Source organism: Ambystoma mexicanum, chromosome 6p (genome assembly GCF_040938575.1).
Source record: "Ambystoma mexicanum isolate Mex_15411 chromosome 6p, UKY_AmexF1_1, whole genome shotgun sequence".
NCBI classification, from domain to species: Eukaryota; Metazoa; Chordata; class Amphibia; order Caudata; family Ambystomatidae; genus Ambystoma; species Ambystoma mexicanum.
This window is the reverse complement of record NC_090935.1, coordinates 1,413,774,530-1,414,927,962: the sequence shown is the minus strand read 5'-3', so window position 1 is coordinate 1,414,927,962 and position 1,153,433 is coordinate 1,413,774,530. Positions and strand designations below refer to the sequence as shown.

Sequence of the window (1,153,433 nt, the reverse complement as noted above, 5' to 3'; positions counted from 1 at the left end):
GGATCGAATGGTCAAAGGATCGACACCAAAGGTTCGAAAACCAAAGGATCTAATTATTTTTTTTTCTTTACATTTTTAATTTTTTTGGGGGCGGGGGCCTTTTTTGTGGTAAAAAACATCTTTTTTTCCTAAACGAAAACCTAAAAAAATATATAATTTAAAAAAAAATGCAATCCTTTGACCTGTCGACCCTTTGGTGTTGATCCTTTGACCTGTTGACCCTTTGTATTCGATCCTTTGACCAGACACCGGTGCCAGGCCCATGTTGCGGGGCGGCAACTACACACAAGTACGGAGGACCAACAGTGGATGGGTGGGGGCACACACACCACAATACAGGCGATCGGGGGGCACAAACCACAATACAGGGGACATGGGGGGGCGCACACAGAACAATACAGGTGACCAGGGGGGGCGCACATACCACAATACAGGAGACCGGGGAGGCACACACACCACAATACAGGCAGGGGTAGCGTACCTGTAGCGGACAGGGAGCAGACAGGGGCCTTAGGAGTGGGCCTTGTGAGGAAGGCCGGCTAAGCCTGCCGGCTTTCCCATTGGCCCAGATAAGTAAAGCAACAGCAAATCCCAGACCCTCAGCAGCACCATGCCCAGCACTCCGGTGCAGGCAATGGAAACGCCCATCTTGGGATGGCGTAACCATAGATAAAACAAAAAGTTGCACAGCAGCGTTGCAATGAAGCGGAGCGTTCTTAGGGATCCCAAAGTGAATAAGTTATAGGTGGTGCAGGTGCCTATGCAGGCAAAGTTAAACGCAAATAAAATCCATTCAAAGCGCTGTCGCGTGCCTCTCGTCGTAGCCCTGTGGAATGGGGCTTACCTTGCAGGGTTGTCCATGTCACAAGTACAGGATGTCATAAGGTAGTAGAAGGAAAGATCTGTAGCCACTCCGGCAGCCGCATTAGAAGGAAGGGAAGAGAAGTGAGAGAAACTGTTGAAACTGTTTTATCAAGGGTGACGAATACCGAGGTATTGTCACTGCTTTAGATGGGGGAGAATGCAGTATCACTTTAACCATCCCATCTTTCCTCAAAACCCCTCCAATTTCACACTAACCAATGTCCCTATTTGTTTTTGTAATCTATATCACAAACAAGAACTACTGGGACGAGGAAGAGTCCACAAGGAATGAAGATCATTGACAAGAACAAATGTACACGTTCTAGTGTTTGGAACAATCCTATTGGTCAGCTGTCATTCAAAGGCAGCGAGGGAAGAGAAGGATGGTGTGTCTGTTTTTGGCCCGGCATGAGCCTGTTTAGTGCCCAGGTACGCGTAGGACTGCAAAGTAGAGAGGCAGACTGTGTCCGAGGGAGGGACACACTCTCAGAAGGCAGACCGGAGAAAGGGGAAACGTACCCGCTGATGAACAAGGCTGCTGGAGTGCAAGAAAACCACTAGCGAACTGCAGAGGAGACAGTGGAAGACCGGGAAAGGTCCCGGTTTGCCAGAGAAGCCGCTGAAGCTCCTGGGGGACCCACGAACAACCGGATGGCGACGGCCAAGGCCCTACAGGTACAGTGGTAGCTAGTCCCAGGGTTGGGGAGACCCATAGAGTACTGAAGGCCCAGAAAGGAGAACGGAAGGAATACTCACTCAGATAGAATGACCTAGTGAAGGGGGCCTGGGACCCATATCAGGAAGGCATACCCCAACCAGTAATAAAGGGGAACACAAACTTTAGAGGTGCAAGTGGCAATCACAGACCTTGGCAGGAGAGTAGACCAAGGCTGTGGAACAAAGAGAGATTAGACAAAGTGAATGTTGTGAATAACCAAGTGAAGGGGGTCTGAGACCCACAGCAGGAATTCATACCGCGACCAGTAATAAAGGGGAATACAAACTTTGCATATACAGATGGTAAGATGGATTTCTAAACTCTGACCTGGTGGGCAGAGGTTTAGGAGGCCACCCTCAGTTTAGTGAAACAGGGGAACCTTCTGGACAAGGCAGAACAATCTAGGTAGCTTGGCAGACGGTCAAGACTAAGGGCCTCATTACAAGAGTGGCGGAATGGGCTAACGGGTGCTGCAAAATGATGCGGATCCGTTAACACCATTCCGCCACATTACGAGGTCACCTCGCAGGACCCGGTAAGTAACGCCTGGTCAAACCAGGCATCCTTACCAGGTCCCGCGAGGGGAAGAGGGAGCAAACAACGGGCCGCTCGTAATCGGCACGTTGTTTGCTCACTCTCCCATTCCCATTCAGCCCTATAGGGGCTGGAATGGGAATGGGGAAGGTCTGGGCCCGGGTTCCTGGAGGGAGAAATTACCGGGCCCTCCGAACTCAGAATGGGCCGGTAATTTCCCATTCTGGGAACCCGGACCTGATTTTGGTGGCAGCCAAATTCATAATGAGGCCCTAAGTCTCAGGAGTGGTGAAAGTGATTGGAAGCCCACAATGAGCACACACAGCAACGACCCACAAATTACTCTTAGACAAGTATATATGAAAAATATCTAGACATCTATTGTCGGCCGGACCAAATAGACACAAGTAACTTTGGCAATGAGAAAAACAGTTATCACACAAATCCTTAACTATTCAATATATATACAACACATTTCCTAATGCAATTTCAATTAGTAGAAATAACCACAACCTGTGAAGAGAGGGTTAAGCTAACACACAAATGGCATTAGGTAATTCTTCAGAGTTTGTTCCCTAACTTTCGAGACCCACCCTAAGAAGTGGGGGGCCTTATGCTCAACAGTACAGTTGTGCGTAAAAACGCATGATCGCGCAGATGAACAAAAAGTGGGTCTTCTTGTAGGGGCTGTAGCAAGTCAGGAAGGGGATTGAAGCAATGAAGAATTCATTCCCACTATTAGAGAAAGCCCTGCCCTTGGCAGCAAAGCAGTGTTCAAATGGTGAGAATAGCTAGGGAGCGCAGGATAACCTAGCCAAGTTTGAATACCTTTAAGGGATACTCTTGTGTAAAAACACTTGTCTCTGCCAGGGCGCCACCTGTAAGTTATGCAAGTGTAGAGGAGGTCCCAAATATAACCTGCACTCCAGTCGCCCATTCTAAAGTACCAGCAACATTCACACCGAAATATGTGACGTATGATGAGCAGATAAACCAGCAGAGAGCCGCAGTGGGGCTCTGCCCAGTACCTATTAGAAGAATGACACCTATTGAAGTACCAATAACCAGACAACCATGGGCAGTAAGGTATCCATTGAGAAAACCCTACCAGCAAATGAAATGAAATGAAGATTGCTTAGACACTGTCCCGGAAGAAACTCAAAAGGCCTTAATTGAAGACGAATGGTGATGTCACGAGGGCCTGGACTAACGCACCCATAGAAGATATGATGACCCAAGGATGACACAGAGATGAAACACCATGAATAAGGATATCGAGAAACTAAAAGAAGAGAACGTTGTAGAAATACAAGGGAGCTTATACTGAAAGCAGGATGAAGATATTCAACCAGCTAACGCCTGTACATATGCTTGTAACCGCAAGAAAGCTAAGAAAACAGTGCGGCTTGCTATGCTAAGTAGAAGAATAGAGCGGCAAGCGCCATTGTACACAATCTTCCTCATAATGAAGCATGTTGCACAAGTGCAAATCCACTTTGCATAAGAAGCAGAAGCGACCCAGGTTATTACAGGCCAAACGCAAGAAGTTTCATATTTTAGTCATGCGAGGGAAAAGGCTGAATCGAAACTTGACGGAGGCAGCTTGTGCCGGGGAAGCCAAGGTCATATCAATAGAAGCTATGAACAGTAGCTACTTCTAATTAAAGCTAAGAACAGAATATCCTGCACTGAAGGAACAAGATTAGAAGGTATAGGCAGGTGGCAGGCTGAAATGAAAATCAAATGCACAAATTGAAAGAAACAAGGTAAATCCATGGTGTGCTTGCACGTGACTAGCCGAGTGAGAAGAGGCACCGTTTCACACCTACGCTTGGCACCCACCCAGACAGAGATATCAGAACTTTTTCGAGACAAGAAGATGCTGTTTCGAGGCCAACCACAGTGAACTAATTGACACATAGCCCATAAAGTGATGATTGATTGAAGGAAGGCAGGGTGAATTGGGGGACACCCTGCACCTGGTTGACCGTTCTGCATGATGCTAAGCCAAGTGGAGATGTATGCATGGGGTTGATGCCAACCCAATCACAATGGACCAAATAATCTAGGGTCCTATAGTTAGTGATCCAATGAGACGTCATACTTTTAGTGATGTCTACAGTAGTCATTTTTGAAGGAAGGGTTTAGATGCCCACCTGACAGCATTTACCCGATCCCCTCACTCCGTTACCATATACAGATATAGCACCTATATGAAAGTTACCTTTTTCCAACCAATAGAATGGCATGTTAACTTTTGAGTGTTACACGTCAGATTAAGATGCACTTTTGGTATAAAAGTTATGTTTTTTATGAAGTTCGAGGGAGTTGAAGCGAGACAGACTATCGCATCACTGCTGATTTCCATGTTTCCCCGTTTTTTGTACATGTCATTAAACGGACTCCCCTTTGCCAAACCATTGAGTTGTCCTTATTGATTGGTGTTTGAGTAAGAAAACCTGCACCCCCATCCATCTCAAGGTGCAGCTATCTGTCTTAAAGTACTGCAGAGCAAACCCTGACTCTATGGGCCGGCCGTGGGGCTCTCGGTACACTTGGTAGCAGACAATGGTTTATCGACTATCGATTATTGATTGAAGTAAGACACCTATTGACCGTCGACATAAAGTAACTCTAGGTCTTTCGGCAATATCACAAGTACTTTGCCATTCGGCTGAGTAGACCGTGAAGCTCCCCGTAGACAATGGTAGCATAAACAAGAGACGGCAGTCAGGGCTTGAAGAGAACCGTTTTCCCAACACATCCCTTCCTACGGGTAGCCATTCGGGCGAAAATCTGAAGAAGACGTTAACAAAGGCGGTGATCCCGAGGATCCAGAGACGAACCATGCGAACGGTGAGTGAAGCAAAAATGTAGTGCTTTGGCAAACAGTGCATGCCTTAGAACAAGTAAAGGGAAAAAGGTAATGGAGGGAGGAGGGAAAACAAAATATGACTCGAGAATAATTGAATAAATAAAAGTTACCGGCGAGGACACCAGAGAAGAGAGAGGTTACCGGGGGAGACACCCGGGAAGTGAGAGGATTCGCCTTATTCCTGCGATTTAAATATAGCGGCCAGAAGAAACGTGTACCCAAAGTCCCACATAATGGGGAATGAATAGACTACCACAATGTTTAAAGACGTTGTGAAAGGGGTTTGTTTACACTCCATGAAAGGGTAATGATTAGAGGCAGAGGTATCTGTGTCCAGCTGGTGTCCATCTAGTCTGTTAAGTGTCTGTCTTACATGTTCTGTTGTGACGTCATTGTTCTGTTGTGACTTCATATGTGAAAAAAAACAATTCTTAGAGAACTGATTAAAAATGTGTGCGATTCAATAGCTGAGACAGAATCACACATGAATTGATGTTTTTTGAGCAAATTGGTAATATAAAATGTTTTGTGGAAAATTTGGATTGGAGCTTGCAGCGTTTGGTGCTCGCTCATATTGTCACAATTTGTTTAAACCACACGAAAGCATTGACAAGTGTTATATAAGAAGAAAGGGAACATATTTAAACATGGAAGACATAACTCCATTGGCACACTTTTGCAAGCAATTGCCAAAACACGCACCTAAGCTAAAGAAGTATAGCACCGAGTGGGTTTGAGGTACTGCCCACAAGATGTTTATGCCATGGCCACAAAATGGGTCTTTATCTAAAGCCGTTTTACAACATATGATGACATATTTGCACGCCACAAACACAGGCAAGAAGCTAGAAAAACACCTTGCTGTTCTTGAATTGTGGAAAATGTACGAACAGACAAAAGAGGAAGAGCCGGCAACCGATTTGATACTTAATGTATGCACTGAGGGGGGTGAGACGTCTACCGCGCCACCTGCCCCGCCCGAAACGACAATTGAAGGAAGTAAGGACGGGGGATTATACCTGTTGAGGGAACTTAAGGCACCCACAGGGTACAGCAACCCTGCATATGAGTTACCTACACATAGTAGTGATGAAAGTCAAGGGAAGGATAAGGACAAGAATCCTACCTCCGCAGTCCCAAGGGTCAAGGGGAGGCACGATGATGAAAGGAAAGATCAGGCACAGACAAGTGCATCTCTCGACAAAGAGAGAGAAGGGAAGAGATGGAAAGGGAGCAGAGACAGAACTGATGAGATAGCATTCCCGAAAGACAAATGGATGGGAGGACACATTTTATTGAAATTCGATGGTAAAGGCATTGATGACGCAAGACAAAAGGAGAGGTGAGATGAGACACAGAGATAGGGGAAAGAAAAGGAGTTAAGAGACAAAAGGATAAGAAGGAAAGACAGACAAAGGCGAGAACAGCTACCTTGCGAGGAGCAAGAAAAACAACTCGATCGCAACAAAAGAGCAGCATACGATCAAGACAGACAGAAACAGCAAAGGTTAGAAGAAGAGCAAAGGTTACATGAGAAAAGAATAAGGAGACAAAGAGATGAGGAAATACGAAGGGCAGATGAACGTAGAAATGAAAAGAGAAAGGAAGAAGATAGGGTCAGAGAAGAGGTGGGAAAGCAAAAAGAATTTGATGACGATATCGAACGTAAGCGAAGACAGAGAGCATGCGATTTTGAGTATTCGGAGAGCGAAGTTAAAAATCCCAATCCAGTTGTAGACTGGGAAGATATTGAAGAATTCTTTCCTGCATACGACTCAGTACCAGGCACGTCTAGGGAGAATATTGACAATGACTTCGACACCAGAAGCCTCAGAGAAATGATCGATAAAATATATGATGAAATGGGGCTAAAACAAATACCCCAAGGAGAGAGCGAAGACGAGCGCTTGGAAAGCACTCAACTGTATGACACTGAGCATGTCACCCGAAGTAGTGGGAATAGAGACCTATCCCTGGATAGGCTAGAAATAAGTAGGAATAAAGAGGATACAAGAAGTTGCATGAATTGGGAACAAACAGTGTCCGACTCCGAAAGAGAGGAGCACAAGGAAAATGAAGAAGGGAGGCAGAGCGAAAGACGACTCCCAAGAGAAAAAGGGGTACTATTCTCAGACACCAGCGAATCTGCATCAAGGGCATCAGAGTCAGCCACGCAGTCTGACCGAAATGAAGAAGTATCTCATGGTCAGACGGGGTGTCCTCACTGCTCTATGTAGACAGACTAAGGACATTGCCAGGTAGACGGCGATGCAGGAATATTACCCCATCAATAGACAGGAGAACAATGAGAGAAGAAAAGGAGGGCTACGCATTCCAATTTCCGCTACTAGAGAAGGGGGGAGTAAGACTACAATATATTCCATGGCCACACATGGATCGGGAACACTTAAAAAACAAGCTTCCAATGCTGACATCGGGAGCCGGAAAGTGGATACATGAGTTAGAAAAAATGACAGGGGGAAACATGTTCGCCATAGGGGACATTAAGGGTCTCCTAATCGCCATACTTGGTGAGAGAGTAGATGATGTGTCGGCATGGGCAGGGTACCCTGGTGTAACCGCAATCAACACCGAACATGACGGAGCGCCATTTAACAATTGCAGAGCAGCAGTATGGAAAGCGCTACGAGTACTTTACCGAGATACTTCTGATATGGGAGCTATGATGACGCAAAAAATGAAGGATTCTGAAGATACATTCATTTATATACAGAATTTCCAAGACGCGTGGGTACTTGAAACGCATTCATCTTGGACGAAATCTATACCTGTGTTTTACCATATACTGTGCCAAGGATTGCCAGAACCGGTACAGAAACAACTCAAGAAATTGGTTGTAGTTGAGGCTAAACCTTGGGCTGAAATACAGTTGACTATCGCACATTATTGTAGACTGCTGCAGGAAAAGAATCGCAAAAAAGAGGCAACTCGAAAGGGTGAGTGTTGTGTCTTGACTGTCGTGTAGCCGAAGAGTCCTCTGTCCACAAGTGCCACACAGAGAGAATCAAAGTCACTCTCTGTGCCGCCTTTGAGGCCACAGGTGGGAGATTTTCTTTCCGGAACTGCGGTACTCTTGGAACCCCGAACCACTGTAAAGGAAACACCGGTTAAGTGTCAAGCCAAAACAGAATCAACAACCAATCAAAAAGTGAGTGGAACGGTCTTAAGTAAAGGTGTCTGTGGAGTGGCGGTTGTACCTATGGGGAAGGTTCCGAGACCCAGCAAGGCAGTTCTTACAGTATGTAAGTATCCCAGCAAGGTTGCAAGTGCCAGGCCCACCTGATGCCAGAATCCGCACAAGGAGGGCGGAACGTAGTAGGAGTCCGTGAAGCAGTCCGTGGTCGTAACAATGATCCAAAAGCAAGTACCAAAGCCAAGGGTTATCCGTTGCCAGTCCGTGAAACAAATCCGAGGTCAAGATCCAAAAAAGGGGTGAAACAAAAGGTATGTAGCGCCGTACAGGAATCCGAAGAAACAGCTGTGAAGCACCGAAGCACCGCAACATAGCCGTTTAAATACTGGCGCTGCTATTTACTCCCGGTCACATGACCCGCGAGCGCATCACGTGAGTGTAGTCCAGAAACACGTGAGCGAAAGGCGGCGGTCATGTGACGCGGAAGAAGTCGGTCTAGCAGCCGCCACGGAAGACGCCAAGGGAGCAGACGTCTCCGCGGGCAAAGAGCATGCCGACCCAAGCTTTGTGGCAGTCTGCGCCGTGGCAACTGGGGCAAAGAGAGAACCTGTGAGTCCCGGAACCGGGCAAGAGGGTGAGGGGTGTTCGGGGCACGGGGATGAGGAATGGGATCCCCAGAGGGAGTGGAATGCGCGACAGAGCACCCCCCAAAGGCCCTCAACCCCGTGGGCACGAGGGATGGTCCCTATGGAACCGCGCCACCAAACGAGGAGCCTGGACATCAGTAGCCGGGACCCAGGACCGCTCCTCGGGGCCATACCCGGACCAATCTACAAGGTACTGGAGACACCCCCTAGAGATACGGGAACCCACAATGGCAGAGACCTCAAACACATCCGGAGTGGAGAGAGACACCGGGGCCCCAGGAGAGCGAAGCCGTGTGGGAGTGGGACAGGGCTTGAGCAGAGAAACGTGGAAAACAGGGTGAAGCCGCCAGGAACTCGGGAGAGCAAGTCGATAAGACACAGGGTTGATAACACGAGTAATCGTATAGGGACCCACAAAGCGAGGTAGAAGCTTGCGACAACCCACAAAGTGCAGATGTCGGCTGGATAACCAAACGCGGGATCCCACAGTATACAACGGGGCCATCACCCGTTTCCTGTCCGCCTGCGCCTTCATGGACGCCTGGGCCTCGACAAGATGAGTCGACACCCGAGCGTGGACGGAGGCCAGGTCCCTAACACATGCAAGGGCAGCTGGATTGGCAGAAGTAGGCAAATCCGTGAAGGGCAGAACACGAGGGTGCTGACCATAAAGTACATAGAACGGGGAGAAACCAGTGGAAGAATGGACAGCGTTGTTGTATGCGAATTCCGCAAGATGCAGTACGCTCAACCAGGAAGACTGCAGCTGTAGGGTCAGACAACGTAAGTACTGCTCCAGCGTCTGGTTCAGTCGCTCGGTCTGACCGTCCGTCTCAGGGTGATATGCTGAGGAGAAACGGACGTCCATTCCGAGCAACCTAGTCAGGGCCCACCAGAAACACGAGGTGAACTGCAAACCCCTGTCCGAGACGAGAACCGAGGGAAGCCCGAAAAGACAAAAGACATTCTCGAAGAACAAGCGGGCCAGTGTAGGCGCCGAGGGGATGCCCTTACAAGGGATAAAGCAAGCCGTCTTAGAAAAGGAATCGATGACCACCCACAAGGTATCGAAGCCCCGGATCCGGGGTAGGTCAGTGACAAAATCCATGGTCAAGGTGTGCAACGGTTTGGGAGGGACAGGTAAAGGAAGCAAGAGAACCACAGGGCGGCCCCTACGGTGCTTACACTGTGCGCAAACCGCACATGCGTTAACGTAACATTCAACATCCTTTCTCATAGACGGCCACCAGCACCACCTTCTCAGCAGCGCCAAAGTGCGTTTCTGACCAGGATGACCATGAACCGGGGCGTCGTGAGACCATTCCAAGGCTATGTTGCGGGTGTCTAACGTGGGCATGAATAGACGATCAGAAACAAAGGAGAGATCATCGTGAACCACCAAATCCCAATCGGACAACTGGCCTGGGTGTGAAGAAACCCAAGTCCGTATCGCGTCAGGGCAGGGTTGGAGTACACAAACAAACCACCTTGCTGACGTCCAGAAAGGTGTCTGGAAACGTCGGCAAGGCCACTCCCCCAGGGGAACGCGATAAAGCATCGGCTTTGCCATGGGTATTACCCAGGCGATGTTTGATCACAAAGTCGAAGGCCGCAAAGAAGAGATGCCACCTGACCTGTCTGCTGTTGATACACTTCAGAGATGCCAGGTCTTGTGAATTCTGGTGATCAGAGTAAACCGTGACACGGTGCTTAGCACCCAAGAGGTGATGCCTCCAAACGCGGAAGGCATCCATGACCGCCAGTAGTTCCTTTTCAGTCACGGTATAGTGGGATTCAGCATCTGTGAATTTACGGGAATGGAAGGCCACAGGGTGAAGGCGACCAGAGGTAGGGCAAGTCTGTGATAATACAGCACCTAGGGCAAAGGATGAAGCATCAGCTTCCACTATGAATGGCAGTTCTGGGTCTGGGTGCTGCAAGATGGGGGCAGTAGTGAATGCTGTCTTTAAAGCCTCAAAGGCCTGTTGATGTGTGTCCGTCCATAGAAAAGGTGTGCGAGGGCTAGTCAGGGAAGTGAGGGGAGCCACCAAAGAAGAAAACCCAGAGATAAATCGCCTGTAAAAGTTAGCGAAACCAAGGAAAGACTGGAGCACCTTCAATGAATCGGGGACCGGCCAATCCAGCACTGCGCGAACCTTGGAATTGTTCATGGCTAGCCCTCCAGACGAGATGTGAAAACCAAGAAACTCTACGGAGTCGGCATGGAACTGGCACTTCTCGGGTTTAGCAAACAAGGAGTGCGTCCGTAGACGAGACAACACTTCTCTGACATGCTGTACCTGGTCCTTCATGGTCTGGGAGAATATCAGGATGTCATCCAAGTAGACCACCACAAAAACATCCAGGACGTCAGAGAAGATATCGTTCATGAACCTCTGGAACGTGGCCGGAGCGTTGCAAAAACCGAACGGCATGACCGTGTACTCATACAAGCCATAGCGAGTACAAAAAACGGTCTTCCATTCATCCCCGGAACGCACACGAACCAGATTGTAGGCACCGCAGAGGTCTAATTTGGTAAAGACCGTGGCATGTGTGAGACGGTCCAAGAGGGGCGTGATTAGTGGAATGGGGTAGCGGTCTTTCTTGGTGATGGCATTGAGTCTGCGGTAGTCCACACAAGGCCGTAAGTCACCCTCCTTCTTGGGGACAAAGAAAATGGGACTCGCCGCCGGGGATGTAGAAGGACGTATCTGACCCAGACGGAGGGACTTTTGAATGTACTCCTTGAGGGCTAGATCTTCAGTAGGAGACAAGGAGTAGATACGACCTGTGGGGATAGTGCTGTCCGGAACCAGATCTATCGGGCAGTCGTACGGGCGATGTGGCGGTAAAACTTCTGATGAACCATGGTCGAACACTTCTAGATAGTCTTGGTATTGGGCCGGAATGAGTGTGGAGACCAGTCCAACCGTGTGGTGTTCTGTAGAGGGGACAATGGGATCCTCTAGAGATAATTGAGCCATGACCCCCAATGCTTGAGCGGGTGTCTCAATAGTGGTGGCTACGGTTAGACAGAAATGTTGACAGAGATCGGATTCGAAATGCACCAAACCCTCTTTCCAGTCAATTAAGGGGTTGTGCTCCCATAGCCAAGGTATTCCCAATATTACACCGAACTGGGGCATTGAGATGAGATCGAAACTCAGGGTCTCCCTGTGTATAGCCTGTATGGTCAAGAGCATCGGGGCGGTCTGCTGTTTGATTGGTCCGGAAACCAGAGCAGTCCCATCCACTGCCTGTACCGGTTCCGACCGGGTTTTGGCTAGGAGAGGTAGGTCAGGGTTTGGGCCAGTGTGATGTCCATATAATTACCTGTAGCCCCGGAATCTATGATAATCGTAACTGGGTGTGAGATGTCAGGTGTGGGTTGTAGAATGGCCTGCACATATATGGGTCTGATGCGGCCGAAAGCAAACACAGGGTTCGGGGTATGACAAGGAGCGCTCAACCCGGTCCCCGAGGTTAGGGTCGAGCACTCCGAAAACCCGATGGTTTTAGCTTGGGGCGACGGGGACACTCCTTCACGTAATGGCCAGGTAGACCACAATAATAGCAAGCATTGTGCACCCTCCTACGTTCCCTTTCTATGGGTGTGATCGGGCTCCTGATGCCCCCGATTTGCATGGGTTCGGAACTGGTGTTTGAGGGGGCCGAGGTGGAAGGAGATGGGGCAGTGGTGTGCAGGAAACCGGCCTCAGCCCTACGTTCAGAATGTCTGGCGTCCAATTGCAGAGTTAAATCGACGAGTTAGATCATGGTAAGAGGTCGGTAAGGAGGGAACAACTGCAAGGGCATCCTTCATGGCGTTATTTAAACCGTGATAATATACAACGGCTTTTTTGGATTCAGGCCAGGAAGTCTCGGCTGCAAGCTGATTGAACTTAGTAATGTATTCGATCAAAGACCCCCTACCCTGCCCCAGGCCCAGGAGTTCCAGGTCTCGGGACTGGACTTTATGGCGTGTATCAAACACTCGGGACATCTCAGTGACCAACAAATCAAAGTCGTTAAGGGCTGGGTGGTCGTTTTCTAGGAGTGGATTGGCCCAGGCAGCAGCAGTGCCTGCTAAATGAGAAAGAGTAAAGGCTGCCTTACAGGTGGAGTCTGGAAAAGCCATGGGTCTACGCAAAAAATGCAATTTGCATTGATTCAAGAAGGTTCTGAACTTGCCGGGATCCCCATGATACCTCTCAGGGGCAGCCAAAGGAAAAGGAGAGGGCAGTACTACGGGGATGGGGTTAGGAATGGGTGGAACGGGAGGTTGGACGGGCGGGGGGCCTGGTGGGGTATCCCCAAATTCAGCATCTGAGGGTAGAGGATGTCTAGCACTCTGGATGGTATCCAAGCATTGGTGAATGGCTGTATTTGCTGCGGCCCTGTCCGCACGTAACACGGTTATGGCCTGAACCATAGTGGTCAAGGGGTCATCCGCAGCTCCCTCCATAGCTACACGACAGGATGGCTTCACAGTCTGTTGTGTCTTGACTGTCGTGTAGCCGAAGAGTCCTCTGTCCACAAGTGCCGCACAGAGAGAATCAAAGTCACTCTCTGTGCCGCCTTTGAGGCCACAGGTGGGAGATGTTCTTTCCGGAACTGCGGTACTCGTGGAACCCCGAACCACTGTAAAGGAAACACTGGTTAAGTGTCAAGCCAAAACAGAATCAACAACCAATCAACAAGTAAGTGAAACGGTCTTACCAAAGGGTGTCTTTGGAGTGACGGTTGTACCTATGGGGAAGGTTCCGAGACCCAGCAAGGCAGTTCTTTCAGTATGTAAGTATCCCAGCAAGGTTGCAAGTGCCAGGCCCACCTGATGCCAGAATCCGCACAAGGAGGGCGGAACGTAGTAGGAGTCCGTGAAGCAGTCCGTGGTCATAACAATGATCCAAAAGCAAGTACCAAAGCCAAGGGTTATCCGTTGCCAGTCCGTGAAACAAATCCGAGGTCAAGATCCAAAAAAGGGGTGAAACAAAAGGTATGTAGCGCCGTACAGGAATCCGAAGAAACAGCTATGAAGCACCGAAGCACCGCAACAGAGCCGTTTAAATACTGGCGCTGCTATTTCCTCCCGGTCACATGACCCGCGAGCGCATCACGTGAGTGTAGTCCAGAAACACGTGAGCGAAAGGCGGCGGTCATGTGACGCGGAAGAAGTCGGTCTAGCAGCCGCCACGGAAGACGCCAAGGGGGCAGACGTCTCAGCGGGCAAAGAGCATGCCGACCCAAGCTTTGTGGCAGTCGGCGCCGTGGCAACTGGGGCGAAGAGAGAACCTGTGAGTCCCGGAACCGGGCAAGAGGGCGAGGGGTGTTCGGGGCACGGGGATGAGGAATGGGATCCCCAGAGGGAGTGGAATGCATGACAGTGAGGAAGTGAAATTGGCTCAGAAGAAACTTTCTAAGTATGCTCTTGAAGGAGCCATGCTAACTAGCGCAGCTGAACAAAGCATGCAGCAGGTAACCAGTCCACAGCAGAATAATCATGGTAGCATAGGGTTTTACCCACGGGGAAGAGGATTTAGGGGAAGAGGTTGGCAGAGCAATCAGGCAGGCTTCCAAAATAATCAAGGAGGTTTTCAAAATGTGCAAAATGGAAACCTGGATATGTCAAATGGACAAATAATCCGACCACCGCCAGTATGTTGGCTGTGAGGAATGACAGAGCATTTAGTGCGCATATACATAAATAAAGGCATGATGCAGAACGGCCAAGGGATGGGAGCAGGCATGGCAAATCCACTGGCAGTTTTACAACAGGGCGTTGCACAGAATCACATGGTGCAACAACTAGTGCCAGGAGCGCAACAAGGAGTACAACCTCAAAGCATGGGCAGTTTTTCACAACGACAAATCCAACAAGCACCATTGCAAGGGTCACACACGATGAGCACAAGACAGACCCAGAACCCTGGAAGGGTAATCAACAATGGGAATGGGGAAAATCTACAAGTGCACAGTGGGCCAAACTTGTATATGAACTTCACTAGGAACCCTGATGTGCTCTATCCTATCAGTGACAACATACCCTCAGAGGGAACCTAGGGTGGATGTCGTTATAGGGGGTAAAGAATATTCCTTCCTAGTGGACACGGGTGCAACACGCTTGTGCATATGTGAAGGCAAGTTTTCCTTGTCTGGCGAGGCCATAGATACTCAGAATTTTACAGGAGCTCACAGTCGAGTTCCCTTTACAAACGCACTCCCAGTCTCCATAGGAGAGTGCAAAATGAATGTACCTTTATTGTATTCACATCAGACCCCAGTAAACATTTTGCATCAAGACCTAATGACAAAGTTGAACATGACAATTTTGTTCACGGAGGAGGGCATAGTATGCTCCACTCCAGTAATGCACTACTCAAATGTATGTGAAATGATTAGAGCATACTCAGGACAAATAGCCATGAGAGCCATACCGATAGAGCCAGAAATATTCGCATATGGCATGCATGTGCTTATGACGGGATTGACAGGCCTTGCAGATAAAATAATGAGAACCCCTGATGAGTTCTTATTCAGACCTAGAATACCAATGCATGAGCAGAAGAGACAAATATTTCTCTTAATGATACACGCAGCTGTAGTGCGAGGGAAGGTGGTGTTGGTTGACGGTTACGATGATGAGGGCAGATAATGGTGTGCAATTATCGCCATCGAAGAAGGATATCGAGTGACTGACGTCACCGATGATGATCTGTTTGAAGAACAAGCAGAAATTAGAGAGACAATGGTAGAGGTAAGCCTCACCTTTCTGGCAAAGACAATCAAAAGAGAGGTACCTCAGAAAATGATGTTGGCGCTAAAACGTCCTGAATATTTTGATGACAATATAGCTAAAGTGCCTATCTCAGTGTGGACTACTGGACCTTATGACGTAGGCCTTTTAAGGGGGTGGGAGAAGTGAAAATTAAACTAAAACCAGGAGCAATTCTAGCAAGAGCCCGACAATATCCCATGTCCAGAGAGGCAGATGAAGGGATTTTTAAGACAATTTCTGCCATGATGGACCAGGGCATCTTAGTGACCTCAGAGTCTTCATGCAATACCGCGGTTTATCCAATCAAAAAATCAAAGGGAGGGTCTTGGCGTTTAATCCAGGATTTACGCCCAATAAATGATATTGTTGAGGCTGAGTTCCCTTTAGTCCCTAACCCGTCTACAATTCTATGTAATATACCCTTTGAGGCAAAATATTTCACGGTGATTGACTTGAAAAATGCATTTTTCTCAATCCCGTTGCACTGTGACTCACAATATGTGACGTCATTCACGTTCAGACAAATGCATCTAACGAGCATGAGGCTGCCACATGGATACTGTGAATCTCCATCTATTTTCAAAAGAGTCCTGCAGATGGATATGAGCAATATTGCACTAAAAAATTGTTGTCTTACAATATTTGGATGACACTCTAATTTGCAGCACCTCAGAGAGCAATGCAGGCACGATTCTGTTAAGCTACTGACTATATTGGCTGAGAAAGGATATAAAGTTGACAAAGAAAAGTTACATTATTGTCAACAAGAAGTGCTGTACATAGGCCAGCTAATCTCACATGAGGGAAAGAAAGGGCTGAAGCCATACTTAATACGGCTAAGCCTTACACAATAAAGCAGATGCAGAGCTTTCTAGGCCTGTGCAACTATGTTAGGGCATGGGTTTTTGATTGCAGCTCCTATACTAAGCCTTTACATCAGTCCCTAAAGAAGGTCAAAGTGACAAAGGAAAAGAGTGAATGGTCTGAAGCCATGGAGGAAGGGTTTGTTGAACTCAAGAGAGCGATATGTACAGCTCCAGTTCTCTTATTCCCAATTATGCAGAGGAATTTTACCTGTTTTCACGCACAAATGGCAGCATTATGATGGCAGTACTCGCTCAAAGAACCTCCTTGGAGTACAAGCCCCTAGCATATTACAGTGGGAACCTGGACCCAGTAATGAGAGGCCACTTCCCATGTGAACAAAGTTTAGCTGCCGCAGCATTCGCCATAAAGAAGGCTACATGCTCCATGACATTGTACATCGAGCACTCACTATTTGCCATTCTAGAGAAACCAAAGGGCACATTGACATCTCAGAGAACTTCTGCTTATGAAGTGATCATATCAAACCCATCGATTAAGATAGTCCGATGTAAGATAGTAAACCCAGCCATGTCATTGCAGAACCAATCACTAAGGGAGAGCCGATACATGACTGCGCAAATTATGAAGAATTCTATGATGAAATTCCCAGGGTGAAAGAAAATGCCTTGGCAGTAGGAGAGATTGTCTTTATTGACGGGTCTTCGAGAATCGAACAAAGTGATGGGCAAAGATACACACGGCGCTGCTGTGATAAAGCACACAGCAAATGGAGAGTTTCAAGTGCTTCTTAGTGCACGAATACCATCCCACTATTCAGCACAGGCTGTGGCATTATTGGCATTGATACTCGCCATTGAGAATCACACAGACCAGGAAGTAACAGTGTACAGTGACTACGCCTATGTGACGTCAACAGTGCACGCAGGCTTAGCGCCCTAGAAAAGGAGGGGCTACCGCCGAGCAGACGGCACACCAGAAGAGCACGCAGCCTTACTGGACAGGCTGATTAAGGCAGATAATGCTCCCAGTGGGCATAGCGGTCGTGAAGTGCGCCGCCCACACCAAGGGGACAGATTTTGTCTCACGCTGGAACCAAGCAGCAGACACAGAAGCCAAACGTATGGCATCCAAAAGTGAGACAATTATGGAAGTGGAAGTGGCATGCACCAATGAAAGGATGATGGTTGCACGGGCAACATCAGAAGCCTATAACGATCTTGGGCAAACACAATTGATGGAACTCCAAGGGGAGGCACCACAGGAAAGGAAAAACCTGTGGAAACGTTGAGGGTGTTCTTTAAACCCATCTGACGGCTTGTGGTGACAAGACAGCACTGGTAAACCAGTAATGCCTGTAGCCCTATTAAAAATAGCGTTGGAGCAGTTACATTACCCAGCGCATATGACAATGGAGAATCTAGCAGCAACACTCGCGGAAGACTGGTTCATACTGAATTTAGCTGAGCATGTTCCATTCTTTATGGTGAACTGCATAATCTGCCAGCAATTCACCGCTGAGCACACATTAAAAGTAATGAGAGGAGTTATCCCCAGGCCAAATGGGCCTTTTCAACACTTGCATGTCCATTACATCGGCATGATTCAAGTATGCAACGGGTACAGGTATTTAATTGTTGTGGTGTGTCCATTCTCTAGGTGGATTGAGGCAGGTCCATTTACACACCCAGACTCTACCTGTGCGGCCAATTTCTAGTGAGGGAAGTGTTCCCCAGGTGGGGGTGTGCAAAGTCAGATAACGGGGCTCATTTTGTCAATGCAGTCTTTGAGCAGATTAGCTTGTTGCTTGGTATATTGCACAAGTTCGCATTGGCGTATCATCCAGAAGGTAATGGGACCTGTGAGAGGCTCAACGGCTTGTTAAAGGGAAGAATAACCAAGTTGAGGCTTACTCTAAAGAGGGGATGGTTGCACTGCCTTCCACTGGCACTGTATGCTCTTCGGAACCAACCTGGCTCCAACCATTATCTTACGCCACTCGCGATAGCCACAGGAAGAAGAATGAGAACTCCCCTAACATCCCGAGAAAGAGCTAGATGTGATGCCCAGTCGACAGGAGAGGTTTTAGGGTCTGAAATGCAAAGCTATCTGAACCGTATGACATCTTGCCTTACTGTAGTTTCAGACCGGCTGCAGCGACGATGAAAAGGGTGCAGCGCAGCACAGAACACAGAAGGAGACACTACACCAGACTCAGTTCAAGGTCTACGTGTTCCACTTGTCTTCCCTGGAGACGCCGTTTTGGTGAGAAATCATACAAGGAAAAAGTGGGACGAACCAAGATTCAACGGTGCTTTCATCATAGAGGACTGCCCTCCATCCGCTGTGAAGCTACAGGGCAAGAGAGCGTGGATTTTTCTCTGTGATATCAAACCCTACATCGGAGAAGGCCCCCTGCCTGCACCCCAATGAGAGGAATCGACGAGCAACGGGGAAGAACCACAGCACGTGCAGACAAGATCCATGATGAGGAAGAAGGACGCATTACCAGCCAGACAAAGACAAAGAACTTTTTTGCAAAAAGTTGTGGCTTCTTTTCGGACATTCCTCTAAGAGAAAAAGGGGATAAGGACATAAAAAACAGACACTCTGTGCATCCTAGTTGCAGGGTGAAGAAGAAAATTGCACGTGTAAGCCACAACATAGTCTGTTGACTTTGGACTGAGGCACGCTGAAGCCTCAATTAGGAAGAATATGCCAAATTTTGACTGAGGACACATAAATTGGAAGAAGATACAGTACCCTGATTCCTTCCACACCGAGACCCTATTTGGAATCACTTATGTTGTTCCACAGTAGAGACATCACAAAGGATGTGGTCACTTATTTCAACCTAGTGCTAAAATCATACCCGTCATTGGTAGGAAGGATCACAAGTGTTGCAGACTTTCTCCAAGATCCTGAAAACGAAAAAATAATAAGACAACTGCTTACTGCCATTGCAGAACAATTCATTGTACTCCCCGAGTACAGTGAGAAAGAAGCAAATGTTCCCAACACAGGAAAAAATAAATGAGTTTATCATCACGGTGACTGTCCAACCATTGTCGGAAGAATGACTGACACGTGTACATTTCTGCGAGACCCAGCAAACACTGAACATATAAACCATCTTCTAGATAAGACCAAAATTTTTGTCACACTCAACGCAAACGGACAGTGCAGACATTGTTTACATCAAGGAAAGAACATATGATCCTGAATCTCAACGAAAATCCGGACAGATGTCCCTATCACCAGAAGACAGCAGACTGGCATACCATGTCTTCTTTTATCTCATTGAGAACTTTCCAGAATAAGTGGGAAGACCAATCAATGTTGACGTACGTACATTTCTCGGAGATCCAGTAGAGTGTATTCAGCTAAACATGCTCCTGCAGGGTATTGTAGCTCTCCATCAAATCCTTAGGAGGAGATCGTGAAACCTTCCACCGAGGGACAGATCTTGGAAGCAGGGTCGAGAACTCCATTTGTTATTTTTCTTATTTCTTCATACTGACTAGTGTTCCACATGTTCTCAGGGCTGAAGCAGATTCGGGGGGTGGACTGGGAGCTCACCTACTTTGAACATGCACAGTAAAGGGACACACTCAAGTATTAATTAAATTAATTCTTTCCCATAGTCTAGCAAAAGAACTGTATCCTGCATTAAGAGACAATTGTCACTCGTAAGAGGGGGGAACACTTGTGAAGCACCTGACACTTTTGACACAGAACTCGAAGAACGATATTGGGTAGGGGGACAATAACATTGACATTTGGCGAATGATCGAGATGGGGGTCCAAGCACAGCATGGGGAAGTCCAAGATCTTCGTGGCTGTAGAAATTGATGTTCAAACAGCACACTGTCTTTCACACGTAGCCATGTGCAAAACTAGAGGCCAGTTTATGGGAAGCCTATCCCGATTAAGATTATTACGTTCAAGACTTTAAAACGAGAACAGAACTCGTACGAGGAATCATGTGATCAGATACGAGAAGCCTGGAGTTAAAGGAGCAGGAATAAGATGGGAAGTAAACCCGAGACTAAATGTCCAAGGACAAACTCCAGAGGAAGCTCAAAAGTGGAAGAACAGAGCCCAAATGCAGATTTGGGGAACAATGCTTTCACCAGACGGATAGGAGAAAGGAGTGGTGATTTGCAGAGCATGGATGATCACTGGACTCTACAAAGAAACTGTTGACATTGTGCAGCATGGCTGCAAGCCATTATGGCCAAAACTTGCAAGGCTGCTGACATGGGTCGAAGACAGAGGAGGACCCTTACAGATAGTGCCACTGGAAAGCCCAAAATTCTGCTTCAGGAATAATGGCACAAGAAAGATGGGAGAGAATCAGAACCGTGGACGAGTTTTTGATGCTCCAGGAATGGTACATGGAACTGCAGTGATTATGGATCATTATTGGGCATGTGGATCCAAAGCATACATCAGACTGCCAAGAGATTGGGGAGGCATATGCACGATAGTGAACGTCCACGTTCCAGCATTAGTGATCCCGAAAAGTGACCTGAATATCAACAGTTTCCCGAAAGCAGATGTTCACTTAAGGTAGAAGAGATCTGTGGAACTGATAACTCGAATGAAGAGAGAAAATTATTTCTCTGCTAAATCGGAAGAAGCATTTCATGCAATCCCATATGAACACAGGCTGTTCAGCCTCACTTCATCATTGTTCACAACGATTTTCATGCCACGAATCCAAGTTGGAGTAAATACTAAATGGTTGCAGGTAACCAGTTGGGAGTTACTGCAGACGATCAACACGACCATAAAAGGATTCAATGCAATCAAGGAAGAGCTAAGAGCCATCCGACTGATGACTCTCCAGAACAGATATGTGCTTGACATGATCACAACTGTGGAAGGAGGAGTTTGTGCATGATGAGGAAAATGGAACCTTAACAGAAGCCATAGGTATGCTGACGAAGCTACAGAACCAAATGATCGACGAAACTGACGAAATTGATGATGACAGCTGGTTTGGATCACTGTTTTCATGGGTCCCACAATGGATGGCGGATGCATTCAAGTTCCTGGGAGCCGTGCTAGTGATGATATTGCTAGGATTTTTCGTTATCAAGATAATAATCTCACAATGCCAGAAGACTGCGAAGAAAGCCATAGGAATGAAGATCATGATTGATGTCAAACCAGGATGGAAGCCCAGAGATCTGACTGATGAAGAAATAAAAGACTTTGTGAAGGCTAGCAAGCATGCACCAAAGTTACAAAGTTTCTTTATCCCAGGAAACGCAGGAACTATGTAGGAACATGGATTTATTGCAGCCCAAATGGACAATGTCAGCTGATGACATGGAACAAAGACAAACATGTAAGGACAGCAGGAAGCCTGAGAGGGGTAATAAAGATATGGGGCCTCATTACGACCCCGGCGCTAATGGGTTAACGGCGCCGTAAAAGGCTGCGGCGCCGTTAATCTATTAGCACCTAATTACGAGGTCCCTTTGCGGGACCCGACCTTAACGGCTGGTGTAGACCAGCCGTTAAAGTAGGGACCCGCAAAGGGACCTTGGTGCTAATTACGGTGCCGCAGTTTGCGGCACCGTACTTAGCGCCTTCCCCATTCCCATTGAGCCCTATGGGGCAAAAATGGGAATGGGGAAGGGCCATGGAGGAAGGGGGAATTACCGCCCCGCCAACCTTGTAATGGGGTGGTTATTCCCCCTTTCTCCATGGCGGAGTCGGTAACTTACCGGCATGGACCATGGTGCTAATAGCACCATGGTCTTCTGCCAGGGTCGTAATGAGGCCCATGGACTCCAAAAAGGCACTTCTTCAAGCCATCATGTACAGAACCAGAAGATGAAGAGGGAATGAACCCAGAAGATTAATTAACAATTAATACAAAAGAACCGAGTAGGATGAACCCAAAGGAGGAAGTGGAAGTGGTCGATGAATCGACTTGAGGGGGTAGTGTAGAGGAGGTCCCAAATATGACCTGCACTCCAGTCGCCCATTTTGAAGTACCAGGAACATTCCCATCGAAATATGTGACGTATGATGAGCAGATAAACCAGCAGAGAGCCGCAGTGGGGCTCTGCCCAGTACCTATTAGAAGAATTACACCTGTTGAAGTACCAATAACCAGACAACCATGGGCAGTAAGGTATCCATTGAGAAAACCCTACCAGCAAATGAAACGAAATGACGATTGCTTAAACACTGTCCCGGAAGAAACTCAAAAGGCCTTAATTGAAGAGGAATGGTGACGTCACGAGGGCCTGGACTAAAGCACCCATAGAAGATATGACGACCCAAGGATGACACAAAGAGATGAAACACCATGAGTAAGGATATCGAGAAACTAAAAGAAGAGAACATTGTAGAAATGCAAGGGAGCTTAAACTGAAAGCAGGATGAAGATATTCAACCAGCTAACACCTGTACATATGCTTGTAACCGCAAGAAAGCTAAGAAAACAGTGCGGCTTGCTATGCTAGCTGAGTAGAAGAATAGAGCGGCAAGCGCCATTGTACACAATCTACCTCAAAATGAAGCATATTACACAAGTGCAAATCCACTTTGCATAAGAAGCAGAACCGACCCAGGTTATTACAGGCCAAACGCAAGAAGTTTCATATTTTAGTAATGTGAGGGAAAAGGCTGAATCGAAACTCGACGGAGGCAGCTTGTGCCGAGGAAGCCAAAGTCATATCAATAGAAGTTATGAACAGTAGCTACTTCTAATAAAGCTAAGAACAGAATATCCTGCCACTAAAGGAACGAGATAAGAAGGCGTAGGCAGGTGGCAGGGTGAAACGAAAATCAAATGCACAAATTGAAAGAAACAAGGTAAATCCATGGTGTGTTAGCACGTGACTAGCCGAGCAAGAAGAGGCACCATTTCACACCTACGCTTGGCACCCACCCAGACAGAGATATCAGAACATTTTCGAGACAAGAAGATGCAGTTTCGAGGCCAACCACAGTGAACTAATTGACACATAGCCCATAAAGTGATGATTGATTGAAGGAAGACAGGGTGAATTGGGGGACACCCTGCACCTGGTTGACCGTTCTGCGTGCTGCTAAGCGAAGTGGAGATTTATGCATGGGATGCCAACCCAATCACAATGGACCAAATAATCTAGGGCCCTATAGTTAGCAGAACCAATGAGACGTTGAACTTTTACAGTAGTCATTTTTGAAGGAAGGGCTTAGATGCCCACCTGACAGCATTTACCCAATCCCCTCACTCTGTTACCATATACAGATAGAGCACTTATATTAATGTTACCTTTTTCCAACCAATAGAATTGCATGTTAACTTTTGAGTGTTACACGTCAGATTATGACGCGTTTTTGGTATAAAAGTTATGTTTTTTATGAAGTTCGAGGGAGTTGAAGCGAGACGGACTATCGCATCACTGCTGATTTCCATGTTAACCCATTTTTTGTACTTGTCATTAAACGGACTCCCCTTTGCCAAACCATTGAGTTGTCCTTATTGATTTGTGTTGGAGTAAGAAAACTTGCACCCCATCCATCTCAAGGTGCAGCTATCTCGTCTTAAAGTACTGCAGAGCAAACCCCGACTCTATGGGCCGGCCGTGGGTCTCTCGGTACACAAGTAGTCACCAACCCTCGCACAGGCCGGACCAAACTTCGCCAGTAGGTTTGAGTCCTGCAGTTTCACGGTGCTCCGGCTCTCAGCAGTGGAACATTTCGGTGCAGCTGGCTTCAGGGCACAGGAGAGCAGACCGGCAGGGGAACTATAGTGACCATCACCACCAGGTAGTGACGCAGGAATCATGGATGCGGGCAGCATTATGCACTCTAGTAATTCAGGACCCAGAGCATCTAGGCCAGCAAAACCTGGTGGGAGAATGCACGGGAACACAAGCAAGCAATGTCCTAAGTCTCGGGTCTGCACTAAAGATGGCGGCGGTGCTGTGGGTTACCCTGAGGTAGAGCCGGACAGTTCGCTGGATGGCCCAGGGAAACTTCTGAAGGGGCTCGTTCGGTGGGAAAGCAGGGGGTGCCGAGAGTAGTTGCTCCTGCTACTCCGAAGGGGCAAAGTGCGTTGGCAGGCCTTCTGGATCGAAGAAGAAAGCAGGTGTCCGACGGGACAGCAGAGGGCTAAGGGTGCCAAAACCTTCCAAAGCATCTCCTGCGGTTTCACAAGTCTGTTTCTTCATGTAGGAGACTTGGCTCCTTCTGTAGTTCAGTGAGAACACAGGTGATCAGCCTGGTATGGCTGCAGAGCCCCTTCTCTTATCCAAGATTAGCTTTGTGCCAAAATCGAGGACTTCCAATAGAAGATCTGCTCTCTTGCAGGCCTCCCGGTCTTGGACCAATCACGGCCCACGGTGGTCTCAGTTATTCAGGCACTCCAGACATCCTGGCACCAGTAGTGTAGATTGGGACTAGACAGTCCCAGCCCTCTTCCTGGGCACAGATACATGACAGGCAGAAGGTCACGAAAGAGATCGGTTTTCGTGGGAGGCTACATGCCCAAATAAGGAAAACCCAGGTTACTCGACCCGGGTGAAAGCAAGGGACAAAATGGCCATGGAACAGAACAAAAGACTTTGTGGCTCGGCCATTTTTGGACCTGGCCACAGTCTTGAGCGAACATGCAGTAAACACGGTTTAACTCAGTAAAAAGAAGTAAAACATTATTAAAAGTAACTGCTGCCACCAGTTCATCCCAGGCACACTCGTACAGTCACCAAAAAATCCTTAAAGGGTGTCTAGGGCTATAAAAACAAAAAGGGACCCCAGCGCACGGTACTGGAAGGTACATTGTGCACTGTTAAAAACTTTCCAAGCAATGGCAACATAGTCAAAGACAAAGGGAAACAATGTTTCCCAGTACTGACAGTCGCAGGTATGTGTCAGTTTCCACATAACAAGTGAGCAAAAACCCAGGGGAGTTCAGCTGAAGGCTGGGCTCCACTAGAAAAAGTCAGGTTAGGATAGCCACACAAAAGCAAAAAGTTTGGGAGGTCTTTAAATGAGGGAAAATTGGACATAAATGAAATCTTTCCTAACAACAGATGATATTCACAGACCTTGGCATGGGAGTAAAGCAAGGCTGTGGCTTGAAGAAAGAGCAGACAAAGAGAACTTGGAGAGTAACCAAGTGAAGGGGGTCTGAGACCCATGCTGGTGAAGTGTAGCCCAAACAGTAATAAAGAGGAATACAACTTTACAAGTGGTGCTCACAGACCTTGGCAGGAGAGTAAAACAAGGCTGTGGGAAGAGAGAATTGAGAGAGAGAACTATAAGAGCAACCAAGTGAAGGGGGTTGGGATCCATGGTGGGGTCATACACCCCAAACAGTGATTGAGAAGAACATGAAGCGTACAAGTATAAGTGATACTCAGAGGCCTTGGCAGGAGAGTAAACCAAGGCTATGGGGGGGAAGTGAAGTCAGAAAGAGAATATTGAGTACCATACTTGGCAGGAGAGTGGAGGGGGTAATGAGGGTACTGAGAAAAAGGTCAGGGACCCTCAGCACAGCTTGAAAGAGAACTCCAGGCTATTCGCCCTCATCGCAGTACCTGGGAGTCGGGTTTGCCTCCAAGGGTCTGAGACCCCCAAGACGACTTGGAAAAGGTTTCCAGGCCATTCTTTTTTGTTGCAGAGCCTGGAGGTCAGCTAAAGATAATCACTTATGTTTAACTATTAAAGATAAAGAGACAGTCTTGGATGAAGTAGAAAGACTCAGGGGAAAGGGATCAACCCCTTGAGTCTTGTGGAACTTTTGTTTGATTTTATACACCTTTTTGGAACTTTTGTTTTGAATCACAAAATTGGCTGCAGGTCGGCAGTTAAAAAGACATTTCCTGCTTTCACCTTTTGTTGCATTTAGCTTGTGAGGCATAGGTTAGGATTTGGACACAGGACGATAAACTTTACTTTGGACATTCCGAACACAGACCGTTTCATAGGTAGTTTTGTTGAGGCAGTGAACCCCCTACTAGAGGTAGGGTTAGTTATGATTTCCTCCAACCCCCACCTGTTTTTTTTATTAATAAAAGCCTTTGCCAATCAGTATACCACCATTGTGTTCGACTCTTACTCCTACACCCTCAAACAAGCCATTCCCTAGTTCTTGTAGGCCTTTGGTCCAATCCTGTCCTTGAGTTTTTTTTTAAATAAACACATTTCAAACTCAAACACTTTATTATCACTTGTGCCATTGTTCGGCCTTCCTACTCAGTACACTAGCGAGACCCACCCTTCACACCAAACGATTAGCATGCCCATTAGTCAGCAAATCAGGATCCCTCAGGTAAACACGGTTCAATTGAACACATTGGCCCAAAAACATAATCTACTAGAACTACTCTACAAGCAACCCTTGTCATTGAATGTGTTAAACACATCCCCTGGCCCAGCAAAGCACAAGCACAAGAACACAAAGGACAAGACAAACCCCAGTGGTAAGACCAGCACAGGCCACAGCGCCAGAAAATATGATACACAGTAACCTGATCAAGACTCATTCTATGTGCAAGTACATAACAGAAATCCCTGAGATAATCAGTGACACAAGTACCAAAGTATTGTTTGTCACAGAAGCCTGGCTGTCAGATAGTTCAGATAATAGATAGATAGACAAGGTTCTAGTGCATGAAACCATCCCAAAAATATGTCAACTTCCTAGAGGTCAACTGAGAAAGCAAGAGTAGAAGAAGAATTGCAGAGCCACACAAGGAGCATTTTTGAATTTTAGCAACACCACACATGGACACATACGAGCATTCCAGACAGCAAATCGCTGCTCAACCACCTAAACCTCAATCACCTGATTAACATATCCTTCCTGCTTATTTACAGTCCTCTTTCATATAAGCTCCCTTTGCAGAAGGACTCTTGAATGCAGTCTACAACCCTGTGGTTGATTTGAATATGAAAAGGAAGCTTCAGCCAAATCACTGAGATTCGTACATGTCCAGCCTTCACCTTAAACAAATGGTCAGAGGGGCAACACACTCAGCTGGGCACACATTGGAAACAATTTTCCGTAAAGAAGGCCTGATGACTACAGCCCCTATCCACGTTCTGTGGAGTGACCACCTCATGGATGTGTTTGTGATCAATGCACCAGCACACTCTCGTCCTACTGTCACAAAGGACAAGCCACCATCTCCATAAGAATCTAGAAAACCATATTCTCTGAGGAACTTGGAATTCTAATGGAGGACGCCAATCCAATTATATCAGCATTACATCATTGCCTCCCAGATGAATGAGCACAGATGCATTGTCATTGGATTAGAGACGTCCTGGAGATCCTAAAACCTGTGAACCAATTCAACACATCACAGAAAAAGAAGCAGCAAGGTTGTTCACTAACCAACTACGAACCCTGGAGAAAAAGAAAACAAACTGGAAACTTCAACAAGCATGGAGGAAACACTAGAACCAGCAAGATAGAGTAGCTTACCGGCGAAAGATCTGACATTACAAAGCAGAAATCATAAAAGCTAAGACGCTACATTATGCCAAAAGCATCAATTCAGCCACAGATGCTCAAAGGCATCAAGGAAAAATAATGTGACTACATTGAAAATAATTTCGAAAACAAGGCCAAAAACATCTACCATTGACGTAGCACTAATCAATAGGAACGATGATATCGCTAACCAAAAAATCCTTGTGATAACTGTGACATAAAATGTAGTCAGGCTTCATAATCGGCATGCTGGTGGAGGGTAATGTCATTCTCGATCTTCTCTATGAGGGTGATTCTTTCTCTCTTGCTGGTGAGGTTGACTAAATTAATCAGGACGAACAAAGTGTAGAGATGTACTGCCCTAAAGGAGTAGTTAATAGATGTTGTCATTTGGACATGGAATGAGCATTAATGAGAATGCAAATCACCCTGCAATTGCTTTCTGTCTGATCTGGATGTTGGTGCTGTTGGGTATTTAGTGTGTGTTGGAGTTCATCCTGCAAGAGGCTATAATGTTTCTGCTTAGGTTTGAAATTTTCATGCTAGCTTGAAGAGCTAATTGCTTGGGCTATTTTTTTCATGAATGTTATTGTGTTAGGTTACAGTGAATTATACCTAGCTCATACCTTACAGAACCTAATATTACTGGACACAAGTCAATCATGTCTCCTCTTCCCTACCACTTACCCCATGTACTCCCAGCCTTAATTCTATACACTGTCAATTCTTGGCCCTGACACTCCTGTCAGTTGGCTTGGCAAACCCAGTGCTCTCCCTTGATATACACATTTTTTCTTACAAACAAATCCAGTGAAAGGCTTCACATTACTTGGGCCCGCTTGAGCATCTCCCAAGTCCATCGCACAGTCAGTCGCCATCTAACCACATCTAGCGCCATGTGTCATTGGTTCTAGAAATTGCTATCACAATAAATCTCTAAACCAGGCTGTACTCTCCTGTGTCCTAGGCTCATGCTTACCAATAACTTAGCACATTTGAGAAACATGCATCCCTACTTCGACAAGCATATTCCCTCCCACTCATCTGAATTGTTTTTCCCTTTCTAATTTTGGTCTTTCTATTGTCTAGTTTCTCTATCCTATCACCTCCTCCCCAAAAGTCCCCTTCCTGTCCACAGACTTTGGTCTGGTGGCACCCTGGTAGGGTCACAATATGTACACTTTTGGATAAGGCCAGGCACTGTGAGACCACTACTGTGGTGATGAGCACAATACAAATATTGGATAACATAACATACAAGATCAAGTGATGAGTACATTTCAGAACACCTCTCTCCAGCTTGGGTTTCACTATGAATTCGGTCCACTTGTATAGATAGCTCCTCCATCATTTCCTTCTCATGCTGCCTTCCTGAGTGACTTATCTATCCTTTGCACCTCATCCTAACTATCTACCCGACTTTGCTCCTCCCTACCACTACTACATGTTCATACATACTCCTCCTTTGCCTCTTTGACAGGCAAAGTGCTTTGATGCCATAACCTATGGCAGGAGGTGTTAAACAAGTATAACATAGCATAAACAAGAGTGCGTGGAGACCATGCAAATGGCAGAGGTGTGCGGTATCGGGAGGATAACTCAGGGGCAATGTGCTTGCCTTGGAAGCAAGACAGTGCAGAGCACCACAGAGGTTCAATCCCCGGATCCGTGCTTAAAAACCTGTGGATATTAAGCGCATTTTAAATAACCAATTACAATTACGATATCCTATTAACATAACATAATAATGAAATCATACTAACAACTGCATCATTCAACCAATTTAAGCCAATCTCCAAAGCAGAGATGTATAAAGTTGTGAATGAGAGTAACAAAGCTGGCAATCTAATGGACCGCAGGCACAAAGACACCTAGAAAGATACCCTAAGCAAGGAAACCCTTGTTTCTTTCTACTGTGAAGTTATGAAACTCTCACTGGAAACAGAAATAGTACAACGCCTTTTCAAGACCGCCTGCATTAAAGCAATCCCCAAAAACACCACTTAAAACCTGGACTACGCCACAATCTACCAGTCAATTTCTGGTGTACCAAACCCAACAAATGTCATGGAAAGCTATGTTTATAGTCAAATCTTCCAACGACATCTTGGACCATGCACACGTAAGATTCATACCGCTGAAGGGAACATAACCTGCACTTATTATTTTGGGACAAAGTTAGGATCTACTTGGATGCTTTCTCATAAGCGCTTTGGGTTAAGGCGCTATACAAATAACACATCATTATCATTATCATTATCTTGGCCCTAATATTCCTACATGTCTCGGAAGCTTTTGACACAGTAAACATCAATAAAGAACCTGGAAGAAGCAGGAATGTGCAACACCATGCTAAAAGTAATGAAGTCTTTCCACACAGACGAAATAGAAACTACCTAGTTAACCCTCAATTTATCGAACTCGCACATCGCTTGTGTGGTACTGAAAAGATCTACCCCATCACTTCTGCTTTTCAATATATGCATGGCCTCACTCATGAAACCCATAAAGGTGTGGGCTTAACCTGCTACAATTAAACAGGTGACACGCACATCTTTTTTAAAATGATCACCAACATGGACTCAGACACCAACTGCCAGATATAGGTCTATACATGGAAGATAAATGATAACCTAAAACTAAAACTGAACAAAAGGTCAACCATGAGCTTTTCACTCAATGTGGCACGCAGTCAGCAATACCTTTGCCTTCAGAAATGGGTACCTGCCCAAAAACGTCAAAGGTGACCAGGAATTTAGGGATTATTATAGACAATGAGCTTACACTGGAACCACAAATCAATACAGTAGTAAAGAAATGTTTCTACCACCTATGCTCAATCAGGTGGATAATGCCATTCCTCACCTTCTCGCACGTGATCCTTGCTGTCATATTGCTGGTTTTATCAAGAATCGTCAGTGCCATCAGGATATACATCAACATGCCAGACTATTTTACGAAGAAACTTCAATGCATTCACAACAAAACAGCAAGAATACTACTCAGAACTGACAGCAAGGGGTCCATAACAGCAGCTCTAAGATCACTCCATTAGTTACCAGTCAAGAAAGTAATCCATTTCAAAACAATCTCTATCACCCAGGAGCACTTCAGGGCTATGAAGCCCAAATGTATCCAAGGAAAGATCATCACATACCAACCAAGGAGAATGTTGATATCCAACAATGACGTACTCCTAATAACCATGCAGTTTGATAGAGCAACACAGAGAGGATCAGCTTTCTACAACATCACCCTGGACACTCTGGAACTCCCTTCCCAAGGGAACACGCACAATCCAGGATCACCTTATGTTCAGGAAACGGTTAAAGACCTGTCTTTTCAACACGCCTAACTAGTCAAGACACCACTCCAGCAATCCACCCACAGGCCTACTGTATTATGCCCAAGACACCCACTTGGTCTAGAGTCCATGACATATGCTCCTTGCTGATCATATCGTGATATTCAGCCTCATTACAACCCTGGCGTTAAGGGGTTAACGGCGCCGTAAAAGGCTGCGGCGCCGTTAAACCCTTAACGCCTGATTCACACTTTAACGCCTGTTTTTTGCAGGCGTTAAAGTCCAACCCGCTAAGGGACCTTGGTGCTAATTACGGCACCGTAATTTACAGTACCGTAATTAGCGCCTTCCCCATTCCCATTGAGCCCCATGGGCCAAAAATGGGAATGGGGAAGGGGCCATGGTGAATGGGGATTTACCGCCCCGCCAACCTTGGAATGGGGCGGTAAATCCGCCATCCACCATGGCGGAATCCGGCATGGACCATGGTGCTAATAGCACCATGGTCCAACGCCAGGGTTGTAATGAGGCCCATTGTGTCCAGGTAAACATGGAATGGCATTTTTGCTTTTTCGCTTTGTTTTACCCTAATCCAGTCAGAGCACTAGGATACGTGTCCGAGGCCCCATGTAAATTCACATGAATGGCTACTGTTCACTGCACTAGGGACTCCCTGCATGCAGAGATGATTCCAGAATCCCATCAGAACCTTACCTCCTGCAGAATCTACACTTCACACCCTCCAGAGGAAATAATCCTGGTTACTGTCTAACTGGTAATAAATTGTTCCTCCCTCACTGCACTCCTTTGTGTGTTCTCACTCGCACCCAGAACCTGCCCTCCACATCAGAGTTAGGGCTCACTCGAGGATAACACAGGATATCGTCCTATATGTTCCACACCAGAAGGGCATCTCCACAGAGACTTGGACATGTACACATCAGATGGGTGCTGTAAAGTATCTAGCATGCCCTCCACTATCCTCCTGCACTAATATGCTTAACTCTTATACTACAAAACACTGTATGTAGTCCAACTATTCCACCCACACACTGCAGTGTAAAGATCCCTCCCATCAAGCTTCAAACAACACAGCCATACACCTCTACAACCAACCTACATACGACACCCCAGGCCAATACATCCTATCGCCACAGGCACACGACTCTCTCCTCTCGAGACAGTCCCACAACCATGGTGTTCCAACCAAAGATTAACACTGACAAACAGGCGAACACACAGAGCTGAGGATACGTCCGTTCGGCAATCATCAACACAACAGCTAAGCATTTTTCCTCTCCATCCTTTAGCATAGCAATTCCCCCAGAGCAGTTGGGGACCATGCAAATGGCAGCAGTCCATGGTATGAATCCTAGTAACTTAACATAACATAACTCTGGCAAAAGGAAAGAAGCCAACAAATGACTAAAATTAGACTAACACAAACATTAAAGGAACATTTTGAAAAGGTCTAGGTCCTTATTATGAGGCTAGAGGTATGCTTAAAACAGCCAGCATTTCAAGTACTGCCAAGTACAATCTTCTGCCAAATTACAATCCATGTAGTATTCTGATTATGCAGTTGGATACCTCTTGCAAAATCCTCCAATTATGACGTCCACCGAAAAGATTGAGGAAAAATTGTTAACCTCCCCAGCAGTAAAAAAAGAAAAAAGGTGTTTGTTTTCAATGTGAAAGACTGCAGCTCTTAGAGCTAAGGGCCAACAATTGCTGTAGCGCTTAGAAAGGGGTGCCCACATTTAATGCACAGAAAGGTCCATACTGTCCCCACTGTGCATTATTGTACATGGTACAGCAGCTGCATTATCCATCAGTGCACCAGTTGCGTAACACAAAATGTGGGGCCCCCGCTGCGAGCCATGCTGAGGGTTCCCCCCCAACTCGGCAACAAATTGCGGGTTGTGCCACACTCTTTGCCAGCCTAGATTGCCACGCTTGCGCAATACACACAAACGTGCTGCTGAAGGGGTATGCCGCACTAGGAGAAAGGTATAAATGTGTTTTAATGCAATATACAGCACACTTTCTGAGAATAATTGGCTATAAAGCCACAATGTTTGCAATTGTTTTGTAGGGTAACACCAATCCAATACTTGCAAGTCACCAACAGTGCATCGGAACATTAATGCTTTGCTATTAAAAATGTCCAACTGGCTGCACAATGTAGACCAGTGTAGACACGTAATAACATTCCAGTAAAGCATGCCAGGCCACATTTAGGCATACCTAGACTGGTTGCACAAAACTGCCAGTCAAAACAATAACACTCATCAAGAAGAGAGCACACATTAAAGCCTGCGTCTCAGCGGCCTCTAACAACACGCCCAAACCCTTTCAAATCTGCAAGGAACTGGTAAATCCTGTTGCAGGCTCTACCTCCCCTGTTCCCTCCAAGGCCCTCTGTACGGCTCTGGCCTCTCACTTCTCTGTTAATTCTCAGGACATCCTGTCCTCTATCTCCTCTTCCTCTACCTCTTCCTCTCTAGGCCCCCTTTGGCCATCTCTACCTCTCCTCCTCCTATTTCCTCTTTCTCTCTGACAACACCTGACAAGGTTTCTAGACAAATCCGATCCATGCAAGCGTTGTCCAAACAGGAACTCCCCTGCTCCTACAGAACCATCAAGGACCATATTGACACCCTCGCTCCAGCCTTGGCTGATTTCTGTAATCACTCGTTAGCCACTGGAATGTTCCCCTCTGCCCCTAAGCACTCCCTTGTGCACCCACTCCCCAAGAAGCCGTCTGCTGTTCCGACCTGCCCGGCCAACTATTGCCCAATCACAATCAGCCCTTTTTTGGCCAAATTCTTGGAAACGCTTGCCATCTCCCAGCTTACTCTCCACACTGAATCTGTTGGTTGTCTCCATGACAATCAGTCTGGCTCCAGATCTGCCAGAGGCATGGAAACTGCTCTCCTGAACACCCGTGAAGATCTGCTCTCTAACCTTGATTCCAGCATTCCTTCTGTCCTCACCCTCCTTCTTTCCTCTGCTTTCGACACGGTCAACCACACAATCCTGTTCAATCGACTCTGTGAGAACCTGGGCATCATGGATCAGGCCCTGGAGTGACGGACCTCTTTCCTCTTGAATCACCCCACCCCTCCCAGGTCCAACCTGGTCCCATTCTCTCTGCCACCTCTCTCTACCTGTGGCATTCCCCAGGGCTCTATACTCTCACCAAGGGTTTTCAACCTCTGCTTGGCCCCTTTGGCCCAGCTGATCTCTACCTTCTCCTCTAACTTTCAGTGTTATGCGGATGACTCAGATTTCCTTCAGGCTCCCCTCAGCCTCCTCTCCTCTCTCGCTCATTCCTGACTGTCTATCTGCAATTCAGGATTGGTGCACCTCCAACAATCTCTTCCTTAATGCCAGTAAGACGGAGATCCTTCTCATTGGGACCCCGGCACCTGCTTTCCCTCTCTCACTCTGGCCGTCCACCTTGGGCCATCTTCCTTCGCCTTCCTGCAAGGCAAAAAACATTGGTGTCATCTTCTATGCCACTCTCTCTTTCTCTCCTCACATCTCAGATGTCGCCAAGAAGTTCCGCTACCAGCTGCACCTCCTCAAAGGGACTCTTCCCTTTCTCACTTTCCACCAGAAGCTCACTGTCTCCAGAGCCCTGTTTCTCTCTGGGCTGGACTACTGCAACATCCTCTTTCTCAATTTGCCTTCTTCTACTCTCCGTCATCTGCAACTAATCCAGAACAGGACTGCAAGACTTATCCTTGGCCTCAAGCCCAGGGATCGTATCTCTACAGCCCTGAAATCTCTCCACTGGCTCCCGGTGGCTGCAAGGATCAAGTTCAAGACCCTTTGCATTGTCCACAAGGCTTTCTGGAGCCGGGGACCGCACTACATTCAATCCTCTCTTCCAAAATACCTTCCTTCTCGAGCCCTTTGCTCAGCTACCTCCAACGCTCTAAGGGTTAGACACTTCTTTAGGCAGAGAGTGGGGGGTAGATCTCTCTCCTCTGCTGGTGCCTCCCTCTGGAATGACCTCCCTGTACCTTCAAATTTGAGCCGGACCATCTGAAGTTTTGAAAGCAGCTCAAAACATTTTTTCCTCTGCTTTCTCTCTCTCTCTCCCCCGCTGACCTACCTGTCTGCTGTACTGACCGGTTGCTTGGATACCCTCAGAATCTCTCCGAGTCCAGGCTCTTTCTTTATCTGTTACCCTTGCACTGTCTCCGTGCCTACCATGCACTCTGGGGCTGTAACTGTAACCCTGCAGCCCCTTGTTCTCCTTGCACTATCCATAGCCGCGCTGCCCTGGCTGCACTTACTCAGAGCATTGCAGCCCTGTTTTCCTCTCCCCTCTCCCTTGCACTTCCCCCTCCCTTTCCCCTTGCACTACTCGTTCTCGCAATGACACAAGGCCTAGTGAAATCATTTGTCTTGTCCTCCCTCTATCTTCCCTCCCTTGTCTTGTCCCACATGGAAATACTTGTGTACAGGCGTGTTATAAATGACTTGTATCATATCATTTTATCACAGATGCCCAGAAAAATATAAAATGCTGCAGTAAGAAATGGGTAGACTGGCAGCCCCCAAATGCCAATCTAGCCAGGCAATTACACTTAGTGCGACTGCTTTATCAGAAATTCCCAGTTAAAGGAAAGTCATACCAAACTGAGGAATGACTAGACTGGCTGCACCAAAATGCCTCTCTAGCCACTAATACAATCATGCCTATTTAGCCTGGACATTGACAACCATTATGATTTATCGCACAATCTTTCCCCCCCCACACATCCGCTCTCCCTCCCACCCCCTACCCCAACCTCCAAAATCAGCTCCTTGGCCAAGAATTACCTGCACGTCCCTCTTCTTTTTCCCAGAGCTTACGTATGAGGCTCCTAGCCTCATAGGTAAGTACGGGGATGAGGAAAAGTGGGACTAGGAGTAATGAAGATTACAGGTAGCTAAGTGAGGCATTACCTCCATGTACCTCTACCTCATCCCAGTACTTGTGTATGAGGCAAAGTGCCTCATACACAAGTACTGCCTCATACATAAGTACTGGGACAAGAAAGAATAGGGCTAGGAGTAATCAAGGCATTAAACACAAGTAGTGGCGCAACACCATTGAGTTGACTGGGCTTCAGCACTCCCCTCCTAAAATTTTGGGCTATGTTGACTCAACGTGGATGGCCTTTAGAGCAGTTGCCGAACTGAACAGGACACAGAAGTTAAACAGCACCTGGGTTTTGCTGTTAATAAGGGCCCAGCAATGACCAACGTAAAGCATTTCACTGTTAGTACCTGCATTCAAATGCCACATTTTTTAGGCAGTTCAAATTGCGATGTGGGTCTAGTACCTGCATGCCAGGGGAGTGATTGGAAGGGTAGAGAGGGAGTAGGAGACTTAAAGGAGAGTTAACTGCTTGTAACATTCAAGCTGTACTAGAATAGTCTCATTAAAATGTGTAAAGAAGTTAGATGCCCCCACACGAATAAGTTTGCCCCTTCCTACAGCCCGTGAAGTTAGCGCCTCTCCCAACATTTGAATAGTTAGCCCCCCGAAATGTAGGTTTTGTTGTGCCCCTGTACACAAGCACACACACCATTCACCATATACACACCCAGCTATCCATACATTTAAGTGTGCACTCTTTCACCATACAGGCACACCCAGGCAGCCATCCATCCATTTAAGTGTGCACCCTTTCACCCTACAGGCACACTCAGGCAGCCACCCGTACATTTAAGTGTGCACCCTTTCACCATACAGGCACACACCCAGCCACCCATACATTTAAGTGTGTATCATTTCACCATACACTCACACAGGCAGCCACCTATATATTTAAGTGTGCACCCTTTCACCATACACTCACACACGGCATGGGGTTGAGGGGAGCCCTATTACTTCAAAAAGAAATTGGGGCTCATTACGGGTCCGGCAGTAACCGTGCTGGTGCTACCGGTGGGTTGCCCCCGGACCCGTAAGAAATTACCTGAGCCTGACTTCCCGGTCCCACCGGGCTATTCCATGTCCGGCGGCCGGGAAGTCAGGCACCAGTAATTTCGGTAATCCCCATTCCTGTGGAGTACCATAGGACTCCATGGGAATGGGGACACGGAAGCACCGGCACCATTGTTAACAGTGCCAGTGCTTCCGTGACGGGTCTGCCTACCGTGGTCGCTGTGCATGGCAGGGTAAGACCTGTCAGGCACGGCGGCCCCAGCAGTTAGACCTGTAATATGCCGGTCCGGAAACAACGTTGCCGGTAAGCTTACCAGCACTGTTGTTTCCGGACTGGCATGGTCAGAATGAGCCCCATTGTTTCTTTTTGAAGTCAGTCTAACTTCATTAAGAAATTATTCAGTTAAGGAGCGAACCATAACGGAAATAATTTCTTTATGAAGGTAGAGTGACTTCAAAAATAAACTATTTGTTTTTGAAGTCATAGGGCTCCCCCCCATCCCATGACATGGAGGCCCCTGGCTAGGGTCTTCCATATCATGGGGTTGGGGGATCCCTCGGACTTCAAAAAGAAATAATTTTTGTTGCAGAAATAATTTCTTTATGAATGCAGAGTGAATTCCAAAAGAAACTTTTTTGGGAGAAAATAAAATCTTTTTTCTTTTTTTTTTAAAGTGGGGCCCCCTCCTAGGACATGTGCTAGTAGGGCGCCCCGCACCCTACGCCATGCAGTGCACCCAATACATGGCCATCAGCCAAAGAGATGTGGGGGAGTGTGTCGAACAGAACAGTAGGGACGGCAAATTATATATAACTCCTTTACTTCACTTGACAAGACATCTTTTTGCTATATGTGCAACTTGTGAATCTCTTCTTGTGCTGACCTACACTCTTCAGATCAGGCTCACAGTCTTTGCCTCTTGTCTTCACTTAGGAGAGTGCCAATTCCAACATTCCTCCTCGCCCCAAGGTGCACCTCATTGTATTGCTCAGCTTTCTTCCTGTTTCATTCCATCTGCTTTAGCTTACATTGCTCCAGCCAATGCAAAGGTTTCCTTCTTCTCGATATATCAATCTCTTTAGCTTTGGGACAGTTCATGCTTCTTTGAATCCTGATCCCTCTTCCCCAAGACGTTCCCAATACAGAGGCATAGCCAGGTTTCTCTCACAAGTGGGGCCTGAAGCTAATATAGTTGGGCCCACCACAGTGACATTAACGTCTGTAAATGACCACACAGTGCTGCTGAGGGGGCATTTACAGATTTGGCCCTACCCTGTCTATGCCTACACAATAGCTACATCTATATACATAAACAAAGTTGTGTTTGTTTGTGGGTTTGTATGTGGCGCTCTTGGGGATGTAACTCCTCATGAATGGTGAGGTATGGCGTCATGAATTGTGTATGGAATATTCTTTATTTCATTGCCGAATTAATGCAACTATTTCTAGCTCAATCAGCCATCCCGTTCCTGAAATAATACATTTTTTCTGGTTTTTGGCATTACATTTTGTGGTGTTCCACCGCTATCTACAGGTCATTTTTAGAAAAGTGCTCATAATCGCGCTGCGCTGTCTGTGCTGAACTGGTCTTTTTTTTTTGTTTTATTATTTTTTTTTATAAGAGAGTGAGTGTGTCTTTCTTTTCATTGATTTGTTTTCCAATAATTAAAATACATGTTAATTTCACTAATTAATTGAACACCAAATGTATATTTACCTACGATTTAAATTCTGACATGAATATCATATTTGTATGCTTACTCTGATTATTTGGGTGGATCCAATAGGAATCCATTTGAAAAGCTGTCTGCCAGGCTTACATGGCAGGCAGCTTTTACCACATTTGCAAGTCAGAGTGAAATTAACATGTATCATGTTTTTCCTTTGTTGCAAACAACAATATTTCTTCATCTTTTTCGGTGGCATATGAAAATAAATCTGAGAATCGACATCCCCGGCAAAGCCGGGTACTTAAGCTAGTCTTTTAAATCTGTGTCTGATCCCATATGTCCTTACATATGGCCTTTCCTTTTCAACTTCCCATATAAGTTTCTACTCAGCACCTCTTAGGTTCAAGTGTCCCTCAGGTCTCAGCTCTTCTTAGGTTGAAGAACTCAACACCTTTTAGGTTCAAATGTTTCTCATGGCCCTTTTTTCTCTTTGATTCAATTGTTTCTTGTGGTTCCTGGCACCACTGCGCTTCAAGTGCTTTGAAGGACTCAAATGCACCTCTCGGGTTCAAGTGTTCCTCGCAGCATCTCTCAGACTCAAGTGCTCACCTCATGACCTCTCTAGTTCACATCTTCAGATCGACCTCTTACACGCCCGCCCTCCCTTCAAAACCCAACACCGACCCTGAGTGCATTATATGAAGGGATGTATGTTTTCAATGTTAGTTTTTTCTAATCCAGTTGTGTATGTTCATCAGTTTCCAAATATTTTCAGAATCTTTAGTTGTGGATGTTGTTCCATTTTCCCCCCACAAAAAAATCACAGATAACTGTTTTTCAAGATTATAACAAAAATGTCACTCTAAATACTGCACGCATAACATGCACAGCCCTAAACTCCCCGATAGTGCCTAGGAAAGGTCTCTAAGATACTTTACGTATCTAGTTCATCCCTCTTTTAGCCCCAATGGAAAATGATGTACAGTAGCATAAAGTGATAGGGCCAGGATCATACTGTTTGGCCAAGAGAGGACGCCAGCATTTGAGCATTTGAGCCTGGGTTTGTACTGCTCTACATTGACTAGATTGGTAAATGGTCCCATGTCATGACATAAATCTCCATTCATCCCTGATTTTCCAGTAAGCTGCGGTGTGTATTCTGGGATTTGTAGTTTTGTTTTTCCCAGAAGTGTGTCCCCTCAAATGCAAAGTGCTATTTAAAAAAATAGCAAAGACTAACCCATTTTGAATGACTTTCCTACTCGCTACCGACATATCCCACCTTTAAAGAAATTAAACAGTGTCATTTCCATCTTCAGAACCCTACAAACAGTGTGTCACTGGGAGGGCCTATTTTGTATACAGTGTTGAGCATGGAAAGCTGATTTCCATATTGGATAAGGCAAGAAAGAGAAATCTTGCTGTAATTACACACAGGAGCTCTTTTTGCGCCTCTGTGTAACCTAAATGAAATGTTTAAAAGCCCTATGTACACATTTCCTTAACGTTATTCTCTATTTTCATTTATTCGTGTGGCAGACCGGAGGAGTGGATCCTAAGATACAATCCCACTGGCCTTTCCTCTCCACCATTGAAATACTCCAGCGTTTGCACAAGCAGACATTTTCATGCTGGCACAAATGCTGCAGATTCCTATGGAATCGTGCTTTTACACCAGTAAAAAGCAGGTCGATCCATGGACGCCATTTGAGGGTCGCCAAATGTAGCATCCCATTTTACGACCTCTGGTGTTGGCCTTGCGACCCCTGAGGCAAAGGACTCCAGCAGCGCAAGGTCGGCAAAATCAGGCGGCACTAATAAACGAGGGCGGAGCAGTTTTCCCAAATGAGAAGGTGGGTTCAATTTGTGTCCGAGTTGGTTGATGGCAGCGTGCAACACAACATGAACGACTCTACTATTGTTACATTTGAATAACTATTGCAGGTACAGGTATGTAAAGATACGTGCATGGCATGTTTTATGTGTAGCAGGATGTTGTTCCATTTTAGGGCAGAATTCCATTTTTGGAGTCCTGGCTCCCTATCTTTCTTTCTTTCTGGGTCTGCGAAAGTTCTGGCTTCCATGGTTTTTCAATCTTTTTGTGTCCAGGGGGACTTTTACTGATGACCTCTTGCCACTGCAAAACTTTTTCGGGTGTGCTGCCCTTGGTAGCTCATATAGCTACCAGCCAATTTTGTTTTTTAAACACTCCCTTTTGGTTCCAGGGTGAATTTGCCACCCTGAAAGTGCGCTGTAGAGTAGGCTGGTGTCAGCTGTGCTTTCGTTTTGGCCACACTAGGGTTGTGGCCTTGTATACTGCATTAGTAGCCCATCGCACATGTATAGCAGCCATTGGGTACTAATTTATATATTTTGGCCCTGCTCCAATTCATTTTTTCGGGCTATGCCTTTGGGCCTGTGGACCTGTGGCATAGTCAAAATGCTCATTTAGCTAACATGGGCTCAACACGAGCCACCAAAGCCACCATTGGCTGTAGTTTAAAGTGGTGCACCCAGGTTTAGTGTCCTCTAGACTTTGCAGTCTACATCCACTGTGAGAGTACCTGTGTGTTTTGGTGATGTTTAGAGCCAGCCTGCTTGTCTGGCTGCCAGAACCTTTGTGTTCCCACCTGTGATCCCATTGGTGGGCTGGCTTAGTCAGGCCCATGGCTGAATGTATTATCAGTTGGAGGTCGTGTGCATTCCTTGGATGTGTACCTGAACTCCGGGAAGACTGCTGTAGAAGATAGGTTCCTGGTGAGGATCCTTTGGCAATGTGGCTGGACTCTGGCTCTTTTACCCTTGCACACAGGTAGTATAGCTCGGTGGCAATGTGCTGGTCTTGAAAGCAAGACGACGCAGAGCAACGCAGGTTTGAATCCCAGCTCCGCACTTAAACCTCTTTGGTATATCTAAGTATAGTTATACATGTTACTTCCCTGCTAGTGGAATCCTACCCTGAGCTCTTCCTTTGATTTCTGCCACCCTCCTAGCTGGCAGTACCGCCTGTTCATTTGTGGGACATCCTCCTGGTCTGCAGCACTACCTCCCAGGTAAATCCTTCTGGCCCAAGTGCCTTAAGGTGGGGAGCAGGCCTGCCCTGGGATTTTAGTGGTTTACTGCTGCACTGCCTCAGCTCAATCTTTGGGACAATTTGGGTCACCTCCTGGCATTGCTCCTATTGTGGTGCTATTGTTTTCTGCATGCCTGTCCCTTTTTGCTCCCTCGTGCTGATCTGGAATCTTGGTTGGTTTCTTCTGTGCTCCTGTCTCTATCTTCATGGCTGCTTAGTCTTCTGTCTCATGAGTCGTCCTCCCAGATGTCCTGTTTGCTGTTCCTCTGGTCATCTAGATGCTTGCTGTGTCATGGGTTCAAGTCCCCTCTACTCGAAGTACACTACCACGGCAAGCCAGACTTAAACTCAACACCCAAACTCAAAGGGGCACCAGCCATTCCTGGGCCAAATTATTCACAACTAGTGCCATACATACTTGTCCCGGGGACCTGCTCCTGCAGTTGGATCCATCTCCAGAGGCACCCTAGGTTTGGTAGTAGTAGGGGGTTGATGCCCCTTCCTCTACCATTGAATCCAGTTGTTTGGAGTGGGCTGTGTCCTCCTTCTTCAACCAGCTTTTATTGGTCTGGTGTTTCTCACACCCTGATCTGTAAAGTTGGTTGAGGTGACCGTTGGATGTCCCTCTGGCTGGTTTCCTCTTGTGCTGCACAGGTGAAGTAAAAGGAGAACTTGCGTTACATTTCCCTGCAACTGCAGCAGGCCTATGGGTTGTGGCCCATAGTTCCCTTTGATGGGAGAACCTTTGGAAAGGTGTTAAACTCATTCAAAGTGATTTCATTAAGGCACTTACCTTAACTAAGACATTTATCTCTGGTACCTTATAGGGCCCAGTGGGACTGATGGAGCTAAGAAACCCATACAAGTTTTCCTTTGGGCGAGTGGTGGTTCTAATACTCTAAACGCCAAGTGCGGTGGCACTGTCAATGCTGAGTCAACCAGAGAAGCATTGAATTCTGAGAGAATGACTACGAGCACCCCAAAAGCCTAAAGCAGTGGTGTGGACAAATACCGGAGAACCACGGAAGAATTGTCTATTGGGTGTTATGGTGGAAGCACAGTGGTGCTGATCTAGTCATGTGAATCAGAGAAGGATTCCACTCCATGCCAAAGAACGAGTGCAGTGGCACTGGTAAGGCTAGGTGAACTTGATAAGCATTGCCTGTTGAGTGCTGTGATCCAAGCAATCCAAAAAATTTGCACAGAGACACTGACCAAACCAAATGAACCAGTGTACCAGGAGTTGAGGTTCTGATGCTCCAGCGAATCAAAAAAGTAGAGACACAAGGAAGAGTGTCACACTGGTTCCGACCCTACAAGAGCTAAAGACAGAACCACAACCTAGAGAAGGAAACCCCAAACAGGGCCATACACTTAGACTAGTGGAGCTCTTCTTTATGCTAAAGCTCCAGGATGCTGGCAGAAAAGAAGACGCAAATGTTGGAAGGTTTAGCACCTAATATCAGTCTCGGGAGGGTAGCTCTGGGGCAACGTGCTCGCCTTGGACACAAGATGACGCGGAGCAGCACAGGTTTGATCCCTAGGTCTGTGCTTAAAAACCTCTGGGTATCAAGCACGATAAAAATAACCAATTATTAATTATAATTATGTCAATGAGAAAGACCCAGACAAAACAACATGATTGTTGATCAAACCAGAGTCTAACGACACTTGTGTAATTGGCAAACATTTAGAAGAGAGAATAGCTGTAAGAGACAATGGACCTCATTATGTGTTTGGGGATAAATCAGCAACGGATCTGCTGGTTTACCACCAAAATCATTTACTGTTACCAGCACTTAGCCCTGTGGACTGACTAGGGGATTATGATTGTTGGTATTGTGATGTGTCGATGGCAGTTCTTGGCAGATATGCCATGGGTGGTGAATCTGCATGAAAAATCCAATGATTTATGGCCTTAAAGTAGAGAATGTACCACCAGCATCATTCTAGAGGTATATTCTCCACTTCAATGCAAAATTTGATGGTGCAGTAAAAGTGGCAGTAATTCAGTTACAGCCAAAAAAAGTGGAGGTAACAAAATGCCCACCACTTTGCTTTACTAAATTTCCAAACTCGTAATGAGGACCACTATTTAAAGACTTTCTAAATTAACTTGGAAAACACAGAGTGAGCAAGATCTTTGCAAACACGGAATAGAATAAAAGGGTAGTGCCAAAGCCCACAAGCAAAAACAAAAAAGGTCCATCACTGATTGCAGCAGTGGTCGGGGTCATGTAATCGTCATCAAACAAAATATATAGTCCCCGCTACATCTAATGCTTCTAAATTTAGTAAAATATTACAATTGCGTGTATCTATGAGGATATCGTGCTTGGTACTACTAAGAGAAAAGAAAGGAAAGGCAATAAAGCCTGTGGGATAAGAAAAAAGAAGAACAGAGTAAAGGGTAACAGAAAAACCAATTTGGCTTATTCATTAAAAATAACACGCTACATACAACATCAAAGAGAAGTATCTCAAGGAAATATACAGTGAAAACCAATTAATTTCAAATGAACAAGAAATATTAATATTCAATAAACTTTTGCCTTCTGACATACATGTCTTGTGGATGAATTAACAATAAAAAAAATAAATGCAAAATGTTTTCTTATTTTCTTTTTTTCTTAAAGTTCATTAGTAAAGTTCATCCATCATTTCACATGAGCTTCAATCAATGAGATAAATCCAATTTGTCTAGCATTACTTAGTTCCAAATGTGAGATCACCCCTGGGGGAAGCAGACAGAGAAGGGGAATTAAATGAATGTGACTGTAATCTACATGTTGTACCCTGTGTCATTACATATGCCTATAGTTTGACCTCTCCCTTGGTTAAACTTACCCTCTGATGGGTAAATGGGGGGGTTCCAGGTGTTACATCTCCAATGGGTGGCTGCGCTGCAGTCCAAGAAAAGCCTTCTCTTCTGAGGTTGATTAAAAACATCTGTAGAAAATAGAATATGCTGTGGAGCAAGGAATCTTATTAGGATTAGCGATTCTTTAAGAATCATTGTTTGTTATTGATTCAAACAAGAATACAGAAGTACCTTGTGTTGAGAATCCTGCAGAGCCTATTCCTGTTTGTGGCGGCTGCGGCTCGGTGCACTTGGGCTTGATTGCAGCTCTGTGTGTGGATCGCCATCCTAAGGTTTCTGAAAACGAAGGCAGGATACAAGGGATGGAAAAAGCAAAGCGGCATTGATATACGTTGATAAAGTCGGAGATCAATTGGTTTATAAAGCAGTTTTCTGAAATACCTAAGATCCAAGACCGGAGCTTCGCATCGAGGCTTCCTTGTCTGTGTGTCCCTGCGCCTTGTCAGCGCGGTTGTTGTAGTGGCCGTCGTTAAGGCAACCCAGATGGCCCTCTTCATTGGACACATACCCGCGGCTGGGTGTAACGTGTAGCCGTATGTTTATACGTGTCATCATGGTAACTCCTCTGTGGCTCCCGTAAGAGGTTCTAGTTTGTGCTTGTAACCCGTGATTGAGTGTAAGAGCAGGTTATTGTGCTGGGGAGCATTATTCAATGCACTAGTGCGGTGCAAGGCTCATGAATGAGTGGGCGAAAGACAGTGTGTCGTGCCTCTTTCTAAACCTGAATAGGTGTTCAATACAGAGGTGGGGTTGCAGTTGGCTAATGCACAGAAGGGGTGTGTGAGATGAGGACTCTGCACTTGGTATAAATAGAATGGCACATCTGTGTGAGGTTTCAGACTTGCACATCACACTAATTCATGAGCAAGCAAAATAATGGATTAATCGAGGAAGAATAGAGTGAGGCCGTACGTCATGCCGCTCTCAAAAGATCTTGTATTCAGTGGTTAGTTTATGATTAGCTGATGCACAAACTGAGTGTGTGTAGATATCTCACCACTTAGTCTAAATAAAATAATAATACACCCTTGTGCCGTTTGGAACTTGCTCATCCCACTAGTTCATAGTGCTTGTGGTGTCCTAGCCACGCTAATAGTTGTTTAACTGAACACAGTATTGATGTTTGAAGTTCTGCTTCAGTGGGGTGTGAGGAGAGGCTAAGGGTGCCAAGGTCCCGGGATCCATGGTAAGGGATGGAATTCCTCGTTCATTCCTCATTGATGTGTGTCCAATCTATGGATCCAGCAGCCTTCTTTTATGAAAAGACACTGCATTGTTTTGTATGATTCTTTTACTATTTCCAACACCCACCATAGAATATCATTAGGCGAGTTTTGATGGTTGATGTAATGATTGACTAAAAGGTGCCGAAGAGTTTTTGCAACGGATTTTCGACCTGTGTTCGGAAATTCGAATATGAATCGGTCTCAAGGTTTGGCCCATGTACCTGAGTCCATAAGAGCACTCAATGCAATAGACCATTTGCTTGGTTTTACAATTGGTCAGGTTGAACAGAGCCCAAATCCGATCTCCAATGGTGAAAGATTTCATCTTTTTAGTGAATTGGAAAGCTATGCAATTCCCACATGGGAAATGTCCAGTAGCTCTCTGTAGACTGCAGGCACCTGTCCTGGATATCGGTTTTGAGAATTTTGAATGTACTAGTTTGTCTCTCAGTTTTTGTGCACGTTTAAATGCAAATCTGGGAATGGGTTCATTTGGTAAACAGAGTTTCGCTTAAGGCCAGTATTTAGTAATCAGTTTTTTCACTTGAAATGTGTGAAGGCCATGTGTGATCACACATGTCATCTTATTCTCTTCTGGCTCCATATTGAGAGATACTTTGGGGGTAAGTAGGGTGTCTCTGTCAGTGAACCTTGCCAGTTTTTGGGATCTGCTAAAAAGTTTTCTCAGATAGCCCCTTTGTTTTAATCTTAAATCCAAATCGTTGGCATGGCTAAAGAAGTCCTCCTATTCTGTACAGTTTGTCCATATGCGGAGATATTGCCCATACAGTAGTTTCTCCGAGAGATGCTGAGGGTGGTCGCTAGAAAAATGTAATAATGTGTTCCTATCACTTGGACTGCGAAAAAGGCTGCATTTCAACTTTCCTGGCTCATGTTGAATTTTAAGGTCAAGAAAATGAACCTCCCTATTGCTGTGATCCATAGTGAATTGGATATTGCTGTCCGCATTGTTAAGCCATGTTAAAAAGGATTTGAGTCTGTCGTCCGGTCCATCCCAGATGAAGATGATATCATCAATATATCTTTACCAACATGTGATGTGATTCTGAAATGGATTCCTGTCTGCAATGATGTTGACAAATTCAATGTTTGTCGTAAATAAGCTTGCTAGACTCGGAGCGAAAGCCGCTGCCATTGCAGTCCCTTTGGTTTGTAGATAGAATTGATTGTTGAATTCAAAGTAGTTGGTACAGAGCTCCAGTGTCATTAACTCGATAATGAAATTATCTGCTACCAGATTTTGTAAATTGTAATGCCTCAGTTGTTCCCTTATGCATTCAATGGCAAAGTATTGGGCTAAGCTGGAATACAGTGACTTAATATCCATAGTCACCATCCATTGGCTTGCTTGGTGAAATTCATGGTTCTCGAAAGTTGGAATGGTGTGGGTGGTATCTCGCAAATATGTAGATGTCATTATGCTCATCGGTTTAAGGAAAGTGTCTTCAAACCTGCATAATGGTTCGAGGACTGAGCCACAACCAGAGACTATCGTCTACCTGGTGGTGTGACATGGGTCTTTATGCATTTTTGATAGGGTATAGAGAGTGGGGATGCTGCGCTGACTTGTTGTGAGGAATTCAGATTCTTTGTCAGTGATCCATCCACGGTCATACCTAAATTTGACTGTCTCCTCAATTGTTACTGTTAGATCATTAGTGGGATCTTTTTTTCAATAGTTTATAGCTGTCAGTGTCTAATGACAAGTTGTTCACCATCTGTTGGTACTGAACAGTTGACATAATGACAATGTCCACGCCTTTGTCTGCTGGTTTTATGATTAGTCAGAATTTATTGATAGGCTTTGGAGAGCTGCACTTTCCTCTATGGAAATGTGTTTGGGGAACGTTCTATTAGTTTTAAAGGCATTAAGATTTTACAAAACACATTTCTCAAACGTGATTATGTCCCGGGGAATTTGGTTGTTCTGTGGGGAAAAGGTGGTGCGTACATGTAGACCTGAGTCTAATTCTTTGTCGATGTTAGGAAAGTCTTTGAAAAAAGACTTAAGTCTGACTGTTCTTAGGAATCTGCGGATTTGCTTTTCCAATTTAAACCGGTCGGTCTGTTGCGACGGTACGAATTAAAGACCTTTAGATAAAATGGATATCTGGGCTTTAGAGAGCACCATGTTGGCCAATTAAAAAATTAGCATTGTTGAAGGATCTTGTCTTATATGTTCGGGGATCTGCAGTTCGTGTTTGTTGTCTCATCGGGGTATAGGGTTGAAGCCATGGTGAGCCCCAGGTTGTCCCTCTGTACCCTGCTCTGGCTACAAAAGGGGGTAGAGGTGGTGAATAATTTCCCCAAAATGCTTATTGATTTTATCTGGATGTGTCATCCGAGTTACTACTTAAATCTGAGAAAGTTACCCATCTCATTTTGCCTTGACCTCGTTGCTGAGCCAATGATTGTTTCTTTGCCGCGTCTATATATTGATCCAACGTGTATGGGTAAATGTGTTCTACTTTGAATTCGAATATCTTTAGCTAATTTCTTAGTCTTTGTGGTGATGGTGGCTGCTTTGAATTCATCAAAGAGCTTGTTAACTTCTTTTAATTGTTCACAGGCATTTGAGAGAAAGTTCTCCCCCTCCCTGTCTAATTCTTTCTGTATTTCAGCACTGAGTCTTTGTGCGTTAGTGATAGTTAGGACCATGAGCTCCCTTACTGCATTTAATGGCAATGTGACCTAAAATTGGTAGTATATTTTTTTATCTGTTAAGAATAGACACGGTTCATTCCATATAATGAGTACTGCCGGAATGGTATTAGCCTTCAGGTACTGTCATGATGCCTACCCCCGGGCATCCGGATCGTGTCCATCAGCCCCAGGAGCAGGCATCCAGATACTCATTAAAACCCCAACAGCCCCGGCTGGGGGCTGTTTGGATTCGTCCTGGCGCCTTAGGCGCCAGGCTCATCATAGAAATGAGTCCTGGCGCCATAGGCGCCAGGCTCATAGACTTAACTTATGCAGACCATGCTGCAAATGAGTCCAAGCCAACGTGAGGCCTGGATGGGACTATTTTATTACAGGGACTATTTTTCACTCGGGTGTGGTTCTAGGGAACCTCTTACCTGGGACTACTTTGCAGGCTATTTAAACCACGCCGAACAGCAGCCCATGCTTTGCGTTATTCTGCATCCAGCAGCCTGACGCTCACTGTGTCTGCAAGTCAGCATCCAGTCTTCTGCCACGGCCGCCTCGAATCCGGAGCTCCTAGACAAAAGCAAAGAAAGGAGAAGAGGTTTGATCACAGACATTATTTGATTCCTTACCAGATTCCGGACCCAGCACATCTCCGAGCCTGGAAAGGACATTATTTCAGCACACGTCGCTTCGCCAGCAGCAGCGCCACGTTATATTCACCAGTCCACCGCATCTTTCGACTTGGCGCTGCCTCCATCATTTTCTTCGTCGAAACCCAGCACCTGGGGGGAAAACAAAAGGAATAACAAGGTGAGCCGAGAAAACCAACAAGGACAATCTCTTTGCCACCGTAGGCTTACCTGCTTTACCACCGGAGGTATTATTCTTTAATTCGCCTTATCTTCCTATGCCGCACCTATAAAGGGAGAGAAAACAGCAAGTTAAACTCATGCAACTTTTACTGGACAGTGTTTGGTAATACAGACTCTTACCTGAATGCCATCAGCTGCCTCCAGGCAAAATTCTTTTGGACCCAGCTGCAACCTAACGAGGGAATGGAACAAGAGTGAACATCGGACATATTGAACTCTTTGAACTTTATAGACACTGCAGTCAATATTCCTCCGGAACTCCTCCAGTACCTTCAACCCAGTGAAGTAACTGGTATCTACGCGCCCCTGCATGCCATGCAGGATGGAGAGCTCATCATTTAAAAACATAAGGTGAGGTTACCAAAAGGGAATATCGGAGGTGATTAGTGGGGAGAACGAGAACTGTTGGGGGGCCATCACTAAAGTCCACGGGTGGCTAAATCCCTTTCTCCACTTGCAGGAGAATACTTCTACGAGTCCAGCAGACAAGATTAGGCGGGCCAGTCCAGACTGTCATCTCTTCACTACGCATCACGTTTGTGGAGACCGCAGCTGTCCGGGTCCGATCGACGCCCCTGTGGGAACCAGGTGAGCGTAACAGGTACTCACAGAGAAAGTGTCCATGTAAGTCAGTCCAAAAATGTTTCTTTTTCAACTTGAGCAAATCTTCACTGCAGCCAGGGTTCCTCGCCGTTTGGTTTGTTTCTGTAGAGTCAAAAATTGAAGGCCCCTGAATTAACTCTGAGGTCTGTTCAAGCGTACAGCTGAAAGTTTGGTTTTCTGCCATATCTGTGTTTCTAGGGTTCAATAAAAAAACTGCGGGCAAGGCAGTAGTATGCCATCAATATATCTTTTCACACATGTGATGTGATTATGAAATGGATTTGTGTCTTCAATGATGTTGACAAATTCAATGTTTGTCTAAATAAGATTGCTAAACTGAGAGCGAAAGCCGCTGCCATTGCAGTCCCTTTGGTTTGTAGATAGAATTGATTGTTGAATTCAAAGTAGTTGGTACAGAGAGCAAGTGTCATTAACTCGATAATGAAGTTATCTGCTACCAGATTTTGTAAATTGTAATGTCTCAGTTGTTCCCTTATGCATTCAATGGCAAAGTCTTGGGCTATGCTGGTATACAGTGACTTAATATCCATAGTCACCAAATTTGACTGCCTCCTCAATTGTTGCTTTTAGATCCTTAGTGGGATTTTTTTCAATATTTTATAGCTCTCAGTGGGCCTCATCAGAAGGTTGGCGCTAAATTTCTGGCCGAACCGGCATGGCGGTAATAAAATGTCTGGCTTGGCACCAACCCGCAAATAGCGGACGATCAAGAGTGCGTGGGCGCGCGCATCCCTGCATGCCGGTCACGGCCGTACCGGCATGCCGGTAACAACCCCCAAGCCCTCACACAGCGGCATCGACCAATACGCACAGAACGGCTCCTCCCTCGGCAACCCCTAAATACCGTTACCATTATTAACATAGTGCAAATAACGGGTGCGTCAATACCGGACCCGGAAGTAACTTATCAGGCCGGACGGGAAATGCCATGGCGGCCATATTTAAAAACACAATCCATTGCCATCCTCCACCTACAGGACCCTCTACACCCCAACTCCCAGGCCACCACTGACAACATGTCGAAGACCACCCGGAGAGGCACGGCCCGCCTGCACAAACCACGTTTTACAGACGATGAGCTGAACATGTTGGCTGACACCCTTGTGGCAAATGCAGAAGTGGTGTTCTGCAACGACCTCAGGCGTCCAGCCCAGCTCAAGAAAAAGGCCATCTGGGAAGAAGTTGCCCAGAAAGTAAGTGCAGTCGGCACCACCGCACGCACAGTGCGTGATTGCAAAAAACGTTGGGACGACCTCAGGCTGAGAGTTCGGCACATATTGTCAGCTAATCGGAGCCAGGGGCTGGCAACAGGAGGAGGACCACACTCCCCACTGAAATTGGCCAAATGGGAGGAGACCTGCAGCTCCATCATAGACGTGGAGTCCATCGAAGGAGTCGGTGAAGCAGAGTTTGGCGTGCAAATATCGGCAGATGAAGGTGAGTGTCCCTACTGAAACAGTAAAAATAATCATACTCACCCTCCCCCAAATGTGGCTGCTACACCAGCCAACATATGGGCCATCATGCACACCTACACATATCCATGTACACATTCTGGGTCTACCACCATCCCATCCCAATGCATGTTGTGGTCATACACGAATACACCCACAAGACACATATCATGGGCATGTGCCACCCATAACGACCCTCCCAAAACACATCAATGTCCAACTGCACCCAACAATGCGTATATGTGGACACGACTACGCTATCAAAATCCACTCTTCAACATTGCATGTACACAGTCCCCTACAAAGCCACGAATGCAACTGATCAGATGGCGCCACATGTCCAATGACTAATGCATGCACAATGCAAGTGAAACAATCACTGATATCCTGCCACTCTCTGTCCCCCACAGGTACAGATGCTAACAGTGATGAAGCGCAAGGGAGTGCACAATGCACAACACCAGCCAAAAGGCCTGGGAGGCAATCTGATGGCACAGGTCCATCAACCTCAAGTGGACCAAGGATGGGCCATGCAGGAAGCGGGCCAAGAACCGGTGCAAAAACAGCACCACAGACAAGTACACAGGACGAGCTGACACCTGCACCTGCGTCCGTGGTCACACCATCCACGCTGGCTGAGGACACAGCAGGCATGGAGGATGGCACACATTCTGATGCTGCCAGCACAATTGGGGAGATGGCTGCATCGGCAGATCATAGTGTTGATGAGGTAGCTGGGTCGGACAATGAGGGCGATGCAGGACTTGTCCTCTCAGAGCCTGTAGTGCACACACCAAGCCCGCAGGCCACCCCACAGGTCACACCTCAGCGGGACTCATCCGACCACGGCAGCCATGGACAGTGGTCTCCGGCCATGCACAGCCCCATGATCCATGCTGTGCCACCACATCACCCACCAACCACAACCCACACTGCCATACGGGACCTTGAGGGACGTCTCTCCAGGATGGAGGCACGGCAGGAGGTGATGCAAGGCTATGTGCAGCAGTACCTTGCAGAAGGGGAGACAACACGCCGTATTATCCAGGACAGCACCGCGTCCGTTATCCAGGCCATTAACTCAAGTGCACAGCAAGTGCGTGATGGCTTCAATGCCTTGGGTCAGATCCTCACCAGGATTGCTGACCGCATGGACCAACGGCAAACCCTGCCCCTTGGATCACAACCATCTGGGTCATCCGCATCATCCACGCCATCGGGCTCGAGGCAGACCAGCCCTGTGCGCATGTCCCTGCGGAGTTCGCGCCGCACAGAGATCCAACCCCCACCTCCTAAGGGGGCTCAACAGTTGCAGGGCCACCCTGCATAATCCCTTTGAGCATACATCCAGACACATGTCTTGCCATAGTTGACGTTGGGTGTTAGGGGGTGGGTGGAGGGTGGTGGTGGGTGTAGTGTGTAGTACTGGGATGTTTGGGGGCATGGGAGTAGGTTGGGGGAGGTGGAGGGTGGTGGTGGGTGTAGTGTGTAGTACTGGAGTGTTTGGGGGCATGGGAGTAGGTTGGGGGAGGTGGAGGGGTGGTGGGGGCGTGGATTGTTGAATCATGTTGTACTTAATTTCTCACAAATACACCAGTTGTGTAACAAACATCACATGAGTGGACATTGCTGATTTTTTGTATGTCAATTTATTGCTTCATGGCGATTTGTGCACATGCGCCCACACAACCAGTGCCCACAGTACACAACACATGGCACCCTCTGCATTAAAGTACATCAGAATGATTGGTCTATGACCATTTTGCGCACTGCGCGACCCTCACGAGTTTCGCGTCCTGGCCTATGTCCTACTTCTACTCCTTCCTCTCCTTCTACTTCACCAGGTGGTGGCAGCTCCACGTCAGGTGGCAGGGGTATGTTCCGCCGGATGCACATGTTATGTAGCATTACACATGCCGTGATGATCTTGCCCACCTTCTCAGGCCCGTATATGAGTGCCCCTCCCGGCCTGCTGATGCAGCGAAACCGTGCCTTCAAAAGGCCAAACGTCTGCTCAATGACCACACGTGTACGTGTATGTGCACGATTGAAGTCCTCCTCGTGCCTGTTCTGCGGGTTCCTGACAGGGGTGAGTAGCCACGGCTTCAGGGGATATCCAGCATCACCTACATGGGAGCAGAAGGAGGTATGTGTGAGGATGAGGCTCAGTTGACAGGTGTGCTCAGCCTGTACATCATTCAAGTTCATATGCACTATCTCGTCATTGGCAGCCACATTCACATGACTGTCAGCCCTGTACAGTGCATGCCAATCCATAGAGGGAGCCTTGTGTGACATACACGACCTAGGGTCCTAGGATTTTAAAGCACCAGGCAATGTATGTCTTGGCTAGGGGCATTTTGCATGCAAATGTGAGGGCTGTGTGTCGGCGGATGACTTAAGAAACTACCATTCCCCCCAATCCATTTGCCCCCATGGCCCAGAGGGCATTCCCCTAGCATATGCATGTAACTCCCCCCAATCCATCTGCCCCCATGGCCCAGAGGGCATTCCCCTAGCATATGCATGTACCTCCCCCCCAATCCATCTGCCCCCATGGACCAGAGGGCATTCCCCTAGCATATGCATGTACCTCCCCCCCAATCCATCTGCCCCCATGGCCCAGAGGGCAGACTCACCCAACAGCCAGCCACTTCGTACAACGTCTCCTTCCATGTAGCGGGGTAGTGAGGAGTTCCGCAGCACCATGGCATCATGCGTGGATCCTGGGTATATGGCACAGCAGTGTGTTATTATCTGGCTGGCATCACACACCATCTGCACATTGATGGAATGGTATAGCTTCTGATTGCGGTACACCGCCTCCACGGCATGTGGGACTACCAACTCTACATGGGTACAGTCGAGGGCACCAATTACATTGGGCATGCCTGCCAGTGCATGGAATGCTATTTTGGTGGCATTTGCCTCCTGTGGTGTCCTTGGTAAGGATATGTAGGCATTTGCGTGCTTCAGTAGTGCATCCAGCACTTGGTTTAACACAACAGAGAAGCATGATTGGGACATGCCATGCATTTGGCCCACTGTGTGTTGATAAGTGCCTGTGGCCAGGAAGTGGAGCACAGATGCCACCTTCAGCAAAGGGGGGATGGCTGTGCGGATGTTGATCAGGCTGACCAAGTCATCCTGTATTAATTCCACTATGTTGGTGATGGTGTCTCTGTCCAGGCAGTACAGGGTGTGGATCTGTGCTGGGGTTAAGTCAAATGGATTGGCCCTTATACGTTGGATTGTTGGCTGTCTGTGGCGAGCGACTGCCTGCACTGGTGGGATTTGCTGGGCATGTCTCACCCTCCTTCTCCTCCGGCGTCTCCTCTGTGTTTCCTGTTGTACTGCCTGCTCAAGGAGTAGCAGTGCAGGCATGTCCTCCAGGCCCAGTATGGCAAGTACAAGTGGTAGCATTTTGCCTTGGAGGGGGTGTGTGGTGTGTGGGTTCGCTCCTTTTGTGCTGACCCTGACTCCATTGCCTCCACCTGTGCTGATTAAGTGCACCTGTGGCACTTGGTTACACAGCAGTTTGCTGTTTACGGGTGGTCTGCGATGCCGGTATTGCCGGCATCATGGTGGCCCTTCTTACCGGCATCTCGATGCCGGTATGTACTTGTACGTCTGACTCGTGGTGTCCCCTTCTTTGCGGCATGCCGGTATTAAGGCCTCCCCATATGCGCGCGTGCCCGCATGCCGGTACGGTGGTGCACGGCCACAGTGGGTCCTTGACGATGCCGGTAGCAACGGCATCTAGGGTCATGATACACCGGCCCGGTAATGGATGCCGGTATTGCCTTACCGGTGCCGTTCTTACTGGAGCGCCAACTTTGTGATGAGGCCCAGTGTCTAATAACAAGTTGTTCACTATCTGTTGGTACTGAACTGAAACGCACAAGGCATGATTGTGCAGACCTTCAGGTACAGTTGGATGTTAGCAACATATTAATGGATCTTTATATCAAGATTGTTGAGTAGTTCTCCCAGGTTTTCAAGTGGTAGTTAAAGATTCCCCAGGCAAGGATGGACTCTTGAGGGACTCTAAGGGTCTCTGGGAGATGCAGGGAACTGGACATCTGTATGAGTTAGCTGCACTTCAAGAATGTTACAAATAGCCTAAAGAATACGCCTACTCCCAGCGATGGTTCAAGGGTTTTTATTAAAAATGTTGGCAGGGCACTAAGCGCTGTCCCTCTCTCTCATCTAGAATATTCCATTCCCTCCTTAACCCAGGTGTCCTTATCTAGAGCTTATTGAACCCCTAATGTCTAGGTTCTGACATTTCTATGAACGAGGGCCTAAAGGCAATCACCCTCTCTGTCTAATCTCCCTCAGGGGCCTCCTACACTAGACCTATTCTGTGTTTCTTGTCTGTTCTGTAGGTGCTAGAGATATGCTTTTTAGACAATCAAACCCCACTTGTATCTTCCTCTCACGCCCTGTGGTCCTCTCCCTATTTCTCGCTGCTATTCTACCATCTTCCCGCTACACTCCTCCTTACACTTCCACCCAACCTTCTCTGCAAACACTTCCTTCTTCTGACCCTCTGATGTTTCCTTCTCTCTCTCTCTCTCTGTCCTCTTCCTCTACCCTCTAATGGTATTATCTCCTCCTCCCTTCTGCCCCTCACCTCTTTCTCATCTTCTACTACTCCCCTACTCTGCCCTCTCCACTCCACTACTCTCCCCTCTCCACTCCTACTCTCCACTGCACTACTACTCTGCCCTCTACACTACTACTCCACCCCTCCTTCTACTCAGTCACCCTACTTTCACTACCCCAGTTATCTTTCACTCACGCTCTAAACTTTTTTTAACACTTTCACTCACTCAACTTACACGCACACTCTCAACAGAGTACCACTTGCTCTCAGCAACCCATATGTCTCCTTTTTTCTAAAATGCCCCCACACTCCAGTTCACCGTCCTTTCTCCATCTGGTCTCTTTGTCTGCCACCATCTCCTGCTCCCTTGACTGCATCTGAACAACACACACCTTCCTATTTCCTGTCACTCTTCCTATCCTCCCTCTCCTTCTCCCATTGGGCCTCTACCCCTTGCCAATTTTGCCCTACAGTGATTAAAGTTCACAAACAGGGGTCAAAGACTGGCCCCTTTCTTCCACGTGGTGCGTGGCATCCATTTCTGTCATCTGGCCTGGCATACTCTTGCTTCTCGCTGCAGTAATCCTGTGATGGCAGGAGTTGTTGGCTGAACAGCTCTGGGAGATTGCTGTTTTGCGGGTGGTCTGACCAGCTCTTAGCATTATGTGCTGGTGATCTGAAAGTCAAAGAAGGAAACTGGCCAGCAATTATTTCTCAGGAGGTAGGGGGTGATCCACAGTGGTACTGTTAATACCTATGCATGCACTTAGGGAGCGGGCAGGAACTGGGGCCCTCCAACTGCCACTTTCCTCCTCTGGGGTAGCAACAGCTCTGGCTTCCACCATGGTGGGCCTCCCACCGCTGGGCTAAGAGCCTTCCCCATACCCTCTTGACAAGGTCAGATTATTGACCTTGGCACAAGTGGCATGAGGTGCAGAACAGTGCTGAATTCCATTCCTCATGATAGGGTATTCATATGGGCATGTTGAACGACTGGACTGATGCCATCTAACAGCTCACTAGACAGCAAGGGTTGCTGATTACCATCTGAGATGCAAAGGGCATCATTAACAGTTGAATTCATATTACTCATTATTTGTTGGCTGCAGCTTTTCAATTTTCTTCCTTAGGATTGGTTGTTGAGTGATGTATTGTAAACTGCTACGTCATCTGGATCACGAGTGGGCTTTAACAGCAAGGGAGAAGTGTAATCTAGTCTTGAGGGCTTAGAAGAAAATGTGTTGGATGAGGGAGGTGCTGACTATGCTGAGAAGGATGGTGAGGTTTGTTCGACAGAGGTATTCCACTGTCGTGGGTGAGACACTGGCTTACTTGTGAGGTTTGAAAGAATGTTGTAGAGGTCTAGGATGGAAAGCTTCTAAAACAAGGTCCATGAAGGCATATTAAAATAAGGCATCTGGGGGCTGTAGGAGGGAACATAGATGGTTTTTCATGTTGTCAACATGTTGTGGAGAGTGTCAATCTTGGTATGGAAGAAGTGATTGGTGGCCTTGAAGTTCACTATTGAATAGAACATTGTGGCTTTTGGGGTTGGCTTCATCATTTCTAGACTGTTTTGCGCAGGGGTACGTTCGTGCTAGTTAGATCCTTTGCCTATGGTTACCTGATAGTATGAGGCTCTGCCTGAAGTGATGCATTTTTGACTTGTAAAGCAGAGACCTTTCAATTTTTCTAAATTGTCTTGTGATTAGCTTTTAGGACAGCTTTATGTATGGTTGTGGGTGGATACCTTTCTCTCTGTGAGCTCCTGGGTATCCCAATGGAATGTGTGTTTCAGCTTTGAAAACACTTTCAGGAAGGTGTGTATGTCTAACGTTACTTTCAGTCTCTGTAACTCACGTAACTTCCAGTATCCGTGAGACTATTAATGTTGCTAGCTGGGTGGGTTGGGGTTGCAGTCAATGTAATTCCATCTTTTTCAAGTACATTGTGACAAGGCCCGCTTACAGGCCTTGTCAGGGAAGGGAGGGAGTCCAACCAAACATTCCCTGGTGATCACGCGAGTGTGTACAGACCCCCTCCTAGCCCCACCTTACCTATGATGACAGGGGAAAGGCGCAGCGGGAAGCAGCAGAGGGAAGCCACCATGCAGCAGCAGCTTGTACTTCTTTGCAGCACTCAGCCAGCAGCCTAACACCGGCCACACGAGAAGACAGTGTAGCAAACTCTCCAGAAATCTACACACAATTCAGAAAAGGAAGCCTTATTAATAAGATTGAAAGCCTTATGGCCCAGGGACTCCAGCTCCTCAGAAACTCTTCCACTTTCTTTGCCAGAGACGCTTCCAGAAACACGGGCGGGGCTTACTAGCCCATTTAAGCCTTCACCTGGTCATCCCTTGTCACACCCCCTGGAGCCAGGTAAGTGATTGGACAGGGTGAGTGGCAGTGTAATGCTTATACACACTTACTCTGCCTGTGCAGACTGTTATCGTCTTAGAATTTCAAGGGCTCTGAGTGACTGTCGTTTTTTTCCCCATCTTTCCACCCTCCTTGAGCGCTTTGAAACACTTGCCTGTGTATAGGCGCTTTATAAATAAACAATATCATCGAAGACTGAAAGACAGTCAATGAAAATAGGGCAAAATTGGAACATTGTTTAATTTAAAATTTTAAAATGTCAGGTACAAATACATGGTATACTGCATTAAGCACCTTTTTTTTTTCTTTTTATAAATTTTACATATAGAAAAAGCAACAATGCATCTCACAAGAGCCGCTTAAATAAATGCTCATATTTTGAAGGCAAAGTGCCAAGAACACAGCGGAAGCAAGCTGGGGCAGGGATCTGAACCCAGTAATCCAAAATCTAAATGTGAAATGTAGCTGCCTCCCTACCTGAGGTGTACCTTCAAACAAAAAGCATAATTGCTGCATATGTGTTGCCTGCCAGTAGCACCCTGATCAACCACAGACAACCTTCTTAGAATGAGAACCCGGTCACATCAGCACAATTCCTGTAGAATAGATGCTTAGACTTTCTGTCTGTTGTAGTGCTGTTCCGTTGTACGGATCTCAGAAGCAGAGCTTACGTCTTGTCACGAATGGACAAGAAAATGACTCAGCATGAGGAGTCAAGCACAGACATGCCAATCAAGAGTGAAGCCTAGCAGGGCCCACCCGACTCAGCCTGTGCCTGCATGCTGAACAGCACCTCCGTGCATTCAGTTCAGTTAGTGCAAGGCCTTTCTGCAGCCCTTGTCACTACATATGCTAAAGAAAACACGAGCAAGGTCTAAACTCTCCCACAAACCCTAGGGCCTTAACTGAAGGAGTCATCAAACCAAACAAGTACTCCCTATACCAGGGCAGGGGCTAGGGGTGCTGAAGCTGCTGCAACAAGGGCTTGCTTCCAAACATAAACACAACCCTTCTACTTTGTTGCAAAGGTTTTATTCTAAAACCAGTAAGTTGCAGTCAACTTGCCGCTTTCCCCCCCAAACCCCACTCCAGTCAATAAAGGGAAATACAGAGGAGGAGCTCTACTAACAGGTAAAATTATTCTGGTTTCCTCGCTTTACGATTGTAATCAGGGAATTTGCCAGAGCCACACACACACGCCAGATTCTGGGCCGTTTGCTGACAAACGAGCAGGCAAGGACACAGGTAGTAAACAGTACCCAGGGGTGTTGCTAGGTCTGGAAATTATCTGGGGCTACACTAATGTCGGGACTGTCGAGACTCGGGGCTAGTTGGCCAGCCTTTTGGTTGTAGCTCCTGAGATTCAAAAGACCCAGGGCTATAGCCCCATCAGACACCCCCGCCGCCTCCCCCCAGCAACGCCTCTGGGGCTGCGAGCATGGCACGTTAAAGGCCCGAAATTACTCCTGTAACACATTTCGTTGTCACCCTTTTCTTATTCGTGGATGTTCATTAGCACTGTGATGGACATTTCCAAACGAAAGCTCCCACGGGGCTTCAATTACCAACACAAACTGTGCCCGATGATTCCAGGAGAGTTAAATTGAGTCACATGTAGTTTATTTTAAACAACACTGTATGTCACCCCATGGCTGGACAGTGTTGGATTCCAGCCCGCGGTGTGCGCACCTGGGGGCTGGCGTGTCAGGGCTAGGCCGCGCGGCCTGTGGCGCAGCGCCAGCGCGAGCTGTAATGATGTACGCCCACGCCCGTTGCTGGTGTGCCCCGGAACTGCCTCCCGAACGCGGGGGCGGGGCTTTTATTAGAGACGCCCTGCGTCACCGCGTAGCGGGACGCAGGGCGGAACATAACATTCCTCCTTTATTGTAAAACAACGAAAACACAATACAACATGCACTCAACTGGTGTGCCTTGGCTACCACACATAGTGACTTAGCTTGGCTGGCGGTCTCGTGGCAGTTCTCAGGCGGTATCGCCCTTCTCGGGGACTACACCCCCTTGGTTCCCGATCGGGTTCACCTTCATTGGTGGTGTCCTCGAGGCTAGGGGCCTCCAGTGGTTCCCAAGTTCTGTCCTCCGCTCCTGTTTCATCTGGGATGGATCCAGGCTCCTCTTCTCTGGCCCGAGCATCTTCTTCTTCCCAGTGACACTCTTTGTCTGTCCACAGGGTGCGGGGTACCGCCTTGAACCACGACGAATTCCTCGTCACTTGACGGCGTCCTCGTGTCACTGTCACCATGGTTCCGTGCCGATCACTGACGGTCCATGGCAGTTCCTCATATCTGGTGTCGAGCTTTGCCTTGGTGGGGTTGCGTAGCATGATGACTTGATCCCCCACTTGATGGTTAGACGGCCTCGCTCTCCTCTTGCCGCTCATGTGGGCATTGGCATCCCGTCTCCTCATTTCTGTGCGTTCCTCGTTGATCGTGTCCGGGGTCCTGCTTGGATGATGCGGGATTGAGGCTCTGATGACGGTGCCAAACATGAGGTCCGCCGGTGGTATGCCAGTTGTGCTGTGGGGGGTGACTCGATAGTTTCGTAGGAAACGGTACAGGTCAACTTTCCATGGGCTTGCGTTCGCCTTGGATACCCTGAGCACTTTGTTAATTGTTCTCATGAATCGTTCAACGTCCCCGTTTGCCTGGGGCCATCCCGGCATGATGTGGTGGTACTGTATGTTGAGTTCCTGCAAATAGTTTTTGAAGTCCTCCCCTGTGAACGGCGGCCCGTTGTCACTTTTGATGGATGTGGGTAATCCGTGAGTTGCGAACATCTTCTCGATGGCCGGAATGACCACTTCCGCCGCTGTGGATTCAACTATTTCTACTTCAGGATATCGTGAGTGGTCATCAATGGCCACCAGGAGGTAGAGGCCTTCGCGCAGTTTACAGAAGTCAATGCTGATTGCCTCCCACCGAGAGCGGCCGCGTTCAGCCGATAGAATAGGTTCCGGTTCTGGCGGGGCTCCCGTTATCTGGCAGGATAGGCACGTGTTGATTAGCGTCTCGACACGTTCTTCGATCTGGGGAAACCATACCCTGTGCCTTATGCGGGCCAGTCCTTGGTGTCCTTCATGTGCTAGTGCCACAACCCTGGCTTGTAGTTTGAGAGGAATTACGATGCGGATTCCTCTGAGTATCACTCCGCCTTCTGTGATCGACAGATCTTGCCTGACGGCGAACATGCCGGACAGAAACCCTTTCGCTTCCTCGGTCCTGTTGTGGGTGTAGCTCATGAAAGTCTTCCAGTCACCTGAGATGATGGCATCTCTCACTAAGTCGCAGCAAGGGTCCTTGTGGGTTTCCGACTCAATTTCTTCGATGCTTACCGCCTTGGGTCTCATTGCACGTACCACTTGGCATATGTGTTCCTCAGTCTCTTCGGCTACTTGGATCTCGTATTGGGTTGCCGCTCGCGGATGCCTCGAGAGAAAATCCGCGGGGTTTCCACTGCCTGGTCGGTAGATGAGATTGAAATCGTATTGCTGAAGGTGTAGGAGCCATTTGGTGATTCGTGCCGGAGGGTGCGACGATGTCCCCATGAAGATGGGCAGTAGGGGTTTGTGGTCGGTGATCGTCGTGAACCGACGCCCATATACGTAAAGGTGAAAATGCCTGCACCCCCACAACACGGCGATAGCCTCCTTTTCGATGTGAGAGTACCTCTGTTCGGTCTCCGTGAGGGCTCTCGAGGCGTACGCTATCGGCATTTTCTCCCCTTCCTTCGTTACCTGCATCAGGATGGCACCGAGCCCAACCGGGCTTGCATCCACGAACAGTTCTGTCGGTAGTTCAGTGTTGTAATATGCCATTTTGGTGTTGACAGACAGGGAATCTTTAATGCTTTCGAACGCGTCCTGGCACTTTTGCCCCCAGTCCCACTTGGTGTTGGCTTTCGTCAGTTCCCGTAATGGCTCAGATAGGGTTGCCAGGTCTCGGATGAACCTCCCGCAGTAGGTAGCCATGCCTAGGAAGCTGCGTACTTCCGTGGGGGTCATCGGTGGGCTTGCAGCCTGAAGGTCTGCGACCTTCTGGGGGTCAGGGGAGATGCCTGTGCTGTCAAACTTGTAGCCAAAAAAAGTGATTTCTGACCGGAGGAACTCACACTTCTCCCGGTGTATGGTGAGCCCAGCTTCTTGTAGTCTGCCTAGTAGGGTTCGAAGCCTTTTGATGTGCTCTTCTTTGTCGGGGGCATGAATCAAAATGTCGTCGCTCACGTTGAGGACACCAGGGATGCCCCTGATGACCTCTTGAATGGTTTGCTGGAATACCTCAGCCGCCGACGATATCCCGAAACTCAGGCGTTTGTATCTCCGCAATCCCAAATGCGTCGAGAATGTCGTGATATAGCGAGAGTCCGTGTGTAGCTTGAGTTGGTGATACCCCGCCTTCAGGTCAACCTTTGAGAACACACAGGACCCCGTGAGGTCAGGCACGATTTCATCTATTGTTGGCGTGATGTGGCGCTCTCCTTTGATGGCAGTGTTCGGGAGGCGCATATCTATGCAGATCCGCACTTTTCCAGGCTGTTTGGGTTTTCGCGTTACCACCATTGGCGAGACCCATGGTGTGGGTCCTGTGACCTCTTCTATGATGCCGGCTTCTTCCAAGGCCTTGAGTTCCTGCTCCACTTGGTCTCTCATGTGGAACGGTGTTCTCCGATGTCTTACGGCCTTGGGCTGTACGGTTTCATCGATGTGCAGTTTGATGGTTTTGCCCTTAAGACAGCCTATTCCCTCTTGTAGCTTGGGGTATTGTCTTAATATGTTCTCCACCTCCTCGACCTCATCGACGTGGCAGACGAATTTGACCACTCCCAGATCTTCTGCTGCGTCCCCACTCAGGAGGCATTCGATTCCTGCCTTCACGACATAGACTTTGGACCATAGTCTGTTTTCACCGTGTTCCAGCATCGTGCGGAACCTGCCAATCACTGGTAGGGGCTTCCGGCTGCCATATGCGTATAACAGCGTGTCTGTGCTTTTCAGATCTGGTGGGGGTTTAAGAGTCTGGAATATGCTTGTGGGCATCACATTCACTGAGGCGCCTGTGTCAATGGTCATGAGGATGCGCTGGTTCTGGACGGTGACCATGCACTTGCGCCTTCGGGCAGATTTTCTTGGCGGTCCTTGACCTTGGCTCAAAGCATGCACCAGATACACCTTCCTCCCTTTTCTGTCGTTGTCTTTACTGATGTCTTGCTGCACTGTCGAGACGTCATCCCCTTCTTCCTCCGTGGAGGAGTTGGCCACTGCGACCCTCCTTGCGTTGGCCTGCTTCTTTTTCTTGGTCGCATTCTTCTCAGGGGGATTCGGTGGGGGCTGAGTGGAGCTGCCCACTGATCTGCATGCGGTAGCATAATGATCCTTCCTGCCGCATGCTCCACACGTGGTTCCTTGTGCGGGACAGTTGCGACGGCCATGTCGTGGGCCACCACACCAGCCGCACTCTGTGGGCCCGGGAATGCGCGGTTGCCACCTGTTTTGGCTATATCCCCTGCTGTGGTCCTCTCTCGAGGATAGTTTATTGGAGATCTGGGCGACCATGGCAGTGCTGAGGGCAGGTTGCAGTCTGTGTAGCGTGGCCTCCATGTTGGCCGCTCTGGTGTGAGCCAGTTCCCTTTGGCGTCCGAGTTCAAGGATGCGCTGTAAAGGAATGCCTCTCTCGCTGAGGATCAGGCGTCGTAGTTTTTCTGAGTGTACGCCATTGATGACTTGCCTCCTAATTTCCTTCTCCACGTTTGTGAACTCGCAGGACATGGCCAATTTTCTCAATCGGGTGTGGTACGCGTCTAAGGTTTCATCCGCTGCCTGTATAGTGGTGCAGAATATAAAGGTCTCGGTAGTCCGGGTTTAGTTGAGGGAGAAAATGAGCTGTGAGGGCCTCTTTTGCACTTTGGTATGCATCTTGTCCATCATCAACATTGAGGGAGTTGAAAATGCGCAGTACCTCGTCACCCACACTGAGCAGTAGGTGTGCTTTCATCTTCCTGGCCGCCGTAACCTCCTTGCACTCCATCGCCATCTCGAACTTCTGGATCCACAGCTGCCATCTGGGTCCGCTTGACGATGGGTCCGTGAAGGGGTCAAATGGCTGGATTAGAGTTGACGACCCTCCTTGCGTGCGAGGCTGGGGGGATGACAGCGACAGGTTTGCCGCAATTCTGGATGGCGTGGTGGGCCCAGGGGTTGATGTGCCGGCCGCCATGTCGACATATACCTTGTCGGTGCTGTCGTGATACGCTCAAGTGACTGCCAGCGCTGAGGAATCGGGCCTTCACTGGATGTGCTGCGGCCCCCTACCGCTGCGTGTGGAAAGCGCAGGACCTGGTGCTTCTGCGTTTCCCTGGTTGGCCGTCCGTGTCACTGCATTCAAGTGTGGGTGTCCAGATGTCGACTGGCTCCACCATGCCCAGCTGGATGTCGTGGGGCCAAGGAGAAATGCAGATGTGGAAACAAGTGAAGAAAGAAAAAAAATTTTTTTTTTTTTTTTTTTTGGGGGGGGGTTACGTGTGCGATCCGCCCCCCACCGGGTGTCCAAAAATTTCGACGCGATGGATGTGAGCCATCGGTATGCTTTCACACGCCGAGCGCGTGTTGGATTTCGTTCCGCCTCGTCGCCATTGTTGGATTCCAGCCCGCGGTGTGCGCACCTGGGGGCTGGCATGTCAGGGCTAGGCCGCGCGGCCTGTGGCGCAGCGCCAGCGCGAGCTGTAATGATGTACGCCCACGCTCGTTGCTGGTGTGCCCCGCAACTGCCTCCCGAACGCGGGGGCGGGGCTTTTATTAGAGACGCCCTGCGTCACCGCGTAGCGGGACGCAGGGCGGAACATAACAGACAGTACCATTCTGGTCAAGGTCTTTGTGTGGTCTGTCAAATCAGCAGCCATAATGGAACAGTCAGTGAGCGTCCAAAGAAGGACCAAGATGGGCGGACAAGAGATAGAACAAACCGCGCAGCCGCATGGACAAAGCCTGCCAGGATGTAAACCACTCCCATCGAAACAACAAGACGAACCCGAGTGCAATGCGCTAATACAAAATCACACCACTGTTGGGGGGCTCTCACCATGCACACACGGCCATACGCAATAGATAGGCAGAGCCACTCGTACTGTGAACCTCCTTTATTCACGTCTACATCGTAAATGCCCTTCTCCCCTTGTACCCTCCCTTTCCGCCATCTTCCCGCTTCACCGTGTATGTCCTTAAAGGGGTTGTGTCCCTATTAATCACGTACAACAACCACCTGGATACAGCAAACTGTGCAATCAGAATGCCAGCACGAGTCAGGGCGCACAGTGCCCAGGGAGACTTGCATAACAAAAGACATTACACTCACATGCGGGGGCCCATGGGACAGCACCCTCACCAGTCCGCCATGTTTGAGCCGCCAAAATACCCTCACATGAATTGGGACATTAACGGTTGCAGGTTGCTGTTACTGAAGGCCCGGGCCCATGGAGGGAAAGGGGCAGGGTTTAAGACTCCCTTTAAATCTGTGCCGGATTGTAGAAACCCCCAGGGCTAGAGGACAGACAGCGGTTGACCCTGGGAACCAGCAAAGGAAGAGCGCCAATGGAGAGGAAGTGGGAGAATAAAATGGAGGACAGGAAAAGTTTGAGTGAGGTCAAAGTAGGAGGACCAAGAGACCAGGCAGAGGAAGGACGAAGCAGTGGAGCAGAATTATTGAAGGTGTGAGCAAGGTGAGGTAATGGTTAGTGGGAGAGAGTAGTGCTTGGGTTTGAGTGTGGGAGTAGGAGGAGAAAGGGAGAATGGCAGAATGTCAGAAGGAGAGGAACAATAGAGGGCGGAAAGGTCAGTGCCAGTTGGGACCAAGTGGCTGAAAGGCACACATTCTTACATTATATCATCTTTGGCAATCCTAGAGTAGGAAACACATAGAGTGTTCCTAGGGGGAGCCTTAGGTTGATAAGGCGTTTTGCCTTTAGGCCCCACACTTAGATAAAACACATTTTAGATGGTGAGGGTAACCGATCTCTAGCAACCATCCCAGGGTTGAGGGACACCTGGGTTAGGGAGGGACACCTGCCTCTAGACGAGGCACCGGCCTCTAGACGAGACAGCGAGGAACAGCCCCTAAGGACCCTTGACTACAAAAATTATTAAAGAAACTCTTGCACTGCCTCTGTGGACTTGGTGTGTTGTTGAGGCCATCTGTAACAGCTAGTAGGTGGTGGAAACTGTTGCCTTGGTGTACAAATAGGAAGGATATGAGAGAGGAGGAGGGAAACAGTTTGTGGGCATTGTGTGACTTTTTACCAACCCATTGACAACCCAGAGTCGTGCTAATCCCTAATGACCTTTTCTGCCCACTACTTGCCCCTCTCCACCCCAAACACACCCTCTTGGGACGTATTTGAGATATCTCTATCAATGCAGTAACAGTAAACTGTGCTGAATTGGGCCTGCAAGTGTTATTTTCGAAGCAGCAGTCTTGTTTGAGAAAGTGGCTTAATTGCAGCTATGAATGAAAGTCTGGTCTATCAAATATGTCTTAACCAGTTGTGCCTTTTGCCACTTGATTTATAAGCAAAAAGTGTGCTCGCTCATATGTTCCATGCACTGAAGAACTGTTTAAAAAAGCATTTGGGAAATCCAATCGTTTTGGCTTGTGTACAGGTATTATATAGGCATTCTTCCAGGAGCTGACATCATATGCCCATGTACTTACACCATTTCCCAGCTGTTACCAAGTAGTACCATTATGGCAGTGCATCGAAAATGCCTATCCCGTGCCTTCACAAAAGCCAAAAACTCTTGGCTTTGCCAGTTTACAGGACAATCATTTAGAACATCATTACCAGTGTTCATTATGCCCACTCATCAAATAATTTCATGCCCACCTACCAAATCATTGCAATTACTGTTATTATTCCCAGTGTGTGCATTATTGCAGATTTCCAGTACATACACATAACTGCTTGTTTACATTATGGCCACTGTGCACATAATGTACCCTGTTTCCGTTAGGCCCCACATCACGTGTGATTTCAATTATATTTACTTAACCCATCATTGCCCAGCCTTCACTGCCCTCGGCAAGCGCTTTCATCTTCAGGTGTCGGAAAGAAGTTGGACCAGTGGTCCCCATAGTGGTCTGCAGCAAGTGGTGGGCCCAGCAATAAAGGCTGCCCCCTATGCAGTGTCTGCCAGCGGCTTGAAGACTGGTCAAGATGGACTAAATTGCCAAGCTCAGCTGTCTGAAAAGCTGGCAGGTCTGGTGGGAATGATGAACATACTTCCCTATGACACACATACATTACCTGGTATATCACCAGGGCAATCACCCATTGTGCCCTGTCTTAGTGCTGGAGCAATCATTAGATTTCTGCTGGCTTTATCGGTGAAGCTACAAAATGTCTGGGTTTTCACTGGTGCATCGCCAAGAGCTGCACCGTTGGCAGCACGGGCACCGTTCTCTTCCTGTCTTCAAGCAAGCACCAAGACAGCACAGATGCGGTTACTGCACCTGCATTGCAAACTGTGGAGCATCACACTAACCAGATATGGCTGGTCAATGACTACATTGCACCAGCGTCGGTGGTGCACCAACACCAGTTCAAATGTGGTAATTGAACCAGTCCTAGCAGCTGTGCAAATCCTTTCCGTGTTGGCTCTACAAACCACAATGCAGCCCTCCCATAAAAGCAGGCCCAGATGTAAATATATGACAACCCCAATATGCTCACATTTTTAATATGACAAACTATGACATGACAGATGCAGAAAAGCCAGATCATGACATGTCGAGATAAATCATATCATATTGCATGTCATAGCTCATGTCATGTACTGGCATGAGTCATGATATGGCTTGCCAGAATGAGATGTCATATGACAAGGTAAATGTCATAATATATCCTGTCATGATAAATGTCCTGTAATGTTATATCATGGCATAGCACAGTAGGTCATGTCGTGATATGCTATTTCATAATATATGGAATGTCAAGAAATGCCATGCTGTGGTATCTCATGTCATGTCATGATGTTGCATGTCATATGTGACGTCAAGGCATATGCCATGATATAGATCATATTGTACACATAGGGCCTGATCTACAAAAATGTTTTAACGTGGAAAAGTCCCATTAAAAACATTTTTGTAAATCAAGCCCTTAATGTCATGATATGTCATGCCATCCTCTATCTAATGATATGTCATGATACATTAGGAAATCATTTCAAGTTACCCCATGCCATTCCCAGGAAGTTCCCAGTTTGAGATTCCAGGTAAACCTGACATTTCTAGTAAGCTCCCAATTTAACATTCCCAGTAAGCCTCCAGTCTGACATTCCCGGTAAGTAGGCTCGGACTGGCCTATAGGGCAATAGGCCCATCGCTGAAGCACAAACACAAAACGCTGGTGTTGACCAGTTATTTTGGTCAAAAGTGGTTTTTGGGCCAATTTGGGCCAGTTTGATGAGTTAATTCACTCTGCGGCTAGTAGTTTTGACTAGTTTTGCTGAATACATCCTTTTTAAAATGCACAATTTGCATCACACTTTATCAAACAACCCCACCTTAGATACTATTCAGTTTCACAAAAAGAATGAATTGCCATTTGCAACTGCGGGTCACTTTTTAATTGGTGCCCGAGATAATGTTATGGCCCAGTCCGACCCTGCCAGTAAGCATGTCATTCCCAGAAAGAATCTCAGTGAGCTTGACATCCCCACTAGGCTTCCAGGTTGACATTCCCCATAAGTCCGTACTTTGACATTCCCATTTAGTTTGACATTCTCACTAAGACTCAAGGCCCATTTACTAACTACAGAATAGGTGCTTGCAGCCCCATACTGACTCCCCATGGGAATTCCCGCCCATCCCTAACATAAGCACCCCTCATGGAGACCCTGAATGTATCTATGTATAGCTTGTTTAGGCTATTCATGTCTGTCTCCGGTCTATGTTACTGCTCGTTGTCCCCCCCATTCTTCCCTCTCACCTGCTCTAATTCCAATATTCACCTACCTCTCCTACATGCCCCTTACCCAAGGGCTGCCTTCAGCATCTGTATCATCTCTCATCTGGGTTATAACTGATCAAAAGGGCACCCCTGTTACTCAGTAATTACAAATACACTAATACAAATCCAAGCCCCCACTTTGACGTTCCCGGTCAAATTCCAGTGTGACATGTTGCGGTAGCAGTCCCATCCGTGGGCGGGGCTGTACAGTAACATCCTGCCAGGGCTAGCCAAAGGGCTGCAGGCCGTCAATGGCCAAGCCCGCCAGCCAACCTCGGTGTGAATACCATTAGTACCAGAGGGCTCCCCCCAGGGTTGTGGTGGATGTTTTTATCCATTCATTTCAGTGCTTTAAACGGATCATGGCTCAGACCCAGAAAGGTTAAAAAATGTAACTTGTGCCAGGGGATGCTGGTTCACCCCGACCCATTTTTATTGAAGTTACCCTGTCTCACTGTGCATTCAAATACACTTCATATACCATTGTGGGGGGAGTGACAAACTTTTGGACTGGAAAGGCGCTGGTTGGGATTGATAGTCCAGTATTTGTTTGTAGGTAGTTTGCACAAGAAAATAGATGGTCCAGGTTGTTGGTGTGTTAAACATGAGATTTATAGGTTTATTCCTTGTTATAATCAGCACCAATGAAAGACATCATTGGATGTAAATGTAATATTCATAACATGATGATATGTTACACAGCCGACGCGCGTTTCAACCTAAGTCTTTTTCAAGGCCAATTGGGTTTGGTGGTTGAGTTTTCAGGTGGAATGGGCTGGTCCTCCCAAGTGTGGGTGCCAGAGGGCTGAATAGCCGTACTTGGCCGGGCTCGGCAATGCTGTTGTGTGGAGTCGTCGATAGCCGATCCACGACTCCACACAACAGCATTGCCGAACCCGGCCAAGTACGGCTATTCAGCCCTCTGGCACCCACACTTGGGAGGACCAGCCCATTCCACCTGAAAACTCAACCACCAAACCCAATTGGCCTTGAAAAAGACTTAGGTTGAAACGCGCGTCGGCTGTGTAACATATCATCATGTTATGAATATTACATTTACATCCAATGATGTCTTTCATTGGTGCTGATTATAACAAGGAATAAACCTATAAATCTCATGTTTAACACACCAACAACCTGGACCATCTATTTTCTTGTGCAAACTACCTACAAACAAATACTGGACTATCAATCCCAACCAGCGCCTTTCCAGTCCAAAAGTTTGTCACTCCCCCCACAATCTTTCTAGACAGTAGGAACCTCGGAGTTGGTTCCCTGACAAACTATGACTCTGGCTGCAGGTCTAATTCAACTAACAACCAAATAAAGGGTGCGCAGGAGAGAGGGAGTCCCGCCACAAACTCCACTTTTCCAAAAAACACTTCATATACCAGTCTGGGAGATTGGAAAATGGCCACCTTAACCTGCCTTATTGTTAAGGAGGATTTTTTCTCAGGACTCCCAATGTTTGCTTTTAAGGCACACTGAGATTAATTGATTGATCCAGGGACACACAAAGGGGAGGAATTGATGGGGAACAAGACGGGACTGTGCTCTGGCAAAGGCTGTCTTGCCGGAGTGCAGTTCCATGTAGACAGGAGGCCACCCTCCCCACCCCAAGTCCCCCCAAGTAGAGAAACCTTTCTGCCCCTGACTGCTGTGTCTGAGACAGAGTGGTCAGAAAACTGCCTCAGACGCAAGCAGCATTCAGGGGCAGAGAGCCTCCTCAATTTTGGGGGATGTGGGGGGTTACGTTGCACGCATAGAGGCACAGCCGTGCCATTAAAAACGGCACGGTTGCCACCGGAGTTGCATTTTTTCCGGCACCCGCGCATGGGCAAGAACCGGGTCATGCCGAGCTCGGCGGACCCGGTAATTGCCCATTTGCGGGTGCCGGAATCAAGGGCCTCCCAATCCCCATTCTGCCCCATAGGGCTGAATGGGTATCGGGACGTCGGATGCACCGGCACATTCAGAGTTGTGCCGGTGCATCCAACGTGCTCTGCTCGCGGGTGCCGTTACACCCTCCAGGAAAAACCTGGCGGGTGAGACGGCACCCGCGAGCAGAGCTGATAGTATGGCGGTCCGGGAACTACGGTATGCCATGCTCGTAATGAGGCCCACAGTGTTTCTATGCATACAGCTGAATTGTGATATGCAACTACTTCACAGATCGCATCTGAAAGGCGTCCTTTGCTTAACAGTCCAAACTCAAACAATGAAACCGTCCAGAGCTATATATATGTTTCACGCTTTGCACATATTTTACTGTCAGTGTGACTATTCGGAGAGAGGAAATGAGCATCATACCAAGTATGCATTGCATGCTCGTTTGAATTAATAGCACAGACATCTTTAATAAATTGGTGGTCATTCTTAGGTTCCCAAAATTCACTTTCGTTTTAAGCAAAGCAGCCAGCATCCTAAATTCAGGGCACGCATATCATTAGAAACTTAGCTCCCACTTACTCACACCCCAGCCTCCTACGCCCCCCCCTTCCATCCCACCGCCCCCAGTACATTTTGACCATTTCTAGCACTGGTCAGTCACACAGCTTAAGTGGTGACACCAGAATTTGGGGCTAGTCAGAAATTCAAGCATGTATCTTCCCATCCATAGTTGATATAAATATTTGTTATGGTTTGGGTTTGAAAAGTTAAACTAGGAGTTTTATAGCTAACAGTACCAAATTGCATAAAACGCTAAACCGACATCTTATACAACGTTTTTAGAAACATGTCATGCAAAAATAGGATCATATCGTTATTTTACCCATTCTGAATAGATCACAGTAAAAGCCTACGAAAGTGTGTGAGAAATTAAACGTCATCTGCCAGAGTCTTTATTTGACACAGCATGGAATGCCCCACTCGGGCCACTCCCATTTATTGGCGGCACCCTCTCCCCCAGCCCCCCCCCCCCTTTCATACAACTTAATGGACAAGGATCCTTCCCCTGGCACCCCTGTGCCTGGGCCATCAGCCTCTAATCTAGTTTGTTATTATGCATTGTTGACACAAAGCACCACCTCAGGGGAGCGGCATTTCCCGACTCATCCGACGTTTCTCAATACACGCATGCGCCGACCCCGGAAGGCTTCAGTCAGACAGAGTGGCAACGTGATTGATTACCGGTACACTGCTCAAACTTGGAGACGTCTCCGCTCTCAATAGGGGCAACAACAAAAAAACAAGTGCAGGGACAAAAGGCCGGTAAGAGCCGACCCGTTGAAAGCCCGATCCATTTGACATCGCAGTGGTTTCGCAGAATGCGCTCAAGCGTAGTCCACCTAAAACACAACGGAACATGGTTAGGGTGACCAGATTTCCAAAACGAAAAACAGGGTCGACCAACAACATAAAAGAGGGACTACCCCATTACCGCCCCTCCCCCAACACGCCCCCACAACCACTACCCAATCATATTGCCAGCACTTCTCCTTTCTATAAACTCTATATGATCTCATTTGTGTAGTTTTGTCTGTGAATCTGGCCATGTTAGTACAAAACAAGCGTTTGCTGTGATTGATATTACATGGCTTGCTGTACATTCATTTCCACGTCTTTGTGGCACAGTCAGTAAGTGTTGTGGTGTTGTGACTTGTACCTGAAAGGTTGGGGGTGCGAGCCAATCCTCCAGATTCAAAATTCTGAAAAATAACTGCAATATTAATTACATTAGCCACCCAACCATGCAAACCCTGGACTGGTTTCTAAAATGAAAAAACTCCTGGGACTGAGGGTGATTTCCCCAGACTGCCCTGGGAATCCATGAGGTGAAGCAGGGCTTTAAGTGGGGTAAGAAATCGAGGGGGGCCCTCATTTGGGGGCATGACTTTCAGGATGGGCGTGGCTTGAAACAATATAAATATATAAATGGTTACATTTATATATTTGTTTGCATGCCTTAATTTGGTTTGTGTACTTCAAGCTGGCTTGAAAAGTACACAAATGATAGTAAGGTATGCACACAAATATATATCATTGATATCTTTGTGTGCGTACCTTATGGTTTGCATACTTTTGAAGCCATCTTTTTTAAATATTCTATGTTCATAAAAGATGATTTGAAAAGTACACAATTCAATTAATCGTTTACAAAGCTTGGACGATAGACAAAGTCTGAGGCGTCTTTGTCCTTCGGCTGCTTTATAAAAGGTGTGTTGAATTGTGTACCTTTCAAGCCATCTTTTATAAACAAAGAAATATGGCACTGAGTCCCCAGGTTTGCCAAGGGTCAAAGATGCCTCAGCGACCTGGGATGGGGGAAACAAAAGGACACTAACTTCCTCTTGTGAACCATTGTGCGAGGGCTCACAAGAGGAAATTACGGTGACTGACAGAAGTGCCAGCCAGCCACAGGTGCGACTGGCTGGCACTTTGGTAAGCTTGCCTGACTAAAAAATGGTGGACGCATCGCCCGTCGCGGTTGCAGCCGTGGCGGAATAATATGTCTCATCGTGGTGTAGTGGGACCGGCTCAGCCCCACTTTTTGGAGACTGCTGGGGCCGCATGGTAAGCAGTGTTCACAATGAAAACTAAATGCTGTCTGACATGAAAACATGTCATGTAAGCATGGCAGGCAGCGTATACAATGGATCCCTATGGGGTTCACCTGCTTTATGCTTGTGCACAAAGCTAGCAGACTCCATTGGGATCTCCAGCATTTGCGCTAGCATGAAAATTCATGTCGGCGCAAATGCTGGGGCATTTGTATGGTAGCGAGGAAGGAAGGTGGCGAAAAAGTAATTAAAAGGAATTGAAACGAGTGGTGGCGTCAATGGAAAGCATAAAAGCCTTACACAAAGCTTTTACTCCTTTCATTAACGTTACAGCTCTATTGAGCATGAGCCCCATAGGATTTAATTTTTCTCCTTAACATATTTTGACGGCGGTGAGCCGTTACATTAACACTTTAACAGAGAGGTCTACCTGCTGCCAAATCTTCGTCATTCGCACTACAGGGTTGTTCTGTTTTGGGTCTGGGTCAGGGGCTACCCAACCATATGGCTGGATCCCTCACAACGCACTTATCACGCATATAAATAAGGCGCGGACAGCTGGGACAAAGATCTGCATCTTTATATTTCTAATTACAAACATACTCTGACTCCCCCTCTTCCACCCACCCCCCTCCCCGTGCTTTCTGGCTCCCACCCCTATCATGTGATCAGCTCCCCAACTTCACAACATCACAACCTCCCACTTTTTTAAACAAAATGTCAATATTTAGTCCATCCCTTCAATTAGTGTCTGTGGTCTCTTGCGGGCTCTCTGAGGCTGGCCAGAGCCACTTTCCTGGCCTCGAGCCGGGCTCCCTCTGCTCTGGGGCTCAGCCAGATCATCCCCTGACTCCTCACTGTATCCTCCGTATGGGGCGTCCTCCAGTTTGATAACTGCTTGCTCTCCTCCTACCTCTCTCATGCTGACCCAGCGGCATCTTCTTGAAATGTGAGGCATTGCGGTTCACCATCCTTGTTTCGCTCTCTGCGGTGATGGGTGAACCCTTAACCTTGACCACTGTCAACAGGGTGCTGTAGAACGCTGACATATGCTTGTGAGTCTGGAGTAGTCGCACTATCACTGTGTCTCCTGGTAATCGGTTGCTCTCACAGGCCTGCCTGGCTGTGTCAGCCAGTTGCTTCATGTCTTCCTTCGCCCACGTGTTGTGATCTCTCATGGCCTTATCCCCGCATAGATCTCCTCCTTGAGGGTGACGTGGGGTATCCGTGTCCTGATGTTGTGGCCAAACCTGACCTCCGACTGGGCTTTCCCTGTGGTGCTATGAGGGGTATTTCAGTAGTCACAATGTAGTTGATTTAACATCTTTTCGATTCCCCTGTGAGATGTGCAATCTGGACATTGCGTTATATGTTGCTCATGAAGCGTTCCAACATCCCATTTGCCTGCGGCCATAGGGGCGTGTCCCTCTGATGTTTGAAGCCCATGTATTCCGCACATTTTTTAAAGTCTTGTCCCGTGAACGGGGGCCGGTGTCCGATTTGATCACTCTCGGTACCCAGTACGTGGTGAACATTATATCCATTGCTGGGAAAAGGTGGCAACCTGTTGCACATTGCCACTCTCAACTCTCGCTAAGCTGCCGAACACTCCTCTGACATCTGCCGTCTCCTGTAAGAACTCAGTCTGGGGGCGGCGTGGCCAGGCAGGGCACCATGAAGACGTGCCTGCTGTAAGCTCCGGGACGGGCCCCGGTGTTAAGGCCTTTAAACTCCCTTTAATCCCCTAAATTCTGACACAGAAGCTGCCGAGAGTACCCGGTGGCGTAGCGGCGACGGGATGTGTTGCTTGCAGTCGCTTGTGAACTGTTCATCCCGAGTTTGAAGCCGAGCGGAGAGAGGTTGATGGCGCGCAAGATGGCGGGCGCCCGGGAGCCGTGGTAGCTGAGTCCGGCCGGGGAGAAGTAAGCAGCCCCCGAAGACTGTGCAGGGCGGAGGAGAGGTACGCTGCCGTGAGCTGAGGGATGCCGATGTGGTGGACCGATGGCGCTGCCCGAGGCAAAGGGCGTGATTAGCCCCGGGGGGTTGGGGAAGCCGCGGCACCCTGCAACACCCTGAGAGCCCAGTTTCAGTGAGCCGGAGCGGGGAGGCGGATCCCCAGCAAGGCGGGCCGAGCTACTGGAGGAGTTTGCAGCTGGAGAAGCGCAGGTTGGTGGAGCGCGACGGCGGGGACTCGCGGACTAGCCGCTTGGAGAAGCGGGAGCCCGGGAGAGAGTCGGGACACCGCAGCGAGGGGTCCGGATATTTACAGCGCTGGAGTGCTGAGGTGTGGATCGGGCTAGGGTGCGCCTCCCCTTGTTTGCGGGATGTCGGGATCTCGGCTTCGGCTCCGGGGGAGGTGGCTGCAGGTGGCTCGCGCTGGGCTGCCTGGGGCCGCTGACTCCATGAGGCTGGAGTGTGCCTGCGCCTGGGGTTGAGGTGCGGCGTGGCGGTGCTTACAAATACAACTGCAACAGTTTGAAGCTACCCTGGAAGCTGATGAAACGGCTTAGTTATTATGGACAATGAGACCCAGATGCAAGAAAGCGTCTGAGTGCCGCATGAGAAGCTAGTGGGGCAGGGGCACATGCCTCTGGACATGGATTTCGGGGGAGTCTTGAGGAGCACTCCATTATCTTGAGCATTTCCTCCCTGGCGATGCCTAAAACAGGAAATAAGAATAGAGGGAGTAAAATTACAACTTACCTGACCGCAGCAGCGCCTACTCCGCAGAAAATGGAAACAGTGGTGGCAGAGGTCCATGCCTCACAGGGGTCTGACTCAACCCTCGACCCGGCACTGTTCAGACAAGAACTAGAAGGAATGCTCAGAACACTTAAGCAGGAGATTACGACGGCAATAACAATGGAGATTCAATCCTCGAAGGACTCGCTGGCGCTGTCTATTGCGGAAATGAACTCCAACTTGAGTGGTCTTGAGACTAGGGTTGATGAGCTGGAGAATATGGCATGTGAGCACGAGAGAGACAATGAGGACCTCGCCAAAAGGATGCAGAATGTGGAGAACAAACTGGAGGAAATGGTGGCAAAGCAGGCGGATTTAGAAAATCGCTCAAGGAGAAATAACATTAGGATCCGAGGGGTGCCGCGACAGGTGCAGGACAAGGAACTCGCTGAATATGTGTGGGATCTCTTTAAGACTTTGCTGAAAATTCCGGATTCTGCAGAGTTGATCCTGGACAGGACCCATCGAGTATACTCTTCTATCCAACAAAAGCGTAATCTCCTCCCCGATGTCCTATATAGGGTCGATTCCTTTCGGCAAAAAGAGGAGATAATGGCGGCGGCTAGAAAGGCGCAAAAGATGGAATTCCGTGGCTCTGCCATATCATTGTTTCAGGACCTCTCGCCATATACATTAGCAAACCGCAGACGCCTGCAGAAAATCACCCCCTGGCTACAAGCGAAAAAGATCAGCTAAAGGTGGGGATACCCGTGTAGTCTACTGTTTGAGTATCAGAACCGCCCCTGCAGCATCGGCTCAGAGGGAGAGGCAGAGGAGTGGTTGCAAAGTGTTGCGGGTGAGACGGACGGCGCAGGGACTATCGCGGAGGGAGAGCTGATGGCTAGCCCTGCGGGGAAGGATAGGAGGCGGAGACCCAGGGGTTGGACACTTGTTAAGGCACGCAAGATACCGGAGGCCATGGAGCAGAGGGGCAGCACTCCCTCCAGAATGGATGGGGAAAGTTAACATGACGAGCTCTTACGGTTCAACAGGAACTTTAAAGAGTTGATGGAAAGACAGCAACCTGGGTGAGTGATGATGGCCGGGCGCTCTATTCAGTAGCATGTAACTGCCTTTATATATGGAAAACGCCAGCGGGAGGACTGATAGGAGGTGAGGGGATATGGTTGTGGTGCCTCTCAGGGGGGCTGGCCACTTGTATAAACTGGGTTAATGCAGCCATAGACTTGCCGGCTCTGGACAAGACCATCTGGTGCCTGTAGTAATGGGACAGGGTGTGGACCCTGAAATGAGTAACTACGAAGTCAGCACAGATACACTGATGGGAGATCCGTCTATCTCGGATCCTGGCATGGGCGTTCTCGAACATGTAAAGATGGAACAAGGTTGTAAAGGGATGTATGGGTACTGTCATTGGCTGCGTGATTATTGCAAATAAGGGGATGTGTGGGAACGATTCTGGAAGTTGGGGCCTGTCACACGGATTATGCCCGATATTGTTACCCTAGAAGGGTCACTGTTCATATCAGTTATGTTATGAGTTTGGCAAGCATTTGATAACCTATATTTAGTTATTTTCTTCCTTTCCCTTTATGTCATTTGGGGAGCCTGTTCATCGAAGGTTGTGGTGAGATTTGCACTGGTCTGCAGGGTTCGAGGTGTTATGGGAGCTCTAGTGGAATGCCTGATTTACAGCAGGGGGCAAACAAATGGTGACGTGAGCGATAGGCAGGAATTTGCTCCTGGTTATGCTGGGACATTTTGAGTATGTGGGGGCGGGAGAGGGGGAGGGAATGCAGAAGGGGTATTTATGCCTAGTGAACTCGGTTGGAGAAGGAAAAGGGGGTGAATGCTGGAGGGGGATGATGATAAGACTATGACTACCCCAACTTGTTGCTGTCTCTCCCTGAATGTGCAGGGGTTGAATTCCCCGATTAAAAGAAGGGCACTGATGCACCGCATGGCTACCCTAGACTCCTCGATTCTGTTTCTTCAGGTGACTCATCTGCTCTCGTAGGATGAATATCGACTTAATAGCAAATTATACCCCACAAAATTTTGCGCTTCCTCAGGGAGTAAGAGAGCTGGGGTGGCCATCCTGGTTCGCAGAGGAATCTCTTTAGGGGCCTGCAAGACGCTGAAGGATGTGGGATGCAGATATGTCTTAGTGGTAGCTGATCTACAGGAGAGGAGGGTGACGCTGGTCTCTCTTTATGCGCCTAATGCACAGCAGGATACATTTTTTGAATCTGTCTCGAAGATGCTGTTTGAACATGCGGAGGGTGAAATAATAATTGGTGGGGATTTCAATGCTGTAATTGACCCTCTGATGAATAACACTCTCCCCCCGACTAGCGCTGATAAAAATAATTTTTTGGCACTTACTACGCTTTTGCGGGAACATTCCCTTATAGAGGTATGGAGGTTATGTCATCCAGGAGAGCGAGAATACACATATTATTCTGCGGTGCACAGGGGATTCTCCAGGTTGGACATGTTCTTGGTGTCCGATAAATTAATAGCCCAAACAATTGATGTCGATATACTGCCCAAGGCATTGTCGGATCATGCCCCGGTCCTGCTCACGTTGGCTTCTCTTCAGACCCAGCCAAGCCCACCACGGTCCTAGCAATTGAATGAATTCCTCCTGGAGGATCCCCAGTTCCGTTCAAGTATTTCGGAGGCAATTAACCTTTACTTTAGTGAGCATGAGACAGAGGCACTGCCGTATACAAAGATATGGGATGCGGCGAAGACTGTGCTTCAGGGACAGGTAATTGCTTATTCTGCAGAGAAAAGTACAAGCCCAGTTGGAGTTGGAGCTCCGGGAGAGGGAAGAGGCACATAGGTGTAGACCTACTCAGAGTCGGAAACTAGAGGTGAAGATAGCCCAGAGATCCCTTGAGACCCATCATATGAGCCGTGCAGCATATGCCATGATGAGAGTTAAGCAATACTACTATTCTAAGGGTAACAAGGCCAATCGGCTATTAGCAGCCAAGTTGAAACAACGGGCGAGTCGCAATAGGATTGAGGCACTTGTGGATGGGGAAGGAAAGCGGGTCACATCTGAGAGGGAGAAACTTCGGGTAGTGGAGGAGTATTTGAGGGCTCACTCGGCCCCACACCAGACAGATATAGGTATGGCGGAGGGGTTTATATGAGAAGCGCATTTCCCACAGCTGCCTCAAGCAACTCGTGAGCTTCTAGAGGAGCCAATTACAAGGGAGGAGATAGAAAACGTGATTCGCTCCCTTCCCCTGGGTAAGGCCCCAGGACCTGATGGGTTCTCGAATAAATTCTATAAGATTTTCAGGGCTGAGCTTTCCCCTTACTTGGCAGAACTATTTAATAACATCTAGGCAACGGGGTTGATCTCTGAGTCTATGGCAGATTCCACTACGACATTGGTATTGAAACCCGGGAGAAATCCGTTTGAATGCGCTTCCTATCGCCCAATTACTTTGCTAAATACGGATGCAAAACTACTAAGTAGGGTGATAGCTGGGCTCCTTGGGGAGATTCTTCCGATGCTAGTAGAGAAAGATCAAACAGGGTTTATACGGAATCGTTCGACACAAGACAATATACGTCGGACGATAGATTTGATAGCTTTGGCCCTTAGACTGTCAGGTAAACTGTCGTTGTTAGCACTAGATGCTCACCGTGCTTTTGATAGTCTGTCTTAGAGTTACTTACAGTTGGTGCTAGAGGGATTCGGGTTTGGCCCCAGATTCTTGAGTTTAATCCTTTCCAGTTATCAGTTTCCCTCCACTAAAGTCAGAGTGAATGCGAACATGAACTCAGCGATCCGCTTATATAGGGGCACTAGGCAGGTTGTCCCCTGTCCCCTTTGGTTTTTGCATTAGCTCTAGAGCCCTTAGCACAACATATCCGTTTGAGTAGGGAGATCATGGGCTTTGAATTCGCAGGACAATGCCATAAGATAGCGTTATACGCTGATGACCTGCTATGCTTCCTAAAGGACGCAACTAAGTCCATTCCGCCTCTGATGCGCTTATTGTCCAATTTTGAAAAAATCTCAGGGTTTGGAGTGAACGCAAACAAATCGGTGGGTATGGCATTGACTGAGTCCCGGAGAGCCTGGCGGAGATACGGGCAGCCTTTCCTATTTCCTGGTCTTCTACAAACATTCCCTACTTAGGGATTATATTGACCCCGACCTATGCAGGCCTATTTAAGGTGAATATACCGGCATTATTCAGAGAAGTTAAAGAATGGCTTTGCCGATGGGATTCACAGGAAATGTCTTGGTTGGGCAGGGTGAGTGCTTTAAAGATGTCGCTTATCCCGAAGCTTCTATATGCCTTCTATTCATTGCCGATACGGATTCCCGAGAGGGATCTTATAGATATGCAGAAGGAGATAGGGCGCTTTGTGTGGGGACATAAGAGGCCTAGAATACCCTATAAACTCTTGACAAGAAAGGCGATACAGGGGGGTATAGGTCTGCCTTCCGTTCAGCGCTACTACAGAGCAGCGCAGGTGGCTCCTATGTTAGCCTGGGGAAGCTCCACTGAAACTCCTAAATGGCAGGAAATAGAGCAGGAAGCTTCTCCATTGCTGTTAGAACATTTCCCTTTCCTGCCCAAAGAGGCGCGAAATTATCAGGGGGGACCCCTGCCCACAACGCTTGCTACGCTTCAAAGCTGGGATAAGGCGAGAGTGCAAAGAGGTATAGCTTTAGGTCTGGCTCCACTGTCCCCTGTGGCACAAAACCCGGCATTTACACCGGGATTGGCTCCCAACTCATTCCAAGGGTGGGAATCAAATGGACCACTGAGACTTAGGGACTTATATGTAGACCAGGAACCGCTGACATTCCAGGAGTGTAAGGAGAAGTTTGGGCTGTCGGAGGGGGAACTGTTTAGGTACATACAGTTACGCCACTGGTTGACTAATAGGGAAAGTCGCCAGGCTGTCAGCAGAGAGCCCTTTGGGATAGAACTGAGAATTCTTGAGGGACAGAGCTCTCATAGGCTGACGGCTTGTTATGGCCTTCTAGAAAATGTCTCTGAGGGTGAAAAGCTCCCCTACATGTTATCGTGGGAAAGAGAGTTGGGGGTTGAAATCCCAGAGAAAGCGTGGCAGTGCATATGGCATAGGGCCCACAAGAGTTCTAGATGTACATTGGTAAAGGAGAACGCAATTAAGATATGCTTCCGTTGGTACTTCCCGCCGACTAGATTGCATGCCATGAACCCTGAGTATCCGGATACATGTTGGCATGGGTGTGGGGAATAGGGTGACTTGGGGCATTTGTGGTGGCATTGTGCAGTCATCCGGGACTATTGGCTAGAGGTCCGCTCCAAGATCAAGGATATTACGGGCACGCTGCTTCCGATGACGGGTCCAGAGCAGCCCTAATTGCGCAGTTACTTACTGCGGCACGAATCACCAGGGAGCGGTTCTGGAAAGCGGTGGAGGGACCACAGGTGGCATATTGGTGGGTGAAGGTGTGGGAATTGATGGGTCTTGAAAAGCTCACAGCTATACTATAAGGGAAGCTATCGAGGTTCAGGCGGATCTGGACCCCTTTCTTGAACTATGTGGAGGATAGGGAGCAGATGTATTTTAGGCCAGATCTGATGAGGCACTTTATGAACTCCTGACAGACTTGAAACTACGTACTTGGCACAGAACGGATATTGCTACGGATTGCACAGGCTCCGATTTACTGATTAGTCTTTTTTTTTTTCTTCTTCTTCTTCCCGCTGTTTCTGTTTGTTCATGATTGCATTGTTCTCCAATTGATTGTTGACAAAAGAATTGTTCATGACCTAGTTAAAGTTGAATTGATGAACTGATAATGCAACGTTATGTTTTGCTGAATACAGATGGACTCGAGGGAAGGTATTCTGGACTGAAAATTGATGAATTGACATATGTGCTACTTCCCCTTGCATTATTATTGTTGGATTAATTTTGTTTTCTTGAAAATGTATAAATAAATACATTTTAAAAAAAGAACTCAATCTGGATGCCCTCTGTCTGACCAAGACGTGGTTCACGGCCAGCTCTGTCACAAGCTTTGGCAGTCTCCTTCCTGATGGATACACAATCCTCTCCACTTCCAGAACCAACCGTCCTGGTGGGGGTGGAGCCTTGATCTTCCTAGAGTGGATCACTGCTTCTATCATTCCTATACAGGACTACTCCTCCTTTGAATGCCTGGTCTGCAGGCACCCTCTCTCTCCTGGTCTTTCTCTCACTGTGGCCACTAACTACCGGCCGCCCGGCCAGGTAACCTCCTTGCTCTCTCAGTGGGCGGATCTCTCCTCCTCCCTCCTCACCTCTACCTCTCAGCTTCTCTTCCTTGGAGATCTTAACGTCATCCACCTAGATGCTTCTTGTCCTTCTGCAGGACTCTTTGGCAACCTCTTCGACTCCCTATGTCCCTCTATTCTTCCCTCTGGCCCGACTCACTCTACAGAGCACACCCTGCATGTTCTGATCTCCTCAGACCTCTCCCTCTTCAATCCTCTCACCACTCCTCTCTCCTGGAATGACCACTTTCTCCTTTCCTCCCATGTCTCTCTCTCTACCCCACACCTGATCCCAGCACTGCCACCTACCTTCTCGGTCATTCAACCCATGAATCGTGTGTCAGTTGAGGCTTTCGCTGCTACTTTCTCTACTCCTTCTGCACTGTTGGCTGACTCACATCCTGACACAGCCCCCTCGAAACTCCATCTTTCTATCTCTGACACCTTTGATGTCCTTGCCCCTGTCATGAGGATACGCTTGAAGCCAAAATCCAAGTGCAACCCTTGGTACGACTTAGACCTCGTCACCCTGAAACGCAAGTGCAGGGTGGCTTAGAGGAAGTGGAAGGCTACTGGATGACCCTCTGACAAACTGTCCTGCTGCCTGCTCCAAAGGTAGTACAGACTCTCCGTCCTTGCCAAGAAGAGAGCACACATCCAAGCCTGCATCTCTGCGGCATCTAACAACATCGGCTGAACTATTCAAAGTTTGCAAGGAGCCGGCCAACCCTGCTGCAGTCTCTCCCTCTCCTGTCCCTTCACAGGCCCTCTGCATGGCCTTGGCCTCTCACTTCATCACTAAAACCCAGGACATCCTGCCCACCCTCTCTTCCTTCTCTTCCTCTTCCTCAGTGGTCTAACCTCTCTCCCTGGCTGTTCAACCAATACCTGGCTATTCTCGCCCACCGTATAGTTGCTCTTTGCTCCAATTTTCAGTGTTATGCGGATGGCACTCAGCTCTCTTTCATGCTCCCCTTGGCCACCTCTACTCCTTCTCTCATTCCTTACTGTCTGTCAGCAATTCAGGAGTGGTGTGCCGCTAATGATCTCTGCCGCAATGCCAGTAAGACGGAAATCCTCCTCATCGGAACACCAGCTCCCTCCTTTCCTCTCTCTCTCTGGCCGCCCACTCTGGGTGCTCTTCATTCTCCTACCTGCGAGGCTAAGAGCCTTGGGGTCATCTTCGAATCTACTCCCCTCATATTTCTGACATCTCTAAGAAGTCAAAGTATCAGCTGCACCTCCTCAGAGGTATTCTTCCCTTCCTCACTTTCCCCCAGAAGCACACTGTCTACAGAGCTCTGGTCCTTTCAAGGCTGGACTACTGCAACTGCCTCTTTCTAAATCTTCATGCCTCTAGTCACCGTCCTCTACAACTTATCCAGAACAGGACTGTGCCACTTGTCCTTGGCCTCAAGCCCAGGGCTCGTATCTCTCCAACTCTGAAATCTCTTCATTGGCTCCGGGTGGCGGCAAGGATCAAGTTCAAGACCCTCTGCATTGTCCACAAGGATTTCTGGGGCATGGGTCCACACTACCTCCAACTCTCTCTTGCTAATTATCTCCCCTCTCAAGCTCTCTGCTCATCCACCTCCAACTCTCTGAGGGTGAGCCGCTTTTCCAAGCAGAGAGTTGGGGGCAGATCTCTTTCTTCGGCTGTAGCCTCCCTTTGGAACAGCCACCCTGCCTCTCTCAAGCTTGAGCAGAACCATCTTCGGTTCTGGAAACAACTCAAGACATTCCTCTTTGCCTTCCGCTTTCTCTCTTCCTCTCCCCTGCTGATGACCCGTCGGTTCTACGCACCTGGCCACCCTCTGAATTTGGGACCAGAACCCTGCCTGTCCAGTTGCACCTCACACTGCCTCCTTGGCCCCCCTAGCACTTGTAGTATGTATCTGTAACCCTACAGTCCACCCACTCTTTGCACTTATTCCCACCAGCTGGCTGCACCCTCTGATTACCAGCACTTAGCCACCTTTTGGCTGCACTCTGTTAACTGCACTTCTCCCTCTCCCCTCCCTTGTGCACTTCTCTATCCCCCAACCCCATTTTGCACTTCTCCCCCCCTGCGCTTGCAGGATCTGAATGACACAAGGCCTAGTAAGATTGCTGTTTTGTTCTCCGTTTGTTTCCCCCTCCTTGTCTTGTCGCACCTAGAAACACTTGTGTACAGGCGTGTTATAAATGCCATATCATATCATATCATGGTGTGGTAGGCTGCTGTCTAGCTCACCAGATGGACTGCTGGTAAGTGGAAATATTTATCCATTTCTACTAATATGTATCCCCCACCCTCCGCTGATGGACCCAAAGAAGTCAATGGCAAACTCGTCCCAAGCCTTTTCTGGCAGTTCATTCATGCACAAGAGTTCCGGACTGGTGTGAGGGCTTATTACAGCATAGGTAGGGCAGTTCTTGAGAAGGGTTTCTACCTGTGTGTCTAAAGTGGAAACCATACCTTTTTTCTCAGTAGTCTCTTGGTAGACACTATCTCCCTGTGACCCTCTTGGGCTACAGCTAGTATCCTTCCCTGCAGCGTTCTTGGAATGACGATCCTGTTTCCATTCAGCAACAAGCCTTCCCCGACCGTGTTAGCTTCTCTTTTGCTAGACATAAACTTCCTATATCCCCTTGCACTTCTGCACTGGCGCCTTCTCCTGCCTATTTGGCCTGTTTCCAGCATCCCGATGCAAGGCATCTGAAGATGACCTGCATCGCCTGGCCTGGCCGTTTTCTATCTCCTGCACAATGTCCAGGAGGTCAATCCCCATCAGGGTTGCTGCGTGCACTATGTAGTGTATGGGCCTCATTCCGAGTTTGGAGGTAGTCATGGTGCTATTGGTAAAACCAGCCGCCCTTAGCGGGACCCGCTAAGGGACCTCGGAATGCGGCGGTAAGGGGTTAACGGCACCGGCATCCTTACCAGCGCCGTTAACCCCTTACCGCCGCACTCGGAATGAGGCCTTATGTATTGGTCAGTGATCAAAGGTCCCGACTCCGCCAAACTGATCGGATCGTGGGATAGGAAGTCTGGGTTTTCTTCTTTCCCAGGTCTGTGAGCAATCCAGAAGTTATAGTCTTGAAGCCACAAGCCCCATCTTGCACTCCGAGAGGGTTGGAGGGGGTGGAGGGAGAGTGGCATTTTTTCACCTGTGGGTTCCCATAGATAAACAACAATGCCTAGTGGTCAGTGACAACTGTGAATGGTTTGCCATACAAAAATAAATTAATATGTTCACAGGCCCACACTATGGCCAGACCCTCCTTCTCAGCCTGAGAGTATGCCTGCTCTGTTTTTGAGAGAATCCTGCTCACGTACAACAGGGTGTGCCCTTTTCCAGCGTGGTCTGGATCCCCTTATGCCTAAATGTTGTCTAGTCCTATGGGACTAGCGTCCACAATGAGTTCCGTCTCTCTCGCAGGGTTGACGTATGCCTTGTTCTCTGCAGAAGAAATACATCAGTGGATAGTCTCAAATGCTTGTTGGCAAGCCTCCGACCACACAAATGGGGCTTGCTTTTTCGTGAGGGCCCTCGGTGGCTCGCTCACTGATATAAAGTCTTGAATGTACTGTGTGCAGTAGATGGCAAGTCCTAAGAAGTAGCGTATGTCTGACAGGTTGGACGGTGGTTTTGTATTTTGAAGTGCTTCCACCTTTTCAGGGTCAGGTGAATTGCCTTGGGCTGTGACATGTTTTATGCCACGGCACACTCCGGTCAGAGCCTTCTACCACTGACACTGAAGGTGACACACAATAAACACAGCCTTTTATTTTATTTGAACCCTGGATTCTTGGTTTGAAGAGGCACCCAACCCGTCTCACACCCACCTTAACAAACACCTTGTGTCGCAGTGGACTATTAACCAGGCCAGTGTGTAACAAATAAATATTTATTTTAAAATTTCACAGAAAAATCAGAGCAGAATAAATTTCAGGGCAGCAATCAACTGTGTGGTGACAATATAATGCACAATGTTATAATACAATTAATTCAACTTTCTGACATCATCTGCATCAACTTTACACAGAATTGAAAACGGTATTACTCTTTTTTACAATCAAGTATGGCACTTATGTTATGCACTCCACCTGCAACACTCCCCCACACTCCTGCTAACTAGATTCTGTGTGGATCGAAAGCAGTGGTAAGGAGTCAGCAAGAACGGGGGCAATTGAATTTTTAAATCCGACCCACCACTCCGGAATGGGAGATCAAAGAAGAAAATGAAAACCTTAAAATTGAGCAAAATAGCATACGCAGATTGCACTTGTTACTCTGCGGTCAGTCTACATTTCCGGTAGGATAGATCAGACAGAAATTTGGGTGGCTGCACTAAAAAGGCAAGGAAACTTACAAGCTACTGGGCAGGGAACTAAAACAACGTGAACACAGGTGAGAAAATCGACTTTAAACAAGCAAACAGTTAAGAAAATAGGCTTAGCAATCAAAATCAGAAATCGTTTTTGTGATGGGGAACAAAGGACACAGAAAAGGTAGGATACTAAGGGAAAGGGGATACTCTTATGGGATGATCATATGGGTTTTTATGGGAAAAAGGCAAATTGGTTTTTAGAGAAAAGGAAAGGGCATGGGCAAATTCAGTTTTTGATGCAAACTGGCTAGTTTTACTAAGACTATATTTTAATGATTATATTATTAAAGAAGGACACTGCATGCAAGGGGGTTAATTTGCCATTTTAACCAGCTCACGCCGCGTACATCCTCATAGGGGAATTAATTTAGTTATTTAAAATAATACTAAGGATTTACACAAATACTTGTAAGAAATGGAAAAGCAAGATGCTAACAAAAATGAACTAACAGATTCTTCTAGAGAAAGGGTAAACAGAGAATACTAACAGTTTGGGAAATGACTAGGGTTTTTATGGGGTTTTTATAGGATTTGAACAAAATGCAAGGGAAAAGAGCAGGATATGCAGTTTTAGGGTGCAGGGTGATGTTGATACTTACAAAATACACTTGAGTCTAGGATAGGGTCACTGGGCAGCGGGGTCAAGAGATCTGGTCAACGGGACAGTTGGGCTCTCTTGGATGGGAACAGCGGGGCAAAGTCTGGTCACTGTGGATAGCGTGATGAATCAGCTGGGCAAACAGGTCTGGTCACTGGATTCTCCTAAATGGGTCAGCAGCCTTTCCTCCTCTCTCCCTGAATTATTTGGATGACTGAGGTTCTGGATAGGTGGTTCTGGATAGGTGGTCCTGGATAGGGGGTTCTGGGTCAACTACCTCTGGACCTGGTTCTGGAGTCTTAGAATCTTGCAGGGTGAATATTGAATGTTGAATATCCCTGTGTCTCCCTGTCTCCTGCCTAAATAGGCAAGGTGACTGTAAAGCAACCACCGGTGGGGGGATCTGTACTTCCGCTCTCTATATGGTAGAGGAGAGGCACAGAAGACCCCTGCCAAGATTCTCTATGCGGTAGCTATGGTCGAGCAATCAAGGCCTAGCTTCTCGGGAGGCCATGCAGGCTTGGTTCTTAAGTACAGTGTAGTCCCCAAGCACCCACAAAGGAATGTCCATGCGCTATATCTGTTAAAACACAGTTTTTACATAATTAATATTCAAGGTCATGTACACTATCACAATAACTCACTTTGTACTCCGAAAATCAACAATGGTAAATATATACAGTTCTAAAGTGGTACCACTAACGTTATCAGATCTCATTAAAGTGCATACGGTCAGAATGACACACAGATCAAAATAAGGAGGAAACCAGCAGTAGAGAGAGGAAGGAAAGCAAGGTGGTTGAACAACTGGCAGAATACTGGTTACTACCGGTACACAGCTCTGTGTGGAGATGCCCCCACCTGGGCAACCTGTAGAAATAAAGATACAAGCCCAGTCCATATATTGTTCTCACTAGACTTTCCAATAGTTTAGCAACCCTAAAGTACCTGGCGTTGTAGTGCTCCTTAACGGGGAATCGACGGCCCTTCTTAAGTGTCCTCCCTTTCAGGCAGGAGTCACGGGTCGTCGAACATCCGACAGACAATAGGTCGAGCTATGATGGTGAAGTGGCTGCGTCATTCCTAGCGGTGCTCATTAACGGGGAAGCGTAAGCGACCTGCAAGGAAGAAGAGGCGTGCGGGGCACCACGGTGTCGATAGTTCTGGACCGCAAAGAGTTTGAAGAACTGTGGCCCAGCAAGGGCGTCAAGTCATTGGCATCTCTGTGATCTTTGGGTGGCGGGAAACCCACTGGTGGATGCTCCTCGGCGCGTCGACGGTCAGGCCTTCTCCAGCAGGATACAGCGGCGACGATGCGGACGAGAGCGTCATTGGATTCGAAAGTTCTTAGGTAAAACGGGAGCACAGCGGCTCCGGTCAGCAACGGCGGTCGTTGACAGTGGTGGAAAACAGTCCGGGCGCTTCTCCTTGGAGTTCCGCAGCAGTCCCTGTATCAGGTCGGCAGCCTGTCGAAGGTCTGTCTACCAGGGAGCTTAGGCAAAGATCAGCTGGTGCACAATGGTCCCTCGTAGCTCAGGAAGAGAGCGCCTTCCCAGGTCCTCTCTGGGTCAGTCCTTGGAGGCGCAGCAGCTTTCAGATTGTGAAGGAGAGCAACAGCAATTCTTCTCGTCCAGCAGGGCTTCAAGGTTAAGCTTCAGTTACTCCAGTTACTCATCGTAGTGGACGTCAGCTTCTGAACACGGTTCTTAGCAGTGAGAGGTCCCCAGATATACAGTTGATCTCCCATTCATTCTGCTGGCTCACACTCAAGCATCCAATCACAACTACGGGCATTCATGCAGGCAGGCAGCCAATCAGGCACACAGTGCATTCAGGCCATTCACTTCTCTCCAGACACTCACAACAAGTTATGTGTATTGGGACAAGTACCAAGCCATTCAACACTCCGTACTGCATGCATACCGGTTTCGGGCAGGGCTGTCTCAGGCATTGTGTCAACCACCAGATACTACAAAGCAAACACTGAAAAGAGCAGGGTAACTCTAGCCTCTGGACCAGAGTATTATAATAACATCAAGAAACAGAAAAGATATGTCCAGAGCAAAGTATATTTAGAAAAAATGTATCCAAATTTATTAAAGATGATACAAAAATTGAAAACTGGTGAATAAATCACACAAAGTTATTGTACACTAATCATTTTAACATAGCAAAACAGCAGCAACAATATGCCGAAAATCGGCTAAAACTTCATCACTCATACTCAACATACCAAGTTCATTCATACACACACAACTCATCATACCGTGGCACACATCCAAAGTACTAAAAAACACCAAAAAACATGCTAAAAACCAATGGGGAAGAGGAATTCATAACTAGTCCCCATAATAACACACATTATTGCGGTGTTTACAAACAATAGAAATAATTCTCAAACAATCTATTGTCAGGGTGGATAGAAAAAACAAATGCAAAGATCACATCCCTGTAGAATTTTTCTCTCGACCGGTTTCGACGTGTAGTAGTGGTTAACTGAACGTCTTCCTCAGGAGGTGGATGTTACCATTCTGAAAAACAAGTACGCAAAAGGGACTATAAGCTACTACATGAAAAAGTCTTTGCCGACTGCCTATAACATACAATTAAAAAAGAGAAACAGGACTGCTGGCTAGCAGCCTGAATTGTTGAAAACAATTTAAGAACCGTGTATACCATAGTGAAAATAAGCATATACGGCCCCCGTTACAACAGCTGTGTAAACCAGAACAAAAGGGTAAGTGACTCCCAAAAGAGAACCGTGCATGATGGGAGGGAACCTTCAGGACCATGGTGAATCGACAACAAGAATGTGTATATATAATAATATATATCTAAATATCAAAAAAGACCAACCAATGGTAATATCTGTGTCTAGAAAGGACTAGTAGTGGACTAACCTGATGAAAACCTTACTGCTGCAACAATCTATGCAGTGTAGTGTGGCCAGTCACACAAAACAATTCAGGACTAAAACATAACCTGAAACAAGAAACAAGACCAGAATGCACTAGGTCAGGTAAATGAAAAACCTAGATTCAAAATGGAGTGTCTATAACTGAGGCAAAAGTACTAATAGCTCACCTGAAGGGCGCCCCATGCAGTTTAAGATGATCCAGCAATACATGTATTTGAAAAGTAAAGAGGCAGCGCCACTTAGCCTTAGCCTTCAACGCCGTCTGCAAATCACTGCAAAAATGGCACAAGAGCTCCATTACAATGTTAAATGGCAAGCAGTGACCCACGGCTTACCAGAGTACAAGGGCACTGCATGAAATACATCTAAAGATCACCAATAGAATGGGAGGCAGCCTACGGACAACCACGCCATTCTGAGGAATCCAAAAGGTGTTTAAATATAAAGGCACCCACAACATAGAATGCGTATTCGTCACACACTCCATTCACCCAGGTCCCACCCACAGGCATACCCACAACATACAAAACATATCATTGCCCTGATGTGGTCTGCGGGGAAGATTCTGCCTGAAAATACAGGAGGACTGTGTTCAAGACTGACCGACTGGGGTAAGTATCCTCCCTCCACCCCATGATGATTTCAGTCCCTCTGGCGCCCTCTCCTCACCTTGTGGTAGAATTAGGCGTGCTCTCAATCCTGCCTTCTTTGCAGGGGCGCGTTGTCTTTCATGGGCGAGTGCGGTCCAGTTACTTCACTGATGCCGGCCCGTTTGATATTGTTCAGGTAGGTCTTATTGCTGTTCTTTAGTTTTGTTGCTATCCTGCATGCCTTTCTTTGTTTAAAATGTCTCTTTTTTCTCCCTTAGGTATGCAGAGCTTCAGCGTGGCAAACTGGCTTGGTTGAGCCCCGGTGGTAAATGATGGCGCATTAAGAGCGCTATGATGCGGTAAGTAAGCGCTATGCGCAGCGCTGCAAAGTCTTGCCTTTGCTAACCTGTGTTTTCCTTCCTTGTAGGTCGCGGTGTTCTTCAGCGCGAGTGGAATGTCCGGAGTGGTGCCAGCCGAGAGGCGACCAGCCAGGTAAGCCTTTTGAGCAGTTCGTAATTTGTAAATGTCTCTACTGCTTTCTTTAATGTTGCCTCTATCTTCCTCTTTCAGGTCGTTCTGTCTGGGAGGCGTGCAGATTCGAGGAAGCAGTTCTCTGTAGCTGTGAGTGTTTAAAGAGGAAGACTGCAGGTAAAATGCTGCTGCTAATGATGTTCCTTCTGTCTCCTTGCAGGTTCTGCTTCTCCGAGGTTCGAGGGAATAGCTGCAAAGTAACGCGAAGCGTGTTGTCTTGCTTGGGTGTGGTTTAAATAGCCCCAACAAAATAGTCCAGGTAAAGTAGTCCCTAGGCTACCACACCCAAAACGCTAGACCTCATAGCTTGGTTCTTAGGAACCACGCTATGCGGATGCCTCCATGTTGGCTGACAATACAATAAAGTAGTTCGCAAGCACATTGTTTTTCATGGTGTATGAGCCCCTTGAGGGCTTTTGAAGAGGATGCCAGGCTCTAGAAGCCTGAGTCCTGACTCCACCTGGCCAATGGGTTTTCCAGAGGGGGTTTTGGGCGAGGGTCGTGACAGCACTCCCCCTAAGGCCCCTCCCATGGTGTTCCTTCTGTCTGGCCCAGGTTTGGTTGGGAATTTCAGATGGAATTTCCTGATTAGACGTAGTGCGTGGATATTCTCACTGGGCTCCCAGGATCTATCTTGTGGTCCAAATCCTTTCCAATTGACGAGATAATGTAGCTTGGTCCTAGAGTATTTAGAGTCCAAGATATCTTTGATTCCGAATTCTGGTTCTCTGTCAACAAGTATGGGCTTAGGTGGTGTCCCAATCCATGTGCCGGGTTGCATTGGTTTCAGGAGGGACACATGGAATACCGGGTGGATGTGTAGATTAGGTGGTAAATCCAGTTTCACGGCTGCTGGGTTGATAATTGCCTTAATGGTATACAGTCCTAAGAATCTGGGATGAAAGGTCCGGGTTCCCTTGATGGGTACGAATTTAGAGGCTAACCAAACTTTGTCTCCTACTTGATAATCAGGGGCCTTTTTCCGGTGTTGGTCGGCGAATCTCTTTTGTTTTTCTTTGGCATGAATAAGGTGTACCTTTGCCCTTTTGAAAGCCTGAGTAATGGTTGTGTGTAGAATCTTTACCGCTGGCATTTCCAAGCTGACTGGAAGGTCTAGTTCAGAGGTACGTGGATGTCTGCCATGAAGGGTATAGAAGGGCGTTTGTCGCGTGCTTGAATGCAAAGAATTGTTATATGCATATTCGGCTATCCATAGTAAGTCTTTCCAATTCCTTTGTTTGTGGTGCAGCATGCACCGTAAATATTGCTCGAGTGTCTGATTGGTTCTCTCGGTTTGGCCGTCCGTTTGGGGATGGTGACTGGTAGATAGCCGAACGTCGATCTGCGCCATTGCACAGCATTTTTTCCAGAAGTTTGAAACAAACTGGCTGCCTCGATCAGAGACCAGAACCGAAGGGAAGCCATGTAGCTTAACCATGCCCTCCAGGAACACTTTTGCTAAAGTGGCTGCGTCTGGGAGGCCTTTGAGAGGAATAAAATGGGCCATCTTCGAGAATCAGTCCACAACTACAAGGATGGTATTGAACCCTTGGCTTGGAAGTAGATCAGTGATGAAGTCAAGGGAAAGAGTGTGCCATGGAACTGGAGGAATGTCCAATGGTTGTAGGAGACCAGATGTTTTTTGTTTCTGTGATTTATTTTGTGCGCAGACACCGCAGGACTGAATATACTGAATGATGTCCTTACGCCAGGTAGGCCACCAAAAGTACTCTTTCACCTTAGCTAGGGTTTTGGCGATCCCAGGATGCCCTTCGATCAGTGAATCGTGATAGTTTGAAATAATATGCTGTTGTAATTCCTTCTTGGGTACATATAGGCGATCCCTAAAAAAGGGTAGATGGTCCTTGATGGTATATTGTTCTCCTTGAGTTTGCCATGCGAGGTAGGCATCAGGATTCATTGTCCGTTGGATTTCTTTTCGCAGTTCTGCTTGTGTTAAGGCTGTCGTGATACCCAAGAGTTTGTCTCCAGGTATAATAGGTACTGGGTCTGGAGTTGTATATACTATTTCATCTATGCCCATGCGAGATAAGGCATCCGCCTTTCCGTTTCTGACTCCTGGTCGAAATGTGATTACATAATCATATTCGGCAAAGAAAAGGGCCCACCGTAATTGGCGCGAGGACTGGGCCTTGGCTGTTTTGAGATATTGCAGGTTTCGGTGGTCTGTGATGACTGTAATGGTGTGTCTGGCCCCCAGAAGGTAGTGCCTCCAGGCTTTAAAGGTGGATTTGATAGCCAGGAGTTCCTTGTCCGTGATGGCATAATTAATCTCTGGAGGTGAGAACTTTTTTCGACCAGAAGGCCACAGGATGTAGCTGGCCGGTTTCCGGGTCTCTCTGTGAAAGGACAGCCCCCATTGCGAGACTGGACGCATCAGTTTCAACGACATACGGGAGGTCTGGACGAGGATATCGCAGGATTGGAGTGGAGGTAAACCTGCGTTTAAGTTCCTGAAAGGCTTCTTCTGCTTCTTCGGTCCAAGCAAACATTTTATTGTTTTTTCGTAATAGTACTGTGATTGGGTGCACAACCTGAGAGAAGTCTGGGATGTACCGGCGGTAGAAGTTTGCAAAGCCTAGCATGCTTTGTACCCCTTTCAGAGACGTCGGTGAAGGCCATTTCAGAATGGCATCTACCTTGTGCATGTCCATTCTGATGCCTCCTGGAGTAAGGCTAAAACCAAGAAATTCTACTTCGGTGACGTGAAAAAAGCATTTTTCAAGCTTTGCAAACAGGCAATGTTGACGGAGCTTGGTGAGGACTGAACGAACGTGCCTGACATGATCTTGTTCCGAGGCTGAGTATACTAAAATGTCGTCTATGTACACTAAGGCGCACACATCAATTAACTCCCTTAAGACGTCATTCATGAAATACTGGAATGCCGCAGGTTCGTTGCATAACCCGAAGGGCATTACTTGATATTCAAACAAGCCGTACTTAGAACGGAAGGCGGTTTTCCATTCATCTCCTTTTCTGACTCGGACCAGGTGGTACGCTCCTTGAAGGTCCAATTTGGTATATCTGGGCATCTTTAACTTGGTCTAGCATCTCAGGGATAAGTGGCAAGGGGTAGCGGTTCTTCACGGTGATCTGGTTCAATGCACGGTAGTCAATACAGGTTCTCAAGTCTCCTTCCTTTTTCGGTACGAAGAACAAAGGACTGGCTGCAGGGACTTCGAAGGATGGATAAATCCGTTTGCAAGGTACTGGTCTAAATAGGATTTCAAATGAAGGTTTTCTGGTTCTGTGAGAGCGTAGATCCTGCCGCAAGGGATTTGTGCACCAGGAACAAGGTCGATCTGACAGTCATAGGGCCTGTGCGGCAGCAATGTATTGGCTTGGTCCTTTTGGAAAACATCCTGGAAATCATGGTATTCATTTGGCAAGGTATCAGTTGCTCCCAGGGTTGATGCTGTCGCTCCGGGAGTCATGGAGATACAGACGTCGGGTTTCTCCTCTTGGTAACAGCAGGCAGGGGAGCAGTCACCGGGGAAGGTTAATTTTCGTGCCCGCCAGTCTGAAAGGGTTGTGAGCAACCAACCGTGGCATCCCTAGTATTAGCCTGAACTGAGGTGCCTTGATGAGATCGAATGAAATAGACTCCCGATGTCCGTCCTGCACTGGGTTACTGGTCTGGAAGCTATTTCTGTCTTATCCACGGTGGTTACCTTGTCCATAGTTGGCTTAGAACACAAAGGAAGCCCCATCTCTGCTGCCAGTTCTTGATCAATATAATTTCCAACTGCTCCGCTATCGATGTATGCTTCAACGGCATGCATTCTTGACGACTGTTGGTGGTTAATTAAGATCACTGGTATTGCAAAGTGCGAGGTCAGCAACTCTTTCTTCTCACTCGACAAACTGACCTCTACATTTGTCGAGCTTGGTAGTTTTCCGATTCCTTTGCTTCATCCTTCTCTGTGGCCCGACTGTTCTTCTTGGGGGTTTTACTGGACAGTCCTTCAGGAAATGTCCTGGTATCCCACAATACAAACAAAGCTGTTGTTGTCTTCTTTTGTCCCGCTCTTATTTTGTTAATGGAGGCCGTATCCCTCCAATCTGCATGGGTTCTACATCATTTTCAGGTACACAAGGTGTGTTTTCCCTTGGTCGAACATACACGGTCTGAGGGTCCGTTTTAGACCGGTCTGCCTTTCGGTCCTGCAACCGGTGGTCTAGCTGCACGACCAGATTTATGAATTCTGCACAGTCTCTGGGTGGATCAACCACCTGGGCTAAGACGTCCTTTAATACGCCTCGTAAGCCTCAATGGAATAACGTGGTTCTTTTGTTTTCTGGCCACCTAGCTTCGGCAACCAGTCTGTTGAAGGTAGCAATGTATGTTTAACAAGTCCTGATTCCCCTGTCGGAGGGACAAGAGTTCATTGTCTACTGCTTGTTCCTGGGTATGGCGAGCAAAACGTTTTTCCATTTCTCTCTGGAACCCCCAAAAGTCATGTAATAGAGGATTGTCAAGGGTAACCAACGGCACCGAACAATCTGCTGCACTACCACTCAGGTATGATAAGACAAAAGCTACCCGAGCTTGGTCATTTGGAAATGTTCCAGGCCTACAAAGAAAATGAAGACGGCACTGATTGATGAATGCTGCATACTTCCGTGGGTCGCCTGAGAACCTTTCTGGTGGTACCAGGGGCACTGTTCCAGGTAACGTGATCTGCACCGGGGTGGGTGGTATGGCAGGGTTTTGCATCATTGGATTGCTTCCAGGTAGAGGCGTCTGTCCTGCCTGTGATTGCAAGTATTGCCTGGTAATCTCTTCAGTGCATTCTTTGGTCACTATTAGGTTTCTCCGGAGGGCATTAGTCTCTTGTCAGACAGAATGAACCTCAGCACGAAGCTCTCCTAGTAATTGGGCCAATTGGTCCATTTCTGATGTTCCCATGGCGCCCAGGTGGATTTGTTATGGTAGGCTTTGCGTTCTGTTACGCTCACCTGGTATCCACAGGGACGCCACCCAGCCGGGTTACTCGCTGGTATGCTTCTCAGCTTTGCCCTGATGTGGTCTGCGGGGAAGGCTCTGCCTAAAAATACAGGAGGACTGTGTTCAAGACTGACCGACTGGGGTAAGTATCCTCCCTCCACCCCGTATGATTTCAGTCCCCCTGGTGCCCTCTCCTCACCTTGTGGTAGAATTTGGCATGCTCTCCATCCTGCCTTCTTTGCAGGGGCGCGTTGTCTTTCATGGGCAAGTGCGGTCCAGTTACTTCACTGACGCTGGCCCGTTTGATATTGTTCAGGTAGGTCTTATTGCTGTCCTTTAGTTTTGTTGCTGTCCTGCATGCCTTTCTTTGTTTAAAATGTCTCTTTTTTCTCCCTTAGGTATGCAGAGCTTCAGCGCGGTGAACTGGCTTGGTTGAGCCCTGTTGGTAAATGATGGCGCATTAGGAGCGCTATGATGCAGTAAGTAAACACTATGCGCAGCGCTGCAAAGTCTTGCATTTGCTAACCTGTGTTTTCCTTCCTTGTAGGTCGCAGTGTTCTTCAGCGCGAGTGGAATGTCCGAAGTGGTGCCAGCCGAGAGGCGACCAGCCAGGTAAGCATTTTGAGCAGTTCGTAATTTGTAAATGTCTCTACTGCTTTCTTTAATGTTGCCTCTATCTTCCTCTTTCAGGTCGTTCTGTCCGGAAGGCGTGCAGATTCGAGGAAGCTGTTCTCAGTAGCTGCGAGTGTTGAAAGATGAAGACTGCAGGTAAGATGCTGCTGCTAATGATGTTCCGTCTGTCTCCTTGCAGGTTCTGCTTCTCCGAGGTTCGAGGGAATAGCTGGACACGGTGAGCGTCACGTTGCAAGCTGCAAAGTAACGCAAAGCGTGTTGTCTTGCTCGGATGTGGTTTAAATAGCCCCAACAAAATAGTCCATGTAAAGTAGTCCCTAGGCTGCCACACCCAAAACACTAGACCGCATAGCTTGGTTCTTAGGAACCAAGCTATGTGGATGCCTCCATGTTGGCTGACAATACAATAAAGTAGTTCCCAAGCACATTGTTTTTCATGGTGTATGAGGCTGGCGCCATAGGCGCCAGGACTGGCCCCATGAGGGCTTTTGAAGAGGATGCCAGGCTCTAGAGGCCCGAGTCCTGACTCCACCTGGCCAATGGGTTTGCCAGAGGGGGTTTTGGGCGATGGTCGTGACAGTTATGAAACAAAACTCCATATTTACAATAGTCACCATCATAAAAATCAGATAGGTAGATCTCATATTTTACAAGGAATATGCCGGTTCAACCGCCAATTCTGTGCAATGTTGCATCGCCCTTCGTCACAATTTCGCAGTTTTCAGGAGACACATAACATCTACAATTCTGGCTACATATGTGTAAAGACTGGTAGGGGGTGTCTGTACTTCCGCTCTCTATATGGTAGAGGAGAGGCACAGAGGACCCCAGCCAAGATTCTCTATTATTGGTACGTGGTCGAGCAATCAAGGCCTAGCTTCTCAGGAGGTGATGCGGGCTGGTTCTTAAGTACAGTGTAGTCCCCGAACCCCTACAAAGGAATGTCCACACACTGTATTACTGAAAACACAGTCTTTATATAATTAATATTCAGAGGTATGTACATGATCACAATAATGCACTTTGTACTCGGAAGTCAATAATGATAAATATATAGAATTCTAAAGTGGTACCACCAATGTTATCGAATCTCATTAAAGTGCATCAACTGTACGGTTAAAATGTCACACAGATCAATAACGAGTAAACCAGCAATAGAGATAGGAAGGAACGCAAGATGGTTGAAACAGTAGGCAGAATACTGACCCCTACCACGAGGCACAGTTCTGTGTGGAGATCCCCCCACCTGGGCAACCTGTAAATAAAGATATATAGCACAAGCCCAGTCCATATGTTCAATAGTCTCACTTCTTCCTATTAAGGTTTTACCCCCCCAATGTACCTGGTGGAGTAGAGTTCTCCGACGATGCATCGACCGATCCTTCTTGAGTGACTCCCTTTCAGACGGGAGCCACGGATCGTCGAGAGGTGTCGGGGAACTTGGCGTTTGGTGTCGGGGAATCGACGGCCCTTCTTGAGTGCCCTCCCTTTAAGGCGGGAGTCACGGGTCGTCGAACGTCTGACGGTGAACAGGTTGAACTACGGCAGGGAAGTGACAGCTTCGTTCCTAGCGGTGCTCGTCGACGACAGAGCGTTGGCGTCCTGCAAGGAAGAGGCGTGTGGGGCACCTCAGTGACGATAGTTCTTGACCGCAAAGAGTTGATGAAGAACTGTGGCCCAGCAAGGGCGTCGAGTCGTCGGCGTCTCTGTGGTCCTTAGGTGGCGGGAAACCCACCGGTAGATGCTCCTCGGCGCGTCGACGGTCTGGCCTTCTCCAGCGGGAGACAAGCGGATGACGATGCAGGCGAGAGTGTCCGATGATCAATTGAAGTTCTTAGGCAAACGGGAGCACGGCGGCTCCGGTCGGCGGCGGCGGTCGTCGACAGTGGCGGACAACAGTCCGTGTGCTTCTCCTTGGAGTTCCGCAGCAGGGCCCGTATCGGGTCGGCAGCCTGTCGTAGGTCTGTCTACCAGGGAGCTTTGGCAAAGATCAGCTGTGCACGATGGTCCCTCGTAGCTTAGGAAGAGGGCGCCTTACCAGGTCCTCTCTGGGTCAGTCCTTGGAGGCACATCAGCTTTCAGATTGTGAAGGAGAGCAACAGCAATTCTTCTCGTCCAGCAGGGCCTCAAGGTCAAGCGTCAGTTATTCCAGTTACTCGTCGTAGTGGACTTCAGCTTCTGAACACGATTCCTAGCAGTGAGAGGTCCCCAGATATACTGTTGATCTCCCATTCATTCTGCTGGGTCACGCTCAAGCATTCAATCACGACTACGGGCATTCATGCAGGCAAGCAGTCAATCAGGGTCACGAGGTATTCAGGCCATTCACTTCTCTCCAGACACTCACAACAAGTTATGTGTACTGGGACAAGTACTGAGCCATTCAACACTCCAAGCTGCATTCATACCGGATTCGGGCAGGGCTGTCTCAGTCATTGTGTCAACCACCAGATACTAGACATCCACAACACAGAATGCATATTCGTCACACACTATATTCACCCAGGTCCCACCCACAGGAGGTACCCACAACATACATCACCGGGAAGGCTCCAGCTAGTCTGGCCTTCACAACAACACCATATATGGCATTTCCACCCAACAGCCAGTCAGGGGGAAGGGACAGAGTCAGGGCTTTCCAGGACTTTGGGAAAACAAGGTAATGGGTAATAGAAAGCAAGAGGCCACCGGGCCATCTTGTTTTCCATTAGGAATCAACTGATCCCAATGGCAAAATTGAGGATACTCCGCGCACCTGTCAAATTCAGCATGGAGCTGCCACCAGCCCATATCCTGCTCTGCGGGCCACCCACAGGTGCCCAAAAACATACACTAGGGGCACAGGGTTGTACCCCCACCCATGGGTGCCATAAGGGTATCCCACGGGTCCGTTCACCAAACCAAAAGAAAGAGAGCTGCACTGCCAGGAGTCCCACATGAACTCCTGCGCAGAAAACACGACAGAACACACGATCAAAAGCAGTAAAGGACAAGGATACGGAGGCCCTGTCCCTCCGATGCATTTCCAGCATCACAATATGTGCGTACTAGTATCCTTCATGTTCTCACCAAATTGTATGTCTCGCCATTTATGCTTCACTCAAAAATGCCTTTTTACTGCCATTCCAGTCCACCACATGCCAGGAAGACACACATAGTATAATTTTACTTGTCCAATAATCACAGGAAATACTGGCGTAATATCAAATTGTTGCTTATTTGGGGGGCTGAAACAAATGTCATAATATACAGTAGCTCTTTCAAATCAATGGGGTGAATTTTCCCAGATATGGGCGGTCCTCAACCCCCCACAGCCAAATGTCCCTGCCAGGCTTGGCTTGCTCAAGGGTTTCCATGACTACCCTTTGAAGTCCTCCTGTGGATACTGAATGGAGAGAAATTCACACCTACGAGGCAAAACTCAGGGCTTCACCCCCACTCTTTGTCCTTGGGGCAGTTCTGCCAGGAAGTCTGTGGGAACCTGTAATAATCACACTATCAGGTCCCAGAGAACAGAGCACATGTCCTTTGCAGTACCAGTTCATGGGTGGGTGCGACAATGGCCTCTCTGCCAAACCGGTTTGGCAGAAACTCTTGGTCCTAACTGAGATGATTTGTCTTTTGGGGAAAAAACAGCACAATATACATATTTTTGCAGCCCCTCTCCCCATATGTAAAATTGTGTTTCTGTGCGAGCCACGGTCTTATTTCACATTTAATTTTACAAATGTCATTGTTCTGCTTTGCAAAAGCAGGCTTACACATGTTCTTTTTTTCTCTCCTGTTACTGTCACAAAATGTGGTTTCTTTTGCATTAACTTTCTGAAAGTCTCTTCCCACATATGATCAGTTTCTGCACACAGAGATGTGCTGAAAATAGTTTCTTGATAACTGACACAATATAAGAGAGAGCATCTTTCCTTTGAAGTACTTTGCGTGTGTTGATTTATTTCAAAAAGTCAATCCAAGCCGTGTGGACTTAAAGCAGAATTCTTTTGCTTTTCATGGACTTTACTTGATGAAAACAATGCCGTTTAGTGAGTGATGGCCTTATTTGATGGTTGTTAAACAAGGTGTCTCGTGACCGCTGGCTACCTGTTCTCTCAGGAGAGCTTGGAGGTGAGGCTGCCAGTCTGTCGATGGTTCTTCAAAAGGCTGAATGAGTAACGTGGGGTGCCGATCCAAAACCCTCCTGACAGTTTCCAACAGGACAGGGCTGGATCAACTCCCAACGCCACGGGATAGCGCTTCTCTGATTTCCGTGGTGTTGGGACACTGTAAACACTGGCAGAAAATGCCAGCTGAGTTGTCCGATGCCACCTGCGGATAACTGGATAGCAGGGTGAGGTAGATGCCGAAGATGGTCATCAGAGCCTCTGGTGGAGTTCGGTGAAGAAGAGTCCAAGGCACAGATACCGGCAGTGCACAAGGGGATGGAAGGGCCAGGAAGGAGGAGAGAAAAGGCGGACCCACCAGAGGGAAGTTGAACCCTAGGAAGGAAACGGAGGCCACAGGAGCCAACCCCAAGCAACCAGATAAGGAGAGCAGGCAGGGGCTAAATGAGGAGGCAAGCAAAACAGAGGCCTCCCCAGAGGACCCCCTAAATCCTTAGCCCTCCTCACCTGATCGTCCTCTACACCCGTTATCATTAAATAGCTGCAGGCGATACAGTTTGCGAATACTAAGATTATTTTTTGTCCCAGAGACTCAAATGACAACTTTTTTTAGTTTAATTGAATTCCTCCGCCTTGTCCACTGCCCCCTAGTAGAGACTACTGATTTACGACATCGGGGCTGCAAAACACACCCATGGCAGGATCAAGGCAGTTGCTGATTCGATGGGAAGTCGCCTCAATGGCTCATGCTATCTTTCTTGAACATTTTTGTGTGTATTGTGGGCACGTCATACTATCTGGGGTGCTTACCAGTGCTTAGGAACGGGCGGATGGGCTTTAGAAATGTATTTAAATACAGTGACCTAGTGTGTATCACACCACCATTGAATGAATATGCTCACCCATAATAATGTATATGAATTTGTATCGTTTCGTGTGCCAATGACACAAACGATGACAAAAAAACATCACATAAATAGCCTTTAAGACCGGCAGAAGTATCTACACGCGTACACAAAAGACCATCGTTTTTGCTCAACTTCTATTTCGTTAGGTTACTTGGAATTCATCGTGCGCAGACATTCGCCCCACGCAGGCCTAGTGGCATTCCTATACATCCATAACCACTACGGCAACTGGCATAATTGACCATGGAATAATAGCAAAGAAAAGAGTTTTTAGCAGTTTTCTAAAAGCTAAATGGGAAGAGGTGGCTGTAGTGTGGAGGATAGGCGTAGAATTCCATTGCACGCCACTCGCAGAGTAGGAAGCATCACCAGGAAGGACCAGAGGGCACTAGGGGACCTCCAGTAGTACAGCACTGCAGGAGGGCGGAGTCGGGACGAGGGACGTAATCTGAGTCGAGGGAGGCTGCCAAACCTATGGAGCCTGTAACTCAATACAATAAAGTCGTTTATTTTTAATTCGGGATTACCACTCATGACAAACTATATTGGAACATTATCAACTTAAATACGGTTTCTCAATTTCCCCATTGAAATATCCTTCTTTTTTTGTAACTATTTTTATTCAGCATTTAAAGAATATAATCACATACTGTGAAAAAACGTAATACAACTTCGCATTTCATAGCTTTCAGACTGCAGATAGAGTGCATCATCGTGTGGCATGGCCGCCCTGAAGACCCACGGCGCCTTATTCCTCTGAAGCTCCGCCTCCTTCTGCCGGGACGTCATCCTTAGGGTTCTCTGCTTGTCTGCACCCAAGGGCGCATCCAGGGCCACCACCACCGGCAATGCCTATGCTCTGCCCACTGCTCAGATGTCAAGAGGAAGGAGTGGACACTACATAAGCGTCCTCCATTTTGTTGCATTATTCGACGTCTTTATGGCATTTCTACATTGTAGGGGTCGTACTCCTCATCCTCACCCAGGCAGTTTATTTTTAAATATCCTAAATATAGTCTTAACAAAAAATAGGAAACAATAGACTCATGGCAGGCTGCCCCCTGCCCACATCCACACAGCTGCATGAATATGTTTGGATTAGTGGCACCAGCAGAGCAATGCCTAGGTGTGACGAATTGACTTCTGCCCCGCAGGAGTACAAGGATGAGTAGGGGCTAAAACGCCTACCCAGCCCTCACACCTCTTCAAACCAAGAGCCATCCCACTCATAAAGGTAAGGCAGGCACAGTTAAGAGATATACTTCCTTTGCCTTTTGTGGTAACGTGGGTCGAGGGAAGGCGACGCTCTTAAGAAGGCTGGGAATGTGATCCAGTAGCAGCCCAAACACTGAAGTGTTACAGTCCAAAATGAAGTGCTGTTCAATCAAGGTTCTATAGAAATATATACACTTTTATTAAACACACCATGTACAATAATGCTTAACTAGAAAAACCCACCCCTGTGGAAAGAACACAGAATAATCAAGAACAGTATATGCAGTACTTTGGGTAATAAATCAGGATAAAAGGCACGCAAAAGCAAAAATGTTCATGAAAAAGAATATGTACTTGTGAGCAAAAAGGGTTCAAAGTGACCTAACCAGTCTCTAGTGCTCAAAAATGAACCAAGGGGGCAGTAAGCAGTCAATAGTAACTTCTTTGCAGTTCATGGTGGTTCAGCAGGGCCGAACCAGACTTCGTGGCACTGCACGAAGATGGTGACAGAGCGAAAGGCAGGTCAAATGTGTTGAACAGTTCATGAAGCATGCTCCAAGCCATTCAACAGCGATAAATACTGGGATCCCGGCTGTCTTGGCTCTCAGGGTGCCGTGAGCCCCAATCCAGGGGCTCCGGGAACACGGGAGAAGGCTTGCACACAACTGCAGGGGTCGTTAAAGACGGTGAGGTCCTGGGTACCGCTGTGGCTGGCAGAGAGGCAGGTCCTGTTCCAGCAGCAGATGACCACCAACGGTCCCTGGGAATAGTTAGGGGGTTAGGGATAGAGTTTGCTGCTGCCTTTGCAGCACCAGCCTTCAGCTCACCACTAGAGTATTTTAGAAATTACTTTTTTTTCTCTGTGCAGGATCTAACGAAATCTTCTCAAGTGATGATCCAAAGATACTTCAAGATGATTCCCAAAAAGTGGTGGGAGAACCTTTCTTTTATAGGCAAATGTCCTCGGGTGATTGGACTAAAGCTAGCCTGCTGTAGGAGTCCAATCCCTGCTCTTGAAATGTGTGGACTTTGCCCTTCCCATGTCATACCAAAGTGCTTTGCACCAGAGGAAGTGGAGGTGACAGGAAAGAGAAAGAGAGGCAGAGAGAATCAAGATGGCAGAACCCTCCCAAAACTGCAAAGATCCCTCTCTGGCTACAAGGCTTGGCGGCATTATCTTCTCGGCGCCCGGCATACCATCACCTTGATCACTGATCACCGAAATTTACAATATTTAAAAACTGCCACGGCTCAATCGTCTCGACAGCTCCGATGGGCTTTGTTCTTTGCTGAGTTCGATTTTGTAATCACCTACCGCCCCGGCTATAAGAATGGTAAGGCGGACGCTCTATCCCGAATTGGAATGGAAGAAATAGACACAAACTCAGAACCTGTGCCGATAATTCCTGAACAAAGAATTTTGGGGATAACCACTTTACAAACCCTTGAAGACATTCAAGCACGAGTGAAACAATTCCTGGACTCTTCAGCCTTGCAGGATTGGATCAAAAGGGGGTCTAACTTTTCAGTCAAGGATGGCTTACCTTACTTCCAAGGACGCTTATTTTTGCCAGAAAAGGAATTGCAAGAACTGGTTATTTCCAGTCATCATGATACCCTGATGGAAAGTCATCCTGGCATTGACAAAACAGAGGAAAAGGTTAAACGACAATTCTGGTGGCCTTCCTGGCGAAAGGATATTAAATCTTTCGTGATGTCCTGTGGAGTTTGTGCCCAAAACAAAGGTCAAAAGACAAGACCCGCCGGTCTTCTTCAGCCCTTAGACATTCCACCAGCACCTTGGCACACCCTGTCACTAGATGTTATCACGGACCTGCCCTCTTGTAATGGTTACAATACTATTCTGGTCGTGGTGGATTTATTTTCCAAAATTGCCCACTTTATTCCGTTGAAAGGATTACCTTCAGCCTTTGTTCTTGCCAAAGAATTCCTCGAAAATATCATCCGTTTGCATGGATTCCCGTCCATACTAGTCTCCGATCGGGGAAGCCAGTTTATTTCTCATTTTTGGAAAAAGTGTTGTCAACTGGCACAAATCGACGTAAGACTCTCGACCAGCCACCACCCACAGACCGATGGTCAGACGGAGAGAACGAACCAGACCCTTGAACAATATCTACGATGTATGTTGCACCAATCGGAGGGTAATTGGAAGGACATTTTATGGGTGGCAGAATATGCATACAATAACTCGATACACTCTGGAACTGGTCAGAGCCCCTTTTATACCCTATATGGACATCACCCTCGTACTTCAGACTTGGACTCACCTCTGAGCCTTGAAATGCCCGCAGTGGACCATTTGCATTCTACGATTACTAAAGCCTTCAAGGATGCAACTGCACATTTGCAACATGCGAAAGGGAAATACAAAAAGAATGCGGATCTGCATCGAAGAGAGGCGCCTCCATACCAAATAGGGGATCAAGTATGGGTGGCTACCAAACACCTATCACTCAAGGGGCCTCAAACTTTTAATCCAAGGTATTTAGGCCCTTACTAGATCAAAGCTATAATCAACCCAGTGGCAGTCAAGCTCGATCTACCAGCTAACATGCGGATTCACCCCGTTTTTCATGTGTCACTTTTGAAACCAGTGCACCCAGGAACCAGATTAACAAAGCCACCAGAAACGATTCAGATAGATGGGGAGCCTGAATTCGAGGTGAAGAACATTTTGGATTCTAAGATCTCAAAATCAAAACTTTTCTATCTAATTGATTGGAAAGGGTACGGGCCTCAGGAAAGGTCTTTGGAACCCAGTGATCACGTACATGCCCCTCGGCTGGTAAAAAGGTTCCATCGGAATTTCCCAAACAAACCGAAACCTCCAGAAGGAACGACCTTGGGAGGGGCCTTGGGGGGGAGTGCTGTCATGATGCCTACCCCCGGAGCACCAGGCCAGGCCCAGCAGCCCCGGAAGCAGGCATCATGCCCTCGGGTAAAAGCCCAGCGGCCCCTTATAGGGGCTCTTTGGACTCAGTCCTGGTGCCTTTGGCGCCAGGCTCATGTTGGACATCAGTCCTGGCGCCATAGGCGCCAGGCTCATAAAGGGAGGTGTTTTGTGCACTTACCTGATGCAGACCATGCTGCACGCTTCAGGCCTCCCTGAGACCTGAAAGGGACTATTTTTTCATAGGGACTATTTTTTCACTCGGGCGTGGCCAGGGAAGGATACATACCTAGTTGGGGAAGGATACATGCCTGGGACTTCTTTGGGGGCTATTTAAGCCACGCCCAGACAGCAGCTCATGCTTCGCGTTGTTCTGCTTCCTGCAGCTTAACGCTCACCGTGTCTGCTCCTGCTCCTGGACTCCAGCCACGCTGGCCTCGAACCTGGAAGACCTGCAAGGAAGGAAGAGAAGAGAAAGGTGAAAACCAAGGACTATTTCAAACTTCTTACCTGCATCCGGAATCTTCTCGCCAGCATCCCTGAAGAAAGACTTCCATTTAAAAGCATCGCGTTGCTCGCTGCAGCGCCACGCTTCACTCACCTGTCCTCGAGACATCTCCCGGCTCCATCGCGGCTGTCAGCATCGGATGCCACATCTCTGCACCTAGGGGAGAGAGGAAGAAACAAAAGGTGAGCAGAAGGAACACAGAAGGAGAGCCTGATTAACAGCCATAATACTTACCGGCTTTTCTTCCACATTTCGGGTCGGCGCCGCCCCGTTGGCAGGTAGCGTACCCCGGCCCCTATGGGGAAAGGACAAGAGACATTTCTGGGGAATGATAAGGACATTTAGAGGGATCGCCCTCATCACTACTCACCTCGGCAGTTTAACCCCTCGACGCATCGCCTTCATTCTGCACCTGAAATAAAGGACAGATCACAGGTTAGAAAGACAACATAAAGGGGGCCTCACTTGAACTTTGAACTTTCATACTTACGGCGCATCGCTCAGGAAAGTCAAGTGGATTTTGCCAGCGCCATTCTGAAAACCAGTGAAGTAACTGGACGAACACGCGCCCCTGCACCAGAAGCAGGATGGAGAGTTCATCCTTCCAAACCATAAGGTGAGCTTAAACCGGGGTTTGGAGGAAGTTAGAGAGGAACAAAGGGGGAAGGGGGAAAGGGGGGAGCTAGCACACTATTCTGCAGACTGTTACTCCCCTTTCTCATCTGCAGAAGGATATTCCTACGGGCCAGGCAAGCACGATTTGGAGGTCCTGTCCAATCGGTGTTCCGGGTCCTGCGCATCACGCTACAAGAGGCCACAGCAATCCAGACTAGACCAGCGCCCCCGTGGGAACCAGGTGAGCGTTACAGAATGCGAAGCCTTCCTACAAATTCCCACCCAGGCGCTATGGAAACTTCCGAAACTGACCAGTTGGCCCAATTACTGGGGGAATTACGGGCCGAAGTACACGCCGCTCATCAAGAGACTAGTGCCCTCAGGAGGGAAGTGATTGTAATAAAGGATAGAGCTGATGACCTGGCTAGACAGCTTTTGCAAGGTCAAGCTGGACAAACTCCTTTACCCGGTTCCGGGGGGAACCCCGCTCCTGTGGTTTCCAGTAACCCGGTGCAGATTAATCTACCTGGAAACATGCCGCTGGCCCCACCTGAATGCTTTGCTGGGGACCCCAAACGATTTGCCGTATTCATGAATCAGTGTCGTTTGCACTTCCTATGCAGACCTGGGGCCTTCCCTAATGATCAGTCCAAGGTAGCCTTTGTGTTGTCATATCTCAGCGGCTGTGCTGCCGATTGGTCAGTCCCACTGGTAACTCAAGATGACCCGATTCTTCGTGATTTTCAAGGATTTCAAACAAGCATGGAAAGGTTATTTGCTCAACACTCCCAGGGACAGGCTCTGGATGACGAACTTCTATCTCTGCGACAGGGCAATCAAGACCTTCTATCCTACATTGCAACCTTCAATAGACTAATTGTGGAAACTGGTTGGCCAGAGGATAAAAGAATCACGTTATTCTATCGAGGTCTACGCGGAGAACTTAAAGATGTCCTGGCACAAGTTGTAAATCCACCCCAAGAATGCACTGAATATATAGACTTAGTGGTCCAATTGGATCACAGGCTGCAAAACAGAAAAGCAGATCGGTCCAAGTTTGAAACCCGGGTGTTGGCCAAGACCCACGCTAACCCCAAGGGGGCTGGTGCCTCGGAGCCTATGCATATCGGAGGTGTTAAAGGACCCCTAACTCAAAAAGAACGGGAAAGAAGACGACAGATGCAATTATGCCTTTATTGTGGGTCCTCTGGACACTTTCTACGAGATTGCCCGGTTAAGCCGCCCAAGAAGGTGGTAGGAGCCGCTGATAAAATCCATGGAAACTCTGTATCGGGAAACGACCACGCCCGGCAAGCGTAGGGGTCCGCTTGCCGAGCTTGAAAACTAACTCTCAGACCTCGCATTTCATTGTGCCAATGGTCCTCGTAGATCCGGAACAGCCTAAACGGTTGCATGCTATAAAGGCATACATCGATAGCGGGGCTATAGGAAACTATGTGGATCGAGAATTGGTCTCTAGGATAAACCTCCCTCTGCGTCCTAAAACCAACAAAGATGTCATCACCACAGTAGATGGAACCGAAATTGCCTCTGGACCGGTAACACATTCCACAGCTGAGGTGACACTTGTAGGTCCGGATGGCCATCGGGAGGCAGTTGTGTTTGATGTAATCAAGGCTCCACAGTTTCAGCTTATTCTCGGAATCCCTTGGTTAGAGACACATAATCCTCGAATTGATTGGCGAGCGAAGAGAATAACCTTCCCGGATTGTGCACAAACCTGCTACCCAGAAAATCCAAAGATTAATCTAGCATCAGTAACCTCTGTCCCCGTGCAACTACCTCCAGAGTACCAAGGCTTTCAGGACGTCTTCCAAAAGGAACAGGCCAACACGTTACCTCCCCACAGATCGTACGATTGCCAAATCGATCTGGTGCCCGGTGCACAACCCCCTTGTAGCAGGATTTACGCCCTTACTGAACCAGAGAATCTGCATTTGAGACAATATTTAGATCAATACCTCGCCAATGGTTTCATTCGCCCGTCAAAGTCCCCGGCATCCTCAGCTTTGTTCTTCGTGCCTAAAAAAGAAGGCGACCTTAAAACTTGTATCGATTACCGCGCATTGAACCAGATAACTGTTAAAAATCGTTACCCTCTGCCTCTGATCCCTGAACTCCTTGACCAGGTGAAGGACACTTGCGTATACACCAAGTTAGATCTCCGGGGGGCTTATCATCTGGTACGAGTAAAAGAAGGCGACGAATGGAAAACGGCCTTCCGTACAAAATATGGATTATTGGAATACCAGGTGATGCCTTCCAATTCTTCATGAACAATGTCCTTCGGGAACTCATCGATGTCTGTGTTGTCGTGTATATCGATGACATTCTTGTGTACTCCTCTTCGAAATCTGATCACAGAAAGCATGTCAGGGCCATCCTAGAGAAACTGCGCCAGCACAAACTGTTTGCCAAGCTGGAAAAATGTGTTTTCCATACCACCGAGGTTGAGTTTCTCGGATTCATCCTGACACCTAAAGGGGTCCGAGTGGATTCACAGAAAGTGGATGCCATCCTCAAATGGCCATCACCTAGTTCGGTGAAAGGTGTCTAAAGCATGCTTGGTTTTGCCAACTTTTATCGCAGGTTTATCCCGGAGTTTTCATGTGTGGTGCAACCCATCACTGCACTCTTGCGAAAAAATAAACGTTTTGAATGGACCGAGGAAGCCGAACAGGCCTTTCAGGAGTTGAAAGCTAAGTTCACGTCCGCACCAATTTTGAAGCACCCGCGTCCCGATCTCCCATATATAGTCGAAACCGACGCGTCCAGCTTAGCCATGGGAGCTGTCCTGTCTCAGAGAGACCCTGAAACCAACCAACTGCACCCCGTAGCATTTTGGTCCAGAAAGTTCTCGCCGCCGGAGATAAATTATGCGATCACCGATAAGGAACTATTAGCCATTAAGTCCGCCTTCAAGGCTTGGCGGCATTATCTCCTCGGCGCCCGGCATACCATCACCGTGATCACTGATCACCGAAATTTACAATATTTAAAAACTGCCAAGGCTCAATCGTCTCGACAGCTCCGATGGGCTTTGTTCTTTGCTGAGTTCGATTTTGTAATCACCTACCGTCCCGGCTATAAGAATGGTAAGGCGGACGCTCTATCCTGAATTGGAATGGAAGAAATAGACACAAACTCAGAACCTGTGCCGATAATTCCCGAACAAAGAATTTTGGGGATAACCACTTTACAAACCCTTGAAGACATTCAAGCACGAGTGAAACAATTCCTGGACTCTTCAGCCTTGCAGGATTGGATCAAAAGGGGGTCTAACTTTTCAGTCAAGGATGGCTTACCTTACTTCCAAGGACGCTTATTTTTGCCAGAAAAGGAATTGCAAGAACTGGTTATTTCCAGTCATCATGATACCCTGATGGAAGGACATCCTGGCATTGACAAAACAGAGGAAAAGGTTAAACGACAATTCTGGTGGCCTTCCTGGCGAAAGGATATTAAATCTTTCGTGATGTCCTGTGGAGTTTGTGCCCAAAACAAAGGTCAAAAGACAAGACCCGCCGGTCTTCTTCAGCCCTTAGACATTCCACCAGCACCTTGGCACACCCTGTCACTAGATTTTATCACGGACCTGCCCTCTTGTAATGGTTACAATACTATTCTGGTCGTGGTGGATTTATTTTCCAAAATGGCCCACTTTATTCCGTTGAAAGGATTACCTTCAGCCTTTGTTCTTGCCAAAGAATTCCTCGAAAATATCATCCGTTTGCATGGATTCCCTTCCATACTAGTCTCCGATCAGGGAAGCCAGTTTATTTCTCATTTTTGGAAAAAGTGTTGTCAACTGGCACAAATGGACGTAAGACTCTCGACCAGCCACCACCCACAGACCGATGGTCAGACGGAGAGAACGAACCAGACCCTTGAACAATATCTACGATGTATGTTGCACCAATCGGAGGGTAATTGGAAGGACATTTTATGGGTGGCAGAATATGCATACAATAACTCGATACACTCTGGAACTGGTCAGAGCCCCTTTTACACCCTATATGGACATCACCCTCGTACTTCAGACTTGGACTCACCTCTGAGCCTTGAAATGCCCGCAGTGGACCATTTGCATTCTACGATTACTAAAGCCTTCAAGGATGCAACTGCACATTTGCAACATGCGAAAGGGAAATACAAAAAGAATGCGGATCTGCATCGAAGAGAGGCGCCTCCATAGCAAATAGGGGATCAAGTATGGTTGGCTACCAAACACCTATCACTCAAGGGGCCTCGAACTTTTAATCCAAGGTATTTAGGCCCTTACTCGATCAAAGCTATAATCAACCCAGTGGCAGTCAAGCTCGATCTACCAGCTAACATGCGGATTCACCCCGTTTTTCATGTGTCACTTTTGAAACCAGTGCACCCAGGAACCAGATTAACAAAGCCACCAGAACCGATTCAGATAGATGGGGAGCCTGAATTCGAGGTGAAGAACATTTTGGATTCTAAGATCTCAAAATCAAAACTTTTCTATCTAATTGATTGGAAAGGGTACGGGCCTCAGGAAAGGTCTTTGGAACCCAGTGATCACGTACATGCACCTCGGCTGGTAAAAAGGTTCCATCAGAATTTCCCAAACAAACCGAAACCTCCAGAAGGAACGACCTTGGTAGGGGCCTTGGGGGGGAGTGCTGTCATGATGCCTACCCCCGGAGCACCAGGCCAGGCCCAGCACCCCCGGAAGCAGGCATCATGCCCTCGGGTAAAAGCCCAGCGGCCCCTTATAGGGGCTCTTTGGACTCAGTCCTGGCGCCTTTGGCGCCAGGCTCATGTTGGACATCAGTCCTGGCGCCATAGGCGCCAGGCTCATAAAGGGAGGTGTTTTGTGCACTTACCTGATGCAGACCATGCTGCACGCTTCAGGCCTCCCTGAGACCTGAAAGGGACTATTTTTTCATAGGGACTATTTTTTCACTCGGGCGTGGCCAGGGAAGGATACATACCTAGTTGGGGAAGGATACATGCCTGGGACTTCTTTGGGGGCTATTTAAGCCACGCCCAGACAGCAGCTCATGCTTCGCGTTGTTCTGCTTCCTGCAGCTTAACGCTCACCGTGTCTGCTCCTGCTCCTGGACTCGAGCCACGCCCGCCTCGAACCTGGAAGACCTGCAAGGAAGGAAGAGAAGAGAAAGGTGAAAACCAAGGACTATTTCAAACTTCTTACCTGCATCCGGAATCTTCTCGCCAGCATCCCTGAAGAAAGACTTCCATTTAAAAGCATTGCGTTGCTCGCTGCAGCTCCACGCTTCACTCACCTGTCCTCGAGACATCTCCCGGCTCCATCGCGGCTGTCAGCATCGGATTCCACATCTCTGCACCTAGGGGAGAGAGGAAGAAACAAAAGGTGAGCAGAAGGAACACAGAAGGAGAGCCTGATTAACAGCCATAATACTTACCGGCTTTTCTTCCACATTTTGGGTCGGCGCCGCCCCGTTGGCAGGTAGCGTACCCCGGCCCCTATGGGGAAAGGACAAGAGACATTTCTGGGGGATGATAAGGACATTTAGAGGGATCGCCCTCATCACTACTCACCTCGGCAGTTTAACCCCTCGACGCATCGCCTTCATTCTGCACCTGAAATAAAGGACAGATCACAGGTTAGAAAGACAACATAAAGGGGGCCTCACTTGAACTTTGAACTTTCATACTTACGGCGCATCGCTCAGGAAAGTCAAGTGGATTTTGCCAGCGCCATTCTGAAAACCAGTGAAGTAACTGGACGAACACGCGCCCCTGCACCAGAAGCAGGATGGAGAGTTCATCCTTCCAAACCATAAGGTGAGCTTAAACCGGGGTTTGGAGGAAGTTAGAGAGGAACAAAGGGGGAAGGGGGAGGGGGGAGCTAGCACACTATTCTGCAGACTGTTACTCCCCTTTCTCATCTGCAGAAGGATAATCCTACGGGCCAGGCAAGCACGATTTGGAGGTCCTGTCCAATCAGTGTTCCGGGTCCTGCGCATCACGCTAGAAGAGGCCACAGCAATCCAGACTAGACCAGCGCCCCAGTGGGAACCAGGTGAGCGTTACATGAACTGAGCCCACAGGGCTGGGACATGGGCAAAATCAATTTAATGTGGCTGGGATAAGTCTGAGAGAAGCTGCCACCATACCCTCACTCAGGCATGGCTTAAATTTACAGTTAAGTATGCCACCAGGACAGCATCTCTACAGGTATGCAGTTTTTGGAACAAAGGTGCATATTTTAAATGCAGCCCCTGCGCTGCAGGAACTTGGCTGTCACTGCAGCTGTCAAGAAGGCACATGTGACCCCTGAACCTGCTCTGTCCCACTGGTAGAGCAGGTACTTCCAATCAGGATACTGATGCAGCAGAACACAAGTACACACTGCTTTTAGCATGGAGTTTATGACAGAGGAATCTGATTAGCAGATTTCCCTTTCAGATGCATTTTGCTCCCAATGAAAACACATGGGGAGTAAAATACTTCCGTTTAAACATTTTATTTGGATACCTGGTAGGAGTGATTGTAATTGTCATTGTTTATTTATACAGCACTTATACACAGGAGGAGTGCTTCAAAGCACTTCAATGTGAGAAGGGAACAAGGGAATACAGTAATCATTCTTAGGCCTTGATGTTTCCCAATGATCTAAACAGAAACACTAGCATAGTAGGCCTGATAGCATTTCTCATAGTGCAAATGCATGATGTGTTAAATTTTTGTCCCAGCTGGGAAGGGGGAGGGGAACAGGACAGACAAACTTACTAGTCCTAGTACATTTAGGTAATACATGCGTACAGACAGAGGTGCGAGGAAGAGGGGGTGGGGAGGAACAAACTTGTCCAGTCCAACAGGGCCCTTGGTTATGTGCAGAATGATGGGTTACTATTTCTCTGTAGAATTCAGTCCACACATAAAAAACAGCTACAGGCAACCTGAACAGTAGAGATGCATGAAATAAGCCCCTCCCCAGACAAATTTGGCACAGGTAGATAATCTGGAAATATGTGACTAAGCGACTTGGGGGTGGAATAAAATTGGTGAATGTATCTAAACTGCAGTAGCACACCTTTCAGAACCTTCTGGGTGGCTCAGCCAATCAGGATTGAGAATTCCAAACAAATTCCAGGCACTATCTGCCAGTTTGTGCTCAAAATTCCCCCTCTTGTCGGTCGGGGCAAGTAGAAAGCTCAATTTCTGCATGTCCTCTCTCTGCAGCAGCTGGCTGGCCCTCCCCCTTTCCCACCCGTTGCCTTTCCTCTCCCCGCCAGACCACCGCTGCTCCCCTCTGTTGTCCTCTGCCCCAGCCGCAGCAGCCTTTCCCTCTTCCAGCATCTGCACCTCCCCCCTGACACTCATCCATCCATCACCTCCACTGGCGTAGGAAACAGGGGTGAGACTGGCAGGGTTGATAAATCCCCCTCACAATTTTAAGCAGGGGGATACAATATCCCCTCCCCCGCCCCCAATCTGGAAAATCCATCTGCATTGGATGGTGTTTGCCGACTACCTTATTTTTTTCGACAAGACCCCTTTTAGTCTCCAAAACAAGCTCAACTCACTTTCTCAATATGTTTTTAAACACAATGTACAGGCTAAAAGATTGTGTTCAGAAAGTATAGCAAATATTCTTTGATGTCCGTCATTAACTTTTACATTTTGAAGGTGGCACCCATTCTGCTGTATGGGTTAGATATCAGTCTACTGGACTTAGACCTCCTTCTTGAAAGGCTTCAAGGGACGATGTGGAAGCAAACCTTGGGCTTGGCCTTGGCATTACCGAACTCTATTCTACGCCATGAATTGGGACTGAGCTCCCTTTCTGCCAAATTCCAATGGCGCAAGCTATCCAATTATGCAAAAATGCTGGATCCCCCACAGAATTCATTCTATCAGGACTTGAGCAAGATGCTCAGGGAGTCCAATCTACCATCATTAGTTGCATTTGAAGGAAAGATGAAACATCTTCTTGCTCGAATCAAAGCAAATATGGAAGATCTTTGACTCGGCCTGCCGCTTGTCCAAAAAAAGCACTATGAATTTGATTGGTTACTCCCTATTGAGAACAACAATTCTTATAAAACATACAAAGACTATGCCTGCATTCCCAAAAAAAGAAAACCCAGTGCAGCGTACATACTGTGTTTCCCGCGTGGCAAAGCTCGTGCTTTATATTTGCGTTTCAAACTCAATCCATTTTTAACACACGAGCACACAATTCCCTGGCATGAACATGATGGTATAACACTCAATGGCTCCTGCTGATTCTGGTTAGGATAGTGGGTTAGAAACGCTAAAGCATCTAGTACTTTATTGTCTCTATTTTGAAAATGAAAGAACTGCGTCACTTGGAAAGCATGAGGTGGGCACTACTACCTTTGCCAGGGAACTATGGTGGCCTCGATATATGTCGGCGGATAACATCTCCCTGTTAATAGCATTAACAAAATGACTGTATACAATCAACAAATCACTCTCCACTACTAGCAATATACCATATTAGAAAACGTTTTATATCCCAACGGCATAGTTTCATACTCAGTCACCAAGATTTCGATGTAACTCATGCATAAATCCACATATATTTACATGTGGTGGTTTAGGACAAACAAAATGATTTTTATCTGCATTATTGCATATCTCTAAGTATTGCTGAAATAATGTTGTACTTTTAGCATGGTCATTCGTACTAATAGTTTGTATGCATTTTAATGAACAACGTTACCTGTTGCAGCCATGAATTTCCAAAGGCTGTTGTAATTATAATGAATCAATTTTGCACATTTTGCACATTTGCTAGCTTTGCACATAAATCGGTCTCATTGTACATTGCGCTCATATGTTTTTAGGAACCGACTAACACAATTATACTTCTTAAACCTGTTAACGCTCAAAATTCGTGAAAATGTAGTACTTTACGTAAGGTAGTTTTGACTACTGCAAATGTTTGGAAAGGTTTTTATGCATATAACCAAGTACAAACAAAAACAAATTAAAAAGCGGTTTATCTTTCAAACTGGGAGTTATGGCCATCTTTTTAGAGACTTGCCCTTATGCTCAGAATGTAAACAGATAGTGCTTTCCTTCCTTTGAATTGCCCATTGAGATCAATGTCCTCATAGACGACTAGCAGGAGAGTGGGTCATTGCTGGATACCATCGCAGCCTCTCCCGCCTTCCTGTCAGAGTCTGGAGAGCAAATCAGAGAAATCGAAGAATCTGTAGAACATCTTTTCAAAGATAGTGAAAACATTTGAGCGTTAAGCCCACAATGTAACTGAGTAAAAGTTTCTGTGCAGGTTCAGAGTTAAAACAACACACAAATACAATGGCTATAATTTTGAAAACTATTAAACGCCAATAAAAGCCTTTTAGACCCCCCCCCCCCCCCACATCAACTTACTTGTAACAAAGGCACACGTGAGGGCATCCAAATGATTTCAGATTGACCTGCACACCATTTACTTTTAAATTGCTTTATTTGAACTTAGCAAGGTGGGAATTGCTCTCCTGTTAAACACACACTAGTTATGGTTTGGGATGGGTTGGAGGAGACACCAGTGTTTTTGTACCAGCAGGATACAAAAATGTTACACTTTAACAAAGAGGGCAGTGTATTAGCAGTTAATGCCGATGGCCCGGCTGGCAATCTCTTGCTAAACTGATATTTCAATGTTTGCTACAGAGAGAAGTTGTAACAATTGACACCGGAAGACACAGAAGAAGGGTGACTTTTCCTAACCATTTGGTTTTGGGGGGCTCTGCAAATCATAAAACAGCTACAGCCCAGGTAAATAATGAAATAACAGATAAAAGAACAGATAAAAGACAAACGCTTGAGGGGAAATTCTCATTCATCACCTGAACAAGACGAGTCTTAGCTTAGCTGATCTGCTGTTCCCCAACCAGGAGCTGCCTTTCAACTGAAAGAGCTTTCTGGTGAAAAACCCTGGAGAAGATACGTCTTGCCCCCACATTAGGCCCCCACATTGCTTCCCCCTGGAGGAGAGTGCTGCCTGCTGACTTTGCCACTCACCCAAAGCAGGAACGGCGTCAGGGCCTTTGAATTCTTTCATTTGAAATATGCACTGGAGATCTTGGGGGTCCAAGCAGCTGCCCCATGTTGGTGGTCTTATGACATAGAAAAAAACTCCTTTAATTGGGGCATTAAACGTGCAGGCCGTCTTCTCCTTCTGCAATGTCTCGGGCAACGTTCTTAAAACCTTGCTGCCGTTGTATTCAGGTTTCCCCAACATTAGCACCTTGCTGTCAAAGGGAAACTCATAGCTTTTCAGGGGGCATTTGCAGGCTCATGTTCATGGGGGGGTGTAACAGTAAGGAACATGCATAAAAGCCCTGTGCAAGGCCTTTATGCATGTTTCTTACGTCACCCCCATTTTCATTAATTTGTATGGCGGAGAGATGGGGCAGGCCGCAACTTGCATTTCCGCCGCCTTCCTTCCTTTCATGCCGGCACAAATGCTGTAGATCCCTATTGGGTCCGCCAGCTTTATGCACCACATAAAACAAGCGGACCCCATAGGGATCCATTGTACATGCCGTCTGTCCTGTTCCCATGGCAGGCAGCGTATACTGTTACAATGAAAGTTACAAGTTACAATTAAAGTTACAAGTAAAGTGCGCTCCTCCCTCACCTTCCACGCTACTAAACTTTTAATCTCCTCCCTTATCTTCTCTCGCCTCTTCTATTGCTCTTCTATCCTCTTTGGACTCCCTGCCTCTCATCTCGCCCCCCTCAAATCCCTCTACCACTCTGCTATCCGTACCCTCTGTCTCCTTGCTCCGCATGACTCCATTCCCTCCTCGCTCTCTTACCTTGGCTGGCTTGCCTTTCATTCCCAATTTAAATTCCAATTCCTCTGTCTTGTCTTTAAATCTCTTCACGACCTTGCTCCCCCTTATCTCTCCTCTCTCCTTTCATTCTACACCCCTTTTTGCTCCCTCCATTCTGCCGACCTCTTCCTACTCTCTGACCCCCCCCCCATGTGCCTCTTCTCGCTTTCGCTCCTTTCAGCTCCTTGCCCCCTACATTGGAACTCCCTACCTCCCTCTATCCGCTCCATCCCCACCTTTTCCTCCTTCCGTGCTTCCTTGACATCTCTCCTTCTCCATTCCCCACCCTGAAACCTCTCTTTCTATCTCCCCATGTCTCCCCTACTTACCTCTCCCTACCTACTTCCTCTTCTACTACACTCACCTGTCGCCTATTTTACAGGCAAATTGCTCTATAAACTGTATTGTTGGTTTGACTCATTTTTTCGAAATTGCTTCTACTGTTATAATCTTCTATGTGTCTTGTTGTTATAATGTGAAGCGCTTTGGAGTAAAGCGCAATATAAACACAATAAATACAAATACAAAATGCAAATACAATTAAACCCGGCCCTACATGCTTGCATGTCGGGCAGTGTATCATTGTCATTTTGAACACTGCTTACTACACGCATATGGTAAGCAGTGTTCACAATTGAAATTAAACCCTGCCCAACATGCTCACATGACGTGCAGTGTTTAATTGTAATTGTAACCTGATCGCTGCCAAGCGGCGCTCACAATTAAAAGTAAACACTGCCTGGCATGCAAGCATACCAGAAAGTGTTTACTCACTTTGCACGGCAGAGTGAAAAAGTGCAGGGCAAAACACAGCATACACACATGTGCTCTTCCTTTTGCCCTGCATATTTGTACTCCACCATGCAAATGATGAACATTTGGCAGTGGGACCTTGATACACCTCAATGCAAACATACCAGGTCCCAACCATCAAATAACGCAGGGAAACAAAATGAGCTCCTTATTGTTTCATCCCCCTGCTACCTGCCTTTCACATCATAATGTGCAGCTCTTAACAACACGCTGCATTCTTTTCACTTTATTATATTTTAAACACCCCACTTGCACCTCTGTTTTCCAGCTGTAAGGTAAGGTGGGCTCCCAAACATCATGTTAAAAATCCCTATCAGTCCTGACACATCTTCAACAGGTCCTTCCCTAGAGCCACCGGTCAGACTGACCCAAACTCTACAGAACCCAGCTTTGCTGCTCTGCCCATCAACAAATATAAATGCATTCATTAAATATGTGTATGCTTGTTGCGAGGGTGCAAAAGTAAGGCTCCAACACAATGGTGTCATGTTTTTGGGCAGAAACATTTATTATATGAAAAAGGATGGGAAAAACGCCTCTCTTTCCTTAAAATATGCAGGGGATTCCCTGCCTCTAAGACAACTAAGGGAATTGTCAGAATGTCCAAAAATAAAAAGTCTGTCTTTGTCGTGTCTCAAAAGCCTACCTCTGTCCCTAACACTAATAACTTAAACCAACTGTGCAAGGATGATCTTTTCTAAAAGGAAAGTGTTCTTTGTAGATCCAACCAACAGAAAAGGTCTCTCGTGTATTCAAAAGTGATAAAAATAAATAAATATTCAAAACTGTAGGACTCCAAGGTTAGGGTCATAATCCTTTCCCATAGAATCCTTCTTATAGTGTTCCTATCCTTTTAGGGCCTCTAAGGCCGGTATTTTCTTATCCAAAAGTCACTAGGCAGACAACAATACTATGCTCCTTGTATTTCTACTGTTCGTCCCACCAACTTGACACACTTCTTTTACCATACGAAGGATTTGTTTCCACTATATATTGTTTACTTAATTTGGGTGCGGGTCCCAAACTCGCAATATTCAGGGTGGCTTGGTTTACTCCCCTGCCAAACAATTGTCCTCTCATTAGTGGTAGAAATGTATGAAAAGAAGTAGTGAAACTAGGTTCCCTGCTGGCCCGCCCTCCACAAACCCCATCACCACTCCACCTCCAACGCACAATACAAACCCCCAAACAAATGCGCCTGCTGTTTAAGGGAACATTCAGTTCTGTTCTCTGAAGTGCAAGCTTCAACTGCTTCCCACACTTTTATTTTAAAACAAAACCATTCCAGAGCAATTTAAAGTATAGGAACAGTAAAACTTAATTAAAAGAAAGTAGAGGAGCATCGCTCCCAAACGCTCCCACCCACTTCGACCACTGCCTCTCATAGACTGTCCCTCTTTTGGTTGCAGAGTCCCAGACTCGCAATATTTATAACTGCTTGGTTCACTCTCGTGACAAGCAGTTATCCTTTCATGAACTTCTCATTTGGGTACTGGTCCCAGACTCTCAATATTCAAACCATCTTGGTATACTCTCCTGCCCAGCTTTCATTCTCTCATGGACTGTCCCTCTTTCGGTGCGAGTCCCAGACTCATAATATTCTGATTGGCTTTGTTTCTGTTTTGCATATGGCTATGGGTCCCAGACTCGCAATTTTCTGATTGACTTTTTGTTCCCTCCTACTGGCTCTCGTGTGCCTGCTGCACGGCTCAGCATCTTCCTCATTGGAGGACAGGTCTCTCTTTGCATCTCAGCTGTGGTGTGTTTATTTGATTAATTATTTATTACATGTGTGTAACACCCAGACCTGGAGGTATCACAGCATTTGTACAGGTAAACCATAAGAAAAGCAGTACAGGCAAGGAGTATTCAACGGAGAAGGGCTGGATCAGGTTACTCATATTTGTTGAACAGCCATGTTTGTCACACGTTTTCTGAAAAGTAGATAGGCCTGTTTGTTTCTGATGTTGGGAGGAAGCAAGTTCTAGAATGAGGGGGCAGATACTGGGAAGCTTCCGCCTCCCGCATTTTACTGCAGTATCTGGGGATGGACAATGAGAAGCAGGAGGAAGAGCGCAGCAAGCGCATATTTTGTTTAGGTACAATACAGCTATTGAGGTGGGGGCGGGGGCTCTTTGTAGATGCAACTAGGAGCTAGTGTCAGAATCTTGAGGTTAATGCAGGCTTTGATGGGGAGCCAATGGACCTTGCGTCTAGCCGCTGAGACGTGCTATGCTTTCCGTAGGCCCAATGCAACACAGAGGACTTTGTTTTGTTACAGTTGCAGTTCATCCAGGTGTTTTGAGGATGTGCCCATGCAGATAGTGTTGCAATATCCCAACTTATTGATGATAATACTTCGGGCAAGTGTGAGGCAGTTTTCTGTCGAGGGGGATTTTCTACTCAGGGCAATGAGTTTGGCGGTGTAGGCAGTAGAAGAGGTGAGGTAATTCATGTGATTATTCATGGCTAGATCTGCATTAATGTGCACGCCTAGGGTTTTGACGTGTTTAGAGATGGGCAAGAGGGACCCATCAATGAGGTAGGATGAGAAAGCCGGGTTTAAACTCCTGCATTGGAAAATGGAATTGCTTTGGACCAATCACATTCGGTGAGAAGCTACAGCCCTCACTCTGCTTCTCCGGGGTGATCCTTGGACTCCTGTTCATCTTCTTCTTTTCAGTACATAAAATAAAGTCAGATGTAGCATACGTTGTATTCTCTAATGTTTCAGTCTCGTGAAGTAGATTAAGTTTCCCAATACTTAAAATAGAGTTATATGCAGCATATCTTGATGATTTAACCCCATTAAGTATAGTAGGTTAGCTAACTTGACAACAGTAGATATTGGCCTTATCAAAAGAAGGGGAAAGAGGATTTAGCATTGGGGAAGGGGTTTGGTGTACTAACACGGGGCAATACTGTGTTCTCTGAACATGGTCGTCCCTAATTCCAAAAGGGGGTTCCTCCCCCAGAGGTTCCCGCAGGGGGACTATTGTAGTGAGGACGCACCGCCCATGCCCCATGGCCAAGATTTCCCCATAGAGGAGAGGGAAGACAACCATAGATTTGTCACATTGTACAATTTTGCTGGACATTTAGTATATTGACATAAAGTAGGTGATAAAATAGCTCAGTGGATTGATGCACCAGCTGTATCCTAGCAGAGCCAACTCAGACCTTCATCTACTGAAAGTAATGAAATGAGTGCCATGGGTAGGTCTTAAAAGCATGTGTTGATTAAAAGAGTACTACAAAGCTTCAGGATTGTGTGATGAAGCGCTAAAAACAATATAATTTTTTGAACGTATATACTTTTAGTTTTAATTTTGGCTGAAAGTTGGCACAGCACAACTTCTTTAAAAAGTGTGAGAAAAGCTTTTTTTTTAACTGTATTAGGTAAATTGAAAGGAAATGTGTTATGAGATGTGCTCACCATTAGCATCCTGAAGGGAGCCGCCAGGCAATCAGGAGGCTCGGAGTGAGGGCTGTACTGTTTGGTACAAGCCCGCGTTCCGAGCTGCCTGAGCAGCCAGCGTCCCTTCCCATACCCGCTCCCCCTTCCCACTCACTTTAGCACCCATGTAGTTTCCTACAGGGGGGCTAATGGCGTCTTTAAAAAAAAAGGAAACATACCTTTCCTGTGCGGCATCGGGCTGCGCAGTGTTGCTGTCCCTCAGTCCTTTTTCATGATGATGATGTTACAGTCGTACATTGAAAACGAAGAAAAAAGGAATTAAAGGAATGGTTCGCCCAAAATGTTTTATTTCAAAAATAGATAGGCAATATAAAAAAAAAACGATTGCCATTTTTTTTCCTAAGTCCCTATGTAAAATTTTGAGCAATTCAAGCTCAAAAATGTGAAAAGCAAGCACATGGGCGCATCCATTTTGTGAAATGGATGCCGCCTGTGCTGGCTTTTGCTTTTGCGGCACTAATGAAGGAAAAGCTAGCCAGCTGTAGTAAACAAAAGCTACCACTGGGTGGCTTTTCCTTCATTGGTGCCGGGACTCGGAGGACGCGGACCGGAGACTACAGGCAGAAAAGCTGCAGCTGCATCTCGGTAAGTGCTATTTTTTTTTTTTGGAGGAGCCCGGAAAACTTAGAAATAAAACCGCAGCTTTAAAAACATTGTATTTATGTTTGCGGTAGGTTTTGAAGCGACCGCAAACATAAATACAACGTTATTGTGTTTGAAAACGCTGCGGTTTTTCTTTCTAAGTTTCTCAGGCTCCTCCGAGCCTGAGAAACTTAGAAAGAAAAACCGCAGTGTTTTCAAACACAACCGCGTTGTGTTTCTGCCTAAATCTGTTTTACCATTTGGGGCTTTAGGGCTCCCCATGGGGAGCCCTAGAGCCCCAAATGGGAAAGCAGATTTAGGCAGAAACACTGCAGCATTTAGCATTGCGGAAAACAACCACGTAGTGTTTCTGCCTAAATCTGCTTTCCCATTTGGGGCTCTAGGGCTGCCCGTGGGGAGCCCTAAAGCCCCAAATGGGAAAGCAGATTTGGGCAGAAACACTGCGGCATGTAAACACAACCGTGTTGTGTTTCTGCCTGCCTTTGCTTTCACTTTGGGTCTCCGGTGCTCTCCTGGGGGAGCACCGGAGACCCAAAGTGATAACCATGGCAGGCAGAAACACAATGCGGTTGTGTTTGAAAACGCTGCGGTTTTTCTTTCTGAGGTTCTCAGGCTCCTCCGAGCCTGAGAAACTTAGAAAGAAAAACCACAGCGTTTTCAAACACAACCGCATTGTGTTTCTGCCTAAATCTGCTTTCCCATTTGGGGCTCTAGGGCTGCCCGTGGGGAGCCCTAAAGCCCCAAATGGGAAAGCAGATTTGGGCAGAAACACTGCGGCATGTAAACACAACCGTGTTGTGTTTCTGCCTGCCTTTGCTTTCACTTTGGGTCTCAAGTGATAGCCACGGCAGGCAGAAACACAACGGGTTGTGTTTGAAAACACAGCGGTTTTTCTTTCTGAGTTTCTCAAGCTCCTCTGAGCCGGAGGAGCCTGAGAAACTTAGAAAGAACAACTGCAGCTTTTTCAAACACAATAACGTTGTATTTATGTTTGCGGTCGCTTCAAAAGCTACCGCAAACATAAATACAACGTTTTTAAAGCTGCGGTTTTATTTCTAAGTTTTCCGGGCTCCTCCAGCCCGGAAAACGTAGAAAAAAAACCACAGCTAGTGTTTATTTTTATTAAAAAAAAATAGCACTTACCGAGATGCAGCTGCAGCTTTTCTGCCTGTAGTCTCCAGTCCCCGTCCTCCGCGTACAGCACCAATGAAGGAAAAGCCACCCAGTGGTAGCTTTTGTTTACTACAGCTGGCTGGCTTTTCCTTCATTAGTGCCGCAAAAGCCAAAGCAAGCACAGCGGCGGGCATCCATTTCACAAAATGGATGCCTCCATGTGCTATCTTTGAACTTGAATTGCTCAAAATTTTACATAGGGACTTCAAAAAAAAAATGCCATTTTTTTTTTTTTTATATTGCCTATCTCTTTTTGAAATAAAATTTTTTGGGTGAACCATTCCTTTAAAATATAGTCCCTAGGTGCCCCTCTTTGAGAACGAACATGGCTAAATGACCTTTTCTTTGGAAAGGTACTCACTCAAGAGTCCGCAGCCACACTTTAGCTCACTGTACCTTTCACAGAAGGGAAATATCCATTTGCATATCAGTCTTTGTCCGCACACATGAGCAGTCCAGCACCGAAATGCTATGGCAATTCTCTTCTGGACAAGAGTACCCACAGCAACCCCATGCACGTGTTTCAGCCTTGTTGGGCATCATCAGTGAAGTGGAGCTGTACCTCTCTGAGCACATTCTGAACCAGGAGAATCACCCCCTTCTCCTGGTACTGGTTTGTACAGTTCTGAATAAGGCCAGGGGGAATGACTCCCTTCCCCTGGCATCTTTTGAATATGTTCCAAGGGGTTTTGTGTCATCCCCAGGAGAATGGCTCCCGTCTCTTGATATTTGAAAAGTAAATGTTTGTGTCGTTCAACATGCTGTATGTCCTTCCACTCTCTCTCTGTACCAGCAAAGTCCCAAACCCTTCTCCGCTGGTCAATGGACTTATCTTTGCCATTTTGCAACCTTGTATTGGAGTCAGAGACCCTTTCTGGTGGTCAGTGGGCTTGTGGTTGCCATTGCAATGAGGGTGTTCTCCTTGGATGCTCAGTTCCTTTTTGCTAGGGTCCGAGACCCTTCCCTGGTGGTCAGTGGACTTATTATTGCCACTGCGACAAGGACGTTCTCCTCAGATGCTTGGTTCTTTCTCGGTAGGGTTCCAAACCTCCTCTGGTGGCCAGTGGGATTATGGCTGCCACTGCGATGAGAAACTTCTCCTCAGATGCTTTCTTCACTATTTTTAGGGTCCCAAACCGTTCTCTGGTGGTCAGTGGATTTATTGCTGTCACTGTGATGAGGAAGTTCTTCTTAGATGCGTGTTCACTGTGGTTAGGGTCACAGACCCTTCTGTAGTGGTCAGTGGGCTTATTGCTGCTGTATACCGTCCTTTCATCGCCAGATATTATAACGTGTGCCTTTATAACGAGTACATAATAACGAAAAGGGTCATTGAAATCTTTTTGGGGGTAGGAAAGGGCAGATAAGGGGTTGGGGGGTCGGGAATAGTTAAAAATAGGTGGGGAAGGGGTGGGTTGGGTGGGACCCCTCCCCCCAAAAATACTGATGACCCTTTTTGTTATTATGTACTCGTTATAAAGGCACACGTTATAATATCCGGCGATGAAAGAACATAGAACCATTGCTGAAACTGTTGCAAGGACGTTCTCCTCTGATGCTTTGTTCACTGTTGGTAGGGTCCCACACTGTTCTCTGGTGGTCAGTGGGCTTATTGCTGGCACTGCAACGAGCAAGTTCTCCTCGGATGCTTGGTTCACTTTTTCAGTGTCCAACAGCTATTGTTTTACTACTGGGACAAGGGAGATCCTCCCTGATGCCCTCTACACAGTTCTGTTATGCACTAGTCCTATAGCTGCCACTGGGGTGACGAACATTACATTGTGTCCCTCTCTCTGCCTCACCCATATCCCCTATTGGGTCTCCCGTACTTCCCTTTACCGTCTCATGGGATGCGGCACATCACCGTCGGCAGCATGTTCTTGTCGGTGGCTTCCACTGCTCTTCTTGTCCGCTTCGGTGGTCCTGGTTCACCTTCATGGTCCTCCACTCCTTATGAACTTGGTCCCGCTCTGGGACCTGATAGTCCACGTTATTGCGATCAGGCCACCGCTTCTTCCCTTCAATCTCGCAGTTGACTCTGCTTCTCTCAGACCCACAATGGACTCTCGCAACCTGCCGCCGGCATCCCCGCACGGCTTTTCTTCCATCCCTCACTCAGAGTATGAAACTCCCATGCTCCAATGTGCTCCTGGCTTCCCCACGATCTTACTTTTTAAAGTCTCTCTTCTCTTTCCTTTTTATCTCAGGGACTCTGCCCCGCTGCAGCATCAACACTTGCAGATAATGTCTCTTTGGCATTCCTCATGCCTTCGGTGAGCCACCACGTTGCAGTACTTAAGAGTTGGTTACTCTTCATGGTTGTTGTGTTCTTTCTCGTCTCAGCATGTTCTGTTCTGGCAATATCCCATGTGCTACAAAAATACATGGGCTTACTTGCAATGAAATAGCTCGGTATGCAAGGGGGGGCTAGGGAATGTTGGGGAGGGACGTGGCCCAACAGGCTATACCCAAGAAGATCATCCTGGTCCCCAGAGAGGTAGTCCCTCCCCACTAGGTCCTCCTACATTAAACCACCTCTAGGGGTAATATTGGGTAGCGGCCGTACGTCCCTTGCCTCATGGAAAACGCTCCCCCTTGAGAAGTGACAAGACCTTATGAATCGTCACAACACACAGACATCCACCCAGACACATACTGTGCTGAATCACAGGATTCAGTCACTTCTCCTAGGGGGGAGCCTTTACCTGTGAGGTGAGCCCCCTATGCAGTACCCACCCTATGGGTAGAGGCAGGCGGGTCATCACCAGGAGAGACTCCCATTGTGATGAAGAACTCTCTGAGCCACATAATAATATCCCACCTATGACTAATGTGGTATGCCAGAAGGAGGAGGGAGACCAATTTTTGTCACTTTACATTTCTTTATTTAAATAATAAGGAAAAAACACCTTACTATCCATAACTTAGGGGGTTCCCTACCTAAACAAACTACCTAAGGTGCTTGTCGTCTGTAGTGAAGTCCAAAAGTAAATAGTATGTTCTCCGTCCAACTCTAAACTATTCTGTCCCTACCACTATGCAAAAACAACAAAAAGCCAGGAGAATTCCTTCTCCTGGAAAGGCTTCTTCAGCTTCTGAATAGCAAATGTCTATGAGAATGACTCCCTTCACCTAGATATTCTTCCTTGGTTTTAAAATGAAAGTCTCAGATATTGTTGAGCGATATCTTGAAGTAAATGATGTAGTCCCTGTACGAGAGTTTCCCAGTCTCTCTTTCCGCTGCTTCCTTTCCTCTTAGGACTTTCCTCTTTAGCCTTGTGTATTTTAGGAACGCTGAGCAAAAGTCTCTCTTCAGTGTCTCTGAAAGTCTTTCTTTTCCTAGTCTTCATTACAAGCATACCGGTCCAGAAGTAAGGTGCCGGTAACAACGTGTACCGGCACCTTTTCCGGACTGGCATATTCTGAGTCTGCTGGTAGGGGCAGCGTACTACCGGCAGGCCTGACATTCTGGTAGTTCAGGCCCCTACTGGCAGAGAATTCACTGAATCACAGGCACTGTTAACAGCTGTGCCAGTGATTCAGTGGTTCCCATCCCATGATGGGATTCCATGGGAATGGGAACTTACCTTTACTCCACCACCTGTAACATCCCGGTAATACGGGGATATCGGGCGGTGGAAATGGTAAGCCAGGTTTTCCGGAAAGCTGCGGGTTCTTCCGGTGGCTTACCGGCAAACTCGTAATAACCCCCTTTGTGTATCAGATAATGAGTATCATATACCTCTTCTTCACACTCAATAGCCCTCATTACAGTTTTGCCAGTATCCTGACGGTAATTCCATTGGGATACCGCCAAAACTGCCTTACCGTCTCCGTCACCTGATATCCTGGTATTACTGTGATATTGCAAGCGGCGGAGACGCCTATAAGTTCCCATTCCATGGAGTCCCATAGGACTCCATGGATGGGATTGCTGGAATAACCGGGACCGGTGGTACCAGTATTTATTTGCCAGTAGGGGCCTGAACTCCCAGCAACTTGTGTTTCCCCCCGTCTGGAAAAAATGATGGTGCTGGAATTACTGGCATTCTTTCTGGCATTTCTTCCAGACCGGGGAAGTTATAATGAGCCCCAATGTCATTTGTTTGGCCTTTCTTATTCTCAAGCCACTCACTGGGACGTGTAGACTGAGTCCCAAGGTATTTGAAACTCTTCTTAACTTCTTTCAGACTACTTGGACGAGTAGGCTGAGACACTGAGTATTCGTCACTCTTCTTAAATCCGGGCAAGTATTGCGACGAGTATGATGGCAGCACTCCTTGTTGTCGTGATCTCTCCCGGGTCTCACGCTGAGACTGTTACCTTGTTTCACAGGGGTTGGCACTGACGGACCGGTTTTCAGGAGCAGGACTTCACAAGACATCCAGACAACTTGCTCTCTCGTTCTGTAAGTGTTCTGCTTCTTTCCGCGGCTTCCAGCCATCAACAGTCTTGCCACAGTTGTCAGACCCACTAGCCCACTCCTCCAGGATCACGCCACTGCTCTTGCCTGTTTCTTCCTTGTGGGGCGTCCTTCCCCTCTGCTGGTCAGCCTTGGTGTCCATCGAGGTCACTTGTCAGCTGCACCTTCCTTCCTCCCGACTGAAGCTTGTGCGGTCTCACAGTCCAGCCACAACTTCACTGGTTTGAAGTTCCCGGTCTTCTTTCCTGTCTAACACTAAGAGGAGTCCTTCCTCTCTTTTTATTACTGGTTGCTGGATCCTCCCCAGCGTAGGGTAGTAGTCCCTCATCTCTGTCTGATGAATGCTCTGCATCCTCAGTTCACTCATCTTTGTCACAGTATTGGGAGTAATCATTATTACTCTTCTACTATTCCATTCCTCTTCTTCATAGTATTCGTGATGGGTTGTTTTTCAAGAGGAAACTTGAATTCTGTAACATTTACACACAGTGGTCTGACTTTGTGGTCTTGTGATGTTAGGGGACATTAGGAGTTCCTGTATGGAACGGGAATCCCTGTCCCTCAGGGGGGAGTCTCTCCCGGTGAGCTCCCACCAACTGCCACCCATAGGGGGATTATTGCATAGCAGGCGCACCTCCTTAGCTTCACAAGGAAAGGCTCCCACATGGGGAGAAGTGACAGAATCCCATAATTCGTCACATACTGTGAGGGGGTCAGTAATGCGAGGTGGACAACTGTTTGATGATTTATAAAAAACATGCCATTTTATTATTTAAAAGAAATATAGTAAAAATGCCCCACTATCCCTACTCTCCACACAGGATATCTGGCCCTCACACTAAGCAACAAATACACAAAAAGAATATATGGCAATACAACATAGCATGAACAACATTCCCATTTTCTTAATAACCTTCTAATGTCCTGGGTAAATTCCCTTCCACAGGATTCAAGGTCAATTCTGCTATTGTTCAACCAAAGAAAGACATGTCTCAAATCAGTTCTTGATGTTTCAAAGTAAAAGTTTGTTAACCAAAGTTCCAATGATAGCAAACATGTTCTTCGTGAAATACCCACTTTCCACTTCCACCAAATAGCACCAATGGTATTCCCAGCCACAATGCATTGTCACCTATTCAAGAAGGCTTGCCACAGTTCAAAAGAAATGTAATATCTACAACTGTCAGTGAGACACAGTTCTTTGTTAACAGTTAGCATTTCCCCAGTTAGAGCTTCAGAATGCACAATGGTATATTTGTCAGGATGACTTCTTAGTGTTGCTGCTTCCACTTAAACAACTTCACTTCTACTCGATTCACCATCAGAACAGCCACCCTTGTCTCACAGTAGTCCCCCTTGTTTAGGCTACTATAATGTTGCAAATGTTGCATTTACTGACAACCAGATAAACCACCACAGCTTCAGTGTTTTGGACTACTACCACAGCTTGAGTGATGTGAACTTCTAGACAGGCTTCGACAAGATAAACTTTAAAGTACTTTGACACCTTCAAGCAGGCAAGTCACTCTACCTCTGAATGTCTCTCTTCAAAAGGGACAGCCTCTTTGCCTTTCTTGTCTATCTGCCACAATAACAACCTGGGTTTGCCTTTAAGACTCACTTCTTTCTGTCTTCTACAGTCTCTGGCAATACAGGTTATGTCAACTTCAAAATATGCTTTACAAGCAGCCAGTTTCCCTTTCCCAACTTTACCTTCACCTTTCTGCCAGTTATCAGCCCAGGTAATTACCCAGAAGCCTCAGTGTCACTCTCTTAGCTTCATGTAAGGCTTGCACCCTTGTATTTTAGGCCATTTGAACTGTTATTAGATTCACTGTAACAGTTAGATTGCTCTTTGACTCTGAGAAAATCTAGTTTCACTCTTAATATGGAGAGACTCTTGGCTTGGGCAATGTTTGCTCTCCTCTTCAATATTAGATACACTTTTAAACTGTTTAACTTATTTTGTATGAAAATTATGCCACGTTAAAGTAAAGAATAGAGTTCAGTCCTTCTTTGTGAATCACAATTAGGCGCACATAACCAATGAATGTTGTTTTTAAAGGTTAAAGGTTTGAATTGAATTGAATTGTATTCCCATGTGAAAATAAAGAATAGGGTTAATTATTTCTTTGGGAATCACAATTAGGCACACACAACCTCTCCTGGATGTATTTTTCACAAGTTAAAGAATTCAACAATTGTTTTATCAAGGTCAAATATTGGTAATGGCCTGCGTAACATTCAGTCTTCTTAACTAGTGACACGCGACCACTCCTTCAGATAGTTACAGTCTCTTTAGGGTTTAACAATGGGTATAAGCAGCTATTGCTTTTCACGCGAGTAAAAAGACTTTCCTAATATACGTGAGTGCTTTTCCATTGTTAATATATTACAGATTGAACTAACAACTTCAGCTCGCTTTAAACCACACATGAGTGAATAGGGAACTGGATACTGTTGCCGGCAATGCCTGTGCAAGGTATTAGAACGCAAGGCTTCACTCACCGGCGTCTTTAACACTTGCTCTGTGGGTCACACTGCTACACGACTTCTGGCACAACTTCTGCTCCTGGCTTCTTAGAATGTGTATCCGGCCCGGCCACACATTTATGGAGCCCTGCTCGCTCCGGAGATCCATGGCTTGACAACTGTTCCTCACCTCAGTCTCCAGCGCGTTCTCTGCACAGCAATCCAGATCACATGGGGAAAGAAAGCTCTCCTGCATGACTTCCGCTGTGCATCCCTCTTGCTCTCCCACTTCTGCTTGGTTTGCCAGCCTCGTGCTTCCTTCTTTCTGCTACTACTGCTACAGCTGGCATTCCAGTTGCAGTTCCAACCCCTTCCAATTGCCTGCACCTGAAGGGGTCGTTTATGTCTCCCAGGTTCCTTCAAGTGTGGACTGTTAGGCTTAATTGCCTGGCTACTGCAACTGCATGCTTCTTCAGCTCTCTTCCTCACCCCAGTAGTCAAGGGATTATAGTACTTGTAGTCTGCTTCAACAAAGTTGTTTCTTTTAAAAATGTTTTTAATTTTAAGGATAGATTTATTTCCCTTAAACTCCCTAAAAGGTGTACCGTCAGAATTAGTTGTTACAGAGAAAGACATCTCATTTAAGACAATTTTGCCAGATCCGTTGGCATTATACCTTTGGGAGTAAGGAGGGTGTTTATTCTTAAAAGATCTTTCTGTTGACAAGGTTTGTTCAGATTTTACAGGACTTGTACCTAAAGACATAGATCTTATATGTTGGTCAGGGACATTATAATGACAATATGCCATTATCTGTTTTGGTAATCCAGAAATCCACTTCCTTTCAGAGGAAGAATACTGTGTCTCATCCTATGGGATCTCCTCGCCACCCTGGGCCTTGTGTCCTCCCAGGTGATCTGCCAGCAGTATACCACCCCCAAGGTCAGGATCAGGAAGAGTCTGCCTTTCCCTGACCACGTGGGAGGAGACTTTAGGCAGGGTTTCAGTAGGATTCATCACAATACTCTTTTCCTTATGAGTTTGGCTTTCCCTTATTCACAGATGCTAAGGAAATCAACATTCCCTTGCTCTTTGCCTTTCCACTCTTCAAGATGAAAACAATAGAGTTGAAAATCGACGAACCACGGCATGATGTGAACATTTGAATCTTTTCTGAGGCTCAACCACATAAGGGAAAAATGATCTGTGACTAAGCATACAAGGACACTCACCATTTTGCCAACATGAATCCATTCCACCACAAGATCATAAAATGGAAACGATATATAGACGATATTATTTTCATTTAGAACAGATTCAGAAACACTAAGTGAGTTCCACATCTGGCTCAACACTAGAACACTGGAAATACAATTCACTATGTGCAGCAGTTCAAATTCAATCAACTTTCTAGATCTAACCATTCTGAAAAAAGACGGGAGACTGAGCTGTATCTTATACAAGAAAAGCACGGATAGGAAAATGCTACTGAACTTTGAGAGCCACCATCCGAGAACCCTGAAAGAAAACCTCCCTTATGGCAGGGATTTACGCACCCGAAGAAACTGCTCAAATATGGCAGACTACCAACTACATGCTGACGAACTTGAGAAAAAACAAAGGGATTGAGGAGCCCCAAAAAAGAAATTGCAGAGAATCTCCAAAAAGAGGGCCAAATGGACACCAAGAGAAACCACCCTGACTCCCAAAACTAAGAACTGTGATAGCAGCAGATTAACTTGTGTAACAACATTCAGCCCGACACAGGTAAACTGAGGTCAATAATCAAGAAATGTTGGCCCATCAAACAAGCATGCCAGGCGAACCAGTACCATGAAGGGCCCTGAAGAGCTCCAGAAACTTTAAAAAGTGTCTCACTCACTCACGGATGAAAAGACCATCAATGGAATCTATGAGAAACACCCATGCTGCACGTGCACGGTGTGCAGATTTACCAAAATAAATGAAGTCATTCAAAATATGACAGAGAGACTGTTCACTCTGGAACTTCTCAAATTACAAGACAAGCAGAGTAATTTACGTGATTCAATGTCCATGTGTATTACTCTATGTAGACCAGACAGGAAGCTCAGTCAATAAAAGAAAGGGGAGAATCACTTCAAGATCAGACGCTGAGTCCACACAGCACTGCTGGTATCACATTTCATCGAATTTCAACATGGACCTGATGACATCCTGTGGTGGGTGGTGGACATGGTAACCACGACTACAAACACCACCAATGCATTACTGTACAAGGAAGCTTGGTGGATCCACAAACTCCAGAGCCAAGCCAAATGTCTCAATCAATTGATGCCAACATATGCTTGAAACATAAGGTTTATGAGACATGTATTGCATCGTATGTATATACCCAAGCATGCTATGTACGTGTGCATTATGCCACAGACACTTGGGCCAACTTATGCTTGAAATACAAGGTGTATGAGATGTGCAATCTGTCAGCTGCATAAACCTTAGCATGTCACTCACATGTGCGATATTCTACAGACAATTCCAACAAGAGGTACAGTGCAGGCCCCAGGAGCCACAGTCAAACACAGGGACATGATGTATGTTCTGCATCAGTCGCATGACCAACCAGGAAAGCACCCCATGCAGGTTCTGCCATAACTCAAGGAGGAATCGGCCACGCTGCACACAGTACATTTAATGCACAGATCAACATAAATATTGTACCTCAATAATGTGGAATCCAGTACACCTCTGGCATTCATCGCACATTTTTTATGTTTACATAAACATAGTCCCCAGTAGAACTCCACAAACAGGAGCCTTTTGCATATATACATAGCCCTGTGCACACACTCAGGCTATAAACTAGTGATTGCAGTCACAAGACCAACTGAGAGGATCCTGACTGGCAATCAACTTTGAACACCTCTGATAGACTGCACATCCAGGGTCTACCTGGGTTACTTCGCTCTCAACATGGCCGACCGCTCACCAAGGCACTATATAGAAAATACCTGCAGGCATTCTAATGCCAGGGCACTCAGGTTGCCTTGACAATGCTGGCACCTCGCACCCCCAGCTTTAGCCCTATATATTGGGAGGGGTTCCCTTCCTTTTCCCTCCCATTAACAAACACTGGCCACATGGTATGTTACCACGGTCCCCCTCTTATTGATTCTTCCATTTGGGAGCTACCAGCAGTTTAAAATAAATACCCAGACAGGTGGGCCATTCCTCTCCATTATTAGAACATTTTGCCATCAAACACAGCCAACCCATCCAGCCCCACATTAATCCTCAGTATCCCCTAGTCTGACCCCACACTCAGGGCTCGGCATCCATAGGCATCACCCTTACAACATGTCCGCTCGTTTTTCCAGGCAGCAACAGGACGCTTGCCTGCAGTCTTAAGTGCCACACTCACAATCAAAAGCATATACTTTGCCTTGACAATCCGTGCCGCATTTGTTTCCAGCGACAACGCCAAGGGTTGACATAGCTAGGATTACTTGCACCGCTTAAAAAGATATGTGCACTTTTCAGTCTGCACCACGCAAATACTGTGTATTGGCAAATGTGTGTTTGTCTCTGTTAAGACGGATTTCTGAACTCTGACCTGGTGGGCAGACGTTCAGAAGGCCAGCCTAGTTTCTTTGACAGGTTAACCTTCTGGACAAGCCAGACCAATCAAGGTAGCATTGGCAGCGGTCAAGACTAGGGACCTCATTACGAGTATGGAGGTATCCATGCCCTTAACAAGGGCATGGCTGCCTCCATACCAGGTTCCAGGTCCCGGTCCCGTGAAAGGGGACTAACCGGGCCATTCTGACCTTGGAGGGCCCGGTAAATCTCTTTCACGGGACCCGGACTTGGTATTTCCCCCATAGGGCTCAATGGGAATGGGAATGGTGCTAACAACGGGCCCGTTGGTGCAGCCCCCAGAGGGCTCAATGGGAATGGGGAGGGTGCTAACAACGGGCCTGTTGATAACGGGCCCGTTGTTAGCACCCTCTACTGCTACCGGGTCCCGGCTAAGGACGTCTGGTCAGACCAGACGTCCTTAGCGGGTCCCGCGGCAGACCTCGGAATAGGGCGGCCCAGAATTAACGGGGCCGGACCCTTACCAGCCCTATTCATTCCATGGCCGCCTTCCTCGTAATGAGGCCCTAGGTCTCAGGAGGGGTGAGAGTGACTGAAAGACCTCAATCACACAGAGTAAAATACACTTAAAAATCACTCCCTGTCAGATGTAGATATATTAAAAATACAAATACATTTATTTCAAGGCCTTTGAGTTTCAACACACAAATAAAATCACAGTGATACTTCTAAGCCAACACAATCCTATCAATATACATATATACAAGACCAATGGGGTCTAAAGGTTTAATGCACGAAATGGGTCCACAACCTAAAAGGGGAAGAAAACAGGCAGAGCAAATAGTCTTTAGCCCCTTCTGCATCAAACACAGTCCTCACTGAAAGGCAGTCCAATCCCTAAAAAGAGTGGAGCCTATTGCGCAAATGTACTTACAAAGCTGGCACATGGGGTAATGCAGATGGGCAAAACGGGGTCTCTTCAAGGGTCTGTAGCAGCTCAGGAAGGTGGGTGAGGTGATGCAGAATAAGTTCCCACTATTCGTGGGGGGTCTCCCCAACATGGCAGAGCAGGTTCCAGAGTTCGGGAATTGTTTGCTAGTTTGCACTAGCAGTGGAAAGGAGATGGGCCCTCAGGGGCCACTTGTGCATAAAAATAGATGGATGCGCTAGGGGCCACCAGTAAGGGTTGCAATTACTCACCGACCCCCGGTGCACTCCGGACCAAACTTCAGCAGTCGAGTCCACTTCGGTTGCAGGTTCAAATGCGGCAATCTCGCGGCTCTGCAGCTTTCAGCAACGAAGATACAGTGTTGATTCCCGAATGGGACAGTGGTGATTCCTCCGCTCCTGGTGGATGGATCAGGCCAGTTCAGCTATTGCAGGCTTCAGGGCACAGAGGACCACAGCTGCAATGAACTTGCAAAGTTCGTCCACGGCTGGGCGACACGGTACCCGCTATGCTCTGGTTCAGGCACACTCACTCTACTCCAGACCTGGGCATGCCAAGTGTACGAAATTCGGTGTGAGAGTGCCGTGAAAACTGAGCATGCGATGTACCAAGTTTCAAGGGCCTCCTCCAAACGGCGGTGGTATCAGGGCAAAAGTTCTGCACAAGCTGGTCAGCCCACTGATTGGCCCAGGGACGCTTCCGAAAAGGCTTACTTGCAGGTCTTGATGAAGGTGCCGATGATAGGTGGTCCCACTATTCCAATGGGTCGAAGCGTCTTTCGCAGACCTTCTAGGACAACCAGATGCAGAGGGGTCCCACGGGACGACAGCGGGCTCAGGGTGCCAAACCTTCCAGCGGGTCATCAGCGGTTCCTCGACTCAGCTTCTTAGTTTCGGGATACTTGGATTCTATCCTTCGTTCAGTGAGAACTCCAGAGATCGACATGGTACGGGTGTTTGGAGCCTTCTCTTATCCAAAATCTTCTTCGTGCCAAAATGAAGAGGACCCAATGCGAGATCTGCTTACATACAGGCATACCATACGTGGACCAATCATGGACCACGGTGGTCCCAGGCATTCACAGCACACCAGACTCTCTGGCACCCTGAATGTGTATTGGAACTAGACAGTCCAGCCCACATCCTGGGGGCGCACACTCAAGGCATGCAGAAGCCAGCAAAAGCGTGGCCCTTCGCAGGAAAATGCATGCCCAAATAAAGACTGACCCGGGTCAGCTCAACCTAGGGAAGGTGAAGGGGCAAGATGGCAAAGGACAGGACAAAAAACCTTGTGGCATGGCCATTTTGGAGCCAGGCTACCTATGCGTGCCAAACACGGTAATCGCGGTTTACCTGGCAGGAAAGGGTTAAAAATACACAAAATTATAAGCTGCCACCCGCCCTGTCCAAGGCACATCTGCACTTCTCCTAAAACATCCTTTGAGAGTAACTAGGGCCTTTAAAAATGACAGGAAGACCCAAGCGCACTGTACTGTAAGGTGCTTGATGCACTTGCAACATGTTGCAGAAAAGTTGCAACATGGACAAGGACTAAGGGAAACAAAGTCTCCCATTACTGACTGTCTTTAAGGGCATGTCAGTTTCCCCATAACAAAGTGAGCGAAAAGCCCAGGGAGTGCAACAGAAGGCTGTGCTCTCTGGTAAAGTCAGACTATGGTGTTTTAACAAAGCAAAAAGTTGGTGGTACACAACTGGAGGGAAAATTACACATGGAACGGAAATCTTTCCAAACAGTCTCCCCAGGGCATTGGACCCTATTCACATGCAGTCGCCGGCCTCATGGACGACTACTAATGTGCAGATCCAACTATTTGAGGATCCTTTCTGGTGGGGGACTCTTTCATACCCTGTTCCATCCAGGTAACCTTCCAAGATACCTCACCCGTGGAATACAATATTTACAAATTTCTCAGGCCATAATTTGTGTGCAATCATTTTTACGCACGGTCTCCCTCTTCCCCCTCCCTTTATTTCCCTTTATCTTCTACCACAGAAGACAGTTTTATGGTCTTAGATCATCCATCTCGAGCACTTACCTCACTCTCCAGGGCAAGGCATGACACAGGTATGTCTAACATACCATCTACACTATTTATATTTAAACATACATGACACAAGCCAGAGATACTGTAACCTTCTATACTTCCTTGTTTCAGACTTTCGTATGTGGAATTTCGCACTACAATTGAATGCAGTTTAAATATACTGCACTATCCCTCGTTCTACCCAACGTGGATGTTTCCCAATTAAGGTTAGTCATGTTTGGGCTATGCTTAACGGCCCTGTCTTAGTAGTCCTGCTTGTTTACCGTTTTACTACTAGCAACCCAGTAACCTAGCCTTTAGGTGTTCTTCCACCAGGGTGCCCGATTCCAGGTCCGGAAGAAGCCATACCAATTTAATTTGCTGAAACTTCCAGAGGAGGCAAGACCATCCCCTATGAGTACCTGTGGATACCAATAGCTACCATATAGCAACGCCGACCAAAACGGCAATATTTGATCTCATAATGAATTAACAAGCTTCAATCATTCCTAATCCTTAGGCGCCCAGGCCCATAGAAATATATAGGACAAAAGTACACCCAGACTCCATAGGCAGTTCTTTACATCTTGGGTTCTGTGGCACACTAATGTTTAGAATTTGTTTGCGCCCTTCACACTAATTCATGGCACTTTCACTACACCCTGCTTATCACAACCCCAGAAATGGTTTGGATTCTTGCACATGATTTTATATGTGATCACTGAATATGTTACTTAAACAGAGAGAATCAAGGTTAGCATCACATGACTTTGTGCTTTATGCTTTTGTCTCTGTGTTCCACATTTCAATATCATTTGTGTGTATATGTCTTTGATCGAGTATGCCAGTTCTGAATAGAATGGGCACCAAAGTAAAGTTTGTAGAATAATAAAACCAGTACCATTGAACAATAATGCAAGATATGGTCAGTACAGAACGTATATATTAGTAACATACAAAAATGATGTACAAGCCCACCAATTCAGAAAACGTTGTTGTTGTTGTTGCTTGGACTACTACAAAATTTGAACATTAAATGTCATGTACGGTCATAACAGTAGTGCACATTAATTAGTCTGTTAGGACACTCTTTTGTTATATATACATACTGTGATTAAGCAAAATCTTCACCCACCAAGTATTATTTCATGTAGATCAAGGCCCACTTAATGCCTAAAGCCTAAAACTCGATGGTTACATAACTCTGCTCTCTCTGGAATCATGTTATACCAATGGAGAGGACAGGATGTTCTATTCCTTCATATTACAGTGAGCAGACGGCCCCAATGCCTGCTTTAGAGACATCCGTTCGAAGAATACATTACCTATTAAAATCTGGAACTTTAAGGGCGGGCTCACTACACAAAATGGTTTTTAGGGCCTCAAAACTGCCTTGGTCTTGTTTATCCCATTTCAACTTTTAAGGCTCTGCATTCTTGAGTTTGTCAGTCAAACAAGAAGTGGAATAGTTGGCAATAAACCTATGGTAATAACATGTAAGTCCCAAAAAGGCGCAGAGTTTTCTTTGAGTTTTTGGTGGGGGTGTGATTTTCACAGCTTTCGCCTTCTCTACTTGAGGCTGTACCAACCCGTTACCTACAAAGAACCCTAAATATTTAACGGCGGACTCCGCAAGATGACATTTCTTAGGATTTGCAGTTAGCCCGGCTTGTCTTAATGCACTCACTATCTCATACAATTGAAAAAGGTGTTCTTCCCATATTTTGCTGTGGTTCAAGATACCATCAAGATATGCACCACGAAAATGGGAAAAGGGTCGCAACACTCGATCCATCAGGCGCTGAAAGGTGGCGGGTGTGCAGTGCAAACCGATGGTAAGCATCCTAAATTTAAGCAACCACTGACAAGTGGAAAAGGCTTTTTTCTCTGTATCATCAGGGTTGGGAGGGTTGGGAGGGACCTGCCAGTAGCCCCTTGTAAGATCAAATGTGGAAATATAATGGGCTTGAACAAGTTTATCGATTAAATTATCGATTCTAGGCATCGGGTAGTTGTCAAACTGTGAGATGGAATTCAGATTTCTAAAATTGATGCAAAATCTCCACGATTGATCAGGCTTGGCTACCAGGACTATTGGGGAGGACCAGGGGCTCTGGGAGGGTTTGATGATATCAGCCTATAACATATTTTCCACTTCTTGGAGGATTATTTCTTGGCAGGATTAAGGAATCCTATATTGTTTCAAATGTACCACCTTTCCTTGCGGTGTCCTGATGTTATGTACTAAATCTGTGACCCTTCCTGGTTGATTATGAAAGACATTAGAGAACTGAGAGAAAAGATCTGTTATCCTCTTGTTGGTTAGAGTTTAATTTGGGACAAATTAGATTGTCCTCATGGCCTACTTCAGTAAGTAGTGTCGCCATAATTCTTGAAGTATTCTTCGCAGGAACTACTCTCTGCTGTTTCAATAGGTTTTTGAAAAATGTCTTGTTATTAAGTTTACATAAGATACAACATACCATGACCAGACAACATGAATCCTCCCATCAAGCCCACCCCCACCCAATTCCCCCAACACTCCCTCCCTAACTCTCCAAAACCAAACCCCCTTGCGCATGCCTCCCTACCAAACCCCCCTCCTTTGAAATAATGTTCGGACATGCCCCCAATCGCGCTCAATGCTACGGTTCGCTCTCCCAAATGGCCAGCTGAAACCTTCGAGTCTCTTGGTGCTATCCACCCCTCTCCACGTCTCATATGGATCAGTTCACGGGGCCCGTAGGTCGTTGATGGATGCTAAGTCATTTAGTAATTGCCCCCAGTTCAGTGCCAGGTCACTCTCTTCTTCAGGGTCCTTGTGTTTACACACGTACTCCACCTCTGCTAGCCCCCACCTGTGCACATCCTGAAGCCATTGCCTTAGAAACGGACCTCCCGCACCCTTCCATGATATAGCAATCCTCCTTTTGGCTGGGACTAGTAGGAATCTAGCGATTTTGGTTCACACTTTATGCCTCTTTTTCCCCAGTAAAAGGCCCCACAAGCATATTGTGTGCGTTCGTTCATACTTACTTCCTAGAAGCATATTAAAGTGTGCCACCATCTCCTCCCAATATTGTGCAATTACTGGGCAACTCCAAACCATGTGCCAGAAGCCTGCATGACCCTGTCTGCACCGCAGGCACTCATTAGGTACAGATGGATTAATAACGTGCCATTTCTCTAGCGTAAGTTCCAGCCTGTGTAAGTAATACAATTCAGTGAGCTGAAATCTCGCGTTCCTCAATTGTTTCCTAACCTGTTCCCACATCTTTGCCCATGTTTTGTCTGGAATTGGGGATCCTGCATCCCTCTCACACTTTGCCTTAACCCTCAACTCCTTCTCTGATTTCATGGCATGCAATGCCAAATACACCCTGGGTGTCCTTCCTCTGCCCCCCTCGACCCCCAGCAACATCTGCATGAGCGAGTTAGACTCCGGCTCCTCCAGTATGTCTTCCCATAACTCCGCCAACCGCTGCACCACTTTGGCATATGTGAGAAAGTGGCCGCTTGCTACCCCGTATACTTCCCTCCACTCGTTGAATGTCATCAATTTGCCGCGCATAAACAAATCCCTCACTGTGGTACATTGTCTCTCCCTTAAGGTGGCCAGCCCAAAAACCCTCAATGCCATCCTGATAGTTGTGTTGAAGCCTATGGCTATCTCCCCGTCATACAATCATTTGAGTTTTAATTTCCCTAACAGCTGTTTCCACGTATCCCGCACTACCCTGAAGACATTTGTGTCCACCCTACCTCCAATGGGATTTCACAGTAATTCCAGGCCCTGTCCATCTCTCGTGATCCTTCCCAACAACCCTGTAAATTGCTCCCCCCGGAGAAGTGTTCCAATGAGCCACTGATTGCAGTTGGACTGCCACGAAGTGCAGTTCGCAATTCGGCATATTTAGCCCCCCATTTTCAAGTTTACGCCGTAGTGTTTGCAAAGCCACCCAGCTGCGTCCTGTATTCCACAACAGCTACCCTAGTGTTTTATCCAGCATTCTAAAGAGCAGCCTTTTGATGGGGTATGGGATATTGGTGAAATAATATAGTAACCTAGGGATTACCACTATCTAACAGAGAGCCACCATCCCCATCAGAGAGATGGGAAGTTTCCTCCAAAACTGCACCGCCTCCCCAATACACGATAGCATGCATCCTATGTTGTAGACAAATGTTTCTTCGACATCACAGAAAATCTGAATCCCCAGATATTTGAAGGAGTCCCTTTCCCACCTTATACCCCAGTCCTGGAGACTGTCGCTGTCTCTTACGTTACGTTAAGACCTGCCAGTGGATACAGAAGCGATTTCACACTAGCACTCGAGCCACTGGCTAGGTATTTCTGAACTTACATCCCAGAAACGGGAATCATGGCGAGCGGGGTGGTTCATAATATTTCGTTTTATGTGGACAACATATTATTATATGTAGACAACCCTCTAGAAAGCATGCCAATCCTCCTGGAAGTATTTGATAACTTTCAAAAGCTGTACCATGTCTAAACTGTCAACATTGTGACAATATCATTAAGGGAAATTAGACTAGGAATCCCTACTCAGGGAAAGCGATCAAACTGAATCACTCCTGTACCTGTGACCCTATTAATGTAGTCTATGCTTTGAAATGTCAGTGTGGCTTGTTCTATGTAGGAATGACCACACAAAAGGTGAAAACAAGATGGACAGAGCATAAATCAAACATAAGGACCAAAGGCCTTAAGTCACAACTGTCTACCCACTTTATAGAAGCTAGACACAACATTGCACAAATGAAATGGGTGATTTAGAACAGGTCAGTGCTAGCAACAGAGGGAGGCACATTAACAAAAAAACTCCTACAAAAAGAGATTGCCTGGATTGAGAGACTGGACTCGCTCGCCCCAAGGGGGATGAATTGTGAATTGTGAGTTGGATTTAATGTATTTCCTATAAAGACTGAATAGACTTCTTATGATGTGATCCAGGATGAAAGTTGAACATTGCAGTCACTATAACAGCAGAGACAATTCAACTTCAGGCAAAAGAGACCATACACATTCAGAATGTGAGCCACTAAGCGGGACAGATGGGTAAGTAGATGTGATAGATCCTGCGCAGAGACTAACTGAAAAGATCATGTAACCTGTGAATTCCTGCACTGTAGGGTAATTCTGAGTGAATGTATAGACTTCGAAAGTACTGGGATGTGGCATGGATTAAATCGAGAATCGGAGCTGTCATGCTGCAAACGGACAGGCTATTATAGAACTCTGGTAAGCAATGGAAGAACTATAATATGTCATTATTATTAATTATTCCTTCTATTCCTGTGGTTTGGCTACTGTGATAGATAGATTAAGGCAGAAAGGGAATCAACATATCATAAATGTATTTATTAACATCACCAGTTCTGGTCATTTAGTGACTATACATGAGAACGGGGGTTCGAGGTTGCCATCAATGATTCTAACTCTCGTTGCCCCCCCTTCCTCTTGTATAATTATAATTTCAAGCTAAGATATACCTTGGACATTAGGATCCTTTGTATGGCAGATAAATGCACTGTGTGGTGCCAGTCCTCACTATTGTGAGAATTTGGGAGCCCCCCTGCAGTTATGTTAACGTTAATAATCCCCTAGTAAGATGGCGGATTTAGAGCAGCTTAATCGCATGCATGCATGTGCGCGGTATCTATGGTAACAGAGTGTTTATCTCTGCAAAGAACAGAGCGGTCCGGCTTACACGCTGCACGATCTTGCTCGCAGAAGGAACGCTGCACAGAGACACAGGGCCTCATTACGAATTTGGAGGCAGCCATGCCCTTCATAAGGGCATGCTGACCACAAAAGTGATGGGTGGAAGGTTTCGAATGAATCTAAACCACTGGCAATTGCTCTGGACAACCTTCCACCCCACCGTTTTTTAGCCCGTCTGCGCCATTGCAAAAGGGGACCAGCCATGTGCAAATCAGTCAGCAACTGCCGCCACCGAAGGTAGCAGCCCAGCCCGAACTGCTAGGCCAGGTCCCCTCTGCACAGAAAACCAAGCAACCCCAGACATGTTTCGGCCTTGTTGGACCTCCTCAGTGAGGTGCAGCGTGGTTCCCTGTGGCGCAGCGAGCAAGGGAGCCACGTCTGGGCATACCCTCTCTCACAAGGAGAAACAAACTGACCACAAAAGTGATGGGTGGAAGGGCATGGCTGCCTCTAAACTCGGGTCCGGGTCCCTGAATGGGCCATTCCGACTGTGGAGGGCCCGGTATTTCCCCATTCAGGGAACCCGGACCATCCCCATTCACATTTGAGCACCCATAGGGCGCAATGGGAATGGGGAGGGAGCTAACAACTGGCCCGTTAATAATGGGCCCATTGTTAGCTCCCTGGTCCCCTCGCGGGACCCGTAAAGGACGTCTAGTCTGACCAGACGTCCAGAACGGGTCCCGCAAGGGGACCTCGTAATAGGGCAGAATGGGCTTAACGGCACCGGCAGCTCTACCCGCGCCGGTAAACCCATTCCGCCAGGGTCATAATGAGGCCCATAGTCAGGTAAGAAACTACACGGTATGAGACATGATTAAATCACGCACATAGAATGGATGGGCCGGTGTACATCTAAGCACATTCAATATATACTCACTACATACACTTACGTAACCTCAATATTTGGAGGGTCATGTATTTCATGCTCAGGGCGTTTGTGCATTTCTTAAGAATCAGTAGAGACACTGATGCACGCAAGGAGGACACTCCAAGGGATTGTGGGTGTAATTACCCTAATTTTGAATCCTACACTGTATGCATGCATTTTTATAAAAAAATCCTTTTAGGTTGAATATGGTGGTTGGAGGAGACTTTCACCTAGTGAAAGACAAGCACCTCTGCTTATCGCACCTACTGAAGCAGGATAATGGAGTGTGACAGACAATAGACCGCTGGAAGGTTACCTGTGGTGTAAATATCCAGGTAAACTAGGCATTTTAGATGTACCCTATGTTTTTTTACTTGTTTTTTAAACTTTTTTTACTTGTTTAAAATGAACGGAATAAGACCATTGATTAGACAACAGTAGTGATTTGTGTTATTATCTTATGTAGGTTATCTAACAGTGCGAGTTGAGATGAAGCCGGGTCACAGAAGGACCAGAGCAATTAATTAATGTCTGAATGACGAATCACCTTGTGAGGTTAGTCAACTTTTAACATACTTAAGTAGCTTAAAATGGATAATACAAAATGACCTATATTAATGTATACACTATTATTAATTTCTGGAACACAGAAGAAAGTGAACCAAGACCACATTTTAGAATTTTATGTTGAACAAGTCCTGATGATGGATGATATATCCAAAACGCGTCGGATAATTGTTAAATAATTTAATTGAGATCACAATTGTAAATTGACTTGTATTAGGATGAAGGGAAAGTAACTTGATTTGGTTACTATTGTACAGTAACAAATGTACGCAAGGACGGCAATAGTTTTACATTGTGAAATGTTCTTCCTTTGGTGAATACCAATGTAATTTTGATGGTGAATTTGAGCCTCATATTTTTAATATTGTGTTTGAAATATGAGTTTAAACTTTTTGATGCACTGAGATAATTGTGGTATTGCTACTTTGAAGGGTTCCATTGCGAATATTCCTTTTCGTGTTAAAACACCATATAGTGCATATAAACATTTGTGTACGTTAAGGATAATAGGAGGGCTTTTGACCCCACGAGAGTGCATAGGGGTTACCTGTTGGTGACAACAGGGTAGATGGGTATATGTTTGAGTTGGTCTCCTTGGGCCAGGAGATGGTACCCCCTTGGACCAAAAGTCACAGAACTTTGTTTTAAGTTTGTAAACACTGGAAACAGAAAGACATACAAATCACTACCGAGTAAAAAACACAGTAGTGCCCCTCTATGTAGAACTACGTTACTTTATTGCTTTTTTCACACATATCTCCTGACCATCTGACCAACCCATTACGGCTATCGTCCTCCCTTCCGTGTCCCCCAATGAGTGTGCTCCACCTGTAAGGGGATCCCCAGGGTCACCCATATGAAAACCCCTCTGGCGAAGATGGAATAAGAGGAGCCAAACATTTCCCCCCATTTGGATTCCAGCGTCTTCAATTCTGCCCCTTGAAGATGCGTTTCCTGCAGTGATGCCACCTGTATGGCATGCTTCTTCAGCTATTGCCACCCCTGGAGACGTTTTCCCTTACTATGCAGACCCCGTACATTCTATGCGCCTATCATAAGGTGGCCTGTGCAAGTGTAACACATTAGGCTGGGTCTACTCCGCCCTCTATACCTTTGGGTTTCTACGCCAAAATTCCAGTTACATTTCTTATTCATCCTCCATTGTCCGGTAGTGATTCCCTCCCACAACCCATCACCCCCTCCTCCTGTATCCCCACGCTCCAATCCCCCCACCCCACAACTCCCCCAATACTCTCCCCACCGCCCCCAAACCCTCCCCTGATCCACCCATCTTCACCCTTGCCACCCTCCACCCGCTCTCCCTCCTCCTGTCCCCCATACCATAACCTTCAACCTGTACCAACCGAGACGGTGCCCCATCCGGCACCTCCATTGGGTGTAGTCTGCTGTATCCCGGTGTTCGGGGTGGTCCAAACTCTCTGGCTGCTTCACCTTGTTCGCAGTATCTTTTGTAACCAGCAGGGGTTCCACCTAAATTAATTTGTGGATATTCTAGTTAGTTCTCAACTGTCCCTTTCTGATCTCCCTCCAGGCTGTAAGTGTACCTTCAGGGTGATGGCTTCCAGGCCCCCGAGGCCCTGTCTTTGGTACCCTGTTGTTCAGTCATTCCCATGCTTGTTGTGGTAATGTGAAGAAAAAGGTTCTACTGTCTGTAATGACACGCAGCTTCACTGGAAATATGGTTATATAGCGCAGATTCAACTCTCTTAGCTTGCAGCAAATCAAATCAAATAACCTTCTCTGGTTCTGGACCACCTGCGTGAAATCTGAAAAAATTAGGATACCAGCATTGTCAACTTCGAAATGACTTGCTTAACGTGCCGCTTGCAATATCGTTTTTCTGTCCCGGAAATTAAGCAGATTGGCCACTATCGCTCTGGGCTGGCCCCCTAATGGTGGGGGTCTACCTTGTACTCTGTGCACCCGTTCTACCGTGAAGAGTTTTGAGAGACCACTAATGCGTAGCGTGTTCAGGATACATTTTTCCACATATAGCTCTGTACTCAGTCCCACTTCCCATTCCGGGACCCAAACGAGTATTGTTCCATCGGGATCAGTCTTCAGAGTCCTCTGCCCTGGCTTCCAGTTCCCTTGTGGCACCTATAAGACCTCGCATCTGGTTCTTAGTGTAGTCAAGTCATCTTCGACGGTGCTCACCCTCTGCTCTACCTCTGTTACTCGTTCGCTCAATTTTCAGAGGTTGGCTCGCACCAGGGAGTCGTCGACTCCCACCTCTTGTATCTTGCCTTCCAAGGATATTCTAGACTCCTGTATTGCTACCATTAACCCCTCCAATGTAACGCCACCACCTACCGCCATTTCTGTCCCCGTTGCGTCCCTCTCTCCACTTCTTGGCTTGGTTGGTCTTTGCTTGAGAGCGGCATATTGGTTTATTTTCTGTTGACCCTTCACCATGGTTTCCATCTCCCGGGCGTGTAGTAAGGGTGCTATAAGATGTATCAGTTGCCCTTGTCGGCTAAGGTATCCATGACCTGTAGACACAGCCCGTAGGTCACCCTAGACCCATCTCATGGTCACGCAACGCTCCCACGCTCCTCTTGACAGGGAGGCCGGCGTGTTCACTGAATCCCATAGACTTGGGAGGGGGGCACCTTCCCCAATTGCTCCCGCAACACACCTCGGATGCCTCTCCCAAAAATAGCTTGAGCACAGTTCTGGGTCTTTGGAGCCACAAAGTGACTGCCCTGCACTCTCCTCTCTGGGATCCCCTGACTGTGTCCCTTGAGGGCCGCGTCATCGTATCATGGTGCTCCTGCCGCTATGCCGCCAGTTGTACACCTTCTGTGTCCCAAACTACAGCTGTGCACATTCCCCTGCACTCTGCGCTGTACTGGCCTTCTGCGGGTAATGAAAGGGGCTCAAGAGGAGTCTTCGCTTACAGTCCTCCAGCAAGCTGCTTGGCTTAAAGAAGTGGGTCAGGCACCACCCACCATCTGAGATTCCCCACAGTGGTAACAGGCATCTCCCAAGTGCCTGCTGCCTAGGAGTCCATTCCGCTATGCTTTGTAAGGCAGTTCACTTAGCTCCCTTGCTCTGTGCCCATTACCCACTGATATGAAGGAAGGGCAGAAGATGTCCCCACCAGCGCTCCCTGTGTGGTGTTCCATTGCTTGCTAGCACCTTAGGTAGTGCACCGCGCTTCAAAATGTACCCTGTGTGTCCCCGCTTCTGCTGGTGCCTTAACTGGAGCAGCCTATTGGTGCCAGTTCCTCCGAGGGGTATGGACACCCGCTGCTCCTCGCCTCCATTCTCCGCAGATTTTCCTGAGAGTCGTGCTAAAACCGTCTCTCTGGTCACTGGGAACCACAGGGGGTCCGGTATCTTCTCCCCCCCTCCCCCCTGACCCTCACCTGCATGTGATCAAACCACTGTGGCCGGGGCTGCCACAAATTTTGTCAGCTGTCATGCTGCAAACTGCTGCTTCCCTCTGCCGGACCCTTCCTCAATCCAGTCACCTTTCGTCACACTGCAGGGCATGAAGCATTATGGGCCTCTGCTCTTCTGCTGTCTCACTCTCTCTATGGAGTACTGGGCTGTCAGCCTGCCACCTATGCTCCAGCGGCCATCTTGGCTGTTTCTCTGCATCCCCTTGCTCCAGCCTTCTCCTACGCTAAAGGGGGAAGCAGGTCACCTCTCCCCCACTGCTACTCGCTGCAGACTCCCGGGACGTTACCGACACCTGGAGAGTCTTATCCGTGCTCCAGAAATGCTCACAATCAGGATGTAATGCAGGATTTATCTCGGTTCAGCACGGGAGCCACGGATTTTCATTTCTGCATCCATCACTCACTGGCACCCCCCCTCCCCTCTTTCAATAGGTTGATGTGATACAACTGGGTCTTTTGTCTCCGATCAAGTTGGGGGATGGCAATTATTGGGTCCTTTTTTTCTATGATCTCATAGGGCCCAAACCACTTAGATAACATTTTCTGGTATGAAGTAGGTAAAAAGACTAGACAGGAGAAGAAAGCTGGATAAACCATCCAGCAAAGATTGGTGCTCACGATTTTGCTCAGTACTCTGAGTTTTTCTATTGATATTTGTAGTTACATTTGCTTATTCAATAACGATTCATCCAGACGTTTATAATAAATTGTTAATTCACAATTTATTTTTTGTTAAGGTGTACATATACAAAATATTCCATTCCTGTATTCACCTGCGTTATGGGTGAACAGAAAACCCATCCTAGGCGACTGAAAAAGGGTTGTGGTTGTGCATGCCTTTGCATTTCGGAGGCTAGCTCCTTCCTCAGGGCCTAAAGCACATCCTACTTATCAGATTCAAGCATCAAACAATAGTTGTAATCCAGATATAGAAATAGGTTTGAAATGTAAGTAAATGATCGAAATTGAAAGCAGACATGCCATATAGCACGTGCAGATGTATGGTGAAGAAAGGGAACAGAAAGTAACAAACATAACATTCAATAAATCACCTGTTTGAGTACGAAATTAGACTAAAGTGTCAAAAAGTAATATTGAATAAATAATGCATATACACTGTACCTGACAGTCACCAATCCCCTATCTAGAATACAAATGAAATAAATAGCAAAACTAAATACGTGTACAAGAATGTATATATAGATCTGAATGTGAGTAACATCACTGCAGGGTCAGTGTTTTACCTTGTGCGCAGATGTATAGGTGGAGTAAGAAAAACTCCTCAAGTAATCTAGATAAAAGAGATACAAAAAGAATTGGAAGAAATAAAAATACGGAATGTTGTGGGTTCTATATGAGGTACTTAATCAATCTAGCTTTCCGGACTGTAGAGAGTCACCTACCGTATATCACAGTTGTGTGTTGATTAGTGAAACCTCGCGGATCCATCTGCCCTAATGGAGGCTACTTCCTTGTTATGGTGGTTGCCATGGTGATCCTGACGTGGCGCTGCGTAACGTCGGCAAGCGTGCCGACGCTGCAACGCCTCGCGTCCCGCATCCCCTAGGTTACAGGGGAACGGGAATGAGGAACAACATGACAAGTTTGCAATACACTTTGATGACAATTGGAGCCGAGCGCTCTGTTCAAGGTAGCGTGTGTGTATATATAAGTCGGCTAGCCTATAGTGTCGTATTGCATGTATGCAACATGAAATCTAAGGTAAAAAGTTACGATGGTGTGGTAGTGACTGAATGGATTGTAAAAAAATGCAATCCAAGAAAACTTGTAATTGTTAACCGCTGAAAGAATTGTTTACAATGGACCTAAAGAAGTAGTTACAAGATAAGGGAATGCAATGTATAAATAAGTACGAAGAAGCAGATCGGTGTAAAGTAATGTGTAGTGCATGAAAATAATATACAAACTATGAGAGTAAACATAATAGTTGCTCCTTGAAGAAAGATAAAATGTGATGTCTCATCATGGGGCTGATGTGGCGTAAACGATCAGAAGAATCTCGTATAGGGACCGTAATGATAAGTTTAGAAATGATTAGTGTGTAGCGCTTGCAACTAGGTGGGGCGTATGTGCATCACTTTATGTGTATTCTCATTAGTACCATGCCTCAATAAAACACATTTAGCATTCATAGGTTACCTATTGGTGTCCATAAGAGATATATATTGTTGATGGAGGTGCATCAAACTATATGCATTCTCATTAGTGCCATGCTTCAATAAAACACATACAGTATTTACATGTAAAATATAGATGTTCATAAGAGATGTATATTGTTGATGGAAGTAATACTAAAAGTAACAGGCCCAGTTGATCTCTTCATTAAGTCCTCTCGGGGCAAGAGTTCCTAGTCTGTCTATCCAAAAGCACTCTCATCTGTCGAGTCTCTGTTGTAGTTTTTCATGAGGCTCTTGTTTGTAGATGACTTCCAGTATCAAGAAGCGTATCTGTGCCAAATTGTGCCCCTTCTCGGTCCAATGTTTTGCCACTGATGATGTTACGCTCACCTGATTCCCACGGGGGCGTCGATCTGGACTGGCCCGCTGTTGCTTCCACCAGAGTAACACGTAGAGCCGAGATGACAGACTGGACAGACCCACGTAGCTTCGTTTGTTGGACTCGTACGAATATCTTTCTGCAATGGAGAAGGGGAATTAACCTCCCGTAATCTGAGCGTTAACCCGCCTTCCTACTCCCCTTGTCTGCCCACAGAACACTACTGAAGTCCCCTCTTAATCTCACCTGATGATTTGGAAAGATGAGCTCTCCATCCTGCGTCGAGCGCAGGGGTGCGTAGACGACCAGTTACTTCACTGGCGTGGAGGAATCGGCGAGTTCCAGTATTGACTCTAAAGTCCAATCGTTCGTAAGAGTTCAAAAGTCTGATCTTCACTCTACCAGATTCCTTGCAGGTTGCAGATTTAAACCACTAGAAGAGTTCCAAGTGGCAATTGGTAAGATCCTGGTAAGTCTATTGTGGTTCTCCCCTTTGGGGCTGGGGTACAGCGATGATGCAGAATTAACTGCGCCGACCCGAAATGAGATGAGTACCCCCCTGTGGTAAATCAGGTAAGTCTTTGGGGTTAGGTTGTATTGTCCTTGTTTTTTCCCCTTAGGGGCCGGGGTGCGGCGGTGATGCAGAATTGACTGCGCCGACCCGAGATGAGGTGAGTACCCCCCTGTGGTAATCAGGTAAGTCTTTGGGGGTAGGTTGTATTGTCCTTGTTTTCCCCTTAGGGGCCGGGGTGCGGCGGTGATGCAGGATTGACTGCGCCGACCCGAGATGAGGTGAGTACCCCCCTGTGGTAATCAGGTAAGTCTTTGGGGGTGGTTTGTAGTGCCCTTGCTCACCTATTTGTTCTTGTCTCCCCCAGGTGTCGAAGAATGGCCTGGAGATGCTGGGTTCGCGACGGAGTAAAGGAATGCAGCCCCGGATGGTGAGTTCAGCACGGCACTGCGAGGTGCGTGGCAACGCACCTGTGAAGGCTTCTCTCTTCCAGATCGACGATGTGCTGGATCAAGGATTCAGGTAAGGGTTTTGTTCTGATCTCTTCTCCTTCTCCTTTTTTTGTTCCAGGTGTTCCAGGGCTGAAGCGGGCGTGGCTGAAGACTGGAGCTGCTGAAGACACGGTGAGCGTTACGCTGCAGCACGCAGAATAACGGGAAGCATGTGTGGCTGTCCGGGTGTGGCTTAAATAGCCTCGGAAGAAGTTCCAGGTAAGTATTCTTCCACAGCCCCACCCGAGAGGAAAGGAGTCCCTGAGGTAAATTAGTCCCTCTAAGCCTCATTTGGCTTGTGGCTTCGTGCAGCATGGTCTGCATCAGGTAGGTATGCAGCATGGTCTGCATCAGGTAAGTTTTTCTGTAATGAGCCTGGCGCCCATGGCGCCAGGACTGACTTTATTCTTATGAGCCTGGCGCCATAGGCGCCAGGACTGTAGCCAAATAGCCCCTAACTGGGGTTTTTGGGCATGCTTCAAGTGGCATGATGCCTGCTTCCGGGGTTGCTGGGCCTGGACTGGCTTTCCGGGGGCAGACATCGTGACAGATGAGTTAGTGTTCTTGTTCCGTATACACGAGCGGTGCTCATTCCAGCGCAATTTTGCTTTTCTCTTTGACTGTCCTACGTAGTACAGCCCTCATGGGCATTTCATTACATAGATGATGTTTGCTGTTTCGCATGTCGCATAATACTTTATAAGCAATTTTTCGCCAGTATGTGGGGGATTGATGCTTTGTCCTTTCTGTATATAGCTGCCATTGCTACATTGTAGGCACGGAAATGTTCCTTTACGTTTAGTCTCTAGTTTCTTCTGTGCTGGATGTGTTTGTACTAGGCGGTCTCTGAAGTTTTTGCTCCACTGGTATGTTGGTGAGTCTTTGAATAGATGCTCAATTTTCTGATCGCATGATTGTATTTGTCAGTGTTTTTTGATGATTGACTTAATCCGGTTGCTGTGCGTGGAATATCTAGAAACAAATACAAGCGGTGGGTCTGATTTAGCTTTCCTTGGTTTGGTGAGTAGGTCATCTCTGTTGATAGCTTCTATTCTCGTTTTTGCTTCAACAATTTCACATTCTTTATATCCTCTCTTGGTGAATTTCTCCCCCATTTTCTGTAGTTCGATTGTGTAGTCAGAAGGGTCACTGATGATACGTTTAACGCATAACATTTGACTGTACGGGAGGTTTCGTATGAGGCTTGGTTGGTGAAAGCTTAATCTGTGAAGCAAATTATTGCGGTCAGTAGGTTTGCTATAGATGTTAGTTTTGTACCGCTCTCCTGTGGATTTAATTTCAACATCAAGAAAATGTATACTGTCTTTAGAGTGTAGAGTGGAGGAGTGTGTAGAGTGGAGGAGTGTGTAGAGTGGAGGAGTGTGCAGAGCGGGGGATTGTGTAGAGTGGAGGAGTGTGAGAGTGGAGGAGTGTGTAGAGTGGAGGAAGGTGCAGAGTGGAGGAGGGTGCAGAGTGAAGGAGGGTGCAGAGTGTAGGAGGGTGCAGAGTGGAGGAGTGTGTAGAGTGGAGGAGTGTGTAGAGTGGAGGAGTGTGTAGAGCAGAAGAGTATGTGGAGCAAAAGAGTATGTAGAGCAGAAGAGTTGTAAGGGCGGAAGAGTTGTAAGGGCGGAAGAGTGTATGAGTGAGTGAATGAGTAGGGGGAGCGGATGAATTAAATGCATGGAAAGCATGAGTACATAGAACGGATGAGTGCATAGAATGGAGAAGTGACGAGAGCTGGTGAGTGCGGCAACAGATGAGTGCAAGTGAGCGGGTGAGTGCGGGGAGCTGGTGAGTGCGGGGAGCTGATGAGTGTGGGAACGGATGGGTGCGGGAGCGGGTGAGTGCCGGGAACATGTGAGTGCGGGAGCGAGTGAATGCGGGGAGCAAGCGACTGTGTAGTATGGGCGAACATGAAAATCAGGGCCAGACAAGAATGCACGCGTGGGGCAGACAGAAGTGCATGCATGAGGCAGGCAGGAGCGTGTGGGGCGGCCTGGAGTGCATGACTGCGTCGAGCAGACCGTAGTGTAGCACAAACGGGAACGCATGGAACGAATAAAAGTACATAGAAAGAACTGGAGCGCATAGAACTGCATAGACGTACATAGTATGGTCTGGAATGCAGGGAACGTTTGAAAGAGCATGTACCACACCATAATCACACCCCACGCTTACTCTCTTCTTTACACCACCACTCAACTAGAACACAGTGATACCATGACACCATTCGGTATAACTGTTCTCATACTAACATCTCCCGCTCACTCCCCATCATTCTAAGTAAACACTGCTGGTTACACCCCCCCCCGCCAGGCGTTCCCCTCAGGCCTAACGCAGCCACGGTCGGTCTGGATAAATCCTGCCAGAACAAACACATACCCCTGATCTCAACCATCACCGCTACCGCTAAGAAGCAGCTTTTTCACGAATACCACACCAGCTGCACACATACCTGATGCGCACACGCGCCGTTGACTCTCCCTACTCTCTCTACTGACCTGAACTTCGGTTCCCAAGGGCGTTCAACCTACCAGCACCTTCAGACCATACCAATGGTATATAAGGCGCTATATAAATGCAAAATAACATAACATAACATAACATACTCATGGGTGAATTGAATCCTTTCGTCAATGGTGTTAAGGTGTCTAAAAAAGGTCAGCAGGCTTTCTTCACCGTGGGTCCATATACTAAAAATATCATCAATGTAGCGGATCCAGATCCGTAGATGTAATTTCCATATTGGGTGGTTGAGGATAGGGTCTGTCTCGAATTTATACATAAAAGTATTTTCATATATGGGTGCCATGGTGGCACCCATAGATGTTCCGGCAATCTGTAGGTAATATTGTTTTTGATATTTAAAGTATGAGTAAAGTATGAGTTCTTGGAGATGAATTCTAGTAGGATAATCAGAAACTCCTTGTTTGCCTCCATTGCGCCAGTATTCAACAGTAGCCATTCAACTGCCCATATTCCTAAGTCATGCGGGATTGATGTATATAAGTTCTTTACATCCAAGGTAAACAATATGTGTGTAGGTACGTATGGTATTGCCCTCAATTGTTGTAGGAAATGGGTAGTGTCTTTTATGTAGGTGGAAGTACTTTGAATAAGTGGTTGGAGAAAAAAATCAATATATTTCGATATATTTCCCAATTTGCTCTAGTACACTAGTGATTCGTGCCACTATGGGTCTTCCGGGTGGTTCTTGCGAATTCTTATGGATTTTTGGTAAGGTATAAAAGTTCGGGATGCATGGATTTGAGTTCTGTAGATATTTAGGTAATATGACTAAACATTTTTGGCCTATTGAAAAAGATCGTTGCACAGTCTTTTTTTATCATATTGCGCTTTTTGGGTCATCTGGGCTTTTTTCTAAATGTTTACCCACTAATTCCCTCACATGCTACTTAAGATTTTGCGCGGTTTGAGAGATGGGCAAGGCAGGTTTTTCCCTCTTCTCTCAACATGTCAAGCACATCTCTTGGTTCCTTACCGTAGAGAAGTTCAAAGGGGCAATAGCCTAATGAGGCTCCTGGTGACTTCCTTACTGAAAACAGTGCCCAGGGTATCATGGTGTCTCAATTCTTGCTGTCCACTTCTACCAACTTCTTTAAGATTTTTTTCAAAGTGTGATTGAAGGGTTTCGACAAGTCTGTCTGTTTGGGGGAGATAAACAGAGGTTCTCAGCATCTTAATTTACAGTATTACTTCTGACATTTTGTGTGACATGAAAGTAGCCCCTTCATCTGTTAAGATCTCTCTAGGGAATCCAACTCAAGAGAGAAAGGGGACAGGTGTTTTAGGATTTGTTGGGATATGTTGTTCCGTGGGGCAAAAGCTTCATGGTATCTTGTAGCATAGTCTATGATGACAAGAATTAATGTGTTCCCTAGCTTCGATGGTTGAAAGGGCCCAACAATATCCATGCCAATGCGAGAAAAGGGAATATCTATAAAGGGGTGTGGTTGTAGTGAAGCTGGTGGTACGGATTGTGTTGTCATTTTTTGACATAGGGCAGACGTGGCCACAACATTTTTGACATCAGCATAAAACCTGGCCAATCAAATTTTGGGATAACCTGACATTGTCTTTTCGTCACCCATTGATGTCTGGCTGTTAAGTGAGAGTGTGCAAGTTCTAAAACCACCCTCCAGTGACTCCTAGGTATTACTAGTTGTGTTCTTGGAATGCTTCTGGACACAGATCGCCCCAGTATAGCAGACCTTTCTTTAAAAAGAAGAAGGGACCTGCCTGAACCGGCCTTCTGCCTCAGGAATAACCTTTGAGAAGGCTTTTGTCAGGAAAGGATCATTATGTTGGACAAAAGCTAGGTCTGGGATGAGTTCTGCTTCCTCAATTCGTAAGTCTGGTTTATCTGCGGGTGGTTTATTTGCCTCTCCGGACCCCATTGTGTCTTCCTCGGTTTCTGTTTGTTCTTGTACCTCTTTGGTAATAGGGAAGAAGGTGTTTTCTAAAATCCCCTGTGCTATTTTCCATCCGTCCTTAATATGGTAAGATGTTTCCCATGGTTGTGGATCAAGATCGTTATATCCTCTCTATAATCAGGGTCCACCACCCCAGCCATGACATCGACAATATGTCTCTAGGCAAGTCCTGACTTGAAAACTAGTTTTATGTAAGTCCCCTATGGAGAGACTAAAACCAGGCCTGGGAATTAGCTGTCTCTACCCTGCAGGTATAGTTATGTCAGCACTACTGTGCAAATCAAGGCTGATACACTCCTCAGTTGCCACAGTAGGAGCAGAGGTTCTTACACATAGCTTTGTGAATTTCAGAGTCTCCCAACTTTTGTCAGCTGGGCCATATCCCACAGCTGACACCAAATCTTGTATGTCGGAAGGAGGAGGCAGACAGTTTTTTGTCATTTTACACTTCTTTATTTAAATAATAAGGACCACATTCCTTACTATCCCTAGCCTAGCATGTTCCCTACCTAACCGAACTAAGGTGCTTGTCGTCTATAGTGAAGTGCAAAAGTAAATAGTCTTTCTTCAGTCCAACTCTATGCTATTCTATCCCTACGTCTATGCAAAAACAACAAAAAGCAAGGAGAATGACTAACTTCTCCTAGATAGTCTTCCTTGGTTTTAATATGAAAGTCTCAGATATTGCTGAGCGATATCTTTGAGTAAATTATGTAGTTTCTGTAGAGGACTTTTCCCAGTCTCTCTTTCCCCTGCTTGCTTTCCTGTTCGGCCCTTCCTCCTTAGCCTCTGTTTGGCCTTTCTAATTCTCAAGCCACTTACTGGGACTAGTAGACTGAGTGCTGGAGTATGTGTTACTCTTCTTAACTTAGTTCTGACTACTGAGACGAGTAGGCTGAGTCCTGAGTTATTCATTACTCTTTTTAACTTCTTTCTGACTACTGGGATGGGTAGGCTGAGTCCCAGAGTATTTGTGACTCTTCTTAACTTCTTTCAAACTACCGGGATGAGTAAACGGAGTCCCAGGGTATTCGTTACTCTTCTTAACTTTTTTCTGACTACTAGCATGAGTAGGCTGAGTCCCAGAGTATTTGTTACTCTTCTTAAATTTGTGACAAGTACTTCGACGAGTATGATGGCAGCACTCCCGGTTGGTGTGACCCCTTCCCGGGTCTCCCGCTGTCCCCGTTACCTTATTTCACCGGGGTTGGTGTCACTGGGCCTGTTCTCAGGAGCGGAAATTCCCACGATGTCCAGACTACTTTCTCTCTTGTTCCATAAGTGTTTCGCTTCTTCCTGTGACTCTGCGGCATCCAGGCTTCAACGGTCTCTGCGCTGTTGTCGGACCCACTAGTCCACCGCTCCAGGATCACGCCAGCACTCTTGCCTCTTTCTTCCATGTGGGGTGTCCGTCCCCTCTGCTCGTCAGCCTCGGTCTCCTTCGAGGTATCTGGCCAGCAGCACGTTCTTCCTTCCTCCCGACGGAGGCTTGTGCGGTCTCGTAGTCCAGCCATGACTTGACTGGTTTGAAACTCCCGGGCTTCTTTCATGTCTGACGCTAGGAGGAGTCATTCCTCAGTTTTTATTACAGGTTGCTGGATCATCCCAGTGGAGGGTCATAGTCCCTCCTCTCTGTCTGATGAATGTTCTGCATCCTCAGTTCAATCTTCTTCGTCACAGTATTGGAAGTAATCATTATTACTCTTCCACCATTCCTCTTCTTTATAGTATTTGTGATGGGTTGTTTTTCAAGAGGAAACCTGAGCTATGTATGACAGCAACACACAGTGGTCTGACTTGGTGGTCTTGTCGTGGTGTTACAGAAAAGGGCTTTAGGGAGTTCCTCTATGGAACGGAAGCCCCTGTCCTTCATGGGGGAGGGTCTCTTCCTGTGAGGTCCCACTTATCAACACCCATAGGAGGATTATTGCAAGCTCACCTCCTTAGCCTCACAAGGAAAGGCGCCCCACTGGAGAGAATATCCCGCGATTCGTCACACTACCTCTACTGAAAGTAAATATGAAGAACAAACTAGCATTTGTTATTGTCAGTCAAATCCATTTATTGTGCCTGTAAAAAAGAACTTGTATTGTACTAAGATGAATAAACTCATGGGAAACATACAGAATATGAATCAGAAGCTAAGAAAGGACTTTGATACTGCACTGGGAAAGTCCCACACAGCGTAATAAGAATCGGAAGCAGAGACATTGAAAGAGAGAAACCCTGCGAGTTTCAAGACAGCTCGCTTAGGAGCGCTGCAGAAACAAAGGACATGCGGCGTCCAATGCAGAAGGGAAGCCCGAATGAAATTCCAGACACACAGCGTCAGACAGGAGAGACACAGAGAAGTGAACCAAATGGAGGCATTCTGACCCTGAGAGAAGAGTAAGTGGTGGCGTGACCACAAACAAGCTGTGGTGGACTGCAGTACCATAAACAGGGCTGATACCACTTCTGTGAAAGAAGTATCAAGCAGAGTGATTGAAAGAGGAACCGATAACCCAAAGTGGGATCATTTAATGAGCCAAGAAGGCTATCCGACAACTGAGAACAGAGGTACCAGCCGGCTACCAGCCTCAGTGACCCTATCCCTGAAAATGGAAGGTAACTGGGAAGGTGGGAGAACCAGGAGGGGGGGCCAGAATCATTACTATAACGTTCATACTCTTCTCAGTGAACCTAAAGTAATGAGAGTAAATGAAAAGAGTGAAAATTGTGCATGGAACACTCATACTCATCCCTGTGCAGAGGAAGTAACAAGAGTAAATGAAAAGAATGAGAATAATTACTGGAACGCTTATACTCGACCCAGTGAAGAGGAAGTAACAAGAGTACATTGATATAGTTAGAATCATTGTTGGAAGACTCATATTCTTCCCAGTTAAGATATAACATTCAGAGTGAAAGAAGCACAAGAGAAACTATTGTCAATCTAGTCCTAAACAATATCAAAAGTGTAGAAAAGCTTAAATCTGAATACAGGGAAAGGAGTAGATTTGAAATGCATATGAAGAATGGAAATATCCTATTGAACTAATACTGGTGAATAACCAGCTCAAAGAAGAAGGGAGTCATTTTCGTGTGACTTTTCTGTTGTTCTAATAGTATTTGGGTTAGAATAGGCTGGTGTGGACAGTAGAGCAATCTTCCTTTTGGACTCACTGATAGTTGGCAAGCACCGTAGCTAGTTATGTTAGGTAGTGAATACCCGTAGTTATTGGGAAAGTTAGGAGTTTTCACTTTTCTTTTAATAAAGACCAATAGTGAAATAGAAGATCAGAGTCGATGTCATTCTTCTGACCCGCCACAACACACACTTCCCCAGTACTGCACAGACAACATACACAGTACTGCACACTCACCACCCCAAAGCCCTGTGCACACACCACCCTCAGAACTGCACTGCACACACACACACCTACCATTTCAGCACTACACACATAACACCATGTGGTGGAAACAGTACCACTGCACTGCACACTCACATTGTCCCCAGCACCACACATAAACATCCCACTGCACCACCCACACGCATACAGCCCCAACAGAATATGTCTGTGCAGTGTCAACTGGGCATTCTGAAGTCTGGGCTTACTGTGCCGGTGCTCACAATGGTATCTTTCTTTACTGTGATAATTTATAATGGATTGTGGGCTTACTGTGCTAGCTCAGCATATTTGAATCTGCCATTGCTTATGATATGTTGGCATACTGCTATCTGGCCTTTCTGTGCTTAGTGGGTATTATGGAACCTGCTATTGATGTCCAGATTTGGCGAAATGGAATCATGCACTTCTAGGCTAACTTGACATCATATAATTTGGCACTGCCTCCTAATTTGGCATTGTGAAGATAGTGCCCTGCTATAATAATTGTGCATAGCCTTGACAATAGAGTGAGTGCATGGGCATTACGTGGAAATGGTGAAAAAACCTTGTGTATTGATGGCAATAGCTGTTAATGGTATGGGCATCTTAGATTCTGATCAAATGGTGAATACTGGGACTTTTGATGTGGTACATGGTGTGTGTACAAGAGCACATCATGCCAATACCTGGCAAATCGTAATACTTTGTGAGCTCACAATAGAAATAGGTGGTAATTAGAATTAGTACCTAGAGTTCTGATGACAATGCCTAAAAAGGCTTATAGATGCGAGAACATTTTTTTGGATTCATCAGTACATGTTCTAAGTGGAGTCTAACGTGTTACAGCAGGCTTGGTAATAGGCAAATTACTAATTGCAACAGGAGGTCTTTATTGCAGTCATTATCTACATATATAGCCCCTCTCCCACTCGCTCCTCCACCAAGTTGATCCTTTTTACCACTACTCTCACTCTAATTTGTTAACTACTCTCCTCCTGTCCACTCCCTCCTTTCACTCTACACAACTCGATCTCTTCCATTCAACTATTCGACCAACCAGGGAGAAGTTCTGAAATGATTGTTTAATACCCAGAAATCAAAAATGTCTGTCTCTCCTTAACAACATTATCAAGCGTCCACAAGGATTCATCAGTCTCGGAACTGGTAGACATTTTTAGGAAGTGTCCTTCCTACAGAAAGATCTTGCTTTGCACAGGTGAAGCCACTGCAGATTCTCTTAACTATTCCAGCTTCTTCCTGTGAGGTTTAGAGTAGCTTCAGTGCTTTGTAATGACTGAAACCCTTGCTTCATAGACCTATGTCTCAGAAAAGACTGAATCATATTGCCTTGTGCAATACACAAAGAGAATGTGTATCTGGTAGAAATACAAGCTGTAGCAAAATAATTTGGCGCTGGTTAGAAGAAGGAGTCAGACACGTTAAGGGCATTTTGACTGATCGTTAATAAAATGATAAGGATAAGGCCTATCTTTCCCTACTGCTAGAGGGTATCCCTGCCTGTCTAGATGAACAGAAAGGTGCTTGTCAGTCGTCAGGAAGCCCCAAATGAATATGTGCACTGTCCAAACTAACTCTAACTGGCCCTGCCACTATATTAACTAACTCAAATAATACCAAGAGAATGGGGCTCATTATGAGTTTGCCAGTCCGGTAACAACGGTACCGGTAAGCTTGCCTATAAGTTCTGCTCGTTGGTGCCTTCACGCCCGCCAGGTCTGATCTGGCGGGCGTACCGGCACCCGCGAGCAGTCCATGTCGGATGCACCAGTGCATCCGACCTCCCCATTCCCATTAAGTCCTATGGGGCTCAAATGGGAATGGGGAGCATTTTTTACCAGTGCACAGGAATGAAGAATTACCGGGTTTGGCGGGGCCGGAATGCCCCAGTAATTGCACATTTCCAGGCTGGAGGTGTTTCTCGGCTGTATTACTGCCAGTTTTCGGCACTAATACCACCATACATGGAGTTGTGATCCGGCTGTAATAGCGTTGTGTGTTGTCGGCACTATTAGCGCTGGCTGTAATTGCGCCGACTGCAATAGCGCCGGATGCAATATTGCTGGTACCATTTGGGTCTGGCGCTAATAGCGCAGAGTCCTGATCCGGCAGAGCAGCATTGGCAGGGCTAATAACCTTACTGCCGGGTACCATGCCTAACGGCCAACTCGTGATGAAGCCCTAAGTCTTCTTCATAGGAAAAAAGTCAACCGTTTTCCACAGAATATTGTTGTGAATACCTAGAGTAACTGCATAATTTGGTCAGATAAGAATGTAGAGAAATTCAACAGGATGATGTTATGTTATGTTTTGTTGATTTATACCATGCATCGCTACCACCCAAGTGCAGTCTCCAGGTGCTCAAATGGCTTTGGAGGTGAGGAGGGCTGGGTGTGTTAGTGAGGATAGGATGATAGGATATGTTCAGAATCAGGAGGAACTGGCATCTGTGGGAGTTGTTTTGCATGTGGGATTTGGTTAGGGAGGCCCTCTTGTGTTGTAACCATATGGGTAGGACTCAGTGCCTTGGATGTGTGCTAGTTTTTGTGTTGGTGTGTGTGTCGTGTGATTTTAGGATGGATTGTGGTTGTGCGCACTGGTTAGTTGTATCCATAAGGCGCCCAGAGTCGCGGATGGCTGTTAGGCATATGACTATGATATGATATGATAGTTTACTTATGTAGCGCCTATACACAATGTTTTCAAAGCGCTTCAAGGCAGGGAGGGAACAAGGGAGAATACAGTGACATTCTTACAGATCCTTGATACATTAAGAATGTGAAAAAAATGATCGTACTCGGCCTGGCGACATTTCAGATAGTGCAAGAGCTATTACAATGATAGGGCGGGCGGGGCGGGGGTAATGGGAACAGACAAGCGGCTACCGTACTAGGCCTGATGACATTTCTGGTAGTAATGGAATTTTACAAGAGGTGATGGGGGGGCATGGAGTAGGAGAAGAACAAAACAGGCAGCTATGATACTAGGTCTGAGGACATTTCAGATAGTGCTGGAGGAAGAGAGGGAGGAAAAAACAAGTGAGTGAATGGAGGGAGGAGACGAACAAGCTGCTAAGGATATAGTGAGGGGGCAGGGGGAGGAGAGAGGAGGGGCAGCAAGAAGAAGGATTCAAATAAGCAGAGTATCACAAGCAAACAACAGGGGGGGCGAGATACAACAGACAGGCATACAGATGACTGGGGGTAGCGAAAGGAGAGAAAGAGAGGTAGGGATAGGCAATGAATATGATTGCACTAAGCTAGATGCATGAAAACACAGCCAAATTGAATATCAACCAGAATTTAGAAGCTAGCAGTGGGTGTGAACACACAGTGTAATCAGAAGTGCAAACATCCGGGACAAGCGGAGAAGGAAGCTGAGGCAAAAAGAGGGTAGAAGTATGTCCACAGTGGGGGATGTACCATAGTTATGGAGGAGTGTTATGGATGTACAGAGTTCATAGAAGAGGGAGGTCGCAGCATCAAGGACGTTCGAGTGCAGGGGTGACAAGAAAAATACCTCAAGTAGCGTTCTGGTAGCGGCCAGGGAGCAGGCAGGGGCCTTAGTTGTGGGCATTAGTTGCTGGTGCCGGCTCCTGCCTCCCGGAGACCCTGATTGTGCTAAGTAGGTAGTCAGTGCCCAATGACAGGGCCCAGGCTGAAAGCACACAAAGAGGCCACTAGATGGTAAAATGGGGTCAGCCATCTTGGAAGTAGACAGGATCCAGGCAATACAGTGGAAGAAGAAATCACCATGGCACTGTGCACAAAGAATTCTTCATATTCGCAGGTGCAGATGTAAAATTAGCATGGCTCAGAACAGTGAAAGCATCAAGAAAGAATTCTGCTTTCAAACGGGCCATGTCACGCAACGGAATGCAAATAAAACAAATGTGCTTGATTTTAATTTAAACACACATTAGAAGAAAGTGCAGGCTAAGGTGGGGAAGTGAAGATTCAGAGCCTTGCAGGCTACCTTCATTGGGAGCAGGAGGCCAGCACCCAGCACAGCAGCGACTATCTATTGAGTTGGTGTGTATTTGTGTAGTGTAGATGGATTTATGGACTATGTGCCAGGGAGTTCCCTCTAGGTTTGCTTCCAGAATCTCAGAGAGATGGTAGGGTGTACACATTAGATTGATTCTTGGTGTGTTTATGTGTAGTGTGGCTTGACCCTAGTCAAGTGTAGTGGCGTTGGTTATGTTGGAGGAGCAGGAAGGGGAAATTGGTTAGTAAGTCGGTTGTTTGGAAGATTACCTGTGATTATCATTCTTTTGAGTTGCTGCTTCTACAGAATGATTGGGACATTTGGAAATTGGTGGATAACTTCACCAGCTCGTTTAATATGGGGTGGGTCCACCATTGTTAAAAAAATGACCTTCCTGGGCTTTTCAATGCTAATATTCATAAAAGGAAAAAGATCAACCGTAAAGCGCTGTGATGCTGGAAATGCATTGGAGGGACAGGGCCTCCCTGTCCTTGTCCTGTAGTCCTTTTTCATTTATGTTCTGTATTGTTTTCTGCCCAGGAGTCCATGTGGGACTCCTGGCAGTGCAGCTCTTCCTGTTTTTGGTTTGGTGTACAGACCCATGGGATACCCTTATGGCACCCATGGGTGGGGGTACAACCGTGTGCCCCTAGTGTATGTTGTTGGGCACCTGTGGGTGGCCCACAGAGCAGGGTATGGACTGGTGGCAGCTCCATGCTGAATTGGACAAGTGCTCTGAGTATCCTCCATTTTGGGATACCCAGGCCCTGCCATTGGAATCAGTTGATTCCTGATAGAAAACAAGTTGGTCCATGTTGTCTCTTGGTTTCTATTGCCTGTTACCTTGTTTTCCCAAGGTCCTGAGAAACCCTGACTCTGACCCTTCCCCCTGACTGGCTGTTGGGTGGAAGTTTCATATATGGTGTTGTTGTGAAGTCCAGGCCAGACTGGCTGGAGCTTTCCCAGTGACTGTATGTTGTGGGTACACCCTGTGGGTGGGACCTGGGTGAATGGAGTGTGTGACCAATATGCACTTCTTGTTGTGGCTGTCTGGTTTCTGGTATGATAGACAAAGACAGAGACAGCCCTGCCCGAAACTGGCCTGAATGCAATGTGTAGTGTTGAATGGCTGGGTACTTGTCCCAATCCACATTCCTTGCTGTGAGTGTCTGAGAGGGAGGAGGATTGCCTGAATGCACTGTGTGCCTGATTGGCTGACTGACTGCATGAATGCCCTTCTGTATGTTTGGCTGCTGAGTGTGACCCAGCAGTGTGGATGAGAGAGGGAATAGTATATCTGGGGACCTCTCACCATTGGAAATTGTTCAGAAGCTGTGTCTACACTTGAAGAGTAACTGGAGCTGCTGATGGTCGACGCCCAGCTGGAAGAAGAAGACTTGCTGTTGCATTTTCTTCGACCTGATCTGAAAGCTGCCGAATTCGTTGAAGACTGATCCGAGAGACGACCTGGTAAGGCGCCCTCTTCCCATGCTCCGAGGCACCATCGAGCACTGCTAAACTTCGCCGAAGCTCCCTGGAAGTAAGACCCTCGAAAGGCTGCCGATTGGAGACGGGGACCGCTCAGGAGAACGAAGTGAAGCACCCGGACTTCGTCGCTGTCGAAGTCCATTGCCATTGACCAGGGTTCGCAGGTTTGTGTAACTGCTGGAGGCCCGTCAAAGTTGTGTTGCCCCAGAAGAGGGGACCGCTTGACGCCATGCCGCCGACGACCGGAGCCGTCCGCTCCTTTGCCTAAGAACATTTGAATCAAAGGACTCCCTTGTCCGCACCGACGACCACTTACTCCTGCCGGAGAAAGTCGAGGACACGCCGAGGAGAATCCACCGGTGGGTTTCCCGCCACCTGAAGGCCACAAAGACTTTGACGACTTGACGCCCTTGCTGGGCCACAGTTCTTTAGAAACTCTTTGTGGTCCTGAACAATCAATCGCCGAGGTGCCCCGCACACCTCATCCTCGCAGGACGTCGCTGACGAGCACCGCCTGGGTCGACGCCGTGGTCTCGGCACCCTCGAACTTCTCATCAACACCGTCAACTCCAAGTTCACCCTCTTCGACGCCTCTCGACGATCCGTGGCTCCTGCTTTAAAGGGAGTCACTCAAGAAGGATCCCTCGACGCGTCTTCCAAGAACTCTACTCCACCAGTTAGATTGGGGGGGGTAAAAACAATATAAGAAAGAACAAGACTATTGAGCAATATATGGACTGGGCTTGTGCTATATCTTTATTTTACAGGTTGCCCAGGTGGGGGGATCTCCACACAGAACTGTGCTTAACGGTAGAGGCCAGTATTCTGCCTATTGTTTCAACCATCTTGCTTTCCCTCCTATCTCTATTGCTGGTTTCCTTGTTATTGATCTGTGTGACATTCTAACAGTATAGTGGATGCACTTTAATGAGATCCGATAATATTGGTGGTACCACTCTAGAATTGTATATATTTACCATTGTTGATTTCTGAGTGCAAAGAGAGTTATTGTGATAGTGTACATACCTTTGAATATTAATTATATAAAGACTGTGTTTTCAGTAATACAGTGTGTGGACATTCCTTTGTGGGGGCTTGGGGACTACACTGTACTTAAGAACCAGCCTACATCACCTCCTGAGGAGCTAGGCCTTGATTGCTCGACCACGTACCAATAATAGAGAATCTTGGCTGGGGTCCTCTGTGCCTCGCCTCTATCAAATAGATAGCAGAAGTACAGACACCTCCCTCCAGTCTTTACACTGGTGGCAGCGGTGGGATGCTTATGGTTTTAAGAATCAGTGTATAACCGTGCCACTTAAAAAATATCTGCACTTTATTAAATTAAGGCTTGGTTGTGTACAAAATAACTGCATTACAAGCAATGGAGTCTATTGCAAATGGTAAATTGACTAGGATGAGCTTAGAGGTTCTCCAGAGTGCTTGTGAAGCCAGGGAGTTAGACTTTGTGGATAAGTCTAAGGCTGAGCTGATAGCTACCTTGGTGGACTACCAGACTGATGGTGAAACTCTTGATGAGGGGGGGGGAATGCAACCAATGAGGACTCTGCCCCTGGGGTTTCTGCTGAATCTGTTTCTGGGAATGCCACCATTCCTGCTGCCTCTGTTCCGAACCCTAGCACTGCTCCTCAGGGGGAAGCCCTGAAGATTGAACTTTTAAAATTGGAGCTACACCGGGAACAGTTAGCCTTTCAATACAAAAAGTTGGCAACAGAAGCTGAGTTGAAGAAAGAGGAGTTGGCACAGCAAGTGATACTCAAAGATAGGGACACTGAGCACCAAAGAATCCAGCTAGAGAAAGCTACAGTGGAGACTTCAGCTAAACCAGTTGAGAGTGGCAGGTCCCCAGCCACCAAGTTTATGAAAGATTTGGTTGGTGTGTTTGCGGAGGGTTCTGATATCCTCCAATGGATTGAAGCATTTGAAATGGCTTGTGCAATTCATGATGTTGATAAAAGAGATTGGGCTAAGTGTTTGTTAAGCAGAGTCCCTCACACTGGGTATGACTGTATGTCAAGATTGCTAACGGCTAGGTCTATCTCCCAAGACCCCTCCTCACCTGAAGATCCTGAGGACGTGCTCAAAGTTCGTGAGGCCCCTCTGCCTCCTCTAGTAGTGGCCGCTGGGATCTTCTTCTTTCTTCGACCCTTTACCTTCTTATCGTGGAGGTAGGGACGGGCTCCACTAGAGGCCACCTTGGTAAACTGAGGAACTCCCCGCCAAGTGGGACCCCCAGTAAGCCCGTCCGAGAATTCAGGGAAAAAGCTTCTGCGGCACCAAAAAGCCCTGAAGCACTCAAGCACTCGGGCTGAACGTGGAGCTCGATTAGGCCAGCGGTAGATATACTGCAGTCCGTAGCTATTATTCAGTAACAGAGGAAAGTAAACGTAGATAGAAAAAAGGCGGTAGGGATAGAAAGACAGAACGAAGGGAGGTATAAGGTTGAACGTCCAGAGAGACTTCAGAGCGTGCAGGGGCACAGGTAAGTAAAGGAATCCTGCGGCCCGAACCGAGATGCCACTGGGAGCCGGAGGCTAGCGGAAGGAGAGCACTCTACCGCCACCGGAAGAGAGAGAGAGAGAGAGAGCGAGGAAAGAAGGCAACGTATAAAGCTGAGCGAAGAGGAACAGAGCGAGGAAGGGCAGAAGCCGGAGAAAACTCCCGCAAAACAGACCAGGAGCGAGAGCGAACGGAAGGCAACTCGAACACAAGAGTTCCAAGTCAAAACAGGAAGTAAGAGCGATACAACGCACTGAACGTAGGTTTCAGTGCGTTGTTATAGCAACGCTGACTGGCGGCGGCCATCTTGGAGGAAGGCTAGACCGTGCGAAACGGTTCTAGTCATAGAACAATCATCGGAGTCGGAAAAGGGACCATCTTTGCCAAACCTTCCATGGCCGAAACATAACACTGTATTCTGAAGCTGAGTGTGGAAGACAGGGGTCAGTATGATTGTATGAAGTCTTCTTTGATTGCCAAGTTTGGCAAGACACCTACCCAATACCTTAAAAGGTTCAAGGAATTTAAGAAAAGAGAGAATGTGTCTTGGGTTGACTGGGTGAGTGCTGTGCACATGAACATGATGGGGTGGATTGATAGTTACAAGGTGAAAACTTTTGTTGAATTTTACCACCTGTTGTTTTTTGAGCATTTTTCGGAAGCCTGTTCACCAGAGCTGGGTCAGTATGTTGCTGACCAGAACATTTTGGATCCCTTTACGCTGGCTAGGTTGGCTGACAAGTGGGTCTCCCACCGGATGTCCCCTAAGGACTCCAGTGGGAAGGACAAGGACAAAGAAAAGGGGACCTCTCAGAAGGCTGAGGAGTCCCAAAAGCAGTCACAGTCGGGTAAACCTTCCTCTCCTAAGACCCAAATATCTAGTGGGGATAAGTCATCTGTGGGTGGGAATAAGAGTAGTGGTCCACCTGCTGCAAAGCAGGCTCCCAGTGGTTCCAGTACCGTACCCCGCACTCCCGGCACTTGTTGGGATTGTGGGGCTCTGGATAACAAGAGGGGTGACTCCAAGTGTAAAGGTAAGGCCCTTGGAGTACAGGCTGTCAGCCTGACCTACCCTTACCCCATATCTGAGGTGGAGGCCACTGTCCTCCCCTCCTCTACAGGGATCACATTTGGTGCTGCTGTAGAGATTTCCTTAGCGTCCCTTGGGGCCTGGGACCAGTACGCGGAAGTACTGGTGACTATCCCACAGAACACCCATAGGTTTTTGAGAAGTGTCCTCCTGAACGGCCAGCCTTCTACTGGCTTCAGAGACACTGGGGCAAGCATGACAGTGGTGGACAGGACCCTGCTCAAGCGAGAGGACTATGTAGGTGCTCCTCTGAGAACCACCAGGTTAGCTGGTGGGCCTCCCAAATTATCGCCTGTAGCCTTAGTCACACCATGATTGGAGACAAGACAGCAAAGCTTCCTGTCCTGGTTCAGGACAATGTCCTTGCTAACATTCTGTTAGCTAATGATCTAGTAGAGTTGGGGTTGATCTCGGATGGTCTTCCCAAGACTGCTGCTGCAGTCACTAGGTCACAGGTGACACAGGGTCTGGCTGTGAGTCAGGTACCCGAGCCAAAGGCGAGACCTAAGGCAAGACGAAGGAAGAACAAGAAGGCAACCTCTGTGCAGGGGACACCTTCCCTTCCTGCTGTTCCTACAGCACCCATTGGGATCCATTCTCTGGACGGGCTGGATCCAGTTGTAAACCCCGTCTCAACTCCTGTGGGAGAAGAGCCAGAAGACTCTCCTGTGGGAGAGGTTCTCAACCTGGAGGATCATCCCGATCTTCAATGCTTGTTACCTGAAGGAGGACCCTCCCTGGCATACTTCTGTAAGGGACAGAGAGAGTGCCACTCTCTCGAGGGTCTGAGGAAACAGGCCGTGTCCCAGGCACAAGGAGAAGTGCCTAGGACCTTCCGGATATATTGGGAGGGTGAGCTCCTTGTTAGTGAGCCCACTAAGCCTGAACCTGGTTTCCTCAAGAGGTTGGTGGTACCCCAGGTTTACAGGCCCTTCCTACTGCAGTTGGCGCATGAGGTGCCCTTGGCTGGTCATCTTGGTACCAAGAAGACTAAGCAGAGGCTCTCTGCCCATTTCTACTGGCCTCGGATGGGAGTAGAAGTGGAGTCCCACTGCAGGACCTGCCCAACTTGTCAGTTGTCTGGCAAGACTGGAGGCAGTGTCATTGCCCCACTGCAGCCATTGCCAGTGGTTGGCACACCATTTGAGAGGGTGGGCATCGACATTGTCGGTCCCCTGGACCCTCCCACTTCAGGTGGACATCGGTTCATCCTGGTTTTGGTTGACCACCAGGTACCCTGAGGCTATACCCCTTCGGACTGTTACTGCCAAGGTGGTTGTCAGGGCTCTCCTGGGCATTTCCACTCATGTTGGATTCCCTAAAGAGGTTGTCCCTGACAGAGGATCCAACTTCATGTCCAGTTACATGAAAACCATGTGGACGGAGTGCGGAGTAACCTACAAGTTCTCCACCTCTTACCATCTCCAGACCAATGGTCTGGTTGAGAGATTTAATAAAACTCTCAAGGGCATGATAGGTGCCTTGGAAGAGCCCCTAAGGAGGAAATGGGATCTCCTCCCGCCATGCCTGCTGTTTGCTTACAGAGAGTTACCTCAAGAGGGTGTTGGTTTCAGCCCCTTTGAGTTACTCTTTGGACATCCCGTGAGGGGGACCCTTGCCTTGATCAGAGAAGGTTTGGAGGCCAGACGGAGGATGACACAGATGATGGGTCAGGCAACAGCGAATCTCAAGGCCAGCCAGGAATTGAACAAGTACTGGCATGACCTTAAAGCATCGCAAGTGGATTGGACTCCAGGACAGGAGGTCCTCGTGATGGAGCCTACCAAGCCTCGGGCATTGGCAGATAAATGGACTGGACACTTCAGGATAATCTCCAAAATGGGCGAGGTCAATTATCTGGTTGACATGGGAGCCTCTGGGGTAGCCCCTCAGGTATTCCAAGTTAACAGGCTCAAGCCTTTCCACCGGCGAGCAGAAGTCTCATGTCTCTTGCTAGCTTCAGAGCAAGAAGAGGATGAGAGTGAGCCCCTTCCTGATTTGCTGTATAGCAACCCTCAGGATGGCTCAGTGGAGGGAGTACATCTCTCTCCAGATTTGACACCAGAGCAGCAGAGGGTCTGCAGGACTTTGCTCCAGCAGTATGCCTCTCTGTTTTCACTGACGCCAGGCCTTACACCGTGGTGTAAACACGAGATTGACACTGGTGACAGCGTGCCTGTCAGATACCGTTAAGACCCACATTCAGGCTGAGGTTGCCAATATGTTGGATCTGGGTGTTATTGAACCCTCAACCAGTCCCTGGTCCAGTCCAGTGGTCCTTGTCTCCAAGCCAAGTTCCCAGGCTGGTACCAAGGATTGGAGGTTCTGTGTAGACTACCGAGGAGTGAATGCCGTCACCAAGAATGATGCCCCCCATTTGCCCAGGGGTGATGAGCGTGTGGACACCATAGGTGCTGCCATATTTGTGAGTACCTTTGACCTTACTTCAGACTATTGGCAAATAGCTCTGAAGGAAAATGCCAAGGAAAATATGGCGTTCTCAACACCTGAGGGACTCTACCAGTTTAGGGTCATGCCGTTTGGGTTGAAGAATGCCCCTGCCACCTTCCAGAGATTGGTCAATCATGCTCTCAGTGGGCTTGAGGCCTTTTGTGTGGCCTACTTAGACAGCTTTGCCGTCTACAGTTACACCTGGGAAGAACATTTGACAAATATGGATAAGGTGTTGCAGGCCTTAAAAAGGGCTACCTCACTATCAAGGCCACCAAGTGCCAGATAGCTCAGGGGAAAGTCACGTATCTTGGTCATGAGGTAGGAGGGGTTCAAATCCAACCTCTCCCCAGTAAGGTACAGGATGTACATCACTAGGAGACTCCCACTACTCAAACTCAGGTGAGAGCCTTTTTGGGCCTCACTGGGTATTATCGCAATTTCATTGCGGACTATGGATCCATAGCTGCACCACCGACAGCTCTGACTTCACCCAAACAGCCTAGGAAGGTTAATTGGACTAAAGACTGTCAGAGGGCCTTTGATGGCTTGAAAGAAAGTCTGTGAAGGGCACCTGTGTTGTGTGCACCTGATCACAGCAAGCCCTTTATCGTTCAAACTGGCGCCTGCGACACCGGAATTGGAGCTGTCTTGTCCCAGTTAGATGACAAAGCAAGAGAACATCCGATCATATTCATCAACAGACAACTCAAGGATAGAGAACTTAGGTGGACTACTGTTGAAAAGGAATGTTTTAGTATAGTTTGGAGCCTTAGGCGTTTTAGACCCTACCTTACCGGTCTACCTTCAAGGTCCAAACAGATCATAAGCCCCTGGAGTGGCTTATGCAGATGAAGGGTAAGAACCCGAAATTGCTCAGGTGGTCCATCAGCCTGCAAGGGCTAGACATCACCATAGAGCATGGACCATGGAAGAGTCACGATATTGCAGATGGCCTTTCCATAAGGTATGTTGACCGTCTGGATGAGGGTGTCTATCTCGTGAGAGATTAGGCATCCTAACCTCAGTCTGTGGGGGACGACTGTGATGCTGGAAATGCATCGGAGGGACAGGGCCTCTGTATCCTTGTCCTTTACTGTTTTTTTATCGTGTGTACTGTCATATTTTCGGTGCAGGAGTTCATGTGGGACTCCTGGCAGTGCAGCTCTCTCTTTTGGTTTGGTGTACAGAGCCATGGTATACCCTTATGACACCCATGGGTGGGGGTGCAACCCTGTGCCCCTAGTGTATGTTTTTGGGCACCTGTCTGTGTCCCACAGAGCAGGGTACGGGCTGGTGGCAGCTCTGTGCTGAAATGACCGGTGCCCTGAGCGTCCTCAATTTTGCAATGCCCAGACCCTGTCATTGGAATCGGTAGATTCCTGATGGAGACAAGATGGCCCCCGTGGTCTCTTGCCTTCCATCACCTTTTAACTTGATCTTCCCAAAGTCCCGTGAAGCCCTGACTCTGTCCCTTCCCCCTGACTGGCTGTTGGGTGGAAGTTCCATATATGGTAGTGTGGGGAAGTGCCGACCAGACTGGCTGGAGCCTTCCCAACGACTGTATGTTGTGGGTACACCCTGTGGGTGGGACTTGGGTGAATGAAGTGTGTGACGAATATACACTTCTTTTTGTGGATGTCTGGTATCTGGTGTTTGACACAATGACTGAGACAGCCCTGCCCGAAACTGGTATGAATGCAGTGTGTAGTGTTGAATGGTGTGGTACTTGTCCAAATCCACATTCTGTGTTGTGTGTCTGGATGGAGAAGAATGGCCTGAATGCACTGTGTGCCTGATTGGCTGACGGACTACTGAATGCCCTTCTGAGTGATTGGTTGCCTGAGTGTGACCCAGCAGAATGAATGGGAGATCAACTAATATATCTGGGGGCCTCTCAATGCTAGAAATCGCTCAGAAGCTGAAGAGAAACTGGAGATCAAAACTGAATCTTGACCTTGAAGCTCTGCTGGAAGAGAAGAATTGTGTTGCTCTACTGATCTTTGCCAAAGCTCCCTGGTAGATAGACCTACGAAAGGCTGCCGACCGGAGATGGGGACTGCCACGGAATACCAAGGAGAAGCGCCCGGACTGTTGTCCGTCACCGTCGACGACCGCCGTCGCTGACCGGAACCGCAGTGCTCCCATTGCCTAAGAGCATTTGATTCACGGACACACTTGTCTGCACCACTGACCGCCTTATCCCGCCGAAGAAGGCCAGGCTGTCGACACGCTGAAGAGCATCCGCTGGTGGGTTTCCCACCACCTAAAGACCACAGACACGCCGACCACTTGATGCCCTTGCTGGGCCACAGTTCTTCCAACTCTTTGCGGTCCTGAACTATCGACATTGAGGTGCCCCGCACGCCTCTCCCTTGCAGGACGTCTACGCTCCGTTGTCGACGAGCACGCTAGGAAAGAAGCTGCCACTTCACTGCCGTAGTTCACCCTGTTCATCGCCGGACTTTCAACGACCCGTGGCTCCTGCCTTAAAGGGAGTGCACTCAAGAAGGGCCATCGATTTTCCAACGAGGAACTCTACAACACTAGGTACTTTGGGGTTGCTGAACTATTGGAAAGACTTTTGTGAACAATATATGGACTGGGCTTGTGATATATCTTTATTCTACAGGTTGCCCAGGTGGGGGGATCTCCACACAGAACTGTGTCTAACGGTAGGGAACAGTATTCTGCCAATTGGCATAACCAACTGCTTTCCTCTTATATCTATTGTTGGTTTCCTTTACGAACTGATTTGTGTGACATTTAACCGTACAGTTGATGCACTTTAAAGAGATCGAATAGTGATTGTGGTACCACGTAGAACTGTATAGATTTGCCATTGTAGATAAGCAAGTACAAAGTGAGTTATCGTGATGTTGTACATAACCTTGAACATTAATTATATAAAGACTGTGTTTAACTAATACAGTGTGTGGACATTCCTTTGTGGGTGCTTGGGGACTACACTGTACTTCAGAACCAGTCCTCATCACCTCCTGAGAAGCTAGGCCCTGATTGCTCATTCATTGCTACCAACAATAGAGAATCTTGACTGGGGTCCTCTGTGCCTCTCCTCTGCCATATAGAGAGCAGGAGTACAGAGCCCCCCTCCAGTCTTTACAGTGAGATTGTGATCCAAACTGAGAGTCTTCAGAGCGGTCCTTTCTTCCCGAGAGAGGTTGTCATTGTAGAAATTCCATTTTTTATTGTTTCTAAAATTTTCTTTGTAACTATCTTCTCGAATGTGGTGAAGTCCGGTGGTATCGTGTGTGGTGGAGGGTCGAATCTAGACTTGTTTTTGAAGCAGTCAGATTGATCTTCTCATCTGATCGAGCTTCCCTCCCTTGGTCCTTTTATTGTTCCGGAATATACATTTCAAAGAAATATTTCAGTCTAGTGTTTGTGACGAAACGCTTCAACTCTAATTCCTCTTCTAACTCTAATTCAACTATTAGGATGTCAGCAACTGAAAAAACGTCCTTGTGTCCAAAACATCCTATCCTTACCATCACACTATAAACAAAACAACAAAGGGTGCAAGTTAATGTCTTGTCTTTGACTTGATGTTAGCAAAAGTATTTAAGCCCAGAGGTATAAGCATGGCTCCAACGAAAAATGTCCCCTAAGGTAAAGACCCTTGGATCCAGAGGATGGTCCCCTTCCCCTGGATTAAACAGGATGGCAAAAATGTCTCTTTAACTAACAGTTCCTTTGTGTCGTCACTGGACTCCCAAAATTCTTGTTCAACCAAGTAGTTCTGTGATAGTCTTTCTGTAGAGGTTCTTATAATGCTGCAGATCACCTGGTATACACCCCTGCCAGAAATCCTTAAACAATTTCAACTGCCAGGTATACTCGCCTGCCAGGACTTCTCTTTAGGATTAAACAGATCCCTTGGTGCACTCCCCTGCCAGGAATCCTAATACAGTTTCAACTGCCTGGTGTACTCGTCTACCAGGACTTCTTATATGTCTTTTACAGTTCTTTAGTTGTACCGCAACAGCATATACCGTGAGGGCTTGGTATATCTATCTATGGTAATATTGGCCCAAACGTATTTGCTCAAACATCTCCACCACACTGGCATCTCATGCAGCTGTGCTTGATTTGGGATTTGTATTTGTACTGTGCCTTGTCTGCATTCACACAAACTTTGCCTTTGTACTTTGCCATGTCTGCATTCAAACATTCCTCTTATTGGATATTGAATTTGTAATTTGCCGTGACTGCATTCAAATAAACTTTGCCTTTGTACTTTGTCTTGTCTGCATTCAAACATTCTTCTTATTAGGTTTTGAATTATTTGTACTTTGGATTGACTGCATTCAAACATATGTAGTGTATTTTCTGCATCAGCAGTCTTGTACCATTCAATCACTTTTGGGAGCCCTTGTCGGAACACCCTGGAGTGCCTAGCTGCTTTGGGCAGACTCACTGGTTTCTTCCAGCGTTTCTGATGCCGCTCGCGCCCCTGCAGGATGGCTCCTTCACCCGCCTTCCAGTTTGGAGTGAGCGGACATGCAGTCACTCGCCATCTTTCCCTCTCTACCCGGGTTGGAGAACGATGTTCCGTCGAGCGGCCCGACCTGCAAGAGATCCCATGCTGTTCCCAGCATCTCCACGACCCTTCCTGCTTGCACACGTACTTTCTCTTCCTTTCCCGTCAGCCTTCTCTAGTTTGCCAGCCTCGTCGGTGCACTCTGCATTTGTGAGCCTCAGCTTTGGTGGCAAGGTCTTCTCATTGCCCTGCTCCTTCCAGTACTGCCTTCTTTAAATGTCCCACTCATTGAAGGTTTGGAAAAACAATTAGTCTGCATATTGTGCTTCGGGCTCCTGTCACTCTGCATAAACTCCGTTTTACTCCACCTCATCTCAGTACCTAACTGGTTATGGGAGTTGGAGTCCATGATTGTCTTTGGACTTTTAACTCTTGGAGGGTTTTCGCATGGACTTTACATAAAGGCACATCAGAATTAGAGACCCTGGTTTATCTTTGGACTTTTAACTTTTAGATGGTTTTTCTCATGGACGACATAAAAGCACATCAGGAACAAAAGGTGTTAGGTGTCAGTTGTGGGTATTTGGGTGAAAGGTGGGGGCATGATCAGAGTAGTAGAGAGAAAAGGTTTCTTTACTTCCTCTACAAGGGGGAACCACTAGTTGAAAATAGGCCATTAAGGTTTTGGGTGTTGGGGTCTTCTTCATGGGTAAAGGGGAATACTGTGACTCGTCCAATTAAGTCATAACATTTCCTCAGTGGTTATCTCCTCTCCTGTGATCCTCCCACATATAACCACCCCCAGGGTCAGGATCAGGTGGTGGCTGCCGTCCACTGGCCACATGGGAGGAGGGTCTGACCGGGATATCCGTGATGACTCCATTGGATTCATCACAGTACCTTACGCACTGGTTATAAAAATTGGTTGCGCAATTATAAGTGTAATCGGAATAACGCTTGCTGGAAAATTCTTTTTGATTAACTTAAAATGGATGACAGAAAACAATTCTGTTATAGGAAGTTTCATCTGAACACTCCCCTCGAGAATCACATTTCTGAAGACCATTGAGCCACATTACTCACCTCTATTTTGATCATTGCTTTGTTGGGGAGCCAATTCCCTTACAGAGATATACTCCTCTTAGTAATGAAGGATTTGAAGTAGATGATGTATTAGTTGTCATTAAGAAAATTAAGGCATCTTGCGCATCTTGCTGAGATGGGGTAGCAAATATTGTAATTAAAAATAAGCTGTTTTTTTGGTCTCACTTACTGACTCATCTTGTTTCTCGCATCTTCAAACAGGGCACTACCCCCCCCCCACCCCGAGCTGGAGCAAATCGATATTGATCCATGTGTTCAAAAAGGACAATAGATCTGATCCCTCGAATTACAGGCTTTTAGCCATGCCGGACACGAGTTGCACAATCTTCTCTTCTCTTATTTTGCAAAAACGAAATAAACGGTTGGATGAGAAAGGTCTATTAAAAAAATACCAAAACTGGATTTAGGACTGTGTACAACACTTCCCATGATATCTGCTGGGGTCTGCACTACCTGATGGTGGATGTTTCACACCATCCGGATAGAAAGCTATACCTATGTTTTGGAGACTATGCGTGTGCGTTCGACTGTGTTTCTCGCCTAATATTGTGGGACAAACTAGAGCATTGGGGCATTGACCTTTCTTTGTTGTACTTCATACAATTCATGCATACTGACACCTCGGTACTGGTACGGTGAACCAGAATGGATTTATTACTGGCTCCCTCTCCACCAATCGAGGATTTAAACAGGGGTGCATATTGGCACCCCTGTTATTCAATCTGTATGTGTCAGACATGGACGTGGCTGTTACAGCTTGCTGGAACATCCCTCCTCCTATTAGGAAGGAAACTATACCATGGATGGCATATGCTGATGATAGTGTTTCTGGACTTTTCCCCTATTGGGTTGCAGCACTACATGGATGCCTTATTCACCTTTGCCACTAAGAATAGTAGAAAACTAAAATCATGGTAATTGATGGCAAAGCCAGCAATAAAAAAGTGTTTTAATTGGAAGTTGGAGGATACTCCTTTGGAGGTAGTTGATAGCTATGTTTATCTGGGCTTCCCCATGAAGAATCACCCAGCTGCTTTCTTTTACGGCGAATATATCTCACAAAAAGCACTTTAAAAATGGTTAGCCATCAAGAGGTTTATTGGCAAGAAAGGAGGATATAATATCTAAGGCTTTCTTAACATCTATAAGATGAGCGTGATTCCTTGTATACTATATGTCCTTGAGCTTCTTTTGACACAGAATTCCTCCTGGTTAGATCCTTTGTTCCTCACTGGGCGTTCTGACAGCTGTAAGGAGCAAGCTTGGCCTGACATGTCTTAGGTCTCGTTGCCTGATACATCGATGCAAGTTTTACATGAAATTGCATGTATCTCCCGTAGACAGTAATACCTTAATTGGATCGATCGCAAATCAGACACACAATAATGCCTTAAATTCAGTTTATTGTGATCTCGAAGAGTCAGTCTTGGCACACTTTGAAGCCATTGAACTGACATTATCCCTAGATGATAATTACCCTATTTAAAACCAAGTATTGAAAAATAAAACTATGGCTTGGGACAAAATACAAAACCTTGCAAAACTGAGTGCTAGAAGGAAATATATTGAGTACACCACCCAAGGTTTTTGCCCAGGGGTCCCCCGCTGTTATCTTACTAAAGCATGCTCATGCTATATGTACATGCTATATAGCCAGTCAGATAGCACAGTTAGCAAAGCGCCCGCCCCAGATATCTGTGCGCAGCCTGCTGTGGCAGGTTCTAATTCTGGCAGTGTCAACTCAGCCTTTCATCCTTCCAAGGTCAATTTATTTATTTATTTATTTATAGTGCGTGTAAAGCCCAGAGGCAACTAGGCACCAAAACATGCTTAAGGATATGGTTACAGGTTTACAAAGCTTCAAAGACAAGTCTTTTCACAGGTTCGTTACAAATATACACATTTACACATTTATACATTACATTACATTGTTACATCAAAATGTTGCATGTTTAGACATATGCTGATGGATCTCCGAGACTAAGTGACTACTGAAGGGGGTCAGTCCTGAAGAGAAGAGTTTTTAGATTTTTTCTAAATGACCAAAATGAAGAGTCGTTTCTAGGTTGTGTGGGGAGGGTGCAAAATGTCAATACATTGAGTACCACTCTGTGGGACAATAATGTCTTCTGTTATTACAGCGCTCTGAGACCTATGGGTGTGCAGTGCTATATAAGAAATAACTTATTGGATTTTAGGTGTTTTATTGTGTATCTTCGTTGTTATATTTTACCCACTTTTGAGTATGTTGGAACTTGCAGGGGCATCTCTTATGACAAAAGATCTTGCCGTCTTTGCAAAAATGAAATTGAAACCAGTTGTCATGTTCTTCTTGCCTGCATCGTTATGAAGGAAAAGTATTCCAAGGGCTACAGCAACTTTATTAATCATCCAGCAAGCTTGGCAACTGACCAAGTTTGGGGTACTATTTCCACGGCTGAATCTGATCACATCAACTGCCTATTGCATCTGGAAAGAGGCACGTGCACTTTTTTAGAGTTGTATTATGAAGTCACACTATTGACATCATCTTCCTACATTTATGTGTCATTGATGATTTTTCTGAGCTGTATTTTAATGGTTGTCGTTTTGATTAATATAGCACCATGTTTGATGTTTTTATGATTTTCTTATGAAATATATTTATTGCTATGATATATGGTTACATATATTTTGATGATGTATTGGTATGTATCTCCTTTTACTGATAATGTTGGTGCAAAAGGTTTTCTTTCGAAAGCCAAAGGCACATAATGAATAAAAAATAAAAAAAACTGTCAGACTCAACAAATTTTGTGTTTCATGTAATTGTTTATGAGATTTTTGATCAATAACCAGATCAACATAGGCCACACTCTTACTGCTGTCTATGAAATGTGTGTGACATTGTCAATGGTGTATGCATAAGAATGGTGTGAGGATGGGCCTGTTTTGATAACCTTTCTCTCACCATGTGTTATCCGCAACATTTTGAATGAGCATTCAGCAGTACCGTCCAGTTAGCGCTCTGGGGCCCTAGGACTCTGGCCTCCCTGAGCCGTGGCATGCCAATGGAACCGGAATCACACTGTGTGAGTTCCTTCCAACTATGTCACTTTAGTGCTATAGGACACCAGCAGTGTGGCTTTATCCACCAAAGTTAGTGATATAAGGCTACAGAAATAGTTTTTGTAGCGGTACACTAGAAGGTAGATTTTAAAAACACAGTTAACACACATTGGTTTGGGAATTAACCTCAATCCTGGCGCTTGCTGCTAGGGTTTCTTGAGGTGGGATGTCGCAGAGGAACCAAAATTGAGGACGCTTCCCGGATGCCCCTTTCAAACATGCAACACCAAACAGAATGACTCAGTTCCTAGCAGCGCCGTCCCTACAATCATCTTGCTGTGAATATTCATTGAGATTCCAATTTGATTCAATGTACAAAAGTTCGATTCCAAATTGACTTCATTATTTTATTATGGTTTTCTATTTTGTCAGACAGAATCCCGCCCTGGCAACACACAGGCACTTAGGCTTAAATAATGTATGTTTTTCAATCATTGATACTGTTTTAATTTGGAAGCAAACATATTGCCACCGTTCATCAGAATCCCTTTTTCCGTGTCCACAATGCAACTTTCTCTGATAGGCAAGTTATGTGTTTAGTTGTGCACTGTGCAGTCACCTGGAATGTATGTTTGACACCAATCTACTAGCACCTCTAGCCGAGACTGTATAATCTAAGGAGGAGTTGTGGCAGGTGTGGCCGTAAAAGTGGGGCTTATTGATCTAATGCTCTCGATCTACAAGCAAGCAACTCCATATGAGAGCTTCCCCCCTCTCATGTAACCTCCGAACTGTTAAACAAAAAAGAAACAATACCAATAAATATTTAGATCACCCAATGTGTGTTGTTTCAGTTTTATCATCAGTCTGCAAAGATTAATCGAACTCCAACCACACCTCTTAAATGGATCAGGGAGAGAATGGTCTGTCACCAACTCAGCCCTACTTATTCTCAAGTCTATGCAAAAAATGGTCGCCTTTCTCTTCTTTATCTCTCTGCTGCTGCTCTTGGTATCGCTCGCAATGACCAAAACTAGCACTGCCAGCTCACACCAATGTCCCCTCAATTTTAATATGCAATTGCTCCGTCCTCCTGTAACCCAATATGGGATGCATACCAGGCCTGTGCAACTATTAGAGAGATTTTTGGGTGGGTTCTATTTCTCTGCCATATATATCAAAATAGTTGGAAAGGAAACACCCTGTAAGCCAAGTGGCAGTATGGATGAGCTGTCAAGGCAGACTCTTGTGCAGTTGAAGGAACAAGGTTTAGTAAAGAGATTCCATGGGTGCAAAATAAGACAAGATCCACGCTATATATCTGTAAAAACATATTTTTATTGAAAGGTTGTGCGATGAAGATAACTACAACTATTCGGAAAAGTGATAACTTTGCAGAATAGAGTAATCTGAGAAAACATGACCCAATAGTCATAAAAGCTTCAGAAATTTGAATAAAGTCCTCTGGGAATTTTGGGGAGACTTACAGGCCTCTTTAGGAACAAATCCCCTCAAACGCGATACATAGTTTATTTCTCTTTACAGTAGAAGTAAAGTCTGACAGGGTGCGCAGTTCCCAAAGTTATGGAATGGACCAGTGCTTTCTTCTGGGCATGAGGAGCTGGAGAAAGACCTAGAAAAGGATGAGCGGAGCCCAACGATGAAGCCCAGTGTCCAGAATTGGCTCACCTCATTGCTGACTTGAAGACTGCAGAGTGGAAGCTCTACCGTCACAGTCATAGCCGTCATGGTTCAGGTCTGAATGGGCAGGTTGTGCAACACAAGTCCCCAGCTCCGAACGAACGCGACAAAAATGCCAGGCATCCCAAAGTTGAATTCAATGCGACCCAAATGGGTCCTCCTATTAAAAGGGATAATTGCATGCAATGGGGCCCTAAAAGGGCAGCAACTAACGCGCTGTTCGGCACCAGCGTGCATTTTTAACCATGTACCAAACAGGGTTTCAAATAGCAGTGAAAAAAAGGCAAAATCACCTTTCCATACCATTTCTGCGTTCCTTTTTGTAAAACTTATTAATGCCACCTGCAAATTATGCTTTCCAGATGGCATTTATAATGGATTCCTGTGGAATCCCCCTACTTTAAGCAGGCGCTAAACGGAGTAGGATTCCATAGGAATCCATTAATTTTGCACCTGCGTGAAAATCTCCTACAGATGTGAAAAAAATAATTGTGCTTTGAAGAAGGAGGAAGAGAGCAGGGGCGGGAATGGCCATTCCGCTCCCCCCCCCCCCCCTGCTTTTCTGCTTGGAAAGGGAATGAAAATAAGCAAAAGCAAAATGAAGGCAGGAAAACATTAAGATTTACCACTCCACCCTATATACAAAGCCGCCGCCAATCCTTTGTTGATGAACAGCCTGCGTAGTGGTGTCCCAGCCTTGCAGCTGGAGAAGTCACGGTTCAACACCAGATGGGCGTGTTCATAAACACAAGACCATCAGCCCTGAAGGAATAGACAAAAGATCATGGAGCGAGTCAGAGGACCCAACAGATGCAGTGTGTGGTCTAAACCTCAGGAGTTGTGTGTCATTGCCTGAAGGGCAAGTTCAGCAACGGAAGTCCCCAGTCCCGGGAGAACAGAACAATGACTGAGGGTGGAGTCGGAGGACCCCTAAGGCGCTCCTGGGAAGACTGGACACATTGCAACAGATTCCTGAATGATGACTTTAGCTAGTGTCAGAAGTTAAGGTCCTGGTCCAAAGGCTGCAGGGCAAGCCACTGGAGGCCCCCACGTTAGATGAATGGAACCAAGGTCCTGCTTGATGGTCCAGGTGATGAGAAATGTGTCGACCAGCGGCAACAACTACGCAGATCTCTGGAGAATATGGTGCTCGCATTTCTGTGACAGGTGACAAAGGAAGGCTCAGGTCTCCCAGAGGAGCAAAAAACACCTTGAGCCTGTACAGGTCCAACTGGTCGCTGTAGACCAAGGAGAAAGTGGACTTCCCAGGGTTCCTTCAGGTTGCAGAAGAAGCAGAATGGTGCAATCAGCTATTCAAAGGATCAGGAAATGTTATGTTATGTTATGTTACTTGGCATTTATATAGCGTTTTATGTATCATTGGTATGACCTCAAAGCGCTAGTAGGTGGAACGCCCTTGGGAACTGCAGTTCAAGTCAGTAGAGAGTGTTGTATTGTGCGTGGGCGCACTGGATATGTGTGCAGCTGATGTGGTTGTTGCATGATAGCTGTGTCACGCCTCTTCGAAGGCGTTGGTCTTTGTGGCATCGATGGTCCCGGGGACGATGAGTTTCGGCCATTTTTACTTTCAAGATGGCTGCCGCAACTAATGATGCGAGTCTAGACAATACACGACTCAGTATCCAGGAAGTGCCGTCTTCCTACTCGAGAGAAGGCTTATCATTTCCTGTGAACAATGCACGGGTGCGTTGCTACTCCTTTCTAACAACGCTACGTGAGTTCGTATCTAGGATCCTTCTAATACGTCTTTCATGCTACTGAACTTTACTATATCTAAAACTGTCCTTCGTCTTTCCCGACTTTAGTGCCTACCATACCACGCCTCCCTTTCCCGATTTCAAGGACTCCAACGCTTTCACACTCCAGACCGCTCACCGGTTCCTTTTCGGACCTCGGTAAGCTACAATCAGGGGTCTCCGAGATCAGTTACAGTGACTTACTGATCCTCCCACCTTCGGATCGTAATCCGTACTTAACATCCTTCTCCCATTCTTACATATCCAGGCATACACAATACGGTTTACGCACCCGCTCGTTCAAAACACAACATTGCGGGTATACCTTCAAGCTCCGCCCTAACCTCATTCCAGGTAAAGATCCCTCCTTGATCCAAGCCCGACTCATTTTAGTCTTCTTCCTTGTGCTAATCTCACTATTTCCATGCTACCCTAGGGATCTCTCAGAAGTCTCTGGGTTTCAACTTGACATGCCTCCTACTCCTTCATAAGGGTAATCTGAAGAAAGACCTCTGTACAATATCTACCTCTCACTTACCTGTAGAATATTTACCATCTTCTTTCTCTTTCAAGACCGCATTTCACCAGAATTCACCTGAATCTTCGCTGCATTGACGACAGCTATCCCGCAGCCGTCGACATAGGGTTTTCTTCCCCAGAGGGTTTCCCTGAGATCTCTTCTCCTCTCTAGTTTTCTAGTAGTGAGAAGGGGTATCAGGGAGGCGTTCATATTCATCCCCCCTGTTGGAAGCACGCGTATTGTTGGAAGGTGTCATCCACAAGAAGAGGAAAGAAAGTATCGGTGATTCTTTGAGATAACCTGCCAGTATTCTAAGTGGTATTTTTCCCGTGAATTATTACAGTTAGCAACGCCCCAGAACTTTCCTGATTCAGAGCAGGAATTCTGAGCAGGTTATCTCAGGGTTTCATTGCTGCGTCGTACGGAAGAATATGGACCCGGCCCAACAACAGCAGTTGGTTACAGCGGTACTGTTCTGACTTGAGTGTCGTGTAGACCGATGAGTCCTCTGTCCCCAAGTGACGCACAGGGGAACTAAATAGAAACCCGCTGTGCGACCTTTGGGGCCACAGGTGGGAGATGTCTTCCCAGATCCACGGAGCCTCTGGAACACCGATGCTGCTGTCAAGAAGGAACGAGGTTAAGTAAGAGGCAATCACAATACAGTCAGATAAACAAAAGGATCTAAAGTGTCTTACCTATCTGGTGTAAGGTTGACCCAGGTAAACTAGTAGAGAGGTTCGAGACTCAGATGATGCGGCGGTCCCTGGAATGGTAGAACCGCAGGTTAGCGTGGATGAAGGGTTAGCCACCTGTAGGAGAGAGGGCTTGACTTGAATCCCAAGAAGGGAAAGGGCGTAGAAGTTCAGCAAGGTAACAAGGGATGATCCAAAGACAAGTCGAGGTGAAGTCCAAAAATCCGGCAACAGGTCAACAGTTCCAATCAAAGGTACAAAGGGGTGTCCGAGGAGTCCGAGGTAGAGTTCCGTGATCAAGATAACAAGGAGCAAGTAGTAACGCCAAACAGGGTCTGAAGCCAGCTGAGAAGCAATGAGCGTTCTGTCTCTCAGACCTTTATACTGCGTGTCCCTGGGTCATGTGACTTCTCTGGGTCATGTGACGTCCGCCAAGATCACGTGAGGAACGCCACCGTGTATCACATGACCGACATGAAGACGAAACACCGCCCCTTCTGCTATATGTTCTCCAAGGCAATTGCCAATGCAGAAAGGGTTGTAATCGAGCCCGTACACTAAAGCTGGTACGGAGTTTTCGGTTCTGTGGGTTCACCGAATCACTTGAGCCTCGAAGCTTGGGAGGAGATGCTGGGGGAATGTGAGCAGTGTTCTGATGTGTCGCGACCTGGTGTGTAGCGGCCTGGTGTGCAGAGGATCGCCTAACATAGCCCCCCCCAACGGCCCACGACCCCGTGGGCAGGACGGGTGATCCTTATGGAAACGGGCAACTAACCGAGGGGCGTTCAGATCAGGGGCGGAAACCCACGAACGCTCCTCCGGGCCATAACCCTTCCAATCCACCAGATACTGTATCCTACCCCTAAACCATCTGGAACCCAAAATGGCCGACACCTCAAAAACATCAGGAGAGGTCAAGGACACCGGCGCAACAGGGGTACGAAGACGGACAGAGTCAGGACAAGGTTTGAGGAGGGAGACATGAAACACAGGATGGATACACCAAGAACTGGGCAGCACTAGACGAAATGCCACCGGATTCACAACCTGAGAGATCACATACGGGCCGACAAAGCGAGGTAATAACTTCCGGCAACCTACCAGACGAAGATGACGTGACGACAACCAGACCCTAGAACCCACCACCAGAGGGGGAGCAACACTACGTTTGCTATCCACACGGGCCTTCATAGAAGCCTTTGCTTCGGTGAGATGAACCACGGTACTAGCATGTACCGCAGATAGATCCCTAAGACATGTCGTGGCCGCAGGGTTCGAAGAACTGGAAGCATCAGGGACCGGCAAGACCTTGGGATGTTGGCCGTAGAGGGCGTAAAAAAGAGAAGAACCAGTAGCTGAATGAGCCGCATTATTATACGCGAACTCCGCAAGGCGTAAAACGGCCAACCAAGAGGTCTGATGTTGCAATATAAGGCAGCGAAGGTACTGTTCCATGGATTGATTCGTCCTTTCGGTCTGCCCATCGGTCTCCGGATGATAGGCCGACGAATACCTGGTATCAATGCCCAATAATTTCGTCAACGATCTCCAGAACCGAGAGGTGAACTGTGAACCTCGATCGGATATAATGACCGAAGGGAGGCCGAATAGCATGAATACATGTTCAAAAAACAAATCCGCCAAGACAGGGGCCGAAGGTATGCCTTTACAAGGAACAAAACGAGCCATTTTTGTGAACGTGTCCACCACTACCCAGATGGAATCAAAGCCTTTCGACTTGGGGAGATCAGTAACAAAATCCATACTCAACGTATGCCAGGGCCTAGGGGGTACCGGAAGCGGAAGTAACAAACCAACCGGTCGACCTCTTTGTTGTTTAGCCTGAGCACATACTGCGCACGAATTGACATAGCACTCTACATCACGTTTCATAGAAGGCCACCAACACCAACGCTTGAGAAGATCTAAAGTGCGCTCTTGTCCGGGATGGGCATTAAAGGGAGCATCATGAGACCACTCAAGGGCCAGATTACGAGTGTCAGGTGTGGGAAGGAACAGGCGTTCATGTACGAAAGGTAATCCATCAGAATACACCGGATCCCATTCTCGCAACTGATCAGAATGATTGTTAGTCCAGGATCGTACCGAGTCTAAAAGTGACAATGAGGGTGTACAGAGACAAATCACATGACTCTTCCCGAGAACGGTGTCAGGAAAAGCAGGCAACTGGACCCCCCCCGGGGAACGTGACAAGGCATCTGCTTTCCCATGTGAAGTGCCAGGACGATGCATAATATGAAAATCAAAAGCGGAAAAGAACAGGTGCCATCGGACCTGTCTGCTATTAATGCACTTCAGAGAAGCCAGATCCTGTAAATTCCGATGATCTGAGTATACTGTGATGGAGTGTTTAGCCCCCAAAAGATGATGACGCCAAACACGAAAGGCATCCATGACAGCCAAGAGTTCTTTCTCCGTAACGGTATAATGAGACTCAGTACTGGAAAACTTACGGGAATGGTATGCCACTGGATGTAATTTGCCTGTAGTAGGACACGTTTGAGACAGTACCGCACCAAGAGCAAAGGAAGAGGCATCCGCCTCAACTGTGAATGGAAGCTCAGGATTGGGGTGTTGGAGTACCGGTGCGGTAGTGAAGGCGGTTTTCAAAGCCTCAAAAGCCTCTTGGTGTTCCCTGTGCCAATGATAGGGTACCTGAGGACTAGTCAAGGCCATGAGCGGCGCAACAATTGTGGAGAAAGAAGAAATGAAACGTCTATAAAAGTTGGCGAATCCCAAAAAGGCCTGCAGGGACTTGAGTGTTTGAGGTACTGGCCAATCTAATACTGCTTTGACCTTAGATTCGTTCATGGATAACGCCCCAGGGGTGATGTGGAAACCCAGAAACTCAACAGAGGTTTTATGGAACTGACATTTCTCAGGTTTGGCAAATAAGGAATGTTCTCTCAAACGGGATAGGACTTCTCGAACATGCTTTACATGGTCATCAAGATCACGAGAAAAGATTAAGATGTCGTCCAAGTACACAACCATGTATACATCCAGAATATCCCTGAATATGTCATTCATGAATCGTTGGAATGTGGCCGGGGCATTACATAGGCCAAAAGGCATGACTAAATATTCGTACAAGCCGTAACGAGTACAGAAAGCCGTTTTCCACTCGTCTCCCTCGCGAACGCGTACTAAATTGTATGCGCCACGTAGGTCAAGCTTGGTGAAAATGGAAGCATGTGTTAAATGGTCTAGAAGTGGGGTGATTAACGGGATTGGATATCTATCCTTTTTTGTGATAGCATTAAGACGTCGATAATACACACAAGGACGTAAATCCCCCTCCTTCTTGGGTACAAAGAAAATGGGACTTGCCGCTGGTGAAGTGGAGGGGCGGATGTGTCCTAAACGTAAGGCGTTCTGTACATACTCTTTCAATGCTTGTTCCTCCGAAGGGGACAAAGAATAGATCCTGCCCGAAGGGATAGTGGAATCAGGAAGTAATTCGATTGGGCAGTCATATGGTCTATGTGGAGGTAGTACCTCGGAAGAGCCCCGATCGAAAACAGATTCGAATGCTTTGTACTCAGGCGGAATCCCAGACACCAACCCCCCAACAGTATATGAATGCACAATCTCTGGATCGTCAACAGTGAGTTGAGCTAAGGCTCCCAAGGCCCGAGAAGGTGTGTCAGGGGCTTGGTGGACCGGGAGACAATAATTCTGACAGACTTCGGACTCGAAGAGTACAGTGCCTGACTGCCAATTGATTAGTGGATTATGTTCACGTAACCATGGAATTCCTAGTATGATACCGAATTGTGGTGTGGTAATCAAGTCAAAACTTAAGGTTTCTGTGTGTGTTTCTTGTATATTCAACAAGAGGGGTGCAGTTCGGTGTCTAACAGGACCAGAAACTAATGCAGAGCCGTCTACGGCATGGACATGTTCCGGCCGTGTTTTAACCACTAAAGGTAGGTTGAGGGAATGGGCCAAATCAATATCTATGTAATTACCAGTGGCACCGGAATCAATAATGATATTGACTGCATGAAGAAGGCCTGTAGAGGGACATAGAGTAGCCTTTACAGAGATGGGTTGGACACGAGTAAAGGCAAGAGAGGTACCCGGAGAAGATGACGGGACACTCGACCTGTTCTCCGGATCTAAGGTTGAGCCATCCGAAAAACCTGGCTCTTCTTGGGACGTCGAGGACACTCCTTCACAAAATGTCCAGTGGTGCCACAATAAAAGCATGCATTATCCACCCTTCTACGTTCCCTCTCTGATGTTGTAATAGGGCTACGTAAACCTCCAACTTGCATAGGTTCTTCTGTACTGGAAGCAGGAGTACTGGCAAGAGTAGGATGGGAAGAGACCCCCAATTCAGCTCTACGCTCTGATCATCGTGCATCTACCTGCAAGACGAGATCAACCAATTCCTGATACTGAGTAGGCATAGAAGGGATCACTGATAAAGCATCTTTCATGGTGTTACTCAACCCCCTATAAAAGACCACCGCCCGCTTGTTTTCTGGCCATGATGTTTCCGCAACTAGTTGATTGAACCGGGTGATGTATTCTATCAAAGTCCTTCTACCCTGAGTCAATTCTAACAACTCCAAATCCCTAGACTGTGCCTTGTGTCGGGTATCGAATACTCGAGACATTTCTAGAACCAACAAATCAAAGTCATAAAGGACTGGGCTATTATTCTCTAGCAGGGGATTAGCCCAAGCGGCAGCCGTTCCGGCTAAATGGGAGAGGGCGAAGGCGGCTTTAGTAGTGGAAGTAGGAAAAGCCAAAGGTCTGCATAAGAAATGTAACTTGCACTGATTAACAAAGGTTCTGAATTTCTTGGGGTCACCTTGATAGCGTTCAGGGGCAGCCAGGGGGGAAGGAGTTGGGAGGATCATTGGAGTTGGGACTGTAGAAGTAGCCAAGGGAGGGGGTGTAGTGGAGGAGCTGGCATCTCCAAACTCAGGGTCTGCAGGAAGGGAATGCTGAACACTCTGTATGGAATCCAACCTTTGGTGGATCACTGTGTTCGCGGCTGCCATATCTGCCCTTAATACTGTAATTGCCTGGACTAAAGCAGCTATGGGTTCTTCCGTGGATCCCTGCATCGTCAAACACGACTAAACGGCTTCTCAGTCTGTTCTGACTTGAGTGTCGTGTAGACCGATGAGTCCTCTGTCCCCAAGTGACGCACAGGGGAACTAAATAGAAACCCGCTGTGCGACCTTTGAGGCCACAGGTGGAAGATGTCTTCCCAGATCCACGGAGCCTCTGGAACACCGATGCTGCTGTCAAGAAGGAACGAGGTTAAGTACCAGGCAATCACAATACAGTCAGATAAACAAAAGGATCTAAAGTGTCTTACCTATCTGGTGTAAGGTTGACCCAGGTAACCTAGTAGAGAGGTTCGAGACTCAGATGATGCGGCGGTCCCTGGAATGGTAGAACCGCAGGTTAGCGTGGATGAAGGGTTAGCCACCTGTAGGAGAGAGGGCTTGACTTGAATCCCAAGAAGGGAAAGGGCGTAGAAGTTCAGCAAGGTAACAAGGGATGATCCAAAGACAAGTCGAGGTGAAGTCCAAAAATCCGGCAACAGGTCAACAGTTCCAATCAAAGGTACAAAGGGGTGTCCGAGGAGTCCGAGGTAGAGTTCCGTGATCAAGATAACAAGGAGCAAGTAGTAACGCCAAACAGGGTCTGAAGCCAGCTGAGAAGCAATGAGCGTTCTGTCTCTCAGACCTTTATACTGCGTGTCCCTGGGTCATGTGACTTCTCTGGGTCATGTGACGTCCGCCAAGATCACGTGAGGAACTCCACCGTGTATCACATGACCGACGTGAAGACAAAACACCGCCCCTTCTGCTATATGTTCTCCAAGGCAATTGCCAATGCAGAAAGGGTTGTAATCGAGCCCGTACACTAAAGCTGGTACGGAGTTTTCGGTTCTGTGGGTTCACCGAATCACTTGAGCCTCGAAGCTTGGGAGGAGATGCTGGGGGAATGTGAGCAGTGTTCTGATGTGTCGCGGCCTGGTGTGCAGAGGATCGCCTAACAGGTACAAGCACTAACTGCTGAAGTGCAGGCTTTAAAACAGGAGAATGCATTTCTCTGGCAACAGGTGGGAAGAGTCCCTAGTTGTTCGGAGTTACCTCCAGGCCCAATTCCGGGGGGTTTGTACGATGGTAATCCACAAAAACTTATGGCCTTTATCGAAGCCTGCACAGTTCAATTTTCATTCAAGACTGCCTTTTTCCAAAATGACCGTGATAATGTAGGACATATTATTGCAAATTTAACAGGTCCTGCTTTAGCCTGGGCTACACCACTCAGTACCACTAACAATGCTTTATTAGATTCCCACCCCACCTTTTTGAACAGCCTCAGAACTATGTTCAGCCGCCAGGAAATCACAGTCTCAGCCCAAGAACAGTTGTTGGACTTTAAACAAGGATCACAAGATCTACTGTCTTACATCACCACTTTTAAGCAGTTAGCAGCTGGAACTTCATGGGCCGATGATGCACTGATCTTTTTATTCTGTAGGGGATTGAATGAGGAATTAAAGGATGAGGTGTCCCGAGTTCCTAGACCTCCCAATTTGGCAGAATTGATTACAATGGTAATGCAGATGGACTACCGATTGCAAGAAAGACTAAAGTAACGACGTCGAGGCTGTCTTGTGAGACAGCCTGTTACTTATTCTCCTAGTGCAGGGAGAACACAGGCGGAAGAACCTATGCAAATATGAACTACAAGAGGCCGACTTACCCCAGAAGAGCGTAATAGACATCGGGTCAAGGGGCTGTGTATGTAATGCGGTTCTAAAGACCACACAGTTCAAGATTGCCCTATCACCCCTGTCAAGAGACAGGGAAACGCCACTTCCCAAACGCAAGGGGAACCGCGGCTAGGGAGTCAGTAACAGGTTCCTCAACAGCAACATTGCCATCACAAGTAACAGACATTCCCGATCTCACTATGCTGGCTTTACAAGTCAAAATTGAATGGGGTGCTTCAGACTCCATTCTGGTCACGGCCTTAATAGATTGCGGGACCGCCAGAAATTTCATTGGTACCTTCTGGAAGACAACTCATAAAATACCGTGTTCAGTTAAATCCTTGGCAATACCCGTAGAATCTGTGGATGGTAGTCCACTAGTTTCAGGCCCCATCAAGGAACAAACAATACTAATTCAGATGAATATTTCCTCCCATCAAGAAACCATTGTATTTGATGTCATCCGTACTGCACACTACCCTGTGATTTTGGGATTGCCTTGGCTTCGGGCCCATAATCCTTACATCAATTGGAAGGCTGGCACTGTCTTTCTAGGGTCAGAACACTGTTTGGCGCACTGTCTCTCGGATGGGGCTTTGGGGTTTCATCCTACGATCTCAGTATTAGAAAATACTTGTTCCACCTCTATGTTGAACAATATTCAAGAATTACCCAACGAATACAGGGAATTTCAGGCAGTATTTTCTGACTCAGAATATGCAGAATTACCCCCACAACGTAGAGATGACTGTGCCTTAGAACTCGTTCCAGATGCACCGATTCCTTTCGGTCGCATGCATGCTCTATCCACCCGGGAACGAGAAGTCCTTAAGGAATACCTCCGCAATGGACTAATTCAGCAATTCACCTCTCCAGCAGGGGCTTCCTTATTCTTCATCCCCAAGAAGGATTCTACAGAACTCAGGCCGTGTATTGATTATCAGGGTTTGAATAAGATTACGACCCCTGATCGATATCCTATGCCTCTCATACTGGATATTCTTGAGGTCGTTAAGGGAGCTACAATCTTCACAAAACTAGACCTCTGTGGGGCCTACCATCTCATTCGTATACGCGCTGGCGATGAGTAGAAGACGACCTTTCGTACTCCCTTGGGACATTATGAATATAAAGTAATGCCATTCGGCCTGTCTAATGCCCCAGCTGTTTTCCGGCGTTTTATGGACCCCATATTTTCAGATATCCTTCTTCACAGTTATTGTCTACTTAGATGATATTCTGGTTTTCTCTACATCACCATCTGAACACAGTCATCATGTAAAGGAAGTGCTACGGAGACTGTTCAGCAATCATCTTTATTGCAAATTGGACAAATACGAGTTCCACATGAACCAGGTGGCATATCTGGGATACATAATATCAGCGGGAGGGTAGCCATGGACCCTAGGAAGGTATCAACTATTACTGATTGGCCTATTCCACTGTGCATCAAAGATCTACAGAGATTCCTGGGATTTGCAAACTTTTATCGACGTTTTATCCCCCATTATTCTGAAGAGATTCTTCCCATGACAGCCCTTCTTAAGAAAGATATACGATGTCATTGGTCGGAAGGGGCCCATCTAGCATTTGAGAGACTAAAGAAGCATTTCCTCACAGGACCTATCCTGATTACTTCGGACCAATCCAAAAGATTCATTGTCGAATCAGATGCATCCCATCAGGCTGTAGGGGCCGTTCTGCTTCAAGGGGTAGAATGCCCTGTAGCCTATCAAAGACACTTTCGTCTTCAGAGATACATTATTCAGTGCTCGAAAAAGAATTACTGGCGATAAAGGGAGCATTTGAAGAGTGGAGACACTTGCTATTAGGGGCGAGACACCCGATTGAAGTTCGAACAGACCACAGTAATCTACGCATCTTACAATACTCACAGACCCGGAATAGCCGACAGGCACGTTGGGCACACTTCTTTTCTCCTTATGAGATTGTATTCACCTTTATACCAGGAAGAGCAAATCTTAAGGCAGACGCATTGTCCAGGAAGGATTACAACACCTCGACACCTTTCTGATCAGAGCCTCTTTTTTCTCGAGCAAGATTTGTACACGTGGTTACTACCTTTCTTCAGAATGTGGCTGAATCGACCTCTCAATTCATCCAGTTAAATCCTAGGTGTTTGTCCACTTGGAAGCTGACATTGTCCCAAGGATGTGCTTATAGAGATAGGAAGCTCTTTCTACCTTCTGAGGAACTAAGAAGAACAGTTCTACAACTATGCCACGACTCCCACTTCGCTGGTCACAGAGGTGTGCAAATACCAACGGAAATGACTCCAGACATTGTAGACTATGTTTCCGCTTGTGCCATATGTTTACAATCTAAACACCCTCCGTCTGCCCCCTCAGACTGTGATGCCTGTTCCTGACCGTCCTTGGCAAATGATTTCAACGGATTTTATAGTTGAACTACCTTTATCGGACGGTTGTACTGTAATCAAGGTTACAGTAGATTACTTTACAAAATTGGCACATTTTGTTCCGCTTCCTCGGATTCCCACAGCAGCCCAGATGGCAAAGATTTTCCTTTCACTGATTCTCTCTTCATGGGCTTCGAGAAACGATCGTCTCTGATCATGGTTCACAATATACGTCTCGACATTAGCAGCAAGTTTGCAAAAGTTTGAACATCTCCCGAGCGTTGAGTTCGGGTTTCCATCCACAAACGAATGGCCAGACAGAACGATTGAATCAGACTCTAGAGGGGTATTTGCGTTGTTACATCTCTGCTTCGCAAGAAAACTGGTGTTCTTTGTTACCCTTGGCAGAGTTCGCTTACAATAACTCTGGTCTGGGTTGCTGTGGCCTCTTCAAACATGATGCGCAGAATTCGGACCACGGATTGAACAGGACCCCCAAATCTTGCTTGTCTGGCCCGTAGGAATAGCCTTCTGCAGATGAGAAAGGGGATTAACTGTCTGCTGAATAGTGTGCTTGCACCCCCCTTCCCCCTTCATTCTTCTCTGATTTCCTCCAAAACCCCCGGTTTAAGCTCACCTTATGGTTTGGAAGGATGAACTCTCCATCCTGCTTCTGGTGCAGGGGTGCGCGTTCGTTCAGTTACTTCACTGGTTTTCAGAATGGCGTTGGCACATTCACTTGACTTTTCTGAGCGATACACCGTAAGTATGAAAATGCAAAGTTCAAGTGTGAGCCTCCTTTTATGTTGTTTTTTCTGTCCTTTATTTCAGGTGCAGAACAAAGGCGATGCGTTGAGGGGTTAAATTGCCGGTGGGTAAATCAGGTGAGTTAGTGATGAGGGCGACCCCTCTAAATGTCTTTATAATTCCCCAGTAATGTCTTTTGTCCTTTCCCCATAGGGGCCAGGGTGCTGTACCTGCCAAAGATGCGGCGCCGACCCGAGATGTGGAATGGTTCACCAAGAAAAGGCGGTAAGTAATATGGCTGAAAATTCGGCTTTCCTCTTGTGTTCCCTTGCTCACCTTTTGTCTCTTCTTCTCTCCCCTAGGTGCAGAGATGTGGCGACCGGTGCTGAGAGCCGCGATGGAGCCGGGCGGCGTCTCGGGAACAGGTGAGTGAAGCGCGGCGCTGCAGCGAGCAACGCAGTGCTTTTAAATGGAAGTCTTCCTTCAGGAATGCTGGCGTGAAGATTCCGGATGCAGGTAAGAAGGTTGAAATAGTTCTTGGTTTTCACCTTTCTCTTCTCTTATTCCTTTACAGGTGTTCCAGGTTCGAGGCAGGCGTGGCTGGAGTCCAGGTGCAGGAGCAGACACGGTGAGCGTTCAGCTGCTGGGATGCAGAACAACGCGAAGCACGTGTGGCTGTCCGGGCGTGGCTTAAATAGCTTTGGAAGAAGTTCCAGGTGAGTATTCTTCCACAGCCCCACCCAAGTAACAAAATAGTTCCGTCAGAAAAATAGTCCCTCCTAAGCCTCATTTGGCTTGGTTCTTCATGCAGCATGGTCTGCATCAGGTGAGTGTGCAGCATGGTCTGCTTCAGGTAAGTGCCCCAAACACTTCCCCTTATGAGCCTGGCGCCTATGGCGCCAGGACTGATGTCCAACATGAGCCTGGCGCCAACGGCGCCAGGACAGAGTCCAAAGAGCCCCTATAAAGGGCCGCTGGGCTTTTACCCGGGGGTGTGATGCCTGCTCCTGGGGGTGCTGGGCCTGGCCTGGTGCTCCGGGGGTAGGCATCATGACAGCACTCCCCCCCAAAGCCCCTCCCAAGGTTGTTTCTCCAGGAGGTTTCGGTTTGTTCGGGAAATTCCGATGGAACCTTTTTACTAGCCGAGGTGCATGTACGTGGTCGCTGGGTTCCCAAGATCCTTCCTGAGGCCCGTACCCCTTCCAATCAATTAGATAGAAAAGTTTTGATTTTGCGATCTTAGAGTCCAAAATGTTCTTCACCTCGAATTCAGGCTCCCCATCTATCTGGATTGGTTCTGGTGGCTTTATTAATCTGGTTCCTGGTTGCACTGGTTTCAAAAGCGACACATGAAAAACAGGGTGAATCCGCATGTTAGCTGGTAGATCTAGCTTGACTGCCACTGGGTTAATTATAGCTTTGATCGAGTAAGGGCCTAAATACCTTGGATTAAAAGTCTGAGGTCCCTTGAGCGATAAGTGTTTGGTAGCCAACCATACTTGATCCCCTATGTCAAGAACCGAGGCTTCCTCCCTCAACTCCTCACCTGGATCTTCTGGGAAGGATTCTTTAGGGTTGGCCTCGGGCTTCCTCTGATCCTTTCTCCTTGAGGGAGTCTTGTCCTTTGGAGTTCGGACCTTCTTATCGTGTAGGTAGGGTCTGGCCCCTCCGGAGGCCACCTTGGCAGAGATGTAACTCTGACCTCGGGGATCCCCAGAGGGCCAGTCCTAATTTCCAGGGAAAAAGCACAAATGCAGAAAAAACCCTGTTTCCGGATGGGTTCAGTTGGGGGGTAGTCGGTTCCTCTCAATCGAAAAGGAAGGCGTAGCTTCTCCACACCAAAGAGGAATACCTGTAGAATAGAAGTCAGATTCCTCAATTGTTCAGACTGCTGGGAGTATAAACTGCATAGAACTCCCGAAGTTCTCCTAATAGAATGCAGATAAGAGTAAAGGATATAAGGTGAAAAAGGCAACACCACGTGATAAGAAGAAATTATGACAAAAAGAATATCCTAAACAGTTTAGGCAAGGCTGACCGAAAAGAAAAATAGAAAGGTATACGGATCTAGTCTGATTGAGTAAAGGCAAAGATTCCCAGGGTGAGGTCAGAGCAACAGGGACCCAAACCTGTGAAGGGCTAGGCAGCGCCGATAGAAGTAAGGATACCGGCACCCACAGTTCAAAATAAATTGAAAAAGGATAAGCTGAGTGGCGAAAGGAACAGGAGCAAATAGGACTAACTAAAGGCAAAAGCACTGAACAGGCGGCGCCGAGACACCAGGAGTGGGAAGATGAAGAATTATAAGGCGGGAGAGAAAATAGAGCAAGCAAACAAAAGAGGCACGGCAGGTAGGAGGAGGGTGACTAGAGCAGGAATCAAGGCGGTAAGTAGATTCGCTGAGGGCACAGAAGGATCCAAGAGGAAAACTCCAACACACGAACCGAGCGTTGACAAACAGATACAACGCACCGGCTTGTGGGAGGAGCCAGCCTCTTAAAGGTACGGCGGCCATCTTGGGTGAGGACTGGAGCGCGCGCTGATCATAGCCTCCAGCGCTTCCACAATCTCCAGTTCCTGACAGTATACCCCTTCTTCCTCGGAGCACCCCCAGGTTTGCCCGGATGAAGTCGATGGAACCTCTGCACCAGACGTGGGGCATGTATATGGCTCACAGGTTCCCATGTCCTCTCTTCTACTGGATAATTCTTCCAATGAACCAAGTAGTATAACCGCCCTTTGCGGTAACGGGAATCCACCAAATGAGATACTTCATATTCTTCAGGTGTCGAGATCACTCGGGCACGTGAGCGGTTCACAGGTCTCTTGAAGGGATCATCCTTGTATTCTTTGAGAAGGGATACATGAAAGATCGGATGTACCTTCCTAAGATAGTCTGGTAGCTGGAGCTTATATGCAACCGGATTGATTTGTTGCAAAATGGGGAAAGGCCCAAGAAAACGAGAGGAGAACTTCCCCCTATGAACCCATCTAGGTAGATACCTGGTGGATAACCAGACCAAATGTCCGACCTTCCAGCTTGGATGGGCGCGACGACCCTTGTCAGCTCACTTGTTCTGCGCTAGTTGACTTGCTTGGTGAGCTTCCTTAGCGAGCTTGTGCACCTTCTGTAGGTCTACTAGAATCGAATCTAGAGCCGGAATCTTGGTAGAAGGAGGACTGAGCCAGGGTAGGTGTTGAGGATGGTATCCGTAAGTACAATAGAAAGGGCTCATCTGGATCGAGGTATAAAGGGAATTGTTATAAGCGAATTCCGCTTGTGGGAGGAAGCAATACCACTCTTCTTGTTGTGGACTGCAAAAACACCTAAGATATTGTTCAAAATTGGCATTAAGTCTTTCTGTTTGGCCGTTGCTCTGTGGATGATATCCTGAGGAAAGAGCCTTGTGAATTCCGAGTGCTTGGCAAAGGGAGGACCAAAACTTTGAGGTGAATTGGGGTCCCCTGTCGGACACAATGGTCTTAGGTACACCATGAAGACGAACAATGTCCTGGAGAAAAGTTGCGGCCATCTCAGAGGCTGAAGGGACTTGCTTGAAGGCAGAGAAATGCGCTAGCTTGCTAAAGGAGTCAATGGTCACCATGATTGTAGTCATGCCATATGATGGAGGGAGATCCACGATAAAATCTGTAGATATATGTTCCCATGGACGGTCTGGTAGGGAGTGTTGTTGTAACAACCCCAGCAGCCTTCCTGTTTGGTTCTTGTTGGAAGCACATACCGAACAAGCAGACACATACTGGCCTACATCTCTTCTTAAGGTAGGCCACCAGAATCCTCTCTGGATAAGATCAAAGGTCTTCCTAATACCGGAATGACCGGATAGAGGGGTGTCATGACACCTAGAAAGTATTAGCTTTTGCAACTCCTTCGTAGGAATGTAGAGAGCTCCTTCATGATAGAACAATCCGTCCTTATCCTGGTTAACAGATAACGGAATTTTGGAACACCTCTGATACTGTGGGATTAGATCTTGAAGGAACGAAACTGTAGAAGCTAGGACGGTGAGATGCGGAAAAACCAGTTCATGTTCCTTATAGGAACTAGATGACTCTCCTAGGCTTCTGGACAAAGCGTCGGCCTTCCTGTTTTCTGTGCCAGGTATGTAAGTAATCATAAAGTCGTATTGTAAGAAAAAATAAGCCCATCTGGCGTGTCTGGCGATAGAACATTCTAACTGTTGCAAAACCCGAAGGTTACGGTTGTCAGTTCTAATGGTGAATTGATGTGTGGCTCCTTGTAGGAGATGTCTCCATTCTTGGCAGGCCAATTTTAGGGCCAACAGCTCTTTTTCGATTACAGAGTAGTTGCACTCACTACTAGTAAGTGTCTTGGAGTAGTAAGCAACCGGAAGCTCATAGCCGTCTTCCGTCCTTTGGAGTAAGACTGCCCCTACCGCCCCTCCAGAAGCATCTGTTTCAAGAATGAAAGGCTTGGACTGATCCGGTTGGACCAGGATGGGTGCTGTAGAAAAACATTCCTTTAAGAAACTGAAAGCTCTTTGAGGTTCGACTCCGAATATGAACCTCACACCCTTCTTCAATAAGGAGGTCAAAGGGAGTACCTTCTTGGAGAAGTTGGGAATAAACCTCCTGTAAAAGTTAGCCAGTCCTAGAAACCCTTGTAGTTCCTTAACATTGGTAGGTTCCTTCCAATCTCTAATGGCCTTTACCTTATTAGCATCCATCTTGATACCATCCTTGGATAGTATGAAACCCAAGTAGGACACTGTTGTGGATTCAAATGAACACTTCTCTGGCTTTAGCAGTAAATGATGGAACTGCAGACGCTGTAGAACTAATCTGACCAATGATCGGTGCTCTGATAAAGACTTGGAAAAGATTAGGATGTCATCCAGGTACACTACTACCGACAAAAACAACATGTCGGCGAATATCTTGTCCATGTACCTCTGGAAGATGGCTGGTGCGTTTACGAGACCGAAGGGCATCACACAGTATTCAAAGAGTCCGAAGGGGGTGCGGAACGGCGTCTTCCACTCGTCACCTTGCCTGATTCTTAAGAGGTGATAAGCGCCTCTTAGATCAAGCTTAGTAAAGTACACCGCCCCCTGTACTGCCTCCAAGATATCCCGAATTAGGGGCATGGGATATCTATCCCGGATGGTAATCTTGTTTAGACCCCTGTAATCTATACAAGGGCGGAGCTCTGTCGAGTCCTTCTTGGGAATGAAGAATAAGGATGCCCCACAGGCGGACTTGGACTCTTGGATTAATCCGTTCTGTAAATTAGCGTCGAGGTACTCTCTTAAAGCCTTCCTCTCTGGCAACGACAAGGGGTACATTCTACCAAAGGGTACCATAGCCTCCGGAATTAAGTCAATGCAGCAATCCTCAGGTCTATGTGGTTGTAGTTGTCTGGGTATGGTGTCCATAAACACCTCTGAGAAGTCTTGATAATGTAGGGGAACTGAGGCCACAGTGACAGGTTCCTGAACCCCACACTGGCTGTGTTCTAGGGTGTTAGGAGAAGCAGACCGGTTGATACAGTGGGACTCACAGAAGGTCGAATTGAAAGAGACCCTGTTGGTAGTCCAATCAATGTGAGGGTTGTGTCTCCTTAGCCAAAGAATTCCTATAACTAACGGAAAATGAGCAGCACAGATCTGGTCAAACACCAAAAACTCTTCATGTTGGCCTAGCCTCATCCTTAATGGAATGGTCTCCAGCGTTATAGGTCCGGATGACAGGGGCCTACCATCGACCCCTTCTACCTGGAATCGGGGTGGCCTTGGGTATGGTGGAGATTAGATGTTCAGCTGCCCATTTAGAGTCAAAGAAATTTCCAGCAGCTCCGCAGTCTAGCATAGCGAACACCTCAGTGGGGGAATCCTCGATCAACCACAGGTTGACCCGAAACACCATTAGGCTGTTATCCTCCGGGGTGCTTACTGCTCTTGTGTAGTAGCAAGGGTGCTTGTTACTTCCCCCGAAACCTCCCTTGCTGTGGATAGGGGGTGGAAGTTTCCCTGTCGTCTAGGTGGGACTTCAGGACAGTCTCTCAATAAATGCTTTGAGGAGCCGCAGTACATACATAATCCTGCCTCTCTCCTTCTTCTTCTTTCTTCTTGCGTCAAGGGACCACAAGCCGCCCCAATCTGCATAGGTTCATCAGTCCTAGGGGTAGTTCGAGGTGGAGGAGCAGGGGATGGTTGACTGGACTGTTGTGGGAAGCCTCTGGTTCTTCTTCTTTCGGATCTTCTCTCTTGAAGACGGAACTCGATCTTAAGTGACAAAGTCACCAATTCCTGAAAGGATGCCGGACGAGCCACTCTGGCTAGCTCGTCCTTGATTTCTTCACAAAGACCCCGTCTGAAGATTGTTTGCTGAGCAGAATCAGGCCAATCTGCCTTGGCTGCCAGCCTCTGGAAACGGGAGAGATAGGTCTGTATGTCCGTGTTTCCCTGTTGGACATCAAGTATTGCTTCCAGAGAAGAATAGAATACTTCTGGTCTATCAAATCTTTCACCAAAAACTTCTGTAAAACGATCATAGTCGCTCACAACGGGATCATCTCTGGTAACCAAGGGTGTGGCCCATGCAAGGGCGTTTCCAATTAGATTGGCTATGATGAAACCCACCTTAGATCTGGCAGTCTCATAGGCGTGAGGTCGGAAGGCGAAATACACTCTGCAGGCATCCAGAAATTCTTTCAGACCCCCCAGGTGACCCAGGTGACCATCATATTTACCAAAGGAAAGGGGCATCGTATGTAGGTCTCCACGATCATCCCGATGTAACACTACCTGCTGCCTGAGGGCTACATTCTCTGTCCGTAAAGCCTGCACCTCTAAAGTAAGGTTCTGTAAAGCAGCCACCAATTCCTGATACCGCTCTAGTGAGGCCATGATGGTTATTGGGCGTTGTATGCTGTCAAGAACCAAGGCTTTCTCCCCCAACTCCTCACCTGGATCTTCTGGGAAGGATTCTTTAGGGTTGGCCTCGGGCTTCCTCTGATCCTTTCTCCTTGAGGGAGTCTTGTCCTTTGGAGTTCGGACCTTCTTATCGTGTAGGTAGGGTCTGGCCCCTCCGGAGGCCACCTTGGCAGAGATGTAACTCTGACCTCGGGGATCCCCCGAGGGCCAGTCCTAATTTCCAGGGAAAAAGCACAAATGCAGAAAAAACCCTCCTGTTTCCGGATGGGTTCAGATGGGGGGGTAGTCGGTTCCTCTCAATCGAAAAGGAAGGCGTAGCTTCTCCACACCAAAGAGGAATACTTGTAGGATAGAAGTCAGATTCCTCAATTGTTCAGACTGCTGTGAGTATAAACTGCATAGAACTCCCGAAGTTCTCCTAATAGAATGCAGATAAGAGTAAAGGATATAAGGTGAAAAAGGCAACACCACGTGATAAGAAGAAATTATGGCAAAAAGAATATCTTAAACAGTTTAGGCAAGGCTGACCGAAAAGAAAAATAGAAAAGTATACGGATCTAGTCTGATTGAGTAAAGGCAAAGTTTCCCAGGGTGAGGTCAGAGCAACAGGGACCCAAACCTGTGAAGGGCTAGGCAGCGCCGATAGAAGTAAGGATACCGGCACCCACAGTTCAAAATAAATTAAAAAAGGATAAGCTGAGTGGCGAAAGGAACAGGAGCAAATAGGACTAACTAAAGGCAAAAGCACTGAACAGGTGGCCCCGAGACACCAGGAGTGGAAAGATGAAGAATTATAAGGCGGGAGAGAAAATAGAGCAAGCAAACAAAAGAGGCACGGCAGGTAGGAGGAGGGTGACTAGAGTAGGAATCAAGGCGGTAAGTAGATTTGCTGAGGGTACAGAAGGATCCAAGAGGAAAACTCCAACACACGAACCGAGCGTTGACAAACAGATACAACGCACCGGCTTGTGGGAGGAGCCAGCCTCTTAAAGGGACGGCGGCCATCTTGGGTGACGACTGGAGCGCGCACTGATCATAGCCTACAGCGCTTCCACATTCTCCAGTTCCTGACACCCTATTTGGTATGGAGGCGCCTCCTTTCGATGCAGATCTGCATTCTTTTTGTATTCCCCTTTCGCATGTTGTAAGTGTGCAGTAGCATCCTTGAAGGCTTGAGTAATCGTGGAATGCAAATGGTCCACTGCGGGCATTTCGAGGCTCAAAGGTGAGTCCAAGTCTGAAGTACGAGGGTGATGTCCATATAGGTTATAAAAGGGGCTCTGACTAGTTCCAGAGTGTATCGAGTTATTGTATGCATAATCAGCCACCCATAAAATATCCTTCCAATTATCAGCGGCTCCTACCACCTTCCTGGGCGGCCTTGCCGGGCAATCTCGTAGATAGTGTCCAGAGGATCCACAATAAAGACATAAGTGCATCTGCCGTCTTCTTTCACGTTCCTTTTGCGTTAAAGGTCCTTTAACTCCTCCGATTTGCATTGGCTCAGAGGCTTCAGCCCCCTTGAGGTTAGCGTGGGTCTTGACTAACACCCGGGTCTCAAACTTGGGCCGATCTGCTTTTTTGTTTTGCAGTCTGTGATCCAATTGGACCACTAAGTCTATATATTCTGAGCATTCTTGGGGCGGATTTACAACTTGGGCTAGGACATCTTTAAGTTCTCCGCATAGACCTCAATAAAATAACGTGATTCTTTTATTCTCTGGCCACCCAGTTTCCACAATTAGTCTATTAAAGGTTGCAAAATAGGAAAGGAAGTCTTGATTGCCCTGTCGCAGAGATAGAAGTTCGTCATCTAGAGACTGCCCCTGGGAGTGACGAGCAAATAACCTTTCCATGCTTGCTTGAAATCCTTGAAAATCACGAAGAATCGGGTCATCTTGAGTTACGAGTGGAACTGACCAATCGGCAGCACTGCCGCTGAGATATGACAATACAAAGGCTACCTTGGTCTGGTCATTAGGGAAGGCCCCAGGTCTGCACAGGAAATGCAAACGACACTGATTCATAAATACGGCGAATCGTTTGGGGTCCCCAGCAAAGCGTTCGGGTGGGGCCAGCGACATGTTTCCAGGTAGATTAATCTGCACCGGGTTACTGGAAAGCACAGGAGCGAGGTTCCCTCCGGAACCGGGTAAAGGAGTTTGTCCAGCTTGACCTTGCAAAAGCTGTCTAGCCAGGTCATCAGCTTTTTCCTTTGTTATAATGACTTCCCTCCTGAGAGCATTAGTCTCTTGACGAGCGGCGTGTACTTCGGCCCGTAATTCCCCCAGTAGTTGGGCCAACTGGTCAGTCTCGGAAGTTTCCATAGCGCCTGGGTGGGAATTTGTAGGAAGGCTTCGCGTTCTGTAACGCTCACCTGGCTCCCACGGAGGCGCTGGTCTGGTCTGGGTTGCTGTGGCCTCTTCAAACGTGATGCGCAGAATTCGGACCACCGATTGAACAGGACCACCAAATCTTGCTTGTCTGGCCCGTAGGAATATCCTTCTGCAGATGAGAAAGAGGATTAACTGTCTGCTGAATAGTGTGCTTGCTCCCCCCTCCCCCCCTTCGTTCTTCTCTGACTTCCTCCAAAACCCCCGGTTTAAGCTCACCTTATGGTTTGGAAGGATGAACTCTCCATCCTACTTCTGGTGCAGGGGCGCGCGTTCGTCCAGTTACTTCACTGGTTTTCAGAATGGCGCTGACTTTTCTGAGCGATAGGCTGTAAGTATGAAGATGCAAAGTTCAAGTGTGAGCCTCCTTTTATGTTGTTTTTTCTGTCCTTTATTTCAGGTGCAGAACAAAGGCGATGCGTTGAGGGGTTAAATTGCTGGTGGGTAAATCAGGTGAGTAAGTGATGAGGGCGACCCCTCTAAATGTCTTTATAATTCCCGAGTAATGTCTTTTGTCTTTTCCCCATAGGGGCCGGGGTGCAGTACCTGCCAAAGATGCGGCGCCGACCCGAGATGTGGAATGGTTCACCAAGAAAAGCCGGTAAGTAATATGGCTGAAAATTCGGCTTTCCTCTTGTGTTCCCTTGCTCACCTTTTGTCTCTTCTTCTCTCCCCTAGGTGCAGAGATGTGGCGACCGGTGCTGAGAGCCGCGATGGAGCTGGGCGGCGTCTTGGGAACAGGTGAGTGAAGCGCGGCGCTGCAGCGAGCAACGCTGTGCTTTTAAATGGAAGTCTTCCTTCAGGAATGCTGGCGTGAAGATTCCGGATGCAGGTAAGAAGGTTGAAATAGTTCTTGGTTTTCACCTTTCTCTTCTCTTATTCCCTTACAGGTGTTCCAGGTTTGAGGCGGGCGTGGCTGGAGTCCAGGTGCAGGAGCAGACACGGTGAGCGTTCAGCTGCTGAGATGCAGAACAACGCGAAGCACGTGTGGCTGTCCGGGCGTGGCTTAAATAGCTTTGGAAGAAGTTCCAGGTGAGTATTCTTCCACAACCCCACCCAAGTAACAAAATAGTTCCTTCAGAAAAATAGTCCCTCCTAAGCCTCATTTGGCTTGGTTCTTCATGCAGCATGGTCTGCATCAGGTGAGTGTGCAACATGGTCTGCTTCAGGTAAGTGCCCCAAACACTTCCCCTTATGAGCCTGGCGTCTATGGCGCCAGGACTGATGTCCAACATGAGCCTGGCGCCAACGGCGCCAGGACAGAGTCCAAAGAGCCCCTGTAAAGGGCCGCTGGGCTTTTACCCGGGGGCGTGATGCCTGCTCCCGGGGGTGCTGGGCCTGGCCTGGTGCTCCGGGGGTAGGCATCATGACACCTAGATATTTTGGTCCTTTTCCCATTTTGCAACGATTGGGATCGTCTGCTTACAGACTCAAGCTCCCTCCGTCTTGGTCCAGGATTCACCCTGTATTCCATGTGTCCCAACTGAAGAAAGATGTTATGGATCGCTTTTCCAGGGTAAGGATTGGTTCCCCCCCTCCTGTCATCACCCCGACGGGACCTGAATATGAAGTGGATGGCATCTGCGATTCTCGCCTTTTTCGGGGCGTCTCCAGTTCTTGGTTGATTGGAAGGGGTATTCTCAGGCCGATCGCTCATGGGAACCTGCCTCAGCAGTTCATGCTCTGGCTCTGGTCCGCCGGTTTTTTCGATCACATCCGGATAAACCGGGTGGCCCGGGACGTTGGAGGGGGCATACTGTCATGCCTCTTCGAAGGCGTTGGTCTTTGTGGCATCGATGGTCCCGGGGACAAAGAGTTTTGGCCATTTTTACTTTCAAGATGGCCACCGCAACTAATGATGCGGGTCTAGACAATACACGACTCAGTATCCAGGAAGTGCCATCCTCCTACTCAAGAGAAGGTTTATCAGTTCCTGTGAACAACGCACGGGTGCGTTGCTACTCCTTTCTAACAACGCTACGTGAGTTTGTATCTAGGATCCTTCTAATACGTCTTTCATGCTACTGAACTTTACTATATCTAAAACTGTCCTTCGTCTTTCCCGACTTTAGTGCCTACCATACCACGCCTCCCTTTCCCGACTTCAAGGACTCCAACGCTTTCACACTCCAGACCGCTCACCGGTTACTTTCCGGACCTCGGTAAACTACAATCAGGGGTCTCCGAGATCAGTTACAGTGACTTACTGATCCTCCCACCTTCGGATCGTAATCCGTACTTAACATCCTTCTGCCATTCTTACATATCCAAGCATACACAATACGGTTTACGCACCCGCTCGTTCAAAACACAACATTGCGGGAATACCTTCAAGCTCCGCCCTTACCTCATTCCAGGTAAAGATCCCTCCTTGATCCAAGCCCGACTCATTTCAGTCTTCTTCCTAGTGCTAATCTCACTATTTCCATGCTACCCTAGAGGTCTCTCAGATGTCTCCGGGTTTCAACTTGACACGCCTCCTACTCCTTCATAAGGGTAATCTAAAGAAAGACCCCTGTACAATATCTATCTCTCACTTACCTGTACAATACTTACCATCTTCTTTCTCTTTCAAGACCGCCTTCCACCGGACTTCACCTGAATCTTCGCTGCATTGAAGACAGCTATCCCGCAGCCGTCGACACAGGGTTTTCTTCCCCAGAGGGTTTCCCTGAGATCTCTTCTCCTCTCTAGTTTTCTAGTAGCGAGAAGGGGTATCGGGGAGGCGTTCAAATTCATCCCCCCTGTTGGAAGCACGCGTATTCATCCTCCTGTTGGAAGGTGTCATCCACAAGGAGAGGAAAGAAAGTATCGGTGAGTCTTTGAGATAACCTGGCAGTATTCTAAGTGGTATTTTTCCAGTGAAATATTACAAGCTGCTTCTTAGCAGTAGGTGTGGTGCTGAGGAAATCAGTTGGATATGTTCAGTCTGGAGGGTGGACACCTAGACTGAGTTCTGGCTGTGTTAGGCCTGAGGAGACGCCTAAACTATGTGCTCAGCTAACTGGTGCAGAATATCTATCTCTGTTGCCTGGTGAGCCCTATCTGGCATTTCAGGATCCAATCCAACATTTGACAAAGTACTGATCAAAGAGTGTCTCCTTTTGTCCCTAAACCTTGGGGGTGACCACAAGCTTCTGTCGGGCATACCCGCACAATTCCGACTTTTGACAACCAGACAGTCAGTGCTGATCACCACATACAAATGTTAATGGGTATTTTGGTGAAGTGATCCCGGGGATGAGGATTCCAGAGGACTAGGAGACTTCCCATCTCCAGGCACAGTGTCAGGGGAGAAGTCCATTGTTGGGATTCTCTGGTCCCACTTTATAGGTCCCTTGAACTTTCTGCTTTCTTTGGATTCCTTCCCTGTTTTTCACTTTACCTTTGTGGCCAGTTGAGCTTCTATTGAAGCCCATGTGTCACTGCAACTCAACATTTTATGTGCTGCCCTAATAGCCCATAAGTCTTGTATGCTTCGCTGGGAAGTGCTCCTCTTCCCATCACGGGTAAATGGCTATTATTCGGCTCGACCGGGCCATGTGGGTGAAGACCGCAAAACGGAGCTTTTCTGTCAGCAATTAGTGAGGATGCATTATGCTGTTTTGCAGGTGGCACCCTGTCCCTGGAGCAAGGAATGGTCTGCTCATCTCTGACCTTGGCTGCGAGCACCAGCTCTGGACAGTGTGCTGCAAAATCAGTTTTCCTTTGTCCCATATTCTGAGGCCTGTGGCTTCATGTAGGTCTACTACATCCACGGGGAGTCTGTTTGCCCGGTATATCTCACCGCGCATTTTTTCCAGACTACCATTTTCAAGGCAGCGTTTTGAACCATCTCTCCAGCCTTGAAAGATCCTCTAAAAGCAAGTTATTGCAAAGTCCTCCTTACACCGTGGTCAATAACAAACGCACGATACACAAAGGAACCATCATTTATTGAATCTCAATCCATCTTTTTCCGTCCTGATGAAGGCCGCCCAACCTTAAGCATCTCACATCTGCTACAAGTGGCCGAAATACACCTGTGTCAATGACTCTCTCACACAGTATTGAATGCCCATTCTGTCAATAGAGCTGTTTGAATCAGCCAATAAAACAACTGATGGCTCCCAATAGATGAAATGAGACCAGTTTTTTCTGTACAATATTTTATGTAAAAAGTTTTGTTTGTTTTTTACATGTTCATTTGTTTTTGCTGATTTACAATATTATATTGACTTTCTGTCATGTGAAGACATCAAACTTGTACTATTGTTTAACACTATGATGATCTTTTATTATGTAATGTCCATTTTTCTTTTTTAACTTATTCATGAGTAAAACTCACTAAATTCTCTATGGTCACTGGAGTCTTTTATATATTCGGGACACCCTGATCATTTTGTGTTCTCTATCAATTTACCTACCTGGATAGATCAGGGAATTGCCAGGAGCCCATTAATTTATACTGGTCTAATATAGTTATGCTATGATTTCTATATGTCCATGTTGTGTTATTTTCCTTCTTGGTTAGTGGTAATTGGTTCCTCCAGGTTCCTTACACGACTCTGTAGCTCCATATGGTTAGTTGCGATATGCAGTTGCAAGCTTGCTCTGTATCTCTTGCTTTCTTGTGTTTCTGCGAGTCGCTAATGAAAAGTAAAGGCTTCGGACAGGATGTATATGTAACTGTCATCTATCTACAGAAATGTGTAAGCATGTTCTTCGTGGGTGCACGTGTGTCCGTGTAACTTTGTGCAGAGATGCGAGTTTCCTTTGTGGCTAACATTACTATGTCATTCTGTCTCTAATGACGTCAGTACAGCTGGATATTTATCATTAGTCAACCAAGTCCAGTGTTGAGGCACCTGTATCCATGAAGTCATCAGATGGATAATGGATAAGGTTCGAATGGTTGTCTGAGAGAATATCTGTTTGCATATGTAGAAGTCACTGGCCCTCCTGGGGGCTGGCCAAACAGTGACTGGTATCTTGCATTTTTGGCTCTTCAGGCTATCATGCATATAGGGGTCCAGAAGGACATTCCAGGGACCCTCTCTTCAGTATGCTGTCTTGGGGCCACAATGATGCAGAAGATCAGAGATAGTAACTCCATTGTTGCATTTGCACCCATAGCGCTTTCAGAGCCAAAAAGAAATTATTCTGTAATGGAAAAAAAAATGTTTGTGTGAGCCTGTGCAACAGAACACTTCAGAGATTACGTAGGCAAAAGGTGATTCATGTTGTGAACCGTTCCAAGCCCGCTAAACAATACTCTCACCCGAGGCAGCACCACAAAAATCAATTCACACCTCACAAGACTGACTGCTAAATTGCAGGAATATATGTTAAATAATTAATATTTCCTGGGTCTGGAAAACAAAAAAGCGTACCGCTTTTCAATATTGTCCTTACAGGCCACAGGTAACAGGCTGTAATGCTAATGACAGTGTGTAACCACAGTACTGAAAGAGCAGAGAGAGTTTCTACCAGTAATTTAGCCCAGATGTGGGAAAAGTGCTTCCCAGAAGACCACACCCTGCAACTCATGATGTCATACACAAAACAAGGCTAGCCATAAAAAAAAGAATCTTACTCAACAAGTGTGGCAATGCAACAAACTAGCACCTGAAATTACGGAAGATAACCTTTTGCATCAGTACGACAAACTAATCCTGCCAGCATTCTCAAAATGCTGCTCTCGCTGGCACATGAAGGACATTTAGACATTAGATCTATCCAAGTACACACTTCTTGAGAAATAGTGGTGGACGAGATTGGCTGGAGCAATGGAGCGTCACCCTGCTGCCTGTTCAGCCTTCCGTGAATGTGACAAACGCCTAATTATGTTAATGTTAAAGGTATTTGTACCGTGCACCGTCAACAGTGCTGTGGTCCCCAGGCGCTCTGGCGGATCCGAAAAGTAGAGTGTGAAGAGGGAGGTTTGTAGGGTGTAGTGGGAATAGGAAAGTGAGAGTTGTGATGTCCTGTTGTTCCGTTTCAGTTCGGTTTGCACCGTTCGCTGAACGTAAGTGTGGTCTTCGGATTGTTGCCAAATTCCCATGTGCTGTTGTGCCGGGCTATGTGTTGTTAGTCTGTGGTTGCAATGTGGTGAAGTGCGTTCGGATTGCTGTGCAGAGAGGTGGTTGTGTGTGTTTCTGTATGGTAAGTATGCGGAAGGTTGAGGTTATAAAGGTACAGTTTGTTTTTTTCTTTAAAAAAATATATATATTGTCTACTTCTTACCACTTTGTCTTTGCATTTCTATGCCCAACCTCTGTGGTTGTCATGTGTGTTTGGTACTGTATTTTGTCTGCCTAGTTGGCAGGCATGATGCAGGGTGGGAGCCCTCCTTTGTGTGACTCTGGTGGTTTGTGTATCTAGCTGCTTTCTGCTAGTTGCCCTGCCCTGCGGCTGGTAATGTTTTGGTCAGGGGACTGGTCCCCCACTGCCCATCCGGTTGGGTGTCCCCACCTATCTAAGTTCCCTTTAGGATTGGCGGTGTGTGGACATTGGTGGTCGATGCGCACCCACCCCTGCTTTGATAACAGAGGACCCGGATAGGGAATGTGGTTTCCTCCCGGGGATTCAAGTTTCCCTTTCTGTCCCTTCTTACGAGATGTTTCCTCCTGAATCTGGAGCAAAGAGCCAAGTTTTGAGTAGTTTTCTGAACTCCAGATAATCCCTTGTGTTGTGTATCTTTTTCGGTAGGTTATTCCAGGTTAAAGCTGCCAGGTGTGTAAACGATGATCCTCTCACTTTTCTTTTATTGTATGGTTTTGGTTCTAAGTGAGTGTTGTTGATTGATCTGAGTGATTTTGTTAGATGATAGACCATTCTTTTTTTCTTTAGGAACTCTGCTTCTTGGCTGTGGACTGCTCTGTGAGTTATGCACATAATTTTTAACTTTATTCTCTCTTTTATTGGTAGCCAGTGTAGCATGTTCAGCGCTGGGGTGATGTGTTCTCCTTGTGGTAGTCTGAGCAGGAGTCTTTCTGCAGTGTTTTGGATGCACAGAGGTTTTTTTTAACAGTCGCTCTGGCATTACTAGGTATTGGCTGTTGGCATAGTCTACTCCGGACACGAAGAGTGCGATGATGGTGAGTGTTTTGTGGGTGAAAGAGAGGAACGGTAGGATCCTTTTCACTGTGTCTAGCAGGAAGAAACATTTCTTGATGATGGCATTTACTTGTGGCTCAAGTGTTAGTTCGTTGTCCATCAAAACTCCCAGGTTTTTTACTATCGTTGATGGGGTCAGTGCCAGTTCTGTCGGTCATGGGATGTAGTGGTTGTTTTCCTTGCTTTTAGCTAAGATCATTATTTCAGTTTTGCCAGGGTTGAGTTTGGGGCTGTTTGTGTTAATTCAGCTGTAGAGCTCTTGTAGGCAGTCATTCAGTGTTTTGTTTTCTTCCTGTGTATCTTGTATTTTGTAGACGATCTGTGTGTCATCTGCGTAGTTGTAGCATGTGAGGCTGTGTTTTTTGATGAGCTTGATTAGTGTCATCAGGTATATGTTGAAGAGCAACAGGGAGAAGGATGCTCCTTGTGGTACTCCGCAAGTGGATTCAAACGGTTTCTGTTCTGTTTGTTAGGAAGGATTTAATCCATAGTAGGGCTGTGCCAGTGATTCCTATTTCTTCTAGTCTCCTGAGGAGGATTTCATGGTTGACTGTGTCAAATGCTGCGGGAAGGTCCAGTAGTATTAGAGCTGTGCTTTTGTCTGAGTCTGCATTAGTCCTTAGATCGTCCCAGATTGATAGCGGTGCCATTTTTGTTCCCCTCATGGGTCTGAAGCCTATGTGTGCTTAGTCCAACAGTAGGTCTTCTTGTATGAATTCTTTTGTTATTCTGTAGACGTATGTCTCGTGTGGTTTCGCTGGGTACGGGATGTTGGATATGGGTCTGCATTTGGAGAGGTCTTCCATGTTTCCTGCTGTGTCCTTGAGGAGCGGCTTGATGTATGCCGATTTGAAGGGTCGCTGTACTTATCCTGCTGAAAGAGATTGACCGAAAAGGTTTCTGTAGTATTCAATGGGAGCTCCTTGTGTGATGATTGATTTGTGTATGTCTGCGGGGCATGGATCCATGGGGGAGCCTGCTTTGTTGCTTTGCTTACCAGCTTCACAAATGTCTCTGCTGATATTTGAGGGAAGCTTCAGAGTTTATTCTGGTGATCCTCGGATGGCTGGATGGGTTGCATGTTGTAGTTGATTGGTCTGCTTTGTATGATCTGTTGGATGGTGGTGATTTTGTCTTTGAAGTGGTCTGCCAGGTCATTGCATAGCTGCAGTGAAGGTATCGGTGTGTTGTTGCACCCAGGAGGGTTTCTCATTTCGTTTATGGTTTTAAACAATTCCTTTTGGGTGTTGGTGGCTTTGGTGATTCTGTTGTCATAGTACTTCTTTTTGGCCTTATGGATTTCCTTTTTGTATGAGTCGATTTGTCGCTGGAGTTGTCATTTTTTCACCTGATGGTTTTTTTGTCTCCATTCTAGTTCAAGCTTCCTGTTTTTTCTTTTCATGGCGCAGTGTAGCAGGGTAAACCATTTTTCTGTCGCTCTTTTGCATGATGGGTTGAAAGGTTTTTCCTTTGAGATCCCGTTGATTGTTCCAGCAATCCATTTATGAAGTAGTTCTGTTATTTTAGAGGTCAGCGTTGTCCAGGATAGTTGTTGGTGGTTTGCTGGTTTCTAGTTGTTCTGCTAGGCTGCTACCTCTGATGGCTCTCCAGTTTCTTTTCATGATAGTTGGCAGTTTGCCGGGTTGTTTGGGTGTTGCCGTGGGGTGTGTGATCACAATGGGAATGACGAGGTGGTCGCTCCAGTGGATCTATAATGGTGGTGTCGTAGTAATGAGGTTTTTGTGGTGAAGATTGCATCTAGTGTATGTCCCGCAGCATGAGTTGCTCCTTTGACTAGCTGATGTAGCATTCCACCAATGACATTGGTGGAATGGACCAAAATCCCATGTAGAAAAGTGGGAATGGATTTCAGTGTTCCTCTAAAGCATATGCCTTTCCACCAACAATATACCTTAGTCGTCATGAACTACACCTCTAAAGGGATCAAATCTCACTTCTTGCAAACGATTACAACTGCCACTACCATTAACAACTTTATAGTGTTTCGCAGAGATGGGTGCCCCCGAAACTCTGGTGTCGAACAAGGGAGTTTAATTTGTGACAATAAAAATGTGGGGTTTCTATACAAGAACGGTATTAAGCACTTTCGAGCAGTTCTGTACCACCCTGGGGGAAATAGAAATGTCGAAAGAGCAAACAGACTGGTCTAGAAGACCATGCAAGAGGCCAGAGTGCACAGTGCTGTCAAGAAGCAATCCAATCGGCGTTGCCCGCCCACAGGGTGACCACAGATTCTACCACAGGGATTAGAGAGATTATCCCATTCGAACTGATGGGGGGATGTAAAGCACACGCAAAACGCAATACGTCTTGGACATAAATTGAAGCATACAGTACAGAAAGGCGCAACCGGCAAATCAAAGGCAAGTCCTACATACCCAAAACAGACAAAGACGTTTGTGACATGGCAAACGCGGCAGTGAGAAGAACCATCAGTATTGAAGATAACATCAAAATAAATATTTCCCTGAAAGGCAAGGACACAAATTCAAAGCGCAGTGCCCCCACCAAAGTCATCCCATTGTCACACAAGGGGGAAAGGTATGAAACATGTATACATTTGCTTTATACTAGAAGATGTGAACCAAAAGCAGCCAAGAATGTGCAGAGGAAGTTCAGCACCATAATAGCACAGGGAAACGCCACAAACCTCGTGGGATATTATACCTTGAGAATCAAGCAACCAGGAACAAAAGCCAAGAACACCAAGATGCCAGAAATGATCTAACTATACAACACAAATCAAGAGTACACATAGTTCCTATACTAAGAACTAAAGGTGTGGTATTTTGGTTACAAATTGCAGAGAAATTGAACAATAAGTCTTGAGTGGCAGTTGAGAGGAAATTAAAATGTAAACCCAACACAGAGCGTTGCCTTGTCTGTGGAACTGAATATGGGTTGATCGCGTGACGTTAATTTAAGGGCGGGGGAAACGCGTCTCATGTGTGAAGCCGTGCTTTCTCTTGATAACTTTGTGTGGGCCTTCTCTCACATTACTTTCAGAAAGAACTTGAAGCTGGTGGGCTGTTTTTTTTCTCCAAAAGAGTCCCATTTCTCGGTCACGGCTATCCTGCCGTATGGAACGAGTCGGGTTTTGGTCTGCGCAAAGTGGTTACTCGTTAGTGTCTGTCTGCGCCGTTTCGGTCGGGTTGTGTTGTACTAGAGCTGCCTGGACAGCGCCCTGTTGCTTTTTCCCCTCCCCCTTTGCTCGGCGTAGCTGGCGGGCACGAGCATTCACACTTACGCCGGCAGCTCGTTACACGTAGCTCCGGCGCTGCGGTGCACTCTCAGCGGGAGCCCGCGAATCAGAATGCGCGCGACAAGGCAACGCCAAGACCCCACTAGGTCGGGTCGAGAGGAGGCGCGCGAAGCCCTCAAGTAGAGTCGAGACGGTTGTGGGAGTTGTGCGCCTGCGTACATCGGATCAGAAGGTGGACGTAGAATGCGAAGTCGCGTGCAGGGAGAGAGCTACGGGCAAGGGGAACGCGCGTGCGCGCGAACTCAGTGTGAACGTCCTGGCTGGGAGCGCGTGCGCTCAACCTTGCTCTCTCTGAGCTGAGCGCGCGGCGGGCTGTGGTGGAATGCGATGTCGGACGGAGTTGGCGGAGTAGAGCGCTGAAGTGGACCCGAAGACAGCTGGCTACCGGTGAGACTCCTTGGTTGGAGAAGCGGACGGTGGTGGACGGGGGGTGGCTTCGAGAACCGGAGGAGAGGGGGGGAGAGAGTGGCGCTGTCCAGGGCTGATTCGCGTGAGGGGGGAGGGGAGCCCAGCGGAAGCGCGATCAGCACCACGGCCAGGAGGAGCCGAGAGGTGTCGGGTGGCAAAGGCACACACATGCATTCAACTCTTTTCCTGTTTGTGGAACACGGGGCTCGCCTGGAAGTGGCTCTTCAGGGCAGAGGAGTCTGTCGGGCTTCGACCTGTTGCCTCTTTGGCCGCGGGTGCACTCCCTTTTGCGAGAGAATCCGTGGCCTCCCGACGCCACTCTTTTTGTGCTCTTGGCCTGGGTGACCTTGTGAGAAAAAAACTTGTTTGCCAAAGTTTTTCCGCCGCTTTGAACTTGTTTCAAACAATACCGCAGCTGTTATTTCACCATCTTCTTGGGTACCTGAGCTCACTAAATGTCTCAAACTTTAGAGGGCTTTTGGGGTGTTCACGACCCTCAGTTCGCTTTGTATTCCTTGTAGTTTTTCACAAGTTCTGTTGTCCGGTTTGCACCCCACCGCCTCACATGTTGCATTGTATTGTTGTTTTTCGGCAAATGGCCGAGCGCCGTGGATCCGACGGCCTGGCCAGCACCGCACACCGGAGGCAGGGCCCCCTCCTCAGGGGCTGCTCGGCCCTTCGCTGTCTGCTTTCAGGTTTCAGCATCAGTCGCTTCCTGCTGCGCACACAGACTGTGGTGCCTTGCATACTTTTTACCTCACACCATCTAGACAATAAACTAACTACACCAACGCAACATATACATCCTAGAGAAATGCTAAAAGCAGGGTAGTGATACTGGAACCTCCTGATGCCACCCACCCCCCAGACACAAAAGAGTTCTTGTAGTGACTGCTCCCGACGAGCCTAAAAAAAAAAACAGCATCTACCGTTTTGTCAGTACTGTTGCACGCCGCCTCTCAACAAACCAGTAACAGTTTGGAACCCCCTTCTCTCCTACGTTGAAGTGAAACATGCTCCTAAAACTGGGCTGGTTGTGGCGATTTGGACCCATATATTCTAATGGGCGTCAATTAAACAATAAAGCCATTGTGGGTTGGGGGAAGCAATCTACAGCTGTGCTTTGCAAGTTACTGAAGATTTCCGTGACATCAGGTGACTAGTTGTTTGTGATGTCACAGGATTCTGTGGTAACTGATGCGTGGCAGGGTTTTTCGCTTTGGCGTTTAATGGTTTAACACTCTGTGTACCACCTATTTGGGTGACCATCAAGGAGCATGTTAGGCCACATGTCGGTTCCGTGTTGATGATACAAGTACATGCACTTTCTTAGTCGAGTTTTTGGTGGATAGGGATGCCCACCGAGGCATATCGCTATTTCAATGTATGTGCAGTTGTAAGGGCGGACGTAGGTATGGATGGTCATAACCTGTCTGAACAAGACATTTGATAGATTCCTGATATACACCTGGCACTTCTAATGTAAACTAAAAATGACAAAGTACTTGAACAGATGACAGCCTGCACGGAAATTAAAAGTTGTGCGGGCTGCACAAACTTTGAACATAATACCATCACACGATTCATCATTATGTCCTGGCCTGTGGTCAGGACAGGCAGACCAGGGCTGGGGGCACACGGCCGACACGCTGGGGGCCCCCAGCCGACACATAGGCTACATTCACGCAGCAGGATTGCAGGCCAGGATCACTCTGCTTATGTCGGGATCACCCGACATGAGTTCACGGCTGGGGGCACCCAGCAAACCGCTCCGGACCAGGGGCACCTGGTCAGCCCGGGGGTACTCGGGCTTCTCCATGGCCTGTGGGCACCCAGGCCTACAATGTCAGGTAACTCTGGCGTTGCCGAGCAGGGGCACCAACTTCCGTCGGTTGAGTTGCCCAGCATGGGCTCTACATACATGGCAGACAGCCATGAGGGACAGCGTTGCCGAGCAGCGGCACTGTCATGGTGGAGGGCCCTGCAGGGCAGGCCCTCTGCCAGCTACGCAGCACTACCATGGTGCTGCACAATAACGACACAGCACATCATCTCTGGTTACTCTTAAGACTTATGAGCGGGAGGTCGCTCATTCTTTTTATTCAATCCAGTCACGTGGTCACTGCCACGAGCATGGGAGAAGCCATGCTCCCAGGAGGGGTAACCCATTACAATCACTCTACTGGATTTAATGTGGCAAAGTATGCAATTGGCATTTTCTGTGAACCATGCCACTCTTGAAGCCCACTGCCAAAGCGAGAGCCCGTTAGCACGGATTGACTTTTTTGTTTATGTTCTTTTACATGTCCAAAAATGAACGCCCTAAACTGAGTAAGATACCCCTACATCAAATTCTTGTGTGGAATCCTAAGTGCAACATTGTGCTTCGATGTGTGCAAACTGTTGACATACACTGTTTCAATATTCAATATTTGGAGAGAAGTTGTTTCTCTGCATGTTTCTGTTTTTGAAGTTGCAATCTGTGCTACTCTTTTCCCTCTCGCATGTCCATTAATGCATCTGAATAAACTCTTAGGTTGTGTGGAAGCTTCTTGTCAAAAGAAATATCAATATCCATTATAAGTTAATAGCTAAACATCTGACTGCATTGACGTGACTGAACACGGGCATTGCCTACATATTCGGCTACAGTCGCCACTTTCTGATTACCCGAATACCTAACTATGCAGTTGTAGTTCCAGTTTGCTGTAATATATCACATATCATGTCCGTTTTCATTGGCCGTAAATTCAGCAGGTAGTCGTCCTGGTTTTGCCTACTTGTATGACTAGAGTGGGCTCTGCAGGTGGCAGTGCCACAGTCAGAAGAAATTACATATGGTATGATAAGTCATTTATAACGCGCCTGTACATAAGTGTTTCTAGGCGTGACGATAAAGGAAGTGAGGACAGGAGGACAACATGACAATCTTACTAGGCCTTGTGTTATTCACATCGCGCAAGTGTGGGGGGGAAGTGGGAGAGAGTGCAAGGAACTAGTAAGTGCAGCCGGGAGGTGGCTCATAAGTGCAGAGAATCAGGGGGCTCTAGGGTTGCAGATACAGTCTCTTAATCGATTGGCTGCCCGCATGCGGTACAATGCAAGGGCAACCAGTCGTGCAGGAGCCTCGTCCTGTAAGTTCAGTGGGTGGCCAGGTAACCAGTATGCACAGCAGACAGGGACATACAACTTGACTTTGGAAAGAACGGCCCACATTTATTTTCTACAGAATATAACATTGATTCCTATAAATGTGACCCAAAATTAAACCACATTACAATTGACACCAAAAGAGAAAAACGCAAAAATAATTCCTGGCAGGACATATTCTTACATTACAACAGGTGTACCATAACCAGCGTTGAGGCCCCTTGCCTTGGCCGGCCTCCTCGCCATGCCATTTTTGTGCACGATACCAGTGTGCACCCCATTCAGACAGTCACGTCTGCCCCCTTCCTGTGGCACCCACCCTCACTGCCCAAAACCCGCGTAGTGTACAGTCTTGCCCTCCCCGCTCTTCCATACTGTCTTCAGGGTCCCTGGAATGTGCCACTTAATTTCCCTATGGTCATATTGTCCTCCCCCACCTGCTGACCCTGACCCCCGTGCCAAGATGCAGGGTGGGTGGGATGTGAAAGGTCCTTCCCAAGGAGGAGGCAGCAACAGGATTTTGAGGCGGCGAAGTCCGGTGGAGGTGAGAGGAAGCCGGTGAATTCTTTCCTCACTCCGCGTTCCCCTTTTAGGCCCCCTGCCACCGCCTGCTGGAAAGGTTGCCGTGTTGGCCAGCTTGAGCCGCCTTAATCCAGCTTTGGGTGGCAAGCTGCACCCACTGCCCATTCCCACTGCCATTGTCGATGCCTACCCTCCCTCCCCTCTCCACCCAACCCGGCAGCCCCTGCATTAGGGCGTGTACTTGCTTTCGTTGTGTTCAGACTGTTTTTGCAGAGTTGGATGTTTATCAACTGTCTTTTGAGCCTAGACAATTTGAGGATGTCAGTTTTGATTTATTCTAGATAAGATATATTACATGTTGCATTTTCAATGCGTTAAATTGAGTTACTTTATTTCACCTAAAGCATTGGCAATGTTGTCATTTTAAAATACCGCTGTAGTTTAACAATATTTGATGTATTTGTTTATTTGCAGGATTGCTATAATGGCCACCCAGGTGTTAGGTCAGTCGGGGAGTAGCTGCTTCTTTGCTAGCAATACAGACATGTATGACCTGTCCAAAGCGGAGATTGCAGCCCCTCAACTCTTCATGCTTGCAGATATTGCCTTGACTGGAGAGCTTGGTGGCAGCAGCTGCTGTGAGTACCAGTGTGGGGAAGAAAAGCAGATGGCTGAACTGAGGACTGTCCGTGATGCCAGCTTTTCAGACAGTGAAGGGGACAGCCCGGTGGGTTCCCAAAGAATTGTGATTGATTCTGAAGGAATTGAACGGGTGCTCATGGACATTTCTGAAAAACGGATTGAGGAAGCCAGTGTTGCTCCAGCCACATCCTTTGCTGAGCGTGTGGAAGAAGAGCAGAGAATGGACACTTCTGATACTACAGAGATTAGTGTGGAGAAAAATAAATACTCAAAGAGCAAGCCATTCCGTTGCAAGCCATGTCAGTATGTGGCAGGGTCGGAAGAAGAATTTGTTCATCACATAAAGGTCCACAGTGCCCAGAAATTTATTGTTGAGGAAGATGCAGAAAAGCAAGTACAGGTAATAGAATCCGAAGCGGATGCACCTAAAGAGGCAGACTTATCGAAAGGGCCTATTCGATGCGAAAGGTGCGGGTACAACACTAGCCGATATGATCACTACCTGGCACACTTGAAACACCACAACCAAGTGGGTGAGAGTGAAAGGGTATTTAGTTGTCCCATTTGCACGTACACCACAGTCAGTGAATATCACTGGAAGAAACATTTAAGGAACCATTTTCCAAGAAAAGTGTACACATGCCACGAGTGCAGCTACTTCTCTGACCGGAAGAACAATTACATCCAGCATATACGGACACATACAGGTCAGTGCTGTTTTTCTCCCCTCTAATGTAATATATGCAGGAATGGTATGGGTGGAGGTGTTTTTTCCTTTTTCGTCGAGCTATCTGAAGAGTAGAGTTGTCATCAATTTGTATTGCCTTTGCCTGTTTGTTTGCTTTTACTAGCCATTAACTCATCCTCTTGGATGAATCCGTAGGCTCTGTTGCCATGGGCTCATGTGCATGTCTGTTACTTTTCAGGTAGTGTTTAACTAGGTTCCAGTTGGCTAACAAGTGCAGCATGGATTTGAAGTGTCACTTCAATGTTCTCTGAAATGATTTTCCATGTGTCTTAGCTTCGTGATCTCTGGTATGAATGGTGTTTTTTGGAAAATATTGAATGTCTGTTGATTCTCATTAAAAAAACTCCTAAAAAGTTAAATTTCTTCTACGCACGTCTTGTAATTTGAAATCTTTACACATCCCCTTTCCATGGTTAATTGAAGCCACCTTGATCGGGGGTCATCAATAGAAAAGGGGATGAAAGAACTGCTAACAGCACGCTGTACACTGCATTATTTTGAGCGATTTGTTGGGCACACATTGAAAACTAGCTGTCCAAATTTACTTGCATCAGGCAGGAAATTTAATCTGAAGACCAAACATTCCCAGTCAGCCCAAAAATACTGTGTTCAGACAATCCTCCACGCCCAGTGTGGAAAACAGTGCATGGCCTTCCTATTGGCTACATTGAAGACGTTGAGCCGCGTAACTGTGCCTCTGCCATTGTCGGGTCAGTACAAAAATGAGGCATTTAGGATCACTATCTACTTCTAAAAACGTGTTCTTCTCCTTCCAGGGAATACTAAAACACACCCCCTCAAATTCTCATCATTCCCACAGTGAAGGCTATGCCTTTTCACAAAGAAATCAAGATTTGGGTTCACAGTATTTTTTTTAATTGGCTGACAAATCTCAATGGAGAATTAATCAAAAATGGTTGTTAGGCAATAAACCTGAAAAGCGGAACCAAGCACGACACAAACATGTCTGGATGGGACACTTTTTAAGAGCCATGGCAAGAAAAACTGAACTACAGGGTCGGTTTTAATTATACACAAGGCTTTAACGTACTTTTTTCCCCCTCCAAGTTATTTTTGCATGATTTAACAATAGTCTTACAATGTTTAATGTTGCATCGCTCCCACGCTTGCGAACGCACGCGCTTTACACACCTGTCTTGATTTCCTAATTTATGCCGGGGAATGGTTCAACTCCAACTCAAGTATCCCATGTGAGCTATAATAAAAAAAAAATAAAGTCCTCCTTTGAGTATTTCTCAACCCCTGTATTTTATCTCTTGCAATCCAATGCAGTATTCTGGCCACCTCTGAGATATACATTCTCTTATAGTGTTCAGTATCTCAGAAGGCTCCCTTTTTTTTTTTTTACACATTTCCACTTTGGCCCGCTAAACAGTATGAGCCCATTACTGTGCGCCCAAAATGCCGATTTTTTAATTGCTGCATTTCGCGCGATATATATTATGGCATGGGTGGGCTATGATGATATTAAATGTGGGGGGAAGCGGGGGCTCTCCCCCAGCACATTTATGAGGTGAAATGGGTTTAAAGAAAGGAAAATCTATTTTTTTCCCGCAGTGATCACATAGCTAACACTACTAGTGTTTAAAACATTTTAAATTCTTTTAATTTACCGTCGTCGGTTTTATTCAACACTTGACCTCCCTACTAGTCCTCTTTTGCTCAACTAATTTTGGTAAGATTATCAGCTACAAGATTTCTAACATTGCATAGTATTGTTATCCTATGTAACAGTAATTCTCTTGCTGCCCCTTCATTAGCCGTTTTTATATTCTGTGTAGCAAGCGTTGGAGACCCGTTCTTAATTTAGAGTACTACACAAATAAGATGTAACTAATTCAGTGGCCTATTTTACAATTCGAGAATATTTAGTTCCTATCTCTTAAGTGCTCTTGATTCAAAGACTAGGGTAATCTCCTCTTCCAGCTCCTGCTTTTGTACATTTCATTGGCTCGAGAAATTGTCTCGGATATTTTATTAGGTGATTACTTGGGCATTTTTATTTGGTGGTCTAATCTGCTTTTTTAAAAAGTTCACTACGAAACGCAGTCACAACTTGTATTCTCTTTAGTTTGCCATAAATTGAAATATCGTTGTGATCAAGCACCGCCAAAATTATTCTGTTGTGTTTCTTTTTATAACATTCATGCAACCTTCAAGTGAAGATATGCTCCTGAAATGCGGGTGGGTGTGCGAGAGAGCCTGAGAGAAGAGTTCAATAGGGAGAGGGGTTACAAACCTGCCTAGGGTGTTCCTTGAAATTTACGGGGAAGTAGAAGGTGAGAGCCAATGGGAGCCCAGGACCATGCTCAAGAAAGGACAGTTCCAAGGGGGAGAGATCTGCATGCCCCTGGCTTGTTGGTGGAAGAGAAGAGTATCCCCAGATAGCGACCATGCCAGAGGACAAATGTATGAGGCATGTCTGGCTCCCCCAACCCCCTCTGCAGAGATGCTGTACCAAGGATAGATGATCGAAGCATATGCAAATCAGCACAAATTGTGGGCTGTGTCTGTTGTGATTTCTTCTTTTTTTTTTTGTTGGCGGGCATTCTTCAAGTTACTTTGTGTCTGGCGTGAGGGTGGATGATGGTACGCTCCACCAGCATGGGGAGCGGGCTGATACATGAGGTGATTGCACCCCAGGTGAGGGTGCAGCTCTGGTGCCAGCCGCACAGATGGAACCCGGAGAATGCTTCTCAGAGGGGAACACAAGAGGGCTGTGTCAGCCTTCTCTGAGGAGGAACGTCCCCAGAGGCCATACTTTCCGGGCCTGTCGCTCGCTCTCCCCATCTCAGGGTTGAGACAGTGTGGTGAGCCGGGAAACAGGAGGCGAGAGAGAAGGGGGCCAGTGCTGGCTCTGAGTGCTGTGTGATCCTGTTGAGGGACAGAGCCTTACTGCTTCCTTCCCTCGCTGTGTTTCGGCATCCCGGTAGGAGGGGGGAAAGTGAAAGGGGGAGGATTGGGGAATTCTACAGCGGGTTCTCACTTTTCTGCTTCTCAATTTTTGGCCTTTCCAACCTTATTGAGGGTCTGAAACCAGGCCTGTCCGCATGGGTCACGAGACAGCCTGTCCTGCCGTGGGCCCGCAATATATTTGACTGAGGGATCTTCTTCCCAGCTCAGTAATGGTGCCCCCCTCAGGGGTGCTGGGCGCAATAGAAGGACCCAGAAGAGAGACGTAAAAAAGAAAGCGAAGGGGTCGTCACCGACCATCTCGGGTGTCATAGCAAGTTTCTCCTGCGGGGTCAGCTTTGGCCCGGGATTTGGTTGCGAAGTCCCTCCCTGGGTTCCCTCCAGTCTCCTCCCTGTTCAGGATTTAGAGTATTCCGTCCGAGATGGAAATTTAGTATAGGAGCTAGCAGTGTTCTCAGCTGGCGCAGCTCAGTTTAGCGCCTCGTACGCCAAAGTGTGCGCAGCCTCTCTATGAAGCGGGCCTTTCTGTCAGTTACAATAAGTGTTAGGAGAGGGATAGGTGTGGCAGAGAGGGAGTGGGGGCAGGATCCAGACCTGGCTTCCTGTATCTTGCATAAACCTGTGCTCCTCCAGGGGTCCACGCTGGAAGGGGAAGAGAAGGAGGCGGTGCTACTCGTCCTCTTAGTTTATTTAGGAGGCGGTGCTCATGTACCTGTTCTGTTCGCCCTGGACTTAAGACGCGCAGCACCCGTTCAAAGTATAAAAAGGCTGCAAACATTCTCTCAGTCGTGTTAGGGTATATGTTGGTTTGTGTCATAGGTGTTGTGTGTCTTGTGGTAGTCTGCAGCTACTAGGGGGTTTAGGAATATGGGAGTCTGCTTGAGTTATTAGAAGGAAAATGGGAGGCCATCCTCTGCCAGAGTATTGAGTTGATGCTATTTAATTATTTATCAAATGTGAATGAACTTGCACCCAGGAGACTTGACTGATGCTATTTAATATCGGAGGTAACTGAAGGAGGATATTTAAGTATTTACTTATTTCATCTACTAACCGAGAGCGCCTCTGCTAGTGGCCCAGGGGTGTAATATTACTCATTGATAGATTTATTTATTTATAGAGCGCTTTACACCAAGGCGCTGTACATTGGAACAACAAAATACAGAGTAATAACTTTATGAGCAAATTACAACTTGAATAATTCAGCAAAACAGTGCAAAGATCAATTGACTTAGAGGGTTGGGGGAGTGGAGTGGGAACAGGAGTGTTGGGGGAGGGGCAGGAGAAGGATTGAATAAATGTAACAGGAGGGGAGGAAGAAAGTAAAGGTAGAAGGGAGAGAGGGATTAAAAGAGGGGGGGAGTACGGGGGGGGGAGTAAAGAGGGCAGGGGGGTGCATCAAGGTGGGGAGTGGAGGAGGAGGGATTTAAGGGAAGTGCGAAATGAGGTGAGGGAAGTGGAAGAGCGGATTGAGAGGGGTATCACATCCTCATGTGATGCTGAGGATCTGTTTTACAAATTCAGTTCTATAAAAAGGCTGTTCAAGCATATCAACTGAAATTAGACTGTCTGGTTATTTAACACGGTGCACCAGTCGTCAGGACTGACCTGCCCTAGAAGAGGGCCAAATCCCCCTCAGGGCTTCTGCAAATACTAAGGTATGCCATAGGCTTTCCTATGAGAGCTCGCCAAGCATCCCCCTCGGTTTTCATTTGCACACGTGTGCAGTAAGGTGTAAGTACCCCATGCTCAGGTCTCCTACAGGTAGCTACTCACCCCTTCATACAGAATCGAAGGGAGATACACCTTACCCATAGTAAATAATGTGTGCATTTATCAATAATCTGTGCATTTAACCGGGGAACGCTATGTCCACATGGGCGCAGAGCAGTCCAAGGTGGCGGATTACAATGAAACCCTCACTCTGCCAGAGAATCAAGAGTATTAGAAGAGGCACCATTCCCAATCCCTCAAACAGAAGGTGGGGCATTCCCCAGTTTGGTCCTGTAAGGAGAGAAGGAAAAAGCTTCTACAAGTACAGGGGCCTCTGAAGCATGGCATTCTAATTTAGGCTCCCAACGGAGCAGGAACTGTCCTCCCGCCAAAGGGAGACAAAGTAATGGAGCAATCCCAGAGCATATGAAAAGATAAATGTTTGGTGTTTCTTGGAGTTTGTTACCTCATTAGCAATTTTTATGAATTGAACTTGGTGGCCCGGAAGGGCCTTGGCACTTGGAATTTCACCCAGAATTAGATTTTGGCATTGACCATATCCAAATTATATCTGGGACAATTGAGGATAAGGGGCCTAGAAATCTGGAGAAGATATTTGCCCCAATATACCGCCTTCATGATTGGAAATCTCTGCTACCTTCAGATTCTTACACCATAAAGCATAATTAGAAATGATTTGGTCATCGGTCCCATGGCCCTGCGGCACTGTATGGCCATATGCAGCCTACATTGTACCTTTTGGGCTATACAGCAGTCATTTCCTTACATTTTAAAAGGTATTGGTAAAATTAAAACAATATAATTCCAGCAGTTCTCCCAAGAGCTGTTTGCCTTCTTTCTCAGTCTCTGACCAAAGAGTTGTAAGATGAGTGCTAGGGGTAGCATCCCCTTTGCCTAGACAAAAAAAAGAATGTCTTATTGAAGTTTGTTTGCATCACCACTTCTTATCCGCGAACGTATCGCCTCGATGTGACCATTAACTTCTGCAAAGCTGCCACGTAATCGTGGACCTTTTGGCCTCTTGAGTAAAATGTTTTCTTTATCATGTTTTCCTCTAGTTTGGTTCCAATTTACCATAGTAAGCCGATATATGCCACTTTCATGTTCTGCTTTTAGTTTCTCCTTTCCTGGTAATTTTGACCTATAGCAATAAATCTCGGACCGTTTCCAACTGGCTCAGCCCCCAGAAGGTGCATTTTTGCAATTAGTACCCTGAGGAAAACCAACAAGGGGTCGCGGTGAGTGTGTAACTATGGCTTAATAAACTTCACCTATGATTGCTGCCATGGAAATGGTAGCCCCTCTTCTATGTTCATGGCGGCCATGGGCAGGTGATGCAGCGCAGTGCTGGCACAACCACAAGAGTCTTAGGCAGGCAGCGGCCAGATGTGGGGAGCTGGGAGACGAGGGAAGTGATGGGGAGCGTAGGATAGCTCCCATGGAAATGGTGAGCATGGATTTGTGTGTAGCCCCTCTTCTAAGTTCATTTGGTCACGGCGGCCATGGGCAGGTGATGCAGCGCAGTGCTGGCACAACCACGAGAGTCTTAGGCAGGCGGCAGCCAGATGTTGGGAGATGGGAGACGAGGGGAGCGTTTGGGAGAAATAGAAGATGACTGGCGAGTTGCTCCGAACCTGGATCGTGTGGTTCAGCTTGGGTTTGGACCAATCTGATTGATTGACTGATGCAACACGCCAACGGTGCTAGTGCTTTTTATTCTATTCTATGTTTCCAAAGCATTCTGTAGTGGCTCCTGCTTTTGATCGGTCATGTATTGGTCTCGAACCAAAGCCTTCAAATACACAGACATAGTTTCCATTTTATCCAGTGAATTTTGGTACAGTGGTGTTGGTAAGTATAGTGTATGCACTGATAATGTGTGTGATACTATGTTTGGTTCTCTTCCTTTTAGAACGAAGGATCTAGGCTAAACCACTGTATCTGAAAACTGTGCGGCTAACTACTGTGAAGCCCAAAGCTTTGCATACCAAAATGTAGAATTCCTGCTTTTCCACCTCCTCCACCCATTTCCCCCCTGCATACTCCCACAGCGCACTTACCTGACTCCCGCGGCCCTCTCCCTGCCGCAGCAGTTTCGTGTCCCATCTATGGGAGAAGAACATCCGCTGCAGGGTCTATTTAAAAAAAAATATATATATATTCGTTAATGTCACCTGCACTCCGTGTAATGGATGCAGGGATAACCCCCGAACCTGTAATGCCGAAAAAGGGGAACGGGAAGACTCCCGCAACCCACCTCTCCACCCCCCCCCTCCTTCTTCGGCATTATAGGATTTGCTCTAATTGCCCGTGCCGAACGCGCAGTAAATATTCAGCATTTTATTTTCGATAATTTAATCCGAAACGTAGGAAGAAATGCTTGCAGGGGGCAAAAATTCAAGTTGCAAGCTACTGGCCAGCCATAAAGCCACTTGCAGCCTCAATTCTATAAATACACACTGCACACTATTTCTAACTTTCCAAGAGTCAAATTTCAGTCGCCAGTGGATAGTGGCGAGTGGAAATTTTGCATTCTTGTTATGTTGTTTGTATTTTTATATTCTGCACATCATAAAGCAATCTACTAGAGAGATTAGTCTTGCAGCAAGTTGATATTCTATGTGAAGCAGTTTGGCTGTGTGATGGGCTCAATGTGTTGCTGCTGCCTAGTTAAATTGTGATGTCTGTTTGACCCAGTAGGTATTGGCTTTTTAAATTATTCCACGGGGCAAACTCCATAATACTAATTCAGGACTGCCAGATCTGGATAATTGACGTGGCATGGTCTACAATGGACTGTGTGAAAGGTGAATGTAGTTGGAAAGCAAAAATATGGGATTGGCTACTATGGGTCTGTAGGCACGTTTTGGGATATATTGCAAGGGCACCTTTCAGAATTAGGCTGGGGTGTTTGATATTTTCAAATTTATTGTCTGGGCTCTTTTAGAAATTAATGTGCATCACCACCTGTGTCTATTCTTCACCTGGGCTGCAGTTACCTGGTCCTATTAATAGAGTGCGTTATGCAGATCTTAGGTCCAAATAGGGTTGATTTGCAGGTCTACCTCAAGCGTTCAGGCCCTTTCATGGGTCAACATTAATTATCGCAGCAGCTAAAAGCAGCTCATAGGTATCCAGCATCATCAAGTAAGCAGGAGCTATCTTGTGGGAACAAGGGGCCCATAGATAGCATTAAGTAGGCCTTGCAAAATCTACTGGATCACTAGCATAGTGGAAAAGACTTTGACGGTTGAGTACCATTTGCATGGTAGTAGACCTTGCTGCCGAGCACAATTACATTCTGTGTTGTTTGAAACTGTTATTTAACATTTACTGCAAACAGCTTTTGTTTTTAGTAAATGCCGAATATAAGTTTTGCTTCTCTTGGCTGGCCTCTGGGTGACAGCAGTACACCAACCATTAAGTGGGCCTTTGGTGACGTGCACGATTTTACAGAAGGCGCTGATAAAAAGGTTTGTCATCCTTTACGCTGGGTTGGGTGCATTTCTCTTAGTTGGAGTATGTTATCTAAGTTACTCAACCTTCAGCTCTAGCAGAACTTTAAAGAATTTGCAGGGCCTGAATATGGCGCAAACATAATCTGCACATGAGATGCAAACTATAACCTTTTCTCTTCTATGCATCACACTTAAGTCTTCTAGATGTGTCCTAATGCTCCTTTTGCTTGTATTCCCAAATGCACAAATCTGTTAACACATAGCTATGTTGCTGCTTCAAAACTCTTGCCATTACTGTGACTCGACATACCGAAACTTCACATAACATGACCTAACTAGCAAGTTGAAAAAACTGGTTTCGGATGCCAAAAAATACAAAGGAGCGAAAAAATACATGATAAATAGGCAAAACTCTCTTGAAATTAAAATACAATTCTGGTTCCATCATTGCAGTCAGCAAGGGGCAATTTAAAAAAGGACAAACGCAAGGGTGGATCAGGGTTAGGTTTAAATGCAGTAAATGAGGACGTGGAAGAAGTCCAACAAGGAGGTTTGGGTCCCACCTAAAACAAAAGGAAGGGGTACATTAAAAGCATAGATTCCACTTAACATGCATTTAGATTTGTGATCCAAATGCAGCGGTCCTAATGGAAACCTTGCACAACATGTCTCTGTAGCTCAAACATGACATGGTATAGCATAACATAACACAGTAATTATTTATTGGGATTTTTATTGAGTGCAAACCTAGATTCAGAGAGCTTTAATTAAGAGTTTTACAAGATGGCTGTTGGTGGTGAACTCAAGGGACTTGGCGTAGTATGTGGTCAGCTCTGGGATGAAGCCCTCAAAGTTCATAGCGGAGAGTCGGGGCTTGTTATTGGTCAGCAGTAGGAATTTAGTCTTGGAGGGGTTGAACTTTAGGTAAGCACTGGACAGCCATGACTGGATTTATGTGAGGCAGAACTTTAGCTGCTGGGTGTCTTCAATTTAGGTAATCTTGAGGTACAGCCAAACTTGATCTGCCTATTGGTGGGTGTTGTGTGGAGCAAGAAGGGTTCCAAGCGGTTTCATGTTAAGATTGAAGATCACAGCAGAGAAGATAGATTGTTGCAGGACTCCATAGGTGATGGGCAGAGTTGCTGGAGTTGGCCAATACATTTGTATGAACTGGTGGTGATAAGCAAAGTAGGATTTTAACCAGCTGAGGACTATGTCACTGATATGTAGATGGTCGGTGAGTGCCTGGTGCTGTACTGTGTCAAATATTGGCAGAGGCCAAGGAGAACCAGGAGGCAAGAATTCCCATCATCAAGGAATTTAAGGGTATCGTTGATCACCTTGATGGTAGCAGTTGTTGGCTTCGATGTCTTGGAGGGGTTGGGTGGACACTGTTTCTGTGGGATTTTTACCTAGGAGAGCGAGATGGGTGGTGGGGCGGTAGTTGCCTAGCATTCCTAACTCGCACGAGCATAATATTTTCGAGCAGAGCATAGGGAAGATGGCATAGTGCAGCCACATAAAAACAGGCTATGGCTTAGTATAACCGATAATAACTACCACCACAGCACCGCAAAGGTGTAGCAGGTCTGAGATAAGGTACCCGAGTGGGTGCTACATGCACTTTTATCCCCCACACCCCACTCACTGATGGCCAAGCGCTCTTTTACGGCCCTCATGTGGTCAGGCCACTGTTTTAATTCATGCTAGCATCTTGCGGATTTTCGAGCGTGAGCTGTCTACAGCTGGCTCTGACAATCACACTTTAATAGTACAATATATTTTGTCACAAACGCCTGCTGGGAAGCGGAATGGAGCTTAATTTGGGGAGTAGTGTTTGGTAGTCAGCCGAAAAATGCTTCAGGTGCCAAAGAAAAAGAGCAATTGAGGAGCGCGGTTGAAACATGGAAGCCAGGTGAGGCAATGTGGTGGGAAATGGAGCCTTCTTTTCTACAGGTAGCTGGAAAGTGCTGCATTTTGTCCTGATTTTAATTGCTATCTGTGTGTATAGATCCGAAACAAGAGGAGTTTTTATAGGATACATCTATAAATGGAACCAGTTATCATTAAAGGCAGTTTGGTATTGTAATAGAACTAAAGTCTTGGGAGTTTATTGTGTATTGCATTGCTTGCGCTTTAAAATGCGGCTTTCACACTGTTGCTCTGTCATTGGATCTCCCACTTTCCTTTTTATGACCCATTTATAATTAAGTAATGAATCTGTACCTTTCTGCTGCCACAGAATGAATATTTTGCACAGTCCCATCCATGGCAGTGTCTCTGTTTTGTGTGTGTGCGCACAAGCTCGGACTATCCATGTCAGTTTCCTGGACCAGCGTCAGACACTTTAATGAACTTGCAGCGGGTACGTTTTAGCAAATACTTGCCTGCTAATGTGCTTCAAAGGGCACTATATCCCCCAAAATTGACACGCAAGTACAGCTAATTTTCTCGTTAAAAGACATGATTTGCAAATGGAGCACTTTTATTTCGGTGCCTGTGACCATTTTTTTTGTCTCAGTCGGTGTGTGGCACGCAATGCATTGTTAGCAAGACCATAGCCTGCTTCCAAACTCCGATACCTGCAGTTTTTTTTTTCACAGCATTTAATTAAGTTATGCATTTTAAATGTGAAACATTAAAATGAGCGGTTTTGTCTGTTCTACTGCCTATTTGTATGCTTTTTGGCTTTGGTTGGATTTGCCAGGGTGATTGATGGCCTCTTGTCTGGAAATCCAGGACAGTCCCATTGTTGCATGTTTCATCCTTTGTTCGGACCACTGATTTGTGGTGTTCCAAGTAGCCGCTAGACTAATTGTAAGCGCCCTATTTAACGGGTCATTGTTATGCTAACACTGCACTTGTACGCCTGTGTGTTAGTTCCCTGAAGAACAAAGGCATTTTTACGAACACAGCATGTGCTGGACTGTTCTCTTTAAAGCGTTTTTCTGTCTTTGTAAAGAGAGATGTCAGGTTTTGGTCTTGGTTATTAAATTGCTGCCACTTGCCAGTCCTTATCAGGGTGTATTTTTGGTCCATAAAGGTTGTATTGTCTTGAGGTTAAATGGCAACAGTCCAGTTTTGGGGACCTGTGAATCATGGAATGTATTCCACACACATGCTGTTACGTGTTTTATTTATTTTTTGTTTTATTTTTTAATTTAAAGAAAGCTTAATGCTTTTCTAGTGGTTTGTTAGTTGTCCTACTAGTAGGCCAGTGACTCTAGTGATTTACTGCATCTCTTCAAATCCCACTTTATTTTCAGTGCTTCATTTGTTATGTACATTTTAGTGTTTGAAAAATAATACGTTTCTTCAGCATTCATTACAGCTGTTCCCACAACTCGCTGGTACTCCTTTTTATAGTACTGGAATGAACAGGCATTTAACCTACTTATCTGTCAAACTAGCAAAAAAGTCTATTTCTATTGGAAGTTTCTGAAGCCACATTTTGTGCTTGAAGTCACTTTGATGTTTGCACTCTGCTGTGGCGTTTGCCCACTGTGCTTGATTCCAAGGTGTCTCCTTATACCCTGCTTCGCTATTGCTTCATTACATAATTTTGTTTGCTTGCATAGATGTTATTCCAATCGTTTGTCTTACCCTTGCATTCCAAAAATGCCCTCCTCCCATACAGTCTCTGCTCTCACACATTGTCTGTGATCATGGGTTGATTATTTTTTTTTTGTCCCCATGTTGGGGACCACAGTACAGAGCTCCCAGATGCTTAAACTGATGGCTATCACCATTGACTGTTGGTTTGTTTATTTAGTACGGCAGGAGGATAAGGTTACATAGGAACTTAGTTGCATGATAAGGCACATATGCGTATATAGCATAGCATTACAGTACGTATAATCTGGTGAAATGACATATTTACATATATACATGTAGTTAATTACATTTCAGTAGGTCAGTTAAGGGATGTACATATAAACAGTCAGGTTGGTTATAGTTTGTTGGTGTGAAGAGTTCACTGATCAGTCATGGGATCATTAGAACGTAACCAGGTGAGTGTTTCACCTAAAGCTATGGTAGGATTAGTCTGTTCTGACGTTGGGTGGGAGGGCGTTCCAATGTTGGGCTGCCATGACGGGCAAACTGCTGCCGCCCTGTATCTTCCTTCTGCTATCTTCCCTTCCATGAATTGCTTCTATACATGATCGTGTCCTTTGAGTGATTTAGATCGCCATATACTATCATTGAACTCCTACTTTGACAAACTTCACCTTGTGTCATGTTGCTCTTTCAAAGTGTGTTTGCTCCTTTTTCAGACCCAGTTGACAATAGGCTCCCAAATAGCGTTTTGCTCCTCATTGTCTATCTGATTAGTTTGCTGCACCCACTAAAACTGTTTAACTTGGTTGATGTGTTGATCCAGGATTGCATACTTTATTTCTCTGCTCCTGCACCCTGAGATATGCTGTTGTTCCTGTTTGAAGCCTACAGTACACCCTACTAAAATGTTCAGTCTCCCACAATAACCCATATCACTTCTCACTACACCACTTAACGTACAAATTGCAACATTCAGAACCATCACAAAGCACAGGCCCGACACCCTGGAACATATAAGAGTCGCCACACAAGCCCACCCTTTCAAGTGAAATCACTAGTCCACAAACCACTCCCTGCAACTATTAACGCTCAAACATAAGGTAAAGGACCAGATGCACAACATCTGCATTGTCCAGGTTAAACCAATCGAGGAGGGACAAATGCAAGTTGACAGAAATTGATTATTTGGAATGGATGCAAGACAAACACATTATGACTTCAGCGGGGTTCCACTATACTAGAAGACTTTAGGAAAATAAAAGGCCATGCAATTCTTTCTTGTTTCTTTGGTAGCTCTCAGATTTTTTTTCATCATTGTGGTGTGGTTCTCTGGAGACCCATTCTCTTGAGTCTCTGGTCTTAACGTGCTAGCACGTTGGGCTTGGGTAGAAAAAGGAAAGTGGCTGTCATGATGCCAGACTAGGCCCATAGGCTGCATTTACGGACATGGTCTTTTTCCCTGTCCCCCTTCCCAGCACCCAGCCTTTGTCTCAACTCTCCTTCCAAAGGAGTCACAAAGTCCTTGCTTCTGCTTTCTGTTCTAATCTCCACCCACCTACATGGTGCTCCACCACATGCTTGTTCCTCCATCCCTCAGTTCTCACGCTCTTTCTATTCCTCTTTTTCCTTTGCCTTCTTATTGGTGACGCCTTGGTATTCGCCTTCCCACTGTTTGTATTTTCCTCTTTTCTCCACCACCTACTCTCTGGTTTACTCTTTCCAACTTCTTTGCCTTCTCATATCCTTTCTGACTTCTCTACAGTCCTTCTCCACCACCTCTTTCATATTCACTTCAACAATGTCCTCACTCCAGGACACTGCTCACTCTCCAGCTCCTCAATCTCCACCCTTCTACACGTTGCTTCCACTCTCGGACCCCCCACAGCCTACTTCCAGACAACAATGATTCTAGTGGGGCCTAACCATGCGTCAAAGGACTCAGTTGTGGGGGCTATGTTTTTGTTCAATGTAGTATAACTGTTTCCCAGCTGTACTGCTCTTGGCCCATGCATGTGCCTTTGACGGCCAAGTTGCCAAATGGGACTGTCTGCATCTTCAATCTGTTTCTTGGCGCGTGTGTGGAGGGAACAAAGTGCATTAAAGTATGTCTTACTTTTCATCTCTGTGAAGCATTTCTAATCTTGCACTGGCATGCTAGCAGTGTGTCCCAGCCTGTGGGAGCATTACCAATTCTGATCTCGGTTAGGCACCAGGCTCCATGTGACATGCCACTGCCTCATGAGTGGGGTGAGCCAGGGAACCCTCCCTGCTCCAACCCCACCCCACCCCACCCGGACCCAGCACCTGTTAGTGGGTGACAGCACATGCCTCCCTTATCGTTCATCCCCAGTCAGACCGGGGACTTGGGCCCAATATAACCCTCAGATTACACATAGGCCATGTCCCAATATTATACGTGCCATAACTACATAGAAGCTTGCCTGCATCAAGAGCCCATTTCCTTACAATTTGCATGCATCAACACAACAGAAAGCAATCTTGCCCTGCGCGCTCTGCTACTACTAAGCAAACCCCACCCATTCTCCCGCAGGATCCAAAATACCAAAGCACAATCTAGTTCCTTCTTGTGGTTCAAAGGAGCCTTTTCACGTTAAGACAGACTAGTGATTCACGCTAGATTTGACTTCAAAGATAACTAGTGGCATGCAACATTCACACCTGTTTTGGTCAGTTGGTATGCCTATAAATGTAATTTTTAAAATCCTGCACAGGTTACAGGTGAAAAAATCTGGTTTTATTGTCACAATTTGCTAAAAGGAAAAAATTGGCAAGACATGAGTTTCAGGAGTGACTCAGAGCATGAAATATTTCAGAAATCAAAATACAATGCTAAAACAGAGTGCTCTGCAACACATAGCGGATTATTTCACAACCACTCATTATCTCTTTGCACTTTTTGTCTTTGCATCGCAAGACCATGATCTTTCTGGCAAGGTTGGAAATTGCGAGAAAAAACACATCTTTTTTATTTATATTTATTTTTTATTGTGTTTGGTACACAAGTACCTTTACAAAAAAAATGGTTACATACAAAGGAAAAACGGATATATGATACGCAACACATGAATACACAACTTCGCACAAACGAATCATGACAATGTAGGAGTACAAAACTTCAAACACATCTTTGCTGAAGTCCGTTATTTTGTGTATAAGTACAATGGAACGTTTAAAAAATCAGTTTTACGTTTGTTGATCCAGAACCTTTGAATTTTGGGATAAAGCCCGAATGTGCAATTGTGCCGCCTGTTGTGCATCCCTTCCAACAACACGCTGAATGTGTCACTCGTAGTCTAGGTAAGCACTAAGTGGTGTAATATCCTGTGAACTATCTTAAATTGGAGGTCTCTGCTTCTGACGGAGATGAAACCATCAGTCCCCAAGTCCCCAATGTCGTGCATGCCAAGTTCGTCACTCTCAATGCGCAAGTAAGCTGTTCAAACGTAGCCAGGGCCTTGTTTCTAGCCTCATTATCAGGGATTAGCAATCCTTAAAACAGGCAGAATTTGGGCTATTCATCCTCCTGTACTCAGACGGTATCCTACCAGGATTAGGTTTCAGATCTAATAATTTCAAGTTGCAAGCTGTCATAAAAAGCCACTTGCCACCACAATTCTCTACAAGCACAGTGCACAGTTTCTTAATCGCAAGTGTCGCTCATTAGAAAGTGGTATTCAAACTTTTTGATGCTGCCCCCCCCCCCTACCTTGAGTGTCCTCCCAGATGCCATATCTGCTTATATTGTCTATTGAAAGGAGTCACTGTTCTTGGTTTTAAAGAGTCTTGCGCCCTCCCCCGGGCCTCCATAGGAGGGCCAGCCTCACAGTTTGAAGATTACTGTTATTGGCTAGTTTTGAGTGCCCATTTTAGGTTGAATATAATTTTTCTGTAGGATGGGGGACACCGTGCATATGTTGCCACCAGATACCGGTTTTGAGTTTAAGGTCAGCCCCGGGAGAGTAAAGAAGTAGAGGAGGAAAGCCTGTGAATGAAGGTCACAAACCTTTCCGAGCCTATCCATTAACGGCAGACTACCTAGGGCAGGGGTCGTTTAAAAGGAGTGTATGGGAAATGGAGTATGCTCAGCGATGCTGGCGTTAATCTGTTTCTAGGCTGGTATATCCCCTGTTATGTGAAATAATTGAGTAGCCAATTAATAAGCCCAGAAGTCTGAGAGCAGCAATGACCATTTCATTTAGCAGCTTTAAGAATTTCTGTATTATAGCTAGACTCCTCATGTTTCCGAACAAATTTGACGTAGGCTCTATTGAAATCAAGGATGGCCCAACTGGGTATTTCTGCTGATCTCATTTAACCCCTACGTTTTAGCTTTCGGTCCTTTTTCATGGAAAGAGGAGGATATTCATTTTTTCCAAATCTGCTTTGATTTTTCCGTAGAAGTGGCAGGTAACTTATTTCACATATATCCTGGTAGTCCTTCGAGACCAACCTCAATTAGTTTTATCCAATGCAACTTGAAATGGTCATGCATTAAATATGCCCGGTAACACTATTGATTTTGAAACCTACTTCTTGTATCGAGGGAGAACAACATTCTCTGTAAGACAAAGCCACCAGGATAGTCTCCAGGGAGTAGCAATGTAAAGTAACCTTTGATCGGCTTGGAGGGAAATTCATTTGACTATTTGTATCCAGACATCAGTCTGATGGTTCATGGCAGAGGCTGTATTGCAAGTGCTTATCACAGGGGGCGCCGGACAAAGGGTAACACTGTCTTGTCCCAGAGAAGATACAAAACCGGGGCAAGAGGAATCTGTTTGTAAGAACGGATACAGTAGGGCTGCTATATAGTAGTCTGCAGACCTTTCGAAGTGCCCTGGATGATGGGTTCTAAATAGGTTGTCAACACCTGAACCTGTCAAATGCCTTCTCTGCATCAAGGGAAATAAATGCATATCCCCATTTAGGGAGGGTACACATTTCAAGTTACAGGCTGCCAGGTATAAAAAGCCACTTACATACACGCAGCGCACTATTTTGAACTCGCAAAGAGCCAATTATCAGTAGCCAATGGCTAGGGTGAGTACACATGTTGAGGTCTATAAGGTAGAAGCCCTTCTCATATTGTCTCGTGGATGACTTCCCAGCCAACACCTCCTGCACCCTTGCACCTCATGAAACCGGTCTTCTCTAAGGGTACTAACGTGCTTCACTGTGAGGCACTTAGCTAATATTTTAGCGTCTGTTTATTAGTGAGCTGGTTCTATATGATCCACACTTGAAAGGTGATTTCATCAACCCCTGCTCTCCCCCATAGGGTGCTCTCCTCCCCCTGGTTTAATTTTTTTTAAACTACAAATGCAGGGAGTTAATGTTCTGCTTGGGTGCCCCAAAACACTGTTCTACTATGGGGGCATTTGACTTGATGAACTTGGGAGGAAGTCCATAGGAATAGCCTCTGGGCCAACTGCCTTTTAATCACGACCATAATGTGTCTCATCAGTGGGGCGTTTGCAGTTGAGTCCAGGACCGGGGGTTGTGAATCAAGGCTTGTTATGCCCAAAATACCCCCAGGTCATCTCCATAGCCCTTTATGACAATGTTTTTCTACTGTTGGCATTTTTAGAGAATATGCCAGTTACCTCGATACTCTGTCCCTTTCAATGGGGAACAAAAACTGGTTTGGAGTTAGCACAACTCTTCTTTGGGCACAGCTGTGACCTTGAGTTTGGTACGTGTAATATTAGTCAAGTGGATGTCTGGGGTTATAACCAACAGAGTAATGGGTGGCAGTGCCTGGCTGATTTGCATATGACAGATTCAAAATTATCTCCCATCCAAAAAAGCCATAAAAACTCACCTTTTTAACCTGGGGTAATCTATGAACCCTCCTACTGGCTTTTCTTTTGTTGACTGTCTTCGTTTTTTTTTTTTTTTTTGTGTGTGTGCCGTGAGGCCCAAGGGCATGTGGTGCGTTATGAGAATTAAAATAAATAAATGAATGACTGGACCCCTTAAGCAATGGCGCAGACACGCTAAAAAACGGTAATGTGGAAGGTTGCCCAGAGCAGTGCCAGTGGTTCAGATTTATTCAAAACCTTCCATCACCTTTTTGGTTATGTGGTGTGTGGGTTTATGTCTATGTTCTAGAGCAGTTATATCTATCCATGTCTGTTCAACGTACCAGAGTGCACAGAGCTTCCCTGAGGAAGCATAAATGCCCTCTTCCCTTAAAAGCTTAAAGGGCATCCAAACAAAATGCCAACCATTTCTTCCAGAAAACGTATCTATAATCTTAATCAGGGTTTCGCTTATCTGGACATTTCAAAATGTCTAAATTTAATTTCCACCTAGGCGCTCCTTTGGGGATGTGTGTGAAGTAAATCGCCATCCCTACTCGAGTATGGCCAGACAGGATTGCTGTTTGGATACCACTTTCGTACCTGAAATAGAAAACCCATTGGCCCAAGATATCATAAGCCCACATCTGAACAAAAGGTTTAGTTGCGTTTTAATTTTTCTGTAAACTGTGCTGAATTATGGAATATGGTGCTTTTTTGCAATTTACAATCCCAATGCCGGGTTTTGATCATAAAAAGATTAACACTGAGCAGAGAGTCACTTGATTACGGTGTGTATTCTAAGAACTGGAAAATAATGCTTTTGCTTTGTTTTTATATTCCTACATTGTAGTCCTTTAGAAGGTACTCCATATAATATGCAAATAACGTAATGGTAAAAGTGACATTGCTTGAATTGAGTGCAACAAATGTATCTGTCGCTTAAGAATGTATGCAGACCTGCAATTAACCGTTGTACTACACACTTGTACTCCCAATTAAGCATGCTTCCAACAAAATTATCAGTATGATACGCCACAAAAAAAGGGAGCCGACACCATGTCGGGCATCCAGACATGGACTCCCTGCTCACTGTGCTCAGAGAGGCAAAGCTTCACCTCAATGATGAGGCCCAACAAGGCTGAAACACGTGTATGGGGTTGCTTTTGGTACTCTTGTTCAGAGAGGAATTGCCATAGCATTTCGGTGCTGGACTGCCCATGTGGGCGGGACAAAGACTGATATGCAAATGAATATTTCCCATCTGTGAAAGGTACAGTGAGCAAAAAGCGTGTGCTGCAAACTCTCATCTCAGAACAGGTTATCATGCCATGTTCTTTCTGGAGAGGAGCGCCTGCTACCTTTTTTTAAATAGCCGACACCATGGCGCCTCCTTTTTCTCCCCCACAGAGCTCCACAGATATGTTTGAGCCCTGGGCCCCATCAGACTAGCTCTATTGCAACCGAATCTGAAGAGGAAGTCTTCATATATATTAATTGCAAGGTGCATGAATTACAAAAAGATATGCTTTATAATTACAATATATGTTTCTCACCTATAAAATATTGCCATTGCAAATGGGAATTACATTTTACTTCCTAAAAAAATCATCTCAATCCCAAATTGAAATTGGTCTTGTATATCTGGTTGTGGCTCGTTTTTCTGAGAATTTGAAAGAAAGAGTAATTGTGTTTCGTTTTAAGGTTTCTTTCCTTAAAGAATTAGATTTACACACTTTCCCCATTTAAAAAGTTCTTTTTTTTAATCACTTTATTTATTATTTTAAAGAGTAAACACAAAAGAACAATGCAAATATATTCATAACATCAGCGGATTACATTTTGAGTACAGCATTCTTAAAACATTGAATAATCAAACAACTATAATAACCATATTCACATGACCTAATATCTACTACAACAAATTGTCTATACTACTACAACAATCCTACGCATACAACGCGGCCCTGACAGACAACAAATAGAAATTTCATATTGGTCTCCTCTCCTTTCACGTCATTTCCTCCATAGTAGCCCTATAATGCTAGCATCAACCATACAGCTCATTGAATGATCCCCATATTTCAGAATAAGAGTCCTCTGGCTTCTGGTTTTTTAGCATGACTTTCTCATAACTAGACAGTGTTCGCAAGTCTGCCAGCCATCCCTCTACTTCTGTTTTTTTCTTCGACTTCCATACCCGTTGAATTTGCTTTGCTGCCACAAGTACTTGGTTAATTCACCCACTGTACTCTCGAGCCCCTGCACATCTCCCAGTATTTGACAGCAGAATTGTTGAATATGGCGTTCTTGATAGCACAACTCGCAGTATGAAATCCAATCTGCTCAGGGCATCATTCCAGAAACTAACCACTCTCGGTCATTCTCATAGCATGTGTAATAAGGTACCCCCATTACAGCCACAGCCCCAGCACGAATCTTCATCAGTCATACCTAAGCAAGCCATCTGTGCAGGGGTCCAGTATAGGTGCCACAGAATCCTTTGACGCACCTATCCTAAATTCAAATCCATCTTCAAATTCGTGATGGGCTATCCCACTCCTTTACAGATATGTCCTTGCCTAACTCTTTCACCCATGTCTGCCGCAACTTTTCCCATGCGGTCACACAAGAACTATCCAACGGCATCATTTTCAAATGGGTCGATACCATACATGGGGAGGATTGAAAAAGGCTGCAGACAGTTGGTCTCTTTCATAGGGCTATCTAACATCCCCTGTCTTTCCACTAGGAGGGACATCAATTCTATATAACGCCTGTGCTCTCTTTTCACTAATCCAAAATCTCTTGAGAGTAACTCAAAAGGAATAATTCAACCACCTTTCGACACATCACCCCAGCTTTGCCAGCGCAAGGTCTTATTTCCAATCTGTAGCCCCATATTGTGTCAACGATTCATCATAATGAAACCAAATATTTTCCCCTCTATTGATCATAAAAGTTCTCAAAGCATCTGCAGTCATTTCTATAGTAGGCAATTTGGTGCTTATATTGGGCATCTTCCCCATTGTATATACATCTTGCAGAGTGTACAGTAAATAATTATCTTTCTCAATAATATTCCATAACGGCATGTCGTCATCCCTCCCATCAAAATATATTGCTGACTTCTTCAGTACAAACCCCCTACAATACTTTTCAAGCCCCCATCTCACACTGCTCTTATCAGAATGTACTGTGGTCTCTTGCCTACACCCCAAAGAAATGTCTGAAACACCTCAATGCGTCCAATGATCTTCTTTGTAAACCTTAGTGGGATAGACTGAATAATATAAAGAACTTAAGGCAAGAGTACCATTTTTATAGCATTAATCTTTGCCCGAGCACCAAGTATTAACTGATCCCATTTTAACACATCCTTCTGGAGTTCCTCTGTTATCTTAGCTACTTTAAATTCCACCATCTTCTTCAGGTCACAAACCAGATGGACCCCCAAATACTTTACAATTCCCGTATTCCACTGACAATTCCACGAGTTCAAATCACTTCTTGGTTGAGCGACATCCAAAGGAAAGATCACTGACTTATCCCAATTAATTTTGTGGCCAGACCTCCTCAAACATACCCCACCTCCTTTGGGTAGGACATTATTATTGTCATATCATCCGCATAACATAATACTCTGATTTCCTCTTCACCAACTCTAAGCCCCCGTAGACCTTGTTCCTGTCTAATATAGGCTATCAAAGCCTCTAGTGCCAGGTTAAACAGGTAAGGCAACAGTGTGCAGCCCTGTCTGGTACCCTTAGTAAAAAAATGTTTTAAAAAATACGGAAAGTTACCCAAATGTTTGCACTAATGCAAGAATGTAAAGCTTTAATGGTTTTCAGAAAGGCACCCCCAAATCCCACCTTCTTAAGCGTGTAATCTAGGAAAAACCAAACGACCCGATCGAGTGCCTTCTCTGCATCCATAAAGATTAGTAGCATGTTATCAACCTCGCCCTTAGGAAGCTCCATTATATCCAAAATAGTTCTGATGTGATCATAACCATGTCTCCCACGCATAAACCCAACCTGAGCATGTTCAGTCAGCCCGCCAATATACATATCCAATCGATTAGTCAATATTCTAGTGAATATTTTAGTCTCAACATTCAATAATGATATTGGCCTGTAATTTTCACATTTTGTATGATCCCTACCTGGTTTTGGGATCACTGTGATACATGCCTCACACATTGTTGGGCAGAAAACCCCTTCTGTCATAAAGAGTTGTACAGGCTACATAGAATGGAGCCAACTCGGGACCGAGAGACCAACTCAACTTGCAGCCCATTAAGGCCCGGCGATTTACCTATGTTAAGTTGATCGATTGCTCTTAATATCTCCTCCTCCCTGATTGGCTGATCAATGGTCATTTCTTGGTCCACAGTCGATTTTGGCAAATTGATCTTCCCAAAAACTCTTCTAAGCTGTCTGGTGTCGGAAATTGGGTTTCTGTATACAAAGACTCATACAAATTTCTAAAAACATACACATATCTCCTCCCTTTTGACCTTGGATATCCCCTGTTCATTCACTGTTTTCTGGACTTCCCCTTTTAAATCATCTTTTTGTGTCTACAAGCTGTCTATCAGATCTATTTACCACATGTAACCAATGACTGAGGGCACACAGATAAACAGGTCAGCTGTTTGGTTTTGAAGGCGATGCCCCCAGCTTTGGTGACTACATTCCATGTGAAGGTTATGTGTCTAAATGTACTAGAACTGAGCGTGCACTTTTAGTCACTATGTCAAAGATACCTTATATTTTAGCTTATTGTGGGAACATTCTACTGTGCTGGAGACTCCTAGCACGACTGGATAGACTGTATGTTGACATATTATTGTCCGAGTTTCCCAGCCAATTATGAATGACTCCCATGTCCCTCAAATGTGTGATGGTATAGCATAAGAACGTGTGACCATAACATTCACGCTGAATGCAAAACCATCCGCTTATGTTAGTATTTCCTGATATATTTGTGTCCTTGTCTTGTTGGAAGTCCTCGAAGTGTAGAAGCTAGCGAAAGAGCATTGACTTTTATGGAGGCATATGACAAAGCATTTGTCAGGCTCAGCCGTAATGGTACTAACAAGTCATTCATTTTTTTTTCTTTCTTTTTTTAAATGTTTATTGGCTTCTCACATGTATCTTCATTCATTTATCTCACATTTGATATCGTCTCATGTCTTTATCCATACATCAGTATACCATTAATTTAAAATAGAGAAACAAATTACACTTTCCACCTACAAACCTTCCATCTAAAAAGCGAAATTATTCTGTCTATTGGAGCCCCTGCTTCTCCCAGCGCTACATCAATTCATTTTAAAGTGCTATCATTCCCTTTTAAAACATATTCCACAAATGTCATCCCTGCTAGTACCAGATTTATCTTTTCCCTCAGCAAAACCCACTTCCACCATTCTTCAGCTGTCGATGTTCGTATTTGTTTTACGTGACCCCCTAGGAATCTTGATCTAACTTCTGTAAGCACCTTACACAAGGTCACTAGATGGAAAAGTGTTTCCACGTTCCCAATATTTGTTTTCTGGCTAATTGAACTTCTCTACTTGCCAGGATATTCAATCGGCATCTCAGCAGAAGATCTCTGTAGTGCGCTGATGGAAATGTTTGTTTTTTGTTGGTTGATTTAAGCCTTAACACTCCTTACTCAAGATAGGTCTCAACTTATTTTCCCTGGACTTATCGTTTCTGTCCAGTCAACCGATTGTAGCTTTTGTTTCAACTTAGTCGGATTATAGGCTAATGGGTCTGTTTCAATGTTTTGGCTTGCCAGATAAGCCTCCACTTTGATCTTCCACCATGTCAATCCCTTATCTTGCTAACTCTGTTGAAACTTTAAAATGGTGAAAGCGGCCGAACTATCTACAATCATACATTATATGTATAGTGATACCGTTTTCCACAACGCTATTGAAGCCAGGGATTGGAGCCACATCTCATTTTAGCACAGAAATTGGAATCGAGTTAGGCAGCTTCAAAATCTTCTGCCAGAAAAAACCCTCCAAGAGGCCCCACACTTTCCAGGACAAGTTCCGTAAACATTTGGCGCCATACGTCAAAATCTGTACCACCATCTGTTTGTAGAAAGTAAAGAGTGGGAGAAAAGAAAAGCTGCCATATCTTGTGTAAGGAAGCACACTGGGTAGTGAGCTTTTTCAATTTATCCCTTACAGATCTGTACTGGCCTTTATCATCTACATTTTTGTTTATCACTACGCCCAGGTAGGTCATGTGGTCCACTACCTCCAATTTTGGGTTCCCCACCCTTCATACAAATGTTTCCTTCTGTTTTCTTGTACGCCGAAGAAATTACCAGGACTTTAGATTTCCCCACATTTATCTTCATGCTGTTTTCTTTCAGGTAGTTGTGAAATCTCTCAATCCTTCGTTGAAGACCAATCGGGGTTTGGTCCACATTGACCAGGTCGTCGGCATACAGTATCCACGGAACTTCGATGGAGTTTATCTTCGGTGGAAAGGCTCTGATCTTTCTGCGATTCCTTCAGGTGTGACAAGTAAAGACTGAAAAGCAAGGGCACCAGAGTGCCTCCCTGCTTTAGCCCACAACAAGTGTCTATTTTCCTTGATAGGCTCCCCTCTGCAGATAATCTTACTTGAATTGATGTATTAGTCTACAGGGCTTTCATTGCCTCTATTATTTCCACTTAATGAGCTTTGACCGTAAACGTTTCCTATTTACCCCGTCAAATGCCTGTTCTAGGTCCATAAAGGCCATATAAATGCTGGCCTTTGACTCCAATGTCCTCTGCTTTAGGATGTTAAGAATAAACCAGTTCATCAAGGTCCCTACTCCCTTAACAAATCCTGTCTGTCTGGGATCCAATCTGCCTGTTTTCACTGCTCATATGTTTGAATTCTCAACAGGACGAATGCAAATAGTTTCCCTAAAGAGTCAAGGTGGGCGATAGTTCTTCGGATCGCCTCCATCGCCCTTATTGAAAATGGGGACTACGGTGGATTCTCGCCAGGAAGACTGGACTTGTTTGATCAGCATAATATGTTCAAACAGTTCTGCAACAAAGTCCCCCCAGGCACTTGTGTTTCCCTTTAGAACGTGGTTTGAGAGGAAGGCTGGGACTATTGCCCTGGAAGAACTGAGTTTGCTAATCATTAGCCTTTCATTTTCCTCGTCAAATTCAAAGGACCATCTTGTTGCCCTACTCAACCGTCCTAATACATTTAGTTCCCATCTTTGTGCAAATAGGGTAGAATAGTGATCTACCCATCTTTCTTCTTTTACTTGACCCATCATGTGTGCTGGTCTAAAGTTATCCCCATTATTTATGATGTCCCAGAGATTTCTTGTGTTTTTGACACAGATGCCCTTCAAAAAAATGTCTGCATCACTTTGTATCCTTCTTGTCCTGGACGCCCATATCCAATTACGATATTTCTGTTTACGTAATCGTATCTTTTCCCTCGTCGAAGGCCCACTGTCCCTCAGCAGCCTTCTAACATCAGCTCTGAACGCTCTTCTTGCCATCACTAAATCATGGTAATAGGCATGCTTAGGTAGCATATTTATTTTACCTCCTATTACTCAATGTTCCCTGAACTCTTTCAGGATCCAGGCGTATTTTACCCTATTTGGATTTTCCACTATGGAATGCTCATATTGCGCTGTGAATTTTGGGACCTCCTTCTGCTTAATTCTCAGGCTATATTTACCCCAGTTTACCTCTACTGGATCCACTTTCTTCCTGGCCTGTGTGGAGCCAGTATCGCGTAAAGTGACGGCTAGGAGATCATGATCACTTGGGGACTGTTTCATTATTTGAAATTCCACAATTTCAGTAATGTTTCCTGAAACATGCTTCTCTTCCCCAAGTACAAGCACCTGGCCTGTCGCCTTTTGGTTTGTGCGTTCAGCATTATCAGTTCTCGGACATCTGTCTCGATAACCCATTTTAGGGCTCTTAGAGAGTTTTCTTTTTTTTTTTATGGCTAGCCTTCCTTGTTCAGTAATCAAATGTTCAGATCTCCGCCTATGATGATGCAAGGGTCTTTCAGCTCAATCAGGGCCTCGTCCACTTGGCTCATTATCGATTTTAAAGAAATCCTCCTGCCCACACATTTTGGCACTCCAATAAGCGTTTATTAAAAGAAACTTGGTTTCCGACAGGGCGTCCCCCATGCTCCGTTTTACTATTTGGACATATGGGTTAGGATTTGCTATGCTGACTAACATTAGCCCTTTGTCCACCTTGATCATCGTTAAGAGACCCGAGAAGGGTCTTCCCAAAGCGCCTTTGCCAGCTGGGTTCAGGTGGGACTCGTAGCCATCATATGAAGGGGTTGTCCTCATCCAAGTCTCCTGGAAACACAGAATATCATAGTGGCCCAAAGTCCAGGATTTTTGGGAATAATGATTTCAATCCCCTTGTATTACAGGAGCAGATGAGGAGTCTTTTGGCTTCCAGTTTTCTGAAGATCTATTGCTGCTTTGGCTTTCCTAGCGTCTCTGCAAGCCAATCCCAATTTTTTGGCTTGGCTTTCCTAGCGTCTCTGCAAGCCAATCCCAATTTTTTGGCTTGTCCTTGTTGTTGATGAGTTTGGTGCACTGTCAAACTCCTCTTATTTTGAATTGTAGAGCCAGGAGGTTTCCTCGTGAGAATATCAGCTTGTGACACATACTCCTTTACTTTCCTTTTTGCGCCCACTAAGCTGTTCGTGCAGTCTGGATCGATACTCTTATTACCATCTTCCCATTGCTTGATTTCCTGATAATCACTTAATATCCCGGAGGTAGGAGTTTGTCACTATGTTCCAATAATGCGTCCTTAATTAATTGGGAGTCAAGATGTAAAACAACCCAATCCATTCTCTTCTCGTTCACAAACTCTACCACCCTGATATCTTTGGTTGATGTATATCTCCACGCTGGGATATGTTGCAGGAACTTCATTACATTCCTGCGATTAAGGATAGGTTACTCCGATCCCAGTATTCTCTCCAAGCATACCTTTCGGTCCTTATTTCTGCATTGGGTTTTGGTTCTTGATGGATCCACATTCCTCAGACGCGCTTTTCGGATGTTTGGCATAATGTTCTTTTTTATCTTTTCCTCCAGCTCTTTGGCGGGCCTCGTCTAGTAGCACCTCTCCCAGGGCTGTTTTTTTTTTTATTTTTTTATTCCAGTGTTTGAAATGGTTGGAAAGTTTTTTTAGGTTTTTTTTTTTTTTTTTCTTTTCTGGAAGACTCCGTTTTTCTTTCTCTGTATATTTGGCAGTCAACCCAATTGCCGGATCCAGTATTTGATTTTCTTGTCTTTCAATCTCTGCCCAATCAGATCTGCTTAGGTTGCTCCAGTCCTCCTCTTTCCTCCCTTGGCATAACTTCTATCAAATCACTTAAGCAGGTAGTATCTTTCTCTCTTTCTGACCTCTGGCAAGGCATTGCTCTTTGTGTGCACTTCATTGATGGATCCTCCTGGGGCATCGCCAATTCTCTTCTGGGGGTTTTGAGGTTTGACTCAAATCCAGGGGAATCTGTGATCTTATGTTACTTTAGAAAGGACCTAATTTTCTTTGTCCCAGTTTTAATGTTTGTGGTTTGTTTGCCCTTTATTTCCAGTTTTCACCTATTTGGGGCTGCCCCCTCTGGACACTGCCAAGGTTTTAGCTGGTTGGAATATCAAGAAGATGTTCACATCTTTAGTTAGCCCTTGCGACCCTGGTCTCGTGGTTCCCGGCTCCTCCTCTTGATCTAGGTCCGTACTTGATTCAAGTAGTATTGTTTTTTTTTTTTATAACATGTTTTATTGTCTTTTCACCTTACAATACAATAACATGAACACACAAACATATAACTGTGCATACAAGTGGTAGAGCTACACAAGAGACTGTTGCATACTCGAGGACTAATGTAGAAACACAAATAAGGATTCAAGTAGTATTGTTGATGTTGGTTATGGAGGCATCGGTATGATTCTGTCTCTACTTTCGCTATTTCTTACATGGAATTTATTCTGGGAGTGGCTATAATCCTCCCTCAACTGATTAGTTGGATGATTTAACAATTGTTTGCCTTTAGGCTCACCACACCCTGCCGGGGTCCACACACCACCACTCTCATCTCTGCTTGATATGATATGATATTGTATTTGTATTGCGCTCGTACACAAGTGTTTCAGAGCGCGGCTAGGCAAGGGAGGGGAACAAGGGAGAACACAGCACAACATAAAAACTCTCTTAAAAACGCTTGCCTGTTCATGTGTCCATTGATTGCTCATCCATTTGCAATCTTCCACGATTACTTCCATTAATAAAGCTTTGTCTTTGGATTCTCTTCTTTCCAGATCAGAGATGATTTTGCCATTTTATTGAGGCTTTCACTTCTTTATTCAGCTTTTCTTCGACCTTATTCACAAAGCTTTCCAGGCCTATCATTTTTGCGTGGGCCATCGCAATTAAAGTGGCCTGGTCTTGTAGCAAGTTATTAATTCACTCATATAATTTGGAGAAAGGGTTCGTCAACATGGTGAGGGCTGCCATCACCATATGCTGAATGTGACTCACATCTTCTTTCTCGGGGATCTCTTCCCCATTCCAGCGCTCTTGTTCGAAGCTAGGCATCTCTTGGGTACTTGCAGAATATGAAGAGCTGCTGCTGTCCGGTAATCCATTTTCAAAAATTTAGTCATTACCTTCCAATTGAGATGGTATATCATTTTTGTTGTTTTTTGGCATATTTCCCACCATCATCCTCCTCTGTGCGTCCTCGGTCTCTGGTCTTTTCTCACCAGCAGTAACTACATTTCCTAGGGCTGCCGATTGGGCGATTTCGTTGTGCGATGCGATCAACCTTACAGATGTCCTGGTCATTAAACTAGGGGACGTTTCTGAAGAGACTGGGTACACAATGTCAACATCGTCTTTCCCTCATTGGGTATTTCATAATTTAACGCCGCCAGACCGTCCTTAATGGTGGATATACTCTTTTTTCGCTTTTGCAGGATGATTTTATTTCTGAATGGATAGGTCCTTTGCTAGCTGCGCCGCCAGTTTTTTTAGTTCTTGCTTTTGAGGCGTAGCAGCCCGATCATGTAACTCATTTGGGGATCCGGACTAGCAATGATGCATGTCGTTTATGTTACAGCTTTCGCTTGGGTGCCTTCCGTCAACGCAATTTTGGGCAATAGCCCCCTGCCACCTCCAACCTCTTTGGGGTCTACACACCCTTGGTTCTTATTGGGGTTCTCTTGTTACACTCGGCGCCACTGTTGGAATGGATTCTGGGTGGTTCGACGCCAGGGGAAGCTCTTTTGCTCTCTGTTGCTCCAGAATAGAGATCTGTTCTTTCCAGGTCTGTTATTTTCCCTGTGTCCTCTGCGTCCGGAATGGAACTCCATATGTATTTGAACTTTGGTATTATCAGTATTGGGGTTCCTCCCCGGATCGACCTTTTTAGGACTCTCCTCTCCATGAGAGAGTGTGCCAAATCGCCCCTTTCACTCTGCACCGGAAACTGCTCTTCAGTCTTTCGATTGGTCACCAGCTGATTAACCTAAACATCGGTGTCCAACCCCCTTATTAGCCCTTTTGTTAGTCGGCTGGACACGTCGAGTTTGAAGCTTGGTTGCCTGCTGCCGGGTTCTGGCTCCCGCTGGGCTATTGATGTGCGTCACCATTCTGTAGACAATGGGCTCGTCGAGGGCGCTGTCGATTAAGGGGGTTTCACGATAACTCGCACACACCACTTGCCTCCACTTCGCCATTATTAGAAGCAGCTGCAAAAGGGTGCAAGTACATGGTGCTAGCATTTAGATAGCAGTGCCTGGCAAATGCTATTAATACAATGGCAAAATCTGTTGGCTTTGCCAGTGTTTGCTTTTTAACAGGACGTCAGTAAAAGACATGCTTATTGCTTATAAATTAAGGCATTTTGTTAAGCCATTTTTATTACACCGTAGCGCATTTAAAGCACCAGTTAAAACTATTAACCCGACGAAGAATACTTAGAAATAAAACTAGCAAAAACTTCGGACACAACTGTTGATATCACTTCTTGATATTGCAAGCTCAAAGAGATCCTGTTGTGGCAGGAAGTGGCTGCGAATGGCCATAGTAATTAGTAACGCCTACAAGCATCCTCTCCTTATGCATATCCCGTCTCCCCCTAAGCTGCAGTGTTGCCAATTTGGCGACTTTCTCGCTATATTTACAAGAAAGTACGCCCCCTAGCGACTTTTTCATTGGTTACCAGACATTTCGTCGAAAACAAATGGTTGACAGGCCATTTGGTCGAAACCATTTTGTCGAAAACCAAATGGTCGAAATTTTTTTATTTTTTATTTATTTTTTTTTTTTTTGGGGGGGCGTCCTCCCCTTTTTTTTCTAAAAAAAAAAAAAACTTTTTTTCCCTAAACTAAAACCTAAAAAATATATATATAAAAAAAAAAATTCGACCATTTGGTTTTCGATGAAATGGCTTTCGACGAAATGTCCGGACACCTTTTTCATTAAAAAAGCAGCTAACGAGAAATCTAGATACTTTTTTCAATTGGTTTGGAGACTTGCTCATTTATGCAAGTTTCCAAACCAATTGAAAAAAGTGTGGTCACTCGCCCGTTTTCTAACGGGAGTAATGCAAAAACACACTGAACTTAAAAGCGAGGTGTTCACTGTTAATCATAGCAATTTTATTGTTCTTAAAGTAGCCAGCCCGCCCCCAGAAACGCTCTAGGGGAACTGTATGTTAGGGGGATGGGCCTAAACAAAATGGTTAAAAGGGGAGGTGGTCACAGTAAAAGCAATAAATAGTAGGGGGAAAGAGGAGGTAATTATGCAAATTAGGCAGTGATGTCATTTGCTACTTCTGGCGACTTCTAGGGGAGCCAATAGCTACTTTCTTCACTGAGGAGTTGGCAACACTGCTAAGCTGTACTTCACTGCAATAGTTTCGGCCTGCAAAGCACCACCCAATTGCAACAACTAGGCTGTGTTGCTTGCACACTGTAGACCTCCTGCATGTTCTAAAGTCACTTAAGCTAGTGAGCGTCGGCAGAATGAAAACAGAGGCCAGAACTTTAAGGGCGCCGCGAGGCACCAATCAAACGTTTGGCAAAGGCTCAGTCAGGTTCAGGGAAACGGGAATGTAGATGGAGCTATGGTGGGGGCTTATAGACGGGCGGGAAGAAACCGGGCTTCAATACAAATGGGGCACAGAAACAAAGGACGCCAAGCCAGCAGGGTGGTCTGCGATTAATGGGCACGGAGTGAAAGGGGGATGCCAGTGGAAGAACGAATAAGCTGGCAGAGGTTTGTTACAGGAGAAATTAATATCTAACCTACAATGAAACTGCACAGGGCATTCATTTATGAAGAAACTCAAAAATACGTCTCTCTGAAAAGAAAAAGATTGCTGCTTGTTGAGAGACCGTTTTTAACATGTGAGGGTCGGTGACAAAAATCAAAAACTTTGAAACCATAGTAACATTTCACAGGACAACTTGTATCCTACCTTAAAGATTTGATGCATAATTTATAAAATAGGAAGGGGCCTCGTGGTGGAATCCACGAATGTGACCTGGAGCAAAAGAAATTACGAGTAATTGACAATTGCGTGTTTGGTTCTAGAAGTATACAGGGTGCTCGTTCAACTAATCACATAATAGTACAATTCTAAAAGTGAAAAGGTCTTTTTCTTTAATTGTTAGACATTAAGTTGCACAACATTTTGTACCTAAAGGTTGTCGACGCAAGCCATAAAAATGTAGGAAACTTGTGACCAGGGATTGCCTACATCGGAGTGTGTACTCTAGTTGGAAATGCCTATTGTATGATGAAATTTAGCGAGAAGCACACTTAAATGAGCTCTTAAAGTGTTTTAAAAAAATATAATGTGAATTCTTGTGAAGTAATGTGGGGAAAGGCCACAACCCAGGAGTGATTAGTAAAGGTGGTGAGGCAGGAGGGGAGCACATAGGACAGGAAAAGATCCGGAAGTCGAGTGGCCAGGCAAATACTGAGAGAATATAGTATCCATTCCTCTTTAGTAGCGCTGTAACCTTTTTGGTTTGATGGCAAGAGAAATATTTCACTTAAAAAAATGCTCAACATTAACATGCAGTGCAGACCGTTTATTTTGTTTCCGTTTTGTGCCCTTATTCTGAATAGACAAAGTGTAATCAAAATTCAGTTTGACGATTGACTAGTGAATGCCACACCAGTTTGGGCAGAGTCCCATTTGAAATTGTGAAAACATTTCAATGCTTACTTTTAGTGAAATGTTTTGTTTGTTCTCTTACGGTTAATGAGACCTTTTCTATTTGTGTTCAGTGCATTCGGATGGCGAACGGCCACATTGAAAAAATAAAATGCGTTGTGCTACTTTACATGAAAATCATTACACGTACTATGTTTTGACTGCGTGCTGAAACTTTTTTTGCTTTTTTTTTTCTCTCCAGGGGAGCGTCCATACCAGTGCATTGTGTGCAATTATCAAAGTTCCCAGAAGACCCATTTAACAAGGCACATGCGCATACATTCAGGTTGGTAACTATGCCAGATTTTCTATATTTTAACCTGTCCTGTTTCAATCCTAGTGCTGGGAGACAATAGAGCCATTGGGTGCAGATTGAACTGTGATTTTCTGAAATCTAATTGTGTTATTTTAATGTAGAAGTCGAAGATTGAACCATGTATGGTAGGCCTGTGTATGTTCTACATGAATATGCTTCCCACAAGGTAAGTTTTAAAAGGGGACCTTCATTTAGTAACCCTTTAATTAGTGGAATGCCCAAAATATCCATGTTTCAAACTTTGCTCAACAACATGTCTGCTGCTTCATTTTGTTATTTGCATAGCGATTTTCACCAGAATTATGGTCCCGACGTGATGTAGGTTAAACGCCCTCGGAGGGACCAAAGTCCAAAATAGGGGAAAATTGGAAAGTGCTATTATGCTTGTGTGCATTTCAGCCATTAAGGTTGAGAGAGGGTGGCCAAGACCCTGCAAATCACCCATGTCTGATTGTCATGTGAATGGGCGGAAAGGAGATACACTATGAATTGAGCAGGGAGGGGTTATGTTAAGGGGATAGAAAATGCTTAATCTTCCAGCTGCACAGTGGCTCTCCAAAACAGGGCTGTCACGAGGGGAGGAGGGCATCTGCCCCAGGTATCGCGCTTAGGAGGGGCCTCACAGCACCCCCCCACCCACCGCACCAGACAAGGCAGCACAGTCCACCCGTGTTCTTTGACACGAGGGACGGTGCTGCCTGCCTCTCAGTAGGGTCCTGTCCCCTGCAAAATTCTTTTTTCGTTTCTGTGCAGAGCCATTTGGCTCAGCAACAAACTGAGAAACGGTGGGGCTCAGAAGTGAGCTCCACCGCCTCTCCATTACTGTGCTGGCAGCTCGGACACACTGAATGACGGGGGCCTTCTTCTGTCATGTTCAAGATGCGGAGACCTGCAACATGAACACGCTGACTGACAGGGGAGGCCACCTCTACTGGCAGGCCTTTTGTCTAGATGCTGGAGAGGAGGGAGGGCCACCTGGTCCTCCTGTGGCTGCATTTAGTGTTTCAGCTGCCTGCTATCTGGCTGTCTCGCTGGGGCCTTTCAGCTTTTTCAGTTGAAAGTGGCTTTGGGGGGACACCACCAAATGCCCCCTTGTTGCCAGTCATCAGTCTTGTAACGCAGCAATATGTTCCTTTCTGTATTCCTTTCGTTCTGGGGTTTAAAAGGAGCGCTTTGAAATGCTCGCTCTACAGCTGTGTTGGCTGGCGCCCTTTCAGCTGTCACTTCCCTGGGGTATACAGAAATGTTATTACCTCGTTGCCTTTTAACACCGCTTCCTCCACATCAGTAATTTCGGACAAAGGAGATTTAAAGATTTTCAGTGGGCATTTAGTGTTTCTGCTCCCTGCTGGCTGGCCGTCTTGAATCAGCGGCTATTAACTCCTACCTGTATTTCCTTGTCTACATTATAATATATGCACCCAATGGGTGCCCCAGTCTGTTTTCTGCTCTAAGCAATTGGGTGGGCCCCCAACCATTATGTTGAAGTAGGCCCCAACTCATCTTCAGCCAGGCCTAGATAAAGAAAACATCAGTGTTATAAGGTGGCTACTGGCCTACATTGAATGTTGGCCCGTCTAGCCAGTAATAACACTTATGGGGCACAGCCAGTCTGGATATACTTTACGTGGCATGGTATTTTTTCCTGGCTGTGAATCCTTATATGGTAATACTGGCATATATTTGTGCAGCCTGCATGGACCTGTATGGGAACAGGCGGCATGAAATGCAATGGAAAATGCTTCTGTGCGCGGTTCTTGACTTGCATCTATTGTTTTTTTTTTCCATGTGCTACCATACAAAACCAATTGCAAACTCGATGGTTTTTTAACTAATTTTTCAAGAAAGTGATGTAAAATGCACAATTTTAATTTGTTTCATAACAATTTTGGGGTGAGAACCCCTCTCAAGCACCCCTTGTTTGGACTTCCTCATTAGGCCTCTCCAGTTCAAAAATGTATCGGCCACTACTGAACATCTACCTGTCACTATGTATGATGTGTGTTTTAATGCTCACAAAGAGACCGGGCGCTCCCTAAAGATGGCGTCTTGCACCACGAGTCACACCATCTTATATATATTGATGCATATGACCAAACTGAGTGAACTTGTCTCTTGTCTTCAGTACAGAAACATAACTTTGCTGTAGTTAATTTGCTGTCATAATAATGAACCATATTTGTGTTCCTCCACACAAACTCAATGGGAGATTTCTCGTGTCTGTTTGCGCCGCAGCTGGCCCAGTGCAACAAAATAAGGGTGCCTCACCAAACGTTTTGCCCCGGGCCTCACAACTCGCCATATGCCAGCCCTGCTCCAGTAGGACGGTTTACCCTAGCCACAGTGGCTTCTGTTCAGCTGGAAGACGCACATAAAGGGTGCTTCCTTATCATTCATATCCTCCTGTGTGTATTGAAAGCCTACTGCTTTTTCCGCATTACCAGCTGTGTTCATCTTGTCCTTTTGGTGAATGTTAAAATGACGGCTACTCAGTACAAAGACGCAACCTGATGAGTAGAATAAAATCTGTCTTGTTCATTGACTGTCTTCAGGTGAGGCTTCTATCCCAGTAATCTTTAGGAGGGACAGGCAGTGTTGTCATAGTTCGAGCTATATTTGATGTGATGTTTCTAATGGCATTCTGTCTTCTTTACAGCAAGCATTACTTGGGTAGGGCTTCAATGGTCTGCAAATAAATGCCTTGAAAGCCAAACCCCCCCAATCTAAATAATTGCTCCCATCTCCTTTTTGATAGCATTGCTCGTTTTATACAGAGTTGTTATTGGCTATTTGTGTAGCGCTTCAAGCTGGACTCCAGCATTTAGGTGCTTTACTGGAGATTTAACCCATGTGGCGTGGTAGTGCCTTCTTCCCAAGGTAAGGAAGTTGCCCATCGTCCGAGTGATGAACTTAACCTTACTTGTGAATGTGAAGACCAGATAAAATATTCCAGTTAGCTATGTCTGTGTGATGGTGACATAAAGATGGTAAGTGTTGTGGCTTTGTTGCTACAGTCGTAACATTGGGTTCGATCTCGACATTTTTGTAGGTGTATGTTAACCTGCTTCCCTGTTTGCATATATTGCATATTTACATTACTAGCTTGTGTCCTAACATAGATCCGTCATATGTATGAAAATTGCGAACAGAAAAACCATGACTTATTACAGAGCAGTTTCATTCCTGGTTTGTACTTTTTCTATATACATATGACGCCCTTTGTTTGCAGTGTCATTATTTCATTGCAAGTCGACAGCGTTTTGCCCTTCTCAAGAACCATAGCTATTGTTCCAAGCATTTGCGGTTTCATCGGGACATGACCAATTTTCAAATGCATTAAAATGTACTCTTCTACAAAAAAAGTCAAATATGTATGTGCATGTTGTAAAAGTGTCTGATGTGACGTGTAATGTAGATTCAAATAGGATGGCTAAATGAGTCTTGGGTTGTTTAGATAGTCACTACGTGTACTACTGAACTTACTGCCTTGAGTAGTAGCCAGACCACTAAGTGGCAGTCCAGATTGCCCACTTGAATAGATTTGGCGTGAAGTCGTAGTTCGCCCAAGCCTGTAAATAAATTATGTTGGGAAAATAGAGACTATGGATAGTCACCTTGGCCCCAATCTACACCCGTATCCTGGCTTTCTTGCCTGCTTTTTGCAGGCAGTTCTCTCCATGCGCTAACCTCTTCTCTCGGGAACAAGTGCTCCTAGAGTGGTGTAGGCAGAACCTACTCAGCGGATGCCAATGGCCGGGGTTAACCATCCCAGAGACTTGCAACATGCAGGGGTAATTATCTGTACAGCGCTTTCCCACAGTATTACCTTATCCCATAGGTGCGGCCAAAAACGTGGTGTTGGTGTTAATTTAATTTTCTAGTAATGCACAGGGATGTGCAATGTGCCCAACGTGACCTTCAACGCCTTCCAATACTACACGTGTGCAGAGGCTTGTGCCTGGGCGAAAATATGCATTTAAATAGTGTCAGATGGGGCCCTAAGGCTAGCGGCACATGTTTACGCTATACTTTATGCTAACTCCACAAAAGTGGAATACAGCTCGCCTGGGGGTTTCCCATGGATACAGGGCATCGTGCATTCCTGGGTATTACTATAAAATGCTATAGTTCTTGAGACGGCCGAAACACACTGTCCACTTGCTAGGAAATAATAACGACACTGCAAACAAAGGTCAGGATATATATTACAAACAATGATTGAAACTGCTCTGTAACAAGTCAAGATTTTTCTGTTCGCTATTTTCATACATAAGAAGGATCTATGTTGAAGAGGGGTCACAAGTTGGAAGTATTGTGTTATTGTGTCTGAAAAATCAAAGAGCTGTCAGTGTTTGTTACAGAAATATGTTTAGTTGTCTAAACGTGGTCTGAAAAATGTGTGCCTATAAGAATGGTTTATAACTTTTTGTTATATGAATAAAATGTGTATTTTGATAAATAATCATGGGTTGGACAGAGGAAACAGATTTAAGTCCTTTTAAAAGGATACGGGCCAGTGGTATTTCAGGCTAGTTGTGCCTTTTCAGAAAAAGATGGACCTGGATTTGCCTTAAATAATAAATTCATAAATTGCTGGGTTCAAAAGATATAATGAGGCTAAGATGGTATTACAATTCCAGAACCTATCTGCCTGGGCTCTGAGTACTTTCCGAGAAGAAATTAAAATCAGTTTCCACATGAGAAGGTCATTCAGGGTGATTATGCTTCCTTCGATCTATGAAGTGTTTTGGGGACCCACATTTAAAAACGGGAAAGTTTAAGTTCGATAATTTCTCTCCTGATAAACAATGGTTTTGTTTGTTGGCCCATAGGATTTTGTCTATCACCGAAGTAATTTTATGTTTGAAAAGCAATTTCCGTTGCCAGTCATTGCACTTTGGCATAGATCAGTCTTTTGGTTGACAACCTCTTTTTGTTTGAGCCAAGTTTTGCCATCGCACCAGGACTCGTTAAACACCTCTGTCCCCCCTCTTCCTAATCGCCATTTGAAAATAAAGAATGTGCAGCATTGGACTTCACTCCATTTGTTACGCTTTCAATTATTTTCATTGTTTGTATATGTTATTTCGAGTTTCCATGACCCTCTCCAGCCTCCTCCCCTCCCCCGCCCCCCCCCCCCCCCCCGGCCAGTACCTGAGCTATACTGCAAGGATCATGAATTGCACTGGTTTAGCATGCTTCTTTAGGATCCTAGATCATTGCTTACATATTAAGGTTTAGCTTGTTATCCTTGCTTTTGCTTTACAGAAAACCTCATCCATTCCGATGTTTTTTTTTTCTTTTTTTGCCCTAAATTATCTTGCTATATGATTTACAGTATGGCTTTGTTCCCTTGCATTCAAATTAAATTGCTTCAATTAGCTATTTTCATTGTCGATGCGGTGAGATTCAATGTAAGGGCCTTCATTTTAAAACCTGGGCATTTCCAGTGACTAAAACAATAGTCCTTTCCCTAAAAAGAAATATGAACTCCACAATTATGTTATGGCACTTTAAAGAAAATGTATTATGCCATTTATTTAAAGCCTCTAATTGGTAAACAGGTTAACTAAATTACCAACGGGCAAGATCATAGGCAACAGTCATAAAGTTGCACCTACAGCGTTCCAGAAAATAGCATTCCTGCCATGAAGAGAGGTTACATGAGTTTACGTGACTTACTTCCTGTTATCCGCGCAGGCTACCTCTTGATTGGGAAGAGGGGAGGTGAAGTGAGCAAACACCTGAATAGTTTTGGCATTTTTAAACCATCTTAATTCGAACAGGCAGATCAGCCCTTACAAGCCTTTCTTAGCCATCTTAGAAAAGAACACTCCACCGTAAAGTTATGAAGAGGATCTGAAAGGCCACAACTAACTCCGGTCTTCTCAAACTGCAACAGTGCAACTAGCAGGACCAAATAACCTGCGATGTCCTGCAGAATCTGGTACCCACCTCATGCCATGCCAGGGAGTCCATGGTGCAGCTGTGCCATGCCAACCCTACATCATCCGTCCTTGGGCCTGATTGTTGCTGGCTTTTTAGATGTTGATCAATGTCGTTGGAATTGGTAATTTGGGTGTTCTGTGGTAGTCTTGAAATCTGGGAAAGAACAAATCAGTGTCTCTAAAGTGGTGTGGTGGGAGGCACTTTGTGTAAATACATTCCTGGTTCTTTGGTTTTGGTGCAATTGGAGGCTGAATAATGTGTGCCTCTTGGATGGAAAATATAGCTTGTAGATAAGATTGTCTATCCTAATTTCTTCCTAACATCAATTTACTTTATTTCTTTTGTATTATTACATTTCATTAGCCATAACTCTGGAAACAAAACATTTTCCTCTGGTAAATAATGACAAACTGCTTTTTAAAATAGGCACCCAAGCAGAGTGTTATGTTGCAAGGGTGAACATGTTCTAGTTTAAGAACGCCTTGCAGACAGCGCATTATTAAAAGTAGCAGTGTTAGTAGTCCCCGTGCGTAATTAGTTTTAGTATTGGGATCATGGGAATTCAATAGTGTTATGTACATTTTGTCCATGACTCGTCTATATCGCAACCGTAGTGGGACTGTTATCTTGTTAGGAAGAGGCACTTAACAAATAAATAATATGAGGGCCAATAAGTTGTGCAATGATTATAATTTAATGTATCTTGATAACATTTGTTATGAGAATGTTGCTCTTACTTGCGTATTTAAAATGGTAACGTCTGATGAAACGGTTTCACAAACTCTTAATTTCCATCTCTCTACAATGCATTCAATGGACCAGTATGGTATGGATTCAATCTGGTAACATAATTGTGTATGTACTGGTAGGTATTTATTCATAAACATGACCTTCTTGATCCTGACTGCATTTCATTTTTAAATTTGATGTGTGTGGTCCTTTGTGGGTGCTGTCCATGTATTTGTTGTTTAAACAAACCATTCTCCAGCTTAAATTAAAACAAATGGCATGCACGCAGTATTGTTTAACGTTGGCAGCAGTTTTTAATGCCATCACCCTTCTACTCTTCATTGATTTAACAATGTTGAGTTGGTATTGACAAACTGTTTTATGTGATCATCTTTTACTTCTTTCATTTGTTGCATGTTTTATATCTCTTGCAAAGTGCATATAGTTTATCGATGTCCACATAAGTTTAAATGCGATTTGTATATTATAAGCTTGCATGTACTGACTGTTGATATTGAATTTCCTCAGGTGAGAAGCCCTTCAGGTGTGATCAATGCAGTTATGTTGCATCAAACCAGCACGAAGTAACACGACATGCAAGGCAACTTCACAATGGACCAAAGCCCCTAAAATGCCCTCACTGTAACTACAATACCGCTGACCGAAGCAACTACAAAAAGCACGTTGAGCTGCATGTACGGCCACGACAATTTATGTGCCCAGTGTGTCACTATGCAGCGTCAAAGAAATGCAATCTGCAGTACCACATTAAATCCAGGCACTTCAACTGCTCGTTCATAACGATGGACATTTCAAGGGTGAAATTGAGGACTAAAAAAAATGATGCATCCCTGGCAGATTCTGAGTCCAGCAATAATGCTGGAAAAGAGCAGGTAGAAGAGCAAGAAGGGGACTGTGAAAATACGTCAGCAGAGCCTGTGCAGCCTGATGAAAATGAGAATGGGTTAAAAACAACAGAACAATCAAAACCTGAGACCTGTGGGCAAAAAGCGACCAATCGAAGTCGCAAATCTGCTGCAAAAAGCCAAGACTCTACCATTGAGAAAGTTGTCAAAGAAAAGAAAGAGAAACCACTAAAAACAAGGTCTGCCAAAAAGAAGGCTGCAGCAGAATCTGTTTCTTCAAAGCTGGATAAACAAACTGCAGAGGCTGAGCTTTCTAAAAAGGGGCAACAGCAAAAAGCAGACGTTCAGTCTATTTCTAAAAAGGGGGCTCTGCAAAAGGCAGCTGCTCCGTGTGTTCTTACGAAAGGGGAGAGGCAGAAGGCAGAGGGTAAGTCTGTTTCTACAAAAGGCGAGAAGCGAAAGGCTGAGACTGAGTGTGTTTCGAGGGTGGAGAATAAGGAAAATGCAGAAGGTATGCCATCTTCAAAAAAGGATGAAAGTGGAGGACCACCAGTAGCAAAGAAAAAGAAGAAACTAGAAGAAAAAACACAAAACATCCCGAAAGATCAAAAAAAGAAAAAGAAGAGCAAGGTTTCCAAAAAGGAAAAATCAGCCCTAAAGAAGAGCAAGAAGAAAGGTTTGAAAAACAACCAGAAGAAGAAAAACACAACTACTGTTCAGAGTAAGAAAACCGTGGTTCCTGAGAAGCCCTGCGCCGCCAGGAAAGCCAAGATTTGCACATCTGGGCTATCCAGTAATCAGTTGCAAGATAGCGAACTTGCTGAGGTCACACTCCTGTTAGGCAGCCGTTGCACATTGGTGGATAATGTGGACAAAGGTATCCAATGCCAAATGTCAGGGCAGTTGCTGGACGACGGTGATAATTCTGAAAATAAGCATGTCAAACTCCAGTTGAATAGGGAGACTATAGCGCAGTATGATGGTGAAACCAATCAGCAAGAGGTGGGTTCCACACCTTTGACTGTTGCTACTGATTGCTCCCAAGAGCAATCAATAGGGGTACAAATGGAGGAAGAGTTCTGTATTGAGCTAACTTGTATTGAGCTAACCCATCCATGTAGTGACCCGTGTGACCAGCTAAAAGACCAACCCGACTTCCAGCAATACGAGGGTGGGAGCAATATGAGTACTGAACAACATGATGAAGTCCCAGAAATACATAAAGTGCAACACAGAAAGGATGTAGAGATGCATTCAGAACAGCAGATGGACAATGCCGAGGTGACTGCATGTCAACCGGACGATGGTAAGCATTTGAATTCACCATATAAAGGACAGAATGCAGAGACCACTGCTTGCCATCAAAGCGAGAATGTGCAGATTCCTACAGTGCTGCAAAATTTCAGTTCCGAAGTAGACCAAGAACTGCAAAAGGGTGACTCTAAAACATGTGCAGTGCTTCAAAACCTTGATTCCGAGGCGTGCACTGAGCTGCAAAATACAGAGCCTCAAATTTGTGATTCAGAAAAGGATGTTGCAGAAAGGTGTATAGAGATGCGAAATAATGCATCCGAAATGTGCATAGGTCTGCATAAGGGCAACTCAGAAATGCCCCCAAGCCATCCAAAGTACATTACAGAACAGCAAATAGAGCCACCAAAGGACAAAGAAATGCACACAGAAGAACCAAAGGATACAGAAACTCATTCTGACTCTCAGCAGCCAGATATTGAAATCGTTGCAGAATTGCACAATTTGAGTAAGCAAAGGGAGGATGCTGAGGAAGATGGAGGGCAACAAATAGTTTTGGCTGAACGGCTGGAGGGAGGACCGGAACAAAGTACAGACTTGGGTGACGATCTTTCTAAGGGTGTCACTTTGGAACTTGTTCTCCCTGAAAAAGCTGACAAGGATGTTGTTATCTTACCTGTACCGGCCTCCAGTAAAAAAAGAGGCAATGGATCTGTGGACACTGAAGAGGATGAAGGCATCCATAGCCATGATGGGAGTGACCTTAGCGACAACGTGTCGGAGGGAAGTGACGATTCTGGTCTGAACTGTGCCCCTTCAGCTCCTGAAAAAACAGAAAGCAAAGCTACTGCACATAGTGCAGCGGAAAAGGTGACCAATGAACTTTTTGTGTGCATATTTTGTGATCGTTCCTTTAGGAGAGAAGATGAGTACAGCAAGCACCTTAATCGTCATTTGGTCAATGTGTATTACCTTGAGAAGGCTGCGATGGGGCAAGAATAAGCAACCCCCCTTCAACTGTTGGACACCTTTGTGGCCTTTTTTTGTACATTTATATGTAGACCATGTGCCTTGGGCGCAGTTTACATCAGTGTAGTGGATGACTGAGATGGAAACATTTTTGTTCCACAATTTTAATGCTTGGTTGGAGCCTATTGTATCTCTCATTTAGAGGGCTGGATCCGGTAACTTAAGGTATCTCTGAATTGGAGAGTGAAGCTGGAATGCTTAAGTGTATGTATTGTAATTTACTAGTGCAAATCCATAGACCTTTTTTGATAGCTCAGGCGCAAACATTATTTTCAAAATTGAAGTGTAGTCAGCACATTTTTTTCAGGTGAAACATTTATCGAATGCTTGCTTTTAAATGTACACGCAACTATTTTTTTGGCAAGCATTTGCTCTGTGATTATAAGCGAGCATCTTTGTTAAATGAAATGTTCTGATTTTCAGACTAGTTTGAAATGAAATGGCTTCAATATTAGGCTGAAGTAAGCACTTTGAAGGGAGAAAGTATGAGGGACTAGTTAGGGTAAGAGAACCTTCACGCATACATTGGATTTTTCACAACCCTTATATTTGGTGAATTTCATGAATTTCTTTGCCCTAAATTTCAATGAAATTATCGTAGTTGCATCCATTTTTTCAAGATGTCACCAGGGAGTGCCCTTATTTGGATGTTTCAATTTGATGCATGTTCCATTGATGTAACTGCTGTGTTAAAACAATTGGGGCATTGATTCTTAATACTATGATACTCTTTACATGCAAAATGAATTCATGAACCATGCAGCATACACAGCTCGAAGGGTTTGTCTCTCAGTTAACATGCCTTACGTTCTATTTAGTGGCTTTAAGTCCTCACACTACTGCACATTTCAGTTAAATTTTTGCTATGCAGTTTAATTGGCATTGGTGTTTAATCTGTACTGTTTACACTTTATATATATATATATTTTACATATCCATAAGTGTGCATGTTTATTTCTATGAGGAATGTTTTTTTTAAAGTTTTTTTTCTCCAGGTTTGCGCTTATCAGAGGTCATCATATTTGTATCATTGATTATATATTTTTTATTATAACTACACAAAAGCGACAACGGAGCTATGTAGATTTAGGCAAAAGCATGGCCTATAAATATGGGTTTTAAATCTCTGCTTTAAGAAGCAGATTCAGACAGTTACTACAAACTAGTATGCGTAAGTCACTTTGTTGGGTATAGTATCCCGAAAAATGTACCTCCATAAAACCCAGAATAAAACCTTGGAACATTTTCTTTCCGTGGTCCACACCATCTATGCTGTTGGAAGAGTTCAGTCACATGCAGATAGGACCGGTTGGCTTTCATCCAACAATACATGCTTCTTGATAATCTGGGACCGATGGTAGCTCTAAAAAATAAAATAAAAAAACGACCTGTTCAGTTGCATTTGCATTTGGGAAATAACAGGCACATATCTATTGTGTTTGTATAAAGAAATATATAAAGGCTGGACCTTTTGACATGTGGTCATAACGTGCATTTATTCATTTACTTAGGTTATAATCATCCCTTCATCATATGGTATGTGTGGATTACACCTTGCAATACAGTAAAAACTGGATTAAAACAGTTAATCTCTCAGAGTAAATGTATTGTCTAGTCTATTATCCTAACTGATAAATAATATGCACGTTATATTTTGTATCTTTTTGTATCTTTCAATTACTTCACTGCTTAAAACACTTGGTTTTCAACCATCCCAATTGATAATTGTTTTGTTTTGCTTATCTTTTTCCTTTTTTATCATCCAAAAATCACCTTTTCTGTACCTTCTTTGTTCCACAAGTTTAGACAGGTGGTCAATGGACAAAATCTAATGTCTTCTCACAGGGACTTGCAATATGTTACCTTGCTTCTGCACTACTTTAAAATAACATGCTTTCATTCTCCATAGGATTAGACGGCCCACCACTTGCAGTTTGAACACATTCTATTTTGATTTGTTGCAGTATTGTTATTTCTGGATTTTTCTGCTTTGTATTAGATTTGTGCAGATTAGGCTTTTGGGTCAACATGCGGAGGTCAACAGAAATAGTTTTTCTATTTTCGCATTTGCTATATTTGTGTTCATGTTATTACTATTGTGCCTTAGTTCATTATTTCATTCTGCAATTGCCATTACTGGATTGTACTGGCTAAGCCACTATAAAGAATGACAGCAGATGGGCTGGTAATTGGATTTCCTTGGCATCGCACATTTTGACCCTGGCTGTTAACTTCCAAATCTAACATGAGTGGAACCACTTTGATATTGGGAAGAACCTAGCCGATGGGCAGCTTCTTCATTGTTCAGCTTGATCATCTCTTGATCCCTAACTCTACCGGCAGTGAGGCAGCTCACCTAATTTAAGGGTGGCTAGAAGTCCATTTGCATTTGGCAATATTGTACGCCTGCAAAACTAGCAGGTTCTTGTTCCTCGTCATTTTACAAAAGGGAGAGCGTGATGATTAGCACTCCCCCGGTTATGTCTCAACCACATATTTTTACACCACCAGTGGCACCGAAAAGAGCAAGGCATTGTCTGGTATGATCATGGAGCTGGCACATTTTGAGGCAGCACCACCTAGGAAGCACACTTGCCTAAGAAAAGGAGTTCGAGCATATGGCTTTTGCATTGCACTTAGACGTTTAGAAGGAAAACCATTGCTCTTATACTGTTGGATAATATCAAAGGAGAGAAGAGATCAACATGATGTAATTCTACCTTTAAATGATATGTGCGCAGGTACCGTTCTGAAAATAAGGATGCCCCATTTGCTGAAGTCCTATCTTCTGTCGGTGACATGAGAGAAGTCTTTCTTAAAATTATTTTTCTATTTTTGGTCCTCTTGCTGAACTGCACATTAAAAGTGATGGACTTTTATAAAAATCAAAAACAAAATCTGCTCCTGCTCCATACAAACAAGAATCTTAAACGGTGACTCAACCACTTCACAGGCTGAGGTCAACTCATGCTAGCACAGCATTGGTGAGGTCTATTCCTCTAATAAACTCAGAGGAAAGGAACTGTGCTTGCACACCGTAGTCTCTTGTCTGGCCGCCTCCACAAGCATATGGCAATTACCACAACTTCTGGCTTTGCTAGTGGTTGGGTTTAAAATAGTTCAAAGCAATCTCTTCAAACCTGCATGCGCTGGAAATGAGAGTAATACGTTTTCACAGGAGCCTTTCGCTTACCAGGGGAAATGTTCTCACTTTTTAAAATTATTTTTTCTATGTTGCATACCTTGGCTAGCAGTTCTGCACTGAGTGTGGTACCTGGGAGGCAGGCTTGATGATGAAAAAAGTAACAACGAAGAAAAAAAACAATTCTTCTTTTTAAGGGTTCAAAGCACTTTATGTGAAGTTTTGCCATAATTATTGCAGTAAAGGTTGAAACTGAATGATGATGAGCCAGGGCCAAACAGTGTATTGGTTTAAGCGGAGTCAAGAGGCACATCTTTTTGCCTCCCAAGAAAAGTGTCCACTTTATTTTCCTGGTTGGCTGGAGGTTGTGTTTCTATAGTATGTGATCTTCTCAAAGAGTGACCCGTGTTGTTTATGCCCCCTCTCCTGTAGTCCAAGAACCAGACAGCGTGGCAAGAGTTAATGCTGTCTGTTGCCACAACTTCAGTACTGCCGATTTGGTACAGAGCCTCCCCACCCCCTAATCAGTATTTAAATACACCAGATCTACTGAGCCAGTGTTCTTTCCCCTTTTTGCTTTTCTAAATGCTCAAAGGATTGCTCAGTTGATGGATCGGATTTCTTTAAACATAGACTTTTAGCAATCCAACGTCTTAGATGACTGTCTGGAGGCCACTGTGGCAGCCAGAAAAACCTTACGCTAGTACGGTCTGTAGCTAAAAGTGGAATCCTTTATACAGCCGTTGTCCTAAAAGATTGCTGGATCATCTCTCTCTGCCATCGTTGGATTTACTCTGACATGCTATTTTAATCCAGTTGGGATTCCAGTGCAATTCAGTAAATGTCAATTTTGGTGCAAATTCATTATACAGCAAAAGGTTTTGAGGGACAATCTACCCTTTTCATTTGTCAGAAACCATTAGGAAAGACTCAAAGCCTGATTTTCCATATATTTACTCCAATTATTTAGGACTCAATTGTTTTATTTAGTTTGAGCATTTCATTTGAATGAGTCGATCAATCTTAGTTGTTTTCCTTTTTCTTTCCCTATTTCTTTTGGAATGTTGAGCATGATAACATATTACTACTGTAAAGCTTGAGAACCATGTTCCCTCTAATTGAGGGACATAATCAGTGTTTTTCTGACCTGTTTTTCAAGTTAACCTGCACCTATACAATGTTACATGAGCCCTAGTTATTGGTTACTTTCGCTGCTTTACTGGTTGTTCCCTTTAAAACAATTCTATATTTGGCACAATTCAATAATTATTGAATTCTGAAATGTGTAGTTTTAGAATGTAGGTATAGAGTAAACTGTTACCTTATGATCATCTAAGTTACATTAATGCTCATGATAGATCAACAAATTGTTGCTATCTTAAAGACCTTGCATACATTTGTTATCCCAACAAGAGAAAACAAATCTTTGCAAAGAACAAGAACTGTGTTGCAGTTGTAGGAGTAGCAGTAACACTGGTAAATTAGCCTTTTAGGTTTTCCATTACAAAAGCAGTTGACCTTTTTACACCTTTGCTTTGGTGTAAGGAAACTTTATTATTGTTGTCCATAAGGATTGCAAGCGTTATCTGCTTCTTAAAGAGGCCCATATCACTTTTTTGTATATGAAAGAAAATTAATCATAGGCGAATGAACATGTATATTCATAAATTGGGTCACATACTGCATTGTTCACACAATTAGAAAACCATATTTACACCCTCCTGTTGTACTGTTCGCATAATTTGGCACAAAACAACACACTCAATGGCCTAACTGCCACTTTTTGTTTGTACTTTCACAGAATTGTTATTGTTTTCAATATTCATTTTTTATTTACTTAATGTTCTATTGTTTTGTTCCCTATAATCCGGTGTCTAAACCAAGGACATCTTCTTGCTCTTTATGTATATCGGTTGATGGAAAAAGATTGAGTGAGAAAGATCGGCCCAACAAAAAATAGCAAAGCTGTACAATTGGCAGTCGTCTATTTTTTTTTTGTAATTAAAGAGTAACATTTGCTGTGCTCCTTGCATTCATCCTGATATATACGATGAAGCCCAGTGAGAACACTGCGCTATTAGTGTATAGAATAACTGCAAGGCTCTTCACCAACTGCGGGTCCCTCCAAGTGATAGTTTAAAGTAAGAACAATGGGCAAAAAACCCTTTTTTTTGCAAACAGTTGTTTAGCCATTTTGTCTTCTGATCACAGAAGGGAAATCACAACCTCTAGTATATTTGTTATCGTCCTTGTATTTCACGTTGTGCACAGGTCTAGGTTTCAGTGGAAAGGAAGACACACAATGCTTCTGTAGACCAGATGGGAGGCCAAAGAAGATCTTCCCCCTCTATATAGTACTTGCTTTTGTGATGTATATACTATTTTTGTTAAACAATGTGTTTTTAAATCATAGTTTTGATGGCTTTGACAATCAATGTCGACTTAAGACTGAATAAAACTATTTATGTTAGGAACCTTTCAAAAATCGAAAGGTGTTTTTTTGGGGGGGTATTTTATTTTTGGGAGGGCTGGTGAACCTACACAAACTGTTTAGATTGCTGGCTGTATTGTGAAAGGTTCTTGATTTTTTTTTTTGTTTAAGGTTTTAAACTGGTTAGTAATCCCATTTTCGTGCGCATAGGTTTGCATCTCTTTGGTTTTGTTTTTACCTTGGAATTAAGCTTCTATTGTTAAGGAAAATGCAGTGTGAGAGTTGGCACTGTTAGGAATGTTCCTAACCATCCAGTCCAGAAATGTAACATGGCTGCAATGTCAGCGTTTATCTTAACACGCTATAAACAAAATGATGTCCACATTAGGCTGCATGCCTTGTTAGAATTATTCAATAGTTTTGTTCCTTTTCTAACTATTTACTTTGTCCCCTAATGCATGTATTATTGTGTTTTACATAACTTCAAAATGAAAACCTATTTTGGAACTTTAATTTCATCAACAACCATTTGGGGCAGTTTTGTGCATTATTACTGGCTAGGTTTTGTGAAGCAACCTTTGAAGCAAGAATTTAATCTAGTTCTCTTCCTAAAATATGAAATGTTTTACAACTTCTTGTGCAGATATATTTTTGTAGTGTCTTTTTTTCTCAAATGTTAATTCATTTCAATCTCATTTTTCTGTCATTGTTGGCTTAACCCCTTTTTCTGTCATTGTTGGCTTTACCCTCTAGTCTAAGGTTCTCTGCTTCAATGGGTAATGCTTTAGCAAGTTGCTTGTTTACCGATAATCCAGATTTATGCTACCATATATTGAGGTCTCTGTGTCCTATTTTGCAATTCAAGACCCAGTCTTCACATTTTCTGTACCAATGTGCACGTGTATGTAGTCAGTTAGTGTAAACAATCCTGGCAACTGAGAGCCTATTGAAATGACTCGTTCACAACCCCATTACTCCAGTCAGAAGTAAATCCAAAAACCAAATGAATGCTCCCACATGTACATATTAATCTATCAACCAGCCACCTCTTGAGATGGTTCTGAAACACATTTTGTAATGCTTTGCGGTCATGTTTTGAAGCTCTTCAAACAGTGCAATAATTGTATTATTTTATTAATTGTTATACCAAAGGTAATGTTTTGTCATCGTTGTAGCTATTTACTGTAGCATTATATACAGCCGGACATTTTTTTTTACATTGTATGATACATATTGAATAAAGGAGATCTGATTGCGATTCCAGTTTTTAACCTAAATCATGTACAAGCCTACTGTCCATCATGTTGTGAAATTGAACCAAGTTGCATTCTATTAACCAAGGAGTGTATTTTCCTAATCCTAGATCTGAATAAACTACTTTGGAGAATAAACCGGTATTACTGAAATCTTTGTCATGTTCAAGAAAATGTTACTTTTTTTATATAAAAGAAATACTTTTGTTTTACCATGCAGTATATCAAATTGGTTAGTTTTATTTGTGTTATATATATATATATATATATATATACACACATATACATATACATTTTTTTGCATTATATGACTCATACAAGATTGTGGATCAACATTTCTGCATGGTTTGCCAGATACTCGTGCACCTTTACTAGGGTGTTCTTGTGTTTCATATACACTGTAAAGTCATACCTGATCCTCGGACAAGTTGATGTTCTGCAGAGGTCCAATGTTTTCAGCGATTTGCAGTAGAAGTGGAGCTGGAAGCAGTTTTTATTTGGAGTTCTGGCAGGAAAGGTGCAGGGATCACGTTATTGAGAGGGCATGACCCAACTGTTGAGGCAGAGGGCAGCATAACCACACCCTTTGGCAAAATGAATAGGGAAGCAAGCACTTATTCTGTAAAACAAGCATCTCGGGAGCTTAGATTTACACTAGAATATGCTGGATCTACATGTCTTCAAATCAAACCTGTGAACTTTGGTGGAGGTGCCAGAGTTCCGAGAGCTGCATTCTATCGATTTTTTTTTAATTTATTTTTTAAGCAGGGGTAAAGGTTGATGTATATCATTTTATTTTTAATCCCCATAATATTTGACAATGATATCCTATTCTTAACATTCTCAGATGGTATTTGTAGCTAGTTACCCCGAATCTCAGAAAAATCCAAGTTTTAAAAAAACGTTTATTGTACCAACTGTAAATAGTATGCTGAGATGGAACAATGTGTTAGCTTTCGAAGCCCCATAGCCCTCGTCATCAGATTGTGGCCAAGTGTCAATGGGTACTAAATTAACTCACATTAGACAATTCTTTCTCATAGAAAATATTTTTTTAAAACTTTCATTCATGGTATGCAGGCCTGGGAGGCCCATGCTCTCTCCACAGGTTTCCATTTGGCAACAAAGGCTGTGCACCATGACACCCATTCACAGGTCTAGCAGTTCTGCGCATCACTCATTCATTAGAAAAACTGTTGCACATGTGTACACAAAATTTGGGACACGAAATCCCAAGATGGAACCCACTAGGTTTGAAAAAAATTCCCATGATACCCTAGAAACACACTGAAATGTGGGATTCAAAAATACAATTTGAGGACAAGGAGTGATGTTTTGCTTCTTCTCGCACAGTCCAGTGTTAACGTGTGTTCATAATGTTGTTGTTGCAGTTCAACTTAAGTTCTTATGAATAGCAGTCTCTCACATAAAATAGTTGATCAAAACAAACTTAAGGAAGGCAGTGTGTACTGTGGCGGGTCAGGGCGCGGACACCACGGTTTTGACATTGCTTAGATTATTTATTAAATGATAGGCATTATTCTTATCACTCTAATGCCATCAGGGCTTTCCCTGCCTACATAGATCACTAAGGTGCTTGTCAGTTATCAACACTCTCCAAATCTGCTGTCCAAAACCTAATTCTACCTGACCCTACCACTATTTTAACCAAAGTAAATGAAGTCTGGAGAATGACTCAATTCTCCTGATTTTAAGTGTCTCTTCTTAAAAAGTTCTTCAATCCAAAGTCTTTTTCATGTAGTATCTTTAAATAGTCCCTCGTCACTTTCTGTATTAGACCTTCTTATTTATTATGGTATCTATTGAGCACAGACCTGGCTTCGAGAAGCAACAGAGCGCTTTACAGAGGTATACACCAATATAGATACATAACCTTGCTTTTCAGGGATAACAATAGTACAGCCGGCTAGGATGCAGAGGGGCTTATCTGATAAGTTTGTTTTCTAATAATGCGGCAGCATTGCAGGCAGTTTCCCTGCAGTTGTGTTGTCTGTGCTTTGTGCAAACGAGAGAACCTTTTTGGAACAAGGAGGTGAAGTGTAGCTGACGCAGGGTATAAACCCTCTCCAACCCAAGCATCAGCTTTGCAGGCAATTTCCCTGCAGTTCCCCGACAGATTGAAGAACCTGGAGCTTGAGCGCAAAAGCCCAGTGGTCATCAAATGTTAGTGCCGGCTCGTCAGCTCTTTGGAATTCCCAGTGAATTGTGCACTGTGTACCTGGCACTCGTGAGGACTTGAAGGTGAAATGGTGTGAGTGGAAAACTGACAATCCTGCTTGATTTACCAAGCCTTGCCCGTAAGTTGAAAACGGCTGATTCACCTAAGCCTTCCCACAGCTGAGCAAAGTGACATCAACATTCAATAGTTTTGATAAAGATTGTGAAGGACAGCGGGAAACTCAGCTACATTGTTATCACACAGTAGTGTAGAAAAGGCATTCGCCTGGAGAGGGAAGACTAAATACACTATGCTGGAAGCAATCGTTAGGGCGAGTACTTGAATATTTTACTACCAGACTTGTCACTCGCAGCTTGCTGTCAGTATCTTAGGATACTCGTGACTGCTGCAGAAATGAGCAAATTTAACAATCTGTAAGCAATCACCATTAGCATTCAGCTGTGGTGAGCATCTCTATATCCCACCCTTGATGGAAGTTACCAGCTTTGAATTGGCACGTTTCGGAGTGTTTAAGTGTCTCACACTCCCTTAAAACTCAGGGTGGTAAGAACGTTTGGAAAAGGAGGACTGACATGGAGCCTGGCCAGTTGTCAGATGAAGGATACCGTTTAAGGAGTAACCGGATCAAAAATAAAACAAAACTGATATAATGGGTGAAGACCTGCAATTATGTGCTTCCAGCATAGACTGGTAAACAAAGGTTTACCTGAGGATGAGGCTGACGGAGAGAAACTGATAGTGGCATTTCACAATTTATCAGACATTAAAAACGGAAATGAAAAGCAAGAACCTCCATAGAAATAATGTCAGTCGGGTGTAGTGGCTGCTGACCAACCTAGCCCTCTCCCCCCCCCCCCACCACCCCTTATGAATTTGGACAAAGGAGGAATCCGGCAGCAGAGTGAACTGGCTGGTGTCGTAGACAGTTCAACTGCTCAGGGGTTCTTACGAAGTCATCCCATTAAAGAACAGTATTCCAGGGGCGGGGGAGAATGTAGAAGCGGGGGACTCTATTTGCGTACTGGCATTACTCCCACCGATTGCCTCTCCCTGGCTGAACCCTACAAATGACTCAAACAAACCAAAATCTTCTAATAAAACTCAAAATAAATGGGCCTCTTGTTTTCAGAAAGCCTCTGCCAAGTGTAATGGAAACTGGCAGTCAAAGCTCAGAGAACTCGCGGATGCAGAGATATTGAAGGTCACCTTAGACGAATTTGTGGAGGTAGGTACAAATCTAAAGTTAGCTGCAAATACAAGATTGAGAGCACGTCAAACAACGCCACATACTAGTACCCTAGAACCATCCGTGAAAAGAGCGGTACCTTCAGCTCAAACTGTCTCCCTTGAATCAAGACTTACAACAGACATCCAATGTATTGAGAAACTGATACAGGGAGTAAATGCAGGGAGTATGCATGCAAACTTTCAAAGAGTGGCAAACATGGACATAATATCTGGGTCTGACCGATCTGAAAACCCGTTGGGAGACCTCGAGAAAACATTACTAGGCGTAAGATCCTTCAAAACGGAGGAGGTGGAAAAGAACGTTGACTCCTTGTTCAAAGTAATTATGGAGAATCTTCATTGACTCTTTGGTTCAAAGTAATTATGTAGAATCCTCACTTTCATCGACAACTAATTCTTCAACTTCAGAAGAGTCTTCCAGGAGAACGAGGAGTCGACCCAATGATCGCAATGGAATCCCTCTAATCGCGGATAACTTAAACATAATTTTATTTATTTATATTTATATAGTGCCCAGACAGCCCAGGAGCATTGAGGCGCTGTTACTTGTAAGAACTTAGTTACAGAGGTACAGGAATGGTAGCAGTCGTTGGTACATTATAAGTACTACAGGCATAATTCTATACTTACAGCTTATGCAATTGGTCATTACATTACAGCTTATGCAATGGGTCATATGTATAGTATTCATGCTGATACGACGGACCTTAGGTGAAGAGGATGGTTTTCATAGCTTTACGGAAAGCGATGAGGGAGGCCTCACCTCGACTTGTGGGCGGTAGGGCATTCCAGTGGGTGGGTGCAAGATATGGGAAGCTGGAACCACCCGCTCTGGCTCTTTTTACTAGTGGCACATAGAGCATGTTGGTATAGGGTGATCTGGTTGGCCTTGTAGAGGAGACGGGGTGGATCCTTTGTGAGAGGTAAACAGGAGCAGTGACGTGAATGCACTTGTGGGTCAGTGTCAGAGCTTTGAAGATGATTCTTTCCTTTATTGGGAGCCAGTGGGCTAGTTTGCTGGCCTTCGAGATGTGTTCTCTTTTAGCAATGCCTTGGGCTGCATGGAGAGTACTATTCTGTATGTCCACCTTAACCATATCTCTTGCTCCTTTTTTGAAACTAAATGAAGCAATCAATGACGCCATGTAAGATCAGGCCACATTAATAGCCATGTTGCACTCGAAAATGCTCTACTCCTACGTTCCGTCCCCTTTCCTCCATACTTGTGGGACATCTCTCCGTCCGGTGGGACGGGACCGGAGCACTTTGTAAAAAGCATCCACATTTTTTCAAAAATGTGTCCCTCCTCTCTGTCCTGCGCGGGGCTCGGCACGCGGCCGTAACCCCGCCCACCTTGGCTCCGCCCTGCGCATCGCCCATCAGTCCTTTTCTCTGCTCGATCAGGGCCGGACGTACTTGCATCTTCGAAGATTTTCTTCCCTTTTTTCCTCTCTGGCTCTCGCTAGCGTTCGTTTACTAGTCTGTCTATGTCTTTCAAATTAGAGTTTCCAGATTGTTCATCATGTCACAGTCGCTTCGCGAGGGCGGATCCCCATCCTCTTTGTTTAGAGTGTTTGGGTCCGGAACACCGTTGGGACTCCTGTTTTTTACTGTGACTCCCTTTCGGTCCGGGCACTTCAACGTCGGCTGGAGCGGTGGGAGGAGGTGTTCGAACTGACTCCTCCTTCACATTTTCAGGCGTTCATCGACGAGAAGAAGAAACGCCCGGTAAGTTCTTTACTTTTCAGAGCACCCCGGCCGGGGGATACCTTTCCGGGTTCCTCTCAGTCCGGGAGGAGCGTTGATCGCTCTGTCACCGGGGTTCACCCTGAGGTGCCCGTTGGGCCTAATAATTCTACCAGAGTTTTCTCCGAGGGTCTCCGTAAGGGGCCTGTGAACACCGGAGTATGCTCCGAGGCCCCTCCTGTTGGGGCTGTTTGTAGACCCAGTTCTACTGAACCGTGGGGTACCGGAGCTCGCTCTCAGGCCCCTGTCGGCTTCCCTCAAAAACAAGACTGGGGTGCGCCATGAGGCCTTGGCTGGGCTGGTTGTTACCGAACGGATGTTCGAGGCCCGTGCAGATAAGGCTGTTACCGGGCCTGGGTCCGAGGTCCCTCGTTCAGAGGCTAAAGCTACCAACACTTCTGAGAGGCCAGACAAGGCTTAGTCAGTGAAAGCGGTTGCTCACCGTTCCCGCTCTTGTGGTGATACCAGATCTGTTGAGGGGGCAAAGAAGCAAAGTTCTTCTTTTACCGGCAGTGCCGAGGTCCTTCCTTCGAAGGCTAATTTGGCGGTTGGTATGTCACAAAAACATTCCAGGCCTCGTAGTACCGGCTCGGCCAAGGTTCCTTATGTTAAGGCTAAGATTAAGACCCCTGATCCATCGACGGGGACCCCTGCCCCACTTCCTCACGTGCTGCAGTTCCCCTTAGATGAGGACAAAATGGCACCCGTTCCTGCCACAACCACGGTGGCCATTTTAGGTGCTACCCCTACAACTACGCCATCGGCCTTTGGTATAGGGCGCGGTCCCTTGGGTGAATCTAAGATCCCTTGTGCGCATCCTTACCGGCCGGTTTATGATTGGAACGCCCGGATGCCTCTTCCGCACAATGTTTTGTTGCCCGCTAGGGCGGCTCCTTTGATTTATGTGGATACATCGGTGGAGGGGCCGGTGTGGCACCCTTCCCCGTTACGTCCCTGGATTTGTCCACCTCATGAGAGGCCTGCTCAGATTCCGAAGCAATCTCCTGAGGACGCCTTTTTCGGTACTTTTCAAGCGCTTATGCGCACCGACCCCATGAGGGAATATTTCAAAGGGCTTTTCAAGGAGATATGTCCACCTGCGCCTCCGGCTCCACCCGTTCCTCTGGTGGCTCTGCCAGCGCCTCCCTTGCCCGTGGTGCCTCCCCCAGCTGTTCCTCCTGTGCCTCCATTGTCCCCAGTGGACAAGGCAGTGCCTGACACGGCTCAGCAGGATCCTGACCTGTCAGATGACCCTCAAGGCGATCAGCACAACGAGGACCTTCCCCGCTCTATCAGAGCCTTTCATGACCGGGTACTGGACATGATGAGCTTGTTAGATGTTCCGTGGGCCCGAGGGACCCGCTCTGCAAGAGGGTGTGCTTTCTGGGGCATTCACCCTGTCTCCCTTGGAGCATACCGGCCTGTTCCTGCAGAAGGACGTTCTGGCTGGGGTCCGAAGAGTCTGGGAAAAGCCACACTCAGGACTTTTTGTCAATAAGAAGATTGACGCGAGGTACAGGCTGCATTCTTCAGAAGAGGTGGCCCTGTCGTCTTGTCCGCCTCCCTCCTCCACATTGGTGGCTGCGGCTACGTTGCAATCCAGACCTGCAGCATCCTCTTCCATGACGGCTACTCAGGTCTTGGGAAAGGAGGACCAGCTCCTGGACTCCCTAGGGAGGAAAATCTTTGCCAACTCAGCCTTGCAGCTCAGGCAGGCCAATGCTGAGTTGATATTGGCGGGAGCTAACATGTGGATGTGGAAAGGTCTGTCGAAGTTTGAGGAGCACATCCCGGTCAAGAAGTTGGAAGACTTCAAAGGAGGCCTTTCCGATGCCAGGGTCTTGGCCCAGGATCTCCTCGAGGCTTCGGCTCATCACGTAGACACCTCGGCTCGGGGCCTGATGCTTGGGGTTGATACCTCACGGCAGGCGTGGCTGCATGCCACTACATTTTCTAAGGAATTGCAAGACAAGGTGTTGGACCTTCCATTCGATGGTAAGGAGCTTTTTCATTCTACTGATGTAGAGCTCACCAAGACCAAGGATAGCACTCAGACGGCTAAATCATTGTCTGTTCTGGTCAAAGCTCCTTTCAAATCCCAGAGACCGTTGTCGCAAAGTTGACCCTCCTCTGGTTTTAGGGGCTTCCTCGACTGCAAATCTCGCAGAGTGGATACTCCTGCGGGGAATAACCGCCATAGACAACAACGCACGCGATTTTTCTCCCGCTCCTCAGCCTCCTCATCAGGTTCAGGTGGCACCACCACCGATAAACCTGCCAAATGAGGGTTTTCCGCGCTTGCACGAGACCCCGGTGGGAGGACGCATTGTGTCTCATTGGGAGGCGTGGCAGACCATCACAGAAGACAGATGGGTCCTGCCAGTCGCTCAAGCGGGCTTCCGCTTACCTTTACCCCCTACCTCGCCCCTCAACCCTCCTTCTCAGCTGTCTCTTTCCCCCCCCGCCCCCTCGTGGACCTGTCCATCCAGATTTGGGAGTGGGCTGTGCTTCATGGTGTCTGGCTGCTTGCAGTGCACATCCCGGGCCAACTAAATGTCACAGCAGATGCCCTTCAGCCGGCGGACAGTGGTCAGCTACGAGTGGGAATTGAAGGCGAAGGTCCTCATGGATTTTCTCGCGTTGGGGCACACTGGAGGTGGACCTCTTCGCTACGGCGGTGAACAAGAAGCTTCCTCAGTATGCCTCCACAGGGGGGCTGGGAGCCTCCTCTCTGGGGGATGCTCTCGAGATTCCATAGCACAACATGAGAGCTTACGCCTTCCCGCCTCTGCCTCTAGTTCACTGTGCAATTTGGAAGTTGAAGAACTCGGCAAAACTGTTCCCTTCTACTCATAGCCCCGTGGTGGCCGGCCAGGTTTTGGTTCTCAGAACTTCAACACCTGTCGGTGTATCCGCCGATCAGGTTACCAGTAACTCCCGATCTTCTTCACCAAGGGGAACAACAGATGTGGCACCCCTCCCTACAATCGCTCAGCTTGGCGGCATGGTGCCAGAGTTCAAGTCTTCAGAGCATCTGAGTTTGTCTGCGGATAACATGCACATTATCCAGGCAGCCAGGAAACCCTCGACCAGCTCTCAATACAAGAGTAAATGGCTCAGGTTTGTCATTGGTGTTTGGAGAAGAAGTTGGATCCGAGGGTGGCCACGATTGACACTGTGCTGTCCTTCGTGTCCTCGCCAGCAGAGTCAGGGGTTCATGTCTTGTCATGCAGGACTTATCTCTCAGCGGTTTCCGCTTACCTTTCTACAGACCTGTGTTCTTATTCTCTAAATAACCCAGTGGTGAAGAGGCATTTTGCTGGCTTGACACGCCTCTACCCTCCGGTTCGTAATCCGCACCCGCCATGGGACCTAAATGTAGTCCTGACGGCGCTGTGCCATAAACCCTTTGAACCAATGGCTACGCTGGACCTCAAGTACTTGTCTTGGAAAGTGTCCTTTCTGGTCCCCGTTACGTCAGCAAGGAGAGTGAGTGAGCTCCAGGCATTGTCAGTGGAGCATCCTTTCTTGGTCTTTCACAAGGACAAGGTAGTCCTTAGGACAAACCCGGCTTTTTCTACCGAAGGTGGTGACCGAATTCCATCTGAATTAGTCGATCTCCCTTCCGGTCTTTTTTCCGAACCCTGCCCCAGAGGCTGGAAGGGTTCTACACTGTCTTGATGTCCGAAAAGCTCTTAAGTTCTACCTGGACAGGACTTCCGAGCTTAGGAGTTCTTCTCAACCTTCAGTACCCCTCAGGGCAAGCCGGCGTCCAAGGCAACTATTTCTAGGTGGATCGCCGCCTGCATCACAGAGTCTTTCACCGTCCAAGGGCTGAAACCTCCTAAGGATATCCATGCACACCTGGTGCTGGGCAAGGCAGCCGCAGTTGCTTTTCAGAAATATGTCCCCTGGGAGTCCATCGCTAGGGCAGTTACTTGGGCCTCCCCATCTGCTTTCTGTAAGTATTACTGTCTCGACATGAGCTCAAGAGCTGACGCTCAGTTTGGTCAGGCTGTACTGAAGAACCTGTTTCAGTAAGGGGTATTTCCATCCACCCGTAGTTCCTGTAAGGAGTGCTTGGAAATCTGGAGGAAAGGGGACGGGGCGTAGGAGTATTACCAGGTTACTCACCTTAGTGACCACCTTACTCCTAGTCCATAGTCCCCTTTCCTCCATACGCCCGCCTGCCGTCCTCTCTAATAAGGTTCCTCTGTTATTGCTAATAGGTCTTTGACCTGGCGATAGAAAAGGACTGATGGGCGATGCGCGGGGCGGAGCCAAGGTGGGCGGGGTTACGGCCGCATGCCGGGCCCCGCACAGGAAAGAGGAGGGACACATTTTTGAAAAAAATTGATGCTTTTTACAAAGTGCTCCGGTCCCGTCCCACAGGACGGAGAGATGTCCCACAAGTATGGAGGAAAGGGGACTATGGACTAGGAGTAAGGTGGTCACTATAGTGAGTAACCTGGTAATTCTTAGAGGGCTATCTCACGGCCACCAAAGCCAGAAACGACTCAGAAACATCACCAATGCCACTAGGGGCAATGGATACTGTACTAACAAGTATCCCTCCCAATCAAAAAGCCTGTCATAATAGGGGGCCATAGCTTTGAAAATGGCAGCATACAAAGGAAATTTGAAGTGAATACAAATGGATACATGGTGAATCCATGCCCAGATGATTCCCTTAATCCAGCTTCAAACCTCGACTCAGACATGATACAATCTGACTCAAAGGCATTGGTGCCTTCAGAATTTATAATGGAAACTGGGATGTCAATCAAAAAACCAACTGTGATATCCCATGTAACAGCAGAAGAGCTTGTGGTTGAAATGGAAGGGAGTCCCTGTGAGGTAGGGAGCGAAACGGTCCGTGGTGGTTCAAGACCACAGGAAACATTTTAAATCTTTCAGCATAATAGAAGGAAAAGGCAGGGGAGGAAACGGACAAATCTCAAAAACCAAACTCAACAAACCAGGAGAAGATCTAATGATTTATGGACATTTGTAAGAACTGGAACTGTCCCCTGCCTGCCTTCAAATCAATTAGGAATAACTTTGAAGAAGTCTAAATCAGACAAGGCACTTCAACCAGTGCGGGAAGCAAGCAGTGGATCACAAACAATCCAGAGCCCTAATCGGAGTGAAATGGATCACTCTGTTACAGACGATTTATTAAACATATCTGTTTACACTGTGGACATAGAGGAGGATCCCCTTGAAATCCACGAAACCTTGCCTCCCAAATCTGCTGAATTTCTGACTTCGCCCCAAAAAAGATTGAGAGCAGATGAACAACAATGATCCGCCTTAAAAGTTAAATGTTAAAGGTATTTGTTACTGCGCACCGTTACCAATGGAATTGGTCCCTAGGCTCTCTGGCGGATCTGCAAACGATAAGGTGGGATGGGTTAGTAAGGTGAAGAGGGAGTAGGATAGTGAGAGGAGTGGTGTTCTGTTGGCAGCTTCAACTCGGTATACACCGGGTGCTGAGCTTTGGTGCGGGAACAATAATAAAACACCAGACAAAAGGTTCATTCAAGAGGAAAGAAGAGACTTGTCAACATTTGCAAGGCCTCTCAAAGTAAGATTCTGGGAACCAACAACCGCCAAACTATCCAACATCGAGGATTGACCTGAGAAGAAAAACCTAAGGGAAAACGAACCTATCCAAGATGGGTCAAGATAACTGTTTGCTACTGGAAAGGCTGGTTGAGATAAGGCAGCTTCATTTTAAATCGAGGAAATGACCTGATTTATTACACCTCTATATAAAAGGTTATACCCTATATTTTTTTTTTTTGAGGGGTTTGTGGTGTATTAGGGTACTGGTTCCTTAAGCAACAAAAAAAGAACCACAAACTTCCTCCTACTACTGCATTCTAGACGGACTATCAATGATCAAGACCAAATGCACACCTTGAAGTCCTAACTTGTATCAACTCCTAGTACAACAAACCATACTGTTTTGCTAACAGAGCATCATATTTTATTATTGACTCATCTTGAGTCTGTTTTTTCTTTTTTTATCAAAACGCATAAAGCACATAACATTTTTTTTTTAAATGTGTCACCAAGTTTTTTCACATTAGGCATCTTTTCATATAAACACAATTTAGTCTGGGTTTAGACAAAAAAAACAGTACTGTCACATACAATGCATCAAAACAAGTGAAAATATATATATATATATACAATGATGAATTAGTTTCTTATTGATTGGAAGGTACTTGCTACCTATCACCTCAAAGGGTGTTTTATTGGCAATGGATGAATTTCCAGAGAATGGTGTCGACACAGTGCGTTTCGGCCCAAGTGGTAGAGGTAGACCGCATCCAAACCTTGGTCTCCTCTTTAATTGAACTGGGCCTTCATCAGGACTGAGTATCAATGATATAGTGAGGCATTAAAACCTCCAAACCCAGTGGTGCTTCTTTTTCTTCTAGTGATGGACAAGCAGGGGCAGGATGATTCAATTGAAATGTCAATCACAGACTTAAGGTCTAGTTCATGTGTTTAGATGACTCTAAACTGGTAAAGCGCCTCTGGTGTTGAGAACGCCGTCTTTTCCTTGGCATGGTCCGTCAGAGCTATTTGCCAATAGCCTGAGGTAAGGTCGAAGGTGCTCACAAATTTGGCAGCACATATTGTGTCCACGAGCTCATCAGCCCGGGGCAATGGGTGTGCGTCAGTTTTGGTGACGGCATTGACTCCTGAGTAGTCCACACAGAACCTCCAATCCTTGGTACCTGCCTGGGAACTTGCCTTGGGGACAAGGACCACGGGACTGCACTAGGGACTGGTTGAGGGTTCAATAACACCCAGATCCAACATCTTGGCGACCTCAGCCTGGATGTGGTTCATGACGGTATCTGGCATATGGTACCACCTGCTTTTGACAGGCACACTGTCACCAGTGTCAATCTTGTGCCTACACCACGATGTATGGCCTGGTGTCAGTGAAAACAGAGGAGTACTGCCTGAGCAAAGCCCTGCAGGCCCTCTGCTGCTCTGTTGTCAGATCGGGAGAGAGATGTACTCCACGGAGCCATCCTGAGGGTTGCTATGTAGAAAATCAGGAAGGGGCTCACTCTCATCCTCTTCTTGCCCTGAAGCTAGCAAGAGACATGAGACTTCGGCCCGCCTGTGGAAAGGCTTGAGCCTGTTAACATGGAATACCTGAGGGGCTACCCCCAAGACTCCCATGTCAACCAGATAATTGACCTTGCCCATTATCCTGAAGGGTCCAGTCCATTTATCTGCCAAAGCCCGAGGCTTGGTAGGCTCCATCACAAGGACCTCCTGTCCCGGAGTCCAATACAATTGCGATGCTTTAAGGTCATGCCAGTACTTATTCAATTACTGGCTGGCCTCAAGATTCGCTGTTGCCAGACCCATCATCTGTGTCATCCTCTGTCTGAGGCCGAACACATAGTCTTCCACTTGCTTGGCGGGACCTGGAGGGGTGGCCTCCCAACCTTCCCGGATCAAGGCGGGGGGCCCCCTCAGGGGATGTCTAAAGAGTAACTCAAAGGGGCTGAAACCAACACCCTCTTGAGGTACCTCTCTGTAATCAAACAGCAGGCATGACAGGAGAAGATCCCACTTCTTCCTGAGGGGCTCTTCCAAAGTGCCTAATCTCTCAACCAAACCATTGGTCTGGGGGTGGTAAGAGGTGGAGAGCTTGTAAGTTACTCGATTCTTTCCACATGGTTTTCATGTAACTCGACATGAAGTTGGAGACTCTATCAGAGACAACCTCCTTAGGGAATCCAACATGGGTGAAAATGGCCAGGAGAGCCCTGGCAACCACCTTGGCCGTAACCTTCCGAAGGGCTATAGCCTCAGGGTACCTGGTGGCATGATCTATCAAGACCAGGATGAACCGATGTCCACGTGACGTGGGAGGGTCAAGGGGACCAACAATGTCGATGCCCACCCTCTCAAACGGTGTGCCAACCACTGGCAATGGTATGCCGTGGGGCGATGACTCTGTCTCCAGTCTTGCCGGACAACTGACAAGTTGGGCAGGTCCTGCAGTGGGAATCCACTTCTACTCCCATCCGGGGCCAGTAAAAATGGGGCGAGAGCCTCTGCTTCGTCTTCTTGGTACCAAGATGACCAGCCAAGGGCACCTCATGTGCCAACTGCAGCAGGAAGGGCCTGTAAACCTGGGGTAGCACCAACCTCTTGAGGGCACCAGGTTAAGGCTTAGTGGGCTCACTAACAAGGAGCTCACCCTCCCAATAAATCCGAAATGTCCTAGGCACTTCTCCTTGTGCCTGGGACAGGGCCTGTCTCCTCAGACGCTCGAGATAGTGTCACTCTCTCTGTCCCTTACAGAAGTCCGCCCGGGAAGGTCCCCCTTCAGCTAACAAGCATTGAAGGTCAGGATGATCCTCTGGGTTTAGAGCCTCTCCCACAGGAAAGTCTTCTGGCTCGTCTCCCACAGGAGTTGAGACAGGATTTACCACTGGACCCAGCCCACCCGGAGCATGGATCCCAATGGGTGCTGTCGGAACAGCAGGAAGAGCAGGGGCTCCCTCCACAGGGGCGGCCTTCTTACTCCTCCGTTTCTTTCGTGCCTTGGGTTTCCCTGTCGGCAAGGGTACCGGGCTCGCAGCCGGACCCTAGGTGACCTGCGATCGGGTGACTGCCACAGCAGCCATGGGTAGACCATCCGTGATCATCCCTAACTCGACCAAATTGTTTCCCAACAATATGTTCGCAGGCACGTTGTCCTGAACCAGGACCGGAAGCTTTGCTGTCTTGTCTCCAATCGTAATGTTGAGTAAGGCTACATGCGATAATTTGGGAGGCCCACCAGCTAACCTGGTGGTTCTCAGAGGAGCACCTACTTAGTCCTCTGGCTTGAGCAGGGTCCTGTCCACCACTGTCATGCTTGCCCCAGTGTGTCTCAAACCAGTAGAAGGCTGGCCATTCAAGAGGACACTTCTCAAAAACCTACGAGTGTTTTGTAGGCTAGTCGCCAGTACTTCTGCGTACTGGTCCCAGGCCCCAAGGGACACTAAGGAAATCTCTACGGGAGCACCAAAGGTGATCCCAGTAGAGGAGGGGAGGACAGTGGCCTCCACCTCAGGTACGGAGTAGGGGTAGCTCAGGCTGGCAGCCTGGACTCCAAGTGCCTTACCCTTACACTTAGGGTCACCCCTTCGGCGGTCCAGAGCCCCACAATCCCAACAAGTGCCAGGAGTGCGGGGTATGGTACTGGAGCCACTGGGACCCTGCTTTGCAGCAGGCGGACCACCTCTTACTCCCACCCACAACAGACATATCCCCACTAGGTTTTTGGGTCTTCGGAGAGGAAGGTTTTGGTTTACCCGACTGTGACTGCTTTTGGGACTCCTCAGCTTTCTGAGAGGCCCCCTTTTCTTTGTCCTTGTCCTTCCCACTGGAATCCTTAGGGGACACCCAGTGGCAGACCCACTTATCAGCCATCCTAGCCAGCTTAAAGGGGTCCAAAATGTTCTGGTCAGCAACATGCTGACGCTGGTCTGGTGAACAGGCTTCCGAAAAATGCTCAAAAAACAAAAGGTGGGACAATTCAACAAACGTTTTCACTTTGTATCCATCAATCCACCCCATCATGTTCATGTGCGCAGCACTCACCCAGTCAACCCAAGACACATTCTCTCGTTTCTTAAAATCCTTGAACCGTTTATGATATTGGGTAGGCGTCTTGCCAAATTTGGCAATTAAAGCAGACTTCATGCATTCATACTGACCCCTTTCTTCCACACTTAGTTTCAGAATACAGTCATATCCAGTTTGAGGCACTCTGCTTAACAAACACTTAGCCCAATATCTCTTGTCAACATCGTGAATTGCACAAGCCATTTCAAACACTTCAATCCATTGGAGGATATCCGAACCCTCCACATACACACCAACCAAATCTTTCATAAACTTGGTTGCTGGGGACCTGACACTCTCAACTGGTTTCGCTGAAGTCTCCACTCAAGCTTTCTCTAGCTGGATTCGCTGACATTCAGTGTCCTTGTCTTTGAGTTCAAGATCCCTATTTTTAAGTTCCAATTGCTGTGCCAACTCCTCTTTTTTTTAAAGCTCAGCATCGAGTTCTAACTTGCGATATTCAAAGGCAAACTTTAATAACTCAAGCTCTAAAGAACCACTGGGGTTTGGAACACAGGCAGCAGGAATGGTGGCATTCCCAGAATCTGATTCGGCGACAACCCCCGGAGTAGAGTCCTCATTGGTTGCACCCCCCCCCCTCTTCAAGAGCTTCACAATCAATCTGGTAGTCCACCAGGGCAGCTATCAGCTCAGCCCTAGACCTATCCACAAAGTCTAATTCCCTGGCTTCACAAGCACTCTGGAGAGCCTCTAAGCTCATCCGAGTCAATCTACCATTTGCAATTGATTCCATTGCTTGTAATGCTGTTCCTTGAACACGACTAAACCGTAATTTAACTAAGTGCAGATATCCTCCGTAAGGGGCACGGTGGAGTCTTAAAACCATAAGCATTGCACCGCTGCCACCAGCTGTAAAGACCGGAGGGGGGATCTGTACTTCCGCTCTCTATATGGTAGAGGAGAGGCACAGAGGATCCCAGCCAAGATTATCTATTACGGTAGCAATGGACGAGCAATCAAGGCCTAGCTTCTCAGGAGGTGATGCAGGCTGGTTCTTAAGTACAGTGTAGTCGTGAGCACCCACAAAGGAATGTCCACACACTGTATCCGTTAAAACACAGTCTTTATATAATTAATATTCAAGGTCATATACACTATCACGATAACTCACTTTGTACTCTGAAAATCAACATAAATATGTACAGTTCTAAAGTGGTACCACTAACGTTATCAGATCTCATTAAAGTGCATACGGTCCGAATGACACACAGATCAAAATAAAGAGGAAACCAGCAGTAGAGAGAGGAAGGAAAACAAGATGGTTGAGCAATTGGCAGAATACTGGTAACTACCGTTAAACACAGTTCTGTGTGGAGATTCCCCCACCTGGGCAACCTGTAGAAGAAAGATACAAGCCCAGTCCATATATTGTTCACACTATACTTTCCAATGGTTCTGCAACCCCAAGTACCCGGCGTTGTAGCGTTCCGCGTCAGGGAATCGACGGCCCTTCTTGAGTGCCCTCCCTTTCAGGCAGGAGTCACAGGTCGTCGAACATCCGACGGAGAACAGGTCGAGCTACGACGGTGAAGTGCCCGCTTCGTTCCTAGCAGTGCTCGTTGATGGGGAAGTGTAAACGTCCTGCAAGGAAGAGGCGTGCGGGGCACCTTGATGTCGATAGTTCTGGACCGCAAAGAGTTGAAGAACTGTGGCCCAGTAAGGCCGTCGAGTCGTCTGCGTCTCTGTGGTCTTTAGGTGGTGGGAAACCCACCGGTGGATGCACCTTGGCGCGTCGACGGTCAGGCCTTCTCCAGCAGGATACAGCGGCGACGATGCAGACGAGAGCGTCCTTGGATCGATTAAGGTTTTTAGGCAAATGAGAGCACTGCGGCTCCAGTCCGCGACAACGGTCGTCGACAGTGGTGGACAACAGTCCGGGCGCTTCTCCTTGGCGTTCCGCAGCAATCCCCGTATCGGGTCGGCAGCCTGTCGAAGGTCTGTCTACCAGGGAGCTTAGGCAAAGATCAGCTGTGCACAGTGGTCCCTCGTAGCTCGGGAAGAGGGCGCCTTACCAGGTCCTCTCTGGGTCACTCCTTGGAGGCACAACAGCTTTCAGATTGTGAAGGAGAGCAACAGCAGTTCTTCTCGTCCAGCAGGGCTTCAAGGTTAAGCTTCAGTTACTCGTCGTAGTGGACTTCAGCTTCTGAACACGATTCCTAGCAGTGAGAGGTCCCCAGATATACTGTTGATCTCCCATTCATTCCGCTGGGTCACACTCAAGCATCCAATCACGACTACGGTCATTCATGCGGGCAGGCAGCCAATCAGGCACACAGTGCATTCAGGCCGTTCACTTCTCTCCAGACACTCACAACAAGTTATGTGTATTGGGACAAGTACTGAGCCATTCAACACTCCAAGCTGCATTCATACCGGTTTCGGGCAGGGCTGTCTCAACCATTGTGTCAACCACCAGATACTAGACAGCTACAACATAGAATGCGTATTCGTCACACACTCCATTCACCCACAGGCGTGCCCCCAACATACGGTCGTTGAGAAGGCTCCAGCCAGTCTGGTCTGCACTTCCCCACACTACCATATACGGAACTTCCACCTAACAGCCAGTCAGGGGGAAGGGACAGAGTCAGGGCTTCCCGGGACTTCGGGAAGATCAGGGTAACGGGTGATGGAGGGCAAGAGGCCATGGGGGCCATTTTGTCTCCATCAGGAATCTACTGATTCCAATGACAGTGCCTGGGCATCCTAAAATGGAGGATGCTCAGGGCACCAGTCATTTCAGCACAGAGCTGCCACCAGCCCATACCCTGCTCTGTGGGTCACACAAAGGTGCCCAAAAACATACACTAGGGGCACAGGGTTGTACCCCTAACTATGGGTACCATAAGGGTATCCCACGGGTATGTTCACCAAACCAAGAGAGAGAGCTGCACCGCCAGGAGTCCCACCTGAACTCCTGCGCGGAAAACACGATAGAACACACGATAAAAAGCAGTAAAGGACAAGGATACGGAGGCCCTGTCCCTCCGATGCATTTCCAGCATCACACCATGCACCTGCGCGTTCTCAATGTCACTGGGCCTAGTACAATCGTTGTTTTGTTCTCCCCTGTTCCCCTCCCGTGACTTGTGCTCTGAAACACTTTATGTATGAGCAAGATATAAATAAAATATCATATCATACACTTAGACTCGGGCGTGGTGCAGCAGATGTTGTTGGAGGTGGTGTCCTGCTTTCTACCCTTCGTATCTGAACTAACAGTTGTCCAGGCTAAGTTCTTACAAGATCGCACAACCCCTCAAGCAGATTCTGCTATGAAAAAGCTGTCAAAGAGGGAAGCAAGGCCCTTAAATACCACTAAGTGTGATGGGAACAGTAACCTCGCACACGAGTGAATCTTGTAGTAATGAAGATGACGCCTTGCTGCCTCACAACCTAAACACTTGTATGGCGCACCATCTATAAATTACAATAGGCATTAACATTCACGAGAAAAGAAAAGTCCAAATGACTCAGACAAAAAGCAAACTAAGCTTAAATGAAAAATGTTGGGCCTTGATAGTCATCCCTAGCTGCTAGCTAACGGCTAAGAAGCTGACAGGAAGTATAGCTTTGGCGTCTTGGAACACAAGAGGCCACTCCCACTTGCTTAAGATGGGAGAGCTGGCATTTGAGGACTATGACCTATTGTGCTTCCAAGAAACCTGGCTTTGTGAAAACCCAACTCTGGGTGGTTTCGTAAGTTTTAAATCCAGCAATCAAGGGCCCTAAAGGAAGGCCATCTTCAGGACTATTGTTCACTATGAAAATTGGTGGGGGGATATCTATGGTGGAATGGGAACATCCAAACCCCTATATGCAGGCAGTGGAGTTGAAATGGGGCCCTTAATTAACCTTTATTGGAATCTAGTTCTTAGAGAAAGGTTGCACAAAATCTGGCTTGGGGGCCAGATGCGGCCCTTCACATCATGATTTATGGCCCTCCAGGCCAGTGGAGTTAAAGAATAAATGCGCAGCTCTTTTCCGGTCATTTCCTCTCTAAACGTTGGAGAGAAAATAAAGCCACACAGAAATAACGGAGAAGAAAATCACCAAATCAAGTGTTTCATTAATGTAGGAATTGCTTAAATTATACCATGAAAAAAAAAAATGTGCCCTTGAATTTCGGACACAAAGTAAATGCTAAGAGTTTACCAAACAGGCTTTCATAAATTGCCAATTTCTTTCGTTGCACAGGCTTTTTCCAAACATTTTTAAAATCTAAAAAACACAACACTTGCATTTTAAAGTGACAGCATCTCAAACTCTGCACAGATAAAGTTTTTTCTTCAGATGCTTGTATTTCGTTTTTGGTATTGTAGTTATGATAAACATTATAGTTCATGTGGAACATGGTATTAGATAAGTGAAACGACATCTTTTTCTTTCTTTAAAAAGCTGCCCAAAATAAAACGATCACAGTTTGGAGAACAGTACACCATACGAGGTATTTTTCAACATACCTGTTTTGTTAATCACAGGCCTCAAGTACTTCCCTCTAGCCAACATTAATGTTTCCATTATTTTCCTATGAAATATTACAGGATTTTCTCAGAAAATTAATAGAACAATGAAGTGTGATGGATCCTGCATAGTCATCACTGATCCCCTGCCTAAAATCATCTTCCATATGGTCAAGGGAAGCAGACGCTACCTGATCTTGACCCTGTGGGTGGTATTCTGAGGGTGGATCACATGGAGGAGATGGCTGTCGAGGAACGGGGGGAGTGGGGACTACAAAAGGAGCGATGTGGTATATTTCTTTCTTGTGAGGACGATCCCTTGAATATATCATTCAAACAGTTAATAACAATTAAAACCAATTCTATTTCATTATTCAGTTAAACTCCAAGGTACATATAATCATTTACCCTTATACTACATAAGTGAGGCAAAACTCTGGACCAATATTACAACAAACTGTATACAACCCATAACCTTGTCAACCATTCCACCTTTGCATGAGTACTATTATTGCCTCCTTATTTCTGAGCTTAAAGAGTGCAAAATCATGAGAGCACAGGCTTGCCCCAGGACATGCAGGTCCAATACCATTTATTTATTTAGATAGCTCCTCATTTGCATGCTGTAACACCAGTTGCTTAGACACCACTCTCCAGACTCTAAAGAGAGCCATTTGAAGCCCCCACTATTGTTTATGCATTGTTTCGAAAACAGAGGATCTTTAATTGTGTGCAAATTATGCACAAATTTACCCAGATGACTCGTATGTACAGTGCCCATATTTTAAGCATTCTGTCAAAACGTGCTTAGGTGTCTCCATTGTTTTGACATGACAAATGCGACAGTACTGTTCCGGTTCCGGCAGTGAGAAAGACGAACCCAAAACCCTTAATACCGGGAGGTGATTTAGGCGCAATAAGAGCATGAATCTCTGCAAATGCTTAGGACATGTATCCAGATAGGGCCGAGCTTTCTTATACGTATACAGCACATCAGAGACAAAAGTTTAACTTTTTAAAGTTGATAAATGCAAGAAATGTTCATTCCAATCCCACAAATTCATGTGTTTTTCAAATGAAATCCTCTGGGCATGATAGTCACCCCCACCCCCCAATTAGGAGTCCACCCTATAAATTATAAATTCAAACCACTCTTTAATATTGTTATTGAAGCTAGCGTTTACTCAAAGCCTATATACTCCTACGTCCCGTCCCCTTTCCTCCATACTTATGGACATCTCTCCGTCCTGTGGGACGGGACCAGAGCACTTTGTAAAAAGCATCAACATTTTTTTCAAAAATGTGTCCCTCCTCTCCTTCCTGTGCGGGGCCTGGCACGCGGCCGTAACCCCGCCCACCTTGGCTCCGCCCCGCGCATCGCCCATCAGTCCTTTTCTCCACACGATCGGGGCCGGACGCACTTGCATCCACGGAAGACTTTCTTCCATTTTTCCCTCTCTGGCTCTCGCTAGCGTTCGTTTACTAGTCTGTCTATGTCTTTTAAACTAGATTTTTCAGACTGTTCATCGTGTCACCGTCGCTTCGCCTGGGCGGATCCCCATCCTCTTTGTTTAGAGTGTTTGGGTCCGGAACACCGTTGGGACTCCTGTTTTTACTGTGACTCCCTTTCGGTCCGGGCACTTCAACGTCGGTTGGAGCGGTGGGAGGAGGTGTTCGGACGGACTCCTCCTTCACATTTGTAGGCGTTCATCGACGAGAAGAAAAAACGCCCCATAAGTTCTTTACTTTTCAGAGCACCCTGGCCGGGGGATACCTTTCCAGGTTCCTCTGGAGCCGGGAGGGGCGTTGATCGCTCTGTTACCGGGGTTCGCCCTGAGGTGCCTGTCGGGCCTAATAATTCTACTGGAATTTTCTCTGAGGATCTCCGTAAGGGGCCTGTGTCCACTGCAGTACGCTCCGAGGCCCCTCCTGTGGGGGCTGTTTGTAGACCCAGTTCTACTGAGTCGTGGGGTACCGGAGCTTGTTCTGAGGCCGCTCTTTCGGCTTCCCTCAAAAACAAAACTAGGGTGCGCCCCGAGGTCTTGGCTGGGCTTGAGGTTACCGAACAGATGTTCGAGGCCCGTGCCGATAAGGCTTCTACCGGGCCTAGATCCGAGGTCCCTCGTACAGAGGCTAAGGATACCAAACGTTCTGAGGGGCCGGGCAAGGCCCAGTCAGTGACAGCGCACCGTTCTGCGGTTCACCTTGTCTCCTTTGGAGTGTACTGGCCTGTTCTTGCAGAAGGACGTTCTGGCCGAGGTCCGTGGAGTTTGGGAAAAGCCACACTCGGGACTTTTTGTCAATAAAAAGATTGACGCAAGGTACAGGCTGCATTCTTCGGAATAAGTTGCCTTGTCGTCTTGTCCGCCTCCCTCCTCCACAGTGGTGGCTGTGGCCACGTTGGATTCCAGGCCTGCAGCATCCTTCAACGCAACGGCTACTTGGGTCTTGGGAAAGGAGGACAAGCTCCTGGACTCCCTCGGGAGAAAAATCTTTGCCAATTCGGCCTTACAGCTCAGGCAGGCCAATGCAGAATTGATTTTGGCGGGAGCTAACATGCGGATGTGGAGAGGTCTGTCGGAGTTTGAGGAGCACATTCCGGTCGAGAAGTTGGAGGATTTCAGAGGAGGCCTTTCCGATGCAAGGGTCTTGGCCCAGGATCTCCTGGAGGCTGCGGCTCACCACGTAGACACCTCGGCTCGGGGTCTGATGCTTTGGGTTGATACCTCGCGGCAAACGTGGCTGCATGCCACTAATTTCTTGAAGGAGGTGCAAGACAAGGTTCTGGACCTTCCATTTGATGGTAAGGAGCTTTATCACTCCTCTACTGATATAGAGCTCACCAAAACCAAAGACAGCACTCACACGGCTAAATCATTGTCTGTTCTGGTTAAAGCTCCCTTCAAGGCTCAAAGGCCGTTGTCGCAAGGTCGACCTTCCTCGGGTTTTAGGGGTTTCTTCGACCGCAAATCTCGCAGAGTGGATACTCCTGCGGGGAATAACCGCCGTAGACAACAGTGTGGTGACACCAGATCTGTTGAGGGGGCAAAGAAGAAAGTTTTTTCTTTTACCGGCAGTGCCAAGGCCCTTCCTTCGAAGTCTCAGTTGGCGGTTGGTATGTCGCAGAAACATTCCAGGCCTCATAGTACTGGCTCTGCCGAGGCTCCTTGCGTTAAGGCTAAAATTAAGACCCCTGGCCCATCGACGGGGACCCCTGCCTCACTTCCTCTCGGGCCGCAGTTCCCCTCAGATGAGGACAAAATGGCGGCCGTTCCTGCCACGACCACGGCGGCCATTTTAGGTACTACCCCTACAACTACGCCATCGGCCACTGGTGTAGGGTTCGGTCCTTCGGGTGAACCTAAGGTCCCTTGTGTGCATCCTTACCGGCCGGTTTATGATTGGAACGCCCGGATGCCTCTTCCGCACAAGGTTTTGTTGCCCGCGGGGGCGGCTCCTTTGATTTATGTGGATTCGTCGGTGGAGGGGCCGGTGTGGCACCCTTCTCCGTTACGTCCCTGGATTTGTCCACCTCATGAGAGGCCTCCTCAGGTTCCGAAGCAATCTCCTGAGGACGCTTTTTTTCGGTAAATTTCAAGCGCTTATGCGCACCGACCCCATGAGGGAATATTTCAAAGGGCTTTTCAAGGAGATATGTCCACCCGCGCCTCCGGCTCCACCCGCTCCGACGGTGGTCCCGCCGGCGCCTCCCTTGCCCGTGGTGCCTCCCCCTGCGCTTCCGCCTGTGCCGCCATTGTACCCAGTGGACAAGGCAGTGCCTGACATGGCTCAGCAGGATACTGACCTGTCAGATGACCCTCAAGGCGATCAGGACAACGAGGACCTTCCCCGCTCTATCAGAGCTTTCCATGACCAGGTGCTGGACATGAGTTTCTTAGATGTTCCGGTGCCCGAGGCACCTGCTCTGCAGGAGGGCGTGCTTTCTTGGGCGTTCACCTTGTCTCCTTTGGAGTGTACTGGCCTGTTCTTGCAGAAGGACGTTCTGGCCGAGGTCCGTGGAGTTTGGGAAAAGCCACACTCGGGACTTTTTGTCAATAAAAAGATTGACGCAAGGTACAGGCTGCATTCTTCGGAATAAGTTGCCTTGTCGTCTTGTCCGCCTCCCTCCTTCACAGTGGTGGCTGCGGCCACGTTGGATTCCAGGCCTGCAGCATCCTTCAACGCAACGGCTACTTAGGTCTTGGGAAAGGAGGACAAGCTCCTGGACTCCCTCGGGAGAAAAATCTTTGCCAATTCGGCCTTACAGCTCAGGCAGGCCAATGCAGAATTGATTTTGGCGGGAGCTAACATGCGGATGTGGAGAGGTCTGTCGGAGTTTGAGGAGCACATTCCGGTCGAGAAGTTGGAGGATTTCAGAGGAGGCCTTTCCGATGCAAGGGTCTTGGCCCAGGATCACCTCGGCTCGGGGTCTGATGCTTTGGGTTGATACCTCGCGGCAAACGTGGCTGCATGCCACTAATTTCTTGAAGGAGGTGCAAGACAAGGTTCTGGACCTTCCATTTGATGGTAAGGAGCTTTATCACTCCTCTACTGATATAGAGCTCACCAAAACCAAAGTCAGCACTCACACAGCTAAATCATTGTCTGTTCTGGTTAAAGCTCCCTTCAAGGCTCAAAGGCCGTTGTCGCAAGGTCGACCTTCCTCGGGTTTTAGGGGTTTCCTCGACCGCAAATCTCGCAGAGTGGATACTCCTGCGGGGAATAACCGCCGTAGACAACAGTGTACGCAGTATTTCTCCCGCTCCTCAGCCTCCTCATCAGGTTCAGGTGGCACCGCCACCGGTAAGCCTGCCAAATGAGGGTTTTCTGCGCTCGCACGAGACCCCGGTGGGAGGACGCATTGCGTCTCATTGGGAGGCGTGGCAGACCATCACCGAAGACAGATGGGTCTTGTCAGTCGTTCGAGCGGTTTTCCGCTTACCTTTACCCACTACCCCACCCCTCAACTCTCCCTTTCACATGTCGGGCTCACCCTCCCTCAAGGCCGAGGTTCAGAAACTTCTGCACCTCAGAGCTGTGGAACCCGTTCCCCTTGGGGAACAAGGGGAGGACTTCTACTCCCGGCTGTTTACGGTGCCCAAACCCAACCAGGCTGGCCTGCGCACCAACCTAGACCTTTCCCAGTTCAATATTTTCCTACCCCAAGAGAAATTCAAGATGATCACGCCCGGCCAGATTCGCTCCTCTTTGCAAATGGGCGATTGGCTCAGGGTGGTGGATCTTCAGGATGCGTACATGCATATCCTGATTTGGAATCCACACAGGAGACACCTCCGTTTCTCTTTTGGAGAGGAGCACTTCCAGTTTCGGGTGCTTCCTTTTGGCCTCAGTTTGGCGCTGCGTGACTTCACGAAGATGATGTCGGTGATTGCGGCCTATCTTCTTTTTTATTTTATTTTTTAAACTTTATTTTTGAAATTTTCAGAACAACAAGAAGAAGAAAAAAACACAAGCACACCATCAGGGTGCGTTAACGTAACACGGCGAAACAGAGAGAAGAGGGACAGAATGAGAAACAAAAAAGGGGCGGGGAAAGGAGAGGAATAGCATAAGGCGAAAAGAAAACATAACATTTCCCGCTCAAGGGTTAGACCGCGGAGCCGCCCCACCCCCCACCCCCATATCCACAACAACAGGCATCAGGACTTTCCTGGTTAATTGTCAATCACCATTAAGGCACACATATATAGTGTCTTTCAATCTCACAGGTCTGTTTCGGAGTCAGGAGCTCTCGGTAGCGGAAGGAGCTGCGCTGTTTAGCAGATATGTAATATACGGCCCCCAGATGTCAGGGGGTCGAGCATGCGGTGGTAGAGATCTTATAAATTCGCTCTCTACATCCTGACAATAGGTAATGTCTTTTTTCCAATCTTCAATTTTGGGTAGGGGGCCCCGGCTCCAGGCCATAGCGATCCGCCTACGGGCCAGCACCAGGAGGAGAGCTGCTAGTCTGCGGGATGCGGGACGTAGGTATTTTGTGAGGCCGAGGAGGGCCGCCAATGGTAGCGGAGCTACCTGTTCCCCAATAATATGGGTGACAATCTGCAGGACTGAGGCCCAGAACCACTGGATTCCGGGGCATTCCCATGCCAGGTGGAAAAAGTCGGCATGCGCCGCTGTACAACGTTCACATTGGCCCGATACTTCAGGGTGATGTCAGTGTTTCTTGGCAGGGGTGTAATACGTTTGGTGCACGTAATTAAAGTGTATTAGTTTATATTGTGTATTCACCGCGACTTTTTGGGTTTGATATAGAATGTAGGACCAGTCCCCGGTCTCTATCGACATCTGGAGGCCTGATTCCCATCTTTGTTGAGTTCTGGCATTGGGTGACCCGGTGTCTGCCACTAGAGACCTGTAAAGTGCCGAGACCAGCCTCCCCTCTCCCGCGGCCTGGATGGTTTTGTGCAGCAGAACCCATGTAGGGGGTTGTTCGGGAAAGGAGGGCAGTATTTTTTGCAGGGTATAGCGCAGTCTGAAATAAAGAAAGATATCAAGTGAGGTGCTTCCGCCCCTTTCTTTGGTCATCTGAGGCGTTAGGAAGGTGCCTCCTGGGAAGACATCACCGAAGGAGTGAATGTTAAGCTTGTCGGCCCATATTAAAAACACTTTTTCATTCGTGAGCGGAACACCCGGGATGAACCTGATCGGTAGCAAAGGGGAGTATCTCACGGTTACCCCATACTTAGCAGCCATTTTTTTCCAGACTGCGTACGTAGAGAGGACTGTATTTAGAGTGTTGTACGGAACTGGGATTTGACTAATGATAACGGCACTGAGCAAGTCGGGAGAGGCCAGAGCACGTTCCACCTGCACTTAGGGACGCACGGAGTGGATCGTGTACCAGTGGCTTAGAAACTGTGCCCGAGATGCCCAATAGTACTTCTCAATGTCTGGGAGCGCCATGCCTCCTTTGGGTGTCAGCAGAACTAGGGTGTTGTATGCCACGCGCGCCGGTTTACCGGCCCATAGCAGCTCCAGGACTGCAGCCTTGACTTTCAGGAGGAAGGATTTGGGGAGGAGTAACGGGATGTTGGTAAACAAGTACAGAAGCTTGGGGAGTATGACATCTTCGTAAGCGAGGTCCTGCCCCACAGCGTTAGTGGGAGCGTTTTCCACCTGTGCACCCGTTCCTGAATGGAGGTGAGCGTGGAGACATAGTTGTCCTTATATATCTCGTGATGGTTACGTGACATAAATATACCTAAGTAGCGTACCCCTGAGTTCTCCCATTTAAAGCCATGGTCATCAGCAAATTGCACCGTGTGAGGGGTCAGGGGGAATATCACAGATTTAGAGTGATTGATTTTCAGTCCCGACATTTGCCCAAATATTAATACCTCCCGCATAACAGGGTTAAGGTTCTCCTGGGGATTGCTGACAAATAATATAACATTGTCAGCATAGAGGGAGACAATCAATTTGTGGGGGCCTAATTTGAGGCCTCTGTGTATTTGGAATTCGCATAGTCTGGAAGCCAGGGGGTTCCATAATGAGAGCGAAGATCAAAGCTGAGAGTGGGCATCCCTGCCTTGTTCCGCGTTCAAGTGAAATGCATGTGGATCTAGTGTTCCCTAGTGTAATATAGGATCGGGGGCTGTTATACAATAATGACACCAATTTAATAAAGAAGTTGCCAAACTCCATTTGTCTAAGCGTTGCTAACATAAATGGCCATTCCACAGAGTCAAATGCCTTCTCGGCGTCAAGAAGTACCGCTATTGCCTGTTGCGATGGGTCCAGAGCCTCCATGACGCCAAACAGACGCATGATGCCATAGGTGGTGCTGCGCCCTGGGATAAATCCGGCTTGGTCTCCCATCGCTAGTGCTGGCATAAGGGGGAGGAGCCTGGATGCAAGAATTTTGGCCAGGATTTTGTTGTCCAGGTTGATCAAAGAAATTGGTCTATAGGATGCACAATCGTCAGCGGGTCTGCCGGCTTTATGTAAAAGAATTATATTGGCTTCCCGTAGTGTTGGGGGAAGGCATCCGCTTTCAATGGATTCTTCATATACGCGTAGCAAGAGAGGGGCAAGGGAAGTTGCGTAGGCCTTGTAAAACTCTCCTGTAAATCCATCTGGACCTGGTGCCTTGGAGCTCGGGAGGGATTTTATTGCTTCCAGTATTTCTTCTGTCGTAATCGGAGCATTAAGAGGTTCTCGTAGGTCTGCTTCCACCCAGTACAGCTCAGTGTCGTCTAGGTATTCTTGCAGAGATTCAGAGTCCGAATTGCCTCTAGAGCTGTACAGGTCCTGGTAGAAGTCCCGAAATGCCTTGGCGATGTCCACTTCTGCATAGACACGCTGCCCTCGTGCGTCTTTAACACATTCCACCCGGGTCGGGGCTTTGTCCACTGATAGTAATCGGGCGAGCACGGCTCCTGGCTTCTGACCCTCTCCATATTGCCGGATCTGGTGTTTCCGCCCTAGGAATTTTAGCTCTCTTTCGGCTGTTTCCCTGAACCTCTGAAGCTCCTCCTTCAGTTCTGCCTGGATTTGCGGGCTTGGAGTTGAGATAGTCTTCATTTCTAGATCTTTCAGTCGGGTCTCGCTGTCGGAGAGTTCCCTGCGGATCAGCTTCAGTACACCGTTTTCCTTACCCAAACATATTCCGCGCACAAAGCACTTTAGCGTTTCCCAGATGATGCTGGTTGCCTTGACTGAGCCTTGATTTCTCTCAATGAAGGATGTTATTTCCTCAGGCAGTTCTTCGGCGAAGACAGTGTCCGAAAGCGCACCCTGCTTGAATCTCCAATTCAGTCCCACCATGGAGGCGTCAAGTGTGACCATTGAGTGGTCGGATAGCATGCGTGCTAGGATTTGGCTCGTTCCCCTGGCAAACGGACAATGGGTGGAGGCCATGATGTAATCTATCCTGGAGCTGGTGTTATGAACGGGCGAGTAGAATGTGAAGTCTTTCGCATCTCGGTTTGCGATGCCGCCATGTGTCAGACAGGTCAAACGTTTGACATATCTCACGAACTTGACTACTGGCTTTGGACCGATTCCCAGTGGTGTTATGGGATTTGTCCAGAGTAGGGTCCATCGGTGTGTTGAGGTCAGCACCCCATATGATTGTTCCTGCGTTGGACCTCCCTAGTTGGGACATCACCCAGTTGAAATTGTCAGGTACATCAGTGTTGGGAGCGTAGGAATTTACAATCACCACTTCTTTCCCTGCAATTATTCCCCTCACCAGCAGGCCCCGACCCTCCGTGTCCTTCACCGATTCAATGAGACTGAAGTTTGTTCTCCTATCAATCAGAATGGCGACCCCTCTGGCATAGGACGAGTACGATGAAAAGTACCTGTGACAGCCCCAGGACTTGGCCCACTGTGATTCCGATGCCGGCAGGAGATGGGTTTCCTGGAGAATGGCAATGTTAACCTTATGCCTACGGAGACATTGAAGGATTTTCCTGTTCTTAGTCGGCTGGTTGCCGCCACGGATGTTCCAGGTGGCTATTCCAAATGTCATGGCTGGCATTCCAAAGGCCGGGTGGATTCTCGCCTGGCAGGACGTGAAAGTGATAATGTTGCCTTGAAGTATTGGACTGACTAGTGGGCTTGGTTTCCAGGTTATCAGAGTTATATATCATCAACGTTGCGGAATGAGAGCGGGGTGAGTAAAGCGGCTGCGTCTGGCCCGTGTCCCTCCCTTGTGTGGGCAACCCCCAACTGGCCCACAGTAATCCCCCCATATAGAACAGAGTTGCAAGCATAGCCGCGCTAGAGGCACTAGTAGCCTGCCAAGAGGGTACCGGGCTTCCCATAGTGACATAGTTTTGTTCCTGTGATGTGCATTGAGCATGGAAGAAGGAGGCGTGCTGGTCACAACCGCCCATTACTGGGATTGTAGATTACGGAGGGTCTCTTCTCGCTCGCTCTTCCCGACGGGGTCTCGGATTGTTCCCTCCATGTCTGCAGCCAGACCGGTCCAGGTAGTCATTGGTTTCTTCGGGGGTATTGAAGAATTGGGCCTTCCCCTCATGTTGGATACGCAGTTTCGCTGGATATAGCATGGAATAAAGGATCTGATTGTCCTGTAGGCGTCGCTTGACTGCCGTAAAGGATCTCCTCTGCGTGTGCACCGCCTGTGAGAAATCTGGGAATATTTGAATGGAGTCGCCATCGTATTGAAGTTTCCCCTTATCTCTGGCTGCCCTGAGCATGGCGTCGCAATCTTTGTAGTTTAAAAGTCTTGCAATGATTGGTCTAGGGTGCGCGCCGGGTGCCGGTCTAGTGTTCGGGATTCTGTGCGCTCGTTCTACCACAAATAGCTGGGACAGCGTTTCTGTACCGAAGAGAGATATGCAGATATGTTCCACAAAGTCTTCCATTTTACCTGGGATTTGTCGCTCCCTCGCCCCTAGGATCCTGATGTTGTTCCTGCGGGAGCGGCCCTCCAAATCCTCATTTTTGGCGCACACCACCTTCATCTGGGTTTCGAGCGCAGAGACACCAGATGTCAGTGCCGCTGATCCATGTCCAGGTCGGACACACGTTGTTCGACATTGTCGAGTCGATCGGCTTGTTTGTCTAGCCTGTGCTGAAGCTGGTCTACCTTCGTCGATAGGGTGTCCAGCTTGCATCCCAGGCTGCTGATGCCAGCTTTTAGGTCCATCAGAATCTCCCTTATATCCAGATGCGGGGCCTGGTCTTTGGTTGACATCGTGTCCGGTGGCGGGGAGTTGGGTCTACTGCTGGTCGTGGGCTTGGCCTGTGAGCTGGCTTCGAAAGTCAGTTTCTTCTGGTTCTTATCTACTTTCCCCATGATAGCTTGGGGAGAGTGTTCGTGGAGCCCGGCTCTGATGCGACTGCCTTGGTTTATGGCGATGCCTGGCAGGCCCACCGCGTACTTTCCCGGATGTTAGCACAATGCCTTCGGTACTTGATGCGAAGAGTCCATGCACCGAGCGTGGGGCCTGCACGGCACACTGCTGCTTACCCAGCTGCTGTAACTGCGGCTGTTTTGGAGGAGTTTGTATGCCAGTATTTGCTACAGGCCTTCTATACCATTTGCGCCGAGGGGCGGCGGCACACGGCGCAGTCAGCAGGGGGATACGTGCCCGTGGGTCATGCGGCGTGTATCAGAGCATCTAGGCCCAGCCACCTCGGGTCGGCTGCAGCTTTTTGTTCCCCGGATCAATGCCCGATTTACTAGCTTTCAGGTATCCGGTTAACTGAACCAGGCCTCTCCGCGCCTGTAGCTGTAGGGATGGGCGCCGTGGGAGGCCCCACCAGGACGCGTGTCGTGTGTCAGGTTTCTAGGAAGCGGCCTTGACCGTGGATTGCTCCCCCGCGCTGCATACCAGGTCTGCGCCACAGCGCGGTCAGCCGTTGGCGGGGGCCGTGCGGATTATGCCACGTCTGGCGGCGGGACAGGGCGGGCCGGGCCCACCCAGCAGCCACGCCTAGTCCGCCCGCGCTGCAGTCTGCTCCTACCTGGGCAGTCCCGGGACTCCGGCACCCCGACTCGTCGCTCCTCTGGCCTCGCGGCGGGCCGCCGTGGGGTACGGAGACCACCTCGTCTCACAGGTGCAAGTACGTACACGTCCACCCTGCTTGCACAGCGCTGCTCCTGGTCCCGTCGCCGAGACTCCCGCCAAGTGCCCGCCCCCGCCGCTCCGCACACACGCAGGGGCCGCGACCACTCAATCCATTAGCCGGCAGGCCTCAGATCTGGGAGCGATTATCTCGGGCTGTGTGCAGGCGTCTGGGTCGAGATTTATCTCAAAATGATCAGTGAAGCTCCGTGAATGTGCACAGCTGTAGGATGGGTCATTCCAACCATCACAGGAGCATCGATGTTGCAGGATTCATTAGAGCCCCACGGAGCTCTCTCAGGAAGCGGCCATCTTGGTTGGCTCTCTAGCGCCCTCCGATTGCGGCCTATCTTCGTCTTCAGGGTATTCATGTGTATCCCTATTTGGACAACTGGCTCCTGCGCAGCCCTTGTCCGTTGGCAGCAGCGGACAACCTCCAGTCTCTCCTTCAGCTGTTCCATCTTGGGCTGTTGGTGAACTGGCGGAAATCCTCCATGACGGTCTCACAGGACCTGACTTTCCTGGGTTTTCGTTGGAACACGATAGACTGCCAAGTGTATCTGACCGGGGACAGAATGGCGGATCTGTTGGCCACGTGTAAGATGTTTGTGCAGTCGGAGAGCATGTCGGCCTGGTGGTTCCAGAGGCTTCTGGGCCTCATGGCCTCGTGTGTACTGGCTCTTCCTCTTGCTCGTCTCAAAATGAGACGGACCCAGATGGCTCTTCGGAGTTCCTGGCGTCAGGCTGTGGACCCGGATTCCAAGCGGATAATGATTTCGGATTCCATGAGAGTGGACCTGGACTGCTGGTCATCTCTCAGCAGCCTGTCGGTGGGCGCGTCGTTCCAGGACCCAGCCCCCATGGTGACGATCACGACAGACTCCTCCCTTTTGGGGTGGGATGCGACGTTAGATCTTCTTCAGGTCTCGGACCTCTGGTCACCTCAGGACAAGCTCCTGCACATAAATCATTTGGAGCTTCTGGCGATTTTTCTGGCGCTCAAGGCGTTCACACCTATCATTGTCAACAAGGTGGTCCGCATAAGAACGGACAATGTGGTATCAATGTAGTACATAAACAAGTAAGGGGGAACAAAGTCTCCCCCTCTCGTGGACCTGTCCATCCAGATTTGGGAGCAGGCTGTGCTTCTTGGGGTCTGGCTGCTTGCAGTGCACATCCCGGGCCAACTAAATGTCACCGCGGATGCTCTCAGCCGGTGAACAGTGGTCAGCTACGAGTGGGAGTTGAAGGCGGAGATCCTCTCATGGATTTTCTCGCATTGGGGCACACCGGAGGTGGACCTCTTCGCCACAGCGGTAAACAAGAAGCTTCCTCAGTACGCCTCCAGAGGGGGGCTGGGAGCCTCCTCTCTGGGGGACGCACTTGAAATTCCATGGCACAACATGAGAGCTTACGCCTTATCCTAGTTCATCGAGCAATTTGGAAGTTGAAGAGCTCTGTCAACTGTTCTCTTCTACTGATAGCTCCATGGTGGCCGGCCAGGTTTTGGTTTTCAGAACTTCAACACCTGTCGGTGTGTCTGCCGATCAGGTTACCAGTAACTCCCGATCTTCTTCACCAAGGGGAACAGCAGATATGGCACCCCTCCCAACAATCGCTCAACTTGGCGGCATGGTGCCGGAGTTCACGTCTCTAGAGCATTTGGGTTTGTCTGCGGATAACATGCGCATTATCCAGGCAGCCAGGAAACCCTCAACCAGATCCCAATACAGGAGAAAATGGCTCTGGTTCTGTCATTGGTGTTTGGAGAAAGAATTGGACCCGAGGGTGGCAACGATTGACACGGTGCTGTCCTTCGTATCCTCCCTAGCAGAGTCAGGGGTTCATGTTCTGTCTTGCAGGACTTATCTCTCGGCGATCTCCGCTTACCTCTCTACAGACTGGTGTTCTTATTCCTTAACTAACCCGGTGGTGAAGAGACATTTTGCGGGCTTGACACGCATCTACCCTCCGGTTCCTAGTCTGCACCCGCCTTGGGACCTAAATGTAGTGACGGCGCTGTGCCATAAACCCTTTGAGCCAATGGCTACGGTTGACCTCAAGTACGTGTCCTGGAAAGTGTCCTATCTGGTAGCCTTTACATCAGCGAGGAGAGTGAGTGAGCTCCAGGCATTGTCGGTGGAGCATCCTTTCTTGGTCTTTCACAAGGACAAGGTAGTCCTTCGGACAAACCCAGCTTTCCTACCAAAGGTAGTGACTGAATTCCATCTGAATCAGTCGATTTCCCTTCCGGTCTTTTTTACAAACCCTGCCTCGGAGGCGGAAAGGGTTCTGCACTGCCTGGATGTCCGAAGAGCTCTTAAGTTCTACCTGGACAGGACTTCCGAACTTCGGAGCTCTTCCCAACTGTTTGTGACTTTCGGTAAACCTCAGGGCAGGCCGGCATCTAAGGCATCTATTTCCAGATGGATTGCCGTCTGATTCACGGAATCTTTCACCGTCCAAAAGCTGAAACCTCCTAAAGGTATCCATGCACACCAGGTGCGAGGCAAGGCAGCCGCGGTTGCTTTTCAGAAGTATGTTCCCTGGGAGTCCATCGCTAAAGCGCCTACTTGGGCCTCCCCATCTGCTTTCTGTAAGCATTACTGCCTCGATATGAGCTCTAGAGCTGACGCTCAGTTCGGCCAGGCTGTGCTGAAGAACCTGTTTCAGTAAGGGGTATTTCCATCCACCCATAGTTCCTGTAAGGAGTGCTTGGGAATCTCCCATAAGTATGGAGGAAAGGGGATGGGACGTAGGAGTATTACCAGGTTACTCACCCTAGTGACCACCTTACTCCTAGTCCATAGTCCCCTTTCCTCCATACGCCCGCCTGCTGTCCCCTCTAATAAGGTTCCTCTGTTATTGCTAATGGGTCTTGACCCTGCGATAGAAAAGGACTGATGGGCGATGCGCGGAGCGGAGCCAAGGTGGGCGGGGTTAAGGCCGCGTGCTGTGCCCCGCGCAGGAAAGAGAGGAGGGACACATTTTTGAAAAAAATTGATGCTTTTTACAAAGTGCTCCGGTCCCGTCCCACAGGACGGAGAGATGTCCATAAGTATGGAGGAAAGGGGACTATGGACTAGGAGCAAGGTGGTCACTACGGTGAGTAACCTGGTAATTCAGCATTCCCTTAGGCTCTGCAAGAGAAGGTCAGTTGACCATTAAACATCAATACTGCTCTCTTTATCAAGATAATTGTCTTAACTGACCTAATCCCTAATTCTAGGCAAAGTATTGCCATAGGAACACAGTTGGGCAATCCAAGGAGATTTCTCCAGAATGTTCCTTCAATTAGCTCGAGCCATGTCGGGTCATGGCCAACCAGGATCTCCAAACGACAATTGTCTCGCACCAGCATATGTATAGCCTCCCATTCTTTTGACAAATTGCGCTATTGGCGAGGTTAGCTTGGCTGCCTTCCTAGTGTGGACCTCTACACACGTTTTTATAGCCAGGTCTTGCATCAACTTGAACCCCAAGATACTTGTACAGGGGTGTATAGGTAATTTCCTTGTCCTGGATAAGTAATCTGGGTCTAGCTATTCGCTTGACAGTAAATAACATAATCTGGGTCTTATCCTTGTTGATAATGAGGCTATTTTGATCAGCATATGACCACAGCGCCACGGCCATATGCTGCATGCCTGAAAAAGTGTAATCTAAGAGAACAAGATCATCTGCATAGGCTAGTACTGCACAGTGTGTCACATCCATTTTAGGTGGATAACCTCTATTGCTAAACAAGTGTTGAGGGAGATCTGATACATACATATTATACAGTAAGGGGGCCATAATGCAGCCCTGCTTGACTCCATTGCACAGACCAGCAGGCTCAGTCATGGACCCCCCCCCCCTGCATCAAGCCTCAAAGTATTGTTCTTATGAAATAGTTTGATGTAATATAATAAACCCAGGGGGTAACCCAAATGTTCAAGCTTCTGCCATAGAAGATCCCTACTGAGTCAAATGCAGCTTTAAAATTGATGAATAAAGCATATAATGGGGATGCATTTTTAACATCTGCTTGCTCAACCAATAAAGTCCATAAGCCGAAGGTTATGGCTTGTGGAGTAATCTGGGCAAAAACCACTTTATCTGTCCAAGATACCCTCATGCTCCACCCACTTCTGAAATCCTTTAAAGAGGAACATTTCAAATAATTTCCTTGTGTGTTCCAGCATTGATAACAAGCAATAATTTTCCATGTCCCTAGGACACCCCTTTTTTAACACCGGGATCAATATAGCTGTTTGGCCAGGATGTAGGGATTTTTCCTTCCTCTAGGACCTTATAGAATAGTATCTTTAGCAAAGAGGACCAAAAAATAGGTTTTTGCCTTAGCATCACGTTGGCCAAACCGTCCGCGCAGGCGACCTTGATGATTTTAAGGTCATAATCTTTAAATAGATGTCCTCCTCATATGTCTAGGGACCAATGTAAACGTTTAATGTCGATCTTCATATGTGGGGATATCATAGTGGGATTATTACGACTTGACAAAGTAACCCCTAGATGCTCAATAATAGGGTTTAACAAGTGCTGTTTTCTATTCCCTTTGTCCTGCACCAGCAAAGACCAAATACTTCTGAAGTCTCTACTACATAAAACTGCAATCATGCGTCGCTATTGGGCCTCTCTGGTTGAGGTGCGCCACCAGCGTAGCCAATTGTGGCATGCGTTCTTTAGAGATTCAATCTCTTTAAGATAGATCTTATGAGACGCTGATTTAGATTTAGCCCTGCATAGGTCCCCTTGTAACGTACGCTTCATATCTCTAATTACTTATCATGAGTGGGAGTCGTCTTATGCTCTCTACTAGCCAGACGCACGTTAGTTGTGGCGGGCAAACCCGCAAAAGTGGTCAACCATTTCTCAATATCCTCCATATCAATTTCCATGAATACATGGAGGTCAGAGTGGCCCACATTCCGAATAGAGTGTAGCTCTTTGTATGTAATTTTTTACCATTTAATACAATTAGACGAGTGATTAGTTTCCAAATCCCCTACGGTCTTGACCCCAGCCATGGGGGAGGAATCCTTTAACCTGAGAATATCACTCCAGAGATTGGTGCTCGCACACATCAATCACCCTTGTGATTACTTCTAAATTGACAAAGAGATAATCCAGATTTGCATATGAGCCCCTCCTTTTCCAAGTGTAGCCACCAGGAGTATCACTTTTAGTGCAACCATTCAAAATGTCAAGATACCAACTTTGGAAGAACCTCAACCAGCTTAACCCCACCTTGTCAGAATCACCCTGCTTTATTATACTTTTATGGACAGAATACCCTCCACTTGTGTACCTGCACCCTCCGCACAGTGGCTATTCATATCCCCACCCACAATGATACAATCCTCACTGTTACCACAATACCAAGACATAAAGAGATTGTACATATCATCTTTGAGTTGCTCTGTGTGAAGTGCCCCTAGGAGAATTGTACACATTAAGCAGCAGAACATTGCAGCACCGTCCATTTAACTGAATTGCCACCTGTACTGCTAATAGGTTTTCCTGATGTACAAGTGGAATTTTACAGGATTTCAAGTTATGAGCAACCCCTGTGACCAGACTCCCCATATGGTCTGCCCCTAGTTGCAAACGCTTGGTAGATAGTATAGCCATTTACCAATATGGGTGTTGTTTAAAGATGTCTCCTGCAATAAGAAGAGTGAATGTTGAGAGATATAGGGCAGAGAGCCAGAGGGGGATAATAGATGGGCAATGCCCCGGGTAGTCCAGGACATAAGTGACAGCCCTCATTGTTTTTAATAGCAACTGGCAAAGAGACAGCCAACCGTTTTAACATGGTTTGGATGTCAGATAGCTGGACCTTCTTATCTTTGCCAGGCAAGAGGGCTGCTGTTGCAAAGGGGGAACCACCGGCTCCTTGGGTGGATGGCAGGGCTGGGTCCGCTGAATCAGCTTTAACATCTAGCTCAACTCTCCCACTCAACAGCTGTGTGGACGTTTTGCAATAAATGCACCATGTCCGTGTGCTTGCAATGAAGTACCGAAACATTGGGGTTAACTCCCTTTTAAAGGTAAAAAAAAACCTGATGGAGGCAAGTCATGAAGGCCAATCGGCATAGCCATTTACCCTGTGTTTTCTGGTTAATTTTCTTTATCAAACACACCTTGCTGTCAGGTGTGCTGTCCCTTCGTGTCTCACCTTCCAATTGAAAGCCCTTCTTCATTATTGATCTGCGGCCAAGTGCCCTTGTGGGCACATTACGGGTAGAATTGTTATCGGGGCCCTTTACAACAGTCTGTGATACAGTTGTGTCCAAACCTATATCCGCTGTTCTAGCAAGGAGGAGGCCAAATCTGCAGACTTGCCCGCAATAATCCAGCTAGTGTGGTTACCCAAGATTTTATCCTGCCTGTTTTTGCTACGTCCCACCTTTTTGCAGGCTTTCTTCGATTTTTCTTTTGCTGGAATGTTGGTAAGTGGCAAGGAGGCTCCCACTTCACACGGCAATTTATGTGCTGCGGCCCTCTTGCCATACGACGTTGCTTTCTTGAGTAAAAAATGGCAGATGTATCCGATATGTCAACATTCACGGCGGAAATGGGCTCTAACTTATCCTCCTTTAAAATAGAAGTTAGTTTCACTTACGAGTAGATTGCCAGACATAGATACACCAGGGCCTCCTTCCGTAGCGGTAGGTTTTCATGTATACGTCCAGACAGCTTTAACAGACATTTCATAGCAAATTGTATGGAAGCCATGAGAGAAAGAAACTCAGCAAAGGCTCCCTCTACAGTGATCGAATCGTTCAGCTGTACTGAGTCTTCGTTCAGAACCGCCCCAGTTGAGTAAATTATGAGGTTCGAGGAAGCAGACAGGCAGGCGGAGGCAGTATTCAGTGCAGGACTCGCCTCTGCCCTAATCACCTGAGCATTCACCACTAAGGGCTCACCCCCTACCGGGAACCCATTTCTCCACTGCTCCCGCCATGCTTTGCTGAATAGTGAGGAAAAGATCCAAGAGGGAATTATTAACCATGTCATCAAATGTCAAGAAATCATGGGATACTCTCTCCTCATGCGGTTGAACTACAGTTCCTTCCAACAGAGCAGACAAATATGTTGCAGGTTGATCGGGGAGAAAAAAGGAAGTTATCGTCCCCTTTTGACGTGAGGGAGTCGGTCTACATGCTTCAGCCACAGCATTAACCGTGCTAGCAGAGGCATGCATTGCTTCCACAGGGAGCCCACCACCCCCCTTCCTGAAGTTGTAGCGGTTAGTTTATGTAAGGCATTTCGGTTACAGACACAGAAATTCTATGCTGATAACGGTCTGGCCTGAAATACCAAGCTGAAAACAGTAAAGTGAGAGGCAGACCCCTGTACGCCTCACGGCAGACACCAATTGAATAGACTCAGTCGGTGGTATTCTTTCAGGCCCTCAAAGTGCACCACTCTAGACAGCCGTGTGGCTTGCAGGAGAGACTGACAACCTCCGACGGTGCATACAGTTCAGAGGATGACTCCAAGCTGGAGGAAGGGGCTATGTATACTCCCAACCACTCGGGTTTGCCTGAATACAGTGAGCAGCTTGTCAAGAATTTAGCTTTCCAGATATCTTAATATAGTTCGAGAGCAAGTCTTGACTTTACCAGCTTCATACAATAAGGGAAAAGTCCCGCTCCAAATAGATGCTTACCAGTCCGTGTACCAGGAAAGTCAATCGGAAGGAAATATTCCAATATTCCAAGGAGTACCAGTTATACGGCAGCTTCCGGATCCCGGACTTGACCCGACTCACCACGGACCACTGCTACACCCCTCTTAATGCAATGAACTCGAAGGCTGGTCATGGGGCACCTCCTCTAATGCGTGGATGGAGAAAAAAGACTGGGAGCGGGAAGCGAGACCGATGGCAGAGGCAATCCCACGGAGAAGAGGAGATGTCTTCCAGCAGCAGATTGGCAACGTGTGGAGAGGAGGATCTCTGGGGATGCTGAGGTGAACAGTGTGCAGCGGGGCCCACGGAGACGCACAGCTGCACTGGTTCTGGCAGTAAAGGTCTTCTAAGCTGACGCAGGAACAAAATGAGACTCTGCAGAGAAGGGGAAGCTTGTCCCGTAGGCCTTGGAGCAGCCGCATGGTGAACCGGTGAGTCAGCCTAGAAGCGTTGGGGGCCCCGGGACATGCAAACAAACTAAAAAGTGTTTTGAAAGCATTTTTGAATACTGACCAAATGGAGGCAAACATTGTACAATTCTCCTGACATGAGAGGTCAGTTGGGGGAAACTTGGAACAAGCATTGCCAAGAGAGATTGAAAGAAAGGTTGACAGACTGAGCTTGAAGAAACCCTCATTTATGGGATGCCAGTATGGGGAAAACTGTCACAAGTAACAACTGAAGTCAACCAAGTTGACTCAAGCCCAGGGACTACATCTCTCCTGCCCTACAAAGTCTTCACTGGCTCCTGTTAGCAGCACAGATTAAATTCAAATCCCTCTACATCATCCACATGGCTGTCTGGAGCTGGGGACCACTCTATGTGCAACTCCTTCTGACTAAATATTCCCCCTTTAGACGCTGTAAGGAAGGCATGGTATCAACGTAAGACAGACACAAGTGACCACAGTAAGATGGGAGCAAGATGTGACCATCAAATAATAATAATGCAGTCCTAGTGGAGTCTTGTCAAATATAAAGGGCCTGTACTAAAGAACCTATTGCCAATCCTTGCCGCTGAGTTACAAATAGTGTGGGGTAATGTTCATGAAAAAGAAAAGTGTTCACAAAATGATAAATCAGGATGTTCAGGTCGTTGGCCTCCCTTCCCCACGTTTTTAGCACTGGACAAAGCGGTTCACTCTAGCATAGCACACTGTTGGGCTTCTTCAGCACGAGGACACCGTTCCTTTTACCAACATCAGGGCCTTCTGTACCCAAGTCTCTTACATTCAAAGTCTCATAATTCAGAGGGCCTGATTTACCAAAAACAAGGGAAAAGTTCCTTTCCAAATATTCAGGTCGGGCAAGCCACTCTTCACCCTGGATCCCCCTCAGCCGGGCTCAGATCCTTTTTATTCAATTAGCCTCCCTCAGCCGGGCTCAGACCAATTTTAGTTCGTAGGCTATCCAAGACTTTCGAATGTGCACGGGATTCAGTTTGACCCGCTGCACGACCACTTCGATTTCACAGTTCAATAATTCTCACACGCTCAGTTGGATACCAAACGGAGACCTTTCAGTGAGCACCCATGTGGCGCCAGACCACACTCTGTGGGCCTCATTACAAGTCCGGCGGTAACCCTGCCGGTGCTGCCAGCGGGTTGCTGCCAGACTTGCAATATTTACCGGCGCCTTGCTTGCCGGAATCACCAGGGGATTACGACCCCAGCATTCCGGGAAGTGAGGCGCCAGTAAATGTTAATCCCCATTCCCATTTGAGTGCCATAGGACTCAATGGGAATGTGGGAGCACGGAAGCACCGTTAATGGTGCCAGTGCTTCCGTGAAAGTCTGCGGGCGGGTGCAGTTCTGCCCGCCAGGTCTGACCCTGGTGGACAGGACGACACCCCCCCGCAGACTCGTAGTGTGCTGGTCCGATAACAACGGTGCCCTGTATCTGGTACCTATTTCAGTTTCATAAAGTTCACATATCCCTCATCTTTCTTCATACAATGTTGCCGCTTGTAACCTTTTTTTGTTGATGCTTTTAAAACATTTTTGATTTTTTGACAACAGTGTAATTTACAGACTTAGTATACTCGCATATCAATGTATAGTCCATCATGTCTGTATACTCCCCACCCTCACATCAGCCTATTCACATACATTGTTTATGAACATTACATCCAACTGTTCTAAATATATACATTGACTTCAGTCCATCATTTGTGACGGGGCATTTATTACTTCCGAGTATCTATGTGCCCCAAGGCCAGCACATCCTGCTCCATATGTTTCCAGGACTCTAAATCTGTTTTGCTCCCCTTCGCCACGATGGGCCGCCTCCTGCTACACTGATGTCTCTGCCATTGACCATTTGTGGAGGTCACTCCACCACAAGCACACATCAGGACTCCTTGCTATTCTGCGTTTTGCCAGGATGTTTGCTAGATCTTTCAACTTGCTAACATGTCTTGCCTGCTTCGGACGCACAAAAATACCAAGCATGGAGGCCTTGGGAGAACCTGTGTCTAACGTTATACCTGCTTTGGCTAGGCTATGTCTTCCCAGTACTGTCTGATTTTCGCACAAGCCCAGAACATGTGTATCAGGTCCGTGTTAATCAATCCACATTTTGGGGAAGTCTGTTTCACTGCCTTGCAAAACTTGGCAATCTTTCCTGGGGTCAGGTACGACCTATGGGTTACATACAATAGAATCAACTGGAGTTTAGCATTTCTAGACACTTTACTATGATAAGCTAACACGCTACCCCATGCTGCATCTGTTAACTGCTCTTGCAGGTCTGTTTCCCAGCTATGGCTGGTCTGCTCAAGCTTATCGACCCGCTGTGCTAGTAATAGCTTGTATATTCTTGACACCACGTCTCCCACCTCTGAAATATTGTAAAATGTTTCTATATATCATCTTCCTGTAGTGCCCCGTATGTACCCGGCCATTTCTGCTTCAGTTTGTTAAGGAGTGCAGCATGTACAATGTGTTGCCCCTCATGTATCCCGATTTCTGTTCTGAGGTGAGTGCACTAAAGTCCAGTGATCTGCCTTCCCTCAATAGGCCACCTATCGTTGCTACCCCCATGGGTTCCCAATACTTCCTTAAATGTAGTCTCAGTTGTAGATCCTCCTCTCTGTGTCATCAGTGGGATCTGGGGGGAGTAGGATGCTTCTTTATCTAGCAAACGACACGCCCTCTGCCACATAGTCCTGCCCAGCATCATCAGCAACAGAGGTTTCAGGGCCTGCAGCGCCACAGTCCATATCACCTCCTTCAAAGGAATCGAGTGCATAATGGCTGCAGCATCGAGGTGTCCTGGGTCTGCTCATCGGACTGCCAGTTTTTAACGAATTGCAGTTGGCACGCCACAAAATATGCCTCAGAGTTAGGCACTTTTATCCCTCCTTGGTTGCGCGGCCTCTGCAACTTCGTAAGTGCCATCCGGCATCTTGAGTTGTGCCATAGAAAGCCATGACATATAGTGTGTAGTCTACAAAAAAAACCTTTACGTCTGTTGTATGGGACATTGGTGAAAAAGTGAAGGAGCCTCGGGAGTACCACCATCTTTTAACAGTGCAGCCCTCCCCATCAGTGAGAGCGGCATTCTGGCCCAGGATGTCATGGACATCTAGATTTGATCTACCGCTTTTAATGTGTTCTGTAAATGTTCTGTCTTGGGGTCATGAACACTATTCCCTCCCCCCAAATATCTGAATGTGGTCCTCTCCCATTTAATCAGTAGCAGAGGCAGTGCATCCAAAGGTTTTCCCCTATACCCTGCCAAGGCGAACAAGCATGACTTCTGTGCATTGATCGTGATGCCAGACCGATCTGCGTAGCGTTCAAATACATCTAAAATATACTCTACGTTGGTTTCTGGGTGCTGCAGGCATAGAAGCATATAATCAGCACATAGGGAAATTAAGTTACTACTACCCTGTATAATTATGCCCGCCTCTGTATTCCTTTCTGAGATACACCGCTAAGGGCTCCAGAGCAAGTATAAATAGCATAGGAGACCATGGGCAGTCCTGTCTGGTGCCTTTCTCTAACTGCCATTGGTCCGAGATGCGGGCGCCCGTCTTGTCTCTGGCTATTGGGCTGCTATATAGCAGCCGTACCCATGGTATATATGTAGGCCCCATGCCAAAACTCTTCAGCATGGCTAGCAGCCATGGCCATCTAACTGAGTCAAATGCTTTGACTACATCAAGCGAGGCCATGGCGTATTGATGTGTACTGACTTGGGTATGATCAATGACATGGTGTAAACTCCTTAAGTTACACGTGATATTCCTGTTTGGGACATACCCCGACTGGTCCAGATGTATACGTTTAGATGTTGCTGGTTTAAGCCTATTGGTCATCAGGGCTGTAAGTATTTTCCCATCTTGATTAAGCAACGACAGGGTCTGTAAGAACCACAGTTTGTGTTGGGCTTGTTGGGCTTCAATAAAGGGACGATAATGGACTCCCTCAATGACATTGGTAGTATGCCCGAATCCAGCGCCTCGTTCAGCATTGCTAGCAATGGGGGCGCTACATCTGCTATGAATTCCTTGTACAATTCGCTGCGCAATCCATTGGCGCCCGTGGCCTTACTGTTCGGCAGCCCTTGTGTAGTGGATTATAGCTCCTGAATAGTTATGGGAGACTCCAACATGTCCGCTGCCTCTGTGTCTAGCTTGGGAAGATCTATCTGTGCCAGGGCCTCATCTATTTCTGACGATTGTGCTGCTGATGTCTCTGCGTATAACCTTGTAATACCCGTAAAAGCACTTGTTTATGCCTTCCTGCATCCCACAAACCTCCCCGTTTCCACACGTAATTGCTTGTATCATATCCCACTTAGTCTCACTTTTGTACAGCCAGGCCAGCAGTCATCCCAGTTTATCCCCCTCTGTGTGTTGCCTTACTACATATTTTGTATAGCTCAACTTGCCTAATCTTTCCCAGTGGTCTAGACATTCCTGTTGCAAACAGGCAACTTCTCGGGCCCGCTCTACGTTCATGTTACCTGAGCGATCTATCTCCTCTAACTTGGTTTTGGACCTACTTAAATCCCTTTCTATTGTGGCTTGCATTCCCTTCACTTTGGCTATCGCTGTCCCTCTGATCACTACCTTGAAGGCTTCCCACAGAGTGCCTGCTGAGTTTACACTTCCTGTGTTGTTTTTCAAGTAATCTCTCACCCCCACTCTTAAATGTTCCCTGAACGCTGCATCTCTGAGAGATTCGCTTCTTAGCTTCCAGGTCGGGATGCAAGCTCTCGGAGAGGAATTCTGCCATGTGACCACCAAGGGAGCATGATCTGATAGCACTTGTGCTCTGTAATCTGTTGTTTTAAATGCACCTAGTGTCTGTACCCCAGTGAAAATGTAGTCCAGTCTGGTATATAAATCTTTGTGGGCGGTGTAGTGGGAGAATCTCCGATATGTGGGTGTAGGGCTCACCATATGTCTGTCAATTGGAATGCTCGCAGCAATGTATTCAAGGCTTTGGCTAAGGGGCCGCGGTTGTACGGATTTATCATCTGACCTGTCAAGTAATGGATTCAGTGTGCAATTAAAGTCACCCCCCCATACCAATGTACCATCCCTGTATGTGGCAATTTGGGGGTATAACAACTGAAAGTAAGCTGCATTATCATGATTCAGTGCATATGTTTTGATCATACAGAGCTCCCTTTGTTCCACCAGTCCCTGTACTATAACCATCCTGCCTTCCACATCTTTAAAAGTCTTAAGGACTTTTGAATGGTACAGATGGCACCACCCATATCAAGACCCCTCTAGCAAATGCTGAGTATGGCGAGCCTGTGGTTATACCATTCCATTTTCCAGCTAGAGCAGCCTGTCTCTCCCCCTTGGGGATGTGTTTCCTGCAAAAGTGCTATATCAATTGTTTGTCATCGTACATATGTCATTGTCCTATTTTGTTTAATGTAACTGTTTAGCCCTCTGACGTTCCATGAGACTATTCTAAATTCCCCCATCCCAAACAAGCATTCTCCTCATATCTCTCGACTGTCCGATGTGCATATTATAAATTACTAGTGTGAATTCATAGGCTAACTGCCCCAACGCCCCAACTCCCCAACCCCTTCCTCCCCCAACAATTGCTCAGCTTAATATCTTGTGCTCAGGCATCCCTGCTTCCCGCCCTGCCCCAGTTGCTTGTCCTGGTGCCTGGGGTGCAGCAGGCGGATACTGCTAGTATCTGTGAACAAATCTCCCTAAGGTGAAGGACGCTTCCCCGCAGTGCGTTTCAAATGGAGACCCCACTGCTGACTCCTGCAATTCACAGAAATGTTAGTGCCTGGATCATTCGCAAAAAGGTTACAACCCATTGTAATCAGCCGGACACATCCAGCCTCATCTTGCAGATCTGTCATGGGTTTTTCTGCGCGTATCTCCCTTTTCTGTCTTCTGATTGGCCGTGCCAGTTGCCAAGTTTTCTGTGTCCATCCAACTATGTGTGTCCACAGAGGTTTCAAAGAAGAAGGCTCTACCTTTACTTATGACTTTCAGCCTGGATATAGCAATATGTGCTTAAGGTTTGCAGCACTCAATCTCCTTTTGGCCAACATGAAGTTCATCCACTGTCTTTGCACCTTTAAGGTGTATTCCGGGTATGCAGTAATGTTTGCTGATGCTTGCTGTATCATGCTGCTTCAAGAATCTTTTCTTTGTCTTTATAATTTAAAATCCAGCCTATAATGGGCCGTGGTGGGGCTCCTGGTGGTGGTTTCCTCATCAAGGGCCTGTGCGCCCTTTCTACTGTGAAGCCCTGGGTAAGGGTGCCCGGGCCGATTTCTTGTAGCAACATACTTTCTATAAAGTTAGTGGGGTTCATCCCTTCTTCCCCTTCCCGGAGGCCAATGATTCTTACATTATTGCATCTGGCCGCCCTTCCGCACCTTCAACTCTGCCTTCAAGATTCCTCAATCGTTGTAATACTGTAACTTCTCTTGAGGTGTCCTTTAGGCTAGCTGCATTTGCGGAGACGTCCTTTTACAAAGTGCCTGTGTGTTCTGCGAGTGACCGAACATCTTGCCTTAGGAGGTTCACGTCTAAACTGATAGCATCCATTTTACATTCTAACACAATCTTCAAAGCTGCAATGGCGTCCAGGACCTGCGTGTCTCTTTTTGCCTGTATCTGCTCTGCTTGTGGGGGTGGGGTCACTGGCGTGGCGTTAACCGCAAAACTCATGGGTTTAGTGTAGGTGTCCAATGTGGGCTTCTTAGCTTTGTTCTTTTGGGACATGGATGCCATAGATGGTTCACTCGGTGCTGGTTCTTCCATCCGCCTTCAATTCCGCACTTTCTTCTATTTTGTTCCACTGGTCTCTGTCCTATGTCGTATGGAGGCTGCTTCATATATCCTGGCAACCAGACTGTTCATCAGATGCCTCCAAAGTACTCTGCCATGGGTGATGCCATCAATATTTGCAGTGATGGCAGCACCGTGTGCTACTGCAAGTGGTAGACACATGCGCACTCTTGTGTTGTGCTCCTTATGCCGCCGGATGTGACCCGGACGTGCTTTCTGGGGCATATTTCAATTCCAGTCTCAACATCCGGGGTCTGCACGTGCCTATTTCAGGCTAGCTATTGTACCCTGAGCCCCGTTGGTATTGCTGCAGACTTATGCTACCAGCTGGGCCTTTTGTTATAGGTGTAGGCGGCTTACCTATGCAGCTCTCTATTGCTTTCTTGGGGTCTCTTATCCCATATAGTGTTGTCACCTGATCTGCTCCAGTGTGTCTTAATTTGTTCCTTGTTGGAGTATGTTTACTCGTCTCGGCGTGCGTCTTATGCTCGGGCACTGCTCCTGGACAGCATCTGTATGGATGTTGGATTGCACCACCATGTGCAATACTCCATGTTGCGGGTATTTCCTCAGCATGTATTTATTCGCTTGTACGCCTTGCACTGAGGCCAGCTTCTGCTCCCGCATGCCTGCTGTAATACCTTCCAGTTAGCCCCTTTTTCATGTGTCTATTACTGCGGGCGGCATCTGAAGGCAGGGGCAAGCTTCTGTTCTCTCCCGCTTGCGGTGCACCCCCGCAGGCAGCTACTTGCACATTTGATTGGCCCAGCATATGGCATATTGCTGCGAGGGCCGAGTGTTCTCTCGCTGCCACCTTGTTTATTGTTTGGCCCGGAGCCTGCAAGGCTCTTCTCCCTCTGTTATTTTTCTTCCCCTTTCTTATTGTGTCCTTTACTTTGGGATCTTACACTGTCTGGTACAATGCCCCCGGTGACGCCGCCGCCTCCCTCCAGTTTATCGCTTTGTGTGCGGCAGGGCTGGTAGCTTGCCGGCGGTCACCAGTGTTCTGTTCAGTGCGCGCCCCCCCCGTGCCCACGGCACTCAGTCTCTTCAGCCTTCCTCAGTGCAGTGCAGCCACATGCTCCGAGAGCGTCCTTGGATCAATTAAGTTCGTAGGCAACGGGAGCATGGCGGCTCCAGTCGGTGACGGCAATCGGCGACAGTGGTGGACAACAGTCCGGGCGTTTCTCCTTGGAGTTCTGTAGCAATCCCTGTATCGGGTTGGCAGCCTGTCGAAGGTCTGTCTACCAGGGAGCTTTAGGCAAAGATCGGCTGTGCACGATGGTCCCTCGTAGCTCGGGAAGCGGGCGCCTTACCAGGTCCTCTCTGGGTCAGTTCTTGAGGCACAACAGCTTTCAGATTGCGAAGAAGAGCAACATCAATTCTTCTCGTCCAGCAGGGCTCAAGGTTAAGCTTCAGTTACTCCAGTTACTCGTCGTAGTGGACTTCAGCTTCCGAACACGATTCCTAGCAGTGAGAGGTCCCCAGATATACTGTTGATCTCCCATTCATTCCGCTGGGTCACACTCAAGCATCTAATCACGACTAAGGTCAATCATGCAGGCAGGCAGCCAATCAGGCACACGGGGCATTCAGGCCATTCACTTCTCTCCAGACACTCACAACAAGTTGTGTATTGGGACAAGTACCGAGCCCTTCAACACTCCAAGCTGCATTCATACCGGTTTCGGGCAGGGCTGTCTCAACCATTGTGTCAAACACCAGATACTAGACAGCCACAACATAGAATTCGTATTCGTCACACACTCCATTCACCCATGTCCCACCCACAGGCGTACCCACAACATATGGTCGTTGAGAAGGCTCCAGCCAGTCTGGTTGGCACTTCCCCCACACTACCATATACGGAACATCCACCCAACAGCCAGTCAGGGGGAAGGGACAGAGGCAGGGCTTCCCGGGACTTCGGGAAGATCAAGGTAACAGGTGATTGTCTCCATCCGGAATCTACAGATTCCAATGACAGGGCCTGGGCATCCCAAAATGGGGGACGTTCAGGGCACCAGTCATTTCAGCACGGAGCTGCCACCAGCCCGTACCCTGCTCTGTGGGTCACACACAGGTGCCCAAAAACATACCCTAGGGGCACAGGGTTGTACCGCTACCCTTGGGTGACATAAGGGTATCCCATGGGTCTGTTCACCAAACCAAAAGAGAGAGAGCTGCACCGCCAGGAGTCCCACACGAACTCCTGCGCAGAAAACACGACAGAACACATGATAAAAAGCAGTAAAGGACAAGGATCCGGAGGCCCTGTCCCTCCAATGCATTTCCAGCATCAAACATGGCCCAAGTGCAGGATCCGCACAGCCACCTGGATCGTGCTTGTCGTCCTGCCGTCTCATTGCATGTTGTGCACCGCTGTGTATACTGGCTATTGTCTTGCGTCTGCCATGTTTTTTTAAAATCTTTCTTGCCGCAGACAAACATTTTGCAAGTCTAATCTCAGAAATGCCCTCAACTCCAACGTTGTACTCGCATACAGTTGCTCCGGCAACCTTCCCACACATGTCAGAGCACTATGAGGGAGCAACACCCGCTGGGGTCGTTGTTACAGGCCAGGAGGGTTTTGGATCACAAGGAGCTACTTCATGGCTGCTTAGCCACACACCCCCCCACTGCCTGCTGCTTACAACCTTGAGCATAACACAGTCCGGTCTGCTATCAGCCTCTCTGACTCACCGGCTGTGCCGACGTCCCTGGCACTACTTTGTTGTCGGAGCCAAGGACAGTACCATGGCGGAAATTGCTTTTCCCCGCCTTGGCTATCAATCCGGGAGGCCCCCAGGCATTTTCTACACACACTGCACCATTATTCAGCTGTAATTCCCGGTCTTATGTTTCTTTTCCTCAAGGCTTCTTGAAAGTCACGGTTCTTCTCCAAAAAGATCAGGGGAAATTCCCTCCTTGCAGCTCTCTTGTCCCGCTGCCTTTCTCCTCAGTTTAAACTGCCTTCTTGGAATGGCTGTTTCTTCGTGTGTTTTGCCTTGCTCAGCTTTCGTGCTCCGCCTTTTATCCATGTGGGGAAGTGTGATGGAAGTTTGGTGTGTGTAAATATCAGTAATTGCCTGATGCGTGTGTTGGGACACGTCAGGTATAAGCTCTGGTGTTAGTTTGTTGTCGTTGACGATGAACTGTCCCTGAGAAAGTGTTTGTGTCCGGAACGGGGGAGTGGAGGGTTGAGCTTTTACGTATCCTACCTGGTAGGGCGGGGAAAAGGTGTTATTGGGAAGGGGATACCGCGTCTCACCCTTCGATGTCCCACTTCCCCACTTCCACTCCCCGAGGTCCCTCATCCAGGTGATCCTCCCACACTGGTCCACCCACAGGAATTGGTTCCAATAGCGATGGCAGTGTCCTGCCCACCTGTATGACAGATCCTCGGGGAATAGTGGGTGAAACACCTTCAGGTTTCTCATAACACCTGCTTTCCTCTGGCAGCAACTCCCTGTGCGTAAAGCGGTTTGCTAAACAGAGGGCAGGTGGTTTATCGCTTTCCTCAGCTGGCTTCCTACTTTGGAACAGCCTCCCCCTCCCTCTTTGTCTTGAGCAGGACCTCCTTAAGTTCTGCAAAAGCCTCCAAACCTTCCTCTTTACTTCTTCCTTCCCTCCTTCTCCCCCTACTTATCGCATAGTTGCTTGATTGGTGTGCAGGGTCCTTATGCATCCTTGGGACCCTAACCCCCCCACATCTTATCATCCCAGCTGCTGTCTATCCTCTGCACATGCCTCGGCTCACCCTCCACCACTGGAGGTTGCACTTACCTTTTTCATAGCACTTCACCTACTGCTCTCCATGAGCACCACAGCACATATCACATAACCCTCTCCCCTCTGCACTTGCACGTTCTGAACACTCACAAGACATAGTAGGTTTGTCTTCCCCTCCCCACTTTCTCTTCCTATATTGTTGTATTTAATTATTTAACATAGTTGTAATTACATTCTCTATCATCCTCTGTCCCCTTCCTTTTGCCCTTTGGGTGCTTTGAAACAGTATTTGCTTCCTTTATAAGCGCCTAACAAGTGAACCTTTATAAGCGCCTAACAAGTGAACAATAAATACGTTGTGCTATTGAAGAAATACAATTGTGTGATACCCAAGGAGAATGTGAATGTTGCAGAGATGCCTGATGTATCAAGTGAACCTTTTTGGAAAGAGGTATTCCTGGCAGGAGAGTAAACCAGGGTATCCAGAGTTTTCAGTTCAGGAATTTGAATGTTGCAGTGAGACCTCCTCATAAGAGCATCAGGTAGTGAAGACATTTTGGAAAGAGATACCTGGCAGGAGAGTACACCAGGGCTTTTATGTGAGCCAAAAGGGGGATATTCCTGTCAGGAGAGTCAATCTGGATATTTTTTCAGTTGAGAAGTTTCCTGGCAGGAGAGTGTACCGGGAAACTCACTTTAACTAGTGTGTTGAAGAGAGACTTGGTTATATTAAGTTGCGATTTCAATTAAACATTTTGTCAACCAGAGACTTTGAAAAGGCATGCCTTTTGCCATACCTGAATCACTATCCGATAAAAGACCTTTGTTTAGCCATCCTGAAAAGTTTGAAAGACTTTCCTTTGCCATATTCCAACCAGTATTGTGGAAAAGACATTTGTTGTTCCATTCTGAAAGACCAGGAGAGACTTCCTCTTTGTTATATTCCTACCAGTGTTGTGTGAGGAACATTTTGTTTTTCCATCCTGAGGAAAGTATTAGGTAAGAGAAACATGTGTATTGCCTTTAAGAGACTGGTCTTGACACAGAACACTGCAAACAGTTTACCTGAAACAAACCAAGGGAAGGGAACCAACCCCTGGACACAAGGATTGTTTTGGTTGAAGTTATGTGTTTGGGCTTTTGCACATTTCTGTGGAGTTGAACTTTGACACATTTACTGTGCATCTTTTGCTTGTGTATGTTAGTGTGAAGGTCAGATTTAGTTAGGACACAAGGTCAGCCTGCTTTAGTTTTAGTTTCCTAGGAAGGAACATTCATGTTAGGATAGGTAAAGTTGGGCCTGTATCCAAACCCCTGTTAATAAAACGGCTAATGCAAGGCATAAATTAGTTTTCAAAAATTGTTTAGCCGAGTTTGCTAATTAAAATATTTTTGATTAGCAAACAGGCCCATTTGATTAGCAATTTTGTACTAATATTCTTTATGTCACCAGAAGTTATTTGTACCAAAGACATGAAGTGAGCAACAATACAGCAGTTTTGCATAGCGCTGAAATAAGACATTAGTGAGAGGAGTCAGGCCTTGCAAATTCTTTAAACTTCAGCTAGACCTGCAGGTCGTGTAACTTATTCAACCTAAGAGAAATTCATTCGACCCATAACAACGGAGGACAACAAATTTTAAATGAGATTTCTGTAAAATGATGCATGTCACTACAAACACGCTTTATGTTTGGCACACTGTTGCCACTCAGAGGCCAGCCATGAACAGTGAAACTTTTATTTGACATTTACTGCAAAGTAAATGTTAAATAAAAGTTTGAAACATCTCTTGTAAATGCTACTTGCTGTTCATAAAATCTACTCTATTGTGCGACTGGACAAAAAGACTTTGCGAGCCATAGATGAGTGTCTGTAAAATGTTAAAGGTTAGCTGCATGAATGGACAAAAATAAATAGATATGATAAAAAAGGCTCTGAAAACAGGTTGGCCAGCTGTCTCCTGCAGGTGGTTATATATAATACAATCAAAAAGCAAAGCGAGCTCTACAAGCTAACTACAGCGTTTGGTATTGCAGTAGATCTGTAGATGTACAGACTGGATGGAACTATTGATCATTACTTTGCGTAAGAATTTAGTTTTGTTTGTGTATTCATTATGTAAGAGGAAAGAAAGACTAAATAGAGTGGATTGCATAACAGGCAGAGAACTGGCCAAACTAGATGGAATATTGTGGTTTGTGGTCATCTCACTTTCGGGGTACCTGGTATAAAACAGCGTGATAATGTAGAATGTCAATGGTTTGGTCATTTGTATTTGTATTTGTATTTATTTTATTTCTATAGCGCACCAGGCCCAGGGGCAACCGGGCACATCACTTGGATACAATAAGATAAAGCAGACATGGCAGTACTTACAATGTTTACAGGTAAAATTACATAGTTTGCAAGCAGAATAAAAACAAAAGAAGACAAGCAGAGTGTATATACAAGGGTACATCAAAGTACAAGTTAAGCAGTGCGCCAGTGTTAGATGTCTTGGGAGGACAGCCAAACTTTGGTAAGGTGTTTGAATCTCAGAAAGGAAGGTTCTGCTCTCAGCTCATTAGGGAGTGAGTTCCATAATTTAGCTGCCATGATGGGGAAGCTGGTTCCACCTGATCTTTGGAGATTGAATCGCGGGATGACGAGGCAGTTGGCTTGGGCCATTCTACGAGGTCCAGTGGGGCTGTGAAAGGCAAATCTGTTAGCCAGGTAACGGGGAGCTTGGTCGTGAAGACATTTATGAGTGAGAGCCAGAGATTTCAAGGAAATTCGGTGGGGAATTGAGAGCCAGTGAAGGTTACGTCTAGTGTCAGCTATGTGTTGGCGCCTGGGAATGTTAAGGGCTGCTCTGATCGCATTGTTTTGGACAATTTGTAACTTATTTAAGTTACAGCGATTAGTGCCTAGGTAAAGGGCATTGCAGTAATCGACCTTTGAAAGTACAAGGGTCCTAGCCAAGGTCACACAATTAGCTGTGGAGAGGAACGGGCGACTGGCAGTAATAAGCTTACAGGTATAAGCCGCTGCGGATGAGACTGAATTGGTTTGTCTCGTCAAGGATAAGGTCGAGTCAATGTAGATCCCTAAAGTTTTTGTGTCCTTAGCAGTTGGGATAGTATTCCCTTCAATGGTGAAGGACCTAAATGCAGGGTCAAGTTTGGTGAGTTTTTGTGGCGAACCGAGAATGAGGAGCTCTGTCTTTTCATCATTTAGACAGAGTCTGTGTTGAGCCATCCATGCTTGGATGACCTGGTAGATGGCATTGATGGCGAGGGAGTCAGAAGTGTAGTCACCTGTGATAGGGATTAGTATCTGGGTGTCGTCAGCGTAATTGGTATACGTGACACCCAGGTAGTCCAGAATATCGAAAAGGGGTTTAGTGAACACGTTATACAATGTGGGTGAAACACAAGACCCTTGGGGCACGCCACAAAAGACAGGCGTGGGTGGGGCAGCTGCTAGTGGAGAGAACACGCAAATTGATCTATTGTCAAAGAAGGAACTAATCCACGTTGAAGCTTTGTCTGTGAAGTGTGCAGCTGATTTGAGGTGGTGGCAAAGAATTTCGTGATTGACAAGATCAAAGGCCGCCGAGAGGTCCAGGAGAAGTAAAAGTGCCAGTTTGTCTTTGTCTTTTAGATCTTCGATCTGCGTTTTTAAATCGATAAGGGCAGTTTCAGTGCCATGGCGTGGCCGAAACCCCGATTGCCTAAGTCCCAGACGTTTGTTTGATTCAAGGTATTCTTGAATTTGTAAATACGCAGCTCGGTCGAGGATTTTTAGTAGAAATGGGACAGTGGTGATGGGCCTGTAATTTGTAGGTATGCTGGGGTCCAAGGTAGGTTTTTTCAGAAGAGGGATGACCCACGCATCCTTTAAGTTGTCAGGTACAATCCCAGAACTGAAGGAAGAGTTGATGAACGTAGTGATGAATGGGGCTAGGTCATGAGCTGCTTCCTTAATGATGGGCGCAGGACAAAGGTCACCTTGACAGTTGGAAGGTTTAAGGCTAGCGATGATCTTTTCCACTTCAGAAATGGAGAGTGGAGAGAAGCTAAAAGGAGTCAGAGAATCTGGGATGGAGTGGTTTATGGAGGGTATGAGGTTCGGTTGGGGGTTGGATTGGAGGCTAGTTTGTTGTTGATTTTAATTTGGAGAGTGGCAATCTTGCCTAGAAGAGCCTCTTTGATTTTGGAACACCAAGTGCTATCTTTGGTGCAGGTGTCTGGTGCAGTAACAGGAGTTTCAAGTTCTTTTAGGATTTTGAACAATTCTTTGGTGTTAGATTTGGCTTGTTCGATACGTTTATTGTAAGTGTCTTTTTTTGCCTGGAGTATGGCTTCCTTGTAATTAAGGGTAGCCAGGAGTAGACACGATTTGTTGGCTGGAGAGTGGTTACTTTTCCCATGAGATTCCGCAAGGTTCTAAACTGGGGTGTAAACCAGGAGTTGAGGGTGGGCTTGAGGTTTGGATTTCCTCAGTTTAGAAGGGGCGATAGTGTCTAAAGCTTTGAGCATGACACGGTTAAGTGTCAACCAGGGCCGTGGGGTCGGAGCATGTGAGAGCCTGGTCATTGAGAACAGGGAGGAGGAGTGGGAGGAGTCTGTCGCAGGTAATGTCGCGTTTATTGCGAGTGGCCGTGGCAGGTGAAATACTCGGAGAAGGGCTGACATGTTTGGACTGGATATTGAATGTAATTAAGTTGTGATCAGTCCATGAACACTGTTGGTTAGAGGTGATGTTGATGGGACAATTGAGGGCAGCTAGCCAGTCAAGGGTTCTGCCCTTGTCGTGGGTAGGTTGGTTTATAAACTGTGTGAATCCTGCATTCGTAAGGATATTGTCAATAGACGAGACAGCAATGTCCTTAGGGTCAGAAAGGCCTAGGTTGAAATCCCCCAATATCGTGGCTTGGGAGTTGGTTTTGGTGTTGTGAGTGATGATGTTAGAGAGATCCTCAGCGAAGGTGGATAGCGGGCCAGGTGGCCGGTAAAGTAGATGGAAGGTGATGGAATGGTTGGGGGTAACGGCTAATTTAGCTTGTCAGTGCTTCCAAAGAAGAAAACTGGTGGGCGGCAGAGAGGTGGAAGTTTAGAGCATTTTTATGGATAATGGCAATGCCACCGCTTTTGGACTGATTAGAATTACGGTCATGTCTGATAATATTATAGCCTGGTGGGATGTCGAGGGAGAGTGCTGGGCCTGAGGCTGCGTGAAGCCAGGTTTCGGTAATTGCTATGAAGTCAAGATCGGAGTCGAGGATGAGGTCAGCCACTTCTAAGGCGTGAGCCGAGAGTGATCTGGCATTGATTAACGCACCCTTGATGTTGCTCGAGTTAGGGAGGTTAGAATGGGATGGAGAAGGGTTTGGCGTAGGTGTGTAAGGTGTGGGGGTCCGTCGCTGTTTGTTACGATGTGCCGAGTGATGGGAAACGCGAGTGAGTCGCGAGTCAAGTCTGGCGTTTCTCATGGTGATGGAGCATGGTATGTTTGGTAGAGGTCTAGATGCAAAATGTTGAATCCATAGGGCTGGGTTGTTGAGGTAAGGGTTGGTGTGGTGAGCATGGGGGGGGGCATAGTTATGGTGTGGTACGGATATCAGTGGTGGGCGTGGCGGTGGTGTGGTTGAGTATGGTCCCCCCGGAGTGTGGTATAAGGATGAGAAGGGTGGGCAGTAGTCTTGTGAGTACGATACTGAGAGTGTACATGGGTGAATCTAAGGCTGTTAGGCTGTTGGTGAGGGGCATGTTAACCTAGTACAGTCTAAGAGCAAAGGTCTGAATACGGTCATGGGTTTAGCACCAGTTGTAAGATGTATGCAACCTGCAGGTTACAGAACTAGGTTTGCCATCAAAAGCATTTGATCCTGTACATTTTCAAAAATTGACTAGTCAACATGATGCACCTTACCCAACAAAATGAAATATAGTTGACACTATGAAATTCAGATATGACAACTTAAACTTTGGAGATGATGCAGTATTTTACAGTATATATACTGTAATTATGCATCATGTAGCAACTTTCATTTTAGGAATGTAATTGCATGAATGTCTTTTTAAAAGATATAAAGTTGACATAAACTGGTCTTTGCCAGACAGGATATAGAAAGCTTCATAAAAGTATCACCCTGATTTCTTTGGGTTTGCAATAAAAAAAAAAGAAATTTGTGCCTAGGCACTCCTACACATGCTTTTGGCACTTAAGTGGAGGAGATGATTACTGGTTCACTTTCCCTCCATTAGCACTTGAAGTGAACAGAGAAAAGAGGGCAAGGAGAGCACCAAGATCAAGAGGAATGCAGTGCGAGCTGTGCATTCATTGACGAGGGCAACTTAAACAGCTAACTTTGCTACACAAGTGTTCATTTGATTAGCAAACCTACAGAATTGCATAGTAAATTGCTATGCAACACTGCTTATTGTATGCCTTGTAATGTTAATATTACCACTTTGTGTCCGCCTCTCATTTCTGACCCGTCACAGACGTCAATAAATACATTTCAGAATTCGCCTTTCCTCTCGCTTCATTTGGACATTTCTCTGGCGTAGAAAGCCTGCCAGACCGGCGTAGGCAGTTTGGCCTGCCACATCCGGCCCTCCAGCAAAGTGAGTTGTGCACCTCTGTGTTAGAGCAACAGGTCTCCTCGATGCAGTCTACACACGCCTAGAGGCCTGCATGATTATTGTATGTAGGGATCTGAACATGTCGTGCTGTTCTGCAGAGCTTGATTTGAGATCACGACCCTGGAACCTTCAATCACTGCAGAGAAAAGTGGTCAGTGCTGGAGGAAACAAATGGAAGTAGGGGCCCTGCACCTCTTAAACTGTTGTACTTATGGTGATCCGCCCATCAATCTGACATGGCATGGAGGATCGCAGTTGGTAACCCTGGACTATAATTTTGTCACAGGCAACATGCTGCCGCTAACAGAAAGGTTTCAAGTTGGGGAAATGGGAAACAGCGACCACAATCTTTTGAGCAGAACTTGGACGGCCGGCAAAAGGGGACATTGATTGGTATACCCAATCAAAATAGAAACAAATCAGGGAAATGACCATCTGGGCATGAAGCATACAACAATTGAAGATCTTATTGTCTGATATGAAGGCCAGATAACAACACAGGGAAGAAGCTCATCCTTGGAAGCCATGGACTACACACCTATTTTACAGAGCTTCGTAGAAACAAACAGGGGTGGGGGGAAAAGGTTTTTCATCTATATGACCTAGTCTTTGTTCTTGAAAGGAAATTACTCAGACAGGACGTGAGACGGTCCCTCAAAAAGCAGAAATAGCATGTATTCAGGGGGGTTTCACCACCGATTCCCCTTTCCTCCTTGCTCCCCCCCACTGCCTCCTCTCACTCCAAGAATACTCCATACCCGACCACATTCACAAATGCAAACACGCAACCAGTTACAATTACCCCTGCCCCCTCCCTTCGCAAACATTCCTTTTACATGTACGTACACACACACAGTCACTTAGACACTACTGTGTGACTCCTGCGACGACTCCTCTGGGACCTGCGATGTGTGTCAGCCCCTGCACGCTTTTGTGTGCGTTGCAGGGCCTAATAGTTCTATCTTTCTAAATCTGTCGTTTTTTTATCGATTTTAAAAACGAAAATTAAATGTATTCACTTGGAACGCTTGAGACATATGACAAGAACCTCCCCTTCCTGCAAAAACACAAGGGATATTAAACTGAGGAAACAGCAGTATAAAAACTGGCTCTTGGGCGACAAAGCAATTATGATGCAACATTATCCAGAATCTATGTTCACATTGTTGTGTAAGATGCAAACAACAGAGATTTGGTGGCTGGTTAAGTGTGGGAGTATCAAAAGCAGCAGCAGTAACATCTGCGGTGGAGGGAAATGCATCAATTGAACATTTTAAGCTATTTTCTTGCAGAAATTGAGCATGATTATTCAGTTGGACCATGGAATATATCGATTGATAAAGAGGACATATTAGCTCGAATCAAGAGGGCGAGTAGTTCCAGGGCCAGATGAGCTCACAAACGCTGCCTTGAAAAAAGATCTGGAGTTGAGGACCGACTTTATGTTTCTGTTTTCACACGGGTGTTAAGGACTGGGTTGGTGTCACCGTCTTGGAGACTTTCGATCATAGTTCCAATATTCAAGAAGGGTAATAGGGCAGACTCAAAGAACTATCGACCTATTGCCCTCCTTCATCGGATAGGACATTTTCTTGCCTCTATGGTTTTGCAAGGCCTAATTGAATGGTTGAGAGCTGGGAGAGTGACATGTACCAGTCAGGATTTACCAAGGAGACAAATGTCAAATCTTTCTCATTAAAATCTTCAAGGGCAGGGTAATGGCAAGGAAAACAAACATCTATTTATTTTTCATGGATCTGGCCCAGGCCTTTGATAGTATCAACCGCACTCTCCTTTGGTCCAAATTAGCGAGTGGGCGATGCCCTAGTGACATCTTGGATGCCATGAAAGCCTTATATTCCAAAACATGCCTGAGAATTAGATTGAACAGCACAGGACTCCTCCCTCTCAGATGAAATCCAACTTCCAAAGGGCTTAAAACAGGGGTGCCCCTTGGCACCTGCCCAGTTCAATCTGTTTATATCTGATTTAGGGGAGATTTTGGCAAAAGAAAGATGCTTCCCTCCGGTGATAGGTGGGAAACCGCTTAGCAAGCTACTATACGCATATGATCTGGTACTTTTAGACCGACGCCAATTGGTCTCAAATGACAATTAAGTAAATTAGTGGATTACGTCCATGGCCTTGAGATCAATTTTCCAAAATCAAAAGTCTTGACATTAGAGCCTGCACAGAGGAGGAGAGGCAGAATCCAAACTTTGTATTTGGAGGACACGCCTTCAGAGCAAAAGGAGGTATTTGGGCATCTAGGTGTATGGGGCAACCCTAGCAGGGTTGACTGCCCCACTGACAAATCACTAAATGAAAAACCTAGCAACTCAATAGAAAAAATTATCCAAAAAATGATTGATTTTCATTAACACTGGTTATTGTCATGATGCCTACCCCCAGGCATCCGGACCAAGCCCATCAGCCCCGGGAGCAGGCATCTAGACATTTAATAAAACCTCAGCAGCCCCGGCTGGGGGCTATCTGGGTTCAGTCCTGGCGCCTTAGGCGCCAGGCTCATAGTAGGAATCAGTCCTGGCGCCTAAGGCGCCAGGCTCATAGTCATTACTTACCTCAGGCAGACCATGCTGCATATGACTCGAATCCAACATGAAGCCTGAAAGGGACTATTTTTCTACAGGGACTATTTTTTACTCGGGTGTGGTTCTAGGGACTTCTTACCTGGGACTACATTTGAGGCTATTTAAACCACACCCCACCAGCAACACACGCTTCGCGTTATTCTGCATCCAGCAGCGTAACACTCACCTTGCCTGCAGCCTGCATCCAGTCTTCTGCCATGCCCGCCTCGAATCCGGAGCTCCTAAACCAAAGAGGAAAGAAAGGGACAAAGTTAGAAAACTAACTTATTCCACACCTGATTCTGGATCCATCTTGTCTCCGGACCTGTAAAGAACATCATTTCTGCATGCGCCGCACCTCCAGCTGCAGCGCCGCACCATACTCACCAGTCTTCACAGCATCCTTCGGGTCGGCGCTGCCTCCATCATTTCTTCGCCGAACTCCAGCACCTAGGAGACAAAAGAAAACCACAAGGTGAGCCGAGGGAACCAACAAATATAATTCTTACCACCATAGACTTAACTGATTTACCACCGGAGGCATCCTTTTGTGACTCTCCATATTTTCACGTGCCGCATCTGTAAAGGGAGACAAAACAACACGTTTTCCTCATGCAACATTTACCGGACAGCGCCGGGTAATACAGACTCTTACCTGAGCACCACCAGCTGCCACAAGAGCATCTTTTCACGAGCCAGCTGCAAGACAAGAAAGGAAGGGGGGAACAAGAGTGAACATCGGACATTTTGAACTCTATGAACTTAATACTTACTGGTCCTCACCAGGAACCTCAGAGTCAATACTCTCCGGAACTCTCCCGAGCCTTCAAACCAGTGAAGTAACTGGAATCGACGCGCCCCTGCAAATCCACGCAGGATGGAGATCTCATCTTTCAAGAATATAAGGTGAGATTGCTGTGAGGGCATTTCGTAGGTGATTAGTTGGGGAGGACTGTGGGGGTGCCATCACTTGAATCCACAAGTGGCTAAATCCATCTCTCCACTTGCAGGAGAATATTTCTACGGGTTAAGCAGACAAGATTAGGAGGGCAGATCCAGTCAGTCATCGCTGCACTACGCATCACGTGGGTGGAGACCGCAGCTGTCCGGGTCCGACCGACGCCCCTGTGGTAGCCAGGTGAGTGGAACAGTTATCCAGTTTTATATTTCATGAATTGAAGGTGATGGCAGCACTAACGTATGGGACAGAGGCGGCTTTGTTCTTGCCTAGTGCTGTCTGGCCGATACTAGAGGGTTCCTTTTGGAAACAAGTATTGTGGCTACCAAAATCTATACCCATTCAAGTGGTCTGACATGAACTAGACCTAGTCCCTCTATGGTATGGTTCGCTGGAAAAGCCTAACCCTTTTACAACAAGTACATCGAAGAAAATCAAGGACCACTTTTCCAAATGCTAAAAACTGCATTGAATTCAGGCAAGGATCTCGTATTGATAGAGTGCGATACGGCCTGTATACAACTATTAGCAGAGGTAGACGTAACTGTTGATGACCTTGTGAGTAATCTGGTCAAAGTGAAGGTCAAAGTCTGGATATCAGACTGGATTAGTACACAGAAAGAAGTGAAGAAACGCAAATTGTTTTTTATTTTTTTTAATTGCATTGTAGTTTATTACAATCTTTTAGCAAGACACTTCCCAGTAAAACAGTATATTATCCAACATTAAAAAGTATAAGTAAACTGCTAGACTAAGCCGCAGCCTTTCACAATTAGTCACTCTTATTCAGTACATTCTTTAGAAATGTCACTGCTGCTGGGATGGTTAAAGAAGTCGTTTTGCCCTCAATAATAATGAACACCATTCTTTTGCTGAAAAAGTGCGTGTGGTTTCCAAAAAGTGTTTAAAAGACATAGGGCCTCATTCCGAGTAGGGCGGTAAGGGATACCGGGCACTGGTAAGGAGACCGGTGCCAGTAATCCCTTACCGCCCTACTACGAGGTCCCTTAGCGGGTCCCTCCTTTAACGCCAGGTCTGACCTGGCGTTATGGACGGGACCCGTTAAGGGACCAGGGTGCAAATAATGGGCTTGACATACGTGAGCCCGTTATTTGAGCCCTCCCCATACCCATTGAGCCCTATGGGGGCTCAAATTGGAATGGGGAATGGCTTTTTCAATGGGGATTTACCGGTCCCGCAAAAGTCGGACTACACCGGTAAGTCCCCATTGAACTAGACCGGTGCCAGACCCGTTATTGGTGGCAGTCATTGCGCAAATAGCGCCATGACTACCACCAACCTCGGAATGAGGCCCATAGTCCTGAGAGGAGTTAAAGCGGTACAAAACAGAAAAATATGCTGCAAATGTTCTAATGAGCCCTTTTCCTTACAATAGCTACATGGCATATCCTTAGGGCTATTGTGCATTCTTCCTCATAAACTGAGACCTATAAAAAGGATTTGTATTTTATTTCATTAGAGAGGTGGTAGAATAGTTTGTTTGTTTGCCTCAGCATGAGTGAGGATCCAATCGGACTCCCAAAATTTTTGCTTGACTTTACATGGGTTACTTATCAGGTCATCAACCGAGACACTAAGCTGGTCTAGCATGTATATAGAAGCAGTCCCCCCACATGGCTAGTAGGCTTCCCTTTTTCACCTTCCATCTCTTGTTTTATTAAAGCCAGAATTGGTGCAGGAGTCTCTTGGACACATTTCCTAAAGAAAGGCAAGGTTTTCCAGTCAGCCATTGCTTTCAAGGAGGTTAGCCCTAGCTCACTTTTAATGACCTGAATAGGAGTAGATCTCGGGAGCCAAAAAACCTTGTTCCAAAAAATGCCTTTTTTAAACAGCCCACAACTTCTTATGGAAAATCTGCAAAGCATCCGAGCCATACATCAAGGTGGCCCCAACCTTTGACCTATAGAATTAAAGTATTGGAAGCATGCAATATCAGCAGAATTTTCTTTTCAGTATTAATGCTTGGTTTGCTACCATTAACGCTTTCCCTTTTAAAGCTGTAACATTATGAACTTCCACCTTACTCCTATCAATGCGCATCCGCGGATACATGAAAGACTCTACCGGCTCTATTACTGAAGTTCCTAGGGACCATCTAAAAGGCCGGTTTTTCCTAGATTGTGTTTTTTTTCAAGTATAATTATCTTAATTTTTCCAGCATTAATTTGGAGGTCGTTTATTGAGGCATATTCTTCTAATCTTTTCAACTGCCTCTCCAGACGTATTGAAGTACGATCCAACAGTACTAGGTCGTCAGTGTATAATAATCGGCCCATGGTATCGCCTCCAATTCTCTGCAGAAAGCATCTTATCTTCTCCATAAAAGGGCCAAGGTCAGACAGATAAAGATTAAATAGGGCACAGGCTAAAGGGCAACCTTGTTTAACACCCCGGGATGTAGAGATTTCTTCTGTCAGGCGAACCCTGTCGTTTAATTGCACTGTAGGGCTTTCAACTGATCTACCAAGTCTTCGGGGTAATTCCAAGTTAACAGTTTAGACCACAGGCGGCGCCTGTTGATGCTATCGAAGGCCTTAGCTAAGTCGACAAAGGTTAAGAACATTTTGCAGTTTTTCATCAGAGCTCTGTCTTTCAGCACTGAAAGCAAAACAATGGTCAGAGTTGTCCCCAAATCCCTAATAAACCCTGTCTGAAAAAGTCTAGGCGACCTTCCCTGTTGGACCAGTCGTTCAGTCTGTTTAGGAGGAGTGAAGCATATAACTTGCTCATAACATGCAAGAGGGCATTAGGGCGATAGTTGTTCGGATCATCCCTATTGCCTCTCTTGAATATTGGAACAACAGTAGCACTCCTCCATGTGACAGGTATATTCCGAGTACTTGCTATGTTTTCTAATATTAGACAAAGCAATGTTGCCCATAAATCAGGACTTTGTTTTAAGACCACATTTGATAGCCCATCGGGTCCCGGCGTGCGGGAAGTGCCTGCCCGCTTTATAAGGATAACTATATCATCATGATCGTAGTCTATGGTCCACTGAGACTCTGATTTGAATACCATGCTTCACTAGGGTCAGGATCAGAATATACATGTTTAAAATGTTTTATCCATTCAAACTCAGACATGCCATTTATTTGCGAAAACGTCTGAAGGTTTCAAGTGGATTTAATAAGATGTCAGACCTCACTTGATTTCTTTTTGCTGATGGCCTTTAAGATTTTCTGTTGGATCATAGAAGACTTATGCCAGTTAAGACAATTTTTATATTGGTTGTTCAGCCTCTTGGTGGCTAGATCAGTATTAGTTGTGGAGCTAAGTTTGAGGTGTCGAATTGCTCCCCTGAGTTCCTGCATTTTGTCAACTACTTTTTTGTCGTAAACGTGCTGATGCCTTAATGAGTTGGCACGCCCCCACTCATTCCTAACCAAGAAGGTCTGCAAAATTGGAGTGTAGTCCAAGATGGCATGCAGAATTAAAATATCCCCCATAGATTTTTTCCTGGTGTATTGAGTCACCAGTTGTTCAACATCCCTGTTTACCATTTTTAGGTGACAGCCGTTATTGGCAATCTCCAAACATGTATTCATTTTGACAGAGGTCCTTTCAACTCCCCTGTCCCAGCACGTTTTCTAACAAGTTGTGATCACTAGCTTTAGTGGAAAGGACTTCAAAAGACTCTATATCCGTAAGCAGGTTTCTAGAGCCAAATATGTAATCAATTACAGAGCTTTGTCTACCCCGCACCCAAGTGGGTCGGCAAAGTTTCTCACCTTCAAAATGCCCATTTAAGATATGAAGCTCTCTAGAGTCCATTAGGTCGATTCATACTAAGCCTCTCTGCTAAGAGGAATTCGATGCAATTGAGATTTCTCAGTTGGGTTACCCATTTTTGTTTAAGTAGGACAGGTCACCACACAGACTTATTGAAGGATCATCCAACTTGTTAGCTTTGTCGATCACATTCGAGATCTTTAAAATCATATCACTCACCCCCAGTGACAGTGGGTTCCAATATATATTAATTATAGTTAAATGTTTCCTGCAAGATCTATCCACGTGATGCGAGCAATCTATCCTACAGAGTATAGTTTGTTAAATGTATGGGCTGATGTTGTCTGAAGAGATTGCTTCCAAGTCATTACCATTTTTAATTAAAGCCAAAAGCCCCACACTCGGTCTCCCCACTCGACCTCCCACAGCAGGGTTCACAAAATTAGCAAGGTTTCAAGCATAACCAGGTTTCTTCAGCCAGCAGATGCGAAAAGCCCTGCGTGTTCCAAGAGGCTAATGTAAGGAATTTGTTTGACTTAGTAGGGCTCAGCTAGTGATTATTGATACCGATTAAAACTTCTGGGAGCAACAACCAAGATCCCTCCTCAGGTAGCGTTGAGGGCTTTTGTTTTCTCAGTTCAACCTTCCTGTAGTGACCTTCACTTCCTTGCAGACTAATTGTCAAGATGAAATCTGAGGTAAGTTGGTGAGGGTCATTCCCATCTTCAACAGAGGCAAGCACACGGCTCACCATTGGTTTATCCGAGAGGGCAGCATCCTTCCGTACTTCTGCTAAGTTCATAGAAAATGGAACCCTCGACCAGTCCACGTCAATATCTTTAGACTCAGAAAGTATGTTTGTACTATTGTTAGGACTGTCCTTGGCTGCTAGATTATTCAGACGTCAGGTCAAACTCTAACATTCGATGGCTCACAGCTGAGGCCAATAGTTGTATCACTGCATACATGAAACAAGAGCATATGGAATGGTTCTGATGTACTTGCAAAATGTCCATAATAGTTATTTTAGGAATCCGTTTTTGAGGGTAAGAAAGAACTTGTACTTGACAAGGGGTTCTGGCAGCTCGCTCTTGACCAAGGGAATTGGACATCGAGTGTTGATAGTGTGAAGGACAGAAGGAGCGAGAAACCCTATAACACCTCCTGATGTTCTTCAAGGGCTTAACCCACCAGAGATTTGTTTACATGGGGACATTTTTCACGTTCAATAGAACATTATCAAGTAAGAAATGTTGGGCGATTTTAATAGGTGGTGAAAATGTGCATCTGGTTTTAGCTACTATAAACGTTTTGAATACGATATTTTAAACTAGCCACTTATAATACTTTTAGAGGAGGCAACTGTGCTTTTGAATTGTAATGATTGATCTGGATTTTGACTGACTTTAAATTGTTGATCTTAAATTGGTGTTTTATGTATTGAATCAGTTAAAAGGTTTGTGATAAACCAATACTTAAAAATAAAAATGAAATAATGAAAATTTGAATTAACAAGCTCTGCACATTTTTTTAAACTAATTTATGCCTTGCCATTGCAGCACAGAGTCACAATAATCCCTAAACCCTTAGTACATGACAACATGAATGATACAAATGTGCACCATACATTAAATATAGCACTTGAAGGGAGGAAAGGGGTTAATTCTTTAGAACCCAATCCCAAAGCCACCAACATTCAGGTTACAATTAGACTGATGGTACCAGACCCATACAGTCACATTACATGCCTAGAAAAATTGATGCAAAGTAGAACTTCCAGTAATTGAATGTAATCGAATGTTTTCCATAGACAGGAGTGTAATACCAATAGTTAAAGAATTCCTTAAATATCAGTGGCACGTGCTAAAATTGTAGTCTTTAGCCTACATTTCCATGGAGCAAAGTAGAGCCCAAGAAAAATGTCCAAATGCGTAAAAAGTACCATCAAAGTCATGTTCAGGTAAAATCAGGAGCTCCCCATACGAATCAACAGGGCAAAATGAGTATGCACAGACACGGTAGTGGGGACAAGCAGCAACGTTCCAGCTCTGCCCCACAGCTCCGGGGAAGACAGCACCTGACTCGAGGGGACACCAAAGTAGACCTCTTGAGGATCTGCAGTGACTGTTTCCAAGGCCAAGTAGCCTGAAGGAAGAAGGGACAGACAACATGATTCAGGCCAGTGCAAATGAACAGCAAAATGCAGTAGATGAGGTCTGTGAGACAGGCATAGTATCAAGAGAGACACAGGCTCAAAAGTATTCATTTTAAAACCTTTATTTACTAAGGTTCCTGGAGTGGTGGAATGCCTGACTGGCCGTAACTCTAAAAGGATGGTTCCCTTAACTGATGGTTCTAATGGCTGTCGTCATTTAATAGTCCAAAACAAACATCTGTCTGTGTCTAAGCCTATGCTTGCTCTCACGCTGTACAAAAATGTGATAGGAAGTCTTTTGGAAAGGAGAAATAGTGGTTCAACAAAAACAGTGAAACCAAAGCTGGTTTCAGGTGACCTTCTCACCAGGTGCAATTTGGTCAATGTAACAAAGAGGGGTTCACTCACCAGGGCTGTTCGTACAACCTTCTCCACAGGGCCCTTGTAGTGAATTCAAACACCTCCAATATGCTTGAGTTCCTTGGGGTTCCCTTCCCCGAGCTTTAACTTGTTCACTTTCAGCTTTCAATGTAAAACACAGTCTACTCTTCTCAATAGGCCTCTTAGGGTTCCCTTGCCCAAGCTCAGGCCTCTTCCAGCTTTCAAAACACAAAGTCAGTTTCTCCAATAGGCCTCTCAGGGTTACCTTCCCCAAGCTCAGGCCTCTTCCAACTTTCAAAACACAAAGCAGGTGGTTAGGATGTGCCTTTTCTCATGTGCAATTTTTCCTCTAACATCCTCTTGTGGGGTAGACTCAGAGGCTTTTGAAAACGCTAGGCTCTTTTCCTCAGCGTGACCACTCTGACCCTTTTCCCCTCTCTTGATTCGTTACTTTCACTTCCTTTTGCAATTTTTATCTTCAGGTGCTTCCTGCACCATTTTCCTATGTTCCTTCACTTTTCCTGTGCATACTTGCATTGCCTTTTATTATTTATCTTGTTTGTGCTTCCCACAAGCTTCTTTCATACTTTCGCACACTGTTGCACTTGCTTCTTTCTTTTTGGGTCCCTCGCACGCTTTTTATACTGTATTTTCCTTTTGTGCCTCTTTTCCCACAGCCTTGTGGCCCTCTTTGGGTCACTCGCACCCTCTTTTATACTGTCCTTTCCTTCATGCCTCTTGCACCTTCTCCACGGGCTCCTGGCCCTCTTTCATTCATATTGTGTTATAGTTCAATACATACACGCGCGTCTTACGCTTACACTGTTACTTGCAACTTTGTTGAAGACTTCCCGTCAGCTTCAACGAACGCCCATTCAAATGCGGTCCTCTTTCTTATATGTTTCTGGCGTTATATTGTATTGCGCTCTTCAAAACCCGACTCTGCAAAGCTTTCAGACTCACCGGACTGACTGTTGCTCTTGATCCCGAGGTCAGGGTCTCACCACCTGCCCCTCGGACACTCTTGGTCTGTGTCACCGGCCCAGAGGAATGAGCATTCACACAAACGGGTTCTGTGGGGCACCAGCATGCCTCTCGGAACCCACATATGGACCCGTCTTGGCTCCCTGGAAACACTGCTCCCTCGCCACATGTCTGCCCTTTTTGCATGGCAGTTCCTCAGTGTCCTGGGCTCTAGCCTCTGGTCCTTGGCAATTCTGGCGGCTCTGCACCTCTCCCAACTCGTTCTCCTGCTGACTCTGCTACTCGTTCATACCTTTGTGTCAGACCACACCTTTTATACTGAAAAAACCAGTCAAGTGGAGTCAGTTGTGAATGTTTACTAGTGAATGCCTGACCCTCCCTGACTCTATTAGTAGGACAACTTCAGTTCTTTCTATGGTAGGTTTCCCTTACTTTCTCAATGTTATTCCTATGGGTAATATTTGCTGATCTTAGTCGCCTCTTCCTCGTCTCAGGATTTAGTGAAAATGGGGAGGGGGAATGGGGTGCGACTGGAGATACTCCATAAAGGCTGAGGGAGAGTAGGGTGGTTTTGGGGCTGGTTAAATACCATGTCTCGTCCTTAGGTATTTTCCCCCAATCCCTCGTGACCCTCCACCCAGGTGATCCTCCCTCGCTTGTCCATCCCCAGGGATGGCATCCAAAAGCGATGGCCCTTCCCTGGCCACCTGAATGGAAGATCCTGAGGGAGTGGGTGGGAGAATACCGTCAGGTTTCTCACAGGTCCTACAGAAACATTCGACCACAGGAACCCCTGAGGGTAAATATATTGAATAACCTACTGCCCTGGGGTAAGTACTCATTGGAATGGTTCTGAAACACAGCCCATGAACAACAAAACAAACAAGTGAGCAAAATATATAATTTCGCATTGCCGTTTGCAATTCTTAGCTTGACGATTGGACTACTTATCTCCAAATAGATGTTAATCATAAAATGTGAGTGCAGTGTCTAAATCGATTGAAGAACTTTCACTTGAAGCTGAGAAATTTGAGTGGATTAATTCAACCACTAAAAGGTTTCTAGTGAATGTTTATCCAATCAAACCATTGTTACACATTTTACACAAAATACATAACTCTGTACTTGTCATTCCGGGACAATCTATCATTTGGCAAAGGCTAGAGCTTTTAGCACCATATATTTATTCGATTTTTACAACCCTGTGTTGAGTCTGCATCTACTTATTTTAAGGAAAGCAGGGGCAATAGAGAATGTGCCTCGCGCAGAAGGGGAGCGCAATTAATGGGTGGGGTTGGTCAAATTTCACCATCGCCAGTGCACCCCAGACTAGTATGTTGAACTTGTGTCCTAACTTCCTATTATTGGAAAAGTTGCATAATCGTCAATCTCCCGAAATCGCCTATACTGATAGCACAGGGCTGGACCCCACGCTGTGTAAGGCGAATGGGTGGGGTTGGTCAAATTTTACTATCCCTTTTACACCCTAGACTGGTCTGCCAACCTCTGGCCAAAATGTCAGCCCACCAACTGTTGTGAGGCTGGAGCCAACAATTGAAAAATCAGTAATCTCCCGAAATTGCCAATACTGATAGCACATGGCTGGACCCCGCCCTGTGCAGGGCGAAGGGCTGGTGTTGGTCACATTTCACTATCGCCAGTAAACCCCAGACCGGTATGCCGACCTTGGGCTAAAATCTCAGCCCACCAACTGTTATTGGGCCAGAGCCAACCCCAAACATACAAACACACTTTCACAAATATATAGGCTGATGCTATGCCTTCTATCCCTGCCTGTGTCCATTGTTGTGCCCATGCCCTTCCTTGCCTGCGATGCTGATGCTATGCTCTTCAAACCTGCGCCTGTGCCCATTGTTGTGCCCATTCCCTCACTTGCCTGTGATGCTGATGCTATGCCTACTATGCCTGCGCCTGTGCCCATTGTTGTACCCATGCCCTTACTTACTAGTGACGCTGATGCTATGCCTACTATACCTGTGCCCATGCCCTCACTTGCCTGTGATGCTGCTGCTATGCCTACTATGCTTGCACCTGTGCCCATTGATGTGCCCATGCCCCTACCTGCTAGTAATGCTGCTGGCACGCTCACTATGCTAGCCCCTCTGCCTTTCTGTGCACTCATGCCCATACACGCGTGTGTTGGTGATACGGTGCTTACCTCACCTCCTGTGCCTGCTCTTGTGCCTACTGGTATGCCCATGCCGCTACCTGCCTGTGATGTGCCCACTGGTACGCCCATGCCATTACCTGCCTGTGATGTTGACATTGCGCACACTGTGCCCGCGCCTGGATCCCTTGTTGATCCTCTCCCTTCTCCTGCTAATGACAACACATATATGTCCACATCTGCTTCGCAGCTGCTAACCTCGGGCGCCAATAGCCCAGAACTGTGCACACCACCTGAAACCCTTCTAGGTACACCCCGGCTGTCTGCCACTCTTAGCTGTGCATTGGTCAACGCCCGATCGCTACCAGCCCATGCGCTAGATGTCCATTACCTCATTATCAAGGATAACCTCGGCCTCCTCATAATTACTGAAACCTGGCTGAATGAAGCCTCGGGCCCTGCACTCTGACTCTCCATCCCAACTGGGTACATGATCTTCAGACGAAACCGTACTCACCTGAGAGGTGGTGGAGTGGCCCTTATCGCTAGAGAAACCTTTGCTATTAGGGGGGTCCAAGGGGAGCACGGACATAACTGTGACTACCTCCTACTCAAAATCAACCTCTCCCATAACTGAACCATCACCGTGCATATTGTCTATCGACCCCCGGGTCCCATTGCTGAATTCCATGAGACCCTCATCCTCTTCCTGTCTGACAACATCAAAAAGACCTCTCAAGTCCTGCTCCTGGGTGATCTAAATCTAGGCCTTAATGACCCTAAGGATTCCCATGCTAATACCTTGAATAAAGCCCTATCCACCCTAGGGTTCTCTCATATGATCTCTGAGCCTACACACATCAAAGGACGCACCTTGGATTGGATCAGTCAACACAATTGCGTGGTCCGAATCACTGCCAACACTCCTATTCCATGGTCTGACCACCACGATATTCAATTTGTACTCAATACTAATAAAGTGTCCCCTAAGCCTATAACCCCATGTCCAGCGGCCCTCGCTAGAAGCTCTCGTCAATTTACCTCTGAAAATATTGTACCTTTCCTCACGGGGCCTGCCCTGCAGCCTCCATTTTCCAAAGACCCTGACATTCTCACTAGTACTTTTAAATTTATCCTTACCCAAGCTGTAGACGTGATCGCTCCTTTCACCCTAAAGAAAGCCAAAAAAGTTAAACATTCCAATGCCTGGTTCTCTGGGGAGCTGCTTGAACTACGCTCGAAGAAAAGGCTTGCACTCTCAGCCTCGAAAATCAACCCCTCTGAAGCCACTAGGAGTGCTTTCAAGGCTATGTCCAAAGTTTACAAAGCTAACATAATCCAGGCTAAAGCCACTTCATTCAACTCAAGGATTAACAATGCCAAATCAGGGTCAAAAGAAATCTTCACCATCTTTAGAAAGTTGGAGAAACCGTCTACTCCTCCCCCTACTCTACTTAAGGACGTAAAATGGTGCAATAGCATTCAGTCTGCCATGCTGGATAAGCTTAATACCCTGCAAAGCCTATGCGAGTCAAGGGCGGTCTTCAAGCAAAGACTACTGTTTCACTGTGCTGCGTGCCACGAGGGGCTCTGCTGTGCGCGGTGTGCCGACTCCTTGCACTTCACTGCGCCAGCTCGAGGAGAAACACAAACCAGTCAGCGAGAGCAACGGGACGGAGGCAGAGGCCAGAGGACTCAAAGTCCCATAACCACCAGCATCCCAGCTCCCTGGCACTTTCACTTCAAGTATTACAAGGACTGCATCTGTGAGGCTCCGCCTACAGGAAGTTCAAGATAAAAACACAGAACCAGCACTCTTGCGCTGTAAAGCCTGTGCGAGTCAAGGGTGATCTTCAAGCAACGACTACTGTTTCACTGTGCTGCGTGCCACGAGGGGCTGTGCTGTGCATGGTGTGCGGACTCCTTGCAATTCACTGCACCAGCTTGAGGAGAAACACAAACCAGTCAGCGAGAGCAACGGGACGGAGGCAGAGGCCAGAGGACTCAGTCCCATAACCACCAGCATCCCGGCTCCCTGGCACTTTCACTTTAAGTATTACAAGGACTGCATCTGTGAGGCTCCGCCTACAGGAAGTTCAACATAAAAACACAGAACCAGCACCCTTGCGGCGTAAAGCCCGTGCGAGTCAAGGGCGGTCTTCAAGCAAAGACTACTGTTTCACTGTGCTGCGTGCCATGAGGGGCTGTGCTGTGTGCAGTGTGCGGACTCCTTGCACTTCACTGCGCCAGCTCGAGGAGAAACACAAACCAGTCAGCGAGAGCAACGGGACAGAGGCAGAGGCCGGAGGACTCAGTCCCATAACCACCAGCATCCCGGCTCCCTGGCACTTTCACTTTAAGTATTACAAGGACTGCATCTGTGAGGCTACGCCTACAGGAAGTTCAACATAAAAACACAGAACCAGCACCCTTGCGGCGTAAAGCCCGTGCGAGTCAAGGGCGGTCTTCAAGTAACGACTACTGTTTCACTGTGCTGCGTGCCACGAGGGGCTGTGCTGTGCGTGGTGGGCGGACTCCTTACACATCACTGCGCCAGCTCGAGGTGAAACACAAACCAGTCAGCGAGAGCAACGGGACGGAGGCAGAGGCCAGAGGACTCAAAGTCCCATAACCACCAGCATCCCAGCTCCTTGGCACTTTCACTTTAAGTATTACAAGGACTGCATCTGTGAGGCTCCGCCTACAGGAAGTTCAAGATAAAAACACAGAACCAGCACCCTTGCGCTGTAAAGCCTGTGCGAGTCAAGGGTGATCTTCAAGCAACGACTACTGTTTCACTGTGCTGCGTGCCACGAGGGGCTGTGCTGTGCATGGTGTGCGGACTCCTTGCAATTCACTGCACCAGCTTGAGGAGAAACACAAACCAGTCAGCGAGAGCAATGGGACGGAGGCAGAGGCCAGAGGACTCAGTCCCATAACTACCAGCATCCCAGCTCCCTGGCACTTTCACTTTAAGTATTACAAGGACTGCATCTGTGAGGCTCCGCCTACAGGAAGTTCAACATAAAAACACAGAACCAGCACCCTTGCGGCGTAAAGCCCGTGCGAGTCAAGGGCGGTCTTCAAGCAAAGACTACTGTTTCACTGTGCTGCGTGCCATGAGGGGCTGTGCTGTGCGCGGTGTGCGGACTCCTTGCACTTCACTGCGCCAGCTTGAGGAGAAACACAAACCAGTCAGCGAGAGCAACGGGACAGAGGCAGAGGCCGGAGGACTCAGTTCCATAACCACCAGCATCCCGGCTCCCTGGCACTTTCACTTTAAGTATTACAAGGACTGCATCTGTGAGGCTACGCCTACAGGAAGTTCAACATAAAAACACAGAACCAGCACCCTTGCGGCGTAAAGCCCGTGCGAGTCAAGGGCGGTCTTCAAGTAACGACTACTGTTTCACTGTGCTGCGTGACACGAGGGGCTGTGCTGTGCATGGTGGGCGGACTCCTTACACTTCACTGCGCCAGCTCGAGGAGAAACACAAACCAGTCAGCGAGAGCAACAGGACGGAGGCAGAGGCCAGAGGACTCAAAGTCCCATAACCACCAGCATCCCGGCTCCCTGGCACTTTTGCTTTAAGTATTACAAGGACTGCATCTGTGAGGCTCCGCCTACAGGAGGTTCAACATAAAAACCCAGAACCAGCACCCTTGCAGCGTAAAGCCAGTGCGAGTCAAGGGCGGTCTTCAAGCAACGACTACTGTTTCACTGTGCTGCGTGCCACGAGGGCCTGTGCTGTGCGCGGTGTGCGGACTCCTTGCACTTCACTGCGCCAGCTCGAGGAGAAACACAAACCAGTCAGCGAGAGCAACAGGACAGAGGCAGAGGCCGGAGGACTCAGTCCCATAACCACCAGCATCCGAGCTCCCTGGCACTTTCACTTCAAGTATTACAAGGACTGCATCTGTGAGGCTCCGCCTACAGGAAGTTCAAGATAAAAACACAGAACCAGCACCCTTGCACTGTAAAGCCTGTGCGAGTCAAGGGTGATCTTCAAGCAACGACTACTGTTTCACTGTGCTGCGTGCCACGAGGGGCTGTGCTGTGCATGGTGTGCGGACTCCTTGCAATTCACTGCACCAGCTTGAGGAGAAACACAAACCAGTCAGCGAGAGCAACGGGACGGAGGCAGAGGCCAGAGGACTCAGTCCCATAACCACCAGCCTCCCGGCTCCCTGGCACTTTCACTTTAAGTATTACAAGGACTGCATCTGTGAGGCTCCGCCTACAGGAAGTTCAACATAAAAACACAGAACCAGCACCCTTGCGGCGTAAAGCCCGTGCGAGTCAAGGGCGGTCTTCAAGCAAAGACTACTGTTTCACTGTGCTGCGTGCCATGAGGGGCTGTGCTGTGCGCGGTGTGCGGACTCCTTGCACTTCACTGCGCCAGCTCGAGGAGAAACACAAACCAGTCAGTGAGAGCAACGGGACAGAGGCAGAGGCCGGAGGACTCAGTCCCATAACCACCAGCATCCCAGCTCCCTGGCACTTTCACTTTAAGTATTACAAGGACTGCATCTGTGAGGCTACGCCTACAGGAAGTTCAAGATAAAAACACAGAACCAGCACCCTTGCGCTGTAAAGCCTGTGGGAGTCAAGGGTGATCTTCAAGCAACGACTACTGTTTCACTGTGCTGCGTGCCACGAGGGGCTGTGCTGTGCATGGTGTGCGGACTCCTTGCAATTCACTGCACCAGCTTGAGGAGAAACACAAACCAGTCAGCGAGAGCAACGGGACAGAGGCAGAGGCCAGAGGACTCAGTCCCATAACCACCAGCATCCCGGCTCCCTGGCACTTTCACTTTACGTATTACAAGGACTGCATCTGTGAGGCTCCGCCTACAGGAAGTTCAACATAAAAACACAGAACCAGCACCCTTGCGGCGTAAAGCCAGTGCGAGTCAAGGGCGGTCTTCAAGCAAAGACTACTGTTTCACTGTGCTGCGTGCCATGAGGGGCTGTGCTGTGCGCGGTGTGCGGACTCCTTGCACTTCACTGCGCCAGCTCGAGGAGAAACACAAACCAGTCAGCGAGAGCTACGGGACAGAGGCAGAGGCCGGAGGACTCAGTCCCATAACCACCAGCATCCCGGCTCCCTGGCACTTTCACTTTAAGTATTACAAGGACTGCATCTGTGAGGCTACGCCTACAGGAAGTTCAACATAAAAACACAGAACCAGCACCCTTGCGGCGTAAAGCCCGTGCGAGTCAAGGGCGGTCTTCAAGTAACGACTACTGTTTCACTGTGCTGCGTGCCACGAGGAGCTGTGCTGTGCGTGGTGGGCGGACTCCTTACACTTCACTGCGCCAGCTCGAGGAGAAACACAAACCAGTCAGCGAGAGCAACAGGACAGAGGCAGAGGCCAGAGAACTCAAAGTCCCATAACCACCAGCATCCCGGCTCCCTGGCACTTTTGCTTTAAGTATTACAAGGACTGCATCTGTGAGGCTCTGCCTACAGGAGGTTCAACATAAAAACCCAGAACCAGCACCCTTGCGGCATAAAGCCAGTGCGAGTCAAGGGCGGTCTTCAAGCAACGACTACTGTTTCACTGTGCTGCGTGCCACGAGGGCCTGTGCTGTGCGCGGTGTGCGGACTCCTTGCACTTCACTGCGCCAGCTCAAGGAGAAACACAAACCAGTCAACGAGAGCAACGAGACGGAGGCAGAGGCCAGAGGACTCAAAGTCCCATAACCACCAGCATCCCAGCTCCCTGGCACTTTCACTTTAAGTATTACAAGGACTGCATCTGTGAGGCTCCGCCTACAGGAGGTTCAACATAAAAACACAGAACCAGCACCCTTGCGGTGTAAAGCCTGTGCGAGTCAAGGGCGGTCTTCAAGCAATGACTACTGTTTCACTGTTTGCTGCTTTGCCGTGCACCGTGACCTGACCACAAACTACCCAATTCACTATCATGAAGCCAGCCGCACTAAGAACTGAAGAGGGTCCGTATTGGAACCAGGAGCCTTGTGGCCGACTAAGACCCGAGAGAAGAGGAAAGTTAGCAGCATTCAGTTAAGGTAAAGTTCTACCCTATATTAACTATTTCCTGCAATCACAAACATTTACACAACGAAAAGGATGTCAAGGGTTGTTCTATCACCATCTATTGAGATATGTAAAGAAACCCCAACTTATGAAAATCTGCTTCAGCCCCGCGGGGGTGACACTGAACTGCAAGCACCAACAACTAACATAAACAATACGATTGACCTAATATCACCCACTCCCAACAAACTCTTGTCCCCGGAAAACACAGCCTCAGAAGATGAGGAAATGGAGGACAACTGTATGTCAGGAAAAAAGGGTAAGGGCTCCCTGTACCTGCTTGACTGTCCTCTGGTAGCCTCGCCCATCTCCCAAAAAACATGCAACCAACGGGATATGGTGACTCGTTGCCATTAGCCAATTCACTCCCAGAGGTTGGGGAGAGGGGTGGTTCAGTCAATGTTATGCCCTCAAGGGATTTATTCATATTTGGAACAGGCACTAAATCCAAACAGAAACCTTTACGCTACAACGCATCTGCTAAAGGTTTGAATCCGTTGGGTCTCACGTCTACCCTAGGTTCCTATCCTGACATCTTCAATACTAATCAAAGCTCTACGAACGTCAAGATGTCCGTACAGCACACAGTTGGGGCAGATCTAACCTCCGTCCCTCCACCCTTTGCTCATTCACAGAAAGGAGTAGGACAGGGGTGCACAACTGATTTTGACAGAGGGCCGAAAGTACCTTACATGAGAGCTATAGTGGGCCGAAAAGTAAATGTGGGCGGGGCGGTAGGCGGGGCGTGGCAGGAGGCTTTTTAAACCCCCAATTTGTACTAAACACATAGAAAAAGAATGTTTTTGAGGGGTAACGATTTTTATTTGCATTTCAAACTTACATTTTGTACTACACATTTTCCATTGTTATAATGTATTTCTATTTAGTTATTGTATCTCGCCTATTTAATTAACTTATATATATTTTATTGACCCTAGATTGGACATGCCGTTATTTTGGACTGCTACAGTTTGCTACAGGTTTGCCTCAAAAAGCCAAAGATGAACATCTCCTAACTGTGCCTGTTTTAGCTTTATTATTGGGTTCACTCTTGGAGTGCAACACTATGCCCCATGCCCCCCTCACCCCCAACCAAACACTATGCCCCATGGCCCGCTCAGACCCAACCAAACACTATGCCCCATGGCCCCCTCACACCCAACCAAACATTATACCCCATGGCACCCTCACCCCCAACCAAACACTATGCCCCATGGCCCCCTCACCCCCAACCAAACATTATGCCCCATGTCCCTCACCCCGAACCAAACACTATGCCCCATGGCCCCCTCACCCCCAACCAAACACTATACCCCATGGCCCCCTCACCCCCAACCAAACACTATGCCCCAGGGCCCCCTTACTCCCAACCAAACACTATGCCCCATGGCCCCCTCACACCCAACCAAACACAATGTCCGATGGCCCCCTCACCCCCAACCAAACACTATGCCCCATATCCCTCACCCCCAACCAAACACTATGCCCCATGTCCCTCACCCCAACCAAACACTATGCCCCAGGCCCCCCTCACCCCCAAGCAAACACTATGCCCCATGGCCCCCTCACCCCCAACCAAACACTATGCCCCATGGCCCCCTCACCCCCAACCAAACACTATGCCCCATGGCCCCCTCACACCCAACCAAACATTATGCCCCATGGCACCCTCACCCCCAACCAAACACTATGCCCCATGGCCGCCTCACCCCCAACCAAACATTATGCCCCATGTCCCTCACCCCCAACCAAACACTATGCCCCAGGGTCCCCTTACCCCCAACCAAACACTATGCCCCATGGCCCCCTCACACCCAACCAAACATTATGCCCCACTCCAAACCCCCCACCTCCCAACTCAGCACCCACACAAACATGCACCCATATAGACTCGAACCCCCCACCCCCCACCCAACTCCAAACCCCCACCCCCCATATCAGCACACACACAAACCAGCACCCATACAGACCCGAACCCCCACCCCCCAACTCAGCACACACACAAACATGCACCCATACAGACCCGAACCCCCCACCCCCAAGTCCAAACCCCCCACCCCCAACTCAGCACACACACTCTCAAGCATGCACCCATACAGACCCGAACCCCCACCCCCCAACTCAGCACACACACAAACATGCACCCATACAGACCAGAACCCCCCACCCCCCAAATCAGCACACACACAAACCAGCACCCATACAGACCCGAACCCCCCCCAACTCAGCACACACAAACATGCACCCATACAGACCAGAACCCCCCACCCCCCAACTCCAAACCCCCCACCCCCAAATCAGCACACACACAAACCAGCACCCATACAGACCCGAACCCCCCACCCCCCAACTCAGCACACACACAAACATGCACCCATACAGACCCCAACCCCCCACCCCCAGCTCAGCACACAAAAAACATTCAAATCAAAACATTCATAAACATCCGACACTCCCCCCACCCCCGCATCTCAACATACACACAAAAAACATTCAAATCCAAACATTCATACACATCCGACACCCCCCCACCCCCGCATCTCAACATACACACAAAAAACATTAAAATCCAAACATTCATACACATCTGACACCCCACCACCCCCACATCTCAACATACACACAAAATACATTCAAATCCAAACATTCATACACATCCGACACACATCCGACACCCCCCAACCCCCCGCATCTCAACATACACACAAAAAACATTCAACTCCAAACATTCATACACATCCGACACACACCCGACACCCCCCCATCGCAACATACACACAAACATAAAGCAAAACAGACCCGACACACAAACACAAACAGACCACTTACCGGAGACGTGCTGGAAACGACGTGGTGCGTGTGTGTGCTGAGCCAATGAGGGCCAGTGTTTTGTCCAGCCCGGAAGACAACAAAGACTTTCCTAATGGAGGGCGGCCGCAGGCCGCCCTCCATTAGGAAAGTCTTTGTGCCTCGCGGGCCGGACAAAAGAGCATGGCGGGCCGCAACTGGCCCACGGGCGTATGTTGTGCACCCATGGAGTAGTAGTAGGTCCCGAGGTTTACTCTAACGTCATGCATAAGCCACTACACCAAAGATCTGTACAACACAGATATGGGGGGGTCCACTAGTAGGCTTCCACTAGCAGAAGTTTGACAGCAGACACCATTCTCAAGCAAAAGACACTGCGGCCCAGCTGTCCTGTCTGACGAAGATCTTCTGCTGGACCTTGCAGTGGCACAGGTCGAAGAGCAGTCCCAACGAACTGCGCAAATCGACGCAAGATTGATTTCAGCATTTGCTATCACTATGTCTCCATTTGTGAAACTAATTGAGACCCAGAATGAGCAACTTCGTGACCAGACCACTGTACTTGCTATGATGCATTCGAAGTTAATCTTTGTGGAAGGGTTTATTTCAACTCTTCAGTCCAATTTGGACAAAAACACAGACCAAATTACACACATTTTTAAGAGCATATTGGACCCAATCATTCCACAAAAAGAAAAATGGAGAGCAGACAGGCTGAGTTGTAACTCATTGTCAATAAGTGCCCAAATAGACCCCTTACACACGAAATCCCACAGTTTTTTATAAACTCTGCAGTTTCTTAAAGAAGAAAAAAAACTCATGAGAGTTGTATCATAGAGAAAAATCTCTCAAACAAAATTTTTTTATATGTTGGAACTGTGTGAATCATGAACATAAAAGCACAATTCCAGGAGAAATCAGACATCAAAAATGTTTTTTTGGACCACAACAGAACAAACAAGGATATGTTTTCAACACATTGGACCAAAGCGTTTTTTGAACAAAATCAAGGACAGTGTGTATGTAACAAACCCAACCTCTGTCAGGGTTTGTCAGAAATGCACAATTCAATAGTGTGAAGTTACAAAACAAGATTCTTGCGCGCTCCAAGGAAGTGGTCTGAAAGTGGCTGTCTGCTGGTACTGCTGTGAAACGCTGCCGGAGAAACTTCCACTTCAAAGGACTTCAAAGGACTTTACATTGACTTTGTTTTAAGTACGGGGATACTTCTACCATCTCTACCCACATATAATATAATTTATGAGTCTCTACTATAATTATAGACTCTAATTTTATGTTTATATTCATTTTTTTATTTTTTAGGCCACGCCCACTTCCTGAAAAAAATCCTTAAAACCACCCGAGCGCGCGCTCCAAGGAAGTGGTCTGAAAGTGGCTGCCTGCTGTCCGCTCCTCGCAGCGCAGCCGAGCAGCCTGTCAGACCTGCTCGTATTTCAAATATCTGCGCAATAACTGAGTTGTCTCAGAACTGCGCGAACGGCACCTGCCGTCGCTGTGTGAAGCACTCGCTTCATTCCATGAAAGTGAATTCATACGTTCCTCGCACAGAGCTTATTACTGATTACGCTGAAATCTTCAGAGCGGTAGCGGGTTTACTGCAAGTTGTGCCCGCTCTCCTACACTGGCTAGAGGGATTGTGTATCCACCACACAGTAAGACGGCCAGCTCTGACTCTTACTCAGAGCCGGCCACTGGGGGCGTACTCTCAGGAGTAAATAACAGTACCTGCTGCTGTTTGCTATGTTATTTGAAGATGAGAGCGCTCTAGACGGAAAATGTCATCAATGTATTAGTGTGATTATGATGCTTATACTGTGATATATTTTAAGAAAAGAATTAATACTCCTTGCTGTTGCACTTGATGAGGAGAGCGTTCTAACTGAACAATGCTCTGTGCATTGATGAATTAATGATGCTTTTACTAGTGAGGTACTAAAAGAGAGAAATAATACTATTTGTTACTCCTTGCTGCCGTACTTGATGAGGGGAGTATTTTAGGCGAGTAATGCAACTAGTGACCTCATGAAATTTATACTGGTGATTGACTTTTAGGAGTGAAATAATACTGTTTGATGCTGTCTGCTGTTGCACCTGATGAGGAGAGCGTTTCAGGCGAGCAATGCAACCAGGGCACTAACGTGCTATTGAGGCTGATATTGGTTATATAGTTTCAGGCGAGGAATAATACTGTCCGCTGTTGTTTGCTGCTGTACCTGATGAGGAGAGCGTTTCAGGCGAGCATTACAACTAGTGCACAAGCAACCCAATGGTGTTCTTACTGGTGATTTACTCTTAGAAGCTGAATAAGATTGTCTGCTGTTGTTTGTTGCTGCACCTGATGAGTAGAGCATTTCAGGTGAGCAATGCATTGGTGCATAAGTGAGGTAATGACAACTACTTCAAACTTATGAATTGAGAAAGGGAGTAATTATATTGCGCCTTACTGCTTGTCTGCTCACATATCTACTCAGCTACCTGTTTACTGACTTTGTTATTTAATCATGAGCTCCCATATTACTTAATATGCCCACTGCCGTAGGATATCACTATCAGTGCGTATATGAGTATTAACTTAAACGTTACTGAATACTGCTAGCTACTCCTTTTTGCAAACATGGCCGGCGGACTAAGAAGTGTTAAAGGCAATTAATCACTCCTTATCCACTCCTATCCAGTAACATAGATTCCCTTGTATGTCATGGGAGAACTGCATACATGGATCCAGTTGCTCTGGAAGCTCATATTGTTACGCCCAATAAAGAAGAGCTGCCCATGCCCTGTCCTACTGCCCATATCGCCCAAATACACGTACAGGGAACTTCACCAACTTCGATCCCTCCACAGTCTCACGTTCCCCTTGTGCTCTCCCCCGTTCCCCTCTCCATCAGCCCTGAGGTACGTAAGGCCATTGACGATTTTAAAAGTTGTTCCGAATCGCCACTTGCCTATGAGACTGATAAAAGGCAATTCGACCTAACAATGGAGAAAATGGAGGCATTAGACAAGGCCGTTTGTCGTTCCATTGGCACCTTGACTCCAATTGTATTTAACTCGGTAAAAAAACGCATGTCTTTTCATTCGCACCTCCCAACCCACTCCAAAAGCCTGATGGACATGAGCACCGAACCTGACGATGACATAAACAACGAACAATTTCCTCCCCAAATTACCTTTTCCCCTGAACCTGTGCCAACCTACAATAAATCTCCTCCTCTATCACCACCTCCAGATGAGAGTCAAATCCAACACTCTCCTGGTTCTTTTCCGGTGATCAGCCAGATCCTAGACTTACTCGATAAAGGTCATGACCTGACCCATCTTGAATTGAAGGAGATTAAATCAATGCTCCTACTTATGTCCTCAAAGATGGATCGTATTGAAGGATTCATCATGGCAGCCAAAACACTAACAAATATCAAACCTGAATCCATCGTAAATCAATCACCTGTGACCAAGCCTCAGAAAAATACAACCACTCAGTGCTGTCTTGTACAAACTCCCACATCCATATCAATTCCAGTGGAAGCACTGACAAATCCTGCCACATCCAACTGTAACAATAATTCTAGTGACATATCAATAGCCATAGAAAAAATGAATACTATTATAGCACTATACACCCCAATATCCATCCCGTTAAAAGACGGCCCTGACAGTCCAACTCCTTTGCTCAAAGCATTAGAACATATGAAACCTGATCCCCAACAATATTCTCCAACAGAGACGAATACTGGCTTCATGTCTTGAAGCGAAAAAACTCCACCAAAGGGTTGTCAAAAGGCACGTCAAAAGAAGGAACGATGCTTTAATCAAAAGCTCTAATCATGAATGTGCTCCGTTTAATCAACCTCCACTTACCACTATTGAAATATCCACTGACGAAGACCACATAGATCTTCAACAACTCTCCAAAGAGAGCCAGGCAGCCTTAATCTCATCTACAAAACCCAGTGCCAAATCCACTAATGAAGTAACAAACACCTCGAAAATATCTACTCTGCCTATTGAAACTAACTCCCCCAAAGCTATCAATTCAGATAATCTAAACAACAAAGAACTAACGACAGATCCTAAGGAGAGCAATGATGTGCCAACAACATCCAAAAAGAAAAATAAAAACAACTAAAAAAATAATAACGTGGCATCAAAAAATTCACCTCCGCCCCTAGGGTCTCCAAATGGGCAAGCCTCAAAGCAATTGAATCAAATCGAATCTGGCCAATTATTTCCCAACATGTGGCAGAATCCGCACTACTCGCCACGACGAGATTTTGCCTTTGGATTCCGCTACCACTGTAATGACTAAAACTTACAGTGAAGCTTGTATAAACATTCCAAATACTACTGGAATTACTAACCCTTCCAATACCATTAACCCTATGGCCACGGTTAATGGATGTCAAAAAGACCCACCTCAATTTCCTTTATTAATGGCTCAAATTCCATGTTTACGTTCGAGCCATTCAAATTTGATTAGTACCAAGGTCCTAACATCTACTCCTCCTGAGTCTCCTATGGATCCCAAAGGTTCTACTATCACGACTGACAAAATAGATTTATCTACCCTAGTGCGACCTAAAATAATAGGCAATGGACTAGGAAAAGTAACTTTGCTCACAACATCACCTGCAACGGATCCATCTGTTTTGCACACAAATAAATTGGACATGCACACCGTTTTGCCTTCTCTTAAACAGAATTGCACACTTGTGCATGGTCCTCCACTACACAGATCCATCTCTGAATCTCAAACCTCCACAATGTTAACCCACCATGACATTCTGGATATTCTGAGGAAGGAACTTTATGAGCGATCTCTGAAAGTCAATCTCGAGAGTGAACCACTTAGAGCAAACTCGACTAGTCTGATTGTCCATGCTCCTTCCTCAGAAAATACTTCCGACCCCATATAAAATCGTTTGATCGCTCTCCTGTCAAAACTGAACACACCATAATGGAAAAACATCATCTCATAGGCTTTGAAGGGAAATGTGACGTACATGGGACAAATCGCATTAATCGAGCTTTCCTTCTGTCACTTTTCAGCCGAATCCCTCAACTACGGATGTTTGAATCTGTTGATATTCTGAGAGTATCCTTATCTATACAAAATAACTTCCGTGCTGTGTGTTATTTATCCTCTGAAACTGTCAAGCAATACTTATGATTTAATAGAGAAGGCATAAAAGAAGAAGGCCTTGTTCTAAGCTCAATAGAAAATGAACAAGATGCAATGAAATTCATTCATTATAAATACCCTCAGGCTCCTAATCTTGAATCACAATCTACTTCACCATCCAAACTGAACGAGGATGGAAATGGAGCTATTAATGAATTTTTGACCAGAGCGGGCATTTCCAACGACCTTCCGTGGCTTGCTCCTATGCTTAACTCTCTTCTTAAATCTAAATATCTACCCTCCACATCATAGCTGCCTATAAAAACTGTCTTAACTTTCCAATCCTGGAACTCATGTGGATATACTAACCTCATGAAATGGCACTCAATGATTGATTGCCTCAACCGTCCTTTAATTTGAATGATTCAGGAAACTATGAAAACTACCACCTTCTCACTACCTGATTATACAACGTACTGTATTCCAGATATACGTTCCTCCGTTGGTCGCCCCTCTGGAGGTATTGTGATAGCTGTGGATAATGCTCTAACGGTCACTTCAAAAATTGTTTGGATGGCCACCAACTTGCTTGCGATATTAGTAGAGACAAATATCCACAGCTATCCCCATCTAATTATTATCACAATTTATTGGAACCCGATGCACACTCTGATAAATGAGATGATCGACATTGTTGAAAACTGCTTAGAATTTGTGACTCACGAATATGGAAACATCGAAATAATATTAGGCGGAGATTTCAACTGTCATTGTAGGACTAACAATGAGCTTGGAGGCTCCTCAAACAATGCACTATCAAAACGTAGGGGTGCAACATGGAGGAATTTCCTAAAGGACTGGGTCTTAGATATTATTATACCGGACCAATAATCCAACTGGACTACATGGTCAAGAGATGTAAAAACCTCAACAATTGACTTTATATTTGTCACCTACAATTTACTCTCAATATCTTTACCGTTAGTAATTACTCAGATGCCGTATGGATACCACGCACAAATATTAGGCACTCTGAACCTTAAGCTTTCTATCTCAGTAGTTGATCCTTCGACAACGTTGTGTGAAATAGACCGTCCACTGGTCTCTCTTAGATGGATGGACTCAAGGTCTATGCAAGCAATTTACTCAATATGTAACATCAGCCATTGACAACTGCCGTATCACTGAAGGAATCTCTATGGATGCTATGGAACAACTCTATGCAGAAATAATCTATGCTGCATTATCACATTTTAGCAAAAAAAAAAAGTATTGCTATTAAAAATCGACATCCATTTGATTCTTCGTGCAAAACACAGAAAAAGGAAAAAAATAAGGCCCTACGAGTTTTGAAAAGAAACAATGAATTATCCCGCAAAATGTTACAAATGCAGAGAAACCGTATTGTGGCTGCATATAAACAAAATTTAAAACACATAAGGCTATTAAGACATAACAAACTTAACTGTAATCTTATTCGAGCTATAACGGCCCATGACACACGAACTATCTGGCGAACAATTAACAACACCAACGTTCAAGCGTCGACCAATGCCATACCTGAATCTACCTGGCATACTTATATCACAAACAAATTTCAGATTCCAGATCAATTTCTGAATATCTGCACACCTATGTTACCTTATCAAGATCTCCCGCGATTAAAGTGGTCCTTTGCTGACATCAAGTGGGCTATAACCAAACTTACTTATTCTAAATCAGCTGGCCCAGATGGCTTTCCTCCTTGCTTGTACAAAGCCGACCCTGATTTATGGGCGACGATCATAAACATCAAATTTCAGGCCATCCTCAAATCGGGGATCATCCCTGGCTCATGGCTCTCGGCTAACATCATACCAATATTTAAAAAGGGGGATGCTACCCTACCACAGAATTACCGGCCCATCGCCTTAATTGACACTGTGGCAAAACTATTTGCAATTCTTCTTCTTCATGATCTTGAAAAATACATCGAAATGCACAAACTATACTCTAAATATCAAACGGGATTTAGGAAGGGATTGAGCACCTCGCTCAATGCCATGATAATGGCTTTTGCTATCACAGGAGCAAAAAAAACATCGGCAAACCCAGTATATATCGCCCTTATCGATATGTCATCAGCTTTTGATACAGTGATACGGAACCTTCTATGGGCTAAACTAACTAACATGGGAATTCCATCGGTGCTAATATACTGGTTTATCGCCCTCCATACTAATACCTCCTATAAAATCAAACTTACCTCGGAAGGTCGTACAACCAAACCTATTAGCACTGAAATAGGTCTAAAGCAAGGTTGCAACCTAGCCGCCACTTTTTTCAACCTGTATCTCGCAGATCTTGACAAAGGCTGGGATGCGAAAAACTTGTTCTCTGTAAAAATTGGCCTTATTCAATTAAAGTGGCTCGCCTTTGCGGACGACATTATAATATTTGATCCCACACCGGCAGGACTCCAACTCAAATTGCGATTATTTGAAGACTTTGCAACAGCACACAACCTAACGCCTAACCCAGCTAAAACAGCAGTAATGAAATTTGGCGTCCACAAGAGAACTGGAAAGTTTCAATGGCATATACTGCGAATCCCCATCCCCTCTATAGTACAAACGATCTACTTAGGGTACTACTTATCGGAAAAAGATTCCATCAAAATATGGACTGACCGTCTAAACAGCAAGATCAGGCCACTCACATCGCAGTTAAGAATAATATACGCCAAATATTGCAAGTTTTCACTAACTCCTCTCATCGAGTTCTTTACGCTAAAAATTGAAACTGTCATTCTCTACTCGCTTGACATATGTTTGGGCGAAATGGGTACAATTTTGGATCAATTGCAGGGGACATCTTTGAAACGTGCTGTCCCTCCCAATGTCACTACCTAACGCAGTCCTAAGACACGAGCTAGGCTTAGTAGCGCTATCTACGCGCTGGAAATGGCGGCTGCTCACGAACTATGCAAAAATAATCTTTCCTAAGGTGAATTCCCTATACGATGAAATAAAGCAAACAATTGACTCAAACCCAACGCCCGCAATGGCTCAATATCTGATAAGAATTCACGACATTTTAAATGAAGTCGACATCACAGTTGATGATGTCCATACCAAACCTGCTTACGCCAAAAAAAAGCTGTTTGCATGTGATTGGTGCAGGACTATTGACCAAATAGGATTTTACAAACTCTACAAAGAATACTACCTATATACAAAAAAACGCATACCTAGATACGACTATATTATGCTGTTCCCTTGCAACCATACTCGCAAAGTATTTCTACGGTTCAAATTCAATTTGCTGCATACCAAAGAAAGAATTTCAAATTGGGTAGGATACAATATGCATGCTGGAAAAAAGAACTGTAGATTCCCCATGTGCACTGAAACTATTGAAACCTTAAAGCATCTGATTTTACATTGTCCCTATTTTAAACATCAAAGAACTGTTTTACTGATGGAGTTTGTAAATATTAACTATACTGATTGTTTAGTATTTCTTTGGGCCAGAATGATGCAGGGCACTCATAAACCCTTAATATATGCTTTGACAAGATTCTGTAAAGTAATAGAAAAGGAATTAGACAAATATGCCAATGCTCAGGTTTAATTAACTATATAGGCAATGTTTTAATTATGAAACTTTTTATGTTTTACGGAAAGACGATTTTAAATGTCTGCATGAATTATACTGTAAAGAATATTTATCACATCTATTTTGTAAAGATTTTGTTACTTTGTAATAGAATCAAACACAAATAAAAAAATAAAAAAAACAAGATTCTTAAAACAACATAAAACAAATGCAGGGACACAGAAAGAAATGTGCATATGTGGACAGAAATAAATATGCTGTAGTTTCAGGGAAGTAGTGCGTCTACACCAGGTGTTTCGGCCATTTGGAGTTCGGCTAGATGAGCCTCATCATTCATATGGCCATCATCAGGACGGGTTCTGTGAAAAATGACGTCTGTTGCTATGGGGTAATTTCACAGGCACTGTATAAGAGATCCGCTAGCCGCATTGGCTGGTCTCTAGGTGATCCTCTCACCGGAGATATCTAGCTAAGAAGGTCAACTGTGGTATCTCAAAGCGATCAGCCGTTGGGTGCACGGCTTGGATTGTGTATCAAGTAGGGCTGTTGATCTGCAGGAAAAACAGCGGACAGCGTCTCCTCGAGTTGCTGAGTCACTGGGGAGAGCAGGCAGCAAAGCGTTAGTAACACTCATGAGTATTTTTTTCTTCTTTAAGAAACTGCAGAGTTTATAAAAAAACGGTGGGATTTCGTGTGTATGAGCAAAGTGTTCTTGAACCTATTCACTTGTGTGCTTTGTTCTTCAGTTAACCCTCCTGGGTAGAATAGGTTCCATACCAGGAGCCCGAATTCTTGATCCCAAATAGACCCTACATGCACTGTGGACCCTGCCACCTCTACTTCACTAGTACCACTACTCCCAGTTGTACCTACAAGTGAGGACTCTACAGTCGTTCCAGCAAAAGACTCATCAACGACTACAGAAAAACTCCGGGAGAGCCCACTGAATCTGGAGACCATAGCTTTGGTCAGGTCTGACAGACCAAGAAAAGCAGTGATTGATCTACAAACCTCGCAAACTAAAATATACGAAATGTTCAAAGTACAAACAAAAGACTCTAGGGGGTCCCAAAGTCCCGAGATAGTCCTCAATAAAAAGGGGTCCAATACCTTCTTGAAGAAACAACCATCTCTCTTTGAAACTTACAACTCAGAAACAAATGTCCTGGGAAGTAATTCAGGCCTTGATTCGGCCAAAAAGAGTGTCAGCAAGAAGTGCAAGCAAAGCAAACCTGGCTTACCAAGAAACTTACAAACTTCAGGAACATTGACAGCCTCAACAAGGCTAAAGTCAAACACAAATGGTCCTGATCTAGATATAGTCAGTTAATAGGACTCAGATCACGAGTCATCGAAAAGTGTTTCAGAAAACGACTTGATGAACTTGTCCACTTATTCGGAAGATACAGTGTTAAGGGGATATGAGGCAAATAAACATCATCAGGAGGAGATAAGTGGATCCCCCCAAAGTAGCCCGGGAATTCGATATGTGCAAGACCGAATTGTGGAGAAGGATTCCAACAGGTGTAGGGAATCAGGGCCCACTGCTCTGACCGTGAAAAAGGATAAGAGAAGTTAAACCACATTGCAGAAACTTCAGACGAATCGTCCGATTCGGGCGAAGAAAATTCTCCTACAAAATGTGAGAAAAATGTTTTGACAATGGAACAGAGAAGAACTATGGTAGTCCAGAGGAAATCAATAGAGGCAGAGGAGAAACGCACAAGCAAGTCACTTGGGGGGTCTCAGTGGGGGATTCAAGAATATCTGTCTCATGGGCAGAAACCAGTAAGATGCCTGGAGTCATAAAACCAAAACACGTAAACATGCAGGACTCTAACAACACTTCACAAAATGAAGTGTTTAAGATATCCTTGGTAAGAACTTTAGGATTTGCTGATACCCTCGTAATGAACAGAAACAACGTAATGAGGCTACTGCGTTCTGTACTGGCCTTGGAACAATTGAACTCCAAGGACATAGACTTAATTGAGTTTCCCAGTGAATTAAGCCTTGATAATGTGATCCTTCACACAGTATCACAAAACACTAAAAACTTGCTCATTAAAGAAGGGTCAAAACTGAATGTTTATGGGTTCATCTTGAAGGAACTGGACAACCAAGCAAACAGTATAAACCAAATCTCACACCAGTCTCAAGGTGATGGTGAAAGAGCATCTTTCCAACTAAAGTCCGGCGTTTCGACCACTGCTGGAAATTGCTACAAAGAGGGTACCGATGATCTCAAAATTGGTCTCCACAAAGGTAGTAGGCGGGTCATTTTGAAGAAAACGGAAGGACAGAAGGTCGAAAGACAGGAAGATTGGAGCTGGCTAGCTGGAGCACTGGCAAGATCTTCATAACGCCAGAATAAGAGCGATACTAATCCCTCCAGGACTAAGAAAATAGCCAGTTGGAACACTAGGGGCTTTTCGCACTTATTTGGCAAAAATTAAACAAACTTAACAAAATACGATCTCATTTGCCTCCAGGAGACCTGGTTAAGGGAGACCCCTCTCCTGGACGGTTACGAAGTATACATTAACCCTGCAATAAAGGGGGCTAAAGGTCATTCAATGTTAGGCCTTCTAACAGCTATAAAAAGATTGAGTGGCCTAACTGTAACTACCACCACAAACATAAATACAGAAATTCAACTTATCCTAGCACAAATGACTGGCCTCCATGGGGAACAGAAGAAACAGAGGCTGCTAATTTGCAACATATACTGGAGAAGTAGTTCGGAGAACGATCAAAGTACTAAAAATACCTTGATAAGGGAAATTGACAAGACAATGTCAACTTGGCCAAACTTGGCGGTACTTCTTTGTGGAGACTTTAACATGGAGTGCTTTGATGAAAAAAAGGCACTAAAATAGAAGTGCTTTCAATCGGAGCGGCAGAGAACACAAGAAGGGGACTGGACTTTGAAAAGGAGCTATCAGAGAGAAACATCTATATGGTCAATGGCAACCTGCTGGGAGACAGACCGGCGGCCGCAACATGAAAGAGGGGGGGCTCAATCAAGTACCATTGACTACATTTTTGCCACAGAAGACTTACTAGCAAAACTGATCTCTCTGAGAGTAATATCTACAGAGTTAAGTGACCATAATCTTCTTGAGCTCGAATACACCGACTGGGCCACCAGTAATCCAGCAACGGTTTATCATCAAGAAGGTCAGAAACTTGAGGTTACATCGGGAGCCAATCACCTTTGGATTAACAAAAAACAATGTGCCACTTGTAACATCTTCACTGCTGGCCTTGAGCTCAGATCCACAATGTACTAGAGGGGGTATATTGCAATACTCAGACTTTCTACAGGCTTTCAGAGAAAAGCCGGTTACTTCTAAGAGGCCAGCCTTTTCACCTAAGCATGCTTTTAGATGAGCAAATCGCTGAAAGAAAGTGAGTGGTAAATAGATTGGGAGACTAGAGAAAAAACACAAAACGACTCAAAATCTAGTCCTCTTCATAAAAGAGCCAAGAACGACTTTAAGAATTGGTTATCCCAGTACAAACACCAAATTTCTCAGCAAGAAAGTGAAAGAATGTTGTTGCTTGCCACCAAGAAAAATACAGCAGGTGTGTGGAAGCTAATAAATGACTTGAATACCCCAGAGGACTCAAAGATAATAAATTCAGTGTCTGCACAGGTGTGGGAGGCGCACTTTAAATGCTTTTACGCTTCCAAAAGCGGGGACCAAAAATCGAGTCATTCACACACTCAGAAGCCCCCTGGGACTTCAAATTTGACAACCAAGAAATAATTGACCTTATACAAAATTCAAATGGGTGGAGGGCGGCAGGGCCAGACGGCCTGACTAACGAAATTCTGAAGAAAGATCCCATTAGATGGGCAACGTTCATGCTGAAATTATTCAACACTGTTGTAAGGGAGAAGAAAATTCCACCATCCTGGGCTCACTCTATAGTGGTTCCCATCTTCAAGAGGGGGGACAGGTCTAATCCCCGTAACTACAGGCCTATTACCCTTCTTGATGTGGTGGGTATATGGGATATTTGCAGCAATTATCCTGAGGCATCTCAACTAATGGAGCCTGTTGTTTCAGCACCAGGATCAGTGGCAGTCGGGCCTCCGTAGGGGGATCGGTACTAAATTAAACATCTTCATTATAAACATACTTAAGTGCATGGTCAACCAGAAAAGGATACAGGCAATTTACATCGCCTTGATTGACCTGGAACAGGCTTTCGATTCAGTGGATCAGAGAATACTGTGGGACAAACTGATGAAATGGGGTTGCCCTCAAGCTCTGAGAGAACCTATGGAAGCTCTACATAGGGGTACCACTCTAAAAATCAGGTTGGACAGAAAGGGCTTGCTGTCTTACGAAATTCCCTCAGAAAATGGGCTGAAGCAGGGCTGTCGTTTGGCCCCAGAAGTCTTCTGCCTATTTATATCGGACATGGTAGAGGCCTTTAGGAAAACGAGATGCTTTCCACCAAAAATTGCCGGCCATTCAGTGGGACGCCTACTATTTGCAGACGATTTGCTACTGCTTGACCAGACGGAAATTGGGCTGCAGAGACAATTGACGGATTTGTCTCTCTACATCTACAAAAATGCCCTAAAGATAAATGCTAAAAAATCAAAAAATCTGATTCTAGGAGACAACGGCAGGGCAAGGAAAAAGAACAAATTCACCTGGACATTAAATGGAGAACAAATACCAGTTGTTGCATCAATGGTGTCTGGGGATAACCTTAAACAACAGCTTGGTCGATGCTCCAGGTATCGCCCATTTGAGAAGCAAAGCCAAAAACTTGGTGTCCCAAGCCCTGCTCATCAAAAAACACTACTGTAAATTCACTATGGTACCAGTTCTGGATTTTTACAAGTTGAAAGTTGCACCAATACTTACTTATGCTGCAGAAGCCAATCTCTTCATTGACCCTAAAAACTGGAACCGTTTGGAAGGCCTCTTTTGGAAGAGGGTTCTGTCGCTGCCGAATTCAATACCTATAGAATGGGTTCGGAGGGAATTGGGATTATCTTCTTTATATTCCTCGATAGAACGGAAATCTCTATCTCTCATGAGGAAATGCCTTCAACCACCAGGTGTTAGTGGGTTTTCAACTATTAAGGAGGATATGGAGGGGAAACAAGTTGAAACCTTAAATGCCTGGCAAGAGTCTTGTGCCTCGATATTGTCCAATCTTGCCCTCTCGGAAAAAACACTAATTGAAAATCCGATGAGAGTGAAGTTTAAACTATTGGATATGGATTGGATTCGGACTGATCAGAAAGTAAAATCCTACAAACTGTTCGTAGACAAACCTGACGAGCACTACAGAAGAGGAACTGTTTAGCACTACCTCGACAGATTTCCCTCACAGCCAGAGCAGCATAACTTTCTAAGATTCCACTTAAACCTCTATCCAACACAGGAGGTTACAGAAAGGAGATCAAAGGCCCAGGCAGAGAGAATTTTAAACTGCCGGATTTGTAGCAAAAGTACTGAGACTTTGAAGCACCTAGTACTAGTGTGCGAGCCCTTAAATCCTACAAGAGTCAAAATCCTGGGGAGATTCCTTGGGGAATCAACAACAAAATTGCAGGACAACTGGTGAGCTTGCATAAAATGGGATGGGCGGCTTTCTTTGACGCTCGCCGTACTGCAGTTTATGAGGACAATTTTTACTACCATGGAATACATAAAAAATATATCAGACGGATTAAATCAAACGTTTTAAGACTGGGCCTTTGAGGAGAAAATGTGTTTTTCTATTTTCTACCTTTTTATTTACTCTAGATGAAATTCATATATGTATTTGCTAAATTTGCATCTAGGGTTTAATAAAAACGAAGTGATGTGTAAATAAAAAAATACCCTGCAAACTGAAATCCTTGGCCATCAAAAAGCGCTGACACACCTCATAGCCAACTTTGCACAGCAACGCACCTACGCCCACAAAGTCGAATTCCTCCACGCGTTTTGACTTTAAAGACATGACTGAGCCAGAAGTCATTGCCCTGCTCAAATCTATCAAACCCTCCAACTGCAAGAGCAATGCCTGTCCGGCCCAACTTATTAAAGATTCGGCCCCCATCCTCGCCCCTTTCCTAACTGCATTCATTAATGCATCCTTCCAGTCTGGTCACGTCCCAACTGGACTGGACTTAAGGATGCCTGGGTATGCCCGCTCCTTAAAAAACTGGCCCTTGACCCCACGGTTCCGGGGAACTACAGGCCCATTACCACTGTACCATTCCTACTAAAACCTTTGGACAAAGCAGCCTACCTCCAAGTCCAAAAATTCCTAGAAGGCAACCATCTCCTCGGCCTTCGGCAGTCTGGTTTCAGCCCACGACATGGCACTGAAACGGCTCTCCTAGACCTTAAAAACCAAATGGATGACCTCAGAGACACAGGCAAACCGGCGCTCCTTTTGCTCCTCGACTTATCTGCTGCATTCGACCTGGTGGATCACAACACAGTTTGCCTCCATCTCTCTACTGCGGCTAACTTCTCCTCTGAGGCATATGCCTGGATCACTTCCTTTCTTCAAGAGAGGGCCATGAAAATATTTTACGACTCAGCATGTGCCACGCCAAGCCACATCAAATGTGGAGTCCCACAGGGCTCCTGCATTGCGCCCACTCTCTATAACCTATCACGAGGCCCCTGTTCAGCATCCTTGATGCCCTGTGTATCTCGTATACCAACTACGCGGATGACACACAGGTGCTTATCCCACTTACTGGTGACTACGATGCAGACATGAACACCCTCACTACTATTCCAGTCATGGATGGCAGATAACTGGTTATGCCTCAATAGCAAAAAAAACGAACTTCTGTTAATTGGATCACCCACCACCTTGGGTAATCTTGACAAGCAATACATGTCCTTCACTGTCGATAATATACCCATCATGGTATCCCATAACGTCAAGATCCTTGGCGTCTACCTCAACTCGGATTTGACTATGGATAGACAGGTCAATGCTATTACCTCCTCATCCACCTATTACTCCAAAGTACTCAATGCAGCTAGACCCTTCTTATCTCAGCAGAGCTGCCTTACCATTGATAGGGCAATAATCGGATCAAGACTTGACTACTGCAATGCCCTCCTTGTAAGGACCTCATGTAAAAACTTGGGTAAACTCCAACTTGTTCAGAACGCCCTAAGGGCGGCCACAGGAACATCAAGGAAAGACCACATCTCTGAAGTAAGAAGGCAGGCTCACTTGCTCCCCGTCAAAGAGAGAATTGTTTTTAAAACCCTTTCCCTTCACGCGTAAATGTCTCCACAATCTGGCACATCCCTACTTGGTCCAAAGAATTGCCAAACATACTTCTGCTTCACCTTTGAGAAAGGATTACACCAACAGAATTACCATTCCCAAAACACGAAAGGTCTGTGCCAGTTGCACTAGCTTCCCCATAATGGCCGCTTCACATCAGAATGCCCTTCCAACTCACCTGAGGATGATCGACTCCCACTTGACATTCTGCAAAGCGATCAAAACAAAGCTTTTTTGTCAGATTGTGTACTCTGTACATCTCGCCGTATTGCTAGCTGCTTTCACACACTATTGTAATGATGACTTATGTATGCTAACTATGAATTTCCTCCTTTTACTTATGTTGCTATCACCAATGTATATGCAATCAAGAGACCACCTGTCGTTTTGTAAGCACTCAATCGAGCTTATGTACAATCTCCTGTAACAGCGCCTCGATGCCTCTGGGCTGCAAGTGCGCTATAGAAATACAAATAAATAAATAATATATATATATAGATGTACAACTAAGCTCACTTGCAGTACATATTGTAAATAATGGTCACCAATCATGAATGGCAATGCAGTTTTTACTTTAATCAAATGCATATTCAGCGTGCCAACACTTCCATTGTAATTTTCAATCCTAACACATAACGACACAGCTAGTGAAATTAATAAATGATGCACTGTTCTAATATTGCAGTACCCTGGCACTCACTTTAGTAAGTCTTTGATTTCAGCTGTTATTCTCAAAATAAAAGCCTTTTCAAAATGGCACCGTATGTCTCAAGAACGCAATAACAATGCACCAATGGTACAGCACGCACCATAACCTAATAGGTAACTTTATATAAATACAAATGTATCTATCAAGGTAACAACTTTTAATTGAAACAACGCACTCAGTTTTATTTTATACTTTAAAAAATATTTCTTTTATAGGCCAACATACCCGATTATTGCCATAAGCGTTCTCAACAAAAAAACATGCCAACCCAGAAAGACCCCTCCGCTTCCTATTTCAAAAGAAAAACCTTTTGCCAAGAAAGTGGATAATATGCAAGAAACCAAAGCAGAAAGGTAGGCCATTTTTTACCCATTATGCATTCTTGTTGCCGACCGCACAATATTTTTAATAATTTTATATAATGCCAAACTTCATCCTTATTAAAAAGCATTTTCCAGCTAGAATGAATCCAACTTTAACTGCATAGCAATTCATGGGAAGTACACGCTCTTTCCAAATACATACAGTTCATCTTTGAGAGGTATGAAGTAAATATATTAAAATAATACACTACACAATAGTGACTCCCGACTGTAGTTGTCATATTTTAATAGGTCCCTCAAAGCCCCCGAGGAAGCATGCTGCGTGGAACGATTCATTCCACCAAACCAAAACATGTGTTGATAGAGGTTCAGAAATATAATGCAAATCATGACTTTTACATGAAGTATAGAAATTGGTGTACCTCATATAGGGAGAGAGACTTAAGAAAATGCAAATTATTTTTTGTGTGGTTAATGTACAGACCATATTGTAATTATGTTCTCATTAGGTAATCCAAACGAAGGTCCATAAGTAAATGTCCCTAATACAATCCTCATCAACCTCTCGGAAAGGCCTTGCAACAAATAGTGGCCCTTCTCAAAGTATCAAGCTTTTACTTCATTACAAAAACTCAATTTTATTATACAATTCATAAATACAATGATATTGACGCACTATACTTCAATATAGAAAATGTTTTTTTAAAAACATACATTTTATACGTCAAATGGTACAAAAATGAATTAGTACAAGAATTATAAACTATTGTGTGCTTGGCACATTAAGGGGCCGATTCATGCAACAAATGTGCGCCGTAAATCGTGGCGCAAGCGTGAAAAAGCAGTTTCATGGAAGGCCCTGCGCGTGTTTCCTCCGGGAAGTGCGCCAAATCCATGCGTGGCGCACATGGGCGCACACGTCATTGCAACATCCAGAACGCCATGCACGAGGCGCACATCGAAAGCGCACAACGTTAGCGCACACACCAAAAAGGGGGAGGAACACGGGGCGGAACGCGCGGAATGGGGAACAACGCGTGAAAATAAGGGCATAACTGGGGATGTACTGCTGGGAAGTACACGGAACGCCCACACGCATGCAAACCACACGTATTCATGGAATCGAATAGGGGAAACCCGTGCACGGCCAATGACACGCACAGGCCTAAACACGTACGCCACATGAAGGCAGGCGGTAGCGTCCCAGCGCATTACAAAAGTGTGCGCAAACAAAAAACATGTATATACAGCTATGATGAATGTCCCATTCTGTGGCCCCTTAGGAGAAATGACATGTCACGCAATGCACAGGCATCCCATAAAAGCAAGAAAAAGAGATAAGCGACCCCCATTACCCATGTACATGTAAAAAAACACACGCAGTACGTAGTGGCAGCCAGGAGCCCAAAGAATATGTATGCGATCAACACGCAGGCTAGTATGCCCTGAAAAAAAGGGGTACATGACAAACAGGGACACCCGCAGTGCAGTAGGAAAAATAGCGTAGAAGAAGAACGCATAGCCAGCACCCTCCCACTGTGAAGTAATCGCGTGTGAACCCCAACGCCTGGAAAACACACGCACCGTTTTCCACGAAAAGCACGTACAGAGCAATGGAAACCCACGTGGGACCTTCAACCCGTGCCAGGGGAATGCCTATTTTTTCACGTGCCAATTCACTACGTATCAAGCTGGCCACGCGACAACACATGGAAGACCACGCTCCTGCCCAGCAGGCCATTTTCCTGCCCTCCGGAGCCCCAAGCCCGCTCCCACCTGCCACTGCTGCTGCCTGCCTGCTGGCCACATGCCCTGCTATTTGGTGCCTGCACGTCAGCCATCTGCAGGGGTCCAGTTGCTGTGACCACCCCTGCTGGAACAGAAGACTCCCGACTGAAGTTCCATCGCTCCACAGCCCAGCACCAGGACCCAGTTGCCCACCCACACCTGCCTTGGGGGTTGCCATGTCGGGGGAAACACCATCGGAGACCACTGGCAACCCCCAGCCAGAGAGGCAGAGGGCTACCGGCTTCAGTGCCGCAGAAGTTGGTATCCTGGTGGAGCAAGTCCTGGTGAATAATGATGCCCTCTTCGGAAGATCATGCACCGACAATGAAGGACGGAAGAGGATCTGGAAGGACATTGTGGCTGCCATCAATGTGGAGGGGGTGGCAGCCCGCGACATGTAACACGTCCGGAAGCGATGGGAGGACTTCAGGTCCAGGACCCTCAGCAAGGCCCAGTGCCTCTGAAGGCAAAGAATGCAGAGGGGTGCCGGGTCTGCCTTACCAACATCCAGATGAGGGTCCCGGAACGCATACACCCAGCGCTCCACCTCCAGGTCCTTCAAATGCCGACCCGTCAGGAGTCGACCAGTAAGTGTCCATGCGTACTGATTGGACGCAGTGCATGTTGAGGTGTGCCAGGAGTGTGCAGGTTGGACATATGTCTTGAAAGGGCCATGTATGGATGTGTATGTACAGGGACATGAGCCTGCCGCATGTGAGTCCAGTCATGTGTGAGTCACATCAATGGTGTATGTGTTGAAATGCATGATGGCCAAATGCATGTGTGGGTGCACACATGTTTACATTTCTGTGTATGTACTATGGCATGGTTGGGGTGTGACACATGGATGCTGGTTCCACCTTCATGTACGTGCACAGTGTACATGTGCATGTGTATATATTTGACATGTGTGCCACTGTGATACACTATGGATGCATGTGACACCGACATATCGGAGGCTGATTGGCAGATGTGACGTAGTTGCCGATGGTGGAGATGTACAGATGCAAGTATGTCTGGTGCCGTGTGTGCATGTGTTCGGCACTCCCCGTGTTGCATGTGACGTCAGGCTGACCTTTGGATGCTCATGCTGTTGTATGTGTATCGATGGTGCTGCCTGCTGCATCATTCCTGTTAATTTGCGCCTGTGTGTGGGTTCAAATGATATGTGTGCTGCGGAGTGTGATGCCATCAGTTTGAGACTGCCACTCATGTGCAACTGTCATGTGTGTATCAGACGATTGTACAGTGCCCTGATGCCTGTGTTCTGTCTCTCCCTGTCTGCAGCGTCAACTGATGAAGAGGGCGGGGACGGTGCTGTAGAGCACAGCGGCAGGGATCCCACCGCCAGCCGGACACACAAGGCCCAGCTCCCCTCCCGGGTTGTCACCTCTTCGGGGAGTGAGGAGTCTGGTGCCACGCTTGCGGCCGCAGCTGCCAAGGGTAAGTCCAAGAGGCAGAGGTCGGAGGTGGACTCCTTGGCAACAGAAGGGGCAGCTGAGACCCCACAGGGGCCTATGGAGGAAGATGGCATGGAGTCATCCAGGTTATTGGGGGGGTTTGGTTGAGGAGGAGGCTGTGGAAGGCCCACGCACGGGGCATGGAGGGGGGATTCCACTGGTGCTAGTGGTGCAGTCCAGGGGCAGGGACAGGAGGCAGCACAGGTGGCCGCGGACGTGCCTGTGTGTAATCCTGTCCCCGATCCTGTGACTGCATCATCCGGCACCAGCAGGGATGCCTTCGCCCAGGCCTTTTTTCAGGGAGGGAATGCGCGAACAACAACTGGCCTTCCTCTCCCTGCGGACATGGCAATCCGGGACCATGTTGAGTCTGTCCTGGCTGGGGTGGTGTTGCGTCAACGTGGCATTCGGGAAGACGTGCAGGGTTCCCGTGTGGACAATGCATGTTTTTTCAGATGCCTCGTTGACCGCGTCGACCTACAAGGACGGGTCACCAGTGCTGGGTTCCTCTGTGTGCTGGACCTTCTACCAACCCCCTCCTCAACTGAACCCCCTAAGCGCCAGTTATCCTCCGTGCCATCTTCCTGCCCATGTATCACCTGCGCACCCTGTGGAGCTGGCTCTGACCCTGTGGCCAGGCTGGTGGAGGACACATCCCTGCCACAGTCGGGAGTCGGAGGTCCAGCAAGAGTGGCCACCCCAACAACTGGACCCCAGCAGGAGGAGGACGTGCAGGCATCGACAGGCAGGGCACATGCACGGCAGCAGCAGACTCAAGGTGGGAGCGATGATGGCTCGGGGCCATCAACATCACAGGGGCAGGCATCGGCCAGAGGGCAGGAGGACCCTGGATTGGAAGTGTCTTCCGTGTGGCAGCGGTTGGGCTGGCAAATAGATGCGGAGCAGCAGCGGGCGGAAGAGGCACGGCTCACTATGGTCAGGGCAGAGAACTCCATGCGCAGGGCGTTGAGGCGGGCTGAGTGCCTTGAGGCAACTCGCAGGGAGTTGGAGGGGGACATGGCTGCGTCCCTGCAAGACCTGAGAGCCAGGGAAGAGGCCCACCTCCAGGACGTTGAAGAGGAGTTCGATTATGCCCTGGCCCGGGACATCAACAAGTGAGCCTTTGGACTTGCCCGCCGCCTTTGTAAATAGTTCTGTAGGTATAAGTTTCCTTTCAATTTTTTTTCCTTTGGGGCGCATGGACTATGCCCCACTTTTTTGTATATAGTTATTAATTAGGTAGGATTTAGGTTAGGTTTCCTCTGGATTGTTGGGCTCATGGACCCTTGGATGTTCATTTGTAAATAGTTTTGGACCTGGATTTCATTTTCTTGGACCCATGGTGGAATACTTTGCTTTTTTTAAACTCTGATTTTTGTTTGATGGACGGACCCATTGGAGCCATTTTACTTTGGATTTTATTGGTTACAGCATTCATTTTCTTTTTTCTTTTTTGGACTTCCGGACTTGGAATATTTGTTTTGTTGTTCTGTGCGTTTGTTTTATTCATTTGGTTTGTTCTTCAATACACTTTTTTTCTATACTTTACTTGTGTGGTCTTCTCTCATTTGTTTTGTGCATATCACAATGTAGTTTTTCACAGTCATGTGTCGCCATTGTGTGGGTCTGAGGGACATGTATTCATGGGCATGCTGGTTATTTATTTTCTATCATGACATTGGGAATTCAATGTGGAGTGGATGGAATGCTTGGTTGGGTGTTTGGATTGGGGTGGCGTGGGGTGGGATTTGGGTGGCCATAAGGTCCATGGGTCTGGAGTGTGATGACGTGTCGGATGGGGGGACATGAGTCGGGGCCTGCTGGCAGGTGCCCGTCAATGGTGGGTGGGTGGGGGGACATGTGTCAGGGCCTGCTGGCTGGTGCCCGTCAATGGTGGGTGGGTGGCGGACATGAGTCGGGGCCTGCTGCCAGTTGGCCGTCAATAGTGGGTTGGTCAACGGGGGACATGAGTCTGGGCCTGCTGGCAGCTGCCCGTCAATGGTGGGTGTGTCATTGGGGGATATGAGTCGGGCCTCACAGGTGCATGGTGCCATGTGGGCTGCCTACAGGGCATGGTCAGGGGTGTAGGGTAGTGGGGAGGAGGGAAATGGCACACCCGGGAGAGCCTACAATGCCAAATTGTGTGTAAAACTTCCAGCGCACCCCCGAAATACATGCACCCTGCTCACGCCAGGCCTATTGCGCATGAAACTTTCCGAGCACCCCTGAAATACACGTACCCTGCTCGCCCAAGGCCTATCGCGTGTGAAACTCCCCGCGTACCCCCGAAATACACATACCCCACTTGCCCAAGGCCTATCGAGTGTGAAACTTCCCACGCACCCCCGAAATACACATACCCCGCTCGCCCAGGGCCTATCGCGTGTGAAACTCCCCACGTACCCCCGAAATACACGTACCCCGCTCGCGCCAGGCCTATCGCGTGTGAAACTTCCCACACACCACCGAAATACAAGTACCCCGCTCGCTCAACGCCTATCACGTGTGAAACTCCCCGCGCACCCCCGAAATACACGTACCCCGCTCGCCCAAGCCCTATCGCGTGTTAAACTCCACGCGCACACCTGGAATACGCGCAGGCAGCCCATCCACCCTCCCCATGCCCAGCAGGCAGCCCACACCACAGGGGGGACTTTTTCCATGCAATTTACCTGGTGCGAGCGGGGTACGTGTATTCCGAGGGGTGCGCGGGGAGTTTTACACGCAACAGGCCTGGCGGGAGCGGGGTACGTGTATTCCAAGGGGTGCGTGGGGAATTTTACAGGCATTTTCACTGGCGCAAGCGGGGTACGTGTATTCCGGGGGGTGCGCAGGGAGTTTTACACGCGATGGGCCTGGCACGAGCGGGGTACGTGTATTCTGGGGGGAGTGTGGGGAGATTTACATGAGTTTTCCTGGTTGGGGGCTGTATGCTGGTCCACTGGCCTTTGCACCATGTACTGGATTTGTGCAATGTTTTTGGCGCACAGGGCGGGGTTGGGGGCGTAACTGGTGCTGCTGCAGGGTCACTGCGCCACTCTGCGCCACGGCTGCTTATGGATGTATTAATCCATGAATACGCTTTGCGCCTAAATGGGTTTTGGCGCACGCGGCTGGTGCAGACTGCCGCACGTGCACTCGGTGCACCAGCCGCGTGCACCACTTGTGCGCCGAATTCTATTAATTACCCCCCAAATCTCAAGTCACTATGACCTGATTACTCCTAGTGTTGGTCATCTAAACCCCTATATCACACTATGTTTCTCTTCGCCCAACTTATATAGGTTTCTGTCCTCTGTGGCTATTACATACGTAATTATTTTTCTCATGCACATCTGTTAAAGGATAGTTCCGGGACTTTTTCTTTATTGTCCCTACGGTTCGGCCATGTGTTTTTAAGCATAACTCGGTAGATCGTAGAAAACTTTCCTATGGACCTTACCCGACTTTTCGTCCATTAACGCACTCGAAATCAGCCGCCATTTTCTGATAATCCTATCATTTCCCCCCATCGCCCTGGCTCACCTGCTTTTGCAGCACTAAATCAAATCCCCCGCACCTGAAACAGACTTTATCAAAACATTCATATTCCCCACCTCTATCCGTGACGTGACTGAGCTGCGTAGGCAAACGCGCCCAGGCGTCTTCTACGCGACTCCACACAGAACCCGGAAATCAACACAGATGAGCTCACACAACACAGCGCGCCACAATTGGGAATATGAAACTGTACTTTTAAATTAAACCGCAAGATTGTAAATTTGGTAAAGTACATTTATTTGACATCAAATGTTTTGAGAATATTCAGCAATTTGCATTTTTATTTGCTCTCGATCCAAAATAGTTCGTCTTGAGGCAAGCGATGTTCGTGTGCAGTACACAGGGTGTTGGTTTACGATAAAATAAGCTCTTCGGTCGCACTGATAATCGCATGGCTGTTCCAACAATGAGGCACTAGGCCACCACAACGGTCTGTATGTTGCATCTAGCCGTTAGTACTGCGTAAGGGCATACTTGTACTTGGCGATCGTCCCATAAAATGGTCAGGGTGGTAACGTTGTTCACGCGGAGAAGCAACTGGTGGTTGAAAAACCCATCCGCCGGTGTCTGGTACTCGTGACACATGCAATAATGAAGGATGTACCTGTTTGAATAACATAAAAAATGAAATTAGTCTCACCATCAGATCTTTATTAAAATTATTCATTTTATATATTCGGTCGGGAAATTATTTCATAGCTAGGACAGTGCAACTGGGTATTATACGTCAAGGGGGGGCTGTAGGATACTGAGACAGTCCCCCAGTGCAGGGGTTGACAGGGAGGCAGTGCAGGTGGAGAGTGGAAGGGCCCAGGACCGAGGTCGCAGACAGTGGACCAGTTGTAGCAGGGGAGAGGGAGAGAGAAAGCAGAAGCAAAGAGGAAGGTTTTGAGGTGCTTCCGTAAAAGGAGATGGTTCTCCTCAAGATAGTGCGCGGTACAAAACAATATGCCACATAGAACGAACAAGTTTAAATTGCGGTATAAACTCATCTAAAGAGTTACTTACATTATATTTTCATTTTCCATTGTTTCTGTGCGTAGGGCAGCCCCGAAATACCACTCCTTCTATGCCGACTTTATTTCTTCTAATGAACGAACATTAAATGGCTATCATTTCTGAAATTTTATTCATTATCGTTTCTTACGTTATTGCACCACACCCCCAAAAAGAAGTCTTTCGGGATGGTCCCGGCCTGTCAAGGTCAAATAACAATAGAACCTTATACTGAGTCGTGGGCCATTCCGGCACCCGAGCAAAAAATCAAAGCAGCTGACCTTCACTTTGAACGAGCACACATTCCTAGTTAGCTACATTCAGTGTAAGGCCATCTCACAGGACTTGAAATTTACACTCCAACTTTGCATTTTGTCTGCGTGCTTTGCAGCCCCAAAGAACCATAAATACGGAGACATTCTATATTTTTTGAAAAATGATTTATATTACTGTTTGGTTTAATTTAATGCGCAAATGAACAAGGTTGGATAGACACATTGCATGTACACTGAGCAATCACTTTTATTTACACAATACATAGCTACACATATTCAATGGGCCTGCGACATGAGGAGACTCGAGAGCAAAGTCACAGGTGACACCCGGGTGGTTCGCACTACTGCACGGTGAAGGGAGGGGCAAGGGTGGAGAGACACATTGCATGTACACTGAGCAATCACTTTTATTTACACATTACATAGATACACATATTCAATGGGCCTGCGACATGAGGAGACTCGAGAGAACAGACAATCAAATTACAATCATTTAAACCGTGATGTGTATTTCTCAATGAGCTCTTCTTTAGGTGGACATGGAACAGAGGCAATGTTGGGTGGCAATGCAGTTGTCCCCTGCACAGGTTCATTCACAACTCCATGTATGTGCCTATCTAGGACATCAACAATAAGTCTCTCAATAAACTCATATTGCATATCCTCAAACACTGGTTTGATCACCCATTGTTTACTTCTTTTAGTGAAGGCCTTATTGTAGCGAAGCGTCCCTAAAGTTCCGGTCGTCCTACTTTGTTGACGGCCAACATTATGGTTATGTGCCAAGACCGCTAGAAGAGTCCGATTTATCATGCCCTCCATGCCAAAATGCAATCGTTTTGGCCTGTACTTTAGGCACATATTGTGGAACACCTCCAAATCTCCTGTGTGGCAGAATTCCGTGAGTCCCCTCAAATCTCTTGTTATAGTTTTATCAAATACAATCTTTTCAATGGCTTTGTGAGTGGGTGATGAAGGAATCAACCACTTCTTCTTCCGTGCCTTCTCTGTGGACAAATGGCCATGTTCACAATTGTGGAAATGTTGGTTTGTGTTCCAACGGTGAACGTTGGTACAGTGTAGCATTACTGACCGCCATTTTTCCAGTAGAATTTCCAACGACCCTCCACATGTTTTTGAGCTCCACCAAAGATGGTTGCTGATTGACTTGGACCACTGTGAAATACCTTGCATATCTTTTTTTTTACCTGCAGCCGACATTTTTTTATTGATTGTTTTTGCAAGATGCCAAACGTCAAATTGGTGATTTATATTTTTGTACTCTTCTCTCATTGTCTTGGCAATTGAAACGTGTCTGTCCGTGGCTATCAGGTCGATCACCATTCCCCGCGATTGTAGTTCTTGCAATGATGCTACAAAGCCAACTTTCTCCATGGCCACTGAGGATGTACTTTGTGACACCTGCACGACCACCGAACTCACAATTTTCTTACTTTCCATGTCCTGAAAGTGGTAGGTGCAGTACTTGGCTGAAAATCCTGGGCTGTCGCACTGTCCATCACCGGCTAGCCTGAACCGTTTGCCCGTGAATGTACTATCAATAGACATTTTTTCCATTCTCCAAGCTTCGCTAATGGCTGGAAATAGATAATCGGTTTGGTATTTGTAGAACTGAGTTTTCGCAATGAAATGGATTCCCACAAACTGAAAGAAAGACTCTAACTTTTTAAAACTTGAACCACTAAAAAGTGCAGCCGCTGCACAAAGTAGATTGCCTGCTGGCAGTTGCCCCAGCATGGGTTGTGCAGACCATGAGAAAGGATGATATTTTGTACAGGTGGTATGTATTTTAAGGTTAGTGCCTCGAATTGCACGAGTCACATTAATCAATGGCTCCCCACATACTTCCCCACCAACCGAATGCCCACATTTCATCCGAATAATAATATCAATCAAACAACTATTGAATACAATGAATTTGGCCTCTTTCCTTATACTGTCACTCTGCATTCCAGCTGGTTCGGCCTGTAACGTTGAGGACATGTCACTCACATGAAAGGTAGAATCTCTGATATCGTCTTCCGCTATGTTCAATGATATTGATGGTGTTTCATTGTCGTCCACTTCATTCTCTTCCATTGCAACATCTGTTCCTTCTCCGGCGATGGGTGAATAAAACAATTTCTTCAACTTTCTCGCGGTCTTAGTTTTTGCGGGTGTGGATTCTGTGAATTGATCTCCGACTGCATCCGAACTACCAGGAGGACATTCACTATCAATGGCTGGTGGTGGTATAGCTCCGTTGTCAATCACTTCATATTCTTCCCATTGGCACGATGCATCTCCAGTCTCAAGTCCCTGCCAAAAGGTTTGACAAGCAACATCTCTCGTTCGCTTCACTGTCTGTGTAGATCTAGTTCGTACACCCACTCGCAACTAGAGGACAGATTGGAAAAGGGATGTTCAGTTTAAACACAACTTACAGTATTGAACTATTAACAGTGAAAAACAACATAATATAGTGACCAGGACACTAACCTTCTTTTGCTTTCTTTTCTTTGAAACTTTCTTGCCTCGAACTTCAACATCAGGACGCTGTTGCTCCGACTCGTGTGTGCATGTCTCCACTTCCTCTTGCGCTGCAACGACTATATTTTCATGATAAGCACATCCATCACGCACTGACGCTCCATCGACTCCCTGAAACATAGAACTTTCATTAGTATGTATAATAATATCGAAAACACAAAATGTACTTGGGGACCAATACCCACGTACATCTCAATAGCAAAACACGAATGAACGCTTTGTGTAGAACATTCAAACGACAATTATTCACGCATAGTTGATCTAGTTAGATGGAACTGTCAAGATCCATACCTCGGGCTCCTCATAGACTTCCATTGATGATATTATTGAAGATGATGCTTCAGTAACTCCCTGAAACACAGTAATTGCATTAGTATGGTTTTCTATTTTGATACAAAGAACAGAAACTTTGTGCAGGCATCAACGGCTCATCTAAATAGACCTGCACAAATGATCAGTTATCTAAAATAAACAATGGATATCTAAATATGATTCGATTTGCTCGATCGTTGGAAGTGTCACCACCCAGAGATCTGCATCAACTACTAGGGGTGATGTTCTTGTAGAAGAAGCTCCGTCATCTCCCTGAAACATAGTACTTGCGTTAATAAAGAAGGAAGTATAGCGGATGTAATCACGTCATATGATTTCGCTTGATCGAACTGTCAGGATCCATACCTCGAAATGCATAAGAACATCAAGGGACGATGTAACTGCGGTGCACATTTCTGCAAGCTGTTGCGCCGACCCGTAACTGCATGCTCCCCCTTCTTCTTGGACTAATGCTCCATCGACTCCCTGAAACATAGGACTTTCATTAGTAATGAACACAATATTGAAAAAAGAAGACACATAGGAGGGCGACGACAGAAGGACATATCAATGGCTAAAAACGAAAGAAACATTGTGTGTAACAATCACGCTACAAGAATGCAAGATCTGATGATCTCCATCGATGGAACTGTCCGGAAACGTACCTCGAGCATCTGAGTGACATCAACGGTAGTCGTCAATACGTTGGACTCCTCAGCATCTCCCTGAAAGACAGTACTTGCATTATTTTGGATAACAATAATTATAACTGAAAACAAAGACTAGAGGACGAGTACAAGGGTGTACCGTTAGGTAAAATAATTACACGATAAATTAAAACTATTGATTTACATGCCTAAAACAAGTCAGTGGCAGAATAGCCAAGTAAGATTACCCGATAGGCGCTTGAAGTGGCTGATGACTGCAATAACGACACGGATGGAGAATCTTCCGCCTTCATATTGAGTGGATACATAAATGGGGAAATTATTGTTAGCTAATGCTACACACTACCGCAAGGCCGAGAGATAAATACGTAAACTTGACTCACCAGTGGAGGGATGTGGACGAACAGAGTGGGAATAGCGGTTGAGAGCAATTTTCGCCTCGCTCGCGGTGTGTTCTTCTTTATTAGCAATGATGTGGAGTACATGTCAGAGGTAAAGTGCCTGCTGCAGATGCGGTATCGATCACCCCTCTTGTCCGCAAAGACTTCTAGGACTCTACTTTCAAGCTCAGACGGTGGATATCCACAATATCGGACCCATTCTCTTATCTGATCTATTGTCTTAGGGAAAACATGCATTATAGTACCTTCAGATTTATTATGGGTCTTCGAAGGGCAACCGCCAATGGAACAGGCAGGCATTGTGGAAAGTTCTGAAAAGTAAAGATCAACAATTCTCTATGAATACCAATGTAAACTCAGAACATGTGACTAGTTCCTTGCATGTACTGTCTTGAACGAAAAGAAATTGGACGCAAAATGATTATGGTACATGGCCTTACCTTGACGAACAAACAGTTAGATGCAGTGATCAGAGTAGTTTCTTGTCGTAGAACAGGGAGCAGTTCACAGGTTGCAAACTGAGGAGTTTCCTCGAAGTGGTCACGGAAGTTCACAGAGACGAAGAGCAGATAACCAGCACCTTCACGGGTTGACTAGCAAAGCGCAAAGAAGTGCTCATTAGAAATATGAAGTGGGTTATAAAGAATTCGAAACAGGGGTGTGTTTGTGAATGAATGACGTGTATATGTTGTGGCATCATGCGGTTTGCAGGGGGCCGTCCAGCATGAGGGGGGATGCTTGGCAGGAGACACGGGGTCTGGAGGTAGATATGGGAACAACAACCCATGCTCTATAGACCACTTTGAAGTGTACATGGTCTTTGGCACCTCTTGGCCTTTATCGCTCCCTGACAGCTCCACTTGCCAGCACAAGTACCCCGGTGCGAACTGCCTTTGATAGGGCGGGGGTGGATTGGGGCGGTGGTCGTGCAGACAAGACACAGGAAGACTCGTGAATGGAGACACACTTATGTGGATTGCAGGGGGCCGTCCAGCGTGAGGGGGGATGCTTGGCAGGAGACACGGGGTCTGGAGGTAGACATGGGAACAACAACCCATGCTCTATAGACCACTTTGGAGTGTACATGGTCTTTGGCACCTCTTGGCCTTTATCGCTCCCTGACAGCTCCACTTGCCAGCACAAGTACCCCGGTGCGAACTGCCTTTGATAGGGCGGGGGGTGGATTGGGGCGGTGGTCGTGCAGACAAGACACAGGAAGACTTGTGAATGGAGACACACTTATGTGGATTGCAGGGGGCCGTCCAGCGTGAGGGGGGATGCTTGGCAGGAGACACGGGGTCTGGAGGTAGACATGGGAACAACAACCCATGCTCTATAGACCACTTTGAAGTGTACATGGTCTTTGGCACCTCTTGGCCTTTATCGCTCCCTGACAGCTCCACTTGCCAGCACAAGTACCCCGGTGCGAACTGCCTTTGATAGGGCGGGGGGGGTGTGGATTAGGGCGCTGGTCGTGCAGACAAGACTCGTTTGCCGCAGGGACTCACCAAGGAGAGGCCATCTAACTGCATGTAAGAGGCAGCCTGAAGGATCTTGTGGTGGCAAGGCGGCACGGGCCAGAGGGGGTCATCTCTGTACCCGGTGCCCAAAAGGATGATTTATTATGATCAACCATATTGATTATTTACCTATAACCATTTTTGTATCAATAAAATCCAACGGCCTTCCTTTTATTGCCAACGCTTGAACAAAGTGGTGTGGTAAGTATTTTTGGGGGAGGAGGCAAGGCCGGGAGGCTTGATGCCAACCCGCAAAATAACATATGTATGTCTGCTGCATATGGGTTCAACGGTTATGTGGATTGAAGGTGGGCGGCCAGCGTGAGGGAGGATGCTGGCCGGAGACATGTGGTGTGACAAGACAAGGCACAGGAAGACTATTCAATGGAGACACACTAGATTCATTTAAAAAATCAAAACAACCATTGTTAAAATATATGTTGGGTTTTATTTTAGATCTTAATTTCAATTGAACATAAATAATAAACATTACACATTGTAAAGTTCCGGTTGCAGCACATCCAGGGAAAATCCGCGGTATTGTCCACTGTCGCTGGGGAAATGTTGTCTAATGGCAAGTACCGCACAGGCAGGTATTACTCTCCGAACGCGGTCTCCGAGCCTCCCGTGAAGCCACCAAGTGAAGCAACGATAGGCCACCAGCCTGTACCACCTGTGAAAATGAAAGATGCAAACTGTATTAAAATGACAAAACTTTCGTATCACTGTCGATTCAGGTAAAAAATGTCATTCTGCTTTGAAAAAAAATCATTCTAGAAAATGCACAATATGGAACCAATTTACATGCATTCGAATGATATGTAGATGTAATTTTATATGTGGGAGACGACCATGACATAGTAGTGGCATCACTGACATCACAACCAGAGTATACTTACTCGTTACTCGGATTACGCGGACGGACAGTGCCGCGAAGTTCGTGCATAAGCACCATCATCATCCTCAACACGGTCCGTGAGAGGCAGGCTTCCCTGAACTCTGGCAGCTCGGTGATGCATTGCGGACTTGGCTCGCCTTCCGAAATGTAGGCCAAGCACCCGGAATTTTCACGGCAGCAGCCGTTCTCCTCCTCAGTTGGCATTAGCTCGCACCGATTGCACGTGCACCAGGTGGAGACGCCGTCCATGCGACATGGTCCAGGCTCTTCATCCTTTGACTGGTCCTCCCAACTGCCGTCCGAATCCCCATCATTTTCGCATGCTTGCCTTTCCAGTAGTTCCTCCTCGGTGTACTCGGGCTCGTACATATACGGCATTATTGTAGCCATTGTGTGGTAAAGAAAGTAAAATAATTTACATAGATGGTACAGGTGTTCACAAGGCCTAGAAGCGGCGAAGGTAGCTGACCAGAGCACAGAAACGAGTCACAGAATACTCAAAGTAACACAGCGAGAGTAATGGAATCGAAAATCTGCTGCTGTGTGTTGTGAAACGGTGTGTTTATACTTATTGAGGAAAGAGGCGTCCTGCCATTTCCATGGCGACACTTCATTAGCTGAGGCGCAGCGATTGTTGACACGAAACGTGCTTTGGCGTTGGGAAATGGGTGGTACGCGTCTGCTGATGTCAGGCTCAGGGGCGGGGGATTTGATTTAGTGCCGCAAAAGCAGGTGAGCCAGGGTGATGGGGGGAAATGATAGGATTATCAGAAAATGGCGGCTGATTTCGAGTGCGTTAATGGACGAAAAGTCGGGTAAGGTCCATAGGAAAGTTTTCTACGATCTACCGAGTTATGCTTAAAAACACATGGCCGAACCGTAGGGACAATAAAAAAAAAGTCCCGGAACTATCCTTTAAAGAATGAATGTATTGCTCACTTTGAATCATGTTAATAGATTTTTAATATTAAGTACAAATCAATAAGAAACAAAAATTAGTTTCTGGTTTACTTTTTGTCCAAGCGCATTGGTTTGCTACAATAATCCAATACTTATCTGAAGGATACAGGGCCTCATTCCGAGTATGGCGGTAAGGGATAGCGGCCACCGCTAACGAGAGCGGTGGCGGTAATCCCTTACCGCCATACTCCGAGTTCCCTTTGCGCCATGGTGGTTTTAACACCTGCTTTTAGCAGGTGTTAAAAACCATGGCGCTAAGGGATCTTGATGTAAATTACGCCACCGTAATTTACGGTGGCGTAATTGACACCTTCCCCACTCCCATTATGCCCTATGGGGCAAGAATGGGAATGGGGAAGGGTAAATGGGGATTGGGGAATTACCGCCCCGCCAACCTTGGAATGGGGCGGTAATTCCGCCATCCACCAAGGCGCTGCCGGTCCGGGTACGGCGTCAACCAAGGCGTTAATAGCGCCATTGGTTAGCGCCGTACTCGGAATGAGGCCCACAGTGTACAAACTGACCTGTAAAGAAGCATTATTTTCAGGATGGATGTAACAAGCCTATACACTTTGATTCCACATCAAGAAGGCATCAAAGCCTTAGAATCGTTTATTACTACTTCATGTGGCCTAAGAAGCTAATCAATTTCATTATCGCTCTTAAACATATTATGAACAACAACTTTTTTTGCTACAAGGAACAATTTTATTTACAGATTACAGGGTCTTCAGTGGATGTCAGCATTTTGAAAACAGATTTGTACTTAATAATTTGCAACGGAAGTACCATTTAAATCTTTACAAATGCTATATTGCTGTTAATTTTGGTCTCGGACACTCACCCAAGAGGAACTATCTGAATATTCTGTGTGGATAGATCAAGAATGTGCATGATCATATAAAGTTTTTGGGATGTGCAAGTTTAAATTGGAGAAAATCAAACGGTCACCTGACTGGAATAATCTGCTAAATGCAAGGTGTTTTCACTCCATTACTACCATTAAGGGACTCCCATATAGTTAAATATTAGGAGTTAAAAGAATTGTCTAGTCCAATTCATTTTGAGATTTAAACAAGGAAATTACTTGATACACTTAAGGAACAAGGATATTTTATTTATTTATTTATTTATTTGCATTTGTATAGGCCAGGGGCATCGAGGCGCTGTTACAAGTAAATGTTGGATTCTTGATTCAGCGGTGACCAGAGGTCTCTTGGTTACACCGATACAGGCATAGTATTTATTTAATTTATTTGCATTTGTATAGTGCACTTGCAGCCCAGGGGCATCGAGGCGCTGTTACAAGTAAATGTTGGATAAGTATAGGATGAAGTAACACTTCAATCGGCCGTCCAGAGAGTCAACACAAGGGAAGGAATTGGGCACCCAAAAAATCCTCACCTGTCTCTGTATGTTACGACATACTGGCAATAAAGTTGACAGATTAAGAATATTCTCAAGAATAATTGGCACATTTTAGCAGAAAATTAGTTAACACAAACATTTTTGAGTATTCCAACGTTTGCTTATAGAAAACATCACTCCTTATGTGACATTCTAGTATGAGCAGAAAGGGCCCAAGTACACAACATTTCATCCATGCAACATAAAAAAGGGACTTCCCTCACTTTTATTGCCAAAATGGCAACAATTCGATCAACAAGGGTGCTGTAGTACACCATCCCTATATTGACAAACCTATTGCACTTGGGAATTACATACCCATGATACATCCAATGTGATAAATGGGCTCAGATAGGCTTGTGGAATATACTAGTTGCACCTTTCTAGTTGCAAAGCTAAACCCTGATCAGCAGAGTACAAGTCCAACATCCAGAGTGGAAATTGAAATTCACCAGTAGCAGGACACATTTTGAAGCATCAACAAACTATTGCACAACTGCAACTTTTGAAATGGTAAAAATCCTGGGAGGATAGCTCAGCAGCAACGTGCTCACCCTGGAAACAAGACGACACGAAGCAACACAGGTTTGATCCCCGGGTCCACGCTTAGAAACCTCTGGGTATTAAGCACGTTATAAATACGTAACTAAGACATATTCCTGTAACAGCGCCTTGATGCCCTTGGGCTGTGTGAGCCCTTTAAAAATGGTAATGAAATTAAATTAAATCCCATAAGGTGGGGTGCAGGAGTTAATTGGGGGGAGATACTTTAAAGCTGCTTTCACAACGTGAATGTTTTGGGGTTGATAAGCTATGCGCATTGGCACAGAACGGCACAAATAACAAATTTGATCTTGCCTGCTATCCATGATATGAACAATTTTTGGCTGGGGACACCAAATGTTATGGTTGACCTTCAAATTTGCATTTCAAAGAAAAACACATGTGTTAAAGGTTCATAGTTTCATTTTCAGTAATACATCATCTTAAGGGTTGATCACATGTGATTGGGAACTGATACATTAGATTTTGCCACTTATGTAAATATGAATAATTGTCCAACGTGGCAGTTACGAGCTGAATCCCTGAGAGATACAGCATTCCGAGAACACCTTAGGGAAGGACGAAGGATAACTTTAAACATAATACAGGAAGTGTAGGATCTGCCGGTACTTTATGGGAAGCCTTCAAAGTAATGATTAGGGGGACAGTTATAGCTAAAAAAAAGGAATGCAAAACATGATAGAAAGGGACCTACATAAGGCAGAAACGAAGTTGGAAGACATAGAATGCTCGGGGGACATGACCAAGGAGCGAGCCCAAGAAGTCACCTGACTGCAGCAACAATGTCTAGAGCACTGGAGTCGGTTAGGCATGCTTAGTTACAAGAAATATGTAGAAAGACAACATGCTGAAGGAGATAAACCAGGACGCTTGTTGGCCTGGCTTTATAAGAGTGAATCCGAGCAAGAGATGATACGAGCGATAGTGAGGGAAGAAGGAGAAGAGTGCAGGACACAAGAAGGCATAAATAAATGTTTTCATGATTACTAAAGGAAGCTTTATGCAGAGACATCCATAACTCAGTTGTCCGAAATAGAAGAGGCGCTTGCACGGATAGAACTCCCGACATTGGACGCAGAGGCTGCAGATAGGCTGGAAGCCCCCATTTTAACATATTTTTATTAGCATTTGTATAAACATACATTTATCAATTACAGGATGGTCATCACAAAAACATGTGTATTTATTGATTGTCTTTAGTAGCCACCCATAACCATAGATGAATTAGAATACATTATAAGAGGGTTGCCCACCGGCAAAGCCACAGGTTCAGATGGGTTACCCAGTGAATTTTACAAGGAATCTATGGTCGATTTCATCCCCCCGTTGCTCGCTATGCTTAACGAGGTGTTAGATATGGGCACTCTGCCGATGTCATTGAGAGAGTCAATTATCCCATTACTGAAGCCCAATAAACCGGCTACTGAATGCGGATCATACAGACCCCTTTCATTGCTCAATCAAGATCGGAAAATTCTCACGGCTTTACTGGCCAATGGGCTTAAGCCAGCAATATCCAAGCTCATACATAGAGACCAGTCTGGGTCCGTACCGGACAGGAAAATAACATGTAAGTAACCTGATTAGATTACACCATATTATAGAACACACCTAAGGAAGCACACAGCCCTTAGCTATAGCCTCGCTTGACGCAGTCAAGGCATTTGACTCGGTCAGATGGCCATGGCTCCTGGCAGTATTGAAAAGCTTTGGTATAAGGTCTATATATAAATGGGTGTGATTGTTATATAGTAATCCAGTGGCGCGAGTCAAGATGGGCACCCACATCTCAGAGCAATGGCAGTTAACCAAAGGCACACGGCAAGGTTGTCCGTGGTCTCCCATGTTATTTATTTTAACTTTGGAACAATTAGCAGTGTATCTTTGGAAAGAATATGGAGACGCAGGTATAACCACTCAAGGCAGCAGGAACCTGATTTTTCTATATGCTGACGACATGCTTCTATGCGTACAACACCCAGAAACAAACTTGCAGTATATACTGGGGGGTAATTCATAGAACTCAGCGCACAAGTGGCGCACGCGGCTGGCGCACAGTGTGCCCGTGCGACAGTCTGTGCCAGCCGCGTGCGCCAAAATCCATTTCCGCGCACAGCGTATTCATGGATTTTAACATTCCATTACCAGCCGTGGCGCAGAGTGGTGCAGCGACCCTGCAGCAGCGCCAGTTATGCCCCCAACCCCTCCCCGTGTGCCATGCACAGCGCACAAATCCCGTACATGGTGCACAGGCCAGTGGACCAGCATACAGGCCCCCAACCATGAAAACGCCTGTAAAACTCCCTGCGCACCCCTCCGAATACACGTACACCCCTGCGCGTGGTATTTCACACGCAATTGTCCCTGTGCGAGCGGGTTATGTGTATTTCGTGGGTGCGCGGGAAGTTTCACACGCGATTGTCCCTGTGCGAACGGGGTACGTGTATTACTGGGGTGCGCAGGAAGTTTCACATGCAATTGGCCCTGCGAGCAGGGTACGTGTATTTCGGGGGTGCGCGTGAAGTTTCACACGCGATTGGCCCTGTGCAGCAGGGTACGTGGAATTCTGGGGTGCGCGGGAAGATTCACACGCGATTGGCCCTGTGCGAGCGGGGTACGTGGAATTCTGGGGTGCGCAGGAAGATTCACACGTGATTGGCCCTGTGCAAATGGGGTACGTGGATTTCTGTGGTGCACGGGAAGATTCACACACGATTGGCCCTGTGCGAGCGGGGTACGTGTATTACTGGGTGCATGGGAAGTTTCGCACGCGATTGGCCCTGTGCGAGCGGGGTTCGTGGATTTCTGGGGTGTGCAGGAAGATTCACACGTGATTGGCCCTGTGCGAGTGGGGTACGTGGATTTCTGGGGTGTGCAGGAAGATTCACACGCGATTGGCCCTGTGCGAGCAGGGTACATGTATTTCGGGGGTGCGCGGGAAGTTTTACACGCGATTGGCCCTGTGCAAGCGGGGTATGTGGATTTCTGTGGTGCGCGGGAAGATTCACACATGATTGGCCCTGTGCGAGCGGGGTACGTGTATTACTGGGGTGCGCAGGAAGTTTCACACGTGATTGGCCCTGTGCGAGCGGGGTACGTGTATTACTGGGGTGCGCGGGAAGTTTCACACGCGATTGGCCCAGTGCAAGCGGGGTACGTGTATTACTGGGATGCGCGGGAAGTTTCACACGCGATTGGCCCTGTGCGAGCGGGGTACGTGGATTTCGGGGGTGCGTGGGAAGTTTCACACGCGATTGGCCCTGTGCGAGCGGGGTACGTGTATTTCGGGGGTGTGCGGGAAGTTTCACACGCGATTAGCCCTGTGCAAGCGGGGTACGTGGATTTTGGGGGTGCGCGGGAAGTTTCACACGCGATTGGCCCTGTGCGAACGGGGTACGTGGATTTCGGGGGTGCACAGGAAGTTTCACACGCGATTGGCCCTGTGCGAGCAGGGTAAATGGATTCCGGGGGTGCGCAGGAAGTTTCACACGCAATTGGGAGCGGGGTACATGTATTAGTGGGGTGCGTGGGAAGTTTCTCACGTGATTGGCCCTGTGCGAGCGGGGTACGTGTATTACTGGGTTGCGTGGGAAGTTTCACACGCGATTGGCCCTGTGCGAGCGGGGTACGTGTATTACTGGGGTGCGCGGGAAGTTTCACACGCAATTGGGAGCGGGGTACATGTATTAGTGGGGTGCGTGGGAAGTTTCTCACTTGATTGGCCCTGTGCGAGCGGGGTACGTGGATTTCGGGAGTGCGCGGGAAGTTTCACACGTGAATTGGCAGTGTGGGTCCTCCCAGGTGTACCCTCTACCCCCTCCACGGCCCCTGCAGGCAGCCCACACCACAGGGGACTACCCTGCACTCCTGGTCATGTCCTGCAGGCAGCCCATCCACCATGGGCATACCCCCCAGCCAGCCCACATGTCACCTTGCACTAGTGATCACCAACTCATGTCCCCCAGCACCCCCACCCCCCATCAGTGAGGGTCAGGGCCGACTCATGTCCCCTAGCACCCCCACCCCCCATCAGTGAGGGTCACCTGCCAGCAGGGCCCGACTCATGTCCCCCCAGCACCCCAACCCCGATCAGTAAGGGTCAGGGCCCGACTCATGTCCCCCAGCACCCCCACCCCCTATCAGTGAGGGCCAGTGCCCGACTCATGTCCCCCAGCACCCCACCCCCATCAGTGAGGGTCACCTGCCAGCAGGGCCCAATTCATGTCCCCCAGCACACTCACCCCCATCAGTGAGGGTCAGGGCCCGACTCATGTCCCCAGAACCCCCAGCCCCCATCAGTGAGGGTCACCTGCCAGCAGGGCCCGACTCATGTCCCCCAGCACCCCCACCCCCCATCAGTGAGGGTCAGGGCCCGACTCATGTCCCCCTGCACCCCCACCCCTCCATCAGTGAGGGTCAGGGCCTGACTCATGTCCCCCAGCACCCCCACTCCCCATCAGTGAGGGTCACCTGCCAGCAGGGCCCGACTCATGTCTCCCAGCACCTCCACCCCCCATCAGTGAGGGTCAGGGCCAGACACATGTCCCCCAGCACCCCCACCCCCTATCAGTGAGGGTCAGGGCCCGACTCATGTTCCCCAGCACCCCCACCCCCCATCAGTGAGGGTCACCTGCCAGCAGGGCCCGACTCATGTCCCCCCAGCACCCCCACCCCCCATCAGTGAGGGTCAACTGGCAACAGGGCCCGACACATGTCCCCCAGCACCCCCACCCCCCATCAGTGAGGGTCAGGGCCCAACTCATGTCCCCCAGCACCCCCACCCCCATCAGTGAGGGCCACCTGCCAGCAGGGCCCGACTCATGTCCCCCCAGCACCCCCAGCCCCCATCAGTGAGGGTCACCTGCCAGCAGGGCCCGACTCATGTCCCCCCAGCACCCCCAGCACCCCCACCCCCCATCAGTGAGGGTCAGTGACCAGCAGGGCCCGAGACATGTCCCCCAGCACCCCCACCCCCCATCAGTGAGGGTCAGGGCCCGACTCATGTCCCCCAGCACCCCCACCCCCCATCAGTGAGGGTCAGGGCCCGACTCATGTCCCCCAGGACCCCCACCACCCTTCAGTGAGGGTCAGGGCCCGACTCATGTCCCCCAGCACCCCCACCCCCCATCAGTGAGGGTCACCTGCCAGCAGGGCCCGACTCATGTCCCCTTGCAACACGAAAGGAAGATGCACAATCATGGACCTCATGTGCACCAAAATACCACTGCACGCCACCCCAGTCTTGGCATGCAATGATTTCACCAATCCACCCCACACCGACATGCTTATGTCAGGACACAAATCAAAGGTCAACCATGTACATCAACACATGTCCGTCACACACACACACTGTTTGCCATAGATTGTGTAAAACCACAATTTCGCATGCATGAACCCAATGAGCGAATCCCACACATGGAATTAAAATATCACAATGTATTATTAACAAAATCAATGTAATGAAATGAAAGGCCAAAAAATCAAACAAACATGAAATGAAATGCATGTCCCAAAATGTGAAAAATGAAATGTAGATGAAATCCAAAAAAGACCTGAAGAAAAATGGTCCAAAATCATTGTCCACAAAAAGAAATCCAAAGGAAATGTAAAATCAAAAATCCATTGCCCCATGGTGAAATCCAAATAAAATGCACACATGTACAATCAATTATGAAAGGGTCCATGAGCCCTACGAAAGAAGTGTAACCTATCTAAAAAACGACCTAAGAAAATAACTATATACAAAAGTGTGGGGCATAGTCCAATCACCCCAAAAGAAATGAAAACGAAAATGAAACCTAACACTAAAAACTATTTACAATGGCGGCAGGCTAGTCCCACAGCTCACTTTCCGATGTCCCAGGCCAGGGCATCATCGACCTCCTGCTCGATGTCCTGGAGGCGGTCCTCTTCCATGGCCCCGAGGGATCGCAGGGACGATGCCATGTTGGACTCCAACTCCCTGCGAATGGCCTCGAGGCACTCGGCCCGCCTCAGTGCCCTCCACATGGAGTTCTCTGCCCTGACCATCGTGAGCCGTGCCTCTTCTGCCCGCCGCCGCTCCGCATCTATACGCCGGCCCAACCGCAGCCACACGGAAGACACACCCATTCCAGGGTTCTCCTGCCCTCTGGCCGATGCCTGCCCCTCTGATGTCGATGGCCCCGAGCCATCATTGCTCCCACCTAGAGCCTGCTGCTGCTGTCCATGTTCCCTGTCTGATGATGCCTGCACATCCTCCATCAGCTGGTCTCTAGTTGTTGTGGTGTCCACCCCTGCTGGACCGCCGACTCCCGACTGTGACAGGCATGGGATCTCCACCAAGCTGGCTGTGTTGGTCAGGCCAGGTCCACAGGGGGCCCTGGTGGAATCTGGGCCGGAAGACGGCAGGGAGAACGACTGGCGCATAGTCTCCACAGAGGAGGAGAGGTCTGCCAGAGTGCGTGACACATGTAGGAACCCACCGAACAGGGCCCCTCCCAACAGTGCCATGTCGCGATGCTGCTGTTCGTGATGGTGTGCGTGCTCCGCCCAGGAAGCATGCACGTCATCAAGAATGTCACACGTACGCAACGTGACACCAACCAGGACGGAGCCCATACAGTCGTGGGACCCCTCGTCCGCAGGTAGTGGAGAGGCAGATGACGTGGCACTCCCCCTACATGCAGACGGGCCTGGGATGGGGCATCCCTGCTGTTGCATGGTGGTGCAGTCACAGGGTCAAGGACAGCGACATGCACAGGCCCCTCTGTGGTGACCTGTGCTGCCTCCTGACCCTGGACTGCACCACTTGCACCAGTGGTACTACCCCCGCTAGGCCCCATGTGCTGCTCACGGGCTCCTCCTCCTCTGTGGAGACCACCAACCTGGATGTCTCCACACCATCTTCCGCCATTGCAAGCCCCTGTGGGGGCTCACCCGGCCCTTCCGGTACAGCCGTAGTGGCAGACGCGGCACCAGGCCCCTCGCTCCCGGATGATGGCAATTCCTGGGAGGGTGGCTGGGCCTTTCGTCGCCGCCCGATGGAGGCATCCCCGCCGCTTGGCTCCACAGCGCCGTCTCCGCCCTCTTCTTCACTTGATGCTGCGTAGAGGGAGACATAGAACACAAGCATCAGGGTACAGTACAATATTTCCCTAGGCAGGAAGCAATAACACATGAGTGGCTCTGTCAAATGTCACTTCCATCCTGTCCCTCCACAATACATGGGTGAATGCATGCAACACACATGCAGAAACAGGCACGGCGCCTGCAATCAACATCAGCATCCATGTTCAAGGGCCTCTTTTAACCAAAATGTTGCCTTCAAAATCACATGCATCATGGCTCACACTGATCCCATGCACACACATCACCGGAGGGTCATGCATCATGGCTTGTACACCACAGACACATGGATAGACACAGTGGATACAACGGTGACCGCACTGCATGAGTGAATCTACACATCGTTACGGACATGTGTCATGCATCCATGGCGTTTCAAAGTCACACACACACTTCTCAGACACACACACATGTGCACCATACATGTACATGAGAGCAGCACCCATCCCTCACCCCCTCTCCATGTCCAAGAACAGAGACTGGCATGCATTCATGTGTGCATTCCGCATACAGCTCCCCATGTTGCACATGCACCATCCATGTGGTTCACACATTACTGGTCTCACATGCATGACCATGATGTCCCTGCACACACACATCCATACATGGCCTATGTCACACATACAGGCAAGTATCAGACTACCAGCACACTGCAACATGCCCTGTCTCACACAGCAATGCTTGGCCACTTACCGCTCAACTCCAGATGGGTCTGCCTCCGAAGGATCTGGGCGTGGAGCACTGGGCCTACGTGTTCCAGGACCCTCATCTGGATGTTGCTCATGCTGACCCGGCCCCCCTCCGCGAGGCGCCTTGTAGAGGGTCCTGGACCTGAAGTCCTCCCAGCGCTTCCGGACGTGCTTGATGTCACAGGTTGCCACCCCCTCCACGTTGATGGCAACCACTGTGTCCTCCCAGATCCTCTCCCGTCCTTCCTTGTTGCCGCGTGATGTTCCGAAAGGGGAAATCATAATGCCCCAGGACATGCTCCACCAGGACACCAACTTCCTTCTCACTGAAGCTGGTGGCCCTCTGCCTCTCTGGCTGGGGGTCGCCAGTGGTCTCAGATGGTGTTTGCCCCGACATGGCGACCCCCGAGGCAGGCGTGGATGGGCAACTGGGTCCTGGGGCTGGGCTGTGGAGCGATGGTATCCCAGACTGGACCCCTGCAGATGGCTGACATGCAGGCACTAAATAGCAGGGCACGTGGGCAGCAGGCAGGCAGCAGCGGATGGCTGGTGGGAGCGTGCTCGGGGCTCTTGGGGGCAGGAAAATGGCTTTCTGGGGAGGAGCGTGGTCTTCCGTGTGTTTGCACGTGGCCAGCTTGATACGGAGTGATTTGGCACGTGAAAAAAGTGCACATCAGCGTGAAATCCAAGGAAAGGCCCTTAGTGCGTAAGCGCCTAAGTGACGTTACGCACGCGGGCGTTCCCCACAACACGGGTGCATTGTGATTCAGCACGTGAGAAAACTGCACGTCACCCCTGCTATGGGAGGAAAGGGCCTGAGCGCGTAAGCGCGTAAGTGACGTAGCACGTGTGGGCTGGTTTAAAAGATACAAGTATCATGCTATTTTCTTGTACGTGCTTTTTGTGGCGAGCGAGTGGGTGTTTCTTGTACTTCTTGCCCGTTCACAACGTTTCCAGTTCGTACTCCCTGTTTCTTCAGACTGCGTTTTTGGCGGGGGTGTTGCCAACGTGCACACGCGTGTCTTTTTCACTTTCTTTTTCAAGGCAGACGGTAAGTCGCGCACGTATTTTCCAACTGTGGTTTCCCCCATGTGTCGCGTACCCCAGGCTGCGTGTAACACGCGTACGCTTATTTTTGTGTTTCTGGGTGCCACAGCGTAGTGCAGGTTCATTTTTCCACGCACGTGGTCTACCAGATGTTGCGTGCACGTGTACATTTGTTTTTGGGGTGCCTGTGCATTGCATGACCCGTCATCTTCCCCCAGGGGTCACATCCAGCCTTGCTAGAGCACTAGGGTACGAATTCCATCTGGTACCCTACCCCTTTCATCCCAATTACCCAGGACAATTGTTTACTGCAACTCCCATACGCACAACAACATCAGTGCTATGGTTAGGAGGCGACCAAGCAGTAAGGGAGGCAAAGGTGGCCGACCTCCAAAAGGTGGGCGTGGTGGGCGCGGTAGGGGATGTGGCCAGAATTTGCAGGGTGCCCCTAGAGCCCCGTGTGTGGAGGACCGGTCAGGGACACCTATGCCCCCCCCAATGGTTGTGGGAAACGTAGCTGACATCATCCCAGCTCAGCCCTTGTTGGACCGGCCCATTGTGTCACCTGAACTGGCACAGGATGACTCCCAGGCTGCCTTCCAGGTCAGCAAGTCTAATCCACGTGTGCCGATGAAAGTTGCTGTCACCAGGCCACGTGGATCTGGGGCAGCAATGTCATCTGCTGCACCAAATAGGCAGGGTGGGGAGGCTGCAGGGGCAGCTGCAGCTCAATCTACCCCAGCTCCGAGTCTCCCAGCGGGGACAGTGTCGGTCCAGGTCCATCACACCGACGTTGGCCCTGCTGACATCACCCTGCAGCCAATGCCTGCACCAAGACCGATGGTCATTGTGCCTTTACAGGCTTCTAGTACCCAGTCGACCTGCGCTTCTGCCCCTACTGACCAGAGCGGTGTAAGCCACTCAGGATCCGCACCACCTTACAAGAGGAAGAAGAAGGGTGCTCTTGCACTACAGGCTGAGACCCCAGACACGGCTACACACTCCGGCACATCAAGGAAGCCTAGCTTCAATGACGCCGAACTTGATGCACTTGTGGCCTATGTGTCGGCACATAGCCGCGAAATGTTGGTGACTGCAGGCTGTAAGACTACGCCAGCTCAACGTAGGGCCCACTGGCAGACCATCGCGGACCACATTAGTGCCCTTGGATTTGTGAGGCGCACAGCTGAGGATTGCTACAAGCGGTGGAATGATCTGAAACGCAGAGCAAAGAACAAGCTGGCTTCAAATCATGCCTCTACTCTGGTGAATGGCGGTGGGTCTCCACCAGAGGATGACCTACTCATTGAACATGAGTCTGTTGCTGGAACCTTCGTCACTGAGGAACAGATCCAAGGCGTGGGGGACCTACCAGATTATGATGCATTGGTGAGTGCCCATGCAAGTGTGTGTAATCCATGTGTATGTTTCTTGGGTGATGTGTAATGATTGAGTGCCAGGTGAGGGTGTGTACTCCTGAGTGGTATGGGTCACCCATGTGCTTCCTCCAAACCATTCACCAGCATTGGGTTTGGGTATGACAGTATCCCTTCTGACCACAGTAGCCAATTAGTGCCACATTACTGCAGTTGCCCTTGAACTGTCATCTTGCAACAACATTGTTCTGATTTTTCAGTGTTCATTCAGCCTGATTGTTTGAATCCTCCCATTTTTGCAACGCATTTTTCTACCCTAATGCCACATATGTGACATGCTTCTGTCATAGATTACAACCCACATTGGCCCCATTTATTACCTTGGTATGGGAATGATTTGACCATTCAGGCTGATTGAGTAAGGGCCTGCTCACATTAATTTTTGCTCCCTGTTTGAATGTTGAACTTGGCTGTTGTGTTCTGTGAAGTTGAAGTGACCAACCATTGATGTATCCATCTGCCTGCCATCAATGTATTATTGCACACTGGATGTGTTGCAGTGTGTGGCACATGCATATTTTGGCACACTATTTTGCATTTTTCTTCTCATCATGTCCATCTCACATGGATGGGTGACAGTACTCATTCACTGACATATGGATGTACTTGTCAAATGTACCATGGCTATGCTACGTGCCATCTGTGTGCTGGCATGTGCCATGCATGTTGATTGACCATGCCACTCACAGGCTAATATGTGATGACAGTGCTATCCACCATGCAGCACATGTGTTCATTTTCCATCTTGGAGTCCTCAGTGTCTGCTTTTTGCCTCCCCTTCCAAATCATTGATAGTGCATGCATGCCAAGGTTATGGTCATGTGGGACATGTGTTGTTCATGTACTGGATCTCTGGCTTGTCAGGCCTATGTGTGTGCTATGGTGCTCATGCCTGTTTCCATTTCTTGTCTTTCATGTTTTTGCAGGTAATGACGCACTTGATGCTGTAGAGGTGGAGGAGACCCAGGAGGAATCTCAGGCACGACCGGGCACCAGTGGAGGACGTGGTGGGGTGGTGGGTGAAAACCCAATCCTCCTGCAGACCATACTGTCCAGGGGTGTCTCTGGGTGCACCTCCCCAGACCTCTATGATTCAGGTGCTGAATCGGATGATGAGACTTATGGGCTGTCGCAGGTGAGTGTTTCTGACAGGGATGCTTTTCTGTCCAACCCACCTGCACCAGGGGTAGACCCTCTATGGGGATGTCAGTGTTGGTAACTCCGCCTTTGGCAGTTACAGATGCAGGGTCACACTCCACAACATCTGATCCTGTTCCTGGGCCAGCAGATCAGAGGGGGAATGCAGTCCTGCAGCCTCAGGCAGTGCCAGCACAGCAAGGTGCAGATCGCCTTGCCCCAAACAGGTGTGGTGCCCGCCGACGTGGTGGCCGAGCGCCACCAGGCAATACTGTATGGGAAAACTCCATGTACGGTATAGCAGCACAACAGGGAGCATCGGTTGAAATGATGGCTCAAGCAATGGAGAGGGTGGCCACTTCCATTCTCCCCCCTGAATGGCAGATGGAGCTCCAACAGCAGACAACAGAGTCCATTTGCCAATCACACAGGGAGGACATGGCGTCCAACAGGGACCGACGGGCGGCACTGGAGACTCTGCGCAAAGCCATATCTGTAGAGTCCCAGGGCCACAGGGAAGCCCTGAGGTTAGAACTCCTTTTCCTCAGGGAGAATCTGGTAGAACTTGAGGCTTCCCGAAAGTTTAGAGCAGAACAGCAGCTGGAGCAGCTCACACATTCGCTCTCAGCTGAGCTGCAGGCAACTTGTGAGGAGATCCGGGCATCACACGAGGCCATGCGTGCAGAAATGCAGGCAACCCGTGAGTTGCTGCATGGGGATCTCCGTACTATCTTCCTCCAGAACAAGACCTTCCACATCCGCATGCTTGCTGCCATGGATGACCATACCAGGACTTTGCGTGGGCTGCCTCCCATAGCACCGCCGCCTCCTGATGTAGCAGCAGAGGGTGAAGAGAGTGACAGCAGTTCTCCCACATCGGCGTAGCCGTGCAGGCCATGAGCCCATGGAGGCATTTTATTTTCCGCAATATCCATGCAGGTGGGTGTTAGTGTGCACCCTGTCCTGCAACCTCCTGGGTGGCCTCCCCCCCGGCCCACACATGGCCATTTTTGTTTTTTAATTTATTTTTTAATTTCTTTTTTTTTTACAGTGTGTTGCCTTGTGTGGCTCCCGTGGGCATCCACTGTGTATTCCAGCTGGGCACATGCAGGCTTGTCCTGTGTTTGGGTTAGATGCTTGGGTTCCTGACACACACACCCCTCCTGTTTCCCCTTTCCATGGGCTTGCAAAGGGTGTGACCAAGTGACAGTGACGTACACAGTGACATTGGGCTCCCATGAGCTGTGTGGGCAGTCTGTGGTCAAAACTGTATGGACATCCCTAGTGGGGATTGTTGTTGTATTGAACACTGCATGGTGTACTGATATGTGCTTGTGCATCCATGTCTTCCTCCTAATTCACAGGTACCTTCTTCATGTCTTCACAAGGCCGTCTCCTTTGCAGATGCAGTTCATGTTGTATGCAGTATGCTGACACATTTGCCTGACAGCAACCCTCTGCAGTTGGAAGGGGTCGATGTGCTGGCTTATCCAGGTTGTAAGACTTGCACTATTTTGATTTTGTACTGTCATATTTTGGCCCTGTTTCATCCTGTGTTGCTGTATTGTGTTGCTGGTAAGTATTTGTTTATGTGTGCTGTTTGTTATTGATTACTGGGAGCATATTGTCTGTGGCCTGTTTCCATTTGGGACTGTGCACTTTGTGACACTTGTGTCATGTGTTGTGCATTCATTTGTTTGGTTTCACATTGCATGACATGCCATGGTGTGTTGGGTAGCTGAGATGGGGAGGGTTGGGGTGACATGGCACTATTTTCATGTTGTATTTTGCAAGGGGTAGTCATTCATGCAGCATAAATGTGTGCCTTTTTGTGATACAGCATTGGTTGTCTTTCAGTAGGTAGGGATGCACACAATGTAACACTTCCAGGTGACCAATCTCAGGCTGGTATGGTTGTGACCGTTGACTGTCCCTTATGTCATCATCATTGATTGACAGCTGGTATGTGCCAGGGCTGTGTGCACTCCACAGGGGTGTGATTTTAGGTGAAGTAATTAGCCACCAGCTGTGTACGGGCTGCCTCACCACATGCCCTTTCCCTCCCATGCGCAGCGGGCGAGCATGTGGTTGGGGATGTGGGGGCACCACCATGACCACCCGCAGGTCCCGGCGTGTTGCAACGTTGTGCAGGACACATGCTGCCACTATGATCCTGCACACTACTGGGGGCGCGTATAGCAGCTGCCCACCAGAGCAGTCAAGGGAGTGAAAGCGTGACTTGAGCACTCCGAATGTGCGCTCCACTATGCCCCGGGTTGCAATATGGGCTGTGTTGTATCTTACCTCGGGTGGTGTGGTGGGGTTCCGAATGGGCGTCATCATGTGGGTGCTCAGAGGGTAGGCACTGTCCCCTGGGGAGGTGATGATGGGTATCATTAGTGGGGTTGTGACATTACTCAGTATCTGACATGCATGCATGTACAGAGGCATTTATACTCACCAAGCAGCCATGTATCGCCATGCCGCCCAGCTTCTAGGTCCCGGTTTAGGGGTGACATTCTGAAAATGAAACTGTCATGGGTGGACCCTGGATAGTTGGCATATACTGAGGTGATGATTCCCTTGGCATCACATACTACCTGCACGTTGATGGAATGCCAGGGCTTGTGGTTTCTATAGATGTGCTCAGTTGCCCTGGGAGGACGTAGAGCCACATGGGTGCAATCAATGGCACCGAGCACTTTGGGGAAGTGTGCCACCCCTTAAAAGTCCTGAACGGCAGCCTGCCTTTCTGCAGGTGTACTGGGCATGTATATGTGCCTTCAGACTGAAGAGCGTACAGTCATGATGGCCAACACCTGGTTGAGGCAGCGTGACTGCGTGGCCTGTGACACCCCCCCCACTATGGCACTTGTCCACTGAAATGAACCAGTGGCCAAGAAGTTCCAAGGGGCTCAGTGCTTGGGAGCACAGGGTGGGTGATGTGAGGTCATCCTCCCACTCACTCACCAGGTCGAGTATTATGTGTGGTGGGAACCTGTACCTCCCATACATCTGGTCATCAGGCATCCCAAAAAGGCTGGTCCTGGGTGTAAAAATTCTGGGCCTGGCTATCCTCCTCCTCCTGCGGTGTCCCACGACCACTGCTGCGAGGAATGATATATTCATCGCAGCGTCTGAGCTTGTTTGTTGTTTGTGCACACTTTTATGCTGCGTGGAGCCATGTACGCCTGCTTCCTGCTGGCGTGCGTGTTTCCGGATTAGCGCCTCTTTTTTGACACACGCGTTTCCCCTGTTCGGTTCCATGAATACGTGTTGTAGGCGTGCGTGTGGGCGTTCTGCGCATTTGCCTCCTGTACTTCCCCCGTAACACCCACATGTTCACGCGTTGTTCCCCATTCTGCGTGTTACGCCCCGTATTACGCCTACTTTTGTTGTGTGCGCCACGCTATGTGCGCGTAGCACATGCCGTTTGATGACGTGTGCGCCCGCGTGCGCCACGCAGGATTTTAGCGCACATCCCAGGATTTACACGCGCACAGACTTCCATGAATCGATGTGCGCGGCTTTCGTACACTTGCACTACGATTTTTGCGCTGGCGCCAGGATTCGCACGCTTTCGCACACTTGCACGGCGCACAATAATTCCATGAATCGGCCTCTGGATGTGTTTGAGCAGTATGCCAACCTGTCTGGTATCACGTTCAATGCACAAAAGTCATGTTTGTTTCCTCTGGGAGGTTATAGAGGGAAACGTGCAAATACATTGCCAGAGTTACCAATTAAATGGGAAGTTAACACATTCAGATACCTAGAAGTAGATATTTTTCATGACCCTAAAACAGAACACATACAGAATACACTAAAAGCGGTAGATAAAATCAGGAAATCTATGGACTTCTGGGTTAAGTTGCCGCTTCCATTAATGGGGAGAACTGCACTATTGAAGATGGTAGTGCTCCCGAGGCTACTTCATTACTTCACGAATGTCCCGTACCATATACCTAAAGTATATATTAGGAAACTCAATACAATATGTTGGGAATTCCTATGGCATAACTCGAGAGGCAGGGTGGCACTAATGAAGTTGTAGACCCAAGATACTCAAGTATTACAGGCAGCATGTGCACCATTTTTTTTTAAAAAGAGGCGATATGGACTGTAGTGCCGCAAGACCCATGACCGCCCTTGCTGCCGCAGCTGGGCTGGACAATATGTTATAGGGCTTGCTGTTTGTTAGGGAAAGAAAAACATTACTCCCCCCAGATTCCATTAGTGACATTGAAGCCGGAGGATGCACAATTTAGATTGAATGTGAAAAAGAATTGGGAAATCGTGGGGGTGGCGACAGTTGGAGATGTGCTACAGGGGGGTAGACAATTAACTTCAATGTACTCGCCCCAGAAACAGGTGTACATAGAGGCCAAGATATCATCCACACTACACTTCTTATGTGTCTTAAAAGGAAATGGCCAGGGACAGACAAGGCACTGCAGGAAGATGAGACAATAGAAACACTCTATGATATCTCAGAGGGCTGGCACGCTGTTTCGAGAATATATGAGACACTGATGTCGAGACCTGGGGAGCTGCTGGTGCAGACCAAGCGTAACTGGGAAGCGGATTTGCAGGAACTATTGACAGACGAAAGCTGGGGCAGAGTGATGGCTTATCATAAGAAAGAGTCTAGAAACGCTAAACTACAGCTAATCCAATTGTACATAACCCATAGGGCTTATTTAACCCTGAAAAAATATCCAAATTCAGTAAAGCACGGGAACAACACTGCCCGAAATGTGGACTGATTAATGCTGCCCTAGTGCACATGTTTTGGGCCTGTACAATGATCAGACAATACTGGGAAGAGACAGCCCACACTTTGGCCAAAGCAGGTATAAAACTGGACGTTAGATCCCCCACTGCTTGCTTGTTTGGGAGGTGTGTTAGACAAAGTAAACAAGGCATGTTAGTAAGTTGAGAGACTTGGCATATATCCTGGCGAAACGAAGAATAGCAATGGGTTGCAAAGCTTGCAAAAGCCCAGAAGTACGCAAGTGGTGGGAAGATCTCCAGTAATGGACACTGGCAGAAACCATACTGTGGCAAGACACGGCCTGTCGAGGCCAAAGTGAACAAAATGTAGATTGAGATTCCTGGAAACATATGTTACAAGTGTTGACAGTCTTGCCGCACAATGGTACCAATGAGGAGGAGCAAGCACAGGAATAACTGATATGATATATTTTATTTGTATCGCACTCATACACAAGTGTTTCAGAGCGCGACAAGGCAAGGGAGGGGAGGGGAAACAGGGGAGAACAACAAAAACGATCGTACTAGGCCCAGTGACATTGAGAACACACAAGTGCATGGGAAAGGGAAAGGGGAAAAGGTGCATTGAAAGGGGGAGAATGGAAAGTGCTGAGCAGAGGAGAACAGAATAAATAATAATAAATAAAAATAAATAAATAGATAATGGAGACAATAAACAGCAGTAGTGCAGCCAGAAAGTGGCAAGTGCTGTGTTTACGGTAGCAGACTGGGTAAGTCTGATAAGTGCAGAAAAAGAAGAAAATGTGGGTGGGGGACTGTATGGGTACAGATATAGTCCCCAGTGCAAGGGGTGACCAGGAGGCAGTGCAGGTAGGTAGCAGGGTGAACAAGTACCTGGGCACAGGGGACAGAGGGTGGCCAGGTGCACAGTGCCAAGAGAGAGCAGATCAACAGGGGAGAGGGGGAGTGAAGGCAGAAGCAAAGAGGAAGGTCTTGAGGTGCTTCCGAAACCGGAGATGGTTCTCCTCAAGTTTTAGAGTGGCGGGGAGGCTGTTCCAGAGGGTGGCCCCAGCCGAAGACAAAAATCTACCCCCAGCTCGTTTCTTTGAAAAACAACTGACCCTGAGGGAGTTCGAGGTAGAGGAGCGAAGAGCTCAAGAGAGGAGGTATTTACGGAGGGATAGCAGCTGAAGGTATTTTGGACCCAGGCCCCAGAAAGCTTTGTGGACAATGCAGAGGGTTTTGAATTTAATCCTTGCATTGACTGGGAGCCGCTGGAGAGATAAGATCCCAGGGCTTGAGGCCAAGGACAAGTCTTGTAGTCCTGTTCTGCATTAGTTGCAGAGGGCGAATAGTAGAGGCGGGTAGATTTAGAACGAGACTTGGAACTGCTCATCATAAGAGTTACAGGCTGTTGCATGCTAGTTTACTGGATAATTTGAGTGGAATAGGCAGGGTGGAAGGTGGGGGGAGTTGGGGGAGTTACGGAATGAACTGACATAATCAGTCATGCATTGTTATGTGAAGAATATAAAAGTCTGTACATTGCATTGTTGTTAAAAAAACTAAGTGTTACCAAAAAGAACTGTGCACACGACCGCCACCCCACCCTAATCTCATACAACCCACACACCAAACACAAACACTAAGACACATCCGAGGCACTGAGTCCTACCCTTATGGTTACAACAAGAAGGTCCTCTCATCCAACTCCCACATGTAAGACAAGGCACAGGGACGCCAGTTTCTCCTGGTTCTGAACCTATCCTATCATCCTATCCTCACAAACACATCTCGCCTGCTTCTCTTGCAGAGCCACATGAGAGCCATGATACTGCCCTTCTGTGGTAGCGGTGCGCGGTATAAATCAACATAACATGACAATGGTCATTTCTAGGTGTTTTACCACAACTGCTAAACTCGTGGTCAGGCCCAGTCTGTTTAATAAATTATATATCACCCATGGGCGTCGAGTTACAGGGGGAAAGAGGGCAACTGCACCCTTTGGCCATTGGCAATGGAGGCAGGAACCTCACTTTACCTTCATAGAGATGTTCCGTTTTCACTTTCTGAATGTACATCCGAAATGACTCTTTAGTGTCAGTCTGGCTGGAGATGAAACACCATTGACTCTAAAGTCATGCACATTGACTGCCCTGTTAGTAATAACGTGATTTTGAGCACAATAAGGGATCCTGATCTGACGTTGAATTTTTGGAAGGAAGTGTGACACGTTCTAAGTAGCTCAGCAGGTTCAGTGACTTGTTGCGATGTTATTAATAATAATAAAATAATAATTTCACATTTATATAGCGCTACGAACCCTCAGGTATCTGAGCGCTGCTTATTATTACCCACGGTGTGTGGTGCTCATTTATCGACCTCGGAAGGATGAAGAGCTGAGTTTGTCCCTGCCGGGATTGGAACCTATACGTTAGCAAGCTCTACACGGATGTCAAAGCTAGCTGTAAATCCTATGGCCTTTTGCAGTTCCTTATGAATGTAGGTGGTGTCAAAGGCACTGTTCAGCCAGGGGTTTGGCTGGCTGCTTGCGTCTATTCAGGTCAGAACTGGGGAAATGTCTGCCCCCATAGTGAAAATCAAACGTTGGAGCCCATGAACCCAAATCTCAGTTTCCTAATAATTGCTGGAAGCACAATAGAATCATGTATATTCAATTGAGCAGTTTGACCAACAAATAACAGCTTTAGAAGTATACTGTGCCATAAAACTCAAAGGTAGGTGAACACAAATCACAAGGTATTTGTGGGAATAATCCCAAAAATGTTTACAGAAAACGGGTACATTTAAGTTTAGGAAATGTTTCACTTTGGAAATGCCTTGCTTTTTGGTTTCAATGAAATTGCAAGCTACACATTGCCAAAACAATAGTGTGCCCAGCGTGTAGGAAGCCTGCTTTTAGCACAGATGGCCCCTCCCCAATGATATTTATGGCCTATGTATTCCTTCTGTGTACCTGTCAGGCCGAAGAAAGAGCAGGCTCAGCAAACAAAGAGAATGTAAGCATGTGATTAGCCAAGGCCGGTCAAAGGAGCACCTTAAGGGCCCCTGGAGTGTTGTTTGCTGTGAGGGCTGGGGGGGGGGTCAAGGCAACAATTGGGGGGTGCAAAAAGCAATTTGGGGGGCAATACGCCTATGAGTGAAGGTGAATTCACTGCTGTGGACCAAGGCATCACCTGCTTAGAATTAAATGCTGCCTAACTTTCCCGCATGTCGGGCAGCATTTCATTGTAATTGTGAACGCTGCCTGTCATGTGCACATGGGAAGCAGCGTTCACAACCACAAGTACACGCTGCCTATCATGAGACCGTGGCAGGCAGCGTTTATTCACTTTACACAGTGGAGTGCAACAATGCCGGGTAAAAGGCGGCGTACACACATGTACACAGCGTTTTGCTCTGCACATTTCCACACCACCGCACAAATGGAGAAACTTTGGTGGCGGGGACCGGTCCCCATCGTCAAATTACAAATAGGAGCAAAATGTGTTCCAAAATGTGGCTAACACAACACTCACTCCAACATATTACCTGTTTCTTGTCCACCTTTATTCCCCCATGCTTTGTCATATTTGTAATGCTTTCAAACCTTTATTTCTTGCGTGGCTTTTTGGGGAAGTTGAGTACTAGGTGTGAGGTGTTTCACCGCTTTCACACCAGCACCTTGTTTGACATGTTCCCTCCGAATCCCCGTTTTTAATTTTGCGTGTCGCACTGCCTTGGCTGCTGTGAAACCGGCTGTTGCTAATGACGTTGCTGTATCATGTCTGCCAACAGCGGTGCGAGCTGCGTCATTTACTTTTCGCATTTCAGGTGGCGGTGCAATGAAAGCAAGTTTTGAGGGAAACTAAAATTCATGATGTTGTCAGTTACTGTTTTGGCCCAGAGCAGTTACCGACTTTGGTCTGGCGTCGGCGTCCTGCTATGCCAACAGCTGCTGCTAAAGCTTCCCACAAAGAGATTGATGAGGGTCGGACCTGAAAAGAATTAGGGGGCGGTCTGGCTGATAGCGCGGAACAATGGGAACGAGTCACTAGTTCAAAGACAGTTTGATATACAACAGGGACCTGGCGCTGGGCACACATAATTCAATGTTGTCTCCTAGAGCTGAGTCCATTGTAATGGGGACAATGCTGTTTTTTGTGAGGTAAAGTGCATGCAAAGAGAACGGGATCAAAACAATCATGTAAATTCCTTTCATTGAAAATGTGGCTTTCAGTTTCACCATAGAAAAAGGGTGCTAGTAAAACTGGAGGACACATCGCCGCTCCCAATGATCAATACTAATCCATCAGTCAACCTGGTAAACATTGGCGGCCAATTGGTAAACGAGCGGGATGAAAAGGTCTTTAAAAGTGGATCGCTCCATGCAAGAATGTGCTAGCCAGGGTCTTCCTCCTCCACCTCACTGCACGCCAATATTAACCTGGGACGCTCTAACTATACCAAGGACTTTGTAAGCACACTGACTGCACTTTTATCATAATGTAATCTAAGGTGGTTGTAAATAGCGCCCTGCTGCCATTATTCATGGCGCCGCTGGACGTGGTTCTGTCAGCAAACATGAAAGCCGACCGATTTCGGTTTTATGTAGGCAGGGCATGGGTTTGGTACATTCCAGACACCTCCATAACGGTATTACCTGGGTAACATACCTCTCAACTCGCACGCATTGGAATGCATTTGTTCACCACCAAGCCTCCTACCTGTTCGTTTATTTGAGAGGGCTCTCACCTGCCCAAAACCAAATTCTCCTTTGTCACCAACACCGGGAATTAAAAGGTATGCTACAAAATGGCAACAGCCAGGGGAGCCAACTTTTACATTTCCCCAGGGAAGGCGAGGGGGTGGGGGGAACAGATTTTAAGGATGTTCAATTGAAAGCATAGGAATATTTAGTGGCAGGCAGATTGCTTTACCAGGGAGTGCCTGGGCCGCCCCTCGCAGTGACGGATCAAACCCTGTGGAGGCCCCTAGGCAGTCAAAATTTCGGGGCCCCCTTCGCAAATTATCTCCTAATGTGTTTTTAATTTTCTGCACTGCTTTCGTACCTCTTCTTTTTGGGTGCTGATGAATGGGTCTACAAAAAAGCAACGACAAACAATATTTACGCTTTGTTCAAGAAAATGAAAATAATTCTTAAGTCTCCACCAAAAATGAGTAAAAGTGCCTGAACAAGATAGATTAATTCTGTTATGGTAGAAATTAGACGGTGAAGTTAAATCAAACTTCATTATAACTCAGGAAAGCTAACTTAGTTGCGCAGAAGTCAGGTACCCTATATATATTCAGTGTTCTCGAAGCTTCTACTCGGTCTGGAATCGGCAGGAACTCACTACACACTAACTCACAGAAAGCTTTGTTTCTGGAGGTTTCCCATGCATGACTGCATGCGATCTAGTGGGATAACATTGAACTAAGTAGTGTGCATGTCGCCCGCTAGATGGAGATGACCATCCCTACCATACATTACACGTATTTAGGTTGCCCTGGATTTTATTTTTGAAAATTGTTAGCTGCCGGAAGGTGAGTTTTTAAGAGATAAACCTATGTGACTCAGATGTCTCCGGTTTATGTGCTTTAAGGTGTTAATGGGTACATTACATTAATACAGTATTTTCTCTATAGTCTGTATAGACTTTAATGTAAAGTTTTTGTTTGTTTCTTCGAGTTGATTCTTTTTTTCTATCTTTTGGAAACAATTTAAGAACACTTGATTGTAATTTTTTTTCAAGATCAAATCAATATTATTTTGATCTGTTGTCATGGTGCTCATAAACCGTTGCCTACTTTCCCTATTTGGTATTCAGGAACTGCAGGCCCAGGCAACAGCTGCTAAATGGTGCGAGTACCTTAGCATTATGTCATTTTGGCAAAAGTACTACTGCTCCACAGGAGTACAGGGATTAGTAGTGGCTAAACCGCCTACTCCGCCCACACACCACTACTAAACCAGCAGCGATCCCAATTAAACAATCAAAAATGCAAATAACTAATTAGAAAACACAAGTAAACCCCACCCTTGTAAGAGAACACATAAAATGCAGACATAGCATGGCACTCTGGGTACTTGAGGAGGCCCAACAATGCTGAAACATGTCTGGGGTTGCTTGTGTTTCCGTGCAGAGGGGACCTGGCCTAGCAGTTCGGGCTGGGCTGCTACCATTGGTGGCAGTACCTGACTGATTTGCATATGGCTGGACCCCTTTTGCAATGGCACAGACGGGCTATAAAACGGTGGTGTGGAAGGTTGCCCAGAGCATTGCCAGTGGTACAGATTCGTTCAAAACCTCCACCCATCAATTTTGTGGTCACAGTTTGTCTCACTATGTGAGAGAGGGTATGCCCAGACGTGGGTCCCTTGCTCGCTGCGCCATAGGGAACCAAGCTGCACCTCACTGAGGAGGCCCAACAACGCTGAAACATGTCTGGGGTTGCTTGTGTTTCTGTGCAGAGGGCACCTGGCCTAGCAGTTCGGCTGGGCTGCTATCATTGGTGGCAGTACCTGACTGATTTGCATATGGCTGGACCCCTTTTGCAATGGCACAGACGGCTAAAAAACGGTGGTGTGGAAGGTTGGCCAGAGTATTGCCAGTGGTACAGATTCATTGAAAACCTTCCACCCATCAATTTTGTGGTCACAGTTTGTCTCGCTATGTGAGAGAGGGTATGCCCAGATGTGGGTCGCTTGCTCGCTGCGCCATAGGGAACCAAGCTGCACCTCACTGAGGAGGCCCAACAACGCCGAAACATGACTGGGGTTGCTTGTGTTTCCGTGCAGAGGGGACCTGGCCAAGCAGTTCGGGCTGGGCTGCTACCATTGGTGGCAGTACCTGACTGATTTGCATATGGCTGGACCCCTTTTGCAATGGCGCAGGCGGGCTAAAAAACGGTGGTGTGGAAGGTTGCCCAGAGCATTGCCAGTGGTACAGATTTGTTCAAAACCTTCCAGCCATCAATTTTGTGGTCACAGTTTGTCTCACTATGTGAGAGAGGGTATGCCCAGACGTGGGTCCCTTGCTCGCTGCGCCATAGGGAACCAAGCTGCACCTCACTGAGGAGGCCCAACAGCGCTGAAACATGTCTGGGGTTGCTTGTGTTTCCGTGCAGAGGGGACCTGGCCAGCAGTTCGGCAGGGCTGCTATCATTGGTGGCAGTACCTGACTGATTTGCATATGGCTGGACCCCTTTTGCAATGGCGCAGACGGGCTAAAAAACGGTGGTGTGGAAGGTTGCCCAGAGCATTGCCAGTGGTACAGATTCATTCAAAAGCTTCCACCCATCAATTTTGTGGTCACAGTTTGTCTCATTATATGAGAGAAGGTATGCCCAGATGTGGGTCCCTTGCTCGCTGCGCCTCACTGAGGAGGCCCAACAATGCCAAAACATGTCTGGGGTTGCTTGTGTTAGCGTGCAGAGGGGACCTGGACTAGCAGTTCAGGCTGGGCTGCTACCATTGGTGGCAGTACCTGACTGATTTGCATATGGCTGGACCCCTTTTGCAATGGCGCAGACAGGCTAAAAAACAGTGGTGTGGAAGGTTGCCCAGACTATTGCCAGTGGTACAGATTCGTTCAAAACCTTCCACCCATCAATTTTGTGGTCACAGTTTGTCTCACTATGTGAGAGAGGGTATGCCCAGATGTGGGTCCCTTGCTCACTGCGCCATAGGGAACCAAGCTGCACCTTACCGAGGAGGCCCAACAACGCCGAAACATGTCTGGGGTTGCTTGTGTTTCCGTGCAGAGGGGACCTGGCCTACTGGTGCCAGTGCTTCCAAAAACACAATAACCCCAAAAGAATTCTAAAATCTATATTTTTTTTAAAAGAAATCAAAACCATAACCTTTCCTTTGGCTTCGGACCACCATCAGCACAGCATCACTGACGAAGGCAGAAGGTGAATACATATGTATGTGGCACAATCAGCCATGGACATTATTTTTACATTATTGTTAGAGTAAGATGAGTTCACTGTATTGTATATAAGAGCTCCCACTAGAACTACACAAACTTAAGAGATTATGAAGCTACCGCCTCAGCAATCCTGCAGTTTATAACAAGACTGCTTTATGCAAAGGCCATATCCTCTGAATAGCTCTAAAGTCACTCCAAAATGGCTGCCATGAAGGAGGATCATCAACAGCAACAACGGACCACTTATAAGTGTCCTCGTTGCTGGGCAACGGTTGCAAAAACAGAGCAACAACTTTGGCGTCCAGCAGACACAAGCAGCCGTTTGTGACATACGGTGAGTGGCGCTAGCTTTCAATTCAAAAGAAATACCTCCTATTCGAACGTAGGCAGCAGTGTGCAACCACTGCTTTCGCGCACGCATTGGCAACTGTAAATTTGGTTCATGTCCCTCCCAAAAGAACTTCTTTATAGAACCAAGATTCCTCGCGTCTGACAGCGAGCTGCCACTTGGCAGCCGCGCACGCGAATGGCATAAGAACTGTCATCACCATTCCAAAGCATTTGGGCGCACCCCAGCGGGCCAGAAATGCTCTCTATATATGTATATTCTCTCACCGTGCACGAACGCAAGCAGCGGTATGCCTCCACGGCCTCCGCGCATACGATCGCGCCTTCTAATTACACTCATGCTCTTCTCAATAGAAGGCAGCTTCCCTATAGAATGGAGATTCCTCGCGCTTGACCGCGAGTTGCCACATTGACAGCCGCATACGCGAATGGAACAAGAGCCATGATTACTATTTACAGATAGTCGGGCGCACACCAGCGTCCTGACTGCCGGCCACCCCCGTTTAAAAAGATTTTAAAAGATTGCACCAAACACAAAAGGATGTCCTTGCACCGTGTGCAATGATCCCATTACGACTAACTTGTGAATACAGCACCACTGGGTCGCCTGTGGGCAATTCCTAACAAAACACCTTGTTGCTGTTTTACAGGACTTGAGATACGCATGGCCACAGCGGAATACATCAAAAGATCCGGCTGACAGCCTGCACGCCAGAACCTATATAAGGTAATCACCAGTAGCCAATACATGTCTCTATATAGCCAAAATAGCCACATGACTGTTCAGATATTAGTTCATCAATTAAATTGGTTAAAATCAATAGAAAGCACTTTAGAATAAGACTAAGATTAACCAAAAGGAATTATAGTGACCTCAAGACCTAAAACCCATTTCGGTTTTATTACTCCTAGGTAGATGGGATGATGGCGTCTGCGACCCTCCCCAACCCTTGATCTCATTGAGACAAAGCTAAAATCACAGTCCTGAAGAAGATGATAACTAGCCTTCTTCGAAACCGGTCGACCACTTTTTAACCAAGGATATCCCAGAAACCAACCAGGGAGACCCCGTGAACTAGACCATACAACTTTGTACAATGGATGAAGTTCCTTGTTTTTAAAATTTCTTCTATGAACATTTCATTTGATTTTCGAATAACCATCGAGTGATTTATAACTCGGGGACCACACACTTCCTATGAAGGTCAATAAAAGAAAAAACAGTTCCTCTCTGAAATGTGGCCCCAAGTTCTTTTGAAACAACACAACTAACTCCGAAATGGGCGGCAGTCCCGTAAACCCCACGCCTAAGGACCGAAGTTCCGATATACTATGAGGAATCTCCTGTGAAAATTGTCCTTTGAGGTCACCCATTAAATGGTACCAGAATAAGGATCAGCCTCCACACTGAAAAGGTGGATCCCAATAAGTGTTCATGTCTGCTACCATTGGTGGCAGTACCTGACTGATTTGCATATGGCTGGACCCCTTTTGCAATGGCGCAGACGGGCTAAAAAATGGTGGTGTGGAAGGTTGTCCAGAGCATTGCCAGTGGTACAGATTTGTTCAAAACCTTCCAGCCATCAATTTTGTGGTCACAGTTTGTCTCACCATGTAAGAGAGGGTATGCCCAGACGTGGGTCCCTTGCTCGCTGCGCCATAGGAAACCAAGCTGCACCTCACCGAGGAGGCCCAACAACGCCGAAACATGTCTGGGGTTGCTTGTTTTTCCGTGCAGAGGGGACCTGGCCTAGCAGTTCGGGCTGGGCTGCTACCATTGGTGGCAGTACCTGACTGATTTCCATATGGCTGGACCTCTTTTGCAATGGCGCAGACGGGCTAAAAAACTGTGGTGTGGAAGGTTGCCTAGAGCATTGCCAGTGGTACAGATTCGTTCAAAACCTTCCAGCCATCAATTTTGTGGTCACAGTTTGTCTCACTATGTGAGAGAGGGTATGCCCAGACGTGGGTCCCTTGCCCGCTGCGCCATTGGGAACCAAGCTGCACCTCACTGAGGAGGCCCAACAACGCCGAAACTTGTCTGGGGTTGCTTGTGTTTCCGTGCAGAGGGGACCTGGCCTAGCAGTTTGGGCTGGGCTGCTACCATTGGTGGCAGTACCTGACTGATTTGCATATGGCTGGACTCCTTTTGCAATGGTGCAGACGGGCTAAAAAACGGTGGTGTGGAAGGTTGCCCAGAGCATTGCCAGTGGTACAGATTTGTTCAAAACCTTCCACCCATCAATTTTGTGGTCACAGTTTGTCTCACTATGTGAGAGAGGGTAGGCCCAGACGTGGGTCCCTTGCTCGCCGCGCCATAGGGAACCAAGCTGCACCTCACTGAGGAGGCCCAACAACGCTGAAACATGTCTGGGGTTGCTTGTGTTTCCGTGCAGAGGGGACCTGGCCTAGCAGTTCGGGCTGGGCTGCTACCATTGATGGCAGTATCTGACTGATTTGCATATGGCTGGACCCCTTTTGCAATGGCGCAGACAGGCTAATAAACGGTGGTGTGGAAGATTGCCCAGAGCATTGCCAGTGGTACAGATTCATTCAAAACCTTCCACCCATCAATTTTGTGGTCACACTCTCGGTACTTGAGCATGGGTGTACAGGCACAAAATGCAACCAATGTCAATGTCAATGTTCGAAAGGATATGTCATTGCAGAAAAAGGCTGGGATGGGGGGCCTATAATCCCCAAAAGCGGACTTGGTGGACAAGGCCTCTTCACAGTGCCTTATTTTACAAGGCTTCTCAGCGTTTAAACAGTATTTTCACTGGGTAGGTGTCGAGTCAAGGAGCAGCAGTGAGCAGCCCCACCATGTGGTGCTGACTGGCAGCAGTGGTGGCTTGTGGGTTGAAGACACCGGGGAAGGGCACACATTTGGCTTGAATAATGCTGCGGTTTTTGGGAAGGGATCCAATCCAGCCCACCCCCCTAGGCGCTTTAGGGTGAGGTGTGCCCCATTGGAAGACCTCTAATAGCTTAGGAGTGAGGGGGTGTCCTAAAGGTCCCCATACAATCACAATATTATATACAATTAAGACATTTAAACATAGTGCACACATATAAGTAAATGCCATTTTGTAATATTGAGTAGCCATGGTTGAAGCATAGGGCCTGTACAGCTATACAATATTTGGCAGCATGTTAAACACAGGCCGCAAAGCTGAAGGGGAAATCTGAGCATGCCCAGGCGTTGATGAGAGAAGCCCCATGCTGCTTACTTCCAAAGAAACCCTTCTTTGTTCTAAAGAATGTTCCCTACAAGGCCCCGAGACAGTACAGGGCGCCTTGGTGTACGTGTTATCAGATACAGGTGAGAAAAGGCCTCCGACTCCCACCCAGCCAACTGCGATTTATAGCCCCTACAACTGCCCTAGTTCTAAGACCCCTGAATTCCGAGATACCAGTTGACCGCAGAGTACCGACCATAAACCAATCAACCATAAGAGATCTAAGAACATGGTTGTCCCACCTTTGTTTCATAATGACATGATTTGTAATGCGAGGCACAGGGAGGAGTACATTATAGTTCAAAAGCAAAGGTGGAAGCCTTGGAAGCCAAGAGACGCAATCAGGATGAGTCAAGTATATGTGGGTTAGTGTGTCCTCAAAACTCCCCCAGTGTCTGTCTTTGAGCATGCCAGGTGCACTGTATAATGATAGAGTAGCACTATTTGCAAATGTAACAAATTGCTTCTTTGGCCTTGGTTCCCTGGAGACAATGAACCCAGCAGACCCCATGCGATGGAAGACGGTGAGACTGGGATGGGACCTATGGCCTGGCATCCTCTATGGAGCAGCCCGACCATGTATAGGTTCACACCAATCAGCCACTTGGGATTCCACTATATGTAATGACGTTACCCATGATGCTGTGCATCCTTTTAAGCTTCTGCTTGTACTCTTTTTCGGCAGAACATTCCATGACAGCAGAGTTCTTTGCTGGCACAGCTATTTTTTGTTTTTGTAGAAATGAAACTTATCATCCTTGCAAGAGTTTCTTGGGCCTTTTTTCCTAGCCGGTTGTATTTTTCCTGGTGTGAGCGTTTTGGGGCGTGCCTTCATGGTCAGGAGTCAAACCCAGGTCTTGCGGGTGGGAGGGAGACACTCGGCCACAAAGAGTGGCGACTGGTCCATTATGGGCAAGGGGGTGTCAACTCATCGGCCACCTCACCCATTATGGAGGAGCCAGACTAGTGAAACACCGAGCGCTCCCTCCGCTGCTTTTTGCAGCTAAGGGAGCGCTCATGGGCTAGCTAACTGTCAACTGGACACACAGTATCTCTTTGACAGTTCAATTCCCCAGCTGTGCATGCTCAATGAGCCATGCAAGCCTGGGGGCATTTTGCTTCCCCAGCCTTGCATAGCTCATTGGAAATGCTGGCTGGGGAACTGCATGTCTTTATGTGAGCCACCTCGCACATACAGACAGAGTAGGCTGGAGTGGGGCGTTTCCTCACCCACGCTCAGGCCCCTGCGCGCATGTGCAGGAACCAGGAAGCTCTTGCTTCCTCATTGCTGTTGATGCTGCAGGAGCTGAAGCGCTGGGTAGAAAACTTCTAGACTGGGGCAGAAGGTACGTTTCTGTTAATTTATGTATTATTTAAATATGTGTATGGATGCGTGTATACTTGTTTTATGAGTGAGTGTATGATGATGGGTGCTCATGTGAATGGGTGAGTGCAAGCTGTGTGAGTGAGTGTATGCAGTGTGTGTTTGTGCTGGTCCTTGGGGCTGATTTTGGCTAGTTGGATTGTACAACAAAGGCATTTAAAATAAGCATTTGTTGCACAATCCCCCTCCTCAGCAGCCAAAATCAGCTCTCCTTCTGAGGCGCTGCAGGACCCAGGGGACAGCCATGGTATTTTATTTACTGGACATCTATCATAGATGTCCACTATAAATACCATGCTTCCCCCACCCCATCTGCCCCCCAGTGCCTTGCATACACAAATAATAATGTTGTTTGTGCGCATCTGTGAGGCATGAAAGATGTCCAGTAAAAAATACCATGTTTGACCCCTGTGCCCCCTAGCGCCTCGCAAACACACAATCCCATTCATCACGTGAGGCAGGGGGAAGTTATGGCATTTTCTACTGGATATGCTCAGTAAAGAATGCCAACCCAGTCCGCATGTATTCCTAGCGCCTCACATGCAATGTTATGCTTGACACCTAAGCCCTCCAGCGCCTTGCATGCACACATCATTGATTACCTGTGCATGTGAGGTGCTGGAGGGCCCAGGGGGAAGTCATGCCATTTATTATTGGGCATCTGTGATAGATGCCCCTTAAAGAATGCCATACCTGGCCCCCCAGCAACTCGCACACACTCAACTGATTGTGTGCCTGCAAAGCGCTTGGGGCCCCAGGGGGCAGGCATGGCAGTTTTTACTGGGCAGATTAACAAGGGGGGTCCTGGGAGTCCCTCTGCCAGACATTAGTCCTGGTTACAAAAGATTTACCCAGAGTCTTTAGCTCACTATCTTTCACAGAGAAGAAATATCCCAAACATATCAGTCTTTGTCCTGCCCTGGGGCAGTCCAGCACCGAAATGCTAGGCAATTCTCCTCTGAACAAGAGTACCAACAGAAACCCCAGACACCTGTTTCGGTCTGGTTGGACCTCATCAGTAGGGTGGATCTGCGCCTCTCTAAGAATAGTGAGCAAGGGGTCCACGTCTGGATTCCCCTTGTAACTTAGGGTGAGACCCAAAGTTACTTAAATATGCAGATTAACAAGGGGGTCCTGGGTGTCCCTCTGCCAGACATTAGTCCTGGTTAGGAAAGACTTACCCAGAGTCTTTAGCTCACTATCTTTCACAGAGAAGAAATATCCCAAACATATCAGTCTTTGTCCTGCCCTGGGGCAGTCCAGCACCAAAATGCTAGGCAATTCTCCTCTGGACAAGAGTACCAACAGAAGCCTCAGACACGTGTTTCAGTCTGGTTGGACCTCATCAGTAGGGTGGATCTGTGCCTCTCTAAGAATAGTGAGCAAGGGGTCCACGTCTGGATTCCCCTAGTAACTTAGGGTGAGACCCAAAGTTACTTAAATATGTAGATTAACAAGGGGGGTCCTGGGAGTCCCTCTGCCAGACATTAGTCCTGGTTACGAAAGACTAAGTTACTAGGGGAATCCAGACGTGGAATCCAGTTCTTGGGCCTTTTTTCCTAGCCGGTTGTATTTTTCCTGGTGTGAGCGTTTTGGGGCGTGCCTTCATGGTCAGGAGTCAAACCCAGGTCTTGCGGGTGGGAGGGAGACACTCGGCCACAAAGAGTGGCGACTGGTCCATTATGGGCAAGGGGGTGTCAACTCATCGGCCACCTCACCCATTATGGAGGAGCCAGACTAGTGAAACACTGAGCGCTCCCTCCGCTGCTTTTTGCAGCTAAGGGAGCGCTCATGGGCTAGCTAACTGTCAACTGGACACACAGTATCTCTTTGACAGTTCAATTCCCCAGCTGTGCATGCTCAATGAGCCATGCAAGCCTGGGGGCATTTTGCTTCCCCAGCCTTGCATAGCTCATTGGAAATGCTGGCTGGGGAACTGCATGTCTTTATGTGAGCCACCTCGCACATACAGACAGAGTAGGCTGGAGTGGGGCGTTTCCTCACCCACGCTCAGGCCCCTGCGCGCATGTGCAGGAACCAGGAAGCTCTTGCTTCCTCATTGCTGTTGATGCTGCAGGAGCTGAAGCGCTGGGTAGAAAACTTCTAGACTGGGGCAGAAGGTACGTTTCTGTTAATTTATGTATTATTTAAATATGTGTATGGATGCGTGTATACTTGTTTTATGAGTGAGTGTATGATGATGGGTGCTCATGTGAATGGGTGAGTGCAAGCTGTGTGAGTGAGTGTATGCAGTGTGTGTTTGTGCTGGTCCTTGGGGCTGATTTTGGCTAGTTGGATTGTACAACAAAGGCATTTAAAATAAGCATTTGTTGCACAATCCCCCTCCTCAGCAGCCAAAATCAGCTCTCCTTCTGAGGCGCTGCAGGACCCAGGGGACAGCCATGGTATTTTATTTACTGGACATCTATCATAGATGTCCACTATAAATACCATGCTTCCCCCACCTCATCTGCCCCCCAGTGCCTTGCATACACAAATAATAATGTTGTTTGTGCGCATCTGTGAGGCATGAAAGATGTCCAGTAAAAAATACCATGTTTGACCCCTGTGCCCCCTAGCGCCTCGCAAACACACAATCCCATTCATCACGTGAGGCAGGGGGAAGTTATGGCATTTTCTACTGGATATGCTCAGTAAAGAATGCCAACCCAGTCCGCATGTATTCCTAGCGCCTCACATGCAATGTTATGCTTGACACCTAAGCCCTCCAGCGCCTTGCATGCACACATCATTGATTACCTGTGCATGTGAGGTGCTGGAGGGCCCAGGGGGAAGTCATGCCATTTATTATTGGGCATCTGTGATAGATGCCCCTTAAAGAATGCCATACCTGGCCCCCAGCAACTCGCACACACTCAACTGATTGTGTGCCTGCAAAGCGCTTGGGGCCCCAGGGGGCAGGCATGGCAGTTTTTACTGGGCAGATTAACAAGGGGGGTCCTGGGAGTCCCTCTGCCAGACATTAGTCCTGGTTACAAAAGATTTACCCAGAGTCTTTAGCTCACTATCTTTCACAGAGAAGAAATATCCCAAACATATCAGTCTTTGTCCTGCCCTGGGGCAGTCCAGCACCGAAATGCTAGGCAATTCTCCTCTGAACAAGAGTACCAACAGAAACCCCAGACACCTGTTTCGGTCTGGTTGGACCTCATCAGTAGGGTGGATCTGCGCCTCTCTAAGAATAGTGAGCAAGGGGTCCACGTCTGGATTCCCCTTGTAACTTAGGGTGAGACCCAAAGTTACTTAAATATGTAGATTAACAAGGGGGGTCCTGGGAGTCCCTCTGCCAGACATTAGTCCTGGTTACTAGGGGAATCCAGACGTGGACCCCTTGCTCACTATTCTTAGAGAGGCACAGATCCACCCTACTGATGAGGTCCAACCAGACTGAAACACGTGTCTGGGGTTTCTGTTGGTACTCTTGTTCAGAGGAGAATTGCCTAGCATTTCGGTGCTGGACTGCCCCAGGGCAGGACAAAGACTGATATGTTTGGGATATTTCTTCTCTGTGAAAGATAGTGAGCTAAAGACTCTGGGTAAGTCTCTCGTAACCAGGACTAATGTCTGGCAGAGGGATTCCCAGGACCCCCCTTGTTAATTTGCAAATTTAAGTAACTTTGGGTCTCACCCTAAGTTACTAGGGGAATCCAGACGTGGACCTCTTGCTCACTATTCTTAGAGAGGCACAGATCCACCCTACTGATGAGGTCCAACCAGATCGAAACACGTGTCTGGGGTTTCTGTTGGTACTCTTGTTCAGAGGAGAATTGCCTAGCATTTTGGTGCTGGACTGCCCCAGGGCAGAACAAAGACTGATATGTTTGGGATATTTCTTCTCTGTGAAAGATAGTGAGCTAAAGACTCTGGGTAAGTCTCTCGTAACCAGGACTAATGTCTGGCAGAGGGACTCCCAGGACCCCCCCTTGTTAATTTGCATATTTAAGTAACTTTAGGTCTCACCCTAAGTTACTAGGGGAATCCAGACGTGGACCCCTTGCTCACTATTCTTAGAGAGGCACAGATCCACCCTACTGATGAGGTCCAACCAGACCGAAACACTTGTCTGGGGTTTCTGTTGGTACTCTTGTTCAGAGGAGAATTGCCTAGCATTTCGGTGCTGGGCTGCCCCAGGGCAGGACAAAGACTGATATGTTTGGGATATTTCTTCTCTGTGAAAGATAGTGAGCTAAAGACTCTGGGTAAGTCTCTCGTAACCAGGACTAATGTCTGGCAGAGGGACTCCCAGGACCCCCCTTGTTAATTTAGTTTTTACTGGGCATCCTTGCCCAGTAAAATAATGCCATGGCTGTACCCTGGGACCCCAGCACCAGCCACACATCAGCTCCCTGGACCCCTAGCACCTCACACTCGCACATAATTACATTCATAATTATTGTGATTATGTTTGAGTGCGAGGTTCTGGCACACCAGGGGGCAGGTAAGGCATTTTGCACCGGGCATGGATGATAAAGCAAGCATGATAAGTGTTATAACGAAACTAGACTGGCATTTATATGCAACCAGTGTAGCCATTTCTTACTGTGCCATGCCATTTGGGCAGCTTTGATAAAGCACGCATGATCAGTGGCATTATACTTACTGCAGATTGACATTTTGTTGTGGGCATCTTTGATAAAACAAGCATGATAAGTGTCATTATGTAGCTAAACTGGCATTTCAATGCAGCCAGTTTAGCAATGTCTTATTGTGGTATGGCATTTTGTATTGGGCATCTTTGATAAAGCAAGTATGATAAGTGTTATTATGTAGCTAGACTGAAATGTTGGAACAGCCAGTTTGGACATTCTTTCATACTGTGGGATACATTTTTAATGGTAAAGCCAACTTCACTATGTTCTTATGTGGGGATACTGCCATATATTGGCAGACCAAACATGGGCAATATTTCTTATAGTATCATTACTGGCATTATGTGCAAAGCAAACATGAGTATTTTCTTATATGGGAATAATAGGGTGTAATGGTGCCGCCAGCATGGACATGTATGGGCACATCCAGTGTGAACGTTTATACTGGCACACATTGTGTGAAAAGGCATAATGAAAATGGGTTGGAGAAATGCTCATGTGCACTGTTGGTGACTTTCATCCATTGGATTCTTTTATGAGTTACCCTACAAAACCAATTGCAAACTGGCTTTTTACCCAATTATTGTAAAAAGTGTGCTCTAAAATGCACCATTTAAACCCATCATATAAAATAAATGCGGGGGTAGGTGAACCCCCCTCCCCCAGAGCCCCTCTTGATCGGTTTGGGCTCCCTTGCAATGCTCGGTGGCTATGGGAGAAATATTTACGCCCCTCCACTTAAAAAATTCTCCAGCCACCACTGGCCACAAGACCACAAGAATCACTGATGATGGACAAGTAAAATGTCTCATATTTACAGTCTGCCATACAGGACATGGTTTGTTGAAGATTCGTAGCTTTCAAACATGCATGCCTTTTATAATTTAAAAGCAATGTAATAAGAAAGTATGTTCTCTTGGCAAATGCTTATTTAGTCGGGACACTTTCTTCAATTGTGAAAGACAAGTTGAATGGAATTTGCATATTTAATTTTAGGATCTGTTCACTTCATGTGATGCCACTCCCCAATGTATATCATGAACCATCGGACGCGTCCTTTCTGGACTTCCTGGTCATTGACCCATTGGGGCTTGCACTCAACAGTACTCCCAACATGGCCGCCGAACGCAGAATACTGTTTACCAGTTTCCGCGCCGTACGCATTACGTTCTATAAAGCGGTCACACCCCCTGGCCCTGCGCGTCTCAATGCTACTGCTTGCCGTGGCTAGACGTGTGCTGCCGTAGTTCGCTGGTGTTTCTCCTTTGTTTCCTGGTTCCCGATTTCCCTAATTTCCTCCTCCTTCATTCCCCCTCCTTTTGTCCTCTTTGCATCCTGGATCTCCATGCACTCATCTTCCATGTGCACTCTTTACTGTTTTCCTGGATTTCCTCGGACTTTCCGGACATCTGAACGTTCCCAGGACTCGGAACACTGAACGCACGCTGGAACCCGAGGACCTGCACTCAGGGTTATACAAGACCCGAACTCTACGAAAGAAAACTCCATCGAAGAACTCCCACAAACAACAAAGACAGGTGAGAAGGGGGAAACCTGTGACAGATTGAGACACCGACAAACTGATACGGACACGGACATGGACATGCAGGCTACAGTTCAAGACCTTATGTGCGGCATGCAAGAGTTAACCACAGAAGTCCGAATCTCAAAGCTCAGAATGCCGCATTAAAACAACTGGTCCTGTCACGTGATTCTCCGACCAAGGAAAGTGTATTGCTGGGCGGAGTAGTGGATAAATATGATGGCTCCTCAAAGAACCTTTGTGGCTTCCTTGATTCGTGTTTAGTGCACTTTACCTTTAAGCCCTATTACTTTTCCACTCCCAGGGCAAAGGTGGGCCTTTTGAATTCGCCTCTCTCCGAGAATGCATTAACCTGGGCTACGCCCTTAGTTAATTCTGGAGATGCCCTCCTGGATGATTATGATGGGTTTGTACGGGCTCTAAAGACTATGTTTGACCGCCCAGAACAGGTTTACAGTGCCCAAGAACGTCTATTGGATTTCCAACAAGGGTCCCAGGATATGCTTACCTATGTAACACGCTTTAAGCAACAGGCTAAGGAAGCAGATTGGTCCCCAGAGGCCTGTTTCACCCTATTCCGGAGAGGACTAAACGAAGAAATAAAGGATGAGCTAGCCAGGGTAGCTCGCCCGGGTTCCTTCCAGGCCCTTATGGACCTCTCCTTACAAACAGACTTTCGAATCCAGGAAAGGCATGCGGAAAAGAAGAAAACAAAGATGCCTTACCAAAAGACCTCTATAGAATCTCCCTCTAAACCCGAGCCCACTCCTGCCCCGACCACAGATCCTGAACCCATGCAACTGGGGGCCTTCCACGGACCTATATCCTCGCAAGAAAGATTGCGACGGATTCACACCGGGCTGTGTATGTACTGTGCCTCAGATAAACATCTTGTGAGAGAATGTCCTTTGGCCCCTCCACGGCATGCGGGAAACGCCAGTTCCCGATCCTAGACGGAGCACAGCTTCGGGAGAGAGATGTTTGCTCCACATCTTTTCCATCCTTGAAGTCTCCTGGACAAAACAACCTTGTGATCGGGCAGGCTTTTCTATCGCCGTCCAAGAAAGAAACTTACCCCATTCTGGCATTAACGGATTGTGGAGCCATGGGGATTTTCATAGATTAGGATTTGGTTACTACCCACCACATTCCATATGAAACTCGAGACATCATGCAACCAGTAGAGGCCATCGATGGATGACCTCTGTCTTCAGGACCAATCACCCTGCAAACCAAAGCAATCCAGCTCTCGATAAACCATCATCAAGAGATGATCAAGTTTGACATCATAAAGTCTGCCCATTATCCAATGGTACTGGGTATACCCTGGTTACAGAAGCACAACCCATACATCAACTGGGCAGCAGGATCCTTGTTTCTTGGCTCCGAACATTGCATGTCTCACTGTCTATCCTTGGATTCCTCATCAAGATCCTCTGAAGCTACGTTGACAGGCCAGCAAGGCCCACTCACGTCTCAAATATTATCCAGGTCCCCAGAGCCTACCAGGGCTACACTGATGTGTTTTCAACTGCCATATTTCAAGCCCTACCCCCTCACAGACCTGAAGACTGCGTTATCGATACTGAACCCTCGGCAGTGATTCCCTTTGGAAGGATGTTCATCCTATCAGAACCAGAGAAAAGGGCCCTCCGAGAATACTTGGATACCAACCTAGAAAATGGCACCATACGACCCTCCAAATCCTCAGCGGGAGCTTCGTTGTTTTTTGTTCCCAAGAAAGATACTAAGGAGCTTAGGCCTTGTCTTGATTATCATGGTCTTAATCAATGCACCCTCAAGGACCGCTACCCATTGTCCTTAATCTCGGATATCCTGGAAGCGGTGAGAGGAGCCATAATCTTCACGAAATTGGATCTCAGAGGTGCCTACCATCTGATCTGTATGAAGGAAGGTGACGAATGGAAAACAGCATTTAGAACACCCTTTGGTCACTTTGAATACCTGGTCATGCCTTTCGGACTCGTCAATGCCCCAGCGGTCTTCCAACGTTTTATGGACCGAGTGTTCTCCGAAATGCTGTTCCTCTTCGTCATAGTTTACCTGGACGACATACTGATATACTCCAAGGACCATCTCAAGCATGAAGAACATGTCAAGGCAGTCTTACAACGGCTACGTGAACATAACTCCTGGCTAAACCCGAGAAATGCCTTTTTCATGTCTCTACTGTTGACTATCTCAGATTTGTTCTTAGTCCAGAAGGAATTGGAATGGACCACTCAAAAGTAAATTCCATACTATCCTGGCCTGTTCCAACTACTGTGAAACAGATTCAATCCTTCCTGGGGCTTGCCAACTTCTACCGGAAATGTATACCTTCCTTTTCGGAGATAGTTCAACCAATCATTACATTGTTGAAGAAGGATACTCCCTTCCTCTGGACCGCAGCCCAAGACGAAGCGCTCCAACGTTTGAAGTCGGAATTTACACAAGCCCCCATCTTGGCTCAACCTGACATTGATCAACCTTTCCTAGTGGGGACGGATGCCTCTAACTACACGATCAGAGCAGTATTAAAGCAGGAATTCGAGGACAAGTTGGAACACCCCATCGCTTATCTCTCGCGAACCCTAACTCCTAGCGAGACCCATTATTCTGTTCTCGAAAAGGAATTGTTGGCCATCCGTCAAGCCTTCACAGAGTGGCGTCATCTACTCATGGGAGCTAAACATCCTATTCAGGTCCGTATGGATCATCGGAATCTCCAAGTCCTACAATCCATGGAATGTAGGAATAGTCGTCAAGCCCGTTGGGCCTTCTTCTTTGCCCAGTACCAGTTCCAGATCCATCATGTACCTGGAACACAAAACATAATTGCTGACGCCTTATCCCGACGTCCCGACTATGAAACTCTGGAAGATCGATCCTTCCCAAAGATGTTTCCTCATACAATTTTCATAGCTCAAGCAATCACTCTCCTGGAAGACATTCGGATTCAAACCCAGTCCTCTGAGGTCTGGAAGGAATTAACTGTGAAGAATCGATGGAATCTTAAAACCAAGGATGGGTATTTGTTCAAGGACAATGGCCTGGTCATTCCCACACAGAGACTGTGACAAAGGATTACAAGCCTCTGTCATGATACCCTTCATTCAGGACATCGTGGCATTACCAACACTCTACGTTTAATACAAAGACAATTTTGGTGGCCAAAAATGAAAGTTGACGCCCAGCAGTACATCCAAGCCTGTGCAGTCTGCAATCAAAACAAGCATGATAACAAGAGGCCGGCGGGTCTTCTACTCCAACCAACGCTACCAACAAGGCCCTGGGAATTTATTGCTACAGACTTTATTGTTGAACTACCACCTTCCAGGGGATACACAACTATCATGGTTACCATTGATTTATTCACTCACATGGCTCATTTTACACCCTTGTATAAATTAAAATCTTCCTCGGAATTCGCTGGAATGTTCCTGAAACACATATTTTCCGACTTCATGGACTCCCTTCCAAGATCATATCAGACAGAGGTCCTCAATACATATCTCAATTCTGGAAACACTTATGCCGTATACTAGGAATCCAACGTGCCCTCTCCTCAGGTTATCACCCACTGACCAACAGGGCTACAGAACGTGTGAACCAAACCCTGGAGCAGTATCCTCGTTGTTTCACTACCAAGGTTCAGGAAGAATGGTCTCTTTTAATACCTGTGGCTGAATTCACCTACAACAATTCGGATCACTCGGCTGTCAAGACCAGCCCCTTCTTCTGCAGCCAAGGATTCCACCCTTCGGTTCTACCATCCCTTCTCCCACATCCTACACCGGTTCCTACAGTCGACTTCTGGGTTGAAACTCTCATCAATATACACAAGGAAGCCAAAAAACACCTCGAAAGGGCCCAAGCTAACACCAAGCACTATGTGGACTCCAAAAGAAGACCAGGATCTTCCTATTCAGTCGGTGATAAGGTCTGGCTATCCTCGAAACTACTGCCTCGACACTTACAACCTAATAAATTAGCTCCTCGGTACTATGGCCCTTTATTCATAAAGGAAATCATTAACCCAGTGGCCTTCCGACTCAAATTACCAGACTCCTGGAAGAGGATCCACCCAATATTTTACATATCTCTAATGAAACCATACGTCCAGACCTCCCGGTCTGCTCCAAGATCTACCCCTGTGGTTGTCGACGACCAGCTAGAATACAAAGTCTCCCGAATATGTGACTCCAGGTACAGATGTGGTCAGCTACAGTATCTGGTGGAGTGGAAAGGCTATCCACCCAGTGAGCGCACCTGGGAACCGGTCTCAAACCTAAACGCCCCCAGGCTACTTCAAAGGTACCACCTTATACACCCGGGCAAACCCGGAGGAACAGGCCTTCGGAGGAGGCATGCTGTCATGAACCATCGGATGCGTCCTTTCTGGACTTCCTGGTACCTGACCCATAGGGGCTTGCACTCAACAGTACTCCCAACATGGCCGCCGAACACAGAATACTGTTTACCAGTTTCTGCGCCGTACGCATTACGTTCTATAAAGCAGAAACACCCCCGCGGCCCTGCGCGTCTCAACGCTAATGCTTGCTGTGGCTAGACGTGTGCTGCCGTAATTCGCGGGTGTTTCTCCTTTGATTCCTGGTTCCCGATTTCCCTAATTTCCTCCTCCTTCATTCCCCCTCCTTTTGTCGTCCTGGCATCCTGGATACCCATGCATTCGTCTTCCGTGTGCACTCTTTACTGTTTTCCTGGATTTCCTCGGACTTCCCGGACATCTGAACATACCCAGGACTCGGAACACTGAACGCACGCTGGAACCCGAGGACCTGCACTCAGGGTTATACAAGACCCGAACTCTACGAAACAAAACTCCATCGAAGAACTCCCACAAACAACAAAGACAGGTGAGAAGGGGGAAACCTTTGACAATGTATGCATCAGAGTTCCCTACTTTATTTTAGGACTCAAGCCTGGCGCTGGAGGCAGCAGACAGTGTCGGGTGAGTGACATGAAGACTTGGTGACCTCGGCTGTAGAGAAGTGGAGACTGGCCTTCGGCAGCAGGAGCCTCGGCTGGGTCAACACAACGTTGGGGTTCTTTAGCAGCTTCGGCTGACGCTCGAAGAAATTGGAGACCAGGCCCAGTGTCGATTTCGGGCCACTGCAAGATACAGTAAGTCTCAGATTCGAGGACGGTAGAGCTTCAGCCTCGAGCAAATTCAGAGATGCAAAAGTGTTGAGCATTCAGGACAAGGATGTCTCAGGCGGGTCCCTCGGAGCAGTTTGCATGACATTGAATGTGCCTAGATTGGCAGCAAGGTGGTTCAGAGATGCAGGGGGGATCCAGGACAACTCCAGAGTCATCATTAATGTCTACCTGAATGGTACTGTTATGGTGCAAGGCCATCAGGCTAATCTCCTCTTTTTGATAGATGGTTCCCTCGCCTCATCAACTTCCTCTCATCTCCAGCTGTCCCCTACTCTCCTCCCTTGGCTACCTTGCCTTCCGCCTCAGCCCATCTCAAGCTCCCTCCACACCTCTGCAGGATGTACCCCTGATTTGTACCCCTTCCCTGAAGGTTTTCAAGGCTGGCAATCTTCTTAATGATGCCACTCTCAACTCTCGCTCTGCTGTCAAACACTCCTCTGACATCTGCCACCTCCTAGAAGAACTTGACCTTGATGTCCTCGGTCTTACCGAGACTTGGTTCACGGCAAGCTATGTCATAAGCTTTGACACTCGCCTCCCTGACGGCTACAAGATCATCTCCACCCCCAGATCCAACTGGCTTGGAGGGAGGGGGGGCAGCCCTGATCTTCCCCGAGTGGATTCCTGCCGCTATCATCCCCACTCAGACTTACTCTTCTTTCGAATGCCTTGTCTGAATGAGTGAATTGCAGAGGCGCTCTCTCTCTCTCTCTCTCCTAGCCACTCTCTCACTGTTTCTACTCTCTACCGGCCCCCTGGTGAAATCACCTCTTTTTTCTCTGAGTGGGCAGACCTCTCTTCCTCTCTCCTGGCCTCAACCACTCAACTTCTCCTCCTTGGGGATCTCAACATCCAGCTTGATTCTCCCTGTTCCTCATCTGCGCTCTTTCGCGGCCTCTGCAATTCACTCTCCCTCTCTACCCTCCCCTCCGGCCGACTCACTCTGCTGGCCACACACTTGATGTCTTGATCTCCTCTGGCCTCCCACTCTCTACTCCCCTCACCACCCCTCTCTCCTGGAGTGATCACTGCCTCCTCTCTTCTCATCTGTCCATCTCCTCCCCCCAAGCAAAGCCTTCCCCAAGATTGCCACCCACCTTCGTGGACATCCGTCCCATGAAGCGTGTGTCAATCGAGGCTTTCACTAACACCTTCTCCCCTCTCCGCCAACTCAGGCGGACTCACACCCTGACACAGCCCTGTCGCTGCTCTAATCCTCTATTTCTGCCACTCTTGATGTTCTTGCCCCTGTCATGAGGATCTGTTTGAAGTCCAAAGCAAAGTGTAATTCCTGGTATGACTCTGACCTAGCTACACTTAAACGCAAGTGTGGGGTGGCTGAGAGGAAATGGAGGGCTTCCTGCTCATCCTCTGACAAACTGGCCTGCCGCCTGCTCCAAAGGCAATACTGTCTCGCTGTCCACTCCAAGAAGAGAGGCCAAATTCAAGCCTGTGTCTCTGCGGCATCCAACAACTCAGCCAAACTCTTTAAGATCTGCAAGGAGCTGGCCAACCATTATGCAGTCTCCACCCCTCCCCTCGCCTCCCAGTCTCTTTGCAATGCCCTTGCCTCTCACTTTAATTCCAAAACCTAGAACATTTTGTCCACCCTCTCCTCTGCCCCCTCTCCATCCCTTCTTGCAGACCCTCCCTCAGCCACACCCCTCCCTCTTTCTCCTCCTTTCCTCTTTTCTCCTCGGATGAGGTTGCTAGACAAGTCCGATCTATGAAAGCCTCATCAAAATAGGTCCATCTCTGTTCCTCTCAAACCATTCAGGACTACTTCGATTCCCTCGCTCCTGCCCTTGCTGATTTCTGTAACCATCCTTTTGCATCTGGATCTTTCCCCTCCCCTCTAAAGCACTCCCTTGTGCATCCTCTCCTCAAGAAACCCACAGCTGATCCCTCTTGTCTGGCTACCTATCACCATATTTCCATTACTCCCTTTTTGGGGAAGATCCTGGAAAAGCTGGCCATCTCCCAGCTTGAACTTCATTCTGACTCTGTTGGCTCTCTCCATGACCACCAATCTGGATTCAGAGCTGCCAGAAGCACAGAAACTGCTCTCCTGAACATTCGTGAAGACCTGCTCTCCAACCTTGATTATAACATTCCATCCGTCCTCATACTACTTGATCTCTCCTCTGCTTTCGACACGGTCAACCATACCATCCTGCTCAACCAGCTCTGTGATAACCTGGGTATCACCGATCAGGCTCCGACCTGTCTGACCTCTTTCCTCTCTGATCCACCCTCCCAGGTACAACTTGGGTCCTTCCTATGCTCTATCTCCCCCTCTACCCATGCAGTTCCATAGGGGGTCTAACCTCTCGCCCTGAATTTTCAATCATTACCTGGCAACACTCACCTACTGCATTTCCATTTTCTGCTCAAACTTTCAGTGCTATGCTGATGACACTCAACTCATTTTCAGGCTTCCCCCAGACACCTCCTCTCCTTCCCTCATCTCTGATTGCCTAATCACTATTCAAAATTGGTGCGCCACCAACTATCTTTATCTGAATGCCAACAAGACTGAGATCCTCATTGGTACACCTTCACCATCCTTTCCCCTCACTCTCTGGCCGGCCTCCCTTGGCCCTCCGCCTACCCCTACCTGCGAGGCTAAGAATCTCTGGGTCATCTTTGACTCCACACTTTCCTTTTCTGCACCCATCTCTGACATTGCTAAAAATCAAATTTCTCACTGCACTTCCTTAGAGGAAAGCTGCCTTTCCTCCCCTTCCCTCAGAAGCTCACTGTCTCCCAAGCGCTGGTTCTCACTAGGTTGGACTACTGTAACAGCCTCTTTCTAAATCTACCTGCCTCCACTCTCTGGCCTTTGCAACAAATCCAGAACAGGACTACAAGTCTTGACCTTGGCCTCAAGCCATGGGATTGTATCTCTCCAGCTCTGAAATCCCTTCATTGGCTCCCAGTGGATGCAAGGATTACATTTAAAACCCTCTGTATTGTCCACAAGGCTTTCTGGGGCCAGGGTCCAAAATACCTTCAACTATCCCTCCGTAAATACCTTCCATCTCAAGCCCTTCGCTACTCTACTTATAACTCCCTCAGGGTCAGTCATTTTTCAAAGAAACAAGCTGTGGGCAGATCTCTGTCTTCAGCTGGTTCTACCCTTTGGAACAGCCTCCCAGCCACCTTGAAACTGGAGGAGAACCATCTCCGGTTCCGGAAGCACCTCAAGACCTTCCTCTTCGCTTCTGCCTTTGCCCCTCTTCTCCCCTGCTGATCTGTTTTCTCTCTCTGCACCGTGCACCTGGCCACCCTTTGTCCTTCGGGCCCAGGTACCTGCTCACCCTGCCTCACTCCTGCATGGCCTCCGGGCCTCCCATTGCACTGGGATCTGTATCTGTACCCATACAGCCCCTCACTCTTCTGCACTTATCACATTTACCCTATCTGACTAATCATGCACTTGCCACTTGCTGGCTGCACTACCACATTTCACTGCCTTTATTTATTTATTGCACTTATTATTTATTCTGTTCTCTCCTCTGTTCCGCACTTTCCACTTTTCCCCCTTCACGTACTTTCCCCTTTTTCCCTTTTCCTTGCACTTGTGCATTCTTAATGTCACTGGGCCTAGTAAGATCGTTGTTTTGTTCTCCCTTGTTCCACCTTCCCTTTTGCTTGGTTGCGCTCTGAAACACGTGTGTATGAGCGCGATATAAATAAAATATAACATTTTGCAGTTGCTGTGAGTCCAAATCCACGGGCTCCAGGAAAAGGTAAGTCCTTCTGTTGCACTCCCACTCCAGGGAGCTTTGTGGACACTCACAGGGCATTATTCACCTCCAGTGAGCAGGATCTTGGTTCCAGTGAAATTCCATGCCGACGCAAATGCTGGAACGTGTAGTTTATGGAAGACGGTAAAGCCTTAATCAAGAACTTTACTCCTTCCATTAACGTTACGCCCCTATAAACCACAAACTTCCAAATGTCAGAGGATGCACTGTGAGGCCTTGGTGGCCACTGCATTAATGCACAATGGTCCAGGGTGAAGCCCAGACCCACACATGCTCTGGTGCTAAATGGAGCCACGGGGTTCCATCAAGGAAAAAAAGGGGATGGGCTTCAGGGTTCAGGGAGGATAGAAGGATAGTGGGAAGGAAGGCAGTAGGCAGGCTAAGGATGGGATCAGATGCAATGTTGCCAAGTCCGCCTATTACAAGCGGCATTGGGCTTGTTTTTGACTAGTGCCGCTTACAATTCAAACAGGTTGCTGCATAGTTTTTTTTCAGATCATTTTTTCCCAATATCGCAGATTCAGTGCACCTGCTTGATGAATGAGTGGCTGCCTTGTTCTCTCCGATTGGTTCAGAAGCTGAATAACAACTTCAATCAAAGGGAAGAACTGGCAGTCAATCAGGCGCAGGAGCTTCCCACACACAGTGAACGCCCCCACAGGTGCGCCCACCCTTCCAAAGTTTGAATTGTTTTTTGTGCTTATTTTGGTGGGTGTTTGCTGGTTTTGGGGTTATTTCCAAGCTCTATTGGGTTATCTTTTGCCTCTGACCTGGCAACACTGATCAGATGTCCTCCTGTACAATTTATGATGTAGGCAATAATGAGCTACTCTTCTTTGCTGTTACTGCAAGCAATCCGTTACTGCAAAACATTGGTATCTTTCATAGATTCACATGCTGTAAATATTCCATTGTTAGGCCGTGAATCCTCTGTAACATAGAGCAATTGAAATTTGCACTGAATTTCAGTCACTTTTGTGCTCTAGTATAGTCACGTCGGGTCATAATGCCAACAGCCAATTGAAAAAGCTCCCTTAGCTCCACCCCTGGTGGCCATCTTTAGATTTTGGCATAGCGCACGTGAGTGGCAGTATGAGCCAAGAAGAACCAAGCGGGTAGGCGGGGGGGTCGCATGTGAATCTATGAAAGATACCAATGCTGGAGAACAGGAGTTACAGGCAACTAACGTATTCCTTCTCCAGCGTTGGATCTTTCATCGATTGACATGCTGTGAATAGATTACAAATAAGTACCATAACTATAAAAAGGGCAGAGACAAGCTCCTTGCAGTAAACTCACCACTGGAGACACTAACCTTATGCAAACAGGTTGCAGGGACAGACTGGCCAACTTTGGACTCTGCCGCAGAATCCCTGTTGACACAGTAGAACTTGGTAAACGTGTATCGACCTCCAAGTGGCTGCCTACAAATGTCCAGCAGGAAGATCCCAGACAGGAAAGTCGTTGTGGTGGCTACTGCTCTAGTGGAATGGCTCTGGGCCTGACAGGAAGAGCCCTGCCAGCTTGTTGGTGACAGAATGAGATGCATGAGGATATCCATCTAGAAATCGATGGCTTGGAAAGCGCCTTCCCTGCTGCAGAGGAGCCTAATGTCGCAAAGAGATGAGACGTTTGCCGAAAAGATTTTGTGCAGGCGATGTAATACTTTAAAGCACATACTACGTCAAACGAGTGTAATAAACGCTCAGCTGGTCAGGTAGGTGACTCAAAGAATACTTGCAGCACCACAGGTTCATTGAGAGGAAATGTGGACGGCACTTTAGGTACAAATGCGAGGATGGTTGCACATGATGACCATGGATTTGTGAAATGTCAAGTAGGGCTTTAGTGGAAAAAGCTTGCATCTCGCCTGCCCTGCGGGTGAATGTTATGGTGACCAGAAAGGCGGTTTTCCAAGAGATCTATTTGGAAGATACTTTGTGCATCGGCTCAAAGGGCGGTTTCATGAGCCTGGACAGGACGACGTTGAGTTCCCGGGCTGGTCGTTTGACTGGCGGGAAGGAAAGAAACAGGCCTTTCATGAATTCCTTCACTAATCTGTGAGACCCGAAGGAAGGCGTGTCAGATGAACGGTTGTATCTTGAGATTGCAGCTAAGGGCATTTTAATAGAGGAATGAGCCAAACTGACAGGCACTAGACAGCAAGTATGGCAGAATGTCATTTGGTCGGGTGTCTATTGGGTCCAATTTGTGGGTCCTGCACCAGGTCTTGAACTCTTTAAATTTGCTCCTGTAGTAGGCATGTATAGAGGGAGCATTGGCACAAGCCAGAATGTCCTGGCAATCTTGCGGCAGTGGAATGGAAACAAACTCTAGGAACACAGGAGCCAGGCTGTCAGATTGAGAGAGGATGGATTGTGAAGGAGCACTTCCCCTTCGTTCCTGGATAGTAGGTTGTGGTGAGGATATAGCTAGCCTCATAGGATTCGCAGAGGATAGGGCAAGGAGGTCGGAATACCACAACTGTCTTTGCCATGCAGAGGCCACTACGATCATTTTGCACCGATATTGTCTGAAAATGTTTATCACTCACGCCACTAGAGGAATCTGTGGGAAAGCATAAAGAAACGTCCCTTTCCACGGGAATGCGAAGGCATCCCCAGGCTCTCTGGGTAGGGAAACCTGCTGGCAAAGTATTTGCATCTCTTGTTGCTGTACATTGCAAAAGAGGTCTATTTCCAGGCTGCCCCAACAGTGGAAAACCTGGTGATGTTAACCTCTCTGCAGTTCCCACTTGTGTCATGAACAGAGTTCTCTGCTGAGGGAATACGCCATGGTGTTTTGGATCCCTGGAAGGTGAAAGGGGGGGCAGGAACATCTGGTGATGTAGCACCCAGTGCCAAATGGTTTACACTTCCTCCGATAGGTGTGGGGCTCATGCGCCCCCCATTGTTTGCAGATGTAGAACATTGCGGTGGGGTTGTCCATGAGGATCTGCACGACCTTTCTGCAGTCGCCGGAGAAATGATTTGAGCGCCCAGAAAACTGTGTGCAATTCCAGGATATTGATATGAAGAATCTTCTCTTCCTCCGTCCAGAGACCTCTGTCATAAAGGTCTCCTGGGTGAGCTCCACAGCCCTCCAAAGAGGCATCCGTGGTGACAGTGACTTCGAGATGGGGCAGTTGAAAGGCGTGTCCTGGACAAGATGGGCACTGATTGACCACAAGCAAAGACGTTTCCTGAATTGCTTTGTTAATGAAATGCGTTCCTCCCAGGATCCGGAGATTTGCACCCACTGGGCGTCCAGGAACTCTTGTTTAGTCCACATGCGTAGCCTGCAGTGATTCAGTAGAGGGATGCATGAGGACATCATGCCTAATAGGGACTTGTAACTGCGGGCTGAAACTGACAGTGAAGTGGTGAGTTGGTGTACCTTGCAGAGGAGGGCTAACACCCATTCTTCAGATGGGGTCGCTGTGCAGGAGAGCCTGCCGAGTTTGGCACACAGGTATACCACTTGCTGAGCTAGAATGAGGGAAAACTTCAATAAGTTTTTTGAGAAACTGAAGAATTTCAGACAGCAAATGGTTAACGATGTGCTGTGCTTTGCTTCGGTGTAAGAAGGTGCTTGCACTAACCAATCGTTGAGACATGAGTACACATGAATGCCCGTTCAGCGCAGATGTGCCACCACTGGAGTGAGGCACTTGGTAAACACTCCTGGGGCAGACCGTAGGCCAAAGGAAAGAGTTTTGAATTGATGATGGACTTCAGCTTCTATAAACCGCAAGTAGCGGCAGTGTGAGTGGTCAATAGGATGTGAAAGTATGTGTCTTCCAGGTAGAGAGACGCTAGGAAGTCTCCCTGCTGCAGCTGTGATAGGACCAGTTGCAGTGTGACCATGCAAAAGGTTTGAGCTTTTAGAAACTTGTTTAGCACCTGCAGGTCTAAAATGGGCCTCCAACCCCCCAATTTCTTTCTTACCAGGAAGTATCTGCAATAGATAGACACCTGTCGCTTACTGTGCAGTTAGAACCTTCCCCACTGCTGTTTTAGCAATGCTTTGAACTCTCGTTGCAGCAGATAATTGAGCTTTTCTGCTTTCTTTATTGGCGAGGCATTCGATGGCGGACCTATGAACTCCAGCGTGTGCCTCTTCTGGATGAGGGAGAGCACCCATTTGTCGGTAGTGATGTTTCTCCACTTCTGAACGAATTGTGATAGCCTTTCACCACAGTGGATGCCGAGTGGGGAGGGCAGGGCGCTGAATCGGTCAACCCTGCTTTCAGGACTGGCCCCTAAATTTGGGCTTGCGCTAGTTGAATGGCATATCCATCCTCTTTGATTTTACATCTGGTCGGAAGTTTGTTGCTTTCAGTCAACCTGGTCACTGCAGCACCGGACCATTCCCTAGATAACAAAACCCGGTGTCAGCGATTCCGACGCAGCTTCGCCCTCATGGAAGATTGCTAGTGTCTCCAGCCCTTTGTCTTCCAGGAGAAATTCAAGAACAGGTCTGAGCTTGAATCATAATTTGCTGACCTATCTGGCAAGGATGGCCATGGCGTGCACATCCTTGATGGCAGTGGTGGCTCTGGTAAGGACCCTTTTCTGGAAGGCATCTAGGCGCTTACCCTCCTTATCAGGTGGGATTAAGCATGAGGATGACATGTTGTAGGACCACTTGCGGGCTGTTGTGGAAACTACAGAATCTGGAGTGGGTTGTGTACGAAGGCAGGCAGGGCCGAGTCCGGGACACTGTACTTTTTTATCAAACCTGTCCTTGGAAGGTGCAGTGCATGGATGGGACATTATAATGAGACATTTCTCACCCCAACAATCCATCCAAATACGACACATTTCCTAACACCAGCAATCCATCCAAGTGCGATGCATTTCTTACCCCCAACATTCCATCCAAGTGCAACACATTTCCCACCCCCAACAATCCATCTCAGGGAGCAGAACCCAACACGAAATAGATTTTACACAGTGCCTACCTCGCGGAGCATAAGGCTAAACTATAGGATTAGACCAGATGCAGACTATGGTTACCCTGTACAGTAACAGACTAATTTCAAATATAGCTAAATGCACAGTTCAACTATATGCAAGATATGGCTAACCTATACAAGTAGGTACATGATATTGTTACAATTTGATCTTTAATGACGGTGAGCCACAGAACAGTGCACACTGAATTCAAATGAAAAGATTGCATAACCGCAAGTGCGGAATGGGAACCTCAGGTTGCCATAGTGCCTGCGTTAGATTGCAGGCTGCAGCAGTTTAGAAGGCACGCATCTCCCCAGCGTCTAATCTCCACGCAGGCAAGCAACGTCATTGAGCTGACCGGGCAGAAGCCCCCGCCCCCCTAAGTATTAGCTAAGGTGCGGGGCTTTCTACTATCTGCTCGGCTCTGATGATCAAGCACTGACCGTTTCCTAGAGTCACAGCCTCCCTGAGGCACACAGGCTGCGTCCCTGGCTCTGCAGCCAGTCCCGTAATTAACTTGATAACACCTTTCTTTTGCCATCAGCAGCGTAGCCTTTCTTATGCACAATGGTGAATGTCCAACTGAAAGGCCACCAGTCACCTTGCAAATCTGTGACAGTTAAAGCAAGCAACACAATAAAAGCACCCTTTGAAATATTTGTTCATAGCCTTCATGTGTAATAGCTTGATATGCTAAAAAGTAAAGTGTGCTTTGATGTCTTAGTTGAATGTTCTTAAAAAATAACACGCTGGAGGTTTGCAACGAATCTCCAAACCTAAGTGAATTTATTTTATTGTGTGTCTTAAAGCACTGAAAATAAAAGTGGGTAAATAGATATTTTTTTCCTTTTGCATCTTATAGTTTTCCATTCAGGATATGGAAAGTAAAGGTAGACCAATATTATTTTGGCCCAACATGTTGCTATAAGGATTTACATGTTGTCATGATGCTTTACTATGCAATTTGTGTATTTTGCAAGTAAACTCCATAGGAAAGTATTATTGTAGGTCTTGACACCCAGAACTTAAATATTTGTTCCAAGTAAAGCGTGGAAGAAGGTGGCTGTGCCTAAATTGCAGAGTGGGTTAAAATCCCTGCTTCGCTGTTTAGCGTAAGTGTGTGATCCTGGGCAAATAATGTAATCTCACCCTGACTTTAACTGCAAAAATGGGAGTGCTTATAAGTGATTATGATTACACCCCTACAATAGGACAGTTTAAATAAGTGTAGGGACAAATTGGTGTACCCTTGTGCTCCTCTGCTAGTGGCTCCAATACTGTCACATAGAATTGCATTACTGCTGCACTGGCCCTCCCCAGTCTCATATCACTAGATTTGACAGGCAAACATAGTCTCACCAGCCAGTCAGTGCACCAGAGATTCTAGTATAGCGCACTCACTGTGGCAGAAACAACATTACATTTTCTCCCCTGTTGCTCCCAGCCACTGAAGTTGCTTGGGCCCAGGGATGGACTGGGAACCAAAAAAGACCCTGGAAATAATGTTCGAAGTGGTCACATATTGCATATTTTCTATAGGCCCCAACATTTTCCTATAGAAACAATTGGAAATACCACACAAAAGGGGCCCAGGGTGCAGACGCCAACCGGGAAATCTCCAGAGTTCCCTATAGGCCAGTCTACCCCTGCTTGGGCTGTCCAGAGTACTGCCCCAGACTCTGCAATGTCCTGTTAGGCTATGATATGGATTCTTTCATTGCACGCCATCTGCCATTTTCATACTTTCTAAGACCTTCAGGATCTGCAAGAAGTGGGTGTTTTCAGACGTAAAGGAGAGAGTTATTGAAGATGCACTAGAAAAGTCTGATTACAATAAGAAATGAAGTTAGATGCCTCTACACAAGTAAGTTTGCCACTCCTCCATGTCTCTGAAGTTAGCGCCTCTCCCAACATTTGAAGGGTTAGCCCCGCCTACATTTTAGCCTAGGTGCAGCACTGGATGTATGCACTTGCATTTTGTTAGACAGAGAGGGGCCGGACTCTTCAAATGTGTTGCAGTTTTACTGTGTTTGTTCAGAAAAATGTACTTGAACAAACACAGTAAAACGTCAAAGCTGCTACTTTCAAGAAAGACTTCCATCGCATCTCTGCATATTGGCTTTAAAACATACTATTTGATAGTTGGCCCCCACACCAGACCATGGGGTGGGTGGATGCAGAACAGCGAAGGCCTAGCCTCCAAGTTTACCTCAACTATTTTCTGAAGTGGCCCCTCCCATCACCACTTAGGCCCGCCCCCCTTGCGAAATGTATGTTTGGCTGCACCCCTGCCTCCATAGCTCTCTTGCTTAGCAAAAGTGGATGTGGGAGACAATCCTCGGCGTTTGGTTTAGAATTATATTAATCCTGGGCCAAAAAAAAAATACACAATTTTTTGTAAGGTGAATCGTGAGGTACATTTTGTAATGTGCGATACTCTTTCCTAGAAACCTCACTAAACGAGGATGGCCAGATCTTTCAGTAACAAGTTACACAAAACCAGAAGAGTTTGCGGCAATTCAGGCGATGTTCTGTGTGTACCCCGCCAACCCCGCGTCGCCGGAATAAGGCAATGCCGTTACCCTCAGAGAGAAGAGAAGCATGGCGTTGTTATGGGCTGAGCGCGAGTGTGGCTGCTCTGGGAGAGCCCAGGGGCGTGGTCTCATAGGGGAGCTGTTCTCTGCTCTAGCTGCAGGGCGCTGCTGCTGTGCACTCAAGAGCACATTGGCAGGTGATGACAGAGGCATTCCTGCTGGGCTGCTCACAGAAGTAATTCCAGCTGAATGGGGGAAGGGAAGCCGCTGGACTTTCTGGTTTTAAAAAAAGAAACGGCACAAAAATTCAAACACGTTGGTCCTTTGGTGGCGTTATATATTAACAGCCAATATCACGCGGTTGTTACTAGTTGGAAGTACATTAGAAGAACCACAGCCACAACCCTGTACAAATAACATTTATTGCTTTAAAGGTGTGCTTGTCATTCGCTCAAATCAATGTCTGCAATATTCGATTTAAAACACACTAAAAAGAAAACGGTTACCGTACCAACAGGCTCGGACTGGGGCTTGCTAGCCTTTTGGTTATAGTCCCTGAGCTTCTATCTGGGGCTACAACTAAAAGACCTGGGGCTATAGCCCCCTCAGTCCCCCCCCCCCCCAACAACGTGCCTCTGGCACGAGCGGGGCCGTAATTGACCATCCACTGCCGCTTCCAAGTGGCCACTATCAGTTGTGCATTGCTCTGGGTAGTCTGGACTGGTAACTCTCGCACATAAGTGCTGTGCTCCCAAATGTCCAGAAAACACTAAAGGGAAAAAGTGAATCACAGGGGGTCTGTTGTCTGACTGTAACAGGGTCAGTGTTGGTAAGTTACTTGATCTGGCAGTCAAGGGCACCTTCTCGGGATTGAGGTGATTACAGGTCCCACCATCTCCCCAAGAACGGGATGTGCTGCCTGCAAGCAAGTCCCACACAACTGCAGTGGGTGCAGTGGTAGGTTTGAAGATGGAGGTGGACCAAATGGTGGCATTCTTTACAATTATTTTTACAAAAATAAGAAAAAGGCCTATCTGTCCCAAACACAAAGGTTTGCTCTATCCAACATAAAACGAACAATGCGTCTCGTCAGCAGTATGGCCGTCCAAAGTAATGATCCGTCCTCCATCAAAAGCTATCCTATTCTAACCCTACCACTAATAAAATACCAAAGGAAAAGAAAGGCATCCAGGAGAATGACTCCCTACTCCTGGATAGGCTACTTCATCTATTTTCAAATATTTCCTGGTAACCATGTCAATTAAATCATTTAATTCTTCTAGGCAATTTTTCAACCTTTTCTGCTTTCCCCCTAATGCTTTCAACAGAGTTAATTGGTTTCTCACAATAGGGTTGTGCGAAGTGACTGTCAAGCATCTGGCAGTCTGTTGCCGAGGTCGAGCAGGAGATTGGGAGCAGTCTGTCCTTTGCCAAGTATCTGGCAGTCTGCAGGTTGCAGATACTAGTAGAGAGTAAAGGGATTTCCACGACGCACGCCTACGTTCACAAGTGTGTTACGATATACACCATCATAGGGCAACGCACTTAAGTCAATCGGCGCGAGAACATGCAGGGTATATCTAAATGCTATAACTTACACAGTACTGACCAAACTCCGCTGGACAAAGAGATGTTTTTCAATCTTCAGGCTGCAAACAAAAACAGAAACCCCAAACCAGTGAATCAAGGAAAAATTAAGACTGTTTTTCCCAAGAACTGTCAAAATGGCACAGTCACGTGCTTCAAATGAACCAATAAATACCAGACTCCCTTATCGTGGGGTCAGGATGGGTTGCAGCAAAGGTATTGAAAAATCAGGCCCTGTCTTCCAGGATGTAGAAAGAAGAGCCAGTATCTCGCTTATGGACGTATGTATTAGCCTGGATGAAGAAATCCAGGCACTTGATGCAGAGTCTCCAAGACTGAGCGTATCTCCCAACTGTTTACCACTCCGGAACGGGGAGAGGTAACAAGTAACGTTACTCAAGTGGATGACAACTCGTATGAGACATCAAGTATGGGCAATCGGTCGGCTTTACCGTTCCAAAGAGAGTCTGAGTTACTGCATGATGGCGGATCTACGTGATTTTACCGCGGCTGCATTTCCTGCGATGGAAATGTTTGCATGGGAAATGCACAAACACAAAATGTTCGTACATTTCCCATGTGAACATGCAGGGGTTTCCCCCGCAACCCCCGCTCACTATACTGTGTAGTATAGTGAGCGTTATGTTGCGGGGGACACCCCCGCAGAAACCCCTGTTTTTTAATGTTCTTTTTGGAGAGCTCGGGGTGTCCTCTGCAACCCCCACTCACTCTAGTGAGCGGGCTGTTGCAGGAGACACCGCTCCCAGCCCCCCGCAGCCTTTAAAAAAAAATATTTTTCATACTGACCCCACCAAAACACCTAAACACATACCAAGAAAAGTTCGAACTTTTAATAGTTAGAACCTTTCTTGGTGTGTGTTTTAGGTCTTTTGGTGGGGTCGGTAATTTTTATGCAGACGTTTCGTCCTATTCCATGATGCCACTGAAAGTTCAAGCAGTCCCTTAGCAGAATTAAATATTGTGTTACAATCTTTCATACACCTCTATGATACTGTTGTGCTGGAAATGAGAGAAATTAAAGGCGTCCTTATTAGTAAACTAACCGAGAAATCTAAATTCCAGGCTGAACGCAGTAGAATTAATGATAAGAAACAGAAAGTCAGCTAATTTGGGTATCATCGATCAACTAAGTGGGGACAAACTCATGAAATTGAGTAATTCCCCTTCAAGATATGGGGCAACCCGTGACGAGAATGAATGTCTCTATTAAGCCGCGTAAAACTAAGAACATTAAAGGTTGTGTTAAATCCAAGAAGACAGGATCAAGAACATTTTTAAGAACTATGCCCAGTGTGGTAAATATGAGAGATGATAGTGAACCTATTAGGAGTGAGGACTCAGCTCACGATTTAGAAGGGGCTGTAAGTGATTTTAACCCGGCACTCAACCTACGTCAATGCCTAGAGTGTGATGCACAGCTGGAACCCTTAATTATATATTTGTGTCTATAAGTTTTTTTATTTCTGAATGATGTACCCTTGTATCACGCCCCTCTCTTTGAATCCCCCCAGTCTCACTGAACCAGGAAGCAGGCTGTTTTGCAAAGTTAAAATATTTATTTTATGAATTTGAACAATATATATATCACACTATTTAATATTTATACAATGATGACCATTGGGGTGATGTCACAATCAACAATCTCTTTAATCAGAAGGAGTATGGATAAGAAAAATCATGCAGCACAGAATACAACTGTGTGTGGGTTCAATCAAATGCAATGTCACTCTTTCCCCCTGCACACTACTCATTCCCCCCAATATGCAGTATAAAGAGATGGAAGGAGAGAAAACAGGTTTCAGGAATACAATCTCAACAAATACAGTTTCAATCCCAGATCCCCCCAGCAAGCTTAGAGAGAAACAGGAATGATTTCAAAACAGGTCAAATGCTTTTGAATGTGGTTTTGAATAAATGGGAAAAACACTGAAAAATGGATTTAATTCTCTAAATTGGATTCCAAACTAGTGGGATACGCTTTATATAGTTTCAGGTAAACACTAGCACTGATGATTGAATAACTAGCAGATTGAAAACTGAATTCTGAGGTCAATTGCAAAGAATAGCTGTTTTACACGTGATGAAATTGAGCCAAACACAAATTCGTGGCAAACTTTTCAGCGTGCGAGAAACGCGATTGCCGCCAAACTATTAGGAGTTGGAATGCGGTTTTGGATTTGTTTGAAAGTTGGGAATGTTAGCTTCAATTTGACACTTACATTTTGTTTCTAGCATGCAATATTCAGAAGTTATGAAGGTTTTAGTAGAGGTCGGTTTTTCTCAGAAAGAGTCAAGATTTTCAAATGGAAGATGCGCTTTTGAATTACAAACAAGGATTTCTTTACACTAGGGAGGCTATGAAGATACAAGATACCCAACGGAACAGGGACCAGATCAGTGGCGCCTCTGTTCTGACTTTTGCCCGCCGAGACACTTGTCTTTCTTCAGCAAATATATTAGCGCAACAATGATATCATCACTACTATTATCAACCGATAATGATGAGATGAGGGATGAGGGAAAGATTCAGGACAACAAAATAAATTCTACAATGCAATTCTGGATATGATAGAATGGGTTGGATAGGATTACTTATGGATAAGATACTGGCTATGGACAATTCTATGCTATAGATACTCACAACTATGGTTTGGAATAGGCCCGTCAGGATCTGGTCAAATGGGTCTGGACTGGAATTCTGCTAGCCCACCAGACAGGATTCAGGGCACCCGGATTCTGCACTCAGCACGGCACTCTGGACACTGCACGGCCTCTGGAGTGGATCTAATGGGTTGGTTCTGGGTTGCAGCTATCTGGTTACCGCTCTGTTCTACTGGTTTGGATCTGTGGGTTCTAGCAAGAGTTCTTGAAAGCTCTAGAAAGCAGAAACAGCATGGCCATGCTGTTCTTTTTATTGTGCCCCTTGGAAGTCTGGGGTAAAATCAGGCTGCAAGATTTTAAAGGCCAAGCTGAGAAGGGTTCAGCTTTTGAATCGGGCCTTCTCTGCTTTCAAAGTTCTGGAGTCTTGGATCTGGGTTCTCCTGCAGAGTGCTTCTCCAGTAAGTCAGTTGATGGGTGAATCTGTGTGTCCTCTCTAGGTCCTAAACTGTCCCTATTTATTTATTTCCCAAAGGGGTGGGTAGGCTGAATTATACTGAGCACACCCTCTAGGAATCCTACTGGTTAAGGTCTGTCCTCTCTTCTGATTTGAGAAGGAACACATGGTTTCATGATGATGCAGTATTTTACAATCCAGGGAGTACCTCCCATTTGCTACTGTACAGTATATCTATTTTTCACATAAATCCTATGTATAATATCACCAACTTGCTAGCAATACATATTCATATCACAGATTTAGAAGAGCAAGTATCCGTCCGAGTCCCATCTTAGTGAGAGTTTTGGTTCAAATTTGACATTCTTTTGCGCTTTTGGTTGGTTACCCAGTGTCAGATCTGTACACATTTTTCTACATATATGCGCATGACATCTGGGCATAATCCTGTGAAGTTTCATATTTCTAGCATTATCACAATTGCTACAACATCAACATTTCGGTAGTCCTGTCTCTGAACATCGCACAGAGTTCAGGGTAGTTTCAAACTGTGAGCAAAATTTTCATGTTAACAACCCATAATTTACAGATTTTTCTAAATTTTGCACAGTTCTCTATGAGTCTTTTTCAAAAAGATATTTCCTTGTGGTTTAAGATACACATATCTGTCTGGTCCTGCCCCCAAGGTTTGGCTGGGTCCAGAGCACTCCTGACCTCTTCCTGCTGGCAGTTAGTTTCTGTTGACACCCGAATTTGCATTCCCTTTCAGTCCAGGAAGCCTATTGTCTCTCTCCCAGAGAAGTAGAGCAAAATCCCCTCCTCCTTTCATTAGCATTTAAATGATAGTTCCTGAGCAGAGAGCAAAAGGAAGGTACCCTTTGTTTGGGGCAAACTGTGGAATGTGCTTTTGAAGTCCAATGGCCGGCATCAGTTCACTTTAAAACGCTTTGTTTAAAATTGTCTTTTCTAAATAAACTTTACATTTTCAACAAATATACACACAGATCTCTTAATTCCAGTCTTTTTAAAACATAGAGATTGCATAGTAGCAACCTATATTGCTTTTCCACAATTTGATTTTAAGAAACAAGTTTTAAACTGCCAGTGTAAGTTAATGACAGCTTAGACCCAGGCAGGTGGCGGTACTGCGCCCATATCTGACATATTTTCCCAGGCACGCACCTTTTGAATGTGGATTTTCTGGTGATGAAATGTGCTTCTCCTGACATTGTGCTTATTATGGGGATTCCTTAAATAAAGTGATGGTTAACACCCAATAAGGATGTTGGATCTTTTCTGGTGGTTGGAAACCATTATTTTACATTTTTAACAGCCAAAGAAAAAAATGATTTTAGAGCACTTCGGGGTTTTCCTGGCAATGAAGCACTGCCTTTTTAGGTAGTTTCATTTCACTCTGTGGGCAGCCCAATGACAGATTTTGGTAGTGTGGTCTCTTGTTATACCACTGACAGAGGCAAAATAGATTTGGCAGCCTATTTTTCTGGTTTCTCTGTGCACTTCTCAGAGATTTTTAGCACGCATAGGGCTTTTCAGCGGCTATTCTGTTGTTTTTGATGAAAGCAGCATAGAGTGATGTTGCAAGGCAGAGCCTAGTGGGTCAGAACATCCCACAAGCCCCCCCCCCGCGATTTGGCGTTGATCCCGTCAATGGGAAGTCGCAAGACTGGGATGAACAGTTTCTTTTCTTTCAGTTCAAATGGCAATTCATCAGCTTTTCTTTTGGTTCAAATGGCAAACTTCTTCAGCTTCTCCCATCAGGGGTGGATCGATCAGTTCTCCTCGCCTGTCCTGATGTGAGTATGGAGCGATATCCCGGGCCCCTTGGATCTTTGCTTCCGATCCCTGGGTGGTCCTCCTTGGTTTTAGTCTCCATTGTTTCCAATTCTAGGATGACAAAGCAAAAACATATTTGTAGACATTTCCCCACCACTATTAATGTACTGGGGCGGACACATACATTTTGACAAATCAGGACACATTTTTCTATTGGCAATTTATTGACTATATAGATGGAATATTTTATAGTTGGAATTCTAGGGAGCTGGAGTGACCCCCTCTGGGGTTCCAGAAGACTCCTCCAGTTGCTGCAGAGTGTGATAGGATGGCAACACTTCAGTTGGTTGATATGGACCCACTTATCTTCCCCCTCTGCCAAACTGCCTTTGGGGATGCGGATTTTGTAGGCGACTGGTGAGATTTTGTCTATAATTTCAAAAGGACCCCTCCAGGTAGGCAAACATTTGCGCTGTTTGGCCTGGTTCCTTTGGAAATTGTATAAGTAAAGCCGGTCTCCTACATGGTATTCTTTCCTGGTAGTCTTTCACTCATAGGGGGTCTTCATGCTGTCAGCAGATCTTTCTAAATTTCACGGAGCATGGGCAAAAGCATGTTGAAGGTGTTTTCTTAGATTTTCAACATACTCATGAGTTGTGGAGGCATTGATCAATGTCTGCTCTTGGGTTCTGTAGAGCAGATGCTGCGGAAGCAATATCCTCCGTCCAGTCATCAGCTCAAACTGTGACATTTTAGTTGCAGATGAAGGGGTAGATCTGATGGCCATTAGGACAAGAGGTAATCGAATATCCCAACTTGGCCCAGAATCTGCCACAAACATTTTGAATATGCTTACAATTGTCTTGTTGTATCTCTCTACTGCACCACTAGAGGCTATCCCGTAAGCAATGTGTAGCTTCCTTTTGACCCCAAGTATCTCCCACATCTTTGTCATTACTTCGCTAGTAAAGTGGCTACCTCGGTCTGACTCGATCCTTTGGGGTAGTCCAAAACACAAGAAGATGTGGTTGATCATCAGGGCAGCTGCTGTTTATGCCTTGCAATTTGGGGCCGGGAGACATTCCACCCACTTAGTAAACAAGCATGTCACGGTGTCATGATTCCTGCCCCTCATGTCCCCAGCCCTCCAATATGTCAGACTGGAGCCAGGCCACGACCACCTACATGGCCCTCAAGGGCCTCTGCAACCCTCCAAAGATGCACTAGGAGTCAGACTTGGCACTTGTGGCACCAGACTCACTCACTCACTCACTCCCATAGGATAACATTGGGGATTGGACTTGTAGTGCATTGATGGGGACAAGATGGATGCCCCCACATATTTCGGTTCCCAGAACTGCATGTGCGGTCTATTCTTTTGGGTGTGGTTCAGCCCAGAGACACCTGAGATACCCAGAGACTATTTAAGCCACACCCGGGCTGAGAAACATGCTTTGCGTTTACTGCACCTGCAGCGTGACACTCACCGTGTTCGGATCGGTCTCCAGTAGGCCTGCATCTTTCTTCTGCGCTCAGCTCCTGCAAGAACAAGAACACCGTTAGGAACAGCCTTACCTTGCGGCGCTTCTGCCCATCATTCATCGCTCCTTCTGTTCTGCAGGTATCTTCGGCGGTGTCATTCCCATCCCGGCACGCCGCTTCCTAAGGAAAAGGGAAAAGAACAGAAAAAAGGCATTAGTAAGCATTCTGTAAATCTTTGCTTATTTTTAAATACTGTACGAGCTTCAAGCGCTTTCCTGAATCCAAGCCGCTCTGGGAGAACTCTGTCTCCGGAACTTCTCATCCATCTGCAAGAGGGAAAAGACACTCCACGTTAGTGTGGAAACATCTAGAGGCGCCGCATACCGCGCTTACCCACCGCATTTGTTCTTCATAACCGGCATCCACGCTGAAAACGTCGTGGCACCTGAAAGACACAGAAAAGAACTCAGTTCAATGCAAATACGAAAGGGGTGCATCGCGCATCGCGCTCTCACTCACCTTAAGTGCTACTCATCTCAGCAGCACGCCGCCATCCCCGGACGCCGGCCCTCATCTGAGGAAGGAAAGGAACGAAGTTAGAGAACTGTTCAAAAGACTCATTATACTTATCTGTCGGACTTCTGCCAGTGAAGTAACTAGGCAGCAACGAGCCTGCATCAATCAAAGTGCCCCTGCGCTGAAAGCAGGACGGAGAGCACACTATCCAAGAAAACAAGGTGAGCTGTGGATCAAAGGGAAGGGTTGGACCCCGGGGAAGAAGGGGTTCAAGCACACAGAGACAATAGGGAGTTAAACTCTACCAATCCTGTGTTTCAGGCCCAGTATCCAGGCGAATAGCCTCCAGGGAAGGGTTCGAGTTCGTAAGAGGTCAGAACAGGCTGAGTGACATCCCCGTGGATACCAGGTGAGCATTACACACGGTCAACATGTACTTGCTTCCCCTAGAGGAGCGAATCACGGGCCCGATAAAATCAACTTGCTAATCTGACCATGGCAGTGTGATCCCCCTCTTTTCGGGAGGCGCACGGTGTGTGAGGGATGTTGGTTGAAATTGTGCACACTCAAGACACACCTTCAAGTGTTGGTCGAGGTCCTGCCCCATGTGTGGCCAGTATGCAACCTCTCTTGAGATTACAAGTGTTGTATGAAACCCCCTATGACCGGCTGTGGCCGCATCATGGGCGTGACTTAACATCAGGCTTCGGAATGAGGTAGGGACCACCACCTGATCATGGCCAGCTAAGGATCTCCTTACCAACAAACCACCTTGGATTCGGAACATTTTTGGACATTTCATCAACACTGGTCCTCTTTCCCAATGTAATCGGTATCCGTCAGGGGAAAGTTCTCAGGGTCCTCAATGTGTTGATAAAACTTACCAATTATTGGATCCCCTTTTTGAGCCGTAATCAAATCAGCATCTGGGGTCTCGTTACTCCATTGTGCAGTTGAGAGTTCCTTGTGAGCATTTGTCTGGGACCTAGTGACAGCAGTGACCTGGATTTCCCCCAACAGGGACTCGATCTCAAGTAGATCCCCTTGGATGGCTCCTGATTTGGCCAGCTGATCAGCTAGGTCATTTCCAGTTTTGTCTGGTCCCTCTACTTTGGAATGACCTTTGATCTTTTTCCAGTAGATGGTCATCCCATTTGAGGTGACCAGATCATCAATGTTTTGAATTAATTTCCCATGTTTCAAGGGTTTATTATTAGCACCTAGCATGCCTCTGGTTTTCCAGTTAACCAGGTGGGGTTGATGTTGGACAGCAGTGAGGATGGCTTGATGCACAGCCATCAACTCTGCCACTTGACTACTTCGGGGACCAATCTTGTACCCAGCGGAGGGTTCTGGGGCCTCATTCACCCATGCATTCCCTACGCCGGCCACACGTTCTTTTTCCCGTTGTTGTCAACATGGTAAGAGCATCCATCCACATAGACAGTGGGCATTCCCTCACACTTGTCTTCTTCAAAGACTTTGTGTGGGGAATTGAGGTATGCCTCCATGTTGTCTTTGATTTTTAGACTTTCGTCCTCGAGACAGTTTTCTCTGGCACAATCATGCAAGTCAGCCAGACCTTTGCGCGAGGGTACTCTTCTTGTTTTGTCCATATCTGACCTCCACAGGAAAGCATTGCATTGACAGAATGCAGGAAGTAATTCGGGAATTACTTACATTTCTGGCCTGGATTCTGTCACTTTGGAGATATTGCAGAGGCTGGTGTGGAGTCTCCACTATGATGTCTTCCCCCTGGATAAACGGGCGGTAATTCTTCAATAACCACACTGTTGCCAGGAGTGCCTTTTCACAATCGTTGAATTTTTCCTCCACAGAGGATAATTTTTTGCTCGCATAGGAGATTACTTCATTGACCTTGTCATGCTTTTGGTATAATACTGCAGTCAGCATGTATTTGAGAACCCTGTCTCCAAGAAGAACTCCTTGTTTTTGACAGGGTAAGATAGGCAAGGTGCTTGTGAGGGGCTTCTTTTGAGTTGTCTTACTGCCTTATCTTGTTCTGGACCCCACTCCCACTTTACCCCCCCCTTCAAAAGATGAATTAGGGGTCTTGTGATCTCTGCGTAGTCCTCAATGACATGTTCTACTGTAATAAGTCAGTGCAAGGAGGCTCCTTAGTTCCCGCAGAGTTGTGGGGTCTTTTAATTTCTGGAGTGCTTCCACTTTCTTTTCCTGGGGACAGAGACTCTGAGGAGTAATCTCATGCCCCAAGAATTGTACTCAGGTTCTACATCACTGTGCCTTTTGAAAGGAGAGTTTTGCTCCGGCAGCCCTCAACTGTGTCAGAAAATGACGGATCTCCGCTATGTGTTCCTCAGCAGTTGATCTTTTGTTGAGAATATCATCTACATAGGCCAGCTTGCCCCTTTCACCCAGGTCGGGCATGGCCTTATGTAGAAAAATGTGGAATTCATTGCCGGAGTTGATGTATCCGAAGGGAGTCCGGGTCCATGTGTACTGCTGCCCCCGAAGGTAAAGGCTTGTATTGGTCCTCCCTACTGACAGGTACAGTCCAGTATCCATTGGTCAGGTCTATTGCAGTGAATACCTGTGACCCCTGGATCTGGGCCAGCCCTTGGTCAATGTAGGGAAGAGGCCATCAGGAAGTATGGACCCGTTTGTTGAGCTCCCTAAGGTCGGCGAAGTGTCTTCACTGGCCCTTTGGCTTCAAAATCCCCAGCACCGGATTATTGAAGGTGCTGTGGACTGGACGGAGTATCCCACGGGACTCAAGCATCTTAATTATTTCAGTAAGGGGCTCCATTGATGCGAGAGGCAAGCGATATTGCTTCACAAACACTGGAGTCATGCCAGGGTCCGTGGGAATTGTTGTTGTGTGGATTTCGGTGCGACCACAGTCATATGAGTCCACCGCAAAGAGATCTTGAAAATCCAAGAAAACTTGTTTCAATTTTTGCTTATGCTCCAGAGTCTCACAGGCATCAGCTAGGTTGACTCTCTCTTCAAACATCTGCATGAAGCCTGGAAAGACTTCCGGTTCGCTATCTCAGCGGCCTCCTCCAGCTGGGTGGAGATGTGCCTGGTCAGAGTGCTGATTTGGACTGGTGGCTTCAGGTGGGGAAGGCAGTCCTTGCGGACTTGAAAATCACCTCATCCCTCCTGAAGTCACAGGTCACATTTTCCTTACCATAAGGGCAGGAAGTGTACACCAGGAAGTTCCCCCCATGCCGGGTAAAGTTCCTGTCTGGTGTTGTGTTGTCATCACTATCACTGTCAAAACAGTCCTTTGGGATTGGTCCTAACAGTTCATTACCTAAATCTATGGAAAAATTGTCGGTCATCAACCGCCATTCCAATAATGGTGCCTGCGGCTAGAGTGATACTCTTTAAGTCGCTGTTATCCACCTCTATTGAAATGGTGTCATGTTCTATGTTGACCTAGTGGTGTTGGGTTTACCCCCAACCCTTGCTGTTGGAAATAAGCATTCAGATGAATATAGGCATCAGGGTTTTTCAATTTCTGTCCTCTTTTAACTTTCACTTCCAGGGAGAATTGTCGGGTCCTTTCTGGGATGGTGATTTCCTCTCCAATCTGAATTTCAACTGCATATGGCAGCAGTTGAGCTGACCTAAATGCTTTCTCTGGGTCATCAAAGCCCACGGGATTCTCCGGTAATCGGGACCAAGCTTTGAAGTTTATTAGGTCCAAACTAATGGCAAAGCGATTGAGAATGTCACAGCCTAAGTAAAAGGCGGAAGTGATGTCTCGCACGACCGAACAATTATGGACTGTGCTCTTGTTGCTTATGGAGATTTTGAGCATACACCTGCTTGGCAGGAAATGTTTGGAATTGGGTGTTTCCAGATCCATTTCCCATTTGTCTATCAGTTTAAATGTGGGAATGTCTGGATCTTTTGGGAGTTTGCGGAGCATGGCCTCGCTGATGAAGCTCTTACCGTTGTTCACACACACTCGGGCGAGAACAGAGCCCTTCCCTTCATTTAACTGAATAGGGATGAACAACTGCTCTCCAAGTTGCTGAATATCAACCAGGCTCTGAGCTGATTTTTCATCTTTCTGGATTATAGGAGTGCGAATGTCTGATTGTGGATTGGTAAAGAATTTCAGAGTGTTTCCTTCCAGTGTGGAATGTCACCTTAGACTGGAAGGAAGGTTGATTTTCAGAAATAGGGAGGACCCCCATCACCAGTTTGTTGTCCTACTGCTATTACTGTCACGTCTGGGATTTGGTTATTCTGGAAGTGAAATTCTACTTGATCAGATTTTTGTTCAACCATGTGACTGGTGCCGTTTAAACTAACATGGTTGACACTCTGTTTTAATTTTATGGGTCGGCTAGTCTGGGTCCAGAGGACCTTGTTTACACAATCTATTAGGGGGGACAACCTTCGCAGGAGGTCATTCCCTAGTAAACAAGGGGTGCCCTCTGGAGTTATAACGATGACCGGGTGCTTCACTTTGTGTCACTCAATTTTAATGTCCAAATCCGCAGTCCCCTCGACGGAAATTTCCTTCCCGTCAAAGTTCTGAAGTTGTCCAGGAAGAGGGGTGAGAGGAATTTGGTAATTCTCCCCCCTTCCCGAATTCGGTTTATCAAAGGCCCTTTTTGACAGAAGGGTAGCTTGGGATCCAGTGTCCACCAGTGCCAAAATTGCACCCTGCCCCTGTATTTGGACCGGGGCATAGAATCTTCCCTCCTTCTCCTCAAGGGGGCACAGATAATGTACATTTTTGGACAACTGGTGGGCTAGTTTTCAAGTTTTGGACACTGATAGGGAGGTGATTTGGGCAGAATTCCGTGGGGAGTCTTGGGAATCTGAAAAGAAGGTGGCAACTAGATATGGGAGAAGTTTTGGGTTCCCCTGGTTACGGTTCTCGGCAGCCCCCCCCTTTTTGGAGGCAGTCACCAGGATGGGTTTGAACCAGGGGATTTTCATGTTGTTGGTTCTGGGGTTGGATGATGGGCGGTGCTAACTCCGTCCCTACATCTACCCAGTCTGGATTTGAATCCTTTGGGACCCATTTCTCTTTGGGAGGAGTTCCCCCATCTCTGAAGGAGAAGATCCTTTTCCCAGGATCCTCTGAGGATCCCTCTCCTTCAAATTGGACGATTTGTACCTCCTCCTCAAAATGGGTCTGTTTGGGTTCTTTGTTTCTCTTACCCCCCCTCTCTGCTCCTTGGGTGGCAAACTTTCAGGGGCAGGAGATTTTGGTTCCGGTTCCTGGGTTTCCAGGGGCATTCTACAAGTGGGGAAGGAAGCTTCCTTCAAGGCCTTACACCCCCCTTCCCCTTGTGCCTCCTCCCTGGGAACCGTGGGTTGTTGGGGTTCTGCCCCCGTCATTGCTCTGGAGCCCCAGGTCCGGAGTTTGAGGCATTCTGCACTGGCATGCTCTTCTGAGGTTTCTGTTGAGCTCTCAGTATGCGACCCAGATCATGTGCCATGTTTTGGACCTGGCGCTCTAGTTGTGACACCCGCTCAGGCTGATATGGGGTTCTGTTGTCTCCCCTGGTCTGATCCCGAGAAGGGTAGCTATCCCTTCTCTGAAAATACCCTGGGTATGGAAAATTTGGGTACCCCTCCACCTTTGGCCTCCCCTCTCCCGGATTAGGTTGTCTGGGCTCAGGAAATTGGGAAAATAAGGATGGATTGTTTTGCGGTTGAAAGTTCTGCGGGTACCTGGGGAAGAAGTTCTGTCCAGGATTTGGTGAATTTCTGCCCTACTGAGGGAAGTGAGGAGGGAAGTTCCCTGGGTTAGCTACTGTTTGGTTGGATCCCCCCCTTGGCCTGGAGGAGTCCACACATAACCCAGAATGGGTCTGTTCCCCTTGTAGCGGGGGCTTATGTAGTCAGGGGAGTGAGTGGTCCCATTTGTGGGACTACCTCCTTGGCTCCCTGTTTGTGACTGGCCCGAGGGCCTTCTGGCCTTGAGATTATTCTGATTCTGTGCAGGCAGGTTTTGAGGCCCCGCCATCTCCAAATCTAAAATGGGGGCAACCTTCACCTCTGCCACCTTAGCAGCAGCAGGGGTGTTGGTTGGTTTGGGGCTTTTTGCATTATTTCTGTTTTCTATGGGCTTTTGCACCTCATAAATTTGTGTGGCCTGTTCAATGAGCCAGTCTAGCGATCTTTTCTCATGAAAATCTCTCACTAGCTGGGTAATGATGTATTTGGGGAGAGCGTGGAAAAAAGTATTCACAAATTCTTTGCTGTCCGTGCGCACCCTTCTGGTGGTCTGCGCAAAGGCACACTTTAATTCCTGCACAAATTCTTGTGGGGCCTGATCTTCCCCACATTGCAAGTTGTAGGCTGCCTTGCAAGCCTCCTGAGGATTTCTATGCACAGAAAAATGCTTCAAGATGGCCGCCCTATAGGTCTACCATCTAGAATGATTTTGGTCCTCCAGCCCCGCAAAGAAGCTAGAGTATTCTGGTGAGAAGGTCCATTTCACATATTGAACACAGCTTTGGCTGTCCTTCAAATGGAAAGTTTCCATCATCTGCTCAAAGAGCTCTAAGTGCTCCCAAACAGAATACTTATGATAGGGCGTGATGATGCTCCTTATCGCTTTGATTTGCTTTAAGGGGTCCTTGAGCAAGGCCCTTTTTGCCTTATTGGCCTTTTTGGTTCGGGTAACCCTGGTCCACTCCTCCTCTGACTCAGAGGCACTGCTCCCAGAGGTCCCCGTCTGGTCTTCTAGGCTCTCCCGGATTCTGCGAGCCTGGGAATGGCTGGCAGAATGTGGGGACCTAGTCTCCTGTGTCCTGGGGTGCTCAGAGGAGTCTTCTGATTCCTCCTTGCTCCCAGGATTTGATGAGTACCCGCCCCCCCACTGTCCTACTTGGGCAGAGGTTTTCAGGATGCCCTTAGTGGGCCTACTCTCATGGAGCTCCAGAGTAAATTTTACCATACTTGGAAACCCATACCCAGATGCCCGCCCATTCATTCCTGGAAGGTGCTGGTCTATGAGCCCCATAGTTCTAATTGGATTGAAATCTACCATCCCCGTGGCCCTTGGTTCATGTGCGCCAGTGGACATGGGGGTGGCAGAGTCCAGGGATTGGAAGAGATGAAGGCCTCTGGTACTAGGGTTTCTGGGGTTATGCTCTGGCGTTTCCCTTTCCCAGCAAACCTCATCTCTGTCAGCCCCTGCTCCCTGTTGCCATGCAAGAATCTGAGCTTTCTGTTCCTCAATCAAGGCCTTGCTAGTTTCTATCAATCTCTCTTGCATGGCTACCTGTCTGTGGAGCCTGTCATTGTTCTCACAGAGAGCCTCATTTTCTCTCTGTGCTTCCTGTGTTGTTTTAGAGTACTGGGCCAGTCTTTGCTGCAGGAAGGTTACCTCCTGAGTCCTATCCATACTGGCCTGGCCCTTCCTTGCTAGAGCCTCCTCCACCCTCCTGGTGTGCTCTAATAATCTTTCATGCTCTTTTTGGAGGTCACGCAGTCCCTGAAGGGCCAGGTGATTTTCTTCTACTTTCTTTTTTAAATGACAGACTTCCGGCCTAAGGGGTCCCTTTCCTGAGCAAGAGCATGCCTCTGTGCTGCCAGGTCGTCCCTCTGTCTTTGGAGCGCACCAGCTTTCTGGCGCTCTTCATCAAATTCTGCCTGGGTGTCCAGATCTTTCAGGATTAATTTATTACTCTCTTCTTTCTCTCTGTCTAGGTGGCTTTCTTTTTATTTTTTTAAATTTTTTTTATTTGTGTATATTCAAAAGAATTTTACAAAAAGAACCGAAGCAGTAAATTGCACGATAACTAGCCAGGGTGGGACCATGTGGCTGTTGTCATTTTCATCATGTGTTCCAATATTTTCACGGTTGCCAGGAGCCAGGTTATTCTGTCTCCGCTGATCAGTCTATTCCACCAGGTATCGTCGTCCCACCCTCGATCGTCCACTATTAGATGATTCAGGTAAGCCCCTCTAAGGTTCTGGTTTTTCGGGCATGACAGAAGCAAATGTCTGATGGATTCGGTTTTATTTTCACATAAGCGACAGGCGCTCGTATCAGATAAACCTCTGATCTTGCGAATTTCGTTTGTGGCCACCAAGTTCATCCTTATCCTTAGAAGAGCATTCCGAGCCCCCCTGTTGGGGAATTTTTGAAGGTACTTCATTGGTTCATTGAGCTTATGGAATGTTGGAGGCAAGTGCTGGAGAAGTTTGTTGTTTGAAGCGGACTCCTGGGTTTGAATCCAGTCAAGCTCTTTCAATTTTTTGAACACTCTAGTTGGATGTGAGGTGAGGTCGGTTTCCAAGCAAGCGACTGAGTTGAGTAAAGCCGAGTTTGCTTCTTTCCATACTACCAGCATGTGCACCTTGCCAGAATTTAACTCCTTGTTTAGGAGACCAAAAATATCATCACTCCCATCCATGATGCATTTTCGGTACAGCCTCAGGGAACTAATGTCAACTATTGTCTTTAAAGACACTGGGCTCAGTTCTCTCTGGATAGCAGCTATGGACGTTGATTTTGGAAGGGACAAGACCCCTTTCCAGAACACACTTTCAAGTTTTTGCCAGATTTTACTTGGAATCAGAGGCATGGCTTCGGCTCCGTAAGTGATGGAGGGGATGACTTTCTTTCTGTAGAATTCGATCACAGGGATACAAGAGAATTTACCGAATTTTGTGTCAATCGCCTTTCCTTGAGATGTCAACTTCTTTATTCTGAATTGAAGGAAGGCCTGCATTGAACTTTCGCGTTTGGTGCTGTCCATCACGACTCCAAGGTATTTGTATACTGTGACTTTCTCAATCACATATTCTTCCAGATACCATTTAAAGTTTTCTGCGTTTTTTTTCTGGCCCGACTCCAGGGACATGATTTTAGTTTTTTCTTTGTTTATTTTTAGGTTGTTCTCAGACATGTAACGCAGGAGGTTTGATATTTGCCTCTGGAGGCCAATCTGGGTCTGGTCGAGTAGGATGAGGTCATCAGCATACCATAGGTGGCTTATTTTTGCTGTGGCCAGGGATGGCGGAAAAGTCCTTGACGGATCTTGTGAGATTCCATAATCACCAATATAGGCAAGAAACAGTGCTGAAGCTAGGGGGCAACCTTGTTTCACCCCTCGACCCGTCTGGATTTCAGATGACAAGTTGCCCAGTTGTGACAATCGGACCCTGAGGGTGGTTTCTGAGTGGAGAGCCTTGATTGGTTGCAGAATCTCCTGGGGGCACCCCCAGCCTTCGAGTTTGTACCAGAGGCGCTTCCTGTCAACCAAGTCAAAGGCTTGGGAAAGGTCGACAAAGGCCACAAAGATCCTTGGTTTGCCCTCCAAGACCTTGCTTCTCAGTACGCTGATGGTGAGTATGTTTGCCGCTGTTCCCACATTTCTTTTAAAGCCCGTTTGGAACCTGTCATTGCAGGGGGCCGACTTTGACCAGGCATCAAATCTTTTCAAAAGAAGGCTCCCGTAGACTTTCCCAATGCAGTCCAAGAGGGCTATAGGGCGGTAATTTTGTGGATCGGTGATGTCGCCTTTCTTGTAAATTGGAACGATAACCCGCCCTCGTCCACGATGGAGGGAGCGATTTCTGGGCGGCACACTGCGCGAAGATAGACAGGATAAATGGTGCCCATTCGTCTGCATTTTTTTTCAAGTCTATGTTTGAGATTCCATCCGGACCCGTCGCTCTGGAGTTCTTCAGCTTTTTAATTTGATCTCTGTTTTCCGCCAGGTCGTCCAATTTCAACCAGCTTTCGTTTTTCGATTTCGAATCAGGCAAGCCTGTGGTGGGTGGAGCTTGAAAAAGGGACGAGAAGTGGCTGATCCATTTTGCTTCCGCCGTGGCGTTGATGGTCGTGTTGTTTAGAGAAGGTGTTGAAGTTTTTAGCAGAGACCAGAAATCTTTTGCTTTGTTTCCGCAGATTGCTTTTAGCATGGATTCAGCGTCCTGCTGGTACAAGTTGTGGCGATGGTTTTTTGCCCAATTTATGTAGGCCTTTATTTCGACTTTAGTTGGTCTTGATTTTGTGGAAGGGTCCCAAGCATCCGTTTCAGCCTGCGCAGTTTGCGTCTCTTTGCTACCAGTGTTGCATCAAAAGAATGTCTCGGAACAGTAAGTGAAGGGGCCGACATTTTTGATTTGGCCCTGTATTGTAGTAGAAGAGGTACGTAGTCCAATGAATCTTTTCCGCCAGAACGTAACCCCAACGCATATTTTGCAGACAGATCTAAGACGTTGTCAGATTCAAGCGATTGCCTTGTGAATTTGAGTCAACCCCTACCACATACGGTGCCGGTGGGTTAAAATGGGATTGCAGAGACATGGTGATCTGGTTATGATCGCTCGCTTTGGTTTTGCGAACCTCGAAGTCTTTTACCTTTGAAAGAAGGTAGCGCGAGGCAAAAATGTAGTCAATAGTGGCGTGGTGAGCACCTTGCTCCCAAGTGGGAGGACAGTCAGCGTTGGGGAAAACTGAGTCCAAATTTTCAATTTTTCTTGATGCCATCAGTGTTGACCACAGGCTCCCTCTTTTTGCAGCAGGATTCGAAGAAGAAGATTTGCCCAACTTTGTGCGGTGGTCAGAGCAGTGGGCGTTCAGGTCGCCGCAAATGATGATCGAAGGGACCTGATTGGAAGCTTGAATTTCATCTACTAGATTTTCCATCATCGCTAAGTATGACTGTTGGTTTATGGCTGCTGGGTTCCAGTAGGTGTTACTAATTGCGGTTTGAGAGGGCCCGCAATTTGGTTGATCCGCCCAGTCAAGTAATACTGCCAGAATTGAAAGGTTGGATAGGAGAGTGGCCTTGATCTTCAGACCCCTCCCCTGCCGGTAGGCGATGAGAAGACCCGATGTCGGGCGGCCCACTAGTCCTTTATTAGCTGGTGCCAAAATGACGTTGTAGCCATCCATAGCAGGCGATTTCTCGAGCCAGGTCTCTTGTAGGCAGATGATATCAAAAACAGCCAGGTTTGCGTCGCCCGGCATTGTTAGGTGCAAATGACCACGGGTGTTCCAAGAGCAGAGACGAAGGGGGGGTGGGGTTGGGTCGGCAGTTGAAGTGGCTGAAAGCCCTCTTGGCCGACCTGCGCATTGCTATTTATTCTTGAGTGTGAGAGCCTTTGGGAGCCAGGCCCACAAACTCTGAAGTTTGTCTTTTGGCTGGTTGATGCTGTCCGTAAGGTCTTTATTAGCTAAACAGTGGCCGGCGTTGCTTGGAACAGTGGAAGTATCGGGTATAGTTGTCACCTTTGCGACTTTCATTTTAGCCGAGTAAGGCCCCCTGTGGTCGAAGGTTTTCTTTAAACCCAGCGGGGCAGATTTTCGGTTTGAAGTCGCGTTGATGGAAGCTGAGGGCTTCTGGTTGTGGCTTTCAGAAACTTGCTTGGGATCGGAGTGACTTTTCCTTTCAGTCCTGTTTTCGTTATCGCAACTTTTGACGTTGCCTCTCAAATTGCACCCTCGGTTTCCTGACTGGTGAGAGTGAGATTTCTGATTTTGATTTTCCAAAATGAAACCAAGGAATGCCAAATCCTCTTCAGCTCGAACAATTTCCTTTTTTGCACTCGTAGAGGCAAGGTAAATATAGGCTTTTGCTCGGAAGTTTGAGTGGCAAGGGTCCAATAACTGTAGGTCTGACGATTTAATCCCACGTAGAGCTGGTACGAGGCTGAACAATGCAAGTAATCCTCTTCTATTTAGGATTATATCATCTTTGTTTTCGGGATGCTGGGCCAGCTTCATAGGAGACGCTCTTGCATATGAATTGGCTTTTCAGTATTGTTCAGTTTGTGAAGAAAAGTGGGTTTTTGGGTGTTTCCCGCTATCGTTTGTTTTTCCACCCGAGTATTTGGTACTTTGTGACGTGGAGTACCTGTTGGATACCGCGACGCCCACCTTCTCTCGCGCTTGTTGTATGCCGGGGATCCGCCTTGTGCGCTCTTGGTCCCCGGGGGACGCAAATGACACAACTCGAAAGTTAGGGGAACTAGGGAGCTTATGTTTGGACCCGTGGTGTAATTTCTTCCTGCGATCTTCCAGGGTGCTGAACTTTGGTGATGATTCATCTTCTGATAAATCCTCAGTAATTTTCAGGTCAGCCAAAGCGCTGTGAACCACTGGCGAAGCAGCAGCGCGAAGCCCCCGTGCTTTCTTTCCTTCCTTCAGTTGTTGCTGGGCTTGGGGATCATCAAGATGCTGAGAGAGGTTCATCATGTCCGCCTCTGCCAGAAATTCCTCCGTTGAACGGGGTGAGGCTTTGTTCAAGTTTGTGTGGCCTGTGGAAGAACCGAAATTTGAGCCGTACTTTCAGTTGCCTCAGTTCTTAGAATTGGAGTAGAGATCCGCGGGGTAGCTTGTTTTTCTTTTTGGTTTTTTTTTTGGACCACACCTCTTTGTGGGTGGAGGTCTGGTCTCGTTGAAGAGAACATTGAATATGCACGTTCCTCTATTCCTCCCGGAAAATGTTGGGGGGAGGCAGTGACGGTGGTTCATCTGTGATGTCAATTACTTCTTCCGGTGTTGATCTATTTGCAGCCGCAGTGGTAGGCCTTTGAATAACCGAGGTGGAGGCTATGCTAGGAGGTTGTGCCAGCCTATTTTGACCACCCGCCCCGACTTCCATCTGATTATCTGTGTGGACTTCCGCGAAAGCTTTATTTCCTTTAACTACGTCCGATTTTAAGCTTGACAATTTGCCATTGAGGGTGGTGATATAGCCTTCTAGAAAGGTTAATTTTGTATACATCCTCGCTTGAATCGAGGTATGGTCTTTTAAGGACTCATTTATCCCCTCGTAGAGTTTAGTAAACGGATTTAGCGCTATGGTGACCGCTGACATAATTGATAGAAAGTCCCTCTTGTTTTGCGAAGGAGAGTCCGTTTGGTGCACTGGTTGATGCGTGAGGCTTTTCCGGTTTGGAGTTGTTGTTTGACTCTCATTTAAAAGTCTTCTTACTACAGGAGAGGATGCTAGCTCCAAGGATCCACGTCTGATTCTGTCCGAGTGAGTCGGTTTATTTTGAAGATCGGCCAACAGGCTGTCCTGATACAGACGCGATTGCTGCCTTATGTCAGCAGATACTTGGCATAGCGCTTGTGGTGTAGTTTCAAGCATCCGAGCCTTTGGAGGTGCCACCACCCTTTGGTCTAAGGGAGTTGAAGGGTGAATGGAATGGGGCCGACCTTGGCTTGGGCATCCCGGCGGGTCCTTGTTAGTCTGCTTGTTTGAATGAGTAGAACCATGTACCGTGCCAAGTGTATTTGTTTGTTTGACCAGGACTGGTTTTCCCTTGAGGACCAAAGGAGACTTTTCACTATTGTTTGTCGGTGTAGTTTGGACGACTGCGCCCTTGTCGCTTGGTTCAGCTGATAAGACTCTGCCAGGCAGGTCGGGAGAAGGTTGAGCCCGCGGCAGCCGAGTTGGAGAGATTTGAGCCATTTGCTGCTTTGAGGCGTCTTTCATCTTTAGCAGCTGATCTGGCGCCAGGGACCTTTTTCTTGTTTTTTCTGGGGGTTGACACGTTTTAACTGCCTCCAAAATTTCCTCATCGGTAAGGTCCACTTGTCTGCTCTGCGAATCCGGAGCAAAGGCGTGGAAAAAGTCTGTAACTAGACTTGCCACTGAGGGCTTTATGGACTCAGGATTCCATGGTTTTTTTACGGAATGGCCGCTGGTTTTAGTTTTGTTCGACGCTAGACTTGTGAAGATATTTTTTTGTGTTTTTTGCTTCAGCAGGTCTTTTCTTCTGGGAAAACGAGGTTTTCTGGAATCAGACGCCTCCACCTCCTTCCAGCAACGTTTTTTTGGATTTAAAGTTTCTGTGCAGGAGGGAGGGCTCGTCTCCGCAAGCGGAAATAAAGTGTGATCGAGTGGTTTGACAGTTTGAGATCCCGCGCCCCTCCGGTCCGCCAGAGAGCGGGGGCAGGTTTCCTCCAGGAAAACAGGGGCTGGTGAGTCCGAGCCCAAATAGACCTGCGCCTCGATTTGTATCAAAGCGTTGGCGACAGTAATTTGAGGACTTGATTCAGCTCTCAGATCTCTGTTTTCCCTCTGACCCAGAGGGGACTTGTCCAGACGCACAAGGAGGGACGATGGTGGTGTTTGCTTTGCCGGGGGCGGGAGAAGGAGTCCCCTCCCCCCACTGCTCTCCACGCTCGATGCTTCAGCTGGAGCCACCTCCTTGGCGTCTTCAGGCTCCTCCCCCTGAATGGGATCCGATTTGCGGGCAGCTGAAGAGCACTTTGCGGGCTCCCCCCCCGCTCACGGGCCTCGGTCCTCCCTCCGGAGGCATCCCAGGCTCGGAGCTGTGAGGGAGGAATCCGCGGCTGCAGAAGTGACAACGGGAGTCGCAGCGCCACAGGACCAAGAGGTGAGTGAGGAGCTGCGACGCGCTGTGTTTCATCGCGCTGAATTTCTGTGTCAGCCTGACTTCCTCGCGCCATTGTGGCGAGGATTTTTCTTGCGGCTGGATCTTTGTTTTCTTTACTTTCGGCCCGCCGCCGGAGGGGAACTTGAGATTGTAGTTGGTAATATAATGAATCCGAGGTTAAAAGGCTCGAAGCTCCTCTAGGGTGAAGGTGTTGTTTTTGTGCAATTCGGGGGAGTGCGCTTCTAAGCAAACTGCCCTCCTCAAGATCCGTATAGTCTGACACGGTAACAGAGGCAATGTCCAAAAGTGGTGAAGTTTCAGTAACGGCCGCCATGGCAGCCATGCACAGACTGCCAGAGACTGCACACTCGCAGCCACACTCCGCGGTCCGCTCTGCGGAATGAAGGGTTCTTGTAGGAACAGGAGGGTAGTAGCACCATCCACAGGAACAGTAGAAAGAGTATAGTGACTGCCAGAGACTGCACACTCGCAGCCACACTCCGCGGTCCGCTCCGCGGAATGAAGGGTTCTTGTAGGAACAGGAGGGTAGTAGCACCACCCACAGCAACAGTAGAAAGAGTAGAGTGACTGCCAGAGACTGCACACTCGCAGCCACACTCCGCGGTCTGCTCCGCGGAATGTAGGGTTCTTGTAGGAACAGGAGGGTAGTAGCACCACCCACAGCAACAGTAGAAAGAGTAGAGTGACTGCCAGAGACTGCACACTGCACACTAGGTGGCTTTGCAGGGTGACTACCTGCTCTGCGCATGTCATGTTGAAATGTATCTGTTGCTCCAGCTTTTTCTGGCTCTGCAGTAGGGAGTCCAAACTTTCTTGGTACTCCTTCTGTAGGGCCAGCATTCTGGTATCCTGTTCTGCCTTTACCTGCTGCAGGATACCCATGTCCTCTTTTATTTTGGTTAGATACTGCCTACTTTCATTTTCTGATTCCTGGCACCTCTGCAGCCTCTGCTCAGAAGAGTCCAGATGAGTTTGGGCCTTTCCTAATGCCTGCAGTTGCCTGTTTGCCAGATCCTGGCCCTCAGCATATTTATCCTGTATTGCTCCAATATATAGGTATAGATATGCCGCTATTTTGGCAATCTTGTTTTGCTCTTCCTTTGCCTTAGGGGCCATATATAATTCACTCAGGGCCATATGTAATGGACCCTGGTCTTCCCATATGTCTAACCCTGTTGCAGTGATCTGTTCTGTGATTGCCTGCAACCGCACATTCTGATCCTGCTCTGTCCATTCACCCCTCAAAAATAATGTATGCAATAGGTGTTGTTTAGCCATATTCATTTCTACCAAAGTCACCATTCTGGAAATATTGATTTCTTTCCTGACTTACAGAAGTTTATTTTATTTTTGCAAAACAGACCGTTTCCTTAGAGCGTTCCTATTGAGGGGTGCTTTTCACAGTGTAACACAGCTCAACCGGATTTATGTACCCCGTGAGTTAGCACACTGTATTAAGCTGTCCCAAGTGGTATATCTAATTCAGAAATCGAGCCCCCAATTTTGTAAGTGATTTCAACCCGGCACTCCACCTAAGTCAATGCCTAGAGTGTGATGCACAGCTGGAACCGTTAATTATATATTTGTGTCCATAAGTTATTTATTTCTGAATGATGTACCCTTATATCACGCCCCTCTTTTTGAATCCCACGGTCTCACTGAACCAGGAAGCAGGCTGTTTTGCAAAGTTAAAAGATTTATTTTATGAATTTGAACAAAATATATATCACACTATTTAATATTTATACAATGATCACCATTGGGGTGATGTCATAATCAACAATCTCTTTAATCAGAAGGAGTATGGATAAGAAAAATCATGCAGCACAGAATAAAACTTTGTGTGGGTTCAGTCAAATGCAATGTCAATCTTTCCCCTGCACACTACTCATTCCCCCCAATATGCAGTATAAAGAGATGGAAGGAGAGAAAACAGGTTTCAGGAATACAATCTCAACAAATACAGTTTCAATCCCAGTTCCCCCCAGCAAGCATAGAGAGAAACAGGAATGATTTCAAAACAGGTCAAATGCTTTTGAGTGTGGTTTTGAATAAATGGGAAAAACACTGAAAAATGGTTTTAATTCTCTAAATTGGATTCAAAACTAGTGGGAGCCGCTTTGTATAGTTTCAGGTAAACACTAGCACTGATGATTGAATAACTAGCAGATTGAAAACTGAATTCTGAGGTCAATTGCAAAGAATAGCTGTTTTACACGTGATGAAATTGAGCCAAACACAAATTTGCGGCAAACGTTTCAGCGCGCGAGAAATGCGATTGCGGCAAACAATATGAGTTGGAATGCGGTTTTAGATTCGTTTGAAAGCTAAGGATGTTAGCTTCAATTTGACACTTACATTTTATTTCTTGCATGCAAGGTTCAGAAGTTATGATGGTTTTAGTAGAGGTCGGTTTTTCTCAGTAAGAGTCAAGATTTTCAAATGGAAGATGCGCTTTTGAATTACAAACAAGGATTTCTTTACACTATGGAGGCTCTGAAGATACAAGATACCCAACGGAACAGCCACCAGATCAGCGGCGCCTCTGTTCTGACTTTTGCCCACCAAGACACTTGTCTTTCTTCAGCAAATATATTAGCGCAAAGATGATGTTATCACTACTATTATCAACGGACTATAGGGATGAGGGAAAGATTCAGGAAAACAAAAGAGATTCTACAATGCAATACTGGATATGATAGAATGGGTTGGATAGGATTACTTATGGATAAGATACTGGCTATGGACAATTCTATGCAAAATTATACTGAGCACACCCTCTAGGAATCCTATTGGTTAAGGTCTGTCCTCTCCTCTGATTTGAGAAGGAACACATGGTTTCATGAGGATGCAGTATTTTACAATCCAGGGAGTACCCCCCCTTTGTGTCTGTACAGTATAAATCATATTTACAATATCACCAACTTGCTGGCAATTCATATCCACATCACAGATTTAGTAGAGCAAGTATCCGTCTGAGTCCCATCTTAGTGAGAGCTTCGGTTCAAATTTGACCGTTTTTCGCGCTTTTGGTTGGTTACCCAGTGTCAGATCTGTACACATTTTTCTACATATATGCGCATTACATCTGGGCATAATCCTGTGAAGTTTCATATTTCTACCATTATCAGAATTGCTACATCAAATTTTCGGTAGTCCTGTCTCTGAACATCGCACAGAGTTCAGAGTAGTTTCAAACTGTGAGCAGAATTTTCATGTTAGCAACCCATAATGTACAGATTTTTCCAAATTTTGCACAGTTCTCTATGAGTCTTTTTCAAAAAGATATTTCCTTGTGGTTTAAGATACACGTATCTGTCTGGTCCCGCCCCCAAGGTTTGGCTGGGTCCAGAGCACTCCTGGCATCTTCCTGCTGGCAATTAGTTTCTGTTGACACCCGAATTTGCATTCCCTTTCAGTACAGGAAGCCTATTGTCTCTCTCCCAGAGAAGCAGAGCAAAATCCCCTCCTCCTTTCATTAGCATCTAAATGATAGTTCCTGGGCAGAGAGCAAAAGGAAGGCACCCTTTGTTTGGGGCAAACTGTGGAATGTGCTTTTGAAGTCCAATGGCCGGCATCAGTTCACTTTAAAACACTTTGTTTAAAATTGTCTTTTCTAAATAAACTTTACATTTTCAACAAATATACACACAGATCTCTTAATTCCAGTCTTTTTAAAACATAGAGATTGCATAGTAGCAATCTATATTGCTTTTGATGGCAAGTCTCTTCTTTAACACAATTTGATTTTAAGACACAAGTTTTAAACTGCCAGCATAAGAAAATGACAACTTGGACACAGGCAGGCGGCGGTACTGCGCCCATATCTGACAAATTTTCCCAGGCAAGCACCTTTTGAATGTGGATTTTCTGGTGACGAAATGTGCTTCTCCTAACAAGGGGATTCCTTAAATAAGGTGATGGTTAACACCCAACAAGGATGTTGGATCTTTTCTGGTGTTTGGAAACCATTATTTTGCAATTTTAACAGCCAAAGAAAAAACGGATTTTAGAGCACTTTTGGTTTTTCCTGGCAATGAAGCACTGCCTTTTTAGGTAGTTCCATTTCACTCTGTGGGCAGCCCAATGACAGGTTTTGGCAGTGTGGTCTCCTGTTCTACCACTGATGCAGGCAAAATAGATCTGGCAGCCTATTTTTCCGATTTCCCTGCTCACTTCTCAGAGATTTTTAGCGCGCATAGGGCTTTTCGGTGGCCATTCTGTTGTTTTTGATGAAAGCAGCACACAGTGATGTTGCAAGGCAGAGCCTAGTGGGTCAGAACATCCCACAGGGCGGTATCATAAGACAAATGGGGGTACAGATTATGGTATGGATGCCATAGATCCATCCAAAATTGAGGAGAGCATGGGAAGTACTCAGAAGCTGAATACCATTATCGCAACCATCTCTCAGGATGGGAGGAAAGACAACACAACTGTGACCATCTCTCGATATAGAGGAGCTATGGCGGAAGGTCTATATGTGACAATAGCATCTCCTATGCGTCAGTCTGCAGAGTTGCCAAAAGGAAATTCGACAAGTGGCGACATTAGTCACAAACAGGAACCTTTACTGCTCATTATCTTTGAAAACAGTGGTTGAGGAGGAGAGACACGTCCCCTCAACAGGGCAAGAATTATTTCAATTTTTGCCACTATTTCAGACTTAATGTCGATTTCATCCTCTGACATTCACTTTGTACATCTCTTTGACCATGGGTGCACGGGGAGTGTGCTGTTTATTTTTATTCAAAGTTGATAGGAAACAGGAAACTTGGTTTGTGAAAAACACACAGGAAATCCTTAAGAGGATTCAAAAGCTTCTATAGTCAACAAAATTACAAGGATCAAAGTGAGAAAACAATCTCCTGAGTCAGCCCATTGTTCCACAAACATTTGTGCTCTATTAATAAGTAAGGACGGAGGCAGGTGTGATGTGGAAATGACACACGTAGTTGGGGATGGTTGTCCTTCTCACTTCCCATGACCTCAGGTCTTAGACCGGGGTTTAGAGAATAAAAATTGTAGAATACTTTGCTGGAATTCGTGGGGTTACAAAAGTTTCTTGGGTCTTCAAATGAGTGATATTCTTAATCAATATATTATTTTAAATCAAGATTCATGGTTAAAGGAAGAATCAAGTTATTGGTGGATATTGTATTGCTACGAAGAAAGCAAAAAAGGGAGAGAGGGGAAGGCCTTTTGGTGGCATTGTTACTGCCATAAAAAATGAGCAGGGCCGGTCCCTACAAAAAATCATAACCAACACGGACGCCGTACTTGAGATAGAGGTGGTAGATAAATATAGTATTATGGAGATGTACACCTTAATACTTAATATCTATTATAATCCTGTTCGTGTAAGACTAGAAGAAGTAATAAACGATATAGAAAACATATTGGTTATATGGTCGGTGAGTCTGAGTCCTATACTATAATCATTGATGGAGACTCACTCTTCCTGCCCGGAGATGGATTACTGCCTTGAAGGTCTCGATGGTGGAAATAGACACATCAAGACAAACTGCCCTGAGATTCAGGGCAAAAAGATTCAAGACAGTTTAATCTGGACAACTTTCCTGGGTAGGTGGGGCTTTTTTCAAGTCAACTTGCTATTTAGGAAGGGACTTGTCCTTGTCCCTACCTGGTTTGGAATCGATTCCAGTTCCATTATCGACTACATCTATCTTGCCAATATGGCACCAAAAACAATAAGATTATTTTTGGTGACCAAGACAAATGCTAGTGATCATGCAATGCTGGATCTCTCGTTTTCACACTCGTGAAGTGGAGACAAAATGCAGGAACAGAGATGCAACAATCTGATTACAAATTCTACAGGAAATAGAGTTCGTCAGGTGTGTAAAAACTGTGAGAAAATGAACTCGAACTTAGCAAAATGGTGGAATAACTTGAGAGAGTATAAGAGAGGTACACACGCCTCATGTTGAATTTCACCAGCTGCTGGCTCTCCTGCACAAGATTGTTGGAAGCAACATGTTTTTGCCGACAAAGATTTCAAGTACGATCCAGCTATAAATCTTAGGCAGTGTTTCATACACTCAGGCTTAAGCAAAGTTACCACGCATTAAACTAAGGATTGGAAAGAGAAATAAAAAAGACAAATAATGAAACAAATAAAATAATTGGCTAAAACAACAGTGCCAAGTCATATTAAGGTCAACCAGGAGCTTCTCGCGGACATTACAAAGAACGACATTAGACGAATCTGGTGGACTCTGCTCAACCTATATTTCAATCATCCTGTGTTATGGAGGTGGATTCGATTAAGCACTTCTCTGCCAAATTCAGTGTTTATAACACTCAATCTGGTCATACAAGTTGGTATCACGGCAATGGGGATTTATGGTCACACAAGTTTGAGATTGATGAGATAAAATATCTGATCGCTAAGCTAAAGAAATCTTGTTTGTGTAGACCGGATGGCATAACTAATGGATTATTGAAAAATAATAGCAAGTTATGGGCAGATATACTCTGTAGGCTATTTACGCAAGTAGTCTATAAACAAGTAATTCCTGCTTCTTGGAACCAAACTACAATTGTGCAGATCTTTAAAAAAGGAATAAGAAGGAACCCCACCAGTTATCGCCCAATTTCTCTAATAGATGTCTCTGCGAAAATCTTGGCTTCTATCTCATTAAAATATCTAATAAATTGGGCAGAGAGTGCCAGCCGGTTTAATCCTTTGCAGCCTGGTTATAGAAGGGGTGTGCCCAGGTCCTGCCGGGGCCGGGCCCCGCCAGTCTTAGAAATATTTCTACGTTTATAACAGACGGCTTGAAACGTACACAATTCAAGGCATCTTTTATAAGCTTTGTCGACGGACAAAGCCACCTTGGGTTTTGTCCGTCCTCAACGATTTATAAAAGATGGCTAGAATTGTGTACGTTTCAAGCCATCTTTTATGAACATAGAAATATGTTACAAATGTCTATGTTTATAAAAGGTGGCTTGAAAAGTACACAAACCATAGTAAGGTAAGCACACAAGTGTGCATAACTTACTATGGTTTGTACACTTTCAAGCCAACTTTTATAAACATAGAAATATGTAACATTGCTATGTTTATAAAAGAAGGCTTGAAAAATACACAAACCATAGTAGTAGGCATACAAATATATGAATGCTCACATACATTTATATATTTGTTTGCGCACCCTACTATGATTTGTGCACTTTTAGGCCATGCCCACAGCGGATGCCACGCCCCCAAATGAGGGCCCCCCTTCAATTTCTTACCCCACTTAAAGCACTGGGTATGGGGACCACATAGTGTGGTCTGCCCTTGGCCTTTTGCATGCATTTGTATTTGTATTTATTGATTTTATAGAGCGCTTTCATCCAAAATGCTTTACAAATTAACAACAAGAATATATAGAACATGGAGCAGTTGAAGCAATAACAATATATATTAATAAAACCAGTAAAACAGCATGTATAACAATTTGCCTACGAGGATGAAGACGGGAGGAGGAGGTAGGGAAGGAAGGAAGAGGGAGAAGGTGAAGGGAGTAGTGTGAGTTTGTAGGAAGAAGGGAGGAGTTAGGAGAGAAAAGTGGAAGGTAAAGGGAAATAAGACAGGGGTACAAGAAGTGAGAGAGAAAGGTGAAAGGGGAAGGGGAAAGGGATCAGGGAGGGGAATGAAGAAGCAGTAATTTCAAAGAGGAGCGGAAAGTGGAACAGTTGGGGATGGAGCGAATAGAAAGAGGTAGGGAGTTCCAGTGTAGGGGAGCAAGGAGCGGAAACGAGAAGAAGCACAAGGGGGGGAACAGAAAGTAAGAAGAGATCGGCAGATCGAAGAGAACGAGAGGGGGTGTAAAATGAGAGAAGAGAGGAGAGATATGGAGGGGCAAGATCATGAAGAGATTTAAAGACAAGACAGAGAAAGTAAAATTTATGGTGGGAGTGGAAGGGAAGCCAGCTTAGGTAAGAGAGTGAGTTGGAGATGGAGTCATGAGGAGAGAGAAGACAGAGGGTACGGATGGCAGAGTGGTAGAGGGATTTGATTGGGGCGAGATGGGAAGCGGGCAGTCCGAAGAAGTGAGAAGAACAATAGAAGATTAGGGAGGAGATTAAGGGGGTAATTCATAGAATTTAGCGCACAAGTGGCGCTCGCGGCTGGCGCAACTGTGCGCGTGCGATTGTCTGCGCCAGCCGCATGCGCTAAAATCAATTTCCGCGCACAGCGTATTCATGGATTTTAGCTACCAAAACCAGCCGTGGCGCACAGTGGTGCAGCGACCCTGCAGCAGCCCCAGTTACGCCCCCAAGAAAGCCCTTTGCGCAGGGAAAAGCCATCAAAATCCCCAATCCAGCGCAAAGGGCTGCGCTAACCCTGTACCAGCACGGCAAGCGGGGATGATGTATTACTGGGGTTCCCGGGAAGCTACACACGCGATTGGCCCTGTGCGAGTGGGGTACTTGTATTACTGGGGTTCGCGGGAAGTTTCACATGCGAAAGGGCCTTTGCGAGTGGGGTATGTGAATTACTGGGGTTTGCGGGAAGTTCCACACTCGATTGGCCCTGTGCGAGTGGGGTATGTGTATTACTGGGGTTCGCGGAAAGTTTCACACGTGAAAGGGCCTGTGCGAGTGGGGTATGTGTATTACTGGGGTGCGCGGGAAGTTTCACACGCGATTGGCCCTGTGCGAGTGGGGTACGTGTATTACTGGGGTTCATGGGAAGTTTCACACACGAAAGGGCCTGTGCGAGTGTGGTATGTGAATTACTGGGGTTCGTGGGAAGTTTCACGTGCGATTGGCCCTGTGGGAGTGGGTTATGTGTAGTTCGGGGGTGCGCGGAAAGTTTCACACGCGATTGGCCCTGTGCAAGTGGGGTACGTGTATTACTGGGGTTCGCGTGAAGTCTCACATGCGATATGAGCAGGGTACGTTTATTTTGGGTGTGCGCGGGGAGTCCTACACGTGAATTGGCAGTGTAGGTCCTCCCAGGTGTTCCCTCTACACCCTCCACGGCCCCTGCAGGTAGCCCACACCACAGGGGACTACTCTGCACCCCTGGTCATGTCCCGCAGGCAGCCCATCCACCATGGGCATGCCCCCAAGCCAAGCCACATGTCAGCTTGCACTACTGATCACCAACTCATGTTCCCCTGCATCCCCACCCCCCCAGCAGTGCAGGGCACCTGCCAGCAGGCCCCCACTCATGTCCCATTCATGTCCCACTGCACCCCTAACCCCCAGCAGTGCAGGGCACCTGCCAGCAGGCCCCCACTCATGTCCTGCTGCACCCCCACCCCCCCAGCAGTGCAGAGCACCTGCCAGCAGGCCCCCACTCATGTCCCACTCATGTCCCCCTGTACCCCCACACCCCAGCAGTGCCGGGCACCTGCCAGCAGGCCCCCACTCATGTCCCCCTGCACCCCCACACCCCAGCAGTGCGGAGCACCTGCCAGCAGGCCCCCACTGATGTCCCACTCATGTCCCCCTGCACCCCCACCCCCAGCAGTGCGGGGCACCTGCCAGAAGGCCCCCACTCATGTACCCCTGCAACCCCACCCCCAGCAGTGCGGGGCACCTGCCAGCAGGCCCCCACTCATGTCCCACTCATGTCCCCTTGCCCTCACGTCATGACGATCCTCAATCATGGCCCTTATGGCCAGCCTCCCCAGCCCAAAGAACCAACCAAGTATTGCATCCACCCACATAGAAAAGGCAATTACATGATACAACCCCAAAGGCAAGTAGGTAAATGAACACATGTCCGTCACACACACACAATGGGTGCAAGTGAATGTGAAAACCCATATCATGACATGCATGAAACCAATGAGATAATACCACACATCGAAGTATGAAGAAAAAATGTATTAAACACAACATGAATGTAATTTAAAAAAAACACACAACAATGGGAATAATTAAAGAAATGCTGCATGTCCGTAAAAGAATAAAAAACAAGAAGTCATAATCCAAAGAAATCCAAAAGAAATGGTGTCCAAAGTCACAGTACAACAAAGCAAATCCAAGGGAAAAAAGAAAGTGAAATCCATTGCGCCATGGTGAAAATAAAAAAAATGTGAAAAATCCAATGGTGAACTATGAACAAAGGAACAATCCAGGGTCCATGGGCCCAAATGATGAAATGAAACCTACCAAAAATACTACTTATTTGTTTATTTGTTTTGGTTTATATAAACCTTTACAAAAATAAAACTAATAAAAGACATAACTTTGTATTTAGGAGAAACATACATATAGAACAAGGTACAATAAGCAAAAATAATTAAAAGAAGAGACACCTAATTCTCAATTCATAATAATTACAACATTTCCTACAGAGTTATAAGTTATAAACATCATAAACATTTCAATTGAAAACCAAGAGCAACTAAAACAACAAGGAATTTCCTTCTATGAGAAAGTACACACATTCCTCAGATAAGTAACCACTGTGATGTTTAGATTATCTTCACAGTTATGTAACATTCTAGTCCAAATGAAGTCCCTATTTACATTGGCAGTATCGTGTACATATTTTGCAAAATATTTTATCCTTTTGGATTTTAAAGCCGGGCATACAAGTAGAACATGTTGCAATGATTCAACCATGCCTTCAACTCTACAAAATCTACACCACTTTCAATCATCTAAGTAGTTATTTCTGATGACATTGATTTGATTTGTTAAAACAACATTGAACCTGAAGCGCATATAGTAATTTCTAATCTGTTTACTGGGATATTTATGTAAATATCTTTCCATAGTTGGATGCCATTTATGTACAGAGCAGGCTTGCCGATAGAGTGACGATTCCGCTATCTTTCCTTTGGTATTAAGCCAATCAAAACTAATAACACACTATTTCACCCACAAAGGTTTGTTCTTTAAAGAGGTTACAGACATACCCAACATTTTCAAGCAATTAAAGGTCTCCACAGTCAAAGCTTTAGTAAACGGGTTAGCGGAATCCAACCCCACACATGAATACAATGACCCTTCCATCCCTACGTTGCACTTCCTCCACAGAGCTAGTCTTTTCCATTTCACATTTGCAGCCAGTGAGTTTAGTCCAAATTCATATCTGACCAGTTCCCCTGGTATACATTTAGGAATAAAATAAAGAACTTCTTTCCATATGTAATTCTCAATGTACGTCAGATCGGCCTCCCAGCTAATCATGTGAAATTCTGCGCCATAGGTCAAGCGAGGGATGATTTTTTTCAAATAAAATTCCCCTAGAGGCGTCATTGTAAATTTACCATACTTTGTTTCTAGTGCTCTCATTTACCTAATGGCAATGTCAGCCTTTAATTTTAATTGGGACTTGAATAAGGCTCTCGAGTTTGTACCTGAGATTACGTAGCCCAAGTATTTAAATAGGGGCATTGCTTTGAGCTTGTTGTTACCACACATCCATGAGTAGGAATTCTCCCTCTTATTGACTCTACCAAGGCAACTATCACAGTTTTAGAAGCATTGATTTTTAGCGAAATTCCCTTAATAAAGTCCTCGAAAGCATTTAATAATCTCTGTAAACCTACCTTGGTAGTGTAAATAAGTAAGAAGTCATCAGCGTAAGCCACCCATGCCTCAGCCGGGCATACTCCTTGTGGCGGGCGTGCTCAGGGACGTGGCCGGCATGACCAGGGAGTAGGGGGACTCCAGGGTGTCCAGGGTGGCCACACAGGGGGAAGAGGCAGGGGTGCGCCACTTGAGCATGATGTTGTGCCATGTGTCGGTGCAGTCATGCCACCACCCCCTGTGGTTTTGGGAGATGCAGCTTCTGCATCTGGCACTGGCGCCCTTGTGACCCGGCAGTCCGTTTCATCGACTGCCACGGGCCCAAGGGTAGTGGTAGCTGCAGGTGCAGCTGTGGACACCACCACCCAGGCTCAGGGTCTGCCAGTGCAGGCTGCGTTGGCAATTGAAGAGCCCTTGGAAGATTTCCAACAGGCCCGGAGGGAAACCGTAGGGGCACGCAGGGCTGCCCTGACCAAGACACGTGTCCCTGGGGCAGTAATGTCATCTGCTGCCCCGAACAGCCGGGTGTTGGCAAGTGCAGGGGCAGATGCACCGAACAACACCCCGGTTGTGAGTCTGCCAACCAGGACAGTCGCGGTCAATGACCCTGCCACAGTGGATGTTGCTGCGCAGGGTCTATTAGAGGGCACCCAGCTGCCACTGACGCAAGTCAGGCCTTTGGTCGTCCCTCCACCTGCCACTCCCTTGGCTCAATCCACCGGTCCCACTGGCCATGCTGATCAGGGCGGTATCAGCCAGCCAGGGTCTGCGCCACAATCCAAGAGGAGGAAGGTTGCACCTGCAGCACAGGCTGGGACCCCACACACAGCCACGACCTCCTGCATGTCGAGGAAGAAGCCTTTCTGCAACCAGGAACTGGACTACCTCGTGGACTACGTGCGTTCCATAGCCGTGACATGCTAGTGGGTGCCAATTGTCAGACTACGGTTGCCCACCGTGATACCCACTGGAAGCAAGTTGCGGAACATGTGAGTGCATTCGGCCATGAGGTGCACACGGCGCAAGAGTGCAAAAAGCGTTGGAATGACCTCAAATGCAGCGCTAAGGCTAAGCGTGCCTCAAATTACAACTTGACTCTGGTGACTGGTGGTGGGCCTGCAACAGAGGAGGAAGACCTCACTCCGCATGAGCCACTCGTTGCGGAGTTCATACTATCAGAATCGGTCGAAGGAGTGGGAGAGATGCCGGACTTTGATGCACAATCCAGTGAATGTTGATGCGTGTTTGTGGAGGACGTGTGTGTTTTACTTGTGTGATGTGATGTGCATGACTGCCACTACATGTCATGTGTAGATGGTTATGATGTGTGGTAATGCAATGCTTCCCTGATGCATGTCTACTCTGCTGGATGGTGGACATGTGGAGCAGACGGGGACTGTCCACATCACCAATTTTGTATCCTACTCACATGCTGGTTACCGGTTTGCCCCTCCAGTCCATGTTCCAGCTCACTGGCACTTCTGCATGTAGCGTGGGGTGAGCTTCCTCTCAGCCCAGGAACTATGCATAGCATGACTGACGTGCATGTGTACTCTGCCTGCAAGGGGGTACCCAATGTAGGCATGCTCCCTTGCCCCTCAACCTCCTGCTCTGCACCCCAATTCCACCTTAGCACTGGTCTGCTACAATATTGCCGTTGGGTACTTCCCTGTTCATGCCTCCTGTGTACATGCTAACATCCAGCGGCCAATCTGCCAGATATATCCATTGTGGTACATCCTTAGTACTTGAAGCAGAGTGTCTCACTTGGACTGTGCAGAGGTCAGATGCCCCGCAGGGACATGAGTGCCCATTCATGCTCCATGTGCATTCCACGCATGCCCATATGTGTCCATGACTGTAATACAAGTCCAGGATGACCTAAATTGCATGGCATTTCATCTGCCTTCCCATGTCAACTGTGGCTCAGTACTGCCTTGCACACATGTTTAGGGTCTAACAATCTGTGAGGGTCACAGGCCTCAGCCTGTTTAAAGGCCAATGACTCTGTCCAACTGGTGTAGTGTCTTCTTCACGCATGGGTGGACTCCAGAGGTTTCATCATGTGTCCTGCTTACTGTCCCATCATCATTTGCAGTGTTGTCACTTGACTCACATGAGGCTGTTGATGCTAGTCAACACTGTCTGTCAATACACAGGTCTATGCTCAGCCTTTTGAGACCATGCTAGGCATCCCTGCTTTTGCACTTGGGTGGAGGGGTGCTTTGCTTGTAGATATGCTACCCCTTGAATGCACATTGCACATGATGCCTGAAGTTGACCTTGCACTGCATTCACATTTTCTGACACACACCATGGAGTCCTTGTACATGTAGGTAGTGAGTAACATACCTATTCGCTGCACTGCATAGACCCACTTCAGAGCAAACTGCCACCTTTCAACAGGTCTAATCACAGAAGCAAATTCAAGTTGACCCAGCATGCATGCCAGGTTCTATTTTGTGTGTCACATGTCTGCCTGATGTGTTTGTTGTCGGTGTGTGTGTGTGTTGTGTGCTTCTAACATGTGTAGTGACCTTTATTCTCTCTATTTTTCAGATGATGACGCAATGGAGCCGGAGGATGGCGTTGTCATGCCAGGCACAGGGTTGATCTCACTACAACAACCCAGCACAAATGGGGGTCGTGGGGTGGTAGGCCACGAAAACCCCCAAGTGCTACAGTCCATCTTGTCTCTGGCTGCCTATGAGTCCAGCCCTGAAGAACACTCTGACGACCATGTCGAGTTGGATGAGCATCAGGTCCATATGTCAGGGGTGAGTGATTCTGATGTGGACACTCCTCTGTCCGCGACACCTGCACTGAGGGGTCAGACAGTCTTGGTACCTCTGCCCGTGGTGGATCGGGACGCAGGGTCACCCTCCACACCAGTCACTGATGTGCCTGGGACATCACGTCGACGGGGGCATGTAGTCGTGCAGCCGCGGGCGGTGCCAACACAACGAGGACACACAGTCCTTGGGTCCCGGAGGGGTCAAGCCCAGCAACGTGGTCGCCGCGCGCAACCACAGTATACTGAGTGGGAGCAAGACATGACTACCCATTCTGAACGGCAGGGGGCAGCAATGGAGAACATCGCTGAGAGCATGGAGCGTGTGGCCCAATCTGTGCTCCCCCTGCTAGGCAGGTGCTTCTCCAGCAGCAGGCGGCACAGTCCACGGCCCGCTCGCTCAGGCTGGGCATGGCGGCCTCAGACAGGGCACGCCAGGCTGAAATGTCGTCTCTGCGTCAAGCAATTGCTTCTCACGCAGAGGCACACATGAAGGCCGTGAGGGAGGAGCATGCTTCCCTCAGATCCACTCTGGGTGTCCTTCTGATGTCCCAGAGGGAGCGGGCAGAGGAGAGGTTTGCACAGCTTGAGCGTACCATCTCGGCTGAGCTACATGCTTGCCGGGAGGTGCAGCAGTTGTCAAGCCAGGCCTTACAGGAGGAACTCTGTGTTACACGTGCTACCTTGCAAGAGGAAGCACGTATATCACGGGAGGTTCTGCATGCAGACCTACATGTCATCACCACACAGAACCAGGCTCACCCGTCTGGCAGACCTGCTGCCGATGAGGGGCAAGCCGCGGCTAGCCGTGGTCATGCTCCTGTGCCACGTCCTCCTTTCCAGGAAGAGCCAGATTCGGAGGACCATCTATCTCCCACATAGGTCGGGCTGTGCAGGCGTTGAGCCCATGGAGTTTTTTTTTCCTCAGCATCATCGCATGTGGGTGTTGAGCAGCACCCTGTACCTCCCCCCTCCTAGGTGGCCCCCCAGGTCGTATGTGGCCATTTTTGATTTTTCTTTTAGTTTAGTTAGTTCAGTTTCTGTTTGATAGTTAGTTTAAATAGGTAAAGTAGGTTTTTCATAGTTACTGTGATTAGTTAATATAGTTTAAAATTGCTAGTCTATTGTGCTTTCATGTCACGGTGTGGTGCTTTGTGGCTTTTGAAAGCATCCACTGTCTGTTCCAGCTGGGCCCTTCAAGCTTGTCTTGTGTATGTGTTTGCTGCTTGGGGTCCTTGACTCACATATGCCACTCCTGCTTCCCTTATCCATGGGCTCGCAAGGATGGTTCGGTGTAACAGCCTATTACACAAGGGCAATGGACTGTCATATCTGTGGCATGTCTGCTGCTGTGGAACTTGTGTTAACACCCCTAGTGGGGATGATTGGGGTATAATCGTCCACTGTTCTTCTTTTGCTAGATGGGGTGTTTAATGATTCATTGTGTACATTCATTGCTATGCATTGTGTAGTATGTTTCTTATCTTTAATGAACATGTGCTTGTTGAAAATCATGCCGTAGATAGTGTGTTCCACACTGTTGCTGTGAAAGACGGACTGATGGTGTGATTTCTGATGTATGTCTCTGACATGGTCCAGTCATGTAATGCCTCAAGAGACACACACAGATGAATATTAAGCATTAATCATGTGTTTCATGCACTTTCTGCAGGGGGATGAGCCTCAAGACCACCTTTGCCAGCAGACATGGGCCATTGGACGTCTGGAATCAGGACACGTTTGGTGCTGCCGACATGCGCATGTGTGCGCAGGCAGAGGCATAGGGATTGCAATAATACATCTGAAAATCGATGACGTGTTTCAAGAGACTCCAGGCAAGGTGAGCAGCACAGGGGGGTCACAACACAGCAAACCTTCCACCTGGTCAGTTGAACATGCATGCTTAGTAGCAGCACTGACGGTGAACTTGGAAAAATATTGGTGTAGAAGCGCACAATACAGCTCAGATGTGTTAATGGACTGATGGCTAATTGATGTGAAAGTTGTCTGGGGCACCTGCAGGGGCAGTGGCACATACCCTCCGGTCTACCATGGTCCATTGAGGCACTTGTATTAGCCATGTAGCATTCCGAAACATGGAATGAAGCAGCTCACAGGGACAGACAGCAAGGGACAGACTCAGGTGCAGCGCATTTCATTTCCAAGTAGAAATTGATACATGCACTGGCTACTTTATTTTGGTCATGGAGGTACAGGACTTGTTCTGAAGTCAGCCTTGCTATATGCGTCTGTCTGCTTACACAGGGAACATTGCATGTTGTGTGAATCGTGACACATTGGTGTTCCATTTGCCATGCACCCACCGGTGTCTGACTTACTGCATTGACTGTGTATGAACCATCAGAGGGGTAATGTTACGTGTGGGTATGAAGCATCCACACAAGTTTGTCTGTTTGTAGTGTATTTTGTTACTTTTGGGTATATTTGGTAGTGTGTTTGTGTGTTTTGGGCATGCACAGATTATTAACTGTGGCTCTCTTTGCGTAATTTGCTGCTATGTGCATGTGAACAAGTTTTGTCAATTTGTGTATGTGTTAATGTGTGTACTACATTTTGGTTCATTCCCTGCTATTCCGTGTCAATCCTACTCCCCTCTCCTGCGCCTCATTCCCGTTATCCAGTATGCCAATGCCTGTGCCGACTGCATATCTCTGACCCTCCTTCCCCTCCAGGGTCTCAGAGGCCTGTGTGAGTTAGACCTTGCAGGCACCCAGACCACAGTGGGGGTGGTTGTTTTGTGCCACTCCTGCGCCTGTACACGGGAGCTGTGACAGCAGACATCCGTTCGTTTTGCATCATTCTATGTTATGTACCACACATGGTTCAGATCCTGTAGTGACATTGTTTTACTGTGCTACCTTGGTTGTTGACATCATTGTGGTCGTACTTGGCCATCTGCTGGAGGCTGTTCTGGTTTATTTTACTGCCTGCAGGGTATTTGCTTGGCTTCTGTGTTGTCCTGCTTTGAGTTCTCTTGGATTTTGTGCTTTTGCAAATCTAGGTGGACACTGAGGGTGCTGGCAACTTTTTACACACAAGGTGGGAGATGGTGACAAAGGGGAAGGGTGATCCAGTGGCCAGGTGGAATTCAAGGATGTACGATGAATGACCCAGATGCAGTTGTTCAGTGGGTCGTGGTGATTTGTGAGGGAGGGGAGGTGTTTTGTTGTTGATAGTTGCCTTCCCCTGCAGTGTGATGGGCACCCTGTAATTGTAATTGTGCTTTACTATGTACATGATGTATTCTGCTGATCAATGCCTGTTCATGTGTTGTGTTTACCTTTCAGGTGTGAGGGGATAGTTGTGGTTTGGCATGCTGGGGTATACACATGGTGAATGTTCACATGTGATGTGTAGACGACACTGATGGTCACTTGATTTCACATGCATATGTTGAGCGGATGTCCCTACTGACCCACACGCTCGCACTATGATCCACTACATGTACAACCACCCTTACATGTCCATGTGTACACTCTGTTTGCCTTCTGGTGCCCATTGTGTCCCTGCAGCACATGTTCTCTGACCATTTGTGGATCCTGTACATGCCTAATTTGTTTTTTTATGTAGTTTGTCGCTTAGATGTCATGCTCAGGGTGTGCATCACACACAATGGCTGTTCACTGTGCTGTGCGCTGAGCAGTGTGTTGCAGGAGGTGGACACGGCACACAGTAGCTGCAGTGTTGATTTTGCAATGCACATTGTGCATGTAGACAGGCATTCATTGTTATGTTTCAACTACAACCTTTGGAATGCATTTGGGTATGACTTATTTGACTTATTTTGGGTGGGAGGTTGTTGGTCAGTCATTTCATCTGATTCCATGTCAGGCATCATTGTCTGATGCCAATTTACATTTTTCACATGGCAATGTGTACTTTATTGTTACTGTGTTGGTGTATGGCTATTGCTTGCCATGTCATGTTGTGGTTTTGGAGGGTTTGAGTGACATACCAGTGATAGTCATGGCCTGTTTGGCAGGTCTGTGTGATTCACACCTTGCATGTGTGTCTTTTGGTCACACAGGATTGCTTGTGTTTAAGTAGTTAGGGATGCACACAATGTGGCAATTCCATGGCAACAATCTAAGGGTGGTAAGGTTGTGACAGTTGACGGCCTCTTTGTCATCATCGATTGTCACCTGGTATGTGCCAGGCCTGTGTGGACTCCGCAGGGTGGGGAGTTTAGGTGAAAAATCTGTCCACAAGCCGGGTCCGTGCTTCCTCGCCACGTGCCCTATCCCCTCCCATGGGCAGCGCCTGTGCCTGTGGTTGGGGATGTGGGGGCACCACCATGTCCACCGGTACGCCCTGCCGTGTTGCAACATTGTGCAGGACACATGCTGCCACAATGATCCTGCACACTTCTGGGGGTGCATAGAGTAGCTGCCCGCCAGAGCGGTCAAGGGAGCGGAAGCGTGACTTGAGCACTCCGAATGTGCGCTCCACTATGGGCCTGGTTGCAATATGGGCCGCGTTGTATCTTACCTGGGTGGTGTGGTGGGATTCCAGATTGGCATCATCATGTGGTTGCTCAGAGGGTAGGCACTGTCCCCTGTAGAGGTGATAATGGTTGTGATTATTGGGGTTTGTGTATTTGTGTGTGTGTGTAACATGCATGCATGTGCACGGGGATTTGTACTCACCTAGGAGACATGTGTCGCCATGCTGGCCAGCTTCCAGGGCCCGGCTCAGGGCGGACATTCTGTATATGAAACTGTCATGGGTGGAGCCAGGGTAGTTTGCATAGACAGAGGTGATGATTCCCTTTGCATCGCATACCACCTGTACATTGATGGAATGCCAGTGCTTGCGGTTTCGGTAGATGTGCTCAGTGGCCCTAGGTGGACGTAGGGCCACACGGGTGCAATCTATGGCACCGAGCACTTTGGGGAAGTGTGCCACCCTGTAAAAGTCCTAGACAATGGCCTGCCTTTCTGTGGGTGTTCTGGGCATGTATATGCGCCTGTGGACTAAGGGGCGTGCAGTCATGATTGCCAACACCTGGTGTAGGCAGCATGACTGCGTGGCCTGTGAGACCCCCCCCTCTATGGCAGTAGTCCGCTGAAAAGACCCAGTGGCCAAAAAATGCAGGACATTGAGCACCTTCTCCAAGGGTCTCAATGCTTGGGAGCCGAGGGTGGGGGATGTTAGGTCATCTTCCCACTCCCTGACCAGATCTAGGATGATACGGGGTGGAAACCTATACCTGCCGTAGACCTGGTCATCAGGCATCCCTGGTCAGGAGTGAGAGGCGAGAGAAGATGAGAAAGGGTTTGAACGATACGTCGGGGATGAGAGGCTTGGGAGTGAAGGAGGTTAGAAAAGTAGGAGCGTTTAGCGGAGTTGAGACAGGAGTCATATAGAGAGTGATAAGAGAAGTAGGTAGATTGGTTAGAAGGAGAAGGGGATTTGAGCCAACAGCGCTTGAGGCGACGAAGGAGACGACGCATGGACAGAAGGTAAGGGGAGAGCTAGGGTTGGGACGGTTTGCGAGTAGGGTGGAAGGACGAGAAGGGATAGAGTTGATCGAGACTGGTAGAGATAGAGGAGAACAGAGAGGAAAGGGCAAGGTCTGCAGGGAGAGAGGAGAAGTCAGAGAGAGCAGGAAGAGAAGAAGAGCAGGTATCAAGAAAGAGAGAAGGGTTAAAATTATGGCGGTCACACCGAGTAAAGGATATGGGAGAGGGTAAAGAAGAGGATGGAGGGAGACAGGGAGTAAGGGAGATGGAGAGCAAAGCATGGTCAGAGAGATGGATAGGTAAAGAGGAGACAGGTGAGGAGGAGTAGGTGGAATTAAAGATGAGATCAAGAGTGGAGCCAGAAGAATGGGTAGGTGAAGAGGGGAGGGGAGAGAGAAGGTAGGAATCAAGAATGGATAGAAGAGGTGGGGGCTGAGGTGGAGAAGGAAGGTGAAGGTTGAAGTCATCAAGTACAGTGAGGGGAGAGGGAGAGGGGGAGATGACAGAGGAGGTGGTCAAGGTTGTCATAGAAGGAAGAGAGTGGGGGAGGGAAAGTAAAGGATTTATACAAATATTCGAAAGAAGGGAAGGTAGGAAGGGACAAGGAGGAGATAGATGAAAGGTATTTAGAGTGGAAGAGAAGACCAACACCTCTACCACGACCAGAAGAATGAGAAACATGAGAAAAGGAAGAGGAAGGGGTGCTGAGAGAGGCAAGGACAGTGGAGTTGTGACGAGGGATCCAGGTTTCAGTTGGACAGAGGAAATGAAGGTTGAGGTGGAAAGACATGTCCAGAACAGCTGCAGTCTTATTACAGAGCGATCTGGCATTCCAAAGAGCTATGTTGATTAGACTGGGGGGTTGGATGATTGGGGGGTTAGATGAGTTTACGATGATGAGAAAGGGAAGAAGAGAAAGGGGGTGTAAGGGGAAGGGTGTTGAGCAAGGGAATAGACATGAAGACTAGTGAAAGGACGAGGCGAAGAGGGTGGGGGCAAAGGGGAGAATGGGGGATGGGGTAAGGGATAAGGTGGGAGAGAAGGGAGAAATCTGGCAATGTGCATGGCAAGGGGGAGAGGATGCAGTAAGAAAGATGATAGCTGTGAGGTGTGACAAAGAGAAATAAAGAGGGGTAGGAGGTGATGGGGAGGGCTGGGAGGAAAAGAGTGTGAGGTGGACGAAATAGGCGGTCCTGGTCTTAGAGGGTCAATTAGAAGGAGCCAGGGTCTGAGGAAGGGTGAGATCATGTTGGGAGGGTATTGGCAATAGAGTAGAGTACAGGTGGATGCAGGTAGCGAGGGGGAATAGGGTCCAATGAGGAGGTAGGAGGCCCAGATCAGTAGCTGTCCAAATGTAGGAAAATGAAGATGGGAGGAAACAGCTGCAGGGTGTCCGTTATGTAGACACTCTCAAGCTATGTCTCAAGCTAGTGATTGTACAAGCAGAGCACTTTACGTGGTGGTCCTGGATCTATCCTCTGCGTTTGAGAACGTAGATCTAAACCTTTTGTGGAACAAACTTGCATAGTGGGGGGATTGCTACGTATGGTTTGGCCTCTGTATACTAACAATGTTGCCAGGGTCAGGCTAAACACCTCAGGGGCTCTTTCTAGTCCAATATCTTTGTACCAAGGAATCCATTAAGGTTGCATGATCGCACCAACACTATTCAATTTGTACTTGGCAGACCTGTGACGCGAATGCAAGCTGTGGGGAGATATCCTCTGAAGTGTGGGAGTCTGCATATGTCTTGCATTCGATACGCAGACAACCCAATATTGATGGCTTGCAACCCGGCAGGTTTGCAATGCTCCTTGAATGGAGCCATACTCTTTCTAAGAACCTATCACTTAGAGATAAATTCTGCCAAATCCTTTGTGATGACTGTTAGTGCAAAGCGCAAACTGAAAAGGCATAAGTGGTTCATAAATGAGGTAGGGGTGTGTGAGGTAGAGTCTTTTAGTTATTTGGGTTTTGTGTTTTCAGCTAAAAGTGCCTTGCTCAAATATAAAGTGAAATTGGAAGAAAAATGTAGGTCTGGCATATCCTTATTGAAAGTGATCAACCGCAAGCTTTGCTCCTTTTCTTTGGTTCCTTTGATGGATTTTTATTGTTTGAAGGTTACTCCTATGTGTCTGTATGGCTCTCAATTAACCTTGCTTCCCAATAGAAAGTGCTTGGATTGTACAGAGGGCTGCATTCTTAAAGAGGTTTTAGGTGTGCCCAAGTCGGTGTACATCAGTGTCATTCGGCTGGAGATCGGTCTGCTAACTTGGTGGGCTCAGTATATGAAACAAATCCTCATATATGAAAACAATTCGGAATTCGGAGAAATTCTCTCTCGTGTTTCACTTGTGTGAGATGCTCAAGAAGGGCCCCGATATATTTTTGTTGACATTTCAAAAACAGTGCGTAAGGTTTATGGAGCTAGCAGATATATCCATCATTGATTCTCAGACGTTGATAAAAACCAAAATTAAGGATCTCAGACCTTGAGGATTTGCAAAGACTTATGCTATACAAAAACAATGGCATGTATTACACACCCACCAATGCTATCAGACCTATTCTAGAAAATATGCTTCTAAAATACTATGTGGTTGGTCTCTAAAGTTAATGGTCTACCGACTTTGGAGGTGATCTGGACCTAAATTAGGGATTGCGAGAGATCTCAAGAGTTGCAGACTTTGCAAGAATGAGAGCTAGGAATCACTACACCACGTGGTAACGGAATGTCCCAGCCTAAGCAAACTTAGGCTTGAACTCTTGGGATCGTTCCTGCGTGCATTCAATGTAAGAAGTGTTACACACTAGCCTTTGGAATAGGCTTGTGATGGCTTCTCATATCGACCACACTGGCTCGGTCTATATTTCTTTAAACAATCTTTGAAGATTTTCAGGCAGTAGTAGATCAAGGAGATTTGCATCTAGTGTTTTAGGATTCAAACTCATGAAAGTTCTTGTTCTTATGCATGTTAGAGCGTGCTTTGTACTTGCATTTATGTGAATTATGGTTTTCCTCTCTTTTTGTTGAATAGTTTAATATTTAGATCAAAGATAACGTGTAATTGGAATTAAGATTTTTGTATGTTGTCATTTTATAATTGGAGTACTGTATAATTAAATTGTGTTTTTTCCTTTTATCTAAGGTACTCAGGGCCTCATCACAAGTTGGGCGGTATCCCTGCAGTATTACCACCGGGATACTGTAGAATGCTAATAGCACTACCGCAACTCAGTCTGGCGCAATTTGCACTGGATCAAAAGTTGCAGGGGGGCGGTAAATCCCCATTCCCGATTGGGTCCATAAGACCCAATTGGGTTGGGGAGTGCTTTTACCACCAGCAGTAATTGTGCTGGCAGTAATAGCGCCAAAAACGGGCAAAAAATGTCATTTTCTGCCCAACTCGTGATTTGGCCAGCACTTAAATGTGGCAGTAATACTGCTACCACCGCATTAAAGGGCTCAGGCCAAACTCGTGACGAGGCCCTAAATGGGATTTTCACCTCCAGCAAAAAGCTGGAGGTAAAACAGCCCCTTTAGCGCCCAACTCGTGATAGGGCCAGTCCTTAAATGCAGTGGTAATACCGTTACCCCAGTATTTAAGGGCAAACGTCCAACTCGTGAAGAGGCCCTCTGTGTACTAAAAGCACAATAATAAAAAAATAGGGGTTTGACCCTTATCCCTTTCGGAAACTTGCAGTGCCTCTAGATGGCTTTCTATCTTTAGATTATACTTCAACCACTATGTTGACTTGATGAACTGTCCTTCACACTCTTTAAATTATTCATAACCACTGGAACGAATATGAGTCCCTTTGTACTCTTCACTTTCTTTATGGTATTCATAACCACTGGGACGAGTATGATAACTCCCTGTGTTTTCTTCACTTTCTTTGAGGTATTCACAAACCCTGGGACGAGTATGAGGAGTCCCCTTATTTATTTTTTTTTGGATGTTTGGTTTGCGCTTTAAACCTTTCATCTGACTTTCATTGTGTTTATTGCTCAGATTGCAAAGTGTGGGCCAATGAAATGTTGTCCTTATTCTTATTCTTTCTTCTTGTTTTGATCCCGCATGCTTATATTTTACGCTGTTCCTTTATTATACATGATGTTGTTCCAGAACGATGTTAGTGCGAATACTATTTTTTTTTCGTTTCCAGAGAGCATTCTTGCCCAACGATCTTCTGGTGTTAGAACAGTTTGTGTGTTCATGAACCATTCTCTCGATTGTTGTCGTTTTTCATTCAGTGCCGGGCATATCATAATTATATGATGAAAGCTCTCGGTCATCTGAGGGTTCTTGCAAAATCGGCAGTATTGTTTGCATTCGGGTATTTGTTTTCTGGCTGCCATTATTTCTCGGGTCGGGAGGATATTTAGCGGCAATCTCATAAATGTGTCTCTTGTTTTAGACGATGGAAATATTTGTAAGTATGAAGGGAGTTGATTGAGTCTTCTGTTGTCAGATGGATTTTGTATATTGTGCCGATATTTGTTTTTCTCTCAGTTGGTTTTCATCCAATTCTTTTAATTTTGTTTTTGATTTTCCTGGTCTCTCTGTTAGCATTTCCATCGATATTTCTTGCTCTTTTCTTTTCACTTCTTTCGCTGTTTTCCATTTTTCCAAGACATGATCGCAGTTGCAGCTGTTTTCTGTTCTGAATATTTCCAAAGGTGGGGTGTTGGTTTTAGTCATTATTTTCCTGTGTAAGTCAAGTTGTTTTCCATAAAACAATGGACTCAAGCAATTGAAGTGCAAATTCAGCTCGGATTCGTATGGTAGGTAATGAAGCTGGCAAATTTAGCACTTTTTTCCAGAAGCTCCCTTCTAGTTTATCCCAGATGTCATTGTTGATGTTTATCATGCTTTCTGCTCCATATGTTAAGATGGCTGTGACTTTTAGTTTGTAAAATGTAGCTACTGGGGTCATGGAGAATTTTCCATACTTTCGATGTATTGTTTTTGCTTGTCGGGCTAGGGACAAGGTTTTTTCTTTAAGATGTGCTGCCCATTCTTCTTCTGTTGTTGATTGGGATATCCATATTACAAGATATTTTATGGTTTTTACTGTTTCCATTTTTTCCTTGCCTATATAAAAGGAGGCGAGCTGACGATTGATATTGTTTTCTTTTTTTAGAGGCATGATTTTTGTTTTTTTTCGTATTTATTTGCAGTTTGTTCTTTGTCATGTATATTTCTAATTTTTCAAGTGCAATCTGTAAGCCTCTCGGAGTTTTAGCCAGGAGTACTATGTTGTCAGCATATATAATGCAAGGTATCGCTGTGTTATTGATTTTTGGGGGGTTCGTTTGAGGTGTATAGATGTTTTGTTCGAGATCTGCCATATAGAGATGAAATAAAGTGGCAGCCAATGGGCATCCTTGTTTTAGTCCATTCCATGTTCTGATTTGATCCGTGAGTGCCCCTTCTTTCGATAATCTGACTCTAACGCTGGTGTCCGCGTATAAGAGTTTGATCGGTTCGATGATGTCTGTTGGACACTTCCAAGCGGTCAGTTTGTCCCATAGAATGTCTCTGTTGACAGAGTCAAATGCTAGCCATAAGTCGACAAAAGCGGCATAGATTTGGATTTGGTTCCTTATGGCTTCATGCTTTAATATGTTTAGTAGAAATAAGTTGATATTGGTGCCCAGTGTTTTAATGAAGCCAATTTGTCTTGTAGCATATTTCTTTTCTTTTTTTGCCCATCTGTCTAGTTTATCAAGTAATATTTTAGCAGAAATTTTGCCCAAAGGGTCTAGGAGCGCCAGCGGTCGGTAGTTTCGTGGATCTTTTGTGTCGCCCTGCTTATATATGGGTACGATGGTGGCTTGCTTCCATGTAATTGGAATTGTTTTAGTGTTTTGTATCATTTGGAAGATGCTTTCGCATATTTCTGTCCATACTGCTGCATTCTGCTTGATTATCATGTTGGACAGGCCGTCCGGGCCTGGGGCTCTGGAAGCGTTTAGAGTATTAATCGCCCTTTTTAGATCTTCATGGTCCCATTCCCATTGCCATATGTGTTGCTGTATATTGTTTGCTTCTTTCGTTGGATATTTGCCCCCGTAGATCTCTGTGAAATATTCGGTCCAACTTGCTTCTGGTACATCAGTTACCATGCTGTTTTGTGTGTGGGTTTTGTCGTGTAGTAACGCCCATAGTTGTTTTGTGTTTCTGTTCTTTAGTGTCAGCAGCATCTTTTCTGCATCCTCTTGTAATATCAAGGCTTTGTTGTTCTTTCGCCAATTTCTGTAATGTTGTTTTGCTGTTTTGATTTCTTTATATTTATCCGGTAAGTTTTGTTTCATTAGTAATTTTATTTTTGTTCTCAATTCTCTTTTCTTGTTCATTATATTGTTGTTGCATGCGTGGATGTGGTTTTTAGCTGTTGATTTTCCATTTTGTGTATTATTGCATCTGTAAGGTAACAGTAACCATCCATAGTTGATCTTTTCTAGATCGCCTAGTGTTGAGTTGGTCATTATTTTTGGCAATTCTTCCATTCTTTTCCTACCAATTCTTAATCTGTTGTTGCTGATATTTATTTCGATTTTTGTTGAATCAGCTTTATCTTTCACCATTTTTCTAGTATTCAGCGTTCTTTCCAGTATGTAATGATCACTTTCTTACGTTTTGATATTTCTTGATTCCCGCAAATCTTTGTGTGAATTTTCGGTCATGTATATGTAATCAATTATGGCGGTGGATTTGCCTCTTGCCCAAGTTTCCTTTTGTTTTCCAGTGGTTGTGTCGATACTGTCAGACCTCCTAATATTTCTGCAATTTAATTCTTTAGTCCAGTATTTGGCTCGGGGTGACAGGTTAGATTTTTCTATTTCTTCTCCTTTTGCATTGAATATATGGATGTTTAAATCGCCGCATAATATAAATTCTATCTCGTTGTATTTTCCTTTGGTGTTATCTATTGCTGATGTTACTGTGTCTATAAATTTCTCGTCCGTTATTCCTGCTGGGTTCCAATATAGGTTCATTAGGGCCCATAAGCACTCCTTCTTGTGATCCTTAGTTGTGGGTTCTTTCTCTTTATTGTCCGACCGTTGCTTAAGTATGGTAATTTGAGTCCATGGGTTTAAATTGTCGTGTTCTAGTATGCCAATGTTTTGTCCATTTTTGATTAAAGTTAGGAGTCCGGCAGACGGTCTGCCTTTTTGCTTTTGGATTGCAGGATTCATTAGTATGGTGTATCCATCTGCTATTGGTTGTTGCGTTATCCATGACTCTTGGATGCATATTATGTCAGCCATTATGAGATTTGAATTTGTTGTATTGAATAAATGGCTGTGTCCCCACGTGTTCCATGAGCAGATCCTGGTTGGATGTAGACTTTCTTCCTTTAATTGTTATCTTCTTTGGTTGTGTATATCTTCTGTATTGGTGAGTAGGTTCTCTGATTGCCTCCATATTCCATATTTTCTATAGAGGTCATGACGACTTTGATAATCTTTGTTGTCGTTTGCTCTACTCTCATACATGTCGCCATCGTTCTTGTGTTCTGGTGCTGTATTTCTATAGGCATCGTCCAGTTCGTATTTGCTTTGGTTCTTTTCAGGCTGGTTCCAGCTTACTGTTTTTTGTTTTTTCCTCCTCTCTGTGTTATGTATTTCTTCGATCAGGGTCACTTCAAATCCTAGCTGCTTATAAATATTTTTATTGTCTATCATTTTGTTCAGTGTTTTTTCAGAATCAAAAAATATCTTCACTTGGCCCAATGTTATTTCATCACAGAATTCGACTGTTCTTATATCTTTAGTTGTAATTTCTTTCATGTTAGGAATGGCGTGTATCAATCTTAGTACATTTGTGCGGTTCATGATTAGGTTATAATTTTTTGTTGTTATTCTTGATAATTTTATTTTCTTGACTTTTATTTCCGTCTGCTGTTTTTGTGGAAGCACAAAAATTGGCAGTTTTATTATTTTTTCTGTTTGTCCATCGGTTGTTTTATCATCATCGTGGCTGCTTTGGGTCTCCCTTATGGGTAAGGGATGGTTATTCGTATCCGATGCTGTTTCATCGTTGTTTTCGCATTCTGTTTTGGATATTTCATCGAGTGTCATTTCATATCCTGATTCTTCGAGGTTTTGGTCTTCTTCTGATTTCTCACCTTCGTATTCATCTACCGTAATCAATGATGCCTCTGCCATTTCGATTTGGGCTTCTTCAGATTGATCAATTTCGTCCTACATGTAGGTTGATAGGTTGATTAGTTCATCTAATTCTCTGTCTATTTCATTGTTGTTTGGGTTTTTCTTTTTTGCTTTGGGTTCAAGTTTGTTTTGTTTATTCTGCTGTGTTGCTTTGTTCATGTTGGGGTATAATTCTTTTGGAGGATTTGTTAGATTTCTCAAGAATGCTCGTGAGCCCCTTTGCTTTTTTTGTTTATTGATTATTGTTCCTTTTTTTTCTTGCTCTCTGTTGGGCTGTATCTTGTTTCCTTTGGAGAAGATTTCATACGTCTCTTTCCCTTTTGAATGGGGTATAAGTCCCTCATCGTCAATCGGTTTGTTAATCGCTTTTCCTTTGTCTGTGTCTATATGGGTGTGTACCTTCCTTTCCTTGGAGGGTTCTCCGGTAAGGTCAATAAGATTTATTTCTGCAGGAGTAAGGTTCCTATTTGCTTTGTGTTTTTCCAGTAAATATGAGGGTTCGTTGTTTTCAGCCCATTCTTGCTGTTTTCTCATATTACTATGACTTTGGTATTTTGGATGAGGCATCTGTTTTGATTTTACTTGGTTAGTTTCTGTCATCATTTTGATTAGTGCGTGAGTGAGGTCTGGCTTTTCAGCTCTGTCGCTACGGGCAATGTCAAATAGCCTGCTTTGCCATAAGTGGCTATTTTGTGCTTCGATGTCTAGTCGCTACAATATTTTATTCATGCGTTGCTCTAGATAACATTGTTTGGAGTGTATCAAAGCCATGAGTGTTGTTTGGTCTTTTATTGAGTCTACTAGTGCCTCTTGTAGCTTCATGTACGGTAATAAAGATTGCGTTGTAGTTGTTATCAGCATATTTTGTAAGTCTAGCATTGAAGTTGGTATTAAAGCTAGCTCGTGGTCCGAGCGGAGGTCGCAGCTGCATTTATCTGCTGTTTCTAAGCTTGGAATTTGTGTTTTTTCTCCTTCTATATTCGTATTGTTTGGGTTTTGTGCTCTTTTATCTCTGCTATGGAAATCTTGTTCTTTTGATGTTGGTACTTTACTTTCTTGTGACTTTTGTATCCATGGATCTGTATCTGTTTTCTTTGTCAGTAATGATGAATTTCCAAAGACTTCTTTTCTTCTTTCATGGTTCATCATTAGGTTTTTGATTTCTGTTATGTCAAGTGATAATCTTGCAGCTTTAGGATGTATATTCTCATTTTTCTTTGGTTCAAGTTGTTGGGAGTGTCTGCGACTTTCATACAGAGCCTGCCATTTCTTTTGAGCTTTGGCAGCTTTTTCTTGTTGTGTTATAATTTTTCTTTCTTTGTCTTCTCTTCGTTCTTGTAGTGCCAGTAAATGGGGTGTCTTCTCATTACCCTTTGTCTGATCCTCCAAAGTTGTTTTTGTTTTGTCGTTTGGGCTGGTGGGAGTTCTGTTTTTTTGTTCCACCTTTATGGCCTCTATTTCCCCAAGTGCTAAGTAGCCTGGTACAGGCTTCGCGTTTATTTCAAGTGCGTTTATTATCACTTTGGTCGGGGGGGTTTCTGTTGTGTCTTCTGTCATGTTTGAAGATGGAGAATTGCTTGTATTTCCCTCATTTTCATTGTGTGTGTGGGTTATTGAATTCATTTCTGTTTCTCCACATTTGTTGGTGTCACTTTCCATGCAGGTGTTTGGGGCTTCGGTATTACATTCCCTTAGGGTGGTGTCTCTGTTAATGGCGCCTGATTTGATTATTGCGTGTTGTGTTTCAGGCGTCTCCATTGCCTTTCCTCTAAGATTCATATGCAGTGGTGTTAAGTTAGCGGGTTTTCCGCGCTTTGTTGTCCGAATCATTTGGTCGTTGTTTCCTTGGGTTCTGTTCACAGGACCCTTGTCTGGATGTATCTGTCAGACCGTTGTATCTTGCAGTGGATCAAAGGCTATAAGCACGCAGTCTCCACTGTCAATTCTTGCATGGACCCTATTTGTTTCGTGAGGATTGTCTTCACCAGGTTCTGTTTTAATTTCAGCTGCCTTGCACCATCGCCACCAAACAGCCGCACAACAGTCCCTGGGCTTTACTCCTGACGGGCTTCACGCCGCAAGGGTGGTTCAGTCTGGCTTTTGAAGGTGAGATGGATCACGTGGTTGTTCACGTGCTTCTGCTGGCTCCGCCTCCTCCAGGAAGCGAGCTGAATGCGGCAAGAGCCCCTTGGCGGCTCGCAATGCCGAGATGTTATCCGTTAAACAGAGCACTCGTATTCTGTAAAAAAAGAAGCACTTTTCCTTAGTCCAGTAACACTCCCCTTATATTCTTCACCTTTTTTTAAGGCATTCACAACCACTGGGATGACTATGACTAGCCCCCTTATATCCTTCACCTTTTTAAGGCATTCGCAACCACTGGGACGAGTATGATGGATCCATGGGTATTCTTCACCTTTAAGGTATTTACAACCACTGGGAAGAGTATGACAAGCCCCCTTATATTCTTCATCTTTTCTAAGGCATCCACAACCACTGGGATAAGCATGATGAGTCCTTGTGTATTCTTCACTGTCTTTGAGCTATTCACAACCACTCGGATGAGTGTGAGGAGCCCCCTTATATTCTTCACTTTCTTTAAGGCATTCACAAACACTGGGACGAGCATGATGAGCCCCTGTGCATTCTTCATATTCTTTGAGGTATTCACAACCACTGGGATGGGTATGATAGGTCCATGGGTATTCTTCACCTTCTTTAAGGTATTCACAACCACTGCGAGGAGTATGATGAGTGCCTGTGTATTCTTCACTTTCTGTGAAGTATTCACAACCACTGGGACGAGTAGGATTAGGCCCTTGAGGCTCTTCCTGCTGTATTACCCTCCCGGGTCTCCTGCCTCTTCCATTACCTAGATTCTGATAGATTGGCATCACTGGTTCTTCCTGTGGTGTAGGGCTGCCTCTTATCTCTTCTACACATCTAGCGGGCGTTCGCTCTCCCTGCCCCATTGTGCTGCTCCTCTGTGCCTTTCCAGTTGTGTTCTCTGTATTGAGGACCAGCCGGTTCACCTCTTCAGGGTCATGCCACAGCCTCGATTCCCGTTCTTGGGGATACAGAGTTTGGCTCTCTGCCGTCTCTGTGCTTCTTCCACCTCGTGGTTGCTGATGTCCTCTCAGCAGAGGACTTCCTGTGGCTCTCTGGTCTCTCGCCAGCTTTAAACCTTGCGGGTTCCACTACCAACATACATTGGTCCCTCTTCTGATTTTAAGGGGAAGTGCTGGTCCCCCCCCCAGTGTAGCACCACAGTCCTTTGTCTCTCTCTCATGAGCATTTTTCCTCACTCGCTCGCTCAATCGTCTTAGTCCATTATGATTGGCTGTCAACCAGTGGGTAATCTTTATTTCTTGTGTCCTCCTCTTCTTCTCAGTACTTTTGTCAACTCTAGGAAAATATGGTACAGCATTATCATAATGAGCAGAGGCATCTGGGATTGTTATGTTGGGAGGTGGTGTTAGGGAGTTCTCTAAAGGAAAGGGAGTCCTTGTCCCCAAGAGGTGAGTCTTCCCATGAATCATCACATACCCTTTCTCTTACAAGCCTGCCTTTCCTTTCCTCCTCGATATAGGGGACCTTGGAAAAAGATTATTACCAGTCCCCTATGGTTTTTTTCACTGCGCAAAAGTCCCTTTCCAAGGTATTTAAAGGCAAGTATTTATTAGAGGGACTGTCACGATTTCCCAATAAGTTAAAGTTTTGGAAATCTATATCAATGACAACTTTGTCTGGTAACATGGCCCTTACTGTGGCTTCTTGTGCTAGTTTAGGTAAACACTGGTGTACTTGTGAAAGATTGTTATCCAGAATTACATCTTCGGTAGGTTAGGGATGACTGCTGTCTCTATGTTTAGGGTTTCCCCAAAAATGGTCACTGATACTGGGGTAAAGGGGAGATTTTCACTGTCCCCATGGATACAATGTATTGGTTCCTTGAAGGAGAGTTCCATGCTAATGATAGTAATCTTGGGTGGATTGCACATCCCTTACTCCAAGTATCAAGTTAGGCTCAGACCCTTTTCTGATGTACGATGGCGGGGACCTTAGAAAGGGTTTGTTCTCCCGCATATAAATATTGGCTCTTATTTGGGATCTCGCTTTTCTAGCCATGGACATAGAAGGATTCTTTCTTCTTAAGCTTGGGACTTCTGAACTCTGGGCATATAAAATGGACACAAAAGAGCTCTTGGTTTTTTCTGACTCTTGATTTCAAGTTATTTTGGGATTCTTCTTCAGGGATGATGAGGGAGGAGAAAACAAATGAAGGGGACAGTGTCTAGAATGGTGTCCTACTTCTCCACGCAAGTAGCACTTGTGTACCTTGGTGAAGGAAAAGAAATGTGGAGGTTGGTAAACCTCCTGAATTTCCTCCTCATGGTGATGAAGGGGGTTTTCACTTTCGCATGGCAGATCTACAGGTTCTAAGGGTTTTGATGACTTCAACCCATCTAAACTCTGTATTATTTCCACGTGGGCAAATTGCCCTTCTTCCTTTTCTTGATCTTTTATGAGAAAGTCAGTTTGGGAGGGAGACGAAAAGGAGTGTTGTCCCAAGGCTCTGAAAACCCACTCTCTCATTTGCAGAAGGATCTTCCTTTAGTCCTATGGAATTACCATATTCTGTGTCCCTTAAGGAGGCTGCAAGATCTATGTCAATCTTGTTGGAACACTCCCTTTTCTCCAATTTAGAGAGACACAACGTTTTCGGGACCTCTTTCTCCAAGACCCAATCTTCCCTCAGGTTCCCAAACTTTGTTCTCTGGTCTCTTGGTCTAATTGTTCCCCCAAGAGAACTATGTCATATACAAAAAGAAGTTCCAATGTATCAAAAAGTGTCTGTGGGTATTCTCTCAAACAATTCCAATAATACGAAATTATTTATTTTCTTATTCACAAAAATGTATCTTATTTTATTAATTAGTACATTTATAAGAAGAATAGGAAATAGCCAAAAGTATGGAGGCTTAGGGATCGTAGCGTGTATTAGTTACACGTTGTGACCCTTTAAAAGTACTTTATTAGGACCTAATTATGTTGCTTTCACTTGTGTTGTTTTAAGTTTTTGTAATTTGTTTTATGTTATATGATCATTTTTATGATTGTTTTTAAGAAACATGAGGTTTGTGTAATTAATAAAATTGATACAGTTTTGTGAATAAGAAACATAAATAATTTAGTATTATTGGAATTGTTTGAGAGGATACCCAGAGACACGTTTTGATACATTGGAACTTCTTTTTGTATATGGCATAGCTATCTACTGCAGAGTAAGAAGAAGAAGTGTGTTTATCCCCTGCTGCGGTATATGTCGTTTTGAGAACAGTGTCCCCCAAGAGAACTTCATATAGAAGATAGGCTAGCAATTCACCCCTCTGGATTTCAACAGGTCCTTTGGAGTAATTTAGGAGGATGGGTTTGAATTCCTCCTCCTGGTGAAAAAGGGACAGCACAAATAATCCTGTTTTCCACCATGGTTTAGCCAGTGGGATTACATAGATGGAAAAACCAGGTGGGACCTATATGGAACGCTAGACTAAGAATTACCTTATCCTGTCCAAGTACCCATTGCCGCCTTGGACTAAAGATATTATTATCGTTCCCCTACATGCTTTTCCTACTGGGCAGAACAGTTTTAGGACTCAAGCTATGAAAACTGAGGCCCAAACTATTTTTATTGTAATTATGTTCTGTGGGAAAATTATGTTCTGTGGGAATTTTGACATGGGTCAACTTTATATTTGGTTGTTCCAATCCCACTCCGACACCATATGTGGTAGGTCAGGAGGAGGCAGACCAAATGGTGGCATTTGTATAATTCTTTTATTTAAATAATAAGAAAAAGCCCATCTGTTCCCACCACAAAGGTTTGGCCTACTTAACATAAAACTAACTATGGGCCTTGATCTGTCCATCAAAAGCTATCCTATTCTAATTCTACCACTAATTAAATACCAAAAGGAAAAGAAAGGGGGCCAGGAGAATGACTCCCTCCTCCTGGACAGGTATCACTATATATTATCCCCACCAAAAATATCGCCGCATATATGGTCGTCTGGAACGGCCATATGCAATATTTCTGGGGGGGGATAATTTTGGTGTTTTTTGGGAGCGGCGGTTGCAGGGGTGTCCCCCGCTCCTTTAAAAATAATGCAGGGGTTGTGGGGGTGTCCCCCGCAGGTTCCATACCTTAATATTGCCGCAAAAATATGGTGATATTTTTGTATGCCGATATTTTTGCGGGGATTTTTCCACCTTTTCAGTTTTCCCTTAATGCTTTCAATAGCGTTCCTTGGTCACTCACAATAGGGTTTTGAGCCTTATCTAATTCAGCTTCTTGCAGTGTCTATAGGTGGCTTTCAATCTTTGGATTATACTTCAACCAGTCTATGGACTTAATCAACTGTCCTTCACCCTCTTTAAAGTATTCACAACAACTGGGTTGAGTATGAGCAGCCCCCGTATATTCTTCACTTTCTTTGAAGTATTCACAACCACTGGTTCGAGTATGAGGAGCCCCCTTATATTCGTCACTTTCTTTAAGGTAGTCACAACCACTTGGACGATTATGAGTCCCTGTGTATTCTTCACTTTCTTTAAGGTAGTCACATTCAGTGGGACGTGTATGATGAGTCCATGTGTATTCCTCACTTTCTCTAAAGTATTCACAACCACTGGGACGAGCGGGATTAGGCCCATGAGGCTCTTCCTGCCGTATTCCACTCCTGTCTCCTGCCTCTTGTCAGACTTCTACCCACCTTCCCTAACCTCCTCACCTGTCTCTTCAGCTGAATTGTCCTTGGTCGTCAAGGTTGTCTTGTTGCGGGACTTCCGATTGTCTGTTGATTGTCTTTCCTTAGACCTTCGATCCTTCCAATCGTGTAAATAGGGTCTGGCTCCCTCGGAGGCCACCTTGACAGGGATTGGTACCTGCCCTTGGAGAATCCTGAGGAGCCAAACCCCAAACAATTAGGGAAAAAGCCAATTGGCTACAAAAAACCCTGAAGTCCAAATTCCTAGGCCGATAATAGGAGTCTGTGTCAAATAGATGGCAGCAGGAGGTTGAATTAATACTTCAGCAACTCAGGGATACCAGCAACTAAAGTCAAATCTGTGGTAGTCGAACAGGAGAAAAAGGAAAGGCAAGACTGTACTGTAGAAGGAAGAGAGAAAGGCAGTAAAGAATAAAAGAGGCAAGAGGATCGAAAGCTTAGTAACAAACTGAAGTCAGAAAGAAAAGAAAAAGAAAGACTGAACAAAGGTACCGGTAATATCAGTAATCACGGTTCCCCCGCAGACTGAAATACACCACGAGCAGAGTCCCGATATGAAGGGGCGGACAGGGAAAGAGAGGACGGCCGCAGAAGCCGAAAGACTGGGGAAACAAGACTGAAGTTGGAATGGTCTGAGCCGTAAGAAGAAGGGCAAAGCAGGGTAAACACCCTTCCAAAAACTGAATCGCGGGAGAGCCGCGAGGAGAACCTGAATCGAAGGAACAAATCGGGTAAGAGAGAAATAGCGGAACAACGCAGAAAGATAGGTAAGTTAGAATGAGAAAAGCACGGGCGAGCTCTAAGAGGAAAAAGGAATAACAGAACCAGAGGAAAGCGACGCAAGAGGAATACGAAGAGTGTCAACAATAGATGGCACGAAAGAAAGCACAAAGCAGATGCTCAGCGGAGTGAGCAGCCAGAAAGACAGATACAACGCAAAAAGTAGTGGGCGGGGCAAGAATATATACCTGCGTCGGCCATGTTGGATGAGGACTAGACCGGAAAGTAACTAAGATGAAACTAAAGCTTCCAACCATGCCATAGTTTCCTCCAGCGATTCCTGACACCTCTCCAGTCACCTCGATTGTGAGTGATTGACATCACTGGGTCTTCCTGTGGGGTCAGGCTGCCTCTTCTCTTCTGCGAATCTAGCAGGCCTTCTCTCTCTACCGGCACCAGTGTGCGGCTCCACAGAGCCTTTCTAGTTGCAGTCTCAGCGTTGTTTGAGGACCAACTGGTCTCCCTCTTCAGGGTCATGCCAAAGCCTCGATTGCCTTTCTTGGGCATACACAGTTTGGCTCTTTGCCCTCTCTGTCCTTCCGCTTCGTGGTTGCCGGTGTCCTCTCGGTCATTGGGCTTCCCGTGGCTCCCTGGTCTCTCACCAGCTTTGAAGCTCCCGGATTCCACCAACAACATATGTTGGTCCTTCTTCTGTTGTTAAGGGAAAGTGCTGGTTCTGCCCCAGCATAGCACCATAGTCCTTTGTCTCTCTCTCACTCTCTTTCTCTCATAAGCATTCTCCTACACTCGCTCAATTTTCCTAGTCCCAGTATGGTTGGCTGCCAACCCCTGGGTCACCTTTATTTCTGGTATCCTCTTCTTAGTATTTTTGTCAACTCTAGGAATATTTGGTACAGCATTACTGTAATAAGCAGAGGCTTCTGGGATTGTTATGTTGGGGTTTTGCTGGAACTTCCCCAGAGAGGGTGTTAGGGAGTTCTCTAAAAGAAAGTCCTGATCCCCAGGAGGGGAGTCTCTCCGTATGGGGTTCCGCTTTCCACCACCACTAGGGGGAATGTTGCATAGCTGGCTCTCCTCCCTAGCCTCACAGAGAAGTGCAGCGATCCCATAAATCGTCAGAGTGCATTAACGGATTGAGCAGTGAGCCTCTTCCCTTCCTTTGAGGCCATGAGACTGAATACATATTATACCTTCATTTGGCCTAGCATATCCATCTTTCATACCAATTCAGAGCATATTAAGTTTTACAAAGATATACTAATCATCAATGGAATGAATTTATAATTTTAATTGTTCTTTTATAACATGCTTAATACCAGAGGGATCAGGATTCAAACCTGCGTTGAGGTGCGTTGTCTTGCTTCCAAGACAAATGCATTACCCCTGAGCTCAGAAGAGATGTTAAGTGTTTGGTTTCGTCATTAGGGTATACTGATATGGGAGGGGTGTCCTTCTGTCATCCGTCACTGTACGTTTATTGTGGTTGCCTGCTAATGATTCTTTAGGCCTCATTAAATTCAGATGAGTATAAGAGACAGTGAGACGTAGAATCTATGAAATCATAGTGATACTATATATACAGCTTTCTAAAAAATGTAAGGTGGAAGTGATACATGTATTAATTGTATGTATTTTTATGTGTTTTAATGTACTGTTAATGATTGAATACTGCGATTTAATGTATATGCGAAAAGTTCATATTAAACTAAAGCACATTATCAATAAATCATACAAAAAGATTCTTTTTAGCCCCATTTAAAGTTTGTCGGTGGGGTAAAAAAGTGGCAGATATTCCATAAATTCCACTTTTTCTTTTTTATTTACAGTAACGCAATTACTGCCCTTTTTACTGCATTACAAAATTCTGAGTTTGATGCTGAAGTGGAGGATTTAACTCCACTAAATGCCAAATATCAGCAGAATTACTGTGACTGAATTACCTCGTGGTAATTACAGCAAGATCCCATGTGGACTCCATAAATGGGGATTAACACTGCCCTTCCACCACTATTAAACCCAAGGTAAACCGACAGGACAGAGTGGTAGCAACGGTAAACAAGTTTGCAGGTAAATTGGTGGATTTATTGTCAAATTACCACCAAATTCATAAGGAGGCCCTTTAAACGTAAATACTCTGTTCTTGACCAGCTCTTGCTGTAGCGCACAGGTGCCAAGGCTTAGTTTCACAACTAAGTGCTGCTTTCTGCCTTCAACTTTCTCAATTTGAGAGGCCAACAGGTGACTATCTCAGGACTTTAAGTGCGCCTGAGCTGGTCAGTGCAGAACTCCAGCAGTCTCCTAAAAGTGGTGCTGAGCCAGGGCTTTGCTGGGTCTCCCCTGACCCACCACACCAGTATACACAATACATGCCAATGCGGGACATTATCTCGTTGGTGTGCTTGATCATGGGGTCCCTTGCGAGGCATGTAGGTAGCACTATCTGCATGTATCCACTGTTAACAACAGAGAAACAGTGAACAGTCCTTGACACGATTATTATAACTGAGCCACCATTTCATAGCATCTCCGATGCCTTCAATAAACGGCAAAAGGTCTCCATCCACTTGGTAAATGGGTCCTTGTGATGGAGAATTGACCAGATCAAAGGCTAATGGTGACTCTAATCTTGAGCCCGAGGAACCACAAGCAGGTGTGCTGGCAATTGTCCCTGCAAAGTGATAGGGAATGTGTCCCTTGGAACAATGAATATCAGACCGTGTTGTTAAAGAGACCCAACAGGAACTTGGACAACTCATTGGCCATAAAGGGAAAGGTCCCTAGGTTCGAAACAGTGAACTGAAATGGCTAGTGGTGAAAAAATATTCCTCTCCCTTGGTTAGTATAACGTAACTAATACAAACTAGACTTGTTTTTCTCATATGAAAGAGCACATAAAGTATACCAAATTTTAAATAGACAAATAAAACAGCACTCCATAACATTTTACATTTCCTTACTTTTATGAATGCAGCAAGAGTACCAAAAAACGGTGTCACATTCAATGTATCCATTCAATATACTTAGAACGCATGTTTTAGATAGAATATTCAAAATACTGACTATTTCCAAGTCAAGCCAGCAAAACAGAAGGATACAGAAAATAGCATAACATAGGTAAAAATTAAGAAAAGAGCATCTAAGTAGGAGGGAAGTAGGTTAACTTGTTTCGGCAAATGTGTCAGTCATTTTCAGCAGGCACTGCGATCTTCAGGGACAATTTAACCTCTGCTATAGAGAAATCTATGCAAAAGAAAAGGGTGCAAAACTTTACATTTAAAAACAAACATGTGAGCTGCAGCCTGCGCACATCATCTGAAAAATTATACGCGTGAGGAAATGTGTGATTTTAGCAGCCCAGCTACAACAAGAGTATATTTCCAACATTATACGACAAGGCATAAAAAGGATTCTTTGCAGTTAAAGTATCCAGTAGCTTTTATTAAAATGGAAAAACAGTCCAATCTGGGATGAAAAGCACAGCATTTCATAGAAGAGCCATCATCAAAAGGCGTGCTGGTGTTTGTTTTCATCTCCTAGCATGATTCAAATCAGCAGTAAAACACCCACAGTTACTCAAAAATATCATTGTTGACAGGGGTTTGATTACAAAGAAATGCATAATGCTGCATGTTTTTATGTGGATGTAAAAGCAAAGGAAAAAAGAAAATAACTGGTGCATTTGTAAATAAATCCGGCAACTCGGCCTGGACAGCCAAATGGCATTCCTTTCCTTTATGCCAAAGCAACACAGCAAGAAAAAAGGGGGTTGGGGGTTGGCCTGCTTTTCCAAATGCAACATTGTGAACACTGGTTTTGAAGCACACCATAAAACCTTATGACCTTGCCTGGAATTGGTTCTTAGGATTCAGGCATTGTAAGCAAAGCAAATGCTCCCCATTTACAACTTCCATCTGTCTCTGAGCCTGGGCTAAGAACTCTAAAATTACAATTAATTTGCTCTGGGAAGTGGTCTGCAGTGGTCTCCTCTCAGATAATCTGATCTTTTAATCAGCAAGGCATTTCCCAAAGGAAAGACTATACACCTTTAGAGACTTGATGTCTGACACAGGGACAGGCAGATGCTGGAATCACTCAAGGGGCAGGACTGCGTCATAAATGGCCCTTGCCAGCAGCCTAACCTCAAAAAACTTGCACCATGATGATCAGCATTCGCAGGAGTCATACATGGCCCAGCTCCTAAATGCAAAAAAACTAGCATTGTATGACACCAGATGTTCTGTTAGCAGGCAGAGGAAGTGGAGATGTCATTTAATATTTTGTTTCATTTGGAATCACAATATTGCTTGTGACACTTGAAGGAAATATCCTAGAGACGTCATTTAAAAAAAAATGTTAAGGGTGAAAAGCTCCATCTGCTGAATGTAAAACAATATTTTTTCACATTATGTTAATTATGTAAATTAGGCAAATGTGGATATTCTCACACAGAAACAGTGTGCACCAATAATTCATATATCATAGCGTCCATGCCGGCAAGCCTTTTAATATAAGACGGACAAATATCCTTTGTAAGCTTTGTGTGTAAAAATCCAAAATTTGTAACACATACATCCCATGTTGTCTGAGATCAGAATAGCATTATTTGATGCACCTGAGTGAGAGCAATCTGATGAACTGATTAGTAACAGGATCACATGTGAGGAATATAATGTTTTAGAAGTGTGAGTGGTCAGTAATGTGAGGCTCACGACTATGCATAGTTTTCTCAAGGTTTGACATTTTATTTTACACAAAAATAGAAAATAAACCCTTACAAAACCTACTCTACCAGGGGATTCCCTACCTAGTCTAGAATCTAAAGGAACACCTCCTAGCGTACACAAAACTGGGTAGGCAATGTGCTCTCTTGTATGGCAAGAAAGGGTAGCCTCTTTGCCTTGCTCCTCTGTCTTGCATCTACCACCAAATCTGTTTTTAGCTCCCAGACTGCTGCTTCTCAACTTGACCAGTCTCTGCTCTACAGATTTAAATGGGTTCCTTTTAACAAGTAGCCAGCTCCCATCCCCAGCTTCATATACACCTTGTCTCCAGTAGTTACCCAAAGCTGTACTGCCACTCTTCCAGCCTTGGATAACCTTGTCACCCTCGTATCAGAGGATTCTGAGGTTACAATAAATTCAGCATCTTTAGAACAATGGTGTTCAGTTCTTAATTGAGCTGGCTGCACTTTTGTCTACTGGCGTTGGTCCTACTTGGTCTTCATTTGACTTCAGCAACTTCTACAACTGCTACATAAGTATTCAGTATGTTACAAGGAGTCTGTTTCTCTGTGTGAACTAAATGAGGCACACGCAATTTCGTTTGAGAATAAACTACCACTTTAAAGATGTGCGTTGGCTCTTTTCAGTCAGGGTTATGCTTCAAAATACATTGGGAAACACAGTTTCTTGTGTGCAACCTCTTTCGATGTTAAGTGGGCTTGTAACATTGCAGGAAAGTCAGCTTCTACTTCATAAGTGTAACCGGCAACATTCTCCTCTTCAAAAGGAGACACGTGACCATTCAGCAACAGTTTATACTAAAATGGGAAAAAGAGAAGCTTTCTCTTCATGCAGGTACTTTAGCTTTGATGATATAAGTGTGTGATACAATTCCCTTGTAAAAACAACATCCCACTTATGCTAACAAGTTTTACTCGCTCTCACTTGCATGCAAGTATAATTTGAGCTGGTTACAGTTACCGGCAAGGTATTCCAAATGATTTGGAGTATGGAGCTTCCTTCACTGACTCCACAATCACAGCGGCTGTGGGCAGTTTATACTTTCCGACTTAATTTCTTCTGCTGCTACTGCTACAGGCACTCTTGTGACCCCCACCCCTCTGCAACCCGAGTGTCTCTGATCCGGTTTCATTAATGGAGAGTCTTCCTTTCTTCAGCTTCCCTCGGCTTGCTTTTGCACACAGGCCTTGGGTGGATGCACGACTTCAGCTCTGCATTCACAGCAATTAGGCGCACCTGGATAGACGGTATTAGCCTAACTGACCAATCATAGATCGATCAAATGGTACATTTGTCCCCTGCTTCGCATGTTCGGTATGTTTGGCCTTGAGTGTTGCGGGGGTGTCCGCTGCTTCCTCAGCATTGGAGGAGGGGACAAACAAAAAAGAATAAAAGGGAACCCTGCAGCGTCTGATCCGACCCACGTTAGAGGGACAGATCTGACACAGTAGGGTGGCCATGGACCTGGAGCCAAGCAAGCAGGTAAGTAGGGTCGGGAGCTGGGGGCATTTTGGGTGAATTTGTATAGGGATTGGGGTTGTTTCTTGGTCTGATAATTGTCCGCAGATTAATTTCAAACAGTTTGCCGCAAAGAATTATCAAACAAACAACCCCAAACCTAAAAGGCTGCCTGTTTCTCCTAGTCTTTTCCAACGCTGCCACAGCCAAAAAGGGTTTGTGAACACAGGACCAACTCAGAGCCTGAAGGTGAAATCTGCTCTTCCTCTGCTCCAGCGTCGCTTCTGTAGTCACACTTCCTAGTGAACTGCCAGCCTTGTGCTCTGCTTATTCGACTACTACCTCTTCCCATCTTCCGGCCCTTGCATCAGCTTCTTTCTACTGCTCCTTCCTGCTGCAGCCTTTTATGCCCCTAAGGTGGGTTAATTGGCTTCAGGTACAGACCCTTGGGACTAATTGCCTGACCTTGCCTGACTTTGGCTCCCACATGCCTCTTCAGCCCTCTTCGTCACAGGACAAGTTGTCAATTTGAGAGAAATTCATTTTTCCTACTTCTTTAACCCCTTAAGTGCCAAGGACAAGGTATCTCATCATTGACATTACCTCTGTGTTGCCAAGGACGAGATACCTTGTCCTTTTAGGCACATTGTTTTGAGCGATCCCTGCAAAGCAAAGCAAACCAGGGATCGCTCAAAACAGTAATCCAACCCCCGGGCTATGTGAGGGGGCGGTCCCTCCTCACTGCCCGGGGGCTGGATTACCTTCAGTTTCACGTCGGCGTGCATAACGCACGCCAACATGAAACAGAAAGTATTTTCACTGCGGCAGCCATTTACTGCTGGCGCGGTGAAGAGAGAAGGTAAGCGCCCTTCTCCCTCTGCCTCGATCTCTGGCTGTATTTCCATAAAAAATTCCCTGGTGGTCCAGTGGGGAGCACTCCTTCCAACACCAGACCTTACTTTTTTTTTCTTTGCCCCCATTCCCTGGGGCAGATGGGCTCCCATCTGCCCCAGGGGGGTCCTACCCTGTAGGCCCCTTCATTTGAGGGGCCTGCCCACACATTCCTGGTGGCCCTCTCCTCCCCAATGGGTGGGGCAGTAGGTTTTGGCCACCCTGGAGGCAGAATGGCATACTATTGTGCCCTTCTCCACCAAGGGGAATTGGGTAAACAAAGGAAAAAAGTGAAAATGGTAGACAGCATTTTAGAGGGGGCTGTGGGCATCCCAAACCGACAGGGAATGTTCTTATGGGAAGGGGTGGTGCCCCCCCCCCACAATGGATTGGGGGCCATGTCATGCAGCCCTCCCTGGGGGCAGATATCTGCTCCTAGGAAGGGACACCTGACCCCAAGGAGGAGTGCATGACAGCTGCCCCTTATCTGCCCCCAGGGAGGGCTACATGAGATGCGCCGCCCCTCCAATTGGGGTGGTGGTGGAAAGGTGCACCTCCCTTCACATTACAAAATTCCCCAGCGGTTTAGGGTGCCCCTAAGCCCCCCCTGAAGTGCAGCCTGCCACTTTCAATTTATTTCTTTGTTTGCCAAACTTGCCCTGGCGCAGAGGGGCACATTGGTGTGCCAATCTGGCCCCAGGGTCCCCAAACCTTACTGCCCCACCCCCTGGGAGGCCTGTCCCACATTCTTTGGTGGCCCTCTCCCCCCCACCCCAAATGGAGGGAGGTGTACCTCACACAGCCGTTTGTAGGAGGCCCAGGGAGGCCTGCATGAGGTCCCCATGCCACCCATTTGTGGTGAGGGGGGAGAGGGCCACCACAAAATGTTGGACTGCCCCCCCCAATGGGTGTGGCAGTAGGGTTTGGACACCCTGGGGGCAGAATGTCACACTATTGTGCCCATCTGCGCCAAGGGCAGTTGGGTAAACAAAGGACAAATGGTAGACATCATTTTAGGGGGGGGCTGTGGGGCACCCCAAACCGACAGGGAATTTTCTAATGAGAAGGGGGGGATGGTCCCCTCCCTCCCACCCAACCACAATGGAGTGGGGGCCATGTCAGGCAGCCCTCCCTGGGGGCAGATATCTGCTCCTAGGAAGAAACACCTGGCCACAGGGAGGAGTGCATGACTGCCACCCCCTTATCTGCCCCCAGAGAGGGCTACAAGAGATGCCCTGCCCCTCCATTTGGGGGGAGGGGTGGAGAGGTGCACTCCCCTTTACATTATGAAGTTCCCTGGCGGTTTAGGGTGCCCCTCAGCCCACCTAAAGTGCAGCCTGCCATTTTCAATTTTTGTCTTTGTTTACCAAACTTCCCGTGGCACAGATAGGCACATTAGTGTGCCAATCTGGGCGCAGGGTGCCCAAAATGTACTGGCCAATGCAATTGGGGCGGGCCAGTATTGGTGGTTTGGTATTTGGCTGGGCTGACACAGATCATTTATGTTTTTTTTTTCCCTTTACAGGTCTTGAGCAGTTCAAGCTTCTCCTTTGTTATGTACGTATGGAATTTTGATGATTTCAACATTGTATAGTACGTGAAGGGCAGATTGCTATTGGGGTGGGTGGGAAATGGGCCCGTAGTGTTGGTGTTGTGAAGGGGTTTGGGTGCTCTGGGGAGGTATTGGGGTGGCCAGGGACACACTTGCTGAGGTAGCGCACAAAATGCCCCCCAGTCCAGCTGAACAGTACTGTTCCCTAGGGAGGGCAGTTTGCCACTTAGCCATCTGTACAAGTTTTTTTTGTGCTGGGGGTTGCCATACATCCATTGTTCTTATTCTCATTTCCTATCATTGTGCAGTCCAGCCTTCCGTGGTGGTAGATGACTGAGATGTGTCATGTATCTGGTGGAAGGAATGGAAAAGTTTGCAGATAGCTGCCAGACAGTTTGGATGTGTTACTGGTGGGCAAAGTGCTGAATGTAATTCTTTTATGTTTCCTTTGCAGGCTACTGAAAAGCTTTTGCGGACTTATGTAAGTACTACATATATTACTTCTGTTGGGAGCCATGGTAATGTGGGGGTGGAGGGTTACTGTGGTGGGAGGAACTGTGGCTGCAGTGTCAATGGTATGGGTGGGAATGGGTAGTGGGGAGGTTCTGGGGGCAGTGATGGGTGTGCCTTTCATTGAGGAAGGTGGCTGTTTTGCAGAAGAAAAAGTTTGGCCAACATAAGTAGCAGTAACATTTCAAAGATTCTTCTGGTGGTAATGCAGATGGTCATTTATTCTGAGCCTGCTATGCACACTTGGTACAGAGCTCATTCCTTTTACTGCAACGGTCATCATTTCTGTGGTCCAATCCCAGCAGCGGTCCCAGTGAGCCTCGCCAGGGTCCCCATCCTTTTGCAGGGAGAAAAGCTGTAAGGCAGGGTAGCTAGAGCTAGACAGTCGAGGGGTGATGTCATTGGCCATGAGCGCCTGTCTCGCAGGTGGGTATTGTGTCCCCCAAGTTCAACAGTGGGTGCAGGGCCCCAGCAGGGTCCCCATCCCTTCCTGGAGGGGAAAGCTGTAGCAATGGCCAGGTAGAGATGTAGGATGGTGGTGGTTGATGTGTGTGACCTTGGCTGCCTCTCTCCCTTGGTAGTCGAGTGCCCGCAAGGTCACCAGTGGCCCTGCAGCTGTGGCCGAAGCTCCCAAAATCAAACTGTCCAAAGTTGCATCCATTTGTGATGAATGATGCACATTCTGGCAGGGTACCTATATTCAGAGAGCGTTCAAAGCACACTTGCTGTGGAGTTCATATCCACTGTCAGACTAGTCACCCTGCCAAAGTATAACGGTGTAGCATGTGCAAGTCACCATACCACTGTGCAGTGCAGTCGGTGGCCCACAGGAGCAGAAACCTTCACTGATTACAATTGCGCCAGCACAACTGTTTTATCGGCACAGGGTGACATACTGTGTTCTTCACCGTTTTCCCCCGAAAAGCATGTGCCAATTACAAATCGACCTACTGTTATCTCACATGAGAGGTGCATGTCCGATTGGGTGAAGTGCATGTCTGGGATTGTTACAAGAGCCATGTGTTGAAGCAATCGTTGTGCTAGTTGGTAAACTGTATGTCTGGCCATATTCATGGGGGCTTACTTGTTTCCATTTCCTAGTGAGGAGGAGGGTTGTGTGGATTATCGGCCACTCTTTCATCCAAAGGGCTGCACGACTTTTCCGAGGGCCAAGCACATCTGGATCTCGAAGGGATGGCCCTGTGGTGCATTGGTTTGGGATCGGGGGGAAGCGCCTTCTCTGGCTCAGAGGAGCCATCATCGGGTACGGGAGAAGCTCATGGCGGACCTGGAATGGATTGTACAAAGGTTTCCAAACACTGCGGTGGCGTGGTCCCAGATGATTCCCAGGAGGGATTGGAGAACTCCAGGGAATGCAAGGGCCATCAACCGCTCGGTGTGGAAACTCAATGGGGAGTTTGCATGACTGACAAAGGGCAACAGCGAATTCGGACTATTCATCATGGCTTCATCAAAGGTGAAGTGATGTTTCACAGAGATGGGGTGCACCTTTCAAAAACAGGCATGGAGATCTTCATTGAGGACATTTTGCAATTTGCCCAGACACTATTTTGCAGGGGCGGGGTGAGCACAGTAACTGATAGACTTACTGGATTGTGTGAAATGCTAATAAAAATGGTAGTAAGTATGTTGGAAGTGAGCCTCCCACTTCCTAGCAATTGTTTGTGTTCATGGCATGTCAATGCATTCAGTATGTCAGTGCTGCTTATTTCTTAGCTACCCATCACCACTTGCATCAGCCTAAATCAACTTGCTTGCCCTGGCATTAATTTCGTCCTTGTGACCTTTCCCTTCCAACACAGACCCCTATGTGAATGAGCAAGTGTTTTCGTCAAAAGTGTGCCAGCAATTGTCTGGAAGGGCCTGCCGTGTACTTTTCTTATCTTCACTGTCTGGGTCTTGATTGCCCCTGGCTTTTCAACTCACCCGTTCACTAATATGTTGCAGGGTTGCTTCTCACCTCCATTTCCCATCCACCAGCATCCCCTGGAGGAGAGCATGGTACAAAGCACGTTGGCTGTTTCTGAATTGGTAGTGTGGCTGCAATCCTCGTCCCCACACTTGTATTTGTGTAATGTATAGCGGAAGAGGACATCATCCTTAGCTTTTTTGTTGTCTTTCTTTTAGGTGCAGGTGTGTTGTAGCAGTCTACCCCCTTGTAGGAAATCAGTCAGCTGGTCCTTAGAATTTCACGTGAGTGTTTGCAAAATAGTACTCCATTTAGTGTAGCATGCAGGGATACGTCATATTGCAGAGGGCTGCTATAGTTTGTGAGCAAAGTCTGGACCTTTTGGTGTACTTGTGTGGAGTAGGTTTGTGGCACTGAATACCACTTACTCTGCTATGTTCCATACTGTAAGAAGCACACATACTTATTGTTTCAGTCTTCATCTGGTCTTTGGGCAGAGAAGGGTTCCATAGCGACAGTACTCATGGCTTCTCGTCGATCAATGTCTGGTGTGGAGGCTTTAGCTGCAGTGATGGAGTCTGGCTCAGAGCAAGGCACAAAGGTGGACATGCAATCTGAAACAGATAGTGCTTCTGAGGGTCAGGGGGGAAGTGATTGGGGAAGTGAGTTGTCCATTGAAGAACGTTCCTCCTCCTGCTCATCCTCGTCATCATCTGATGATGAAGAGGAAGAAAGAGTGCATCCACCTTTTCGCACACTTCCCACACGCAGGGGACCTGTAAGCGGGAGGGGACGTGCAGGATGTCCACGCAATGTGCCAGTTCCTGACATGGCTGAAGAGTCGCAGTGGGTGCCTCCAGCAATGGCTCAGCCTGTTGTGCCCCCTTTCACTGGTATATCAGGGTGCACAGTGAATACAGATGGGTTTCAGCCTATTGATTTTTTCAACCTTTTTTTTGATGATGGGTTCATTGCAGATGTGGTTCAGCAAACCAATTTATACACTACACAGTTCTTGAGGTCAAAGGGTTCCACTCTGAAACCCCATTCCAGAGCACAAGCATGGGTTCCAACAACCAATGTTGAAATGAGAACATTTTGGGGACTCATTCTGCTCATGGGAATATCGCAGAAGCTTTCTCTCTCGATGTACTGGTCTACTATAGCTCCACTTTATAGCCCGTTTTTTGCAGCTACATTGAGTAGAAATTGCTTTCAAGCACTGCGCTGTATGTTGCATTTCAATGACAACTCGGCAGTATTACCCAGAACTGACCCAAACTTTGATAGGCTCTTCAAACTCCAGTCATTTCTGGAGCACTTCACTCACCGATTTGCGGAGGTGTATGTTCCTAGCCAGAACATATCCATCGAGGAATCATTGGTGTTGTACAAAGGTCGGCTACTGTTCAGGCAATACATTCCTAGCAAGAGAGCACAATATGGGACCAAAATGTACATGTGTGAAAATTACACTGGGTATGTCTGCAGCATGAGAGTCTACACTGGTAAAGACTCTACCCTAAACCCTCTGGGCTGCCCAGCCCATTTAGGGACAAGTGAGAAGATAGTTTGGGATCTTCTCACACCATGGCTCCACAAGGGTCACCATTTGTATGTGGACAATTTCTACACAGGAATTCCACTGTTCAAGGAATTGTTCAATGTGGGCACACTGGCATGCAGTACAATCCGCAGTAACCGCAAAGGCTTCCCCAGACAACTTGTGTGTAAGAAGTTGGCCAAGGGAGAATGTATGGCATTGCGGCAGGATGAACTGTTGGTAGTGAAATTCTGTGACAAAAGGGATGTGTACATGCAAAGTACTATTCATGATGAAAGTACTTCAGCAGTCACTCTGCGTGGGCAGACTCTGCAAGTGTGGAAGCCCAACTGCATTCTGGACTACAAGTACATGGGTGGAGTAGACAAAAACGACCAAGTGTTTGAGTCATACCGTGCTGAACGCAAGTCGCACTTCTGGTACAAAAAGTTAGCCACACACATTGTGCATATGGTAGCTTACAATGGTTATGTGGTGTACCGTGCAGCTAGTCCACAAAACAACCTCTCCTTTATGAACTTTGAATTAGCAATTGTTCAATCTCCGACTATGGTCCATGTACAAATTCCCTCCTTTCGAGAGGTAGAAGATGTGGCCAGATTGCAAGAGCGACACTTTGGTGCTTATGTTCCTCCCACAGCCATGAAGGCACAACCTTACAGAAGAAGTAAGGTGTGTACAAAACAAGGAAAGAGGAAGGATACTCGTGTGTACTGTCCCCAATGCCCTTCCCGCCCTGTTTCCTTTTGTATCATACAAAGGAATAATATTGGGAGATCGACTAATTTTCGAAAATGCCCATCATTCCTTGAAAGGTACCCTTAGCCTCTGAATTCGTGCATGTCGTATAAAGGAATGCCACTCCTGCTCCCTGCACTGCAGGTGGACCTTCAATGAAAATGTAACAGGATGTCAACTCACTTCACTTGATTTAGCGTGCCTTCACAAGCATTGCTAGTCCTGCTTCCTCCACTTGAGGCCTGCCTTGAAAAGGCACAACCCAGCCGTAGCTTTCCCTTGAGGCCTGCTTACAAAATAAACATCAATCTAGATCCCTCAGCTCAAGGCGTGATTTGCAAAGGAAAGCGAATCAGGGTCCTTCCATTTGAGGCGTGCCTGCGAAAGAATAATCATTACGGATCCCTCCACTCGAGGCGTGCTATGCACAAGAGGGGAACTCCATTGTGGGTCATTCCCCTTTGGTGTGCTTTGGCAAGCAATGCTAGTCTTGCTCCCTCCACTTGAGGTCCACCTGGGAAAGGGACATCACCCCGGTACCATTCACTTCAGGCCTGCATCAGAAGGAAACATCAGCCTAGCTCCCTCTGTGCGAGGTATGACTTGCAAAGTACCGCAATGCATGTTCCTTCCAAATCAGGCACATCTTGGAAAGAAATGCCACTCCAGCTCCCTCCCCTTGAGGCGTGCCTTGGAGAAGATGGGGACACCACTCTGGTTCACTCCCCTTTGGCGTGCTTTGGCAAGCAGTGCTAGTCTTGCTCCCTCCACTTGAGGTCTTCTTGGGAAAGGGACATCACCCCGGTACCTTTCACTTCAGGCCTGCCTCAGAAGGAATTGCAGTCTAGCTCCCTCTGTGCGAGCTGTGACTTGCGAAGTACCGCAATGCATGTTCCTTCCAAATCAGGCACATTGTGGAAAGGAATGCCACTCCAGCTCCCTCCACTTGAGGCGTGCCTTGGAGAAGATGGGGACACCACTCTGGTTCACTCCCCTTTGGCGTGCTTTGGCAAGCAGTGCTAGTCCTGCTTCCTCCACTTGAGGTCTGCCTGGGAAAGGGACATCACCCTGGTACCTTTCACTTTAGGCCTGCCTCAGAAGGAAACGTCAGTCTAGCTCCCTCTGCGCGAGGTGTGACTTGCAAAGTAACGGAATGCATGCTCCTTCCAAATAAGGCGCATCTTGGAAAGGAATGCCACTCCAGCTCCCTCCACTTGAGGTGTGCCTTGGAGAAGAAGGGAACACCACTGTGGTTCACTCCCCTTTGGGGCGTCTTGGCAAGTCACGCTAATGTAGCTTGCTCCACTTCAGGCCTGATGTAGGAAAAAACGTCAGTGACGCTTCCTCTGCTTCAGGTGTATATTGGAAAGGAATGCAATTCCGGCTACTTCCACCTAAGGTTTGGCATGCAAAAAACCTGCCAGTCCTGCTTCCTTTACTCAAGGGGTGCATTGGAGAAGACCGTAACACCATTCAGGTTCCCTCCACTCAAGGGGTGTCTTTTGAAAAATGTACACACCACTTTGGCTCCCTCCCTTGAGTCCTAAGTGTCATGAAAGTGGTACTTGGGCACCATTTGTATGACAGCGGTGTCTTGCGTACCTCGTAACACCCTGCCTTCTTTATTGGTTTACTTCAACTGAGATTATGTGTGGTTAAAGTGACATGTCTTCTGTGGGAATTAATTGGATACGATTGGTGTGTGAATGAGGTAAAGTTAAGTAGAAAATGCAGATGTCATTTCTGTGAATGCACTGTCCCAGCACTGCAGAAATGATTGTCATGTTACAGGGTGTGTGTTTTGTGTGGGTAAGGTTGCACATATGAATGTCTCCACATAGGTGATATGGCCATACTCGAGGTTAGTGTGAAAGACAGCGCCTGTAGGGCAGGTAGCCAAGTTAGGCAATGTGTACTTGCTATCAATATCTGGATTTGAAAGCAGACGCATGATATTTGAATGCAGACACAGGTCATATGCAATTGCTGAAAAATGGTGTACAAGATATTGCTAGAGACACGGTTGCATTGTGAGCAGATGTCCATATGGTGTAAGTGTGTTGATACGCTTGCTCTGGCGCAAGTGATTAGGAGGAGGTGCAACTGCTGAAATGGATGCCTACTGACTGCAGACACGAAAGGGGTACGAATGGCCAGTGATACGGTGGGTGCCTTCCTGTGGCATCACTGCTCACAAGGACAATCCTCCTTGTGCTACACAAGGAGGTTCCTCCTTGTGCTAAAACCCACTTTGGCTGTCTGACTGCATTATGACCTGTATGTATGAGAAGTGTGAGCAAAGGTGCTTGTGAATGGGCTTACTGACAGCACTTTACTCTTTACTGCGCACACTAAAGATAGGTTACTGTACGAATGATTTGGCCATTATCCCTTAGGTAGGACACCCGCGCAAACGAGGTCTGGCTCTCATTGAGACAGCTGTGGGAACGCGTGAAGGTAAGCCATGTGTTGTTGGCGGCGTGTTTCGGTGGGTGAGCCGAGTGAAATGTGCAGAAATTGGGGGTTTTTTGCCCCATTTCGGACTTTGCAGGGGTTTCTTGGTAAGACATTCTGGGCCGATTTGCGCACGTCAGACCTCTGCGGATTCCCACGGGTGTACTCTTTTCGGAAATGAATGGGGTTCCCGGTTTTCCTTGGTGGCTTGGACACCCTAGGCCCATATCTGTATGGTGTGCGCTTCTGTCAAAATCCAGAAATTCAGCTGTCGGAAAAGACTAGGGGTTAGCCGTGTTTTAGGCTTTCCCCTTGGCGCCCAGGTAGGTGCACCCACACATGTGAGGTACCGCTTTCATCGGGACACATCTGGGAACGCGGGAAGGTAGGCCATGTGTTGTTGGCACCGTGTTTCGGTGGGTGAGCCGAGTGAAATGTGAAGAAATTTGGTTTTTTTTGCCACATTTTGGACTTTGCCGGGGGTTTCTGGGTAATACATTCTGGGCTGATTTGCGCAAGTCAGACGTCTGCAGATTCCCACGGGTGTCCTCTTTTTAGAAATGCATGGGGTTTCCTGTTTTCCTTCGTGGCTTGGACACCCTAGGCCCATATCTGTATGGTGTGCGTCTGCCAAAATCCAGAAATTCAGCTGTCGGAAAAGACTTGGGGTTAGCCGTGTTTTAGGCTTTCCCCTTGGCGCGCAGGTAGGTTACATCCCACACATGTCAGGTACCGTTTTCATCGGGACCAGTGTGGGAATGGGGGAAGGTAAGACATTTGTTGTGTTTGTGTGGTTTTCATAACGTTTCAACCCATTTGCTGGTGCCCTTTGTCAAACAACCCTTTCATTTACCAAATGTGCCCTACATTTAGTCGCTGCGTTAGGCACCATACACTTTTGTAACCTGCACAAGCCACCTACCCTTGAAAAGGTCTGTGCTCTTTCAGAAAATGTATGCTTGCCATTCCTAACTACATTGGCTTTCCTGATTTACACATGCTAAGTACGTCTGTTCAGGCCATAAGTATACAACTCCAGTGTACCATAGCTCAGTGTTTGGTTTGTGGTATTGCTTGTTTTGTGAAACACTACAAATAATGTGTGATTTCCTAACTGCAAGAGTCAGGGGAATGTAGCGGAGCATTGTTTTCTCAAAATTCATAGAAACCATTGCCATACCAAGCCAACCATGTCCACCACATACCTTTATTTTTGGTCATTGTCCCGCTTTTTCCCAAAACTATGGAACTTCCCCTACCTAGTTGTTGCCTGACCTACGCAAATCACCCTTTCCTGAAATTGGAATTGTGTCTACTTTACAGAAATGTATGCCTTTCTGTCCTCCAATTCAGCTTTCATACCCTTCTTTTCCATTCCGTCCACGCATGTCCAATTGGCAAAAATGGCCAAAATCACCTACCTCTCACAAAACGGTTGATAACCACATCAAAATAATTTGTTTTCGTTTCCATTCAACCTATTCCTAACAGCCAGGAAATTGGGGTATTCAGCACAGCAAACCATTTGTTCCCAGCTCTTACAAGGAAAAAAACACAGGCTTCTTTGTACATCGTTTTATTGGCATTTTTTGAAAAAATCCCAAATCTTCCCCTTTTTTGGTTATTTTCTCTCACCCCCCCCCCACCCCCCACCCCCTACAGCAACCTAGGATTTCATGTGGGGAAGAAAGGGGCCAAATTTGGCCGAGATATCTCATGTAACAAAAATGTTGCAAGGCATTGAATGGCGACATACCGAAAACACCAAAAAAGGCCTTGGCACTGGGGCGGGGGAAAACCCATGGCACTTAAAGGGTTAAAATGGCAAAAGGCCATCAGAAGATTGGGGTTACGGGTAAAGTAAAAAAAAAGGGGTTCCTCCTAGTCTTCTTCGTCCGACCCCCTCCCATCCACCAGTCATGTGATCCTCCCGCACCACCAGCAGGGTTGGAATCAGAGAGCAGCTGCGTTCCACTGGCCACATGAGAAGGGTCCCAGACCACGGTTCTGTGGGGAATCCTGTCGGATTCTCCACAGAAGGTTACAATCGTTTAATGTAGAAATCTCTAATATGACATCACATCAAGTGGGAGTCAAACTGGGTGTAGAAGTCACTCCCATTAGACTGCCCTCTTCATTAATATGTCCAATGAGCAGGAAGGGCATGGTTTAGTGTGATATTACTTGTGGAACACTGTCCAATCACATACATTGACCAATTGGATTAGAGAAATGATACACACCTCTAAAAGGGGTGGTTTCTGATCTATAAACATTCAAACCCATACATTCTCGGACATTCACTGACTGGCTGGCTGATGGAGGCGAATTGGGAGAGAAGGAAGAATTGATAACAGAAGACGGCAATAGATTACTTTCCTTTGGACCCATTTTTTGATTATTAGCCGCAACTAAGCGAGGCCTACCTGGCGTTAAAGATCCAGGCCTTCTTCAGTGGAACAACAGCCATGTCCAAAACAGAAACAACTGAATCCGACTATGGAGGGAAGCTGATCCCATCTTGTTGACTAATGCCCACCTGTTCCTAGAGGGGGAGATTTGACCCAGTCCTTAAGAGGATGCTCACCTGTCTGGGAGAATGCCAACAAATTCTTATGTAAGCATAATGTCAAGGGGACATATAATTTAGAGGGGAGAAATACTTCAAAGGGGAATAGATTAAATCGTAGCCCCTGTCATTTGTAAGTACTCAGTGGCGGACATATGTACCTTGATTGTAGATCCTGAAACGTTAGGAAATATTTCAGAAGTGTATGTGCTTCTGGGATTATTTTTTAAATTTTGTTTAATTTATTTTCATTTAGTTTATACAAACGTTTGAAAAAGATCTTATCTTACATCATCTTTAAAAAGACAGAGAAGAGGATAAACGCAACCATACAAGGCATTTAACAGAAAAACACAGGCAGGGTCAAACCGATTGTCTCCGTGATCAGCTACATGTTAAAACCATCCTAGTTCTAATCAGCCTTACAATTTTTAGAAGAATCTCATACTTTAGAGATTTCCTCCGGACTGGATTCATTAATCTCATTTCTTCACTTACCCAGCAACTCCTCTGCCTCTCAAATAATTTCCATACATTGAGTTAGTCTTACTTGGTCTCACGTTTCTGGGATTATATATTGAATAGGTCCTCTGGGGTGTGTGCTGGGAGAGCTCCCGACTCTGCGTAGTGACCAAACATAGAAGTCTATTCTGCGAGCCAAAGGGAACTCTCACTGCGTGCAAACCTAGAAAAATAATGTAAATGGAATAATTTCCTGGTTACATCACAAAGCAGAGTTGCGTTACTGAAGCTGAACCTTTCAAGATAAAAGCGAATGGGTAATTAACTGCTACCCATTTTGCTGCCTTTAAGTTGTGCATTGAAGATGAGACAGTTACACTTTTACACAGCATTGCAATAGAGCCACCATTGAATGGAATCTAGAAAGCGGCCATGTTAAACATTTTTTTGTATACAAGCGATTTACATGAAGGAATGTCAAGCAGCAAGTATTTCAATTGAGTTTTCTAAAACTCTGTTTGAAATTCTGACATGTCGATAGATTAAGGGGGGAGGTATCCTTATTTTCAATAAAGGGGAAGTGTCACGACCCTCGCCCAAAACCCCCTCTGCAAACCCATTGGCCAGGTGGAGTCAGGACTCGGGCCTCTAGAGCCTGGCATCCTCTTCAAAAGCCCTCATGGGGCCAGTCCTGGTGCCTATGGCACCAGGCTCATACACCATGGACAACAATGTGCTTGGGAACTACTTTATTGTATTGTCAGCCAACATGGAGGCATCCAGATAGCTTGGTTCCTAAGAACCAAGCTAGGCGATCTAGTGTTTTGGGTGTGGCAGGCCTGGAACTACTTTCCCTGGTACTACTTTACCTGGGCTATATAAACCACACCCTGACTGCAGAACATGCTTCGTGTTACTTTGCAGCTTGCAACGTGACGCTCACCATGTCCAGCTAATCCCTCGAGCCTTGGAGAAGCAGAACCTGCAAGGAGACAAAAAGATCATCATTAGCAGCAGCATCTTACCTGCAGTCTTCATCTTTAAACACTTGCAGCTACTGAGAACAGCTTCCTCGAATCTGCATGCCTCCCGGACAGAACGACCTGAAAGAGGAAGATAGAGGCAACATTAAAGAAAGCTGTAGAGACATTTACAAATTACGAACTGCTCAAAAGGCTTACCTGGCTGGTCGACCTCTCGGCTGGCACCACTCCGGACATTCCACTCGCGCTGAAGAACACCGCGACCTACAAGGAAGGAAAACACAGGTTAGCAAAGGCAAGACTTCGCAGCGCTGCGCATAGCGCTTACTTACCGCATCATAGCGCTCTTAATGCACCATCATTTACCAGCGGGGCTCAACCAAGCCAGTTCGCCGCGCTGAAGCTCGGCATACCTAAGGGAGAGAAAAGGGACATTTTAAACAAAGAAAGGCATGCAGGATAGCAACAAAACTAAAGAACAGCAATAAGACCTACCTGAACAATATCAAACGGGCCGGCGTCAGCGAAGTAACTGGACCGCACTCACCCATGAAAGACAACGCGCCCCTGCAAAGAAGGCAGGACGGAGAGCACGCCTAATTCTACCACAAGGCAGAACCTTCCCCGCAGACCACATCAGGGCAAAGCTGGGAAGCATACCAGCGAGTAACCCAGCTGGGTGGCATCCCTGTGGATACCAGGTGAGCGTAACAGGAAGTAGAGGGACTCATTAATTTTTCCATCCATAGTGAACGGGCGCTGTGAGAAACTAGAAAGTGTCTCACCTGCTAGTCCCTGGGGATCTGTCATCCAGGTGGCCAGGACAATGCCATTGCTTTTGGATCCAGTTCCTGGGGGTGGACCAGTGCAGGAGGATCCCCTGGGTGGGGGGGTTTGGAGGGGCGGGACGCTGGATGGCGAGACACAGTATCCCTCCCTCTGCAACACCTTTACCCCATCCTACCAGGTAGGATATGTGGGAAACTTACCCTCTACCCCCCTTTCCCTTTCCCAGTACTTTCACACGGACAGCCCACTCTGGGAGAAAACAAACTCACACCCGAGCAATGTATCCAACATGTCCTACTACTGTGGTCAGGCAATTACTGACAATCACCTGACTTCCATTAGACTTCCCCACACGGTTAAAAGGCGGAGCACGAAAGCACACTGAGAGCGAGGAGAAGCACACGAAGTTACAGCAGTTTCAAGTCTGCAGCTGAACGAGGGGAGCAAGACGGCAAACCAAGAAGGGCTAGTCAGAATGGAATTACCCTTTTTTCGGCAAGACATTGGTACTTTCAAGAAACATTCGAGGCAGAAAGCGTAAGGCCAGGAGATCGGACTGAAGAATCCTGCATTGTGTGTCGGAGATACCAAAAGCTCTCCCGCATAACTGAGGCGAGTGTTAGGAAAGATTTCATAATTGTATGTAATTTTCCCTCCATATGTCAACCCCCAAACTTTTTGCTGCTGTTTAGACACCATTGACTGACTTTGCCAGAGACGCACAGCCTTCAGCTGCACTCCTCTGGGCTTTCGCTTACTTTTTATGGGGAAACTGACATGCCCTTAAGACAGTCAGTACTGGGAGACTTTGTTTCCCTTAGTCCTTTTCCCATGTTGCAGCTTTTGTGCAAAATGTAACAAGTGTGCAATGTATCTTACCATACAGCACACTTGGGTCTATAGCCAATTCCAAAGGCCCTACATACTCTCACTGGACTTTTTATGAACTGTGCAGATGTGCCATGGACAGGACTGGCGGCAGCTATCTTTTCGCATTCTCTTTAACCCTTTTCTAGTGCATTTGGCACGAAAAGATGGCCTGGCTCCAAAATGGCCATGCCATGAGGTCAGTCCTTATTTGGTCATGCAATTTCCCGCGAAACCCAATGCTTTTGCGGGCTTCTGCATGCCTTGTATGTGTGCCTCCAGGGTGTGGGCTGGAACGTCTGGTTCCAATACACATCCTGGGTGCCTGAGAGTCTGAGTGCCATGAATGACTGGGACCACCGTGGTCCATGATTGGTCCACGTATGGAGTGTGTGTTTGTGAGCAGATCTCCCATTGGGTCGTCTCCGTTTTGGCACAAAGGGAACTTTGGATAAGAGGAGCCCCAAAACACACATACCATGTCGATCTCCTGAGTTCTCACTGAACAAAGAATAGGATCCAAGTATCCTGCAACTCGAAGCGGTGTAGAGGAACTGCTGGTGACCCGCTGGAAGGTTTGGTAACCTGAGCCTGCTGTCGTCCCGTGGGACCCCTCTGCATCTGGTCATCCAAGAAGGTCTGCGATGACACTCCGACCCATTGGAATAGTGGGACCAACTATTATCGGCAACTTCATCAAGCCCTGCAAGTAAGCTTTCTCGGAAGTGCCCCTGGGCCAACCAGTGGACTGACCAGCTTACCCAGTTGCTTTGCTCTGTCACCGCCGCCGTTTCGGGGAGGCCCTCGAAACTTGATATACCGCTAGCTCTGTGTCCCCTGCACCCTCACACCGAATTCCGCACACTTGGAATTCCCAGGTCTGCAGTGAGACGAGTGCACCAGGACCAGAGTGAAAGTGGTTACCGTGTTGCTCTACCGCAGCAACGTCTTTTGCAAGTCTGCTGCATTTGTGACCCTCTTGCCCCTGAAGCCTGCTGCAGTAAAACTGGGTCAATTCATCCACCCGGAGTGAAGAAATCGCCACTGTCCCATGTGGGAATCATTGCTGCATCTCAGGAACTGAAAGGTGCCAAGACGTCCTTTTTGCCGCATTCGAACCTGCAAGCGAAGTGGACTGAACTGGCGAAGTCTGGGTCCGCTTGCGTCGGGGACCGGCGAGTACTCCATACCCAAACCGGTAGCCCCTAGCGCAAGCGCCCATTTTTACGGACAAGTGGACCCTGGGGGCCCCCTCTCCTTTCCACTGCTATTACGAAATAGCGACTCCATCCCAAACTCTCAAACTGCCTCTGCCTTCAAGTGGAGGTCCTTCTTGAGTAGTGAGCTGCTTCCCGAACTGATAAAGACCCCTGAAGAGACCCTATTTTGCCCATTGGAACAACCGCGTGCGCTGGCATTGCATGTACTATTGAGCACAAGGCTCCTCTCTTCTTAGGGCTTGGACTGCCTCTTAGGTGTATTGTCGATGTCGAACTGGGCCTAAAAACTATCTGCATGCCTGTTTCCTTCCCCTCTAGGTTGTCAACATATTTCGTGCATTTAACCCTTTAGACCCCAATGGTCTTGTATATACATTGTATTGATAGAGTTGTGTTTACTTAGTGTTACTGTGATTCTTTTACTATGGTCTATGTTACAAAGGCCTTGTAATAAATATGTCTATATTTTTGATATAACACCTGTCTGGAGTAATCTGTAAGTGTACTTTCTTTGTGTGCTCATTGAGGTCCTTCAGTCACCCTCAGCCCTCCTGAGACTTAGTCTTGACCGCCTGCCATAGCTACCCTGACTGGTCTGGCTTGTCCAGAGGTTACCCTGTTCCAAGAAACTAGGCTGGCCTTCTGAACCTGTGCCCCTCCAGGTCAGAGTTCAGAAATCTATCTTAACAGCGAAGAGGAGCAGCAGCAGCCGCAGTGGTACCGTCCTTGGCTGCAAGAATAAGGGAGCACCAGAAAGATCAACATAGCCGGTGAGTTGGGGAGACCGATCTGTGTTGAAGTCCATATCAAGAGGATCCAAGCCCAAATGAGGGAGACCAAGTGTGAACATTGTGATAAAAAGCGATGAACATTGAAAGCAAGAATTTGTAAATGTGAAAATCCTGAGAGGAATGGAACTTTGAGAATTGTTTGTTACGACAGACCCTCTGCAGTAAGAGACTGTTATTGGAAAAGAGGCTTTGGCAGAAGGCCCTAATGGCTGTGCTTTGAACTGTATCCTCGTGGCTGAAAAGCCGGAGTGTGTGCGAAGCTCGAACATGCCGCCTTGCCCCGTGCTGAAAATGTGCGGAAGGGAAGCCAACTGCTCAACCGCCCTGACATATTATTTCTTTAACACTTTTCTTTTTGCATACACCATTGTCCCAAACCATTTTGTGTTACAAGTAAGGATTGGCAATAGGTTTATTAGTATAGGCCCTTTTATTTGACAAAGTCTTGACTTGACCAGTACTGAGTTATTATTATTTGATGGTCGTAGCTTGCTCCCATCCTTAACTTTAGGTTTAGATAGGCGTTCAACCAACCCATTTGAAGTTCAATAAACACCCTTGAACTGTGATCAATTGTGTCTGTCTTCACTGTTTGATACCATGCCTTCCTTACATCGCTCAGGGTAAACCAAATGTATAGATGATGATGCATGTTTACAAAAGTATTTTCAAGTTAATGCAGCATAGAAAAGTGATGCAACTAATGTATTGCTCACCACTGGAATTGGAAATTCATGGATGCATAATTTTCTTATATTTAAATTGATTAATTTATTTCCATTTTATTAATAAACAGACCTTCTGTGCAACTGTGTGTGTTTCTTGTCCCGAAAAGGAAGGGAGGCTGTATGAAATTAATATGGTTAAATTGGGGGTCCCAGATTCATAAAAAGAACTTTATTCAATAAATACAAAATTGTGCTTGCCTGATTTATGGTGGGTGGAACATTTCCCCAAACTAATTGTCACCAGATTAAAACATCCTACACAGTGATGTACTTATGGTTACAAACATTAAATTCCTACTACTTTTTTTATTTTAAGTAAGGTAAGGTAGCTAAAGTTTCATTTTTTTTTGTTTTGAACTTTTACTTATTAACAATAAGTTTTATCAAAATTTCACCTCATCTGCAGCCAAAAGAAGAGAAAGAAAAAAGAAAAAAAAAACTTCACCAACTACAAACCTCCCACACTAACTGGTACGTAGCAGTGGCGGTTATATGAGAACAAGGAACTAAAAAATAGCCTTTTGAAATCGACACCCTACGCCACACCACCCTCAGGCCCTTGGCGATTTATCTGTTCGAATGCGAGTTCGAGTAGTTTGACCAGTGCAATGGTCCATCTCGTTTTTTCGCCAGAGATCAGTCTGTTCCACATATCGTCAGATTTGAATATCCATAGGTTTTCCACCAGCGATGGGAGGTAGAAGTTTCTGTTTGCGTTGGTTTTAGAGCAATCAATCACCAGGTGTTTAAGTGTTTCAACAGATGAATCCTCCTTACATAGGCGACATCTCTTGTCGGTTGTGGTTCCTCGAGTTGCTATGATCTCTCGGGTCAACAAAAGGTTCAATCTCGCTTTCATGCCGTATATTCTCATCTTCTTGTCCGGAAATTTAGTAGTTCATCGGTTTTCTCAGTTTATTAAAAGCCGGTGGCATGTGGCTTAAGAGTTTGTTCCCTACCGCTTTCTCTATTGTCAGGATCCAGTCCATCTCTTCCATTTTTCTTTTGATTCGATCTGGGTTTTCCTTCATCTCTACTTCTGTGCATGCTATTAGTGCTAGATCGGCCTTTCTGGCCTTGACCCATTTTTTCAAAGCCTCACAATTGCCTGTTTCAATTTCCTCCTTCATGAAGTTAAAAATGGGTAATGTATCCGACATGATTATTCTCCTGTACAGTCTCATGGCGCTTTGATATACCATCGACGCTAGTGAGACTAGCCCAAGCTCTCTCCTGATGGCCGGCATGGCAGTTGATTTCGGAAGGCCCAATAGTGTTTTCCAAACATAGCCCTCTAGTTTGCTCCAGAGATGGCGTGGTATGTACAAAGAAGCTTCCATTCCATATGTCATCGCGGGAATGACTTTAGCCTTATAGAAGGTTATCGCTGGTATTAAGGAGAACTTTCCAAACTTGGAGTCAACCGCTCTTGTCTGGGAGGTTAGACATCTCACTTTTTCCCAGAGTTGGTTTTGCGCACTCAGATCTGTTCTTGAGCTGTCCATCTGGACCCCTAGATATTTGATATTTTTAACAATTTCAATTTTGGTCTTGTCGAGAAACCAATTTAGGCGGTAATGCATAGAATTTAGTGCACAAGTGGCGCACGCGGCTGGCGCACAGTGTGCGCGTGCGAATCTCTGCGCCAGCCGCATGCGCTAAAATCCATTTCCGCGCACAGCGTATTCATGGATTTTAGCTACCAAAACCAGCCGTGGCGCACAGTGGCGCAGCAACACTGCAGCAGTGCCAATTACGCCCCCAAGAACGCCCCTCGCGCAGGGAAAATCCATCAAAATCCCCAATCCAGCGCAAAGGGCTGTGCTAACCCTGTACCAGTATACATGGCTGCCACACAGCACACGGCAAGCGGGGAACGTGTATTACTGGGGTGCGCGGGAAGTTTCACACGCGATTGGCCCTGTGTGAGTGGGGTACGTGTATTACTGGGGTTCGCGGGAAGTTTCACACGCGATAGGCCCGGTACGAGTGGGGAACGTGTATTACTGGGGTTCGCGGGAAGTTTCACACGCGATTGGCCCTGTGCGAGTGGGGTACGTGTATTACTGGGGTGCGCGGGAAGTTCCACACGCGATTGGCCCTGTGCGAGTGGGGTAGGTGTATTACTGGGGTTCGCGGGAAGTTTCACACGCGTTTGGCCCTGTGCGAGTGGGGTACGTATATAATTGGGGTGCGCGGGAAGTTTCACACGCAATTTTGCTGTCAGAGCGGGGTACGTGAATTTCGGGGGTGCGCGGGGAGTCCTACCCGTGAATTGGCAGTTTGGGTCCTCCCAGGTGTTCCCCCTACACCCACCATGCCCCCTGCAGGCAGCCCACACTACAGGGGACTACCCTGCACCCCTGGTCATGTCCCGCAGGCAACACATCCACCATGGGCATGCCCCCCAGCCAAGCCACATGTCACCTTGCACTACTGATCATCAACTCATGTCCCCCAGCGCCCCCACCCCCCAGCAGTCAGGGGCACCTGCCAGCAGGCCCCCACTCATGTCCCCCAGCACCCCCGCCCCCCAGCAGTCAGGGGCACCTGCCAGCAGGCTCCCACTCATGTCCCCCAGCACCCCCACCCCCCAGCAGTCAGGGGCACCTGCCAGCAGGCCCCCACACATGTCCCCCAGCACCCCCACCCCCCAGCAGTCTGGGGCACCTGCCAGCAGGCCCCCACACATGTCCCAAACATGTTCCCCAGCACCCCCACCCCCCCCAGCAGTCAGGGGCATCTGCCAGCAGGCCCCCACTCATGTCCCCCTGTAGCCCCACCCCCCCGCAGTCAGGGGCACCTGCTAGCAGGCCCCCACTCATGTCCCCCAGCACCCCCACCCCCCAGCAGTCAGGGGCACCTGCCAGCAGACCCCCACTCATGTCCCACACATGTCCCCCAGCACCCCCACCCCCCAGCAGTGAGGGGCACCTGCCAGCAGGCCCCCACTCATGTCCCCCAGCACCCCCACCCCCCATCAGTCAGGGGCACCTGCCAGCAGGCCCCCACTCATGTCCCCCTGCCCCCACGTCATGACGATCCTCAATCATGGGCCTAATGGCCAGCCACATCACACCCCATGCCACCCTAGCCCAAAGACCCAACCAAGTATTGCATCCACCCACATAGAAGGGAATAGTTTCTTACCTGTAACTCCATTTCTCCAGCATTGGTATCTTTCATGGATTCACATGCTTAGAATATTCCCCGTCGTCAGGCTGGGAATCCCCGGTACATTATATATAGACCCTTTCCCGTAGGAAAACTTTTTCGACGCTTATGCGTCCTATCCACCTTGTTTTGTATCATGCGTGCCCGCACCGTCAGGACGTCATGATATAAATACAGGCCCCGCCCCCGCGCTCCCTCAGATTTCGGCCCCCAAAGTAGTGGGGGAACCGGTTTGCATGTTCAGGGGGAGGCAGGCGGGCGCATGTGAATCCATGAAAGATACCAATGCTGGAGAAATGGAGTTACAGGTAAGAAACTATTCCCTTCTCCAGCATTGGATCTTTCATGGATTCACATGCTTAGAATAAAGCCCGTTCCCTATGATCATGTATACATTAGTAATTGTTAACATAGGAAAACGAACCACATACAGTCATAAATTCCACAGGATACCACCCCTAGTCGGGGCTTACCTTATTGGAATAGGTGTCGGAGCACCGCCTGTCCCATCTTGGTATCTTTGGCATGTTGCTGCGACAGGCAGTAATGGCGGGTAAAGGTGTGTGTAGCCGCCCAGGTAGCCGCCATGCAGATGTCCCCCAGAGGGACTCCGGCCCACAGTGCCGTCGACGTTGCCGCTGCTCTAGTTGAATGAGCTCTTGATCGTCGTAGAAGAGGCTTCCCTGCCCTGGAATGGCAGTACGAAATGGTAGATGACACCCATCTTGAAAGTCCTTGCTTAGAAATGGCTTTTCCTCTAGCACCCAAACCATAGGCCACGAACAGTTGTCTTGTTTCTCTGAATGGTTGCGTACGATGAAGATAAAACTTGAGAGCCCTTTTTACATCCAATGTGTGTAACGTGCGCTCCGCTACCGAGCATGGCTCCGGAAAGAACGTAGGCAACACGATAGAGGAGTGTTTATGGAACACCGAAGGAGCTTTCGGTATGAACTGTGGGTTAGTGGCAAGGGCTACCTTGTTCTTGAAAAATCGTAAGTACGGTGGGTCTACCATTAGAGCCTGAACTTCCGAAATACGTCGGGCTGAAGTGATGGCCACCAGGAAGGCCAATTTCCACGACAAAAACTTTAGAGACGATGATGACATTGGCTCAAAAGGAGGCTTCATAAGAGACGTTAAGACCAGATTGAGGCTCCACTCCGGTGGAAATTTCTTCTCTGGAGGGAAACTCTGAAAGAGGCCTTTAAGGAAGTGCTTAATCAGGCGGTCGCTGAACAATGGTGTCGAATGCCGTTGACGAGTAAACCTGGAAATGGCGGCCAGGTGTACTTTTATTGACGATACCGATAGGCCCTTTTGAGCTAAGAACAGCAAGTATGGAAGGAGCTGATCCGGCTTAATCGATTGCGGGGCCAACCCTGGTCGATCCTCACACCACTGACAGAAACTTCTCCATTTGTACTTGTATGAGGCGTTTGTGGAAGGCGCTCTTGCCGCTTGCAGGATACGCCGACAGTCCTCCGGAATCGTTAGCCGACCGAATTCGGTGAAGTCAGGAGCCAGGCCGTCAACTTGAGGCTGTCCGGGTCGTGATGCCAAACTACACCCTCCTGTCGAGACAGAAGGTCGGGGGTCTTCTGGAATCTCATCGGTTCCGCCACGGGTAAGTGCAGCAGGTCTGAAAACCACACCTGTCTGGCCCAGTACGGGGCCACCAGAATTACTCGACATGGGTACCTGAGGATCCATTGTAACGTCCTCCGGACAAGGGGAAATGGAGGGAATGCGTACAGGAATTTGTTCGACCATGGGAAGGAGAACGCATCCCCCAGTGAGCCCTGCTGAGGCCATCTGCTTGCGTACTGATGGCATTTCCTGTTGTTCTTCGTCGCGAACAAATCTATGGAAGGATGTCCCCATTTCTTGAATACTTGCTGTAGTTGTTGGTCGTTCAGCATCCATTCGTGAACTTCGTTCATTTCTCTGCTGAGGGCATCGGCTTCCACATTTCTCACACCTGGTAGGTGGAACGCCAAGATTTGCATGTTGTGTTGTAGGGCCCAATGCCAGATTTTCTGTGCCTCCGTCGATAGGGACCTGGAACGTGTCCCTCCTTGTTTCCTCAAGTAGAACATCGTAGTGGTGTTGTCCGTCATGACATGCACTACCGAGTCCCTTAGTTGAGGAAGAAAAGATTTCAGAGCCCATCTCACTGCTCTCAGTTCTAGCAGGTTGATATGCAGGGATGACTCCTGCAACGACCACTGGCCTTGTACCTGTAATGTATCCAGGTGAGCTCCCCATCCGCTCAGCGATGCATCCGTCACCACCGTCTTCTGGAACTCTGGTTCCACCAGAGGCATTCCTTTCGTTAGATGAGTAGCAACTCTCCACCAACAGAGTGCTTTTACCAGTTGATCGTCGATGATCAGTCTGTCGGACCAGCGACCTTGGCTCTGCGCCCAACGATCCGCTAGAAATTCCTGGCAGGGCCTCATAAACAGACGGCAGTTGTTTATCAGCGGAATGCAGGATGACATGGTCCCTAGCAGGGACATGTATTTGCGCACCGACACCCTGGTACCGCATCTCCATTCCGATGCCTTGCTTTGTAGCTTCTGTATTCTTTCGCTGGATGGTCTTACCAGACTTGTGTGCATATGAAACTCCGCTCCTAGGAAGACCAAGGTCCTCGAAGGCTCTACGGAGGACTTGCTGAAGTTTATCGCAAAGCCCAGTTCCTGTAAGAGGGACATCGTGGCCCCCAGACTTTTTCGTGTTTGCTCCCTGGACGAGCCTCTGACCAGCCAGTCGTCTAGATAGGGATAGACATGGTGACCGTCCTTCCTTAAATGGGCCGCTATGGGGGCCAAGCACTTGGTGAACGTCCTGGGGGAGGACTTGAGACCGAACGGGAGGACCTTGAACTGAAAATGCTTTCACCCGACGACGAACCTTAAATATCTCCTGTGTCGTGGGCGTATTGGGATGTGAAAATAGGCGTCTTGAAGGTCTAGTGACGCCAGATAATCCATGGGTTGCACCGACCTGATAACCTCCTGGAGCTTTAGCATTTTGAACTTTAGGCTCTTTAGCCATTTGTTGAGCACCCTCAGGTCGAGAATGGGCCTCCATTTTCCATTTGGCTTCTTGACAACGAAGAACCGGGAATAAACTCTGTGTCCTTCCTGTGCCACAGGAACTCTCTCTACCGCTCCTTTTCGCAACATAAGCGCCGCCTCTTGTCGTAGGATTCGGAGGTGGGGCTGGGTCGAAAATACAGGCGGAAGACGTGGAGGCTTGTCTTTGAATTGTAGCGCATGACCCATGCGAATCGTGTCTAGAACCCATCGATCTGTGGTGATGCATTTCCATTGGTCGAAGTGATGAGAGACTCGTCCCCCCAGGACGTTCCAAAGTCCGTCATTGGTTGCTGGTTTGCTTGTTCTTCGTCGACGAGGGACCCGAGCCTCGCCGCCTGGAAGCTTGATAGTCTCTGCTTCTACGTGCCGATTGGGACGCTCGTCTGAACCCTTGTGAAGAGTACGAGGGCCTGTTAAATCCCCGATCCCTCGAGGCTCCAAAGCAGGAGTTTCCAGAAGCACCCCTAAAGGGGCGAAAAGAGCGAAAGTTTCTACCCGTTTGGAGGGCGCCGAGGGACCTAGCGGTATCCGTGTCTTCCTTCATCCCCTTCAACGCTTCGTCAACCTTTTCGCCAAACAGTTGTTCCCCTTCACATGGCATGTCAAGGACTTTGTACTGGACTTCAGGATGGAAAGTAGTACATTTGAGCCACGCTTGTCGACGAAGTACTACGCCATGGTTGATTTGTTTGAATCCAGACTCTGCTAGGTCAACTGCAATATTAATTGCGTGGTACGAGGCCTCTTCGCCCTCCCGCAACAGTAACATGGCTGCTTTCCGGTGTTCGTCTGGCAGGTGTTCTAGGATAGGGGCTAGTTTGTGCCACATTTCTCTATCGTATCGTGATACGATCGCTAAGGAATTGGCTGCTCTTACCGTCGTCGCACCGACCGAGAGCACCTTTTTTCCAAAGGCGTCTTGCCTCCTAGCCTCGCTTTCTGGTGGAGTTGAACATTTTTGCTGTAACCTGGCCTTCCTAGCCGCTGCCGCCGACACCACCGAGTCAGACAGAGGTTGTGATGTTAGACATTTTGGAGTGGACTCCGGAGCTTTAAACTTTTTCTCAATCCGCCCCTTTATAGCCGGCTCCGAAAACGGATGGCGCATCATCTTGAGACCTTCCTGCCACACGTGGTCCAGAATTGGGATGGCAAATACCGATTTTCTCCTTTGACCCATATGGTCAAAAAGGAAGCAGTCTTTCTTCTGCTCCTCAGGAATCAAGCCAAACTCGGAACAAGCTTTTCCCATCATTGCATGGAAGGCTCCCACATCATCCGGGGGGGGATGGCTGTGACTGGCTCCTCGTAGACTCTACCTCTACATCCGAATTCCATGTTGGGTCCCTCGAAGGTGACAGGGAGATGTCTGACCCTGAGTCACCCGGTATAGAATCGGACTCCGACAACTCACCCTCCTCCTGTGCTCGAGGACGATCTTTTACTGCCTGAGGAGTCGATGGGTTTTTAGTCGTCGAGCGAGCCGCACAAGTTTGCTCGTCGACAGGAGTTACGGAAAAAGGTGATGACGAAGTCCCAGGTTGAGGGATCTGTGTATCCAGCCGCTGCAGGAGCTTCTGAAGAGTATTAAGCACATCCAGAGACAAAACTGCCTGGGGGTTCAATAACGTTGATGATATAGGTACCATACCCCCACTCGCACTCGTCGTCGTCGACGTGGAAGGCCGTAAGCCTAAATCCGATGGCTGCAGAACCGTGCCACCTTCTCCTTCCACCGAGCAGGCCGTGTCTGGCTGCAGTAAGACCTCAGGGGGGATCGGGTCATAGACCTCTGGCAGCCAAGCCATAGACTGAGTCTCCGTCGACGAAGGAATCCCCACCGCTGCTGCCTGAACGGTAATAGGCATCGTCAATGACACCGAGGTCGACGAGCAAGTTGTCGTTGTCGAGCCCTTAGACTTCGTCGCCGATTTCGATGCCGACTTCCCGGCTGAAACATCTCGACTCACGGAAGACCTGGGACGGTCCCCTGAGGAGGATTTTGACAGCGCTTGCCTCTCCATCTTAGATGAGGAGGAGGAGGGCTTTTTATGTGATGAGGAGGACCCAGCATGCTTCCCCTTATGCTTGTCCTCAGCGCGGTTTTCTGCTGGCCGTACCTTTTTTGATGGAGGTTCCGACTTGCTCCTGCAGGCCGTGGAGCCAACTTCCGAAGCCGGGTAGGCACCCGCTCCGTCATTAAGCCAGTCTACCAACCTTCTTTTACGGTCCTTAAGGGTTTTTTGGGAGAAACCCTGGCATATCTCACATGTATCCGCCGTGTGGTGCGGGTGGAGACAGTAGATACAATCCATGTGGGCATCTCCTTCATAAACCTTTTTGAGACCACATGTCGCACAAGGGCGAAATAACGCTTTTCCAGACATATTCTCCAGAATTTGAACTTCGCCGAAGCGAAACAGAAAAAACAACCTAGTTTTCACTAGCAGTAATCACGAGGATCCCACTACTTTGAAAGACGGTTGAAATCTGAGGGAGCGCGGGGGCGGGGCCTGTATTTATATCATGACGTCCTGACGGTGCGGGCACGCATGATACAAAACAAGGTGGATAGGACGCATAAGCGTCGAAAAAGTTTTCCTACGGGAAAGGGTCTATATATAATGTACCGGGGATTCCCAGCCTGACGACGGGGAATATTCTAAGCATGTGAATCCATGAAAGATCCAATGCTGGAGAAATGCCCATTACATGTTACAACCCGAATGGCAAGTATGTAAATGAACACATGTCCGTCACACACACACAATGGGTGCAGGTGAATGTGAAAACCCACATCATGACATGCATGAAATCAATGAGAGAATACCACACACCAAAGTATGAAACAAAAATGTATTGAATCCAAAATGAATGTAATGAAAAGAAAACACAATGTGAAGAAGAAATAAAACGCAGCATGTCCAGAAAATAATCAAAAATATGAAATCAGAATCCAAAGAAATCCAAATGAAAAGGTGTCCAAAGTCTCAGTCCAACAAAGCAAATCCAAGGGAAAAAAATAAGTGAAATCCATTGCTCCATGGTAAAATGAAAAAAATAAAAATAAATCCACTGTTCAACTATATACAAATCACCAATCCAGGGTACATGAGCCCAACAAATGAAATGAAACCTACAAAAAAAGACTACCTAATAAAGAACTATATACAAAAACGTGGTGCATTGTCCAATCGCCCCAAAATAAACAAAAACAGAAAGGAAACCTAACACTATCTAACTATTTACAATGGCAGCGGGCTAGTCCGACGGCTCACATATTGATGTCCCGGACCAGGGCATCATCGAACTCCCGCTCAATGTCCTGGAGGCGGTCCTCTTCCATGGCCCCGAGGGTTCGCAGGGACGACAACATGCTCACCTCCAACTCCCTGTGAATTGCCTCGAGGCACTCGGCCTGCCTCAGGGCCCTCCGCATGGAGTTCTCAGCCCTGACCATTGTGAGCCGTGCCTCTTCTGCCCGCTGCCGCTCCGCATCTATGGCGTGGCCCAACCGCTGCCACACGGAAGACACTTGAAATCCGGGGTCCTCCTGCCCTATGGCCGATGCCTGCCCCTCCGATGTTGAAGGCCCTGAGCCATCATTGCTCCCACCATGTTGCTGCTGCTGTGCCTGTGCCTGCGCCCTGGCTCTTGCTGCCTGCACGTCCTCCTCCGGCTGGGGTGCAGTTGTCGTGGTGGCCACCCCTGCTGGACGTCCGACTCCCGAATGTGGCAGGGATGTGTCCTCCACCAGCCTCGCCGCTGGGTCAGGGGCAGCTCCACAGGGTACCCAGGTGACACATGGGTGGGAAGATGGCATGGAGGACGACTGGCGCGTAGGGGGGTCAGGTGAGGAGGGGGTCGCAAGAAGGTCCAGCACACGGAGGAATCCAGCACCAGTGACCCGTCCCAGTAGGTCAACGTGGTCAAAGAGGCATGTGAGACGACATGCAGTCTCTCCACAAAAAGACTGCAGGTCACCTCTCATGCCCCGTTGACGCAACGCTATCCCACTCAGGACAGGCTCAACACGGTCCCGGATAGCCATGTCTGCAGGGAGAGGAAGGCCAGTTGTCGTGCGCTCATCCCCTCCCTGAAAACGGGTCTGGACATAGGCATCCCTGCTGGTGCCAGATGATGCAGTGACAGGATCAGGGACAGGATTAAACACAGGCACCTCCGCAGCGGCCTGTGCTGCCTCCTGTCCCTACCCCTGCACTGCACCACTAGCACCAGTGAAATCCCCACCTCCAGACCCCGTGTGTGTCCCTTCCGTGGCCTCCTCCTCCACCAAACCCCCCACCAACCTGGATGACTCTGTGCCATCTTCCTCCGTTGGACCCTGTGGGGTCTCAGCTGCCCTTTCTGCTGCCGAGGAGTCCACCTCCGACCTCTGCCTCTTGGACCTTCCCTCGGCAGATGCGGCCTGGGACACGGCACCAGACTCCTCACTCCCCGACGAGATGACAATCTGGGAGGGGAGCCGGGCCTTGCGTCTCCGGCTGGTGGTGCGATCCCTGCCGCTGTGCTCCACAGCAACCTCTCCGCCCTCTTCATCAGTTGACGCTGCAGACAGAGAGAGATAAAACACAGACATCAGGGCATTGTACAATGGACTGATACACACATGACAGTTGCACATGAGTGGCAGTGTCAAACTTCAGACATGGCATCACACTCCAAGACACACATGTCATTTCAACTCACACACATGAGCATTTCCACAGCAATATTGCACCAGGCAGCAACATCCATATACATACAACAGCATGAATAGCCGAAGGTGAGCATGACATCACATGAAACACAGGGAGTGCACTAGACACGCACACACGCCACCACACTTACATGCATGTCTACATCTCCTCCAACTGTCGCAATGATGCGATCGCCATACATGTCACATCTGTCATTCAGCCTTCTACATATCAGTGTCACGTGCATCCATGTTGCACCACAGTTGCACACTTGTCAAATACACACACATGCACATGTACACAGTGCCGATATATGCAGCAGGAACCACCATCCATGTGTGACACCACAACCATGCCAACGTACATACACAGAAATTCAAACATGTGTGCTACCACACCTGCATTTGCACAGCATGCTTACCAACACATACACCATCGATGTGTCTCACACCTAAGAGGACTCACATGTGGCAGCCTCATGCCCCTGTTCATACACATCCCTACATGGCCCTACGAAAACACATGTGCAACCTGCACACTACTGGCACGCCACCACACACACAGCGTCCAATCAGTATGCATGTACACTTACCGCTCGACTCCAGGCGGGTCTGCCTCTCAAGGACCTAGACGTGGAGCGCTGGGCATATGTGTTCCAGGACCCTCATTTGGTGGTCGGACAGGTGGCCCCGGCACCCCTTGGCATCCGCTGCCTTCAAGAGGCGCCGGGCCTCGTTGAGGGTCCTGGACCTGAAGTCCTCCCAGCACTTCTTTACATGGTGTAAGTCGCGGACTGCCACCCCCTCCGCGTGGATGGCAGTCACGATGTCCATCCAGATCCTGGTCCGTCCTTCATTGTCGGCGCGCACACTTCCAAAGAGAGCATCATACTGCCCCAGGACTTGCTCCACCAGGACACCAACTTCCCTGGCACTGAAGCTGGTGGCCCTCTACCTCTCTGGCTGGGGGTTGCCAGTGGTGCCAGATGGTGTTGTGCCCGACATGGCAACCCCAGAGGCAGGAGTGGGTGGGCAACTGGGTCCTTGGGCTGGGCTGTGGAGCGATGGTATCCCAGTCGGGAGTCTTCGGTTCCAGCAGGGGTGGTCACAGCATCTGCACCCCTGGCTGATGTGCAGGCAGCAAATAGCAGGGCACGTGGGCAGCAGGCAGTCAGGCAGCAGCAGATGGCAGGTGGGAGCGTGCTTGGGGCTCTGGGGGGCAGTAATTCGGCCTTCTGGGCAGGAGCGTGGTCTTCTGTGTGTTTGCGCGTGGCCAGCTTGATACGGAGTGATTTGGCACGTGAAAAAATTGCACGTCAGCGTGTAATTGGAGAAAAGGCCCTTAGCACGTAAGCGCTTCTCTGACGTTACACACGCAGGCGTTTCCCTCGTGACGTGGGCATAGTGGTTCAGCGTGCGTGAAAAAACTGCACATCCGCATGTGAATGCGTGTAATCAGAGGAAAGGGCCTACACGCGTAAGTGACGTGACGCGCGTGGGCGTTTCCCTCAGCACGGGTTAAAGGTGAGCGGGGCCAGCAGTTCGCTGTACGTGCCTTTCGTGGAGACCGACGTGTGTAGCTGCTTCGTGTTGTTTCACGTGCCATCACATCTTCACAGCGATCGAGGATGTATCTCTTCTTTTGGCAGGGGTATTGGCTACGCGTGTTTTTCATTATCACGCTAGTCAGACGGTGAGTCGCTCACGCTATTTTTCCCACTGCGGGTGCCCCTGTGTATCACACCCATTTTCAAGGTCATAGTAGCCTGCGTGTCCCACGCATATGCATTTTTCGTGTTACTGAGTGCCATCGTGTACTGCGGGAGGTTGATTCCACGCATGTAGGCTTCAGGGTTGTGTGCACGGTTTTACTGCAGTTTTGGGGTGCCTGAGGGTAGCGTGACCCTTCACTACATCACAGGGGTCACATACAGCCTTGCAGGTGCAGGGGGGCTGTTAACATCTTGCATCCCACCCCCTTCACCCCAATTGCCCAGGTCAATTGTGGTGTACACCTCCCATTGGCACTACTCCATCTGTGCCATGGTTGGGAGGCCACCAAAGGTGAGGGGCGCCTCAGCTGGGCATACTCCTTGTGGCAGGCGTGGTCAGGGACGTGGCCGGGAGGACCAGGGAGTCGGGGGACTCCAGGGTGGCCGCAGAGGGGGAAGAGGCAGGGGTGCGCCACTTGAGCACGATGTTGTGCCTTGTGTCGGTGCAGTCATGCCACCACCCCCTGTGGTTCCGGGAGATGCAGCTTCTGCATCTGGCACTGGCGCCCGTGTGACCCGGCAGTCCGTTTCATCAACTGCCACGGGCCCAAGGGTAGTGGTAGCTGCAGGTGCAGCTATGGACACCACCACCCAGGCTCAGGGTCTGCCAGCGCAGGATGCATTGGTGATTGAAGAGCCCTTGAAAGCTTTCCAACAGGACCGGAGGGAAACCGTAGGGCACGCAGGGGAGGCCCTGACCAAGACACGTGTCCCTGGGGCAGTAATGTCATCTGCTGCTCCGAACAGCCGGGTGTTGGCAAGTGCAGGGGCAGATGCAGCCAACAACACCCCGGTTGTGAGTCTGCCAACCAGGACAGTTGCGGTCAATGACCCTGCCACAGCGGATGTTGATGCGCAGGGTCCATTAGAGGGCACCCAGCTGCCACTGACACAAGTCAGCCCTTTGGTCGTCCCTCCACCTGCAACTCCCTTGGCTCAATCCACCAGTCCCACTGGCCATACCGATCATTGCGGCATCAGCCAGCCAGGGTCTGCACCACAATCCAAGAGGAGGAAGGTTGCACCTGCAGCACAGGCTGGGACCCCACACACAGCCACGACCTCCTGCACGTCGAGGAAGAAGCCTTTCTGCAACCAGGAACTGGACTTCCTTGTGGGCTACGTGCGGAAACACAGCCGTGACATGCTAGTGGGTGCTAATTGTCAGACTACGGCTGCCCACCGTGATACCCACTGGAAGCAAGTTGCGGAACATGCGAGTGCATTCGGCCATGAGGTGCGCATGGCGCAAGAGTGCAAAAAGCGTTGGAATGACCTCAAACGCAGCGCTAAGGCTAAGCGTGCCTCAAATCACAACTTGACTCTGGTGACTGGTGGTGGGCCTGCACCGGAGGAGGAAGGCCTCACTCCGCATGAGTCACTCGTTGCAGAGTTCATACCATCTGAATTGGTCGAAGGAGTGGGAGAGATGCTGGACTTTGATGCCCAGTCTGGTGAGTGTTGATGCGTGTTTGTCGAGGACGTGTGTGTTTTACTTGTGTGATGTGTTGTGCATGACTGCCACTACATGTCACGTGTACATTGTTATGATGTGTAAGTAATGCAATGCTTTCCTGATGCATGTCTACTCTGCTGGATGGTGGACATGTGGAGCAGACAGGGACTGTCCACATCACCACTTTTGCACCGTAGTCACATGCTGGTTACCAGTATGCCCCTCCGGTCCATGTTCCAGCTCACTGGCACTTCTGCATGTAGCGTGGGGTGAGCTTCCTCTCAGCCCAGGAACTATGCATAGCATGACTGACGTGCATGTGTCCTCTGCCTGTAAGGGGGTAGCCAATGTAGGCATGCTCCCTTGCCCCTCAACCCCCTGCTCTGCACCTCAATTCCATTTTAGCACTGGTCTGCTACAATATTGCTGTTGGTTACTTCCCTGGTCATGCCTCCTGTGTACAATCTAACATCCAGCGGCCAATCTGCCAGATATATCCATTGTGGTACTTCCTTAGTACTTGATGCAGGTGTCTCACTTGGACTGTGCAGAGGTCAGATGCCCCGCAGGGACATGAGTGCCTATTCATGATCCATGTGCATTCCACGCATGCCCATATGTGTCCATGACTGGATGATCACTGTTACACAAGTCCATAATGACCCAAATTGCATGGCATTTCATCTGCCTTCCCGTGTCAACTGTGGCTCAGTACTGCGTTGCACACATGTTTAGGGTCTGACAATCTGTGAGGGTCACAGGCCTCAGCCTGTTTAATGGCCAATGATTCTGTCCAACTGGTGTAGTGTCTTCTTCACACATGGGTGGACTCCAGAGGTTTCAGGATGTGTCCTGCTTACTGGCCCATCATCATTTGCAGTGTTGTCACTTGACTCACATGAAGCTGTTGATGCTAGTCAACACTGTCTGTCAATACACAGGTCTATGCTCAGCCTTTTGATACCATGCTAGGCATCCATGCTTTTGCACTTGGGTGGAGGGGTGCTTTGCTTGTAGATATGCTACCCATTGAATGCACATTGCATGCGATGCCTGAAGTTGACCTTGCACTGCCTTTATATTTTCTGACACACACCATGGAGTCCTTGTACATGTAGGTAGTGAGTAACATACATATTTGCTGCACTGCATAGACCCACTTCAATGCAGACTGCCACCTTTCAACAGGTCTGATCATAGAAGCAATTCCAAGTTGACTCAGCATGCATGCTAGGTTCTATTTTGTGTGTCACATGTCTGCCTGATGTGTTTGTTGTCAGTGTGTGTATGTGTTGTGTGCTTCTAACATGTGTAGTGACCTTTTTTCTCTCTTTTTCAGATGATGACACAATGGAGCCGGAGGATGGTGTTGTCATGCCTGGCACAGGGTTGTTATCACTACATCAACCCAGCACAAGTGGGTTAGTGGGATGGTAGACCACGAAAACCCCCAAGTGCTACAGTCTATCTTGTCTCTGGCGGCCTATGAGACCAGCCCTGAAGAACACTCTGACGACCATGTCGAGTTGGATGAGCATCAGGTCCATATGTCAGGGGTGAGTGATTCTGATGTGGACACTCCTCTATCCGCGACACCTGCACTGAGGGGTCAGACAGTCTTGGAACCTCTTCCCGTGGTGGATCAGGAAGCAGGGTCACCCTCCACACCAGTCACTGATGTGCCTGGGACATCACGGTGACGGGGGCATGTAGTCGTGCAGCCGCGGGCGGTGCCAACACAGCGAGGACACACGGTCCTTGGGTCCCACAGGGGTCAAGCCCAGCAATGTGGTCGCCGCGCACAACCACAGTATACTGAGTGGGAGCAAGACATGACTGCCAATTCTGAACGGCAGGGGGCAGCAATGGAGAACATTGCTGAGAGCATGGAGCGTGTGGCCCAATCTGTGCTCCCCCCTGCTAGGCAGGTGCTTCTCCAGCAGCAGGTGGCACAGTCCACGGCCCGCTCGTTCAGGCTGGGCATGGCGTCCTCAGACAGGGCACTCCAGGCTGAAATGTCTCTGCGTCAAGCAATTGCTGCTCACGCAGAGGCACACATGAAGGCCCTGAGGGAGGAGCATGCTTCCCTCAGATCCACTCTGGGTGTCCTTCTGATGTCCCAGAGGGAGCGGGCAGAGGAGAGGTTTGCACAGCTTGAGCGTACCATCTCGGCTGAGCTACATGCTTGCCGGGAGGTGCAGCGGTTGTCCAGCCAGGCCTTGCAGGAGGAACTCCGTGTTACACGTGCTACCTTGCAAGAGGAAGCACGTGTATCACGGGAGGTTCTGCATGCAGACCTATGTGTCATCGCCACACAAAACCAGGCTCACCCGTCCAGCAGACCTGCTGCCAATGAGGGGCAAGCTGCGGCTATGCATGGTCATGCTCCTGTGCCACGTCCTCCTTTCCAGGAAGGGCCAGACTCGGACGACAATCTATCTCGCACATAGGTCGGGCTGTGCAGGCGTTGAGCCCATGGAGGTTTTTTTTTTTTCCTCAGCATCATCGCATGTGGGTGTTGAGCAGCACCCTGTACCTCCCCCCTCCTGGGTGCCCCCCCAGTTCGTATGTTCATGTTTGATTCTTCTTTTTGTTTAGTTAAGTTTCTGTTTGATAGTTAGTTTAAATAGGTAAAGTAGGTTTTTCATAGTTAGTGTAATTAGTTAATATAGTTTAAAATTGCTAGTCTATTGTGCTTTCATGTGACAGTGTGGTGCTTTGTGGCTTTTGAAAGCATCCACTGTCTGTTCCAGCTGGGCCCTTCAAGCTTGTCTTGTGTAGGTGTTTGCTGCTTGGGGTCCTTGACTCACATATGCCACTCCTGCTTCCCTTATCCATGGGCTCGCAAGGATGGTTCGGTGTAACAGCCTATTACACAAGGGCAATGGACTGTCATATCTGTGGCATGCCTGCTGCTGTGGAACTTGTGTTAACACCCCTAGTGAGGATGATTAGGGTGTAATTGACCACTGTTCTTTTGCTAGATGGGGTGTTTAATGATTCATGTGTACATTCATTGCTATGCATTGTGTAGTATGTTTCTTATCTTTAATGAACATGTACTTGTTGAAAATCATGCCGTAGATAGTGTATTCCACACTGTTGCTGTGAAAGACGGACTGATGTACGTCTCTGATATGGTCCACTCATGTAATGCCTGAAGAGACACACAGATTAATATTAAGCATTAATCATGTGTTTCATGGATTTTCTGCAGGGGGGTGAGCGTCAAGACCACCTTTGCCAGCAAACATGGGCCATTGGACATCTGGAATCTGGACACGTTTGGTGGTGCCGACATGCGCATGTGTGCGCAAGCAGAGGCACAGGGATTGCGATCATACAGCCAATAAACGATGACGTGTTTCAAGGGACTCCAGGCAAGGTGAGCAGCACAGGGGGGTCACAACACAGCAAACCTTCCACCTGGCCAGTTGAACATGCATGCTTAGTAGCAGCACTGACGGTGAGCTTGGACAAATATTGGTGTAGAAGGGCACAATACAGCTCAGATGTGTTGGTGGACTGATGGCTAGTTGATGGGAAAGTTGTCTCGGGCACCTGCATGGGCAGTGGCACATACCCTCCGTTCCACCATGGTCCATTGAGGCACTTGTATTAGCCATGTAGCGTTGCAAGACATGGAATGAAGCAGCTCACAGGGACAGACAGCAAGGGACAGACTCGGGTGCAGTGCATTTCATTTCCAAGTAGAATTTGATAGATGCACTTGCTACTTTATTTTGGTCATGGTGGTACAGGACTTGTTCTGAAGTCAGACCTTGCTATATGCTTCTGTCTGCTTACCCAGGGAACATTGCATGTTGTGTGAATCGTGACACATTGGTGTTCCATTTGCCATGCACCCACCGGTGCCTGACTTAATGCATTGACTGTGTATGAACCATCACTGGGGTAATGTTACATATGGGTATGAAGCATCCACACAAGATCGTCTGTTTGTAGAGTATTTTGTTAATTTGGGGCATATTTGGTGGTGTGTTTGTGTGTTTTGGGCATGCACAGATTATTAACTGTGGCTCTCTTTGCAGCATTGAACTGCTCCTGTTACCGGACCGGAGAGTGCGCAGGCAGGAGGCCAGCACTCACCCCAGAGATAAATTTCTCTTTGACTTCCATTTGAGTAATTTGCTGCTATGTGCATGTGAGCAAGTTTGGTCTATTTGTGTATGTGTTAATGTGTGTACTACATTTTGGTGCATTCCCTACTTTCCCGTGTCAATCCCACTCCCCTCTCCTGCCCCTCATTCCAGTTATCCAGTATGCCAATGCCGACTGCATATCCCTGACCCTCCTTCCCCACCAGGGTCTCAGAGGCCGGTGTGAGTTAGACCTTGCAGGCACACAGACCACGATTGGGATGGTTGCTTTGTGCCACTACTGCGCCTGTACACTGGAGCTGTGACAGTAGACATCTGTTCGTGTTGCATCATTCTATGTTATGTACCACACATGGTTCAGATCCTGTTCTGACATTGTTTTACTGTGCTACCTTGGTTGTTAACATCATTGTGGTAGTACTTGGCCTTTGTGGCGTACTGCTACTTGAAGTCATCTACTGGAGGCTGTTCTGGTTTGTCTTACTGCCTGCAGGGTATTTGCTTGGCTTCTGTGTTGTCCTGCTTTGGGTTCTCTTGGATTTTGTGCTTTTGCAAATCTAGGTGGACTCTGAGGGTGCTGGCAACTTTTTACACACAAGGTGGGAGATGGTGTCAAAGAGGAAGGGTGATCCTGTGGCCAGGTGGAATTCAAGGATGTCGGATGAATAACCCAGATGCAGTTGTTTAGTGGGTCATGGTGATTTATGGGGGGGGGTTGTTGTTGATAGTTGCCTTGCCCTGCAGTGTGATGGGCACCCTGAAATTGTAATTGTGCTTTACTATTTACAGGATGTATTCTGCTCATCAATGCCTGTTCATGTGTTGCGTTTACCTTTCAGGTGTGAGGGGATAGTTGTGGTTTGACATGCTGAGGTATACACATGGTGAATGTTCACATGTGATGTGTAGAGGACAGTGATGGTCATTTGATTTCACATGCATATGTTGAGTGCATGTCCCTACTGACCCACACACTCGCACTATGATCCAATACATGTACAACCACCCTTACATGTCCACGTGTACACTCCGTTTGCCTTCTGGTGCCCACTGTGTCCCTGCAGCGAATGTTCTATGACCATTTGTGGATCCTGTACATGCATAATTTTGTTATTTTATGTAGTTTGTCGCTTAGATGTGATGCTCAGGGTGTTCATCACACACAATGGCTGTGCGCTGAGCAGTATGTTGCAGGAGGTGGACACGGCACACAGTAGCTGCAGTGTTGATTATGCAATGCACATTGTGCATGTGGACAGACATTCATTGTTATGTTTCAAATATGACTTTTGGAATGCATTTGGGTATGACTTATTTTGGGTGGGAGGTTGTTGGTCAGTCATTTCATCTGATTCCATGTCAGGCATCATTGTCTGATGCCCATTTACATTTTTCACATGGCAATGTGTACCTTGTTGGTGTATGGCTATTGCTTGCCATGTCATGTTGTGGTTTGGGAGGGTTTGAGTGACATACCAGTGATAGTCATGGCCTGTTTTGCAGGTCTGTGTGATTCACACCTTGCATGTGTGCCTTTTGGTCACACAGGATTGCTTGTGTTTAAGTAGCTAGGGATGCACACAATGTGGCAATTCCATGGCAGAAATCTCAGGGTGGTAAGGTTGTGACAGTTGACTGTCTCTTTGTCATCATCGATTGTCACCTGGTATGTGCCAGGCCTGTGTGCACTCCGCAGGGTTGGGAGTGTAGGTGAAAAATCTGGCCACAAGCTGGGACCGGGCTTCCTCGCCACGTGCCCTATCCCCTCCCATGGGCAGCGCCTGTGCCTGTGGTTGGGGATGTGGGGGCACCACCATGTCCACCGGTACGCCCTGCTGTGTTGCAACATTGTGCAGGACACATGCTGCCACAATGATCCTGCACACTACTGGGGGTGCATAGAGTAGTTCCCGCCAGAGCGGTTAAGGGAGCGGAAGCATGACTTGAGCACTCCGAATGTGCGCTCCACTATGGCCCTGGTTGCAATATGGGCCGTGTTGTATCTTACCTCGGGTGGTGTGGCGGGGTTCCGGATTGGCATCATGTGGTTGCTCAGAGGGTAGGCACTGTCCCCTGGAGAGGTGAGGATGGTTGTGATTATTGGGGTTTGTGTATTTGTGTGTGTGTGACATGCATGCATGTGCACGGGCATTTGTACTCACCTAGGAGCCATGTGTCGCCATGCTGCCCAGCTTCCAGGGCCCGGCTCAGGGCGGACATTCTGTATATGAAACTGTCATGGGTGGAGCCAGTGTAGTTTGCATAGACAGAGGAGATGATTCCCTTTGCATCGCATACCACCTGTACGTTGATGCAATGCCAGTGCTTGCGGTTTCGGTAGATGTGCTCAGTGGCCTTAGGTGGACGTGGGGCCACATGGGTGCAATCTATGGCACCGAGCACTTTGGGGAAGTGTGCCACCCTGTAAAAGTCCTGGACAACGGCCTGCCTTTCTGCGGGTGTTCTGGGCATGCATATGTGCCTGCGGACTGAGGGGCGCGCTGTCATGATTGCCAATACCTGGTGTAGAGAGCGTGACTGCGTGGCCTGTGAGACCCCACCCACCATGGCAGTAGTACGCTGAAAAGACCCAGTGGCCAAAAAATGCAGGACATTGAGCCCCTTTTTTAAGGGGCTCAATGCTTGGGAGCAGAGGGTGGGGGATGTTAGGTCATCTTCCCACTCCCTGACCAGGTCTAGGATGATCTGGGGTGGAAACCTGTACCTGCCATAGACCTGGTCGTCAGGCATCCCAAAAAGGCTTGTCCGTGGTGAAAAAATGCATTCCTTGGCTATTCTCCTCCTCCTGCGGTGTCCCACGATGAGTGCTGCGACAAATGGGGCATTCATCGTAGCTGTATATAAGTGTTTGTTGTTTGCGCACACTTGTATGCTGTGCGCGGGGACGCTTCCGCCTGCCTTCGTGTGGCAGACGCGTTGACACCTGTGTGCGTCTTTTGCCGTGCGCCGCTTTCCCGTATTCAAATTCATGAGCGTGCGTGTGGGCATTCCATGTAGTTCCCTGCAGTACTTCCCCAGTTACGCCTTCTTTTTCACGCGTTGTTCCCCATTCCGCGTGTTACGCCCACTGTTCCACCCACTTTTGTTGTGTGCGCTGCGCTATGTGCGCTTTTGCTGTGCGCGAAGTGCACGCCGTTTGATGACGTGTGTGCCCGCGTGCGCCATGCACGGATTTGGCGCACAAACAGTGCGAAAGTAGCGCAGCGCCTTCCTTGAATCGCACACGTGCGTGTGCGCTTACTTTCTCACGCTTGCGCCTCCTTGCGCTGGGATTTTCGGTGCACGTTTGTTCCATGAATCGGCCCCTTAGTTTTTTCATTGCTTTGTTGGTTACTTTTTCAATTACCAAAACTTTGGTGTTTGTTTTATTTATCTCCAATTGGTTTTCAGCAATGTATTTCTCCAAGTTTGCTAGTTTTCTTTGAAGCCCCACTTTGGTCTGATCTATTAAGATGATGTCATCGGCGGACAGAAGACGTGGGATTTCAATTTTCCGATTTTAGGAGGAAAAGATCTTATTTTAGTTTCTGAGAGCTGGTAATCGCCTAGAAACGTTATGAACAGGGCCAGGGCCAAAGGGCAGCCCTGCTTAACCCCTCTATTCACCACTATCTCCTCGGAAAGTGCGCTTTGGAGGTTTAGTTTAACTCTGATTTTCATGTGCGATTGAAGAGCTTTTATGGGGTCGAGTATTTTTTTCGGACAATTCCAACCTTGAAGTTTCAGCCACAATCTGTTCCTGTCGATCCTATCAAAAGCTTTCGCGAGGTCAAAAAAAGCCAAGTAGATCTTTGGTGCACCTTCTTTGACTTTGGCTTTCAAGATGTTTATTATCATTAGGTTGGTTGTTGTACAGCCATTTTTTTGAAAGCCCGTTTGTATATCGTCTTTGGAAGGGCCGTCTTTTTCCCAAATTCTGAAGTGAGCTAACAGGAGGGTTGCATAGATTTTCCCTATTATGTCCAATAGGGCTATTGGCCTGTAACTCTCAGGTTCGTTTCTAGCTCCTTTTTTGTAAATCGGACTATCACCGCTTTCTGCCATGACTCAGGGATCATCTTTGTTCTACCGCATTCGGCAAAAATCTTGCTAATCATTTCCGACCATTGCTTTGGGAACATTTTTAAGTCCACATTCGTCAACCCATCAGGACCTGGGGCTCTCGATGTTTTAAGTTTCCTTATGGCTACTTCGATGTTTTCTGCGTTCAAGAGGTCTTCCCAAGGTGTGTTGAAAACCTGGTTGATCACTGCTGGGTCTTGATTTACGCCTTCAAATTCCGTTGTAAAATAGTTGATCCACCTTATTTCCGGCACGGCATTACACTGGACTACACTTTGAGGGCTATTCTTTGCTTTTATCACAGTCCAAAATGTGTTCGATTTTTTTGTTTGAAGTTTGCTCATCATATTCTCGGCATTGTTTTGATAATGAGCTGCTCTGTGTTGTTTGCGCCAGGTGTTATAGCTTTTCACTTCGTTGCCATTTTTCCCAATCCTCAGGGGCATTTGATTTCTTCGCTATTCTTTTCAATCTGCGGCCTACCTTTCTTTTCGCAACCAAATCTTTGTCATGGGTATGGTTCGTATGCTCAGGTTTCGTTAATTTCTTCTTGCCCCCTTACTTGGAATGACAATAGTAGAGGCAGGTAGTTCGGTCTATCCTTCGTTGCGTTCAAGATGTCACCGTTGACCCTCTGCTCTCAGGCCGGTTTAATTAGCACGATATCTTGTTCAGTCAATCGTAGCCGGGTCTGTTGGAGATTTGTTTCAATGGCCAGATCGTAATAGCTTGGCTTCAAAATTCTTGTTTGCCACGTACACATCAATAAGTTATGATCACTGTGCACCGTTTTTTGCACCTTGAAGCCCATCAGGTCTTGAATCAACCCGTTAGAGACAAAAATATAATCAAGAGTTGCTTTTGAAGAATCACGCTCCTATGTCGGGATGTTCACTTGGTTTGGGAACAAGGAGGCGACATTTTGGATGTTTCTTGAGGCAATAACTTCGTTCCACGCCTTGCCTCTCTCGATGGTACAATCAGAGCCTCCCTGTGGTTGGACGGGTCTTTGTTGGTCGACCGCCATCACCGAGCATTTGGCGTTGAAATCACCACAGATAAGCTCAATTTTGTCAAATTCAACGTAAAGCTGGTCTATCATTGCACTCATGTTGGAACAGAATGTTTTTATCGACATCCGCTGTGGATTCCAATAGCAATTGGCTATAGCCAAAGGATTTCACAGACCGTTTTGGTTCTTGTCGTTCAATTCTGGCTGCGAGATCAGGATGTCCAGCATTTCATAGGACTCTTTCCACTTTATGGGTTCACTCAGACCCGTTCCTGTTTTGATAGCAGTTAAAAGACCCGATGATGGTCTACCTAACAGGCCTTTCACTGCTGGTGATATTGTCATTGTGAAGCCATCGAGAGCCGGTTGGTTCAACAACCAGGTCTCTTGCAGACAAACTATGTCGAAAAGACCCAGATTGACATCTCAAGGTGTTGTGAGGTGAACATGTCCTCTCGTATTCCATGAGCCCAGACTATACTTTTCCTTTATGGGTCTCTCGATTTCTCTCTTGCAGATGTTGTCGAGTCGGGCTAACCCTGGTCGTTGCTATTTGCCAGTATTTTTGTTCCAGTTTGACATTAGCCACTTCCAGGGCCCTTTAGGTTGTCTCGATCCTGATGTCTCTTGAATATGTCCATATGAATTTTTCTTCTTTTCTGAGTATTTGGGACCTAATTCTGTACGGGGAGAGGGCTGCTGGTGTTCCCCTTTTTGGGATTTAGGTCCCTTGCAACCCGATTCAGGATGCTCCCGGTTGCTGGGGCTTTGCCTTTGTTTTTATTTTTGGGAGAGTCCCTCTTAGTTGCCTCAAACCAACGCTTCTCAGCCCCACCCTTCTGCTGGATTCATCAGACTCCTGAGACCTGTACCATCGATTATTGCGGTACAGATCCTCCGTTTTTGATCGATAGTGCTTTTGGATTTTGTTCCTTTCTTTTTTTTTCAACTTCATAATCTTGTCTATCAGTTTTCCTTTTTATTTCCGTCAGACGGAAGCCCAAAGATTCAAGCTTTTCATAGGCGGACTCATCAATATATTGGATGCCTGCTGATTTCATATGTAGAAAGGCTTTTGCCTTCATTTCCCTGTGGTATGGTTCCACAAGCTCAAAGTCGTCTGTTCAATGTTTTTGTTTTCCGTGTTATTTGCAATACTGTCGGTCTATTCAGTATTAGGAAGTTTTTATCTGCTTCCATTTGCTCCAATTTAAAAACTTGTGTCTCTTCTTTTCCATTTTTATTTTGATGGTTCTCCACTTCAACCCTTTCAGCTCGGTATTTCCACGAGCTTCCTCGTTTGTCTGCCTCCTTTCGTTCATATCGGGGTTTCGATGGACTCCTTCTTGCTCTACCCTCATAGCTTTTATCCTGCTTTTCTTCACAGCTTCGGTGAGGTTTGGTTTTGAGCCGGGCCTCATTTGAATCCGGCTGGGAGGGACCGCTCTCGTTATTCACGACGACTCCTTCTTTGACTACTTTATCTGTGTCTATAAAGGAAACTTCATGATCCTTGCGTCTCCTTTTTTCGTTACCTTCTGTTCGGTCCTCCTTGATCTCCTTCCTCTCCATTTCTGTGTGGATAGATGTATTCATTAAGTCCGAGCAGACTAAAAATTCTTCCGCTGTTCTTGGCGATCTTGGTGCGTTGTTTTCTTCAGGCTGTATCAGTGGCTCAAGTTGGTTAACCTTTATTAGGGGCGCTCCAGTTCTACCGTCTGATTTAACCAACGTTTCAATGGTGTTCTTCAAATTAGCGTTTCTCTCAATCTGGGGGTTATAGGTAGCAGGGTCTTTTTAGGTTTTGCAGAATGGCTCCCTTCATTTGACAGTTGAGGGAGCTTTGGCGCGCTTTTATCCTTTCCCTTTTGCCGCACCTGAACCTCTTGGACCATTTCCTCGTGCACCAGTGTTGTTGATTTTTTAATTCTGTTTTGTGTATCCATAAATTCGATCTTTTTTTCCAGGGCTAAAATGTTCCTTTCCCAAAAGGTTTTCTGATTGAGCGCTTTATCTTCAATTGCTGTTATATAACTTTCTACGTTGGCTAATTTCCCTATTATATTCGAAAGGATTGCAGTGTTGTCATGAACATTTTCTTTTATAGCTTCATATAATTTGCAGAAGAGTGCTAACACGATGGTCATGGCCGACATGATAGCTATCATGTCCGGTTTTTTATTTGGCGATTCATTTTGCATAGCCACTGCGATGTCACTAAGTCGTCTCTTTTTTGGCGATACTTGGGTTTTTTCGGATCGCCTTGCGGGTATTGATGAGTCCAAAACGAAGCCTTACACTGGGGATCTTATGTTCCAATCCGAACTCACCCGGTTTCTTAATGGTCCATTTTTTTAAATGAGGGTTGTCCCAATTTGCTTTTAACTCTTGTCCTTTCGTAGTGAGAGAAGAGATCAAATGGCCCGTGGACAGATGGGGCTTTGTCCATGCAAGACGGAGCTCTTTTTCCGGCTGAGTGATGGACTCACAATTCAAGTCCCGGGCTATTTGTTCAAATTTGTTCAAAGTTCAAGTTTCATTTATATTCTTGGTCATCCAAGAATAAACAAGGCATTTTTCACTTGCAATCAATCCTATATAAAAAAAGCCTGCGAAAAATGCAGCGAAACAACAAGGCAATGAGGCGTTTCTTAAAGGGATGGTCTAGTAAAAGTTTTTATTTAAAAAATAGATAGGCCACATAAAAAAAAATATACTAGCATCCTCCGTTTTAAAACTTCCTATGTAAAATTTTGAGCTATTCAAGCTTAAAATTCGAAAAAGCAAGCACAGGGGCACCGCCATTTTATGAAATGGAGGCCCTCCTGTGCTGGCTTTTGCGGCACTAATGAAGGAAAAGCCAGCCAGCTGTAGTAAACAAAGTCTACCGCTGGGTGGCTTTCCCTTCATTAGTGCCGGGACTCGGAGGACGCGGACCGGAGACCAGAGCAGGAAAGCTGCAGCTGAATATCATAAGTGCTATTTATTTTTTTTACAAAAAATAAGCACTAGCTGCGTTTTTTTTCTAAGTTTTCCGGGCTGGAGGAGCCCGGAAAACTTAGAAATAAAACCCCAGCTTTAAAAACGTATTTATGTTTGCAGTCGCTTTTTAAGCGACCGCAAACATAAATACAACGTTATTGTGTTGGAAAACGCTGTGGTTTTAAAACCGCAGCGTTTTCCAACACAACCGCGTTGTGTCTGCCTGAATCTGCTTTACCATTTGGGCTCTCGGGCTCCCCACGGGGAGCCCGAGAGCCCCAAATGGAAATGCAGATTCAGGCAGACACAACACGGCATTGCGGAAAACAACCGCGTTGTGTCTGCCGGAATCTGCTTTCCCATTTGGGGCTCTCCCCGTGGGGAGCCCGAGAGCCCCAAATGGGAAAGCAGATTCCGGCAGACAACACAGCATTTAGCATTTCCCATTTGGGGCTCTCGGGCTCCCCACGGGGAGAGCCCCAAATGGGAAATCAGCTGCAGGTAGAAACACTACGCGGCATGTAAACATAACCGCGTGTGTTTCTGCCTGCTGTGGCTTTCACTTTGGGTCTCCGGTGCTCTGGGAGCACCAGAGACCCAAAGTGATAGCCACAGCAGGCAGAAACACACGCGGTTGTGTTGGAAAACGCTGCGGTTTTAAAACCGCAGCGTTTTCCAACACAATAACGTTGTATTTATGTTTGCGGTTGCTTCAAAAGCGACCGCAAACATAAATACGTTTTTAAAGCTGCGGTTTTATTTCTAAGTTTTCCGGGCTCCTCCAGCCCGGAAAACTTAGAAAAAAAAACGCAGCTAGTGCTTATTTTTTTGTAAAAAAAAATAAATAGCACTTACCGAGATTCAGCTGCAGCTTTCCTGCTCTGGTCTCCGGTCCGCGTCCTCCGAGTCCCGGCACTAATGAAGGGAAAGCCACCCAGCGGTAGACTTTGTTTACTACAGCTGGCTGGCTTTTCCTTCATTAGTGCCGCAAAAGCAAAAGCCAGCACAGGAGGGCCTCCATTTCACAAAATGGAGGTGCCCCTGTGCTTGCTTTTTCGAATTTTGAGCTTGAATAGCTCAAAATTTTACATAGGAAGTTTTAAAACAGAGGATGCTAGTATATTTTCTTTATGTGGCCTATCTATTTTTTAAATCAAATTTTTTACTAGACCATCCCTTTAATTTGAAACCAAGTCACACTTTGCTGAGAGCATGTTAGAACTGTTTGGCTACAAGCCTGCGCTAATTGCGCTAAATTAACTTCTTAAGGCGATCCCCAACACAGGCAGTATTACAGAAATGTAGGACTTGTGTAAGAGCACTAGAGCAAAAATTGTCCTTTTGAAAAACAACTTCCTCCAGTGCATTTGTGCACACGATTATACTGTTCCCAATTACTACTACAGCAAACATTACTCTGGCACGAAAACGCATTGAGGAACTATGGCATTTTTGCCATAGGGCAATTCTTGCTGTGGTGCTAACAAAGCAAAACTGCACTTGGACAAGTGCAGTTTCAGAAATATGGCCCATTACATTTATGGCGTGCCCTGGTCTAGAGCACTTTGAAGCAATTGCTGCATGTGTGATTGATTTTCAGCACAATACCCACACAGACAACTAAACCGCCTAAGAATGTTCAACCTTCCACCATCACAAGGAGCAGATATCCATTGCTGCAGGATATTTCAGCCACATGTCTGGCTCACGTATATGAGAGAGGGCAGGCTGCATAAAGCTTGGTTCTGGAATTCTAACTTTGGATCACCTAGTCAAGGCTTCAAACATCGCCTCGCTGTACTACTGAATCGGGTGCAGCCTCACCTTTAGAGTGCGGTACTAGCAAGGTTAATCTGCAAGCAAGAACAGCTGTCAGGGACTAAAGGGTGAATTAGCCAGACTCTGCTGCCACTATCAGAACAAGTCACCATCATTCGAAACCATCTCCTCTTCCAATTTCACTGATCAATGGCTGTCTAGGAAGGCCATACTGATTCCCTTTGGAGAGGACGGGCATACCAGCTAAAATTGCATAGTTTTCTGATTATATTGTGATGAAACTAGCCTCCTTAGTATGGGCAGCATTAGCTCCAGTAATGGTGGATCGTGTGCCATCACATCCCTACCATAAGCGAGAAGCTCTGGTATTTCGTGGCAGTACCATAATCTAAACTCCCTGATGGTCAGTGTGCTTTTCTTAAGGCACTGCACGTACAGTAGGCAGGAGACAACTACCATTGCTCTGCTATGCCATCATTAAAAGCAGGGCTATGCTTATAATGGTATTTGGCTATACAGCCCTTGTGCCCTACCACACCCTCCCAAGTCCTCATTTGAGAAGAGGGTTTAAAAGGCAAGCTATTCAATGTCCGTGATAACTCTGTTTTGCATGACATGCCCCACCCCCCAACGAAGACACGCGGCTCTTAAAATGCCCTGCAATAGAGAAATAGTGACGCCCCTCACCCCCAGAACTGTGCCCGATGTCATGCCTCAGCAGGCGGCATTGGCCCAAGTTTCTTTTTTCAGGCAAGGGAACACCTTGCCCACAGTTTTAAGCCATCAAGTAGGTGACCGAGTGTGACCCCAAAATGCTCCTGAAGTTCTCAATGATTTCCTAAATACCCCTAAGCAGCTTTTAAGAGGAAAGATAGCTTTTCCGAGTTGGCATGCACTAAGCCTTTCGCTGGCTTCAGTCCCCAGCCTATACTCCTCTGAGCACGAGATCTTTCCTCTTTACAAATATAAAGATGAAATGTCTTCTGAAGCGAACATTTCTGCAGAGTATTTCACAAGCACCTGCATTTCCACTCTGTTCATGCCTTCATAAAACTCGAGTGGCATTACCTAGGTACCAGGTTATATGGGCCCATGGGATTCAAGCCGCACCAATAATGACAGCTCTGGGGCTCAAGGGGCTGTGGCAGCCAACCTTGAAGCCCCCATGGCGTGGTTTTACTGAAGTGCAGCTTAGTCTGTGAAAACGGGGAACAGGGTGCAACTTTAAGGTGTCAAAACATGGTGTTCCGTCTGGATCCTAATTAAGGATTGCTTTTTGGTTCATGCTGAGGAGGTACTGATCAAGGGTTTCGAAAAACATTCAAGACACAGTCACAGGCTGCAGGGCACTTGTACCCACTCACAAGTTGTTTATTTTAAGGAGCCCATTTGGCATGTATGTATTTTATTGCAGGCTGCCAAAACACCCACTTCTGGTTGCTTTTGATGAGGTTTATGAACTCTCAAGAATTCCACTAACCCTTCATTCAGATCAAGGAATTACTTTGCAGAGGACAGTATATCCGCTTCATCAGTATCTTACTGTTGAGGTGATTTGTCAAGCTGAGCAGTGGGCGTAGTAGGAGACCGCTTTTTCTGATGTATCTCCCTCATTGGTGCTGGAGCTCGACAGCTCTGAGCAGAGATGTGCTCATTCGGCTGAGGAGTAAGGGCCAGGGCTGGCTGGACAATAGGCTGAAGAGGTGAATGCAGAATGGGTTGTGGCATAGGCTGAGGTAGGTGCATTAATTATGAGGCAGAGGCTGCATCTGAGGCACCACCTCTCTAATCAGGTTCTTAAGAATGCCCTTATATTACTGGGATTTTAGGACATTCATTAAACTATTCAATAATCTCTTCTCACAAGCTGCCTGTGAGGCTTGAGTTGTGGAGGTCTGATCCACGGCTGTGGGCGTCCATGTAGCAGAGGCCCTTCCCAGAAGTTGATCTAGGCTGATAGCCCACCATTCTCTGAAGTTCTCCAGGAAGATGTGGGATATGACATGCACCAAGGTACACATGCCTGAGGCTGCTCACCCCTTCTATATACTCTCTAGCAGTAGACTGAGCAGATTGTACCAACTGCCTATTTGACTGGGTAGCCCATTCAGCGGTAGACGAGCAACTCAAAGATTGGGCCTTCTCGTCTGATGCAGTCACTGAGATGCTCCATAGTTTAGCTGCCATTATTGTGGTACTACTGACAGGAATACACTGAACCTTAGTTCAGTGCAGTTAAGGCCTATGTTGGCGCTACAATTTCGAACTAGGTACTGGTACAGAACTCTAAGGAAACTCTGGGGGCTGGTTAGCCGCAGGTTTTGGCCGGGTAGTCTGGCTGCGTTTAGGAGCCCCCCTCAGGTGTGTACCTAGTAGTAGTGCCATGTAGCCCCAGACCAGGGTCTGGTATCAGACTGTTGGCCCCTTGTCACGAGACCCAGTATACCCTTCGGTGCAAGCAGCGGTAGTCTTTGAGGCCTCAAGCTGGGCGCTGGTACAAGGATCACATGGACCCCCTCTCGGCAGACGAATTCCCCAGAAAGGAGTAACCATGCTGAGGTGCTCTACAAAAAAAAAGTGACTTACCTATTTGGTGGTCTTGGACGTATGGCACGCAAAAGCATTTAGATGTTCTGGAGGAGATCTAACAAAATCTCTCTCCACCTGGAGAGCCGGTTCTTGAAAGATGTTGGGTTAAGTGCCTTGCCCACTGCACATGACCCCACCGGGGCTCATATCCCCAGGTACTATAGGTACAGTGTGAGGGTGTCTGAAGCCAGGAAGTATCACTCACAGTTTTGAGGGTCAGAAATGAGAGGCAGACACAAAGATGAACAAGTTACTCTCTTACCTGGTAACATTCTTTCGATGGGATGGTCCGAAGACATATTCCATATCTATGACCGTAATCACCACAGCTGTGCTGCTTCAGAAAATCTTTCTGCGTCCATGACGTCGATACGCCGCCCTCGAGGACATCCTTCGACGGCCGACTTCACTGGATGTTATAAGTAGGACGCACGACGCCCATAGCCTCAGTTGTAGTTTTTCCGAAAACGTGTGGCACCAGTCTTCTGCCAGTCTGACCACACATAGCCTTGCGGAAACCTAAGCTGCAATCGCATAAGAAATTCTGTAGCGGGGAAGGCAGGGAGGGAACGATATGGAATATGTCGTCGGACCATCCCATCGAAAGAACGTTACCAGGTAAGAGAGGAACTTGTTCTTCGCGGGGATTGGGTCCTCCGACATATTCCATATCAATGACAGACTCCCAAAGCAGTACCAACGGAAGGAGGTGGGAAAAAGAATTTAGAAGATAAAAATTTAGAATGCCCCATCAAATTGCAGAGTAAAGGACCGCCTTGCCAAAGGCCAGATCCTGCCCACGGATACAAGTGATGTACAAAAGTATGGACCGAAGCCCAGGTGGCTGCATCACAGATGTTACGAATAGGAACACCCCTCTGCAGGGCAGTAGAGGCAGCCATACCCCTGATAGAATGGGGCCGCAAGCCTATCGGAGGGTCCTTACCCGCAAGCGGTAACATTCAGAAATTGCCAGGATAATCCATCCAGACAAAGTCTGCTTAGAAACAGCTTGTCCCAAACGCCTTCCAGCGTAACCAATAAAGAGTCGATTGTCCACTCTGACCCGGGACATGCGTGAAATATAAAAGCTTAAAACTCTCCTAGGATCCAGTCTATGGAGCCTCTCCTCTTCCTTACCAGGATGCGGAGGAGGATAAGACGCCGGAAGAATAACCTTCTGGCTTAAATGAAATTCCAACACCACCTTTGGAAGAAAGGAATGACAAACTCTAAGGACAACCCTGTCCTTGTGAAACACAGTGAAGGGTGGCTTAACTGAAAGTGCCTGTAACTCACTCACTCTGCGAGCGGAAGTGACCGCAACTAAAAATACAGTTTTAAGAGTTAACAGTCTCAAAGGGCAGGAAAGCAAAGGCTCAAACGGAGCACCCATTAGAAATGTGAGAACAAGGTTCAAATCCCAACCGGGCACCTGGAAAGGTGACGAAAGGAACACATTAGTGAGCCCTTGTAGAAACTGAGAAGTTAAAGGAATTTTAAAATATGAACACTCCAGCGCTTAAATATGGACAGTGCCGCCAGGTAACCTTTAACGGTACCCACTTGCAGGCCCTTGTGGGCCAAAGAAAGCAAAAAAGACAGAACCACAGGAATGTCACATGAAAAAGGATCCACATTCTTAACCCTGCACCAGTCGCAGAACTTTCTCCAATGGCAACAGTACAGGGACTTTGTTGCCGGCCGTCTGGCCGAAAGCAACACCTCCATCACGTCTTCAGGGAGGTCCCAATCCTTATACCTCAACCTTTCAGAAGCCAAGCGTGAAGGTTGAGGGATCTGACCTCTGGATGGAGAACCTGACCCTCCTCCTGTGAGAGTATATCGTCTCGGTAGGGAAGACGACGTGGAGGGCAGATGGACAAGTCGAGAAGGTCCGGGTACCACGTCCTCCTGGCCCATGCCGGAGCAATGAGGATCATCCGGGAACCGAGCCTCCGTAACGTCCGCAGCACTTGCAGAATGACGGGGACTGGAGGAAACGCATACAGCAGTGGGAATGACTACTCCACCACAAACGCGGCTCCTAAGGCTCCTCTTGGAGGAAATTCCCGCAAGCAGAACCTTTTCGCACTTCCAGTTGACACTGGAGGCAAAGAGATACACTTGAGGGGTCCCCCAAAGGACGGAGATCTCCAGGAGAATCTCCTGAGCCAACTCCCACTCGTGAGAGATCGCGCTCTGCCTGCTCAGAGCGTCCGCCGTCTCGTTTTCTTCTCCGCCCAGATGAACTGCCGAGACCGAAATTTCCTGCTGGATTGCCCAGAACCAGAGCTGCATCACCCCCCTAGCACAGAGGAAGTGACCCTGCCCCCCCCCTTTTTGTTGAGGTAGTGCATGGCCACGGTGTTGTCCATCAGAATCAGGACATTCTTTCCTCGCACAGTCAGCAGAAAAGCCTTCAGGGCAAGCCTGACGGCCCTCTGCTCCAGCATATTGATATGGAGTCTGGACTCCGATGGAGACCATCGACCGCGGACTGTAAACCCGTTGGCATAAGCTCCCCATCCCGTGAGGGATACGTCTGTCACGATCATCACCTCCGGGCCAGGGTAGCCAAAATGGAGCCCCTTCATCAGATTGCCTTTGACGGCCCACCACAGAAGGCCCTCGGTGACCGAGGGCAGCACCTGAACGGGGTTCAACATCCTGCCGGAGGACTGAGACCACTGGAGCTTGAGTGCCCATTGCAAAGATCTCATCCAAAACATGGCCTCTGGCACCAGAAGAATGCAGGATGTCATGAGGCCGAGAAATCTCAAGAACTCGAACGCAGGGAGCACTGCTCCGATGTACTGGAGCCTCTGAGTTGGCGTCAAGTGAGACTTCTTTAAGTTGAGGGAGAAGCCCAGCTTGTGGAGGGAGAGGCCGATGACGGACAGATGATCTAGGACTTGCTCGGGAGAGCGCGCCCTGATCAACCAATGGTCCAGGTAGGGGTAGACATGAATTTGCCCTTTCCTGAGATGCGCGGCCACCACTACCATGAGCTTGGTGAAGACCCTTGGGGCGGAGGTCAATCCAAACGGCAGGACCCGAAACTGAAAGTGTGAGTCGTCAACCGCAAACCTCAGGTAATTCTTGTGCTTTGGATGGATCGGCACATGAAAATAAGCATCCTTGAGGTCGAGAGACACCAACTAGTCCTGAAGTTGAAGGGTCTGGAGGACTTGAAAGAGTAACCATCTTGAAATTGTCCTTCCTGAGGAGCTTGTTCAAACCGCGCAAGTCCATGATGGGTCTCAATCCCCCGTCTTTCTTTGAATAAAAAAATAAGGGTAATACCATCCCTTGTTCCTCTCCGCTACAAGCACCAGTTCTATGGCGCCTTTCTCCAGCAGGGATTGAATTTCCTGCGCAAGGAGCGGATCCGGACTCTTCAAAGAGGTTCCCAGGTGGATTGTCGTGAGGCCTCTGCCAGAAAGGAAGACAGTAGCCGTGGGCTATGATCTCCAGAACCCACACATCTGAAGTAATGGCACGCCATTCGACAAGATGCTGCGCCAGCCTTCCCGCAACCGATGAACCATGGGACATGGCCTCATGACTGAGCTGAAGCGGCTGCAGCGTTGCTTAAGGGCAAAGAGGCAACAGCCCAGGCGGCCTTGGCACCTCGAGTACCTTGTTTTCCACCTCTGGCACTCCTACGGTGGCCCCTTTGACTAGCAGCTTCTTTCGCTTTACCAAAGGATGAGTAAAAACGAAAGGAACCTCCCCTCCATTGCTGTCCCCTAGGACGAAAAGGTAGAGGTTGGCGAACTGCAGCGCCCAACGACTTCGCTGCAGCTTTTGAGGTCCGCAACCTCTCAAGGCTCTCGTCAGCCTTGCTGCCAAAAAGATGGACACCATCAAAGGGCATGTTGAGGAGTCAGGCTTGCACATCAGGAGCAAACCCCAACTTCCGCAACCACGCAAACCTGCGTATTACGGTGCTCGCCATGGACCGGCTGCCGCAATCTGCCATGTCCAAACCCGACTGAACGGCCTCACACATGGCATCCTTGCCATCCTGGACCATAGCAAGAAAACCATCCCGTTCGTCCCCTACAGGAATATGTTCAGCCGCTAAGGAACCACAGTTCCACAGAGTGTGCGTGAAACGTGACAAGGCACATACGGAGTTGGCAGCCTGAAGAGCCATACCCCCTGAAGAAAACACTTTCTTCGCCCAACCATCAAAACACTTGTCGTCCCTATCAGGAGGGATGGTAGGATACGACACCTGCTTTGCTGGGGCCGTAGCCGCCTGCACCACCAAACTCTCCGGAGTGGGGTGCTTGGTCAAGTAGCAGGGGTTGCTACTGGCTGGGAGGTATTTTCGCGGCAAAGACTTGCCCACTGCTGGGAGACTCTCCGGAGCAGTCCAAGCCGCCACCACCCTCCTCTGTAGAGCCATATGGAACGGCAGTACCGGGTCAGTTGGTGGACCTTGGTCGAGGATATCCGTGAGGTCATCCTGAAGAAAATCCCCTGGGGGAGCAGACCACCCCAAGTACTCAGTGACCCTTGACATAAGGCGCTGATACGAGGAGTCGGCATGGGTGCCAGGCTCAGGCCTACAAAACTCCACCCCCGGAGAGGTGTCCAGACCACTGGCGTCGTACAGTGACTGACGCAGGTCCTCAATCTGACTATGTCCAGAGATAATCTCATCTGGCACCGTATCAGGAACCATGCCATCATCAGAGCCCTCATCCACCTCCGAAATGTAATGAACATGGTGGAAAGTGGGCACAGAATGGGGAACAAAGCCATGCCTGGTCTTGGCCAGAGCCGTTTCTAGGGGGTTCCACCGTACCCCGGGGTACCCCCGTCAAAACAGCCTCGAAAGGCGTCGAGTGAATCGGCGTCGACGCCGAACGCGGCGCCGACAGCATCGACACAGGCCTCGAGGGCGGAGCCCCGAGCATGTCCTTCGACAGCCTGGGCGCCGGGTGGCATCGACGACTTCCTCAGAGGCGGAGCCTCGAGAGAGTCCCTCGATGACCTCAGTGCCACAGGCGTCGACGTCTTCTTCCAAAACCTCACAGGTGCACACGGTCTCGAGTGCGTCAAGGACCGGGACATGGAACGGGCAGGACTAGAACGATTACCCTTGACCGAGCGGGACCTTTCCCGCGAATGGTGCCGGCCACCCGAGCCCGAAGGCGTACGAGCGGTGTCTCTAGTACGGTCACACCCGACGCCACTCGGAGGCGCGGACGGACCGGTGTCCTGCGATTCAAGAATCGCCAGCATTTTCTTACCGAAGGAAGCCCATTCCTCCAGAGTCGCATGCTTGGTGGGATAAACGACCCCCCGACGGGCGGAGTCCTCGGACTAGGAAGGCGACCAATGACGGCGCTTTCGGGAGTGCCTCGAAGAGGCAAAAGGAGTGGCGGGACCCACTCCGGGACCGAGACTCCCTAGACTTACAAAGACGATGCGGAGAGTCACCCCTCGAATCGTCCGTCGAAAGCCCAGTGGACCTCGACTTCCGGGGCTTGGACACCTTACCGACCAACAGTTTCTTCTTGCGCCCCCGCAAGGCTTTGGGCGTAAGCGACTGGCAGTCGACACAATCATCCGTGTCGTGGGCCTCCCCAAGGCACCAGAGGCAGGCGTCATGCGAGTCCGTCACCGACATCTTGGACCAGCAGTCCCCGCATTTCTTGAAGCCCGGACGCGGGGTGTAAGAAGAGGAAGACATCTCGAAAACTTCTTACAACCGAACAGGTTCGAAGAACCGAAAGAACAGAAACTTCAAAGAGTCGAGGTGCACCGAGATCTCCGAAGTGAACACGTTCGCGGAAAAAACAGAACTGAGGCTACTGGCGTCGTGCGTCCACTTATAACATCCAGTGACGTCGGCCGTCGGAGGAGGTCCTCGAGGGCGGCGTATCGACATCATCAACGCAGGAGCCAAAAGATTTTCCAAAGCAGCACAGCTGTGGTGATTACTGTCATAGATATGGAATACGTCGGAGGACCCAATCCCCTCGAAGTAATGTTTTCAACATTAGTCATTTTTATTAAAAGAAAAGGAGGCTTGGATAAAGGCCTATCCTAATGAGAGTGTCCCTGGCTACGAAAATAAAACTAAGGCAAGCAGACCTTGTGTCCAAAATATATCTGACCCTCACACTAACATACACAATCAAAAGGTGCAAGATAAATGTCTCAATTTTCAATTCAACAAAAGTGTATTAAAGTCCAAATGTATAATTCCAACAAAACAATCCTTGTATCCAGGGGTTGGTTTCCTTCCCCTGAGCGGTTTCAGGAAAATCGTTGAAAATGTTCTGTTCCAATAATGCTCTGTTAAAGTTAATGAAAATGTCTCTTTCACATAATACTTTCCTCAGGATGGCAAAACAAATGTATTTTCCACAATACTGTTTGGAGTATAAGTAAAAGGTACTTTACAGTAAAAGGTACTTTACAGGAAGGCAAAACGTTTAATTTCAACAACTGCTTGAAATGTCAAAGTTTCTCTTTTACAAAACTGCTCATAAATGATTTCCTGGTGTACTCTCCTGGCAGGAATTTCCTCAACTGAGTCTTTAGATATCATAGTTTACTCCCCTGCCAGGAATTCCCTCCCTGGTGTCCTCTCCTGCTAGGTATCTCTTTCCAAAAAGGGTTCACTGCCTGATGTGCATTTTTCACCAGGTCTTTCTACAATGTTCACTTTCTTTAAGGTATAACACAGTTGTACGTCTTCACTGTTTATACCTCAGACTTCAGATATTATTTGTTCCAACTTCCCCCATATTTTTTTTTTTTTATTTAAAAGTTGTTTTAATCAAGTATATCTTGATTTTTCAACATACAAAATTAACATAACGTATTTAAAATTAAAAGAGAACATATTATGAAAAATAAAATTGATACTAACAAGAATTACGTCCATATGCAGATTTACATAGTTAATAACAACAAACTAATTAGATACAGATGTATACCTAATCACTTTAGACAAAATAAGAGCATTAAAAAAAACAAGTAATAAGATAAATCCTGTAACTAAAACCTGATTAGTGAACTTCCTTCAGTGTGACTTTGCACACTAATTTTTTTTTTGCCTTTAAGTCCCAAACTATACAAAAAACTCAATATTGCATATCTAACAACTTTCAATTGACTATTAAATAGGAGACAACAGCAACGTGTTTGAGACATGGTCATGTACCCAGTAAATAAATGTTCAAAATGCACAATTCTTTTTGCTTGCAAACTTTGGCATTCAACACATAAGTGTTGCATTGTTTCAATGGCTAATTGACAAAACCGACACAAAGCATCGTCTTTTCTGATAATTCTGCGATGGCACAGAATTTCTTTTACGGGCCAGATATTTAACCGAAATCTTAAATAATCATCCCGCTGTCGGGAAAGTGGGAACATCATTAGGTAACTTTCTGTTTCCCCATAGCGCTTTAAGGCAAATGGGTTTTTCTTAAACTTTTTGTATAGGAGACATGCAGATCTTGTTTTTATCCAGCCATCCTCCCATATCCGTTTTTTTGCCTTAGTGGGATTGCCTAGCAATAGTGCCATTGAAAATCCAACATTAATAATGATTTTTTCTGCTTGATTTCTCCAAGACACTGCAAATGGATCATCAGATCTTAAAAGGTAAATAGCAATCATTCCTAACAACCCAGGCTGATTAACACTCAATATGCATTTGCGATACAACGAGCATAGCCTCCACTTATAGATGGCATATAAAGACAGGAGTCCTAGCTCGTGTCGCAGGATGCAAATGGGTTCTGACAATGGGAGGTTGAGAGCACGCTTCCAATAGCATCCTTCCATAATGGCCCAGTATTGATATGATTTTCCCAAGACAGCCTCTGAACCATAAAGAATTACCGGAATACATTTTTGTCTATAATAAACCAATAATGGTACTATTGAAAACTTACAATATTTACTCCTTATTAGTCTGCTTTGTGATATAGCCGTTGTTAGACGCTGTTTTAGATGTTGATGATTCGCATTCTTATCTGGTGAGTTACTTATGAAGACCCCAAAATAGATGTAAGAGGAAACTGAAGACAGGTTGACATTTTGTAAAGGCCATTTGTAGGTGGCTTTCCTTTCCATGCTTTTGCCAAACTGCATAACCTTTGTTTTACTTAAATTAAAGGAAATACAGTTCTTTTTAGTGTAGGTATCCAACGCACACAAAAGTGCCCGTAATCCTTTGGGAGTCTTTGAGAATAACACATGTCATCAGCATAGAGTAGATATGTAACATTAACCCCATTAATTTTGGGTGGATCTGCCACAGTTTTACTGAGGTCTACACCAATGTCTGAGATAAAAAAAGTAAATAAAGCAGAAGCTAGCAAACAACCTTGTTTCAACCCACATGCAGTCTTAATTGGGTCAGACAATAGTCCCTCACTAGAAAGTTTGATTTGTATCGAGGTATCTGTATGTAAGTCAATTATCCACTTGACAATTGACCAGGGACATTTTTTATCCATAAGTTTTTTAAAAAGAAGTTCACGAGGAACAGCGTCAAACGCCATTTTAAAATCTATAAATGCTGTATAGAGTGGCTGGTGTTGGTGGGAATCCTTCTGAATAATACTTGTAAGGGTAATAACATTTATAGTCGTCCCATTTCCAGGCAAAAATCCTGTTTGGAAGATGTCTCGATAGTTATTTTCTTCCAACCAAATGTTAAATCTATTCAGGATTAGTCGGGCGAAAATTTTCCCAGGACAATCCAAGAGTGCTATGGGGCGGTAAGCAGCTGGGTCATCACGCTCCCCTTTCTTAAATATGGGCAGAATGATGGACTTCTGCCAAGATTTAGGAATGACCCCTGTCGAGATGACTTTGCTAAAGATCTGATGAAGGATCATTGCCCATTCTTGTGGGTGATCTTTAAGTGTGCTATTATGTAGACCATCCGGGCCTATTGCCCTCGAGCGACTCAAGTTTTTAATACATATCAGCATATCATTGACGGTGATGGTAAAGAAATGGGACGAGCCTAGGGAGTATGTCTTTGGAATCAAGTTCGAGAAGGACGATGCATAAAGCTTTTCACAGTAAGTTTTCCAGATTGCATTTGGAATAGCATTTATTTGAACAGCATCCTGTGTTCTATGCGTGGCCTCATTTAGGCAAGCCCATATACCACTAGTGGATTTCTTAATAATCTGGGACATCATGGTTTCCCCATTTTGCTGATAGCGCACAGCTCTCTGACCCTTTAGCCATGTTCTATAGGATGCTTTTAATTTTGTTTTCAAAAGCAAACAATGGATTATAGGGACAAATTTTAAATTACGCAGGTCTCTTCGCAATTCAGCTTTCTTAGACTGTACTATTGGGTCAAAGGGATGACAATGTTCATGACGAACACTCAGGTCTGGCAGTTTTACCTGCTTAAACAAATGCATTACTGTAACATAGCAGTCCGTTGACCCAGAAGACCCAAGCAGGGCCTCATGCAACTGTTTTAGTCGATTTCTATTCCATCTCACTCGCGTACCGCTGTTATTTACAAAATTTGGATAGGGATGGGTCTCAACCATAGGCGAAATTACAGATGATGACCTTGAATATCGCATAGTTAGCTTATTATGATCACTATGGTCGGTTGCAACCACTTTCATAGATTGTACATAATTTAAAAATGTCTTATGGACAAAAACATAGTCAAGTATTGCGCGTTGTGACCCTCTACTCCATGTATACTCAGCAGGGATATCCCCTACGATGGCACCATTCAGCATTACAAATCCTCTCTCATGCATCATATTTGTCCAAGTTAATTCATCATCAGTATGTTCAGTATAAGTTTGTGATAACAAATGGAGATTTAAATCCCCTACTATGATGGTTTGACAAATGTTACCTTCAAAAGTCAGGCGATCGAGAATCGAATTTAGTGACCCAAAAAAAGATTCTGCGGTCATATTACCTCTGCTCCAATAAATGTTGACAATAACCAAAAGCTCACCACCTCTCTGGAGTCTAACAATTTGAAAATATGAGGATGGAGAGACTAATTTTTCACTTACAAAACCTGTAGCTTTCTTGACTGCAAGCAATAGACCACCACTGGGTCGACCTCTATGATGTTGAATGGCCGGAGTTATAATTACATCATAGGACGTCCAGATGGGGCAGTCAACAAGCCAGGTTTCCTGTAAGGCTACCAGATCATAAGTTGCCAAATCTCTACTAGCAAGGTCAAATAAATGCTTATGGCCTCTCGTATTCCACGAGAGTAGGCTACCTGTACCGGCATTATATTATGATCTAGCAAAGTAGTCCTGAAATGCCACCATTCGTGGAGCAGAGTTTACAATCTGATTCGATTCTCTATTCTTGATAGACTGATATGTCCTGATTTGAGCTTTGTCCATCACATTATTTGTTATAAAAGGGTCTTGATACAAATTAAAACCCAATTCATATAGGACTGTTTTAGATTGCCACAATATATTCATTACAATTGTCGATTGAAGATGGATTCTTGCTTCAGAAGGGTCATTTGTATTAATAAATTCAACCAAGGTTATATCTGTTGATGATATATCAGACAGGGACGGGATTTCACTGCATATGTTCAAAATGCTAGCCCGATTTAATACATATTTGGGATAAGGGTCTTCGCGACATCTAATCACTAGGCAATTAGACTTGGACTTGACTTGTGGTTTATTACCATCCTTGAAATTCATATTGTGGGCTTGAGCATTTGTCTGGAGACAAAGGCTTGATGGCATATCATTTCCTTGCGCTATTCGATTGCCCAACTGTGCCGGACCCTTTAATAGCTGGCTCATGTCAGGATAACGCAATGATTGCGTACCTCCAGCCCCTTGGCAACTTTGGCTGGCTTCGCCGATATAAGCTGCAATCGAAGATTTTATGATATCTCGAATGTCCTGGGTCTGAATGGCAGCTTCAGGCCGCGACATCTGTTCATGTATTTGCGAGATGCCATGTTGTTGGGGCAAGGAAACACCCGAGACATGTACTGATTGACGGGGCAGGGCTGAAAGCTCGGTTCGGCCAGAAGAGTCAACTTGCAATGGAAGAAAGGGGCCTAATTTTGTATTCACATCATTTTGTAGGTGGGTTTGACTAATTATTACTGTTTTTGGATTTTCCACTAAGGCAGAGGTCTTCTCCACATTAAAACCCTTAGTTACCATGGAACTTACACTGTTCAAAGGTTCGGTAGAAGCCCCGGGTATGTCTGACATGTATGATTTGATGGATGTTCCAATTTCCTCTCTGAGTACCGCTAAATTCACTTGACTCAGAAGCCCATCACTCCCACCCGTGGGTGGCCTGGTCTGTATGTCAACTTGTCCCACATTACATGGTCCTACACCATCGAAGTTATTATCACTGGGGTCAGTATTTAATGTTTTTGAAGAATTAGTGCACCGTGCCGAGTCTTGGGCACCCATGCCAGCTGAAATAGTGACCAAATCGTCCAGGGGCCCGTAAGGCATGAAGGTTTGAATAGCTTCTTTGGGGCCTGATTTTACCAAATTGTCTTTTCCAAGTTTTGCAGTTTGTTCACGTCTAGAAAGGGCTTTGATGAACTTACGGCCTGCAACCTGGGAACTAGCACCTCTGCCTTTCGTAAATAGTTTTCTGGAGGCAGTGGGCAGTGGGTCAGTAACTACCGCCGATGTTTTAGTTAGATTCATCGTAATAGGTTTAGATGAAAAGAATGTATTGTTTGGCAATACTGTGGTAGGTAAGGTCTCTTTCTCCTTGATCTGGCCATCAGGGTCATGGGTAACTATGCTATCAATACATTTGCTGAGATTGTTTTGTACTGTATCTCTATTGGATATAGATGGATCAGATTCGGCAACCATTTGCCCGGCTGGTCGATTACAACCATTGGGATCTACCTCACACAGACTTCGGTTATTTTCTGTTTCAGACAGCACACACACTTGTATACAATAAGCATTCATTATGCTACATGAATCAGGCCGAAAGCCTTGAACAGTCTCAACATTGGACCGCAAGGTCACTTGCTCGACAGGTGGTTTTTGTGAAAGCACCGCTATACCATTACTGCATTGCTCTAGTAGGATGGTTTGATGATTGAGCTTACCATCTAGTACTTCGTAAAGTTTCGCTAATGCAAGCAACGCAGTATTCATGGAGCTAAGAGTATTATTAAGCGCCGGGGCTTCTGGAAAAGAAAACCGTTTGGAGCAGTTCTTATTAATGAAAAAGTCAGACTCTCGATGGGGTTCCTCAAACTTTGTCCTTCGAGGAGTCGGAGCAATGAAAGAGGGCGATTCATCAATACAATTGGAGTTAGACATTTGATTATTGTCTGGGGGGGTTTGGTGACAATTTTCAGTAGGCTTCACCCCTCCTCCAGAATTGCTTACCTGGTTTTCTGGCCCCATTGTATTATCTGGCTGTAATTGAATTAGATCCCCAGTATTTGAACAAATGTACATAACATCAGCTAAGGGAGAGCTCGGTCCTCCCGAAGTGCTCCTCATGGACAGCACACAAACAATGTTGGGCTGCCACTAAGCAACAAAAGGGCTCCAACATTGGCTGCGTGCACACATCAACCTGGGGCCGGGACTCTCCACCACCCTGAGGATCATCCAGAGTACAGGCTGTCACAAGAGTCAAATCAGTCACTTCGCTTGAAAGATTGGGGGTTACATGCACATCAGCGACAATCAATGTACTAGGGATTTCATTCATATTTTCGACTTCAACAACACCAATGGATTTTACATGTGTGCTAGTAATGGACAAAGGTCCAGAACTATCACTCACACTGGCCTCAGCCACCACGCTCTCTAACCCAGTCTCCGAACATAATTATTGTATTGGGGTCAAAGGTGGCGGAGGACTGGTTAACACACACACATTAGACCCACTCTCTAGGCTGGACAGGGTGTCTTGGGAATAATACAAACGAATGTCAGATGAAAGTGATATTGAGCGCTGGAGATTATGCTTTTTGCGGTTTAGTCTAGTATTAATTTTGTTCGCTGCCATTTCTAAATTAAATAATTGGCCAGGATTAATTACAGGCATGCCTGATGTTAATTTGAATTTTTTACTGACCGTAGTTGACATAATATGTTGGTGATCAACTAATTAGGCAGAGCGAGAGAACAGCCGCAGCACGCTTGCAAGCGAGACAGCGAGACAGCCCACTCAGCAACCACTCTTGCTAAACGCGCGCGCTAAACGCGCAGCGCTGATGGTTTTGAAGAGGTTGCTGGGAAAGGGGCAGGCAGGAAGTCGAGAAATGACCCAAAAATCGCCAATGACATGGACTGGTTACACAATGTACAAAGTTCCAGTTCCACAGAAGCAAACAAAGTCCAATCCAAAATCGATCTTTGCACAGGACACAGGACACAGGAACAGCGTGGGAGACAGCAAGACAGCCCACTCAGCAAACACTCTTGCTAAACGTGCGCGCTAAACGCGCAGCGTTGATGGTTTTGAAGAGGTTGCTGGGAAAGGGGCAGGCAGGAAGCCGAGAAATGACCCAAAAATCGCCAATGACATGGACTGGTTACACAATGTACAAAGTTCCAGTTCCACAGAAGAAAACAAAGTCCAATCCAAAATTGATCTTTGCACAGGACACAGGAACAGCATGGGAGACAGCAAGACAGCCCACTCAGCAACCACTCTTGCTAAACGCGCCCCCATATTGATAGCCCATACAGGGGGGTTTGTCAACTTGTTTCTTACTATCTCTTGGCTTTTGACAATGCTTGTTCCAATTTTCCCCAAATTGACGATTCATATAAGGAGATTTGTAAAATGTTAGCTTTTCAACATCGTCATTAGTTAGTGTCTCTTGGCTTATGGCAATACTTGCTCCAAGTTTCCCCAAATTGACATCTCATTAAAGGAGATATGTAGCACTTTTGCCCTTAAATTCTACTTGGGTGATATTCAAAATAATGACCCAAGTGTTCATAAATCTGTTGGCACATCCCAGGAACCCCAACTTCTATGGGTCGCCTCACCGGTGTAACGTGCAGCTGCAGCAAAGGATTACTGTTGGGCAGGCTTCCCCTATCAGGCAGAGACTCGTTTGGTTCCCACGTCAGCTTGATGGAACCAGGGCAACCCCACAGCAACGAGTCTTCTTCGGTCTCGTGGCGGCTTTTTTCCAGCATCCCCTCCGGAGCACTGGCTGTGGGTTTACCAGGCTTCTGCTGCTCCGGTAACGTACGCCTCCAGGCAGTTGCCTGTAAGCGCTTGGCTCTTCTAACATAGCTCATCTCTGTGTGTCTGCCTCCTCCTTTGGGCCCGCTGCCCGCTTCACTTTCTCTGCAATGCTTCTCGTCGCTCTGTTTGCCGGTGATCTTCAGGTTTAAATGTCCTGTGCAGATGATTATGAACCCGACTAGACCGTACATTGAACTTGATGTTACTTTCATTCCACATTGACTCCTTACTCCACTTCTTTGTCTCAGTACTTGAGAGTTTCTGGGACTGGAGTCCAAAGGAATTTTAAACCGTTTTAAGTTGTTTTGCTGGACATCTTTATTTAAATAACAACCATCATAAACAGTAGATGTTAAATGTGTTCATGGGGTGTTTTGTACACACGAAGAGTGAATATTATTCTGTCTAGAACGTTTGACAAAAGGGATTTTCTGGGTTTTACCAACGAAAGGTTCTGAATAATGACAACATGCCATCAGGAACTCTGGAATTAGAGGGTCTTCTTCAAGGGACAGAGAAGAATACAGTGTCTCCTGCTGGAATCACCACTTCTCCCCGACATCCATCTTCTTCCATGCAATTCCACCCTCAGAATACCACCCCCAGGGTCAGGCAGTGGCTGCCATTACCTAGCAAGTCTCTGCCCTAGGTGATTAATCCTATGGGGATCGGATCAGTGATGACTCCATAGGATTCATCTCACAGGGCAGAGACTTGCTACACCCACTCACGACCGACATATGCCGTGGAGTGAGGTGCCAGAGGCTGGATAAGAAGAAAAAGTGAGCAGAGAAAAGCTGTTGCAGAGTAAAAGGTTCTTGCGCTGATGCAGGGGCAGGCCATTCCTGTCCATGCTGAAAAGTGGCTCGCAGCGAGGCACCAGAGGGGAGGGCTAGCAGAGCATGGTTACGCCTGCAGCCGCTGCTCCACACACTCTAAAGGGGAATTGCACATTTTTGCTGGGCAAAATAGTTCCAGTCCCGTCCCTGCAGGAACGCCCATGCCGAATGGAGGAAAGGTGACTGGATGTAGGAGTTTTCTCAAACTCCATACCAGGAGGAAATATCGTCTGTGTATGCAGATACAATGAACTAGGGAGTAATCAACCAAACACCTCCATCCAACCTTATTATAATACTTACATTCAAGATAGAATTCAGGCAAGACCATTGATTATCCCCCAATATATACATATCTATCCTTTCAGAGAGTAGTAGCAGCTGTGTGTGAAAATGCCAGGAACTTGGCCTGGTCAAGAGCGGATGGGAACCCCTTTCAATTAGGGGTTACCAGAGAGAAATACAGAGCCAGTCCAAGCCCTGAGGAGGACGATCGAAGGTGAGAGGGACCCATTTCCTACCCCTCCCCCACTTGTGCCATGCCTCATGAACCAAATACTTGCCAGATTGTTTCTATCTTACTTAAGAGCTAACTTATCAGATAAAGAAAGCACCAAGAGCACAGCAAGAAGAACAAGTTACTTACCAACTGGTAATGTTCTTTCGACTGGATGTTCCTCCAACATATGCCACATCTTTGACATGTAATGTCCACAGCTGTGCACGTCGGAAACCTTTTCCGCAGAAGGCGTCATGCATCGATGACGTTGGGTCGATGTCCCTCGAAGGCCTCCGTCGAGGTCGACGTCACCGGATGTTATAAACAGGACGCACGGCGCGCGTAGCCTTAGTTCAAGACTCAGAACGTGTGGCACAAGTCTCATGCCTGCTTGACTGCACATAGCGTTGAGGAAACGTAAGCTGCAATCATATAGGACATTTTCCAGAGGGGCAGGCTGGGAGGGCGATATGTAATACGTTGGAGGAACATCCAGTCGAAAGAACGATACCAGTTGGTAAGCAACTTGTTCTTTGAATGGATTGTGTCCTCCCAACGTATTCCAAAGCAGTACAGGTAAATGGAGGAGGGGAAAGAATTTAGAGTACCCAATTAGATTGCATAATAAAGAACCGCCTTCCCAAAGGCCATATCCTGACCATAGATTGTATCCAGAGACTAATGTTCAACAAAGGTGTGGATTGAAGCCCATGTAGCGGCATCACAAATATTCTGAATAGGAACACCCCACTGGAAGGCGGTGGAAGTAGCCACGCCCCTAGTGGAATGAGCTTGCAACCCTTCAGAAGGGTCCTTACCCGCCAATCGGTAAACACTCCGTAATGGTGAGGATAATCCACCTGGAGAAGGTCTGTTTCGTAACAGCCTGGCCCAAACGGTGTCCAGCATATCCTACAAACAGTTGATCGTCCACTCTGACCCTGGACATCCTAGAAATGTAAAAGATCAGAGCACTCCTAGGATCCAACCGATGGAGTCGCTCCTCTTCCTTACCAGGATGAGGAGGAGGGTAGAAAGATGGAAGAACCACCTTTTGACTCAAATGATATTCAGATACTACCTTAGGTAGAAAGGAGGGACGTACCCGCAGTACAACCCTGTCCTTGTGAAACACAGTAAAGGGTGGCTTAGATGAAAGTGCCTGCAATTCCCTCACTCTGCAAGCAGAAGTAACCGCAACCAAGCACAGAGTCTTGAAGGACAGTAAAAGGACAGGAGTGCAAAGGTTTAAACGGAGCACCCATGAGAAATTACAAAACCAAATTCAAGTCCCAAACTGGCACCTGGAAAGGGGACGGCGGGAATACATTAGTCAGTCCTTTAAGAAACTGAGAAATTAAAGGAATCCTAAAGTAAGAACATTCTTCAGACAAGCGCTTAAAGATAGACTGCGCCGCCAGGTAACCCTTAATGGTACCCACTTGAAGGCCCCTGTGGGCCAAAGAAAGTAAGAAAGACAAAACCATAGGAATGGAGCCCTGAAAAGGATCAACATTGTGACCTCTGCACGAGTCGCAGAACTTACACCAATGGTACAGGGATTTTGTTGCAGGCCACCTGGCCGAAAGCAACCCCTCCATCACATCATCCGGGAGGTCCCAATCCTTATACCTCAACCTTTCAGATACCAAGCGTGAAAGTCTTGACCTCTGGATGGAGAACCTGACCTCCCACCGCCCGCGCGAGAGCAGATCGTGCGTAATGACGGGGACTGGAGGAAACGCATACAGCAGTGGGAAGGACCAATCTACTGCAAACGCGTTTCCCAAGGCTCCTCTTGGAGGAAATTCCCTTGAGCAGAATATCTCGCACTTCCAGTTGACACTGGTTGCGAAGAGATCCACTTGTGGGGGTTCCCCGAAGGGCGAAGATCTCCTGAAGGACTTCCTGAGCCAACTCCCACTCGTGAGAGATCATGCTCTGCCTGCTCAGAGCATCCGCCACTGCATTTTCGTCTCCGGCCAGATGAACTGGTGAGATCGAAATATCCTGCTGGATGGCCCAGAACCAGAGCTGCATTGCCTCTCTGCACAAGAGAACTTGTCCTTCCTGAGAAGTTTGTTCAACCAACGACAGTCAATGATGGGGCTCAATCCCCAGTCTTTCTTCAGAAAAATAAGGGGAATACCATCCCTTGTTCCTCTCCGCTACAGACACCAGTTCTATAACTCCTTTCTCCAGCAGGGTTAGGATTTCCTGCGCAAGGAGCGGATCCGGAAGCTTCAAAGAGAGTTTCCCCGGTGGATTGTCGTGAGGCCGCTGAAGGAAGGGAAGACACAGCCGTGGGCAACGGCATCCAGAACCCACGCATTTGAAGCAATGGCGCGCCATTCTTCGAGATGCCGAGACAGTCTGCCCCCAACTGGCAAACCATGGGACATGGCCTCATGACTGTTTGGAAGCGGCTGCGGCAGTGCCCGAAGGCAAAGAGGCAGCTGCCTGAATGGCTTTGGCACCACGATTTCCCTGACCACCACGGGTACTTTTTTGCTGGCCCCTTTGACTGGTGGCCCCTCGCGTTCGACCAAAGGAGGAGTAGTAACGAAAAGAACCTCCCCTCCATTGCTGTCCCCTAGGACAAAAAGGAGGAGGTTGACGCACAGCTGTGCTTAAAGATTTAGCCGTAGCTTTCGAGTTCTGCAACCTCTCATGGCTCTCGTCAGCCTTGCTGCCAAACAAGTGTGCGCCATCAAAGGGCATGTTGAGAAGACGGGCCTGCACATCCGGAGCAAAACCAGACTACCGCAACCACGCACATCTGTGTATAACGGTGCTCGCAGCCATGGATCGGTTAACACTGCCGGCCGTATCCAAACCCGACTGAAAGGATTCACACATGGCATCCTTGCCGTCTTGCATGAGAGCAAAGAACCTATCCCTTTCTTCCCCCTCGGGAATATGCTCAGTCGCTAGAGAAACACAGTTCCGCAGAGTGTGTGAGAACCTTGCCAAGGCACAAGTTGTTAGCCGATTTCAAGGCCATGCTCCAAGCAGAAAATACCTTCCAGCCCCAATCGTCGAAGCGCTTGTCGTCCAATTCCAGAGGGATGGTAGGGTATGCCACCTGCCTCGAGGTGGCCATAGCCGTCTGAACCATCAAACTCTCGGGAGTGGGGCGAGTAGATAAATAGCTGGGGTCACTAATGGAAGGGCGGTACTTCTTTGTCAAAGATTTATTAACAGCCGGAAGAGAGTCCGGAAACTGCCAAGCAGCTGCCACCCTTTTCTGCAAGGTGAGAGGAGGACGGACCTTGATCTAAGATATCCGTTAGATCATCCTGCACAAAGTCTTGAGGAGGACTGGACCAGCCCAGATACTCCGAGATCCTAGCCATGAGCCTCCTGTATGAAGACTCTGCATGAGCCCCAGGCTCAGGCCTACCAAATTCCACTTCCAGGGAAGTGTCTAACCCACTGGCATCATGGAGGGTCTGCATCAACCTCTTCCAACTGTCTCCAAAAAAAAGTGGAGCTTCATCAAGTTCACCAGGGTCCTCCAACACAGACTTCGCCGTAGCCTTCCTAGGAGGATCCACCCCATCAGGGTACTCCAACAGTAGATTGCGGGCAAAAATACCCGAAGGTGTCGAGGGCGCCAAAGGCTTCGCCGTCGAGAGCGTCGACAACCTTGGCATCGTGCGCGCCGAAGGCTTCAGCGTCGACACAGGTGCCGACGGCGCCGTGGGCTGATACGATGGCAAAGCGTCGACGTCCGAGTCGGACGGACACGGCGTTGACCGAGTCAACGCAGGCCTTGAGCCCTCAGTAGTTTGCTGCGGTCTCGCTTGCGACTTTTCCAATCCTGGTCCGTACGGGACCTTGAAGGCTCCTAATGCGAGTCGCGTCGTGGACCAGAGCCCGAAGGCGTGCGAGCCACAGTACAAGACCAATCCTGACCGGCTTCGGTAGAAGGCGCGACCGGACCCGTGCCCTGCACGAAATATCGCTAACATCTGCTCTTTAAACGCAGCACATTATTCCAGAGAAGAGGACTTCGTCGGGCATGCAACCTTCCTCGAGGCACCATCCTCCGAGGAGGACGTGGAAGGCGACCGGTGACGGCGCTTCCTAGAGTGCCGTGACGAGGAAGAATAATGGTGGGAACCTCTCCGGGACCAAGATCCCCGGGACTCCTTCCGACTCAGAGTCGCACCTCAAGTCGTTGGTGGAAACCCCCTTGGAAGATTTGGATTTTCGGGACTTAACAGGTTTAGAGCCCCTACCTACCTGCAGCTTCCCCTTCCGATACCGAAAGGCCTTGGCAGTCAGCGACTGGCATTTCAAGCAGTCTTCTGTGTTGTGCGACTCGCCCAGGCACCACAAACAAATGCGATGCGGGTCGGTGATCGACATTTTCGGCTTGCAGTCCAGGCAGGTCTTGAAGCCAGACCGCGGAGTCGAAGGGGTTGAAGAAAAAGACATCTCAACGATAAAGCATGAGGCGTGCCAAGTTAAACGAAGCAACACGTTTGCGGAAAAAATGGAACTGAGGCTACGGGCGCTGTGCGTCCTATTTATAACATCCAGTGACGTCGCCCTTGACAGAGGCCTTCGAGGGACATCGACCCGAAGTCATCGACGCAGGACACCCTCTGCTGAAAAAGATTCCGAAGTGCACAGCTGTGGAGATTACATGTCAAAGATGTGGAATACGTTGGAGGAAACAATCCATTCGAAAGAACAATACTCCAGCGCAAGGCTGTGGACTTCGGACTGCCTGAGAGCAGCACTCTGGCCTTCTATGCAGAGCACATTCCCCCAACCAATGCAGAGAAATGCCTGGCTAGCGAGGCGGCTGGGAAAGAATTGCTGCACTTCGGTGTCTATGAGGCAGAACATGCAAAAGGCCTCAGCAATGAATAGCCACAGTGAATTCCCTACACCACCAGGGACTAAAACAAAGAGCATTGTCCCACACGCGGTTGACTTGAACACAGTAGCTCCCGGGCCTCTATCACTATATCACGGTGGGGCCTCCATGAAGAAGTGGGTGGGGCTAGCCTGATATTTAATGTTTTTGCTGTTTGTACCACCACCCGGGAGTGGGGGAGTTTGGCCTGGGAGAGTGGTCAACTGGCAAGGGAAAGGGAGCATAAAATGGACAGATGGAAACATGAAGTTGTGGGTTGTTTGTGTGAGGTCAGTGGAGGAGGCGACAGAACAAGAGACTATGCGGAAGAAGGAAAAAGCACAGAGTGGAGGCGATTTATGGAGAAGCAGGGTATTGGTTAGTGAGTGCAAGTGATAATGTGTTGTGAATGTGCGTGAAAGAGAGGCAAGTGTGTTAGGAGGGTAGACAGTGGCTGAAATGAATGTGTGAGTGACAGGAGGTTGTTTGGGAAGGAGTCGAGTGGTTAGCTGTAGTGCGCAGAAAGGAATAGTAGTGAGGAGGAGGTAGCAGTGAGGAGGAGGGAGCAGAAGTGGTTAGGAGGGAGCAGTAGCATCAAGGGGACTGTAGTAATTAGGCAATCCCTAGAAGGAGTGGGAGACAGGGAGGGAAAGTGGAGGAGTTGCAGGGAGTAGAAGTGAATGTGTGTGTGGGGTACAGGTGGAGTTGGAGCAGAATAGTAGTGAAAGGAGATCATCAGTTTAAGGAGCAGGGAAAATAATATGTGAGCCTGACAGGATGCCGCGTACATCTGGGGAGTGTCTGAATGTCACAATCCCCTATATACCACTAAACATTGGATAGTGTAGGGAGAGTTAAGCAGACCCAGAGGGAGGTTAGGCAGATAGGGCACTGGCCTTTAGGTACTTCCCTTCTAGCATAAGGTAGACAGTAGGGAGAAACATTCAGTATATATTAACCCGGGGAGTAAAAACATCTGGGTTAGCATGCTATTGGTGAGTTTAGACAGAAGAGAGGGGGACAGCCCCAGAGCCCGGACAAAAAGTGAAATAAAACCCCTTAAACTGTCTGAGTGTTGGAGTGTTCTTTGAGCCACATGTATTTTTGCAATAACATTCAGTCAGCATAACACAGTGACAGTTCACAATGTCTATGCATACCTCTCCCATTGTGCCGTGGTTCCACTCCCCCCCCCACCCCGCTCGAGCGCACAATCAACTATTTCCCGGAGAGTAGTGATCAACCAACGGTGGGTTCAGCCTACCTCCCAGCCATCACGGTATTGTGCAATGCGGTATTGTGTGTACGGCCCCCAAATATCTTTAGGTTTAGCCTGTGGGTGCGTTAATCTCCCATACTCTGTCTCCATGTCGTTACAGTACAGGATATCTGACCTCCATTGATTGCTCCATATTTGGGGCCTGCATCCTCCCCCACACCACTGCAACCCTGTTGCTTGGCGAAGAGTAATTATAGCCCCAACAACTTCCTGGTCCGTCTCTGGATGTGTTTGGTGAACCCAACTAATGCGGTCAAGGGTATCTATTCTGCGTTTTCCCCCAATGATTTCACTCATTTTCTCAAATACTTGTGCCCAAAACTGCCTTATTCTTGGGCACGCCCATGCTATGTGCAAAACATCTGCAGGGCAAGTGGCGCACCGCGGACAACCCCCAGAGGCATCTGGGAAGAATGTGTGTAATTTGGCTAGGGTGTAGTAGATCTGATGCAGGAATTTAAAGTGTACCAGTTTGAATCTGGCATCGAGTGATAGCCTCCTCGTCTCCCCGTAGCAGTAAGCCCATGTCTCATCTGTTATTGCACATCCCAACGCTCGTTCCCACTTGTTCCGGGACGAATCGTCTCGTCATACTCTAGTGTCCATGCATTTATTATATAGTGTAGACACCATTTTAATACATCCGTCTCTCGTGATCATGTAGACTAATATTGGGAACGCATCAGGTTCTTTTGGGAAGGTGTGGAAGATTTGTTTCAGGGAGTCCCTTAACTGAAAGTATAGAAGCAGATCTAGTGGCGCAAGTTCCCCCTGGTTTTTGATTTCTTCTAATGTCAAGAATTGCCCTTCTGGGAATAGGTCCGTAAACCAGGATATGTTCAGGCACTTCCTAAAACTCATGTGCCACCTCTCACAAGTCACTGGCACTCCTGGTATATGGGATACATTACTCACCGTAATCGTATTTCTGATGCTTGTATCTGCTTAGATTCACATTCTGTGCATAGGCCGACATGTAGGGGAAGCTGCGGAGTATTCCAGTTTGTTTTTTGAAACTCGAAAATGGGCGTCGACACAGGGCGTGCCAGTAATACTATCCCTAGTGCGACATCCACTGTACCCATGATCCCTCACGCGTGTAGGACCCTCCGATTGTATTTTTTCTGACATGAGGTAGAATGAGGAGTAGCGCGAGTACAGATTATCCAAGCAGATAGATAAGACTACAAGCCTCCATGCGCCTTCTCTCAGAGGGGAGGAAGGGCGGGTGCATGTGAATCTAAGCAGATACAAGCATCAGAAATACGATTACGGTGAGTAATGTATCCCTTCTGAGGCTTGTGGAATCTGCTTAGATTACATGCTGTGCATAGATTAGCGAGCAGTGTTAGAAGAAGGAGGTGGGATTTGAGAAGGGCCATGAGCAAACCGGTGTCTTAGAACCGCTTGTCCCACTTGAGTATCTGTCTTGGAATGGGTGTCAATGCAGTATTGCTGAGTAAAAGTGTGAATAGAGCTCCAAGTAGCAGCTTTGCAAATGGTGTCAAGGGGTACATTTGCAATGAAAGCCAGAGTGGCCCCAGTGCCTCTTGTAGAGTGGGCTCTTGGCGTAAAAGGCAGAGTTCTTTCAGAAAGGGAGTAACATAGCAGGATACAATCGACTATCCACTTGGAGATGGCACCTTTAGAGACGCGAGCTCCCTCTCTGCCTGTAGCTACGGAGACAAACAGTTGGTCTGTTTTCCTTAGTGGCTTGGTCTTGTCTAAATAGTAGAGGACCGCTCTTCGCACATCTAGAGTGTGTAGTTTCACCTCAGCAGAGCTTTTGGGTTTTTGGAAGAAGGCCGGAAGCTTAATGGACTGGTTAACATGGAATGTTTAAATGAACTTAGGTTAGAACCAGTTTATCCTTATGAACAGTAAAGAAAGTATCCTGCACTGACAGAGCCTGAATTTCACTGACCCTTCTTATGGATGTAATTGCTACTAAGAAGGCAGTTTTATAGGTCAGGTGTTCGAGACTGGCTTTATTCATGGGTTAAAGGGTGGGCCCATGAGTTTAGCAAGCACCACATTAAGGTCCCATCCCGATGGTGGGTTAGAAGTTGGCAGTTTTCAGTGCTTCCTCTACCGCTTTGCCAAACAAGACATTCGGTTCCACCGGCATGTCAATAAGGGTTGCCTGGGTCTCTGGTTTAAACCGACTGTCTTAGCCAAGCGTGCCTCTTAATGACAGTGCTCTCTGCTATGAGCCGGCCTGCATTATTTGCGGTGTCAAAAGTTGTCCTCAGAATGCAACCGGACACAGCTCTACCCTCCGACGCGATCTGGGCCAACTGACCCTTTAGTGGTTCCGGCGTGGAGTCAATGAGAGCAGCTACCTGCTCCCACTGGTGGCAATTATAGTTTGCCAGCAGAGTGGTGGTGTTGGCGATCCTTGCCTGGTAAGCGGAAGTGGAGGCTACTTTCCTTCCTAACCCGTAAATTCTTTTGCTCTCCTTGTCTGGGGGAGCCTCAGATGATGATGATGATGATGATAGAGGTGTCCCCGCTCTTTTTCTGGTGTTAGTGATTACCAAGGAGTCAGGCTTCAGTTGACCTCTTATGTAAAGAGGGTCTGACTGGGCGGCCCTGAACATCATCTCAATTCTGGGGTTCACAGCTTTAGTGAGATTAGGATTGAGAAGGGAAGGATCAATTCTACATTGGATCGATTTGAGAATAGGAATAGCTTGATCAATGGGTCTTTTATCCCCCCACTAGCTCCTCTGCAAAGTCCCTCTCATCCTGCTCCCCATGAGTATCTGTGTGGAAGTGCTCTGCAGCTTTAGCCAAGACCTGATTTAGAAGGGGCTGGTTATCTATAGGGGAGTCAGAAACCTGTGGTTCCTTGTTAACCGGGGAGTCCATATTGTAGACTTCCACATCGTTTTCCTCCTCATCCTGGCCCTCGTCATCTCCATAATACTCGACCCCAGTTTGGTTGTCCAGCACCATTATGTCTAGGTCATCCTCTTAGTGTTGGTAAGGCTGAATATAGTAAGGGTCTGAAGACAGTCCCTGAGCTGGAGTATCAAGCAGAGATCTCTTATTAGGAGGCTGAGGGTCCTTGGATCCTGAAGGAGTAGCATTGTCAGAGGTATAGCTAAGAAAATGCTGTGGATTTTTTTCATAAAAATTAGCTAATGAAGACATTCTCCTCATCACCCTGTCTATGTCCTTAATACTCCATTCTCTGGAACTGGAGATGACCACCTCCTGTTGAAGTTCATCTTCTAATCCCATATCGTAAGGAGTGGGAGGGGTGAGCCTGGGTGTAGTGACAGCGGTCTTAGATTTGTCCTCATCTGACGACTTGTGTTTGTCTTTTTGTACCTGGGGTGCAGAAGTTGAAAGTGTAGGCTTTTTCTGGCGTTTGTCCCCTTTCCCGTGAGTGGAAGAGTTTCCCTGACGGTTTGGCCTTTTCGGAATCTTTCGACGCCTGGCGTTGAGATTTGGGGTACTCTCTCTCTCTCTCTCTCTCTCTCTCTCTCTCTCTCCTTTGAGTGCGCATGTCGGGACTCGGAGGCAGACGCCGAACGGGCTGCCGGAGCCGACTTTTGGTGTGCGGCTTGGGCATGGAGGTTGGATGCGTCTTCTGACGAATTAACTTCAGTTACTTTAGGGAGCGAGGCACACTTGGCAACTGTGGACGGCTGCCATGTGTCGTGCGGCGATCTCGACCTGGAACGCCCAGAGGACACCGATTCGGTGGACCGTTCTCTTCGTGCCTCTTTCTTCCGAGAACTCTACACGCGTGTCGAGTCTCGGCTGGACTTACTGTGTTTAGGTGTAGAAGTAGTTTGGGTAGCGCTCGCGTCGCCAGCTGTGTTCCCCTTAACTGCCCTGCCGGACAATCCTCCGCGGTCGGGGACTAGCGCTTCGGTGTCCTTCGACACCCCTGTGCCCTCGCCGTCCGAAAGGGCGGCGTCGCTGCCATCACTGAAGGCACCCACCACTTCCATGGCTCGAGCTGCCTGGCGTGGTGGGCCCAACCTTTAGTGGAACGGTCCTCGAGTGTTTTTGCTTTAAAAAGCTCACACGCTCTGCAGTTAGCTTCAGGGTGGTCCCTCGGCAAGCAGAGATTACAGGTGGCGTGTTTGTCAACCCAAGGGTACTTGCGGTTGTACTTGGGGCAAAATTTAAATGGAGTACTCTCCATATGTCACCTTATGGCAGCGGGCTAGTGTGTGTAGGAAATAAAGAGAGTAGAGTATGTTTCCACCCCCACTCTCCCTACTTGCAGGGCCGAGGCCAGAGGCCTTCCAAGGCTCGGGCCGAGGCCAGAGGCCTTCCGAGGCCCAAAGTCCGTCGTGCAGCTCTCGAAGGTTGTTTGTTCTTCGGACCGGCGTCGATGTTCGATGTCTTCGACGTGGGAGTGAAAGAACGGGGAAATTAATATTGATTTTTAGCAAAATGGCTTAAAGCCAGGGAACTCCGCACAATGCTTCCGACAAGTACGGCGGAAAAAAACAATCTGAGGGTCCTATATGCGTGGACGTCACACTAGGGATAGTATTACTGGCACGCCCTGTGTCGACGCCCATTTGAGTTTTGAAAAACAAACTGTAATACTCTGCAGCTTCCACTAGATGTCGGCCTATGCACAGCATGTGATCTAAGCAGATTCCACAAGCCTCAGAAATATATATATCTCTCATCGGGAGGTTCGGAGAGTAAACTACTTCCCCCCCTTTGTTTTATGCTCAAGGCGCATCCATGACCTGCAGGTCAGTTCTACCATATTTGGCACCCTGACAGTTCTATTGGGAGATGTCAATACAGTCACCCTTAAGAGTAACGGGGCCGCAAGGGCCCTCTCCACTTCTACATGCCTCTAACCTTCTTGACCCCCAAACCAATACAGTAGGAACCCTGCCTATTTCAAAGTCAGGAGGTGCTAAACCCCCCATCCAGAGGGGCCGCCAGTATTTCCCATGAGGCGCGTGCTTGTTTCCCCGCCCATATAAATCGCAGGATTTCTGAGCTTAGCTCTCGAAAGTACACCCAGGTTGTGGGTCGGGTCCTGGATGTAAAGCACCATATCGTCCTTGTAAAGGGAGATGACTACCTTGTGTTTATATAACTGTCTCCCTCTATGAATGTGCTGTTCCCTGATCGCTTCTGCCAATGGTTCAATCGCTAGGCGAACAACAGTGGTGAGAGGGTGCAACCCTGTAGTGTTCCTCTCTCTAGGGGTATAACAGACATAAGTTGACCAATCACACTAACCCTTGAGCTGGGCAAGGCATACAGTAGCTGGACCAGTGCTATACATTCCACCCCCAACCCCATTCTGCGTAGTACCATACATAGAAAAGGCTACTCTACAGAGTTAACCGCTTTCGTGGCATCTAACAGCGCTGCCACTATTGACTCATCTTGTTGCACAACCGACATCAGGCCGAACATTCTGCGCAGTCCATAGGAAGTGGAACGCCCCGGTATGAATCCAGCCTGGCCAGCTTTAAAGCATCTGCGCATCAGCAGAGCCAGTCTGGACACCAATATCTTACCCAGAACCCTATTGTCCATGTTTATAAGGGATATGGGGCCGTTGGAGGAACAGTCGTCCGCAGCTTTATCCGGCTTTAGGTGCACCACCACCACTGCTTGTCACAACGCCGTCTTGCAGGCTCAGCCGGTATACTTCTAGCAGATGTGGAGCAAGCTTAGCAGCGAAACACTCATAAAATGTGGCTGTATAGCCGTCTGGGCCTGGCGCCTTCCCGGACAGTAGTGACTTAATTGCTGACAGGACCTCCTCAACAGATATGGGGCAGAACAGCCATTCTTTTTTTCCGTCGTGCACCAGTACAATGCCACCCGGTCTAGGTAGTCTCCTAACTCTTGCTGCGTTACTTGAACATGTGAGGAGTACAACCGGCTTTAGAAGGCACAGAATTCCCAGACAATGTTGCAGACTCTGAATTTAAATTCTCCCTATGCGTTCCCGATTCTTAGGACCCTTCTGTCTCTAGTTTGGCTGCCCTCGTCAGTACCCTCCTGGGCATTGCCCCTCCCCATACTGCTGCACTTCCCCAGAGAAACGTCACCTCCCTTTGGGCCAATTCATTGAAGAGTTGTAGTTGTATCTAAACCTTAGCGTGTTAGGTCGTGTCCATCCCAGTGCTTCCGCATGTAGTTGCGTTATTCGAGGATCGCCATCTACCAATTGTCGTCTAATTTGTTTAAATATCCCCACTTTCCTTGAGATGCGTTCTCCCCTGACAACACATTAAAATCTTTTCCATAAGGTCACAACTGACCCCAAATTCAGCTTAAACAAATCAAATTTAAAAAAATCTCCCCAAAAAAATATGGAGTATTAGATAACTCATCATGGAATACTCCGTCTGTCAGGCCTTTGCTCTTAAATGACCAGGGTGGACTCCCCTCCAACCTATCAGGTATCGATAGCGACATCGGTTACCCGGGTCACAACCGATTGAGAAATCAGGAAGTAGTCCAATCGTGAGGGTGAGTTGTGAACCGAGGAGTAAAATGTACACCCCCACCCCGGTGCCTCTTTCTCCATATGTCATCTAAGTCCCATGACCAACACATGCCCCGCAGTTTGCATGTCACTTTAGATACTGGCCTATGGGCCCTCCCATTCTGTCCTGGTTGGTGTACATAACCGCGTGGAAATTCCCCACCCAAATAATCTCCTGGGGGTGGGAGGGAGGAGGAGTTTGAGGGGGTTAGCCTATAGCTGCCTTGTTATCCATCCCAAAGTTTCCACTGAGTCCTGGTTGGATCTGTAGAAATTAATCAGGGTGTATACGTGGCCATTTATCGCCCCATGCACCATTGTAGCTCGCACCCCTCTTGGTCCCTGACTTGAGCGATCAGTCGGAACCCTACTGTGTTTTGCTTAGCAGAATGCACCTACATTAAGTAGAGCAGAGTAGAGTATGAAGAGAACTACTGATGACAACCTCACCCCACTTCCCAAATGTTGTTCCTCTCCCAGGGGTCAGATGAGTTTCCTGAAGAAATGCTATGGCCACTTGGTAAGGTTACATATATAAAATAACCTTGCGACATTTAGATGGGCAGTTCAGGCCACAGACATTACAGGACATGTTATTAAGTCTGTTCGCCATTTCGCGATGAGTACTCTGGTCATTCCGGCTTTCAGCCTGTGCATACTTTGTGAGAGAGTGCCTCCCCATTGACCAAAGAGACGGAGTTCCACAAACCACTGCTTGCCACTTCCCACCCCAACGTGCGCCTTCCCCCACCCCCACTAGCAACCCCCCCCAATTTCCCAGTTATCCCCCACCCGCCACCCCCATGTAACCAACATATGCTCATGCATGAGGGTATGCCAGGGGCCCAGTTACCCTGGCAGCCCCAATTAACGTTCATTGCTTCGAATGTTAATTACTGGATGATCTTCTCCACTTTCGGTCGCAGTTGCTCCATGTCTTGTTGTTCTATGGGGGATCCCCACTTCGTGCATCATTCTCCTTAAGGCGTGGTGCCCTGGGTAGTGGCTTCAAAAACATGTTTTCCTCTTCCGGGGTGTGAAAAACACAATGTGTGGCCGTTGTGTTCCACTCTAAGTCTTGCAGGGAACAGCATTGCGTATTTGATATCTCTGTCTCGACTTTTTTTTTTTACATCTATGAAAGTCTTCCTGGAAGAATGCACTTTGTTTGAGAAATCTGGGAAGAGGCCGATCTGCGCATTTTGGTATGTCAGGGATCCCATTTCTCTGGCTGTCCCGAAGGCCCGATCTCCATCTCGGTAGCTCAATAGTCGAGCTATTATAGGTCTATCTGGGGCACCCGGCACCAGACTTTTCCCGCTAGGGATGCAGTGGGCCCTTTCCACAATGAACACTGCTGAAAAACCTTCATGTGCAAGAGCATCTCTCAACATGCCTTCCACCATTGTCTCCATGTTGCGTTGGTCTGCCGTTTCGGGCACCCAAATAATTCTCAGGTTGTTTCTACAGGATCAAGACTCAAGGTCATCCTGTCTATCTGTCAGTTCCTGACGGGCCCTCTTATACCATGGCTAGATCTTTCATGGCAGTGCAGGACTCATCCTTAACGGTCGTCACCCTGCCCTCTACTTCAACCAAGCAATCGCTGTGCTTATCCAGGCCACCTGCATGTGGTCTACTTAACAAGTTAAGGTGCCCAGTTTCCCCGTCTAGCGCCTGTAACCTGTTCTGCACCTGTCCCAGCATCGTCTTGATGTCATTGAGCGCTCCCCCGGGGGTCAAACATGGAGGGCTGGGTGGCAGCACCCGGAGAATCCTCACCACAGGTCATGTGTTTGGCCATCGCAGGGTTCTCAAAATGCAGTTTACATGTCACACCTGACTTGGCAACAATTAAAGATAGTAGCTTGTTTGAGCCACTACTGCAGGTAAAATAATGAAAATGAATCAGAACACTCCTGCAAGATATTTCTGATCAGAATTGCATAAATTAGGTTTCAGCATTTCTCAGTTGCAAACAAAAGTAGTCTGAGCTACAAAGCCAGTATAGTCACTTTCTATGAAATTGCACAATATTTTCATCATAGTAGTGGGATAAGTGTCTTGAAACAGTCATGTGAGGGGGGAAAACATAATTTGAGACTACAAGAGGGGCACAATGTCCATGCTGTCATAGACCTGTTACCATTACACCCAACATGCTAATAAATTACAAGAAATCAAGAAATGGGCTGAGAGCCTACTATATGGGATCTATTCTTGAATACAATCTTCTTCGTATCGCCTTATGACATAAAGCCGACTTTGCCTTTCCCAAAAGCCTATTCCCACGTTCTTTTCCCATCCTGTATGCCAACCTTCCCATGCCTATTTTTACTAATCCAGTTGCCACTAGTACCAATGTATTTCGTAAGAAGGTGGTTTTGTCTCTCCTATATGGGCTTTAAATTGATGGAAGAGAGATATGAGAAGCAGAAATAAAGAAGAGCCTTACAGAAAAAGAAGTCTGCCAAAGTGAGTGATGGGAAGGTAGAAGATCTGGGGGTGGGGGTAAGCTGCAGGTGAGAACATCTGGGGTGAAGAAATATCTGATCAAAAGGTAGTATGGACACCAATGCTGTAAATTGAAAAACCAAGAGAACTGTAAGGAATAGAAAAATCTGACAGGAGAATTATGGAACTTGGAGTCATAGAACCTTAACCCGCAGGAAATATCTAGATCAGGGGTTAGATTTTAGACTCCTTTCCCTAAGATGACTTGGGCAATTTGAAGGAATACGGCCTGATGTATGACTGGAAATTATTGCAAAGAAATTATCTGTGTGAACTAAACAGAATTAACCAATTCATTTGTTGGGTTTATAGCAATGGCAGGTTGAATAGACAATGATGTGTGCAAGTTCTAAGGTCACCAGAACTTTAAAGCAGGTCTCAATCACAAGCTTCTAAACTAAGTCTAACCAATGATCAAGGCCCCCCCCTAAATTAAATATTTTGCAAGGCCAGATGTGATTGGTAGCAATAATCAATAATGAATGCATCTATGAAAGTCATAGCACAAGTTGAGGGAATGGTTACTGCACAGTTGTTTGAACATGTTGACAAACAAGCACAATGAATGAAAAATGCATCCGAAAAACATTTGAATTAAATTGATGATCGTGTGTTAACATTACTGATATAGATAGTAAGCAATGACAAATCATTCTAATGTAAAAGGTGTATAGTTTATCGCCTTGTGAAGTCGATCTAGGCATAAACAAATGTAAAGCGCCCCAGTTAACACCACTGTGACCTATGGGTAAGCCCAATGAGTATCTTCCTAGTCTAACCCTTCTGTCATAACATGCACGAGTTGGCTAAACAAAAACACTGTTGTACAAAGCCTTTTAATATTTTTCTCCGATACAAAACAGATTTAATCTACAAAGCATGGTTTGGTTTGTTGTGTTACACAGTCTGTTAGGAAAAGTCTTCATGGGTTTCTCATTCTACCCGAACCTTATTTTTTAAAATTTTTATTTCTTTGCTAGCTGCCGATGTGGACTGTGTCGCAGGTTGCTCACAAGAGGAGATGGCTTTTTCGTGGCATATGCTTGACTTTTTCGTACACGCTCTCCCTTGATGTGAACTATATGTGGTAAAAGAGGAGGCTGGCGTACAGTGATAGTGGTTCCTTCAGGGGTATAGACTCGCAAATGCAGACAATCGTCGGAGTGAGCTGTAATAGCAACCCAACCTGTACAGAGGCAATAGAGGGGAAAAAAACAACATGGTGGTTATGTCAAAAAATAAATTCCAGCAATCCAGAAGAGGTACAACATGTTGAAGTAATCTGAAATTTTCTTCAACTGTGTGACTACACACACATTTATAGTAAAACAAAAAAAGTCTCTGCTCCACAATAAGAGGCATTGTAAAGTTTCTTAGCTTAGAACATTATTTTTAGACGCACACATCTCAAAGAACCTTCCACAGCATTTTAAAGTTACTGATCTTTTACTGAATTGGCAAAGAAAGGATGATTTAGCAAAACTGTACACTTTTGACGCAAAGAGGATAGCACATGAAGTAAACTGCCTGAGGAGAGCCAGTTAGTCGGATCACAGTAATTGTTCATTACAGAACCGAAAAATGGCATAACCAGTGGATCCAGATCTTTTCAAATACATGCTGGCAGCCATTTGCCAAGTAGCAGCTCATGTCAAACCATAAATTATGGGGTGGGGCAGTTCCCCTACAAACCGAAAGTGATGGCTCCTCCCCATTCGATAACACTACCCATTTAATTATTTATGAACAATCTTCATAAAGCGCAAAGGCAAAGCATCTAAGCACTGTACATTACGACATAAATAATAATAAAACACAGTTCATTCTACAACAATAAAATAGTTACAACATAGAAAGTAAAAGCCAATAGAAGAGTAAAAAGACAGTGTTCCAGATCCAGGATTTAAGTACCTTCCTGAATCTTAAGTATTCCGCCTCTTTACGTATATGCACAGGTAGTAAATTCCAGTGCTCCACAGCGGCACCATAGAATGATCTTTTGGAGGTGTAAACCATTTGCAACTGATACACTTCAAGACACCAAGAATCCGAGCTACAACTCTTTCTAGGACCACCAGAAATCTTTAGTTTGTCTGCTAAATACAAAGAAGTTTTAGATACACTAGTCGTTCCCGGCGTAACATACGCCATTTTAGCATATCTTAAAGGTCAATATCCGTCGGTAATTCATAGGGTCACTTCTGTCCCCCTTCTCACTTCTGTCCCCCTTCTTAAATATCAGAATTACCACTGATCATTTCCAGGAAGGGGACGCAGGACCCTGCGACTTATTAATGATAATTAAAAAGGTTAAACGCATAGGTAACTGTCTTCTTTTGAATTTGAAAGGCATATTTGTAGCAGATGGAATGAGAGGTATGTGCGGTATAATAACAGTATCTAAGTTCCATCGATTACACACGCCTCTATGATGTATCTTTGTAAATGCGTTCATTTTCAATCTTGTTCAATTGCAGAGTCCCCTTGATGGCATAAGATTGCGTAGTAGCATAATTACAGCACCTACTTTGAGTTTTAGCCTGTGAGGAGGCATTCTTCCTACAGTGATTTGCTCTTTAGAGACAAACATTGAAGTGGTAATTAACTGTTTATTGACACTGGACCCATTGTGCCCTGTGTGAAGAGAAGTGGGGGTGGAAAGTAGTAACTTGAAATTATTCTGAATGTTTGCGATTGTGGAAGGTGAAGGTGACCGCGTAGAACCACGCTCATTCTGTTTGTTAAAACGATAGCTGCTGTTGAATTGTAAGGGCACACAGAGGTGCATGTTGTCATTTGGACAGCAGAGGGCAACCAAACACTGATAAATTGCATCAGCCGAGTACGGAACTATACCTAAGCATTTTATACATACAGATTGCTTTATGTGCAATGCACAATAATTTGAAAATAATTCTCCCATTAAGAGGCAGCCAATGCAATTCCAATATAATCGAGGTAAACCACGTAGCTGCGCACCTCCCTCTACCTCAGGTTGCGGGCACCATCACAGGTTACTCGTGCTCCAAAGTCAACACCAGCTCTCTCTACGCCCCCACGGACCTCCGAACTGTGAAACTGCACCCTGCAGCTCCTGACCTGCTCTGGTCCTGGATATTACTTTAAATACAGTATATGATTATGCAGAAGGATTATCACTGAGCAGACCATGCCGGAGCTCACAGGCGATATGTCTATTACATTGCTGCTGGCCACGCCCCTCCCCCAAAACCCCTCCTTACCTTCCAGATGCACTCTTCCTGCCTGCGCTGTGCGCAGAAAATGCATGCACAGTCCCCGACAGCCCGCCGTTTAATGAAAGTGGCTTGTCAGGGATTTTATTTTTCTGCTAAATAGGCCGATTCCAGCATACATTACTTAGCGTAATCATATTCCTGATGCTTGTATCTGCTTATATTCACATGCTTTGCAAAGGCCTACTGATAGGTCTATAGGTGCAGGGTATTGCAGGACTGGTTTCCGAAGTTTGAAAGGGACGTCGACTGGGCGTGTTTGTAATACTATCCCTAGTGTGAAGTGTACTGTACCCACGGTGTACGGTTCCTCACGTGTCGAGGTCCCTCAGATTGTTTTGTTTCCGACATGAGGGAGCAGGAAGTGTATTATGTGAGAGTACAGAAAGGTAAAGAAAGTTGTAAGATGTCCATGTACCTTCAACTCCAAGAGGGGAGGAAGGGTGAGCGCATCTGAATCTAAGCAAATATAAGCATCAGAAATATGATTACGGTAAGTAATGTATGCCTTCTGAGGCATGTGGATTTGCTTGGAATCACATGCTTGGCATAGACTAGTGAGCAGTACCTGAAGAAGGTGGTTGGTTGTTGGAAGGCACAGTGGAAAAAAATACATCTTAACACCACCTGTGAATCACCCCTTTAATGTGCATCTAAGCAGTAATGCTCTGTGAAGGTGTGAACTGAACTCCAAGTAGCTGCTTTGCAAATAGCATCTAAGGGCACATTTTCAATGAAAGCTAGAGTAGCCCTGGTACCTCGAGATGAGTGTGCTCTGGGCGTGAATGGTAATCTTCTCTTGGGCATTGGAATTTGGATGCATTTGACAATACATTTTGAAATGGCCGATTTAGAGACGGGATCCCCTTCTCTTCCTGGGGCACGGGAAACAAAGAATTGAGCTGTTTTCCTCAATGGTTTGGTTTTGTCTAGGTAATACATCACTGCCTTCCCGATGTTTTATGGAGGCTCATTTATGCTGAATTTTGAAAAAAAGTATGAATTTCAATGGATTGACATGGAACTTTGAAATAAATGTAGGTGAGAAAAGTGCATGTCTACGTAAACAATTTTTTCCTTGTGAATACAAAACGGATCTTGAACAGATAGCAACAACAAAACCAGTCTTATAAGTGAGGTATTTAAGACTGGCTTTATGCATTGGTTCAAAGAGGTACCCCAGGAGTTTTGTAAGGACAACATTAAGATCCCAACCTGGAGTAGCATTGGGAATTGGAGGGTATAGTCCTTCAACTCCCGCCATAAATGCTTTCACCACTAGGACTTTCCACCATGAGATTTTACTCTGAGATGTGGTATACGCTGAAAGTGCTGCTAGATGAACTAAGCAAATTAAAATCTAAACCTGAATTGCATGGGTGTGGGGGGGAGAGGAGGCTGACACACAGATAGCATGATTGTTGGCACAGACCTTTAGTGGTTCAAAATAAAGAGGAAACCTATTTCTCCCTTACTCTAAGATGGGATTCCCGGCCTCTAAAAAGGAATTTATGAATCTGTCAGAATGTCCAAGTAAATGAAAAAGAATCCACTGTCGTGTGTCAAAAATGCCTACCTCTATACCTTACACTAGCAACTAAACTAAAGAGATACTGGATCTTCTAGGTCCAGAAGACTGACTCCCTTCTTCTGGAAAATGAATTATATTTCTAGTTTGCAGGTGGGAACTGCGCCTGGAAAAATAGCTCCCTTCTCCAGGTCTCGGTTCCTTTCAAGGATAGAACACAAAGTTCCAGCTGGAGATACTGTAAAGTTCTTGGTTCAAACGCAAAAGTTCCAAATCAAACATCATTCCGTATTGCCCATAGTTTTCCTCACTATTGGGTCCCTGGACAATATCTCCCTTCTCCAGGTAGTTTGTTCTCAACACGTTCACTGTGCAGGGCGAATGGCTCCCTTCCCCTGGCCTTCTCCTCTTGCTTGGTTTCACAATACACAACACAGGGGGCGGGGGCTGGGGGGTATGGCTTCCTTCCTCTGATCCTGCTTGACTTCATGGTATATAACAAGGGGTTTGGCTTCCTTCCACTGATCTCACTTGGCTTGCAGTTTCACTGTGGTAGGGGGAATGGCCCTCTTCCCTGAGCCATTCACAGGCTCTTTACCACAGTTCACGAAAGCTGGGGAATGACTCCCTTCCCCGGGTCTTTCTCATATTGTGTAAGGTAGTTTCACAATGCCAGGGCGAATGTCTTCCTTCCCCTGGCCATTTGCTTTGGCTTGAAAATCTCACACTGGTGTCTCAATTCTATGGGTGTGGTTCCCAGACCCGTATTTCAATCTCTCTGCTGTGGGGAGTGCAGGGAAGAAGATGATTTAAGAGATTATTTTTTGGGCGCGGGTCCCAGACCTGTATTTCCACTTCTCAAGGTTTTGGCAGACCTGTTCACTACCCAGCCAGGTACCACCACGAGGAAGATGGCTTAGGAGGCTGATCGTTATGGGTCCCAGACCAGTCTTTCTTTAGACTAATGCCCTTCGGGGCCCCACAAATGTCCCGGCCACCCAGAGCTCAGCAAAGTGCTTAACAGTGTCCTCTGCCTGTTTGTGGGCTTCTCCACCTTCCTGTTTGTGTCTCTCTTGGCTTATGCAGGGGTTGCAGCGGCGCCACAGTGTGCTCCAGTTCTCGGGCTGCGCATCTCCAGCTGACCATGTGTACTAGCTTCCTCAATCGGCTGGTTACCTGTTGCTTCTCCTCCTTCGCCCAGTCCATCCACGGCAGAACTTACAGGGACACTTCTGCCTGCGGGTAAGTGTCCCAGCCTCCACTCCCTTGGCTTTTCGGATCTGACGGCTTCTCCTGGTTCCTCCAGGGCAGGTCTGACTTTGGTTGTCCCTTTTGTTGGGTGCAATCTGTATGTGTGCAGCTAGGGTGGATTAAGTGATGTCATGGGGGTTAGAGGGTGTATCAAGGTATGGTGGGTTATGGGCATACCGTTTTCTCCCCAGGTTGTCACTAGTCCCATAGGGGGTTTGCTTCCCCATGAAATCCACCCACTGACTACCACCCCCATGGGGGACTATTGGGTAGCAGCCTCACCTCTCTGGCCTCCTAGGAAGGGGATCCCACTAGGGAAGAAGTGACGACGTCTGGGGATTTGTCACAGAATCCAGTAGATAGTGTACTATATGTGAAGGTGAGCAGTCAATGGGGTTGATGCTGCTTGTTCTGCACCACAAAACAAAGCGTTTCCATTTGTTGAAATAACAGTGACTTGTAGACTATGTGTAGAATGCTCATGTGTAACTGCCATTTGTGGTCTGAAGGAAGATGTACGTTTCTGCTTAGCACGTCTGCCAGACAGTTGTGTTCCCCGTGAACATGTTGCGACAGGAGGAACATTTTGCAGTTAAGTGCCCAATTCCAGATGTTCTGGGCTTGTTTAGACAGACTTGGAGAGTGCCTCCCCCCTCACCCACCGTTTGTTTATATAGTATGTGGCTGTAGTGTTTGTCAGCACTAGGACTGTCTTCCCTGTCAGCTGGTGTTGAAAGGCTTGTAAAGTTTTGAACACTGCTAGTAATTCCAGAAGGTTGAATCGCTTGTTTTGTAAGGCTTGTGTCCAGACACCCTGCGCGATGTGATGGAGAAAGTGAGCTCCCCATCCTGAAAGTGATGCGTCTGTTAGTGGCCTCGACTGCGGGGCTGGTGAATTATATGCCCTTCAAAAGGGTTCCCTTTGTCCACCATTGCAGTGATTTAACAAAGGGATGAGAAACCACCACTAGTTCGTCCCACAGACTACTTGCGTGCGACCACTGTTTCACTAGCCACTCTTGCATTGGATGAATGCGCAATTGAGCGTGTGGCACTAGGTAAATGCAGGAAGCCATCATTGCCAGAAGGTACATTGCCTTTCACCCGGTTATATGGCGACTGGCTACGTATTGTGGAACTTGAAAGAGCATGCTTTAGACCATCTGTCATTTTGTGCCTGCCTGACTGCATCTTCATCCTGCTTGGAACCACGCTGCCCTGCTTCTGCAGCACAAAGATCTACGCTGCAAAAACACCCTTGCTCTGCTGGGGTAAGCCATCCCTCTATGTTTGCTGCCACGCACGTGTGCAGATTTCTGCATTTATTTGAAAATGAATCGGGAATTTCGGCATTTAACAGCTGACGGCTGTTGGTTTGAAGGAAGTATTGTTCCCTGCCTTGATTCTACCCATCCACTGGGTTTTCCATCTTTGTGATGATGTCTGCATTGGCCTTGCTGATTCTACGGCACTTGAAAGTTGGCTGCCCTGTTTTTGGTGCACTGAGTGGCCTTGCCTGGCTCCTCTCCCTCCTCCCATTGGTTGCTTGGCCTCGATAGGCCAATCGGATCAACGGGAGCTGGCCAGTCCTACTAAGGCCACCACAAAGGCCCCTGTCAGCTCCCTGTCTGTTTGAAGTACGTTTTACCCCCCCCCCCGCCCCTTGTCGCCTGTGATGCTGTGTGTACCCCCAATCCCCCAACTCCCCGGTCGCCTGTGATGCTGTGTGTACCTCTACCCCCCACTGGTAGCCTGTGATGCTGTGTCTACCCCCCGGTCGCCTGTGATGTTGTGTGTACCCCCCACTGGTCATTTGTGATGCTGTGTGTACCCCATCACCCCCCGGTCACCTGTGATGTTGCGTGTACCCCCACACCTCCTGGCTGCCTGCGATGCTGTGTGTACCCCCACCCCCGTCTGGTTGCCTGTGTGTGCCCCACCTCGCACATTGTTTGACTTCGCATTGGTGTGCTGCTGACGCCCTGCGCCATAGGGTAGGCACCATGTATTTGCTCATTGATTTACTTTTGGATTTGTGTGCCGCTGCCGCCCTGAAACATGGGGTAGGCAATGTGTATTTGCCCGCTGCTTGACCATCGTATTTGTGTGCTGCTGTCGCCCTGCAACATGGGGTAGGCACCATGTATTTGCCAATTGATTGACTTTTGCATTTGTGTGCTGCTGCCGCCCTGCAACATGGGGTACACACTGTGTATATGCCCGCTGCTTGACCTTCGTATTTGTGTGCTGCTGCCGCCCTGCAACATGGGGTAGGCACCATGTATTTGCCCATTGATTGACTTTTGCATTTGTGTGCCACTGCCGCCCTGCAACATGGGGTACGCACTGTGTATTTGCCCGCTGCTTGACCTTCATATTCGTGTGCTGCTGCCGCCCTGCAACATGGGGTAGGCACCATGTATTTGCCCATTGATTTGACTCTGCATCTGTGTGCTGCTGCCGCCCAGCAACATGGGGTCAGGCCCAATAGATGTGATCATCATGTACTTCTCTTTTGTACTTGGCGTATGATTTATTACCTTTTGCACGTTCCAGAGTGTAATTCACCTCTTACGCTTCCTTTTCTGTAACCTGAAGCACTTACTGTAACCGTGTTCTTAAATTAAAGCGCCTGGATATCTCTAGGTTTTGTGCGCTATATAAGTGTCAAAATAAATAAAAATAAATAAATCTAGTTGGAGGGGAAGACTAGGGCGTCTTCTGTTCGAATTAGCGCTCCAAGACACTGTTATCTGACTTGGAACAAGGCTTGATTTTTTCTTGTTAATCGAGAACCCAAACTGATATAGACCATTGATGTTTTCTTGAGTGTTCCATTGACACAGCTGTGGCCCGTCTCCTTTTATTAGCCAGTCATTTAGATAAGGGTACACTGGATTGAACTGTCTGTGCAGATGGACTGCCACCACTGCGAGCAACTTTGTAAATACTCTTGGCGCCGAGGATATGCTGAAGGGAAGTACTTTGAACTGGTAGTAGGTATTTTTTTATCTTGAACCTCATGTATATTCTGTGCGCTGGCAACATTGCAATATGAAAGCATGCATCTTTCATGTCCAATTTTGCCATATAATCCCCTTTCTTTAGGAGTGGAATTACATCCTGAGGCTTGACATACATGTTTGCAGGATCCAGGTCTAAGACAGGGTGCATGCTTAAATCCTTTTTGGGGAAAAGGAAGTATATTGAATAAATCGCTGTATTCCTCCCTTCTGTAGTAAGAGTTAGCATTTCTGCTTGTAGAATCAAGTGATGCTCCTGCATCATTCTTCTTGATCTCGGTAGATGGTGGCAAGGTGTTTCCAGGAATTCTATAAAATATCCTGTGGCCACTGTTGATAACACCCACTGGTCTGAAGTTATGCCCTCCCATGCGTGGGTGAAATGAGTAATGCAACCCCCTACTGGGGAAGCATGGGAGGGGACTTGTACTGGGATGTCATTTGCTGGGGGGGATTTAGGAGGGCAGTGGAGCCTCGAGTGGCTGCACTTCTGTTCCTACCCCTGCCCCTACCCTCCTTGCCTCGCCCAAAACCTCTTTGTTGTGCAGTTCGAAACAAGGAAGTTTGACCATGAGAAGTGTACGACGGGGAGGAGGTTGACCCAAAACCTGACTGCGAGGACCTTGTAAACCCTTGGTTTCCAAAAGGAGTGCCTGGTATTAAACAACCCTTTTGAATGTGGGGTTTATTAATAATCTGTCCCAAAGTCTTTAAGGTCTTGTGTTCTTTCTTAGCTGTTTCTAGTGAGTCATCTACTGGTTTTGCACAACAGGACAGTGTTCTATAGGCATGTTGATGAGGGTGGCCTGTGCCTCAGGCTTGAAACCTGCATAGCGTTTCAGCAAGATACCTTCAGCTAGAATTCTGCCTGCAGTTTCAGCAGAATCCAGTGTGTTTTTAAATATGTTCCGGGCCACCCGTTTCCCCTCTTTTTGGTTTTTTAACAACTTTATTTAAAATAAAAAACAGTTGCAATAGATTACTTGCATACCTTTTCAGCGTGGCAGTAGTCATACAATTCATTTTTGGCCCAATGTCCCACATCCCATTCCCTCTGCACAAAGCTCATGGTTTCAGGTTCCATCTACTAGACGCTACACATCTCGGAGGGGCCAGGGAAGGTGCTGCTAGGGCAGTAGGGAGAGTCTCGCAAGATGTGGTTGGAAGGTCATTGCCAGAAAGGCCCCGTCGTATTCCAGGACTGGGGCCAACAGACTGTAAAGCAGTGAAGCACAACTTCTTTGGCCGCAGTGACCTTTTCTGCCACCAAGATGTCCCAGACATTAATCCACTTGCAGGCAAGGGTGATCTTTGCAGCTAGGAGGAGTTGAGTGAGTAGCCTTGCGGTTGATCCCAACCTTGGGTAACACTCCGGCAGTGGTGTTCCTTGTAGGATTACGTCTGGGGAAATGGAAGTTTGCAGTGAGTAATAGCTTCTATGGTCAGGAGTAGCTTCTCCCAAAAGGATTGTGCCGCCTGGCACTCCCACCACATCTTGAAGTATGTCCCTCAGGCACCCCATTGTTTCCACCAATTGGGATCAAGAGAGTTTTTAAAGTGATGTAGGCGTTCCGGGGATAGTACCAGCGGTAGAGCAGTTTGAGCGCACATTCTCTATTGGTATCACATCTAGTAGCTTTTTTGTTTCTAGTCCAGATGTAGACCCATGTTTGGTCTTCTATGAGGTGCCCCAGATCTGCTTCCCAACGGGCCATATATGAGAGTCTAGTGGTTAGCATACCGTCTTGTAGGAGTATGTATAGTTTTGGGATGTGCCCTCGTCAAGGGCCTTCTTGTAGCGCGAGTTCTATGCGGTGGAACTCCCTAGTGGCTCCTTGTTTGATCAGTGGTTGAGTGATCCAGTGACGAATTTGAGCGTAAGTACAGCTATCTGTTTCCAACAGGGTGAAGCGGGTTTTACATTCCACAAAGGTTAAGGGGGACCCATTCGCAAACAATTGAGAGAGTGTTTGTAAACCTCCTTGGTTCCAATTTTGGAAGTTTGCCATTTGTAGGCCTGGGGAGAAATCTGGAGTCCGAAAAACTGGAGCGTGTGGGACTCAATCCCTTGGGGGTTCTTTTAGTTTGCAAAGCACAGACCTAGATTTTCATGGTAGTGCTAGTTGAGGAGAGTATAGTTGGTCAATGTCTGCGTGGCGACGCTGAGATGTATAGCAAAGAACTTAGTGGGAGGGGACTGGCTTGCTCGATGAGTGCCATTTTTGGGGGCTTGTGGACTCGGCACAGGCCATGAAGTTCGTCAGTTGGACCACTATGTAGTAGTTTCAGAGGTTAGGCATTCACATTCTGCCCCATTTGGCTATTTCTGTCCTTAATTTCTGCGGGATTCAAGCCTTGCCCCCTTTCCATATGAACCGGGAGATCTGCTTTTGCAGCTGAAGGAGCGGTTTTAGCGGGATTTCCACTGGTAGGGTCGCGCATAGATATAGAAATCTAGGTGGTAGGTTCATTTTGCAAGCTGCGACTCTCCCCAGGAGTGAGATTTCTTGCTCCCCCCATCGTTTAAGGTCAGCCTCCAGGTTACTGAACAGGTGAGGAAAATTCACTGCATATAGGCTTTTGCAATTTGCCGCAATATATACCCCAAGGTATTTTGTTGTCGTTTTGCTCCATTCCAATGGGCAAGCAGGTTGTAGGTAGTTTGTCTCATTGGCCACGTTCACTGCTAGAGCTTCTGACTTAGCATAGCTAATGGCGAAACCTGCCACTTGTTCAAAAGCTTCAAGTTCTGCTAGGGCTACCGGAACAGAAGATCGGCTGTTAGTGAACGAAAGCATTACGTCGTCCGCATAAAGGGACACCTTATATTCTTTGCCTTTTAATTCCATTCCTTCGATGGTGTTCTGGTTGCAGATTCTTTGGGCAAATGGCTCCATAATTAAGGCAAAGATTAGTGGGGAGAGCGGACAACCTTGTCTGGTCCCACAGGAGAGTGGGATGGGGTGCCAATCGTTTCTGATTTGCCTGCAAGGCTGTTCTTGGGGCTTTTGTAGTTGGCCCACAGCATTGTGCAAAACACTGGGCCGAATTGAAATGCCTTGAGGGTTAAGCGCATGAATGTCCAATCAACCCGATCAAAAGCCTTTGTTGCGTCTAGGGTGAGTAAGGCCAGTTCTTTTTGTTCCACTGATGCCACTTCTATTAGGTTGAGGGCCCGTCTGATGTTGTCCCCGGTGCTTCTTCCCGCAATGAATCCGGTTTGGTCAGCATTGATGATTTTAGGGAGTACCTTCGCCAGTCTGTTTGCCAACACTTTAGAGTAAATGTTTGCATCTATGTTTAGAATATATATATATATACATATACATATATATTTATGAGACGCATTCCCTCGGGTCTTTTCCAGGCTTTAGCAGCACGATAATGGTGAATTCCTGCATAGAGAGGGTTACCATGCCTGTTTCTCGGAATGAGTTCAGGAGCTCTGTCAGTAGGCCCAGGAGGGAGCGTCTGAAGAGTTTGTAAAATTTTGGCGAGAAACCGTCGCGACTCGGGGCTCTAGGTTTCAAGGCGTTTACCACTAATTCCACTTCCTCGATGGAGATTGGAAGATCCAAGCCCTTTCTGTCTGTCTCCGATAGGTGGGGGAGAGTGGCTTTCAAAATACTGCTCCTGTAGATCTGGAGTTGTCATCATGGTGTTATTCAGGTGTAATTCTGCCAGTGGCAGCTTTGCTTCTTCCGAGTATTGGGTTGAGCCCTCTGGGTCTTTTAAGCCTGTAACCTGGTTCCAACGACGGGCCTTTGTAGTTCTCTGACCAGGAACTTGTTGGCTTTGTTACTATTGGCATAGTAGCTCTGCTTAGTTTTTATAAGAGTTTGGCTAGTCTCTTCCGCATAGTGTGCTTCTAGTTTGTTGTAGGCGATTCGCAGGGCGCAGGCTGCTTTCGGAGACCAGCCCTCCTTATGGTTCATCTCAGCTGTAGCTACGTCCTTTTCCAATAGTTCTTTAAGCTTTGAACAGTGTTTCCTGTATGCTGCAGCATGGGCCATCAGCTTCCCCAGATGGCCCCTTTCATTGCCTCCAATCTAGTAGCAATTGAGGTGGGGCCGACAGGGTTCTCCTTGCAATAATTGTGGATCGCTTTGGTTAGAACATCTCTAAGTGCCATGTCCTGTAGCATCGGGTCATAGAGGGCCCACTGAGGTTTTGAGGGGGGAGGGTTATAAGGATTGTGGATCTGAGCTGTCAGGATCACTGGCGCATGATCAGAGAACACCTTTGTACCTATTAGCACCTCATCGGTATAGGAGAGAAGTTGGGGTCTGGCCAACAGCAGGCCAATGTGGGAGGGGGTATGGTGCATGTGCGAAAAGAAGAAGAAGTCTTTTGTCTCTGGGTGAAGGACCCTCCATGGGTCCACCACCCCTAGAGATTTGAAAAGTCAACAGACCCAAGGCGGTTTTAAAGTCTCTTGGTGCCGGTTGGTTAGATTTATTAGACACGGGGTCTGGGATGCCATTAAAATCTCATCCTATTACTGTTTGGCCCTCCGGGAAAGGCGGAGGTACGGCCTCTAGCTCAGTGAAGAAGGCTTCAGTCTTTCATTGGCGGCATAGACTGAGACTAAGGCGTGTAATTGGCCAAACAGCTCACTTTTCACAGCAATATATCGTCCTTTGGAGCTCTGCAGGATATCCAGTTCTGTAAATGGGACGCCTCTCACCACTAGGATCGCTGTGCCACCTTTCTTGGAGCCGCTGGTCGCCAGGTATTGTCTTGGGAAGGCTCTGTCCCGTAGGTATGGGAAGTCTGTCGCGGTTAGGTTAGTTTTCTGAAGAAATATTTGTGTTTGTTGGGAGAGTTCAGGCCTCTATTGGTGAGTCACAAAGATGAGATTCTAATGCAGTGGGATGCTTTCCTGAGGTTCTGTCTCTGCCATCGGGGGGAGAGGGGTTTGGGAAATTATTGTCTTCACCTGCCATCCGGGGCTCTAATCTTTGTCAATTCCCATTGTGAGCTGGGTTTGAACTTTTTTGAGCTGGGGATGAACTTAACCAAACAATGAAAATAATAACGATAAACCAAGTTTGAATTAGGCCCGTGGGCCCTGAGGCCGGGGAGTGTATCCACACACTGCTGGAGTAAATTGTGGAAAGCCTAACCTCCAGACTTGCGTTGTCACAAGGAGCCAAGGTTAATCTCATTGAAATACTTGGTGGTGTAATATCTGCAGCTGTGTTTGGTGGAGCAGCTCATGTCTGCTTCGGGAGGTGTAGTGCTTTCCCTCCCTATGCCATCCTCGCCCAGGCGTTCCGTCGAGGTTTCGGGCCCCAACCCACTCTCCCTCCCACCCCCCCAAATGGGATGGGTTCATAAGTTCTTAGTCTGGGGTTGAGGGTTCTCTCCCCTGCATCCCCCAATGAACTGATTATGCATGTCTAGCCTTCAAACGAGAGTTGCTGGGAACAGCCAGCAGTATTTTATTTTCCAGTCCTAGAGGAAGGCTGAGAGAGGTCCGAGGGCTCTGTGCCTCTGGACTGTTGCCGCCGCCAGGTCTTGATAGATTTGTATCGGAGTCCCTTGGTAGGTTAGATCTCTCTGCATACGACATGCGGTCATGATCTCTTGTTTAGTGGAGAAGAAGTGGACACGGGTGATCACATTTGGTGGGTCCGTTGTCAAGGATCCCATGCGACTCTGCAGTCTGTGGGTGCGATCCAGTAGTAGCATTGCCTTGTCGCAGTCTGGGAGGACAGTTTGAAAGAAGTTACTCACATAGGCTTGTAGAGTCTGATCGGAAATCGTTGCCGGAACTCCTCTAATCTGAATATTTCTCCTGTGGGCCCTATTCTCGATGTCCTCTTGCTTGAGCATCATATCTTCATTTTTTTCCTCTAGGGCCGAAGTTTTCTCTGCAAGTCTGTCAATTGTGCCAAATGGTCTAGGGTCTGGTCATCAGTTTCACTGATGCTGTGCTCTAATTACCCCATCCGGTTGTCCAAGCCCTCCACTCTGTTTTGGACTTCTGTCATGCAGTTCCGATATTCAGACTTCATGTCTGCCAGGAGGGCTTGAATATTTTTTTGTGTTCCATTGACCTATAGGTCTCTCTGGGGAGCGAGCTAAGGAGCACCCGGGGTCAGGCCTTTCGCTTTTATCCTGCGGCAGCAACATGCTGGCAATGTCCGCCGATATATGGGGTTTCTGATGGTTTGACATTTTGGTTGAGATGGCTCGGATGAGCGTGCTGTTCCAGGGGATGGGCTCCTGGGTTCTTTAAGTGTATGACAGTGGGCTGGTGGGCCTTCTTTTGCCCAGTCTCCTTGCTGATCAGGCTGTTGGTCGTGGCGGCAGGTGCCCCTGTGTTTAGAGGCTCTCTGGGAGTAAAAAGGGGAGGGGGGAGCAGGAAGATCTTGGTTGCGTCGGTTCCAGACTCCCACGTCCCAGCTCACGCTGTTGGAGCGCTCTGCGCCAAGTAAGTTTCTCTCCATGGCTGCTGTTGGTTGTCTGAGCATCAGGAATTTCTCCAGGCTTTAGTATCTCGAGGGGGAGGGGCAGCCGCCTCTGGTAGGCTGGCTCAGCATTGGAGCGTCGGAGGGAGAGGGATAGGACTTACTGCTAGTTGCAGGCACTTGGTTGCTCAGCATCGCGCTGTCCCTCCGCAGCCTCTGCTGTTGTGCTGTCACTCCAGTTTGATGTCTGCAGGGATATGCCGCCGGGCCAACGGTGCCTTCTCCTCCAGTTCGCTCTGTGTCATGGAGGGATCTCTGCTTCTGGTTTCGTCGGTCCCCGCTGGGACGCCCTCTGCCTACTTGTTACCGCCTTGGTGAGCCGGGGTGAATTAGGGAGTTCCGTTTTGCCATGCGGAGGCAGCAGGTCAGTCCCGTTGTTGTAGGTGGGTAAGGCGAAGGTCCGGCGCGGATATTCACTGTCCGCTTCGGCGGGCACAATCTTGTGTGGCATCGGAGCAGACGTGCCTCACTCCTCGGCAGATTTAAAGGATCTTGCCGCTGCAGGTTCTGTCCGTGGACTTCGCATTCTGTTCCCCCAATCTTCTGCTACAAGTTCCACCGATTAGATCTGTTAACCCTGCTCCATATCGGATCGAGTTCTGTTGGAGACTCTGAACTCCCACTGAGGCTCTTAGTGAAGCGACTGCATTGCCGGCGCTTCAAGCCACACCCCCCGTTTCCCCTATTTAACTATATTAAGTAATTGTGACCTAATTGGTTCAGCAAGTGAATCTAAATGATTTTTGTCCCATTGTGCACTGAGTTCCATTGTGCACTGTTGCAACTAGTGAGCAACGTAGTGTTGTTCACTAGGAGAGTAGAGAAAGCTGGAGATGTGGCTACTTTCTTCCCAAAGGCGTAAAGCCTCTTATACTCTGTCAGGTAGTGCTTCAGTATTAGACAAGGGTACGCCTGCCTCTTTTCTGGTGGTAGTAACGATAAGAGAATCTGGTTTGACAACACCTCTAAAATAAAGAGGGTCTGTTGGAGCGTGTTTTAAAACCTTTTCTACTCTAGGATTAGCTGCACGTTTAAGGGACGGTGTAGTTAGTGACAATTTAATTCTCTTTTTAATGGACTGCTGTAAAGGTACAGACTGATTGATCGCTTTTTTCTCATTTAAAATATCGTCCACAAAGTCAGTGTCCTCAACAGTCTCTTGGGATTGTATTTTGAAATGATTAGCTGCTTTCTTAAGCAGATTATTGAATAAAAGTTAGTTGTTGATTGGAGATGAGAATCCCAGTTCAGCAGTGATTTCAGGAGACTGTAAAATGGTAACGTATTGATCGTCTGGGTCATGTTAGGTAGGATCGCTAGGATAATCATACTATGTCCCTTGGTCATTATCACCTTGACCTTGGTCATCACGATCATCCTGATGATCTTAGAATACGTCATGTTGTGGCTGATCAGTTATATCAATGACGTATGAGTGGGTAATGTGTGTAATGTGTGTAACCTAGGAGACTTTGCTGGTGGTTCTACTACTGCTAGTAAAGACTTGTCTTACAGGATAGTGTTTACAAAGGGTACAAAGGAGGAAATGTAGTACACTGCCTGCTCAAAACACTCCCTGGACCACAAACCTGTTCTGGGATTCTCTAGCAAAGGAAAAACAATAGTTTATGGATCCACACTTTGCTTTTTTCTCAGTAAAGACAGAGATAAAGGAGAGGAGGCTTTAGTATACTCTGTTGTTTTTGTTTTAGCAAGTGTTATTGAATCACATGTAACAGTTATAGGAGCTAAGGTGTCCCTTGAGGGTTCCTGAGAGGTTCCTGTGTGTTTACCTGTGCTAATAGCAGGTTTTGTGTTTTCGACGGTTGATTCGATGGACGTAAAAATATGTTCTGTCGAGGGTTTTTGCAAAACAATCAGCGTCTGTTTTTGACATGCGAGAGCGGAAGCGCAGCAGGTTTATGATGTGTAGAGTCAGAAGGCCTTTACGCGCCTTTCGTTGCTGTGTAGTCTTTTTCCAATGGATTTGTCGAAGAAAGGTTAGGGGATGTGTGTTTATGATGTTTGTGCTCCCTTTAAAGATTACCTTAAACCTGTAGAGGGTCCAAGTCATGCATAGGGCCCTGTGTGGCAACTACGTATGGAGCTGAACTATGGGTTCATTGTGCATATGCCCAGCTTAATGTGGCCGACAAATTCCTGAGGGCCCTACTCATGCAACCAAAGTGTGCACCAATGGCTAGTCTTCATTGGGAATGCAACCTTAGACCCAATTCGGATGTTTTAGCAAATAAGCCTTTGAATACTGGACTAGACTATGGAGCACACCAGGACTTGTAAAATACAGAGAAGCACTAACAAGTCTGCAGAAAGTCTCTGGCTCAGGTTCTCTCCCTTTAGTTTATGTTTATTCGCAAAGGGCTGGTGGACCTGGACCAGACTGCTTTTTGGTACAGTACTGCAGGGTTATAACCGAGCACCAGGGAACTGGTTGAAACGAAGCGCAAAGAGGCGACTAGTAGGAATATGAAAAGGGCATGTGCCGGGTTGTCAACGGGATCTCTGTATTTAATGGTGAAGCAGAAAGAGGGTTTGAGCCCTACTTAAATTGCGTGGCACCTGGTTGAGCCCAAGCCCTATACCTTCAACTGCGTACCAATACCCTGTAGGTGGCTACTTTTACAGCAAAATGGTCTATTCCGCAGGACGCCCAATATAAAGTTTGTGACAACTCAGAGGAATCGATCAGACATCTTATATTATTTTGCCCAGGATACTTGGGTTTGAGGGAATGTTATCTGTTACCACTTCTCCGTTTGAGGAGAATTAGACAGACTGCTGCAGCTGTGGCACTCTGTAAAAGTACTAATGATTTGAATGCAGTTTATTTAATCTCAAAAATTCTTCACAGGGTTTGGTTAAGAAGACCAAAGTTTGTAAACTAACCGGTGATAAACCTTGGTAACGTGTAATGCACTCTTAACACCCATGGATGTTGACCCACAGGTTTTATATGAATTTGTTTATGCTTTAGAAGATTATGAATTTTAGGCCTTTTTAGGTTGTGCTGGTAAAATATGACATTTTTATTGATGTTTTTCTGGTTTTAAATGAGTTCCATTTTATATTTTATATTGTGATGTAATGTTGCTTTTATGGTTCTTAAAGCCGAATAAAGTTATGTTTGAAAACAAGAGTGTGCTTATGTGCGCCTTTGTCACCCAGTGTTGTCCACATAACAGTGCGCTGAGCCTGCTTACCGGGGCTGAGGACTGACACAAGGGAGTCTGTTGACTCCTCTTGGATGTCTACGGGATCCAAAAAGGAGCCGTAGCTAACTTGGTCTTCCTCATCTGATGCAATGGACGGTTACTAACATTTTCGAGCGTCACGGGTGGCCTATACATTATGAGGCATAAATGCTCCATGTGTACCACATGAGGTAACCTGCATGTTTTTTCTTCTAGTTGCAATGCCAGGCTACCCACATATCCAGGTACAACCCCCATGGCTGTCCTTACAGGAATTGTAAGCTTGCTAAAATCAATAAACTGTCAGGTTCAATAACAAGGCCCCGAAGCAGTGGCAAGCTATCCTGACAGATCTTTAAGCACAGAAGGTGCAATCCTAGTACATCTTCTTGGAGAAATGAATAGACTGTCTTTCAAGAATTTCAGACATATTGGGCCAGTTCTCCTTATGATCTTCAGAGTGCTGGGGAAAGGACCTCATTATAAACATCTGTGTAAATGGACAGGCTGGCAAAAGAATGCAACACCATTAGTAACCCCCGCCTAAAGTCCATCTAGGTGCAACACCCTTCCCACGGCTAACAATCCAAATGTGTCACATTTCCTGCCACCGAAATATCCCTAAGCTTAACTCTTTTCCTGACCTCGAAATCCATTTTAGTACATCACATCGCTTACCCCCACTAACCCACCTAAGTGCACCACATTTCCTACTCCCAGCAACCCATCCACGTGCAACATATTTCCATTTCCAGAATACAGCCAAGTGGCTTACACAGATAACTACCAACACATCTGACAGTTTTATAGGCTGCAATGAAAAACAACCTAGATTCAGACTTAGGCAGTGTAATTGAAATTAGTTACACAATTAGGCTAGGTGAGGGTAGGTATGAGATTTTAGTTAAGAGTGGTGGGTTTTATTGGAGTACAGTAATGGCGGTACTCCAAGACTTCACCACACTTGCCTCATCAGTCAATGTAGGTTGTCTATGTAAGGCGAACATGGGCATTCACGGAGTGGATCTGCTCAGTAATGAGCTGCCCTTTCCCTTGTGGCACTTAGCTGATGGTTACCCAGGCATGGCTGCCCTGGGGAAACCAGTAAAATAGCTTGTCCCAGCCCTGTGGGTCTGGGGATCCGATCTGCGCAAATCTGAGCGCAATATGGTGGCAAGGGGATTTGAAAATAAAGCAGGGTGAAAACTGAGCAGGCAGGTAAGCTAGAAAACAAAACATAAAAGACATGATGCAAGGAAGTGGGCAGGAAAATAAATAAATAGGGTGGGTTTTGCGGCCAGGCACAGGGGGTGCAGGGGAGGCAAGAGGAGAGCGGCAGGGGTATACACTCACCGGCAAGTGTGCTCCCTCACTTGAGGTGGAAAGTTGTCGATGATCGAGTCATCCTGAGCCTTCCGAAGTGTCCCTGAACCACCCGGTGAACTGACCAGTTCTCCAATGGACCACCTCACTAGAACCATTGATGGCCCAATGTTGCAGCCAGAACTTCAGTGGTCGCCAGCTTGTGGTGCAAGTCGCCTTCCTGCTGAATTTCAGCCTCCCAGATTAAAGGGATTCTGCTTTGGAAAGACTTCCACAACCTCAACTGGAAGGATGCCTGCCATCCTTCCATCGCTGGAACTGGCCTTCCCCCATCATATGACGTGTCCTAAAGAGGGCTAAGGGTAGCACTCGGCTCTTGCACCCGACCGGAAGAAAACTTGCACCCACAGCTCCTGAGCACCTCTCACTAGAACCAACAGTGGGAAATCCAACTTACAGCGACCCCCAGTCGACCCATCCTGTCACCTTAGAAAATCGGAGTCAGGGGGATAAGTAAAAGCAAAGCATTTGTCTCCCCCTGTCCTCCATAGGATAACGTTGAGAACAAATCTCTTTGTAGTTTTCAATTTCACTGCTTTTTGCTCTTCGCACCTGAACAGTAAAACCTGAAAAATAAGAACACATTTTTACTTACCAGAAACTTTGTTACATCTCTTCTCTTGAACAATCACAAACACAAGTACTTTACCAGCAACATATATATTCAGGTCTGGGGAGAAACTTTGTGACTTTTGAGCACAATGCCCCACTCTGCATAGGGACTGGACTTCTGAAGATCTGGAATATTTTTTGTGAATTGGTTCCATCGAATTGCATCACTTTACTTACCACCCTCACTTTCTTGATTTAAATCATTGAATGTATTTTAAAAACCTATGGTGACTGTATATGGCATATATTACTCACCGTAATCTTATTTCTGATGCTTGTATCTGCAGGATGCTTCGTATTACATGACTTGGTTTCACAACTCAAAAAGGGATGTCGACTGGGCGTGTTCCTTTAGGTACAGAATGTATGAATAGTACCCAAGACACTGTTTTTTGTGAAAATGTAAGCAAATTGTGATATTAAAGAATCTTTATTCAGCAACAATGGTCAAAACTACTAGCTGCATAGTGAAGTAACTCATCAAACTGGCCCACATTGGCCAAAAAGAGTGACCCATTTTGACTGGCCTACAATAGCATTTTGCGTTATTGGTACAGGCGTTGCCCTAATATCCTATAGGCCAGTCCGAGCCTGGCGGATCATCCTTAATGGGCTTGTCAACCCAGTGGCCCACTCAACCATTATGGAGGAGCCAAAGAGCCAGCCCAGTGAAACACTGAGTACTCCCTCAGATGCTTTTTCCAGCTGAGGGAGTGCTCCTGGGCTGGCTGAATTGTCAAAGGAAAACACAGCACAGTACCCCAGCCGCATGCTCACTGAGATATGCAATGATGGGGGCGTTTTGCTTTGCCAGCCTTACATAGCTCATTGGAAATGCTGGCTGGGCACTGCAGGTCTGTATGTGTGAGGGGGGAGCTCCTGCACCTCCTCGCACATACAGACAGAGCAACCTGGAGTGGGGCATTTCAGAACCCACACGCAGGTCCCTGCAGAGGTACGTTTATGTTCATTTATTTTTTTCATTTAAATAGTGTATGTATGCTGGTGTTATGAGTGAGTGTATGGTGATGGGTGCTTGTATGAATGATACTGATTGCTGTGTGAAGGTGTGTGTTTGTTTTGGTCCGTTGAGCTGATTTTCTTCATCTATCATAGATGTCCAGTAAAAAATACCATGCTTTCCCCCTTCGCCAATTGTAAACTGTTTGGCCTTTTACCAATTTCATTTTAAATGTATGCTAAAAAATGCAACATTTTAACCCATTATTTTAAAAAAGAATCACAGTGGAAAACCCCCCGAACCTCACTTGATTGGTTTGGCTCCCTTGCTGCGCTCGGTCGCTATGGCATTTTTCAGGGAAATATTTACTCCCCTCCACTTAAAAAATTTGCCAGCTCCCACTGGCCCTCAGACTGTGTTGGGAACAGGGTGGGGGGAAGCCCAGGGTCTGTGATGGGGTGGAAAGAGCCCAGGGACTGGGTAGGAGTGGGATGAGGGAGCCCAGCGACTGTGACGGGAGCAGGTGGGTTAGCCCAGGGACTATACTGGGAGTAGGGTGCGGTGACAGCGCAAAATAGTTAATAGCCGATTGTACATACTGTCCATTTAGCATTTTTGGGGGGGCCCGGCCTGCCCAAATTTTGCTCAGGGGGGGCCCAGGCCAAAAAAGTTTGAAGACCACTGATCTAAGCAGATACAAACATCAGAAATACGATTACGGTGAGTAATGTATGCCTTCTGAGGCTTTTGGATCTGCTTAGATCACATGCTTTGCACAGATTAGCGATCAGTACCTGGAGAAGGAGTTGGGTTGTGAGAAGGTACAGCAGCAAATTGATGTTTTAACACTGCTTGTCCCACCTGTGAATCTTGTTTAGAGTGTGCATCTAGACAGTAATGCTGAGTACAAGTATGAATGGAACTCAAAAGTAAAAGCCTTGCAAATTGCGTCTAAAGGACATTTGCAATAAATGCCAAAGTAGCCCATGTAGAGTGAGCTTGTGTTGTAAAAAGTAAAGTATTTTTTGACAGTGAGTAGCAAAGTTGGATGCATCTGACTATCCATTTTGAGATTGCATTTTTAGAAACATTATCTCCTTGCCTGCCAAAGCTATGGAAACAAAGAGTATCTGTTGTTTTAGTGGTTAAATTTTGTTTATGTAGTAAAAGACCAAACTCATTACATCTAGGGTATGGAGGATATTTTCTGCTGAATTTGAAATATTTTGGGAAAAGTAGATTGGTTAACATGGAATTTTGAAATGAATTTAGGTGAAAACCTAAGATGTATTCTAAGAACCACCTTATCATTGTGGATGATAATCAAAGGGTCTTGTACTGAAAGTCCTTGCAGTTCACTGATTCATCTTATGGAAGTGATAGCCACTAGAAAAGCAGTCTTGTAAGTTAAATGCTTCAGACTGGCCTTGTGCATAGGTTCAAAGGGTGGACCCATGAATTTTGAGAGAACATTAACGTTGCAACCTGGTGGTGGATTTGAAATGGGAGGGTATACTCTTTTTATTCCTATGAATGCTTTGATAATTTGTACTTTTCACCATGATATTTTGTTTTGAGAAGTAGTGTAAGCAGACAGTGCTGCTAAGTGTTTTTTTTAAATAGAATTAAAGACTAAACCGGAGTCTAGTTGGTAAAGCAAATAGTGAAGTATACGTGATAGAGAACAGTCAATTGGACTTAAGTTGCGTGACCTTCAACAAAATAAACTTAACAGTGTCTAGTGTGAGGCTTTAGTGCTTCTTCGAGTATATCCATACACCTTTGTGGAAGACTTAAATGCCCAAATTCTATGACATCAGGAGCCAAGCTGCCAAGTTCATAGTCTGAGGATATGGCTGGAATGTCGTCCTCTTGTGTTAGGACAGCATTTTGAATAGGCACGGAAGCTTGATTGGTTTGCACACTGCTAGTTTGAGTAGGTTTGGAAACGACGGTTGTCGCGCCCACATTGGAGCTATCAGGATTAGCAAGACTTGTTCCTGGTGCATTTAGTGCACTATTTTGTTCAGCAGTAGTGTTAGCGGAAAAGCGCAAGAAGATTTCCCTGGCCAACTCAGCCACCGGGCATTCCCCTGGTTGGGGAAACCTGGTTGTGAAGTCTGGCCATTGTGCATTTAGCTTTGTTGTAAACTAGTCTAGAGGTGGATGCCCCCATTATGTGAAGGTATTGCCTAAAATATCCTTGTGAATTTGCCACTCCTGTTGTACGGGTAGCTGTAGACTTCTACTCAGTGTATCTGCAAGTGAATTGTGTTCCCCTGGAACGTGTTGCGACACTAGAAGAACAAGTTACTCTCTTACCTGGTAACGTTCTTTCGATGGGATGGTCTGACGACGCATTCCACATCTATAACAGTAATCACCACAGCTGTGCTGCTTTGGAAAATCTTCGGCGTCTGCGTCCTGCATCGGTGACGTCGCCCTCGAGGACCTCCTCCGACGGCCGACGTCACTGGATGTTATAAGAAGGACGCACGACGCCCGTAGCCTCTGTTGTAGTTTTTTCCCAGAACGTGTGCCACCAGTCTTCTGCCAGTCTGACACACAAAGCTTTGCGGAAACGTAAGCTGCAATCGCATAAGAAATTCTGTAGCGGGGAACGTAGGGAGGGAGCGATATGGAATACGTGGGCCGACCATCCCATCGAAAGAACGTTACCAGGTAAGAGAGTAACTTGTTCTTTGAGGGGATTGGGTCCTCTGACGTATTCCATATCTATGACAGACTCCCAAAGCAGTACCAATGCAAGGAGGTGGGAAAGGAATTTAGAAAACAGAAATTTAGCATGCCCAATCAAATTGCGGAGTGAAGGACCGCCTTGCCAAAAGATCCTGCCCCCCGGATGGAATTGAGGGAACAGTGACGTACAAAAGTATGTACCGAAGCCCAGGTGGCTGCATCACAGATGTTGCAAATAGGAACACCCCTCTGCAGGGCAGTAGAGGCAGCCATAGCCCTGGTAGAATGGGCCCGTAAGCCGACTGGTGGGTCCTTACCCGCCAAGCAGTAACACTCGGTGATAGCCAAAATAATCCAGCGAGACAAAGTCTGTTTCATTACAGCCTGTCCCAAACGCTTTCCAGCGTAACCAATAAAGAGCTGATCGTCCACTCTGACCCGGGACATGCGTGAAATATAAAATATTAACGCTCTCCTAGGATCAAGCCTATGGAGCCTCTTCCTTACCAGGATGTGGAGGAGGATAAAATGCTGCAAGAACAACCTTCTGGCCTAAATGAAATTCTGACACCACCTTCGGAAGAAAAGAAGGACGAACGCTAAGGACAACCCTGTCCTTATGAAACACAGTGAGGGGTGGCTTAACTGAAAGTGCCTGTAACTCACTCACTCTGCGAGCGGAAGTGACTGCAACTAAAAATACCGTTTTCAGAGTTAACAGTCTCAAAGGGCATGAATGCAAAGGCTCAAACGGAGCACCTATCAGAAACTTGAGAGCAAGGTTCAAATCCCAACCGGGCACCTGGAAAGGTGACGGAGGGAACACATTAGTGAGCCCTTTCAGAAACTGAGAAATTAAAAGGAATTTTAAAATAGGAACACTGTTCAGATGAGCGCTTAAATATGGACAGCGCCGCCAGGTAACTTTTAATGGTACCCACTTGAAGGCCCGTGTGGGCCAAAGAAAGCAAAAAAGACAGAACCATGGGAATTTCACATGCAAAAGGATCCACATTCTTAACCCTGCACCAGTCCCAGAACTTCCTCCAACGGCAACGGTACAGGGACTTTGTTGCGGGCCTTCTGGCCGAAAGCAACACCTCCATCACGTCTTCAGGGAGGTCCCAATCCTTATACCTCAACCTTTCAGAAACCAAGCGTGAAGGTTGAGGGACCTGACCTCTGGATGGAGAACCTGACCCCCCTCCCGTGAGAGCAGATCGTCTCGGTAGGGATGACGACGTGGAGGGCAGATGGACAAGTCGAGAAGGTCCGGGTACCACGTCCTCTGGGCCCACGGCAGAGCAATGAGGATCATCCGGGAATCGAGCCTCTGTAACCTCCGCAGAACTTGCGGGATGACGGGGACTGGAGGAAACGCATTCAGCAGTGGGAATGACCACTCCACCACGAACGCATCTCCTAAGGCTCTGTTTGGAGAAAATTCCCGCGAGCAGAACCTCTCGCACTTCCGGTTGACACTGGAGGCGAAGAGATCCACTTGAGGGGTCCCCAAAGGGCGAAGATCTCTAGGAGAATCTCCTGAGCCAACTCCCACTTGTGAGAGATCGCGCTCTGCCTGCTCAGAGCGTCCGCCGTCTCGTTTTCGTCTTCTGCCAGATGAACTGCCGACATCGAAACTTCCTGCTGGATTGCCCAGAACCAGAGCTGCATCGCCTCCCTGCACAGAGGAAGTGACCCTGCCCCCCCTTTTTGTTGAGGTAGTGCATGGCCACCGTGTTATCCGTCAGGATCAGGACATTCTTTCCTCGCACAGTCGGCCGAAAAGCCTTCAGGGCTAGCCTGACGGCCCTCAGCTCCAACAGATTGATATGGAGTCTGGACTCCGACAGAGACCAACGACCGCTGACTGTCAACTCGTTGGCATGAGCTCCCCATCCCGTGAGGGATGCGTCCGACACGATCATCACCTTCGGCCAGGGCAGCCAAAATGGCCCCCCTCATCAGATTGCCTTTGCCGGCCCACCACAGAAGGTCCTGGGCGACCGACGATGGCACCTGAACAGGGTCCGACATCCTGCCGGAGGACTGAGACCACTGGAGCTTGAGTTCCCACTGCAAAGATCTCATCCGCAACCTGGCCTCTGGCACCATAAGAATGCAGGATGCAGGATGCCGTGAGGCCGAGCAGTCTCAAGAACTCTAACGCTGGGAGAGTCTGGGCAAGTTGAAACTTGTGCACCATCTGCTGAATGAGATGAGCCCTCACCTGAGGAGGAAAACACTTCCCCAGGGACGTGTCGAGCACTGCTCCAATGTACAAGAGCCTCTCAATTGGTGTCAAATGGGACTTCAAGTTGAGGGAGAAGTGAGTGGCAGGTGACTGACAGATGATCCAGGACTTGCTCGGGAGAGCGCGCCCTGATCAACCAATCCTCCAGGTAGGGGTAGACGTGGATCCCCCCTTTCCTGAGGTGCGCTGCCACCACTACCATGAGCTTGGTGAAGGACCCTCGGGGCGGAGGTCAATTCAAACGGCAGGACCCGAAACTGAAGGTGCGAGTCGCCAACCGCAAACCTCAGGTACTTCTTGTGCTTCAGTTGGATTGGCACATGAAAATAAGCATCCTTGAGGTCGAGAGACACCAACCAGTCCTGAAGTTGAAGGGCCTGGAGGACTAGAGAAAGAGTAAGCATCTTGAACTTGTCCTACCTGAGGAGTTTGTTCAAACCGCGCAAGTCCATGATGGGTCTCAATCCCCCGCCTTTCTTGGAAATCAAAAAACAAGGGGAATACCATCCCTTGTTCCTCTCCGCGCCTTTCTCCAGCAGGGATTGAATTTCCTGCGCAAGGAGCGGATCCGGACTCTTCAAAGAGGTTCCCTGGTGGATTGTCTTGAGGCCTCTGCCCGAAAGGAAGACACTAGCCGTGGGTTATGATCTCCAGAACCCACACATCTGAAGTAATGGTGCGCCACTCTGCAAGATGCTGCAAACCATGGGACATGGCCTCATGACTGAGCTGAAGCGGCTGTGGCGTTGCCTGAGGGCAAAGAGGCAACAGCCCGAGTGGCCTTGGCAACTCAAGTACCTGGTTTTCCACCTCTAGCACTCCTACGGTGGCCCCTTTGACTGGCAGCTCCCCTCGCTTTACCAAAGGATGAGTAATAACGAAAGAAACCTCCACTCCATTGTTGTCCCTTAGGACGAAAAGGCGGAGGTTGTCGAACTGCAGCGCCCAACAACTTCGCTGCAGCTTTGGAGGTCTGCAACCTCTCACGGCTCTCGTCAGCCTTGCTGCCAAAAAGATGTTCCCCGTCAAAGGGCATGTTGAGGAGCCAGGCCTGCACATCAGGAGCAAACCCCGACTTCCGCAACCATGCAAACCTGCGTATCACGGTGTTCGCCGCCATGGACCGGCTGACGCAATCTGCCATGTCCAAACCCGACTGAACGGCCTCACACATGGCATCCTTGCCATCCTGAACCATGGCAAGGAAACCATCCTGTTCATCCCCTTCGGGAATATGTTCAGCCGCCAAGGAAACAGTTCCACAGAGTGTGCGTGAAACAAGACAAGGCACAAATGGAGTTGGCCGCCTGAAGCACCATACCCCCTGCAGAAAACACTTTCTTCGCCCAGCCGTCAAAACGCTTGTCGTCCCCATCAGGAGGGATGGTAGGGTACGAGGCCTGCTTTGCCAGGGCCGTAGCCGCCTGGACCACCAAACTCTCCGGAATAGGGTGCTTGGACAAGTAGCAGGGGTCACTACTGGCTGGGAGGTATTTTCGCGGCAAAGACTTGCTCACTGCCGGGAGACTCTCCGGAGCAGTCCAAGCCGCTGCCACCCTTCTTTGCAGAGCCATATGGAATGGCAGTACCGGGTCAGTTGGTGGACCAATGTCGAGGATATCCGTAAGGTCATCCTGAACAAACTCCCCTGGTGGAGCAGACCATCCTAAGTACTCGGTGATCCGTTACATAAGTCGCCAGTATGAAGAATCGGCATGAGTGCCAGGCTCAGGCCTACAAAACTCCACCTCCGGTTAGGTGTCCAGCCCACTAGCATCATGCAGGGACTGCCTCAGGTCCTCAAAATGGCTATGGCCCAAGAGAAATGAATTCCAGATGGTGGTAAGAAGGCACAGAACTGGAACCAAAGCCATGCTTGACCTTGGCCAGAGCCTTCCTACGTGGTTCCCCCGAGCCAAGGGGTACCCCCGTCGACACAGCCCCGAAAGGTGTCGAGGGTGTCGAGTGAATCGGAGGCGGAGCCTCGAGAGAGTCCGTCGACAACCTCGGCGCCACAGGCGTCAATGTCTTCCACGAAGACTTCATAGGCTCACTCGGTCTCGAGCGCGTCGAGGACCAGGACCTGGACCGGGCATGCCGAGAACGATTCCCCTTGTCCGACCGGGACCTTTCCCGCGAATCGTGACGACCACTCGAGCCCGAAGGCGTGCAAGCAGCGTCTCTCGGCTGATCACGACCGACCCCACTCGGAGGCGCGGACGGACCAGTGCCCTGCGATTCGAGAATCAGCAACATTTTCTTCCCGAAGGAAGCCCATTCCTCTGGTGTCGCATGCTTGGTGGGGTAAGCAACACACCGACGGGCGGAGTCCTCAGATGAGGACGGGGAAGGCGACCGATGACGGCACTTCCGGGAGTGCCTCGAAGAGGCAGAGGAGTGGCGAGACCGACTCCGGGACCGAGACCCACTGGACTTCCGACGATGACGCAGAGAGTCACCCCTCAAGTTGTCCGTCGAAAGCCCCGCAGACCTCGACTTCCGGGGTTTGGACACCTTACCTACCGATAACTTCTTCTTGCGCTCCGGCAAGGCTTTGCACGTGAGCGACTGCAGTCGACACAGTCATCCATGTCATGGCCCTCCCTGAGGCACCAGAGGCAGGCGTCATGCCAGTCTGTGACCGACATCTTGGACCCACAGTCCCCGCACTTCTTAAAGCCCGGACGCGGTGTGGAAGACGAGGTAGACATCTTCACGAAGAATAACTTCACAAACTAACAGGTTCGAAGAACCGAGATAAACAACAGAAACTCCAAAGAGTCGAGGCGTACCGAGATTCATAAAGCAAACACGTTAGTGGAAAAATTGGAACTGAGGCTACGGGCGTTGTGCGTTCTTCTTATAACATCCAGTGATGTCAGCCGTCGGAGGAGGTCCTCGAGGGCGTCGTATCAACGTCATCGACACAGATTTTCCGAAGCAGCACAGCTGTGGTGATTACTGTCAGATATGGAATACGTCGGAGGACCCAATCCCCTCGAAACATGTTTCATTTGAGCGTCCACTTCCAAATCTTTTGGGATAACTTGGACAGACTTAGAGAGTGTGTCCCACCCGGTTTGTTTAGATAAAACAAGGCAGTGGTACTGTCTGTCTCGCATTGTTCGCCCTACTAGGGGTGGTTGAAAAGCTTGCAGGGCTTTGAGGACTGCTAGCAATTTTAGTAGGTTTGCCGTGTGTCAGTCGCCGCTGCCATATACTGCATATTAAAAGGGATCTAACCCAGTTGTTTGATCGCATTTGACCAATATAGAGTGACAAACCAAGCATACCATGGACATTTATCAGACCCTAACACAACTATTAAGTATGGATTTATCTCAATTAAGCTCGGTTTTGAGAAAGTCCTAATGGCCGAAACACGTGTTAACCACTAAGGGCAATACAATCAATCCTGCAATATTGGACCAATAAAGTCAAAATAAACATTTTGAATTATACCATTGTATTTGTGTAATGAATGTCTGGCGCACCATCAGAATACAATTAAACATACATTTTTAGATGAAGGAAGGGGCACTCATTCTCTGTATTTCTAACTGTGACAGATATTACTAATTCTTACTACTAACCCTAGGCGCAAGGAGTCAGCCTACAAACCCCACCCTATGATTGAAACAATAATACACAGGAAGATAAGATAAGCCTACTAGGCCTTGTGAGCATTCAGAGCGTGCAAGTGCAGAGAGAGTAGAGGGGAAGAGTGAGAGGGGGTATTTGCAGGAGTGCTCGTGGGTGAGCAGCGGATTTAACTGCCCAGTGTACGAAGTGCTAGGGAGCTTTCCACTGCAATAAATAGGCAAGTGCAAGCCTACAGTGACGTAGGTCAGTGGGTGCCAAGGCAAGTGTTGTGGGCGGGCAGAGGCTCAAGGCGATTGGGTTTGGGAGGCCAGAGCCCCGAAGGACACATAAGGGCCCTGGTCACCAATCTCAGCAAATGTAGAAGTAGCAACGGAGGGAAGAAGGGAAGGCGGAGGAGAAGAGGACAGTCTTGAGTAACTTCCAGAATTTGAGGAGATCCGGCTCAAGACGAAGGAGGGGGAGGTAATGAGCTCCCCATCCAGAGAGTGAGGCGTCTGTTGTGAGAGTGGATTATACTAATAGGTTGCAAAAAAGTTTCCCTTTTAACATGTTGTCTTTTGTGCACCAGCATAGAGCTTGTACTAAGGTTAGCCGAAACAACCACTAGATCGATCCCCTGACCGCTTGCCTGAGACCATTGTTTTGCTAGCCACTCTTGCATTGGGCACACGCGCAGTCGCGCATGTGGAACAAGATAAATGCATGAAGCCATCATCCCAAGAAGGCACTGTCTTGCGCATGGTTATCAGACGACCGGCTATGTAGCGAGGTACTTGAAATAACATTTTCTACTCTCTCGTTTGAGGTGAAAACCAACTCCTCTTTAGTCTTTATAATTGCTCCCAGGAATTGTTTTACTTGACTGGGCACAAGACTTGTTTTTTTTCTCGTTGTTGAAGAACCCCAATTTGAACAACAGATTGATTGCTGTTTGGGTGTTGTGTTTGAAAATGTGCAGCATTTCCCCTGTTATGAGCCAGTCGTTGAGGTAAGGGTACACCGAGATCGATTCTCTGCGTAGGTGCTCTGCTACTACTGCTAATACCTTTGTGAACACCCTTGGCGCTGAAGAAATGTCGAAGGGGAGGACTTTGAATTGGTAGCAATTGTCTGCAATCCTGAAGCGCAGGTATTTTGTGAGAGCTGGCAACATTGAAATATGAATGTATGCATCTTTTATAGCCAATGTTGCCATGAAATTCCCCGTTTTCAACAGAGGGATGACCTCCTGCAGCATTGTCATGCAAAACCTTTGAGGCTTGACATATGTGTTTGCTGGACGCAGGTCTAGTACAGGGCGCATAGTCAAGCCTTTCTTTGGCACAAGGAAGTATGTTGAAGAGATACCCTTGTTTACTTGGTCTGCTGGGACTAGTTCGAATGCACATTTTTGTAGCAGGGACTTCATTTCTTTTAGAAGAATTTGCTTCTCTTGTGGCAACATCTTTTGGTGTTTTGGAGGATGGTTTTGGGGTTTTTGTAGAAATCCGATGCAGTAACCCCTGCCACTGTGGATAACACCCACTGATCGCATGTGATCCTCTCCCATGCCTGGGTGAACTGGCAAATGCGATCTCTGACTGGAGTTGCATGGGAGGGAGTCTGTATCGGGGCATCATTGTTTAGATGCAGGGGAGCCTCTTTTTGTGGAGGCTCTACCCCAACTTCTTGTTCTTTAATATCCTCTTTGAAAGGTGGGTTCATAGCTGGTGAATTGACCCAGTGTGGCCCCAGGAAGAGGTTTGCCCTCCATTATATCCCACAGATTGTGAGTAACTTTGCCTGCGAAAGGAGCGTCTGGTATTGAACACCCCCTGTTTAACAAACGGTTTGTTTGTTATCTGGCCCAAAGATTTTAAAGTTTCGTGCTACTTTGTCGCTTGCTTTAGTGCATCATCGGCTACCATGCCAAATAGCACATTAGATTCTATTGGCATATTTAAAAGGGTGGCCTGGGTTTCTAATTTGAAACCCAACTGTCATAACCATGTGTGCCGCTTCATCATTGTGCCTTCTGCTATCATGCGTCCAGCATTATCTGCTGCATCTAAATTATTCTTTAGGATGCAGCTGGCAACCTCTTTTCCTTCTGAGATGGTTTTTAGGAGCTGACATTTTAAGGGCTTAGGAACAGTGTCAATTTACTGCTGTATTTGTATGCCAGACATGGCCGTTATCAAAAGGGGAGTCAGCAATAGGCTGATCCTGGTCTTCTGGAGACAGCATTATATGGGATACATTACTCACCATAATCGTATTTCTGATGCTTGCATCGGCATCGCCCCTTTTCGAGTTTCGAACAACAAACTGTAATACTCCACAGCTTCCACTAGATGGCCTATGCACAGCATGTGAATCTAAGCAGATACAAGCATCAGAAATACGATTACGGTGAGTAATGTATCCCTTCTGAGGCTTGTGGAATCTGGTTAGATCACATGTTGTGCATAGATTAGCAAGCAGTGTTAGAAGAAGGAGGTGGGATGTGAGAAGGGTCATGAGCTAACAAATGTCTTAGAACCGCTTGTCCCACTTGAGTATCTGTCTTGGAATGAGTGTCAATGCAGTAGTGCTGAGTAAAGGTGTGAATAGAGCTCCATGTAGCTGCTCTGCAAATGCTGTCAAGGGGTACATTTGCAATGAAAGCCAGAGTGGTTCCAGTACCTCTTGTAGAGTGGGCCCTTGGCATAAAAGGCAGTGTTTTATTTGAAAGGGAACAGCACAGTTGGATACATCCGACTATCCACCTAGAGATGGCATTTTTAGAGATGCAATCTCCTTCTCTGCCTGGGGCTATGGAGACGAACAGCTGATCTGTCTTTCTTAGCGGTCTGGTCTTGTCTACATAGTAGAGGACCGCTCTCCTCACATCTGGTGTGTGGAGTTTCACCTAAGCAGATCTTTTGGGTTCTTGGAAGAAGGCTGGTAGCTCAGTAGACTGGTGAACATGGAATCTGGTAATGAATTTAGGTGAGAACCTAGGGTGAGTGTGTAAAACCAGTTTGTCCTTATTAACAGTAAAGAAAGGATCCTGCACTGACAGAGCTTGAATTTCACTGACCCTTCTTATGGAGGTGATGGCTACTAAGAAGGCAGTTTTAAAAGTCAGGTGTTTGAGACTAGATTTGTGCATGGGCTCAAAGGGAGGTCCCATGAGCTTAGCAAGTACCACATTAAGGTCCCAACCTGATGGTGGGTTAGAAATTGGAGGGTGGAGTCTTTTAACCCCTTCCATAAATGCTTTGACAACTGGCACCTTCCACCATGACACTTTGTTATGGGAAGTGGTGTAGGCTGATAAAGCTGCCATGTGCACTTTAAGTGAGTTAAACACTAACCCTGCATCCAGTAGGTGGAGCATATAGGTGACCACACTAGAAGGAGTACAATCAACGGGATTGATTTGACTATTCTGGCACCAAATTACGAATCGTTTCCATTAATCATAGTAACAGTGCCTCATGTTTGGTTTTCTTGACTTTCAAGATATCCATACATCTTTGAGGTAAACTGAGATGTCTGAACTCTGACTTCAGGAGCCATGCTGCCAATACAGTTGGGCTGAGGATGCACTATTAGCCCCTTGTGCTGGGAGAGTAGGGTGTACCGGCACAGGAGTTTGATGGGGGTCGCACACCGTGAGCTTGCGTAGGTGTGGATACCATGGTTGTCTTGCGCACATAGGAGCAACCAGGATGAGTGTCATCGGTTCACCACCTTCCTCATCAAAGAGGTTGGTGGAAAAGCATAGGCAAATATCCCCAACCAATTCATCCATAGGTCGTTTCCCTTGGAGCCTGGCTGGGGAAACCTGGATGCGAAGTCTGGGCATTGCCTGTTTTCGCTTGTGGCAAATAGGTCTATAGTGGGGAAACCCCACTGAGAGAAGAGGTCTCCTACGACCTCTTCGTGTAGGCGCCACTCGTGTTCCTCTGGGAGGGGATCTCTGCTCAGAGCATCTGCTAGAGAGTTGAGTTCCCCTAGAACATGTTGGGATGACAGGTAAATCTTCCGTCTGAGTGCCCATTTCCAAATTTTCTGGGCAAGCTTGGACAGATTGGGATAACGAGTGCCCCCTTGTTTGTTTAAGTAAAACATTGCAGTCGTTCTGTCTGTTAGGATCTGCACTGACTGGTTGGAAAGGAGGGGTTTGAATGCCCAAAGCGCTCTGAAGACTGCCAGAAGTTGTAGCAGATTAATGTGGTTCTGAGCCACTGTGTGAGACCAGAGACCCTGAGCTGTGTGGGGGCGGTAGTGAGCTCCCCACACTGCCAGGGAGACGTCTGTTGTGAAGACGGCCTGTACCTCCGGATCGTAGAAGGGTTTCCCCTTCGTCAGATTTTCTCTTGTCCACCAACGAAGACTCTGTACTAGTGTTAGCGAAACAACCACTAGATCGTTCCACTGACGACTTGCTTGAGACCACTGTTTCGCCAACCATTCCTACATGGGTCGCATGCGCAGGCGGGGAACCAGGTAAATGCAAGATGCCATCATGCCTAGCAAACGCATAGCTTTGCTCACCCTTATTTGGCGACTGGTCTGATATTGAAGAATCTGCAGCAACAAATTTCGAATTCTTTCCTCTGATGGAAAGGCCAACCTCTTCTGGGTACTTAGAAAAGCTCCTAAGAACTGTTTTGAGGTGTTTGGCACCAGGTTTGACTTTTTCTCATTGATTGAGAAGCCCAATTGTAAGAGGCGGTCGATTGTTCTTTGGATTTTTAGTCTGAAAATTAGGGTGGACTCCCCTGTAATGAGCCAGTCGTCCAGATAAGGGTACACTGGGATTGCCTCCCTGCGTAGGTGTACCGCCACCACCGCCAGTACCTTGCCGAATACCCTTGGTGCCAAGGCTATTCCGAAGGGCAGCACCTTGAATTGGTAATGCTGGTTGTCTATCTTGAAATGCATGAATCTTCTGTGCGCTTGGAACATTGAAATATGAAAATAGGCATCTTTCATATCCAATGTTGCCATGTAATCCTTTTTTAGTAGAGGGATTACTTCTTGTAGACTAGTCATGCAGAATTTTTGTAGCTTGAAATACTTGTTTGCAGGTCGCAAAACTAATACTGGGCGCATTGTCGGATCTTTTTTTGGCACAAAAAAGTATGTTGAATAAATACCCCTGTTTACATGATTGACTGGGACGACTTCTATGGCGTCCTTTGCTAGCAGAACGGCAATCTCCTCGAGGAGGATCTTCTGATGTTCCAGCGAGTGTACCTTCTGTGGTGGAGGATGGTCTTGGTGGTGCCCTAGCAACTCTATGCAGTATCCTCCAGACACTGGACAGCACCCATCTATCCGAAGTGATCCCCTCCCATGCGTGGGTGAAGGTGGAAATGCGCCCCCCTACTGGGTATACATGGGAGGGGACCTGAAGCAGAACGTCACAGCTTGTTGGGAGGCGTACCACCTCTGGCGGGACAGCCTCTACCTCTTGTGCGGCCCCTGCGCTGCCCTCTGGGGAAGTTTTGTGAGGATTGGGATTGATTGTTACCCCATGAGGTTCCCTGATTCTGGTATTAGTTTGAACCCCTTTGGGAACCCTGGCCCCGAAAGTGGCGAAAATTGTTGTTTCCCCTCTGTCCAGAGGGTTTATTGGTGAGTTGGCCAAGAGATTTTAGGGTCTTGTACTCATCCTTTGCTGTCTTTAAAGCTTCTTCCACTGCCTTGCCGAATAGTATGTTCGGCTCCACAGGCATATCTATAAGGGTTGATTGGGTTTCAGGTTTGAAACCCTGACTGCCTCAGCCAAGCGTGAGGCCTAATCACAGTGCCTTTGGCAATTAACCTTCCAGAATTATCTGCTACATCAAAGTTTGTTTTTAGCAAACAGCCTGATACAGATCTTCCGTCTGCTGCCAGTTCAGCCAACTGGCTCTTTAAGGGCTTGGGTGCGGAGGATACCAAAGCGGATACCTCTTCCCACTGATGGCAATTGTAGCTTGCCAAAAGGGTGGCAATTCGTGCCTGATAGACAGGCGCGGAGGCAACCTTTCTACCCAGTGCATACAGTCTTTTACTCTCCTTGTCAGGAGGTGCTTCCGAAGAAGCAAGCGGTGTACCTGCCCTCTTTCTGGTGGTTGTTACTACCAGGGAATCCGGTTTTAATTGGACCCTAATGTACAGGGGATCGGATTGTGCAGCCTGGAACAATTTATCGACTCGCGGGTTAACCGCTCAAGTGAGATTAGGGGTTACCAGTGAGGGATCAATCCTCTGCTGAATGGATTTTAATATAGGGATAGCCTGAGTAATGGCTCTCTTGTCTCCTAGGATTTCTTCAGCGAAATCCCTGACTTATTGAATACCCTGTGTGTCAATATGAAAATGGGCAGCTGCTTTAGCCAGTAGCTCATTGAGAAGAGGTTGATTAGCAAGAGGTGAGTCATGTACCGGGTGGTCTTTAGGAACTGGGGAGTCAAGACTGTATGCTTCAGCCTCATCCTCCTCCTCCACCTCCTCTCCTCCTTGTCATCCCCATACTAAGAGACCCCTGTCTGGTCATCTACCAATTGTGGTTCTGTTTCATCACAATATGAATCAGGGTGGTAAGGTTCAACCCTAAAGGAATCTGTGACCAAGCCCTGAGACGAGGCGTCAGAGCAGAGTTTCTTAGCAGGGGGCTGAGAGGAACTAGGTATTGCCTAAGACCCCAAAGAGGCAGAGGTAGCAGGGGTGTTGGAGTAACTATGAAAATAATTAGGGTCCTTTTCATAGAAGTCAACCATAAATGACATCCTTCTCATTACCCTATCAATGTCCGCTGAGTTCCATTCTTTAGAGCTAGGAATCACAACAACATGTTCTGGCTCTTCATCAGTGCCCATATCATGAGCAGTGGGGGGAATAAGTTTAACCATAGTGGTAGGATCTAATACCTTGGACTTCCCTATTGATTTAGGGTCTTTCTGCTTTTCCTTATGAACATAGTGCTCTGAAGATGACTTTATATGTGGGTTATCCCCTTCCCATGACTAGGAGTGTTTTCCGGTTTTTTTAGGGGCCTCCGGGGGATTTGATGCCTCGCGTCGAGAGTCGGAGGTGGTATTCGAGGAAGGACGTCAAATCTCGGGTGTAGACGCTATGCGTCTTGGCTGTGTAGGATAGAGGGCAGAATCGTCAGACGATCGGGCCTCGGGGACTATTGATAGTGCGACACCTTTGTCAACCGAAGATGGTTGGCCTTTGTCATGAGGGGAATGCCCAGAGGACACAGATTCGTTGGACCGCTCTCTTGGTGTCTTCCGTTGCCAATCGTTCCACACGCGTGTGGAGTCACGGCCGGGGCTGATGTGCTTAGTGGAGGTAGTGTGTGTAGCGCTTTTGCCGCCGGGTGTTGTCCCCACAACGTGGCCGCCGGCCAGTCCTTCATGGTCGGGGGCCTGCGCGTGGGTGTCCGAAGTCGCCCCTCTGCCCTCACCGTCTGATTCAGCGGCGTTGCTGCCATCGGTGAACGTCCCCTCACCGACCATGGCCTCTAGCAGCCTGGCATAGTGGGCTCAGCGTTTAGTGGAGCGGTCTTTAAGGGTTTTTGGCTTGAAGAGCTTGCAAGCTCGACAGGTAGCCTCGGGATGGTCTTGTGGGAAACACAGATTGCATGTATTGTGGTTGTCTACCCAGGGAAACTTCCTGTTACACTTTTGGCAGAATTTGAATGGAGTACTCTCCATATGTTACAAAATGGCAGTGGGCGGGTATATGTAGGAAAAAAAGTGGGAAGACCCTGTATGACCACTCCCTACTATACAGGGCCGAGGCCAGAGGCCTTCCAAGGCCCGAAGTCCATCGTGGCAGTCCTCGACGGCTGTCTTCCTCGATCTTCACCGGTGTCGATCTTCGGCGTACAGTGCAAAGTGAAAGGGGAAGTATTTAACGGTAATTGTAACTATAAACGGCTAAGAGCCAAGGGAACTCCGCAACATGCATCCGACTAGTATGGCGGAAAAAAACAATCTGAGGGTCCTACACGCGTGAGGGATCATGGGTACAGGGGACGTCACACTAGGGATAGTATTACTGGCACACCCTGGTTCGACGCCCCTTTTCGAGTTCAAAAAAACAAACTAATACTTTGCAGCTTCCACTAGATGTCGGCCTATGCACAGCATGTGATCTAAGCAGATTCCATAACCCATATATATATATATATATATATATATATATATATATATATATATATATATATATATATATATATATATATATATATATATATATATATATATGATCATCATAGAACGGATGCTACGTCCATTGATCATCTTGCGAGATTGGTCATTTTGATGGGAAGGGTCAACAATGTACAGGTCATCTAAGGTGTCCTGACTGTGACTAGCAAAGGGTTGGTATGTGGAAGTGCTGGTTGGGGGCGGTCTAGTCTCTGTACCTTGGAAGGTGGTTCCCCACTTGCCTCCCCACTACCATGTGGGGTTGCAGTATCCTGTGGGTGGAGGAACTCTTCTGGATGCCTGTCCATAAAATAGACAAAACAAGAAATTCTCTTCATGACCTTTCCAAACTTTTCAGTGGTCCACACTGTGGATCTTGGAAAGGGTTGGCCCTGAGGGGGAGGGTTCTGGACGAGAAGCATGTTATTTGTGGTGCAAAGCCTCTGTTAAAGTGTCTTGAGAGGGTGCATAATGTTTTTCTTGTGATAGCTTTTCAGTTTGTTTAAATATTTGCAGATTTCAAGTTTTACCCAAGTCTTGGGGACATGTTTTTGTATTGGCTGCTGCATTTTCGACAGGCTTTAATTGTGCGTCAAAGATTTTTGGTTTCGAGGTCTGTTCTTCGGTGCACGAAAGAAGGGCCTTTTTAGAAGCGGTATCTGAAATGGGCCTATTCAGCACCCGTTTGGGAGTCCTGTCTTGTGGTGATCGTGAGCGCGAGGACCCAGAGGACAGTGGGCATTTAGATTTTTCTTTCTCCCTTGACATCACGTGGCTGTGTTTACCCTACAATGTGGTCAGTGTACTGCTCGGGTCGTGTCTTTAGTGTGTTTCTGGATGTGTGTGCTTTTGACGCCGGGTGCCGTCTCCACTACAGGGCCGCCGGCCTGCTTTCCGGGGCCCAGCACATGGGGATCCGCAGAACCATGACCGCCCTCGGCATCACTGTGTGCACTGTAGCAGCCTTCTTCGTCGTATTCGCTTGTAACTTCGATGGACGCCTCAGCCTGCATGGGCAGCCGAGCACTTAGTATAGCGATCCTTTAAAGTTTTGGTTTGAAAAGTTTGCAAGATTTGCAATGCTTTTCATCGTGGTCCCGTGGAAGACAGTGATTGCACACACAGTGCATGTGCTTCCAGGGGTACTTGGGACTGCAAAAGGGACAACATTTAAAAGTAGTATTTTCCATATCTAGATGGAAAGGCAGCACGACGAATAACGGGAAGTGGTGGGCATTCCCTTAAAACACAAAAAGTAGATATTCCCCCCCCCCACTCTCCCTACTATAATGGGCCGAAGCCTGTTGTAGACCTGTGAAGGCCGAAGCCAACGTTCATCAAAAGTGATGTTCTTTCTTCGATGCATGTAATGAAGTCATTCGTCGAGCACTGTCGAGGGCTGCTTGCTAGCAAGAAGCCAACAACGGATGGAACGTCAAATATAATATTAAACTTTGTAATAACAAAGGCATATAGCCAGGAATCTACATAACAAGTGACCGACTAAGGTGGTGAAATGTCTGAGTGTTGTGTGATATCACCTGCTTGTTTCATAGTGTGTGTTTGAGGCCTAGAATAAATATAGTATTTATATACATTTCTGTCTAAATTGAATTATTGTGTGCTTGACTATGTAGACTCATTGTAGACCCCTGACCCCGCTCACACTCTACTGAGAATAGTCTTGACAGCTCTCCATTGCTACCTTGACTGGGTTTTGGCTAACCACCCAGGAGTTCCCCTGTTTGCTGTAACTAGGATGGCCTCCTAAAATCTGTCCACCAGGCCAGATTCTAGAAATCCATCTCAACAACCCCTACCCTGGCAACTGAAGCCAGGCAAGGAACAGTGTCACAGACCTTCAATGACTTCCACCTAGACTAGCACGATCAAAATTCCTCTTTTGATCACATATTAAGCAAACTAAATAACTAAACACTGGCCTCCAAACAGACACCACCAGAACACTAGCACTCCAGCCAACTTCTACTTCATTGTCCAACCCATCGCAATCTCACTACAGGCTCACAAATCTCCCATTTGGATACAGATATTGAAAGTAGTCTCAACATGAGCTGTCTGGAAATGGGGATTTGGGTCTTAATGCTAATGGACTTTGTAACATTAAAGCAGTTTATCTTTACATTTTTAAACTGCTGGTCACTTTAGTGCTCTATTAGAGTCATACTGCACACATCCAATTAGACAGGTCCATTTCTCTTGAACCCTGGTGGCCATCTTCAGATTCGGCAGCACACGTAGGGTGGCAGTGTGAGCCAAGAGAGGTAGCATGTAAATCCATGAAAGATACCAATGCTGGTAAGTAACTTATTCCTTCCCAAGCATTGTCTCGTTCGTGGATTCACATGCTGTTTGAATAAGATTATACAGCAGTATATATATATATATATATATATATATATATATATATATATATATATATATATATATATATATATATATATATATATATATATATATATATATATATATATATATATAACCGAACACTGGTGGAGGGACAGCTCAACAGAAGTAACCAACTCACCACTGGAACACTCAGCTATTGAGAACAGGTTGCAAAGCACTGCCTGGCTGACTCTGTTCTCCTCTCTGGAATACACATCGACGCATTAGAACCTTGTGAAGGTATGCACAGACCTGCACATGGCTGCCCTGCAGATGTCAAGCAGGGGAACGGCGTAGCAGAAGACACAGCCTTTGTTGAGTGTGCTCTTGAGCTTCTTGAAGGGGCCTGTTGGCCTGACAATGGCAATGGGAAATGCACGCGGACAGCCATCTTGCAATGGAAGACTTCGACAGGGCGTTGCCCTTGCCGACAGATCCGAAGGCAACAATTGTGAATACTTTCGGAATTCCATAGTGCGAGCCACATAGAATGTGAGGGATCAGGCGACATCCAAAGAATGTAAGGGTCGTTCCGCCAGAGATGAAGGCGAGCTAAACACTGGCAGAATCAGAGGTTCTTTAAGATGGAATGCAAAAGGAACTTTTGGCATGAAGGAAGGGTTTGTAAGAAAGGTTCACCTTACACTGATGAAAAGTCAAGTAGGAAGGCTTGCAGGTGGAAGGCCTGCAGTAAGCCGACCTGTCTTGCTGAAGTAATAGCAATGAGGAATGCCCTCTTTCAGGAGAGAAACTTCAAAGAGACTCTGTGTAGAGGCTCGAAAAGGAGGGCCCATTAGCTTTGACAGGACTATTTTGAGTTTCCAAGCTGGAGCAGGAGCTCGGACAGGGGACAAATATGAAGCAGTCCTTACCCGATGCACGGGTGCAGCACGAATGGGCTGCTAAAAGTACTTTGATAAAAGTGTGCTAAACCAGCATTTGCCTAAAACAGAAGGTATGGCAAGACGTTGGATGCCTGAACTTGCAACAGCTCCAGGTGTTGAGTTGCACATAATATAGTAAAGCGCTTACATTTCCTTCTGTAGCAGGACAATGTAGCCGACACTCGTGTCCTGGTCAAGATGTTTCTGCACTCTGGAGGAAGTGGTACGTTTCCAAATACTAGGGCTGCAGGAGCCAGGCCGGCACGTTAAGGGATGCAGAGTTGTGGTGTAGGACGGACATGCCATCTCTGGAGAGAAGGTGAGAGTGGGTGCAAACTGATGCAGGGAGCCACTGCCAGGTGAAGCAGGTCGGAGTACCAAATTTGGCACAACAAGGCCAGGTCCACCAGGAGGATCATGCAGCGGTTCTGTTTGTGTGTACTGAAAACCCGAGGTAGCAGAGGCATTGGGAAAAAGTGTAAAGGGACAGTTCTTCTCTTGGGAATGAGAACGCGTCCGCCAGGCTCTCCTCTTGGGAAAACCTGAGGCATTTTTTGTAGTTTGCTGTAGCAAACAGGTCGATCTCCAGATAACCACACTTGGAGAAGAGATGGAGAACTTGACTTTGGTGAAGTTCCCATTCAAGGCATGACCCGAGTTTCCTGCTGAGTGAATCTGCTATTGTATTGTGAATCCCTGGCAGATGGAACTGAATTAGGAACATGTGTGCCAGCACCCATTTCCACAACACATGGACCTCTGCTGACAGAATTGGCAAGCAGGTCCCCAATTTGCTAGCGAAATTAAAGTTACTCACCGTAGTAACTAGAGTACTCATAGTCCATAGTCCCCTTTCCTCCATCTTTGTGGGAGTCCCCCAACATGGGGCCAGTAGTGGAACATTTAAAAGTGAAAAAATTAGCTTCCCCTTTAAATTTACAACATGTCGCACCTCAGTCCCCGTTGAACACATTGGACGCTTAGATACCTGGCTACTCTTAGTATATATTAGCCTTTGGCATACTAGTGGAGGTAGGTGGGTGGGACGTATGGAGGAAAGGGGACAATGCACTATGAATACTCTAGTCACTATGGTGAGTAACTTCAATTACTCATACGTTCCTTCCCCCTTCCTCCATCCTTGTGGGTGATTCCACCAAACAAGACCATAGGGTGGAGCTGTGATAACCTGCCTCATATCTAGGACGAAGCAAAAAGGTTCTTCAGAACTGCCTGACCAAACTCTGCATCACGCCTGGAGCTGTTGAGTATTGCCTACAGAAGTCTGATGGAGTGGCCCAAGTAGCCGCCTTGCTGATGACTTCTCAGGACACATGTCTCTGAAACGCGACGGTCGTGGCCTTAGCTCCGAACGCATGGGAACCGGTTTCCCCATGGCCGTGTAAGCCTCTGAAATGGCCTGAACCATCCAACGAGCGATAGAAGCCTTGGAAGCCTGCAAGCCGGGGAGGAACACACAAAAGTCACAAACCAAGCCTCGGATTTTGAGAAGGATTTCATCCAAGAGAGATAACACTTGAGGACCTCCTGAGATCCATGAAATGTAGGACCCTCTACGCCTCAGACTGTGGGTTCAGGAAGAACACCGGGAGGCAGATCTCCTGATTCAGATGAAATGGAAAGACCACCTTGGGAAAGAAGTTCAGGTGAGTGCGCAAGAGGACCTTGTCGTGAAACGTGACGAAGGGCTCGCACAAAGGCAACGCCTGCAGCTCACTAACCCTGCACGCTGAGGTGAGCGCCACCAATAAAACTGTCTTTAGTGTCACCAAGCATATGCGCACAGAGGCAATCGGCATGAAAGGCTTGCATTGCAAAGCTGCAAAAAACAGATTGAGGTCCCAGACCGGATGCAGCCTATGCACAGGAGAAAAAGCCCAGACAAACCTTTAAGGTAGGCCTTAACTACCGGGTTGGCTGCCAAAAACACATGCTCAGGGGAATTCTTGTAAGCCCCAATGGCCGCCAAATAGGTGCAGCAAGTATCCACCTGAACTCTAGAGCGCCCCAGCTGTGCTGAAAAAGCCAGTACGTCAAACAGAGAACAAGAGACAGGGTCCAGTCTCTTGTCGCTAGCCCAATGACAGAACCTAGTACATTTGCTCTTATACTGGGACCAAGTCGAGGAACTCCTGGCCTGCTGAATTATGTTGCAGTTGTCCTGAAAATGGAGTATGCTGAAGCCTCAGCTGGTCAGGAACCCGACTGCCAGTGATAGCCTGGCCGGGTCTGGATGTTCAACCGGTGCCACCCTGCTTGTTCAGGTAAAACATCTTAGTAGAATTGTCCGTCCTGAACAGGGCTGACCTGTCCCTGATGAAGAACGCCTTGAGGGCCAGGCCCACTGCCCCCGAGCAGATTGTTATGCAAGAGGGATTCCGTCAAGGACCATGCTCCATGAATCGCATAGCCCTCCAGAGTAGCCTCCCCAGCCCGAAAGGGAGGAGTCCATCACCACCAGGGTAGGCTCTGGTCGGATGACTGGGGCTCCCACTGAAACATTGCCCTCCATTATCCACCATCGAAGATCGGGCAGCAGAAGCGGTATTATAGGGATCCTTTCCGACTGAGACCCTGCCTGCTGATCACCATTGGCCGCTAGGTGGGGCAGGAGGCGCCTCATTTTGAGTCGAGCGTGCTACACAGTGAGCACGCAGGAGGCCATCAGGCCCAGAATGTGCTGGAACCACCATGCCATGATGGTGGAGTTGGCCAGAAAGTTCCCCACTGCCTTGCGGAAGGACAAAAGCCTCTCGGGCATAGGTAACACACAGAACGGTAGTGTTCCACCACACCCCTAGGAAGACCAGTTCCTGAGACAAGCAGAACCATGACTTCCTGTGGCTGAGGGAGAACCCCAGCTGATGAAGGATATGTGCCAGTCTTTTGCAGGAGTGCACCACCCCTTTGGGTGACCCCGCCCACACTAGCTAGTCATACAATAAGAACCAGTTCCATCACCTGCATCTACAAGAGTGAAAGGACCTCGCGTAAAATAGCTGGATATCCGATCTGATGAAGAGGAGGAGAGGGTGCTAAAGGCAAAGGAAGAGGAAGACGGAGGCCCATGGAGACTACAGATAGGATCAACGAGTTGCTGAAAAGATGCTTCCAGGTGTCCTGGAACAGAGCCAAACAGCCCCCCCACACAGGAGAGCTTTGTTCCCCAACCTTGATGCCACTGCTTTTTGGCATCAGAGGTGGGCGCAGAGGAGGGGGGAGCAGAAAAATCCACACAACATCCTCTGCTGCTTCCTCCTGCTGTCGCTGGGTGGAACCCCTTGAAGCCAGAGAAAGCGCAGGGCTTGAACTCAGTCCTGCCCTGGGAAGGATTTCTCTCCTGGTTTCATCAGGATGGCCAAGGACTTGGCGGTTTGAGTGGTGGTTTACTCCTTTGTCAGCTCATCTGTTGAAGAATGATAAATGTCCACGACCTCAAAGGGTATATCCAGGATCCGCTCCTATGTGTCAGATGAAAATGTAGTGGCGGGCATCCACGCTGTCCTTCTCATCTCGACCCCATGGCACAGCCCCTTGCTGGCTGTGTCGATGTGGGCGACCGAGGACTCCATGAGGTCCTGCGAAATGGCCCGGATATCTGCCAGACTGGCCTTGAAGGAGGCTTGCTTGTCCGAAGGGTGGTCGGCCAGAAATTCCCTAACCTTCCGTCACAGCTTCTGGTTAGCCACAGCCAAGAGGGTGTCTGTATTGGCCTGCCGCAGATGAAGTCCTCAGATGGAGAAACAGCATTTTCCCCAAGAACTCAAGGACTTTGTACTTCTTGGAGAGGCAACTGGAGGTGGCTCCCGTGGAGGAATACGACGAAGACGATGGTTTAGAATAGGAGGTTGTTGCAGCCACCACAGAGGAATGAGGCTACGGGTGGGAGGCAAGGAGGATTGATTCCCAGTCTTTCAGCCTAAACCTACTATCCAACTTTTTGTTCATCTGGGCGTGGGCCCTGGGCTTCTCCCAGACCTTACGCGCCACCTGCAGGACATCCTTCAGGAGGGGTATGCCAGACTAGGTTGTAGTGCCTTTCCCAAAACCTCTGCTAGCACACCCAACTCCTGGTGGCTTCCTCAGGCAGAGGGACCCCCAAGAACTCTGCCAGGCCCTGAAGGCAGTCATGAAAGGCCTTATCGGATGCCAAGGGTTTATCATCCTGGGCTTCATTGTCCGCATCGCCCCCCCTTTTCACAGATGGAGGGGAATCTGGGCGATGGGACACAGGTGCCAGTAGGGTCCCACCTAGGTCCGGAGCCTCAGACAGGTCCAACAGCTGTTGGGGAGAGGCTGGGTGTTACAGGAGGAGGTGGAGGGGTCAGAATGACCAGAAGGGCCTGAACCAGTGGAGGGATAGGCACCGGAAACTGGGAGCGCAGGAGGAACAGGTGGTGTACCCAAGGGGTCGGGGCAACGCCACCTGTGGGATGACCTTTACAATGTCCTTCAGGAGATGCTTCATCTGAGGGGAACGCATGAGGAAGAGGAAGTGCTCGAAGAAACAGTCCTTCACAAGCCACCGGGTCCCTAGGGGCCCTACCTTCCGAGGCGCTGGTCAAAGCGCCAAGGTGCCTGGTGGGTGTAGCTGTACAGCTGTGATGGGTAGGTGTATCCCCGAGGAGATCAAAATCCTGCACTGTAGGATCCACTAGCTATTAGAACCATGGCTGCCTCCAAAGTCGTGTCCGGGTTCTCTGAATGGGGACTTCCCGGGTCATTCCAACCTTGGAGGACCTGGTAAGTCCCCATTCAAAATACCCTTCCCCATTCAAGCCCCCATAGGGCTCAATGGGAATGGGGAGGGAGCTAATAACGGGCCCGTAAATAGCAGGCCCGTTATTAGCTCCCTGGTCCCTTAGCGGCTCCCACTAAGGACAGCTTGTTTTACCAGCCGGCCTTAGTGGGACCCGCTAAGGGATATCTGAATGCAGCGGTAAGGGGTTAACCGCACCGGCATCCTTACCAGCACTGTTAACCCCTTACCGCCGCACTCGTAATGAGGCCCATTGTGTCTATTTATCTTCTTAATGTTGCCACTGCAACCTTGAGCCTAACACAGTCTGGTTGACTATAAGGTTCTTCCAACTCAACAGCTGTGCTGAACTCGTTGGCGGTTCCTTTGCCGCTGGAGTCAAGGATGATACCACGATGGCAACCACTTCTCCCTGCCCTGACTATCAGTGCGGGAGGGTGCCATGTACCACTGACATCCGTCACACCATTTGCCAGCTGCGATTCCCGGTCCTAGGTTTCTTTCATCGGAGGCTTTGCCGGTCTGGGTTGAAAAGGACAAGGGCAACTCCCTCCTTGACGTCCTTTCAGGTCTTGCCGCCTTTCTCCTCAGTTTGAACTGCCGTCCAGGAATGGCTGCTTCCTCGTGCATTCGGCCTTGCTTGGAGTGTGCTCTTGTGCTCTGGCTTTTATCCCTATGCGGCAGGGAAAGGGTAGTTGGGTGTGTGTAGTTGTCAGCAATTGCCTTACTCTGCAGGACCCTTTTGTTGGGACATGTCAGGTAGACTGCTCGGGAATTAGTCTGTTGACGTTCAAGCTGTGCGAAAGTGTTTTGTGTTGGAAAGGGGGTGGGGTGTAGAGTTTCTAAGTATTCTAATGGGCAGGATGGGGGAAAGGTGTCACCAGGAAGGGGATAACCCGTCTCACCCTTCGGTGTCCCACTTCCACTCCCCAAGGACCCCCCCATCCAGGTGATCCTCCTGCACTGGTCCACCCCCAGGAACTGGATCCAATAGCTATAGTCGTTTCCTGGCTAGCTGGATGACACATTACCCCGTGGACTAGTGGTTGAGACACCTTCAGGTTTCTCACAGTAGCCAGGATGGCCTCAGGTCTGTCCCCAAAGTGCCTGGAAGAGCCCCCAGGCACCTCAGCTTGGGACCGGGTAGCCTTATAGGCTTTGGACCTGCCAGAACCTGAATCTGAGGAACCCTGATCTGTGGGAACCACGGGGAAGGAGTTGTTACGCTGTGGAGCTGTTCTGAACAGAGGGCCTACCTTATCTTGACTCTTGACAAGAGGTCCTGGAGACAAAGTCCTTATGGTGGGGAGGAGGAGAAGTGTGGAAGAGCTCCCTCCTTCGCGACAATCTATTCTTCAATACCCTGTCCCAGCGGTGGTTTGGCCCCAAAGAGAGTGCATGGGGGTCCGAACACCCGGGAACGAGCAGTCGCATGAGGCACATCTCATGAAGCCTCCTGGAGACGACATGTTCCGGGGGAGGCGAGGCACCGAAGGAAAGTTAAAGAATTCAAAAAATAAACTGGGAGCAAGCGGAAAGCTAAAAAAGTCTCAGCACTGGCTGCCAGGTTTAACACTGTCGGTGCAGAGAAAGGGATTGAGGTGAGGCTGGCTAAGGTCCTGGTACCGTCCCCATGTTGGGGGACACCCACAAGGATGGAGGAAAAGGGATGGGACGTACGAGTATATATAACATGGTGGTGTTGTCCATGAAGATGCAAACCACTTGGTTCTGCAATTGTAGCTTGAAGGACTTTAGGACCCAGTACACTGCCCTCAGCTCCAGAACAATGATATGCAGGAATGTGTCTTCGAGCAACCACAAGCCTCTGGTGTGGAATCCTCCAGTGGGAGCTCTACACCCCTCCAGGGAGGCATCTATGGTAACTGACTGGATGTGCCGGAAGGTGAAAAGGGGCTCCCTGAGTGAGTTTGAGACTCCACCACCATAGGAGGGCTTTTCAAAAGGCAGGTGTGAGGTGAAGTTTGTCCTCTCAAGACCCTGATATTTGCTGCCAATGGGCATCCAAGTTTGGAAATGGCAGTCTATGTGTAGACCCGCCCCTCCCCCAAACAGCCTTTACTTGTGTTTCACATATTTGTTACTTGTTTTTTATGGGGGCTTTCTGTATTTGTAATTTTCCCAAATTGATTTTTCATTATTGTACTGTATGTGACTGGACTGTATGTCACTGTATATGGTAGGGGTTGTGGAACTCCAGCCATGCTCCTGCCCAGACAAAGGGACTTCATTCCCTCCTTAGCCTGGCCAACCCTCTGCCCCCTGAAAACTAAACCTGTTCCCAGCCCAGGCAACAGCTGCCGGTTTTTACAGACAGTGTAACCTGCAGCCTGTGGCTGACACTTTCATAACTTCCGCCCCTCACCAGTAACAGCATCTGTTGTCCATCCCTATTTTTTCCCACTTGCCCTATAGCCTGTTATTTCCCTGCCCCTTCCCATCACCAAGCCTTCCTGAGCCCTGGGAATAGCCAGAAACCAGTCGCACCAGTTGTGTCCGTCATGGGGCTGTGTGGGGGCCGTATTTACCCAGTAGGCCTACACCCTGGGATTTCCCTCCCCCTTCCTGTCACCAGTTCCACCGGTTGTGTCCATTATGCCTTATGAGCGTGTGGAGAGAGGTCCTGGGTCTCTTTTCTGGGTTGCCTGCAGTGATGTGCTGAACGTGTGAGAGGGGGCAGAGAAGATGAGGAATATCTTTAGCAGGTACCCCTTTCCCTCCTCTCGGTCTCTCTCTCTCGGTCTCTCTCGGAGAACACACAGACAGCGTACCCGGAGAGTCAAGACAGGCTGAATGTCTCCAGGACGCTGTGGTGCGAGCCATGGAGACAATGGGATTCCCAGTCCAAATATAAAGTACAGATGATTGATAACTAGGTGAAGGTTGAAATTAATGAAGCAGATTATGAAAACCAAACTAATGAAATTGGAAAGGCCAGAAAAGCAGTGAACTTTAAAGTGAATGAGAAGCCTGTGAACAGGTTGCAAATTCCCAACAGGAGAGTGAACTGGGATTTTGCGTTTATGTTGTTTGACAGGAGTCATATGAAGTTTTGACTACCGAACCAAAGGAAAGTAACAATGGTTGTATGTCACTTGAATTGAAAGTAGAGAAAAGCGTTCCCTTATACAAAGGTCCCCCTCCCTCCCTGCCCCTCTCTCCTCCTTCAAAGAAGCCTCCCCACTCTGCTTTTCCCTCTCCAAACCCCTTGCCTTCTTCCCTTGGTGTCCCTCCTCCCATGCCCCTACATCCAGGGATACTCCACGGGCCCCATGTCCCATGACCCTGGGGGTGTGCCTAACCTGTTTGCCTGCCGTTGGTGCTCCACCTCATTCACGCAGCAGTGTGCCTAAAATACTCTGCCGGCAATACGTTTACTTCTCTGCCAGTAATGCATCTGTTCCCGATTTCTGACCTGAACAAAGACTTTGGGGAAGACATTTGGTGTTTGCACTCTTCAATGTAGCCTACTTGATATTGCTAGAGGGTGGAACCAAGTCCGCCTGCATACACTACACACCCTCATCGGGTCTGTGAATCTCTGACCCAAAACCGTGGCTCTACATGTGGTCTCCCACACGGCCTTCCCCATTTTGGCCTGCCTCCCAAGTCCACACAGGAACTCCTGAAGTTGTCTCATTCTGAGTCTGCAGTGTGGGATCAATGAAAGGCACGAGGACATAATTCCCAGGAGGGGCTTCATATAGAGGACTGAAGCAATTGGCAGGTGTGACAGCTGCTGGACCTTGTTGGGGATGGTATTGACCGTCTCCTCCAAAAGGCGTGGCGACACACGCGAGAGTGCCGTGGCATGATCCCAAGAACAGCAAGCTCTGAGAAGGATTTAAGTAAGACTTTGCAACGTTCACAGAGAACTCCAGTGATGTTAGGCATAGGATCGTATCCTTGGTGTGTTGCGTCGCTAGTGGAAGCGATGGGGCGTGCACCAACCAGTCATACAGATATTGGTAAACATGAATGTCTGAACGCCACAGATGAGCCGCTACTGGAGCCAGGCATTTGGTGAACACCATTGGTGCTGATTTTAGCGGGAAAGGCTGGGCCTTGAACTAGTAGTGCTTTCCGGGATCATACCAAAATAAAGGATGTAAAGATTTTGAAGCTCAAAATACCGAATTCTGAGAGCCCCATTTTACAATATATATAACTTTTCTCCCCGCGGACGAATTCTCATAAAACTTTATGTGGAGGGAGGGTGGGGGGGGGGTCAAAGTTAGAGGGGGGTCTCACTTTTTTTTCCTGATGGACTGAATGGGCAAAAACCTTATGCATGCCTACAGCCCAAATGGCTGGATGGATTTTAACCAAACTTGCCGCAGGAGCTTGGTTCCGAAAGCGTGCTTTTGTATGTTTGGTGGAAATCCGACCAGTACTTTTGTTGCAAAGAACTGAAATGTACAGCTCAAAATATTAGTGATATGTGGCTCAGATGACCCATTTCCCTGTTCGCTCCGCGGTCAAAAGTCTCATTGGCTTGGAGTATGCCATGTTGTAGGCGAACATAGGACGCGGGCAGTGGTTGGCTGGAGAGAAGCGTGCTGTGCGTCACAATTTTGGGTTATGCCGACATGTTCTATTTGAGGACAGTGCAGCGCCGAAAGAGCCTAGAAAACATACTTTACGCCTTGTGGTGGTGGGAAGAAGGGATGAAAAGGGTGGGCAAGTGAGAAGCGGTTCATCTGATATATCTCATTAGGTAGAAGACAACAGTGGTGTGCCTGCAGGATCCATACATACTGCTCCAAGTTGCGGGTACCTCCACAGGCACCACCTTGTGTGGTGAATGCAAGGAGCCTTCATTACGGCATGATAGCTCGTGCTGCGACCTCTTTCCGTAGTGACTGGTGGCAGGTCTATTGCAGAAGGGGAATGCATTGCACATGACATGAACATTTTAACATAGCGTGTACTATGGTGTGTTTCGTGTGGTAAGCCTGTAGCCCCTTCCATGCATGGCTGGAGGCCATGCACCGACAACTATGTACCCTGGTTGCAAGTAGGTTTGACATTGTTGCCTTGTGTGTGTGGTTTGTTAACATTGCATACATTGTTGGTTCCATGGGGGTGGTGATTGTTAGCACATCCTACAGTGTTTAGTCAATGGGTGGAGCTGATGGAGTGAACACTCCTGCAGTGTGTCCACTGGGTGCAATGTTCAAATACTGTGTGCATAGAAGTGGATAGGGTTCAAATGTATATTTTATCGACTTGGGTTGTGTCCATTGCGCAGAGTACTGACTACTTTACTGCACTATGGAGTATTGGCTGTGTGCACTTTAGAGTGCTGGGAAGTGTGCCACTGTTATGAAGATTTAGTGGTTCGGTTGGCAGTAACACCATAGTAAGTGAATGAAAGTAGGTAGGGGTGCCGGAGGCTGTGTTATATTTTAGATTCTGCTACTTGTTATGCTCGATTTATGCTTGATCCAAAATGGCGCAGGTGCGCAATGCATTCTGGGAGCGCTCGGAGCATACCGCAGTGAAATGCTGCACACATTTTGCTGAGTGTTAGATTCACAGTGCTGAGACAAAAGTGCTTTTCCAAACCTGGTATGCGGTCAAGGCCATTTCTGCTGGGAAAGTTAACGTTGTTATGGTTTGCTTCTGTTCTCTGTGGAGCGTGTTTTTAGAGAAGGGAGGCACTGCACTTCTTGGGGGGAGCTCTCGATTGACCCAGCTGGCAACCGACGGCACAAGTGCAATTTCCAGAATGTTCGAGAATTAACTCCCCTTTGTGGAGTGTGTTTATATATGCGGAAGCCCGGAGGGGGTCAGGTGAGACTTCAGCCAGAGAAGGACGCTTACGTCTGGCCTTCCTGTGAGCTGTGGTACCCTCGGCCTAGTTGTTCCTGGGGTCTTCCAGCCACTTCTGGACGAGATGAGGAATTCTGTTACGCTCACAGTGATGTATTTCTTTTTGACTTCTTTGCTTTTGCCTTATTATTTTTATGAGTTATTTCTATGTACTTGTAATCTTGAATAAATAGCCGTAAAGAGCTGATTATCTTCTAAAGAGTGCGTGGCTGTGAGTTATTGTGTCTGTTTGTTTATGGGTTGAAGTATTTGCTCTATAATTGCATTGGTGATTTATGGTTGTTCCGTGCACTTTTGGGGGAAGAGCAATACATTTTTGGCGTCACGAACAGGATTGCTCGTGATGAATTGTTCCGAGTGTCCAAGAATCTGTTGAAACGTAGATAGGATTTGGTTGTCGTGTAAGTGAAGTTTTTGAATAGTGAAGTTTTTTCTCCTTGTTTAAGTGTTCGAGTGCCTGTGGGAGTGATTGTAGTCTGGAGAAGAAAATATATAGGTTCAACAAGGTTTTGCTTTGTTTGCGATAATGAATAGTTTGTTCAAGAAGAAGAACGTTACCACTGGCTGTTACTGTTCTGATGTTGTTATCCCAGGTTGGACTAAGAGTCCATATGATAAGTTGGCTCAGGCATGGGCATGTGGTGCCGGTTTAAGTGAAACTTGGGATCAAGGATTGGGAGATGCCGATCCGACTGATGTAATTGCATGCTTGCAACAAGTTACAGTAGAACGTGGCAAAGAATGTGCGGCATTAGGTAGGCGAGGTTGGGTTATTTTGCATGCTTATAGGGAAATACATCAAATGAAAGTGGAAATGAAAGATGAGGTTTTGCGATTAGAGAGAGAACTAGCTGCAGAACGGCAGATTGCGTTAATGCAGCAGATTCAAATGAAACTGTTTAAAGATAAGGCCGACACATATCAGGCGGTGGCCGAGAGGGCAGCAATACGAGTAGCCCGGTATAAGTATAGGAAAAGGCAGGGAGGGGTCAACAAAAGAAAGGTGGCAACTGTAATCGCTACCGCTGGATGAGACTGGGATCCGGATAAGTGGGATGGTGATATTTTTGATTCGACCAGTCTAGAAAGTAGTTCCGCAGAAGAGTTCGACCCCAAACCAGAGGCGAAACAGAAAACAAACAGTGGCGGCGAAGCCTGTTAGAAGACAGCGAGCCGGGCCACCCCGCAGTATCCTGCTGGCGGAATGGTGGATTTAACCACGCTGGAGGATTACACACAACGGGAGGTTGGAGAAATTATTACCCGTTTGAGGCAAAAATCAGGGGAAGCTTTATTGACATGGATGGTGAGATTACTAGATGGGGGTGCTGCAGGGTTGTTGGTAGATTCTACGGATTCACTGCGTTTTTTACCCTTGTCAATTGACACCAATGTACAGGAGGTCTTAAGAGCAGGACCGCCCCCTGACGCAAATGGTCAAGATACGCAGGTGCCTTTGTTGCACCTGGTAGCCCAAGCATGTAACCGTAAATACCCTATTACCACAGATTGGCCTAGTGAAGAAACAAAGTGGTATACGTTGAGAGAAGCAATTCAAAAAGGCAGAGAGGATGCTATGGAAGAGGCTATTCACATAGATGCTCCTGATCACATGGGAGCTGTGCAGCTCTCGGTTTCAACTCGAAACATGGTGATTAAAACTGCGCCTCCCGCATACAAAAGTGTCATTATTACTTTGCTCGTAGGTATGACGGGCAAGGCTACTGATGAGGTAGCAGATGCCATTCGGCAACTTGCAGATTTGGGAGAGTGGGATAAGAGTGATAACAAGCCACGAGAGAGAGGGGCGTAGTGAGAGAAGAACTGAAGGCAGGTGGCAGGATAGCAGAGACTCCAGCGTGTCCCGAAAAGACATGTTTTTGGCTTTGTCAAAAGATGGCGTGCCACACGAAGAAATTGATGGCATTGAAACCAGAGTAATGTATGAATTATACAAAAAACGAGGACTTGCAGCCAAGGAGCGCTATAAACAGGTTAAGAAACAAGTAGTCACCACGCCACAGGGGGATACCTCACCTTCTGCTCCCCCTGCGGAAGAACAAGTCGAAGGGTCTATGGGGACACCTTCCTCGTACCAGCCGACATACGCTGATTTGAGAAAGGTGGTGAGTGCGATGTTAGAGGCGGAGTCGAGTCACACTCATTCAAAGTTTGACTAGGGCTTCGGCCAAGCTCCGGCAGCGTCTGCCCGCATAAAAGTGGAAAGGCGGCCTCATGTTGATGTTACGATTTTTTGGGGGCCAGGAAATACACAAGGGGTGTGAGCATTGATAGACACCGGGTGGAGGCCTCTTTGATTCATGGTAATCCGACACGATTTAAAGGCAAACAGTTTACGATTACAGGTTTAGGGGGAAAGGAGACCCCCGCAGTGCAAACACGAGTGGAGATGAAAATAGGCAATTTAAAGAGGCAGAAATACCAAGTGTTGATTGTCCCGATACCTGAATATATAATTGGCTTTGACATTTTGGAAGGGCTAACCTTAGGACTTGGCGGTAAAATGTACCAGTTTGGGGTGAGTGCATTAATTTGTACACCCATTACCAGAGGCAAATTGAAGATGCCCCCAGTGCAAGTGCCAGTAGCAACCAAGCTGGTAGCAATAAAACAATACCGCATTCCTGGGGGGGCACAAGGAAATCTCAGACACCATTAAAGAGTACGTGGAGGCGGGTGTATTACGCCCCATTACTACCTCATGGAACAATCCGCTCCGGCCTATTAAAAAGGGAGATGGGTCGTGGAGGATGACGGTGGATTACAGGGAGTTGAATAAACATACTCATCCCTTAGTGCCCGCAGTCCCAGATGCTATTACATTGATCAAAAATGTCCAAAAGTTTGAGGGGACTTGGTATGCAGTGATCGATTTAGCGAATGCATTTTTCTCCGTGCCAATTGCTGAGTGTCAAGAACAGTTTGCATTTACGTGGGGTGGACGTCAGTACACTTTCACGAGACTACCCATGGGGTACATGCACAGCCCGACTATCTGTCACCGGCTGGTGGCAGAGCACTTAGACAAGATACTGTGCAAACCTGACATACAAATATCTCATTACATTGATGATATTTTGATCCAAGGCAAGGATGAGCACAGTGTGCAAAGTCAGCTAGATGTCCTTATGGAAGGATTAAAAAAGGAAGGGTGGGAGATTAATCTGATTAAAATTCAAGATCCAGCTGAAACAGTGATATTTGTAGGGATTCAGTGGCATCATGGGCCTCGAGAAATGGTGCCAAAAGCTCAAAAAATACTTGAATTTACCACTCCAACGAGCAAAAAGCAAGCTCAGCAGTTTATAGGACTGTTTGGCTTTTGGAGACAGCACATTCCGCATTTAGGGCAGATATTGGCCCCCTCTACAAAGTGACATGAAAGAAATATGAGTTTCAGTGGGGGGAAGAGCATCAGAGCCTTTGAGATGGCGAAAGACACCGTGCAGCAGGTGCTCGATTTATGGCCCTTGAAGGAAGGCGAAGTGGAATTAAATGCGTCTGTACAAGACAATTATGCAAACTGGAGTGTGTGGCAGAAACAAGACAGGAAACGTGTGCCATTAGGGTTTTGTAGTCGCAAGTTGCCCGATGCCGGTAACTCATACTCCGTTTGAGAAGCAATTGCTGGCATGTTATTGGGCTCTAATTGATACCGAGCAAATGACGGTGGGTCATGATGCATTTATGAGACCTGAAATACCAATCATGCAGTGGGTACTGAGCTCTCCTAAAACGCATCGTAAAGGACATGCTCAAGAAGCCAGCATAATTAAGTGGAAATGGTATATTCAAGACAGAGCCAAATCAGGAAAGGGGGCAGTGCCAAATTACATGAGCAAGTAGCCAACATACCGCCCTCAGATTACATACCACCGGAGGTGCCTGAAAAACGTCAGTCTCCTGTGAAATGGGGAGTCCCTTACAGCGATTTGACCGTGGAGCAAACAGAGCATTCTTGGTTCACGGATGGTTCCGCGCGGTACGTGGGAAATGAGCAGTACTGGAAAGCAGTGTCGTACAATCCCAAAATAAAAAAAGATGTTGACAACGACAGGGAAAGGGAAGAGCAGTCGGTTCGCAGAACTTTACGCAGTTTACCAAGAGTTAAAACAAGAGACCCCTGGTCAATGTTAGGTGTACACAGACTCTTGGTCAGTGGCGAATGGATTGGCAGTGTGGTTGCCAACTTGGCAAAAGAATGGATGGAAGTTTCATTCAAAAGAGTTGTGGGGAAAAGAACTGTGGCAAGATATTGCAGAAATGTTGTTACAAAGTGAAGTCACTGTATATCATGTGGACGCGCATTGTGCCACAGATTCATTAGAACGTTGGTTTAATTCTGTTGCAGATGAACACACCAAGATTTCCCCAGTGGATGCAGAGGCTCGGGGAGGGTTTGGCCAAATGGGCCCATCAGAAATGTGGGCATCTTGGAGAAAAGGCTACTATCAGGTGGGCACAAGCTCAAGGCATCAGTCTTCCTTTAGAAGTAGTGAAAACCATTATTTTGCAATGTTCTGTGTGCCAACACCAATTACATAGACCGATACCTCAAATTGTTCGAGGCACATTGAGACGGGGAAAATTATCAGGTCAAATTTGGCAGATTGATTTTATCGGTCCTATGCCAATCAGCAGAGGTTGTCAGTATGCATGCACTATAGTGGATACCTACCCGCGATATTTGATGGTTTTGCCGTGCAACCCAATTGAACATCATCAGGTTGTTAGATCAGATCATATTACATTATGGAGTGCCTTTGCAGATTCAAAGTGACAATGGGTCACATTTCAAAGGCAAATTAATCCAAGAATTTTGTCAGGAAAAGAACATTGAGTGGATCTACCACATGCCCTACCATTCAGCTGTGGCAGGGCTAATTGAACGAATGAATGGGTTACTGAAAGAACAGTTGCGCAAATCTGGAGACAGCAGTTTGGCAGGCTGGCGTGATCGTGTGTTTGATGCAGTGCAAGTGTTAAACAAGAGGCCTGTGTATGAACATGAAACTCCTTTGATGAGACTAATGACTCCTACTTTGCAGGTTCAACCCAATTCAGTCAGAGAAACATTATTATACTGGGAAATTACGCCAGGTTCTTTAGCTCCCTATCAAGCAACTCCAGAGTCAGCCAGGGTAGACTTACATTCCAATGAAGAAATCAGATTAGATCCAAGATGAATAGTTGTAATTGAAACAGGGATTGGAGTACAGATTCCCCCAGAGCATATGGGATGGATTGCCCCTAGATCTGGCCTAGCATTGAAGGGAGTTCAAGTGCTGGGAGGGGTAATTGATGCTGATTACCAAGGCGAGATTAAAGTCATCCTAATGAATAGTGGGGATCAATTGTTATCAATACACAAGTGTGATCGAGTGGCCCAATTGACAGTCATTCCCATTAAATTGTCCATGATTAAGAAAGGGGAACCTCCTACAGTATTAACTATCCGTGGGGATCGCGGTTTTGGCTCTTCAGACAGTATGGTACTGGGTGCAAAGGTGTGGGTGGAAAAGCCAAGTGGCCCACCATTGCCCGCAGATGTCATTGCATCAGGCAAAGATCAAGTTGTTTTAGTTATGGAGCCTGGTAGAAAAAAATGGCAATATGTACGCGCAGACAAATGTTACATGAAAGAGCGATGTGCAACACTGATATATCTTTTCTGGGTTTGCTTTGTAGATCCTGGGTCTGGTTGGTGTAACTGTGGCACTAAATGGACTACATTTGGGCGAATTAAACGATCTGCTGTTACAACCGAAAAATGTCACATCTGTTCCAGTGATCAAGGGGATACTGATAGTGATGAATAATGTTGTCCCTAAGCAGCCCTATGCCAGTGCCGAAAAGCCCGCCAGACCGAAGACATGGATTCGTGAAATGCGACAAATACATCAGGAGCAAGTGAAAACAACCTTGATGCCAGCCTTGCCAGACACGATCGTAGGAAGACGGAAACACTCTCCTATGATTGCCCAAGAGGAGAATATGTGGATTTATCTAGCACAGCAAGTACTGGACATATCACACTTTTGTCTTGTGCCCAATGCTGAAGCTCTATTGACTACATGTTTAGTAGCGGTGCCGACGCCTGTCCCAGTTTTAAAGCATATCTTCGGCGTCACACACAACGATTCTTTAGTTCAAGACTCCGACATTAGACAATCTTTTTCAGTTTACGAATATTGTCGGTTCTGCCAAGATACTGACAGAAAATGGAGAAATTTGACCCGTGTTATCACTTACAACATAACTCAAGGTGATGTGTGTTATATTATGACGTGCAAAGCACAAAAAATTGGCAAATGCCGACAAATAGAGTTGACTAATCAGTACAATAACACCGTGTTCGAGAGGTGACTATGTTCGCGAATGTCACGCAAATGCACCAGTGTTAATAACTCTATGTCCTGCAATCATACAGTGATAACTGCTAGTCATTTGAATCATGTGAAACTTCCAACAGGATGGCTCTTTTCATGTGGTAACATTACATATACTTATATTCCATGTATAGGTCCATGTGCTTTAACTCGATTAGGCTAATGATGTTTCCTTTACACTCAGCGATAACTCGAGGTAAAAGGTCAACTTTCGAATCTGTAGGGCATTCTCCTGACTGTGATTCACGTGTACATTTGTTGTCAGAAGCTGAGGTTCTAGCATTAACCCTTTCATTAGTAGGTGTTTGGGGTTTAGCTGCTGGAGGTTACAAATCTTTGATGAAATTAGCGTGTTTAGTAGTTAAAAGTCTTAATCATACTTCGCAGGCTTTAGAAGAATTACTCCTTGATAGTCAAGTTATTAGAAAAGCAACTTTGCAGAACAGAGCTGCTGTTGATTATCTATTGCTAAAATATAATTTAGGGTGTAATGCCTTTGAAGGTATGTGTTGTTTCAATTTAAGTGACCACTCACGATCTATTGAAAGTCATATTCGAGGTTTAAGGGATCTCATTTCTCAAGTGTCTCAAGATCGCAATAGAAATTGGTGGGATTGGTTATTTTCATGGATACCTGATATTGGGGGTACACTATGTTACATTTTTGCTTGCATTTTTATTATATTGTCTATTATAATTGCTTCTTGTTGTTGCATTCAATGTATTCCCAATTTAGTATTAACATTTCGTAGGTTTCAGAGACCAGTTCCTGTGCCACCGGAATATGGAAGATAAATATCCAAAGGGTGGAATTGTTATGCTTGATTTATGCTTAATCCAAAATGGCGCGGGAGCGCAATGCATTCTGGGAGCGCTCTGAGCCATGTTGGATATTTACTTCATACCGCAGTGAAACGCTGCACACATTTTGCTGAGTGTTAGATTCACAGTGCTGAGACAAACATGCTTTTCCAAACCTGGTATGCGGTCAAGGCCATTTCTGCTGGGAAAGTTAACGTTGTTATAGTTTGCTACTGTTCTCTGTGGAGCGGTTTTTAGAGAAGGGAGGCACTGAGCTTCTTGGGGGGGGAGCTCTCGATTGACCCAGCTGGCAACCGACGGCTGTTCCTCAACTGCGCAAGTGCAATTTCCAGAATGTTCGAGAATTAACTTCCCTTTGTGGTGTGTGTATATATGCGGAAGCCCAGAGGGGGTGAGGTGAGACTTCAGCCAGAGAAGGACACTTACGTCTGGCCTTCCTGTGAGCTGTGGTACTCTCGGCCTGGCTGTTCCCGTGGTCTTCCAGCCGCTTCTGGACGAGATGAGGAATTCTGTTACGCTCACGGTGATGTATTTCTTTTTGACTTCTTTGCTTTTGCTGTGATCTATGTCCTTATTATTTTTATGAGTTATTTCTATATACTTGTAATCTTTGAATAAATAGCCGTAAAGAGCTGATTATCTTCTAAAGAGTGCGTGGCTGTGAGTTATTGTGTCTGTTTATGGGTTGAAGTATTTGCTCTATTATTGCATTGGTGATTTATGGTTGTTCTGTGCACTTTTTGGGGAAAAGCAATACACTACTGTAGCATGTTTCCATGCATAGCTGTATTATGATGCAGAGGTTGTGTAGGAGAGCTGGTGGCAGTGGTACGTTTGTGTATTGTGGTACTTGGTCGCATTTTCGCATGCATGGCTGCATTATGTTGCAGTGGGTGTGGCCAAGGCCTAGACTTTTGGGTGCATGGCCAAAGGCCATAGGCCATGCACCCAAGAGCCTAGGCGTTGATCACACCAACCGCAGCCATGCAGTTTTCACTCTGCATCTCTCAGAGGGTGGTGACCTTTAAAGAATAGTTGTGGAGAACATTTTAGACTTGATAAAAAGTGAGCCGACATGCGTATATTGTTGGTTCCATGGGTGTGGTGATTGTTAGAACATCCTACAGTTTTCGGTGTATGACTGGAGATGCTTCAGTGACAAGTCCTGCAGTGTGCCCACTGGGTGCATTGTTGGAATACTGTTAGTATAGAAGAGGGTAGGGTTGAACTGGATCTTCTATGTGCTTGGGTACTCTCCTTTGTGCAGATTGCTGGGAGTAGGCCCAATGTTGTGAAGATTTTGTGGTTTGGTTGGCAGTGACACAATACTTTGTGAATGGAAGTGGGTAGGGGTGCCGGAGGCTGTGGTATGTTTGTGGATTCTGCTAACATTTACATGTTTCCATGCATCATTGTGTTATGGTGCATGGGTTGGGTAGAAGTGCAGCTGGATATGTTACGTTTGTGGATTGTGGTACGTGGCAACATGTTCGCATGCATGGCTCCATTATGTTGGCTGGGTGTGGGCAAGGCCTAGACTCTTGGGTGCATGGCCAAAGTCATGATGGGTGCCGCTCTGGATGATTTTGGATGCTGAAATCGTAGATTCCTTTGCAGAACTTTCTACTGGAGGTGCTTTGAAGCACACGCAACGTGTACTCTGAGTGTTTAACGGCACATATGGAGTGCTGTACAGAAATTATAGTGTTGGATGTAGAGGTCTTGGATGTGATTGGTGCATGCGTGTGTGAATATTTCACAGTACCCAATGAGGGAGTGCTACAAAAAGAACACTGGAAAGGGAAGGAGGACTGTCCCTGCTTTACTGGGGCACAGCCCTCGCTGTAGCTGTGAAAGCGCACATGCCTCATCCAATGGGGCCACGAGTCGGAACAAATGGGCGTGATCGGGGCTGTTTGAGAACAATTGGGACAGTCTAATTTTTAGAATGTCATTGAGCATGACTTGTGAAAAACCCACATTGGGGGGGGGGGTGGTAGTGACTCATGTTTGTATTGGTATTTGTTTTCCAATTAACAACGGGAGGAAAATAGACGTGTACACCAAATGAGCAGTGCCTCATAGTTTGGAAGGTCAGAGACAGAGCTCAATCATTTGTTGAAGAACAAATTCCACTCAATAGATATATTAAGGCAATTTTTAACAGAGTCAAGGCAGTAGATCCATTTCTGTTCTAGTCTGTGGAGTGCAAGATCTCTAGTGCATCCACGAAAAGGGTTGTGAACAGTTTGTAAGACTACCCAAAGAATTTCATTATGGCTGTTTCTTCAGCTTGTAGTGTGCTACTAAGGGTTTATCTTCGACTAGATTTTTGACACAAGAACGGTGTTCACAGATTCGTTGTTTAATCTCTCTCTTGCATTTCCCGGTGTAGATTAAATCGCAGGGACATTTAATGGAATATACTGACCTTTAAACCTGCACCTGCCAATACAGAGAAAACCTATTAAAAATTACCATGTCATTCATCTGCAAGGCAGCAGACGCGTGTTGTGACTGAGGTGGTCCAACATGTGCCTTTTAGCACGTCACAGTGCATACCAAACAAGGTCGTAAAACTCAGCCAGAGACTCTGGCTCATTATTAGCAATATATAAAATTATAGTAACCTTAACCCACCAAAATATGCATAATCTGTTGTGATTTATATGCAATGTTTTTCTTTGTGCCTAGGATGGCATATGTCATTGTTTTAAACATATTTTTTCGTGTAAACCAATAAATTGCATTATTTTATGATTAGAAAAAAATTCACTCCTTTGTGTTTTTCCCGTAAGAGCTAACTGATTCATGCTATTTTAGCTCCACTGCCGACTAAAGCGAACTACCATAGCGTCAATGACAAGGGTAGCTTTTGACTCCATCTTTTTTCGATAAATGGGCATGGAAATGGGACAGTGGAGGCTAAGGGATTGCTCAATAAGGTTAAAGGGTGTGGAGAAGGTTTCTTTGTAGAGAGGAATGCAGAAGCGTACGATTATGGCTGTGTGTTTCAGGAGTTAGCCTGTATGGATTTTGGGGGACTCCTAGATACATTGGTTGAAAGTGAATGCAAAACACTGTGCAGTGTCTGTTCATTTTGGATTCTATCATGTGGCTGTGCACTGGTATGGAGTACGTGTAATAAAGTGGCTGAGTGTGGCTCTTCTTTGTGGCACTTTGGTGATGCACAATCATCTAGACATTACTATTTTTCATTGTGGAGGGAAACGTTTAGAACATGTTCTCGGAATTTCTCTGCAGTTTGCGATGAAGGACGCACTTGGCCAGGTCATGAGTATGTGTATGTTTCCAAACTGCTGCATAATGTTTTCTAGCATCACGCAGACACGGATGTGGCTGCGTTCTTCATTTGGTCCGCAAATGGAGAAAGCGAGACACATTGTCAAGAAGCAAATTTGTGCCTTTTACAGACATGTAACCATGTGCTAGTTCCACAATGGAAATATTACGTTTCATAGCACGAAGATTTTTCGCACCAATGGTGTTCATCTCACTGATCCTGGCAATCAGGTTTTTCTGCGACCTATCCAAAAAACATTGCTGCCCTTTATGGAAGTACAGCAAGCATTTCTCCAGTAGGTCTTCCGCACTTCATCCCTTCAAAACGCAAACACACAAAAGAAGAAACCTCTTTACAGCCAGCCCTTTCTACCCACACTGACTGCAATGTTTCTCACAGAGCCACACCTCCCCTTATTTGCTGAGCAATGTGTGGAGATAGACTGCGTAGCGGCCTGCATCCTTTCATTGGCAATTCCATTTTTTACCTCTGAAAGCAGTTTATTTTTCCTTTTTCCGTTGTTTTGTATGTTTCTTAGTCTTCTAACCCACGACACAGAAGTAAAGGAAGGAAAGGGAGGGTACGGAAGGGCCACCACCCACAAGGATAAGATGGGGCAAGTGCACAGAGAGGAAGATGTTGGGTGGCCTTCAGTTAAGTAGGCGGCAGTCATTGTCATGCTCCCGGACCAAACATTACCAAGCACTTCGAAGCTGCTCCCTCCAGCACAGTACCGCATCACAGTACTTGCACATTACAATGACCTTTGACAGGTAATGGTCTGCTGTGCAGCATATGGTCTGCAAGGGTGCGTTAGGGCTCTGCTGCCCTACAGGAGTGTCCCCGGTGTTGGCCGGAGCAAATGCAGAGAATGGTGTAGAGGAAAGTAACGTACTGCATTGTTGGAAGGGCAGTACCCTGCGCACTGCTGCCTTGTGTTTCGATTTGAGGCGTCGTTGCATGGAATATGGTCAGTTGATGATACGGCATTAGTCGTAGCACCAGCATTCTCGGAGATGAGTTAATTGTGAAATACAAGAATGCTTTCAACAAGGAGAAATGCAGCTTCAAACGTGGAGCAAGGACATAATTATTCAGGCAGCCCCACGCGCCACAGTACGTTTGACACCACCACTGATATTCATTGAGATCCGAAGGTTCTGTTGTTTACTTTGTTGTCCTTACATTTAGTTGTATGGGAGTAACCAAGCAGCAACAGCGAAGCCCTTTTCCAGATGTACTACAGACTGTCACACTTGCAGTGAAATATGTCCTCTAACTGTACAAACCGCAGGCGAGAACTTGACACTTTCCCTCACGGTGCTCAGTGCAGAGACGCGGTGTCTGTTTCACTGGTCATGGAAGGGCAAGCAGCACATTAATCAAATTAATGGGCCAATTAACATGCCCACCGTACACTGGAGGAGGCTGTTCCTTGCTCCCACCGGGCCTCAGGCAGCCAGGTCTGCTGCAGTCATAAATCGGTAGGTTTGGACAGACAAAATACATAGGCCGTACGACTGCTTTAAATGCGGTAGCCTACCGCATGAATTGGTAGGGTTGGCGACAGGGGCAATGTTACCAGGACACAGAGGATGAAATACATATGCGCATAGCTGTGGACTGGACAGACGTGCGCTCCCACAACTAATTCAAAGTGCAGTAGAAGATGCGGACATGCAGCCAGTACTCGAGTCCTACGGATACCTGCATTGTGATTGCACATACGCCGGGCAGGTGCAGTCTCCCTAGGAAACCTCCATTTTGCTTACCTGCTACCATCTCGGACAGTATTGTGCGCCACAGACTCACCATGCAATTTTAACACAAAAGGAAAAGCCACTGACCCACTCACCAACACTTTAAATGTACATGTTTAATGTGTACGATACTTAGACCCTATTAGGAAAGAGAAGGGGTAGCACAAATGGATACATACACAGGGGAATTTGGGATTTTAACAAGTTTGTCATGAGGGGGCCAAGGATTGAGGTCTCATCGTAACATCGCTGCTCACAGGGATGTTGTTTGGGATGGTGGGCTGGCAAATGAGGAAGGGGTAGACGTGAAGGTAGGGCAGTGGTATTTAATTTCTCCAATAATATGTCCCTGTACATCATCTTTTAAGAGGGCTAAATTGTTTAGCAATTGTTCTATTTTGACGTCCAGGCTGTATAGGTTGCCTTTTAAAGCTTTTCCTTAATTTCCTGTGGCCATATGCTTCTGTGGAAGAGGTGCCGCTTCGGATACATTGCTTTCATTTCCATTATTTCCCGTTAAATATAAAAATATCTGTTAGGTGTATATGAAGCAATACATATTAACTGTCTTACTTTTCAGACTGTGCTACGTAGCAATGGTGTTACTATCGTTACTCACTTTGTCAAGAGGGAAATTCTCTTCCAGCTATTTTAGGGTGCTTTGCATTGCTGCGTACAAAAAGAACTATCATGTTTTCTCACTGTTGTACACTGCACAAGCTGTGAAATTATGTGGAGCAGCTTCAGTGTACTTACCGCCTTGTAGTGACGTTCTGTTCTCAATACTTTGTAGTCCTTACACTGCCATTTCCTTCTTCGTTTCCATGTTAAGCAGGAGTGCGGTAATATTGTTGAATGCAGACGTCACTTCGCCTATTGGTGCATTCCATTATGGTGTACACTCTATGTTTTTGCTCTGTTTGTTTCACAAGTACAGAGTTTTCAGACCTACTCCATATATTCTTGCAATGCACATACATGGTGCTCTTTGTACATGTGCCTTCTATTTGCTGGATGCTACCACTATGTGTTATGTTATGTCATGTTATGTTACTTGGCATTTGTATAGCGCCTTATGTATCATTGCTATGATCTCAAAGTGCTGGTAGGTTGAACGCCCTCAGGAACCGTAGCTCAAGTCAGTAGAGAGAGAGTGTCGTACGGTGCATGGGTGCACCGGATATGTGTGCGGCTGGTGTAGTTGTTGGATGATAGCTGCTTCCTAGCGATGGGTGTGGTGAGGAAATCAGTTGAATGTGTTCAGTCTGGTGGGTGGACACCTAGACTGGGTTCTGGCTGCGTTAGGCCTGAGGGACACCTAAGCGAGCAGCTAGCCGGAATGTGCTCAGCTAGCTGCGTTTTATAAGGGTGATCATGGAGTCGTGTTCGTATGTGAACAGATAGGCCCAATTAACAGGGGTATAGCTGTGTTCTGGTTGAAAGATGGTGTATAGTAGAGATTAGGGGTAGTGGTGTGATATGGTGGTTATCAGTAGAAGTGCCCGAGACCAGGCACGTGGGCAGGACAGTGGGGACGTACATAGCGGCATACAGGTATATATGGGATACAGATATATATGGGGATACAGGTAGATCGTGTATATATAGGGGATACAGATATATGGCAACATCGGATATAGCTATATGGCAACATCATGTTGAACAGGTGTAGCCAACATCTGCTCCGTCCGTTCCGTCCACTCCATTTACTCCTTTATTTTCTCTGTTCGATCAACTCTGACATTCTGTTTACTGTGTCCATTTACTCAGTTTACTCCAGCCACCGACTCCATTCACTCCAATCATTCCCTCTAATCCATCCATAATGTCCTATCATGTGGTTGTGCACCAGGTGGACAGCTTTGTTGTGCGTTTCGTTGTTCAGTTGCTGGGGCGTTTGGACACATCTTTGTGGTCATCAGTGTTATGGGAAGAGCCACGTTTTCAGTAGTTTGCGGAATGACAAGAAGTCTTCACTGATTCGGCAGAGGGGTGGAAGCGAGTTCCATAGAGTGGGGGCCAAGGCTGAGAGCGAGGATCCTCCTATCCTGACTGAGTTGGTGTTTGGCATCACTAAAAGGAGGGCGGAGCTTGATCTTAGAGTGAGCGGTGGGTGGTAGGGTTTTAGCTCGTCTTGCAGGTATAGAGTGCCGGTCTTGTGCACTGCTCAGTGGGTGATGCATAGGGTTTTGAAAGTGGCCCTTCGTCCAACTGGGAGCCAGTGTAGAGTTCTGAGAGCTGGAGAGGTGTGGTCTCTTGGGCCCAGTGCTAGTAGCATTTTGGCAGCGGCGTTTTGTGCTCGTAATTTAATGAGGTGGTATGCCCAGACTCCGAGATAGAGGGAGTTAGCGTAGTACAGTCTTCACATTACAATAGACTGAACAGCGGCAAGTCTGTTAGTAACAGAGAGGTAGGGAAAAATGAGTCCAAGAATTGTGAGGTGGTAGTGACAAGACTTAGATACATTGTTGATTTGGCAAGAGAGGGTTAGGTCAGAGTCCAGCGTGCATCCAAGGTTTTTTACTGTGGTGGAGGTGGTGGGTGGATTGCCCATGGATGCGGGCCAAGGTAAAGGGTGGAGGAGAATCTTGGTGTTGCCGCACACCATGATTTCCGTTTTAGTGGGGTTTAGGAGGAGGTGGTTAGTAGTCATCCAACGATCAATGTCAAAGAGGCAGGCTGCAAGGTCAGGTTGGAATTTGTAGTCCGAGTTGAGGAGTTTTAGGATTGAGTGTCATCAGAGTAGTTATGGCACAGGATATGTGCGGGCAGATTATCCAGGGAGGGTGGACATATAGAGGTTGAACAGGAGGGCTGATAGGCATGCTTCTTGTGGTACCCCTTTATTGACCGGTCGAGCGGGGGAAGCAAAGGTGGAGAGGAGGGTTATTTGTTTCCTGTTGTTGAGGAAGGAGGCTATCCATTTGAGAGCGTTTCCACAGATTCCTAGGGAGTGGAGCCGGTCAAGTAGAATTGAGTGGTTAATTATGTCGAAGGCGGCAGAGAGGTCTAGGAAGATTAGTGCAGCGCATCCTGCAGAGTCCGCGGTGATATTAAGATCGCCCCAGATTGAGGCCAGAGTGGTTTCGGTTCTGTGTCGTGGTCTGAAGCCAGATTGTGCGGGGTCCAGGAGGTTGTTGGATTCGACAAAGGCGTTTAGTTGGGAGTATGCAGTTCGATTGATGAGTTTTGCAATGAACCTGGTGTTTGAGATGGGGAAGTAGTTTTTGGGGTCGAGGGATTTTTTTTTTTTCTTTTTTTCTTTTTTTTTTTTTTAAGAAGAGGCTTGACATGTGCAGTTTTGAAGGTGTCAGGGAAGATTCCCGAGCTGAGGGAGTCATTTAGGATGGTTCTTTGAGGACCGAGGCGGAGCAGGGTTCAAGGGGGGAGCCAGATGGTTTTCGAGGAGAGAGAAGGTCAAGAAATTAGTCTCTTGAAATTGGTGTGAACGAGTCGAAAGTGGGTGGAGTTGTTGTTGCTGTGGCGGGCGGAGGGGGGGGTGATTGATAGGGCAGACGGATTATGTGGCGGTGAGAGGAGGGCCAGATCATTTTTAAGAGAAGTTGTTCTGTTGAGAGCAGTGGTGTAGAAGTGGAGAGAGAGCGAGTCGCAGAGTGAGATGGGGTGGGGTGGGCTGAGGTACAGGTTGGTTTGACTAATTCAGAAATTATTTTGTGGAGTTCCTTGCTGCGGTTTCCACAGTTGACAATTCGGGAGTTGTAGTGGGCTTTTTTTAGCTTTTCGGACTTCAGCTTTGTAGTGACGATGGTGCAGGGCGAGGGTTCATTTACTCAGGTTGGTTTTACTTTTCCGCCATTTGAGTTAGAGCAATTTATTAAGTTGTTTCGCAATCTTCAGTTCTGGTGTAAACCATCTGGGATAAGGACCACTGCAAGGGAAGGATTGGCAAGTGGAGGTGAGCGGGATTAGTGAGATATTGAGCTAAGAGTCAAAGGAGTCGATGGTTAAGGGTTCATTACGTGGGATGGTTGAGGGAGGTCTTTGAAGCAGAGCTTCGGCTAGGTCAGGGAGGATCTTTAGTTTGTTTAGCATTTGCGGCGGAGGGGGGCAGCTGGCTCAAGGATGGGCAATGAGGCAGGTGAGCAGATGGTGATAGGGACAATGAAGTGATCAGACCAGATGAAGGGTACAGGGGGGGTTAGATGCATCTGGTCGTGGGAGCTAAAGATGGCATCAAGGGTGTGTCCTTTAGAGTGAGTTGGGCCGTACATGTGAAGGCGGAGGTTAAGCGCATCAAGGCAGTCGACCAGTGAGTGGGTCATGGGGTTGGTGGGAATGTCTAGCCAGGTATTGAAGTCCCCTAGAAGAGTGAGAGAGGGGTGTTTTACTTGGATGGTGGCTATAGTCTCACAGGGGTTGGTTGTGAAATGTCTAATAGCCGGGGAGGGTCTGTAAATGATTAGGAAGCTGTGGGAGAATGTCGAGGGGGGGGTGATACTTTGACGAGAAGGGATTCGCAAGAAGGAGCGACTGTCTGGTAGTCGACAAGTGAGACCGAGAAGTGTGATTTGAAAACAACTGCTACTCCACCTCCTCTAGCGGGTCTGTTGTGTGGGATGAGGGAGTAGTCGGGGGGGATGGGGGGGGACGAGGGAGGAGGGAGGAGGCTTCATGAGCAACAGTGGCAAAGTCGATTGGAGAACAAGGTTTCCATGATAAAGACTAGGTCTGGATTGTCAGAGGCGAGGAGGTCAAAGATGCTGTGTCTGTTTTTTGCTACAGAGCGGGCATTAAAAAGGAGGACGGAGTTGGACGGGTGTGTGCGGGTGGCCAGTTAAGGCCGAGGGATTGGAACTGGGGATTTAAGGGTGAATCGCATGGGGCTAGTGATGCTAGCTGTGCTGGGCGAGAAGTCGAGAGAGAGGGGTTGGAAGCGGGGTGAGGGGGGAGGGTGGTGATGGCGGGGGGCGGGAGATTGAGGGTATGGGTCGAGGTAGGAGGGGTGAGGAGTAGTGGGAGATTGAAGGGGACCAGGCTCATTTTCTCTTTTTCAGGGGTTTCAGTACAGTCGGTGGGTGTGAGAGGGTTGGGGGGGGGGGTCATCGGGCTATGGAGATGCAGCCACTGTTCTTGCCAGGGCGAGACATGTAGTTTTTAGGGAGGGGAAGGGATATGGTGGGTGGGGGATGTTAGTGGGAGTCGACAGGAGGAAAGGGCAGGGGGTGGGGGTGGGTCTGCGCGTGCGGGTGGGCAGTTCAGTGGTGGGATGTGGGCATACTTTAGGTAAAAGCGGGTGGGGGGAGTATGCCCGGAGGCGGGTGGCTGGAAGGGACAGGAGAAACAGAGGTCTTCGGATGGTTGGCGCGCCATCGGGCTCCTCTGGCTTGGGAGTTGTATAGGGTGTGGGGTGAGATCATGGTAGTGGGTGGGATAGTTTGAGATGGGAGGGGGAGGAGTTAAGGGGAGGGAGGTGAGAGGCACGCCAGAGTGAAGCTCTCATTTTGGATTTAGCTGGGAGGGATGGAGTCATGGCGAGGTGCAGGGGGAGTTGAGGCTTGGTTGTAATATCAAGTAGTGGAATTCAACACAGTGGATTCTCAGCACAGTGAAATTAATGGGGTACACTTAATATCGCTTGACCTTAATATGTAGCTGCACAATTCTATACAGTAAGACTTTAGTGGACGCTCAGTGTTGTTTGGGCACACTATCTAGATGCAAGATTCAGCATAGTAAACTATTAGGGCACACTATCTGGATGCAAGATTCAGTACAGTGGAGCTATTAGTATTGCTTGACCTTAGTATGTGGTTGTAAGAGAACCCCTGCCTTTTTCAGCAAATTGAATGCTAGCCGCCATCTGCGAAGAGACGTACAGTCAGCGGTTAGTGTGCCCATCAGCATGCATGCATCCATTTGGTATGCTGTATGGTACAACTATACAAACTAAGGGTATCCTGGTTAAAACCTACGAAATTCAGTGAAACATTTTTGTCAAAGGGACGTTATGGTTCAGTTGCCCTAAGAAAAACCTATCAAATTTTGTGCAAAAAGTTTGACAGGGACACTATAATTACTCTGTAGTAATACCAACCCATCCATATTATGGCTACACGTAAAACCGAAAACCCCAAGAAATTCGCTAGTTATGGTAGGCTAAGCAACCATACCTCGTGCCACCACTGTGCAATGCTAAGACTAACGCCCATGACATGAAAGATGCCATCACAAATAACATTGATGACATCACATGTGCAGTTAGTTGTCATGAAAAGCCTCCACAAGGGATTGCCATTATAATGTTGGAGGAAAACTATCAGAGTTCATTGGGAGAACTATCATGACATACATAGTTCATTAAGCAATGCATTGCTTTAAAGACCATTACATTCATGTAGAAACATAGGCATTGTCTGCAGCATGCACCATAGAGGTGTAATATTCATATTCTTGCCATGTTGGATAGTAAAATGATGAATGCTTTCAATTCAGAGTTTTGCGCACTGTAAATATGTAATACGTAGCTAACAATGCCTCACTTACTACATAATTGTACTACACACAAAACATAGAGACCACAACACATACAAATATGAACATACACAGGGAAAGTAGAAAAGTAAGCAAACAAGCAGCACTATTACCAGAAAGTGGTCATAACCTAACTGATTATCTTCATGCACAGAATTAATTGCTGTGTTTAAGGCTTGCTTCTTCCCCTATGTCTATGTATCAAATGATGTAACTAAACCGTAAAGAAAGTAGTGTAAGATCATATGTGAAGGGTAAGCTCTACAAATATAGTACCTTTTGACTATTAACTTGCTGACTGTCAGTGAAGAAAATCACCTAGCCTAGATATGTCAGTGAACAAAAATAGAGGGAGCCAGACATGTGATGTCAGTGATGTGATCAATTTCATGTCATGGGTGTTAGTCTTAGCAGTGCATACCGGTGGCACGAGTTATGGTTGCTTAGCTTACCAGAACTAGCAAATTTCTGGGGGGTTTCGGTTTTTACATATAGCCATAATATGGACAGGTTGGTATTACTAAAGATTAACTGCAATGTCCCTTTAAAAAACTTTTTGCACGAAATTTGATAGGTTTTTTTTTTAGGATATATATATATATATATATATATATATATATATATATATATATATATATATATATATATATATATATATATATATATATATATATATATATATAGCCATTTTTTGCACCAGAGCGGCGCAATCCTGAGCCGCACTCCCAGAGTGTTGTGAAAAAGATATCTCGGAATTCATCAAGAAGCCAGCTGCAACTTTGAGTTAAAATTTCTTCTTTATTGAATACAAAAGTTAAAAAGTTCCATGTGGAAACCGCCTCCCACGCCCAGTCACACAAAGGTAAACCTCGATGTTGACGCGTTTCGCTACCACTTGTAGCTTGTTCACATGAATTCGGTTTCCCAGAACACAGTATTTAACTCCTTCCCCTTTGGAATAACAGTAAAGATAAAAGTAGGACTATACCTGTTGATTCAATGCCCACTGCCTGTTTGAACCGCCCGCCATTTTGGAGTGGTTTATTTACTAAAAATAATGTTCGGACTGGATGATTGAATCAGTCATCGGTCCGTAAAAAAAATTTCCAATCTATATATGCCCAATTATCAGCATTAGGCCTCTGGGTACTGGGTTATTATACCTATTGAATCGAATCCCGTTGGAATCTTTGTTACCATCCTACAATACAACCATAATGGTCATATTAGTAGTGCCTACAATAAGCGGTGCAAACCCTTCACACATCGTATTAAATTTATAATACGGAATGCATGGTGCATCCCTTCGATGTGTTTTTGTTGCCGAAATGCTATAATGAAATGCATAGTGCGTTCAATATTAGTTATTTTCAGCAACACAGGTCCCTCTCACATCACATTGGATCTGTGACGTAAAGTGCATAGTGCATCCCTTCAATGCCTGTGGGTGCCGAAATGATATAATATCATGCATAGTGCATTAAATGTCTATTTTATAACCGCATGATGTTCCCATTTATCACTACATACATAAACATCGTGGACACATCTTACTAAAGTGACTAGTGGTAGGATGATAAATAAAAGCCCTTCCGTTAGTTCTAGGTCCCTTAAGACAAAATTGGTTTCCTCAAACGGGTATACGTTGATCACAAAACTAATATGTTACATCTCTTCGATACCCCATTTCCAGGACCCAATGCCCCTGTACATATTGCATGAATATTGTGATGCTGTCCTCCGCAGTATGTGCGAAGTCTTGCTGTGGTTACTGGCAACTGTATTTGATCGAATAGTAATATCCATGTGTGCACAATCATTACCATTTCCAACATACGGAGTCAACAGGCAGAACAGTGCCAAATAACTGTATATAGGGGTTGGATGACCTGTGTCTGTACAAAATTAAAAACGATCATGCCAGTGGTATCCATCTGGCTGAAAGACCCTCTTGAGTAAGAGAATACTAAGGGAACGCTTAACAAAAATACAGTGAATAGTCATTTTTCTGATTTCACCATGTAGGAGGTAGGCGATGTAGTGCCTGTGTATGTTATTCACCCAAGAAAGTATAAAGTTCCTCATCGATATTGTGTCCCAAAGGAAACTTGCTTTCGAAATCGATAAGGACTTTGGTTTGTCGTTGTCTTAACAGTTTCTATCTCCTCTCCTAGGTCCAATCTTTACCTGCTATAGTCCTATAAATGAGAAGTCACATAATTTCCCCTCATGTTTCTCCCAGAAATGTTTAGCGATAGGATATGTATAATCTTGATTTCTGATCACTCTGATATGTTGCTGTATGCGTATCTTTAGTTTGCACTTGGCACTGCCTATGTACCATTTGTTGCAAGTGCATTTGAGTGCATACACAATATACTCAGAGTCACAAGTTATTCTGTCCATAATGGAAATTGGTCTCTTGAGTATAGGATGTAAATATGTGCTGCACTCCTCTGCATATTCACATATCTTACATTTCCTGCATTTGTAGAAACCATCCTTCCTACAGCTTAACCAAGTGGATGGCTGGGTAACGGTGTCAGGTGGCATAAAGCTACTCATTAATTTGTCCTTGATAGATGGACATTTGCAAAAGGCAAAATTAGGGTATTCACCCAGTGAATGTCTCAGGTCTGGGTCCACTACCAATGTATTCCAATGTTTGCGTATAATGCCTTTGATGTATTTGGCAGATTGTCCATACGTCAAAATCAGACGAGTTGTAATTCCTTTATCCGTACTTATTTTCCTATTCGCGCGGTCCAGTAATAGTGTGAACCTCTCACATTGACGTGCCTTTAGATAGGCGCTCTGGATGATTTGTTTAGGATAACATTGCTTCTTGAAGCCCCAACCTGTAATTTCGCTCTCTTCGTCATAGGTACTGAGTTCCGAACAGTTTCTTCGGAGACGGATGAACTCACCGTGAGGAATACTCCAAATTAAGTTTTGGCAGTGGGCACTCTTAGCATGTAATGGGGCATTTGTTCCTGTTGGTTTCCGAAACATTTTCGTTTTTATTTTCCCATCATCAATTTGGATCGTGACATCCAAAAACACAACTTCCTTGGGACTGTGGGTTTCAGTAAATTGAAGATTGAATTCATTTTTGTTGAGATGTTCCACAAAATCCATCCAGTCCCTTGGTCTGCCCTTCCATATGATGAATATATCATCTATGTAGCGTTGCCACATGATCACCTTATTGGTATACCTCTCATTACTGTCCTTCCATGCCTCATATTTCTCCCAATACCCCATTGTGAGGTTTGCATATGACGGGGCAAAGGTCGTTCCCATCGCGGTACCTTGCTTCTGTCTGTAGTACCTTTGATTAAATAAGAAAACATTGTTGGTCAGGCACAGGCGAATCATAGCCAAAATCATTTCAGAATGTTTGGAAAAATTCAAAGATCTTGTGTTCAGATAGTGAGTACAGGCCTTTATTCCTTGCTCATGTGTGATGGATGCGTATAAGGCAACCACATCCATCGTAGCCAGTAAAAAATCTGATTCACAAGGTAATTCATTAATCTTTGACAAAAAGTCCTTCGTATCTCTCAAATATGAGGGTAATGTAAGAACGAAGGGAAACAGAGATTCATCTACGTATTTAGACTTGTTTTCTAATAGGGACCCTGTTAGTGCGACGATGGGTCTCCCCGGGGGTTTAGAAATACTCTTATGTATTTTAGGCAGGAAGTATATTGTTGGAGTTATGGAATGGGATTTGTAGAGGAATCTGACATCTTCCAGCATTCCTTCTTCAGACCATTTGTTAAGGAACGTCTGTACTTTCAATTCCAAGTCCTTCATTGGATTTTCGCTCAGTTTTTCGTAGCAAGTTTTATCATTGAGTTGCCTGTTCGCCTCATGTGTATATTGATCTCGGGTCATCAGTACGATGTTACGGCCTTTACCTGACGCCTCAATGATACAATTAGGCAAGAGGTTCAATTCTTTCAGGGCTTCAGTGTATTCTTTTCCAATATTGGGTTTATGATGTTTCGCCTCCTTGTGTCTTATTTTTTCAGATCATCAATCACTAGATTTTGAAATGTTTCTATAGTGCCACCGATGATGGCTTGGGGCATACATTTGGATTTATTTTTCAATTTGGTGCTTTTGTACCAGTCCATATTGATATCCAATTCCCCCAGATCAAATTCGGCGGATTCAGAAGCTGGATCTCCGCCATCTTGAAGGAACATGAGAGTGGATAAAGTGTCCAAATCTGATTTGGATAAATCAGTCCGCCCTGTTTGGGCAATTAGTTTCTTTTCTTTGATGGGCTTCAGCATAAAGAATTCCCGTAATTTGATTTTCCGTCCTTATTGGTCGAAATCAATCCTGGTCTGCGGGTAATCATATCCAGATGCAGGACAGAAATTCAGATCCAAACTTAACACTGAGCGTTGTGTTTCCGTTAGGACATGTGTGGACAAGTTAACAATTGACATTTTTAGACTTCTCCATGGCCGTGTCTTTTAATTCCCAGAGCGTAATGACCTCCCTGAGGTGTTCTTTGCCGATTTTTTTGCCCCTCTGCCCACTCCTCGTTTTTGTCCTCCTGCTCGTGTTTGTCCCTTTGTTTTGCCTCCTCCAGTCTGCTTGTTCGTCCTTCCATCCTGACAGAGCAAGCGCATTTCCTCTAAAAAATATAGTCGAACTGGAGATATATATATATATATATATACACACACACATGATACATTACTCACCATAAACATATTTAAACATATTTCTGATGCTTATATCTGCTTAGATTCATAGGCCGACATCGAGTGGAAGCTGCAGAGTATTACAGTTGTTTTCGAAACTCAAAAAGGGACGTCGACAGGTACTATCCCTAGTGTGACATCCACTGTACCTATGATCCCTCACATGTCGGGATCCCGCAGATTGTTATTTTTCTGACATGAGGTAGCATGAGGTGTAGCGCGAGTACAGTTGTATCCAAGCAGATACTTATCAGACAAGCTCATAAGCATCAATGTGCCTTCTCTCCAAGGCGAGGAAGGGTTGGTTGCATGTGAATCTAAGCAGATACAAGTATCAGAAATACAATTACTCACCGTAATGTAGCTCTTCTGTGGCTTGTGGAATCTGCTTAGATCATATGCTGTGCATACATTAGCGAGCAGTCGAAGAAGGAGGTGGGTTGTGAGAAGGTTAATGAGCGAATAAATGTCTTAGAACCGCTTGTCCCACTTGTGTATCTGTCTTGGAATGGGTGTCAATGCAGTAGTGCTGAGTGACAGTATGAACAGAGCTCCAAGTAGCTACCTTGCAAATACTGTCTAAGGGAACATGTGCAATGAAAGCCAGAGTGGCTCCAATACCTCTTGTGAAGTGAGCCCTGGGCGTAAAAGGCAGTGTTTTATCTGATAGGGAATAGCATAGTTGGATACATCTGACTATCCACCTAGAGATGGCATTTTTAGAGATGCAGTCACCTTCTCTGCCTGGCGCTATGGAGACTAACAGTTGATCTGTTTTTCTTAGCGATCTGGTCTTGTCTACGTAGTAGAGGACCGCCATCCTCACATCTAGTGTGTGACGTTTTACCTCTGCTGAGCTGTTGGGTTCCTGGAAGAAATCCGGTAGCTCAATTGTCTGGTTTACATGAAATTTGGAGATGAATTTAGGTGAGAATCTAGGGTGAGTACGTAAAACCAGCTTATCTTTGTGCACAACAAAGAAAGGATCCTGCAAGGAAAATTCTTGGACTTCACTAACCCTTCATATGGAAGTGATAGCCCCTAAGAAGGCAGTCTTATAAGTCAGCTGTTTGAGACTAGACTTGTGCATAGGCTCGAAAGGGGGTCCCATGAGTTTAGCAAGTACCACATTGAGGTCCCAGCCTTGCGGCGGGCTAGAAATTGGAGGGTGGAGTCCCTTTCCCCTTCCATAAATGCTTTGATGACTGGTACTTTCCACCATGAGACCTTATTATGAGAGGTCCTGTAGGCTGATAAAGCTGCCAGGTGGACTTTTAGGGAGTTAAACAATAACCCTGCATCTAGCAAATGGGGCATATAAGTTAGAATGTGGGATGGAGTACATTCTATGGGGTGGATTTGTTTAGCTTGGCATCAAATTACGCATCTTCTCCATTTGTCAAAGTAACAGTGCCTAGTGTTTGTTTTTTTTGTTGTTTTTTTCAAGATATCATGCATCTCTGTGGAAGGTTGAGATGTCCAAACTCTATGACCTCAGGAGCAATGCTGGCAAGTTCATTGAGTGCGGCTGTGGGTGCACTGTTAGTCCCTCATGCTGGGTGAGTAGGTTGTACTGGCACGGGAGTTTGATGGGATCGCACATCGCCAGTTTGAGCATATGTGGATACCATGGTTGTCTGCCCACATAGGAGCAACTAGGATAAGCGTCATTGGTTCTTTGTATATCTTGTTCACCAACTTCCTCATGAGAGGTGTTGGGGGGAAGTGTAAGCAAATTTCCCTGACCAGTTCATCCATAGGGCGTTCTCCTTGGAGCCTGGCTGGGGGAACCTGGGCGCGAAGTCTGGGCATTGACTGTTTACACTTGTGGCGAATACGTCTATAGTTGGGAAACCTCATTGAGAGTAGAGGTGTTCACAGACTCCTTCGTGTAGGCGCCACTCGTGTTCCTCTGGTAGGGGATCTCTGCTCAACGAGTCTGCTAGAGAGTTGAGTTCCCCTGGAACATGTTGTGATGACAGGAATATCTTCCGTTTGAGTGCCCATCTCCAAATTTGTTGTGCAAGTCTGGACCGATTTGGAGAACGTGTACCCCCCTGTTTGTTGATATAAAACATTGCTGTAGTGCTGTCTGTTAGGATCTGCACAGATAGGTTTGTTAAATGGGGTTTGAATGCCCGAAGGACTTTGAATACTGCCAGAAGTTCCAGCAGATTGATGTAGTTCTGAGCTACAGTGTGAGACCACAGACCCTGAGCTGTGTGGTGAAGGTAGTGAGCCCCCCCCCCACGCTGCAAGTGAGGCGTCTGTCGTGACAACATCCTGTACCTCTGGGTCATAGAAAGATTTTCCTTTCGTTAAATTTTCTCTTGTCTGCCAGCAAAGATTTTGTACAGGTGTTGGCCGTTAGACCGTCCTCACTTTCTTGGCGTTGTAGCGGTGTGAGAATCAAAAAACAAGCCGTACTGCGTTTCTTAGGCTATGTATTTACTAGCATTCAATCTCATGTGGTGATTAAAAATTGTCTTCTACAGAAAGTAAAAGAGTCAGTCAATCAAATAAGGGCCATAGAAAAGAAATATGGGAAGTTTACATTGGCTCCCTCTATTCAATTCTATCGGTTGAAGGTGATCCCTAGAATAACATACGGCTTGGAGTTTTTACCATAATGTCTGTCACCTTTTTTGAAATTATTAGAAGTTATAATTTGGCATAAAATGTTGTTCTTTATTCCTAAATGTATCCCGCTAGAGTTGATCCATTAAGAATTGGGCCTGCAATCAATTATGAGTATTATGTACGCAAAAGAATTAGCCCTGTTAACAAAATGTATGGTCGCAGAAAAAGACAATGTATTTTCTAAAAGAGGATTTGAGTGGTAATTTCATGCACTCTGAAAATCTCTGGTGAGAAAATACTATCAAATTTGGGGCACTCACTTATGATGTTTATCAGCAATCCAGAGTAGGTGAAAGACATTTTGAAAGCTTATGACTGACTAGAAAATAATGCTGTTGTGCTGAACTCAAATGTGTATTGCCAAGCAATTTCAATTTTGAAAATGGGCTCCTAAGCCAGAGAAGTACTTAGTTAGATATCCTTCCCGGTCTTTTAGTAATAAGACCATGTGATTTACATTTAATGTTTTATGCACTTATGAGATACAGAATTACTGTACAAAAAGCGGCGATGTGAAAAAATACTGTAGGCTCTGTAAGCAAGTTGGTATGATTGAATCATTAATGCACGGTTACGCTCACCTTGTCTCGGCGGAGGCATTGGGGCACGGTTGCAGCCCTCCCTGAACTTGAATCACCCCCTTCATTCAGGCCTCTCGCTCAGTAGAAAAGCTGTGAGCGGTGGTACGTGGCGATACTGCTCCTGCGTGGAGATAAGAGTGTGTGAGGGCGTCAATCTGTGATTGTTGTACCTCTCGAACCCTTCACCCCAAAGTACAGTTTCTGTGAGCATACGCTGGCCCCATAAAGCTCACCTGTGAATTATGGAAGATAAGCTCTCCGTCCTACTACTTCTGGCATGGGCACGTCGAATGGGATCTAGTTCCTTCATTGATCCCTGATAAGGGTTAGTCCAGTCCAGCTGCGACTATGCTTCTCCTTATGATTGGCAAGTCTTTCTTGAGCTATTGTGATGCTGCTCGTTCTGTTTAATGTCTTTATATGTTGCTCCTATTTACGCATGAAATAATGTCCATCTTCTGTTTTCTTCCCTTAGATGGAAATGCGGCCTCAATGCAGCTGTGAGACGCGACCGGATGGAAGATGTTCAACAGCAGGTAAGTGATCGTTTAAGGAAAAGCACAAAGTATGGTGAAGCGCAACCTTAAACTGACTGTTTTTTTCAATGTCTAACCTTGTCTTCTGTTTTTCCTTGTAGGCGCTGCTGTCTACGATGGAGCGTGTCGTGCTGCGGTGTCAAGATGAAGATTTCGGCATTCCGGAAAGTGTAAAGATTAATACTTGGTTCGCCAAAGATGTACAGGTAAGAACAGCTTCCCCCAGTTGGTAAGTATGCTGGCAGAATGCAGGATGTCCAGGAAGTAGGATCTTAAAAGGTAAGCCTGACCTCGGGCGACGGTGAGCGTTACGCTGCTTGCAAGTGCGAATAATGCAAAGCGTCTGTCTTGAGGATCGCGGCAGCTTATATAGCTGAGATCGTGGGCACGCCCTTTAGGGCCGGTTTACCAGCCACACCCTGGTACTCCTAGAGAATGAGCACGTGCCAAGACAATCCATTAGCAGCCACACCCAAGAATGCACTTGGGGCTGCTTAATGTATGGAATGTTCAAGGTTAATGCATCTGAAGTGCTATGTCCATAATAAAAGCTTTTTGGTGTTAAATGGATGTTCTCGTTTACTTTTGTTCATGAGCCTGGCGCCAAAGGTGCCAGGACAGTGTCCACTTAGGTCTCCTGTGCATGCAACCCCTGCATGCCTGTGCCCCCAACTTCATGACCATGACATGCACTTACTCCTGGTTTGTTCCGACTTGTTGCCACAAAGACTGGAGTACTTGTCGAAGTTTGTTAGAGATATTTCTAATGCCGAGAGAGACAAGCTACGGTGTGAAATGGTACATGGGACATCAGTTGCCATAGAAAAAAGGGTAAATGCTTTCTTACAAAATATTTGTCTGGTTGTATGATCAATCTTATGAAAGAACTACATAATGTAATAAACAATTTTAGCATCTTCTGGCAGCATGAGTAATATAAAGCGAGTCCCAACCATTCTAGCTAAGCAATATGATGTATATAACTAGGCTGGAAGCTTAACTGTTCTTTATTCTCGTTAAGATTTTAAAAGGGTGTAATAATGAAATTCTGGAATCTGTAGATGTATGTTAGCGAATAATGTATTAAGGATCCAATGAATTGCGTTTGTTTTATACGACTTTTAAATGTGTGTAGTACATTTGTTGTTAAAAATTAATTTGTATTTGTGTTTTAAATTTCTACTGTTCATGATGATTTGAAGCTTAGTTTTGTAAAGGTTTATATAAACCAAAACAATAAAATAAAACAAGTTTTGGCGAAACGACCACTAGATCATCCCACTGACCACTTGCCGGAGACCACTGTTTCGCCAACCACTCCTGCATGGGACGCATGCTCAGGCTCGCGTGAGGAACCAGGTAAATGCAGGATGCCATCATGCCTATTAAATGCATCGTTTTGCGCACCCTTATCTGGGGGCCGGCCTGATAATTTGGTACTTGCAGTAACACATTTTTTACTCTTTCCTCTGATGGACAGACCAATCCCTCCTCTGTGTTTAAGGCAGATCCTAGAAACTGTTTTGAAGTGCTTGGCACTAGGCTTGACTTTTTCTCGCTGATGGAGAAACCCAATTGAAAGAGGAAGTTGATTGTTCTCTGAAGGCTTTGACTGCAAATCAGGGGTGATTCCCCCGTTATGAGCAAGTCGTCCAGGTAAGGGTACACTGGGATTGCCTCCCTGCACAGGTGCGTTGCCATTACCGCCAGTACCTTTGTGAATACCCTTGGAGCCGAGGCTATTCCAAAGGACAGCACCTTGAATTGGTAGTGCTTGTTCGCCATCTTGAAATGCAAGAATCTTCTGTGTGCTGGGAACATTGAAATATGAAAATAGGCATCTTTCATATCCAGTGTTGCCATGTAATCCCCCCTTCTTAGTAGAGGGATTACTTCTTGTAGCGTAGTCATCCAGAACTTTTATGGCTTGACATATTTGTTTGCAGGGTGCAAATCTAATACTGGCAGCATTGTTAGATCTTTCTTTGACACAAGGAAGTAAGTTGAATAAATACCCCTGTTTACCTGGTTGGCTGGGACCACTTCTATTTTTTTTAATTTTTTTATTTTGAAAACAAATAAACAATACAAACCAAACTTGTAGCATTATTTACAACAGACTCGTAAACATCAATTAACGCTCATTACTGCTCCCCAAATCCCCCCCCCCCCTCAAGAGCTTATTTGCATTTCTCGTTCTGTATCCGCTGCGTGTTGCTGGGTATCGCTTCCTTCCGAAGATGCAGAATCCACTACTGTGCCAAACAGTCCTGTTATTAACATTCTCCAAGCCATCAGGTTACCCACATCTTCTTCCCCGCACTTGCTACATGCCTCCTGCCACACAACCGTTTCAGCCTCCACCCATTTTTGCAAGTCCCGCCACCATACCTCTACCCGTGGCTTGTGGCATTGCTTCCAGCCCATGGCAATCCTTTTAGCAAGCACATATGCCAGGTCCCTCAGTTTCCCAAGGTGTTTAGTATTCCTGGGTCTGGAAAACCCTCCCAACAAGCAGGCCCAGGCCGTATCTATGTTGAGCGTGACCCCTTTATCCGCTAGTTTCCGTGCTACTTCCCACCAAAAAGCTTCAATCACTGGGCAAGACCAGAACATGTGTGTCATATCAGCATCTTCTTCATCGCATTTTGGGCATGCTGGTCTTCCTGCGTTTGCAAACTTAGATATTCTCTTCGGGGTCATATAGGCTCTATGCGTTATGTATAACTGTATCTGCTGCAATCTAGAATTTCTGGACACCTTCTTGTGATATCCTATAGCACGTTCCCACATTCCATCGGTCATCTGTGCCCCCACCTCCGCTTCCCAGTCCAGCCTCAAATGAGTCAAATCCTTCCCCACCCGGGTCATCACAATCTCATACAGTCTAGAGATCTCGTGCCCTCCTTCTGATATCTCATATATTGTTCCCATTAGGACGTCTGGCTCTTCTGCCAGTACAGTCTCTGGCCAGGTTTTGCGAATAGTCTGCACTAGCCTAAGATACGTGACATATTGGCCTCCATGCAAACCTGTCTCTTCTCCCAGTTCTTCGAAATCTTTAATAATCCCTCCTTGCCAGATGTCTCCCAATGTGACCAGCCCAACCGATTCCCAATAGGTCCTGATTATCGTCCTGAGTTGGTTGTCTCCCCTAGCTAAGGCGACTAGTGGAACCTGTGGGAAACACGGGCACGGGTTCTCGATCAGTTGGCATACTCTGTGCCACATCTTCCACCCAAGCAACAGCATACCCGGGCGTTCTTTCATTTCGAGTCTAGGCACCCAGATAATCTCCTTTAGGTAAAACGGGGTGCAGTCCTGCCCAAACAGCCTAGATGCAGGAGTTTCTTCATCAGAGAGCCATTTGGTTACATATTGCAACTGACTAGCTACATAATAGGCCTCAAAATTTGGCAGCTTAATGCCCCCTCTATCATGGAAGTTCTGTAGCTTCCATAGCGCCACTCTGTTGCGAGTGCCGTGCCATAGGAAGTCCCTGCACATGCTGTTCAGTTTGACAAAAAACTTTTTGGGTATCAAGTATGGTATATTACTGAAGAAATGTAACAGCCTAGGCAGGACCACCATTTTGAGCATCGCCCCCCGTCCCATCATCGCCAGCGGCAGCTTCTCCCAAAACTTCATATTTGTTCGAATTTTTTTCACAGCCACCTCGGTGTTATGTAAGTGTTCCCTCTCCACCGTATGATTATACATCTATTCTGAGGTAGCGGAAGGAATCAGCCGCCCACGGTACGGACAACACTGGCAACCGTTCGAGGGGCTCCTATGTAGCTCTCCAATGGGAACATGCTCGATTTTTGGGGGTTTACCTCTATGCCGGACAGTTCTGCATACTTTTCCATGACCTCTAGAATATACTGAAGATTTTCCTCCGGGTATTTCAAATAGAGTAGTAAAACGTCAGCATACAAGGATATTAGGTGTTTCTCTCCCCCCGCCTCAATACCGACCATGTCATATTGTTGTCTGAGGTACAGTGCCAGAGGCTCTAGGGCTAGAGTGTATAACATCGGGGACCAGGGGCACCCTTGTCTGGTGCCTCTAATCAGTTGCCACCTCTCAGATATCACTGATCCTGTATGTACTCTGGCCAGTGGTTCACTGTACAATAATTTTGCCCACCTAACATAACCTGGCCCCATCCCGTATTCTTCCAGGGCCGCCAGCAACCATGGCCACCTCAATTAATCAAAAGCTTTGACTGCATCTAGGGACACCACAGCCATTTCCCCATCGCTCCAGGTTCCCTCTTCAATCACCCGGTGGAGTCACCTGTGGTTGTGGTTATATTTCTGTTGGGGACATAACCTATCTGATCCGGGTGTATCAGTTTGCTGATGACCCTTCGCAGCCTATTGGCCAGGACTGCCGTCAAGAACTTGCTATCCTGGTTCAACATTGACACCGGCCTATAGGAGCCACAGCTATGCCCTGGCTTGTTGGGCTTAAGGAGCGGCACAATTAGCGCTTCTCTGAGCGATTCCGGTAGCCGACCCTTCTCAAAGGACTCATTGAGCATCTCTAGCATAGGGGGGAGCACTTCCACTTTATATATTTTGTAAAACTCACCAGGTAGTCGTCTGTGCCCGGGGTCTTGCAGGTGGGCAGCTGCTTCACCACCTCCTCTAATTCCTCTAAGGTAATCGGTGCGTCCAGCTCCTCCCTTTCTTCATCACTAATCTTAGGTAATTTCATGTCTTTTAGTGTTCCTCTAATCTCCTCCCGATTGCCCCCTCCTCTGTCCTCATATAATGTTCTATAATAGTACAAGAATGCCTCGTTGACTCCTTCCTGGGTGTCAACCACCTCCCAGTCTTCTCTAGTTATTGTCCTAATCGGGGGCCTGGGGGTTTCGCTCTTATATAACCACGCCAACAAGCGGCCAGTTTTATCCCCACCTGCATGTTGCCTCTTGACATACTTCTTGTAGTTAAGGTTGCAGAGCCTTTCCCAAAGCACTGCGCACCTCCGCTGCAACTAGAGTACAAGTTCCGCGTCCCCTCCCGCCCTGTTGCTTTCGCGCTCCAGTTTCTCTTCCACTTCCTCTAGTTCCGTTAGGACCCCACCCTGTAGGCCTTTTGACTTAGCAATAGCAGCACCCCGCAATACCACCTTAAAGGCTTCTCAGAGTGTGCACACTGAATCTACGCTGCCTGTGTTTACCTCAAAGTACTGTGAGATCGCATCCCTGATATCTTCCCTGAAGACTGGGTCTCGGAGCGCCTCCGCCCGGAGGCGCCATGTCGGTATCCGCGCCCTGGGGCGGCAGCGCTGCCAGGTCAGCACCAGAGGCGAGTGGTCCGACAGGACCCTCACTCTATATTCTATTTGGGTGGTCTCTATCATCACATCTGGCGTGGCAAAAAAGTAATCCAGCCTCGTGTGCAGGTGCTGCGGAGCTGAGTAGTGTGAGTACTGCATTTCATTAGGGTGTTTCAGTCTCCAAACATCCGCCAGCCCAAAGTCATCTAGTAATGTCTGCAGAACCCTGGCCGCTGGGGTGGGCCTATCAATCTTCCAATCAGATCTGTCTGCCTTTGGGTTGAGCACACAGTTGAAATCCCCTCCCCAGATAACCGCTCCTCCCATACACGCGCCCAGATGAGTACATAGGGTTCTAAAATATGTCGCAGTGTTTTGGTTGGGGGCATACGTATTTATAATGCACACCTCTCTATTCTCTACCAAAGCCTTTAGTATGACCAACCTCCCCTCCGTGTCCAACACCTCTTGTGTAAGTTGGAGCGGAACATGCGGTGCCACCCAGACCAGCACTCCCCTAGCATAGGCAGAGTACGGAGAGCCCACTACAGTACCTCTCCACTTCTTCCCCACCAGTTCCAATTTTTGCTGGGTCAAATGTGTTTCCTGCAACAACGCAATATCAATCTTCTGTCTTTTTAAGTACATCATGATTTTGTTTCTTTTTAAGTAACTGTTAAGTCCCCTGACATTCCATGTTACGATCTTAAGGTCTCCCATGGCTCATGAGTGTCTTCTTGCCTCCCACGTAGCGACTCCCCTTTGCCCACGTGATATAGATACAGCCCTCCATCTTTGCTTGTAGCTTCTCGTACCAGCTCAAACTCCCCATAACTATGTACACGGCAAATCCCCAACTTCCCTCCCCTCCCCCCACCAGTCCCTTCCCCAACATCACACACCCCAACTGCTGCCCAGCTCCATTCTCGGAACTCAGGCACCCCCACATCTAGCCCTGCAAGCACCAAACAATGCACAGAGCTCAGTAGGATGAAGTCGCCCTAATGGCCACTTAACTAAAACTGTTGTGAGGTAGAGAGAACCGCTCTGTAAGGCTCCCGTTAATTCAACATTAACTACAGTGCTTATAACATATCTAGTGCAATAGTCTGACCTTCTCTACTGTAGGTTGCGCAAGCGACTATATTCAAGTCCCATGTGCCGCGCCATCGTCTTCGTGCATCACTTGTCTCTTCCGTGCTCTTTCTCCGTCCGAACTTCTAACTCCTGGGGACATCCTTGCGCGTCGAGCCATCCCATGGCATCCTCCGGGGTCTCAAAAAACAAAGGTTTTGTGTTCATGAATGACTTTCAATTTTGCCGGATACAGTAACATATATTTGTGGCCCGCCTCTCTCAATCTCCGCTTTACCGTCCCAAAGTTCATGCGGCTACGCTGCACAGACAGCGTGTAGTCCGGGTAGGCCGTGATGTTTGCCGCTCCTCGTGTGATCGTTTCTCCCTTACGAAAGTGTTCCAATATTCTCTCCCGATCTCTGTAGTTAAGAATTTTAGCTATCACCGGCCTAGGCAGGTTCCCCGGCGGTGGCCTCCTTGTTAGAGCTCTATGTGCCCTTTCCACTGCAAATCCTTGTTATAGGGCTCCTCCGAGTATCTCTTGCAGAAGCATGGATTCAATGAATTCCGTGGGATCGTGGCCCTCCTCCCTCCGGCAGGCCCACGATACGGATGTTGTTCCGTCGGGCTCGTCCATCCGCCTCCTCCGCTCTGCTCTCCAAGTTGCCCACTCTTTGTATCAGGGCATGCAATTCAGCCTTATGGGAGGAGCAATCCGTGGTATTCGGGCTAACTTCCTTCTCAAGGGACTCTGTGCGCTCCGCCAGGGCCCTGACATCCTGTCGGAGTAGATTAACGTCCTCCTGCACCTCTCCGACCTTGAGGTCCAGTGCCGTTTTCAGTTCAGTGACGGCTAGTTCGAGTTTAGATTCCCAGGCCGCCCTTAGGTCCGCAATCGCAGCTATGACTTCTTGGTTAGCGCCCGCAGTCGTCATGCCGCTTGCAGACGGCTTGTCCCTGCTCTTGGTATTGTCTTGACCCAGGGACGTCTTAGCGAAGTCGTCTAAGGTGGGTTGTTTCGCCTTCGGCCTCACCATTCTATTCGACATGACCCAGAGGACCTGTATTTTGCACAAGTGACAAATGTGCACTCAGTACGCCCCTTTCGCTAGGTCACTGTGCGGCCTGCTTCTTCCTTTGTTCCGGACATTGGTCGGCCATTTTGTGTCTTTCGTCTCCGGCGCTCCCTATCTTTTCCGCACTGATCTCTGCCGCCGTTCCTCCTGCACCATCCAGAAGTTCACCACGCGTGGCCCAATCATTTACACACCGACATGTGTATTTTCAGCGGTCGTCGGCCCATCATCACGCACTTTTTTGCCCGGATCATTACAGGATCTCGGGAGCTCCTCGAGATCACGTCCTCCTACATGACCCTCGTAGCCACGCCCCCTGGGACCACTACTATGGCATACTTTAATAGAAGTGTGGCTATCTCTTCTAGAAGGATGCGCTGATGTTCTTCTGAGTAGATTTTCTGTCGTGGGGGGTGGTCATGGGGACAGAGTAGTTCTATGCAGCAGCCGCCTGTTATGGTGAACAGTACCCATCTGTCAGAGGTGTTTTCCTCCCATGCGTGGGTGAAGCTGGAAATGCGTCGTCCTACTGGAGAAGCATGGGAGGGCACGTGGAGCGGAATGTCACTTGCTCTGAGGTGGTGTGCCACCTCGAGCAGAGCCTCTGCCCCGACCACGACCTCTGCGTTGTCCTCTGGGATAGCCCTGGAAGGATTGTCCTTGAATATTTCCCCATTAGGAACCCTGCCCCTGATTGTAGGTGGATCCTCGTTGAGAATATTGGCCTCGAAAACGGCGGAAATTTCCGTTACCTCTCTGTCCAGAAGGCTTGTTAGTGAGTTGACCTAAAGATTTAAGAGCGTCATACTCGCCCTTTGCTGTTTTAAGTGCGTCTTCAACGGCCTTACCGAAGAGCACTTTAGGTTCCACTGGCATGTTTATTAGAGTGGTCTGCGTTTCTGGTCTAAACCCTGACTGGCGCACCCATGCATGCCTCTTAATAACGGTCCCTTCTGCAACGACTCTTCCGGCATTGTCTGTCGCGTCAAAATTGGATTTAAGGCGGCAGTTGGACACAGCCCTCCCATCTGCAGCCACCTGTTCTAGTTGGGATTGGGAGTGGCTCTGGGGCAGACTAAAGTAAAGCAGGCATTTCTTCCCACTTGTGGCAGTTGTAACTAGCCAAGACAGTTGCATTGTTCGCTATCCTGGTTTGATAGGCTGCAGAGGAGGCGACCTTTCTGCCCATGGCATAGATCTTTTTGCTCTCCTTATCGGGTGGAACCTCGGATTAAGTAAGGGGTGTGCCTGCTCTCTTTCTAGTTATGGTCACAACTAAGGAGTCTGGTTTTAGTTGCCCTCTAATATATGAAGGGTCTGAAGGTGCGGGCCTGAATAATTTCATCACACGTGGGTTTACGGCCCGTGTAAAATTAGGGGCTTCTAAGGATGGCTGTATTCTGCGCTGCACTGATTTCAGTAGCGGGATAAACTGGCCCACTGCCTTTTTGTCCCCAAGGATTTGCTCTGCAAAGTCTCTATCCTCCTGTACCTCCTGTGTGTCAATATGAAAGTGTTCAGCTGCCTTGGCTAGTACTTCATTGAGGAGGGGTTGATTATCAATGGGGGAATCGACAACTGGAGTGTCTTGGTTAAGAGGGGAATCTATAGAGTACATATTAGCCTGTTGGTCTGCCTCTGGGTCCTCATCATCCCCATAATAAGGGTCCTCTGTATCCTCATCAATAAGTTGAGAGTCAGATGCCTCTACAAAGGAGAGATCTTCTTGGTCTGATTCAGGGTCATAGAGATCTACGACTGTACTCTGTAAAGGAACATTTAAACGAGGCCTCTTAGAAAGGGGTTGAGTAGGTAGAGCAGAAGCTTGTGAACCAGAGGGAGCTGAGGTGGGGGGAGTTGAGTGGAAACAAAGTAATCTGGGTTTTTCCCATAAAAATTGTCCATAAAGGTCATTCTTCTCATCACTCTCAATATCTTGAGAAGACCATTCCTTCGAACTTGGGATCACCACAGATTGAGGGGAAAGTCCTAGGTTCTCATCAGTGGGAGGTACCACTTTAGGCCTAGAATCATTAGGTTTCTCTATGGACCTGGATTGTTTAGGCTTTTCCTTCTGAGGTGTCTTTTCCTTAGGAGGGCTCTTGTCCCCATGAGGGATCTTTGAGGTCTTTTTGTCATGTTTCCCCACCCCATGCGGCCCAGAGGAGTGTTTACAGACTTCTTGGGGCCTGCAACCATATCTGATGCTGAGCGCCAAATTTCAGATGCGGGTAGGGCCGAGGCCTCGTCTGAACGATCGACCTTCGGGGGGAGTTTTGCGAACAACACCCTTGCCGTCTTTTGACGGTTGGGCCCAGTCGTGTGGATATCTCGAGCGAGATTGCCCAGAGGACCGGGACACAGCGGACCTTTCCCAGGGTGTCGAACGTTGTCGAGTCTCGACCTGGGCTTATGTGCTTAGTGGTGTGTGTCTTTGTAGCGCTACCACCGCCAGGTGTAGTCCCCACAACATGGCCGCCGGCCTGTCCTATGGGGTCAGAGGCCTGTGCTTGAGTACCTGGAGCTACTCCGTCGCCCTTCCTGACCGAAAGGACAGCATCGCTGCCCTCGCTAAAGGCGTCCTCTACCTCCATGACCTCGAGTTGCCTGTCCTAGTGGGACCAGCGTTTTGCATGTTTCCATCCTTGAAAATGTTTAAGATGCGGTCTTGTTCTTCCCCTTCAGGGATATGTTCAGCTGCCATCGTCATGCAATCCCATAAGGTGAAAGTAAACTTGGCTAGTGCACAAATGGCATTTGCTAATTTAAGGGCTATATTCCCTGCAGAGAAAACCTTTCTAGCCAAAGTGTCATCCCACTTGTCATCTCTGTCCGGGGTAGGGGGCGAGGAGGGTGGTGGTTTTAGTTGAATATGCATTTTGTTTGTATGTATGTATGTATGTAGAAATGGTAGCCTGAACTACCAGACCGTTGGGAGTTGGATGCTTTGTTAGATAGTAAGTGTTAGAGAGAATTCTCAGAAATGTGCTAATTCCTCTCTACCTTAGAGATCCCCAGCTCTTTTGCTGGACTTCAGTTCTTTAATTTCTAAACCTGGAGAGAGAGTCCTTTTGCTCACCCTCTCATGTATGTTTTATGTGATTTGGACAATGTGTTTTTTTTAACTTTGGAGTCTGACAAACTCCATAGACGACATTGTTACATTGTGACACACAGAACCTTCGGTGCAGTGGCACAGGGAAGTCTCTTAGATTTCCCAAAGGTTTAAATACCTTCGCTTGGTGAAACTGTTTCCAAGAGCAGTGAAGTGAAGTGAAATTGACTTTACTTACATTTTGTAACTTTCTAGGCACAGCACACACTATCTTACCATAGGGTGCTCGAAGGGTTACTTAGTATCCCCTTTGTCTAGTTTCTCATGTAACATTTTTATGTTACCCTTTCTACAATTAATGGCTGGTGCAGTGGTTTACTTTTTACTACCATTGTGTTTTTACAGCGGGCTGCAATTGCAACCTTGGTAAAGCACCCATGGGTGTCCATTTTGTCAAAATGTCCCCAGTGTTCTTTTTTCGCCATTTTCTGTTGGAAATGTCCTTTTTTCTAGGAGATTTACTCTGCACGCCAAACCAGGTTTGGTCCCTTTGTTCGTTTTGTCTTTGGCAGGATTCACGAGTGAAGCCCGCCTCTGGCTCTAGTATGTCTGGCAGGGGCAGGAAGTGAGGGAGGTGCCTAAACCTCCCTGTGCTTAATCCCTTGGCTACAGGAATGAACCCAAAGGTGATTGGCTGGCTGGCTGTCCGGCAAGGACAGCCACCCTGCTGTGTGATTGACAGCTAGGCTGGAATTAATGGGAGAAACCTGCATAAAAGGCGAGGCTTTTTGGCTTGGAAGGCAGAGTCGACCACTGCACAAAGGAATTTGAAGAATAACTTGGAAGATAAGCCTGCTGCAACTTCTGGACCGTTGTTTTGCCCAGTGAAGCCCTGCTGCTGTGCTTAAGCTCCGAATTCGCCTTGGCTAGAGAAGCCCTGCAAGGACGACCTTTGAGTTGGTGGGACTAATGAACTTAAAAGTAAGCCCATCTGAACATCTTCTTGAAGCTGGTTGTATTTCCACTGCTGCTGGAACCGAAGTGCCAGGGAGAGAACCACCAGATTGTGTCTGTTGCTTTTAAGTCGGACCCGAATGCTAGGAAGATCCTCTGGACTTCCTTGATGCAGGACTGACCAAGCCTGAGCCACCTCAACAGAGTCCTGAAACCCAGAAGCAAGGAAAGTTTGAAGTGGTATCCGAGAACCGCAGTGTTGCTGTTTGTGGTCAGACGCAAGTAGCTGAAACACCGAAGGACTGCTGAATTGAAGTTTGCCCATTGCTGCCGCTGATCGTCCTATTGCAGAGCAGGAGTCCCCAGACGTCCTCCCTCTTGTCCCCACGACTGAGGCTCAGGAACAACAGGATTTGCAGAGCTGTACAGGAACAGAAACCAGCTGGAACCATTCCTTCTAACCAGAGGTACTGTAAAGTCTAATAGAACTTACCTCTTGTTGTATAGCCTTACTTGCTCTCAGTTAAGACCTGCCTTGGTAACCTTGCAGAGTTGTTGAAACTTTGCCCCTCACAAGCCTCCCAGCTTGTGGCCCTCAAGAGTTCTATTTTCTACAAACATTTCTAAAAACATTGTGCAAGACTTTTTACCTACCTACAAAGAAGATCTCCAGCTCCCCTTGACATTGTGCAACTAACATTGGCTGTCCTGGCTCCCTGAGAGACTCCTCTTTACCTTTGACTCTCTGCTTTATCCTTTCCCCAGGAAAGGGGTAAACGTATTCGCCATTGGAAGGTTCCCTTAAAAGTACTTACCTATTTGTGAATTGTTAGCCTTTGTTTTATTCCTCTAGTCTATCTTTTTCACCAAACTCAGTATTGCTCTAAATGTACTAGTGATAAATCAATGTTCACAGCGTCCTAGATATTTAAGTCACCTGAGGGTGTAGGAAGAGTCTGTGTGCCATCCCCAATGGGTATCAACTAATTTAGAGAAACCAAGAGTGTGTTTTGAAGTATATTCAAATTGTTACATATATTGATCCCTTCTGAAGAAGGCTTTACAATTGACTGTGAAATAAATTAATAATTGTTTAATCAAGAAACCTTGAGTATAAGTGTTTATTTGGATAATTGCTACTGTGAAACTCTGCCTCACAACAGTGCTGCTCACATTGATCCCTCTTGAGAGAAACCCCGCTGCTCGACCACACTACCAACCTGTGTAGTTCAGACTTATACCAAAGGTTGGGTCCATATTGCCAGGAGGTCAAGGTTGTTGTAGTGCACCCAAAGGGTACTGCATACAGTCTTGCCTAATAGTAAGTGTCACTGTATGACACACTGTACTTGCTCGTCAGTTATTTGTTCACTGCTGGAATGAATTCTGGCGTCTCCTAATTGGCATCAACATCCTTTGCAAAGCTACATGGAAAGGAAGAATAGGCTCCTCCTGGGGTTCCTTATCTAATATATGGAACAAGTTACTTACCGGTAACTGTTCTCCAGCATGGGTCTGGCATGGATTCACATGCTTAAGAATATTCCCCCTCGTCAGGCTGGGAATCCTCGGTAAAGAAAAAATCAGTTTCGTTTCTGAACTGTCTTTCTACTAATAACCAATCACTGGTCTCTGGGTCATACTTCCCCCAGCCAATGAGTGCCCTCTATCTAAGCCCCTCCTCTGGCAGCCATCTTCAGATTTGGTAGCACGTAAAGTGGCAGTAGGACCAAGAGAAGAGCTGCAGAGGGGTTGGAGGGAGGGTTCGCATGTGAATCCATGCCAGACACATGCTGGAGAACAACAGTTACAGGTAAGTAACTTGTTCCTTCTCCAGCATGGGGACTGGCATGGATTCACATGCTCATGAATACAAGAATTCATAGCGGTACACACATGCACAACCACGGGAGGTGGCACGGCTCAACATTAAGCATTACAACTACTCAACATTAAGCATCTCTACCTCCTCACCAGGCTCACCTTCAAGCGAACAGGTTGCACAGCACTGCTTGGCTGACTCTGGACTCCTCCCTGGAATCCCGGTTGACGCAGTAGAATTTTGTTAAGGTGTGCACCGATCTCAACGTAGCTGCCCTGCAGATGTCCAGCAGGGGCACACGAGACAAGAATGCCGTAGTAGCAGGGGTCGCTCTGGTCGAAATGGTGCTCTCGGATAGCCAGGCAACAGTCGGTTTGCCAACCGGTGACAGTGCATGATGCAGCCGGAGAGCCATCTGGAAATGAAAGCCTTGGAGTGGGCCTTCCCTTGGTTCACAGGGCAAAAGTTCACAAATAGCTGCGATGTCTTCCGAAAACTCGTGCAGTCCACGTAGAACTTCAGCGCTCTAGCCACATCCAGCGAGTGCAAAGTCTTCTCAGCCGGCGACAAAGTTGACAGGAAGAAAACAGGCAACACCAAGGGCTTGTTGAGATGGAAGTCCGACAACACCTTGGGCATGAGGGAGGGGTGCATCCTCAGCACTACCCTTGTCTGGTGGAATGTCAGGTATGGCGGCTTACTGGAGAGGGCCTGGGTCTCTCTCACTCGTCGTGCGGAGGTGATGGCCACAAGAAACGCTGTCTTCCGCGATAGGTATTTCAGCGGCGCTAAATGCAAACGCTCAAATGGCGGGCCTATGAGCCTTGTCAGCACCACATTGATCTCCCACGCCGGGGTCGATCCCTTCACCGGCGGGAACGAGCGGAACAGTCCTTTCATGAACTCCTTCACCAGGCGATGGGACCACAGCGATGACCAATCCGGAGTTCTGGTGTAGTGGGAGATAAACCACCAGATGAATTTTCATGGAGGCATTCGCCAGCCCTGCCTTGGCCAGCGACAGCAAGTATGGCAGCACTTGAGGGGCCGTAATCCGTAGGGGGTTGATCTTCTGTGCACGGCACCAGACAGAGAACCTCTTCCATTTATGTCCATAGCATAGCTGGGATGTCATAGCCTCCGAACTCTAGTGCTGCAGGAGCCAGGCCTGCAGGTTCAGAGATCCTGGATCGTGATGCAGGATCGCGCCTTCTTCCCTGGTGAGAAGATCTGCGTCTGTCGGTAGCTTGACTGGAGGGGAGGATGACATGTGCAGAATGTCCGGGAACCATATCTGCCTTGGCCAAGCCAGTGCGACGAGGATCATCCTGCACCGGGACTGTGAGTTGACTGATGAGTCGCAGGAGCAACAGCAACGGTGGGAACGCATAGAGGAACAGGCCGTCCCAGGGGAAGGAAAATGCATCCCCCATGCTCCCCGGCTGGGGAAACCTGCTGGCGAACCTCCGGCACTTGGTGTTCATCGCCGTCGTGAACAGATCGATCTGGGGATTGTCCCATCATTGGAATAGGGGATCTACTTGATCCTGCCGAAGCTCCCATTCGTGGCAAGAATGCAGCTCCCTGCTGAGTGAGTCAGAGACAGTGTTCTTCACTCCTGCCAGGTGAAAGGGTACCAGGAACATCCATCCCCTGGGTGACGGCCCAGTGCCACAGATCCTGTGCTTCCTTTGAGAGAGCTGGGGATCTGGTGCCCCCTGCTTCCGGATGTAGAACATCGTGGTGGTGTTGTCGGTGAAGACCCTTACCACTTTGCCCTTGAGGGACTGAAGGAAGGACCTGAGGGTCCAAAACACGGCCCTGAGCGCCAGGACGTGGATGTGCAGTGACCTCTCCTCCGGGAGCCAAAGGCCTCTTGTGTGGAGATCTCCGGTGTGCGCGCCCCATCCCCCCAGGGAGGCGTCCGTCGTCACAGTCTCCCGATGTGCTGGGGTCTGGAAGTCCATGCCCGCCGCGAGATGCGCACGGGTGCCCCACCACAGGATCGCTTGACGGAAAGTTCCGTTGAGGGAGATCTAGTCTTCGAAGCTTCCCGCCACTTGTATCCACCGGGCATGGAGGAACTCCTGCAGCAGCCTCATCTGCAACCTGCAGTGTCGCACGAGGTAGATGCATGACGACATCATGCTGAGCAGGGACTTGATGAACCTCACCCTGGCTACTTCCATGGTCAACAGCCGTTGTACCTTGCCCAGGATGGGCTTTATCCTCTCCTCCAAAGCTAAAGCCAGCCGCGCCACCGTGTTGAAGCCTGGCTCCCAGGAACAGGGCGTCCTGTGATGGCACCAAGCATAACTTCGCAAAGTTTATCGAGAACCCCAGTTCTGTGAGCAGGCGGACGGTCCTCGCTGTGTGGCCGACGGCGAGTTCCCTCGACTTCGCTTGGATGAGCCAATCGTACAGATAGGGATAGACGTGGATCCCCTGCAGGCACAGCCGCGCCGCCACCGGTGCCAGGCACTTGGTGAAGACCCTTGGTGCCGACTTCAAACCGAAGGGAAGTGCCTTGAACTGATCGTGCCGCCCCTGGACCACAAAGCGTAGAAACCTTTGATGTCCTTTGTGTATGGGGATGTGGAAGTATGCATCCTCCAGGTCCAGCGACGACAAGAAGTCCCCTTCTTCCAGCTGTCCCAACACGTGCTGAAGGGTGACCATTCAGAATTTTGGGGATTTTATGTATTTGTTGAGGCGGCAGAGATCCAGGATAGGCCGACGGTCTTCTTTCGGACGAGGAAGTACCACAAGTACACACTGGAGCTCCAGAGTCTCTTCGGGACAAGTTCTATCGCGCCCTTTGCCAGCATTACCTCCAGAAGTAGTTGTGGGGTGTGGTCTTCTTTCCTGGCCACCGGTGGAAAGTTTGGGCACTCCACTCCTTTGGAACTCCAGAGTGTGCCTGTGGTCCAGGGCATCCAGCACCCAATGGTCAGTGGAGATGGATTCCCACACGCTGACGAATTTTGCCAGCCAGCCTCCCACCGGGGTGCTTGGGTGGGGGCCCGACGTAACGGCTGGTTCAGTCCTGCTTCACTGAGGCCTTGCCACCTTGGCCCCCTTGCCGATGATTTCCACCGGCCTTGTTGCGGCCTCTGTAGGTTTCATGCGATGAAGAGCAGGCCGCCTGACGGTACGACGAAGAGCTGCCGCCAAATCCTTTGGCAGCACCTTGAGACTTGCCTCCGGAGGTCCGAATGGACGGCCGTCGCTGATGTAGTGTGCCCAAGGCACGGGCCGTCTCGATGTCTGCCTTGATGGCCTGCAGTGACTCGTCCACTGCCTTGCCGAACAGTTTGTTCCCGTCAAAGGGCATGCCCAGTGCCCTGGTCCGTATGTCATGAAGGAAGTCGGTGGCCCTGAGCCAACCACGCCGGTGAAGGCAAACGCCTTTGCCCATCTTGCGAAAACCATTGTTGGCGAGGTCGTGGCTACCGTGATGGCGTGGTCCGACACCACCTTGCCCTCTTGCAGGATTTCAAGGGCTTGCGCCCTCTTGTCGTCTGGGAGGAAGTCCAGGACGGGAGTGATTTTGAGCCACAGCTCCCTATCGTAGCAGGCCACGATAGCGAGAGTGTTGACTGCCTTAATGGTCGTCGCTGCCGCCGAGATGATCCAACGTCCCATGGCGTCTAGCTTCTTCCCCTTGCCGTCTGGCAGAGAAGTGGAAGTCGATGCGTCGCCCCTGCCGATTTCTACTTGGCTGCCGCGGAGACCACCGAGTCCGGGAATAGCTGCACCCCGAGGCACATGGGCACGGAGTCTGGGACCCGGTACTTCTTCTCGTACCGGTCTCTCTTCGCAGGGGCTGTGGACGGGTTCTTCAGAAGGGACAGCCCTTCGTCCCAGATGTCGCCCAACAGTGGGACTGAGAGGACGGTCTTCATCTTGGCCTCTCGTCATTGATAAAGGAACCCTTCCTTCTGTTCTTCAGGGCATAGATGGAAAAGCTCCGATGCCCTGGCGATCATGGCGTGAAAGGAGCCAATTTCGTTAGGAGGGGAAGCCCGGGGAGGGGGCGATGGGAGATTTTTTCCGTCGTCGCCACCGTCGTCGGTCCCCGTCTCATTCCTCGGCAGAGGGGATGAAGGTGAAGGATCGAAGGGTGGGGGAGGATGGACTCGCCTCAGCTTGGCTGCAGGACTCCCTGACGGTCCAGGCACCGCTGGATTGTCCGTTGGAGGCAAGGGCAATCTTGTCCTTATCTCTGCGCACAAGGTGTGCAGTGCCAGCAAAATGTCATCTGACCTGTCCGTCGGTGGTGGCATCGGTTGCGTCGGGAACATCGGCAGATGCATGTAGTCCGGTTCCTCGTTGATCTGCCGTTCTTCATCGGCTCCACCCTCGCTCTCCATGTCCGCCTCGTCTGGATCCTTCCCGTAGGCCCTGATCGCGACAAACCTCTTGCAGAGGACTACCTTGAGGCCAGACAGCTCGTCCTTGGAGGAGGTAGCTGAGTCCGTTAGTTCTATTGCGACCCCCCCTCCTCCTCGGACCTGGGTTTCACAGGGGTTGTTTTGAGCCGGAGCATTGGCTCGTGGATGATTGTGTTGGCAATGTAGCGCCCGGCCTGGCAGCCGAGGAGCCCGAACCAACGGTGCTCCCGGTGCCTGCAGACTCACAGTGCTGTGCCTTTTGTTGAACCCCCATCGCCGGAGCACCCTCAAAGGTTTTAGAAGACCGCTCAGATGACTTCTTCTCAACTGCTGCTGGGCTCTCCGCCTCCAGCCAGTTAGTGAGTCATGTACAACGGTCCTTCATGGTCCGGACGGACATGTTCTTGCAGAACGCAGTCCTCCTCCATGTGCGACTTGTTGCAGTGCAGGCGGTAGAGGCACCGGGAGTGCTCATCCTCCTCGAAGACATTCTGTAGTCCACATCCTGGGCAGATCCTAAACAGCTTGGATCCAACAGGCGCCGAGTCTCCTTTGTCCTGGGCCATGTCCAAGTGGAGTAGGCCTCAAAGATCTTCTGGAATCCTCCAAGAAGTGAAATTCAATGAAATTCCGCCCTTGAGGGGCATAGAGATTTCTGAAACGGGTCCCTGTTGACCGAAAAAAGAGTAAACTCTTTGGAAAAATGCAATACGCAGTAAAATCTCAAGAGCCAAGTACGAGGACTCCCAACACTTGAACGTGTGGTAAAAATCTGAAGATGGCTGCCAGAGGAGGGGCTTAGGTAGAGGGCAGTCATTGGCTGGGGGCAGTATGACCCAGAGACCAGTGATTGGTTATTAGTAGAAAGACAGTTAAGAAACAAAACTGATTTTTCTTTACCACGGACTCCCAGCCTGACGACGGGGAATATCCATGAGCATGTGAATCCATGCCAGACCCCATGCTGGAGGACAGTGATGAGTTTGTCCTTCTCAGAAAGTGGGGCAGGCCTTTTCCATCCCAGATATTCTCTGACCCTAGACATCAGCTGTCTGTAACAGCCATCGGCATGGTCCAAGGGATCTGGTCTGCCAAACTATCTCTGGGGAAGTGTCCAACCCACTTGCAGATTGCAGGGTTTCATGAAGGTCTTTTATTCTTGAGTCCTCTGAACTTAAAGCCTCTGGAACATGTTGTGCCTCATACTGTAACCCAAAGGGACATGATTCATCTGAACATGGCTCATCATCCTTATAAATTGAGGCAAGGCACATAAGTCTTTCTTAGGCATTCGGGTGAAAGTTTTCTCGACATCCGTCGAGGGTTTAGCTATTTGCATCGACAATGGCGTCAAAGTCTTCGTCGATGTTGAGGTCTTCGACGGCTGTCGCCATTTTAGGCATTGACTTGGGACTCTTTCGGCGCTGATGGTGTCAATGATTTTGGCTTCGAAGGAGTCTTTTCTCTACCTGAGGGAACCTTCAAGGGCTCCCAATGAGTTTTCTACTGGACACTTGGGCCCAAAGCAGCACAAGTTTTGTCCTTTGCCCGTTTGTCATGTTTGCCGACATGAGCATGGCTCTTATCTTTCTTTGAGGACGCCGAGGCCGCATTCTCAAATACTTTGAGCATATTTAGTCTGAACCTCTCCCACTCAACCTGGTGAGGCCGATTTGGTCGCGCATGAGACCCGTTCCGGTGAAGAACTCAACGACGAAAACGGCGATCTGTGGCACCTTTTCTTCGACTGCTGTGAGGATGAGTGGTGTGAGCCACTGCGTGATCAGGACCGTCTAGCTTTCTTCCGATGAGGAGAGTCATCTCTTGACTCGGAGGATCGCTTTTTCGACAGGGTTGTCAAAGGGGATTTATGAGACCTACCTGCAGCTAACTTCCCTCTACACTCTTTCAGGGCTTTCTCTGACATTGATAGGCAGGACCCACACTCCGATGTTAAATGAGTGAATCCTAAGCACCACAGACACACCCGATGGGGGTTCATAAGGGGCATTTTCGCCCCACAGTCATGACATTTTTTTAACCCTGATCTCGGAGTCGAAGATGCCGATGATGAGGTCATCTTTTTCACTAAATACGAAAGGTTTGACAAGGAACCGAAGCACGCTGATACTCCCAAAGTGAATCTGGATATGGAGATATCATAAAATGAGGAATACGTGGGAGGACACAATCCATTCGAAATTGAATCTGCGTAGCCTGGGGAAAACAAATCAGTGTGAGAGACATTGTCAAGGTGTACTGTATCCTTATAGAATAAGTTGTAACCCTCTTGTGAATGTTTAAAGTCAAAAGAATCATTTCCCATTTAATTCATCGATTGAGGATATAAGTGTGGAAAGTTTGAAGCAATCCTCACCATGAATTACTAGTAGTAGGAGTAGTAGCAGCAGTAGGATTTTTTACTCTGGCAGGTGAGTATACCAGGAAAGGGACATTTAGTGGTTAGTCCTAGCAAAGGAGTGGACCAGGAAGAAGAAATTGAAGTACTACAATGTGGTAGGAGGTTGTGGTGGAAAGACAGCAATATATCCATTGATCTGAACTGATGAACTATTGTGGAATCAACCTGACAAACTGAAGAACTATGATTTAATGAAAAGTGACCGGTCTCTAGAGAAGAGAATAATTACAATGCATACTAACTCTTATGTACTACTATGAAATCATCCCAACTTCACTGTGTTGCCCATGAAGAAGAAATGTGATTCAATGAAAGATGATTGGCCTTCAGTGAAGAGAATAATTACATTGTATACTGACTTCATACATGAAGACAGTCTTTTTGGTTTGTCAAACAGCAGTTGAAGAGTGAGAAGTATTACTTGAAAATAAGACAATTATATTGCCAAGTGAAGATCATATGGAATGAACAGAACTTTGTGCTATATTTCAAGTGGAATTTGGCTATTGAAAGAACTTTCTTGATTTTGAACATTGGTCTGAAACATCTGGAATTAATCCATGGGAAGGGGGTTCAACCCTTGTTACAAGGATTTCTGTTTCTAATTTCTCTGTCTGAATCTAAATGTTATTTTATGAGGTTTAAACAGCAAGATAATTCCTGTATGATGATGATGTATGTATGAGTTTGAGGGACAGAGATCTTTGGACATTCAATCATTTTTCCTTTAGGCGTAGTTCGATGGGCAAGGAAACCCTGATTAGGTTAGGGAAAGATAAGTGTTTGTCTCACCCTTATTGTTTAATAAAAATGGCTACTTGTGAGAAAACGATCTACTTGTTCGTCTCGCATTTCTGACCCCTCACAGTGCACTCCAGCTGTCTGCTGTGCCTGGCAAAGGAGTAACTGCGAACAGAGGCCAGGTCAGAGGTCCCAGCACCTTCATCCAACCAAGCCACTAACCTCTGGTGGCAATCCTTGCTGTTCTTGGATGAGAACGACTTGCAGATAGTACAGTTGTGCAAACTCGTGGTCCGGGTACAGAACGTAGAAACACTCCACATGAAGATCCTTGATGTACATGTTTTTGAGGTGACACGTCGAGCAAGTCTTAAACAGGCTTTTCTTCCTCATGTCTGTTATGATGTCCCTGGACTCCTGAAGTCCTCAAATGGGACAAAGGTAGTAACAGCAACACTGGAGGTGATGGAATGGGCCGAACATACACTCCAGCGAGAGAGAAGCAAAACGGCGCCAAACCAAGATATGAGCGAAAAACGAAATCAAAAATAGACAGGACTCCATACAATTAACATGCATTAAAAAAATCTGAAGATGTCCACCAGGGGTGAAGTTAAGAGGACCAGTCTAATTGGCCAAAATAACAAATGGAGCACTTTATAAGAAGTTTAAAAATGTTAAGTTAAACTGCTTTAATGTTACTTAGGATTCCCAGCCTGATGACAGAATATTCACACAGCATGTGAATTCATGAAAAATCCAATGCTCGAGAAGAGAGACCCGCCTGGAGCCTATTTTCTGCCACCGCCCCAAAGTAACCCTGTCGACCCCCTAACAAAGGTATTGGCCACTTCACCTCGCCTGCAGTGACCTAGGGGCGAATCTTTGTTGTAAAAGAAGCAGGGGAGTCATCAATTAAGGACTGGTGTGCGGTCAGGCTAGAGTGCACTGGAAATGCAACTGCTTCGGAGATCTGAACCACCGCCTAGCAGAACCTTGACGCTTACTTCAACTACTGCTCGTGTGACCCCTGGACACCCTGCAATCATACCAATAGTGTAGGTGAGTGGTCCAAGTGATTCTAACTTACTCAGATTCTGCAAACAGCCACCCCCAGTAAGGAACCGTTCCAGGTTTACCTGTGCAATGAACTTAAAGAACACTGGACCTTCCTTAACTGATTAGGAGGACTGTGTAAGCTAAGGGTACATTTATAAGGCAGGTTGTTTTATATCATTTAACCACATTTTCTTTCCCCCTTCACTTGTTATAATGTTACTATTGCTCTACTTTATTGTTTACAAACGTTCATTAATGTAAAGTGTTGTTTAGCTGCCTTTGTGTGCTGCAGCATATAGAATTTCCTTAAGTTTTACCTGAATCTGTTTGAGTCTAATAAATACTCCCTTGTTACTCTAATCATCGTATATCTCTAGGCATTGCTAATTTTAACTACATACTAACTCATCTCCAAAGTCTGCCTTACTACTCAGTCTATGCTACCCAGTGAGAGTTTGGTAAGGACAAGTATGAAAAGCCCTGGTTCATCCACTAAGTTCACCTCACTACTTCAGCACAGTGTCAATTCTAAAAATCCCATCTAAAAGGCGTTTTGGCAGATAAGTGCCTTGTTGGCAAAATAGCTTGGAGCATAAGAATCTGAAATCTGTGTGCAGCCTGAAATCCAAATAAAAAAAACACTGCAGGGCTAATTAAGATGGTCATCCTTCCAAAGACGATATATGGATTATTAATTTGGGTAATAACATAATGGAGTTCTCAGAAGCAGGGGTGGGAGGAAATGTGACATGAAGGATATATAAAAACACATTCCGGGGGAGGGGGGTGCTGTTGCGCGCAACGAAAATGGCCATCTAGAACCAGTGCTCCGTCCCGTCAAACATCCAAGCAAAAATATCCTGATCCGGAGCACCCCACGGACCGAAAAAATAAGTGGAGAGTGCAGCTAAAGATCCTTACTACCAGCACAAGAAATCCTGGAGAGAAAGGCTAATGCGGAAAGGAGATACAGCGAAGTGAATTTTCGAGCAGTGGAGGGATGAGACGCGAGCCGCATCCCAGAACCGCTTGAAACCAGGAAATAGCCGCGGACACTCTTGCCAGTAGACAATAGAGATCTAGCGAAGCCTGGATACAACCCCGTGAACGAGGAGACAGCCGACTCCGCAATATTAATCATTGCAACACTCCTGCTACGAGAAAAAAGAAGGTCTGAAGCAGACGAAAGAAGAGGAGCGGGGGCCGAAACTCCCGACACGAAATCCATACAGCACCCGATCTTCCCGGGCAGAGGCCGCCATGCTGATAGATCAAGAAAGGCCATGAACTGTGTCAGCGTTACCCGCTTCCGGTATCCGAAGACCTGCAGCAGGAGTCGCGGTGCGGCCACAGCGACGCAAGGGCGCTGAGCGGGCACACAGCAGCGAGACAGCTGCCGGCCCCTAATTGGGATCTGGTGTGGTGGTGGAACCGCGAAGGCCCTCGTGCATCCCCCACCCGCCCCTGTGAGGCTGGCGGCGGTGGGTGCAGACACCACCCCCTGAAAGCAGACTAACAAAGTGTCCGGATTGCTGGACCGCACACAGGAGGGGGTGAAGGTATGGCGGCCTGTAACTGAAGGGGAACAGCGGCGCACTAAGCAGAGGCGTTGTTGGTGCCCCATAGTCTGAAGCAACAAGTTGTAAATCCTAGCAGGCAAAAACTGACACGGAAGGCACAAATCTAAATACATGGGAGAACACAACCCACTCACAAATAAGCGCAGCGCTGATCATGCGCCCCCCTGGACGGAGACACGGGAGGTGAAGGGGGAAAATAACCCTAAAAACCAACACCCTACCTCTGGGGAACCAAAGTGAGCGCACAGGGCACGATTAATCCGAAAATAACAATGTATTATTTAAACTAAAGCTAAAACATATAAAGTTTGATGAACACTAGGATTGAAGCTACAGCACACCATAACCACAGAGAGATCACGACCTACACACAGCAGATCACGCAAACCTGAACGCAGTGCGAACAGACTCCTTGTTGTTCTGGACAACAAGCCAAAAAGCCCATAAATAGTGGATACTCAGACTAATGTGGCGATTATAATACCTGGACAAAATACAACAAAAGTAGTGCGATGACATGGAGAAGAAAGAACCCGAACGCTCTACAGCAACAAATTGTAATATAGCAAACGCCGGTCTGGGACTACAATACAGAGAACGGCCAAATCTCAGATGCATGAACCAGAGAATCTGATCCTACATAGGTGGAGATAACAGTGAGAGGCTGTGGCATAGACTGAGGATACCACGCTCACTTGCCACGAGACAGAGGCCTAGCAGAAGAATACTAGATGGACTAAAAGGCACACAGCACAATCCCCTGTACAACTAAAGGTTATACCCTGGAGAACCGTAAAACAACTTCGAGAAGCGAATTAACCCTCCATCCCGGGGACCCGGAACTTTGTGCAAGATAATACAGGCCATAAACACAACTGGACGGAGAATACGCTAAACTCACTGGAGAGTCCTCATCCGTACACTGGAAAAGAAGACACAAGGACAGCACGAATACCCGATAAAATGTCAACAGGGGCAGGGGCCAGGAAGAAAGGGCCAGAGGACTCATTTACTAATAGTCAAATAACAGACTCTGGGCCGGGAACGCCGACCACTTCCAACAACCGAAATGAACCGAAAGTGAAGATAGAGTTGTCAGGCTAACTACCATTGTTCAAAACTGATTCCTTGCGATTAATGTGAAATTAGATGATATCGTATCAACTATCGGATCATTAAAGGCAAGAGTAGACAAAGAAAGCTCCAGAATTACAGAAGCGGAAGGCAGAATCAGCACCAACGAAGACACTATTGCTAACCACGATCGAGATATAATACAATTGAAAAATGACTTCATTAAAATACAAACCAAATGTGAAGATCTTGAATCTCGCTTTAGGCGAAACAACATCAGGCTTGTTGGTGTAATTGAAAAATTTGGTAAAGGAGCAATGGAACAACAAGTTGAAGCACTCCTGCGGAACCTCTTTGGGCCCGAGACTTTCTCCGAACATTTCCTGGTTGAGAGAGCACACCGTACGCTAGCCTTGATGCCGAAACCCGGGGCACCACCGGCAAAATCATAGCACGCCGCCTCAATTACAGAGATAGAGATACGATACTTAAGAAGGCCCGGGAGCAAGACATGCTGCACTACGAAGAAAACCGTATTCACATATACCCGGACTTTGCAGTGGGAGTCCAGGCCAACCGACGATCCTATGAGCCAGTGAAAAGTCCAATAGGCATTGATATTTCCTGCTAAAATGTGAATCCAGCACATTTTCTTGAGACCCCGGCAGCTGCTATGACCTATATAGAAGCTCATATACCTCTACCCCCTGCAGGCCGTGGCCCAGATCAAAATGGCAGATTACCCCCCCTCCCCCTTTGGCGGACTGACACTACACAAATATTTGATGAAATGTCGTAAAAACTCTCCACAAAGATGGAATGGAAGAAAATAGGCATAAGCGGGGTGCACCGCAAGTGAATAAGGAAGCCGGGCTGTGAGCCTGGAACTGGTGGTCATACAGCGACAGCATGGCAACCCCAGGAGATCTCCAAAAGTTTGTAAGGTTCAATCATCAAGTTGGGGTAGATGATGGGGTGGTGGCCGGGAGGGGCGGGGAGAGGAAAGACTACCTGTTGAATTGTTAAAAAGTTGTAAAAGTTGTTTTGATAATGGTCTAACAGAGAATTGCACTATGCATACTAAACGGTACTTGAATCAGAACACAATAATGAACAGATACAATGGCGGGTAATGCTAATAGGGACAATAGGATGAAAATTAAACTCCTGTCATGGAATGTTAGAGGCCTGAACAATCCCTCAAAAACCAGAAAAATCAAAACATATGTAAATATACACCCCCCCCCCCATGTAGTCATGGTACAAGAAACACATAAACAGGGCCCCTGCAACGCAAACATACTTGCCTCTTGGGGAAAGCAGAGATACCACACAGAATACTCCACTCAGGCCCGAGGAGTCATAACAATCCTACATCCATCGCTGGAATTCCAGACCAAAGGACATAAAACTGACCCCCAGGGAAGATATGTAATAATTTGGGGAGAGATGGCAGAAAGATCAATTGTATTAGTTAACATGTATGGTCCAAATATAGATGACCCAGATTTGTACCTCAATATACTGGAATTACTGGCAACACTTGACACCTCCAGCATAATATGGGGTGGAGACTTCAACCTGGTGCTAGAGCTGGATAGATCCTCTAAAGTCAGACGGACGCAATCCAAGGCATCCATTGTACTAGACCAGATCATGCCGCAATTGACACAGATGCATGGAGGGCACTACATCCATGCACGAGGGAATACACATTATTCAATTGTACACGACTCGGAATCGCAAATCGATTATTGGTTGTTGCCTGAGGACATGCTGAGTATACTTGAAAACTGCGAGATACACCCTCGAACAATGAAACAAAAGAAATGGAGAATGCCTGCAAATATACTTAAAGATCTCAATGTGACAGAATCATTACATATAGAAATGGAAGAATTCTTTATTAATAATGTGGGGACAGTAGACATATGCTGTACACTATGGGAGACTTTTAAGGTCTGGGAAAGGGGGACACTGATTTCCAAAACTACAGGACTGCTGAGATGAGTGAGGCGTGAATTAACCGAAAAGGAGACACAACTCAGACAGTTGGAAAACTCTTATAGTGAAACCCGGAACACAGACACACTAACAGAAATAAATCAACTCCTAAAAGAATTTGACAAGGTGGCCACGAGGGAAGTACAATACATAGCAGCCCCAACCAGGGCGCGCAGATATGGGGAAGGGAACAAGACGGGAAGGGCCCTGGCCAACATCATTAGAGCGGATCGCCAACACACTCCAATCACAAGCATTCAAGACATGGAGGGAGGGGTTGTGACCGGGGGGGGGTCGAGCCATAAATCATGAGTTCCTGAAATTCTACCAGAAACTATACTCAAATAACGGTACCAGAAATACAAACATACTTAGATGGCCTGGAGTTCCCGACCCTCCCACTAGAAGCTAAAATGGCCCTTGAAAGCCCAATTAGAGGAAGAAATCACAGAAGCTATAAAAGCACTAAACTCGGGAAAGGCCCGGGATCCAATGGGTTGGGGGTGGAACTATATAAATAATTCAGAAAAGAACTGGTCCCAATTATGCTAAAGGTATGGGAAGAAGCATTGGAATTAAATGAGCTCCCCGAGTCTATGCGAGAATCGATAATAACAGTACTGCCGAAACCCCACCGCCCTCCACAGGACATGTCATTGTATAGGCCACTGTCACTCAAACGTTGACGCCAAAGTTTTCGCAAAGGTCTTGGCAAACAGGCTGTTACCGAACATGCCGCTCTGATCCATCCAGATCAGAACGGATTTATTCCTACAAGATCCACTGCATTGAACTTGCGCAGACTGTTCGCAATAATGGCGTAGATAGATCTGGAAGCGCAGGCTGTGGCGATATCCCTAGATGCCGAGAAGGCATTCGACTCGGTGTCCTGGGTGTATCTCCTTGAAGTGCTGTGGTAGGTTTGGAATGGGCCCCAATTTCATCAGATATGTTAAATTATTGTACAAAAAACTGGGGCAAAATTTCTCACAAACAATACGATCTCTGATCTATTCACACTGGGCAGAGGTACCAGACAGTGCTGTCCATTCTCACCAATACTATTTGCATTAACTATTGAACCCATGGCTATAATGGTTAAACTAAAACATGGGGATAGAGGAATAAGAATGTTAGGCCCGCCCCCAGTCGATCTCGTTATATGCGGACGATACATTATTGTACATCCAGGACCCTGACACCAACCTGGGACCCTGACACCAACCTGGGACCCCGACACCAACCTGGCACCCCTAATGCAAGACATATACAAATTCGCCGACTATTCGGGTTAAATAATAAACAATGAAAAATCGGAAATACTCCCGCTGACACCTCACACCGTATGCCCGCTGTCAACTGAAAATCTCAAATGGGCAACCGGACACATACGATACTTAGGTATAATGATATCCCGAGATAAACAAACACTGTACACAGAGAATTATGGACGAATAATACAGGCGCTCAAAGTAAAGTTTCAAACATGGGCCAAGCTGCCTATATCCCTAAATGGCTGGGTTGCTATCCTTAAAATGGTGGTTCTCCCCAAGTTACTTTATCTGTTTGTTAATATACCAATCTGGCCAGGTAGAACCTTTTTTGAAAAAATTAGAGCAATGGCTGTGTCCTTTGTGTGGGATGGGAAAACCCCTAGAATGAAATGGGAAAAGCGCACTGAACCTTATTGTACCGGAGGGCTAGCGGCACCAGACTTTGAATTATACTATCTTGCGGCGCAAGCGCAATTTGCGAAACACTTATGATCTTTAAAACCGCTCACCCCATATATGGCTCGAGAAGTTTGCTGTACATCCCATAGACCTCCGCTCTATTATATTTCATCCCCAATACAAAGACTCCTGTCCTTATGACCCAGTGGGAACCACAGTACGCGCATGGAAAGCATTGTATAAAAAACTGAAAATAGAGACCCCATATGACCCGGACATCCCTTTGTGGAAATGCCCCGGTATACCGCCCACACAGGACAAAACAATACAGAGAACTGGGGCCCGAACAAAGAAATTCGAATGCAGGACATGTTCCCGAACGGGAAATTTGTAACAAGGGAGGAATTTAGTGAGGCAATAGGACGGGGACCACTTAAAACGCTTGAATATCATAGGATGAAATCGGCATTTAGTGCACGCTGGCCACATTTTCCAGACGAACCACCATCACATCCATGTATACAGGCTACCACATCGGATACGGGGTTGGGAGTCTCCAAATTATATTCATTAGTACAAACACACACCCCTACTACGAATCATATCAAAGTTAAATGGGAGGAAGACCTAAATCTGAACATCCCGGATGAAAAATGGACCAAATACTGTATGATTACAAAATCGGTATCAATGAACGCAGGTCTTCGACTGGTTCAGTTCAAGATCCTAAATAGGCTACATTACACCCCCGCTAAAATGGCTAAATTCTCAGCGACCCACTCAGGGAATGCCTTAAATGTAAAACAAGTCAGGCAGGATCATACCACATGTACTAGGAATGCCCCCTAATTGTTGCATTCTGGAAAGAGGTAGCGGAAATACTGGAAGAGATCACACAGATCCCAGCAACCATGTCTGCGCAAAAATACTTATTCGGAGACATAGGCAAACAAGCTGAAAAGACCAGGAGATTGTTTAATGTCTCATGTGCTGTAGCCACAAGATGCATATTGAAATGCTGGACAAACACTTTTCCACCCAAAATTGAACATTTTCTTTGTGATTTAACCTATGTAAATGAATGTGAGGAACAATACACATTGACTGTGACACCAAGTTGCCGGCCCAAGGACATATGGGCCCAGTTCAGGATGTACCTCTGCGAAATGGCCTCAGATGAGGAAACCCCTACGTGACTGAAATGTAATTGATGAAATATGTATCTGATAACATGTATTATATGTACTAGGGTATGCAATGCGCAATGAGTTGAATCTGTACCGACCTTCAATAAAAAAGAGTTTTAAAAAATAAATAAATAAAACACATTCCGCATTTTGTCTCAGGAGTTGCACAGTTGTCAATGTCCCCATTCTATTTTAACACTCAATGTTCACATGGCTATTCAAGCTATCGGCATAATTGTCGAAGTTCAAAATAGCATTAATGGTTTTTCAAAACAAAATGATGTATATATAACTGGTTAAAATAATGTTTTTTTTCGCTTGAGAACACCCAAATCTTTTCCACCATACAAAAAAAGGATGGCAAGTGAGGATTGTAAGGACCGTTAAGGTCCGTTAAATCTGCCTTTTGGTTCCATCATCTCATAACACGTGCTTGCTGCTATAAAGCATTTCAATTGCCTTACATCTATAGAACCTCTGTGCGTAGCCGAGGCTGTACAGCAACAATATGGTTTCATCCCCAACTACATCACCTTGGAGTAACATGCATGCAACAGGTTTCCTGCAACAGGCATGGAATTGTAAATTCTACTAAGTAGGCATTTGTTAAATCACCTGATGATGAAAGTTTAATATCAGCCACTGCCTCCTGAGTACCAATTCCCGTCAGTGTAATCTCTTCAGGAACAAGAGGTGGAAACTCCTTCATCCGTTCTTCTCCTCCCATCGGGACCTGAACAAATACATATTTTTTAATTATTTTAAAAAATGTGTACATTTAAATAATGCATGATGCCCCAACACAAGTGTTTTTAACGTTTGCCTTCAATAGTTATTTACCGGTCGACAGCAGTTCTTCATTATGGTTATCTATTTTGGGTAATGCTCAGTGAACTATTTCTTGACCCAATGCAGAGGATCCTGTAACACCTCAAAGCAATTGTATGACCGATTGAAATGCCAAATGGTTTTTCTATATGGGTCTTAGAGCACTAGAAAAGTTGCAATAACTTGTTTTATTTTGGGCATTTGAGTGCTAACCTAGCTTAGTTACACAATGGCATGCAGTACATCTGTCTGTGGTATAGGCATACATTAGATGGTTACAAGTGGGAACAGTGCTTACAGAATGCATTTATTACCGGCATAGCAGCTTGATTTTTAAAAATGTGGTCGCTTGTCCCCTCACAAAATAGATTTCACAGTAAACGCAGCAGAGGATGAACAACACACATTAAGGATGCCGCCAATGGGGTGTGTATGCCCTCCCCATCCCTCCAACACGTAACTTGAGGCGGATTCAGGAGGAGGTCTTGCACGTAAGTTGAGGAGAGCCATCTTCAAGATTTGGGGTAACAGAGGGCAAAGGGGAAAGTATACTGAGCGCTGGGAATATTGGAAGGGGTGAGTAACAGTATCAGGGAATTGGAGGGCTCTGGGGTTGGAGGGGTGTGGTGGTAGGAGGGCTCCCTCTAGAATGTAAAGACAGCTGGCGAATAAAAAAGTACAAGGAAAATGGTCGTTCAAAAGCAAAGGTGGTGTTCAAGGAGCAGCATTTTACGAGTGTCGAATAATCACATGACAGTAAAACCTATGACCATCTAATTTAAGGGAGCTGGAATAGGTGCTTAATTTACAGCAAGTGTGGCTCAAGTAAAAAAGTGCTGCGAGCTGGTGGATGAAGGGGTTGACCACAAAGAGTTGTCAAAAGTAAAATGGGCTGGCGGGTGTAACTTTAGGAGAGTCTAAATTTCTTTTTTTGGAATTGCAGGAGGATAGTCCGATGTCGATGAGTAAGCATTTCCAGAAACTTCACATACAAATTGAGAACGCTAGCTTCCTGGTGCTTTAATTTTTTGCATTTCGACTACTGAAGTGTGGCTTGGGCCAACTCTTTATGTGGGGTGGGGCCAAGCCTGATTTGCATATGGTCTTTCCCCTTCTGTAATGGCTTGGCAGGCGAAGAACGATGGTCTGGAGGGTTGCCCCGAGCAATGCCAGTGGTTAAGATTCAGTCTAAACCTTCCAGCCATCACCTCTTTGTTTTTGCTTTGTCACCCCGAGTGGGACGGGTATGCCCAGACGTGGGTCCCGTGCCTGCTGGGCCTAGAGACCCAAGCTACTCCTCACTGATGAGCCCCAACAAGGGCGAAACATGTTTGGGGATGCTTGTGGTCTCGTGCAGAAGGGATGTGACCTAGCAGTTCGGGCTGGACTGCCCCTTTTGGGGTGGGGCCAAGCCTGATTTGCATATGGTCTTTCCCCTTCTGTAATGGCTTGGCAGGCAAAGAACGATGGTCTGGAGGGTTGCCCCGAGCAATGCCAGTGGTTAAGGTTCAGTCTAAACCTTCCAGCCATCACCTCTTTGTTTTTGCTTTGTCACCCCGAGTGGGACGGGTATGCCCAGACGTGGGTCCCGTGCCTGCTGGGCCTAGAGACCCAAGCTACTCCTCACTGATGAGCCCCAACAAGGGCGAAACATGTTTGGGGATGCTTGTGGTCTCGTGCAGAAGGGATGTGACCTAGCAGTTCGGGCTGGACTGCCCCTTTTGGGGTGGGGCCAAGCCTGATTTGCATATGGTCTTTCCCCTTCTGTAATGGCTTGGCAGGCGAAGAACGATGGTCTGGAGGGTTGCCCCGAGCAATGCCAGTGGTTAAGATTCAGTCTAAACCTTCCAGCCATCACCTCTTTGTTTTTGCTTTGTCACCCCGAGTGGGACGGGTATGCCCAGACGTGGGTCCCGTGCCTGCTGGGCCTAGAGACCCAAGCTACTCCTCACTGATGAGCCCCAACAAGGGCGAAACATGTTTGGGGATGCTTGTGGTCTCGTGCAGAAGGGATGTGACCTAGCAGTTCGGGCTGGACTGCCCCTTTTGGGGTGGGGCCAAGCCTGATTTGCATATGGTCTTTCCCCTTCTGTAATGGCTTGGCAGGCGAAGAACGATGGTCTGGAGGGTTGCCCCGAGCAATGCCAGTGGTTAAGATTCAGTCTAAACCTTCCAGCCATCACCTCTTTGTTTTTGCTTTGTCACCCCGAGTGGGACGGGTATGCCCAGACGTGGGTCCCGTGCCTGCTGGGCCTAGAGACCCAAGCTACTCCTCACTGATGAGCCCCAACAAGGGCGAAACATGTTTGGGGATGCTTGTGGTCTCGTGCAGAAGGGATGTGACCTAGCAGTTCGGGCTGGACTGCCCCTTTTGGGGTGGGGCCAAGCCTGATTTGCATATGGTCTTTCCCCTTCTGTAATGGCTTGGCAGGCGAAGAACGATGGTCTGGAGGGTTGCCCCGAGCAATGCCAGTGGTTAAGATTCAGTCTAAACCTTCCAGCCATCACCTCTTTGTTTTTGCTTTGTCACACCGAGTGGGACGGGTATGCCCAGACGTGGGTCCCGTGCCTGCTGGGCCTAGAGACCCAAGCTACTCCTCACTGATGAGCCCCAACAAGGGCGAAACATGTTTGGGGATGCTTGTGGTCTCGTGCAGAAGGGATGTGACCTAGCAGTTCGGGCTGGACTGCCCCTTTTGGGGTGGGGCCAAGCCTGATTTGCATATGGTCTTTCCCCTTCTGTAATGGCTTGGCAGGCGAAGAACGATCGTCTGGAGGGTTGCCCGGAGCAATGCCAGTGGTTAAGATTCAGTCTAAACCTTCCAGCCATCACCTCTTTGTTTTTGCTTTGCACATGATGCAGCAGGCTTTGAAGGTCATCAGAGAAGGGACACATGCCTGTTTGGCAATGGTGAGACGGCTGAGGGTTTGAGAGCAAAGTGGGTGAAAAAAGGTTCAAATGGATTATTTGAGCAAAGAATGGGAGTGCAGGAAAAGAGAATGAGGTTCACATTTATAGTTCCGATTAATGTGGTGAAAAAATGCAAATTATAACTGCAAATTGTGAGGCATATCAAATATACAGTCTGCATTTTTTTTTACTTTGTTCTGCCTAACTGTAAATGTGTGTGTGGGTTAGTTTATAGAAATGGGGAACCCTCACATTACTAAAAATGTCAAAACTTTCCATGTACAATCTACATCAATAATATTCATATTTCCCACCTCAATTATATGATCCTTTAGTCGTTTCATGGCAAATTGCTTCAATCAGGATTCGGCCCCAAACACGGAACCCAAACTGCCCTACTTGATTTGAAAATCCAAATCGATGCCATCAAAGATACTGGCAAACCTGCCCTCCTAATGATGATAGACCTTTCAGCAGCATTCCATTTGGTAGACCACCAATTCCTCCGCTCTTAACTTGCCTCAACAGCAAACTTATCTCCATCAGCTACCAATTGGGCTAGGTCCTTAGCTGACAGATCCTCACAAGTCTTCATCAATGTCTTTTCCGCTGAACCTACTCCTGTCACTTGTGGAGTCTCCCAAGGTTTCTGCATGTACCCCACCCTCTAAAACATTTATACAAACCCCCTCTTCGACTACATTGATCTATTAGGCGTATCTTACGCAAACTACACTGACAACCTGCAGCTCTTTATTCCCCTCTACGGCTCATACGCCCAGGACTCAACCACCATAAACTCGGCATACGAGGTCATACAAAATTGGATGGCTTCTCACCTACTCTGCCTCAATGAAGAAAAAAACGAAATCTTCATCGTCGGCTCCAACTCCACACTTCACAACATTGACCCTGCATACAAGGAGTTTATAATCAATGGTAACCGTATCACCACTTCTGCTGCTGCCAAAACTCTTGCATCTACCTGGATGCCAACCTCAACCTCTCACATCAAGTGAACTTGGATCGCCTCAGCGGCAGCTTACACAGCCAAACTGCTTCATGCCAGCAGGCCCTTCCTCTGCACTCCTAAAATGCCTAACAATTGCAAGAGCTATCACAGAAGCCAAGCTCCACTACTGTAACGCCCTATTCACCGGCACTTCTCAACGCAGCCTGTACAAACAACAGACTATTCAGAACAATGTTTTCCGAGTGGCCATTGGTCTCTTGAAATCTGACCATATCTCCAAAGCCAGGAGAGATGCCCACTGGTTGTCCATCTGGGAAAGGATTAAGTTCAAAACATTGTCCCTGATCTCCTGATGTCTCTCCAACACTGCCCCAACCTACTTGGAGAAATAAGCCCCTGCCTGACATCTTAGATCGTCGAACTCTCCCTTTCTGAAGACCCCCAACTTCAATCGCCTCTAAGAAGGGGGCAAGAGCTTCCCGGTCGTGGCTGCCAAACTCTGGAATAATCTAATACCAGCACTCAGAAAAGAACAGGCCTACCGGATCTTTTGCAGAAACTTAAAGACTTGGCTTTTCAACTAACTTTGCTCCTCCTGAGACTCTTCCATCCCACTACTGCATCTCCCCACAACCCCTCCCTTCTTTTTACCTTAATGTAAATAGCGCCTAGATACCCAAGGGTTTTGTGCGCTGTAACAAATTAAAAAATAAACGCTTGAAAATGAAATCACCACAGTCGGTCCTTTTTTAAATGACTATGCTTTCACTAATGCTACTTTAAATAAAAACAAGAAATGCCACTATCACCATAAGGACTTAACTGAAGGAAGCAAAGCTTAAGTGTTTTGTTTTTTAATTTACTGTTCAACCTACATTCTGGAGCCGGTATTAAGACTTGGTGACTCAGCTCCATTGTTTCAAACTGCCCTGTGGGTTACGCAAAGCATCCTAAATGTTATACCATAGTGTGGGGACAAATTTGACATTTAAAATTTGTCCTTCTCCTTACCGCAGATCCTCCACTAGGTAGCTAGGTAGGCTATTCACTTACCGACTGCCATGTTCAACAGTGCTGCATTGCCATAACTGGATTGTTCTATGTCGTTGTAGTGCACATGTCAACCACAGATGCGCTTTGCCTTCCACCGATCTTATGGATGAGCACTTCTGCAGCTCTCGCTTGACATTTCCCGTTTGGCATATTGAAGCGTGTTTTGGAGAAGTGCCTTACCAGGCGAAGCAGCCTCAGCAGGTAGAAGTAGCAACAATAGGCGGGAAATCTCACTCTTAACCGTGTGAGAACCATGGAAATAGCATGCCCGTCAAAAACCTTTTGAATTTATCTTAGAATGTCTTGCGCTAGTATCAAGATTGTCTTCTCCCCCACATGACAACGTAGTGTCTGCCTAAGACTTGCATGCTGAGAAACCGAACATCCTCCAGAAACATTCTTGCTGGTCAGTATCATGCAATGCCTGAAGCATCCCTTCCATTGAAATATATGTGTGCTCTTCTGTATAGAAGCACAGTGCATCAAGGGATTGGGGTTACTGCACCGAGTCTCGTTCTGTCGTTGGGTTGCCGTTTGTCCTGTGTATACAGGCTTTGCTGATTGCTATTAAAGACCTTCACCAATCCACCTGAAGAGTGTGTGGTTGTTTTACACAACATGATTGGTGCCTGGGATGCCAGATTCCTACTAAACTGTGGAGAAAACACAGGAGTTGCGGGACAAGGCTCCAAGTGATCCCCAAGGACCCAGGTAAAACAACTTTGTATGCAAAGTGAGCACCACTGGCAGGGGCGACTGGGGATTCAGGGAAAGTAGGCAGAGCAGGTTGGGGGGGGGGGGGGGAGAAGCCAACCAAATACCATGAATTGCTGAGCACCGTTAATTGCATTGCTGGTTTTCAGGTCTTGTTCACCATCATTGATAACGGGTCGGGGTAATGTTGGTCTCTGATAAATCTGAACTATGGAAACATTCTGATTATCCTACCCTGCCTACAGTTATAATTGTCTGATGGAGATAAAAGAAAATCATCGGGCCACTGCAGTAAACTGTTAGTAAGAAGCAGCGCAACCCTGCATCATACTGACTTAAGATTGAGAAAGCAGTGCCGGTCAGGGTAGAGTAGAATAGACCAGGATCTCGGAATGCATGGATCCTGTGCGAGTATGAAGAAATCACTGCTGGATGAGAGCCCCGTGTTTGTCCCTACCCAGAACCTGCAACGCTATATGTGCAACTCAGTTGCAACCCAAACCTTTGTTTCACTCTCACCTGTGCTACTACGGGAGCTGTAACAGGCTTTGTTTCCTTCGTATATGTGTTTTGTCAATGGCACTTCCCCCCCACCCCCAACCTCGGCTCTGGAAAGCTGAACAGCTCTGTATTCGGTGTAGAAGAATGGGGAACGTCGGCTGTGACGCAACACAGTCATCTGGATAGAAGATATGGCCTACACTGACTAGTGTTTCTGAACTAACGGGGGGAGGAACAAAGCTTGTGTGACGCCACTCGAACTTCCAAATAGATGCTACAAAGCATTCAGCTATGAGCCAGACTTGCCCCACCAGCCTCCAAGCACGATCGACACCGAAAGAGTATGGTACAGACCTGGTTCTGCAATAAGCCATACCTTGTCTTGCCCCTGCAAGAATGGATTCAGGTTAGTCTAGACAAGTGCTACTTACTCCTAAAGGAAGTCCAGCTCACTTTACGTAAACACCCTACACGCCCAAAGCATGTACGTTTTCTGGATAAAGGGCACGATTATTCTCAGGACGATTCACCTAGAAAGAATAACAGTACTGCTGAAAGCTCTAGAAAGGAAGGGAGCACACGTACACCAGCAACAAAGCAATAGCAATTTAGGTCTGTTCTTCGAGGCAACCAATACAGTCTGAATCAAAAACCAAAGCCCTGAAGAATAACGAGAAGATGCTAAAGAAACAATTCAAAACACTAAAAACAAAGGGTCTCAGAAGCAGCCACTTTGTGAATTTGTTTGGTCTCGCTGGAGGTGCGGCTTGACACACCGCACAGATGTGCTTTCCCCTGAAGCTTCCTTTTGGATCGCTCTACGCACTGCAAGTGAAGGAGCCCCGAGATCTGAGAGCGGGAGGTGGGGGGCCTGTGCAAGGTTGCACGGCTGTGGCTACTGGATACTGAGCTCGACTGAGCACGATTCTGGTGCACGGTACATTGTACACAGTAAATGATGCAGTGCCGCGTCGAGCCACAAGAGCACAAAGACTTGTAGAAGTTTAGGCTCCGATTGACCCTTTGTTTAATAGCCGGTCTCTGTGGGCAGGAAACCCCTGGTTGCCTCTCTCCCTGTTCATTAATTACTGCCTGGCGGTGAGCTTGGAGGGGGCTAAAGGAGCCTAGCGTGGCTCTGCTTGGAAGGGAGGGGCGGCAACCTTCTTCACCTCGCGAACTTTGGTGCCCCTGGCTGGGGCGGGAAGGGTTTTCTTGCACCACCACTTAAATGTACAAATAACCGCAAATACACTGAAGCAACGTGCTGCCGTTGCAATGGCAACCCATGCCGCCAAAAGAAGAACTGTGGGGGGAGAGGGGACCATGGAGCAGAAAGCAGTTTTGGCTACCCCGTCTGCCTGTTGCCCGGCCAGGGTTAATTAACCTTCTGCCTGCTATTTAGCACATAGGGCTACAGGGGAATGCAATGCTAGAATCCTGAATGTGGAAGACGGTAACTGGCTTTGTCCACCAGAAAAAAAAAGAGCCTGTAACTCACTAACCCTGCGGGCTGATGTTAAGGCCACAAGAAGGACAGTTTTTAATGTAAGAAGCCTCAAGGGACAAGAGTGCAGAGGCTCAAAAGGTACACAAGTTAGAAACTTAAGTACCAGATTGAAATCCCAAGTTGGGACATGAAAAAGGACTGGATGGTAAACATTGGTAAGCCCTTTTGAGAATTGAATGATTAATGGAATTTTGAAGTAGGAAACCTCTTCCGAGGAGCACTTGAAAATGGACAGCGCAGCCAGACATCCTTTTTTTTTTTGCCCCGATCTGGGGCCCCAGATTGGCTAGATGCAATAGGAAAGAAAGCACCATTGGGGTGCCACATTGAAAAGGGTCCACATTCTTATCTCTGCACAAGATACTGAATTTATTCCAACGACATTGGTACAGGGATTTAGTTGCTGGCCTTCTGGCCAAAAGCAAAGTCTTCATTACGTCATCCAGAAGATCCCAATCCTTGTATCTCAACCTCTCAGAAACCATGCATGAAGGTAGAGTGTTTTGTCTTCTGGATGGAGAACTCGACCTTGCTCTTGCGAGAGAAATCCTCTCTTTGCGGAAGACGTATTGGAGGACAGATGAACATGTCCAGAATGTCCGGGTACCACGTCGTCCTGACCCAATCTGGGGCAATTAGGATCATGGTTTTCCCGAACTTTCTCAACCTGATTACCTGAGGAATCACGGGGACTGGAAGAAACGCATACAGAAGTATAAACTTCCAGTCCACCACAAACACATCTCCTAGAGCTCCTCTCAGAGGAAATTTCCTTGAGCAGTACTGTTTGCACTTCCAGTTGACCGTGGTCGTGAACAGATCCACTTGAAGGGTTCCCCAAAGGGCGAATATCTCCAGAAGGACTTCCTGAGCTAGCTCCCACTCGTGGGAGACTGCTCTACCTGCTCAGTGTGTCTGCTGCCGTGTTCTGCTCTGCGGCTAGGTGAACTGCTGATAGAGAGATTCCCTCTCGTATTGCCCAGAACCAGAGCTGCATTGCCTCTCTGCACAGTGGTAGTGATCCTATGCCTCCGCTCTTGTTGAGGTAGTACATGGCCACCGTGTTGTTCATCATTATCAGGACATTCTTTCCCTGTACTGAGGGCAGGAAGGCCTTCAGCGCTAGTCTGATTGCCCTCAGCTCCAATTGGAGACCAACGACCAGTGATTGTCAGATCGTTGGTGTGGGCTCCCCACCCCGTAAGTGAGGCGTCCGTCACTAAGGTTATCTCCGGCCATGGTTGCCAAAAAGATTCTCCCTTGAGGATGTTGTCGTTGCAAGCCCACCATAATAGATCCTGAGCAACTGCGCTCAGGACTTGCAGAAGATCCGACATACTTCCCGAGAATTGGGACCACTGAGATCTGAGGGCCCATTGAAGAGATCTCCTCAGTCGAGCCTTTGGCACCAGAAAAATGGGATGCCATGAGGCCGAGCAACCTCAAAATCGAAGGCCGGCAGATGCTGGGCATTTTGGAACTTTACCATCTGCAGAATGTGGAGCGGTCTCACCTCGGGAGGCGAGGCTTTGCCTGAGGAAGTATCCAAGACTGCTCCGATAAACTAGAGTTTTTGGGATGGTATCATGTGAGACTTCTTGAAAATGAGGGAGAAGCCCAGTTTGTGAAGGAAGTGACAGGTGATCGACAGATGTTCCTGAGCTTGTTCGGGAGAACGCGCTCTGATCAACCGATCGTCCGGGTAAGGGGAGACGTGAATCCCCCCCTCTCCTGAGACTTACTGGCACAACTGCTATCAGTTTGGTGAAAACCCTCTGTCGACGGTCAGCCTGAATGGCAGAACTAAAAACTGATAGTGAGACCCGCCAACCGCGAACCTCAGATACTTTCTGTGCTTGGGATGGATTGGCACATGAAAGTAAGCATCCTGAAGGTCCAATGATACCAACCAGTCTTGGAGTTGAAGAGCCTGAAGGATCTGAGAAAGGGTTACCATCTTGAACTTGTCCTTCTCCTGGGGAATTTATTCAAGTTTCTTAAGTCCAAGATGGGTCTCAATCCTCTGTCCTCCTTTGGGATGAGAAAGTAGGGGGAATACCAACCCTTGTTCCTCTCCGCTACAGGTACATGTTCTATTGCACCTTTCTCTAACAGGGTTAAAATTTCCTGCACAAGGAGCGGATCTGGAATTTTGACAGAGTTGGTTCCCGGTGGATGAACCGGAGGCCTTTTTAGGATGGAAAAGCAGTAACGTTGAGCTACAGTCACCAGTGCCTAAGCATCTGAAGTAATGCCCCGCCATTCTTTCAGATGCTGTGAGAATCTGCCTCCCACCGGGGTTTTGTGTGATAAGGCATCCGAGTGACTTGGAGGCGGCTGCAGGAGCGGCTGAGGGCAAATATGCCGTTCCTGAGGCTGGTTTTGCACTTTTTCCTCGTCCACCACGAGCGACATTTCTTTTACCTCTTTGTATGGCCTGTCCTCTTCCTCTACCAAAAGAGAAGTAGTAACGAAAAGAACGACCTCTCCAAGAAGATGAGCCCGAATAAGGTTTTTGAGGCTGTCGCATAGAGGCGGCAAGAGATCTAGCTGCCGCTTTTGAGGTCTGCAGTTTTTCTAAGATTTCATCAGTTTTACTGCCAAACAGCCTCAAGCCATCAAAAGGCATGTTGAGTAGCCTGGCCTTCATGTCTGGTGCAAACCCTGGCTTCTTCAACCACGCAAATCTGCGTAGCACTGTGCTTGCAGCCATGTATCTGCTGATACTATCAGCAGTATCCAGTCCAGACTGGAGACATTCCCCCATGGCCTCCTTTCCGTCTTTGACAATATTCAGGAAGCCTTACCTTTCCTCGCCTTCCGTAATATGATCAGCCGCTGCCGAAATGCAGTCCCACATGGTATAGGTGAACCTGGGCAGGGTACAGGTGACATTTGTTGACTTGAGAGCCATACTACCCAAGGTAAAGACCTTACGGACCCAAACATCCACCTTCTTATCCTCTCTATCTAGGGGGATAGACGGATAGGCTATTTGTCTTGACGAAGTTGCTGCCTGATTAACCAGACTTTCTGGAGTGGGATGCCTCCTTAAGTAAATCAGGGTGAGAACTAGAAGTTCTGTACTTCTTTGGAAAATTACTGTTGACTGCAGAAGCAGTATCAGGAACCTCCCAGTTTTTTTCCACTGTCCTCTGAAGTGCCCTATGGAAGGGGAGAAGTGGGTCCTTCTGGGGGCCCTGGTCGAGTATATCAGTCATCCTGATCAAATGTGGGTGAGTATCTACCCCAGCCCATGTATTCAACAACCCTATTCATCAAACTCCTGTACCCTGAATCTGCATATTCTGCAGGGTCAGGTTTTGTACACTCTAGCTCTGGTGACGTATCAATGCCACTAGCACAATGAAGGGTGTCACACAGGTCTCTCATTTTCAATTCTGGATCGATTCATTCTTCTGGAACCTCTCTGGTACCATATTGCACTCCAAAAAGAGAAACTACTTCTTCTGAGGCACTTTCTTCAAATATAGAAGACAGACTTAAAGAAGTCTGACTTAGGTACAGGAGTAAATCTCCTTTCCTGTGCTCGAGTTTGGGTCGAAGGAATCATAGATGGTATCAAAGGAATCTTCGAAGGCACCGATGTCTTCGAACAAAGTTGTCGAAAACACTTGTGGCTTCGATATCAAAGCCGTTGGCACTGACGAAGTCGTTGAGGGCTTGGACGACTTATGTTTTTAGTCGGTGTCAGGGAAACACTCGATTCTCGATGAATCTTTGACAATTTGGAGTCGACTCGAGATTTTCAAGGTTCACCTTTACTACCGGATCTTTCCACAGTAGTTCCTGACTTCCCTGCGTCATCCAACGGAGCAACTGGGGTCTGGTTCTTTTGAGGTTTCTTTGAGGAGGTCGAGGCAGCATTCTTAAAGACCATCATCTTCCTTCTAAATTCATCCCATTTTCTTGGGGAATCCGACTTGGTTGGACATCTTACCAATTCGGTAGACATATCAGAGGAAGAGGAGGGGGGGGGGGGAATCTATGTCTCCTCTTAACCTTCTTTGATGGAGATGAAGAATGCCTCGATATACTGCATGATCGAGACCTCTTAGAATTTTTACGGCGATCAGATTCCTTCGTATCGCTTGACTTTCTATGTTTTTTTGGCGAGGCCTTCGAGGAGGCCTTGGAAGCTTCCCGCCCCACTGCCAGTTTACCTTTTCTCTCACAAAGAGCCTTCTCCGTCCCAGACTGACAGGAGCTACATTCGCTGGTTCAATGGTCTGAACCTAGGCACCAATGACAAACGCAGTGAGGGTCTATAATTGACATTTTCCATCTGCAGTCTATACATTTTTTACCCCCGTCTTGGGAGTAGAAGGGGTGGAAGAAGTCATTTTCTTGAAGAAAATTTCAAAGCGCGCCGTTCGAGAGCAAAGTCATCGGAAAAACGGAACTGAAGCCAACGGGCACGGCACAAGCTACTTATACTGATGGTGACGTCGACACCATGACCTCGTGAACAGCACCCTCTGCTGAGAATTTTCTTTCAGAAGCATCAAAGCTGGCGGATACTAATATCATAAGATGAGGAATGCATGGGAGGACACAATCCATTCGAAAATATAAATACCAGAAAGAATGTATGAGATGGAGGGATCTAGTTCATATGTCCAACACTAACAACTCTGCTGGGTTTTGGAAAATTACTAACTCTTACAAGCCTACAGTAAACAACTTAAAAGGGGTCACTGAACTTCTTGGAAATACAAATGCTGTAGGGTTTTTTGGGCAGGAAGATAAGAGGTCAGCTCAGAGCACATTGGGTGAAGGGAGTTGGGTATTCAAGAACTCTGTCCCGACATTTCCAAAATAATTTGTGCAAGTCCTCTAGGGCTCCAGGACCAGATAGGATTTGTAATGCACTGATTAAGGCTGATGTTGATTTATGGGCCCAGTCACTGCATTGGCTCTTACACTGGATTGGCCTGTCTCAGGCTATCCCTTCCTCTTGGAGAGACAGCATTATTGTGCCAGTATTTAAAAAGGGGAGCCATTCAGATGCCCGTAACTATTGCCTTTTGGCAATGCTGGACGCTCCTGCAAAGATCTTTGCACGTGTCTTGCTGGATGAGTTAAGGATATGGGCCGATTCAGTGAATATTATTCCCCTCAGACAGGTTTTCAGAAGGGCCTAAATACCACTATAAATGGGCTGGCTCTGGTAACTACCAAACAACATACTTTGGCCATCAGAAATAACACTGTATATGCCGTGTTTATTGATTTAAATCCAGCATTTGAGACAGTCGATAGGGGCAGGTTATGGTCCAAAGTGAAATCCTTGAATATTCCATCTGGTCTCCTAAAGGTGATTATCCAGCTGCATGAGAATACGAGGGTTAAAGTCTGCCTGAACCACCAAGGAAGGACGATTGGATGATTCACCCCTGTAACGGCCTTAAACAGGACTGTATACTGGCCCCAACCGTGTTCAACCTTTGTCAGAGTTAGGGGATGGCATCTGTAACCAACTTGCCATACCTCCAAAACTAGGGCATACCCCCCTGCAATGGATGGGCTATGTGGACAACCTTGTTATTGTTGATCTTACTCCTGGCGGCCTGAAGGCAACTTTGGACGGTCTCAAAATCTGCACAAAATCCAACTCCCTGGTAGTAAATATTAACAAGGCCAAGATAATGATCTTTGCCCCCATCGTGAAAAAGATTCAGAGGTTGAGCTGGAAGATGAGTGGGGAGGTTCTTGAAGTGGTTCCGGAATATACATTTCTAGGTATTAATCTTGATTCCAAACAGAGGTGGAAAGCACCTTGAGATCCTGACCCCCCCATACGGCTAGGATGAGTGGTGCGATTGGTTCCCTAGAACAACAGGGTGGGGGTTACTCTGTGGAAGCCGCGATACAGCTTTACCTGGCCAAAATGTGCCCAACCATATTGGACAAACTGAAATCTGGGCCTTTGACAAACTCAGAGATTCGAAAATCTATCTTTCCTGCCTTAACACATACTGGAAATTGAAAAACAGTACGTACTAACCTGTCTAGGTTGATTTACGACGCAATGATTCATGAAACTGCTAAATACTGGCTAGTTCCATCGCAAACATTGTAAGCACAACCAACAGATGGCTTGGGAGTGCACCAGAGATTGTTGTCAACTTGCCATACAAAACATTTAAGAAAATTATGAAAAACGTGACACTAAACGATAGGCACGATCAATTCATCTTCGATCTGGCTTTCAAAAGCAATTCTGAGGTATTCATTAAGTACATCCAGGAACGGGTGGAATATCTCAGTTACATAAAACACTTTGTGGTAAGCACATTAGTGCGGGACAACTTAAAAATCAAGTTTAACATGGTAAAATCCCAGGAGATAATGGGAGCGTGGCACAGTACACCTAGAAAGCATAGACTATGCTGCATCTGTGGAGAGGAACAAACGGAAACCACAAAACATCTTCTGGTAGAAAGCTCATCTCTTGTGCACCTTCAGCAAAACACACAGAGCTGCAGGCATTCCCACCGATACCATAAGGGAAGCCTTGTGGTCTACATTTATGAATGGAAATCTGGAGACCTATATTATATATTGGACTATTCTTTGGAGGGAAACAGTCATCATTTTGAAACTATTGGCCTGTTGATGAGGCTGTCAGAAATTGGGTGGTTGGAATCTGGGGGAAATTGTAAATACCTTTTTTTAAACTATTTTATGGTTTCTTAAATGGATGATGTGGTTGATGTATTAAAAACATTGATTCATTTTAACTGTATAATACTAAGTAAATAAATAAATACAAAGTGCTGCAATTTACAGATACCCAAGCATAACATAGGTTACAACGCTTATACCCAGTCATCCAAGGGGTGCACACCGGTGCCTTTCCGATCAGGCAGCTCCTATGAGGAACGAATACCATAGTCGTAGGGCATGCTGCTTGGAGTGCAACCAACCTCTTCAACATGGTTCAAAGATTCCCCAAGATTCGATAGGATCCTGTTAAGTTGTAAGATGACTACAGGTCATCATCGACTTAACAGACCCACTTAAGCCAATCTAAACCAACTACTGAGAGCTGCTCTCCCCATCGCCACCTTTGCGTTACTCAAGCAGCGTTGTTACTGGCCAGAGGAAGAACCCGCAACTGACAGTTTAAAGGCATTTACTGACAGATTAGTACAGACGATCACTGAGATCTGCCCCCGAAAGACTGACTGGGCAAAGATTAATGCCTGCAGACAGGCTAAGAGTGAAAATACTGTGGACTATCTCAAACGATTGAAGCAATGTTTTGAGCAATATTCTGGAATTACTGATGCAAATGTTGTGTCTTCCCAGAATGCAGGGTCACAGTTTGTTAGGAGTCTACAACCGAAGGTGGCTGAAGGTATCGGGTATCAAATCGATATGGACTGGTTGGTAAGGAAAGAATTTGATAGGGTTTTATTTTTATTTTTTAACTGCACAACACTTTCATGAGAAGGTGGAAAGACAAAAGGAAAGTACTAAAGCTAAGCTTATGGCATTACAAATCCAGCAGTTGCTGCCTTCCCAAGGCAGGGGAGGTTTCCTATCAATGTCAATGGGGCCAGGGACGATGCTGAGGAAGGGGAAGAGGCACCTCGGAGCAAGGTGAACAGGGAAATGGTAATGAAAGACACAGCATGAATGCATATAATGACTAGGGCAATTACTATAAGGAGTTTGGGCATTGGGAGGCAGTGTCTCCAAATAGGCAACCGTAAGACAAATGAGGCGGTGAGCCAACCGCACAGAATGGTCTGGCAGTGCCCCGGCCTCCTCTGCCATCACTGCAGAATGCTCATTAGGATTGCCAAGGGATACCTGAACCTGTTGCACCGCTCATCCCACTTAATCCTGCTGACCCTTATATTGATTGTAGTATTACTGGTCAAAAGGTTTCATGTCTGGGGGACACTGGAGCTCGCTCCACTTTGAAATCCTCTGAATTTCCACATGTTGTGTATTTTGATGACATTGACAATGCTGTAGGAATTGGAGGATGCCCATACCTCACCTTGTGTCCTCACTGCTTTGTGTTACTTTGGGTCCTCTCTCTTGACGTACATGCCTTACGGTTGAGTCTCTGTTCCACTGTTAATCTGCTTGGGTTCGATCTATTGTGTAAACTGAGCTGCTCCATCTATTGTTCACATGATGGTATTTTTCTCGACATCCCAGCCCATGGGGAACACACGATTTTGGCCGTGTTAAAGGAGGACCCAATTTGATCCCAGCAGACCGGACCATCTCTGCCTCGTTGCAATAGGGACTGCTAGAGCAGGTCCCTGCCAAATTATGGTCCACCCAGGCCGATGAGGCAGGCTGGTCGCTCAACACTGAGCAGGTCAAACTTACTCTTAACCCAGCCAAACCTCTGCCTTGTGGGCCTCGGTATCCCATTTCCGGATATGCAAAGAAAGGTATCAGCCCAGTTAGAGAAACCCTGTTGGAACATGAAATTATCGTGCACATGCGCAGTCCCTGCAACACACAGATTCTGCCCACCAAGAAACCAGGTAAAGTGGTCTATCGTTTGATGCAAGACCTGAACGCAGTTAAAGGTGCTGTCCTGCCAGCTTTCCCTGTGGCCCACAACCCAGCTACAACCCTGTCTTGCATCCCAGCGTCAGCCACTTATTTTACTGTTAATTTCTGTTCTGCTTTTTTCTCCATACCTTTCCACCCTGAAATTCACACGACTTCCTATGGGGTATGTAGAGAGCCCATCCTACTTCACCCAAATTCTAAAGAGAGATCTTGACTCCGTTCACAGGAGGGCCCATCCAAATACAGTATATGAACTATTTGCTTCTAGCGTCACCCTCCTTGGAAGCCTGTGAGCAAGATACTCTTGCACTGTTGACAGCTGAAACAGGTCACAAGGCGTACACAGGGAAACAACACATATGCCAGATCGCATTAAGGTGATACAGAAGGTTCCCAAGCCCTAGACCAGAAAGCAGATGAGAGGGTTTCTCAGGATGCTCAGTTACTGTATACAGTAGATACCAGGGTACACAACCATAGTTAAGCCCCTTCAAATCCTCACACGATTGATTTGACCTCATAACACTTGCCAAAGCTGCAAGAAGCTGAAGACGCTTTTGTCTCCAAAAAGCAAGTGCTGGCAAGAGCACCAGCCCTAGGGATGCTGGATTATAACCGTTTGTATTATTTTTGATGAACGTAATGGGTTTCGCAAGGAGTGTCGACACAAATGCATGGCAATACGCTGCTCTGTTCTGAGCCCTGCATCCTTGTTGCTGCACGATTGTCCTTTGGTTGTTGAACCTCATGTTGCCCAGTTCAGTCTTCAGGACATCCCATTTTAGAACCCCGAAATGATAGTGGACAGCTCATGTCTTCATAGCCCGGTGGGGCTGGAGGGGTATGGGGGGGGGGGGGGGGGAGGAGGAGGATAATTTGTTTCTGGGTTATGTGACGATTCACAGGGTTTTGTCACTTCTCCCCAAGGGGGTGTCCTTAGACTAGGGAGCTGCAGCGACTACCCAATAGTCCCCCCAGGGGGGTTTAATGCGGGAGGACTTCATGGGGGGGACTCCTCACGCTCGGGGGACAAGGACAATCACCTGGGGTGCAGCCCATTGAATATCATCATTCCCTAGCTTTCCCCACAGTTCAGGATAATTTTATTGAAAGTAAACCTATGTACTGCTATAATACAGGGGATGATGGTCCAGCTGACGCAGACACTGAACGCAAAGCAGGAGCAAAAAAGCCAAGCAGCAGACTGGAGGTGCCATGGTGCAGTGGAAACTGAAAAGAGAAGACTGGTGCAGCGAAGAGAAGAACCCCAGTCATAGGAAGTCCCGGTGGCGTGCCGAAATCCCCTACAAGGTAACAGGAGGTGCGAAAGGCCCAGCGGAGAGAACGGGGTGGAAGCTAGACAGGTCGGTGACTCTAACACTGACATACCATCATCCGAGGAGAACCTCCTCGCAGCAGTGGGGACCATAGGCCCATTGACGACCAGAGAAGGGTCTGAAACCCTAACCAAGATAAGCCAAGAATCCGAGGAGAACTTGGTTGTCGCAGTGGCAACCATAAGCCCACTGATCCCCAGAGAAGGGCTGGAGACCCTAAGCAGCATACACCAAGCCTCCGAGAAGAGCTTCTTTGCTGAGGTGGCAGTAATAACCCCACTGAGCAGTGGGAAACTAACCTGGGCCATGCAATGAGGGATGCCCAATGGGATAATGTGTTCTACTTTGTTAAAATGGACTCCTGCAATGCCAGATTCCGCATTATCCAGCTTAACTTGTTACACAAAACATATATGACTCCCAGTTGCTAAATTTGATGCTAGAGCGACACCCAACTGCCCCTGGTGTAATGCGGATATCATAGATGTGTTTTGGAATTACTTGAAAGACCGGTCCTTCTGGCATCAGGTGGAACTGGCGTGTGTAAGGGCAGGAGTTAGTGGATTTCACCAGTGCCCTAGGGAGTGCTTACTGGGTGTTTATCCCAGACCGGAGAAAAACAGGCATGTAATCAAACTCATGGACTTGGCAGGTGTTTTAGCTAAGAGAAGAATAGCTATGGCGTGAAAGCAGAAAGGGGCCCACACTTTTGCCTTTGGCGCAGTGATCTCAAACTATGAAGCGGGGCTGAAACAATGACTTTGGATATGCAGAAAGGTAACTGGGAAACCACTGAGACCATAACAGCCTGGAATGCACTCCTTGCAATGTTTAGCCCATCGGATGATAGGCCCCCGTGAACACAGGTGCTCCTCTGGATGAACATATGCCTTGAGGTTCGGTTTGCTCAGAGCTTGTTTTGTCGCAACTATAGGAGACCACTGTGATGCCTTGGACTGTCGGCTGGCTCCTTCCTGCCCACATACCGCCATCTGGGATATGGCGTTGAATATTTACAATGACCCCTAACCAGACATAGTACACAAAATAATTTTGGATGCCTTGTTTGTTTATCTTTGTTTCGTTTCTTTTTTAACGTATTGCACTTTTCAATGTCTTGATTATTGTATTGATTCTTCTATGCTTGCACAGTTTATCAATAAACAGATTACAAATAAAAAGAATAAGCCCACTGACCACCAAAGAAGGATCAGGAGCCCCCAACAAAAGGGAACTGAGCAAGCAAGGCGAACATCTTTGTTTCAGTGGCGGCACTGAGCCCAGTGGAGGAGGATTTGGGACTTTGCTAACAAAACAGTGTGGCAAAGTTGAAATCGAGCAGAGGGTTGCGAAAAAGAACTTTGAGACACCAGGAGAAGCGAGTCATTCTCCTGGAAAAGGAGGCAATGCTCTTGGAACATGCTCTACCAACGCCAGGGAAAGGGAGTCATTCTCTCTGCTTTATCGATCTACACCAGGAAAAGGGAGCCTTTCTCCTGGATTTAGAAAGTTTGTGTGAAACCCGCAAGCCAGGGGAAGGGAGTCCTTCCCACGGCATATTTTTGTGACAAGAGAACATGCTTTTGAACATTATCCAAGCATCAGGAGAAGGGAGACATTCTCCTGGAGAAGGAACTTTGTTAGATTATCCTTTAGTTGTAATGTGAGGGCACAGAAGTAGGTTATGACACAGAACAGTATTGCTGATTTGACAGACATTCTTAGAGACCCTTTAGTATTAATTTTGAGGCAGGGAAACCCCTTTTAGAAATAGGGATAGTAAGGGACTTTTTATACACAAATAAAAGTCTATAACCAATACCATGCAACCTTTGTGTGAGCTTCCTTCTTCGACACCCTTACAGTATTCTGTATGCCCCCCCCCCCCCCTCCTTGTCCTCGAGGCCTATTGTGCCAAGTCTGCCCAGGTAGCTGAACTCGTGGCACTCACTCTAGCGTGTACCTTAGAGAAAGATAAGTCGGTTACCATTTACACCAACTGCTGATACGCTAATGCAGTGGTGCAAGATTTCGGTGTCCTTTGGTGGCAGAGGTTTATCTAACCTCCACAGATGCCCCCATATCAAATGGAAAGTATGTGTCTGCCCTTCTACATGCCCTATGTGCCGAATCCAGAGATATTGTCACTTCTCCCCGAGGGAGGGGGGCCCTTTCCATTGAGGCCAGGCTGGGGAGGCCGCTACCCGATGAGGATCTCATGGGAAGAGACTTCTCCTCTGGGGACAAAGGAGAGCATCTCAGGAGAACACGGTATGACAACCCTCCATACAAACCCACTATATCTCCACAGCCGATATACCCTTCTTTACCCTCTCCCCTTCTACCTCTATGTATAGCTATAAGGTATAAACCGCTGCCACAAGGAAGATCAGGAGTATCACCATATTTGGTGGTACTGGGACGAGTTGGCCCTGCAGAGGAAAGAATTACCACGCCGAGTCAGTAACATCAACGATGTACTCAGCAAAATTGGCCAACCACTACTTGCCAACCAGGACAAGAAGTGAAGAAGGACTTTGACGAAGAAGTGAAGTCCAGGACAGGACGAGAGCAGCTGGAGGCTGCAGACGGTACCAGCGCAAAATCCAAACGCGCACAGAGAATCGAGGAGAAGACGACGCCACTGGGAAGGAGACAGGACAACAGGAGCCATCCCGGGTTAGGAAGCAACCAGCAGGCATCCGAGACACACGATAGTAAAGGATGCTGTCCGCCCACCGCACAAGGGCAGAGACGAGGTCGAGCGGAAGGCACATTATCCTAGGAAGAACCCGGGGACGTGTCACAACCCTAGAGAAGGTAAGGGGCCACACGCAAGATCTGGAGAGGACACAGGAAGGCTGAGTGAGCTGACGCTAGGCAGAACCCCTAGATCCGTTTCCACTAAAGCTATAGGTGTGTTGCAAGAGGGGTGTGTTGTCCGTAATCCTCCTCCTCCCAGTGGAAAGGGTAAGTCCACCGGACAACAGGGAATGGGCGAGAACCCTAAACAGCAAACCAGGAATGTAAGAGGGAGATCCTCGCTACAGTGGGGAACATAAGTCCACTGGCCACCGGGGAAGGTCGAGGACCCACCAGAAGAGAATAAAAACTTGTGTGAACCAGGTCTGCCAAATCAAAGCAGGAGAGAAATATGGTTCTGGGACCCACAAGAAAAGAGAAGTACAAACCATCTAACTCATGGAAGTACTTGGCAGGGTAATGAACCAATTCTGCCAAAGTCTAGAGACTGGGATGCCTGGGTCTGGGACCCTCAAAGCGAAAGGCTGAAAGTGTTGAACTGAGAAAGCAAAGTGAAAGAGGCCAGGGGAAGGGAGTCATTGCCCCTGGTTGTAACAAACTCTGAAGTCAAGACACCAGGAGAGGGGAGTAATTTCTCCTGTTAACCAGAGCTGAAAAGAAGTTCCTATTAAGTAAGCAGTGTGCCTGGTGGAGAGAAGTGCTGCAACTTTGTCTTTTGTGTTGGAGGGCAATTTCGTTCTTTTTTTAAATTTCTTTATTAAAAACACTTGGCAACTCATTCAACTTTTAGGTGCTGCATGACATAGCAAGGCAGGGTATTGAAAGAAGAGAGACAACATGCATCAGACAATAGATTAAATAACATCAAATCGGGCAGTTATCAAATAGTGAGTCAAACACTAATCCATTATCGTTGGAGTTTGGGAAACATCAAATCAATGTTCCATAAGCGGGCTTGCAGCCACATCTCGCAGCTGTGACAGTCGTAAGAGATACACTTTGAAGGGGCCACCAAATGTCTTTTGGGCAGGCTTCAGTAGGTTGAATAGCGGCCCAGAGTTCTTTATTTTCATTAGATCAGGCGAACACTCGGAGCCTCTGACTCCTAGTCGGAGGTCTAGGACTCATCCAGTTAACCAATATACACTGCTTTGTCAATAACAAAGACCACAGAGCTTGTGTTCACGTCCTACATTGTCTTCAAAGACAAGAAACAAGACAATTTAGGGGAGCAGCCGCTATATGATTTCCTGTCGTGTCTCTAAGAACACTGCACACATCATTCCAGACATCTCAGAGTAATGGACACTTCTGTAACATGTTAAAATATCCTGCGTTGCCACCCCACATCTAGGTTAACTACCCAGTCTTGTATGTGTAAAGAGCTGCAGCAGAGCCAGCGTGTAGTGAAATCCGTGCATTACCTTAAGCTTTATTAATCTAAATCAAATTATAGCAAATATTCTGTTTCTGTGCGCACATTTCACTCCAGATTTCATCTGTAAGATCTTGCTTCATGTCTTCCGCCCATTTGGTGTGGACCCCAGTGGGGACTTCGTGTGGTCGATCCTGGACCAAATGGTACAGCGCAGAGACAAATCCACAGCAACCACTCGCCCCTATAATACACCCTAGAACCATGTCATCCAGAGGCTCCACTGGGCACTGAGACCACAGAAGTTTAAATGTTCTACGCAAACCATAATAACATAGCCACTGTGAAGATTTCAAATGCAAAAGCATAGGAACATTACTTGCAGGTATGAAATTACTATGAAGGTACATGTTTCTCAATGTGTGAAATCCATTCATCATCCAGCTCTACATAGTAACTGCATCTACCCTGGGCAGAGCCGGTACACAATTCCAAAGTTGGAAGTCACCATGGTGTGGGTGAGTCCCCTCCATCACCCTCAACAGTCCACACCAGGCATGAGCAGCAACGCTCGCTGGATCAAACAGGCAGCCATCTGCCAACGTGGGAGGTAAGACCAGTGACCAGATATCACAACTCCAAGCAGAGTATCTCTCCATCTTGTCATGCAGGATGGGAGAGCCCCCAACAAACCAATACGCTGCAAATTGTGCTCGTGCGACAAGCCATTACAACCTGAAATCTGAGGCTGCAAACCCCCCCATCCCATAATTTAGTCCAGGTAGCCCACTTCTGCGGCACAGCCTCAGAGTACCATACACATTTGTTGATAGCGGCATCCAATTCCTTAAAGAACTCTGAGCCTGCCCAGAGTGGTACGGTTTGAAAGAAACAAAGATGTTTCGGGTGTAAAACCATCTTAAGTAATGCAATCTTTCCGGAAGCTGTAACCAGGTCTTGAGTTTAGGCCCCAGGTCTACGATATAACATTTATAGTTACGGCCGAGCAACTTATCAGCCCTGTGTAGCGATCACAATCCTCAAATAACGAATGCTAACGGAGGCCCACGTGAAGCCATGCAAATCCTGAGGCGGGAAGGTGGCACCTGTCAGTGGAAAGACCTCAGACTTACCATAGCTCACCTGCAATCCGGAAGGTGTCCCAAAATGGAAAACATCATGCATGATTGGTGTTAAGTTGGATCGTTGGTTTCAAATATATAGTATCGAGTCATCTGCATAAAGTGATATAAGCTCTGGGGTCCCAGTCATTCTAATCCCCCTGTGAGAATGTTTGTGCCTAATGAGGTCTGCTAAGGGTTCAATGGTTATAGCCAATAACAAAGGCGATAAATGGCAGCCCTGCATGGTGCCTCGAGCTACAGAAACGGCTCAGACATAACCCCATTAGGGCCGCCTCTGGTGGTGGGTGAAGTAGAGAGTAATCAGATCTATGAGAACGCTGGAACCAAACCCGCATTTCGCAAGGACAACACACACATAGCACCATGAGACAGAATCAAAGACTTTCTGTATATCAAGTGCGGCAGCTACTGCCCGAGTTCCAGGATCTATCTGTGCCAGGTTAAGGGCCGTGGACCGTCCCGTTTATAAAACCCGACTGGTCAGGATGTATTATGTGTGCCATTAACGGTGTTAAGTGATTAGCTGGGATTTTCCCAAATATTTTCACAGAGTTAATTGATGAGAGGGGTCTATAGGATACACAGCACTCTGCCGATTTATTGAGTTTCAGCAGGACCATAATAATTATATATATTTTTATTGTTGTTGGCTGAACATTTACAACCTTTACAATTTTAATTTCTTTTTTAAAAGAACAGCTAAAAAAGATTTTTTTTTTATAATACGCAACACTTTGAGCAAAACAATTTAAAAGCATTAAAGAAGCATTCGAGAGAGTTTACAAAGCATTTAGAAAGCATTTAAAAAGGAAGAACCCAAATGTTGTGTAAGAAGAAAAAATAAACTCCTTAGCTAAAATTCCAGCATATCATCAATCATTAAGAGGGTAATCATAAGATTAATGCTGTAGAGAATTTCCCTATCAGATAATCTAAACACAAATAGGCTATCAACTCATACTAAATTGACACAAATCAACATTAGACCACTGAGGCCCATTTAAAAGTAGGCAATTCCATCCTTAATATCCTTCTCCCGGTTGCAGCCAATATGTGTATGTAAATTGATTCTCACAAGCTTCGAAAGGATATTTTTGGCATCATTTTTATAGACATTAATAAGTCTATCACTGCTATATTTAGTGATATCAAATTACCATTAAAAATGTTAACCCATAATTCATCTGAAGTTAATATTTTAAAATCACTGAATTTAAAAAAAGAAATGCTTTCTCTCCCTTCTGGAGTTTTGGCCAATTTACTAAAATGTGTTTTAGGGATTGCACTTCCTTCTCATTCAGACAAAATCTGCACGCCTTCTGAACCATCGACAAATATCGCCCTTCAACCTACCACTTAGTTAACCAACCACAAGTTAAACCTTAACCTTAGAAGAGTATTACAATACTTCTGGTCAGGAAACTTTTGCAAATACTTCAGAATTTAGTGAAGAGGTTTAATAAGAAAAACACCCTCCTTGAAAAGGTTGAATCTATTGCACTCTTCCCAGGTTTTAGACCAATCATAGTACCACAGCTTCTTTTTAGCACGGTCAGGATTCAACAGGAGGATTTCTTCACCAATGCCTGCATCCGCCATTAATGCCAGGCAGTATTCCAACCAGGGCCTCAAGGATTCATCATATTGTTCAAATGTGCGAGCAATCAGATGCAGCATATTAGAATTTGTTTGTTTACCCAAGAGACATTTCCTATATAAGGCTGGGGTGCGCCAAGCTACTAGAATTCCCAGTGACAGTAGCCCCAACTCAAAATTGATAATCTGCACAGGCAGACTTTGAGGGAGGGCAAGGACTCTCTTCCAATAGACCCCCTCCAATAGAAACCAAATAGGCCTATTCTCACAGTTTGGATTCAGCACCATTACACAAGGAACAACCTTTTGTCTGTAAAACGTTGTAATTGGGATCCATGAAATTTACCACACTTCCTGTGGATCATTAACTCTTGTGCGGCCATGGTCTCAATCTTGTGCCTTGTGGACTCTTTATAAGGTATTTCCTGCAAGCTTGCATTAATACTCAGCCCCAAGTATTTATACTCTGACAATTTCAAGCAATATATATATCTATATATCTCTATCTATATATCTCTATCCATATATATCTATCTTTATATCTATCTCTCTATATATATTTTATATATTGTCCAGCTAAATGGCTGGTTTTTGTGCAGGATGTTCATTTTGTCTACATTGACTGTTAGGGAATTATCTCTAGTACATTGCTCTAATGCATCTAGTTGCCACTGCAATCCCATTGGAGTTTTGTCAAATAGCACTAGATCATTGGCATATAGCAGCCATGAGATAGGAGCCATTCCTAATCTTGGAAGGAAAGAAATGACTTTGCTTAGGTGTGGGCCCAGATCTTTAATAAAGAAATTGAACAGTATTGATGCCAGAATGCATCCTTGCTTAAGGCCACGAAATGTAGGAATCTGATTAGTCAGTAGGCCTTCTTGATTCAATTTGACTCGTATGGTGCATCTGAATAAAGCTGCATAATAGGATTCAAGCTCTTGTTTGGACAGCCCACCGTACGCAGCTTTTCCCACAATAATTATCTTGGGACTGAGTCAAATGCTTGCCTGAAATCAACAAACGCAAGATAAATTGGTTGACCTGTCTGCCCCACACGCTTTTTTTTAGCGAGGTGAAAATTAATAATTTCACAGCCGTTCCTAAGCCAGCTACAAAGCCTGATTGTCTGATATCATAGAGCTCATGTTTTTTACCCAGGATAAGAGCTCTTTCAGTAGTAAGCAGCCAAACAGTTTACCAGGAGCATCCAGGCGGTTATCGGACAGTAATTTTTGGGATTTTCTCTGTCTTGCTTTTTGAAAATTGGCACAATTACTGATTGTTTCCAAGACCGGGATATTCCCAGAATCCGCTATTTGCTGAAAAATCATGGATAGAATATGAGACCATTGCTCAGGGTATGCCTTAAGCATTAGATTTGTGAGCCCATCAGGGCCCGGAGCACTCAAAGAGCTCAATTATTTTTATTCCAATTAGGATATCTTCCTGATTAAAAATCAAACAAGAGTGCTCAGTCCTGACCAAGTGGCTAGCCCATTCTCATTTTCCCCCACTGCCGCAAACAGATCAGAGAAGAAGGCCTTCCAGGTCTCCTCCTGGATTGGATTAATCATTGCTGGAAAACTCTGGTCATTCAGCCCTGTTTTCAAAAGAGCCCGTATGTGAGTACTTGAATTAGAGTGTGAAGCATGCTCTCTCCATCTTTCTGCATCATAATGCTCCTATCCATTTACCCAATTTTTGTATTTAAGTTTAATGTTTACAGGATGGGACCTTTATCCTTGTGGGCTCCTTTGATAATTTGCCTTGTCTGCCTTTTATATTGAGATTTCTTCTCTTGTACATCACAGTCATAACTATGTTTAAACTTACTTTTCAACTTTTTCTGCAAATTCGTTAATCACCAAGATATACCCCAAATCATTTTTTACATCTGGACTTTGGTAGTTTTCATGCAAACACTTTGTAAATTGCAGAAGCTTTGGCTGAGTCCATTTCAGTCTATTTCTACCTCCTTCCAGTGTAACTCTGCTAGGGTAATAGTTTTGATCAGAAAGCTCATTAGATACTAGTCTTTACCTAAATGTAAGAAGTTTGTGATCACTATTCTTAGTTTGAATAACCCAGAGGTCCACCATTTCATTAAATGTTGATCTTGAGATAAAAGACCTAGTCAATTATTCCTTCTTGATTCAAATTTGGCCATGTTGGCAGAGGCGGAATGCCCCATTGAGCATTATAAAATGATGCTCTTTCATTAAATGTAACCAGCGCTGTGCTCTCCCTGTCGCTTTTTTGCTATTAAGGCATCTGATGTTAAGATCCCCCGCTAGGAGAACAGCGCTAACCTGGCCATCAGCCATAATCATATCTAGTAGAGTTTCTACTGCATCAATTAAATTATCATCTGAAGTGGCAATTGGTTTCCAATATAAATTCATATTAGCAAGGTCCCTTTTTGGCTCTTTATTAGCTCTTCTTAAACGGAGCCAGTCAATTGAATAAATGGATTAGGTGTAGCCCATGGTTCTAGAGTGAATCCGAAGCTAAGTTTACACGCCGTCAATAGTCCTGACGGTCAGCCTTTAGGCCTTTGACTACTCGGTTAAGGGATATTGCATAACCATCCCAAGTTTGCTGAGAAAGAAGCCAGACTTCTTGCAGGAGTATAATGTCAAAGGGTATTAGTAAACATTGTTTTGCCCCATTAAATGTTTGTAACCCTTGGTGTTCCATGAGGCTATTTGTATTTCCCTTTCTTTACCTAAGGTTAAATGTTAATTCTCCTTATTAATTCTCTCACTCCCCTAATTGTTTAATGTTCTGGCAACCCTGGTCTCTTCCTCTACTACTTTACAGTTCCGCAAGTTTACTTACCGTCTTAACTCTCCTTGACTCCCCATGCAGAGCATTCAAAGCGGTTGGAAGATCAGAGCATTTCGATTTCTATCTTGGGTCTTCGCCTGCCTTGCATTGCTATTTGTTTGTTGTGGAGTATTAACCTCTAATCTAAAGCCCCAATCTTTTAATTGCTCCTTTGCATTAATCATTGTCTTCACTAGGTTAGAGGGTACAGTTCGCTTTACTTTATCGAATCTATGGGTATTCATGTATTCCACTCATTCAATGTCTCTTGATTCAATGAACTTCAGATCCAGGATAATCCTCATCAATGACCAGAGCAGGGTTCTATTTGGGTATGGGTCCTGTCTATGCCTATCCCTCATGTAGAGGCACCTTTCTTGCTTTGTATAATCAGGCTCTACCTCCTGTCCTCTCTTTGCAGGCCACTGCGTCTGCACTGTCATCCAATGCCTGTGCAGGCTATCTGGAAACCTCACTTCCCTATAGCCGGCTGAATCACTTTCTCAAACCCTTTTCCCAGTTTCTTACATCCTCCGAGGGGCCTCTTCTACTGTGTTGAACCCTTCTAGCATGACCCTCCTCCATGTTATTCATTAAGGCATATTGCCATCTTTGTTCTAATTTAGTGAATTCTCCTGAGGTTTCATTAGTGTCCATATAATCAGATTCCTTTAAGCTCACTGAAGTGCTTTCCTTGTCCCCCACATTAGAGTGTTTAGAAAGGGAGAGGGCCTATGGAAGCCCAGCAGAGGGCATTGATGTGACAGAGTAAGTGGAGACATTCATCAGGTCAATTTCAGCAAAAGGATTTTCTTCTACAATATTCTGCTCTACTTCTTGATCAGATGTTATTGTTAAGCTTGGCTCTCTGGATACCACCTTTTTCTGTTTCTTAGCTTTCGAGGGCCCCCCTCCACTATCTACAAGGTATCAATTTTCTACTTTTGAGCTATATTTTCCCCAGATTTTTCCAAATTCAATAGGGTACCTGGGGTAATGGGCAAAATCTCCCTTGCATACCCCTCCACACTCCCCCGGTCTCCCTTCTGGAAAGCTCCCCCCTCTCCATACACAACTCCGTGCCAGGAATTTTCTTCGAATCTTTCCAACTTATCCATCAATGTTTTCAGCAAGCCTGTTTTTTTATCTGCTTTGCTTTCCAAAAACTCAATTTGGTTAGCGTTGCTATGCCTTTATTAATGGCTGACAGAGTTATTTCCAACAAAGGGGTTTATTTTTGGATTCAACTCAAATGATCTCCTCTGTGTTGGTTTGGCGAAGGAAACCGAAGTTGCTGAGGAATTTTAAGAGGAGTCTACCTATTATGGGTAAAGAATAGGGGAGCCTGAAAGATTTAGGGGGGAGATCTGACAGTTCTCTCCCCTCCGAGTATCCTGCACCAGAATCCGCAATCTCTCTAGGTGAGCCTTTGACAACATAGTGGTAGCCCTCAAGTTTCTAATAGGTGTGAATTTTGGAATAGGATAGCTAGTTGGCTTTGGGGCTAGCAGCAAATGGGAGTTTAGAAGTGGTTTCCTTGCAGATTCTGCCAAATTAAAGTAATAGTGCCCTAAAAAATATTATTGTCCCGAGAGTTCGGGCATCTGTTTTTAAGCATACGTTGGTCGATCGTACAAACATTTCCTATGCGCCTTACCGTAGTTTTCCACTATTGTACACATGCAAAATCAGGCAGCAGGGTGCAGCCATTTTGTGATAATCTGATCCGTTTCCGCATCGCCCAAGCAGGACGGCCTGGCGGCACTAAATCATATCCCCGCCCCTGAGGCTGACATTACTACACGTGTACCACCCATTTCCCAACGCCAAAGCACGTCTCATGTCAACATTGTCTGCGCTCCAGCTAATGACGTGTCTCCATGGAAATGGCAGGATGCCTCTTTCCTCAATAAGTATAAACAGACCGCTTCTGAACAGACAACATCAGGTTTTCTTTTCCATTCCTGTCACTGTCTGAGTATTCTGTGCCACATTTCTGTGCTCTGGTCAGCTACCGTTGTTGCTTGCTGCCCGTGCAAATAGATACCAGTAACATTACTATCAATTCTTTTTGTTTCCCCCATAATGGCAACAATACAGCCCTACCAGTACGAGCCGGAGTATTCCGAGGCGGAATTACTTGAAAGAGAAAGATGCGCAAACGATGGGTCTTCGGACAATTGGGAGGACGATTCAACAGATCAAGAGCCTAAACCTAGTCGCAAGGACGGCGTCTCCACATGGTGTACCAGCAATCGGTGCATGCTAATGCCAAACCAGGAGGAGAACTGCTGCTGCCGAGAAAACGCTGGATGCTTGTCCTACATATCGGAAGGCGAGACCCGGCCGCAATGCGCTACCGAGCTGCCATACTTCAGGGCAGCCTGCCTCACACGGACCGTGTTGAGGATTATGATGGTCCTTATGCACGAACTTTGAGCAACAATTCGCCCTCGGAATCCAAATAACTAGTAAGTGTACTTTAGTTGTGATGTCACCTAGGCCACTACCATTTCATAGTTGTCTCCTATATTGTCGTAACTTTGATCCATTAATGCCAAATGAATGTATACTTGCAATTCTATAGTAATAGTCGTATACTAGTCCAATATTGTACAGTGTCTAGGTAGCATTTGTACTGGCAACAATGCCATTGGATACAAGAATTGCCATTGGCAACTAAGGTTTAATACACTTATCTTGTTCATTTAAAAACAGTTTGTATCTTTCTCTTTCACAGGTGGTACAGGCTGGTGGCCTATCGTTCGTTTACATGGTGGCTTCATGGGAAGCTTGGACACCGCGTTCGACGAGTAATAGCCGCCTATGTCATTGGTGCCATTAGAGAAACTTTCCCCAGTGACAGCCGTCAGTACAGGGGATTTTCCCTCACTGTGCTGTAACCGGAACTTTACAATGTGTAGTTTTGTGCCATCAAAATAAGAAACAAAATAAAACACAACAGAACTTTTATCAATGGTTGTTTCAGTTTTTCAGTGAATCAAGTGTGTCTCCATTCAGCAGTGTTCCGGGTGTTGCCTGCATGCCTCAGGTACATCCACCCCCTCCACTTTCAAAGCCAGTTCGCACCAGTGGATGTGCGCTGCCAAGGGGTTATTGTCAGGGGTGGGAACGGCCAAGGTGCCAAACACCATGTACACTTCAAAAGGTATCTTCCGCAGAGGGGCCATTGTACACATGGCCTCCCCAGACCCAGTGTCTCCAGGCATGCTCTCCTGAAGCAGGCTGCACCCCTGCTATCCACATAAGACCACAACATATAAACGTCATTCATTCACATACATACCCTCTTTTCTAATTCTTTATAAACCACATGATATTTATCATGAGAACTTCTGTGATCACTGCGAGTCAGCTCATCGTCGTGCTACCTGACAACTTCTGTGACCACTGCGAGTCAGCTCCTCGTCGTGCTACCTGTGAACATCTCCCTGTTCTCCTGCCACCAACTACCCTGCTTGCAGAAACTGTTTGTTGCTCAAGGTAAGGGCAGGACACCTAATCACATCTCCATCTCTAAATTTCCATCTATTTCGAACAAACGTACCCAGTAGTGTTATGTTCATTCATCTCATTGCCATTGGCTTGATTTTAATTTATGTTATGTTATCGATGTATATCAACTGTCATCTGTGTCAATTGGGATCGAATTGCATCCTTCGTGGACCATGTCTATAAGATGTTTCCTTTTGATGCACGATAGTACATTCAAGGGATGAGTAACGTTCTGATTTTTGTCACATCAATTAATTGTTCACGAAAGTTATCCTATAATACAGCCGGCCACACTACACTGGTTTTGCTGCGGTGACCAAACCATAGCTTGCATAGAAGAATGTATGGTATAATTCCTTCTTTCTCACGTTTTTATTCAAAGTAATTTTCGAATAATGTTGACCTTTTGTTTTTGCAGAATTTCCAACAATGCCTGCATGTACGATTTTCGGTTGCCCTTCTAAGACCCATGACAAATCTGAAGGCACTACAATGCATGTATTCCCGAAGAATATAGACTGAATAAGAGAATGGGTCAGATATTGTGGATGTGCGCCAGCAGAGCTTGAAAGTAGGGTCAAAGAAGTCTTGCAGGACACGAGGGGTGATCGATTCTGCATCTGCAGCCTGCACTTTACCCCGAATATGTACGACCAATCCATGTACACAAAGAAGAATTGACTCAGAACGACTCGTAAATTGCTCCCAAGTGCAATTCCGACTCTATTCATTCACATGCCGCCTCAGGTGAGTCATGGTTCCGGATTTAGCTGTAGCCCTTGGGGTAGTGGACAGGTAACTAAATGGACGGATTGGTATTTTAGGTGTAACTGTCTCTTATAATACTTTTCATAGTTACAAGATTGTATTGCTTTTTAAATAAAGACAATTTTGCTAAACATCTGTCCTTGGTTTTAGGAGCATCATAGAAAACGATTTATGGGCACAGATAACTATGCTATAATGCCCTTTGAAATAGGCATAATGTTTTCGTAATCTGTCTTACATGCCAATTTTTAAGATTAGCATTTCTAAATCAAAACAAATTTTCCCTTTACAACTCAATGACTATGCACTGAATATGAAGGAGCAAGTTTCAGCATCCATGTCTTGCCTGGAGTCAAAAAAAACTTTGAGCGCTTACCAGGTAGTCTCACTTGGCTATTCATTTCCGGAATTGTTTTATGCATGGAATTGAGATAATATGATCATATTTACGTATCGTGTCGTTCGTTTACACAATGTTTCGTACCATTGTCTGCATCACATTGCGTGTGTTCAATTTCAATTTTTTCATCCATACTAAAACAAGTACTGTGTTACAGGGATATGCTGAAGCTTCGACTACAATTACATCATCCCTCGAAGTTGATCCAGAGCCAGTTGTATGCTTACTGATAGTTCCCTCGAATGAGATAATATGATCATATTTACATATCGTGTCGGTCGTTTACATAATGTTTCATTTGTGTTTTTATTATTGATTTGTACCATTGTCTGCGTCACATTGTGTGTCTTCAATTTCAAATTTTTTCATCCATACTAAAACAAGTACTGTGTTACAGGGAGATGCTGAAGCTTCAACAACAATTACATCATCCCTCGTAGTTGATCCAGAGCCAAAGGTATGCGTACTGACATTTTCCTCGAATGAAAGAAAGTCGGTCCTAGATCTGATACTATTAGACAGTGACAATATTAGAAACAAGCAGTTTTTGCAAATGGCTTGAGTGCAACATTTCGAACAGTGTGCTTCACACAGTCAACTTTGATTGATTATACTAGCCATCAATCAGGTGAAATTCGAAATGTACATTTTGATTATCTGTGTAAGCCATATGTGAAAAGGGATAATTTGATTTCTAATACAAATGACTTATATTTAATGGATACTCTTTTCTAGGGATGTATACAAGATCGGGATATAGAACAGGAGGCACGTAGATCCGAGTCGGTGGACCAGCTTGTTGGTGCAGTCGTTACAGTGAAGAACGTTTCACAGAAAAGCAAGAAAGATACGGTAAGTTACAAACAATTTCATTTTCAAACAGTGTTTTGTGCTGGTGCCTTCAAAACATGTTTTTTTTTTAAATCTAAGTTGTTCAAAACTGTATGTTGGATTTACATTGAACATGTTTTTCCAACCTGTCTTCTAGTCGCCCGATGGTATAGGAACTATGCAGACACAGACAGCGACAGAAATGAGAGATGCTGCGTGCCAAACTGATTTCACCATGGAGCAACTATTATTTGAGGCGCAGCGTGTTCAAATCAATAAGCAGACTCGAGATGCTTTTGCCCAATGGCCAGAAAATGAATTTAATGTGACCGGCGAAGCCAGCAAAGTGTTGTTGGACCATTGCTACAATGCGACTGCTCCACCAGATGAAGATGAAACTGAATGTATTGAAGATGCTTTTGAATTAGTCGCAGACCACTTGTCACAATCGACACCCGTCAAAAAAAGGCCACCCAAAAACCAATCAACATTGAATATTTCTCTGATTCATGTTCAAGTAACAGATGCTGAAATGACAGACTGAAGCATCAATACAATTGACCGAGGAACTAGACAAAGATCTCGACAGTATGTCCAGTTTGGCTGATATGTCAACCACAGTTCAGTCAGAAACAACATTAATGCAGGATGATAGTCTAATAAAGGAGGCCAAATACATAGTATTCGACAGCAGCTTAATGGAGATTATAATGATGCTGAAATGTGTGCATTCAGTGAGAGGGGAAATATGTGGGAAGCCACTGGTGAATGTGACTTTGGTATCACAAGGCAGTAACCATGCCACCTGTGAAATGCTCCATGAAAAATGTCATGGTCCGCTCAACCGATGCTGGGGAAACTGCCCGCTGGCAATCTACTGCGTGCAGCAGCTTTACTTTTCAGTGGCTCTAGTTTCATTAATTTGTCCCGTTTCTGTCAATTCGTGGGACTTCATTTAATTTCTAAAATGCAGTACTACAAATATCAACAGCAATATATATTCCCTGCCATTAGCGAAGCTTGGAAAATGTAATAATTGTCTATTCAAAGTACATTCTCCAAAAAACGGTTCAGGCTAGCTGACGATTGACGGTGTGACAGCCCTGGATTTTCAGCAAAGTACTGCACATATCACTGTCAGGACATGTAAAGTAAAACAATTGTGAGTTCGGTGGTTGTGCAGGTGTCCGAATGTATATCCTCAGTGGCCATGGAGAAACTTGGTTTTATAAAATCACTGGGAAATCTCCAATCGAGGGGAATGCAAATCGACCTCCTAGCCACGGACAGACACGTTTCAATAGCCAAGACAATGAGAGAGCAGTTTCCAAATATTCGGCATCAATTTGATGCATGGCACATTGCCAAATCCAGCAATAAAAAAATCTCAGCTGCAGGGGAAAAACATTTTTCGAAAAATATTTCACAGTGGTCCCAGTCTTTCAGCAACCAGCAACCATCTTTGGTGGAGCTCCAAAACATCACTCTTGGACAGAAAACCAACATTTCCACCAATGTGAACATGGCCCTTTGTCGCCGGAGCAGGAACGGAAAAAGAAGTGGTTGATTCCATCTTCACCTCCACACAAAGCCCTTGAGAAGATTGTGTTTGATAAAACTCTATCAAGAGATCTGAAGGGACTCACAGAATTCCGTCACATGGGAGATTTGGAGGTGTTCCACAATATGTGCCTAAAGTACAGGCCAAAGAGATTGCATTTCAGCATAGAAGGGATGAAATATAGGACATTACTAGCAGTATTAGCACATAACGAGAATGCAGGCCGTGAACAATCGAGGACTGCAGGAATCTTTGGGATGCTTCGCTACACTATGGCCTTTACGAAAAGAAGCAAAACATGGGTGATCAAGCCAGTATAAGAGGAAATGGAATTCGATTTTGTGAAAGATCTCATTATTAATGTCTTGGAGATGCATAATCACGGAATTGCGCGCATTTTTGTTCCGAGTACACATACATTGCCACAAAACATTGCCAACGTGCCCTGTCCACCTAAAGCAAAGCTTGTGGAACAGTTCACTTCCCAGTTCAAATGAGTACCATCTGTTTTTTTGATCAACAATGTTTTTATGAAGTGTCCAAATAAAGCATCCAATTTGTCTTTTGAAATCGATCCTCTTTGTCAATATTTTCTTTCAACAAGTATATTTTTACGAATGCCATACAATACAATGCTGTACTTTCACAGTTCACAGTTCGTCGAGCTACTGTGGGACATTCACTGATCGTGGGAGGGCCAGATGGATAACAGTGTGCAAGCAACATTGGGGTTCGGCAGTTGCCTTACCATACAGTTGCCCAAATAGCTGAATAACTACTCGTCCCACAAAAGGGATGAGACCTAGGCTGCATAAGATACTCGGCACGCAAGAACTTCTGACTGAACAAAACAGCGCATCAAAGTCGGTTGTCGGTGAGAAATAGAAGTACTCTGACCAATATGTTCATGGGGGCATGTGTTGGGGGTTATTGCTAATATAAGGAAGTAGTGGGTCGGGTGAGCCCCCGGCCAACATACATGATACGCAAAAGTGACATCCTGATCTTGCACTTGTGGGGGGCGCCTCCTTTGCCCATCTGCTGACATCGGGAAGAAGGCCCCGACATAAGCAGAGGTGGGGCTATTGCTAGACACACTGACTCCATTTTGTGTACACTCTACTCCAATTTTGGACTAGGGTGCATTCTGTCATTGCAAAGGTTCCCCTACCCCTCAGCAGCACCGCGAACAGCGAGCAATGACAGCCCTCACATTTTTCCTCCTGTGCCTGTGCTTCACAATTCCAGTTCTCATGGATGCAGTGAGACAAGATGTTGCAAACTAAGAATGTATCTTCATTCTGAGTGAAGGTCACCAGCTTTGAATTTTTGCTTGCGAGCTGAGGAAGCCCACGCATCACACACAATATAAGGTTCAATTGTTTTTTGACCTTGAAAGAAAGGGACCATTCCGAAAGGAATTGAATTAAAGTAGGGGTATAATAACGTAAGATATGAAAAGGTTCACCATTCCTAAACGGGACTAAGGAACATGTAAGTTCAGTTTATGAAAAATCGTTGATCCGAACTGAGTCTGGTTACGGTCTGCATTACGCCAAGAAAATGGAAATGCCGAATATAATGTAAGTTTGACTTTCGATGATTTTATACCCGAACGAGTCAACTTATCATTAGCTGACCGTTATTGCTGGGTTACATTGTACTTGTTTGTTCTGTGTGGCATATTGCAATGAAACACAAGTACAACCTTTGTGTGTCTTTCTACCGGGCACATGGGCAGTCCAGCATAGAGATGCATGCAGACCAGCACTCGGTTCCCCCGGGTTCAACGCTAATATTTCATTAAAATGCCATCTTTGTGGTCCTCGAATTGTAGTGTCAGCTTCCGTATCCAGTTTTGAGCTCAACATACTCCATAGCACTAACCTCTGAAGCAAATTGTGGCGTACGTTCCAAGTTGTTTTCTCTGTGTTCACACATTGTTTGACGTCTGTGCTAATAGTTTGTTTTAACACGATGCCGAATTAATGGGTAAAATGATAAATTGTAATAAAGATCGGCTACTGAGACATTTCTGTTATGTTTTCCAAACAGGTACATCCTGCCATTCTGCGATGGTTATCGATTCCAGATACCAACGGACGGCTTTTTCAACTGGCAGCTGCAGATACACATCAATAGCTGGATATCAGGGAGTCTTTTTTGGGACAATCGCCAAAGGCTGATATGCCCTTATGCGGTACCAGCAATTAGGAGCAACATAACATTGTTTACAGTGGTCTAGCGCCAAGTTAATGCACAAGCCTTGCGATTCACTGTGCGACCAAAGTCGTCCTTTTACCTAAAAGGAACACCTTGTGTACCCAAAAGGAACACTGACTCACGATAAACATATGTGGACTGAGAAAAAATAAAAAAATTACCCATTTGATTGAATATGGCAATCGCCGGATGTTCTCAGAGCGTTTATTGTGAAATAAAAGTAATTTACAAATGGTACAGTCTTGCTATTTCATTTTAAAGTACAGTTTTATATTCTGAATTGTGCGCCGTGTTGAGAGACAATGTGTGTTGATTTCCGGGTTCTGCGTCACGTCACGTAGGTAATGACTGGGCACGTTTGTCTACGCTGCCTAGTAACGTCATGGAGATAGGCGGAGAATATCACTAGATTTGGTGATGTCAGCCTTAGGGGCGGGGATATGATTTAGTGCCGCCAGGGTAGTCCTTCTTGGGCGATGCGGCAACAGATCAGTTCATCACAAAATGGCCCCGCCCTCCTGCATGATTTCACATGTGTACAAAAGTGGAAAACTACGGTAAGGCGCATAGGAAATGTTTGTACGATCGATCAATGTATGCTTAAAAACACATGCCCGAACCCTCGGGACAATAATATTTTTGAGCGCACTATTTCTTTAACCTGTGCTTCAATACTTGGGGGAGTTTGGTCGTCCTGAATATCTGGTATTTCAGCCTCCCTTTCTCTGTGTCCTGAACTCAGATCAGACATTGATTTGTTTGCGTCTTCAGGGAGTGGTGCTCTGTCAAGCTGTTGTATTGGCTTCACGTTCTCCCCCCATAGCGGAATCCGGAATCTCTTCCAAGTTTATTAGCCACGGTTCCTTCCCTGAGCCAATATCATGGGAAATGTTGGGGATACTAGTCAAAGCTAGCCAGGGTGGCTCACGCGAAGTCAAAGACAGCGGAGGAGGAAGAGGTTTAGCCGTTACACTAGGTGCTTTTGTTGGAATAGCTTGCTCGCTCATAGTTTTTTCCACTCCCTTTTGCCAGGATCTACGTATGTCTTCACAAAGGGACTTGGCCCGGGTTCCTTTTCGACCTCTAAGCGGAGACCTGCCCAGTTTTATTTTCCTGCCTCTCCGAGGTGGTCCCAATTGCTTTCTCCCCCGTCCTCAACGTAATCTCCCCTGGCATATCCATTTTTACTGTGTATATATACATACAGTGCGGAGTCCCGAAATCAGCAGAAGCGTAGATCCCACCCACTTCGAATAGGTACTGCCTTTGTTAATTATGGGTAGATCGTTTTCACAGAAAAAATAAATAAAAGGGCGTCACACCCGTATATCAGAGTCAGCAAGAGCAGTACAGTAGTGGCAAAGGACACCTCTCAGTAGTCAGCACCCATTCACCCACAGTCAAGTGAGTTCGAATATACCAAGCTTTTAGAAGGCCTTGCATGGGCGTAACACCATCTTGTTGCCCGAATGGGTGACCATTACACACAGGAGAAGAGTAAAGAAAACAAAAAAAGGAAAAAAACACACACAGCCAAGGTGACAAGTGGAAATCATCTCATCACACCGCCAAAGAGCAAAAAGCATTCAGCGTGCACTCCTCGATGCACGCGGGTAGATGCGCGCGGCCGTTGGCTATAAGCAGTTTTGGTGGGAGTGGGCAGGGCTTCAGTTTGAATTGGCTGTGAACAGACAATAGTAAAGTCCACAAAAGATACAAAACTCTCTAATGGATATTAGCTGAAAGTAGATGAGGAGGGGAACATATTGTCAGTTGTAGTTTCGGAGATCAGGCTTCTCCGAGCACAAGTATGAATATGGGGTAGTACCTTCTCACAGTGAGCAGTGGTCACTTACAGCAAACAGCACTCGATGTGCACTCCTCGATGTGCGCACCCGTTGGCTATAAGGAGTTTTGGTGAGTGTGGGTGGTGCTTCAGTTCGAATTGGCTATAACCAGTCAACGATAAGGTCCACAAAAGATCCAAAACTCTAATGGATAGTAGCTTCTCACAGTGAAACAGCACTCGGCATGCACTCCTCGATGCTTCCTGCATGGTATGAGAGAATCGGAGTCTGAAGAGCCTCCACCCACACTTTATGAAGGTAGGGAACCAGGGATTTGTGATGTTTGTAAAACTCCTATAAAGGTCATTAGAACCAGGTGCCTTCCCTATCGGTAGATCTAAGGCTCTAATAATTTCCTCCTGGGAGAGGGGGAGATCCAATTGAGTGCTTGCATCACGTGATAGCTGCGTGAGTGGGAGGATCTCAAAAAACCTTTGATGTCACCTATGGGGGGGTGACGTCTCCGTTTGCATACAAGTCGGAATAAAACGTGCAGAATACTGCATTCATTTCCCCAGTAGTATACACAAAGGTGCCTGTCGCATCTCAATCAGTGGTATACATTTCCCCCCCTTGACTTGACATATCGTACGGGCCAGCAGCCTGTTGGGCCCGTCACCCTCCCCCATAGCGCCTTGCCACCATAGGGGTGTGCAAGAACTTCAGCGCTCTCTCAGCATTATGCCTGAACTTATCTACCGCCTCCTCGACCTGAGCAAGTTTAGCTGTGGGGGGCAGGGGGGGGGATTTAGATTGACCCTGTTCAGGCTGGCAAAGTTCCTCCTCATTATTATTCTTTATATCCTGCCGGATCGTTCCAAGTACCCCAAACTCGGTGGCAATGGCTATACCCCATATGCAAACCGTGAATGTTTGTCAAAACTCACAAATTCTATAGAGCCCACGTTTGTCTATAAAATCACAAGGTCTTTCATGTTGGCTACAAAAGCTACATCTGACAGTGCCTGTGATATAAACCGCCAGTTGCATCTGCTCCTGGGATGTACATCTAGGGCAAGAGTAATTCGGAGGGGCGAGTGGGCTGAATATGTTTGGGGCAGAATCCAGACTTCCCTGTCCCCATGAAGGAGTACATAAGAGATTAACCACAGATCGATCCTGGAGAAAGAGTTGTGCACTGAAGAATAGGAGTATGCCCGCACATGCTCATTAAGCACTCCCCCAGCCACGGGTGGACCCATCTAGTTTGGTGTGCAAAATGGTGTTGAAATCACCTCCCCATAGCAAAGGTATCATAGGATACAGGGCGAGCATATTTGCAAGCATTGTGTAGAATTGCCGATCATCTATATTAGGACCATACAGCAGTAACTCCCTCCCTGCCAGGGAACCAAAGACTGTTAGAGCGCGCCCCATTGGATCCATATAGATGTTCCTGTGATAAAATGGCAGAGACGTACGTAAAAGTATCATTACTCCCATTGACTGACGAGTTAGTGCAGTACCTACATTAACCCAACTTCTAGCGAACCCCTCACAACATGCAGCTTGAGCATGTGTCTCCTGCAAGTATAGTATCTTAGCCTTGTGCCTTTCGATATGAAGCAGTCTCTTTATGGGAATCCCCAACCCCCTCACATTCCAACTAATGCAGGTAATTTCACCCTTCTTCGGTATCCCAGAGGTACATCTCCTGCCTTAAAGATTCCACACATCGATCATGCCATGGACCCCTCCCCCCCCCACCATGGAGGTGCGGGGGGCACCCATCGTCAAATGTGCTAATGTTTCTGGAGCCAAGTGTATTTTTAAATCTCAACATATCCCTCACCCTGCCCACCATCCTCACAAGTAGGAAAGTGGAACCCTTTATACAACAATCCTAACCAACTTTGCATGGGGAGGCTGATGCGCGGGAGCAGTATCAAAGCTTAAACAGACTATTCAAATACGTAAATTCTTAGAATCAGCAATCCCCTATACAAGAAAGCAGTATTGCATTAATATGCACCATTTCTATACAACTAAACAAACAGAACAGTAAATTCCAGCTCATGAGCGTCAGAGTAGGTGTCATGCACAACAAACCAGTCTCGCCACCATGCACCTCTTTGATTGATACCCCAGCACACACTGTTACTTTCCCCGGGTTGCAACCCACCTCCCGAGACATTTCCTCACCTAGGGTGCGAGGGAGTCGCCATCACCAGCGAGTGCGGGCCGTGCGTAGAGGCCGGCCCGGTTTGTTGCCTCGTTTCCATTGGCAACTCCCATGGAGACTGCGTTCGGATTGCCCCTTCTTGACTCTACGACCTTCGGCCATTGGCTCTACGTGTTTAATTCAAGTGCCCTTCAAGTTACGGCAGGGCTACAGGTACAGCCGGTACCTACCATCTGGGACACGGCTGTCCGGATCTACGGCGCTCCCTCGCACCAGACCCAAGATACCTAAACACAGCAGGGATGATACTGGGGTAAGAGATTATTGCACACTTCTTCATACCAAAGTACTGTGTTTGCCTGTGCTAATCTTAACTTCCTTTTAACAGCCTCTGGGGTCCTTGGCGTCATCAGATCCGGCGAACCATCAAACCACCTGTGGCCTCAAAGCTCGCTCAGGGAGTTTATTTACTCTTCCCTGTGGGTGATTTGTGGACAGAGGCCCATTACTCTTCACTACGCGGCAAGTCAGGACAGTAGGGATCAGCAGCTCATATGAGCAAAAGGGGAAGAATCTGGGTACTTCATGTTGCAGCAGTATTCTCATCCACGAACTTCATAGCTTCCGAAGGTAGTGTGAAAAATGATACCTTGCCATCACTTTCAATGCGTAGTTTAGCCAGATATAGCATTGCGTACACTTCAGGCCCTGTTCAGTCTTTTTTTCACTGCTAGAAAAGTCTTACTTCTCCTGTTGCACTGCTACTGAAAAGTCAGGGTAGATGAACAAGTTACTTACCCCCTGGTAACGTTCTTTCGCCTGCTGGCCATTCCACAACCCAGCGCCCACAACAGCAGTACCAGGGGCCCTGTGTGGAACAATTCCACCTGATGGAAATGCAGCAAAAGTGAACAGAACTGCAACTGCCATGCACCCCGCTACCTACAGCCTGCAAGCACCATCTGCATAGCAAGTATCCATGACAGAATGCGACATCCGGACAAAATGAGAGATTCAAACAGTAAGGAAGGGTGGAGGGGAGGGAAAGTGGTGTAAAGATGGCTGCCACCCTGGCACTCACACCTTTGCCTTCTAAACTACCTGCCTTCATCATCCTGTGCGATAGGCCCTTGCACTCTACAAGTGGACCAATGGAGGCAAGCCGGCAGGCTAAGACGGCCCTGTCCAAAGGCCCATTCACAAGGCTGCTTCCTGTCTGGCCAAGGAAGGCATGGACACTCTGCCTAAACTCTCATCAGCACAACTTAAGAATTCAAAAGCATCCTGTGCAAACACATATTAGGTAAGTAAATGCAAAAGTACATTACCTACTCCTACTACCACACATTTTTAGCGCACTGCGTGTATCTGTATGAGAACTGCCAGGCCTTCACCACTTAAATCGTACCCCTACAGTAGAGATGGAGGCTCCACAGGTCACTGCAGAACGCTGACCTCATTCCGCATGACAGACATGACCTATCAACGCCAGTTGTTAGGCCTGGAGGGGGCCTATACAATAATGACAGACACGCCGAGGAGTGTGCACGTCTTCCTTTATTCGTAGCACCATACAAAAGGAAAGTAAACTTTACTCCCCCGCCCGCTTACGTCACCGCGTCACGTGACTGTCTCCACGTGACACAGGCTCGGCCTCTTAAAGAGACAGAGTGGGTGTAACATCACCCCCGGACAAATGTCCTTACAACACTCAACATTCTTCCACCAGCCTAGCTGGTTTCTTCACAGCTCGTTGAGGTCGACCGCTAGTTGCTTCTCCTGAATCCTCTTCTGGTCTCTCCATCCTCTTTGTTCCTGGGCGAGGCGAGAATCTTGGAGGTGTCCATAGTGTATCTCGCGGAACCAGTATCATGGGCTCAGGATCTGGGGGTTCCAGTCTCTAATTTCCCTGAGTTGTCATGAGCTTGAACTGGGAGCAGTTTCTGGTTATCTCTCGTTCTTCGTTTCCGGGAGACAGTATGGTACCGGTGACTTGGATTGGCTGTGGGGCGAACCTTGGGTCAGTTTTCTTGACTGTTGCCTGTTGCACTAGTACTTCATCTCCCACTTGAATTTCTTTTGGGCATGCTCCTCTTCTTTCATCCGTCAGGATGCTAGTTCGTTCTTTCCAGTTTGCATCCCTCTCTAGGATTTCTGGGTCTGTTTCAGGTTTGTTGACCGGATGTCATATGATCCGTGTGCGAACGTGGTACTTTACCATGATTTCGGCTGGGGTCCTATTGGTGGCCTCATGTGGTGTGTTCCAGTAATCTCGAAGTCTCCTGCACAAGGCCTGGTGAGGGTCAACGTTTTCTAGTGTGGCTCTTTGCAATGTCTTTTTGATTGATTACATGAATCTCTCGGCCATCCCATTGGCTTGCGGCCATCTGGGTGTTATTTTCTGATGTTTGAACCCTAGGTGTTTGGCGAAGGTTGCAAAATCATGGCCACAGAATGGCGGGCCGTTGTCTGACTTAATGACGTCCGGGATGCCCCATTCACTCACAACTTCATCGAAGACGGCTGCGATTTGAGCAAAAGCTGTAGATGACGATTTCTTTACGATAGGGAATCTTGAATGTTCATCAATGAACAAGAGTATGTACTCCCCTGATTCGAGCGGTCCATAAAAGTCTACTGCCACTCTTTCCCATGGGGGCTCCGGTATTTGGGTTGGTTGGAGCGGTAGTGGCGCCTAAGTTCTGGCCGTGCATTGGCATGCCATGCAGTTCCTTACCCGTCTACTAAAGCGTCGAGGAACGGGAACCACACGTGGCATCGGAGTTGTCGTTTGGTTTTGTCCGCTCCTCGGTGTCCTTCATGAGCTGTCTTTATTATGTCTGACCGCAGGGCCGCTGGGATCACTGTCTTGCAACCTCCGAGGAGTATGGCTTTGTCTTTTACAGCCAGTTCTGTATGAATCCCGGCCAGTCTGTCTAGTTCATCTCGATTCGCATCTGGACGTGTCAGTAGTGCTCTCTTGTAGTCCTTCCACTTGTGTTCTGTGAGGTCAATCGCCAGGGCCATGGATGGATCAGCTGCTGAGGCTAGTGCGACCGTTTCTAGTGGGATTGCAGGAGGCAGGGCATTCATGGTGATATAATTTATGTACTCTATTTCGCCTTGTCTTGGCGTAGGTCTTCCTGTTGGATGTCGATACAGCTGCTGCACTATGCCCAAAAACAAAGTCACTGCCAAAAGACATAACGGAACCTATGTCCGACACAATCCACGTCACCTACTGGCCTACGGCTCACCTTCAAAGCAACATCGCCACTCCTTACACTCGAACCAACGATCCCATTCATGCAAAGCCGCTCTCGCCAACTACAGGCAATCATCACTTACTTGCGAGCGCTCCAGCTGCTCTCAAGCCGATGAACGAGCCGCATGTTTCATGTGAATACAGCTACGCCGCAGGCACCTTCATTTCCCCCCAACCTCCCCACAAGCCGCACAATCACATACCTCTCCACACAGTTTATGGACGCACCAGCAAACATCCAAACTCAGTGGGCTCCACCCACAATGCAGAGCGACACTACCTCTCAATTCAACGTCTCGCGGCCCGGAAAAGCTGCTCAACCCTTTGCTTACCGCGATAAGCTTCTATCCAAAGTATCCTTCCTTCAATGTAATGTAAGCTATGCCTTCAGAGGCTCCTACCTGCCCAAGCTAACATAATTGCAACAATGTCTGTATGCCTAATTCTAAGATATTATTCTACCAGAACAACGTGATAGCAACAAAACACACCGACTGGTTTACACCAATCCCCATGCACTCCGAGATCTCCCCCCATGGACTGATTATGCCTATCCCGAACTCTAATGCATCTAGCCCTATACTCATTGTAAATAGCCCCGATTCCACCATGACTAGCCCTGAATTGAATGCACCTAGCCCCAAATTGATAGCGCCTAGACCCAAATTGATAATGCCTAGCTCTAAATTGATCGTGCCTAGCCCAACATTGATTGTGCAACCTAAACCCAGCAGATGGGATCAACAACCTACCACGGCACCTGAGCCTAAACTGATACCCGACTATACTAACATCATTCCAACCCAACACTTAGCAATCCCAATGTGCCCAATGATGCATTGAGCCACACCACCCAACCCTCACTCCACAACACCCCAAGAGACACTCTGACTATCACTGTCAGCGAAACAACCATCAAGGGCGGTCTCATCAACGCTAGATCACTCCTAGCACATTCCCTTGACATATCGGACCTCATAACTACCAACCATCTTGACCTAGCAGTCAGAAAAACCTGGCTGCACCCTGCAGCAGGCCCTGGACACTCTAGCCACACCGGAAGGATTCACTATTTACAGGAAAGATAGAACCACCACCACCAAAGGAGGTGGAGTTGTCCTGATCGCTAAATCTCAGCTTTCCATCAGAGAATCACATGACCAACTTCTCTCAAACTATCCTATCCCAATACCACAACTACCATCATGTACATCATATACCGAGCACCTGGACCACTACAAACCTTTGAGGAGGGTATAACTACTACTCTAAAAAACACTAAACCATCTACTCGAATCATCATCTTAGGCAACTTTAATCTTGGCCTCCATGACAGCGTAGATCCCAATGCCACGACCATCCAAAACACAATGGCTGCTCTTGGACTTACTCAACGTATTTAACAAGCTACCCATGACAGAGGCCGCATCTTGGACTGGCTTGCTGATCTAAATGCATCAACTAACATTATAGCTAATTCCCCTTTCCCCTGGTCAGACCACAACATCATCACATTCTTTTTTTCTTTTTTTTTTTTAAATGATCTAGTTTTTTTTACAAAACTTTTCATCTGTTTTCATAAAATATATTTCTGTTAAGATAGTTCTCTTGTGGATCCTTTCAACTCTGCACAGTTTTGTTTGTCATCGTGCCTTTATCATTCACATCTTTGTATGACGCCATGATATGTTCTATGAACTGAATAATTGTGAGCACAGTATTGATGGTTTTTCCTAATATCATATGTGCCCATCTTTCAGTCGGCTCGAGGGCCATTTTATGAGTTGACATGTCTCTGAAGAGGAGTGTTTTTCTGTTAAATTTGGGCATTCCATAATGATATGGTATAGTGATTCGGTGATTTCTTTTTGTGCACAGAATCAACAGTATTGTAGAGATTGTGGTATTTGTCTTGTTTTCGCTACAACTTCCCATGTTGGTAAGATGCATATTTTGACAAAAAATCTTGACCCTTCGTACCCAATGCCTCGAATCAGACATGAAATAGCAATGCAATCGCTTAATTTCATTGTCACTTGGAAACACTTAGATTTATACAGGAAAATGTGCAATGACGATCACATACCGGCAATAGATATATTGCGAAAGAAAAACACCCAGACAGCGGACACTGCCCTCAACACATGGGAACAAACGGCCCTGACGAAACTAATGCACTGTGATATTACCTTGGACATGTTGACCAAGAGACCACAACATGCAAAGAAACATTTAATTGCAAGACTGGATAGATAAAACCAAGGCAAAGGAAAAATATCAACTGACTATCAATACTGTCGATTCTGTGCACAGAAAGAAATCACGGAATCACTATACCATATTATGGAATGCCCAGCAATAGCAACTGGTGTCATGCTCTTATCACCCTCCTAAGTGTGATGAGCCGATATCTTAATTCGATCTTTATTGTTGTTGTGTACCGCTTCTCTGGCGGCAGAGGCGGATGTAATATCAGTGCGGATCCTCTGTCCATTTTCATTCCTCGTAGAGTCAAGGTTGATCATGTTTGGCACTGGTCGCTTCATTTCACGCAGCCCTTGGCTGTCCGCGGGTTTTGCTGGCAGGTTATTACTTTGGTTTGTAATTCTTCCTGAATCATTTCTGCCGGTACACTCCTGTGGTGATTGGTTTGTAGCCGCTAGCAGTGCTAAAATAGCAGATGTTAGTTTCATTTTGTCTTCGCGGTCATTTCTGGCCATCTCGAGCAGCCTTGATTGCCACTGTTAACTTGCCTCTGCCTCCAGGTTGAGACGGTTATCTAGAGTGTTTATAAAGGCTTTGAGGTGTATTTGTTTTGAATGTATGAGGGCCAGGAGTGTTGCTTGATCTTTTCTGGCTTCCACATGTGCTTCCTGTAATTTTGTGAATGGAATCATCGACTGTGATGATACCGCCAGCAGTAGGTTCTGGAGATCTACCATTGTAGTGGGGATTGCTGCTTCTTCTTGTGCACGCGTACGGCTGCATTGACATTTTATATATATATATTCCTCTTGTAATTTCTTTGCTTCATGTTTAGAGTCCCATTTGTTGTAATTGGGCTTTCCATATCTTGGCGGCAAATTTTCAGTGTTTACAGGATTGGTTGTCGTCATTGACGGTGTGGATGTTGTCTGGGCCACGTCATGTTTAGCTTTGGGTATTGTGTGGAAGTCTTTCTTTTTTCTTGGTCATTTATCAGTGTCTCTATCTCGGTGATGTCCAATGAGAGTCGAGCGGCTCTGGCATTGATAGGGTAATGTAAGATTGAAGGTGTCATCTCCGTTTTCAGTTTCTTGACATACTTCCCCCCCCCACCCCATTTTCTTTTTGCTAGGAAATTTTTTGGTCATGAGAACTGAAGTGGTTGATAGTTGCTCTTTGTTAGTATTTTTATAATTAATCAACAACTCTTCATTCGATGAGAGTAGTTGTATGGAGTCATTAGTTGCGGGTGGTCGATATTCATGTTGCTCCATTGTGAGGTGCTTCCGGTCGGTTGGAGCGGAGCAGACGATAGAGAGCGTTGTTGGCATTACGTCTTCAGCGACGGGTTTCTCATTTGCGCCGACATCTACCAGAGGTGTGTCCACAATCACTCCTACCTGCCTCCCTGATGGGATCCTCATAGTGCGGCGGTCCATCAGTGGTGGTGAGTCGGGTGCTTATCTCCCAAAAAATGTCTTTCTCTTGGTTTCCCAATGCGAAAAATGACGTTAATGTTTGATCGTCATTTTGCTTTGTCTGGTCTGACGGCTTCAACATGATTGTAGGTGTGCAGGTCCCTTAATCTGTGGTAGTTCCCAGTTTGCCACGTAGTCATGTGACAGGTCCTGTTGGGGCTGCCATTAGCGAAGCTGACCTCCAATTAAGTGGGAGTCTTGTAAGCGGGTGAACAGGAAGTGTTCACTTCATAGTTACGCGGGCTATACGGATAACTTATGGAGGGCCAGTGACCCCAATAATCGCCCGTGTAGGTGCTCGCAAGAATTCTACCCCTGTTCTTCGTTGCTTTCTAGTGGAGTTGGTGAGGATTTCGTAACTCACGCTTTTCCATGCTGGTAGTGGGAAGTGTGTATTGAGGGAACTGGAAATCAAAGGCACGCTTGTCTTTCCAGTCCTTCGAGTACTAATGACAGTCACTCACTGTGCGTAGAAAGTACGATGCCAAGTTCCGGATTACTTCTAAGTGTTGTAGGGAGGGGTGGGGGGCAGGCTCACACTGCCAGACGCCCAACAGTGTATTTGTGCCCTTGACACCTCTGCGGGCTTCACATTCACTATACCCAGACAAACCAAACACAAAACTGTTCCACACTTAACCCCAGCTACCCTTGCAAGAAACGCACGCAACATCAAACGCACTAACCTTCTCCCTCTGTTAGGTCCCATCGCTGAAGGAACCTACTCCCATGCCAACCCGTCAGCCATGGTAGATCTCTACAACGCCACCATCCTCCGAGCCATTGACCAAGTTACCCCTCTCAAACTCTGCAAACCAAAACAGACAGCTCACCTGAACTCCTGGTTCACACCTGACCTCATTAATCTTAGGTCGAATAAAAGATGAAACCTGGTGTGCTAACATTCAGCATGCACTCCTTGATGAAACAGCTATGCTCCAAAACAAAAAAAAGACAAGTTAACATTGCCAGCCATTAAGACTGACGCACCTATCACGAGAGAACCTTCACCCCCTCCTTTTAAATGTAGGCCAGTCTCCACCACTGAGGCCATCAAAATCATCTCCAGTTTAAAACAGTCAAGGTGTCAAGGCGACATATGCCCTGCCCCTATCATAAAAGACTGCGTTACAGAACTCTACCCATTCATCACCTCTCGCATCAATAATTGCTTCTCACAAGGTAGAGTCACTAAGAATCGGAAAGAAGCATGGGTTCTCCCGCTTCTAAAAAAACCATCCCTTGACCCCAGCATTGCCACTAATTACCGTCCCATCACAACGGTTCCCTTCCTCTTGAAAATCCTTGACCACGCCGCCTAGCTCCAGATTCAGGAACACTTGGAAAATAATCTCCTGGGCCTTTGCCAATCAGGTTTCCGACCTAGACACCGGACAGAAACGGCACTCCTCCACCTAAAAAACCAAATGGACACCATAATTGACGACAGCAATTTAGCCATACTACTTCTCCTAGACCTCTTTGCAGCATTTGACTTAGCAAATCATAAAATACTGTGCCATCACCCAACGCCACTGCTTGGATAAAATCATTCCTCTCCGAGCGTAGGATGAACGTTTTTTCAAACCTAGCTAATGCCAAACCTGCCCCAGTTCCCTGCGGGGTTCCTCAAGGATCTTGCATGTCACCAACGCTTTACAGCATATTCACAAAGCTGCTATTCGACCACCTTGATGAACGTGGAGTATCCTATACAAACTACACGGATGATACGCAAATTCTAATCCACATTACTGGAGACTACAACACTGACTCCACCCATCCTCAGCGACATTTACCAGATGATCCAATCCTGGATGGCCCAACATGAACTTTGCCTAAATGACGACAAAACAGAGCTACTCCTGGTAGGCAGCCAAACACACCTCAAAAAACTTGACACCAAATACAAACACTTCATAATAGATGGAAATACCATTACCATCTCTAAAGAAGTTAAAACATTGGGCGTGTACTTGGATTCCTCCTTAACCTTCTCAAGACAAGTTAATTCCATAATCCCATCAGCAGCATACACAGCCAAACTCATTAATGCCCGCAGATCTGCAGACAGCTGCCTAACCTTAGCAAGAGCCCTCATTCTGTTGAAACTCGATTATTGTAATACCCACCTGGCTGGAACTGCGACTACTAGCCTTAAAAAACTACAGGTCACTCAAAACACCACCCTACGAGCAGCACTAAACATACCAAAAAGAGACCATATCTCTGAAATCAGATGCAAAGTGCGCTGCTACCAGTTCAGGACTCCCGCTGCTGATGTTTAGCTTGTGCTATTTTTGTTAATAAGTTGGTGATCAGCGCACGGATTAGAGTATCAATCCACACTAATTTCAAGGTTTTGTCTTGAGCACTCACCTCGGGCGGCAAGCTTCTTCCCAATGATGTATCCAGTACAGCCCGATGAATTGGAGCTTTTGAGATGGTGTTATATGGGGTTTCTTTTAATTGAGGGAGAAGCCCAGTCTGTGAAGAGAGTGGCAGATGTCGTTGAGATGATCCAGGACTTGTTGGGGGGAACACACCCTCATCAGCCAATCATCTAGGTAAGGGTAGACGTGAATCCCCACTGTCCCGAGACTTGCTGCCACCACCCCCCATCAGTTTGGTGAAAACCCTTGTGCGGTGGTCAGCCCGAACGGTAGAACCCGAAACTGATCATGTGAACTGCCAACAGAGAATCTCAGATACTTTCTGTGCTTGGGATGGATTGGCACATGACAATAAGCATCCTAAAGGTCCAATGACACCATCCAATCCTGGAGTTGGAGGTCCTGAAGGATCTGAGAAAGTGTGACCATATTTAACTTGTCCTTCCTGGAGGAACTTGTTCAAGTATCTCAAGTCCAAGATGGTTCTCAGTCCTCTGTCCTTCCTGGGGATTAGGAAATATGGAGAGTACCATCCTTTGTTTCTCCCCGCTACAGGTACCGGCTCTACAGCACCTTTCTCCAGCAGGGTCAACATTTCCTGCACGAGGAGCAGATCTGGAACCCTCAAAGAATGGTTCCCAGGTGGACGGCTTTGAGGTCCCTGAATGAAGGGAAGGCAGTAACCTTGGGTTATAGTTTCTAATGCCCAAGCATCCAAAGTAATGTCTTGCCATTCTTTCAGATGCTGAGACAGTCTGCCTCCCACTGGGGTTTCGTGACTCGGGACCTCAGAGTGGTTTTGAGGTGGCCGACGCAGTGGCTGTTTGTAAAGATGTCCCTGCTTGAGCTCGCTTTGCACCTTGCCTACCAGGAGGGAATCTTCTTTGCCCTTTTTGAATAGCCATTCCTCTCGCTCTTCCAACTCAACTAACGAGCAATGTTTCCTCTAAGCAGTGCGAATGTGCGCTTGCCCAACTTCCTTCTGGGTGCCGCTCAGAAGAATTCAGCAGCGCACACAGACGATTCTCACCTATTCAAAAATATGTAATGCACAAGGTACATAAGGTACCTAATATTTGCTTTTTATCTCAAAATGAAGCTAAATTATATGAACTAATGCTGATATTCTGGTCTAGCTCAATTACATTACCCTAATATACAAGTGTGACCTTAACCCCCCCTGAACCCTAAAAGTAGAAAACATCCGAAATAGGTTAAAAACGAATATAAAAAAGTTCCTGCATGAACAGAAGATATAATTAAGATAGGTCTGCACACATTAACCAAATTACCTCCCCTCCCTACCCATGACTCTACCACACTTATACCTTATGACACGAACTTCCGTCCCAAGCCTCATTCAGATATTACCAGACAACCTTGGCTCTGCAAAAGGTTACCAGACTTGTACCTACATCCACTTGTTTTATGTTTCTAATATGTTTACGCACAAGAATTTCTGTTACTCATGGTGCCTTAGCAAAAACGTCACCCAGACTATGTAGCCCAACAGTAATGCTTTGTGAACATGTTTATTGTAGACCACCGAGCTGCCTCACAAATGTTTTTGACAGGGACACCTTTTTCCAGAGCTGAAGAGGTAGCCATGCCCCTGATGGAATGGGCCCTCAAGCCTTCTGGAGGGTCTGTGCCAGCAAGCCTGTAGCATTCTGAAATTGCTAGAATTGTCCATCTCGATAAGGTCAGTGTTGTCCCCGCCTGACCCAGTTTGGGACCTGTATAGCCTATAAAAAGGTGATCATCAGCTCAAATATCAGATTCCGAGTGCAAGTAACCAGGCTACTTGAATGTGATTCCTATTCTTTATACATACTCAATGTCACTGGGCCTAGTAAGATCGTTTTTATGTTGTGCTGTGTTCTCCCCTGTTCCCCTCCCTTGCCGAGTCGCGCTCTGAAACACTTGTGTACGAGCGCTATACAAATAAAATATCATATCATATATGTCACACAAGTACTTTGAAGCGGCCCCCCTGGCAAGTTAATACATTCTAAAACTCAAATATGAATTTCCCTCCAAGGATTGAGTAAGCAAATGTCATGTCTACTAAATAGGTGGAGAGCTTGCAATATCATTTATCTGGCCTGCAAGGGATAATGGGCATGGACTATGCCTGCCATTATTCATGTATAGTATGAAGGCAATGGATATTCAGATTACTAGAATACTTCTCACACAATCTGCCACCTTTCTAAGTTTTCAAAGTTCTATGGGACATAGACCTTAAATGATATGCTAACTCGCTGCTATACAAAAACAGTTTCACAGAGCATTTTTGTAATCCTACCCAACAATTTAAAGGTGGAGTATGTTGCAAACAATCTTGTATACACTTCATAGTAATTGGGCACTTACCGACACACAGCATTTTCTTAAACTGATAATTTTACAGCAACAATCCCTCACTTTTTACACAGCCATGTCAGCCATGTCAACCGGTATTGGAGGCTACAAGAAAGCACTCAATCTGTTGTACCGATGAACATTGCTGCTATTGACTTAAAAGGCAAATATATGTGATTTTCTTCAACATTGCTCCAGACAAAACCTCATTAAGACTAGTGGAATTGTGTCTAGGCTGTGGTGAGAAAGGGTGGGCAAAACTGTACTATGTTTCCTGTCATATCACTTCCTATAGGTAATGACAGTGGGAGTCACTGGGCTTCCACTTTCTGTCTTTGCCCAAACAGTTATAGCACAAAATAGACGGTAGTTGGGGACGTGGCTAGGCAGCCATGGAATAGGCTGTGGTCTCCGATATCCGGCGAACTAATCCGACGGAGAAATGTATATTTCTTTCACTTAAATGCAACTTTAAACATTGAGAAGGCGTGTGAATGCACTGAGCAGTATGTGTGCAGGCTGACGGCGTGTCACGAGCTCTGGAATGGGCGAATCGATACATTGTATCCTGTGGCCAGCCGCAACATGAACATTAAGATGGCGGCGGTCGAGAACAAAGGACTCCCAAGACGTGCATCCCGGTAATGAAGAAGCTGCCCCAGCCGATGGCTACAGTTGCGGATTAAACTATTTGGACTCTTAAGTAAAGGCAGCGTGGATCGGGCAGCTGTGAAAACAAGGGGCCTTCGCTGGTGCAGCTGGAGCTCCGGTCATCTACTGGGAGCGCACCGAGCGTGTGGGCGAGTTGGGATCCGCCTGCGGAGTGTGACGGGACCGCAATGCACGGCACCCGTAATAACAGTTAAAGGGGGATTGTGTGGGCGTCGGGGGGTGCTGGAAGCGCGAGGAGCAGCTGGGCCCTGCAGCACGAAGAGCCGCTGCAGCGGCGAATACACACTGTGACCCGCGGAGCGGGTCGGAAAAGTTTGAGGCGGGCGCTGCCTGCCTCGAACAAAAGCTCAGTGGTGCCGATCTGCACACCGGGTGCTACCCCCGTAGGGAATGATAATGAACTGGCCCGCGACCGCTCACCGACATATGCGCAAGTCGGAGGCGGCACAGGGCAAATAAATCATAAGTAAAGGCGGCGCGATTCCGGCGGTTTATGAAAACAAGGGGCCCCCCTGGCGCAGCTGGAGCCCCGGTCATCTACCGGGAGCGAACCGAGCGTGTGGGCGAGCTGGAATCCGCCTGCGGAGTGTGACGGGACCGCAGTGCACGGCACCCGTGATAAAAATTAAAGGAGGATTGTGTGGGCGTCGGGGGGGTGCTGGAGGCACGAGGAGCAGCCAGACCCTGCAGCACGAAGAGCCGCTGCAGCGGCGAATACACACTGTGACCCGAGGAGCGGGTCCGAAACGTTTGAGGCGGGCGCTGCCTGCCTCGAACAAAAGCTCTGTAGAGCCGATATGCACACCGGGGGTTGCCCCCGTAGGACATGATAATGAACTGGCCCACGACCGCTCACCGACATATGCGCAAGTTGGAGAAGGCACAGGGCACATAATAGTGGACTGGGATCGAGTACAGTCCCAAGTGGATCTAGCGGAACGATTAAAGGAGAACGAACTGGCAGGCTGCAAATGACCTTTGCAATTGAGCACTATTGTACCCTTTGATGTCGCACAGGGTGGCTACAAGGGATGAACTAATGGCCAGTTGATAAGCATGCTTAATATAAGCCTCAGAGGTGATTTCAAACTCTGCCTGCATTATATGCGCCAACAAGAATTGTATATGTAAAATAAACGTGGGAGGACACAATCCACCTAGAAGCTATTATGGCGCCATAGCACAAGCAAGCTGGAAGATTGCTACCCCAACGACTTAAGAAACTGGAAGTGTCACAGCAACAGTACTTAGTCAAATTCAGACACGCAAGAAGGGTGGTGCTATGTCGACGAAGGAGTTGAGGACCAAGACCAAACAACCCACAATGGAGGTTTATGCAAAAGCGCAGAGGACCCCTACAACACTGGCGCAGAGAACGGTCGCGACTCCTGCTGAGGAGGCCCCAGACGGAGACAAGCATCAGATCCTGGCGGCCATAGCAGAGATGAGCACCAAATGGGGCTCGATAATGGCGAACTTGCGTACATCCCTAGAGAACAAAAATGATGCGGTAGGGACTGAGCTAACCCTGCTACGACAAGACGTTAGAGCGCTGGCGGAGAGAACGAGTGGTCTGGAAAGCGCAGTGAAGACCAATACAGTAGTCAGCACTAAACGCAAAAGAGGTCCACGTGCTAAAACAGCAAGTTGCTAATCTTGAAAACCGTGTGGAGGAGGTGGAAGGAAGGGCAAGAAGAAACAACATACGGGTGGTCGGCCTGACTGAAGGTGTTGCACAAGAGCAGAGCGTTTTTCTTTGACACACAGAAGGACGCAGGGTCCTGGCTGGACCTGCAGGGTTGCCCAGAACAAGAGGCAGATCGAGATGGTCAGGAAAATGACAACTGAAGAGCCTCTGTCCTGAACATTGTGGGGGTAAGTGGGAAGGGGGCCCTTTTTCGAGGGGAATAGCGAGACCGGATGGACGTTGTGTAATTTTTGGGACTAGTGCTCCGCATGGACTGGAATATAGTGGATAAAATACTTGTAGAAGCTGCATAGTGTTGACATGAAGCGTAAAAATTGAAATTAGGAGCAACGGGACGGTAGCAACCCACCTCTGAGAACTGGTAGTTGAGTGGCCACTAGGGCGACTTTACCCTTCTGAACCCTGAGCACAGGCTTGTGCGAGACAGGGCTAGATGTGGGGGTGCCTGAGATCCAGGGATGGAGCTGGGCAACAGGTAGGGGGGGTTTTGTTGTGGAAGGGTTGGGAGGGGGGAGGGGTGGGAAGGAGGGAGTTTGGTGGGTATGTAGCTGTTCGGAGTTTTAGTTTGAATATGAGCCTACATAGAAGAGCCGGATGGATGAATCTGTATTGCGCGGGCGGGAGGGATCGGCTAGAGGTTAGAAGGAGGATCTTTAACGAGCCATGGGTGAGCTGAAAATAATTACGTGGAATGTCAGGGGACTTAATAGTTATTTGAAAAGGAATAAGGTCATGCTGTATCTGCGAAGGCAAAGATAGATATTGCACTGTTGCAGGAGACACACCTGACACAGGAAAAGATGGAGACAGTGGTAAAGAAATGGAAAGGGGTTGTGGTGGGCTCGTCATACTCTGCTTATGCTAGAGGAGTACTTACATGGGTGGCGCTGCATGTCCCGTTCCAACTATTGCAGGAAGTGGCGGAGATGGACGGGCGGCTGGCCATATTGAGGGGGCTGGTTGAGAATAAAGAGATTAGTATCGTAAATACATATGCCCCCAACCAAAACACTGCAACATATTTTAGAACTCTGTGCACCAACCTTAGTAAGTGTGTGGGTAGTGCAGTGATCTGGGGTGGGGACTTTAACTGTGTGATGAACCCCAAGGTAGATAGATCAGATGGCAAAATTGACAGACCCGCCCCAGCGGCTAAAGCACTGCGGACACTGTTAGACGACTTTGGTCTGGCAGATGTGTGGAGAACAAAATTCCCTCAAGAGAGGCAATATTCGCACTACTCTGCCCCGCAGCAGCTACACACAAGGCTGGACTATGTTTTTGCCACGTCAGATGTAATTAAAGAGATTACCCAGATAGAATATAAGGCGAGGGTCCTTTCGGATCACTCGCCACTGGTTCTCGGGTGGCAATACTGCCACCTGAGAGCACAGATTCTGACGTGGCGACTCCAAGCACAGGCGCTTAAGGGCCCAGTTTTTAGAGAGGACTTAAGGGAAGAGATCATTAACTACTTTGAGGTGAACATGGGTAGCGTAGACTCGGCAAGCACGCTATGGGAAGCCTTCAAGGTAGTGATGCAGGGGGTTGCCATAGCTAAATCAAAGGGTCTGCAAGGCGGGATCCTGCTGACTTACAAACAACAAAAGGGGAACTGGAAAGAGCATTAAAGGGTGGAAGCGTGGATATGGAGCTGGCACTTAAACTGCAGCAGGAGTGTGTGGAGCACTGGGAAAGGCTATGCAACCTCACCTATAAAAAATACATATAGAGCGACAGCATGCGGGTGGGGATAAAATAGGACACCTCTTAGCATGGCTACATAAGGGCGAAACTCCCAGAACCCCTATCAGAACGATAACAAGGAAAGATGGTGAGGTAGTGGACACCCAGCAAGGAGTAAACAAGGAATTTGCGGATTATTATAAAATGCTATATGGGCATGAGGAGGGCTGCAGCCGAGAGGAGATAACAGAAACATTCGAAAATATAGGAATGCCTAAGATAAGTGGAGAAGAGAAGGAGGAGCTAGATGCACCGATCACACTGGAAGAACTAGAAGTGGTGAGACAATTGCCTACTAGCAAGACCCCGGCGGCGGAGGGTTCCCGAGTGAATTTTATGAAGTATATAGAGAGGAAGTGCTCCCTCCAATGTTAGAAATGCTCAATGAAGCGTATGAGATAGGACGGTTGCCGGAGTCGCTCAGAGAGGCGATTATAATACCGCTTCCCAAACCTAACAAACCAGGGCATAGCTGCGGCTCATACAGGCCTTTGTCGATGCTAAACCAGGATAGCAAAATATTGACGGCTGTCCTGGCAAACAGATTGCGAAGAATAATTAGCTAATTGATAGACCCTGACCAGACGGGCTATGTCCCAAATAGAAACATAACCCATAATCATAGACGATTGTGTCTCTAGACGCGGTAAAAGCTTTCGACTCGGTCAAGTGGCCGTGGCTGCTGGCGGCCCTGGAGGGATATGGGATAGGGCCTGGTTACATTCGGTGGGCGAAGATGTTATATAGTGAGCCGCTAGCTAGATTACGAACGGGATCAGTGATATCTGAAAAGTGGCATCTTAGTAGAGGCACCAGGCAGGGGTGCACCTGGTCCCCGGTGCTTTACATTCTAGCCCTGGAGCCCCTAGCAATATACCTCAGGCAACAATATGATACAATAGGTATTGAGGTAGGGGGGGGAACGACACCTGATATCCCTATATGCGGATGACTTGTTACTATACATGAGGTACCCGGAAGAAAATCTCCAGTACATCCTGGAGGTGATGGAGAGGTACGCAAGGCTGTCCGGGATAGCGGTTAATCCACAGAAATCCAGCATTTTTCCGCTGGGCAGCTATGAAAGAACCCCTGTGGGACGGTTACCGGTGCTACAAATACCGTGGGCAGTTAGCTCTTTCCGATACCTTGGGGTGGATGTGTACTACACGGTAGAAGAGGAGCATAGGCACAACACTGAGGTAGCTATTGTGAAAATCGAGAAATGTATGAACCTCTGGGTGAAGTTGCCCCTAGCAATGATGGAACGAGGTGCAATGCTGAAGATGGTGGTCCTACCTAGGCTCCTACATTACTTTAGTAATATTCCATATATGATACCTAAGAAGTTTTTTGCTAAACTGAATAGTATGTGTAGGGACTTCCGGTGGCAAGGTTCTCGAAACAGAGTGGCGCTATGGAAGCTGCAGAACTTTTATGAAAAAGGGGGGAATCAAACTGCCTAATTTTGAGGTTTATTATGTGGCGAGTCAGCTACAATATGTGGCCAAATGGCTCTCAGACAAAACGACCCCTGAACTAAGGTTGTTTGGGCATGATTGCGCCCCATTCCACTTGAAAGGAATGATCTGGCTGCCTGAGTCAGAAATGAGAGGGTGCTCGAAAATGATGATGCTTAGGTGGAAAATGTGGCGTAGAGCATGCCGGATGATGGAGAACCCATTCCCATGCTCCCATTGGTAGGGGAAGATAGGCAGCTGAGGGTGATCATTAGGACCCACTGGGAATCAGTGGGGTTGGTGATGTTAGGGGATATATGGCAAGAGGGAACCATTAAGGATTTCGAAGTGCTTGGAGAAGAAACAGGGCTACATACGGGCCAATATATTACATATCATAGAATGGTACGGAGAATTCGGAACACGTGGCCTGAAACTGAATTGGAAGAAGAACCGGATGCTATCATAGGGACAATATATGACATATCTGAAGGGGGGCATGAGATCTCTAGACTGTATGAGATGGTGATGAATAAGGTCGGGAAGGAGCTGACACAATTGAGACTAGACTGGGAAGCGGAAGTGGGAGCCCCGATAGAAGATGGGATGTGGGAACGTGCCCTAGGATACCACAAGAAGGTGTCTAGGAATGCGAGATTAAAACAAATACAATTGTATGTGACACACAGAGCATACAGGACACCTCTGCGGATATCCAGGTTTGCAAAGGCTGGTCGACAGGCATGTCCCAAATGCGACAAGGAAAAGGCTGCCATGACATGTTTTGGTCATGCCCAGTAATTGGGCGTTTCTGGGGTGAAGTGGCACAGAAACTAGCGGAAAAGGGGGTTACGATCATCATAGACACAAGCTTGGGCCTGCTTGCTGGGAGGGTTGATAGATTTAAAATGGTATGATATAATTCTAAGAGCCGATTCCTCAAATTGCAGTAGGGTCTCGGAGTTGCGGTCATCAACCTAGCAACCCTTAATAATAAGAACCTCTGAAAACCTACAGCAATTTGAGGAATCAACACAAGATTAAGTCACCTTATTGATTGATAGAACATTTCTGTTTTAGTTGTTTCAAATCAATGCATTTTTACCTATAAGACACATAGACTGGAGGCAATACTAATAAACTAAGATACCGACCCCCACGAAATGTGCCCCTACTATTTAGACTGAGGAAAGTAATGAGAGAGTTGAGGGCAAGGATTCCCATACCCTTGTAGTCGGCACACCACCGCCATTCTAGGCACAGGTGTGCAATACCATATCACTTCCTATGTCAGGGTTACAAGGAGGGCTGTGATATGATGTTACTCCCTACTCCAAATCAAATGATTTTGCATATGTCATGTTTATTAAAATATGTTTTTTCCCTTTAAAATTCCTCTTGATATTGGGCAGTAGTAGTATTTGAGTTTCTACCAATGCCACTGCTGTGTGTTCACTGGTTAAAAAAAATATCAGTCGAACTTTGTGGGTGGAAGCCGGGGGTAGGTTCCTATATGTTCATGGTGTCCCTTTTTGTTGGGCACATTCTCCTGTTTTGAGGGAGTAACAATGGATTGTGTATATGCCTCTCAACTGTAAGGCTGATTTTGAGGGACAATCGTATCTGATGCATTTCCTCTAATTTGGGTTGCCACAACGCTGAGCAGAAGTATTTTAAGACCAAGAAAACCAGTGACAAAACGAAATACTATCTATATATGGCAATGCTGTCAACAAACAAATGAACTTAGGAAGTACAAACAAAACAAAAGCATAGCACAACCCAACTGCAATAACGGCATCAATTCAAATCCCTCCTGAAGAACCCTGCAAACCAAAGTATGGAGAAACACGTGCAGAGGGTCATACTAAAGGGCAATTAAAGAATATAATTCTAACAATGTGAATGAAAATGAATCTATACATTTTCCAACATTGGCTCAAACGGAATATATGCGAAAAATAATTAAATTAATTATTTTGAATTATTCTTTGAATAAAACAATTATTTGAAGCGCAAAGTGGAGTGTTTGTGGTTTTTTTCTTTAACATGATTTTGAGCACATGTCACAACTCACAGGACCACGCAATGTGTATAGCAAACCGAGGCACAGGAATTCTGATCATCATATTCTGTGGTGCAGTTGTTCAAATGCAATTATCGTCCTTACACACATTTTGAGGCATGTTCATCTGGCCATTGAATTACTTTATTAAAGTGGCACATGAATTCCTGTTTGCATGTTTTCTGACACATTCCTTTTAGTTGCCATTATTTCATTTGCAGAAATGTTATCCTATCTGAATTATTTGACAGCCACATCAGGGATAAGTGATATTTTCTTTTTTCTTTAATAAACATGAGTATTTTTTTCAAATGGTTTTAAACACTTTCTGTATTGTCTCTAAGCAGTGTGGACAAAAGAATAGCCACAACTAAATCTATCGTTTATCCCGACCATACAAAGCTTTTGTGCAAACTACGGTGCTTGCTGCCATTGCCCTGCTGATGCTGTTAACAGAATCCAGACCCGACTGAAGAGACTCGCGCATTGCTTCTTTGCCGTCTCTAACAATAGCCAAGAAACCGTCTCTTACCTCCCCTACGGTAATATGCTCAGCCGCCATAAAAATACAGTTCCATAAAGTGAATGAAAACATTACTAAGGCACATGTTGAGTTGGCCGATTTAAGAGCCATGCTCCCTTCAGAAAATACCTACCTTGCCCATGAATCTACCCTTTTGTCATCCCTATCCGGTGTAATGGTTGGATAAGCTGCCCGTTTTGAGGTTGCAGTAGCTGCCTGCACCACCAGACTTTCTGGGGTGGGGTGGTAGTTGGGGTCAAGACTGGATGGGCACTATTTTCTTGTCAGGTTTTTGTCAACTGCCGGGCTTGACTCCGGCGTTTCCCAATTGGCAGACACTCTTTTTTGAAGTGCAATGTGGAACAGAAAATGGGATCCTTTTGCGGACCCTTATCAAGGATGTCTGTTAGATCATCCTGCTCGAAGGGCAGGGAAGGCCTACTCCAGCCCAAGTAATCCACAAACTTGAACATGCAGATGCATCATATAGACAGTTGCTGTCCATCAGATTCAGGTTTTCCAAATTCGGACTCTGGTGAAGTGACCACTCCACTGGCTGTTTTTAAGTTTTCATAAAGATCTTTTAGCCTGGACTCCACTGATATAAAACTATCAAGGGCATTTGGAGTGCCTTACTGTAACCCAAATGGCGCATCGTTATCCGATGGCTCATTGTCCTCCTTCATCGAGGTTAGTGATATAAAATAATCCTTTCTAGGTAAAGGAGTATAAGCTTTATCTGGTATGGGCGTCAAGGGCTTCAAAAACGGCTCGAAGGATCTTGTGATTTCTCATTGCGTCGAGGCCTTGACAGCACTCGATGTAGATCTGGCCTTCGTCCCGTGCTCGAGGGGGCGCAGGATTTGGCTCTAGTCCTTTCCTTACCGGCTTTACAAGGCACAATAGGAGCAACACTTGTCGAGGGTTTTGGTTTTACAAATATTTTTAGCATTTCTAACCTGAATGCTTCCCATTCAGCAGGAGTGGAGGCCTTTGTGGAACAGGACATAGCTCACTCAGGAGAGGAGTCAGGCGAAGAAGTCGAAGTGGGCGACCTGTGGTGCCTCTTCTTTGACTTTCTTCGATGATGAGGAGTGGTGGGAGCCACTCCTAGACCTGGACCTTTTCACCTTCTTCCTTCGAGGAGAGGAGTCTTTCGTATCGTCTGAAGGGTTCTTTTTTTTTTTTTAAACTTTTATTTTTGTTGACAGAGGCAAAAAGGCATACACACACAATAACCACAGATTCGTTGCATATACAGGTAAATACAGAGCATATAGGCAAAATTATGGTAACAGCGGTTGAATAATGACATATCACAGAGCACCAAGAAGCCGAACAGCAATAGGGACGTTAGGGGGATTCATCCACAGAGGAAGTGTCATTTAAGCTAATCAAGTAGCTGTTGAATGCAGTCCATATGTTTCGAGGACGAGAACGTACTGGGAGCATACCCAGAAACTCCTCCTCACAGTTTCGGGACCAGGTGAGCAAATTTAACCATTTCTGGAATGCGGGGGGGCTGGGGCACTTCCAGCTTAGTAGGACACAACTTTTGGCTATGATACAGCTTACATTTAAGAATTTAATAATGTCTCACGCTCCCCCAGCCTGCCACACTCCAAACAAAACCCCCCAATGGATCAGGGTCTACCACAGTGTCAGTGATCTCAGACAGTGTCTCTATGACTTTACTCCAAAATGTGGCCAGTTCCGGGCAGCTCCAAAACATGTGCAAGTGGTCAGCGCCCTCTGCGCTGCAGCGAGGGCACAGCCGAGGATCGGAGCAAGCAAACCTAGACACTCTACCTGGAGTGTAATACAGCCTATTAAGCAGTTTATATTGTACGGTGCGATAGCGGAAGTTTAGGGACACCTTGCTTGTATGGGAACACATCTTCTCCCACTGTTGTTCAGTAAGTACCAGTTCCAACTCGGAGGCCCAGTCATCACAGGCCCTGGATGGAAGTGGAGAGGGCGAGGACAAGAGGAGCTTATATAATGAGGAAACCACTCCGCGGGCGCCACCCGAGTTGGCGATGTAAGCGATCGCAGGAGAGTCCAGGGGTTCGATGGGGAAGACAGGCCATAGATTTCGGAAGGCAGCGCAGAGTCTGTAGAACTGCAGGAGCTCCAGAACAGAACCCGAGTGCCCCGGCCTCCACGTCTGCGGTGTTATAAACTGTCCCTCTGGATAGAAATCGGTGAGGGCGCGGTATCCCAGGGCCTCCCAATGGCGCGCCAGGGCGGTGTCATGCGTGGGTTCCAACCCGGGAAACCTCCAGGCGGGGAGCCATTTGTAGTACGGACATTGCTTGTCGCAAGTTTTGAATATCTGGCCCCAAGCCTGTACCGTGGTCCGGACCGGATCAATGGGAGAGTCCGGCACATACTGCCGGTTGAGAATCAAGGACATGACATCAGTGCCTACCGCTGCCAGAACCTCAAGTTTGACGTGGGGACGAGGTGGGGGCCCAGGGTACCAGTAAGATGCGAACTGCGCCTGTGAAGCAGTCCAATATCGCAGCAAGTCTGGGGCTGTGAAACCCCCCCTGTCGTAAGGTAGTGACATATCCGACCACTTTTTAAGCACCGGGCCAGAGTGCCACAGGAATTGGGCAAACAATTTATGCAGATTTGTAAAATATTTCCTACCCGGCCAGACAGGAACATTACCAAATATGTACAACAACTTGGGTAGCAGGATTATTTTCACCAGCGAGAGTCTGCCGGCTAGTGATAGTGGAAGGGTACGCCAGCGCATGACTTTGGCCTCGGCTTGCTCGGCCACTGCCTGGTAGTTGTCTGCTAGGAGCGAATCTCTGGTGAGGGACACCTGGACTCCCAAGTACTTAATCCCATTCGGGCACCAACGGAGCGGGTACTCGGTGGTGGGCTGTATCGTGGAGCTAGTGAGGGGGAGGATCTCAGATTTCGTAGAATTTATTGTGAACCCCGAGTATGTGCCTATACGGGTGACTTCATGTAAGATCGGGTCTCTAATAAAGAGTAGCACATCGTCCGCATACAGCGAGATGATCTCAGAGGAGTCCTTCAACCACATTCTCCTCCGCGAATGCCGCTCCCTGACGTAGTCGGCCATCGGTTCGATTGCCAAGGCGAAAAGGATCGGGGAGAACGGGCAGCCTTGTCGGGTACCTCTAAAGAGAGGGAAGGGACCGGACGTCTGAGAATTAACTTGCACCCTGGCCACCGGGGAAGTGTACAGTGACCTAATGTATGCTATCATATTGGGCCCTACCCCCATATTTTCCAAGACCAACCAGATGTATTTCCAAGACACCATGTCAAATGCCTTCTGGGCATCCAGTGTGACCGCAACCGCACTCGCCCCTTGGTCAATACGTGCCATGATGTTAAGCAGCCTCCTAATGTTGTGGGATGTTGATCTTCCGGGTACAAAGCCTGATTGATCCTCGTGGACCATGTACGACATGACCGGGAGGAAGCGGTTGGCAATCACTTTGGCGAAGATTTTGGTGTCCAAATTCACTTAAACCCCAGATATTCCAGGACATCACTGTTGTGGACATTACGGGAGACTAAGGCATAACCCACAACCGCCGTAGAAACTTACACAGTGAATGAGGAGAGCTCCCATGAGGGCGCCCTGATGTCGTGCGCTGTGCCAAACCGCCCCTGTCATTTGCAATATTGTTACCCCAAACCCCAACCATACCACCCCCCTCCCTCACTGCCCACCCACAACTTACAGTAGAAATCACCCCCCCGGGATGCACGCGCCAACATCTAACCCGACCATCACCAGGAAGTAAGGGTCGGTGGGTGAAATCCAACAGGGATATGCCCTTTCCAGGGCCCAACTGGGGCCTACTAGCAGTAGCATCCAATAAAACATAAACATTGCAATTGCAGTGAGGTGCACTGTTGCCGTGTGGACGGCCATTTAGACATTGCGTAAGACAGCATAAGCTGTCGAATAACAGGTTCCTGCAGAATACAGAGATTTTGTTGGGTCCCAACGCTAGTCTCCAACACCCAAGCCGGGCCACGGCCCGTGAGTATATTAAGGGTACCCAGGCCGCATGGTTGATGATAGAAAATTGCCATTGACCCATGCACATTGACGGATTATCAGACAGGTGAAGCAGTGACAGACTAAGCTACATCTGGTCAGTCAGCGCCGGAAGGGTCAGGCGCCGGATTGTGGAGTGGTATGTGAGCCTCGATGAATTTTGCCGCTTCATCCGGGACAGTGAAAAAGTATAGTTTACTATTGTGAGTAATTTTGAGACGTGCCGGGAACAATATGGCATACGGGACATTGCGTTCTCTAAGGAGTTTCTTAACCCCAAGGAATTGGCGCCGCTCCTGCTGCACCGCAATTGAAAAGTCCGGGAAGATCCTGATGGTGTGGGACTCATGGCGCAAGTCTCCCCTCTCGCGGGCCAGCCGGAGGATAAGGTCTCTATCCCGATAGTTGAGAATCCTGGCGATGAAGGGCCTTGGGATATCCCCCGGCTTGGGGCGCGGAGAAAGGGCCCTGTGCGCACGCTCGACAGTAAAGTACGGTGAGAGACTCGGGTTGCCCAGTAGATCCTTGAGTAGAGCTTCGACGGCGTCTTCCATGCGGCCCTTAAGTGCGTTCTCAGGGACCCCGATTATACGCAGGTTGTTTCTACGGGAGTGCGATTCTAGGTCGTCACACTTGGCTCTCATACTCTTCATATCGCGCGACAGGGAGGCAACGGTGTTCTGCAGCACGTGAATCTCGTCCTCGTTCGTGGATATCCTACTTTCGGCCTCGGCGATTCTGGTGCCTGCCTGGTCCACTCGGGTTTTAAGAGAAGCAACATTGGCGTTAATGTCGTCCAATTTTTCGTGGAACGAGGCGAAGTTCTTGGCCATGGATTCCATAAGTGTGGTCAGATCGGGGGTTCTCGCCCCAGAGGGGGTGTCACTTTCCAGGTCCTCCTGCAAGGACGATGCGTGTCCCATCTCCTCCCTCGGGACGGATTTGGCAAATTTGTCCATGGTTCCTCTCCCAGAGACCCCCTTGGTTTTATTAGGCATTGTAGATAGAGACACAGAGATGGCAGATGGCCGCTGGAGTGGAGGGACCAGTCGCACCAGTGGCCCCCAGGAGACACGGCTCCGCGTGGCAGAGCGTGCAGAAGCGGCAGGTAGAAAAGGCAGCCCATGCCGATTATAGAAGCAGTAGGGCCGGGTAGGCTGCAGGAGAGTAGGAAGCCAAGGCCGTGTAGATGCCGCTCGCCAGGTGGCCCCGGTGGAATGGGAATGTGTAGGCTCGGTACCCGGCCGGGCCCGAGACACGGCGGCCCCCAGTAGCCCGCACAAGGTGCAGTCCGGGCCCCCAGTATGGGAAGCAGTGCAGTAGCCTGCGGCCAGAGATCCAGGCCCTCCGGGAATGCAGGCCGCTCAGATGACACGCAGGGCAGGGTGAGAGGGCCAGGATTCACAGGAGCAGGCAGACAAGCACATGGGGGTCCGCCCGGTGCATCCCCCCCCCCGCTCCTCACCTCCTTAGTCCAGTAATGTGAGCCACACAAGCTCAGGGTGACCAGGCTCCCGCCAGCTGCCTAGACGAGATGAGCGCTCCGGCGCTGTATGCAAAGGGAGAAGTGGCAGGCGGGGTCCCAGTCCGGTCGCCACGCCGGCACGAACGCTCCGGTGCAGACTGTGGAGGAGGAGGCGAGTGCACGCGGGTCCCGGCAGCGGATGGTGTCCTTAGGGGGGCCGCCGCGCCCGCGGCTGATGAAGGAGGGCAGGTAGCGGGAGCCAGGCGCCCGCCAAGGACCGGCGCGCCAACCGCCAGCAGGCCCAGAAGTCCCGTTCACAAGCTTCCCGGGGCCGATTCGGGTCGGGATTGCAGCAAGATTGCCAGAAGAGAAGGGGCAACAGCTCCACCAAAGATAAGGCAGCGCAGGCAAAAGGAACCGCAGTTGATGACGGATTTCAGCCGGAGCCACACGGAGCTGAAGAGCTAGGCAGCCATCTTGGGCTGCTCCACAGCGCCACCCCGTCTGAAGGGTTCTTTGATGGGTAATCAATGGGGATTTCTTGAGGTTTCTACCTATCGCCACAATTTGCCCTTTCGCTCCTTCAGAGCTTTTCCGGTCATCGATTGGCATTTCGAGTAGGCCAAGGTCTTGTGTTCCACACCGAGACACCACAAGCACTCAATACAGAGCGGTAATCGACATATTGGAACCGCAGTCCTGACACCTTTTAAACCCCATCTTTGGGGTAGTCAGTGTCGAAGATGAAGACATTTTCATATTTCGTGAATTAAAGCATTGAAAGATCTTGAAGCGTAAGCTCACTCAGAAAGACGGAACTGAAGCCAACGGGAGCTGCATGTGCTATATATTCCTCTGGTGACGACATCCTCAAGACAGAGGCACTCGAGGGACATAGAGACGACTGCATCGATGCACAGTGCCCACTGCCGAAAATGTTTTTCTGAAGCAGCTGAAGCTGGGTATTGAATATCAACGATGAGGAATATGTGGGAGGACACAATCCATTTGAAGTGTAGTTTACTGGAGCCAAACATGAGTTCACCTCTTTCAAGGGCAGTACAAAGGTTGACATCGCTGTCGCGATAGTTGAGTATTCGGGCAATTATCAGGTGTGGTGGTGTCCGTTTCTTGGGCTTTGGAGCCAGGGATCTTTGAGCCCACTCCACTGTGAACTGTGGTGATAGTTTAGGATTGCCCAGTAGGGAAAGGAGAGTTTCTTCAACAAATTCTCCTATGGTCCCTTTATTATTTTTTCCAGGCATGCCAATTAATTGAATATTGTTGCAGCGCGATCTGGATTCAAGCTAATCATTTTTCTTGGCGACTGCTTGGACTTGCCTTGAAAGTGTCGCCACTTCAGCCTTCAGGCACGAGACATCCTCCACCGCACCCACTCTGGTCTCGGCCTCAGTCAGCCTCCGGTCGGTTTTCTCCAGGTGAGACTTGATGGAGCCTATAGTGCCTGTGATGTCATCCAGCTTACTGTTAATGGACAAGAAGAACAAAGTTACTTCTTACCTTGTAACGTTCTTTCGATGGGATGTTCCTCCGACGTATTCCTTATCTTTGATAATACGTTTCCAGCTTGCTGGCCTTGGAAATTTTTTCTCTGTAGAGGGCGCAGCGCGTCGACGTCCGCCGAGTCGATGTCCCTCGACGGCCACCGTATCGGCGCCGATGTCACCATGTCCATAAATAGCCACGCGCGGCGTCCGTTGCTCAGTTCCATTTTGTAGCATAAGAAAAGTCATGCCTGAATTGGTTATTGACCTTGAAGGAGCGTAAGCTGCAACCACAAGGGAAGTATTACCTCGGGGATGCATGGGAGGGGCGATAAGGAATACGTCGGAGGAACAACCCGTCGAAAGAACGTTACAAGGTAAGAAGTAACTTGTTCTTCGAAGGGATTGTGTCCTCCGGGATAGACTCCCATAGCAGTGGCATGTAATTGGAGGTGGGAGTAAGAATGTTATGTATCCGTTTAGGGATGGACCGAATGTAATATGGCCTTGCCAAATCTGGTCTCTTGACTAGTGGAGGAATCCAAGTTGTAAAATTTTGTGAATGTATGTGCGGACAACCATATGGCAGCCACACATGTCTCTGACCGGTACCCCTCTTTGGAGAGCCGAAGAGGCTGCGATACCCCTGGTTGAATGAGCCCTAAGATTTTGGGGTGGCTCTTTCCCTGCCAGTTTGTAACATTCCAGAATGGCCAAAATAATCCACCTGGAAATGGTTTGTTTTGTTATGGGTAGTCCCAACTTGTGACCCGAGTATCCTACAAACAGTTGGTCTGCTTGCCTGATCCTAGCCATTCTGCTGATGTAAAAAGCTTAGAGCTCGCCTTGGGTCCAGCGTATGTAGCCTTTCTTCCTCTTTCCCCGGATGGGGAGGAGGGTAAAACGAAGGTAAGGTAATTTTCTGAGTAATATGAAATTCAGAAATCACCTTTGGGAGGAAATTAGGCTTCACCTGTAGGACAACTTTGTCCTTGTGGAAAATTGTATATGGGGGTTTACAGGAAAGAGCTTGTAGCTCGCTCACCCTCCTAGCAGATATTAGTGCTACCAATAGGACAGTTTTAAGCGTGAGAAATCTCAGCAAACAAGAGTGAAGTGGTTCGAATGGAGTGCCCATTAGGAAGTTTAAGACTAAATTTAAGTCCCATAAGGGAACCTGGAATGGTTTTGGAGGATAAACATTAGGTAATCCTTTGAGAAATTGTATCACTAGGGGTAGTTTGAAATACGATGGTTCCTCCGCAGTGCGCTTGAAGATTGAAAGCGCTGCGAGATAGCCTTTTACAGTGCCAACTTGAAGGCCTGAGTTTGCCAAGTAGAATAGAAACGATAACATCGTTGGTGTACCACATGAAAAAGGGTCGATATTCTCTTCCCTACACCAGCTGCAAAATTTGTTCCAACGGCAGCGGTATAAAGACTTTGTTGCTGGCCTTCTGGCCGAAAGCAACGCCTCCATGGCGTCATCAGGGAGATCCCATTCCTTGTACCTCACCCTTTCAGAAGTCAAGCGTGAAGGTTGAGGGTTCTGGTGTCTGGATGGAGAACCTGACCTCCCTTCTGAGAGAGAAGATTCTCTTTGAGTGGAAGACGGATTGGAGGGCAGATGGACATATCTAGAAGGTCCGGGTACCACGTTCTCCTGGCCCAGTCCGGGGCAATTAGGATCATGGTTTTCCGTAATCTTCTCAAATTCCTGATCATTTTATGAATAACAGGTACTGGTGGAAACGTGTAAAGGAGTGGAAACTCCCAGTCCACTACGAACGCGTCTCCCAGAGCTCCTCTCGGGGGAAATTCCCTTGAACAGAACAGATCGCACTTCCTGTTGGTGCTTGTGGTGAACAGATCCACCTGAGGGGTTCCCCAAAGGGCGAAGATCTCTTGAAGGACTTCCTGAGCTAGCTCCCACTCGTGGGAGACTGTGCTCTGCCTGCTCAGAGCGTCTGCTGTCAAGTTCTTCTCTCCGGCTAGGTGGACTGCCGATAGAGAGATTCCTTCCCGAATTGCCCAAAACCAGAGCTGCATTGCCTCTCTGCACAGTGGCAGTGACCCTACGCCTCCTCTTTTGTTGAGGTAGTGCATGGCCACTGTGTTGTCCGTCATTATCAGGACATTTCTCCCCTGTACTGATGGCAGGAAAGCTTTCAGCGCTAGACTGACCGCTCTCAGCTCCAATAGGTTGATGTGTAGTCTGGACTCCGATGGAGACCAACGACCGCTGATGGTCAAGTCGTTGGCATGGGCTCCCCACCCCGTGAGTGAGGCGTCTGACTACTGTTTACCGCAGTCTTGACTTTTTTTAAGCCGGATCGCGGCGTTGTCAGTTCCGATGAAGATGCCATCGAGAACGAGTTGGTATATTTCGAGTAGATGTAGATTAGTTATCTGACTGAATTGAGCAACGATGTTCAGAGGCCCCACGAAGCGCGGAAAAACGGAGTTAGCAACGGACGCCGCGCGTGGCTATTTATGGGCATGGTGATGTCGGCGCCGATACGGTGGCCGTCGAGGGACCCTCTACAGAGAAAACATTTCCGAGGCCAGCAAGCTGGAAACATATTATCAAAGATAAGGAATACGTCGGAGAACACAATCCCTTTGAAGGAACAAGTTACCTACCTGTAACTACTGTTCTCCAGCATGAGTCTGGCATGGATTCACATGATCATGAATATTCCCCATCGTCAGGCTGGGAATCCTCAGTAAAAGAAAAAACAGTTTCACTTTACTTACAAACTGTGATTCTCCTCTAAACCAATCACTGTCCTCTGGGTCATACTGCCCCCCCCCCCATCCAATGACTGTCCTCTCGCTAAGCCCCTCCTCCAGCAGCCATCTTCAGATTTGGTAAGCACGTAAAGTGGCAGTATGACCAAGAAGAGCCACAGAGGGAGGGTTTGCATGCAAATCCATGCCAGACCCATGCTGGAGAACAATGGTTCCAGGTAAGTAACTTATTCCTTCTCCAGCATGGGGTCTGGCATGGATTCACATGCTCATGAATAATGAATACATAGCAGTACAAGACTACACAACCACGGGAGGTGGCAAGGCTCAACAGAAGCAATTAACTTACTTCTGGAACTGACTCACCTCAAGCTAACTGGTTGCGTAGCACAGCTTGGCAGACTCTGGACTCCTCCCTGGAATCCCTGTCGACGCAATAGAACTTTGTGAAGGTGTGCGTGTTTGTACCTCCATGTAGCAGCCCTGCAGTTGTCCAGCAAGGGCCATCCAGACAGGAACGCTGTCATCGCAGCGATCACTCTGGTGGAATGGGCTCTTGGACGGCCGGGCAATGGTCGATTCGCCAACCGATGACAGTGCGTAATGCACCCAGAGAGCCACCTTGAGATGGACAAGGCCTTCACGTAGTTCAAAGGACTAAAGCTCACAAACAGTTGAGAAGTCTTCCGAAAACTCTTTGTGCGTTTCACGTAGAATTTCAGGGCACAAGCAACGTCCAGCGAGTGCAAGGCCCTTTTTCAGCCTGTGACAAAGGCTTCAGGAAAAACACAGGTAACACCAAAGGCTTGTTGAGGTGGAATTCGATGGAACCTTCGGCATGAAAGAGTGGTGCGTCCGCAGCACCAGCCTCGATTCGTGGAAAGTCGGATATGGCTGCTTGCAGGATCTCACCCACTCTCCTGGCAGAAGTGATGGCCACAAAGAAAGGTGTTTTCCATGAGAGAAACTTGGGAGGGGCCTGATGCATAGGCTCGAAGGGGGCCCCCAGGAGCATAGTCAGCACCACGTTGAGTTCCCACTACGGGGCAGGAGCCTTCACCGGCGGGAAAGATCGAAACAGTCCTTTGAGGAACTCCTTGACGAGTCGATGAGACCAAAGTGAAGATCTTCCTGGAGACCTGGTGTAACGGGAGATAGCCGCCAGATGTACCTTGATGGAGGCGTGTGCAAGTCTGGCCTTGGCCAAGGATAGCAAGTACAGAAGGATCTGTGGGGCCGTGACTCTCAGAGGGGTGATCTTCTGCGATCTGCACCATGTAGCGAAACACTTCCACTTGTAACTGTAGCACTGCAAAGTCTACAACGCCATGGCCTTGGCAAGGACCTCGCTACAGTCTGCCGGCATCTTATATCCTTCAAACTCTAAGGCTGCAGGAGCCAGGCCCTCCGGTTCAGCGATCCCGGGTTGTGATGTAGGATTGCGCCTCCTTTACTGGTGAGAATATCCAGAACTACTGGCAGCTTGACCAGAGGCGATGAGGTGGAGTAGTTCCGGGCACCAAATATGCTGCCGCCACACCGGGGCAATGAGTATTATTTTGCATCAGCACTGTTTGAGTGTGTTGATGACTTGTAGCAGGAGAGGCAATGGAGGAAACGCGAACAGAAACAGGCCTTCCCACAGGAAGGAGAATGCGTACCCTAGTCTCCTCGGTTGGTGGAATCTGCTGGCAAATGTCTGGCATTTGGAGTGAGCCGCCATCGCAAACAGATCAATCAGGGGCCTGCTCTACTTGACTAAGATGCGGTCAACCTGGTCCTGATGAAGTTCCCACTCGTGGAAGGAGTGCAATTCCCTGCTGAGTGTGTCTGCAATGGTGTTCTTGACTCCCGCCAGGTGAGGAGGAACATCTCTTGTCCGACAGCCCAGCGCCGAAAGTCCTGCGCCTCTTTGGAGAGCCCTGGGGACCGAGTGTGCCCCAGCTTTCTGATGTAGAGCATCGTGGTGGTGTTGTCCATGAAGATCCTCACCACTTTGCCCTTCAGAGACGGAAGGAATGACTTGAGGGCCCAGAACACTGCCGGTAGCTCCAGGATATAGATGGGGCAATCCTTCTCCTCCAGCAACCACAGGCCTCTGGTGTGCAGAAGTCTGGTGTGGGATCCCCAGCCTTCCAGGGGAGCGTCTGTGGCGACAGTTTCCTGGTATGGAGGGTTTTGAAACCCTGTCCCATGGGTGATGTTGGAGTGGACGCCCGCCACCTTATAGCTCAACGGAACGCCTCATTGAGCGGGATCTTGTCTGCAAAGCTTCCGGACACCTGTATCCAGCAAGCATGCAGGAATTCCAGAAGAGGTTGCAACCGCAACCTGCAGAGCTGGATAAGGTAGATGAAAGAAGACATGCCAAGCAGCGACTTGATGGCTCACACCGTGGCGGTCTTCATTGACCACAGTCATTGCACCTTCCCCCGTATGGCCGCTACTCTCTTCTCGGAGGGTGACGCTAGGCAGGAGCATGTATTAAATCTGGCTCCTAGGAACAGAGCGTTCTGCGATGGTGTCAAGCAGGACTTTGGCTAATTGATCGAGAACCCCAGATCTGTCAGCAGCTGGACGATCGTCCCTGTGTGTCCGACGGCTAATTCTCACGTGCTGGCCCGGATGAGGCAGTCTAAGTACGGGTACAAGTGTATCCCTGTAGATGCACATGGGCCGCCACCGGTGCCAGGCACTTCGTAAACACCATGCGGTCCGACTTTAAGCGGAAAGGAAGGGCCTTGAACTGGTAGCGCCGTCCCCGCATTACTAAGCGTAGAAACTTTGTGTTTCTTGCGCTTGGGACGTGGAAGTAGGCGTCCTCCAGGTCCAGCAACCTCAAGAAGTCTCCTTCTTCCAGTTGGCCGAGCACGTGCTGAAACGTGACCATCTGAATTTTTGAGACTGGAGGTACTTGTTCAGACGTCGCAGGTCCAAGAAGGGCCTCCAGCCCCCAGTTTTCTTTTTGACGAAAAAGTATCTGGAATAGACTCCGGAGACCCCGAGTCGTTGGGGAACCAGCTCTATCGCCCCTTTTCGCAGCATGGCCCGCATCTCTTCCAAGAGCTGGGGGATGTGCTACTCCTGCCGGGCCACCGTAGGGATCCGCGGACACCTGCGCTGAAACTCCACGGCATGTCCTTGGGCGAGAGCATCTAGCACCCATCTGTCTGTGGTGATCTTTTCCCATTCGCTGACTAATCCTGTCAACCGGGGTGCACGGGTGGGAGCCCGACATCCAGGCCGGTTCAGGCATGCTTAGGCGCCAGTGCCCTGTGGACGACAGCGGCACTGGCCTCCTCCACTGTAGGCATGGGAACAGCCTCTGTAGGCTTCCTGAGTCTTGGATCTTGAAAGTAACTGAATTCTGAAATAATGAAAAGCAGCAATTGCAGCACTCGCATAAGAGTGAAAGAAGCTTGACAAGCAATTTTGAACACCGAACTACTGAACAGCAGCGAAAGTCTTATAAAACCAAACCAAATTACTGTACCTTTAATCGTGTGAGTCAATGGAAAGCCCAGCAACCCAATGGGGCGATATTGTTGAGAAATAATACCTGCAAGCATTGCTTGTCACAGACGTACCTAGGTCACGGCACCAGAGTCGGTCCTCTCTTAGGCTCCCACTGCTCGGCCGACTCTGGGCCCGTCCTGTGTTGCAGCCGCCCGGCCGCGGGGACATATGGGCGGGCCTGCGTCTTCCTCTCCTGTTTCCCTGTACTGGGATGGCGCTTGGGTCCCACAGCTGGCTGATCAGTCGCGGAGGAAGCCGTGACATGAATGGAGGTTGCCATGGCGCCTCTTCGACACCCGGCGAAAGCTCTCTTGCCGCAAGGGGTCACGCAGTCACATGATCTGCATGGGGTCACGTGACCAACCAACCAGGAAACCATTATAAAAGGGAAGCACAACAGAACTCCTGTGCTTCTCAGATGTTGCTAACCAGCATTTGGCACTTCTGCATCTTTGTTCTACTTCTTCTTCAGCGACTCTTGACCCTGGCCTTCTCTACCGGAGTGCAACTGGATTTGCCTTGGATTCTGTGACGTTCACATTTTTTGGCTCTTCCCGGTAATTTGACTTCTGGATTAACTTTCGGGACTGTCTTCGGAATTTCCTTATGTTTTGGTGAACTGGACTTTTCGGGACTCTTGATTTGGATTAACCTTCCCTGGAACATTTTGCTGCACTGCCCTACTCCCGTCTTCCTATCTCCCTGCACCACGGTGGTATCCCTCCTTCCCATCTCCTGTCCCAGCCTCAGTTCCCCATAGGTAGGTGGATTACTTGGCTCAGCAATTCGGAGTGGTCTTTTGTGGTGTCTTTAACCTTGTTCTGTTCCTTTTCAGCTGTCTGGTGATCCGGTGCTGCAGTTCCAGCCCACCTGTGGCCCCAATAACCAGTCAGCAAGTGATTTTTTGTCTCTTTGACTGGTGCTTGGGGACAGAGGAATATAGTCCACTCAGGCGCCTACGTCCTAACCTTGCCTAAGCCAAAAGTGGCTAATACCAAGGCAAATACAATACAGTAGACACTTCCAATAGCAGAAGGAGGCTAATGAAAGGTCGCTCAGTTGTGAAGCTTGTTGCCCATAATTCATACAAAATGTGTTAAAAGCTGGTCAGAAACTCAAATTGCCAAAGCCAAGGGAAAAGCAGATTAAAACCCTGGGCTTGTCAGTATTTGGTTACTTGTAGAGAGGGGAAACAAGAGTGTCAAAAAAAGGCTGCCCTTCTGGAAAAGGATATTCAGAAGGAGAAGAGCATTATTTACAGAAGAGTACTAAAGAAGCACTAATGTGAAGCTTGGTTTCCCCAAAGAGGAGTTAAATGTTTTTGAAGCTACAAACTGTTGAATACTGTGAAGCTGCTGTCAATCTGTTGTCAGTTGGCCTTAACCACAAGAGCACTGGTTGTTGTGAAACGCTGTTCAGGCAGGGGGGTATACCCGGATGGCAAAGCTTTGGAGGCAGTAGGCCTGGCATGCGAGTAAACTAGGTGGAAGTCAAAGGAGTGCTACAGAGTGGTCATGACAGACAATGTATGAGTTTATGTTGCAGAAGGAACAGCTGTGTAAAGCTGTTACCAATAAGTTGTATTTCTTTAGAACTTATCAGTTGTGGCAAATCATCCTGACCAAGACAATTAGTGTTGCTATTGATGAACTGTGAAGTTGTCCTTTATCTAAGGAGGATCAAACGCACAAGGAAGAAGTAGAACCTTCTATTTTCTTAGTTGAAGCATTGGAGTATTGGAACTTTCTGTTGACTAACCGAAATTACAAAGAACTGTATTGGAACTTTGTTGCAAACCTGGATTTCCTTTGTTTTTGTTTTTTTTTTTTGTTTTTTTTTTAAGCAGAATTCTGCTTAAAATCTAGGGAAGGGGAATGCACCCAGGATCTGAGAAGAGACTGTTGTTGCAATACAAATTCACATCGTTTTGAATTGCCATGTATTTCCTTGTTTATTTGATTTATGTTTAAGTGTGAGGGATAGCTATCCTTTATTAGAGTGTTTTGTTAAGTTATTTTAGGTAGAGATAGTGAGGTGTTTATCCAACCTTGTTAAAATAATAAAATGGCATGTGTTGAGAAAAACGTACTATTTGTCCGCCTCACGTTTCTGACCCCTCAAACTGGACAGAAGCCTATCCCTGTAGAAAGGCTGATGCTATTACTGTTGAAAAGAAACTGTTGTCTAAGTTTATACCCTTGTTAGGCCTCCTAATCATCATAGATTGTCTGAGAAATATGGAAGGTACTAGGGATTTCTTAGCAGTTTCACTGTGCTTTCCTAGCCCCAGTCAAGAAGCCCAGTGCAACGCTGAAACAGTGATCTAAAGCTCAGGGTCTCAAAGGTGTTGCAGAAAACCTGGTTGAAGAAGCCCCAGGCGCTGCCCATAGCACTATTCGATATACGCAATAACCCACAGCGTAAGCATTGTCTGTCTGCACATGAAGTCATTACAGGACGCCCCATGCCCATGGGAACTGCTCCCCTGGCAGCCCACACCTCCCAATCTTGCCCCTGGAAGATGAGACAGTCCTTAATTATTTTCATACATTAGTCAAGACTGCCCATTCTCTCCATGCACAGGTCTGAGCTGTACTAACAGAACCAGGTTCCATGCCCTGCCACTCACTACAGCCAGGTGACTGGGTATTCATCTGAGTGCACCAGCGGAAGGCTGCTCTTCAACTCAGGTGGCGAGGACCACATCAAGTGCTTCCGATGACCCAGACCGGCATTAAGTGCTCCGGACTGAGATCCTGATGCATGCTGCCCACTGCCACAAGATATCAGCGCCCGCTTGCAGCACCATCTTCAGCTTGCCCAATCTCCAGCTTTCGAGAACCAGGCTAACTGCATTCAATGACTCGCACACCGGAGGTCCAGCTGCTAGCCCCGCCATGCCAGTGCCAGCTCAACTCAATACTGTAGGCCATCGAAGACTAATGACGGAATCAGACTCCACGACTCCCGGTGCACATGTATGCACAGGTGCTAAAACAAGACCCCAACTCCACTGTGTTTTCACCGTAGTGGGGTCTCTAAAGGAGCTGCTGTTCAGGGTCCTTCGTCAGGCAACCAAAACTCTTTAGAGCACTTCCCCGATCCAGGTCCACCTCCTCACATGTCATCTTCAGTGTCTGATACCACTGGACCTCACCAATCAACGCCAAGAAGGTACGCCCTGCGGTCCCGCAGATGGCCTCCACAGGGCCAGTGACCAGGAGAGGAGTGCCTGCATGTGCACTCCTACATCACTAAACGTGTCCACGGCGCAAAGATGCACCTCCCAGAAGTGGTAGTGCACTCGCAAAGATTGGAAGATGCATTGACCCACATGCCAGTCAGCATTTGCTGGGTTCGGACCCTGCTGTTATCTCTTGGTCATTCTTTTTGTCCTGATGACCACTATATGTTCATGGCTCTGGAACTACGGCTTTCTCTAGTTGAACATTTATCATATACTGCTCTGATACAGCCCTGAACATTTTTAACTGCTAGAACATGAATCCATTGTAGCCCAAGGCCCGTTCTGGCCAGAAACTCATTATCATTATTTTCTTATGCAGCACAGCTCGTCCAAGGGCATTAAAAACATTAACACTTTTCCCCAGTCTTGAAACTACCGAAATGTGGGCCCTGAACTGAAAAGACTTGGTGGATTTCTCCATGTGAACTTTTTCTCCCCATATGAACAGAACTTGAATCTCCTTCCACAAACTTAGTCACCGCAACACAGACGGGACCACCAAGGGACCAGGCTCTGGTGCCGGGCACCCACCACGTTGGGTTACCTGACTAAGGTTATTGTTCTCGTTACCTCACTAGCATGTCTGACTCACTGCGATTGCTGCTTTTAGAACCACCTGTCATGAATACGATGGTCCATCCGCTCACCCTTGGGTTCACAGTGAGAACCCATATCTACAGCTGGCCTGGTAGCATTCCTGTATTTTTAATATATCAGATGATTGTGTTTCTGCACACCTGCCACACAATGTGTCCTCTAGGTTCACTATAGCACCTATTCCTTTTAACTGCGGAGAAGACTGCCTGGATCTCCAGCTCGTTACCCGATCCCCAGGCCCTGGACCCTGTAGTGATACTCATCCCCAGACGGTCCTCCGAATTTTCCCACACCGGATCAGGTACCAAGGAGGCCAGCAGCACTTCAACCTTTTCTTTCAGGCTATTTGGCCTTCTGCTTTACGGCAGGAAGGGAGGTTCGGGGGCTTACCCCATAAATAAAATACAAATATGCAATACATTAGACAAAATGTAACAATAGTTTCTTTATATTGTTTGACTGCCTTGTTATGCCATAAAAGTCCACTAGATGGCAGAACATGAGAGGTATACAATATACGATGTAAATGTCTAAACTTTGTTTACCTAAACGTTATGGATGTTTCGTTATTTATCCCAAAATTATAATAATAATTTCTTTAATGTGATTTAGTTTACATAATAAAATTTACACATAACATAAAAATACATATAGAAAATGTAAAAAAATAAAACTATGCTAATATAGCAATAAAAATACAATTATTCCAAAGCAAAACCAAAACTTAACTTCACTTTCCATGTCACAATTTGAATAGCATAGTTTATATTTTCAATCAGACTTCTTTTTCAAAAAGCTACAATCCAACCACCCCTCAGGATCCTTATACCAGCTTTGGGTCTATATGTATCACTCCTTCTCCTTTCAGCTGATATCACAAGATTGACAGGAGCTAGAACTTACTAGAAGTTACTAGCCTAAACTTATATTTGGTATGCCCCAAGCCTTTATAATAATATACCCAGTTTGGCTTCTACCTTCAACCAGATGTAGTAGAGGGCAGTTAATAGGCGCATGCTCTCAGTGTTTGTGGAATGTATCCAAAAGGACATCTCCCCAATCATATCCCAGTTGTGCACATAATTTCCAACATAGTATTTAATTACATTGGCCATAACATGACATGCAGTCAGCACATGCTTAGCCATCTCAGGAATTTCCTGCATATTACAAAGACAACAAAAACGCTGCTCCATGGGGATCTTGTCCATCACCCCCGTGGTCGTCTTAGTGGGGAGGTGTTCCAGTCTCAATAAGAGAATGAATCTTCTAAGCCTCTTGGAAGGACATAGTTTCAGGTATTTCTGTGGGTTCTTAAATGTATAGAGCCTGAACTGTACAAATTGATACTTCAACCTACGGAGGTGGTCGAACTTATCTAACCAATCCCATAGGTCTCCCCGTCTCCCCAATGCATTCTGCATTGCCTCTGAGAAACACCCTCCTCGGCGTGACCAACATATATCTTTCAAAATGTTTCCATTTGCCTTGTCAACAGGCCTGTAGTAATTTCTTTACTCATTCCCTGATAGACTGCGGCATGCATTTTCTAATCCACAAGTCATTTTTAGATATAGCCCAGCCCTCTTCTTCAGAACTAGTGCTTTTATGGAAATCGGTCCTAACTCAAGCTTTATAAGAGACATAGGGATACAAGCCGGGAGACCTAACATCCTCTGCCAAAATTTCCCCTGGATGACCTGGAGCCAGCGTAGATCAATTTGAACCAGCGCCATATGTCATCATGGGGGACAGCACTTGAATATACAACTGACGGGTTCCCCACAGTGTGTAGCCTCTGTTTTATGGTAAAACTATAAAACAGTGCAATAATTTGTGCTGCTCAAATAGTGCGTCTTCGCTTGCATGTGGCAAAGTCGCAGCTGGGTTCTAAATCGATTCCAAGATATCTACAGAGCGGGACATACAAAATGTCAACGTTACCAACAAACAGCTTAACGTGTGCAGTTTTTTTGCTTGCATATTTTATGACTTGGGTTTTCTATAAATTAACGGCAAGGTCGTTTCTTTCAGAATGCTCCCAAAGTGCAAGGGCAGATCTACGTAGCCCACTGATGGTATGGTCAAATATGATCAAGTCATCTGCATATGCGAAGACCGGGCAGGAAGCTTTGCCAATACTCGGAGGGCAATTGTTAGCCAAGGTTATTGCCATGGGTATGTCGTGGACATACAAGTTATACACAAGAGGGGCGGTAACGCACCCCTGTTTGACCCCTCTGTTCTGCGGAACCTCTTCGGTCATATGGCCTTCCTGGTCTAATTGCAGTCTCACTGTGGAATTGTGATGTAGAAACCTAAGAAAATAAAGAAGGCCATCAGGACAGCGCATCGTCTTTGGCGTTAACCACAATTTACCTCTTGGGATGGAATCGAATGCAGGGGGTGTTGCCCACTCTTCCGCGCTCTCGTACGCATAATGTCCATAACCAAGAGATTGTGGGCAGAAGAATAGCCTTTTCTGAATCCGCATTGAAACTTAGAGGATATTTGACTGATCCACCAATATCTGGAGCTTTTTAAGTATTAAAGAGGCAAATAGCTTTCCTGTCGTGTCTAATATTGAGGGTAGCCTGTAATTATTAGGATCAAGGCGATTTCCCTTTTCAAATACCGGGATTAGGATTGCCGTCTGCAAAGAACACAGTACTTTGCCTTCAGTTAAAACCTTCTTGGACAAGATGGTAAGCAATGTTGCCCAGAATTCGGGCTGGCTCTTGAGTATATTAGCCAGCCCATTGGTCCAGGGGTTCTAGAAGATTTCAACAATTTAATCTCGGCCAAGAGTGTAACATACGATAAATCAATAGAGGTTTCAGATAGAGCATTCCCCAGCGGTATTAGTAACTCCAATTTAGAGGTTACATTGCGATACTCAAGAAACCTTACCCATTGAGCACTACCAATGGGGTTCACTAACTGGCCTATCGTAGTCCCCCAAGCTTCGCTAAGGAGCGACCAGATGTTACAGGTCTTTCTGGAGCAGATCGTCTGAACTAGCCTTTGCCAAGATTTGGTTCGCTCCATGCTTCTCTTGGCCTTGATCATTGCGCGATATCTGTTCTTAATTCTCCTGATAGTCGTTAGATATGACCCAAAAAGCATGCTCGATTTCTTGGCATGCCGAAGCTCTGCCCTCAGTCTTTTCTTCCTATCTCGAATCTGTCCATCATATGGAGGTTGTTTTCCCTGTTCACTGATCATTACTTTTACTGGGGTAACAGCAGGTTTACCAGAGAACGCACAAATCCAGTTTTCTATTGCATTTGAAATCTTATGGAATTCAGAGAAATCAGGATACCTATACACAGTCAGAGCTTCCGCCGCTAGCTGCACATTCTTGTCCAACCAGCGGATTCTAGTACCCCCCACATGGTTCACCTTTATATTTCGCATGCCACTGGGTTCCTTACCACCATCAGGAATAGCTAATGTGCACGCTTGGGTAGCATGGTCGCTCCATTTATTTGACGCGACAACCATGTCTTCAACGAGCAGCAACATTTTCGGACAAACAAACATGTAGTCCAGTGTGCGGCCATTGCACCGTTTCTCCATGCGTGTCTGCCCAGATGGTCGTTGCCTGTTCCACCATTAATCATTTCAAGCTCCCAATTCTCCAAAAATTGCAACCATCCTTGTCCCTCAGTATCGTTCTTTCTATGGGCCATAACGCATTTAGATTTTAATTTCGGGTTGTTTGTTCTCTCATGCCCCCCCTCCCCGACATATGGCAATTAAAATCGCCAACCACACACAATGCTACATTCTCTTGATTCATCAACCAGGATGCCAGTAGGTCGTGCAAGGCTTCTTGTATTAGCTCTCTCAACACCGCCCCGGGGGGGGATTGCAAAGACTCACTAAGAATCTTTCCAGGCTCCCCTTGCATGCATAATCTATTTCAATAGCTATTATATTATATTCCTGTGTCACATCAATTCGCCTAGAACTTAAAGTATTTATCACCCCTATCAAGAGACCCCCATATGGTCGTCCTCTTTCTCCTCTCTTAGCAAACGCCTGATAAACCTTAAACCCATCTAGAATCAAAGGGTCCATAGCCAATGCCTCTTGTAGACAAATACAACTATGTGTGGCTATCTGGTCCATAAACCCCGCAGGCAATAATAAATGGGCAAAGCCTCGGCAGTTCCATGACAGGATGGAGAGTTCTCATTGCTTTGATATGACCATAGGTAATGAGTCCGCCAGCCACTTTAGGACCTGTTGTACATCCATTACCTCCACCTTCTTTCCAGTAGGTATACAAGGACAAGGTGTATTGATAGCTGGTGATACAGTTTCCACCTCCAAGCAGTTAGGGTCTTCTTGATTCAGGTCAGCGTCAATCTCGACATCCACTACCATCATTTCTTCTTTATAAGACCTTAGCATTTTCGCTGTGGACAGGAATTTGCAATGCAATGCTGAAACCTACGGGTTAGGTCCCCTCAATGGATCCACAAATTGAAAATGTTCAGATTGCAATACTCGTAACTGAGGCACTTAATGCATTCTTGTCCAAAATTCTGATCGCGAGAGCCATTTAAGTTGACCACTTTGATACAGGTTTTTAATCACGCAAATGCAGTTTCCACAGACTTCTTCCTTGTCTTTGCCTAGAGATATTGGAGTAATTACTGGGTCTTACGGGCCAACTTGGGCTCTCGGGGCCTTGGGCACACTTAGGGGAATAAAATCTTTGTCTGTTAGAGACTCAATGACCGAAGCTTCCAGGTCCACAGCCGGCTCCAAAATGTTCTCCTGCTCAGCTATCAGCCAACTAGTCAATCAGCCAGAGTGCTCGGTCTCTTACTTATGGCCACTCTCCTAGCCATTCTTCACTGCTTGTGCGAAAATAGTGCCTCAGAGTTCTCTGTAGGCTCAGAATCCTGGCCTGGGTCTTGTATCTCATCCGCAATCTGGACAGCTTCGACAATTACATTCAGTATCGTTGTCAGCTTTACTTCTTTGCACCTCATCTGTTGCCAATAAATTGGTGTTTGCCAGAATACACCCCGACATTTCAAGCAATATTTTGAGTGCAAATTGTAAAGATGCCACTGACGATTGAATCTCTGCAATTTCTGATGCCCCAGGATAGACACCTCCAGATCTCTCAGCTTCAATATCAAGAGTTGTATCTATGACTAAACTAGGGGAGGCAGATAATCTGCCCATATCCCCCGCAGAGCTAGATGGTCCAATTGGTTCTTTCAACTGACTCTCGGACTGCGGGATACTCGTGGTCCCCATATTCGCTGGTATTTGTGGTGTCATGCCCCTCTGGATGCTCAGACATATTGTTATCAATATCTTCAAAATTCATCAAATTCACCAGGCTAGGAGCATTATCCTCAGGGGCAATAATTTCCTCCATGACCGTGGAGTTAATTTCCACTTGGAGATTCAAGGGAAAGAAACCCCTGATCACACCTTGATCAGGAGGGACACTCCTCTTAGTTTTCTTTTTTGTATTTATTTTCAAACCTTTAGGTTCTTCTTCAGGGAGTACTTTGACTTGTTCTTTCTTTCTTCTTAGATTATATTTAGGCTGAGTGGTCCTTTTCGCTGATGGCATTTTGTACATCCCAACTCAAAGTTTCAAAGGATTGTCTTTCAGTGATTTCAATCCAAAGGTGACTCAGTCTGTTAGTTTATACAAGACGTCACCAAGATTCCATTAGTCGCCACAAATAAAGTGTCTTTATAGGGTATTTATCAAAGCACAATCGGACTCAGACACCCTAGTCCACAAGGTCCTGGCCCAGGGAAGTCCACAACAATGCTTCATCTACAACTCTTGGCCTGCCGCTAACTCAAGATAGGATAGTGAGCACAGCCAAAGTTGGCAAATTGCACGACTAAGCAATTAACAAGTATTTCTCCAGACCACAACTATAGTGCGTAGTTGCCCAAACACAACCCTTAAACCAGCAACCACCAGGCTACAAGTCATAAGGAGGCGCGGTAAGGTCTTGAAAAGGAACTGAATCTTTAGCCCACAACTCCACGAATCAATCATCTCAAGTAGGGAATGTGCTACAAACCCTTCTTTACAAGGCGCCGAGTTCACAGCTTACAAATCAGGGCCACACTGCAGCCCTTATCTGATACTCCACCATGGAGCATCCAGTGAATACACTCAGCTTGTAGGCCGTAACAGGGCCTCTGCCCCTTGGCCCCTTTGCACTACGAGCTTACAAGCTTAAACTGCGGTATATCCTTGAAATTGATGTAGTGCTTCGGCAAGCAGGATCAAAGGTATTTTCTCCCCGGAGTCTCCTGCTCACGACTGCTGTATGTGGTCTCAAAGGCACTCAGACCTCATCCGAGCACCGCAGCACCACAACTCCCCTATAAAAGGCTGCAGAGCTCCAGCAGATAGGCTAAACACTGTCTCGCCAGGAAGAGTCCCAGCTCAGTGTCTGTGGAGCCGGACAAAGTCAATCAGCACAATCCACCTCCTGTGTGGCTCACCTGTGCCAATCTATACAAAAAGTCGGGAAGGTGGCTGCTCGTAGCTCATAGCAGCAGGGCTGGGTCACAGCAACACACCACAGCCGCAGCCACGTGGGTCAACAGATCAGCAACTTCACACCAGCCACTCCACTCTGCTCCTGCTCGCTCGCATCTGAGGAAAGGACCCTCACCAGCGTAACCAATACAAGTGTGTGAAGCTGCACCTCGGCAGCAGGAACAAACGGAGGAAGAGGCCGCTTCCGACTACGCTACGCTACAAGCTATGGATACACATCAATTTGGCTGAAGTGGCTAGCCTTCAGAAGACTTTAATCAGTTTACTCACAGAGACCATGGGCCTTATTACAACTTTGCCGGTGGTAATTCTAACATTACCGCCAGATTACGAGTGCTAGTAGCGGTTGTATATCCTCATTCCATGTAGTCCCATAGGGCTCCATGGGGGTATTTGCTGGTATTACCATCATCGGTAGTACTGCTGTTAGCTGGCGGGAATTACTTTTCCGATGCGGAAGCGACCTGGTATATGGTAATATCAGCAGGTTAATTCTGCACCAGCAAAGTTATAATGAGCCCCAACGTCTGTAAACATGAGTGTAGACATCCTTGTGTTTGCCACCCAAAATCATTAAAGCAATCACTCCCGCATTAAATGCTCCGTCACCATCCTTAACCACGAAAATTACTAATTACTCCCACTTCCCCAGACCCCTCCACAAAGACATGAGATGGCATCAGTTTAATTACCTTGGATCTCCATCTCTCCACCACGTTAGCCTGTTTGGGGAGCAAGCTCACTGAAGAGATTGCCAATCCTCTGCTGCCCCCAACTGCAAATGTTCCAAACATAGCCGATGCCATCCCTTCATCTACCAACCCAAGAAGAAAGAGGCAATACTAGAATTGTCTCAAAACCGCTCCAAACATTCTACCTCAATCGACAACAGCCTAACGCGTATCCCACAACTACCATATACCCTCGCTATTAGAGGATGGCACGATTGAAATTACACCATGCCCTCATGATGAACTCGATTTAAACACATTATCTGAAAGTACGCCACATGACAAGGACACCTCCATCATTCAATCCCAGGCTTTGGAATCTTTGCTAATCCTTTTAATCAGATTAGTTCAAGAACTACAGAGAAAATCTACACACACTAGATTATTTAATGGTATAAATGACCATCTACTGTTAAACAGACTGTATTTTAAACACGTCTGATATTTAAATCTTAGATTCTCAAGCTCACAATGAGGCTTCGGAACAAACAGGGCCATTGGAATATATCAAAAGCACAAGTTGCACAGGCGTAGATGTGGCTGAGTTTACTGGAGCTTCTGTTCCTGCGACAACCCATAGTGACTATTATCATTGAACCAGAGATCATTTCACAGACACCTATTAAAGATACAAATACATTGACAAAAAACCAAAAATTAGGCTGAAAAAGAACAAAGAAACTAAAACAAAGTGTTAGTCAACATGTAATGTATAAGAAGAAAAAAAAAAGGGAAAACGGCACACAATTCAGGGTTGGCCCATTCACACTCCATGGAGACAAATCGAACAATAAAACAAGAGGACATACCCAAAAAAAGCACACTCCTACTTCAAATACAACAGCTTAAAAACCTACCAGGGGCACAAACAAAAGGAAGAAAAGATGTACATGACTACTTATATAAAACAACAACTCAGGTTGCTCAAGCCAAAGGTCCCTTAGCTACACAAATACATTGGCCTACCAACACACCACTACATTCTCATGACGAAACAATTATGACGGATTGGTCTCGTTATTCCATGCGGATGAGCAAGAACCCTCAGGTTATACAAAACCTGGATGCGTGGTAAAATGGACACAAGTGATGACTGAAGATAAAAATCAAAAAGTTAGGAGCATGACTGCAAGTAGGGAATATGAGCCTACATCATTAAAAGTGCGAAGACTCACCTGTCTAAACATACAACAATTAAACAGATAGGAAATAATGTTGGTATTGCCGATTATCATTCCACTACGTGTTGTGACGACAGAGGATATCACAGTCCTAGATCAACTGAAGGAAACCGTTCTTGCCACCTCCATAGAGAACCAGATGAATCGGAATACTCCCTGAAACTGGAAAGGATGATTCATCTGAAGCCAGTTATTGGCAATGGTTACCGAGACCCTTCAACTGTTTATCTAGAAGCCACCCTAGCCGCTTGTTTTCACTATTTGTTTTATTTCTATTGCATTTATATAACGCCCAAACCCAGGGGAATCACAGAGTTTGTACAGAAATCAAGGTGTGAACATAAAAGTGAGAGTACAGAAAGTCATCAGCCAAATGTGTTAAGTGGCCAGGGTTTCACATGTTTCCTGGAGGTCGGATAGTTTACAGATATAGGTAGGCATATTAGTTAAACAGTCCGTTTTTTCACAGGTTTCATGAATGTCAGATACAAGCGTTGTAATGTTAGGAATCAGAGTTCCAGAGTGGAGGCACTGCGACACAGAAACTCGCCCCTCCAGCTCTTTTTCTTTTGAATTTTGGGGTGATCAGAGTCAGGTTCGCCAATGTTCGTAGAGGGCGCATGTGGGATTTCATGGTAACACTTGTGTAGATAAAGTGGGACCTCTTTGTACATTCAACAATGTGAAAGGGTCGGAATTCTTAAGTCAATGCAGGCCTTAACAGGGTGCCAGTAGACGTCTCGTCTGATTGCTGAGATATGATCGGTCCAGCGCAATCCAAAAATGCACAAAGAGCTATGTTTTGAAGGAGGTGAAGTTTGCAATGTTTTTTGCTGCGGTACCCATGAGAAGTGCGTTGCATTAGTCCAGTTTACTGATAATGATCGCCCTCGCAAGCGTCAAACAGGTACGGTGGCCATACTTAAAATGCGTTGGAAAAGGTTGTCATGGCTGTGAGCAGTTCCATGGCAAGTTTGAACAAAAGTGACGACAGTGGTCAGAACTGCCTTGTACTGCTTCTTAAGTGGTAACAGAAAGTGCACTATTGGTCAAGATAATGTTCGTGCCAGTGTATAAGGCCTTAAAGCGTATAGAGAAATGATAAGCCGGTACAACCTTTTCCAACACATTTTAAGTATGGCCACCCTACCTGGTCAAAACCCATCTATGCATCCAAGTTCACCGGTAGCCTCTATAAGCACTCGGCAAATCCACCAGAGTTCTAATGCTAGCGTTGCTGTGGGTATTGTGGCAAGCCAGAAGGACTCGACTAGAGGTCACATTGGAATGTATTTCTTTTTAAATTAAAAGAAAACTCCTCATTGACTACTAGTGAAAGGGAGTTCCCTTCCTAACTAAGGTGCTCATCAATAGTCAAAAAAAATAAAAAAAATAGTCCTCAGTCCAAACCTATCCACTAAAATGGCCGTACCACTTAGAAAAACCATAAAAGGAAATATGTTGAGTACCCTGCATTCTTGGTTCTTCACACAGGTATCTCCGGTAGTCCCAGGAATCCCTCCTGGGTCTGGATCCAATGAGTAGAAATAAATATTAGTTTGAATCAAAGAAAACAGTTTTTGGGGGGGCGTGGCCAGCAGGCGGACGATGAGGACATGAGCTTGCATCGCTCCCGCGCCGCCAGCCAGATCCTGTATTAATCCTGCCTTATTTGCTTGCCTGAGAGAACCTAAAGTGTCTCATCGACGTGGGAACCTGCGCTGCACACCTCGACTCGGTTCCGGACCAAAACGGCACCGGGAGACCCAGTTTGTAAATCCCACAAGAAGCGGGCCCACGCGCCGTAAAGCAAACAAAATGGCCGTTTCATGTTGCGGATGAGCGATGGGCACCGCACGCCGATGACAAATCCTGCCTGCGAAACGACACACCGGAGGTGAGAGAAATTATGGCGAGTTGGAGACCGAACGAAGCAACATGTGGATTGCCGCCGGCGCCGCTCCCTGACAGAGAGCGGACCCCAGTGAGTGCCTCCCCGCTTCCCGCCTGCGGGTCCTCCCCGAGATAAGGGATTTCCCTCCCCTGCTGCGGATTGGAGAGCGGAGGTGGGGTGTCCCTGGAGGTGGACGCCGAACATCCGTCGCCGACGACCTGCAGACGCACAGAACAGCTAGTAGTCCCCACCGCCGCAGTGGTGTATGAGCCCGTGTACGGCTGCCGTCTGCCTCGGGGTGGCAGGCACAACACCACCAAGCCGCCTGGAGCCGCGTCAGAACCGCGGGCGCTCCGCCTCGCGTCGAGCACCTGACGGACTCCTCGGGCGACTCCCACTCATCTCCCGTCAGTTGGCAGCGGCCCAGATCAGCGGTAAGGTGAAAGGGGACGGGAGATTGGGGTCGGACCCCCGGTGTGACACTCATGAATGCTCCCCCCCATGGAACAGCGCCATCCCAGGGGCCCCACTGCGCAAACTCATATAGAGACCCCTTCAGCCCACAGACAAGCGACGACCTAAAACACATGTGGGATACAGAGGATCAAGCGATGTGGCCCGTGTTTTAATCAAGCAAGCACCATGACCTGCGCAATCTAATTACAGTACGCCGACAGCGAGGCTCCAAGCATCAGCGCAGTCCCTTACAAGCACAGCTCCTTATTCCGAAGGGGTGCTACTGGTGCGAGGAGCTGCGGGACGCTACAGCGAAATAACTCTGTACTGCTACAGCAGCAGCGCAATCAGCGTGTGCATGGCGGGATGACCGCAGAGATGTGCCTCGCGCCCCAGTAACCCTACCACGTTGTGCAATCAGATGCAACCGCTGACACACAACACTCTAAAGGAAAGGAGACAACAAATCAAAGAATGCCTGAGAAACAGAGCTGAAGATCTCATGTAGTAGGCAGAGCGACAATAAACATCTCGCATATGGGCACAAAGGTGTCTGCCACCCCCGCCAAAAAGAGGAGTTGAAAGGCTCAGGCTGACCCCAGTGGGCCCAACGCGACCACTACCCTTGCGCCTCCGTTGCCTGGTGGAAATCATCGATGAAGCTCCAGTGAATGCAAGCTTGCCTAATCTGCTGCCGCCTTCCCCGCCACCCCCAGCGCAGTGGAGGCGCCCAAACACACCAATACGAAAAGCGCCCACACATAAGAGGTGCACGGAAGCACGGATCCATGACAGATCTGGGCCCAAACGCAGGCTCATTTCCAACGCAAACCCAGACGTGGGCCTCCATCCTGTGGTCATACTTCTTGTAAGGCGGTACCGACACATTAAAGTCATATCCGGCACAGCTCCACGCGACCACCGCACTCATAGCACTGAAGGTGAGGCGCGCTCACCCCCGACCCCCCTCAATAGCACTTGCTTTTCCACCCTCCAGCTGGCGTCTTCCGCCAGGCGTGACACAGACCTTCGAAGTCATCCCACCAGAATATCAGAAATGGGGAAAGATGAGCCCAGGAAAACCTCCACACAGAGTAGAATTGAGCAATATGCAACCACACCACTGACTCGTTCCCCAGAGAGGCCACCGCTGCCCGACACAGACTGCATGACGGAGAACATTTCCCTCAGACACATAATGAGCGCCATTGCCAGCTCTAGAACTTCCATGGAGAAAAAGATGGACAGTATTGGTGCGGACGTATCCTTGTAAAGACATGACCTGCAGAAGCTGACCCCACGAACCGGGGAAGCGGAGACGCGAATTTCAGAAACGGAGGACAGTCTTCGCGGAATGAACCGCCAGATGTCCGGCATGTTGGCACGCATCAAGCTTCTGGAATCAAGAGCGGATGGCAGTAAGGGCAGATCAAGACGGAACAACATCTGCATACTGGGCCTTCCCGAAAAGGCAGAAGGAGCCTGCATGGAGTTATTCCTTGAGGAATGGTTCACAAACACATACGATGCACAGTCCTTCTCCAAGTTCTTTTCCATTGAGCGGGCCCATCCCATTCCAACCGGCAAGATCACGCCAGGTGCATCGCCAAGCACAGTCATCGCAAGGTTCCTAAACTATAGTGATAGAGATTCGGTACTGCAGCTGGCAAGGTCTAAAGGAGCGGACATGTACAATGGATCAAGGATTGCTTTCTTCCCTGACTTTACCAAAGAAGTACTGAAAGCGCGCCAATCATTTGATCCCCTCAAAAAACGCCTGCAATCAATGGGGGTCAAATACAGGCTAATCTTTCTTGCCCAACTCAAAATATTCCATAAGAACACAGCGGTGCATTTCATAGATCCTAGGGAAGTGTGGAGCTGGGCCGAAAGGCACATAGAAGGCGATTGGAGCACTGAGGGAAGGAGGAGAGGAGAACGGAACAGACCACATCCTGAGCGGCCACCTGACCTGGATCCGCAGCTGCAACAACAGATCGAGAACCCACAGCACGCTGAGGCATAATAAGCAGCGACAGTACTTCGTATGTCCAAATCACCGCTAATGTAACGCAAAGGTGCGACACCGCACATTGCAAACTTGAAGGCAAAGGCTAACACGGCTGGCGGCCAGCCAAATAGCCGCCCCCACCCCCCAGACAAAGAGTGTACCCGGAGCACCGTAAAGCGGTGTTCTACTGCCCAGCCCCAACCTATTCCTGATCCACACCGCCCGGCAAACCTGAACTGTAAAACCGGATTGTCATAGGTTGGGCAGATGTAGTATACAGCTCAATTGTTTAAAAGTTTATATCGGGACGACAGATGCTTCAGTTGGGGGTGGAGTATGGAGAAGGGGTGGGGGTAGTTAGATTCAATATCTTTATTCAACGTTTAGCATACAAAGGCACGATGAGCACACTGTACAGAACAAACGCGGTACAACTGCTGCGTATACAACTGAAGAAACGCAAGTGCGAATCTAAACCCCAAACAGCCAATGACACCCGAGACTGATTCAACACAAAGAAAGCTCAAACTCCTGTCATGGAATGTGAAGGGGCTGGGATCCAGCATCAAAAGAGGACTGGTACTGCAGCACCTAAATAGACACTCCCTGGATATAGCCTTTCTTTCCGAAACGCATCTAGCAGGAAATGTATGCAAATTATTTCAAACTACCGCACAGCGGTGCATGCCAGTTTCTCCATGGGTGCAAGAGGGGTGCTCATACTAATTCACAAAAGGCTTCCGCTGGTGATCACGCACATACTACAAGACAGAGGAGGCCATTATGTACACATCCAAGCAACACTATGGAGCCAAACCCTGGAACTCATGGCAGTGTACTCCCCGCCAATTCTACTTAACGATTTGTTAACCGAAATCACCCCCATCCTGGCAGCAAACCCCGCAGACACATGGGTGTTAGGAGGGGACTTCAATGAGGTCATGGACAATATGCTCGACCGCACGCACTTAAGAGCCAGGAATCCCTCCATCACCACCAAATTGGCTTCCTTCGTGTCAGCATTAGGCCTGTGTGACGCGTGGAGAGCCCTCCACGCTGAGGTTCGACAATATTTTTTCCATTCTGGGGCCCACGGCTCGATGTCCAGAATAGACTACTACTTCTTACCATACCAAATTATTCATAAAGTATGCAGCGCATCCTTCCTCCCGCGGGGAATCTCTGACCACTCCCCACTGACACTTTAACTGGAAACGGCGACTACACGACCGGCCCCCTCGTGGCGGCTGAACTCCTACTACCTGGGGTTCCCGGAATTTCGAGAAAAGATAGAGGCAGCTACCTCCAACTACTTTGAATTAAACGCAGACTCGGTTGACGATCCCAATACACTATGGGAAGCATACAAACCAGTCCTATGCGGAAACTCATTTCATGGACATCCCAAAAAAAGAAGGTACAACGTGAGAGAAGGAACAAGTTACTTACCTGTAACTGTTGTTCTCCAGCATGGGTCTGGCATGGATTCACATGCTCATGAATATTCCCCGTCAGGCTGGGAATCCTCGATAAAGAAAAATCAGTATCAGTTTCGTTTCTGATCTGTCTTTCGTAGTAGTAACCAATCACTGATCTCTCCGTCATACTGACCACAGCCAATGACTGCCAGCTCCCTAAGCCCCGCCTCTTGCAGCCATCTTCAGATTTGGTAGCACGTGAAGTGGCAGTATGACCAAGTGAAGAGCCGCAGAGGGGTAGGCGGGAGGGTTCACATGTGAATCCATGCCAGACCCATGCTGGAGAACAACAGTTACAGGTAAGTAACTTGTTCCTTCTCCAGCATGGGGTCTGGCATGGATTCACATGCTCATGAATAAAAGAATACATAGCAGTACACACATGCACAATCACGGGAGGTGGCAAAGGCTCAACATTAAGCATTACATCCAAAACTCAACATTAAGCAATTCTTACCTCCTCACCAGGCTCACCTTTAGGCGAACAGGTTGCGCAGCACTGCTTGGCCGACCCTGGACTCCTCCCTGGAATCCCGATCGACGCAGTAGAATTTCGTGAAGGTGTGCGTCGACCTCCACGTAGCAGCCCTGCAGATGTCCAGTAAGGGCACACCAGATAGGAACGCCGTGGTAGCTGCGATCGCTCTGGTGGAATGGGCTCTCGGACGGCCAGGCAGCGGTCGGTTTGCCAACCTATGACAGTACATGATACAGCCGGAGAGCCATCTGGAAATGGAAGCCTTCGAGAGAGCCTTCCCCTGATTGACAGGTCCAAAGTTCACAAAAAGTTGTGACGTCTTCTGAAAACACTTCATGCGGTCCACGTAGAACTTCAGCGCTCTAGCCACATCCAGCGAGTGCAAAGTCCTTTCAGCCGGCGACGGGAAGAAAACAGGCAACACCAAGGGTTCGTTGAGGTGGAAGTCCGACGGCACCTTGGGCATGAAGGAGGGGTGCGTCCTGAGCACTGCCCTCGTGTCGTGAAAAGTCAAGTACGGGGGCTTGCAGGAAAGGGCCTGGATCTCTCCCACCCGTCGTGCGGAGGTGATGGCCACAAGAAACGCTGTTTTCCACGACAAGAATTTCAACGGAGCTGAGTGCAGAGGCTCGAACGGAGGTCCCATGAGCTTGGTCAGCACCACGTTGAGCTCCCACGCCGGGGCCTTCAGTCCCTTCATGAACTCTTTCACCAGACGATGAGACTACAAAGACGTCCGTCCCGTGGTTCTGGTGTATCGGGAGATCGCAGCAAGATGAATCTTGATGGAAGCGTGCGCCAGTCCAGCCTTGGCCAGCAGGTCAGCAGGTACGGCAGTACTTGAGGAGCCGTAATCCGTAGAGGGTTAATCTTCTGTGCGTGGCACCAGACAGAGAACCTCTTCCATTTGTGTCCGTAGCATTTAAGAGTTGAGGACACCCTGGCCTTTGCAAGAACCTCTCTGCAGTCGGCCGGTATGTCGTAACCTCCAAACTCTAACGCTGCAGGAGCCAGGCCTGCAAGTTCAGCGACTTCGGGTCGTGATGGAGGATGGCGCCTCCTTCCCTGGAGAGAAGATCCGCGTCCACTGTCAGCTTGATTGACGGGGACGCTGACAAGTCCAGAAGGTCCGGGAACCATATCTGCCTCGGCCACGCAGGTGCGACAAGGATCATCCTGCACCGTGACCTCTTGAGCTGGTTGATGAGCCGGATCAGCAGCGGCAAAGGAGGGAACGCATATAGGAACAGGCCCTCCCAGGGGAACGAGAAAGCATCGCCCATGCTCCTCGGCTGGGGAAACCTGCTGGCGAACCTCCGGCACTTGGAGTTCGTCGCCGTCGCAAACAGATCAATCTGGGGTGTGCCCCACCGTCGGAAGAGGCGGTCCACTAGATCCTGTCGTAGTTCCCACTCGTGGCACGAGCGCAGCTCTCTGCTGAGCGAGTCGGCGATGGTGTTTTTATTCCTGCCAGATGAAACGGCACCAGAAACATCCCTTGGGCGACGGCCCAATGCCACAGGTCCTGCGCCTCCTTGGACAGGGCTGGGGATCTGGTACCGCCCTGCTTCCTGATGTAGAACATGGTGGTGGTGTTGTCGGTGAAGATCCTCACCACCTTTCCCTTGAGGGACGGAAGAAAGGACTGAGGGCCCAAAACACTGCACAGAGTTCCAGGACGTTGATATGGAGGGACTTCTCCGTCGGCAGCCAAAGGCCCCTCGCGTACAGATTTTCGGTGTGCGCTCCCCACCCTTCCAGGGAGGCATCCGTGGTCACTGTTTTCTGGTGGCCCAGGGTCTGGAAGTCCATGCCCGCCGTCAGATGCGCGCGGGTGCCCCACCACCGGATCGCTCGTCGGAAGCTCTTGTTGTGTGATCCTGTCCTCGAAGCTGCCCGTCGTCTGGATCCAGCGAGCGTCCAGGAACTCCTGTAACGGGCGCATCCGAAGCCTGCACAGGCGGATGAGATAAATGCAAAAAGACATAATTCCAAGGAGGGACTTGATGGACCTCACCCTGGCCGCGTCCGCAACCAGCATCCACTGCACCTTGCCCAAGATGGCCCTCGTCCTTTCCTCTGACAGCGAGGCCAGAAGCGCCACTGTGTCGAGCTTCGCTCCCAGAAACAGTGCGTCTTGCGTGGGCACCAGGTGGGACTTGGCGTAGTTTATGGAGAATCCCAGGTCTGTGAGTAGTTGGACGGTCCTCGCCGTGTGCTCCGCGGCGAGCTCCTTTGTCTTTGCTCGGATGAGCCAGTCGTCCAGGTAGGGGTAGACGTGGATCCCCTCCAGGCGCAGCCGCGCCGCCACCGGTGCGAGGCACTTGGTGAACACCCTGGGTGCCGACCTCAATCCGAAGGGAAGGGCTCTGAACTGGTAGTGTCGCCCTTGGACCACGAATCTGAGAAACTTTCCGTGTCCCTTTAGGATGGGGATATGGAAGTAGGCATCCTCCAAATCCAACGACGACAGGAAATCGCCCTCCTCCAGTTGACCCAGGACGTGCTGGAGGGTGACCATCCGGAACTTCTGTGCCTTGATGAATTTGTGCAGTCGTTGTAGGTCCAGGATGGGACGCCATCCTCCCGTCTTCTTCTTCACGAGGAAGTATCTTGAGTAAACTCCGGAGCCCCGAAGCCTCTTTGGGACGAGCTCGATGGGGCCTTTCTTGAGCATCGCCTTTACCTCCAAGAGAAGTTGAGGGACGTGATGTTCCTTCCTGGCCACGGGGGGGGACGCGCGGGCACTTCTTTAGAAACTCGAGCGCGTGACCCTGGGCCAGGGCGTCCAGCACCCAACGGTCGGTGGAGATGGACTCCCACACGCTGACGAAGGGGTGCTTTGGTGGGGGCCCGACCCCACGGCCGGTTCAGTCCTGCTTCGATGAGGCTTTGCCGCCTTGTCCTCCTTGGTGACGATGGCGGGGTCCGCCCGACTTGCCTCGTCCCCTGTAGGCTTCCTGTGACGACGAACGGGCCGCTTGACGATAGGTGGAAAATCTGCCGCCGGAACCTTTGGAGGCACCCTGCTTACCTCCGCCGCTCCGAAAGGGCAGCCGTTGTTGCTGGAGAACACCAAGAGCCCGGGCCGTCTTCGTGTCCGTCTTGATGGCTTGTAGGGAATCGTCCACTGTTTTCCCAAACAGGTTGTTCCCGTCGAACGGCATGTCCAAGACTCTGGTCTGCACGTCCTGATGGAAGTCAGTTGCCTTGAGCCATCCACGCCGTCTAAGGCACACGCCGTTGCCAAACTGGCGAAATCCAGTGTCAGCGATGTCCGTCGCTATCGTAATGGCGTGGTCCGACGCCACTTCTCCTTCCTGCAAGATCTCTAGGGTCTCCGCCCTCTTGTCGTCTGGTAAGAAGTCCAGCAAGGGGGCGATTTTGTAGCACAACTCCCTGTCGTAGCGGGCTACGATAGCCAAGGCGTTGGCAGCCTTAATCGTCGTCGCTGCCGATGAGATGACTCTGCGTCCGATCATGTCCAATTTCTTTCCCTCGCCGTCCGGCGGGGAGGTTGACGTGGAGGCCGAGGCCCCCCCCCCGCTTTCTTCCTGGCCGCCGCGGAGACGACCGAGTCCACAAGGGGGCCGCGTCCGGGACCCGGTACTTCTTCTCGTACCGATCCCTTCTCGCAGGCGTTGTGGATGGGTTCTTGAGGAGGGCGAGACCCTCATCCCAGATATTGTCTAGTAGAGGTACAGCGAGGACCGTCTTCCTCTTGGTCTTGCGCCGTTGATAAAGGAAACCTTCCTTCTTCTCTTCCGGGCAGAGCTGGAAAAGCTCGGATGCCCTGGCGATCATGGCATGAAACGATCCAATCTCGTCGGGCGGGGAAGCCCGGGGAGGAGGTGACGACGGGAGATCCACGTCGTAAACCTCGTCGTCTGTACCCGTCGTGGCCGTGTCAGTCCCCGTATCCTCCCCACGGTTCGTGGACGGGGAGGAGGGCTGAGCTGGGCGCGATGGTTGAAAAGGAGGTGGAGGATGAATCCTTCTCTTAGGAGGAGGGCTCCCAGAAGGGCCTGGCTCCGGGTCCCCCATCGGGAGCGGTTCCTCCGTTGGTGGTAACGGCAATCTCGTCCTTATCTCCGAGCACAAGGACTGTATAGCCAACAAAATGGCCGCCGAGTTGTCTTGCGGCACTGGTTGAGGGGATTCCGACGGGCGGTCAGGAGCCCCGTCGGCACCCTTGACGTTCTCGTCGTCTCCCACGTCGGGGTCCCTCCCGACAGGCTGGTCTTCTTCCACGCCAACGCCGTGGCTTAAGACTTCGGTCAGCTCCTCCTCAGAGGTTGAGGCCGAATCCACAACGACCTCCTGCCCCCCCTTTTTCTTCTCCGTCGGAGGTTTCACGGGGGTCCTGTCGATGGGCATGAAAGAGGACTCCCTCCGTGGTGACAGGGAGACTCTGGGCCCCGAGGTCGCCACCACTGGTGTAGCCTCCACAGGCTGAGCCAGGGCCGCCGCGACTGTCTCGATAGAGGCCTTGGCCGGGTGGATCAAGGCTTTCACCACCTTAGGTGCGCTCACCGCCTTCTCCTTGGGAGGGGGGTCACTGCCTCGCTCCCCCCTCTGATGGGGCCTTCTAGCTCGACCGGGTTCTCTCCAGGAGCTTCGCCGCGTGCTCGACCTTCCTCTTACCCGAGCCAGAGCGTTGGCTCGTGGTTAATGGTGCCGGGGAGGATGCGCCCTGCCTGGCGCCCGTAGAGCCCGACCGTTCGGCGCTCCCGGTGCCAGCGGACTCGCGGTGCTTGGCCTTCTGTTGGACCCCCGTCGCCGGGGCGCCCTCAAAGGTCTTAGAAGACCGCTCTGACTTCTTCTTCTTCTCACCTGAAGGCCTCTTCCCTTCCAGCCAGTTGGCGAGACTCAGATGGTGGTCCTTCATGGTCCACTCCGACATATTGCCGCAAAATGCACAGTCCTTCTCCACGTGCATCTTGTTCTCATGCAGGCAGTAGAGGCAAAGGGAGTGTTCGTCCTCCTTAAAGACATTCTGAAGCTGGCATCCAGGGTAGACCCTGAACAGCTTTCCGGGCGTTGAGCTTCCCTTCTCCTGGGCCATGATCTAGATGGGGCTGAGAAACTTCTGGAGTCGTCCAAAAGCGTGGCTCAACGAAATCTTCACCCTTGAGGGGCGTAGAAGAATCCGACATGGGTCCCCGTTGATCGGATAAAGAAACGGTGGAGCTTGAGGCTCTTTTGACCGAAAAAGAGAACATTTTCCTAAGAAAAAGCGCGAAAAAGGCACTAAAGCTCAAGAGCAATAGCAAGAGGATCCCAACACTTGAACGTGCGGTAAAAATCTGAAGATGGCTGCCAGTGGCGGGGCTTAGGGAGATGGCAGACATTGGCTGTGGTCAGTATGACGCAGAGATCAGTGATTGGTTACTACTACGAAAGACAGATCAGAAACGAAACCGATACTGATTTTTCTTTACCGAGGATTCCCAGCCTGACGACGGGGAATATTCATGAGCATGCGAATCCATGCCAGACCCCATGCTGGAGAATCATCGAAGCCGAAAGCGAGGTCACGTCCAAGGAACTAGATCACATTGCTAGCGACACCCCGGAGACGAACAGGGCCCTTATAATGGCACAGAAGAGGCTGCACAATTTATCCTTAGACTGTGCCAAAAAAAGCACATATCGCTATGAAGACACGTCTGTACGAAACAGGGGAAAAAGCAGGCAAAATTCTTGCGTGGCTGGAAAAGCGCGATGAAGGACAACACAAGGTGAAGTGCATTAGAACCTTGAACGCAGATGTAGTCTATTCCGATGCAGAGATTGTGGAACGCTTCGCTGAATTCTACAAGGACCTCTACAAACCCCCCAGCGACACTGTAACCAGCACCATACTAACCGATATCGACCTCCCAGCAATCACCACAGAACAAGCCACCACTCTAGACAACAAAATAACGACTGACGAAATATCAACAGCCACTGCCCAACTCCAAACAGGCAAACCCCATGTCCTAACGGGTTCCCGCTTGACATCTGGAAAAAGCTAAGCCATCTAGACATACCCACTCACTTGCTCAACGTGTTTGAACACTCCCTAAACCAGGGCGAGCTCCCACCAGACCTCCGCAAGGCCACCATTATAGTGATCACCAAAAAGGGCAAACCCCCAGAGGAATGCACCTCCTACAGACCCATATCCCTAATCAACAGTGAAGCCAAAATACGAGCCAACAGACTACAATTGGTCATCACGTCACTGAACCACCCCGACCAATGCGGCTTCATGCCCCAAAGGTCCACAAAATGAACATTCGCAGGCTGCATCGGGTGCTAGAGAGAGCATGGGCCCTACAACAATCACTTGCTCTGTTAGCCATAGATTTTGAAAAAGCATTCGACTTCTCTACAACAATCCAGTAGCGGAAGTTAGAGTAAATGGGTGGCCCTCACATAATATCCGATTGGGTAAAGGAACCAGACAAGGTTGCCCGCTCTCGGCAATGATGTTTGCACTAATAATAGAACCACTAGCAGCCCTTTTGCGGGACAGCACCACGTGGACTGGCTTCAGATGGGGGCCAAACTGGGAAGACAGAGTATCCCTCTATGCAGATGACCTCTTAGTATACCTGGGCAACCCAGCGCTTTCCTGCCCTGTGGTCACGCAAATACTAATTAACTATGGAACCTTTAGTGGACTTAGAGTAAACTGGTCCAAATCTGTGCTGTTTCTGGTAAAAGGGGTAGACTACATACCGGCATCGGGTTCCCCATATCAAGTTGAAACCACACAGTTCCGCTACCTGGGCATTCTAATCACCAATGGACTAGATAGCTACGTAAAACAAAATTTGCACCCACTAGTTAAACGATACAAGCAAGATGCAGCCCACTGGCAAGCACTGACACTGCTAAGCAGGGCGGCACTCTTCAAGATGCTGGCCCTACCCTGGTTCTTATACATCCTTCAAAATGCCCCTCTCCATGTCCCCACCGTAGAGATCCACAGAATAGATGACACAACACGTAAACTCCTGTGGGGTGGGAAGCACCCGAGAATTGCCCTCAAAACCCTCCAATGCTCAATCTGGGAGGGGGAATAGGACTTCCTAACATCCAGATCTACTACTGGGCGACACAGACGGCGACAGTCAATGACATTTTGCACGGGGACCCGACCATTCCCCATATAAAGGACGAACTAGGTGCACGACACGGCATGTCCCCGATTGAAAGCCTCTACTGTAAACAGACTCGCCCGCCTGAATGCACGATAGTAGCACACACAGCCCTGGAGTGGAAGGAAGTACACAAACATCTAGGATGGGAACACAAAATTACCCCAGTCCAACCCATCTGGAATAATGCTCACCTCTCGAGCTTCAGGAACCTCCCGAAATGGCCAAGCTGGGTAACAGCTGGCATACAGACCATCCAGCAGATATTCGGTAACGACCAGTTGATACAGTTTCCCGAGCTCGTGGCATCACACAATCTCCCAGACACTGAACACTATCACTATGGACAATTACAACATGCACTCACCTTGCACAGGGCCCAATTGGAGGACATGCCGGAATGCATGCCTATGGAAAGGAACATAGTCATAGACAGTGTGAGTAAGAAGGTCACGTCTACCATGTACAACGCTATTTCCTCATTTGCCACGAAAGAGCTGCTGAACCTGAAGATGAAATGGGAAAGAGATGTGGGCCCAATATTACCTGAAGATTGGATCTCGACTCTGATGTATCGGCAAGAATTAGGCTGGTTCAACTGAAGATACTCCATAGGATATACTATCCCTGAGTAGCTTTGTATAATTGGGGCAAAACGACCTACCCCAAATGTCTATGCTGCAAACAAGAAGGGAACTTATATCATATCCTCTGGCAGTGTGCACGTATACAACACTTCTGGCGTAAATGTAGCGCGAGACTCACCAAAGTCATATGTCGCCCGATCCCAACAGACCCCAAACTCCTTCCTTTTGGGTATTGAAGATACAGTAGAAATGTCGCGCTACGAAAAGCTACTTATCTCGACAGCCACAGGATTTGCCAAAAGGAACATTGCGCAATTGTGGGGTTCAGAAAACACCCCGAAACATGATCATGGGTTATCAGATGTGGATGCTACCATCCTAATGGAACGCCGAGTCTATCAAGCTAGAGGTTGTCCGGGCAAAGTAGATAAAATCTGGGGGAAATGGGAACAGACATAACTCAGATACAACATGGACAACAAGCTTTGTCGCATAACTCTGCAAAGACCACATGCGATAACATCACTTTTTGGAGCTGCTTGAGTAAGACCAGTATGTAAAAAACCCATTTGCTGACTTGTCCGCATCTATACCTTACAGCATGTGTGTTTCTACGTTTGCTTATATCTAAACTATACCTACTTGTACTGCTCTGCCACCTCTATGCAATGTTATATGGTTGCGTTTTGTATGTTTTTGTATTATTGCACAAAATGTAATAAAATGTGTTATAAAAAAAAAGAAAACAGTTTTTGTCAGTCTATCGAAGGTTGCTCAAAGTTGCCCTAAGTTTGAACAACAAAAATCTCAAGTTCCTGGAAAAATAAAAAGTCCACATTGCATTAGGCAGAGGGGCTTTTCCCTGGATTCCTTTCCACCAACTTGGTGGAGCTCTTCAAACTTTGACTCACTTCTGGGCATCTGCGTGCTCCTGTGATATCTGCTCTTCACTCTGTCTATGGTGGTCTCCTGACCCAATTTCTGACTTAGTTCTTTAGGGTACATGTTACCCCACTCTCCTTCTGGCTCTCAGTTTTCGTGGGTCCCTGTGACCTTTCTGGAGGTTTATGCTGCTCGGGTTGCTCAGGCTCCTGCAACCCTTCTCCTGGTTTTGTGCTCTCTTCTCTCAGGTCCTTGTGACCCTTGGATGGTGATAGGGTAGTCGTCCTCTCTTCCCTGCTCACTCACTTCTCTTCTATGGCAAGACTGGAGGCGAGCATTATGCTTCAACTTCTTTTTATTACCGCTTCAGCAGTTTCAACAAACTTATAAAACCAACAACTTTGAAATGTCCAAAAATGACTTTCCCCTTCTGAACTACAAGTCCCACAGTCTCTGTAGTCCTTACTCTCCAGCTAAGCCTATGACCATATCCTTTCCCTGAGCTCTTCCTCTTCAAGCAGATAAGTACTGTTTTCTTACCTCTACCTATTTCTGCTAATAATATCAATATAGAGGTAGATGAGAATGATTTCAGAATATTCGTGATACTAGAAGTTGCTTATAGCATATGCAGAACGGAAAGTACGTAGAGCGTTATTTACATTTATAATATTAAACAGGCGCCAGGCCGCGCAAATCTTAAATCGCTTCGAAGGACCGCGGAAGCATTCCAGAGTAAGTAGATTTAAATTTATTGTCAAGCGGTACAACCCGCGGCGGACGCCCCAGTCCTTACTTCTGGCACTCCAGGGGCTTTTCCCACTGCGGTTCGGTGGATAAGCGACTCTGACCCTCCCTCTGTGAGGCAGGTCCGGAGCCTTCGCCAGGTACGAAGCAGGCCGCAAGAGGACTCAGACCACCTCCCTCGGGAAGGCGGAGTCGGATCCTCTCAGCTGCCGCAGCAACAGCGAGTGGCAGTGCACGCAAGTGAGGCTTCCGGCCCCCACCCTTGAGGGGGCAGAGCCAGAGCCTCCACACACGTCGCAGAGACACGGAGAGAACGTTGAGGAGCAGGATACCTGAGCTCCTAGGAGAAAAAGTAGCGGAGCTAAGCATGTGCCGCAGCAGAGCTATTATCTCTGGTGATAGGAGCAGTAGGCAGCCAAGCAAAGACACACACTCCTTAGACTTTCTGGGAGGCAGCTTACGGACATACAGCCTGAAATAGGCCTGAAATAGGCAGTGTAAGAAAATCAGTCTAGTGCAGCCACAAGAAAAAAAAAGAAGAAAAAAAAAGAAAGTAATGTATAAAGATATTTACAAATAAGAGCATTGGAGAGTACAGTGCTCAGACAAGCATCAGACTAGCAGAATGGGCATGCAGAGACACCTTAAGAGGTACCAGGCACAGCACATGACAAAATGTCAGAATTTGAGTGGAGCGAAGAGGAACAACCTCTTGACCTGGCTGCCAGCTTCAAAGAAGTGCTGGGAAATTCGCTCGTCGATGCAGTGGCACAAGGGGTGAGACCCCTTCAAGAGAGGCTGGAGATGCTAGAGGCCATGCTAAATCAGCCCAAAGACAGCACCATAGAGACTGAAGGCACACCCACCGAACCCTCAGATACAGGGTGTAAGGGGAAGAACAAGGCCCGAAAGAGGAAATCCTCTAACAACCCCCCAGGGCTCAGCAGATGGGGTGAAGGAAAAGGCCCCGGAGGTCGCCGACACCTTCGCAAAGCTCAAGGAAGGCTATTTGCAGTGTCAGGCAGTACCAAGCCTCATGACCCCCCGCTCCAGGGGATGACGACGATGGAGAAGGAGACCCAAGCTCGGAAGAGGAGCCAGCAGAGGGAGACCTCTCCTCGCAAGAAGCAGAGGAGCCAGTGGAGGAGGAATGGGTGAAGCCCAACGGGGGAAAGAAAGCTCGCAAAGAAAAACACCTCAAGGAGGTACAAAAGGATATGTTCGATCAAGAGAGCATCCGAAACCCCAGATCCTCAGACTGGCAGCCGTCGCCCAGAGTAGCGCAATACATGGCAGCGAGATTAAGGAAAGCCTTAGACAAGGAAGTTAGACAGTGCCTCCGGGCAGAATGCCCGTGACCAGACCTCCCTGGAAAAGTGGCAGAGACTCCCGAACTAGACAACAAAATGTTGACCTTCGTATCAAAGACCAGCAAAGACCAGCAAAGACCCCAGTAAGGGTATCGACAGGTCGCGGGAAATCTGCCAAGAGAAAGTGCTTGATTTGGCAGGCCCTCTCGCAAAGATCATGGATCTAGCAGAAAGAGCTAGAGATACAGGAGAGGAAGAGGCCTCAGAAAGCCATCTGCCTTTTGGGGAACGCTAATTGCGCAATTGCCTCACAAAGAAGGAGAGGTCTTTTGCTCAAGATCGACCCGAAACTGAGCGACCTTGCATCCTACGAAGCCGGAAAAGCAGCACAGGGCCTCCTCTTCGGGGAAACATTTGGGAAGGAGATGGGCCGGTTCTTCGGCACCTACACGTCACTAGAGAAGGCACAAGCCTCCATCTGCACGATATTCCCGGGCAGAGTTTTTGCCGGGACCAGTCGCTTCAGGGGTTGTGTGATCGGTTGTCAGCAGCGAGGGAGAAGACCCCCCCCCCCAATCCCAGAGCCCAATACTGGGAGAACAGACAGCAAGATGCCTTCTTCCCCACCAGAGGTCGAGCCCCCAGGGGACGCAGAGGAAGATGCTTTAGTCGGGGACAAAGCTTTACACCAGGTAAGGACGAAGGCCTACCCCCCCAGGTGGGGGGGGGGGAACCAGTATGTTTTTGAAGAGTTGGCACAAGCTTTCCAGCGACGACTGGATCTTGCAAACCGTACAAGGCTTGCAGCTAGAGTTTATGCAGGAGCCAACGCAGTCGCGCAGAACCCATCACCAGCGTTTAGCAGGCGCAGAGCAAAAGTGCCTAGATCACGAGTTTTCTCAGCTAGTTCAGAAGAGAGCCATAGAAGTATGCTGAGAGTCCCCCTGCTTTGTAAGCAACAAGTTCCTAGTACACAGAAAGGAGAAAGTCTGGCCTGTGATAAACTTGAAAGAGTTGAATGGATGGACCGTGTACCATTTCAAGATGGAGGGGATCCATAAGCTCAGGGATTGCCTGAGAGAAGGGGACTGGTTGACGAGACTAGATCTGAAAGATTTCTACCTGCAGGGGAGTTGCTAGGTCTCGAAAAGACCTGTTGGGACTGGGGGCTAGCTAGTCTTTTGGCTGTAGCTCCTGAGATTCTATCCGGGGCTACAATCAAAAGATCAGGGGCTATAACCCCCTTAGCCCCCCCTAGCAACGCCCCTGCCTATCTGACGGTCCCAGTGCAAGGGAGGTTCAGATCCTTTCTGGCTTTTCGCTGGAAAAAGCAGTTCTGGCAATTCAGGACAATGCCCTTCGGACTTGCGTCAGCGCCCTGGGCCTTCACCAAATTGATGAACCCAGTGGCTGCAGCGATACGAGAGAAAGGGATAAGGTTGATCATATTTCTAGACGACCTACTTCTCCTGGCAGAAGACCGAGAAGCGCTAATATATCAGATTAAATGGGTGCAGGACCTACTCGAGTCTTTAGGATTCTTAGTGAACGCGGAGAAGTCAGATGTCACATCAGCCCAGAGACTAGACTTTCTAGGTTTTGTACTAGACACAAGGAAAGCTACTCTAGAGCTGCCGGCGAGGAAAATACAAGATATCAAGAGAGAGATCTGATTATGTTTGAAGAAACAAATGATCTCACTCAGAGTTCTCGCAAGGATTGTGGGTCTGCTTGCAGCTTCCATTCAATCCATATTTCCAGGTCCCTTGCATTATCGAGCCTTACAAAGGTTGAAAATAAGACACCTGCAACAGGGATTAAAGTATCATCAACTGATCCCTGTTGCAGAATATGGATGCTTGGAATGGGTGTGCCATTTTCAGAGACCGGCCAGACCTGGTTATAGAATCAGATGCCAGTCGGCTGGGCTGGGGTGCAAAGTGCGGAGAGCTACAGACAGGAGGCAAGTGGAGCGAAGAAGAGCTTCGTCTTCACATAAATTGCCTCGAGCTGTTGGCGGGCTCCTTCGCAATAAAGACATTCATGAAAGACAGTGTGAAGTCATGCATCCTGCTGAAGATGGACAACATATCAGCAGTCTGATACATAAATCACCTGGGAGGAACGAGATCCAGGATGCTAGCCGAGCTAGCAAAGGATTTCTAGCATTTTTGTCTACAAACAGGGACATCAGTGACAGCAGAATATCTGCCCGGAGCACTGAACGTAGTGGCAGACTGGAATTCCCGTTACCTCACGGACTCCAGCAACTGGAAGTTGGACCCAACAGTATTTCAGATGCTGGATCAGAAGTGGGGCCCAGTCCACATGGACCTATTTGCGTCTCGCCTTAACGCACAGACAGCACACTACTTCAGTTGGAGGCTAGACCCAGAGGCCCAAGGAACAGACACGTTCCTGCAAGACTGGTCGGAAGGACTTCTCTATGCTTTTCCCCCTTTCACAATGCTGAGCATACCTCTAGTAGAAATGTCGGAGGGAGAGAGCAGAGCTGATCTTAGTAGCGCTGTGCACAAGTGTGGTTCCCAGCGCTGATGGAACTCACAGTAGATTGGCCGAGAGTCCTCCCCGAAGGACAGCGACTACTCACAAACCCAGTTGGGTCGTGCAATCCTCTGAGAGTGTGAGGGACACTACTAAGCTGCAGAACTTATTGCGGAATCCTGGGCTCCATCGACTAGGAGGAGCTACGACACAGCTTGGGCCAAGTGGACTAGCTAGTGTAAAGGGAGAGGTCTTCATCCCATTTCAGCACCTGTAGTGACCATACTGAATTTTCTAGCACAGCTCCTACAAGATGGGAAAGCATTTCGCACCATAGGAGTGTACAGATCAGCGATCTCAGCAGGACAACATTTGCCAATCAATGGCGCCCCCGGGGGGGGAACATCCAGCAGTAATTAGACTGATCAGAGGAGCCAAGTTTAAACCGCCACCAGAGCCCAAGTATAAAACTATATGGGACGTCACGGCAGTTCTGCGGTTGATGGAGAGCTGGCCATCAGACAGGTATCTCTCCCTTAAGCATCTGTCTAAGACAGGGACATCTTCAGTTCATTACCCGTATTTCCCAAATAATAGGAAATGGTGCATAGCAAGCTGCATCAAAGAATATGAGGCTAGGACAGCAGAGAGCAGGGCAGCGAATACCTACCAATTGCTAATAGCGCGAAGAAAACCGTTTCACACAGTGAAGACAGCAACCATTGCTAGATGGATCAGGGAAATAATGCATGCAGCAGGGATTGACTTGAGAAAGTATGGGGCTCACTCCGTAAGAGGAGCTATGGCTTCCAAAGCGTTTATGGCAGTAGCATCATTACAAGAAATCATGTTAGCAGCAGATTGGGCGAATGACCGCACATTTAAAGAATTCTATTTCAAGCTGTCTGATAGTATAGCTGCAACAGTATTGGGAAAGCTTTGAACAAGCATAATGCTTGCCTCCAGTCCTGCCATAGAATAAAGATTACCCCTGCTAGCTGCGCAGGGAGTATTAATTCTATTAAAGACTAGGAGGCGAGCATTAATTTCCCACCCTAATATATATTGTTAATCATATGTACTGTTGAGAATGATGTATAGTGATATGATAACAATGCATAGACTCCACCCTTATGTTCTGCTTTGTATCTTCCTTAGGAGAGGATCAGAAGAATAGTTGAGTGAGGTGGCTCGTAAAAAGCAGTGAGCGATCAGCCGGAGAAGTATCGGCAACCAGTTTGAGTGGATAAAGTCTTCGCACTGTTGGCAGGACATAGGTTTGAGTTATAAGTGACAATCAGAGCACATAAAAGTGAGGAGGAGCTCAGGGACAGGATATGGTCATAAACTGAGTTGGAGAGTAAGGACTACAGAGACTATGGGACTTGTAGTTCAGAAGGGGAAAGTCATTTCTGGACATTTCAAAGTTGTTGGTTTTATACATTTGTTGAAACTGCTGAAGAGTGGTAATAAAAGAAGTTGAAGCATAATGCTCGCCTCCTAGTCTTTAATAGAATTAATGCTCCCTGCGCAGCTAGCAGGGGTAATCTTTATTGTTCACCACAGGCTGTCAAGCATGTTAAAAGTTCAACATTACCTAGAGCTAAACACAGAGGTATGTTCAGTATTTCTTATTTCCATGTAGGCAGATAATACCTTAGGTATAGGGAGTTCCCAAGGGAATGGGGATTATGTGTCCGCTAAAGGTGGGTCCATCCCAGCAAGGTCCCACTTTACCAAACCCCCAGCAAGGGTTTAGCTGAACAGACTCATCTCCCTAGCCTCGAAGGGGGTAGCTCCCCCTAGGTAAGGAGGGATGAATTCCCCAGATTCGTCACACAGTACCTATCATAAAGCCAGTATGTAACCGATCTATGAAGGTACACAACACTCATCTAGAAACCAGTACTTTGTGGCCAAAACATTATCAACATTGAGAAGGGAGATCAGTCATACATTTTTACAGCTATTGCTATCCTTTCCTGGTTATAGAATCAACGTTATAACTGCCTCTTGCATGGGCTGTGACATACAAACAGTCAATGAAATGCTTTGTCAGAAAAGGGACAAGGAGTAAGTAGGATTTTCCTATTGAAGTCAACTGTGAACAACAGGGGCTGGTGAATTTCCCATCTTCATACTATCCACCACCACAGAGTTCAAAACACCACCTATCACGGGCACACAGAGAACTGAGACAGATACCCTGAAAACAGTGATCAAACAGTGCTTGGCCAGTGACCCCCACAATCCATGTGTAGTTTTTCATAGAAAGACTGGAATTATGCATTGATAGCTATTGTTTGGAGTCAAACTACAATCACCCATATACACACCTTCTATGGAGTGGTCACATTTCTGATTGTTGGCTGGCAGGTAATTTTCCAGATTTGGCACCCTGCATTGCTGGCGCATAAAAAAAGACTGCTCTCCAAGTCTGTGACATGAAAATGATGTTTAGCTCCTCCCTGGCCAGTTCATCAACAAAACAAAGCATTCACTCCCCCTCCTCCGCCTCTGCATAGTTGTAAAGTCTTCCACCATACTCTGCAAGAGTGGGCAGGCACAGCAAATAAAGTCACCCCGAAGACAGGCTTTCAGGACATCCCAAACTACTTTGTTGCTCACAGATGGCCAAAGAGTCCAGTCCCCTGTGAAACCCCTTGGAGTGGTCCTAAGTAGGACACTGATGCACATTTGCATGATCAGGTATCGCATCAATCTCTGATATAAACATCTGGGTGGTTTCTAGACGGAGGCATGTGAGGTGGTGCTATATCTATGAGAGGTTGGGGAGTGGAGGTCTGTATTTAAGGGAGTATGAGAATACATGTCTGGATAGATTAAGGGAAAGAATATGCTAGCAGATTTTGTCAGTATACCCCTGGAGCTGATATATGGATAATTATCACTTATCTGATAATTACCTCATCAGAGAATAGCCAAACAGGAACTGTAATGCATGAGAGAGGTGGGATGGTGTTCGAGCAAAGGAATCCAGAGAATACCAGCTCTCATGGAAGGGTTGAACTGTATGGTATAAAAACATCACCCACTTAACCAGAGTTTGATCAAAGTCCATGGCTCCAGAGCAAACACACTTTGGATGCACAAGCCTTAAGTAGATCAAAGACCGGAGTCTGAAAAAAGTTGAGAACAGGCGCACAGAGGAAAGCAGCATGGCACAAGTGCACAGTGCAAACTAGACCTGCAAAGGCAATCTCTTAAAATACCAACCCCTGGGTCACAGCGATGCCCAGCCACCATCATACTGCATGGCTGACCCCATTAAGGTGGATAGGCTATGGGAGCAGAAGCACTGGGCAAACTAGGTTTCATTAGCACAACGTGATCGATATAACAGTATAAGCAATGCTAGAAGGGCTGCATCCAAGTACTGACCCCAAAATGTATTTCCTGCAGCATTTTCTCTCAAGCAGAAGAATAAGTATTCAAGCAAATGCACATTTAAAACTACTGCACGAATAGCAGACATTTTGTGTTGGCATGCTACTTCTAAGTTGCAATTGTTTGCATCTGGGTGAATATGTAGCACAAGTTTTATCTAGCATTTCTTGGAAAGTTAAAGAAAAGCACTCCAATTGACTTACAATTTTCTGTGCTAACTTTCAAAGCAATGCTGAACCACACTGGCCAGGTATTGACAGGTTATCCCAGTGTATGTTTATTCAGTGTGGATTAGAAAACCAAGATAAGCATTCTGGTTGGAAATATGTGCTTGTGAAGGTTAAACTTTAAGCACTAAACCTACCAAAGCTTTCTGTAGTGCGAGGGGTCAGAAATGCAAGACTGACACAAATGTATAGTTTTCTCAAGGTTTGCAATTTATTACATGAAAAAGGGTGAGATAAACGCCCATCTTTCTCTATCCTAACATGGATGGCCCTTCCTACCCAATTAAAACTAAAGAAAGAGGACAGTGTCCAAAAATTCTCTGACTCACACCAATACAAACAAAAGTATACAAGGAATATTTGGTGGTCTTCAATTCAACAAAACAGTATAAAAGTTGAAACTTAGAAAGTACTCCTTGTGACCAGGGTTGGACTCCCTTCCCCTGGATCAATTCAGAAATACCCTCTGAAAAGTTCTGATCCAACAAAGTTCAGCACAGATCAAACACAAAATGTTTTTTTCCCTCCACTGCGTCCTTCCACTTGGTAAAGGTTTCTTCCACAAATACTTGTTAAAAAAAATAATTCTCCACAATATCCTTCTTGGTAAGACAAATGTCTCTCTCACATACCACAAGTTCATAACCAATGGCAATTGTTCCACTCAGGAGGTAAAGCAATTAACATATCACACTTATTCTTCCAATGGAACACTTCTGTCAGGATAGCACAGCAACTACATGTTTGGTGAGGCAACGGTTTGTCAAAATGTTAATAGAGCTCTTCCAACAAGTTCTTTCCACCACACCTTTTTGCCACAAACACAATTCTTCAAAAAATCATCTTCTTTCCTGGTGTGCTCTCCCGCCAGGAAGAAAACTACAACTGATCTTAGCAGAAATATTAGTTCAATGATTCATATGCTCTGTATGGTGTGTAGAACAGAGTGACAGGAAGAAGAACGGTGTTATAAACATCACACACAGAAAAACCCCTCCACCTTTGGTAGGCTCTGGAAAGGACAGCCCTGAGTAAGTCGAGTGAGAAGCGAGTGAGGAACACCCACCGGGAAAAGCAACCCACCCGGCGCTTGGAAGGACCTGACGTTTCAACGCGGGTCTGGTACGTGAGTTTGGTAAGCGTCTGCAGGCGGGACCGATTGCAATGGAAAAATATATGTAACCCCATCCCTCCCCTGAACAGACTCATTCAACTAACCTGCAAGCTCCTAACGGCTTCTATCCGCGTGCCGGAAATGTGGGCTCTCTGCCCGGCGTGCTGAAACTTACCTGTAAACAGATTTCGCCAGTCTCATGGCAAAACACTCACCACACCCCCGATCCACCTCTGTAACTTGACTCCTTTGACACATCTGGGACTGCAGGCTTTTGCCTTTGACCAGTGTGTCACCCTCGAACTACAAAGAGGTGGAGTATCGCGCCATCAGCAAGCACAGGCCAGGCGCATACGGAGACGCTGGTTCGGAGCACACACAGTGGATCCAAGCATAATTGAATTACGCTGTCTGGAGACGGACTACAACTCCCATAAACATGGCAGCGCAGCAGGGGAATGAACAGATGGGAGATTCCGGCGGGCTCCCTCACGGTGCATCGTTCGAAATTGCAACTATGCTTATCACTTAAACAGTATATACCGCCGTTAAGGGGTAATGACGGAAGCAAACTGATGCAGATAGCGAATAAACACATACTTCAAATGGATGGATCAACAACAGCTGAAATAAAGACGTTGGTGCCATACAACCCGACCTCAAAAGAAATCATGCCCATTTCCATACAAACTGAAATTGAACAAGCCGATATCTTATATACAGATACCAACGTACGACCAAGAAACAGACAAGCTAGGAGAGAGCCCTGCTACTCCCCAACACATTGACCCGGAACTATCTTGCTCCAATCAACTAGAGATAAACGATGTACCACCTTTAGGATCATCATAACAGATCCAGATATTGACACCCGACACAAGACCATGAACCAAGAAAGATTGTGAAAGAACCCACTGGGGGTGAACCTCCTGAAAAGGAAGAAGGCCTCTGTAGACAGAACTCCTAAAGAAACCGAGTTACCTTCAGCTGCCTCTCCCGACTCAGCCACAGAACAGATAAAGTCACAAATGATGGAAAGGAAAGAGTCCTCACCAGATGAACATGAAAGCTCAACCCTACCTTCACAAATACCTCACACCCAAAGAGACAAAGCTACAATTGCGTAACAGATGGAAAACACAATACGAACGACAAACGAAATCAGACCTGTACACTTTCCCACCCAATTTTTCGACAAGCCTACGGTTAGAGTGGCTCTCGCTAGATCTTACAGAAATTGAGTCGCTCATGGAAACACATGAAAAGAACAGGAAAAGGCAAGTCAAAAACCTGGAGGTAAAGAACACAGAAAAACTGGAAATATCTCAGGCAATAACCTCTACCATAAAAGATGCGACCATCATCTGTACCACCACATAGGGAGCTTAAAACAAGTACTCCGATCCCACTCAAAACCCCAGAATACTTATGGGATGAAATCCATTCACACAAGAAACTGAACCAGCATTTGAACCCAATAAATGCTCTTGTGAATCCATAAAACACACTCAACCTGAAACTATTCCTACAACCATGCTAGACCTACAGAACATGCTCATAGCCGTGACCACACAGACTATGATACCATTCATGAAAATACATGAATCAAACATCGAGACAATTAAAGACCAGGCAACTTTATTAGCCCCGATACACGGGAAAAATCAATAACGAGGCCTTCATGATAAAAATACAGGAACGTTTAAATCTTGAGGCAGAAGCTAGCGTGATCTGGCAAGTACGACTAGCAGATATTGCTAGGAACGAAAGAGCAACAAAACTCAACATACGGCCACCCTAATCGCCATGATGAACTCTCACAACGGCAGACCCTGAATGCCTTACAAGGAAAACACTAAACGACAACAGATAAAAACTGATCGAACCACACAAACCGAGCAAGGGACCTCTATTCAAAATAAGGAACAATGCGATGAGAGAAAGAAATAACACGAATAGCGTACCGGAAGGTCAGCTAATCGACCTAGATACGGAAACAACCACAACACCCCTTCCATCCACAATGCCGCCGTGCCAAAACAACGATGTGAAGAATCGAACGGTGCAGTCCAATAAAAATAGTCCTATAGAACCTTCGCCCAGTCTCGCCCTGCTATACAAACAAAACCACAAAAAGGATCAAGAGCCTGTCTTAGAAATGTATCTACCACGCTGAATCAAACAGAAGAGCAAAACCAACTTGAAATAGTGCAACGAAAGAAACTAACCTTGAGCACCATACCAAATAGCCTCAAAGATCTTGATCACGAGACAACAGAGTTCAAACGATTCGGATGACGCAAACAGAGGCTTTAATGAACTTGTCAACTCATCCAAACGAAGATGTCAAATCCATCGACCAACAAAACTACACATGAATGAATCATCACTAATAGTTATAGGTTCATATGAACAGAGCCTATCAGATCACCAGATTCTACTTAAATTGACCTGTGAAGACATCTCAGACTCTGACCTAAGCTCCCTCAACACAAGATTGTCACAGAAATCCAAAACAATGAATGAGAGTGATTCACCCAAACTACAACGATAAGTGTTAAGACGACAACCCTCCAGAGAGAGAAGAGAGTCACAGCATTCCTTGAAGCTCCCACAATTCATCAACCCACGAAGACAAAATATTCGTAATAGGTTGAAACTTGAAAGACTTGACCATCAAAAAGGTGGGTTCATTCTAAACAGGACAAACACCATTACGCCTTCTCCATGCTATTCCCGACCGCAAAGTATTAAAATCCCAAGACTTGCAACTAATTGAGTTTATTGAAAGCCAGAGACTGGATAGTATATGGATAGACTGTGCCTCTACTAAGATATTACAACTCATAGAAGCAAATAAACACCAATTCCATCTATTAGGATTTGAAATCACAATAGTGGAAATTGGAGAAATCCAGAGGCACAAGGAGAATAGAGACCAGAATTACAATATAGAGGACATCTCTATCTGCTCAACAATAAGTACCTGTAAAAGTGACTATTCGGACACCGACCAAACAGACAGACAGAATGATAGCCAAGAGAGCCCCAGTATTAAATGGTACCAAAACAGGCAATACTCTGAGGTAACTAAACATCTATCCTGGAGAGACATGGGAAGCACATCAATAAATATGAGACATCGAACTCCAAAGCAACATTAACAACGAACGAAGATCAAGAATAAATCAACCACGATCTGTTCTTGGAATACACGCGGCCACTCTCACTTATTCAATAGAAAAAGAACTGACTTCTGCAATTTCCAAATAATAGGTCTCCAAGAGACTTGGATCCACCAACAACCGGTATGCGATGGATTCTCCACTTATATGAATCCAGCAATCCGAAGGGAAAAAGGGCGCCCGTCCTCAGGCTTGCTCACCCTAATTAAGCAGAGCTCTAACTTAGAGGTAATTTAATCCACCAATATAAATCCTTGGGCCCAAATCACAATACTTCAAAAGATGAACCCAACTGGAAACGAATCCAGCAAGGATGGAACCACACCCCAACCACCAACTTGGGAATACTAAGTGCTTATTGGAACCCTGCAAAGATCCAAGATGAAATATTCATAGATTCTATATTCACAGTCATAGATAAAACCCTTCAGAAATACCCCCTGATTGATTACATAATATCTGGAGACCTCAATACCCACTTATATAATCAAGAAGGAATCACATTCGAAAACCATATGCTCGACCATTGAACGTTGAGATGGTGCATAGAAACAACAGATAGAAACCTGATACGCTTCGATGCCCTCGACCCTATAACGGGCATACCTACCCCCACATGGGCCTGTGGCAACACCACAGCAGTCAATGACTACATATATAGTTCTGAACACATAAATAAGAACATACAAACGTCAACATCTTCTCACAACATAGCGATCATTACATAATGATCAGAACATGGTCAAATGAGATTGTTTCCACTGACAGAATAGATCTACCACAGATGGAAGTCAATAACGGCCTGAACAGGCTAAGGATAACGTAACAGCAACTAGAAAAACTGCCTGAAATATTTGAGAAAGCAAAAATTGAAGACCACAGCAAGATGAACTATGAATAGATTCTGTCTAAGTTCAGACAAGAACCAACTGCCAGGAGCTTAAAGAAACAGCATGCCGTTCATACATACAACAGTCACAGTGCTGGAAAAATGAGTGAACTAAGAAAGAAATTGAAGCAATTATTGAAACATCCATCACCTGAGAACTATCGTATGATGAAATTACCAAAACAAAAACACAGAAATTGCATGAAATCAATTAGAATGACTTTGGATCAGCACGATGCAGAAACCATGTTGAGAGTGCTGAAATCCCACAACACCTGGAATCTATGGAACTTGCTCAACACCCAACCCTCCCGTCAAGACATGATGATATCAGATGTCCAAGAGTCTAAATGGATCTCTTACTTTGAAGAACTGCATCAAGAGAGACCACATGTGAAAGAAAACGACGAAACCCACCTAAAAGATAAATGGAAACTTACACGGGACTCTGAAGACATAATTAGTGCAATCCAAAAACATAATGTATCACGTGTTCCTGGCCCCGATGGGCTCTCAAATTTCATCATTAAAAACAATCCTGAAATCTGGCGACCTTTTGTGCGAAGATCTTTGAACTCAGACCGTACAAATCAAATCCCAAGATCTTGGCAACTGGCGATATTAATCCCAATATTCAAACAAGGTTCATCGAAAGAACCAGGAAACTATCAGCCAATTGCCCTTCTTGATCCCGTAGGGACCATTTTTTACCAACGTGCTCCTCAACAAACTCAATAAATGGGCTACTAAAGCAAAAAGACAAGCGACTAGACAAACCGGCTTCGTAAAACAGGCACTAACATCAACTTATTCCTTTTCAACCTCATGAAGCAAGAAGCAATAAAGAAAACGCAAATCTATGCAGCTTTCGTCGACCTCCATTTTGCATTTGACATGGTAAACAGAACCATCCTATCGGACAAACTATCAGAGTGGGGCTGCCTGCGAGACATATTGGAGCCAATAAAACTGTTATACTCGAATACCAAGGTCCAGATTAGAATGCCCAAAGATGGACTAGTAACTAAGCGGATTACAACATGGCATGGACTTAAACAGGGGTGCCCCTTGGTGGCAGCCCTATTTAATTTATTTACATCAGACTTCGAGGAAATCATATATACACCCATTATGAATCCCCCAAAACTGAATTCAACCATTCTCTCCCTCCATGATATATGCTGACGACATTGTGATCTTGGTGACAAAACCTAGAGGTCTACAAATTGCATTGAATAACCTTCAGAAATACATGGATCGAAATCAACTTGAAAAAAACGCCAACAAAATCAAGATCATGACACTGATACAGGAATATGATAAAAGAAAGAATAAACACTTTCTTTCTGGAAAATCTAAACCTTAAAATATCTTTGAGTATGGATTAATCAATCTCAAGTAGAGAAAGAATGGGTGGATCACCTCAAATAATTCTTTGGCGCGACAAGGGCTTATTCTCCATAAGAAACATGGCACATTTTCTCTTAAACCACTGATATTCTACAGACAGAAGGTGGCAGCAATTCTCACTTATGGTGGGAAGACCATGATTAACATTGGCCACCAAATTTGGCAAAAACTAGAGGGGATATTCTGGAGAAAGGTGCTATCCCTACCATCATCAATGCCCATGCCTCGTATCAGATATGAACTTGCTCTGCAATCGCTTCTATCCATCACATGGAAGCAACTAGATCTTTACAGGAAATTGAACAATGACAACTACATACCCCCGTTAGAGATACTCCGTACAAAACAAGAAGCGATAAATGCAACTGTTAACATGGAAACATTTTGTAGATAACAAAAGAATAGAAGCAGAGATACCCACAGACATGGTGATTCAGAGACCCCTAAGAGCTAAACTAAAGCTAGCAGCAATGATAACATATTCACGCAAGACTTTAAAAGCCGGTACAAGCTCGATCTCCCATGAGAAGGTGAAACAAGAGCTTTAAATCAGCTACCAAATTATCGCAATCAAAAATGAAGGATTTGTGATACCTTCATGAGACTACGATTAAATGTACTTCAAACACAAGAACTCATGGCAAAAAGGAATCTGATACAGAAAAACAAACAGTCTTGTAGATTCTGTAGAGAAACGGACACGATTGAAAGCATTTATCATCTCATAATGCAAAGTCCAGCGCTGTAGCAGAAACGCCTCCTATTCAGTGACATGCATCTAAAACCATCTAAAAGCAACGGCACAGCTGGACGACTGCAAACGATGGGCACACATTTTACTAGGGAACAATAGAAAACTAGTAACAACTACTATTCAATTCTGGTCTGACATCACTGACATCACTAAAGACACAGGAAATGAGCAAACTGAAACAAAGACTCAAAGATATGAACATATGTAAAGACAATTGCACCATAACACATTTTTAATTTATAAGGAAAGAACAACTTCAAAACAGTTGTAATGTAAATACTTTTATGCATACAATATAAACATGCACAAATTTAAGGTTGAAGATACAAACCAAAACATTTTAATTAAAAATAAAATGTGTTCCAGGATTCTCAACACCAGTATTCCATGTGAGGGCTGAACAATGGCTACCTCTTTTTATAGTCTCTTGACAATGTGGGTTACAGGTTTCCCCAAACTGAAAAGTCAAGAAAGGAGCATTGCACCCATGTTGCATCTTGACTGCTTCTTGTATTTTTATTTCTTTATTTGTAAAGTGCGCCTGGCCCTCGGACATCTGGGCGCATATCTTAGGTAAGGTTACATAGACATGAAAGTCAAAATACAGCATATACAATCACAATATACATTAGTAGGTATATACAGGTCATATACAATCAAAATGTACAACAGCAGACATATACAGGAGTGTGCCTGAGTATGCTAGGAGATGGCCAGAGTTGTGTCTGGGTAGTGTGTAGGGCCACAACTTAGTGGGATTGTCGCAATCATAAAGCCACTGTTTAGGTTTACATTTGAAGTAGTAGAAAGAAGGTTCGAACCAGAGTGTAGTGGGCAATGAGTTCCATAATTTGGTTGCTAGCACCGGAAAGCTGCTTCCAGCTTCCACCCGCTTTCTACAGCTTGAACCTGGGGATGGCAAGACAGTTGGTTTGGGCAGATCTCAGGGGTTGAGTGGAGGTGCGGAGAGTAAATCGAGTGGAGAGGTATGTGGGAGCCTGGTAAGAAAGAGACTTATGCGTGAGGGTCAGGGTTTTCAGTGAGATTCTCTAGGCCACTGAAAGCCAACGCAGGTTACGTCTGCTGTCTGATGTGTTCATTTCTAGGAATGTTGAGGGCTGCCCTGATGGCATTATTCTGAGTGACCTGCAACTTGTTTAGGTTCCGTTGGCTAGTCCCCAGATAAAGAGCGTTGCAATAGTCGATCTTGGACATGACAAGCGTTCTAGCTAAGATAATGCAGTTAGCCGTGGAGAGAAAGGGGCAGCAAGCGGTGATAAGTTTGCACGTGTAGGCCGAGGCAGATGTAACGGAATTGGTTTGTCTTGACAGTGACAATGTGGAATCAAGGTAGATGCCAAGGGTTTTGGTGTCATTAGAAACCTTGATGGTGTTGCCGTCGATGATAAAAGACTTGAATGCAGGATCAAGTTTACTAAGATGATGGTGTGAACCCAGGATGAGGAGCTAAGTCTCATCATTGAGACAAAGCTCATCTTGAACCATCCAAGCCTGGATAACCAGGTAGACGTCATTCAAGGATTTGGTGTCCACCATGTGATCTCCAGTGATAGGGATGTGTATCTGGGTGTCGTCGGCATAATTCGTGTAAGTGACACCCAGATAGTCAAGAATATCAAAGAGAGGTTGGGTGAACACGTTATAGAGTGTAGGCGACACACATGAACCCTGGGGATCGCCACATAGAACAAGTGAGGGCTCAGCGGCCCTAGAGGCGGAGAAGACCCGCATAGATCTGTTGGCACGGAATGATCTAGTCCAAGATGTGGCAGAGTCTGAAAAATTGGCGGCTGAAAAGGTGTTGACAAAGGATGTGGGGGTTGACAAGGTCAAAGGCTGCAGATAGGTCCAGTAATAGCAACAGAGCCAGTTTCCCTTTGTCTTTAAGGTCCTCAATTTGTTTTTTCAGATCGATAAGGGCAGTTTCTGTTCCGTGCCTCGGCCGGATGCCTGATTGCCTAAAGCCAAGGAGTTTGTTGGATTCAAGGTACTCCTGTATCTGGAGGTAAGCAGCGCAATCCAGGATTTTAAGCAGGAAAGGGACTGTAGACATAGAGGCCTGTAGTTGGTTGGTATACTAGGGTCAAGAGAGGGCTTTTTGAGCAGGGGGGATGACCCATGCATCTTTTAGGTTGTCAGGCACAATGCCTGGCTTGAAGGATGTATTGATGAAGATGGTGATCAAAGGGGCTAATTTGTGTGCCGCTTCCTTAATAGTAGGGCGAGGGCACAGGTCGCCTTGGCAATTTGACGGTTTAAGCTTGATGATGTTTTCAACCTCAATGGTACTAAGAAGTGTGAAACTGAAAGGTTTGTGAGTAGAGTCGGAGGAGGTGGTGGTGCGAGTGGGAGGAGGTGGTTGGTTGTCAGTCCGGAGACAAGATTGTTTGGCATGGATTTTGGCCTGGAGAGTGGCAATTTTACCAAGGAGAGCAGCTTGTATGTTTGTACTCCATGTAATGTTCTTACTACAGGTGTCTGGGCGGGGTTGCAGGAGATTCAAGTTCTTTGCGAATCTTGAAGAGCTCTTTGGTGTTAGATTTGTCTTCCATAATGTGACTGTTGTAAGTATCTTTTTTAGCCTGGAAAATCGCCTCTTTGTAGTTAAGGGACGCAATAGTTGGGTAGTCTTTGTTGGCATCAGAGGGGTGACTTTTCCAACAGGATTCGGCAGAGCGTTTTACTTTGCAGAGTTCTCTTAGGTGAGTGGTGACCCACGAGTTAAGGTGAGCTCGGGGTTTGGGTCTCCTGAGCTTAATTGGGGCAATAGTATTCAGAGCTTTAAGCATCGACTGGTTAAAGGTGTCAACTAATGCTGTGGGATCCGTGCATGATGATGCAATGTAATTTAATATCGGGAGAATAAGAGGGAGCAGTTTTTCCTTTGTTATGTCTCTTATTTCTAGTCTGGGTGGCAGGGGCAATGTCTTGTTTGAGGCATTGGTCTGTGGCTTTAATATTAAAGATAATTGTGTGATGGTCTGACCATGCACATGGTAAGTTGGCCTGAAGATTGATGCAGCAGTTAGAGTCAGCTAGCCAATCAAGGGTTCTCCCTTTGGAATGATTGAGTTCCGTGATGTGGTGGATGAAGCCCAAGTCAGTTAATGTGTTGGCCAGATCAAGAGCTGCAGGGTCGTTAGGGTCTTGGAATCCAAGATTGAAGTCACCAAGTAAGATGACTTGTGATTTGGTTTTGGCTTTAACAGCTATGATGGACATGATGCCATCTGAGAAGGTGGAGATGGGTCCAGGTGGACGGTATATTAGGTGTAGTGTGGCCGTTTGATTAGGTGAGATGGGAAGTTTGACCGAGAGTAGTTCTGCAGAAGGGATTTGTTGGTTGCTAATGCTTCTGATGCCAATGGAGATTTTGTGGATGAAGGCGACGCCTCAGCCTTTAGATTAATTAGTGTTATGTCACATCTGATAAAAGTGTAGCCAGAGGGAATGGCAAGAGCTAATAAAGGGCCGGAGGCAGCATGTAGCCAGGTCTCTAATAGCCAGGAAGTCAATGTCTTGTGTTGTGATCAAATTAGCAATGTCTAAAGCGTGCGCAGGGAGTGACCTGGCATTAATCAGGGCACCTTTGATCAGAGTGGCTTTGGGAATGTCATTAGGATGTGAGAATATAACGTTTCTGAGAAGCTGTGTAGATGATGGACTTTTGTGTACAGAGGTTGGCTGTGGTGGCAGGGAGTGCCTCTGAGGTGGGGAGGTAGGGCGGAAGAATCTTGAGCCTAGTTTTGAATTCATTAGGATCAAGGTGCAAGGTTGAATAGGTGTTGGTTTAGTGGCAAAATGTTCAAGCCACAGCGCAGGTGAGTCCAAGTACAGATTACAAGGAGTAAGCAATGTCATAGTGTTGGGGATATTGTGACAAGGTGGCAAGAACAGGGTTGGGTGCCCTATGACCTAAGGAACGGAGGTGAGTGAGATTGCTAACTGTGTGGATCACAGTGAGCTTGAATATCTCACAAGGCCTATACTTGGTCGAAGGAAAGTATATGCTGGTGCAGGCAGTAAAGATGAGAAAGGGAAGTAGCCAGGTGGTGTTTAGCATGAAGTGGTGCAGATGCATAATGAGATGCAATCTAGCACAATTTATGCAAAGGTGCTTGAGTGATAAGGCAGGATGGCATTCAGTCTAGTAGCCTGATATGCAGTGTGCCATAGTTACATGTTAGCAAGCTTGGAGAGCTAGATTACGGAGTGCGGGAAGTCAGGGATCAAGGAAAGGTCAATAGGACCAGGTTGGAGGAAGGGGGGGTCCAGTAAGCCGCATGTAGAAATCGTAGCAGTGATATGTAGCTACAAAGCAGGCAAAGGGAATACGTGCTTGGAGGGGGAGCAGTTGCAAAGTACGAGACACTCAAGGGCACCAGCTTTCGTGGTGTAATATTTAAGGCACACAAAATACAGCTAACGCACTAAGCAGCGTGTGAGCAGACAGGTGAATAACTATAAAACAAGTGGCGATGCAGTAATGTCAATATTACCTCGCTGAGGTAATGTATAAAGAGGTGTGCAGAGAGTTAACTACAGTCATGAAGGAGCATATTATCCGCATGCATTGATTAAGAAAGGAGCGGTAATGCGACAGATAATCAAATGGAGAAACAGAATGCAATGGCAGTAATGTTATGTGAGGCGCGGTAGTGTGTTGCGGCATAGGATGCAGCGGTGTCGCAGGTGTCGGAATACACTTTAGGTAGTAGCCACGTGTGTATAATAACGCTTATGTGATAACAGACAGTGGGATTATCAAAACAATTAAAAAGTCACGTAAGTGAGCCACGGGGGGCTTACCATGCAATAGGAGTCCAGGCAGTGGTGTGGGTACGTAGCAGAAAGCACAACGAGCAGGCAGAGGTCCTGGCCCAGGGCTCTTTCCGCTCTGGACAGGCTCGGGACAGGGGAAGAGCCTTTGAATTCGTGCCTTCGAAGGCGGGCCGGCTTACGCCGGCCGGTGAGGGATTGGAGCCCAAGAGAGCAGGCCCATCAATCCTGAACCTGGCTGCAAGTCGTGGCCCAGGTTAGGCAGCAGAAGGCTCATCAACGAGCAGGGTGGCCATCTTTAGTGTGCTGATTTCCTTGTGGTGTGCAATGGGGGCACAATGGACACGGGTCATCCGGATAACAGCAGCAGCTTTTTAAAAGACGATATGCAGCTGTATGGGCATCCAGCCCATTTCGGTGGCGTAGGGGGTTGCAGTAGTGCATTTTAGAGCACTCAAAGTAATATCAGCTATTCTAAGCTGAATATGTGTGGCGAGGAACTCCGGTATTCCGCATGCCAGGAGAAATGCTCCGACTGTAAGGACACTGCGCCAACAGTGTTTGGGGTGCTCCAGCTCCTCCTGGAGGATCGATGCTTCACTGAGAGGCTCAGGACAGGGGAAGAGCCTTTGAATTCTTTGCAACCGTTTGGCAATGTAGGTTATAGGTTTCCCCCAATTGGTGTCCTATAGAAGGGAAGTTGGAACCCTTGTCACCTCTGTATTAGTTCTTTACTTGTTCAGTATTCATAATTGTTGTTTTTTATCAGTTGTCCTGCTCGGAGCACGCCAGAGTTACCTTTAGCTTCTGGCTCACTAACTGGTCTTCTTTGGCATCTCTGCTTCCCTGCTCACTGCTGTAGCAGACATCCTGCACGCTCTGCTGCCAGCTCCTGCTTAACTTCAGCAGACTGCATGGCTCTTCTCTGGATCTCTGCCAGCTCCGTTGGTCCTCCACCTCCTCTCACGCACCGAAGCACCACACGTTGGGCTGGGACCAAGTCTCCTCTTCTGCTGGCCTTCTCTCCCTGATGCCAGTTCCTGCTGCGTGTACCTTGCAATGTTGCACGTCTTCAATTCGCTTGTTGGCATCAGCTGGCTCTATTCCTTCTGCGGCAATCACAGCACACCGGACTGCCTCTGCCTCAGCTACTCTTTCAGCATCTCTCTACAGCTACAACTCATTCCTGAGTTTAAATGTCCTGCTCATGTGTCTTGCTCTATAACAACTAAACCGCACATTCTAGTCAATAGCACCTTTGATCCTTACCAACTCTTGGCCCTTCGTCCTCTTTGCAGTACCACAGGCATTATGGATCTTGAAGTCCACAATGGATTGCATAGCAGGCTCTATTTTACAATATGCCATCAATGCTTCAGGAAGAATAGGGGAATCACGAGTTGAAGGGATGACCAATTCCCCATAATACGAGTCCCTTCCCATTTGATCCTCCCACATAATGCCACCTCCAAGGACAGGATCAGGTAGCGACTGCCTTCCCCAAGCCACATTAGAGGAGGCCCATTCCGGTTTCAGTGATCATTTCACTAGATTCAACACAGTAGGTTGTCCGATGCTAGAAAGCCTATCCGAACATTAAACTTCAAGCACAGATACAAATGTCAAGTAACTAGCCAGCCATAAAAAAAGTCCCTCACCACTTCAATTCTACACATACACACAGCACCAAGAATCAATCCTCTTTAGCCATTGGCTACTTACGAATGCAAATATTTTGCCTACTTAAATTGCAAAGTTCAGGAAATTTGATTATGAAAAAAGGTCTGACCATCTGAACTGAGTCACTTAAAAGCAGAGCCAAAGAAACTAAAAGGCTCCTGGGGGTGACACTTAACATATGGGATGCTGATGGAGCCTTGCAAGCAGTGCATTTGCACTCCAAAGGGGCCAAGTATGCTACACCGAAGAGGCATTGCCATGCAGTCGTAGGACTTGCCTTTGCCAACGCCCATCCTAGCACAGCCTGATATTGGCTTAGGAGAATACTGGGCTGACTTGGGGAAGGACTGTTTTCATGTTGGTTAATGGCCACACCCCCAGCTGATAAATGAGTAGGGTAGCAAGACAGTGTATGTGTGTGCCGGTAAACCACAGCTTTTCATACCACTATCTTCTTCACCTGGCCCTTCTACTCACACACAAGCAGGAAAGGCAGCAAAATATTGATGAGTGCAGAAAGTATGCAAGTTTGCCTGTAACCTCTGCACACTCTAGCCAACGAATGGTCACTGCAGTAAGGGTTGCAGACTGGGTGAAGAGAGTCCTGTGAAAGCAGACTCTCTGTATGCATGGAGCCAAAACTCCCACCATTTATAAGGGTGGAGTGCTGCCCAGGCTTGGACCAGTGTGTATCTTTATTAGTTTGGGATGAAATCCTGCACTGATTTTACACATGCTGTGCCAGTGTTTGAGGAAAGCTTGTGCTGGTCCTTTTTGCATTATGCAGGAGCCCATTTGCGAAACATTTGCACAGACCCTTGCAAACAGTTGCTTCACCAATGTTGTTATTGTGAAGTTTGTTTTACATTGGCCATTGGTTGCTATATCCAGATCAAAAACAAAAGGAACAGAATTACCATGTCAATCTGCTCAACGAGTGGAAGAAACCATCGGTATCCATGGCATTCATCTCTGAACCAGAACCCCAGGTCTGAGAACAACCACTCAAGGAAGATGCCGCAATGATCTGCGATGTACAATGGGAATCCGATCTACCAAAGGAAAAAGGGAGGAAGTACTACCGACATTAAGCCCTCTTTCCCAAATTTTTCCAGGAGACCTGGAAGAACGGACCTTTTGACACGCTATCAAGGCATCTCCCGTTAAAATAGTCAGTCTGCGGCCTTATCGTCATCACAGAGGCCAAAAGAAACTATGTCAAGAGGGAACTAAAGGGTTCTATGATCCCCATTTCTAGCATGCCCTCTAAGAGCCCCTGGTGCTCTATCGTATTGGTCCCAAAACCTGATGGATCCACCCGATTCTGCATGGACTTTAAAGATTTTAATGCCATCTCCTCATATTTATTTTACTTTTATTTTGGATTTGTAGAGCACACTGCAGCCCACGGGCATAGAGGTGCTATCAAGGATACTTAAGAAGGCTTGCTTGAGGGTTACAATAAGCGGTCTAAGGAACAACATATCACATTTGCTCTAGTTGGTACAGTTAAGAGAAGCAGAATTTTACATTGCAAAGGTGTGACACATTCAGTGGGGATGCATATGTTCGGAATCGCACGTGGGGTAAGCCCTCTAGATAAAGAGCCTAGTTTTTAACCTTATGGAAGGCAGCATGAGATTCGATTGATCTGATCTCGTTCGGGAGGTTGTTCCAAAGAGAGGCAGCCATTGATGGGAAGCTTGAGCCCCCAGCGCGCACTCTGCTCGTGTGAGGAACCAAGATGAGGTTGGCAGAGGTGGCCCTGGAGGGTCTGGTCGCCGTTTGCTTGGAGATCCTTTGTTCGAGATACATGGGTCCGAGTCCGTGAAGACATTTGTGTGTTAAGGCAAGTGTTTTGAAGACAACCCTTTCTTTGATAGGTAGCCAGTGTGCCTGCCTCCTCACCAGTGGGATGTGTTCCCTGCGTGAAATGCCTGTTGTGGCCCTTAAGGCATTGTTCTGGGCAATCTGGAACTTAGCCAAGTTTCTTTGAGAGGTTCCGATGAAGAGGGCATTGCAATAGTCGAGTCTGGAGCCAATAATGGCTCTGGCTATGGTAATGCAGTTCTGTTGGGTCAGGAATGGCCTGACAGCATTAATCAATTTGGAATAGTACACTGCAGAGGAAGTTATGGCATTGACCTGACTGTACATGGTCAGGCTTGGCTCTAGCTATACGCCCACGGTCTCAATGGTTTGTGATACTGTGATGGAGGTGTTGTCAATAATGAAGGCATGATACTCCTTGTCGAGTTTGCTCAGAGTGAAGAGAGACCCAATCATCAGGAGTTCGGTTTTTTCACTGTTCAGACAGAGCCAGTTGTCTGCCATCCAGGACTGAATGGTGGAGTAGATGAGGTTGAGGGTGTCCGTATCAGTACGGTAGTCCCCCGAAAGAGGTATGAGCACCTGGGTGTCATCTGCATAGTTGGTATATGAGATGCCCAGTGAGTCCAGAATACGGAACAGAGGTCTGGTGTAGAGGTTATATAGGGTAGGGGCAATGCATGAGCCCTGAGGGACTCCACATTTGATCAGACTCGGTGTGGCATTAGAGGAGTCCAAGAAAACCTTCATTACTCTCTCCTGAAGGAACGAGTTGATCCAAGCACAAGCCTTTGGGGAGAAGTTTGCAGTGGTTGTGAGATGGTGGCATAGGGTTTTGTGCTCTACCAAGTCAAAGGCCGCAGAGAGGTCTTGGAGCAGAAGGAGCGCAGGTTTGCCTGCATCTCTTAGGTCATCTATTTGGTTTTTTAGATCAAGTAGCGCCATTTCGGTGCCATGACGAGGACGAAAGCCGGATTGGCGAAGACCAAGGAGGTGGTTGTCCTCAATGAATTTTTGAACTTGCAGGCAAGCTGCTTTGTCCAAAATCTTTAAGAGGAAAGGAACCGTAGTAATGGGTCTGTAGTTGCCAGGTATCAGAGGGTCAAGAGATTTTTTTTTAACAATGATATGAAGCATACTCTATGCCAAGAATGGACAAGCTGTTAGAAAAACGCGGTTCGGCTAATTATCTAAGTACTGTAGACCTGAAAAAGATATTGGCAGATACCCCTGAGAGAAGAAGACGAGGAAAAAAAGGACCTTTGCCAGTACACAAGGTCATCTCACAGTTCTTCCATCTGGCCTAAATGGAACGCCAGCCACGTTCCAAGCCCTAGTGGGAGACCACACCTAAACTATGCTTTTGCATATTTAGATGACAGTTGTCTTCAGAACTGATTGGGAGAACCATCTTAAACACCTCAACCCGATTGTGCAGGCCCTCATGAATAAATGCTGGGTTACATATCAATCCGAAAAAAACAGTTCTAGGGGCAAGCCAAACTAAACACCTTAGTTGCACAGTAGGAAGAGCAGTCCTCAAACCTCAAGTGATTACGATCCAAGCAATACGTGAACTGTCTTTACCCAATACAAAAAATGCCAGAGTGTTTTGGGGTTTTAACTGTTTATTATCAAAGCTTTATCCCACATTTCTCGTCCACTGCATCCCTAGTCACAGATGCCCTAACGACTGGCCATGATGGAGTGCTTAAGGACAATCAACTAGATATTTCCGCATTCCAACAACCAATTGAAATCATCTCAACCTGTCCTGTGCTCCAATGCCCAGCCTTGACTAGACTTTTTTCTGGCAGACCGATGCTTTCGGGAACGGCCTTCAGCCATCCTATCCCACGGTTCCGAGGAAGATCTACCAGTGGCATTCATCAGCAGAAAACTGGTGACCCGCATAAAGTTCTATTCTACCATTGAGAAAGAACGTCTTGCTGTCAAATGGGCAGTATAGTCATTCAGATACTACTTGTTGGGACGAAGATTTACCTTGTACACCGATCATGCTCCACTGCAATGGTTAGCGGTTCAGAAAGACTCCATCTTACATTAGTTTCTCACCTTGCAGCCCTTCCATTTCCAAACCGTACACAAGCCTGGCCGCTTCCAAGTTATTGTGGATTATTTGTCATGTGTGCCGTATCCGCCCAAACGGCTTCATCCTTCGATGGGGGTTGTAACACGGTAGGCTGGGGAATCCCTCTGACAGACACCCTGAGTGTCCAACACAGATCAGACAAAGAACAGAAACCTGGTAATGAGTCGCAGAGCAAAAACACACAACAAACATGATGAAAGACGCTGGGGGAATACTGAGCCACACAACACTCCTGGCGTTACCGAGATGGACTGTTCCATCCGTGACCATGCATGCAGACAACAGAGCTGCTGCAAACCATGTGGAGACCGCGACGATGGGATGCTTGCAGGCACCCCACTCGACAGAAAGAGCAGCTTACGCAGAGAACAGGAGAAACTCCTCAAACTTTGCACTTACCTGAATACAGAGGAACCGCTGACTCAAGCAACTATAACATGGGGAACCCAAAACTCTTAGAAAGAAAGGCATCGTGGTGACCTTGGCATGAAGAAACAGCGGAGGAGGGCTGGGTTTACACTTTAAACTAACGTCGAATGTGGGGTATCGTGATGGATGATTGGCGCAGGAAGTATAAAAGACAGTACAAATGATACATGGTGTCTTTCCGATTTGTTTCCATCTAGGATCCAGATGACGGACCCGACCCAGATGAGTAACAGTGGGCTTATTGCACCCATGAGAAGGAATAAAACCCTTGAGAGAACTCATCCATAGCAAAGAAGTAGAGCATTTACAAGGACTCAGTGACCAAAGTTGTTGATGTTTCTTTTCCTACCATTTTATCTTTTTTAAATAAATAATTCTTTTGATCCCAGCTACCGTTTCTCGTCGCCTCATTCCAGTCGCTTGAAGGGTTGCTGCCCATTATGTCCCTGTCCACTATGTGATGGAAGATTTCAGTGTTTCTTCCCTGTGCTGTAACAGTTTGTTGTGTGCGGGTCACTTGTTCTGATGTTACTGTAAGGAAGGCATGGTATCAACAGTAAGACAGACACAAGTGACCACAGTTCAAGGGTGTTTATTGAACTTCAAAAAGGGTTTGGAAAACGCCCAACTAATCCTAAATCTACAGATGGGAGCAAGCTACAACAACCATCAAAAAATAATAATGCAGTCCTCGTAATGCCTTGTCAAAATAAAAGGGCCTATACTAATAAACCGAAGTTTGTTAAAGCTTCGACTCATTTGGCATGTGTGCTGTTAGCTGTGCTGGGATTTAACCCATTGCTTCATTGGCGAATGAAAAATGTAACTTCCACAAAGCTGCTTGTTATCATTATTTCCAAATTTTTATTATTATTTCCTTGGATTCATCCGTTGATGGAAAAACAAGTGGTGCCAACACGTGTTTCGACCTAACAGGTCTTTTAACAGACACCACAAGCACGGGCCTTTTTTCAAGCTCCCACCAACCGGCTGCTAGTGCACCGATAAGTGATGGAGGGCGCGGCAACCCATGGTACCTGGTGCTCCCAACTATACCAATAAATCTATTGCCAATCGCTACCTGTAAATACAAATTGTCTGGGAAATAATGTCACGAAAAAGAAAGCAGTGTTCACAAAATGATATGTCAGGATGTTCAGGCCGTTAGCCTCCCTACCCCACATTTTCAGCACGGGACAAGGCGGTGCACTCAAGTTTAGCACAGTCTCTGGCTTCTTTAGCATGAGGGTACAGTTGAATCATTAGCATCAGGGCCTTCCTTGCCACAGTCTCTTCTTTCAGAGGGCCTGATACGACAAACAATACGTTCTCTCAATGTTTCATATCACAAGTACTCAATTTCTTAGGTGAGTCTCTATTCACCTCTGATCCACCTCAGCCGGTTTCATATCCTTTGACCACAATGTTCGTACATTATTTATGCATCTCATTCCTTGTGGGGTATTCTTTTTTAAGTGACTCACGATTCACCCCTGATCTCCCCCACCCCTCAGTCGGGCTCAAATCTCAGATCCCCCTCAGTCGGGCTCAGATTCCATTTAACACAATGCTCATAACTTTACACAAACTTGCGTTAACCAAAAGCTTTTAGCTGATCTCCCTTCATCCGGGCTCGGACCAACCTTCTATACGATTTCATCAACTATCAAAGATTTTCGAATATGCACAGGGTTTTTCTTAACCCGTTGCAGGACCTCTTCGATTTCACAATTCTTTATCACTCTTCACATTTGCCACCTTTCAGCTGGACACCTAACAGACTTTTGAATGAGCACCCACGTGCTGCCGGACCACTCTGTTTACGGTATCATATCTTGGCTTCAAAGTTCAATCACTCATCCACTGATTGGGTTTGCGTCGCTTGCCACATATGTTTCATACACTGTCCTCTTCAGTTTTCATTATACAATGTGCCGCTTGCAATCTTTGCTTCAACACAGACTGGTCTGGTATCAGTCTCGCCAAATCACGGGCTGTGCTGACTTCACTGGTGCTGCTTTGTTGTAGGAGCCAAGGGCAGTACTACGGCGGCACATGATTCTCTCAACCTTGATTATCGATGTAGGAGAGCCCCGGATACCTTCTACACACAATGCAGCGTTCTTCAGCCTCGATTCCTGGTCTTACGTTTCTTATCCTCAAAGGCTCCTGAAAGGAACGGTCTTTCATTGAAAAGGTGAAGGGTACTTCCCTCCTTGCAAACCTCTCCAGTTTTGCTGTCTTTCTCCCTGTATTAAACTGCCATCTTGGAACCGGTTCTTCCTTGTGTGCTTTGGCTTGCTCAGTGTGTGCTTTTGTGCTACGCCTTTTATCCGTGTGGGGAAGTGTGATGGAAGTCAGGTGTGTGTAATAGTCAGTCCGTTTTCTCTCACAGTGAGTTGTCCGTGGGAAAGTGTTCATGTTGGGAAAGGGGGTTGGAGGGGTTAAGTTCCTATGTATTCGACCTGGTAGGATGGGGTAAAGGTGTTAGAGAAGGGGATACCGTGTCTCGCCATCCGATGACCCACTTCCAGTCCCTGAGGACCACTCACCCAGGTGATCCTCCCGCACTGGTCCACCCCCAGGAACTGGATTGAAAAGCGATGGCCGTGTCCTAGCCACCCGAATGACAGATCCCCAGGGACTAGCGGGTGAGACACCATAAGGTTTCTCACATTACTCATTGCCCCTTTTCCGGTTTGTCAGGGAAGTTTAAACCTCTGTATTTCGATGTAGAGGGTGCCGTGCGTCGTCGACTCAATGGCCTCCGTCCTCTCTCGAGCATGACGTCACTGACATTACATATAGCACGCACTGCGCCCGTTACTTCAGTTCTAGTTTTTCCCCCCTTTCTTCAGAGCACAGACATTCGTGAGGTCCAAAAGACCAGGCGCTTAAGAGAGGAAGGTGTAATGCATAGAAATTCTACTGGTAGTGGGTAGGATGAGAGTGGCGATGAGAAATATGCGGGAGGAATATCCAGTCGAAAGAAAATTATCAGGGGTAAGTAATTTGCTCTTAGAATGGATTGTGCCCGCCCACGTATTCCTCATCTTTTCATCTTTGATACACTCCCAAAGCAGTATGTGTAGGAGGCGGGAGTACAAATTGTATTCATCATTAATGCTCTGATGTACAGCCTTCCCGAATCCCGTTTCCTATCTGGGCGCAAAATCCAGGCACTAATGTTTTGAAAGTGTATGCAGAGGGGACCAAGTAGCAGCAGCACAAATGTCTTGCACCGGTACTCCTCTCAGTAAAGCCCAGCCCTAGTAGAATGCGCCAGCAGGCCTACAGGAACGTCTTTACCCGCTAAATTATAGCAATCTGTAATGCAAAGTATAATCCAGCGGGACAAGGTTTGCTTCGTCACAAGCAAGTCCTAGCTTGTGTCCATTATAACCAACCAACAATTTGTCATCTCGCCTAAGGTTTGCAATCCTTGAAATATAAAAACTCAAAGCTCCTCTAGGGTGAAGGCGATGCAGTCTTTCCTCCTCCTTAGAAGGATGAGGTGCAGGATAAAAGTGCAGGATAAAAAGTAGGAAGGACAATTTCTTTGAGCAAGCTGGAACTCTAATACCATCTATAGAAGAAAGGTAGGGTGGACTCTCAAAATAACCTTTTCCTTAAAAAGATGGTAAAAGGCGGCTTACATGAAAGAGCTTAAAGTTCACTGACTCTACGCGCCGATATAATGGCCATGAGGAAAACAGTCTTGAGAGTCAACATCCTTAGAGGACATTAATGTAGGGGTTCAAAAGGAGCACACAACGTACTTGAGTACTATGTTCACGTCCCAAACAGGTACAATGCAAGGGACTGGTGGGAACACATTAGTGAGACCTTTTAAGAATTGCACTACGATAGGGATCTTGAAATAGGAGCTCTGATCTGAGCACGCTTGAATATGGATTGCGCCGCCAGGTATCCTTTCACAGTGCCAACCTGGAGCCCCTGGTTGGCCAAATGAAGCAAAAAGGAGAAAAACACTATAATGTGTAACAAAGAAAAGGATCTACATTCTTATCTCTGCACCAGATGCAAAACATATTCCAACAGCAGCAGTGCAAAGACTTAGCTGCTGGTCTTCTGGTCGAAAGCAATACTCGTCTTTTCTGTGAGGTCCCAATCTTTAAATATCAACCTCTCAGAAACCAGGAGTGAAGGTTGAGAGTCCCGATCTCTGGGTGACTAATGCAACCTCCCTCCTGCAACAGTAGGTCTTCTCTTTGGGGAGGACTAATTGGAGGGCAGATGGAAATGTCTGGAGCAATGAGGATCATGGTCTTCCAGAACTTCAACCTCCTGATAACGTTAGGAATGAGTGCGACTGGAGCAAGCGCATAAAGGAGTGGAAATCCCCAGTCCACTACGAACATGTCTCCCAGAGCTTTTCCTGGGAATTCCCTGGACCAGAACCGGTCACACTTTCTGTTTACACTGGATGTGAACAGATCTACTTGAGGGGTTCCCCAAAGGGTGAAGATCTCTTGAAGGATATCCGAAGCTAGTTCCTACTTGTGTGAGGCTGTGCTTGGCCTGCTCAGTGCATCTGCCAGCCTGTTCTCTTCTCCGGCAAGGTGAACAGCAGTGAGATTCCTTCCTGCAGTGCCCAGAACCAGAGAAGCAGTGACCCTACACCACCTCTCTTGTTGAGGTACTACATGGCCACTGTGATGTCTGTCATAATCAGGACGCTCTTTCCCTGTACAGAGGGCAGGAAGGCCATCAGCGCTAGTCCGATTGCCTCCAGCTCCAAAAGGTTGATGTGTGGTTTGGACTTCGATGGAGACCAACAACCGCTGATGGTCGGATGGTTGCCTGAAAGATTCCCCTTTCAGTACATTCTCCTCGCAGGCCCACGACAGGAGATCCTGTGCAACCTTGCTCTGGACCTGAATTAGACTGTCATCCTGCCGGAGAACTATGACCACTGGGACCGGAGGGCCCACTGGAAAGACCTCATTTTCAGAAGAGTCTACGGCACCAGGAAAATGCAGGATGCCATGAGGCAGAGCAATCTCCAAAATAATTGAAGGCCAAAAGACACTGGGCATTCTGGAACTTGTCGACCAAATGTCAAATGTGTTGAGCCCTCATCTTGGCTGGCGAGGCTTTCCCTAAGAAAGCATCCATGACCTATCCAAAGAATTGAAGCTTCTGAGAAGGTATCATGTGGGACTTCTTGAAATTGTGGGAGAAACCTAGTTTATGGAGAGTGTGCCAGGTGGTGCGGAGATGTTGCAGGACTTGTTTGGGAGAACGGGCCCTGTTCAGCCAATCGACTAGCATGAGGTAGATGTGAATCTCCCCCTCCTGAGACTTGCTGCCACCACATCTACTTGGTGAAAACCCTTGGGGCGGAGGCGAGACCGAAATGCAGAACCCGAAACTGATCGTGAGAACTGCCAATGGTGAACCTAGGTACTTCCTGTGCTTGTGATTAATGAGCACATGAAAGTAAGCATCCTTGAACTTGTTCAAGTATCTGAAGTCCAAAATGGGTCTCAGTCATTTTTGGGGATCAAAAAGTAAGGGGAGTACCATCCCCAGTTCCTCTCCGCTACAGGTACCGGCTCTATGGAACCTTTATCCAGCAGGACAGAGACCTCCTTCAGAAGGAATGGATCAGGAACCCTGAGGGAGGTAATCTCTGTTGGATGATCTGGATGCCTTTTTAAGAAAGGGAGGCAGTAACCATGGGCTACGGTTTGCAAGGCCCAAGTATCGGCGGTAATGCCCTGCCAAACTTCAAAATGCTGACTGAGCCTGCCCCCCACAACAGCCTGTGGACTAAGGCCTCAGAGAGGTTTTGTGGCAGTTGTGGAAGCGGCTGATGGTAAAGAAGTTGTCACTTGGGCAGACTTTGCACCACAACCTCGTCCACCTCGAGGAAACTTTCTCTGTCCTTTGGCTTATCGGACCACTTCCCCCTCCGAAGCATGTGTAATACCGAAAGGGACCCTCCAAACTTGAGAAGAAGTAAGTGCCTGTTGCAGCTGCTGTATTGCCGCACTAAGAGACTTCGCTGCAGCTTTAGATGTCTGAAGCTTCTCCAGGCTCATTATCCATGATACCAAAGAGAGGAGACCCATCGAAGGGCATGTTCAAAAACCAAAACTGAACATCAGGCACAAAGCCAGACTTCCTCAGCCAAGCGAACCTGTGCATCACCGTACTAACTGTCATGGCCCTGTTGACACTGTCGGCAGAATCTAGTACAGATTATAAAGACTTGCACATGGCTTCTTTGCCATCTTTAATAATGTTCTGGACCCCTTCTCTTTCCTCCCCTTCTGGGATGTTTTCTGCAGCCATGGCTATGACGTGCCATAGCGTAGAAGTACATTTTACTAGGGCACAAGTAGTGTTGATTGATTTCAATGCCATGCTACTGGCAGAGAAGACTCTTTGCTAGAGTGTTGCATCTCTTATCGTCCCTGTCCAGAGATCTAGTTGGATAGGCGGCAGCTCTGGATGTATAAGTGGCAGTCTGCACTACCAAGCTTTCAGGAAAGGAATGCTTGGATAGAAAATCTGGGTCTACAGTAGAAGGCTCATATGTTCTAGTGAGATTTTTGTTAACTGCCGGATTCGTATCCAGAGTTTCCTTTGACACCGAAGAACCCGACACGCGAGTTGACGGAGTCACAGAGGAATGAGGTTTAGGCCTCTCCTTGAGGCTTTGAATGCACTTGAGGGGTCAACTGTGTAGAGCCCTGGCTGTGGAGGGTAGTGCCATCTGTGGATCAGCTTAAGGGCCTGGTGGCGGTACTGGGGTGCAGCTGTGGAGCGTCTAGCCTGTCTACATATCGTGAGCCATCTCTTTCTGGTAATAGGTGTGCCTAGGTCCTTCTCCCATTGTAGCTGGGAGGACGGGGGGGTCACTTGGGGTAGAGAGTAGCAGAAAGCTATAGAGTCGTGATATCACTACTCTTGTTCCTTTGTATGTGAAGCAAATTTTTAGTAGACAAAGGCTCTTCTATCGACAATTAAGTGTCCTGTAGAGTCTGCTTTCCATGTTCCATTACGATTGTTGTGACTGGTACCTTGACAATTCTCATTCAGGAACATGGCAAGCACAGACACATCATGTGGCACCTTAGCCGCTCTGCTAGAACTCTCCTCATCCTGGGACATTCCATGCGATGGTTGTTGAGCAAGGATAGGATATTTAATCACGGCAAACTCCTCCCTCCTGTATTGCTTTTGTTGTTTCTGTATCGCCATCAGCACACAGATAACATATCAAAATTGTTGGAATTTCAGTACAGCAAAATATCTGGCTTTTTCGTCATCTGTGTGGTAGAATAGCTCAACCAAGCTTCATTCACTCAGGTCCGCTGCAACACATGACTCCCAGGAATTAATGTTTTAAACATCAGTGCAAGTCAGTATTTAATTTAGATAAACACCTGCAAGAGTATTCCCTTCACAAGATCTGGATGTGATGGTTTGTCTACTGAAGAAAGTGTAATTTGCTGGGCTAAAACAATAAATTAAAGTTACTCACGTAGTGACTGGAGTACTCACAGACCATAGTCCTTTTTCCTCCATCCTTGTGTGCGTCAAACATGGGGACAGTACCGGAGTACTACCCTTTAAAAAAAAAAAAAAAGAGTTTACCCTTTAAATTTAGTACAGCGTGCGGGGTTGTGGCCCCAGACATGGGAACGCCCCGCCCCCAGCTCCTCATCCAAGTGCCAACACATCTGATGCTTAAATACTTGGCTATACTGAATATACTGAATAGTTTAGTCCCTGGCATGCAAGCGGGGAAGGTGGGTGGGACGTACAGAGGAAAGGGGACTGAGGACTACGAGTACACTAGTCACTATGGTGAGTAACTGTAATTACTCCTCCATCCTTGTGGGCGATTCCACTGAACAAGACCATATGGTGAAGCTGTGATAACCAGCCTCATATCTTGGATGAAGCAAAAAGGTTGTTCAAAAACACCTAACTGAATTCTGCATCATTCCTGGAGCTGGAATCAAAGGAATAGTGTGTGCTTACAGAAGGCCGACAGAGTGGCCCAACTAGCCGCCTTGCTAATGATATCCCAAGTAGCATGCCTCTGAAACGTAACGGCCATGGCCTTAGCTCTGACAGCATGGGCATGAATCCCCTCAAGAACTGGTTGCCCATGGCCGTGTACGCCTCCCATCCAATGGATGATGGATGCTTTGGAAGCCTGGTTACCGCAGGACGTGCACCCGAAAGTGATGAATGTTGGCTCAGAATTCCTAAAGGATTTCTTCAGAGAGAGATAGAACTTGGAGTCACTTTAGTTCCAAGCAATGCAAAGCTCTTTCTGCCTCTGATTGTGGGTTCAGGAAGAACACCGGCAGGCAGATTTCCTGATTCAAATGGAATGCAGAGACCATCTTGGCCAGAAAACCTGGATGAGTGCGCAAGATGACCTTGACGTTATGAAACGTGGTGAACGGTTCGCATGATGACAACACCTGCAGCTCGCTGACCCTGTGCACAGAACTGAGCCCAACCAATAGTACTGTCTTTAGTGTCACCAGCCGGATGTCCAAGGCCATTGGCTCAAAGGGCTTGCACTGCAAGGCTGCAAGCACCACATTGAGGTTCCAGAACAGATGAGGCCCGTGCACCAGAGGAAAAAACTTGGACAACCCCTTGAGGTGGGCCTTAACCACTAGGTTGGCTGCTGAAAAAATATGCTCTGGGGAATTCTTGTAGGCCCAAATGGCAGCCAAATAGGTGCAGCAGGTATCCACCCGAAAGCCAGAACGAGTTTGATGCACAGAGAAAGCCAGCACGTCACTCAGGGTGCAGGTGTCAAGTCCCTTGTCGCAAACCCAGTTGCAAAATCTAGTCCATTTGCTATACTGGGGTTGAGTAGACTGCCTCATGCATGATGTCCCAGATGTCATCCAAAAATGTACCAAGTATAAGAGGATTGGGGTAACAGCACTAATGGGTGCGCACTGGCTCTACAATATTGCTTTGATAATATATAAGTTCAAGCCCGCAGCATCACACAACCCAGAAGCCGTCCCCAATGCCTCCAAAATTGGAAATAAGTTTGTTTGGTGGGAGTTGGTCCGTTGCCCTGGGCAAACTGATTATTAAGCTTGTTCTCGAAGTCGAAAATCTCCAAAATCACAAATTAGTCTGCATCTACAAATTGGTTTATTGAGGCCATGTATAAGGCTTTCAAGTGCAGCCGACACGTGTTTGGACCTTAGGTCGTCCTCAAGGCAAAGCTTTGTATGCTTCAGAGATCGTTGATCGTGTGCGCAGTTCGACAAAACATCTCTCCGTAGATAAGAGAGGAGATAGCCGGTCATCTGTTGCCAGGGTTGCTATAATTACCTCAGTAGGTGATGATTCTATTTATCGGTGGATACCTGGTGCCTTATCAGTATCACTTCTATATTTTGCAGAACTGCGCACACGATCAATGATCTGATAACCATACAAAGCTTTGTCTTAAGGACGACCCAAAGTCGAAACACATGTTGGCTGCACCTGAAAGCCTTACACATGGCCTCAATAAACCAATGTGTAGATTGACTAATTTGTGATTTTGGCGATATACTACTCATACAATAAGCTTCATACTCGGTTTGCCCATCGCACCCCACCAAACAATCTTATTTCCAAAAATGTAGCATGCTGCAGTCTCAGGTGGTCAGGAACAAGGCTGCAAGGGCCAGCCTGGCTGGGTGCTCCACTGCCCCACCCTGCTGCGATAGGACGACCCTACTGGGCATCAGAAGATGGACATTGTTAAGATGGATTTCTGAACTCTGACCTGGTAGGAAGAGGTTCAGAAGGCCAGCCTATATTCTTGGAACAGGGTAACCTTCTGGACAAACCAGACCAATCAAGGTATCATTGGCGGCGGTCGAAACTAGGTCTCAGGAGGGGTGAGGGTGATCGAAAGCCCACAATGAGCACACACAGTAAACAACAGTACACATTACTCTCAGTCAGGTGTATATATCAAAAATACATATTCATTTATTAAAGGACTTTTAAATCAAAGACAAAGCAAGTAGCAGTATGAGCTAAACTAACAACTATCAAACATATATACAGATACCAATGGCCTAAAGGAATAGTGCACAGTAAGGGTCCACAACCTGTGAAGAAAGGGAGCTAACAGCGCAAATCTACTTTAGGCAGCCCTTCACTTAACAAACCCTAACTGAGAGCCAGTCCAATCCCTACGATGAGAGGAGCCTTATGCTGAAAAGTACTTTCAGGTGAAGGTGTGTGCGATCATGCGGTTGGCAAAAACTGAGTCTCTTGCAGGGGCAGTAACAGCTCAGGAAGGTGGGTGATGCAGTGAAGAATAAGTTCCCACTATTCAAGGAGGGTCTCCATAAGAGGGCAGAATAGGATCCAAGAGATGGGAATAGCTCGATAGCACAGACTAAAAATGGATGGATGCGCCAGGGGCCACCGGTAAGGGTTGCAAGTACTCACCGATCCTCAGCGCACGTCAGACCAAACTTCGGCAGTCGAGTCCACTTCGGTTGCGGGTTCAAATCCTGCAATTGTGCGGTTCTGCGGCTTTCAGCGGCTGAGTTCCGGGGATGATTCTGAGGCGGGAGAATGGTGATTTCTCCGCTAATGATGAAGGGATCAGATCGAATCAACTGCAGCTCGTTTCAGGGCACAGGGGGGCACAGCAGCAGGGTACCCTCAAAGTTCGTCACCACGCCTTGGCGACAGCGACCGTGTGCACTCAGGTTCATGCGTACTCTCCTAATTCCTGAGCTAGGGCGCTTAGGTGTACGATACCCGACGGGAGAGTGCCTTATATCCAGTGCTTATGATCTCCAAAGACTCAAGTGTCAACTCGAGATGTCGGTGGTTCCAGAGCAAAGGTCCCTTGCAAGCTGGTCAGTTCACTGGTTGGCCCAGGAACACTCCCGAAGAGGTGCATTTGCGGGTCAAGTCAGTCCCACTATTCTAATGGGTCGAAGCGTTTTTATAGACCTAAGTTAGATCAGAAGCAGGTTGGGGTCCAGCAGGAAAACAGCGAGCTCAGGGTGCCAAACAGTTCCTCGACTCGACTTCTTGGTTTCAGGATATTTGGCTCCTATCCTAAGTTCAGTGAGAACACAAGAGATCGACCTGGTATAGATTTTTGGGGCCCTCTCTTATCCAGAATCTCCATCGCGCCAAAACGAAGAGGACCCAATGAGAGATCTGCTCACATAAAGCCATCCTAGATGTGCACCAATCATGGACCACAGTGGTCCCAGTCATTCCCAGCACACCAGACGCTCTAGCACCTATGATGTGTATTGGAACTAGACAGTCCAGCCTACATCCTGGAGGCACACCAAAAAAAAAAGCATGCAGAAGCCCGCAAAGGCTTCGGTTTGCGTGGTGATCTGCATGACCAAATAAGGGTTTTCCCGGGTCAACTCGACCTGGAGAAGGCAAAGGGACAACATGGCCAAAGGACAGAACAAAGGACCTCGTGGAATGGCCATTTTGGAGCAAAGCCACTGTCCTGGTCCAAACGCGATCAACGCGATCTGAACCAAACAATGGGTTAAAAATCTACGAAAAATAACAGCTGCCACCAGCTCTGTCCAAGGCACATTTGTACTTCTACCGAAAAATCCTTTGAGGGTGTCTAGGGCCTTAAAAATGAAAGGAAGACCCCAGCGCACTGTACTGTAAGGTACTTTGTGCATTGGTAACACGTTGCTAAAAACTAGCAACAAAGTGAAAGACTAAGGGAAACAAAGTCTCCCAGTACTGACTCTCTTAAGGGCTTTTCAGTTTCCCCATAACAAAGTGAGCGAAATCCAGCGGAGTACAGCAGAAGGCTGTGCTCCACTGGCAAAAGTCAGGCTAGGATGGTCAGACAACAGCAAACAGTTGGAGGGTTCACAATGGGAGGGAAAATTACACATGAATGGAAATTTTTACTAACAGACATGCCCTTGGCAGCACAACTGCAATAGATCCGAGAACTATGCCCTCAATGGCCAGTGCAGGGCGATCCGGAGGCTGCAGCCCACCCAAGTCCGGAACTTGTGGAGGGTCTGCTGTAGCAACAGTGGAAGAGGAAATGCATAGCACCTGCAGCCATGCACACAGAGCTGAAACGCGTCCCCCAGAGACCTCTGACCCCAGCCTGTCCAAGAGGCAAAGCGGGGGCACTTTGTATTCAGGAGATGCAAACATGTCCAGATCCGGAAACCCCCATCTCTGAAACAGGGACAACAAGGAGTTGATGTGTAACTCCCACTCATAGATGTGAACCGCAAGCAGCTGAACTGGTCTGCTTCCGTGTTGCTGTCCCCAGAGAGGTGGACTGCTGAAATCTGTATCCCTTCTGTAAGGGCCCATTCCCAGATCATCACAGCCTCTATGCACAGGAAGGGGTGGGGGGCGGGAAACGGGTGCCACCCTGCTTGTTCAGATAAAACATTGTTGTGGAGTTATTGGTTCTGACCATAAACGCAGTGTCCCTGATGAGGGGCAGAAAAGCCTCTAGTGCCATGTCTACCGCCCTGAGCAGATTGATATGCAGGAGGGCTTCCACTCTGGACTTGCGCCATGAATAGAGTAGCACTCCAGAGTAGCCCCCAGCCCGTAAGCGAGGATATATGCTATGATACTTTATTTGTATAGCACCTTTACACATGTGTTTTAAAGCTCTTCAAGGCAGGGGAGGGAGCAAGGAAAAATACAATAACATTCTTACAAGGCCTTGAGACAACAAGAAGAACAAGTTACTTACCACCTGGTAACTTTCTTTCGACTGGATGTTCCTCCAAGGTATTCCTCATTTATGACATGTAATGTCCACAGCTGCGCTGCTTCGGAAAACATTTTCGGCAGAGGGCGGCCCTGCGTCGAGTCGATGTCCCTCGAAGGCCTCCGTCAAGGGTGCAAGGGTGACGCCATCAGATGTTATAAGTAGCACGCAGGGCGAAAGTAGCCTCAGTTCATGTTTCCCACCCCCCTCACAGCGTGTGGCACATGTGCCTATAATACAGCACTGACTGCACTTATCCTCGTTGGAACAAAAGCTGCAAAGGCATGGGAAATTCTCAAGAGGGGTAGGCTGGGAGGGCGAGGAGGAATACGTTGGAGGAACATCCAGTCAAAAGAACGTTAGCAGTTGGTAAGTAACTTGTTCTTCGAATAGATTGTGTCCTCTAACGTATTCCTCATCTATGACAGACTCCCAAAGCAGTATCCATGAGTGGAGGAGGGAGAAGAATTAAGACATACCCAATTAGATGGCAGAGTAAAGCACTGCCTTACCAAAGGCAACATCCTGAGCATGGGAAGTATCCAGGGAATAATGCTTAATAAACGTGTGTATGGAAGACCAAGTTGCAGTATCACAGATGTTCTTCACAGGTACACCCAAGGTGTCATATGCGACTTCTTGAAATTGAGGGAGAAGCCCAGTTTGTGAAGTGAGGGGCAGGTGACACTGAGATGATCCAAGGCTTGTTCGGGAGAATGCGCCCTGATCAGCCAATCATCCAGGTAGGGTATACGTGAATCCCCCGCTCTCCCGAGATGCGCTGCCACCACCACCATGAGCTTGGTGAAGACCCTCGGGTGCAGGTCAACCTGAATGGCAGGACTCGAAACAGTGCAAGCCGCCAACTGCAAACCTCAGGTATTTTCTGTGTTCGAGATGCATCGACACATGAAAATAAGCAGCCTGCAGGTCCAATGATACCAACTAATCCTGAAGTTGGAGGGCCTGAATGATCTGATAAAGTGTGACCATCTTGAACTTGTCCTTCCTGAGAAACTTATTCAAGTATCTCAGGTCCAAGATGGGTCTCAGTCCTCTGTCCTTCTTGGGAATCATAAAATACAGGGACTACCAACCCTTGTTCCTTTCCGCAACAGGCACTGGTTCTATAGCGCCTTTCTCTAGCAGGCTTAAAATCTCCTGCACAAGGAGTGGATCCATAACCCTCAAAGAGTGCGTCCCCAGTGGATTGTCGTGAGGCCGTCATAGAAAAGGAAGGCAGTAACCATGGGCTATTGTTTCCAGGGCCCACACAACCCAAGAAATGGCTCAGTGAACAATGAGACAAGGCCTCAGAGCAGTTTTGAAGCGGCTGCGGCAGCACCTGATGGTAAAGAGGCTGCTGCTTGAGCGGCCTTGGCACCTCTACCTCGTCCACCACAAGGAAACTCACGTTGGCCCCTCTGACTGGTCATCCCTCTCGCCCTTCCAAATGAGTAGTAGCAAAAGGAACCCCTCCATTGCTGTCCCCTAGGACGAAAAGACGGAGGTTCTCGAACAGCTGCGCCCAAATATTTGGCAGCTGCTTTGGAGGTCTGCAACCTCTCAAGGCAAACAGATGTGACCCGTCAAAGGGCATGTTGAGAAGACGAGCCTGCACATCTGGTGCAAACACCGACTTCCGCAACCACGCAAATCTGCGCATCACGGTGCTCGTGGCCATGGACCTGCTGACGCTATCCGCAGTGTCCAACCCAGACTGAAGGGATTCACACATGGTATGCTTGCCATCCTTCACAATAGCTAGAAAGCCATCCCTTTCTCCCCCCTTGGGAATAAGCCCAGCCGCTAAAGAGACGCAATTTCACAGAGTGTGCAAAAACTTTGCTAAGGCACAGGTGGAGTTGGCCGACTTCAATGCCATACTCCATGCAGAAAATACCTTGCGTGCCAATCCATTCATGCGCTTATCGTCCCCATCGGGAGGGATGGTAGGGTACACAGCCTGCTTTGCGGTGGCCGTAGCCACCTGAACCACCAAACTCTCCGGAGTGGGGTGTGTGGACAGGTAGCCGTCAACGACTTGTTCACCATCGGAATACTATCCGGAGTGTTCCAAGTAGCAGCCACCCTCTTTTGCAATGCCAAATGAAATGGCAACACTGGGTCAGTGGACGGACCCTGATCCAGAATATGGAACAAGTTACTTACCTGTAACTGTTGTTCTCCAGCTTGGGTCTGGCATGGATTCACATGCTCATGAATATTCCCCGTCGTCAGGCTGGGAATCCTCGGTACAGAAAAAAAATCAGTATCAGTTTCGTTTCTGATCTTCCTTTCCTAGTAGTAACCAATCACTGATCTCTGGGTCATAATGCCCACAGCCAATGACTGCTCTCTCCCTAAGCCCCGCCTCCGGGAGCCATCCTCGGATTTGGTAGCACGTAAAGTGGCAGTATGACCAAGTGAAGAGCTGCAGAGGGGTAGGCGGGAGGGTTTGCATGTGAATTCATGCCAGACCCACGCTGGAGAACAACAGTTACAGGTAAGTAACTTGTTCCTTCTCCAGCATGGGGTCTGGCATGGATTCACATGCTCATGAATATAAGATTACATAGCAGTACGCACATGCACAACCACAGGAGGTGGCAAAAGGCTCAACATTAAGCAACTCTTACCTCCTCACCAGGCCCTTCAGGCCGAACAGGTTGCGCAGCACTGCTTGGCCGACCCTGGACTCCTCCCTGGAATCCCGATCGACGCAGTAGAATCTTGTGAAGGTGTGCGTCGACCTCCACGTAGCAGCCCTGCAGATGTCCAGCAGGGGCACACCAGACAAGAACGCTGTGGTAGCAGCGATCGCTCTGGTCGAATGTGCTCTCGGACGGCGGGCAGCGGACGGTTTGCCGACCAGTGAGTGCATGATACAGCCGGAGAGCCATCTGGAAATGGAAACCTTCTAGAGAGCCTTCCCTTGATTCACAGGTCCAAAGTTCACAAAAAGCTGTGACGTCTTCCGAAAACTCTTTGTGCGGTCCATGTAGAACTTCAGCGCTCTAGCTACATCCAGCGAGTGCAAAGTCCTCTCGGCCAGCGACGAAGGCAACGGGAAGAACACTGGTAACACCAAGGGCTCATCAAGGTGGTAGTCCGACGGCATCTTGGGCATGAAGGAGGGGCGCGTCCTGAGCACCACCCTCGTGTCGTGAAAAGTCAAGTATGGAGGCTTGCAAGATAGGGCCTGAATCTCTCCCACGTGCCGTGCGGAGGTGATGGCCACAAGAAAGGCCGTTTTCCATGATAGGAACTTCAACGGTGCCACATGCATAGGCTCGAACGGGGTCCCCATGAGCCTAGTCAGCACCACGTTGAGCTCCCACGCCGGGGCTGGGGCCTTCACCGGCGGGAACAAGCGGATTAGTCCCTTCATAAATTCCTTCACCAGGCGATGAGACCACAAGGACACCCGTCCTGTTGTCCTGGTGTATCTGGAGATGGCAGCCAGATGTATCTTGATGGAGGCGTGAGCTAGTCCAGCCTTGGCCAATGACAGTAGGTACGGCAGTACTTGAGGGGCCGCAATCCGTAGAGGGTTAATCTTCTGTGCCCGGCACCAGACAGAGAACCTCTTCCATTTGTGTCCGTAACACTTGAGAGTTGAGGACGCCCTGGCCTTTGCAAGAACCTCTCTGCAGTCGGTCGGTATATCGTATCCCCCAAACTCTAGTGCTGCAGGAGCCAGGACTGCAAGTTCAACGATTCCGGGTCGTGATGGAGGATGGCGCCTCCTTCCCTGGAGAGAGGATCTGCGTCCACGGGCGGTTTGACTGGTGGGGGAGCCGATAAGTCCAGAATGTCCAGGAACCAGATCTGTCTCGGCTACGCCGGTGCGACGAGGATCATTCTGCACCGGGACCTCTTGAGCTGGTTGACAAGCCAGAGTAGCAGTGGCAACGGCGGGAAGGCATGGAGGAACAGGTTGTCCCAGGGGAATGAGAAAGCATCGCCCATGCTCCTCGGTTGGGGGAACTTGCTGGCGAACCTCTGGCACTTGGAGTTCGTCGCTGTTGCGAAGAGAACAACCTGGGGTCTGCCCCACAGCCTGAAGAGTCGATCCACTTGATCCTGGCGTAGCTCCCACTCGTGGCACGAGCGCAGCTCCCTGCTGAGTGAGTCGGCGATGCTGTTCTTTATCCCTGCCAGATGAAAAGGTACCAGAAACATCCCCTGGTCGACAGCCCAGTGCCACAGATCCTGGGATTCCTTGGACAGGGCTGGTGATCTGGTTCCACCCTGCTTCCTGATGGATAACATTGTGGTGGTGTTATCGGTGGAGATCCTCACCACCTTGCCCTTGAGGGACGGAAGAAAGGACCTGAGGGCCCAAAACACTGCGCGGAGCTCCAAACTGTTGATATGAAGTTGTTTTTCCTCCGGGAGCCAAAGGCCTCTCGTGTGGAGATTTCCGGTATGCGCTCCCCACCCTTCCAGGGAGGCAACCGTCGTCACCGTTACCTGGTGAGTTGGGGTCTGAAAGTCTGCGCCCGCTGCCAGATGAGCGCGGGTGCCCCACCACCGGATCAGCCGTCGGAAGGTCTCGTTGAGCGGTATCCTGTCCTCGAAGCTGCCCGTCGCCTGGATCCAGCGTGCGTCGAGGAACTCCTGCAGTGGATGCATCCAAAGTCTGCACAGGCGTACCAGATAGATGCAGGACGACATCATCCCGAGAAGGGATTTGATGGAGCCTACCCTTGTTACGTCCGTGGCTAGCAGGCGTTGCACCTTGTCCAGGATGGCTTTCGTCCTTTCGTTGGACGGCAAGGCCAGCTGTTCCACTGTGTCGAGCTTGGCTCCCAGAAAAAGGGCAACTTGCGAAGGGACCAGGTGGGATTTGGGGAAGTTGGAGAACCCCAGGTCCTGGAGTAGCTGGACGGTCCTTGCTGTGTGTTCTACAACAAGCTCCCTTATCCTTGCTCGGATGAGCCAGTCGTCCAGGTAGGGATAGATGTGGATCCCTTGCAGGCGTAGCCACGCCGCCACCGGTGCTAGGCACTTGGTGAATACCCTGGGTGCCGACTTTAAACCGAACGGGAGGGCCTTGAACTGGTAGTGCTGTCCATGGACCATGAACCTGAGGAACGTCCGGTGTCCTTTTAGAATGGGGATGTGGAACTAGGCATCCTCCAAGTCCAACGACGACAGGAAATCGTCCTCCTCCAGCTGTCCCAGCACGTGCTGGAGGGTAACCATCCAGAACTTCTGAGCCTTGATGTACTTGTTCAGTCGCCGCAGGTCCAGGATTGGACGCCAACCTCCTGTCTTCTTTACGATAAAGTATCTTGAGTAGATGCCAGAGCCCCGAAGTCTCTTTGGGACGAGCTCGATGGCACCTTTCGTGAGCATCGCCCTTACCTCCAGCAGCAGCTGGGGTACGTGGTTTTCCTTCTTGGCCACGGGTGGCACGCGAGGGCACTTCTTTAGAAACTCGAGGGCGTGCCCCTCGGCCAGGGTATCCAGCACCCAACGGTCAGTGGAGATGAACTCCCACACGCTGACGAACTTCGCCAGCCTTCCTCCCACCGGGGTGCTTCGGTGGGGGCCCGATGCCATGGTCGGTTCAGTCCTGTTTCGAGGCTGCCTTGCGGCCTTGACCTCCCTGGCGACGACGGCGGGAACCTCCAGACTTGCCCCGTCCTCTATAGGCCTCCTGCGACGAGGAACAGGCCGCTTGACGGTAGGTAGAGGAGCCGCTGCCGGAACCTTTCGAGGCCCCTTGCTTGCCTCCGGTGTTCCGAAAGGAAGGCCGGCGTTGCTGGAGAACTCCCAGGGCCCGGGCTATCTCCGTGTCCGTTTTGATGGCTTGCAGGGACTCATCGACTGTCTTCCCAAACAGGTTGTTCCCGTCGAAGGGTATGTCCAACACCTTGGCTTGTACGTCCTGGCGGAAATCCGTCTTCCTCTTCGTCTCTCAACGTTGATAGAGGAACCCCTCCTTTTCTTCGGGGCAGAGCTGGAAAAGCTTGGATGCCCTGGAGATCAATGCATGGAAGGATCCAATCTCATCAGGCCCTCATGGTCCGCTCCGACATGTTCCCGCAAAACGCACAGTCCTCCACGAGAGTTTTGTCCTCGTGAAGACAGTAGAGGCATAAGGAATGCTCGTCTTCCTTGAACACGTTCTGGAGCTGGCATCCAGGGCAGGCTCTGAACAGCTTCCCGGGCATAGAGCTCCCTTTCTCCTGGGCCATGTCCGGGGTAGGTCTCAGAAACTTCTGGAATCCTCCAAAAGCGTTGCTCGACGAAATTTTCACCCTTGAGGGGCGTAGAAACCTAAACGTGACCCGTTGATCGGATGTAAAGACGGTGGAGCTTGAGGCTCAATTTAATTGAAAAATGAGAAATTCTCTTTGAAAAAGCGCGTAAACGCAGTAAAGCTCGAGGGCTACAGCACGAGGACTCCCAACACTTGAACGTGCGGTAAAAATCTGAGGATGGCTGCCTGAGGCGGGGCTTAGGGAGAGGGCAGTCATTGGCTGTGGGCAGTATGACCCAGAGATCAGTGATTGGTTACTACTAGGAAAGACAGATCAGAAACGAAACTATTCCTGTTTTTTTTCTGTACCGAGGACTCCCAGCCTGACAACGGGGAATATTCATGAGCATGTGAATCCATGCTAGACCCCATGCTGAAGAACTGTAAGATCATCTTGATCAAACTGCACCGGAGGTCTGGCCCAGCTCAGGTAGTCCACAACTCTCAACATCAATCTCCGATAAGAGGAGTTGGCATGATCCCCCGGATCCAGCCTACCAAATTCCATCTCAGGGGAAGTGTCAAGGCCAGACATAGAACCTCCATCCGGCTCGGTTCAGAAATGAGACACTCTGGAACACCAGGAGTCCCATATGGAAAACCAAAAGGCCCAACAATCTCCTCTGACCTTTCTTCGTCCTCATACATGTCCTGGAGAGACTTGAAGACCTTCCTTGGAAGAGGAGTACCCCTCTTCTCTGTAACAGCCTTCACAGATCTAGTTGTAGCCTTCCTCAGAGGGTCCACAGTCACAGGGACCTCCACCGGTAAGTTCGGCCGAGATGGCGTCGATGGCAGCGTCGAAAATGATGCTGGCGGCTTCAAGGGTCTGACCGGGGGCAAAAACCCGATAGGCGCACCCAATGGGCATGGTGCCGATGGCGTCGACACCTTCAAGGGCGTCCAGGATTTCACAGGTTTCAACGGTTTCGCCACAGATGAAGACCGCAACCTGAAACTGGCACGTCTGTGGTGAACACCTGATGCCTTGTCCAAATGGGGCCTCGAAGGCTCCCAGTGTTTATCACACTGACCACCTGGGCCCAAAGGCGCACAAGTATCTGGCAGAGACCGTTCCTTGCTGGCTTTGTTAGGCAATGCTGTGCCTTGGTATTGAAAGATCTTCAACATCTGCACCAGGAAAGCATTGCACTCCTCCAGAGTCGAGGATTTGGTGGGGCAGGTCACCTTCTTCGAGGAGGCGTCGTCTGAAGAGGACGAGTGAATGGTGACATCGCTTCCTAGACCACCGGGACGAAGAGGACGAGTGGCGCGAACCACTGCGGGACCTGGAGCGCTTGGATGGACGAGGAGAGTCACCCCTCGAATCGTCGGTCGAAATACCAGCCGACTTGGATTTGCAAGGCTGGGACACCCTTCCTACCTTCAACTTCTCCTTACGTTCCAGCAAGGCCTTGGCAGTCAACGACTGACACTTCGAGCAGGCATCTGTCATGTGGCCCTCGCCCGGGCACCACAAACAAATTCTATGTGGAACCGTAATCGGCATCTTGGAGCCGCAGTCCTGACATTTCTTGAAGCCAGACCGTGGGGAAGTCGGGGTGGAAGAAGAAGACATAGTACGATAACTAAACAGTAACCATGAGGCATGCCGAGTTTTACGAAGCAAACATGTTTGCGGGAAAAAACGGAACTGAGGCTACGGGCGCTGTGCGTGCTACTTATAAAATCCGATAACGTCACCCTCGACGGATGCCTTTGAGGGACATCGACCCAACGCCATCGACGCAGGGGGCGCTCTGCCGAAAAAAACATTCAGAAGCAACGCAGCGGTGGACATTACAAGTCATAGATGAGAAATACGTTTGAGGACAAAATCCATTCTTATGGATAATTTACTATCTTACTAGGCCTGACAATATTTCAGATAGTGCAAGAGCATTGACAATAAGTGAGGGAGGGGAGGAAGAGGAGAGGAACAACAGTGACTATCGTACTGGACCTGACAACATTTCTGTCAGTGCAAGTGCATTAGTTATGGTGGGGTGGTGGGGGGGGGCTCAAGGAGGTTGAGGAAGAGAAGACAGAAACAGTGAGTAAGGTGAGAAGAAACACAGCCACTGAAATTCAGTGTTAAGGAGCCAACAAGCAGATGAAGTGAGCACTGCCAAGATATAAAAGTCAATGATGAATACATTATGAGGCAGGAGTTCAGCATGTGTATGCCATGATTCAGAGTCGATGGGCACATCATGATTCAGGGCCACCATGATTGCGAATGATTCAAAAGTCCAGAATGAGAACGTCGAGATTCAAGATGGGTGAACCAGCGTGATGCAAAAAAGTCAATTCAAGCATTAGCAACAAAGTTGTGATGGCACATCCATAAATACGAGATTCAGACAAACAGGCACAATCAGACAGCAGAGGGGGGACATCTAAATATGAATATTGGGAGTGTCATGGTGGAGGGGAGGAGAAAGAAGGAAACAGGCAAGGGAACTGTGTTAGGGAGAATTCTCTGTTTAGGCTGAATTTCCTAACCTAGTGAGTCCCCCAGCAGCTTTGCTGGATTTTTGGGGTTTATTTTTTTTCTCCTGCCAAGAGTGAGACTCTTTTACCCTCACTCTTGGATATGATTTGAGTGTGTTTCTATGAATCTAGAAGTGTTTAATGGGCTATGGGGTCTTTTACTCCATGGGTTTTCAAGTGTTTTTGTGATGTGTGTTACACAGCACCCTCAGTGCAGTGACACAGGGGTGTCTTAGTGACCCCCAGTATAGACTCCATACCCTGGGACTGACTACTGTCTCCCAGGGCATGTAAAGTCACCATTGACTTTACTAGTCTTAAATTCTGAACAGAACCAGTACAAACCATCATATTGTGGACGTACTGGCTGGGGCAATTAGATTGCCCCAGGGTCTGTTAGTCGAGGGGGCACGTCTCCGTCCCCCCTGATCGAGTTTTGGCTGGTGGCAGTGGATACTACTTTTTATATTCAACCGCAAATATTTTCCTATGGGATTTCCCATTGTTTTAGGCTACTATGTTTATTTAATTATTTACGGTAGCCTCGAACATACTGCCGGTTTATTTAATTAATATTAATTCTCCGGTTGGTATTGTTTGCCAAAACTTGATTCTAAAATGGCGTTTGTGTTCTCTTCTGTGACTCCAACCCAAGTCGAGCCCTTTGTTCCACTTTTTGCCAGGCTTCTCCACAGAAGCCCTCCAAAGTGGTGCCACTCTGTCTGGGGTACTTAGGAGGGGTGGAGGGGAATTTAGGCACCCTGGACTGAGTTGCCTAGGCAACTCAAGTCGCACTCCATCCTGATTGGCCCAAGTGGTGAGCCGGCCGGCTCACCACTTAGCATGTTTAAGTGACAGCTAGGCTGAGTGAATGGGGGTTTGCTGCATAAAAGCAGGGCTTTGGAGACAGGACCTAAGAATCCAACGAGGGTGAAGCTGAGCCGACCTGCCACGACACCCCCACCGGTGGAGCCCTGCTGGACTGCCTCACCACTTTTCCCAACGACGGAGGAGATCTCCCGCCGGAGAGTCTTCTTCCTTTGACTGGTGGGGATAACCAGTTTCACCGTCTTTTCGCTTTCCCGACGTACCTCGTGGCCGCCTTGCCTGTGCCAAGCACCCCGGCAACCGGGATACCACGTTTTACCACGACCGGGAAACAAAGGTACCGCCTTTAACCGGAAAACTACGCAGCTGGTTTCTTCCCTGGTAGTGCAACGACCTTCATCTTTCCTCCAAGTCGAGATCTTCTCTTCCCCTGGACGAGGACGCAACTTGTACCCACTACCAGGAACAACTGCCACCGCTGGAGGATCCTTCCCACTTAAGGTACTGTGTCCCGCCTGGCTTCCCTTGCTATCGACTGTACAGGGTAGATTTAGCCCCCGGCTTTCGAACCTGGGATAGTCTGGGACACCCTGGCTAAACTTTCTAAAGCCTCTCTAAACTCTTTTTGAACCCTCTGCAAGACTTTCTAAGCCTAGTGTAACTGTGTGATCTTGGGCGCATTTGTGCTCTGCTCTCTCTAAGAGTGGGCCCAGCCTTTGGACTTTGGCTCACCAGTGACTTTTGCTCTTCTGCCTTGCTAACAGTGTTCCTGAATCTTAGAGTGGTGTACCTTTCCATATTCTGTCTTTTTCCCTCCCTTTCTCACAAACTTATTGGAGTGCAATCTAGTTAAGCGCTCACCTCTGTATGAAAATAAGTGGTGTTTTACTGTAATTTATCTAATAGGGAAAAAGGGGTGTATATATCATAATAGTAACTGTGTTTAGGATATTTTACAATAAGAGTGCTGGAGTGTTTCAACTGTGTTTTTAAAGAAATAATTATATACTTTAATACCAAAGCTCTGGTCAGTGTTTGCTTGTATTATTGTATCTGAGTGCCTATTGTGTATACTTTGCATACTGCCTAACTCTTCTTGAGGGAAGTCTGACTGCTCAGCCACAGCTACCAGGTAAATCTGGGTGGTACAGACTGCTACCAAGTGGGTTTACTGCCAACACCTGTAGTCTTAAATCTTTTGCAGTGTTCCCTAAGGGAACTGCACAGGTTTCTGCCTAACAAACTGACCTTGGGCTAGCAGCTTCAATGGAAGCGAGGGGGTGAGAGTTGTCCCCTGGACCTGGCCTGGTAGCAGACAGAGAGCAGACAGGGTTCTTCGTTGTGGGCCTTTGAGGGAGGGGCCGGCTCCCACCTCCTGGTGGAAGTGATTGGCTCTTAAGTTGTAGATGGCCAGTGAGGTCAAGGCAGGCACAGGCCCAGGGTTCACCATCAACAAGGCAAAAGTGTTGGCCATCGTAGAGAAGGAAACAAAGTGAAGACTGTGCAGTGAACACAATATTAATGCAAGCCCTTTCCAGATCACTGCTGATGTCGGCCGTGATGATCTGTGATACATGGAAGAGATTTTCTTTCATTTTTATCATTCATTTATTTTCTGTGTATCAGCTGATGGTGCGTGTCGTCATGCACTGCAGGACCCCAGGGTGCATTAACCCAGAACAAAGTACATCAGAGATAGTGGAGGGTGGGGGGAGGGGCTGATCGCCATGTGGAAGAGCGACAGCTTACCTACAAAATGAGGCAGGCTGGAGGAATAGGCGTCTGTCACTGTTGCAGGATCAGCTGTTCAAGCGAAGAAGTGAGGAATCCGTTGTCACCACCAGAGTGTGCTCTGGTCAAGTCAAGGGGGCTCACATTGCAGTCAATCAGCCACCAGCGAAGATCCAGGATGAGGAGCGGGGGGGATTGGGATCCTAGCCGAGTGCAACCCTGTTTTTTGGTCCCAATTGGCCACCTGGTGCAGCTGGAGAACCCTCATTGAGGCGGGCGTGCTGGAACGTGAGCACGCAAGAAGCATCAGTCCCAGAAGGTACTGGAACCACCATGCAGAGGTGGTCTAGTTGGCCAGAAAGTTCCCCATCGCCTTGTGGAAGGAGAGGAGCCTCTAGTGCAGGTAACACCCACTGCACAGCCGTGCCCCAGCGCACTCCAAGGAACACCAGATCCTGGGCAGGAGCCAGTTGCGAATTCCGCCGGTTGAGGGAAAAGCCCAGCTGGTGAATAACGTCTGCCAGTCATTGGCAGGAGTGCACCGCCCCCTCGGGTGAGCTGGCCCAGACAAGCCAGTCATCCAGATAAGGATAGAAGGGATGGCCCTCCAGGCGGAGGAGGCCCCACCACCGCATTCATCAGTTTCGTGAACACACAAGAGGCCGAATTGAGGCCGAAGGGTAGCACCTTGTACTGGAAGTGGTACAACATAACCGTGAACCGCAGAACCTTCCAATGCAGCTGGTAATGGGGAAATGAAGGTACGCATCCTCCAGGTCTAGGGAACACATCCAGTCCCTTGCGCACAGGGACTCTGCTATGTGCAAAGGAGTAATCATCTTGAAGCGTTCGAGTGGTAAAGACAGGTTGAGGAATTACAGGTCCAGGACTACCCTCAGACCAGCCTGGTTGTACTTGGGTACTGCAAAAATCCCGAGTAGAAACAGGAGTCCGTGTCTGACTGAGGAACCGGTTCTACCGCCTGCATCTCCAGAAGAGAAAGGATCTCCCGTAAAAGAACCAGGGACCCTATCTAACATACAGGTGGAGATGGTGGTAGAGGAAAAGGAAGAGGAAAATTGAAGTCCATGGAGACTATAGAAAGGATCCAAGGACTCTCAAAATAACGTTTCCAACTGTCCTAGAAGAGAGCCCACCGGCCCCCTAGTGGGGAGCTCTGTTCCCCGACCAGGACGTCACTGCTTCTTGGCGGCTGAGGCGGGCGCAGAGGAGGTGGAGTGGAAAAAAAACATGCAAAGTCCTCTGCTACCACCTCCTGTTGTCGCTGGATGACCTGTCAGGCCTCCGCGTACCGCAGTCCTGAAACCCCTTGAAGACGGTGAAAGCACAGGCTTTGAAGTAGGGCCTGCCCTGAGACTGAGCAAAGGACTTCTGCCCTGGCTTAGTCAGGATGGCCATGGACTTGGAGGTTTGGGTGGAGGTGGTCTTTGTCAATTTGTCATTGGTGGACTTATGAAAGAGGTCCATGCCCTCGAAGGGAAGATCTTGGGTACGCACTTCCACTTCAGATGAAAACTTAGTGGCATGCATCCACGCCGTCTATCTCAACCCCCCCCTCCCCCCCAAGGCACAGCCCTCGGCTGGCTGTTTCGATGTGGGAGACTGAAGACTCCATGAGGTCCTGCCCAACAGCCCGGGCATCCGCCAGAGGGCCCTTAAAGGAAGCTTGCCACTCCAGGGAGAGGTCAGGCAGAAACTCCCCAAACTCCCGCCACAGTTTATGGTTAGCCACAGCTAAAAGGGTGTTGGCACAGGCCTGTCGCAAATGCAGCCCTGATATGGCATAGCATTGTTTGCCTAAAGACTCCACCACCATGTCCTCTTTGGAAAGACAACTGGAAGTGGCTCCCGAAGAGGAAGACGCCGAAGACTATGGTTTAGAATAGAGCGAGGCTGCAGCCACCACTGAAGAGTGTGGCTGAGGATGGAAGGCCAGGAGGACCGGCTCCACATCCGTCAGCCTGAACCTACTGTTGAACTTCTTGTTCATCTGGGCAGTGGCCATGGGTTTCTCCCAGACCTTTCTCGCCATCTGCAGGACATCTTTCTGGGGCGGAATGCCAGAACGGCTCATGGTGCACTTTCCCCAAAACCTCTGCTAGGACCGACTCCTGGGGGGCTTCCTCAGGGAGGGGGGGATCCCCCCACCCCAAGAACTATGCAAGGCCCTGAAGGCAGTCATGAAAGGCCTTCACAGATGCTGAGGGATCATCGTGCTGAGCAGCATTGTCATCATTGCCCCCCCCCCACCCTGAGTACAGACAGAGGGGAGTCTGGGCCCTCGGACACTGGTGCCGGTGAGGTCCCCCATTGGTCCAGACCCCAAGACAGGTCCAACGGTTGTTGTGTTACAGGAGGAGACAGAGGGATCTGGATAACTGGCAAGGCCTGGAACGGGGGAGGGACAGGCATTGGGACCGGTAACACTGGAGAAGCAGGCGGAGGGCCCACAGGAGGAGAGACAGCCTGCAGGATCACCTCCTTCAATGTGTCCTTACGGAGCAGGAAACGCTCGAAGAAGCGGTCTTCGCACTGGGTTCCGAGAGGGCTGGCCCTCCAAAGCGCTGGGTCACTGCTCCTTATCGAAGTGCTGAGGCGCGATAGGCGTTTAGCCACAAGGCTGTGATGGGTAGATGCATCTTGAGGAGACAAACCACCAGTAGCATACAGGCCACTGCTGCTTCCAGAGGGAAGGGGCCTGGGACCTTCTTGCAAGGCCCAGAGCACAGAAAGGCCCCGACTCGAATCCATGAATGTCACCGACCTAACAGGCTCCGCCGCATGCTTCTCTGCCATCCTAGGGCCTTGCGCCACACCCTGAAGGGGAGATTGCAAAGGCCCTGTTCCAAGTGCTGGCTCAGACATGGGAGGATGCGCCTTGGTCCTTGAACCCGTAACAGAAGCGTCAACCTCTGAGATTACTATGGTAGGCACTGAGCCCTCGGCCAGCTGGCCGGTAGTTGGATCGCCCTGACCCACGACCTTGGAGGGAGCTCCGATAGGCTGTGCGCACTCTGCCCCTGTACCGGTAGTCGTGTTGGATCATGGTATGGACTGACTCTTGGGAGGTACAACATAACGATCCGTTGCCCCTTGGAGTCGATGAGGAGAACAAACTTCATTGCCCCTCTGTTGACAGCCCAGTAGGGCCCCTGGGCCCCTAAGCTTGGGAGCCGGTAGCCTTGACGGCCTTGGGTCTGCCAGAACCTGAATCCAAGGAACCCTTGCCTGTGGGAAGGAGTCCCTGAGTTGAAGAGCCGTACTAAACAAAGCACCTATCTTGTCTTGACGTGATGTCCTGGAGACAAAGTCTTTAGGGTGACCTGGAGGAGAAGTGTGGACGATCTCCCTCCAACGTGACAACCGATTCTTCAAAGACCGGTGACCGAGAGCGCTTGGAGCAGTGCATGCGTCTCAGCGGTGGTCAGGCCCCAGGCAGTCAAGACAGAGTGCATGGGGGTCCGAGGCCAGGAAGGAGCAGTCACAGGAAGTACATCTTGTGAATCCTCCTGCAGCCGACATGTGCCTGGGGAGGCAAGGCAACGAAGATTGAATAACAAAACAACAGGGAGCAAGCAGAAAGTTAAAGTCTCTGCGCCTAGCTGACCGGGCTGACACAGTCCATGCAGAAAAAGGGACTGAGGTGAGGCGCCGGAGGCATTCCCACACCCGGGGCCACGCCCCGACGCGCTGTACTAAATTTAAAGTGGAAGCTCAATTTTTCACTGGCAAAGGTTCTGGTACCATCCCATTGTTGGGGGACGCCCACAAGGATGGAGGAAAGGGCACGGGACGTATGAGTAATATAGAATCTTTCAGTACAGGATTTGGAGGTCCATTCGTAATAGTGGGTTTTCTGAAAGTCAAAAAGGACTGGTGCTTCAGGCTTGTCCAGACCCACAATATTCCATGTCAATGGAACAGTAAAGGCTTAAAGGAACACTAGATGATGGGAATTTGTGTAGCGTATATAATGAGAAGGTCTGTTCTGTGACCTCACTTATATCTATAGTCAAAATAAAATTGGGTTTTTATATTACGTTTGATGCCTGAGTCAAGTCTCTAAGCGAGGGACCGGGTTTCAAACCCATGCTGCTTGGTGTGGTCTTGCTTCCAAGACAAGCGCTGCCTTTGAGCTATGAGGCTTATTTACCATCTGCCATGTATCACTTGCTTTGAGTCACATGATCCAGAAGAGGATGGGCTATCCAGCACTATCATTGCTCTCAGATTCATCAGTGCTGCCTGCTTTCGCCTCCCATACCTTGCAGTGAGTTTCTCTTTGGGCCTGCTTGGACTACATTTTAATTTTGAAGTGCACATTTTGGACCTGTTTGGGGGCCTGCTTCCCAGGCCTTCCTTTGTTCTGACCCACCCCCCTACCGATTAGTCCATAGGATGGGTCCTACAAACTCAAATTTCCCTGGGAAGCATGACCAGATAGTCAGTAAAGGGTGACACTTGTCACCTGACACCCACTACCTGCGCCTCTGGCCCAATTGACTGATAAACTATCAGGTAAGGGATTAAAACTCGCTACACTTCTGTCCTAATTTGCACAGATTCTTTACTTTTGCAACCGATTCATTTTCAAGCACAATATAAACATGTGTTACAGCTACAGCAGCTCCTCCAGTGCAATGAACTATTGCACAGCAATACAATGTTGCAGCCAACATTGTATTGCATTTGGTTGCATACAATTAGTTGAGCTGTACATCTTTTGTGCCTAGCTAGATTAACAGATTCATAACTAGATGATTCACAACTGCAATCATTGTGGTAGCTCAATGTTTTCTCACACGCAGCTAGTTTGAATGTTGCAGTCAAATGGTCTTGTACAATTAAATTCATTGTTGACTAATTTTCATGCACAACTAAATCAAGTTATGCACAACCAGATTACCTGCGTGCGGCCAGATTATGTAGCCAGATGAATCGCTACAGAGCAAAACTGCACAACAAAATTAATTGTTGCAGCCACACCAAGTATCATGCACAGCTAGATGAATGTAGGCACAGATTGTTTAGGGTTACATTATTGTAGCTGTATTAATTGTGAAATCTAAATGAAATGTTCTAGCTATTATTATTGCATTTATTAAGCGCAGACCTAGCTTTGAGAAGCAACAGAGCACTTTACAGAGGTATACAACTATACAGATGCATAACAGAGTGCTTTTCAGAGGTAACAACAGAACAGATATACAGCAGGGGTAGGATTCGGAGGGGTCCAGCTGCACAGGGTGGCAGGGAAAAGGATGGAAGGCATCTAGCGAGTCAGGTGTCGCAGGGGCAACGTGATGGCTTTGGTGTTGAGGAGGAGAGACTCCTTGAAGTGGTGGGTTCTGATTTCTTTCCTGAATTGTGGGGGCGAGTCTGATGCTAACAGGGAGGAGGTTCCATAGTCTTGTGGGCATACGAAGAGGCGGCTTGTCTTCTGTTCCTTTACTTTTTGCAGCAATCGTATTTCAAGTCAGCACGTGTCCTGGCTTCTGGTGGTGCGCGGTCCGCTGGAGATTAGTTTCTCCGCGAGGTAGCAGGGTGACTGCCTTATAGACTATGCAGCAAGACTTGAATGTGATTAGTGCGTTCAATGGGAGCCAATGAAGGTCGATGAGAGCCAGGCTGATGTGGTCGTATCTGTGTACCCTTGATGAGGTCTGCGGCCTCGTGCAGGACACTTCTCGGGGCGCAAGGGAGGATGACTGGAGGCCTCGAGGAGGGTTAGATGAAATGCTTCGCAATGACATTTGAATATTGCAGCCAGACTGTTCCTGTACTGCTAGATGACATGTTGCAGTTAGGTGAACTGTTGCACAGCCAGAGTGAATATTCTGGTCAGACTGATCTTGTACAGCTACGTGAATTGTTGCAACTAGACACATTTCGATGCATCGCTAGATTAATTTATGCACCAGCAGCTTAACTGTTTGCATCACTCAATTGTCCAAGTTAGATTAATTGTTGCAACCAATTTAACTCATCACTAGATGACTACTTGTACAGTAAGATTAGAATGCTGCGGTCAGACTGGTTTTGCACACCTACAATCATTTTTACAGCTAGGCTAATTCTTATAAATTGTTGCATATCAAAATTGGATATTGTAGCCACACTTATTTTCACACAGCTAGACCAACTGTTGCAACTGAATCAATTGTAGCAGCTATATTTAGTTGTTGCAGTCTGGTTAACAGTTTCACTCTAATGTTTCTCTGCAACCTATGCTAACCATACCCAGTAACCACTTACTTTTGACGCTCAAACAGTACAAACAAACCAACAAAGCCACTTAAACATCACATCCCAAAACACTTGCAAACAGATTGCAAACAGAACACTACATGTCTAAAATCACCTTAAATACTGCGGCCGGGCCAATGCACACAATTTCCTTTCTGGATAGAAACGGTTTTATGCTCCCAATACAAATTCCTAGAATTACACACCTGGCTCAGGTTACTTGCCTGCCTGCAAGTATATGCACAATAACAAAGTTATCTTGTATTTTCCCTCTCCTGCCCACTCTCAGATTGGCCACCATAAATGTAGTCTATGCAAATAGCAGGAGTGTGCAGTATGAATCTCAATAAAATATAACAGTCCTCCATTGGAATCAGGGTCCAGCTTCCTCACGGGACTTGCAGAGAAATTGCTGCAAAATCTGTCCCGACTGCCAAGTATGGCTGAGATGTAGGACCCCAAGTAATACATGGTGCTTTCCAGACTGTTGTCAAAGTACTTCACTTCAATCATGAAAAGAAAAACAATGTAATCATGAAAGGGGATACTCTGGGTAAGTGTGTCACACACTGTGCACAAATCCCATCAGTGAGCAGCCCCTAGAAACACTAGACAGAGCAAATGGGGGGTCCGAATGCAGAAACGATCCCTTGCAGGATGCGTACATGGAAAACCCACTCGGGGCCTAGGTGCGAGGCACCGCAAGCTGGATGTACAAAGAATAGTACAGGGAACATTTTGCTGCACAGAAAACAATTTGCATGCTGATGCGTCACAGATCTGATCCCATCCGAGCGGGAAAGAAGACCTGCCTGGTTCATTCCGCAGCTGCTCCTCCCCAATCCATGTGAGTGTTTCTGCCCTTTTACATACATCGGTTACAAGACATCAGCATTTGTTCTGAGTTTTGGTCAGCACAGAAGGTTCCCCAACAAATCTAGGGTCCTGTACAATGGTATTATGATTAGTTAAGGAAGATGTTATAGAATTGTCAACTGGGGATTCGTTGTCCCTTAAGAGAGGGAGAGCGGGGGGAGCTGAAGGAGGGGGGGGAATCACCCCCAGTAAGATCCCACGTGCACAGACTTCTAGAGTGTTTTGATTATCTGGTACACCTCCCTGGTCCTTGGGGGTAGGGACGAATACCCTAAAGAAAGTTGCATCAATTATTTCATGTAGAGCCCTACAGGGCCTCCCTTACCCTGCCTCTCAGTGTGTTATGCATGTTTGTCAAGTTATGTATAGGGAGAGGTTTGTGGTTCCTTACCGTGACATACTAAGATACACATTCTTAATACAATAGCTTTCTAGTTTTTTGGATTGCAATTTGGAATGCAATGATTCCACTGGCAGTTGTGCGTGATCACAGAATGAGAGGGACGAAAAGACAGTCATGTTGCATGCCACGTAAAATGAAAATATGTAATTTATAAGTTGGTACGAGACAGCATTGTGCTTACAAATAGCTATTGTGACACTACTCATCAGGGGATGAAGGATACCTACAATAGCTATCGACAAAGGATTGTTTAAAATGTGATACCTGAAATGTTCGGGGCTTGAACAATTTTTTTGTTTTCAATATTTATTATTGTTTTAGTTGATAATACAACTTTTTCATTATTTACACAAATTCATTTGACATAAAATCACATTTATAAATCATTTCACTAATCTTAATACTTAGAATCACATCTTATATCACCTCAAATGCTTAAAATCACTTCATATTTTTTTTTAAATCAGATGACATTTCCAAATTTTCATTAAGCATCTTAATATAATACTTCCTTTAAATCAAATTCTTATTAATTATATGTAATACTCGTATAGGTCATACAGAACTAATAACTTCACCCCATAGCCATATTTACTCAATTCTTAGGTCAGACGTATTAGTTGCTGCATTAGACTTCAACTTGGAGTTTTGTTTACCCCCTATCAAATTCAATTTGGTCAAGAACTGTATCGTAAGGGACACTCTGGATGCATTCAATATTTCTATCCATAAAGTGTCCATAGTTGGCAAGACATTATTTTCAAAAAATCTATTTAAATACTTTATTCTTTCCAATGTGAATCCTAAACATTGTTATAATATGTTTCAATGTTTCATTACATCCTAGATTACAAAAACGACAAGTGATATCTTGATTCGCTATTGAAGAATAAGAAGCTATTTTCACTTTAGTAGCACATACATTACATCTCATTCTCATGATCGTATCTGCATAATCACGATCTGGGAATTTTTCTAAATATTCAGGCAATTCTTTAGTACGTTTCTCTAGAAAAGCACCAGATTAGAATACAGTATATTTTAAACAATCATCCCAAGTATTTATCCACTCCCAAAAATACAACTTTGATTTGGCCTTCTGAGGGTTTTTTATATTAAGAGATCTATCGAAATGTCTACTTGATTCCTTGTTTTCTGGCATATTTTCTTCCACGCTTCCAGAGGACCTGAATCTACAGCCAATAACATCGATTTTAAGACTGGAAATAGATTAGTTACATCATCCTGAGCAAGCATACATTTCCTAAAAGTGGAGACTAGGTGCCATGCTGCCACCGCTCTGATAGATGTAAGCCCTAATTCAAACCTTATCTGACTAGGGATAGATTTTGGTAAGGGCAGAATGGTTTTCCAAAACAAACCCTCAGGGAGTTCCCACTTGGGCGAGTCATTTAAAGACTTCAATTCACTGCCATAAATAATCTTCGGAATGACTTTGATTATAAAAAATGATAACGGCTTAATTGAAAATGTTCCATATTTTTTTCTGTAGGAATTTTGGTTATTATCTCTACTTTATACGGGAGATCAGATCGACTGGTATTTATGTTTACTGCTAAGTAAGTGTATTGAGTAGTTTGTAAAACCGGAACAGAAAGAATAGACCATTTATAACTATAGCCTGACTTGGGTAAACAATGGTGAAAAATTAAAATATTTGATTTATTGACATTCATTTTTGGGGTTCTGTCCAATAAAACTAAATCGTCTGCATAGACTAGATATGGGATTGGTGTTGATGCAGTTTTGGGGGAAAAGATCTGGTATTCATATAATCTTTGAATATGTCACTAAAATAAAAATTAAAAAGAAATTATGCAAATGGGCAACCTTGTTTTAGCCCTATGTCAGTTGATATGGGTTTTGTTAAAAGTCCATCAGTAGTTAGTTTGATACTAACCGAGATATTAGAATACAACTGCTGGATTAAATATAAAATATATGCTGGGCATGAACAAGATAAAGGTTTTAACCATAGCGCCTCTCTCGATACAGAATCAAATGCTTGTCTTAAATCAATTAGCGCTATGAACACAGGTTGCTTTGAACAATTATATTAAAACCAGAAGTTTTAGAATGATTCCAAAATTGTGTCTATGCAGTGCATAAACAGGTATGACATTGTAATTTGAGAGGTGTAATAACCAAGAATGTGCACACGTCACTCCAGGGGTGTTGCCATCCCAATCCATAAAATGATTTAATTCCAGTTAGTTAAGGTTATATTTGACTCAGGCTAAGGCTTGTGCTCGCACACAGGTATCGCAAAGATAAGTTTAATCTTCATTAACATTTCCACACCCAACTATAATGCACCTAAATACTTTGAAAAAGTGCTTGTAAAAGACAATGAATTATAGCCCTCTGATGTATTTCTAGGAAGGGACGTCAACATCACCGTCTATAAACATGGACTAGCCCACTACTTATTAAAAAGGGGGCCATCTAAGGCATCTTTATTGCAAAACAAACTCAAGGAGTTTTGCATGTTGTCAGATGCCTGGAGAATCAAACATGGGAATGAAAATAATTTCTAATACTACTCCTCATTACATGATTTCACCACTCGTATGGACTTGGACTGCAGCCTAGTACCCCAAAAGTCTTAACACCAGACAAGATTTCAAGGTGCTTTCGAAAAAAACATTTGCACAACTCGCCAGTAGACATTTGAAGTGAAGGCCAGATGCGATTTTTCAATCCATGCCTTTTTTACAAGATTTAACTGCTGAGTTTTATGAATGCCCAGTGGATGAGTATGGGAACATTTCAAATTCCAAATTAATGGTGCAAGCTTACAGAAAAAATGTGATGGCCTTCGATCCATCAGGAAATTAGCTGGGCACCATGGAAAACGTTGAGCACCAATTAGCGCACATCAGGGATAACATAGTAATTTCACAAACTAGCACAGCGACCAGAGAAATGTGTGTCAAGGAATGCAGCGGCGAAACTATGGGGCATCAAAAAGGCCTGGTAGGACGACGTAGACATGGATACTGCACCAAGTGAATAACAGGGTGGCAACTGAAAACATAACAAGCAATCTTTAATTGAGCGAAGTCTTTAATTACTCTTTTATATAATTCTACTGGACTGTACATGCCTCAAATTAAGAGCCCAAACCACCATCAGATAAAGGATTATGTTGACAAAATTACTCTGGCTTGGGCAGAGAACGTGCACACATAGTGAACAAGTAGACTCCCAGAAGAAATTACGCAAGCTATTGGTGAATTGGAATCATGCAAACCCAGGCCTGTTGTGCTATGGGCAGAGATTTGCAAAGGCAAAGCATGAATGCTTTTTCTTGTCCCAAACTGCAACAGCTATACCAGTCGGCCATAATGAAAGGGATTGCTTGTGCTGACAAAGAGGCCAATGCCCGTGTCCTGAAACAAGGGAAAAATGACTTATGCTCATCCTACAGAACACCATCTATCCTCAACCTGGATAATAGTATCTTGCCCACCATCTAGGAGAGTAGATTTCCTTCCTTGGGTCTCATCTCAGCATACCTGATTAATCCAGATTCATCCTGGGTGGGTCCAAGGCAGTGTATTAACCTACATAGACATAAACCATTCTACATCAAAGTGACCCCGACCTCCTGGTATCTGCATTCCACCTTTTATTTTTAGTGCTTAGAAAGGTAGGCCTCAGTGAGCGGTTGCTCAGTGAATAGCATACCTGGTCTGTATGCTATTCACAGCAGAACTACAATATAAAACAATGTGCCCTCCCAGGGCATTGCTTTGACCATAGTTACATAACAGAAAATGCTCACTTTCTCCAATATTATGTTATTGTGGTGGTTGAGCCCTTGGTGTGTGTATACTATGAGGAAAAGGGAAACAGGCGGTTTGGATTGCATTATTTTTTCACTTTTTGCATAGGACCAGTTATTGCACACACAAAATGCCATTGAAGTATGCTCATGTTTCACTCTTTAGTCAAATTCATCCATTTTACTGCATCTACATCCTGGATAGGCGACTCAATAAATCGCCAATGGTTCCCAACAGTGTAAAATATTGGAGGATTCAACTTTCATGCAGGACTGATCATTTTCTACAACTCACATAAATGTCTAATATTTGGAGAGCACCAAGGACAGGTGGTTGGCACTGCCTAGATCAATGATGGGCAGATTCTCTGCTCCCAAAACCCAGACACCTTTTTGCATACATATCATTTAGCCTGCCTCAGTCATTCATTGCTAAACTTCAGACCATTACCTGCAATTTAGTATGGGGTCAGACACTACTGTGAGGAACCAGGAATGAGACAGACACAAGGACTTACGGTTTTGGCCATAATCATTTATTACAAAGGAAGGGGGGGGCTGGAAAATGCCCCTCTGTCCCTACTCTGAGGTATTACCCAAACTCACATAAAACTAAGGGTCTGTCCAATGTCAAGATGTCCAAAGCAAACTATTCTGTGTCCAAAGTACTATTCTGGCCCTCACATTTTAACAAGATTAATTCTGAGGTGAAAAGTGTAATGTCTTTGGCCCTGAATAGTGCATAAATGTTCAAAAAGGAAATGCGTAACCCCAACACAAACTGTTCCAGAAGGATAGAGTTCTTTGTTCCAGAGGGTGGTTCCCTTCTGGATTTCTCTTCACTTTGTTTTATACTTGCAAGAATATCAGTTCCTTGGGTTTCTCTTGATCACAAAACAATTGAGATACAAAACAACTTGGCTGTTAGTCTATCTTGGTAGAATATCTGGTGTACTCTTCTGCCAGATTCTCTCCTCTATATGTTTTAACTCAGCCTTTTGCCAGTCCTGCTGTATCCTTATAAGGACTTCCTTATGGGATGTATTTTACACACTGTTCAACTTGACCTTGTCTGGTATGCTTCCTTATCAGGACTTTCTTATATGAATACTTTTGCTCTCACATCTGCCTGGTATACTCTCCTACCAGGACTTTTCTCATGTAACTTGAATCTGCCTGGTATATTCTTCAACCAGGGATTTTCTCAAATGTGCACCATGCACACTTACAAACTTGATAGTCTCTTCTGTGTATTTTGTTCTCTCTTGACTCTGCCTGGTATAGTATCCTGCCAGGGGTTTTCTTATAGGTATATGGCATACATTTACAAACTTAACTGTTAAAAAAAAAAAATATATATATATATATATATATTTATGTATATATCGTACAAACAGCCCGCAGGCATCGTGCCACTGTTACAGAGATAAGTAGGCTCCTTAGTTACGGTGGTACATACAACGAGCATAAAGATATAACGGTAGGTGAATTGGTTACAGTGGTACAGGAATTAGTTACAGTGGTACAGGATATAACGTGAAGTGTGCACAGTTCATTTGTTCTTTCATTCTGTCTATAAGTCATATTCACTTGCTCACGCTTTCTCATACACTTCATTCTATGTTATTTGCTTTCGGAAGGATTGCCAGTACCCCCTGACATCCATTGCTTCCCTTGGGTGGTCTCACCGGCTCTTGATGGCGCGTATACGCCCTACAGCGGCAAGCCTGCAGCTCCTTGACATTCCTTTCCTTCTCGCTGCCTCTGCCTCGCAGCTTCTGTGCCTTTCACGGCTCGCTGTCTTCTGTTCGGCGTGTCTCCGGACTCAGGCTGTGAGCAGGTACCTGCAAAAGCTCTGAAGCTTCTTGTCTGCTTCTGGCATCTTCACAGCGTGCCTTTTAGGGAGAATTCTCTGTAAAGGCTAATTTCCCAAACCTAGTGAGTCCCCCCAGCAGCTTTGCTGGATTTTTTAGGGTTTAATTTTTTCTCCTGCTAAGAGTGAGACTCTTTTTCCTCCCACTCTTAGACATGATTTGAGAACGTCCTTTGACTTTGTAATGTGTTTTATGGGCTATGGGGTCTTTTACTCCATAGGGCTTCATGTGTTTTTGTTAAGTGTGTTACACAGCACCCTCAGTGCAGTAACACAGGGGTTTCATAGTGGCCCCCAAACATAGACTCCATACCCTGGGACTGACTACTGTCTCCCAGGGCACGTAAAGTCACCATTGACTTTACTAGTCTTAAATTATGAACAGAACCAGTACAAACCATCATATTGTGGAAGTACTGGTAAAGGTGATTCGATTGCTCCTAGGTCTGTTTTTCAAGGGGGCACTATCCAGTCCCTCCTTGTCGAGTTTCTGGCTGGTGGCAGTGGTTACCACGCAAAATATTCCACCGGAATATTTCCTATGGGATTTTCCCATTCATTTTAAACGCACCACTTTTTTTGGTGCAATGTTAAAGATACCGCCAGGTTATTTATTTAATATTTATTCCCCGGGTGGGTCTTTTTGCCAGGACTCGGTTTTAAAATGGAGTTTGTGTTCGCCTCTGTAACTCCAAAGTCGAGCCCTTTGTTCCACTTTTGCCGGACTTCTGCACAGAAGCCTCCAAAAGTGGTGCCACTCTTTCTAGGTCTACCGGATGTGTGGGAGGGGGGGGAATAGGCACCCTGGACTGAGTTGCCTCGGCAACTCAAGTCGCACTCTTGTGTGATTGGCCCAAGTGGTGAGCCGCCCGGCTCACCACTTAGCATGTTTGAGTGACAGCTAGGACTGATGAATGGGGGTTTTCTGCATAAAAGCAGGGCTTTGGGGACTGGAACTTCAGAAGTCACCACAGGACCTAAAGAATCCGAAGAGGAAGAAGCTGAGCTGACCTGCAACGATGATACCACCGGTGGAGCCCTGCTGAACCGAACTCACCACATCCCAACAACAGAAAAGATCTTCTTCCAGGAGAGTCTTCTTCCTTTGAGCTGGTGGGGTTAACCAGTTTGCCTTTTTTTTCACCTTCCTGGATCGTCTCGTGGTCGAATCGCCCGTGCCAAGCACCCCGGCAGCCGGATAGCCACGCTTCACCACTACCGCAAATAAAAGGGTAGTACATTTTAACCGGGAAACTCCGCGGCAGTTTTTTTCCCTGGCAGTGCAACAACCTCCAGCTTTCCTCCACGTCGAGATCTTCTCTTCCCCTGGACGAAGCATCGACGTGCACCCGCTGCCAGGAACAACTGCCCCCGCTGGAGCTTTCTCACCATTTCAGGTACTGTGTCCCGCCTGGTCTCCCTTGAAACAGACTGTTCAAGGTGTCCCGTAAATCCTTGACTCTCTATCCTGGGGTGACCTCGGACCTGTTAACTAACTTTTCTGAACTGATCTAACTCCTTTTTGACCGATCTGCAAAGACTTTTTAAGTGTACTTCAACTGTGTGATCTTGGGCACATTCCGCTTGCTCTCTCCAAGAGTGGGCCTGGCCTATGAACTTTTTGCTCTACAGTAGACTCTTCCTTTCTTGACTTGCTGTGGTTCTTTAAAAGTGTTGGTATTGTGTGTTTTCCTATTTCTGCCCTTTCTCTCCCTTTTTAAATCATTATTGGAGTGCCATCTATGGGTACACGCTCATCTCTGTTTTGCTAAATAAGTGGTGTACTAACCTAGACTTGTCAAATAATTAATTAGGGAGGTGTATATATTTCTAGTGACTGTGTTTGAACTTGCTTGACATATTAGTGCCAGTGTATTTTTACAAGTGTGTCTTTAAATAAATAATTATATACTTTTATACCAAAGCTCTGGTCAGTGTTTGCTTGTGCTACTGTCTCTTTGTACCTAATGTGTATACTCTATATACTGCCTAACTCTTCTTGAGAGAAGTCTGACTGCTCAGCCACAGCTACCAGGTAAATCTGGGTGGTACGGACTGCTACCAATTGGGTTGACTGCCAACACCTGTAGTCTTAAACTTTTTGCAGTGGTCCCTAAGGGAACTGCACAGGTTTCTGCCTAACAGTGCCGTTCCATGAAGTCTGCTCCTCTACGTTCCTTTGGTGAGCCAGTTGGCTCCACGGACCTGCACCAGCGCTGCAGTCCCTCGGTCAACATAGAGGACTAAAGTTCGCCAGCCAGCATCTGCCTGTCAGCAGGTCTGCCGGTTTAAATTTCATGGTAACTTGGCTTTCCCTGCAACATCTAGAACGCAGCTTGTGCTCTTAGCCTCCATTGATCTTCATTACTTGGCACATCTTTCTTGTCCAAGTACTTTCGCTGACGTGTATGCAAAGTCTGGAAAAGTATTTTCAGTAATTTTAAAAATGCTAGTCAGTTCTTGATGCCTTGCAAGAAAAGTCTGGAAAAGTAGTTTTGAAAGGAAAGTCAGGTTTTGATGACTTGTGTACAAAGTATGGGGAAGTGTTTTTAGTAACCTTCCTAGGTGGGTGAGGGGAGGTAATATGCCATTAAGGCATGGGGAATGGATGGGTACTGTAAAAAGAAACAGGGGGATACCTGGTCTCTTCCGATGATGTAAAGTCACTCTCGTGGGTCTTTTTCTCCGCATATATGATCCTCCCTCATAAAGCCACCCCCAGGGTCAGGAAGCTGCTGCTGTCCCCTGGCCACATGGGGAAAGGTCACTGCAGGGAAAGAAGTGATGAGACCATTCGATTCATCACACTATCGAAAATAAGCCTGAAAACCTTAATGAAGCCAAAAGCGAAGGTGGGACTTGGGAGTGCAGGACCTTGAGTTTGTTCTTCAATAGTAAAATAGTACAATTAGAACCCAGGAGACTGGCGGTTCCACTTGGGTGTAATCTCTGGAACATGAGGCTAATGAGCGAGTGCAATTCGGAAACATGTTTCCAATTTCATACAGGATCTCCGAGACAGTAAGGTACTTCAATTTATTCACTAACGGCTCTATTAGACCTCTTTCTGAGCTTCACAAATTGGCTTTATTGTTGAAAAGTTCAGGCATGCCAGCAAGACATCTATGGGAAAGCGAGATGGGTTGCACCTTGACAAATTCTCAAAGGGCTGGGGAAGCTATAGATGTTAAGAGTCTACTTCAGATACAAGTAGCTCTACATTAATCAGTGATGCTACACAACTGAAAATTGGCAAGTTTAGCCCTGACACTTCTAGCAGCTGTCTCAGGTGTGTTGGAGCTGGACTAAGCAGAGGCACAATTACAAAAAACAAAGCCAACACTGACAAGGTCTCCGAGATCTGCTTATTGCGATGCTTGAAATCTGTAGATCTGCTAGTTCACAGATTTGTGGCAATAGCTTGTTTGATGGCCACAATAATTGTTGCAAAGAACAGTCTAAAAGGTCCCCTATCCCCCAAGTAGGACTACAAGAATGAGTCTAGTCGTGTACTGAGCAACAACTATTTTGTATACTGGGGAGCCTCCATCTCACGCCACAGAAGTCACTGGATATGCTTTCACCACTACCTCGCTGAGATAGCTGACACTCAAAGAACCCCAAGTTACATTTTCTATTATGGCTTGTATTGCTTCTATGCTATCTGCTACCTAATAATTAACCACTGTTAATCACCCATACCAACTTATCGCCAGTGTTTGCATTATGTATAATTCTGCACTACCTACTGCCAAGTCACCTTCTTCTTGTACTGTTCTATGAGATGATTGCTATGAAATAAGCACAAGTATCCATTAAACATTTTTAAATCGCCGTAGAATGGGCAGACCCCAGGTGTGGCTAGGTGCCTGGGGAACCTGAGCCCTTTCCCGAGAGGCGGCTTGAGAACCTGTGCTCTCACTGAGTGGCTGGGGGAATGCTTTGTGGGCACTGGTGCAGCTGACGTGCGCCTGCTGCATCGCTGCTATGGATCCCACCATGTAGGAGAGACTTTGCATTGATCCTCTGCCCATCTGAGCAGGCACATTTTCTGAATTATTCAATGGAAACACACCTCACCACTCCCTGGGAAACACGTCCTAGTACAGTGGAGGAATGGGAAGGTGGATGAGTCTGACCTCTCCCCCCCAGCGGTCCCTGAATCCTTTGGAAGAGGCTGACACAGAGGGGAGCGAGATATAGACTTGGGGTGCTCACTTTGGGCATCACCATTAGCTGGGGAGCCCAATCTGGAGCCCACAGCTGGGAGTCATTGCTTCCGGCCTGTGCGGAAGTCCTCAGGCTGAAGGTGTACAGCCCATATGAGTGGCAGAGAGGGGACACAGGAGGTGCCCGATACCGCTGCCACTGAGCGGGAGCCGTGGTGGCGGACCACGTGACGTGTTGTCCAACCTGCAAGTTGATAGGCGGAGAGTGCAGCACGGACACAACAGAAGCCACGGAAAGCACGAAGAGCACACTCCCCACTCAGAGATAGACACATGCACAACAGGGGTTTGTGGGGACAGCTGCTGCTAACCTGCTGCCGATAACAGATAGCCTACAAGCGGATAGGTTTCGGGGAGCCGCCACAAATGCCTAATAAGCAAAAAAGGAGCAAGGCCAGACAGTCATGGAGGCCTTCGCTCGGAGGGGTGAGGACAGTGCAGCCTCTCCATCTCCAGAGTTGGACTCTGCCTGGATACCTGTGCCCCAGCCAGGGGAGGGTCAGATTCTGGCAGCCATTGCGGCGTTGTAAGCGATGCACAAACAAAATAGATTTGGTGATTGTGGACGTGGGGCTCCTTTGGCAGGGTGTGCGTTCACTAGCAGACTGCCTGGACACGACAGAAGTACAAGCACAGGAGATCAGCACTAATATCACCAGGCATCAGTCAGAGAACTGCGTTGACAGAGCGTAACGCTTACCTCTTGTGCCCTGCTGGAGTGCCAGGTCCGGATCCTCTCTGCATGATTCCTGTTGACGTGCTGCTTACCCACACCACTCCCCACCCACTGATCTGCCTAGGAGGCTATTGCCCAGCATACCGGTAAGTCATGTGGATGTCTGGGATGTAGTGGTTATGACTCCGGCCCTTATGGAGGTATCTACAGGTGAACAAACAAGAGGAGAGGGTAAGTGCTGTGTTTTCGGCTTTCCCCCCACCTCCCCGACTCTCTCCAGGGTGTACTGACTGGTTGGCAAGGCTGGAGTTGTGCTCACCTTTGTAATCAGGCGGTTGCAGATCAGAAGGACATCAGTCCCCAGTTGCTTCACTGGGAAATGGAGGCCCAGTCCAGCTGCAGCGCTTGTGATGCCCAAAAGGTAAGTGTCCTGCTTGGCGCTTTGTAGGAATGTCCACGCGCATAGTTTACAGGTGCTTCCTTGTTTCGGATGCTGTACGCTGAATCAATATGTCCTTTTACAGCACGCGTGGTTTGGCAGTGCGCAGTATCTATATGTCGTCCTTTACTGCAGATGCAATGTGCAATATCAGGCATCTTTACAGTTGTACCGTTTGTTTGATGTGTTCGTCTTTTCCCTTTCAGGATTGGTTGCTGTTTGTGAACTTCAATTCTCATGCGGTGCCCTCTTCCGATGTGAGGATCAGCTGGCGCGAAGCAGAATAGCATGGAACTCTGGTCAGAGGTAAGCAGGGCTGCAGGGGCGTGCTGGGGAAGTTCCGGATGAGGTTACTGGCTTACTGGTTGTCTTCATGTTTCATAGGTGCCACGAGCCACAGCGCAGGAACGGAGTGGATTCAAAGGACTCTCGCAGTGAGTTTGCTGACTGGAGCAGCTTCGGGATCCTAGGCAGGTGAGCAATAGTTCTACAGCGAAGCTGCGGTACACGTGGGGACCGCTGTGGGCAGCAAGCGTTACCCTGCCTGTAAACCTCTGCCAGGGAAAACGCTAAGCACTGGGTGTGGCCCAGGGCGGAGCTTGTATAGCCCTGGGCCACACCCAGTGCTTAGCGTTTTCCCTGGCTGAGGTTTACAGCTGCACCCAGCACCACTAGACCACCAAGGATACTTTAGCCACAGACGGCCACCTGAGTCCCCATCTGGCATCCTGCTCTTGGGGCCATCTTGAAGGTGGCAATTATCAAAATAAGCAGACTGCAACCTGCACTTGTGCCAGCCAGCAACCTGTAGTGTCTCGGATCAGCCTACACTATATGTTGGTGGTGTGGGGGTCGTACTAGGGATCATGACACAGAGGCAGTGCAGGTGTTGGAACGCAGGGCTGTGGATGCCAAAGGAAGAGCAAGGAGGAATAATGTCTGGATCCTAGGGTTGCCCGAGGATGACAAGGGTGAAAACCCCACTTCATACATTGAAAATGTGATATTGCAAAATGTCTGCCCCAGCACCCTGATACAGGGCTTCACTGTTGAGCATTCGCACCAGTCCCTTGCCAGAAGACCCCTGCCGGGTGTGCCCCCAGAGCCAATAATTGCTATAATCTTGAATTACAAGGATAGGGAGCGAATACGGCCTTCTCACGGGATGGGGTGTCAGAGCGTGCTTCTTCTAAACTGAGCATATATCCTGATTACACTCAACTGGTGCAGAGGCAAAGAGTGGTGTTTGGTCCCACCAAAGAGCTGCTGCCTCAAGCTACCCTGCTGTACATGTTCAGTTACCCTGCAAAGCTCAGGGTGCTGCACAATGGACGATCACATCTTCGAGGACACGATGGCTGGATGTTCCTGGATAGACTCAATTGGGATTGGTTGTTACCTGCCAAAGGGATTAAGGCACCCAGACGGTCATTGTCGCTGCAAAAAGGTACTCTTTCGCTATACAGATGGAGGGTGTTCACTTTTTTTCTTTTTTGAAAAACTGTGCGAGTAGCAGGGGACAGCATTTGGCCAGAAGTTGCTGGGTCAGTGGTGGCTGCATCTCTACAGAAGTTGGACTTTCGGATGCCAGTTTCAAGGCATCATGCTGCTGTACATTGCCTGGAGGGAGTGGGGGGCGGACGTGAGTGGCAGTCGGGCCTGCATAGGTTGTATGTTATGGGGTCAGTTGTGCACATTTTAAGGTTGGTTGGTTTTTTTCTGTTTTGGTTGGTTTTATTGAAATGTTTAGGTAGTTGTTTTTGCACTTGCTTGTGCAATGGTCTGTGCTCTCCAACGGCTTTGAAATTATGGTTGGCACTGCAGCTGGTATGGGTTGAATGCAGAGTTGTCCTCAGGTGGGTGGGGCCACCTCCCGAGATACCACATCTGCCCAGGCTCATATTGGAGGGGGGCAGAACTGTGCTCGGTTAGGTGGGCTGGGGTTCTGGGGTGGAGGGAGGTCTGTGGGGACGTTCAAGGCCCTCACTACTGTGTACATGGTGAATAATGTGCAAGTTGTAACGTGGAATTTTAGGGGGCTCAATGGTTATATTAAGCGGATCAGAGTGCATTCATACCTGCACAGGTTGGGATTGGGGATTGCACTATTGCAAGAGATGCAACTTAACAGAGATAGGTAGGATGTGATTGGCAAGATGCGAGTTGGTCAAATGTACGGTCCCCATGTTCAGCATATGCGAGGGCGTTCTAGTGTGGGTGGCGCAGTTCATCCCCTTTAAACCTTTGGAATTCAAGAGTGATAGCAAAGGCACAATGGTCATACTGCATGGGTTTTAAGAAGAAAAGAAGGTATGCATCATTAATACGTATGCTCCCAATCATGATGCTGCAGCATTTTTCATGTCACTCTACTCTAGATTAGCATTGTATAGGAAGGCCCTTTGCATATGGAGAGGAGATTTGAACTGGACCCGTTGGTGGACAGGTCTGATAGCAAGTACTGGAGACCCGAGCTCCCTACCAAGGTTCTAATTGCATGCTACGGAACCTTGACCTGGCGGATATATGGAGAATGCTATTTGGAACGGAGCATGCATACTCGCACTATTCAGCCCCACACAAAGTACATAATAGCCTCTATTTTTTTCCACGTGGCAGGAGATGCTGACCGAGTTTGCTTACGTTGCGTACAAAGTCAGGGTTCTCTCTGATCACGCCCGCTGTTGGCTACGAGAAAGAGATGAATGGGCCGGCTTCCGATCCCCACCTAGAGGTCATGGGCAGAAGCACTGCAGGATGACACATTCAGGGAGTATATGGGGGAGGCAATAGACAATTATTTTGAACAGAATGGGGGTAGTGTGGATAGTGGTGGCACAATGTGGGGGCCTTTAAGACAGTGATATGGGGAGAGGCGATAGGTAGGCCTTCAGAGTGAGCTGTAGGACTCCCTAGTGAGTACAAAAGCCCATATTGAAGCTGCTGAGCACATGGATGCAGAGTTGGGAGCAGAAACGCAGGATCTGATCAAACTGAGGCAGCAGCACCTTTCGGACTGAGAGCAACTGGGTAAATTTGATTACACCAAATACACACAGTGGGTGCATGCAGAAGGGGATAAACCGGGGAGAGAGTTGACATGGTTGTGTAGCAGAGAGAATAGGAGGGAGATGATCAGTGCTATACAGAATGACCAGGGGGCTATTAAACGAAGGCAGAAGTTAAACAAGGTATTCTTGAATTTCTCTGAGTGCCTGTACACGTCAGCTATGGAGACTGGGGAATTCAACACATGCAAAGCGTTTTGTAGTATTAAAATTAAAATTATTTTAGTTTGTTTAACACACAATGGCTACAATAATGCCCTACATGTACGAGCCCGAGTATACCGAGGAGGAACTACTGGAAACGGAAACACGCGAAAACGATGGGTCTTCGGACGGCAGTTGGGAGGACAATTCAACAGCTAAAGAGCCTGGACCTAGTCGCATGGACGGTGTTTCCACCTGGTGCGCATGCAATCGGTGCGAGCTAATGCCAACCGAGGATGAGAACTGCTGCTGCTGTGAAAACTCAGGATGCGTGGCCCACATTTCAGAAGGCGAGCCACGACCGCAATGCATCACTGAGCTGCCAGACTTCAGGGCAGCCTGCCTTCACACGGTCCGTGTTGAGGATAATGATGGTACTTATGTAATCCGAGTAACGAGTAAGTATACTCTGCTTGTCATGCCACTCCTATTTCATGGGCTTCTACTATATCCAAAATTACATATACATATCATTGTAACGCATGAAAGTCGTTCAATAGTGTGCAGTGTCTAGATAGCATTTGTCCGAGCAGAATGCCATTAGTTACAAGAATTGTCATTGACAACAAATGTTTATTAAACGTATCTTGGTCATTTAAAAACAGTTTGTTTCATTCCTTTTCACAGGTGGTACAGGCTGGTGGCCTATCGTTCCTTTACATGGTGGCTTCACGGGAGGCTTGGACACCGCGTTCGAAGAGTGATACCCGCCTGTGCCGTTCGTGCCATAAGAAAAACGTTCCCGAGTGACAGCGGTCAGTACAGGGGATTTTCTCTCGCTGTGCTGCAACCTGACCTGTACGTTTAAAGTCTTGTATTTTTGTGTCATCAAAATAAGATACAAAATAAAACACCACATATATTTAAACAATGGTTGTTTCGATTTTTTAAATGAATCAAGTGTGTCTCCATTCAAGGATGGACGTCAGACATCTGTGCTCCGAATGGGTGATGGTCAGGTCGCTGTGAAGCAGGGTGGTCACTATCTAAGCTAACATAATATATTCTCAATAATGCATGCACTAAATAACACTTGTTCAAAGTCTTTCAGTCGGTTATGTCTCTATAAAAGTCACACATATATCTATACTATCAATTAACATTGGTTTATACAGGCCTTAGGTTAAGGGTCTTGATCACTATAATACACTGTTTGAAGTGTGGGTCTGTGCTCACAAGAATCTCCGGTATGTGGCATTTGTTATTGATAGGCAACGATATACTGCAGTAGGTGTCTAATGTTAGTTGGGGGGATCTGCTAGGTGGGCATCATGGCATGGTCAGCGGTCTGGCACATGAAGAGAATACCTTGCAGGGACACAGGGTCGGAATGGCAGTAAGTTTCCACTGGCGAGGGTGCATGGGCAAGGACACTTTTGTGTAGATGAACGAGCTATGTGCTTAGTTCAGGCTGGTTCACATGCAGGACCGTGATCTCAGAGGAAGAGCGATGTGTTACATTTATTAGCTGTTGCAAATACCTCTGGAGTTATCCAGTCAGAGTGGGAACGAGGGTGGGGGCCATGTGATCTGCGCAGTGAGGCCTGGTCACCAAGATGGAGTGGAAAGGGGGTACAAATATGGATGCCCCGTGTCCTGCTCAGTGGTCCCATCTACGCGAATGTCATTCAAAGTTAACATCACATAAGGGCAAGGGGCGAACCCACTACTGGAGGCACTTGGTACGTGTTTCTACTGAGAAGTAAAGGATGAGAGGGGCCGGCCCTACACACTTGCCTGCACGCCCCAGGCCCATCCATCCCACCCCCCTCTATCAAAGGCACTTCGCACCCGGGGATGAGCGCTGGGATGGGGGGCTGTCACAGGCGCAAATGGCCAAGGTGCCAAACAGCATGTACACTTCAAAAGGTATCCCACGCCCAAGGGCCATCGCTCACATGGCCTCCTCAGACCCCGTGTCTCCAGGCAGGCCTCCCCTGAGGCAGGCCGCCCCCCCTGCAAACCACATAATACCAAGACATACACACGTCATTCATTCACAAACACACCCCTGTTTCTAATACTTTATAAACCACTTGATATGTCTCATGAGAACATCTTTGTGCTTTGCAAGTCAACTCATGAACCTTCTACCTGAGAAGCACTGAGATCTATGCTAATCTGCTCGTCGTCATGCTATCTGTGACCGCTTTGAGCAAACTCGTCAGTGTGCTACCTGTGGCCATCTACCTGTTCTCCTGCAACATACTGCTCGGCTTGCTGAATCCAACTGTTCGTTGGTCAAGGTAAGGCCATGTATCCTAGTCATATTTCGGTCATTTTTACATTTCTATCTATTTGCGATTACAGTGCCCAATAGAGCTATGGTCATTGGTCTCTTTGCTATTGACTTGAGTTTCAATTGTTATGCTATCAATAGATCTATTTATTTTCATCTGTGTCAATTGTCATCGAATTGCATCCTTTGGGGGTCCAGTCTATAATGTAAGCATGTTTCCTTTTCGTGCAAGACAGAACATCCAAAGGACGAGTCACATGTTCAGAGTTTAGTCACATAATTTAAAACATTTCTGTAACTTATGCAAATACCAAGCCGGACATGATGAACTGGTATAGTTCCGGCGACCAAAAGAAACCCTGCATTGAGCATGGTATGATTAATTTACTATGACATTTTTATTCATCAAGGTTTTATAATAATCTTGATATTTACTTTTCAGAATTTTCAACAATGCCTGCCTGTTCGATTAGCGGTTGCCATTCGAAGACCCATGCTAAATCTGAAGGCACTACAATGCATGTATTCCTGAAAACTGTTGATCGAATAAGAGAATGGGTCAGACATTGCGGATATCCACTGGATGAGCTGGAAAGTAGAGTCCAACAAGTCTTTGAGGACAAGAGGGGTGATCGATACCGCATCTGCAGCCGGCACTTTCCCTCGAACATGTACACCACATCTTGGGTAACAAAGAAGAATAAACGGCGATCGACACGGAAATTGCTCGCAAATGCTATTCCCACTCTATTCGTCCACATTCCGCCACTGGTGAGTCAAGTGTCAGTTTTTAGCTGTAGGCCTTGCGGTAGTGTGTAGGTAGCCGAATGGATTCATTGATATTTTAGGTGTTTCCAATTTGTAATACTTTCGACATTGATATGAGTGTGTAGCTTTTTGAATAATGACATTTATCAATATATTATTTTTAGATTTCATAACCCACAAACGAAATCTATATATGGGCACAGGGAACTGTGCGATATTGCGCATTACTCAAGTATTCTGTCTCCTTACATGGCAATTTTAAATATTGGCATTTCATTTAAAACAATAATTTACCTTCACAACTTCTTGACTATCCCTTGAATCTGAAGTAAGAACATTCTACTTCCGTGACGTGCTCGCAGAGATCAACCACTTCTAGCGCATATCAGGTAATCATACTTGGCTATTCCGCTACAGACTTATTTTATGCATGTCAAGTAATAGTTTTCATGTATTGTGTGATTATTTTACCAATTGTTTGGTTAGTGCTTTCCAATTGATATACACCTTAGTTGTCGTCCCCTGGTGTTTGTTTTCAGTTATAATTAGTGTTATCCATACTAATGCAAGTACTGTCTTTCAGGGAGATGCTGAAGCGTCCACCACATTGACAACAACCCTAGATGTTCTTCAGCAGCACAAGGTATGGATACTGACAGCTCCATGGACCGTGATCATCAGGACTGGAACACTTGTCGTTTGATTGTTCTACACCATGTTTCATTCGTGGTTAGCCATTGATATGTACCTGTGGGGTCGACCCCAAGTGTGTGTTGTGTTTTCAATATTGTAATCCTTACTAATGCAAATACTATGTTTCAGGCAGTTGTTGAATCGTCAACCCACGCACTTGATGCAGAGCCTGACATTCAAGTAATTCCAGGGGAAGCGGGACCATGCGGATACGAATCGGCGCAACAGCTTTCGGAAGTGCGCACCACTTGACAACAGCCCTAGATATTCTTCAGCAGCACTAGGTATGGATACTGACAGCTCCATCGAGCGTGATCATATAACGTGATTCCATTAGCTATACTTTCTTCCCAATTAACGCAAGTACTGTGTTTCAGGGAGACGATGGAGCTTCCACTACAATCACAAGATCCCATTTAGATGATGCAGATGTAAAGAAATCGGAGAAATAAGTCGATTAAATCTGATCATATTTAAATATTCCTTGATTCCTTTAAACAATGCAACATTTGTGGTTATCTCTTTATATGTACCTGTGCCGTCGACCCCAAGTGTGTGTTATGTTTACAATATTGAAAACCATACTAACACAAGTACTGTGTTTCAGGGAGTTGCTGATGCCTCCTCTTCAATACAATCATTCGTGTCAGTCCATGCAGAGCCAGAGGTATGGATACTGATGGCTCCATCGAACTAGGTCATCAGAGCTCAAGTACTTGTCGTTTGATTGTTCCACACAATGTTTAAATCGTGTTTGGCTATTGAGATGTACATGTGTGTTCGTCCTCACGTGTGTTTTATGCTAACAATATTTTGATACACAGTAATGAAAATACTATGTTTCAGGGAGTCGATGGAGCCTCATTCCGTGCTGTCTATGCGGATACAGAAAATATAGTTGCAGCGCAAGAGGAAGGGGAGACATGCGGATACGAATCGGAGCAACAGCGTGCAGATGTTGAAGGTTGAGTCAAAAAAGTTGCAAAGAAAAAGAAACAAAAATAAGGTTAGTTACAAACAGTTCATAACTTTAGAAATGTTTTTGTGCTGGGGACTATTTTATGTTTTTTTTTCCAGTCAATTGTACTATACTTTATCTTGTGTTTAAACTGAACATCCCTTTTCCAATCTGTCCTCTAGTTACCAGTGGGTCTACGAACTATACATACACAGACAGTGAAGTGAAAGAGATGTTGCTTGCCAGACCATTTACACTATGGAGGAACTATTAATTCAGACGCGGCGTGTTGAGACTCGGGATGCTCATGTCCAATGGCCAGAACATGAAATGAATGTGTCCGGAGAATCCGGCAAAGTTGTATTGGACCATTGCTACAGTACGACCGCACCACCGCAACAACATGATACTGGATGTATTGAAGATGGCTCTGAAGTAGTCGCAGATCAATTCAGACAATCTACACCCGCCAAAAAATTGCCACCAAAAAAGCTGTCGACATTGTTGTGTTCGCCCATCAATGTTGAGGTAGCAGATGTTGAAATGACAGAGAACGAACCAGCAGCAGTATTCACCGACGCATCAGAACTTGATAGCAGCGATATTTCTTTCAAATGTCCTCAACGTCACAGGCCGAATCAACTTTGACGCAGGATGACAGTCTAATGAAAGAGGGCAAATACATAGTATTCGACAGTTGTTTGATGGATATTATAAGTATGCTGAAATGTGGACATTCCGTCAGAGGGAAAGTATGTGGGAAGCCATTGATTCACGTGACTCGTCAAAAACAAGGCAGTAACGTCACAATACATGCCGCCTGTAGATTACATCATACGTTCTCATGGTCTGCACAACAGATGCTGGGGAAACTGCCAGCAGGTAATCTACTGTGTGCAGCTGCATCACTTTTTAGTGGCTCCAGTTTTAGAAAGTTAGAGTCTTTCTTTCAGTTTGTGGGACTCCATTTCATTTAAAAAACGCAGTACTACAAATACCAACATGATTATCTGTTTCCGGCCATTAGTGATGCTTGGAAAATTGAACAATTGTCTCAAGCAAGTACATTCGAAGGCAAACGATTCAGGCTAGCCGGCGATGGACAGTGCGACAGCCCTGGATTTTCTGCCAAGTACTGCACCTACCACTTTCAGGACATGGATAGTAAGAAAATTTTGAGTTCGGTGGTCGTGCAGGTAACACAATGTACATCCTCAGTGGCCATGGATAAACTAGGATTTATACAATCAGTGGAATATCTACAATCGAGGGGAACACACATCGACCTCATAGCCACGGGCAGACACATTTCAATTGCAAAGACAATGAGAGAGCAGTTCCCACATATTAAACATCTATTTGACGTATGGCATCGTGCTAAATCAATCAATAAGAAAATCTCGGCTGCAGGGGGAAAAAAAAGGTTTGGAAAGTATTTCAGAGTAGTCCCAGTCTATCAGCAACCATCTTTGGTGGAGCTCCAAAACCTGTGAAGGGTCGGTGGAAATAATTCTTGAAAAATGGCGGTCACTGATGCACCACTGTACCAACATGCACCGCTAGTCAGAAAACCTACATTTCCACTAATGTGAACATGGCCCTTTGTCCCCAGTGGAGGCACGGAAGAAGAAGTGGTTGAATCCATCTTCACCGACACACAAAGCCATTGAGAAGATTGTTTTCGATAAAACTATCAAGAGATTTGAGGGGACTGACAGAATTCTGTCACACAGGAGGTTTGGAGGTGTTCCACAATATGTGCCTAAAGTACAGGCCAAAGCGCTTGCATTTCAGCATAAAGGGCATGAGACATAGGACTCTACTTGCCGTCTTGGCCCATAACGAGAATCTCGGCCGTGAACAATCTAGGACTACGGGTAATGTAAGGATGCCTCGCTACACTAAGGCCTTTTCAAAAAGAAGTAAGCAATGGGTGATCAAACCAGTTTATGAGGAAATGGAGTTCGACTTTGTCAAAAGCCTTATAGTTGCTATATTAGAGAAGCACAGATATGGAATTTTGAACGTTTCTGTGCAGAGCACTGATCCATTGCCACCCAACATTGCCACTATGCCATGTCCACCCAAAGGAGAGCTGGTTGTGAAGTACAAATCCCGGTTTAAATAATTGTAATACGATTGTCTTTTTGTAAATAAATGTTATTGTACAGTGTGCATACAAAGTACGCTAACCCTAACCCCCAACTTCACCATCCTCGGTGCCGAACAACCTTGATGTCATCTTTGAATTCCCTCTATATTCACCTCATATTGCTGATCCTTGTCTATATGTGTATGTATATATTTTAGTTGATGTAACAAATTTTCGTAATCTCTTGTAAATGTTGCGCACTGTTAACCGAGGGGAGGCTTGCGTATTGCAAATAATAAAACAAACAATAAATCTCACTTTCAACTCAACTCCTCAGGTACTTTATCCTTTCCCTGACCTTCCCCAAAAAATTAAAAGTCTCAATAGTTATGGTTCTTTGGGGCTTCAAAGCTCGCAGACAACGAGGACAAAATTGGGGGCCTTAGAATGCGCCAAGCTAGCCGTTGCAGATGGGAGAGAAGCCAGTTCGCATTTGCACATTGAGGCGCAGTACATAGATGGATTTGAAACTTCAAGTTCTCACAGATGGCTTTACTACGGGATGTTACAAAGAAAGAATGTATGCTCATTTCTAGTGAAGGTCAGCGGCTTTGATTTTCAGCTCGCACCCTGAAGAGGCCCACAACTCGCACTCGCAGTATAAGGGTCTATTGTTTTTTGACCTTGAGAGACAGGGACCATGCCGAAAGAACTTCATTTGAAGGGGGGGGTGCAATAATGTAAGAGACGATAAGGCAGAAAATTCTGAAACTAGACAGAGTTTCATGTTAGTTCAGTATATGAAAAATCGTTGTCAAGAGGACAGTGGGATTTACGGACTGCATTACGCAGAGACACAATGGAAATTGCAAATATAATGTAAGTAACTCTTTAGACGCTTTTATACCGGAACGAAGAATTAATGAATGGATGCATGAATAAATGAATGAATGAAGAGCTTGGAAAAAGTTTGTGGGATCGTCCTTGTAGCGGGCACATGGGCATGGAGGTCCACATTCCACACGCATGTAGACAAAAAGTAGTTTCTCATTGTGTACTAACCTCAATTTATTTTGTTACTTTTCGCATTGATTTTAGAGCCGAACATACTCCATTGTACTATCCTTGAAAGCAAATAGTTTCAGCTCGGCCGTAATAATAAAATGAATAATATTAATAAAGATCGGCTGGCGAGACCAATTATAAATTTTATGTTTTCAAAACAGGTATATCCTTCCCTTTTGCTACTGCCACCAGTTTCAGACACCGGCAGATGGTTTTTTCAACCGCCAGCTGCAGCTTAATGTAAACAACTGCACAATTTTGATGATTTTATGGGACGATCGCCAAGGGCCCATATGCCCTTACGCGGTACTATCGGCTAGAAGCAACATATCAACCTTTACGCTGGCCTAGTGCCTACTTGATGGAACAGCCTTGCGGTTCAACGTGCGACCAAAGTGCTTCTTTTAACGAAAACCAACACTCTGTATACCATAAAGGAACAGCGCGTGACTTACGGTAAACATTTACGGATTTGCGGATAGAGATAAAAGAAAATAAATGGCATTCGGAGTTCATATGGTAATTGCTGAATATTCTATAAACATTTAATGTCAAATGTACTTTACCAAATGTACCGTGTTGCTGTTTGATTTTAAAGTACAGTTTCATATTCCGAATTGTGGCGCGCTGTGTTGTGAGTTGATCTGTGCTGGTTTCCGGGTTCTGTGTTAAGTCGCCTAGAAGACGACAGGGTGCGTTTGCCTACGCAGCACAGAAACGTCACGGAGAGAGGCGGGGAATATGAATGTTTTGATAATGTCAGGCTCAGGGGCGGGGGATATGATTTAGTGCCGCAAAAGCATGTCAGCAAGGGCAATGGGGAAAATGATAGGATTATCACAAAATGGCAGCTCCCTGATGCCTGTTTTCGTGTGCGTTTAATGGACGAAAACTCGGGTAAGGTCCATAGGAAATATTTCTAAAATCGAGCGACTTAGGCTTAAAAACACATGGCCGACCCGTAGGGGCAATAAAAAAATTTGACTGAACCATTCCTTTAACTTACCCCTCCTTGACACGGCGCCAAGGGAGAGGTTGGACGACCCCCTCACTGTGGAGGAGCTCCTGGTCAACATATGTGCGCCACAGATGGGGAAAACCCCTGGAACCGATGAAATACCAGAAGAATTTTATAAAGAATATGCTGAAGCACCTGCCCCTAGACTTCTTGTGGTGTTGGAGGAGGCGTACCAGTCCAGAATGCTGCCACATAACCCGAGAGAAACGGTCATAGTGACGATATTCAAGACCAACAAGCCGCCGTTGGAATGCAGTTCCTATAGACCCCTCTCTATGGTCAACCAGGATTGCAAGATTCTTACGGCTGTGTTGGCTGATAGATTGAAGAGAGTGATCTGTACTCTGATGCACAAGGATCACACTGGTTATGTCCTAGGTAGAAGCACTTTGTGGAAACTGCAGAGGCTGTACCAAATTATGGACCGTGTACATCTGGAGCTGGACTATGTGGTCGCATCCGTGGATGCTGTTAAAGCATTTGACTCTGTCCACTGGGACTGGTTATATGAGACCCACTGTCAATTTGGTATGGACGAGAGATTTTTTGAGATGGGTATGGTTGGTGTACACTTAACCAACGGCTAGGGTGCGCACAGGCAAACAGTTCTCCAGGGGTTGGGAATTACCAAGCAGGGGTGTCCGTTGTCACCGATACTCTTTATTCTCACATTGGAGCCACTTGCAGTGTTCCTACGAGCCGAGGATGCAGAGGCTGGCATTCACAAGGATGGGGTGAGACACTTGGACTCTGTATACGCAGACGGTGTGCTTATATGTCATGCATCCTGAAGAGAATCTTCAACATATACTAGACGTAATAAGCTTGCAGACCTTTCAGGCATACGTGATAACCCACACAAATACTTACTGTTCGCACTGGCTGGGCTCATTGATCTTGCAACAGAGCCCATTGCCCAACCTAGATCTAAAATGGGAGACAGACGCCTTCCGATACCTGGGGGTCAATGTGTGGAGGGACGCTCACGCCTCCCAAACACAACACGCAGAGATTCCTGGACGGAGTGGTTAAGTCTATGGTATTTTGGAGGAAGTTCCCCATGGCTACGATGGGGAGAGCGGCACTCGTGAAGATGGTGGTGCTCCCCAGCCTGCTGTACCACTTAGTCAACATACCTTCCGACATCCCCAATAATTTTTTTAGTAACCTTAATACTTTTATCAGAGACTTCCTCTGGGCAGGGCGGCTGGGGGGGGGGGGGGAGGGTGGTTCGGGATGGAACCAGAGAAACAGGATTGCTCTGGGTACGCTGCAGAGGGATTATTGCGCCCGGGTGGGGCGGGAGGATTAGGTTGCCTTATTGTGAATTGTATTATTTGGCAGGGCAGCTACAGTTCGTCTTGGGCTGGCTGGCGGCTGAGCCTTCCCTTGATACGACTTTATTGCAGCCCTCCATAGACCGCTATTTCATGAAGGAGGCACTGTGGATACGTGAATCCCAATTTGAGTGTCTGCCACACCTGGTGACATTTGGCAAGACTCTGTGGCGTAGGGCCTGGGGACTACTGGGGATTGCTGATCCATACTCAACCAATATTACCCTGGTGGGATTACTAGACAGCAGGCCCACCTTGTTGAGAGCGATCAGGAAGCACTGGGAGACCTGTGGGGTGGCGATGGTGGGAGACTTGTTGCACGAGCAAAGGGTGGTGGGTTTGGAGTCCCTTAGACAGTACACGGGTGTACACAGGGGGCCATTTTTAACATATGCAAGTTTGTTAAGTAGGATCTAAACCAGGTGGTCTGATTTCAAGGGGGGCATAGAGGGCTATGTATTACATGTCAGAAAGTGGCCATGTGGTTTCTAGAATACATAAAGTGCTCTTAGAGAAACAGGTGAAACCTGTGTTGAAACTTTATCAGCAGTGGGCAGCAGATCTAGGGTGGCCTTTTATTGATGCGGAATGGGCCTGTACATTTATGTACACTAAGAAGGTCTCTTGGAATGCCGGATTCAAGCTACTGCAATTGAACATCATATATAGGACATACATGACACAGCATAGAATATCACAGTTCCGAAGGACGGGACAGAGGAAGTGCCCTAAATATTAAAATAACAAGGCAGACATGATGCATATGTTCTGGACTTGCCCGGTGATCCAGGTGTTTTGGGGGAGGGGGCAATAGCGGGCAGGGTGAGATAGAGATGAAGAATTTGTCTCCTGAGGCATGTCTCTTAGGAATGTTTCCAAGGGGGAAGGGACATGCTATAGACCTCTCCAATATGAAATATTTAATTTGTGCACTGGTCAAACGCAGGATTGCGATGGCCTGGAAGCTTAATGAGGGGCCCAGCACTGACGCTTGGCAGAGAGATCTGTACAGGTGGCCGATGGCCAAAACATCGGTCTGGCACAGGTGGGTATATGTGGGGTTGAGAGAGGTGAGTGATGACGTGCTTGCATGGAACGCCTTCACACAAGCACTATTTGTCTCTTCGGACGATATGCCTCCATAGACTTTTGACTTTTGGTCGGAATTCAATGATGCACCCATGAAACGGACTGGTGAGTCGAAACGTGCTATTACAAAAATGGATATGGAGGATGCCGGATTGTAATCACACAGGCAGTTGTTTGTTTTGTTAGTTTCTTTGATCACTCTGGTTCTTCATGTCAGGGATATTCCTCAATTTTAATATATCATGTGATTGTAACATAGTGAAGACGATGAACTGTTGTAGGTTCCAGAAATCAATCAAAACAACAACAAAAAAACAAAACCTGACAATAATGGTTGCAGTGCCTTTGATAAATGGATAGGAAGATTCCACTTGCGCCCAGTTCAGTGAGATTTGAAAATGCTCAACGTTTGCATCAGATGTTCGGAAAGGACTAACGGGTGAAGAACAGAACAGACTAAGCCAACTAGAAAGCTGCAAAAGGTTTGCATGGACCAGGTCAAAATAAAGCAACCATGAGAAAGTTCAAATAATACCAGGCCTACCACCGACTTAACTTGTTTACTGCCAGCAGGTAGATATGCTTAAATGTGGACCTACTTTAGCATTACCTTTAGAGTCAGGTTACTGGATTGCAAGTGCTACTTGGGCCCATTTATCATCAATATATTCCACAATATTTCATTGGACCCCTGCATAAATACAATAAAGACAAGACTTTGTTGTTTAGAGGATTTGAAATTATTAGCTACCACTTTGCCAAATTTTGCTGTATCCATTTTTTAGCAAACCCCTATGAATAACTTACATTCCCCCGATCAGGAAAACGATGGCTAATATAGGGGTATCCAATTTGTTACTTCCGCAAACATTGACTGGTAGAAGTATCACATTTCTCCAAGTTGTCTTAAAACATTTCTGTGCCCTTTGACAGTTTGAAGCATTGTATTCAACATCAACTAATACAACACTTACCTATGGGGTGGAACCTTATCCTACCGTGTTACTTTACAATTAGTACGATTGGTGATTTTCTATTTCATTCCACCTAAAGCTGAAACATTCAATACATCACAAAAATAAACATTACCCCCAGCAATGCTTTTCCTGCATGGGTCTGGTAGATGGCATCTGCTTTCTCCAAATGTGTAACATGTACTGGCAGATGGTTAGACGCAACAACAGAAAACCAGGCTGATTTTTCCCCCTAGAATCAAACGAGAAGGAAGTTGGTATATTTATCAAAACGGAGTACATGATGGTACAAGTTGGCAGCAGTAATATCATTACAAGGCCCAAGTTTAATTTATATTATTCAACCCATGCTGTGCTATAATAATAGAAAACATTTACTTGCTGAAATATGGTTCTTTCTAGTTAAAATCTTGAATGGAGGCATAACCTAGCAACCTATCCAATGAGTTCAATACTGCAAAGCATTAAAAAAAATCTCATTGACTAAGCAGCCCAATATTGCCCTAATCAAAGAGGTGGCTACGAGGAGGGGGTAATGAGGGCAGTGGAAAGGTGCAGTGGTGGGTCAATGACCTCTTATGGGGGATATTGGGGTTGGACTGTTATAGTTATAAGTCAGAAACATTATCTTCTTAAGCATGAGAACATTGATAAAGTCACAATGTGGCACTAATTGAACAACAGATGGGGAATGCAGATGAAGTACCTTTTTTTTCGAAAATATGGTTGAGAACAGATTGGATCTCTATTCAGCAATTCTTATGAGAGCAATATGTGGAGAGCTCTTCGGACGATATGGAGCAGATTTCTAAAATTAGCAGTGTTTCTAAATCAAACTGTCATGCCCCTGAGACACAAGAGTGCGCAGGGGCTGGCGGAGCGCCCATAACTAGAAAGGGGAGACGCGGGTGTCCGAAATAAGTGTTTTGTGGATGTTTTTGTGAGTGTGTGTGTGTGTGTGTGTGTCTGTCTTCCTGTATGCCTTGTATACTTTTGACATGCCAGTACTAGAATTTCATAAAGGGATTTTCAACTTTCAACCAGTCAGTACCAGCATTCTTCAGTAGAAAACACATACATTGATATTTAGAAAGTTTGTGCTGACCCACTTCTAAGGAGGTTGACTGACCAAGCAAGTACATACAATTCAAATGTTTATTTATGACCCATCACATTGTTCTATCAGCACCAAAGCCATAATTAGGTTCTTAGCCTCCCTTTAACAAAACAAATTGGACAACCTTGATTTTGAATGCCACTTAATGTTTTAAGTTCTCTATTACAACCAACAGTTGACCCAATATATTCTTTCAACAGAAATAAAGCAAATGTCCTATGCCACCCCCCTTATCAGGTCTCAATCAACAGATATACAACTGAAAATCGCATATACAACATATACACTAATTTGAAAAGTGAAAGAAAAAGCTGTTAAGGACTGCATACCCTAAACGAAGAGGCTGAGGGCCCTGACCCAAACTGCACAGGTAAGCCTCTCTATAGTTATCATTCGTGTATTACAAAAAATGGGGGTTCCACGCATCTCTAAACCTCATCAGATCCTCTGATATTAGCTGTAAGCTTTTTCATTGATAAAATGTTCCAAACCTTGGTCAGCCACATGTTGACAGTGGGCAACGTTTGATTGCCCCAAGCGGAGTAAGAACTTAACCGCCAGCTTATGTGCCAACATGTCTACTTGGGGCAAGGAAAAAGGGAAACTTGATTTTTATGCTATACTCTTAGCAAAGCATAGAGCGTGTCACGTTGGACATTGAAACTACTAATATCTCTTTGACTTGGCTTCCAACCAGAATGCTCCAAAATTAGGCCAGTCCCAGATAATGTTGGAGGGGTCCTTCTCCATTCAGGCACTCCAATATCTGTCGTTATATGACAAGGAGATTTTATGAAGCCTCAGCGACCTATAGTACCCTCAGTAGGTTATGCTGGGTTGGATTTCTATACAACAATTCTTTTGTGAGCCATTTCCAACATTGTGTTTGTTCCATCGGTTTGAAATCCATCCTGCTATTCAATATTCTAATTTTATCCTAGAAAATCCTCCTGGCATGTTAATACACCATAACATTTTACAATGCGAGCATCTCTTATTAGCTTGTAAAGGCATTTGTTTAACTGTGTGAAATGTCTTGAAGCTCCTCTAAACAATGATGTAGAGCACTGTGGCAGCCCATAATGAAAGCACTCCTTTTCTCCAATCTTAAAATCCTTCTTACAGTTACCCAACAATTTCATTTCAGCATCCCCCTTTTGCCCATAAAGCAAACTGTCACAGATTGCAAGTGTGAAAATGTGGTTGTCCTGTATTGGCATAAAGAGGGAGGGAAATTAAAGTAGATGCAGATATCTAATTCACATGTCCCAAGAATCAAGCATAGCTTATGTGATTGGGTTAATATATGTGTATAAAATGTGTATTTCAAAAATAAATTCATAAAAATGAACACAAATAAAACATGTTAAAATTCAATAGTATAACAAAGTTAATATAGAATTACGAAAATCCTCAATATAAGACCACATAGAGCATACAAATAAGCATTACTGGATGCCTAAACAGGACACTTGCTTACTACAAACTTTTAAAGCAGCCTTTAGATACTTCACTAGGCACCAACTGTGTTGGTATCTGTGGCTTGCATGAGGTGCCAAAAAACTGTCCAAAGTTAATTTTCCAAAGTAGTGTAAAAATAAAACATTTCCGACAGTTAATGCACCATCAAAAAAAAAAGCAAAAGTACAAGCTAGTTTCATAAGAACTTAAATAGCATTGACAAATGAACCTTTTTTGTCCGATAGTGTCCGGTTGGCAAATGTAACATTCACAATTTAGTAACCCATTTTCTAGCAGCAGTATTCATAATGCAAAAATAACTGCAGAATCAATAAAACAAAATGGTAAATGAGAAACGACTAAGTAGCAATTTAGTTTTTTTTTTAAACGTTAAACAATTAGCTCGTTTATGTTGATTTTCAAGAATAACCCACTTTAATAAAGGGATATTATCTTTATGGTGTTCAGCTCATAAGAACTTTTCACAAAACAGATAATTGTACATTCATAAAGATATATAAAATACATATACAATATTCACAAATCAATAAACAACAACCATACATAAGCGATCACATTCAAATTCCCTCAATTAATCTTTCAGCAATTCCTTTGATTTTAGCCATAGTCAACATAAAGCAAGATATACAGAGGAAGAATCTGTATTCAAACAATACGCCCAAAACAACAGATTTTATTGAGGCACAATTGTGGACTAAAGACCACCACCTCAATATAAACCAGACCCAGGGCAAAACACTTGGTAATGGACATGCATGGGTGTTTCAGGAATGTCCTTCCTTCGGCAGATCTGACAATATCTCATCTTGAGGAAGTTTATGCTGAGAACCCATAAGAAAGTAAAGTGGTTACAGGTTTATAAGTAACAACAAGAGAAAGCAGCACACCGAGAGGTGAGGACATAGCAACATATAAAACTGAGGTTTCAAATATTTGCTAATTGCTTCAGCTACAAAAGAATAATATTTCAATGATACAGGTGCTTAAAACTAATGTTCCAGTCCCACAGTTTCAACTTAATTTTTAGCTAAAATCAGCAATTTGCCCTCTCAACAAGGATTCTGAATTAAACTGTGGGGCCCAATCATTAGTCTTAAACAACTCCAACATGAACTAGTCATACACTCCCCCTCCTTGCACCACCAGTCCCTTCTCTCAGTAATCGTAGAATTGGACATTTTGGTTAAACCCTGGTTTTAGTATGTAAAACTCTGCACTTCCTTAGAACCAACCCCCAGAGGGATAGGATACCCAGTTCCAGGCGCAGATATTCCATTGATACAGATTGGGGTAGGTGCAACATCTTCTGCCAAAAAAGGCTTCGATTCCATTTAACCACAGCCAATCGTTAATTTCCAAGGATTCAAGCCCATACACAATGGCCGGAGAAAAGCACTGATTATATAATGTTAAAAAACCTTTCATGATAAAGCCAGCAGTCTGGGTAGCAAATATGCATATTAATCCGGCCTTTAGCCTTTCCGGTTTGCATCAATAAAAGTGCAATCTTCAGGCGAGGAAAACTCTAGGCCCAGGTAAACATAACTGTTGGTATATTCAATATTGCCTAAATTGGTATTCAGCTGGACTTCGTTTATCTTACGGCGGGCTACCAACATCACTTTAGTTTTATTTAAGTTGATGGTCAGATCGTTTTCCCGACTGTACGCCTGCGGTGCTCTCAACATATTTCTCATGCCTGAAAATCTTATATAAAAAAATAACCAAGTCATCAGAGTATGGAAGAGATGTTTTCTTGGTATTCCCCCCTCTAGGTGGGCAGTTATATTGCAGATTCAACCTGACCAGGAGATCAGCAAGATCAGCATTTGATTAATAAATGGATTATCAAAAATGTCAAAAAGACCTATGGATTATAACATGAATTTTACACAAACAGTCCATTTAACAGATGATGCATAGTGAAGGGACACAATATCTGAGTTGCCGTCTCACTGAACCATAGTGAGGCCCATAAAAACGGTGGGTTAATACATATTGGGGAATCAATGTCATTTTTTCATCAGTGCAAGTCCAAAATGTTTCTCCCACCTATCCAAGGCCGAATCAATGAAACTGAAATCATTTTGGGTTCAAGATGTCGGATCTAGATAGAAATGTGAATGTTAGCATGTGCCAAGACAGCAAGGCCAACCAAACAATCCACTAACCACTTCATCCCTCTGCATACACCTCTCAAACTGCAACCAAGCAGCCACAAACCTCAAACGCAGCAATCCGCACAAACTTCACTACACAGCAACAACAAAACAAACCACACGTAGACTTGCACAACAGTACATGACGACTACCGGCCGTAGAACACCCCAAGCCCAGCTAACGGACCCACCGGGCTGAGGCCGCCATCAGCACATCACTGCTCTCTTGCACTTTTCCAGCTTATTCCCACTAACTCACCCCCCCTTCTCCCTTTTCAGAGCCGCCAGAGCCAGGACCACTCCGGTGGTGATAGTGCGCAGTAAAAATATCCTTTAACATTAAGATAACATGTAATTGCCAGCCTGGCTGTAGCAAAGAAAAATGGTGTGGCTATACTTCTCAATAAAAATGTACCCCATAAGATTGTAGACCAAGGTGTAGATAATGAAGGAAGGTGGGCATGGGTCAAGTTACAAATAGGGGCTAATGTTATATCTATTATGAACATATATGGCCCTACTGTACCAGATCCTGGTTTTTGTGACTCTGTAAAACAAAACATATTACAATCTGACCTCATCAACCTGGTAGTATGTGGGGATTTCAACAATGTTTTACAACCATTCATGGATAGGAAATCTAAATGCATCTTCAGGGGCTCCAAGTTTCATGACTCACTTATTAGTTGTATTTTGGAGGAGGGTCTGGTGGACACGTGGAGGCTTTCTCATCCCTCAGATTTTGTTTTCACTTTTCATTCACTTGCCCATGTCACCTTCTCATAACTGGACTATATGTCACCAAATCATTATCATACACAATTGTCGATTCCCTTATCAATAATATTGTCATCTCAGATTATGCCCGTTATAACTAATTTTGATATCCTTAATATCCACAAACCTCCAGTAGATGGCGTTTGAACAACATTTGATTACAGGAAAAACAATTTGTTGAATCATTCTCCAACTTCCATCAACAGTTTTATCTGGACAATAGGGATGAGCAGTGGTCCAGATAAGATTTTGAGGTGGGAGTATTTTACGCATGATTTTTCAAATTAGAGCGTAAATGCAATTTCAAGAGAGTAAAAATGAGTTTTCTCCTCTGCAAGAGAGTAAAACGTATCCAACATACAACAAATGCATACATAAAATCAGACCTGTAGCCCAAGAGAGTTGTAGATCAAAGTTGTCTGGCTTGGCTTTAACCATTTTATTACACTTGTGGAAAACATTCTGCCATAAAATAATTTACAAGTACCTGGTACTTACACAGCTTCATTTTCAAAAATTCTAGAGCCTAGAAACTCTGTTAAGAACTACTATAGATTGAGACTGATTTATTGCCTGCAGAGCGAGTGTGAGTAAGCAATTGTTGGCATATGATTTACTTACAGGAACTTGCACACATCATTTTAGCAAAAGCCACAAACTGCTAATCTACCATTCCAGCTGTCTGCTGCAGGAAAGCTCGCCAGACACTAGTTAGCAATATCACTTCAAATAACCAAAAAGTGCATGCAAGCTGAATTGGATTATGGTTGGCATATTTATAGTTTTACTGGTTTATTGTTTGTGTACAAAGCCAAAAGCCATAATTCTGGCAATTACAGTTAGGAAGAAATGCAGGCAAGTCCATAAATTGAAGACTGGTCCCAAAGCCCTACTTCAACACTCAAGTGTGTGATCCTGGACAAATACCTTTGCCACTGTGCCTTTTTAGCAAAAATAGAAATTGTTACTACAAGTGATTTATTTCCAACTAGTTACTACTAAAAAAGCCCGACTGGCCTCTGTTCCACTGTTCGACCTGTAGCATTAATAGTAGTGACCATTTATATAATGCACATGACAAAGTTGGTCTCTTGGCTTACTCCTTGCTGCTTGTTTAATATAACTTCACATGAACTCGGAGTTTTAAAGACTTGTCTGTACCTTCCCCCATCTTCTACTTCCACCCTAGGAGAGCAGTCTTGATTGCACAATAGGTTTCTTCCTAGATAGCCAAGAATCTGCATCTCGGACATAACACGCATCACAGCAAATTCAGCCCATGACCGCTAATCACATCAGTGATGGAAGTGGAAAACTGGTTGCATCCAAAAAGGAGGGAGTAGGATGGCCAGGCAGATGGGGTGGGAGGCAGGGTGGAGTATGGGGACAGGGGACCAGGATCACAAACCTTGGTTGAACTGTGAAGCTGGGATGTTATTCTACTCTGCAAATTTTACCACATACCTTCCGAGCGTTACTTAGTACAAATAGTTTGGATTTCAAGGCCTACAGTAATGATGTCTTAAAGAGTTTACTTCCAAAAACAAATTGCACATCAACACCACATGGCAACATGTAAATCCTTACATCGACATGTTAAGCCTGAATGGTAAACTAGAAGTCCCAAAAATCTAGTTAACCCAACTGCACTGTCAGTGGAATAATAAAATAAGTTGTGTAATACACTCAGATATGGAGATTATTGCCCTCTGCTGCCATCTAGTGGAGGAAAGTATGCTTTTTTTAATGAAAATAAATACAGCGTAAACGGTACGCAGAAGAAAATTAAATGCTCCGTAATGGCTTTAATTACATGCGTATAAAGCCAAGATGCACACCTTATCTGTAGGGCTGGGGATGAGGATACTGGAAAAATTAATAACTGGGATGCTTTTAAGGCAGCATTAAGATGTCTGTATGAAGTAGAAGGAATATAAAAAGGAACTTGATGAATAGTTTCTTGAATTTACTAAAGCTGAGAAATTATACTATCTGTCCCCTTCTCAAATAAAACTTCTTAGCATTTTGTCACTACATTGCCAAATCAATATAAAAACTCACCGAGCAGGCTCCTGGCCCTGTCTTAAAATGTATATCCAAGATATACAAAACTTCTAACAAAGCAGGGAAGGTTCTTGCTTTCTACCTTAAATCTCGCAATGAGAAAACCTTTATTTCAACATATTAAAAACTCCACTGATACCAATGTCACTAATTCTAATGAGATTTTAGAAGTTTTTAAAGCTTTTCATTGTAAACTATCCTCCCTGAATGCTGCCATCACTCCTGACAACTTGCTCTCCTTCTTTCAGAACATTTGCAGGGATTCCTACTCCAAAGTAGACCTCAGCAGCTTAGATGGTCACATTTCCATTCAGGAAATTATTCAAGCAACTTGAGATCTAAAGATGGGCAATTCTCTGAGTCCTGATGGTCTATCTGTTGAATTTTTTATCACTTCTACAACCCCCAAACTTAACGTGCTTTTTACCTACTTTGCTAATAGAAATTCTTCCTCAGACATTTGCAGAAGCTCTATTGATCCTCTTTCCAAAAGCACTAAAATATTCAGACCTCCCTAAAAACTATAGACCAATTCTCGAATACATGTTGAATGCAAGTTATTTGCCAAAGTACTTGCTAATGGAATTGAATCTTTACGTCACAAATTAATTTAATCGGATCCGGACGGATATGTCAAAGGCAGAAATATTTCATTAAATGCAAGACTCCTACTTGATGCAATCCATCTCATTGCAAAAAATAAAACAGTCTAGGATATGCAGCCATTGCTCTGGACTCCGAAAAGGCCTTTGATTGTGTCAGCTGGGATTTCCTGTTCCAGGCCTTACGGCGGCATGGTTGTGGTTAAGGCTTTATTTGTTTGGTCAAACTTTCTATATTCATTTCCCAAATCCTCTATTTCTATTAATGGTCAATCGTCTACCTTTTTTTCCCTTAAACGAGGCACAAGACAAGGCTGTCCTCTATCACCTATTTGATATGTTCTGTCTCTTGAACCCTTACTACAACATATTGGGAACAATATCCATATTCTGGGGGAAGCCTGTTGCAAACAAGACATTAAAATAGCGGCATATGCTGAAATTTTCATTCTCCTAAAAAATCCTAAAGATCATATTCCATGCTTAATATCGGTATTAAATGACTTCTCCTTGGCTTCCAGATCTAAAATAAACAAAAACAAGACAGAGATTTTACCCTGAAACTACTTTCTGCCTCAAACATGAAACAGATTTGTTTGGCTTTGAGTGGTGTGACAGCTCACTTAAATATCTACGTCTTCTTTATGCCGCCTCCATCAGTAGCACTATAAGACTTAACACAGACTCCCTCCTTCAAAGACTCAAAGAACTCACCGCTCTTTGGTCTCCTTTATACCTATCTTGGTGGGACGCCCAGAAACCATTCAAATTATGCTATCACCCATTATTCCTTATTACCGACAAATGCTTCCAATCCCCCTCCCCACAACCTTCTTTCTTGCTATTAATTCTATTTTACCTAATTTCTTGTGTGGAATTGGTAAAAATAAAAGAATTTCTATTAGCAAACTTAGAGCCCCCTTTGAACGTGGTGATGTTAAAATTCTTGACTTTTTTTGTTGTTGAAAACTCTCTTTATTGAACTTTGCAACAACATGAAAGAAAAAGAAAAACATTCCCCTCCCCAAACCCCCTCACCCGAGGCATCGGCCATTCCCTTCTCATAACTCAGTCCTTCCATGTCCACCCTCCCCATTTAGTGTAGTTCTAAAAATCGCAGACGTTGCGGGCACCACATTGCCCTGAATTCACCCTTGAGAAAAGTCAATATTTCCACCCACTCCATAGCAAAGTTCTGCAACTTATTGTCAATTGCGTATGATGCCCACTCCACGGCGACAATTTCCCAAATCTTGCGCAACCAGTCTTGGATCATGGGGATGTCTGGACTTTTCCATCTTTGGGCTATTAGCATCATAGCTGCCAACGTCATTACCACTTTGGCTTTCTCCCTCACCCTGGGTTCCCCCACTCCAGTGGGGCCTCTGACACCTAGTAGAATCTGGGCCGGTGTTCTTCCATCGCCCGACCGAAGGTCTGTTCTTGTGCCTCCCAGACCTCTCCCCAGAATGGTTCCATTTTGGGGCAGCCCCACCATATGGTTTATAGTCAATGTCGAAAACAAAAATGTCGAAAGTCATAATGAAGAAAAAAAAAGTCAAAAAAAAAAAAGTCGAATTTCCCCCACCACCCTTTTTTATTTTTTTTTGTATTTTACCCATTTTTATACTAAAAATAATAGATTCGACTTTTTTTTTCCGACATTTTTTTTTCGACATTTTTGCCATTCGACATTTTTTTTTTTCGACATTTTGACTGACCACCCACCATATATGTTCTGCTGTACCTATCATTCCACAACCCCTCCAACACCTCCCCGAGGTTCCCGGATACATTCTCTTGAGACGGGCCAGCGTGTAATGCCACCCGACCAATATCTTATACCATGTTTCTTGCAGTTGGGAAGCTTTCGCCAGTTTGGGTATTTTACTCCACAACCTCTCCCAATCTGCCCTATTAAATTCCCTCCCTAGATGCCGGTCCCAATGTTGCATATAGTAGAACAGGAAATGTTGAGGTGTGCCAGGTAAATAGCGCTGGAGCAATTAAGTATACAAGAAACAATTCAATTGAACCTCAAGGAATAGGGTGCAGCAACCTGTGGAAAAAGCGGGCACCTCAAACCCACTTAACAAGACAAATATAACATTTGGTATTCCCACATCGTGGATGCGCTCCCACAAAACACTTCGAAAGAGAGGTGATCCTTGTGTAGATTTCCTTTACGATAAATGTTCTGAAATGCCTCAATGATAAGAGTTTCAAAAGTTAAATCTTCGTTACATTCAAGGTATGATGTAACTAAACAAAAACAAATGCCCTGAAATGTCTCAATAATAAGAATTTCAAGAGTTTAATCTTCGTAAAGTCCGATAATGTAACGTAACAGAGAAAGATGCCTGTTGTAAGAGTATCCAAAGTTTAATCTTTGTAACATCCGAGGTATGATGTAACATAACAGAGAAAAATGCCAACACGTGTTTCGACCTCTCTCGGTCTTTCTCAAGGCAAAGCTCTGTACAGCAAGTATATAAATGCAATATTGTAATCCAACAAAGGTCCACATCAATAAACCAGGACATAAGGTACAGACAGCACATACAAGCAAAATTATTAAAAATTGCAAATATACATTACCAGCAGGGTGGATATAACATGATCATAAGCAGCACATAGAAAATAATAAATAACACGATTTAGAATTCAATCCGGAAAATCTGACAGTGAATACCACATGTACCAGTTAATATAAGTGTCTAAAAATTAGTAAGAAATACCTTCTGAAATCAAGTTCTAGACCATTCATAACATGAGTATATTACCCGAGGATAACCTCCCTAAAGTGTAACATGATATACATTTGATTCTCTGTGCAACATACACCAGTGTGTATCACTTCCCAATTTCCATTCGTGCAAGTGATCGCCAGGTGCCAATCCATAACCGGCACTGCACACATTACCGCACCCGATGGGTCAAACCATGAACCATATCACGGTCGTCTCATGCAAAATAGAAATAGTTAAAACCAATGAGGCCACATAGACCAGAAGAATCCATTACCTAACACCAAATGTGACAAATTACCCGAATCCATTAAGATAAAATACCATTAATGGAAGCAGTATATAGACGTATTTAATATGATGTGCAGCCCGAAGATTCAAAAAGAACATGAAATCAGTCGTGAAGCAACTCAATCAAAATGGTGAAACCCCAGGTCACCAGTGAAAGTGTTAGTAAATATTAACCACATACCTGTTCATTCTAGATTTTATAAGTTGAAATCAATTCGCACATGGTCCTGCAAAGTAACGTCCCGCCTAGATTGGCCTGTCAATTAAAATAGACCAAATGTTCTATTAGAGTAGAGGAATTCCCAGAACCAAATTACGTAACTCATCATACGCCCTCAGCATAAGGCAGTGTGCCGCTTTCTTACCAGCATGATCTCACGTCTGTGTGAACCTTTTTCTGCCGTATCATTTCTAAACGAGATGCGATCCGCGTCCCCTTATAAAAGGTCATGAGAACAGAATAAAGAAAAGCACCCTCCGTACACGTGATCTTGGGTAACATGTACAGAGCCGTGCGTACGTCCCGAAGAAGAAAAGAAATAGAAAAAGTTACAAACCCGTGATGTAAGTCACATGTTCAACCACGATTCGCGTTGAAAGGTTAGCACCTCATCACAACTAACAGATTTATGTAAACAAAAATGCGTGATTCCATTCACGCCTGATATTATATCCGAAAATAATTAAATGTATATTTCTCTTAAAAGGTCAACCAAGTAAATGTGGTACAATGAATAAGACATTGTATATGGACAGGCAAAAGCAAAAGCAAGGATTGCGATCCCGTGTTGAGGGTCACAAGTTCCCTCACGGGTCGCATGGAAAGTTGGCACCTCGTCCAAATTAGCTAGTTCAAAATAATATGTAAACAGAGATGCGTGAACCCATTCACGCCTGATGTGATATCTAGATATAATTTTAAATGTGCGTTTATCTAGAAGGGTCAAGCAGGTAACAATGTTCAGCACATACAACATAATATATCAGTTCTGTTGGCCCATGGGTACAGCAGAAACGCCCCACCGGTCCAATCAACACCCGCAAAAACATGCACGAAAAAGGAATCCACCTTATTAGACACATATAAAACTACCCATCTACAGAAACACATGCAGTTCCGTATCGCTGTTCAGGCCCAAAGTGGTACACCGTAACCTGCAGATGGTGCGTGCTTCTAATTGTCGCAACAAAACTGCGCGATCCCCACCTCTAGGGTGAGGTCTTGCCTGCAAGAGGCCTATAAACCCAATGTTGCATATACACCCATCCGTTGTCTGCAGTCCTATCTCCCAGAATCTTATAAATATTAGATATAAGACCCTTTGTGCCATCGTTAGTTAGGAGGAATCCTTCAAAGTTGGTCGGCCCTCTAGTAGCCCCGATCCTAACCCCCGGTTGCAATACCCAATGCCGTATTTGTGCATACCTTAATCTCTCTCCTTCTTGTATATCGAACTCCTACTTGCAATCCGCAAAAGATATCTCCCCGCCTCGAAACATATTGCAGAGTTTCTTACAGCCCCCCTCTTGCCATTGCCTAAATGCACTCTTTTCCAATCCCAGAGTAAAGCCCCGTTTTCAAATATAGGAGTGAAGGGTGACGGAAAAGACGTGATTCCCCTCGACCCCACCAATCTATCCCATACGTCCACCAATAGTTTGGTTATGGAACTCTCATAGAGGTGCCTGGGCCTGTGGCATTTAGGCAGCCATAAAACCTTTGCTAGGTCGCGATGGGCCACCACTCTATCCATCCTCACTCATAGCTTGTCTTGGTCAGCCTCCTCGCCCCTCAACCAATCCCTAATAACCCGCAATTGGGCCGCCTCGTAATACTGCCTAAAGTTTGGTAGTGCCAACCCCCTCTCACTCCTAGGTGCATTGAGCAAACATTTGCTCACCCTGGCCTTCTTCCCTTCCCATAGGAATTCATTGGTCAGCGTACCTAGTTCCCTGAAGAACCCCGATGGGATCGGTTGGGGAATTGCCTGGAAAATATACAGCAGTCGTGGGAGTGTGACCATTTTAACCACGGCTATACGCCCTAGCCATGAGACTCGAAGAGCTTTCCACTTCTGGTAGCTTCTCTTGATTTCCCTCAGAAGCAAAGGGTAATTAGCCGAGTACCAACCCGCCAGGTTTGCTGTTATCCTTACTCCAAAGTACCGCACTCCCCCCCCCCCCCTACTCCAAATAAAAGGAAAGCTCGCCCTCAGCCTGTCTCGCTCCTGAGCCTTCAGCGTTAGATTTAAAAGTTCTGATTTACTAGTATTAATCTTCAACCCTGAGGCCTCCCCGAACTTCCTCAACAGGTTCGTGGTGGCTTGAATTGAGGCAGTTGGTGACGTCAAAGCAAGTAGCATATCGTCAGCAAATGCTACAACCTTCTGTTGCACTCCACCAAAGGGGATGCCCCGTATCTCCTCCGCCTCCCTGAATGCTTGTAGAAGAGGCTCCAGATATATTGCATAGAGTAGAGGAGATAGTGGGCAGCCCTGTTTCGTGCCACTCTGCAAGCGCACCGACCGCGACACTGTCCCATTTACCACTAATCTAATGGAGGGGGCCCTGGTAGTTAGCTTGCACCATAGTCAAGAACTCCCCCCGAAACCCATCCTCTCCATCACCCGAAACAGAAAAGACCACTCCACACGGTCAAAAGCTTTTTCAGCGTCAAGATCCAGAAGGACCGCGGGAGTGTTCGTTTTCTGCGCCTTTTCGACTAGGTGGGCAACCCGCCTAATGTTATCTGACGTCTGCCTGCCCTTGACGAATCCAGCCTGATCAGGGTAGAATCTTCGTGTATATCTTGGCATCAATATTTATTAACGCTATGGGTCTATAGGACGTCCTTTCCTCCGGGTACTTAGTTGGCTTAAGAATTAGGGTTATTTTAGCTTCCTCCATGGACGGAGCTATCCTACCCGTCTGCCTGAACTTATTAAACAGCGAGGTCAAATGCGGGGCTAGCTGTATGATAAACAACTTGTAAAAGGCTGCAGTGTACCTGTCCGAGCCCGGGGCCTTATTCGCCGGCAAACCCCTAATTACTCCTCGCACCTCCTCTTCAGTGATTTCCTGATTAAGGATTTCCCGGGCCTCCCTCCCAATGCACGGCAACTGCACCTTCTCTAAAAACTCATCTTGCAGCTTACCCTGAGGAGTCTGAGACGTGTACAGGGACTCAGTACTCAGCCAGCACTTCCTGGAGTTCCCCGGCCCCTGTAACCCTCTCTCCAGAGCTGGCTTTTAGCGCAGTAATGGCATTTCTCGACCTTACCCCCCTAAGGAAGCGCGCCAAAAGCGCGTCAGCTTTATTTGCCTTTGCGTAATATTTCTGCCGTACTGCCAATAGCGCCCCTTCTGCCTTTTTAGTTCAGAGAATTTCTAGCTGCCCTACTGCTCTCCTATATTCCCTCATAGCCATCCTAGATGGAGTCTTTCCCGCTTTCTGCCTGGCCGACTCCACCTCCGCTTCCAATTGCACTTCTAGTGCCTTCAGTTGTTTTACTTGGTGAGCGGCTACAGCTATAAGATCCCCCCTAAGGGTGGCCTTGAAGGCGTCCATCTTACTTCCTCCCGAGTATCCTCCGCCTTATTAATAGCAAAGAAAATCTTGATCTTCTCCTCGATTTCCCTTCGGATTACCGGATCCCGTAAGATAGCACCCGGGAATTTCCAGCCCCAGACTCCCTTGTTCCTACAACCCATGTCCAGAATAACTGACACTGTTTTGTGATCTGCGATACCTATCGGACCTGTGCTCACCTCCCGAATCCTGCCCACTAACCCCACAGAAACCCATATATAGTTGATTCTCGACGGAGATCCATGGACCCCAGATACAAAAGTGTGCCCTTCCTCCTCTCCCTTCAGCTCTCTCCAAGCATCTCTGAGGCCCGCCCTGTGAATCCTATCCTTCAGATCATTTGACAAAACGGCACCCCCCCTCCTCCTTGTCTTCTGGTCCTATCCTTCTCCCTATCCCAGGCAATATTGAGATCTCCCATCAGCACTATCTGACCCCACGCCCGTTCCTCCAGCACCCTCAAGACTCGCCGCAGAAACTGTTCCTGCCCCACATTCGGTGCGTACACAACTGCAATCGTGTAGGGGGCATACTGAAACTTCCCCTTTACCACTAAGTACCTTCCCACCTTGTCCCTTATTACCTCCTCGACTTTGAAGCCGACGGTATTCCTGAAGGCCAGTGCCACACCCTTCGATTTGGTTTGACTAGAGGCATGCAAGATCAGATCGAAACCACGAAGCCTCAGTCGCCCCTGGTCTTTGTACAACAGATGCGTTACCTGCAATCCCATAACATCCGGCCCCTCTTTCCTAACAAAAAGCTCCAACTTTTTCCTCTTAAGGGGGGTGTTCAACCCCCAAACATTATGGGTTATCCACTTGAAGGGTCACACCCCATTAATTGTCCCACAGCCCTCTCTGCAGCCCTTTCTCTCCCCTCTTTGCCGAGTATCTCGTTGCACCAGTTCCGATGCCCCTTCCTCTCCCTCCCACCCCTCCCCGAAAACCCCCCCTCCCTTAGGTAGGCGACTCTCTCTCGCCCACCAACTATTCCTAACACGGGCATTCCCGCCCTTCCTGTTCCCAAAATGTTTGCCCTCCTAGCTCCCCCACAGCCCCTGCTCATCCTTTATCGGCCCACCGCCCCTTCTTACCCTATTCTATGTCGAGGCTTGTTTAATTCTCCTTCACTTCTTCTCTGGGCCTCTCTTTGTGCAGCGTTCTTCCCTCTTTTGATCCCTTTCTCCTTTTTAATCCGACTGTTTTCCACTCCCATGGTTTAGGCCTTGTCCGGGTGCTCAGTCCATGTGTGTCCGGATGTGAGGGGGGGTTTACACCATCTCAATTTGAAGCAACTCCGCTCCCTCCTGCACCGAGGTTATCCTTTTCTGGCGCCCCTCCCATTCAAAGATCAAACCAAACGCAAAAGTCCATATGTAACGAATGTCCTTCTCGTTCAATATCTTGAGCACTGGACTCATCTGTCTCCTCTTTTTAAGTGTGCTACTCGCCAGGTCTTGGAAGAGCAATCTGCTGCCCTTTAAACATGATAGGTTCTCGCTTCCTCGCCGCTCTGAGGATAGCCTCCTTCTGCGCGTATCTGGCAAAAGCAGCCAATACATCTTGAGGCCTTACTGCATGCCCCTTGGCCATCCGCCCTGTACTGTGGACCCTATCCAACTCAATCACCTCTGGGTTTTCCTCTTCTAAAATTTCCGCAAAGATCTCTTGAATAGTCCTCTTCAAATCTTTATCTGATATGGATTCTGGTAGCATTTTAACCCTAATATTGATCCTTCGGGATCTATTTTCCATATCCTCCATCTGGATCTCCAGATTCGGAGTTGCTACATCCAATCTTTCAATAGCTTCACTGTTATCCATAGTGTCCTCATCCACTTCTTGAAGGCCCTTTTCAAGAACATCCGTCCTCTCTTCCAACTGTCGCTTCTCCTGCCTGATCTCTGCCAAAGCTTCATTTAAATCGGCCCGCATGACCTGGAATTGTTCACGGAACGTTTTGGCCAGATTAGCCTGCATAGCGTGTAGTTCCCCTAAAAATTCCTGCCTCGACAAGGGAGAAGAGGCGTCCGGATTTCCAGGAGCAGTAGCCTCTCCAGCCCCATCCTGGCTACCCCCGAGTCCCTCTTTCAATGTCTGTGTGGGCCACATTGCATGAAGGGTGCCAAGGTTATCTCCAGGGGGTTGAGCCAGCTTGTTCCCTTTTCCTTTAGATTTCGTGGTCATTCTTCCCAGGGTATCCCTGTACTCTCCCTTCTTCACCTTTAGTTGTCTCTTTCCTGGAGGGAACACTTCACTCCCCTCCTCTTGCAAGTCGTCAGTTATAGGGCTAGGTTATCACTCAAACCCCCGTACCTTGGCACTCCCAATGAGACTCTTATAGTGTTCCCCCCTCCTCTTCCAATGCTCTGCCCCCACAGGGGTGTTTCGTCTCGCAGATCCCCTCAGGCCTCCGCTTGGGTCTCACCCACATAGCTCCATTATATCCTTGTGAACTGAATAGCTTCGATCTACGCCTGTCTTGGCTCTGGTGCTCGGGTGCTCGCCCCAGCCGCTGCATACAGATGGGCTTGGATCCGCCACACCTCGTCCTCTCAAGCAGCAGGAGAGACCACATTGCTTCTGCGGTGCCCAACAGGGAGACCCAGCCGGGCCAGGGGCACAAGCCTCCTCCCTGTCTGCGGTGTGTCGTCCCTCCCCCACGGCCACCTCGTCCTGCTGCGTCGCCGCCGCAGACTTCTCCTACCTGGCGCCTGCCATTCTTCGTGCGCACCTGCCTCTGCAGAAGTGGTCCCTCGCCGAGTCAGGGGCGAAGAATTGAACCGGGTTCCTCCGTTCAGTTCCCGGACCGCCTCCTTAACTGTGACTTCGCCCGGGCCGCTCCCGTCGTCAACCTCGTCCAGATTGGGGCAGCCGCTCCCCCTGCAAGTTCCAGTCCAGGTGCCTCCTCACTGCATTCGGCTCTCCCCTCGTACGGCAGCTCGTCTCAGACGGGCACGCAGCCCCGCCGCCTGGGGGATGATGTCGCCTCAGCCGCCCGCACAGCCTATGCTCACCGTGGGCTCACGTCTGGCGTCTCGGCGCAGGGGTCTCAACTCCACTGTTCGGACCTCCGATCCTCCCGCTAGCCTAGTATCCCACTCCGTGCTCCCGCAGCGTCCCGCGGGACGGTTGACCGTTGCTCCTCCCGCCTTCGTCCCGCCTTCATCAGGCGTCCAGCTCTCCTGCCGTCACACGCCACTCTGGGCTAGTCCTCTCCTCCGAGCACCGCTCTACGCCTCTTCCCTCTTCCTGGCCATGTATGCTCTCTCCAGGTCGTGGGGGGTCTCCGCGTCCCTTTTAGTAGCCTGTATAGGGGGTGGTGGGCACCTTCTACCCCTCGGGGGATCGGAGAGCGCCGTCAGCACGTCTACACAGTGCTGGCAGCCATTTTGGAATCCCAAAATTCCTGACTTCTAACACTGTCATAATGCATTCTTATTTAAAGAAATATGTATTTGGCTGACCACCTCTAATGTAGATGACCTCCCTACTTGGTTTGTTCTTGAAAAAGAATCGGTGGCCCCCATCAAGATTCATGATTTGGTTTAGGTGTTTGGGTCCATTTCTTCTAAATTTACTAGCCCTATCAAAGCGTCCACATGTGCCCTTCGAGCATTCCTCTTTCCTTCGATTGGCTCTATAGCTCTAAGATTCACACCATTTCTGTGCTATAACAGGTCAATCACATTCAAAGGTAAGCTGTTATATCAGAAAACATGGTTTAGCAAGGGCATTAGATTAATTCATCAAATCTGCCACGATACAGGCTGGAAATCCTCCTAGGTTCTTAGAACCTTTTTCCCTACCCTCTTCAGACTTTAATTTTTACAATAAATTAGTTAATGCTGGTTTTTGTCATTTCACTCATAATGAGCTTATTCCCAACCACGCAAGAGTCTTATTTATGACCAAAGCTTCGAATGTCAGAGCTGCCCAATTTTACACATTGTTGGGTGTTAATGATTCTCCCACCAATAGATGGTCTGTCCAATCTCAATGGGAAGCTGACTGTGGTGAACCTGGGAACCACTATGGTCCAGGGTTAAATCTATCTACTAATATTTCACAAAATGTATTTTTCTTCCTGCATAGGGCCTTTTTAACCGAATGCAATTACTTAAAACTAAATACATCACAGATGGGCATTACTGGACCTGTGGAAATGTGTGGATCCTACATTCATATGTTTTTTGAATGTCCATTTGTCCATATATTCTGGCAAGACGTTTGGTCTCTTCTGAACATCATCTTCAAACTAAACATCCCCTATCATTCACAAATGTGTTGTTGGGCACTATAGCCCATGATAAGAAATGCATCCCTCCTTTTTCTTTGTTCTTTTCATTGCTATAACCATCAAACTTATTACAGCTAACTGGAAAGATTCCAAAAACGTATCAGTCAAAGACGGGTGGAATAATATATGTCACAAACAGACTTGAACATTGTATGGCACTGCGTCTCAATGCAACATTCAAACATGATGCTAAATGGATACGTTTTACAAATTGAAATCCAATTTATTTATTTAATATGTATCTAATCAATAAACACTTACAAATAAACACACAAAACACTTTCACATTTTCCATAGTTAAAAAACTGCAAGATAGGTAAAATATATAAAATCAGTTACATATAGTTACTACCGCTAAAATCCTAACCTCTTCCTGGCCTGTCACACATGATGATGGCAAAGTCAATATCATTGTGTTAATTTCAACTACCGATATGGTACATTCCCATGTTGATTCTACTACCTCCATCTGTCCATCAAGTGGATCATATGCACCCAATGTTTTAGTAACATGCGCTGCCCAATCTTGTTCACTCACACTGATTGGCTGTCTGGAAGGCACATCCTCCAATCCAAGCCGCCGGCAGGCGAAGCCGGCCTCGAGACCGAAGGTCGAGGACCTAAGGCTGCTGACGGAGCTGAGCAATCCAGTCCAGCCATCCCCGCTCTGAGCAGGAGCTCGAGCCGCCTCCCGAGCTGCTGGGGCAGCCCCCCCTCACACCACAGTGGAGGTAAGCATTGGATCATAATTATGGTCCAATCATCTGAGATACGACCCCTACGACGCATCCCTGCTTAATTTCAGCAACCGATGCCACTTCCTACTCCCCACCAAATTCAAGCTTTTCATTGTGCTTTTTGGGCTTTAATCATCATTTTCTGCCCAAACATCTGATCTGACGCCATTAGCAACCACAAAGGTTGCCACAATCCAAAATGGCCGTGCGGATATGATCAGACCCGCGCTACCGTGACAACAAACCTGCCACCAGCTGATTGGCTGCCTGGAAGGCACATCCTCCAATCCAAGCCACCGGCAGGCGAAGCCCGCCTCGAGACCGAAGGCCGAGGACCTAAGGCTGCTTACGGAGCTGACTGAGCGCAATGGCGCAAGGCGACAAAACGCTGCCCGATCTGCCTTGTATCCCCTACATGCACTGCTACAGAGCCACTGGTGAGTCTACTACAGTCATCCTTAAACACTCCCTGAGCCTCTCTCCGCCGAACCCGCAGTCTGCACCGCCTACCAAGACTAGCCACCCTCACAGCACAGTTATGCCGGCAACCTACACTGTCTACCACCCGCGATCTGAATGCACTTTCTCCGGTATGATCCCGATTGCTCACAAGTCTTACCTGCCTACTGTGCTCACGCTAAGCGGAACCTACAGACTTAATTCCTTGTACCTCATCACACCCCTTGCCACTGCAATCTGAACATGCTACTATCAGTGTTTATGAATATATTATTACCAGCATAAACCGGCCTGATCTGATTCATATCTGCCTACCTCTAAGTTTTAGCAGAGCTTGGACTTCATATTGCCACTGCAAGCTGAATGAGTAAGCGAGAGAAAGTATAAATGCTGCATACCCCTAAACCCCAATAATTGTGCCTCATAGTCGCAGGCCACATTTGCCTTTCCGATTGCACATTATAGCTGCTCTGTGCCACATATGCCTTTTGACTGCCCCTTTGTGCGTCCCATAGCCTTTAACAGACCACATTTGATTGTGTTGTGCCCTATGGTCATTAACAGATCACTCTGTGTTGTGCCTTATGGTCATTAACAGACCACTCTGATTGTGTTGTGTCTTATGGTCATCAACAGACCACTCTGTGTTGTGCCTTATGGTCGCTAACAGACCACTCTGATTGTGTTGTGCCTTATGGTCATCAACAGACCACTTTGATTGTGTTGTGCCCTATGGTCATTAACAGACTACATTTGTTAGTACTGTGCCTTAGGGTCGCTAACAGACCGCATTTGATAGTACTGTGCGCTAACAGACCACTTTGATTGTGCTGTGCCTTATGGTCGCTAACAGACCATGCATTTCAGTTCATATTATGATTTTTGAATACCATGCTCCACTAGGTGAACCCCTGGTTACAACTAGCCACTCGCAATCTATATTGTGCCACAATAGCCAGACATCCCAGTGAAGTAAGGGAAGTAAATTGTACCAGGTAACTACTCTAACTACCATGTGCAGAAACCTGACCTCCCGGACCCTCTTAACTACAATCATGACCTTTGCTACCTACAGCACTAGTCCCCCCCCCATAGACAGAAACTTGAGACTTAGGGCAAGACTACCTTGCATATACGAACCCAAAAGAAACAGCACAAACTTTACTGTCAGATCTCCAACTATACAGACGCACTTGGATAAGCAAACTCAAGCTACGAAACCATTAACTCCGACCCCAAATCCCACTCACTTTCACAAAAAGAAACACCCGAGTCAAAACAAGCACACAGATAAATCTGCAAGCTATCCTATTCCTAAGAATGCCTCATCACTTACTGGATCCCTTATCAACGCTAGATCCATGGTAGCCCATGCAACTGAAATTGCTGACATACTAAACAACAGCAGCAGCATTGACCTCCTTGCTGTAACAGGAACCTGGCTCCATAAGGCAGCAGGACCCTCCTTGATGTTAGCCGTACCTGACAATTACCAGATCCATAGTGTAGATAGACCTAATGCTAAAGGCGGTGGCCTAGCTATCATCGCTAAAACCACTTTGCCTATCAGACTCACCACATCACCCCCCTGTGCTTCCTGCGAAGTACTCTCAGCAAAATTGCAACTCTCTAATAACCGCACGCTAACTATTCACTTGATCTATAGGCCCCCAAGGTCCCTTGGGAACCTTCGAAGATGACCTTACCAACCTCATAGCGAACTATACCCAAAATCATTCACAAACGCTGCCGATGGGCGACTAACATCGGCTTTAATGAACCAGATAACAAAAATGCCCTCACTATAACAGCTATCCTAAATGACGACGGCCTTACCCAAAAAGTCCTCTCCCCCACACATGCTAAAGGCAGAACCCTTGACTGGGTATCTGAACTTAACTGCAACATAGTCATTACTGACATCACCCCTCAACCATGGACCGACCACTACCTAATAAATTTCACTGCCACACTTGACCTCAGCCCTAAAATTATTAAAATGATACCACCACTCCCCACCAGAAGTAAAAAAGACATTACTACAGAAAAACTCATCCCCCTCCTCCTGCCTACTATCAATGGCCTGAAGAACAACACTGACCCAGACACCCTAGTAGACACCTTTAATAAAGCTATGTCTCATGCACTAGACACTATTGCACCTCCAAAACTACGCAGAGTTAAAGAAGCCCACCTTAATGCTTGGTTCACACCCCAGTTTAAGGAACTTATAAAGCAGAAACGAAAACCCCAAACTATCTGGCGTAATTCGCCTACCGACGACGACAAAGCTAATTTAACCCGATTCACCAAATATTACAAGACAGAAATTATCAACACAAAAACAAACTTATTCAATGACAGAATTACCAATGCCAAATCTAATACCAAGGAACTTTTTGCCATCCTCCGGGAAATGGAATCTCCCATTCAACCAACTGACAGTCCCCAAGGACAAGACATGGTGCACTAATATACAGAACGCCTTATCGAATAAAATTTCCACCCTCCAACTTAAAATAACTAATAAAAAAAGACGCCTTCACTCCTACTGATCAACAAGCACCTCTAGTGTCTGCACCTAACACTATCCCCCCCTTCTAGCTTCAAACCTATCTCCATTATCGACACTGAAAAGGTTATCTTCTCACTGAAGCCTTCTAACTGTAAGGGCGACAGTTGCCCAGCGCAAATAATAAAGGACGCAGCTAGAGATTTAGCCCCATTCATCTCGAAGCTCATTAACTCCTCCTTCAAATCCAGCACAGTGCCAGCCAACCTAAAAGAATCCTGGGTCCTCTCCCTTCTTAAAAAACAAACCCTTGATCCATCAATCCCAACCAATTATAGGCCTATCACCACTGTACCTTTCCTACTAAAAATTATCGATAGAGTAGCCCATCTCCAAATTCAAGATTACCTAGAAGCTAACCATCTATTAGGCTCGCGCCAATCAGGCTTCCGCCCTCTCCACGGCACTGAAACAGCCCTGATAGATCTTAAAACCAAAATGGAGGAATTCAAGGATAGTGGTAAAATAGCGTTGTTACTCCTATTGGACTTGTCAGAAGCTTTTGATCTGGTGAATCATGCAGTTCTATGCAACCACCTCAAGCTTGCTGCCAATTTCACAGGAGAAGCTATAGCATGGGTCCAATCCTTTCTAGCCAACTGGACCATGAGAGTGTTCTCTACTTCCACTTGTGCCGACCCTATCCAAATTACATGTGGAGTCCCACAGGGCTCCTGTGTCTCAACCACCATGTACAACATCTTCACCAAGCCATTGTTCGACAAGTTGGACAGACTGGGCGTCACCTACACAAATTAGGCAGATGACACCCAGATCCTCATACCCCTTTCGGGCAACTATGGAGCGGACCTGGCTTTGGTGAATAAAATCTACATCCTCATTCAGGCATGGATGGCCACCCATGGCCTCTGCCTGAACGACAAAACCGAAATCCTGCTCCTCGGATCAGACCATAACCTATCTAAACTCACCCCGGACTATGCCTCATTTAACATCGATAATAATACTATTAAGGTTATGCGAGAGGTCAAAACTCTAGGTTTTTACCTCGACTCAGCTCTCACCCTCAAAAAGCAAGTGAAATCCCTCGCCTCTTCAACCACTTACACGTGTAAACTCATCCGTGCTGCCAGACCCTTCCTGTCCAGTGCCAGCTGCCTCACCTTGGCCAATGCCCTTGTCATGTCCAGACTGGACTATTGCAACGCCTTATGCTCAGGTGCAAATAAGTCGGTCATTGACAAACTCCAGAAATTACACAATAACGCTCAAAGAGCAGCTTTGAACATCCCACGCAGAGAGCATATCTCCAAATACCGGACAGAGGCCCACTGGCTAAAGATAAAGGACAGAATCCTCCTTAAAACCATTTCTCTCACATCCAAATGCCTCAACAATCAAGCACCCCCCTACCTAGCTGAAAGAATCAACAGGAGACCCTCTAACCGACTGACGAGATCTGCCAACACCTTCTTACTCGAAGTCCCGAGATTCAAACTTAACACGGCAGGTGGTTCCAGCTTCCCAGTTAGAGCTGCACAATCATGGAACATACTCCCACCTGACCTTCGACGCCCGCTACCGTACACTAGATTTAGATCTAATGCTCTCAAATGGCTGCATAACAATGATATGTAACGATATTCACCCTTATCTATCTAATTACGTTATACATTGTTATTACGGTATTCTTCTGCGCTTACCCATCTTGATCCTATATGTACTGTATCACCTGTATCATTTATTGTAAGTTACCACTGTTTTGTAATAGCCTGGGTCAGGCATTGTAACTAAGTTTCGAGTCTACTTGTATTGTTGCGCCCAGCTGCCCAAGGGCTTGGAGCGCATTATCAAATAAACAAACAAACACTATTACTGTGTAATGTCTTCTTTTTTATTCCATTTATTATTGCCCATACTCCTGTATTATTATTTGTCATTGTCATCTGGGCTAAATTTTTCCAGATTTCGTTAATCTCTTATAACGCCACAGCCATTTTCGGTATGTTTTTTTTTTTCCGATCAATTTTTTAGTATGTGTATCATTACATTTATCATGTTTCAGATGGGATATTATTGTTCTTAACTTTTTCTTAGCTTCATGGATTTCCTTATCAAATTCTGGTTTATGTCCATGTTTTATGTTCCATCTTTCCCTTGTGTAGGTATAAGTTCGCTTCTGGGCAATCTTACTTTTAATAGTTTCAGTGGCTTGCTTAAACGCCTCAATTATTGAAGTATCATTAATCTGCATCTTATCAATAAAATTGATACGTTCATCCTCAGCAATTATTTTTCCTTTTTCACGTTTTAGCGGATTCCACTTGATACGGTTCCCACTGTTGTTTACAGATATGTTTCCATTATTCTTATATTCGTTCTCACATTTATCTCTGAATGTTAATAGTCACTTTCTTCTGTTTCCAACAGCCATATGAAGGAAAATTTTATTTGCTGTTTCATTGATAATTATGTAGTCGATCGTAGTCTGTGATTTCCCACTGACTCTAGTTGGACTTCTGTTTACATCACCCATCGACTTTCCATTCAATAACTTTAGATAATAAACCTGTATTAACTTAGTGCAAGCTACTCCATATCTATTAGAGACTAATGATTCTACTTTATTTTCTGCATTTATATCATTATCAACTATAATTGCATTAAAATCCTTGACTAGTATCAGTATTTTAGGGTCACATTCCTAAAATATGCGCAGTACCGTCTGTTTGTTAATTTTATTACATTTTCCATTAGAGAGATTGTATATATTTATGATTACTATAGATGATAACTTTGTGTCTCCAAAGTGCAACCAATTCGCTAATACCATACTGGTAGACCAAGTGGTATCCTCTCCTATCCATGGATGTCGACAGGATGTTAGAAGTCCTCCCTTCGGTCTTCCCTTGGGACCTTTAGATGCTAGTTTTTGGGTGGTACAACGGCCTTCAATTTCACACTTCTCGCACATCCATGTTTCCTGTAAGGCCACTACCCACATGGACTTCATTATAGTAAGAAGACCCTCTTCTGCAGGCAAGTGAGAGTGACCTCTAGTGTTCCATTAGAAGACAACATTATTGTCACCATGACTGTTTGCCAAATTGCGCTTTGAAGGCTACTGGTAACCACTGCCAATAACCATCCATGTCATCATTTGTGCAATTTCTATTGGGCTCTCTCTTAACTTGTAGCGATTTCAGCGCTATTCACATTTATATTATTTGCCGATCTATCTGCTTTTGGATATTCTATGCATTTAATCGTACCTTTTTTATTCTGATTCATAGTTACAGGTGCTTTTACATGTTTTCTTATCTCCATAGTCGTTTCTTCGCAGCTATATCCCATTTTTACAAATTCTTTGCGGTATTGTAATATATATACTCTAATATCTAGTCGTAACTTTATCTGTTCCTACTAATTGGTCAACTATTCTTAGATTATTAGACACTATAATTCTCAAAGGAATGATTGACTGACATAGCTTAACAATGTAACCCCTATTCAGGAGTATTTTTTCTTTAGCTTCCCTAATACTTTGAATTTGTAATGCGCGTATCTTATCTTGGTCTAGGTTGCCATGTTGTTTAGGGTTTAAATTTGCAGCGTCACCGTTCAAATGTTCCTGTGAATGAGAATTAGCAGGTGATTTGATGTTTAATTCATGTTTTCTCTGGTGTCGGTATTCTTGGTCTCTATAAGCTTTACATAACTAAAGTCAGTCACATTAAATATCTTCTGTATATCAACTAATATCTTGTCCGGAATTCCTTCATTTCTTCTTGGTCTTTTCTTTTGCTTTGTTACTGCTTTCAAGTTACTTCCACATTTCGATTGGGGCTGTATATGCTTACTTTCTCTTACGTTTTCAAGATACTTCTTAATGTCAGTATTCTTATTATTTTAGGGTTTCACTACTATGGGAGTCTCAGTTATGAATTAGCGCAACATGAAGCGTTTGTTTACTATTATTAACAGGACTCTTTATTACTATAATCCATGATGTTATAGTATCAGTTTCTACTATTGCTTCATTGCTCTGAATCTCTGTGATACATCCATTTCTATTCTGTATCTTTCTCTTATTGGCGTACATTGCTGCCTGTGAATATTTTCTATTACATCTTACTTTTCTTTTTTTTTTTTGCAGTATCCATCAGTTACTCTCTCTAAATCATGCAATTCATTATGAGTAATCACTTCTTCCGATGTTTGACACCATTTCATTTGAGTGGCAGTAGCGATTAAATTAGTATTTCTAATATTTTTCCTTTCAGTGTTAGTACTACACTCCTTCATAGTTTTTCTATTTTTATTAATACTTTTGTGCAGTAGAATTGAGTGAACATCTAGTTTACGTGCAATTCTTTCACACTTGTCAACCAAAAACGCTAATACGTTCTCTAAAGCTTCGAACATGTAATTTGAGTTCATACTCATCGAGCTCACATATAAAGTACCTTCCTGTGCACTTGTTTCATGTATGCTAGCCCCTGCTAGGGTTACACAAGGCATACTAGATTTCTCAGCCGGCAACCATCGATTCATCTCAAACAATTGTCCAGTAATTGAGTCCACTTCTATTCTCACATTCTTCACCCCTCTCAGCTCATTTTCACTTTCATTCATACCTTCATCCTCTTATCATACTAGCGGTCCCTGCATTATTCAGGAATATTGTCTTTCCATTAATTTCATCTCCCAGTAGCTTTTCCTCAACTTGCAAGGCGAGTAATTCTTCTTGCATATCGATGCTGGGATTCATTTGGTCATTATAGGCAGTCATCCGCATATCAGTATCAGTACCATTAAACTCACCACATTTAAAAGCATCCCATTAAGTTATTTCTACTGCTTCTTGCAGTATAGCGCACACATCTGTGTTCTCATTCATCTCAGCTTCATTCATTTTCTCATTTTTGTTTCATATGATGCAGTTGCTTTCAGTCACTGTTGTGTTAGCAATCTCATCATTATCACGCATGGGAGCTTTTGCATTAATCAACTCCTCTTGATTCACCAACATTTATGTAATCAGTTTAGAGCCTATGCACGGCAATGACGGGATTAGTTCAGCTTGCAACTCATTCAATGCCACTTTTTCAATTCTACTCATTTTTAGTTTAAAACTACTTTTTGTATTTTCTTTTTTAGAAAAGAAGCTAGTCATTTTAGAATCAATGAGCAGCCCCTGCTTATGAATAATTTTTCGTGTCCACGTGTTACTCTGCCCGCACTCACTTTGTTAGCAGAGTCAGTATTACCTTTGTTGCTTTCAACTAATAGTGCCATTTTCGCTAGCAGCCACTTTGCCTTTACAAACTCCGGAGTATCACTTAATTCAGCAAGCACACACCAATAACACGCCTATGCGGAAGTAGTCGTTCAATATCATGCCCCTTCAAAAAAAAATAAATAAATAAATAAACAACCTAGACCCCAACAACCCAACCAATTACAGGCCAATTACCACTGTCCCCTACATCCTAAAGATTCTAGACAGTGGCCTACCTGCAAATCCAGAAGAACCTGAAAGAGAACAACCTTCTGGGCCTCAGAGACACTGGCTTCAGACCAAGGCACGGAACAGAGACAGCACTTATGGACTTAAAAATCCAGATGGATGAGGCAAAGGATAAGGTCAATCTAGCCATCCTCCTGAGGCTGCTAGGGACTGAGCTTGTTTTGAAGTAGGCGTATATTAGGGTTGTTATGAAGGGGGCCAGATCGTTGGCGCCTTCCTGTATGATAGGAGCTGGGCAGGAGTCCCCTTGGCATCTGGAGGACTTGAGGCCTTTGATGATGCTTTCCACTTCTTTCGTTGACACCGGGGTGAAAGAGAAGGGGGGGGGGCAAGTTGGAATTTAGAGGTGGGTGGTGGCCGAGAGTTTGCTTTTTTGGCTAAGCTGAGCTTTTTCTGTTCAATTCTGGATTGTAACTTGGTGATTTTGTCTGTCAAGGCTTTTTGGATTCTCTCACACCAGTCTGCATCTTTCACGCAGGTTTCTGAGGGTGAGGAGGGGGACTCGAGTTCCCTGAGGATGATGAAGAGCTCTTTTGTTCTAGATTTAGCATTCTCAATTCTGTTGTCATAGGTCTCTGAGGATAGAGGTTTTGTAGGTGGTGGCTGCTACCGTGAAAAGTATTTTGTTGGCCTGGTTGGGTGTTTTTCTTCAGGTGGCATGCGTCGCTCGTTTGGTGTTCCGAAGGATTTTAAGCTCAGGGGTGAACCATTTGTTCAAGTGGGCTACTGCTTTGACTTTTGGGGAGTTTGATAGGAGCAATGATATCTACTGCTGAAGTGTTTCATTATAGAGGTCAGCGAGTTTATCCACATCAAGGTTGGAGTAGTTTGCGAGAGCAATAATGTTGTGGATTTGAGGGCAAAGGCTCTGCAAGCTCTTTATTTCTATCTTTCGTCCGGTGTGGTTATTGAAACGAGTGCCCCTATGGAAGAACAAACTTGCTCTCTGTGCGTTCTTAAATTTCGGTGCGTTTATTCTATGCCTCCCGGCTTCTACTTTGTATCTGCGTCTTCACTTATCCTTCACGCACTTCGGAGAGCATGAGTCTGGTCCCTTTGAACTTTGGTTGGGGCGCAGGCTGCTCTCAGTTGTGTCTAGTTGCCGTTGTGATGCTTGTGGACAGTCTCCACAACCACGCTTGTGTCAGGCCACTTCCAGTATACGGTTCCGTTATACAATGTGCGCTGCTTGGTGAACTTTGTAGACTGTTCCTGTTACCGCGAGGTGCAGTAACCCTTTTCGTCCCGTGCCTGCTAAATAGGGTTCTCTATGTTCGCTTCACAATCCTGCTCCGTATCTTTGTGCCGTCTCACTCTGCCATACGTTTCCCAGCAGCACTTGGCGTGTTGGTCGGATGCACTACTCTGGCAACCGCTAGCCGTGCATAGTCGCTGCTACTCTCTGGCAACGGGGTCCGTTCCACTACCATGCTCATAACTCCAATGGGGCGCGCTGTGCCCTTTTTATAAAAGAATTATGACAGCCTCAGTGTCCCCAGTTCAGAAGGAGAATATAAATCCCCTGCAGCCGCTTTTATGTTCTGCTATCTCCGGTCAGCCACGCACACAGCACGGCTAGGTTTATTCATTTTTCGCTCCAGCTTCTTGAACTCGTCATTTACTCTGGTGCGGCCGCCATCTTGTTTCTGCTTACATGATTTCTTCTCCGCTATGTTTCCAATTATATCTTTGCATTCACGTCGGATCTCTTGCCACTTTTCCCCATCAATATGATCCATGCATATTGCTACTGCAGCAGTGTCATTTCTGTCCAAAATACACCCTTTTCGGCATACGTGCTATGAAGGATCATGTAGGATCTTCAGGAGCATTAGGGAATCACTACCTATATCATTGCTACTTAGCCACGCCCCCACAAGTAAGGGAGCCTTGACCATGTATGTGCAAATAGGCTATGTGTTATTTAGTGCGCTACGTGTTGTTGATGAGAATCTAGCGTGTGCGGAGTCGATCGAATTTTACTGTGCTTTTGAAAAGTTGGTTTTGTAACCCTGCAGTGTGCCCAATAGCCAAAATGGCATCAGGGTTTAAGAGCAAACTTTCTCTCGAGGTGACGGTCCTCAAGGCCTAAGAAAAAGCTGTATGCAAGCGGCAGCCGATAGTCACAGGGGAGAAAAGCAGTTTAACAACTGTAGCAAAAATGTGTGCAACAGAGAAAACAGGCATATCACAGGCATCTAAAGAAGCATTTTTTGTCAATATGCGTAAAGCTTGTCAATCTTGATTAGTTCCAGTGAAGAAATTTTGAATGTCCTGCGCGCGTCAACGCCGATCGCGACAAGGGAAGGGCAACATATTCAGCCGGTGAAAGACTCTGAGGTGTATAAATCGATAAAGTACGGTGTCACCACTACAGACTATTGAACTGGCAGGAGGGCCCAACATGGACGACTCGTGTAACCACTTAATGTGGGCAACGAAAAACCTGCTGAAAGAAACTTTGGAGCTAGTAGCCTTCCAGGACTTGTTAAATACTCATGTTTTATTGGAGAAGGGGGGCAGTCTTTTTCCAGAAGAAGAAAACGGGGACTTGTATCCCAGTACTCAAGTTCCAAATAGGTCACTCATTAGTGGCGTTCAGTTAGTGGCATCGAGTTTGTGCGACTGCCCTGTGGTAATAAGGAATATGGGGTTACTGCTGGAGGGGACTCGGGAGTCGATTCCGAAGGGAAGAGGAAGGTTGGAGAGGACCAGACCTCAAGTTCTAACATTTACTAGCCCCAACCCAAAGCGATGAGTCCAAGGTCTAACCTTTTAATGCCAGAAAGGGATAATGATATGGGTGGAAAAAAAAGATCACGTGAGAGTTCCAGGGGAAACCACGTCCAGGAAGGGGAGTTAGTAGCACTATGTCCCCGTGTGGCAGTGCCGAATAAACCAAGAGTGCTAGTGTCTAGTCAAAATATGGCGCCAGTGTGCTTTCCCTTTGGAAACAACCAAAAATGACAGCAAATTTGTGTTTCCAAGTGGAGTGACAGCAATAGGAGAGGCAGCTCGGATATCCCTGACAGAAGGGGAGCAGAACCAAAAGCGAAGAGGCAATAACTAGCCGGGATGCCCCGGTGAATCAGAAGCCTACTACCCAGTCACAAAACAAGAGCTTGAGTTGCAACATACTAAATTACCAATACGATCCGCAGGCGGTAATGGCTAATTTAGGGATGGTATCTAAAGCTTTGGAAACCGCATTGTCGATGTTGATGATCACTCAATCATCAATAGGAAGGGCTGTTTCTTATGAAGGGGAAGCATTATCCCTACTGGTCTCAAAAATAAACTTTATTGAAGGCTTAATAAGGGGTAAAAATGAATCACAGCAACTAAAGGGTGGGCACGAGAGGGAGGAAGGGGAATGTGAGGATACGAGAACGGCCCCAATTGTTTGCTCTATGCCTGTGATTGAGGTAGAAGAGGCAGAAAACAGAGTAATTTGCCTAGAGAAGGAGACAACAGGCAAGGGATGGCAGGAGGGCTAATCACCCCTGCAAGCAACATTGCTACCAATCCTCCAGGTTGCAGAATAACTAATGAATGAAAACTATCAAATGGGGAGGGGAGTGTAAATGTTGACAAGGCGGAAAATATTGTGGAGGACAAAAGAAAAGGTTTTGAGATATTTAGTCGAGTTAAAGGAAAGAAAAGAGGTGGTCTTTTATCAAGGAACATGAATGCACCAAAGCCTAAAAATAAAAATGGTCAAAGGAAAAATGGCCAAAGGGGTGCCCGGCAGTTTATTCAGAATGTGTCAACGCCACCTGCCCCAAGACCTACCCAGGGGGAATAAGGAAAAATTGTAAAGTCTCGGGGAAAAGTTAGAGTAAGAGTGGAGGAGAACATGCAGGGTGTGTGACGAGGAATCTGGTGTTGTCAGCAAGGACCCTTGGTTTCGGTCATACAGAACGGACCAGATTGACCGGGCCTCTCTTAGTAGAAGTTTGGAAGATAACAGGAAGGGTAGAGGGAGAGGAAGGACTTCTTGGAGATGGGGACAAGGTATATGGTGTTACTAAAGGGCCCCAGAGGCCAGGATCTATGCAACACACAGTGGAAGATATACAGGAGGTTGTGGGAACAAGTGTGAATGTGGAACAAAGCCAGAGGTGGGAGCAGCCCCTGGCAGTTAGGAGGGAATTAAAACCTAAGGAAGAGACCTTTATGACCTTAGAGGAACAAAGAAAAGCAGTGGGGCAGGCAAAATCCAAGCCTGACGGGATACATTTTAAGGAGGGAGAGGGAGAGAGACATAGGTATAGTGAATTTAGAGTGGTGTTCCAGAAATTACCGCTTGACCAGGAGCATGTTGTACTAAATAGATCAAGGGTGTTGCCAATTTTGTGGAAACTCCAGGCTTGGTCTGATTTGTCTTCTAATGACATAAGTCGGGTTGAATTCTGAAATAAATACAAAATGGATAAGGTTATATTACATTTAAATTCCATCTTTGTGTGTAACCAGCTTCTGATAGAGGCTAATGTTGGGGTTACGACTTGCAGAAAAGGCCTGTACCTAAAACTGTGTATGAAGAAGCTCTTGAGTGCCTCCCAAAAAGGGTCCCAGAAGGCTGTTACTACGTTGGCCAATGCCGAAATAATCAAAGTCTATCAGGGATAGTTCACAAACCCGAGAATTATGGACAACGGAAACAATCTGGAACTATCAGGGTGGTAGGCATATTAGGCTTGGGTGGTGTGAGAAACCTGAAGGTGTCTCACCCGCTAGTCCCCGGGGATCTGTCATCCAGATGGTCAGGACACGGCCATTGATATTGGATCCATTTCCTGGGGGTGGACCAGTGCTGGAGGATAACCTGTATGATGTGTCTTCGGGGAGTGGAAGTGAGACACCGAAGGGTTAGACACGGTATCCACTTCCCAATAACGCCTTTTCCCCATCCTACCATGTAGGATACATAGAAGCTCACCACCCCCCCCCCTTTCCCCTACGCAAACACTTTCTTGCGGACAGTTTGTGAGCGACAACGGACTACCTGACATGTCCCAACGCAAGGGTCAGGCAATTACTGATAATTACACACACCGATTCCCATCACACTTACCCACACGGATAAAAGGCGGAGCACGAAAGCACACTCTAGGGCAAGGAAAACTGCACGAGCAAGCAGCAATTCCAAAATGGCAGTTTAAACTGAGGATAAAGGTGGCAAGACCAGAGAGGGTTGCAAGGAGGGAACTACCCCCTTGACCTTTTCAGAGAAGAACCACAACTTTCAAACAGCCTCGAGGAAAAGAAACATAAGAGGGTACATTGTAAGGGATTTCAATCAGGCACACACCCAAGTCTCGCCTAGCATGTAGTGCGCAAATGAAACCCTTATTTTATTTCTGTCTATAAGTTCAATATTCTGAATGATATACCACTCATATAACACCCTTCTCAAAATACCCCCCAGGTCACACTGAACCAGGAATCAGGCTAGTTTGTATAGGTAAATATTTAGAATTCAAAAATAAGCAAAGCAATTGAATTCACTTATAATGATGCAGAATAGAAACACAGGAAAAAGAAAGGTTTTGTGTTGTGCACAGATAACATTTAGGTTAAGATTCCCCCTGCAAAGTTTTGTTTAAATACAATTGAGCAATCCTACACCAATGTGAGTAATCAGCAGGTATTCAGGAGTAAAAGACAAGGTTTAAAGTTTATAGGCAATCCTCCCTCCCAAACAAGAGTGAAAACCTTGTTTTGGCAAATGACACTTTGAAAAAGACAGGTGAAAATGGCTTTGTGAAATAATGCAAAAGGGTACAAAAATGCTTAAGTAGAGACAAGTTCTAAAGACAGCAACACTAATCAGGTCCTAAAATACATGAGCTATAATATCAATCCACACTTCAGATCAGGACGGGATGGAAAAAACACTTTAAAATGGGGCAATGACACGTGTAAACTTGTGAATTTTGCAAACTTTTACTATGCGATATTGAAGAAAAACGGGTCAAATACACTGTTTTTGTAGCTAAGGATGTTAGGTATCAGTGAGAGTTGAAATGTTGTTTCTATCTTTAAAACTGAAGGAGTTAGAGGTTTTAGTGAGAGGCGTTTTTGCAAAATAGGCGCGAAATTGAAAACAGAAATGCGCTTTTGAAAATGACAAATGGGTTTGATTACACTATATTAGGACTATGAAAAAGAATGCCACATATGGATCTTACAGTCATGTGATCAGCGTAAGCCGTCACGTTGCGGATAATCTACGTCTTCCTGGGATTTACTTTAGTTATTCAAAATCACTAGGGAGTTATGCTTTTGGAACATAATCAGAATAAGAAGTATTCTAACAATACTTGAGTTCTGAATTAAAGATGGGATGGGTTGAGATTGGGAGAATACAATGCAAATATACTATGGGTCACTGTTGTTCCTGTTAATACTTACAGAAGAAGTTATTAAATTGGACCACCTGCTCTGGTCAATGCATTGGATCTGGTCTACCGGCAGCAGGGCACCTCTAGCGGGATTGGATCAGCAAGGCGGTTCTGGTCAATTTGGACTGCACTTCAGAGTGGATTTGGATGGGCCCCTTCTGGTTACTGGACATGGTAGATAGCAGGATGCACACTTTCAGCGGGCAAGCCTTAATGGTAGCAAGCCAATCTGAATCAGAATTAAATTCCTTCAAGTTTGGGATGTTTGCAATTGGGTCAGGCTAGCAATAATTTTGCAATGCTAGTGTCTGGATTATGCAAAGAAATCTGGATCTTTCAAAGAATTCTGGAGTCAGCTACAAAATGAAAAGTTATGCAATAAGGTGCTGCGCGGAAATCTGGATGGGTTCTTGTTAGGCAGAAACCTGTGCAGTTCCCTTAGGGACCACTGCAAAAGATTTAAGACTACAGGTGTTTGCAGCAAACCCACTTGGTAGCAATCTGTACCACCCAGATGTACCTGGTAGCTGTGGCTGAGCAGTCAGACTTCCCTCAAGAAGAGTTAGGCAGCATGCAAAGTATACACAATAGGCACCCAGATACAACAATACAAGCAAACACTGACCAGAGCTTTGGTATCAAAGTATGTATTTATTTAAAAACACACTGTTGAAAATACTCCAGCACTCTTATTGTAAAATATTCTAAACACAGTTACTATTATAATATATACACCCCTTTTTCCTTATCAGATAAGTCACTGTAAAACACCACTTATTTTCATACAGAGGTGAGCGCTTAACTAGATGGCACTCCAATAAGTTTGTGAGAAAGGGAGGGAAAAAGACAGAATATGGAAAGGTACACCACTCTAAGATTCAGGAACACTGTTAGCAAGGCAGTAGAGCAAAAGTCACTGGTAAGCCAAAGTCCAAAGGCTGGGCCCACTCTTCGAGAGCAGAGCACAAATGCGCCCAAGATCACACAGTTACACTAGGCTTAGAAAGTCTTGCAGAGGGTTCAAAAAGAGTTTAGAGAGGCTTAGGAAAGTTTAGCCAGGGTGTCCCAGGGTAACCCAGGTTCGAAAGCCAGGGGCTAAATCTACCCCGTACAGCAAGGGAAGCCAGGCAGGACACGGTACCTTAAGCGGGAAGGATCCTCCAGCGGTGGCAGTTGTTCCTGGCAGTGGGTGCAAGTTGCGTCGTCGTCCAGGGGAAGAGAAGATCTCGACTTGGAGGAAAGATGAAGGTCGTTGCACTACCAGGGCAGAAACCAGCCGCAGAGTTTTCCGGTTAAAGGTAGTACCTTTGTTTCGCGGTAAAACGCGGTATCCCGGTTGCCGGGGTGCTTGGCACAGGCAAGGCGGCCACGAGGTACGTCGGGAAGGCGAAAAAACGGTGAAACTGGTTATCCCCACCAGTCAAAGGAAGAAGACTCCGGCGGGAGATCTCCTCTGTCGTTGGGAAAAGTGGTGAGGCGGTCCAGCAGGGCTCCACCGGTGGTGGTGTCGTGGCAGGTCGGCTCAGCTTCTCCCTCATCGGATTGTTAGGTCCTGTGGCGACTTCTCAAGTTCCAGTCCCCAAAGCCCTGCTTTTATGCAGAAAACCCCCATTCACTCAGCCCAGCTGTCACTCAAACATGCTAAGTGGTGAGCCGGCCGGCTCACCACTTGGGCCAATGAGGACTGAGTGCGACTTGAGTTGCCTAGGCAACTAAGTCCAGGGTGCCTAAATTCTCCTCCACCCCTCCTAAGTACCCCAGACAGAGTGGCACCACTTTGGAGGGCTTCTGTGGAGAAGCCCGCCAAAAAGTGGAACAAAGGGCTCGACTTGGGTTGGAGTCACAGAAGAGAACACAAACGCCATTTTAGAATCAAGTTTTGGCAAAAAATACCAACCGGAGAATTAATATTAATTAAATAAACCGGCGGTATGTTCGAGGCTACCGTAAATAATTAAATAAAGATAGTAGCTTAAAACAATGGGAAATCCCATAGGAAAATATTTGCGGTTGAATATAAAAAGTAGTATCCACTGCCACCAGCCAAAACTCGATCAGGGGGGACGGAGACGTGCCCCCTCGACTAACAGACCCTGGGGCAATCGAATTGCCCCAGCCAGTACGTCGACAATATGATGGTTTGTACTGGTTCTGTTCAGAATTTAAGACTAGTAAAGTCAATGGTGACTTTACATGCCCTGGGAGACAGTAGTCAGTCCCAGGGTATGGAGTCTATACTGGGGGGTCACTATGACACCCCTGTGTCACTGCACTGAGGGTGCTGTGTAACACATCACAAAAACACAAGAAGCCCTATGGAGTAAAAGACCCCATAGCCCATTAAACACATCTAGATTCAAAGAAACACACTCAAATCATGCCCAAGAGTGAGGGTAAAAGAGTCTCACTCTTGGTAGGAGAAAAAAATAAACCCCAAAAATCCAGCAAAGCTGCTGGAGGACTCACTAGGTTAGGAAATTCAGTCTAAACAGAGAATTCTCACTAACAGTTCTGGAGGCAGTGTTCTGGAAGCAGTGTGCGTCTATGTGTAGTGAAACTCCTATATTTATCAATTACCACGTTTATGGCATGGGCAGAACTGCAAAACACACCCCCATGGTTTTGAGTGGCTACAGGCATGTTATTTGTTTTGGTTGGCAGCCTGAACAGAGCAGTCAAACATACTTTTGCAAAAATGTACATTTCTACCATTATGTACCCTCATAAAATTGGACACATACTTTATATTAGATTGTCTAAATTTACATTCACTTCCCACCTTTGTGGGAGCTGTATTGGTCATTCTATGGATTTTTTTCAATTTTACCCATAACACTTTGGATTAATCATTTCTAATTTGATACATCGCTGGGCGCTTATCAGTGGATCGTGTACATATAATTGTAAGTTTGCAACATTAATAGTTTTGCCACAATCTGACATTTTTCATAACTTTGGTTCCTTAAATGGTACGAGTTTCCTCAATGTCTTCAAATCACAAGGCTGAAATTAGTTTAATGTCTACCAAGTTTCAGATTTATCCCTCTGTAGGTTGCTCAGTTAAAGAGTTTTAAACTTTAATCAAAAATAAGGATTTCACACCAAAGTCCTCCTGTGTAATCTCCCCTTTTCAGGCAGCAGCTGTCCAGTCCTTTGAAGTTCACTGAGAAACCTCCTCCACATCCTGCCCCTCCTTGCAGAGGTCAATGCTCAATCTGTCCTTTGTTCAGCCAGCAGACGAATGTCCTCCGACTGCCTGGAAACAAACAAGTTACTCTCTTGCCTGGTAACGTTCTTTCAATGGGATGGTCAGACGACGTATTCCATATCTATGACAGTAATCACCACAGCTGTGCTGCTTCTGAAAATCTTTCGGCTCCTACGTCCTGTGTCGATGATGTCGATACGCCGCCCTCAAGGACCTCCTCCGATGGCCGACATCACTGGATGTTATAAGTAGGACGCCCGTAGCCTCAGTTGTAGTTTTTTCCCAGAACGTGTGGCACCAGTCTTCTGCCAGTCTGACCGCACAAAGCCTTGCGGAAACGTAAGCTGCAATCGCATAAGAAATTCTGTAGCGGGGAAGGCAGGGAGGGAGCGATATGGTCTACGTCGTTGGACCATCCCATCGAAAGAACATTACCAGGTAAGAGAGTAACTTTTCCTTCGAGGGGATTGGGTCCTCCGACATATTCCATTTCTATGACAGACTCCCAAAGCAGTACCAATGCAAGGAGGTGGGAAAAGAATTTAGAAAACAGAAATTTAGAATGCCCAATCAAATTGCGGAGTAAAGGCCCACCTTGCCAAAGGCCAGACCCTGCCCCCAGATGAAATCGAGGGAGTAGTGACTTACAAAAGTATGCACCGAAGCCCAGGCAGCTGCATCACAGATGTTACGAATAGGAACACCCCTCTGTAGGGCAGTAGAGGCAGCCATACCGCTGATAGAATGGGCCCGTAAGCCGACTGGTGGTTCCTTACCCGCCAAGCGGTAACACTCAGAGATAGCCAAAATAATCCAGCGAGACCAAGTCTGTTTCATCACAGCTTGTCCCAAACGCTTTCCAGCGTAACCAATGAAGAGTGGATCGTCCACTCTGACCCGGGACATGCGTGAAATGTAAAAGCTTAACGCTCTCCTAGGATGAAGCCTATGGAGCCTCTGCTCTTCCTTACCAGTATGTGGAGGAGGATAAAACGCCGGAAGAACAACCTTCTGGCCTAAATGAAATTCCGACACCACCTTCGGAAGAAAGGAAGGAAGACCTCTAAGGACAACCCTGTCCTTATGAAACACAGTGAAGGGTGGCTTAACTGAAAGTGTCTGTAACTTACTCTGCGAGTGGAAGTGACCGCAACCAAAAATACAGTTTTAAGAGTTAACAGTCTCAAAGGGCATGAATGCAAAGGCACAAACGGAGCACCCATCAGAAACTTGAAAACAAGGTTCAAATCCCAACCGGGCACCTGGAAAGGTGACGGAGGGAACACATTAGTGAGCCCTTTCAGAAACTGAGAAATTAAAGGAATTTTAAAATAAGAACACTCTTTAGACGAGCGCTTAAATATGGACAACGCCGCCAGGTAACCTTTAATGGTACCCACTTGAAGGCCCCTGTGGGCCAAAGAAAGCAAAAAAGACAGAACCATGGGAAAGTCACATGCAAAAAGGACCCACATTCTTAACCCTGCACCAGTCGCAGAACTTTCTCCAACGGCAAAGGGACTTTGTTGCGGGCTGTCTGGCCAAGAGCAACACCTCCATCACGTCTTCAGGGAGGTCCCAATCCTTATACCTCAACCTTTCAGAAACCAAGCGTGAAGGTTAAGGGATCTGACCTCTGGATGGAGAACCTGACCCCCCTCCCGTGAGAGTAGATCGTCTCGGTAGGGAAGACGAAGTGGAGGACAGATGGACAAGTCGAAAAGGTCCGGGTACCACGTCCTCCGGCCCCACGCCGGAGCAATGATGATCATCCGGGAACCGAACCTCCGCAGTACTTGCGGGATAACAGGGACTGGAGGAAACACATACAGCAGTGGGAATGACCACTCCACCACAAACGCGATTCCTAAGGCTCCTTTTGGAGGAAATTCCTGCAAGCAGAACCGCTCGCAATTCCAGTTGACACTGGAGGTGAAGAGATCCACTTGAGAGGTCCCCCAAAGGGCGAAGATCTCCAGGAGAATCTCCTGAGCCAACTCCCACTCGTGAGAGATCACGCTCTGCCTGCTCAGAGCGTCCGCCGTCTCGTTTTCGTCTCCTGCCAGATGGACTGCCAAGATCGAAACTTCCTGCTGGATTGCCCAGAATCAGCGCTGCATCGCCTTCCTGCACAGAGGAAGTGACCCTGCCCCCCCCTTTTGGTGAGGTAGTGCATGGGCACCGTGTTGTTCATCAGGATCAGGACATTCTTCCCACGCACAGTCGGCAAAAAAGCCTTCAGGGATAGCCTGACGGCCCTCAGCTCCAACAGATTGATATGGAGTCTGGACTCCGATGGAGACCAACGACCGCTGACTGTCAACTCGTTGGCATGAGCTCCCCATCCCGTGAGGTATGCGTCCGTCACGATCGTCACACTCGGCAGCCAAAATGGGCCCCCCTCATCAGATTGCCTTCGACGGCCCACCACAGAAGGTTCTGGGCGACCGAGGACGGCACCTGAACAGGGTCCGACATCCTGCCGGAGGACTGAGACCACTGGAGCTTGAGTGCCCATTGCAAAGATCTCATCCGCAACCTGGCCTCTGGCACCAGAAGAATGCAGGATGCCATGAGGCCGAGCAATCTCAAGAACTCGAACGCTGGGAGACTCTCGGCAAGCTGAAACTTGTGCACCATCTGCTGAATGTGATGAGCCCTCACCTGGGGAGGAAAACACTGCCCCAGGGACGTGCCGAGCACTGCTCCGATGTACTGGAGCCTCTGAGTCGGTGTCAAATGGGACTTCTTTAAGTTGAGGGAGAAGCCCAGCTTGTGGAGGGAGTGGCAGGTGACTGACAGATGATCCAGGACTTGCTCAGGAGAGCGCGCCCTGATCAACCAATCGTCCAGGTAGAGGTAGACGCGAATCCCCCCTTTCCTGAGGTGCGCTGCCACCACTACCATGAGCTTGGTGAAGACCCTCGGGCGGAGGTCAATCCGAACGGCAGGACCCGAAACTGGAAGTGCGAGTCACCAACCGCGAACCTCAGGTACTTCTTGTGCTTTGGATGTATCGACACATGAAAATAAGCGTCCTTGAGGTCGAGAGACACCAACCAGTCCTGAAGTTGAAGGACTTGCAAGAGAGTAACCATCTTGAACTTGTCCTTCCTGAGAAGTTTGTTCAATTCGTGCAAGTCCATAATCGGTCTCAAACCCCCGTCTTTCTTGGAAATCAAAAAATATGGGGAATACCATCCCTTGTTCCTCTCTGCTACAGGCACCAGTTCTATGGCGCCTTTCTCCAGCAGGGATTGAATTTCCTGCGCAAGGAGCGGATCCAGATTCTTCAAAGAGAGATTCCCCGGTGGATTGTCTCGAGGCCTCTGCTGGAAAGGAAGACAGTAGCCGTGGGTTATGATCTCCAGAACCCACACATCTGAAGTAATGGCGCGCCACTCTGCAAGATGCTGCGCCAGCCTTCCCCCAACCGGCGAACCATGGGACATGGCCTCATGACTGAGCTGAAGGGGCTGCGGCGTTGCCTGGAGGACAAAGAGGCAACTGCCCGAGCGGCCTTGGCACCTCGAGTACCTTGTTTTCCACCTCTGGCACTCCTATGGTGGCCCCTTTGACTGGCAGCTCCTCTCGCTTTACCAAAGGATGAGTAATAACGAAAGGAACCTCCCCTCCATTGCTGTCCCCTAGGACGAAAAGGCGGAGGTTGTCGAACTGCAGCGCCCAACGACTTCGCTGCAGCTTTTGAGGTCTCCAACCTCTCAAGGCTCTCGTCAGCCTTGCTGCCAAAAAGATGTTCCCCGTCAAAGGGCATGTTGAGGAACCGGGCCTGCACATCAGGAGCAAACCCCTACTTCCGCAAACCTGCGTATCACGGTGCTCGCCGCCATGGACCGGCTGACGCAATCTGCCATGTCCAAACCTGACTGAACGGCCTCACAAATGGCATCATTGCCATCCTGAACCATGGCAAGGAAACCATCCCGTTCGTCCCCTTCAGGAATATGTTCAGCCGCTAAGGAAACACAGTTCCACAGAGTGTGCGTGAAACGTGACAAGGCACATACGGAATTGGCCGCCTGAAGCACCATACCCCCTGAAGAAAACACTTTCTTCGCCCAGCCATCAAAACGCTTGTCTTCCATATCAGGAGGGATGGTAGGATACAACGCCTGCTTTGCCGGGGCCGTAGCCGCCTGCACCACCAAACTCTCCGGAGTGGTGTGCTTGGACAAGTAGCAGAGGTCGCTACTGGCTGGGCAGTATTTTCGCTGCAAAGACTTGCCCACTGCCGGGAGACTCTCCGGAGCAGTCCAAGCCGCCGCCACCCTCCTCTGTAGAGCTATATGAAACGGCAGTACCAGGTCAGTTGGTGGACCAAGGTCGAGGATATCTGCAAGGTCATCCTGAAGAAACTCCCCCGGGGGAGCAGACCATCCCAAGTACTCGGTGACCCTCGACATAAGGCACCAGTACGAGGAGTCGGCATGAGTGCCAGGCTCAGGGCTACAAAACTCCACCTCCGGAGAGGTGTCCAGCCCACTAGCATCGTGCAGGGACTGCCTCAGGTTCTCAAATCGGCTATGGCCCGAGAGAATCTCGTCTGGCACCGTATTAGGAACCATGCCATCATCAGAGCCCTCATCCACCTCTGAAATAAACTCAAGATGGCAGTAAGAAGGCACAGAATGTGAACCAAAGCCATGCTTGACCTTGGCCAGAGCCTTTCTAGGGGGTTCCACCAAGCCTCGGGGTCCCCCCGTCGAAAGCCTCAAAAGGCGTTGAGTGAATCGGCGTCAACGCCGAACGCGGCATCGACAGTATCGATGGCATCGACACAGGCCTCGAGGCCGGAGCCCCGAGCGTGTCCTTCGACAGCCTGGGCGCCGACGACTTCTTTGGAGGCGGGCCTCGAAAGAGTCTGTCGACGACCTCGGCGTCGACATTTTCCTCGAAGACAACACAGGTTCACACGGTCTCGAGCGCGTCGAGGACCGGGCATGACGAGAACGATTCCCCTTGTCCGAGCGGGACCTCTCCCGCGAATCGTGCCGACCACCCGAGCCCGAAGGCGTGCGAGCGGTGTCTCTTGACCGATCATGACCGACCCGACTCGGAGGCGCGCACGGACGTGTGCCCTGCGATTCGAGAATCGCTAACATTTTCTTCCCGAAGGAAGCCCATTCCTCCGGCGTCGCCTGCTTGGTAGGGTAAGCGACCCGCCGACGGGCGGAGTCCTCGGAAGAGGACTGGGAAGGCGACCGATGATGGCGCTTCCGGGAGTGCTTCGAAGAGGCAGAGGAGTGGCGGGACCGACTCCGGGACCGAGACCCACTGGACTTCCGACGACGACAACGCAGAGATTCGCCTCTCGAATCGTCCGTCGAAAGCCCCGCAGACCTCGACGTCCGTGGCTTAGACACCTTACCTACCGATAACTACTTGCGCTCCCGCAAGGCTTTAGACGTGAGCGACTGGCAGTCAACACAGTCATCCGTGTCATGGGCCTCCCTGAGGCACGAGAGGCAGGCGTCATGAGAGTCCGTAACCGACATCTTGTACCCACAATCCCTGCACTTCTTAAATCCCGGATGCGAGGTGGAAGACGAGGCAGACATCCTTCATGAAGAAGAAACTTCACAAAACTAACAGGTACTGAAGAACCGAGAAACAACAGAAACTCCAAAGAGTCGAGGCGCCGAGATTCCCGAAGTGAACACGTTTGCGGAAAAAACGGAATTAAAGCTACAGGCGTCGTGCGTCCTACTTATAACATCCAGTGACATCGGCCGTCGAGGAGGTCCTCCAGGGCGGCATATCGACGTCATCGACGCAGGAGCCGAAAGATTTCCCAAAGCAGCACAGCTGTGGCGATTACTGTCATAGATATGGAATACATCAGAGGACCCAACCCCCTCGAATCCATGGTTTCAGCACACTTTCCTTTCCATAATTCTCCGGGAAAGTGAAATAATTTTTAAGGGCATTTTCGGATCAGGCCCTTCTGTGGCCTTGTTTCAGGTGACAGATGACAGCAGTGATTCCTGCTTTTACACCACTTTGCCTGTGTATGTGGCACGGTGAGCAGCCCTTTTGGTGGTTAATGAACCCTGCGCAATTTTGCAGATTTAGTGTGCACAGGGGTTATTGCCTCCATTTTTGGCAGTTTTCTTTCCCATTGGCAAAAGGTTGCAGTGTGGCGCATTGGCGTGGATAAAAATACTCCACAACAAGGGCCCTCCCACATTGATAGCCAAGGCAGGGAGAAGCGATTGCCCTTGTGGTACTGGTCCTTGGCTCCGACAACAAAGCAGCAGCATTGAAGTCAGCGCATTCGGGGAGTCGGAGAGACTGATAGCAGACCGGACTGTGTTAAGATCGAGGTTGAAAGCAGCAACATTGTATGAAGAAAGATGACACGTATGTGATTGACCTTTATGAAACCGAAATAGGTACCATATACAGAGTGGTCCGGCGCTATGTGGGTGCTCATTCGAAGGTCTCCATTTGGTCCAACTAAGCGTGTGAGAATTATTGAACTGTGAAATCGAAGTGGTCCTGCAACGGGTTAAGCTAAATCCTGTGCCCATTTTCCAAGTCTTCGATAGCTAATATGAGCCTGGCTGAGGGAGACTAATTGTATAAAAGGAGTTCTGAGGCCGGAAGAGGGGGGGGATCTGAGGCAAACCATTAGTCACCCGAGAAGATATTGTTGTGGCAAATGTGAACCCAACTGAGGGATGCCTATGAACTAAAATTGGTCTGTGTTGGCTGAGTAAGGCTAACTGTATAAAAAGAATCGGAGCCCGGAAGAGGGGAATCCAAACAAAGGATTGTGGTAAGAAAAGAGATCTGCGACCAGCTGAGGGGGATCCAGGGTGAAGAGTGAATCGCCCGACTTGAATATTTGGAAAGAAACTTTTTCAATCATTTTGGTACATCAGGCCCTCTGAATCAAGAGACTTTGAACATGGAAACTTGGGTACAGAAGGCCCTGATGCTGGTAAAAGGAACTGTGTCCTCGTGCCGAAGAAGCCCAAGCGTGTGCTATGCTCAAGTGAACTGCCTTGTCCCATGCTGAAAATGTGGGGAAGGGAGGTCAACGGCCTGAACATCCAGACTTAACATTTTGTGAGCACTTCTTTCTTTTTTCATGAACATTACCCCACACTATTTGTAACTTAGCGGTAAGGATTGGCAATAGGGTTTTTAGTATAGGCCCTTTTATTTTGACAAGTCTCCACTAGGACTGCATTATGATTATTTGGTGGTCGTAGATTGCTCCCATCTTAGATTTAGGTTTAGATAGACGTTTATCACACCCTTGATAAGGTTCAATAAACACCCTTGAAGTGTGGCCCCATGTGTTTGTCTTAATTTGATACCATGCCTTCCTTACAGTGGCTGCCACCTTGAATGCGAGGCCACGTGGGACAGCATGAAGGTTGTTGGAAAGTGGTGGTACAAAATAACTTTGAAATTCTTTCATGGAATTGTAGGGGCTTCTCCCATTTGTTTCAGAGGGAGAGTGTGGTCCTATTAAATATTGATTTGTTCTGCCTGAAGGAATGTTGGTTGGGGGTGGCACCTACTGTAGATGGGTTCTCTGCACTATTATCTCTAGCAATTAGGGTAGAAAGGAGCTGTCCTTCCTCAAGACTGACGATAGGGGTCGCCAATGCAATATGTTTGTCCAGCTGAATCTATATGTGCAAGGACTAAAGCTTGTTTGGAACCATTTAGGTTTCTCCAGGTAGGACGGATACTCTTCTGCTGAATATTTACTGGAATCCTTTAAAGATTACGCAGAAGGAATTTCTAGATTCAGTGGAGGAGATCCTGTTCAGTTAGTACGCCCTGGGAATTAAATCAACAATAGTATGTGGAGATTTAAATAGTAGATGTCAGGACTGGCCAGCTGGGAACGAGACCGGAAAATTTAGCATGAAAAAGTGGATGCATGTGGGGATCCCTACTGGAGCATTGGGGCCTATCCATTTTAAATGGTAATACCAAGGGGGGCGAGCTACTGCACCACACTTAAGTGAGGGGGTCACAAAGAAACATCTTAGACTATTGCTATGTCTCAGAGGACATTTACCCCAAGATCCGCAGAATGATCATAGAAGAAACAGTGAGTGAACATTTCCCTCTAAGAATAGCATGGTCAGTAAATCGCAGGGTCAGTTATTTGAAAGATACAGCAATAGTTTGGAAGTAATTGCGGGAGAGAACAGGGTGCATTGGAATGAGCATAGAATGCTTGCATTTAACACAATGCTGTCATCAGAGGAGTATATAACGAATTCTTTAGGGAAGATTTAATGGGGACAGTTATCAAAGGGTATGGGAAGAAATCTATTAGATACTGCCCAAAAGAAAATCTGCAAAAGTGTTTCACGTTCATAAATAGGATAGGGAAATACTGCTTAAAAAAGTCTCTCCAGGGGCTAGTTCAAGGTGACCTCTTGGAAACAAGCAGTATAAAAGTATCCTATAAAAATTGGTTATGCATTACCGTTAACAGTTGGTACTGAAGGACGCTCGAGCAATGATGGAAGTCCTAGAAAGTAAAAACTCATATGACTTCTGGAACATGATTAAATTCAATGGTAACTTGCAAACAGGTTCTCAAACAAATCCAATTATGGAGGAGTCCTGGAAAGCCCATTTCTTAGCAATTTACAAAGCAGCCAATGATTACAAGTTTCAGTGGGTAAGGAAGGAAGGGTGGGGGGAGAAGGGGGCATTCAACCCTAACTTGAGACAGAGGGGATCTGCCTGACCTAATTGGATATAGTAAAAAAAATAAAATAAAAAAACAATGGCGCCGGGCCAGATGATTTAACAATCTTTGTATTGAAGAATAACCCATATGCCTGGGTTGATATCGTTGACGCAATCTTTAAGCCTTACAGGAGTCATGGTTAACAGCTATAGTGGTTCCAATTTTTCAAAAAGTTTCAAGGTTGAGACCACTAGGCCGAGCGGATGGCAATGGCTGTCTGAAGATCGGCTCTGCTCACCAAAGGGATTAAAGAGATGACACAGCGAATACCATCTGCTTCAAAACACAATAATCAAAGGCTAGGACAGCGAAGAGTTGGAGAAAGGCAGGGGGACCAAGAACTTAGCGCAGAAACGAGGAAGAACCGGTAAACTGATAATGCCCATCCCCCTCCAGGGCATGGACACAGATTGCGGGCTGTCGTGGGCACCGAGTGGGGGAGGTGCTCGGCCGCGTCTTGCGACGAAGAGGCACCTGAAAATATAGTAGGAAGAAGCCGCAGACCTCTGCCGAGGGGGTGCCAGGCAGGAAAAAACCAACCAGAAGGGAGTCCTTTGTCCTGGAGCGGGAGCACAACGGAAGAGTGAGATGGTACCAGCGTGCCTGAAGAGACCATGACTCCCGACAGGGTGCCGAGGTAAGGAGGACAGTGCGCCAGTAGCTGAGAGCTAAGCACCCCCGGAGCTTCAAAAAAGAAGAGGGGACGGACGGCCAGCCTGAGGCAGCAGCTCCACGGCGTGGGGAAGCAAGCCAAGTCTGAGCAGAGGGCCCAGGCGGGGCCCGGCGGAGTGGCGCAGCAAGTCGAGCCCTGCAGTGATGGGCCAGGCGGGACCCCGAGGTACAACGGAGGAGCTGATCTGCAGGTTAGGAACCCCTCCGCCACCCAGATCCATAAAGAAGCCTGCAAAGGGGGAGAGGGGAGGCCCCCCCACTTCCCTCCAGCACAGAGGGGAAGACAACAAGGGGAGGAGCGGGAGCCCTCACCAATCACTCCTCCCCCGAACAGAGCTGAGTCCCCACCCCGAGGGGAACCTCACAGGGGATGTGGGATAAGTATGCCCTCGCCTCACGAACGGAAGCCAGGCAAGTGGAGCGAGCAGGCCTCAACGCGGCCAAACGGAAAGTGGTCCAGCGAACTGAGAGGAGTGGAGGGACAAGCCCCCCACCCCTGGATTGAAAAGGACAGCACACACACCCAGGCAGCGGGTCTGCGCTGTCACGGGCGCTCAGGAGAGCAAACAGGGAGAAGACCAGAAACAGAACTAGCATCTGCAGGGGGTCGGGACCGAGGTGCTGCAGGCTCAGCCCGGAAACCCTGAACACAGAGACCTGAAAGGAACACTGGAGGGGGGTGAAGAGTGGTGGGGTTCCAAAGGGGGGGTTGGGCCCCCCACATCCAACCAAGCCAGAGCGGATCACTGTGAAGCCAAAACAAAGGAAAGGGCAGCGCCCCAGTCAGCCCCTACAGCAGCAGGCCTAGCGGTACCAAGAGAGGTGAGACATCCTGCTCACTCACGGTCCGGGACGCACAGGAAGGGGGACCCAGCGAGAAACCACCCACAAGGGGAGACCCCAAGGAAAAGTCAGAATCCTACCTGCCCCGAAGGCCCACAGCAGCGCACAATCAGGAGGCGCCTCAGGGAAAAGTCTGGGACGCATATTAAAAGTCACAAGACATTCTCTGAAATATCATCATAGGATCGTAAGAGGGGGGAAAGGTAGCCAACACATAGCCCTCCCCCAAGAGGTCTGGACCGGCTACAACAATATAGGAGGGAAGAGGTTCACAAAGTAAGGGCCCCCCAACGCAGGCCCCAATATGAACAACGCTTCCACTAAAGAGGACATAGTGGGGAAAAATGGCAGAAATTAGAGCCCTGCGCTCGGATATGCAAACCTCCATCTCAGAACTACAAGGAAAAAGAGGAGAAGATAGAAGGAAAAGTGGAAAACCTAGAGCCCAACCGGGTCAACGTGGACCTTGTAGAAATGAAACTGAACGCAAGAATGACGGACAGAGCTAAGAGAAGAAGAGCTCAAAATGGACACATGGAGAACAGAGTGAGAGGAGATTGAATATAAGAATAATCGGCCTGGAGGAGACCGATCTTCAAGGTGGAGGGAGGTAAAACTGTGCAGATTGAGAGAGCTCACAGAGCGGGGAGAGCCTTTGGCAGCGGACCACGTTCCATAGTGGTGAAATTCTTGCATTATAAAGAGAAATCGGAAATCCTCCTAAGGGCAAAGCAAGCACAGGACATTGAATATAGAGGTTCGAAGATGAAAGATATACCAAGATCTGTCAAGCTTCACGCTGGGATGCAGAAGGGCATGTAGACCTCTCACCACATGGCTCACCGAACAGGGAATTCGTTATAGATGGGGCTACCCTTTTGCAGTGATGTTCAGGGTCAAGGGTGAAGACTATAGAGTTACCATGTCGGAAGAAGCAAAGTAGGTGTTAAAGCACCTAACGGAGACCACACAGAGTAGGGGCCCAACAGGCCCAAAAGGGTCCACTCACCAAGGACTCAGCAAATAGAAGCACAACCCCAGAGGCGGAAGCGAAGTAAAGCAGGAAATAAGTACATAAATGGGGTTCCCGTCACCATCAAAGCCACCCCGAACTAGAAAGGGGTGTCAAGGCAATAGAGCAAAGAAGCCTTCTAAGGTAAAGGTGGAAGGGAAAGGGATTATTCAATGGTTACCCAGTGGGGGAAATTTGTAATCCTAGTGGCCCTCAGTTCTAAGAGGGCATCTCAACTCAAGGAACCACAGACTCAGGTTACGGCTATGGTCACGTTTGGTTAGTTATGTTCTTAGTTACAAAAGTGGGGGGAATGGGGAGACAGACGGGAGCAAGGCGGAAAGAGATAGAGGAGGGTTGCATGCATCTGAAGTGGGGGACCCAGAGGAAGGGGGTCTGGACATAAGTGACCCAACATAGTAATGGAAGGGAAATCACAGCCAATGTCAGGAAGCTCCACTTTAAAAGATGGGCACATTAAATGTCAAGGGGTTGAACTCCCCACCAAAAGGTTGCTGGTGACTAGGGAATTTGAAAGGGCTGCGCTCGACATGCTCTGAGGGGGAGGGGAGTGGGACAAACGTTCTGGGCCTCCTCCAACCACAAGAAAGGCTGGTCCACAGGCGAATTCGACTGGGGAACCCCAAGGTCCACGCATTAATGGAAGGTAGTCTCCTATTGGTCTAAGGAGGTTGGGAGGGTATCCGGATCACCTGAGCAGGAGTATACACGCCCAACCAGGGTCAAGGTACTTTCAACAAGGAGGCGCTTACAACTATTGTGGCAAGAAGTAAAGGGCTCACCGTAATAGGGGGGATTTCAATACACAGGCTCAACGCTCAAATGGATAGACAAGCGACGAGGGCAGAGCGTAAGGGCCCCCCCGCCAGGCGGGGGGAGACAGATTTAGGAAGAGCCTAAGTGATGGGGACATCCTGGATGTTTGGAGAACACAATATCCAGACAAGAAGGAATACACGTTTAGGTCCAGTGCCACGACACCTACACAAGACTCGACTATTTACTGATCAACAGGGAATAGCACTCATGAATAAGGGATAGCGCGATCCGAGCAGTGGGATGGTCTGACCACGATATGGTGACTGCAACCCTAGACATGGAGGGCTCAGGGACCCCAAGTGGCGCTGCAATGAGTTCCTCTCGCGAGACAAACTCTTTACAGGAGAACTTAATGCCGCAATTGAAGAATACTTCCCGATTAATGATAATGGGGAAGTGGGAGCCATGACGTTATGGGAGGCACAGAAAGCACATGGAGGGGTGTCATGATGAGGGAAGGGGCCAGGCAGAAAAGGGAGCGGAGGCTACAGGAGAAGAAATTGGGCAAAGAGATTTCGAGCCTGGAAGAAAGACTGCACGCGTACGGGACATCGAGAGGAACACCTAAAAACGCTTAAACAAAAAAGGGAAGATCTAAAAGCGCTGGGGTTAGGGGACACAATACGAAAACTGAAATTCTTAAAGCAAATATTTTATGAAAAGGGGAACAAGGCAGATAAGATGCTAGCCTGCAGATTGAGAACCCAGAGGGCTAGAGGTGGGTTGAGAGAGTTAGGAAAGAGAGAGGGGGCTGGGCCACATCTCCGGAAGAAATAGCTGACCACTTCTCCAAATATCATGAAGGCCTTTAGTCCACCGAAAGGCGCCAGGGTAAAGACTGAGATGCAAGAGTATATCGCCAGGGAAGGGCTAAAACTGCTGCTTTCCCAGAATCACCCATCTCTCCCGAAGAAATAAAGGCAGCGATAAAGAGGCTCCCCCCGAAAGGGGCACCAGGGGAGGACGGATACGCAATGGGTTTCTAGAAATAATTCGCAGGTAACCTGGTCCCCGACATGACTACATTATTGAACTACATACAAGAATCGGGCCAGGCCCAGTCATCCTTCACTATAGCGCACATAGTAGTCATCCCCAAACCAGGGAAAGACCCCTCTTGCTGCAAGTCATACCGTCTGATATCGCTTTTTAATACAGACGCGAAGATTTACACGAGAGTCCTAGCCACACGCATGAAAGGTTTCATGCCTCGCCTGATCCATCCGGACCAGGTGTGCTTTATAAAGGGGAGGCAAGGAGCAGACGCCATGCGCAAAACACTGGACATCATGGAGCACTCTAGGGGGGACAAGGTGAGACAGGCCCTGCTCAGCTTGGATTCTGAAAAGGCCTTTGATCGGGTGGAGTGGGATTTTCTCTGGGCCATCCTCAAAAACATGGGCTTTGAAGAGCGGTTCATAAGAGGGATTCGATCACTATACAAAGTCCCCAAAGGAAGGGCGGTAGTCAATGGAAAAGCCTCAAGTGAGTTCACCCTCACAAGGGGTACCAGGCAGGGATGCCCCCTCTCCCCCGTTCCTGTACGCTCTATCCATAGATCACTTGTGGAATATAATTAGAAAGGACCCGACCATTAAAGGGATTAAGGTAGAGGACAATGAGTATAAACTGGCTATGTTCGGCGACGACATGCTCTTATACTTGGCCAACCCAGTGGCCTCCATAACCAGAGTCTTGCGAACTATACAAGAATACAGCAAGTGGGCAGATCTAAAAGTTAACTAAGAGAAATCCACTCTTTCCCCTTACAACACCTCCAGTAACTCCACCGAAGAAAACCAAACCACGGGGGGGGTGAGGGGGGGGAATACGGATTGCCCGACAGACACTAAAATATCGGGGCATCAATGTCACAAGCGAAACAAAAGACCTTTATGAGGTTAACCTTCCTCCTCTAATGTCGGAGCGAACTGCGGACTTGGATAGATAGGCAAGTTTAACAATATCCTGGCTGGGCCACCTTAATGAAATCAAGATGGCGATTCTCCCCAAGGTCCTTTACCAATATCAGATGCTCCCAATAGACATTCCGGGGAATAATTTCTCTGAACTGAAAGCCAAACTCACCAAGTTCCTGTGGCTGGGGAAGAAACAGCGAATAGCCTACAACACACTAATGCGAGACAAGGAGGAAGGGGGAAGAGGCCTCCCAGACTGTTACACATACTATTGGGCCGCCCAATTTAGGGCCCTGGTGCCTCACCCGAGAGGGGATAAAAACAAGCAATGGGTGGCAATTGAAAATGATCTACTGCGGCCGTTGATCCTATGGGAATGGCTATGGTAGGGGAATGGCTATGGGCCCCGAAGTCAGCATTCCCTGCCAAAGTCATCAACCATCTTGTGGTGGGCCCGCTCCTGAAACTCTGGTGGAACAAAGGATAAAATAAAGGACTCACGACCTGGCCATCACCTATGAGCCACATATGGGCCCGCCCCCATTAGAAAACAGATCCAGGATCCACATTGCTTCCAGGAACAGTATGAAGCTGGTGTTCTGATCTTGATGGTCGTGCAGATTATTGAACCTCCGTCCCCAAGTACCGCACAGACAGAAAGGATACACTGTGCAATCTTTTGAGGCCACAGGTGTGTTGAGCCGTCAATCAGGTAGCAGGAACGCCGGAAGGACCCCTGACCGCTGCAAGGCAATGGTTAATGGTTAAACAGGAGCAGTGCAATTGATACGGGTAACTGGTGACAATCAGTATTGACAAGGCTTACCCAGGAGTGTTGCAAGTAGGGTCCTAAATGTGGTAAGAGCCACAGATTGTTGGTGGTGGTGAAGAAATAGGCGTTCTGCACGGCTAGAAGTTAGGACACACCTGGGTCTGATGTAGATGGACCAGCAAGGTAAGAAGGTCAAAACCAAGTTCCAAGATACTAGATTCAGAGAGGATAATCCAAAGGCAGTCCAAGAGAGTTCCAAGGTCAAGGTGCCAGGGAAACACGGTGTAATCAAAGAAACAGAAATCCGAGGGGCAGGCAAGACAAATCCAAAGAACAGTCTGAGGTCGCAAAATCCGTAATCAGAAACAGGAAAACCAAAGCGCTACACAATCCTCAAGAGATCAGCTGTGAAGCGCTGTAAACACGTTGCCAAGATGCTTTTAAACTGATTCAGTAACCACGTGATGTGTCTCACGGACGTGTGAGACGTGACGTGATCACGTGGTCACGGGATGCTGGATGTTCGTTGCGTGGGAGTCTCCGGGGGCGTGACCAGCCGTGAGCGCGCCTCGATGGTAACTGCCAGCGAAACAAAGGACGGTAGACGCCGGGGCTACAGGCTGGTGTCCTCCTACGCCAGGCAAACTGCTGGTTCTTTCTATGTGCAGGGACTGCTCTTGTTGTTAGGTGTGGTGTGGGGCTTGTGGTTGTGCGGTTCTTAATGGGGCGAGCAACGGGAGACGTGACAGCTGGTCTGGAAAGGGGGGCACAGATTGTATAAGGAGACTCATGCATCTCTCTTCAGGACCTCCAATTCTTACAACTGAAGGGCGCCTTGACAGCCACGAAATGGAAGGACAAATTGCACATGGAGCTAACGCCACTACAAAAGACCTTATGGACGCCTCATCTCCCAGCTGTACAAGATTATCTTATGCAACCAGAGGAAATCGGACAAAGCCCTCAAGAAGAGATGGGAGCAAGATCTGGGGCCCCTGTTGAATGAAAATCTCTGGAAACGTATTTGCAATGCGGTTCATAAAACCTCCATCTCGGCCGAATACAAGTTGCACGGTCTAAAAACTCTACATAGATGGCATTATGATCCCATGCACCTCTCCAGAATGTTCAGGCAATCGAGCCCTAGATGCAGGAGGGGATGCAGCAACCAAGCAGACTATTGGCACATTTGTTGGGCCTGCCCGAAAGTTCAGGCATTTTGGAAGGAGGTACTGGCCTGGATCAAAAAGATTGGAAGGGGGTGAGGCGCGACTGAGACCCAAGATTAGTACTATTTGGTCTGGAAGAACAGGAAGGCCGATGGTCACGGCTCCCACATATGGCACACTTCCTGTTGCTAGTGGCCAGGGTATGCCTAATGATAAACTGAAAATCACACGTCCTCCCAACAGAAAGAACTTGCGCTCAGAAAGTTAGAGAAATCTACGAGATGGCGAACATTACAGGGGCCCTCCACGAGCTCTCCCCAAGCAGAGAAATGGAATGGGCTCCCTTCCTTAACATCTATAAGTAATTTATGTCTGCACCATATGCCTGGCTCCTCACTGGCGTGCATGAAACCCTAGCTCTACATGCGCTATACTGGACTTGTCTTGCCTCTGGGCTCAGGGGGGAGGTGTTAAGGGTTGGTAATGTTTGAACGAAATAACGACCTAATCATAGTAAATGGCAATATGAAGTTACACAATCGGTGAATTGTTCAATAACAAAATGCTTAATAAAATAAAAAAATAAATAAAAAAATCTTTTTTTAAAAGTTTTACTTAAGTTTCAAGGCCTATTGCAGGGCGAAATCTTTATTTGATAGCCCAGCAAAGATTTTAGCTGGTTTGGCGCTATGCGATCTGAGCAGCTGCGCTACAAACACAGGAAGGATGGATGTGTTTCAAACAGTGTTCTGTAGAGGAGTAGGAAATTCGGTGAACGGATTCATTATAGAGTTGCTAAAGGAGGCCATCCAAAAGCAAAAACACACTATATGTAGCATTTATCGATTTTTCAAATCTATGTGATCACTGCGCCGCCTGTAATGCTGACAATGAAAATGTTGACTCCCATTACAGTGCGGTGCAGTGATCAGATCACTTTGTTTGCATCCTCCGATTCACATTGCCACGCTCCCGCCCTAACTTACCTTTACGGCAGCACACTTCTTTGTGCGCGCCGACTCAACACTATCGCTACAGCGTCAGTTCCTCCCACTTACGTGGGTCTTAGTTGACACTGCAGGGTCCTTCATCTTTTTTTACTTTCTTGTCCCCAGCTTACCACAGCGGTATGCAGGGCACATCCCAGCAACCCCTACTCCACTTGGTAGCAGTAAATGTGCAGTCAGCATTTTAAAGGGGCAGTAATTGTACGTTTCTGATTTTTCTATGCATTTGACACAGTGCCAAGGAATAAGCTGTGGGCAAAATTAGATAAGTGGGGTTGTCCGCCATTTTTATGGCATAGTCTAATAGCCTTACACACTTGATATATGATATGATATGGCATTTGTAACGCGCCTATACACAAGTGTTTCCACCTCCTTATGTGTTAGGTTGGATAGACTGGGGAGATTACCATCACCGATTATGTCGGAAAGAGGGTTGAAACAAGGATGTTCATTGGGTCCAATTTTATTCAATTCATTTATATCAGATATTGGGGAGGTGTTTTCCAACATTCACTGTTTTCCACCCAAAATTGATGGTACCCATCCTAATTATTTATTGTATGCCGACGACTGGGTATTAATGGACCATATGCAGATAGGTCTACAGCTGACTGCGCTAGAGAGGTACACCAAGAATAATAGCTTGTGCATTATCATTGAAAAATCCACAATACTTACCCTGCAAAAGAGAGTGGGGAAAGTAAGAGGAAACTAAGTGGATTCCAAGTAAGATGCCCCTGGAGAAAGTGGAAACATATATATACCTGGGGTTATCAAGTTTCGGTAAGGAAAATAGGTCCCAGCTGCTCACAGTGAAGATGCAAAAAATGACTGCCTTAGTCGCTTAGGCGGTAAAAATAAATATGAAATTTGGCCAATTCTCGATAGTGCCAGTTAGGGAGTTTTATTGCAAAAAAGCAGAGCCTGTAATGACCTATGGAGCTGAGACGATTATGTTCGCTTTAACTCGGAAATGGTCTTAAATGGAGGGTGCCTTCTGGAGGAGAACCTTGAAGCTGTCAAAAAGTGTGCCTGCCCCGGTAATAAGATATGAACTGGGGCCAATATCTTTAGAAGCAGTAGCCATGTGGGAAAATATACATTTTCTAAGGAAGATTTACTCAGTGGAAGATGTGTAAATATGGGGGCTTTAGACGGAAACATGTTGAGTGAATTTTCCCCTAAGTATTAATTAACTTGGTGTTTGAAGATGACACCAATCTAGGGTCGCCACAGCATTTAGAAGTATATTTATAATTTCTTTTCTTAAATGTTTTTTCAATACTGTGGATGCATTCAACATCCAACCTCTTTAAATTCAAGAATGTTTTGGTAGTCACTTTTCCAATTGTGTTTGTTTTCCGAGTATTTTTAAAAATTTTGTATTGTGATCTCCATATGAGATTTTTATGAAGTATCTAAATAAAAGTTTGAATTAATGTGAATTAAGTGTTTTTGAGGTCTAACTGTTGATAAATACTGTCTACCTTTTTTGTAGTAACAGGCTTTTAAAACTCACCATCATAAATAAACTTTCTGCACCTCTGATAGAATGGCAAACACCGTGTTTTGATATTTTAAGCTCCCTGGATACATCAGTTGAGTACTTACTAACTAACTAACCCGCTAAAGGTAAAAAAATAGAATATGGGAAAGAGAATGGATATGAACCATTGATTGTGTTAGGGAATACCATCTTTTTGCAGGATTACTCTTGGATGTTAGGCCACACAAAATCATGCCCCATTAAGTGAGTAAATGGCGGGGGGAGTATTGCTGGTCCCAGTGCTTATGCTTGCGAATGAAATTGTATTCGACCAAAGAAATTGTGGGAGAAAGAGGAGGCATAGCCCATGATTTGAGGTTGTGTAGGTTTTGTAAAAAAAGATAATGTAGTTGAAACAATCTATCACATCATTGTAAAATGTTCCTCTCTTAGTAGCCAAGAGCGGACACATTTTGCGCACCTGAAAAATTTTAAATATGTCCAACCAGGATGATTATGGCAACGCATATTTTTAGATAAATCTTTTAAATGGTCACGGGCTGCGATACAATTCATAAAAGAGGTATTGGCTAAGCTTGTTGTAGTATAAACAAAAGTAAATCGAGCAGCTGAGGAGACTTCAGTGCTCTTTTAGTCTTCACTTTTTGATAATGTGATTTGATGAAAATTTTAGGAAATCCTGTTTAGTCATGATAAAACATATGATTTGAATACCCCAAATACGATGAATTAGGTCTTGATATGAAATTCTAATTATGTGAGATTTTTCTGATCTTTTAATGAGATGTAAAATGAGTGCTATTAAATATATCAAATACAATTTTGTTTGTTTTAATGTGAAAAGTGCGTTGTGAACTACAACACAATAAATGAATAAAAATTACACTACCACCCTAACCCAACATAAGGAACAAGTTACTTAACTGTAACTGTTGTTCTCCAGCATGGGTCTGGCATGGATTCACATGCTCATGAATATTCCCCGTCAGGCTGGGAATCCTCGGTAAAGAAAAAATCTGTATCAGTTTCGTTTCTGATCTGTCTTTCTTAGTAGTAACCAATCACTGATCTCTGGGTCATACTGCCCCCAGCCAATGACTGCCCTCTCCCTAAGCCCCGCCTCTGGCAGCCATCCTCAGATTTGGTAGCACGTAAAGTGGCAGTATGACCAAGTGAAGAGCCGCAGAGGGGTAGGCGGGAGGGTTCGCAAGTGAATCCATGCCAGACCCATGCTGGAGAACAACAGTTACAGGTAAGTAACTTGTTCCTTCTCCAGCATGGGGTCTGGCATGGATTCACATGCTCATGAATAAAAGAATACATAGCAGTACACACATGCACAACCACGGGAGTGGCAACAGGCTCAACATTAAGCATCTCTTACCTCCTCACCAGGCTCACCTTAAGCGAACAGGTTGCGCAGCACTGCTTGGCCGACCTTGGACTCCTCCCTGGAGTCCCGATCGATGCAGTAGAATCATGTGAAGGTGTGCGTCGACCTCCACGTAACAGCCCTGCAGATGTCCAGCATGGGCACACCAGACAGGAACGCCGTGGTAGCAGCGATCGCTTTGGTCGAATGGGCTCTCGGACGGCCGGGCAGCGGTCGGTTTGCCAACCGGTGACAGTGCATGATGCAGCTGGAGAGCCATCTGGCAATGGAAGTCTTCGATAGAGCCTTCCCTTGATTCACAGCCCCAAAGTTCACAAACAGCTGTGACGTCTTCCGAAAACTCTTTGTGCGGTCCACGTAGAACTTCAGCGCTCTAGCTACATCCAGCGAGTGCAAAGTCCTCTCGGCCAGCATCGAAGGCGACGGGAAAAAAAGTGGTAACACCAAGGGCTCGTTGAGGTGGAAGTCCGACGGCACTTTGGGCATGAAGGAGGGGTGCGTCCTCAGCACCACCCTCGTGTCGTGATAAGGCAAGTATGGAGGCTTGCAAGATAGGGCCTGGATCTCTCCCACTCGTCGTGCGGAGGTGATGGCCATGAGGAACGCTGTCTTCCAGGACAGGAACTTCAAAGGCACCGAATGCATAGGCTCGAATGGGGCCCCCATGAGCCTGGTCAGCACCACATTAAGCTCCCACGCCGGGGCTGGAGCCTTCACCGGCGGGAACAATCGGAATAGTCCCTTCATAAATTCCTTCACCAGGCGATGAGACCACAAGGACGCCCGTCCCGTAGTCCTGGTATATCGGGAGATGGCAGCCAGATGTATTTTGATGGAGGCGTGAGCCAGTCCAGCTTCGGCCAGCGACAGTAGGTACGGCAGTACTTGAGGGGCTGGAATCCGCAGAGGGTTAATCTTCTGTGCACGGCACCAGACAGAGAACCTCTTCCACTTATGTCCGTAGCACTTGAGAGTTGAAGACGCCCTGGGTTTTGCAAGAACCTCTCTGCATTCAGCCGGGATATCATACCCTCCAAACTCTAGTGCTGCAGGAGTCAGGGCTGCAAGTTCAGCGACTCCAGGTCGTGATGAAGAATGGTGCCTCCTTCTCTGGATCGAAGATCTGCATCCGCCGGCAGCTTGACTGGTGGGGACGTTGAAAAGGCCAGAAGGTCTGGGAACCAGATCTGCCTCAGCCCCACCGGTGCGACGAGGATCATTCTGCACCTGGACTTCTCGAGCTGGTTGATGAGACGGAGCAGCAATGGCAACGGAGGGAACGCATATAGAAACAGGCCGTCCCAAGGGAACGAGAAAGCATCGCCCATGCTCCTCGGCTGCGGGAACCTGCTGGTGAACCTCTGGCACTTGGAGTTCGTCGCCGTCGCAAAAAGGTCGATCCGGGGTTTGCCCCATCGTCGAAAGAGCCAATCCACCTGGTCCTGACGCAGTTCCCACTCGTGGCACGAGCGCAGCTCCCTGCTGAGTGAGTCGGCGATGGTGTTTTTTATTCCTGCCAAGTGGAAGGGAACCAGAAACATCCCCTGGGCGACGGCCCAGTGCCACAGATCCTGGGCCTCCTTGGATAGGGCTGGGGATCTGGTGCCTCCCTGCTTCCATATGTAGAACATTGTAGTGGTGTTGTTGGTGAAGATCCTCACCACTTTGTCCTTGAGGGATGGAAGGAACGACTTGAGCGCCCAGAACACTGCTCGAAGCTCCAGAATGTTGATGTGGAGAGACCTCTCCTCCGGGAGCCAAAGGCCTCTTGCATGGAGTTCTCCGGTGTGGGCCCCCCCCAACCCTCCAGGAAGGCATCCGTTGTCACCGTCTCCTGAAACGCCGGAGTCTAAAAGTCTGTGCCTGCCGTGAGGTGCGCACGGGTACCCCACCATAGGATCGCCCGACGGAACTCCTCGTCGAGAGGGATCCTGTCTTCGAAGCAGCCCGTCGCCTGAAACCAGGGGGCATTGAGGAACTCCTGTAGCGGACGCATCCGAAGTCTGCAAAGGGATACAAGGTAGATGCATGAAGACATCATCCCGAGGAGGGACTTGATGGACCTCACCCTGGCCACGTCTGTGGCTAGCAGGCGTTGCACCTTGCCCAAAATGGCCTTCGTCCTCTCCTCCGACGGGGAGGCCAATTGCCCCACTGTATCGAGCTTCGCTCCCAGAAACAGTACTACTTGCGACGGGACCAGGTGGGATTTGGGGTAGTTGATGGCGAATCCCAGTTCCGCGAGCAGCCGGATGGTCCTCGCTATGTGTTCGACGGCGAGTTCTCTTGTCCTTGCACGGATTACCCAGTCGTCCAGGTAGGGGTAGACGTGGATCCCCTGCAGGCGCAGCAGCGCCGCTACTGGTGCCAGGCACTTGGTGAATACCCTGGGTGCCGACTTTAATCCGAACAGCAGGGCTCTGAATTGGTAGTGGCGTCCCTGAACCACGAACCTGAGAAACTTTGTGTCCTTTTAGAATGGGGATGTGGAAGTAAGCATCCTCCAGGTCCGACGACGATAGGAAGTCGCCCTCCGCTAGCTGTCCCAGCACGTGCTGGAGGGTGACCATCCTGAATTTCTGTGCCTTGATGTACTTGTTTAACCGATGCAGGTCCAGGATGGGGCGCCAACCGCCCGTCTTCTTTTTGACGAGGAAGTACCTTGAGTACACTCCGGAGCCCCGGAGCCTCCTGGGGACGAGCTCGATGGCACCTTTCTTGAGCATCGCCCTTACCTCCAACAGCAGTTGAGGGACCTGATTCTCCTTCCTGGCTACAGGAGTAATGCGAGGACAGCTCTTTTGGAATTCCAGCGAGTGCCCATTGGCCAGGGTGTCCAGCACCCAACGGTCGGTGGAGATGGACTCCCACACGCTGACGAACTTGGTCAGTCGGCCTCCCACCGGGGTGCTTCGGTGGGGGCCGGTTCAGTCCTGCTTGGAGGAGGCCTTGCCGCCTTGGCCTCCTTGACGACGACGGCGGGATCCTCCTTGCTTGCCGTGACCTCTGTAGGCCTCCTGGGACGAGGAGCGGGCCACCTGGCGATATGTAGAAGAGCCACCACTGGATCCCTTGGAGGCACCCTGTCTGCCTCCGGAGCTCCGAAAGGGCCGTCATTGTTGAAGCACCCCTAGGGCCCGGGCCGTCTCCGAGTTGGTCTTGATGGCCTGGAGCTACTCATCCACCGTCTTCCCAAAAAGGTTGTTGCCGTCGAACGGTATATCCAACACTCTGGTCTGAATGTTCTGGCGGAAGTCCGTCGCCTTGAGCCACCCTCGTCGTCGTAGGCAAACCCTGTTGCCCATCTGGCGAAATCCGGTATCGGCAATGTCCGTTGCCACCGTTATGGCGTGATCCGACGCCACCTCGCCTTCCTGAAGAATCTGTAGGGCCTCCGCTCTTGTCGTCCGGCAGGAAGTCCAGCATGGGGAGCTAACTTGAACCAAGGCTCCCTGTCGTAACGGGCCACGATCGCTAAGGCATTGGCCGCCTTAATCGTCGTCGCCGCTGACGAAATGACCCGTCGTCCCATGGAGTCCAACTTCTTGCCCTCGCTGTCCAGCGGGGAAGTGGAAGTTGATGCTGCCGCACCCACTGCCTTCTTCTTGGCCGCTGCCGAGACGACAGAGTCCGGCGTGGGCTGGGCCCTGAGGCACAAGGGTTAGGCGTTGGGGACCCGGTACTTCTTCTCGTACCCGTCCCTCTTGGCGGGCGTCATAGAAGGGTTCTTGAGGACAGCCAGCCCTTCGTCACAGATGTCGTTGAGCAACGGCACTGCCAGGACCATCTTTCTCTTGGCCTCCTGTCGTTGACAAAGAAAGCCTTCCTTCTTCTGTTCCTCCGGGCAGAGTTGGAAGAGCTCGGACGCCCTGGCTATCAAGGCGTGAAAGGAGCCAATTTCGTCGGGCGGTGAGGCCTGAGGGGGAGGCGATGAAGGAATGTCCGTCGTATCATCGCCACAGTCGTCGTCCGTCCCCGTCCCTGTATCCGTCGCCGTATCATCCCGAGGGTCAGGCAAGGGGGATGAGGGGTCCACAGGCCTTGTGGGCACGAAGGGCGGAGGGGGAGGGACTCTCCTCCGCTTGTTCGGGGGGCTTCCCGACGGTCCTGGGTCAGGATCCTCCGTCGGGGTCCGTGGTAACCTCGTCCTTATCTCAGTACATAAGGATTGGATTGCCAACAAAATAGCCGCCAAGCTATCTTGAGGCTCTGGCAATGGATGCTATGGGGGGGGGACGGTTGCTCCACCAGGCCTTCGTCGTCGTCGCCATCCTCGCTATCTTCGATCTCCTCAGCAGGCTCCTTCCCCTGGGATTGAACTTTCTCGAATCTCTCGTTGAGGCCCTTCACGGTTTCCACCAGATCCTCCTCAGAGGCTGATTCGGAGTCTGTAATGGCCACCGCCCCCCCTCTTTTTCCGCCGGGGTCTTCATGGGGGTCTTAACGATGGGCTGGAAAGAGGAATCCCCTCCGCGCGGTGGCAGGGATACTCTGGGCCCAGAGGCTGTCTCCACTAGCGTAGTCTCGGCCGGCTTCGCCAGGGCCGCAGCGACCACTTCGATAGAGGACTTTGCCGGCTGGATCAAAGCCCTCACCACCTTAGGTGCGTCCTGGGCCTTCGCCTTGGAGGGGTGGGGGGCTCAGCGCCTCGCTCCCCCTCGGGTCCCTTCGAGATCGACCGGGGCCGCTCCAGCAGCTTACCTGGGTTCTCGGACTTCCTCTTCCCCGAACCAGAGCACTGGCTCGTGGTTGAACGTGCCGGGGAAGACGCGCACTGCCTGGCAGCAGAAGAGCCCGACCTTTCGGCGCTCCCGGTGCCCGTAGACCCGCGGTGCTTGGCCTTCTGTTGGGCCCCCGTCGCCAGGGCGCCCTCACAGGACTTAGAAGCCTGCTCAGACTTTTTCTTTGCCTTTTCACCTGCTGTGCCCTTCTCCAGCCAGGCGGCGAGGCAGGAACGACGATCTTGCTTGGTCCGTTCCGAAAGCTTCTTGCAGAACGCACAGTCCTTCTCCATGTGCGTCTTGTCCTCATGAAGGCAGTAGAGACATCGCTTGAATCCGGGTGTCGAGCTTCCCTTGTCCTGGGCCATGTCCGTTGAGGTAGGCCGCAAATCTTCCGGAATCCTCCAAGAAGCGTAAACTCGACGAAAACTTCACCCTTGAGGGGCGTAGAAGAATTCTGAAACGGTCCCCGTTATCGGAAGTAGAAACGGTGGAGCTTGAGACTCGATTAACCGGAAAAATGAGAAAATCTCCTGAAAACGCACGAAAACGCAGCAAAAACTCGAGAGCTAAAGCACAAGGACTCCCAACACTTGAACGTGCAGTAAAAATCTGAGGATGGCTGCCAGAGGCGGGGCTTAGGGAGAGGGCAGTCATTAGCTGGGGGCAGTATGACCCAGAGATCAGTGATTGGTTACTACTAAGAAAGACAGATCCGAAACGAAACTGATTTTTTTCTTTACCGAGGATTCCCAGCCTGACGACGGGGAATATTCATGAGCATGTGAATCCATGCCAGACCCCATGCTGGAGAAACACTAGTACATAACCAAGGCACTGAGTTTTACCCTTATGGTTATTGCAAGCCATGTCGGACAACCAACTTTCATGCAGGCCAACACATACAGATGCCAGTTCCTCCTGGTTCTGAACCTATCCTATCATCCGATCCTTCACTAACACACCCCACTCTCTTTTCCTTGCAGAGCCACGTGAGTGCCTGGAGAAGGCCCTTGGATGGTAGCAGTGGGCGGTATAAGTCAACACACAATAACCTAGATGTCCAGAAGGCTCTCAAGGCCCGGCTCTTCCCTTCTGCATTCCGACTCTGCATTCTGACCAATCTAGTACACCTCCATGAGTGATACATCACCCCAAGATAGGAAAGTGGGGGCACCCGATAAATCCCCTTATGAGACAACAAGGTGGTACTTTGCCTGCACAGAAATTATTCCAGTCAAACCCATGATATGATCTGCATAACCGCATGATAACTAGGTATCGGCCTAGATTCTTTGGTACGTATAGCACTACATCACAATGGAACACAGCTGTATCTCTTCTGAGGCACAGCCACCCACCTGCATACATCTGCAATAATCACTACTCAACTTTACAACACTAATCACCACTGCCAATAGAATGCAGCCGAGTCCCACGATACAATTCGGTCCAGCTGCACACAATCATATCCTTGACTCACATACTCTACTATCAGTCTATAACAGCACATATCCACTATGCAGATCTACATGGGTTGCTATCAGTGACTTAGCCACCCCTACCGACCACTGTGTTGGCAAAAATAAAAAAAATAAAAAAATTAAAAAAAAGCACACAAGCATTCTAGAATCCTCCTTCACATCTCACACCTCGGTCCTCCAAGGTCCCTCACCACACAGTGCCTTGAGGCCATACCAATGGCAACAGGCACTATACAAATGCCATATAACAGCCAATGGTGCAAGAAACATTATGGTGCTAATTGGAAGAGATACTTCATTGTCTTTTGCAAGGACGGCCCTCACAGCCAGGCCCCCCTAATATTATCAGTTTCTAAACAGCCTTGGAATAAGATGGCAGCTGCACTTTCCAGAGGTCTTAAAGAATAATGGACCAACGTCTAAAATGTCAAACAGTGTACGATCAAGAGTAGATTTTATAAGCAACGGTTTCACTGATGAAGTAAATGATGCTTTTACAAACGCTGACATTTAATGCAGGTACTTGCAGGACATCTTTAACAGGCAGTTAGTCAGATAGCATACGAGTAATGTAATCAATCTTAGTGATCTCAAATGTGTTCCCGTAATGAACTAGGCATTCAGATAAAGTACCGAAAAGGCAGCCCAATTATCTGCTTTACTGTACTCCTGCTACTGGAACCTAGGCAATGAGGCAGTAAGTTAAGGGTCTAAAAAAAGATCAAGTTCTTCACAGTGGTGTAGAAATCGATAACACAATAGAACTATGTTTAGGCTCAATCATCAAAATATAAAGCAGGTCTTACCTGCAGGAAATCGATGCGACCCAAAGCACCCAGAAACAAAGTCATCCTAGGCTGCAGAATGAAGGTCCTTGGGACAATGGCCCTGGATGGCAAAACCACCTTAACCTCTTTGTCTTTCAGAAGATTAAGAACCTGGAACACCAAGATCACAAAGGGACAGTTTTAGTTTAAACATTACTACCTGAAACCTCTGTTTCCCATATAGGTTGATACATTCAACAGTAATTTGGTCTCTTTCAGACAATTCCAGTTTATTTGCGAGTTAATGCGAAGTAAAGGCATTATTGTTTAAGAACTGCATACAAGTCACAATCCATCATCTCAACTGCATCTAAAGATCATTCTAAGAATATCGTCATTTTACAAAACTCGTGAAAATGGTCTTATCCTGTGTCAAGATGGACTTTCACTCTCATTGTGAATGCATTTTTACTCTCTGACTAATTTTGGTGACTTTGTAACTATTCCACCATGAAGAGTATTGAACTGGCAATTGCACCAGAAATGTATCATGATGTTATGGAGGCCTGTGATTCAGGGTAACAACAGTTGCATCCTCTACCACTATTACTTAGAATGTGTGAATGTGTCTTATTCAAATTCTATGGCCTGGGAAGGATAAAGATATTCAACTTGCAAACAACTACGAACCCTTAAAAAGTCACTTCCAACTCACTTATACACATGCGTACACAAGACCATTTCTTACTCTCCAAGAGTCAATTGTCACTAGCCATAGGCGAGTGGCGAGTGCACATTTTGTGCCCTCCCCTAAAGAGTTCGAATTAATGTGGAGTACCAGTGTTGGGATTAGAAACCTTTATGACTATATTTACCGTTGTGGTAACGTCTGGATTCCTTCTCTAGATGTGTTGTGTGCCTACCACCAGGAATAGGGCCTACAATGTATAACAAGAGTGGGATGTGTCTTTAGGACACTGTACTATGTGTTGTACATACACTTGGGACTTTGTACTGTTTTATTCGACTGCCATGTTCCCATCCCGTCACTATGTGTTGTGTGCTCGTCTGTGGTAGTGGACTCAAATTAAGGTTTTGGGGTGAAAAAGAGTACTCAAAGGCATTACTGTTTTATACATACACTGGGTATTTTGTAATACTGTACCGCTCGATTGTGGCTTTTACAGGTCGATCTCCCTGATTAACCAGGATACCAAAATCCTAACAGCGACCCTTGTCAGCCGGCTCAAACGAGTCATACCTACGTTAGTGCATACGGACCTATGGACCATATGGGCTATGTCCCGGGGCGGAACACTACGTGGAACCTGCAAAGGTTTCACCATGTAGTTGATCAAACGAACCATAAACGGTGTGAATGCACCATTGCGATCGTGGACGCGGTCAAAGCATTCGATTCTGTGAACTGGAACTGGATTAGGAGCACGCTCGCCCACTTTGGGATAGGGGAGGGATTCCTCCGCTGGATTAAGCTGTTATATAAAGACCCCAGGGCAAGAGTGAAGAACGGTAGACACATCTTGGAGGGTTGGAAGATCTACAGGGCCACGAAGCAGGGATGACCACTATCCCCAATGCTATACATACTGGCCTTGATACCGCTAGCAGCCTTCCTCAGGGCAAAGTACAAGGACACTGGGATAGAAATAGATGGAGTCATACATCAAATCTCATCATACGCAGATGACACGTTACTTTTTGTTGGGAATCCACAGGCAGATCTACCAGACCTACTAGAAGCTATAGACGCATTTGGTAAATTATTGGGAATCTCTATCAACAAAGAAGAGTCTTCTCTGTTCCCCTTAGCAGACCTACGGTGGGTCACCCCACATCAGCTGCCAGACCTGGGTCTCACATGGGCGCCACGCACTTTTCGCTAAGAATAGATGTGCATCACGAACCCACAGAGACACATAGAACTAACACACAGGCAGCCCTGGACAAAACAGAAAAGGCATGAACTTCTGGAAGACACTACAGATGATAGGAAGGGCAGCCCTACTAAAAATTACAGTGTTGCCACACATGTTATACTATTTCACAAACATACCTCATGATATACCCGGGACATTTTTCAAACAGTTAAATACAATAGCACGGAAATTCCTGTGGGGGGGAGGAACAGGATAGCCCTGAACAGCCTACAAAGAGACTACGAATCAGGAGGGACCAGGTTACCAGACTTTGAAAGCTATTATCTTGCAGGGCAGTTACAATTTGTTGTCAGATGGCTGGGAGAGGAGACATCTATAGATTCACTGCTCTTCCAGCCTGCACTGCGCCAGTACTATCTAAGAGAAGTGATATGGATAGATAAGACTTTGACTAGAACCCTACCCAACATGGTCAGTCTGGGCTTAAACCTGTGGAGGAAGGCATGGATAGCCCAAGGAATACAAGGCCCCTGCTGTCAGATCTGGCAAGTGCTGGACCTTGGCTCACCTGTGATTTCTTGGTTGTTTTCTTTTTGAATGGCGATTTGTCCTTTTATTTTGAGGTACAGGTCTCATGCAGAAAGCGGCGAGCCTCCACTGACGCCACACTGCTGGTTCTAAATGACTGGACAGGCTAACACCGAGGAAACTGTCCAGTAACAGGAAAAAACTCACAAGGGAAAAAACCTGTATGAAGTCCAGGGTACTCTGTCTTGATGTTCCAGATACGGGATGTTGTAAGAGCTGAGGTGATGGCCAAGGTTAAGGCAAGAGTCGAGCTGGATAGTGTAGAGTCCAAAGGATGGATTCAGGCAGAGCGGTAACAGAGGAAATGGGAAGGAGGAGGATAACCTGAGTATCAAGGGGCAGCGGAATAAGGAAGACCACTCGACCAGGAGAGAAGCAGACTAATCAGATAGGCAGCGCAGCCGAGAAGGATGCAGCAAGGCCCAGTGAGGAGGAGCAGCGTAACCAGGAGAGAAGCAGCATATCCAAGCAGGCAGCATAGCCGAGATGGACAGCAGAATAGGAAAGGAACGCAGGTTCATGGAATCGGGCAAGGGGAAGCGCTGAGCACGGAGAAAGCAAACTTTGCAACCCGAGCGTTCCGACACAGAGACTCAGTCAGTCAGCCAGCGATGACGCGCCAGGACTGCCCGGAAAGCTGAACCGCTGCAACCGTACAAGCCAACAGTAGCGGCGGCCATATTGGAAGATGGCCGTCGCCAGTATGAGGCGGCCCTTCCATGGTGCCCTCAATGGGCAGAAGGTGTGTTTCATGACACCTGCTCCACGCATATCCCCCTCGCTGGCCTGGCCAGCGCCCAAACCGAGACCCTCGTAACCTATCGGGGACATTAGGAAAGCAAAGGTGTAGCTCAGAACGGGGATCTGTCGAAGGACGGTCTATGGGTGGATTTCCAAACCCTGAAGACCACGACATAGACAAAGGCCAATTTATACTGTACAACATCATGGTTCAAATAATTACAAAAAGATGTCCAGAATTGTCCGAAGGCACAGAAACCGAGAGGGCGCTATATGGGTGGTACGATGTGTCAGAAGGAGGACACATGGTCTCCAGAATCAACGCGCAGCTATTGCAAACTGACAATGTGCGAGAACTGCAGACACAAGAACGATGGGAAAAAGAACTCCAGAAGAACTTCAATGACCAGGAATGGTCCAGAGTCCTCCAGTACACGAAAAAAGTCTCCAGAAGCATGACATTTCGACAAGCACAGCTATATCTCACGCACAGAGCGCATCTTACAACAAGGAGAATGTCCACCATGGGAAGCAGGGAAACCGGATCTGTCCACGGTGCACAGCAGAAAAAGTAGACATGCTGCACATGTTCTGGACTTGCCCAGTGATAATGAATTTCTGGGATACCGTCGGAGAAAAAGCAGCCGGGGGCAGGGTCCACATGCATGCATGGACACCAGAGTCATATCTACTGGGCCTGTTTCCAAGAGGTGGCAAACAGGACACATATAGCAAAACTGAAGGACTTGATGTACATACTAGCAAAGCCCTGCATAGCAATTGTATGGAACTCCAGCTCGGGACCGAACATGGAGGCATGGTGGGCCGACCTGAAGAAATGGGCATTGGCTGAAACTACGGTGTGGACCAGGGCGCTGCAGAGGGGGGAAGTGAGAGCGGGAACAAGATACTTGTATGTAACTCGCTATTACAAGAACAGTCCAAATAGAGGCAAGCAAATAGTACAAATGAACTCAGTGGGGCAGAGGACGGGAAGGTAGAAAGGAGGAAAGTGCGCCTCCGTCAGAGGCCTCAGGGGATGATTTTGCTGCTGTGCAGAGGGTTAAAGATCTGTGCTTTGACAATGGAAGCGCACCAGGACAGTTGCGACTGATGAGCGGAATCCTATTATGAAGTGCTGTACTGTGTGTGGTGTTTATCGTTTTTACAGCATATAACAACCAACAACAACAAAGAGTTAAACATTTTTTATCTTTATTTGGAAAATCCGGGTCCAGTGCAATCCCATGGCTAGAATACATCAAAGTATATCTGGAAAAGGTAAATGGTGCAAAGGTCTTTTCAGCACCGGCCAATCTGGGTGGTTTAGGTAACAAACTAACTAAAAGCATGATTGCAGTCTTTTATTCAAGATCAGCTGATAGGACGCCTGCCTTTAGGATTATAACCTCATCCATAATGATGTCATCAACTCAAACCAACGGATTAAAGATGGCTGTGCGTAAGACATAAGCATGTTACGTGGTGTATAAAAATTGCCATTGGAATAATGCATTCGAATGTAAATGGCCCATGTGAGTTAGCCAAATTCTGCAATAACAGTGTGTATCTACAGATTAAGTTATCTTTGTGCATAGGTTTGGCCCCCAGGGGCATTACTTTGGTTTGGTCTTTCAAAAACTATAATAAAGATGCGACATGATACATATGTCACATCAGACTTTTGTTTGATACTCTTGCGCTTCGCGAAAGTAGGAAACAATTAACATGTTTTGAGGGGGTGGCATAGCTTGTCTGCAACTTGTTGCTGCTACCAAAGCTCATCCAGGAACAAAAAAGGTGCTCTAAGAGCACCCCTGCCCTGGTAGCGACTTCATCTACTGAGGGCAGCACACTAAAAAGGAATTCCATATGAAACCTTCTGCATAAAGACTATAAACCAAGAAAGCAAACAAAACTATTAGGGAGACTCGCAGTTAATAAAAAGTAACCCTAAAATGAAATTCTGACCTTATACTGTCCATTAAGTAAACTGCTTGCGGGAGAAAAAATACAAAAGATATTAGATACCATGTTGTGGGTAAAGAAGGGTGACGAGACTCTTGGGAGAAGGAGCTTGTGCACATAAAGGTAAAGGGAGGAAGGAGTGTGGTTATGCTAGAGTAGACAGTCCATGAAAACCAGGAAATGGGAGCAATTCAATAAAAAATTGAAATCCATATAGAACAGGAACCGTTTATTTCGGCGCAAGCTATCCAATTAATAAAAAGTTATTTAACACATTGTTTGAACCCAAGTATGCACATCCAGTGCAAAAGCTGTGGACTTGTTACCAAGTCACACTAAAAACTCAAACATCTTGCATGTAACACAAGGACTTTAAACAAGGGGGTCTAACCTCTCTCCCTGGCTGTTCAAGCAATACCTGGCACTTCTTGCCCACCGAAGTGCCGCTCTGACCCAGCTTTCATTGCTACGTGGATGACACTCAGCTCATTTTCAGGCTCCCTTAATCCACTTCTTCTCCTTCTCTCATCTCTGGCCGTCTGTCCGCCATCCAGCAGTGGTGTGCCGCCAAAGATCTCTGCCTTAATGCCAGTAAGACAGAGATTCTCATCGGCACACCTGCTCCCTCCTTTCCCGTCACTCGCTGGCCAGCCTCTCTTGGCCTTCTTCCTGCTCCCACCTGTGAGGCTAAAAACCTCTGTCATCTTCGACACCACACTTTCCTTCTCTCCTCACATCTCTGACGTCTCTAAGAAGTCACACTACCAGCAGCACCTCCTCAGAGGTATTCTTCCTTTCCTCTCCTTCCCCCAGAAGCTCACCGTCTCCAGAGCTCTGGTTCTTTCTAGGCTGGACTACTGCAACAGCCTCTTTCTAAATCTGCCTGCCTCTACTCTCCGCCCTCTGCAACTCATCCAAAACAGGACTGCGAGACTTGTCCTTGGCCTCAAGCCCAGGGATTGCATCTCTCCAGGACTGAAATCTCTGCACTGGCTCCCAGTGGCAGCGAGGATTAAGTTCAAAACCCTCGGCATTGTCCACAAGGCCTTCCGGGGCCTGGGACCTCAATGCCTTCAACTCTTTCTGCCTAAATATCTTCCTTCTCAAGCTCTTCGCTCATCCGCCTCCAACTCCCTCAGGGTTGGTCGTTTCTCCAAGCAGCGAGTTGGTGGTAGATCTTTTTCTTCTGCTGGGGCCTCCCTCTGAAACAGCCTTCCTGCCTCTCTGCAACTTGAGGAGAACCATGTCTGGTTCCGGAAGCACCTCAAGACCTACCTCTTTGCTTCAGCTTTCTCTCCTCCTCTCCCCTGCTGATCTCCTGGCTGAATTTGAAACTGCACTGGTTACCTTGCTACCTTCTGATCTCGGGCCCAGGTCATCCCCCTGACCCCCCTGCCAGTTGCACACCTGCACTGCCCCCTGGCAACCCTTGCACTCAGGGACTGTTTCTGTATCCCTACAGCCCCTACTAGCACTTGACACCGGATGTCTGCACTTTTATTTATTGTCCTTATTTATTTTACTGTTATCCTATGTACTGCACTACCCCCTGCCCCCTCTCCCCTCCCCTGCCCTTGCGCGATCTGAATGTCACCAGACCTAGTAGGATTGCTGTCTCTGTCTTCCCTCGGTTTCCCCTCCCTTGCCTCGTCGCGCCTTGAAACACTGTTCTGACCTAGGCTGCTAAAATGTTTTTGGAAAGAGGCAATTGTTTCCCTTATATAGTAAAGACAAACAAATGCAATCTATCTCATCAACACACATTTCACATTCCAAACCATCGCACCCGAAACTTTAATCAAATAATATTCTTTTAATTAACTTGAACACACTGATTTCAATACAACTTTTCAATGTAGTAAAGTGCACACTTTGCTTTATAGTTGGATATTCTGCTAGCAACAACGGAACATTTACATGCTTTCAAACTGGGGACTCCTGGCAGATACCATACTCATCTTTTTGCGAGAGGCTAGCATTTTGCAAACCCTGGCCAGAACGCCAATGGAGTCCACGGATGGCTAAGCTTTAGTCAACCTCTAGGACTGGATCAATTCCGAACCAAGCACAAGTCGGCTTCAGACCATTTAGAGGGACAGAGATGGCGCTACTCTCTACATGGGATGACCTAAAGACCAACAGAGACTCCAACACTAACTTGGCACAGTTACTACTCGACCTCTCTGCAACATTCGAAGCTATAATATCCTCATTGAGAGACTGGAATAAATAGGGATCACCAACACAGTGCTGCTCTGGATGAAATCTTTGTGTGAAAGAACAGAAGTTGTATGGATAAAACCATTCAAATCCGCACTGTGGGACAACACTAGTGGAATATCACAAGGACCTGCACTATCTCAACTCCTCTTCAACATCTATATGACGCCAATAATCAACCTCATCAAAAGACACAGCTTCACCTGCTACAACTATGCAACGGCACCCAAACCATCGGCGATGAACAAGTAGCGTACACAACACTAAAAGGATGTCTGAAATAACTCTACCAATGGATGAACACTAACGACCTCGAAATCAACCTCGGCAAGACCGAAATCAGGATTACATCCAACAAGCAAGGAAGCAACCAGTACATCCCATGGCCCACTGAACTGGGAACAGCACCCACACCATCCACAGTTGTAATAAACCTGGGAGTCCTAATAGACAACAAGCTAACCCTAGAACCGCAAGTAAACGCGATAGTGAATAAATGCTTCTTCCATCTACACCTGATCAAAAAGATTCTAACCATTCCTCTCCTCTATGCACAAAACACTGCCCATCATCTCCCTCATAATGTCTAGGATAGACTACGACAACAGTTTATACCTTGCAATGCCAGATTATTTACTGAAGAAACTGCAACGTATACAGAACGCAGCGGCTAGACTTCTCCTCAAACTCTCACTAAAGGGATCAGTTCACTTTGGCAATAGAAATGCTCCATTGGCTGCCAGTCAAAAAACAAATCACCTTCAAAACAATGTGCGTAACACCCAGAGCAGTCCACGGCCTAGGAGAAGAATTCATACAAAGGAAAATAACCATCTACCAGCCAACTAGAACAATCAGATCCAGCGCCGACATCCGCCTAGAACCTAAACCATACACAAGGAAAAAACATGGATGGTTCAGCATTCTCTTGCCTAGCCGTAAAACTTTGGAACTCCCTCCTCGAGAAATACAAACTATTACTACTAAGAAGGACCATCTAAAATTCTGAAAACTTCTAAAAACCTGGCTTTTAATTTTCAACCCGTTTGGAGTTGAATGAACAACACCCTTGTGCCCCATGAAATGAACACACAACTGAAAAGGACTGGGGAGTAGGTTGGACCACAGCGACGTGCAGGGAAGTAGAGTGGTGTATGAACGGGAAGGAGGCCCAGGTGTACCTGTCCCCATAGAGGGTCACACCAGAAAGAGTTTAGAGAAATGGGCTCAACTTTATTGAACCTCAGATAGAGGATCCTAGATAAAGGGGAGAGGGAGAGAGCGATGTCCTGAAATGGAGAAAAAGGTGTCCCGCTTGAGGAACGCGTGGGGGTGGTGGTTGCTGCGCACCACAGTGAGCTAAAAGGGAAGGGATATGGAAAGCACTTAGACTGAACGCTAGCAGTGAAGAGGTACCACCAATGAGTAGCCCATTGAGGACCCACTTATCTGCACACAACATAAGAGTGGTAAGGGTAGCACACCAGAATATATGGCAGGGGAAGAGACACGGGCCACAGTCCATCAAAACAGTTGTGGTAGGATAGGGTACCGGCACAAACCAATCCTACTAAAAAGAAACTCGCCCATCTGAATACACCTCTCAAACTCTGAACTAAACACAACCACATCTCTACAGCATGAGAAACCGCATGAACTTCACCTGAGTGCAACAATAAAACGAACCACACATAGCTTCGCACAACAGCACATGATGGCTACCATCCAGAAAACATACCTATGCTCATCGAATGGTGTAAATCGAACTGAGGCTGCCAACAACACATCACAGCTCCCTTGCTCTTTCTCCCGCTGAGTCCTACTAAATTACACCCCCGCCCTCCTTACCCTCTTGCCTTACAGATCAGCCAGAGCACCAAGGAGTCACGCAGTGGTGACAGTATACGGCCTTTAACTTAAGTCCTATCCACAATGATAACATTGAAAATGGAGGTGTGTCAGGTTCACAATAAATCAGAACAGAAGTCTCCAAGACCATTCCCCAGGAGCCAAAACCACCCCATGTTGTAAAGAGTCGCACAAATTAGAATGTAGTGAATCTAAATGGTAATTTGTTTACATAGTTGCCGATTATCCAGACAGCCTGGTGGGAAGGACCAAACCGGTCACCCTCCTCCCCCTTGCTAGAACCGAGTCATGTTAAAGAAAAGATTCGAAACTCCCTAAAAGCCATGTTGTTTCCCCATTTGTGGGAGTTAAATATTACAACTAAAAGCATATATAAATAAATCTTACGCAATTTTCTTTCACAATTCCAGGGGTGTCATAAAACCAGCGGGCATTCTTTAGCTCAGTGGGTGTAAATTCCAAATTCTGAGTAGTTTCCTTCAGAAACGGGACCGGCTTAGCATCTTCATCCATGCTAAAAGACAGTGCATCAGCATCAAAGTCGATGATGTCCTCATCCAAGTTATTCTTTCGAAATGTAAAAGTTCTTCCAACTCTTCCTAAAAAACAAACATCTTCATTACAAACTTTTCCAATTTCCATTATGCCCCAAAATGAAGTCCTTCAAGACTGTGCACTTTGACATTTTACTCACAATGAAAACCTAAGACTCTAATGCAAACTGGATGCCAATGCTTGGGCAACAAATGATAGTGATTACAGCGCTCTTGTTCATTTATGTTTAGAGCACTTGTTCAAGTGTTCTTTTCAAATGCTTCAGCTGATTCAGGGATATCCATTTAAAAAAAGGGCAACTTCAGTGGGCCAGACCCACTAAAATATACTTGGTTCCTTTTGAATACAATTCTAAATTTAGGTGAACTGATTAAGCCTTTACATTTACTGAGGGACCCTGCCTGCTGCTCAGCTAGTTATGACGAGATGGCCTAAAATTCTGCTCCTTGTCAATTCCTAATCAATAAATGAAGCCATTTGTGAGTTTATTTCCGGTCAATTCGAAGGACAGCTCCTCATGGGGTATGAAAACCAAACAGCAAAAGAAGGAAGTTACTCCTTGTTGCAGAAGATGAAAAAGCCCAAGTTACTCCTCAAACAAGAGACTGATCCAAAACGAAATGCATGTTTTTGGCCCATGACAAGCTCCAAAAGTGGCAAAATAGTATAAGTTATTCCCCATTCGGATTACAGTACTCTTAGTCCATAGCCCTTTCCTCTAAAAGTGTAAAATATTGTCCCAAGAATGCAACAAGAAAGGGCAACAGACTGTGCAGCAATATAAGAGACACTGGAGTGCATGCCTGCGCAGACACCTCCCTCCCACACCACCAACTGCCAGGATTAGAAGTGTCTTAATCAACATGGCGAGTAACTTGCACTTGTGCATCCCAACACCATCCCTCCCTATATTTGTGAGACTAGACAGCATGGAGGTAATTAGAGATGGCAGTAATAAAGAAGCTGTGACAAATGCAGTGAATTTGTCCCTTCTCCCCACTCTTTCTGCGCTAAGATGTTAATCCCGCTACACATAACACCCCCTATAGGACAGGGCAAGGGGAATCTCACGGGGGCAATCCTCAACTACCACCCTTTAGGGAACAAGGAATCCCCAAGTAAAGTATTTTCCACACTTCTCTTGAACTCAGACTCCCAAGTAGTGGTTGGATATATGGGGATTGAGCCATATCAAAATGTGTCGGGCCCTTTCAAAGGCAAGTGGCTTGGTTTCTAACCCAGTGTTATTTGCCCCCATACTTGGAGAGGAACCAATGGTTTATTCTCTCTTGTTCCAGGGTGGAACAGAAAGAAACCAATAAGAAGTCAGGAAGAGAGACAGCATCAGGGCGAGCTAGAGAAACCTGTGTGGGCACCGCAGAAGGAACGCCTCCCTTCACCGAGGAGTCTGGAGGTAGGACCACACAGAGAATGTGGTGGTTGGAGCAAATCCAAAGCCTATGGGCTGCTGCCAAGTCCAGGAAGGCGGAGAGCACAAGAAATTAGGAGCAGCCCAACGGACAGAGAAGCAAACCGCTGTCATAGTCGCACAGCAGCATCCACTGTCCCAACGTCGAAGTCCAGCCGGTGACAGGCAGGAGGAACCGACACTAAAGACCCGATCATGAAGATGGAGTCACGGTTCTGCAACGAGCAGAGGTGCCGCCCCTCCCGACGAGCCACACCACAGGAGCCCAGGTACAGGGCCGAACAAAAGAAGTGGTGAGGGCGGCCAGGTGCCAGAATAGGCTGACCCAGAGAGTACCCCACAAGGGGTGAATAGCGAGAGCTCAATCTTGTGAACTCTTTGAACTTACAAGAACATTTAGAACTTTGAACTGTATTAATAGGATGGGGCCTGAGAAAGAGAGAACCAAAGATACTATTGGGCTGAGCATCCACGACCAGCCACCACGAGACAAGTATAGTCTGAGTCAGCTTACTTAGGCAGAGTTTGTTATTTAGGTTATTATTGGTAGGGAGAGCATAGGATCTAATTGGTTTGGATGGAGGATGTCATTTTTGAGAGACATACAAACGAGCACTGGTTTGTTTTCTTTTTAAGCTTAGGGAACATCATTAGCATTGTAGTTTGTAGGGAAAGAGGAGGAATTCTTTTTCATTAAATAAAACTCTAAGTTGAACATGTACTCCTAGGTCTGTCTCCTATGTCCGACTTGCCACAGAGCGTAGTTCAACTAAACTGATTCTGCCCAATACAGACTAGCCACACAGAGGACCCAAACCAATGTCTGAAGCATCTTGATTGTAAAGGTCAATAGGTGTAACCCGGGTCGCAGCTTTGCAAATATATTTCAATGTAATATCCGAGGCACTGATAATGTGAGGAAGGATGAACAGAATACACGACTCAGAAACACAATTATACACTCATATCGAAGTAGCAGGGTTTGGAAGACTTGCACCTATTGGGCCAAATATTTTCCTAACAAAAATAGAAACGAGAAAACTATACTAGAAAGTGTCACAATGGGCTTACTAAAATTAATGACCCATTGAAGGGACCACCAATCCTTTTAGGTTTCCACACACTCCGGCATATAGCGCCAGCTCGCTTCTTGGCCAAATTCCTGCCATGAAGAATTTCCTCACCACTGGCTAAGGGTACATTTTAGCATAGTTATTTTCATCCTTATGCCATGTGTCATCCTCCATGGCCAGTAGCGATATCATGACACTCCTAACAGCACATTTTTCTTCCCCTCAGCCACAGGTACCTCTCTTGGGCCACGATTTCCTCAAATTACTCACTCTATGGCCCTTGTTAGGGGCTTGGATAAAACCTTGAGCAGACTTTCAGCTTTCTCTTTGGATCAATTCTTAACCAGTGTCAGATGTGGACCTCAGCATTATTTATACGGCTCTAGCTCTGCCCACTCATTCATTTCATCTTGCTGCGTCCCGACTCCAGTTTGCTAACCCTCTCTGTACAACTACCTGTAATGAACTCAAGGATTTTATACTGTGCCCGATTATTCAATAAAACTTGTGGTTAGTGCATATCCAACCCGAGCCTCCTGTCAATCTGTGATTGGCCTTGCTGTGCTTCCCTCTTGGGTTACTCGGGGGCATACGCTTCTTCCCTGATGACACGGCCCTTTCGAACACACGTCGCCTTGATTTGTACAAATCCTTTGTCAGCCAGTGACAGAGATTTTAAAATCTCTACCTGCAATCTTGAAGTCAGGAGAGGTGTTTGATAGTTCAAACGGCACAGCATCTGATACTCGCACCGGCTCCTGCACACTCTGTATCCAAGCTCCCAAGCATGTGCGAGCATGGCAGAGCTATCTGCAAGCAGATTCCCAGACTTTTGCAGGATTTCCATGTGGAACGCTGTGAACCCAAAATTGAGCTCAAAAGTCTAGCTCTAGGTACTTGCTCTGAGGATGCTGCCTCTCTGGTTATTTCGTTTTGGGGAGGTGGTGCAATCTTCTGAGGTCTGCCGGAAGGGTGGTGGTCTCATGGGTTTTTCCATATGAATGCCTAGACTCCTACCTCATCCCATTTGGGTTAACTGGAAGTACTGCGCTTTTTTTGTTGTGTAGGTTCTCCAGCTGGTGGTGGTGGCAGCGGCTCTTGGGGATGGCAATAGTTGATGCCATTTTTAAGATAAATAGCAGTTTCGCTAATAATCTTCCAAGTATGTGTTCTGTGCTAGATTGTTAATGGATGAGTAAGAATAGGTGTAGGAGCTGTGCAAGGGTACATTTTGAGCTTGAAAGTTCCTAGATCAGCAGAAAATGCAGTGCTGAACACTACGCAAAGCACAGACCCGTTCCGAACACGTCATCATGCCGTGCGCGACCGCGTGGTCACGTGACACTATCCAGAAAGTCTGCGATGAAGTCAGACATTCACGGACGATGACAAACACAAAAACAGTGAAAAAAATTGCAAAAGTTTGTAGAAGTGTTAAAAATGATGCTAGATTGTGGGGAATGGCAGTTTTTAAGATGAAACCTTTTGTAAATTGGACATAAATGTTGCTATATTGGGGTAAGTATGATATTGGTAAGGTGTAGGAAATTAGCATGCACTGGTTAAAAATCCATGAAATTCACTGAAAAAACTTTGTTAAAAGGGATGTTGCACTAATAAAAACCTATGAAATTAAATGAAAAAAGGTTGGGACTTTATGGATACAAGTAAAACTGAAAACCCCCAGAAATTCGCCATTCATGGTAAGCTAAGCAACCGTAACTCGCGCCACCACCGTGCACTGCTAAGACTAACACCCAGGACATGAAAGATGACGTCACTGATGACATCACATATTAAATTAGTTTTAATAAGCACCGTCTACAAGGGGTTGAGTTTATAATGTAGGAAACAAGAGGTTAGGGGTGGTTAAGAGACCTATCATAAACTACATAATGTATTAAAGAATGTACTCATGTAAACAAATCATTACATTCTAGTAATAGTGGAACCTAATCATACATGCGTATAAGCAATGGTTGCAGCATGCACCATAGAAGTACAATATTTTTAATCTGGTAATTTCCCATAGTAAAATAATAAATGCTACCTTATGAGAGTTTTGAGTAATGTTAAACATGGAATAAATAGGTAACAATTGAAAGCTTACCACCGTCCCACTGACTGCTTGTCACTAACCATTCTCGCATTGGGCGCATGCTGAACTGTGCATGCAGTACCAGGTAAACACAAAGCCATCATCCCGAGCAAGCGCATTGCTTTGCGTACAGTTATTTGGCTACCGGCTAAATACTGAGATATTTGCAGCAGAATGTTTTGCACTCTTTCATTTGAGGGGAAGACTAGATCCTCTTCCGTCTTTATGATAGCTTCTAAGAATGGTTTGGTTTTGCTTGGAACCAGACTTGTTTTTTTCCTCGCTGATCACAATTGGAACTGCAGATTGATTTTTCTTTGGGTGTTTTGCTTACAAATTTGAGAGGGTTCCCCTGTTATGAGCTAGTCGTCCAGAAAAGGGTAACGTGGGATTGATTCTCTGCGTAGGTGCGCCATCGCTACCACTAGTACCTTGGTGAATGCACTTGGAGGGGAGGCTATGCCGAAGGGTAGCACCTTGAATTGGAAGTGGTGATTAGCTATTTTGAAGCGCAGGAATCTACTGTGCGCTGGGAACATTTAAATATGAAAGCATGCACCCTTCAATCCAAGGTTGCCATCTAGTCCCCCTGTTTTAGCAGTGGGATTACTTCTTGTAGCGTTGACATGCAGAATTTATGTGGCTTGACATAGGTGCTCGCAAGGCGCATGTCTAGGACAGGGCGCATTGTTAGGTCTTTCTTTGGCACAAGGAAGTGCATTGAATAGATACCCTTGTTTACCTGGTTTGCTGGGATGATTTCTATGGCGTCCTTAAGCAGCAGTGCCTGGACTTCTAGCAGGATGTGCCGTTCTTCCTGCGTAATTTGTCTTGGCGGGTGGTTGGCTGGTGTTTGTAGTAGCTCTATGCAATAGCCCCCCGCCACGGTATAAAGTACCCACTCGTCCTATGTGATCCCCTCCCATGCATGGCTAAAATGAGAAATATGACCTCCTACTGGGGAGGCATGGGCAGGGACTTGTAGCGCGTCAGCATTGCTTAGGAGGGACTGCCACTGTGAAGAACCCCAGGATGAACTCTGTCCCTGGTTGTAGTTGGAGGACCGCTGGGAGTTCGGTCTTCTAAACCAGCGTGAATTAGAACCGCCTCTCTGCACAAATGGTTTGTGAATTGGCCCAGGGATTTGAGGGTGTCCTATTCCTCCTTAGTGCTCTTCAGAGCGTCCTCGACCGCTTTACAGAATAATGCGTTAAGGATGGCTTGGGTCTCCTACTTGAAACCCGATTGACATAACCATGCGTGACATTTAATGAGGGTGTTCATAGTGATAGTTTCGACAGTCAAAGTTCCTACATACAAAAGTTCCAACACAAAAGCAACGGAAAAAAAAGTTTCGAATGCATTTAAAAAAAATATATATTTTAATGGGGGGGTTCCCCCCTAACCCCCAGTTTCCTTTTTACATTTTTTTTCTATACAAAACTAAAATAAAACCTAAAACATGAAAAAAATTGCATTAGAAACTTTTTCATTCAAAAGTTTGTATTCAGAACTTTTGTATGTCGAAATTATTTTTTTGAAAGTATGACTGGACACCTAATGAGGGTACCCTCTGCCACAATCCGCCCCGCATTGTCTGCTCTGGCTAAATTATTTTTAAGGATGCAGCTTGCTACTTGTCTCTCTTCAGCAACTGTTTGCAAGAGCTGCATCTTTGGGGGTTCTGGGACGGAGTTTAATTGCTGTGACATTTCGTCCCACTTGTGACAATTGTAACTGGACAGTAGTGTAGTGTTGTTGGCTATTTTCACTTGGTAGGCGGCTGAGGAAGCCACTTTCCTGCCTAAGGTGTACATCTTTTTGCTCTCCTTGTCAGGAGGGGCCTCGGTGGAGGGTGTGCCTGCTCTCTTTCTTGTGGTGGTCACTACAAGAGAGTCAGACTTTAGCTGCCCCCTAATGTACAATGGGTCTGATTGGGCTGGCATAAATATTTTCTCAATGTGTGGATTGACTGCCCTTGTCAGACTGGGGGTAAGCAAAGAAGGCTGAATCCACCTATGGACAGATTGGAGCAGTGGGATGAACGGTGCTGCATATCTCTAATCCCCAAGGATGTCCTCTACGTAGTCTTTATCGACTTGAGCCTCCTGGGTATCGATCTGAAAGTGTTCTGCAGCTTTTAGAAGATGACTTTCATTCTGCAGTTGGTTGTCTACAGGAGAATCAGCCACTGGTTGGTCGGTATGGTCTGAGGATTGGATGATGTATACATCACCGTCGTCATAGTAATGATCTGCATCCTCCATGTCCCCTTGGTCTCCTTGGTACGTTAATAAGCCAGGGTCGTGGGAACCTTGAGTGTCGTCATAGTATAGGTTATCAGACACAGTTTGATAGGTAGATGTACTAAGTTGAATTAGGCGCAGGCGGGCTCTTTTGGCGTCAGGTTGCTTGCTAGCCGCTTAGCCTTCATGGGGCCCATGGAGGTTGGAAAGGTGCTGTGGGTATTGATCTAGAAAAATCAACAAAACTAGACATTCTTTTCATAACCCTATCAAACTGTTCTGGGATCCATTGGGATGATGGTAACACTATGGGGGCAGGTGCAGGCAAAGGCTTTGGAGCAGGGGGATGCCTGCCGTGCATTGCCTTTGAAAGGCTGTACTTAGTGGCAGAGTAGCCCCTATCCTTTCAACTTTGCGATTTTGAGGGTAGGTGCGTCGAGGATTTAGAGTTTTTCGATGTCTTTGCCTTTAGGAGCATGTCCCAAGATGTGTTTTTTAATGGGTTCACTCATTTTTGAATTTTTTGCAGGAGCCGTCGACGCGTCTTTCGACGTGTGTTCGCAGGAACCCGAGGGCTTTCCCGATTTTGTCGCAGTGTCAGAAACTAACGCTGACACCCGTTTCGGGGGTCTGTCATGTGGGGATTGCAAACGTGATGGCCCAGAGGACAGGGATTTTTCAGACCTTCCCTTCGACACTGCGTGTGGCTTATCAGTCAACGACGTGGTCGACTGTCGATCATGGGGGGTGTGTTTAGTGTGGCATACAGTGGAAGTGCTTGAGCCACCGGGTGTCATCTACGTACCAGGACCGCCGGCCTGGCTGTTGGAGTCGGGGGCTCGCACGCAGGAATCCATCGAGTCCCGATCACCCTCAGCGTCACTTAGGACGCCAACATCGCTGGAGGCTCACTCGACGTCCATGGCGGCCTAGGCCTGCATGGTGTGGTGGGCCCAGCTTTTCGTTTTCCGGTCCTTTAATGTTTTTGGCCAAAACAGTTTGCAGGACTTGCACTGTTCCTCGGAGTGGGCCCTAGGAGGCAAAGGTTACACACTCTGTAAAACCTTCCATGGAAACTTCCTGTTACAGGAAGGACAGAATTTAAAAAGGTGTATTTTCCATAGTGTGGAAGGATGGGAGCATGGCAAAATAAAAGGAAGTATAAGGGAATATTGTTGTAATGTCCTTCTTGGAAGATGATGTCACTCACAGTGGAATGTGTGATGTCAGTGTGGAGTGTTGGGGGTTTGTTGTTATCTGAATGTCCAGGGGTGGCAGCCCTGGTGCCCTGAGGTGCAGATCAGGGACATACCAGTGTTCACCGACTACACAATTACCTGGCATGTACTAGAAGCAGAATAAACCTTACAGTAACACCTGCTGGCTCAGGTTGGTGCTTGCTTTAGGAACCAAGATATTTTAAATGTGCATTCTCTAAATGAGATGTATTAGGACCTCCCCCCACGCTCCCTACTGTACAGGGCAGAGGCACGTTGAGACCTAGGTAGGCCGCAGACAAAGTTCATTGAGAAGGGGGTCGCCGTCTTCAACAAATGGTCTTGTCCTCGAAAGCCGTTATCGAAGGTCTTGCGGTGTACGGATGCCGAAAGGACAGAAACAAAGTCTAACTTTAAACTTTTTTCTAAGTATTGGAGTCATCCAGAAGGAACTCTGCAATATGAGTCAGACTAAGATGGCGGAAAAAACCTATCCGAGCGACACGTGAAGGACCATTGGTACAGTGGACGTCACACTAGGGATAGTATTACTGGCACGCCTGTCGACTGCCCTTTTCGAAAACAAAAAAAGTAATACTCTGCGGCTACCACTAGATATCAGCTAAAATATAAATATATATATAATTAAATAGTTTTTCTTCCAACAAGAAGGCTCGACCCAAAGAGAAAAAGAAAATAAATGTGGTACTTACAGAAAACACAAATTAACATGTGCACACATCAGGATGGTGCAAAAATATCAGGTTTATTGAATCCAGTTTATAGGATAAAAGTCAGGCAGACAGACAGGGCTACAACCCTGCTAAGCAACACCAAAATGTGTTCCACCCTAACCGGGGGTTCATATCAACAACATTCCTGTATGAGCTTTAGAGTAAATAAAGTTGCATTGAGCATTCACATACATTCACATACATCACAATGCTATCACATAATAAATATTGAGAAGGGACCACATGCCCAGCATGGTTCAAAATACACACAAATGCAGCGGCCATTATTAGACTCTCAACATAAAAATAAATGGAGAGCGCACAGTAATACAATTGGTACAAATCCTAATTTAAATGCAGGTGTATGTAATGTGTACAGCAACTTGTAAAAAGATAACGAAAAGAATATTAACACTTAAATTAGTAAGTATAAGCCAAATTTATAAACGGGATTGCAGCCATAAATAGGCCTCCACTCCACAAAGGCGGGCAGGTAAAGGATAGTAGAAGGCAATCACACAATAAGCCCAAACGGGCAGCCATATGGTTGTTAGCCCTCAATATGACTAATCCGATGAAGCACTTGTAACATTCATACAGCACAAGAGGGTATATAAGAATATTAAATACATCCACCTTAAAGCCGTAATGAACTGACAGTTTTGTGAAACATCGCTCAGCCTCAAAAATGATTTAGGTTACCAACAATAATGTCCAAGTGATACACTAGTGCAGAATAGTGAAAAACAGATAAAGTTAAAATTAACAATTATTAAAACTCATCATAGCAATGCATTTTAATTCATAGAGGGTTCAGCAAAAGAAATGGACAGACATGTTTGTTGTAAAATCAACTAATTCCAGAAACGCATAACTCATTATCAAGATTATGCCCTCTTGGTTGTAGAGTATGTAAATGCATAATCAGTCCGACTTCAAGTTGGCAACGTTTTAAAGTTCAACTCCCTTTCCTCACATGCTCCGGAACATAGGCCAGACCCCTCAAAAAAAGATAAATGATCTGGATTGCTCCCATGAAACCCTGCAAAATGCTAGGCTGCTGGATAATTGACATTTTAAAGGGCACAGTAGCGTTTGAAAATTCAGAGCATAAAATTACAGATTGTAGATTACTGTGAAGTATCGGGAGTAAGACTCAGATACAGAGGCATCGTGTTGATTGCTATAAACTTTTATTAAAAGAAATGGGTTGAAGAAAAGCCTGTTTTTCCCTAACTGTATGAGGGGTTTCCCTGCCTCAACAAAACTAACTACAGTCTCCGTCAAGATGTCCAACGTAGTCTTCCGTCCTATGTCCAAAACCCTACGTTGACCCTCACACACTAAACCTATCAAAGTGCAAAAGGGCTTAATGCTCTCTATCTGCCACTTGCAGCTGTAATTCACAAGTTAAACTCAAAGTTCCAAAAGGGTGTCAAAGAAATAAACAACCAAATGTTTTCCTTCCCCCAAGTTTCCTAGTTCTTTCAGTCTCATAAGCGCCAAGAGGGTGTGTGTCTCCTCTCAGCCTTTTCTCCACCTACAAATTGATGGTAAGGATTTTGTACCAAGAGATTGTCCTTTCTTCTCCTTACACTCTCTTCCTTCCAAAGGACTGGTTTCCCTTAGTCTAGATTTTACACATTCACAAAGTTTCTTTACTTTCTCCTCTGGCTTGCTTTCTGCACAATTCAGGTGTGAGTCTCCTAACGAATGAACAATAAAAGGCCTGGTGTACTCTCCTGCTAGGACTTGGTTACAACGCAACTATTTGTATTTTGGGTACGGTCCCAGACTTGCACTCGAATTGCCTGGTATACTCTTGTGCCAGGACTTTATCAGAATTCTTTATTTTCTATATTTGGGTGCAGGACCCAGATTGCATTCAAGGAGCCCGGTATACTCTCTCCTGCCAGGATTTTGCCAATGTTGTAACAATGTCATATGTTCATAATCTTTCCCATTAAAATAATAGGGCTTTGCCCGCCTTTCCTTCACAACTTCACATGCTTGCCAGGTTCCCCCAGCTCGGGTTCTCCCAGGCTTTCCAATTACTTTCAATTGGCGTGCAGTGTACGCCTCAAAGCACACTTGTGTCCCAATCTCACTGTGTGGGCTCACCAGTCTCTCCTGGCTGCTTCTGCGTTCTCCGCAATCTGCACGTTGCCCAGCGGTAAGCTTCGTCTTCTGGCGAAGTAGGCTCCCTGGTCCTCACATTGCAGCGGCTCTCCCAGTAGAGCGTCTTTTGATCCTTACTTCTGCATAGTGGGCCTCTAATCTCAAAGCCTCCTCTTCCGATACTGCCAGGATCTGACCTGCTCGCATTGCAGCGGCTGTCCCAGTAGAGGGTCTCTTGCTCCTTACTTCTGGGCAGTGAACCTCTGGTCTCAAAGCCTCCTCTTCCGATAATGCCCGGATCTGACCTGCACTCCGGTCTGCTTGGCATCCATCCATTTTGCCAACCGGCCTATTCCCTAATGGGCGAGGATGAAAGCAAGCTGCATGCAAAATACTATTGGTGGAAGTAGGCTTACGGTAACGTTTACTGACAAGGTTACCTTCCACCACCTGAAAATTGAGAATCAAGAAAAAACATTTCTGTCATACTGTATGTAAGAGTAAGCTGTAAACTCAGATCATTGAAATGAAACAAAGACACATATTCCTGGAGCTGTTCTGATGTATCGCCCCAAATAATGAAGAGGTCGTCAATATAACTCAATTCAATCCTATGAACTGGGTTCAATAAACCTGATATTTTTGCACCTTCCTGGCATGTGTACAAGTTCATTTGTGTTTTCTGTCATTACCAAATTCATTTTCTTGTTGGTGCTCAGAGCGCTCTGTGTTAATATATATGCTATAATTTTTTTGATGACATTACTGACCTGTGATTTTTAAATGCTTAAGTGTGTTCATAAAGGCTTAATAAAGAACATTATTTTTATATACTTACTAACTGGAAGTACTGGTGCTGTTCTGTGTGGACCAACTATAGCCCTAGACCACTTTCAGACTTTTCCTGAGACTGAGCCCTGACAGCTCATATACACTACCTTCATTGAGTTTTGGTAAACCTCTCAGTGTCTTCCATGTTTACCATATATAGGGTTGCCTCCAAAAATCCCCCCACTCCTCCCTGCATCCCAGTGGCTGATTTTAACAATCCATCTAAACACAGACCACCACCTGGTCTTTATGGAAAAGTGCTCCATGGCTGTAAAAAGTTGAGATCCCTAACCAGGAGCGAAGATTTCACTCAAAAGATGGCATAAAGTGGAATCATTAGGCTCCTATGACTGATGAATGTGTTTGACATAAATCACTACGTGCTAGATGAGATATGACATACTGTTCAGAGCACAATAACAATCTCATTCATGTATTCACATATTCTGGGAGTTAAATCCATTGTGGCCTGTGTGATGAATCCAATGGTGTCATCACCCCTTTTGCCGGTGGTGACCTCTCCCAATGTGGCCAGGGGATGACAGCCGCTACCTGATCCTGTACCTGGGGCGGGTATATGCGAGAGGATCACATGGGGAGAGGCTGCCCTTGGGAGGGAGCCATGACATCATTGGACAAGACATGTTATCCACCTTTTTTTAAAAAAGAATTGTATTTGCATATTTGTCAAATACAACAAACTCCCCCTCCACCGCCACCTCCCTCCTTGATCTCCCTCCCCACACTACAGCAAACAGGATCAAGCAAAACAATTCCATCCAAACGTTCCCTCTCAGTTTCTCAGTCACCCCATAACATCCCTGACCTAAGAAACCTCCAATGGTGGCAGATCTCCCATCTGTCTGCGAGGCGAAGCCCCTCTCCCATGTCTTGCCCCCCGCTCCTCCCCCCACCCTCCCCTGCTCCTCCCTGGACCTGCCAGACCTGGCCTCAGAGGACATCTGACAATATCGCCCCCATGGTCTAACGAGCTTGGTCAGACCAAGCCCAACAGCTGCAGTCTCCGAGGGCACCAGGCAGCTCTTGAATCGTTTGAGGAAATCCAGAATTATGTCCCATTCCAAAAAGAATTTTCAGTGGTCCCACTGAATTGAGTAGGTTACCCATCTAGCGTCACAAAGTTCTACACCTTTCCCACCCATTCGTGCTCTGAAGGGGCACATTTCTGCTTCCATTTATGTGCCACCAGCTGCATTGCTACTACAATCAGGCTCACGTAAGCCTTTTGTCAAATCGTTGAGGGTAGGTTCCCCAGAACGACTCATGCCCAATATAGCCCCTCCCACATTCCTGGGAGCCGAAAACCTTAGATATGCCTGTACAGACCAAACCCCAAAAAGGCTGTATTATTGAGCATTCCTACCAAATGTGTTTCCAGGATCCCAACTTCTAGCAACCCTTCCAGCACAGCGCAGACATGCGAGGGTAGTACCTGTGTAACTTCTCCGGTGTGAGGTGCCATTGAATCATTACCTTGACCTACATCTGCTGCACCTGGATGGCCCGTGTAAGTTTGAGGATATTTGCCCACAGCTGAACCCACTGCTCCTCCTCAAACTGATGTCCCACCACGGATTCCCATCAGGTCATGTAGGGCCATTCTGGGGTCCGTGGTCCCTCAGCCACAATTTTGTACAGTGCTCCCACCAGATGTTTGTTGCTAGAATCTGTCGTGACATTTCTCAAAGGGAGTGAGGGCCCTAGTTGCTGCGGTTCTGATGGGTTAAAGATACAATGTCTTAGTTGTAAGTATCGTTATCTCTCACCTTCCCCTAACCCAAAATCTTGCTTTCATTGGTCAAAGAATGTAACTTTGCTCCCATCAAATATATCCCTTAGCTTATGGCATCCCGCCTCTTCCCACTTGGTAAACGCTCTCCTATCTTCCCCAGTGTAAACTGAGGGTTCCCAAACAGGGGTGATCGCAGGGATCCATTTGCCAAATCAGAGTATCCCAAGAGTATCCCCCCCAGCAGGGCTGTTATCGGACTACAACTTCAAGTGGCCTGCCCACCACCGCCCTGTCCATCTGGCACCAGATTCTATCGAGTTTGCCCAGAAACCATTCCCGAACCACCCTGATTTGAGCCACTAAATAGTAAAGACGAAAGTTAATCACTCCCAACCCCCTTTGCATTTAGGAGCCATAAGTAATTTCATGGACGCTCTGTGTTTTTTTGTGATTCCACAGGAAAGCCTCCACATGCTTTGAAAGCTCAGAGTAACTGCCACTGGACGGGCCATGAAGTGATACAATATCTTGGGGGGCTCACCATTTTCAGCACGTTGATCCTTCCCAGCCATAATATGGATAGAGGACCCCATTCGGATAACAGCTGTCTCACCTCCTCCAATAAGGGCCTGATATAGAGAGTCCATAGAGATATAGAGAATTGACTTGGCTTTTAAAATCACTAAGAAAAAACTTTTTCGGACTCTGCATATTCATCAAGAACTGATTTGCCTTTTAATGTCATTGAGAACACTCTTCCAAACTTTCAATATAAGTTATCAGAAACATACTACCGTTACCTTAAGTCCAAGAATAATGGTATGAAAAAGATGGACCGAGTAATGTGGATCACAGAAGGACAAGAGCACACGCTGCGCTGTAGTGGTTGGAAGAATAAACCTGAGGCCAAGAAATTGAAACCAGTGAAGCAGCTGAAAAGAAAATGCTGGCTGAGGAGCACTGCTTTTCTCGGTGCGGCTAGAAGGGAGTCAGTGGAGCCAACCGGTTCACAGACACATGAGCAGGGAACAGATTGCTGCAGAGAGGATGACAGCAGCAGATGCAAGGCTTCTAGGCGTTAGCCAGCACTATGAAGCAACCTTCACATCACTTAAGCCCGGAAAGACATGGAATAGACGAGCGGGAGCTGCGAGACATGGAGAAGCCAAAAACTAGCAGAAACAGTGCAAGGGAGCGGCGCGCCATAGTGCTGCCGCAGGTTTGCAGAAGAAGCAACATGTGCCAACAAGAACCGGTGAGTGCACCCAAGAGAAGCAGGGACACCTGGGCGTATAGGCAACACTGTCAAAACCAAATCTTAAATGAAATACATGAAGAACAAGTAAATGAATCCCTTATGAAAAGCCAAATGGAATAAGCATAATAGACTATCACGTTTGTGAGTGTATGCAGAACACCTGTCAGAGAAGCCTAGGCAGGATAGTATATCAGTCGGATTCAAGGGAATACCAAACAAATAAGCGACTGTCGAGTTTTTGAGTGTGCACAGAGCACACATGAGAAACGCATTGGCAGGAGAGTATACCAGGTGAATGCAGGTTACAAGTATGTGCATAAAAGAAAGTCCTGGCAGGAGAGTATACCAGGCAGTTGCAAGTGTGTTCATGCAAGAAAGCCCTGGCAGGAGATTACACCAGGCATCATCAAGATGAACAGTGTGTAATATATATTACCCAAGGAAATCCTGATAAGGATATATCAGGACTAGCCAAAGGCTATGGGAACATATTAAAGAGGAGAGAAAACCTGTCAGGAGAGTACACCACGTAGCCTAACAAGATGAAGAAAAAAAACACCAAGTGGTTTTGTGTACCAGTTCTGTTGTTGATCAAGAGAAAATTAAGGAACTGATATTCTTGAATATAAAACAGAGTGAAGAGAAATCCAGGGGAAGGGAATTGGAACTTTTGTGTTGGAGGTACGCATTTCCTTTTTTTGAGCATTTGTACGCTACTAAACGCCAAAGACATTTTCCTTTTTCACCTTAGAGTTGATTTATAGAGTGTGAGGGCGAGAATAGTACTTTGGATGGTTTTGCTTTGGACATTGACATTTTCAGACCCTTAGTTTTGGTTTTAGGTAGGGAAACACCTCTTAAAGTAGGGACAGAGAGGTATGTTCTAACCCCCTTTTATTTTAATAAAAGTATTTGATCAAAACCATGAACCCCTTATGTGCAAGTCTCATTCCTGGCTCCTCACACCTGAAAGACGTGAAGGTTTTTGGCAGACAAACCAAGACCACAATAGGCCAACTCGCAAGGTGCCAGATTGATCGGGACTTAGAATGTGGAATGGGGAGGGGGCACAAGCGGCAAAGAACTTGTTGGCTTAACTCGGGTGCGCCGGTCTCCGAAACACAGCTTTATCTGCTCTACTCCTGCAGGGGGACTGTATACTTGTTCAGAGTGAGCTCTGCAGATCAGTGAAAGTGCTGGAAGCATGGGGACAGATCCTTGAGCTGCTGGAACCAGAGAGCGACCTATTGTGGCAGGCTGAGGTTGCGCCGGTGAAGTGTCTGCAGCTCCATGCCTATACAGGCTTGTAGGGCTGGCAGATCGGCTCTCTGCTCCCTAAGTGAGATGTGGTCTCAGAGCGTAGCCTTGCGTCGCTCTGAGGAGGGTTCTTCATCGTGAGGTTGAGAGGCTGCCTGCTGCCGCATAGGCAGCCATTGCCTCTGAAGGCCCGGACCCGATGGGGATTGCTGTGATGGGTAGGCATACAGGCTGCCATTGTTGGTGTGCGAATGTCCCCTAGCCTCTGTGGTACAGCTGAGCAGGGTTGTTTTGGATGCCCTTAGTCTGCTGTGCTGTGATAATCGCAGGCCCTGGTTAGTAGGTTGCCCTACAGGATGCCGCTGGGTTCCTCCATTGTGGGCTCCCATGCCTGGCACCACTGGTAGGTCGTTCCATGTGGATTATATGCTTGGCTTTGTTGATGCATTAAAGACACCCACCTGATTTGGGGCTCATGCCTCATCCTTCGTAATGTGCTAGTGACTTTCTGAGAAAAGTACAGAGGTATCCACCACGAGAAGCTGTGAGACTCCACGATAATATTGTTGCCTGGCTTTGCAGCTGGGCAGGGGTATTGTCTCAGCTGCTAACGTGCAGTGCACAACCTGGATCCAGTGTACCGCTCCAACACATAGCTTAAATTGCCATGACTAGGGGGGCTGGCAAAAAACAAGGTCCTTGGACTTCTAGACAAACACTCTTGCAATGGTTCCCCCCACTATGACTGCTGTGAGACCCGTCCTTTGTCAAGATGTCCAAAGCAAAAATGCCATGTGTCCAAAACCCTATTCTAGCCCTCACATACTAAAAGTGACTAAGGTGTTACGGGTAACGTCTTTGGCCTTGTTCAAATGAAAGGTGTAAATCCAACACAAAAGTTCCCAAAGGATAGTATTCACAGTTCCAGGGAATGGCTCCCTTGCCCAGGTTTCTGTTCTCCAATACGATAGATCAACATGACAATCAAAGTACCTTATAGCCCAAGAGGATATCTCGTTCCTCTTGATGTTGAAATCCACTTCTAGGAATAATGTCTCTCTTTCACGGGTCTTTACAAACATTCACAATCCTAAGGATATGAGTCTTCCTTGGGATTCTTTATTCAACAAAACAACTTGGACTGGCTCCAGCCTCACAGGACACCTGGTATACTCCTCTGCAGGGTCTTCCTACAATTAATGCAATTTGACTAACAAACTTATCTTTCCCTGGTATACTTTTTCTGCCAGGCCTTTTCCATGTGGTTCTCTTTACATTCGCAAACTTCGCTTTGCCCGGTATACTCTCCTGCCAAGGCTTTCTCGTGTGATTCACTTTTACACACTTGGAAACTTGACCGTTCTTATTTCTTACATTCACTTCTGGTATTCTTCCTTTTCAAATATTGGATCTGAAATCCCTCATTCACTTTGCTTGCTCTCTACATTCCTTAATTGCGTTGCCGAAGGGCCCTGGTGTCACAGCTTCACTTCCTAGGACTCACCGGCTTTTCGTGGTGCTCTGTGGTCCTCTTGCGGAAAACATGAAGAAGCTCTCTGGCGTCCCGTCTCCACTTCATAGGCTCACCGGTTTCACCTAGCGGCTTCCACATCCTTTGCGGCTACCGATTTGCTGTTGAGCCCCTCTCCGTGTTCAGGCGGTGTTTGAACGGCCCTCAGGTTCCTGTGGTCGTCAGGAAGACTGCTTCCCTCTATGATCCCAGGACATCCATGCCTCCTCTGGGGCTCAGCAGTCCCTCGGTCGGCACGAGAGGATGAGGCTCCTTCCGACAGCATCTCTCTGCTCCATGCTGGTTTGGAGTTTTAAGTGTCCCAGCACCTATCATGCGCTTGCAACCACTAAAGGGCGTCATGGGCTTCTCTGCTTCCTTGATCTTCATTGCTCCGTTCAGCCTCCTCGTCCCAGTGTTTCCATACAACTGGGAATAATTGGCAGTTTTTGGTTTTTCATTTCCAGAATACTGAAAGATGTTATTAGCAGGTTTATGGTTGACTGAAGGGGTCTACCACATCATGCCATAAAGGCATGAGGAATTAAGGAGATATCCCTAAAAGGGAAAGGGGGATACGGGATTTCATCCGATGCCGGGTCATCCCCCTGAGGGTCGCCTCCGTTCATGTGGTCCTCCCTCATATAGCCACCCTCAGGATCAGTTAGCAGCTGCTGCCCCCCCGTGCCAGATGGGAAGAGGGTACCCCAGGAAAGAAGTGACAACACCATTGGATTCATCACAATATGCGGACGTCACTTCTTGGAAATCTCCCCAGTTTTCACCAGAGTTTTTAGGGAAGAGAGTCCACAGATCACTGCTACCCATGCCTAAGCCTGGAGTTCCCCTGCGCTATAATTGCAATACTACTAAATTATAGAGATAGAGACTTGATCCTTAGGCTTTTGAGGAAGTACTACAGTATGAATCTAGTAAGGTGTTGATATACCCAGACTTCTGTCCGGCGGTCCAGGCGGCACTCATTAACTTTGATCCTATTAAGCGGTTCCTACATGAGCCTCAAATCACTTATGTCATTTCCTGCAAAACTAAGGATTCAACACAGGGGCCGTGCACACTTGTTTGCATCTCTGAGCAAAGCGAGATCCAATATTGAAGTTTCAATACCACTAGGTTGACCCTGTAGAATGACAGGATGTCATTGGGCAACAAAGAGGCAAGGGGCCTAACTTCAGTGTGTCCTGTACTCTAACAGTGAAGCAAATGTCAGACTGCCAGCAACCTTACATCTCATTTGCTGCTCGCAATTCCTCCGTTGAATTTTCAGATTTCAGTTTTGGGGTGGGCATCACTCATGTTCGGGAAGATGGTGCAGGGGCTACTATTCTATGGATGTTAAATTGGTTCAACAGACTTGCTAGTTCCTGTGGGACAATGTGTTGTAGAGGTGGCAGAAGGCATTGGTATTCAATTGTTAATGTGAGCCATAATGCTGCCCCATGTACCTACTGATCAAGTGACAATACTTACATGGAATGTCACAGGTCTGAATAACCAGACCAAAAAGTACTTGCAAATGCAGAGCGACATTTGCCTAAAATTCTGATGTTGCAGGAGAGTAATGCTCTAGCTAGTGTACATGAGGCTTTTGCTAGTAAATGCAGGAAGAGTAGTTCTACACTGTACTCTTTCTAGGCTTGGGTGGGTTGACCCTAATCCACCCTACCCTTCCCTTCAGCACCATCAGTTATACATAAAGCCACAAGGCAGATTAACAAGTTACTTACGAACTGGTAACGTTCTTTCGACTTGATGTTCCTCCAACGTATTCCTCCTCTTTGATAGCTCGTCCAGTTTTCGGAAAAGAAAATCTCGGCAGAGCGCGCCGTGCATCGAGTCGGTTTCCCTCAAAGGCCTCCGTTGAGGGTGACATCATTGGGTATATAAGTAGCACGCGCGGCGCCCCTTGGCCTCAGTTCTGTTTTTCCCTCCTGTTCGTGTTGTGCTGTCAGCCTTGGCAAGCAGCAGTTAGCCCTGTGAGAACGGAAGCTGCAATAGCACATGAAATTCTGCAGCGTGGTAGGCTGGGAGGGCGATGAGGAATACGTTGGAGGAACATCCAGCCGAAAGAACGTTACCAGTTGGTAAGTAACTTTTTCTTCGATTTGGATGATGTCCTCCAACGTATTCCTCATCTTTGATAGACCCCAAAGCAGTATGCAGAATTTAGTGGAGGGAGTAAAATTTGAAATTGTTGGCATTTTATAAGTCCGAATACAGTACCGCCTTAACAAAGGCAACATCCTGAGAGTGGGAAGCATCTAAACAGTAATGCTCTGAATTTATGCAGCAATGACCAAGTTGCCGCATCACAGATAGATTTAATAGGTACTCCCCTTTGAAGGGCTGCAGAAAAGGCTATACCTCTGGTAGAATGAGCTCTCAAGCCTTCTGGCGAGTCCTTGCCTGCCAATTTGTAACATTCTGAGATGCCAAGAATAGTCCACCTTGATAATGTCTGTTTTGAAACAGCTTTACCCAATTTCCTTTCGGTGTATCCAATAAAGAGTTGGTCATCCACTCTGAGTTTGGAGAACCTAGAACTATAAAAGCTTAAAGCTCTTCTAGGGTCCAATTTATGGAGCCTTTCTTCCTCTTTACCGGGATGTGGCGGGGGGTAGACCGCCGGCAGAACAATTTTCTGATTTAGATGGATATCAGATACAACCTTAGGTACGAAGGAGGGTTTTACCCTTAACACAACCCTGTCCTTGTGGAATGCTGTATAGGGTGGCTAAGAGGAAAGTGCCTGCAACTCGCTCACACTATGTGCAGATGTCAATGCAATCAACAATATGGTTTTAAAGGTCAACAACCTCAATGGAAATGTGTGCAAGGGTTAAAATGGGGCACACATTAAAAACTTTAGAGCCAGATTAAGATCCCAAACTGGGACCTGAAAAGAGGATGGTGGAAATACGTTTGTAAGCCCTTTCCGAAATTGAATCACCAAGGGAATTTTAAAGTAGGAGCATTCTTCCAAAGAGTGCTTGAAAATGGAGAGCACTGCCAGGTAACCTTTAATTGTCCCAACATTGAGACCTTTGTGTGCCAATGATAAGAGGAAAGATAACACCCCTGGAGTTGAACATAGAAAAGGATCAACATACTTTTCCCTGCAACAGTCGCAAAACTTGTTCCAACGGCAAAGAGATTTTGTTGCTGGCCTTCTTGCTGAAAGCAACACCTCCATGACGTCATCCGGGAGGTCCGAATCCTTGTATCTCAGCCTTTCATAAACCAAGCGTGAAGGTTGAGAGTGTTGGTCTCTGGATGTAGAACCTGTCCCTCCCTTTGTGAGAGAAGATCCAATCTCTGCGGAAGACGAATCGGAGAACAGGATGGACATATCTAGAAGGTCCGGGTACCACATTCTCCTTGCCCAATCCGGGCAATTAGGACCATGCGGCTTCCGAACCGTCTCAACCTCCTGATTACTTGAGGAAAGACCGGGATTGGTGGAAACGCGTAAAGTAGTGGGAACTCCCCCACTAGGGAGACCTCACCCCGCAGAGCTTCGAGTACAGGCGAGAGCCGGAAAGAGCTAGATCCGGGGGTGCCTGAGATCCAGGGACGGAGCTGGACAACAGTTAAAGGGGGGGTTGTTGGGGATGCGACGGGAGGTGCGAGAATGGGGAGTTTGGGGTGTTTTTGGTTGTGGGGAGTTCATACAGGTGAACAAGCCTATCTAGACGGGAATGGAACTTAAAGTTAGACTGCACCTGTGGGGGGGGGGAATGGAAATCGAATAAGCCATGGGGGACCTTAAAATAGTTACATGGAACGTAAGAGGGCTCAATAGTTATTTAAAGAGAAATAAAGTTATGTTGTACCTGCGTAGACAAAAAATAGATATTGCATTGCTGCAAGAAACTCACCTGACGCGGGAGAGAATGGATACGATTGCTGGGAAGTGGAGGGGGTGTTGGTGGGCTCATCATACTCTGCTTATGTCAGGGGTGTGCTTATTTGGGTGGCGCCACGTATCCCATTTCAGCAATTGCAAGTGGTAGCTGTGGTAGATGGGACGATGGTTACATTTGGGGGACTGATGGAAAATAGGGAGATAAGCATAGTAAATACGTACGCCCCGAACCAGAACACAGCGGCGTACATCAGAACATTGTGTACTAATCTGAGCAGGTGTGTGGGGAGCATGGTGATCTGGGGAGGGGAATTTAACTGCGTACTGAACCCAAGGGTAGATAGATTGGATGGGAAGATGGATAGACCTGCCCCTGCCGCCAAAGCGCTACAGACATTGCTGAGTGACTTTGGCCTAGAGGATGCATGGAGATCGAGACACCCCCAAGAGAGGCAATATTCACCCTATTCTGCCCCACAGCAATTATGCACGAGGTTGGACTATGTCTTTACTACACCTGAAGTAAGGAACAAGTTACTTACCTGTAACTGTTGTTCTCCAGCATGGGTCTGGCATGGATTCACATGCTCATGAATATTCCCCGTCGTCAGGCCGGGAATCCTCGGTATAGAAAAAAAATCAGTATCAGTTTCGTTTCTGATCGGTCTTTCTTAGTAGTAACCAATCATTGGTCTCTAGGTCATACTGCCCTCAGCCAATGACTGCCCTCTCCCTAAGCCCTGCCTCTGGCAGCCATCCTCAGATTTGGTAGCACGTAAAGTTGCAGTATGACCAAGTGAAGAGCCGCAGAGGGGTAGGCGGGAGAGTTCGCATGTGAATCCATGCCAGACCCATGCTGGAGAACAACAGTTACAGGTAAGTAACTTGTTCCTTCTCCAGCATGGGGTCTGGCATGGATTCACATGCTCATGAATAAAAGAATACATAGCAGTACACACATGCACAACCATGGGAGGTGGCAACAGGCTCAAAATTAAGCAACACAACAACTCAACATTAAGCATCTCTTACCTCCTCACCAGGCTCACCTTAGGCGAACAGGTTGTGCAGCACTGCTTGGCCGACCCTGGACTCCTCCCTGGAGTCCCGATCGACGCAGTAGAATCTTGTGAAGGTGTGCGTCGACCTCCACGTAGCAGCCCTGCAGATGTCCAGCAGGGGCACACCAGACAGGAACGCTGTGGTACCGTGGTAGCAGCGATCGCTCTGGTCGAATGGGCTCTCGGACGGCTGGACAGCGGTCGGTTAGCCAACCGGTGACAGTGCATGATGCAGCCGGAGAGCCATCTGCAAATGGAGGTCTTTGAGAGAGCCTTCCCTTGATTCACAGTCCCAAAGTTCACAAACAGCTGTGACGTCTTCCGAAAACTCTTTGTGCGGTCAACATAGAACTTCAGCGCTCTAGCTACATCCAGCGAGTGCAAAGTCCTCTCGGCCAGCGACGAAGGCGACGGGAAGAAAACTGGCAACACCAAGGGCTCGTTGAGGTGGAAGTCTGATTGCACCTTGGGCATAAAGGAGGGGTGTGTCCTCAGCACCACCTTCGTGTCATGAAAAGTCAAGTATGGAGGCTTGCAAGATAGGGCCTGGATCTCTCCCACTAGTCGTGCAGAGGTGATGGCCACGAGGAAAGCTGTCTTCCATGACAGGAACTTCAAAGGCGCCGAATGCATAGGCTCGAATGGGGCCCCCATGAGCCTGGTCAGCACCACATTAAGCTCCCACGCCGGGGCAGGAGCCTTCACCGGCGGGAATGATCGGAATAGTCCCTTCATGAATTCCTTCACCTGGCGATGAGACCACAAGGACGCCGGTCCCGTAGTCCTGGTATATCGGGAGATTGCAGCCAGATGTATTTTGATGGAGGCGTGAGCCAGTCCAGCTTTGGCCAGCGACAGTAGGTACGGCAGTACTTGAGGGGCCGTAATCCGCAGAGGGTTAATCTTCTGTGCACGGCACCAGACAGAGAACCTCTTCCATTTATGTCCGTAGCACTTGAGAGTTGAGGACACCCTGGCCTTTGCAAGAACCTCTGTGCAGTCGGCCGGGATGTCGTACCCTCCAAACTCTAGTGCTGCAGGTCCCAGGCCTACAAGTTCAGCGACTCTGGGTTGTGGTGAAGAATGGCGTTTCCTTCTGTGGAGAGAAGGTCTGCGTCCGTCGGCAGCTTGACTGGTGTGGACGTTGACAAGTCCAGAAGGTTTGGGAACCAGATCTGTCTCGGCCACGCCGGTGCGACGGGGATCATCCTGCACCGGGACCTCTTGAGCTGGCTGATGAGCCGGAGCAGCAACGGCAGTGGAGGGAACGCATAGAGAAATAGGCGGCCGTCCCAGGGGAACGAGAAAGCATCGCCCATGCTCCTCGGCTGGGAGAACCTGCTGGCGAACCTCCGGCACTTGGAATTCGTCGCCGTCGCGAAGAGATCGATTTGGGGTTCGCCCCATCGTCGGAAGAGTCGATCCACTTGATCCTGGCATAGTTCCCACTCGTGGCACAAGCGCAGCTCCCTGCTGAGTGAGTCGGCAATCGTGTTTTTTATTCTTGCCAGATGAAGAGGCACCAGAAACATCCCTTGGGCGGCGGCCCAATGCCACAGATCTTGGGCTTCCTTGGATAGGGCCGGGGACCTGGTTCCGCCCTGCTTCCGGATGTAGAACATCGTGGTGGTGTTGTCGGTGAAGATCCTCACCACCTTGCCCTTGACGGACGGAAGAAAGGACCTGAGGGCCCAGAACACTGCGCGGAGCTCCAAGATGTTGATATGGAGTGACTTCGCCTCCGGGAGCCAAAGGCCTCTTGCGTGAAGATCTCCAGAGTGCGCTCCCCAACCTTCCAGGGAGGCGTCCGTTGTCACCGTCACCTGATGAGCTGGGGTCTGAAAGTCTGTGCCCGCCGACAGATGGGAGCGGGTACCCCACCACTGGATCGCCTGACGGAACGTCTCGTTGAGAAGGATCCTGTCCTCGAAGCTGCCCGTCGACTGGACCCAGCGGGCGTCGAGGAACTCTTGTAAGGGGCGCATCCGAAGCCTGCAAAGGCGCACCAGATAAATGCAGGAGGACATCATCCCGAGGAGGGATTTGATAGATCTTACCCTGGCCATGTCCGTGGCCAGCAGACGCTGCACCTTGCCCAGAATGGTCCTGGTCCTTTCCTCCGACGGCGAGGCCAGCCGCGCCACTGTGTCGAGCTTGGCTCCCAGAAACAGGGCGACTTACGACGGAACCAGGTGGGATTTTGGAAAGTTGATGGAGAATCCCATGTCCGTGAGCAGCTGGACGGTCTTCGTAGTGTGCTCCACGGCGAGCTCCCTTGTCCTTGCCCGGATGAGCCAGTCGTCCAGGTAGGGGTAGACGTGGATCCCCTGTAGGCGCAGCCGCACCGCCACCGGTGTGAGGCACTTGGTGAACACCCTGGGTGCCGACTTCAAACCGAACGGGAGGGCCTTGAACTGGTAGTGCCGCCCTTGGACCACGAACCTGAGGAACTTTCGGTGTCTTTTTAGAATGGGGATGTGGAAGTACGCATCCTCCAAGTCAAACGACGACAGGAAATCGCCCTCCTCCAGCTGTCCTAGCACGTGCTGGTGGGTGACCATACGGAACTTCTGTGCCTTGATGTACTTGTTCAGTCGTCGCAGGTCCAGGATGGGGCGCCAACCGCCTGTCTTCTTTTTGACGAGGAAGTACCTTGAGTACACTCGGAGCCCCGGAGCCTCCTGGGGACGAGCTCGATGGCACCCTTCTTGAGCATCGCCCTTACTTCCAACATTAGTTGAGGGACGTGTTTTTCCTTCCTAGCCACGGGTGGAACGCGAGGGCACTTCTTCTGAAACTCGAGGGCGTGCCCTTGGCCCAGGGCGTCCAGCACCCAACGGTCGGTGGAGATGGACTCCCACACGCTGACGAACCTCGCCAGCCGGCCTCCGACCGGGGTGCTTCGGCGGGGGCCCGACCCCACAGTCGATTCAATCTTGTTTGGAGGCCGCCTTACCTCCTTGACCTCCCTGTCGACGACGACGGGCACCACCTGACTTGCCGCGTCCCCTGTAGGCTTCCTGGGACGAAGATCTTGCCGCTTGGCGGTACGTGGAGGAGCCATTGCCGGATCCCTTGGAGGCACCTTGTCTGCCTCCGGAGCTCCGAAAGGACGGCCGTCGTTGCTGGAGCACTCCCAGTGCCCGGGCAGTCTCTGTGTCTGCCTTGATGGCCTGAAGGGACTCATCAACCGCCTTCCCAAACAGGTTGTTCCCATCGAAGGGCCTGTCTAAAACCTTGGTTTGTACGTCCTGGCGGAAATCCGTGGCCTTGAGCCATCCTCGTCGTCTCAAGCAAACGCCGATGCCCAACTGACGGAAACCGGTATCGGCGATGTCCGTTGCCACAGTGATGGCGTGGTCCGAAGCAACCTCACCCTCCTGTAGGATTTCAAGGGCCTCAGCCCTTTTGGCGTCCGGAAGGAAGTCCAACAGAGGGGCGATTTTGAACCACAACTCCCCGTCGTAGCGGGCTACGATAGCCAGGGCGTTGGCTGCCTTGATAGTCGTCGCTGCGGATGAGATGATCCGTTCTCCCATCGTGTCCAGCTTCCTGCCCTCGCCGTCCGGTGGGGAAGTTGATGTCGAGGCCGATGCCCCCCCAGCTTTCTTCTTTGCCGCCGCCGAGACGACCGAATCCTGGGTAGGTTACGCCCGAAGGCACAAGGGGGCAGCGTCGGGGACCCGGTACTTCTTCTCGTACCGGTCCCTCATTGCCGGCGCCGTGGCCGGGTTCTTGAGGAGGGGAGCCCCTAATCCCAGATGTCATCAAGAAGCGGTACGGCGAGGACCATCTTCCTTTTAGCCTTGCGCCGTTGGTAAAGGAACCCTTCCTTCTTCTTCTCTTCTGGGCAGAGCTGGAAGAGCTCGGATGCCCTGGAAATCATGGCATGAAAGGATCCAATCTCGTCGGATGGGGACGCCCGAGCAGGGGGCGACGGGGGTCCCGTCGTCGCCTCCGTCGTCATCTGTACCTGTCGTAGCCGTGTCCGTGCCTGTATCATCCCCGTGGGTAGTAGACCGGGGGGAAGGCAGAGTAGGCCGCAGAGGTGGGAGAGGTGGTGTAGGATGCGTCGTCGTCCTCTTATTCGGTGGACTTTCCGAAGGTCCTGGCTCCGGTTCCCCCGTCTGGTCTGGCTCAGGTACCTCCGTCGGGGGGAGGGGCAACCTTGTCCTCATCTCCGAGCATAAGGGCTTAATCGCTGACAAAATGGCCGCCAAAGTGTCCTGCGGTGCCGGAAATTAAGGGCGCGAGGGATCTTGAGGAGCCTCGTCGGCGACACCGTCGCTCTCGTCGTCGCCCTCGTCGGGATCCCTCCCGATGGGCTGGGCCTCTTCCACGACTTGGATGAGCTCTTCTTCAGGAGGTCGTGTCCGCAACCACGATGGCCACCAGCCCCTCCCCCACCTTTTCCAACGAGGACTTTGTGGGGGTCTTCTCAATGGGCCTGAAAGAAGACTCCCTCCGCGGTGGCAGGGAGACTCTGGGTCCTGAGGTTGCCTCCACTGGTGTAGCCTTCACAGGCTGAGCCAGGGCCACGGCGACATCCTCAATCGAGGTCTTAGCAGGGTGAATTAAGGCCATCGTCACCTTCTGTATGCCTGGGGCCTTCACCTTGGGGGGAGGGTCCGAGCCTCGCTCCCCCTCTGCCGGAATCTTCGAGATCGACCGGGGCCTCTCCAGAAGCTTTGCCGGGTTCTCGGACTTCCTCTTACCCGAGCCAGAGCGTTGGCTCGCGGTTGATGGCGCTGGGGAGGATGCGCCCTGCCTGGCAGCCAAGGAGCCCGAACGTTTGGCGCTCCCGGTGCCCACAGACTCGCGGTGCTTAGCCTTTTGTTGGGCCCCCGTCGCCGGGGCGCCCTCACAGGACTTAGAAGACCGCTCAGACTTCTTTTTCTTCTTCTCGCCTGACGGGCTCTTCCCTTCCAGCCAGTTGGCGAGACAGAGGTGGCGATCCTTCATGGTCCGCTCCAACATGTTCCCACAAAACGCACAGTCCTTCTCCGTGTGCGTCTTGTCCTCATGGAGACAGAGGCATAACGAATTCTCGTCCTCCTTGAAAACATTCTGAAGCTGGCATCCAGGGCAGGTCTTGAACAGCTTCCCGGGCGTCGAGCTTCCTTTCTCCTGGGCCAGGTCCGGGGTAGGCCTCGGAACTTCTGGAATCCTCCAAAAGCGTAACACGACAAAATCTTCACCCTTGAGGGGCGTAGAAAACTCCGAAACGGATCCCCGTTGATTGGATGTATTAACGGTGGAGCTTGAGGCTCTATTTAACCGAAAAATGAGAAAAATCTCCTGAAAAAAGCGCGAAAACGAAGCAAAAGCTCGAGAGCTACACCACGAGGACTCCCAACACTTGAACGTGCGGTAAAAATCTGAGGATGGCTGACAGAGGCGGGGCTTAGGGGGAGGGCAGTCATTGGCTGGGGGCAGTATGACCCAGAGACCAGTGATTGGTTACTACTAAGAAAGACAGATCAGAAACGAAACTGATACTGATTTTTGTTCTATACCGAGGATTCCCGGCCTGACGACGGGGAATATTCATGAGCATGTGAATCCATGCCAGACCCCATGCTGGAGAATAGCGGAGATCACACAAATAGAATATAAAGCTAGGGTCCTTTTCGGACCACTCGCCCCTGATTCTCTGATGGCAATACTGCCCCCCCAAGAGAGAGGATTCCGACATGGCGCCTACGGGCGGAAGCACTGAAAGACCCCTTTTTTAGAGAGGACTTGAGGGAGGAGATTGTAAATTATTTTGAGACGAATACTGGTAGTGTGGACTAGGCAGGAACACTGTGGGAGGCCGTCAAAGTTGTGATGAGGGGAGTAGCTATAGCAAAATCTAAAGGCCTACAAGGTGGTATTCTAGCTGATCTACAGGAGATGGAGGAGAAACTGGAAGAGGCTTTAAGAGGCGAAGAGGGTACAGTTGAAAAGTTAGAACTGATACTCATGTTACAGCAAAGATGCACGGAATATTGGGATAGATTGTGTAACCTCAACTATAAAAAATATGTAGAGAGACAGCATGCGGGAGGTGATAAACCTGGGAGACTCCTGGCGTGGTTATATAAGAGCGAGACCCCCAGAGTCACAATTAGGACCATAGTGAGGGAAGACAGTAGCATAGCAGACACCCAAGAGGGAGTCAATCAAGAATTTGCAGACTATTATAGGTTATTATAAGAGAAACGCTGGAGGACATAGGATTGCCAAAGATAAGTGAGGAAGAGAAAGAGGAGATAGATGCGCCAATTACTCTATAAGAATTGGGGGAGGTGGTGAGGCAGTTGCCTACTGGCAAAACCCCGGGGGCAGATGGACTCCCGAGTGAGTTTTATAAAGCATGCATGGAAGAGGTCCTTCCCCCACTGTTAGAAAAGTTAAACGAAGCGTTTGAGACGGGAAGCTTACCAGGGTCGCTAAGAGAAGCAATAATAATAATACCGCTCCCCAAACCAAAAACAGCTGCAGCTCCTATAGACCCTTGTCGATGCTGAATAAAGACAGCAAGATATTGACTGCTGTTTTAGCGAATAGACTGAAGAGGGTTACTGGTAGACTGATACACCCTGATCAAACGGGTTATGTCCCAAACAGGAACATCACCAACAACCATAGATGACTTCAACGAATCATTGAGAGAGGCAGCGAAAACGAGATGAAATGACAATTGTGTCCTTGGATGCAATAAAGGCCTTTGATTCAGTTAAATAGCCATGGCTGCTCGCGGCCCTGGAGTGCTATGGGTTGGGGCCTGGATACGTATGGTGGGCAAAAATACTGTATAGCGAACCACTGGCTAGAGTTAAGACAGGTTCAGTGATATCGGGAAGGTGGGAGCTTAGCAGGGGCACCAGGCAGGGATGTCCGTGGTTCCCCAATGCTCTACATACTGGCCCTGGAACCTCGAGCAATATACCCGAGACAACAATATGACATCCTAGGCATTGAGGTGAAAGGGGAGCGACATCTGATCTCCCTCTACGCAGATGACATGCTGCTGTACTTGCAGCACCCAGAAGAAAATCTCCAATACATCCTAGAAGTAATGGAGAGGTATGCCGAGTTGTCCGGTATAGCGGTGAACCCCCAGAAGTCCAGCATGTTCCCATTAGGGGGGTATAAAGGGATTCCGGCTGAGCGGTTGCCCGTATTACAGTTACCATGGGCGGTCAGCACATTTCGGTATTTAGGGATAGACATATATCACACAGTGGAAGAGGAGCATAAGTGCAACACAGAGGTGGCTATCAAAAAAATTGAAAAATGCATGCAGTTCTGGGTAAAGCTGTCCTTGGCAATAATGGGGCGGGGAGCAATGCTCAAGATGGTGGTCCTGCCTAGGCTCTTACACTACTTTGGGAATATACCATACCTGATACCCAAGAAGTTCTTCACCAAATTGAATAGTATGTGCAGGGATTTCCTATGGCATGGCACACGAAACAGAGTGGCGTTATGGAAGCTACAGAATTTCTACGACAAAGGGGGGATAAAATTGCCCAATTATGAGGTGTATTATGTGGCAAGCCAGTTGCAATATGTTGCCAAATGGCTCTCTGATGAAGAGACCTCTGAATCCAGGCTGTTTGGGCGCGATTGTGCACCATTTTATTTGAAAGAGATGATGTGGGTACCTAAGGCAGAAATAATAGGGCGCCCTAAAATTATGCTATTGGGTTGGAAGATGTGGCGCAGGGCATGCCTGATGACAGAGACCCCGTTCCCGTGCTCTCCGCAGGTACCACTGGCTGCATTAACAGGGATAGATGCGCAGCTCAGAAGGATAATCAGAAACCACTGGGAACTGGTAGGGTTGGCAACAATGGGTGATATTTGGCGGGAGGGTTCTATCATTACCTATGAGGGGCTGCGGGAAGGTTGCATGCGGGCCAATATATTGCATATCACAGAATGGTGCAGAAAATTAAGAGAATATGGCCCGAAAAAGTGCTGGAGGAAGAACCAGATGCCACCATATATATGATATACGACATAGCCGAAGGGGGCCATGAGATATCTAGAATATATGAGATGTTGATGTCCAAAGTGGGGAAGGAGGTCACACAGTTGAGACTAGATTGGGAAACGGAAGTAGGGGCCCCGATGGAGGACGGGATGTGGGAACGGGTGCAGGGGTATCATAAGAAAGTATCTAGAAATGCGAGGTTGAAACAGATACAACTGTATATTACGCACAGGGCGTATATGACACCCCAGAGGATATCGAGGTTTGAGAATGCAGGACGGCAGGCATGCCCCAAGTGTGATGAGGAAAACGCGGGCATGGTGCACATGTTCTGGTCATGCCCGGTCATCGAACGCTTCTGGGGTGAAGTAAAGGGGAAACCGGAAAGAAAGGGGGTCAAGATTGTAGTGGACACAGTGTGGGTCTGTTTGTTGGGGGGGTTCCCAAGATCACAAAAGCTCAAGCATGTGAGTAAACTGAAAGATTTGGCTTATGTGCTTGCAAAAAGGAGAATTGCCATGGGGTGGAAGACCTGCCACAAACCAAGAGTGGAAGTGTGGTGGAGAGATCTGCAGAAATGGTCGGAGGCAGAAACCATGGTATGGCAAGAAACGAGTAATGCAGGGGGGGGGCTAGGGGGAGGAAGAGATTGAGTCCCTGATGGCTTGGAAATTACTGATAGCCGAGATGTTTGGGCCAATACATAGACTCGTAAGGGGGGGTGGGATAAGGGAAGCAGTGGCTAGCAGTGAATAATGTATAATGAAACGGTTGATATATGCACTGCCTGTTTGGTTTGTATTGTTTGGTTGAACGGATTAATAAAAATGTTTTAAAAAAAAATTGTGGGAACTCCCAATCCACCACAAACACATCTCCTAGAGCACCTCTCGGAGGAAATTCCCCTAAGCAATACCTTTCGCACTTCTGGTTAACTCCGGTCACAAACAGGTCTACCTGAAGGGTTCCCGAAAAGGCGAAGATCTCTTGAAGGACTTCCTGAGCTAGTTCCCACTCGTGGGAGACTGTGCTCTGCCTGCTCAGAGCGTCCGCCGTCGTGTTTTCTTCCCCGGCTAGGTGAACTGCCGATAAGGAGATTCCGTCTTGAATTGCCCACTACCAGAGCTGCATTGCCTCTCTGCACAGTGGTATTGACCCTATACCTCTTCTCCTGTTGAGGTAATGCATGGCCACTGTGTTGTCTGTCATTATCAGGACATTCTTTCCCCTGACCGAGGGCAGAAAGGCCTTCAGCGCTAGTCTGATTGCCCTCAGCTCCAAAAGGTTGATGTGTAGTTTGGAATCTGATGGAGACCAACGACCGTTGACTGTCAGATCGTTGGCGTGGGCTTCCCACCCCATGCGTGAGGCGTCTGTCACTACTGTAATCTCCGGCCATGGCTGTCAAAAATGTTTTCCCTTCAGAATAGTGTCCTTGGAGGCCCACCACAGAAGATCCTGTGCGACCCTGCTTGGAACTTGAAGTAGGTCTGACATTATTCCTGAGAAATGGGACCATTGTGTTCTTAGAGGCATTTGAAGAGATCTCATTCTCAGGCGGGCTTCTGGCACCAGAGAAATTCAGGATGCCATGAGGCCGAGCAACCTCAAGAAATCGAAGGCCGGAAGATTCTGGGCAGTTTGGAATTTGATAACCATCTGAAGAATGCCTTGAGCCCTCACCTTGGGTGGCAAGCTCCATCCCAAGGATGTATCTAATACAGCTCTGATGTACTGGAGCTGCTAAGGTGTCATCTGTGACTTCTTGAAATTGAGGGAGAAGCCCAGACTGTGAAGGGAGTGGCAGGTGACTGAGATGATCCAGGGCTTGTTCGAGAGAACGCGCCCTGACCAGCCAATCGTCCAGGTAGGGGTAGACATGAATCCCCCCTCTCCTGAGATGCGCTGCCACCACCAACATCACTTTGTTGAAGACCCTCGGGCAGATGTCAACACGAATGGCAGGACTCGAAACTGATAGTGCGAGCCACCAACAGCGAACGTTAGGTATTTTCTGTGCTTCAGATGGATTGGCATATGAAAATAAGCATACTGAAGGTCCAATGACACCAACCAATCCTGTAACTGGAGGATCTGAGAAAGTGTGACCATGTTGAATTTGTCCTTCCTGAGGAACTTGTGCAAGTATCTCAAGTCCAAGATGGGTCTCAGTCCCGCGTCTTTCTTGGGGATAAAAAAAATATGGGGAATACCAATCCTTATTCCTCTCCGCTACAGGTACTGGTTCTAAAGCACCTTCATCTAGCTGGGTTAATATTTCCTGCACAAGGAGCAGATTTGGAATCCTCAAAGAGTGTTTCCCCGGTGGATTGTTGCGAGGCTTCGTTATAAATGGAAGGCAGTAACCTTGGGCTATTGTTTCCAGAACCCAAGCATCTTAAGTAATGGCTCACCATTCTTACAGATGCTGATCGTCTGCCCCCCACTGGTGATTCGTGACGCAAGCTCTCAAAGAGGTTTTGGGGCAGTTGCTGCAGCTGCTGATGGCAAGGATACCGGAGCTGGCTTTGCACTCCTACCTCGTCAACCACAAGGGTTTCTTCTTTGGCCTCTTTGACTGGCCATTCCTCTCGCCTTTCCAAATGAGGAGTAGTAACTATAGGATCGCCCCCTGTTAGGCAGAATCACATACAGTGCCCTTTGGGAACACTACACACAATTAAGACTAGAGGTGCAAGTACAATTTCACCTTTGGTACAAGCCTGTACTACACAGTTATGTGGTAGCAGTGGCTGAGCAGCCAGACTTATCTCAAGAGGGAAGTGAGCAATACAATATGTTAAACAAAGGACTTGCAATTACAATGGTTCAAACACACACTTACTCAAGGTTTCTTGGTAAAAGAATATACAATTATTTACAGAGTCAGTTGGAAAACATTCCACTAGTAAGAAGCAGCTCATTATCACACAATAATATACTACTATACTAAACCAATACGTTTCTGACCAAGTTATGCTCCCCAGTAGTGGGAGCAAAACGGCACTTCAGTAACTTTCAATAAGGGGTTTAAAGACAAAGGTTATAAGAATCAAAGCACAATTACTTTCATAGGCAGGGCAAATAGTTTCAGTTCACTACAACAGGCAATTCAATTCAATAGGCCTGGGCCAAAGTCAATGGTTCAGTGTCTTGGATAGGATAGCACAGTTCTGGTAGTAAACTGTTAAGTCTTTGCCAATGTTCTTAGAAGTAGTTTGCCAGAAGAAAAGTTATATGTCGGTTTAGGGGAGAAGAAGCCTCCAAAGTTGGGAAAGTTTCACAAACTTTCACCGCGGTAGAAAGGATTTCTTTACCGCACTTGCACAGTACATTAGCATGAAGAAAAAGCTGTAGCTGAGGCAGTTGTTCCTGGCAGTTCCTGCAGATCTCGCTGTTCCTGCTCTTCAGTTGTGGGGACAATGAGTATGTCGGGAGGTTCCTGCACTGCCCAGGGAAGAGGCCACCAGCTTGACAAAACATTGGTTTAAGGTGAGAGTGCCTTAAAGTCCATGAACTGGTATCCTTCTCACTGGCTATTCGGTTTTCAACAGCACTCTGAAGAAAATTTGCCCAGTATAGAGACGATGTCCAGGTGGCTTGAGAGTTGGTTGTTCCCACCAGCTCAAGGGAAGAAGTCGTCCTTGAAGGGCTTCTCTGTCGAGGGAGTTTCAGGCAATTCGGACCTGCAGCAGTGCTTCACCTGTGGACCAGGAATTGCAGCAGTCGTCTTCCTTCAGCGTGTCTTCGGTTCTTTTGTTCCAGTGGTCGACTCTGCTTTTCAAGTCCCATAGACCTGTTTTCAAACAGTTTTATCCCATTCATTCCAGCCTAGCTGTCACTCACCCAGCAGGGCGGCTGTCCTTGCCAGACAGTCAGTCAGCCAGCCAGCCAATCATACCAGAGTGCATTCAGATCTCCTAGGAGACCAAGCACAGGGAGTTTCGGGCACCTCCCTCACATCCTGTCCACCCCAGACACTCTGGCGCCAGAGGAGGGCTTCAGCACTAAAGCCCGCCAAAGGCCAATGAACAAAGGGACCAAACCTAGGTTGGCGCGCAGAGTTAAACACAAGAAGGACCTTTCCTAAAAGAAACAGCGAAAAAAGATGACCGGAGTCTGTTTTTACAGATAGGTCTTGGGCACCATATTGGAAAACACGGCTGACCCGATTTTTAGCTACCGGTGTTCGCAGTCAGGGAAAATCACGGTAGTTCATATTAAAACCACTGCCACCCGCCATTTAAAGAGGAAAGGGTATCATTTGACTGTTACATGAGTGTTTAGGCATAGGGGATGCTAGGCAACCCATCCAGCACTCAATAGGAAGATAGTGTGTGCTGGGTCTATGTATTTAAAAAGACTAGCAAAGTCAATTTAACTTTACATGCTCTGGGAGACAGTACTCAGTCCCAGAGAAGGTATTTAAACCTGGGGGAGTCTGAAAGACACCCCTGTGGCACTGCACTGAAGGTGCAGTGTGACACACATGAAAAAGATGCCAATGGAGTGGTTTAAAACTCCATATCCAAAGAACACAGAAGTAAAACACATCAAAATACATGAAAGAGTGGGAAAAAAGGTTCACACTCTTTCCAGGTAAAAAATAAAATCCTACAGATCCAGCAAAGTTGCTGGGGGTCTCAGAAGGTAGAGCACATTCTTGAGAATTCTCCTTAACACCCCCTCCATGGTTGTCCTGAAGAACAAAAAGGCTGAGGTTGCCCAACAGTGGCCCCTAAAGATTTGGCAGTCGCCTTCGAGGTCTGCAACCTCTCAATGCTCTAGTCAACCTTGCTGCCAAAAAGGTGAGAGCCGTCAAATGGTATGTTTAGAAGACGGGCCTGCATATCTGGTGGGAAACTAGACTTCTGCAACCACGCAAATCTGCGCAGAACCGTGCTTGAAGCCATAGACCTGCTGACGCTGTCTGCAGTGTCTAATCCAGATTGAAGGGATTCGCGCATGGCTTCCACACGCTTGTCTTCCCTATCTTGAGGGCTGGTAGGGTACGCCGCTTTATTAGATTTAGCTGTGGCTACCTGGACCACCAGACTCTCAGGAGTGGGGTGTTTGGACAGATAGCCGGGGTCGCTAGACGAACAGCTGTATTTTCTCATGAGGGGATTTATCCACCGTAGGGATAGAATCCAGGGATTCACAATTTTTGGCCACCCTATTTTGTAAGGCCACATGAAAGGGTAAGATTGGGTCTGTAGGTGGACCTTGGTCCAGAATATCAGTAAGGTTCTGGATGAAATGAGCTGGTGGTTTAGCCCAACCTACGTATTCAACTACCATTAACATCAGGTGCTGATACGAGGAATCAGCGTGTTCCCCCGGCTCGGGTCTACCGAACTCAGTTTCAGGTGATGTGTCAACACCACTAGCACTGTGCAGTGTGTCAACAAGATCTCTCATCTTACTCTCCTCTGAAAATAAACAATCTGGCTCATTAGGAGTTCCAAACTCAAGGCCAAAGGGAACCTCCACATCCTCAGACCTCGCTTCCTACTCAAAAATAGAAGAGAGGAATTTAAATAATTCCTTTCTAGGCAAAGGAGTATAAACTTTGTCAGGAACCACCAAAGGTGTAGGCTTTGGGGGAGGCTTTGATTTAGCATCTTTGCCAGTTTTAACATGCTCAGAAGACTGAGTTGAAGCCACAGTAATTTTTGGCGCCGATGATTTTGGTGTCGACGTCGACAAAGGCGTTGATGTAGCCAATGGAAATGGCACTGCCGGCGTGGAGGATTCGACGGTCGTCTTCGAAGATTTCTTCTTCGAGGTATGTGGAGTCTTCGATGGCGTCGATGACTTCAAGCACCCGTCACGACTCGTGTGACTTTCTTTCATCAGAGACCTTGAAGGTTCTCGATGGGTCTTTCTTCGATCACCCAGCCTCGAGGTGTCGAAACGGGACCGCTCTCGTCCGGCTTAAGAAGGCGCAGTTGGACGCTCGCCCTACTTGAACATTTCTAGCATTTACATATGAAATGCTTCACACTCTGAGAATGAACAATGTTTTGTGAGGCACTTACATTTTCTGGGGTATTCGTCCGACGATGATGAAGAGGATGCCGACCAATGGTGCCGTCTCTTTGATCGTTTCATCGAGGACGAGTGGTGGGAGCCACTATGGGATCTTGATCTCTTTTTGTCCTTTTTGCGACGAGGAGAATGATCTCCAGACTAGACGGTCAAGGAACTATCAGTTTTAGTTTTACGGCCTACCTGCAATTTTGCCTTCCTTTCTCGCAGGGCTTTACTCGTCATTGTCTGACATTTCGAGTGGGAATCCATGTCGTGGGCCTCCCCCAAACACCATAGGCACGAGCGATGCAGATCCGTGATGGACATTTTCTAATCGCATTCCCTGCACTTCTTGAAACCCAAACGAGGTGTAGTCGGAGTCGATGATGAAGACATGTCAATGTATTTATTTGAAGAACTCCTTAGTAAATACTAACGAGGCGCACCGAGTCTCCAAAGCAATCACGTTTGCAGAAAAATAGAACTGAGGACAACGGGAGCCACGCATGCTACTTATACACCCGATGGCGTCACCCTGGACGGAGGCCTTTGAAGGACACCGACTCGACGCCATCGTTGCACGGCGCCCTCTGCCGAGAAATATTTTTGTGAAAGCAGCCGAAGCTGGACGAGATATGAAAGATGAGGAATACGTTGGAGGACACAATCCATTTGAAATGCTATTTTTGGGGAAGACTATCTAGCTTCGAAATTGTACTGGTTAACACATACAGGCCCAATATTAAAGGACCCTCACTACTATAGCCAATTGGCACAAATTCTGTGTCAACTTTAATACCATCCTTGATACAGTCATGGATTGATATGCCAAGGCCCCCAGAGCTCTGACGGCGGCTTCTTTAGCTATTTTACAAGTAATGAGTCCACTAGAGCTGCTACATGCTTGTGCATAACCATAACCTCGGAAATATTCGTACTTTTCTATGGTACAGGACTCCATGTCTCGGGTCGACTACTGTTTGATGTCAACCTCTAAGTCAGCAGCCGTGGTCAAATTTTTTATGCTGCACTGAACATATTCGGATTCTCTGATATTATCCCCCTCCCCAAAACCACACCCATTGTGGAGGATTACCCCTCAATGTTTGCGGGACCCTATACTGTCAGATCATCAGCATGCAGGCTACTGTTTGGGAGACGGTTAAAGTATATAACAGGTGTTGCTTTCCTTCAGGGTCGGAATTCTTAAAATGATTCATTCTGATCTGTGGCACTTAGAAAACTAGATTTGTTCTCTTGAGAATATGGAGTCACCTAAAACAGGGACCTGCCGGGTACAATCAAAACGCATCTGCTTACATTCTGCTCCTTGGCGGAAAGGAAGACTTTATACATATATAAGCCGTTATTAGCACATAGATATGGGTAAGCGGACAGACCAGAGAAATGACTGTCCCACACAATCAGATTGGGTGAAAGGACGCAGGTGATAACTGGAATGACCCTTTCTGATGGCAGCACCATCAGAAACTGATAATGCAGCGTTACCCAGCGTACTATATGGCTCGATACAGACACATTCTGTACATTTACCCCTTAGAGAGTCTGTTTGAATTCTGTTCTGCCGGTTGCTCATTCAAAATATGGTTGATCAGTCCTGGATCGGTATACAGATCGCACTATAAGGAACAAGTTACTTACCTGTAACTGTTGTTCTCCAGCATGGGTCTGGCATGGATTCACATGCTCATGAATATTCCCCGTCGTCAGGCTGGGAATTCTCGGTAAAGAAAAAATCAGTATCAGTTTCGTTTCTTATCTGTCTTTCTTAGTAGTAACCAATCACCGATCTCTGGGTCATACTGCCCTCAGCCAATGACTGCCCTCTCCCTAAGCCCCTCCCCTGGCAGCCATCCTCAGATTTGGTAGCACGTAAAGTGGCAGTATGACCAGGTGAAGAGCCGCAGAGGGGAAGGAGGGAGGGTTCGCATGTGAATCCATGCCAGACCCATGCTGGAGAGCAACAGTTACAGGTAAGTAACTTGTTCCTTCTCCATCATGGGGTCTGGCATGGATTCACATGCTCATGAATATAAGAATACATAGCAGTATACACATGCACAACCATGGGAGGTGGCAACAGGCTCAACATTAAGCAATACAACAACTCAACATTAAGCATCTCTTACCTCCTCACCAGGCTCACCTTAAGCGAACAGGTTGCGCAGCACTTCTTGACCGACCCTTGACTCCTCCCTGGAGTCCCGATCGATGCAGTAGAATCTTGTGAAGGTGTGCGTCGACCTCCACGTAGCAGCCCTGTAGATGTCCAGCAGGGGCACACCAGACAGGAACGCCGTGGTAGCAGCGATCGCTCTGGTCGAATGGGCTCTCGGACGGCCGGGCAGCTGTCGGTTTGCCAACCGGTGACAGTGCATGATGCAGCCGGAGAGCCATCTGGAAATGGAAGCCTTCGAGAGAGCCTTCCCTTGATTCACAGGTCCAAAGTTCACAAACAGCTGTGATGTGTTCTGAAAACTATTTGTGCGGTCCACGTAGAACTTCAGCGCTCTAGCTACGTCCAGCGAGTGCAGAGTCCTCTCGGCCTGCGACGAAGGCGACGGGAAGAAAACTGGCAACACCAAGGGCTCGTTGAGGTGGAAGTCCGACGGCACCTTGGGAATAAAGGAGGGGTGCGTCCTCAGCACCACACTCGTGTCGTGAAAAGTCAAGTATGGAGGCTTGCAAGATGGGGCCTGGATCTCTCCCACTCGTCGTGCGGAGGTGATGGCCACGAGAAATGCTGTCTTCCACGACAGGAACTTCAACGGCGCCAAATGCATAGGCTCGAATGGGGCCCCCTATGAGCCTGGTCAGCACCACATTGAGCTCCCACGCCGGGACAGGGGCCTTCACCGGCGGGAACAATCGGAATAGTCCCTTCATAAATTTCTTCACCAGGCGACGAGACCAAAAGGACGCCCATCCTGTAGTTCTGGTGTATCGGGAGATGGCAGCCAGATGTATCTTGATGGAGGTGTGAGCCAGTCCAGCGACAGTAGGTACGGCAATACTTGAGGGGCCGTAATCCACAGAGGGTTAATCTTCTGTGCATGGCACAAGACAGAGAACCTCTTCCACTTATGTCCATAGCACTTGAGAGTTGAGGACGCCCTGGCTTTTGGAAGAACCTCTCTGCAGTCAGCCGGGATATCGTATCCTCCAAACTCTAGTGCTGCAGGAGCCAAGCCTGCAAGTTCAGCGACTCCGGGTCGTGATGAAGAATGGCGCCTCCTTCTCTGGAGAGAAGATCCGCGTCCATCGCGAACTTGATAGGTGGGGACGTTGACAAGTCCAGAAGGTCCGGGAACCAGATCTGTCTCGGCCACGCCGGTGCGACGAGGATCATCCTGCACCTGGACCTCTTGAGCTGGTTGATAAGACGGAGCAGCAATGGCAACGGAGGGAACGCGTACAGAAACAGGCCGTCCCAAGGGAACGAGAAAGCATCGCCCATGCTCCTCGGCTGTGTGAACCTGCTGGCGAACCTCTGGCACTTGGAGTTAGTCGCCGTCACGAACAGGTCAATCTGGGGTTTGCTCCATCGTTGAAAGAGCCGATGCACCTGGTCCTGGCGTAGTTCCCACTCGTGGCACGAGCGCAGCTCCCTGCTGAGTGAGTCGGCAATGGTGTTTTTTATTCCTGCCAAGTGGAAGGGAACCAGTAACATCCCCTGAGCGACGGCCCAGTGCCACAGATCCTGGACCTCCTTGGATAGGGCTGGGGATCTGGTGCCTCCATGCTTCAAGATGTAGAACATTGTGGTGGTGTTGTTGGTGAAGATCCTCACCACTTTGTCCTTGAGGGACGGAAGGAACGATTTGAGCGCCCAACACGGCTCGTAGCGCCAGGATGTTGATGTGGAGAGACCTCTCCTCCGGGAGCCAGAGGCCTCTTGTGTGGAGATTTCTGGTGTGGACCCCCCATCCCTCCAGAGAGGCGTCCGTCGTCACCGTCTCCTGATACGCCGGGGTCTGAAAGTCTGTGCCTGCCATGAGGTGCACACGGGTACCCCACCATAGAATCCCCCGACGGAACTCCTCGTCGAGCGGGATCCTGTCTTCGAAGCTGCCTGCCGCTTGAATCCAGCGGCGGGCGTCGAGGAACTCTTGTAGCGGACGCATCCGAAGTCTGCAAAGGGGCACAAGGTAGATGCATGAGGACATCATCCCGAGGAGGGACTTGATGGACCTCACCCTGGCCACATCCGTGGCTAACAGGCGCTGCACCTTGCCCAAAATGGCCTTCGTTCTTTCTTCCGACGGAGATGCCAATAGCTCCACTGTATCGTGCTTCGCTCCCAGAAACAGTGCTACCTGCGACGGAACCAGGTGGGATTTAGGGTAGTTGATGGCGAATCCCAGTTCCGTGAGCAGGCGGACGGTACTCGCTGTGTGTTCGACGGCGAGTTCTCTTGACCTTGCACGGATTAGCCAGTCATCCAGGTAGGGGTAGACGTGGATTCCTTGCAGGTGCAGCCACTGGAACGAGGCACTTGGTGAACACCCTGGGTGCCGACTTTAATCCGAACGGCAGGGCTCTGAATTGGTAGCGACGCCCCTGGACTACGAATCTGAGGAACTTTGTGTCCTTTTAGAATGGGGATGAGGAAGTAAGCATCCTCCAGGTCCAACGACGATAGGAAGTTGCCCTCCTCCAGCTGTCCCAGCAGGTGCTGGAGGGTGACCATCCTGAATTTCTGTGCCTTGATGTACTTGTGTAACCGACGCAGGTCCAGGATGGGGCGCCAACCGCCCGTCTTCTTTCTGATGAGGAAGTACCTTGAGTATACTCCGGAGCCCCGGAGCCTCTTGGGGACGAGCTCGATGCCACCTTTGAGCATCGCCCTTACCTCCAACAGCAGTTGATGGACGTGATTCTCCTTCCTGCGAGGACACTTCTTTTGAAATTCTAGCGAGTGTCCGCGGGCTAGGGTGTCCAGCACCCAACGGTCAGTGGAGATGGACTCCCACACGCTGACGAACTTCGTCAGCTGGCCTCCCACCGGGGTGCTTCGGTGGGGGCCCCGACGCTACGGCCGGTTCAGTCCTGCTTGGAAGAGGCCTTGCCGCCTTGGCCTCCTTGACGACGGCGGCGAGACCCTCCTTGCTTGCCGCGGCCTCTGTAGGCCTCCTGGGACGAGGAGGAGGCCGCCTGGCGGTACGTAGAAGAGCCACCGCTGGATCCCTTGGAGGCTCCCCGTCTGCCTCCGGAGCCCCGAAAGGGCCGCCGTTGCTGAAGGACTCCTAGGGCTCGGGCTGTCCCTGTGTCGGTCTTGATGGCCTGGAGGGACTCATCCACCGTCTTCCCAAACAGGTTGTTGCCGTCGAATGGCATATCCAACACTCTGGTCTGGACGTCCTGGCGAAAGTCTGTAGCCCTGAGCCATCCTCGTCGAAGGTAAACCCTGTTGCCCAGCTGGCGAAATCCGGTATCGGCAATGTCTGTTGCCACCCTTATGGCGTGATCCGACGCCACCTCGCCTTCCTGAAGAATCTGTAGGACCTCCGCCCTCTTGTCGTGCGGTAGAAGTCTAGCAGGGGAGCTATCTTGAACCAGAGCTCCCTGTCGTAACGGGCCACAATCGCTAAGGCATTGGCCGCCTTAATCGTCGTCGCCTCCGACGACGAGATGACTCGCCGTCCCATGGAGTCCAACTTCTTGCCCTCGCTGTCCGGCGGGGAAGTGGAAGTTGAAGCCACCGCACCCGCCGCCTTCTTCTTGGCCGCTGCCGAGACGACCGAATCCGGCGTAGGCTGGGCCCTGAGGCGCAAGGGGGCGGCGTCGGGGACCCGGTACTCCTTCTCGTACCTGTCCCTCTTGGCAGGTGTCGTGGAAGGGTTCTTTAGGATAGCCAGCCCTTCGTCCCAAATGTCGTCGAGCAACGGTACCGCGAGGACCCTCTTTCTCTTGGCCTCCCGTCGTTGGTAAAGAAAGCCTTTCTTTTTCTGTTCCTCAGGCAGAGCTGGATGCCCTGGCTATCATGGCGTGGAAAGAGCCAATTTCGTCGGGCGGAGAGGCCCGAAGGAGGGGGTGATGAAGGAATGTCTGTTGTATCATCACCACGGTCGTCGTCCATCCCCGTCGCTGTATCCGTCACAGTATCATCCCAAGGGTCCAGCGAGGGGGATGAGAGGGTCCACAAGCCTTGTGGGCATGAAGGGCAGTGAGGGGTGGACTCTCCTTCGCTTGTTCGGAGGGATTCCCGACGGTTCAGATTCTGGTTCCTCCGTCAGGGTCCATGGTAACCTCGTCCTTATCTCAGTACATGTTAGGCGATCCTCTGCACACCAGGCCACTACACATCAGAACACTGCTCACATTCCCCCAGCATCCCCTCCCAAGCTTCGAGGCTCAAGTGATCCGGTGAACCCACAGAACCGAAAACTCCGCACCAGTATTAGTGTACGGGCTCGATTACAACCCTTTCTGCATTGGCAATTGCCTTGGAGAATATATAGCAGAAGGGGCGGCGTTTCGTCTTCACGTCGGTCATGTGATACACTGTGGCGTTCCTCACGTGATCTTGGTGGACGTCACGTGACCCAGAGAAGTCACATGACCCAGGGACGCTCAGTATAAAGGTCTGAGAGACAGAACGCTCATTGCTTCTCAGCTGGCTTCAGACCCTGTTTGGCGTTACTACTTGCTCCTTGTTATCTTGATCACGGAACTCTACCTCGGACTCCCTCGGACACCCCTTTGTACCTTTGCTTGGAACTGTTGACCTGTTGCCGGATTTTTGGACTTCACCTCGACTTGTCTTTGGATCATCCCTGGTTACCTTGCTGAACTTCTACGCCCTTTCCCTTCTTGGGATTCAAGTCAAGCCCTCTCTCCTACAGGTGGCTAACCCTTCATCAACGCTAACCTGCGTTTCTAACATTCCAGGGACCGCCGCATCATCTGAGTCTCAAACCTCTCTACTAGGTTACCTGGGTCACCCTTAAACCAGATAGGTAAGACACTTTAGATCCTTTTGTTTATCTGACTGTATTGTGATTGCCTGGTACTTAACCTCGTTCCTTCTTGACAGCAGCATCGGTGTTCCAGAGGCTCCGTGGATCTGGGAAGACATCTCCCACCTGTGGCCTCAAAGGTCGCACAGCGGGTTTCTATTTGGTTCCCCTGTGCGTCACTTGGGGACAGAGGTCTCATCGGTCTACACGACACTCAAGTCAGAACAGACTGAGAAGCCGTTTAGTCGTGTTTGACGATGCAGGGATCCACGGAAGAACCCATAGCTGCTTTAGTCCAGGCAATTACAGTATTAAGGGCAGATATGGCAGCCGCGAACACAGTGATCCACCAAAGGTTGGATTCCATACAGAGTGTTCAGCATTCCCTTCCTGCAGACCCTGAGTTTGGAGATGCCAGCTCCTCCTCTACACCCCCTCCCTTGGCTGCTTCTAAAGTCCCAACTCCAATGATCCTCCCAACTCCTTCCCCCCTGGCTGCTCCGGAACGCTATCAAGGTGACCCCAAGAAATTCAGAACCTTTGTTAATCAGTGCAAGTTACATTTCTTATGCAGACCTTTGGCTTTTCCTACTTCCACTACTAAAGCCGCCTTCGCCCTCTCCCATTTAGCCGGAACGGCTGCCGCGTGGGCTAATCCCCTGCTAGAGAATAATAGCCCAGTCCTTTATGACTTTGATTTGTTGGTTCTAGAAATGTCTCGAGTATTCGATACCCGACACAAGGCACAGTCTAGGGATTTGGAGTTGTTAGAACTGATTCAGGGTAGAAGGACTTTGATAGAATACATCACCCGGTTCAATCAACTAGTTGCAGAAACATCATGGCCAGAAAACAAGCGGGCGGTGGTCTTTTATAGGGGGTTGAGTAACACCATGAAAGATGCTTTATCAGTGATCCCTTCTATGCCTACTCAGTATCAGGAATTGGTTGATCTCGTCTTGCAGGTAGATGCACGACGATCAGAGCGTAGAGTTGAATTGGGGGTCTCTTCCCATCCTACTCTTGCTGGTACTCCTGCTTCCAGTACAGAAGAACCTATGCAAGTGGGAGGTTTACGTAGTCCTATCACAACATCAGAGAGGGAACGTAGAAGGGTGGATAATGCATGCTTTTATTGTGGCACCACTGGACATTTTGTGAAAGAGTGTCCTCGACGTCCCAAGAAGAGCCAGGTTTTTCGGATGGCTCGACCTTAGATCCGGAGAACAGGTCGAGTGTCCCGTCATCCTCTCCGGGTACCTCTCTTGCCTTTGCTCGTGTCCAACCCATCTCTGTAAAGGCTACTCTATGTCCCTCTACAGGCCTTCTTCATGCAGTCAATATCATCATTGATTCAGGTGCCACTGGTAATTACATAGATATTTATTTGGCCCATTCCCTCAACCTACCTTTAGTGGTAAAAACACGACCGGAACATGTCCAAGCCGTAGACGGCTCTGCATTAGTTTCTGGTCCTGTTAGACACCAAACTGCACCCCTCTTGTTGAACATACAAGAAACACACACAGAAACCTTAAGTTTTGATTTAATTACCACACCCCAATTCGGTATCATACTAGGAATACCATGGTTACGTGAACATAATCCACTGATCAATTGGCAGTCAGGCACTGTACTCTTCGAGTCCGAAGTCTGTCAGAATTATTGTCACCCGGTCCATCAAGCCTCTGACACACCTTCTCGGGCCTTGGGAGCTTTAGCTCAACTCACTGTTGATGATCCAGAGATTGTTCATTCACATACTGTTGGGGGGTTGGTGTCTGGGATTCCGCCTGAGTACAAAGCATTCGAATCAGTTTTCGATCGGGGCTCTTCCGAGGTACTTCCTCCACATAGACCATATGACTGCCCAATCGAAATACTTCCTGATTCCACTATCCCTTCGGGCAGGATCTATTCTTTGTCCCCTTCGGAGGAACAAGCATTGAAAGAGTATGTACAGAACGCCTTACATTACTTTAGGACACATCCGTCCCTCCACTTCACCAGCGGCAAGTCCCATTTTCTTTGTACCCAAGAAGGAGGGGGATTTACGTCCTTGTGTGGATTATCGACGTCTTAACGCTATCGCAAAAAAGGATAGCTATCCAATCCCGTTAATCACCCCACTTCTAGACCATTTAACACATGCTTCAATTTTCACCAAGCTTGACCTACGTGGCGCATACAATTTAGTACGCGTTCGCGAGGGAGACGAGTGGAAAACGGCTTTCTGTACTCGTTACGGCTTGTACGAATATTTAGTCATGCCTTTTGGCCTATGTAATGCCCCGGCCACATTCCAACGATTCATGAATGACATATTCAGGGATATTCTGGATGTTTACATGGTTGTGTACTTGGACGACATCTTAATCTTTTCTCGTGATCTTGATGACCATGTAAAGCATGTTCGAGAAGTACTATCCCGTTTGAGAGAACATTCCTTATTTGCCAAACCTGAGAAATGTCAGTTCCATAAAACTTCTGTTGAGTTTCCACATCACCCCTGGGGCGTTATCCATGAACGAATCTAAGGTCAAAGCAGTATTAGATTGGCCAGTACCTCAAACACTCAAGTCCTTGCAGGCCTTTTTGGGATTCGCCAACTTTTATAGACGTTTCATTTCTTCTTTTTCCACAATTGTTGCGCCGCTCACGGCTCTGACTAGTCCTCAGGTACCCTATCATTGGCACAGGGAACATCAGGAGGCTTTTGAGGCTTTGAAAACCGCCTTCACTACCGCACCGGTACTCCAAAACCCCAATCCTGATCTTCCGTTCATAGTTGAGGCGGATGCCTCTTCCTTTGCTCTCGGTGCGGTACTGTCTCAAACGTGTCCTACTACAGGCAAATTACATCCAGTGGCATACCATTCCCGTAAGTTTTCCAGTACTGAGTCTCATTACACCGTTACGGAGAAAGAACTCTTGGCTGTCATGGATGCCTTCCGTGTTTGGCGTCATCATCTTCTGGGGGCTAAACACTCCATCACAGTATACTCAGATCATCGGAATTTATAGGATCTGGCTTCTCTGAAGTGCATTAATAGCAGACAGGTCCGATGGCACCTTTTCTTTTCCGCTTTTGATTTTCATATTATGCATCGTCCTGGCACTTCACATGGGAAAGCAGATGCCTTGTCACGTTCCCCGGGGGGGGGGTCCAGTTGCCTGCCTTCCCTGACACCGTTCTCGGAAAGAGTCATGTGATTTGTCTCTGTACACCCTCATTGTCGCTTTTAGACTCGGTCCGATCCTGGACTAGCAAACATTCTGATCAGTTGCGAGAATGGGATCCGGTGTATTCTGATGGATTACCTTTCGTACATGAACGCCTGTTCCTTCCCACACCTGACACTCGTAATCTGGCCCTCGAGTGGTCTCATGATGCTCCCTTTAATGCCCATCCCGGACAAGAACGCACTTTAGATCTTCTCAAGCGTTGGTGTTGGTGGCCTTCTATGAAGCGCGATGTGGAGTGTTATGTCAATTCGTGCGCAGTATGTGCTCAGGCTAAACATCGAAGAGGTCGACCGGTTGGGTTGTTACTCCCGCTTCCGGTACCTCCTAGGCCCTGGCATACGTTGACTATGGATTTCGTTACTGATCTCCCCAAGTCGAAAGGCTTTGATTCCGTCTGGGTAGTGGTGGACACGTTCACAAAAATGGCTCATTTTGTTCCTTGTAAAGGCATTCCTTCGGCCCCTGTCTTGGCGGATTTGTTTTTTGAACATGTGTTCATGCTATTCGGCCTCCCTTCGGTCATTATATCCGATCGAGGCTCACAGTTCACCTCTCGGTTCTGGAGATCGTTGACGAGACTATTGGGCATTGATACCAGGTATTCGTCGGCCTATCATCCGGAGACCGATGGGCAAACCGAAAGGACGAATCAATCCATGGAACAGTACCTTCGCTGTCTTATATTGCAACATCAGACCTCTTGGTTGGCCGTGTTACGGCTTGCGGAGTTCGCGTACAATAATGCGGCTCATTCAGCTACTGGTTATTCTCCTTTTTACGCCCTCTACGGCCAACATCCCAAGGTCTTGCCGGTCCCTGATGCTTCCAGTTCTTCGAACCCTGCGGCCACGACATGTCTTAGGGATCTATCGGCTGTACATGCTAGTACCGTGGTTCATCTCACCGAAGCAAAGACTTCTATGAAGGCCCGTGTGGATAGCAAACGTAGTGCTGCTCCCCCTCTGGTGGTGGGTTCTAGGGTCTGGTTGTCGTCACGTCATCTTCGCCTAGTGGGTTGCCGGAAGTTATTACCTCGCTTTGTCGGCCCGTATGTGATCTCTCAGGTTGTGAATCCGGTGGCTTTTTGTCTAGTGCTGCCCAGTTCTTGGCGTATCCATCCTGTGTTTCATGTCTCTCTCCTCAAACCTTGTCCTGACTCTGTCCGTCTTCGTACCCCTGTTGCGCCGGTGTCCTTGACCTCTCCTGATGTTTTTGAGGTGTCGGCCATTTTGGGTTCCAGATGGTTTAGGGGTAGGCTCCAGTATCTGGTGGATTGGAAGGGTTATGGCCCGGAGGAGCGTTCGTGGGTTTCCGCCCCTGATCTGAACGCCCCTCGGTTAGTTGCCCGTTTCCATAAGGATCATCCGTCCTGCCCACGGGGTCGTGGGCCGTTGGGGGGGGGGGGGCTCTGTTAGGCGATCCTCTGCACACCAAGCCACTACACATCAGAACACTGCTCACATTCCCCCAGCATCCCCTCCCAAGCTTCGAGGCTCAAGTGATCCGGTGAACCCACAGAACCGAAAACTCCGTACCAGTATTAGTGTACGGGCTCGATTACAACCCTTTCTGCATTGGCAATTGCCTTGGAGAATATATAGCAGAAGGGGCGGCGTTTCGTCTTCACGTCGGTCATGTGATACACTGTGGCGTTCCTCACGTGATCTTGGTGGACGTCACGTGACCCAGAGAAGTCACATGACCCAGGGACGCTCAGTATAAAGGTCTGAGAGACAGAACGCTCATTGCTTCTCAGCTGGCTTCAGACCCTGTTTGGCGTTACTACTTGCTCCTTGTTATCTTGATCACGGAACTCTACCTCGGACTCCCTCGGACACCCCTTTGTACCTTTGCTTGGAACTGTTGACCTGTTGCCGGATTTTTGGACTTCACCTCGACTTGTCTTTGGATCATCCCTGGTTACCTTGCTGAACTTCTACGCCCTTTCCCTTCTTGGGATTCAAGTCAAGCCCTCTCTCCTACAGGTGGCTAACCCTTCATCCACGCTAACCTGCGGTTCTACCATTCCAGGGACCGCCGCATCATCTGAGTATCGAACCTCTCTACTAGGTTACCTGGGTCACCCTTACACCAGATAGGTAAGACACTTTAGATCCTTTTGTTTATCTGACTGTATTGTGATTGCCTGGTACTTAACCTCGTTCCTTCTTGACAGCAGCATCGGTGTTCCAGAGGCTCCGTGGATCTGGGAAGACATCTCCCACCTGTGGCCTCAAAGGTCGCACAGCGGGTTTCTATTTAGTTCCCCTGTGCGTCACTTGGGGACAGAGGACTCATCGGTCTACACGACACTCAAGTCAGAACAGTACATAAGGATTGGATCACCAACAAAATGGCCGCCAAGCTATCCTGGGGCTCGGGCAATGGCTGCGACGGGCGGGATGGCTGCTCCACTGGGCCCTCGTCGTCGCTATCTTCGGTCACATCAGCAGGATCCTTCTCCTGGGATCGAACCTTCTCGAACCCCTCATTGAGGTCTTCGAACCTCTCGTTGAGGCCTTTCACGGTTTCCACCAGATCCTGCTCGGAGGCTGAATCAGAGTCCGTAATGGCCACCGCCCCCCCCTCTTTCTCCACCGGGGTCTTCACGGGGGTCTTAACGATGGGCTGCAAAGAGGATTCCCTCCGCGGTGGCAGGGAAACTCTGGGCCCCGAGGCCGCCTCCACTGACAGTCTCTGCCGGCTTCGCCAGGGCCGCTGCGACAACCTCGATAGAGGCCTTTGCCGGGTGGATCATGGGCCTCGCCACCTTAGGTGCGTCCTGGGCCTTCGATTTGGGGGGCGGGGGGTCATCGCCTCGCTCCCCCTCGGCTCCCTTCGAGATCGACCGGGGCCTTTCCAGAAGCTTACCCGGGTACTCTGACTTCCTCTTCCCCGAACCAGAGCGCTGGCTCGCGGTTGTTCGCGCCGGGGAAGTCGTGCCCTCCTTGGCAGCCGAAGAGCCTGACCTTTCGGCACTCCCAGTGCCCGCGGACTCGCGGTGCTTGGCCTTCTGTTGGGCCCCCGTCGCCGGGGCACCCTCACAGGACTTAGAAGACCCCTCAGACTTTTTCTTCGCCTTCTCACCTGCTGTGCCCTTCTCCAGCCAGGCGGCGAGGCGGGAACGACGATCTTGCTTGATCCGTTCCGACAGGTTCTTGCAGAACGCACAGTCCTTTTCCACGTGCGTCTTGTCCTCATGAAGGCAGTAGACACATCTCGAATGCTCGGCCTCCTTGAAAACATTTTGCAATCCGCATCGCGGGCAGCTCCTGAACAGCTTGGATCGGGGAGTCGAGCTTCCCTTGTCCTAGGCCATGTCCGTTGAGGTAGGCCTCAGATCTTCTGGAACCTCCAAGAAGCGTAACTCGACGAAAACTTCACCCTTGAGTGGCATAGAAGAATTCTGAAACGGGTCCCCGTTATCGGAAGTGGAAACGGTGGAGCTTGAGGCTCGATTAAACCGAAAAAATGAGAAAATCTCCTGAAAAAGCGTGAAAACGCAATAAAAGCTTGAGAGCTAAAGCACGAGGACTCCCAACACTTGAACGTGCGGTAAAAATCTGAGGATGGCTGCCAGGGGAGGGGCTTAGGGAGAGGGCAGTCATTGGCTGGGGGCAGTATGACCCAGAGATCAGTGATTGGTTACTACTAAGACAGACAGATCAGAAACGAAACTGATACTGATTTTTTCTTTACCGAGGATTCCCAGCCTGACGACGGGGAATATTCATGAGCATGTGAATCCATGCCAGACCCCATGCTGGAGAATTAGGATATTACTTTGGGGCAACATACCTATCGGGTTAACCAATTAAAACTTATTTACATATATGTACATATCATGTTATGGTCCTCGTAGTTACCAATTCAGGACAAATGAACCATATTTTGAATAAGCAACCAGCAGAACAGAATTCAAACAGACTCTCTAAGGGGTAAGTCAAATTCAGATTATTTGATAACAGTAACACTATTTTTTGTGACAAAATAATTTCTTTTTGAAGCTAGGTAGCTCATGAAAATTTGTTATACTTTATGCAGCGCTCAAGCAGAAAATTTGGTAAAAATGTCCAATTACTAGTACATCACAATTACGAATGGTACATATATACACAATGGGTAAGTTTATGCCCATACGAAATTCCAATTTTGGAAAATTAAGATGTGATAGCGCAAATAACTGACTGCAATGTAATCATTTTAATTGTAGAAGCTCACATGCAAAAGTATTTGGTCACGATCATCTACAGGATGGGATACTATTGGAAACTAACAATGTATTAGATCAATATATAGTGACATGTAGGGACACAGTACTATTACTAATAAACTTAGACAGGTTTGCACTTCATCGGTGCAGCAAAAGGAGTTATCCCCTCTGCTTATCCAATGGCACACTTGGACTATTTATCTTATTCACACTTAGGTTTCTATTCATTTGGTTTTTTGGACTTTGGGTGTTTCAACAAATCCACAGATTTCAACATGTTTAAAATGGTTACAGTTAGATATGGCTAATAAATAGCATATGAGAGATGTACTTTCACAATATGAATATGATATTGAATATATTGTATTCAAATGTTTTATATGTCTTGTTTGTACCCTTTGTTTCTGTCTCCCAACTTTGGCTTTGGTATGTATACTTAAATTATGGTACTGTTATTGTTGTGACTATACAAGATTCAGCCTTAAAAAAGACCATAGGTCGAAACTTGTCGGCCGTGGCTATGATAATTAAAATTACCCTTTGATAATAACCAACTGTGGTTGACTTTTGTTAAGACTTCTGCTTTACAGAAGAAAGGTGATTTCTATATTTTATTGGATTATCTCAAGGAGTATCAGATTACCTATGATGATAATTTTCCTTGATTATCTCAAACACATGATGAGCGCAGAATACTGGCTTATCTTATAACTGTTTATATGTTCTTAGGTCTAGGGTAGGACCTATACAAACCAGGTCTGCAGTTTACCACTAATTTCTAATTAGGTGGCCAAGCGCACTCTGAAGCAGTTTACCCTACTGTTCTTTTGTTGAATGAACGGGTCTGCACTAATGAGAGAGGAAATGTATGTCTCAAGCTTACTATCCACCTCATACTTGACAACCCTACCGATGTAGGCAGTAGGCTACAGCTTTTTAAGTAGTTCTACCACCGACAGGCTTAGGGTGACAGATACTACTGCTTTTTAAGTGGCCAGTAATTTATGTGACTGAGGCAGGCTGCTTGAGACCGGGCCCCGGGCAAAGTATGCAACACAGTAAATCATCTGTGCGATTGGGAGGAGGGTGGTGTGAAGGCATCATGACGTAGACACAAACACCTGAATTTAAAGTTTGGGTTAGATACTTTTATTACTAGAAAAAAGGTTGAAAAAAGACCTATCCTGCCCTATGCTAAGGTGGGATTTCACTACCTAAATAAATTAAGGATAGTCTGCGTCAGGAAGTCCAAAGTAAAAGTCTGTGTCCAAAACCTAGGTTTACCCTCACATCTATTTGTATACAATGGGCCTCATTCCGATTGTGGCGGTCCAGAAACAAGGGTGCCGGTAAGCTTACCAGCACCCTTGTTTCCAGACCGCCACACTAAGGGTCTGCCTGTAGGGGCTGTTGCGCCTGGCAGGGTCATACCTGCCGGGTGCAACGGCCCCTCCAGGCAGACTTTTCACGGAAGTACTGGCACGTTAGCAACAGTGCCAGTGCTTCAGTCTTCCCACTTCCATGGAGTCCTATGGGACTCCATGTGGATGGGGAGCTACCGAATGTGACTTCCAGCGCCACCGGGACCTAGAATGTCCCAGTGCCACTCGGAAGTCAGGCAGCAGATTCAGTGTTTCCTGGTCGTCGGGAACCTGCCGGGGGCACCAGAGGGTTACCGCCGACCTCAGAATGAGGCACAATGTGTAGGGATGTCAGCGTCAAAATGAGAAGTATTCAAATAAAAGTTCAGAATTTCTTCAAGCTCTTGGTTTATAAAGGATTTCCCTTACCCAAAGTTCAAATACTTCACAATGCAAACGAGTTCCCTTCCCCAAGCGTTATAAATAAACAAAACAAACAATACTATACAACTACGTTGTGAAGATTTCAGAGTGCACCAGGCCGTCAGGCATCTGGGCGCTTGTGTGGAATTTATTGTTACAGTTACAGCATGATACAAAGATACAAGATAACAGAAGTAAAAAATGAAGTTACAATAGTATATACATGTGCAGAAAAGGTACAAATATACAAGTCATGTCTGGTCATCCAGGTTATTAGAGTAAGAGTACAATAATATAGATACATTTAAACAGGTCATGTAATTATACGTCAGTAGTCGTTGGTGTGTAACTAATGTTTAACACTGGTTTTGAACGAGTGGAAGGAGGGTGAGGATCTTTAAGTGTCTGGGATAGAGTTTGGTGCTTTGTTGTTGAGGCAGTTGTATGTTAGGTTTAGTGTTTTAAGTTTAATTCTGTCTTTGAAGGCTAGCCAGTTGGAGGCTCTTCTTTGGTCAGGTATGTGCTGGCCTTTGGGAATGCCTATGGCTGTTCTTAAGGCATTGTTTTGGAGGGTTTGAAGTTTGTTAGTATTATGTTTACTGGTGCCTAAGTAAAGTGCGTTGCAGTAATACAATTTCGATAGGATTAGTGCCCGTGCAATTTTGGTGCAACTTTCAGTGGTCAGAAATGGTTTACATCCATAAATTAATTTGCATGTGTAACTTGTTGCAGACAATGTGGCATTTACTTGCTTGTTAAGGTTGAGAGCAGAGCAAGTAGAAACCTAAGGTTTTTACTTCATTGGTGACTTTGATTTTAATACCGTCAATGGTAATGGATTTGTATTGGTGAGGGAGTTTGTTTAGTTTACTGGTAGACCCAATGTTTAGGAGTTCGGTTTTTTAGTCATTAAGACATAGACCGTGGGTGGCCATCCAGGTTTGCATGATTTGGTAGATTTTGTTTATAAGGTTTGTGTTTTTGTTGTAATCTCCCTGGATAGGGATGAGGATCTGGGTGTCGTCTGCATAATTAGTGTACGAGACACCCAGATTGTCCAGTATATCAAAGAGCGGCTTTGTAAATATATTGTAGAAAGTAGGGGAGATACATGACCCCTGTGGAACGCCACATGTGATAGGTACTGGGTCTGCTGCTGAAGAGGGCGACAAGACTCTTATAGTTCTCTTATCTAGAAAAGAGTTTATCCATCTAGTGGCCTCTGTGGAGAAGTTGGCAGCCGATTTGAGGTGGTTACATAAGACTGAGTTCAACCAAATCAAAAGCGGCTGAGAGTAGGAGAATGGAGGTTTCTCCTCTGTCTTTACGCTCATCTAGTTGGGTCTCGAGATCGAGAAGGGCCATCTCAGTCCCATGTCTTGGTCTGAACCCAGATTGTCTAGTACCTAATAAATTGTTAATCTCCAAGTAAGATTGTATCTGTAGATAGGCAGCTTTATCTAAGTTTTTTAGGAGAAACTGAACTGTCGTTATAGGCCTATAATTAGTCGGGACGCTAGGGTCTAGGTTGTTTTCTTTTTTTTTTTTAGGAGGGATTGTACCCAGGCATTTTTGAGGTTGGTTGGTACAGAACAAGATTCGAAAGAAGAGTTAATGAAGGTGATAAAGAAAGGAGCTAGGTCTTTACTAGCTTCTTTGATGATGGATGCTGCGCAGACAATCCCACCAACACTTCGCCCGCCCCTTAGTTACCGCCAGGAACCCCAGAGATGTGGAATTGTCGAGATATTGGCAATCACCACATTACCTGAGAGGCTGGCATTGGCAGGTGCACTGGCCACAGGAGTATGAAGGGAGGATAAGGGGAGGTATGAGAGAGCATGTTAGAGGTGGGTGCCAGAGGAGTAAGGAACCTTATATGCCAGTCGGACCCAGATCAGGACAGAGCCGCATCAGGGGAGACTATGCAAGCCGAGCGCCTCAATTCAGGATAGAGACGCAAACTAACCAACCCTACTAACAAATTCCCTTTCTGCATACACCTCTCAAACTCCAAACCAAACGCAACCAAAACCTACGGCACAACAAACCGCACAAACCTCACTACATCGCAACAAAACAAAAAACACACAGTCTTGCACAACAGTACACAAAGACTACCGGCCGCAAACACCCCAGGCCCAGCCAACGGACCCACCGGGCTGAGGCCGCCAACAGCACATCACTGCTCTCTTGCACTTTTCCTGCTCCTTCCCCCCCCACTAAGTCAACCTCCCCTCCTCTTTCAGAGCCGCCAGAGCGCCAGGGGACTACTCCGGTGGTGATAGTGCGCAGTACAAATGTCCTTTAACATTAACAGGTATCACCAAGGCATCAGGAAGGTTCAGCAGTGGAGATAGACCTGAAGTTGAATTGGTTGTGAGGTTTGGTTAGGTTGTTGGCAAGTTCTTGTAAGATGGCTTCTTGAGTGACAATTGCGATCTTGTGGAGGGAAGTTTTTTGGGCAGATATTTTGTCTTGTAGCACAGTCATTTTATTGCATAAAGCATTTTTAATGTTTGTGCACCAGATTTTATCTTTGGTGCATGAGTCTATAGGTACAATAGGGGATTCTAATTCTCTGAGAATAGAGAAGATATCCCTGGTGCTTGAATTTTTAGTTTGTATAATTTCCTTCTTATATCTGTCGGTGAGGGAAGAGAGGAGATTTTTGTTTTGAGTCAATGGGTTTATTTTCCAGCTGGATTCTGCTGGTCTTTTTTCTTTACGCAGAGCTGTTAGGCTAGGAATAAACCAAGTGTTAAGATGAGTAATGGTTTAGCTTTACTCAGTTTCAAAGGTGTGATGGTGTCTATGGCTGTGTTTATACAGGTCAACCAGTTCAGTAGGATCAGTGGACTGATAGGAGTGATTAGTAATAGGATGGATCAGTGCTAGGAGATTTGTGACTTATATTCTTTTTACATCTGGAAAGGGCTGGTGGTGGGGTTAGTTTGGTTGCCTTTGAGGGATGTCATGGATGGTAAACGAGGTCAAGGAGTGATCATTCCAAATGCATGGTTCAGTGGCAGTGATGCGGGAAGTGTAGTTAATATCTGCGACCCAGTCCAAGGTGCGGCCTTTGGAGTGAGTTGGACCGTAGTTCCTAATAGTAAGGCCATCTTCCACAATCGTGTTTGCTAAAATGGAGGCATTAGTATCCTTAGGGTCATTGAGGCCCAGGTTGAAGTCGTCAAGTAGGATAATTTGTGTCCCTGGTTTGGCATCAGTATTCAGATGGGCTGTTAGGTCTTCTTCAAATGCTCCTAGAGGGCCTGGAGGTCTGTATATCAAGTGCACAGTAATAGTGCGAGAAGGGGATATTCCCATTTTAACTGAAAGTATTTCCGCTGATGGCATTAGCATAGGTTCTATCTCTTTGATAATGAGGTCTGATTTGCAGATGAGTGCTAAACCGCCCCCTTTGGCTGTTTCTCTATCTTTTCTAAAGATAGTGAAGTTGGCTGGGATTGCAAGCATTAAGGCAGGTCCGGCTGCTTTATGGAGCCATGTTTCAATAACAGCTAGGAAGTCTAGTTGGTTGCAAATGATGATATTGGCAATTTCAAAAGCGTGGGCTACAAGAGATCTTGCGTTAATGAGGCCTCCCTTAACGATGTGCGTTTCCTTAGTTGTGCTCTTGGTAGGGTTTTTGCCGATAATAGTAGGGGTTCCAAGCAAGCTGGTGCAGGTCTTCGGACTAGGAGTAGGTTCCGTTTTAGAGGTGTTGTGTGAGGACCGTGAAGGCTTCGGTTGTGAACGGCTTTTTAAGTGGGCTGATGGTGGCTTGGACAGTCTGGATCCTAATCTGTAATTTCTCCATTTAGTAGGACATTGTCATGATGCCCGCTTCCGGGGAGCCGGTTCAAGCCGTGCGTCCCCGAAAGCGGACATCCAGTCCCCAAGGAAGGACCCAGCAACCCCATATAGGGGCCCTTTGGACAGTGTCCTGGCGCCTATGGCGCCAGGCTCATAAAAGACATCAGTCCTGGCGCCATAGGCGCCAGGCTCATTATGGGAGTGCTTGGGTGCACTTACCTGATGCAGACCATGCTGCAGGATCCCGGCCTCCTTGAGGCCTGAAAGGAACTACTTTACCTGTGGGACTAATTTACCATCCGGGCGTGGTCGGGGAAGGATATATACCTGATTGGAGGAAGGATACATACCTGGAACTTCTTCCAAGGCTATTTAAACCCCACCCGAACAGCCACACGTGCTTCGCGTTGTTCTGCATCTAGCAGCTGGATGCTCACCTTGTCTGCTCCTGCATCCTGACTTCTGCCACGCCTGCCAGCATCCTGAATCACCTGCAAAGGAAGAGAAGAAGAGAACAGAAGAAGGAAAAGTCATTACCTGCTAAAACCGCATCCCAGAGACATCTCTCCGACAATCCTGAAAAGGACGACTTTTATTTAAAAGCTCATCGCGTCGATCGCTGCAGTGCCGCATTCCACTCACCTTTACAGGGCGCCTCCATGTTCAGCAGCGATCATCCGGATTCGCAGTCACGCCCCAGCGCCTAGGGAGAAAAAGACCAGAACAAAAAGGTGAGAGAGAGAAGGGAATAAGGAAAGCTAAATCTCCATGTTAAGACTTACCTGCTGATTCATTCCCTCTCCATTTCGGGTCCGCGCCGCATCCTGGCATTTCCGGACCCCAGCCCCTAAGGGGAAAAAGAGACATCAGCGTTAATGAGCGAATGAAAAGACATTACCAAAAAATGCTCATTAAAGACTTACCTGATTTCTACAAGGATTTCACCTCTCATCTCGGGTCGGTGCCTGTTCCCCGGCATTCCGTACCCCGGCCCCTATGGGGAAAAAGACACTAGCATTAGTACATTAATGCATGGACACAAGGGGAACCTCTTATCAAAAAAACTTACCTGGAAGCCAAGCAAGTTTGGTTCTCACCAATCCGAAAATCCAGTGAAGTAACTGGATACCAACGCTCCCCTGCATCAGAAGCAGGATGGAGAGCTCGTCCTTCCAGACCCTAAGGTGAGACGCTTCGAGGAATCACAGAAGGGTTTCGAGGAGGGTGAGAGGGGAAAGTGGGAGGCCGATTGCATTACCCCGCAGACAGTTAATCCCCTATTTTCGCCTACAGAAGGATACTTCTGCGAGCCAGACAAGCCAGATTTGGGGGCCCGGTCCAGTCCGTCTTCCGAACCCTGCGCATCACCTTAGAAGAGGTCACAGCAGCGCAAACCAGGCCAGCGCCTCCGTGGGAGTCAGGTGAGCGTTACAGACATTTCTGGCTAGGGTAAAGCTGGGTAGTAGCGCGCAGGGTCTGTTGGGGTACAGGCGAGACCTGCGTAAAATTACTCCTGCTACTAGTTTGCTTTTGACTGGGGGTGAGAGGCGGTAGGAAGTATGTGGGTTTAATTAGGTTGTAAGGGGGTAATGGTTTTCTTATGTACGGTGGGATGATTTTTACTTGTACTGAGGTGGTATTCACTTCCCTTACTATCAGGGAACTGTTGCAGAAGGCTGCCATAGTAGTTCCGGTAAGGAGGGCGGAAAGGAGGACTACAGAGTAGGTGGGCGTCTTGGTCCCAGCAACGATCCTGGTCATAGCAAAGGTCATGTCTCAGAAGTATAACGAAAGGTACTGTGGTCAGGCAGTGAGGGCAGTGCGTAAAATGATTAGCAGCCCGGCTATTTCAGTGGTGCGAGTACATTTCTAAACGCTCCAGAGAAATAGATGGCACAGGCTAGAACCTACTACATGAATTCAGGTACACCTGAAAGGCTGTGGCTAGTACGATGAGATCAGGTATGCAATGGCGTGGATTAGTTCAAATGACAACAATATGCAGGACCTGGCTACTTCGGGTGACAATAATATGCTGTGGAATAGTTTGGTTGGCAGCAGTATGCAAGGCCTAGGTTTGTTCAAGTGGCAACAATATGCAAGGTCTAGGCTGGTTCAAGTGAAAGCAATATGCAAGGTCTAGGCTAGTTTGAGTTACAACAGTGTGCAATGGCAGGGACTAGTTCAGGTGGCGGCAGTATGCTAACGTTTGATATTGAAAAATGTCCACTGCAACTTCCCTTGCCGTCTCAGGTTTGTGCGTTTTCTATAATTTATCTATAAATATTTCACTCACCAAACATCAGGTTAGGGAAATGTTTTCTCCCTTTTTATCTTTCCCGACTTCTCATTGCCAAGGGGGACACACTCCTCTTCCCCTAGTCTTTTCCACTTCAATATATATGAGGTCTTCAGTCTCCTAAAGTCTTCTTGCCCTCTTTCAACCTTAGCTGTTGACTTGCAAATGCTAGATTTTCTCCCAACAAGTGGGACGAGGACAATTGTGTTTTTAATCACTCTTGTATATGCGAAGTCCATTTCCTTGCCTGTGGTGCCTTCACAGCAGACTGGGTTCACTCTCCTGCACAGTCCTACCTACTGTAGTTGGTTTATAGTCATAATCTCGAATTTACAAATCTCGAGAAAAAAAAATGTCAAAAAAAAAGGCTGAAAAAAAAAAAAATCGAATTTTTTTTAATGACGTTTTTTTTCGAAATGGGGGGTTCCCCTCCAACCCCCTTTTTTATTTTTTTTTTGTTTTTACCTATTTTATTTATATATACTAGAGCCCAAAAAAAATTTTAGAAAAAAAAAAATAAATTAGACTTTTTTTTTCGGCCTTTTTTTCCGACATTTTTTTTCGAGATTTGTAAATTCGAGATTATGACTGACCACCACTGTAGTTATGTAGGTGTCGAAGATTGCTTACCAAGTCCAGGTCGGGGTGGCAGAACGCAAAACTAATGTGCCCATGGAACACTTTCTGGAAGATATGGTCCACTCTCTATTCCCAGATGCACACTTCTCAAAACAATTCCTTGTTGAAAGAGCACACAGGGTGCCAATCCCTCCAACCAAACCCGGGGCACAAACAATTCTAGCTAGACTACTTACTACAGAGACCGAGATCTGGTCCTCCACCTGGCGCGAGAACAAGATCCCCTATCCTTTGAATCTAACCGGGTCCACATATACCCAGATTTTTCAACAGGGGTAAAAACTGTCCGACGATCCTTTGACCCTGTGAAAAGAGCACTCAGAGTGGAAAATAGCATATGCTATGCTGTTACCTGCCAGGCTCTGCATTCAACACGCAGGCAAGACACAGTTTTTTGAGTCGCCAGAAGACACCAGGGCATTTATTGAGCGCCATATTCCAGAGGTTCCAAACAAGTCCTGAAAGCCACATTCCCAGCAAATAAACCGGAAATGAAACAAAGGCCCATATTGCACGCTACTGCAGAAATAGCAGCACACCGATCCACACGACTATTGAAGCCGCGGCCATGCAATGGGGCAGGTCCACGCAGGCCCCCCACCCCCTTTATTTCTGTTGTAAATTTTCTCTTGCAAAGTTGCATATGGTTTTTTGGGTTACACCGCCCGATTGGAGGGAAGGTGAGGGTGGGGGCAAAGGGGGAAAAACAAGCCAGTTGCCGGTTCGGAACAATGTTCCATAAAAAGCCACACAGAGGAACAGTTTGTATAGTTAATGAATGTTGGTATAATAATAAGAAAAACCTGGCATCGCTACGAAGGGAAGAAGATCTTCATAATATTGTAGTCAAAATGTACATGCTACAAATGTATTACAAATGGCACCTCAACAAGTAACTAGATGCACCAGACTTCTATCCTGGAATGTGAGGTGACTCCTTAATCCAATCAAGGCCAGAAAAATTGTTGCATATGCCAAGAGACAAAGAATTGATATTCTACTATTACAAGAGACGCACACCACGGAGCAATTACACAAAAAAGCCTGAAAACAATGCCACTCGAAAAAACTAACACGCAGACAATTATACTTAATGCCACGGCTGCGTGCGCTCCTTGCCGGCAGTTACAACTGTCAACTGTGACTAGAAATTCGCTGCGTAAACGGCGACAAAAGAAAACACTGACTAGCATAAGTATGTTAGAGACTAAACCTTCGCAATTACAATAACACCACAACAGAATACTTGCAAATTGCTCCAGTATCCCTGCCGGTATTCACTGAGGAGAAGTTTCACCACACGACGGAAAAAGAATAAAATGTAAGGGACTGGAACTAGACTAAATGGAAGGTAGGCGGCAAAGCAGAAATGAGTAGAAACTACGGGCAAGGGCAAGGACAAGGGCTCTGACTGGAAACAGCTGAGGAACTTCCTGAGAGACCGCGGTAAGCGTTAGTACTGCAAGCAGTCAACGACGCGAAGCGCGAGTCTCCAGGTGAGCCTGCTATATATAGGAAAATGCTGAAATGGACTAGACCTGTGAGAGTAGTCTCTGGATGGCGCAATGAGGCGGCCATTGCAGGAAAACGGGAAGTCCTATTGATTCAGTGGAAATTACCTGTCTATCCCGGGGCAACACCACTATCTGCCTGGAATTAACCCTTAAGACTACTATTAACCTACGAACTGGCCTGTGATCATGACAGATGGCCACATCTTCTTGCAGGACGCCTTTAGCCGTTGGTGATGTAGAGTTGTGGATAGACCTTTACCTGCTCTGTTTTGGATCTCTTCGGCAGTGAGGAACCGGCCATCCGGAAAGAGATCTCCGACCTTGGCCTGTTTTTCGGGGTCCCATGTCGTTTGTATAGTGCGGTCCATTGTGGATTCCAGACCTGGGTAGTGCCATAAGGGTAGGTGCAGCCAGTTTGGTATTTCATATCCTACTTTCTTAAGGCTCTGTGTCCATGCTCTCACTGTCGATTCCATAGGGTCGGCCATTCTTTTCTTTTGGTACCTTGGCAAATATCATGCTCTTGCAGGGGAGATGCTGTGCATCTTTCTGTGTGTATGTGCGCAAATTGTTCTGCGGTATTAATCCAGTATTTAGCGAAGGGTGCTTGTGCTGACTAGTAATATAGCTGGAAATCCGGTAGTTCTCGCATAATTTGGACCAGCTTAGTCTGGGCGTCTGTCCTCCCCAGACAAAACGTGTGGCGAGCTCAGCCACTGAGCCAAACTATCCTTCGTGAAGAACACTACAAGCATGATCAACATCTTAAAAGATCAACATGTGGGCCCAGATAACATACTGCTGACGTTAGATGCAACAGCCCTATATACAAGCATCCCACAGATGGCTTGTATCAAAGTTATGGAACAATATCTAAATAAACGGACGACTACTCTTAATAAAGTCCCCACTATATTCATAATAGAGTGCATCGGAACAGCTCTGGCAGAGAACTTTTTCCTTTTTTGAAGGAACTTTCAACAATCAAAAGCATGGCACGAGCATGAGGGGAAAATGTCACCCCAGACTATGACAACCTGTTCATGGACAATTTAGAAGACCTGTACTTGAAACCACAATTTATACAAAACTAACAGACAGAAACAGTTTGCTACATGCAAACAGTTTTCATCCACAGAGAACAATAGAAAGTATACCATTCAGCCAATTTCTAAGATACAGACGTATTATCTCAGAAGAAGAATACAAAAACAAGATTGAAGGCCTTAAAAGTACATTTGAAAAAAGAGGTTATCAGCCAATGAACATTAATATAAGTGCTGATAAAGTAAGCAGGATCAGCAGAGAAGCACTGAAACCAAAATAAAAAGTGGAAAAACTGATATGTTACCACTTACTCCCAACAGTCCTAAAATAAAGAAAATCATCAAGAAGAACTGGACAACTCTCACACTTGATCCTGTGATGAATAGACTCTTTCCAGAACCCCCACTTTTTGCATACAATAAAAGTAGATCAATCAGAGAACATTTGGTCAAGGCAGATTTCTCTGCTGAATGACAGACTCAGGTAAACTGGAAAGGAACAACACTGTGTCATAATTGCAATAACTGCAATAATCTAACAACAGGCAACACCATCACTCATCCTCACAAAGGGTACAACATAAACCTCCATCACTCGTCTACATGCGACTCCAAAAATGTAATATATGGCATGAGATGCCCCTGCGGTCTAGATTATGTGGGAATGACAACAAGGAAAGTGAAAAAAAGATGGTCAGAACATAAGTCCAACATAAGAACAAGCGCCATCAAATCTCCAGTAACTCAACACTTCAAAAAAGAGAGACATAACATTGCCCAAACAAGGTTTATTATTTTTGAACAAATAAAAGTACCAAGGAGAGGGGGAAACCTTAACAAGATGCTGCTACAGAAAGAAACATACTGGATTGAAAAATTTAATTCCATGCAGCCAAACGGTATGAACGCTGATTGGGACCCAAGTTGTTTTTTTATAACATATAAAGAGGTTTGAACAAAATTACTGCAATACGGCTTGTGGCTGTTGAGGTGCGCACTTTAAGATGGAGCCCATTTAATATACCGGGGCATATATGGCTAATACAGACCACGATCGAGTATAAGTCTATTGAATAATGAGCGCCACTTGAAATAGTTGCTTCTCGAAATTCCGTAAACACATCTACAGATGAATGAAGTGGACAATTCCATAAACAACTTGACAAATACCCAGTAGTCAGTCACAGAAACGCACTAGGAGTAAGAATCAGTGCCATTTAACTCAGTAACTTGTCATCAGTAGTTTGTACAAGATGGCGCGCAGCAAAATCCATACCATTTGTGTCTACATGGAGAGAGAGAAATGACTAATTAGAACATGGTTGCCATCGCAATCAACAAAACCACGGGAATGCGATTTGCAAACCCGGGCAATGCGAAGAATCCATCCTCCGTTGCCAGGAGCTGCCACGAAAGGACGACCGTAATAAGGAGCAGAAAAAAATCATCAGACTGGAGGCAAGGACGACAGACAGATTAGTGAAAGGAAACCAAGCTACCCCGGGAGACGAGACAGAGGTGAGCAGTGCTAACCGCATGGACACAGCAAAATGCAATATATTTCAGAATTAGTTAACTAGGGTTTTGTGACTGGGACACAGAGCTATTATCTAGCAACTGTTCCCAGCACAAAGCCCACACACAATAAAGTCACAGACATCCTAAACAACTAACACTTTTCGTTTTTTTTTCACAGACCTAAATACCCTCCGGTGCTTTAAGGAAGAACAATCGTAGAGCCAGATTCAATTGCAAGAAACAACCGACACGTTTATGATGTTTTTAAGAAGATAAAATCTTCAGAATTAGAGGTATTTGAGGTTCAAAATGTATACTGATAAAAATTGACAAGAGTAATTCTGATGATAATATTTGTTGAACAATGACCAAGGAACTGAACAGAAATATGTTATTTTTAACTTCCAGAATCTAAAATCGCTGAAACGAGATACTGATCTGCACATGATGAAGGGCATTCAGAGCCTGAAATGCCTATTGCATTAGAGAAACCCTCAAACAAAAGGACTATTGGCTTCCTAGCCAGTTACAAGTTTGATATATGGACTAAAGTTTCTCTTAAAATAATAGAAAATGTACCCACGGGGGATGAAAATGTTACACTTTATTGTTTGAATTGTGATTTATATGTAAATGTTTCAAGTACCCTTTACTTTGATATACTGTAAAGCATGAAGTAATGCTAAAAGTGTGCAACAATTTATGTTTTGAACATTGAAGAAATTAGTAAATGAATGGGGTACAATAGCTACCACAAAAAAAAAACTTTGTTTAAATAATTAAAACTGGTGTAAAACCGCAAGTAAATATAGTATTCATTTTTGCATAGTTTTATGCTCAAAAGTGTGCACGGAGCCAAGGTCATTTTTGCTAAAGTGATCCCAAAATTGTTCAATTTAGAAGACCTGACAGTGTACTCTTTAGCCCATTGATCCCCAACATTTAGCTCGGGAGCAACATGTTGCTCACAGCACCCTAAATGGTTGCTCGCCAGTTGCTATGGGCCATGGTCTGGAGGCCTAGAACGAGGTGCTGAAGGGATGAGACCTCTGTGGCATTATAGCCAGGGCAGAGTCCTGGACTGTGCGAGAATGTTGGGCAATGAGCCGGCTGTGGTTCCAATTGGCCTTTTTTTGTAGATGCAAGATTTCCGTTTTTTGCCACCATGTAAATTATTTTTCAGTAAATGTCCTTACTTATTAAAACAGTATCATTGTTAAAACCCTGTCATCTTCAGATACTTTTCCCAGCTGACAAATGTATTATTGATCAAAATAATTGAACCATGTTTGTGTCCTGGAGGAAATGGTCCTATTCTGTTCCTTTGAATAGGTATCAGGAGCATAATGCTATGTTATGTTATGTTAAAGGTACTTATTGACAAACAGGTGGCACGTATACCCAACTTTCCATTATTAATAATTTGCATGCGCTGCTTTTTGTACAAGTCAGGTTTGTGTTTGATGCCACCAAGCATTACATTTATCAGAAATATTACTTTTATTGTCACCTATATTTATTACATAGTGTCCTAGTTGAAAAATTGTCGTCGTTTGATAATCTCTCAATATAGCACTTGGAGAATGGGCAGATAAGGCAAATGCATTCCGCATTTTCCACTATTAATTTGCCCTATGTTCAAATCTAATTAAGTTACTGTTAATACGTTTAAATTAACATGCCAATTTATTAATCCAAATGCCTAGTTAACACCACCACACCCCTCTATGAAGTGGTTGTCAAACGCTCAAGGTTTTTACCAATGTTTTTGACTACATTTTGTGTAAAATCCCTTTTGGGCAGAAACGAGAGGCTCCAAAACCTTCAGAAAATTATCATGTTTATTCCAAACCTCTTTTTCACCAAAGTAACAGGCCCCAGGGCTTTAAAATGTACTATTTGCCATTACTTTTTAAAAAAGAATGCTTAGGTGTAACCTCCAAAGCACAAGTGAAGTGCTCCTTAATGCATACATGTAATGACCAGTATTACGCAATCAGTATTTATTTAATTTGATTTCTTCATTAAGTTAGCAACATTTAAACAGATGTATCATATTTCATACAATTCCTACAGAACAATCCCAAAAAAAGCAGCTTTAATATATTCAAACAAGCTATAGATAAAAACCTGATCAACAACAAATTACCAGAAAATGAACAGATTCTTCATTGACTCCCATTTTGCAGGCACACTGTTTCCTCTTGCACTCCGTCATTTATTCCTTCAGAGAACGCTATGGGTTGCCGTGGAAACGCTGGATCCCACTGCAGAGACGTATGCCTCTTGGATTACGGTGGCGCGTTGTGCGTGCAGTCAGCTGTTCCTAATATAAACTCCGCCCAATCTGCACAGCGCTGCTTCTGAATTTGTTCTGAAAGCTTTGTTACGTCTTTGGTTACCTTGATTCCTTGTCTTGAATTCCTGGTCTGTATTTTGGCTACTCTTGCTTCGTCTCCTGATTCTGCTTAACGTTGTTTACCTGGCCGAATCGGAGCGCTTAATGGATTGTCACGGTTCTTCCTGCTGCACTTCTCCTGCCTGTTGCCGACTCTGAACGTTTACTGTATTATCACGGAATTGATACATTCATCAGTTCATAACATCTAGGGTCTGAATCTTTCCGCTCTGGACCTTCAGAGAACCTTCGAAGAACACTGGGGTCATTGGTGCAAGGATCAAGTACTTTTGTTTAGGCGTCCTTGTGCTGGCGGGAATAGATGAACATTGTTACTCCCGGAACTAACACTCCCATTGCTGCAATCTTCCTTCAGGAACACCCAAAGGCGCATAACATTCTTCTATAGGTAAGCAGACTGTACTGCAGCAGTGTTTGTTCTTCCATACTTTGTGTTCCCTCAGTAATTGCCACTTCTATTTTCCCAGGGTTACTCATCATACTAGTTTGCAATACATTAGTCAAGCCACTCATTCCATGATTGTGAGTAACTACTTCCATCACCGTTTGCCTTCATTATTGCTCTGAAACAATATATTAATCCTTGGTTTTTCTTTTGCAGCCAGCTGTGTGTGTACCAGGGTGTACCAAATGTTTGGGCAATACTCACCTCAATCTGTCCATTTGTACTCTTGAGGGGTATAATGTCAGAAAGACTCAATTGCTTCACAACCTGTCAAGCCACCACTTCTGATTTTAGCCCTTGGGCCTAACACACATTTCACTAAATACCAACATAAATATACTGAGATGTTTTGTTTCGTGATCCAAGTAGTCAAGGCTCAAAGTAGAGGTGGTAACCGTGACCTATCTCTATCAAAATGCGAACAGCAATGGATTTACAACTAGGATTCTGTGAAGAAAAACCTAAATTCCTCGGTGGAATGGAGCCTCTTCATGTAAAATGGAATTTCACTCTGAACAGAGAATAACCACTACTCATGAAGTCTCTCTGAAATATATGTTTATCTTCAAGGTAGTTTTGGTACCTTTTAGAAAACAACAAATAGATATGAAGGTCTACAAATGTACACAAAGAGATTAACTGCTCCCTTGTGGTGCGGTATCAGGGCCCATAGAAAATTGAATATTTATTCCTTCATGAAAAAGTAATGTTGTGAAGAAATCACGTAGAGTGGCATTTTGAAAATAGCTTTTGTGATAGAATATAATTAGCGTTTTAACTATCATAAAACAGAATAGAAAACATGAATACCATCAATGGGGAAAATATTATACTATATGGACAAATAGTTACTTTACTTGTATTGCTTTATTTCAACAAGATAGTCATAAAAGCAGTTCACAGAAAAGTTAAAAAACACATTAGTTACATCATCACAATCGCTTAGCTCAACTACTCCACTAAAATTACACAATCAGTGCTTTACCTTAAAACAAAAAAACAAGTCAACATTATACAGACAACAGCAGCTTGTACAGAAAGATGTCTTTAGCCCATAGCACTATTCAGCAACTTACCCTTCCTCATATACATTTTTATTGCCCAGCTCAGATAACTTGTAGTGGCAAGCACAGCCTGCTTTGCAACCAGTGTGATGATTGAGGGATATGACCATTAATCCTCCAAACCCAGCAAACCCTGATATCCTTTCACATGGGCAGCCCACTTTAAGGAGCTGCCCCCCTGCTGGGACAAAACATCTGTAACTTCCTCTTTGTATTTACGAAGGTGAGGATTAGACCAGAGGCAGGCCCGGTAAAGCAATGGGTGTAACTTACAGATCATCCCAAACCCCTCCAATCCATTTTCCAAAAGCACTGGGATGTTTGGGGCTGCAGTGGGCAACCCAAGGATATTCTTCAAGAATTTTGTCTCAGCCACTGCAAGGGACTTGGTCTCCACGTGCCCCCAGAGTTCTGCCCCAAACAATGCTGCCTGGTGCGCTTGTGCTCTGTAGGCCTCCAGTGAGACCCGCACTGCCCGATTCCCATGTTAGTTGGTGAATCTAGTAAGGACCCCGCTATATCTAGCCAAGGTGAGGTTGGCCTTCTTAACCTGCATTTTCCAACTGCATGATGCCATAACTCTCAGACCTAGATATTTATAGGACTGAACCTGCTCCATTGTATCCCCCTCCACAAAGAGACATGAGGGCTTGTTCTTCTTCTTGGAATTGACATCGAAGATCATTGCCTTGGTTTTTGTGATATTCGAGGCAAGCCCATTCTTCTTTGCTAAAGACACAAAAATCTCCAGTTGTTTGTACACACCAGCCGGCGTGAGAGAGGAGCACAGCATCATCAGCAAACAAAAATGCAGGAAACGTGTTGCCTGCTACCAAAGGGGCGTCAGTCTGGGCGGCCAACAACCTCTCCAAAACTTCATTAATGAAAATGCAGATCAGCCTCGGCACACAAATAGTTTTATAACACAGTAGAACATGGCGCCTTTAAAAACCAATGTGAATGGCTTTTCCGAAAATCCACGATACAGGACAAATAGACGTCACGTGCAACACTTGTGCACTCACGTAATATAACTTTTAGAAGGAAGGAGACGCGATTTACGCACGCCGGTCTAAATGAGGAAACATCAGACAAGCCAGAGCAAGCGTGAAAGGAAACAGGATCGCCGCGCTTTAGAGGCAAGTGTAACCAAAACACGAAACTCAAAATGCATCGGGTTCTAAATGACAAACTCAGGGGGATTAATCTGATATCATGCAGAGGAAACACACATTTAGACCAAGGCATAACCACCAAAAAAGTGATATCAGGTATCTTTACTAAACGATAACGACATGACTATAAAGTGTGTCGTGAATGGAAAAAGATCGGCAATTTCTGTGTTCTTTGTTTCGCAGCAAGGACCAGCTGATGACAGCAGCCAAATGCGCAGCCTTTATAATCAATTAAAAAAAGCTACGACAACTGTTTACAAGTAAGATAATTATAAATGCAATTATTGGGCTAATAGCTGGGCATGCATATTCACAATGAATTATAAGAGAATGGTGTAAGCATGTATGACAAACGAACTGCTTAGAACACTGCACTCTTTAACATGATAATATCATGTGAAAAAAACACTAAAATAAAGTGGGCACTATAAACTTTGTCGAGTCAAAGAACAGTAGTAAAACATGTGAATGACTAAATTAAGGAAACTCCACATACAGAGACGTTAAGACCTGTTCCAGTCTGTGTTTAGTCTCAGTTGGGAACTTTCTGGCTAAGTCTTGTTGAGAAGTTCCACAAAAAAAAAAAAACGGAACCCTATGGCACCACACAAATAAACTTGGGGCACCAGGCTAGTAAACTCGAATATATAGAGAAACTATCCTATGAAGACATTTTGAGGCAATGTATAAAATGCAGTAATTTCTTCCATTGTAGGGAGATATGAATGAAGGCACAATAATCCTCCTTTGATCAAGCAGTTGGAATAACTACACTTGATAGATGGTACTCGAACGATTTCTTTTGATAAAATAAGATTGGTGACAATTCTTTTAGTAAGTAAATGGTCAACAGAAAGGTGACCAATGATTTTAGTACAAAACGTGTTCCTCCGCCACATTTTTTAATGAAATATTGTTGTGTGTTTATTTGTAGCACAATTATCATCTTGACAACAAAGGGGTATATGTGATCAATTCTCCAAAACAATAAGTGTTCCCATCCTGAAGAAGGCCACAAAACTTTCTCAAAAAAGAGTGTTAGTGATAGCACCCAATTTAACGGCATGGTCGAAACATATGTCGACTATCCAAGAGATCACAATTAGTTAGTCTCTTTAATTTTGCACACCATTTATGGTCAACCTTTATATAAATGCAGATTGATATGACTTATAGATGATATTTACAGCTCTGTAATTAAGGAAAACATGGCAGTTTTCGTGTAGTAGTCCCGGTTTTGCTTTTCTTTGAACAACCTCTGAACTGTAGAATGAAAAACACAGTCACTTACAAACCCCACTTCTGTTTCATTTTCTAATTTATTATTCTGTATTTTATTATGAAGCATGTTTTGTTTTTATGTACAAGTGAAAGTACAAAATACATTTATAGCGTAAAAAAACCTTTGTGGTGGAGAGGATGATTAATTCAAGTGTCACCAATGTAAGACATCTGGACAGAGAGGGGTAATCAACGTTCCTTGTAATTTATTTGAATTTGAAATTCTTCCCATTTGAAAGCTGACCCCCCCCTTAACAAAAGAATTAGGCAAGTACCCAATTTGATAGGATCTTTCTATTGAGATGACATCCATCTACCCCAACACGGGTGCTTGGACAGGTGGAGTATCCACTAGAGTGCGCCTCCAGATACATTGTAGAGTGGTGAGGCATTGTTTGAAATGAAGAGGCGAGTGCTGTATACAACGGAACAACGGTGCTCACTCAGCAGTGCTGAAAGTACAAATCCAGCTACAGCAATTTAAGGCACCACTTTCAACACAGGCATCTGAGATGGACAAAGATTATCATTCACACCTTTAAGATAACAGAAGTATGTAAAAGGTGGCAAGTATACAAGCTCAATATCAGACCTTAAGCAGGAAGGGAATACCATCACGTTATACAGTAACGAGATAGTTGGCTTTTGTTAGACTTAATACATTGCTAACTGGGACGAATACAGCTTTCAGCTCTGTTACAGCGATGCAAGACAAGAGTCTCACTGATGCTAATTTGCTTTAAGCATAGCACATTCACCTTCAGCCATACTTGCAAGTCTGACCCTGTACTTCGGGAAGTCCCTGTCGATACAGCCATCTGCCCCTGAAGGAAGACTCTGTACAAACTCCAGAAATGTAGTATATTGCTGCCTGCTGGCTAAGGGCACGGTGTGATGTGCTGCAAGGTGTGTCCCCGAGGACCCAGGGACGCTGCAGAGTACCGGCTTGTGACCCTGCCCTCTTGCTGTTAAAACTCAACCCAGGAAGCCCAGCAGGTGAAGCCCGTGCAGGCAAAGGACGCAGTGTTGTGCACCGCAGGGCGTTAGGCACCCAAGTGTTGTTTGCGGCTGCACAGATTAAGAGTTCTTGCTCTACTTCGGTTGACTAATGACTAAACAAAAGGCTACATAATCCCCCCCTGCCCCTCCAAATGGTAAGACTGTGAAGAGAACTACCAAGTTTACTAAACAAATTGATGAAGCAAATACAATGATTAATGAAATAGCATTTTCATTGTAGGATATTGAAACTGCAGAGAATCACACCAGACCTCCATCCAAAGTGGTTCAGCAGGACAGCCAGCAGGTATCGAATTGTGCGATAACAGTGAATGATGAACTAGCGACAATAGGCCCAGCTACTATTTACAAAGAGACCCCTAAAACAATGATGAGACGAGTCATCTCAGGAATTTCTAAAGATGATATGCAGAAACAGGCTAAGGTAAGTTTAAAAGGGTCTAAAGTTACCCTCCCTGCGCTTCTTGGTGTCAGGAAAATGCTCCCTGGATTTAAAGTACCCAATCCACCCATGCAGTGTGGGGGGAGTGGTACAACATTCCAGTGAGGTTACAAGTACAACACCCAGTGGCATAAGTGGAAAGGGATTTGAACCTAATGCTACATTGGAAGGGCCTATACCATCTATATATCCGCCAGACTTAATCACTCAGCATAGGTTCGATCGCATTGCCTTGGTGGGTGGAGAGAGGGAGTTGGATATTATTGATTGTAACCAATAAGAGGCTTCATCTCAGAACATTGCAACTCTGGTCAAAATGGGAGTACAATCCCATAAACTCGAGTGATTTCCACTGTGAAGGCTACAGGAATAATAATTTTGAATTTATATAGCGCTACGAACGCTCAGGCATCTAAGCGCTGCTTATTATTACCCACGGTGTGTGGTGCTCATTTATCGACCTCAGAAGGATGAAAAGCTGAGTTTGGCCTAGCCAGGATTCGAAACTACAGAAGCTGGCTGTGCATGGATGTCGAAGTGAGCGCTCTACTCACTGTGCTATCTGACTGGCTACATCCCATTATAGCTCACCTTAAAGCAGATCATGAGTTGCTGCAAAAAGAAATAGATGCCAACAAAGACAGTCTAGGGGAAGTAATAACATCTATAAACCGGGGCATACAGGTGGGCAAGGCAATCACAACTGTTGTGCCAGGTAGCTGTGGGACCAACACAGACACACCCCACTGCTAATATTGCAGATAAGGTTGCTAAGGCAATTAATGTATTTACAACAAAGAAACTCCCAGCTAGCATGCTAATGGCAAATCATTCAATTTCTAAAGCTTGCCCATTGGAAACAACTAGCATGTCCACTTCCAAACGCTGCATTTAGCTGGTGAGCTTTCCCAAGTAAATAGTAGATACAGAGAACTTAGAGATGCTTTAATCAATAAGATTACACACTGGCTCAGAGCTAAGAGAGGTTGCTATGTAATAATCAGAAGCGATATTCTTACTTGCGATTGTTCGCCATGCCCAAACTATAGACTTAGGAACTACATAAAAGTAGAGCTTGTCGAGAAAAAACGAGTTGAAGGCTTATTAGTTATGGAACAGAGAACTCTCCCTCACCAAGCCTTAGAAGTTGCAATCAAAATGAACCCCCCCCCCCTGCCCGGTAAAATCAGATAGCATAGGGGTAAGCTTCTTAGTAACAGAGCACAGACTATTGGTACTAGATCTGTAGTAACTAGCAATCCTGTAACTATTGTATTGCATGGGAACCCACTTAGAAATGGTCCAGTCTCTGCAACCATTCTTACACACCAGCTGGGTTCAAAAGTTAGCTCATTGAGAGAGTGCTCTGAATTCCATTGCAGACCGTGGCTGGGAAACCTGCTAATTCCAGAGCAACCATACCATCAAGGGCTTCAGATTGACAAGTTCCACACCATGACAAGAACTATTCAGATAATAGAATTATTTGCCACTTTGATAACTCCTGTGCTCCAACTGCAGAGTTTTATCTAGGGTTGGAGGTGCACATTATTTCCTGGAATATCGCTGGGCTCCAAAAATATGTTTTCCGATGAGGATTGGATAAAATGTGTTCGTAGTCACAAGGTAATATGCTTAGAGGAGACATGGGCAACAGAGGCTAACCTACAAGATAATCACGTTTGCTATTCCAGCAATTCAAGGCAAAACAGGAGGACCCAGTGGTGAAGTTTTAATTTGGATTGATGTAGCGTTATTCGAAACATCAAGAGTTATTGATAATGCATTCAAAGTTTTTCTGGAGCAGTAATTTGACATCTGCTGATGGCACTCGGGTGCTTTTAATTAATCTTTATAACCTGCAGCACATAGGAGGAGTAAGGTTTTTTTTCCCCCCATCTCAAAGAGAGGTTAGACACATGGAGGGTGAAACAAAGCAATTTAAGCACTATAGTAACTGGGGATTTCAACCTCTAATTTAAGCCCTTAGATATCATGGAAGGAGTTTGTGAGGAGGAAGATATGGTCTGAGGATTGAGGAATTGAACGCACTAAAGAAAGTATAGGAATGCAGAAGAGGTGGCGAGTTTGCTAATGGCCACAAATATGAGCGCTTGTAATGGCAGGTTCCCGGGGGACACTCCAGCTAACAAACCTTTTATGGGTAGTACTTGTACGAGTCCTATAGACTATATATTAGTTAACCTGGAATCATAGGCACTGGTTAGGAATTTTCGAAGTGATATCGAGAATAGAAAGTGATCACCATCACCTGGTCCGGACAGTGGGTTGTGCCCTGTTGGGGGCAAAGCTAAAGATAATAAAAGGACCTAATGTAGCACTTGCCATAGCAGGCCTGAAAGTACTTAACTATCCTTCCAGCTCTTGAGGACTTTTCCATTATAAATTCTAATAACTGTGCTGAAATAGTTGACGAACATGTGAAATTAACACAAGATCTTGGTGGGTTCTTGACCTCATCCAGTAAAAGAGTCAAGAAGTCTGTGCACAGAAAAACGGCTTGTTACGATGGGGAGTGTTGTCTGGCTAAGGGAATTTCGGTTGGTCAAGCAAAGCGTGTAGCAGTCATAGGGGTTGTAGCATTGCGAGAGGCAAGGGGGTCCTAAAGAAATGTAATCAAAAGCAATAAATCAGCATTTGCAGAGGAGGTATGGAATTCCTTGTTGGCAGTTATAAATACCAAGGATTCCCAAAGGTTTTTGAAAATCATGGAGGTAGGCAAACCGGTGGACGAGACGTCGGTCCACGGCTGTATACAGAAATTAGTATGGTTTCAGTATTTTAAGGATCTGGATCATGAATCAAGAGATATTGCAAATCAGAAGACCCTGGGCCCAGTGTCCCCATACACCTATATTTAACAGAACCTATGGTCTGTATCCCCTTACTTAACTGAGTTATTTGATACAGCACTGAATTCTAATACAGTTCTTCCCTATTGGACCAAAGCAGAGTTTGTAACAATCTATAAAAAAAGGGTGACAGGGATGCACCCAGGAACTATCAGCCAATTTCTTTATTGAATGCAGGGAAAATATCTTTGCCAGAGCTGTTTTGGGGCACCTGGAGACCTGAGTAGAGGAGCACAGCATAATAAACCATCTTCAAGCTGGCTTCCAGAGCAGTACAAGCACGATAGACCAAATCGGGTGTTTACGGCTTTTGTGCGACAAATGTGTGACCCTAAGAAAAATGTGCACATACTCTTTGTTCATCAATTTAAAAACCGCATTCAATTGGGTCCCGAGTTCAAGGCTGTGGAATGCTCTTAAGAATCTTGGCATTTCTCCCTAGTTGAGGGCCATCCAAATCCTCTACACAGACAACACAGCAGTAATCAGGTGGAACGTTAATGGAAGTACAACCAAAACGGTAGGAATCGAGATGGGGGTACGACAAGGCTGTGTTCTAGCCCCAAAGTTATTCTGTCTCTTTATTAACGGAGTCCTAGAGGAACTGATGGGATTTTCCTTCGATGCCGCCACAATGGCTAGAGAAAAATGTCCCATCCTCATGTTTGTGGATGATGCCGCCCTCTTATCTATTACACCTGCATGGCTCAAGTTCCAATTTAAAGTTTTCGCAGAGTTTTGCAGATTTAATGGGTTAACAATTAGCGTGATGGGGGGCGTGGCCAACCAGCACACAATGAGGACGCGATTCCTCTGTGCTCCAGGGCTGCCAGCCATATCCTGTAAAATGGCCTGAAAATACTGATCCATCAAGGATAAAAAACAATGATCCGATAAACAACACAGCCGACAAAAGTGGACAGCATTAAAGAGCAGAACCGGAACGTGGAACAGAAGATATCGGATCCGGAAACTGTGTGCCTGAGGCCGAATCGAAAGCAAAATGGCCACCGTGACAATCGAGTTAAAAGAGGCCGGGCGACTTCGTCGAGGCGGAGCTGCGCTCTCCTCCCGACGAGCTCTCCCTGAGGCGAGAAAAGACCAAGAAAATAGGGGAGCCGTTGCGATCGCCTCGGCCAGGCTGCAAGGCTATAACACGCTGCGGAGAACGAACAGGATCCTTATACAGGGATCTAGCCCCAGCCCACGCTTCCGGCGGTAACCGCCGCTGATGCGGGCCCGGGTCCCCTGGTGTGCCGGAGGAGGCCTTGCCGCGGCGACACATTGACTGCGGAAGGAGGAGTGCACGGTGCTGCCCGGCCTCGGAGCGGAGGAGACGGCTGTGGACACCACCGAAACAGCACCCAGGAGGTGGGGCGAGAGAGACCAACGATGTGCGCCGTGTGAGCGTTGAGGGCTGCGCCGCTGACGGTAAGCTGGGGCCCCAAAGTCACCGGCAGGGTGGCACCTAAGCCACAGATCTCCACGGATCTGATCCATGGAGCCCCCATGTATTGCCTGATGTAGAACCCGGGGGAGAGTCTCTGATAAGAGCCTGGAAAGAGCTGCCACAAGCATCGAGAACCAACTTGGAACATACAGGAAAGCCGACTGATCCTGCAATAAAACTGGACACTGGACAACGTTAGGGGCCTGAAGAGCTGCCCGGGAAATATATGCGCACAGGAGGCATGACACTCGACTAATACATCTCCCAAAAGACTGCAGATGCAACAAATACAAACACCAATATTACTGGACACAACAAATTACAAGTACCCAGGCATATCCCTCAACAACTTATAAACACCACACGATACCAAAGTCCTGAAGAACAACCTTGAGTGTCCCCCAAGAACTCGATCGACGGGAACGGGTGAAAACCGTGGGTCCAATGGCGGAATAGAAGGGATCCCACAGGAGACAAGAGGAGTAAACCTACACAACCTAGAGGAGGCACGCAGCAACACCTTACATACTTTACTACAGGACTGTTGTCCCACCGTGAACTAGACCCTAAGTGCCCCTCCGAGTACAATTGTTGGGAGGTAACGGAGGGGAAAAAATAAACTGTGCAAACAGATGCAAATGCGACACGCACCCCCATGGAGACCCCTCAGAACGATTGACCCTGTGGGGATCCAAACATAAAGGAGACAAGCAAAGAACTTAATCACTGAAGCAGTGGGGGACACACAAGTGCATGTGAGCTTTGCGAATGCAGCGGAAAAGAAGGACCCAAACACTGAAATCACCAGCGCTCCGCAGCTCCCACGGAGACCAGTGGCAAATAATAGACACCTACTGCGGTAAAGCTTCGAACCGACGCCTCCTGTCATAGCACTGTGACCCACGTCTCTCCGGACAACGCCCCAAAGCACTGAACAACAATCAGCACTGCACGTAGCTCGATCCCCCGCACGAAAAGAAACTAAACGAAATCCCTATCGCATAGGGACTAAGGGCCTCATCACGAGTTTGGCGGTAACCCTTAAATCTGGCAGTAGCGCTATTATCGCCGGATTTAAGGGTCCGCCAAATCAGGGCTTTGGCGGATTACTCCCCCGCTCTGAGCTGTGGGGAAATCCACCAAAAATGTGCGCTCATACCGCCGAATGGGCTCAAAGGGGAATGGACTTCCAATAACGCCAAACCTGTGATCCGGCGGGGGGTTTGGCGGTAGGGCAGATAGCGCCAGCGCCATTAGCGCCGGCGTTACCGCCCAACTCGTGATGAGGCCCAAAATCTGCAATATGGGGAAGGGCAAATCCAGGAAACCCTCCACGCAGAGTAGAATGGAACAATACACAAATGCGCAAATATCTCACTCGCTGGAACGGTCCGCATCAACGGAACCGGAGACCAACGAAGACAACATCTCCCTCAGACATGTGATGAGTGCCATAGCTAGCTCCAGGTCATCAATGGAGAAGAAAATGGACAGTATAGGTGCTGAAGTATCACTTCTGCGGCATGACTTGCAAAAACTTACCTCCCGCACCAGGGAAGCTGCAGCCCACATCTCAGAGACTGAGGACAGCCTACCGGGCGCCAATCGACAACTGTCTGGTGTGCTGGAACGAATAAAAATCCTGGAAGAGAGAGTAGACGAAAGCGAAGGGAGATCAAGACGCAATAATATTCGCATCCTTGGCCTCCCTGAAAAAACAGAAGGAGCAAGCATGGAACTATTCCTCGAACAATGGCTCGCAGATTTATTCGAAATGAAATCCTTCTCGAAATTCTTTTCAATTGAACGTGCACACCACCTTCCAACCGGAAGAGCCATACCAGGAGCACCACCACGCACAGTCATTGCGAAGCTCTTAAATTATAGAGACAGAGACGCCATACTACAGATGGCAATGACAAAAGGATCCATCACCTACAATGGCTCTAAAATTGCTTTCTTCCTCGATTTTACAAGGGAGGTACAAAAAGCTTGTCAATCCTTCAATCCGCTCAAAAGGCTTCTGCAATTGAAGAAGATCAAATATGGACTAATCGTCCCAGCCCAGCTAAAAATATTCCATAATGGCACAACAGTACACTTTACGGATCCCAAAGAAGCATGGAACTGGGACGAAAGACATATGAGGAGGAGACTGGAGTGCTCGGAGGAGAAATTAGATCAAACTAAATAGACCACGTCCAGAGAGATTACCAAATGTTGGACCACAACAACCGGACAAAATGCTACAAGAAGGAAATGAATGAAGGGGCAATGCAGACACAAAGCTATCACAACCTTCTAGATGCGAATTCGTAACGGAACTCCTGAAAAACACTGGAACAACGGATCACATCTGGCGGGCCAACCCGAGCCACCCCCTGAAGTGGAAGTGTGCAGACAAGTCAAAAGTGAGTGAAATAAACAACCAAATAGCACCAACTATATCACGGGCCGGGAGACTGGACTAGTTAAGAGTTAATGTATGAGAGTTGAGATTTAGTAGTTCTCAAGTTCATAATGGGGCGACAGATGCTTCAGTTGTGGTTGGAGTATAGGGAGGGTGGAGTTGTGTATGAGTTTATTATTCACTGGTTGGCATACAACGGTACTGCGTTCACACCAAATACAGGCAAGACAGCAACAACATACATCCCAACACCCACAGAGCGGTCATTCCCCGCAGGACGCATGCATACACCACAAAACCCAGAAATCCAATGGCACCAAAAACTATGATAGCCAACAAGCGCCTGACATTTATGACATGGAATGTTAACAGACTTGGATCCGGCATTAAGAGACGCCTGGTGTTACAATACATAAATCTTTACACACCTGATATAGTGCTCCTAACTGAAACACACCTTGCTGGCACGCCATGCAACCTCTTTAAAAGATACAACTACTGCACTGCGGTACACGCAGGCTTCTCCATGGGGGCTAGAGGATTGCTGATCCTAGTCCATAAGAGGCTACAGCTGACAATATCAAAGGGGACTCAGGACACCGGAGGCAGATATGTACACATAACTGCTACATTATGGAACCAAACACTTGTGATTATGGCAATATACTCTCCACTTGCACTCCTAGCTACACTACTAGCAGTAATTACTCCCATCCCCACCGAAAATACAGCTGATACCTGGATTTTAGGTGGGGACTTCAACGAGGTTATGGACAACACACTAGATCGCACACACATAGAGGGAGGAACCCTACAACTAGCACCAAATTGGCCACCTTTGCCTCTGCACTGGGCTTGAGAGATGTATGGCGAGACCTACACAGAGATACACGCGAATAGTCATTCCATTCAGGCGTACATGCCTCGCTATCTAGGATAGACTACTTCTTCCTACCAGCTCAGACTATCCATAAGGCACAAAGCACGTCCCTACTCCCACGCGGCATATCTGATCACTCCCCGCTAATGTTAGAACTCGAAACCGGGAGACCACACCCTCCGCCCACCTGGTGGCTCAATAACTATTACCTGGGGTTTCCAGAACTACAGGAAAAAATAGAGAAAACCACCTCCACTTACTTTGAGTTGAACACAGGCTCTGTGGACAACCCCGGAACATTATGGGAAGCCTATAAGCCGGTTTTGAGAGTAAAAATCCTCTAATGGACGGCAGCACAAAAAAAGCACACCGGAAAGAGGTAGTAGACGCTGAAGAGGAGGTGGCACGCAAAGAAACACAACACATAGAAAACAACACGCCTGAGACAAATAGAGCCTTGATACTAGCGCAGAAGAAGCTACACAATCTGTCGCTAGACTGCGCCAAAAAGGCACATAGAGCCATGAAAGCACGTCTGTATGAAACAGGGGAGAAAGCGGGCAAATTGTTGGCTTGGTTGGAAAAACGGGATGAGGGGCATCGACAAATTAGAAATATTAAAGACATAAATGCAGAGCTAGTCTCAACTGACGAGGAGATGGAGTGTTTTGCAAAATACTATGAAGAGCTATACAGCCCCCCGAATATCCCAACAGTGAATACAGCAATAGATGAGAATGACCTTCCCTCACTCACCACAGAGCAAGCAGGCATACTAGACAGTAAAATAACAGCGGAAGAAATATCGACAGCCATCCCCCAACTACAGTCAGGCAAAACCCCAGGCCCGAATGGCTTCCCGGCAGAGATTTGGAAAAAAGTAAGCCACCTAGACCTTGCAACCCACCTGCTCAATATGTTTGAACACTCAAAGAGAGAAGGGATACTCCTGATGGTCTTATGTAAAGCAACCATAATAGTAATACCAAAAGAGGGCCAACCCCCAGACGAATGCAGCTCTTATAGGCCCATATCCATAATCAATAGCGAAGCCAAGATACTGGCGAAGGTACTAGCTAATAGACTCCAAAAGGTAATCACATCACTGGTACACCCAGATCAATGTGGCTTTATACCACAGAAATCTATGAGAATGAATATCCGTAGACTACATTTAGCGCTTGAAAGAGCACCAACCCTGCAACAGTCATTGGCGCTATTGGCCATCGATTTTGCCAAAGCCTTCGACTCAGTCCACTGGGAGGCACTATGGATAATTATGAGGAAAATGGGCTTTGGGGAACAATTCATAAACTGGGTCCAGCTCCTATATAACACCCCAATAGCAGAAGTGAGAGCGAATGGCTGGCCCTACCGAAACAGTCAACTGGCGAAAGGTACCAGACAAGGTTGCCCATTATCGGCCATGCTATTTGCGTTGATCATTGAGCCATTGGCAGTAACCCTGCGAAAAACACCGACGTGGTCTGGTTTCCGATGGAATCCAACCTGGGAGGACAAAGTATCTCTCTATGCGGATGACCTACTGATTTATCTGGGTGATCCGGCAGTCTCTTGTCCTATAGTTACACACATACTGATGAAATATGGCGCCTTCAGTGGCCTGAGAGTGAACTGGACCAAATCATTACTTTTCCCGGTTAAAGGAATAGACTGTACACCTCCCGGAGGTTCCCCATATAAAGTCGAATTGAACCATTTCCGATATCTAGGCATCCTGATCTCAAACAGACTGGAAGACTATGTAACCCAAAATCTACATCCAATTGTGAAGCGCTTTGCACAAGACCTAAGCCACTGAGAGTCATTGCCACTGACCCTGCTAGTAAGAGCAGCACTCTTCAAAATGCTCACACTGCCCCGCTTCTTATACACATTACAGAATGCCCCTCTATATATCCCCACAGCAGAATTTCATAAGATAGACCAGACACTACGGAAACTATTATGGGGAGGAAAACATCTGAGGATAGCTTTAAGTACCCTCCAACGGTCTGTGTGGGAGGGAGGGATAGGGCTCCCACACAGCCAAACATACTACTGGGCGAGCCAGATGGCAACTGTAAATGACATACTACACAGTAATCCAGAATTACTGCACATACGAGCGGAAAAAGCAGCAAGGCACGGCATATCCCCAATTGAGAGCTTGTACAATATGGGGGACTGCCCCCTCGCCAGCACAATAACAGCCCACATGACCCAAATCTGGAGGGTAACCCACAGACAGTTTGGGAAAACAAAATCTCCCCCATACAGCCCCTCTGGAACAACACCGACCTTCCGGAACTTCACAAACTGCCTAAATGGCCAAACTGGGAAACAGTGGGAATACCAACTATCCAACAAGTGATCAAAGAAGGTAGAATCATACCCTTTGCTGAATTATCAGGCACTCATGGTCTCCCACCTACTGAAAACTATCACTACACACAATTATCCCATGCACTCACCAAACAAATGACAAATAGCGTAGACCTGCCAGAATGCACACCGATAGAGAGAAACAGTCATACACTGCGTGAATGTCAAAACTACATCTGTTATGTACAATGCAATCTCATCCTTTGCTATGAAAGAAATGTGAAGTCTAAAAGCAAAAAATGGGAGAGGGATGTGAGCCCGCTATTACCCGAGGAATGGGTGTCAACTTTAATATACCCCAGAGAGATAGCAATATCAGCCAGGATCTGACTTATACAATTAAAAGTACTACACAGAATATACTACCCCTGAGTAGCACTATACAATTGGGGCAAAACCAAAGATGCCAAATGCCTACTCTGTAAACAGGAAGAAAGAACCTTTTACTACATCCTATGGCAAAAACGTTGCGACAGGCTGTCAAGTGTCATAGGTCGACCAGTCCCAAACGAGCCAAAACTCCTACTAGGGATTGAGGAGGAGGGAGAAATGACCCGCTTAGATACACTACTGCTTTCAACGACCACAGGGCTGGCCAAAAAGAATATTGCACAACTATAGGGTTCAGAGATCACCCCTCAATATGACCAATGGTTAACAGATGTGGACGCCTGTATATTAATGGAGCGCCAAGTCTACCAAGCAAGGGGATGCCCAGGGAAAGCTGGCAGAAATGGGAACAGACTATGTAAAAAACAATCAAAACTAAGAGACCCTATTGTGCAATATTCACAAATACGGAAAGAATCCAACCTGGGAACGGTCACGCTCTGTGCTAATATACTGTAACTAAGTATGGTGTATAACCGCAGTGCCTTTAACAAACGTATGCATGGGAGTTATCTTTGTATATTGTATGTTGTTGTTTTGTAGTAACAAAATACAATAAAATATGTTATTAAAAAAAAATTGTGATGAAAACTAAGGCGCCCAAATTCCCAGTATATCTGGAAACCAATGTTCAAAGAGTAGAATCATTTTGTACGTCCAAGTCAATGTACTACTGGGTAAAGATGTGGACTACTGCGAGGTTAGCTAGGTATAGGTAATCCTTTGACGACATAATGGGGCGAGGGTGGGGAAGTGCCATGTTGCCCATATAAAAAATAAAGTGCTCCATAGCATTGGACTGAGCGAATATTGGTTCATGCCTGACAGAATGGATGCCAACACAAATCAGTCTCTAATAAATGCTTACTCAGCAAAAGCAGAATCTGAGGTTTTGAGTGCAATAGGACAATCCACCCAGTTAACTAAGTATCAGGATTTAAAACAAGCCTTTGGCTATGAAGATTATCTGGACATTGTATACCCCAAGTTCATGAGATCAGCGGGGGCGTGTCTAACTAGCCATGGACTAGAACGTGCTTTCTTGCTGGGCTGCTGTCGATCCGACATTCATCCGAGAAATTACGCTTCAAAAATGTTGGACGTGCCTGGATATTGAAGGGACAGGCGTTTGAACACATGCTCAGCAAGAATCCTGAACAGCAAGTCATTTGTGCCTGCGGATCGGGAAATAATAGACTTTACAAAGAACGGCCACGTGGATAAAGTGGGGCCAAGATGGCGGACAACAAAGGAGTGTACTTGCAGCCCTGATGAAAATCGAATCCTCCTGAAATATGTGGAGCGCAATGAAAACGGCTGCCGGTAGCAACGCATTGCAACTTTGCTTGCGACTGTGACAACGAGTCGGCGCCCCTGGGCCTGAATGAATGTACACGCCCGGAGGTTGCCACGATAATAACGAAGAAACTCTGCGTGCTAACTCGGCTCCCAGCCGCCCACGGAGGCAGCCGAATCCTGTCGGATCAAACGGAGCGTGCAGAAGTTGTCTATTAGCAGCAAGCCTAAATATCGCGCAAACCTCAGTAATGACGAGGCGGCGCTCCCGGGCTTGAAAGAATGTACCGCCTGTAAATGGCTACAAAAACGTAAACGATGTATGCAGGCGCGGCTCTCAGCTACTCATGGAAGCAGCTGGGCTCGAAGAACGCTGAGATCGACAGCAAATAGAGCGAGCAGGGGTGAGATAGACCAAAAAGACATGGACAGATAGCTGCGTGTGTTTGTGGGCATCAGAGCCCTGATCGCTGAGGACAGCAGAAGTTTATCCATGCATAAAACACACAAAACGGTGCCCCAACGCTGTAATGAGCGGAACAAGATGCAGATTGAGCCCCTGTGCATAGCTGCAGTGCACTGGGAGCGAAGTGGCGCGCTGACTGCAGTGGAATACAGCTGAAATGAGTGCCACCCAGTTCAGAAGCAACGATGAGCGGGGCGCACTGTAGGCTTGCCCTGCCGCATCAAGAGCCTGAGAATTAACCCCTTCCTCTGCTGGGACACTTGGTGAATGCAAGTCGCTGGGCTGTATAGTGGCGCCGTGACAGTGGAGTTAGGCCACGTGAAACACAGGTTGGAACAAACACGCGAGGTGAGCAGATGGCCTGATATTTGTGAACGGATGCAACACCATAAGCTTCTAAAGAGGTTGGGATCTGCAGACTGTACATTGAGCCCAAGTTGACACGTTGCCAGGAAAAGGGAAAAAGTGGAGTGTGAGCACGGGCCCCGGAAACACGCAATTGAATTACTGCCCGGAGGAGAGACGTGGGAGGACAAAGCCAAGCTTGATCTTGCGGGCCGTCCTGCAGTATGGCCTACTAAGGAATCTCGGACACTGAACTGAAGTACATTGCAATACAGGAGAGCCGACATAGGACACAAAGTGAGACTGCAAGATGTCGGTGAAAGGGCTGAAAGCCAGGAGTAAGCAGCCCACTATGGACACCTTTACAAAAGCGCAGCGGACCCCTTCAACCCCAACACAAAAAACAGGATAAGCATCGGGAGATGACGCCCCTGAGGGAGAAAACCAGCAGGTCCTAGCTGCCATAACATACCCAAGTGCTAAGTGGGGCACGGCAATGGCAGAACTGCGGACAGTTCTAGAGAATAAAATAGATGCCGTAGGAATTGTTGCGACAGGATGTCAGAGCGTTGGCAGAAAGAACTAGTGGCCTGGAAAGCGCAGTGAAGTAACACTGACGTAAGCAAGAACAATGCAAAGGAGGTCCATGTGCTTAAACAACAGGTCGCCAACCTTGAAAATAGAGTGGAGGAAGCAGAAGGACGGGCAAGACGGAACAACATCCGGGTGGTCGGCCTGCCAGAAGAAGAGGGCCAAGACCCCACGGACTACGTGGAGAACATGATCCTGCAAGAAGTAGGAGCAGACAAACTTTCACAGAGGTTTACGGTAGAGCGGGCACACCGAGCCCTGATGAGGAAACCACTGCCTGGAGCTCCTTCCGCAGCCGCTTATTGCGAAAATCTTGAATTCCAAAGACAGGGAAACGATCCTAGAGTATTTCCGTAAGGGGGGACCGATAGAAAGAGCCTCCTCTAAGATTACAGCTTACCCTGACTACACTAGTGCAAAGGCAGAGATCTAGTTATGTGGCGGTCAAGAGAAGACTGCGTGGAGCGGATATAAAAGGTACGTGCTATTACCCAGCAAAGTTGAAAGTTCTGCACAAAGGCAGAGCACTGTTTTTGGATACCCCAGAAGAAACAGCGTCGTGGTTGGACTCACAGGGCTGCCCGGCGCGAGATAGGGGAACAGGATGGCCAGGAGCACAATAAGTGAAGATACTGTATCATGTACATTGCGAGGATGGGAGGATGGGCATATACTATTGCGCTTTGATGTACTCGATAGATGAGGTGTAGCCCTCGAACTTTATGACTCTGGTGGACAATAATATGGTGTATAATAGCGCATACAAACATGAGAGCATTAGGCGTAGCAGCTTTAAACAAATAGGAGCAGCAGGATTGCGGTTACCTACCCCCAAGAACTAGTAACAAGGCAGCCAATAGGGCGGCCTCACCCTGCTGAGCCACGAGTATGGGTTTCACCTGAAAGGGCTAGATGCGGGGGTGCCCGAGATCCAGGGATGGAGCTGGGCAACAGTTGGGGAGGGTGTTGTTGGGGAAGGGAAGGGAGGCGGGAGGGAGAGGAGAAGGGGTGTTTGGAGTGTTTGTAGTTGCAGGAAGTTTGAAGTGGGGAATGAGCCTAGATAGATTGATACGGAAGTGGGATTGGGACTGCACTGGTGGGAGGGGACGGGGAACTCTAATGGGCCATGGGGATCTTAAAATAATTACGTAGAATGTCAGGGGACTTAATAGTTATCTAAAAAGGAATAAGGTCATGTTGTACCTGCGCAGGCAAAAAATAGATATAGCACTGTTGCAGGAGACACATCTGACACGGGAAAAGATGGAGATGGTTGTGAAGAAATGGAAAGGGGTTGCGGTGGGCTCGACATACTCTGCTTATGCTAGAGGAGTGCTCATCTGGGTGGCGCTGCATGTCCCGTTTCAACTAATACAGAAAGTGGCGGAAACGGATGGGAGGATGGTCATATTGAGGGGAATAGTGGAGAATAAGGAAATGAGCATTGTAAATACATGTGCCCCCAACCAGAACACGGCAGCGTATTTCAGAACTCTGTGCACCAATCTAAGTACGTGTATGGGCAGTGCGGTGATCTGGGGATTTTAACTGTGTATTAAACCCCAGGGTAGATAGATCAGATGGCAAGATTGATAGGCCTGCTCCAGCTGCTAAAGCACTGCAGACACTGTTAGTCGACTTTGGTCTGGCAGATGTGTGGAGAACGAAATACCCCCAAGAACGGCAATATTCGCACTACTCCGCCCTGCAGCAGCTACATACAAGGCTGGACTATGTCTTTGTTACGTAGGAGGTACTAACAGAGATTACTCAGGCAGAATATAAAGCGAGGGTCCTCTCTGACCACTCGCCCATGGTCCTCGGGTGGCAGTACCGCCCCCCCAGGCCCCCCCCCACCCGAGAGCACGGATTCCGACATGGCGCCTCCAAGCAGAGGCGCTTAAGGACCCTATTTTTAGGGAGGATATAAGGGAGGAGATTACCAACTACTTCGAGACGAATATGGGTAGTGTTGACTCGGCCAGTACATTGTGGGAAGCCTTCAAGGTAGTGATGCGAGGAGTGGCCATAGCAAAATCAAAAGGCCTACAAGGTGGGGTCCTGGCTGACCTACAAGGAACAGAAAGGGAATTAGAAAAGGCGTTAAAGGGAAGAGGTGAAGACATGGAGCTGGTACTTAAACTAAAGCAGAAATGTGCGAAACAATGGGAGAGACTGTGCAACCTCAACTATAAAAAATATAGAGAGAGACAGCTTGCGGGAGGAGATAAAACAGGACGGCTTTTGGAATGGCTGTACAAGAGCGAAACTCCCAGGCCCACGATCAGGACGATAATGAGAGAAGATGGCAGGATAGTGGACACCCAAGAGGGAGTTAACCAGGAGTTTGCGGATTATTATAAATTGCTATATGGGGATGAGGAGGGAAGCAACCATGGGGAGATAAACATTGGAAGACATAGGACTGCCTATGATAAGTGTTGCGGAAAGAGAGGAGCTAGATGCACCGATTGCTCTGGAAGAGTTATAAGAAGTAGTGAGGCAGCTGCCTACCAGTAAGACCTCGGGGACGGACGGGCTCCCAAGTGAATTTTATACAGTATATAGGGAGGAAGTGCTCCCCCCAGTGCTGGAAATGTTAAATGAAGCGTTCGAGGTGGGACGGTTACCGGAGTCACTTCGAGAAGCGATCATAATAACGCTTCCAAAACCCAAAAAGCCTAAGCATAGCTGTGGCTCTTACAGACCTTTGTCGATGTTGAACCAAGACAGAAAGATATTGATGGCTGTTTTGGCAAACAGACTGCGAAGAGTTATTGGAAAACTTATATACCCCAACCAGACGGGCTATGTCCCGAACAGAAATAGAACTCATAATCACAGACGACTCCAGCAGGTTGTTGAATGGGGAAGTAAGAATGAGGGCGAAATGGCGATTGTGTCCTTGGACGCAGTAAAGGCTTTCGATTCGGTCAAGTGGCCATGGCTGCTGGCAGCACTGGCGGGGTACGGAACGGGGCCTGGATACATAAGGTGGGCGAAGATGCTATATAGTGAACCGCTGGCTAGAGTCAGAACAGGATCAGTGATATCCGAGAGATGGAAGCTCAATAAAGGCACCAGAGAGGGGTGCCCATGGTCCCCAATGCTTTATATACTGGCCCTGGAGCCCCTAGCAATATACCTTAGACAACAATACGATACTATAGGTATCGAGGTGGGAGGGGAACGACACTTGATCTCCTTATATGCAGATGATTTGCTGTTGTACTTGAGGCACCCGGAGGAAAATCTCCAGTACACCCTGGAGGTGATGGAGGGATATGCAAGACTATCTGGGATAGCGGTGAATCCTCAAAAATCTAGTATTTTCCCGTTAGGCAGCTATATGGGAACCCCTGAGAGACGGTTACCGGTGTTACAAATACCATGGGCGGTTAGTACTTTCCTGTACCTTGGGATAGATGTGTACCATACGGTTGAAGAGGAACATAGGTATAATACAGTGGTAGCTATTGTTAAAATCGAGAAGTGTATGAAATTCTGGGTGAAGTTGCCCCTAGCAATGATGGGACGAAGTACAATGCTGAAGATGGTGGTCCTACCTAGGCTCCTGCATTATTTTGGGAATATTCCATACATGAACATGATACCTAAGAAGTTTTTTGCTAAACTGAACATCATGTGTAGGGATTTCCTGTGGCATGGTACCCGGAATAGAGTGGCGCTATGGAAGCTGCAGAACTTTTATGAAAAAGGGGGGATAAAACTGCCTAATTATGAGGTTTACTATGTAGCGAGCCAGCTGCAATATATTGCCAAATGGCTCTCAGATGAAGCGGCCCCCGAATCCAGGTTGTTTGGACATGATTGCGCCCCATTTTATTTAAAAGAAATGATCTGGCTGCCTGAGACAGAAATGAGAGAGCGCCCTAGGATGATTATGCTTGGGTAGAGGATGTGGCGCCGAGCATGCCGGATGATGGAGAAGCCATTCCCATGCTCCCCGCAGATAGCACTGGTTGCACTGGCAGGGGGAGATAAGCAACTGAGGATGATAATCAGAAACCACTGGGAATTGGTGGGGCTGGTAACATTAGGAGATATCTGGCGAGAAGGGGCTATTACAGAGTTTGAAGCGCTGGGGGAGGAAATGGGGTTACACACTGGCCAGTATATTACATATCACAGAATGGTGCAGAGAATAAGGAAAGCATGGCCCGAAACAGTATTGGAAGAAGAACCAGATGCCATCATAGATGCAATATATGATATATCGGAGGGGGGGGGCATGAGATCTCTAGACTGTACGAGATGGTGATGTCTAAGGTCGGGAAGGACTTAACACAATTGAGACTAGATTGGGAAGCGGAAGTAGGAGCCCCGATAGACGATGGGATGTGGGAACGTGCTCTGGGGTACCACAAGAAGGTGTCAAGGAATGCGAGGCTAAAACAAATACAACTGTATATTACGCACAGGGCATACATGACACCTCAGAGGATATCCACGTTTGAAAATGCTGGACGGCAAGCATGTCCCAAATGTGACGAAGAAAAGGCTGACATGGTACACATGTTTTGGTCATGCCCGGTAATTGAGCGTTTTTGGGGCGAAGTGGCACAGAAAATGGCAGAAAAGGGGGGTCATGATCATCACAGATACAGCCTGGGCCTGCCTGTTGGGGTGGTTCCCCAGATCGTAGAAACTTAAGCATGTTGGTAAACTGAAAGATCTAGCATATGTGCTCGCAAAAAGAAGGATTGCCATGGGATGGAAGACAGGTCACAGACCACGGGTGGAGGTGTGGTGGAAAGTTGCAGAAATGGGCGGAGGCAGAAACTATGGTATGGCAAGAGGCAAGCAAGGTAGGGGGGGAGAGGAAGAGGCGGGAACCCTGATGGCATGGAAATCATTAATAGCGGAATTGTTTGGAATAATCAGAACAACTGCCCAAGCAATTACCTTATGTTGCTTTTCCAAGGACATTTTGGCTGTCCACTCTGTTGGCAATTATATTTACAGGGCCTGGAAAAGGAGATTGGCCAAGCTTGTTGAAGGGCTTGCAGAATCTCCTACCACTGCAATGGGACAGATTTTAGGGTGCATACCTTTGGGATTAGTGCAATGAATAACATTGGCCTTTGTCTTGTCGTTTTAAACAAGAATTGAGTAACATGTAATTGTCTTGAGTTCGTTTGTTTTTTGCACTTTAAATGTACTAGCACTTTCAGATGAAGGTGCAAAACCGACGCTCACTTTTATAATAATGCACTTTAGTCTGTCAAATTAGACGGGTAGATACATTTATTCATGTCTTAGATTGTGTTGGATACTTGTACAATATCATGTTAATAAAATCTTATGTTTTCTGCAATATTCGCTTCACATTCTTTCCTATGTATATTTTATGAATTGCTGCTACGTTAATTGATTTGTAATGGGGGGGGCATATGCCATTGGCTCAAGAACTCACATTATAACAAGACAATGAAGATGTTGGCATAATAACATTAGCTGGATTTTCACCAAAATAGCCTGCTGGGACCTTGAATATGAGCAAGCTCTCCTTTTCCCTAATAAAATGCTTGTATGCCTCTGCCAATATTCTTCAATGGAGTCTACTCTGAATTTTAGAAAAAGAAAGGCCTCACACCAGAGACATTAACAAGCTTCCAAAATTAGAGAGAAATTCTAGCAAAAGCATGTTCTCGTAACTCAGTACAATGATTTGACATGAAAAAACTTTAAATAAACGGAAGGATGCATTTCAAGGAGGTCACGACCAACCTATAACAGAAGGATATTCCATATAAATGGGTGTTCCCATTCTTAATAGCTTTCACTTACAAAGGTTCCATTATTCACAATGCAGACAAAGCACAAGCAATGTGAATGATCCTTAGCCTGGTGGGAAATAATGGGGAGTGTGAGAAATCTGAGGGCGATCTCACATTTAGCCCCCTTAAGACCACCCCACGGGTAATCAAGGTAAAGGCAAGGTTGCCAGATTCCGAACCCGGGGCTGAGTCTGTGAGGGAGAACTACTTGGATAGAATCTCCTTGAAGAGAGGGGGGTAGGATACCAGAGGGTGAAACATGGTATTCCCCCTTCTCCGACATTGTCCTACGCAACCCTCCCTCAGCCTACATATGATATATTAAGGCACACAATCTTTGTTTCCCAAAATACCACTTAAGTACTGTGACGAAGAAGTTGAAGTCAGGAGGAATACAGATGTCCTATGTGAAACACTACTATGGTATTGGGACGAAGAATATACAGAGGCACACCAACATACTCAATGGAGATGTCCAGGTAACACGGTCAGGCAATTGAAACTAAGTATACCCACCTGCAACCCATTAACCAGTCACAGGTGTATAAAAAGGAGGGGGCAAGCAGCAACAGCAGTAGCAGTCCTGGGAGTGACAGAAGCACACGTGAAGCCATAAGAGAAGCTGAAAGGAGGCGAGACACTGACAGGAGCAGTTGTGTAGAGTGTAGCAGCCTGGAAAGTGCTCACACCCTGGCAACTAGGAAGGCTGTTGGTCCTGGCAGGTGTGGTTTAGGATCTGTAGCTCCTTGGGACAAAGGCTAGGCAGAGGAAGGGGAAGGGGGCCAACTGTGGGGCTATTCTTCGATCCACCAAGAGGAGTGCCCGCCCCCCTGGGGCACTGTGGTAGTGCTGGAGTGCCTGAGGGGGAGAGGAAGAACCCCTAGATGCATTTCACAAAGTTTGTGGCAAGCGCAATAGAAAGGAAAGTCTTTAAAGGGGAGCCGGTGAGTGTGAGGCTGAAAAACTCTGACTTTGCATGTTTGCGAGTGCTAGATGAAGAACTTCTGTTCTATCCAGTTTTAAAGTATACATTGTATTGGAGTGGTCGCGTTCCTTCAAAGAAAGGAAGGAACAAACGTTTTCAAAAGGCTCCATGTGAAAAGTAAACTGCCTCTGTGTCAAGAAGGAAGACCTTGAGAGAAAAGGGGAGCTGTGTGAAGCAAGAGGGCACACCTAAAGCCCAGGGCCCCTGATTGCATAACCTGTAGTGGGTGGACCGTGTGGTCCGACAACTGCGCCACGACCAAGGGAGCCCCGTTGAACAAGTGAACTGCCTGACCAACTAAAGTGAATTAAGCCAAGAGGAGCTATTGAGAATGGGGAAGGGAGCCCCAAAGGAAACCCATTGAACTGTCATGGTTTTACAAGTGTAACTTGTTAAGCCAGTTGACCTTCTGTGTTTAAAGAAAGTATTCTGCCTACAACAGAGTACTACGGGCACTGGAATGGCTTACCATTGGAGGAGCGTACATGTCGGATGTGCTTCAAAAGATTGGAGACCAGCCGCAACTTATTAACTGCTGGTCCAGTCCTTAGGCCTCTGTTTTGGAAGAGCTATAAAGCATTTGTAAGCTGTAGTAACCACATCGAATTGGATCAATTTTGGAGCACCTTAATAGGTGCAGAATCGATAACTGTTGGAGCTCACCACATTTGGAGGGAAGTATTGAAATGAACCGAGGGTAAATGAACTTCATAACCGCAACGATTAGTCACGAGCAACTACAGATACTATTAAGGTATAGAGAAGAATGGTGGACCAACGATGAGTAAAGTTTTAAATATATATGCTGTAATTGATGTATAGACACTTGGACCTATGGCCTAGGTATTTTTACTGCTTCGATTTCCTTTTAATATGTTTGAATATGTTTTTAATTTACATATGTATTTCTATACTAATGAAATGAAGTGCTTAAGGTTTGTTCTTAGAACCAAATGCACAACAAAGGAAAACAAAAAAAAAAGTTTAAAGAAAGTGGATCTTAACCAGTTAAACATTGGTGTTTGGAAAGTGTGGAATCAAAAGGGTCTAAGCTTGGGCAAGGGAAGCCCGGGAGATCCATTGAAGTGTGTAAACCAAAGGGCTTTTGGGTTCGGGGTCCGGGAACCCAGAGAAACCAAATAAGGTACTGTGAACTGTTTGAAGAGTAAATCCTGTACTGTGAACATTTGACAAGTGAAACCCGAGAAGCCTGTGGAACTTTATGATCCCGAGTGCCTTGAACTTGGGGAAGGGAGTTACAGAAAAAACTCCATTGCCAAACAATTTTTACTTTGAACCCTATTGAATTTACCCAGTCCCATATACATCGTTATTCGATAGAAGCGAGGACAAGCATAGGTTTTGACACAGGCAGTATTTTGTGTTGGACTGACAGACTTCTACTTCCCTTCATTTACTTTCCGATAGGAAACATTCCCACATTAGAGCTGGGGCAAGATGGCCGTTACACCATCCTGGCTAGTAAAATAAAGGTTTTCGAACTATTTTTTAGTTGTCTGCATCATCTATCAACACCATGCCCGTCTCAAATGAGGAAGCTTAGTCTTTGCAGAATCAAAAAAAGAAAACGTTTCGATCTGTTCTCCCTTTTCCCCTAACCCGTAGTCACACAACTAACGACGATGCAGATGTACTTTATTGGCAAGTGCTCTATTCTACCCATTGGCCAGCTCACACTCTCTTTCTACATAGGCGCTATACCCTCTTCTACTGGTGCTCATAAATTCATCTCTTACCAGTGAGACTGTCATTATATCATGTGGTAAGCTTTAATTGTGCATAGGTGAGCATCAGATAAGACTGCTATGCTTGTACATACGTTAAGCACTTTAGAAGAAGGACTACAAATGATAAAACTATGTACCTTGCAAACACCACTTTGGTTCGATGAAATCTGGTTTTCACAGTTCAAGTGCCAGTTAGAACAGTTGCCAGTGCTTTTGCTATTCACATGAATACAAAGAGGTTATGTTGATGAGAGATTTGCTTCTAAAGTGTGGCGGGTCAGAAGGACGCCGCAGGCACAATGACGGTTCCAAAACGTATTAAAGAATAAAAAGAAGGCCTCACTTTCCCCATCGCTATGGGTGACTTCCCTGCCTATGTAAAAAACGAAGGTGCTCGTCAGTCGTCAGGAAATGTCCAAATGAATAGTCAGCTGTCCAAAACTAACATCAACTGACCCTACCACTATGTAAACAAACCTAGGTCAGGAGAATGTCTCCCTTCTCCTGATGGTTGATTCTTGTGTTCATCTTCTTTTACTTTCTTTTTAACATAGAATTTTCAGATATTCTCTGGTCACCACCTGTATCAATTCTTATAACTCTCTTGCAAGGCTTTTCCCTCCTCTTTAGGGATTGCTATCCATACTTCCCTTCTTGATCTTTGTTGTATCCAGGTAAAGGGGCCCTGCGTAGTGATGTGAAGTACAACTTCTTATTTGTACTTTGCTTCATGTGGATTTACAATTCACCCTTTTCTGCTTTGGTGTCTCTTATCTCATGGACTCCTCTTGTCTTGGTGTCATAGTATTCTCCCTCTGAAATGTTCGACTTTGTCTGTGCTTCTTGAATGATGGGGTATCTTTCCCTCTCCCCGGGGTATTGTTTATCCAACTTTTATTGGTCTCTCTCTGTCTCTCTCTCTCTCTGTGTCTCTCTCTCTGTGTCTCTCTCTCTCTCTCTGTGTCTCTCTCTCTGTGTCTCTCTCTCTGTGTCTCTCTCTCTGTGTCTCTCTCTCTGTGTCTCTCTCTCTGTCTCTCTCTCTGTCTCTCTCTCTGTCTCTCTCTCTGTCTCTCTCTCTCTCTCTCTGTCTCTCTCTCTCTGTCTCTCTCTCTGTCTCTCTCTCTGTCTCTCTCTCTGTCTCTTATTTGTGGTTCTCTTTCTTCCAATACAGCTTTTCAAGTCAGGTTTCATCTTAAGTACAGCAAGTCTCTAGGATTATATAACAAGTCCTCAGCATCCTCCCAGGTGCCTCCAATATTGCAGGGGAATGTCTCTGGGGCCTGTAGTTGCCTTCCATTTCTACCTCTGTTCACTCTTGGCAGCGTCTTCTTTCCACTCTTGGCGTCTCATTATCGCTTCTGGCAATCGGACCTTTAGCTGACTCTTCAGCATTATGGTATTGGCATCATTATGCGGGACACCTGCCCACCTGACTTTCTTGTGGTCAAACCACCACACCGCACGGTAACTGGCTTCCTGTTTCCTCAGCTTCTCAGTATCAGCCCCCGCCGGCTCTCCAGCGGTTGCTTCTTGCGTTCAGAGCAGTTCTGAACGTTGCAAGCACCACGGCTCTCTCTAGCTCCCCCCTCAAGTGTTAAGCTTCCAGGGGGCCTCTCCTGCCTGCATATAAGTTCCTCTTGCTCGCCTTTGCTCGGCCCGTACTCCTTGTCGCAGTTAATTGGAGGTTTTCCTTTAAAGCAATAGATTCTGTGACGATTCGCAAGGTATGGTCACTTCTCCGCAAGGGGGAGCCCTTTCCAATGAGGCTAGGGAGGTGCAGCCACTACCCAATAGTCCCGCTAGGGGTGGTTTAATGTGGGAGGACCGCATGGGGAGGGACTCACCCTCTGGGGACAAGGATGATCACCTACGGTACAGCCCGTTGAACTTCACTCCCCCACCAACACCCTTAATTCAAACTTCTTTGTGAGTAGGCCAATGTATTGCTGTAGTACATGGAATACAAAAAAGATAAATCCCACAAATCGTCTTTCTCCCTTTAAGCTATAAGGTTGTTCTTAGTATCCGCCTGACAAAAACACAACCAACCTATTCAACATGAATTTAGGTGAGCACACAAGGTTGTAAAAAAAAAATACATTTTAATGTTTACAAATTCATAAAACACAATCATAATAATCCAAACAATTTTTAAAAAAAGCACCCCAATGGTTCACAAAACAATCATTTGTCTGAAACACCTTTTCATTTCGGTGTGTATGTATCAAGACACATTTCGCCATATTCTATGACAAGACCGGAGGCGAGCATTATGCTTCAACTTCTTTAATTACTGCTAAACACAGCTTTTTAAATCTTTCTTTCGTATAATATATATATATATTTTTTTTTATAACTCGTATAAATAACAGAAAAAATTAAACATCATAGCCTTAACCTGGCTAAACTACTTCCCCCCCCCCCATGAGGCTCTTCTGTATGGTAGTCCAATAGCCTCTCTTTCACTGTCCAATCAGGTAATCCCTTCTACTATAAGTCACTGCTTCCCTGGGTCCCTTCCTCTTCTTTTTTGCTGCACCACAGATAAGTGACGTCCATAACCAACAGTGCGTTGCTATGCTGTTTTTTCTTGTATAGAATGCCATAATATTAGGTTTATATACTTATAAAGCGCGCACGTACTATTAGCGCAGTTGTAATAACGTTTGTGCTGAAAACATATGCATACATTTCGCGGAGAGAGTTTGACATTTAGGGGGGCTGACAGCCGAGCCTGCGAGTGATCTCACTCGCATTAGGGCTCGGCCAGTCAGCCGCAAGCGAGCACCGTCGGAAATGGAACTTTGCGTATTACTCGTCGCCCGCGATAAGTCCCACTCCCTGTAGAAACAAGGGAAGCGCGCACATGCGCATTACTAAATTCCCCTCAAAAGAATGTATTCTCACGGAGACACTAACAAAGAAGCTAACGGGCAGTTCTACGCTCCCTCTTTCACTCCGAAATGCGCGAACCTCGCTAATTTACTACCGGTTCGCCTGCACACATCAGAGGCAGTCCGAAATTTCAAAAGAAAAGAATAAAAAAGAGATTATTTTTCTGTTGCCATCAGCAAAAGAGGAGCTACAGCACTCGAACTGATAGCGATCCTCTGTGAGTCACATGCAATACCATGGCATACAGCATCGATAATGAGGCTTGGAGTGAAGGGAGTGATAGAGAACCAGAACAGGAGGTGGAGTACATAGGAGAAGATATAGACCTCTCCTATAGCTTCAAGAAAGTGCTAGGCGACTCATTGGTTCAAGCCGTAGCACTAGGAGTTAAGCCTCTACAAGACAGGCTATTAGTCCTGTAAGAAATACTGGGCAAAAAAGCTGGCACGGTCAACGACCCCGGTGAGGGAACCTCCTCACAAGAGCCTCTGACACAAGGTGAGAAGGGGAGAAAAGTGGCCCGGAAGAGGAAACACTCTTATACTCCCCCGGGCACGGATACGGGGAAGACTAAGTCCCTAGAGGTGGCTGGCACTTTCAATAGGCTTAAAATTGCCTTTCTTACAAAGACAGCCATGCGCAACCTCATACCCCTCTACCCCAGGGGGGCAAAAAATATAGGGGATGCCTCATTATCCACAGAACACTCAGATCAGGAACAGGAAGGGGATGATGACCAGAGCATAAGCAAAGAGAGCAGAGTCTCGCAGAAGAAGAGTACAGGCGAGCCCAAAGCCAGCAGTGTGGAGGCCCCCCCAGATCGACGGACTGGACCCCATCACCAAGAGTAGCCCTTTAGATGTCCCAGAAAATGATAAAGCCTATGGAGAAAGATACTAGATTCAGACTCAGAACTGAGTGTCCGAGACCAGAGCTGACAGGGAAAGTAGCTGATACACCCGAGCTCGATGCAAAAATGCTAACCTTCGTAACGAAGGCAGGGAAGGACACCAGAAAAGGCATGGATCGGGCATGGAAGACGTGCCAGGATAAAGTGCTAGACCTGGCCGGCCCCATAGCGGAAAATAATGGATTTAGCCGAAAGGGCTAAAGACACTGGAGAACCGGTGGACCCACTCATATTAGCAGGATGGGCACAAAGAGCAGTCTGCATGCTAGGTAAGGCAAACTGCGCAATATCTTCAGAGCGACGCAGATCTATGTTGAAGATTGATAACAAACTAGGCGACCTGGCATTTTACGAAGCTGGGGAGAGTGCCCAAGGGCTTCTGTTCGGAGACACATTTGTCAAAGAAATGAACAGATTTGTCGGAACATTCACGGCGCTAGAGAGAGCGCAGGCCTCCTTTAGGAAGGTATTCCCGGAGAGAGTTTTTTCAGGGGGCGGTCGATATAGAGGCCGCTCGACTGGCCGATTCAATAACAGAAGATCTCAGGGCCCCAGAGCCAAGTATTGGGAGACCCGCCAACAAGACGCCTTTTTGCCGAACAGAGGACGAAGTTCTCGGGGACGCGGATATTACCGACACCAGAACAACAACACAGGTGAGAGAACGCCAGCGACCTATCCGCCAGTGGGGGGCAGAACAATACGTTATTTGCACAACTGGCGCGATCTATCGTCAGATGCATGGGTCCTTCAGACCGTACAAGGCTTCATTCTAGAGTTCCTAGACCATCCGGAACAGGAACGTCCCCCTCACAGAATTCAAATGACACAGGCGGAAGAAGAGCTATTAGATGCAGAGATCCAGGATCTAGCGCGGAAGAAGGCGATAGAGAGGGCGACGAGAAGCGGACAATCCTTCCTGAGCAATATGTTCCTAGTCCATCGCAAAGACAAAGTTCGTCCTGTAATCAATCTGAACGAACTCAACAGCTGGTTAGTATACAAACATTTCAAGATGGAAGGAATCCATCTGCTAGGGGACTTACTCAGAAGGGGAGACTGGCTCCCGCATCTAGATCTGAAAGACGCTCATCTCACAGTACCGATAGCACACCAATGTCGACCCTTCCTAAGGTTCAGGTGGAGAGACGAACTATGTCAGTTCAGATACCTACCTTTCGGTCTAGCGTCAGCACCATGGGCATTCACCAAGCTTATGAGGCCCGTTGCGACAGCACTTCGGGAACAAGGGTGTCGGATGATTGTCTACATGGACGACATCCTATTTATGGCCGAAGACAAAGATCGCTTACAGAAGTAAATTGAATGGCCAATAGAACCAATTTCCAGTCTGGGATTTCTAGTGAACCGAGACAAATCAGAGTTTACGCCGACCAAGCGGCTAGAGTTCTTGGGCTTCACTATAGATAAGAAGAAAGCTACCTTGGAATTGCCAATCCCAAAAATGAGAGCTATCAAGAAAGATCTGAGAACAGCACTCAAAAAAACGCTGATCTCTCTTCAGTATCTAGCCAGGATAGTAGGTCTTTTAGCAGCGTCCATACAAGCGATATTTCCAGGCCTGTTACACTATCGGGCTCTTCAGGGACTGAAGATCAAGTACCTAAGGAATGGCTGGAAATACCATCTACTAGTTCCCCTAGACGAAGAAAGCAAATCAGAGCTCATCTGGTGGCTCCACAATATGGAAGCCTGGAACGGCTGCGCTATTTTCAGAGACATACCAGAATTAGTTATAGAGTCAGACGCCTGCAGGTCAGGAATGGGAGCGCGATGCTGCGAGATAGAAACAGGTGGAAAATGGTTGCAAGAGGAGTTAGAAGTACATATCAATTGCCTAGAGTTACTAGCAGGGTAATTCACAGCAAAAGCGTTCACCAGAGACAAAGCACGCTGCAGCATCCTTCTCAAGATGGACAATATATCTGCAGTAAGGTATATAAACAAGTTGGGAGGCACCAGGTCCAGGATGTTAGCGGAATTAGCAAATGATTTCTGGCATGACTGCCTAGAGAAGAAGATGACAGTCAAAGCAGAGTATCTCCCAGGGGCCCTGAACTCAGTGGCAGACTGGAACTCCCGACACCTAGTAGATTACAGTGACTGGAAACTACACAGGGAGATCTTCGAGAAACTAAAAGCAAAATGGGGCCCCTTGCACATAGACCCGTTCGCCTCGAGGCTGAACACACAGCTGGCGAATGACTTCAGCTGGAAGCTGGACCCGGAAGCCCAGGGAACAGATACATTCATGCATCATTGGGGGTCGCAGAGGCACTATGCTTTTCCCCCCTTCGCGATGCTGGCGAGGGTACTAGCAAAGGTGCACAGAGACAGAGCTCAAATAGTGATAGTGACGCCAGAGTGGAAGTCGCAAGCTTGGTTTCCAGTTCTGATGGAAGTTTCTACAGATTTTCCACAGAAGATTGCATACAGACAAGACATGCTGACCGATCCAGCAGGAGCCCAACACCCTCTGATAGAGGACCAGACCTTAACCCTGATAGCGTGCAGAATTTCAGGCATAGATGGCGCTTGCCAGGACTTTCAGAAGATGCTACAAGGCTTATCAATTTATCATGGGCCCCATCTACGATCAGGAGCTATAATTCCACGTGGCAAGTCTGGGACTTATGGTGCAGGGGGAGGAGTATATCTCCCGTTTCAGCACCTGAAGTTCAAGTAGTGAATTTTCTAGCCAGCCTCCCCTCTACAGGGAAAGCATTCAGGACTGTAGGAGTATATAGATCAGCAATCTCCGCTGGGCACGAGCTAGTGGACGGAGCACCGCTGTGTCAAGACTGCTAAAGGGTGTGAAGATGAGCAAACCCCCTACGCCTAAGTAATCATCGCTGCGGGATGTCCAAAAGGTCCTACATCTGTTCGAGCAGTGGCCGAGTAACAGCTTACTGTCAGATAAAGAACTCTCAGGCAAATTAGCTACATACCACTGCCTAGTGTCTTGTAGAAGAGTTTCAGATGTTAAAGCCCTAGAGATAGACAGAAAAATGTACTATCCGGAAGGGATAGCCTTTACCATAGCGCAGCGTACAAAGACCAATTCTAAAGTGATCTCATACCCATACTGGCCGAGAAATTATGCCTGGCGAAATGTATAAAGTGTTATGAAGCAGCTACAGCAGCGGTTAGACCAGTGGAGGGGGGGGTGTCAGCCAGTTGCTTATAGCGTGCTTATAGCGTGCATAAAACCATACAAAGCAGTTACGTCAGCTACCATTGCTGGATGGGTAAAAGAAGTGATGGAATTAGCAGGTATAGACACGTCTAGATTTGGAGCGCACTCTACTAGAGGTGCAATGGCTTCACAAGCTTTTGCAGTCAGAGTTCCGCTGCAAGAGATCATGAAAGCAGCAGACTGGTCGAGCGATTCAGTCTTTAAAACCTTTTACTTCAAACCAGTATCCAATATAGCTGCTGCAGTTGTAGAAAGCTTTGAAAAAGCATAATGCTCGCCTCTGGTCATAGAATAAAGATTGCCCATGCGACTAGCGCAGGAAGTCTTGATTCTATTAAAGACACGGAGGCGAGCATTATCCCACCCTACGGGAATACGGCTGTAAGAGTCATGTTATGAACTGTAATAAATCTCACAGCAATTTATGTAAATGCTTGTTTATGACATGTTATGAATCGTATTCCCCTCCCCAACGTGCACATTTCTCTTTTTGCATAGGAGAGGAGCAAAAGAATCACCGAGATTAGAGTGTATGAAGGCAGCAGAACTGCAGAGATAGAATATGGAGAGCCTACCAAGGATAGAAAGGACAGACTCAGTTGGATTATGCGAGAGCGCAGTTGGATTTTAGACATTTGTCCAGTTAAAGAGTGAGCTGCAAAAGAAAAGGAAAGGACCCAGGGAAGCAGTGACTTATAGTAGAAGGGATTACCTGATTGGACAGTGAAAGAGAGGCTTTTGGACTACCATAGAGAAGAGTCTCATGTGGGGAGTAGTTTAGCCAGGTTAAGGCTATGATGTTTCATTTTTTCTGTTATTTATACGAGTTATAAAAAATATATATATAGAAACTAAAGAAAGATTTTAAAAGCTGTGGTTAGCAGTAATTAAATAAGTTGAAGCATAATGCTCGCCTCCGTGTCTTTAATAGAATCAAGACTTCCTGTGCTAGTCGCATGGGCAATCTTTATTGTCAATCAATAAATAAAATATGCCCACAGTTAATAATGTGTCTTTTGTGAAACTCCCTTTTTGGGGGAGAGTAAGGGAGTTTCAGTTTTGTGAACCATTGGGGTTCTTTTTTTAAATTGTTTGGTTTATTATGATAGTGTTTTATGAATTTGTAAACATTAAAATATGTACATTTTTTTGAAAACCTTGTGTGCTCACCTAAATTCATGTTGAATAGGTTGGTTGTGTATATGTCAGGCGGATACTAAGAACAACCTTATAGCTTAAAGGGAGGAAGCAGATATGTGGGATTTATTCTTTTTTCGTGTTGTGCAGTCCTCACCCACACAGCCCCTAAAAAGAGGACAATACAGCTCTGAATAGCTGACGTGCATGGAATACAGCCAAAACAAAAAGTACTAGGACGAAGTATAAGAGGAGACTATGGATTAGAGAACTTGTGAAGCCCAGCTGGGCAAGGCAGCAGATGTGTAAACCATCCAGAGCAGTAGGTTTAAATCCTGTTGGCAGACTGGAGATACAGAAGAGTGGAAGACGCCAGCAAAACCCAGCTGGAGTGGACCCGAGCACAAGGCAGGAAAAGCGAACTGAGCAGTACAAGACAGCGTGGAGCTGCTGCAGTGCTGCAGAAGCAGAGGAGAGAAACCCAAAGAGCCGGAGAGACGAACTCCAGTCCCAGGAAGCCCCAGTGATGTACAGAAGTCCCAAAGAAGGTAACAGGAGGTAGAGACCCAGAGGGGCCACAGGGTTGGAAGAGAGGCAGGCTTGAGCGGTTCTCCCATGGTCCAGTGGTAAGAGTGAAGTGTGCATCCGAGGAGAGCTTCCACGTCGTAGTGGCAGCGATAAGCCAACTGACCACCAGAGAAGGGTCTGGAATCCCCAACATAAGGGAACTGAGCATCCGAGGAAATCTTCCTCATCACAGTGGCAGAGATAAGTCCACTGAAACCCTGAGAAGTATTGGGGACTTTGCTAATACCATGAGAGAGTGGCAAAATAAACAACAAGTTGAAAGTTATGGAAAGAACTGTCAAACACCAGGGGAAGGGTGCCATTCCCCCTGGCTTTGATGTGAACTATATTGGAGTATGCGTACCATTACCAGGAGAAGGGAGTCCTTCTCCTGGTCTCAAAAGTTGAGTTGTAGAAAGGTTTTGATGGAACCACAAACCAGGGGAAGGGAGTCATTCCACCTGGCATCCTCTAGCAAGAAAACATTTTGGGGACACCACCCAAATACCAGGAGAAGGGAGTCATTCTCCTGGACAAGTACCTTTCTGTTGGATTATTCTTTAGTTGTATTGTATTTTAAGGGATAGAAGTAGGTTGTGAAAGGACTGTGGAGTTTGATTTTGACAGACATTCCGACAGCTCCTTTAGTATTAGTTTGAGGCAGGGAAACTCCTCTTAGAAGATAGGGAGTTTATTGTTGAATTATTTTGAGATTAGGTGTTTTATTTTAAGAATAGTACAAAATGTGTCTTGTATTATCTGAAATGTTTCAATATTTATCCATGATTTGGACTTTTTTGCTTCTGTACCTATGAAACACTGAGTGTTATGTTTAATACTCAGTTTGAACTTTTGATGATGTATATTTTGGTTATTGTAAATCTTGAAAATAAATGAATAAAAAAAAAAAAAGAAGAAGATGGGGAGTTTTTTTTTTTATTATAAATAATGGTTTATAGCAATCAACATGCAACCTGTATGTCAACTTCCTTTGACACCCTTGTAATTCTCTTTCTGGCTTATCATGGTACAAGATAGCTTTCTCTTCAGCCAAATCTTGCAATTTAATATGGCTTTGCACATCGGACAATGCCATGTATGCCATAATGGGGAATGGTGGAGGGAGTTCCTCAGCGGAATGGGAGTCCTTGTCCCCGAAGGGGCAAGTCTCTGTTTAACTTTGTAGTGGTCCTATATCGATTAGAGCTTGGAGAATGTATTTTCACTTTTCTCTGATGTGCATAAGATATATTTGGTCAGATCTTTTGATATCCTTTATCGACATCCCTTGGCTACATGACACTCCGACTGATGTTTGCACCCTATCAGACTACGCTCCCACCGACTTCTTGCTGAATCATGCAGGCTATCAGAAACACGTCTTCCAACAGCATCAAAACTATTCCTTGATGAGGGACCAGGTTTTATGCACTGGAATAAGTGAAGATTCACCAATACTTCAAAAATAATACTACAGGTGTCCTTTGGGGAACTTTGAGGACTATATGCTGCAAAAAAGTGTGCTCGAGGATGGAGTGTTTGCCCTGCACATCACCCTTCATAAAGCTAAGAGCAGACTCTTGGAGAAAGCACTGAGTCATCATAAAAACCAGGATTTGCTAAAACACTTCATGATATGGGCCCACACAACGACTTTAAAGGCCTCACACAAGAGCATTAGCCCTGTTAAAAACTAAGCATTTTTATTTGAGCTTGCTGGAAAAGCCAACAGACTTGGCATACAAATTAAAGAAACATCAAACACGTAAGCATGTCAAACACATGAGTGGTCACCCAGTCTATGAAGAAAGGCTGGAGCTACAGATTTTTAAATAAATGTTATTCTGAACATTATACGGTTGATCGGAAACTCCAGAATTCATATGGAATCTCTTAAATGTTCCTTTCTACTATTTCTGCAGCAGACAAGGTACATTTAGAAGAACCCATTACAGAAGAGGAAACCAATATTGCCATGAAATAGTTTTCCAATGATAAAGCCCCAGGCCATCACATTTTCACAAATGCACTCAGTTTAGAACTCAATTGGCAACAATATTTACTATTTGAATACACCCCCACAAAGTTCTGTTATAATCCAGGATGGTTTCTATTCTCACTCTATTGACTAAGCCAAATAAAGACCCATCATTGTGCTTTAGCTACAGAGAGAGCCTTAACAAACAATGGGGATAATAATCCTTACAAAATAATAGCAAGTTGCCTTCAATCAATAATGGCAAAATCATTCAACAAGATCGGGTAACATCGTTAGTCGACCAGCCTTTGATAATATTCAAAGAGTCGTAGGTAGTGTCGGTAACAGCCAACAGTCCAAATAGGCCATACACTATTAGCCCTCAATGCTGAAAAAGCGTTAAATTGTGAAAATGATTACCTCCTCAAATTAATATTAAGAAAATGTGTCTTTCGTCGCCCATATTACTAAATTAATCTTGGCTAATTTTCAAGCCTCTTCATCTCGCATTAAAATTATCAGAAATTATAATCTTACATTTCTCACTTGAACCCTTGGGTCAGAAGATCAGGTATAGCACAAATATCAAGGTTCCAAATGCTGGCAGCAGACTCCTACAAAATAATTTGCAGACCACACGATACATATGTTGGTGGTCAGTCAAAATCTCGAAAAAATAATCTCGAATAACAATAAGGTCGGAAAAAAAAGACCGAAAAAAAGTCGATTTTTTTTTAAAATTATATATTTATTTTGGGGTCCGGGATTAAAAAACAAATGGTAACAAAAAAAAAAGGGGTTCGGGGGGTGACCCCCCCCATTTCGAATAAAAAACGTCAAAAAAATAATTCGACTTTTTTTTGGCTTTTTTTTCGAGATTTATTTTTTCGAGATTTTGACCATAAACCACATATGTTCAAGTTTCAATCATATGTTTTCCAGAGATTATACAGGAAGATGATGCATATTTAGCCAGGTTTTATGGTTCTAAATAAAGGTATAAAAATACAATGCTGTAAATATTTCTGTATCACGTCAGGCTGATTTGTTGCTGGCTCATACTTCTTGTAGGTGGGAGGGAAAGGATTAAACTGTTAGTTATTAATGTCACTTCCTCTTTCCAAACTTCGTATAAAGTCAATTTCCAATGATAGCTAAAGTAATTTTTCCAAGGCTTTGAGAGATAGCAAAAGCTAATCATTTCCTTGTTTGGCAGGATTACCAGTACACAAACTAATGTTTTCAAAAGATTGGTATATGTCCTCCAAGCATTGCCTATTAAATGGTCTACTGAATTTGATTTTTGGGAAGAAGATACAAAAATACATTTAGACTCACAAAGTGAGTTATGGTGTGGTCATTCAGTTGGAGGAGATGTCTAGGCGCATCTGCAGAGACATAAAAGCTACCTAAATGCCAGGTTTTGCACTTCAGATACAGAAAATGAGGATGGATCGGAATTGTAAAGAACTCATGGTGGCAACAGTAAAGACAGACACAAGTGATCTCAGTTCAAGGGTGTTTATTAAACTGTAAATGCAGGGTGGAAATATGACTAACCTAAATCTAAGATGGGAGCAAGCTTCGGCCATCAAATGAAAAAGAAGGAGGTCCTTGCGGTGTCTTGCCAAAGTAAAAACGCCTATACTAAAGAAATACTGTTGCCAAATCCTTAAAACTTAATTACAGAAAGAGTGTGAGATAGGGTTTTCAATAAAAAAAGAAGAAGTGTTCACAAATAATAAGTCAGGATGTGATTGCCAGAGGTCTCCCTTCCCCACGTTTTGAGCACAGGACAATGTGGATCTCCTGAGCACAGCACACACTCGAGCTTTCCCAGCACGAGCTGACAGTTCCGTACCAGCTACCAGATTCTTCGATAGTGAAGTCTCTTTTCAATAAAAGTCTTTTGTCTTCGAGGCCTGATATATTCAACAAAACAAACCAACAAAAAGTCCTTTTCATAGATAAATCGGATGATGTCTTTCACCTCTGCATTCCCCTCTTGCGGGCACAAATCCCTAGAAAAGTTCTCATCAATATCAGGATCTTCGGAGGTTGTCTCTCCGGCTTCCGAGGATCTGATAGTTCAAACAATTAAACAAAAAAGTCCTTTCGAGTTTGCACTTGGGGTGACTATTTTTCACCCTTGGGTCTCTCCCTTTTCAGGCAAAGACACCTCTCGAATACCAGCTTCCCTCCTGTCGGGTTCACTGTGGATTCATTTTCCTCACTCTTCCATCTGATGAGTGCCAAGGGGGACAATCCACTTCCCCCGGTCTGTTTGGCCTCCCTCGATCAGGCTCAGGCTTTTCTTTCTGCCGGGCTCGGACCGGATTGCCAAGGCGTACAATCCACTTTCCCAGGTATTTCTCAAACACCTTCACTTGTTGTATTTCACAGGTCTTAGGGTCTTTTTAAACAATACACTGGGGTCATCCCTCCACCGGGTTCACTCTTGATAACCTTTGCAATGCACTGTTCATGTACTAATTTCAACATGCAGGATTTGTTTCCCTCATCTTCACAATCATCTGTCAGTCAAAGAATTTCGACTGTACGGAGGATTTTACAAGACCCCCGTATGACCACTTTGACCCCCTTTTGCCTTTTCGTAAGGCCTTGTGGTTATGGTAGTCTCTACCATTGAGTAATTGCCCAGAGTTTCCTACTTGAGCACCCATGTGGTGCTGGACTCCTCTGTTGCTGGTTTTCCCCCCTTTTTGTATCAATAGTTCTTTTCACCTTACACAGTTCAAATTAGCCGTTTACTACTTTTCGTTCAACACAGTTCGGTCTCTTATCGACTCTCCCCTCGTCTCACCGGCTGTGATGAACCTCCTGGCTTTCTGGCTTTCCTTCTCTTTGGAGTCAAGGTTGGTACCACAGAGACAAGCGTCTCTCCCCAGCTTGGTAATCAGCAGAGGAGGGTCTTGTGTACCACTGACACCTGCTGCAACACACGCTGGTGTACGTTTCCATCTGCGGAGGTTTCACAGGCCTTGATTGGAAAGGGCAGGGTCTCCTCCTTGTCACCCTTTCGGTATGTGCCGTCTTTCGCCTCCTCTTGAACTGCCATGCTGAGTTAGCTCTCATGTCCTGCGGTCTGCCTTGCTCAACCTGTGCTCTCGTGCTCCACCTTTTAGCCCTGTGGGGAAGGGAAAGGGCCATCCGGTGTGTGTGATTCTGGTCAATTGCCTGACTTTGCCTGACTCTTATATTGGGACATGTCAGGTAAACATCTCTGGTGTTAGTCATTTGTCTTTTGTGTTGTGCAAAAGTGTTTGTGTCGGAAAGGGGAATGGGGGCAGAGTATTTGAGTGTCCTATGTAATAAGATGGGAAAGAGGGGTTAACAGAAGGGGAATACTGCGTCTCACCTGTACGTGTTCCTGTTCCACTCCCCAAGGACCCCCTCACATCCAGGTGACCCTCCCTCACTGGTCTACCCCGAGAAACCGGTTCCAATAGCGATGGCCGTGTCCTGGCCACCTCGATGACAGATCCCTGGGGTCTAGTTCGGGAGACACCCTCAGGTTTCTGACATAATTGAAGAGGCATCCAGTGACAGTTACTACTGCCCTTCATCAGTGGAAATGTGTTAGTCACAAAACTTTCATATTCCTCCCTCTTCACTAAATGAAGAGTTAGGTACCCCGAAAATTAGACAAAACATGGCAATGGGATCCCATTAGATTTTCAAGCATGAAAAGTCAAATTAAAGTGATAGATTCAGATCCACCATTGGATTTTACACCCAAAGGTAAGAGATGGGGTTGCTAGGAAATGTTCTCGCCTATAAACCAATATAGATGCTTTACCATTATGTAAAAAAGTTGCACAATTAGAAACTTGTCTTGACAGGACTGATGCCATCTTTAGACTCCCATAAATGCAATATTGGGAGAGGACTCTCCAAAAGGATCATTTCTCCTGAGCAATAACATAGAAGGATAAGAGCAGTGGGTTAAGCCCCATCCATGCAACTTAAATAAAATGCATTTAAACTTCTACGTTGTTGGTACATGATCCCGAAAGGCTGAGGAATTTTTTCCCCCGGCACTAACAAATTATGCTGCTGTGATTGCTCCCAAATGAGAACTCTGATCAACATCTGGTAGCAATGCCTAATAATTCAACCAAGTTATCTGTCATTAGCTATATGACCGGAATTACTATGCAACTTCTCTGCATTGGCATTCCCGGGTGATTCTTTCTCCAATGGGCAAATTAGAGAGTGCTAGGTAGAAGATAGCAAATGTTTGAAAAATCCAATGACGCATCACACAACCATATGGTGGAATATCGTATGAAGTTTGGTGGTCATGGAAAAATGTCTGCCAGTTTATGGAAAACCGTGTACTACTTTGTGGTCTGCAAGTGTGCAGAAGGAGGAGACCAACGCACAGGCAGCATAGTGATTACTACAGACTTATTTGGTATAAAAATAAAACCTTTATTTCCCTATATCTACAAGGGGTTTTCCTGCCTCAACTAAAGTGCTAATGGGTCGGTCAGGATGTATTAGTAACTTGAACAGTCCACTGTCATGTGTCAAAATTTCCCTATGTCTGTCCCTTACACTTACAACTAAACTAATAAGTAGCACCAAAGTTCTTGGTCTGGGAGAATGACTCCATACTCCTAGACTGCGCTGCACAGTTCTGGTTGTAAATACTATACCAGGGGGGGAATGACTCCCTTCCCATGGGTTTAGTACTTCACAAAAACAAAAAGGATTGCACACACTGCATCAGAAAGTTCACTATTTTGTTATCCCAGTGGGAATTACTTCCTTCCCCTGGTTACTGGTATGATCCTCCTTGCAAGCTCAACTACCAGGAGAATGACTCACTTTTCCGGGCTTTCTTTGGCTTTGCTCTCACAGTTCACAATACCAGGGGAATGGCTCCCTTCCCCTGGCCTCTTTGTATACTTAGTTTCATAGTTCAGCTCTCTGTTGGTTTGTTCTGTCAGACCTGGTTTACTACCTTGCCAAGTTCTGCCCCGGAGAATATGGTTTATACTGGTCTTCTCTTGTAGATGCAGGTTCCAGATATGCATCTACTTATTACGAGGATTTGGCAGACCTGGGTTGCTTCCCTTCCAGGCACTGCCACAAAGAAAATGACTGGTGTTAGGTTTTTGACCCTTCCCGGGTGATCAGTGGCTCTGATTGACCCACCCAGCACGAGGGAAACGCCCTCTAACTCACTCTAGGTTTGCGTGCAGGTCCCAGAGCCTTTTCTGGTGGCCAGTGGCATTTCCTTTACCAATGGGACGAAGGATTCTATCCCCGAGGCTCTCCACTCCACCTCGTTGAGTCTCCCGCATTTCCTGTGACCTGTTCCCAAAATGGGATGCGTCACTGGCTCTTCCAGGGTTTGTGGTTCTTCTTGCCAGCCTCTCAAGTTCCCTTCTGATCCAACCGACTGCTTTCTCCAGCGGCTACTCAAACCCCGCTGTTTGGGTGTTGGCGATATCTCGCCCTCTCGCTCCCCACTCGGCAATGTTACCCGTTTGGACCTAGTCGTCCACCTCATAACTGGTGGGGCACTGCCACCCCTTGGATGGTCCCGGTAGGAGTCTGTCTCCTGCTGGCTCTCGTCACACCTTTCTGCTCCTTTCTCCCAGTTTGAACTTCCCGGGTAGTTGACGCGGATTACTCGCTTCCACAGTAGAAGATGCTGAGGCCTTCTTCAGTGTCCTTATTATAGGGCTTGTCCGGCCCTTGCGTAACGTCCGTCCTTGTTGCTAGTGGCTCCATGGTAATCGTTATGCCTCTCTTGAGCCACCTCATCTCAGTACTTTTAGTTTTGTCAGCTTTCCAGGCACTGCAGCAATACCTGGATCTACTATTAGTCGGTGGCAAATGTTTAGGTTTGCAAGGTACATCGAAGTACTAGGTAAGGTGTGGAGGTCTCAATAGTAGGGAGGTGCATGAGGTGTTGGGTGAGGGTTGTTATACCGCATTCGTTCTCCCTAGATGTTCGTCCTTGTCCCTGGAGGGGGTGGGGGGTCTCTCCCCACGAGAGCCCCTCCCACGGAGTACCACCCCCAGAGGGACTATCAGGTAGCGGTCTCACCTCCATGGCCTCATGGGAAGGGGCTCCCCCTCTGGGAGAAATGACAACATCTAAGGATGTGTCACAGGTGCCAATTCATCGATTGTCATCAAGGATTTCATCAGAACACATACCGGTCCACCTCAGAGCCTTCTATCACAGAAGTCAAAGTTTATTGTTCTAGACAAGAATTTCCCAATATTTGAAGGGGGTTGAAGCCTTCCAGGGTACTGACACAACAGACACATTCAAGATACTGCTGAAGGGAGAAACAGTTGTACCTTTGATGTGTGCTAATTTAAAAAACATGCTAATTTATTTTTTACTTTTCCTTCTCTTTTTAGGCTGACTTGCATCTACGTGACGTTTTAATTCTCACTTTCTTGAGGAGGTCTTAACTTACATTTGAACTCCATTTTTTATGTATACAGTGAGATTTGTTTCTGTTACCAAGTAGTTGGAAAGATGGCATGCTAAGAGAAATGCATTTGACATACCATTCTTAGTCTGATATAATGCAACATTGTGCTCCACAGATGTTTTTGGTTCAAAACAAATCAAGATTTTGGTTACAAAATATGAATGCATAGCTCTTGGAAACAAATAGTTCTTGGGGGAGCAGTGTGGAATTATATTACACACAGAACATGCATACCTATTAAATAACCTTGCTTTTTAAGACGACCAAGATGCTTTTGTTCCTCATCACCCAAGTCTTCTTCAGACTGAATTGCATCTGCCTTTAGTCTCTCCATTCTCCGGAATATTCTATACGGTGTGGGGTTGACGATGGGAAATTTTAAGAGGTTTAATGTTGTACCTGTTAGGAAAAATGAATGGGAATGGTAAAATAGATATGAAACTGGAAACAATGAATAAGTGCAAGTGGTATGAAGGAAAACAACCATTTTGTTTTAGCTACACCTACATAGTTAAACAATATTGTTTCTTCAAAATTACATTTTGTTCCGGTACCGAAAACTGTCCACATTGAAACTGTTTAATCCTCCACTTGTATAGAATCAATTCTCACCTGTACTTTGGGATTTAAATAATCTTGCAGCTCGCTTTACTCATTCATTTTTCATTTTGTTTCTAGCACAAAACGCTGAGCAGCAAGGAAGAACATTTGGTACAATGGGTCCCCCAAGTGACAGGGATAAATGGAAGAGACAAAGCAACTAAACTGATATATACATGTTTTATTTTACAGTGCGGGGCAAAACCATAAATAGAACAAGGTAAGACCAAAAGAGTCAGAAATAGTCTGAGATTAACAATCTAGGGCAAACGAAATGTGTCAATTGGATTCACATCAGCCTTGGATCTCCTTCCCAACCCCACCCCGGAAATCTGTAGGGCTGGTAAGGTCTATATAAAGGTTTACCCTGCAACCCATGTTGATGTGATCGTGTAAACCGTCAATAAAAACTATTAAAACAAAACTATAAACAAATGCAGGTTGCTCACTCTTTTTGTAAACATCTGTTTATTGGAGTTTCAGTATACAAATGAAAAATAAAATGTGGCATACAAGACCAAAATATAACGGTACAGGTTTAGAAAAAGAAACAGCAGGATACATTGGGATATACGCCAACACCCGCTACACCCCCATAAACCTCCCCACGGTGTCCGTTTCCCCCCACCTCCCCCTCCAATCTGTTAATGTACTACCCAATCGCACCTCCCCTTCAGGGGGGGGGGGGTTTGGTCCACTGGGAACCTCAGTTCATCCAACAGCTGGCCCCATTCTACCGTTACCCCTTCTTCCTCCTCGGGATCTCTGGTTTTCTTTAACATGTCCAACTTCTGACATCCCCCAAAAGGTTAGGTATTGCAAATGCAGTAGCTCATCACTAATATGGGTTCAAAGACAAGCTAGTGTCCCTTCTGGTCTGTTAAGAATCCCTCACTTGCTTACATGTAGCAAGAGAGCAGTCACCTCCACTCTAACCCCCTGGACTGCCACAAAATGGACCCCAGCTGGTCTGTCCCTAATTAAGCGCCTTAAGGGTACGGGCGCATCCTGATGACATCAGTGCTTGTGGTACACTGGATGTTTATGCATCTCATTTATATCTGATAATACTTGTTTATGCTGCATCCCCAATCCTTACCCTGAAGGGGCACAGTATGTCTAATCATCTAAAGAGTATAGCATCACTGATTTGTTAAAGAATTTGTATACAGGCATGTTAAACCCCAAAACAGCATTTTTTGGAACTGTGGAGAAGAATCCAGCTTGAATCTGAGGAAGGGAAATGTGACTTGACCGTTAGCAACTTCACAGTAGATGGTTCTTCAACTCTTGGCAAGACTGGCTTCACTATGAAAAGGGGGTGCCTCTTGGCTTGGGTAATGCTTGTTCTCTTCAATGCTTTGGACTCTTCACGTCTTTGAAATAGAACAAATGTCACTTCTGGATACGGTATAGTTCAGTCCTCTTATTGGGCACAAGCAACCTCTCTTTCATGTAGATTTTAAGATTTAAGGTTGAATAATGAATTGTATTACCATGTAATGGTAAATGATTAGGTTCTGATTTCCTTTGGTAATTACAATTGGGCACAGGCGACCTTCTTTTGATGTAGTTTTCACTCTGTAAATTGTAACTCTTATATAGACATGGTTAGGTATTCAGTAATGTTTAGGGAGCGTTCCCTTTTGTTAATTAGGGACACGCAACAACTATGGTATACAGCAGCAGTCTTTAGATACTTCAACAATGGTTTTCAATGCACTTTATCTTCTCACACGAGCATTGATCTTGAAGTTTATAAGCGAATGGTACAATTCCATTTTTAGTAAGACTTCCGATATAAAGAACAGCTTTTTTTTTTATTATTGATCTAGCTGATTACATCCACTTTTCAATACATTTTTTAGTACATTTTTTATAGAACAGTGGATGTAATCAGCTAGATGAATGAAAAATAAAATAAAGAACAGCTTTTACTCACATTAAACAATACGCTAGTCACTTAGGAGCTGGCTACAGTTACCAGGAAGGCTTGCGCAGTGTATTTGAAAGCTGTGCTTCACTCACCGGCTTGGTAGACACTGGTTTTTCGGGTTGCACTGCTTTCCTGACTTCCTATACCACTTCTACTGCTTCTGGCTCGCTGGGTACTCACACCCTTCTCCAGCACGGGTGTCTCTGGTCCGGCCATTTAATTTGAGAGTTCCTTTTCCTCTAGAGACTCTTGGCTTGCCTTCCGCTTCTGGCCTTAATCTCCTGCACTTCCACGGCTCTGCAATCACAGCAACAAGGCGTACATGGGGAAATCTCAGACTCCTGCACATCTTTCGTTGCGCAGCCTCTGCACTTAAGAGTTTGGGAGAACAGGACACTCAGAACTTGCAGGGAAAATCTGCTGTCTCCACATTCCGGTGTCCCTTCCGTTCTTCCACTTCCTTGTGATTTGCCAGCCTTGTGCTTCTCCTCTGCTGCTCTTGCTACAGCCAGCCTTCCAGCTCTTGTTCCAGCTCCTTCAACTCCTCTTTCCTGCTGGGGCCTTTTATGCCTCACAGGTTCAATAATAGACTTCAGGTGTGAGCCGTTAGCCTTAATCGCCCGACTAGTACAATGGCTACCAGGCTTAATTGCTGGACTGCATCTGCATGCCTCTTCAGCCCTCTTCTTCATCTCAGTACCTCTAGTATTCTGGGACTTGTAGTTTCTCCCATTAAAGTTAGGTTTTTTATCTTCTGCATTTGTAAAGGTAGATTTAATTCCCTTAAGGCTTTCAACAGAGGGGCTATGAGAATTAGCCATTTTCTTTTCATTAGGTGTCTGGTTTTACAAAAGGACAACCTATACCATCAAACACTTTAAAACATTTTTACAAAACATACATTTTACATCCTCCTTAAACCTTCATTACAATTGTCATTTCTCGTCCAATAAACCATGTCAGTTACTCAGTAACTGACATTGGGCTCGCTCCCTTCGATTCTGGAAAAAAAAACTCCTTCAAGACCCTAACCAGTGCCAATGTCATCAAGATCCGTTCTCCCTGCATGAACGCAGTCCACCAGTCGTCAGCTGCCATCAACTCGTTTTCCTTGATAAAGCTCCCTAGGATGTTGGTTCCTATATATCATAGCTGGGCAGAATAGAACCAGATGTTTCAGACTTTCCTTCAGGTCTTTGTTTAAACACAGTCTGCATGATGTATCCAGCTCCCTGTCTCTTGGCCTCAGTATTTCTTTTGTGGGGAGATGTGCTGCAAAGTGACGATTTGGGAATTTCTGCAGTTATTTTGATATCGAGTTTCTTGGCTTCATGAAAGGGCTTTCCGTAGAGTTTGTAAGCCTGCCTCTCTTGATGTCTGTTTATCCAGTCCTGCGTGTAGAACTTCCGTTTGGTTCCATAATGGTTGTTGATTAGGCAACTTTCTGTTTCTTCCCGATAGACTAAAATTGCCTGGCAGATGGTGCTCCATTCCGCCAATGAACTTTCAGTATTCTCATGCAGGGCTTTACTCAACACTGAAAAACCTCCCGGAGGGTTAGGCAAAACACACTTGCAATGTAAGGCGAGCGATTTCCACACCCCTATCATATATAGTGATGTTAGGTTAAGTTCCATCCCGATTGCTGGGATGGGGGTGCTTTTAGGCAGACTTAGGACCCTCTTCCAGAACACCCTTCTAATTTCGGCCAAGTCTCAGCTTGTGGAGCAAAAGAAGCTTCAGCTCTGTATGCGAGTATTGTTGTCACTTTCATATGGTAAAATGGAATCAAAGGTATCAGGGGAAGCCACAGAATGTATTGAGAAGAATCCTTCCCTATGCCGCCAGGTTCTTAGCTTGGTTTCTCAAAATCGTTTCTCTTGTGGCGTCTCTGCTGCTCGTGTTCAAACATACGCCCAAGTAGGTGATCGAATTCACCTCGGTTACTTTTTTTTCGCCATAAAAAAAAACACAAGTTTCTTTGCTTTCTTTGCCTGCCACCACCATTCCCAATGAATGTTAAAATCAATCCCAACAAATCGAGGATCTTGAGACCATTTTTCTCCACATTTTCTTTTAGGGTGTCAAGCTGACGTTGTAGACCAATCGGCGTATGGTCCATAAGGACAATGTCGTCTGCATACAGAAGTCTACCAATGGCTTCATTAGCCCCTTTGGGTGGAAAACATCCAAGATTGGAAAAGGCGTCCTTTACGTCGGAAATGAACAGATTGAACAGTTGCGGTGCAATGGGGCAGCCTTTCTTAAGTCTTTTAGGGCTTCTCTGAGGTTGCGAGGGCATCCCCATCCCTCGGTCTTGGGAGGATACCTCAGGGGCAACGCGCTCGCCCTGGAAGCAAGACGACACGGAGCACCACAGGTACGATTCCCGGGTATGCGCTTATAAACCTCTGGGTATTAAGCGCATTATAAATATCATAGATGAGACCAGCTTACAGAGTCGAAAGCATGTGCCAAATCGATGAACACCAGGAAGGTTTTCACCTTCCTCTCTCTGCAAGCGCCTTTAAGATGTTAATCAAGAGCACTTTGAGAGACTTGCCGATACCCTTGACTAAACCTGCTTGCCAAATGTCCCGATCGCCGGAGGAGCCACTCCAAACTGACAAAGCCTTCAAGATCAGCGACACAAAGATTTTGCCTGCTACATCCATTAAGGCGATAGGCCAATAGTTATTAGGAACTGACCGATCCCCCTTCTTGTAAATGGGGACCACCACTGAAGACTTCCAAGACAATGGAACTTGTGTAGATTTTTTGACGTGGGCAAAGAGTTTGTGTAAGAATATTGCCCATAGCTCTGGATCTTTTTTAAGCAGGACGTTCGTCATCCCGTCCGGTCCAGCCTCCCTTGAGTTGCTAGCTTTCTTCAGGAGTTCCAAGATGTCCTCATTGTCTGCAGCAAAGCTCCACTGGGTATTGTGCAGTGCTGCGTCTTGGATCGAGGCCTCTTACTTACACTCAAAGAGCAGAGTAAAGTGGCCTACACATTCGCTGGGTGCTACATCATTTGTCATTAGGGTATCATGGGGCACATGCATAGAGTTAATTATTTGCCACATCTCCCCTGACTTTTTAGATGCAATCTCAGTTAGCATGGCTTCAGAGTCTTGTTGAAGCATCATCTTCCTGTTTGAATGCACCCAGTTTCAGTATTGTTGAGTGTTTGATGGCTAACTGTGCTTCGACTGCACCTTCCTTTTTAAGGTTGCGTATTTTGGACTTTTCTTCTTCCTTGTGGCCAATGTCATGTCATACTTGTGTCAGCAGCAGATGATGTTTTTGCTACTAAAGTTCTTATGTTCCACAAAATCCTTCAGCATGATTGAGTAGTTAACAGGTTACCCCATTGAGTCATCAATCTTCTGCCCTATCTAGGTTCTTAATTTGGTTGTCAGAAGGCCGATTCTTTCCTGGTTGATGTATAGCCGGTTTCTTCCAGGCGTCACTCCCAAATCACCCAGATGCTAATCCCTTAGATGTTTTGTCAGGGATGAGCAGGCGAGTTTCAGCAGGTTGTGATCACTTGTGGTCATGACCTTCACTTCATGCCCACTTACAAAGGAAGTCATGTTTCGGGACATGAAAATATTATCTAAGATCTGACCGTTTCTTCTTCCTTTCCTCATCATTTGAGCTGGAATGTCGCCTTCAGTGTGGCCATCATAATATCAATGTTTCTTAAGGCAAGGATCTGGCACCACTCAAGACCCCTTTTTGTCACTGACCCGGCCAATACATCTGCACTCTGGATCAAGTGGCGGTTTTAATCGAAACAATGAATGTTCAGGTCTCCACCGACGATGAACCAAGGGTCCCACCCACCACTCGGTCAGTTGGTCAATTATATCTGTTATGGTTTCCAGTAGATGACGGGTTTCCACTGCTTCCGGATTCCAGTAGAGGTTGAAGATTGCTAAAACACTTTGTCTTATGGCCTTCCTTGGCCCCACCCCAAGCATTATCACCTGGCTGTAGGGTTTCAGATTTTCAGTAGACAGTAATGTCAGGTTAGAAGACCTGACATAGGTCTACCCTTTGAGCCTTTTACTGCCGGATTTAGATAGATGGTGGATCCTTCTAACATGGGGGCACGCCGCAGCCAAGTTTCCTGAAGGCAGATTATATCAAATATTTCGAAATGGAGTTCGCCTTGACTGAAAGGTGAGCAAAGCACTGTGTATTCAGCTGCCGAAAACAAGCTCACTGTCGGCAGTGGGTTCATGGCGTTATGATTTTCTGATTTTATCTACCAGAATCTGCACCAACCACTTCCAATTTCTTCTTCTCCCTTCTGGATCTCTTTAGCCTGTCCTGCCTTGGGTTCCATATCCTTCCTACGTCCCTCCACCGTAAATCTAATTTTCGGAAGATTAGATTTGTTTAGGTCATGATGTATGTCCTCTTCCTTCTGCATTTAGTCTCTAGTTCAATCAGTGGTCCAGATTTCATTTGAAGCTTCCTGCGGCCTAACAAATGGATTCTCAGTTGTCATCAAGTCTTAGCCCATTGTTAACAGCCGTGCGGCCGCTTCCAACAGAAGTTGTTTACCTAGCGTTGACGTGAGGTAGGCAATTACCTTGTCTAGCATCTCTTCATCTGGAAACTCAATGATGTCCAGGTCATAGGTTGCCAGTGACTAAAGCTAGGCTCATGGTGGAATAATCTTAGTACATTTGCTCGATTCAAGATCAAGCCGTCTTTCAGATGTAATATTTGTTCGAGTAGACAGTTCTTCACTACTTGGGTTGTGGCTCTTCCGTGGCCTCGACTTACTTCTTGAGTAAGCTACTTTTTGCTCCCCAGGGCAACTGGTGCCTTCCCTTACACACGTGGTATTGACTTTTAACGTTAAAAAAAGTTAAGGTTTGCCTATTTTGGAGGATCAGAAAAAGGGGGACAGACTATATTTTTCCATATTCAATAAGGTTGTATTCAAATCATAAAACAAATGCCTCCCTAATCTATGGGTTTCCTTACCCAACGCAACTAAATAGGGTGCTCCTTGTCCGTTGTTAGTACAAATAATAGTCTGTCCTCTGTCCAAAACTAAGCTACTCTGACCCTACCATTAATGAAAAAAAACGAAAGTCCAGGAGAATGAAAATCTTTCAATAGTTCTTGGGGATCAACTTCAACAGTTCGTTCAGTTAACTTAGGGGACTTTTCAACTCCCTGGCTTCCCTTTTTTCTGTTTTTTCAAGATACTCTTTACAGCTACTCCTTTTCCTGGAGGTTCTTTCAATCTGTCTTTCTCACATATACTTGAACGCGTCTCTTTCTCAGATGCCCAACATATATCTTGAGAATTATAAACAAAACAAAAAAAACTTCATATGGTCACAATTTTCAATTCTGTTATCACTTGATTTTTCATTGAGACGAGTATGATGGGTCCAGTAATGATTCTCGCTCGACTGGCTACTTTATCTCTCACTGGAATGAGTATGAATGTCCCAATAATGCGCCTCACTCTTCTGGTTAGTTTGTCTCTGACTGGCACAAGTATGATTGGCCCAGTAGTGAATCTCAGTCTCCCGGTTACTTTGCATCTTACTGAAATGAGCAGGAGTATTGTATTTGTTACCCTGCCGGGTCTCCCGCGTTTCCCGCTACCATTTGTGGTCTTGGGACTGCGTCACTGGATTGGTAGTCCGTCTCACAGACTTCTCCCAAAGTCAGAACGACAATTTCGGTATTTTCTTCCCCTCTCCTTGACACCTTCCACTGCGTCACTTCGCGTTTGGCTGCTCTCCCTCTCTCGGCTTGTCCGGTCTGGGAGTCTCTTCTTCACGGCCTGGACTTATTTGCTTGGCTTCCCAGTTTCTTTCTCCTCTTTTTTGCAGCTCGGAGACAGTTAGGCGTAAGCTTTCCTTGCTTGAAAGGAAGCCATGTCACTTTCTCAGCTTAGCTCGTTCTAACGTTACAGTTTTTTTTTGTAAACAATTTTTATTGATTTTATTTTAACAACCAACACAAACCAAACTGACAGTGCACATCATAACATTAATACACATCGCTGTATCCATGTTCACTTTGTCTCACCCCTTCCCACCCCCCTTCCAAGCCTTCTCTCCTTTTTGTTCTGTTTCTTCGTCCTGCAATAGGGATTCCTTATCAATGGGTTCCGTTGGTTCCCGGTCACTTGCCCCATCATACGTAGGCCTAAATAATTCAGCAATTAGTTGTTTCCAAGCCATCAAAGTTCCTGCCTCCTCCTCCTCCCCTCCAACATTGCTCGCCTCTTGCCATACTACAGTTTCCGCCTCTGCCCACTTCTCTAAATCCTTCCACCACGCCTCCATTTTCAGTCGGTGACATGCTTTCCACCCAATTGCAATTTTCCTCTTTGCTAGTACATACGCCAGATCTTTCAGTTTACTCACGTGCTTTAGCTTATGTGGTCTACGAAACCCTCCCAGCAAGTAAGCCCACACTGAGTCTACCTCCATTGTAATCCCTTTGTCTTCCATCCTGTGCACTATTTCTACCCAAAAACGTCCTTATTGGGCATGACCAAAACATGTGTACCATTCCAGCATTTTCTTCGTCACATTTGGGGCACGATTGTCCTGCATTTTTAAATTTTGCTATTCTTTAGGGTGTCATATACGCCCTGTGGGTGATGTACAGTTGTATCTGCTGTAGTCTCGCATTTCTCGACACCTTTTTATGATATCCCTGGGCACGCTCCCACTTCCCATCACTCATTGGGGCACCCACTTCCACATCTTGTCTAAGCTGTACCACTTCCTTCCCCCACTTTCGTCATCATCAGCTCATATATTCTTGATATTTCGTGCCCCCCTCTCTGCTATGTCATATCGTATCTATGGCGGGTCTGGTTCATCTGCTAATATTTCTTCAGGCCATGTCTCCTTAATCCGCTGCACCACCCTATGATATGTGATATACTGTCCCGCATGTAACCCCATTTCCTCCACCAGCCCCTCAAAATCCCTTATACTCACTTCTTGCCACATATCGCGCATCGTCGCTATCCCCACAGGCTCCCAGTGCTTCCTAATCATTAATCTTAGTTGCCTTTCTCTTCCCGCCAGCGCGACCAATGGTACCTGCGGGGAGCACAGGGACGGGCTATCCATTATCTGACAGGCTCTCTGCCATATCTCCCACCCGAGTGTCATCATCTTTGGGCGCCCTTCCATATCCGATTTAGACAACCACATAATTTCCCTCAGGAAGAATGGGGCGCAATCCAGTTGGAACAACCTGGATTCAGAGGTCGGCTCGTCAGAAAGCCATTTAGCTACATGTTGAAGTTGACTTGCTATATAATAAATTTCATAATTTGGTAATTTTATGCCCCCTTTCTCATGTGGGTTTTGCAGCTTCCAGAGGGCCACCCTGTTTCTTGTCCCCTGCCAGAGGAATGCCCTGCATATGCTACTCAACCTAGCAAAGAATCTCCTAGGTATCAAGTATGGGATGTTCCCAAAATAGTGCAACAGTCTTGACAGGACCACCATTTTAAGCTTTGCTCCTCTTCCCATCATTGCCAAGGGAAGCTTCACCCAGAACATAGTACTATTTACAATTTTCCGGACAGCCTTCTCAGTGTTGTATTGGTGTTCCTCTTCCACCACATTGTGGGTCCGGAAATTACCCTCCCATAACATAGGCGATGCATTTTGTTGGCCGGAAACCAACCGCCTCATATGTTCAGCATTATTAGTACAGACTCCTGAGCATGACCAGAGAGCGTCCATTTTGTAGGAATACAATTCGCCATTTTGACTAATTTTCGCTTCTTGCTTTCTGTTCAAACTGCTTTGCTGTAAGCGTCTTCTATTCCGTTATTGCTCATGCATAAAGCAAGGCCACAAGATTCATGTTGAAACACAGCGCAAGCAACCCATACAGCAATGCCTGGTCTCCTTCCTCAATGTCCTTGGAAGTAAGCAACAAGGCATTTAATCACTACGCAGGTGCCAGTTAGTCTCGCTGATGCGGTAGAAACGAACAATTAATGGCCTGAATTATGCTCTTTTACAGCCCCCTTCACTGAGCCCTGTAGAGTAAGCTGACCCCTAGCACACGAATAGAAACTAGAAGATCGTGAGGCCTGGAATGTGTCTCTCCCCTGCACGCAGCTTACTTGTAAGAACACGAGCATTATGTTCCCTAAAATAAAGAATCATATCTGCAAGTCTGCAAACTGTTGCTAAATAAATGTCTGAAGGTGTCATATTCGTCATAATTGTCAATCATCGAAACCATTTCAAAGGAAATACATTATGGGCAGTATTGAATATGTCATTACTGATATTTGTATATATGTAACTGTTGTAGAACGCTCGCTCTCTTATGTCCCACGGGGTCTGGAGACACGTTGCAGGACCCGAGACCCAGTTGACCAACTGAGACTATTTGCTTTGCAATAAACCCTAGATTTTGTTAATTGAACCTCGTGTCTGGCGTATCAGTACGTGTGTGGAGATTGTGCCTTGTTTCCATACGCGAGGGTCCCCTAGGGGCCCCATCAGCATGGTATATATCTATCCCAAGATAGCGAAAGATAGCAGATCACCTCCCATGGTATCTGGAGGATCGGCAATTGCTCCAGCGGGATCCCTTTGTACCTACCCAGTGGGAATACACAAGACTTTGAGGTTCACAGCTATACCTGAAAGCCTTGCAAATCACTCCATCACTTCCAGGACATACTGGAGGTTTTCTTCAGGGTAGCGCAGAAACAGCAACATATCATCAGCATACAGGGAAATTAAATGTGGTTCCCCTCCCTTATGGTGATTCTTATTATATCATACCGCTGCCTCAGGTATATTGCCAAAGGTTCTAAGACCAGGATGTACAACATTGGGGACCACGGGCATCCCTGTCTGGTGCCTCTGCTAAATTGCCACCTCGCTGATATAACTGCCCCCGTCTTCACTCTGGCCAGCGGTGCACTATATAGTAATTTGGCCCATTTCAGATATCCCGGCTCTATCCCATAGTTTGTCAAAGTAGCCATCAGCCATAGCCATTTTACCGAGTCGAAGGCCTTTATTGCGTCCAACGACACTATTGCCATCTCACCTGTCTCCTCGTTGGCGTGTTCAATGACTCGGTGGAGTTGCCCAAGGTTGTTGGATATATTCCTATTAGGGACATAACCAGTTTGGTCGAGTGGGGCGTGGCTAAATGGCTACGTGAAAGGACGTTCCCTTGAGGAGCTCCCGCAGATCCAACATCGATCCTTAGGGAAAAACAAAGTTTCCAGGAGAAAAGACATGCCGGCAACATACCAAAGGATGTACGAATGACTGGGGCATACATTGAGCGCTATGAGGGCTTGATCCGCGGCAAGAAAAGGAAGCTACAGCCACTGAGAAGAAGCTGGGTGCCCGAGATCGGGAGACTGGCAAGATGGCGGCATGAGGATAAAGTGCCATAAACTGACCGCAGTCTCGTGGCCGTACATGTAGGCGGGTGCGGCCGTGATTATGCCCGCTGCGGCTTCATGCAACTTGTGGAACTAAGCAACATAAAGGATCCAGCTGGAGGGTCCTGTCGGACCAAGGGACGGACACCGTGGCCCGTGACGAGGACAGGAGGAGCACAGGGTCCCTACCAACACCGGTTGCTGGACGCAGCACGGGGCCGGAGCGAATCGCCCCCGGCGGCGCCGCTGAGCACAGTGCAGTGCAGCGGCTGGCGCTGTGCTCTCTGAGCTTCGCGATCGGACTCCGGGGTGCCCGGCAGAGCAGAGGTCCCCGCGGAGGCAGAGCTTGGGGGGGCTAGGCAAGGCAGGGGGAGGCGGCCCCTACAGCGACCCGAGTCACCGGGGAGGATGATACCGGAATCATTCCTGTACGGCCGCAAAGGGGTTTAAACAGCTAAACCCAGCGAGGGCTCTGACTGGCCGCACTGCGAACTGATACACCTGGAATCAGTGTAAGGGGGCCCGCAGTGGAGATCTCTCCGGGCACAGGGGGGACCCGTTGGATGGCTGGAGTGCCCCAGGGGCTGCGCCCAGTTGGGCTTCCTCAGGGCACCTAACGGGAACAAAAGGTCGCACACCCAGTGCTGGAATGCGTGTGAGGGCACTGGCCCCCATATAGTGCAGCATTTGCGGCAGCTGAGCGGCTGACTCCGTGAAGCACAGGCTGAGAAATGAGAAATCTGAGCCCCTGAGCCTGAAGACAGAAGTAGGTTGCACTGGAGCCGGGGACATTTACATGGTGCCAGAGCCCCCACACAAATAGCCAAGCAAAGGAGAGGGATCCACGGGCCGCCTGGATGAGGTCCCGGTGCTGAAGGACCCGGTACCAATAGAACGGGGCAGATCAAAGCAGCTTACTCAAGGGTATATACCAAACTCAAGAGAGCACACAGAAGGCTACCTGTGCCAGTACAGGGCTTGGAAGAGGCGCTAAAGACACTACTGTGAGTCAGTGGGGTCCTGTCGGGGCCCGGAGCAGAAGTGCATGATACCGGTGGATGCGCCCGACCACCAGTGTCTGGGAGGAATAGAGCGTACGCCTGTGGAAGTAGACTGAGTCAGGTCTGGCACGTGGGAGGACACGGCCCTTTCAAGGAGTGTGGTAGGCAGTTGGCACATACCCCCAACACGGTCAAAGTGGGCCCAAACACCGGGAACCAACTGACACTGCGCAGGCCTCCAAGCGAGAAGGTGTTGTTTTGGCCCACATCTGGTGGGTGCAGCACGATGTCTAACAAGACTAAGATTGAAGGGTAAGCAGCCCACGCTAGATGACTACGCCAAGATATCGCCAGGGGCAGAAGGGGCCAGGAGTAAAGATAAAACCACCACCGGGAGTGCAGAGGCTCTGGGCACTATCCAGGAGGTGCTCTCTGCGATTGCGGACCTGAAAAAGTTGCCTGGGAGACTAAATTGGGGCTGGCCATGAACAAACTGAAGGTGGCACTGGACCTTAAGGTCAGGGCGGTCCAAGAAGATGTTAGCCTACTTAGACAAGATGTAAGAACATTGGCGGAGCGTACCGGGAACTTAGAAAAGGAGATGGCCCCGAACACGGCAGACTGCGCTGCACACAAATCGGAACTTCATGCCCTTGTGCAGCGAGTGGGCAACCTAGAAAGCAGAGTGGAAGAAGCAGAAGGACGCGCCCTACGCAATAACATCTGCGTCATCGGATTGCCAGAGGGAACTGAAGGGCCTAACTCTACGGAATACGTAGAAACTATGTTAATGCAGGAAATAACTGGGGAGGTGCTGACCCAGGGGTTTGCTGTGTAAAGGGCGCACAGGGCTCTGACGAGGAAGCCGCCACCTGGGACCCATGCCAGGACACTGATCGCAAAGATCCTGAATTACAGGAATCGAGAAAAAATACTCGAATTCTTCCAGAAGGATGGCACGATCGAAAGGGGGGCGGCGAAAATAACCGCTTACCCAGACTACACTTTGCAGGTGCAGCGCAGTAGAATGAACTTTGGAGCGGTGAAAAGAAGATTGCGGGAAACAGGCCACAGGTATATGCTGCTTTACCCGCCCAAACTGAAGGTGTTCCACAAGAACAGAACTTGGTTTTTTGAAACCCCAGAGGATGCCATGGGGTGGCTGGATACGTGGAGCTGAAGAAGATAAGTAACATGCGGCTGTGGCACCTAGGGTGACATAGTGCGAGACACTGGGACTAGAATATAGCATTAGATAAGGCTTACAGAGAATGTGCTGTTTGGAACGTACATGCATGCAAGATCCGTTTGAACTGAATAATCTGAATCATAGAAGTGGGAGCTCCCGGGAGCCAACCCTTGTACCCCCATAGCATTAAGCTTAGTTAGGTCACTAGTAGTTGGGTGACACCCTGCTGGCTCCTGGTCCTCGGTGTTCCGAGGAGGGACCAGACGCGGGTGGGCTTGAGATCCAGGGATGGAGCTGGGCATTTGTTGGGGCTGGGCGGGCAGGGGGGAGGGAAAAGGTTGTGTGCAGTGGGTTGTAGTTGGGGAAGGGAGGGAAGGGGAGGTTGTTGTGGTTAGGAGGGAAGTGAGCCAAACTGTGTTATCGGGAACGACATGGGATACTGAGGGGAGAGGCGGGATACCGAGTCAATGGCGTCAGGTAATCTCAGAGTGGTGACCTGGAACGTGCGGGGCCTCAATAATTACCTAACACGCAATAAAGTAATGATGTACCTGAGGAGGATGAAGGTTGATATAGCCTTACTACAGGAAACCCACCTCACCAAGGAGAAAGAGAGGAGGTGGTTAGGAGAAAATGGAAGTGTAGTGTCACGGGAGCCGCATACTCGGCATATGCAAGAGGGGTTGTCATATGGTTGGCACCGCAGGTGCCGTTTCAGCTGCTCCGGTCGACAACAGACCCGGAAGGTAGAATGGTGGTGGCGGAGGGACTCCTGGAGAACCGAGAAGTGAACATTATAAACTCATATGCCCCTAACCATGATACCGCGGCCTACTTTAGGTCTTTATATAGTAAAATTAGCCCCCTGCTAAATGGCGCGATACTGCGGGGAGGGGTTTTTAATTGCAGCCTGACCCCGGGATAGATAGGTCAGATAGTAAGCCAGGAAAACCCACTCCAGCAGCTAAAACATTGGGGGCACTGTTGACGGACTTCAAACTGGAGGATGTGTGGAGACGGTGGCACCCAACAGACAGGCAATACTCACATTACGCAGCGCCGCATGACCTGCATACTAGGCTGGATTACGTGTTCATTGCCACCGTGATGGCAGGAGAAATGGTGGGCGCAGAATATAAAGCCAGGGTGCTTTCGAACCATTCCCCTCTGGTCGTGGAGTGGCGGCACCATCCCCCTAGAGCACGCATCCCGACGTGAAGGCTCAGAGCCAAGGCCCTACAGGACCCGGGACTTCGAGGGGACCTAAAGGAGGCCATCACAGAATATTTCAACATTAATACCGGCAGCGTGCAATCAGAGGGAACAGTATGGGAGGCATTCAAGGTGGTGGTGCGTGGGGTAGCTATATCAAAATCCAGGGGGCTTCAAGGGGGAATAGAACGAGAGTTGCAGGAAATGGAAAGAGATCTAGAGGACTTGATATGAGGAGGGGGGGCCACCCGGGAAGACGGTGCAAAGATAAAGGAGCTGCAAAAAACTAGCAGCGAGCTCTGGGATAGGCTATGTAAGCTGAATTATAAGAAATACGTAGAACGGCAGCATGCGGGTGGAGACAGCTGGGCAGACTGCTGGCCTGGTTATACAAAAATGAGACACCCCGACCTGTGATTAGAGAAATCAGGGGCGCGGAGGGCCAGATCCGTAATACCCAGGAAGGTGTGAATGAAGAGTTCCTCGGATATTACAAACGCCTGTATAAGGACGCAGGTGGAGACATGGGTCCAGAAATTCGAGAAACACTAGAAGATATAGGTCTGGCCAATTTAGACGACTTGGAACGAGCAGACTTAGAGGGCCCCAATCACCTCAGATGAACTAGAGACAGTGATCCAGCACCTGCCCACGTGTAAAGTGCCTGGGCCGTACGGATTACCCAGCAAATTCCATAAGGTGTACAGGCAGGAGTTGCTCCAACCGCTGCTGGCCATGCTCAATGAGGCTTACGAACAGGGGGAGTTGCCAGAGTCCCTTCGAGAAGCAGTGATTATCCCGCTCTTGAAACCGGGTAAGCCGAAAGCGGACTGTGGGTCCTACAGGCCCTTATCGATGCTCAACCAGGATAGCAAGATACAGCGGTGCTCGCCAATAGGCTTAAGCGAGTAATTGGCAGATTGATACACCCAGACCAAAAGGGCTACGTCCCCGGCAGAAACATCACTGACAATCATAGGAAGCTACATCATATTATTGATCAAACAAAGACCGGGGTGAGCTGGCCATTGTGTCGCTGGACGCGGTCAAGGCCTTCGACTCAGTGAGGTGGCCATGGTTGATGGCGACCCTGAAAGGGTACAGGATGGGGCCAGGGTACATAAAATGGGCCAAGATGTTATACAGCTCTCCGATTGCAAGGGTTAAAAACAGGCGCCATGATCTCAGATAAATGGCGACTCAGTAGGGCGACCAGACAGGGATGTCTCTGGTCGCCCATGTTATATATTCTTGCGTTGGAGCCGTTGGCAATTTGCCTTAGGAAACAATACTGAGAGGTGGGGATCCCTACGGCAGGAAGCGCACACTTGATATAATTGTATGTCGATGACATACTTCTCTACCTGCGCTTCCCGGAAGAGAACCTGCAATATGTGTTGGAGGTGAAGGAACGCTATGCCACCCTCTCGGGCATATCGGTAAACCCTGGGAAGTCCAGTGTGTTCCCCTTGGGGAGATACAAGAGTATTCCACTAGAGAAACTGCCCATATTGCAGATACCCTGGCGGACAGATACGTTTCGATATCTAGGCATAAACATATACCACAAGATAGAGGTAGAGCATAAATACAACACTGAGAAAGCAGTTGAAGGCATCAAAAACAGCATGGTGTTTTGGTCTAGATTGCCCCTTGCCATTATGGGAAGAGCAGCCCTGCTCAAGATGGTGGTTTTGCCCATACTGCTACACTTTTTTGTGAATGTCCCGTACTTGATCCCCAAACGTTTGTCAGACTTCATGGCCTGTGCAGGGGCTTCATATGGCATAATTCTAGGAACAGGGTGGCCCTCTGGAAATTACAAAATTTGTGTGATAAGGGGGGTATAAACCTGCCGAATTTTGAATTGTATTATCTGGCGGGACAGCTACTATATGTAGCTAGGTGGTTGTCTGAAGACGAATCGGTGGAAGCCAGGCTTCTGCGAGGCTATTCTGCCACCTACTTTCTAAAAGAGACCGTGTGGTTGCCTAAAACTAAAGTGTTGGAGATGGGGAGATTGTTGGTGCTGGGCTGGGAGGTCTGGCGTAGAGCATGGCTAACTGTGGGTGCAGCAGGTCCCATTGGTGGTGTGATGTGGGGGAGACTCCCAACTGATTAAAGGGGTCTGCAGATACTGGGAACCGGTGGGCATGGCCACCCTTGGAGACATATGGCAGGAGGAGGAGGCATTAGGATTTCAGAGATTACTTATTCCAGGATTATGAAACGTGTGAAGGAAAGATGGCCCGAAACTGTACTTGCAGAACAGCCTGACGCCACCATAGAAATGATGTATGATGTCTCGGAAGGTGGGCATGAAATATCTCGGATGTATGAGCTTCTGAGTACGAAGGCAGGGAAGGAGCTGCTTCAACTGAGGCATGACTGGGAGGAGGTGGTGGGGGAACCCATGACAGATGCACAATGGGACAGAGCCCAAAGGTACCATAAGAAGGTGTCCCGGAATGCGAGACTCCAGCAGATCCAACTATATGTCACCCACAGAGCATATTTGACTCCCGGTAGAATAGCTAGGTTCGGTGGCTCGGCTGCACAGAAATGTCCCAGGCGTGGGGAGGAGGAGGCTGGGTTGTTGCACATGTTCTGGGCTTGTCCGGAAGTGAACAGATTCTGGGTAGAACTGAAAACAACAAAGGCCAGCAGTGGGGTGGTGCTTGACGTGGGGTCTGCTTGGGCATGTATGCTGGGGAGCTTTCCTAGGCCACGTAATCTAAAGCATATTAGCAAGATGAAGGACCTGGCCTCTATCTTGGCCAAGCGCAGAACTGCGATAGGCTGGAAAGCGGCCCACTGTTACGCTCACCTGGTTCCCACAGGGGCGTCGATCGGACCCAGACAGCTGTGGTCACCACCAACGTGATGCGTAGTGCAGAGATGACTGTCTGGACTGGCCCGCCTAATCATGTCTGCTGGACTCGTAGAAGTATTCTCCTGCAAGTGGAGAAAGGGATTTAGCCACCCGTGGACTTTAGTGATGGCCCCCCCAACTGTTCTCGTTCTCCCCACTAATCACCTCCGATATCCCCTCTTGGTAACCTCACCTTACGTTTTTAAATGAAGAGCTCTCCATCCTGCATTGGCATGCAGGGGCGCGTAGATACCAGTTACTTCACTGGTTTGAAGGTACTGGAGGAGTTCCGGAGGATTCAAAGAGTTCAATATGTCCGATGTTCACTCTTGTTCCATTCCCTAGTTAGGTTGCAGCTGGGTCCAAAAGAATATTGCCTGGAGGCAGCTGATGGCATTCAGGTAAGAGTCTGTATTACCAAACACTGTCCGGTAAAAGTTGCATGAGTTTAACTTACTGTTTTCTCTCCCTTTATAGGTGCGGCATAGGAAGATGCGGCAAATTAAAGGATAATACCTCCGGTGGTAAAGAAGTTAAGCCTATGGTGGCAAGAGACTGTCTTTGTCGGTTTTCTCAGCTCACCTTATTCCTTTTGTTTTCCCCCCAGGTGCTGCGTTTCGACGAAGAAAATGATGGAGGCAGCGCCGAGTCGAAAGATACGGTGGACTGGTGAGTATAACGTGGCGTTGCTGCTGGTGAAGCGACGCGTGCTGAAATAATGTCCTTTCCAGACTCGGAGCTGTGTTGGGTCTGGAATCAGGTAAGGAATGAAATAATGTCCGTGATCTAACCTCTTCACCTTTCTTTTCCTTTTGTCTAGGAGCACCGGATTTGAGGCGGGCGTGGCAGAAGACTGGATGCTGACTTGCAGACACGGTGAGCGTTACGCTGCTGGATGCAGAATAACACGAAGCATGGGCTGCTGTTCGGGCGTGGTTTAAATAGCCTGCAAAGTAGTCCCAGGTAAGAAGTTCCCCAGAACCACACCCGAGTGAAAAATAGTCACTGTAATAAAATAGTCCCATCCAGGCCTCATGTTGGCTTGGACTCATTTGCAGCATGGTCTGCATAAGGTAAGTAAAGTCTATGAGCATGGCACCTATGGCGCCAGGACTGAATACAAACAGCCCCCTGCACCCGGGGCTGATGGACTCGATCTGGATGCCCGGGGGTAGGCATCATGACACCCACCGGCCTAGAGTTGAGATGTGGTGGGCAGGCCTCCTAAAATGGGCAGATGCAGAAACTGCAGCCTGGTATGAAGCAGTCGCTAGAGGTGGGGAGGAGGAGGTGGGTCCCCTGATAGCCTGGAGGCAATTGGTGACTTTAATGGTAAACCCCCACCAGGATGACCATGAAACAGATGACCTGGATGAGTTGATGATAACAGGGACACCTGAAGATGCTCAGGTAGATGACACAGATATGATGGCTCGAGTTAATGGGGATGGAGGGGGGAGGACGGAAGAGTATTTTATAATGTAATGTTTTAACATTGATCATAAATGGTTGTAATGTTTGGAGTGTTTGTTTAAAATAATAAAAATTGTTCAAAAAAAAAAAACAGTTTGGTCAGGATGTATTTGGGGAGCGGCATGATGATCGCCTCTCTCAGGGACTCTGGTAGCCTCCCAACTTTGTATGCTTCTTCGTTAAGTATCTCTAAGAGCGGGGGGGGGGGGGGGGGGGGGGGAGTACCTCTTTTTTATAGATCTTATAAAATTCACTGGGGAGTCCATTAGACCCCGGGGTCTTACTAGTGGGTAGCTGCTTCACCACTTCTTCCAGTTCCTCTAGAGTTATTGGTGCGTCTAGCTCTTCGGCGCTAATCTGCGGCAATCCTATATCCTGCAGAGTTTCGCTTATTTCCTTGATGTCACTTTCCTCCACATCCCCCCGTACAGGGTGCGGTAATCTGAATTCTTGATTCACTCCCTCCTGGGTATCTGCTATACTTCCGTCCTCTCTCTCTATTGTCCTGATTACTGGTCTAGGAGTCTCGTTTTTGTATAGCCATGCCAGGACCCTCCCCGGTTTATTCCCCCCTGCATGCTGCCGCTCTATGTATTTTTTGCAGTTGAGATTGCACAGCCTTTCCCAGTGTCCTGCACATTCCTGCTGCAGCCTAAGTGTGACTTCATTACTGTCTTTAGTGTTACCTCCTCTTTTCTATACCATTTCTAGCTCGGTTTCTCCTTTTTGTAGTTCCGCAAGAATCCCAACCTGTAACCCTTTAATGTTACAGTTCTTCTTATGTGTTGGGCTGGTGCTCATTATTATTCTATTGGTTGTCTTCATCACAGTACCAGACAGGCACTTTTCTTAATATGACACATCACAGTAGCAGATGTACAGTGTTTCTTCCCATCTTCTCCCAACAGGATTCATCAAGTTCAGTTGTTGCGCAAATTGGGCAGGGAGATCCTCATCGGAACGGAAGGCCTTACTGGGTAATGCCCAACACGCAAGATCTGGTTTTAGCTCCTACTCAATGAATCTTCATTCCCAACCATGAACTGTGCAGGTGGAGGAGAAAACCTCATATTGCCATTAGACAGGCTTTAAAGTAGGTAATGGCTTGAGTTTGCATGATACTGGGAATTTGGACTGTCATGCAGCCTGGCCATATAGCACTTAAATATGTTAAAGTAGTTATGTGGTTAATAGCTTTAATGGGAAATAAAGGAATCTAGTATCAGCGCAAACTATGCAATTAGTATTGACAAACAGAATTGCCAGTCCCAGCCATAAGCAGTTAATCAATTTAAATCTGCATACCTGCCAAATCATGCTGGGATATAACCCATTAAATGTTTCACACTTTTTATGTATTCTGCAGCACTTTGTTTTGTTGAATACTGGTTTTCTGGAAAAGGACAAATGTTGGAGGGAATAGGCTGGGATTAGGCTAAGGATTATACCTTTTGAGAATTGGCCAGCCATCTGCGGCATATTGTGACTGACAGGGTCAGGGTCTTTGATCCAGTCAAGGGAGAGCAGAGACCCCTCGCAACCTGGGGTAGGCAGCCTATACCAGAGCCAATCCTACCCCAGATTTGAGTCAGTTGGAGGGGAGAGAAGTGTGATGAATCATATGGATCCCTCACTGAATCCCTACCTAAAGTCTCTACCCAGTGGCATGGGAAAGTCAGAAGCATCCAGATCTGGACCTTGACGGTGGTGCTCTGCGGGAGGATCACCTGGGAGCAGAAAAGGCTCAGGGAGGTGAGTCGAATCCAGGGGATGAGACCCAGTATTTGCCTTCTTTTAAAAGGAGACATTTTTACACTCCAATATATTATGGCTTGTTGCCACCATAAACCTACTGTTGCACGAGTTAACTATCTTAGTGAGAATGAAATTAATCAGAAAACCTCTGTGAATAAAATAGACATCTTTCTCAAATTCAGGGAACTCACAATTGAAAACTTCCCTAATTCCTGAAAGTGTAACAGAAGGAGGTTTGTGAATATTAACAATATTTCATCCAAAGACCTATATTCCTCTTTACAAACAAGTCTGATGACCGATTCACATAACATTCCCTTAGTAAAGGATATAAGAAATACAGACCAAAACCTGAGTAAGAAAATAGTTAAGAAAACTAACTTGTTTGGGGACTTCAAGTCCCATAATTCCCTTAGTACTGGGAAGAGATGCAGAGGAAAACTGTAGTAATCAGTTAATTAGTGGAGAGTGTCTACACCCGAGGGAGACAGGGCGGTTTAAATGGCCCCTTCAGGTGCAGACTGTAGAGAAGCTGGAGAAGCCAGATAGGCCGAAGCAGAGGAAACAGTGTATGCTGTGTGGGCCATGTCTGCAGGTGGAGGCAGGACTAAGAGCGAGAAGACGCTAGGACCGCTGAGTCCCAAGAGGTTTGGTGGCCTCTCCTTATTCCCCTTGCAGTAGTTGTGCAGCAGAAAGTCTGCATGGTGGAAAACGCTGAGGGATCTCTTGTGATTGGGTCGCGTAGGAGCTTGGGAAGCTCCGAGTTAGTGTGGCTGTGGCGAGAGCGAACAACAAGGAACTGTTCGCCAGGTCCACGGGAGTCACAGAAGCTAATAGGCAAGCAAGCGCTAAGCAACCCGGTGAGTTCCCCACTTGCAAGTGGGAAAATGGAGCGCTCGGGTGGTGCTCGCGTACACCAGGACAGCCGTGTTTTTCACATGTGAGTGACAGAGGCGCTACTATTGGAAACCAAACTATCAAAAACCCACAGAGGTGGCAGGTAATGAAACAAAGTAGCTGTGATTTTCCTTTTGTGGCGACCTCGACAACCCGGTGGGTTAACCATATTAATAACTAGGGCATGCAAGCAATGCCAAAGTCAAAAGAAAGCTAAACCTGGGCAATTTGAGATCACCAAGCATTGCCAAAAGACAGAGGGAAGCAATACGAATCCCAAGCTTTGTAGAGGGTGCTGTGCATATGTTCAGAAGAATGTACCTGATCTAAACTCACACTTTGACAAAGCCAAGGTAGTCACAGTAAAAGACTGTATCCTAGGTACTGTGTAACCACTGAAGCAGAAGAGAAAGAAAGGTGGCAAACAGCCTGCCCTTCTGGAATGAGCTATCCAGAGGGAGATGAGCTTCGTTTGCAGGACAGCCCTAATGTAGATTAATGTGAATGTTCCATTCCCTGAAAGCTGCTAACATTTTTGATATCAAAGACGTCTTTTGAAGTTGTTGTTATTCTAATTTGAAAGTTATCATTGAAGGGCTTTTCTGCTATGTTGGTTGAAGTAGACAGGCAGCAGAGTATACCGGTAGGGCAAGAAGTGATTGCTTAGAAGAAAACTTTGTTAAAGGGATAAACCAAGTAGTAGAAGGTGCAAGTGCGGAAGAGCGGTATTAATAGAAACAACCTGTGACATTTCGGAAACGTTGTGAAAACTGGCTGAAAGACAGTTACAATTATTTCTGCAGTTAAAGTTGTGGTAAACCACCCTGGCCAAATTAATTGTTGTTACTACAAATTTGAGACAGCTCTTATTCCAGGAGGAAGCCGAGTCTAGGACTTTTTATCCAAGATACTTAATTGAAGCCACAGAACGTTTACGAAAGAACGGTACTGGAATTTTTGTTAAACTGGATTACCCGGTTTTTCCTTTGACCTGTGGAGAAACCCTTTCTTTTGGTCTGAGGAAGGGAAGTTCATCCAGATTGTGACAAGAGACATTGCTCACATAGTGAACCAGGTCATACGTTATATATTGCTGTTGACTGAATTATGGATGTAACGGTATAACGGTATACCGTTAAAGATACCGTGAACAACTTAATTGAACAATAATAACCATCACGTTGTTTATACCAGTATACCGTTTATACCGTTAAGTGTGCTTTTCAATCTGATTTGGAAAAGCTGTAGTAAGCAAGTGCTGCGCAGTCTTGGTCTTTCACTGTTGGATGTGCCGTGTGCCAAGGGGGCCTTGTTTGGCTGACAAAAGCATAGGGAAAGTGAGGCCACATTAGTAAATGCAGCTTTGCTGCTGCGACCACTCTTTCATTGTGATCAGTAGAGTCGGGTCAAAGATCAGCCGACTTTGAGCAAATTGTGTTGAAAGCTGCCCATTGCCTGAACCTTTGTGTTCCCCATGCAAAGCTGGTAATGATGAGCTGACTGACTGGCTCTATAAGCATACCAGAGACTCCAGTTCATGGACTCTGCCAGACCTGGATTTCATGGGCAAACTAGAACAAAGTTATTTTGTTTCAGGCATTATTTATTTGAAAGGCAGCATACAGATTTTAAACATTTTCACACAGTCATGCTGCTCCGCGCTACAGGTCAGATCTTCTATGGTGATTGTCCCAATTTTCAATTTGCAATTAGTAAGACCACAGGGACGTCACGAGGGTGAGCGGAGGGCCTGAACTGAAAGTAAGAATTTTATTTTTCCTTTTGTTCGTATGTAAACAAATGTAATACAACGTTCAGTGACTTGCAAAACAATGGAGCCAGGAGCACTTTGCTTAGCAACCACTCAGCCAGCAGGAGCAGAAATGTATCGATTCAGCCCAGCCCGGCATCATTTGCCATTACTTTAGTAAGTTAAGGTCCTGGTACACTGAGCAAACACACATTGGAACAGCTCTTGCTCTGGTTGTGTAAATTGTGAAAAAAAAGGACGACCAGTGAAAGTCATGCATATCGAATTACTCTCTCCAAGGTTTAGATTCAAGGAACTTAAGTTTCTCATGGTCATGGATCGGATTGCCATCCAGTTCTGTGTTATCTTAGAATTCTGGGATTTGTTGTTTTACCACCAATTTGAAAGATGGGGAACTACACATCCCAGAATTCAAAGGGGGCAATAAACTGGATGCCCTTCTGATGCATGTCCACACACAACTTTAGCTCTGTAGGCCAGGCATGGACTCGCCTTTAGGGCAATAGGCCCATGGGCGAACAAAAACGCAAAATGCTTGTGTGGGCCAGTTTTTTGGGTCAAAGTGGGGCACTTTTTTGGCCAAAGTGGGCCAGTTTGATGAGTGACTTCACTATGCGGCTAATCGTTTTGACCACTGTTGCTGAATAAATATTCTTTTAAATGTACAATTTGCATCACATTTTATAAAAAATCTCTCCCTTGGGTACTATTCAAACAGTGTTCCAAAAGGAATGAATTCCCATTTACAACTGTGGGCCACTTTTATGTTGGTGCCCGAGACAATTTTATGCCACAGTTGGACCCTGCTCTAAACTGTGTGAACACTGGGCCTATCAGTGCTTTCTGCTAGTAAATAAACTGCCCTGCACGGTCCTCTGTGTAGATTTGCATATTGGCACTAGAGTTGTTGCTTCGCTTGATCCTTCACCTACCTGCCTTCTGCATATGGCACTGGGCTCAGGCAGGACAGATTCTACATTCAATTTGAAGAATCCAGAGCAATGGGGGTGAAATATTTCTTAGGTCTATTCTCAATTTTTGACACCACCCATGAAACCATTTCTCCCTCTGAACTCTCATCACAAGGGCCCTAATGCACTCAGACCTGGGGAAAATGGTAATGATGGGGCTGAGGTGAGGTGGTGGTGGTCTAGGCCATATTTGTGCCGATGTGTATTTTAACTTTGTCTTTTCAAAGGGTTTTTTTGAGCCACTATCTTAAGAAGGTAAATGAACATGTATTGCAAGAATCAAGAAAGAAATCAACAGCGCCCACTGAACGCTGTCCCTTTAGGATCACTCCGACATCAGACCTTCATAATACACCAGGCAGATGGTAAAAAAGCTATAGGGATGACATCACTATGCAACCTTTCGTGTGTATGTGTTGGCTATGACATTTTGACCAAAGAAAAAACAAAAAAAAAAAAAACACAATGACATGGTCTTTCAGACCGCACAAGTGACTTTTCTCCCTTTAATGGGAGAAAGAGTAGTCAAAACAAACTTTTTGGTGCAGCGAGGGTGTCATGATGCCCATGCCATGTGGTTCCAAAAAAATGCAAGTCGAGGCCAATTTTCAAAGCGATGACCTGTGACTGAGCAGCAAGCTCATTGCTCAAAATGTGCATTATAACACTTCCACTAGTCACTATTTCATTCAAGGCGGTCAACGAGTGAGCGCCATGAAAGACCAATTCTGCAGCTGCCTTAGATTCCTGGAGTATCAGCTAAATCTGTGCAGATACAAGTTTCAAAACTAAAAAGCATTGACTTAATGGTATAGTTAAAGAACTTCAAATGCAAAAAAGCAATGTAAAAACAAAAACCTATTTTTTTTTGGTACAAGTAGTTTCAGTTGGAGTTGTTTTTAATGCTGTTCCGTAAACCACACGTGCCCGACACAAAATCATTATATTAGCAATAGGAAGAATATATACAGTGCCAAGAAGGAAAAGGATTTACTTTGGGTTGGCGGCTTTGGGGTTTATATATTTATAATGGATAATGTTTTCTAAACATATGACAATGGGGGATTTCCCTGGTTCTATCATTGAATTAACATATAATAAGTCACACCGCAAAATTCACTCATCTCTTTGCATAGTCCCTGCTGCCATACCAAAGGATAACATGTCAGTGATTACTGAACACCTTTTGGCCCACAAGTAAACTAAAGGCTGCAACGTAAACAGAGTGTGTGTGTGTGTGTGTGTGTGTGTATGCGCACAAGTGCATCCTACCGTCAGCCTGCATTGATCTGTGGCATGCAGATTATCAAGATGGCAACATGTTCATCTTCACCAGTAGCCAGTGGGGGAGCTAAAAGCCTAAATGACCTGGAAAGTATGTTGAAAAGCCCAATTCTGGCCCTGGGTGCCTGGTTGTTTGTGATGATAAATCTGACAATTTATGACCTTTTAAGAAAATATTTGTTAAGATTATTTAACTCCACCTGCTATACCGCGATAACCATGATATACCGTCATTTGGCAAGAAGGTTATCGTACCGCCATAAAACTAATACCATGACACCCCTAGACTGAATTGCAGTAGATTTTCTTTTTTGCTTTGATTATTGTAGAAGTGTGAGGGTTAGATTTCCTTTGATTATAGGGTTTACTTTAGGCAGGGATATCGTTCACAGACTGGGGCTAGTGAGGCGTTTATTCAACCTGTTTTCTGTAATAAAATGCCTAAAGTTGAAAACTCTTTACAAAGTTGTCTGCCTGGCATTTCTGACCCCCCCTGCAGTTCTAATGTCCCAGTGAGAATGCATTATACTGTATTAATGTGGGTACCGCTTGTTAGGTAACAATTGGTGTAGTAACACTGTGTGAGACTACACAACACTTATCTGCTTGGTATTAGGTAACCCACCTTTTGGTATAGGTCTGTACTACATAAGTTGGTAGTGTGACTGAGCAGCCAGGTCTATCTCAAGAGAGGTAAATGTGAGCTGTAGAGCTGTAGCAATGAAATTCGCAAATACAAGGATCCAAGTAACACTTAAACTCAAGGTAGTTGTTTATCTAAAATCAATTTTTAAATAAGCATTCTTTAAAAAGGGCCAGATATGTAACAATCAAATATACTTTCAAATACTTTCCCAAAATCAGCACAAGTTAGCGGACACTCTTTGGATATGCTTTTTACACACTTCCTACACACGGAGGTGACTTCATTCACAAGGACAGCAATGGCATTTATATATCACTAGTTATCCTTTGCAGACTCTGAGGTTACAGAAAGGAATAATTAAAGGAAAGGAACAAAGGTTAAACAGGTTCTCAATATATGTGAGGACAGCGACATCTTCCAATGAAATCTAGACAAGCCTTTCCCAGCCATAACAGTCAGAAGCAAGGGTGCCCATTAGCTCCTCTAATTTTCAAACTGTTCATCTCGGACTTACCATAAGCTTTAATGAAAACCAACTTGTTTCCCCCGCGGATTAATAAGAATCAAATTAGTTGGGCTATTTATGCCGACGACCTGGTTCTGATTGATACCACACAAATTGGCCTACAAAGGCTCTTATTCAATCTTCAAGAGTACTTGCATCTAAACAACCTCCTCATAAGTGTGAATAAATCAAAAATTGTAGATTTTGGCACTGACTTGGGGGAAAAGCGGCAAGAACTTCAAATGGTACATAGATAATGAAACATTAGAATCCACCAACTGTATCCGCTATTTAGGAATCCTTTTCAATAAGTCAATACGCAAATGGGAATGGCACCAAGACCTGAAAGCCCGATTGTCCAAATTGTCTGAATGGTGCAAGTTGAACAAAGCATACGGCAAATTTACATTAACTGTGATGTTTTATACTCAAAAGGTCGTAGCCACAGTGACTGTCGGCAGAAAAGCGCGCTTTAATATAAGTCGAGCAACATGGGACTACCTAGAAGGCCTATTTTGGTGGAAAATACTTAGACTTCCTCGAAATGTCTCAATAACAGTGATCAGTTATGAACTTGGCCTCAAATCTTTATATTCAGCCGTTGTCTGGAAATCTGTAGCAGCTGCAAGAAAAATGCCCATAAATACAACATCCGCTCCTTATCGCATATTATACTTGCCTCCAGAGAATGTGCATACCGGTTTGCTGAAAGTTGGACAGATAAAATTGATGAGCTCTTGATACAAGCGGAGGTCAAAATGGACACAGTCCTGTACAACCCCGAGCCTGTGAAGAAAAAGTTGAAGTGGTGGGACTGGACCCAGACTATTGAAAAAAGGTCCAAGATAGTTTCAACACTAAACGATGGAATAGTTGCACAAGGAATCGATCCAACTACAAACTATGTAATGAAATTTCCCTCAAGATCTCAGAGACCAGTTCCTGAGGTTTCGACTACATCTTTATCAAATAAGAGTTGTTGTTCCTGAAACTTGACAAAGACACTCAGTCTAACTTATGTTGTTTCTGCGAGACTTAAGTTGAATAAACGAGACACTTAGCTTCGAAATGTCCAAGTCTAAATAGCCAAAGGAACACCTTTTTAAGAACTATTGCCCCCCCCAAATGGTAACATGGAGGAATGGTGGTTGTTAACAGGCAATAACTTCAAGTTAAACTGCGCAGTGATCGACTTTCTAGATAATGTTCTATCTGTTAAGTAGATGATCTCTCCTGATAGAATGAAGTCATTGACCCTTGATGTTGTGCTCGGATAGGGGAGCTGATAAATGTTATATAGAGGAGGAAACAAATGAATTGTAACAAAAGCTGGAACTGCAGTTTACTAAAAGAAAAAAAAGAAAATAACAGTCTAAAACAAGTTACCACCTATGAGGGACAGAAATATCAAAGTAAATGGGCTAAAAGAGCTGCAGGGCGCAGGACAGACAAAGTCAATTGGAGCCCATGTCTAAGGAGCTGAGGCACTTCTTAGATAATAAAAATCTTGCACAAAGTTCGAACGATTTGTAAAAATCACTTGTAGGGTCACAAGCTGTTAAGCCTGTGAAAAGCAGAGTTGGAATCAACTCTGGTAAGCCACTGCTAGTCTCAACCGAGAAAAGCACAGCTCAAAAAGACCTCGAGTAAGTACCCCAAGTCTAAACAGTAGCTCTGGTTTGAAGAAGAGTGGTCCAGATGGATTCTGTCCTGTTGCAGCGGTTCAGACCCTGGGTGCCTGAGCCTCAGTTGTGGGGACAAGAGGGAGGATGTCTGCAGGGCTCCTGCGGCAGCAATTTGGAGGTTGTCGGCTGCAAAGGGCTCTTTTCGGAGCAGCGGAACTTCGTGATTTCAGCACTCGGTAACCAGCACCACCGCGGATCTCGGATACTGGTTGGGCTTCCTTCATTCCTTGGGTCATGCACTCTGGTGTGGGGACTCGAGCTCTGGTGGTCCTGCTTCTGGAGGGTCCTCAGGCGACTCCTGGAGCTTCTGGACGGATTTCTGATGTTGCACTCGACTATGGATTTCGACCCCTGGCTCTCGGTTCTTGCAGCGGAGAAGTACAGCCAATCAGGGAAAATGGTCCAGTGGAGCTTGTGTCGGGGTTTGTTGGTCCCACTAACCCAAGGGAAGAAGTCGTCCCTTCCGGAGCTTCTGTTGTCGATCAGTAAAAGGAGTTTCAGCACAGCAGCAGGGCTTCACCGGGCAATTCAAAGGTCCAGGAGGATGCAGCAAGCTTTGTTCACGGTTTCTTCGTCGTGCGTTTCTCCCATTGGTTGACTGCCTCTGGTCCCAAAACCCTCGCCTTTTAAGCATGTTTCTCCCATTCATGCACAGCCTGGGCTGTCAATCACACAGCAGGGTGGCTGCTCTGAAAGGACAGCCAGCCAATCAGGACTGGTTGCATTCAGGCATTCCTAAAGACAAAGGTCAGGGGAGTTTTGGAAATCTCCCTCACATCCTGCCTTTCCAGACTCACTAGAGCCAGAGGTAGGCTTCAGGGTTGAAGCCCGCCAAAGGCAAAACAAACAAAGGGCTCAACTCGGCCTCGACGCACAGAGTAAAACCCAAGACAGACCTCACAAACAGAAAGTGGACCGGGCCATTTTGACAAAAATGGTCACCCATGGGTGCTATACTGCAGCTGAGGATTCATCCTGCGGTAGAAAAGAACAATGGTAGGCAAATTAAACCACTGCCACCAGCTATTTAAAGTAGTGAGGGTAACATAAAATGTTACATAAGAATGTAGGATAAGGGGCTACTAGGTAACATAAGATGGTGTGTGCTGGACCCACAAAGAGAAAATCAAAGTAAAGTCAATTTCACTTCACTGTTCTTGGGAACGGTAGTTCACACAAGAAAAGGTATTTAAACCTTATGAGAAATCTAAATGATTTCCCAGTGACACTGCATTGAAGGTGCTGTGTGTCACCATACAAAAAGTAGATGCCTATGGAGTATGTCAGACTCCAAAAAAACAGAGGGAACAGATCATCCAAATCAGGTCAAAATACATGAGGGAGTAGAAAAAGGTCTCACTCACTCCAGGGGTAAAATTAAAAAGTCCTAAAAGTCCAGCAAAAGAGATGTGGGTATCTAAGGGTGAAGGGAATTAGCACAGAAATGAGAATTCTCCCAAACACAGCTGTCTTTTCCCACTGTATCCATCAGCCTCTTTTCTTGCCAGATGTATATTCAACAGGAACACAAGACCCAGAAACCTCTGTGCCAGGTCCAGAACGAGCTGAGCACCTGAGACATTCGCGTTGAGGGCCATCTCTGGCAGTTGTGGAGGAGTTGGACGAGAGTGCAGGAAATGTATTGTGTGTAAAGTAGTATGCACATTCTGACACACAAACCACTCGCTACACTCTCAAGATAGCGAGTGGTTTCTGTGTCAGAATGTGCGAGTTGGGAAGGTGAGCGGGAGAGGAGTGTGAGTAGGAGACTCAGAGTGCAGCTTCATAGCATAAGGTGAGAGTGGTACATAAATGAAATAGAGTAGTATGGCATAGTATGGGAGGATGGAGAATAGGAGGGAAGAAATAGTAGGAGGAGGAGATGGAGAGAGGGGAGTGTGACGAACTGAAGAAAGAGAGGGAAGGAAGAGAAGGTAGTGAGAAGAGAAACAGAAGACATGAAAGGAGGGGGGATGAGAACCTAGGAAGATCAACAGTGGAAAGAGCTAGAGAAGGGAGTGTGGAGACATACTAACGTTCCTGATACAAGCACTGTGGGAACATTAAAGTAGGGAACCATTCAGAAGTCGCACAGGGAGTCCTAGACAAGGCAACAGTCCTTAGGACCTCACCCCAGTCTAGTTTAGAACTAGACATTAGGTGTTACCCATTTCTTTCAACTGCACCATAGTGTTGGGGAGTAAGAAAGCCTGGGCTAGGGTGGAGGGAAACCACATAAAAAGGACAAGGGCAACAAGGCATTAATTAGTTTTAAAAAAATGTATTAGCAAAGTTTACTAATTAAAGTTTTCTTGATTAGCAAACTTATTTGACAAGCAATTTTGTACTCCTATTTGTATTGTCACTTGAAGTTATTTGTACCCAAGACATAAAATGAGCAAAAATACAGTCGTTTGTGTACCGCTGAATTAAGACATCAGTGAGATGAGCATCAGTAAAATGTAAAGGCTAGGTGCATGTAAATGTCAAGATGATTTTTACCACGCACTGCCACCCTTTTCATAGTCTCCATTGCCTCTCGTGGCTCTGCAAGGTAAAGTGGGGTGGGTTTGTTATAGACGAGACAGGTGTTGCGCTCAGCTATTGATGTGTGTAGAGCCAGGAGTCACTGGTGTATGTGGTAAAAAGGCTGTGGAAACAGTTTTTAGTGCAAGGCTCTGTGCAGCTGGGTACTGCACATGACAGTGCCATGTATACTTTATGATTGGTGGCGTGGCATTCCAGTAGTGACTTGTCCTGGGGCACCACCACCAGGGACAGGGGGAGGCTGGGCAAAGGTGCAGCGGGCTGGCATGAAATGTGGGCGGCTACTTGCAGATTCTGCTTGCGTTCCCGGCCTCCAGATTGTCCAGCTCTCTTCCATAGTAATGCAAACCTAATGTGCAAATCGAGCACTGGAGGCTAGCCATCGTGTACGGTATTGCAGTAGACCTGTAGATGTATAGACTGGATGGAACTATTGAACACTACTTTGCATAAACATCAAGTCAGCTTTGTTTATTCATTATATGTCAAAAGAAATAAATACAAATTATGTAAGAGAAAATTGAGACACAAAGCAGAGTTAATGGCATAGCAGGCAGAGGCAGGCGTCACTTTCAATCTAGCTTGTGTAAGGCAACAAGGTAATAAGATAGAATGTCAAGCAAGGAGTTTGGGATAAGCTTGTGGTTTGAGCACCTGTTGCAGATGTTTGCAACCAGCAGGTCACAGAACTAGGATTGCCATACAAATGATTTTGCCATGCCATCATGTACATTTTCAAAAGTGTTCACTTGTAAATATGATGCACCTTCCCCAACAAAAGAAAATGTAGTGGGCACTACGAGATTTAGATTCACCAACCTAAACTTTACTGAAAAATAGAGACCATGCAGCGTTTTACAGTAGCAATTCTGTAATTATGCAGCATGTAACAACATTTTTAGGAATAGAATTGCAGAAATGTCATTTGAAAAAAATATGAGGTTAACACATACTGGTCTTTGGCAAACAGGATATAGTTAACTTAAAAGTATCCTCCTGGATACATCTGGTTTGCAATTATTTGCGCACAAAAAATAACTTCTTTCCTAGCACTCCCACACAGGCTTTTGCCACTTTTAAGAGTGTTGGAGATGATCACTGCTGCACTGTCTCTACATTAGCTCCTTTGGAATTGCAATGAAAAGAGGGCAGAGAGAGTCCCGAGGGAGATGAATGCAGGATGAACTGCTGTTTCATTGAACAGGGTTAATTTAAATAGCTAGCTGTACTACACAAGTGGCGATTTAATTAGCAAACCTACAAAATTGCATATATCAAGGACCTCCGTAGTTTGGTCTTCCTAAGTTGTCCAGCCTACAAACATATGAAGTTGTTAATAAAAAAAAACACAAACTCAACTTTATCATGTTTTTAAAGCACTCTGTGACAAAAAATACATGCCAAAACTGAACTTTAAGCTACATTGCTGGTTTTCACCATTCATTGAAAGAAGGCTGTGTCAGAATCAAGTCACCTTAAAAAAATGGCAGATCAATGAAGGTAAAAATGTTTTCTTACAATTTCAAAGTGCTTACTTGAGAGCACAAACGTTGTCATCGTTATCACTCGATCTGGGTCTAAGGCTACATTAAAACCACTACCTAATCTAGCATTACCAAAGCCTTTTCATAAAACTTTACCCCTAATGTCGCATTAGAAGTCACCAAGATTTTTAACAAATAAATAAACAGAACGCAAGACTGACAAAGCATCCACCTGCACGGTTACATCTTTAAACGGGGTGAACTTTGCCCATAGGTAAACTGAGCACCCTAAACATATTTCCTTCAATTAATAGCTAAAGTCTTACTTAGTTTGTGCTTGCCGAGTTCTCCTTACCTGGCCACGGTGAGATTGTTGCTCTCTTAATGATGTCTGAGGCCTTGGACCGGCAATAATCAGATTGCAGTAAAGTGTTAAAGAGAGTAGATTTGCCAGCATTGGTTGTACCAACTAAATACACATTGCCCATATATTTCCAGGATGTCTGAAGTTTAGATATCAATTCCTCCACTCCATATCCTGTCTTGGCGCTGATGAGATGCACATTTGTCATGTTTCCCTTGATGTTGATGCCTGCTTGCTTACAGTACTCAAAGAGCTGCCCTTTCAAGCGCTTCAGGTAACCAGGGGAATCTCCGGGCAACAAATCTATCTTGTTCCCAAGCACCAAAATGTGCTTGTTCTCCCCAATAATCTCAGTGAGGTCAGAAATAACAGAATTTGGCAGATCAAGCATGTCAACCATAAATAAAACCAGGGCATTCTCTTCACGGATGCTACTCACAATCCGCCGGTACTCCTCACGGGGTACTGACACATCCAGGGCCTTCTGGTGGTAAACTAGCAGGAAGCAGCGCTGGCAAATAGCTTTTTCAGGTCTCTCCCCACTCTCACTCTGCTGCACAATGCGAGTGTATTTTTCACTGGGCAAGTAGCCTGGCACTGCAGGGTCGATGCAGTGCATAATGGCCCCACAACCAGAACACTGTTCACCACTCACAGGGGCCAAGGGGTCTGGAGAACCAAAGATCTTATGCTCCCCTTTCTTCTTCTTCGTCTTGATGGGTTTTACTTTGATTGATTCAGGAGGGATATCCACATCGGTAAACTGAGAATCTTCTGCCTGGACAGTCAGTCTGTCAGAACCTGTTGACCAGTTCTCATCAGCTTCTCTTAGAAATGACTGCAGTTCCTTTGCCTTCAAAAGAAGAACACCACCGGAAAGAGAAAATACAACTGTTATAGTTACCTATTTTCAGGAGATAGCAGTAAAGATACAGACACAATTGTCATGATAAGTATGCTATGAATTGGATTGAGCAGAAAAACTAATTGTGAAAGTCAGCCTCTTCGACATGGACACCGGAATGTTACTAAACCCATTGTCTATTTCATTGGGAAGGCTGTAGACCCCTTCGGCTTCTTTCATTGTGCATTAAGTCTTTCCACCCCATTACTACATAGCGTCCAACTAACTCAAAAATGGCGGGTTTGGCCCGCAATTAAACACGAAACAGGTTTTGGAAAACAAATGAGCAAAACATGCTGGTTAACAAGGTCATCAAGTAGCTAAAGTGAGGATTATTTTAAATGCCAAGCAACCCTTTTCATCCGTTTAAAATCATGTCATGTATTTTAGCTGAATAAGGGGAATAGATTAAGGAGAGGTGAGCATAATCACAAATTCTTTAGTCTTGTTATAGGCTTATTGCACAAATGCAGACGCAACAACAGCATGTTAGTAAAAAGTTACATTTTTAATTGTACAAAACAAAAAGGTGATGGCTGGAATGTTTCAAATTAATCTTAACCTCTGGCGCAGCTCAGTACAAGCCTCCAAACAATACATCTTTAGCCTGCCAAGGCATTACAGAAAGGAGAAAGACCATATCCAAATCTGGTTGAAAAAGGGGCAGTCCAGCCCAAAATGCTAGTTCACATCGCTTCTACAAGAGACCGAAAGCATCCCCAGACATGTTTCAGCCTCATCGGGCATCATCAGTCAGGAGTAGCTTGGGTCTCTAAGCCCAGCATTCTTTATTGTATTCACAAACACTTAAGAAATTATTCCTTTTGCCCTCTTCTGTGCAAGTCCAGGCTTCAGGCCAAGTTATCAGTTGTTTTGGTACATGGGGAAGAACACAGTAAACCGAGTCTGGGCTGCGATCCAGTAGCAGTTTTCTTTATGTAATGTGACAAATGCAGGATTCAGTCACTTGCCCCCATGGGAGGGGGTAGGGGGGAGTAAGCCTTTCCCTGTGAGGCAAGGGAGGTGTGCCTGCTACGCAATACCCTGTCTAGGGGTAGCAGCAAGCAGGACCGTGCTGGGAGAGACTCCCCCTTGCGACATGTGCTCCTATTCCAATGAGAAACTCCCTAAACTCACATACCTAGAGTTCATCACTAATAAAACCTGCTAGACGAAAATATGAAGAACAAGCTGGTATTTGCTATTGTATAGAACCTGAAAAGTAATAGTTATGTGGTACTGAGACAAACAAAACCACTGGAGTTGTACAAAGGGGAGGAAGGATAGCTCAGCAGCAACGTGTTTGTCTTGGAAGCAAGACAATGTGGCGCAACACAGGTTTGAATCCCGATCCAGTGCTTAGAAACCCCTCGCTGTTATTAAGTGCAAATAAATTAATAAATAAATACAAATAAGTACCAGTACAACAAAGAAGAAGGACTTTGATGCTGCGCTGGTGAAGTCCCACAGCAGCGTCATAAATCTGAGAGGAGGAGAAGAGAGAGAAAGAGAGAAAGAGAGAAAGAGAGAAAGAGAGAAAGAGAGAAAGAGAGAAAGAGAGAAAGAGAGAAAGAGAGAAAGAGAGAAAGAGAGAAAGAGAGAAAGAGAGAAAGAGAAAAAAGACCGGGAGTTCCAAATCAGTTGTGGGACTGAAGCAGAAGGAAATGTGGACGCACGGCTTCTGATGTTGGGAGGAAGCCATCATGCGAATCCTAGTGTGTTGCACTCAAGAAAACCTGGAGCAAGAGAAGGCGTAGGACTGGTACAGTGTCCAAGTAGTGACTGAAACCCTGTGGACTTGGGAGTCCCTAAACTATGCCGAGACCACTTACCTGAACGGACCGTGGAAAAGAAGCAAAGAACCGAGAAGCCAACCTAACAATCACAGAAGAAGGCCCCCGTCCGGACTGCAGGTACGGTGACACAATCTCCGAGACAAAGGCAATGGAGAGAGCGGGAGACCCAGGTGGGGGGCCCAAAATAATGAATGGAACATTCAAACTCGTCCCAGTAAAGACCAGGTATTGGAGAAGAGTGGGGGGAGGGTGGCGCTAGAGAGCCCTGTCAAGATGGCTGCAGGCCCACGAGTGCCAGGGCAACCATAAACCTATCCGGTCTAAATCCTGCTCGACTAATTGCTGAGACCCCCATTCAGCTACTTTACGTATGAACAACCCTAGCAGGGACGTGTAGAAACCTTGAAGGCCCGGAGTGCTCTAATTGTCGAGAAATCGGCACTTTTTGGTATACGGAGTGCAGAGACGTGTTAGGCCAAGGTGAAGCCACGGTGTGGCTGCAGAGGAGAACGCAGAAGCTGGCCGGGCAGCGACTGGGTTGAGGCTCAGATGAGATGGGTTCCTCGATCTTATACACAACGGAAACTTGGAGCTGCGACCCGGTGAGGAACCGTGTTTGGAGCTAATTGTCAAGGTGGAGCTGCTGATCAGTGGCAACTACATGAACGACCGCCCGATAAGGAGGGAGAGCCGGGACAGCGCAGGGGACCCAGGTGAAGGAGCGAAAACAGCTAGCTACCCCCACTGCACTGCATTAGGAGGCTGGAGGCAGGTGCAACGCTCTGGTGCCCCTGACCCTCTTCGGGAGGGTAGCGTAACAAGAGGGTCAGGTCCTCCCCCTGCGGGGACACTCTGAAGCCGCTGTGCAAGCGGGTGTGAGCTCCGGTATGGATTGTACTTTGGCTTACCAGTGGAAGACGGGAGGTGCCCCGAGATAGGAGAGTGTTGGGCATGGTGCAGTGGCCTGAGCAGGGGGACAGTTAATTTGGCAACAATATTGCAGACTTTACACTGGGGGAGATGCGGGACCAAAGTTAAAGTGCTTCTGAGGGAACCATAGTCGCTGTAGAGCAGAGGAGCGAGTGTCTGGCAGGGCACTGCTGACCAGCCTGGAGGAAGTGGGAAAAAGTCACCAGCTGGGAATATGTGAGAACTCAGAGGAATGTGTGTTAGCTGGCACCTGCACACCCGGCAGGGCTGTCCTCTGCCATCCTGGTGAGGCGCACAGTGGGGATCTGGGAGCAAGCACACTCCCAGGCTCTTGAAACCCACGTTCAGTGTGTGGAGGAACGTGGCTGCCCAGGACCTCATATAACACCAGATCAGGGTATAATCACTGTGGGGTTGGGAGGGAGGAGTCACACACCCCCCAGCTCCCAGGAGGGCCTTTGGGCGCAAACTGAAGCATTGATCTCACACCGGACAGGAACACAAAACTGCATTGTCTAAATATCAAAAATCTGGAAGGCAGCTGTCAAAACTCCACTTCGAAGCCTTGACCACGGCCAAAACAACAACAATGGGGGATTGCCCCACGGCGGAGGCCTCGCACACCTTGATGCTGGACCCAGGTGGAGTATTGGGTGACATTAAAAAGATGCTTGGACAAGTACAGGCAAGCATTCAATCACTAGATCGCAAAATTGACAGCTTTACATGTAAAGTAGATCACATGCAGGTCTGCCTGGATAAGCATGGGGAGCACCTGGCCGAGGTGGAGGGCCGAGTGTCTACAGTTGAGGATAATGCCAACACAGCTACAAGAGAACTGGCTACAATCAAGAAGGCAATTAAGGAGCTGACTGATAAGCAAGATGACCTTGAATCTAGATCTCAGAAGAATATCTGTGCATTGTAGGAGTACCTGGGACGGCAAATCAGCGTGACATGGAAGAGATGGTAGAGACCCTGCTGAAAGAGGTCCTGGGGAGGGCGAAGAGTTCTCAGCGGTGTTCATTGTGGAGAGAGCCCACCGTATACCAAGTGGCAGGAGACCGGTGCCAGGCACTCCGGCCAGGCCGCTGATTGCCTTTTCGGCTAAAGTACAGACATCCAGGAAAATGTTCATTGACGTCAAGAGAAGACTCAATTAACATGAAATAGGCTACACTCTTCCCAGCCAAGATGACAGTGTAACATGATGGACAAGTGCTCTTTTCATACCCCGGAGAAGGCTTTTTTTTTTTTTTTTTTTTTTTTTTTTTTAGAAACTTTACCTAGAGCACCACGTCACTGAAGGAACAATGAACCAGAGGGAGACGCTGATGATAGGAGCACCAGCTGTCAAGTATGATGAGGATCTACGGGTATCTAATACCACTGGCAGACGGGGGGTCGACTACAGATGTGGGGTGACTGGATGGCTGTGCCCTGGTGAGCCACCAAGCATGGGCATAAGATGGTTGTTATGGTTATAAGGGTGGGGGATAACTTGAGAAGTTGAGGTTGCTGGTGGGGGTGGACAATGTGGGGGTTGTTGTTGGGGGTTACTCTCTTGTATTGCTTTAAGGATCGGTGCTGCATCACAACCTACAATTTGGAAAGTCTCTGACTGTATAAAGATATTATGGACACAACATGGCCCAGTCACTTAGGTACATTACATGGAACGTCAGGGGCCTGAACTGCCCGTCCAAATGCTGTAGAGTTGTATTGTATATGCAGTATGGCAGAGTGTTAGCAGAGTGTTTGGTGCCAGTGACCTGGAAGCTACCCTGCTGGATTCTGAGTAACTTTTATACTACCATTGTTGGAGGTGGTGCCTGAACATGAGCTACACTCTAGACGCGGAGCGTCCGTGGAGTGTTAGCAGAGTGTTCGCAGAGAGGGTGCAGAAGGCACCATGGACTCAAGAAAAACTTCTTGAAATCACTCAAAGAAACAAGCTCCCCACACACGGAGCTGCACTAAAATGTCTGGCGCCTTGCAGGAGGTGGATGAGGAGCACTGTTCTATGCTTTCTGGCGCTACACGCCCGCCAAAACCAATACCTGGAATTATTGTGACATTTTTGAGCCACCATGTAATGGACCCCCATGCACCTGCCATAGGCCCAATGAGGAGACAGAGGGCGCCGTCATCGTGATCCCAGACAGCCCGCCTGAAGCAAGCCTCCAGCAGCTGGTGACTCACTCCAACCAGGAATCCGCGGCACCCGACACACAAGGTATGTGTTATACAAACTGCCTCATGGCCCATGAAGTGCCCGCCCCCTTGATGCTCCCCTCCTTACCGGCAGCTGCCTCGCTGCTTACAGAGATTCGACCGGCTCCACTGGTCTCCGTCTCCAGCCGCCCGCTGCAGGGTGGGGGTGGGGGAGTCTGAATGGGTGGTGCGCGCGCGGCCAGGTTTGCCGCGCGGACAGATGGCTCTCCTCCCCCTTTGGCGCGTGGTGCGCCCTCACCCTTGACTTCCTGTTCTGTGGCAGTTGCGTGTGCGCTGCGTGGGGGGCTTCGTGTCCTGCTGATCGCCGACGCCAGCCGCTCGCAGAAGAGCGAGGGCAGGGGCGTGGCCAAAAGGGCTGTGTGTGCGCAACCAATCCTTCCCGCTTTGCGCAACGAAAATGCGGCTCCTGTTGAGATTCGAGGCAAAGGGGGAGGGTCAGTCTCCAGCTCAGGAGCCGCGATCCAAGGAGTGAGGGAGAGGACGCCTTTTGCGTACCGCGTTAAGAGGCATTCTTCACGTTCCCTCAATCTCTGCAGATCAAAGGAAATGGAGAGTCTTGTGGAAGTTTAAATTTGCCTGCATATATGGATGCTATGGGGGAACTTGAGTGACCCTGATCACTCTCAGAACTACCACATCTCCAACAAAGTTCAAAGCTTGGCCCCTCCCCAAAAGGTCCCTGACCCCCTGAACCACACACAGCACTCTTCGCAGAATGGACATAATACAAATTGTGGCTTGAAACTACCATCGAAATCAATTATGTCAAAAAATACCACACCAACAAGTCCACTAGCTGCGAAAAAGGGCGGTCCCAGAGCAAATAAAATTCATCCTCAAATTCCTACTCAAAAGAGTAACGTAAGAGCAAACTCTCTTTCAGATATAAAATCAATTAGATGGCACTTCAATAAAAAAGACTCAGGTCCTGTACTGAAAGCAGTCCCAGACTCGACTGTGGAGCACAGCTCAATGACACCTGAACTTGAAGTCGCTGACCAGGAATGACTTCAAGCAACTGGAAACGGTGAACAAGTCGCAGGCGCAATGAATCAGACGACATTTAAGAACAGGGAATTGAGGAGTCCTCTCTCAGAAAACCACAGTACATGCAGTCCCCCTCGCCCAGAGAAAGAGCCAATTGAGGCTGGAACAGCCTCCAGCCAAGCTGCATCCTCGAATATACAAGATCTGTGCAATGGACAAATTCCAATCAGTTCAACCACAGAAGCTGAGGCGATGGCAGAGCTTAACAGTCCAACAAAAACTTCCACTCCTCACCCAAACAGATCCAAACAAGGTATTGGAGAAGTGGACTTAAATTTATCCATCTCTAAGATGGCACCCGAAAAAAAAATCTAAATCCGCGAACGCTCAGCCAATCCAAAAGAAACAGTCCTACAATGACCTTCCGTCTCTATCCACATCAAAAAACAGACCCCAGAAACAGGCAGAAAAATCTAAAAGAAAGGACAGAGACATTGATCCAACTACAATTGAAAGTTCAGATGAGGAAAATGATTTTCTCCAACTAAAGCTCCCACGAAGAGTAGTCAGGCAGAAATTGCCTACGACAATATTGCACCAGCAATCCTACAAGCAAACTCGGAAGCCTGTGCTAACATGCAGGCTGCAGTTGGATCCATGATGATAATAACTATGGCGCCGTTTCTTAAATTATACGAAGTACTTTATGAAAATTACAAGGACCAATCTACTCTGCTGGATCTAATCCAATCCAAACTAATATATGTAGAATCCTACATTGACACTATTAAAGGAAAGAGAGTCAGAGAGAAAGAAACGGAACACGTCATTTTTAAAACTCTTATCGACCTAATGGAAGACGCTTGAGAGGACAAGAAGGGCTTTCTCCACTGTTTCAGTGACACCATAACTCTTCTGAAACCTGACGTAAACGAACATCAAGGCCAAACTGCTGAAAAAAAAGCACTTCCCCAGAAAATCCACTGTGCTGCTTGGACGAAGCCTGTGAAACAACGGATAAAATAGCAGACACTGCTATCCAACTAGAAAAAAAGTAGCGCTGGCGTCCACAACGGGACAACTAAATATAAATCGAAAAGAAAGACCGGTGAACGCCTGCGCAACTGGTCCTGACACACGACCGACCACTCAGGCCTTGATAATAAATCCAACGACAGGTCACGTTGAAAATTGACCCAAATCAAAACAAAATAAATATCTATTTCCTTTATTTGCTACAGAGAGCTCAATTGAATTAAGAGAAAAGGAAATGGGAGTCAGACCTAAACAAATTGCTGTGAGATCCACCAAAAAACAGGAAACTTCTTTGGGGAAAACAACTAAGACAAAAAATGTACCACTGCCAAAACACACTTCATGTGAAGGAACCCGTCACTTCATTCGTAACTTGAAACTTATTGAAGATGTGTTTCACAATGCTGAGCGAAGTATTCAACCAAACAGCTCACAAAAAGGACAAGAAGACCGAGAATTTGTCACAGAATCAATAACTGTAGATACTGATGAAGATGAAATCAACACTAGTGAGGACCAAGATGCTCTTCTGCAACTCTCTGTTCACGATTGTGACAGTTCAGTAGACCTTGTTAGTCAGGAAGGTCTAGAGAAAGCTCAGCAACCAGATGGCGAGGGTGAGGAACCAAATCAAAGAGAGGTCCTATCTCCCTTATTTTGCACTTTACAGGAAAAGAGAGACTTCCTGGAACGTAAAAACTCGAATGTAACTAGACAACAACAACTACTCAAAGCTATGTTGGACCAATCAAATCAAGAGCATCATAAAAAGAAAGATCATCGTCGACGAGAAACTCCAAGGAAAGAGACAAGAAGATCAAGAGATTGACACCAAGCCAATATGCCCCTGCAAGACCAAGGAAAAAGAGAGGAGAGGCAGAGTGGCCACAAACTCATAATTGAGTGAGTACTGAAAGCCAAGGATGGCCTGATCTTAAATAGATCTAACCTCATGAAATTATTTCATAATGTACCACAATTACGTGTCATAGAGCCAAAAGACATTAAGATAGTGGCCTTCCCTGAAGACGACGAAACAGATCGAATCTGCATCCACCCGTTTTCAAAGGCAGTCACGTATCTAATCTGGTTAGCTGCTGACGCACTCAGATCCCTTGGTTTCGACATTAAATCAGACGAATCCAAAAATCGCGAACAGGGAACAAACCAGATTCAGAATTTGCAACATACACCAAGCCACATCCCACGAAGGGCCGTCCACCTGGCAGATGACTTCAATGCAAAACCAATAAGCTTTTCCCCAACCGTTCTGCGAGGCCCAACCGCACTCAGAATGAGAATAAAATGAAGTGCCGGAAGTAAGGCGGTGGGCTCTTTAGTCGATAGCGAAGTTGTACTTGTGACAAAAATTGATACAAATAAACCATGGGATTGGCTTGCCGGAACATTAGCTACAAAAAACATCCATTAGACCGACTGCCCAGATGTCGCAAATAACCTACGAATAGTGTCATGGAACACTCGAGGGACACCTGCTGGAACATTTAAATGAAGAACTATTGAAGTCAGACATTATATGCATTCAAGAATGCTGGCTCTTAGAGCCCCCAATTATAGGGGGGGGAGGGGGGACCACCTGCCTCCTGAACGAAGGATTCAAAGGACCAAAAGGCAGACCCTCCGCAGGACTGTTGACTGTGATAAAAAATGACTTGTCTACAAAGGCAATATACTCCGTGTCATGACCCCCTCACCACTCATACAAATAACTATAATACAAGAGCACAGCAGAGGTTTCCATCAATCCGAGAAGCAATTCCAAATTATAATCAATCTTTATTGGAATATCAAAGCTAAGGATGGTGATAAATTCATGGGAACTGTGCTTCAACACATCGACGAGCATAGAGCTGAATTCGAAAAACCCACAATAATCATTTGCGGTGATCTTAACATAGACTGTACAAAAAAGAAGATTCAAGCTGTACAAAGAGGTCTCACACAGCAGAGGGTAACGCGTATGCAAAACTGGTTAGCGGAGATGAACAGCCGGGATCTTTTGCAGGTAAACGGAAATGTGACTGGCGACCGACCAGGAGCAGTCACATGGACCACATATAATCAAAGTGCAAGCTTGGACTACTTCTTTGTGGATCGAGAAACCTTCAAAACCATCTCTTGTTTGAACATAATTCAAACAATAAAAAGCGACCACAAAATACTTGTCCTTACATGTTCACTATCGATCAAATCACATGAAAGTGGTCTGGTCCATCAAAAAGACTGGCCCTACAAGGTTGAAGCGAACAATGGCCTCAACAGATTGCGAATAGCACCAAAAATCACACTGACGCTTAAAGTAATAGATTGCTGGAAATCAACAAAGAACATCGGTGTAGAATATGAAGCGTCTCTGTCTATCTTCAGAGTAAAACCAGGTCACAACATAAAACCAAAAACTGCTCGTCAACATAAATACATCTCTGAACTAGCAGAAAGAAAATCAAAGCTAGCAGCGAAACTAAGAGCACTAAATAAACAGAACACTCAGTGTGCTAAAAAAAAAGCTTATCGTAACTGGGCCAAATCTCATAGAGCCCAATTGTTTCAGAGAGATTCTGAAGAAATGCTGTTAGAAGCCAGCAATAAAAATGCCAAATTCATGTGGGCCCTAATGAACTAGACAAGTGTTCTACAAGGAATAGAACAGATCAACCCCATCCATGAAGGAAAATGGATTCAAGATTTTCAAGAAGTTTACAGCTATGATACGCTTGAAGAAGATCAGACTCAAGTAAACTCGGATAAGATCCCATGGAATATGTCATTTGAGAAGTCTGAAATTATCACACTAATTAACAAAGCTAGCAGTTCTCGGGCCTCAGGGCCCGATGGCCTATCAAACACCATACTAAAACAAGCCCCAGAGGTGTGGGCCGACATGTGCTATGCTTTGTTTAAACGAATCATCAAGCACAAACAAATACCGGAAACCTGGACAAAAGCTATAATCATCCCCATTCATAAAAAGGGAGACAGATGCAGGCCAGAGACTTATAACATCCAACAAAGATATTGGACGATAGGTACAATTTTTGCTGGCATTCTCCTAAAGAGACTAAAAGAATGGATCAAACACTCAAACTATGATCCCCGGGGGGGGGCGCTGTTGAGCAGCCGAAGAAAATGGCTGCCTAGCCAGTGAGCCCCGTCTCTACCCACTGCAATCTGTTGGACATAGGCGGTATACCGTATACTTCCCCTACGAAACCACAGCGATTTTTGTCCCCCTATCATCCTGTGCACTCGAGTGAAATCTGGGCGAGGAACGGTGCTGGGAGACGGAGTTACGGGCCTCAGGCCCTGTGGTGCGACATCCCCTCCTCGCCGGCCTCGGAGGGGGCGGCCTGCGGCCTCCTGACACGCCGCCCTCGTTGGCCTGCTGGGCTCCCTGCTCCGAGTCATCCCCGGATGGCGCGGATCCCCCGTGTGTGCCCGACAGTCAGGGCCTGTATACTGTGCGACCCTCACCCTGCTGCCGTTCCGGGGGTGGCTGCGGGCCCCGGACACCTGATCGGCTCCGGCTGCCGCGGATTGGGCTCCCGGCCATCTGCGCCCCATCTCCTCCTGGACACTGGCCGGCCGGGCGCGGAACCGGGGGACGCCGGGACGGACCTCGGATCCTGAAACGCGGCGCCGCCCCTCGCCGACCCCTGCGGTGACGGCCCGCGACCCCCTGACGGGACGCCCTCACTGGCCCTGCGGGGCTCTCTGCTGCGCCTCTTCTCCAAACGGCGGGGGTCCTGGGCGGGCGCCCGCTGGAGTGGGCCCTCATCCAGTATACCTCCCGCACAACTGCTGGGCCGGAGGCTGGGATCGCCTCCACTTGCTGCGGGCTGGGCTGCCCGGCCCCTGCGCCCGTGTGTGCTCGCGGCCGCAATATCCGATCCCGGATCTCCCCGCGGGCCACGCTCCTGGCGGACCGCGTTGCTCTGGCGCCGCATTGGCCCCGGGGCTAGCCTGTCCCGGGGGAGAACTAAGAGGGCGGCGAGGATCCAGCTGCCGTGAGGTTGCAAGGTGGGTGAACAAGCCTGACTGGGCCTCATTCCCTCTGAACTGGTGGGGCCCCAAGCACTCCCATGCATTGTATTGGTGTGCACTCATGAACGTTGGCCCTGCTTCCCCAGCTCGGCCTGTCTAAGGCCTCCCAGCCCTCCGGGGGTCAACACTTTGACACTACCTCCCATTTGACTCCTCTGAGGGGTGTCCTCCGTGGGCTGCTGCTGCCGCCTCATTTGGTTCTGGAAAATGTGATGTAACATCTGGGGTGCGGATAGATCCGGGACCCCCCACCCAGTCAAACGGCGCTGCACAACGTTTTGGCCTGCTTCACCGGCGGACCTTTGATCTATACGCCTAGGCACATCTAGAAGATACCACATAACTGGCGACTAGCTAGCCCTTCCCGGATCACCCCAACAGTACCTCCGCCATCAGTGCCTTCACACCCTGGCTGCACGATACTGCGCCTACTGCGTCTAATCTCCACCCCATCAGCGACGAGCCATCCTAAAGTAGTCATCGGGCATACCCAGGCAGGTGCTCCCTCCCTCCTCCGCAATGCCCAGTAAGCCGAGGCCTAACGGTAAACCAGGCGCCATGGACAGATTCGCTAAGATAGCGCCTAGAGCGGAGCACGCATCATCCTCTCTGCCACCTGAGGAAGAAGAATGCAGCCAGGGCCCCCACTCAGGCAGACCTTTCCACGATGATGGAATCCATGGCTAAGAACTTTGCTGCCTTTCACGAAAAGCTGGACGACATCAACGCAAACGTTGCCTCAATGAGGGTGAAGATCGATCAGCATGGGGCCAGAATTGCTGAGACTGAGCAGAGGATTGGGGCTAATGAGGACAACGTCCACACCCTACAAAACACAATCTCACAACTTGTCCACGACATGAAGCAGGTAAAGGCTAAGTGTGATGACCTAGAATCGCGGTCCCGGAGGAACAATGTCCGCATTGTGGGGGTTCCCGAATCTGCGCTGAAGGGCCATATGGAAACTGCGGTTGAACAACTACTCAGAGACCTCCTCGACAACCCGCCACTCTCACCGTTTTTTACTGTGGAAAGGGCACATCGCTCCCTGGCACCTCGACCTAAACCTGTGGATTTCCCTAGACCAATCATCGCAAAACTTCTGAGCTACAAGGACAGGGACCATATCCTCCGATTGGCCAGGGAAAAAGGGGAACTTAGGATGGATTCACAAGTCATCAGAATCTTTCCGGATTTCTCGGTGGCAGTCCAGGCAGAGAGGCGACAATTCAACAGAGTGAAGAAGCTGTTGAGAGAGCGGAAAATTGAATATGCAATGCTCTTCCCTGCTCGCCTCAAATTCACCCACTGCAACAAACACTACTTTTTCACTGTCCCGGATGAGGCTGTCAAGTTTATTGAGGCGCAGATCCCGCCGGCTGATCCTCCTGGGGAGCGGATGGAAGATGTCTAATATCTAGACCTGTGATATCCCGTAGTGGATACTAGGGATGGTGGTGTAGTCGCTATGAGCTGCCCTGGTGGGCTCTGACCCCCCCCTCTCTGCCAGATGGCGGGCACTTAGAGGCCCTGAAACACTGCAGCGTGAGCATATTTTATTGAGGGGGACGTACAGGGAGATCATTTATCTGTAACACCAAACACTAAGCCTTCATCCACAAAACCGTACAGCATTGTGTAAAACGGACCTTAGGGATGTAAGATATGCTTTTGCGGCTCTATACCAACTGGGTTTGCCCCATGGAATCTAAGTGCTCCAGTATCCTCTCTCTGAAATCGTTTGTTTGTCAGCTGATGCCCAGTCCTATATGATGTTATTGTAACCGATATTAGTAAAAGTGGGTAGAACGGCAGCAGCAGCCCCCACTGCGGCTGCAATTCCTTCTAAGTCTAAATGTTTGTGTTTTGGCCCCGGTTGGGCTACTTCCCCTGTGCCGCCAAGTTGGGGAAGGTGCGCAGTGGGTCAAGGTATGAGTGGGTTTTCACACACTGCTGGTTGGGGCAGGGCGGTGAGGGAGGGGGTTGCAGAAGTTGGGGTATATTATATACAAAATGGCAGAGGAGTTGGGACTGGTTCCAAAGGGTGGCACCTGTTTTCCGGTACGGCACACATGGCAGGAATCAATGATAGATGCTCAACCTGGGATGTTCCGTAAACCGGTGACATGGCGGTCAGGATGATGTCCTGGAATGTTCGGGGACTGGCAAATTTTACGAAGTCACGTAGGATTGCGGCATATGCACAGAGACATGGGGTTAAGGTCCTCCTACTACAGGAGACACATGCTCTGAAACATTTATCGTCCAATATAGCACACACCTGGGGTCTCAATAGGTATTATACTCAATACTCCACTCAAGCTAGGGGTGTCCTGACCCTTATCCACGAATCTTTAAACTTCACACTCCACACGTCCCACATCGACACAGAAGGCAGATATGTTATTTTACACTGTACCTTGGCTCATGAGGATTGCATACTGGTCAACTTATACGCGCCCAACACAGATTCCCCCGAGTTCTTCGACAATGTGGCCTCCATTCTAATGAGATACCCAGATATCCCCATCATATGGGCGGGAGACATGAATCTGATAATAAATAATACTCTAGACAGAACAACAACCACTCGCAGAACCACTACGCGAGCTGCCGATCGACTCCGCACACATATGGACGCCCTTAATCTGCATGATATATGGAGGACCCTACACCCTCACGAACGGGACTATACATTTTATTCCACTGTACACGAAAGTTCTTCACGAATCGATTTGTTTTTGCTTTCTGGAGGGCTAGTGGGCAGGGTCTCGGACGTTAAGATCCTGGCACGTACGATGTCTGACCATTCCCCTGTGCTGCTACAGATCCTGATCGGCAACGTGGGTCCAACACGTCCCGCGTGGCGCTTTAAGCCTGCAGCTCTGGCGGACATTGTATTCAAAGCCGAGATATTAGCGAACGTTACCACATTCTTCGAAAATAACAGTACGTCAGATACATCGGAGGGGGTCAGGTGGGAGGCATTCAAGGTGTACATCAGGGGGATGTGCATCTCTAAAGAAGCAGGCATCCTGAAGGCCATTAGGCAAGCCCTAAACACTTCGGAAACTAAGCTCAAGGCCCTTGAGCAGGACTACCTTGCTACACCGGCTCTAGGGATACTAGCAGAGATCAGAGCTGAGTTGGAACAGTTCGAGTCGCATGCTGTGAGGGAGGTGCAATACCACGCCCGTCCTGTCGCCGCCCGTAGATATGGAGAGGGGGACAGACCGGGTAGAACACTGGCTAGACTGGTGCGAGCGGAAGGCGGCAGGACTCGGATTGATTGTATTACAGATGAGCAGGGACTGAAACACTGGTCTGACCGTTCCATCCTTGACATATTTGCTACCTTTTATGCCGAGCTATATGGCCCCCGGCCCGGACACTCAGATCAAGATCTAGATGACCTCCTAGAAAGCATCCCTATAACTGTTATTTCCCAGGACACCAGAGAGTGTCTTGAAGCCTCGTTCACACTAGAGGAAATAGTCCAGGTGATATCAGACCTCCCAAAAAACAAGGCTCCTGGCCCGGACGGACTCACCTCTGAGTTTTACCAAGAACATGTGGCTGTTTTAGCACCAGTACTACACGGGGTCTGGACCGAAGCGCTTCGTTTACACATCCCTCCCCCCCTCCTTACGGGAAGCCTTAATAACAGTCCTCCCCAAACCGGGAAAACCCCCGGAAGAGTGCGGGTCCTATAGACCCCTATCCCTCATTAATACCGACATGAAAGTCTTCGCCAAAATAATTGCAAATAAGTTTCTCCCTTTCATGACCCACATGGTTCATCCGGACCAGAGTTTGTTTATCCCTGGTAGGTCCACGGCACTCAACATCCGTCATCTATTTAATGTGATGTCCAGGATTGACCCGTGCGCTGATGCGGTTGCTGTAACTATAGATGCCCAAAAGGCCTTTGATATGGTCTCATGGCAATACTTGTGGGCGGTGCTACAGAAGATGGGTGTGGGCCCAAACATGCTTTCCTACATAAAGCTCTTATATACGGATCCTGTAGCCAGGGTCCTTGTACACTCTGTTCCTTCCCCCCTCTTTAAACTACACCGAGTGACCCGCCAGGGCTGCCCATTTTCCCCCCTCCTTTTTGCGCTTGCCATCGAGCTCATGGCGGACCATGTTAGAGGGCGTCCCTCCAATAAAGGCATTCAGTTAATTGATGTTCCGGAAGTAATCTCGCTTTACGCAGATGACGTCCTCCTCTATATCAGAAACCCCTCCACATACTTGAACCCGATTATCCGAGACGTCACCAAAATAGGCACGTTCTCCGGGTTTGAGATAAACTACTCCAAGTCTGAAATCTTCCCTCTCACTGCAGCAACACAACCACCAACATGTGATTACCCCCTGCGCTGGTCTCCGGATGGAGTCAAGTACCTGGGGGTTCAGGTGCCGCTGTCCAAAAAGACCCTATTAAAGGACAATTATGAAGCTGCGGCTCAGCTCATCATTTCCAAGTTTTCCAAGTGGCGACACTTACCACTATCCTTGGCAGCCAGACTATCCTTAATAAAGATGATAGTGGTTCCCAAGCTCCTTTATGTTTTTACTAATGTTCCAATCTGGCCCGGAAAGCAATATTTTAATGGGCTCCATTCGGAATGCGCCCAATTTCTCTGGCACTCTGGGTCGGTCCGCATGAAGTGGCAACACATGACAGCACCATATGATAAAGGGGGGGTTTGCGGCACCAGACCTACAACTGTACTGGTATGCGGCCAGGCCCAGCATGCCTCCCATTGGTATGCACTTCAGAAACCGCCTCCGCATGTAAAACTAAAAAAAATGGCCGGAGAGGGAACTAACATTATGACCCTATTGTTGCACCGCGGGCTCCAAACAGAAGCCCAGGCAGACCCGGTGACCGCCACGATAAGAGCTTGGAATGCTATTTTATATTCCGAACAGGAGCTGCACCCGTACTATAAGTTGCTCCCCCTGTGGCGGTTTCCGGGACTCTCCCCCACACACGACCAGCACCTCTCACGACACTGGGAACACCTTGGCTATCGAGGCCTGACAGACCTCTTCCCAGAGGGTAAGTTTATCAGCCCCCAAACATGGCGCCCAGAACACACCAACTCCCTCCTTGAGATGCTTCAGTATTACAGGCTCCAAGCTGCAGTTCGTGCCATGTGGCCCTCGTATCCAGACGAACCCCCAGATTCACCCGAACTCCAGTACATAGAAAATTCTGCGGGCTCCAAGGGGGTGTTATCCAATCTGTATAAAATGCAGTTGTGGAAGAAGGTGATTGGGTCACTCAAACCACGCGAGGCGTGGGCTGGGGAGCTCGCAATGGAAATATCTGAGGGGCTGTGGAGGAAGATGTGTGCACATACACGCTCTGTCTCTCTAAGCTCAAGATTCCGCTGCATACAATTTAAATTCCTCAACAGGCTCTACTACACACCGTCTAGGGTGGTGAAATTTGCTGGTGCCCTGTCCTGTGCATACCCAAAGTGTAAATCTCCTGAAGCTCACCACATTCACATGTTCTGGACATGCCCTGCAATCAAAGCTTTCTGGGTGGCTGTGGCGGAGGCGCTCTCCGAAATAATAGAGACCCCGGTGGATGTGAACCCACTTGCACTATTGTTTGGAGTCTGGGAGGGGGAAAGTGCAGGGAAAATGTCTAAATTTCTGAATGTTGGTGCCATTGTTGCTAAAAGGTGTATATTACAAAACTGGAAGCGTCACAGCTCCCCTACCTTCTCGATGTGGCTTAAAGGCCTTACTTGGAATCAAATGTGCGAAGAGGAATACATTGGGTCCTTGCCTCCCATATCACGACCCAAAAATGTGTGGACAGAATTCCGCAGTTACCTGAATAATAGAGACGAAGTAGAGTGGACGGCTTCCCCTCCCCAAACACGCTCCGCCACACCATGACACTGACTCGTGTCCCTTTTCGCCCAGGCTGGGCCGCTCCAAACGCTAATTGTTCTCTCCAATGAGGCGGCACCCTGCCGATATGTATTGCTGGACGTTGTGCGATATTATTTGATTACTGCTATGTACCCTGTTTTATACCTGTCTTAACTTTCTGCCAATAAACAAAAGTTTAAAAAAAAAAAAGAAATCCCCGGCAAGCAGGGTTTGTCGAAAAAGTTGATTGCGGCTTAAATCTGCTTATACTAACCTATTAAAGGCTAAAACCATTTGTGAAAAACAGAAGCTCTACATGGCAAGCATAGATATGGCTGCCGCCTTCGATAGAGTGGACAGACAAATTCTGTGGAATTAGTTGGAGCGGAAAGGATGCCCAGAAGATCTAGTGGCCGCAATCCAAGCTCTGCATACCGACACCTCTATACAAGTACGGCTAAATCAAAAGGGTAATCTAACCAAACCAATCCCAACAAAAAGAGGCCTAAATCAAGGGTGCCCTATGGCAGCTATCCTTTATAACTTCTACATCCTGGAAATAAAGGATCGGCTCGTCATACCGAGAGGATGTTCGCCAAAAATAGGCACCTCAACAGTAGGTCACTTATTGTATGCAGATGATTTGATCATCTTGGACAAGACCCCAATAGGTTTGCAGAAAAAACTTGAAGCCCTGGAAATATATGTCAAAGAAAATAAACAAGAAATAAATCCTGACAAATCTGAAATCTTAATAATGAAATCATCGAGAGCAAGAGAGAAAAAGTCTTTCAAATGGTGCGTCGGCAACAAAGCTATTCCGATAACATCGAGTGCAAAATACTTGGGAGCAATAATAAGCGCCGACTGGAATGACCAACCGTGGACAGAGCACGAACACAAAATGAGTCAACTAACGACACAAGCCCTCATTCTTGGCAAGTTCTCGATCCAACCAACAGTAGACTTCTATAATGCAAAAGTTATTCCGTCAATAGCTTATGCTGGAGACACTGCTCTCAGAATACCATCGGAAACCTGGGAAAAGGTTGAAGCCAGATTCTGGAGAAAACTACTGAGATTACCACAATGTGTCCCAATGAATATAATTCGACACAAATTGGGTCTTTATTCCTTGCAGGCTTCAATTATATGGAAAGCTATGTTAACATTCAGAAAGACACTAATTAAAGACTGCCCACCACAATATGAAATTCTAAAGGAAGAAAATAAAAAAGCTCCATTCTGGCCTCTGATTAGTTGGAAAGAAAAATGCAAGGAGCACTTACAGAATTTGTATATATAAGAAGACACTTTATGCAATAATCCTAAAAGGGTGAAGACTGCGCTACTGTGTGCTGACTGGGCCAAAACAGAAAGTGCCCGTGCCATCTCTAAATTTCACACCCTCTCAAAAATCTTAGCTCAGCACCAAAAATTCTACCCGGCTACCTGAAAAAGAGCGCGAATCCTACTCAGCGAGATGTAATTTTACGATTTAGACTGAATATTTTAAGAACAAAAATAAATCTGAAAAAATACGGCACAGTATCTGACAACACGTGCTGGCTCTGTGAGCAGGAAGAAGAATCTTTACAACGTCTAGCAATGTTCTGTCCTGAGCTAAGATCAGCAAGAGACCTACTTCTACCTCCAGTATTAACTCTGACGTGTGGGTTAGATTCTGACTTGTGGTGGGAAACCCTGTATGACAATCCAAACCAGAAAACCACGAGAGCACTTGGATATTTCTACAAACAATGATGGCTAAACTGGAAAACCAACATGCAGCGCATAGCGAAACAGTAAAGGACGTCACAACGGTGGAATAAGTATAATTCCCGGATTATGTCAAAGCTCAGGCCAAACCGAAGAGGATAAGAACAAATAAACAAAAATTTGAAACCCTTGGAAGGAACTGATACAGAAACAAAAGGAAAACTCCTAGAGATGGTTTGGCCTTGTAACAGACAAAACATGTTTTTTTTAATTTTTAAAAAGCAAATGTTTGTATTTATTTACGCTATAAAAAAAAAATATGCAGCATGACAAGGTAGACTCACTTAACCCATGGCGGGAAATCGAAATTTGGGGAGAACTAGGAATGTCATTACTACTTCTACTACTCCTCGTATTCTAGGGGGTATGTATTCTCCTGCGCGCACGAGTAGGGTTTTGTCTGAATTCTCTGGTCAAAGACCAGGAAGGGAGAGGCCTCTTGGTGCCCAGCGCTATAAAAGGGCCAACTAACCACTTTCATAAATTACTATGGGCCCAACCAAGATACGGTAGAGACCCTGGGGTAGATTAGTCGCCAACTGGAGAAGATGTCACCTGGGGAGATCATTTGGGCAGGGGACTTTAATGCAATCATGGGATCCTGATTGGGATAGGACAGTAGGAGCCTACAATTCATCGCCCAAGGCGACATGTAAACTACTGGATATATGCTGGTCATGGGCGGTAAAAGACATTTGGAGGATTAGACACTCCGGGAGTGCAGGGTACACGTTTCACTCATCGGTCCATAACTCAGCCTCCCAGCTGGACCATTTCTTGGTTCCTGACTCAATTGTGGGAAGGGTTTCAAGGTGTCCATCCTAGCACACATACTGTCGGATCATGCCCCAATGTTGTTGACTCTGGAGGTCCCTGGTCGAGGGGGTGGGAGACCGCCATCGGTGTTCAAGAGCACAGGACTGTCGGATGGGTTGTTCTGAGATGACTTGACCAAGGCTATAGATTCCTTTTTTTAGCTTAATGTGGGATCAGTAGAGTCCCATGCAATACTATGGGAGAGCTTTAAATGTTTTAACAGAGGGGAGTGTATCTCAAAAGAAGCCGGGGCTCTAAAGCAAATCTGTAGACAACTGGCGGAGTCTGAGGATCACATTTGACAATTAAGAAGTCGAGATCAAGGAACAGCTGCAAGTGTTTAGGAAGTTAGCAATCAGGGAAGTGAAATTTCTGAAGGGGAAAGCAGAAGTGCAACAGTATGGGGAGCAACAGCGCCCAGGAAGATTATTGGCAAGAGCTGCTAGAACAGACACGTCTAGTGGCCGGGTCACATCGGTTAAAAATGAACAAGGGGTTGAGAAATTTGGGGATATTGATATTGTTCAGCAATTCTGTAAATTTTATGGTCGATTGTACGCCACTCAGGTACAGGTCCTCCAACAGGAGGTGAACAACTATCTGGCCCAGGTAGCGATATATTGGTGTACTGACGCAGAGAGTGAGTGCCTGGGTCATCCTCTCTCGCTAGCGGGAGGGCGGAGTCCTGTTAGCGATTAAATCCTTACCATCAGGGAAGGCCCCAGGCCCGATGGGTACACAACAGAGTTTTATAAGCAGTTTACTGGTAAGCCGGCCCACCACTTGCTGGAGGCGTATCATCAGGGGCTGAGAGATGGTAAACTTCCTGACTCAATGAGGGAAGCAATGTTAATGGTCCTTCTGAAGCCGGACAAGGAAGCAAATAACTGCACATCCTACCACCCCATATCTCTTATCAATTTGGATAATAAGATCCTGGCCAAGATATTGGCGTCCAGACTTGCACCACTGATGTTTAGGCTGGTGAAGGTGGAACAGTCAAGATTTATTCTGGGGTGCTCCACCTCATATAGGTTACGCAGGGTTATTTGGGCTAATGTCTGCAGTGCAGCAGGACGACTGTGGTGGAGGCACTCCTCGATGCCACAAAGGCATTTGACCCGGTTCAATGGCCCTTTCTGTTTGCAATTTTACGCAGAATGGGGTTGGGGCAGGTATTTGTTTCCCTAGTCTCATTGTTATATATACTCTACCCAGGGCCAGAGTTAGAGTGAATGGCCAGCTCGCACCCGTAACACCATTTTGAGAGAGGTACGCAGCAAGGGTGGCCGCTCTTGCTGCTCTTCGCAATCGCAATCGAATCCCTGGCTGAAATGATCTGAGACAGCCATCTGGAAAGAGGGGTGCAGCTGTGTAAGCACAAGCGGATCGTCTCCCTCTACACAGAGGATATGGTGCTCTATGTCAGGGACCCGCAACGGAATCTATATACGATCATGGCAGATGTTGATCGGTACAGAGACTTCTCTGGGTTGAGAATACCAAAAGAAAAAAAAAAATATATAAAATAAAAAATCAACAAAAAAAAAAAAAAAAAAAAAAAAAAAAAAAAAAAAAAAAAAAAAAAATCGGTTCTTTTTCCACTAATGGAGGCTACTGAACATTTTAAGAACCAGTTTGGGTTCCAATGGCAAAAGCCAAATTGACGATGCAGACTGATGAACTTGCCGCTTCACCTGTACGGGAGAATATCCCTGGTTAAAATGGTGTTATTGCCTCGTTTTCTGTATATTTTTCTCAATGTGCCCCCTGTGGCACCAAAGGAGGATTTCCGGGACGCAAGATCAGCAATATTGTGGTTTATATAGGTGGGAAAACAGGTCAGGATCTCCTGGGAGAGGCTGGCGACACGACTAGATTTTGGCACTCCCAGATTTTGAAACGTATTACGAGGTGGCCCAAGCAGGGTTTCTGCTCTACTGGTTCGGGAACCAGACAGATAGACATGTGGAAGTGGAGGGGGCACTAGCGTCCCCGTTCCTTCTGTGTTCGGGTATACCCACAGCACCAGATAGGGCCTCTTGAGTAACGAACATGGTAGAGCTGACCTGCAGAGTATGGGTCCGCATAGAAAAAAAAAATGCCAAACGGGAGGTCATCTACTCCCCGAGCCATCCAGTGACTTACATACCGGGGATTCCACTGACCAGTGAACAACTACGTAACATGCATGCAGCGGACTAACATAACTTGCTTTCAGGACCTTTTCCCCAAACAGTCAGTTTTACACTGGAAGCGATGAGAGGTGGGGGAGGGGGGGGATGTGTTCTTATACTTCCGGCTGAGCAACTCCCTGAACAGTTTTTCCCTGAGTGTTCCCCAATAAGCAGAAATAGCCCCAATACTAGACTAAATGCTCAGGATGGTCCACAAGGGGAGGGTGGTATCTATGTTGTATGTTATGTGCATGGCTGCTTAGACAGAGGGTGCATCTTCCTCCTGGAGCAAATGGGAGAGCTTGCTGGGATGTGCAATATCAGATGAGACATGGAACTACTGCTGTTGGGGAAACAAGGAGAGTGGCCCTAAATTCCAAATTTAAACTGACCAATTTTAAATATCTGCATCAATTTTACTATACACCAGCTTCACTACATAGGTTTTACCCAGACACTTCGGAGAACTTTGCAAGGTATGGCACAGCCCAGCCGACGTTTTCCATCTAGCGTGGAGCTGCCCAGCAATTCTGTTTTGGGGAAGGGTCCGAGTGTGATAGTGGGGCACAGAGCGGACCCGAATCCGCTGACTGCACTGCTGAGACATACGGCTCAGATCCAGAAAAGGGTAAGAAGACTGGTTGGGCTGCTACTGGTTCTGGCCAAGAGGCGGGTTTCGTTGGTTTGGGGCGGGACCCAATCCCTGAGGGTGGAACAGTGGCGTGCAGATACTTTCTACTTTAAATGGAGATGGAATTTGGCAGGATGACACATCCCCAGGCTAAGCCCAGAGATAGCTGGGGTCCATATGTACATTACCAGATTGCTTCTTCTCAGATACGACCCGAGGATGCCCGGTATTCTCCCCAGGTATGTGGCATATCAGGGTGGGGCCGGAAGTTGGAGGAGGTGTACCTTATGTTGCTAGTAAAAGGCAGTTGGCCAAACTGCTTAACTGCAAGAGCTACTGGGTTGTGTACTGTGTTGTGATCCATGAGCAGATTAATTATTGAGGATAACCCATTAATGCCACTGTGTTGCCCGTGGCTTTTGGTTATTTGTGTCCTATGTTCTGCTGTATGGCGTTTGCTGATGCTGCGAAATGCTAATAAAAAGAGTTTTTAAAAAAGTATTGGAGAAGAGTGACAATAATTACTGGAGCAATCATACTCATCCTAGCAAAGAAAAGGATTGGGCATGCAGTAAAAAGAAAGTCTTAAGTTTGACTAACAAGAGAAGAACATAAATGTTCCAAAGAAAAAGGTAAATAAAAACAAATAAGATCACAAGAGAACAGAATAAAAAGGAAGAGCGAGAACCAGCGCGTGAAAGACAGTTGAAAAAACACAATATCTGAACTATATAACTTGATAAAAGTAGTTACAAAGAACTACCTATGAATAATTTACAAAAAGTGAATTTGCTGAGAAACCAGCACACAGGAGAAGGGAGTCATTCTTATGTGCCTTAATTGTTTTTGTGGTGGCAGGGTCAGGTTTGGAGAGATCTTCCTTTTGGACTTACAATCACCCTAGTTAGTATTTGTTAAGTAAGGAAAACCTGTAGTTTAGGGAAAGTCAGGAGTATTCACTTTTCTTTTAATAAACATAAAATGGAGAGTCCATGTCCTTCTTCTGACCCGACACAGTACATAGTACCCAATGTTCCAGTAAACTATAAACAATGTTCTGATGGAATACAATTAATGCTTGCCATGGCTTCTGGTCAAGGCCGGATGCGTCGAAGGATTTTGTTTATACAAACGTGCAGGCTTTTTGTTTATACAAATGCTCAGGATTTTGTTGGTATCAAATGTAAGGAAGGCATGGCATCAAAGTAAGACAGACACAGGTGATCACAGTTCAAGGGTGTTTATTAAACTGTAATGTGGGCGAGATAAACACCTAATCTAAACCTAAATCTAAGATGGGAGTAAGCTACGACCATCAAAAAAATGATACAGTCCTACTAGACTCTAGACAAATAAAAAGGACCTATAATAAAAAACCTATTTCCAATCCTTACCGCTATACTACAAAAGAGTGTGGGATAATGTTCACAAGAAAACATACACGTGTTCACAAAATAATACGTCTGGATGTTATGGCCGGGGTCTCCCTTCCCCACGTTTTTTAGCACGGGACAAGGCAGAACAAGCTTACAGTTCCGTTTCTCAGTATCAGGGCCTTCTGTGCCCAAGTCTCTTCTCATGCAAAGTCTCTTTGCTCAGAGGGCCTGGTATGCCAAAACAACAAAACCAAAGTTCCTTCTGTTAACCTTTACGTCAGGTGAACCCTTCACTCTTGGATCCCCCTCAACTAGGCTCCGATCCTTCTCTCAGTAGTCAGCCTCCCTCAGTCGGGCTCAGACCAACCAGAGCGATGGCCAATGCAAACAGAGACTTCCGAAGGGCGATCTCATCTCGTTGGGTCACTCAGTTAGCCTACGGCAAGCGCAGGCTTCATACCAGCAGAGCACGCACAGCGTTTCCCGCAGCCGGGCGCAAACGTCAGTTCCACAATAACAAAACTTCTGCAATTTGTTAAGGACTTTCGATTGTACAAGGGATTTGGCTCAACCCTTGCATGACCACCTTAAAACCTTATACCAGCCTTCCCTGTGGCCTCTTGGTACTTGTAGTTTCTTTACTCACAATGTTCAACACAGTCTCTTTGTTCAGTAGAGGGCTACCAGCCAGAGACCTTCGACTGAGCACCCATGTGGTGCCGGACCACTATCTCTGGTACCAAGTTTGTTCACAAAAGACCTCCTGTCCATTTATCTTCTTAATGTTGCCACTGCAACCTTGAGCCCAACACAGTCCGGTCGACTATCAGGTTCTTCTGACTCACCGGCTGTGCTGAACTCCCTAGCGGTTCCTTTGCCACTGGAGTCAAGGACGGTACCACGATGGCGACATTGTCTCCCCGCCCTGGCTATCAGTGCGGGAGGGTGCCATGTAACGCTGACATCCGTCACACCACTTGCCAGCTGCGATTCCCGGTCTTTTGTTGCTTTCATCTGAGGCTTTGCGGGTCTGGGTTGAAAAGAGCAACTCCTTTGAGGTATCGCCGCATTTCTCCTCCGTTAGAACTGCCGTCCTGGATGGCACGAAGAGAGCCATCCAAGATGGCCGCCTCCTAGAGAGCTCCGTGTGGCTCTCCATTAATCCTGCGACATCCTCACCTCTGCGGCATCCGATTCACCCAAATTTGCTACCGGGTGCGCTCGGGAGGCGCCACTGTTCACCCCGAGTCCATCATCCTCTCCAACGGCGGAGCGCCGGCCGAGATCCGGCCCGGGCGCCAAGGCCCGCGGACCACGCCAGCAGCAGGCCGAGAGCAAGCCGAGAGGGGGGAGGAGCTGTCCGGGCACGAAACACAGAAGAAAGCGGTGTGCCACCCGGCGCCCAGAGTGAGCAGCGACCCGCTGGGTCAGAGAACGAGGCTACACCAAGAAACGGGCGGATGTGCGCACGACAGCGCCAAGAGACACACGGTCTCCGTCCCCACAGCGGCCTGGCAGAAAATCCCGCAAGGAGCGCGAAGGACTACGCTACCCACGCCAGGCACGCAGGTAGGATCCCCATTCGGCGCGCAAGGTCGGCCTTCCCGACCCACCAGGCAGCATAAACCCCGGCGCTTTCACCAGACACTGAGAAAAGCTCAGGGGGCGCAACGTCGAACCCCTCACAGACTGCCTGCCCCGGCGCCCACCAGCAACGGCCACGCATGGCCTAACCGGCACATTGGCAACACAAAACAAAAGGGAGTCCCCCACCCCAAAACGGCAGACAACATCTGAAGAATATTCCCGCTGCCCCTTCATCCCAACACCGCACAAGCCCCATCACCTGGCGACGACTCCCCGCTCCAAGTTCCAGCTGGCGGTAGCAGGAGCGCCCGCCTAAAGCGACGGAGGTCACCCCCGCCACCAGACGCCACGAGTCCTCCTCCAAAATCGGGTACTCCAAACACGCGCAACACCAGCCATATAACCTATGAGAACCTGGCCCCACACTCAACTGCTTCCAGTTTGACAAAGGTGGACATCGTAGGCCAATCTCACAAAACAGCGTAATACCCGCCAAAACCACGACGAAGGCATCGGACTCGTCACAAACGCACTCAACGCAGAAACAAGAGCGTAATGGGGAAAACAGATAAAACCCAAAAGAAGCTGAACTTCGAAGCAAGCCATAACAATAAACCTCCCAACGACGGGAGCAGAGCAGCGTCCCCAACGCCCGCTACTTCCAGGTCGGACGAGCAGATACCAAGCTTCGACATTAGGGAAATCCTGATGGACCTCAAGGCGGGAATTGGCGACCTAGGCAGCAAACTCGACAATCTCTCGTCTAAAGTGGACCAACTCCAACACAGACTCGACAAGCACGCCGACAGGCTAGACACCGTAGAACAACGGGTCTCCGACCTGGACGACGGCACGTCGGCCCTGACCACGCGAATCTCCACCCTGGAAACCCAAATGAAGGCAGTCTGCGCCAAAAATGAAGACTTAGAAGGGCGCTCAAGAAGAAATAACATCAGAATTATAGGAGTTAGGGAGAAACAACTTCAAGGGAAAATGGAGGACCATGTTGAATTGATCTGCACGACGCTCTTCGGGAAAGAACTCCTCTCCCAGCTGTTCGTAGTCGAACGTGCCCACAGAATCCCAAATTCAAGACCAGTCCCAGGCGCAAACCCACGGCCAATTATCGCAAAACTGTTAAACTACAAAGATCGCGATGCGATACTCAAAGCAGCCAGGGAAAAAGGGAACCTCCAGTATGACGGTGATCCGATTCAGTTCTTCCCAGACTTCTCTCCCAGCGTACAGACACAGAGACGCTCCTTTACCACCGTAAAGAGGAGACTGCAGGACAACCAAATACTTTACTCAATGCTATACCCGGCTAAGCTTCGCATTCAACATGATGGGAAAGCACTTTTCTTCCACACACCTGATGATGCCGACGACTACTTGGACCGTGCTGGCTGCAGACCTGCTCCAAACAATCCCAGGCCGCAGCGCGAAAACCAAAGGCGCAGAGAACCACCATAACTAATCGCCCCGGGCAGCTAAGAGAGATGAACTCGTACCTCCAGCGCATCCACGCAAGCCTTTACCGCAGAGAGACACTCCTAGTTCGCAGGAGAGCCACCCCTGACCCTCAGGAGGCACCTAGTGCCCCAAGCACAGCAACCCTCACTGTTTGTTGATGAAAGGGGAACATTGCGGGTCTGTTGGGGGTTGCCCGCGTGAGGGAGGGAAGTTACGTACACCACACCACCTCCAGTTGAGGTGTGCATCCTCACAATGGTTCAACAGTGAGGAGCGTCCAGGTTCCGCGCCATCTCCCCCACACCCCCCAACTGCACCAACGCCAGCACAACGCCCAGCCTCCGAACCCCCCGACTCCATCCAATCCGCCAGATCAGCCCTAGCTGCAATACCAGCAACCATGAGACATAAACGTCGAAGCAACATAGACCCTAATCTATTCCATTCAATGTCATAACCTGGAACATAAGAGGAGGCAATGTCCCATCGAAGACCAGGAAAATCCTCCAATACCTCAGAAGACACGAAGTGGACATAGCCATGATTCAAGAAACACACTTGCTCCCAGGGAAGGACCGACAGTGGGCCAAGAGTTGGGGATGCCACAGGTACTTCTCCTCTTACTCGTCATATTCCAGAGGGGTCGCGATTCTTATACACAAGAGGATCGGCTTCCGCCTTATCCACATATCCAAAGACTCCGAAGGGAGGGCAATCCTCGTAAGTGGCATCATAGAAGGTCAGAAAATCACCCTCGTCAACTCCTACGCACCAAACGTAGACGGCCCCGACAACTTTAGCTGGGTGCTATCCCATCTCTCGTCTCGAGACCCCGCAACCATAATCTGGGGTGGGGACATGAACACAGTACTGGACCCGGTGAAGGACAGATCCCACGCTAGCCCACATCCTCTGTCCAAAGCCTGCCTCCAAATAAAATATGCAAAGCATTCGACCTGAAAGATTCCTGGAGAGCATCTAATGGAGAGCTGCGAGATTACACATTCTACTCCGCGCCGCACAACTCGAGCTCCAGAATCGATTACCTTTTCACTTCAAGGAACGGCCCATGGACCAGCGGCTCATGCGATATCCTACCAAGAACTCTTTCGGACCACTCCCCGGTAACTCTCGTCCTCAACCCAGCTAACCCCAAACCTCCCCTACTGAGGTGGCGCTTCAAAACAGGCTCCATGCGAGACGAGGTCTTCGCCTCGGAACTGAAAGAGGAGATCTCAATGTTTCTAGAAGCCAACACAGGGTCAGTTTCCTCAGCCAGCACGCTCTGGGAAACTCTAAAGTGCTACACCAGAGGGGTCTGCCATGCCAAAGAAAACGGCATCCTGAAGCTCATACGACGGGAGCTGGCAACCAGCGAGAAGAAGCTAAAGCAGCTAGAACTTCAAAGCACCAACACAAACAACCCAACAAGCTCAGTCGCTCTGAGAGAAGAGCTACAAAAATTCAGGAACGCTGCCGATCGCGAAGTGAAATTCCTAAACCGCGACAGATTGGTCAGGCAATACGGTGAAGGGCAAAAACCGGGCGCTCTTCTAGCAAACCTGGTCAGAGCCGACAATAAACTACCCCCGATAGAAGGGATCAAGACCAAACAGGGACAAATAGCCCACACCGACGAAGACATGGCAGAAGAATTCAGGCTTTTTTATCAAGATCTCTACAGCACTAGACACAACGGAGACCCGACCGCCGCAAGGGAGTACCTAGAGGACACTGAACTGTACTGGGTTGAACAGCCCCTGCGAGAACCACTAAACGAGCTAATCACACAAGAGGAGATTACTGCTGCCATAAAAGCCCTCCCGAACTCTAAAGCTCCCGGCCCTGACGGCTTAACCGGGGAATTTTACAAAGCCTTTGCACCCACCATCGCCCCCCTTCTGGCAGCAGTGTACGAAGAGTCGTTGGATAAGGGATCCCTCCCCAACTCCACCCGCGAAGCCAACATCATCCTCCTGCACAAACCAGGCAAACCATCAGAGGACTGTGCATCATACAGACCCATCTCCCTCCTCAACCTTGACAACAAGATACTAGCGAAGGTGCTTACCAACAGGCTCCTTCCACTGATGCCCACCCTGGTACTGGCAGACCAGGCGGGTTTCATACCGGGCAGTAATACAACCTTTGGCATCAGGAGGCTGTTCAGCGTCATCGAGGCACTCGATCCTTCAAGTCAAGCAATCGCAGTCCTCCTTGACGCCGAGAAGGCATTCGATTCAGTGGAATGGCCGTTCATGTTCACTGTACTCACCAGAATGGGGCTGGGCGCTCGCTTCATCAAACTGGTCTCTTTATTGTACAACAAACCACGCTCCAACATCATCGTAGGCACGGCAAAATCTGCTCCCATAGAGCTCCAACGGGGTACCAGACAGGGCTGCCCGCTCTCGGCACTCATCTTCGCCCTGGTAATGGAACCGCTGGCCTCCAACCTAAGGGAGCATAGACAACGAAGAGGGCTCGTGATTGGACCACACAAGCTCATTACATCCCTCTACGCAGACGACGTGGCACTGTTTATCCGAGATCCCGAAGAAAATCTAAACCCGGTCATGAGGGAAGTAATCAAGTTTGGAACAGCCTCCGGCCTGAAAGTCAATCCAGAAAAGTCCATTATATTCCCGTTGACCCCTGCTACCAAACCATTCATCGATGACTTTCAGCTCACATGGAAAATGTCCAAAGTCCGATACCTGGGGGTCCAAATGTCCCTGAATTACCACGAGGTGTTCCGTGACAACTACGAAGAGGTAGTTAAGTCTCTCCAGGATAAAGTGACGCGGTGGAAGTCCTTACCACTAACGCTCTGGGGGAGAGCTTCCCTAGTTAAGATGGTGATTCTGCCAAAATTGCTGTACCTATTCACCAACATCCCGATACTGCTACCCCAAACTTTCCTGAAAAAACTGAAGAGTATGGTCCTTGAGCTGCTCTGGGCAGGCAAACCAGCCAGAGTGGCACACGCAACACTGACACTCCCAGTGACGAGCGGTGGACTTGCCCTCCCAGACCTGGAGAAGTACTTCTGGGCAGCACAGGCACAATTCCTCAGCCATTGGTACACCACCCATACAATCAGGCCTCACGTGCAAGTGGAGCGAGCCCTGGCTTCACCAAACTTGTTAACAGCAGTCGTCTTCAGCCAAATTCCCGTTCCCAACCACACCATGAATGCAATGCTCGCAACGTACAAAGTCTGGAAGAGACTAGCTCAAATATACGGGGTACAATCACGATACTCTCCACTATTACCCGTAAAGTTTATCCCAGGGGTTCCACTGACATCTGAGAAAGTATTTCACCAGTGGGTTGACAAACTACAAATAAAGACCCTGGGAGACCTCTTCACGGAGGACGGCTTCATAACACCACAACAAGCAAAATTGAAAGGCGGCAACACCGCACTTGACGTATTTCTATACTTCAGGACCAGGTACACTTTACAAGCTCTCTTGCCAGACTTCCCCCAGCAACCCCCAACATGGCAACTACTACACAATGTCATACAGGCACAAGGCGAGGGCAGGCTGGTGTCGCAAATCTACAAATCCATCATCACGGATACGACACCTAACCTTACTCAGGCAAAGACCAGATGGGAGAAGTCCCTGCACCAAACTATTCCAGACGAGGACTGGACCTACATCCTGAAACAAACACAGAAAATAGCTCTCAATTCTCGCCTCAAGCTAATTCATTTCAACTTCCTCCACCAGACCTATCACACACCAGCAAAAGCTAACAGACACCACCCTGAGGCGGCTGCGAACTGCGAGAGATGTGGGACGCAACCAGCAGACTTCGTCCACCTCGCATGGGAATGCCCCGAAATAACACCCTTCTGGACCCGAGTCTTAGAGACGACAGCAGCAATAGTGGGCGAAGAGATACAACCGAGCCAAACTGCAGCACTACTCGGCTTGACAAATTCACTTTCCGCCCCGTCAAGGAAACTGGCAGGACTCCTGCTGACACTAGCCCGCAGGAGGGTGGCCATGGCCTGGGGTCGAGGCCCACCTCCAACAATCCCCGCCTGGCGAAGGGACATTCTCTACTGCCAGGATGTGGAAACGGACTTTATTAAATCCCTACCCTTACATGCCCGCCCACCTGACATCTGGGGACCACTAGTACAATTCCTGCTAAATGAAGCTGAGGAGACACCTGACATTCGAGCAGACACCTCTGGCGCAGGAACAAGCCAGCCGTAAAGACACAGAGCTAGCAGCATCGTCCACATGTCTCAAGTAACCAGAACAAGGCAGCACATCTATAGGAGTCACAAGACTGAGCGGGAGAGCAGGGGGTGGGGAGAGGGAGGGGGGAGGCGGGACATGGCGCAGAGTTAAATCCACCCTAATGTGGGTGTGTAGTTGTTTTGTTTTTCAAAAAAAACCAAAAATAAAGGTTTTAAAAAAAAAAAAAAAAAAAGAACTGCCGTCCTGGAACGGCTGCTTCCTTGTGCCTTCGGCCTTGCTCGGAGTGTGCTCTTGTGCTCTGCCTTTTATCCCTATAGGGGAAGGGAAACGGTAGTCAGTTGTGTGTAGTTGTCGGTAATTGCCTGACCCTTGTGTTGGGACATGACAGGTAAACAGCTCAGGTATTAGTCCGTTGTCATTCACGCTGTGAGAAAATGTTTGTGTTGGAAAAAGGGGGGGTAGAGTTTCTACGCATCCTACTAAGCAGGATGGGGAAAAGGTGTCACAAGGAAGGGGATACTGCGTCTCAACCTTCGGTGTCCCACTTCCACTCCCCGAGGACCCCCCATCCAGGTGATCCTCCCGCACTGGTCCACTCCCAGAAACTGGATCCAATAGCGATGGCCATGTCCTGGCCACCTGGATGACAAATCCCCGGGGACTGATGGGTGAGACACCTTCAGGTTTCTCACATAACCCTCAGGCTTTTTGGCCAGAGGATTTTGTTTATACAAACACTCAGGCTTTTTGTTTATATGTACGCGTGGGGCATATGCCTAAACATCCTAGAGAAGCTACATAAAAGCCAGCTTCTAGGAATGGTTGCTCAGAGCTGTTCAGACATCATCAGGAGATGCTGTTGAATTGGGGACTGGAAGCAGAGCCGAGGGCCTACACAGCTGGAAGGGCTTTCTCCATTCTGGCTTATGAAGGAAGATAAGAGCTTATTTTTAGTTTGGGATATTACGTGGCAATTTAGCACCACATGTAAGCCGAAAATATTGCATTAGAGTACATATATGGAAAAATTGCATATGAGGAGAGACACAAATCTTGTGGGTGTTTGGTTATTTCGCCACCACCCATTGACTTCTCACAGCCATACTCATCTTTATGGCTATTGACACCAAGTTTCTGCCCTCTCCCTGAGATCTCTTTGAGCTACCTGTATCAAGCCTTACCATCAAATTCTGCACTTGAAGTGCCTGCCTGCCTGCCAGCAGCCTTCTGAGAGTTAACAACTTAAATTGTAGTTGGAGTTGTAAACGTGCTACTGGTATAATAATATCTTAAACAGGTTTGCCGCCAGCCACTCGATTTATAAACAATATGCGTGTCCTTCACTGAACTGCTGTTAAAAATGAGCATTGGCAAATCCAACAGTTTGCTTGTGTGTAAGTATTAGGCATTTGCCAGCCACTGCTATTAAATTCCCAGGTACTTGCACCATTTTGCAGCTGCTACCATCAATAGCCACTTAATATAACTACAGTAGAGCCTGGCAAGTGACTTTTCCATGCCTACACAAAAGCCCAAAACTATTGGCATTGCCAATGCGTGTTTCTCCTCGTTTCTGCTCTGGATTCTGATGCATTGGAAATGCATTTTTGATGACAGGAGCTCCAAAAGCTTCTCTTTTTTGCTTTTTGAGAGGACTATTCCTTTTTGATTAAGCTGTATAGGTAAGCACCCTTACCTATAGCAGTAAGCTCAAAGCCCATTGAATTACGTTATTCCGATTCGGCTTATGTTTGCATCATGGTCAAATCCAATTAATACTGGATCTCTTTTGAGGTTTTGTTACAGCCAATCAGTAGACCAAGATGGATTAGTAGGTTATTTTTGCCATTGGATTTTGTTTTTGAGGTTCGTGGATGTTTGTGATTTTTGGAGTGCACAAATCAACGAACTTTACTCCAGCTCCAAGCTCTCAGCTCTCTACTATCACAGAGCACTGTTGCGAGTATGAGAGATGGTTTTACCCATTTTAATGTTGCATTGAGAAAGAGGAGAGATATTGAAAGGCAGTTCTATGCATGAGGCTTTCTGGTGGGAATTGATGAGCAGAATATATAGTCTATGAAAAAGCTTTAAGTTGGTTGATTCATTTGAAGCAAAGATTCATGCTAGAAAAAGATAGCAATTTCATTGATAAACTTTCTATTGTCTTGTTAAGTGTGTTATGTGTAGTTCCAATGATAGTTGCAAAGCTTTTCTACTAATTTTTTCTCTTAATAAAAAGAAATGCTGTCTCTCCTGAGTGCAAGAGCCTTCATTGAGTGTTCTTTATTGAGAATCAATTCATGAACGTTTGTGTATTAAGAGTGGGGCATCTATATAAAGCGTCTCTGAAGGCATCATGAAGCAAGACACAGACAACAGACTTAAAGTTCAAAGTAAAATACTTTATTAAATCAAATGTCACGATGATAGAAGGACCAACGTGCCCTATGCTAAGGTGGGATTTCCCTACCTGAACTAAACGAAGGAAAGACTGAGCAAAAGAGTCTGTGTCCAAAACCTATAGTTGCACTCACGACTAAAGCTAACCAATGTGTAGGGTTGTCGAAACCATAAGAAATAATGTTCAACTCCACGTTCTGAGATTCCTCCAGCTCGCAGCTTCCTCTCAGCTCCCCTTTCCAAGTATACTTCCGTCTCCCAAGTTCCACGCAACACAGTTCACAGAAACCAAACCGGTCTTGAGGCTTCGTACTCAAGACCCCACACGCTCAGGGTTCCCTTCCCCAAGACTTCAACTTCATCATTACAACTCTTTGGGTTTTCAACATTTAGGCTCACTGGTCTAGGCGCAGTCGTCAGACCACACAACCGGGATCCCTGACTCTTGGCCTCTGATGTGTAGATTTACAATCTTCTGGCTTTTCCTTATCAGCCTCTTGGCTCTGCCACACTTGTTACACATTCTTTGGCCTTGTCACACTGCATTCATTCATAAAATGTTCAGTTTAAGGTTGTTTTGCTCACACCCATCTTCTTATGATTCTTTGTTTACACGTGTGCCCTTTCCTGTAATTCGTTTTTCACCTGGGCATTTGGGTTATATTCAATTTCTTTGCTTGGCCCATGAAGGTTTTTATTCCATTCAACACTTAGAATGCTTAATTTCAGGGTTTCATTCAATTCAGTATTCGATAAGCGTTCATGCCGCTTTTAAGTTCCACTCAGTTCAGTATTCAATAAGCAGAGGTTTTGCTTTATTTTAAAGTTCCATTTAATTCAGTATTCAATAAGTATTATTTTTGCTTAATCTTAAAGTTCCATTCATTTTGGTATTCAATATGTATTCGTAGGAGCGCACCGGCGAGCAAACATCCAACCTGACACTCACCGGCTTGTGGAGTCTCCTTCCAGCGGTTCCCTCTGCTTCTACTTCACCACTGAAGTCGGGAATCCCCACCAGAGCTCTGCTCGCCTGCCCTGTGCCTCTCTCTGCAGACCGGCAAGCAGAATGCTTCTTTCTGGACGCGGACAGCGTCCTTTCTTCTCTGGGCCCTTTTGCAGGTCCTGCTGCTAATCCTCTGTAACGGAGGCTCCCAGACTGGCAACACTTACACGGCCCACTGGCTACAGGCTGTGCAAGTCTTCTGGCGTCCTGGGTGCTCGTCCTGTCCCACCACGGCTGCCTCCTCTGAAGCAAGGTCCTCTGCTGGTCTCTCGCACACAGGCCTCCCTGTTGCTCTCTGCTCCACTGGTCAATCTTTATACACCTGCAGCCCCTTGACAGGCTGCAGGTGTGGACCTCTAATGAGACTTGACTGACCATAATTAAAAAGGGACATGCCTTACCTTTGTGACTCATTGTAGGAATCTTCCTTGTCCCAATACTAGAGTGGTGAAAGAGGTAAGTGTGCCTTACACTTAGTTGATTCTTCTTCGTCCCAGTACTGTCAGATGTCATATGTGGGGCAATGAGGGGAACAGCTTTAAGGTAACCCATAAAGGTTGTGTACGGGTTTGGTTGATTCTCAATGGGCTAAGGGGGATTCCATGTCTCTCCTAAAGGTAACCCACTCCCAGATACCAAGGACCCTCCTACCAGGTGATCCTCCCTCGCTTCTCCACCTCTGGGGTCAGGATCCAAGAGCGAAGGCCTTTCCCTGGTCACCTGAGAAGAGGATCCAGGGGATCTAGGAGTGATCCCTCAAATTTCTCCCAAGTCATAGATTGTGCAGGAGTTCATAAGGAATGGGTTGGTAGGAGGTTTAACAAGTAGTCCCTCTATAAATAACATGACATTAGTTAAATCAGGTCCTGTGTGAATTAGAGTTGCTAAGCCACTGCTGGGGTGTATGGGCTACTCTCTCCCTTTTCATGATAGTGACAGGCATATGCATTTCTCTACCTCTTTTTATACAACAGCCCCTACTGGGGTGGGGGGGAAGTCTAGTACCCTCACTTTGGGGTGGATGGGTGGCTGCTGTGTCTCCTAATCTGTCATTATTAGGATCATGCAAATCCCTTAACTTGTCTGTGCATTTGAAAGGGCAGCGCTTTGTTCGCTGTCAACGACAGCAAGTCCACCTATTTAAAATTAAGATTGGCTTGATAACAGCTGATGGAATGGTTTTCACTTGAAAGCCACCATACAGCTCCACCAGTTGACTATGGAAATCTGCATCTTCTCTCAAGACACTTTTTTGATGGTCACATTATTTTTTACACTGCGCATAATTACAAGCTGGGTTTCTTTAAGGATTTTAGTTACGTCACAGAACGATTAGTATTACATAATCAGTTACTTGTATACTTTCATTCCGAATAGGGAATATAAAACTACAATCGTACTCCTTTTTTTAAAATGTATTTCTATGAGGATTTACCCGTTTGTCAGTTTGGTTTATTATATCTTTTACCAACCAAAGATAATGTGCGCAGTCAATTGACTAAATGGAACATACGTCTCAAATTCCAGCTTCTCCACTTAAAGTGTGTGATCCTGAGCAAATCTTTTTCTCTTAATTAGCTTACCTACCAAAACGGTTATTTTGTAGGAAAAAAAAAAACAACAAAGTTTCATGGAGTCCATTTTTAGAACTGGAAAAAAGCTAATTTAAACAAATAAAACTAAGCATACACTGGGAATTAACTAGTTAGTTAACCAATTGTATCAATTGTCTAAGTCCAGCCATTTGCATTTGCTCCATTATTATTAATTAATAATGTTTAATTAATAGGATACTGGATATTACTGCGTGTGGGAATGGTCAAGGATGCGGAGTGAATGGAGTAGGGCAAAGAACTAGATGAAAGGTGTAGCTACGTCTATGGGCAAGCAGTGGGGAAAGGGTTGGGTGGATTTGACAAACCAGCAAAACAGTGTCTGTGCTGTTTTAATTAATGTAGGTCAACAAAGTCATCCTTGTGGTGTCTGGCTCCATTAAGATGTTTCATGACTGGATGTTAATAAAAAAAAAAAAGGATCCCCTTGCACGGCAAACTATGAGTTCTGCGAGCGGGTGCCTTTCAGCCCACCAGGTGTGACCTGGCGGGCGGAACGGCACCCGCTTGCAGACCTTGACGGATGCACAGTGCCGGTGCATCCGTCCTCCCCATTGAGTCCAATGGGACTCGATGGGAATGGGGATTTTCTTATTTCCGGCACCTGGCCGCAGGGACCACCGGGGCTGTAATGCCCCGGCAGTCCCCCATTCCCAGGCACCAGAAAAATAAGGACTCCGGTGGCAGCCGTGCCAGTATATACCAGCACGGCTACCGCCGGAGTAATAATGAGGCCCATAGTCATTAGGCTTTTAAAAAAAATAATAATAGCATGATATATTAACATGAGATATGAAGTGATTCAGAATCACTTAGAAAGCTGCAATAAAATTATTTCCCCAGGATCGCAGACTTGGTTAAATGGTGAAACCGGGTTGGGCACAATTTAAGCAACTGAGCACATCTTCCCAGATTCAGTTGATGCAGATATTTATTAAAGTTTTGCTTTGCATGTCATGTGCTTAAACACTTTATTTATAGCAATGCCTTGGAAGCAAACCACATTACATAATAACCTTCTCCTTTTATAGTAAACTAACTATATTTACACATTGTCATAAAAATATGTTGAGAGTATGGCTTTAGTTTTATCCTCTCGATCCTGCATGCAAAGTAAAAAACGCATGATGCAGATTAATGTGGGCCTTACAAATCCCCCTTGGGTTTTAAAGCCATAGTATTCCATAAAGCATGCAACATTTTGCACCCTTCACACTTCAGATCACCCCCTCCCATTCCTAAAGGCACAAAGGTCCCTGCTAATAGCCGCCCCCAGCCCGCTCCCTCCCATCTGTGCCTAATGGCTCACATTGTAATGCTCTGTTGACACAGAGCAACGTGCGAGCCGGTCTGCTGGCCGGAGCTCCTTGGGATATTGTCCTGGCAGCGGGACACCGCTCCCAGTCGGACAGCGGTAAGGTGTCCTGCTGCCAAGAATTGCTCGGCACACATTGTCCCTTCCAGCGGGACACCTTTCCCGTTGGGCACCCTCATTGAGGTGCCGAACGGGAGAGGTGACCCACTGAAAAATGTCCCGGTCTGGCTCCCCCCGATACGCCACTGGGTACTAGTTGTAGCAAGTTGGGGAATATTTCATTTCAGTATGAAGATGCGTTATGGTTGGTGTGCCGATGGTTAGAATTACAGGCCCGGGGGGTGCATGGCAGGGACTGAGGACCTTTCATGTTGGCAAGGTGAATTAGAAAATGCACGTATATTGTATTGCAGGCATCATGTCATGTGTAAAAACACATATCAGAATAGGGCACTTGATGAAGTACAGAAACAGTTTTGTAAACCTAAAAAATGATAACACTGAAAATTAATAAAAGATGTAAAAGAATGCTGCAGGTTTAAGTTCCCTGCCACCGCAGTAAAATGTGTCCAGGCAGCTCCGAACATGCACTGTTCTGTAGGTCAGCCCATCAGAAGTGGCAGTCCGGGAGCGCACAGGACGGGGCTCTGGGCTCAGCTTATCAGAGGCAGCCTTGGAACGTCATGACAGGGCTCTGGGCTCGGCCCATCAGAAGAGGCAGTCTGGGAGCGTGCTTGACGGGGATCTGGGTTGACCCCATCAGAAGAAGCAGTCTGAGAGCGCTCAGCTCAGTGAGGGCTTACTGACTGATGACCTTGCAAGTTCGCAATTGGTATGAAATGGATAAACAGGGAACTTCATTTAAAATGAAGACAGAAGTTGATCCTTTCAAAATAAGATGATGGAAGGGCATCCCCTGGGTTTTGTTCCACTGGATTCGGATGTCTAAAATACCTGCAAAACATGGAATAAGCGGGGAATGTGGACTTACCAAAGAAGAAAAGGCAGTGCCCCTTCTTGGTAAAATGTGCGATGGAGCTTTAAATTAATGTGCTCGTATTTCATAAAGCAGCATTTCTCTGATAGAAGGAGCATTTCAGGGGCGCTCTGTGTAGATGGGTTACATGAGCTGCGAGTAAAGACATACTACTAATCACAAATGATATCGTATGTTAATGTTCGGAATATGTTTAAGGAGTTGATAAAGCTCTTGCACAACGAGGCTTCAGGCACTAAGGGCATCAATCGAGCATGACAAAAATGTGAAATGGCACGCAAGGAAACAGGGATTTTTCTGTATCAGTTTCTTCTTGTCTGCTATTCTTCATTTCCCAGCGTTTCTATCTCTTGGTTGGTAACACTTTTATTCAATGATATAATTACCTTTATTGCTGAGACAGGGTGTGTTAGGATAATGTCCTTAAATTAAACCAGACGAGATTCACTGCATTATTGCTGTGGCTCTAATGGAGATTACAAAAGATTAACATCACAAGAGAAATAATTCATTATATGTGCATCTGCCAAAAGATCTCCAGTTGTGTCATGTACCTGCCGTTGCTGCGCAGTTTTAGAGCCAGCACAGATCTGGCTTCACTGCCGTTGTTCAGAGCAGGAATGCTAGGCCAGTTGCCAATCCTGTACCTGCCGTTGCTGCGCATTTCCGAAGTCAGCACGGATCTGGCTTCATTGCTGTTGTTCAGAACAGGAATGCTAGGCCAGTTGCCAATCCTGTACCTGCCGTTGCTGCGCATTTTCGAAGTCAGCACAGATCTGGCTTCACTGCCGTTGTTCAGAGCAGGAATGCTAGGCCAGTTGCCAATCCTGTACCTGCCGTTGCTGCGCATTTTCGAAGTCAGCACGGATCTGGCTTCATTGCTGTTGTTCAGAGCGTGGATGTTATGCAAGTTGCCGGTCTCCCGAAACCACAGCAGAGATGCGACTAAAACATAAAGGCAGAGGTTTGCTGTTACTCACCTTAGAGTTCATCACTTGTGTGTAATCTCTGATGTGTCCCCAGATGTGACATCGGTGTAAAGTGTGTACCACATTCCATGCACTCGTGGTGCACACCCCAGAGTGGATCATCTGATAATAGTGCAGGTTTCCAATCGGTGAGAACTCATTTCTCACAGTGTGCTGCGAGGGGTCAGAAATAAAGCCAGACACAAGGTTGTCATATTTTTAAACAAACACACTTTATTAAATAAAAAGGGGTTGGGAAAATGACTCTCTGACCCTATTTCTGAAGAGGTGTTTCTCCTACCCAAAAACTAAAATGAAGGATCTGTCTATGTCAAGATGTCATTAATTGAAAAGCCATCTTTGTGTCCATATCCTGAACCTCACACTTCAAACAAAACAATAAAAGGTGCAAGGAAACGTCTTTTATTTGATGTTCGTAAAAAAAGTGCTCAAACTCAAAATAACTCCAACCAAAACGTTCAAGGAAAAGACTCTTGACTCCCGAGGGTCATTCCCTTCCCCTGGATTAGCAAAATCGGATGGAAAAACGTCTCCAACTAATAGTTCCTTTGCATCTTCACTGGCCTCACAAAGTTCTTACAGCCTACAACAGTCTTTCTGTAAAGTTTTCTTGTACCTTTGCAGATTCCCTGCCATACTCCCATGCCAGGAATCACTTTCCAGTTTCAGTGGCCTGGTGTACTCGCCTGCGAGGACATTTCTTTATGGGTTTCCGACTACCCGGTGTACTCCCCTGCCAGGAATCTCCCATTCAAAACTTCAGCTGTCTGGTGTACTGGCCTGCAAAGACTTCTTATGTGTTTCACAGTTCTCCGGTTTAATATTTATTCACACTTCTTCCCCACACTTGCATCTTATGCACTGGTAATGGACTGGGGTTAGCTTTGAACTTTGCCTTGTATGCATTCTTGTTGGTTGTTGAATTGGTCCTTGACCGCATGGTCCTTAGCCCTTGAACCTCCCTTCAGCGGCCTGCACGGCTCAGAGGTCACAAGTTGGCTTGCCTCTCCATTCCAGATAGGAGAATGCTGCTTCTCTAGCAACCCGACACCCAGGAGCTCCTGCATGACTCCCAACATCTCTGTGGCTTTCCTTGCTCTCCTGCGTCGTCCCTCAACCGGTACCAGCAGGCTTCTCAGTTCTTGTGTGCTTTGCGTCTCTGAGCCTCCAGCTGGCACTGTTCGTCCTCTCCTGCACTCTCTCCTCTAGCAGTGCTGCTTTCATTTTTAAAGGTCCAGTGCACTTTAGGTTTTGGAAAACAACTAGTCTACACTTTGTTCTGTGAGCTCTGCATAAACTCCCATGTCGTCGTCCTCGTCTCAGTCCCTGATGGATTAAGGGAGTTGGAGTCCATAGATCGTTTTGAACTCGTCACTCTCCGAGGTTTCACAAAAAGGCCCATCAGGAAAAGGTGTGATATGTGTGTTGTAGATATCTGGGTCACAAGTGGGGGCCTGATCATAATAATGTGTAATAATGTAAGAAAAAGGTTTCTTAGCTTTCTCTACCAGGGAGAACTGCTAATTGACAATAGGCCATTACAGTGTCAGGTGTCAGAAGGTCTCCCTCATGGGAAGTAGGCGGGGGGAGGGGTGATACAGCGTCTTTTCCAATGAGGTCACTGTTAAGACGGATTTCTGAACTCTGTCCTGGTGGCGCAGAAGTTCAGAAGGCCAACCTAATTACTTGGAACAGGGTAACCTCTGGACGAGCCAGACCAATCAAGGTAGCGATCGCGGCGGTCAAGACTAGATCTCAAGAGGGGTGAGAGTGACTGAAAGCCCGCAATGAGCACACAAAGCAAGAACACTTACAAACTACTCCAAACAGTTGTTATATTAAAAATATATACACATTTATTTCAAGGCCTTTAAAACAATGACCGTAGCGAGAAAATCACAATATAACGATAGTAAACCAACACGTACCATATCAACACAATATATATACAAATACAACCAGTTTCAAGCGTTATATGCACGAAATGTGTAGTCCACCTAAAAGGGAGGGAAAACAGGCAGTGCGAAATAATGCTTAGACCCAGTTCACCTTCAGAGGCACCTAACTAGATGGAAGTCCGAGCCCTGCGAAGAGTGGAGCCTTGTGCTCAAAAGTACCTGCACGCGCTGGTGCCAACGGGCAAAAGGAGAAGCTCTTCGAGGGAAATCAGGCAGTTCAGTTTAGTGCACAAAAGAAGAACAAGTTCCGTGACTCTAGCGAAGCCTCCACAGTGGGCAGAAGCAGAGCGCGAGTACGGAAAAGGGTGCTGTTTGACACAGCGGGGAAAAGCAATGGGCTCCTGCAGGAGGGCGACCAGATCCTAGCTATGCTACTCACCGGTCCCCGATGCAAGCAGACCCAGGCTTCTCCGCGTCGGTTTCAGCAGCTGGCAGGTTCAGAAGAGCAGGGAACGCCTCGTCGTCGTGTTGAGTAAAAAGACGTCCCAATCGAAGAAACCCGCACAGTTTGTTACCACAGCAGGGCAACGGAGCGACCGTGTGTATCTGAGCCAAATGTACACTACTCACTTCAGACCTGGGAACGCCAAGTGTACGAAGCTTGTGAGAGTGACAAGGGCTCGAAATGCTACACAACCTGGCGGCGGTTGCAGAGCAAGACTCCCGTGTAAGATGGTCAGTCAGCTGGATGGCCCAGAGACGCTTCCGAAGGCTTACTGGCAGGAGATGGTGAAGATGCCGAGAATAGCTGTTCCCGCTATTCCAAGAGTCGAAGTACCAGTACAGGCCTTCTGGTTCGATCAAAGGTGAAAAGGGTTTCACAAGACGACAGCAGTGCAGAGGAGAAGTCCTTCAGCGGGTCACCAGCGATTCCTCGGTCCAGCCTCTTGGTTGCAGGATACTTGGCTCCTGTATTCCTTCGTTCGTGAGAACTCAGGAGATCGACATGGTAGTGGTGTTTCCAGCCCCCTCTTATCCACGGTTCCCTTCGCGCCAAAACGGAGGGGACCCAATGGGAGATCCGCTCATCAACACTCACACCATTCGTGGACCAATCACGGACCACGGTGGTCCCAGGCATTCACACCACCCTAGACTTTCTGGCACCCAGGATGTGTATTGGGACCAGACATCCCAGCCCACATCCTGGAGGCACACACAAGACACGTAGAAGCCCGCGAAAGCATCCGTGTTTCGCGGGAAAGTACATGCCCAAATAAGGAAGGCCCCGGGTCGCCTCGACCTGGGGAAGGTGAAGGGAGCAAGACGGTCAGCGGACAGGACAAAGGAGCCTCGTGGTCTGGCCATTTTGGGAGCCAGGCCACCATTTTGGGTTAAGCGCGAGAAACGCGCTTAGAACGCCAAAAGGAGCTCAAAACACAAGAAACGATCGCTGCCACCATTCCCGTCCCTGAATCACTTGCACCGATCAGATACAATCCTAAACGAGTATCTAGGGCCTGTAGAAGGCTAGAGACCCAAGAGAGCTGTAACTTAGCTTACAGTGCCCTCTTGTGTCATGTTGCACGAAAGCCGCAACATGATAAAAGAAACTACGGGAAACAGCGTTCCCCGGTACTGACTGTCTTAAGGGCATGTCAGTTTCCCCATAAGAAAGGAGCGAAAGCCCAGAGGAGTGCGGCAGAAGGCTGCACTTCTCTGGCAAAGTCAAGAACAAGGTGAAACACAACAGCAAAATGTTTAGGGGTTGCCACATGGAAGGAAAATTACCTACAATTACGAAATCTTTCCTAACAGTCACCATCTCTCCCCGGTAGTTGTCTCCTCCCATGATCCTTCCTCATATAACCACCCCCAGGGTCAGGATCAGGAAGCGCCTGCCGTCCGTTGGCTGCATGGGAGGAGGTCACCGCTGGGCAAACAGTGATGACTCCATTGGATTTGTCACAGTGTATACCGGTAGGGTCTCTCCCCTGTGTGTTTTCTCTGATGTACCCAAAGGTGTGACTTCTGTTTAAAGTGCTTACCGCATTCTGTGCGCTTGTATAGATTCTCCCCAGAATGGATCTGCTGAGGCAGGGCTAGAGTATGCCTCACACTTTGTGCACTTAGAGATTCTCCTGCCCCTGTGAGATCTCTTGTAATGGCTAGTCTGAATCCTGCAGTGAATTACTGGCCACAGTTGCTGCAGGGAAATGCTTTCACTGTCAAATGGATCTTCTAGTGAGTTGGAAGTGGATAAAGTGATTGTCACAGTATGTGAATTTTGACGAATCACATGTTTCAATCATTTCTCCCCAGAGAGGAGCCTTTCCTTGTGGGCTAGGCAGGTGAGCCCGCTGCGCAATAGTCCCCCTAGGGGTGGCGGGATACGGGACCTCATAAGGAGAGAATCCCACACGCCACTACACGAAAGAGTGAAGGGGTAGTTTTATGGCAGCAGTTCCGACAATGCAGAAGTGAGTCCAGCAAGCTGTGAGATGAGTCTGTGGGTATGTAATCATTACGGAAAGGTTCAGCACAACAGATCTGCAGTGTAATTGATACTGGTAAAGGTCAAACACAGCAAATCTTTGGTCAGTATGACCAACAATGCAGCAAAAGCAAGCTTTGAGAAAAGAGGGGAGGGGTTTTGCCCCCTCCGCGCTAGTGGCACCTCTGAGGCCAATCTCCAAGGGCGCCTAACGGAAATTATATAGCTTGGCTCCCCCCACGAACAGTGTTTGTTCCAGCCCAGGAGAACCCGCAAGGGCAAGACAATCACCTCTAGGACAGTAGGCTGGGGAGTTTTGGCCAAGAATGGAATTGATTGCAATGTGAGGGGGCCAAGGGGGACAGGCAAAAGAAAAAGGACATCCGAGGCATTCTGAATGGAAAGGCAGACATTTTATATGGTCTGCTGGTCACAACGGGTAAAATAATGTAAAGAATCAAGAGTAAAGAATCAAAGTGTACTTAATCTACCCCCCGGCCCCCACAGGTGGCCCAAACAAGGCAAGCAGATCTGTGTGGGTGGTCGGTCACTTGTTCGTATCAAGGGCCAAATCGAGGTGGGCAGCCATAGAGGCAATCACAGCAAGTGCATTCAAAGTACAATGGTGGGGGAAACCAGGAATGAGATGGGGACAATTCGAGGAATATGTGGAGGCCCCCTTACAGAGGTGCAAAAAAACAGGGATCTTGGTAGTACACCTGGGCGGCAACAATTTGACAGGCGCAGGACGAGGGTCATTTCTAAAAAAGATAATAGTGTCACTGCAAAGATTAGCGGCTCGCTTGGGGGGGCTGGAGGGGGGGGGGGAGGACTGGGATCATGTGGTCGAAAATAATTCCCAGATTCAAGAGGAGAGAAGCCCAAGCTCACAAGGCAGTCGAGAAGTCCTGCAAAAAGCTGAAAAAAGCCAACTGAAACAACGTTACGTGTGCAAGTAACTTGTTCTTCTTTTCCTTTGACCCAGGCTTTTATGTCTTCCTGACTCTTGTAACCCAGGATTTCCCAGGTGGGATATACTTTGTCAAAGGATGCCTGGAAAGTAAATTTGGGAACGTCCTCAGGTTTCTCACATAGCCCAGATGAAACACAGATTTATCATTTGCCGGGGACACCTGGCCATGAACTCGTATACCATTATGCTTACTGTGATTAAATGTACGTTGTAGTTTTGCATTTCACACTATTGTTATATATGTGCCTTGAAAAACCATTTGCTGTATAGGCGCATTATAAATACCCAATAAATAAAATGATTGATGAATAAGTTCATGCTGTCATACTTTATCTTTAGCTGGCTATTGTATGCATCCCACCCTTTGTTGAGCCTTACGTTTTTCCTCTCTTTACTGTTAGAGAGAAGTCATCCTCAGTGAAGCATTCAGCATTGGCTTGTGTGGGTGACCTGATTTTCACACCAACCTGCTTCAGAGTGCCACTGTTTCAGAGTTGTCACAAAAAAGAAATGTTGTTCACTACTTTTACAATTTTTTCTGTTAATACATCCTTCATTTTAAAAAATAAAAAACCCTGCATAAAACTTGATTACTTTACTACTTTGCTTCTTTGCGTCAACATTGGTCAAATCAGCTTAACTTCTCCTGCTACAAATGGCCTTCAACTATACCGAATGTAGGCCAATAAAGCAAATGGTGTCATGCTCATCTATGTTTGCTGACAGGAATAACAGAGTGGGAAGGAACATCAGATACGGTTCAGTAGAAACTATCTTGCTATACCTTGCAAGTTCAGCCTGGAGAACTCCTTAGTAGTAAATGTTAAAGGGCATTTGTACCGCGCACTATCACCACCGGAGTGATCCTGTGTCGTTCTGGTGGATCTGGAAGAAAGGTGTGGGGGTTTAGTAGGGTATAGCAGGAATAGGTAGAGCGAGAGTTGTGATGTCTGTTGACAGCTTCAGTTCGATTTGCACCGTTCGCTGAGCTTGGGTGCGGTTTACCGGTCAGTACAATTCCCATGTGCTGTTGTGCATGGCTATGTGTTATTTGTTTGTTGCTGCAGTGTGGTGAAGTGCGTGCGGGTTGCTGTGCAGGGAGGTGGTTATGTCTGTGTTAGAGAAGTGTATGCAGAAATTGAGGTTTTGAGTCGGTTAATGGGGTTTTTCTTACTGAGTTGTTTTGGACCTTTGCTCATTGTCTATCTTTTCCTGTGTGCCGTACGTTCTTCCTTGATTTAATCATCTGGCGCTGCGCGTGGAGGTGGCTTTCCTCTGTAATTGGCTAGTTGTTTGTGGACATGAGGTTGTGGCACCCTTGCCAGCCCCAGGCCTGAATGGCTAGGTTTAGGGTTTTGGGTGCCTCCCTGGGTTTCTTGTACAGGTACCCACCCACCGAGGACGGGCATCCTAAATTCCCCTTGGTTGCTGCTTATTGGTTATGCTCCCCCATTCTGTAGCTTGGTTCCTGTCTCCAAGGCAATGATATGGGTGTGGTAATGTAGGGAGTGGTTCTAAGGTAGTGCTAAAGAAGATAATTCATAAACTATACACTGGGCATAAAATCAGCAGTGCCCCATACCAATTTGCTATGTAATTCTGTCGTCTTGCTAATAATTAAATTGACACTTGTGTAGCAAAGTTAGCTATTCAAGTCACCCAGTTCAATGAAAGCTCTGCTCACACTGAATTCCTCTCTGGCTCTTGCCACCATCTTCTCCGTTCACTGCAAATTCCAAGGGGCTAATGGAGAGAGAGTATTTCCTTCACTCCAAGTGCCAAAGGGCTGTGTGGGCAAGATTTCTTTTTTTTCTCCAAACAACTGAAAACCAGAAGTAATTGGGATGATTCTTTTATTAGCTAACTATATCCTCTTTGACAAAGACCAGTATGTGTAACTTTATTAAAAACTATCATGCAATTCCATCCCTAACAATTTAAATTGTTGCATAATCCCTAACTACAGTATTGCTTCTGTAAAACACTGCATTGCCTCCATGATTTACAGTAAAGTTTAGGCTAGTGTATCTAAAGCTCAGTGTCCACTAGATTTATTTGCATCACATTGACGAGTGAACATTTTTGAAAATGTACATGATCCCATGGCCAACTGCTTTTAATAGCACATCTAATTCTGTGACCTGCTAGTTGCATATATCTGTGCAACAGGTGCTCAACGCACAAGAGGTTTTATACCAGATACCCTGAAAGTGAGGTGGCAGTAAACTACAATATTCCATCTAGTTTGACCAATTCCCTGCCTGCCATGCCCTCTACTTTGCTTATTCTCTTACTTTCTTTCCTCCAACATAATGAATACAAAAGGCAAACTAGATGTTTATGCAAAAGAACGATCAATAGTTCCATCCAAACAGTATATTGACACATCTACTGCAATACCACACCCTGAAGTTAGCCTGCAGAGCTCACTTTGCACTATGATTAGGATTGCATTATATATTAGCACCTGCGGGAGAGTGTCATGATGCCTACCTCCAAGGAGCCAGGTCCGACCCAGCAACCCCAGAGGCAGGCATCATTTCCCCCAGGGGAGTGCCAGCGGGCCCAAGTTGGGGCCCTTTGGACCCCTGTCCTGGCGCCTTAGGCGCCAGGCTCATAAAGCTAGACATGTGTTCAAGTGTTTTAATGTGCACTTAACTGATGCAGACCATGCTGCTACATCCAGGTCCTCTTGAGGCCTGAATGGAACTACTTTACCTGTGGGACTACTTTCCACCCGGGTGTGGTCGGGGAGGGATACATACCTGATCGGTGGAAGGATACACACTGGGAACTTCTTCCAAAGCTATTTAAACCACACCCGATCAGCAACTCACGCTTCGCGTTGTTCTGCTCCTCGCAGCTGGACGCTCACCGTGTCAGCTCCTGCATCTGGACCTCAGCCACGCCCGTCAGTATCCTGGGTCACCTGCAAAGGGAGACAAAAGACCTTACCTGCTAAATCAGCACCACGGAGACATCACACCGACGATCCTGAAAAGGAAGACATTTTAAAAGCATTTCGCTACGATCGCTGCAGCGCTGCATTTCACTCACCTATCCTGGACTCCTCCATCTTCAGCAGCGATCATCCGGATCCATAGCCACTTCCCAGAGCCTAGAGAGAAAAAGACAAGTACAAGGTGAGAGAAGGAAAGGAATAGGAAAAGCTCAGTTCCCTTCTAAGACTTACCTGTTGGGTCATTCCCATTTCATTTCGGGTTTTGGCGCTTCCAGGCATTTTCCGGACCCCGGCCCCTACGGGGAAAAAAGACAAAGACATTGAATGAGCGAATGCAAAGACATTACCCGAGCGCTCATCCGGAACTGCACGTTTCACTTCGGGTCAGCGCCATATCTCCGGCATTCTGCAACAAGACAATGAACATTATTTTTAAGCTTGGACTTTAGAACTTGCAGCAGAACTTTTACAGCGCCTTACCTGAATAGTCAAGCTTACCTGAACTCCCATCAATCCTCAATCCAGTGAAGTAACTGGGTTTCAACGCGCCCCTGCATCAGAAGCAGGATGGAGAGCTCATCCTTCTTGACCCTAAGGAGAAACTTCATGGGGAATCGTGGAAGGGTATCGTGGAGGGCTGGAGGAGAGTGGGAGGCTTGAGCATAACTCAGTCAGTAGGTAATACTCCCTTTTCACGCACAGGGGAATATTCCTGCAAGCCAGAGAAGCCAGAGTAGAGGGGCCCTTCCTGTCCATCTTCAGGGTTCTGCGCTTCACCATTGAAGAAGCACCAGCACTCGAAGCCAGACCTGCGCCTCCGTGGGAATCAGGTGAGCGTTACAGAGAGAGCTTGCTAAACTGTTTTCGGACCCTTTTTATCATATCTTGTTGCAACCAAACTTTTACAGACACTCAACTAGAGCTTGAAAAGTCCACTCGCTCACTCCCATTTGCAGGGGATGTTTGAAACTTTTATGTAACATTTACTTTTTTTCAGTAAATGTCAAAATGTTTGGCATTGCTGACAGCAGTGTGCCAAACATGAAGTGGGTTTGTGGTGACATGCACCACTTTACAGAAAGCACATTTACATTGTAACCCGTTGCTATAGGTTGTGTGCATTTCTTTAAGGTCTAGTAGGTAAACTAAAGTACTTAACCTGCAGGTCTACTAGTGGAATTTTAAATAATTTGCAAGGCCTGATTCGTCTCATTAATAACAGCGGTACACAAAAATGATGTATTGATGCTCATTTAATGTTTTGGATGCAAATAACTTCTGGTGACATTAAACATATTAGTACAACATTGCTAATCAAGAACATTTTAATAAGCAAACTCTGCTAATCAATTTCTGGAAACAAATGTATGCCTTGTATACACTATATCTATTTTGTATCCATTCTATTACACTCAACATTTTTGACTGGGGTGCATTTCTAGGCAAACAGCCTTGCACCCTTGTGCCCCTATTCCACTTGTAGCTCAAACAGAACGTCTCTCCTAATTCTAATTAGCTAGAAGTCACCAAAGAACTACACACCCAATCAGAGGGTTTGGCTAGCCAACTATGATTTTATGAAGGCCACTTGCCTGACAAACTAATACTGTTGTGTCCTGCTGGGAGCGGTTAATAATAGTCAGGTAAGGGGGAGTGTTCAGTCGGAAAGGGTCTCGAGTACGGAGGCAGCCAGGCACATACGGTGCGATCTTGAGGGATGCATGGATGGCAGTGAGGTCTTCCATAGTGAGTGTCTTGAAAATTGCTCTGATAGCTTTGGTTTGCAACATGGGATGTGTAATGTGCTGTCAGTTGTAGTGTTGGGTTCAGCGTGAATGCAATTCTTTCTGTGGAGAGAGGCGGGGCAGGACTTCTCGTCATGGGTGGGACAGGGTTCACTGTGATGTTTTTGAAAAATGTTTCACTGAAAAAAATAATTATGAAACGTAAACACTGAAAAATACTGATTTATTTTTATTTTTTATTTGGGGAGTTTGCCCTCAAGCCCGGTTTCCCCATGTCAATTACCCCACCCTAAAACCCTCCCACCCATCTTACTCCGTTACCTCACCCCCATATATATTTATTTGAAAGAATGTGTTTTTTGGGTATTTTTGTTTCGTTACATTTTATTTCTCGATACATCAATGGATACCATGTGACACTTGTATGGGAGGGAAGCAGCACTTCTCACCAGGTGTGCGATACTTAGCAGCACTTTATACGCCAGGGTCCCATCCAGTCCCCAGGCAGTGTTTCTGCATGAATGCAGGTAGCCTAGAAGTCAGTTCACTGTGCATGATACTTCCGTCCAGGGCTGAGCAGGTGATTGCAGGCTCCACAACAAGGTATTCCACTCCTCCGTGGGCTGTGTGTATTTTAAAAAGCTTTGTTTGTTGCTATGTTTTCCTCCCTCGTGTGTGCTCCCCTGCCCCCTTTCCCCTTCCGTGGTCATGCAGGTGTCCCCTCCCTCCCTCCCTCCCTCCCGCCTCAGAGCCCTCCCAGCCCACCCCGATTGGCTGGTGCACATCCCCCCTCATTACAGGTGCTACTAGGGCAGTCCATGCCCGGCAGCCCCACGGCTAAGGGCCCCTAAGGCAAAGGGCGGCTCCCATGGTTGCAGCTCCTGTTATGTCTGCAGGTGTCCGCAGGGGACGCCAGATCCAAGTCAGTCTCCACAGGTTAGTCCCACTAGCCTCCCTGCCTACCCCACCTTCAGACTCTTAAACACAGCTGTGCTGTCCCCAGTGTTGTTGTAGAACTCACTGTATTAGTATTTAAAAAAAAAAAATAATAATAATAAAAAAAAAAAGATTTGCACTGTGAAAACCAGGCCTTTTTCTCCCCTTTCAGGATTCTCAAGTTTAGGTGGCTTCTTACCGGTTCTAAAGTTGAGCATTTGTGAGCTCTTTAACCATGAGAGTCTGTCCTATTGCGCAACTTGATTGCCGCTCGCTATCTTGTCTGCCTACTCTCGCCAGTGTCTCCCCTTCTCCTTCCACCCCCTCCTCTCCCACCTACTCTATGGTGCTCTCTGTCTCTCCTATCTTCTCTAACTGCTTCTCTATTGACTATCCTGCTCTCCTCAATAAATCAGGTAGGAAGAAGTTTAAAAAGGACATCCTGGTCTCCAACCCAAACCTCCCTATCCTCCTTGTCGTTCCTTCACCTGACTTATGGATCCTTCATATGGTCTGTGCTCTCTCCTTTCTCCTCTTCTCCCATTAATGGTGGCACCCGTTGGGACAGCCTCCTGTCCTCCTTCCTTTCCTCTAAGGTCATCATTAATGTTTACTCTAATGGGGCCCTCTTGGTCCAAGGCCATCAGGCCAAGCTTCACCTCTTTGATAGACGCTTCCCACGCCTCATCAACTTCCTTTCTTCTCCGGCTGTCCCCCCTCCCCTTTCCTTGGCTACCTTGCCTTTCCCCTCCCTCCCTACGCCCTCTCGGGCTCCTTCTACACCTCTGCAGGGCGTACCTCTGATCTGTACCCCTCCCCGGAAGTTCTTCAAGGATGGCAACCTTCTCCACATTGCCACTCTTAACTCTCGCTCTGCTGTCAAACATTCCTCTGTTATCTGCCGCCTTCTTGACGAACTTGACCTCAATGTCCTCGGTCTCACTGAGACATGGTTCACAGCCAGCTCTGTCACCAGCTTTGACACGCTCCTACCTGACGGCTACAAGATCCTCTCCGCGCCCAGGCCCAATCGCTCTGGTGGGGGTGTAGCCCTCATCTTCCCTGAGTTTATCTTCCCTGAGTGGAGTCCTGCCTCCGTCACTCCTACGCAGACCTACTCCTCTTTTGAATGCCTTGTCTGCAGGCTCTCTCTCTCCCCTAGCCATTCCCTTAATGTGGCTACTATCTATTGGCCACCTGGTCAGATTTCTTCCTTCCTCTCTCAGTGGGCGGACCTCTCCTCCTCACTCCTGCCTCAACCAATCAACTCATCCTTCTTGGAGACTTCAACATCCACCTGGATGCCTCCTGTCCCCTCTCTGGACTCCTCCGCGACCTCTGTGACTCTCTCTCACTCACCATTCCCCCCTCTGGCCAGACTCATTCTGCAGGGCACACTCTCGATGTTCTGATCTCCTCAGATCTTCTCCTCTCTGTCCCTCTCCTCTCTCCTGGAGTGATCACTTCCTCCTATCCTCCCACCTCACCCTCCCTACCCCTCAGGCCAAGCCACCTCCATCACTGCCACCCACCTTCTCAGTCATCCGACCCATGAAGCGTGTGTCAGTTGAGGCTTTCGTCATCGCCTTCTCACCCCCTCATCCCCATTTGGCTGACTCTCACCCTGACACAGCCCTCTCTACACTCCACTCTTCTATATCTGATACTCTTGTTATCCCCCCCCCCCCCCCGTCATGAGAATCCGCCTGAAGCCCAAAGCCAAGTACAACTCCTGGTATGACTCAGACCTTGTCACCCTAAAACGCAAGTGCAGGGTGGCCGAGAGGAAATGGCATGCTTCATGTTCATCCTCTGACAAACTGGCCTGCTGCCTGCTGTAAAGGCAATACCGGCTCTCCATCCATCTCTGCGGCATCTAACAACTCGGCTGAACTCTTTAAAATCTGCAAGGAACTGGGCAATCCTGCCGCAGTCTGTACCTCTCCTGCCCCTTCGCAGGCCCTCTGCACGGCACTGGCTTCTCACTTCATTTCAAAAACTGAGGACACCCTGTCCTCACTCTCCTCCTATCGCCTCCCTCCCTCCCTCCCTCTAGTCCCTGCTCTTCCTCTGGCCCTTCTGCAGCCACCCCCTCCCTCCTTCTCTGCCTTTCCCCTTTTCTCTGCAGACAAGGTCTGCAGACAAGTCCGATCTATGAAAGGCTCGTCGAAACAGGTTCATCCCTGTTCCTCAAAAACTATCAAGGACCACATCGACTCCCTGGCTCCTGCCCTGGCTGATTTTTGCAATCACTCCTTCACCACTGGAGTCTTCCCATCCCCCCTAAAGCACTCCCTTGTGCACCCTTCTTAAGAAACCCTCTGTCGACCCCTCCTGCCCGGCTAACTATCGCCCAATCTCCATCACTCCCTTCCTGGGCAAGCTCAAGGAGAAACTGGCCATCTCCCAGCTTAATCTCCACACTGAATCTGTTGGTTGTCTTCATGATCATCAGTCTGGCTTCAGAGCTGCCAGAAGCACGGAAACTGCTCTCCCGAACATCCATGAAGACCTGCTCTCCAACCTTGACTAACACCCCTTGCGTCCCCATCTTGCTGGATCTCTCTTCTGCCTTTGACACTGTCAACCATGCCATCCTGCTCAACCGCCTTCCTGATAACCTGGGTATCACTGGTCAGGCTCTGGCGTGGCCGACTTCTTTCCTCTCTGACCGACCCTCCCAGGTCCAACTTGGGTCCTTCCTCTCTGATATATTTTTCTCTACCTGTGGTGTCCCCCAGGGATCTAACCTCTCTCCCTGGCTGTTTAATACCAGGCACTCCTTGCCCACCGCATCACCGCTCTCTGCCCCAATTTTCAGTGCTATGCGGATGATACCCAGCTCATTTTCAGGCTACCCTCGGCCTCCTTCTCTCCTTCCCTCATCTCCGACTGTCTGCTATCCAGGAGTGCCACCAGTGATCTCTGCCTTAATGCCAGTAAGACTGAGATTCTACTCATCGGCACACCCACTCCCTCCTTCCCTGCAGCTCTCTGGCCGGCCTCTCTTGGCCCTCTTCCTCCTTCCACCTGCAAGGCTAAAAACCTCGGGGTCATCTTCAAGTCCACACTCTCCTCACATCTCTGAGGTCTCTAAGAAGTCACACTACCAGCTACACCTCCTCAAAGGTATTCTTCCTTTCCTCTCCTTCCCCCAGAAGCTCACTGTCCCCAGAGCCCTGGTTCTCTCTAGGCTGGACTATTTTAACAGCCTCTATCTAAATCTGCCTGCCTCTACTCTCCGCCCTCTGCAACTTATCCAGAACAGGACCGCATGACTTGTCCTTGGCCTCAAGCCCAGGGATCGTATCTCCAGGACTGAAAACTCTGGCTCCCAGTGGCTGTGAGGATTAAGTTCAAAACCCTCTGCATTGTCCACAAGGCCTTCTGGGCCTGGGGCCGCAATAACTTCAACTCTCTCTTCCTAAATATCTTCCTTCTCGAGCTCTTCGCTCATCCGGCTCCAACTCCCTGAGGGTCAGTCGCTTCTCCAAGCAACGAGTTGGGGGTAGATCTCTCTCTTCCACAGGGGCCTCCCTCTGGAACAGCCTTCCTGCCTCCCTGAAACTTCAGGAGAACCATCTCCGGTTCCGGAAGCACCTCAAAACCTTCCTCTTTGCTTCTGCTTTCTCTCCTCGTCTCCCCTGCTGAATTCCTGGCTGAAACTGCACTGGTTACCTGTCCACCTTTTTGATCTCGGGCCCAGGCCCCGCCAGTTGCACACCTGCACTGCCTCCCTGGTAAACCCTGCACCTGGGGACTGTTTTCTGTATCCCTACAGTCCCCCTACCAGCACTTATGTCTGCACTTAACTTGCACTTGCCACCTGCTGTCCGTTTTTATTTATTTATTGTACTATCCCATGTACTGCACTTTCCCCTCTCCCTTCCCCCATGCACTTCTCCCTTTCCCCCTTTGCATGCACTTGCGCGATCTGAATGACACCTGGCCTAGTAAGACTGTTGTCTGTCTTCCATTTGTTCCCCCTCCCTTGCCATCTTTGACTCCACACTTTCCTTCTCCGCCCACATCTCCGAGGTCTCTAAAAAGTCAAATTTCCGACTGCACCTCCTCAGAGGTACTCTGCCTTTCCTCGCCTTCCCCCAGAAGCTCATGGTATCTCAAGCTCTGGTTCTCTGTAGCTTGGACTATTGTAACAGCCTATTTCTAAATCTACCTGCCTCTACTCTCCGCCCTCTGCAACTAATCCAGAACAGGGCTGCGAGACTTGTCCTTGGCCGCAAGCCCTGGGATCGTATCTCTCCAGCTCTGAAATCTCTTCACTGGCTCCCAGTGGATGCAAGGATTAAATTCAAAACCCTCTGCATTGTCCACAAGGCTTTCTGGGGCCTGGGTCCAAAATACCTTCAGCTATCCCTCCGCAAATACCTCCCCTCTCGAGCTCTTCGCTCCTCTACCTCCAACTCACTCAGGGTCAGTCGTTTTTCTAAGAAACGAGCTAGGGGTAGATCTCTGTCTTCGGCTGGGGCCTCCCTCTGGAACAGCCTCCCTGCCATTCTAAAACTGGAGGAGAACCATCTCCGGTTCCGGAAGCACCTCAAGACCTTCCTCTTTTCTTCTGCCTTCGCTCCCCCTCTCCCCTGCTGATCTGTTCTCTCTTGGCACCGTGCACCTGGCCACCCTCTGTCTTTTGGGCCCAAGTACCTGCTCATCCGGTCACCCTCCCGCACTGCCTCCGTGGGGTCTGTATCTGTACCAATACAGCCCCCCCCTTTTTCTTCCTGCACTTATCGGACCTACCCTGTCTGCTGCCTTAAACCTAGCACTTGCAAATTGCTGGCTGCATTACCACTGTTTGTTGCCTTTATTATTTATTTATGGTTATTTATCTGTTTCTCCTCTGCTTCGCACTTTCCACCTCACCCCCCTTCCATGCACTTTTCCCGTCCCCCCTCTCCCATGCACTTGCGCGTTCTCAATGCCACTGGGCCTAGTAAGATCGCCGTTTTGTTCTCCCCTGTTCCCCTCCCTTGCCTTGTCGTGCTCTGAAACACTTGTGTACGAGCGCGATAGAAATAAAATATCAACTTGTGTATAGGTGCGTTATAAATGCCATATCATCTATCATATCAATCCACAACCGGCCCTCCACAAGAAGGTTTAGGAAATACATAACCCGTACCCTGCTTCAGGTACTCCCCCCGCCCCCGGAACCTGCAGCACCCTACCCGACACCCCCAACCCACAACACTATACCCCTGACAAAAACACTTGACACAAGTGGTGTGTGGCAGAGAAGCACCTGTGTCGTGCTTTATATGGCAAGAGTAAACTGTCGGGTGCTCCGTGTACATGACATCACAGTGACCGGATACTGCTCTGCACTGGGTCATGGCTGTGCCAGTGAAGAAATGATTTGCCACCTCGTCCGGTCACCCAGGCAAACGACACGAGCGAGAACGCACTTCCTGACAGCATCTTCGCTCTGCAGTCCACGCACAGTGATAGTGTTGATGGCAGCCTGTTCCTCCACTCACACAACTGCAAAGATATTGTTATTCACAGCGGCTAATCCATATAAGACTGCAAGCATAATGCTGTGCAGAGCAGGAACCGCTGACCAACACTTTCCCTCACTTAAATCTCTCTCTCTAACTCGTAACTCCCCTCCTTTCCACCCCTGCCTCTCTTTTCCCCTTTTCTTTATTTGGCCTTCGCCCATTTCAGAGTACATACTTACCTGTTGACCGACAGCTTAATCCCACAGGCAAAGCAGTCACTTGTCGCAGTTCCCACTTCCCCTACCTACATGTTGCCCCCATTTTCCTGCAGGTAGTAATCCCTGATGGGTAGGAAAAAATGATGACCTTTGCTGTCATATTATCCTACCCTGTCAAGTTTTCCTACCGCTGCATTTTTACATTTTCTCCAGCATTGGATCTTTCATAGATTCACATGCTGTGAATATTACCTGTCGTCCGGCTGGGAATCCCTGGTTACCTATGTTATAATAAATTTCTTAAGGAAAAATGGACACTCCTACCCACATCGTTGTGTGTGCTTTTGGTCCCTACCAATGGGACATTGAGTGTATAGCTCAGCCCCAGCAGCATCCCCTCATATTTCATCCGTCTTCTTTGCCGATAGGAATCCTCGTGTTAGTCTCTCCAAAGACAGAAATTCTTTCAACAACAATTGGCTGGAAATTCAAAGGGACAGATGAGTGCTAGATTTCATCCAGCACGGCCACCTGTTGGGAGTTCAAGCGCAAACAAAAACACATGCCCCCCAAAGCACTGGCCCACCCGCAACTACAGGTCCTACAACAAGAAGATTGACAAATGCTCACCAAAAAGCTATCAAAAGTGTACCATCTCATCTAAAAGGAAAAGGCGTGTACTGCAGGTATTTTGTAGTAAAGAAACCAGATGGCAAATAACGCCCCATTTCATTAAGAAAGCTAAACAAAAGAAAGCAAAACAAGAACAGATTTACTAGATGCAGAGGAAAGTCGCCCCTTTCAGTGACAGAGTGCTTAAACATTTTATGAAAGGGCTGTTCTGTTATTTTCACCAGAGAAAAAGAAAACTGCCTGTGTGCAGTTTAAACCTCGTTCTCGCGGGTTTCATGAAGTCACCATCGAGCCGCTGGCTACAACACACATACACTTTGGAACTTGGATGTTGGCCTTCCTAGTGGCAATAACCTCCTCCAGAAGGAGTTAAAAACTCCAAGATTCGCTAGGGATAGGGTAATCCTCTCCACCAATACTCACTTTATACCTAAAGTACCAACTGAGTATCACAAGAATGCAACGATCATGTTGCCCACCTTTTTTCCAAAATGTCTGGCGGAAACAGCATTACATTCATTAGACGTCAAGAGGGCCTTAAAGTACAACCTCGACAACACGACTTTTCATTGCATTTGGGTGGAGCTTAGGCAGCAGTGAGAAAGACCAAACCTGCGGAGATTCATAAACCCCTCATTGATTCATATTATTATCACTTGCATCCCAGAAGGAATGCGCCCTGCAAGGCCAGGAGGGTGCCGAAAGCGCCCTGCGAGAAGTTATCCCACTAGAAAGAAGGCCATGCCTCCAACCTTCACCAGTCCAAATCCTAAATTATAGTGCCCAGATGCCCTCATCCCAAGAACCCAGCATTCCAGTGTACCCGTCAACCCCAGACCACTGACCATAAATCTGTTAGTGAGCAAGTCCATCAGAAGGATCACAACAGAAAGGAGAGTTCACCCCACCTGAGGTCCCTGTGATTTGTGCTACGAGCTGCTAGGGAGGGAAAGTAACATTTAAGCTCAGGCTGGGAAGAACTGGAACGGCACAGACAAGTCTGGGATCGAGCAGGGGTTTAGAGTTATCGTGATGTCGAAAGTAGCCTGTGCTCCCATGTCTGCAGTACCAGGTGCACATTAGGCCACAGATACGAAATCTACTGAATTGTTTTAGTGATTGCAAATTAGGGGCTTTGCGCTTGATGACGTATGAAGAAGAATCCCACATGGAAGAAGATGAGCAGACGAAGCTGGGACCAATGACCTGGCATTCCCTATGGAGCAGGCCACCTATGCCTAGGGTCGCACCAACCAGCTATGTGGGTCAGTTGGGACGCTTTTTTCCTTTAAAAACTATTGCTCATGCTGATTTTGACAGAGCACTCCGTGGCAGCAGAGTTCTTTGCTATCACATACTTGGTTTTCTTATGAGAATAAGCCTTGTTCTCCCTGCAAGAAGTGTGCTGGGCCTCTTTCCCTAAGGGGGTGTATTTTTTTTTGGTGTGAGCGTTGCGGGGCTTCTCTTCAGGTGTAGGGGTGACAGTCAGCGGTTTTGCAGGAGTGCAGCCGTTACTTACGGGGACCTTGTGCGGTTTTGCTGGGCTGCAGCCATGACTTATAGAGGACCATGTGCAGTTTTTCAGGGGTGCTGGATTGTAGGACAGAGGTGGACGTTTAAGTTTGCGCATAGGTTGGTCTTTGGCAGCGGGTTTGGTTTGCGCGGGGCGTGTTGTGGGTGTTCTTAGTGCAGCTTGGTTTGATTTGCAAGTCGGGTTACTTTGTGCTTCGGGTTCCATAAACACGTGGTTCGTGCAGACATTTTCACGCACAGTTGCGTAAAAAGTTATTGTAGGCGCAGACTACTTTGCGCTTATTCTATAAATCAGGCCCTTGAACTATTTGCCTGCATTCCCTTCCTATGTACAGTGCCCTGGTACTGTGTGGTACGGAGATGCTATAAATAAATAAATCTGTCTCTCCCTTGTGACGAACTGTCACGGACCCCTGGCATAAGGGCCACGATAATAGCCGCTTCCCAGGGCTGTTTTATAATTGCTTCACAATAAATGGATGTTCCAACAAATGTAGCCTGTCTCTAACGGCTGCAACAAACCTATACAGACTGTCCCTAATATCCAAGGCCCGTCTATATTGCCCCAGCCTACTCCTGTAATGAATCAGATGCAGATCGAACTTGCAGCCTCCATCATTGTACATGTGATGGCCTACGTCTACATGTGCGCACGCATGCAGGCAGTGATGTGGAAACGCATGTCACCTCCTTAATAAAAAGGAACAGTGATCCCATGCACGGGCAGGAGACCACTACTTGCAGCCCATCACAGCACTGACCCTGTGAAACCAACTTTACTGTGGCGAGATAAATGATCAAGAAGCCAAACCAAACCATGACTACGTATTCAACCAGAGAAGTTGCAGTAATGAGGTTCAGGCACAGCATCCAAAGTCATTACCACCTCATCAAATTTGTCGGACAGAAAGAACACCTTACTGCACGGGCGGGCATAATATAGCTAGACCAGAGCCTGATTCACAGAGCGGTGCAAAGTGTATTTTTGCAGTGCAAAGTGACTTTGGGTTCTATGAAGAGATGCTGCATTACGTGACCAAGTTTGGGATCGTGGCCCTTGGCCCCGCCCCTTCCTCCAAACGGTCCGCCGCTAAGGATGAACAGGTTCCCCCAATAAATGTTTCTCATTTCCAGCACTGAGTCCAACACTTAATTTTCCAAAGGCTCTCACAAAGCACCTCACTTATGACCTGCGCCCCACCCCTTTTCCCAGACTGGGACCTACACATGGCTCAATACACATGCCATTCCTGCAGCAACCCATGCAATTCCAGTTATGGGACCGCACCCAGCACTGACTTTGCACCTCAACCCGACTGTGCATGCAGCCAATCGTGGATGCGGGGGGAGCTGTTGCAGCCCCTGGTAGGCAAAGTCACTGTGACTACTAATGATTGTGTGGAAACTTTGAGGGTTAGCAAAAACATGACATTACATGCTGCCAGATTTTCCTACCCTGTCAAATTTTCGTACCTCTGCATAGCCTGTCAAATGTGCAAATCCCCTACCCATTCAAATGTACCTACACTTTTCTTCTACACTGTCAAACGTTACTATCGGTAGGATTTTCTGACGGGTAGCAAAAACATGACATTAGAACTGCTGTCAAGATGTCAGATCATTTTTGCTCAAGATCACAAGTCACTCCAGGGAAACACCGCCACTTTGCAACGATGATTATATAAACACTTGTGTACAGGCGTGTTATAAATGACATATCATTACGCCGAGAGACTGATACTATGAACGGTTTGCCTGTCAAAAAGCAATCACATTATTTACACTATTAAAGGATTACCAAATGGTACATTAAAGTGAATTGTACTTGTAGATGTTGCCGATTCTAATGAAATGTTTCCTCGGTGTAGTGGTTCACTGTTCACAGCATATTGAGTCCTTTCAGTGTGGTGGGCGTGGTTATGCAAAATATTGGAGAGCAGAGCAAGGGGTCGTGGGAAACACATAAGTGACCCCGACCCTCCAGACACATGTAAAAAGTTGCCAACCATGTTACAATCAACTGTAACCCTGTGATGTCTGCTTGCCGTTCCTCACCTGTAACCGAAGCCCGCGAATGTACGCTTGGGGGCCCGTGCTGTCTCCTGTAGCCTCCCGACGCCGCTCATCGGCTGCCTCCTGTAGCTGCTGGTACTCAAGCTGCAGGCGCCGCTCGTAGGCAGCAGTTTCCTCCGTTTCTGCGGGGCTGGGAGCTAGTTCAAGAAACACCAGCTCCTCTTCTTCATCCAGCCCCCGTGAGAGGTCCTTTTCCTCCTGAAGCCTCCGCCTCTGGCTTCTCCGTATTCCCGTAGAAGTACATAGCGTGCGGGGAAAAAGAAAGGGTGTCCGTGCCACCTGCAGAAACAGCCTGTACCGGTGCATGTTGTGAAGGTGGAGAGCAACTAGGGCTGTGCTAGCGACACTGTCGAAGGACAACTACAGGACTGGCTTACTCTAGTTAAGAGCTGTCCTACAACCAAAGTGGCGGCCATGTAGGAATGGGAGAGTATTTATAAATATCAAAATACAGATGTCTGTTATTCAGCCACAGAAGTTTATAAACTTGCTAATTTACGGATGTACATTAAAGGGTGTAGAATGTGACTTTACATTCATTGTTGCAAGTATAATGCAATTCCGTGTCTGATCCTAAACGTATATATTAGTAAAAGGCATTAGGAGTATGTGAAGTCAATAAAAAACAGGCGATATTTGGAGTACAACCCCAGCTGTGTTTTTGCCATGCTCCTTAAGAGTATTGAGGCACTGCATGATTCAGATGTGACTACTGAGATGCAAACCGGGGTATTGCTGGTATGCAGGGGCATTACATCCATCTAGACCTCTACGTTCCTCTGGTACCAACGCTGTGTGTGTGAAGTGTTTCACTAAACAGAGTGCCAACCCTACAGATTTAGGCACTAGGCTACTGCTTTTTAAGCAGTCCTACCACCTACAGATTTGGGTGATAGATCCTACTGCTTTTTAGTGGCAGGTAATTTATGTGACTCTAAGGCAGGCTGCAGGACAAAGCATGCAACACATGAATTAGTCTGTATGTACTGTGGACTGGTAGGTGATTACTTTGATTGGGCTCAGACCAATCCACTGACCTGACAGCTACTGACTCTGTCCTGCACTCTTGCTAGTACAGACATGCCAACATTCCAACTCACCTGGGCGGGAGATTTCATCAGAGAAATCGGGAGTTGCACATTTTCCCATAGGGATGCATTGGGGCTAGAAGTAATTTAGGTGGGAGAAC

The 1,153,433-nt window shown here is 46.9% G+C and overlaps 2 protein-coding genes across 2 annotated transcripts; one reads left to right on the top strand and one right to left on the bottom strand.

The window, feature by feature from the left end:
- Positions 1 to 214,842: 214,842 nt before the first annotated feature.
- On the top strand, positions 214,843 to 269,114 carry REST (RE1 silencing transcription factor). The gene is made up of 4 exons (XM_069626115.1): positions 214,843 to 215,160; positions 219,328 to 220,202; positions 252,213 to 252,296; positions 259,533 to 269,114. The coding sequence occupies exons 2-4, from the start codon at positions 219,338 to 219,340 to the stop codon at positions 262,121 to 262,123; spliced, it is 3,540 nt and encodes a 1,179-aa protein (XP_069482216.1). The 5' UTR covers positions 214,843 to 215,160; positions 219,328 to 219,337; the 3' UTR covers positions 262,124 to 269,114.
- A 308,848-nt stretch (positions 269,115 to 577,962) lies between these two features.
- NOA1 (nitric oxide associated 1) lies at positions 577,963 to 1,152,651 on the bottom strand. The gene is made up of 8 exons (XM_069626114.1): positions 1,152,227 to 1,152,651; positions 1,091,074 to 1,091,935; positions 1,057,695 to 1,057,859; positions 947,092 to 947,303; positions 937,460 to 937,591; positions 872,674 to 872,790; positions 686,803 to 686,920; positions 577,963 to 578,331 (listed from the first exon to the last, which is right to left on the bottom strand). The coding sequence occupies exons 1-8, from the start codon at positions 1,152,548 to 1,152,550 to the stop codon at positions 578,111 to 578,113; spliced, it is 2,151 nt and encodes a 716-aa protein (XP_069482215.1). The 5' UTR covers positions 1,152,551 to 1,152,651; the 3' UTR covers positions 577,963 to 578,110.
- Between the last annotated feature and the right edge of the window lie 782 nt (positions 1,152,652 to 1,153,433).

Bases quoted from the DNA above. Each gene is read 5' to 3' on its own strand.
- REST (XM_069626115.1), top strand. From the start codon at position 219,338: ATGGCCACCCAGGTGTTAGGTCAGTCGGGGAGTAGCTGCTTCTTTGCT. The intron at 220,203-252,212 runs GTCAGTGCTGTT...TTTTCTCTCCAG, and splicing joins GCATATACGGACACATACAG to GGGAGCGTCCATACCAGTGC. The intron at 252,297-259,532 runs GTTGGTAACTAT...GAATTTCCTCAG, and splicing joins GCACATGCGCATACATTCAG to GTGAGAAGCCCTTCAGGTGT.
- NOA1 (XM_069626114.1), bottom strand. From the start codon at position 1,152,550: ATGCACCGGTACAGGCTGTTTCTGCAGGTGGCACGGACACCCTTTCTT. The intron at 947,304-1,057,694 runs GTATGCATGTTC...TTTGTTTTTTAG, and splicing joins AAAGCAAGGTTATTTAATAG to GAAGAGTTGGAAGAACTTTT. The intron at 686,921-872,673 runs GTAATGTTTATT...GTATTTGTTCAG, and splicing joins CAGGAAAAGCATTGCTGGGG to GTCCCGATGGGAGGAGAAGA.